This window comes from Typopeltis vanoorti, chromosome 19 (genome assembly GCF_054136105.1).
Source record: "Typopeltis vanoorti isolate ZY-2024b chromosome 19, IOZ_Tvanoo_1.0, whole genome shotgun sequence".
Classification (NCBI taxonomy): domain Eukaryota; kingdom Metazoa; phylum Arthropoda; class Arachnida; order Uropygi; family Thelyphonidae; genus Typopeltis; species Typopeltis vanoorti.
In genome coordinates, this window is record NC_143567.1 from 34,197,310 (window position 1) to 35,225,751 (window position 1,028,442).

The window sequence follows — 1,028,442 nt, forward strand, 5'->3', positions numbered from 1 at the left end:
GTTAAAGCTAGCAAGAAATTCAAAACTAAGAAAGAATAGGAAAATTAAATATAACATTGATAAACTGAAAGAAAAGAAAACAAAAGAAAAATTTACCAATGAACCGAAGAATAGATTCTCAGTTTCGGAAGAATCAAATGAAAATGATGAGGAAAATAATATTGAAGCCAACTGGGAAAAGTGTAATGAAGCCTTCAATAAAACTGTAGAAGACGTTTCAGGAATGACAAGTGGGAAGTCACACAAAGAAGGGATTACAGGAAATACATTAAAACTAATTGAAGAAAGGAAGAAGATAAATGAGAAAAGAAACAACCCCAAATCAGAAAGTTAACCTGGAGAATATCAGAAGCAATATCAAGAAGTACATAAGATGGTAAAGGGCTCCGCCAGAAATGACAAGAGAAACTACTATCAGCTGTTGGCTGAGGATGCTCAGAGAGCGAATGATACCAGAAATCTTAGATAAGTTTATAAAATTATAAGACAACTTGAAGGAACCTATGAATGAATGCAGGGTTAAAGATAAAAATGGTCAACTACTAACTCAAGAGCAAGAAGTCCAACAAAGACGGAAAGAGTACTTTGAAGACTTATTATATAATACACACGCTCTATAAATTCAAATATCGAATCCCCCTCGAAGATATACCAAATCATTTCGAATTTCATGTAAACATGGAGGAGATCGCAGTGAAAGAAATCATGAAAGAGCAATCAAGTTCCAAAAAAATAGTAAATCAAGTAGAAATGATAACATTTGTGCTAAATTGCTCAAAGCTGACCGAAAAACATCACCAACTATACTGTATAAACTGTTTAATATAATATGGACATATGAGAAGGTTCTGAGTTCCTGGAAAGAATCGCAAATAGTCGAAAGTCCATAAAAAGGTGATCTTACAGATCGCACCAATTGGAGAGGAATCAGCCTATTGTCAGTACCATCAAAGATCTTCACTATAATTACAATAAATAGAATAAAAGATAACACTAAGAAAATTCTAGGCATAGAACAAGCAGACTCTAGAAATTCAAGAAGCACAATGACTCAAATTTTTATTCTCAGAAACATAATTGAACAGTGTGTTGAATTAAATTTAACTGTGTAACTCAATTTTATTGATTTTACCAAAGCTTTCGACAGCGTACACAGAGAATGTCTATGAAAAATCCTGAAAATTTATGGATTTCCTGACAAAATAATAAATATTACAAGAGATTTGTATGATGGAAGTAAAAAACAAATTCTATTAAATGAACAGCTTCCGAACGTTTTTACATCAGAGCTTGTATTAAGCAAGGTTGTGTCATGTATGGAACACTTTTCATCATTGTACATGTTTTTGGTCATATGGAAAGACAACTTAGAAAGCCTACATATGTTTGTTAACAGAATCAATGCACTCCACAATAAAATAAAATTTACTCTAGAAGTAGAAAATAACGAACAGCTACACTTCTTGGACTTACTAGTAAAAAACAAAGAAACAGTATCAAACTGTCGATTTACAAAAAACCAACGGACATTGGAAGATATCTACATTACTCTTCTAACCATCATAGGTCACAGAAACACAGCATCATCCACATGCTAAGAAATCGAGCTAGAAAATGTATCTCTGACGAGGAAGAAGTTCAAACAGAACTCTCTCAAATAGCTACAACTCTATCACAAAATGGTTATCCTAGACACATCATCAACAAATTTCTATACAAAGATAACCAACAAGAAAGAACAGTCGCCCAGCAAATCTCAACAGCAGTCATCCCCTGTATAGGTTCAACTTCCACAAAAATTGCAAGATTGTTAAAGACACTTAACATCAGGGTTGTATTTAAACCAACAAATAGCATAAGACAGGTCCTAAGATCTCCTGAAGACAGTGTGCCATTTTATAAATATCCAGGTGTGTATAATATTCCATGCACGTGCGGTCTTTCCTACATTGGACAGACTTCGAGAAGCCTGGAAATAAGACAGAAAGAACATGTAGGCGATGTTAATCACAACAGAACGATCACCTCAGGATTGGCACATCACTTTTCAACTTTGAACCACACTATAGACTGGAATAACAGCTCCATGCCCTACGTAGACGAGGATTACAGACATCGAGTATTTAAAGAAACGGCAGTTGTACTACGTACGGGAAGTAACCTAAACAGAAATCAAGGGGCCATTCTGAACGATACCTGGAAAAATCTAATTAACTCCCTCAGTTCAACAGAGCTACAGTACGCAAATAATCATATTACGCGTTTGCATGTAACGCGTGTTCATGATGCTGAGTAGTTATGTCACGCGAACGTGTCACTCAGCTACTTAACAGGTACTAACGGTTCTTTGTATTTTTAAACCTTTTTTGCATTTACCTTTTTTTGTACTATGCAAGCCTTGAGAAAGCTAGTCAGTTACTAGCGAAACCGGTAGGCAATTTGTAAGAGCTTAAGTACGTTATAAATATATGGTCTATGTAACAATAAGTCTTTATTTTATAACTTTTCATCATTGTCATAGATTATTTAATATGGCATACCCAAAAATCTGAAAAAATTAGAATAAAATAGAGCATTGATATCACATTAGAAGATTTGGACTATGCTGACTACATTGTACTACTATCATCTAGATTTGAAGACATGAAAATTAAGACAGCAAAGTTAGAGTAAACTGCTAAACAAATAGGCTTACACATAATGAGTAGAAAACCAAAATATTAAAAATCAACTGTAAAAAGAATCACCCAATCTTTATAAACGGATATCAAGTAGAAGTGGCACACACTCTTAATTACCTCGGAGCAACTCTGTCAACATGGAAGGTTTTACCAATGAAGACATTTCAATAAGAATAAAAAAATCTTGATATTTAAAACTCATTTAATGAAGACATTTCAATAAGAATAAAAAAATCTTGATATTTAAAACTCATTTAAAACTTTACAAAAAATTTGGAAATCGTCCAATATAAAAACAAACTTAAAGGTGTAAATTTTTAACTCAGCTGTTAAATCTGTATTACTTTATTTAAGTGAATCATAAAAATTAAACAAACAACAACAAAAAAAATGCCACTGTAAATGGACAAAACATATAGAATACCTATATCATATCAACAAAACTGTTTCAAGTAAAAGACATGAATCCATATAACGTAAAAAAACTCCTATATAACGGTATTTGCGGACGCTACTCATGCACAATGTAACAGTCTGCACACAACCATCAAACAGCCATCTAGCGAAAACAGAAACATTACATAGGAAAATTATTTCAACAGTGATTTGGAGGCCTCATATACAACAGCCGACAACCGAACCCATTACGGCAAAGCACAGAATCCTGATCATTAAAATTCTGAAACACTTCATGATGGTACTAAGGAATTACTCAGCAACATCTATCGTAACAATAGAGACACATATCACATAACAAAACCCATCACAACCCTTTACATCCCTAAACATTTCAACAACTGTTTGCATCCCTAGATACTGCAACAACTCTTACGGTTCAGTAGTAAGATAACATCTCAAAACCCATACTACTCAACAATCTACCATAAAATTTTAAACACAGACACTCACAGAACATTAAAACACGAACTGTGGAAGCTATACCAGAACAATTATTATGGCATTCACGCCGATATACACTTCACAAATCAACAGAATCCAACGCCTAGATTCCATGCATAAAAAATACTAAACAATATAGTTTGTGTATGATAATCCCACTTTCTTCATAAAAGCTAACCCTTTCTTCCAAGTAGGGATTAGTACCAATCATCATTATCCAATCACTGCAATTAAATTTCAGGTCACAATATCTTAACTGATAATAATAATGGTGGATTTAGAGGTGGAGACAGAGTTATAGAGCAGGTGCCCTCCCTAGATGAGTCTTTGGCTCCCTGCAGGTGTCAAATAATAATAATAGTAATAATTATGGTTATTCTTATTATATAACATTTGGTACTAACCCGAAAACATAATATGTAAATAGTCTAAATGTAATTGGTCTGTATGATGACGATAACACTTTGTGACATATAAAAGAATAGCAAATATACAGGGTGTTCGGGATAAATTTGACATATTTATAATTAATTATATTTTTCCGTAAGTTACATGTATTAACACACACTTCACTTCATTTAAAAGTTTGGACCCTTCTTCATTCATATACAAGATGTCAGAAAGGATGGATAGCTGGAACCCACCTGAATCATGGAAGAGAATAACTTGTATCATGATGATTCGTGCCCGCCATCAAAATAAGGATATTACGACTGCTGCCCAATGCTCCCTGAATACAGTAAAAACAATCAGGCATGAACTAGAGACTTGCAATGGTGACTACGAGGATGTAGCAAGAAGAAAGATCCCTAGCAGACGATCTGATTGCGTTCGTACAGCAGAATTCCTCGCAAATCTGCAGGAACAGGTGTTGAAGAACCCTGGCATTGGAATTCGGGCTTTGTTCGTGGAGTTGCTAACTGTAGTCAAGCCCTGGATAACAAGGGTAGCCAATGGTAGGCCGTATGTATGGCAGCAGGATTCGGCCCCTTGCCACACCTCTGGGAAAAGTCAAAAATGGTTGTCTGAAAATTTCTACGACTTCACCAGTCCAAATGTTTGGCCTCCAAACTCCCCAGACCTTAACCCCATGGATTATTTTGTATGCGGCGCAGTTGAAAAAGACACCAATCGCACTTCCAGTAATACAAAAGCCCAGTTAATGGATAAAATTAAAAAAGTTTTTGCGGCCCTTCCCAGGGAGACTGTAGCATCAGCTTGTTCGAGGTTCCGAAGCAGAATTGAAGCTGTGATCGATGCTAATGGTGGTTATTTTGAGCAAATCTTGTTGATAGTATTGTAATTAACTCTGCCTGTAATGTTTTTTTGTCAATTCATTAAATTTAATAGATACAAAGAAGATTTTCTTTTTCCTTACGAAACTGTCAAATTTATCCCGAACACCCTGTATATATAATGAAATGCAGCATGTAATCATGTTATCTACCTTGTGTAATTATGAACTATATTTGCAAACGATTACTGTGATCGTTATTATTCTGTTATATGAAGTCTACATCATGCAAATTATAAAGATATTATTATTATTATTATTATTATTATTATTATTATTATTATTACGTGATACCCCCAGGGAATCAAAGGACTCATCGAGGGAAGGCACCTACTCTAGGATTCTGTCTCCACCACTCAAGCCACCAACTGCAACTATACCAACGCCATCTTCCGCCCATCACCACCACTAGTATTTCCACAGACAATCAAAAACATCCATGTCCACAACAGGATTCGTACTCGCAGACATTTGACTGGAGAATTGATATGCTAACCACTCGGCCAACCAAACCGTTCATATTTTAAGAGTGAAAAGTGTAACGTAAGAAATTAAAGCACCGTAGTCTGAATATCATAAAATATGTCATTTCTCTCTAGAGGTAATAAAAAGTGAAAGTAAAGTGATACGAAATTATTGTATCGAATTGAACACATGACTAAGTACACAATTGTAAAGTTGAAAAATTATAATGTTTCGTTGTTCACAAGATTACAATGTAGATGCGTATAAACTTATGTGAAAGTATCTATATACCGATATGAACACAGGTATATGAACACAGCTTTTCGTGATGTAGTGGGCAGTTCAATCTCCCCGGTAGCCGATTCAGAGATAGCTGGCCCATGACTATCACTAATTATAAGCAGATACCGAAAATTAATATAATACAAATAATATATATATATATATATATATATATATATATATATACAGTATATATATATATATGTATTAGAAAAATAGATTTAATGACTTAAAAACCGAGATTACTTATAAAGATTTAATAAGATTAATACAACTAGTTTCGGCTTATAATAGCCTTCATCAGGTATTCTTAAAGGAAGAGAATAGTAATAAACATTGAAGTATCTAAAAACTTGAAAATACAGGTAAAAAATCGCCACACATAATTGACACATAAAAAACGTTGTATTTTTTCAAGTTGATCTAACAGGCATGCCATTGTTTATTGCAAGTATGCGTGCAGACTCACGTGAACGCCAATATTTAATAATTGCAGCATGGCTATCTGGGATGTTATAACTCAAATTGTTGTTTAAGTGGACAGGATTCAGAAGGATTTCCCTTGATTCTATAATTTTTCTCTCAAACTCATCATCAGAGCGAAAAATATTTTCTGATCTATCCCAGCAAACGGAGTGGCTTTGTTGATCATCATTAGGATTATTTGAAAAAAGAACATGACTGGATAACGCAGTTGCATGAGATCTTTTGTAAGAGATGTCTCTTTTATGCTCTTCTATACGTTGCTCAACAGATTTGTTAGTTTGTCCGAAATAAGGGATATTGCAATCGCACCATAATTTATATACACCTGGATATTTTAGGTTGTTATGAGGAGGCTTTGGATGGCTGATTAGAGAACGGATTTTTGGAAGGGTGGTGAAGAACGTCTTGATGTTATATTTTTTAAGGACTTTTGCTAATTTGTTAGAGACTGTGCTAATATATGGGATGGAGATGCTGCCTTTAAAATTACTAGTTTCTGTGGTGCACTGTCTAGGAGGATCCAGAAGAAATTTCTTAATCGCATTTTGTTTAAAGATAAGAGAGAGTTGATTTATTTCTTTTTGTAGTTCATCTTGTTCATTCAAGAGAGAGCGTGCTCTGTGTCCTAAGGTAGATATAGTTCCAAGTTTTTGTGGTGGAAAATGATGAGAAAGATTATGCAGATATCTATTGGTATGAGTAGGATTTCTGTATATGGAGATTTTCAATCTTTCAGAGCAACGTGAAAGCATGACATCCAGGAAAGGCAAGAAGTTATTATTGTCTAGATCAGCAGTAAATTTTATATTAGGATGTTGGATGTCAAGATGATTAAGAAAAGCTATGAGAGATGTGTGCCCGTGATTCCAAACAATGAAAATATCATCAACATATCTTTTCCAAACTTTCAGTTTAAATGAGAAGGAAGATATGGCTTTCGCTTCAAAATCTTCAAGGAAGATGTTAGCTAGAACTGGGGACAAAGGATGGCCGATTGCCATGCCTTGATTTTGTTGGTAAATGGAGTCCAGATATTTGAAGTAACCAGAATGAATGCAATGTTTTAATAAAGCAAACATTTTTTTGGATAATTTGTCCTTTAATAATGTAAGTACCTCATCTGTAGGAACGTTAGTAAACAAAGATATAATGTCAAAACTTGCTAGAATGTCATTTTCATTGATGGGAATATCTTTTATATGCGAAAGAAAATCTGTGGTGTTTTTGATGAAAGATGAAGATTTATTGGAGAAACACTTCAGGTACTTTGCTAGATATTTTGAAAGTGTATATATGTCGGTGAATCAATTCCTTCCACAATTGGGCGAAGAGGGATGTTTTCTTTATGAATTTTGGGAACTCCATAGATGCGTGGTATAAGAGGATTTAGAGAGCGTAAAGAGAAGCGAACATTATGAGGAAGTTCACTCGCAGTATTTAACAAGTTGTTTGTACGATTTTGTAATTCTCTTGTAGGATCTTCCTGAAGAATTGAATATGTCGAACTATCTCCAAGTAATTGAAGCATTTTGTTGTGGTAATCTTCGGAGTTGAGGATGACCGTAGTCTTTTTGAGGATGACCCGCTGATAAAGAATTGCCTTTATCAGCGGGTAAAATAATAATGTTACTGTTCTGTTTTAGATTTAGATTCAGGTGACATTATAAAAGAAAAAACACTAAACATTGAGGGTTAAAAGACTATGAACAACACAGACAGTCTTTATACATAATTAGCATGAAAACGTTGTAGTTGCATTTGAAGCTGTTCTTTCGTTTGTTGCATTGTTGGGAGAGTGCGTGTTTGCTGCATCACGTGAACGCCAGTACATGATTACAGCTGAATGACTATCTGGGAGGTTGTAGCTTAAGTTGTTATTTAGATGAACAGGATTGAAGATGATTTCTCTAGATTCCGCAATTTTTCTCTCTATTTCGTCACTGCAACGGAAGATGTTAGTAGATTTTTCCCAGCAGACTTTGTGGCTTTGGTTATCATCATTAGGATTAGCCGAGAAAAGGATATGACTTGATAATGCACTCGCTCGCTGTCTCTTGTAAGTAATGTTTCTCATTTGTTCTTCCATACGCATTTCGATAAATTTGTCTGTCTGCCCGAAATAAGGAATATCGCAGTCACATAATATTTTATATACACCAGGGTATTTGAGTTGGTGATGACAAGGTTTTAGGTTGCTAATTAAGGAACGGATCTTTGAAAGTGGAGTGAACAAGGTTCTGATATTATATTTTCTTAGAACTTTTGCTAATTTGTGTGAAACAGTACTTATGTAAGGAATAGATATATTGCCTTTGAATCTATTTGTTTCTTCTGAGTGATGTCTAGGAGGATTAAGAAGAAATTTGTCAGTGATTTTCTTGGAATATCCATTAACTTCGAAAGAAGTCTTTAGATGGTTTATTTCTGTAAATAGTTCATTTGGGTCATCAAGAAGAGAACGGGCTCTATGTATATATATGTATATATATATATACATACATAGAGTATATAATATATATATATATATATATATATTAGCCTGTGTAGCTCAGTGGATGTGGCGTTTGCACACCACAGCGCTTGACCGCCCGACAGAAGACTTTGTTTCGAGCCTAGTAGGCGACTAGAGGAAATTTTTCTAAGCCTTTTTTCGTCAGGTTCCTGAGTTAATCGATCTCTGGTATGGGCAAGCGGGTTTCTTCTCCCGGAAACTCGGGTTTTTCGTCCCGTAAACTAAAGAAAATCGACCGTAGATCCCACACTATTTCAGACATTAAATATATTGTGCTAGGGTTAGGTACCACGTGATGACGGCACTTGTTGAGCCATTCTCTTCACTGTGTACCCAGCCTTGGGCTGAGTATGCAGTGGGCCAGCTATCTCTGATTGTGTACCAGTGGAGATTGACTGCCCACTCAGTTTCCAAATGCTGATAGGGCTAAAACGGACTACTCCTTATACGGGAATATAAAAAAAAGACATTAATATATATATATATATATATATATATATATACACCCATAACACCTTAGATTAGCTCTGCTGAGACATTCTTGAATGCAGATAATGTGAAGTTCCTTTCAAATATTTAAGCGTCTTATTACCGTAACTGTCTTACTTAGATACACGCGCATTCACAGTCATAGCACACACTACAGCTGCTGGCAATATATTTAACCAATTTACAACTCTCGAACAAAAATCTAGTCCTGACCCCATGCTAACTACATTAAAATTTACTCTGTATTTATGGTGTAAAATCCTTTTAGTAATTTGCATGTTTCAGCCATATCAACCTTTTCCTTCCTGTCAACCAATTTTCGTAACAGACAAATCTTCAACATATCCTCATAAAGTTCATTCCACCCTCATCTCCAAGTGACTAAATCTGTACACAGTAGTCAATATTGAGTCTTACCAAGACTCTACAAAGAGGTATAATAACCTCAGCAGACGTCCTAAAAGAATACAAAGAAAAAAATTTAAGACTAAGCTACGTGTAAAATTCATTACGGCATTCTTCAGTAACAAAAAAATTCGTGAAGTTACTTTAGTCACTTTTCAATAGGCTATTTAAACTTTAACTCCCTAATCATCAATATCCCCAAATTCCTGGGTTCATAAATTTCCCTCAGTAGAGTTCCGTCAATGTGGTACATATCTGGCAATGTCTCGCCCCCAAAATGCATAACCTTACACTTCGCAAATTAAACTGACATCGTCCATTCTACTTTTCCAAGAGGGATAGCCTATCCAATTCATCGTGCAAAAATTTTAACATCATCTTTATAAACGATACTACCTCAAGGGGCGATCAGTTTACTATGACAGCACTAGATGATTGAGTATATATTATTTTTAATCTTCTTTCAACAAGTTTCATCCAAATTAATCTATTATAGTTTGACCACAAATGCGAGACCCCTCGACACTTCTGCACATGTCAGAAGAAGGAGAATTCATTCCAATAATAGGGTAATCAATCCGTGTTGTAGGATGAGGTTGTTTATCATTACGCGTCGGAAAAATTTGATTTTCTTTTATGAACATTCTAGTTTATAAAGTGGTAACTGTTTTGCTTGTATAACAGTTGAAACATTTTACGTATAAAGCACGTGATTTCGTGTGTTGGCGACGAATTAGTACATCGCCTTATTCCTTTCTCCCCTTCAACATGATTTGACTCTTCTTGGCAACGTGTCAACTATGGTTCTCTCAAATGTGGGCAGTTGAGAGAACTATAGGATTTTACCTTTAAGTACGCACTCAATATTTAGAATCCTCTTCTTTAAGCAAATTCTCTCTTTTTCCATTTCTATTCCTTTGGCTAAGTTCAAATTAGCAAATTTCCCATAAAAATTTAAGGAATGAATTGTTGATTTAATATATGGTCAGGTGTCTTATAAAATGCAGAAACGTTGTTTTAAGATGAAGTTTAGTAAAAATATTTCAGATTTGCTGAAATATTTTATAATATTTCTATGGCATTCCAGAAGAAAACTTTTGCCCTTTGGCTAGAAGAATATGCATCGTATTGGTGAATATGAGATCCAGTGAGGAAGGTGAGTGATAAAGGGATGAAATTTAAAGGACACGTTACAACAAGATTAGAAGCTTGCACCATGTTGACAAGAACACTGACAAAGTAGGATAGAAGTGTAATTTCACTGTTCTATCAGACATAAAATATAACATCCGGGATACAAAAATGGCTTCACAGAGATCTGATTTCATAAACATCTCGGCGAGATGGAAATGTGGAGGAAATCCTGAAGCGAGTCACTAAGATGCTACTAAGATTATTCAACACTAAGGATTCTAGGATTCCGGATAAATTACAAAATAATTCTGATGGTATTGTTATGACGATGGTTAAAGGTTGCATAAGAAATTGAGAATGCAGAACTTGTATAACAGAATACAGTATCAAAGAAAATAGAAATCAAAGAAATATGTAGAAAGCAGCAACTGGTGTGCGTTGGGGGAGGGGGAGGGAAGGAGATTAAGTCTGAAAATATGTATACAGTTGTCTTGAACAAGAATTAAGATTGTTATTCTGCAGAAACCTTCCCGGAAAGAATATTGCACCAAACGTAATGATAAGATTACGGGAGGATTCCAGATAAGTGACAAAATAATTCTGATGTTACTGTTCAGTCAGTGTGAAAGTGGTAGCTGTATGTGAAGGTGGCACTACTGAGGAAACACTTTTCAATGGTTAACTTCTCCATCTGTGTAGCCTAGTAAAGGATCCACTACAGTATGTTAATATCGATCCTAATTTCAACTCAATTTGAAATAGCATTCATGAAAAGTTAATCAGAGATTAACTTCTGATTAACTTTTGGGTCAGTCATCATTAAGGGATAGGAGAAATTCGTTCCGAAGCGAGAGGTTTCGAGAATAATGAGCTAGTCTAGCCGATACATACACTAAAAGGAAATCTGGTTACTGTTTCCAAGTCTAGACATGGAGATCGGGTAGTCTAGTGCCAAGTGCGGTAACGCAACCGAACTCGAAGAAGTCAACAGGAGTCCAGGGAAGAGTTGTCTTTTATTTGCAAAAGTTTGGCTAAATGGAACTGGTGCGTCTGGAGAGAGGGATGCTATCCCCGTAATGCACCGCACCTCTTTAGGTGTCCGGAGTGCCCCCCCTCATCCCTTGAAAATCCGAGGGAGAAAGTGCGAATTTCGTGCCGGACCATGCCCATATCTGCAGCTCTCCAAGATGAACAGCCTCTAGTCGATAACGTATTGTAGGTAAGGAAAGTTGGCAAGATGGATCCACACAATCTTGGAACAAGGATTGGCTCTGAGGACTAGGTCGATCGGGCTGGAATCTGAAGGGGGTATAGCACTGCATAGGGGCTGAGAGAAACTGTCTAGTGACGGAACGGTTGAGCCCGTACCTACGTTGAAGCCTCCTCGTGGAATTCATCAGCTGCAACGTGCCGGATGACCGTCTGGAGACTTTTCTCATAACTGGAACAGCCCAGAGGAATCCCTAATCTGTTCAAGTTATGAATAATATTAATAATAATAACAGACAAATCGAGGAAGGCCCTAAACATTTGTGCCAAGCACTATCAAGCACTCTTTTATCACTTCTCATGCATTATCAACATCGAGTCCTTGCAGTTTCACATTCCAAGGCACTGATTCAAGCAAGCTCCTAAATTTGTCATACCTACTAGACCTGTAACTCCACATATATATCCCCTCTTAACTGAACATTTCACACATTTAGCCACCTCCCAAGTCAAAACCATATGATGACCTTCACCATTCGTTGGCAATGTTGTCATATTGGTTAAAACAAATTTTCTGATCTAACATTCTCTCTCAAACCCCTAGTATAGTCCATTACGTGTTGCGTAAGTTCATTATTCCTTATTAACTGCATAAATTCCATTTCCTTCCTTCCATGTGTCCTTACCTTCTTTCAATCTATGGCTCCCTCCCATATTTGAAATCCCCATAATAATAATACCCCCACACACATTCGTTGAGCTTATTTGCCGATGCATATTATCCCCATGAGCCTTTCCATACCCTGATCTTTATATATTATTATTATTATTATTATTATTATTATTATTATTATTATTATTATTATTATTATTATTATTATTATTATTATTATTATTATTATTATTATTATCCCTCCAAACAGCCACACAGCAGCTGTCATAACATGCAAACTAGCAGACCATTACTTCACGGCAGTGCAGTTACACACTGAACCAGAACCCATAAAAATCACTGACACTACAAAACAGTATCATAGCATTGTAAACGAAGCAATAGTGAACGATGAAATTAGAAAAACAGACTGGATGCAGATAGCATCTTTAGACTCTGCTGAAGCTGTATATAATAATCTTAAACTTGCATTTAACAAAATATACAACAAAGCATTAACAAAAATAAAAATACGTCCCCAAACGAAACAAAATCCATGGATAACAGACAACATACTAACAGACATACAAAGAAAAGATGCCCTATGGAAACAACTTAAGAAGTCACCGAACAATATCGCTTTAAAAGCTGAATACAAAAGAAAACGGAATCTTCTAACAACCCAGATTCGAACGGCAAAAAGAAACTATTACAGCAACAAATTAACAACAGCACAGAATGACATAAAGGAAACCTGGCACCTGATTAATGAAATGCTGGACAATATACACAGAACCACTGCCACAGAAACAATAAAACACAGCTTTGCCTGCGACCACAAATCCCTCAAACAGTTGGCAAACAACTTTAATCAGCACTTCGTGAACTCTGTCCAAAAGCTACAAGAAACAACCTTTCCGCACACAAACAAACATTCTCCAGTAGGTCCACGAGCAACCCAGTCGATGTGGTTCCCCACAGTAACAAAAGAAGAACTATCACTGGCAATTCAACAAATTAATCCTAACAAAGGACCGGGGATAGACGGAATCAGACCAAAAGACATCAAGAAACACTCAACCGACCTACTTCCAGTTATACAAAAACTGTTAAATAAAATCTTCGAAACGGGACACATACCTGAAACACTGAAGACTGCATTAATCACACCCATACACAAACAGGGAAAAAGAAACATAATAAATAATTACAGACCTATCGCCACGCTGCCTGTAATCAACCAAATCATGGAGCGCATTGCACATCAGAAACTCTCCACATACGTTGAAAAATTTCAAATCATACCCAAAACACAATATGGCTTTCAAAAAAATAAAGGAACAGCAACACTCCTGGAAGATTTCACAGATCTAATAAATGCTGCATTGGATAAAAACAGAATAATATTAGTGGTATTCATTGACCTAACAAAAGCATTTGACACACTAACACATAAAACCTTGTTAACGAAACTTACCCATATTGGAATTGGAGGTCGTCTACTCCAGTGGTTTAAAGCATACACGAAAAACAGAAAGCACATCACACGTATAGGATCAGCACACAGCAAAGAGGTACATGTAACCTGTGGAGTACCGCAAGGAGCTGTCCTATCTCCCATTCTATTTAACATATACACACACGACATAAGCCAACTCCCCCTAAAAAGTAAAATCTTCCAGTATGCAGATGACACTGCCATAGTATCCATTCACAACACTGCAAAAATCGCTTACAAAAATATGCAACACGACATCAATCAAATCACTAACTGGTTAACCGAAAACGGCATATATATAAACCCTGGAAAAACAAAGCTAATGATATTCAAAAATCCCCAAACCCTGCCCATAGAAACTAAATACCTCACTATCAAACATTCATCCTCCTATACACAAAGTGCAGAACCTAAAATCACAACCATCACACAGGTGAAAACAACACGCTACCTTGGACTTCACTTCGATGCAGATCAAAGTTGGAATAGCCATACAAACTACCTACATACCAAGCTTAGGATAATAGCAAGCAAACTATACAGATTAAAAGACATTGCCCCAACCCACATAAAAATACTAATCTATAAAGCATTATGCGAAAACATTTTAAGATATGCAATCACATCATACGCATTCTGCGCAGACTACAGACTTAACAGGCTACAATGGTTGCAAGATAAAATGATAAAACTGATATTCTGGGAACAACCCACTCTTATGCAGGAAGCATGGACAAAACACAAAATATTTAAGGTGAAACACTTACACCACTACACAGTCATGTTAAAACACTACTACAGCCCAACATATAGAGTAACCAGAACAACATATCAAATAACAAGACCACAGTCAACAAACTACATAACATATAAGTACAACAATCACCACGGCAAGGCCACCCGAAACTTCTACGTAGCTGACATGATAAACAAACTGCCGTTCGACAACAGAAACCTAGGAACATACAGAGAGCTGAAACAGGCACTATATAAATATTATAGTGAGAATGAAAATTAGAGCAATTCCTGTTTCTTTCTCCCCCACCACACATACACACACACACACACAAACCTACGACAACCCCCGCTCTCAAAAAACTACCACTACAAGAACACAAAGAAACAAACACACCATGTCTAAATCCAACCCTATTTGCACAAAAAAAAAAAAAAAAAAAAAAGTTAAACTGTAATAGCAGACGAAGTCTTTCAAGCACGTACCAACAAACAGTAAAAACAACACCTGGCTTGTGACCACTATAGGAACACAACCATGAAACCACCACCCTCTGTCATCTATTATCTTCCTCAGATAAGCTCTGCTAAGCTTCGAGGAAGAAAATTACTAACTTGCAAGTATCTGTTATACACACTTGTAATGCCTTATAAATATTATATACATATAATTACTACAGCAACTATGTATGCAATTCATCAGAGACAAAAAAAAAAAAAAAAAATAAAAAATTCTGTATAATCCTTTTTGTAAATACTGTAAATATTATTATTGTATGTAACTTATACTGAGACATAATAAAATGTAAAAGAAAAAAAAAATTATTATTATTATTGAATTGTGTGTGTATGCTGCATTACTGCATTGTATCATGAATTGTGTGCACATTGGTGCCAATCCATATTTAGCTAGTTTAAAAAAATGTATATTCATATTTATAAAATGTACTCTGCATTTTGTATATCGAATTTTCGTACTGTACAGAAAAGATAATATGTTTTTCATTGTGTGTGTGCAGATACTCTGTGTGATAGTAAACCTTATCATTTTCATTGTAAAAACAAATAAGTCGTTTATAAAAAAAAAAAAAAAAAAAAAAAAATTATTATTATTATTATTATTATTATTATTATTATTATTATTATTATATTCTAAATTCAAAAATTCTGTATAAACCTTATTGTAAATATTGTAAATATTATTATTGTATGTAATTTATACTGAGACATAATAAAATGTTTAAAAAAAAATAAAAAAATAAAATAAAATATTATTATTATTATTATTATTATCTGAGACCTCCAGGGATTCAACGACTCATCGAGGGAGGCTGTAAATTACCCAACCCAGCTATCATACTACCCTTGAATTCATTCACACTAGATGCACTCACTACCTGTAAGGGCAAATTATTCCACTCATTCACTGCTCACTGGGAGAAAAACCTAGCTCTTACCCCTATCTTGACTGCAAATAAATTTAACTTCCATGGATGCCCTGTGGTGTTCTCTCCCCACCTTCCATATAACGAAAAATTTCATCATTTGAAATGCTATACCACCCATTCAAAGGTTTATAGACCTCTATAAACCTAATGCCAATATCCCCCCCCCCCCCCACCCCCCCCCCCCCCCACCCCCCCCCCCCCCCACCCCCCCCCCCCCCCACCCCCCCCCCCCCCCACCCCCCCCCCCCCCCACCCCCCCCCCCCCCCACCCCCCCCCCCCCCCACCCCCCCCCCCCCCCACCCCCCCCCCCCCCCACCCCCCCCCCCCCCCACCCCCCCCCCCCCCCACCCCCCCCCCCCCCCACCCCCCCCCCCCCCCACCCCCCCCCCCCCCCACCCCCCCCCCCCCCCACCCCCCCCCCCCCCCACCCCCCCCCCCCCCCACCCCCCCCCCCCCCCACCCCCCCCCCCCCCCACCCCCCCCCCCCCCCACCCCCCCCCCCCCCCACCCCCCCCCCCCCCCACCCCCCCCCCCCCCCACCCCCCCCCCCCCCCACCCCCCCCCCCCCCCACCCCCCCCCCCCCCCACCCCCCCCCCCCCCCACCCCCCCCCCCCCCCACCCCCCCCCCCCCCCACCCCCCCCCCCCCCCACCCCATAATCGCCAATATCGACTACTTTTTACAGTACCGTTTGTGCCCATGAGATATGGCTAAAATATACCTGCACAGTTCCAGCTACGCGGGAAGCGTCAGTAATGTTTTTCGCGGGCACAATTTTGGCGATCGCCGTCAGATAATCTTCTAATGGGATGTTTTCTTTGGTGGCGAATATAACAATCCAATTTTCTCGGGAAATGATGTTCGTAACAGTGGTAGTTATTTTTGCGTTAATCGGTTTATTGCTGGCTGATGAAGCGTTCGTGTGTGAGATCAGTGTTTTGGGGGTCGATAGGATATTTCCATTAGATACAACATTAGCATAAGATTTTGAATTGACTGACCTGTTTTCTATGTACATAGCTCCGGTGACCTTTGCTCTTCCTTCCGGGTCCGAAGTCGTAGAGGGTCTTTGAATTGCTAAATCCTTGGTAGTACATGAATGTGCCGTTGCCATGTCGGTTAATGCTTCACCGGCTATAGCCTCAGGTGAGGGGTGCAGGTGTTCGAGAAGGAATTATGGCGTCCAAATTGAAGATATATACGAACTCGTACAGCAGGAGAAGAAAACTGTCATAAATCACTTATCACTACACTTACGCGTACACGACTAGTATATAGGGAGACATATCAGAGAGTAATTTATTCAGGGGCAGACTCCAAGAGAGGACGTGTTACTAGTGGTGTGCCGCAGGGTTCTGTTATTAGACCACTAATATTTAATTTCTTCATTGGCAATATAGGAAAGGATCTGAGAGGAACTGTTCATTTGTTTGCTGAGGATGCAAAGTTGGGTAGAGCAATAGTGAATGCACAGGATGTTAAAATTTTGCAGGATGATTTGGATAGATTGGAGGACTGGGCTAAGTAGAATGAATGTCAATTTACTGTGGCAAAGTGTAAGGTTATGCATTTTGGGGTGATAAGATTAGCAGCAGTATATCATATTGGTGTAACTGTACCGCAGGGGATTGATGAGGCAATGGATTTGGGAAAGTTGGTAGGTAGGAAATTATAGTTTAGGGGGGCACATCGTGGCTAAATCAGCTCATCAAATCACTTGGATGCTGAAGAATACTTTGACGAGCAGAGACAAGCAAGTTATTGTTCCTCTGTATCGAGCCATGATAAGACCCCATCTTGACTACTGTGCCCAGATCTGGGTGCCAGGGTTACTTCTTGATGGGAAGGAGGTGGAGGAAATCCAGATGCGAGTGACCAAGATGAGAGAAGGTATATGGAATTTACCTTATGACAACTGGTTGAAGATTTGTGGGTTGCAGAAATTGGTTGATAGGCAGAAAAGCGGTAATATGATCGAGACATTCGAATTACTGAAGGGTTTCTATAAGATTAATTCAGAAGATATTTTTGAGAATAGAACTAGTGGTGGGAGGGCTAGGGACCATCCATGAAAGCTTGTCAAGTGTGTGGTTAGCAAGGGTGTTAGAGCTAGGTTTTTTGCTTGGAGAGTGGTTAATGAGGGAATAAGCTGCCAGAACCTGTTGTGGGTGCCATGATTCTAAAGGAATTCAAGTCGAAGTGTGATCGATTCTGTGTGAATGTTGAATACTTGTTCTTGACATGATGCTAGAGCCTCCCTCGATGAGTCTAAGGACTCCCTGGAGTTGCCGGTACTACTACTACTACTACTAAAAAATATTTTTCACATCACTATTTACTATCATAATTTACTTTCTAATATTTTTTTAATGAAAGATTTCATTGGGATTCCGGTTCTGCAGTCAAAAAAATTAAGAAACACTGGAGTAGTGTAATGTGGATCAGAATCAAAATCAAAATGGAGGATTAGTCAATGAGACTCATTTGTGTCTATGGTCTGGCAGAATGTTCTAAGGAAGAAGCAGAGACATCTTTGAGTCATTAGAGAAGGCAGGCAACATATAAACAAAAATGAAAAGTTTTAATTGTTAGAGATTAAAAGAGGATATTAGAAAATAAATACCAAACATATAAAAATCATTCAAGAACATTTGAAGAAAAGAGAAAATTTAATAATAATGGTAATTATTTGAAGGATTTCTGTTCAAGATATAGACCAGTCATTTCTAACAACATTCCAACATAAAGATGTGCAAAATGCATAGGGAGAATACATAACAAATAAGAAGACTCATTGGTTGTATTGTTGATATATCATCGTGTTAGTTCAGAAGGTGGAAAGGATCCAGAGGCGAGTGACCAAGATGATAGCAGGTCTATGGAATGAACCTTATGAGAACAGGTTGAAAATTTGTGTCTTGCAGAAATTGGTTGATATGCGGAAAAGGGTAATATCATTGAGACATTAAAATTACTGAAGGGTTTCTATAAGATTAATTCCGAGGATATTTTTCAGAACAGGACTGGTGGTGGGAGGACTACAGCAGAGCTGTCAGGTTTCTCAAAAGCTGAAATATCCTGCGCGTTTAAGCAAGAGTGTGGTTAGCAAGGGTGTTAGAACTAGGTTTTTTTACTTGGAGAGTGGTGAATGAGTGAAATAAGCTGTCAGAGTCTGTAATGGGTGCCATGCCTGTGAACTTTTGTGTTCAGAGGATATTTTTCAGAACAGGATTGGTGGTGGGAGGACTAGGGGCCATCCATGGAATCTGGGCAAGAGTGTGGTTAGCAAGGGTGTTAGAACTAGGTTTTTTTTACTTGGAGAGTGGAGAATGAGTGAAATAAGCTGTCAGAGTCTGTTATGGGTGCCATGCCTGTGAATGTGTTGAAGTCAAAGTGTGATAGATACTGTTTGGATGTTGAATAGTTGTTCTTGACATGATGTGTAGGGCCTCCCTAGATGAGTCTAAGGCCTCCTGGGAGTTGCCAGTAATAATAATAATAATAATAATAATAATAATAATAATAATAATAATAATAATAATAATAATAATAATAATAATGTGTGTGAATGTGTGTATATATATATATATATATACACGCAGAATATATGCAAAATATTTAGTCACGTGTGTCATCTCGTGTTCTGAGCAACTACTTAATAATGATAATGGTCAGCAATCGTCAATAATGTTGATCACAATGGGAAAAACATAGGATCTTGAGGAGTTCGATAAAGGGCTAATGTAGGTGCCTGTCTGGCTTGAGCCACTATTTGGAAAATAGCAGAGCTGACAGGTTTCTCAAAAGGTGAAATATCCTGCTCGTTTAATCACTGGAAAAATAATCCTCGTGGCTTGTCTTAGAGGCATAATTGTGTATCCTGACGTCGTTTGTCAAGGAACACATCAGCATGGTTTGAGACGGCTTGTACGGATAAACAAAACGTCCTGTGTAAAGCAATTGACTGAAGCATTTAATTAAGGCTCTTCCCGACCGATATCTCACCGAACTATGCAGGCAATTGAAGCAGATCGGTATCGGCAGCATATGTAGAACAAATATTACTAATTCAGTGACCGGTATGTGTAAATATATATGAGTATATATACTCGTATATTACCTGTATTCTTAAGAATCTGCATTTTTTAGATTCTACGGAAGAGTCGTTGACTTTTAAGCCATATGGAGGAAAGTTTGTAAAGATTATTTATGTGTGAGTGAGGAGTTGATGGCCGGTAATGTATCCGTGACTGAGGGTATAGTAGTGAGAAAGTCACGATAGGGAAAAATGTTTGCTTAATAGCAAAGAAAATAATGTAAAAAACAGAACGAGCTGTAATAAATGTATAACAACACAAGTTAGAGATCTCAGATAAGACGTTATCGTGTAGGATAAATAAATTCATAAGTTCATAAGGGATGCAACTGAAGAGAAAACGATACAGAACAAATGTGGAATAATTACAATTGGTGATACAGTAAAGATTGGTAATTAAGAGAAATCAGCTATAGAATAACGAAAGCTGCATGATAACAAATTTTGTATCAGAGATGTAAGTGGCACTGAGGATATTAGAAACGACTCAGTGAAGAATTTTATTAAGGCAGAGGAACAATAATATAGCGATTTGGACAAGAAATTGATCGTTTAAAGTGGAAAAAGGAAGGTTTTGGGGAAAGAAAAGATAGTTAAGAATGATTGCAGAAAAAAAATTAATTGCAAGGTAAAGAGTACGAAGTGCTACGAAGAAACATTGGGCTCAGATTCTTTGCTCTTTAAATTCCTCCATTTCAGTTTGAGAACAACATCACCGAACCAATAAAACACATAGTTACAAAAATGCACATAAACAAGAATGCAGCCTCTCAGTTTGCAGGCTGTTGTCATAGTGTTTCACAAAGGATAATACTCATCTCATATAGTGGTGGAAGGCAATATTACAACCAGTTTGCGAGCTCTATTCAAATTTCCTGAACTTTTGGGTATATCTGCCTAATACAGGATGGCCATAAATTAACTTTTCCCTCTTTGGAGATGTCTAAAACTAATACACGGAATGAGACCAAATTTTATATTGAGACTTTTGAAGGCATGGAGAGATGATTTCCATGAAAAAAAGATCTAGTACCGAAATCGCCAATAGGTGAAATTTTGGCGCTGGCAGGGCAGAAAGCAGTCAAATATTTACAGTAAACGCAGATAAAAAGGATTATGCAAATTTTACTATGCCTACATGACAGCAGCGCCACCAATTTCACTTAAAAAGGGATTGAGAATGTTCAGGCAGTTATTCGAATGACTGACAAATTGTGCTCACTATGCGTCCTACCTTGCCTCAGCGTGCTTTACTTGTTAAGTTGTTTTACCTTAAACAGTGCAATGCCGTAGCGGCCCTTCGGGAATTTAGAAGGCTTCATAATCTGCCTACAGGTCCTATGTCAGCTGTAGCACTGAGAACTATGAATATGAAATTTGAAGAAACTGGATTACTAGGAGTTAGACCTGGCAGAGGATGGAAAGCAGTGCAAGAAGAGACAGTAACAGACGTTCGCTACTGCGGTGTTCGACGACATAGGGATCAGTACTGGTCCAAGTGCCCCTACCATAGCTGGTATACTTGATATGGCTTATGATACAATCTGAAAAATCTTACAGAAAATGCTTCACTTCTATCCGTAAAAGTTCAGTCGTGTGCATGAAATAGCACAGATTATGATAAACGCATGACCTTCGCGCTGACGTCATTATTCAATTGTATCTGCGTTTAATGTAATTATCCGCTTGTTTTCGTCTCCGCCAGCGCTAAAATTTTCCCTATCGGCGACTTTTGGTACTAAATCTTTATATTTTAGCGGAAATCATCTCCCCATGCCTTCAAAAGTCTCAATATAAAATTTGGTTTCATTCTGTTTATTGGTTTTAGCTACGGATGCCTCCAAAGAGGGAAAGTTATTTTATGGCCACCTTGTATAATGTTACATGAGAAGAGACTGGTGAAAAATTCATAACGGAGTAGTTTTTGAAGTGTGCTTGTGATGAGCAACGATAGAGAGAGAGAGAGAGAAAGAGAATAAACTCAAGCTGTTTAGCAGATATGTGCTTGCTCGGAAATGTCAACGAGACAGCGGAAATTTGAGTCTTACTAGATCCCGAGAACCAAGAGAATGAACGAGGGAGATTGTGAGAGGGTTGAGAGCTTAAAAATTAGAAATGTGGATGAGATGGATTATTATGAATAGCATGATAGTAAAAAATGTGTATTCCTTAGTATCTACCATAATCCAAAGTACATCTCCTTGCGGACATGTATGATGCTATGCATTAAGAGAAGGGCCACTACCCAGACCGGTTTCGACCTTTATGGAGGTGTCGCCGGTGCGAGCCAGACCCTGAAATGCCAAGGTTGAAGTAATGCAGAACTTTTTTTTTTTTTATTTTACCTATACAAGTTGCTACAAGGTGCTTTGACCTTATTAACTAAAAATTTCAGGATGAGAGAAAGATGCAGAAAGTTTTTTACCTTTGGTATACTATACGTTAAAGATACAAAAAAATTTATAAACTTGGTTTTAATCCTTTTTTCCAAGTAAGCAAACAAGCAGGTAAGTCTAATTTGTGCCTGAAGTATTTTCAGGTCTGAGGCAACTCGTGGTAAAGGGAGTAAGCTCTGATCACTTTCCTCCCAGCTAGTATCTCCCATAAGTCAGGTTCAGGCTCCAACTGATGAGTTCTCAATAAATGTCGAAACCGGTCTGGGTAGTGGCCCTTCGCATAATGCATAGCATCATACATGTCTGCAAAAAGATGTGTTTTGCATTATGGGAGATACTAAGAAAAGTGATCATAGCTTGCTCCACCTTTACCACGAGTTGCCTCCGTCCTGAAAATACTTCAGGCACAAAGTTGCATTACTTTGTCTGTTTGCTTACTTGGGAAAAAGGATTAAAACCAAGTATATAAAATTGCTTAGTCTCTTTAAAGTATAGTATACCCAAGGTAAAAAACTTTCTGCATATATATATATATATATATATATATATATATGCGCTTTTTTTCTGGAAAAAAAGGTGACGGTACTCCCATGGAGATGTTATTACAGCAACTTCCACACTTTTAATGTATCCTCCGATGTACCCTCCTCGTCGTCTCGCTTTGTTGGCATGCTTTGTGCGCTGCACTCTACTTATGATCGCAAATCTTTTTTCTTAATGATATTAACTGTTGTTTGAGAGATTCTCAAGAATGACTGATTTTACCATTTGACCAGTCCGCTGAAATTTTCGTTCCCATATATTTATCGACGACAAGACTTCTGAGATCACAACAAGCTTTGCAGCCCAACATTTTTTTCTTTACATATAGCCACTCATTTCTCTCGCAGAAGTCATTTTCTGCAAAAATGTCCAACATTCGGGATAATCATTATCAGAAGCTACTTCCTTTTCGTGATCCTCTTTACCAAAAAAACATTTGGTGCTAGTTTTTTGTTTTACCAGATCACGAGTAGATTCAACAATTTCTGCTTCTTCAGCCTTACTTTTTTTTCTCATTGGCATAAAGTAACTACTTATTTTACTCATTCTGAACAATGATTGCACTTTAACTTAGATTAATTCAAAACTTTTAATAATGGCAAACTGTGAGCAGACATATAAATACAAAATTAATAACGGAAAAACTCACGTAAAAAGATTATTGAATAGAATAATTTCGCCTGTGTGTCCCAGGCATCTTCATCACATTTTAAGCTCAAATAAAATAATAACTGACGATTCCAAAAAGTGCCACCTAAGTAGCTAGTGTAAGATAACTAAAAAGATCAATAAATTTCCTAACAAAAAAAATTATATATACAATAAAAAGTTAGAAAAGATTATCTGAATTATAAAATACTATCTCCCATAAAGGGGATAGATGTAAACCATCAGATCTGTTTAAGTTAGGCAAGTGAAGTAAAGGTTCACATGTTTCTTTATAAAACCATTCCATGAAGAACCGACTTTTGTGATGGACTCTTGTCTTTTTCTAATGAATTCTATGTCTAGTGATGATGGCATGTTCTGCAAGTCCAGACTGTTCAGGTTCAAGGTATTAAATATAAGACTGGTGCTCTTCTAGCCGAAAAGAGGAAGATCTTCCTGTTTGTCCGAAATAAGATAATCCCAAGACCAAGGAAACTGGTAAACACCTGAAAAAGTAAGATCTGGAAGCTTGTCCTTAGGAGAAGTGAGAAAGGTGGAGATTTTTCTGAATGGTCCAAAGGCAACAAAAATAGTCAGTGGTTTTAAAACTTTTGCTATACGTTCACTAATGCCTTGTACATAAGGGATAGGAATGCGCGTTATTTCTTTTGTATTTGAAGAGGAAAATGGATATAAGAATTCCTTCATCAAAAGAGCTTTGAGTAGTTTTAATATGTCTTCCCATTTAGAGCCTTAGTTGGTACGTAACCGGAAACAGGAAGTTCTGTTCACTTTCCTATGAAACAGGAACGCAGGGTACCACCTTATGAGTAATCAAAACTGAATATTCTATTCGTGAACACAGTACCACCTACCGGAATATTTATAATACATTTTGCTGTCAATAAATCGCAAATTTCTAAAAACATAAGAAAAAAAGGTGCCGGTACTGATTACCGTTGCGTACCGCCAGAAAAAAAGCACTGTATATATGTATTAAAGATACCAAGTAATTTTATATAAACATGGTTTTTAATCCTCTTTCCCAAGTTCAACTAAGGCAAGTTTTCACCTGCACGTAGTGCCTGTCTGAGGTAATTCGTGGTAAAGATGAATTAAGCTCTGATAACTTTCCTTAGTATTTTTCCCCTAATCTAAACACATCCCCTTGCAGAGATGTATCATGCTATGCATTAAAGGCAATGTTCACCACCCATACCGGTTACGATCTTTAGTGGTAGTGACCTTTGAGTTTATGGGTGGTGACTATTGCCATTAATGCATAGCATCATACATCTCCGCATTGGGATGTGCTTTGTATTAAGGGAAAATTACTAAGGAAAGTGATCAGATCTTAACCCACCTTTACCACGAGTTGCCTGAGACCTGCTCTATCACGAGTTGCCTCAGACGTGCACTACATGCAGGCGCAAACTTTACTTATCTGTCTGTTTGCTAACTTGGGAAATAGGATTAAAAACCAAGTTTATATAAAATTACTTGGTATCATGAATACATAATATACCCAAGTTAAAAAACTTTCTACCTATATATATATATATATTGAATTAAATTCATCTGAAGGAATTGTACCAGCACCCAAATTGTGGGCAGAATTAATAAGTATTTTTATGTTCAAAACATACTGCTCATCTAAGGTAACAAAAAGATGTTGCATAATTTATGTAGTTAACCCACCTTTACCACGAGTTGCCTGAGACCTGCTCTATCACGAGTTGCCTCAGACGTGCACTACATGCAGGCGCAAACTTTACTTATCTGTCTGTTTGCTAACTTGGGAAATAGGATGAAAAACCAAGTTTATATAAAATTACTTGGTATCATGAATACATAATATACCCAAGTTAAAAAACTTTCTACCTATATATATATATATTGAATTAAATTCATCTGAAGGAATTGTATCAGCACACCCAAATTGTGGGCAGAATTAATAAGTATTTTTATGTTCAAAACATACTGCTCATCTAAGGTAACAAAAAGATGTTGCATAATTTATGTAGTTTGCGATGTCACAGGAAACAATTTGGTATGAAACGGCAGCAAATAATATCATATAACATTACTACAGTGTAGAGATGATCCCCTCTCATTACTAAATATTCCTGACAGCGATATGATCCCCTCTCAGTGTGATTCATGCCGACAGCGATGGATCACGCTCGTTATATTGGTGTTTATATCTATGGCAACAGATCCCATTCTTTCACCACAGCAGATTAGCTCACCAAGTGACCTATGCAGGGCTATCGACATGCAATGGTACCCCTAAGGGCGTTTCAAACATGTTGATCAGATTTAAGTAAGTTCTCGTGGTGACCAAGGCAATTGTTTGTTATAATCACTTTTTAACATATTTCTTCAATACTTCACATCTGTGGGCAGTGGTATTGTCATTCATTAAAAAAAAGTCTTACCCATTTGCAATTCCACACTCACAAATGTGAATATAAGATTGAAGGATCTGTTCTTGGTACATTTATGCTATTAAGGTATATCCCTATCAGAAGCATGAAGAGGGATGTAGGAGATGGCCATTCAAACATTATTCTGCCTTACAAGAGAACTCTAACCCATTTTCACGTTAAACGTTGCTTTCTCTTAGGTTGTGGAATGGTACTGCCTTTATCCCTGGATCATAAACAACGCCTAAAAGGGAATCATCAGAAAACAAAACTGTGACCTTTGTCAGGGCTGCAAGTTACGTATTCATAGTACCTTTTTGATGAACTGTGAGATGGTTTGTTGTTAATGGAATAGAAACCGTTTCCTTCATTGTATGGTGTCTGATCAAATTACGGGTTCTTAATACAGTCCAGTCAGTGATACTTTCATTTGTTTTCATAGCAAGGTCAAGAGACAGATCACTCGCGCGGTTCTATTTTGCTGTAGCGGCTTCTCCAGAAACTGCGTCTATGGTGCCAAGACTGTACTTTGTGACACATTAAGCCAACAGTTCTCTGCGACTGCCTCCTCTTCAAGACATCCAAATGTCTGCCAATCTCATAACAATCGTCTTCTTTATGACGATTGCCATCCCAAAGGTAAAGGAGATGTTGGTACCCCACTGAGAAAGCAATGGAATGCAATGATGTAATCGCAACCGTGTTCATCGAGAGTAAAATTAAGAGTAAAAAACCATGGTTTTTTTACTCTTAATTAATTCGCATTGCGTGCTCATCCGTTGAGTGATCGATTAATTTCTATTAGACACGCGAAATCTGCATCGCGGAATGTCTCTTATATTAAATATTCGCCTTCAGAAACACTGTTAAAATACTGCATTTATGAAAAAACATTAGAGTTTTTTAATTTTGTGGAACAGTGTACAGTCTGCATGAGATAGATATCTTTAAAAAGCTTAAAGAATTCAATTTGTTAACTCATGAGTAATTTCCTGATTCCAGTTCAATACTTTCATAGTTAAAATATCACAATCTTCCAGTAACTCACCTCATCCATCATTCTTCTCCCATATAGCAACACCACCAATAAATATCTAAAAGTCCTACTCATCTAAATCTTATACCAAATTGGCTCTTAAAGTCACATCAAACGTGCTTTTATCAAGTTCCACGGAGGAGGAGGAGGATAGGACTCTGTAATTATCAGTACTATTCCACGCCTCTTTTATCTTTGATCTTTTCGAAAAATGCTACAATCATCGTATTATATTCCTACGATTACATCCTTGTGAAATGATTATTCACATCTCAGTAACCACAATTGTTTGTTGATTTTGTATTAGCCACAAACTTTATCCTTTATTCATAACATTCCTCTCATTGAAGACTAATTCTAAAGATTAAAACATTTTAAAACTATAATATCTTAGTATATTAAGGCCAAAAGTCAAGTAGAAGAATAAATAGAAGTTTGAAAGTCAATCATATCAACCCTCTTTCTCCAGATTGCTAGTGTCTGCAGTCTATAAATTATCAATCTGTTTTCATAATCAATATTAAATAGTAATCCTGATATAATTTTTAACATTCTCTTTGCACTCGCTCCAATATATCAGAAACACAACGGAAACCAGGAAAACAGACCTACGCACAATAGTCCAAGTGAGGTCTTATCAAGGCCTTGTAAAGAGGCAAAATGGCATCCTTATATATACAATTAAACGTTCGTTTCAGAATTGCAATTATCTATTGAGTTGTATCTGCAATCTCTGTTATATGAATTTAAAATTCCTATCTACTAACACTCCAAGATCCCTAGCACCATCAATTACTTCAAGCATAATACGACCAAAATAAAATTGGTCGTATTATGCCAAAGTGTAAGATTTGACATTTACTGACACCGATTTTTCTATGCCCACAATTCCAGTGTATTCAAATCATTCTGCAAAGACTGCCTATCAGCAGCATTCCTGATTACCTACCTATCTTTGCATCATCAGCAAATGGCTGTATGTCGCTTGTCAAATCCTTCCCAATATCATTAATGTATCGATTGAATAACAGTGGACCAAGCACTGATCGTTGTGCTACACCACTGGGTACCTTTAGTCTTGCAGACTCACTCACATCCCCCATATACCACTTTCTGATAGCTGTCAGTCAGCCATCCTCTTATCCACTGAAATATTCTATGATCCAAACCCATATTCTACAATTTATGCAACAGTCTACCATGCTGTATTCTATCAAAAGCCTTAGCAAAATCCGAACATATCATGGTGTATTTATTCCCCTTGTCTAGGTCAATGGTAAAATAGTTATAGAATGTGAATAAGTTGCTGAAACATGATGTTCCCTTAATAAACCCATGTTGCTAATTGCAAAGTAGAGATTTACTGACAACCCTTTTCTGAATGCTAATCCTACCATTTTTTCCCAAAATCTTCACTACTACTCCTGAGATACTAATTGCTCATTAGTTGGAAACATCGGTCTTTGCACCAACCTTATGCAATAGAATTACAATACATTGTTTCCATTCCTGTAGAATCTTCTCTTTCTGGGACTCATATTAAACAGCCTGGTCAAAGGAATAGCCAGTTCAGCTGAACAGATCTCTATTCTTCTCTAGTGCCTTATACGTGTAGACATCTTTGCCCACGTTTGATGGGTTCAAACCGAACGGACACAAAGTCGAAATCGTCATCTCCTTGTCAAAATTTCCACAACAAAGCCCATTCCTCTCATTAACACAATGATATAACATTGTCGCTGCTCTTACACTCACATTCTCGACATTCCTTCTACACAGCCTATACATGTCGAATCGCTTGCCATCGCAGCCGTTCTTCTTAATTCGTTTTTATCATAGCGAGCAAAAATATTGACAATTTTCACTTGCTCACCCTTCACTCTCTCTTCTTCCAAAAACCCTTTCATGTCTTCTCTCATACTGAGCTTATTGCTAGTTAAGTCGTTAGTAACTTAACTAGCAAGACGTCACTACTATAATTACGATTTCGTTTACTTTTCTTTTCTGTTTTTGAATTGCTTCATTTATATTCTTAATTTTCACTCCAAGGATACTCGAAGTTATAACTCGGTCGAGACACCATAACAAATAAGTTCTTTCTTTTTACTAACAACGTCACTTACCTGATTTCCGTTACTTCCTGACTTACATTTTTCGTGCTTTGTTGTTTTTTATTTTTCTGCTTAATTTTCATTTTCTCCATATGCTCATTTAAACGCCTATCGAATATTTCTAATTCCCGTGTCGTTTCACTGATGATCTGCTTCAATTTTCCTATTTTGGAAGTTAATTCATTTTAATTCTTCTTAATTAATTATTCTACTGAGCTACACAGGCTCTCTGTGTAGCTCAGTAGAAGTGGCGTTTGCACTCTACCGCACAACAAAAGACTTCGATTTGAATCTAGTCTCCGACTAGATTCAAATAGAGGAACATTTTTCTAAGCCTTTTCTCGACCGGTTCCTGAGATAGCCGATGTCTGGCAAGGTTAAGTGGGTTTTTTTTCCCGGAAACGCGGGTTATTCGTCCCGTAAACTCAAGAAAATCGGCCGTCGAACCCATACTATTTTCAGAAATTAAAATTATTATGTTATAATTAGGATTCACTGCGTACCTATTAATTAGTGAGAGCCTTGGACCAGTTATCTCTGATTGGCTGCCAGTGGAGATTGAACTGTCCGCTCAGTCTCCAAAAGTTAGATAGGGCTAAAACGGCCTCGCCTACTCCCTATGCGAGAACAAAAAGGCGTTAGGTTATTTTTATTTATTTATTTTTTTTTGATTCCTGCACAACTCCGATAATGTCGTTAGCGGGGATAGTCTTCTTGTTCTCGCTTACGGTGATCTTTTTAGCATTACTTTTCTTGTGCGTTTCTGGCGCCATTTTAAACTTATTTTTGAAATATCTTAATAAAAATGTGTTATAAAATACTAAATACACTAAAAACTCTAAAATCTACACTAATATACAATAAAACTAATTTTCTAAGTAAAAAAAAACATAATAAAACAGACAGAAATCAACAATTTTACAAGAGCACTACATTCATTTAACAACTACAATATTATTCATCAAACATACATCAAAATACTCTACCCATCTTTCTAGTATCCTTTCATTCCCCTCAGATTATGCTCTCCTTATCCCCACATGACGTTTTTCTAGGCTGCAAGTATTTCTAGCCTAGAAAACAAGGCAGGAAATACTTCCAGTACCTTATCAGCAGAAGCTGATAAGGTGCTACTTTTATTTATCGTTTAAGTTGTTTTGTTCTTTAAATTATTGCTCAATGTTTCTTCTTTCTATTCTTTTGCACTCTTATTTCTCCCTTTCTGGTCATACGACATTCCTCTAGACTCTCGAGCTTTAGGAGTGTGTTTGCTGCATTCGTCTATATGCCGAATTTTTTGCTGCAGTCATACGTTCGTTCCACGTCCAGCCAGTGGTTATATTCAACTTTACCTACTTTTCATAACACCATATTGCTGTTGTTGTTATGATGTTCTTAAGAGTTTCCCAGGCATCAGTTAGAGTAAATAGGTTTTTATTGCTTTTTTCACTATATCAGGCTTTAAATTCAGATTTTCCTTTAGTGTATTATTAAACTTTCTGGCATGGGATCCATACATCTGATTGCATTTGAGATTCTGCTTCTAATCTTTGATATATCTGAATTTGAATCAATATGATATATCTGGATCAGCATGAATATTTGCTCCTCTGACACCTATAAAGTTCGACAAGCGTTTTGCATCTATTAAGATGTGGTCGATTTGGTAGATGGGGTTAACAACATGACACTTCCAGGCTGTATGAATATTTTTTTGATTATGCATTGTACGCTCAACAATTAAGTTCTATTCCCATTATAATTGGATTCATTATGTAAGCTATATTTCCCAATGGTTGACCTATAGTACCATCTTTATCAATATTGCCAATAATTTTACGACTACAATCTCTTCCTGGGCAATCCTCATACATTTCATCTAAATCATTATCAAAAAGATATTTTTCAGCATAATTTTTTTTTATTTGGAGCATATACACAGATGAATTGTAAAATATTGTGCTTTGATTCGTAATCTGCACAATCTAGATGATAACGCTTTGAAATCGATGATATGATGCTTTATTCTCTTGTTTACAATGAAACCTGTTACAAACATGTGATCTTTCTTTCTTTCTTTCAGCAGCTATAAAATATTGTATAGTTCTTCTTTTCCATGATTTCCTCTCCTGTCCATCTCATTTCATGTACAACAGTAATATCTAAGCTATATTTTGCTCCAGAAGAATTCTTATGGCTAAACAGATAAAGAGAAAGCACGTTCGTGATCCAATTCTCAAATCCTTAAAACATTTGCCATTTTGTCATCATTTAGTCCGTTTGGCAGTTATTATTTACTGAAATTTCGCAACAAGATAATTTTTACAGGATGGAGTCGTGGACCCTATGCACAATCTCCAGTCATCCTGAAGGGCTGATGTTTTCTGTTAGGTTTGTCTTTCTTAACTGGCTGGTCCCAATTTCAAAGCGTCGGGAACTCGCTATTTTGCTCTTGCATAATTTAGTCGTAAAGTAATGCCCAGGAGCCACGATGAGGACATGCATCCATCAGACTAATAATATGCCTAGCAACAATATACCTATAAAATGCCTCTTATAATAAAACTTGGGAAATGCCCGAGTTTTATTAGTACACATCGGTCAGGCAAGATGTGTACCCTTGAGACCATATACAACCCTCTTGACTCCCATGCATGAGTGACAGGAAAAATAAAAAGGCGAAAGTTTTCTCATGGTAATATGCAATAGAGTTATCAATGGCAAAGTGCTAGACAAAGATAACTTTCAAAGAGGTTTTCAGGAATATCAGACAGTTTGTGCGCCATTTATACACCATACCAATTTCCTGCTTTTGCCATTTTCAAAATCAGTTTTCAATGTGTTAATAATTTATTTACCACTCTTTCTTTCTTTATTATAAACAAAAAGGAGCACAGATATTTCAATTAAGGGGATTTGAGAGATATTTTTATGCTTCTCTTTTATAACCTTAAGAAAAAATTATTTAGATAAGGAAGAAAAATTAAAGTGAAAGGGAATGAATTTTGCATACTAATAAGAATTGCTTCAGTCATGAATTGAACTCAGATATACCGTATAGAACTAGAACAAGAGTACATCTAACGCAATTAAGCTTTGCCTTCTTCTATTTCGAAGTCTGCATGGAGGAGAATGGCTGTAAATGTTGATTCACTCCACTGGATAAGAAATCCAAAATAGATTGTTGTCTGAACTGCCTAGTAGTCAAATAACTTGCACATTATACTTAGATAGATGTTAGCAGTGAGGAAGAAATTTTGAGTGCTTGAGATATTTCATATTTTGGAAAGTTATGAACAATATGTTTGAAATCATTGGTGACGCAAATACCTTAACTCTGTCGGATCAGTGACTGTGAAAATTAAGGTAATAACAGTTGTAACATGAAACTCTCTTTCAACGCAATGGCTTCACTATTTTAAAGACCGGAGGAGAAAATTTTAAACAGTAAAAGAAAGGAAGTCAAATGGATCGGAATGCTTGGCGGCATAAGGAGAACGCTTGAAACAGTACATGAATTTAATAGAGTAAGCAGAGAGAAGGATTTGTAGCCAATGATCAGAGGAATCAGATAACCTGTTGATTCTTTGATATGGTGTGTCAGAGAAAACATATGCACAACTTCCACGAAAGCAGTTGACAGGTTCATAATCGAGAATAAATGAGATAAGAAGTACTTGAAGTTAAGAATTAAATTTATTTTTCTTTTTTCTTAGGAAAAGGAGGCAGGGTAATGTTGATTAAAGATAGAAATGAATATTATTGGGGCTTATATTAAGAACGAATATGTATTTGCAAAGTGAATCTTTTATTATTAGTATAGCTATTATTACCCTCACTAGCTAACTTTCAGCTTAACGAGGGTAATAATTGCTCTTAGCGAGACTAGTAATAAGATATGATCGTTCTTATTACTAGTCCTTTATAATCAGGTTCAGCATAGGAGTCTTTAGTGGTGCCAAATCCTCCAGTTTGAGGATGTGTCACTAGATCGCAGTATGGTAGCTACTGTCGTGCTTAGAAGAGTATGGTAGTCTTCTAAGCACGACACTCAGAGCGGTATAGGTCGTCTGTGGAGGATTTGGTGTTCGCTCATCACACATGAATGGTGCAGCATAGGGAGTAGCGGGCGCATCGTCTCAACGACTGCCTTGATGCTTTTGTTCTAGTGGCATCACCGCTAGAGCGTTCGAGCCGTGCAGGCAGAAATTAGTAGTGGCTTGGCAGGATTCTGACTTGTAGGCATTCAGTCATGATCCCACACATAATGGACCTAAAGGCGTTCAGTTCTCCCATGAGTGAAACAGATATTTAAGGGGCCTGCATCCTTCCACTTCATATGACCTCAGCAATATAAATAATTGGCCATATGGGCAGATGGAAACCAGCACCTCACTAACTCCAGGTCAGAGTTGCCGCAGATTCAGTCACTTCAAACTTCGCTTCAATCTGATATTTGACCATGCACGTCAATCCGCACTCTAACAAATATAACTAACTTATATATTAACTGAATTACCGCCTATCACCAGTAGAGTATACTCTAAATATAAAGACTAAATCAGATCACATTCGCAACTCGTCACTGGTAGAGTTATTGAAATCGCCTCCTCCAGGTCACTAACCAAATCCAACGAATCTATCATCGATAGAGTCAAGAACAAGGATCTCAACAGTTTCTGTGATGGAGAAGGGTGTAGTTTTTATGGAGTACACCTCTTCGCAGGTCTAACGATGTCATCGCTGGAAAGCCATTTACCTACTTTCAGTGCGTATGAACACAGTGTGGAGGTGACAAGTTCTCACGTTTCTAAGAGTAGCTCGGCATTCTCTTTACGGGATCCTCTACAAATGAAGCTTGCCGGACCTATCCTTCAGACAGGGGTTTGCAAACAAAAATCACATGGAGGCGACACCTCTAAAAGGCCATCGTAACACTTTGTTTTAATTAGACTGTGTTGGCAGTCAGGTGGTAGGCATGGAGTTATCTATCTATCCCAATGGCTTTAACAGGCCTTTAAGGCCCACAACCTTCCAAGCATGCTTGGATTTCGTAACCGAAATACGAGGATAGAATGGTCACTCCGATGCCTCAAGGTATTCTTGACTGTATCCCTGTGTGTTCAAGGGTCCGGTTTGCCTGCTTGCGGGATGCAAAACACCAGATAAACTGGCAGAAAAACCCTACTGCCCGCGCCCAAGACCGGCTAACTTGGCTACGGCTGAGGAAGATCCTTCAGCTCCTCACGTCTTCGACGGGAATCGAACCTAGGACACTCCTTCCCCAGGCATATGGTTGCGAAGCGCAAAGCCACTAGGCTAACCGCGCAGACCAGACATGGAGTTAGGCATATTATTATTATTATTATTATTATTATTATTATTATTATTATTATTATTATTATTATTATTATTATTATTATTATTATTATTATTATTATTATTATTATTATTATTATTATTATTATTATTATTATTATTATTATTATTATTATTTGACACCTCCAGGGAGTCCAAAGACTCATCGAGGGAGAGTGTGCCAACAGCATCGAACGATTTAACCCTTCCAACTACTAACTGCGCTCAAACTTACTTAACTGAGCCATTAGTAGCAGAGGCTCTACCAATCGACTCAACCTTTGCCGGCGTTTTGAGAACTACTAAATCTAAGGTGTTTAGAAAAAAAAAATAGCGATATTAATTAAAATTTGTGTAAGAATTAGATTGTATTGTGGCGTTAGTTGGATTTAAGTTAAAGTTTTAATTTAAGTTTAGTTAATATAGTCTTACCGTGCAAAAATACTATCAACTGTATAGCTAATATAGTCTTTCTGCACAGTAAGTTGCATTGGTTAGAACGAGGTATCTATGCGGATGTATGCATTACCAAAGGCAACTGGACTTTGGTTTGAAAACGATAGAGGTGAGAAAGTGCGCCAAACATGCTTCTAAAGCGAGGGTCAAAAGTACTGGTCAGGTCACGAGAGGTGTACTGAACAGAATACGCGTGAAAAAATCTATGACGGTTTAACTAGAGATAGGATTGAAACAGGGTTAAAAGTCATACGATTGATATAGAGAGGAAAAGTGTTGATCGAAAGAATAGTAGTATGACGAAAGTAAAGAATGAAGAGTTGGCTGTAATGAGGAAGATAGCTCAGTTACGCAGAGTGATATGTTTAGTATGAATCGGGAGCTGCAATGAATGAAGAAATGTTTGGAGAATGGGTCATCTGATAATTAGAAAGAAAGAAGTGCGATAAAAGAGAAATGACTGCTTGACTAAGAGGGAGAGAGAGAAAGAGAGAGAGAGAAGAAATCAAGAAGCGAGACATGTGCGGCGATTCTATCATAAGAAGTGTGATTGGTGAGAGATTGATAAAATCGCTTCCCGACTGCAAAAAGTGATAATGTTAGCAAGGCAATTAAACTGCAAAAGGATAGAGTGAAAGAGTTGATTACTTTGGTTGGAACGAATAGTTTGAAAGGAGTAAACTATCGCATGATGGAGGACATGAAAGAATTACAGGAAGCAGCAAAAGAAAAGACTGAGCAAGATAAGATAATAAGTCGGTTGCTGCGGTATGACAGAGTCAAAGTGAGAAGAAATGAATTCCTTACTAGCGAATGACTCGTTGCGTAGGTTCTGCAGAAGGAATAATTTGCAGTGAGTTTGATCGGCGAAAGGATTTATCCAAGAAGAATGGTTGGCATCTGAATGGAATTTTGTTCAGAATCTGGATAAAATATTGTAGAAGTGAAAGTGGATGTGCAAAACCAGTGGGAAATTAGAGCTTTTAGTGGAAAGCTGTTGAGTGGATATGCAGATATCAGTGAGACAAATGAGTGTAACAATGTTCATAAAATGCCTAATTTAATGCTACTGGTAACAAACCAGAATTGGATAGTTAGTATAAAGCGTCAGGATAGCTGTTGAAAAAATAGCTTTAGCACTTTATGTACACTAATGTAAGGGGGGTTAGGGACAAAGGGAGAAGTTTCGGGCATTAGGTCGTTCACCTTGGAAAAGTTTATTGGCATTAGTGAGACATGGCTGACACAAGATGATATAGTTAGCAGGGTAGAATATGAAAGATACATTGTGTTCAGGAAGGATAGAATGAAAAGAATGTGGGAGGAGTGTTATTGATGATAGTCCATGAACTGCAACCAAAGAGAGTAGAAGTTCAACTGCCGGCCAGTGAAATTATCACATTTGAGGCTATCTGGTTTGAGATAGAAGCCACCAAAAAATAAATAAATAAATAAAATAATAATTAAAAAAAATATATATATATATATATATTATTATTATTATTATTATTATTATTATTATTTATTATTTTTTTTTGTGGCTTCTATCTCAAACCAGATAGCCTCAAATGTGCTATATATACAGTATATACAGGGTGTTCGGGATAAATTTGACAGTTTCGTAAGGAAAAAGAAAATCTTCTTTGTATCTATTAAATTTAATGAATTGACAAAAAAACATTACAGGCAGAGTTAATTACAATACTATCAACAAGATTTACTCAAAATAACCACCATTAGCATCGATCACAGCTTCAATTCCGCTTCGGAACCTCGAACAAGCTGATGCTACAGTCTCCCTGGGAAGGGCCGCAAAAACTGTTTTAATTTTATCCATTAACTGGGCTTTTGTATTACTGGAAGTGCGATTGGTGTCTTTTTCAACTGCGCCCCATACAAAATAATCCATGGGGTTAAGGTCTGGGGAGTTTGGAGGCCAAACATTTGGACTGGTGAAGTCGTAGAAATTTTCAGACAACCATTTTTGACTTTTCCCAGAGGTGTGGCAAGGGGCCGAATCCTGCTGCCATACATACGGCCTACCATTGGCTACCCTTGTTATCCAGGGCTTGACTACAGTTAGCAACTCCACGAACAAAGCCCGAATTCCAATGCCAGGGTTCTTCAACACCTGTTCCTGCAGATTTGCGAGGAATTCTGCTGTACGAACGCAATCAGATCGTCTGCTAGGGATCTTTATTCTTGCTACATCCTCGTAGTCACCATTGCAAGTCTCTAGTTCATGCCTGATTGTTTTTACTGTATTCAGGGAGCATTGGGCAGCAGTCGTAATATCCTTATTTTGATGGCGGGCACGAATCATCATGATACAAGTTATTCTCTTCCATGATTCAGGTGGGTTCCAGCTATCCATCCTTTCTGACATCTTGTATATGAATGAAGAAGGGTCCAAACTTTTAAATGAAGAGAAGTGTGTGTTAATACATGTAACTTACGGAAAAATATAATTAATTATAAATATGTCAAATTTATCCCGAACACCCTGTATATATATATTGGCATTAGGTTTATAGAGGTCTATAAACCTTTGAATGGGTGGTATAGCATTTCAAATGATGAAATTTTTCGTTATATGGAAGGTGGGGAGAGAACACCACAGGGCATCCATGGAAGTTAAATTTATTTGCAGTCAAGATAGGGGTAAGAGCTAGGTTTTTCTCCCAGTGAGCAGTGAATGAGTGGAATAATTTGCCCTTACAGGTAGTGAGTGCATCTAGTGTGAATGAATTCAAGGGTAGTATGATAGCTGGGTTGGGTAATTTACAGCCTCCCTCGATGAGTCGTTGAATCCCTGGAGGTCTCAGATAATAATAATAATAATAATAATATTTTATTTTATTTTTTTATTTTTTTTAAACATTTTATTATGTCTCAGTATAAATTACATACAATAATAATATTTACAATATTTACAATAAGGTTTATACAGAATTTTTGAATTTAGAATATAATAATAATAATAATAATAATAATAATAATAATAATAATAATAATTTTTTTTTTTTTTTTTTTTTTTTTATAAACGACTTATTTGTTTTTACAATGAAAATGATAAGGTTTACTATCACACAGAGTATCTGCACACACACAATGAAAAACATATTATCTTTTCTGTACAGTACGAAAATTCGATATACAAAATGCAGAGTACATTTTATAAATATGAATATACATTTTTTTAAACTAGCTAAATATGGATTGGCACCAATGTGCACACAATTCATGATACAATGCAGTAATGCAGCATACACACACAATTCAATAATAATAATAATTTTTTTTTTCTTTTACATTTTATTATGTCTCAGTATAAGTTACATACAATAATAATATTTACAGTATTTACAAAAAGGATTATACAGAATTTTTTATTTTTTTTTTTTTTTTTTGTCTCTGATGAATTGCATACATAGTTGCTGTAGTAATTATATGTATATAATATTTATAAGGCATTACAAGTGTGTATAACAGATACTTGCAAGTTAGTAATTTTCTTCCTCGAAGCTTAGCAGAGCTTATCTGAGGAAGATAATAGATGACAGAGGGTGGTGGTTTCATGGTTGTGTTCCTATAGTGGTCACAAGCCAGGTGTTGTTTTTACTGTTTGTTGGTACGTGCTTGAAAGACTTCGTCTGCTATTACAGTTTAACTTTTTTTTTTTTTTTTTTTTTTGTGCAAATAGGGTTGGATTTAGACATGGTGTGTTTGTTTCTTTGTGTTCTTGTAGTGGTAGTTTTTTGAGAGCGGGGGTTGTCGTAGGTTTGTGTGTGTGTGTGTGTATGTGTGGTGGGGGAGAAAGAAACAGGAATTGCTCTAATTTTCATTCTCACTATAATATTTATATAGTGCCTGTTTCAGCTCTCTGTATGTTCCTAGGTTTCTGTTGTCGAACGGCAGTTTGTTTATCATGTCAGCTACGTAGAAGTTTCGGGTGGCCTTGCCGTGGTGATTGTTGTACTTATATGTTATGTAGTTTGTTGACTGTGGTCTTGTTATTTGATATGTTGTTCTGGTTACTCTATATGTTGGGCTGTAGTAGTGTTTTAACATGACTGTGTAGTGGTGTAAGTGTTTCACCTTAAATATTTTGTGTTTTGTCCATGCTTCCTGCATAAGAGTGGGTTGTTCCCAGAATATCAGTTTTATCATTTTATCTTGCAACCATTGTAGCCTGTTAAGTCTGTAGTCTGCGCAGAATGCGTATGATGTGATTGCATATCTTAAAATGTTTTCGCATAATGCTTTATAGATTAGTATTTTTATGTGGGTTGGGGCAATGTCTTTTAATCTGTATAGTTTGCTTGCTATTATCCTAAGCTTGGTATGTAGGTAGTTTGTATGGCTATTCCAACTTTGATCTGCATCGAAGTGAAGTCCAAGGTAGCGTGTTGTTTTCACCTGTGTGATGGTTGTGATTTTAGGTTCTGCACTTTGTGTATAGGAGGATGAATGTTTGATAGTGAGGTATTTAGTTTCTATGGGCAGGGTTTGGGGATTTTTGAATATCATTAGCTTTGTTTTTCCAGGGTTTATATATATGCCGTTTTCGGTTAACCAGTTAGTGATTTGATTGATGTCGTGTTGCATATTTTTGTAAGCGATTTTTGCAGTGTTGTGAATGGATACTATGGCAGTGTCATCTGCATACTGGAAGATTTTACTTTTTAGGGGGAGTTGGCTTATGTCGTGTGTGTATATGTTAAATAGAATGGGAGATAGGACAGCTCCTTGCGGTACTCCACAGGTTACATGTACCTCTTTGCTGTGTGCTGATCCTATACGTGTGATGTGCTTTCTGTTTTTCGTGTATGCTTTAAACCACTGGAGTAGACGACCTCCAATTCCAATATGGGTAAGTTTCGTTAACAAGGTTTTATGTGTTAGTGTGTCAAATGCTTTTGTTAGGTCAATGAATACCACTAATATTATTCTGTTTTTATCCAATGCAGCATTTATTAGATCTGTGAAATCTTCCAGGAGTGTTGCTGTTCCTTTATTTTTTTGAAAGCCATATTGTGTTTTGGGTATGATTTGAAATTTTTCAACGTATGTGGAGAGTTTCTGATGTGCAATGCGCTCCATGATTTGGTTGATTACAGGCAGCGTGGCGATAGGTCTGTAATTATTTATTATGTTTCTTTTTCCCTGTTTGTGTATGGGTGTGATTAATGCAGTCTTCAGTGTTTCAGGTATGTGTCCCGTTTCGAAGATTTTATTTAACAGTTTTTGTATAACTGGAAGTAGGTCGGTTGAGTGTTTCTTGATGTCTTTTGGTCTGATTCCGTCTATCCCCGGTCCTTTGTTAGGATTAATTTGTTGAATTGCCAGTGATAGTTCTTCTTTTGTTACTGTGGGGAACCACATCGACTGGGTTGCTCGTGGACCTACTGGAGAATGTTTGTTTGTGTGCGGAAAGGTTGTTTCTTGTAGCTTTTGGACAGAGTTCACGAAGTGCTGATTAAAGTTGTTTGCCAACTGTTTGAGGGATTTGTGGTCGCAGGCAAAGCTGTGTTTTATTGTTTCTGTGGCAGTGGTTCTGTGTATATTGTCCAGCATTTCATTAATCAGGTGCCAGGTTTCCTTTATGTCATTCTGTGCTGTTGTTAATTTGTTGCTGTAATAGTTTCTTTTTGCCGTTCGAATCTGGGTTGTTAGAAGATTCCGTTTTCTTTTGTATTCAGCTTTTAAAGCGATATTGTTCGGTGACTTCTTAAGTTGTTTCCATAGGGCATCTTTTCTTTGTATGTCTGTTAGTATGTTGTCTGTTATCCATGGATTTTGTTTCGTTTGGGGACGTATTTTTATTTTTGTTAATGCTTTGTTGTATATTTTGTTAAATGCAAGTTTAAGATTATTATATACAGCTTCAGCAGAGTCTAAAGATGCTATCTGCATCCAGTCTGTTTTTCTAATTTCATCGTTCACTATTGCTTCGTTTACAATGCTATGATACTGTTTTGTAGTGTCAGTGATTTTTATGGGTTCTGGTTCAGTGTGTAACTGCACTGCCGTGAAGTAATGGTCTGCTAGTTTGCATGTTATGACAGCTGCTGTGTGGCTGTTTGGAGGGATAATAATAATAATAATAATAATAATAATAATAATAATAATAATAATAATAATAATAATAATAATAATAATAATAATAATAATAATAATAATAATAATAATAATAATATATAAAGATCAGGGTATGGAAAGGCTCATGGGGATAATATGCATCGGCAAATAAGCTCAACGAATGTGTGTGGGGGTATTATTATTATGGGGATTTCAAATATGGGAGGGAGCCATAGATTGAAAGAAGGTAAGGACACATGGAAGGAAGGAAATGGAATTTATGCAGTTAATAAGGAATAATGAACTTACGCAACACGTAATGGACTATACTAGGGGTTTGAGAGAGAATGTTAGATCAGAAAATTTGTTTTAACCAATATGACAACATTGCCAACGAATGGTGAAGGTCATCATATGGTTTTGACTTGGGAGGTGGCTAAATGTGTGAAATGTTCAGTTAAGAGGGGATATATATGTGGAGTTACAGGTCTAGTAGGTATGACAAATTTAGGAGCTTGCTTGAATCAGTGCCTTGGAATGTGAAACTGCAAGGACTCGATGTTGATAATGCATGAGAAGTGATAAAAGAGTGCTTGATAGTGCTTGGCACAAATGTTTAGGGCCTTCCTCGATTTGTCTGTTATTATTATTAATATTATTCATAACTTGAACAGATTAGGGATTCCTCTGGGCTGTTCCAGTTATGAGAAAAGTCTCCAGACGGTCATCCGGCACGTTGCAGCTGATGAATTCCACGAGGAGGCTTCAACGTAGGTACGGGCTCAACCGTTCCGTCACTAGACAGTTTCTCTCAGCCCCTATGCAGTGCTATACCCCCTTCAGATTCCAGCCCGATCGACCTAGTCCTCAGAGCCAATCCTTGTTCCAAGATTGTGTGGATCCATCTTGCCAACTTTCCTTACCTACAATACGTTATCGACTAGAGGCTGTTCATCTTGGAGAGCTGCAGATATGGGCATGGTCCGGCACGAAATTCGCACTTTCTCCCTCGGATTTTCAAGGGATGAGGGGGGGCACTCCGGACACCTAAAGAGGTGCGGTGCATTACGGGGATAGCATCCCTCTCTCCAGACGCACCAGTTCCATTTAGCCAAACTTTTGCAAATAAAAGACAACTCTTCCCTGGACTCCTGTTGACTTCTTCGAGTTCGGTTGCGTTACCGCACTTGGCACTAGACTACCCGATCTCCATGTCTAGACTTGGAAACAGTAACCAGATTTCCTTTTAGTGTATGTATCGGCTAGACTAGCTCATTATTCTCGAAACCTCTCGCTTCGGAACGAATTTCTCCTATCCCTTAATGATGACTGACCCAAAAGTTAATCAGAAGTTAATCTCTGATTAACTTTTCATGAATGCTATTTCAAATTGAGTTGAAATTAGGATCGATATTAACATACTGTAGTGGATCCTTTACTAGGCTACACAGATGGAGAAGTTAACCATTGAAAAGTGTTTCCTCAGTAGTGCCACCTTCACATACAGCTACCACTTTCACACTGACTGAACAGTAACATCAGAATTATTTTGTCACTTATCTGGAATCCTCCCGTAATCTTATCATTACGTTTGGTGCAATATTCTTTCCGGGAAGGTTTCTGCAGAATAACAATCTTAATTCTTGTTCAAGACAACTGTATACATATTTTCAGACTTAATCTCCTTCCCTCCCCCTCCCCCAACGCACACCAGTTGCTGCTTTCTACATATTTCTTTGATTTCTATTTTCTTTGATACTGTATTCTGTTATACAAGTTCTGCATTCTCAATTTCTTATGCAACCTTTAACCATCGTCATAACAATACCATCAGAATTATTTTGTAATTTATCCGGAATCCTAGAATCCTTAGTGTTGAATAATCTTAGTAGCATCTTAGTGACTCGCTTCAGGATTTCCTCCACATTTCCATCTCGCCGAGATGTTTATGAAATCAGATCTCTGTGAAGCCATTTTTGTATCCCGGATGTTATATTTTATGTCTGATAGAACAGTGAAATTACACTTCTATCCTACTTTGTCAGTGTTCTTGTCAACATGGTGCAAGCTTCTAATCTTGTTGTAACGTGTCCTTTAAATTTCATCCCTTTATCACTCACCTTCCTCACTGGATCTCATATTCACCAATACGATGCATATTCTTCTAGCCAAAGGGCAAAAGTTTTCTTCTGGAATGCCATAGAAATATTATAAAATATTTCAGCAAATCTGAAATATTTTTACTAAACTTCATCTTAAAACAACGTTTCTGCATTTTATAAGACACCTGACCATATATTCCCCCCCCCCCACCCCCCCCCCCCCCCACCCCCCCCCCCCCCCACCCCCCCCCCCCCCCACCCCCCCCCCCCCCCACCCCCCCCCCCCCCCACCCCCCCCCCCCCCCACCCCCCCCCCCCCCCACCCCCCCCCCCCCCCACCCCCCCCCCCCCCCACCCCCCCCCCCCCCCACCCCCCCCCCCCCCCACCCCCCCCCCCCCCCACCCCCCCCCCCCCCCACCCCCCCCCCCCCCCACCCCCCCCCCCCCCCACCCCCCCCCCCCCCCACCCCCCCCCCCCCCCACCCCCCCCCCCCCCCACCCCCCCCCCCCCCCACCCCCCCCCCCCCCCACCCCCCCCCCCCCCCACCCCCCCCCCCCCCCACCCCCCCCCCCCCCCACCCCCCCCCCCCCCCACCCCCCCCCCCCCCCACCCCCCCCCCCCCCCACCCCCCCCCCCCCCCACCCCCCCCCCCCCCCACCCCCCCCCCCCCCCACCCCCCCCCCCCCCCACCCCCCCCACTGAAATATATATACTTAAAAACTTATAATATATAATATGTAAATAGTCCTTGTTATCTATCGTGTAATGTTTATTTTAACAAGTTAAATAATAATTAAATAAAAAAAAAAAAAAAAATATATATATATATACATACATACACATATATATAAAAAAGGAAATTAAATGACTTTATACCGAGAATGACAAATTTATTGTTAAGATACAACTAGTTTCGTTGAAATACAACTTCTTCAGGTATCATGGGCAAAGTATAAAATAAAAAATAACAGACACATGAAAAAATACATTAACAGATCTTGTATAAAACAAGTACGTTAAAAAAAAATGCGTGCTAGAGTTCCAGCTAAATTTGACTACCTGCGTGTGTTATATATATATATATATATATATATATATATATATATATATATATATATATATATATTATGTTTATATATATGTAGAAAGTATTTTACCTTGGGTAAAATAAATGTTAAAGATACCAAGATATTTTAAACCTGGTTTTACTCCATTTCCAAAGTAAGCAAACAGACAAGCAAGTCAAGTTTGCCCCTGCATTGCAAGTCTAGCTGACCCTGCACGATCTCCTCTTGAGATTTTTACTTAATAAGGTTAAAACACCTAATGGCAACTTGTTTTGGTAAAATACTTATACGCTCTGTATTACTAAAATCTTGGTATTTCTAGCCCGGCTCCCACTGATGAGACCTAAATACAGGTCGAAACCGGTCTGGGTAGTGACCCCTTGCCTTTAATACAAAGCATCATACATCTCCTGCAGGAGATGTGCTTTGCATTAAGGGTAAATATTAAGATTAGTGAGCAGAGCTTATTCTACTTTTACCATGAGTTGCCTTGGTCTTGCACTACGTGCAGGGTCAGCTAGACTTGCAACACTTGCAACCTAGGTTTTAGATATATTATTCTCAGCTTTTGGGGGGAAGATTTCTATGGAATGTGTTCTTGGATGATGAGTTTTCATGTAATTCTTTTTATGTTGAAAGATTGTTCTTTTTTTCCTGATCAATCTTATTTTATCTCGAAATTTTCTTGTGCGGATTATCCTGTTTTAATGTACATTGTTTGTACTTTGCACGTAAATGCTGTACCAATAAATTTTGGTATTTGCATGGGTTGCGGTTAAGCCTAAATGCTGGTATCTATGATTGTTAAGGAATGATGAATACATGTGATTTTGCATGTGTTTTTGAATACATGTGATCTTGCATTAATGCTGACACAATTGTTAGTGGAGATATACTAGTATATTCAAGCGTTTAATTAGTCATGAAAAGACGCTATTATAAGAAAGTAGAATTTTGTCGAAATAGAATGAAGTCAGTTCAACACTTCTTATTTGATAACTTTTAATCTTATAAGCAAGGAACCAGAAACTTCTTTAAAATTTTGATCTGAATTTTCGTTATGATAAGGCTATCATGGTAATTAGTGCTGATTAATATTTATATTTAATTATTGTATTTGTTTTAATAAGTATGAAAGGAAATCATTCTCTAAATCATTGCCTATACATAAAATAAATGACAATGACAAAATCTCGGCAATCTTATTAAAACGGAACTGACTAAATAATTAGCTGTTTTTTGATCCGTTATCTTATAATATATGAAATAAGTAGGTAGCTTAAAAGCTTATCAAAATATTGCTATCAGCACGTACCACATTCTCTTTTAAATGGTTTTTGATAATCATTGGAAACATCTCACCTATGATTCTCAAAGACATCATAGTTGAATATGTGAGTGTTTCTTGTATTCACCTATGAATGATGACTCAGCAGAACTTAATACTTAGGTCTTATACACTAATGTGAGTCAATAATAGCGGAAAGCAGATTCAATACCGTTGAGCAGCAAGAAATGTAAAAGATCTCGAAAATCTCATGGCGATTGGTTTGTGGTGACATGGTGACACTAATGATAAGATCTCTCAAAAAGCAAAGAACCCCACCCAACAGAAGTACTAAGGAATGTTAGTGGTGAGTAGTAACAGAAACAATTGTTATTGGAATATGTCGATTGACAGCAATCGGGAGTTAACTCCTGTTGCTAATCATCCCTATTCATACAACTGTAACTACTGGCTATTTCGAATAATCTCAATCAAAAAGTGACCTGTCGGGATAGTCAACTAAGGATAACTGAAGTTCTCTAGTGAAAACAACTGTAGATATTATGGTTATCCTCATCAAATCATTTTATCCATTGTATGAAACACGATTTTCGGTGTATTATATATCTATTTCTTTTCTTCCTTAGTCAATATTTGAAGAATTTTAAAGGAAAATTTGAACGTTGATTAACTTGAGCACAGCATCGTCAAGAAAGAGAGAAAAATCTGATAATGTTTCTGAAGAACAAGAGAATAATTGCTATGAAAAATGCAATAAAGGCGAAGATTACAAAGATTGTTGTTATTGCTATCTCAATAAACGATATGCTGTTGTCCAACTAAAATGATGGGTGTCATATTGTATCATGTCCTCCTCTTTCAATCTTAAAGCGCATAATATGTTTTGAATTTTTATTTTCTATAACGTTTCAATTGCGTGTTTCTATCGTGTAACTGTGTGAATCTTAATTTCACACAATCCTTTACATTTTACAATAAATATGTTTTTCGACAGAATGTTTACTAGTTGGGAAACCATATTTCATACAAAAGTAGTATGAAATATGGTTTAATAAACCAGTGTCCAGATTTTGCAATCATGGATTGCTTGTGTTTATAGCTGTCCGGGGAATTTTGCTGCAAAAGTGGTCTAATTTGTCTTAACCTGATTTCTGCCCAGTCTACTTTCGCAATCCATAATCACAGTAAAAGCTGAATGAGTACTAATAAAGGGGAAACATAATACGATGTAATTCGACCTGTAATGAACGCAAACAAATGGCGAATAAGCAAAGGAAAGAAGAAAGAGCAGACCATTTGATCATAATTATTATCTCATCATGATAATAATTATGATCAGATTATTAATGCTATGCACTGGAACTTCTATAAGAAATATGCTTTTTCAAATTATAAACTCACTTGGAAATATATAGTTCAAAAAGTATTGGAAATGAAAATACAATGATATTATAGAAGTAACTTTGGAAGAGATAGATATATGGTAAAGAATATGGGGAAGATATAACCGAGCAGTTATATCTTTCCCATGTTATTTACCATATATCTATCAAAGTGTTGTAATGGGGATGCTTTAAAATTCTGAGAGATAGATATGTCGAACAGAATATGCCAAACATCGATGTAGTTGAGCAAATTGTGTGGTTCATGGATGCAGTAGAGTAGGGGAAAAGGTTAGCTATTAATAGCGCGAATTTGGCTGTAGGGACAGACCAGATATCAACACAAAAAGCTAAAGCAACTGTCAGCTGAACTGGCTAGACGATTAACATGTTTGTATAATTTTATTCTTACACCAGGAAATATTATAAAAGATGGAAATAATTCTTATAATGCACTGCACAATAGTTATACAAAGGCTGATATAGTTAACAAGTGTGGTATCCGTATTTCTGGAGTGATTGTGAAGATTTCAGAGAAGTTGAATAGAACTCGTATACAGAATAAACGAACAAATAAGCTATACTTTGAAAGAAACACATCTGGGTACTTTCTTCATATTTTATAATGATATTACTTCTTAGGTAATTGGAATGGATACACTACATACTGTTGGACTTTGCTAAAGTTTTTGTTTATCATATGGAAGGCTGTTTCAAGAACAGGAAAATATGGAATTAGATTAAAATCTATTGGCTTGGATAAATGGGTGGTTATGGACAGTTATGGACATATATATATATATATATATATTTAACTAGACATATTTAACTAGACATATTTAACTGTGTGATAATGATGCACAGATAGGCAGAGATTTGAAGAGCAAAAATATGCTGTACTAACTACGATTCCGAGTAGTTAGTAGCGTATGTAGCGTAGTGGAAGTGACGCTTGTATCCTGTGCACTGAACTGCACTATCTAGACTTAAAGTTTCAGTATAGTCGCAGACTGGAGGAACTTTTTCTAAGCTTTTCTTCGACCAGTTCCCGAATTGATTGATCTCTGTAAAGGTATGCGAGTTTTTTCCTCCCTCAAACTCGGGTTTTTCATCCCGTAATCTTAAGAAAATCAATCGACTATAGAACCCACATTTTTTCACATTATTATAACAGTAATATATCCTGTTAGGGTTAGGTACCAAGAGATGGCAGGGCTGCCTATAATTAGTGATAAACATGGGCGCCAGCTATCTCTGATTGGCTACAGGTGGAGGTGAACTCCCCACTCAGTCTCCAAAAGCTAGATAGGGTTTAAAGGCCCCGCCTATTCTCTATCAGGAAATAAAAAGGCGTTAGCTTATTATTATTATTAACTTCGATTCCAATAGCCAACTATAGGAGCTTTTTACCTTACTTATCTTCCACCAGTTCCCCATTTATTCGATCTTTGGTAAATGAAAATATGAATTTTCCTCTGAGATATTAGGGTGTGTAATAACGCAATTTAAGAAAATCTATCATATTACTAACACTATTACATATAATAATACGAGCGTCAGGATTTAAGGCTAGAAATAGATTCAGTTGACTGAAGTATTCTACCTCCCCTATCTCCCCTGACAGTCAATGATTTTCCAGTCTTTAAGAATTAGGAATAGAATAATAGAACTCCGTCTAACTCCTTTAGTGAAAATGCAGTAGAAGATTGATATATTTGTTTTATTTTACACTTATGCTGGTGTTACTGAACGCTTTGAGTTGCAATACATTCCAATTGCTCATTACTCGTCAATAAAAAGTCTTCCTTAGTCTACTTTTGAATAACTCTTATTTAGCTACCACAAATCTGATCTGGTTCTTTCCCGTTTTATCATGTATGAGTATTGAAAATTTTGTTCTTCCTCTGTCATAAATTATCCTTACCTACTTTACATCTCTATCATTTCCCTCCCTCTACTATGCCTATCTGACAGCATCTGCAAACTGAAGTTCCTTAATCTTTCATGCTGAAAATTCTAAAGTCCCGAAATTATTTATTAGCATTTGATCATTTTATGGTCTTTCTCGATTTCTTTAAATGCAGCCGTTTTATCCCAGAATTTTCATCATTATCCAGATGGAATCATACACTTGTAGATATCTGCATTATTCCTCCCACAACGATTTGATTAATCAAATGCTATGATGAAATGATACTACATCATAGTTAATTTTTACAGTATCCCCAGTTCTGCGGTATCTGTAAGCAACTGAATGTCACTGTTTAAGAAAGTTGCTCTGTCATCAACACAATTCTTAAAATATCAGTAGTTCCTGTATTGAACTCTGCGGATCCGCTTGCCGCTCGTTCCCTCTATTAGACTTTGTTCCCCCATACTACACCTCAATATCAATTAAATATTTATAATGCATTAAACTGCAAGTATCTTGAGAGATACAATCTGAATCAGTTGCTAATACGAGTGATATAATCTATAAATTAAATATGTTCAAATTAAGGGGATATTAAATCCCACATTGTTTTAAAACCAAATAATTAACTCAACGATTGGACTCAGAGAGGTTCAAGCCGAATATAGTAAACTATAAAAGTGTCGGCGGTTACTAGCGTGAGCTAATGCAAGTAGTCCTAGTACGTAGTACAATCTCAGGCAACTCGTTACAAAGGTGCGGGGAAAGTTCTGATCGCTAATCTTGGTATTTTCCATAATGTAAAAACAAATTTCCTAGGAAATGTATACTGTTATTACATTATGGTGGGAGGTCACTACCCAGACCGGTTTCAGTCTTTTTTGAGGCTTCATCAGTGAGTAGCTAGACCAAATAAATACCAAAGGGTACAGCGAAAATAACTTATATCCTCTGCTATACGAGTTGTCATACAGGTGCAATTATTAAGTTACTTAAATATAAAGAGCCAATAGGCTTCATTTCGGCGATATAAACATTATTCAAATTAAGGGGATATTAAATCCCACATTGTTTTAAAACCGAATAAGAAGCTCAAAGATTGGAATCAGAGAGTTTCATGCCGAATATAGTAAACTATAAAAGTATCGGCGGTTACTAGCGTGAGCTAATGCAAGTCTTATTTATTGGCTCTTTATATTTAATTAACTTAAATATGTTATTTCCCATGTTAACCCTTAAACCATCAGATGGCGTAGTGTATTGTAATCTATTGTTGATCATGGGGCTGCTTAGTTGTTGATCATCCAATAAAATTAATTAAGCTAGTTTGTGTTGCCCTTTTTTTCGATGGTAACGAAAATGATCGTAAGAAGTTCATTTAAAGAAGTGGTTGGTTAATACTCTTGTCCGTATGATTTATGAAATTTCGACGGCCTCCGTGATTTCAGGATAATAAATTCGTTATGTTGGAAATAAATTTGACAACAGATGATTTGATTTTATGATATAGCAAGATCTATGAAGTCATGCGACAAATTTCAATATAACTATGTAGCAGTTAATATAAGCAATTAAAGCTGGAATAAAAACATATCTGAACAAACAACATCGAATAAAAGTATTATTTAGTGCTATTTATTGGAAGAATTGCATGGCAGAACTAACCGAATGGAAATAAACCATATGATAATTGTTTAACACTCATTTAAAATATTTTCGGCAGTTAATATGACAAAATATCCACCAATGAAGAAATAAAGTATCGAATTAACGTAATGTGAGTATTTCAGTAGTACCTGAACCTAGGATGTATATAACTTGTAATTTCTATAATTTTATCCATTGATATGTTGGGAATTGTTTATCGCGTGGAATCGGTTTAGAAGAGCGCCAGTGTTTTAAGCCTGCCCACGCACACACCCACATTATTATTATTATGGTTACTCCAAGGAGTCCTAAGACTCCTTGGAGTAACCAAGGGAGGGCCCAAACATCACTGTTGGAGGGCCCATACATCATGTCAAGCAGTAACCAACATTTACACAGTATCTATCATACTTTGCTTTGAACTCATTTACAGCCATGCATCCTCAACACACTGTGGCAATCTATTCCACTCATTTTTATATAATGAAACCTGTGGTGAATTCATCACTAAAAAACAAACGTACATAATAACCACAGTAATGACTATTTAATTCGTAAATATTTCATCCCAAGTATCATGGGACATCATCAGTACAGTAGTTCAAACAATATTAGGAATAACATACAGTTAGGGTGCATGATTACAATGGAATCTCATTATGCATGCAGTAACGTGTTATAGAAGTAAATTAAATATAACTGAAATATTCCACTCATTCACCACTCTCCGAGCAAAAAGCCTACTTCTAACATCCTTGCTAACTACACTCTTGCTCAGTTTTCAATGATGGCCCCTAGTTTTCCCACTACCATACCTGTTTTGAAAAATTTCTTCTGAATTAATCTTGCAAAAATCCTTCAGTAATTTATATGTCTCAATCATATCACCCATTTTCCACATATCAACCAGTTTCTGTAATCCACAAATTATCAATCTGTTCTCATAAGGTTCATTCGATAGACTTGCTACCATCTTATCACTCGTCTCTGGATCCTCTTCACCTCTTCCTCATCACCAAGAAACCCTGGTGCCCAGATCTGCGGACAGTAGTGAAGATGGGGTCTTATTATTATTATTACATAACACCTCCAGGGAGTCTAAAGACTCATCGAGGGTGGGCACCTACTGTACAACTCCCAGGCTTCGCCAGCCGCAATTACCTTCATCATATACACCCATGCCATCTACTGCCAACTGCCACCACTAGTATTTTCATAAACAAACATTCAAACCATTCAAAAAACATTCGAACCCGCAGCCTTTTGGCTAGATACGCTGACCACTCAGCCAACCAGACCATTTCCTCTTTATCAAGGCTTGATAAGGAGGAACAATAATCTGCCTGTCTCCCCTTGTCAAAGTATTCTTCAGTAATGTGGTTTACAACTGGTAATCTTTTCACCCCAAAATGCATAACCTTACATTTTGCCACATTAAACTGACATCCATTCTCCTTTGCCCAGACTGCCAGTCTATCGAAATCATCCTACAAAATTTTAACATCATCTGTATTAATTATTGCTCTACCCATCTCTGTATCATTGGCAAACTGAACATTTCCTCTCAGATTCTTCAATGCACAAATTAAACAATAGCAGTCCAAGAACCGAACCCTGTGGCACGGCACTAATCACAGGTCTTGTAAATCCATTACCTTCACCCAAACTCAGCTGTCACTGTATTATGAAACATGAGCAAGTTATTGAGGCTTGCCCTACCTTTCACAAAACCATGTCCCCCCCCCCCATACAATATCCCATTTCCATCTATCTTTCCATTTATTGATTGGTTGTACAGTGGATGATTGTAGTGGTGAAGATGGAGAATCATACAGTGGGTATCCTCCTGCGATGAGTCTACAGACTCCTTCGAGGTATCATGAATAATAATAATAATAATAATAATCTATTTCTGTATTTTTCTTGACCAATTTCTCCAGTACTTTGAGAACAACTCCTGATATGCTGATTGGTTGGTAATTTGCTACATCAGTCTTGAAGCCTCCTGTATGCAATGGAAATATTTTCCCCCTCTTTCCACCCCCTCAGAACTAACCCAGAGCTGAGACTTAGATTAAACAATATTGTCAAGGGCACTTACACTTCTCTCACCACTTCTCACCATCCTTGACCTGGTATCCAATCCCACATCTGTATTCACATTAAGGTTCTCTGATATGCTATGCGCCTCCATTGCATTTACTTGTGCCCATATAATCCTTTGCTGCTCTTGCCAAAAAGCCTATCCTCTGGCTTATAGCATGTTTGTTATAAAAATTATTAGAAGCTTCAAGTGCAAAAAGCTGTGATATTGTTCATATAACTTGTTTGGATTCTTCCATATCCAGTGCTTGGTTCATTGTAGTATTAATGTTTAGTGTATTCTAAGTTTCTATATTAATTTTTGATGAAACTATTATAAAAACTGTAATTAATTAATTTTTTATATTACCTATACAGTTTAGTGTAGAAACCTGCCAGTGTATTAGTAAACCTTATTTTATCTGATTTTGTACGACTGAGTTACCCTAGTATTAACATGTAGCAGTGTGTATATATTTATTATTGACTCACTTCATATTAATTCACATTATTATTTACATATAATAAATTTAGTTTAATTATTTATCCAAGTGTAAGCAAACAAAGTTTGCACCTGAAGTATCTCCAGGACCGAGGCAACTCGTGGTAAAGGTGGACCAAGCTCTCATCACTCCTTGTCTTAGTATCTCCCATAATGCAAAGCACAACTGTTTGCAGACATGTATAATGCTATGCATTAAGGGAAGGGCCACTACCAGACTAGTTTCGACCTTTATTGAGGTCTTGTCAGTGGGAGCCAGACCCAGAGGTGGTGATACCAAGGTGGAAGCAATGGAGAAGTCATATTTACCTATACAAACTGCCAAAAGGTGTCTCACCTTATTATTAAATTACTCTGGATTTAGAGAAAGATGGTGGAAGTTTTTTTCATTTGGTTAGACTATAATAAATTTAGTTTAATCCTTTATCCAAGTATAAGCAAACAAAGTTTGCACCTGAAGTATCTTCAGGACTGAGGCAACTCATTTCTCCAAATCCAGAGTAATTTAAGATTAAGGTGAGACACCTTTGGCAACTCGTATAGGTAAATATATGTCTTCTCCATTGCTTCCACCTTGGTATCACCACCTCTGGGTCTGGCTGTCACTGATGAGACCTCAATAAAGGTCGAAACCGGTCTGGGTAGTCACCTTTCCTTTAATGCATAGCATTATATATGTCCGCAAGGAGATGTACTTTTCATTATGGGAGATACTAAGACAAGAAGTGATGAGAGCCGTCCACCTTTACCACGAGTTACATCAGTCCTGAAGATACTTCAGGCGCTTCGACAAAGGATCAAACAATTCACACTTTGATAAATTCACACTTCGATAAAGGATTAAACTAAATTTATTATAGTCTAACCAAGTGAAAGAAACGTCCATCTTTCTCTAAATCCAGAGTAATTTAATAATAAGGTGAGACACCTTTTGGCAACTCGTATAAGTAAATATAACTTCTCCATTGCTTCCACCTTAGTATCACCACCTGTGGTCTGGCTCCCAGTAATGAGACCGCAATAAACGTCGAAACTAGTCTGGGCTGTGGCCCTTCCCTTAATGTATAGCATTATACCTGTCCGCAAGGAGATATGCTTTGCATTATGGGAGATACTAAGAGAAGGGGTGATGAGAGCTAGGCCCACCTTTACCACGAGTTGCTTCAGTGCTGAAGATACTTGATGGCGCAAACTTTGTTTGCATACACTTGGATAAAGGATTAAACTAAATTTATTATAGTTTAGCCAAGTGGGAAAAAACTTCCAACATCTTTTTCTAAATCCAGAGTAATTTAATAATAAGGTGAGACACCTTTTGGCAATTTGTATAGGTAAATATGACTTCTCCATTGCTTCTGCCTTGGTATCACCACCTCTGGGTCTGGCTCCCACTGATGAGACCTCAATAAAGGTCAAAACTGGTCTAGTTAGTGGTCCTTCCCTTAGTGCATAGCATTATACATGTCCACAAGGAGTGATGGGAGCTGGATCCACGTTTACCATGCATTGCCTCAGTCCTGAAGATACTTCAGGACTGAGGCAATGCAATGAAAAAATGAAACAAAGCAAACTTTGTTTGCTTACACTTGGATAAAGGATTAAACTAAATTTATTATAGTCTAACAAAGCAAGAAAAAACTTCCAACATTATTATTTACACTCTTCACATTAACAATGCATTCCAGTAATGTGTTTCACCCACCCACTCTCAAACTAAACTAAGAAGCGCAGAATAAACTTTTTAGTTTATTCTGTGCTTCCTTGCTTGCCATGTTTTTTCATCAAGTGCTGTAATTTACATTCACTTAACTTCTCATAACAAACATTTTAGAGTCCTGATCATGCAAAACAGACAAACTGGCTATAGAACACATGCAGTTAACAGCTATAATAGTCATCATAGTTTATGTTGCTTTGGCTTTAATTCTAATCTGATAATCCTGTAATTATTTGCTGCTTGGCATTCTTCCAAGTTACTTCATCATTATGGAAACTAGGAAGTCTAATTTTTCCACAGTAGTTCAGGTATAATCTGATCAGAGCTAAGAAATTATTATTATTTATACAGGTACTCCATGGAGTAAAGGCTTATTGTGGGAGATCCACACTATCCATTAACATAATACCTATCATACATCTCCTTGCATCTCCTTAAATTTATTCCTTGTTGGGTGCTCAAAACCACCTATAACAATTCATTCCAATCATTCACCATTCTCCAAATAAAGAACCTAGTCTGCACACCCTTATTAACCACACTCTTAGATAATTTTCAAATGTGGCACCTTGTTTTCTCTCTACCCCCCATGTATTAAAAATTTTCTTTTGTGTCAATCTTATAGCATCCCATTAGTAACTTATACGTTTCTCTCATAAACCGTCTCATCTGCCTGTCAGCTAAATTCTGCAATCCATACATATTCAGTCTATCCTCATATGAAATATTCTGCAGACCTGTCACAAGCTTGGTCACTTCTTTCTGAATCCTCTCCACTACCTTCCAATCCACTAGAAATGCAGGTGACCAAATCTGTGCATGGTAGTCAACATGTGGCCGAATCATAGCGTTATAAAGAGGGATAATAATCTTCCAATCTTTAGTTGTTAATCCATGCCACCAACCTCATATTCATTTCCATTCGCTCCAACTTATGTAATAAGTTTTCATGCAGTATTCTGTCAAATGCCTTTGCAAAGTCCAGCAGTATCATACTATTGCCATTTCCTTTATCCAGTTCCACTGTCACCTTATTATAAAATGTAAATAAATTACCGAGGCAGGTCCTCTCTTTTACAAAGCCATACTGCTCCCTATAGAATATCATATTCCTGTCCGCCCATTTCTGAATTCTACTTTTAACCAACTTTTCCAATACTTGAACTCCAAAGATACTAATTGGTCTGTAATTTGTTAATTTTGTCTTGGAGTAACCTTTATGTAATGGAACCTACCCTCTTTCTGCACCCTTGGAACCTTGCCAGAGCTGAGATTTAAGATAAAACACCGTCTTATCCGATAAAACGAACGTGCAAGAAAGCATTGCTAGCTTTCTTGCACGTTCTCAAAGCACACAAGGTGATATACCGTACAGCCTCACCGCTGTATTCACATTGATATTTTTCAGTATACTATCTCCAGTTCCTCAATCTCAAATTTCATAGTCTCTGTCACATCAGTAACTTCAAAGTCACCACCTGGATGATATACCCTTGTAAAGTGATCATTTGGTAACTGAACTATTTCTTCTTCTGTTGCTTTCCTACCATCAGCACTGAGTAAAGTTCTTTTTCCATAATCATTCTTTCTTTCAAGAGAGTTTTTTTGCTATTTAGCAAAGAAACTCTTGGATTTATTTTGACCTGCTTAGCTAATTTATCATTTAGCCTTCCTTATTATACTTGTTATCTTTCTTGCTTGTACTTTATATTGCTCATGAGATGCTGATCACCTTTTTGTTTATATTCCTTCCACAATGCTTTCCTTTTTTTTGCAGCTCCTGCTTTATATTGCTACTCATCCACTTAATCCCTACCTGGTTTATCCTCCTGTCGCTGGGTATGCAGTCTGAAACTTCTTTGCTCAAACAATTCCTGACTGCTTCCCTTGTGCTAGTGACATTCAATTTGAGCAATCTCCAAGAACAAGACTGCACAATCACTTTTCTGGTTCAGGGGCAGAGTTGCTACTGTAGTTATAGATAGATCTTTGGTTGCTGTTACCAGATCCAACATTCTCAGATCTCCACTCCCATCGATTACGTGTTGTTTCAGGTAATTATCCCTTAGTAACTGTATTAATTTCATTTTGATTTTGCCATGTGCCCTCTCTTCCTTTAAATCTATATCCTCATAGTTGTAGTCTTCCATGATAATTTCTTGGCCTGTACTCATTATGCTGATCTACTAATGCACACCATCACATCCTCTGGAGCCCCCAGGTCTATAGCAGCAACCAACAACATATTTTGTCTTATTAGCCTCTGTCTCACACCAGACAGCCTCAAATGAACAATTTCCCTCATATCTGCAGTCTTCCTTAACTTTTATTTTTAGTGGTTGAAGTTCTTCAGTTATCATTAATAATACTCTTTCTCCTGCCCTGTTTTTTTCCTGTATCATCTCTGAAAATGCAGTATCTGTTATTATAACTACATCATTCTCTGACAACCATGTATCGCTGATGCCAGTAATTTTTGGCCAAGTTGAGCTGAGCAATTTCAGAAATGCACCTCCCTTGTTTCTGATACTTCAGGCATTCGTGTATTTCAACATCCCCTTCGGCCCCCAGTTACCCTTACATAATGTTATTCCCTGCCCATTCAGATCCGAAACTTAGGCAACTGCATCTAGCTCTTTGTAATAATCATTCCTATACTCATACTCATTTGTCCCAGGGGCAGCTGGACACATGCTTGATTGCTTCTCTCTAATTTCCTTATAGCACAAATACGCTTTGTCTTTGTGACTATTTTAATATGTCCCCTGAACTTGAGGTTTGTTGACAGTCATCTGAAGATACCAAATCTCTGCATTCCAGTAGTGCTATACCTTAAACTTGCAGTGTTAAAACAGCAATTATGGGATGAAAAATCCAAGAAACTTGAAATTTTGATCCCACAAAGTGGGCAAATCAACCATGAGAATACGTGCAACTCGCAGATACGTTCTCTTAGCTGTAGTTGTTTTGGATGGAATCTAAACACTACCAATAGCTAGACAATTAGATATTAGTGGTGTTTGTTATTCCTGCTCACAATCATTGTCCACTACATTTCCAGGCCTATAACAACTCCTGTCCAGTAACTTCACACTAAATAACGTCAACATGCATTGTCACCTGTTACAGTAGAAGCATACAATGAAAGCTTGCTTATGTAAAACCATAACTCGGTGGCTTATTTATTGCATCAACAAAAGTTATGTCACTGTGGCAATTGACACACTGCCATGCTGAAGACTATAAACCATTATGTGGATAATTTTTTTCTAAATTGAAGTTCCTTCAGATTATTTTTGTTTTTGCATGCTTAAATAAGGTAGTTTTTTGAAATGCGATTGTTGCAATATCATTTTTATTGCACATTCTCATTGACTTATGTGTGTATATGTTATATTAGAAAATTTTAGTTTTTATGATGAATGTGGTGTTGTGTTGTTTTTTTTTTGTGGGTGTACCTTGCCTCATTTCCAAAATTCCCACCTACCCTACCCTCATCTCTGAAAAATCACACTACCATATCCACAAGCTCCCACAAAACATCCTTGATATCTCATTACTATGCATATGAAAATCTTCATATGTTGCTTGTCTACATGTCTACTTTCTTTTATAAGTGAATGTAATATTTTTTTCTATTTTATCAGGTTTATTTTTGTTGTGTGCGTTTTCTAATGATTTAATGTTGTTTTTATTATTGGTTTATAAGTGTGATGTGTAAAATATGGCTTTTTTTTGTTTGTTTGTTTTTATTTGGTGTGTTTACAATTTTGAAAACCGAAATTTGGTGTGCAGTGGTTCCTTGTACTTCTTCATTACTTCATCTTTATCGCACACTTATATGTTCAGAAGTAGAAGAACTGACAGCTCTTTTGACCTGGCTTTTTCAATGAAAGTCTGGCTACAGGAAAGGTGCCCAGGGAATGGAAGGAACGTAAGATAGTGCCATTGCATAAGAGTGGTAGCAGACTGGAAGTGTCTAATTATAGGCCAGTTTGTGTGTCATCAGTAGTTGTTAAGATCTTGGAGAAATTAGTGAGATTGTTTTAGTAATATGCTAGCCTTTTATAATAAAGTTGCAAGAGCAGTAGATGATTGCTGTGCAGATGAGGGAAAGGCATATACTGCCATTTTCTTGGATTTAGTGAAGGCATTTGACAGGGTGCCACATGATAAGCTGATATTTAAGTTGCAGCACATGAGTCTGGATGTCAGGTTGGTCAACTGGATTCAGGATTGGCTGTCCGATAGGTATTAGAGAGTTGTGTATGGTGGGACAGTTTCAAGGAGGCAGAGAGGTACAAGTGGGGTCCTACATAGGGTTGTCAGACGTCCCGATTAATCGGGATTGTCCCAATTTTAAGCCTCAAATCCCGATGTCCCAAATAGACCTTTCGGGACACTTCAAAATATTGGAAAGCTTTTGAAATCTGCTTTCGCCGAACTAAAGAAATTTTTAACGGTGTACAGAAATTTTTAACGGTGTACAGAAATTTTTAGCAGTGTATTTGTGTATATTATTATGATTTAGCCGTGCGCCTGTCTCGAGTTGTATTATCTTAATAAAATAAAGAATCTCGTGACTGTGATATTTGGAGTTCATTTGTAGAAAGAAAATGTGTATTTTTTTTTTTTTTTTTTTTGGTTGTCAAAATTTCGTCAATCCAGTCCTGTGTCCCGGTTGACAACCAAGAAATCTGACAACCCTAGTCCCACAGGACTCAGTACTGGTTCATATACTGTTTAACCTTTATATCAATGACATTGTCAGTGGATTGCAAGGGGATAGTTAGTTTTTTGTGGATGATGTGAAGCTGGGAAGGGGCTATTAGTAATGGTGCAAAAGTGGTGGCCCTGCAGGAAGATTTGAATAAGCTAGACAGATGGACAAATGAATGGGGGGGTGTCGGTTTCGTAGCAAAATGTAAGGTCTTGAGGTTTGAGACACATTGATGGCATGTGTATACTCTATTGGAGGAGCTATACTGGAGGAAGTGGGGGAGATATGAGATCTTGGGTTGATGATTGATAGAAACCTGAAGTTTAGGGGACATATTGCAAAGGTGGTGAAGGTAACACAGAGGATTGCTGCAATAATGAGAAGAACATTGACCAGCAGAGATAAGAGAGTTATCATTCCATTGTATAATCTGATCAGACCACACTTAGACTATTGGTCACAGATTTGGTCCCCAGGATTTGAAGCGGATAAATTAACTGTGGAAAGGGTACAAAGCCGGATAACAAAGATGGTTTCAGGACTGTACAATGTTAGTTATGAGGATCAGCTGAGGGAATGTGAACTGCAGATTTGGTGGATAGAAGAAGGAGAAGTGATATGATCGAGACTTTTAAACTGTTGGGTGGTGGTTACAGGGTTGACACTGGGGAGTTCTTTCGCTTGGTTGAACAGCGTGAAGCAAGGGGCCATCCCTGGAAGTTACGAAAGGAAACTGCATGGACGGTGGTTGAACCATGGAATGCATTGCCTGATGGAGTGGTGAGAGCGAGAATGGTCAATGAGTTTAAGGAGTGGTATGATAGACTTTGTGTTTTCTAAGAGGGACTTCCCACGATGAGTTTTGATAGACTTTGTGTTTCCTAGGAAGGACCACCCGCAATGAGTCTTTTGACTCCATGGTGGCCTGAATAATAATAATAATAATAATAATGTCTGTGGTTCTTCAAGGCAGAATAACTTGCAACGGTTGGATTGCATACATCATCAGGGTATATATGGATAGTTACTGGTGCCTTTTGCACTTTGCCCACTCAGTCTTTATGTTGAAGCAAATGAACCAGCTCTGTCTTAATTTTGCCCTAAAAATAAAGTCTCTTCCAGAGCATCCTCCATGGGCCAGTCTCTTTTCTGTGTTGGGAAGCTCATTATCACATAGGTCAGACGGCCATACGTCTTTTTGGTATGCATGTGTTAAAGAGATTATGCAAGCTATTAGCATAAATGTTGACAAACATTACCTGCACCAAACATAATAGCATCCTTTCACGGCAGGTTTGCACCCCCCATCCTGCAACCTCTCACTTTTTCAACTACAGAAGTCTCATACTCCATCATCTGTCTACTTGCAATTGTTTAATGTGCACAGAGCAGTTCTAATTTCTTGCACATCTATTCTGATGGTTCAAGATTAGTGATCTCTGTTGACCGTGATGCTGCTATATTTTGTTTCCTAACATTACTTTCTCCAACCTGATTCCACATAATTGCAGTAATTATATAGCAGAGATGCAAATATGCTATTTGTGCATGTAAAAGAAAACCACCACCAAAAGTGTGTACTTTATAGAGACTCATTGAGTTCTTTATAGGCTATCTCCTCTCCTATGTATAATCCACATCCACTGCAGTGTGAGGTATTATACATGTTGTACAAAATGAAGACCCTTGATTTAGGTTTGGTTATGATGGATTCTCAGTCATGTTGGAATTAAGGGAAATGAGACTGGAGATGCATCTGCTAGATCAATTCATGCTTTTTCAACATACTGTTTGACAGTATGTTGAAAAAGCATGAGTTGATCTAGCAGGTAATTTATATGATCAAAGCTAATTGCCCAATGGCAGTCATCATGGCAGGAAGCATTGACAAACAAATTGCATGACATTATTCTTGAAATTAAGCATTAGCATTCTAGTCAATGTAGAAAGAGAAGAGAGAAATTATATATTTGTGTCAGGACTGGGGTAACTCTTGGCAAAGGTGGTATAACTTCTCATCACTTGACTTAGTAGCACAAACTTTGTTTGCTTACAATTGTATAAAGGATTAAACCAAATGTATAACTGGTAGCATAACCAACTGAAAAATCTTCCATCAACACTCTCTAATCCAGAGAATTTTAATAATAAGGTGTGATGACACCTTTTGGCAACTGGTATATGGAAATATGACTTCTGCATTACTTCCACCTTGGTATTACCACCTCTGGGTCTGGCTCCCACTGATGAGACCTCAGTAAAGCTCGAAACCACTCTGGGCAGACCGTTCCCATAATGCATAGCATTATACATACCCATAAGGATATGTGCTTTGTATTATGGGATATTAAGGCAAGTGATGAGAAGTTATACCACCTTTGCCACGAGTTGCCCCAGTCCTGAAAATACTTCAGGCACAAACTTTGTTTGCTTACACTTGGATAAAGGATTAAACCAAATATATAATTGGTAGCATAACCAAGTGAAAAAACTTCCATCTTCTTACACATTCTTATTTGCTGTGGACTGATGACCCACTTGTGTGTGAAAAATGCAACACACATCTTACCATTTGTCGTATTCTGGTGGTGGTGTGCCAGCACCTCACATGAGAGAGGAATGAAATTTTTACCTATCTAGCCGAGCCATATACACTCAAGTAAATGTTCTCAGGCTCAGACAAATTGCATGACTTTTTTTAAATTTTTTTTTCAAAGACTTAATTTATACAAACAAATTTGATTATATTCATCTGAAAATCAAGATGTAAACAGGAGAATTCATTATAAAATATTAATACCAGAAAACGTTTAATATTTATATTGTAAAATTTTCGGCTAAGTTTCATAGCCATTGTCAATGTACAATATCAGCTGCAGGAGAACAGCTATTTATCTTTTGGTGAGAAGGATATTTATCTTTTGGTGAGATAAGGAATGTATTAAGTTTGCAAATATCCTCCTCTATGTTATCCTGGAGTTTATAGAATCCCCTGCTCTTGGAAGCTTATCTTATTATGAACAAACTGGTCGGTCTGCACAGATTCATCTGGAAGAACATCAGGAATACATTTCTCTTAACGAACCAAACAAATCAGGTTTAGCAAACCACACTTTATCTACAAAACACAAAATTCAGTGGAACAAAATCAAAGTGTTACACAAAAGTTACTTTCTTCTAGAAAGAGTCTACAAAGAAAGCTGTGAAGCACACATTCACAACTACAATCAGAACAAAAACGACTGCCTAAAACTTTCTCAAATTTGGGAAGTTATAAAGCAGGTGATAATGGGAAGCTCGGTAGTCAGTCAGCATCGGTGCGTTGGGTAGATGAGCTGAGCGGAAAAGATGTTGACAATGCATGAAAACTCATAAGGCAGTATCTGACAGAAGCAATGCAGGCGATAAATAGAGTGAGAGTGAAATGGATCAACAGCGAAATCAAGCAAGCTGTGCTGTAAAAGAAAATGTTATAGAGGAGGTACAAGACAGATAATGATGATAATGATCAGATCCATGAAGAGTATAAGGTGCTGGCTAGAAAGGTGACAAGCATGGTAAAGAAAGAAAAGGTGCAATATGAGAGGAGATTGGCTGGTCAAGCCGAGGTTAACTCAAGGGAATTTTTCCACTACATGGCAAGCAAGAGGAAGAATAATTATGGCAGACTAACATTGGTGGATAATCATGGCAGCAGACTAACAGCTGCAAAGGATATAGTGGAATTATTGAACAAGCACTTTATCAGCGTATATCATACTGATGTAAATGATCTGGTGCAATATATAGAAGAGAGGCAAGTATTAGGAGAATTGGAAGTGAAAGAAACAGAGGTGTATCAGGTGTTGGTTTGGTGAATAAGGTTGTGGGAATGGATGACATATCATCACGTACGCTTAAGGAATGTGCACCGCAGTTGGTTATGCCGTTGACCTGGTTATTTAACAAAAGTCTTGTAGTGGGTGGGTGGGTGGGTTTCTAAGGAGTGGAAAGAAGGCAAAATAGTACCACTCCACAAACATGGTTCTAAGACAAGTCTCCAACTATAGGCCAGTCTTGACCAAAACTGCAGTTGTGGTCAAGGTGTTGGAGAGATTGGTAAGGAATATAATACAGAATTGGGTTGATGGACATGGCATTCTTTTTTGATGGTCAGCATGGATTTGTAAAGGGTAGGTCCTGTTTCAGTAATTTACTTGCATTTTATGATAAGATGACAAGTGTGTTAGATAATGGAGAATCATTTACAGTGGTATTCTTAGACTTTGCAAAAGCGTTTGATAGATTACCACATGACAAGTTAGTGTACAAGCTGCAAAGGATAGGAATAGACAGTATATTTGTTAGATGGATCAGAGATTGTTCTCTGAACGATATCAGCAGGTTGTGTATGATGGAGCAATGTTTCAAAAAAGTAGGGTAAACTGTGGTATGCCCCAGGGTTCTATTCTTGGGCCTCTGATGTTTAACTTGTTTGTAAATGATATATCATATGGACTGACTGAAGATCTTCAGTTATTTGCCGATGATGCAAAGTTGGGAAGAATTATAAGTAGCACTGTTGATGATGAATCCCTTCAGGAAGATTTGAATAGACGTTTTACTTGGACAAAAGAGTAGGGTTGTAGTTTTAATATCAATAAGTGCAAGGTGTTGCATTTTGGAGTGCAGAAACATATGGCTCTGTACTATATTGACAGTGCTGTACTGTAGGAAGTGGATGAGATTAGAGATTTGGGAGTGATGGTTGACAGTAGACTGAAGTTTAGAGGGCATATTACTAGTGTTGCAAAGGTTGCACATCATAGTGCTGCTATGATAAGAAGTACTCTAACATTCAAGGATAAGGAAGCGGTTGTGCCACTGTATAAGGCACTGGTTAGACCACATGTGGACTGTTGTGTTCAGATCTGGTCACCTGGTTTTCAGTGTGATGTGGAGAGGGTCCAGAGATGGGTGACTAAGACGATATCAGGAGTTTGGAATGCTGACTATGGAGAGATGTTGAAGAGATGTGGATTGCAGAGTTTGATGGATAGGAGGAAGAGAGGTTATATGATAGAGATGTTTAAGTTAGTGAGAGGATTTTATCAGATTAATCCAGAGGGAATTATAAAAAGAGTAGAAGCTGAGAGGGGGACGAACCAAAGGTCATTCCTGGAAGTTACGTAAATGTGTGGTGAAGAAGGGTGTGAGGAGTAGATTTTTTACATGGAGAATTGTCAGTGAATGGAATGCATTGCCAGAATGTGTTGTTAATACAAGGAGTGTTAAGGACTTTAAGATTCTATATGATAAATATGTTGTTAGTTGAATGATTTAGTTGAATGATTCCCATGATGAGTCTGTCGACCCCATGGAGGGTGTAATAATAATAAATCTTGCTCTACAAAGAAACTCATGATTATCAATTTCTTGATATGCATTCTCAAGGGATGTATAGACTACGATGTCAGCATTACATGATTATTTTTACATTATTATCAATTTCCTGTCAACCATTTTCCTCCAAATTGGGCTTTTACTTGTCAGCACTCCAATATTGTAGTATCTAACATTTCCACCTTCTAAGACACAGACACATCTGACTGAATCAATCCACCTAGATCTTGGTCTTCCTCTAGGTCTTTTCCTTGCCATTTAATGGAATAACTACAGCACAAAGAGAATTATATAGCAGGTTTAATCGTTTCGTCACCATCAAATTTATGTACCCTCAAGGGGTGTACAGGATATGATAGTACTACATGAAAAACTTACATCATTACAAACTTCTTACCTACAATTTTCCTCCAAAGCAATCTGTTACCTGTCAAGACTCCAACATTATCAGATCTTATATTTCTGTCTTCTTAGTCACTTTTTACTGTATCAGTCCACCTATATCTTGGTCTTTTTCCTACCAACCTGGAAGAGAACACTTGTTTTGCTAATCTTTCCTCTCCCATTCTGTTTAAGTTACCAAGATCTAGCAGAATTCAGCAGCAAAATATGCTACTGCACAGGGTGACAAAATTCCTAGGGGGTGGCCCTGGTGGTATGGTAACTTAAACAGTAGCATATTTTGCCGTCCCTTCTTCCTTATTTTTCGTATAGTTTATACCAACTTTTCTGCCCCAAAAAAACTTTCCGCCCCGTGCAAATGCACGTCTTGCACCGTCGGTAGAGCCGGCCCTGCATACCACCTGAGATTAGCTCTGCTAGCACATTCCTAGATGCTAACAATGTTAAGTTTTTTTCCCCAATATCCTCATTTTTAATATGATATTACCATTGATGCATCTGTTCATGCCCCTAATCTTTCTCAGGACTCTCATATCTGTAGTCTCTAGTCTTTGGCAAGTATTTTATTTCTAATCCAGCTCTGAGATCCATTGGTTTTAGCACTATCTTTAGTGTTTTGACTACTTTCACTTTTATTCCATATTTCCATATTTAATTTACCATCTTCACTAAAAATTGTTCCTATTTATAATTAATGAATGAATAATGAATAACCGAGGAGATAATGTACATCCTTATCTAACACCAGATTTAACAACAAACTATCTTCCTGTACTTCCTTTAATTTTAACTGCTGACTTAAACCTCAAATAAAGAACTGAGTATTGCTTGATATAAATCCCCATTGATACCATATAACTGTGGCATTTTGAATAGATTTTCTCTTGGCATCTTGTCATCTGCCTTTTCCAGATCTACAAAACTTAAATATATATCTTTGTTATATTCCCATGATTTCTCGACTATTTGTCGTAAAGTGAAAATCTGATCCTGATAGCCTCCATTTGACTTGAATTCAGCTTGTCTTCACCAAGCTTCCCTTCCACAATCCTTCTCAATCGTTTCTCTAGTATACTTGCAGAAATCTTGCCAGGAACACGTAATTCTCACATTTAGTTTTATTTCCCTTTTTATATATGGGTGCTATGCGAGCTTTACTCCAATCATCTGGAATTTGTCCCTCTGTCCAGGCCTTCTGAACTATGCAGCGCAGCCACTGTAAGACTTTTATAAATCCATACTTAAGCATGTGTGCTCGAATATCATCTACTACAGCTTCCTTTCCACATTTAAGCTTTTGATGGTTTTTGCTACTTCAAGTATGGATGTGTATTCCTGATTGCATTCTTGGTGAGTATTTTTTTTTACCACTGTGCTGTCACTGACTGTTTCATTCAGCAATCTTTCGAAGTAATTACTCCATACATCAAGGAGATCTTTTTCTCTAGTTTTCATGTCACATTTATCATCTCTAATTCTTTTTACAGGCATTCTTTCTTCCATTTCTGAACTTTTTCAACAGCCTCCAGAATCTTTTGCCATGTTTCTGATATTTATTTTCTATGTTATTATTATTATTGCATGATACTTCCAGGGAGTCCAGAGACTCATCGAGGGATGGCACCTAGTCTACAACTCTGTCTCCACCCAATTCTCCAAATACAATCATCATCTACACCAACGGCATCTACCGCTCACCACCACTAGTATTTTCAAAGACAATCACAAACATCTATGCCAATTGCAGGATTCGAACCCACAGCCTTTTGGCTGGAGATCGGATGCGCTAACCACTTGGCCAACCAGGCTAGCTATGTTCTTACCAAAGTCTTTCCATGACTTTTGTTTAGCCATGGGAAGATTTTTTCCTCCAATTTCCTCCTTTTTTCTCCAGTTTTCATGTGGTATGTATGCATCCCATTGTTTAGGAATGTGGCAGGTGTGAGATGGGAATGTGTGTGTGTGTGCATGAAATTCAGGCAGTGAGAGATGAGAGTATCTCAATCTTGGGATTTAGTGATGGGATAGCACTTCAGAAATGAGTGATTTTAAGTTTGTGGATGCCAGTAGTGTGTTGGAAGATGTAGAGAATGTTAAAGAACTACACATTGATTTAGCCTTGGGTAGTTTAGCTGACAGAGATGGTTTGTGTTATGGCATGATTATGTGTGTAATGACAATTGAAAGCAGAATATTGGAGAGAGGGGGAGAGAGAGAGATAGAACTGCTGAGAAAGGGGATGGAAGGAATGAAGATTGAGTCGAGTAGGGTGAATGAAGATCTTGGGAGGATAGAGAGATTGGCTGTATGAGAGGAACAAGAGAGTAGGTGTAAGAGAACAGCATCAGAGAGCAAGGGAGAGAGGAATGGGAGAGACAGTGGAAGAGAGGAAATTGCAAAATGATGACAGTGTCTAGAAGCAAGGGATAGAGAGAGAGAGAGAGAGAGAGGTGAGAGGGAGATAGATTGCAAGGTATAAGAGTCAGGGATGCTAGTGAGAGAAGGATGAATGAATCTATTTGGATTGTCATTTATGGTCTTGATGATTCAGGGTGTGCAGAGTAGAGTGCCATAGGAGTACTTGCCTAGTGGAACAATAGAGAATGTGCAATGGCAGTGAAGAGGGGTGAAAGTGCAGAGGAGATGATTGTAATGGTTGGGATGAATGATCTGAAAGGTAGGATGAATTGTGTAGCACAAGATTTGAGGTTGATGTTAAACACAGTGTAGCAGAAATGTGTCTGTGTTACCAGGATATGATAATGCAGAGTGGAGTAGAAGATCAGTGATGAACAAATGAGATGATAACAGGAAAAGGAATCTGGAATGTGTGTCTGTCTGGCAAGTATAAAGTAAGTGATCATTATGGGGGACTTCAACTATAGTGATATAAATTGAGCAGAGGAGACAGCATGTAGTAATAAAGAAACTGAATTTTTGGATTTCTTGAGGGACAACTGTCTTAGGCAGTATGTAGTGGAGGGAACATGAGGATCGAGAGTTCTGGATTTGGTGACAGCATCAGAGGATCTGATTGTAACTGAGATAGCATACTTGCCCCTGCCCTATTGGTGAGAGTGACCATGTAGTCCTGACTTGGAGGATGAATAAGCATGGGGAGGTATCAAAATAGAAGGAAGTTATGTGAAATTATAAGGCAGGTAACTATCATAGACTTAGAAAACAGCTTGCAGTAGCGCAATGGATGAAAGAATTTAAAGGACCGGTGCTCATTAGTGCATGCATGGGAGATATTTAAGAAAAAATTGTTGACACCATTGACAGATTGTGTACCTCAAATGAAGAAGATAAAGCAATTTGGAGTCAAATGGATGACAAAAGAAATAAAAGGGAATTGCAGAAGAAAATAGATTATGGAATGATATAATCACGTAATCACAAAAATTACGTGATTATATCATTCAGTCTTATGTCGCAAGTATCCTTAAAACAACAAATAGATTATGGAAGACATATAAAGAGAGAGAGGTAGACAGCAATTGCATGAGGAATATAATGCTCTGACTAGGAAAATGACTAGTATTGTAAGGAGAGAAAAATTAGAATATAAGAGGAGATTGGCTCTGCAATCCAAGGAGAATCACAAGGAATTTTTTTCACTATGCAGCAAGTAGGAGGAAAAATTATAGTGGACGGATTATCTTGCAGGATGGAGATGGAAATTGGGTGACCTAAGCAGATGACATAGTTGATCTATTTAATGATCACTTAATTAGAGTGTTCCATCCTGGTGCTACAGGCTTTATTCCTAGAAGGATAATAAATACTGAGCACACTAAATGTGAATAAGGCAGGGGGACTAAATGGAATTTCACCATGTTTTCTAAGGAATGTACTAAGGAACTGACTGTGCTGTTAACTTTGGCTGTTTAATGAACGTCTTGGAATGGGACAGGTTCCTAGAGAGTGGAAGAAGGGTAAGATAGTATCATTGCATAAGGGTGGTGGTAGAATGAAGTATCAAACTATAGGCCTGTTTGCATTTCTTCTGTGGTTGTTAAGATTTTGGAAAAATTGGTAAGAACTTATATACAGAATTTGGCAGATGAGGATATTTATGCAGGCCAGCATGGATTTGTTAAAGGGCACTCTTGTTTTAGTAATCTGGTCACCTTTTACAGCAGAGTAACAAGAGCAGTGCATGAAGGTAAAGCATACACTAATTTTTATATATATATATATATATATATTTTTTTTTATTATATTTTTCCTAGCATGAATTGGATTGGTGAATGGCTCTCTGAATGATATCAGAGTTGTATGTGGGGGAAGTAGTATCAGGGTGTAGAAAGGTTACAGGTGGATTCCCAGGGTTCAGCCCTGGAACCATTGTTGTTGTTCAGTCTTTATGTCCATGATATTATCACAAGACTACAAGGATATGTCTTGTTTGCAGATGATGCAAAGCTTGGTAGGATTATTAGTAATAGTGCTGATGTTTTGGTTCTTCAAGAGGATTTGTGGTAGAATGAAGTATCAAACTATAGGCCTGTTTGCATTTCTTCTGTGGTTGTTAAGATTTTGGAGAAATTGATAAGAACTTATAATGTCAGTTTAATGCAATTAAATGTAAGGTTTTAAAATTTGGGATCCACAGAAAGGGTGCTTCATACTGACTGTGGAGTTATACTGGAAGAAGTTGAGGAAGCTGGGGATCTTGGTGTGATGGGGGATAGGGATTTAAAGTTCTAAGGACATATTACAAAGGTTGTGAAGACATCTCAGAGAATTGCAGCAATGTTGAGGAGAACATTGACCATGAGAGATAAAAGTGTGCTGGTCCCATTGTATAAAGCTTTGATCAGACTACATCTGGATTGCTGTGCTCAGATCTAGTCATTGGGATTTGAAGGGGATGAAGTAACCTTGGAGAGGGTGCAGAGACAGATAACAAAAATGTCAGGACTGTATAATGTTGATTATGAGGATTGACTGAGGGCATGTGGACTGTAGAATTTGGTGGATAGAAGGTAAAGGGGGATATGATCAAGACATTTAAGCTAAAGTGTTATAGTCATATTAATACTGAGGGGATTTTTCATATGGAAGTTGCAAAAGGAGAGGGTGAGTAAAAGGATAAGAAGTAAGTTTTTTGCATGGAGAGTGGTAGGAGCATGGAATGCATAGCCTGAGAAAGTGGTGAACATGCAGACTACGGATGACGTTAAGGAGTAGTGTGATAGGCTTTGTGTTCACTAGTTTTGACCTCCCACGATGAGTTTTGTGACTCCATGGTCAGGAAAATAATAATAATACTAACTATCACCTAAGCTTAAATACTTGTTTTTCTGCCATGTTAGTATCACAACACCTGTTTTGCTAACTTTTCCTCTTCCATTCTGTTGAAATGACCACACCACTTTATATTAGCTGTGCTCACGCATTCTTGAATTCTAATAATAACATTTTCAGTTTTAATATGATTCTGTCATTGATATCATCTGTTCTTTCTGCTAATTTTTCTCCAAACTTGTGTCTGTGATCTCTAATCTTTGATCTAGTGCTTTAGTTCTAACCCCACTTTCAGATCCATAACTTCAAACGATTTTCAACACTGTCTCATACACTGCTAGTTTAAGTGTTTTGGCTTTTTTTTTTATATTTATTTATTTATTTTATAGTGGAACTTATGCCATTATCACAGTTACTATACATACATATTCGCAAGATATATAGTAATTTTATTACTGCAAATATTTCAACCAGAAACTGTGTGGTGGTCATCATCATTGCATCAGCATGATCACAAGGTGAAGCTACAGCAAAAAATGTTAATCCCATTTACAGAGCTGAGCCATGTGCCAGATGCCACCTAGTGGATGGTCACAATAAATGAAAGCCTAAATTTAAAATTAAATGGAGATAGTTACGAAGAGATTCCCCAGAATCCTACTAACAACCAAAATTAACAAACTTCATTCCTTGCTTAACCAAGTGATTAGTTGGGATGAAGACACTATCAAAAAACTGAAGACTCATTTTGGTGGGTATCCATGTTTTTAAGGTCTTTCAAAAATATCTAAGGAAGGAGTTCCACTCAGACCCATAGTGGATTGCATAGACTCCCCCACTTATTGCTTAGTCAGATTTCTAGTTTATCTTTTAAGCTCCATCACTAGCCACACACAAACCTCTGTGAAGAATTCATCAGATCTTTTGACACACAAATAAAAAAAAAAACTTAACCCTTTAAGCTACAGACCTCATGATTAGCCTTATTTACTAATGTACCTCTGGCTGACATTCATCAGCTCTTATCAGATGAGTTTCCTCCAGATATAGTTGAACTGTTCAACTTTGTCATGAAATCAAGCTATTTCATCTGTAGGAACCAGTTCTACAAACAGATCAAAGGAACTGCCATGAGAAGCCTCTTGTCACCTGCACTTGCTAATTTCTAGAGTATTTTTAGAGTATCTTGAAGAACCCCTGTTCTCTTCAATACAACCCCAACCTTCCTTTTGGGTTTGATATATAGATGATGTCTTTGCCATCTGGCAGGACTCAGAAGAGTAATCTCTACTTCGCTTTTTAACCAAAATCAACAGCCTTCATCCATATGTCAACTTTACTATGGGAAAAGAAAAGGATGGACAATTAGCTTTCCTGGATATCCTCCTGTACCTCTTCTGAAATACTTGCTACTTCTTTTCACCATAAATCTACCTTCATAGCCTGCTACATACAGCAAGATTCTGCTCATCATTCATCTAAAAAAATAGGTATCAAATCTTTGCTTAACAGAGCACATGTTATCTGCTCTAATTCCCAAGCTCTCCAACAAGAATTGAACATCATCCACTGCATCTTATTACAAAACGGTTTCACATCAAGGAAATTTAAACACATCTTAGACTCTTACAAGCCCATCACCAAAAACCCTGAACCTGTATGATGAGTCCCTATCCCATATATTGTAGGCATCTTGAGATGATTGCTAAGATCCTGAAATTATATAATTTAGTTTCTACTTTTTTTCCTTATCAACAAAATCTTCTCTTGGTTAACATCTACGAAAGATAAACAGCTCCACCTCTCCTTGTTTACCAAGTTCAGTGTGAGTGCCTCCACTTGTACTTTGGACAAACAGGACGTTATGTTGAAAAATAACTACAAGAACACCTTTCTTATATTAATAACAATAAACCTGAAAAAATCTGGCCTTTGCTCAACATGGAGTGGACACTGACCACTCCATGGTCCAGTACTCGCCATCTGTGAAGGTTTAGCTTTGAGCAGTTATTTAAAGAGAGTGCTGAAGCACTTCTACACTGTCCAAATTTAAATCAGAATAACTATTTCTCTATTGCCAAGTCCCTCATTTTCTGTAATGTAATGTTCTGTAATGTTCCCCTCATTTTAATTTTAATTATTATTATTTTTAATTCAATGCTGTGTCATTTCGTTATGTCATCGGTTCCCAACCGGTGGTATGCGTATCCCCAGGGGTATGTGCTGGGCCATTCAGGGGTATACAAAAAATAATCAGTAATGGTGGAAAAACAAGTAAAGTAAACAAAATGCAAAACGTTAGTTATGGAACAATAAATGTTAAGTTTGAATCACTGCTAATGGAGACACTTTAAAACTAGCTCACATTAGTGAATGATGATGTGAGGGCTTGGCTATGAATCCCTCCCCCAAACCACTCTTCTACCAATCATTATGCACAGTTCATGCATAACTTTTGTCACCCATCCTCCTTTTTAGAACAATTGAATGTTACTAAGAAATGAACTTTGCAGTAACGAACCTTCCACTGACTTCCATTTGTGACGTTTCTAATACTTCTCCAAAAATATAAGTACATCTGTAGCCAGACTGTTTGATCAGTTCAGTTATTGACTGAGTATAAGTAAGTGCGTTGTCTTCAATTGTGATTCTTTTCAAGTAGTTTTTTTATTTAACATTTAACGTAGTTTCAGTTATTATTCTCAGTGATTTTTAAGCATGTCAGTTATGGATCAGTGGTTGAAAACAGGAATGGTTAAAAAACCAAAACTTGATGTGGATTATAACCTGGCGGCAAGTACTTCTCAACATGTGTGTGCGGTTACAAGTACACCCACACTGGGAGATAGTAAAAAGGTGCGTGCCTCAGGTACTACACAGAAGAAAAGGAAATACTGTGAAGAGTATATTAAATATGGGTTTTCATTTGTAGGGAATGATGACTATCCTAACCCTTTGTGTGTGGGGAAGTATTATCCAGTGGTGGCATGAAACCCTCTTTACTCATGCAGCATTTAGAAACTAAACACTATGTATAAAAACAAAGAAATACATTATTTTTAGCACTTAGAAAAGCATCCAAATGTAACTTCATGCATGACATCAGGAAAGAAAGGCAATGAGAATGCATTGAGGCTTCCTACCGTATTGCTTTTTGCATAGATAAATTTGGTAAAAACTACACCATTGCTGAAGATTTAATTTCTCCTTGTATTAAGGATGCCGTTTTCTGTATGTTTGGGGAAGAAGATGTCCATAAAATCCATACTATCTCTTTTTCAAACAATAGAATGTCTTGAAGAATTCAGGATATGTCTGATGATGTTGAAGCTGTAGTAGTAGAAAGAATTAAAAAAAGTAAATTCTTTTCCATCCAGGTTGATGAAAGTGTAGATGTTGCTGATTTATCTATTTTGCTCATCATCTTGAGGTACTTGACAGAAAATGAAATTGAGGAAAACCTGTTGCTTTTTTTATCCATTGACAGAGTGTACCACAGGCAAAGATATTTTTAATGTGATCGATGGTAATTTCATTGAAAAGGACATTAGTTGGTCAAATTGTTATGGTGTATGCACACGGAGACAAGTCTGTCAGGTTGTTTTATGGCCTATGTGGCCGAGTTAAAGAAGTAGCTCCCCCATGTACCATGGAGTCTTCATTCATAGACAAACTCTTGCATCCAAGCCTCTTCCTAGTGAATTGAAAGACCTTCTTGATGAAGCTGTAAAAGTTGTAAATTTTATTAAGTCACAACTACAAAACTCCCGATTATTTCAAGTGCTGTCTGAAGAAATGAGCCTTCACAAAACATTGCTTTTGTTTACGGAGGTAAGGTGGCTATCTCGTGGTAAAGTACTTACACGGCTGTTTGAACTTAGACATGAAGTCCAGGGTTTTTTGAAGACCATCGTTTCCGTCTTGTTCCAAAGTTTCACGACAGTGATTGGCTTTAAAGTCTTGTATATTTATCAGATATTTTTCTGGAAATAAACAAACTCAACTTGGGACTTCAAAACAACTCAATCACTATATTCAAAGTAACCGACAAAATTGAGTCAATGATTAAAAAACTGGACTTTTGGAAAGCATGTATTGAAAGAGTTCAGCTTGAGGTTTTTGAAACTCTGCACAACTTTTTCTCTGAGAATGACTTGCACCTATCTCAAAACTTGAAAGAGAATATTTTAAGTCACTTAGAAGGTCCTTTTATAAGTATTTCCCTCAATGTGGAAAAGAAAACAATTGGATTGCAGATCCCTTCAATGAAGAATTCTTCAAAGAAGCTAAACTATCAATCACTGAAAAAGAGCAACTTTAATCAAACTTTCAATTAAATTCTTCTTTAAATTCTGATTTTAAAAGAAAGCATCTTATTACCTTCTGTGTAGATTGTCAGTGAGGAATATGAACAGCCCAGTGAAAAGGCACTGAAATACCTCTTGCCATTTACTAATACTGAACAGGTGGAGAGAGCTTTTTCTTCTTACACCTTCATAAAAAAAATAAGTACAACAACAAGCTTAATACAAGTCCAGATTTAAGACTGTATCTTGCATCTTTTGAGCCTGATTTCAAGAAACTAAGTGCATCAAAGCTAGCTCAACAATCTCACCAACAATGTTTCAATCGTCTAGTGATCTGTATACCAATTATTACCGACTTTTCAGATAACACAAATAAATATTATAAATATTATTAATAATAATAAATCAAAAGTTTGTTAAATACTTGATCATTGTTATCAATATTTAACATGAAGCTATACTTATTTCTGTGTTACGAATATTGTAAAATTAAATCTGTGGTTTGTTCTTTTAGTGTAGTAATTTTCCAACTCATTACCTCATTTCCACTATTTTACATTAAGATAGGCACTGAACAAAAGTGTCAGTATTTAAAAACAGCTATTTTAAAAACAAGGGGTACAATTTATAGAAATGGGTTTACAAGGGGTACACAAGTGGAAAAAGGTTGGGAACCACTATGTTATGTAATTAAATTAAATTAAATTTTATTTCAAATCACTTAATTTTAAATTTAGCCCTTAATTGTAATCTTATTTATTGTAACCCCCACTAGGTGGCATGTGGCTCAACTCTGTAAATAGGATTAACATTCTTTGTTGCAGCTTCACCTTGTGATGCATGCACTGATGATGACCAGTTAGTTTCTGGTTGAAATATTTGCAGTGATAAAATTACTATAGTCTTAAACAACAAATTACACGATAACCACAGTAATTAACTTTAATGAAATGAGTAAAGTTAATTACTATGGTTATCTTGTATGTGGTTATCTGTCCTGCTTAGAAGAGCAGCCACCATACTGCAATTGCAGTATGGTGGCTGCTCTTCTAAGCATGACACCCAGACCAGTACCTACGTCGTCTGTGGACGATTTGGTGCCTGCATGTCACACCTGAATGGTGCAGCGTAGGAAGCAGCTGCCGCATAGTCTCAACGGCTGCCTTGATGCTTCCATTCTAGTGGCCTCATTGCCAGAGTGATTGCCGTGATGGTACGAAAGCAGCTCCGGCTAGCGTTGCCTTTTAATGCATAAGGCACGAATGGTATCGTTGCAGTGGCTAGACAGGATTCTGAATTAGAGGCATTCAGTCATAATCCCACTGATGGTAGCTTCGCACTACTGGTCACTCTGCCAAGTACATGTACCAAGTGTTTGAACCTGCGGTTCCTCTCGTACTGAGCAGGATTACTATCGCAACGACTAGTCATCAGTAGGGTAAACCTAACCTGTAATCTTTATCATCAGGTTATACTCTCTTACAATATACTCTCTTATGGTATGCAATTCTTACAGTATACAATTGCAACAACATTGAGTTTAATCACTCTCATTAGTAGTCTCTTATAGTATACAATTGCATCAACATTGAGTTCCATCACTCACACTAGTCCACTCTTATAGTATACAATTGCATCAACCTTCACGTTCATCACCCCAACCTCACCTATTATAAAATCAGTTCAGACTCTCTTGGCAATGTGTCCCTGTCTCACATTAAGGACCTAAAGGCATCCTGTCCTTAATTGCATGTGGTACATGAACCCAAAGCCGTTCAGTTCATGCAATTACCACACTATTAATTCTACAGATCTGTTTTATTCGTGATCTCATTAACGTCAGTACAAGCACCAGCCTGGGCTAGGCCACTAGAATTTTCTCTGAAAAACTCTGATTTTTTCCTTCTTTCCCCAATTGATTTCAAGTTCCATTCTTTAACCTAGCTTAGAAACTAACTTACTGACTAACTTAGATACTAACTTAACTAGTAACTAAATTCCCCTTATCCCTATCTAGGAACTTATATATTTCCTTCAAAATATCACCATCTTCATTCCATATATTCATTCATAGACTTTCTATATATTCATTCAGAATCTTTCCTACATATTCATTCAGAGTATTTCATAATTAATTGTGTCTACTCATCGAGTTCCACAATCCAATGAGAAACCCAATGCCACTGAGGTTGGGATAAGATAGATTCCCTATTATGGGGAGCAGCGAGGCTCCATCAGGGATCAACTCTGAGCCCCTACCTCTTTGATCTTTGGTCTCTACCTCTTTGGTCATGGATGTACTAGTGGAGGATATCAAGAAGGAGGTGCCAGGGAGCATGATGTTTGCCGATGATATTGTTCTCTGTGAATCATCCTGAGAGAAGCTTGAAAAGGCCCTGGAAGGGTGGAGAAAGGTATTGGAGGAGAGAGGCATGAAAATTAACCGGGTAAAGAACGAATATATGTCAATGGGGAGTGACGAGGATATGATCATACGACTCTAGGGTGAAAGGTTAACTTCAGGAAAGAAATTCAAGAACCTTGGGTCGGTCGTCAAGAGGAATGGTGACCTGGATGAGGAAATACAGCACCGGATAAAATGCGGCTGGATGAACTGGAGGAAGATGAGCGGGGCTCTGTGCGACAAGAGAGTGAGTTGTAAGATGAAAGGAAAGCTGTATAAGATGGTGTGAGGCCGGCGATGCTCCATGGCACGGAGACATGGCCTATAACAAAGGCACAGGAGATGTGGATGTCGAGATGGATGAGTAGTGTGACAAAGAAGGACACGATAAGGAATGACTACATCAGAGGGACGATCAAGGTGGGACCGATCGGTAAGAAGGTACAAGAAAGCAGGCTGAGGTGGTTCGGTCATGTAGAGAGAGAAGGAGTGAGGAGTATGTTGGTAAATGAGTAGAGCGTATGGAGGTGGAGGGAAGGAGGAAAAGAGGCAGGCCCAAACTCAGCTGGAGGGAAAGGTGGCAGAGAATCTTAGGGAGAAAGGATGGAGTCGGGAAGATGCCCTGGACTAGAGAATCTGGAAGAAGAAGATTAAGATGGGAATGCCAACCCCGTTTAACACGGGATAAGGCATAGTGGAAGAAGAGACAGCAAATGAAAGTAACAGGTTGATTTGTTAAGGAAATCTTGAGCAGAGCAGACAGGTGGAATTTGAGGTTTTTCAATCACTAACATGGGATGTTGGTTCTGATGATTCTGACATGTGCTGCTGCCTTTGTGGCAGAAAAAAAACTGTGTAGTGTATAGTTTGGTTAGTTGAGGTGAACAGTGGGTGTTAGATTGCCAGCTGGGATTCTGTTAAGAATAGTAATTCTGATTTAGGTGACTAGTTGGTGATACGTGTTGTTTATGTTGCTGTTTAGATATCGAATTTTGATGGGAATAGGGAAATTTTTTTAGTAAGAATTAATGTGAATTTTGACTTTTTTAATCAAATTTTTGTTGTTTTTTTATGAATGTTTTTGGTTAGATTTTTTATATTTTTTAATGTTATTTTTTTGGATTTTTGTTTTTTATGATTTATTTTTGAATTTTTTTTTGTGGGAGAAATTTTATGATCCACATTGAACTCGTGATTCTTTGAGTTGTAATCCATTGTATATGGAAAGGAAGAGATAATAAGGAATTGGGGATGCAATGAGAGGTTAATGGATTTACAAAGTACTGCCTACACATCATGAACCCAGTCTCCTGTTCACATGTGCCTTCGACAGTTCTTCCTGCAACCACTGTACTTGGTCTCCCTCTCCAGTCACAAACTAGCAAAGTAAGTGGGAGCAGAATTTGGTGCTAGATGATTTAGGAAGCCCCAAGTGTCCCAGTCCTGAAGATGCTTCAGGTGCAAACTTTGTTTGCTTACACTTGGATACAGGATTAAACTAAGTATAAATATAAAACTATAAATTATATATTTAGTTTAATCCTTTATCCAAATGCCTCAGTCCTGAAGATACTTCAGGTACAAACTTTGTTTGCTTACACTTGGATAAAGGATTAAACTAAACATACAATTTATAGTCTATCCAAGTGAAAAAAACTTCCAACATCTTTCTCTAATCCAGAGTAATTTAATAATAAGGTGTGACACCTTTTGGCAACTGGCATATGGAAATATGAGTTCTGCATTGCTTCAATCTTTGTATCACCTCTGGGTCTAGCTCCCACTGAAGTGACCTCAATAAAGTTTGAAACTGGCCTGGGTAGTGATCCTTCCCATAATGCATAGCATATACATATCCACAAGGAGATGTGCTTTGCATTATGGGATACTAAGGAAAGTGATGAGAACTTAGTCCACCTTTGCCACGAGTTGCCCCAGTCCTGAAGATACTTCAGATGCAAACTTTGTTTGCTTACACTTAGATAAAGGGTTAAACTAAATATATAATTTGATATGAAGATTCATCTGCAGAAACACAAACCAATCTGATTCTGTTTGCAGGAAACATCTAAAACCCAGTGAGGACACCCACCTTTAAGGCATTTCGTTGTTATTCATAAGAACAGAACTGGAGTTGGACCTCTAGTATTCTATACTAGTGGAGAGCCATACTCCTTTTATAGAAAGTCTGGCTTAACACTGTTCTGAAAGTGGTAGCCATCTGTGGGCTATCACTTTCAGAGGGATTTCTTGTTATATTATATTCCATTTATTCACCACTGGATTCTGAGTGAACACAGAACTCAGTGAGTCAGTCACCCATAGATGAATCACTTGTGGACCCAGTGCAACTGCCTCAGTCCATGGATGAATTTATTAGACACAATGTTCTATGGGTTAGTGCCAACACAAATACTCTTGGCTGGATTGTTGATTGCATTCTTGACAGTAACACACTCTCTCTCTCTTTCTCTCTCTCTCTCTCTCTCTCTTCCTAATAATGAATGCAGTACATTCTTCCACATGCCTATTCATTTATATTCTACAATATATCTTATAATCTTCTCCCTTGTCATTCTTGTACTGTTCATGTGGGATGTCAAAGAGAACATATATGGAAGCAATCCTTTTTCCTTGATTTACAGTATATCCTCATGTGAATCATGTTCTCCTACACAGATGCTTACTGGAAAACTGGAATATTATTTTCCATCTTGCAATTAATGTTGAAGCATTCAGCCAAACACCTATCATTTAAGCAGTGATATATGTTACACTTTGTATTGTCCAGGCTAAGCACAAAAGCACAATAACTGCAGTTCCAAAACAATACCATCTCAGTTTCCACTCTGTCCAAAGCTATGGTGCAACTGCGAATGTTAGACGGCTAAAAAAAAGATAGACAGAGCATGAAGCATGGGTGCAAAAATTCACGATATTAGCCAGGTCATAGGATCATAAGAGCTATCCATAACCAATGCGACCACGTTGCCTCTGATTGGTGACTATGCACTCTTGACTTGGGAGATTGTACAACATGAAGAATATTCTGTGAAGAACGTGTATATGTGAATCTACAAGCAGGTGATTATGAAGACCTTAGGAAAAAACTTAAATCTGTACCATGGCATAAAACACTGCAGGTTAAGGATGTTAGTAGTGCATAGGATATAGAAGGAAGCAATATTAAATTATATACCTAAGGTTAGGAGGGTTAATCGGATAATAGTTAGATGGACGAGTAATATCATTAGCACAAGCTGCAGAAGAAGAAAATGCTGTGGAGGATATATAAAGAGAAAGGTGACCAGCAAACTCACAAACAGTACAAGGCTCAGGCAAGAAAGGTAAAATCAGATTATGAGAAGAATATAGCTGAGCAGGTCAATGGAAATCCTAAAAAGTTCTTTCGTTATGTGGCTTATAAGAGGAAGAATGACTGTGGAAGATTAACCTTAATGAGTGATGATGGTCACGAGGAGACAGAAGTGGATGAAATAGTTGAGTTACTGAGTGACTACTTTGCAAGGGTGTATTATCCAAGTGAGGTTACCGCTTTAACCTATGTGACAGACACTGTGTGGAACACAGGTGGATGAATTGCAGGTTCTTAGGATGCAGAATCTCAGTGTAAATACAGCTGTGGAATTAGATGGGACAGCAGCTAAGGTTTTGCGAGAATGCACAAGGGAACTGGCAATGCCTTTGACTAGGCTCTTTAATTTAAGTCTCATCGCTGGTAGAGTTCCAAGAGAGTGGAATGAGGACAAAATAATTCCTTTGTAAGGGAGGTTCTAAGATTGCAGTAGTAAATTATAGACCAATCAGTATCTCAGGCATGGTGATAAAAGTATACCAGAAAAATTGGTAAAAAAGAGAATTCAAGAATGGGTAGATAAAAATACGATACGGTATGAGGGTCAATATGGCTTTGTGAATGGTCAGTCATGCCATAGTAAGTAATTTACTAACTTTTTATAACGGAGTAACAGCTGAGTTGGATAAAGGAAATGGCTACACAATGATTTTGCAAAGGTATTTGGCAGAATTTTTTTATTTTTTATTTATTTTTATTTTTTATTATTATTCAATGGTATTATTATACCAGATCATAGAGGTCAAATTCATGTATTTTATACAGCACCTTTTCTGGGTTGTTATAAAGTTCACATTTGGAAATATTCATACAATTTAGTAAATGCATTGGCAATGCTTCCTCGATATTACAGATTTTGCAGATGGGGGAAGACTTTTATGCCATTGCTAAACTTGATTGGTCTTGAGGTGAGAGATCATGGTAGTGGCACAGTGATTAAACTTGGAGTTGATGGTAGCTCTGGTTTTTCTGCTGAATACCAGTGGTGAGTCATGTCCTGGAGAATCGTTCTTTTTATGTTTTCTTTTGGAGTGGTTTTAAAAAGATCGAAATCTGTGGTATCACTTGATGTTGCAGCCATTTTTGCCACTTCATCTACAGTTTCATTTTCCTTTAATCCCGCATGGGATGGAATTCATTGGAAAATTATTTCAGAATCCTTATGTAGTTTGTTTATGTTTTTTGCTATGTCTAAGCATTTCTTGATGGCTAGCGTAGCAGTTCTTAATAGCTTGAAGGACTGCTAAGGAATCTGTGAAAAATATAAATTCCTTTGGGTTTTGTTTATCCAAATGTTTGCAGTGCTGTGTTAATGGTGATTAATTCTGCATGGTATGAGTTGCATCCAATACTGTTAAGTTGTTTTTAGTTCTATATTTTGAGAGCAATAGCTGAGTACACCACTCCCAGAATTGCCATTTGGACTTTTGGAGTCATCTGTGTAGATCTTTATTGAGTCAGGTCCATATTCCATTATTTTTGGAAGAGCTAATAATCTCAAGATTTCAGGGTTTTTTTGGCTTTTTTTCTCATGTTTCCCTATTTTTAAATTGATAACTATATTTTTCCTGTTGATTTGGAGGAAATGCTGGTTAATTGCCTATTTATTTGGACAATCCAAGGGAATTTTATTTTTCATGATTTCATGCATTGTTGATTTTTTCTTTGTTCTCTTTGTTAGTTGCCAGTTTTTAAAAAGTTCACTTGTTCTATGATGTGCAAGGTTGGCTTTTTTTCTCTACAAATTTAGTAAGATTTTGTTGCCACCTAATTTTTAAATGAACAAGGTTGGATTCAAATTCTGCTATTTTTCCAGCGGTTGTATTCCCTAGTCCACATGTGATTCTAGCTGCATTTTTCTGAATATTTATATGCTTGTCTAAATTGGTTTGTGATGTTTGCATCCAGATAGACAAAACATATTCCATTATGGGTCGGATAATAGAGGTATATGTGACTTTTAAGGTTTTAGCATCAGCTCCCCCACTCTTTACCTGAGATACTTCTCATAGTATTTAGTCTTCTTTTTGCTCTGACTGCAACATTGTTGATATGTTTATTGAAGTTTAGTGATGGATCCAGAGTAACTCCAAGGTATTCGGGGTTTTCATTAAATGTAATTAGTTGACTGTTTAGCTTAATCTTTGGTCTCCACTTTCTGAGGTGGTATTAATGGCAAATACACAAATTTCTGATTTAGTAGGGTTAATTTTGATTTTTTGGTTTTCACAGCAGTATGTAGGCTTTGTTTAAGTGACCTGCTGTTTCTGGATTGTTATGAGCTGAGAATAGGACCAAAGCATCAGCAAACATAGCTTTCTTTGTTTCTTTCTTCATATTTTATCTAAGTCGTTTAAGTAGATGGAAAAAAGGAGAGGGCTCAAAATGCTGCCTTGAGAGAGTCCCTGTCTTATTTTCACTTTCTTGGAAAAGGTATTATTTATTCTAACTGGAATTGTTGTATTTCTTAGAAAGTCATAAATCCAGTTTAGAACTTTCCCTTTTATTCCAATATGACAAAGTTTGGAAAAGAGTGTCTGCCTCCACACCTTGTCAAAGGCATTGCTAAAATCTATAAAAGCTGCAATGGTGGATTTGGTAGGTTTGGTCTGGAAGTTATCTTGAATTGTCTGGGTTAAGTAGAAAAGTTGATCAGTTGTTGATCAACTCTGTTGATCAGATTTGGCAGAATACCAGATGGAAGTCTGTTACTTGAATTAGAACAAATGGGTATGGATAAGACACTGGTTAAGTGGATCAGTAGCGCACTCGATTTAATTTTTTTTTTTGGGGGGGGGCTGAGTTGAGTAGATGATTTAAGAATACACACTACACATTGCATACGACCTATGACTGAGCATTTGCAATGATTGCTAATTCATAAGTAGTATAGAAATAGAAGACATGACATAAATAAAAAAAAAATTAATTTTCATTAGGAAAATATTTCTGGAAAATTTTCTAGTGCTTTCCCCCCTTTCTTTGGGGGGGCAGGGTCCCTTTCCCCCCTCTGGTTGAACCACTGAAGTAGATAGAGGGTGGCTGGTGGACAGATATCAAAAAGTGGTATATGGAGGGGAAGAATTGAAGCAAAAACAGGTGACTATTGGTGTGCCACAAGGATCAGTGCTGGGACCATTGCTGTTTAATTTGTACATAAATGATATAGGAAATAACCTAAAAGGAAACATTCAGTTGTCTGCTGATGATGTGAAATTAGGTAGAATAATAGTTAAGGCAATCTGGAGAGCTTGCAGGAAGATTTAAATAGGCTGTCAGTATGGGCAAAAGATAATGGGTATCAGCATTTAATGTCAAGAAATGTAAAGTTATACATTTTGGGATAAATAGATTACAAGTCATGTATCACATTGATGGTACTGTACTCTGGGAAATAGATGAAACTAGTGATTTAGGGGTGGTGGTGGTGGTGGACCAAGAGTTAAAGTTTAAAGGACATATTGCTAAGGTTGCTCATAAGATTACGTGGCTATTGAGGAACACATTAACAAGCAGAGATAAGGAAGTTGTTATTCCTTTTTATAAGGGCCTGATATGCCCACAGATTACTGTCTCAAGTCTGGTCCCCTGGGTTTCTTGGAGATGAGGACATAATGGAGAGGATTCAGAGGCGAGTGACCAAGATGGTGAGCAGCCTGTGGAATGTTCCTTATAAGGATAGATTGAAGGTGTGTGGATAGCAGAAGTTGGTTGATAGGAGAAAAAGAGGAGATAGGATAGAAACATTTAAGTTGCTTAAAGAGTTTTACAGGATAGATGCAGGGAAAATGTTTTAGCACTTGGCTAGATGGATTAGATCAAGGGGTCATCCCTGGAAGTTGAATAAAGGTGTGATCATTAGGGGTGTGAGGACTAGAATTTTTGTTGGAGAGTTGTGAATGAGTTGCCAGAGTCAGTTAGCTTGAAGACTCATACTCACACTTAGCTTTCTGTACAGTTGCTGCAATTCTTTCCCTGCACATTATAATTTTCATAATTGGCATCATTCTTCTACATGATCTTCTTTCTCATCATATTTCTGTTACTTTCTCATCTAACTTGACATATAGGAATGTAAGACATGATAATTAATAAATAACATAAAAAGGATTTAACTTTCTCATCATATTTCTATTCCTTCTACATCATCTTTTTCTCATCATATTTCTCATTAAGATTTGTGCATTTAGCGAATGAATATTTTTATTCATTTGACTTATTTCTAGAACATGTATGATGCTTGATTATTTGTAATATTATGTATCACATGTTTTCTTGATTAAAATTACTGATCGAGCACTTTGCAAATGTATATCATTATTGATTAGTTGGAGGAGAGGACACATGGGAGGAAAGAATTTGATTTTATGCAGTTCTGCTACAGCATGTAATGGAAAATACTAGGGGTCAGAGAGTGCTTGAGCTAGTAATTGCATCTGAGAATTTGGATGTAACGAATATGACCACGTTGCCACCAATTGGTGAGAGTGATCATAGGGTCTTGACTTGGGAGATGGCTAAATGTGTAGAATTTACAATTAAGACAGGGTACATGTGGAATTATCGGGCTGGTAAGTATGACAAGCTTAGAACTTTGCATGGTTCACTGCCATGCAGGTAAAACGCAAGGGCTGGATGTTGATAGTGCATGGGAGGTGGTTAAGGAGTGTTTGCAGGAGGCAATGGCTGACTGTATACCTAAAGTCCGAATAGTAAATCAAGTAGGGGTTAAATGGATGAATATCACCATTAAGCTTGAGCTGCAAAAAAAAACAACTGTGGAGGGAATTTAAGGAGAAAGGTGATCAGCAAGCACACGAACGGTATAAAGCGCAAGCCAGAAGGGTAACGAGTGTGGTAAGAAAAGCAAAAGCGGATTATGAAAGAAAATTAACTATGCAGGTCAAAGAGAATCCCAAACAGTTTTTTAGATATGTTGCAAGTAAAAGAAAAAAAATTTTTACGCAGAATGATTTTAAAGAATGCCGATGGTAGGGAGGTAACTGAATCAGCTGATATAGTGGAATTACTGAGTGAGCACTTTGCAAGAGCATATCATCCAGGTGGTGACATTGCAGGAATGAAGGAACCAACAACTTATACGGGAATGGTGGTGAATGAAGTGGAGGTGAATAGTCTATTACAAAACCTCAATGTCAATACATCTGTGGGATTGGATGGTATACCAGCTCATGTCATACGTGAAGTGTCTAAAGAATTGTCAGTGTCCTTGACTGTTTCGTTTAATTTTAGTCTCGGGTCTGGGTTAGTACCGAGGGGGGTGGAAAGAGGGGAAAATAGTTCCACTGCATAAAGGAGGTTCCAAAACTGCTGTTGTAAATTACCAACCGATCAACATATCAGGAATCGTTGTCAAGGTCTTGGAGAAATTAGTCAAGAGGAGAATATAGGAATGTATAGATGATAATGGGATACTGTATGGGGGACAGCATGGTTTTGTGAAGGGTAGATCATGCCTCAGTAACTTGCTCATGTTTTATAACACAGTGATAGCTGAACTGGATAAGGGTAATGGGTTTACAGTGATCCTACTGGACCTTGCTAAGGCCTTTGACAGTAAACCACATGGAATTCTAATCAGTAAACTGCAGCATATGGGGATGGATATAGGGTTGGTGAGATGGATAGGAGGGTGGTTGATGGAGAGATATCAGAGAGTGGTTTATTCAGGAATAGAGTCCAAAAAAACGGCCTGTGACTAGTGGTGTGTGCTGCATGCTTCTGTTCTTCGACCACTACTGTTTAATTTGTTCATTAACGATATAGGAAAGGATCTGAGAGGAACTGTTCATTTGTTTGCTGATGATGCAAAGTTGGGTAGAGCAATAGTGAATGCACAGGATGTAAGAATTTTGCAGGATGATTTGGATAGTTTGGAGGGCTGGGATAAGGAGAATGGATGTCAATTTAATGTGGCAAAATGTAAGGCTATGCAATTTGGGATGAAAAGATTAGCAGCAGAATACCACATTAGTGGAACTGTGCTCCAAGAGATTGACGAGGCCAGGGATTTGAGAGTGTTGGTGGATAAGGAGTTGAAGTTTAGGGGGCACATCTCAAAAGTGGCTGAATCAGCTCATCAAATCACTTGGTTGCTGTAAAATACTTTGATGAGCAGAGATAAATAGGTTATTATTCCTCTGTATCGAGCCTTGATGAGACCCCACCTAGACTACTGTGCCCAAATTTGGACGCCAGGGTTTCTTCTTGATAGAGAGGAGGTGGAGAGGATTCAAAGATGAGTGACCAAGATGATAGCAGGTCTATGGAATGAACCTAATGAGAACAGGTTGAAGATTTGTGGGTTGCAGAAATTGGTTGATAGGCGGAAAAGGAGTAATATGATTGAGACATTCAAATTACCGAAGGGTTTCTATAAGATTAATTCAGAAGATATTTTTGAGAATAGGAGTGGTGGGAGGACTAGGGGCCATCCATGGAAGCTGGGCAAGAGTGTGGTTAGCAAGGGTGTTAGAGCTAGGTTTTTTGCTTGGAGAGTGGTGAATGAGTGGAATAAGCTGCCAGAGTCTGTTGTGGGTGCCATGACTGTAAATGAGTTAAAGGTGAAGTATGATAGATTCTGTGTGAATGTTGAATAGTTGTTCTTGACATGATGTTAGGGCCTCCCTCGGTGAGTCTAAGGACTCCTTGGAGTTGCCTGTATTACTACTAGTAATAATAAAAAAAAAATTACTTAAATATAAAGAGCCAACAGGCTTCATTTTGGCAATATAATTAATAAAATTATATTTAATTAAAATTAGATTTAATTAATAAAATAAATATTTTTCACATCACTATTCAGTATCATAATTTACTTTCTAATAATTTTTTTAATGAAAAGTTTCATTGGGGGTTCCAGTTCTGCAGTCTCAAAAAAATTAAGAAACACTGGAGTAGAGTGATGTGGATCAGAATCAAAATGGAGGATTAGTCAATGAGACTCATTTGTGTCTGGTCTTGCAGAAGGTTCTAAGGAAGAAGGGGAGACATTTTTTGAGTCATTAGAGAAGGCAGCTGACATATAAACAAAAAAAGATAAGTTTTTAATTGTTAGAGATCTCAACAGGAGATTAGAATATAAATACCAAACATATAAAAATTATTTAAGAAAATTTGAAGAAAAGAGAAAATTTAAATGTTATTTACCTGCAGGATTCCTGTTCGGGATATAGACCAGTCATTTCTAATACCATTCCAACATAAAGATGTGCACAAATAGGGAGAATACATAACAAATAAGAAGACTCATTGATTGTATTGTTGATATATCATCATGTTAGTTCAGGCCACAAGAGTATATAAGGGATTTGAAATAGGAAGTGTCATCATTTAGATTTTATACAGGATGAAATTGTAAGCCTGGTTGGCTGAGTGGTTAGTCTGTCCGCTCTCTAGCCAGAATGCTGCGGGTTCGAATCCTGCCATGGGCATGGATGTTTGTGATTGTCTGTGAAAATACTAGTGGTGGTGATCGGCGGTAGATGACGTTGGTGTAGATGATGAAAGAAGTAGCGGAGACAGAGAGTTGTGGAATAGGTGCCCTCCCTCAATGAGTGTTTGGACTCCCTGGAGGTGTCACATAATAATAATATCATGCTGAAAAGAAAAGTGTTTAAAAAGTTTTTTTAAAAAAATCAAAGTTGAGAAACTTTCAGGGGTGTACTAGAGACTGAAATATATAAATATTATTCAAGAAAATATGAATAAGAAAAAGAAGAACCAAACCTTGGAGATCATTGGCAGACTTGGACAAAAACATTGATTCAACCATTGCAGTTTGTTTTGAAGTGGCATATGGCAAGATCCGCAGTTGATTCAGGAATTTAGAGAGGTAGTCATAGAAAAGATGGAAGTCATATTGAAAGTTCTTAGCAAATCAGTCAGCACATGCTCTTAGAAAATACAGAAAAAAATGTAAGAAATGCAAGTAAATGTAGCTAAATGAAGGTCATGGAAAGATTGGTAAGGATCATCATACTCATCAACAGCTTTCTTTAGTCCACTGCTGGATGAATGTCTCTCCATGCTTCTTCCATTTTAACTGGTCTTGTGCATTTCTCCACCATAAATGTGCACAATATCTTGTTATCTCATCATCCCATCTTACCACTGGTCTTCCTGGTTTCCAATAACTAGTTCTTGGTGTCCATTCTCTTGTTCTCTTTGTCCATCTGTTGTCAGACATTCTCATCATGTCCATGCCCAGTACCGTTTGTTGCCTTTTATTACTAATGCAGCATCCATTATCTTTGTTTGCTTCCTTTTCCAAGTACAGTCATCCCTCGACTTAACGTCGGGGTTCTGTTCCATCCGGCAGGACATGTTGGTTGGATGTAAGTCGATACATTAAACAGCAGAGTTTTAGGGGATAATAAGTGTACTGTCTTTTTTATTTTTAAACCTAATAAAACTGTACTGTGCATTACTGCTACTATGAAACTGGAGAATAATCACCCAAATCTTCCTCTATAATCATATCTTCATTACCTTCCCTATGTGAAGGACTAGGCTGCGGCTCTTCTGGTGTAACCTTAGTTTTTTTCATGAAAATGTCCAACGTGTCTTGCTTATTCCTCTTCTTATTTTGATCATAAATTTGTTTATAGCAAACAAACACATCATGTACTTTCCTTTCTACTAATAACTAACATTCAACATTGGGATCCATATTATTATTATTATTGTTTGTGTCACCTCCAAGGAGTCCGAAGACTCATCGCGGGAGGACACCTATTGTACAACTCTCCATCTCCACCACTACACCAAACCTCTACCACCAATCAACAACATCAGCGCCATCTACTGCCCCCTCCCACAGCTAGTATTGTTTGTCTATAAATTGCGTGTGTTCTGAAGGGCCGATTTGTCTGTATGCGGGATGAAAAACCCGAGTTTTTTCTCCCGAGTTTCCGGGAGAAAAAACTCTGCTACCTCCATATGAGATCGGCTAACTCACCTTCGATTGAAAAATCAAATATAAAGATTCCTCCTGTCATGAGAGAATCGAACTTAGGCATTTTCCAATCGAAGGGCGCAACATACCGTCGTTCTTCCAATTGCGCTACGGATGCGCTTCGTCAGCCATTTTGAGAACATTGCTAACTTCAGAGAACATTTCTGCAAGACCCTTCACTGTGAATTATTCTTGTTCTTCACTGTAAACTTCACTCTTCTTGTTTCTCTTTTTCCCTCTTCCTTTTCTCGTTCTTCCTCTTCTGCAACACGTTGTCCTCCAATTCGACCAAGTCTTTGTTGGTGAACTCTTCATGGGCACTTTATATGAGTTGAATTATGGCATTATTATTATTATTATTATTATTATTATTATTATTATTTCGAGTGACTCCAGGAGTCCTTAGCCTCATCGAGGGAGGCCCTAAACATCATGTCCACACAACTATGCTATTACATTCTCACAGTATCTATCATACCTTGTCTTGAACTCGTTCACCGTCATAGCACCCACAACAGACTCTGGCAGCTTATTCCACTCTAACACCCCTGCTAACCACACTCTTGCTCAGCTTCCATAGTGTCCCCTAGTTCTCCCACCACCAGTCCTGATCTCAAAAATATCCTCTGAATTAATCCTATAGAATCCCTTTAGCAATTTGAAGGTCTCAATCATATCTCCCCTCCTCCGCCTATCAACTAGTTTCTGCAACCCACAAATCTTCAGCCTGTTCTCATATGGTTCATTCCATAGATCTGTTATCATCTTAGTCACTCGCCTCTGGATCCTCTCCACCTCCTCCCCATCAAGAAGGAACCGAGGTGACCAAATCTGGGCACAGTAATCGAGATGAGGTGTTATCAAGGCTCGGTACAGAGGTACAATAACTTGCTTGTCTCTGCTCGTCAAGGTATTTTTCAACAACCAAGTGAGTTGATGAGCTGATTTAGCTACTTTCGCAGTGTGCCCCTAAACTTCAACTCCTTATCCACCAACACTCCCAAGTCCCTGGCCTCATCAATCTCTTGGAGTACAGTTCCACCAATGTGGTATACTGCTGCTAATCTTTTCACCCCAAAATGTATAACCTTACATTTTGTCACATTAAATTGACATCCATTCTCCTTAGCCCAGAACTCCAATCTATCTAAGTCATCCTGCAAGACTTTGACATCTTCTGCATTCACTATTGCCCTACCCAACTTTGCATCATCAGCGAACAAATGAATTGTTCCACTTAGATCCTTCCCTATATCGTTAATGAACAGATTAAACAGCAGTGGTCCAAGAACAGAACCCTGCGACACACCACTAGTCACAGGCCGTCTTTTGGACTCTACTCCTGAATAAACTACTCTTTGATATCTCTCCATCAACCAACCACCTATCCATCTCACCAACCCTATATCCATTCCCATATGTTGTAGTTTACGGATTAGTATTCCATGTGGTATCCTGTCAAACGCCTTTGCCAGGTCCAGCAGTATCACTGTAAATCCATTTCCCTTATCCAGTTCAGCCATCACCTTGTTATAAAACTTGAGCAAGTTACTGAAGCATGATCTACCCTTCACAAAGCCATGCTGTCTCCTGTACAGTATCTCTTTTTCATTAATCCATTCCTGTATTTTTCCCTTGACTACTTTCTCTAAGACCTTGACAATGACTCCTGATATGCTGATCGGTTGGTAATTTGCAACCGTAGTCTTGGATCCTCCTTTATGCAGTGAAACTATTTTCCCCTTTCCACACCTTCGGGACTAAGCCAGACCTGAGACTCAGATTAAACAACATGGTCAAGGGCATTGTTAATTCTTTAGCCGCTTCGCGCAAGACCCGTGCCGGTATACCATCCAATCCCACAGATGTGTTCACATTAAGGTTCTGTAATAAACTAGTCACCTCCACTTCATTCATCACTATTCCCATATAAACTAATGGTTCCTTCACTTTTTCAATGTCACCACCTGGATGATATGCTTTTGCAAAGTGCGCGCTCTGTAACTCCACTATATCGACTGATTTAGTGACCTCCTTACCATCGTCATTCCTTAAAATCATTTTGCCGTGTACAGTTTTTTTCTTGCTTGCAGCATATTGAAAGAACTGTTTTGGATTCTCTTTTGCTTGCAAAGCTAGTTTCCTTTCAGAATCCGCTTTTGCTTTTTTTACCACACTCGTTACCTTTCTGGCCTGCACTTTATACCGTTCGTGTGCCTGCAGGTCACCTCTTTCTTTAAATTCCCTCCACAGTTGTTTCTTTTTTTGCAGCTCAAGCTTAATGGTGTTATTCATCCATTTAACCCCTACTTGTTTTACTATTCAGACCCTAGGTATACAATCAGCCATTACCTCCTGTAAATGCTCCTTGACCACTTCCCATGCTCTATCGACATCCAGCCCTTGCAGTTGTACATGCCTGGCACTGATCCAAGCAATCTCCTAAGCTTGTCATACTTGCCAGCACGGTAATTCCACATATACCCTGTCTTAATCGAAAATTCCACACCTTTAGCCACCTCCCAGGTCAAGACCTTATGATCACTCTCACCAATAGGTGGCAACATGGTCATATTCATTACAGTCAAATTCTCAGATGCTATTACCAGGTCAAGCACTCTCACACCCCTAGTATTTTCAATTACATGCTGTCTCAGATAGTTATCCCTTAATAATTGAATAAAATCCTTTTCCTTCCTCACATGTGTCCTCTCCTCCTTCCAATCAATGTTACCATAGTTGAAATCCCCCATAATAATTACCCTCCTTCCACTCATTTCATCAATTTCCCTATGCATACTATCTCCACCATCTATTCCATCACCTGGTCTATAGCAGCACCCAACTGTATATTTTATTCTGCCAGTCTCAATCTCACACCAAATAGCCTCAAATGAGCTCCTTTCACTATCCTGCGATACAACTTCAGTTCTGCTTGGCTGCAGTTCATCAGCTATCATCAATAATACCCTTCCCCCCCTCCCCCATTTTATTCCCTCTGTCCCTCCTAAACACACTATAACCTACACATTCTATCCCACTAACTATATCTTCTTCCGTCAGCCATGTTTCACTAATGCCAATAACCTGTGGCCAGGAAGAGCCAATGAAGGCCAAAAATTCTTCCTTCTTGTTCCTAATACCCCTGGCATTAGTATACATGAAATGCAGTGATCCCTTAGTCCCACCCCTATATTGATACGTTATTCTAAATGACCCATTCCCATTTTTTGTCCTTAGTGCTGGCTCGGGTACATTATATACATTCTTACACTCATCTGTCTCACTGATGTCTGCATATCCATTCCCCCCCCTCCTTGGTGGTTCTAGTTTCCCTGGTTTTGCACATCCATTTTCACTTCATTCAACAACACTCTTTCCAGTCTCTGCACACCAAGTCCATTCAAATGCAGGCCATCCATCTTGTATAAGTCCTTTCACCCTTCAAACTCATTCCACACGTCCACGAATTCCACACCACACCGTCTGCATAACCTACACATAATGTCATTTGCGATTATGGCCCTCCTCCTAAACTCCTCTCTGTCATACCGCGGCAACAGACTAACCATTCTAACTCTGTCACTCTTTTCTTTCGCTACCTTTAACAATACTTTCAAAGTCCTCTCTCATAAAAAATTTATCACCTTTCAATTCATTCGTACCCGCCACAATTATTAATTCTTTCACCCTCTGTTTTTGCACTCTAATACTCTCACTTACATCCTTAGATATCGCACCCGGTAAGTACGATTTAGTTACACTGCCATCTATCACTCCTCTTAATAACGAGTCACCATACAACACTCTTTCCTTCATTTCAGAAACTCTCTCATTCTTGCACTGTTTTTTTACGTTAGCCGAATCACCCTGGAAAGAATTTTGCAGGCGCTCTAATTGCCGCTGCGCATTTTGTATCACTGCGCGCAACCTAGCGATCTCACTTCCTACAAATAATTCCTCATTATTTTTATCATTTAAACCATTTTCTCTCTCAGTATGGTTGCTTTCACTCTTTCTTAGATCACTGCTCTCATTGCCATCTTGTACATCGCAATTCTCTATCAAGCCACTATTTTCACTCACATTCTGGCAATTCTGGCTTTCTTCAACCATAACTATCCCACTACCTGACACATACTTCAACTCCTCACTTTGCTTACACTTTCTGCACATTCTCCCACCACTATCATTTTCAATCCAAATTCCAGCCTCATTCGGGAATGCATACATCCCACACATATCACATTGGACAAACTCTCTCACATTATAGTTTTTGTACAATGGCGTTGTATTTTTGGATGCCATTATCTTACGTCGCATTGGCGCCATATTCAAATCTATATCATTCACTTTGAGATTTAGATTGTTTGCTAGGTCCACTATTTCTTCACTCAGTTTACAAAGATCTTCATTTTTTTCAAAACTTTCAAAATCATGTACACAAACCATTTTAATGTCTTTTTCCATATGCCACTCATACATTGAGAGGTCACTTCTCCCAAGCCACAGCAATATTTTTAATAGCATCATAAATATTGAATGCTTTGCAGAATTGCATGAGTCTGATCATTTCCTTCAATGGCAGAAATGGCTTGTGAAAAAGTTCTTCGTAGTGTGTTATATCGATGTTTTATGCTTAATTTGTTGTTTTCTTAAATCTATCCTTTCTTACCTAAAACCTTATACAATCAAATCCTACCGGCTGCTCTATTGTTAAATATTTATCTTTTGTGATTTATTCTCTTTATTCACTTACTTTAATCTTATTCTTATATCTAGGATTGTTTCCTCTTTGGATACTGGTGAATTTATATTTTGCTGCTCCAGCCAGTATTCTATAGTAGAAAAGATCCTTACTCAGGGAGACAATACTAGATTCTTAGCTTTCTTACACAATATCTTATTTAAACTGCCATATAGATTCAGATTATTGCAGTCGTGACCTAAATCTATATTCACTTTTATATTCACTCTAAATCCTTCCCGCCAAAATAGGTTCTATTTTTATAAGTGGTAATTTGGAATCGTAATCAGGCATGACTCAGGTTCAGGTAAATATGACATGTTTATTGGAATATCTAAAACACAATACAAAATTCATATGCTCAATACTAAATAGAACTCGAACTAAGAGATTAACACATTCTAAACTAATTAAATCTTATAAGGCATGCTAAACACAGTAACTGCACATTGGGATATAGATAGCAAATGATATGAAGTTAAGCTAAATTCCTTTCAGTAGCATTACTCGTAAGAGAAAACTAACAAACATTCTAATGTCACTGAGATGCTAAATTCTACTATTCTTATTGCATTAAATTAATCCTATCACATACAAAATTTACAAAAGATCTCTTCCAAGCAATTCTTCTTACTCTCAAAGGAGGTTAACTTTCTGAATAGAGACTGTCCACATAGTTCTTTAGAATACAGTTCTTAATTTTACATTCGTAAACAATCTTCTCTCTTCTAATGAACTTTCACACAAAATTAGAGTAATTGCACTTTACTGAGCTTTTTCCGTGTTGTTCTGCACCACGTGTATGTCTGGATACTTCTCATCTATTGGCTGTCCATATGCCAACGTAGGGGTTACGCTATCTTCATTCCTTCTGCCGAAAACGGACTCAAATCTTTGCGTTTCAGGGACAACTCAATGGGACTTTTCAGTGACGGCTTGATTCTGCCAGGACTGGAATTTTTACCTTCAGCTTTGCATAGAATCCTACTTCATTTTAAGAACGCTTGCAGTCTCACATCTTATCACAGACTTCACCCCCCCCCATGCGAAACTGCCCGCTAACTTCCGAACCACCAAAACAGGAAAACGTTACAACCAGAGAGAGTGTTCCGATACGGGCTCAGTCCCTTATATTCTTCTATAGAGTGCCCTCTTTTCTCAGTCCCCTTTTTTGCACACGGCCCTTATCTTTTCACCCTTTTGGGTTCATCCTTCGCTTTTATGACGCTGCTATACTTGGATTCACAGAATACATGGCAACGTAGTTTTCCGAATAAGCTATAGCCACTATAGGGATTTATGGAATTATTACTTAGCAACTTTTTAGATGACTCATAGTAAATTTTACATAGCTTAAGTGAGGCTTAAATTTAAATCAGATTATCTCTCTTTTTTAGACAAAATACAAATTTAACATAAAGTGAAGAAGTTTCACTTTTAATTACAACTGATGTGCAGGTATTTCTCTTTTCCAGCAAGTTTTATATGTTAGACTCTAAATGAATGATTTCTTTCTAAGATTCCTTCATTTAGGATCTAACAGTAGGTAATAAGCCTTAAACACTGAAAGAATCCTCGGATCCGTCGGTTGGATCAATGAAATAGTGTTTGGAGGGAGAAACATGACCTTGATCTTGGGATGAATATGTCCAATGTAAGGTGGATGACCTGGAACATTATCTAGAATTAATAAAATTTTAAATTCTACATTTTCTTTTGTACAAGATTTCCATTTCACTCGCATAACAGTTTATTAAGGCATCCTCAAACAATTTTTGAGTCATCAATGACTTCTTATTGCTCCAATAATGAACTGGAAGTGTATGCTTCCTAATGTTTTTGAAGGTCCTTGGATTCTCACTGTGCCATATCACAAATGGTTTCAGTTTATATCCAGTCACATTATCCCCTAACAGAATCGTAATACGGTCTTTAAGAACTTTGAAACCAGGCATAGATTTTTAGCTTTTTTGTGGATGAATGTCTGCTTGGACATTTTTTTCCAAAACATCCATATTAAATATTTGCTGTGGCAAATAAATTTCCCCATTAATAATTTTATCCAAATTTTTCCATGAACTCCTTGGCAGGCTTCTCATCGGTACTTGCAAATTCACCATATATTTTCACATTATGCAGCGCAAAACGCTGCTTGAATCTTATGAACCAACCGGAAGAAGTGTTGAATTAGTAGTTGTAATTAGGTCCTGCTTTCTTCTTCAGCGTGTTGAAGGGACTTAGTGCTTTAGAGGTTATGGCTCTAGTGCTAAGGGGTATGCCCTGCCCTTTTGGTTTAGGCGTTCTATTCATGATGCAAGTAGCTTTTCCATATCACTGATAGGATCTTGTTGTTGCTTCATTACTATCATCGATTTAATAGAAGCAAATCTTATCACAGCCTCTACGATTTTATCCTTATTTTTCAAAATGGCTGTCACTTTAGAATGAGACCATCCTTAGTCATGTGCAATCACATTGATGGGCTTACCAGCTTCATGTTGCTTTATCACTTGCAACTTCGTTTTAAGGTCAATTGCCTACTTTTTTTTCTGTGATTCTTCACTAGGTTTTTTGATTGGGGTGTAGGGACCATGTTTCACAAAATATCATGAAATATTTAATGATAAACACACAAATAACCTATTTCTCAAACACAAAATCAACTCAGGAACTGTTGAAGACACGTGCTGATTGCTGACTGAAATTGCTGCTGAATGCACTGTTGTTACTGCACATGATGCATTGTTGCTAAATAGAAATCTTTTTACTTTATGCTCGTTTACATCTTGTTCGAAAGTATAGTCGAAAATGTTATTTATTCCCTTATGGGATCACGGATGTAACTCGAATGGACGTAAGTCGAGGGATAACTGTATTATTCTTTTTATCTAACTAAATTATTCTCATAATGGCTTTTTGCATGTTTCTTTATGTTGTTTTCAGTTTCTCTAGGTGTTTTTTTAGTTAGACTCCAGGCTTTACTACTATAGAGTATTGTTGGGAGTACACACTGATTGTAGATCTTTCTGTTTAGGCAGTTTGGTAAATTGCTTTTAAATATCTCTTCATAATGGTTAAAAACTTTCCATCCTGCTGTTATTCTAGCTGAAATTCCATTATAAAGTTTATGATGTATGAATTCACTATTTCCATTTGTCTTTGATTTATTTCAATTTGCTTTCATTCTGAAGTATTTCCACTGTACAGACTTACTTCATTTAATTCAGTAAGCATGTGTTCTAGTTCTTTTGGTGATGTTGCTATTAGAATATCATCAGCAAATTGTAGATTGCTTAAGTATTCTCTATGAATATTCAGTCCTCTTTTCTCCCAGTTCAATATTCTCATAATATATTCAAGGACTAGGAAATAATTTTGGTGAGATAGCATCTCCCTGTCTGACTCCTATTTTTTTACTATTTCTCATTCTTTTCCATTTAAGTTTATTACTGATGAATCTCTCTCCTGTATATATATATATATATATATATATATATATATATGAGCTAATATGTTAATCTAAATATCATCTCTTCCCAGTAGTGCACCCAGGGAGGGAGGCTAAGGAGCCCTGGCCCCCACCAAAAAAAAAGAAAGGAAATAAATACTAGAAAAATTTCCAAAAATCTTTTTCTAATTAAAATTCAGTTTTTTATTTATGTTGTGTCTTCTGTTTCTATACTACTTATCATGTATTGGTGATCACTGCAGATGCTTAGTCAGAGGTCGTATGCAATGCATAGTGTGTATTCATAAATCGTCTACTCAACTCGCCCCCCCCCCCCCCAAGATTAAATCTTGAGCGCTCGGCTCTCCTCAAGAAGATTAAATCCTGAGCGCGCCACTGTCTCTTCCTATATATTTTAAAGCTTCAAGCATTTTGCACCGGTCTGTTGAGTTAAAAGCTTTTTCATAATCTATGAGAGCCAAAGAAACTGGTATATTATATTCTTTTGTTAAGATATAGATTGATTTGATTGATTGATTTTGATTTTTATAGTGCAAAGACAAAAGGTCATGCTGCACCAGGACATAGGTCACAGCAGTATATATAGTGATTGGTTAGTAGGACAATCACAAACATCAATGCCCTTGGTGAGATTCGAACCTGCAGCCTCTTGGCTGGGGAGCAGATGCACTAACTATTTAGCCAAACTAGGCCAGCTCAGGATATAGAAGATAAATATCACAAGGTGGCAAAATTTTCTGAAGGCTATTGTAAAAGCTTAGAAATGGAGGAAATTGCACTGTACAAAAGGAATCGGAGTTTATAAAGATGATAAGAACTGAAGATAAAGATATTCTCTTGTTTTATTTAGGAATCCTTCAAAGTAATTACTTTGAACGATTCCTAAATAAAACAGGAGAGAAAATATTCAAGAGTATGCAGAGTATTCAGAGTATGCACACAGGAGTGCTTATTAGTACTTAAAGGAAAGCTATTAGAACCCTGAAATGTGGACAGAGCTGGTGTAGGTGATATTTGACCAGAAATTTTGAGATATGAAGGTATAAAAATTTTACGCTGCAGTGTATAATTCGAAAGGATGATTTTTAGATGATTGGAGAAGAGCTCTTATACTATCGATCTGTGAAAAGGGAAATAAAATTGAATATGAAAATTACAGAGTTTTCAGCTAAGACTTATTGAGTTTTCAGCTAAGATTTATTTATTATTATTATTATGTGACACCTCCAAGGACTCATTGCAGAAGGGCACTGTACTCCACTCTTCTACACATAGCTAACCATCTCCCCTACTACTTATTCTCTTACTATGCACAACTACCACCACTGCCCATCATCACCCCCAACGGTATTTTTTTCTGTAAATTGCGTGCGTTCTGAAGGCTAATTTGTCTGTACACGGTGTGAAAAACCCAAGTTTCCAGGAGAAAAAATGTTGCTACCTCTTTATGAGATCAGCTAACTTGCCTTCAAATGAAAAAGGCCCATATAACAATTCCTCTCATAACGATGTGAATTGAGCTTAGGCTTTTTTTTTTCAGTCAAAAGATGCATTATATCATTGTCTTTCCACTTGCGCTATGGAGGCACTATTATTATTAGTATTACTGCATAGTAACCTCCATGGAGTCCTAGGACTCATTATGAGAGACTCAAACTATCAACACAATATCTGTCATACCTCTCCTTGAAATCATTAACAGACAGACCACTCACAAATGACACGGTCATCCTATTCCATTCATTCACCACTCTTCAAGTGAAAAATCTAATCCCCACACCTTTTGCTGACCACACTTTTATCCAACTTCCAGGGATAAACTCTTGTTTTGCTCACACTAGCCAAGTGTTGAAACATTTCCCCTACATCAGTTCTATAAAAGCCTTTAAGTAACTTAAATATTTCTATCATATCTCCACCCCCCCCCCCCTTTTGCACCTATCAACCAGCTTTGCAATCCATAAACCCTCAATCTATCCTCATACGGAGCATTCCACAGACCATTGACCATCTTGATCACTCACCTCTGGATCCTCTCCACCACTTCCTCATCCCCCAAGAAACAACCTAGGTGACCATACTTGAGCAGTAATCCAGATGTGGTTTTATCAAGACTTTATAAAGCTTTATAAAGTCTTAGCTACAAAGGCTGCTTGAGCAATATATCTAATACTACTCCCAAATCCCTGACTTTATTAATTTCCTGGAGTACAGTTCCCTCAATGCGATACATAGCTTGTACTCTTTTGTATCCCAAAATGCATAACTTTACACTTTTCCACATTAGATTGACATCTATTATGTTTTGCACATACTGTCAGCCTATTTAAATCATCCTTCAAACTCTCTACATCACCTTGATTAACTATTACCCTATCCAACTTTGTCGACTGTCAGAGAGATCATCCAGATTACTCTCGTGCATCTCAGAAGTAGAAAGATGAAAAAGAAATACAGAAAATTAAAATTTAATAAAATATATCCCATCGGGATGCAAAAAAGAAGTTAACCACTACTACATTTGTTTTGAGATCCTCTAGTCCTACTCCAGAGATAACTCCAAAAATTGTTCCCTTTGATGAGAACTCACTTGTCAAAAAAAAAAAAAATAATAAAATATGGCAAAGATATCACTTAAAGATAAACCACCAAGACACCCCCAGAAAAAATGGATACTTCAGTATCCACTAAAAGTAAATTAAACTTGCCAACTGATCCTGACACATCAGATGTATTGAATATTTTACCAGAGGAAGAGACAGACACTGGCCATCCATTCTCTCCAAAAGCAATTAATAAATATAAACCTGACAAAGGTTTATATTTATTAACTTCAACCTTCTGAAAACCAGACAAGTCTATAAAGCCAAAACAATAGGAAAATTTTTACAATATAACTGTTGTGTATTTTGAGAGAATTGTTCATTGACACTTTTGTTTCTGTCTACAGAAAACATACTTAAGATGCAGTGAGAATCCTACCTTAAGTAATTTCACTGTTGTACTCAAGGACAGAAGTAGAGGTGGTCTTGTTCATGGAGGAGTAGCTATTCTAGTGGGCAGTCATACTCCTTTCCATCATGTCCATCTTAATACTTCTCTGGAAGCAGTAGCAATTCACCTATCTATGGGATTTCGTATTATAGTATGTTCAATTTATTTACCCAGGTGCTGAGTTAAATGAAATCGAACTTGATAACCTTATCTTTTAACTGCCCGAACTTCTTATGGGTGACATCAATGGTCACAATACTCTGTAGGATAGTGCTAGTGCCAACACAAATAGCGAGGTCATATCATTGAATGATCTTTCGCTTTTGAGTAATAGACTCAGTACTTTCTTCCATGTATCTACTCTTAATATTCTGCAATCGATCTTACAATCTGCTCCTCTTCCATTCTTCCACTGCTCACGTGGGATGTTGAAGAGAACATATATGAAAGTGATTACTTTCCCGTTCTTTGGGCAATGTCTTCACAGGAACCATTTCTTCTACACAGATGCCCATATGGAAAATATACCAGGCTGACTGGAACACTTTTTCCCATCTTGAAAAATTTAATGCTGATATAGTCAGTCAAACATCAGTCAATGAAGCATAGCATAAAGTATGTAACAGATTGCATTGTCCAGGCAGCAACAGTTCCTATTTTAAGAACATCATCTCGATTTCCACTCTATCCAAATCCTTTGTGAAACCTAGAATGCCAGGCAACAAAAAAAAAAAAAAAAAAAAAGATCAACACAGAGCAAGGGATATATTTCATAAATACCCCACCACATCAAACTTAATAGCTTTTAAGTGTGATCAGGCCAAAACACGTTATGTGAGACATCAAAGCCAAATATAGTCTTGAATCCAATTTACCTCATCAGTTCATCAAATGACCAGTGCAAAAATTGTATGGGATAAAATCAAGAAAATAAAAGGTAGATATAGAACACACCGTTTGTCTACCTTAGACCATAACGAAAGTTTTATGGCTGCAGTATTTGCAATGGCTTTGGGATCCTACAGACACTTTTTGGAGAAAATTTTGCCAAAATTTCAGCAACAACTTGATATCATCCTGAATTTTTTAATATCGAAGAAGCAAGAGAAACAAAGGCTAAATTTTTTACCAATGGACTTGAATCATACAATCAGACATTTCTTAAGGAGGAACTAAAAAGAGCCCTTTTACTCTCTCACTCTAGTACAGTAGGGCCTGATGACATCCATTATGAAATGATAACACACCTACCATAATCTTCTATGGATCTCCTTCTCTTAATATACAACAGAATACTTGCAGAGGAAGAGTTTCTGGATTCTTGGCATAAATCAGTTGTCATTGCTATTCCAAAACCAGGAAAGGATCCAACACAAGCAAATAATTATTGGCCTGTTGTTCTGACAAGCTGTCTTTGTAAGATATTAGAGAAAATGTTAATGCCAAAGTTTTCTGGTATTTAGAAAGCAACGATCTTCCCTCCAATACACAATGGTTTTTATACACATCATTCAACTTTAGACCATTTGGTCTGTTTAGAAACTTCTAAACAGACCAAATGATCTAAAACGGACTAAAATAAGAACATCTGGTTTCTTTCTTTGACATGGAAAAAGCTTATGACACAGCCTGGAGATATCGCATATCAAAAGACCTCTATAACCTAGGTCAGTGTTTCTCAAACTTCAGATATCCACATACCTCTTCTTAAATTTTTATTATTACCAAGTACCCCCAAATTAATTAATTAAAAATAAAGTAATTAAAATTATACATTAATTTAAAATATTAAAATTAAATATCTATTTTATTTGAATTTATATGTTCATGTAAACAAAAAATATGATTTATTTTTAAATTTTAGTTCTCTAGAGATGTCAGACAACACACTCATCAATTTCATTTGATCCAGATGCAATATCAACGTTTTCTTGTTGCTTACAGCTACTTGTATTTGCTATATTGCTCTCATTTGGGGGTTTTATAAATCCAATTTTTAACCGATGATCCACACGTAAGAATTTGAAAGCTAAAAAAAATACTGTATTTACTCGAATATAACTAAATTTTTTCCCAAAATTAAAGCTAAAAAATCGGGTTGCGAGATACTTGCGGGAATTTTCGGAAACTAAAGTTTTCAGAAAAAAACTGAAAATTGTGTGACTTGCCAAGAAGCCCCTACTCGCTATCACTACTTTTGGCATCGAGAACAGTTTCTTTGTGTGCATCGTCAAAGTCATCTACCCAAATAGCGTCATCTTCTTTCCCATTATTTCAAGCAAAAATCACCAGTAATTTACAAGATTTGAGATACGTAGAGCAGCAAAGAACTGCATATGATTGGTGTGGTACAAAAGATCGTGCGAACCAAAGACAAATTAGCATTTCAACAGCTGAGTTGAAATGCTAATTTCCCCTCAACCGAATTCCGTAATATCTGAACCACATTCACTGTATATTTCTTAGTTTTAACACGTTAACAACGGGGATGGTGTCGAGCAAAACCATATGTTTTACTGGCAACATATGGTTTTGCTTGGTCTATATAGCAGTTTCTGTTGGAGAGGGGATGTGATTCATTAGTCAGTGCCGTTTTATCTGGTTGTCTCTAATTGCACTGTTTGTTGAAAAATTATAATGTCTCCTTTAATTATGCATAGCCGAAAATTGCCACTTACCCTTAACGACCTTTCGCGTACCCCCGGTGGTACGCGTATCACACTTTGAGAAACACTGACCTAGGCCTTGGAGGACACCTTCCTATATTTATTAAAAACTTTCTGTCTGGGCAAACTTTCCAAGCCAAAGTGGGAAGTACATTATCTCAGTCATATCATCAGGGTGTTCCCCAACGCTCTGTCTTAAGTATGACGCTTTTTGCTATCAAAGTTAACTCGATCACTGAACTGATTCCTTTCACTGTAGACAGTGCTCTATATGTTGATGACTTCACAATTTACTGTCACTCCCATAACATGAGGGTAATTGATAGACGACTTCAGCAAAAAATTGATCGTGTTTCTATATGGCCTTTCAACAGAAAAAAAAAGTGTCTGTGTGTCGAAAAAGCACTTTTTGCCCAAATCCTGAATTAAGAATAGGATGAACTGTTATTCCAGTAGCAACAGAAGCCAAGTTCTTGGGACTCATCTTTGACAGAAAACTTGCATTCCTTGTACACATTCGTCAATGAAGATAAAAGTGCAAGAGAGCATTGAATCTCCTTTGCACTCTATCCCCTACTGAATGGGATGCCAATCAATTTTCATTGCTTCATGTTTATTATGCACCTATAGGTTCAAAGCTGGATTATGGGTCTGTGGTTCTGCAAGGCAGAATAACCTGCAATGTTTGGATTCCATCCATCATCAGGGTATATGGATAGTTACTAGTGCCTTTCACACATCACCCACTCATAGTTTTTATGTCGAAACAAATGAATCAGCTCTGTCACTTAGACAGAAACAGCTGTTTCTTTTTGCCCTAAAAATCCTACGTGGACTAGTCTCTTTTCTGTGTGTTGGAAAGCTCAATATCTCTCTCTCTCTCTCTCTCACATACACACTGTCATACATCCTTTTGGTATGTGTGTTAAAGAGACTATGCAAGCTTTTGCATGAATGGTAACAACATTGCCTACACCAAACATAATAGCATGGCAGGTTTGCACTCTGTCTTGCAACCTCTCACTTGGTCAACTACAGAAGTTGCATACTCCATCATCTGTCTATTTGCAATTGTTTAATGTGCACAGAATAGCCCACTGTGATTTCTTGCCCATCTATACTGATGTCTCAAGCACTGACACTTGTGTTGGCTGCACTGCTGTGTTTTCTGACATTACTATTCTCCAACCAGATCCAACCTGATTTCAGGAATCATGCAGCAGAGTTGCATGTCATTCAGCTTGCACTTGTGCATATGCAATGTGCCCATTAAGTAGTGAAACATCAATTATTATATCAAAATAAAGACTATATAAGCTCCTCCGTAGCACAATTGGAAGAATGATGGTACATTGTACCCTTTGATTGGAAAAGGTCTAAGTTCGATTCTCGTTGATGGGAGGAGTCTTTATATGGGCTTTTTCAGTTGAAGGTGAGTTAGCCGATCTCATATGGCAGTAGCAGAGTTTTTTCTCCCGGAAACTCGGGTTTTTCATCCCGCATACAAACAAATCGGCACTTCAGAACGCACACACAATTTACAGACAAAAAATACTGGTGGTGGGCAGTAGATGACGTTGATGCAGATGATAATAGTAGTGGTTCCGTGTAGTTGGTGGATGGAGTGGTGGGAATGGGGAGCTGTAGAGTAGGTGTCCTCCCTTGATAAGTCCTTGGACTCCTTGGAGATGTCACAAAATAAATAAATAAAATATATTTGGAATTGTCAATTTCACAGATTCAAAATAATCTCCCTCCAACTTCACACAACGTTTACATCTGTCGTACAGGTGTTAGAAGGCATGGTGGAAGTCCTGAATGGGAACCTGCTTCAGTGTCTGGTCACACTGTGTTGGATGTCTTTAATGTTACTGAAATGCTCCTCTTTCAAGCCACACTTCATTTTTGGGAAGAGGAAATAAGTGTAGGAGCAAAAGTCTGGAGAATGGGGGGGGGGATGAATATTCAATCACACAGATCGACTTTGAAGCCAGAAATTGCTTCACAGCAGTACACGGGCGCATTGTTGTGCAATAGAACCAATTGTTGTGGAACATTCTTTTCTGACACATCAAATGCTGGTATATAGAAGTTATATCATTTCTAAATAATACTGACCATTCACTGTGTTGCCAGGAAGAACAAATTCGTGGCAGATCCAGCAACATCCAAAAATAAAAAAAAACAGTGACCATTGTCTTGACACTTGATTTTTGCAACCTGACTTTTTTCTGTTGGAGAGAAGATGTTCCATGCCATTCCATGCTCTGGCATTTTGTTTCTGGATCAAACTGAAAACACCAACTTTCATCACCAGTGATAATTCTTTGCAACACATCACGATCTTGATCAACTGCATGGATGAAATTTTGACCACAATTTGCAACCCGATGCTCTCTCTGTTTGTCTGTCAACTTGTGCAGCACAAACCTCGAACAAATCTTTTTCTAAGATTAATCTGGCCATTTCCTTACTGACATCAAGATGTGCAATGAGTAGCTGAGTGGTTATTTGCCTGACACGGGCAATAATTGCCTTAGCTTTCACCATATTTTCATTTGTCTGTTCAGAATCAGTATTAAAACAGTGACTCAGCTGCAAATTATGCGAGTATACTTGAGAAGAGGATAAGAAAAATCGCAGAATGAACACTTAGAGAAGAACTGCAATTTGGGCTGATGCCAACACATTATGTAGATCGGATTCACTTTAGTTGAGAAATTGTAGGAATTCAACAAGAATTTGAATTTATATTTTGTGTACATCAGGAAAAGGGCATATGACATGGTGCCAGGAAAGCTTTTCAAAATTCTGCAATTATATTCAGAGGCGTAGCTAGGGAGGGGTGGCATTTTGAACCTTTTTGAACTTTCGCAGTTAATTCTAAAATACAGTCTGGAGAACTCATTTCCAAATATTGTAATACTACTGCGAATTTTCCTCAAAATTGCTGTAAGTGTTGCTAGTTGTGAGAGTAGTTTTTCTAAATAAAATAGATTAAGAATTACTTACATTGCTATGAAATAGGCTTTGCCAATGTCATCCATGATTTTGCTAACAGAAAAGCAAGAAAAATAACATTTTAGAATGCTGAAATTAAAGTTTTACTTCAAAAATAAACATAGTGTTTTAATTTATTTCCCTATACGTTCTTTTGACTTTTTGTAGTATATTTGGTGTGTATTGAGTGGGGTGGCAAACTCAGGGACTGCTCTGGGTGGCAAAAGCTCTAGCTACACCACTAATTATATTATATAAATGGGACTTTATATCAAGTTATATATATATATATTCTCTATTTAAGTTGTAAGTCATCAATTAGAATTGAAGGAGGTACAGGAAGATTGATGTTGAAGTGCATGACATGGGTGCACACTATCTCCCCTGATATTTTATTCATCATCTATATGAATCATATTTATTATTATTATTATTTATGACACCTCCAAGGAGTCCTAAGACTCATTGCGAGAGGACACCTACTGTACAACTCTCCATCTCCACCACTACACCGAACCTCTACTACCAATCATCCATATTAATACCATCTACCGCCAACCACCACACCACAATAGTATTTTTTGTCTGTAAATTGCTTGTGTTCTGAAGGGCCAATTTGTCAGTAAGAAGGAAAATGACATTAAACATGATATGAAAACTGAAGATGTATTTTAGCCTTTTACTTTATGCAGATAACATACTCTTATAACTAAATACTTAAGGAATTGACAGCATACACTAGAAATATGAATTAAATCAGCTTTAATATATACTTTCCGATATTTTGGCAACGTCACGTTGCCATCTTCATGGGAACTTAAGATAAAGACATGTGCATGCAAGTACTACATAACAGCAAATGAGAAACGAAGCGAGGAAGCTAACGTTTTCCTAATGGCCTGATGGTGTCCCCTGGCGGGCTATATTAGGTGTTCTTTGCCTTTGGGCTGAAGTTCTTCTGATATATGTTTCCCAAATTTGGGGAAGTCTCATTCATCCAAATTTGTTAAGGTTTGGCATGTTCCTAAGGGCTGAGGCTGATTTCATGAATAGTCTTTCGTGTATGAACTTGCTGCGGTGTATTACTGTGGCTTTCTTCCATCATCTCGAAGCCTGAAGCACTCAATGCTCTGTCACGTGGTCACAACTTTGCCATTGCTCCTAGGAAATTACCTGCCGAGGAATTAATGATCCAGATTGAATGTGGGATTCGCCACCTTCCAAACCACATCGCCAACGATATTAGATTAGATGTAGCCTGTGTTCTCACAAAAACAAAACCACCAAAAAAACCAACATATCCATTAATGAATACAAGTCTCTACAGGAGCTACTTACCTCCCCATTGAATACAACCCCACCAACTTACAAATTAGAAAATTTGTAAGTTGGTGGGATTGTATTCAACGGGGAGGTAAGTAGCTCTCCATAGACTCCTTAAGAAGGTCACTTCTTGGCCTGTGGAGATTACTACCAGACTAAAACCATATAACTCTAGACCCCCCCATATATATGGGCTCCCAAAAATACATAAAGAAAATGTGCCATTATGTCCCATAGTGGATGGCATTGCTTCCCCCCACTTACAAACTAGCTAAATATTTAGCCAAAGTGCTCTCACACTATCCTGGCAACACACCATCATACACAAAAAAACTCAGCCCACTTCAAAGCCAGTGTAGAAAACTTTACACTCCAACATAATGACATAATGGTCAGTTTTGACATCTCCTCCTTATTCACAAATGTCCCCCCCCCCTCAAAGAAACCTTAGAGCTAATCCAAGCTAAATTTCCTCCCTATAGCTCAGCCCTATTTCAGTTCACAATGAACTCAGGCTATTTCATTTGGCAGGAAAAATTCTACAAAGAGATAGAGGGGCCAGCCATGGGTTCACCACTTTCCCCACCCTTGGCCAACTTCTTTATAGAGACTTTTGAAGAGAAAGCCTTAAACTCTGCCCCACAAAAAAAACCTACCATATGGCTTCGCTACGTTGATGATGTGTTTGCTATTTGGGCACATGGCCCAGATACACTCCTCTCCTTCTTAACACAACCATAAACTCTTCTCCAACTTAAACAACCAACACCCCAGAATCAAGTTCACCCTGGAAAAAGAGAAAGACATACTAGTCACTGGCCAACCTGATGGAACCTTGGTTTTTCTCAGTTTATAGAAAACCCACAAATACAGGTAGATACATTCACCAACAATTCCCCCCCCCCCCCCTCACAACAATATGGAGTTATTAAGACACTATTTAACAGGCCAAAACTAATCTGTTCAAATGACCAAGCCCTAACTACTGAACTAAATCACATCATTAACACTTTCTCAGCCAATGGCTACCCCCCCCCCCAAAAAAAAAAAAAAAATCCAAAAAATACTAAAAACAGTTATCCACAACCCACCTCCCCCTTCACAAAAAAGATTACTCTAAATCCATCACCATTCCCTACATCCAAATCACCTTGGAAAAAATCAACAAAATCCTAAAAAAACATGACTTGACCTCCTGTTACAGACCATATAGAAAATTGGCATCCCTTATTCACTCCACTAAAGACCAACCACTTCCCCTGGACCTACCTGGTGTATGGTCCCTTGCAGCTGTAAATTGACCTACTTTGGCCAAACAGGCAGGACAGCAAATATCAGAATCTCAGAACTCAAGGACTACATCCTATTTCACCAGTACAGCCACTCTGGGCTTGCAGACCATGCTCTAGATACTTGCCACAGAATAATGTGGGAGAAAGCCACAGTAATACACCACGGCATGTTCAAATATGAAAGACTATTCATGGAATCAGCCTCAGCCCTTAAGAACATGCCAGACCTTAACAAATTTGGGAAACATATATCAGAAGAACTTCAGCCCAAAGGCCAAGAACACCTAATATAGCCTGCCAGGGAGCACCATCAGGACTTTAGGAAAACGTTAGCTTCCTCGCTTCGTTTCTCATTTGCTGTTATGTAGTACTTGCGTGCACGTGTCTTTATCTTAAGTTCCCATGAAGACGGCAACATGACGTTGCCGAAATATCGGAAAGTATATATTAAAGTTGATTTAATTTATATTTCTAATGTACGGTGTCAATTCGTTAAGTATTTAGTCAGCACGCCACTAGTGTCCGGCACCTGTGTGCAAAACTAGTTGGTGCCCCTATGTCCCTCCCCCGAATAAAAAAACACTTTATAAAAACGTCATTTTTAATATTTGATGCGAATAAAGTGAGTATTTCATTTTGAATTTTATCTCCTAAATATGAGGGCATATTTTTAAAGTCAGGATCATTAGCTCCACTTCACGTGTGTTCCGATATAAAAGGATCAAACTTTTCTAACATCTCACTGCATTTAAAAAAAAAATTGCCATGGTTCCGATCGTATATTACTTTTATTACTTTTACCACGAAAAGCTAGATTTTGTTTGCCTAAAAAACTGTACTACAAAAATTATTCTTTTTATAACTTCATACAAACGTTTCCTTTCATTATCTTAAACTGTTTGTTGCCAATGATCAATACAATTTTATTTTTTAAGGATATAATTAATTCTGTCTATTTTTTTAAATTGTTCAAATGATTTAAATTTTTCTCATGACGATTCAGGTACATTGCAAGATGGATGTTGCCTATATTCTCTTGATAACAGCAGAATATAGAATAATGTTAAAAACTGCAGCAGATTTTCTTATATATGTTTAGAGCAAATGCGAGTTGAACAAGATGAAAAAAATTCCAATGCGCATCATCCTGTAAATAGTAAACTCACGCTGGTTCAAGTTTTTACTTGTTTATGCTAAACTACTTGTTAGAACTAGGATCAGATTAAAATAAGAACTTAAGGAATAATAACAGTAAGTGATTATAAATAATTTTTTTAAGACAAATCTATAAAATGTAATTAAAATTTAAACCAAAATGTAATTTATTTTGATATAATTAATAAATAATATATTTTTTTAAGTATTTCCTCCTTGCCTGAAATCTTTCCTCCTTGCCTGAAATCTTTTTGCGCCTTTACTATCCTGGTGCCTGTATGCATTGCACATATTGCCAGCGCGTCCCTGTATTTAGTCATGTTTAATCAGCGTATTAGCCTTTCTATAAGAACGACATACTCTTATATGACTCCAGCACAAGGTCTGCAGGATTCCTTAACTGGTTTTTATGCCAGGAGTGAAGTTCATGGTAGTGAGGTGTGAGAAAAAATTATTAGTTTCAGTATAAATTATGGGGTGCTTAAGGGTCAAAGCTGTATAACTGAGAGGAGACCTCCACATAGCCTTTAAAGGAATGCAGAGAACCGACCAGGGCTTCTGACCTAATGTCCAATCCTCACCTTCTCGTGGTGCACCTCCTTGGATACTGAACGAACGAGGATGGACTGACAATTTGGGATTTAGCCGACCAAATTGTATTCTTATTGGTTAAACCAAAATAAAAAAAATGATGGTACAACATGACAAAATTTCATGCTGGCTGGAGTGTCGCCTGGATAAACAAGGGCCCCCATTGTTTTCGCCAGGGAACCAGGTCGAACAGCGAAAAGTCAGCTACTGGAACTAATCTGAAAACAACCCCCAACTCAACATCACCAGAGTTAAAGATCAGTACTATCAACGTAAGAAGGCCTGAATGGCAAAGAAATGGAGCTAGCTGAGGAATTAGATAAGTACCAGATCGGCATAATAGGGGTGACTCAAACAAAAAAGACAAAAACTGGTGAGATCTTTCTGAGCAATAAATACAAAATGTTATATTCAGGCAATGACAATCAAGGAAAAGAAGGAGTAGGCATAGTATTCAACACAAAATATGAGGCTAATCTTCTTGAATGGCAGTCAGTCTCAAGTAGAGTAATGTGGGCAAATATGAGAATGGAGAACTGGACAATGAGACTTATTTGTGCCTCCACGTCTATCTTAGTAGAACCTTCCCACAGAAGGTTCTACTAAGATAGAAGTGGAGGAATTTTTTGAGGCTTTAGAAAAAGCAACTGACACAATGAAAAAGGAAAAGTTGGTCCTTGTTGGGGATCTAAATAGCAGAGTAGGAAATGATTGTGAGACTTACAAAAATATTTTGGAAAAATTTGGAGAAAAGAGCAAAGCTAATGATAATGGCAAATATCTGTTGGATTTCTGCTCAGGACATGGACTGGTTATTACTAACACCATGTTCCAACATAAAAATGTGCATAAATTCACATGGAGAGAAGAGGCTAGTAATAAGAAAAGTCTCATTGACTATGTTATTGTTGATAGTGATGTTTTCTCCCTGGTGCAGGACACCAGAGTGTACAGAGGATTTGAAATTGGAAGTGATCACTATTTGGTCTTGAGCAGGATAAAATTGAATTTCATATTCAAAAGAATAACATGTAAGAAAGTTTTAAAGCGAATAGAAGTTGAGCAACTCTTAGATGTGAACTGTAGACTAAAATACACAAAGATTATTGGAAAAAAAATGAAATAGTTTGAGAACAGGAATCAAACCTTGTAGATTCAGTGGCAAACTCTGAAGAAAACATTGATTGATTCTGCCAGTGAGGCATGTGGTGAGGTTGTCTGCAAGGATAAAAAAATCAGAACTCCCTGGTGGACAAGAGGCAGTGAAGGAAAAGAAGAAAGCAAATCAAAAGTTCCTGTCAAATAAGTCAGCTTGTGCTCTTAGAGAATATAGAGACAAATGCAAGAATGCTAGACACTGTGTAAAACTAGCTAAACAAAACTCATGGGAGGACTTTGGCAAGAATATAGAAAATAAATATCAAGAAGGTGGCAAAATATTCTGGAGGTTGTTGAAGAAGCTTAGGAATGGAGGAAATTGTGCTGTAAAAGGAGTTAGAGATGATAAAGGTGACATGAAAACGGGAGAAAAAGATATCCTTGAAGTATGGAGTAATTACTTTGAAAAACTGCTAAATGAAACAAGCAGTGGTGACAGCACAGTGGTAAAAAACACTGACCAAGCATGCAGTGGTCAATGTTTTTTACCACTGTGCAAATTTCAAGCAAAGGCTTGAAATATGGAAAGGCAGCAGGAGTAGATGATATTCGTACAGAAATGCTGAAGTATGGTGGTATAAGAGTCTTACAGTTGCTGCACTGCATAGTTCAGAAAGCCTGGAGAGAGGGACGAATCCCTGATGATTGGAGTAGAGCTCTCATAGTACCCATATATAAAAAGGGAAATAAAACTGAATGTGAGAATTACAGAGGTATTTCCCTACTGAGTGTTCCTGGCAAGATCAATGCAAGTATACTTGAGAAGCGGTTGAGAAGAATTGTGGAAGAAAAGCTTGGTGAAGAACAAGCTGGATTCAGGCCAAATAGAGGCTCTCAGGATCAGATCTTCACTTTACGACAAATAGTCGAGAAAAAAGCATAGGAATATAACAGAGATCTGTATTTAAGTTTTGTCGATCTGGAAAAGGCATACGACAAGGTGTCAACAGAGAAGCTATTCAATATATATAGTTTCAATGGGGCATTATATCAAACAATACTTAGTCTTTATTTGAGTTGTAAGTAAGCAGTTAGAATTGAAGGAAGTACAGGAAGATGGTTTAATGTTAAATCTGGTGTGAGACAAGGATGTACATTATCTCCTCTGTTATTCATTATCTATATGGATCACATTATGAAGGAAAGTGGTATTGAACATGATATCAAAATTGGAGATGTTAATGTCAGCTCTTTGCTTTATGCGGATAATGTTATACTTCTAAATAAATCCGCTACAAGTCTGCTAGATTCTCTGACTAAATTGAATAGCTGCCGTAATAGATATGGTATGAAGGTCAGCAATAAAAAGACAAAGACAATGAAAATAGGCAGAATCATTGAAAATGTCAACTGTGTTGTGAATGGAGAACCTGTGGAACCAGTAAAACATTTCAGCTACTTAGGCATGATTTTTAGTGAACATGGTAAATTAAATATAGAAATAGACAACAGAATCAGCAAAGCTGGTATGGTGGGAAGTCAATTGAATAAATTCATATGGAATAAGAGAGAAATTAGTCGGAACACTAAATTAGCTGTATACAAGACTGTGTTCAAACCAGTTTTAACTTTTGGATCTGAGAGCTGAGTCAGAAGTAAAACACTTGACCAAAGACTAGAGACCGCAGATATGAGAGTCCTAAGAAAGATTAGAGGCGTGAACAGATGGTATCAATGGCAATATCATATTAAAAATGAGGATATTAGGAAAGAACTTGACATTGTCAGCATCCAGGAATGTGTTAGCAGAGCCAATCTCAGGTCACTTAAACAGAATGGGCGAGGAAAGATTAGCAAAACAAGTGTTCTCTGCCAGGTTGGCAGCACAACGACCCAGAGGAAGACCAAGATATAGGTGGATTGATATGGTACAAAGTGCCTTAGACGATAGAAATATAAGATCTGATAATGTTGGAGTCTTGACAAGTAACAGACTGATTTGGAGGAAAATTCTAGATAGGAAGTTAGTAATGATGTAGATTTTTTCATGTAGTACTATCATATCCTGTACACCCTTTGAGGGTACATGTCAGGAATTTGATGATGATGATGTATAAATATTATGATATTTGTTTTGAATTTAGAGAGAGAGTCTTGCCTAGTTTGATCATAAGTGAGTGTTGAATAGTTCATATTTTGAGGTTTTTAGTGTTTAACGTTTTTTTTTTTTTTTTGTATATTTATTTTGTGTTTCAATAATTATAGATGCTGTAATTTGATCATTTTTTGTTATCATTCAGCTGCCGCAATTAAGGACTACATTTTGCACACTATATTACAAATTTTCGTTGCATTTGGTGCTTGTAGCATGTTTGCATTGGAGCAGTTAAAAATGTTTTATATAAGAGAGAAATGCCAGCAGACATGTGAGTAGCATGATCAAAAGTGATGAAGACAACCCCTGATTTGGAAATAGATATAATGTTAGGAAGTGTTGCAGATTTGGAGGATGGTGATTGGTTGGTGAATGTTGAGCAAGAGGAGGATACTTGAAGAGAGAGAGAGAGAGAGAAAGAAAGTGAAATAGAAGTACTGAAAAAAAGTGGAAGGTATGATCATTTCTTGAGAAGTGTGAAGGAAGAGATTAAGAGACTGGGAAGGTTAACTAATGTGAGATTGAACAAGAGTAGAAGCAAGAGAGAGAATTTGAGAATCAGGGAAAGAGGAAGGTGAGATAGTGCAGGAGTAAAGAATGGAGAGATGGGAGGAAATAAGTAAGTAGGAGAGCAGAATGTCAGAGAAAAGAGAGGTGGGGGGAATGCAGATGAACATGGAATGAACAGATCAGTGAGAAGTTTCATGTCTGGAGATTCATTGATCTGTGGAGTGCAAAATAGAAAGCTAGAAGAGTAATTGTCTATATGAATGATATTGTAACCATGGCAATTCAAGTCAGGCAAATACATGGATGAGATGATAATGATGGTTAGTATTAAAGGCTTGATTGATAGCATGAATCTAGTAGTGAGAGATCTGTGGTTAATGTTTGGGATTGTACAGCAGAAGAGTGTGAGAGGGAAGATAGTGAGTCTGTTACCCAGATATGATAATATAAAATAGAGGAGAAGAGCATCAGTAATGAATGACATGACAGGCAAGTATGTGTCAAAAAAGAGGCTTAGTTATGTGGATGCCTGGAGTGCATTTGGGGATATAAGGTAGCTGTGTGTGAGAGATGGACTGCATTTGAACAAGGGAGGATGCAGGCAGTTGGATAGATTTTTGTTCTTTTGGCAAATGAGTGTGTTAGGCCTGGAAAACTAGAGTTGCCAGGGTGGATGGTAGTAGGGGGGGTGGCCTCTACAGGAATAGTTGCTTCTGAAATGGGAGAATGTATGGTATATTACAGAATCAGATGGACTCTGGAGGATATAATAATAGTTGTAGAAATGCTGAAAATTATTGATCTTCCTTTATACAAATGCCAAAAATGTCAGGAATAAAGGAAATGAATTGGTAGCATTGGTAGCTTTAGTCTGTCTAAAGGTTGTTGAGCTCAACAAAACGTGATTGAAAGATGTCTTGACAAGAGTAAAAGTAGAAAGGTATAGCATATTTTGGCAGGATAGGAAGAACAAATGTAATGGTTTAATGTTACTTAACATAGCTGATGAGTTGTGTCCTTTCATAGTGAAGAATTTGAATGGAAATTGCACTAATGGTTTTGAGAGTACATGATTATCATGTGGAAATGGGCAGAACATATATTTAGTGGGATGTTGCTATAGGCCAGAGAACACAGAGGATGGAGAGCAGGAGATGTATAGGCAGTTGAGTTTGGGAAGTGCAAAATGATTGATTATTATGGGAGATTTTAACTACAGAAATATAAATTCGGAGAGGGGAAACAACATGTAGTAGTATGAGAATGGAATTTCTCGAATGCTTAAGAGACAAATGTCTGAGGCAATATAGTAGAAGGAACACAAAGTTCAAGAGTTTTGGATTTGGTCCTAGCATCAGAGGATCTGATTGTGACTGAGATGTTATTCCTGCCCTTGGTTTCAGAGTGAGAGTGATGATATAGTCTTGACTTGATGGAATGAATAAACATGCAGAAGTCTCAAAGAGAAAGGAATTTATATTGAATTATAAGGAAGGTGATTATAATAATCTTCTAAATCAGCTTCCGGTAGTTTCTTGGATGGAAGAATTGGAAGGGAGAGATCTTATCAGTGCATGGGAACTAGTGAAAAAATATTTATTAGCAGCGATGACAAGCTGTATGCCTCAAGAGAACATGATTTGGTGTTGCAGATGAAAAAGAGGTTATGGAAAAAGTATATGGAGATTGGTGGTGAGCAGCTGCATGAGGAATATTAGACTCTAGAAGAGTGACTTTCATACTACAGAAGATAGATAAAACTGGAATATGAGTAAAGATTAGCCCTTCAATCCAAGGGAAATCGTAAGGAATTCTTTGTTTATGTATGTGTCCATTAGGAAGAGAAATAATCGCTGAAGAGTGACATTGATAGATGAATATGGGAGTCGAGTGACCAACACAGATGACACAGTACAGTTGCTTAATGATTACTTTTATTTTATTTTATTATTAAGTATTTTATCCTGAAAAAGTAGCTGAAACACATTATTAGAGGGATTTTAAAACAGCACTTGACAGTGCTGCATGATAAGCTGATATTTAAGTCATACATAGATATCAGGCTAGTGAATTGGGTTTGAGATTAGCTGTCTGATTGATACCAGAGAGTTGTATACGAGGGAATGGTGTCAAGGAAGCAGAAGGTCACGTGGGGTTCAGTACTGGGGACCTATATTGCTTAACCTTTATGTCAGTGATGATGTCAGTAGATTGCAGGGTTATAATCAGTTGTTTACAGATTATGTGAAGCTGGGAAGGGTTATTAGTAATAGTGCTGATGTGGTTGCCCTTCAGGAGGAGTTGAGTAAGCTGGATAGATGAGCAAAGGAATTGGGATGTCAGTTAAATGCAAACTTAATGTAAAGTCTAGAAATTTAGGATCCAACAATGGGAGACATTCTCTGCTGGTAGAACTGTACTAGAGGAAGTGGAGGTGGCAAGAGGTCTTGGGATGATGATTGATAGAAATTTGAAGTTTAGAATATACGTTGCAAAGGTGGTGAAGATAAACCAGAGGATTGCTACAGTACTGAGAAGGACCACTTACCGACAGAGATAGAAGAGTTGTGATTCCATTATATAAAGCCCTGATCAGACCACATCAGGATTGCTGTACTCAGATCTGTTTACTAAGATTTGAAGAGGATTAATTAACCTTGGAGAGTGTGTAGAGGCGCATTGTTAATTATGAGGATTAGATATTATATGTGAACTGCAGAGTTTGGTAGATAGAAGATGAAGGGGTGATATTATTATTATTGTTGTTATTATAACAGTGTCTCCACAGAGTCAGAAGATTCATTGTGGGAGACCTTACATTGACACACTAACCAATATTCACACATTACCTATCATACGTTTCCTTAAACTCATTTACAGATGAAGCACTTGCAACCAACTCTGCCAATGCATTCCACATATTCATCACCCTCCAAGCAAAATATCTAGTCCTAATACCCTTGTTAACCACACTCTTGCAATTTCCAGGGATGGACCTCTCTTTCTCTCCCTTCCTGCACTGCACTGTACAGGAAAATGTAATTGTTATCAGTCCTATTAAACCGCTTTAATAACTTATATGCTTCTATCATATCTTCTCTCTTACACCTATCAGCTAGTTTTTGGAACCCACAGACCTTCAATCTACCCTCATAGGAGACATTCCATAGACCTATAACAATCTTTGTCACTCGCTTCTGGATCCTCTCCACCACTTCTTCATCACGAAGGAATCCAGGTGACAAGATCTGTGTGCAGTAGTCCAGTGTGGCCTTATTAATGCCTTATAAAGTGGAAGAGTAACTTCCCTATCCCTTCTTGTTAGTGTGTTCTTCAGCAACCATGTAGTTTGATGTGCCATTTTATTTTGGCCACCTTTGCAATATTTCCTCTAATCCTCCCAAAGTGAATGCTTCACATTACATTTAACCATGTTAAACTGACAGCTGTTACCTTTGCCCATACCTCCAGCATATTTAAGTTATCCTGCAAGATATCTACACCCACTGTCCAAAAAGAAACCGAAAAATAGAAGAAACTAGTGGCACCACTTGTTGTATCTTTTTGTTGTCGAAAACATCAACCTTCATTAGTGTTGTGTCAACTGTTTATGACATTTGTTTCATTTGAAACCGAGTTATAATGCCAAGAGTGACAGCGTGTTTTGAAGAACGGTTGGAAAATGAGTTTCAAACAGAGAGCTGCGATTGACTTTTGTGTTAAACTTGGTAAAAGTTTTACCGAAATGCAACAAATACTTCAAAAAGCATACAGTGATGAATACTCATACTCAAGTTTACGAGTGGTTTAAGCAATTTCAAAGTGGTCGTGAGACACTTGAGGAAAACGAAAAGCCGGGCTGTCCAAAAACTGGACTGAGCGAAGTTAACATCCAAAAAGCGCGTGATTTCATCAAAGAAAACCCGAAATGTTCCATTTCATGAGATTGATTGAAGATGAATTGGGGATTCCAAAATCAGTGTTCACGGCATTTTGACCGAGAGATTGGGCCTTCGTAAATTGAATTCACAATTTGTTCCCCACACTGACGACCAAAAAATGTATCGAATTGAACACTGCAAGGACCTCATTAAAACTGCTTGTAAGGACTCAAACTTCCTTGAAACAATCATTATTGGTGACGAAACGTGGTGTTTTGAGTATGAGCCCAAAACAAAGTGCTGAGTGGAGATGACCAGAAGAGGGGCATCTGAAAAAAAGTTGCTTGGAGAAGTCAAAAGTAAAGACAATTCTGATTTGTTTCTACGATTCCAAGGGCATTATTCACAAAGAATTTGTTCCGCCTGGCCAAATGGTCAATGGTGAGTTTTATCTCGAAGTTTTGAGGTGATTGGTAGCAAGAATTCGTCGCGTATGGCATGAATATCTGACGACCGACCATCCGTCAAAACACACTGTGACTTTTGGCACTGTTACTCAGCTTCTAATGAAACAAATGTCAAACAGTTGACACAACACTAATGAAGGTTGCCACTTTCGACTACAAAAAGGTACAACAGGTGGTGCCACTAGTTTCTTCTATTTTCAAAAAGTTTGGTTTCTTTTTGGACAGAGGGTGTACATCACCTTCATTGACCATTGCTCTTTCCAATTTTGCATCATATGATTGAGACATTTAAACTGTTGAGAGGTAGTTACAGGGTGGATGGAGAGATCTTTCATATGATAGAACAAAGGGAAGGGGAGACCATCCCTGAAAATTGCAAATGGAAGTGGTGAATAAAGGGTGGGAAGTGACTTTTTTTTGTATGAAGTGTGGTTGGAATGTATTGTCTGATTGGCTAGTGAGAGCATAAACAGTGAATGACTTTAAGGAGTGGTATAATAGACTTTTTGTTGTTTAAGATGTCTTCCTACAATGAGTTTTCTGATGTCATGAAGGTCCTGAATAATAATAAATTGTATAACTGCTCTAACATATTTGCTATGAATATCAGCAACCAAAAGACAAAGGCTATGAAAATAGGCAGGAACATGGAAAACATCAAATGCATCCTAAATGAGAAATGAACCCAAGAAACATGTAAAATATTTTGGCTATTTAGACACAAAAAATTTTAGTGAAAGTAGCATATTAAATATGGAACTTGACAACAAAATTAGCAGAGCTGGTATGTTAGGGAGCCAGAATAAAATTATACAGAATAATAGAGGAGAAATTAGCAAAATCTCTGAACTAACTATATGCAAGATAGTTTTGAAATCCCTTTTAACTTATGTTCTGATGGCTGGGTTAGAAATTAAAGCTTTTTTTTTTTTTCCCAGAAATCTCATATCTTGATTCTTAAAAAAAAAAAAAAAAAAAAAAAATGGAGAAGAATTAGGTTGGGGATAAGTGATCAGATGCCATTAGTGGCAAATCATATTAAAAAATGAAGATATTAGGAAGGAACTAAACTTTGTTATCAATCGTGAATGTGTGAGCAAAGCTATTTTGATGTGGTATGAATAAACAGAGTGGGAGAGGAAAGATTAGCAGAATAAGTGTTTGATGCCAGGATAGCAGGAAAAAGACCTGGAGGAAGACTGCATCAATCCACCTCAATCTAGATGGATTGATGTGGTAAGAAGTGCCTGTCCTGCTCATAACTGAATGAACACTTCTTATTTCAAATCTTCTGTATACTCTGTGTCCGAACTGGCTGAAGATATCACTATCAACAATAACATAGTAAATGTGACTGTTCTTATTTCTGGTATCTTCTCTCCATGTGAATCTGTGCATCTCTTTATGGTGTTAGTAATGACTAGTCCATGTTCTGAACAGAAATTCATCAGGCACTTACCATTATTATTATTATTAGTTTTATTATTTTCTCTAAATTTTCCCAGACCATTTCTATACATCTGGTAATAATTTCCTACTTTGCTCTTTGGACTAACTTTTTCTTTGTGACATTTGTCTTCTCTAATGCTTTGAGTTCTACTTCTTCCTTAGTAGAATCTTCTATGGGACCATAGGCACAAATAAGTCTTGTTGTCCAATTTCCCATTCTGATATTTATCCACCTCACTCTACTTCATATTGCCTCTCCTCACGAAGCTTATCCTCATATTTAGTGTTGAATGCTATAGTTATTCCTTTTTTCCCGCTTATTGTTATTGCCTGAATATAACATCTTGTATTTGTTGTTTAGAAGAAGTTCACCTGTTTGTTTCAGTAACACCATCTATTATGTTGATCTGGAACTTATCAGTTTTTACTAGTTCTGTTTCTGATCCATTGATACTTCTTATGTTTGATGGTGCTTGACCTATCTCTGCTGATGTTGAGATAGAGTTTTCATTCACTGTAATTTGTATTGTTCGTTAAAAATTATACTTAAGTAACAGAAATGTTTTACTTCTTTTTTTAGGTTCTTCGTTCATAATGCATTTGGTCTTTTTCCCATATTTCTGATTACTTTAATTGTTTGAGTCTTTTTTATTGCTGATTATCATATAAATTTTGCTGCAGCAGTTATTTAATTAATTACTTGTAGAGTGGGTTTGTTTTAGAGGATAATCTCTGCAGAATGTAAAGAACATTTTTGATATTAATTTCTTTCATGCGAGTCCATAAAGATTTTAAATAACAGTGAGGATAGCATATACACCTTGCCTTACATGATAAATGATGAGAGAGATGTGATGTAATGTCCCCTTAACAAAAGGTTTTTATTTACGTTTCAAAGTGGTTAGTATATTGTTTTTCATTAAGAATGAAATGGTAAGGCATCTGTTGATTTCAGCAGTAAAATACATAGTATTACTTCCAAATGTCCTCCGATTTAAGTGTTCTATATATATGTCATAAGTATTCTCTTGAATTCATGTCCACATAATTCTTTGTGGACAATTCATCATGGAGAAAATTCTTCCCAGGGAAAATTCTTCATGAGAAAATTTAAATAACATGATAATGATACACATATGAAAAACAAATGTGAAACTAGAAATATTTTAGAAAATATAGTTTTTTTCTGTATTTCTGTATTATTTATTTAATTAGATTTTGTTTAGCTATTTATTTATTTTTTATATTTTTATTCTGTATAAAGTGAATGTAAGTTTATTTTTCACTTGGTTAGAATATAATAAATTTAGTTTAATCCTTTATCCAAGTGTGAACAAACAAAGTTTGCACCTGAAAGTATCTTCAGGACTGGGGTAAGGTAGTGCAACACCAGGCGACTCCTTGCAAAGGTGGAGCAAGACACTATCACTCCTTTCTCAGTATCTCCCATAATGCAAAACACATCTCCTTGCGGATATGTCTAATGTTATGCATTAAGGGAAGGGCCACTACCCTGACTAGTTTCGACCTTTATTGAGGTCTAGTGGGAGCCAGGCCCAAGTCGAGGTCCATCTCCACCATTCAATCACCAACTGACCGTAACTACACCAATGCCATCTACTGCCGACCACCACTGGTATTTCCACAGACAATCACAAACATTCATTCCCACAGCGGGATTTGAACCTGCAGCCTCTTGGCTGGAGAGTGGATATGCTATCCACTCGGCCAACCAGGCCATTTTGAATGCTGTTATTGTTTTACAGCACTAGGTTAAGACTATTTTATAGGTTAAGTCTTAGTTAAGTCTTTCTAGGTTAAGACTATATTAAAGAAAATGATAAAATTACATAAATCCTTACATGCTGTAAAATCAGCTTTAGGCATAATTCCTATCTGTTGCTAAAGTACTAGTCTTCACATTATTTCCCAGTATGATTTTCTGACGAATAATTTTCCCACGATGAATTGTCTGCAAAGAATTTTACATGAACCTTTGAATCGAGTGGTGGGGAAGGGAATTGGTATAAAATGGGATTTTAATTCTAAAGGACTGCTGTTTGTGTATATATGCATGTAATGCACAGTTGTATATTGAAGCAGAGGTTATAAAATAATTTATCATTATAGAATGTATAATTGTTTTTCTCTCTCATTTTCAGAAAAATGTCGGAAGAAAATGATGAAGATTTTCCTGGACGACTTCTGCACCAAGCAGCACTTTGGGGTAATGCTGAACTTTTAGAAGATCTTCTTCATGGTGAAATGGTAAGTATTTTCATAGTTGTTTTTGGTAAATATCTTGATTATCGTAAATATGTAATCTCATTATTAAACTCTTTTCTTTGAGGATGATAATGAGATTATGCATTTACGATAATCAAGATATATCTCAGAACTCTCATATCTGCAGTCTCTAGTCTTTGGTCAAGTGTTTTACTTCTGGTCCAGTTCTAAGATCCATAAGTTAAAATTGACTAGAATACTGTCTTGTATATAGCTAATTTAGTGTTTTGGCTAATTTCTCTCTTATTCCGTATAAATTTATTCAATTGACTTCCTACCATACTAGCTTTGTTGATTCTGTTGTCTATTTCCATATTTAATTTACCATCTTCACTAAAAGTTGTGCCTAAGTAGCTAAAATGTTTTACTTGTTCTATAGGTTCTCCATTCACAATGCAATTGATATTTTCATTGTCTCTGTATTTTTAATGCTGACCTTCATACCATATCTATTACAACAGTTATTCACTTTAGTCAGGGAATCTTGCAGACTTGTAGCAGATTTATTTAGAAGTATAACATCATCCACGTAAAGCAAAACCATGAAAATCTGATCCTGATAGCCTCTATTTGACCTAAATCCAGCTTCTTCTTCACCAAGCTTCCCTTTCACAATCTTTCTCATCCATTTATTAAGTATACTTGCATAAATCTTACCAGGAACACTCAGTAGAGAAATACCTCTGCAATTCTCACATTCAGTTTTATTTCCCTTTTTGTATATGGGCACTATGAGAGCTCTTCTTCAATCATCTGGAGTACGTCCCTCTGTCCAGGCATTCTGAACTATGCAGTGCAGCCACTGTAAGACTTTTATACCTCCATACTTGAACATTTCTGCTCGAATATCATCTACTTCAGATTTTTCTACTTCAAGTATGGATATGTATTCCTGACTGCATGCCTGGTCAGTGTTTTTTTATCACTGTGCTATCATCACTGTTTGTATCTTTTAGCAATTTTTTTAAATAATTACTCCATACTTCAAGGATATCTTTTTCTCCTGTTTTCATGTTACCTTTATCATCTCTAATTCCTTTTACAGCACTCTTTCCTCCATTTCTGAGCTTCTTCAATAACCTCCAGAATATCTTGCCACCTTCTTGATATTTATTTTCTATATTTTTACCAAAGTCCTCCCATGACTTTTGTTTAGCTAGTTTTACACAGTGTTTAGCTTTCTTACATTTGTCTCTGTATTCTCTAAGAGCGCAAGCTGACTTATTTGCCAGGAACTTTTGATACACTTTCTTCTTTTCTTTCACTGCCTATTTAACCTCCTGTGTCCACCATGGAGTTCTGATGTTTCTATCCATAGAAAACCTCACCACATGCCTGTCTGGCTGAAACAATCAATATTTTCTTCAGGGATTGCCACTGAATCTGCAAGGTTTGGTTACTGTTCTCAAACTCTTTCATTTTTTCTTCAATAATTTTTGTGTATTTTAGTCTACAGTTCACATCTGAGAGCTGCTTAACTTTTATTCGTTTGAAAACTTTCTTACATGTTATTCTTTTCAATATGAAATTCAATTTTGTTCTGCTCAAGACTTAATGGTGATCACTTCCAATTTCAAATCCTCTGTACACTCTGGTCTCCTGCACCAGTGAGAAAACATCACTATCAACAATAACATAGTTAATGAGACTTTTTTTATTCCTTGTCTCTTCTCTCTATATGAATTTGTGCACATTTTTATGTTGGAATATGGTGTTAGTAATAACTAGTCCATGTCCTGAGCAGAAATCCAACAGGTATTTGCAATTTTTATTAGCTTTGCTCTTTTCTCCAAATTTTCCCAATATATTTTTGTATGTCTGACAATGATTTCCTACTCTGCTATTTAGATCCCCAACAAGGACCAACTTTTCTTTTTTCATCGTGTCAGTTGCTTTCTCTAAAGCCTCAAAAAATTCCTCCACTTCTACCTTAGTAGAACCTTCTGTGGGACCATAGGCACAAATAAGTCTCATTGTCCAGTTCCCCATTCTCATATTTGCCCACATTACTATTCCTGAGACTGACTGCCATTCAAGAAGATTAGCATCTTATTTAGTGTTGAATACTATGGCTACTCCTTTTCCTTGATTGTCATTGCCTGAATATAATGTTTTTTATTTATTGCTCAGAAAGATCTCACCAGTTTTTGCCTTTTTTGTTTCATTCACCCCTATTATGTCGATCTGGTACTTATCCAGTTCATTTCTTTGCCATTCAGGCTTTTTATTTTGATAGTGCCAATCTTGAACTCTGATGATGTTGAGTTGGGATGGGTTTTAGGATGTGTTCCAGTAGCTCACTTTTCACTGTTTACCCTAGTTCCTTGGCAAAAACAACAGGATCTTGTTTAACCAGGTGACTCCCCAGCCAGCATAAAATTCTGTCATGTACCATCATTTTTGATTTTGGTTTAAGCCAATAGGACTACTATTTGGTCGGCTAAATCCCAAATTGCCAGCCCATCCTTTCGTTCGTTCAGTATCCAGGTAGATACCTAACAGGGTGCATCAGGAGAAGGTGAGGATTGGATATTAGGTCATAAGCCCTGATCGGTTCTCCGCATTCCTTTAAAGGTTATGTGGAGGTCTCCTCTCAGTTATATAGCTTTGAGATGATAAATTTTAAAAATTGACCCTGGTTTATAAAATTAATAGTAATACAGTAATAATTATCATCAACATCAGGGGCTTATCTGTGGAGTCTGAAGATTCATTGCACAATACCTAAACTGTTATGTATGCTTATCATACCTGTATTTTTGAACCCCTTTTCTCAGAATCTTGTTCTCACATCATACCCCCTACACTGTTACTGAATTTCTGAGAGTGACTGATTCCTCTGATCTTTCTGAAAAATGACTGATCCTTATTCTGTTTGAAAAATTTCTTTTGCATCTTTCATCTAATACCCTTTGGTAACTTATATGGCTCTATCATGTTAATTTATTTGACAGGATTAATTCGCAACACAGAATAATAAGAAAATGCTTAATATTTATTTAACTTATTTGCTGATATTTTGCTGGTATTATATCCAGCATCTTCAGAGAACAAAAACTGCTTGTCACAGTGCACAAACAGCAGCAACAATTTGGTTACCAGTTGGTCCACTTTTAAAAAAAAAATTGTCATCCGTAACCAAGGCAGTCCCTCGGTTACTGATGACCCAACTTACTGCATTCCATACTTACAAACTTGTTCCCACGACTCCCCATAAGAATAATTAATAATTAAATTAATGAATTAATAAATTGGGAACTAGTTTTTTCCACGCATGTAAACAAAACCTACATTATTAAAGCAGCTCTTCCCATTATTTGGAAGTCAAATTACGGGCCTGGGACACACTTGCCATGTTTGAAGATTGGATCTTGAACTGTTTTATTTCTGCTGTGAAATGTTACTGTTCGTAAAAAAATTCCCTTTTAAATTCTTCTTGTGCTGGACAATGCTCCTGGACATCCAACATCTTTAGATGACCTTCACCCTAATGTAAAGGTCATTTTTACCACCCAACACTACATCGTTACTACAGCCAATGGACAAGTGAATCATTTCTGCATTTAAGGCTTATTACTTACGGCATACATTCCTGCAAGCAGTCAGGGCTACGGAAGATTATATGATGGCATTGAGAGAGTTCTGAAAGAATTATAATATAATATCCATGATGCCATCAAAAACATGGGTGATTTTTGGGAGGAAGTGAAGAAATCAAAACTAAAAGTATGTGGAAAAAATTGTGCCCTCAATTTTGTGATGATTTTCATGACTTAACAAAAGACATCGCTGAAGCCAGAAAAGCTGTGGTGGATAGTGGCAATGCCCTGCAATTGGACATCAATGAAAATGATGTCATTGACTTACTAGAATCCCATTCATAAGAATTAACCAATGAAGACCTTATGGAGATAGAGAAGCAGCTGATAGAAACACAATGACACGAAGAATCAGAAGATCCAGAGCCAAGAAAATTTACGACAAAAGAATTAGCTGAAGCCTTTTGTCTCATTGAAGCAGGATTTGCTAAGCTTGAAGAGCAAGATCCTAACATTGAGCTGTTTACAAAGGTGTCCCATGAGAACATCAGCTGCTACAAGGCCGTTTATGATGAAAAAAAGAAAAAGGGTGTGCAAACAACCCTAGATACCTTTTTCAAGAAACTGACTTCAGTGATAAGCTCCCCTCCTCCAGAAACAGAATCAAATCCTGATTTTCCAGCACCAGGTCCATTCTCTCTAGCACCATCTCTATCATCATCTTCCGATTAATGTTAGCCTACCTTTTGCCTCAGAAATGCCCCTTCCAGTAAGCAAGACATTGATGCAACCTTTAATATTTTTTTTTAAAATTTCTCCTATCTAAACTTTTTGTATGAGTTTGTTTTTATGTTCTATTTACTTGAATTAAAAGAAAGATCACTAATTACAGTATAGGGGTATTATTAATTATTATTATTATTGCACTGTATTATTATTGCAACATATGAGTCATTATAGTATTATTATTACCATATGTGTGCTGTTCATCAGGGATCCTAGTTATGTACAAATTCGACATAAAGACATTCTCAGGAACATATCTCATTTGTAACCCAGGGACTGCCTGTATAGAGAAAGAGAGAGAGAAGTATTAATTTGATCTTAAAATGACTGTGTCCCAGATTTTTGGTAATTATTTGTTTTAGCCATACTTGTTGAGGTTTGGAGAATGTTTTAAAGCTGCTGCTGATTCCAAAAATATTTTTCTGACTTATAATGATTTCTGTGCAGCACTTTTGTTTTCTTCTATTTGATCCTTTGTGAGGCGATATCCAAGGTGTGGTCTGCTAGCCTTGACTTGATATTGCTGATAATTGATAGTGCTGAATGTATTTTTTATGCTCTCCAAGGCAGATGTCAACAGTTCTTTCTGTTTGTTCATGGTAAGTCAGGTCACAAGTTCAAGGCACTGCATACTCTCCTGGATGTGATAAAGGAGAGAGAGAGTTTGTCCTTAGTTAAACAGATGAGAGTTGCCAATTTGATATATGGTTTACACGTGGTGCAGAGTATATATATTTATTAAGCACTCTAAATATCTGTTTTTTTCTTGAGTTTTTTTTTTTTTTTTCTTCTTCTCCTGAATGTATGGGATGGTAGCAGTTTTGTTCTGGCCTTGCATATCAGGCAATTAAGGGAATTTCTGGGGAGCAGTTAGCATTTTGTCTATTCTTTGGGGGATTATAACCATTAGCTAAAATAGTGTGATGCCAGTGAGTTCAATGTAAGAGCATTGTCAAGGTCTGGCTCTGTGAGTTAGTGTTTTTAGGATACCATATTGCTGAGCTGGATGATGGTGTGATTGTTTGTGCAGATATCTCCCTTTATGTATAAGTTTTCTATAAACACGAAAAGGTAACGTGTACTATCAGGAAAGTGTGTGACTAGTGTATCTGAGAAAGGCAGACAGCCATTTGCTTCCTGTTCCATTGTGTAAGGAATTTTAGGGTGTTGGCTATTTAAATGCACTGAGAATGTATCTAATGTGTCTGGACCATGTGGCCAAAAGCAAACATATCAACATAGCACAGCCAAATTACTGGTTTGAGAGTGGCTGTATTCATTGCTTGGTTTTCTTAGTGTTCCGTGTAGAAATTGGCTAAAGGGAGAGCCCATAACTGTCCCATCTAGTTGCTTGTATATTCTTCCCTTTCCATGCAAAATAGCCAGCATGTACTGTTAATTTGAATAATTCAAATATATCTGGGAGGGAAATGTGATTTTAGCGAGTCCAGGGTTTCAATTAACTGTACATTGGTAAATAGTGAATTAATATCAAACTAATCATTATGTTTGAGCTTTTTAAAATGCACTCTTTTAATATACTTTTTAGGTGAACAGAATTTTTAACAAAAGAGAAGGAATTATTTGCGGGGGATGGCTAGTGATTTAGCCAAATGTTTAGCAAGTTTGTATGTAGGACTCTTTATGCTATCTACAGTTGAGCATAGCAATGTATCTTGTTTGTGGATTTTAGGCTCCATATATTCTGGGTATTTTTACATTTTCGATCTTGAGTTTATTAACAGTTTCTTTTGGCTAGGAAGTGACTTTCTTCAGTAATTTGTGAACGTTATTTTTTTGTGAGTTAGTACAGGGTGCCACATGATAAGCTGATATTTCAGTTGCAGCACATGGGTCTGGATGTCAGGTTGGTCAACTGGATTCAGGATTGGCTGTCTGATAGGTATCAGAGAGTTGTGTGTGGTGGAGCAGTTTCAAGGAGGCAGAGGGTTACAAGTGGGCTCCCACAGGGCTCAGTACTAGGACCTTTATTGTTTAACCATTATATCAATGACATTGCAAGGGGATATTCAGTTGTTTGCAGATGATGCTAAGCTGGGAAGGATTATTAGTAATAGTGCAGATGTGGTAGCCCTGCAAGAAGATTTGAATAAGCTAGATAGATGGGCAAATGAATGGAGGTGTCAGTTTAATGCAGCAAAATGTAAGGTCTTGAGGTTTGGGAAACATCGATGGGATGCTGCATACTCTATGGGAGGAGTTATACTGGAGGAAGTAGGGGAGACAAGAGATCTGGGGTTGATGATTGATAGACACATGAAATTTAGGGGACATATTGCAAAGGTGGTGAAGGTAACACAGAGGATTGCTGCAATTATGAGAATGACACTGACCTGCAGAGATAAAAGGGTTATCATTCCGTTGTATAAGTCAGACCACGGATCAGATCAGACCACACTTAGACTATTGTTCTCAGATTTGGTCCCCAGGATTTGAAGGGGATAAATTAACTGTGGAAAGGATACAAAGACGGATGACAAAGATGGTTTCAGGACTGTACAAGGATAGTTATGAGGGAATGTAGACTGCAGAGTTTGGTGGATAGAAGAAGGAGAGGTGATATGATTGAGACTTTTAAACTGTTGAGAGGTGGTTACAGGGTTGACATTGGGGAGTTCTTTCGCTTGGTATATTTGAACAGCAGGAAGGAGTGATGACAAGAGGCCATCCCTGGAAGTTATGAAAGGAAACTCTGTGAGCAAGAGGGTGAGGAGTGGTTTCTTTGCGTGGAGGGTGGTTGAACCGTGGAATGCATTGCCTGATGGGGTGGTGAGAGCGAGAACGGTCAATGAGTTTAAGGAGTGGTATGATAGACTTTGTGTTTCTTGGGGGGGGGGGGGGGAACCTCCCCTCGATGAATCTTGACAGACTTTATGTTCTTAGGAAGGACCTCCCATGATGAGTCTTTTGACTCCATGGAGGCCTGAATAATAATAATAATAATAATAGGACTACGATCTATGATTTGGTATGTAGACTGATCTTGTAAAAGTATGTGCATTTTATTTTCATATTCTATTAGATTCATAATCACAGTTGCATTACCTTTGTCTGCTTTAGTTATTACTGTATAGCTCTTTAAGAAAATTTATTATTATTTTTTTTTTTTTGGAGGTTTGGATTGGATTAAGATGTTGTCTACATCCAAACAAATGTTTTTATCTATTACTGGAGGTTGATTTATATTCCACATTTAACAGAAACCATTATTTTCACTTTTGGAACTTGCCTAAGTGCAACAGCAAAGTTATGTCCTCAACTCAATGTGCTAACCACTTCATCCATTATGACTACCGATGATAAATTTACAATGGTGTGATCTTGTTGTAATTGTAGTCATCCCATAGCATTATGATGTGGGAGAATTTAGAATTTTTTCTTGTGCCAGCTTTTGACTTTTTTGAATTTTTTATCTGCCCAGCATCAGAGATGCTGACATGGATTGTCCACAGTACAGGGTTTAAAATGTCACATAGTTCATTGTGTAGAGAGCTGATAGTTGCATTTATTTTGACAGCTCCACACAAGCAATAATCTGTTTACTCAATAATGCTAAACTAGTGTGGTTGTAAATACAATAGTGCCTTGGATAAAACTTGCTTTTAATTTTGACACAGTTCAGTATAATGTTAGTGTCTTGGCACCTCTTCAAGAAGACTAACCTGTTTAGCTGCTGTGTTGATCTCCATGAAGAATTCTTAAACGAGTAGAAAGGTTTATGTGTTGGCAGTTCATATCAATTTATTTGATGGTATTAATTCACAACACAGAATAAAAAGAAAAAAATCTTCCATTTTCTGCCTATCATTAAAATTTTCTAATCCTTCAAAATCTGCAGTCTGTTCTTATAGGGACCATTTCAGTGATCTGACTGTCATGCTGATCTATTTCTGAATTCTTATTACCACTTTCTCATCCACAAAGAAAACGAGGCATCAAATCTGAGCATACTAGTCTAGATGTAGTCATATGTAAGTGATATAAAGAGAGATAACTTCATATTTTTGCAGTAAATTTTTCAACATGCAAGTGATCCCTGCTTTTTTGCAGTTTATCCATTGAACTTCAAAGTAGTTCTGTTTAATTAACTTGTAATTATGATTATTATTAACATTAGACCTCCATTGAGACAAAGGACTCATTGTGGGAGGTCCATACTCTCTCATTTTTGAACCATGTTTAAATGTATTCACAGTTTCATTCACTGTGCTCTCAGGCAGTGCATTCCAAGTTAAATTGGTGCAGAAACCAAGTGATGCCTCTAGCAGCCACCATAAAGACCAGTATGCAGGCACTGCATAGGAAATGTGCAAGACCCTTGTGGTCAAACATATGACTCACAAACCCTGCATATCCACTTCACCAACATCTGTGGCCTAAACTCCAACCTTAATAGTGTCCACTACCACCTTCAGTTTACCAAACTCCCACCTACCCTTTCTGGCAGAAGCTCAAATCTCACCTCCCCCCCCCCCCCAGCACTATTTATCTCAACCTTCCAAACTACTCACTCGTTAACAACTTTCGTCTCAAGGGTTGTGTCTGCTCATACATCCACTCTGACATACCTTGCCAGAGAGCACCTAATCTAGAATCACTCAACTTTGACTTTCTTTGGTTGAAAATATCTCTTTCCCACTCAGTCAAATTCATTTGCTGTCTCTATCGCTCCCCCAAGGCAACCAACCACTATGAGCGCTTTAATTTCCTCTTCTTAAAAATTGATTTTCTCCAATCCCACTTTTCCAACAGCGAAATTATCCTCCTAGGAGATTTTAATGTCCACAACACCAGCCCAGCTGGCTTTCCTTCTCCAGTTGTACAGATCTTGCGGCAGAGATGCTGAAACATTTGCTATCACATCTTACACAACTTGTTCAGATGCCAACCAGAATATCAGATAACCCGAACCACTCCTCAAACACCCTAGATCTCTTCTTCACCAATGACCCCTCCAAATACACAGTGAAAGCAGTGGACCCCCCCCCCCTGGGTAATTCTGATCACAATCTAGTGCTCATCTCCTCTCCATGCAACAACGCTTACACGACACTTCCATACAAGAGTAATTTGGCATTATAACAGTGCCAAGGATGACAGCCTTCCCAACTTCTATGCCACATTCCCATGGTTGGCCTATTGCTGGCCTTCCAACCCACACATATGCACCGAACGTATTAACAAAGTAATCCTCACTGGCATGGAAACATACATTCCACACGCTACTCTGAACTGCCATTCCCTAACTAAACCCTGGTTTTCCAAAAGATGTGCCAAGGCTGTACAGATGAAACACCAGACACATCGTAACTGGCTGAAATCAACCACCCCCATTCTCCTTTAGAGCTTATACCAGAGCCTGAAATAGATGCAAAAAAACAATCAATGCTTCCAAAACAGAGTTCTAAAAAGCAAAAAGCAGGAAACTAGCAGCCTGTCCAAACGGCAGCCGAGTCTTTTGGTCTCTCGCCAAAGCAATTTCCCTAACTTCTGCCCAACACTATTCCCACCCTTATCATACTCAGATGGTTCTATTGCAGTGGTCTCCAAACTTTTCGCCGTGAGGGCCACATTGGGTACTTCAGCACTGTTCAGCAGGCCATAGTAAAAAAAACAACTCTAGAACTAGATATATGAGTTTTATTGAAAGCAGATAAAAACTGATTACAGAGTATGCGAGATTAAATTATCGTATATTAATGACAACGAACACTATCAGCAAATTCTCATATTTTTATCACAAATTATAATAAAACCATTAATGTGAACGATGTAACTGTGTTTGTGTTGTTAAAATCTTATTAAACTCAGGTTCAAATTTTGAAGTGTTAATTACAAGTAGCGATTTCAAATGTTCATCAGATAAATTTGCCCTGTATTTTGACTTGATATATTTCATTTGGGGAAAAAGTTTGTTCGCAAAGATACGTTGTTCCAAAAATAGAGATAAATTTACAAGCAAATTTCTTCAAATTTGCTTGTAAAATTCAAATGTTTTTTCTTCGTTAGTCCATTTTAACCGACCTTTTACAGTCAGAAAGACCGTAACTTGGATTGATTGTGGTTACTTTTTGCTATTCAGGAATATATTTTGAACACAATTTTAATTAATGCATTTGAAATCTATCAACACCCTTTTTTCTTTTTTTTTTGCCGATTCTTATTGAAAAATTAGTTTAATTGGTGGGCCGGATAAAATCATATCGTGGGCCATAGTTTGGAGACCCCTGTTCTATTGCATCATCACTCACAGAAAAAGTTAATCTTCTGGCTTCACACTTTGTTCCAATGCATGCATAACTGACGATGGTAAATGTCCCCCCAACCATTCCAGACACCCAACATGCAATGCCCCCTATATCCTTTTGCCAGGATGAGATCAGAAAAATACTGTCCAAATTGGACACAAAAAGTCTCCTGGCCCTGATGGCATTTCCTCAATTGTCCTGAAAGTTTGTGCACCAGAACTTACTCCTATCCTATGTCACCTATATATACTCTCTCTCTCTCTCTCTTACTCCACTGGAATCTGTCCCACAAACTGGAAATTGGCCTATATTCAACCCATTCCAAAGAAGGATGATAAGTCACTGCCATCCAACTACCGCTTTATCTTGCTTTCCTCAGTCCTGGCTAAAGTAATGGAAAAAAATCATCAATTCCCAACTCCTACGCTACCTCGAAGACTCCCACCTAATAAATGACTACCAGTATGGATTCCATCACTGCCAATCAACAGGAGATCTGCTCACATATGTCACCCATTTTTGGACAAATGCCATGAAGAAGTTTGGCGAATCTCAAGTGCTTGCACTCGATATCTCCAATGCCTTTGACCAGGTCTGGCACAAAGGATTACTAAACAAACTACCATCATTTGGTCTGACCCAGGACTTCTGTAGTTAGATTGCCAGCTTCTGTCTGGACGCATACTGTGTGTGATGGTGGATGGCTCCCTATCCTCTCACCAGTCCTGCTACATATCAATGACCTACTTCAGTTGACCTACAACCCAGTGCACAGTTTTGCAGAAGACAGGCACATTACACTCCTCGCTTTCATTTGATAAACCTTACTCTACACAACTCACCTCAACCTACAGAACGTCAACTACCAGTATCCTCATTTCCGATCTCCAAGCCATCCTACAATGGAGTTTGGATAACCTCATCAATTTCAGTGCTAATGAAACCCAGTTCTGTCCTATTTACCATAAAAAAGAACCATTTTTTCCCAGTATTCCTTTTGACGATACCCAAATTTCCAGACAGTTTGAGATCTCTCTCTCTTTTTGGAATTACCCTTACATCAAACCTCTCTTGGCATAAACACATCACAACCATTGCATCCTCAGCTTCAAAAAAACTAGGATTTCTCTTTTGTTCAAGACGTTACTTCATCCCTGAACAGCTGTTAACATTATACAAATCACAAATCCACCCAGCTATTGAATACTTCCCCCACATATGGGGTGTGACCCCCCCCTAAAAGCTCCCTCAAAATGTTTGACTCAATGCAGAGGAGAACAATTTGACTTATTAATGACCCATCTCTTAACAACTCTCTTCCCCCCCCCCACTTTCGCACAGATGTTTGATTTCTGCGATTTGTATATTCTACAAATATTTCCATGGGAAATGCTCATCTGAAATAACATCAATAATTCCTCCACTCAGTACTAAGCTTGTTGGAACACGTGCAGCTGCTGCTCAAAATCCCTTCACAGTACACTTAGAAATGAACAGAATAAGTGTCTTTTCCTCCTCCTTCATCCTTGCAACTGCTGCACTGTGGAACAGTCTCCCTCGTGCTGTGTTTCCCAAGGAATATGCTTTACAGTTATTTAAATCAAATTAAACAAGTTCCTCCTTTCCCAACCCACTACCCATACGCAATACTAATGTACTATAGGTTGATCAGCCAATCTCTTGTGTATGGGCACAACCAGTGAACTACTGTCCAGTTGCTCTCACTTCTGTTCTCTCTAAATTTATGGAGAAGGTCATCAATAACCAACTCTTGAACAACCCTTAGAGGCACTAACTAATCAGTGACCAGCAGTATGGATTCTGCCACTCGCAATCTGCAGCTGATCTTCTTGCTTTCACCACCCACCTCTGGACTCAAGCCATGGAAAAATTTGAAGAAACTTACATGGTTGCCCTCGACATTTCAAAGGCATTTTATTGGGTTTGGGCCTACTTAACATGCTGCCATCCTGTGGTCTACCTTCCTTACTCTGCAACTGGATCACAACTTTCTCACTGGTCGCTCACTATGTGTCACTGTGGACAGTTTACTCTCCTCGGATTTTCCCACCAGTGCAGGAGCACCGCAGGGTTCTGTTCTTTTACCCACTCTCTTCCTCATGTATATAAATGATCTGCACTCTCACACTTCCAATCCTATCCATAGCTTTGCTGATGACAGTACGCCCCCATTCCTTCTTTTCATTCAACAAACCTTGTAGTGCTCGAGTATTAGAATCCCCAAGATCTACCATGACCAGTGACTTGAACTCAGATCTCAGCTATATCCCAGTGGAGCAAGAACAACATTGTAAACCACCAAAAATTCAATCTTGAGTGATCTCTTGCAAGAAAGAACTCGCATCCCTGCCCTTTATCTTTAATAATACTGAGAGATCTAAACATGACCAGATTTCTCTACTTGGACTGATCTGACCTCTGATCTTTCCTGGCACAACTACATTTCAACTATAGCATTTGCAGCTGTGAAAAAACTTGGTGTACTTTTTGGCACAAGACACTACTTTACACCTTCACAGCTGCTAACTTTATACAGAGCCCAAACCTGCCCAGCCGTGGAATATTGCTCCCACATTTGGGGTGGAGCACCAAAATCCTCTCTAAGATTGCTCGATTCTATCCAGAAGAGGGCAATCAGCTAATTCATGATCCTTCTCTCACATATTCACTTTAATCCCCTCTCTTACAGATGTTCAGTTTCTGCCTGTGCCTCTTCTACAGATACTTTCATGGACTATGTTCTGCTGAATTGGCCACTATTATTCCTCCACTCTCCGGAAAAATCATTAAAACAAGAGCCACTGCTACCCAACACCCTCCCTTTATAGTTCATCTCAAAACTCACTGAACCAACTTCACTGCCTCCTTCTTCATTCCATCTATTTCTGTCCTTTGGAACAGTCTTTCCCACTCTGCCTTCTCCAAAGATTACAATCCTGAGCTGTTCAAGCAAAATGTGAACAGATTCCTCCTTTCTTCTATTCATCTTGTCCACTGACTGCACTAATGTTCTATAGGTCTTGTGGTCTTTCATATGTGGATCATATATACAGGGTGGCCATGAATTAACTTTCCCTCTTTGGAGGTATCCGTAACTGAAACTAATACACGGAATGAGACCACATTTTATGTTGAGACTTTCGAAGGCATGGGGAGATGAATTCCGCAAAAAAAAAAAGATTTAGTACCAAAAGTAGCCAGTAGGGGAAATTTTGGCACTGGTGGAGCCAAAAGCAGTCAAATATTTGCAGTAAATGCAGGTAAAAAGAATTATGCAAATTTTACTGTGCTTACGTGACAGCAGCACCACCAATTCCACTTAAAGAGGGATTGGGAATGTTCAGGCGGTTATTCGAATGACTGACGAATTGTGCTCAATATGCGTCCTATCTTGCCTCAGTGTGCTTTACTTGTTAAGTTGTTTTACCTTAAACAGTACAATGCCGTAGCGACCCTTCGGGAATTTAGAAGGCTTCATAACCTGCCTACAGGTCCTATGTCAGCTGTAGCACTGAGAGCTATGAATATGAAATTTTAAGAAACTGGATCACTAGGAGTTAGACCTGGCAGAGGATGGAAAGCAGTGCAAGAAGAGACAGTAACAGACATTGCTACTGCAGTGTTTGATGACACAGGGACCAGTATTGGTCCAAGTGCTTGTGCCATAGCTCACAAACTTGATATGGCTTATGGTACAGCTGGAAAATCTTACAGAAAATTCTTCACTTCTATCCATATAAGTTCAGTTGTGTGCAAGCACTAACTACCGCAGATTATGATAAGTGCTGATGTTTCTTGCCTGAATGGAGGTTGACAATGACTAGCCTTGGAGAATATTGTGTGGTGATGAGGCTCATTTTTATCTGAATGGGTTGGTCAGCACTCACAACTGCAGAATTTGGGCATCTGAACATCCCCAAGCGATCCAGCAAGTACCACTGTATTCTCCAAAAGTAACCATGTGGTATGGCTTCACAGCCGATTTCATAATAGGACCATACTTTTTTGAGTATATTACCCCTACAGATCCTGTAACCTGCTCCATTACTGGAGAAATTTATCGACGAATGCTGGAAAATATACTCAAAAAAGAATGGTCCTATTATGAAATCGGCTGTTTGGACAGCCAATGTTTGCACTCCATAATTGTTATGCAGGATGGAGCACGGCCACACATTGAATGTTCGGTACAGCATCTTTTACACCAGCATTTCAGTATTGAGAGGGTTATCAGTCAGTTCTTTCTGACGGCATGGCCACCTCAATTCCTGGACATCACTCATTGTGACTTTTGGCTATGGGGGTATTTGAAATCTGTTGTGTATGTTGGTGAAGTTCCCAACTTGCATGTCTTGAAAGAGAACGTAAAATGGGCTGTTATGAACATCCAATCCAACTCCTTACGCTCAGCTGTAGAGCATGTCGCACACTGGATGCAATTTGTTGTACACAAGAAAGGTTAGCACATTGAAAATCGTGTATGTGGTCCAGGGGACCCTGATTCTGATGAATAAAATATTATTTCCTGTGAGTTCAATCACCACATTAATTTATTTTTTCTCGCAAGTTGTTGTTTTAGTTTAATTATTATTATTGTTATTATCATTGTAACACGCCACATATCCAGCTGGAATGAGTGACACGGCTGTCGCTTACACCATCGAAATGTTATTATTCCATTTTATCTGCTTGTTTTTGGCTCTGCCAGTGCCAAAATTTCCTCTATTGGCGACTTTTGTTACTAAATCTTTTTTTTTTTGCGGAAATCATCTCCCCATGCCTTCAAAAGTCTCAATATAAAATTTCGTTTATTGGTTTTGACTACAGATGCCTCCAAAGAGGGAAAGTTATTTTATGGCCACCTTGTATATATATATATATATATATATTATTATTATTATTTGACACCTCCAGGGAGTCCAAGGACTCATCGAGGGAGGGCACCTGCTCTACAGCTCTGTCTCAACCACTCAATCCACCAACTGACCGCAACTACACCAACACCATCTACCGCCACTAGTATTTCCATAAAATCATCATACATACATCCATGCCCACGGCAGGATTCAACCTGCAGCCTTTTGGCTGGAGAGCAGATACGCTAACCACTCAGCCAGCCAGGCTGGCCATGTGGTTAGCGTATATATATATATATATATAAAAAGTGAAATGCATATCCTGAGAGTGTGGTGAGTTGAAACAGTGAAAGAGTCCAGTTTATTACTTTGTGTGTGATAAAGGGGGAGAGACCTCCTCAACAGGTCTTGTGACTCCAGGGAGGTTGAATGCTAATAATTTTAGTAATAAATTGAAAACAAATTATAAGTACTTTTTCACTAGATGTTTTGATTTCTTTTTCAAATTTGTTATCCAGAACTTTTTATATGGTTTTTATGGCCACTCTGTATATATATATATTTATACTCTATATCTATAAAAAGATAAGATGAAATTTGTAACAATTGACAATTGACATTTATGTCTTTAGGGGTGAAGCAAGATGCTTTTCATATTCCCCGCTATCTGTTGTGGTTGCAGTGAAGGTAAAATTTATGAGCAGAATGCTCGCCCTGATTGGGCATGGAGATTATGCATCACTAAAGGAGGCCAATATAGCTTTTGGTCTTCTGTATTTGAATATGTCCATTGGATCGTATGCTGTAGCTTGTTGAACCAAATCGTTGGGATGTGTGGACGTCTTTAGGAAAAACTTGGTGGCTAAGGATCGTAGAAAAGAGAAGATATAGGGAATATTTGTGTCTCTGTGGAGTTGGGTGTTTCTAACATACCACGGGGCATTCAAAATTATTCTCAGGCACTTGTTCTGCACTCGCTGTATTTTGATGATGTTAGCATTAGAGGTGTGGCTCCAGGCCGGAGAGGCATAGGTGATTATAGGACGAATCGTCAACTAGTATAGCTGCAATTTGATTCTGTTGCTGAGCTTGCTATTTCTATTAATTAGCGGATAGATCTGTGCTATGGCTTTAGATGCCTTTGTGCATGCAGACTTGGTGTGTTGATTGAAAGATAGCTTTTTGTCGAGAATTACACCCAGGTAATTTGTTTCTGACTGCCAGGGAATTTTAATATTGAATAGTAACAAATCTCCTACAGGAGACATTGGCCTTTTTGAGAAAAGAACGGCTGAGCTTTTCTGGGGGTTGACTTCCAATCTCCATTTAGAGAACCAACCCTCCAGCTTTAGAATGTTTTCTTGAAGCTTTCTGGTAATGAAAAGGGGTCTGAGAGATCTGGTTAGGAAATTTGTAACGTTTTTATGTGACATTATTTGATATCTGCTCTATATAAAATAAAAAGGTGTTAGAAGATTTATTTAGTTTATTTATGATTATTCAGGATTATAAATATCTACTCTACATTCATGAAATTATTTTTTCTTTATTTATTTTTTCTTACTTTATTTATCTTTTTTCCATTAAAGTTCCTTTAATTAGAGGTTTTCAGGAATTTAAGATAAGCTGAAATTTGAAATGTTTTTATGTCACGGATGCGACATAAAATTCGAAACAGATGTGACGTTAGTTTGGTAGGTCATGAGTTTTGGAAGGCGACGAAATGCATGATGCTTCCTCCACCTTTGCTACGAGTTGCCCTTGTGTAGCACTGCCATTTGGTAGGTAGCTCATTCTTAAAGGTAGTGCAACACAGGGGCAACCGCATATAATCAGTCTTGACCTACCAGCCTGGAAATCGGGGGGTTGGGCGCCGTAGGCACCGGGGGGGGGGCATAGCCCCCTCCAGCATATATATAAAAAGTGAAATGCATATCCTGAGAGTGTGGTGAGTGGAAACAGTGAAAGAGTCCAGTTTGTTACACTTTGTGTGTGATAATGGGGAGAGACCTCCTCAACAGGTCTTTTGACTCTATGGAGGTTGAATGCTAATAATTTTAGTAATAAGTTGAAAAAAAATTCTAAGTACTTTTTCACTAGATGTTTTGATTTCTTTTTCAAATTTGTTATCCAGAAGACGGTTTTTTAAGATGTTTGTAATTATTAATAAATTAATTAAATTAATTTTATTCCTAAAATTCTAAAAAATAATAAAAATAATATTTTTAAAGGTTTTTTTATGGTATTAATGTTATTTATGTGTAAGTTGCAGATTTTAATATATTGGACCTTAGAAATACCATTTATATTTTTCAGACACATTAATATCCATTTAATGCATGCATATACCTGTACTTGAATTCAAGTATAGTTTCTGTGCTCTGTTTAACTGATAACAGTTATTCTTCCCTAGTATTTTTAATTTAGCATACAACATGAAAATTTATAACACCTACTCAAAGAGAAAGTGTTATGATTTTTAATCAACTCATTTGATTATGAGTTTTGAATTTTGATTAATTATGATTAATGATCCTCTCTATTAAAGTTTATTTCTCTGTAACTGGATTTTTGAATTTTGGCCAATCTTGCTGTAAGGTATTAAAGAAAGTTATATATATTAAAATTTACAAGTTATACATGAATTTTAAAAAATATATTTTATCTCACTTGTGTATTATTTTGACTGATGTATTTTATTCTTTAGTTTGTAACATTCACTGGATACCATGAATTGATAGATTGTAATCAGTCATAAAGGTTACCAAGTTAGTAAGCTGCATATTTGCTTTTTGTATGTGTCAGTGTATTTTATTACATGTGTGTATCATTCTATTTCCCTGTCATTGGCAGCTTCAGCACTTGAATGTTAGTGATTCTCAAGGCAGAACTGTTCTTCATGCTGCTGCAACAAATGATAGTGATACTTGTACACGAATCCTTTTGCAAGCAGGAGGTACGTGCTTATACTTTGTAACATTCATAGTATATATCAGATCCTAACAACATTTTAAAAAAAATTAAGTTTTTACACTATATTTAACAATATTTTTAATGATTATATAGTGTATATCTGATTTAGCTGAATTTGATTATTCCACAGTCGGTCTTCATTCCAGTAGGAGAATTTGAAAGTAATCATTGAATGAATTCATAATTACTTCTCTATGTGACCAGTTTGGCATCTAGTAGCATCTTAATTTTAACCATTTGGGATGAAATCACTGTACCATTCTACATACACCTTACAGAAAGGCTTATCTGTGCATCCTCCTCTTCATGTGTTAGCCTCAGAAGTGTCATGGCCAAGCAGCTTGGCTTTGTAGAAACTTAATATGTATATGGGGGTGCAGTATCCCAAAAGAGAAAGGTAACTAGCAGTGTGCTCCACCAGTCCGTTTTGGGGCTATTGTTGTTCAATTTGTATGTTAATGATATTGAGTTGGGTTTAACTAGTGATATCCAGCTGTATGCAGATGATGCAAAACTGGGGAGAGCAATGCAGAGTCACGTGGACGTTATTGCCTTACAAAAGGACTTGAATAGATTGCATGATTGGGTTAAGTGGAATTATCAGTTCAATGTTGCAAAGTGTAAGGTTTTGAGGTTTGGCAAACAACGATGGGATGCAAAGTATACACTTGGTGGGGAAACTTTAATGGAAGTAGAGGAGGTGAGAGAACTAGGAGTGATGAATGGTGGACAAGGACCTGAAATTCAGGGGCCACATTGCACAAGTTGTGAAGACATCACATTGGATAATGGCAATGATGCAAAGGACCCTAACATGTAGAAATAGAGTTTTTATAAGGCCTTCATCAGGCTTCATATGAATTATTCTATATGAGGCATATGCTCAGATATGGTCACCTGGTTTTCATGGTGACAAGGATATGTTGGAAAGGGTGCAGAGAAGATTCACAAAGGTAGTCAGTGGTCTTTGGAATGTGGAGTATGAGGACAGATTTAGAGAATGTAAGCTGCAGAGCTATTGTAGATGGTAAATTTCATTTACCATCTACAATACACACACACACACACACACACACACACACACACACACACACACACACACACACACACACACACACACACACATAAATGGCCTTCTTTTTGCTAATCTCAAACACCATGATACATAAATGGTCTTCTCTTGCTAACTGCAAATGCCACCCATAGTTTTGCTGATGATAGACTTCTGTATATGAAATCTTGCAGTGCTCAGACATCTCAAGGTTAACCCTTTCATATGATGACTCCAATGTTGGCATCATAGAAAGCCTTCATATTTCAGTGATAATGCTAATGTTGGAGTCATCATGTTTGTTTCTTTTTTTAGAAGGGAAATATTGTAATGCTCATCAGAGCATTCCAAGTCTTTGTAATGCTTTTTTTTTTATATAATTGTATCTTTTATTTTTTGTTGTTGTGAAACTTTAACATGTTATTCAAATAGTGACAAGAATGTGACCATGATGAAATAGCTAAATTTTGTTTTACGTTATTTTACAGTTAAAAAGCACTTCTTTATTTTTGAAATGTGTATGAAACAATCACAACAATTTTTGGCACTTTTTGTAAAAATAATGAACTTCGTAAGCTGTACTCTTTTAGTTGTTGATCAGCCATGGAATCCTATGGATAGTAGCATTGCATGCTGGCAGAGGTTGAAATTTGGCTGCTTTCCTTCATGTAAAATGTGAAGCATGCAATTAGTTTTTTTTTAATTTTTTTTTATTAAAAAAAAAATTTTTTTTTTTTTACAAAGGATATGGTTAGGATTTTAGAGGAAAATACAATAGAAAGCATGTATAATTATAAAAATATGCTATTTAAAAATGCAACAATGGTTTCCATATTTTTTTCCAAGAGGATATGGATAGGCATTTAGAAAAAAATGCAACTAGAAAATATACAGAAAGTAACTTTTTTTTCTTTCTCTAAATTTGTACTTTAATTTCGTATTCTCCATATGCCCTTGCACACAAATAAATAATCCTTCCCAACTCAATTTTTTCTCCTAATTTTGCATTCTTTATAAGTTGCATTCTTTTGCATTCTCTATAAGTTGCATGGGATGCTTAAGGGTCAAAGCTATATAACTGAGAGGAGACCTCCACATAGCCTTTAAAGGAATGCGGAGAACCGACCAGGGCTTCTGACCTAATGTCCAATAATCACCTTCTCGTGGTGCATCCTGTTGGGTATCTACTTGGATACTGAACGAACGAGGATGGGCTGGCAATTTGGGATTTAGCCGACCAAATTGTATTCTTATTGGTTAAACCAAAATAAAAAATGATGGTACAACATGACAAAATTTCATGCCGGCTGGGGCATCTCCTCGTTAAACAAGGCCCTTGTTGTTTTCGCCAGGGAACCAGGGTGAACAGTGAAAAGTCAGCTACTGGAACAAATCTGAAAACAAACCCCAACTCAACATCACTAGAGTTAAAGATCGGTACTATCAACATAAAAAGTCTGAATGGCAAAGAAATGGAGCTATCTGAGGAATTAGATAAGCACCAGATCGACATAATAGGGGTGACTGAAACAAAAAAGACCAAAACTGGTGAGATCTTTCTGAGCAATAAATACAAAATGTTATATTCAGGCAATGACAATCAAGGAAAAGAAGGAGTAGCCATAGTATTCAACACAAAATACAAGGCTAATCTTCTTGAATGGCAGTCAGTCTCAAGTAGAGTAATGTGGACAAATATGAGAATGGAGAACTGGACAGTGAGACTTATTTGTGCCTATGATCCTTCTACTAAGGTAGAAGTGGAGGAATTTTTTGAGGCTTTAGAAAAAGCCACTGACACAATGAAAAATGAAAAGTTGGTCCTTGTTGGGGATCTAAATAGCAGAGTAGGAAATGCTTGTGAGACATACAAAAATATTTTGGGAAAATTTGGAGAAAAGAGCAAAGCTAATAATAATGACAAATATCTGTTGGATTCCTGCTCAGGACATGGACTGGATATTATTAACACCATGTTCCAACATAAAAATGTGCACAAATTCACATGGAGAGAAGAGGCTCGGAATAAGAAAAGTCTCATTGACTATGTTATTGTTGATAGTGATGTTTTCTCCCTGGTGCAGGACACCAGAGTGTACAGAGGATTTGAAATTGGAAGTGATCACTATTTAGTCTTGAGCAGGATTTCATATTGAAAACAATAACATGTAAGAAAGTTTTAAAGCGAATAAAAGTTGAGCAGCTCTCAGATGTGAACTGTAGACTAAAATACAGAAAGATTATTGAAAAGAAAATGAAAGAGTTTGAGAACAGGAATCAAACCTTGGAGATTCAGTGGCAAACTCTGAAGAAAACATTGATTGATTCAGCCAGAGAGGCATGTGGTGAGGTTGTCTGCAAGGATAGAAAAATCAGAACTTCATGGTGGACACAAAAAGTAAAAGAGGCAGTGAAGGAAAAGAAGAAAGCATATCAAAAGTTCCTGTCAAATAAGTCAGCTTTTGCTCTTAGAGAATACAGAGACAAATGTAAGAAAGTGAAACACTGTGTAAAACTAGCTAAACAAAAGTCATGGGAGGACTTTGGCAAGTATATAGAAAATAAATATCAAGAAGGTGGCAAAATAATCTGGAAGTTGTCGAAGAAGCTAAGGAATTGAGGAAATTGTGCTGTAAAAGGAGTTAGAGATGATAAAGGTGACATGAAAACGGAAGAAAAAGATATCCTTGAAGTATGGAGTAATTACTTTGAAGAACTGCTAAATGAAGCAAGCAGTGATGACAGCACAGTGGTAAAAAACACTGACCAGGCATGCAGTCAGGAATACATATCCATACTTGAAGTAGAAAAAGCCATCAAAGGCTTGAAATGTGGAAAGGCAGCAGGAGTAGATGATATTCGACCAGAAATGCTGAAGTATGGTGGTATAAGAGTCTTACAGTGGCTGCACTGCATAGTTCAGAAAGCCTGGACAGAGGGACGAATTCCCGATGATTGGAGTAGTGCTCTCATAGTACACATATATAAAAAAAGGGAAATAAAACTGAATATGAGAATTACAGAGGTATTTCCTTACTGAGTGTTCCTGGCAAGATTTATGCAAGTATACTTGAGAAACGGTTGAGAAGAATTGTGGAAGAAAAGCTTGGTGAAGAACAAGCTGGATTCAGGCCAAATAGAGGCTGTCAGGATCAGATCTTCACTTTACGACAAATAGTCGAGAAAGCATGGGAATATAACAAAGATCTGTATTTAAGTTTTGTCGATTTGGAAAAGGCATATGACAAGGTGCCAAGAGAGAAGCTATTCAATACGCTACAGTTATATGGGGTCGATGGGGTATTATATCAAGCGAGTTGTAAGTCAGCAGTTAGAATTGAAGGAAGTGCAGGAAGATGGTTTAATGTTAAATCTGATATGAGACAAGGATATACATTATCCCCTGTGTTATTCATTATCTATATGGATCACATTATGAAGGAAAGTGGTATTAAACATGATATCAAAATTGGAGATGTTAATGTCAGCTCTTTGCTTTATTCGGATGATGTTATACTTCTAAATAAATCCGCTACAAGTCTCTGTTATACTTCTAAATAAATCCGCTGCAAGATTCTCTGACTAAATTGAATAGCTGTTGTAATAGATATGGTATGAAGGTCAGCAATAAAAAGACAAAGACAATGAAAATAGGCAGAATCATTGAAAATGTCAACTGTGTTGTGAATGGAGAACCTGTGGAACAAGTAAAACATTTCAGCTATTTAGGCACGATTTTTAGTGAAGATGGTAAATTAAATATAGAAATAGACAACAGAATCAGCAAAGCTGGTATGGTGGGAAGTCAATTGAATAAATTCATATGAAATAAGAGAGAAATTAGTCAGAACACTAAATTAGCTGTATACAAGACAGTGTTCAAACCAGTTTTTTATGGATCTGAGAGCTGAGTCGGAAGTAAAACACTTGACCAAAGACTAGAGACCACAGATATGAGAGTCCTGAGAAAGATTATAGGCATGAACAGATGGCATCAATGGCAATATCATATTAAAAACGAGGATATTAGTGAAGAACTTGACATTGTCAGCATCCAGGAATGCGTTAGCAGAGCTAATCTCAGGTGGTATTGTCACTTAAACAGAATGGGCAAAGAAAAATTAGCAAAACAAGTGTTCTCTGCCAGGTTGGCAGCAAACAACCCAGAGGAAGACCAAGATATAGGTGGATTGATACAGTACAAAGTGCCTTAGACGATAGAAATATAAGATCTGATAATGTTGGAGTCTTGACAAGTAACAGACTCATTTGGAGGAAAATTGTGGATAGGAAATTAATAATGATGTAATTTTTTTTCATGTAGTACTATCATATCCTGTACACCCATCAGGGTACATAGCAGGAATTTGATGATGATGATATAAGTTGCATTTTCGTCTAAAATACTATTCATAATGTTTAAATTGCCTTATTTAAAAAAATTAAAAAAAAAGATCTAATTGCATCTTTACATTTTTCATGAAACTAGTAAACTTGAACCTTGCTGCATAACACTGGTTTCTATCCATTGGATTCCATGGCTAATCAAGTTCTAAAAGAGTATGATTTCAAAGTTTGATATCCTTACAAAAAACAGTGAATGTTAAAAAATGGGGGGAATGATCTATTCTTCACTAATACCAAAGTTATTTTTAACACTATAATAAGTTCCCTAATTCTAGTACCATCAGTACTTACAAACATAGTTTTGTTCTTTTTTCTTGCAAAAAGATTTTAGCTGTCCTTTCACATTTGATAAAGACCAACTTGACAATCAAGACCCGATTTTTATTCTCCAACTGACTCTCTTAGCCTTTCTTGGCATAATCACATCACTTTTATAGCATCCTCAATATTAGAATACTGTTCTCTTATTTGGAGAGAGATCTGAAACTTCTCTAAAAATTCTTGATGCTGTTCCGAAAAGAGCTGCTTGGTTGATTAATGTTCCACTTTCTCATAGACTCTTTTCAGCCACTGTCTCATAGACAGTTTCTGCTTATTTTTTTTTTTTTTCCCTTCTTCAGATATTTCCATAGGTCTTTTTCAGTAGAACTAGCACCCGTTATGCTCCCCCATTTCTGCTAAACCTACAACACAAGCAACAGCTGCCCAACATTCTTTTACTATTGAACTTCTGATTTGCCAAACCTGCTACTCTTGTTTTTCATTCCGTCTACCTCAGTTGTGTGGAACAGCCAGGGGCGTGCATTCCAATAGTGTCCAGCGCCCGTGTGCAAAACTTTCGTTGGCGCCCCTATATTCCCCCCCCCCCCCCTGTTTAATATATCAGTGAGTAAAACTGAAATACGAAATATGTTAATTATAAGTTTATTGAACAAAAAGCTGAAATTACAATGAAGTGTATAAAAAAACAATAACATACAAGAAAGGTACAAAAACAACAAAAATAATTTGGAAAAAAATAAAGTAGTTTATGCAATTTGCAAGAAAATCATTTGCAAATTGCACCTTATATAGTTTTACGTAAATTAACAGATAAACTTGCAGTTTTATGAAAACAAAAATATTAAATATTTTTTGGTACAAAATTAAACTAACTATATTTTAATTGGCAAGAAAATCACTTTGTCATTTGTACTTTGTATAGGTATAAATAAGAAACAGATTAACTTACAAGTATATAAAATAGGAACATATTAAACATTATTGGGTAAAGAAATAGGTAAATAAATATTTAAACAGAAAGAAAAATCACTTTAATGGACACACCATGCCTGTGAGGCCTCTCAGGAAATACCCACTCGACAGACGTTACACACTATGCACATGGGATCAATTTTCGTATTGGAGTATTAATAGGCTTCTAAAAGAGTATGGTTTTGATTGACCATCAAACCTAATGCATAAGAAGTTGAGGATGAAAAACGATAATACATATCCTGTTTTTCAGGAAAGATTATTTTTATTTAATGCAACTACCTGAACATCTTTTCATCAGCCTATTCAATATATGACAGTAGCCTGTGAAATGTCAGTTGCGCTAGGTTGCTCAAAAACAGACTGTTCTAAGTTCGATTCTAGTCCCGACTAGAGGAACGTCTTCGATTGGATCTGTAGTTAGTCAATCTCTTGCATGGGCAAGTAGGGTTTCCTCTGGGAAACTTGGGTTTTTAATTCTGCAACTCAACGAGAGAATCATGGAAAGATCATATCGACTCCTTAGATTCATCATTCTTGTTCCCTATACTGTTGTGAAACTTGAAATTTCACAATGAATGTTATGTGAATACTGCATGCAGTGGCTAGTGCGAATTTTGTATTAAAATGTAAAATGCACATAAAAATAAATATACTAATAAAAAAGTACAAAAAATGCAGTTCAACATGAATATTTCTCTGGTATTAGAAAAATTATGCATCAAACAAAAGAACTTCGATAAGAAATTAGACTACATTTGAAATTATAGTAATATTTGCTCTGTGTGTGTGTGTTATTTTTTCATATTATATTTTTATTTTAAAAATTTTGATGCAACAAATGAACTGTTTTCGACATTGTTTCATCAGTTAACAATGCTCTCTTCACTAATTTATTTCACGAATAACTTCGATATCCAACAATCAACGCTTAACGTGTTTTTGGTTTACTGCTGTGAGTGTCCTGGTTATAGCCTTTCGCTTAATTCATCTCTCCACCATGCCAAAAACAAAACAAACAAGAAAGTCAACACAAACCCTCAGAAGAGAACAAGAAGAGTGGAAAATATTCCAATGCCACCGGTGTCTTCCCCTCAAGAGAACAGAAGGAAACCAATGATTGGTGATTGTGCTATTCGTCGTTTAGCGAAACAAAGTGGAATCAAAAAATTGAAACATTATGTGAACGACACAGTTAGAAGAGAAATTTTTCCGTTCATGTCATATCTCATGAAGGCCTCTGTCAGCATAACCGAATGTGCTAAAAGAATCACAGTGAGGGGCGAAGATGTTCAGATGGCTCTTGGTGCGACAAACAAGGTCGTTTACGGAGTATGAAACAAGCAGTACCTCACCGAATCCTTCCTCTTTTCCAAAATTCCACTGTGTAAACCAATGATCACTCACAAAAAAAAAGTTTTCAGTTTTCTGTTTTAAGACTTTTCTGTTTTAAATAATTGATGTGTAATTTTGATTGCTGAACTTAAATAAATTATCTTGGAACTGACTCGTGTTTGGGCATTTACTGCTTTATGAAATTCACTGGGGTATTTATTCATTGTTCTTTGAATGAGTTCTGGTAAATATTCCCTTTGTTGATGCACTCGATATTTGCAAACAATTCATGAATATGTAGTTAATAAGGGTAATCATTCAAACATTTACTGTTATATCAAGCTGCTTAATGCTGCTTTTGACCGGTTGATCAAAAGAGACATTCTGAGAAGAATAGGATTCCAGTGGGATCTCATACGAGAGATGGATTGAGGATCCCTTCAAAATAAGTTTCTGTTGTTTTATCCTTATTTATTCAATTATTATTATTATTATTTGACACCTCCAGGGAGTCCAAAAACTCATCGAGGGAGAGTGTGCCAACAGCATCGAACAATTGGTCCCATTCCAACTACTAACCATGCTCAAACTTACTTAACTGAGCCATTAGTAGCAGAGGCTCTACCAATCAACCAACCTTAAATGAGTGATCGTTATGGGTGACTGTAATTATCCAAACATTGATTGGGTAGAAGAGAAATCTCATGATAAGAAAGAAGGGTAATTTATTGAATTGTTGCAAGACAACTTTCTCAAGATGTGAAAGTTAAGTTTGTTCACAGTCAAGAAAGGGGTAGAGATAGGTTTTTCTCCCAGAGAGCAGTGGAATAGTTTGCCTTTAGGGGTGGAGAGTGCATCTAGTGTGAATGAATTTAAGGGAAAGTATGATTTCTGTTTGGGTGATGATAATAATAATAATAATATATTTGTTCAAAAAAAAAAACAAAATAAAACATATAAGTGGACCTCGTAGTTCAAACACGCATTCTTCAATGGTCAACTGTATATAATAGAGATCTGTCAGCGAATGAAAATCGCTAGCTATAGAAACCACTAGGCCTTTGTTCGCTACCCTCCTCCTTATTGTAAAGTGTCTAAAACAAACAAAAAAAAAAGTAAAAGCCGCATTAAAAAGTGAAAAACGTCTTCTCTCTGAAAAACTGTGAGCCCAGAACCTTAATTACGATGAAAGACATTTAAAATTTTTGCAAAATATAAATAAATTTGTCAGTTATAAAAGCCATTCTGCAGTTTCTGTTATTTCAAAACATAAGGTTATTTAGAAATATAGCATTAACATATGGATATTCATGGCATACACGAATTTGCTATTCTTAAATCATCTGCATTTCGAAGTTGTGTCACTCTGGTATCACTGTTGCATTACTAACTTTTTAAATACGTTTTGCAAAAATAAATAAATAAATAAATAAAAAGAATAAAATAAAATAAATAAATATGCAAGTGCCTATTAAATTAGTTTTGTCCGTAAGCATGCGAGTCAAGCTGGACTTTAAAAAAAAAAAAAATTTGGTATATGCAAGCCTCATTCAAAAATAAATAAATAAATAAACAGTAATAATAATATTGTCCTCATTCAAAAATAAATTATTATTAATAATATTTATTGAGGATGTTGCCGTGGTTCAGTTTGGCTTCACTTAAGATTATTTTAATTGGTCAAATTTTGCAAAACAAGTCGAACTGATAATTCTGAAATATACAGGTGGAGTATATTGAAATATGTTATTAAAATTATATCTCAATTGAAATTTTTCGAGTGATCCAAATTTTACTTTCAACTGGATCATTTCTAGTGATAAAATTATGCAAAACAAAATCATATGTCTAGAATTCATTCAGCCAACAAAACTGCTAATAACCACCCCCAAAAAAAATTAAGGTGAGTTTTGAATGGCAAGCTTGTACGTGTATAATATCATTATACACGTACAAGCTTGTTCAGTGCATCTAAAGCAAGTTGGAGATTCATAGATGAAGACTGCAGTATTTTGCTGACAAAATTCACTTTATTTAAAATATCAAATTTACCAAATTTTTGGCACCTTTTCTATCCTGGTGCCTATGTGCGTTGCACACATTGCGCATATGGTCAGCACACCCCTGGGTGTGCTGAGCACAGCCTTCCATATGAAGTATTGTCCAAGCACTACATTGTCCAGCTCTTCAAGAGAAACATTAACAGATTACTATGCTTTTGATTCCAGTCCATGCACAGCATTTATTTGCTAAGATCTTGTGGTCTTTCATGTGGGAGTGGTATATATTTAAAAAGAAATGGGGGGGGGGATTCTAATTCCGGTCTTTCTACCCAAAAGCCATTGTAAAATCTCGTATAGAATAAAAATAGAAATATTTTTTTCTATATCGATTTTACATGGGCAATTAAATTATATATTATACTTGTAAGTAAAAGAATGTATAACTCACTGTGCTGAGATAAATGTTGTAACTAAATGCTAAAATATTTGAATAAGAACCACTAGATTTGACTAAAATTAAACTCGGGCAGGATTAGGCTAGGAGACCTAAGGCTATCAACAGTCGCGAAGGTCATCAGATTATGAGTTTTCCTGCCGAAACCCAGCGATAGCGTGGGTGACAGAGAAAACCCTCCAGTAAATCCGGGGGAACTTTAGAGAAGAAGGGCCAAGGTCAGGAGAATGATATAAAAGACAGAGATTGAGTGGCTAGGGGGCTCTCGTTTCGAAGTTTGTTCCTGTCCCAGGCCTTTCTGAGGATAGGGAGAGAGTCGTGTTCCCATGAGCAGCAGTTCCGATGAAGATGGGAAGTTCGCTAGTAGCAGAGACAGCCTTTTCAAGATATCCCACCATGAGATTCCCCAATGATTTACTTGTGTGCTGAATTATCACAGCCGTGTCCTAGTGCCTGATTGAAAGTTAACTGGGAAGAAGTGGAACATGCCCATAAGCTTTGAGGATCTTTGAGGACTGTGTAAGGAACTAGAAAGATTGTAAGTAGAATGTTTCATGTAATATCCTAGATTGTGAAGTTCAAACAACAAATGTTGGTTCTGTTATCTAGTGGCATAGAAGGTGTTAGAAAGAATCGGAAAGTCATATTGTAGTTTGAGTATGAATAGTAGAATACAGAGATATACAGATTTGCCTATGTTATGTAATGCTAAGAGTAAATGTGGTTTAAATTTTGCCTTTTATTGTTTACAACTTGAGAGAAAGTTGTGTTAAGTCTCATCCAAGCGTCTGAAAAGTTATGTGTAATTATGATTTCTTTGTCTTAAAGCTTAAGCAAGATGCTTAATTGATTTTGTGGAGAATTAGATACGTGACAAGTATTGTCTCCAGTGTACTCTTGTTGTCTTAGTTAGAACCAGACACATGATATGAGTTTTTTGGATGTTGTATATAATTTGTTTTAGTAAGAATAAACATGTTGTCTTTGTTAATAGCTTGCCTGATTTTGTTTAGCCAATGTACTTCTCATAAAAATACCGAACCTGTGTGACTTAAGAGTTGTAATAGCCACGACTGATTGATTAATTAGTGGGAATTGCTTGAGATAGAGTTAAATTAAGAGTTATTTTTGTGCTTAGCTGAATATTTCTCTTGTATGTAAGGGAAGGAACAATAATTCTTTTATGTGATCCTTAATGACTCAGTCGATAAAAAAATTAATTTTTAAGGATCAATAATACAAGTGAAATACAGCAAGGTAGATTAGAGACTTGGCTCCAGCCAGAGGCTTTTCCTAAGTCTACGATATTAGCATGTGCAAGAGCATATTTACAGCCTTGAAGGGGGGGGGGCGAGTAAAACTAAGTTAAGGACTAAAGGATTAAGATTAATTACGAGCTTTATGCGTGATTAGAAATTGATGTCTATAGACTTCAATTTCAATTAGAAATTGAAGTCTATAGACAGTTTGAACTAGCTCAAGCAACTACAATATAATAAAAATAAGAAAAACTATTACAATGGAGCAGTGGACATCTATTCACTAAATCCTTTAAATAATAAAAAATTAAATATAATAATTTTTATACCATCATTCTTACTGCCTGTGCTATGGAGGCTTAAATGCTGAAATTTAGATATCATATTTCTGATATTATTTTTGGAAAATCATCCTTACAGTTTTTCGGTCATTATAAGTTTTAAAAGAGGTATACTGTGAGTAGACATATTGATACAAAATTAATAACGAAAAAACTCACGTACAAAGATTATTTAATAGTATAATTTTCGCCTGTGTGTGTCACAGGCATCTTCAGTACATTAAGCTCAAATTAAACAATAACTGACAATTCCAAAAAGCGCCACCTAAGTAGCTGGTGTAAGATAACTAAAAAGGTCAATAAATTTCCTTAAAAAAAAAAAAAAAAAATGAATACAATAAAAAGTCAGGAAAGATTAGCATTTATAAAGTACTATTTCCCATAAAGAGGACAGACGTAAGCCGTCGGATCTGTTTAAGTTAGGAGAATGAAGTAGAGTTTCACATGTTCCTTTATAAAGGCGTTCCATGAGAAACTGACTTTTGTGAAGAACTCTTGTTCATTCTCCAAAGAACTCTGTGTCTAGTGAAGATGGCATGTTCTGTAAGTCCAGACTTTTCAGGTTTAAAGTATTCAATATAAGATTGGTGTTCTTCTAGCCGAAGAGAGGCAGATCTTCCCGTTTGTCTGAAATAAGACAATCCACAAGAGCACGGAATCTGGTAGGCACCTGGATGATTAAGATGTAGAAGCTTGTCCTTAGGAGAAGTTAGAAAGGTGGAGATTTTTCTAAACGGTCGAAAGGCAACAAAAATATTCAGTGGTTTTAAAACTTTTGCTATATGTTCACTGATGTCTTGTACATAGGGGATAGTAATGTGCGTTATTTCTTCTGCATTTGAAGAGAAAGGCATATTAAAACCACTCAAAGTTCTTTTAATGAAGCAATTCTTATAACCATTAGATAGAAAGGAAGATAGTTCTTTCTGTAAAAGATCGTCTGAAGAACAAAAGGAGTGGGCCCAATGAACCAGCGTTTTAATAGTTCCTGCCTTTTGACTGGGATGGTGATGAGATTCCGCATGGCTATAATGGCCTGTATGAGTCTTCTTTCTATAAACTGAGAAATGTAGGTTACCACCATCTGGGTGGCAAAGAATTAGAAGATCTAAAAAGGTTAATTGCTTATTTGATTCTACTTCTAGGGTAAACTTGATCCTAGGATGAAATGCGTTTAACTTAGTGAGAAATTGTTGAAGTTCATCCGAAGAGCCATTCCATACAGCAAAAATGTCATCGACATATCTGAACCAATGAGTAGGTCTGGGAGAAATGTTGTCAAAGATACGTTGTTCAAAATGTTCCATAAAGAAATTGGAGATAGCAGGAGAAAGAGGATTACCCATTGCTGTTCCTTCAATTTGTTGATACAACTTATTTTTCTCCTTTGATTGCCATTATTTTTGTTTTCTGTTTAGATATTGTCATATTATATTGCTGATATAATTTAATGATTTAATGATTTTTGTAAATAATCTTCTGATGTAGCTAATACTATTTGATCATCTGCAAATAGTAATGTATATAATACTATATTCTATAATCTATTTTCATTTGTGGGGTTATTTGTATACCAAATGGGCTATACCAGGGGTCGGCAACCTGCGACTCCAGAGCCTCATACGGCTCTTTGACTGAATAATTGCAGCTCTTTTCGTTATTAAACAATCTATTTTCGGATGATGCAAAATGAATGTTATTTATTAAATTAGAAACTAAAAACCCTAAATATAGCATTTGCAATAAATTAAGGACATTTTACATTAAGTCAAGGATATTTTACAATTGAAAATAGCACATGCAATGCTGAAAATTTAGAACTTTCATGTTTGAACTTTTTGAAATCATACGCGATCTTCTTTACATTCATCTTGGATTATCATGGATAATGCAAGAATTCATAAACCCACTGATTTGTCAAATATTTGTTTTAATTATTCATGCCAATTAAAATGACTTAAGTTATGTTGTTTTAATTTATTAAACCAAATACGTCACACTAGGCTAGCACATGTACCGCTACGGTAGTGCTTGCCTGTTTGAACATGCCCATTGTCTTTGCATATAGTGCAGGTATGGTCTGTAAATCTGTTCACTTTGTTAAAATAAGTAAAGATTTTGTAGTGGACGTTGCAGTGCTTTCATTTACTGGTGATTGTGTTAGGTAACGTAAATATTGTAACATTAAATTAAATATTAACAAAATAAAAATATTTGTATAGTATTTAAAATGTCAGCAAAGAAGAGAAAGATAGAACAAGAAAATCGGTCAAATATAGTAAGACATTTTTTAAATAAACACGATACATTTGACAAAGCATATCCACAGGGAGATAAAAAAAAAGGCAGTAGAAGAGCTTCAATGCAAAGTAAACCTAACTGAATGTTCATTTTCCAAATGGATAAAAGCATCAAGAAATACAACTATTGCTAGTTTTGTGGCCGCTCAAGAAGTTGTTAAATGAAAAAAACCTTTTATGGATGGCAAATATGTGAAAGAATGTTTTATTTAAATGTCCAAATTTCTCTTCTTCGATTTTAAAAACAAAGCGGAAATAATTACAAAAATAAAAGACATGCCATTATCTGCTAAGATTGTAAGGGACAGAACTATACGAATGGCAGAAGATATAACAAATCAGCAGGTTACAGATATAAATTCAACACCAGGATTCTCCATTGCCTGTGACGAATCATGCGATGTGGATGACATTCCACAGATTGTACTTATTTGTAGATATGTAAACTCTCAAGGACCTCAGGAAGAATTACTCGATATACTGCCACTTACAGGAGAAACTTGTGGAGAAGACATTGAATCTGCTGTTACCACTTGCTTGAAAAGTAAGGGTATTAATATTAACAAAATAATATCTATTGCGACCGATGGGATACTGAGCATGAAAGGTACAAAAAAAGATTTTGTTTCTTTATTTGAAAAACAAATTTTGCATGAGGGTTTTCTTTTCACTGCATAATCCATCAAGAGATACTCTGTGCACAAACTTTTCCAAAAGAGATAACAGTAGTGATGGATTTGGTTGTAGAAATTGTTAACAAAATAATGGCAAGACTGCTACATCATAGGCAATTTTGTGAACTTCTTAAAGAAAGCAATTGCAAATATCCCGATCTTCTTTTGCATAACAGAATAAGATGGCTTTCCAGAGGTAACGGTGTGTTCATGCAATTTGCCACCTGTCTTGGAAAGGTTAAGTTGTTTCTAAGACAAAAATACCTTGAATATGCACAGTTGGAAGGGTGGATATGACTTCCCATTTAAACTCACTAAATAAGAAACTAGGGAAATACAGCAGTTTTGCTTTTAGAAGAAGTGATTTTGTTTGAACAAAAAGTATATTTGTTTGCGACAGACTTAGAGAAAGGCACATTATTACATTTTCTTACGTTGAAGAAATAAATTTAACTTTTTTCAAAGAAATTGTGGTAAATATGCGATCTGAATTTAATGGGAGATTTGAGGAGTTTAGAAAGAACAAGGCAACTATGTCATTTTTATTGCGACCACTTGAAATTAATCCTGCCGAATTAAATTTTTCACCTTTTTGCTGGAATTGATGAGGCTGCATTTCAACTTGAGTTAGAGGACCTGAAAACCAAGGATTTGTGGAATTCAAAATTTAGAAATCTTGAAGCTGACCTGGAGGAGTTGGAAAGACAAAAATCCTTGCAATACAACACAAATGGTCTGAAATAGAAGAACTTAAAAAGCAAGATCAGAATTGTTTACCGGACACTTACATTCAGTTAAAAACATACGCATTTGGACTTCTATCAATTTTTGGATCAACATATTTCTGTGAACAAATATTTTCTACTATGAAATTTATTAAAAGTAAGTTGAGAAACCAACTTACTTTTAATGAAATTGAAATGTCATGTTTGAAAATGAAAATTACGGCGTATTCACTGCATGTTGAGAAACTATCCCAAGAAGTTCAACAGCAAAAGTTGCACTAAGAAGATATTTTAAATTAAAAAACTTAAAGAAATAGGTACATATGTTTTTGAAAGGAGGAGGAAATCTTTGTTTTATTATTTAATATTTAAAAATATCATATAATTTCGTGTGACATGCCACCCCTGTGTTTTATAAGTATGATAACGTGCTACTGTAAAAAAAAACTGGATAAATAATTTAATTATAATATTTTTCAATGTAGTTTCTAAATTTAAAGCAGTGATGAGCAATTAAATAGCAAATCAAATACTCGGTTCGATCCGCATAAAGAATATTTTCTTTTTCTTTGATAAGAAATTATTAATTTATATTCCATTATTTAGGTATATTTTAATTTTTTAACCTGCACAAATAAATCCACATGTAAAAATCAACATTCATAAAATAGATTTTTAATTAAAATATACTAATTCTGCCGTACAAAACGAACACCGTGGACTGCACAAAAAAATCTGAGAGGGTACGTATGCAGCCCGCGGACCATTGGTTGCTCATCACTGTGTGCGGCTCCCTAAATTTTTTTTTTAACAGATATAATTTTAAAAATGGCTCCACTCCATAAAGGTTGCCAGCCGCTGGGCTATACTATTTCTGGATTCTTATAATTTTATATATATATATATATATATATATATATATATTTATAAAGAGATTTAATGACTAAAACCGAGAATAATTATAAGGCTTTAATGATATAAAACGCTACTAGTTTCGGCTTTTGACAGCCTTCTTTCAGGTGTCTTCTAAAAATAGGAAACAGCAATAAAAAAAAAAATAAAAATAAAAAATATATATATATTTCCATTGTGAGATGTGTTCTAATTTAACTCCTATTTTATTTCCTGTATTTCTTGAATGAATTGTAAAACTTGGTTTGGTATATTTAAATCGATTAATATTTTAAACAATTTTTGTCTACTAATTTTGTCAAAGGCTTTTTCATAATCAATAAAGGCCACGTGTGTTTCTTTTTGAAATTCTCATGTAATTTTTATCATAGCAGCAATACAATGTGAAGTCCTTGAAACATGTGCGATATGTCCACAGAACTTTAATCCACTGTCTACTGTAACTCCAAGATACTGAATCTCATCTACTTCCTGAAGTACAGCTCCACCAATACAAAGCCTATATCTAAGTATTGCAAGGTGTGACACACCTTGCATTTATTAATATTAAAACTGTAACCCCACTCATTTGTCCAAGCTAAAAGGCTATTCTTCCTGTAGAGAATAACATCAGCACTACTCCTGATAATTCTACCTGACTTTACATCATCGGCAAACATTTGAAGATCCCCAGTCAATCCACATGACATATCATTAACAAATAAGTTAAACACTAGGGGTCCAAGCACAGAACCAACCCTGAGGCACACCACTGTTCATCTGAGACACTGCTCCATCATACACAACTTGCTGGTGTTGTTCAGAGAGTCAATCTCCAATCCAGGACAATATGCTATCTATTCCTATCCTTTGCAACTTGTACACCAACTTAGCGTGTGGTAATCTATTAAATGCTTTTGCAAAGTCCAAGAATATCACTATACATGATTCTCCCTTATCCAACCCATTTGTCACCTGTGAGGATATCACAGATTGCTAAAACAAAACCTGCTCTTCGCAAACCCATGCTGATTATTATAGAGAACATGTTGATCAAGCTAATCCTGTATTCTATTTCTAACTAATTTTGGCAACACTTTGATCACAACTGCAGATATACAGACCAGTCTATAACTGAAAACTTCTGTTCTCAAACCATGCTTTTGGAGAAGTATTATTTTGCCTTCTCTCCACTCCTAGGGAACTTTCCCCATTGCAAAACTTTCATTAAATAACCAGGACAAGGGCTTCACTGACTGCACATCTTTTAAAAATATGTGGTGATATGTCATCTGTTCCCACAGCCTTATTAACATCTAACCAAAGCAACACTTGATACACCTCTGATTCTTTCACCTTTAATTCTTCTAATTTTTGCCTCCCTTCTACATGTTGCACAGCATCATTCACACCATTACGATATACACTGAAGAAGTCTTTGTTAATTATTTCCACTATATCGTTTGTTATGGTTACTCTATTACCATAACTATCCCCCATTATCAACCTACCATAATTATTTTTCTTCTTGCTTGCCACATTGCAGAAAAATTCCCTTGGATTATCTTTGACTTGACTGGCCAATCTCCTCTCATAGTCTACTTTTTCTTTTTTAACCATGCTTGTCACTTTTCTGGTATGCACTGTATATTCTTCATGCATCTGTTCACTGTGAACTGTCTTGTACCTCCTTCATAACTTCTTTTCATCCATCTCACTCCTACTCAATTTGTTCACTTAACTTTGGCATGCAGGTGTGCACTGCTTGTATTAGATACTTCCTTATCATTTCCCATGCACTGTCAAGATCTTTTCTACACAATTCATCAACTCAATGTGTTGATGCTAGTTGACTACGGAACTTCTGATAATCATCCACCTTATAGTTCCACATATAGACCTTCTTGATAACAACTTTTTCTTGTTTGACTACCTTCCAAACCAATACCGCTTGATCATTTTCATCAACAGGTCGCAGTGTTGATACCTCATTTGCAACCACATCCTGTGAGGTGTGGTTGTGAATCATCATATCTAACACTGATAATCCTCATGCTGCTTCCAACATGTGCTGCTTTAGATAGTTATCTTGCAGAAACTCAACAAATTAACTCTCCTTGTTATTATACACTATCTCTTCTTTCCAATCCACATTCCTATAATTAAAATTTCCCATTAGGATCATCTTCCTTTTATTGCCCAGCTAGTTTGTCTAAACATTTCACAATCAGTACTCTTCACATTCCCTGGCCTATGACAGCATCCTATTAGATATACTGTTCTATTGATCTCAACTTCATACCAAACAGCTTCAAAATCTTTACACATACTACTATTTTCCATTTTGACTCTTGAATGACATAGTTCCTCTGTTACCATTAACAATACTTACCCTCCTCTCTATATCCTATCATTTCAAGTCCTGACAGTATATCATCCTCAGTCAACCAAGTTTCACTTATGCCATTTATCTTTGGCCATACTGATTCAATCATTGCTACAAATTCTGTCCCTTTATTTCTGATACTCCATACATTAGTATACATGCATAACAATTCTCCAATCTTTGAGGCCATCCCATCAACAAAATCACTCTTTACTCTCTCTCTGCTATAGTGTACTTCTCTCTTCATTCTGACCATCACCATCATTTTGTACTGCATCACTTTGTTCTTCTATAATCACTTCCTCACTTTTGTATCCATCTTCTTCCCTTCCTTCCAGAACTGGATTCTCAGTCTCTCTCTCTTACTCTTAGCAGTATTAATTTTGTGTGAACCTGGTGCACTCTTAATAAACAACAATTGCTCCAAATGACCAACACCAAACCCATTCAAATGCACACCATCAGCTTCGAACCATTCTAACTTCCCTTCGAATTTTTCCCATACATTAACAAATTGAACACTCTCTGCCCAACACAATTCAGCCATCTTGTCATTCAGTATCATTTCTCTCCTTCTCAGTTTGCTACTTTCATATATGGGCAACAAACTAACCACTTTCCCAATGATACTATTTTCCTTCACATCCTGCAGCAACTTCTTCAAGATCCCTTTCTACATTCTTTGTCTCACTATTCAAGCCATTTGTGCTCACCACTATTGCTTATTCTGATACCCATTTCTTCCTTCTATGCAAAGCATCTGATATTTGTTTTATTGTACCACCTTATTTTGTGCACTTTATTTTTTACAACACCTTTAATGTTTGAGTCACCATATAAAGTAACCCTATCATCTTTAGATACTTGCTTCTTCTTATTAACCTCCTTGTCTTTTTTATCTTCTTTCCACGTCACTTCTTTTATTACCATCCCAAGAATTCCCATCTATTTTTGTTTCACATTGTGTTTCTGATTTCGTCCTAGCCTTTCATTGCACTTGTCACATACTGTAATGCATTCCTTTTTATCATTTGATTTGATACTCCATAAATCTTTAACATTTTTGACACATACATAAAACAAATGCTGCATCTTATTCAGCACGAAAAGTCCAGGGAAAAATTCAATCTCTGAGTTAAGACCTTCCGCGCTTCTGCCTTATGCTTCGTTGCTGCCACTGCCACCATTTTTGTAACATTCACTAGCACTTCTACGTTAATCAAAATAACAACTGAAGCGAACCATGAATAACACCTTCAGAACCACAATATATCACCGTACAGTGATTATATCCAGTCTGGCTATCACACACAAGCACTATTATACAAATCTACATGATATAATTAAGGAAAAAAAAAAACTTTTGTAACACCGTTCAAATACGCTGCTACTTCTCATCGTGACACTAGCAACATCCAAATGATATCTCTTTATTCAAATCTATACCGCCATGATTAAAATCACCCATAATAATCATTCTTCATTTGTTCACCAATTGCTTATAGGTTTCTTCATCGTTATCCACATTCCCTGGCCATCTAAAATGGTTCTTCCTTTCAATCTCTATCTCACACCACACTGCCCTAAAACTATTGCCACTATTTCTCTCTTTCATGTCTACCTTATATAGACATAATTCTCCTCCTATCATCAGCAGCACTCCCTCCTTATCCTTTCTATCCTCACAAAAACACTACCATTCCATTTCTATTGCCATCAGGATTTCATCCTCATTCAGCCATATTTCACTTATTCCAACTATTGTTATCCAGGTAAACTCAATCAATTAAACAATTTCACCTCCTTTATTTCTGATGCTTTTGGCAATTTTAAATAAGCACAGCAGCTCATTTTATGTCTATAACCAGTCCCACTCAAGCCACCCCTGTTGATTGTGAATTCAAAAATTTGCAATCTGAAAATTTGAAGAGATTTTTCAGCATTTGATCCCCCCCCAACCTCTAAAAATATGAAAGCTAAAATTACTTTAAGGAAAATGAAAGAAAAGCTCTTTAGTTCTTTGTATTACAATTCTCTCACTCATGTGAAGTATGTAGTTACAAAATATGTTGTTTCATTTTAGTTTGTAATTAACTTTTTTGTGTTGATCTATCATAGTATCCTGTATATCCATTGCAGGTATGTGTCAGAAAATGATTTATTTGCCATCCATTTTTATGCTTAGAGCTGCATGATTTTTTTTTTTTTTTGTTATCATAAGTTTAATTGAATTTGTTATAATTCTGTTTTTAACAGTTATTTATTGATCAGAAAATATTTTATAGAGATTTTTCTTTCATCTTAGCTGATCCAAATATTGTTTGTGGTCCAAAAGGTCATAATAAGGTAAGTCTTACCTTTGTAATGTTATTAGTAGTGGTTGGATAAAAATGGTAAATCATTTATTTTATTCCTCATATTATACTTAATGAAAGCACATGATATTTGCAGTATATATATGTGGAGAGCTTTAGCTCTTAGCATTCAGTAAATCATACTGACTGCATTAAGGCTAAGTGAATTAAAATGCACTTTATATTGTGAGATAGTGCAAAAAATCATAAAAATAGAGCCGTTTGATTCTCTGAAAGTATTTCTAATATAGCAGTTTATTAGTTCATTATTGATTCAAGACTTTCTTTATAGATAAATAGCAAAACAATGAAGGAAAATGTTTGTTTCATTGTTTGCTAATAGTAATTCAGACTTTATTCTGCATTTTCAATAAAAAAGTTTTGTGGATTAGATTACTTCTACTCAGTGTCTCAGTTATGCTGAATAGTTTATATTTCTCTTCTTGAACTGATTAAAAGTCTCTGTAACATGAGTTTTTTCACCTCACCCTTACCTCACCCTTCTGTGAAGGAACTTAACTAGTATTTCCAAGGTCAGAAAGCATAGCAACAGAGACAAAATTAGTGTATGCTGAAATTAACACTTTACTGTTTTAATTGCTAGCAGTAAATCTGCTAGCAAACTTGCCTCTAGTTAGGAAATTGAAATATAAATATAAATTAATTTATATTAAATTAAAACCTGAAGATATTAGGATACTAATGTCAGTTACTTCATGCATTTCATGTTGGCATGGATAATCTTAATTCATTTTTCAAAAAGTTAGCTCTTTTACATTTAAATCAATATAAACCAGATTAGATTAATTCTAATCTAGTTTATATTGTGAAGTGAATTAACTTCATTTAAAATGATTTAGATGGCACAGTATACCATATTTGTATTGTATGTTAGTGAAACATTACTGCAGGATAGTGAAAAGAGCTCATTTGAGGCTATTTGGTCTGATATTGAGACTGGCAGAACAAAATATATAGTTGGGTGCTGCTATAGACCAGGTGATGGAATGGATGGTGGAGATAGTATGCATAAACAAATTGATGAAATGAGTGGAAGGAGGATAATTATTATGGGGAATTTCAACTATGGTAACGTTGATTGGAAGGAGGAGAGGACACATGTGAGGAAGGAAATGGATTTTATTCAATTATTAAGGGATAATAACTATCTGAGACAGCATGTAATTGAAAATACTAGAGGTTTGAGAGTGCTTGACCTGGTAATAGTATCTGAGAATTTGACTGTAATGAATATGACCATGTTGCCACCTATTGGTGAGAGTGATCATAAGGTCTTGACCTGGGAGGTGGCTAAAGGTGTGGAATTTTTGATTAAGACAGGGTATATGTGGAATTACCATGCTGGCAAGTATGACAAGCTTAGGAAATTGCTTGGATCAGTGCCATGGCATGTAAAACTGCAAGGGCTGGATGTCGATGGAGCATGGGAAGTGGTCAAGGAGCATTTACAGAAGGTTATGGCTGATTGTATACCTAGGGTTTGAATAGTAAAACAAGTAGGGGGGGTAAATGGATGAATAACACCATTAAGCTTGAGCTGCAAAAAAAGAAACAACTGTGGAGTGAATTTAAAGAGATAGGTGACCTGCAGGCACACGAACAGTATAAAGCGCAGGCCAGAAGGGTAACGAGTGTGGTAAAAAAAACAAAAGTGGATTATGAAAGGAAACTAGCTATGCAAAAGAGAATCCTAAGCTAAAGAGAATCCCAAACAGTTCTTTCAATATGCTGCAAGCAAAAAAAAAAAAACTGCACACGGCAGAATGATTTTAAGCAATGATGATGGTAAGGAGGTCACTGAATCAGTTGATATAGTGGAATTACTGAGCGAGCACTTTGCAAGAGTATATTATCCAGGTGGTGACATTGAAAAAATGAAGGGAATTGTGATGAATGAAGTGGAGGTGAATAGTGTATTACAGAACCTTAATGTGAATACATCTGTGGGATTGGATGGCATACTGGCACGGGTCTTACGTTATGTGGCTAAAGAATTATCAGTGCCCTTGACAATGTTGTTCAATCTGAGTCTCTGGTTTGGTTTAGTCCCGAAGGTGTGGAAAGAGGGGAAAATAGTCCCACTGCATAAAGGAGGATCCAAGACTACTGTTGCAAATTACCAACTGATCAGCATATCAGGAGTCGTTGTCATGTCTTGGAGAAAGTAGTCAAGGGAAAAATACAGGAATGGATTGATGAAAATGAGATACTGTATGGGGGACAGCATGACTTTGTGAAGGGTAGATCATGCCTCAGTAACTTGCTCAAGTTTTATAACACAGTGACGGCTGAACTGGATAAGGGTAACAGGTTTACAGTGATACTGCTGGACCTGGCTGAGGCATTTGACAGGATACCACATTTAATTCTAATCCGTAAACTACAACATACAGGAATGGATATAGGGTTGGTGAGATGGATTGGTGGGTGGTTGATGGAGAGATATCAGAGAGTGGTTTATTCAGGAGTAGAGTCCAAAAGATGGCCTGTGACTAGTGGTGTGCCGCAGGGTTCTGTTCTTGTACCATTGCTGTTTAATTTGTTCATTAACGATATAGGTATTATCTAAGAGGAACAGTTCATTTGTTTGCTGATGATGCAAAGTTAGGTAGGGCAATAGTGAATGCAGAAGATGTCAAAATCTTGCAGGAAGACTTGGATAGATTGAAGTTCTGGGCTAAGGAGAATGGATGTCAATTTAATGTGACAAATGTAAGGTTATGCATTTTGGGGTGAAAAGATTAGTAGCAGTATATCACATTGGTGGAACTGTACTCCAGGAGATTGATGAGGCCAGGGACTTGGGAGTGTTAGTGGATAGGGAGATGAAGTTTAGGGGGCACATTGCAAAAGTGGCAAAATCAGCTCATCAACTCACTTGGTTGTTGAAAATGACTTTGACGAGCAACAAGCAAGTTATTGTACCTCTGTACCGAGCCTTGATAAGACCTCATCTCGACTACTGTGCCCAGATTTACTCACCTAGGTTTCTTCTTGATGGGGAGGAGGTGGAGAGGATCCAGAGACGAGTGACTAAGATGATAGCAGGTCTATGGAATGAACCTTATGAGAACAGGTTGAAGATTTGTGGGTTGCAGAAACTAGTTGATTAGCAGAAAAGGTGAGATATGATTGAGACATTCAAATTGCTAAAGGGTTTCTATAAGATTAATTCAGAGGATATTTTTGAGATTAGTACTGGTGGTGGGAGAACTAGAGGACACCTATGGAAGCTGGGCAAGAGTGTAGTTAGCAAGGGTGTTAGAGCTGGGCTCTTTACGTTTAGAGTGGTTAATGAGTGGAATAAGCTGCCAGAGTCTGTTGTGGGTGCTATGACGGTGAGTGAGTTCAATGCAAGGTATGATAGATACTGTGAGAATGTCGTATAGTTGTGGGACATGCTGTTTAGGGACTCCCTCGATGAGTCTAAGGACTCCCTGGAGTCAACCGTAATAATAGTAATATGTTCAAGTGGTTATTATAGAAAAATCCTAAACAATACCCCACAGACATACTCAGTCTCTCCACTATGACAACCTATTCTAGTTGTCCTACAAGTTTACCATAAGGTGAATTGACTGTAATATGCACTTTTTTTTCAATATGTAGTTCTGTTATTTATATTCTTGAGTAATTATTACAAATGAAGCAAGAGAAAAAAAAAGATTTATTATTGTATATAGTTATTAAGTGTTATGAAGATATACATAATTTTTATTATTGTTATGAGGTATCCATCCCCAAGGACTCATCATTGGAGGGCAAGCTGCACCGCATAATCCATTGTCTTCATTTCTGAATCCTCCACCATCTGCATGCTGCACCATGTACTGCCCACTCATAGTGTTCTTGTCTCTTAATTGAACGAATTCTCTGGCCAGTTTGTTTGTATGCAGGATGAAAAAATTTGAGCCTCCAGGAGAAAAAAACTTTGTTTCTTCTGTATGAGATTGGCTAACTCACTTTTAATTGAAAAAAGTCTCATGTAAAGATCTCTCTCTCTCATCAAGATTACTTTGCCATTGATGAAATTCATAATTTAACTACTTTAGATCACTGTGTATTCCAAACTAGATTTTTTTTTTTTCTAAGTTGATACATCTGTCATAAGCATTCATGTGAAATTGCAAATCATTCTCTCAATTAGTTTGTTTTATACAGTTGTCTGAAGCAAAAGTGTTGTCTCTATCCCTTTAAATGGATAAAATTGAGCATCGTGTGGTTATAAAATTCTTTGTAAAAGAAGGTTTAACGGCAAAAGATATTCATTCGAAGTTCATAAAAGTTTATGGCACTCTTCTTCATTTTCAACAACTCAAGAAATGGGCTGCTGAGTTTAAATGTGGTTGTATCAGCCTTGAAGATGATCCATGTGAAGGATGTCCAAAAAGTGTAACAACACCAGAAAAAATCATTCATCAAGTGCATGTATGGTATTGGATGACCAGCGAGTCAAAGTGCGTGAACTTGCTGAGACTATAGGCATTTCAAAAGAACTTGTAGGATATATTTCGCATGAAAAATTGCAAATGAAAAAGCTTTGTGCAAGATGGGTGCCGTGCTTGCTCACAGCAGATCATAAATGCACTTGCATGAAAATCTCTGAACAGTGTTTGGAGCATTTTGACAAGAACAAAACTGATGTTGTGCATTGATTTATTACTGTGGATGAGACTTGGCACCATTACACACCAGAATCAAAACAGCAGTCAAAACATTGGACAGAAGCCAGTTGTTCAGCACCAAAGAAGACAAAGTTGGTTCCATCAGCAGGAAAGGACATGATATCGATGTTTTGGGATGCAAAAGGCATTTTGTTTATTAATTATCTTGAAAAGGGTAAGGCAATAACTGGAGAATATTATTCCGATCTTTTACCCAGTCTAGACAAAAAAATTCATGAGAAAAGACCCAGTTTGCAGAAGAAAAAAATCATCTTTCATCAGGACAATGCACTTGCTCACAAAGGTGTCTTGGCAGTGGGAAAATTAAGGAATCTGCACTATGAATTGTTGGAAAATCCACCCTAATCCCCAGGTTTCGCTCCCTCTGACTTCTATCTGTTTCCAAAACTAAAACTCTTCTTCGCTGGTCATCGTTTTTCTTCGAATCTAGAGGTGATTGCAGCTGTAGAGGGATTTTTGCAGATCTTACTGACAACCGCTACATGGACGGGATAATGGCGCTGGAGCATCGCTGGAATAAATGTATTAATCTTAAGGGAGATTATATTGAAAAATAAAAATAATTTGGAAATTATAAATTCGTTTTTTCATTGCTAGGCTAAGAACTTTTCATACCACCCTCGTAAATTGTTAATGCTGAATTAAATGTGCTATATGTAATACAAAAAGAGAATAATAGTATGGGCTCAAAACCCACTTTAATGTAAGATAGAGATGCACAAAACAAAATAAATGTGAATTCCACCCACAACAGGTTGTAAATTTTTTGTATGGGGGAATTCACAAAATTTGTGAAACCTGCTGAAGCTTTAGTTTAGATTCAGAAACTCTTCTCTATACTACTTTTTTCAAGCTATTACATGCCTGGTGATTTCATCCACAAACATTCACATAATAATAAACAGAATACAGTTTTATTTGCCAATGATCAGGTTCTAATTGAAGATAAAAAAATTCTCTAGAGGGAGTAGTCTTTTCATTAAATGAAATAACAAAATCATACAATATGGAAATGTCCATATTGTATGATACTTCCAGAACCAAAATTGTGGCATTTAAAGGCTGAGACCCAATTAGAAGCAAAATTTGCATCAATGATGATATTACAGAACAGATTAATACATTCAAATATTTAGGCTGCTACTTATTTTATGAAAGCAAAAAAGACATGCAACATAAAATAACCAATTATATAGGAATAAAAAACTATTAATCAGATATATAATTTAAATTTAATAAGTAAGAAAACGAGAATAAGAATCTATAACTCAACAGCAAGACTTATTTAACATATGGTTCAGAAGCCTAGACCATAGCTCAAGCAGATAGAAAAAGACTGATAAGCTTTGAAATAAGATTCATATGCAAAACTTGACTTCGAAGAAATAGCGATATCTTTAGAGAGAGAGAGAGAGAGAGAGATGGGGACAACATACAGAAAGAATGAGTGAAGGAAGACTGCCCAAAGAGATACAGAGATATCGACCTCAAGGGAGAAGGAATAGAGGACAGCCTTTGAAAAGTTGGGAAGAGACCTTTTCTAGTAATAGGCCTAGTGGCCTATTACTAGAAAAGAAGATAAACAGAATAATAAAATAAAGAAACATAATAATGCATGAATTTTAACTAAACAGGACAACTTGTGCACAAATAAAAGCAAAAGTGTAATGTACAAAGTTTAAACTTCTGAATCTTTCTTTTAAGGTTACACAGTGATCAGCACTCATATTTGTAAATTTAGGGACACAAAAACACACGTGTTGAACAGATTATTTTATTAATTACTAATAAAATAAAACTCGAGTCAAGTTTTATTTTATTAGTAATTAATAAAATAATCTGTTCAACACGTGTGTTTTTGTGTCCCGAAATTTACAAATATGAGTGCTGATCACCGTGTAACCTTAAAAGAAAGAATTATCATAATCCATGGAGATGTGACCCACAAGCAGTGCAGCCTCTATGGTAAGCTAAAGATATGTGTTTCCTTGTTAACGAATCGACTAGCCTTTTTGAAACGATGTAGAGACAGCAACTAAACTAAAGAAGAAGTTTAAATCAGCCAAAGCGCTCCGTATTTATGCCCGGTTGGAAAAAGGCTTGTTACGAGGCACGTAAAAATCTAGCATCCACCCAAGCCAAAGTTCTACAACTTAAATTTGAATTATCCGACTACGTTATTCCAGAAATTTGGGAGATTCTAGACAGGATCACTGACGACTCGGCCAAGCACTCATTACTGAAAAACAAAGAAAAATTAGTAATGAAATTTCAAGCCCTACAACAAGAGAAAAGCACAAGACCATCAAGACGCCATTACGAAAGGAACAGCCAATCACAAACCGACATCATAAGGAGCAGCCAATCACCCACAAAAAATGTTAGGAGCAACCAACCACCATCGGATCATTGCTTGGTTATCAACCATTCAAACCACAATCTCACCCAAGGTGAACTCTCGCTGCTAAAGAAAGGGTTGAACTACGCCATTGCTCCAAGGTCAGTAAACAAACTTGATATCGTGTATCATATCGAGAGAGGTTTAAGATCCCTCCCCACCATTCTGGCTGATAAAATACAAATGGAAACATTGTGTATACTAAATTCAAACAAAAAACTAAGCACCAACTTAAACAAAACCGAAAATCTAGCCCTTAAATCCTTAAAAAATAACCAAGACATTATAATCATGAGAACAGATAAAGGAATGCCACCGTCCTTTTAGACCGTACAACATACAATGAAAAAATGAACCATTTAATATTGGACCACAACACCTACCAAATGGTAGGTGTTGTGGTCCGAACCCCACAAAACGTAACAAAAAGAAAACAACTGAATTAATCAAATCCATCCGCACATGGCCCGAAGAAACAACAAAAAAATTAATACCTCGGTATGCCCGTGCACCCAGAATTTATGGCCTGCCAAAAATACACAAACCAGGCACACCACTTCGTCCGATTGTTGAAAGAATTGACAGCCCAAATCATCACTTAGCCAAAAAATTAGCTGCCACACTCAAGGAATTGGTAGGTCAGTCCCCTTCCTACATAAAAAAATACACAACATTTCATTAATAAAATTAAAAACATTGCGCTCGACAACCAAGATTTATTAGTCAGCTTTGACATAACTTCCCTTTTCACCAATGTCTCGATCAATGACACGATCTTGCTCCTACAGAACATATTTCCACATGACATCACGGCCCTTTTTGCCCACGTACTCCGCTCCGGATATTTCGTATGGCAAAACAATTTTTACCTTCAAAAAGAAGGTACAGCCATGGGCTCACCACTTTCTCCCCCAATAGCTAACTTTTATATGGAAGACTTTGAGCAACGTGCTCTAGAGACAGCATGTCTAAAGCCCAAAATTTGGCTCAGATACGTCAACGATATTTTCGCCATTTGGCCCCACAGCCACGAAGTTCTAAATACATTCCTTAGCCACCTAAACAAACAGCACAAACGTATCCAATTCATCATTGAAATGGAAAAAAATAACTCTCTTCCTTTCCTAGACACACTTGTCACACGTCTTCCGTCTGGCTGTCTCTCCTCAGTTTACCGCAAACCTACACACACACAGGCTAATACATACACAAAAATTCTTACCACCACCCAACACAAAAACTAGGTGCCATAAGCCCCTTAAACACAGAGCCCTAACTATTTGTTCTAATGAACAGGCTCTAAACCAGGAATACAAGATCATCAACCAAACATCTATCAAAAATGGATACAGTAAAAAACCTATTCACAAGATCCTCCATAAAGATACCAGTAAGAACAAAAAAGATTTCAAGAATGCTATTGCCATTCCTTATGTTAGAGGCATTTCTGAAAAAATAGACAGAACACTTCACAAATACAACATTAAAACCACCTTTAAACCCCCAAATAAGTTAAGACACCTACTCAGTTCTTCTAAAGATCCTCTTCCACACCCAGGGGTATACAAAATACAATGCACATGTAACATACCATACATAGGGGAAACAGGGCAAACTATCCCAATCAGACAAGACGAACACAAATGACACATTAAATACCTCCATTTTGGTAAAACCGGCCTTTCTGACCACACACTCCAAACATACCACAGTATTGACTGGAAAAATACCAAGTCCCTACACCGCACCAAAACCTGGTTTGAGAGAAAATTTAAAGAGTCATGTGAAATGCTCAAACACAACCCAAATCTCAACAAAAATGATGGCCTAACCATTTCAAGAATGTGGAGGACCCATCTACAACCTGTATAACAACCTAAACTAGCCTTAGAAAAATCCCACTACAAGAAGACAACCTGGTGAAGTGTTTGGAACATTCAACAGCAACTGAAAGAAATAATTTTATAACAATCAAAACTATCCAGAAGAATATTAATACACGAGGACTTTAGCAGTTTATTGTAGTTGTATTTATTTATTTATAATATATATATATATATTTTTTAATTTATTTATTTTATTTTTTTATTTTATTTTATTTTTTTATCACTAGAGGTCAGGCTAGGAAAAAGGATTTATTAACTACTTAGATTTAGTTTACCAGTATACAGGGCATTAGCATGTAGCTTGGTTCCTTATACAGATGTATTCTTCCGATGATGACCTCGATATAGGGGTCGAAACGTCAAGTTTTATTTTATTAGTAATTAATAAAATAATCTGTTCAACACGTGTGTTTTTTGTGTCCCTAAATTTACAAATATAAACTTGTGAATGAATGCTGTGCATGAATCAGCTGATGCTTTAAATTATGACTAAACTAAACATCGCTTGTGGTACTAAATCATGTATAATCTTTATCTTTGCAGAACGGCCAATCTTTCTGATCTGCTGAGATTAGAACCCAAGAACATCGGGACTAAATTAAATTTTTAGAATCAGAGAAGTCCAGCCTTACTTGCCGTACTATTGACACTACATACACAGTTCTGTGAAACCAATCCAAGATTCTACATTCCAATAGATTTAAATTTGATCATCTATTCCTTGAACTGAAACTTTACATGTTCAAATTATAACTAATTTAATTGCATCTTGGTCTTGAAGTTTTAGGAAAGTAATTGTCATAAACTGTTCATAATTTTTGTGCTTAAGGGTTTTGTGCATAAGGAGTGCTTAAGGGTCAAAGCTGTATAACTGAGAGATGACCTCCACATAGGCTTTAAAGGAATGCGGAGAACCGAACAGGGCTTCTGACCTAATGTCCAATCCTCACCTTCTCATGGTGCACCCTGTTGGGTGTCTACCTAGATACTGAACAAACGAGGATGGGCTGGCAATTTCGGATTTAGCTGACCAAATTGTATTCTTATTGGCTTAAACCAAAATACAAAATGATGGCACAACATGACAATATTTCATGACGGCTGGGGCATTGCCTGGTTAAACAAGGCCCCCGTTGTTTTCGCCAGGGAACCAGGGCGAACAGCGAAAAGTCAGATATTGGAACAAATCTGAAAGCACACTCTAACTCAACATCACCAGAGTTCGGTACTATCAACATAAGAAGCCTGAATAGCAAAGAAATGGAGCTAGCTGAGAAATTAGATAAGTACCAGATCGACATAATAGGGTTGACTGAAACAAAAAAGACAAAAACTGGTGAGATCTCTCTGAGCAATAAATACAAAATGTTATATTCAGGCAATGACAACCAAGGAAAAGAAGGAGTAGCCATAGTATTCAGCACTAAATACGAGGCTAACCTTCTTAAATGGCAGGCAGTCTCAAGTAGAGTGATGTGGGCAAATATGAAAATGGGAAACAGGACAATGAGACTTATTTGTGCCTATGGTCCCACAGAAGGTTTTACTAAGGTAGAAGTGGAGGAATTTTTTGAGGCTTTAGAGAAAGCAACTGACACAGTGAAAAAGGAAAAGTTATTCCTTGTTGGGGATCTAAATAGTAGAGTAGGAAATGATTGTGAGACATTCAAAAATATTTTGGGAAAATTTGGAGAAAAGAGCAAAGCTAATAAAAATTGCAAATACTTGTTGGATTTCTGTTCAGGACATCGACTAGTTATTACTAACTAGTCGATGTCCATATTCAAACACCATATTCAAACATAAAAATGTGCACAAATTCACATGGAGAGAAGAGGCAAGGAATAAGAAAAGTCTCATTGACTATGTTATTGTTGATAGTGATGTTTTCTCCTTGGTGCTGGACACCAGAGTGTAAAGAGGATTTGAAATTGGAAGTGATCACTATTTAGTCTTGATTCTCGTAGACAGGCTTATACGTTGGTTATGCATTTCTAAATAACTTAGGGAATTGAAACAACGTAGATCCGAATATAAATTAAATAATATTTTAATAGATATTTCCGATATTTCGGCAATGTCACATTGCCATTTTCTAAAGGAACTTACAAAAAGGCAGGTGCACACAAGGCAATAACAATACAGTAACTAAGAATGAAGATTTGAAGCTATCGTTCTCCTAGAAGTCCTGATGGTGCACTCTGGAGGGCTAAGTAGGCATTCTTGGCCGTTGGGCTGAAGGTCTGCTGATGTATGCCTCCCAAATTTGGGGCAGTCGCATACAACCAAATTTATTGAGGTTTGGAGAGTTTCTTAGGGCAGAGGCTGATTCTATAAATAATCTTTCGAATTTATATTTGCTCCGGTGTATTATTGTTGCTTTCTTCCACCGTATTCTGTGGCGAGTATCCAGAGCATGGTCTGCAAGACCAGAATGGCTATACTTGTAAAACCGGATGTAGTCCTTGTGTTCAGAAATTCTGATATTCGCTGTCCTGCCTGTTTGGCCAAAGTACGACAGTTTACAACTGCAAGGGACCTGGTATACACCAGGTAGGTCTAGGGGAAGTGGTTGGTCTTTGGTAGAGCGGATAAGGGATGCCAATTTTCTGTGAGGCCTGTAACAGGAGGTGAGGTCATGTTTTTTTAGAATTTTGGTAATTTTTTCGGAGGTGCCTCGGATGTAGGGAATGGTGATGAATTTAGAGTAATCTTTTTTGTGGAGGGGGGGAGGAGGGGGCTGTGGTTTGTAGGTTTTAATATTTTTTGGATTTTTTGGGGGGGGTAGCCATTGGCTGAGAAAGTGTTGAGGATGTGATTTAGTTCAGTGTTAAGGGCTAGGTCGTTAGAACAGATTAGTTTAGCCCTGTTGTGTAGTGTTTTTACCACTCCATATTGTTGTGAGGGGGGGGGGGTATTGTTGGTGGATGTATCTGCCTGTATGGGTGGGTTTTCTGTAAACTGAGAAAACCAAAGTTCCATCAGGCTGGCGGGTGACTAGTGTGTCTAGGAAAGGGAGGCAGTTGTTTTCCTCTTTTTCCAGGGTGAACTTGATTCTGGCGTGTTTGTTGTTTAAGTGTGTAAGGAAGGAGAGGAGTGTTTCAGAGCCATGTGGCCAAATAGCGAACACATCATCAACGTAGCGAAGCCATATGGTTGGTTTTTGTGGGGCAGAGGCTAAGGCTTTTTTTTCAAAGGTCTCCATAAAGAAATTGGCCAAGGGTGGTGAGAGTGGTGAGCCCATGGCTGTCCCCTCTATTTGTTTGTAGAATTTTCCCTGCTAAACGAAATAGCCTGAGTTCATTGTGAACTGAAATAGGGCTGAGATATCGGGGGGAAATTTAGCTTGGATAAGCTCTAAAGTTTCCTTGAGTGGGACATTTGTGAATAAGGAAGGGATGTCGAAGCTGACCATTATGTCAGTATGTTGGAGTGTAAGGTTTTCTATGCTGGCTTTGAAGTGGGCTGAGTTTTTTATGTGTGATGGTGTGTTGCCAGTATAGTGTGTGAGCTCTTTGGCCAAATGTTTAGCTAATTTGTATGTGGGGGAATCAATGCCATCCACTATGGGACGTAATGGCACATTTTCTTTATGTATTTTTGGGAGTCCGTAAATTCGGGGGGGTATAGAGTTAAACGGTTTTAATCTGTTGGTAACTTCTACAGGCCAGGAAGTGACTTCCTTAAGGAGCCTGTGAAGTTTTCTAATTTGTGAGTTGGTGGGATTGTAATTGATAGGGAGGTAAGTAGCCCGATATATCAAACCAATATATCAAAACCAATATATCAAACAAAGAATTTAAAGCCCTACAGGAATTGAGAAATAATAAAGAATTAGTTATCACCAAAGCAGATAAAGGAAATGCAACTGTAGTACTTAACCAAAGGACTACAAAGGTAAGCTGAATGCTGTTCTATTGGATCGGGCTACTTACCTCCCTATCAATTACGATCCCACCAACTCACAAATTAGAAAACTTCACAGGCTCTTTAAGGAAGTCACTTCCTGGCCTGTAGAAGTTACCAAAAAAAGAGGAAAACAACTGCCTCCCTTTCCTAGACACACTAGTCACCCGCCAGCCTGATGGAACTTTGGTTTTCTCAGTTTACAGAAAACCCACCCATACAGGCAGATACATCCACCAACAATCCCCCCCCCCTCACAACAATATGGAGTGGTAAAAACACTACACAACAGGGCTAAACTAATCTGTTCTAACGACATAGCCCTTAACACTGAACTAAATCACATCCTCAACACTTTCTCAGCCAATGGCTACCCCCCCCAAAAATCCAAAAAATATTAAAACCTACAAACCACAGCCCCCCTCCTCCCCCCCTCCACAAAAAAGATTACTCTAAATCCATCACCATTCCCTACATCCGAGGCACCTCAGAAAAAATTACCAAAATTCTAAAAAAACATGACCTCACCTCCTGTTACAGGCCTCACAGAAAATTGGCATCCCTTATCCGCTCTACCAAAGACCAACCACTTCCCCTAGACCTACCTGGTGTATACCAGGTCCCTTGCAGTTGTAAACTGTCGTACTTTGGCCAAACAGGCAGGACAGCGAATATCAGAATTTCTGAACACAAGGACTACATCCGGTTTTACAAGTATAGCCATTCGGGACTTGCAGACCATGCTCTGGATACTCGCCACAGAATACGGTGGAAGAAAGCAACAATAATACACCGGAGCAAATATAAATTCGAAAGATTATTTATGGAATCAGCCTCTGTCCTAAGAAACTCTCCAAACCTCAATAAATTTGGTTGTATGCGACTGCCCCAAATTTGGGAGGCATACATCAGCAGACCTTCAGCCCAACGGCCAAGAATGCCTACTTAGCCCTCCAGAGGGCACCATCAGGACTTCTAGGAGAACGATAGCTTCAAATCTTCATTCTTAGTTACTGTATTGTTATTGCCTTGTGTGCACCTGCCTTTTTGTAAGTTCCTTTAGAAAATGGCAATGTGACATTGCCGAAATATCGGAAATATCTATTAAAATATTATTTAATTTATATTCGGATCTACGTTGTTTCAATTCCCTAAGTTATTTAGAAAAAAAAAATATTTAGTCTTGAGCAGGATAAAATTGAATTTCATATTGAAAAAATGACATGTAAGCAAATTTTAAAGCGGATAAAAGTTGAGCAGCTCTCAGATGTGAACTGTAGACTAAAATACACAAAGATATTGAAGAAAAAATGGAAGAGTTTGAGAACAGGAATCAAACCTTGGAGATTCAGTGGCAAGACTTGAAGAAAACCCTGATTGCTTCAGCCAGAGAGGCATGGTGAGGTTGTCTGCAATGATAGAAAAATCAGAACTCTATGGTTGACACAGGAAGTTAAAGAGGCAGTGAAGGAAAAGAAGAAAGCATATCAAAAGTTCCTGGCAAATAAATCAACTCGTGCTCTTAAAGAATACAGAGACAAATGTAAGAAAGCTGAACACTGTGTAAAACTAGCTAAACAGAAGTCATGGGAGGACTTTGGCAAGAACATAGAAAATAAATATCAAGAAGGTGCAAAATATTCTGGAGGTTGTTGAAGAAACTTAGAAATGGAGGAAATTGTGCTGTAAAAGAAGGTGATAGAGGTGATAAAGGTGACATGAAAAAGATATCCTTGAAGTATGGAGTAATTACTTCGAAAAATTGCTAAATGAAACAAGCAGTTATAGTACTGTGGTAAGAAACATTCAACAGGCGTACAGTCAGGAATACATATCCATATTTGAAGTAGAAAAAGCCATCAAAGGCTTGAAATGTGGAAAGGCAGAGTAGACGATATTCGACCGGAAATGCTGAATTATGAATGTCTTACAGTGGCTGCACTGCGTAGTTCATAAAGCCTGGACAGAGGGATGAATTCCCGATGATTGGAGTAGAGCTCTCATAGTACCCCCCCTCCAAAAAAAAAAAGGGAAATAAAACTGAATGTGAGAATTACAGAGGTATATCCCTACTGAGTGTTCCTGGTAAGATATATGCAAGTATGCTTGAGAAATGGTTGAGAAGAATTGTGGAAGAAAAGCTTGGTGAAGAACAAGCCGGATTCAGGTCGAATAGAGGCTATCAGGATCATATGGATCATAATGGGTTTACGGTGATTCTACTGGACCTTGCCAAGGCCTTTGACAGGATTCCACATGGAATTCTAATCAGTAAATTGCAGCATATGGGAATGGACATAGGGTTGGTGAGATGGATAGGAGGGTGGTTGATGGAGAGATATCAGAGAGTGGTTTACTCGGTAGTAGAGTCCACAAGACGGCCTGTGACTAGTGGTGTGCCACAAGGATCTGTTCTTGGATCACTGCTGTTTAATTTGTTCATAAATGATATAGGAAATGATCTGAGAGGAACAGTTCATTTGTTTGCGGATGATGCGAAGTTGGGTAGGGCAATAGTGAATGCAGATGACGTCAAAATTTTGCAGGATGATTTGGATAGATTGGAGGTCTGGGCTAAGGAGAATGGATGTCAGTTTAATGTGGCAAAATGTAAGGTTATGCATTTTGGGGTGAAAAGATTGGCGGCAGTTTACTGCATTGGTGGAACCCAGCTCCAGGAAATTGATGAGGCACGAGATTTAGGAGTGTTGGTGGATAAGGAATTGAAATTTAGGGGACACATTGCAAAAGTGACCAAAACAGCTCATCAAATCACTTGGTTGCTGAAGAATACGTTGACAAGCAGAGACAAGCAGGTTATTGTTCCTCTCTATCGAGCCTTGATAAGACCCCATCTAGACTACTGTGCTCAGATTTGGTCACCTAGGTTTCTTCTTGATGGGGAGGAGGTGGAGAGGATCCAGAGGCGAGTGACCAAGATGATAGCAGGTCTGTGGAATGAACCATATGAGAACAGGTTGAGGATTTGTGGGTTGCAAAAATTGGTTGATAGGCGGAGGAGGGGAGATATGATTGAGACATTCAAATTACTGAAAGGTTTCTATAAAATTAATTCAGAAGATATTTTTGAGAACAGGGCTGGTTGTGGGAGGACTAGGGGACATCCATGGAAACTGGGCAAAAGTGTGGTTAGTAAAGGTGTTAGAGCTGGGTTCTTTACTTTTAGAGTAGTGAATGAGTGGAATGCGCTTCCTGAGTCTGTAGTAGATGCTGTGACAGTGAATGAGTTTAAGGCGAGGTATGATAGATACTGTATGAATGTCAGATAGTTGTGATGAATATGATTTGGGGCCTCCCTCGATGAGTCTAATGACTCCCTGGAGTTGCCCGTAATAATAGTAATAGTAATATCTTCACTTTATGAGAAATAGTGGAGAAAGCATCGGAATATAACAAAGATCTATTTTTAAGTTTTGTCGATTTGAAAAACGCATATGACAAGGTGCCAAGAGAAAAGCTATTCAATACGCTACAGTTCTCTGGTGTCAATGGGGCATTACATCAAGCAATACTTAGTCTTTATTTGAGTTGTAAGTCAGCAGTTAGAATTGAAGGAAGTACAGGAAGGTGGTTTAATGTTAAATCTGGTGTGAGACAAGGATGTATATTATCCCCTCTGTTATTCGTTATCTATATGGATAACATTATGAAAGAAAGTGTTATTAAACCTGATATCAAAATTGGAGATGTTAATGTCAGCGCTTTGCTTTATGCAGACGATGTTATACTTCTAAATAAATCCACTACAAGTCTGCAAGATTCTCTGACTAAATTGATTAACTGTTGTAATAGATATGGAATGAAGGTCTGCAGTATAAATACAAAGACAGTGAAAATAGGCAGAATCATTGAAAATGTCAACTGTGTTGTGAATGGAGAACCTGTGGAACAAGTAAAACATTTCAGCTACTTAATCATTTTTGCAGATGGTAAATTAAATATGGAAGACAACAGAATCAACAAAGCTGGTATGGTTAGAAGTCAATCGAATAAATTCATATGGAATAAGAGAGAAATTAGTCGGAACACTAAATTAGCTGTATACAAACCAGTTTTAACTTATGGATCTGAGAGCTGGGTCAGAAGTAAAACACTTGACCAAAGACTAGAGACCGCAGATATGAGAGTCCTGAGAAAGATTAGAGGCATGAACAGATGGCATCAATAGCAGTATCATATAAAAAACGAGGATATTAGGAAAGAACTTGATATTGTCAGCATCCAGGAATGCGTTAGCAGAGTTAATCTCAGGTGGTATGGTCACTTAAACAGAATGTGCAAGGAAAGATTAGCAAAACAAGTGTTCTCTGCCAGGTTGGCAGGAAAACAACCCAGAGGAAGACCAAGATATAGGTGGATTGATAGGGTACAATGTGCCTTAGACCAGCGCTTCCCAAACTGTGGGCAGCGGCCCCCTTGGTGGCCATGAAATAATGAAAACAAATTTAAAATGTTTTAAGACTAAGATTTTTTTTATTTTAAAAGAAACGTATTTAACTTTTATTATTTATTATTTCTTTTTTGTTATTTTTTATATTTTAATGGAAAAATTCACACATTGGTGTTGGTTCACAGACTTTGCTTCCTGCATGTTTCAGCGCTTAATGAATATTAGTAAATATTGCTTATTCATATGTTTCATTTTAAAGCAGTGGTTAATTATATTTACTTCGAATGCTCTCCAGGGAAGCTCCAAATCTTCCTGCCCCTTTCATCACGCGTTCGTAATCAGTGACTGTTGATATTGACTTTATATACATATCAAAACTCGTTTTATATTATCACTGTCATCCGAGCTAGTTTTCTGTTCCCAATAAAAATTTCGCATATACTTCACACATGAAAAAAAGCTTAAACAAGTTCATATGTGGAGATAGTAACTCGCTTGCAGTGGTAAACAACACACACTCCCTAACTGCCACTATACTGCAGAGGCAATAAAAACAAGTACTTTTATTATGCCAGTGAATAAGGTATGAGGAGTCTGTGTAATATATTTCTCAACAAATAGTGCAATTAGAGACAACTGGGATAAAAACACACTAATTAATGAATCACATGTCCCCCTCATACACAAACTATGCTGTATAGACTGAAACAAAACCATATGTTGCATGGAAAAACACTGTATCTAACTAAAAACTATTGTTATTAATTAGATGTGGGTGAGTTCGATTTCCCAAGGCAGCAATAAAATTCAACCGAACGTGTTAAAATTCGTAAAAGTGTTAAAACTAAGTAATATATATATATATAATGAATGTTATGGCAGTTTCACATGTGGAATTTGGTTGAAGAGAGTTAGCATTTCAACTCAATTGTTAGCTATGCTGTTATCTTTCGGTTGCGCGATCTTTTGTTAATACTGCACCAATCATATTCACGGTTTAATAACCTGCCTTTGTTGTCTATTTCACGTTAGGCTTGATTTCTGTAAAGGGAGAAAAGTCACAAAACAGAAAAATGTTCCTGTTTCGGGGATTCCCTTATTCAGATAATATTCACTAATTTCATGTTATCAGTCTGTGGTGTGCCAGTATCGGTAAGTGGTGATATTATTTGATCTATTCTACATTAAAAAATTTAACCCTGAGATGGATAAGCGACTGATAAAAAATAAAAAAGAAATCCCGCAAACAATCGGAATAAGCAGAAACAAACTTAAAAAAAATGACAGTATTCATATTTTACCAGAACAGCCCGCATCGGCTTCAGAAACAAACGGTAAGAGGCAAAAAATGTAATATATGCATTTGATTTTTGCAATGTTCGCTGTGTATGTTTTGTATTGAATATAAATACAATAAATATTATAATAATATATTTCTCTATTACGATTTTTTTTCGAGGGGGGGGCATGAAATATTTTAATTTTTACAAAGGGGTCCCTGATATATCCACAAGTTTGGGAAGCACTGCCGTAGACGATAAAAATATACGATCTGATAATGTTGGAGTCTTAAAATAACAGACTGATTTGGAGGAAAATTGTAGATAGAAAGTTAGTCTTCTTCTTCTTCGTCTGTGATCTCTTATGCTTTTAAGCGTCGTGATTTTGCCAAAGAGATTTCCATGCCGTCCTGTCCATGGTTTGTTGTTTTGCTTCTTTCCAGTTAATTCCCTTCTTTTCCAATTTTTCTTTAATTTCCTTTTGCCAACCTTTCCTAGGTCTGCCTATGTTTCTTTTTCCTATTTTCTGGCTTTCATATACAGTTTTTGCTATTCTTCCTTCTTCCATTCGATTAAGATGGTCAAACCATCTTATTTGTACTTGTGTTATGAATTGATTCAGAGGTGCAACTTGAAGGCTGTCTCTTATGGTTTGATTTCTTATTCGGTCTAGTCTTGTTTTTTGTGCCACTTTCCTGAGATATTTCATTTCAATTGTTTGTAGTTTATTTGTGTTTCCTGTTGTTAAACACCAAGACTCACAACTGTATGTTAATGTCTGTAGAAACACTGAACGATACACTGCCATTTTGGTATTTTGGGTGACTTCTTTCTTATCTAGCAGTGGGCCTTTCATTGCATAGAATAGCTTTGTTCCCCCTCTTATCCTGTTGTTAATTTCTGTGTCTAGTCTACCATCTTCTTGTATATATGATCCCAAGTATTTAAAGGAGTGGACTTACTCCAGTTGGTGATTCTCTCTTTTTATTATGTGTTTTTGTTGGTTTCTAGATATGATCATTGTTTTAGTTTTATTTATATTTATGGTCATATTCCTTTTCTTTGTTTCTTCATACCAAATGTTGATATTGTACTGTAGAGCTTCAGCTGTATTTGCTAGAATCACTACATCATCTGCAAAAGCCATATGTGAAATCCTAGTTTCTTTCAGTTTCCTGTATTCTAAGTTGAACTTTTTTGTTTTTGTTTGGCATACCTTTAAAATTTCATCCATTACTACGATGAAGAGAAGAGGGCTGAGGATACAGCCTTGCCTCACTCCTACATTTGTTTCCGATTCTTTCGATCTATTATTACAGGTTCTTACATTATTTCTATTACTTTTGTAGAGGCTTTGTATGGCTGCTGTTAAGTTATCTTGTGTCTTGTTTTTCTTTAATGTTTGCCATATTAAGTGTCTGGGAACTCGGTCAAAGGCCTTTTCAAAATCTATAAAACATGAATGTAGTTCTTTTCCATATTCCAATGTTTTCTCTGATATTTGTCTAAGACTGAAGATAAGATCCCGTGTGCTTCTATTTTTTCGAAAGCCATATTGCATTTCATCCAGTGTGTCCTCTATTTGATTCCTAAGCCTCGCTTCTAAAATGCGGATATATAATTTTCCTGGAACGCTTAAAAGCGAAATTTCTCTATGGTTTTCACATTTGCAGTTGTCTCCTTTCTTAAGTATAGAGATTATTATAGCTACTTCCCAGTCTTTGGGAATAATTTTCTTTTTCCATACAACATTGTATAGGTGTAAAAGAAATTTTATGGCTTTCATTCCTAAATTCTTTACCATTTCTGGTGTTATTTGGTCATGGCCTGCTGATTTTTCCAGTTTTATTTTATTTATTGCTGCTAACAGTTCATTTGCATGAATTTCTTCACCCTGATCTTCTATTTTGCTTGTATGTCTTGCTCTTAGTGTTCTATTTTTTCTGTGTCCTGCATCTTCCAATAATTCTTGAAAGTACTGTTTCCATCTTTCCATGATGTCTTCAGAATTTGTGAGTAACTTTCCATCATTATTTTTGATAAACTTTATGGGGCATTCTTTCTCTGACCTCATTCTTCTTTAAACATTATAGAAAAGTTTTTGGTTTCCTTTAAAATTTTGTTTTGAAGTATGTCCGAAGTCTTCCCAGCATTTTCTTTTCTCTGCTTTCACTAAAGTTTTAAATTTATTTCTTTGGTTGTTGTATAGTTCTCTATCAACCTGCAGCTTTGATGTTATATATCTCTTCCATAATTGCTTTTTCTTTTTAATTTCTTCTTTTAATTCTTCAGTCCACCACGGTGTTTTATGTTTCTTCTGTTTATTATTTATTATATTGTTTATTATGGGGAGGAAGTGGAGAGGATCCAGAGACGAGTGACCAAGATGATAGCAGGTCTGTGGAATGAACCTTATGAGAATAGGTTGAAGATTTGTGGGTTGCAGAGATTGGTCGATAGGCAGAGGAGGGGGTGATATGATTGAGACATTCAAATTACTGAAGGGTTTCTATAAGATTGATCCAGAAGATATTTTTGAAAATATGACTGGTAGTGGGAGGACTAGGGGCCATGAATGGAAGCTGGGCAAGAGCATGGTTGACAAGGGTGTTAGAGCTAGGTTTTTTACTTGGAGAGTAGTGAATGAGTGGAATAAGCTTCCAGAGTCTGTTACCAAAGGTTTTCTACATCTTGGTCTTCATATATCTCTTTTTCTACTTCTTTCATCTTCTCTTCTATTTTACTTTTATACTCAATGGCTGTTTCTTCTTTCTTTAGTTTGTAGTGCTTTATCTTAACATTTATTTCCTTGCTACTTTTTCTACATTTTTCAACTTTTATTTTATGGATTGTTTGCAATACTAACAATCTTTCATTTTCTGGCAACCTTGACCTTTCTTTTTTGTTTCTGTGACTGCTAGCACATCCAGTCTTGATTTTTTAAATTCATCAATTAATTCATTTTCTTTTCCAAGTAGACTGTTAATGTTCCATGTTCCGTATCTCATGTACCTTTTTTCTTGCTTTGTCATTAACCATTTATGCAGTTCTGTTATCTCTTTGTTATTTCTTTTAATGAGTGAAATTTTAAGGTGTGCAGGGGATTAGCCTTCAGCACCTGAGTCTGGTGGCGGGGCTGCCACCTTCGAGGCCCCCCATACCGGCCTATAAGGGAACGTGGGAGGTATTTTATTTCCCTCCTACCCTTCATAGTAAACAATGACGAGCATTCCCCGATCTGCCACCAGGGGGACGCGCCTGATGGGGGTTACAGGTGTCCCCACACGGGGATAGGAAGTTAGTAATGATGTAAATTTTTCATGTAGTACTATCATATCCTGTACACCCCTTGAGGGTACATGGCAGGAATTTGATGATGATGATGATTTTATATATATATATATATATATATATATATTTTTTGAATTTTGAATTACAGAAGCTATTCATTTTGTTCCTCTAAACTCTAATAATGCATTCGTCTCCCGATAACTTGGCTGTGACTTAGATACAAGCATGTAATTAATGGATTATCTCTTTTCTACCTGATGATGTCCATTTTACATTGCACAAAATATATTGAAGTTTTTCATAAATTCTGTTTTTCTATATATATGTTTATGTAAACATCATAGGTAGATAATACTTGTTGGCTTGCGAGCATTTTTTATCCTTGACTACTATTACTACGATATTCTTAGATTATCCTTGACTACTCTTACTACAGACTTTCTTAGTCATAATTGACCTGGAAAGATAATATTTTGCTGAAATTTGTAAATAATCAAGCAGTCAAATCAAATTTGTCTCTTTAAAGATACTTCTGAAATTGTTCTCAAGTTTGCTTCATAGTTTATATTGACTACAATACTTTGCACAGTATTGTAAAAGTTAATAGAAATTCCACGAAAATTAAAATTGTTGAATAAAAAAAAATGTAACTTAATTTTTATTGTCAAAATTTAGGATTAGGCATATTTATGATAATCATTCTTGTAAACAGTTTTTGTCAATTGCACGTGTTAAATTGCATATAAACAATTTTTTTTTTCTGCAATGAAGAAAAATACCTTTAAAAGACTTTAGAACTTTATTTCAAAAAAGAGAATAATGAGTATTGTTATTGATTGATATTTAATACTAAGTAGGCAAACAATCTTTGAAATTATTTGTTCTCTTTTCTCCACCTTTAATAGAAAAATGAATAACGTGATCTGTTCTGAATAAGTACAAATAGCATGCCGTTGCTTTTTTTTTTTTTTTTTTTTTTTAAGGTACACTTAACATTGGCAAGCATGGTTCTGTTCGTAGGCATAAATAATGCATACAGAAAAATAAAATGATTGATGGCAAAAAGAAAAAAACAGAGACTCCTGAACTGTACTTTTCTCTCAGATGTGAAATATTAGTTACTTAAGTATAAAGAGCTAATACTTCATACCCCATTTCCTAGGAAATGCGGTTTTACATTATGGAAAATACCTAAGCATAGCGATCTGAACTTTCCCCACCTTTGCAACGAGTCATCCGGTATTGTACTACGTACTAGGGTCACTTGCATTAGCTCACGCTAAGTGTTCGCTGATACTTTATAATTTACTATATTTGGCAAGAAACTCTCTGATTCCAATCTTTGAGTTTCTTATTCGGTTTTAAAACTATGTGGGATTTAATATCCACTTAATTTAAGTAGTGAAATATTAGTTTCTTAACACTTTGAATCCTAGATTTACCGGGACTTATAGAACCCTATGTTGAAAGTTTATTTTTCACTTGGTTAGAGTATAATAAAATTAGTTTAATCCTTTATCCAAGTGTAAGCAAACAAAGTTTGCACCTGAAAGTATCTTCAGGACTGGGGTAAGGTGGTACAACACTAGGGCAACTCATTGCAAAGGTGGAGCAAGCTACCAACACTCCTATCTCAGTATCTCCAATAATGCAAAACGCTTCTGCCTGGTATCTCCACTTGGGCCTGGCTCCCACTGAAGAGACCTCAATAAAAGTCGAAACTAGTCTGGGTAGTAGTCCTTCCCTTAATGCATAACATTAGACATATCCGCAAGGAGATGTGTTTTGCATTATTGGAGATACTGAGATAGGAGTGTTGGTAACTTGCTCCACCTTTGCAACGAATTTCCCTGGTGTTGTACCACCTTACCCCAGTCCTGAAGATACTTTCAGGCGCAAACTTTGTTTGCTCACACTTGGATAAAGGATTAAACTAATTTTATTAGAACCCTATGTCCTGACCATTTTTAGAAAATTGCTGTGTTTAAAAAATTGCTGTGCAGTATTTCTGTGGAATATCCAAATAATTATTTTTTGTTATCTTTTAGTTAGCATCTTTGAAAATTAATTGAAACAAAAATTTTAGTTATACATGTGGTATGGACTCCAGAAACGGGTTGCAAGAAATCAAGGTTTTTGAAACAAAAAAATAAAAATAAAAAGTTAATTTTTTATTAGTTTTTACTTATATTGACTTTAGTGTTCAAAATTCAACAAATTCAGTCAAAATATTGCTTAGATGTTACGTAAATAATGAAAATTATAAATAAATGATGAAAATATCATTTTACATAGGGGTGTACATCACTATAATTATCCACTATTGGCCACAAAAGTTGAGTGGTAAATTAATGAATTAGGCCATTCATTCAATTTTTGAAATGCAAGGCATATTACATAACATTAGTTTCTTATGTTATTATTCGTAGAATTATTACTAAAATTATAGAAATATATAGTAAAATAATGAAATATGGGCTGTTTTATATGTGACACAGCTTATGGGCAGACGTTACGATATACTAATATAAATTCCCTTTTTTATTGATAAAAGTCAACCATCCTCATGAATAATGAAGCTGAAGGTTCAATCTGGGTTCACACGTGATCGATGTACACTATCTGATCAAAAGTATCCAGACACCCCCCCCCCCCTTTATAATTCGTAAACTGATGTCTAGATGTCACTACGACCTCACTTACCGGTATAAAAGGAGGCACGGAGCTGTGTGTTGTTCAGTGGTCAAGGGAACTTGGTGACTTCAAACGTGGACTAGTTAATTGGTTGCCACATTGGTAAGAAATCTGTCAGAGACATTTCAACCCTCCTCAAGTTGCCCAAGTCAACAGTTAGTGACATGATTGTGAAGTGGAAACGTGAAGGCACAACAAAACCATGGTCGGGTAGGCCTCGTTTAATGACAGGGACCGTCAAGCGTTGAAAAAAGTGGTTCATGGAAATCGCCAGACATAAAGTGAAACAATCCCCTGAGAGTTCCACAGTGCTACTAACTGTCCAGCCAGCACCATGACTGTGCATCGAGAGTTAAGAGGAATGGAATTCCATGATCGAGTAGCTGCCCATAAACCAAGCATTTCTCCACTGAATGCTTAGTGCCGCCTGCAGTGGTGTAAAGTGCAATGCCACTGGACAGTGGACAACTGCAATTGGAAACGTGTGATTTGGAGTGATAAATCACGCTTTACCATGTTGCAGTCCGATGGGAGGGTCTGGGTGTGGCGAATGCCTGGAGAATGATTCCTGCAAGCGGTGTAGTGCCAACAGTGAAATTTGGAGGAGGTAGCATTATAGTGTGGGGGTGTTTTTCATGGAATGGACTTGGTCCTCTTGTAACACTACACAGAAATCTAAATGCAGAAGGGTACAAGGATATTTTGACCCATTGCATACTGTCTATGGTAGATGATCAATTTGATGATGACTATTGTCTGTATCAGCATGAAAATGCTATCTGCCATAAAGCAATCTGTGAGGGAATGGTTTGTGGACAATAATGTTCCAGACATGGACTGGCTGGCCCAAAGCCCTGACCCTAATCCCATAGAACACCTTTGGGATGAATGCAGATTTTGCTCCAGACCCCCCCAACGATCTACATCACGAACTGCTCTGGCTACAGCTCTTCAGGAAGAATGGACTACCATTCCTCCAGAGACATTCTGACACTTGGTAGAACGTCTCCCCGGCAGAGTTAGAGCTGTCATAGAAGCAAAGGGTGGACCAACCCCATATTAATGTCCACTACTGAAAAAGTCTGATTACAGTTTCAAGTAGGTGTCCGGATACTTTTGATCAGATAGTGTATATTTACATCGATAGGACTCAAAGTGTTAAAATATATAACTAGGGATGGATTTAATAAGGATTTAATTCCGAAGTCTGTTAAAACTCGATTTAATGGACGAAATTTCCGGTCCGTATGTCACGTGAAAATTAATGCCCTATTAATTTTAAAATGCTTTTAACCAAGATTTGCTTATAATTAAATTAACAGGTTATTTTTTGTTATTAACTTCCTGTTATTTTTAAAAATTTTGGTGAATAGGCCATCATATGTTGGAAAAACACTGTCTATAAAACATGTTCGGCGAATGATTAGCAGTGATCACACCAATCGCGCTGTAATTGGTTCTTTTGTTGCATGGCATGACTTTCTGTGGCAGTTTTAACGCGTGCCGGCCGATGTTCCGACGTGCACTAAGCCACGCCCTGTAGTGTGCATTTGTTTACTCGCGGTGAATGGTTTATGAACATATGCATTTTATATACCTATTCAATATAAATTTAAAATTAGATATGCATAGGTAAAACACATCTTTGTAACCCTAACCTTAAAATGTGGACAAACGGATTTCTGTGAAATCAAACTTTTCATAGATACAGTACTTAATTTTAATTACATAAAGTTTCTATATAAGTAAAAACGTAAATTAGCTAATTTGTCAATTTTTTAACATACGCATTCGGAAAATCTACTTTATTATATAACAGACTTTCGGATCTAACGGACACCCCTCGCCCGAATTAGTCCGTTATATCGAGGTTTTACTAAATACAGTAAAACCTCGATATAACGGACTTTTTGCTCGATGTTTGGCCGATTCAGCATATTTTTCAGATTGGCTAGATCAGTAGAATGATTTGATATATGGCCAGCTGAAGTGGAAAAATTCCTGTTTCATACATTATAACAAATGCATCAAATTGGAAAAATCTTCCCCTTATCTTGTGCAACTTCATACAAAGGTTTGTTACATTTGCTACTATAGGTACTTTCTTTGTTGTTTTTATTTTGGTTTATATTATGAAGTGCATTAAAATTTTCTTAAAATATTGATAACGAGCACAATTTTGGCCATAAATGATGAAAAAGCAATATTTGGAAGTTTTATGATTTATTTGAAAAGTCAAAATGTGCATAATATAAAAATGCAATCAAAATATCTTTGTGGCACAGGAAAAATAAAATTCACACCTATGATTAATCATATAAAAATGCAAGCATAGCAATGAATTTGTAAAGCAAAATGAAACAGAAATATCAAACCACAATGCCAGAACAACTAAGTAGTCAGAATCGAAAGTAAATCCACAAAAATAACAACCATTTAAAGTTAATGAATAATCTTGAAAAAAAAAAGGCTGCAGATGACAAACAGGTGAAATCTTTGCAATATGCCATGTCCAAAATTATTGCATTGGATAACAGGCCATATGCATTTGTCAAGCGGAGGAGGATTTCTAAGGCTAATGAATAAATTTATTGTGCAGTACAGTTTCTAAGAGCAAATTTCTTAGAAACTTCTTAGAAACAGTATATTCATCGAAAGAGTTGAAGAAATTAGATTATGACTTCTAAATGCAAAAAAAGTTTCTTTCCTACATCATAATTCATCATAAATTCATTTTGATTAATAAATCCATAATTATTCTCTAAATTTTGCAATATAAAATAAAAGTTTTGTTTCATCAGATAATAAAAATAATATTTTTAATTTGTTATTTGAGGAAATAGGTGCAATAATTCTGATTTTTACACTGTATTGTTTTTTTTTAATAAAGGTTCCTTTATAAAATTTAATGACAGTTTTATTATATTGATATGAAAAATGTTATGATCCAACCATATTTTATAGCCATCTAGCAATGAACTTAAAGTTTCAAAAATTTTCGAGAGAGCTCATGAGAACTGAATCTTGCATCAGTAGCCTTGGCTTGCACTATTTAAAAGACATGAACTATGCTCAGGAGTTTGAATATTCATTATTGGTGCATTGATTATTAAGTTTCACTATCCTGATAGGTGTTATATCAAGAAAGTATATAACAAGCTATATAGACACCTTAAAAGAATAATAACTCTCTTTTAAATATACCATAGCAATCCTATCCCCCAAAAGTTAAATTCATAAGTGAACTCTTGGTGTGTGTGCTTAATCAAATATTAAATTATAATACAAAGAGACGTTAATTTGGAAAAAAAAAATACACTAGAGTATATTGTGGATCCATATTTTATAGCCAAATAAAGAAAACTTAGAAGTTTGGCAAATCTATCACAGAGCTTATTAGAAAATTGTGTTTTCATAAGCTCTGGTAAATGATGCCAAATCAAAGCCTCTTGGCTCTAATTTTAATATTTGACAGTTTTATTATATTTATGAAAAGCAAAAATTTTATTCTCGTATTTTTTATCAAAGAAGAGCCTAAATGTCTTCATTTTGGTAATGTAAAATAATCTTTAAAATAACAGAATAGAGAATATTAAAGAACCATTTTTATTTCATAACTGAATATACTGTGTGTGCGCGCGCGCGCGTGTGTGTGTAATCTTAAAAAACCTTTGAATAGAGACAGAGCATATGAGAATAATACAATCCTCAGCAACGGAGTTATTTTAGCTTTGCTTCGACTCCGTAAAAGCTTCTATGCTCCTATATATATATAGATATGTGTGTGTGTGTGTGTGTGTGTGTGTGTGTGTGTGTGTGTGTGTGTGTGTGTGTGTGTGTGTGTGTGTATTTGGCTATGAAATATGGATTGTTTATTTTACAATGTCAAAATGAAGTCTTTTAGGATCTTCTCTCTGATAATTACATTTTCTCATCAACCATGATGAGAAATTGCTAAAATAGAACTAACTCACTGAAACAGGATTGCTTTGGTATTGAATGATTTTTGTCCTCTTAAGGTTTCTCTCTATCTGATGAGATCAGAAAATTCAAAACAGTTGTGTCATGCAAGCAGAACTTTAATAAAAAATATCCTTAATAAAAGGCAAATGTATGGGCTCCTGGACATTTTTAAGTAGTGCAAGCTAAGGCAACTTTGATGTCACAGGCTGTATTTTCATAAGTACCGTGATCTTTTTTTTTTTTTTTAATTTTCCAAGTTTCTATATGTATATTTGTTTATGAAATAAGGATGGTTCTTTTTAAGTGGTTAGGTGAAGTATTATTACATGTATTTTTCAATCTATCTTCATTCTTCAACTTAGCCAAATCACCAAATATTCAGTCAAAGCATGCTGAATTAAGTTTTATAAACAAATCTTTTTGAACAAAAAAAATACATGTATTAAGATTTTTTATTAGTTTTTAATGGGTGTATTTTTCTCCCCAAAGATTTGTTTATATAATTTAATTCAGTATACTTTGGCTGAATATTCAGTACTTCTGCCATATTTCAAACCAAATATTTGGTTATTCGGCCAAATCATGATTTGGTGCAACTCATTATTATTATTATTACTATTACATGACATCTCCAGGGAGTTCAAAGACTCATCAAGGGAGGGCACCTACTCTACAGCTCTGTTTCTACCACTCAATTCACCAACTACAATAAACTGCAATAGACTACCATCATCATCTACACCAACATCATCTACCACCCATCATCACCACTAGTGTTTTCACAGACAATCACAAACATCCCTGCCCGTGGCAGGATTCGAACCCGAACCCACAGCCTTTTGGCTGGAGAGCAGATATGCTAACTGCTTGGCCAAGCAGGCTGGCTATTATGTATACTATTACTATGTAAATTTATGTGTATATTAAAGTGTATACTGCTCATCAGTGAATAAAAGAAAATTATTAGAAAACAAAAGCAAAATATAAATGAAACATAGAAATAAATACGCATAACAAATTGTACAAATTGATTTACTGCTCCAACTCACATGTATTCCTGCAATGTCTAGATGAATCACCTGATCATCATTAGTCTTTGGATAACTGGATAACCTTGATACTCCTGGATTTTAATTGTAGCAGAATAGCCAGGGCTGTCCAAAGTAGCAAAGATTACAAGAACAGGGTATTTGATAAACACCAGGCAAGGATAATGGTGATAATTTATTTTGATAGGCCATTAGAAAGATGACAACTTCCAATCTGGCTTGAAGGTGGTATACAGTTTATCAATGAAGAGTCCTTGATATTTGATCAGATGTTCCTTTAAGGTAGGGTATGCTATGATTAGAATCCAGGAACATCAAGATTATATAAGATTTTTGAAATCTCAAGGTTCATGCTATCAATACTAGACATAGAGTTCACTGGAACCATACCAAGATGCTACACCATGGTAGGTTCAAATTTGGTCGCCTGTTTTTTTGAATCATGTGAAGCCCTATGCCACTTTCCTAATCTTAATCAGACAGACTGTATGCCTATCCCTAAGTTTTAGGAAGTGACTACTGTTAATTGTTTGTAATTTTTTAAAATTAATTAATCATACATCTATACCCACCCACTTCTCGAATTCTAATAGTGTTTCCACCTACTTGTACAACTGTTACCAAGACTTGTGATATTATATGCATGCTGTATGACTTGTTCTTTTATTCATAATTTAAAGTTACCAATTCTGGTTTCTCCCTGAATGGATCTTATGACATATTGAGCAAAATATATAGGAGTAATAAATTCTATTTAGTTTTCTCTTCTCTGTATGAAGCTGTTATTTAAAACATTATTGTTATGTGTAACACTCATGTCTCTATTAAGCATCTAGTAACCCCAAACATACCATCTATCCATCTCATTGATCATTCATCTGGTCCAGCACAACACAGAATTAACAACACTAGCCATGGGATTCAATGAGATAATGCCCAACTCTTACACAGAGGGATGTGTAAATATGAATATTTATTCAGAGTCATAGTGATTGGATTTCTATCCCTAAAGCTTGAGGAAATTGTTATCTTCAACTATATTAAATAGAATTCTTTTTTTTTGCAGCTGTATTAAACTGAGTTTTATTTTTTATTTTTAGCTCAATAGTGTTTTTATGCTAGCTAACATGTGATTGCATGCATAGAGGGATTCTAAGGTAACACATGCACTCTGCTGCCTGTTTGTTTTGTTCAGATTTCATTTCTGTTCTTCACTTTTACTGATGATGTCTTATGATATGCAGGACAAAATATTTGTATACCATAAATAATTTTTTCTGTGGTATAACTAAAATTATACATGTGATTTTATAATTTTGTATGCTCTCTGTAGGTACATGCATGTACCTGGATTGTGAATTTTTTTAAAAAAAATTTTGTGAAAGATATTATTATTATTATAACACCTCCAGGGAGTCCAAAGACTCATTGAGGGAGGGCACCTACTCTACAACTCTCTGTCTCTACCACTCAGTCTACCAACTACAACAAACCCCAACTACCATCATCACCTGCACCAATGCCATCTACCGCCCATCATCACCACCAGTATTTTCACAGACAATCACAAACATCCATGCTCATGGCAGGATTCAGACCTGCAGCCTTTTGGCTGGAGAGCGGATACGCCAACCACTCGGCCAACCAGGTCGGCAATATTAAAATTTAAAATTCAAATTTAAATTCACATTGAAATTTTAAATAAGCAAAAGAGAACAGAAGGTAAACACAACACATGCACACTTGTATACTCTCTCTCTCTCTCTCTCACACACACAAATATAACACTTGATTATAACTTATTTTTCAGTATTGCAAATGAACATATTATATTTTACAGATGGCATAATAAGAGGCATAAACATTTTCAGCAGATATACATCACTAGCTGTTGTGATGTATATCTTTGAAAATGAACATCTTTAAAAAGATATTCATTGGCAGATTTTATTTTCAAGCCAAAAACTTTACTATACTAAAAACAGAATAGTATTTCATTTAATATAAAACACACGAACAAAATTAAAAAAAAAAAATATTTTACATCCATCATTGTGCCTTTAAATGTTTTGTAATATTTTAATTGGAACACTATAGGGAAGGAAATTAAAAACAAATCACCTTTAAAAATAAAGCATGAAAAGTTATCAGTTTGCCTTAAATAGCCTACTACATAAAACAGTATTACTACTGGATGTGCTTCTGGTGGCAAAACTTTAAAATAGACAGCTATGTAATTTGTCATTCAGTTTTACAAGGTATATTTGGTTAATTGAGATTTGGATAATACATAATTCACTGTATCATATTTAACTGACTTTAAGCATACAGCATAAATTGGAATTTTGTCAGTTTTTTATTACATTAATATTTTTCTATTTTCAGACCCCTCTACACATAGCTGCTGAGAATGGATGTGAAAAAATTGCTAAATTGTTAATAGAATATCAAGCTGACCTTCTAGCTAAGGACAGTAATGGACTGACTGCCTTAGATCTTGCAGAAATGTCTAACCACACTCAAGTCATGGATATTTTACGTCATGCTGCAGGTGAGGACACTCAGAAATATATGCTTAATTTAAAGATGAAGCGAATACATATGCTCTGTTTAGACCAGAAAGGAGAAATAAAATTATACATTATTTAATATTTAAATGAAACGCTTTATTTTTTTATGTTTGATATTTTAGCACTATATCAAAACTTCTGTAGGCCATCAGCTTGGATGAATTCTGCACTACATTATCCAAGTTGTACAAATCCAGCAATATTGTTCCCATCATTTTTGTTAATTTGTTGGATTACACTTATGGATGCCACATTTTTCTCAATTCTCAATAGGGCTGGATCAGAAGACTGAGATAGAGATCCCATTGAATAAAAACTACATTTTTTAAAATTTATTTTGTGATATGGACCATTACTGTCTTCGGTTAGCAAATAATGCTTGATTAACCTCTGCTGATATGCAGCCTTAAGGAGATGTACAGAAAATTATGAATATAATTTACATTATTTTACTAGAAGTGTTTGACAAATTATGCAAACCTTACTGAATACAATGAAGAAGTAATAAATAAATAAATAAATAAATAAATACTCACCCAAGAATCATCAATTCTTATGATATCTCTCAATAACTTACCAGAAGCTCCACAAGTGTTTAAGGTGTGAAAATTAAAAAAAAAAAAAATAAATAAATAAAAATTAATTTAAAAAAAATATACATATATATATATATTCTGGTTTGTCTAGCCTTTGGCTACTTGTCAGTTAGAAAAAGTCACTTGCCAGTGATGAGTGGGGCAGCATATTTGTCAAGGCCTAATGGCCACTTTCCTATCAACATTATTCTTGCAAATTTTCATTCGTTCGATCTTGCAGCATTATCATATCTTAAATTTCTCTCTTTTAATGCATAAATGTAAGATGGGAACTATGTGTCAATACACATAGTTCTTGGCTTTTTCCTCTGTACCATTTTCCTGCTTTTGGATACCTGTTTTGCTAACCTTTCCTCATTCATTCTATTTAGATGACCATGCCAATCCTTGTTTTTAATATTCTTCTATAGGCCCTAATTTTTCTCATAGCTTTCATATCAGTGGTCTCTATTCTTTGATCAGTTTTCTATTTGTAACTAAAACTTTTGGATCCATGAATAAAATTAGTCTGAAGATGTCTTATTTATTTCCAATTTAGTGTTTTGGCTAATTTCTCAATCACCACCATTCTGATCTACTTATTGGTTTATATCTTTTTCCATATTTAATTTTTCATATTCACTAAAATTCACTAAAATAACATTGTCTAAACATCTAAAATGTTTTACTTCTCTAGAATCCTCGAGAGTGCAGTTGATGTTTTCCATGTTCCTGTCTATTTTCATAATTTACCTCTTAATACTAATAATTTTCAAATTAAATTTCTTACAACAGTTATCTACTTTACTTTATGGGTTCTGAAGATTTATAGTAGAATGGTAGATTTGTATGAGAGTGCAATATTAGCATAATGTAATATTAAACTCAGTGAAGAACCGAGTTTTAATATTCTTTCCTTTAGTGTTACATGATGATCAGCATTCATTTCAGACAAATTTTGGAGATTACAACCATGTTAGAAATAATTACTTTAATTTCCCGATGTTTCAACGTTCATAAATAGAATATAGCTTTTGATATAGTTTTTTTCCCCTACTAGAGGTCAGGCCAGTAGAATAATAGTTGATCAAATCATTGTCTCTTTGGCATACTGTTTGAAATGTAATATAGCTTGTTGCTGTATATATTTTTTCTCTCTTTTAATGCATAAACGTAAGATGGGAACTATGTGTCAATACACATAGTTCTTGGCTTTTCCTCTGTACCATTTTCCTGCTTATGTGTGTATATATATATATGTGTGTGTGTATGTTCCAGATGATGACCTTAATATGAAGGTTAAAACATCATGAAATTAAAAAAAAAAATAAATAAAATAAAAAAATCAGCTAATATCTTTTATTCCTGTACAGAGAGTAGGCGAAGCTGCTTTAGCCCTATCTAAATTTTGGAGACTGAGTGGACAGAGTTCACTCTCCACTGGTAGCCAATTAGAGATGGCTGGCTGAAGGTTATCACTCATTTAATCAACAAGCAGTGAAGAGACAGCTAACAAGTGTCTGCATTGTGTGGTCCCTAGCCTAACACAGTATTTTTGATGTCTGAAAATAGTGTATGTTCGATGGTCGATTTTCTTGAGTTTATGGGATGAAAAACCCGAGTTTCCGGGAGAAAAAAGCCCGCTTGCCCTTGCCAGAGATCGACTAACTTTGGAACTGGTCAAAAGAAAGTTTAGAAAATGTTCCTCTAGTCCACGACTAGATTCAAACCCAAGTCTTCCTTCATGCGGTCAAGCACCATGGAGTGCAAATGTCACTTCCACTGAGCTGACATGGTTGTAGTCTCCATAATTTGTCTGAAATGAGTTTTAATATCTCTAATTTGGTTATAAATCAAACTAATGGAAGACCAAAATGCATGTATATTTGCTTTTTTTATTAGCACTTTTTAAAATTCCACTACCTAGTAATACCATTGTTTTCTCTTAGTTCTGTTTTAAAATTGTGCTTGCTGGGACTCATAAGCACCCATGACCACAAGATTTTTGTGTGTGTGCGTGCGTGCACACATGGTTTTTAAACACAAATTTATAATATATTTATAAATTATAATATATATATTATATTTATAATAGTATTTATTCCTGTAACAATGAAAAGGAAAATTATTTGGGTCTAGTGGAAAAAGAAATGATGCTATTGGTTAAATGATAGTTGTATTTGCATTGTATTCTCTTGTATTCTATTTCTTTGAATTGCTTGTTTGTTCCACACTGATGACGTACCTCTAGTTTACGTGAAATATTTGTGCTAATTTTATTCAAGTTATTTACTTTGTCTGGCATGTTTTCTCTTTTGAAAACAATGGGAACCCACATGTTTTTCATGTGAAGTATCATATTTGATCCTATGGAAAAGTATGGATGGCAAATTTCTCCCCATACACACTCTTGATATGAGCCTTCCAGATTACAGTCTGTTCTCTAAATTGAAAGAACCAATTGTAAAAATAATCATAATTTAAAATTCTGAATATTTTTACGTATTGTTTATGTTAGTATGTTTATTAGTTTTAATTTCATAACACGCATTGTCGGCACTTGCGATGTGCCCGTTATTGAAATTATTTTGTCAGAGTAATATGTAAAGCAGTTAAAAAGTTTATTTACTTACCGGATTTGAATAGTTGTATTACTTTAAAAAGATTTTTATTGTAGTTTAAAATATTATGTTTTATGAAAACATTCTCTTGTTGCTAATGGAGACATCGTGTCAGCCATTGTATTTAGTTTCTTGCTTGCCACTTTCAAGGAGTGCGCATGCTCGCCAAGAAGTTTGATGTGTGATTGACACCTGACAAGAACAGCATTTGATATCAGTGTAATGAGAGTAAACAAGAAGAGTGTTCGGAAAGAAATAAGAATACAAGCCGGCAGATATTTTAGATTCGGAGGAAACTGAGTTTTTTTATGTGACAGTCGGAGGAAAATCAATAGTATATTCCGAAAAAAGGATTGTGGAACTATGAAGTTTCAAAGTGGAATAAGTATTGATAAATAAAAGAAAATATTACTATAGATGTTTTAAAAGGAATATTCGAGGAAACGCTAGAAGATTAGTAGTAGATTCTGTAAAGGGAATCGTAGAACTGTGAATTTGTTAAAGTGGAAGAGTTAAGACTCAATAAGCATTAATGAATAAAAGAAGAAATTGCTATTTATGTTCTAAAGGAATGTTCGAGAAAACTCTGATTAGGAAGTTTCATCTATCTTAAGGACGCCGGATCTAACTATTATTTCTACTAAAAAGAAACAGAATTGAGTTAGGAAGAATTAATGTGTGCTACATGAGTGATGAGAAAGGATCCTGGGAAAATGAAGAATAAAGTTATATCTTCTGAAAAGGTCCTTAACAGAGAAAGAAACTGGCTATGAACATTTTGTCATTGTGCAAACAAAGTGTTTAGTCTAGTCTTAAGTGTAAGTTTATTTTTAAAAGGCCTTGGATCCAATTAATTTGTAGTTAGTTATGTAAAAATTTGTTTGAAGTGTATATATATTGTTTTTGTTATATTAAATGTATTTATTTTGTATTTTGGTCTTGAGTCAGTGATTTATTTGGATTCTGAAAGCAATAGTAAAAAAGAGGTCATTGCACCAATCGGAGTTAACCCTTGTGCAATAAATAAATAAATATATAGGTACACCGGAAATAAAAAAAAAAAATAATTGTTGAACAGAGATCATCTCTATATACAGGATTAAATAAATAAATATCCTATATTTAAACAATGGCGCAGCCGGTAGGATTAATATTATAATATCCTCTATATAAAAATCTCTAAATATTATCACAATCTTTGAATTATATGTCAAAACCTGTAAATGAATTTTCTTAATTCATTGTTTAATTTAACAATTGATGTACATTATGCAGCACTTTTTGAAATGATCCTCATATAAGAATCATTGTTATTTTTGGCATTACTGCAGGGTGCAATTCATCTTGGGATGTATTAACAAACTTCATCAATTGCCGCAATTCCTACTGTTATTACCTAACCTGTATTTACTCTTATTATGAAATATGTATTTGCAGTCTGTTTTGTAAAGGGAAAAGCAAAGCACATTCAGAGAAGAAAAACCCACATAATAGCATGAGACCAACAAACTCAGTGCTGGAATAAAACATGATCCACATGATTAGCACTAGATTCACCATTCTATTATTTTGCACATACTGTTTTTATTTTCGCATATGTATTGATACACAGATGCATAACAACATAAGCAGTAGTGCTAAACTGAATATAATCATTATACAGAATTAATTTTTAATTAACCTATCCTTCACCATAACATGTATGTAATTTATTTAAAGCTACTTGAAATCAGTATGCAAATTTCACAGCAATTGAACTCAGTTATTACTAATTAGTATTATGTCACATCTTCAAGCAGTCCCAAAGTCCCATCTTGGGAGGATATTCTACTCTACCACACACACAACTCTTTTCCACTTCTAATTTCATCAACTACACACTGCCAAATTCTGACACATGCATGCACGTGCACTCTCTCTCTCTCTCATAATCAGTAGCTTTTTTAAAAGACAAATGCAAGAAAAATATCAATGTGGAAATGTATGAGCTCCTGATAATGAAACAATTAAACTTCTGTTTTCAGGTTGCACATGTTCTATCATATATCAGCTATCTCTACTTTGTACATTGCTTGTCGAAATTATTAGTGATTGTTGGAATAGTTGAAATTTGAAATACTGGATGTGTTTAGAGATTGTTTTAAATTTATTTATTTATTTATTTTTATGTGCCTTTCATCGATGATAGTTTTTTTTTTTTTTTAAATCTACAGTACATTCATACTGTAGGTGGGCTAGGTATTTTAGATTCGGAGGAAATTGTTTTTGTTCTGTTTTATTAGTTTTATATATATATATATATATATATATTCATTTTTCTAAATTAACTGACTTAAACCCGAGAATTATAACACAATGACATTTATTTGAAAAAACGCAACATGTTTCGTCAAGAATGACTTCTTCAGGCGATAAGAACATAGAAAGATAATAAAAGACACTTAAATTAACATTGACACACTCTAAAGCTATACAATTATAAAGCCATAAAATTTGGCTTAGATATGTGGATGATATATTCCTCATATGGGAGCATGGTACTGAGAATCTTCACAAGTTTCTCGACCACTTAAACAACCGCCATCAAGATATAAAATTGACTATGGAGATTGAAGAAAATAGTTCCATCTGCTTCCTAGATGTTAAACTCACCAAGACGCCTGAATCAATTAAAGTCTCTATTTTTAGAAAGCCAACACACACAGACAATATTTGCATGCATCCTCCCATCACCATCCAGCGCAAAAGTTGGGTATTATATCAACTCTAGCGAATCGTGCAAGATCTGTACTGTCAGATGAAGAAGAACTGAAAAAGGAACTACAACATCTTAAATGGACCTTTAAAAACAATGGCTACTCTCTAAAAATTATTAACAACCAATTATCCCGCCGTCAACTTAACAACGTAGAGACACAGGACGACTCCAAAGGTCGTATCGTCTTGCCATATATCAGCACACTATCCAAAAAGCTGAGCAGAATTCTAAAGAAGTTTAACATAAAAACGTGCTTCTCGACTCTGCCAAAAATAATATCACGCTTCAACAACTATAAACAACCTCACAACCTTCTACAATTCCCAGGTATATACAAGGTCACTTGTGAATGCGGAAAGCCTTACTATGGGCAGACAGAGAAATCTATCTTACTACGTCTCGAAGAGCATCAGAGAGACATTGCTTATAAGAGAACCAGAGCAACTGCTCTGTCGGGCCATGTCCTGCTTTCAATAAACACGAACAATGAAGGCCACCAACATGAAATAAATTGGACATTGACTTCAAACCTACACATCTGCCATGATGAAATAGAGCGCCGCATTGTCGAGTCAAAGGAAATCACCTTAGACCCTTTTCATTTGAATAATAATCTTAGCTATAATTTAGCTGACTCTTTCAACTCTACTATTAGATACTGGAGATCGCGTGATTCCACACACGCACAGGTGTACAACAATAGAACTTTAACTCGGACTGTAGTTCAAGCTCATAATAACTGTAATTTACAGTCGAATATTATGGCTTTATAATTGTATAGCTTTAGAGTGTGTCAATGTTAATTTAAGTGTCTTTTATTATCTTTCTATGTTCTTATCGCCTGAAGAAGTCATTCTTGACAAAACATGTTGCGTTTTTTCAAATAAATGTCATTGTGTTATAATTCTCGGGTTTAAGTCAGTTAAACACGCACAGGTGTACAACAATAGAACTTTAACTCGGACTGTAGTTCAAGCTCATAATAACTGTAATTCACAGTCGAATATTATGGCTTTATAATTGTATAGCTTTAGAGTGTGTCAATGTTAATTTAAGTGTTCTTTTATTATCTTTCTATGTTCTTATCGCCTGAAGAAGTCATTCTTGACAAAACATGTTGCGTTTTTTCAAATAAATGTCATTGTGTTATAATTCTCGGGTTTAAGTCAGTTAATTTAGAAAAATGAACATATCCCAACCCCGAGTTAATAGTACGTTTCATATATATATATATATTTAATTTTTTTTCTTTTAATCTGGTCTGGAAACCCTGCTCTGGAGACCACACATGGAACTTTTCTCCAAGCCACTTCAGGCCTCCAATAAGTGGGGCAATAATCTCATATCAGGCAGTGAAATTAATTTGTTGCTTAAAGATCACCATAATATACATGCCTGCAGTGGGATTTGAACCTTCAACCTCTTAGTGGAGAGGAAATAAGCTCATAGATATTATCTTCTGGATAAAGGTGGCTAGACCACACTCCACAGAATGTTTGGTAGATGTGACTTGCAGTTATATAGGTCATTCATAACTATATCACTATTTCATGTATTTAATGTGGCGTATCAATACTTTATGTTTTATTAGAACATATTAAAATATGTTTTCTTTATTATTTTTTGTGTATTTATTACAATTTATTTACTATTTGTAATTTATATATTGTTTATTGGAATTTATTTCCTTCTGGCCAGAGTAAAGAAGGGACTGCCACAGGTAAAGTAAGATTTTATAAACTCCCAGGTTTTTTTATTTTATTTTCTTTTTTTGTGAGGGGAAGAGACTTCATTTAGAGATTGTAGAAGTCACCAAAATTTTTGGATTAGTTTGTAATATTTGCATTTAGTTATTCTTTAGAGAAGTGATGTGAGTGGAAACGCCACAAAGTCTTGGTAGTAAGAGATTAAATCTTTGTTTCTTGTGTCTGAATGTGATACTTTATACATGGATTTGTTAGGGCAACTGTGGATAAATTGATTAAATAAGGAATCGTTTTCTTTTTCTTTTTATTATCAGCTCTCAAGATGCACAATACACTTTTTACAAATTTAGAGTATTGTTAATGCTGAATTATTGGCTAATAGGATTAAAGATTTTGCATGGAGATATCAACTAATATGAATAGTTTCTCCATAGATTTCTAGAAGTGTGCTATCATAATTATGACATCTGAATAGGATAATTTATTGTTACACTCAACATCACCAGGTGTACATAATACAATGATAATATTCTATTCCATGATATGTTTGTTGTTGTTTTATTATTATTATTATAGGGTATCTCCATGAGTCTGGAGACTTATCATATGAGACACATTAACTTTTATATACACGAACCTATCATTTCTCTCCTAAACTAATTCACTGCCATGGCATGCATGACTAATTCTGGCAATCCATTCCACTTGCTTACCACTCTCCATTCAAAGAATCTAGCCTGCACACCACTTGGCACACTCTTACACACCTTTCACTGTTGATCCCTAGTTCTCTATTTTTCATGTATTCAAAAATTTCTATTTTATCAATCTTATAAAACCTCTTTAATATCTTAAATTTTTATTATGTCCATTCTTTTCCACCTATTAACTAAACTTTGTAACCCATGCACCTTTAACCTATTCTCATAGAGAGCATTCCACAGACCTCTCACCAGCTTGGGTACTTGTCTCTGAATCTTTTCTACCACCTCCTGATCTCCAAATCAACTATGTTGACTACTGTAGCCAAATTTGTGCACAGTGGTCAAGATCTGGCCAAATCATAGCCTTATAAAGGGGAGATAATAATCTCTCTGTCTTTGCTTGCTAGCATATTTTTCAACATCCACGCAATCCTTCGAGCTATTTTACCAACTTTTATAATATGTCCACTGAACTTCAACTCTCTGTCCATTATTGTCCCCAAATTCTTAGCCTCAGCAATTTTTTATAATCCAGTACCATCAGTGTGATCCACACCATGTGACCTTTTCAATCCAACGTGCATAACCTTACATTTTGCAACATTAAATTGTCCATCATTATCCTTTGCCCACAATGCCAATTTATTTAAATCATCCTGCAAGATATCCACATCACCTTTATCAACTATTGCCCTACCCTGTTTTGCACCATTGGCAAACAACTATCTTGCTTAAACCTTTCCTTATATCTTTGATATACAAATGAAAGAGTAGTGGCCCTAGTAAAGAATCCTGAGGTACTCCACTAGTCACCCTCGTTCTCCTCGATACCACTCCACCATGTACTACTCTGGTGTTTTCTGTCAGTCACTCCCCTATCCATGCTATCAGCTTCATATCCATTCCCATTTGCTCCAACTTTTGTAATACTTTTCCAGTGATATTCTGTCAAATGCCTTTGCAGAGTCCAACAGTATCAAAGTGTAGCCATTTCCTTTATTCAGTTCCACTGTCACTTTATTATAAAATTTGAATAAATTATTAGGCCAGCACCCACCCTTTGCAAAGCCATCCTGCCCACTATAGACCATTGTATCCCTATCTGCATAGTGTTGGATTTATTTATTTATTTGGGTTCCAAAAGGTCGCAAGACCTATAAGCAGATTAGTGCTGTGTGTGGGCAAGAGAATAAGAAGAGAGGAGGAATCTGTTCACATTTTGTTTGAATAGCTGAAGGTTGTATTCTCTGGGGGGGGGACGGTGGAAAGCTGTTTCAAGAATGCAAGTAGATGGAATGAAGCAGGAGGCAGTGAAGTTGATTCGGTATGAGACAATGAGTTTCAAGTTAAACTGTAAAAGGATGTTGGTTAGCACTTCACTTGTTCTAATGATTTTGTAAGAAAGTATAGGAATAGTAGTGATCATTTCAGCAGAACACTGTCTGTGAAAGTATCTCTAAAAGGGGGTACAATGCAGAAACTGAATGTTTGTGAGAAACAGATTGAAGTGGGTATGTGGGAGAGGGATCATTAATTAGCTGTTTGCTGTTTTAAGGATACTAGTGACGTAAGACTGAATGCTAAATGCACGTAAACACAAGAAAGATATTTAATTAACCAGATATTTCGGTCTGGAAATAGCAGACCATCCTCAGTGGTATTACAAGAACAGTTATAAAAAATACAAGCTAGAATATTAACAATAGATCGTTTAAAATAGAACAAGCCACGTGATGTTATATCACTAAGTATGAAATGGAATATTTTGAAGTAGAGACATGATTTAAAAAAAAAAAAAAAAAAAAATTAATGAGTAATCTTGATTAGACTTTCCCAGATTTTTGATATAGATATACAGTCATTACGATTCAGGTTGGGACGATGGATCAAGGCCTCCACGCTTTCCTTGAACAAACGTTCAAACCTATAACGGGATCTATATCTATATCAAAAATCTGGGAAAGTCTAATCAAGATTACTCATTAATTTTTTTTTTTTTTTTTAAATTTTAAATCATGTCTCTACTTTAAAATATTCCGTTTCATACTTAGTGATAACGTCATGCAGCTTGTTCTATTTTAAACGATCTATTGTTAATATTCTAGCTTGTATTTTTTATAACTGTTCTTGTAATACCGCTGAGGATGGTCTGCTATTTCCAGATCGAAATATCTGGTTAATTAAATATCTTTCTTGTGTTTATGTGCATTTATCATTCATTAATTAGCTGTATTGCCCTTTTATGGATAGAATTGAGTAATCTTAGAAAGGATTTTGGTGCACCACTTCAAATATGGGAGCAATATTCAATGGTTGGGTAGATTTGTATAGAATTAACAGCTGTGAAGGTGTGAAGTATTACATTGTAGGAAAAACTCGCCAAGTTTTTTGGCAGCTGCTGAAGCTATACTTGTAATATTTTAGGAAATGAAATCGTAAACTATATTATTAATTATAAAAACTTTAATGAATAACTACCTATATTTTGGCAATATTACATTGCCATCATCAGGGATCACAAAACAATGATATCTCCACACAGCCACTCACACTGAGAAAATGAGGCTGAAGAAAGGCAACTGAAGTCAGTCCTAAAGTTGTCCCTAGCAGGCTAAATGGGATTGTCCTGTTTGACTGTAGTAGGACATCAGCTCAATGGTCACGACAATACAATTTAGCCTGCTAGGGGTCTGTGACCAAATTCAATTGCCTTTCTTCAGCCTCATTTGCTTAATGTGAGTACCTGCATGGACATATCATTGTTTTGTGATCCCTGAAGATGGCAATGCAGCTTTTCCAAAATATAGGTAGTGTTTTGTGATCCCCGAAGATGGCAGTGTAACATTGCCAAAATATAGGTAGTTATTCATTAAAGTTTTTTTTAATTAATAATGTAGTTTATGTTGTCATTTCCTAAAAAATTAGAAGTATGTCTGACCAACGTATATGGTTATTTACAAGAATGCCGAAGCTATAGTTAAAATATGTTTGTGCCAGGAAAGATCGGAGGTGTAGGTCAGTCCCAGAAGAGAAATGTAATCATGTTTGGCCATCTGGCTATTGTTGAAGGTAAGTGGGAGGGATGTGAGCTCTTTCTTGTGAAAGATCTTGCAGCACTTGAGTATTGGTGGCAATGAAGTCTACAAGATTATCCTTGCCCCACCGGGATCTAGCTAGGAGATTGGAATTCAGGCAGTTGGTTGTTGTGGATCTTGAGGATTCTAATATTTGAGCACTATTTGTCAAAATAAAAGAAGAATTTTACCTTTAACCAACTTTTCCAATACTTTAACATCCACTCAGAAGCTTTATTAGACGCATTGCATGCCAATTCTCTTGCATTCACGTAGTATAATGGGCTGACATGCCATATTGTCCCACTGTTGATTTTCGTAGATATTTTTTAATATGCCAAATGCCTCCTGTTAATCTACCTCAATTTTTACATGCATCTCTGTAATGTCAGCAACTGCAAAATCTCCACTATGCAACTCAACAGGTTCTTGTGCATCTGTCACCTTCCTACCATCAGCATTCATTAATGCCATTGTATGTAGTCATTTTACCTGTTACTTGCAACAGGTAAAATATAAAAATGTAACAAAGCTCTTTTGGATTGAGTTTGGCATGCTTAGCAAATGATTTGGCCTTTCTTGCTATACTAGTCACCCTTCTTTCACTTTGTACTTCTCATGAGTATTCTGATCACGTTTTTTCTTTATATTCCCTCCACAGTGTTTTTGTTGTTTTTTGCAGCTCTTACTTTATATCACTACTCATCAATCCACTTAATCCCCACTTGTTTTATCCTCCTAACTTTGGGTATGCTGTCTGATGCTGCTTCTCTCAAGCACTCCCTGATCACTTCCCTTATAGCTTCTCAAGCCACTGCTCCAAAGCACCTCCTAAGTATGTCATAATTACCAGCTTTATAGTTCAACATAAACCCTTTCTTGACAGAGAATTCCATGTATTTAGCAACTTCCCAGAAAAAGATTGCATGGTCACTCTTCCCAGTTGGAGGCATTGTGTCTACTTTGGTCATTGATGCATCTTCTGATGCTGTTATCAGATCCAACACTCAAAACCCTGGTCCTCTGTATAATATGTTGCTTCAGATAATTATCATTTAGCTGTTGTATAAGTTCGACTTCCATCTTGCCATGCCCCTTTTCCTCCTTCCAATCTATCTCCTCTTAGTTGAAGTCTCCCATAATAATTTCTCACCCTACACTCATTTTGCTAAACTTTTGATATTTTGTCCTGTTAGCCTCTATCTTGCACCAGATAAATTCAAACGAACCATCTCCCTCATAGCTAAAATCATCTTTAAGTTCTCATTTGTTGGTTGAAGTTCTTTAGATATCATAAACAATACCGCACCTCCTGTCCTATTCCTTCTCTCCTTCCTAAAAATACAATACCCTTTATATTCTATATCATTTTCTGTCAACCAGATGCATATAATTTTTGGCTAATTTGAGCTGACCAATGCCAAAAACTTCTCTTCCTTGTTTCTGATACATCTAGCTTTCGCGTGCATTTCAATATCCCTTTGGACTCACAGTTAGCCTTGTGTAATGTCATTACCAACCCATTCAAATCCGAAACCTGTAAAGTTGCGTTCAGCATTGCATAATCATTTCTGTACACATACTCATTTATCTCAGGGGTTGCTAGACATGTGCTTGATTGCATCCTCCTAATATCTCTAGTTTCTCTGGTTTTGCATTTTCAAACATTCATTAAACCAGACTTTCTCCAAACATCTAATTCCAAAACCATTCAAATGGTTTTTCACCCATCATATCACTCCATACACCTATAAAATGTACACCATTATTACTAACTTCCTAGTGATAATTTTTTTCCTCCAAATTGGTCTGTTATTTATTAGAATTCCAATACTTCTAACTGCATCAATCCACCTAGATCTTGTTCTTTCTCTTGATCTTTTCCCAGCTATCCTGGCATCAAACATCTGTTTTACTAATTTTGCCTCTCACATTCTGTCTGTGAACATGTCACCTTAGATTATCTCTTAATGATAACAATATCTGCCAATTTCTGTCTTAATATTCTCATTTTTGCTATGATTCTGTCATTGATGCTATCTCAAGTAAATTTGATGACTTGAGACCATATCTGTTGTCTCCCAGTCTTTGATTAATTGTTTTATTTCTAACCCAGCTTTCAGATTCATAAGTTAAAATTGGTTTGAACACTGTCTTGTATAAAGTTAGCTTTGACTGATTTCTCTCTTATTTATTATAAATTCATTCAGTTATACAATAGTCATTAGTTATACAATAATCATTAGTTATACAATACAGTTTTTGGTTATTGTGTTGTTTGTTGCCATATTTAATTTTCCATCTTCACTAAATATTGCTCTTAAATAGCAAAGATGTTTTACTTGTTCTGCTGGTGCTCCTTTCAGATTTCACATGATATTTTCTATTCATGCCTATTTTCATTGTCTTTGTCTTTTTATTGCTAAATTATCGTGTCAAATTTGTTATAGTATTTACTCACTTTAAGGAATCTCTCAGTCTCTGATTTTTATATCAGCTTTAATAACACTTTCCTTCATAATGTATACTGTATAGATGATGAATGATTTATGTTTTCAAATGATAAAAAATATCATCAATATATTATTACTATATAGAATGTTTCACAACTTCAGAAGATGGTATTCTTCTTTGAGTGCCATCTCCTGTTGTAGGTCAACAACCACCTTGGCAAATTTTGAGTGATCCTCAGCCACTCTGAACATTCCCTCAGAGCACATGCCAGTCCACTGTCTAATGTCTGCCAGCCAAGGTTTTCTTCATCTTTCTTATCCTCTTCCATTTATCTTCCCTTTTATAATCAATTAAAGTATCTTATATTTTTCATTATGAAGTAGGTTACCAAGATATGCAGTTTTTCTTCTTTTTATGATTATCTAAAAGTTTACGTGATTTCCCTATTTGTTCAAGTACTTCTTGATTGGACGTTTTTGCTGTCCATGAGATTTTTTACATTTGTCTGTGTAACCACATCACAAAGGCTTCGATTTTTTTTTTTTTTATCAGTGCTGTCGTCATGGTCTAAGTTTCTGCACTGTACAGCAGTACATACCAACATAGCATTTAACCATGTGTACTCTAAGCTCTAAATTTAGATTGCAGTAGCACAGTGCTGATTTCATTAGGAGAAAATTTTTTCTTGCCATTTCAGTTCTAATTTTTATTGCATTCTTGATTTAACCAGCATCCAAGATATTTAAATTTTGTCACTCTTTCTGTTTGTTTCCTGTTTAAAGAAAGTACTGAATTGAGAATTGGTTTCTTGCTTATGACCATGAATTTAGTTTTGGCGATATTTATTCTTAATCCCATTTTTTCACTCTCTTTGTTCACTAGTTTGATAAGATTTTGAAGATCCTAAATATTGACAGCCAGGAGAGCTATGCCATCAGCATATTGAATGTTATTGATGAATTCACTATTTACATTAATCCCTTCCTCTCTTCCTTTTAAGATTTTTTGAAATATGACTTCTGAGTATACGTTAAAAAGGACAGGCAACAGCACACACCTTACCTTACTCCTTGTTTGATGTTAATGGAGTGTAATAATGTCATCAGCTTTGAACAGATGCCTTTTGGTTCCAATATAAGTTTTCGACAATCCTGATGTGTTTACTGTCTAATTCAATTCATTTAATAATTCAGTCATTTTAGTATGTTGGAATTTGTCAAATGCTTTCTTGAAGTCGATGAAGCAAATGAATACTTCCTTGTTTTGGTCACTACATTTTTGGAATATGATTTGAGAACAGAAAAGAGCTTCAAAACCAGCTCATACTCGTCCATGCAAATTTTTTTAACCATCCTGTAAAAATAATTGTAATTTACAATTATGAATCTTTTTACAATTTCTTCTCTGAATTTTATTAGTTTGAGTTTCGTAACCAGCACTTGTGATGAGCCCCTTTGAGAAATCGATATGTACCATATATCTGATAATTGTAATAATTTCAATAGTTCTTTATCATCATTTGACCTCCTTCAATGAGTTCCTGACTCCCTGGAGGTATCTCTTATTAACAATAATAATAATAATAATTTACAATAAAGACATTGTTCTTTCACTAATGATGACAATGTTTCAGCTATTACTGACTTCTCTCTCTCTCTCTCTCTCTCTCTCTCTCTATTGCCACTTAGTTGAACAGGTTTGCACATTCACTGATGAGGTTGATGGGTGATTGACAGCTGACAGAGAGTGTGTTTGGTACTGGGATAATCGGAGAAACAAGAAGATAGAATGGATGTTCTGTCTTAATATCCTCATTTTTATTATTATTCTGCCATTGATGCCATCTCAAACAAATCTGAAGACTTGCGACTATATCTGTGGTCGCCTAGTCTTCAACTTACTTTTTGATGGCAGATCAGAGAATTTTGTTTTAGGAAGCTTTTTTGGAAAAACTTGGCAGTTGGGATGTGTTAAGGATTCCAAAAAAGAATCTTAGCATTATGACTCCTTTGACTGGAAAAGTTGATACTGCCAATGTGAATTACTGATTATATCAGGTGTGAGATACAAGCTAACCTGACGAAGTATTTGGTTGGCTACTGCTATAGGCCAGGGAATGTAAAGGATGATGCAGGTTATTTATCAGCAAATAAATTCACTAAGTGGAAGATGGGGGGTAATGATTATGGGTTTAATTATGGGGATATATATTGGAAGGAGGAAAGATCATATGGACAATAGGAAATGCAATTTATGCATGTTCTTAGGATTAATTACCTAAGGCAGCATATAATGGAAGGTACTAGAAAATTGAGAGTGACCTTGTGATTTGCATCTGAGGATTTGTGTATAACTCAAATGGATGTATTGCTGCCAATCAGCGAGTGCAGTCATTCAGTTTTGAACTGGGGGTGGGTAACCATGTGGAGTTTTCAGTAAAGAAGGGTTTCATGTGGAATCACAAAGCTGGAAAATACGAGAAACTTAGAAAATTGTTTAGAACTTGGTACCAAGGGAGAATATACTTCAGGAAAAGGATGTTAGTGGTGCATGGGAAGTGGTAAAGGGATGTTTGAAGGAACAAGTATCTGACTACATACCAAAATTTAAGAGAATTCAACTATTTTGTCTGCTTTAGTTACCTCCCTACCATCTGCATTAATCAAAATCATTCTACTGTGGTCATTCTTTCTTGCCACGTACTGAAAGACCTCCTTCAGTTACAGCATTAAGTAGGAGTTAAAAAGAAAGAGAAGCACAAGGAAGAGATTCAAAGAGAGAGGACCAGTAAGCACACAAGCAGTATAACGAATATGCCAGAAGAGTGACTGTATGGTAAAGAAACAAAATTGGAGTATGAGAGGAGATTAGCCAAACGAGTCAAGAGTAATCCGAAGGAGGTCTTTCAGTATGTGGCAAGAAAGAATGACCACAGTAGAATGATTTTGATTAAGGCAGATGGTAGCGAGGTAACTGAAGCAGACAAAATAGTTGAATTATTAAGTGATCATTTTGTAAGGGTGCCATCCAGTTGAAGATATTACAGTAATAGATATGACAGGGATTAATGTGAAGGAGGAATTGAGGAAGTCAAGGTACATAGGATATTACAGAATCTGGATGTGAATTCAGCTATAGGTTTGGACAGGATATTAGCTTGTATATTATGAGAATGTGCTAGGGAATTGGTAGTGCCTTTGACTAGATTATTTAATCTGAGTCCTCAGCTTGGAAGGAAGTGAAAATAGTTCCATTGCACAAAAGAGGTTTCAAAACAGATGTAGCAAATTATTGACCATTTGGCATTTCAAGGGTAATGGTCAAAGTATTAGAAAAGTTGGTTAAAGACAAAATTCAAGAATGGATGGATAGGAATGGGATCTACCTTTCATAAAGCCATGCTGTCCACCCATACAATATCCATACAATATACAATATTGTATGGATACAATATTGTCCTTAAAAGGAGAGAGAAAAAAAAAAAAAAGTCAACCATGAGACTCTTGTTCCATTGCCTTCACTTTAGTGCTATCAAAGACGAATGAGGAAAATGGTCGACTTCTTCACTACCCAAAGGCACACCATTTAATAAGCTTATGTTAGAAGCTTAATGGAGTGAAACAGCCCTAAGAAAGGAAGTTGGGATACAGAAATATTACCAAACTGCATAAAATTCAAAGTCAAGTTCAAATATAAAAAAGGCCCTTCTTATCTACAAGGATGCCAGTTTTACTCTACTATGAGAACAGATCACTGCTACTTGTACCATCCAAATGCAGTGAGCTGATGGCTGTTACCAATACAGCCATCAGCTCATTGTATTTGGAACACTGAATCATGCCTCTAGTTCAACCTCTTCATATAGTAGTCAACAAGTCGTTGAAAAGGCTTAGAGATGCTGCTGAAAGTACCCTTAGTCTCAGCAATAATTTTGCCATTGCTCCGAAGCAAGTACCAGCACTAGATCTAATGTTCAACATTGAATGCACTATCTATAATTTGGTTCCAGAATATCTAACAGTATTAGGCTTAACATCGCTAGCATTCTTTCATGATCTTCACCTCCTAAAAGAAATCTGTCATCTAGCCAACTCGGTGCTCTCAAGAAACTATACAAGGATATCAGTATAGACATCAGTAGAGCTGATAAGGAGAGTGCTACTGTTATTATTAATAACAGTGAATACAGTGGAAAAATGGACATCATTCTCAGAGACCACTCCATCTACAGAACTTTAGACTACAATCTTGCCAAATCTTAGAAAAAAAATTGAAAGTCTACTCAAAAAAGTTTCTTCCTGGTCTCCTAAAATCACAGAAACACTCAAACTCTTCAGTTCTCCTCTTGAATATATGGATTACTTAAAATACACAAACCCAATCCCCCTCTCAAGACCTATAGCTGCTACAGATTCCTCATGCTATAAATTAACAAAACAGTTAGCAAGCTCTTTTATCCCCCCCCCCCCGTCCCTCCCACACATACTGGGATAATACCACTTCCTATATTAAAAAATTCTATCCATTTTAATTCTCTTGAGAATTTAATGTTAAATAATAGAGATATATTGAACAATGACTGACCATGTGCCAGCTTCCATGCTTCACATGTTTCTCTTTTACTTGTATTTTTGTGTAATGGTTCCTACACATTCAGAGTTTAGTTATGTAATGATTCATATTTAACGCTTGTTGTATAGTTGTGTGTTCATCTAAACAGATTAAGCAACTAGCTTAAGTGGCAAAACTAGTAGGTTTATTAAATAATTATTATGACCTATAAATCTAGTGTTAGTTATTTTTTATTACATTAGTTTTTTTGATCAACAAAAATCAACATACTCATCACAGATATTTTGGTTTAGCTATGATATTCATCTAACTGTTCACCAATGACTTCTGATCTGTTTTTCTTTGCTATCCATTCTGGATATTTCTCTTGGAAACAAAATTTATAAATAGATAGAGGCTGCCTCTATGGATTCTCTTTTCTCGCTCCACCTTGCCAATTTTTTATGGAATATTTTAAAAAACAAGCTCTTGACTCAGCTCTTCTCAAACCTTCTATCTGGTTAAGATATGTGGATGATGTGTTCTCCATTTGGCCTCATGACCTAGACACATTAGATTCTTTCCTCTCTCACCTCAATAGTCTTCATCTTAAAATCCAGTTTACCATGAAAAAGAAACTATTAATAGTTTAGCCTTTCTAGACACTTACCCAAAGGTAACATGTACTTTTCAGTGTACAGGAAGACCACCTACATTGGCAGATACTTTCACAAACTTTCCCATCACCCCCCCCCCCCCCCTCAATAATATGGTATCATTAAAACACTAACCAACAGAGCCTATAATCTTTCTTCCAATGAGTCCTCTCTTATTATTTTTTGATACTATTAGGATTTGATAGGGTTTATTTTAACCCTTTATAACTACCAGTATTGAAATAAATATGTTAACTACTGATGTATTAGCTTATGTGTTTGAGAAGGAAAAGTTAATGCATTTTATAAATTATGCAAGACCATTTATTATTATTTTTATTAATAATAATACCATTTTTCAGTAAATTTTCACTTCTAACGTACTTATATGCCTTGGATGACTTTTACGTTAGCAAATGTCGAATTTGATGGTCCATAGTGAATATTGAAAGTTGAGGAAGTATTTATTTTCCTAAAATATTTCATTATATTGATTCTAACCTAAATGGTTCTTCAGTTGTTTTCTAAGATGCTTCTGTGTCATATAACATCACTGACCCTGTCAATCCAACAGTGCTTCAGGCTAATTGGAATTCAGAAATGCAATGATGTGGTTTTATGTTTTATTTTATTGAAAGTTTTTTATGAAACATTCAGTATCATAAAAACTGGGTGATGACAGTGAACATGCTCTACTGACTTGGGAAGTGGTTAAGTTTATGAATGTTCCATTCCAAAACAGTCACATGCTGAACTACAAAGCAGGAAATTATGATCAGCTGAGGAGTTCAGTAGGTTCTGTCCCATGGTATTGTTTGCTAGATGAGAAGGATATCAGCAGTTTATGGGAAGAATTTAAAAATACTTAAATGATACAATATCAGAATGTGTTCCCTTGAGTTTGAAGAATAAATAGGATAGGAGTGATGGATGTGTAATCTTATTAAGCAAGATATTCTTCAGAAAAAGATTATGTGGAAGAATACTGTGCATAAGGATGATGTCATTTATGAAAATTATAAGGAGCAGGCCAGATTAGGTACAGCTATTATATAGAAAGCATAAAAACTAGCTTTGCAAGCTAAGGACAGCCGAAAAGAATTTTCTGATTATATTCTCTCGCATGTGGAACTTTCAGTCAAGAAAGGATTTATGTGGAACTACTAAGCTGCAATTATGACAAACTTAGGAGGCAACTTGGAGCACAGTGTCATGGCATAAGAAACTATATGGAATAAATGTCATTGCATGGGAAGTGGTCATGGATTGTTTGAGCGAGGCAGTATCACGTGCATACCAAAGGTTAGGAGGATAACTCAAGTAGGGATTAAGTGGATAAATATCAATATAAAGCAGGAGCAGCAAAAAAAGAAAGCATTGTGAAAGGAATATAAACAATACGTCGATCATCATGCCTATGAGCAGTATAAAGTACAAACAAGAAGGGTAATTAGTATGCTAAGGAAGGCTAAATCAGATTTCGAGAGAAAATTAACTAAGCAGGCCAAAGTAAATCCAAAAGAGGTTTTTTGCTACATAGCGAGTAAGAGAAAGAATGATTATAAAAAGATAACTGTGCTCAGTGCTGATGGTAAAAATTTGACTGAAGCACAAGAAATAGCTCAGTTACTAAGTGATCACTTTGCAAATCTCTTTGCAAATTCATGATTTGCAAAGAGATCACTTTGCAAATCACATCAGTCTCTGACAGAGACTGATGTGAGCATTGAGGTAGATGAACTGGAGGTACACAATATATTAAAAAATATCAATGTAAATGCAGCAGTGGGCTTGGATGGTATGTCTTTTCGTGTGCTATGAGAATGTGCAAATGACCTGGTAGTTCCTCTGATGAAGTTGTTTAATCTAAGGCTCAGCTCTGGCAAGGTTCCAACGGAGTGGACAGAGGGTAAGATAGCTCCATGACAGAAGAAAGAAATTACAGACCAATTAATATCTCTGGAGTGGTGGTGGTTAAATTATTGGAATAGTTGGTTAAAAGTAAAATTCAGAAATGGGTGGATAGGAATATGATGCTCTATAGGGAGCAGTATGGCTTTGTAAAAGGGAGGTCCTGCCTAAGTATGGGAAAACCTTACTTAACGTGAATTCGAAATGCACGATAATCAGTTAGCACGATTGAGTGAAATGATACTACTTCCTGCTTTAAGTTAATGGAATTTTTTTTTTATTTTTGTTATGCAAAATTTTACGTTACGCAAAATTTTTTGTCATCAATCTGCAGCGAGTGGCAGCATTTGTCAATGTAGCAGCCAGTGGGTAGCGGCATTGCTGTGGGCGGTGGCTGGCAATACTCAGCAACTGACTCAAATCTATGATCGCACATGCAAACTGTGTTCTCTTGTTCAATCATTTTCCCTTCATTTTGCTTTAATTTAGACACCTGTATGACTTTATTAAGAATTGGTTTCTTACTTATGACCATGAATTTAGTTTTGGTGATATTTATTTTTAATCCCATTTTTTCACTCTCTTCATTTTTTTTTTTATTTTTTTAATTTTTTTTTAAATTTTTTTTTTTATTAGTTCCAAAAGATTTTCAAGATCCTGAATATTGTCAGCCAGGAGAGCTGTGTCATCATCATATTGGATGTTACTGATGATTTCACCATTTACACTAATCCCTTCCTTTCTTCCTTCCAAGACTTTTTGAAATATGGCTTAAAATAATACTTCTGAGTATATGCTAAAAAGAAGAGGTGACAGCACACATGCCTTACTCCTCGTTTGATGTTAATGGAGTCTGTAATAATGTCATCAACTTGAACAGTTGCCTTTTGGTTCCAATATAAGTTTTCAATGATCCTGATATCTTTGCCATCTAATCCAATTCTTTTTAATAGTACAATCATTTTAGCATGTTGGACTTTGTCAAATGCTTTCTCGAAGTCAATGAAGCAAATGAATATTTCCTTGTTTTGGAAATATTAAAAATATTCCCAAACTGTTTCTAAAGCCAAATTGGGTATCACTGGTGGTGTCTTCACATTTTCTGTATATTCTTTTTTGAATTATTTTCAGAAACATTTTGAGAACGTGACTCATTTGGCTGATCATTCTATAGTCATTACAAGTTTTCGCATTTGCTTTTTAGGTAGCATGATGAAGGTTGACTGTAACCAAATAGAAAGAGTGGCAAAGTTTAAATATCTCATATGCTGGTTAAATGAAGATTGCAATCCAGAAATGGAAATAAAAGTTAGAATTGAAATGGCAAGAAAAAATTTTCTCTTGATGAAATCAACACTGTGTAACTGCAGTTTAAACTTAGAGCTTAGAGTATGCATGGTTAAATGCTATGTATGGTCTGTACTACTGTACGGTGCAGAAACTTGGACCTTAAAGACAACATCAATAAAAAGACTTGAAGCTTTTGAGATGAGGTTGTACAGACAAATAATAAAAATCCCATCTACAGCAAAAACGTCCAATCAGGAAGTACTGGAACAAATGGAGAAATCATGTGAAGTTTTAGCTACCATGAAAAGAAGGAAAACTGCATATCTTGGTCACCTACTTCATATGAAAAATATAAGATACTTCAATTGATTATAAAAGGGAAGATAAATGGAAGAAGAGGACAAGGACGATGAAGAAAATCTTAGCTGGCAGACATCAGGCATGAACTCTGAGAGACTGCTCAGAGCAGCTGAGAATTGCTCAAAATTTGCCAAGGTGGTCGCCGACCTCCGATAGGAGATGGCACTCAAAGAAGAAGATGGCTTTATTGTATTCAATCCCTGATATGGAAAAGAGAAAGACTGATAAAGAAAGTGGCAGTAATAAAAAGAGAAGAGAAGTAATTACATTAGAGGAAAAGCTGGAAGTCATTAAGGACATGAAAGTGGTGCTAGTAATACAATGATTGTGTGAGACTTGGGATACAGCATCTATAGTTCTGACTATATTAAATAAGACCAAAGAGAACAAGGAAAAGGCTACTGCTTCTTTAAGCATGCAGAGCACCCAAAATAGAAGCTATTTAATGACGAGATGGAAAGTCTTCTATCATTCTGGATTGAGGATTGTAACCAAAAAAGAATACCTCTTAGTACATGGAAGAATTCAAGCAAAAGCTGTCGATATTTTTTACATCATTGAAAGAGACCAAATTTCAAGAGGAATGTGAAAGCTTTAATGTGAATTTAGGATGGTTTGACTGTTTTAAAAATCGAGCTGGAGACTGCATAACATAGGAATAAATGGGGAATCTGGTAGTGCTCTTAAAGATTCTGCTGCCAAGTTTCCTGAAGAATTGCATGGAATAATTCAGGAGGATGATTATGACGATTGTCAGATATTCAACTTCAATGAAACTGGTCTCTTTTGGAAGCTTATTCCAACAAAAACTTTCCTAGCTAAAACTGAGGCATCTCAACCAGGATATGAAGTATCCAAAGATCGTCTTGCATTTTTATCAGGAGGCAATGCAGATGGCAATTTTAAAACTCAAGCCTATGTTAGTGTGTCATGTGTAAAATCCAAGATCTAACATTATTGAAGAAATGATCACAACTGGAAAAGAACTTGCATTTAATGAACTGGATAATGAGGATATAAGAAACTTGCTCGATTCCCATTCAGAACAGTTAAGCAAGAATGATCTCCTCAACTAGAAGAACAGCATGCATATGGAGAAGAAGATGAGTGCAAACAAGCAAATAATGTTATGATTAAGAAGCTAACTGCAAAAGAACTTCAGCTAGTTTTCAATCATTGAGTGTGCTAAGGAGATTTTGTTTGATGCTGATCCTGATATGGAACGAAGCTTCGAAGTCCACCAAAATCTTGATAAAGCGATTGTCAGCTATTGCAAATTGCATGACAATATGAAAAAGTCAAGCACTATTCAAACATCTTTTCTTAACACTATTTTGCTTAGTGTGCACGTTAATTGATGGATTAATTAATCGCATTAAATGAGGCTTTCCTGTAATTTATTCACATTTTATAATACGGTGATAGCAGAATTGGATAAAGGAAATGGCTACACCATGATAGTGCTTGACTTTGCAAAGGTATTTGATGGAATTCTGCACGGGAAAACTATTACATAAGTTGGAGCAAATGGGAATGGATATGAGGCTGGTGGCATGGATGGGGGTAGCTGATAGACATCAGAGGGTGGTGTATGGCGTAGTGGAATCAAGGTGAATGAAGGTAACTAGTGGAGTGCCCCAGAGATCTTTACTAGTACCACTACTCTTTAATTTGTATATTAATGGTATAGCAGAAGATTTGATGGGAACATTCAGTTGTTTGCTGCTGATCCAAAACTAGGGAGGGTAATAGTTGATAAAGGTGATGTAGATATCTTACAAGATGATATAAATAACTTGGTAATATAGGCAGAAGACAGTGGTTGTCAATTCAGTGTTGCAAAATGTAAGGTAATGCACTTCAGGATGAAAAGATTACACACTTTGTATCATATTGATGGTACTAGTTTACAGGAACTTGATGAGGCTAGGGATCTGGTGTGATAGTGGATAGAGATTTGGAATTCAGAGGACATATTGCAAGAGTTGGCAAAATAGGGAGATTATTATCTCTCTTTATAAGGCTATCATTTGACCACACGTTGACTGCTGTGCCCAGATTTGGTCACCTATGTTTCCTGAGGATCAGGAGGCGGTGAAAAGGATTCAGAGATGAGTGACCAAGTTCATGACAGGTTTGTGGAAAGTTTCCTATGATGATAGATGGAGGGTGTGTGGGGGTTGCAGAGGAGATGGGAACGTATAACTTTTATAAGATTTAGTAAATTATAACTTTCTATATGATAGAAAGTTATAAGTTACTGAAGGGATACTATAAGATTGACACAGAAGAAATTTTTCATGTAGGGAGAAAACAAGGAGGGGTCACACTTGGAAGCTGTCTAAGAGTGTGGTTGGTAAGGATGCATGGACCAGGTTCTTTTCTTGGGGAGTGGTGGGTGATTGGAATGGATTGCAAGAGATTTGTAAGGCACTCAAACAGTGCATAGGTTTAAGGAGATCTGTGATAGGTATTGTGTTAATGGATAGAGTGGGTCTCCTACATTGAATCTTTTGACTCCATGTACCCATATAAATAATAATTATTATTATGCTGCAAGTAAAAGAAAGAATGCGTATGAAACTCTGCTGAATGTAGATGTTATGCATGTAACAGATGCAGAAGACATTGTTCAACTGATGAGTATCCATTTTGCTAAAAGCTACCAATGTGGTACGTGCAGCATTGAGCTCGCTGTTGCATCTTTATTGGATAAAGAGACTCGGGTATGGGAGGAGGAGGTACTGAAGCCGTTGTACAAACTGAATAAGAATTTGGCAAAAGGGCTCATTTGATATCACCATGAAACTAAAAGAGTGTTCAGATGAACTGCCAGATCCTTTGACGAGGATATATAAATTGAGTCTCAGAACAGGTAAGATTCTGCGTGTGGAAAGAAGGTATGGTAATCCCATTGCAGAAGAGTGGTGTAAAGACTGATGTATCCAACTATTGACCTATCAGTATCTCTGGAGTGATGATGAAGACCTTTGAAAAGTTTGTAGGAGCTCACATACAGAAATGGGTTGACAGAGAATCTCTACTTTTGCAATGAACAGCATGGGTTTGCTAAGGGAAGGTAATGTTTGAGCATCTTGCTCACATTTTATAATCATGTGATGGTTGACCTAGAAAAAAGGGAATGGATACACCATGATACTTTTACAGTTTGTTAAGGCTTTTGACAGAATACATTATGAAAGACTGTTATATAAATTGGATTATAAAATATTAGCACAGGTAACAGGATGGCTGAGTGACATATCAAAAAGTAGTATGTGGAGAATGTGAATCTGCAAGATTTAAGATGATCAGTGGTGTATAACAGAGATCAATTCTTGGTGCATTGTTATTCAGTCTGTGCATTAATGACAGTGGGAGGGATTTGCTGACGATGCGATGATATGCAGGATAATTAGGAAGTTGGCTGTGATATTGTAGTACTTGCAAAATGATTTGAATTGGCTCGAATTGGGGGCAGATCAATTCTGTGTTAATAAATTTAAAGTTATGCACTTTGGTGAAATGTGATATCCATTGTTATTTTATATTATACTGGTGAGATTGTGCTGTAAGAAATTGATCAGACTAGGAATGTTGGAGTTTTAGTAGACAGGAAGTTGAAGTTCAAGGGACAGCCAAGTTGGCTGAGTGGTTAGCATATGTACTCTCCAACCAACAGGTCATGGGTTTGAATCCCTGTTGTGGGCATGGATGTTTGTGATTGCCTTTAGGCAGGAGGTGATATTCATTGCCTAGTGTGAGACACTGCTCTGCTTATTGGAGGCTTGAAGTGGCTTGATAAAGTTCCATGTTTGGTCTTTGGTACAGAGTTTCTGGATTATGTAAATAAATGAATACAAAACATATATATACAGATAACCCTCATATAACGCAGATGTTAGGTTCCATAGAAATGCCACATTATATAAATCGCATTATATGAGACTTAGATCACATGGAAAAAGTAGGGTTTAGGTTCCGAAATAGTTTTTTTTTTAATTATATAAACAACAATGACATATCCAACAAAAACAATATTTTTATTTAATTCAGGTAATTCATGTAAGTTAAGAAAACATAAACTATGAGACAAATACAAAGTATAAAATTATAAAAATTACAAATTGTACATAAATTTCATTGCACATAATGCATAAATGTTTTAGACACAATAAAATAAAACGCATATTTTAATCATCATTACCGTCTTCAGAAATTACATTTCGTAAATGTTCTTTAAGTGACCGGAGGTCGTCACCACTTGAAATCTCTTGAACATCTTCTTCTTCTGCTGCTTCTCCCACTTAAGTGGGGGTCACTGTTGATGATGAGTCTCCTCCACATCCTCCTGTCTTGGGCTGTCACCACATCCAAGTTCTTCATCCTCAAGTCTTCTTCTTCCAGCTCCCTCCATCTCTTCTTTGGCCGCCCACGCTTCCTCCTTCCTTGCACATCTGCATGACCCTTCTTCCCACATATTCGTCCTCCTTCCTCATCACATGACCAAACCATCTCAACCTTGCCTCTGTATCTTTGCTCTTAAGTTCGTAACTTTCACTGTTCCCCTCACAAAGCCATTTCTCAGACGATCCTTTCTGGTCACACTGCGCATCAACCTAAGCATTCTCATCTCTGCTGCTTCCATCCTGCTGATGTTATTTTCCCTCAGGGCCACAGTTTCTATAGCATACGTCATAGCTGGCCTCACTACTGTTCTATAGATTTTGCCTTTCAGATTGATCGGCACCCTCTTATCGCATGACACTCAGCCATCTCCCTCCAGTTCCTCTAACCCGCTTGTATCCTGCATCCCACTTCCTTCTCAGCTCCTCCATCTTCTTCTACTGTTGAACCTAAGTATTTAAAGTCCCTCACCTTCCTGATGACATTTCCTTCCAACTCCAGATCTGTCTCCTGCCCGCCACCCACTGTGCAACACATATACTCTGTCTTACTTCTGCTCAGTCTCATACCTCTCTCTTCCAGTACTTTTCTCCATCTTTCCAGTTTAGTTCCCGCTTCTTCTCTTGAATCTGCACACAGCAAGATGTCATCTGCATACAACATTGTCCAAGGCACATCTTCTCTCACCTCCTCCATCACCACCTCCATCATAATGTTAAACAGAAACGGACTTAATGCTGACCCTTGATGCAAACCAACTGTTACTTGAAAACTTTCTGTCTGTCCGAGACAGGTTCGAACACTTGTCTTCACATTTCTGTACATCTCCCGCACCAACCTGACATATTTCTCCGGAACCTTCTTCTCCCTCAGACACCTCCAGACTTCTTGCCTTGGCACTCTATCATATGCTTTCTCCAGATCAACAAATGCCAGATGTAGCTCCCGTTGTTTCTCTCGAAACTTTTCCATCATCTGCCATAATCCAGAGATAGCATCTGTTGTTGATCTACCAGGCATGAAGCCAAATTATTCCTTTACAATCTCCACCTCCTTCCTCAATCTTCCATCAAGAACCCTTTCTAGGATTTTCATTGTGTGGGAGATCAACTTTATTCCTCTGTAATTTTTACAGTCTTGTGCATTCCCTTTACCCTTGTAGATGGGGACAAGAGTACTCTCCCTCCATTCCTCAGGTATATTTTCCTGTTGGCAAACTTTCATGAACAGGTCCCACAGCAGGTCAATTCCCTCTTCCCTCAGTGCCTTCCATGACTCCACTGGAATCCTGTCAGGGCCCACTGATTTTCCATTCCTCATCCTCTTCATGGCCTCTGTCACTTCCACTCTACTGTTGTTCTGCACCATCCCCTCCAAAGGCTGCCCATCTTCTCTGTGAGTCCTTGCATTTTCCTCATTCAAAAGTCCCTCAAAGTATATTCTCCATCTGTTTCTTATGTCCACTTCCCTCCATAATACTCCTCCTTCAGCATCTTTGATCTGCCTCACATGTAAGATGTCCTTTGCTGCTTTATTTCTATATTTCGCTAGTTGGTAAATTTTTCTCTGTCCTTCCTTTGTTTCTAATTGATCATACAGATCTTGATATGCCATGGCCTTTGCCTGTGCCACAACTCTCTTGGCTTCTTGCTTTCTCTCTCTGTACACCTCTCTGTCCTCTTCCACTCTTGACTCATCCCACTTCTGCTTTGCCTTCCTCGTTGCTGTCACTGCCACTTGTACATTATTATTCCACCACCAACCCTCCTTCTGCTCTCTATTCTTTCTAGATGTCTCACCAAGCACCTCAATTGCACAGCTCAGGATTACTTTTGAATTATGTTTCCACCAATCTTGTACACTTTCCGGTCCATCTGAAATCCTCTCTAACACCCTCTCCCTAAAACAATTCCTCACACTCTCTTCTTTTAAGCAAAACCACTTAATTGTCTTCATCCCATGGCTTCCAGAGGTTCTTCGATCTTATTTTAAAGACTGCACACGGCAGTCGGTGTTGCTGTGCCACTTGATCTGTTGGAATTACTTTACAATTTGTCACAACCTTAAGATGTTTTCTTCTAGTCAAAATGTAGTCAATTTGTGAACTGTTATTACCCCTCCTAAATGTTATCAAATGTTCTTCCCTCTTGTAGAAAAACGAGTTCACAATTGCCAGATCAAATGCTACTGCAAAGTCTACAACCCTCTCTCCTTCCTGGTTCATCATTCCCACTCTGTGGCCACCATGCACCCTTTCACAGTCTCTATTCTGTCTCCCTATGTGTCTGTTCAAGTCTCCTCCGACAATCACCATCTCTTTTTCTTCCGGTTCCCTCATTTTTTCATCTAACACTTTCCAGAACTCATCTTTCTCCTCTGCTGTACAGCCAACTTGTGGGGCATATACACATAATACGACCACCTGCCCGTCTCCAAGGCCCAATTTCATTTGCATGATCCTGTCGTTCCTTCTACCGACTTCCAGTACTTTGCCCTTCATTCTGTCACACACCACAATTCCTATACCATTTCTTCCCTCGTTATTCGCTCCAGAATAGAACAATTTATATCCATCTCCCAGTTCCTTTGCCTTTCCCCCCCTTCCACCTTGTCTCCTGCACACATAAAATGTCCAACTTCCTCTTCCTCATCATGTATAATCATTTGTATAATTCTCATTGCATACTTTGGCTGGTTTAGTCATCAAGAAGTCAGTAATAAGACTTTGCTTTCCACTATGCTGCAATTTTTTTATTAAGTTCATAATATTGCACTAAACAAATATCCAATTGTCTCATGAATTTTCCCGAGCGCTCCATTGAGGGATCATTATCTGTAAAATAACTTCCTAACACTCTTGCCAAGTCCAATCCTTCTGCTAATTTCTTTAAACTGAATTGTTTAACGGACTCATCACAATCAGAATCTTTGGCAGAACTTTCCCCACCATTTGGTTCGACGCCATCTATTAATTGTACCAGTTCCTTCTCATTTAAATCTGCTTCTCCATCAGTTAATTCACTAATTTCGTTTTCAACCATATCGCAAAAGCTCTCTCCACCAAAAATGTGTGCGATGTTTATTATACGACATAGCTCGGCATCCACTGGAGGTACGCAATTTTGTTCCAGAATGGCTTCAGGCCATATTTTTTTCCAGCAAGCATTCAGTGTAGTGGGTTGTAATTCCTTAATGGTTGTGAAAAATAATTTTTACACAATTCAATATTGAAAACTTTTTACACGTTTGAGGCAGTGTCATATTTGGATTAGATTCCATTTTTTCAAAAATTAATTGAAATGTTCGCCGAATATAATATGACTTAAATGTTGATATTATTCCTTGGTCGAGCGGTTGAATAAGTGAAGTAGTATTAGGTGGTAAAAAAGTTTTTTTAATATTCGGATGGCTTAAATTTGTTGGGTGACCTGGTGCATTATCTAAAATTAGTAGAATTTTGAAGTCTGTATTCTTTTTCTTTGTGTAACTTTCTACATCGGATACAAAACACTTGAAAAACCAATTTTCAAACATTCTAGCTATAACCCATGCCTTTTTGTGTTGACCCGCCAATAAACAGGTAGGATGGACTTGTCGAGTCCTTTCATTGCGCAAGGATTTGCGGATCGGTTAATAAACATTGGTTTTGTCATGTAATCACCTGATGCATTACTACAAAACAGTAGAGTAATTCTGTCTTTGGAAACTTTGAATCCAGGAGCAGCTGATCTTTCATTTTTCTAAATATAGGTGCCTTTTGGCATTTTTTCCCAATATGACCCAGATTCATCCACATTGAACACCTAATCTGCAGTGTAACCACCTTCTTTAATGATTTTTAAAAGTTCTGCTGGGTATTCCGGGCAGCTTCAACGTCTGCTGATGCTGCTTCTCCCTGGATTTTAAGATTATACAAAGTAAACCGCTTTTTAAAGTTTTCAAACCAACTCTTACTGGCACAAAATCCATGCTGAGAGATTTCTTCTGAAGAATCTTGATCGAGTTTTTTTAAATGTTTATAATCTTTAAGAGCTTTTTGCTTAATAAGGTGTCCATCCAAAGGAATTTTCTTTTGAGTGCAATCTTCTATTCAAATCATTAGAGATTTCTCCATTTTTTCTATTAGAATATCGCGAACACGTGCAATACACTTTGCACTTACTGTTGACCCAACAATAACACTTTCTCGGATTTTATGTTCATTTTGTTTGATTGTTCAAATTGTTGATTCATTTAAATTCAGAGCCTTGCAACAACTCCTGATTTTTCTCCAATTTTCAACCAATCCAAGATTTTAATTTTTCTTAGAGATAGAGAGAAATGAATTTCCTCTTCAATGTTGGTTTTTTCCCTTTCGTTGCAGTTTTAGTGGCCATTACAATAAAAATAAACTTTTACATGAAAAAATAAAGCATTACATATGTATATATGTAACTCACCAGAAAGTAAACTGCTCAGCTTGAGAATAACACACTTATGATTTTAAATGCACTTTCCTGGCAGAAAACGAATACAATTTTCAACAATAAACACTTTATACAGTAAACCCTAGATGGCGAACCTATGGTACTGGTGCCACAGGTGGGATGTCTGAGAATTTTGCTGGCATGTCAACGATTTACAGGTGATATCCTTTTATACGCTTATAAATTATTCATATTTTTTTTTAATTGTTACAATACGTACAAGCTGAATTTTGTTTTACACAAGACAGCAGCTATAAAGACGTGCATATTATTGGTGCAGTATTAACAAAAGGTCGTGCGACCCAAAGACAAAAGCATCCGGCAAGTGTTGAGTTGAAATGTGAATTCTCTTCAATCGAATTCCATAACATCTGAAACTGTCATAACAGCATTCACTATTAGTTTTAACATATTCACAACAGGGTGTCCTTTATTGTTCCAATAGAACTTCTCATTACTGACTGGCTCAACTCACACAAATGTTTCGATTTTATGGCTTCTTGTTTGCGTTTGAGGTGGCAGCGAACTCACATATTCATTATATGGCAGTTTCAATTCTTGGTAGTCTTTTACTTTAAGTTAGCCTTTGTTATCTGTCATAATGACATCGAGAATTTCAAATGCAATAAAACAAACATTTATTTCATTATTAAAATTAAGGGGATATTAAATCCCACATTGTTTTAAAACCGAATAAGTAACTCAAAGATCGGAATCAGAGAGTTTCATGCCGAATATAGTAAACTATAAAAGTATCGGCGATTACTAGCGTGAGCCAATGCAAGTAGTCCTAGTACATAGTATAAACTCGGGCAACACGCAGCCTTTGCTGTGTGTTGTCCTTAATAGCACAATCCACATGCAAAACAAGGAGCGCATGATTTTCAAACATCTTTGAACTTGTTGCAACATTTAAAACCATTCCAGGCTCATATTAATTTTGATAATTTTCCACAGAACACTTATTCACTTTCCATGGAACACAATTTGCAAAACCATGATATAGACAGTGTTCAGACCAATTTTAACATATGGATCTGAGACCTGATTTAGAAATAAAACACATGATCAACAACTGGAGACCACAGACATGCAAGTTCTGAGAAAGAACTCTCATGTCTGTGAAAAGAATTTAACATTGTTAACATTCAGGAGTGTGTGAGTAGAGCTAACCTCAGGTGATATCATTTCTTAAATAGAATGAAGAGCAAAAAAGTGTTTTTATACCAGGATTTTATGCCTCCTGATACACATGATCAAATTATAACATTGATAATATTGGAATCCTGACAAATAATAGATTAATTTGGAAGAAAATTGTTGATAAGAAGTTTGTATTAATGATATAACCTTTTCATGCAGCACTATCATACAATCCTGTATGTCCCTTGAGAATACTTATCAGGAATTTGATGATGATGATGATTAACAACCTCCTACCAGGATCTTGACTGACTAGCCATCAGTCATGTTTGTTACATGTTGAGCACAGTTAAGCCTGGGATGGATTTCCGTGGTGGACTGGCAACCTACAACACAGTCGAAAACCCTGATGGAACTGATATAGATGGCAGTGCCAGTGTTTTGGTGAAGTCTGGAGGGTCATACCCAGAAGGTTTTAGTATCATGCCTCCATGCGGACCCCCCCCCCCCCCCCAAGAAACATGGTGTCGTAATGAGCCATGGCGATACTGATCAAAGAGCTGACAGAAAGCTATAAAATGTATCTCCCAAGACGTTATGTTGCCAGAGTGGGAGATTAGGCCACAACCTCTCCACTACAATGCCAAGAAGAAAAAAGAATGGCCATAAAGCCCATGCCAAAATGAGCAAACACTGGATGTGACTAAATTTTCCCAACTATATGGCTACTCTGATCGTAACCATTTATGGAAGCCTGAGCATGATGCAGTGGGGAAGCTTTCCCAAATAATAACCAATACTGGAATAGCCCAAAGAATTCATAAATATAACAGTAATCAATACAATCCTCTTTTCCTCTATATAGGAACATTTAATTGTCGAACACTTAAAGAAGAGGAAGAACTTACCATCTTACAGCAAGAACTAAACATATTAAATGGGACATCATAGGTTTAAGTCAAGTTCCCAGGCAGGATGGGCATTTAATAAAACTAAAAAATGGAGACTACTTATACTATTATGGGAAAACTAAAGGACAATATGGAGTTGGATTACTAATTAAGAAAATTACACACCTCATAGAAGAATTTAATTATACAGATGAAAGAATAATAGAAAAATCACACTTAAAATAAACTCCAAACTTAAAATCAGGATCATCCAAATATATGCTCCCACCTCATCCCACACTGATAAAGAGATAGAAGCACACTCTAGACAAAAAAAGAAATAGCAATCAAAACTTTACTATAGTAATGGGTGATTTTAACACCAAAGTAGGTCATCCCATTCCCTAAATAGACAGTATGGTACAAGTTGCTGCTTGTACCATACTTATATGGTACAAGCAGCAACTCAGGAATGGCTCTTACAGAATTCTCTATCAGTAACAAGCTTTACATTATGAATATATTTTTTAAAAAAGCCCTCAAAAGAAAATGGACATCGAGAAGTCCAAATGGAGAAATAAAAAATGAAATAGATTATATTGAGGTTGACCTGGTGTCGAGGCTAGCTGGTGAAAGGACGTACTGTTGGAGAGCTCCTGAAAGATTTGTGATTTTTGTTGATTTATTAATATTTTGTTAGATTTAATTGTGTAATTTTAGTATATTATGGTAGTTTTATTAGTGTAGTTAGTGTACTAAAGTGTTTTATAACATAATCTATGTCGGGAAGTCGCCGCTAGAGGGATTCGTAGTGTGTAGTGTTCGTGAAAGCTCCTGATAAGATACATGTTATTTTCAGTTATCGTTGATAAATTTACTTTAATATTGCGTAGTTTTGTTTGCTTTGCTTTGTTAGTGCATCTGTTTGTGAGTTTTTGGTGTTTATAATTTATAATTTGATAAAATACGTTACTAGTATGACTCCAGTACGAAGGAAAATGGCGGACAGATGGTTCGCCATCTTCTTTCAAGAACGGTAATCTAAAGGAGATGATTCAGTGTATTATCTGCGAAATGTACGCTTTGCGGAGTGTGGTCAGAGTGTGGTTAGATGATAATAAAGGAGTGAATGTATGTAGAAAATGTAGGGAGAATGAGGAATTGAAGTGTATTTCGGATCGTGAGTGTGATATTTTTGTCAAACTTCAGAATGAAGAAAATAGGGATATGACAAGAAATGGCAGGGTTGTACCAGAGAATTGTGAGAGTGTGAATTTAGAAAGTGTGAATGATAGTATTAATGGTTTGACAGAGAATAAAAAAGATGAGATAGATGCAATGAGTGAGATCGTGTTGTTGAATGGTGCGATACAAAGGGCAAAACAGCAGCTAGAGCGTATGAGCAAAAGTCGACTGAATGAACCAACCAATAATAAAAAGTATGACAGGAAAAATAGGTGTATGAGTGTGAACATGAACAAAATGAAGGATAGAGTGCTGTTCGGAGACTCATTAGTATGAGGTGTGTTAGTAGAGGATTTGACAAAATCGTACCAACCTGGTGCGACCATAAAGGATGTAACTGAGTCTATTAGAGAGCAAAAGGAAAGGGTGAAAGAAATGATTGTTGTGGCAGGTACGAATGATTTGAAAGGAGATAAAATGGAAATTATAGAAGACCTAAATGAATTGTTTGAGGTAACAAAAGAAAAGAGAGAGAGAGTTAGAATGATTAGTCTTTTGCCATGGTATGACAGTGAAATGTTTAAAAGGAGGGCCATAATTGCGAATGACTTTATGCGTGGGTTATGTATGACGAGTGGTGTGGAATTTGTGGATGTGTGGAGTGAATTCGATGGGCGAAAGGATCTATATAAGATGGATGGCTTGCATTTGAATGGTTACGGTGTAAGGAGACTTGAGAAAGTGTTGCTGAATGTAGTGGATGTGCAAATTCAGGGAAACTAGATTTATTAAGGGGGGGGGGTAGATATACAGTCCTTAGGGAGGCAGTTGAATGTATGAATGAATATAATATGCCCGAGCAAATAAGGACAACAAATCAGAGTGGGATAGTTAATATAAGGCATCAAGGTAGGGTTGGGGGTAATGGGGGGGTCTTAAATTCATGTACACTAATGCTAGGAGTATTAGGAACAAGAAGGAAGAGTTTTTGGCCATGGTTGGCACTTCCAGATCACAGGTTATTGGTATTAGTGAATCATGGCTGACTGTAGATGATATAGCTAGTGGGATTGAACGTGATGGGTATAGTGTGTTCAGAAATGACTGGGAGAATAAAATGGGGGGAGGAGTATTGTTGATGATAGCTGATGAGTTACAGCCAAGGAGAATAGAAGTTGAATTGCAGGACAGAGAAAAGAGCACATTTGAGGCCATTTGGTGTGAGATTGTGGCTAGCAGAACTAAATATACAATTGGGTGCTGCTATAGACCAGGTGATGGAAAAGATGGTGGTGACAGTATGCACAAGCAAATAGAAGAAATGTGTGGAAGGAGAGTAATTATTATGGGAGATTTCAACTATGGTCGCATTGATTGAAGTGAGGAGAGGCACACGGGAGGAAGGAATTGGATTTTATGCAGTTATTAAGGGATAACTATCTGCGACAGCATGTAATGAAAATACTAGAGGTCAGAGAGTGCTTGACCTAGTAATTACATCTGAGGATTTGGCTGTAACAAATATGACCACATTGCCACCAATTGGTGAGAGTGATCGTAGGGTCTTGACTTGGGAGGTGGCTAAAGGTGTGGAATTTTCAATTAAGATAAGGTACATGTGGAATTATCGGGCTGGAAGGTATGACAAGCTTAGGAGTTTGATTGGTTCAGTGCCATGGCATGTACAACTGCAAGGACTAGAAATTGATAGTGCATGGGTGGCAGTTAAGAAGTGTTTGCATGAAGCAATGGCTGACTGTATACCTAGAGTCCAAATAATAAATCAAATAGGGGTTAAATGGATGAATAACACCATTAAGCTTGAGCTGCAAAAAAAGAAACAATTATGGGGGGAATTTAAGGAGAAAGGTGACCGGCAGGCACATGAACGGTATAAAGTGCAGGCCAGAAGGGTAACAAGTGTGGTAAGGAAAGCAAAAAAGGATTATGAAAGAACATTGGCCATGCAGGCTAAAGAGAATCCTAAACAGTTTTTTAGATATGTAGCAAGTAAAAGGAAAAATGTACATGGCAGAATGATTTTAAAGAATGCCGATGGTAGGGAGGTAACTGAATCAGTTGATATAGTTGAGTTACTGAGTGAGCACTTTGCAAGTATATATCATCCAGGTGGTGACGTTGCAGAAACGAATAAACCAGTAGATTATACGGGAATTGTGGTGAATGAAGTGGAGGTGAGTAGTCTATTGCATAACCCCAATGTCAATACATCAGTTGGATTGGATGGTATACCAGCTCGTGTCATACTAGAAGCAGCTAAAGAATTGTCAGTACCCTTGACCATTTTGTTTAATTTGAGTCTCGGGTCTGGGTTAGTCCTGAGGGGATGGAAAGGAATCATTGTCAAGGTCTTAGAAAAATTAGTCAAGAAAAGAATACAGGATTGGATAGATGAAAATGGGATATTGTATGGGGGGGGCAACATGATTTTGTGAAGGGTAGATCATGCCTCAGTAACTTGCTCACGTTTTATAACATAGTGATGGCTGAACTGGATAGGGATAATGGGTTTACAGTGATACTACTGGACCTTGCCAAGGTCTTGGACAGGATACCACATGGAACCCTAATCAGTAAACTGGAGCAGATGGGTATAGATATAGGGTTGGTGAGATGGATAGGAGGGTTGTTGAAGGAGAGATACCAGAGAGTGGTTTATGCAGGAGTGGAGTCTAAAAGACAGCTTGTGACTAGTGGTGTGCCGCAGGGCTCTGTTCTTGGACCACTGCTTTTCAATTTGTTCATCAACGATATAGGAAAGGATTTGAGAGGAAGTGTTCACTTGTTTGCTGATGATGCAAAGTTGGGTAGAGCAACTGTGAGTGCACAGGATGTCAAAAAGTTACAGGATGATATGGATAGTTTGGAGGACTGGGCTAGGAAAAATGGATGTCAGTTTAATGTGGCAAAGTGTAAGGTTATGCACTTTGGGGTGAAAAGAATAGCAGCAGTATATCGCATTGGTGGAACCGTACTCCTGGAGATTGATGAGGCCAGGGATTTGGGAGTGTTGGTGGATAGGGAATTGAAGTTTAGGGGGCACATTGCAAAAGTGACTAAATCAGCTCATCAAATCACTTGGCTTCTGAAAAATACTTTAACATTCAGAGACAAACAAGTTGTTGTTCCTCTATATCGAGCCTTGATAAGACCCTCTGGACTACTGTGCCCAGTTATGGGCTCCAGGGTTTCTTCGTGATGGGGAGGAAGTGGAGCGGATCCAGAGACAAGTGACCAAGATGATAGAATGTCTGTGGAATGAACCTTATTAGAATAGGTTGAAGATTGTGGGTTGCAGAGATTGAACGATAGGCGAAGGAGGGGTGATATGATTGATGCATTCAAATTACTGAAGGGTTTCTACAAGATTGATCCAGAAGATATTTTTGAAAATATGACTGGTGGTGGGAGGACTAGGGGGGCCATGCATGGAAGCTGGGCATGAGCATGGTTGACAAGGGTGTTAGAGCTAGGTTTTTTATTTGGAGAGTGGTGAATGAGTGGAATACGCTTCCAGAGTCTGTTGTGGGTGCTACAACCGTGAATGAGTTCAAGGCAAGGTATGATAGATACTGTGTCAATGTCGAATAGTTGTTCTTGACATGATGTTAGGGCCTCTCTCGATGAGTCTGTCGACTCCTTGCAGTTGCCCGGAACAACAACAACAACAATAATAATAATAATAACCAAAAAATTTGGATCTAGTTTCTCAAGTGACAAAATCAAATTGGGTAGCCAATACAAGATGTAAAAGTGATTTGGGAGAAAGAAGTTTATGTATACTAATGTCAAAAGCAACAGGAATAAGGAGGAGTTGTTTTCATTGGTTGGTGTAATCTCACCAAATGTTATAGGCATTAGTGCTGCTTGGCTGATAGTAAATGATGTAATTACAGGGACAGAATGTGAAGGATATATATTTTCAATGAAGATAGAGAAAATAGAATGGGGAGATGGGCAGGAATGCTGCTGATAGCAAATGAATTGCAGCCCAAAAAAGTAGGAAGATAGATGTGCAGATGGCAACAGTGAGGCAACGTTCATTTGCGGCTGTCTGTTATGAAATAGAGCCCAGTAGGACAAAATATATAGTTCATTGCTGCTGTAGGTCAGTAGGTACAAGAATTGGGTGGAAGATGTGCATGCAATTAGCATAAAGAGGTGCAGGTTGAGTAATTATTATGGGAAGACTCTACATAGATGTGGCTTTGTAGGCAAAAAAAGATCACATGGAAGGAATGAAATGGAATTTATTCAACTACCAAGAGATAATTGAAACAGCATGTGATGGAAGGGATTCAGGGTTGGAAAATGTTTGATCTGTCTATAATTAAGGTGGCCATATTGCCTCCAGTTAGGTAGAGTGATCATGGTCTTGACTTGGGAATTATACAACATGTGGATGATTTTCAGTTAAGAAAGAGTGTATGCATAACTACAGGGTAGGTGATTATGACAAGCTTAGAAGTAGCTTGAAGCAGTGCCATGCCATCAGAATTTGCAAGGCAAGCTATATTAGCACTACATGAGAGAGATAGTAAAGAGGCATCTGAAGGAAGCAATATCACACTATATACCGAGATCAGGAGGATAAATCTTAGAGGAGTTAGATGGATTAGTAATATCTTTAAACAGAAATTTTTTTAAAAAATTGTTCTGGAGAGTATATAAGGAGAAATGCAATCATTAAGCTCATGAGCAGTACAAGCCTCAGGCAACAATGGTGACTAGCATGGTAAGTAAAGCAGAATCAAATTATGAGAAGAAATTAGCTGAGCAGGGCCAAAGGAAATCCCAAAGAGTTCTTTTGCTGTGTGATAAAAGGCTGAATAACTGGAAGGATAACTTTAAATAGTGCTGATGGTAGTGATGTGACAGAAGCAAACAAAATACTTGAGTTGCTAAGTAAACAATTTGCAAGGGACAGTCTTCCAAGTGAGGATATTGCTGTGAGAGATGTGACAGAAAATTATGTGAGAATGAGATTGATGAATTTGAAGTACTTAAGATATTGCAGAATCTCAATGCAAATGTGGCCGTTGGATTAGATGGGATATTATTATTTTGTGACACCTCCAAGGAGTCCAAAGACTCATTGAGGGAGATAACCTACTCTACAGCTCTCCATCTCCTCCACTTCCATCCGTCTAAATCATCTACACCAACGCCATTTACTGCCCTCCACCACATGCAATTGTCTTCAGGAGACAATTGCATGTCTCCTGAAGGCTCATTTGCCTGTATGTGGGATGAAAAAAAACCGAGAAAAAACCCTGCCACTTCTGTATGAGATCGGTTAACTCACCTTCAATTGAAAATACCCATATAAAGATTCCTCCCATCATGATGAGAATCCAACTTAGGCAGTGGTTAAATTCAGCCAGGACCCTCCAGTGCCCATCCCTGGAACATTTTTCTGTTTTGTGAATTTTCTCCCTTTACGGTAATTATGCCTACATTCTTGTGTTATTATTCAACAATTGTTTACATATTTGAATGCGTATATAATGTCAACATCAACAGTCACCTAATTATGAACACATGATGAAAGGGATGTGGAGGTTTGGTGCTTCCTGTAATGTATTATCTTGCAGTAATTGACAAGCAAACATTATTGCAGCAGAGGATAGTAGAATTTTGACAGACTCGTAGCGATATTTTATCTTTTCTGGTTGGCAACACTGTCAGCAACAGTCAGTAGCCAACAGCAGATTAGCAGTTGTTTATCAGAGCTCATGATTGTGAGAAGCACAAAGAAAATCGTGTAATATTTTTGTGTTTATGTAGGCTTACTACTGTATTTACTTGAATATATCTCGCATTTTTTTCCCCAAAATTAAGAACTAAAAAATCGTGGTGCGAGATATATGCTTAGGTGATATTGTTATAAAATTTGGGAGGACCACTTTTCTCTTGTATTATTTTTGAGAGAATTTTTAATTCTTCAAATAAATCTATTGCATCTACATCAGATGTAAAATAGCTTGTTGCCCTAATATGGTGCCTACTGCCTACTATATATGGCTGAACGAGTACCCTTAATTAAGTGTTGCTGTGAGGCAGGCTGCCTCTGTGCTACACCCTGTCAGTGGTACTGTCATTAATTTACAAGACTTGAGATACGTAATGAACAGTCCTTCACGAATGACTAGTGAGAAGTGAAAGCATTGCACGAAACAGACAGCAATGGCAGGTTATTAAGACGTGCATATGATTGGTGCGGTATTAACAAAAGATCATGCAACCAAAACATAAAAGCAAGCCGACAATTGAGTTGAAATGCTAACTCTCTTCAACTGAATTCCATATGTGAAACTGCCATAACAACATTCACTATATTCTTAGTTTTAATACATTTATGCAGCAATAAAATTCAACGTACGGTTGAATTTTATTGCTGCTTTGCGGCAGGCAGACTCACACTCATCTAACTAATAATAGTTTTTATTAGATACTGTGTTTTTTGGTGCAACATATGGTTTTGCTCGAATCTATACAGCATAGTTTCTGTATGAGGGGATATGTGATTCATTAATTAGTGTCGTTTTTATTCCAGTTGTCTCTAATTGCACTATTTGTTGAGAAATATATTGTACAGACTGCTCGTACCTTATTCATTGACATAATAAAAGTATTTGTTTTTCTTGCCTCTGCGGTATAGTGGCTATTGGGGAGGGCTTGTTGTTTACCGCAGGGAGCAAGTTGCTATCACCCTGACGTGAACACGTTTAAGCCTTTTTTCATGTGCGAGGTATATGTAAAGCTTTTTAATTTCTTTTTTCGAAAAATAAAATCCGAGGTGCAAGTTATGCCCAAGGGAGAGTTATATTTGAGTAAGGACGGTATTTAAACTATAGATAAGTACATTGAAAGCTTCTTTAAATGGAAAAATAGCTTGGATGACAGTGATAATACAAAAAGAGGTTGTAATGACAGTTTTTGTGTGTAGTTTCCGAAGAAAAAGAAGTCTGTAACAAATCCACATAAACACAGAATTCCCATCAGTTGCAATGCGATAATATTAATACGTTGAATGAAAGGAAAGATTTGCCGCCTTGCCGGACACACTCGACCAGTGTATCGCATTCAAAGGTAAATACGGTGGTTTGGGGTGTATCACACGTGCAGAGGTACAGATCCTAGGCGCAAGTTCTTTATATCAGGGTATTCAGTTAGCATCAGAGTGGATAAATGGATTAATATGTATTAAAGGGGGGGGGTCTAAAGAAACTCCACCAGAATAAATAAAATTTTAAAAAATTTTGTGACAATCTAGCAATAGCCTCACATTTATGATCCTTACTTTAAGAGCCCCAGAGCTTATTCGTTTAGAATTTAACCACTGAATTTAGGCCTTTTCCAACCAAAGGGTACAGCATACCGTTGTTCTTCCAATTGCACTACGGAGGCGCTTATCAGCTTGTGAATTACAAAAATGTGCAAAGGAATTGGCATTACTTCTGATGGAATTCTTAAGTTTCAGCTCTGGTAAAATCCCAGTGGAATAGAAGGATATTTCTGTTACATAAAGGAGACTCGTGATAGTGAATTATAGACTAGTCACTATTTTGGGAGTGATTGTAAAGGTATTGGAAAAGTTGGCCAAAGGCAGAATTCAGGAATGATGGATAAGGATATTCTACTCTGCATGTGTGTGTGTGAGGGGGGGGACATGGCTGTGTGAAGGTAATTCATTGCTTAGAAATTTATTCAGGGTCACACTTATGCATAGGTGCACAAGGCTTTACCTCGAAAAATTAGGAAAATTAAAGAATCAAAAGTATAAATAATTAAAATTGAACATAAAAAATTATGATTGTTTTCTGTTAAATTTCCTATAGCTTAGAAAAAAAGGATGTCGTTGCTTCAAGTCAGTATCTAAATAGATCATATACCTGTTTTTTAAAAAAACAAGAATGTAAATACTATTTATTTTCATATATTTTGTGTGTTGATGACCTGTTTGCGGTCATTCTGCAAACAAGTAACGTTCATTTTCTTCTTAAAAGGATGAAAAATTATTTACAAAACTCTTTACATCAGAATAAAATATCAAATTTATCACTATTATTTATTGAAAATGATGTGAATAATTTGAATTATGATGATACATTTATGAAATAGAAGTCTAGGAAAAAACATTCGTAGTGTCTTTACTTAGTTATAGTTAATATTTGTGTTCGATATGTGTTGTCTAGCGTAAGGTTTTTTAAATAAACGTAATAAAAGTTTTTTGTAAATGTTTTTTTTTTTTTTATTTGTGTTTATTCATTTTAAGTGTACATATGACCCAGAATTTATTCACTTTTTGTAAAGGGTGACATCTGAGTTGAATAAAGGAATTAGCTAATATGATGAAGGAGGCAGTCTAGGAGGAAGAAGGTGACTGGTAATATGCTACAAGGCTTGAACCACTACTGTTTAATTTGTAAATTTCTAGGCAGTAGATGTGGAGACCTGAAGTGACTTTCATCATGTTTGGTACAGCTGAGATTATGTGCAATCTGATCAACTAGTGCATATTCTCACTGCAATGTTTGATGCTAGCTTTTTTTTTTTATGTGAAATTAAGTATTCATATAATATATCTCTGCAAAGAACTTAATAGTTTAGATAATTTGGAGATCCCAGATATGAAAATATAATTATGTGAAAGAAAGGTTAAGCATTAAATAAATAATAACATAAAACTACATAAAAGCAACGCCGGTTAAAATATCGGAAAAGACAAAATTTGAATAAAATGTAAAGATTTGCCTAGAATAAAAATATTGGTTCTGAAAGCAGATTGTTTTAAATTTTGAGATTCTACTCAAGTTTTTTTGCCTCGTTTTTTTCCCGAAGCGCGGTGCGTAAATTTGTTCAATAATGCCACGTGCTAAGGGTTTTTGACCGAGTGCAAGGAAGTCGTTTGAAATTAGAACTTTTCAATAACGTTTTTAATAAAAGATTGTAAAATAACACATTTTGCGGTCTCTTCTTTATCTTGGATGATACGGTATTTTTTTTTATTTAATTAAGGAAAGTATTATCATAATGATTTAGTACTCGTGAATCATGGGCGTAATTGTGGAGTCTTCTTGCGGTTATTGATGTGTGTCGGCAGCTAGTTCGTTTGGTTTTATTTGTAAAGCTGTGAGAAATGTTTCGTCGAACCATGACACTTTGTCCTAGTTTTTACCTCTCCTCCCGCTCCCCGTTATTTGAAACTACGCATCACGAAATGGTTTACTATGTCTGGTAGTTTTATTTTGTCCCCAAGTTTGATTTTGAAAGGTAGGAAATTTGTAATGCATTTTATTTTATAATAAGGTTGATTAGGTCTTCATATTTGCATAATGTAGTGCATAATTGTTTTTAAATTCTACTAGATTTTCTTTTGTTTGTGGAAGGCGGAACAGAAAACTTTTTTCCTTACTTCATTCATTTCTTGTGTAATGTATTTAATAAATCGCTCCCAGAAACGGTGTGCGGAGAGTAGTTTCACATTGTATAAAATTTACAATTTACTCTTCAAAATTGTCTACATTTTATTTTATTTTTCCTTAAAAAAAATTATTATTATATATATATATATATATATATATATATATATTTGCATTTAAAATCTAGTTAATAGTTTGGCGTGTAGTGGGTGGAAGTATATATATATCACGCGATATTTTCATAGTTTTATGATATTTATCGGTCGCTCATTTTGATGTTTTGGTAGGTAGTGCATTAAAATGCACAAATTAATGAAAGCAAATTACGCTGTTCAAATAACGATATTTAAAGGTATATTTCATTTGCCCGAACGAGTTACGGGATTTCAGATGAATTTTTGTATTCTGACGGCGCATAGTTGGAGTTATATAAAAACTGCAAATTGGTCACACCGAACGGCTATTCCGAAAGAAGCGAAAAAATTGTAGTTTTGCTCTGACTGTTCTAATTTATTCCGTCTGTTGCTGTACTACTGATAATTTTTATAAAGAAAACACATTTAAATACTGTTTTGTATTGTAAGTAATTTTAAAACCTTCTTTGATGCTGTATGCCAGTGTTTCCCAATCTGTGGTCCGCGGATCCCCAGGGGTCCGCGAGTAATTCAAAGGGGATGCGCAGGATAGTTTATTTTCATTAAATTTTATCTTATTATGTTGCTCACATCTGGCCTAATTGACATGTTCATATTCTTCCGAATATCTCCATTTATAACAGTATTGTATTGTATTGTCATAAATGATACATTTGGCGTTGTAAAATTGTAATTTATTACTTCATCTTTATGATATGTAAAATATAAAAAATTTCCATTTTGGATTTTCTGGGGGCCGCGGTGAATTAACATTCGCTACAGGGGTCCGCGACATATTAACGTTCGCTAGAATGGGTCCGCGACATCAAAAAGGTTGGGAAACACTGCTGTATGCTATCCCAAAACTATTCTCCCTGCAGGGGGGGGGGAACTAATGATTGCGAAAGAGAAAAAAACTAAAAAAAAAAAAAAGAGAGAACCAGTTTGCTCGCCCAGCTGAAGAAAGGGAAGAAGCAGATTACTCTATTGTGTTTAAGAGTATAAAGTAGATAAGTAGAATAGGGTATTTAATAGGTTATTGCTACTAGCCTGAAAATGTAGAGAAATTTGTTTAGTAGCCATATAGAAGGATTTCAGCTATAATAATATTGACTGAAAGGTAGAATAAAGAGATTGTGTTTCTTGAAATAAATTATATCAGTCAAAAAAAATGCCAACAATTGCTTTATACAAAATGCACTTCATATAATTCCATCAATAAGACACTATACTAAAGTTTCTGTCTTTTTTTTTTTTACTTAAATAAAAGAGCCAGTAGGCTTCACTTCAGCGATGTAACATTATTTAAATTAAGGGATATTAAATCCCACATTGTTTCAAAGCTGAATAAGAAACTCAAAGATCGGAATCAAAGAGTTTCATGAATATAGTAAACTAAAAATTTCGGCAGATTGTAGCATAAGTTGAAGCACATAGTTCAACACTAGGGCAATTCGTTGCAAAGGTGGATAAAGTTCTGATCGCTATTCTTAGTATTACCCATAATGTAAAACACATCTCCTAGGAGATGTATAATGTTATACATTATGGTGGAAGGTCACTACCCAGACTGGTTTTGACCTTTATTGAGGTCTCATCAGTGAGTAGGTAGACCAGGTAATACTGAGGTTATAGCGATAAGAACTTATATATACTTTGCTGTACGAGTTGTCAAAAAAGGTGCACCCATAAATTACTTAAATAAAAGAGCCAGTAGGCTTCACTTCGGCGATGTAACATTATTTAAATTAAGGGGGTATTAAATCCCACATTGTTTCAAAGCTGAATAAAAAACTCAAAGATCGGAATCAAAGAGTTTCATACTGAATATAGTAAACTATAAAAATTTCTGCAGATTGTAGTGTAAGCTAAAGCACATAGTTCAACACTAGGACAACACCTTTGCAACAAGTTGAACTATGTGCTTTAGCTTACGCTACAATCTGCCGAAATTTTTATAGTTTACTATATTCGGTATGAAAATTTTTGATTCCGATCTTTGAGTTTCTTATTCGGCTTTGAAACAATGTGGAATATAATATCCCCCTTAATTTAAATATGTTTCTGTCTTTTGATTTTTAACATTAAAAGCTTCAGGATGTCTAGTTAGCATATCTAGCTTTTATATTTACTTGCAAAAATATAAAATATACATATTCCTCTTTTTAATTGTAGCTTAGGTTGTAATACATCAGTTTAAATATGCTGAAAAGGTCTCGACAGACTGCACTGTTTGCAAAGAAGCCCTCCTTGAAAAGGATTCCTCAGCTGACAAAAATGACAACGAATAAATATTCTGACATCACTATGAAGTCTTAACCAAAAATAGCATTCTTTAACACATTGTGAGGTTTTGTCAAATCCTACCTGACCTACTGAACCAGATGAATGATACCCATTCATTATCCATGGAATCATTTTAGAGGACACTACCAGTTTGTAATTTGATCTGAACTTCCTGTTTCTGAGCTTAGAAATAACCCGGGTGGATTAAAATATATATTGCTCAAAACAATTAGAGGATATTTTGGTTTACTTGTAAATTATAAAGTTATAAAAATACTTTACAAATGTAACACAATTTGTAATAAATATCGATTATTTAAACAATATCTCGTCAATTACACCCTATCCATAAGTAAGAAATATTTATTCATGTATAAAGTACCCAATAATTATAATTATTTGCAGAAATTTATAATTATCTGACAGAAACCAAAATATCCCCCTAATTGTTTTGAACAGTGTACAAAGTTGCCAGGAATAAATTCTTCCTGGGTGAGTAAAGATATAAATGTCCACAAAACAATCTTCTTGTTGAGCAGTTTTGGCTGGTATCCCAAATTTCAACTGTAAACTTCATAGTCTTTTTTTTTTAAAGAACTTAAAAGTGCCACATTAGCTTTGGTGTAAAAACAATCTTTACATAAAACATCATGCCCATGTTCTAATACAACTCCTTATCAAATGACATCACTGTCATCCTTACTAGGATGACAGTGACATATGTTTGTAGATAGGACTTTTTTTTTTTTGCTGATGGATCTGAAAAACACTTATAGGTCTCCTTACAAAATTCATTACCATGCACTACAATTCTAGAAGAACAATCACAGGAATACCTATGCAAAGAAAAAAATCCCCCCCCCCCCCCAAGACAACATGAAATATGTTGATGGCTATGGCATGCAGAACATAATTCATTTGTCAGAATAAGAAAAAAGAAATCATCATCATCATCATCATCATCAAATTCCTGCCATATACCCTCAAGGGGTGTACAGGATATGACAGTACTACATGAAAAAATTACATCATTACTAACCTCCTATCTACAATTTTCCTCCAAATCAGTCTGTTACTTGTCAAGACTCCAACATTATCAGATCTTATATTTCTATCGTCTAAGGCATTTTGTACCGTATCAATCCACCTATATCTTGGTCTTCCTCTGAGTCGTTTTCCTACCAACCTGGCAGAGAACACTTGTTTTGCTAATCTTTCCTCTCCCATTCTATTTAAGTGACCATACCATCTGAGATTAGCTCTGCTAACGCATTCCTGGATGCTAACAATGTCAAGTTCTTTCCTAATATCCTCATTTTTAATATGATATTGCCATTGATGCCATCTGTTCACGCCTCTAATCTTTCTCAGGACTCTCATATCTGCGGTATCTAGTCTTTGGTCAAGTGTTTTACTTCTGACCCAGCTCTCAGATCCATAAGTTAAAATTGGTTTGAACACAGTCTTGTATACAGCTAATTTAGTGTTCCGACTAATTTCTTTCTTATTCCATATGAATTTATTCAATTGACTTCCCACGATACCAGCTTTGCTGATTCTGTTGTCTATTTCTATATTTAGTTTACCATCTTCAGTAAAAATTGTGCCTAAGTAGCTGAAATGTTTTACTTGTTCCACAGGTTCTCCATTCACAACACAGTTGACATTTTCAATGATTCTGCCTATTTTCATTGTCTTTGTCTTTTTATTGCTGACCTTCATACCATATCTATTACAACAGCTATTCAATTTAGTCAGAGAATCTTGCAGACTTGTAGCGGATTTATTTAGAAGTATAACATCATCCGCATAAAGCAAAGAGCTGACATTAACATCTCCAATTTTGATATCAGGTTTAATACCACATTCCTTCATAATGTGATCCATATAGATAATGAATAACAGAGGGGATAATATACATCCTTGTCTCACACCAGATTTAACATTAAACCATCTTCCTGTACTTCAATTCTAACTGCTGACTCACAACTCAAATAAAGACTAAGTATTGCTTGATATAATGCCCCATTGACACCATATAACTGCAGCGTATTGAATAGCTTCTCTCTTGGCACCTTGTCATATGCCTTTTCCAAATCGACAAAACTTAAATACAGATCTTTGTTATATTCCCATGCTTTCTCGACTATTTGTCGTAAAGTGAAGATCTGATCCTGACAGCCTCTATTTGGCCTGAATCCAGCTTGTTCTTCACCAAGCTTTTCTTCCACAATTCTTCTCAACCGTTTCTCAAGTATACTTGCATAGATCTTGCCAGGAACACTCAGTAGGGAAATACCTCTGTAATTCTCACATTCAGTTTTATTTCCCTTTTTATATATGGGTACTATGAGAGCTCTACTCCAATCATCGGGAATTCGTCTCTCTGTCCATGCTTTCTGAACTATGCAGTGCAGCCACTGTAAGACTCTTATACCACCATACTTCAGCATTTCTGGTCGAATATCATCTACTCCTGCTGCCTTTCCACATTTCAAGCCTTTGATGGCTTTTTCTACTTCAAGTATGGATATGTATTCCTGACTGCATGCCTGGTCAGTGTTTTTTACCACTGTGCTGTCATCACTGCTTGTTTCATTTAGCAGTTTTTCAAAGTAATTACTCCATACTTCAAGGATATCTTTTTCTCCCGTTTTCATGTCACCTTTATTATCATCTCTAACTCCTTTTACAGCACTCTTTCCTCCATTCCTAAGCTTCTTCAACAACCTCCAGAATATTTTGCCACCTTGTTGATATTTATTTTCTATATTCTTGCCAAAGTCCTCCCATGACTTTTGTTTAGCTAGTTTTACACACTGTTTAGCTTTCTTACATTTGTCTCTGTATTCTGTAAGAGTAAAAGCTGACTTATTTGCCAGGAACTTTTGATATGCTTTCTTCTTTTCCTTCACTGCCTCTTTAACTTCCTGTGTCCACCAGGGAGTTCTGATTTTTTTATCTTTGCACACAACCTCACCACATGCCTCTCTGGCAGAATCAATCAATGTTTCCTTCAGAGTTTGCCACTGAATCTCCAAGGTTTGATTCCTGTTCTCAAACTCTTTCATTTTCTTTTCAATAATATTTCTGTATTTTAGTCTACAGTTTACATCTGAGAGCTGCTCAACTTTTATTCGCTTTAAAACTTTCTTACATGTTATTCTTTTCAATATAAAATTCAATTTTATCCTGCTCAAGACTAAATAGTGATCACTTCCAATTTCAAATCCTCTGTACACTCTGGTGTCCTGCACCAGGGAGAAAACATCACTATCAACAATAACATAGTCAATGAGACTTTTCTTATTCCTAGCCTCTTCTCTCCATGTGAATTTGTGCACATTTTTATGGAACATGGTGTTAGTAATAACCAGTCCATGTCCTGAGCAGAAATCCAACAGATATTTGCCATTATTATTAGCTTTGCTCTTTTCTCCAAATTTTCCCAAAATATTTTTGTATGTCTCACAATCATTTCCTACTCTGCTATTTAGATCCCCAACAAGGACCAACTTTTCCTTTTTCATTGTGTCAGTTGCTTTTTCTAAAGCCTCAAAAAATTCCTCCACTTCTACCTTAGTAGAACCTTCTGTGGGACCATAGGCACAAATAAGTCTCATTGTCCAGTTCCCCATTCTCATATTTGCCCACATTACTCTACTTGAGACTGACTGCCATTCAAGAAGATTAGCCTCGTATTTTGTGTTGAATACTATGGCTACTCCTTCTTTTCCTTGATTGTTATTGCCTGAATATAACATTTTTTATTTATTGCTCAGAAAGATCTCACCAGTTTTGGTCTTTTTTGTTTCAGTCACTCCTATTATGTCGATCTGGTACTTATCTAATTCCTCAGCTAGCTCCATTTCTTTGCCATTCAGGCTTGTTATGTTGATAGTACCGATCTTTAACTCTGATGTTGAGTTGGGGTTTGTTTTCAGATTTGTTCCAGTAGCTGACTTTTCGCTGTTCGCCCTGGTTCCCTGGCGAAAATAATGGGGGCCTTGTTTAACCGGGCGACGCCCCAGTCGGCATGAAATTTTGTCATGTTGTACCATCATTTTTTATTTTGGTTTAGCCAATACGAATACAATTTGGTCGGCTAAATCCCAAATTGCCAGCCCATCCTCGTTAGTTCAGTATCAAAGTAGATACCCAACAGGGTGCACCACGAGAAGGTGAGGATTGGACATTAGGTCAGAAGCCCTGGTCGGTTCTCCGCATTCCTTTAAAGGCTCTGTGGAGGTCTCCTCTCAGTTATACAGCTTTGACCCTTAAGCACCCCGAAAAAAGAAATCAGAAAACAATATTTCTACAAGTTGCTCTGAATAGCAGGCAACTCCTGATTAAAAAAAAATACCTTTCAGGTTTACCTGCATATCTAACTGCTAAGCCTTCTTGTAACCTATCATGATGAGTCTTGTGACTCCATGGAGATCTTAAAAAAAAAAAAATGCCAAGTTCATAATATTGAAGAATAGATTTTTATTAGTCTGAACAACAGGATGACTTTTCATATTAGAACCCATTTCTACCTTTTTAATAAATTCATTAATTAAAATCACCTAAGTACTTTTTTTTTTTTTTTAATTCTCGGAGTGAGTAAAATGTTTAGCTGAACCCTTGAAGTTTTCACTTCAAAACTAAGAGCAGTTGTTCTTTAGACCACTTAGTAACTATCCTAACAGTTTCAGCAGCCTCCAAGAAAGGCTTCAACATCCTCACTTTGAATGATCATCTGTAAAACTGGGTATGATATGACTTAAATTTATGTTTAGAAAATTCTTCATTTTCTAAGTGAGACAAGAGTCTCCATTACTATCAAAAATTATTATTATTTAGGCCTAAATAATAATAATATAGAAAGAGATCTTCTTTTTGTTTGAAAGACTATTATATAAAAACAACCACTAGCGGCCTAACCAGCCTTTATACACATGTAGGTTTCCATGGATATGAAATACTCATTAACATTTCCACTGATATTCCATTGAAATAACATGGATAAAAAGTTTAAGGCAACTGATATATTGTGCATCATGTGGAAGCGATATCTGAGAAGAAAAAAAAGTTCCAAAATTCACCATGAGTGGCGCTGTATAATGTACCAAATGTAGATGTAGTGCTTTTTTAGTATAGATAAAAAGGAGAAAAGTGACACAAGCATAAACAACACATTATTATTATTATTATGAGAGACCTCCAGGGAGTGAGGGACTCATCGAAGGAGGTCACATGCTACAGCACCAGCTGTCATACTTATTCTTGAATTCATTGAAACTCCTTGCTCACATTGACACTATCCAATGGAAATACATTTCAATCACACACCACTTTATGAGAAAAAAATCTAGATCTGACCCCCTTTTTAGAAGCATTCACCAAGGATGCCATCTTGTCTTTTCCCCACCCTCCATAAAATAAAAAAAAAATTCCATCAATTGAAATCTTGTATGACTCGTTCAGAAAAGTTTGTAAGTCTCAATCACATTACCCTTCGTTTTCCTTTTTTTAGTGTTTGCACTCTACAAATTCTCAATCTGTCTTCATAATCAAGCATTCCACAATCCTGATGTCATTATTAACACTCTCCTTTGCACTCTCTCTCTACTGTATTAGTATCACTTCCATTATGCATTCACGAGTACTGTTCAATATGCTACTCTTCGTAGTATGCCACAAACTGCATCCTTTGCACAGTGTGTTCAATGGTAGAACACATCTGGTTGGGACTGATGTCATGCACATGTTGTGCTATGTTATCTTTCGGTACTGGCAGATTATCAGGATGATCCTGATAAATCCTGTTTTTGAGAAATCTCCAGAGCCAGAAGTCATGGGGTCAGATCAAATGAACAAGGTGGCCATGCAGTGGGAAATGCACGCTGATCATTCTGGCTTCCTTGAAATGTTTTCGAAGAACATCCTGTATTCAGCCGATGTTTGGAGGAGCCCCATCTTGTATAAAAAATGACTAAATCCATTCACAGGCACAACAGAATTGTTTATCATATTGCAATATCTCTCAGCAGGACCCGACTGGTGAATGTCATCAAAGAAGACTTCAGTGATAAATGAAGCTGTAAACGTGCACCAAACAGTAACTTTGGGTGAATGCAAAGGAATTTGTTGGATTGCATATGGGTTTTGCATAGCCTATACCCTGTAATTGTGGGTATTCACAGCTCTGTTCAGGTGAAAGTGAGCCTCATCTTCCCACAAAATTATCCACAGCCACACAGTGTCCAACTCCACTTGAGCAATCCCTGGAATGGCATGATATGGCAGCATGGTGCTAATTCCTGCATGCATCTGAATAATATGTCATAAACGCCTCCAACTTCCAGACATGGGTATGACTTGGTATTGAGATTAACAGTGCCACATCTGGTAATATTGCTTCAATGCCTGAGTTTGTCAAAGCAACACAATGAAATTCTGCTTGCTTGCATAGCAGAATTGTGTTGTGTTGATCACAATGGGAAAAACAAAGGATCTTTTGGAATTCAATGAAGGGCTTATTGTGAGTGTCCATCTCACTGGAGTCATGATTTTGAAAACAACAGATCTTGACCAGTTTCTCAAAAGGTGAGATATCCCGGGTGTTTAATTAGTGAAAAAATAACCCACATTCTCTGAGAGATGTAACTGTGGTCCTAAGCAGTTTGCCAGGAAGAAGATCACTGTCATCTGAGAAGGCTTCTACAGACAAACAGAACTTCCTGTGTGCATCAATTGAATGAGGCATTTAATGAAGGCTGCTCCCCATCCATATCTCACTGAAGTATGCACAGGCAATTGAAGATGATTGGTATGTATTGGCAGTCACATGTCTATACAGAAACCACTGATTTCTGCAAAGTTTCTAATTCAGTGGCCAGTATTCGTATGAATGCCTTTGCAAAGTCTTTATTTTTTTATTTCTTTATTTTCATCATCATCATTATTTTTCTGATCACCTTGGAGTTACAAGACTCGTTGCTGCAGGTCAGTGCCAGACAACACAAAGTCTATCATACCACTCCCTTAAACTCGTCCACTTTTTGCCCTTTCATCACACTCTCAGGCAATGCATTCCATACTCCTGCCATTCTCTATGCAAAAAAATTATGTAGTCATTCTCTTTATATATGTAGTATTGTATTCTAGCAAATTTATGTAGTCGTTTTTGTTGAGGATCTCATATACTTGAAAGGTGGAAAATGAATGGGTGCTAGAAAGGATTGGTAGAACTTTTAAACTTGTCCAACGTCTAAAACAACGTGTCCAACAGCAGAAATACTTTGGACATGTTGAAAGAATAGGAGGACTTTACTTTCTCATACTGCTCTGAAAACAGTATGAGAAAGTAAAGTTCCTCGAAAAAGAAGTGGTTGACTCTCAATGAGATGAATGGATGATGTGTTTCTAGTGACTGGTCTCCAGAAGAGCATACAGCAGCACCACATGGTGAGGACTGGTGTGGTACATAACTGAGGATCTGAGTGACTGTATAGCATCTGATGATGTCCAATGAATCAATGGATGGAATCATTCCCTTTATTCAAATAACTTGTCTCTCTATTATGAAAAAAGTAAATTATTGAGGCATGATATATCTTTCACAAAACTATGCTGTCCTTGGTAGAGTATTATATTCCTCTCCACTCATTCATGAATTTTGCCTCTGACCAATTTCTTTACCATCTTTACCACCACACATACACAAGATATTACCACACACAAACCAGTATATAGTTTGAACTATGTGGTTGCTGTGATGTATGTGAGATGCATTTATTACACAGAGTGAAAGATTTTTGAATGGAAATCTACATTGATGAGCAAGTGTATAGGAAGCATGTTGCAAGTGAGTGCCAAAATGGTTGGGAGAGTATGTGTGACAGCAGAGTGGACAACAACAAAAGGGAGAAATGTGTTTGGAAGATTGTAGGTGATAGTGCAGAGTACATGGCGGAATTAAAATGAAACAGTGTGTGAGTGATAGCATGAAAGAAACAGAAGATGAGAATGAAAGCAAGGAGGCAGCTAGAGACAGTATGTTTACATGGAATCTCTCACAGCGCAGAATATAAGCTTGAACAATTATAGAAACATCTAGCGAGTGACAGAGCTGAGAAGAGAAAGGAATATATGACAGAGAGAGAGAGAGAGAAAAAAAACAAACAGGAATTTTGTATGGTGATTCTATGAAAAGCACTTAATGAGAATGATAAAATTATCTTTCCCAGATTTACACATGGGAAAGACTAAAGATATTAGTATGCCAGTATGTAAATTTATAAAGTGAAGAGTTGATGGTTTTGGCAGGTATAAATGATTTGAAAGGCAAAAAGTGTGCTATGCTATGAGTGAGTGAGTGAGAGAGAGAGAGAGAGAGAGAGAGAGAATGTAACAGTTATTGGAAGAAGTGAAGAAGAATGAGAGAGTCAAGACAGTGGGTCTGCTGCCATGGTTTTGCAGAGCTGAGTTGTGAAGGAGAGTCGTGATTGCAAATCAGTCATTGTGTGGTTTAGGCACTTTGAAGGCATGAACTGAGTTTGATGAATAGAAGTACATATACAAGGATGGTCAGAAAAGTACTCAATCTCGACCATAGATGGCAACACTGTCGGCAAGATTTTTTTTTTTCCTAAGTTGGTACATCTGCCATAAGCATCCATGTGAAATTACAAGTCATTCTATCAAGTAGTTTGTTTTATACAGCTGTCTGAAGCAAAAGTGTTGTTTGTATCCCTTGAAATGGATAAAATTGAGTATCATGCAGTTATAAAATTCTTTGTAAAAGATGATTTAACAGCAAAAGAAATTCATTCGAAGTTCATAAAAGTTAATGGGCACTGTTCTCCTTTGTTTTCGACAATTAAGAAATGGACTACCAAGTTTAAACATGGCCGTACCAGCCTTGAAGATAATCCACATGAAGGACGTCCAAAAAGTGTGACAATACGAAAAATCAATCATCAAGCACATGATTTGGTATTGGATGACCGGCAAGTCAAAGTGCATTAAATTGCTGAGACTATAGGCATTTCAAAAGAACGTGTAGGATATATTTTGCATGAAGAATTGCAAATGAAAAAGCTTTGCGTAAGATGCTTGCTCACAGCAGATCAAAAACGCACTCGCATAAAAATCTCTGAACAGTGTTTGGAGCATTTTGACAAGAACAAAACTGATGTTGTGCATTGATTTATTACTATGGATGAGACTTGGATTCACCATTAACCACCAGAATCAAAACAGTGGACAGAAGCCGGTTGTTCGGCACCAAAGAAGACAAAGTCAGTTCCATCAGCAGGAAAGGACATGGCATCGGTGTTTTGGGATGCTAAAGGCATTTTGTTTATTAATTATCTTGAAAAGGGTAAAACAATAACTGGGGAATATTATTCTGATCTTTTACCCAGACTAGACAAAAAAATTCACGAGAAAAGACCTGGTTTGCAGGAGAAAACTTTCATCAGGATGAAGGTGTTTTAAGCAAATTAAGGGAACTGCACTATGAATTGTTGGAACATCTACCCTATTCGCCAGATTTGGCTCCCTCTGACTTCTATATCTTCCCAAAACTAAAACTCTGCCACGCTGGTCAGCATTGTTCTTTGAATGAAAAGGTGATTGAAGCTGTAGAGGGGTATTTTGCAGATCTTACTGAGAACCACTACAGGGATGGGATAATGGTGCTGGAGCATCGCTAGAATAAATGTATTAGTCTTAAGGGAGATTATGTTGAAAAATAAAAATAATTTTGAGATTATAATTTCGTTTTTTCATTGTTAAGCCAAGAACTTTTCAGACCACCCTTGTATAATTGATGGATTGTACTTGAACTGATTTGGAGTTGGATGTCTAGAGAAAGTATTATTCATGGAGAGTTAAGAAGTGCAGGTCAGCAAGAGTGCACAAATGTGGATATCAGCACATTCAGAACTATCTGATGTGAGATAGAGGCCAACAAGAGAGAATATATAGTTGGCTGGAGCAATAGACCATGGGTTGCAAGCAAAGATATGAATGACGTATTTCTGCAAATTAACATAGTAAGTGCAGACTGACTAATTATTATAGGTGATTTCATTTATGGAGACATAGATTCTATGGAGGGAATAGAATTTATACAAATACTAAGAGGTAATTACTTCAAACAGCATGCAGTGGGTGGGGGGTGGGGTACTTTGGCCTTTGTGAATGCTGGATCTGGTGGGGAAATGCAGAGTGACCATGTAGTTTTGATCCAAGAGTTTGCCATATGTAGAATTTTCAGTTAAGAAGAGATATGCATGGAACTCTAAGCCACTCATGCAATCCTTGTTATCCTTTAAGATCGTTGGACTGGTATGAGAGATTTCTTTACTTCATGCCCAGGGGGGGGTAGATTACATCTGGCTCCTATCCTTTGACCAGTCTGGATAAGATGATCCTACCAGGACCTTATGAGGGTCAGTCATAAAAAATGTGCTAGTTTCTAAATTCAGTATGCAAAAATATTTGTGCAAATTCTTATAATCTTTAAATGTAAGAACACTCATAACTGATGACAGACTATAAGAGCTGGAGAAAGTGGACACAGTGAAATGGAATATCTTATGCCTTGAAGAAATAGGAGTACCTTAGAGCATGCAGTTAACTTGAGAGTGGAATCTTATTCTGTCATACTGGAGAAACCAAGGACCAATATAGAGTGGGATTCTTGATCAAACAGAAACCAAACATAATAGAATTTATGGGATATTCTGAATGCAGCCTCTTTGAAAATTAAAATATTTGAGGGTCTATAATGACCATTATCCACCAGCAAGATTTCTTTGTGATACTGATTACTTGATAACTTACATAAAAGATGTCATGTTGGAGATTTAATGGAGTATTGGCAGCACTAAGAAAGCATTTAAAACTAATTTTAATGCTTCCAATATTTCATATCAGTCACTGAGACATCTTCAGGGAGTACAAATAACACTTGTAACACACAGATAACGCAATACTTAATGAAACACGTAGCTATGACTCTGAAGTCCTTGTCTAGCTGGTGCACCCTCTATGAGCATTGTAGGCAGCCTAGGATGTAAATTGGTTCCTCTGACAATTAATGTTTTCCAAATTTTGGGAAGTTTTTTTTAACTATTTTTTAAATTTGGTTGATTTCTGAGTGCTGCTGCAGATTCTAAAAGTATTCTTTTTAAAATTTACTCTGATGGAGCATGATGTTTTTTATTCCAATGATATCCAGTACATGATGTGCAAAACCAGATTGACCATAGTTGTGATTGCAGATGTAAGTTTTGTGTTAATCTAAATGAATGGTGGCTGATTTATCTGTCTGTCTTTAGTGAGGCAACTCACAGGAAGGAACAGGGTACTTTATATATACTCCAGGCATTGAGATAGGAGGGATCTGATCTTTGGTAGATCTCTTGGACATTTTAGAAGCATCCACATAAAAAAAAAAAAAAAAAAAAAAAAATCCTAAAAATAAAAAAGTAAGCATATCAAAAAGTATAATATTCTGTGCAATTCTAAATCACAACCGCACCCCCCCCCCCCCCAAATCTGTGTTCAAAAATGCTCACCGAATATGCCATTAGCCCCTCAACTACAATTTTGCCATCACATTGAAAGAAGTAGTACTGGTGCTAGACCTAATGTACAACTTTGAATGTGGAATCTATCCCTTAGCTCCAGAAATAGCCAAACAACTTTGTCTTGATTCTGCTAATATCCTTTCCCAGTCCTCGCCTCTGAAAAGTAATAATTTTCTGATGATGAAAAAGTATTATCATCACCAGAACAGATAAGGATAATGCCACAATCGTCCTTAACACCACTGAATATAATCAGAAAATGGATATTATTCTCTGAGATTACCGTACCTATACCCAACTATACTTCAATCACATCAAAATGCAAGTAAAATATTATAAAGTCTACTTAAAAAAGTATTTTCTTGGCTCCCTGATATCACAAAAAAATTCATTCTTTTGTCCCCTCTCTCCAGATTATGGTTTACTGAAAAAATCCACAAACCAAATTTTTCCTTTCCCCTAAGACCTATAGTAGCTACCACTGACGCTCCATGCATTGGAGCATCAGTGGCAGCTACCATAGGTCTACAAATTGTTGAAACAGCTGGCAAACTCTTACTCCCCCCCCCCCCCCACTGGTCTTACCACATCCCATGTAAAAAACGTGACCCATTTTAAAACCTCAATTGAAAATCTAAATAATACAGATATCTTGGTAAGCTTTGACATCACCTTGCTGTTCACCAATATTACCTTGAAACACCTTAACGCTCTTAAAAACGTTTTTCCTTCTGATATCTTAGATCTCTTTTCCTTTGTCATCAATTCTGCTTATTTTTCTTTGAGGAATAAAATTTACAGACAGATGGAGGAAACTACTATGGTTCCCCCTCCTCACCCATTCTCGTCAATTTTCACATGGAAAACTTTGAAAAACAAGCCATAGACTCACCTCCCCATAACCTTCTATCTAGCTAAGATATTAGGATGACGTGTTCTCTATTTGGCCTCATAGCCCAGACACATTAGACTCCTTCCTCGACACTTCAATAATCTACATTCAAGAATCCAGTTTATGATGGAAAAGGAAAATAACAGTAGTTTGCTCTTCCTAGACACCTTAGTGGCATGTCTTCTGAATGGTAACCTCTCCTTCTCTGTAGACAGAAAACCCACTCACATATTCACAAACTTTTCCCCTCACCACTCCTACCAACAATGAGGCATCATTAGAACTCTAACCAATAGAGTCTACATTCTTTGTTCCAATGGAACCTCTCTTTCAACAGAACTCAACCATATACACTACACTTTCTTATCCAATGACTACAGTACCTACAGAATTAAAAAAATACTCAATCCTTCCTCCAGTCCTTGACCATCCCTTCAGAAATGCCATCACCCTCTCCCATGCCCATGGCAGATTGGAAAAAATAGTCAGATTTTTAAAAAAGTACAACCTCTACACAGCTTTTAAGTCTCACAGGAAACTTGCTGCCCTTATCTGTTCTACCCAAGATCAGTTCCTTCCTCTCTCAGTGTGTGGGGTATATAAAGTAACCTGTTCCTACAAGTTGGTTTACTTTGGAAGATAGGTAGATCAGCCACCATTCATTTAGATGAACACAAAACTTACAACAAAACTGGTTGTGTGGACCATGTATTGGTCATATCACTCACAGGATCTTCTTGAAGAAAATCACCATACTCCATTACGGTAAATTTAAAAAGAATCATTTTGGAATCTGCAGCAGTACTCAGAAATCAACCTAATTTAAACAAATAGAAGTGCAAAAATCTTCCCAAAATTGGGAAACGATTATCATCAGAGGTCCCAATATACATCCTAGGTTCTCTAATCTCTACAAACATAGAGGGCACACCACCTAGATAGGACTTTAGAGTCATAGGCACATGTTTCATTGAGTATTGTGTTGTCTTTGTGTGTGCGTGTGTTACAAGCGTTATTTGTACTACCTGAAGATGTCTCAGTGACTGAGATGAAATATTGGAAGCATTAAAATTAATTTTTAATCCTTTCTTAGTGCTGTCAATACTCCATTAAACCTCCAACATGATGTCCTCCCAATATTTAAGTCTCAATACATGGAAACTAGAGACCAATCATTCTTATTTCCCTCTAACTGTAATTTATTCATTAGGGTTATTCAAAACAGTCTCTGGCCAATTATAAGCAAACCAGCCATAAGTGTGTGTAGGCAGGATTTAAGGAAAAATTTTCTATAACACAACACTTGCATACAATAACTCTGATAACTGAAATATATAATGAATATTGCAAACTTCTATATATATATCAGTTTTGTCAACAGGCTGGCCTGGTTGGCCGAGTGGTTAGTGTGTCTGCTCTCCAGCCAAGAGGCTGTGGGTTTGAATCCTACTGTGGCATGGATATTTGTGATTGTCCTACAAACTTTGTGTGGAAAGGGAATCTACCACGCTACTGCTTATTCTAGCAGAAGACATCATTGCCAAAGCCATGTGAGGTACAGCTGTGATCATACAGTGTCTATGGACGTCAAATGTGAAAATTTTTTTTTTAATAAAGCATTTGATCCCATAGCCCATGCTTCTCTTTTAGATGCTCTAGTGGAACAAGATATAAATGATAAATATACCAAACTAATTCGAGGTATTTATAGCCAAAAGTCAAAAAGCTGTTTGCACAGAAAGAAGGGGGAGAGTACTTTTCAGTCAACAAAGTAACTCAATAGCCCACAGATGTTTTGCATCACTACCTAGCTGTACTTGAACATGTGTTCAAAAAAACTTGATTCGACCAAGAAACTAAGCAATCTTTGATTTGCTGATGATTGCAATCTTATTAGAATCCTCCACTATACTGATGGAGGTGACAAATGAACTGAACAATGGAAACAAACTGGTAGGATTTGAAATGAGTTTTATGAAAACACAGGTCATGACTAATAGCTCAAAATTGTGCTGGATGGTATTATCATTGAATTCATGCCAGAGTTATACCTATTTCAGACATACAAGGGCAGAATCTGGAAAGTTGTGATAAACACCTAGAGCAAAATGATATTAAAGCAACTCATATAACCATAAGAAAGAACATACTACTAGCAGAGTTATGAAGGTAACTTATGTTCTTATATCCTCGTATGTTCTTTCTTGTGGTTATATCAAATATCACTAATATCATTTTTATTTTAAGTGTTTATCAGAACTGTCAGCAATTACAGCAGCCTTGCAAGAAATAGATCCTAATCCTGAACAACAGCTCTATACAAACAAAATCACAGACATAGCCAAAGCAGTACAAAGAGCACACGGAAACATCTAAGACTCTTCAAAGGACAAGACAACAACAACAACAACATCAGAACTGTCCAGGACCCCCCCCCCCTCATCACATAATAATGTCCTCCACTGATATATATATATATATATATATATATATGACCTAGAAATACAGTCCAGAACACCCCAAGCATGGAATAAAACAGGAGATTGGGGCATTGGACTATGGGTGATTTGCTCATCCCTCAGAAAGAAAGTTGGATTCCATTGTATTGCCACATTGGAATACAGCACCCAAATTTTGTCTTTGTCAAAAAAAATGCATTAACTTAGAATATTCCAAGAAATGGAGGAAATATTTTGGGAATTAAAAGATCAGCCACCATTCATTTAGATGAACACAAAACTTACAACAAAACCAGATTGACTATGGTCAATCTGGTTGTGTGGACCATGTATTGGATGCCACTATATCGTAACAAATTCAGACATTAAGCAGATCACAAAAATCATCGTCGATGTTTTAGCCGGGATGAAAAATTACACATGCACAATTCTTACTACATTTCAGATTCCCAAGAGATCCAGAGGAGAAAGACAGACAATTAGATGAATATGATTATTAGATACACATATTCAGAAGAATAATATATTTTTTTTATTATTGCAAATATCATCATCATCATCAAATTCCTGCTATGTACCCTCAAGGGGTGTACAGGATATGATAGTACTACATGAAAAAAAAAATTACATCATTACTAACTTCCTATCAACAATTTTCCTCTAAATTAGTCTGTTACTTGTCAAGACTCCAACATTATCAGATCTTATATTTCTATCGTCTAAGGCATTTTGTATCGTATCAATCCACCTATATCTTGGTCTTCCTCTGGGTCATTTTGCTGCCAACCTGGCAGAGAACACTTGTTTTGCTAATCTTTCTTCACCCATTCTGTTTACGTGACTATACCACCTGAGATTAGTTCTGCTAAGGCATTCCTGGATATTGACAATGTCAAGTTCTTTCCTAATATCCTTGTTTTTAATATGATATTGCCATTAATGCCATCTTTTCACGCCTATAATCCTTCTCAGGACTCTCGTAGCTGCAGTCTCTAGTCTTTGGTGAAGTGTTTTACTTCTGACCCAGCTCTCAGATCCATAAGTTAAAACTGGTTTGAACACTGTCTTGTATACAGCTAATTTAGTGTTCCGACTAATTTCTCTCTTATTCCATATGAATTTATTCAGTTGATTTCCTACCATACCAGCTTTGCTGATTCTGTTGTCTATTTCTATATTTAGTTTACCATCTTCAGTAAAAATTGTGCCTAAGTAGCTGAAATGTTTTACTTGTTCCACAGGTTCTCCATTCACAACACAATTGACATTTTCAATGATTCTGCCTATTTTCATTGTCTTTGTCTTTTTATTGCTGACCTTCATACCATATCTATTACAACAGCTATTCAATTTAGTCAGAGAATCTTGCAGACTTGTAGTGGATTTATTTAGAAGTATAACATCATCCGCATAAAGCAAAGAGCTGACATTAACATCTCCAATTTTGATATCAGGTTTAATACCACATTCCTTCATAATGTGATCCATATAGATAATGAATAACAGAGGGGATAATATACATCCTTGTCTCACACCAGATTTAACATTAAACCATCTTCCTGTACTTCAATTCTAACTGCTGACTCACAACTCAAATAAAGACTAAGTATTGCTTGATATAATGCCCCATTGACACCATATAACTGCAGCGTATTGAATAGCTTCTCTCTTGGCACCTTGTCATATGCCTTTTCCAAATCGACAAAACTTAAATACAGATCTTTGTTATATTCCCATGCTTTCTCGACTATTTGTCGTAAAGTGAAGATCTGATCCTGACAGCCTCTATTTGGCCTGAATCCAGCTTGTTCTTCACCCAGCTTTTCTTCCACAAATGTTATCAACCGTTTCTCAAGTATACTTGCATAGATCTTGCCAGGAACACTCAGTAGGGAAATACCTCTGTGATTCTCACATTCAGTTTTATTTTCCTTTTTATATATGGGTACTATGAGAGCTCTACTCTAATCATCGGGAATTCGTCCCTCTGTCCAGGCTTTCTGAACTATGCAGTGCAGCCATTGTAAGAATCTTATACCACCATACTTCAGCATTTCTGGTCGAATATCATCTACTCCTGCTGCCTTTCCACATTTCAAGCCTTTGATGGCTTTTTCTACTTCAAGTATGGATATGTATTCCTGACTGCATGCCTGGTCAGTGTTTTTTACCATTGTGCTGTCATCACTGCTTGTTTCATTTAGCAGTTTTTCAAAGTAATTACTCCATACCTCAAGGATATCTTTTTCTCCCGTTTTCATGTCACCTTTATTATCATCTCTAACTCCTTTTACAGCACTCTGCCCAGGCTTTCTGAACAGAGTGCTGTTCAGAAAGAAGCTTCTTCAACAACCTCCAGAATATTTTCCCACCTTCTTGATATTTATTTTCTATATTCTTGCCAGAGTCCTCCCATGACTTTTGTTTAGCTAGTTTTACACAGTGTTTATCATTCTTGCATTTGTCTCTGTATTCTCTAAGAGCACAAGCTGACTTATTTGACAAGAACTTTTGATATGCTTTCTTCTTTTCCTTCACTGCTTCTTTAACTTCCTGTGTCCACCATGGCATTCTGACACCACATGCCTCTCTGGCAGAATCAATCAATGTTTTTTTCAGAATTTGCCACTGAATCTCCAAGGTTTGATTCCTGTTCTCAAACTCTTTCATTTTTTCTTCAATAATCTTTGTGTATTTTAGTCTACAGTTCACATCTGAGAGCTGCTCAACTTTTATTCGCTTTAAAACTTTCTTACATGTTATTCTTTTCAATATGAAATTCAATTTTATCCTACTCAAAACTAAATAGTGATCACTTCCATTTTCAAATCCTCTGTACACTGTGGTGTCCTGCACCAGAGAGAAAACATCACTATCAACAATAACATAGTCAATGAGACTTTTTTTATTCCTTGCCTCTTCTCTCCATGTGAATTTGTGCACATTTTTATGTTGGAACATGGTATTAGTAATAACCAGTCCATGTCCTGAGCATAAATTCAACAGATATTTGTGATTATTATTAGCTTTGCTCTTTTCTCCAAATTTTCCCAATATATTTTTGCATGTCTGACAATGATTTCCTACTCTGCTATTTAGATCCCCAACATGGACCAACTTTTCCTTTTTCATCGTGTCAGTTGCTTTTTCTAAAGCCTCAAAAAATTCCTCCACTTCTACCTTAGTAGAACCTTTTGTGGGACCATAGGCACAAATGTCTCATTGTCCAGTTCCTCATTCTCATATTTGCCCACATTACTCCACTTCAGACTGACTACCATTCAAGAAGATTAGCCTTGTATTTTGTGTCGAATACTATGGCTACTGCTTCTTTTTCTTGATTGTCATTGCCTGAATATAACATTTTTTATTTATTGCTCAGAAAGATTTCACCAGTTTTTGTCATTTTTGTTTCAGTCAACCCTATAATGTCGATCTGGTAATTATCTAATTACTCAGCTAGCTCCATTTATTTGCCATTTAGGCTTCTTATTTTGATAGTACCGATCTTTAACTCTGGTGATGTTGAGTTGGGATTTGTTTTCAGATTTGTTCCAGTAGCTGACTTTTCGCTGTTCGCCCTGGTTCCCTGGTGAAAACAACGGGGGCCTTGTTCAACCGGGCGATGCCCCAGCCGGCATGAAATTTTGTCATGTCGTACCATCATTTTTTATTTTGGTTTAACCAATAAGAATACAATTTGCTCGACTAAATCCCAAATTGCCAGCCCATCCTCGTTCGTTCAGTATCTAAGGTCAGAAGCCCTGGTCGGTTCTCCACATTCCTTTAAAGGCTATGTGGAGGTCTCCTCTCAGTTATACAGCTTTGACTCTTAAGCATGCCTTATTATTGCAAATATTTTGACCAGAAATTAATTGGCCATCATCAGTCCATCAGAATAATCACAAGGTGAATCTGGAACAAAGAACATTAACCTTGTCATTATGACATCTATAGACATCCAGCTAAATATGGATAAGATTTTTAATGCTCATTGAATAAAATGGATAAGATGTGCAATTTGGTCTCACTATTTCATCCACCTTGCCGATAGGAAGGTTAAGGCAGTTTGCAGAGAAATTGGTAATGCTCATTACTTGACGGAATGGAACAAAAACAATGTAGTTTCATTGCAAAAGAGTGGTGCTAAAAGAAGTAATGAATAAAATGATAAGTCCAAATTGAGGAATACTAGGAACAGATAATGAGTACTGTGTAATAATGAACAGCATGGTTTTATTTCTTCTTTTAACAGTTTGCTATCAAATTCTGTCATAATGTTATGACAGATTTCGATAAGGAAAATGGAGCTGCCATATTACTGGGCCTTGGTGAGATATTTGATAGTATAACATTATTATAAAAACTGAAGCACATGGGAATAAAAAATAAACCAGTGGTATGGATAAATGGATGTGCTTACCAAGAGATATCAGGAGAGTACTGAAGGACTCTATTATTGGACATTGTTGTTCAGTTTGTTTTTTAATCATATTATCAAACCTCCAGCTGGTCAAGAACTCATTGAGGGAGTCCATTTATCACCCACACTATCATCCTTATTTTCTCTTAAACTCATTCATACTGGATGCACTCACCACTTCAATAGGCAAACTGTTCCATTTGCTCACTGCTCTATGAGAAACAAATGTAGCTCTTACCCTTGTTTTTAATCACACACAAACTCAACTCTATGTCCTTCTTCTTTTCCCACCTTCCATGTAGCAAAAAATTCTATCAAGCATCCTATAACATTTAGAAGTTTATAGGCCTGTATTATACCACTTTCCTTTTCTCCTGTATGCCTGTTCTGCAATTCACTTTGGCTTGTAAAGAGGCATAATGACTTCCTTATCCTAACATGTCACTGTTTTTCTTTCAGCATCGGAATTACCGTCTGCATTGTATTTGCAGTCTTTGAACTTCTTATCCACCATAACTGTGTGATTCCTAGCATCATTAGTTTTTTCCAAGTATAATCTCATCAATATAACATGCTGCTGAAATCCTCATTATACTAAAGTGACAAAGCTTTACACTTACTAACATTGAATTGACAACCATTTTGATTTTCTCACAAGTTTCAGCCTATTCAATTCTGTAAGTGGTGCATGTCAGTAGCACATCTGAATGCCTTGCCTGGCTTTGCATTGTCAACAAACATTTGAACATCTCCTGTCAGAATGTTCCCAATATTGTTAATGTATAGGTTAAACAACAACCTCTGTACTGATTACTGAGATCCACCACTGGTCACCTTAAATCTGGCAGAGCCCCCCCCCCCCCCCATATGCAACTTTCTGATATCCGTCTATCAACTGCCTACCTATCCAAGTCAACAGTTTACGTTCCAATCCTGTATCCTTTAGTTTATATCAGTCTTTCACGTGGTATTTAGATGCCTTAGCAAATTCCCTTTCTTGATCTCGACTATAATTATTATAAAATATAAGTGAATTTGCTCAGATGTGACTTCCCTTTAGTAAACCATGATGTTCCTTGTGTATAACTTAAACAATAAATTACATGATAAATGAAATGAAAGTACAGATACTAAAACAACAGTACATCGTCAGTGCATAGAAACAAGCAAATCAAAGAAACAGGAATACAAGGTACATCTGTACCATGTATGAATGTACCTTGTATTCCCATTTCTTTGATTTGCTTGTTTCTATGCACTGATGATGTAGTGTTATTTTCAGTACGAAATATCTGTACTTTCATTTCATTAAAGTTAATTACTGTAGTTATCATGTAATTCGTTGTTTATAGTCATGCCACAGGTACCTTTAAAGTATAGCTTACCTATGAAGCTATTGCTGTATCTGAAATCTTGACCACCACTCTGAAGATAGTGATAGGTTATTAGTTAGATACATCAGTTTTTGCACCATCAGTTCATACATTCATGAGTTTGAGACTCATATTATACATTCAGATTCAAGGCCTAAATAGCTTAGCTGGGCATTCCTTTAACATACATGCTAATATCTCATCTGGTCCTTATGCAGGGTATGCACCACTGTAGAACTTACTTTTTATGCATCTTTATCTTCTCTTCATCAAATATAGCGGTAGCATCATGTGTGTGTTCTGTTGCATACATCAGGTTGATAGATCTTAGAAGTTAGCACCCATTATTTGAACAGTTGATGTGCTTCTGACACAAACATACCATCTGCATTCAGTCAAGTTATTCCTCCACATTCATTCTTTCTTTTACTGCAGCATAACGATAAAATTCCTTTGAGCTGCCTCTAGCCTGCATGGCCAATTTCTTTTCATACTCTGACTTTGTTTTCCATACAGTGCTCCTAACTTTATATTTTGTGTTATATATTTCATAACTTCTCTCATCCTTATTCTCATGATATTCCTTCAACATCATCATCTTTGTATCTATTACTTAACAAGGTTGCTCATCCATTTCATGCCCACCATATTTGTTCTTTGAACTGTCTAGGCACATTTAGATACCACATCATCTTTTCAAAGCCTCCCATGCATCTGATATTCTTCCTATTAACTGCTGATATTCTTCCTATTAACTATAGTAACTGATGCCATGGGACTGAACATGGTATATGCTAGAGTTACTTTCATACTTGAAACATCCACCTACATAGCTACTTCCCAAGTTGGTTTGGCACGATCATTGTCACCAGCTGGTAGCTAAACAGTCTGGATAAAGCAAAGAGCTAAGTTTGATTCTAATATTATGCCCAATTCCACTTTCTTTCATAATGCAATCCATATAGATGATGAATAAGAGTGAAGATATCGTGCATCCTTGTCTTACCTCTGATTTTACATCAGACCATCTTTCTGTATTTTCTTCAGTTCTAACTGCTGAATTACAACTTTTCCAGCCTGGCTGGCCGAGTGGTTAGCATATCTGTTCTCCAGCCAAAAGGCTGCTGGTTCGAATCCTGCGTGGGCATGGATGTTTGTGATTGTCTTTGGAAATACCAGTGGTAGTGGTAGTAGATGGTGTTGGTGTAGTTGCGGTCAGTTGGTGGATTGAGTGGTGGAGACAGGAGTTGTAGAGCAGGTGCTCTCCCTCGATCAGTCTTTGGACTCCCTGGAGTGTCTCATAATAATAACAAAATATAGGCTATCTGTTGTTGCTTTGTATAATATTCAATTTTCCCAGTATACTTTTAGCATATTGAAATGCTTTTTTCTATGCATCTTGTATGCTTTTTCCAGATCTACAAAAGTTAAAGTACAGATCCTTCTCATATTCCTATGATTTCTCAACTATTTGTTGTAAAGTGAAAATCTGATCTTCACACCTCTATATGGCTTGAACCCAGCTTGTTGTTCTTCAAGTTTCTCTTTCACAATTTTTCTCAGCATCTTTTCAAGAATGCATACATAAATCTTACCTGGAACACTTAGTAGAGAAATTCAGCTTTATTCCATTTTTTGTAGATGGGAATGATGAGAACTCTACTGCAATCATCTGGAATTCGATCTTCAGACCAGGCCCTCTGAATTATGCAGTGTAACCACTGCAGTACTTTTATATCTCCATATTGAAGAATTTCTGGTCAAATATCATCCATTCCTACTGTCTTTCCACATTTCAAGTGCTTGATGGCTTTTTCTACTTCTGTTCTTTCAATTCTTGTTTTATTTAACAGTCTTTCAAAGTAATTACTCGAGACATCTAGGATATCCTTCTCTTCAGTGTTAGATATCACTATGATCATCTCTGATTCTTTTTTACATTACTCTTTTCTCCATTTTTATGCTTATTCAATAGTGTCCAGAACATTTTACCATGTTTCTGACATCTATATTCTTACCGAAATCTTTCCGAGGCTTTTCTAATAACTAGTCCATGTTTTGTTTGGCTACTTAGCTCTCTTACATTTTTTTTTCTGTATTCTTTTAGGGCATTTGCCAACTTATTTGTTAGGAACTTTCCATATGCTTGATTCTTTTTCAGGACTGATTGTATCTACCATGCTGTCTTTAGTTTTCTATCTTAGCAAACAACTTCACTACATACTTTCCTAGCTGAATTAATGTCGTCTTCAGAGTTTGCCACTGAGACTCTAAAGCTGCTCAACGTTTTAATTATTTTAAAAACTTTCTTATATACTGCTCTTTTCAGTGCAATATTCATTTTTACTGTACTTGATGGTCACTAAGAGATGTCATTTCCAGTTTCAAATTCTTTGCACACATTCCTTGTATTTTGAACTAGCATTGAAATATCCCTATTAACAATGGCATAGTCAGTGAGGCTTTTTTCTTTCTTTCTTTCTTGTGTCTTCTATCTACATGAATTTGTGCATATTTTTATGTTGGAACATGGTGTTAGTAATAACTAGTCCATGTCCTGAACAAAAATCCAGCAGTCACTTACTGTCATTATTAGCTTTGCTGTTTTCTCCACATTTTCTCAAAACATTCCTATACGCTTGGTGTTGTGATTCATCTCATTTCCTACTCTGCTTTAGCTCTCCAACAAGGACTGCTGTTGTCAGCTCCCTGTTGCAAATGACTTGAAAAATTCCTGCACTTCTTTCTTAGGAGAGTTGCTTTTGTGAGTCCATCCATAGGCACACACAAATTTTTTTTGTCTATTTCCCCATTTTGAAGCTTGCCCGCACATAGCTCTTCTTGAAACTTCTACAAAAATGCTATTGTTACTTCTTCCTTCCTTTTCTTGATTGTTATTGCCAAATATGACATACTCTGCTTATTATGTAGTAAGATCTCACCTGTTTTTATCTTTTTTCGTCTCAGTAATGCCAGTTATATTCACATTGTACTTTTATTCTTCTGTGTTTGATTTCCTTTCCATTAATATTCCTTCTGTTGATAGTTTTTTGTTTTCATTGTTTCTGATGTTATATTTGTTCTTCTTCTTGATGTTGAGTTTCAATTAGTTCCAGTAGCTGATGTTTTCCTTTTTTGTCCTAGTTCCCTGACAAATACAGTAGCTTTGTTTAACTGTGCAATGCTCCAGCCAGCATGAAATCTCATGTTGTATCATCATATGTATTTGTAATTTAAGTTAATAGAGAGTACAATTTGGTTCACTAAGTCTCAAATTGTCAGCACATCCTCCTTTATTCAGTGCCCAGTGGATACCTATCAATGAGGCACATTACATGAAAGTGAGGATTGGACATTAAGTCAGAACCCTCAGTCGGTTCTCCACATTCCTTAAAGGTGATGTGGAGGTCTTGTCCCATTTATTTGGCTTTGACCCTTAGTGACTTATACATGCAACATTATTACTATTATTGTTTTCATTAGTTTTTTTACCTAAATTGAACTCAAAACTATCTGATATCATTAGCTATACTTCTCCTTTCTCTTATCTTTTCTCTCTTTCCTAAAAAAATACTATATCCTTTACACTTGATAGTTGCTCCTGCCAACTCTGTGAGTCAGGTTTCACTAATCCAACAAACTGAATTCCTTTATTCTTGATGCTCCTGGCATTTGTGTATAGACATAAGTTACTTCCTGACTTTTTTTTTTTCAACTCGGCCTAGCTGCTCAACTCAGCCAAACTGAGTTGAGCAGCTTTCTTTTCTCATCTCCACACACACACACACACACACACACACACTAAAAAAAAGTACAGGTCCATTATTTCATTAGATTCATATCTATGCTGAATGCCACTTGCATCACTGTCACGTTTGCATACCCACACACACACACACATGCACACACTCTCTCTCTCTGACACCATTCCTCTCATAATGGTCTACTTTCCCTATCTTGCTCCACACATCCAAAAACTCGCACCCATTTCTTCCACACAACTTGTGCATTGAAGAACCATATTCATCCTCCTAAACACTTTATATCTTGGTAATAGACTAACAATTTTCACTCTTTCTTTTTTTTTTTTTTTCATTTCTGCAATTCGTTCATATCCTCTTTCATTCTATATTTATATTTTATATTTATCATTTGTTGATATGAGCATTACAAGCACTCTCTTTTTTGTGGTTTCCCATTGCATTTGTCAATTTTTTCATGCAGAAGCTCGAAATGGTGACTGAGTGATCAAGCAGAATGTACCATATTACTTCTTTTTTTACTTACATTCTAATTCTTATTATCAAATGGAGCTTTGCTTTCTCTGCCTATTTTACTTATTCTGTTTGAGTTTTTCTAAACTTTTCTCAACTTTTTCTTACTCCTTGGTCAATTGCCTAATAATTTTTAAAAGGTTTGAAAGATGATATTTGTTTCTTTGCTAAGGATGCAAAATTGCAAGTGGGTGTAAAAGCAGTTCTATTGGGGGAGTGTTTATAGGAGGATTTGAATAGATTTGGATGTATGGCCAGATGATAATGGATTCCAGTCCACTTGCTAAATATAGTGTTATGCAGTTTGGGATAAAGAAATTCTGAAGGAAATGCTATATATATATTGGTATTTGCTTTAGATAAACCGGGAATCCCTCACTATATGCAGTTAATGTGTATTCCATGAATACAACATGTGAAGTGAAATTGTTAGAATAGTATCGTTGTTATTAAGAGAGGCCTCCCTGACTTCCTGGAGGTCTCTTTTAATAATAACAATACTCAATACTCAGGGACTCATTGAGGGAAGCCATCTGTCACCACATCAGCTCTCATATCTTTTCTTAAATTCATTCACACTACCTGTACTCATGAACTCCAAAGGCAATCCATTGCAGTCATGCACCACTATATGAGAGAAAAATCTAGCTCTCACCCTTTCTTCACTGTATTCATTCTCAATTTCCATGGATGCCCTCTCATCATTATCTTACCCTCCATAAAAATAAAAATTCCTTCTGATATCATGTATGACCTTTTGAGAAGCTTGTCGGTCTTATTCATATCACCCCCTCTTTCTCCTGTTTGCCAGTGTGCACAGTCCACAAATTCTCAATCAGTCTTCATAATTTATATTCTACAATCCCAATATCGTCTTTAACACTCTCCTTTGCACTCCTTATCAAAATCCAAAATTGTCATGGTGTTATCCATTTCTCTTGTCTAACTCAGTCATCACATTATTATAAAATGAGCAAGCTGCTCAAACATGACCTCCCTTAGTAAACCCATGCTGTTCATTGCAAAGTATAGATTCTCCCTTAATCCATTTCTCTAGTTCTAACTTTTCCAAAATTTTCACCACCTTTCCTTGAGATTGTGATTTGAACAGTTAAAGACATCAGTTTTTGTACCAGCCTTGTGCAATGGGATTATCAGACATTCTTTCCACTACCGCAGAATGTTCTCTGTTCTGTGACTCAGATTAAATAGCTCGATTAAAGGAACAGCCAGTTCAGCTGATCACACTTTTAGCATCCATAATGATCATGGCTATCGGCCTGATAATTAAATTCTTATTCAGTTTGTGCAAGAGTTCTAGTACCTTATCCTCATACACTAGTCTTCAGACAGCTCATACACATATTTTTTTTTTTCCAGCAGTGAGTTCAATTGGCATACACCCAGTTCACATAGTAAACAATGAAAAAACTGCAATTTATTCATGGACTTTCAACATCTCTACTAAATTTTTTTAAATATATTTACTTTTGCTATTTTTACTGTTAGTATATTACTGCTGCATTCCTTAATGAGGTAATTTGACATTTTGTACATTTTTTTGTTAGTATTGATGATTTTATTTAAGCACTTCATATATAATTTTGACCTCCACATAGCTTTTAAAGGAATGCAGAGAACCAACAGGGCTTCTGACCTAATGTCCAATCCTCACCTTCTCGTGAGGATCGGACATCTCGTGGTGCACCATGTTACGTATCTAAATGGATACTGAACGAACGAGGATGGGCAGACAATTTGGAATTTAGCTGACCAAATTGTATTTTTATTGGCTTAAACCAAAATATAAAATGATGGTACAACATGACAGAATTCCATGCCAGCTGGGGCATTGCTTGGTCTTGAATGGCAGGCAGTCTCAAGTAGAGTGATGTAGACAAATATCAGAATGGGTAACTAGACAACAGTGAAACTTGTTTGTGCCTATGGTCCCACAGGAGGTTCGGAGTAATTTTTTGAGGCTTTAGAGAAAGCATTTGACACAATGAAAAAGGAAAAGTTGGTCCTTGTTGGGGATCTAAATAATAAAGTAGGAAATGATTGTCAGACACAAAAATATTTTGGGAAAATTTGGAGGAAGGAGCAAAGCTAATAATAATGGCAAATACCTGTGGGATTTCTGCCCAGGACATGGACTGGTTATCACTAATACAATGTTCAACATAAAAATGTGCACAAATTCACATGGAGAGATGAGGCAAGGAATAAGAAAAGTCTCATTGACTATGTTATTGTTGATAGTGATGTTTTCTCTCTGGTGCAGAACACCAGAGTGTACAGAGGATTTGAAATTGGAAGTGGTCACTATTTAGTCTTGAGCAGGATAAAATTGAATTTCATATTGAAAAGAACGACATGTAAGAAAGTTTTAAAGTGAATAAAAGTTGAACAACTCTCAGATATGAATTGTAGACTTAAAATACACAAACATTATATGCCAGCCTGGTTGCCAAGTGGTTAGCGTAGCCGCTCTCCAGCCAAAAGGCTGCAGGTTCAAATCCCACCGTGGGCATGGATGTTTGTGATTGTCTATGAAAATACTAGTGGTGGTGGTGAGCGGTAGATAGCATTGGTGTAGTTGTGGTTTGTTGTGGTTGGTGGATTTGAGTGGTGGAGAGAGTTGTAGAGTAGATGCCCTCCCTCGATGAGCCTTTGGAGGTGTCACGTAATAATGATAATAATATTTAAGGAAAAAATGAGAGTTTAAGAACAGGAACCAAACTTTGGAGATTCAGTGGCAAGACCTGAAGAAAATATTGATTGATTCAATGCCAGAGAGGCATGTAGTGAGGTTTTCTGAAAGAATCGAAAAATCAGAATTCCATGGTGGACACAGATAGTTAAAGAGGCAGTGAAGGAAAAGAAGAAAGCATATCAAACGTTCCTGGCAAATAAGTCAGCTTGTGGTCTTAGAGAATATAGAGACAAATGTAAGAAAGCTAAACACTGTATAAAACTAGCTAAACAATAGTCATGGGAAGACTTTGGTAAGAACATAGAAAATAAATATCAAGCAGGTGGCATGATATTCTGGAGGTTGATGAAGAAGCTCAGAAATGGAAGAAAGAGTTCTGTAAAAGGAATTAGAGATGATAAAGGTAACACGAAAACTGGAGAAAAAGATATCCTTGAATTATGGAGTAATTATTTCGAAAAATTGCTAAATGAAATAAGCAGTGACAGCACAGTGAAAAAAAAAAGCACTCAACAAGCATGCAATGAGGAGTACTTATCCATATTTGAAGAACAAAAAGCCATCAAAAGCCTGAAATGGGGAATGGCAGTGGTAGTAGATGATATTCGACCAGAAATGCTCAAGTATGGAGATATAAAAGTTTCACAGTGCATAGTTCAGAAGGATTAGACGGAGTGATGAATTCCAGATGGTTGGAGTAGAACTTTCATAGTACCCATATATAAAAAGGTAAATAAAACTGAATGTGAGAATTACAGGGGTATTATTCTCCTGAGTGTTCTTGGTAAGATTTATTCAATATATTTGAGAAACGGTTAAGAAGGATTGTGGAAGAAAAGCTTGGTGAAGAGAAAGCTGGATTTTAGCCCAAATAGATGTCAGGGTCAGATCACTTTACGACAAATAGTTGAGAAATCATGGGAATATAACAGAGATCTGGGAAAGGCAGATGACAAGGTTCCAAGAGAGAAGCTATTCAATACGCTATAGTTATATGGTGTTATTGGGACATTATATCAAGGAATATTTAGTCTTTATTTGAGTTGTAAGTCAACAGTTAGAATTGAAGGAAATACAGGAAGATGGTTTAATGTTAAATCTGCTTTATGCAGATGATGTTATACTTCTAAATAAAAACTCTACAAGTCTGCAAGATTCCCTGACAAAATTGAATAACTATTGTAATAGATATGGTATGAAAGTCAGCAATAACAAGACAAAGACAATGAAAATGGGCAGAAACATTGAAAATATCAACTCCATTGTGAATGGATTATCTATAAAACAAGTGAAACAATTCAGCTACTTAGGCACAATTTTTAGTGAAGATGGTAAATTAAATATGGAAATAGACATCAGAATTAACAAAGCTCATATGGTAGGAAGTCAACTGAATAAATTTATATGGAATAAGAGAGAAAGTTGTCAAATTTCTTGTATACAACTAATTTGCTGTATACAAGTCAGTGTTCAAACCAATTTTAATTTACAGATCTGAGAGCTGGGTCAGAAGCAAAACACTTGACCAAAGACTAAAGACCACAGATATGAGCATGCTGAGAAAGATTAGGTGCATGAACAGATGGTATCTAATGGCAATATCATATTAAAAACGAGGATATTAGGAAAGAACTTGACATTGTCAGCATCCAGGAATGTGTTAACAGAGCTAATCTCAGGTGGTATGGTCAGAGGAAAGATTAACAAAACAAGTGTTCTCTGCCAGGTTTTCAGAAAAAAGACCCAGAGGAAGACTAAGATATAGGTGGATTGATATGGTAATAAGTGCCTTGGAAGATAGAAATAGAAGATCTGATAATGTTGGAGTCTTGACAGGTAACAGACTGATTTCAAGAAAAATTGTAGATAGGAAGTTAGTAATGATGTAAATTTTTCATGTAGTAGTATCATATCCTGTACACCCCTTGAGGGTACATGGCAGGAATTTGATGAGAATGATGATATGTATAATTTTGAGGTGTGTATAAAATTTATAGTGTAAGAATTCTTATTACATCATTGGTTGTGTATGCAGTTACAAAAAAAAAAATGTGTGTATATATATATATATATATATATATATATATATATATTAATGTATATACCAAATAATATATTTGTTGCTGAATGTTTATCCAACCTTTTCCTCATAGATGAGCGAGAACTGAAGAGACAAGAATTATATGTTGGTATGTATTTTTCCTTTTATTGTACTTATTCTAAGTGTTTATGAAAATATTACTTAAACACTTCTTACACTTTGACAGTATAAGACATGACATTGTGTCTGTCCAAGAGAGGAAGTAAAGTTTTTTTTAAATATTTTTCATTACTTCTGTAAACATCTCAGACTTAATTTTTATGCTAGGAAATTTGGTTTCTTCACTATGCAAAGAAAAATCAATCTTTAATACACCTGTTCTACTATTAGAGTCTGCTCTGCTCTTCTGAAGACAGTAACCCTTTCTACATGCATCTTGGGATTTACAGAATTCTCCGTTCATGTGGCCTTTCATATATAGGTGAGACTTCCAGAAGTTTCTCCTTCCACAGTTGTTTTTTGGAAACAACTGTGGAAGGAGAAAGATGACTTGCTGGCACAGTCCAGAAGGGTAACTATTGTGGTAAGAAAGGTAGTTAGCAATGCTGGCTAGAGGGAATCCCAAACAGTTCTTTCGATATGCTGCAAGTAAAAGAAAGAATGTATATGGCAGAATGATTTTAAGGAATGCCAATGGTAGTTGAGGTAACTGAATTAATTGAAATAGTAGTGTTACTAAGTGAACACTTTGCAAAAATATATTATTATTATTATTACGACGGGCGACTCCAGGGAGTCCTTAGACTCATCAAGGGAAGCTCTAAACATCATGTCCACACAACTATTCGACATTCTCACAATATCTATCATACCTTGCCTTGAATTTATTCACTGTCATAGCACCCACAACAGAATCTGGCAGTTTATTCCACTCATTTACCACTTTAAAAGTAAAGAACCCAGCTCTAACACCCTTGCTAACCATACTCTTTCCCAGCTTCCATAGATGTCCCCTAGTTCTCCCACCACCAGTATTATAAATGTCAATCTGACCAATATCATAAATGGATGAATATTGCAGGAATAAGAGAGAGATGAGAGAGCCAAAAGCTTAAACGGGAACTGAAATAAATGAAGTGGAGGTGCATAGTATACTACAGAACCTTAATGTGAACCTGAATGATTCAGCTGTGGGATTGGATGGTATACCAGCTTGAGTCTTATGTGAGCAGCAAGGGAATTGTCATTGCCCTTGAACATATTGTTTAATCTAAGTCTCAGCCTGGATTAGTCCCAAGGGGGTGAAAAGAGTGGAAAATAGTTCCATTGCATAAAGGAGGCTTTAAGACTGATGTATCAAATTACCGACCGATCAGCATATCAGGTGCTGGTGTTATCAAAGTATTGGAGAAATTGGTCAAGAGCAAAATACAGAAATGGATAGATGGAAATGGGATACTGTATGGGGGGGGGGCAGCATGGTTTTGTGAAGGGTAGGCCATGCCTCAGTAATTTGCTCATGTTTTATGATACACTGACAGCTGTGTTGGATAAAGGTAATTTGTTTACAGTGATATGATACTGCTGGACTTTACAAAGGCCTTTAACAGGATACCACATGTAATTCTAATCGGTAAACTGCAGCACATGGGGATGGATATAGGGTTGGTGAGATGGGTGGGAGGGTGGTTGATGAAGAAATATCAGAGAGTAGTTTATTCAGGAATAGAGTCCAAAAGAATGCCTGTGACTAGTGATGTGTTGCAGAGTTCTGTTCTTGCACCACTACTGTTTAATTTGTTCATTTATGATATAGGAAAGGATCTGAGAAGAACTGTTCAGTTATTTGTTGATGATGCAAAGTTGGGTAAAGCAATAGTTAATACAGATGATGTCAAAATTTTGCAGGATGATTTGGATAGATTGACAGACTGGGCAAAGGAGAATGGATGTCAGTTTAATGTGGCAAAGTGTAAGGTTATGCATTTTGGCGTGAAAAGATTACCAGCTGTATACCACATTGGTGGAAGTCTACTCCAGGAAATTGATGAAGCCAGAGACTTGGGAGTGTTAGTGGATAGGGAATTAAAGTTTAGGGGACACATGGCAAAAGTGGCCAAAGCCACTCATCAGATCACATCACTTGGTTACTGAAGAATAATTTGACAAGCAGATTATTGTTCCTTTTTATCGAACCTTGATATAACCTGCACGCAGATCTGGGCACCAGAGTTTCTTGGTGATTAGAAAGAGGTGAAGGGGATCTAGAGACGTGTGACCACGATGGTAGCAGGTCTATGGAATGAACCTTACAAAAACAGAGTGAAGATTTGTGGGTTACAGAAACTGGTTGATAGATGGAAAAGGGGTGATATAATTCTTCTTATTATTGTGCTATCTTCTATCGAAGGTCAGCGACCATCTTGGCGAACAAACTGCGCTCTTGTGCTAATCTGAGCAGTTGTGCACTGCTCTTTTCTGCCCACGTCTTGATGTTGTCAAACCATGATATTCTTTTTCTTCTTCTAGTTCCTTTGCCACCAATTCTTCCTATCAAAATAGTTTGTAGAAGTTGGTATTTGCTGTTTCTCATGATGTGGCCAAGATATGATGTTTTTCGTTTCTTGATTATTTGTAAAAGATGTTTAGCTTTGCCAGTGGATTTTAAGACATCTTCATTGGTAATTTTTTCTGTCCATGATATCGTTAGCATTCTTCTGTATAGCCACATCTCAAAGGCTTCAATTTTCTTGATGGTTGTCACCTTCAATGGCCATGTTTCAACTCCATAGAGCAGAATAGACCACACGTAGCATTTCAGCATTCGGCATCTGACTTCCATGTTTAGGTCTTTATTGCAGAATAGTATTCTCATTTTCATGAAGGACTGCCGTGCAACTTCAATCCTTGTCTGTATATCTATTTCTGGATCCCACCGTTCATTAAGCCAGCAACCAAGAGATTTATATCTTGACACTTGATCAATATTTTCCCCATTGAGTGTCAGTTTCATTGATGTGGCTGGATGTTTGCTGATGATCATGTATTTTGTCTTGTTGATGTTTATATTTATTCCCATTCTTTGGCTTTCTATGTATACTCTGTCAATGAGTTTTTGGAGATCCATAATATTATCTGCATTTCGAAGGATGTTAACAATCTTTCCATTTATTGTGATTCCCTCTAAACATTCTTCCAATGCTTTTTTAAAGATTACCTCTGCATATATGTTGAACAGGAGTGGTGAGAGCACACATCCTTGTCTCACTCCTCTTTTGATGTTAATATCACTGGTGGTAATGTTGTCTAATTGAACGGTAGCTGACTGATTCCAATACAGATTTGTTATTAGTCTCATGTCTTGTTCGTCTAGCCTTATTTTTGAAGGACTTCTATTAAGTTAGTGTGTCTGACTTTGTCGAATGCTTTTTCAAAATCTATGAAACACATAAAGACAGATTTCTGTTTTTCTATGCATTTTTGTATCAATATTTGGGTACAGAAAAGGGCCTCTCTAGTACCAAAACCATTCCGAAAGCCGAATTGTGTTTCACTTAGAGTTTCTTCACTTTTTCTATAAATACGATTCTGAATTACTTTCAAAAATATTTTTAATGTTTGGCTCATTAGACTAATAAGTCGGAAGTCACCACAGGAATTCGCTTTGGGTTTCTTTGGGACAGTGATAAATGTAGATTTGAGCCAATCTGATGGAAATTCATCACTCTCATATATTTTATTAAATAGTTTTTCAAGAAGACTGATGTTATCTGGTTCTATTAATTTTAAAAATTCTGTTTGCACACCATCTGGTCCACTGGCTTTTCCAGTTTTACTTGTTCATATAGCAATCTCTGTTTCGCATTTCATGATTGCTGGTCCTTGAATGTTATCTTTTATATTGAGATATGATTGAGATATGATATGATTGAGACATACAAATTACTGAGGGATTTTTTACAAGATTAATTCAGAAGAAATTTTTCAGAACGTGGCTATGGGAGAACTAAGTTTTTTGCTTGGAGAGTAATGAATGAGTGGAATAGGTTGCCAGAGTCTGTTGTGGATGCCATGACTGTAAATGAGTTCAAAGCAAAGTGTGATAGATACTGCACAAATGTTGGATAGTTCTTCACATGATGTTTAGGGCTTCTCTCTCTTGATGAGTCTAAGTACTCCTAATAATAATAATAATGTTTTAAATAATGGCTTCTGATAATACTTATTTTTTGTATTCTGGGATATGAACCTGTGTGCAAGCTAGATTTGGAGTTTAGTTTCAGGTGTTTTCTTTTGCTTTTTAAAATTAAGAATTTAACCACTCAGAATGTGGTTGGTAGTAAGTAAATATATATTCCCTTCCACACACATCACACATACAAATAAATGGGCGTTATTTGAAACATATTATGTCTAGCATGCTCGTCTGTATTAAAGGTCCAGTAATTGATTTTTATTCTCTATAAAGTGAAATTATTATTTTGTATTTTACTTATCAGTTCCCTAATTTTTTACTACTGGCTCTGTGAACAGGATATTAATTTTTTTAGAAAACTGTCATAGGATGTCGTAAGGGGATAAGGGCATCAAATTTAAGCATGTTTATTTATTATTGTTATTGGAACATGGAACAAACATGGAAAATGAAATTTAATCAGTAATTACAGACCTGTAGCACAACACTACCAATTATCAATCAAATTATGGAGCAGATTACTAAGGAAACTCACAACATATATGCAGAGAACTTTCATATTATCTCATAAGCAAATACGCTTTTCAGAAAAATAAGAGAACATTGAGAGATGTTGTTCTCTTATTGGAAGATGTGCTCTCTCTTGGAAGGTTTCATGGATGCAATTAATACTGCCTTAGATAAAAACAAAATTGTCATAGTATTTATCGATTTCACTAACATATTTGACATACTCACACATCAAACCTTATTAGAAAAGCTAAGACGTGTTGGAATAGATGGGCCTCTGCACAGGTGATTTAGAAAATACATTCAGAATAGAAAACAGATTACATGTATTGCGTCAAACTGCAGTAGAGAGCTTCCAGCAACCCCCGTGGAGTGCCACAGGGAGCTGTTCTCTCCCCAACTCTATTCAACATTTATATGCACGATATTAACCAGCTACCTCTCAAAGGCAAGATCTTCCAATACACAGACGATACAGTTAGAATATCTATCCATAATAATGCAAGCATAGCCCAAACAAATATGCAGCATGACATAAATCTGCTCATTGACAAAAACAAGACAAAATTAATGATATTCAGAAATCCGCTGACTCAACCAGTTGATAATATATATATATATCCACTATTTATATAATATATATAAACCCAACATCCACTCTCCAGCATAAAAAAACATACAGAACAGTAAATCTACTACTATTACTCAGGTTGAAACAATACAATACCTTGGAATTGACTTCGATACAGATATGAACTGGAATAGCCACATAAACCATGTACAAAAGAAACTCCAAACAATAACTGGCAAACTCTGCAGGTTAAAAGACCTAGTTCCCACACGCCTGAGAATACTAATATACAAAATGCTATGCTAAACATACTAAGATACGCTATAACAGTGTATGCGTTCTGTGCACACTACAAACTAAATAGATTAATATCACTACAGTACAAAATGATAAAACTGATCTTTTGGGAACAAAGAGACAGTACCGACTTTATATACACTGTAATGTCAGAACACAAAATACTAACAGCAAAACACTTATGTCACTATGCAGCTATGCTAAAATATTATTTCGATGCCAACTACAGCACAGCCAGAAATGCATACCATATAACAACACCTCAGATAACTAATTATATCATATATAAATATAATAATCACTACGAAAAGGCTCGTAGCTTCTACATCTGCCAATATTATTAATATGATATTGGCGAAGATTTGGATGGAGATATTCAGTTGTTTGCAGATGATGCAAAGTTGGGACGAATCATAAAGAGTAGTGAAGATGTTGTGGCCTTGCAGGAAGACTTGAATAAATTGAGTGATTGGGCATGGAAATGGGGATGTGAGTTCAATTTTGCAAAATGTAAGGTTTTAAAATTTGGAAAACAAAGATGGGATGCAGAATTTATGCTTGGTGAGAATTTATTGTTGGAGGTAGAGGAAATAAGAGATCTGGGGGTGATAGTGGATAAGGACCTAAAATTTAAGGGACACATCGCCAAAATTGTGAAAACAACACAAAGGCTTCTGGGAATGATGAGGAGGACACTGATGTATAGAAGTAGGGAGATTCTTGTTCCGTTGTATAAGGCTTTGATTAGGCCACACATGGACTATTGTGCCCAGATTTGGTCACGGTTTTCAGAAATTTTGTTTGAAAATTAGCCCTAAAATGCCATGTCCACGTATAATGCTATCTGTTAATCTTGTTCCATAACATTATAAATAATACAATACGAATTAACGAAAGAACTATTTATTTAAAAACAAAATGTCAAAATACAAGACGAATTAATGAACGAAATATTTATTTTAAAACAAAATGTCAAAATCCTTTAAATTCTTCATCACATTTCATTTATAAATTCATCTGTAGGGATTGCATCATCAGTGTAGCAGTTGTCGTCATCGTCTTCATGCTCTCCAATTTGTTGTGTGTCATACTCGCTTTCGTATACGATGTGATCTTCGGATCCATCCATTGAATTACTTATTCCACATTTAAGAAATGAGCGTTGATTCATTTCAGATGGTATCGAATCCCATGCTTCTTTAACCCAGCTGGTGACTAGCGTGATCTCAGGCTTCTGAAAATTCCCACCCTTTGTCATCTTCACTAAACCAGATGACATCCATTCTCTCCATTTTTCACGTAAGTGATCTTTAAATGGCTTATTCAAGCTGACATCAAGCTGCTGTAAAACGGAAGTTAGACCACCCGGTATGACTGCTAGGTCTGTACGTAGCTCATGTGCTTTCTCTTTGCTTGCCTCTGTTAAATGCTCCCGGAACATATCCCAGACTAACATGCTTTGTTGACGTATGTTCCATACTTGATCCAGCCACAATTGTACACCTTCTTCATCCATTCAACCTTTTTGATTGGCGCAAACAATTACACCTGGTGGAAATTTCATATGCTTCGGAATTTTCTTCCTTTTAAATATCACTGTTGGCTTTAATTTGGTACCGTCTGCCATGCATGCTAGAACAATGGTAAAATGCGTTTTTTTCATGTCCGTTGTTTTTATGAAGACACCCTTTTCACCAACTGAGTTTACTGTTTGATTCCCAGGCATATCAAGGTACATGGGCATCTCATCCATATTGCCAATTTTGGAAAGTTCATATCTGTGACACTTCCGTAATTTTATGATAAATTTATGGAAGGACCGCACTTTTTCTTCAAGTTGCTTTGGTAACTTCTGTGCAATTTTTGTTCGGTGTCATAATGTTAATGCTTTGTGTTCCATAAATCTGTTGCACCACCCAGACGAAACAAGAAAAGATGAAATACCTGGTGTGTCCTTGAATTTACCATTCTTGAGTTGTAGAGCTCAGAAACGAATTGCATTTCTTGTTACTATAATACCATCTTGTCGTTGCATCAAAATCCATTCATTTAGCTCTTCTTCGAGTTCTGGAAAGGATGCTACATCTCCACGACAGGCACGTTTCGTTTTTGGGATTTTTTCAAGACTGTCTTTTTGCTTACGCCAAAGTCTAATATAACTCTCTGCTACACCAAATTCTCTCATAGCAACACTGTTATTATGTTCTTCTGCAAACTGCACGACACGCAATTTAAATCCTGCTTCAAAAGATGAACGTTTACATTTCTGTTGGCTCATTTTCAGGCTAGATTTGTTTAACGAATAATATTTAAAATGAACTGTGTTAAACCGATATACCTAACTGTACTCTATCTATCTCACTGTGCTCTATCATTCGGCGACAGAGAGTGCATGCGCAGATACGATGCGCACTCGGTCGCCGAATGCGAGTGGGTCAAGTAGATTTGGTTGCACAGGCATTAGGTAGTATATATTGTGTGTGCAAGTCTAATAAGATGTTATATTTTTTAGAATCCGCATATAATACGAACCCCTAACTTTAAGTAGTATTTTTTATTATAAATTTTTCGCATTATACGTGATAATATACTCAGTATATCCTATCTCAGTACCTCCCATAATGCAAAATATCTCCTTGCAGATATGTCTAATGTTATGCATTAAGGTTATGGGAGATACTGAGATAGGAGTGATGTTAGCTTGCTCCACCTTTGCAATGAGTTGCCTGGTATTGTACCACCTTACCCCAGTCCTGAACATACTTTCAGGTGCAAACTTTGTTTGCTCGCACTTGGATAAAGGGTTAAACTAAATTTATTATAGTCTAACCATGTGAAAAATAAACTTTCAACATCTTTCTCTAAATCCAGATTAATGTATTGAAAAGGTGGCACACCGTTTGGCAACTCCTATAGGTAGAGATAACCTTGCTAATGCTTCTGCCTGGTATCTCCACTTGGGCCTTGCTCCCACTGAAGAGACCTCAATAAAGGTCGAAACTAGTCTAGGTAGTGGCTCTTCCCCTAATGCATAACATTATACATATCCGCAAGGAGATGTTTTGCATTATTGGAGATACTGAGATAGGAGTGATGTTAGCTTACTCCACCTTAGCAACGAGTTGCAAGGTGTTGTACCACCTTACCCCAGTCCTGAAGATATTTTCAGGTGTGAACTTTGTTTGCTCACACTTGGATAAAGGATTAAACTAAATTTATTAAATTTATTATAGTCTAACCAAGTGAAAAATAAACTTTCTGCAGTAACTGCTATTAATATATTAAAAAAAAAAAAAGAAAAAGTACAATTTAAGAATTTCATTGGTAAAAAAAAACACCAGAACAATATATTTTGTAAACACATAATATATAATCATAAATTTAATAATAAAAATTATTCAGTTTTTTATAGAAATCTAATGTGAAAAATGAACCATGATCTGCAGCACTTAGTTGCTGTATTTTGTAAAATAAGTTGGAATGTCACTTAAGACGATTATTGTATATATGTAAATATTTTGAGATAACAAAAAAAACAAGAAATTATTATTATTATCAGCAGACCTTTATGGAGTCCAAAGACTCATCATGGGAGGTCTCACTCTCACATGCACAGGTCATCATATCTCGACTTAAATACATTCACTGTCCCTGCACTCACCACACTCTCAGGCAGTGCATTCCTATCACCCACCACTCTCTATGAAAAAAAAAAATCTACTCCTCACCTTTTTGCTCACACCTACCTCATACAGTATCCAGGGTTGGCTTTTCGTTCTCCCTGTCTTCAGATATTCTCTGAAAAATCTCATCTACATTAATCTGGTAATTACCCCTTACCAACTTATACGTCTTGATAATGTTTCCCGTCTTCCTTTTATCCACTAGGTTCTTTAATTTGCATTCTCTCAATCTGTTCTCATATTCCACATTCCAGAAACCAACTTAGTGAATCATCTCTGGACCCTCTTCAGCATCTCATCATCCTTTGTGAAAACCTGGTGACCAAATCTGTGCATGGTAATCCATATGTAGCCTGATCAGTCTTGTACAATGGAATCAAAACATCCTTACTTCTAACTGCTAAATGCTACTCCTGGTAAATGTCTCCTAACCATTCCAGATTTTGAGTACTCAGTGCTGCCTCTGCCCTTTCACCAGAAAATATCAGAAGAATGTTATTAAGATTAGACAAAATACCTCCTGGTCCTGATGGCATTCCTCCAGTTGTCCTGAAGGTTTCTGTATCAGAACTAACTCCTGTCCTATATCTCCTGTTTATGTTCACTTACTCCTTTAGTATATATCCCACAGCCTGGAAATTGACCTATGTTCAACCCATTTCCAAGAAGGGTGACAAATCACTACTATCAAACTATTGTCCAAACTTTCTCACCTCATTCCTCTCTGAAGTAATGGAGAACTATCAATGCCCAACTCCTGTGCTACCTTCAAGGTACCCAACTAATAAATGACTTCCAGTATGGATTTTGCTGCTGTTAATCAGCAGGAGATCTACTCACATGTCACCCATTTCGAAAAAGTTTAGTAAATCTCAAGTCATTGCATCCATATCTTCAAAGCTTTTGACTAGCTGGCATAAAGGCCTATTAAACAAAGTCCCATCATTTAGTTTGTCCCACTTCTAGAAAGAAGTTGTATTGCTAGCAATACAACTTCTGCAGTATCATTGTTAGCTTTCTGGTTGGACACGCACTACATATGATGGATGGTTCCTTATCTTTCTCCAAATCAATTATTGCCTGGGTTTAGGAAACATAAAGCATTTGCACAAGGCAATTTAGCCTGATTAGTGATAGATCTAGTATAAAAAAGATTAGTAAATTAGGGAAAAAAGGCTTCAGGTCCCTGTAGAATCTTAGAATTCAGGATGTAAGAAATCCTAGCAGAATAATAAATATACAATCTGATAAACTAGAAAGATATTTCTTAGGAAGTCAAAATGTATAGAAAAATAGAAATTAGGGGAGAAAAATATACCATCCTGTCTTCTCTTTCATGTTTGGCTTAATAGCCTGTTACAGACAAGTAATTTGGCATCTTAGTTACTTGCTTACTGCATATGATAGGGCAGTTAATTTTGTCTGCCTATGTCTGTAAATTACATGTGTTTGTCTGTTTTGTGGGATGATAAACTTGAGTTTTTGTGTGCGAGACCAGCTAACTCACCTTCAAATAAAAAGCTCTCATAAAGGTTCTCTTTGTCCTAGATTAGATTTGAACCTAGGTCTTTCCAGCATGAAGGGCATTATCAATGCTAGGAGAAAATACGAATAAGATATTGAAAGATTAGCGTTTCACTTATATTAATTATACATCACATGCATAATCAGATAATATGATAGAATAGTTTTAAATCTCAAGATCCAGATACTCAACAAAGGAGGCAATTAAATTTTAAGAAACAAAATTTAATTAGACAAGAAATTTCACACCCTGTAAGATTCTTAATTCAGAGAGCATCATAACAGAGAATCTAAAATAGAAGAATCAGTGGCAGAGTATGGTTGTTTAGCTTAGAATTTAATAAAATAAATTTAGAAACTAAAAAAATTTTTTCTTCAAAAATAATATTTTTGAAAGAAATATGATTCATAATTTACAGTTATGAATCATATTTAGTCTGTGATTTGGCTTGACGGGCAGTCCTGGATGGCCTGGCCAGGATTAATCATCTGGTGTACCTGCCTGCAAGAGTCATTGGTGTTGCAGTAAATCTCCTTTCCCATGGTCCTGGAACAGATTCAAAGCTCACTGTGATACCAGTGCCACATCTGGAATAGCCCTGGTATTTTACTTCCAAGCGCGGTTTGCTTGCCAGAGAGTGGGGCTCCATGGGGAGTGGAAAACATTGACACTGAAACAAACTCTCTTTGAGAATGAGTAATTTTTCATCCTGAAGTTTATCAGGGGGACCTCAACACTGCAATGATGTCGAGAAACCATTGCGATATCACCCGAAAACAAAATCAAGAAACAATAAACATCATAGGCAGAAATAAATATACCAAACTTTTTAATATTACACTTAAATGAAGAACATCCACTCAGAAAAATGTCATCCTGCAGAGATTTTGAAAAGGTTAGCAGGATGTCCAAAATCAGTGAAGAAGCTCTGTTCAGGGAACATTCTTCTAGAATGTTCCCTGAACATTTTAGAAACAACAGCTATGACAGTGACCAGATCAACTCCTTTGTGCAACATCTGTTGGAGGAATACTCTCACAAAATTTTGAACTTTCTCGAGGAGTAATATTTGAGTGGGATCTCCATGATATTCCCGACGAAGTGATCTGCTCCAATATGAAAAACTAAGGAGTGAGAGCCATGAGAAGAATTCTCATGTGTTGGAATGGAATATTATCCTTATATTCAACAAACCAAAACTACCAACATTTGTCAGAGCAGGTTATCTCAATTGTCCAGCAAGGCTCTATATCTCCAAACCCTTTGTGCTTCTTTAAATGTCAGAAGTATGGTCATTCTTAGATTGCCCGTCGTGACTCTGTCATCTGCCATGATGCTGCAGTAAAGATCATGAGAACAGAGATTGTAAGTGCAAAACACTAATATGTTCCAGTTGTGAGGGAGCTCACCCAGTACTCTTGAAAACAAAACCATAACATTGATGGAATGATGAAAAAATGAGTTCAAAAATTAAAAATCAAACAGAGCATCCCTATCAAGAGGTAAGGAAGCAGTGTACCACACAACTAGCAGCATCTAATGGTAAAGAAAGAATTAATCTTTAAAGGTGGCTGTGGCATTACTATAAACAACAAAATTACATGATAATCACAGTAATAAACTTTAGTGAAAGTACAGATATTTTGTACTGAAATTAGCAGCAATCATTGGTGTGTAGAAACAAGCAAATCATAGAACAGGAATATAAGGTACATACAAAAATCAGTTTACCAATTAAAATGGTTGCCTTTCATGCTTACATAAAATGAGAATCTCTCAAACTTTAGGGAGAGAGAAATAATTGTTCCAATTCAGGTTAGACTGACATCAGCCTAACCTGAAGGGGGGGGGGGGTTGTCATAGATGCAGAAGAAATTTTTCTCTCCCTGCCTTTATGTGACTGGTACAGAGAAAACAAGGGGAAACTAGTTCTGTGGATTAAATATTTTGCTTTTAGCATGGCGAATGTAGAATTGGTTTGCTGCAGATGTAAATACATTGCCATTGAATTGGGTAAGAAAAATGTCACCCTTCTTCATCCTGCAGAAATTTTGAAAAGGTTAGGATGTCCAAAATCAGTGAAGAAGCTCTGTTCAGGGAACATTCTTCTAGAAACAACATTCATACGATTTGTGTGAATAATGGAATCATCAGTATAAGCCAGATCCAGATGTATCCAAATACTCAGGTTGAAGTGATGCAGAACTTATACTTTACCATACGAGTTGCCAAAAAAGATGTCGTATCACAAAAGGCACCAAAGAATTTCTGAAAAACAGAGAGCCAAAAGGCTTCACTTCGGCAATGCAAAATTATTTACACATCTGGGTCCGGCTCCCACTGACAAGATCTCAATAAAGGTCGAAACCGGTCTGGGTAGTGACCCCCCCCCCCCCTTCCCATAATGTATAACATCATAAATGTCCGCTAGGAGATGTATTTTACATTATGGGAAATACTAAGGATAGTGATCAGAACTTACTCCACCTTTACTACAAGTTACTTCTGTCATGAAAGGTTTGCCAACGCTTGGATCCACTGAAACTTTTATAGTTTTTATATTTACCATGAAACTCTTGTAGTTTCTCTGTTCGACTTTGAAATAATGTTGGATTCAATATCCACTTAATTTGAATAATGAAGAAAGAATTGCTAGTTAATAATTCATTTGTTATTAAAATTAATAATTTCTTTTTAATATACAGTTTAAGAAAACTAAAAAAATTATTTTTTTAGCATTATGTGAAGTATGCAGCATAGGAGATGTTAATCGATCAAGACACGTTATTCAACAATTAGGAAAAGAAGCAGAAGCAGTTATCAATAGTACCCCAAATGGATGTAGTACACTTATTTTCAAGTAAGCCATTAATTTGTTTATTTTTGAAAGAAATTATTTTCAGTGAAAAAATTTTCTATACAAAAATCCTATCTTAGCTTTGCATTCTTTGTCCTCACAGGTCTATTTTCTTTATAGTTTTATATATAGAGCACTTATATGGTCGCATTTAATTAGACAATATTATTGTAGTGTTTTGACCTTGTTTTAATTTATACCTGCTGTATTCCTTTTGCTGTTCCACTGTAGCAAATTACTGTCTTTTCTTTTCCTTAAATGTGGCTTTTTTTGCCATTCTGATCTCTCTCTCTCTGTGACAGTGAAATCATTTAATACAATGATTTTAATCTTGAGAAATTTAACTGGCTTTTATTTTCCATTGGTACTAGCCTAGCTTTATGAGAATCTGTCCATTGTGAAAAATCAGATGGAAATCTGATTTTTGGAAATGGAAAGTCAGATCAATGTTAAGCTTTCATTAATCCATGACACTGGAGTATTTTGAGATTTCTGCAATTGAATTTATTTAATTCTTTCTTTTAGGGTTACACGGTGATCAGCATTCATTTAAAAAAATTTATGGAATTTACAACTGTGTTAAAAAACTTTTTTTATTATCCGATGTTTCAATCTTCACATCAAGATCATCATCTGGAGCATACATAAATATACAGGACATGCTGAGTTACATCATTAACTGTAAGCCAGAGAAACAATGATTTAATCACATGTTATTTTACTGGCATGACCTCTGGTGGAAAAATAAAAAAATAAATAAAAAATAAAATAAAATAAAAATAATAATAATAAAAAAATAAAAAAAGAATAATAATAAATAAATAAAAATAAAATAAAAAATAAATTTTTACATCAAGCTAAATTCTATTTTTACAATGACAGGAATAAACATTCTTTTAGATGGTTTTCTTTTAGAAACAATTGGTGTCCTATTTTTAGTATTACAATTCTTATTTTTGATTTACAATACTGGATTTTCTACAGTCCTGTTTATAGTTGTTGGTGAGGAAGGTCGAATATATACCTTCCACCATCATTGTTGTTCAGATTGGGGTGGTTGCTGATAATCTCGCAGGCTTCCTTGAATTTCCATTCATACCATGTTCTAGTGTGATGTAGACAGCTGGTGGTTTTCCAGTCAATTCTGTGTAAGGTATTCAGGGTATGATCAGAAAGGCCAGCTTCACCATAATTATTATATTTAATGTGTCGTTTATGTTCTTTTTGTCTAATAGGAATAGTGCGTTCTGTTTCTCCTATATATAGTATGTTGCAAGTACAATAAATCCGGTATACTCCAGGGTGAGCTAGTGGAGGGAGTGGGGCTTTGGATGAGTTGAGTAAGCTTTTTAATTTTGCAGGAGGTTTAAAGGTGGCTTTGAGGTTGTACTTTTGTAGTACTCTATTTATTTTGTCTGATATTCCTTTAATGTAGGGAATGGTTATAGTTTTACTGTAGTCTGGTTTGTCTTTTTTTTTTCGAATATCATCTATGTATTCCTCATTGGATGCCTGTTGAGGTTTTTTTTTTTTTTTTTTTTTACCACTGTGCTGTCACTGATTATTTCATTTAGCAATTTTTCGAAGTAATTACTCCATACATCAAGGAGATCTTTTTCTCCAGTTTTCATGTCATCTATATCATCTCTAATTCCTTTTACAGCACTCTTTCTTCCATTTGTGATGTTTTTCAACAGCCTCCAGAATATTTTGCCACCTTCCTGATATTTATTTTCTATGTTCTTACCAGAGTCTTCCCATGACTTTTGTTTAGCTAGTTTTACACAGTGTTTAGCTTTCTTACATTTGTCTCTATATTCTCTAAGAGCACAAGCTGACTTATTTGCCAGGATCTTTTAATATGTTATCTTCTTTTTCTTCAATGCTTCTTTAACTTCCTGTTTCAATCATGGAGTTCTGAATTTTCTATCCTTGCAGTCAACCTCACCTCATGCCTGTCTGGTTGAATCAATCAATGTTTTCTTCAGAGCTTGCCACTGAATCTCCAAACTTTGGTTCTTGTTCTCAAGCTCTTTCATTTTTTCTTTAATAATGTTTCTATATATTTTAGTCTACATGTCAGACCTGACAACTGCTCAACTTTTATTCGCTTTAAAACTTTCTTACATGTTCTTCTTTTCAGTATGAAATTCAATTTTATCCTTCTGAGGACTAGGTGATCACTTCCAATTTCAAATTCTCTATACACTGTAATGTCCAGCAGCAGTGAGAAAACATCACAATCACAATAACGTAGTCAATGAGACTTTTCTTATTCCTTGCCTCTTCTCTCCATGTGAATTTGTGCACATTTTTATGTTGGAACATTGTGTTAGTAATAACCAGTCCATGTCCTGAGCAGAAATCCAACAGGTATTTGCCATTATTAGTTTTGCTCCTTTCTCCAAATTTTCCCAAAATATTTTTGTATGTCTGACAATCATTTCCTACTCTGCTATTTAGATCTCCAACAAGGACCAACTTTTCCTTTTTCATTGTGTCAGATGATTTCTCTAAAGCCTCAAAAAATTCCTCGACTTCTACCTTAGCTGAACCTTCTGCTGGGCCATAGGCACAAATAAGTCTCATTGTCCAGTTCCCCATTCTGATATTTGCCCACATTACTCTACTTGAGACTGAGTGCCATTTAAGAAGATTAGCCTCATATTTTGGGTCGAGTACTATGGCTACTCCTTCTTTTCCTTGATTGTCATTGCCTGAATATAACATTTTATATTTATTGCTCAGAAATATCTCACCAGTTTTTGTCTTTTCTGTTTCAATGACCCCTATTATGTTAATCTGATGCTCATCCAATTCTTTTGGTAGGTTTCATTTTTTTTTGCCATTGGCTTTGAGTTGGGCTGTGTTTCAGGAAAAAAACGAAAAGTCTGAAATTCTGTAGTGTTTTACCATAATTTTACATTGAACTTTAAGCCAATAAGAATACAGTTTGGTCGGTTAAATCCTAAATTGCCACCCCATCCTTGTCTTGTCAGTATTTCGGTTGATGCCTAATAGAGTGCTCCATGAGAATGTGAGGATTGGACATTAGGTCAGAAGCCCTTGTCGGTTCTCTGCATTACTTTAGCACTTTGAGTCCTATCGATGTAAATATACATCGATCATGCATGAACCCAGAATATATTTAATGTATTTAATTAAATTTATTAATTATTAATCTGATTAATTATGTGTCCCAGGTTCGATTCCCGTTGTAGACGTGAGGAATTTGAGAATCTTCCTCAGGCATAGCCAAGTTAGCCGGTCTTGGGCGCGGTCAGTAGGGTTTTTTCCGCCAGTTTATCAGGCGTTTTTCATCCCGCAAACCGGCCCTATGAATTTACGCCTCTACAGTCAAAAATATATCCCCCTCCCCCAGCGGCAGACCAGGCGACGGGTCGGTTGGGAGTAGTACTAACAAAAAGTCGCATCTGAAGTAACAATCGGACCCTGCATGGGAAGCGGGAATAACGCGTAGTGGAAGAAGAAGAAGAAGATTAATCTGATTAATTATAATATAATTTATAATTAAATTATAAATTAATTAAATGTATTTCATATATTTACATATATGAAATACATTATGCTAAATTAAAAATTCAGAAAATAATAATATATGCTTAAAATTCATTATCAGACTGTACTGTAGTTAAGTTTGAACCTTCAACTTCATTATCCATAAGGATGGTTGACTTTTATCAGTAAAAAAGGGAATTTATATTAGTATATCTTAACGCCTATCCATCGGTTGCATTATGTATAAAACAGTCCATATTTCATTATTTTACTACACATTTCTAGTAACTTTTGTGTTCTAATCATCTGCATTCTCAACATTCATATTGCAATATTTATTTGTTATAAGAGTATTGTGCTTATATCTGGACAACCCTGGTTGTAGATACTAAAAGGTAACTGAATATTACCCAAAATGTATGTATAATGTTATGTAATATGCCTTGCATTTCAAAAACTGAATGGCCTAATTCAATAATTTACCACTCAACTTTTGTGACCTATTGTGGATAATTACGTGGGTGCTCAGAAAGTTTTTAGCCTTGACCATTTTTTTGGCAACACTATTGGAAAGATTTTTTTTTTTTTTTTTCTAAGTTGGTACATATGTCATAAGCAGTCATGTGAAATTACAAGTCATTCTATCAAGTAGTTTGTTTTATACAGCTGTCTGAAGCAAAAGTGTTGTCTGTATCTCTTGAAATGGATAAAATTAATATCATGCAGTTATAAAATTCTTTGTAAAAGAAGGTTTAACAGCAAAAGAAATTCATTTGATGTTCATAAAAGTTTATGGGCACTCTTCTCCTTCATTTTCGACAATTACAAAATGGGCTGCTGATTTTAAACGTGGCTGTACCAGCCTTGAAGATGATCCACGTGAAGCATGTCCAAAAACTGTAACAACACCAGAAATCATTCATCAAATGCACAATATGGTATTGGAGGAGTCAAAGTGCGTTAAATTGCTGAGACTATAGGCATTTCAAAAGAACATATAGGATATATTTTGCATGAAGAATTGCAAATGAAAAAGCTTTGCATAAGATGGGTGCGTTTGATTTTGTGCATCGACTTATTACTATCAATGAGTCTTGGATTCACCATTACACGCCAGAATCCAAACTGCAGTCAAAACATTGAACAGAAGCCAGTTCAGCACCAAAGAAGAAAATTTCGGTTCCATCAGCAGGAAGGGTCACGGCATCGGTGTTTTGGGATGCTAAAGGCATTTTGTTTATTAATTATCTTGAAAAGCATAAAACAATAACTGGAAATATTTATTCCGATTTTTTATCCAGAATAGATGAAAAAATTCGTGAGAAAAGCCCGGTTTGCAGAAGAAAAAAAAATCATCTTTCAGTAGGACACTGTACCTGCCTATAAAGGTGTTTTGCAATGGGAAAATTAGGGGATCTACACTATCAATTGTTGGAACATCCTCCCTGTTCCCTAGATTTGGCTCCCTCTGACTTCTATCTCTTTCCAAAACTAAAACTCTTCCTGCTTGCATAATGGATAGCATATCCACTTTGCCAAATCTTCTAGTTGGAGTTTTGAAGTGGCTTGAAAAATTTTGATGTTTTGTCTACGGAACACTGATTCTGGATTTTTTAATCTTTAGCTTACCCCATCATATGAGGGTGGTCTGTAAAGGTTCTCAGCCTGACAATTAAAAAAGGAATTTATAATTTCAAAATTATTTTTATTTTTCAACATAATCTCCTTCAAGAATAATACATTTATTACAGCGATTCTCCAGTGCCATTATCTCATCCCTATAGTGATTCTCAGTAAGATCTGCAAAATATCCATCTACAGCTGCAATTACCTCTTGCTTCGAAGAAAAACGATGACCAGTGAAGAAGAGTTTTAGAAAGAGATAGAAGTCAGAGGGAGCAAAAGCTGGGGATTAGGGTGGATTTTCCAACAATTCAGGACAATGCACTGAATTGCAAATGAAAGATGATTTTTTTCCTTCTGCAAATTGGGTCTTTTCTCACAAATTTTTTTGTCTAGTCTGAGTAAAAGATTGGAATAATATTTTCTGGTTATTGTTTTAACCTTTTCAAGATAATTAATAAACAAAATGCCTTTAGCATCCCAAAACACCGATGCCATATCCTTTCCTGCTGATGGAACTGACTTTGTCTTCTTTGGCGCTGAACAACCAGCTTTTGTCCACTGTTTTGACTGCTGTTTGGATTCTGGTGTGTAATGGTGAATCCAATCTCATGCATAGTAATAAATTGATGCACAAAATCAGTTTTATTCTTCTTAAAACGCTCCAAGCACTGTTCATAGATTTTCATGCAAGTGCGTTTTTGATCTGCTGTGAGCAAGGCACACCCATCTTGCTCAAAGCTTTTTCATTTGCAATTTTTCATGCAAAATATATCCTACACATTTTTTTGAAATGCCCATAGTCTCAGCAATTTCACACACTTTAACTCGCCGATCATCCAGTACCATATCATGCACTTGATGAATGATTTTTTTCTGGTGTTGTTACACTTTTTGGATGTCCTTCACATGGATCATCTTCAAGGCTTCAACATTGGAAAGTATTGTTGATAAATGGCTCGCAAAAAGTTAAGAACGTTTGAGTGCGATTAGTAGGTGGAAGTGGACCAGTTGTTCGATACTGTTGGCACATTCTTCCTCATTGAGTCTGTGGACTCCATGGAGGTGTCTAATAATAATAATAATAATAATAATATTCATTCTTTGGCATGTGTTGTATAAATTTGTATTTTTGCTTATTTTACCAATTGAGCCATGCTGATCATTACAAATGTCTCATTATGACAAAATTGATGTAACCAATTTTGTCATAATGGAATGCAACACCAACAAAATGATCTGTGCATCAGTTATCTTTAGTGTCTGAATTCAGGCATATCACATAGCCAAATAATTGTGATGTTGCAAGCTACAAGATGTGTAGCGGATGATGGTAATTGGCTTATTTTATATCCGGTAATGGAATATGCAGAAAGTTGAGAAAGGATTATTATAGATTTTTTTTATTTTCCCAAAATGTATAATTTTTATATATAATAAAATAAATAAAGGTCCACCAAGGCAATATGATCTCCCCAAATCTATTTACCGGCACTTTAGAATACATTCTGAAAAAAATAGACCTAAATGGAGGAATAAGCATAGATGGTGAAAAGCTACAAATTCTTATGTTTGCCGATGATCTAGTACTGATATTCCACAACCCAAAAGACCTAGAAGAAATGGGTGAAAAAGTATACACAAACAGCAGTAAGATAGGCTTAGAAATGAATCTAGAAAAAACAAAATGCATCAAAAACATCTACACAAGTGACAGTCACCTATGTATTGATAACATCCCTATAGAGCAAATTGACTCATACAAGTACTTAGGACAAACAATAAAAATGAGTAACGATTTATCTGAAGAATTAGCAAAAAAGAAAGAAAGCTGCATGGCTATCATTCAACAGACTAAAAGAAACACTTACTGATCCAAATCTTGACATCTCTCCGAAGGCAAAACTATTTAATAGTGATATTCTACCATCACTCACATATGGATCAGAAACATGGAACACGACAAGAAAAGAAGAGGAGTCTCTTAGAATAACTCAGCGTGCAATAGAACGCAGGATTTGTAACATCAGCAGAATGGGAAATGTTAGAAACACGGAACTAAGAAAGAGATCAAGCATAAAAGATGTGGTAACTGCAGTATATAAAAGCAAGATGAGATGGGCAGGTCACATAGCCAGACTCAAGGATAACAGATGAACATATAGAATACTCAACTGGCAACCAAGAAGAAAAAGAAAACCAGGAAGACCACCTACAAGACGGGAAGATCTACTAGTGAAATCTATGGGTATAACATGGAAGAGAGAGGATCGAGATCGTTGGAGGCATCTTTGTGAACCTGCACTCATGGAGAAATCCAATCCTGAGTGAATCACAGGTCCATCAAGGTAATCAAGGTAATTTATTTTGGTAAGAATTAATGTTGGTGGGATGTTTGGTTAGATTTTTGATTTTATGTGAGTGGATTTTTTTTTTTTTTTTTTTTTTCTTATGAGGTTTTTTGAACAATTTTTGTGGGTATTAAATAAATCAACCATCTTTAAGATTGAACATGTGACTGTGGTATGTAAGGCAACCATAGTACTCCACTTATGTTGAAACTTGACTAGATATTTCATGACTGGTGAGCTGGAACAATAATTTTAAAACCCTATATATGAGTATGTTATATCTCTCTCTCTCTTTCTTTGATTCCCACAAGTAATGTATCCAGAATATTTAACACCAAGATGATGGTGCACAGGATGAAATTGAAAAAGTCCTTGATTTGCTGCATAACATTGCCAAAGTAAGCAATAATTTAAAAATGACATACCAACTGCAGTGAGTTAACTAGTGAAAGTATTCAATAAAATGAAACAAAAGTATCAAAAGAACTGCTAGTGAAATCTATGGGTATAACATGGAAGAGAGAGGATCGAGATCGTTGGAGACATCTTTGTGAACCTGCACTCATGGAGAAATCCTGAGTGAAACATAGGTCCATCAAGGTAATCAAAGTAATTTATTTTGGTAAGAATTAATGTTGGTGGGATGTTTGGTTAGATTTTTGATTTTATGTGGGTGGATTTTTTTTTTTTTTTTTTTTTTCTTATGAGGTTTTTTGAACAATTTTTGTGGGTATTAAATAAATCAACCATGTTTAAGATTGAACATGTGACTGTGGTATGTAAGGCAACCATAGTACTCCATTTATGTTGAAACTTGACTAGATATTTCATGACTGGTGAGCTGGAACAATAATTTTAAAACCCTATATATGAGTATATTATATATATATATCTCTCTTTCTTTGATTCTCACAAGTAATGTATCCAGAATATTTAACACCAAGATGATGGTGCACAGGATGAAATTGAAAAAGTCCTTGATTTGCTGCGTAACATTGCCAAAGTAAGCAATAATTTAAAAATGACATACCAACTGCAGTGAGTTAACTAGTGAAAGTATTCAATAAAATGAAACAAAAGTATCAAAAGAACTGCGGCCCACTACAACTAAGCAGGTACAGGCTAAATAGCTTGTGCTAAAAACAAAGACAAATCTGAAAACAGTCCCTTTGAAATTAATTGCAAAACCAATAACTCAACTAAACAGCGAAGAAACCAGAAATATCATAAAAGAAAAAATAGACCCAAGAAAAATCAAAAGTGGAATAACAAAAGTGAAAAGTATTAATAACAGAGGAATCTTAATTGAATCCAAAGAAAGGCGACATTGATTTATTACATAACAGAATCTCTCAGGAATTCAACAACATGCTAGTAGTAAATCCTCAGTAAGAAATATCTTCCAGGGCTAATTATATATGCTATAATTCCCAGTGAAATCGAAATGAACAATGCAATCATATGTTACAGAACAAAGAATTCTTCAGTGGGAATACAAAGATTACACAAAATTCATCATGACAAATAAAAAAGCGAACAAGCGAGACCTAATTATTGAAGTCGATCCAATGGTGAGGATAAAATTACCGAAACTGATGTTAAAATGCTGCAGAGAATTTGCCATTGTGCAGACTATGTAAGTGTTCTGAGGTGCTTCAACTGGATTAAGTTCCACCATCATACACAAGACTGTAGGGGAAAAGGCACTTGTCCATTCTGCTCTAAGGAACTCATGTTCAGCAAGTGCCAATGAAATGAGTCTGAGATGAATTGTATAAATGCCAGAATCATAATAAGCATTCCAAAACCAAAAACGACTGCAAATACATGTCACTAAGCAAAGACTGCTCAACATTCAACTACCACAGCCAGCTCAAAACATCAGTTCAAGACAGTTCAAAACATCGATTATAGAATGCAATAATAAAATTAGCAGAAACAGCACTACTTCCCTAGAATGCCTTCAAATAATTCTTCGATGCTCTATTATCAATGCTGTAAATAACTTCATATACAGCAGAATTATAGGATTAGCATAAATACAAGAACTGTACAACATCAACAACAAAATATGTGGCTTTCCAACTAATTATAAAATATTTTCCACAGGATTAGAAAATAAGAAAGCTGCAGTACTCCTGGTCAACCCTGTAGTCAAAGCAATATTAATTTCTCTGTACTTATTGAAATTACTTATGTATGTGAATGTGTATCTAGACTATCATAGTGACATAATATAAGACTTTGAAAAAATGGTCACAATCATGGATTTTACCATCATCAATGCCTAATTCTCACAATAGACACTTATTCTGTTTTATGGTTTAACAACAGCACAAACATTAGAGGTATAAGTCTAGAAGAGTTTTTAGCTTCAAATTTCCTATGTATACTAAACAACAGTAATACCCCATTGTTTGAAAATCCCAGAGGAAGCGGCTACATTGATATGACAATAGCAAACAACAGTATTTTACCCTGAATTTCTGAATGGAGATGTGAGGAAGAAGAAAGTTGTTTCGATCATTGCATGTTAAGTTTCATTGACAGGAAGAAAAATTTAAATGGAATGTATGAGGCAAACCACAGCAGTAACTTTAAGTAATTCATGAAGAAAACCAATTTAGATACATTTGTGAAAACATTGAAAGGATAATTGGCATGCCTAATGTCAGATCATCACTTCACTGTTACCAGTGAACATCTGCTTAACCTAGACAAGAGCTAAGCGATCTTGGCATCAGCACATCAATATAGACTTTTTTGCTGCTGCATTTTCATCATGCCTGAAAAAATCCTGTGACCAAACACTCAGAATACCCAAAAAGCTAAACAACAATAGCAGTTATATAGGATAATATACCAAATAATAAGTGGTGGGTGAGTGGAATGCATTGTGGATAAGTTTATGGTTCAGTATAGTAAATATGTTGCTGGCTGAATGAAACCTCCCATTATGAGTCTGTTAACTTCATGGAGTTTTGTTATGATAGCAGTAATAACAATGCTAGATGATGATAATAATGATAGTGAAGCAATAATTGCAATAATTTATCTTACAGAGCATGTGAAGAAGGGCAGAAAAGTATAGTGAAATTGCTACTTGAGTATGGTGCAGATGGTAGAATACATCCTGTTACTAAATATTCTCCATTATATATTTCTTGTTATTATGGCAGAAAGGATATAGCTGAGATTCTCCTTAAGGTATGTAATTCATTAGCTAATACATTGTGAACTATTACCTAGCTGTTTTAGGATTGTGATACGATGAATAATTGAGTTGTTCAGATAATATTTATAATGATTATTTCCTGCCATATTATTTCAGTGGATGTATGGGAGATTATTACTACTTTCCTAGTGACAGTTTTCTTTCAACTTGGTCTTTTATTTGTTTGAGCTGACTTATACTCAAGCCCTGACATTTTTATTTTTATTTTCTGAGCTTTCTAAGATGCTCCTAATTATATCGGTACATTTAATCTTGCATAATAACTAATATCTCAAAGGTGAAAAAGTATTCTCAAAGTGATTAAAAATGAAGAAATAAACAGAAAAAGATAATATATATATATATATGATTAGTACTATTAACTCGGGGTTGGGATATGTTCATTTTTCTAAATTAACCGACTTAAAACCCGAGAATTATAACACAATGACATTTATTTGAAAAAACGCAACATGTTTCGTCAAGAATGACTTCATCAGGCGATAAGAACATAGAAAGATATTAAAAGACACGAAATTAACATTGACACACTCTAAAGCTATACAATTATAAAGCATAATATTCTACTGTAAATTACAGATATTATGAGCTTGAACTACGGGATTAGCTATGGGAAGCCCCCTCTCTCCTGTGTTAGCCAACATTTTTTTCGAGGAATTTGAACAAAAAGCAATCTCCTCTTTTACTTTAAAACCGAAAATTTGGCTTAGATATGTGGATGATATATTCCTCATATGGGAGCATGGTACTGAGAATCTTCACAAGTTTCTCGACCACTTAAACAACCGCCATCAAGATATAAAATTGACTATGGAGATTGAAGAAAATAGTTCCATCTGTTTTCTAGATGTTAAACTCACCAAGACGCCTGAATCAATTAAAGTCTCTATATTTAGAAAGCCAACTCATACAGACAGATATTTGCATGCGTCATCCCATCACCATCCAGCGCAAAAGTTGGGTATTATATCAACTCTAGCGAATCGTGCAAGATCTGTACTGTCAAGTACAGATCTGTACTAATTTTGTCGGTGGCTCTTTTGTCTTATTAATAATAGATATCTCACATATGCTAGTAATTTTGTTATAGATCAACCACTTCTTATAATACACAGAAGTATTAATTTTTTATTCAGGAATAGATCAATTTTTACTATGTCTGTTGTTTCTAAAGACTGGAATAAAAATATTCCTGTACTGTGAAGAGCATTCCAACCTCAATAGATGCTATACTGCAGAAGCAAGAAAAACAAGTAGCTTTGTTTATCACTAAGTACAGTTCAGAGACATTTATAGTCTATGTACTATATTTAGTAACAATTAGTGTAATTATAGAGAATTGGACTGACACCCATAATGGAAAAACACTCCCCTCCCATAGATTATGCTGCATGCAGGCAATCAAAACAGATTTTATTGTAGCACTAACAATACAGCTAACCAAACACATTTGTCCTAACATCCTGTTTCAAATTTTCAGTTCTAGAAAATGTGTTATAGCTGTTTATAGTGCGATCATTAGATACAGAAAGCACACAATTTATGTAAAGCAATACGAGAATATATATACATAACTTGAAATCAGTTTGAATTACATTTGAGATATTTAATATCATTAAGACACTTCACAAATTCTAATTTTACAAATAAAAGTTTACCGAAAAGTTGCAGTTAACATGCCATATGTTTGTGAAAATGGGATCACCTGATGTGGAAGCATCATACATATGATAAAGCTAATTCCTGCCAGTGGTTTATGCATGTGCAGATACTGCCAAGCACAAATTTGTTAAACTCATGTCTTTATTCAGTATAGCATGTTAGGTTGTTAATTAACATGGAGATATATCTTCAAGTCCTGTTACCTTATTGGCTTCAAGCTTACTTAATTCCTCATGTATCTCTTGCTCACTCATCAGCAAACACACACACACTCCCACTCTCTCTACTCTTTAGCCTTCTCATGAATTTGCACTATGAGGATGAAGCACACAAATGAATTGCTCACTTAAAACCTTGACTATGTCCTCTGCAGCAGTTACCAATCTCCTATTTTCATCCATTAACATCATTTTTCCATAATCATTCTTATGTCTACTTTCCACATATCATAAAAATTCACTAGCAATATTATTTATTATTGTCATCATCATGCCAAGACTTCAATGGAGTCAAAGACTCATCTTGGGAGGTCCTTTTGTCATACACACAGCTCATTATACTGTACCTTAAATGCATTCAAATTCTCTGCAGACACCACGCTCTCATGCAAAGCATTCCAATCATTCACAACTCTTCATGCAAAAAAACATGCTTCTTACTCCCTTGCTCACACCCTCTATACAGCTTCCAGAGATGACCTATTGTTCTCCACCCCATTTCCCACCGTTTTATGAAAAATCTCTGCAGTGTTCAACCTCTTCTTATAACAATCCCTTACCAAGTTGTAGGTCTCTGTCATATCACCCCTCTTCCTCCCATCCACTAGACTGAAAATTGCATCATCTCAACCGTTCTTCATACTCAACATTCCAGAGACCAGAAACTACCTTTGTCAATCACCTCTGGACCCTTTCTAATATCTTTTCATCCTTTTGAAAACCAGGTGACCAAATCTGTGCACAGTAATCTATATATGGGCTAATCAAGGCCTATAATGGAACCGAAATCTCCATACTTCTACAAGTCAGTGTCCTCTGCATCATTGCCAGAATTTGTTGTGTTGTCCTCACAATTTTGGCAATTTGTCCTCTAAATTTTAAATCTTTATCCACCATTACCCCAAGATCTATTTCCTCCACCTCCAACAAGATATCCCCACATCCTATCTTTCTTTTCCAAATTTTAAAACCTTATGTTTTAAAATTTGGAAAAGAAAGATAGTGCAACATTGGGATACCAGTTCAATGTTGCAACCTTATGTGCAACATTGAACTGGTATCCCAACTCCCATGTCCATTCCCTCAGTTTTTTTAAGTCTTCTTGTAAGGCCACAACATCTGCTCTAGTTCTTCCCAACTTTGCATCATCTGCAAAGAACTGAATATCCCCATTCAAATCTAACTCAATATCATTAACATACAGGTTAAACAACAATGGCTGTGAAACAGACCTCTGAGGCACAACACTAGTGACTTTCCTCTTCTGGGATATTTGTTCCCTTACACAACTTTTTGATATCTATCAGATGGCCAATCTTCAATCCAATGCACTAGTCTAATATCCAACCCTATCCACTTTAGTTTGACTATCAACTTATCATGTGGTAATCTATTAAAAGCTTTTCAAAATCAAAGTATAATGTAAGATTCATATTAAACAAATATGCCAAGGCTGATGTCAACTGCCTTGGCATGTTCCTTCAAAATACATGGTGACATCAAGTCCCCCAGCCTTATTAACTTCACATTTGCTCAATTCCCCATATACCTCTTGCCCACCCACAGTCAATCTCTCCTACTACTCAGCCACTACTTTCAAATTCTCCATGACGTCACATTCACAAGGATGAAAGACCTCTATAACTGCTCGTTAAATATCTCAACTATATCCTCCACAGCAGTATACCATTTTCTCGAATCAGTATCATCCTACATTTTTTTGCTGGCTATATATTGAAAGAACTCCTTAGTTTTATTTTGGCTTCATTAGCCAACTGTTGCATACTGCACTTTTGCTACTCTTACCAACTGAGTTATCCTCCTTGCCCGTTCTTTGTACTCCTCATGAAATTGATTATTACCACTTGTCTTATGTTGCCTCCATAATGCCTTCTTTCTCAGTATTGCACACTTAATCTTCATTCATCCATTTCACACTTACTTTATTTAACCTTCTGTCCCTTGGAATGCATTTAGATATTACTTTTATCAAATAGTTTTGAATATCACCCAAGCAGCATTGATCTCCTTTTCACCCAACTCTTCATTTCATGGTACAGCTGCAAGCTGTCTTCTGAGCTTCTCATAATCACCTGCTTTATAATTCTGCATATACCTTTCCTCACAGAAGTCCTCACATAGCTGCAACCACCCAGGTAATCACTTCATGGTCATTCTCATCAATTAGAGGTCATTTGACATTCCATTTTAATGACATTCCCTGGTGAGATGATCAAATCCAGTACCTTCAGTTCTCACATGCCCTCATTGAGTTTCTGAAGTAGTTTTCCCTCAGAAACTCACTTTTAATTTTTAATGCTTTTACTTTGCTTATACGTTTCATGGTCACTATCCTCCACATTTCCAGGTTCTATAGCAACATACCTCCTTTTTTACCCTTTCTGTCTTCACAAATAGCATCATACCCTTTCATTGTTATTCCTGTTAGGATGCCATCCTCATCCAACTATGTCTCACTTATTCCAACAATTTTTAGATGAACAAATTCAATGCAACCAATTTGCTGATTTCTGCTTGTGGTGCATTTTGCTGTCCTTATCAGCTGAGTCACCTTCCTCGTTTGCTCTTTATACCCTTTGTGTAACTAATTATTACCTTTATTTCATTTACCTTCTCCCAAAAGTTATCTCTTCATTTCAATCTGTATTACCATAATTAAAATCACCCACAATTATCACCCCTCCCTTGTTTATTAACCCATGTTGCTTATGCATTTCTTCATCGCCATCTTACATATTCCCTGATCTATAACAACATCCCATTAAATATCTCTTACTGTCAACCTACAGCTTACATCATACTGCCTCAAAACCATTGTCTGTTTCCATCTGGCATCTCTATGTGGTCATAATTCCAATGGTATCATCAGTAGCTTATTATTTTTCTCCTCATGAAAAGCATCATACCTTTCCTATCCTCATCAGGATTATCTTCCTCATCTAACTGAACATATTTCACTTATTCTCAATCAGTGAAACAATTTCATCTCTATTATTTCTGATGCTTCTAGCATTCGTAAATAAACATAGCAGTTCACTTTTGGCTATATACCCAATCCTATCTGGGCACCTGTTGGTTTTGATTTAACCCTCACTTATCCATTCCCAATCACATTTATCACCATCTGTCCCTTCAGATTCAACTTTCCCTCTTCACATTCCAGGCCATTCATTCCATCCATCCACATACATACATGCACATGTGTTGATGGATGCATTCTCTTCTGCGTGCAACATGCACTCTCTCCTTATATCATGTTTCCTTTGTTGTACCATGGCTCTATCCGATTGCCTATCCATCTGAAACACCTGTTCTTCTCTCGTTGTTCTTTCTTGCTCCTAGTCATGTGATCATAAAATTATAAAATTTTATGACCACATAGATGTTTATATTTAAAAGGAGTTTGTTAAAAAAATAGATTATTTATACTCTCTGTGTAATTAATTATTATTGTTATTTATCTTGTGCTGCATCCATAGTGCCTTCTTTCTCCAGATTTCAAGCACCCTTCATTCATCCATTTGACACCCACTGTGCTCAGCTTTTTTGACCTTCACACACACTGTCAAATGTCTCAAAAAATGACAATATAGTGCAATGTGATGCTTATCCTAACTTTTCAACTTTTATTATGAGACCAAAGAAATGGAGCTAGCTGAGAAATTGGATACGTATCAGATCAACATAATAGGGATGACTGAAACAGAAAAGACAAAAAACTGGTGAGATCTTTCTGAGCAATAAATACAAAATGTTATATTCAGTCAATGACAATCAAGGAAAAGAAGGAGTAGCCATAGTATTCAACACAAAGTATGAGGCTCATCTTCTTGAATGGCTGGCAGTGTCAAGTAGAGTGATTTGGGCAAATATCAGAATGGGGAACTGGACAATGAGACTTATTTGTGCCTATGTTCCCACAGAAGGTTCTACTAAGGTAGAAGTGGAGGAATTTTTTGAGGCTCTAGAGAAAGCTACTGACACAACGAAAAAGGAAAAGTTGGTCCTTGTTGGGGATCTAAATAGCAGAGTAGGAATTGATTGTCAGACATACAAAAATATTTTGGGAAAATTTGGAGAAAAGAGCAAAGCTAATAATAAAATGGCAAATACCTGTTGGATTTCTGCTCAGGACATGGACTGGTTATTACTAACACCATGATCCAACATAAAAATGTGCACAAATTCACATGAAGAGAAGGAAGAGGCAAGGAATAAGAAAAGTCTCATTGACTATGTTATTGTTGATAGTGATGTTTTCTCACTTGTGCAGGACATTAGAGTGTATAGAGAATTTGAAATTGGAAGTGATCACTATTTGGTCTTGAGCAGGATAAAATTGAATTTCATACTGAAAAGAAGAACATGTAAGAAAGTTTTAAAGTAAATAAAAGTTGAGCAGCTCTCAGATGCGACCTGTAGACTAAAATATGCAGACATTATTAAAGAAAAAATGAAAGAGCTTGAGAACTGGAACCAAACCTTGGAGATTCAATGGCAAGCTCTGAAGAAAACATTGATTGATTCAGCCAGACAGGCATGTGGTGAGGTTGACTGCAAAGACAGAACTCCATGGTGGACACAGGAAGTTAAAGAAGCATTGAAGAAAAAGAAGACAGCATATCAAAAGTTCCTGGCAGTTAAGTCAGCTTGTGCTCTTCGAGAATACAGAGACAAAAGTAAGAAAGCTAAACACTGCAAAACTAGCTAAACAAAATTCATTGGAAGACTCTGGTAAGAACATAGAAAATATCAGGAAGGTGGCAAAATATTCTGGAGGCTGTTGAAAAACATCAAAAATGGAAGAAAGAGTGCTGTAAAAGGAATTAGAGATGATATAGGTGACATGAAAACTGGAGAAAAAGATCTCCTTGATGTATGGAGTAATTACTTCGAAAAATTGCTAAATGAAGTAATCAGTGACAGCACAGTGGTAAAAAAAAAACACTCAACAGGCAAGCCATTAAAAGCCTGAAATGTGGAAAGGCAGTGAGAGTACATGATATTCAACCAGAAATGTTCAGGTATGGAGATATAAAAGTTTCACAGTGGCTGCACTGCATAGTTCAGAAAGATTAGACCAGGGGTTGCCAAACTTCTTTGACTGTTGACCTCTTCAGGAGTTTCTTGACTCTTTATCGACCCCCCCCCTCTATTTTACTATATACGTAATTATAATAGGACAAGCAAAAAAGATGCATATGTGAGTTTTTAGATTGTTTATTTTATAATTACAGTATTTATTGTATGTATAATATAGTATATATTATTATATTGGCTTAACGCAGTGTTTCTCAACGTGGGGCATACACGCCACGGGGGGGGGATTTGAATATTTTAGGGGCAATTTGAAAATGTACATGTACATATTTATACATATTTATATACTTTTTCAGATCTTGGCTGACTATCATGCTAGAGGAGGGGGCATCAAAATTTGAGACGTTGAGGTGGGGCATGATCCAAAAAATGTTGAGAAACATTGAACGTCAAAGGGATACATTTTTGTTTTTGACGTCCTTCTTAACATTACATATTTGATAGGAGGAATAAATAATATATAAAATATAAAATTTAATTTAGATAACAAAATAACAATAATACAATCTTCCTTATATATATGAAAATAAGACTTCATTAACTTAGTATACAATTTACTAACATTGTCAATGTGACTCTTGACAAGATTAGCAATGTTGGGTTTCTTAATGAAGCAATAAAACCAAGTTTCAAATATTATAACGAATATTGACTGCATTTCTGTTTAGAATCTGAAGCTGCCATTGTGGTTACTGGGGTTGTAAAAAAATTATTAAAATTGAAGTCAGTAAGCAAAAGTAATGTCTAAATAATATATCTACTCATGTATTTCTATAGGATGTACAAAACTACCAGTCCTGCTCAACTCTTCAACATAGAGAGGTTTAGATCGTGAATGAATAACTATTGAATTATAATATGTACCTTATTTTCCAGTGTATAAGACACACTTTTTTACCTTAAAAATTCATCTTAAAAATGGGGTGACTCATTCCCTTTTATGTTCCAAGATCTTTGTAGGTGGTTAATGGTGCAATCAAATTGATGCGTGACCTTCACGTGACTTCTAGCGCGTTATTGGCTAAGAACGGGGAGTCCCTATTCAAGTTTCATAATATCTTATCCGAGTAATCAGTTACCGATGTTTATCAGTATTGAGTTGACGTGTTGAGATATTTTGTGTTCAGTTTGATATTTCCCCGTAGAGTTTAGTGATGGAAAAAAACAGGCGACATTCATATACTTCAAGTTACAAATTGCAGGTTGTAAAATATGCGGAAGAACATGGGAATAGGGAAGCTAAAGACATTTTGGACCTCTGCCTACAGAAAAAATGATTAGAACTTGGCATGGGCAGAAGGAGATTTTGTACAATTTGCATAATGAAAAGTGTGCGGAACGTGGAAAAATTGCGAAGTGGCCAGAACTAGAGACTGAAGTTTTGAAATGGGTGCAAGAAAATTGGCAAAATGGCATTGCCATTTCAACAAAAATGATTCGTACACGTGTAGTCAAAGTAGCCCGTGAGCGTTGTTTTGGTTAAGGTTTTTTCCAGAAAATTGTATTAAATTTCTTGGGTGCGTCTTATACTCTGGAAAATACGGTATGTTGATGAATTATTAGAACATTAATGCTCACTCGTATGTCGATGCTCAAAAATGAGACCAGATTGAATACGTGTAAGTATAAGTAAATAAGCAACCGTGCATGTGTTGCAATCTCGCTCCTGCCACACCGGCCCGGCGCAAACTGCCGACGTCCATTTATTGGTAAATACATATTTTTGGCCTACTTGCAGGAGTGTGCCAAGGGTATTTGCTGCCCGGGTGCAAACTTTTATCAGCCGCCGTTTAAAAAAATAACTAAAAGAAATTGCATGTAGCATTTACTACAATAAATAAAATATCAATGTTGCCGCCAGGTGCGGTGCACCCTTTGTACCCTCAGGTTGGCGCGGCAAAGCCTACTTGATTGGCCTCTGTAACTATTTTCACGACCTTGCTCCATCTTACAGGTCCTATCATGTCACTCTTCCCACTATTCACTCTTAATTGCGTTGTCATTCAGGATGGAGGTAATCCAAGTTAACCAAATTAAATATTACCCATTCAATGATGTCTTATATTTTTCTATCGACCCCTAACAATGTTATATAGACACCTGGTGGTTGATATCGACCACTTTGGCGACCACTGGATTATACAGAGGGATTAATTCCAGATGAGTGAAGTAGAACTCTAATAGTACCAATATTTGAAAAGGGAAATAAAACTGAATGTGAGAACTGCAGAAGTATTTCCCTGTTGAGTGTTCCTTGTAAGATTTAAGCAAGTATACTTGAGGAACAGTTGAGAAGAATTGTGGAAGGGAAGCTTGGTGAAGAACAAGCTAGATTTAGGTCAAATAGAGGCTATCAGGATCAGATTTTCATTTTATGACAAATAGTTTGAGAAATTTGGGAATATCACAAAGATCTGTATTTAAGTTTTGTAGATCTGGAAAAGGCATATGACAAGTTGCCAAGAGAAAAGCTATTCAAAGCATTACAGTCGTGTGGCATCATGGGACATTATATCAATCAATACTTAGTCTTTATTTGAGTTGTAAGTCAGCATTTAGAATTGAAGGAAGTACAGGAAGATGGTTTAATGTTCAATCGTGTGAGACAAGGATGTACATTATCCCCTTTGTTATTCATTATGTATATGTATCACATTATGAAGGAAAGTGGTGTTAAACCTGATATCAAAATTGGAAATGTTAATCTCAGTTCTTTACTTTTTTTACAGATGATGTTATATTTCTAAATAAATCCGGTACAAGACTGCAAGAATCCCTTACTAAATTGAATAACTGTTGTAAGAGATGTGGTATGAAGGTCAGCAATAACAAGGCAAAGACAATAAAAATAAGCAGGAAGCCTTGAAAATATCAACTGCATTGTGAATGGAGAACTTATAGAACAAGTAAAACATTTCAGTTACTTAAGCATCATTTTTAGCAAAGATGGTAAATTAAATATGGAAATCGACAACAGCATCAACAAAGCTAGTATGGTACTAGTAGTAAGACTTATACGTTGGTTAGACATAACTGGTAATTAATTTACGGAATTAACAATGTATATGAAGTATATTGATTAAAGATAACTTTAATGAATCACTTCTATATTTCGGCAATGTCACATTGCCATCTTCAGGAACATAAAGATATGGTATGTGCACTAAGGAACTAACAAAGCAAATGAGGAAGAAAGTAAGAAACTAATTTTGTTCCTAAAGTCCTAATGGTGCCCTCTTGTGGGCTAATTTGGTAGTCTTGGCAGTTGGGCTGAAGTTCTCATAATGAAAGTCTCCCAAATTTGGGGCAGTTTCATGCACCCAAATTTGTTGAGGTTAGGAACATTTTTTAGAGCTGCTGAAGATTCTTTGAATAATCTTTCGTATTTAAACTTGCTGCGATGGATTATTTTTGTTTTCTTCCAACGAATTTTATGGTGGGTATCTAAGGCGTGGTCTGCCAACCCAGAGCGGCTGTACTGGTGAAACCGGATGTAGTCATGGTGTTCTGAAATCCTGATATTTGTTGTTCTGCCTGTTTGGCCAAAGTAGGACAATTTGCAGCTGCAAGGGACCTGGTATACACCAGGTAGGTCTAGGGGAAGTGGTTGGTCTTTGGTAGAGCGGATAAGGGATGCCAACCAAAGGATACCTGCTGAAGAAATCATGATCCAAATAGAGCGTGGAATTCGCATCCTGCCTAACCATATCGCCAACAACGTGAGACTGGATGTAGTCGGTGTTCTCACTAAAGCCAAACCTCCAAAATCCAACTTATCCAAAAACGAATATACAGCCCTACAAGAATTAAAAAACAACAAAAAAATAGTAATCACCAAAGCTGATAAGGGAAGCGCCACTGTAGTACTCAATCAAAAAGACTACAAAGGTAAGCTAAATTCTTTAATACGAGACCGTACTACTTACCTCCCCATTGAATATAATCCGACCAACTCTCAGATTAGAACTATCCACAGACTCCTTAAGAAGGTCACTTCTTGGCCTGTGGAAGTCACCAACAAACTTAAACCTTATAACTCTAGACCCCCCCCGATTATATGGACTCCCAAAAATACATCAACAAAATGTGCCATTGCGTCCCATAGTGGATGGCATTGATTCCCCCACATATAAATTAGCCAAGCATTTAGCCAAAATGCTCACACACTGCACTGGCAACATACCATCACACATAAAAAACTCGGCCCACTTTAAAGCCAGTATAGAAAACCTCACACTCCAACACACTGACATAATGGTCAGTTTTGACGTCTCCTCCCTATTCACTAATGTCCCACTCAAAGAAACCCTTGAGCTCATCCAAGCCAAGTTTCCTCCCGATATCTCAGCCCTATTTCAGTTCACAATGAACTCAGGCTATTTCGTTTGGCAAGGAAAGTTCTACAAACAGATAGAGGGGACAGCCATGGGTTCACCACTTTCCCCACCCTTGGCCAATTTCTTTATGGAGACATTTGAAGAGAAAGCCTTAAACTCCGCCCCACAAAAACCCACTATTTGGCTTCGTTATGTGAATGATGTGTTTGCTATTTGGCCACATGGCTCAGACACACTCCACTCCTTCCTAACACACTTAAACAACCAACATCCCAGAATCCAGTTCACCTTAGAAAAAGAGGAAAACAACACCCTCCCCTTCCTTGACACTTTAATCACCCGCCAGCTTGATGGATCTTTGGTTTTCTCTGTTTACAGAAAACCCACCCACACTGGCAGATACATTCACCAGCAATCCCACCACCCCCTCTCACAACAATATGGGGTGATAAAAACACTATATAACAGGGCAAAATTAATCTGCTCAGATGACAAGGCCCTGACTATGGAACTAAACCACATCCTCAACACTTTCTTAGCCAATGGCTATAACCCCCAAAAAATACTAAAACCTGTAAACCACAACCCCCCTCCCCCCTCCACAATAAAGACTATACCAAGTCTATCACTATCCCCTACATCCAGGGCACCTCTGAAAAAAATAACTAATATCCTCAAAAAATATGACCTTACTTCCTGTTACAGACCATATAAAAAGTTGGCATCCCTTATCCGCTCTACCAAAGACCAACCACTTCCCCTAGACCTACCTGGTGTATACCAGGTCCCTTGCAGCTGCAAATTGTCCTACTTTGGCCAAACAGGCAGAACAACAAATATCAGGATTTCAGAACACCAAGACTACATCCGGTTTCACCAGTACAGCCGCTCTGGGTTGGCAGACCACGCCTTAGATACCCACCATAAAATTCGTTGGAAGAAAACAAAAATAATCCATCGCAGCAAGTTTAAATACGAAAGATTATTCAAAGAATCTTCAGCAGCTCTAAAAAACGTTCTTAACCTCAACAAATTTGGGTGCATGAAACTGCCCCAAATTTGGGAGACTTTCATTATGAGAACTTCAGCCCAACTGCCAAGACTACCAAATTAGCCCGCAAGAGGGCACCATTAGGACTTTAGGAACAAAATTAGTTTCTTACTTTCTTCCTCATTTGCTTTGTTAGTTCCTTAGTGCACGTACCATATCTTTATGTTCCTGAAGATGGCAATGTGACATTGCCGAAATATAGAAGTGATTCATTAAAGTTATCTTTAATCAATATACTTCATATACATTGTTAATTCCGTAAATTAATTACCAGCTGGTATGGTAGGAAGTCAACTGAATAAATTTATCTGGAGTAAGACTGAAATTCGTCAAAACACTAAATTAGCTGTATACAACACAATGTTCAAGCCAATTTTAACTGATCTGAGAGCTGGGTTAGAAATAAAATACTTGACCAGAGACTAGAGTCCGCAGATATGAGAATTCTGAGTAAGATTAGAAGCGTGAACAGATGGCATCAATGGCAATTTCATATGAAAAATGAGGATGTTAGGCATTGTTAGCATCCAAGAATGTGTTAGCAGAACTAATGTCAGATGGTATGGTCATTTAAACAGAATGAGGGAGAAAAGATTAGCAAAAGAAGTGTTCTTTGTTAGGTTGTCAGGAAAAAGACCCAGAGGAAGACCAAGATATAGGTAGATTGATACAGTAAAAAGTACCTTAAAAGATCTGATAATGTTTTGTCTTGACAGGTAACAGATTGATTTGGAGGAAAATTGTAAATAGGAAGTTAGCGGTGATGTAAGTTTTTCATGTAGTACTATCATATCCTGTACACCCCTTGAGGGTATATGTCAGGAAATTGATTATGATGATGATGATCACCAAAAATGCCATATAAAGTTATTTTTGTTAAAGATACCAAGCTCTTTTAAACCTGGTTTTATTCCATTTCCCAAGTAAGCAAATAGACAAATAAGTCAAGTTTGCGCCTGCACGTAATGCAAGTCTAGCTGACCCTGTAGGTAGTGCAAGACCAAGATAACTGATGGTAAAAGTAGAATAAGCTCTGATCACTAATCTTAATATTTACCCATAATGCAAGGCACATCTCCTGGAGGAGATGTAAGATGCTCTGTATTAAAGGCAAGGGGCCACTACCCAGATCGGTTTCGACCTTTATTGAGGTCTCATCAGTGGGAGCCAGGCTAGAAATATATCAAGATTTTAGTAATACAGAGCTTATAAGTATTTTACCAGAACAAGTTACCATAAGGTGTTTTAACCTTATTAAATAAAAATCTCAGGAGGAGATAAGACCTAATCCTAATCTTAATTGGACAGATTTTATGCCAAGGTTTTCGAAAGTGATTGCTATTAATTGTTTATAATTTTAAAAAAATTAATAATCATACATATATATCCACATCTCTGAATCCTGATAATGTTTCCTCCTAATGTACAGCTGTGATCAAGACACATGATATAATAGGTATGACTTGTACTTGCATTCAAAATTTAAATTTTGTTATTAAATGCAGAGTGGAGTTGAGTTGAGTATCTAGTTTATTGACATGGTAACTATTGAGCCAGACAGGAGCACCATACTCTGCTGCACTGTAAACTAGACCCATTGCAGTGCACTGCAGAGTTGTGGCACTTGAGCCCCATATAGTACCACAAAGCTTCTGAACTATGTTATTTCTGGTGCGAACTTTAGCTGTGATATTAATCATATGGTGTCAGAGTTCTATCCAGAGTTATTCCCAGATATTTAGGTGTCGGATTAAACAAAATTAATGTCCCATCAGCATATATCTCTGGTTTTTGATTTACAAGACTATTGTTCAGGTGAAAGCAAGAACATTCAATTTTACTAGAATTTGGTGTTAATCTCCATTTTTTATAGAACTGCCATAAAGCCCACAGATCATTTGTTAATATTTCTTCAGTTCTTTTGATAGACTTGTCGCTGATCGCCAAAGCTAGATCATCTGCATAAGCAAACTTCCTGCTGGCTGTTTCAGGAATATCTGTGAGGTAAAGGCTAAAAAGCAGTGGTCCGAGCACTAAGCCCTGAGGTAATCCATTCTTGAGCACTCTCTGTTTACTGATGCTTCTTCCGGTGACTATCCTGAAATATCGATCACACAGTAAGTTGTTTAGGAGATGACCTAATATTTTACATGGGATGACCTTAAGAAATTTATATATGAGTCCCTCCTTCCAAACAGTATCGTAAGCCACTGTTAAGTTAATAAAGACTGCAGTAGTCTTCAGACATCTTTGAAATCCTGCTTCAGTGTAGGTTGTTAAGCTGAGAACTTGATCTGTGCAGTTGCAATCTCTTCTGAACCCTGCTTGTTCTATTGGAACACGTTCCAAAATTTTATCACTGATCCTGTTCAATATTAGTCTCTCCAACAATTTGTAGGTTGCACTTAAAAGAGCTATGGGACGATAGCTTTCAGGTCTGTCTGCTGGCATACCTGGTTTTAACACAGCAATGATTTTTATTCTTTTAAATTCTTTAGGAATGCAGCCACTTTCAAGTATATAGTTAAAGAACTTAGCCAGCCACGATCTTGCATAAGGTCCACAGTGCATCAAGAATTCATTATGAACATTGTCAAATCCAGGAGCCTTCCCCATTTTGATATTTTGAAGCGGCGAGGATATTTCCTCACGGGAAAAAGGCAAAAAGAATTGTTGATTCTTTTGAGTTACAGACTTCATAGCCTTTAGTTTGCGTTTTACCTCTTCAGTATGTTGTTTATCTATCGGAGCTCTAGAAAGCGAAACAATATGAGCAGCTGTCTGATTCGGATCGACAAGAGGAGATTTCTTTGGTATAGAGGGGCTTGAACCAAACTTCTTAAGTAGCGACCAGGCTTTTCTACTAGAGTGTTTGAAATCTATGTTTTCAGTTATTTGAATCCACTTTTCCCTACGAGCAGCGTTGAGACTATGGAGCAGTTCTCCTATCTCAGGATCCTTATTTTCAAGGAATTCTCGATACAGGGATTCGCTTTCGTTGGTCCATCCAGGCACGTATTCTTTTCGGTAGCCTCGAGGAATGTGTATTTTTGCCACTGCTATAACTACTCCAGTGAACTGTGCATAGTTTTTGTAAGTTGGGGGAATTCTTCTAAGGCATGCGTCTAGATCTGCAGTGAAGTTTCCCAATCGGCTTTTTGGAAATTCCATCTTGGTCTAGGAAATAATGTTATCACTGGAATTTGGGCTCCTAATTCCATAAAGATGGGACAGTGCTGGCTATTTGGAAAAACCTCAAGAATATGTCTGAAAGTCTGTAGAGGCTGATTTTCACTATCAGTGGAGACGAATGTCAAATCTGGGTTATATTCCTTATTCCAGGCTCTTGATTTAAAGATGACTTTTTCCTTGGCATCAAAAACCAAGTGAAGACGGCGTTGATCTGCTCATTCAGTTAATATTTCCCCGTTTTGATCATTCCGATCGTATTTCCAAGAAGTATGATGACTGTTGAAGTCCCCAGAGTGCACTGTTGGGTGGGAGTATGTCTGTAGAACGTCATTTGGTGAAACAGTTGCAGGTGGTTTATATACATTCACAATCGTAATGTCTGCTATTTTAACAGTGATCTTATGGATTTCGCCATCAGTTGAAGAAGATATCAGCACAGCATTCTCAATACCATTTCGGAGATATGTTATGTTGCCGTAGCTATGACTGTTAAGTAATCCAGAGAATGTCATAGCCAGGGATTATTGCTCTAGATTTAGCTTGATCTTCAGTTTCGATATGTGATTCTTGAATGAGAAGTAGATCGACGTTTTTTCCTCGTCGAAGTTTAGAAAGACATTGACATTTTGATGCGCTAATACCCTCAAAATTTAACTGGAAGATACGCATATTATGTCCATTATTCCTTATCAGCTGGTTCAAAGAAGAACCGTTGTGAAAGTTTTGGGTTTCCATGTGTAAGTACGGTCAGGAGATTGCACAATGGTCTGGCCGACCGTCATCTTTGCTATTTTGGACAGACTGGCCATTCTGCTACTATTAGAATCCGAGAACATCAAGGTTATATAAGATTTTTGGAATCTAAAGGTTCAGGCCTTGCTTCTCGTGCCATCAACACTAGACATAGAGTTCAATGGAACCATACAAAGATGCTACACTAGAGTAGGTTCAAATTTAATCATCTGTTTTTTGAATTGTGTGAAGCCCTACACCACCATAACAATCTTAATCAGACAGGCTGTATGCCTAAGTTTTGGGTTGCTGTTAATTCTCTGAACTCTAACAATGTTTCTTGTTACTGTACAACTGCAACTGAGACATGTGACATTATGCATTCTGTATTGACTCGTTCTTGTATTCAGAATATAAATTTTGTTATCAGTTCTTCTGCCTTTTCCCTAAATGAAGCTCATGACATATTAAATGAAATATATAAGAGCAATAAATTCTGTTTAGTTTTCTCATACACCTGTGAAACTGTTATTTAAAACATTATACTATGGCTAATGTACATGTGTATTATTTCTCTATTCACTTAACAGTGTTCACAGTCATAGAGTAACAAGAAACAGCATAATGAAATCTTTGACTGGCAAATGAGTTCAATTCAGGCCTAGGAATCAACGAGATAGCAATGTAAAATGTGAGATGTTCCTAAGTTTCATTTTCTGGACTTTAGATGGTGTTATATCTGGGTAGCTCAGCTTATTCCAGTAGTTTCATAAATGCTCTTTATACTGTTTCTAGCATTCCTATGAAAATTGGAACTGTTGTTCCTTTTGTTTCAAAGACACTGAATTTCAATCTCGAGATCCTGGTACTTGGTCAGTTTTTCCTGCATTTTTTTCTTCTACTCTGCTATCCTTTGTTATTGCAACTTCAGTAAACCACACATGTGATTTGACTGCAGTGATGTCTGGCATATTGCATTTCAGATGTCTGTCTCTCTGAATTTTAAAATTCCATAATATCTTTGCATTTTGCTTTTGATAACTTGAATGGGTGAGGTTAATTTCTGTTGCAAAAAATAGTCAGTCTAAAAACACAACTTCTTGATAGACTACACAATATTTATACCTCATTTTAAAAAAATATGTATGTTACAGATGGAAGGTTTGATGAGTATGGAAGTGTTGCAAATAAGTAACTGTTTGAACGTGTGGACAGACTTATGTGTTCGTCGGACATGTTGTTTATTATTTTAACGGTATAATAGAACACAGAAACTAAGTAAATAATTAATTTATTAACTTGATGCTGATATTTCGCTGGTGTTATAACCAGCATCTTCAGAGCACAAAAACACTGTTTGTCACAATACGCGAGACTAAAACAACATGGTGTACTTAAACAAAATTGTAGTAGCAACACAAAGACTAGAGTCCTGATTTTGGTGCCCTCTATCTGAAAAAAAAAAAAAAAAAAAAAAAAAAAAAAAAAAAAAAAAAAGCTATCATATATTACTAGAGTCCTAGAAACGTGCTAGTTTTTTCTTAATATGACTGTCTCCCAGATCTTCGGCAAGTTAATACAGCCATATTTGTTGAGATTTGGAGTGTGTTTGGCCATATGGCCCTGAGACATTGAAAACATTCTTAGCACATTTAAATAGCCAACATCCAAAAATCCACTTTACTATGGAACTAGAAACCAACAACTGTCTGCCCTTCCTGGATACACTCATCACACGTCTCCCAGATGGTTCCTTATCATTTTCAGTTTTTAGAAAACCCACACATACAGGCAGATACTCACACAAACAATCACACCATCATCCTTCTCAACAATATGGCATATTAAAAACGCTAACCCATAGAGCTAGAGCAATTTGTTCCAATGACAAGGCTCTGACTGCTGAACTGACTCACTTACGCCACACCTTCTTGGCCAACGGCTACAATCCACATAAAATAAACAAAATACTAAACACTCCTAAGCAACCCCTCCCACCATCCACCACAGAGAACCACAACAAAACAGTCGCCATCCCTTACATTAAAGGCACATCCGAAAAGATCTCAAGAATTCTCAATAAACATAAACTACGCACTACATTCAGACCATGTAGCAAATTAGCCACCCTCATCCACTCACCTAAGGATAGCATTCCTCCTTTATCACATCCAGGAGTCTACCAAGTACCCTGCTCATGCAATCAAGCCTACTATGGAACTAGAAACCAACAACTGTCTGCCCTTCCTGGATACACTCATCACACGTCTCCCAGATGGTTCCTTATCATTTTCAGTTTTTAGAAAACCCACACATACAGGCAGATACTCACACAAACAATCACACCATCATCCTTCTCAACAATATGGCATATTAAAAACGCTAACCCATAGAGCTAGAGCAATTTGTTCCAATGACAAGGCTCTGACTGCTGAACTGACTCACTTACGCCACACCTTCTTGGCCAACGGCTACAATCCACATAAAATAAACAAAATACTAAACACTCCTAAGCAACCCCTCCCACCATCCACCACAGAGAACCACAACAAAACAGTCGCCATCCCTTACATTAAAGGCACATCCGAAAAGATCTCAAGAATTCTCAATAAACATAAACTACGCACTACATTCAGACCATGTAGCAAATTAGCCACCCTCATCCGCTCACCTAAGGATAGCATTCCTCCTTTATCACATCCAGGAGTCTACCAAGTACCCTGCTCATGCAATCAAGCCTACTACGGTCAAACAGGAAGAACTGTGAACATCAGCATCAGCGAACATAAAAGATACGTCCGGAATTATCATTATGGGAAGTCGGGCCTAGCAGACCATGCACTGGATACCCCTGCACACAGGATCAACTGGAAAAACACAAAAGTACTACACAGAAACCCGTATCAATCAGAGAGATTGTTCTTAGAGGCGACAGAAGCCCTAAAACACACTCCAAATCTCAACAAATATGGCTCTATTAACTTGCCGAAGATCTGGTAGACAGTCATATTAAGAAAAAACTAGCACGTTTCTAGGACTCTAGTAATATATGATAGTTTTTTTTCAGATAGAGGGCGCCAAAATCAGGACTCTAGTCTTATGTTGCTACTACAATTTTGTTTAAGTACACCATGTTTTAGTCTCGCGTATTGTGACGAACAGTGTTTTTGTGCTCTGAAGATGCTGGTTATAACACCAGCGAAATATCAGCATCAAGTTAATAAACGAATTATTTATTTAGTTTCTGTGTTCTATTATACCGTTAAAATAATAAACAACAAGTAATTGTTTGGTCGGTTATGAAGTACATGTACTGACCTGAGTTTTGAAACGTTTTCATGGTGCAACTTCCAGCCACCTGCAATTCATATTTCTGGTCTCGTCCTTCAGATGGAATTTCTTAGAAATATGTCAGTATGCATTACAATATCCTGGTCACCACAATCCCATCTTAAAAAAAAGTTATATTGGACTGTCTTCTAAATTAAAAAAAAAAGTGTTAATGATGCCTTCAAAATACTCAGCTCATCCTTTCTAGACATAATCTTCAAAACTTTCTTGTTTTCTTTAGAAATCTTGAAAGTGTTTATGCACTTTTTTCATGCCTCTTATTTAAAAAAAAAACATAAAATCTTATTCATAATATGTATTACTTATTACTTTTTATGGCCTAGGAAATGAATTATTTCTGAGTACACTGGTAATCCAGTCTTAATAATGAACAAAAAATTAACTTACATTTTAGTTATTATAATAAACCCCGAAACTGTTACACATCATGCTTTGAATACAACTGACATGAATATCCTAATAGTTTTTGTAGATGTATCTTAACCATAATAATTCTTGATAAATATTGCAGCAGAACAATGAATTTAGCATTCAGGAAAATAAAATTCTCTTTGTGGCTCTCACTTAAAAGTAATGAAAATCATAATAGCAGAAGTATTGATTATTTAATAGTAGAGATTAGAAAACTCCAAATTGAATGATTCAGGTCTATACTAAGATTTTCCAAGATTCAGATTTCTGTCCAAGACTTTCTGAACTTTAATTCTTTTGAACCACTAAAACTTAAGGAAACTATTACAGTCCAACCACAGATACAAGAGACCTTGATACTTCTGCACATGGCAGAAGAAGGCAAATTCATTCCAATAATAGGATAATCAATGAGTTTTGTGGGATGGGTGTTTATTATTACATGTCAGAAAATTAGCTATTCTTTTGTGAAAATTCGAGTTTTTAAAGTGAATTATTTTGCATATATAACAGTTGGAAAATTTTATGCACAAAGCATGTGATTTTGCATGTTGGTGATGAATTCATACATCACCTTATTCCCCGCCCCCCCATAACACATGAATTGACTCTGTTTGGCATTGTGCCAGCCTAGAGTTGTCGCAACTGTGGGAAAACTATATCTGAAGGTGGCTAAAATTATTTTTAGAATTTAGATTTTCTTTGTATATGCTTTCTTCTTAAAATGTGTTTGTTGAAGAAAAAATAAACATTGTTTTTGATTATTGAAGTAATTCAGTGTTTCTTCCTTAGAAATTTCCTCACCTAGTTCAAGTAACAACTGTGGAAAAGTGGTTGCCTTTACATGCAGCAGTTATTAATGGCCATGTTCATGTTCTTGAACTTCTTTTGAAATTTCCATACATGGCTGATGTCATGCACAGTTATATTGACAAATCAGGACAGTGGGAATATTCCTTTCCATTTGATATTAATGCAAAAGATGTTACAGAACAATCTGCACTATATGTTGCTTGTTATGTAGGGAATCAAAGAATTGTAGATATGTTACTAAAATTTAGAGTTCAGGCTAAAAGAATTGCTAATACTTCTGAGAAGGAAACAAAAAGTGATTCAAAAGAAGAAATAAGAACAAATTTGGTAAGCCCCAAGCGCCAAATAGCAAGTGGACTGCAACTTGTTATGGCAAAATTGAGCTTAAAGAACAATACTGAATACAGTGAAGAAAGAATTGAATCTATCATTAGTCCTCTTGATTTGGATATTTATTGCAATAACAATACAGAAACAGCCCTTCATGTTGCTGTAAAAAATAAACATCATAATATTGTTTCTATGTTGCTTCAGAATGGAGCTAATCCTAATCTTTGTATTAAGCCATCTCAGGATGATATTGATCAATCTCAACAAGATGAATATACTGGTACTGTTTCTACATCTCTTGTAGAAGCATGTAAAAATAGAGATGGAAGTATGGTAGACTTCTTGATAAGATATGGTGCTCGGGATGATCATTGTAAGGCCCTTAGGGTTGCAAGTCGCTATAAAGATGAACATATTGTTTCCAAATTGCTAACAATAAAAGCTCATCAAGATCCTGAATTTAAAATAAATAAGAAAGCCTTAGATATAATACCATCAACTCATCTTGGAGGTCTGCTAGGAAGTGTGACATTCAGCTCAATGTTCCCAACTACAGCAGTAATGATAAATTGGCATGGACAAAAATGTCTTCATTATATAAGAGAAGAGTGGTTAATTAATGCTAGTTTAGTGCATAATGTTAAACTGAAATTGACTCCACGCAATCAGAGTACAGCGTTAGTTGCAGTTACTCGTCTTGATATATCTAACAATCAGCTCACTGAACTTCCTCTGTGTATATTTCAAATGCCTTCCTTAAGGATACTGAATGCTGCACAAAACAAAATATTTAGGCTTCCAAAAGATGATCAAAAAATCTCGGGCTCACCAAAATTTAAGCAACATGATAATTTGCAGAAGGCATCTGGTTGGTGCTGCACTGTTTTAGAAGAAATTCATTTACATGATAATCGTCTCGACATTGTGCCATCATGTTTGTTTGAGTTGCCTTCTCTTGTACTTTTAGATTTATCAAATAATAAGTTACAAACTTTACCCTTTAAAATGTGGACAGCCCCAAAATTGAGAGAATTAAATTTATCTCTTAATATTCTTCATGATCTACCTTTATTTCCTTCTCCTCCTGTTCGTTCGTCATCAGCATCAAAGCTAGCATCATGTACTTTTGAGGAACAAGTTGTTACATCAACAGAATCCAGTCCTTGTCACTTAAGTAATGAAATTCTATGTGCAGAAAACTCAGTACCACCTACTCCAAAGATAAGCTCTTCTGTTCCTTCCCCTCCTCCTTCAACAGGAAGCGATGTAGTAACATCTAGTTACCAAACTAGTTGTGTAAATACTCAGCAAGAACTACACCACCATAACATGTGGAGCCATACTGTTAAAGTGAGTTGATTATGATTATCATTTGAGATTCTGTGAAGTTAATAAATGAAACTTATTATTGGTTATATATACTGTATATAATAATTAATCTTATTGCATCAATGCTTACTGTTATTTTCTAGATCAGTAATTAAGACCTTTTTACCTTGTGTATTATCTGACCGCAAAATGAATTTTTTTCTAGCTGGCATGCATGCTATGCAAAAAACAATATATATAGGTTGTTTGAAAATTTTGTATGCACACTTTAAAAATTTTTGTTTTGTCAACAATATGAATAATTTTAATAGATTTTTTTGCATGTTTTAAAACTAAAGCATATTTTTTTTTATATTGAACTTTTTTTTTACAGATCCCACATTTTCTCTAATCATCATCATCATCAGTGAAAATGTGGGGGCAATGTAGCAAGATACACAAAACATTTCACCTGACTTGTGCTTTAGAGTTTATAGAATTCTTGAAAAACATTGATTGTGTAAGCCAGACAGTTTGTGCATCTCTACTAATTTTGGTTTATTATAGAAAATTTTATGATTTAGCTTTAAAAAAAAAATCAGGTTAAAATAATTCATACTGTATTGAATGAATGAATATATGAATGTTCATTCATTTGAAGATTGGAGTTAGAAAATTGAGAAATCTTGAAGAGAAATTGAAGTCGCCAGAGAATGTGGCAGGGGATTTGAGCTGTGCTGAAAATGTGCTTTTATAATCAGTGAATAGTGTGACTTCTGTCAAGATTTGTGCTACGTTGTTTTTCTGTAATACAAGTGTCCTTCAGTGGTTGTTTTTGGAGTGAGTTGTTGTCTCTATATTGATGGGGTCGGAATTGGATTCATAGCAGTGTAAGAGAAGACGAAGATAACATAAGTTTTCATTATTTAGATATTTAGTATACTTAAATATGTTTTATACTTATAGTTAACTTTTACTCATACAGTTATACCTATAGTTATGCTCACTTATACTTATGTAGTGTTTAGTTGTAATAGTTCCTCGACACTGTTTTCAATAATGGTGGCAGCAGTAGCTAAAATTGCAAATGGCATATCACCATGTCCTCCACCCCCCGCCCCATTTAAGGACTCCATTTTGAATGTATAATAAGAGATTTTGTAGAATGCTGGACTTGTGGAATGTATGCATCCCGGCAGTTGTATATGTGCAGGTGAGAGAAGGAAAAATACGTATATGCTAAAAATGCAGGCGATGGAAAGAACTTGGTGAGTAGAGATGACTATAACTGATCTCGTTGAGACTATAACTGACTTTGTTGAGTCAGAGGTGGGAGATTCTCCACATACAGAGGTGAGTGGTATGATGGAGGGCAAGAATAGCGAGAGAAATATGAATAAAATAATGAGAGTGGGGAGTATGGAAAAGTTGGATGATTGTGAAGTCTTCGGAGATGGTCTCAATTGGGAGGATGAATGACAAATAAGAGTGACTGACTTGCAGACAGAGAGAGAGAGAGAGATAGGTGAGCTGAAAGAATAGATGGACTGTCTAGGGAATAAGATGAGATTAGGCAAATGGAAGAGCTGAATGCAAAGCGAATCAGAGTAGGAGTGAGAGAGAGAGAGAGAGAAAGAGAGAGAGAGAGAGTTATAGAAATGATAGAAGAGGAGAGAATAGGAACAGTAGAAGGGAGGGATTGAGAAAGAGTTATGGGAATGAGAGAGAGAGTTACTGGAATGATACAAGAGGAGAGAATGGGAACAGTAGAAGAGAGGGAATGAGAGAGAGTTATGGGAATGATAGAAGAGGAGAGAATAGGAACAGTAGAAGAGAGAGGGAATGAGAGAGAGTTATGGGAATGATAGAAGAGGAGAGAATAGGAACAGTAGAAGACAGGGAATGAGAGAGAGTTATGGGAATGATAGAAGAGGAGAGAATAGGAACAGTGGAAGAGAGGAAATGAGAGAGAGCTTTATGGGAATGATAGAAGAGGAGAGAATGGAAACAGTAAGAGAGAGAGAGAGAGAGGGAATGAGAAAAATGTGAGGGAGTACTGGAACCAGGAATAAAGTGATGTCAGGAAGGCAGGCAAGTAGGGCAACACAGAGAGAAAGTGTTAGAGGGGGGAGAGAGAGAGAGAGAGAGAGAGAATAAGGGATGCATGTGAGCACTCGAGGAACAGGGTGGTAAGAGATGTAATGTATAGGGACTCAATGATTTGTGGTGTGCAAGATAGGACGCATCAGGAATGTTTGCCCGGAGGAACAATGGAAAGTGTGGCTATGGCATTTAAAAGGGGTGACATGGTGGATGAGATGATTGTGATGGTAGGAACGAATGACTTGAAAGGTAATGTAAATTGGGCAATGAGAGATATGAGATTCTTGCTTGAGGTTGAATGAAAGAAAACACAGTGAGGAAAGATAGCGTTTGTGTTGATTAGGTATGATAGTGACGAGCTGAGCAGAAGAGCAGTAATATTGAATAACATAATAACTAGAATGTATCAGAAGAGAGGATTGGAATATGTGGATGCTTGGCGAGTGTTTGAGGACAGAAAGGAATTGTAAGTAAAAGAGACCACCTGCATTTGAATGAAGAAGGACATAGGCATCTGGAGAAATTACTGTTCTGAACGAGTCGGTGTGTCAATGCTGGGAAACTAGAATGACCAGGATGGATGGTAGCAGGGGTGGCCTCTTGTGGTAATGGGTACTTGGGAGAAGGGGGGGACGACATCAGGTAATGCTGAGCCCAGTGGTGTCTAGAGGGGATAATGCTTGGTATAGAAACATTTGCATTTTTATGCTTTATACTAATGCCAGGAGTATCTAGAATAAAGGAGAGGAATTGGTGACGCTGATAGGATCAGCCTGGCCAAAAATTATTGGGATCACTGAGACATGGTTGACAGAAGAGGATATAATAACAGGAATAGAAGTTGCTGGGTACAGCATTTTTTGGCAGATAGGAAGGGAAAGCGTTGTGGTGGAGTACTGATTATGATAATTGACGAGTTATGTCATCTAACAGCGGAGGCTTCTATCATTCCCATAACTCTCTCTCTCATTCCCTCTCTTCTACTGTTCCTATTTTCTCCTCTTGTATCATTCCAGTAACTCTCTCTCATTCCCATAACTCTTTCTCATTCCCTCTCTTCTACTGTTCCTATTCACTCCTCTTCTATCATTGTGAAATTGCTCAATGAACAATTTCAAACCAAGGAGCACAGAGAGTAGGGAACATCTCCTGTTCCTTACTCTTCTTGTTCCCTATTCTTCCCTACTATACTGCTGCAGTTAAAATCTCCTATAACAATCATTCTTCTTGCAAGTGCAAGAAGTATGATTGTTATAGGAGATTTTAACTGTAGCAGTATAAATTGGGAAGAGGAAGATGCATGTAGCAATAACGGAATGGAATTTCTAGAATTCTTGAGGGACAAATGTCTTAGGCAACATGTAATAGAGGAAACAAGAGGTTCAAGAGTTTTGGATTTGGTCATAGCATCAGAAAAGTTGATAATAATTCAGATGACATCTCTCCCACCAGTTGGAGAGAGTGACCACATGGTTTTGACTTGAAAGATGAAGTAGGGGACATGCAGGAATATCAAAGAGACAGAAACATATGTGGAATTATAAGGCAGATGATTATAATAGTCTTAGACGTCAACTTGGGGAAGTTTCATGGATGGAGGAATTGGAAGGCCGGGATATCATTAGTCTTGGGAAATTGTGAAAGAATATTTGTTAGCAGCAATAGTAAGCTGTATTCCACAAGTGAAGAAGAGGACCCAATTTTGTGTAAAGTGGATGACAAACAATATTAAACAGGAACTGCATGTGACAAAGAGGCTATGGAAGAGATATAAGGAGATAGTTGAAGAACAGATGCATGAAGAATATAAGACACAGGCCAAGAGAGTGACTAGTATGGTAAGGAAGGCAAAACTGGAATATGAGAATAGATTGGCCCTAAGATCCAAAGAAAATGCTAGGGAATTTTTTAGCTATGTGGCAGTAGGAGGAATTGTTCAATGAACACTTTATTGGAGTATTTCGTCCTGTAGGAGTAAATTTTAATACTAGAGGGATAGGGCCGGTTCGAGTTATAGAGAGGCCGGAGAAGAGTGTGTTCCAAATACTGAGCACTCTGGATGTTAGTAAAGCTGTGGGACTGGATGGTATTTCACTACGAGTTTTGAGAGAATGTGCTAAAGAACTGACAGCTCCTTTGACCTGGCTTTTCAATGAAAGTCTGGCTATGGGAAAGGTGCCCAGGGATGGAAGGAAAGGAAGATAGTCCCATTGCATAAGGGCGGTAGCAGACTGGAAGTGTCTAATTATAGGCCAGTTTGTGTCATCAGTAGTTGTTAGGATCTTGGACAAATTAGTGAGGCACCATATACAGCATCGGGCAGATGAGGGTGATAATATCTGTGAGAGTCAACATGGATTTGTTAAGGGGCACTCTTGTTTTAGTAATATCCTAGCCTTTTATAATAAAGTTACTAGAGCAGTAGATGAGGGAAAGGCATATACTGCCATTTTCTTGGATTTAGTGAAGACATTTGAGGGTGTCACATGATAAGCTGATATTTAAGTTGCAGCACATGGGTTTGGATGTCAGATTGGTCAACTGGATTCAGGATTGTCTGTCCAATAAGTATCAGAGAGTTGTGTATGGTGGGGCAATTTCAAGGAGGCAGAAGGTTACAAGTGGGGTCCGACAGGGCTCAGTACTGGGACCTATATTGTTTAACCTTTATATCAATGACATTGTCAGTGGATTGAAGAGAAGGATGTTCAGTTGTTTGCAGATGATGTGAAGCTGGGAAGGGTTATTAGTAATAGTGCAGATGTGGTAGCCCTTCAAGTGGATTTGAATAAGCTAGACAGATGGTCAAATGAATGGGGTGTCAATTTAATGCAGCAAAATGTAACGTCTTGAGGTTTGGGATACATCGATGGGACACTGCATACTCTGTTGGAAGAGTTGTACTGGAGGAAGTAGAGGAGACTAGAGATCTGTGGTTGATGATTGATAGAAATCTGAAATTCAGGGGACATATTGCAAAGGTGGTGAAGGTAACACAGAGGATTGCTGAAATAATGAGAAGGACGCTGCCCTGCAGAGATAAAAGCATTATCATTCCGTTGTATAAGACCCTGATCAGACCACACTTAGACTAATGGGCCCTAGGATTTGAAGGGGATAATTAACTGTGGTAAGTGTACAGAGTGGATAACAAAGATGGTTTGAGGACTGTGCAAAGTTAGTTATTAGGATCAGTTGAGGGTATGTGGACTGCAGAGGTTGGTGGATAGAAGAAGGAGAGGTGATATGATTGAGACTTTTAAACTGTTGAGAGGTGGTTACAGGGTTGACACTGGAGGAGTTCTTTCGCTTGGTTGAACAGCAGCAAGGAGTGATGACAAGGGTCCATCCCTGGAAGTTACGAAAGGAAGCTGTGAGCAAGAGGGTGAGGAGTGGTTTCTTTGCATGGAGGGTGGTTGAATCGTGGAATGCACTTCCTAATAGTGGTGAGAATGAGAACGGTCAGTGAGTTTAAGGAGTGGTATGATAGACTTTGTGTTTCCTAAGAGGGACCTCCCACAATGAGTCTTTTGACTCCAAGGAGGCCTGAATAATAATAATAATAATCTGTGTGTGTGTATCTGCTGTTCACACTTTTATATTGCAAATTTTACACAATTACATTTTTAAATTTTATTAGCTAATAAAAAATTTAATTTTATACTGCACAGTGAATTAAAATAATTTTTTAAGCAAAATGTGATTTTTACAAATTTAGTTGCACTACATTAAAATCTGATGCCAGAATTTCTGTTTCTAAGTATAGTAGGATAAAATATTATACATATAAACTTTTAATATGAAAATTAAAACAGTAATTGTTACAAAATTTAGTCTTCAAATTTTTTGCTAATGTTCTTGGTTGTAAGCACTATCAGCAATGAGAAACAGCAGTACTCATACAACGTACTGGAATGCTTTTCTTGGTATTGACTTTCCATCTTGTATTTAATAAATCAATCATTTGTTCTGCTTCAGATTCATTGGTCTGGTTGGCAAAATATTAGTGTATTTGCTCTCTAAACCAGCATATAGTGGGTTTGAATTCCACACCATCATGTTTTGAAATCAGCAAATTCTCTATGTGATGCTTAGTAATAGGTTACCCTTCCATTTGTAATTCTGTTTTTCCAATTAAAAACAGAATTTGAAAATTCTGTTTTTAATTCTTATTTATTACAAAAAGAGAAATTTTATTTTATTTTATTTATTTATTTTATTTTTTTTGAGTTCTTGGTTGTGCTTGATGAAAAATAAGGATTTTTATTTGTTACAATAAATATTTAATTACTTTTAACATTTACTTGCCATATATACTGACATACAAGACAACTGGGTGTATAAGACAACCCCAAAATTTCTTTTCAGAATGTTTATTTTGTGTTATACTATCTTGTATCCTTCTTCTTCAACCTTTTGGTTCTGTCCGCTGCTGGACGAAGGTCCCCCCACCCCATGATTTTCCAGGTCACTCGGTTTTCTGCCTCTCTCATCCATCTCACTCTTGCAATTTGTTCCAGTTCATCTCTCTGCCTTCTTCTATGTCTTCCTCTTTGTCTTGCTCCATCCATTGGTCTCCACTCTGTTGTTTTTCTAGTCCATCTCCCATCACTGCATCTGGCAATATGGCCAGCCCATCTCCACTTAGCCTGTTTAATGTATTTTACAATATCCATGGCACCTGTTTGAGATCTTATCCAGGTATTTGTCTTCCTATCTCTTAATGTTATTTTTAGCATAATTCTTTCCATGCTATGTTGTGTTGTTCTCAGCTTTTTGTTTAGGGCTTCTGTTAAAGTCCATGTTTCTCCTCCATATGTTAGGACAGGAAGTATGCACTGGACAAAAACTTTCCTTTTTTAGACTCATAGGGATGTCACTTTTGAATATGTCTCTCATTTTCCCATAAGCCATCCATCCAAGGTGAATTCTTCATTCAATCTCTTTTCTTTGGCACTCCTCAAAGTGACCACAATAATTTTACACTAACAATAGACAACTTCTTACACATTACTTTTACTTTAATATGATGTAGGCATAGCAGTCATCACTTCAGGTGCTTTCTTTACTGTAATTATTTTGTGCCTATGGTCCCACAGAAGGTTCCTAAGGTAGAAGTGGAAGAATTTTTTGAGGCTCTAGAGAAAGCTACTGACACAATGAAAAAGGAAAAGTTGGTCCTTGTTGGGGATCTAAATAGCAGAGTAGGAATTGATTGTCAGACATACAAAAATGTTTTGGGAAAATTTGGAGAAAAGAGCAAAGCTAATAATAAAATGGCAAATACCTGTTGGATTTCTGCTCAGGACATGGACTGGTTATCACTAACACCATGTTCCAATATAAAAATGTGCACAAATTCACATGAAGAGAAGAGGCTAGGAATAAGAACCGTCTCATTGACTATGTTATTGTTGATAGTGATGTTTTCTCACTTGTGCAGAACATTAAGGTGTATAGAGGATTTGAAATTGGAAGTGATCACTATTTGGTCTTGAGCAGGATAAAATTGAATTTCATACTGAAAAGAAGAACATGTAAGAAAGTTTTAAAGTGAATAAAAGTTGAGCAGCTCTCATATGTGAACTGTAGACTAAAATACATAAAGATTATTGAAGAAAAATGAAAGAGTTTGAGAACAGGAACCAAACCTTGGAGATTCAGTGGCAAGCCTTGAAGAAAACCCTGATTGATTCAGCTAGAGAGGCATGTGGTGAGGTTGTCTGCAAGGATAGAAAAATTAGAACTCCATGGCAGACACAGGAAGTTAAAGAGACAGTGAAGGAAAAGAAGAAAGCATATCAAAAGTTCCTGTCAAATAAGTCAGCTTGTGCTCTTAGAGAATACAGAGACAAATGTAAGAAAGTTAAACAAAAGTCATGGGAGGACTTTGGCAAGAACATAGAAAATAAATATCAAGAATGTGGCAAATTTTCTGGAGGTTGTTGAAGAAGCTTAGGAATGGAGGAAAGAGTGCTGTAAAAGGAGTTCGAGATGATAAAGGTGACATGAAAAACGGGAGAAAAAGATATCCTTGAAGTATGGAGTAACTACTTTGAAAATTTGCTAAATGAAACAAGCAGTGATGACAGCACAGTGATAAAAAACACTGACCAGGCATGCAGTCAGGAATGCATATTCATGCTTGATGTAGAAAAAGCCATCAAAGGCTTGAAATGTTAAAAGGCAGCAGGAGTAGATGATATTCGACCAGAAATGCTGAAGTATGGTGGTATAAAAGTCTTACAGTGGCTGCACTGCATAGTTCATAATGCCTGGACAGAGGAACGAATTCCCGATGATTGGAGTAGAGCTCTCATAGTACCCATATATATATAAAGGGAAATAAAACTGATTGTGAGAATTACAGAGGTATATCCCTACTGAGTGTTCCTGGTAAGATATGTGCAAGTATACTTGAGAAACGTTTGAGAAGAATCATGGAAGGGAAGCTTGGTGAAGAACAAGCTGAACTCAGGTCAAATAGAGGCTGTCAGGATCAGATCTTCACTTTATGACAAATAGTGGAGAAATCATGGGAATATAACAAAGATCTGTATTTAAGTTTTGTCGATTTGGAAAAGGCATATGACAAGGTGCCAAGAGAGAAGCTATTCAATACGCTACAGTTATATGGTGTCAATGGGGCATTATATCAAGCAATACTTGGTCTTTATTTGAGTTGTAAGTCAGCAGTTAGAATTGAAGGAAGTACAGGAAGGTGGTTTAATGTTAAATCTGTCAGATATTATCTCCTTTGTTATTCATTATCTATATGGATCACATTATGAAGGAAAGTGGCACTAAACATGATATCAAAATTTGAGATGTTAATGTCAGCTCTTTGCTTTATGCAGATGATGTTATACTTCTAAATAAATCCGCTACAAGTCTGCAAGATTCTCTGACTAAATTGATTAACTGTTGTAATAGATATGGAATGAAGGTCAGTAGTAAAAAGACAAAGACAATGAAAATAGGCAGAATCATTGAAAATGTCAACTGTGTGGTGAATGGAGAACCTGTGGAAGAAGTAAAACATTTCAGCTACTTAGGCACGATTTTTACTGAAGATGGTAAATTAAATATGAAATAGACAACAGAATCAACAAAGCTGGTATGGTAGGAAGTCAATTGAGTAAATTCATATGGAATAAGAGAGAAATTAGTCAGAACACTAAATTAGCTGTATACAAGACAGTGTTCAAACCAGTTTTAACTTATGGATCTGAGAGCTGGGTGAGAAGTAAAACACTTGACCAAAGACTAGAGACTGCAGATATGAGAGTCCTGAGAAAGATTATAGGTGTGAACAAATGGCATCAATGGCAATATCATATTTAAAATGATTATATTAGGAAAGAACTTGACATTGTCAGCATCCAGGAATGCATTAGCAGAACTAATATCAGGTGGTATGGTCACTTAAACAGAATGGGAAAAGAAAGATTAGCAAAACAAGTTTTCTCTGCCAAGTTAGCAGGAAAACGACCCAGAGGAAGACAGACTGAGAATTAGGTGGATTGGTATGGTACAAAGTGCCTTAGACAATAGAAATATAAGATCTGGTAATGTTGGTGTCTTGACAAGTAACAGACTGATTTGGAGGAAAATTGTAGATAGGAAGTTAGTAATGACGTAAATTTTTCATGTAGTACTATCTTATCCTGTACACCCCTTGAGGGTGCATGGCAGGAATTCGATGATAATGATGATGGTTCTTATACATATGTATTTTTCCTGATGATGATCCCTCAATACAGAGGTCAAAACTTTGAATGTGGTTTTCCTAATATTAAGTAAAGATTTATCAAGTAAAGTAATTATTTTAAAACGTGTCGTGTCTCCATAAATTCCTAACTATGAATGCATACCACCATGTAACCTTAAAAGAAAGAAGGGCTGTCCTTTTCTTTCAAGGTACATCTTAAGAAGAAAAAAAAAAAATCTGAAATGTGGAAAATTATTTGCAGCAGATGATATTTGACTTAATATGCTTAATTAGTGCAATATAAAAATTTTAAAATCATTATCATTCATAAGTCAGTATATTTTCATATTGAGGACTGTCCTGTTTTGCTAATGTGTACTACATACAAGTGGCTAAATCAAGAACTTCAGCATCAAATTCTCAATATGTTTTCTCAAAGGGTGTACAGGATGCTATGACAGTACTTCATGAATAAGTTATTGCTAATAATGTCAACAGTATTTCCTATCATTTGTTAGCACTCAAGCATTGTCATATATTTCTGTCTTCTAGGAGAATTCTGACTACATCAATCCACTAGATCTTGATCTTCCCTGAGTTTTTTCCTGCCATATTGCCATCAAACACCTGATTATTATTATTATATTATTATTATCATCGTCATCACCCTATTGCTTAAAGATATATAAGAACTAAATCTTGAACGAATGTTTGGCAACAGTACTCTTATGTTGGGAGGCAATTCATGCTGTATTATTAATAAAATAATACAGCAATTGAACCAAAGGCCAGAATTTTAACCTTTTGTAACACTTATTAAAATTACAGTTGAAAAGCAGTATTCAACAAAACATAAGCAGTTATATCCTGAAACGTTATGGAGTCATAGACTCATCTAGGAGGTCTTTTTTTGTTATGCACACACACACACACACACACCATCATCATCATCCATGCCTTCAACACATTCAAATTCTCTGCAGACACCACACTCTCAGGCAGTGCATTCCAATAATTCACAACTTTCCATGCAAAAGACTCAATTGTCACTTCCTTGCTCTCACACCCTCCTTATACAACTTCCAGGGATGACCTCTTGTTCTCCACCCCATCTCCAATCATTTTATGAAAAACCTCCAATGTTTTCAACCTCTTACTATAACAAACCCATTACTAAGTTGTATGTCTCTGTCATATCACCCCTCTTCCTCCTATCCACTAGACTGCAAATTAAATCCTCTCAACTTTTTAAAAAGTTTTTAACTCCCACGTTTCATCAAATTATAATAATTTGTTCTTTTTCTTTTATGATAATTAAGAAAACATGTCAGAGGTTTTGAAGAAATTCGAAGACACAGGTGCAGGCTGTCATCAAGTTTTTCATGCTGAAGAAAAGTCCGCAACTGAGATCCACCAAATTTTGTGTGAGACTTTAGGGCACTTTGCCCCAGCATATCCAACAGTTGCCAGATGGATGACCAAGTTTAAAACTGGGCATCCTGAGACCACAGATGTCCCCAGGTCAGGAAGACCCTCCACTGTGATCACACCTGTAAATATCAATGTAGTGCATGCCATGATCCTTGATGATAGATAAATACCAGCCAGAAACATTGCAAAGACTCTGGGGATATACAGGGAATGATTTCGGATCAGATCATTATCCACCAATCTGGACATCAGCTCTCAGCGTGGCTCCTTAAATGTTTGAATGCCGACCAAAAGAGAGAATATGTGCTGTCATCTCAAGGGATTTTGGGTCATTTTGAGAAATCAGGTGAAAACGTTTTGGCTTGTATTGTGACTGTTGATGAAACATAGCTTCCTCACTCAGAGACCAGACAACAGTCAGTGGAGTGGAGACACAAAGGTTCTCCACAGCCAAATAAGTTCCAAACCCAAAAGGCAGCAGGGAAAGTTCTTGCCATGGGCTTTTGGGATATGGATGATGCAATCCTTACCAAGTACTTCAAAAAAGGTGAAACTATTACAGCAGCAGTTTATTCAACAGCTCTGAAGGAATTGAAGGAAGTACTGAAGAAAAACGCTGTGGGAAACTGAGCAGAGGTGTGCTGGTTTTGCTGGACAATGCACCTACTCACACTGCTCATGAAACCGACAACAGACAATACACAACTTGGGCTTTCTGTGTCTGTCTCACCCATCCTATTCACTAGACCTGACCTCATCTGACTATTTCCTGTTCCCAAATTTAAAGAAACACTTGAAAGGAACATAATTTACCACAGATGATGAAGTCATATCTGCAGCTGAGGACTGGTTTGTGCTTTTTTTCTCAGAGGATTGCAAATGATGCTGCAGCTTTGTGACAAGTGTATAACACTTCGTGGGGAATATGTAGATAATGTGTAAGTTACATGGTTCTACCTCATTTCCTTTGTGGTGATTATCACAACTTTTCAGCACACCCTTGTATAGTAAGTTTAAAGAAAAATAATTAATCATCGAAAGAAATTTCAAGAATTTTTTTTTCTTGGGTGGGGGCGGGACAGCATGATATTTTATTCATGTACTAAATTGATATTAAATTTAAATACATTTACAGTAATAAAAATTTTATGATTATAATTTATTTCTATAGAATATGATTTTTTTTTTCTTCTTAAGGTAATTGAGGGCTCACTAGAAGAGGACATGAATAAAGATCATCAATGTCAATTAACAACATTGAATCTTGCCCATAATGCCTATGAAACTGTGCCACATGTTTTAGCATGTTTTGCAGTTAATTTATCTCGTCTAAACCTGAGCTATAATAGGCTTACAGATATGGGATCAGTTAATAGTTTTCCAGCTGGGTTAAAGCATCTTGATTTGTCTCACAACCATATTGAATCATGGCTCACGTTGAGGAAATTGGATCCTGAGATTTCTCCAGATGGTGTAACGTGTTATAATCAGTATGAAAGCAGTATTCCAGTTTCTGTCAAACCATCTTCTGGATTATCATCAACAGGTATTGCTTTTAATTTTAGAAGATTTACAATTTTCTTGCTATATATTATATGTCCTAATTCATAAGTCATTTATGTAAATAGCTCCATTATAAATTGCACTTTTACTTCAGAATGTTTATAATAATTTTGGAAGTATGGAGTGAGTTTGTGGTAGAAAAGATTTGTATAAGAGGGATGGCCTGCATTTGAATGGATTCAGCAGTCAAGAGCTTGGAGAAATTATTAATTGGGTTGAGATCTAATGAAGAGAGTCAGGGAAGGTAGATCATCATGGAAGGAATGGTGACAATGATTTGAATGTCTTTGAGCATGGTTATGAATCTGGTGAAGGGTGGAAATTAACTAACACATTGTGTTTAGAGTTTTGAGTCTGTCTGTGGATGAAAAAGAGAATGTCCCAACCAGGCCAAGCAGACCAGAGATGAAAGTATATGTAAAATCGAGGAGATAACTTGGTGTGTCTATATGCACATGCCAGGCACATCAGAAACGAAGGAATAGAGTTCAGTGCCTTGGTAAATATATTTTGCCCTAACATTAATTTGACATTAATGAAACCTCTTTCTTTTAAGGTTACATGGTGATCAGCATTCATGTTTACAAATTTAGGCACACAAATCACACGTGTCGAAATGATTATTTTACTTATTATTAATAAAATAATACTTGACGTTTCGACCCCTGTATTCAGGTCATTATTCGAAAAATACACGTATATATGAGGACAAGCTACATGTTCTTGCTGTCTACAAAGGTAAATTGAATCTAAGCTGTTAATTGATCTTTTACTTAGCCTGACCTCTAGTGGTAAAAAAAAAAAAAAAAAAACCTGCTAAAGTCCTCCCGTACTAAGCTTTTCTAAGGGGTTTGTACAGTTCAGGTTGCTATATTAAGATTTTCTTCTGGACTTGTACTTCAGGTTGCTATTGAATGTTAAAAAAATGTTAAATTAATGAAACCTGACTATCAGAATAAGATGTAGTAACTGGAATCAGGTGTGAATGGTATAGTATTTTTAGGAAGGACAGAGGAGGAGGAGGAGGGTACTCCTCCTTTTTGTCCAGTTAGAGTAGAAACTCATGGAAGAAATAATAATAAAAATGTCCATGTAGCAATGTGTTTTAAGCTATATGGTGTGAAGTCAAGTAAACAGTATAAAATATGTGGTGGTGAGTTTCTACAGATCTGATGGTTCAGTTGATCTGATGGCTCAGAACGGTGGGCTCAGTTAAGAATGTGCATGTTTTGCCAGCATTTGGTGACAGTGATCATGCCGTACTGTCCTGAGAAGTAGCTAACTATGTGAATGATCCAATTAGGACAGATTACATGCTGAGCTACAAGTTTGGAAACCAAACTCAAGAGAATATTATCTTTAGTACAATAGTATCATTTACTGAATGGGAAGAATTTTAGCAATGCATGAGAAGATTTAAAAATGTTCTTAAATGAGGCAACATCAGGACATACCCCAAGAAATCAAAGAACAGATAGGGTGGGAGCGAAGTGGATGTTAAATATGTAAATAATAGGCCTGAAAAGTTACAAGTGTTCTATGGAAAGCTTGAAAAGAAATTGGCTGTGCAGGCTAAAGGCACCCCAAAATAATTTTTTTGTCATGCTACAAGTAAAAGAAAAAAAAAAAATGGGGAAGAATAACTTCAATAAGTTCAGAAGATACCTTTGATAAGATTGTTCAAATAATGTGTGCTTACTTTGCTAAGATCCATCAGCCAGGTGTGTAATATGGTGCACTGTGCCATCTTCATTGGATGAAAAGATAGAGAGGCATGAGAATGAGGTTCAAAAGTTTCATAACATGATTAAGAATTTGGCAATAGGGACAGATGTGATATCAGGACATATTATGCTAAAGGGATGTTCAGCCAAACTGACTTGTCCTTTAACATGTTTGTACAACTTGAGTCTCATCTCTGGAAAGATCCTACAGGAATGATAAGAATGTATAATGGTTCTATTGTGCAGAGGTTTTGCAAAGTTTGATTGCCTCTAACTTTTGAGTATTAGTATCTCTGGAGTGATTGTGAAGATTTTAGAGAAGTTGATAAGAACTCGCCTAGGAAATGGGTTGAGACAAGGTATACTTTGCACAGAACTGCATGAGTTTACTAAAGGGAGGTTATGCTTTAGCAATTTGCTCATATTTTATAATGGTGTTATGGATCAGTTGGATGAAGTACATACCAGTGAAACTGTTAGACTTTGCTAAGGCATTTAAGAGAACACTGCAAAATTAATCATAATTTACAATTATGAATCTTTTTACAGTTGCTTCTTTATATTAATTTTTATGAGTCATTTATAACCATGTGTCATCAGCACTTGTGATGTGTTTGATAAGAAATTGATATTAATGTTAAAGAAAAACATGTGAAGTATTTGAGATTATTTGTACTTACCATATATCTGAAACTGTAATATTTTCAGTGGTTCTTTATTCTAATTCATAATTGTTAAATAAACAGTGATGTTTGTTTATTGTAAAGACCTCTTGCCAAGAACAATGTGACAGCAATTATTAACTTCTTGCTTGCCATTTAGTTGAATAAGCACATATTCTCAACGAGGAGGCTGATGGAAGATTGACAGCTGACAGAGAGAGCATTCATTACCTAAGTACCACAATTAGATAGTATGAAAGTAAATAATTTAAAACCATATTTATAATTTAAATACATAGCAAGAGTGGGAATTAAGAAATTCTGGTAAGACAAATCCTAATCATGAAAGAAATTCCACAAATCAAAAAAATACATAGTTGATTAAACATAATACATTTTACATGTAAATTTTTTATTAGCATAAAATTTTCACCCCATTATCACAGACATCTTCAGAGTGACTTTCAGATTAAACAACTAGTTCAAAAACCAGTGGATTCAATGATGAAAATGTAAAAGTTATTGTACTAGAACTTTAATGTATTTAGACCAAGACACTCTACATTGTGTACATGGAGTTCTTGTACATGATGTAGAGTGTCTTGGTCTAAATACATTAAGGTTCTAGTACAATAACTTTTACAAGAGATTGAAAAATAAAGAGAAATTAAAAATAAAATTCTGGAACTTGTGAAGAAGAAATATTATCCATAAAAGTGATAATTTAAGTCCATTACTTCTGTTTAGATTCAGTCGATTAGCAAGGTATCACAACTTTCTTTGTGTAGACGTTCTAGGAGATTATTACTTTTATTGAGAACCTTAATTTTCTTCCAAAGGATTCAATGTCTGGTGGTAATAGCATGTTCTGTGAATCCAGATTGTTCTGGCTCATGGAACTTAACATAGTCTAAATGTTTATCAGGATGCACAGTTGCTGATCTACTTGTTTGGCTAAAATACACTAATCCACACGGGTAACGGATGGCAATGCTGAACCAATGAAGTTTAACTGAGGTTCGGCTGTTGCTGTTATCCTGGGTAAATGAGTTCGCTCTCTTAGGTTTTGCCCTAAGGGAGCACTTTGAGTCTCCGGGGAAAGTGTTCTCCGGCACGGCCCGCTTGGTTAGGAATTTGATATGCTCCATGGTGGGCCAAAGGTAGAAGCTTATCTTTAGCTCAGCCTAGAAAAGTAGATATCTTGTTCATAGGGTGGAAGGACACTTGTAGGTCAATAGATCTAAGTAGTTTGGCTATACCTTGAGAGACATCTTTAACATATGGAATGATAATACTACAGACCACCTCTCTATCACCATCATGATGAGAAGCAGGTGTGACAGGGAAAGTAACTGTCAATTGTCTTGTTGACATAAGATTCGGTAAAGCTATTAGCAAGGAAGGTGAACCTGAGGTGATTTATTTAATTAGAGAAAGAGAGCAGCATTTCAGTAGAGCAGAGAAAGTGTGCTCAATGTACCAGAGTCTTAATAATGCCAGAATTTTGACAATAATGATGGCATGAAGGAGCATGAATATAAAGTCCAGTATATGTTTTCTTTCTAAAAGCTGAGAAATGAAGTCTACCATCTGGTTGATGAAGTAACAGATCTAAGAAGTCAGTGTGATTGTTCTCTTCTGTTTCAAGAGTGAACTGGATACAATGTTGAAACATGTTGATCTTATCGATGAACTCTTGTAGATCTGTATAAGAATCATGCTCAGCCATGAAAACATCATCTATATATGATATTTTAGGAAAGATGCTATTCAGTATCCTTGGCTCCATAAAGTAGTTCACTAGTGTGGGAGAAAGTGGACTCCCCATTGATGTACCTTCAATTTTTTGATAAAGTTTATTTTGGCATATGAAGTGGCCAAAGTGAATGACGAAGTTTAAATAGGCTGGCAGTATCTGCTGAAAAGTCTTGCTTGAGGAAGTTGTGTTTCATCTAAAGGAACATTTGTTCCTTTAGATGAAACACTTGAAAAGACAAAGCTCAAGATATCTTTTGCTTTGAAATTAGAGCTATCCTTGAAAAGTGTAGCAATTCTGTAGCGAGGAGAGAGCCAATGCGATCTACTGCAGGACATAATGGAATATTTTCTTTGTTGACTTTTGGAAGTCCATACAAACAAAGATAATGCCTATGATAGCACTTAAGTTTCATCAAGAAACATTATCTATAGTTTAGTATTCTAATCTGGGTTGTTGTAGGATCATTTACAAGAGGGTAATATGATAGAATGTTCACATAGCATTAAAGTTAATTTTCTGTAGTATTCATTTCGATCTTGAACTACTAATGCTTTTCCCTTAATTTTCCTTAGTAATAATAAAGTTATTGCTCTTCCTTAGAGATAAAGAGAGAGGCCTTCATGTCTGGATACTACAGGTTCAGAGGAGGAGGTTTGGAAATGAAAAGTATTTGTGTTATTTGCAACCTAAAGCAGTTAGTGACATCTGAAAAAATATCATGTAGTGTTTTGACAACCTCCAGAAAAAAATGTCCATTACTGGAATGTCTTTTTGGTGTTATTGCAAAATCTGGAATTTTAGAATGCAGATTTAATTCTTCAATAGAAAGAGGCTGCCCAGAAATATTGATAACTGTCTTTTAAGGATCTCTAGTAGATGACAAAGTCATCTGATAATAACCTATAAGATGACATGAATTGTGTATAAGCTTATTCCACATAATGGCAAATATTTTGTCATGCTCTGAGATAACTTGATGAATTGGAATGTGAGGCATGATAATTAGTTAAACATAATATGAAATTTACTTACATAAATTTTTTATTAGCATAAATTGTTTGTTTTTGAATAAAAAAATGATGTAAATAAAATCAGTATTCTGGTCTGGGGTCTTTCCGCCAGAGACAAAGCTGCATGCCACTGGATGGGTCCCCAGGTTGCAGATCGGGGAATGGCTACCAGAGATGGTGGCTAGCTGTAAATAGCCAATAAGCAGTCCCGGACAAGAAATGGCAATACTAACAGGATATGGTGGGTTAGTGAACAACTCCAGTAACTCTATAAAATGTCACAGAAGTTGAATGATGGTACTGCATCAAGGCGAGCTTAGGCCGCCCTGAGCCTAAATATAACCTATGTGCTCCTTCTTACATCTCTACCAAGCTCTTCGAGGAAGACAATGGGTTTGTCAGATAAGTGTGGATGTGCTGAACAGTAAAAAGAAAATACAATTGAAATTGAAATGGCCTGTCAGAGAGCCTGTGTAGCTCAGTGGATGTGGCGTTTGCACACCACGGTGCCTGGCCGCACGAAGGAAGACTTGGTTTCGAGTCTAGTCGGCAACTAGAGGAAATTTTTCTAAGCCTTTTTTCGACCGGTTCCCGAGTTAGTCGATCTCTGGCACGGGCAAGCGGGTTTTTCGTCCTGTAAACTCAAGAAAATCGACTGTAGAACCCACATTATTTCAGACATTAAATATATTGTGTTAGGGACCACGAGATGGCGGCACATTTGAGTCGTCTCTCTTCACTGTGTACCGCTTAATTAAAATTAAATTAGTGATAGCCTTGGGCCATCTATCTCTGATTGGTGCCAGTGGAGATTGAACTGCCCACTCAATCTCCAAAAGTTAGATAGGGCTAAAATGGCCTCGCCTACTCCCCATATACGGGAATAAAAAGGCGTTAGCTGATTTTTTTTTTTTTTTTTTTTATGGCCTGTCAGTCAATGATGGGATATAAACCAGTTAGTGAAAGGATAATGGTTGCAAGATTTAGTGTCCAACCATTTAATATCACAACCATTCAAGTATCTGCACCCACTGTGGAGAGTGCAGATGAAGACATTGAGAGATTTTACAGGGATCTACAACTAGAAATTGATGAGGCGTCGAAGCGTAAATTGTTTGTTATACTCATCATTAGAGGAGACTGGAATGCATAGATTGGCAGAAATAACACAGAATGGGAAAAGGTTATGGAAAAATTTGGATATGGAGAAAGAAATGAACGTGGAGAGATGCTTCTGGAATTTGCCATTTTATAGAGTTATTTGGCATTTTATAGAGTTACTGGAGTTGTTCACTAACCCACCATGTCCTGCTAGTATTGCCACTTCTTGTACGGGACTGCTTATTGGCTATTCACAGCTAGCCACCATCTCTGGTAGCCATTCCCTGATCTGCAACCTGGAGTCCCATTTGGTGGCATGCAGCTTTGTCTCTGGTGGAAAGGCCCCAGACCAGAATACTGATGTTATTTACATAATTTTTTTTATTAAAAAACAAACAATTTATACTAATAAAAAATTTATGTAAGTAAATTTCATATTATGTTCAACTAAAATTCCAACAAAAAGATTGTTGTAAATGGACATGATGCTCCTTCGATGGCAGGCACAGGAATATGATTGACCTGATATTAATAGACAAAAATGGTGAATCAGTTCAATAGTGCAGATCATTCCAAGGAGCTGATATTGATTTGGACCACAGCTTAGTGATCGTGAATATAAGAGTAAAACTGAAACAGAAGTACAAAGGAAAGTTCCAAAAAGCTAGAGACATCTCAAGACTAAATGAAGACATACTAAGAACAGCATATCAGGACATACTGGAAACCAAGCTTAAGACCACAAGTGAAAAACTAAATATAAATACAAGAACAGAATCACTGACTATAGTACTAAAAAAAGCAGTAGAGGAAATAATTCCTGAAAGAGAAAAAATCAACAACAAGAAATGGATAACTCAGGAAACCTTGAAATTGGTACAAGAGAAAAGAGAACTGAAACTTAAAAGAGATAATTCAGCGGCAGCAGATGAGTTATACCATCAAAAATGCAATGAAGTAGCAAGATCTGATAAAGCCAAATGGTTGGAGGACCGATGCAAAGATTACAGACATTGAACAGCACTATGGAGAACACAAAACTAGAGAGGTCTATAAACTTATGAGAAATGTCAATAGGAAGTGGCAAACAAGATCAGTAGCATTCAAAGATGAAGATGATAAAGTGTTTGATAGACAAGACCGAAATCATACACAGATGGACAAGATATTGTAGCGAATTATATAAAAATCAACTAAAATACTGCAACAGAAGTAATCAAAGAACTAAAAGCAATGTCTCCACCGGCAGAGATCTTTGAAAATGACATCTTGGAAGAGGAGGTGAGTAAGGCTATAAAACATCTCAAGAACAACAAGTCCTGGAAATGACAGCATAATAGGTGAGATGCTAAAATATGGAGGGGGGGGAATTGGTTGTAAAAGAAATGCATAAGCTATGTAATGAAATATGGAGATCAGGGTATGCCCATCGGTCTTGGTTGTCCTTCATAAGAAAGGCAGTGCTTTAGAATGCACCAATTACAGAACTATTGCACTAATGAGTCATCTTGGCAAAGTGCAGATGAAAATACTTACAGAAAGCCTGAAGGGTCATATGGAGGCACATCTTTCTAATGAGCAAGCCAGATTTCAAAAAGATCGAAGTATAGTGCAACAAATATTCACACTAAGACTAATAGCAGAGAAAGCTCAAAGAAAGAACAAAAAGATATACTGCTGTTTCATGGACTTCCAAAAAGCATTTGATGATATTGATCAAAATATAACATGGGAATGTTATATTTTGATCAATATCTGAACTTGGAATCCTATGGTGTGGACAATAAATTGATCTGCTTGTTGAAAGATATAAACAGCCAAGCACAAGCAACAGTTAGGATAGCAGGTGTGGGAGATTGGTTTGCTACTAGTCAAGGCACAAGACAAGGTGACCCAATATTACCAACCATTTTCATCACACATCTGGGAAGGACACTAGATAAGATTAAAGAAGAAGGTGGAGGCATTTCAATAAATGGCATGAGAATAAACTATCTCTGCTTTGCAGATGACGTTGTCATGATTGAAGAAGATGCAGCAAGGCTGGAATGGCACTGCAGACACTATATGCAGAAGGAAAAAGATATGGACTAAATATCAATTTTGAAAAAACTTAAACAGTGATATTCGGACAACAGGAGTTACTGAACAAGGTTACCATTGAAGCATTTCAACTGGAAAATGTAGAACACTTCACATCTTGGATGTCACATGACACATGACTTGGACCCCAAAAAAGAGATAAAAATTAGAATAGCCAAGGCAACAGCTATCTTAAAAGCCAAGGACAAAATATGGAAGAGCCGAGCTATAAAGATACACACTAAACTGCACATTGTGGAAACCTGTATCTTCAGCAGCATGCTCTATGGATGTGAGGCCTGTGTACTCCTGAGAGAATCTGAAAGGAGGATTTTAGCATTCGAGAGGAAGTGTTATAGAAAGATCTTGAGAATAAGCTGGATCCAGAAAGTGAACAGTGAGGAAATCTATAGACGAATATAGTCAAATGAAAATCTGATACAGAAAATAATCTAAAGGAAACTATGTCTATTTGGCCATATATGTAGAATGAACGATGAGAGAAAATTAAAAACATTGCTGTTTGGAATGATTGAAGGAAAGAACAAAAGAGGAAGACCAACCAGAGAATGGGGCAATGACATTGCCATATGGTGCAAAAACTCTATACTCAAACTGAGTCATCTTGCACAAAATAGAATGCAGTGGAAGAATCTTATCAAGATGGCATGAGACACCTATGGGCATTGAACCCATAATTGTTGTTGATTATTTGAAAATCAGTATTACATTTTTAACTAATTCTTACGGCACAATTCGTTGTTATCACAGAGTGTTACAGAGGGCTATCTTCAAATTAGTGTAACTGCTATGCTGTGGAAAATGTTTGTTAAACAAAGTAAATGAAGATGTCAGGATAACTGCATTCTGGATTATGGCTTACCCAGATCTCATAGCCTTGGATTTAAAGAGATGGTAGAGATGATCCAGAGATCAATGACTAAGATTGTGTAACAGGTTTATAGATTGTAAGTGGAGGTTTCTGTGGTTTAGAAGTTGTTCATAAGGCATATTCTGGTAATTGGACCACTTTTTTTTTTTTTTTTAAGCTAAAAACACAATAAGGAAATAAAACCTGACAAGTTTCGTTAAGTAGTTTGACTTACATCTTCAGAGGTAAAAGATAACTTAAAGTTTAAAATACAAAAAAGAGAAATTATTTAAAAATAATTCATACTATATAGTTGTAGCTGTCTGGCTGTTCATAAAATTAAAAAATCAGAATGCAGATTCAAAGCAGTGCTAAGTTTAAACAATGCTGGATGATGCCACATTCTGTTTTTCACGTTCATACTGCCTGAGGTCTGACTGAGGTATATTTTTTATCAAAGCTGACCAAACTTGGTGTAGAATTAAGCCTTGGTTTTTATTGCATTGTGTTGGAATTCTAAGCATGTTTGCAGCTTCTTTAAATTTTCTTATGTAACAGTTTTTTTTTATGTAAGACATGTTTGTTTTCTGCCAGAGTACATTGTGGTTCGGTGGAAGTGGTATGAAAAGCTAGACCTGATTTGTGTTCTCTTCTGTTGTGCACATCCTTTTGGTGTTTGTTTATGTGTATTTCCCCAGATCTTCCTGTCTGTCCTATGTAGCAGATGCCACAAGAACAATAAATTTTATGCAAAAATAAATAAAAAAGCACATCATCCTTTAAAAAATCCACCTGTTTTTTTTAAAGGATGATGTGGTTTCGGGGAATATAGAAATCTTGAAATTTTTTCCAGTGACTGAAGGGCTACTCTGATGTTATGTTTGTTTAGTAATTTAGCCATCTTGTCTGTAACATTCTTGATATATGGAAGCGTGATAGAGTTTTTGAAATCTTGTTTCTGTGAGATGCTTGTAGGAGGTGTGTGGAGGATTTTTTTGATAGTCTTGGGTTCATAACCATTTTTTTTGAGGATCTGTGTTAAATATTCTAATTCTTCATTTTTCTAATAAATTTAGTTTAATCCTTTATCCAAGTGTGAGCAAACAAAGTTTGTGCCTGAAAGTATCTTCAGGACTGGGTTAAGGTGGTACAACACCAGGGCAACTCGTTGCAAAGGTGGAGCAAGATACCAACACTCCTATATCAGTATCTCCTATAATGCAAAACACATCTCCTTGCGGATATGTCTAATGTTATGCATTAAGGGAAGGGCCACTACCCAGACTAGTTTTGACCTTTATTGAGGTCTCTTCAGTGGGAGCCAGGCCCAAGTGGAGATATCAGGTAGAAGCATTAGCAGGTCATCTCTACCTATAGGAATTGCCAGTTGGTGTGCCACCCTTTTTTAATAATTTACTCTGGATTTAGAGAAAGATGTTGAAAGTTTATTTTTCACTTGGTTAGAGTATAATAAATTTTGTTTAATCCTTTATCCAAGTGTGAGCAAACAAAGTTTGTGCCTGAAAGTATCTTCAGGACTGGGTTAAGGTGGTACAACACCAGGTCAACTGGTTGCAAAGGTGGAGCAAGTTACCAACACTCCTATCTCAGTATCTCCTATAATGCAAAACACATCTCCTTGCGGATATGTCTAATGTTATGCATTAAGGGTAGGGCCACTACCCAGACTAGTTTCGACCTTTATTGAAGTAGAATGGGAGTTCATATCTCATCATCATTGGCCTCTTTAGAGTCAAAAAGTTGTGCTGAGAGCCAGCTTTGATAGTAAGAGAGGAGTAGAAAAGATAGAGTTGATAGTAGTAGGTAGTTAAAAGAGGCCTCAGTCGATCTACTTGGCCACGCTTAAGAGTCATCGCCAAGCAGATCTCTGACATTTCCTCCCTCCATCTGTTCTTTTCAGCTCTCGACGGCCAGTCATCTCTTCAGATGTCTGGCCGGCGAAAGGAGTGAAAAACAAATGAAAGAGGACACTTAAAAAGAAGAACTGAGAAAGGACACAAGAAGTTACATATTACTAATAGCAAAGACAAAACGAAAAAAAAACAACAACAACAACTGGGTGACATTAAAGACCAATTTAAACTGAGGAGAGTGGGGGAAGAGCCTGTCCTGGGTGATGCAGCCCACAAGGAGCTGCACCGCCTCGGTGTAAGCCTTTGCAGCCCAGGTTCTCAGGATACCCCCTCCTGTGTGGACAAAATTTAAACGAAACAAAACTTAAAGGAAAGGTTTTTTTTTTTTTCCCCTTCCCTGGCAGATCGATACTAGGAATCGACTGACTTGTTAGGCGAGGTTTAAATCCTCCTTCTGTCTATTGTTGTGGGTTTTAATGATGAGATCTGCTAATTTGTCTCCACGGACATGGTTTAGCATGTAGAGGCCTCTGTGTAGTGCTCTTCCCACGTCGTCCTCTGCATCGATAAAATCATTGATCTCTTCAGGAGTGATTTCATCTATATTATCGACAAACACGTCGTTCCATTCTGCACTGACGACTCTTGGCCCGTTTTGTCCTATGATTATCAGTTGAATGTCTCCGAATATTTCTATTGCTGTTCGTAGTATCGCCTCCTCCTCGGGGAAGTCCTTTAACAGATGCAATATAGGTGCATTGGCCTTTGCGTGAGGGAACTTTGTCAGTTCTGATATTGCCTTTGTTTCAGCTTTGCCTGGAATTCCTCTATGAGATTTTTTTCCAGGATTGTGGGATTCTCCTATAGGTCTTAGATCGTCTCTTTGTTCCTGTTCATCTGTTTCTAAATGGGTGTCTGTTTTATTTCTTTTTCTTCCTCCTCCTCTGAACTTGATGTTTCTGCTGGGCTGTCGTAATTTGGTTTGGTTCTTTTATTTTCTTCTTCTTCTGGTGTGATAGGTCGTTTGGTGGCATTGGTGTTAGTCTCCGTTTCCATTTCATCGTCGGTTTCGATGATTTTTCTAGCATTTCGTTTTTCTTTTTTCTCTGTTTTTCCTTCTGTCTTGTTGCCAGTAGGTGGTTGAATTTTGTCATTTGTTATCACCATAACTGGGGTTGTAAGTGCTGGGAAAACGTCAGGATCTATAGTGGTAGGTAGTTTCTGTCACTGTCTTATCTGCAGTCAGGTAGTCATGACTTGTAGGCTCTGAACTCTTGGTTGAAATATTTGCTGGGATTGGCGAAATGGCGCCTCCTATTCTCTCGGCGTGTGTCCTGCTAGGACAAACGTTGACCTTGTGGGTCAACGTCAAAAAGTATCCTTGCATTTCAGACAGGGTGCTACATACTGGGCTAGCGCATGTCCTGTCCCCATGCAGTTCCTGCACTTGTTCTTGGGGCAGTCCGCGCCTAAGTGTTCCAGTGATCCGCACCGAAAGCACTGTCTTTTTAGTCCCGGGTAACTGACCATTACCCTGGCTGACCCGATCATGACAAAGTTTGGGATTTCTGCCTTCATCATGATCGAGAACGAAACTTCTCCTGACTTCCACTGAGGAAAATCAGTGTCCGTGCCAATTTTTATATCCCGGACGGCTCCCCATTTCGAGAAGACTTTTACTATTACATCCCTGTCTTCTTCTAAATATTCGAGCGGGAATCGATCAATTTTAACTGTTTTGGAAACGCTTCCCACCACAAAAGGATGATAAAGTTTCCCTTTGCATTCTACTCCATTCAGCAGTTTCTCCCGTGTTGCAACGTCTGTGCAAACAACCTGAAATCTTCCACCCCCATAAGGTGTGAAACCGGAAATTTTGTCTGCCCCTACTTTATCAATAATGGTTCTAGCAAACGTCCTCTTCTCGATCTCTGTATCTATTTCGAACCCGAGGGTTCTTACCCTCGGTAAAACCGAAGACATTATTTAACGAAAGAAAGGAAGAAGACTCTCCAAGGATAGTCTATTTCCTATAAAATAGCAGAATGCCGTGTATAGGCCTAAAAAAAAAACCACAACAAAGGAATCTTACCAAGGCAGGACTTCAATCGGAGCTCTCTTTTTGGTTCTCCTAAACTGTTGCTGGAATCTGCTGGAACAGGTTTGAAGAAGGATTATTATTATATATTATTATTATATTTTAATATTATATAAGTTAACATTATATAATAATAATAACTAGTTGTCTTTCATCATCAACAGAAGAAAAGTTTACATTATTACTAACTTATTATCAACAACTTTCCTTCAAATTAGTCTGATTTGAGTCCATTATTGTCAGCTATTATATTTTTGTCTTTTATGACATTTGTAACTGCATCAATCCACATAGATCTTGATGTTCCTTTGGGTCTTTTTTCTGCCATATTTTTATCAAACACATGCTTCGCTAATCTTGCATCTCCCATTCTGTTTAAGTATCCATAACTCTTGAGATTAGCTCTGCTCTTGAAGTCCTGGATGCTAAAAATGTCCAGTTCATTCCTAATATCTTTGTTTTTAATATGATAGTATCCTGTTCACTCATCAAATTTTTCTCAGAACTGTCATATCTGTGGTTCCCAGTATTTCATCAATTATTTTACTTCTAATCAAGCTCTCAGGTCCATAATGTGGAGAAGAGTCTCTTCATGTGATAATTTAGTAAATAATAAGAGTAGGAAGAACAGTAAAACATGAGTTTTTTGGAAAATGTAATTTCTTACATTAGTTCTTTATAACAAAATTTACCTAGATATTGATTTAAGCACCTTCGTAGTGCAATTGGAAGAACAACGGTGTATTGCACCCTTCGATTAGAAAAGTTCCAAGTTCAATTCTCATCATGATGGGAGGAATCTTTATATGGACCTTTTCAATTGAAGGTGAGTTAGCCAATCTCATACGGAGGTAGCAGGGTTTTTCCCTCCTGGAAACTCAGGTTTTTCATTCTGCATACAGACAAATCGGCCCTTCAGAACACATGCAATTTACAGACAAAAAATACCAGCTGTGGTGGTGGTGGTTGTGAGCAGTGGATGGCATTGATGTAGGTGATTGGTAGTAGAGGTTCTGTGTAGTATTGGAGACGGAGAATTGTACAGTAGGTGTCCTCCCACGACGAGTCTTCGGACTCCTTGGAGGTGTCACGAATACTACTACTACTACTAATAATGTCTTGAAGTCTGTCTTGTATACTAGTTTAGTGTTCCAACTAATTTCTTATTCCATATAAATTTATTCCCCTTATTCTGTTATATGTTAGCCAAGCTTGACAAATTTTGCAAAACCCTACTCACCATGCAAAAAATGTACTCCCAATTTTTTAAAAAACAAAAACAAGTTAATAGGAGTTCATTTAACTTGATAAGTAGTGCTGTTTCATTATTGGAGTGGAGTCTCTTCATGTGAAAATTTAGTAAATAATAAAAGTAGGAAGAACATTAACACACATGAGTTTTTTGGAAAATGTAATTTCTTACATTAGTTTTTGTTAATAAAATGTCCCTAGATATTGATGCATACTTCTATATTTTATGAATATTTTTTTTTTACTTTTGTTTATAAAGTTATTTTCTGTTGAAAAAACAAACAGACTTCTGTTTTATCAAGTTTGCAGCTACTTATCAACTGGCTAAATCTTCTTGCTACAATGAGAGCATCTGAGCATATTTTTCAAATCTTGTCTATTTCCATATTTAATTTTTCTTCTTCACTAAGAATTGTGCCTAAATATCTGAAATACAGGTATCCCTTGATTAAGGCAATTAATTAATCCCTCGATGTTACTGCGTTAATCAAATATAATAATCAATGGTTAAAATTATAATTCGTCCATGATCGATTACTATATTAATAATTCATGTTTTATGGTACTCTTTTACTCTTTTAGGAAAGATAAAAAATGAGTGCAAAGTAAATGTTTAAATGCTTGTACCTAAATTAGTTTCTGCAATTTTTTATCAAAAAAAATTATCAAGAGTTGTTTGAACGGTTTTAGTTTTTTTCGTAGCATAGATTCTATGATAACAAGCAAAAACGACTCTCTAGACCTCTGAAACAAGCATTCTTTGATTAACATCTGGATCCATATCCATTAATTTCTACTTAAGTGATTCTAAACTGCGAAATAGTCCATCGAGTTCTTTGATTGTTGTCTCCTTTGGAACCTCATCTTTACACCTATTTGTTCATTGTCTTCATATGTGTGTTGTTGTTCAATTTCAAGAAGATCATTGTCACTGAAATCTTTTCAATTTGAAGCCAACAATTCTTTAACATCTTCTGCATCGGCACCATCAAAACCAAGGTCTTCACCAATTGCAACGATTTCTTCAACCACATTGTTTATAGGATTCTGAAAACCACCTAAGTCATTAGTTCATTCTTACAAAAAGGTTTTTCCAAAAAGCTCTCATGCAGCTAGAAGACACTTGTTCCCACGAGCCACGAATGTTTTCAATTGCCTGTTTACTGTTAAAATATTTGTTGAAAATTCTTGGAGCATAATTGCATTTTCTCCTATTGTTGTTTCTACTGCCCTTGAGAATGTCTTTTTAAGAAAATAGGCTTCGAAAGTTGCAGTGACGCCTGTGTGAATGGTTGGACATAGGCATCATTGTATCTAAAAGCAGAAGAGCTTTTAATGCTAAGTTATTTCTCTTGCAATAAGCTTCAACTGCTGCACAAAAATAAGACTTAAACCAAACTTTGATTAGGCTTTGGGTAACCCAAGCCTTCTGATTCGCCCACCAAATTACAGGCAGAGTTCTTGTTATATCATTTTAAAGCCTTTGGCTTCTGAGTTCGATAAACAAGCAGCGCTTTCACTTTAAAATCACCATTAGCATTCCCTCCAAGCATAACACTTAAGCGATCTTTTGATACTTTATAGCTAGGCTTCGCTGCTTATTTTTGATATAAAAGTTCTAGATGGCATTTTTTCCCACCAGTTTCATCTACATTGAAAATTTGGCGGTATTCGTAATAATTTTCTTCAACAATTTTCTGCAGCTCAGCAGGAAATGTAGATGCAGCATCTTCATCAGCACTTGCAGTTTCACCTGTTATTTTCACATTCTTTAGCCCTAGATTTAAAATTTTCAAGCCAGCTTTTACTAGATGCGAATTTCATATTATCTTCTTTATATTTGAAAGAGACTAAAGTCTCTAAGTTCTTGAAAAGAGGCTTGGAGCTTTGGCTATGATATTATAGGCACTAATTGGAATTCTCTTTTGATTGCAGTCATCCAGACTAATAATCAACAGATCTTCCATTTCAACCATCATAGCACTTCGGTTATGTGTGCATTGCATACTTGCAGATGTAGATGCAACTTTTCCTTGCTCGCAATACTCATCAGTTTTGGATAAAATAATCCGTATTGTAGACTCATTAAAAACAAATTCGCTTGCAATCTTACTTTTACTTTCACCACATTTAAATCTTTAAATTATGTAAAGCTTTGTATCTAAGGTAATTACTTTCCTCCTCTTTTTTTCATTGAATGACCCAGTTGTGGAATGATGTCATCATGCTCACGACTTTCGTCAGCATGGTAAATTTAAAGGCGCATTAATTAAAACTCTTGCCACGTATATAAAGGGATTGTCACAATTAATTTCGCTGTATTAATTAAATCCCGCATTAAGCAAAACTACATTAAGCAAGGAATACCTGTATTTTGCTTTCTCTGTAGGTTTACTGGTGAGTTTTCTAATTTCTCATCTGTTTCCATATGTTTGGTCATTTTATTGCTGAGTTTTATACCAAATTTGTTATAGCTTTTATTCAGTTTAATTAAAAAATCTTTGACTCTTGCACTGGATTTGTTTAAGAGTACAACATAATCTGTTTAAAGAAGAGCTAAGTTTGACATCTCATATTTAGTTATCACATTTTTAATGACACTGCCTTTCATAATATGATCCATATAGGGTGAAGATAGTGAAGAATAGGGCAAAAAATAAGAGTGAAGATAGTGTGTGTACTGTTGTCACACTGATTTTACATCAAGCTATCTTACTGTCTTTTCTTCAGTTCTTACTACTGACTCGAACTTAAATATAGACTAAGGTATTGCTGAGTGTAATGTTCCATTTACTCCATATAATTGTAGTGTTTTGAGGTATTTTTCTCTTGGCACCTTGTCATATACTGAACATAAGTAGAGATCTTCATGTTCTGGTGATTTCTCAGTTATTTGCTGTAAAGTGAAATTTTCATCCTGACAACCTCTATTTGGCTGGAATCCAAACTTGAGCCTCTTGAATTTCTCTTTCACAGTTTTTCTTTTCTTTGCAAGTATGCATGCATAAATCTTACCTGGAACACTTAATAGGGGTCCTCTAATTCTCACATTCAGTTTCCTTTCCCTTTTTTATAAATTATTACTATGATATCTTTACTCGAATTATCTGGAATTCTATCCTCCTACCATGCCTTCTTATGCAGTGCAGCCACTTTATGACTTTTATACTTCCATAGTTGAGGGTTTCCTGGTCATATATCAACCACTTCAGCTGCCTTCCAACATTTTGGGTTTTATGGCAGATTTTTCTACCCCAAGTATTGATATGTACTCCTGATTACATTCCTCCTGAATATTTTCTACCACCATGCAGTCCCTGCTTGATTCATTTAGCAGACTTTCAAAGTAATCCAGACATCTAGAATATCTTCAGTTTTCTTGTCACCTTTATCATCTTTAATTCCTTTTACATTACTCTTTATTTCACTTACTTTTCAATAACCTTCAGAATATTTTGCTACTTTCTTGATATTCATTTTCTATATTCTTACCAGTGTCTTACCATGACTAATGTTTAACTGCTTTTACTCATAGTTTAACTCTCTGTTACATTTTGTTCTGTGTTCTCTTAGGACATCTCACTAGTTACTTTCGATATGCTTTCTTCTTTTTCAGGACTGCCTCTTTTACTTCTTGCATCCACATGGAGTTCTGATTTTTTCTATCCTGGCTGAATCGCTCCATGTTTCTCTTCAGTCTGCCACTGCATCTCCAAAATTTGATTATTATTCTGAAATTTCTTCCTTTTCCTTACAGTAATATTTGTATGCTTAACTCTACAGTTCACATCTGAAGTCCTGAACTTTGATTTTTTTTATTTTTTTTATTCTTTTGATTATTCTTTTAAAAAGAAATCTCCTGTTTAATCTTTATTTTCCATATTTCTCTTTATTTTAGTGTCCGAACCAGCTTGAAGATATTGCATCTATAGTAACATAAGTTAGTCAGACTCATCTCTCTATGTAAATTTGTGCACATCTTTATGTTGGAAGATAGTGTTAGTGATGACCACTCCATGTCCTGAACAGAAATCCAGCAGTTACTTACCATTATTTTTAGCTTTTCCCTTGTCTCCAAATTTTTCCATCATATTTCTCTGTCTGCTATCCATTTCCTACTTTACTGTTTAGATCCCTATAAGGGTCAACTTTCTTTTTTTATTTTTTTATTTATATACATTGTCCTTTCTAATGACCTGAAAAATCCTCCCCCTTTTTCCTTAGTAGAACCTTTTGCCAAGTCATAGGTACAAAATAAGCCTCATTTTCCAGTTTCTCATTTTGGTGTTTGTCCATATCATTCTACTCGATATGACCTGACACTGAAAAAAGATTATCTTTGCATTTAGTGTTAAAGACTATAGCTGCTCCTTTATTTTCCTGATTTTATTATTATGATTACTATCTGAGACCTCCAGGGAGTCAAGAACTCATCAAAGGAGGCTATAAATCACCCAATCCAGCTGTCATACCTTTCCTTAAATTTATTCACACTAGATGCACTCACTATCCCTAAAGGTAACTCACTACACCTAGCTCTTACCCTTTCTTGACTGTGAACAAACTTAACTTCCATGGATCCCCCCTGTATTCTCTCCCTACCTTCCATATAATGAAAACTTTCATCAGACGATATACTATAACACCCATTCAAAAGTTTATAGATCTCTATCATATCACCCCTCTTTCTCCTGTTAACCAGAGTCTGTAATCCACATACTCGTGATCTAATAATCTTAGAATTCAGGAGACCATATCTGCACACAATGATCCAGGTGTGGTCTTATCAAAGCCTTATAAAGAGGGAAAATGACTTCCTTATCCTTAGATGTCAAGGTTTGCTTCAACATTGCAATTATCCTCTAAGTTGTATTTGCAACTTTTGCTCTGTGACCTTTGAACTTCCATTTCCTATTCATCATTATGCCAAGATCCCTAGCTCACAGATTCTTGTAACATAGCCCTACTAATATAATATGCCACTGGAAATCTCATCATGCCAAAATGCATAACTTTACATTTATTAACATTAAACTGACACCATTTTTGTTTGCCCAAATTTCCAGCCTATCCAAATCATTTTGTAAGTGCTGGATATAGTAGCATCCCTAATTGCCCTGCATATCTTTGCATCATTGGCAAATAATTGCACATCTGCTTTTAGACCCTTCCTAATTTCATTAATGTATAGATTGAACAGCAATGGCCCAAGGACTGAACCTGAGGTACACCACTGGCCACCTTAAATCTGGTAGATTCAAACCCACTGCTTACCACTTTTTGATATCTGTCTATTAACCATCCACTGATCCGAATGAAGAGTTCATGTTCCAATCCAATATTCTCCAGTTTATGCAATAGCCTAAGTTTTAAAAGAGGTAAACCGTGAGTAGACATATCGGTACACAATAAATAACGGAAAAAACTCACGTAGAAAGATTATTTATTAGTTTAATTTTCACCTGTGTGTCACAGGCATCCTCAGTACATTTTAAGCTCAAAATTAAACACTAACTGACAATTCCAAAAAGCGCCACCTAAGTAGCTGGTGTAAGATAACTAAAAAGGTCAATAACTTTCCTAAAAAAAAAAAAAAAAAAATTAATACAATAAAAAGTTGGGAAAGATTAGCTGATTTGTAAAGTACTATCTCCCATAAAGGGGACAGACGTAAGCCGTCGGATCTGTTTAAGTTAGGAGAATGAAGTAGAGTTTCACATGTTCCTTTATAAAGGCGTTCCATGAGAAACTGACTTTTGTGAAGAACTCTTGTCTTTCTCCAATGTGTCTAGTGAAGATGGCATGTTCAGAAAGTCCAGACTTTTCAGGTTTAAAGTATTCAATATAAGATTGGTGTTCTTCTAGCCGAATAGAGGCAGATCTTCCCATTTGTCCAAAATAAGATAATCCACAAGAGCAGGGAATCTGGTAGACACCTGGATGATTAAGATGTGGAAGCTTGTCCTTAGGAGAAGTGAGAAAGGTGGAGATTTTTCTAAATGGTCAAAAGGCAACAAAAATATTCAGTGGTTTTAAATCTTTTGCTATACGTTCACTGATGTCTTGTACATAAGGGATAGTAATGTGCGTTATTTCCTCTGTGTTTGAAGAGGAAGACATTAAAACTACTCAAAGTTCTTTCAATGAAGCAATTCTTATAACCATTAGATAGAAAGGAAGAAGTTATGTATTGTAGTTCTTTCTGTAAAAGATCGTCTGTAGAACAAAAGGAGTGGGCCTGATGAACCAGTGTTTTAATAGTTCCTGCCTTTTGACTGGGATGGTGATGAGATTCCTCATGGATATAATGGCCTGTATGAGTCTTCTTTCTATAAACTGAGAAATGTAGGTTACCATCTGGTTGGCGAAGAATTAGAAGATCTAAAAAGGCTAACTGCTTATTTGATTCTATTTCTAGGGTAAACTTGATCCTAGGATGAAATGCGTTTAACTTAGTGAGAAATTGTTGAAGTTCATCAGAAGAGCCATTCCATACAGCAAAAATGTCATCGACATATCTGAACCAATGCGTAGATCTGGGAGAAATATTGTCAAAGATACGTTGTTCAAAATGTTCCATAAAGAAATTGGAGATAGCAGGAGAAAGAGGATTACCCATTGCTGTTCCTTCAATTTGTTGATACAACTTATTTTTAAAGGAAAAATAACCAGAATTTATTACAAAATCAAATACGTTTACAATATCTGAAGGAAATTCCTGTTGCAGTAAGTCAATACTTTCCGAAAGAGGCACATTTGTAAATAAAGAAACAACATCTAAACTGATCATGATATCAGAAACGTCCAAATGAAGATCATTTGGACGTTTTTTTTATTGTATTAATTTTTTTATTTTTTATTTTTTAGGAAAGTTATTGACCTTTTTAGTTATCTTACACCAGCTACTTAGGTGGCGCTTTTTGGAATTGTCAGTTAGTGTTTAATTTTGAGCTTAATGTACTGAGGATGCCTGTGACACACAGGTGAAAATTATACTAATAAATAATCTTTCTACGTGAGTTTTTTCCGTTATTTATTGTGTACCGATGCAATAGCCTTTTGTGTAGTATCCTATCAACTGCCATAGAAAAGTCCAACATTATCCTTCTGTATCCATTCCCTTTATTCAACTCAGCCATAATGTTGTTATGAAATATGAACAAATTGCTAAAACATGACCTTCCTTTAGTAAACTCATGCTGCTCCTTGCAGAGTATAGCTTGTTTGTCTACTCATTTCTGTATGCGAGTTCTTACCAACTTCTCTAAAATCTTCACTACTACCACCATCACACCAGAGATACTGATAGGCCGGTAGTTAGATTCAACAGTTTTTGCGCCACTCTTGTACAATGAAACTATACTTTCCTTCCATTCCTATGGTATCATTCCTGAGCTGAGACTCAAGTTTTGCAAACATGTGAAAGGTGTAGCCAATTTGGTTGAACATTTCTTTACCAAATGTGCTGATATTCCATCTGTCCCTATTTGACCAATTTTTATCCAGGTTATGCAACATCTCTTCAACTTCACTTTCATACACCTATAACTCTTCATCCAATGTATCAGTAGCACTGTGCACCACGTTACATACACCTGGTTGATATATCTTAGTAAATTGTGCACTCATTAATTGAACAATATCATTTCTCACACTAGAATACCATCTGCATTCAATAAAGTTATTTTTCGCATTCAGTCTTTCTTTTGCTTGCAGCATAACAATAAAATTCTTTTTTTCCTTTAGCTTACATGGCCAATTTCTTTTCATACTCCTATTTAGCTTTTTGCACAATTGTTATTACTTGTCTAGCCTGAGCTTTATATATTTCATAACTTCTCTCACTGTTATTCTCGCAATATTCTTTTCACATCATCTTCTTGTTGATCTCTGGGTTAATAAGGTTGCACATCCATTTTACTTGCAACCTATTTATTCTTAAAACACTAGGGATGCATTCCGATACTACCTCATTTAAGAACTTTTTCAAAGATTTCCATGCACTGCTGACACATTTACCATTCAGTAATTGATACCATGGGACTAAGGATAGTATTCTCCTAAGTTGATCATAATTCCCAGCTTTGAAGTTCAGCATGTAACCTGTTCTAATGGAAACATCAATACAATTAAATACTTTCCAAGAAAGCACAGCATGATCATTGTCACCAACTGGTGGTAAAATAGCCATATTCTGAACAGAGACCTCTTTCTTTGCTATGAGCAAATCCAATACTCTTTGACCCTTCTTTCACATGTTGCACGAGAAAGTTGTCCTGCAACAATTCAGTAAATTCCTCTTCATTCTTATCATGAGATTTCTCATCTACCCAATCAATGTTTGGAAAATTAAAATCACTCATAATGATCACTTATTTGGTACCCATAAGGCTAAATTGGTAACGCATTTCTTCATCCCCTGAAACTGAGCCACCAGGTCCGTTAGCAACACTCCACCATATATTTCATTTTGTTAGCCTCCACTTCACATCAGATTGACTCAAACTCACTGCTACATGGGACATTATTACCATCATTGATTTTTTTGTGTTTCTACCCTAACTGGACTTAAGTCATCTGATATCATTAGTAGTACTCCTTCTCCTTTTCTATCTCTTATGTCATTCCTAAAAATAGTATATCCATTACACTTGATCACATACCATATCTAATTCTGATAGCAAGGTTTCACTAATGTCAACAATCTCAGGCCACATTCTATTCAATAAAACAACGAACTCAACCCTTTTGTTTTTTCTTATGCTCCTGGCATTGGTATGTAGACATAATAGAATACTACCTAGCCTTATTCTTATAATTAGATATGCTCTATTTGGCTTTGTCTTAGAACTTTTTCTTTTCCCTCCCCAGACATACTCAAAAGGTCCAACCCAAAGCATATTTTCTGCCCCTTCGTCACATACATAACCATGTTTGAAAACATTCGTATCTTTATCACGTTTTCATACCATAGCTGAATTATCATTCTTGAATTCTTCTGCCATGTTATGTTGGATATTTAATATAGTATTAACAGCACTAAAACATGATTAAAAACTATTTTAATTCTTCCAATATTCGTCTCAGTCACTGAGACATCTTCAGAGTACAAATGAAGACTTTTAATCCAGACACACATACACAAAGGCACAATAACAAATGTAACATGTGGATCTTACCCTAAAATCCTATTTAGATGAGTTAAATGTCCTCTATGAGTGTTTGCAAGAGGCCTAGGTTGTAAATTGAGATCTACGAGGATTAATGTTTCCATATTTTGGTAAGTTTCTTTCATCAGCAGTTATTTAAATTCAGTTGATTTCTGAGTGCAACTGCAGATTCCAAAAACAGTCTTTCTTCTTTAAATTGACTGTGATGGAGCCTTTTTTTTTTTTTTTTTTTTTCAGATCCTGTGAGTGTTATCCAATACATGGTCTGCAAGACAAGATTGACCATAGTCGCAATTGCTTATTGTGTATTTTGTGTTCATCTATGCAGATAGTGGCTAATCTACTTGTCTGTCCAAATTATGCCAACTTGCAGGAACAGAGCACTTTATATATTCTAGGCACTGAGGGGGGGGGGATGCTAATCTTTAGTGGAAAAGTTAAGAATAGCAATCCTTTCCTTTAGTGTTATATGGTGATCAGCATTCATTTCAGACAAATTATGGAGACTATAACCATGCTAGAAATAATTATTTTAATTCCCTGACATTTCAACCTTCATATTAAGGTTATCATCTGGAGTATATACATATATATATACAGAGACAAGCTATATTACATTTCACATATTATGCTAAAGAGACAATGATTTGATCAGTGGTTATTCTACTGGCCTGACCTCTAGTGAAAAAAATAAAAATAAATTATTTTATTTTATTTTATTTTATTTTATTTTATTTTTTACTAGAGGTCAGACCAGTAGAATAATGACGGATCAAATGATTGTCTCTTTAGCATACTGTGTGAAATGTAATATAGCTTGTCTCTGTATATATATATATATATATATATATATATATGTATACTCCAGATGATGACCTTAATATGAAGGTTGAAACGTTTGGAAATTAAAATAATTATTTCTAACACGGTGTCTCCATAATTTGTCTGAAATGAATTAAGAATAGCATGTTTCATGTGGAGTTTAAAAGTTGTGCTGAGATTGTATTTTTCTAAGAATCTGGCTAGTTTTTCCAGATGTAGGAGATGATGAGGGCATTCCTGAAATCTCTCTGAAGAGAATAATCCTTTCCCCAAATCTCTCCGAGGATTTGGGGAAAGGATTATTTTTTTGATTCTGTAAGGACTGTATCATTGGATATATGGTTGAGTTCTGTTTCAAGAGAGGTTCCACTGGAACAAATTGTAATATATTAGTTAGAATTTTAATTGGTTAGATGTAGACTATTGAGGTGACAGAGAGTGGAGTGTGATGTATCTTATAGATAGTTTGAGGTAGACTGAGTCCTGAGTCTGTGGCTTGTTTTTCAAACATTTCCATGTAAAAATTGGCAAGTGGGGGTGAGAGAACCCATAGCAGTTCTCCTCTCTCTCTCTCTTTTTTTTTTTTTTTATTAAAATTTAGTTCTTCCAAGAAAAATATCCAGAATTGAAGGAGTAGGAAAATAATCTGTGTTTTTTAAAGCTAGATTTTCGATAGATGTTTTAAAATGGGTTGAGTTTTTTATACAGGATGTGGTATGACTAGTGAGGGCAGGGTAAGAGAATTTTCTAGGTGTTTTGATAGTTTATAGTTTGGAGAATCAATGGCATCTACTATAGACCTTGGGGGAGGGGGAACCTTGGAAGCCCAAAGGATTTGAGTTTTATTATTGTGCTTGGAAGCAAGGAAGATACTTTTTAAGTAGGTTTTTTAATTTTTTAACCTTTTGATGGGATCATAATCTTGTGGGATGTAGGTAGTACTTGTCTCAGAGAATAATATCCATTTTATGATTGTACTCAGTGTCGTTAAGGGCAACTGTGACATTAGCCTTATCTGCTCTGGTGATAAAATAAATAAATTCCGTGTGATGATACAGCGTTCCCCCCTTATACGGGAGTTCACAGTACCATCTAGTCCCCCCAAATTTTATCCAGGCTCCGGAACTGGCATAGGCTGACGAATCAGACCTATGGCTGGTCAGTATTCCTGACTGTAATCCGTGTATGTGTCCTCAGACCGGTTTGCCTGCTTGCGGGATGAAAAACACAGATAAACTGGTGGAAAAAACCCTTCTGTCCACACCCAAGAGCAGCTAACTTGGCTATGGCTGAGGAAGCTCCTTGAGCTCCTCACGTCGACGGGAATCGAACCTAGGACACTCCTTCCCCAGGCATATGGTTGTGAAGCGCAAAGCCACTAGGCTAACCATGCAGACTGCTCTGGTGATAACAATACTTTTACCTTTTTGTAGCTTTTTGAGAGTAGCAGGTTGGCCAGAAACTACATTTTGGAGGAGATGACTGGGAAAGAATATTGGTGGCATCAAGGTGACATAACCATTGGCTACATTGGCTATACAGCTTAAAGATTCAAGAAAAAAAAATCACTTTTCACCATAGTCCTCAGCCTTCTCTTCGGAAGGATTTCAGGAATGCCATCACCATCCCCTATGTCTGGGATACATCTGAAAAAATAGCCAGGTTCCTAAAAAATTAAAATCTCTGCACAGCTTTTAAGCCCCACTGGGAACTTGTTGTCTTATCTGCTCCACTAATAATCAGCACCCTCTTCTCTCAGTGCCTAGAATATATAAAGTGCCCTGTTCCTGCAAGTCGGTATACTTTATACAGACAATAGATCAGACAGATGTATGTTTTGTGTTCATCCACATAGATGAACACAAAACATACATCTCTTGGCATCAGTCTTTCCTTCCACCTCTTATTTAGATAACCTAGGCAAATCTTCCACTATATCATGAACTGCCCACTTTCTCCACTGATCTTACGGTTAAAGAACGTCGGAAAAATACTCACCGGTCGCGATACTAATGTAATACCAATGTCAAGTTCGTTGGTCCAGACCTCATCCCTGCAGTTGTACCAAAAGCTTGTGCTCTATAATCAGCTCCATTCTATATTGCCTTCACAAGCTGTCATGCTCCATGGAAAACAAGCCTTCAGCTGTTCATAAAAAAATAAAAAAGAACAATTATTAATGGTCAACTATGTTACTACTTGGAGACCATCCGATATAGTTAACTAATTATTTAGTCACTCACTCCACAACAAATCCAGATAACCTTATGCAGCTCACAAGATATGGAAAAACGTATGTAGAAACATGGTCGCTCTTGATATTTCCGAGGCATTTGATTGAGTCAAGCATCGTAACCTTCCTACCAATCGACCTTTTTATGTTCCTCCTCCCGTACTTAGTGGATTCCCAGCTTCCTCTCTGGTCTTTCATTGTGTTGTCGTGGATGGTTTCTTCATCAGAATTTTCGGTCAGTGATCAAGTATCCTCTTTTCCACCCACAATCATCCTCTTGTATGTCAGTGATCCTCCTTTTTTCAATCTTCTTCATTCACAAAACCTTATAGTTCTCAAATGATTCAAGCTCCAAGATCTTTTGTTACCGAAGCCTTAAACACCGATGTCCTCGCAGTTATCGAGTAATTATGAAGACAAAAAGTTTAATTCTTCCTAACTTTAAATAATATTCCAATCGTCAACACCAATCAGTTTTTTTTTCCCCGCTACTTTAACGTTCGCATTCACCCTATCCTGTTTTAGCCCATTTGGTATTCTTTTTTAAGACCTCAACATTCTCTTCTTTTCAACGTACATTTATGTCACAAATCCCACGACCTTATAACTTTCTCACATTTGGAATAGTGTATCCCCAAAACTCTCAGAATGCATGCTAAGCAATGCTGTTTCTGCTTTGTCTTATATATCTTATATAAGTATTTTCATGGTCGCTACTTCACTGAACTGGCCATCACAGTACCTCACTTTCTTCATCCTATTTGAACACGGACAGCTGCTGGTTAATATCCATACACAATTCAACTGGAAACTTCTTATTCTTATCCTCTTTATTCTGCCCGGCTGTTCTTTGGAACAGTCCTTCCCACACTGTTTTCCCAAGCTCTTCAAGAAACAGCAGATTCCTTTTCTTTCTTCTCTTTAATCACCAGCCCAACATGGTTCTGCTGATTTATGCAGTGACCTCTCGTATATGGGTTTTATAAAACAATCACAAAAATAATGAAAAAAAACGAACATTTGGAGATGGGTGAATCATCTCCAGTAGTTTACAAATGAGACCACCTTAAATCCATGCACAGATTCCTGTGATACTCGTGTGCATTTTCCTAAACTCTGCTTCACCAAATATTCACTCATGGCTGTTATCAGCTTTATGCACATCCCCCATTTTCTTCAGCTTTTTTTAAAGTTAGTTCATTCAATCTTTCAAATCCTTTTCAAAGTTCAGTAATATGTCGATAAAAGAGCAAATTACCAAGACAATATCTTCATTCCACAACAAAAACACTGATCGAGTTTTAATTTATTAACTGCCTTGGAGTCTCCTTCAATTGGAATAAGTTTCTACTCTTCCACTTCCCGTGTGAGTGTTCTAGTAGTGCTGAGACAAAGAATCTGGTTACAGATAATGCCAATTCTCTCTCTATATATATTGACTCCCTAGTAATCTGCAAATATATTTAATGTTAATGGCCTTCCTGCAATAAGTCTTTGAACTCTTTAGAGGTCTCAAATAATAATAATATAATACAATGTCAATCCTAATTCTCTGCCCACATCGAGATTTTGCAACATCCTGAGCATCAAGTTCCTCTACCTCTTGGCAACAGATCAGTTACTGGATCACTCAGTAATTCAGTTACTTCTTTTAGCTATTACTTTCCTGCTAAAGATGTACTGGAGGCGCGGCGTTTGCCCTTTGGTTGAAAAGCGCTGGATTCGAATTCTAAGATGCAAAGAACCTTTATAAAATTCTTCAACATCCTATACTGCTAACCTGTCTTCAAGTGGAGATAAGTTAGCCAGTCTCAGTATGATAATAATAAATGATAGTGCCAAAGTTCTTCATTCTGCAAATGGTCGAACAAACAATGCTCTTGCCTCATAGTTGTTTTAATTTCAACCAAGCCAACCTTTCTACCATCGGTATTCATTTAAGTCATCCTTCTATAATCTTTTCTTTTATTTGCTACTTATATATATATTAGCCAAAGGACTCTTCCCGATGAAATTCCATAGTTCTTTCGCTGTGTGGTAAAGGAACTATCTGGCATTTCATCTACTTGACCAAGTCCCCTTCATAAATCGATTTCGGCTTTCTTACCAAACCGCTCTCTTCTAGCTTGTGCTTTGCTGAATAATTATGCGTTTATGCATAGCATATTTCTACCTATTACTACCATGTATATCTATGCAGCTAAGTCCTTGAAATGGTTTTGCTCCAATCTTATCAAAACTATTTTCTCTGTGGTTTTACATATACTGCTTCTTAATAGAATACTCCAAAAATATATATAGAACTAAATTTCGGATGCAGCAAAGCACATATCTTCACCTATCTAAGAATAATTACAAAAGAAGATAGCATAAAGAACTCAAAACTCTCTTCTAAAAGTCATACTATCCTTACATAACTGGAAGGATAGTATACAAATGAAATTACAGGTTTATTGGCTGGGTTCCAAATTAAATGTCACGCAAGTCGTAGCTGCATCACCTCTCTTGCCTACTATGAATATTTTGCAAGTTTAATTTGGGATTATTTTATTTCTCTCTAGTGGTAGGATTTTTTTGGCACCACAATATATCTCCGTACTTAATTCAAACGACAGAGAAATCATATCTCATTGTAATGTATGTTATTTTCCAAGAGTACCGATCATCAGATGTTCGATGAGTGGAGGGGAATTTATTCGTTTATAAATTCTCGTAATCCTAGCTAAAATAACCTTCTGGAAACTCTTTTTTTTTTTACTCCCAAAATGAGCAAATTGCCATAACACATCCGATTAACAGACTATTACTTGTCACATAGCCTTAATCGCTTTAGCCATAATTTAAGATAACCTAAATCCTGGGTTCATGCGTTTTACAAGAGCATGTTATTTACTTCTGGAGATTTCAACGTGTTTTGGTGAAAAGAAAAAAAAAATGTTCGAATTGGACAAGGAATAAAAATGGTTTCAGGCTTAGTTTCTGTGAAATTGTATACTGATATATATATATATATATATATATATACAGGGTGTTCGGGATAAATTTGACAGTTTCGTAAGGAAAAAGAAACTCTTCGTATTGTATCTATTAAATTTAATGAATTGACAAAAAAACATTACAGGCAGAGTTAATTACAATACTATCAACAAGATTTACTCAAAATAACCACCATTAGCATCGATCACAGCTTCAATTCTGCTTCGGAACCTCGAACAAGCTGATGCTACAGTCTCCCTGGGAAGGGCCGCAAAAACTGTTTTAATTTTATCCATTAACTGGGCTTTTGTATTACTGGAAGTGCGATTGGTGTCTTTTTCAACTGCGCCCCATACAAAATAATCCATGGGGTTAAGGTCTGGGGAGTTTGGAGGCCAAACATTTGGACTGGTGAAGTCGTAGAAATTTTCAGACAACCATTTTTGACTTTTCCCAGAGGTGTGGCAAGGGGCCGAATCCTGCTGCCATACATACGGCCTACCATTGGCTACCCTTGTTATCCAGGGCTTGACTACAGTTAGCAACTCCACGAACAAAGCCCAAATTCCAATGCCAGGGTTCTTCAACACCTGTTCCTGCAGATTTGCGAGGAATTCTGCTGTACGAACGCAATCAGATCGTCTGCTAGGGATCTTTCTTCTTGCTACATCCTCGTAGTCACCATTGCAAGTCTCTAGTTCATGCCTGATTGTTTTTACTGTATTCAGGGAGCATTGGGCAGCAGTCGTAATATCCTTATTTTGATGGCGGGCACGAATCATCATGATACAAGTTATTCTCTTCCATGATTCAGGTGGATTCCAGCTATCCATCCTTTCTGACATCTTGTATATGAATGAAGAAGGGTCCAAACTTTTAAATGAAGAGAAGTGTGTGTTAATACATGTAACTTACGGAAAAATATAATTAATTATAAATATGTCAAATTTATCCCGAACACCCTGTATATAGAGGTTTTGCATGAATTGCTTTAATATCCCATAATGATAAACATTATAGGAAGGGTCACTAACACCAGTTTCAACCTTTATTTATGTCTCCTCAGTGGCAATGAGATTCAGGATAATACCACTTATACACACATACCACAGTCATATTTTTTCCATAAAACAAGTAGAAAAAAGGTGTATCATCTTATTATTAAATCCTCTGGATGAGAGTCATTGTGGAAAGTTTTCCAACTTGGTCATTAACTATATAATATACAGTGAATATTATATTTTTTTATATAGGAATAACGATTAATCCGAGAAGAGAGAGAGAGAATGAAGAAACTTTCAAAATTGTAGAAGCATCGAGCCTGACTAGGTGCCTGTTGTCATAATGAAGGGTGGTGTGTGTGTGTGTGTGGAGATCAGTGTTTAAGACACTTATTGCAGTTGATTTTGAAGGTTGCGATGTTTCAACACTGCAGGGTTTGTTATACAAGTATGGAGAGTGCTATTATCAGCAAAACTGTAAATAGGATATGAAGTCAGTGGGAGCAGGTCATTTATATACATAAGCAAGAGGGTTGGTGAAATGAGATACCTGAAGAACACCTGCATTAACAGGAAAATCTGAAGAGACAACTCCTTCCACTGTTATACTTACTTGAACCGCCTGAGAGAAAACTGGCCTAGCAACCCAGTTACAACGGGAGGAATGAAGACCATATGATGACAATTTGCTAAGAAGCTGTCAGTCCCTTGAAAGGCAATATGAAATGCCTTGGAAATGTGAAATACGACAGCACAGGTTCTTCAAAACTTTCCATGGTATCTATCCAGAGGTGGGTGATATAAGCCAGAAGATCTGCTGTCAATCTTGATTGAGGAAATCTATATTGGTTGTCATTGATTAGTTGACATTTCTCCAGATGCTAAAGAAGTGACTTTTGATGACCTTTTCCATTACTTTGGACAATACTGAGTTGAGCACAATAGGTCAGTAGTCGGATGATAGAGACTTATTACCTCTTTTTTTTTTTTTTTTTTTTTTTTTTTTTTTGAATTGACTGTGTTTGAACTTGCCTCCATGTTGTAGGATGGATGCCAGCTGAGTATAATATAGCATAATAGATGATAAAGAAGAACAGATTTTAGTTCAGGAGCACATCTCTTGAACACAACTGGCAATATTCCATTGGGACCAGAGAACATTTTTGGTATCCAGGTTGTTCATTTCTGGTTGCATGGGATGCAGTGTTCCAGATAAAGGAGTATGTGATATGCCTTTATCATCTATAGAAGTTGGATGAAAAGATTGATGCCTGGAGATCAGCCTCTGCCTCATCTTTAGGTGATGTTGCAATGCTACTGTTTGAGGGAGAAATGAAAGCATACATGGGGAAAAAAAAGATGTGTCTAACACCTTTTTCAAGGGACTGGAAGCCATGACTGCCATGATGTCTTTGCAAGTATTGCAGTTTTCAGCATGGGCTTGGGAATGATGCTGAAGTTTTTGTTTCAAGCTACTTATGATAAGCCATTTTCTTTTCTTGGACTGTCTTAGGCTTTTTTTTGGAAACAGGGTTGGAATTTTGAATAGAGTAAGGAATGAAAATTTCCATTCCAACATGGATAATTTCTGTAACAAGAGATCCAAAAAATGTAAATAATTGTTGACCATGGAAAGGATGAGCAGGAGCACAGATTTTGACTTGCATCATTGTAGTGCCAACTACATGGGGTTGTAAGTGGCTGAGAGGAAAACATTTCACAACAGATGAAACTTAGATGTAGATGTGATCTGAATTAACAAGAGTAACAGCCATCTCAACAGTGTACCTGGAAGGAGAACTGGTTATGAAAAGATCAGTGATCTGGCTAAGTACAGAAGATTATCAAGGATTCTGGTGGGGAGATGAATGATGTGTTTTAAATTGTTACTTACAGTAAACCTCTGCTTCTCTTCCAGCTTGGTCAGTGGAATTGAAAGAAGGTGGTCAGAATTGTGGAGAATAAAGTCATGAAGGAAGATAACCTCACTGTGTGAAATTATGCTTTATGAATAAGAACTTTAGAATTACTTTTAGAATATGAGAAATGGTAGATGAATGAGCAAATGAATGAGACATAATGGAACAGGGAAATTTTGAGCTACAGTAGGTCAAAAAGAGGAGATTCAAGATTAGTTTTTCTAACAAAGAAATTCAGATTGCACATTAGCAGAAGGAATTATACAGAGTATAGTTTGAATAATTAATATAAGCCATGGTTGTTGTGGCAGAGATTTATGGTTCAATCAAAAACTGGAGAATAGGTTATATCATTTAGGTTGGTGTTTATACCAAATGTTGGTGAAGAAATTTTATTGTGTAAGATTTTTTTGAGGGTGGCTTGTTATTTAATTTCGTGTAGTTATGTAGGTTTATTGACATGCCATTACAAAGGGGACTTTACCTTTATAATACTAGCATGTGAAGATGAGGAAAGAGCAAGTGAACATACAGTGAGAGGAGATACTCTTAGTTATGTCACTTGTCCAGAGCATTCAGTCTCTATATAATGTAGTTCCAGTAGTGCCTCTCATATATCATTACACAGTCTCCCTGCAGGCATAACCACCTGGTAGTGAGATCATGTGCCAGCTGGTCAAGAAGTCTCCTAAATGGATTACTGTCTGATTCAGTCCCATACTCCCATCTATTAACTATTCTGTGGAACTGCTCTACTTCTGTACTCAATGGCAAAATAAGAATAAAATATTTCTTGATTCACCAGAAGCACGTGGTGAAACTGTCTGCAAGGATAGAAAAAGCTAAAGTTCCTAATTGACTCAAGAATTAAGAAGCTGTCTTGGAAAAGAAGAAATCATATTGAAAGTTCTGGTAAGTAAGCTTAGCATGTGTTCTGAAAGAATATAGAGAGAAATGTTAGAAAGCTGGATTAACTGTAAAAGTGGCTAAATAAATGTCATGGGAAAACTAGAAAGAATATGGAAATGCACTGTAAAAGGAATCAGAAGTAATAATGGTGGCATTAGAAATGAAGATAAGTATTATTCTGGATGTCTGAAGTCATTACATTCAAAAATTGTTAAATGGAATAAGCAGCCACAGAACACTGGTAGAAGTCCAAGAGGAGTGCAATATGAGTGTATTTAAGTATTGCAGGTAGAAAAGCTGTAAAAAAAATTGAAATTTAGAAAAAGCAGCTGGAGTAAATAACATGTGAATGGAAATGCTCAAATAGGGAAGTATAAAAATTGTATGATGGTTGGTAGATTGATTTTCAAATGACTGAAATAGAGCTCTTAGAGAGCTCCATCTATTAAAAAAAGAAAAAGAAATAAGAAGAATTATACAGAATTTCCTTGCTATAGGAGGCTTCTTGTGCAAATATTAAGATTTATACTAGCATATTTGAGAAGAGGCTAAGAAACATTATGGAATAGAAACTTGGAAGAATAAGCTGGGTTCAAATGGAATTTCATATTTTTACTTTAAAACCAGTAGTTGAGCAATCACAGGAATACAGAATTTGTACACACAAAAATGAGTATTTTTACATTTTGCAGATCTGAATTAAAAAAAAAAGCATGTAATAAAATTGACAAGTGAAATGCTTCAGTTATATGTTATAAATAGAACATTATACAGTGCAATATATATCATATACTTAAGTTGTAAGGCAACTCAGAAAGATGGTTTTATCTAAAATCAGTCATAAGGCAAGGAAGGAAGGAAGGATGTGTGTGCACTCTTTACATTTATTCATTATCATGATATTTGCTTTAGTGTTACTTTCCATCAGGATTGGGTATAATAAAATAAGTTCAATACTTTATGCTCCACTACAAGTCTTCAGGACTCTTTTACTGAATAATAACTGCTGTAACAAACTTAGTATGAAAAAAAAAAAAAGACAAACTATAAATATAAGGAGAAAGATCAACTCTAGAATCTTTGTACCTAAATAACTGAAAGATAAATAATTTCATTTGGTACATTGTTTAATGAATGTAACATATTCAATATGGAAATAAGTAACAACAAGCAAAGTTAGGGACTGGTTGAAAACTTTATATTGGAAAATAGGGAAATTAGTCAAACCATTATTACAAAATACAAGGTAGTGTGTAAGCTGATTTTGGATTTGAAACTTTTGGATTTGAAAGTTAAGTTAGAAATAAAGCAGTTTATTGAAGATCAAAGATCACAAATATGAGAGTTCTGGTGAAAATTTGAGGAGTGAATAGATAGTACAGATGGTACAATTGCATTAAAAATGAAGATATTAAAAGGAATCTGACTGTAAACAGAAGTAATCTAAGATGATAGGGTCACCTACAGAATGGAAAAAGGAAAGATTTTCAAGCAGTGTGATGTGGGATTGGCAGGTAAAAAGATGTGATATAAATAATGACTAACTATGGAATAACTTATATGAGGCCTTATAATAGCATAGAATTTTTGCCCTAGTGTCTAGAGCATGCAGCATGACTCAAATTAAACATGTTTTTTTATGAGGAACTCACCCATGAGAGATTGATCAACCTGTGCTACACTAGTACCATGGATAGGCAAGAAGAACATTTACCTTGAGGAACTGTGAATTGTATTCCTTGGGAAACCATTAGATGGCAGACAGTTCCATAGGGCAGCAGTGGAACAGATGAACAGAGAGGAGGAGGAGTGTTTGTTCTGTGAGTTTGGAGATGCACTGTTAAGGAGTGTTGATTAGCTGCTGCTCATGTGTTTGAACAGATTTGATGTGGAAGAGAAAAGCAGAAATTCTGTCATGTATTACCATCATTTTATTTATTTTATTTGTATCATTTTATTAGCAGAGCTAGTCTCAGGTTGCATGGTCACTTAAACAGAATGGGAGAGGAAATATTAGCAAAACAAGTATTCTCTGCCATTGGCAGGAAAATGATCCAGAAGAAGACCAAGATATAGGTGGATTGATATGGTAAAAATTGCCTTTTAGCAAGAAAACCCATACTGGACTTTACATTGATGCTTTTACATCTCATCCTTGTTAAAAATCTGGCACCATTTAGACTCTAGTATATCATGCTTGTTCTTTGTGCTGCTCTTTCAAGAAAGAAATTATGTTAGGCCTATCTTCCTTGCTAATGGCTTCAACGATTCTTATATCAACAAGGCTGTTAATAGCTATAGAATTTCCTTGTCATGTTTCCTTGTTGATGACAAAGAGATTGGCATCTCTTTGTCATCAACATCTTGATTTCATTTAATTCCATGAACCCAAACAGTTGGGATTTTCAGAATGTAACAGTCTCTGCCAACAGATTGAATCCCTTTGGAAAAATATTAAGCTCCTTCACAAAAAATAATTTTCTTATGGAACATTTTTACAAATAGAGTTGCCAAAGTTTCTTTGCCATCCCAATTTGTACAGAAATGGTCTGAAATCATCCATATTATGAGGAATAGTTCCTCTCACACATTATGTAGTCCATAATTTTTTTTTAAAAAAATTAAATAATAATTTTTCTATTGTTTAAATTTGTGCAGTTAGGAACCTTGATGTATTTTAGACCATTCCACTCTATATCATGTATGAGTAGCTCATGTATTTTCATTGTTAAGTGTTCCAGTTTTCTGTTCTGCTTGTTTAATTTGAAAGTCATCCTGAAAATGCTTTAGACACTTAGGCAAAAATTCTGCTAAATATAGTCTCATAAGTTATTCCATAGTTAGTTATTTATTTCATTATGGTTTACATTCTTTTTCATCATCAGAGGAAATTCTGGATTGATGCAGTTAGCTGCCTTAGAGAACCGAAATATAATTTTGCAGATTGACAAATTACAGATTTATTTGGAAGAAAACTATTGATAAGAAGCTAGTAATCATGCAGTAATAATTGTGTTTGACTTTATCAGAAAATAATGATATTTCACAGCTTTCTTAGTCCTAGTTAATATTCTTTATTTGCCTTTGTTTCTCTTTTATCTTAATTTGGTGCCTTTCTATGTATAAATATAGAAAGCCTTCTATATATAAATATTGTGCATAAACGATTTGAATTTTTTTATAGTTATTTTTAGCCCAAATTCAATCATATTTGATATTTGTTTGTCTTTAAAGTAATCATCTAAAATTAATATCTGAAAATTACAGATTGAAATTATTCTAATGAAATGACAAACAATTTTAGAAAATAGCAAAAATATGAATGAATTATTTATTAAGCATATACTGCATTACAAAAAATTTGGAACCACTACCAGATTAAAACAAAATTAAGATTAAAACATTATTTTAAAAATGTTGCTTTTTTATGCATTTTTAAATGTTTAAATCATTAATCTTCACAGTTCGTAATTCGTCTCCTGGACTTCACTCCTGGGGCTCAATGAAGTCACTTAGTAGTTCTTTCTGCATTCATCGACGGCACACAAGACTAGAAAATTTACGAACTCTTATTTTAGCTGACAACAGACTTGATCGACTTGTTCTTACCATAGATGAAGATGAAGAAGAAGAAACAAAATCTCAAGACTCCTTAGATTCCAGTTCAACTTCAGGAAGAGTAAGACATTAATTTAAAAAATAGTGTGAACGCTTTGTCAGTTATTTATGTTTTTTTTTTTTTTTTTTGTTTGTTTTAATTATATATTCATCACTACAAATCTCAAATAATTAGCTATAAAGACACAAGGATCTTGAAGAGGAATTTTTACAAATTCCTATTTGTATATAAATGAGTAGAAAGGTTTATGTATTGGCAGTACATGTTAGCTTATTTAACTATATCGATTCACAACACAGAATGATAAAAAAAATATTTATGAACCTAGCTGATATTTCATTGGGTATTATATCCAGCGTTTTCACGGTTTGCCACAATGCACAAAATAGCAACAATTTTGTATGACTAGTTTAACAAAATTGTCACAGACAACATAAAGAACTAAAGTCCTAATTGGTGCCATCTATTGTTGGATATATATATAGAGAGAAAAACAAAAATTAGTTGGATCTTAAAATACCTCTCCCAGATTTTTCGTAAATTGATACAGCCATACTTGTTGAGGTTTGGAGTATGTTTTAAAGCTGCTGTTGATTCCAAAAACAAGCTCTTTGACTTATGATGACTTCTGTATAGCACTTTTGTTTTCTTTTTATTTGATCCTGAGTAAAGAGGTATCCAAGGCATGGCTGCTAGACCCAACGCCATAATGATGGTGCCAAATGTATTTTTTATGTTCTCCTAGACAGATGGTATAGACACATTGGATACATTTTTGGTACATTTAAATAGTTAACACCCTAAAATCCATTTCACAATGGAACAGGAAGCTAATGACTATCTGCTCTTCCTAGATACACTAATCGCATGACTTCTTGATGGTTCATTATCTTTTTCTGTTTATAGAAAACCCACACATCCAAGAAGATATTTGCACAAACATTCACACGATCATCCACCTCAACAGTATGGTATCCCAAAAATGCTAACTCACAGAACTAGAGCTATTTGTTCCAATAACAATGCTCTTACCACTGAGCTCGCTCACTTGCATCACACTTTCTTAGCTGATGACTCTAATCATAACCATAGGATAGAAAATATATTGAATGCTCCCCTGAAATCCCCTCCATTGCCTATACAAGACTACAGTAAAACTGTTACCATTCCATACATTAAAAACACATCTGAAAAGATATCTAGAATTCTTAATATAGCAAATATTCTATGCACCTGTTCACCTGACAACAAACTATTTTTTATCACATCCAGGAGTATATAAAGTGCCCTGTTCTTGTGATCTGGCTTATTATGGATAGACAGGAAGAACTATTAACATCTACCTTGGAGAACATACAAAACGCATCTGGCACTATTGTTATGGCAACTTGTGTCATAAACAACTGCAGCAAGCTATTCACCATCTTTCAGAATAGGTTCAGATTTTCACAGGAAAAGACAGTTTGCGCACATTTCTATTGCAGATGAGGTCTTCATCTAATTCCAGAACTCAGACTAGTATAAATTTTAATCCCAGTTGCAGCAGAAGCCAAGTTCTTAGGGTTCATATTTGACAAGAAACTTTGTTTCCTCCCTCCATATATGCCAGTTGCAAGATAAGTGCCATAAAGTGATGATCATTCTTTGCACTCTATCTTTCACCTCTTTCATTGCTGACAGATGTTCTTTGCTCTGTTTGTACTCTCAGAGAAAGAGAGTATACTCTCTCTCTCTCTCTGAAATTTTCTATCTAAGTTTCTTAGATAGAAATTTGATTATGGGTCCCAAATCTATGCTTCTTTCAGAGAGAGAGAGAGATGGAGAGTATACTTTCATGGTTGGTTGCACCTTACCCATCATCATCAAGCCACAAGAATTGCAACTGGAGCATTTTGAACTTCACTGATGTCTAGCCTCTATGCCAAGGCAAATGAACCATTCTTGTCACTTTGATATCAGCAGCTGTCTCAGTTATATGCTAGGAAAATGAATTCCCTGCCAGATCATCCTAAATGGCCATCTGTTTTTTACCCACAGTGGGAGAATCTACACAACACTCATCAGCCTGCATTCTGACTCTTTGGTTTGCAAATGGAAGTATTCTTAGAAGTTCTGGATATCAAGGTGGATGATATTGCAGAAATACCATCATATACACTACCACTGGGGTAGTGTATAAGACTATCACTATATGGTATATACGAATGGAACTACCACTGTTCAATTCATATATACCATCATGCAGCTTTACTTTCTGCAAGCTATCCAGACATTCTATACCTCCTGTACCAATACCAGCTGCTATTTCAAGTCCATAGAATGGAATGTTCTGATTTTGTGCCTCTTTACACAGTTGGTTTCAAAATCAGAGGTGCTAGATCTTGCTGTCTTCTCAGACAGTATAATATCTGTTTAGATTCTAAAATATAACAACTTTACTGCTGAGTTGTATGTGATAGTTTGCATTAAACTACATAAGATTGCATTACTATGAAAAGTGTATTTTATATACAGATTCATGAAGCTCTACAGGCAATAAGAAGTCTACAGCTACAGAACCATCTAGGGATTTCTCATATTTCACATGTCCTTTCTTAGTTATGACAGCTACATTTGGTTGTGCATTTCTGTTGAATCCCAACATTCCATTTCTGTTCCCTACATCATCAATTACAGGTAGATCATATCCCAGAAACTTTTATCCCATTGGCAGTCAGCATGGAATAGCAAGATCATCAAGAAGCTTCATTAAATGAAACTTGAAATCAAATTGTGGTAGTTTAAAACATCTGCACAGCAACCAGAAAGAGGAATTTTTTTCTTGCTTGGCTTCACATAGCTTTTAGTCATCTTACATACTACTTCCTTTGAGTCGTGATGACATGCATATGACAGGGTATGACAAGGTCTGTGGTACTGGTTTAACCATCATTCACATTTTAGTTGACTGCATTTGTTTCATCAATGAATTCAGATCACTGTTTTCGTCATATTTATAATCTGTCTGAGCTTTATACACTCAGATTTTATCAGATTCCTCAAGTATTTTTTTTGCCTTTTTAAATTTTTACAGAACATCAGTATTTATCACTGTGTCTAGATCATGTACATATTGTGTGTGTACCATTACCATTAACGCTACTGTCAGGATGGGTGAAGCACAAGTGCTTTTCATATTCCCCTTTGTCTGTGATGAGAGTTATTTGAGAAAGGCAGTTTTGTGAGCAATTAAGCTCGCCCTCTGGGGGCAGTTGTATTAGATATGATCAGTTGAGAGTAGAATACCCTTCGGTCTTTTATATTTGTAGTAATCTGTTTCATTGTAATTGACAGCTTGACTTGACGAAGAATTTTTCTGCGAGATCACGGAGAAGTGAGGAAATGTATGGAATGCCGGTTTCTCGATGAATCTGCGAATTTCTGATAAACCACGGGGTGTCCAGAATCATCCTCAGGCATTTAGTTTGTATTCTTTGCAGTTTTGAAATGTTTGATCGTGAAGTGTGAACTCCATGCTGATGAGGCATGAGTAATAACTGGACGTATGACCATACGATATTGTGTGTGTGTGTGTGTGTGTGTGTGTGTGTGTGTGTGTGTGTGTGTGTGTGTGTGTGTGTGTGTGTGTGTATATATATAGCTTATAGTTTTTTTAATCAGTGAATAATCTGTTTTTCTACGTTTTTGTAGTGCTACATTGTTTTTCCGGAATACAAGTGTCCTTCACTGGTTGTTTTTGAAGTTAGTAGTTGTGTATTTTGGTTACCGAGAAGGGTCAGAATCGGATGCATAATGGTGGAAGACGAAGATTGCATAAGTTTTCATTATTTAGTTTTATTTTATTTATATTTAGTATACTTAAATGTTTTGTTTGTAATTGTTTATACTTTTACTTATATAATTATGCTCCCTTATACTTATTTAGCGTTTAGTTGTGACACTATTTTTGACACTAATTAGTGACACTATTTTAAATAATGGCGGCAGCGGCAGTTAAAATTGCAAATAGCGTATCTCCAAGTCCTTCCCCATTTAAGGACTCCATTTTGTGTGATATCATACAGGATTTTGTAGCATGCAGGACTTGCGGAATGTATGCATCCTGGCTGTTGTATACGTGGCAGGTGAGAGAAAGGGGAATACATATATATGTGCAAAATGCAGGCAATGGGAGGAACTTGGTGAGTTAGAGATGATGATAACTGACCTCTTTGAGACTATAACTGACCTCGTTGAGTCAAAGATAGGAGATTCTCCACATAGAGAGAGAGAGATGAGTGGTATTATAGAGGGCGAGAGAAATATGAATAAAATAATGAGAGTGGGGAGTATGGAAATGTTGAATGATTGTGAAGTTTTAGGAGATGGTCTCAATTGGGAGGATGAATGGCAAATAAGAGTGGCTGACTTGCAGAGAGAGAGAGAGAGAGAAATGAGCTGAAAGAGCAGGAGGAATGTCTAAGGAATGAGATGAGGTGTGAAAGATGAGATTAGGCGAATGGAAGAGATGAATGCAAGGTGAATCAGAGTAGGAGTGAAAGAGAGTTATGGGAATGATAGAAGAGGAGAGAATAGGAACAGTAGAAGAGAGGGAATGATAGAAGAGGAGAGAATAGGAACAGTAGAAGAGAGGGAATGATAGAAGGGGAGAGAATGGGAAACAGTAAAGAGAGGGAATGAGAGAGAGATATGGGAATGATAGAAGAGGAGAGAATATGAACAGTGGAAAAGAAGGAATGAGAAAGAGTTATGTGAATGATAGAAGAGGAGAGAATGGAAACAGTAGGAGAGAGGGAATGAGAGGAATGCAAGGGAGCACTGGAACCAGGGATAGAGTTATGTCAGGAAGACAGGTACATAGGGGAGCACAGAGAGAAAGTGCTAGAGGAGAGAGAGTGAGAAATGCATGTGAGCAATCGAGGAATAGAGTGGTAAGAGGTGTAATGTATGGGGACTCAGTGATCTGTGGTGTTCAAGATAGGATGCATGAGGAGTGTTTGCCTGGAGGAATGGTAGAAAGTGTGGCTATGGCAATTAAGAGAGGTGAAAGAGTGGATGAGATGATTGTGATGGTAGGAACAAATGACTTGAGTGGTAATGTAAATTGCGCAGCAAGAAATATGAGAGTCTTGCTTGAGGTTGTACGAAAGAAGACAGAGAGAGGAAAGATAGTGTGCTTGTTGACTAGTATGATAGTGACGAGCTGAGCAGAAGAGCAGTAATATTGAATAACATAATAGCTAGAATGTGTCAGAAGAGAGAATTGGAATATGTGGATGCTTGGAGGGAATTTGAGGACAGAGAGGAATTGTATGCGAGAGACCACTTGCATTTGAATGAGAAAGGACGTAGGCATCTGGAGAGATTGCTATTCTGAACGAGTCGGTATGTCCCAGGGTGGATGGTAGCAGGGTGGCCTCTTGTGGGAATGGGTACTTGGGAGAAGGGGAATGACATCAGGTAACGCTGAACCCAGTAGAGTCTAGAGGGGAAAATGCTGGGTATAGAAACAGTGGCATTTTTATGCTTTATATTAATGCCAGGAGTATCTAGAATAAAGGAGAGGAATTGGTGGCGCTGATAGCATCAGCCTGGCCAAAGATTATTGGGATCACCGAGATGTGGTTGACAGAAGAGGATATAATAACAGGAATAGAAGTAGCTGGGTACAGCATTTTTTGGCAGGATAGGAAAGCGTGGTGGTGGAGTACTGCTTATGATAAATGACAACTTATGTCCTCTAGGAGTGGAGGCTTTGGAAGGCAGTGAGACTAATGATTTTGAAAGCATAAAGCATATGGTGTGAGGTAGAGGTGGGCAAGACAGGATATTTAGTGGGGTGTTGCTACAGACCAAGGAGCACAGAGGGTGGGGACCAGGATATGTTTAGACAGTTGAGTTTGGAAAGTTCAAGAAGAATGATTATTATGGGAGATTTTAACTACAGCAGTGTAAATTGGGGAGAGGAAGATGCATGTAGAAATAAGATAATGGAATTTCTAGAATTCTTGAGGGACAAATGTCTTAGGCAACATGTAATAGAGAGAACAAGAGGTTCAAGAGTTTTGGATTTGGTCATAGCATCAGAAAAGTTGATAATAATTCAGATGACATCTCTCCCACCAGTTGGAGAGAGTGACCACATGGTTTTGACTTGAAAGATGAAGTATGGGACATGCAGGAGTGTCAAAGAGACGGAAACATATGTGTAATTATAAGGCAGGTGATTATAATAGTCTTAGATGTCAACTTGGGGAAGTTTCATGGATGGAGACATTGGAAAGCTGGGATATCATTAGTGCTTGGGAAATTGTGAAGGAATATTTGTTAGCAACAATAGTAAGCTGTATTCCATGAGTGAAGAAGAGGACACAACTTGGAGTAAAGTGGATTACAAACAATATTAAACAGGAACTGCATGCAAAAAGAGGCTATGGAAGAGAGATAAGGAGACAGATGAAGAGCAGATGCATGAAGAATATAAGACACAGGCCAAGAGAGTGACTAGTATGGTAAGGAAGGCAAAACTGGAATATGAGAAGAGATTGGCCCTAAGATCCAAAGAAAACGCTAGGGAATTTTTTTGCTATGTGGCCAGTAGGAGGATAAATGGAGAAGTGGATGAATGACATTGTAGGATAAAAATGGGAATAGAGTGGCTGATGCAGAGGATATAGTGGAATTGTTCAATGAACACTTTATTGGAGAATTTCATCCTGGAGTAGTAAATTTTAATACTAGAGGGGATAGGGCAGGTTTGAGGTTTAGAGGTGCAGGAGGAGAGTGTGTTCCAAATACTGAGTACTCTGGATGTCAGAAATGCTGTGGGACTGGATGGTATTTCACCACGAGTTTTGAGAGAATGTGCTAAAGATAACTGACACTCCTTTGACCTTGCTTTTCACCAAAAGTCTGTCTAAGGGAAAGGTTCCCAGCGAATGAAAGTAAGGTAAGATAGTGCCATTGCATAAGGGTGGTAGCAGACTGGAAGTGTCTAATTATAGGCCAGTTTGTGTGTTATCAGTAGTTGTTAAGATCTTTGAGAAATTAGTTAGAGACTATATACGACATTGGGCAGATGAGGGTAATGTTATCTGTGAGAATCAACATGGATTTGTTGGTTCGCTCTTGTTTTAGCAATATGCTAGCCTTTTATAATAAAGTTACAAGAGCAGTAGATGAGGGAAAGGCACATACTCCCATTTTCTTGGATGTAGCGAAGCATTTGACAGGATGCCACATGATAAGCTGATATTTAAGTTGCAGCAGAAGTGGGGTTCCGCAGGGCTCAGTATTGGGACCTATATTGTTTAACCTTTATATCAATGACATTGTCAGTGGATTTCAGGGTTGATATTCAGTTGTTTGCGGATGATGTGAAGCTGTGATGGGTTATAAGTAATAGTGCAGATGTGGTAGCCCTGCAAGAGGATATAAATAAGCTAGGCAGATGGGCAAATGAATGGGGCTGTCGGTTTAATGCAGCAAAATGTAAGGTCTTGAGGTTTGGGACATATCGATGGGATGCTGCATACTCTATGAGAGAAGCTATACTGGAGGAAGTAGGGGAGACGAGATCTGGGGTTGATGATTGATAGAAACCTGAAATTCAGGGGACATATTGCAAAGGTGGTGAAGATAACACAGAGGATTGCTGCAATAATGAGAAGGACACTGACCTGCAGAGATAAATGAGTTATCATTCCGTTGTATAAGACTGATCAGACCACACCTAGACTATTGTTCTCAGATTTGATCTCCAGGATTTGACGGGGATAAATTAACTGTGGAAAGGGTACAAAGGCGGATAACAAAGATAGTTTTAGGACTGTACAATGTTAGTTATGAGGATCAGCTGAGGGAATGTGGACTGCAGAGTTTGGTGGATAGAAGAAGGAGATATGATTGAGACTTTTAAACTGTTGAGAGGTGGTTACACTGGAGAGTTTTTTTTACTTGGTTGAACAGCAGGAAGGAGTGATGACAATGGGCCATCCCTCGAAATTACAAAAGGAAACTGTGAGCAAGAGGGTGAGGAGTGGTTTCTTTGCCAAGAGGGTAGTTAAACCATGGAATGCATTGCCTGATAGAGTGGTGAGAGCGAGAAAGGTCAATGAGTTTAAGGAGTGGTATGATAGCCTTTGTGTTTCTTCAGAGGGACCTCTCACTATGAGTCTTGATAGACTTTGTGTTCTTAGGAAGGACCTCCCGTGATGAGTCTTTGGACTCCATGGAGGCCTGAATAATAATAATATATACAGGTATCCCTCGATTAACGTGGTTAATTAATCCCTTGATGTTACCGCTTATATCAAAATCGCTTTAATGAAATCTAATAATCAATGGTAAAAATTACAATTCATTCAAGATCGATTACTGTATTAATAATTTGTAGGAAGAATGATGTCATCATGCTCACACCATGAGGCTAGTATGTTTTTGCATGATAAATGTAACCCTGCGGAGCTCGCGATCGTAAAAATTGCATCTTAGGCCGCGGTATATCTGAGAGATACATTCATTATTGGTATGCTAAAATGCAGTAAAACATAAAGCAAAAACACTGCAAATATAATACATGATGGTACATATTAAGTGGATATTGAATCAACATTATTTCATAGCTGAATATAGAAACTACAAGAGTTTCGTCCGAATATATAGAAATTAAAAGTTTCGGCAGATGCAAGCATAAGCAACCTTATGGGCAACTTGTAGTAAAGGTGGAGTAAGATCCAGATCACTTTCCTTAGTATTTTCCATAATGTAAAGCACATCTCCTAGAGGACACGTATGATGAATAAGTCTTTGGCACTCTATTTCAGTAATACATGATGGTTTATTTATTTTCAGTTACAATCTAGAAATTATTGAACACAGAATAAAAAAAAAAAAAAAAAATCGCATACTGACATCGGAGGTCGCAGTATCTCTCAGATACAATTTATTGTCAGCTATCACAAACCTTTACATAACATGTGTTAAACCAAACTGATAGCAAAAAACAGTGAGGAATGTCACTCATAACATATGAATGTACAGCTACTCATGACCTCCAAACTGTACCCTGAATTGTGTAAGAATATTTATATTAAACGGTTTGCATGTATCTGTCAGATCATGCAAAATTGATTAATGATTGATTGATTGATTGATCATGCAAAACTTTTGCCACTTATATCAAGAGATATACTGTCTACTGTACTAACATTCATTGTACTAACTCACATGACATTAATTTTGCTGCGTTAATCATATTCGGCGTTAAGCAAAACTGTGTTAAGCAAGGGATACCTGTATATATATATTTGTAGAATATAGTTATTTTATATATACTTTTGATATATATAATATATCAAAATATATGATATATTATATATATCAAATATTTTATATATGATATGCCATATATGATATATGGCTTTATCTGTGTTTTTTTAGAACTAGTAAAAAAAATCTGTGTTTTTTATAGATGTTTAATGAAGTGAAACAGCACTGAGAAAGGATTAAAAATCACATTTCATTCTTCCAATATTTCGTCATAGTCAGGGAGTACAATATAAGACTTGTAACGCATACACACAAAGAAGGCAAGACAAAATTAAGTGAAACATGTGGACAAAAGACTGGAGTCATAACTAGATGGAGCACCTTCTGTGCGTACCTGTTAATGGCTTAGGATGTAAACTGGGATCGCGAAGTATTAGTGTTTCCCATGTTTTGGGAAGTTTAATGCAACCATATTTATTTAAATTAGGCTGATTTCAGCTGATGCTTAATGACATTACCTCATCCATCTAATTCTCATCTAATTAATCTTCCTTACCTTAGGTATACAATTTAATATTGCTTCCTCTAGATTCCCCTTAACTATCTCCCATGCACTACCAACATCCTTCCTTTGTAGGGTTTTATGCCATGGCACAGCTTCAAGCTTGCTCCTAAGCTTGCCATAATCACCTGCCTTGTAGTTCCACTTATACCCCTTCTTTACATAATATTCCTCACGTTTTGCAATCTCCCAAATCACGACTGCAAAGTCACTTTCCCCAATCAGAGGCACCTCAAATAATTATCTCTCAGTAAGTGTGTATAAATTCCATTTCCTTCCTGCCATGTGATCTCTCTTCCTTCCAACCTATATCTCTGTAGTAGAAGTTCCCCATAACAATCACTCGACCTGCACTCATTGTACTAATGCTGATGCATGTCTTCCAGATCATCCCTGGAATAATTCCCTGCCTATAGCAGAAAGCCATATATTTTGTCTTATTGGCCTTGATCTCACACCAGACTGCCTCAAACAAACAACAATCCTCCTGCCTATCTACTATTCTTCTTGGCTGACATTCATCTGCTATCATTAGCAGTACCTCCGCTCCCCCCAGTTCTATCTTCTCTATCTCTATCTATCTATCTGCTGTTAGCCGAGTCTCACCGATGCCTATAACTTTTGCCAAGGTTGCACTAACCAATGCCAGAATCTCTTCTCTCTTGTTCCCGATACTTATGGCATTAGTATATAGAAACTTCAGCATGCCATGCTTTGCCACTCAACCACCTTTACTTCCTGAATTCACTAACCTATTCAAAATTTTTGCTTGTGAGAATAGATTCTTCACTTGTTTGTCATCCTCACACTCATTTGCCTCGTGGGTGCCTTCACACACATTCACCTGCATACACTCTAATTACTTTCGTTTTCCTGAATTTGCACTTCAGTATGCTTGGTGAACAAAGCTTTCTCCAGATACCTAACACCAAAACCAAATTTGATGTTAGGTGTCTAAAACCAAAATACAGCATTATACAGATCCTTCTTTCAATCCAACTCAGATCATAGGTCCACAAATCCTACATCTTCCTTCCGCACAATTTGCATATTGATTTGTTTGCTATCAGTGCCCTCCTCCTCAGTTTGCCTCTATCATAGCATGGCAGGAAGCTTATAATCTTCACCTTCTTGCTCTTTATTTTTGCTTCATCCAACAACTCCTTCACACACCCACTTATAGAATATTTCTCACCTCTCAGGTCATTAGTGCAAACCAAGACAAGGTCTTTTGCATCTAGATGGCATGGCTAATATTAATTTTTTGCTTTCATTAAGTACTCCTCTGATCATAGAGTCTCCATACATAATTTTCTCCTTACCTTTTTTTCTCCTTTGTTCACCCGATATTGATTTTTGCCTTGGACCTTCTGCTTCTGTCTCATCTCAGCCTTGCTAATCTCTTGCTACTTCTGCAGTGTTTCGATTTTGCACTTTGTCCTGTGAAGGATAACATGCAATTGCACTATTTCCTTATTTAGTTCTATTTTGTTCTCCTGTATTTCAACTGCTGCATGTTCAAAATTAATTCCAACATTATCATTTTCCATTCTACCATTGATACTGTCTACTGTATTAACATTCACTCTTTGTTCTCACTACCTAATTGGTACTTGCTGTCAAAACACATTATAACCATTCTTTCACCAGTTTCAATCTCCTTCCATCAATTCTTTAATTTTTGCTATGAGTACATCACGCACACACACACTCTGTACAATATCACATAAGTTCAAATCACCCAACTATGATGTCTTTGCCACCATTGTTCAACCATGCATTGGTGCTACACTGGCAGTATTGTATTTAAAGAACAACAACAACAAAAAAATACAAGTTTACTTACAAACTAAATAACACAATCACACACCTGTATAAAATAACCTACAGTTAACCTAATATTATTAACTAAAACATGAAAAAATGATTCATCTTTGAGCAGTGCTAATAACAATACACACAATGTGCCCACTTGCAGACCAGTAATGTGCTCTGGACCAATTTCGGATCCAGAATGAAATGGAATCAAAAATGCATATTTACAGTCCTGTTATCTTAAGATTTTCTTTTGTTGAGGTCTGCCATCATGTTCTAGATACTATATGAGTTGTAGTTGGGTCTTCCATATTCTTGGAATTACTAATCCATCATCTTGTTGAGATTGGGATGATGATGATGAATCAGTATCTCATAGACTTCCTTGAATTTTTCTTTTAAACCAAATTTTGGTGCTGTTTAGGGACTTGGTACCTTTCTGATTAATTCTGTAACATGTTTGGAGTGCATGGTCTGATAGACCTGTTTTACCATAGTGAAGGAATAACATCTCATTTGTGTTTTGTCTTTTCTTGTTAGAATTGTGCACCCTGTTTCCCTTATGTAGGATAAGTTGCAAGTTCACTGTATTTTGTAAAAATACAGTGAACCTGCAACCCTGATGGGTAAGGTAAAGAAGGGGATCTTTGGATGAACTGAGTATAGTTTTTTAATTTTGCATGTTCAAAATTAATTCCAACATTATCATTTTCCATTCTACTTGATACTGTCTACTGTACTAACATTCACTCTTTGTTCTCACTACCTAATTGGTACTTGCTGTCAAAACACATTATAACCATTCTTTCACCAGGTTCAATCTCCTTCCATCAATTCTTTAATTTTTGCTATGAGTACATCACACACAGCTTGAAAGGTTGAAAATTGCCTTAATATTGTATTTCTCTAGTGTTCTATTTATTTTTTCCAATATTCCCCTAATGTATGGTATGGCTGTGGGAAGGAATGCAGTGAAGAAGGGGGGGGGGGGGGAGCTAGATTTTTCTCTAATAGAGTGGCATGTGATTGGAATGGATTGCCATCAGATGTTGTGTGTGTAAGTAAGGAGAATGAATTCAACAACAAGTATGACAGCTGATGGAAGTCGTTGGTGGCCTCTCTCAGTCAGTCCCTGACTCCCTGGATGTCTCTCTCTTAATATTAATATAATAATAATCTAATGAGTATATGTATCCACATTATATTTCACTAAACAAAACAGTTGCTAAACAGTTCACTAAACAAAACAAGACTAAACAGTTTCCCATCTTGCTTTCCAAACATGTTAGTATATGTCATTCTCAGCTTGAAGACTGTAAGAAAATTAATATAAACAAACGTGTGCGTGCATGAACACACACACATACACTTTAGAAATACAATTTTATTAATACAGACCAGTATTTTACAATAAAAACATTTATTCAAACCTACCAGTTTTGCCAGCAAACTGTCTGGCTTTTTCAAGGCATTACGGAGATATGAAAGTTAGTAAATGCAAATTAAAAGGAACATAAAAAACGTTTTAAACCAAACTAGTATCTATGGTTACACGTTTCGTGTGACAGAGATGACTTATTGTTCTTATTCATTATCACGCATGTGTGTTTGTTATCCTTTCTCTCAATCAATCTGAACTACAGCTAGCCAGTAATCACATTACAAGTCTACAACAAACACGCATGCGTGATAATGAATAAGAACAATAAGTCATCTCTGTCACGAGAAACGTGTAACCATAGATATTAGTTTGGTTTACAACGTTTTTTACGTTCCTTTTAATTTGCATTTACTAACTTTCATATCTCTGTAATGCCTTGAAAAAGCCAGACAGTTTGCTGGCGAAACTGATAGGTTTGAATAAATGTTTTTATTGTAAAATACTGGTCTGTATTAATAAAATTGTATTTCTATTATAAAACGACCAAAAATGTATAATTTAAATACACATACACTTTAACAACTTCTACAACAATTATCACACATAAAATCATAAAAAAAACCATCATCATCATCAAATTCCTGCCATGTACCCACAAGGGGTGTACGGATATGATAGTACTACATGAAAAAATTATATCATTACTAACTTCCTATCTACAATTTTCCTCCAAATCAGTCTGTTACTTGTCAAGACTCCAACATTATCAGATCTTATATTTCTATCGTCTAAAGCACTTTGTACCATATCAATCCACCTATATCTTGGTCTTCCTCTGGGTCGTTTTCCTGCCAACCTGGGAGAGAACACTTCTTTTGCTAATCTTTCCTCGCCCATTCTGTTTAAATGACCATACCACCTGAGATGCTAACGCATTCCTGGATGCAGACAATGTCAAGGTCTTTCCTAATATCCTCATTTTTAATATGATATTGCCATTGATGCCATCTGTTCACGCCACTAATCTACTAATCTTTCTCAGGAATCTCATATCTGTGGTCTCTAGTCTTTGGTCAAGTGTTTTACTTCTGACCCAGCTCTCAGATCCATAAGTTAAAACTGGTTTGAACACTGTCTTGTATACAGCTAATTTAATGTTCTGACTAATTTCTCTCTTATTCCATATGAATTTATTCAATTGACTTCCCACCATACCAGCTTTGCTGATTCTGTTGTCTATTTCCATATTTAATTTACCATCTTCAGTAAAAATCGTGCCTAAGTAGCTGAAATGTTTTACTTGTTCCACAGGTTCTCCATTCACAACACAGTTGACATTTTCAATGATTCTGCCTATTTTCATTGTCTTTGTCTTTTTATTGCTGACCTTCATACCATATCTATTACAACAGCTATTCAATTTAGTCAGAGAATCTTGCAGACTTGTAGCGGATTTATTTAGAAGTATAACATCATCCGCATAAAGCAAAGAGCTGACATTAACATCTCCAATTTTGATATCATGTTTAATACCACTTTCCTTCATAATGTGATCCATATAGATAATGAATAACAGAGGGGATAATGTACATCCTTGTCTCACACTAGATTTAACATTAAACCATCTTCCTGTACTTCCTTCAATTCTAACTGCTGACTTATAACTCAAATAAAGACTAAGTATTGCTTGATATAATGCCCCACTGACACCATATAACTGCAGCGTATTGAATAGCTTCTCTCTTGGCACCTTATCATATGCCTTTTCCAAATCGACAAAACTTAAATACAGATCTTTGTTATATTCCCATGCTTTCTCGACTATTTGTCGTAAAGTGAAGATCTGATCCTGACAGCCTTTCTTTGGCCTGAATCCAGCTTGTTCTTCACCAAGCTTTTCTTCCACAATTCTTCTCAACCGTTTCTCAAGTATACTTGCATAGATTTTGCCAGGAACACTCAGTAAGGAAATACCTCTGTAATTCTCACATTCAGTTGTATTTCCCTTTTTATATATGGGTACTATGAGAGCTCTACTCCAATCATCGGTAATTCGTCCCTCTGTCCAGGCTTTCTGAACTATGCAGTGCAGCCACTGTAAGACTCTTATACCACCATACTTCAGCATTTCTGGTCGAATAGCATCTACTCCAGCTGCCTTTCCACATTTCAAGCCTTTGATGGCTTTTTCTACTTCAAGTATGGATATGTATTCCTGACTGCATGCCTGGTTAGTGTTTTTTACCACTGTGCTATCATCACTGCTTGTTTAATTTAGCAGTTTTTCAAAGTAATTACTCCATACTTCAAGGATATCTTTTTCTCCCGTTTTCATGTCACCTTTATCATCTCTAACTCCTTTTACAGCACTCTTTCCTCCATTCCTAAGCTTCTTCAACAACCTCCAGAATATTTTGCCACCTTCTTGATATTTATTTTCTATATTCTTGCCAAAGTCCTCCCATGACTTTTGTTTAGCTAGTTTTACACAGTGTTTAGCATTCTTGCATTTGTCTCTGTATTCTGTAAATGCACAAGCTGACTTATTTGCCAGGAACTTTTGATATGCTTTCTTCTTTTCCTTCACTGCCTCATTTACTTTTTGTGTCCACCATGAAGTTCTGATTTTTCTATCCTTGCAGACAACCTCACCACATGCCTCTCTGGCTGAATCAATCAGTGTTTTCTTGAAGGCTTGCCACTGAATCTCCAAGGTTTGGTTCCTGTTCTCAAACTCTTTCATTTTTTCTTCAATAATCTTTGTGTATTTTATTCTACAGTGTTCACATCTGAGAGCTGCTCAACTTTTATTCGCTTTAAAACTTTCTTACATGTTATTCTTTTCAGTATGAAATTCAATTTTATCCTGCTCAAGACTAAATAGTGATCACTTCCAATTTCAAATCCTCTGTACATTCTGGTGTCCTGCACCAGGGAGAAAACATCACTATCAACAATAACATAGTCATTGAGACTTTTCTTATTCCTAGCCTCTTCTCTCCATGTGAATTTGTGCACATTTTTATGTTGGAACATGGTGTTAGTAATAACCAGTCCATGTCCTGAGCAGAAATCCTACAGATATTTGCCATTATTATTAGCTTTGTTTTTTTCTCCAAATTTTCCCAAAATATTTTTGTATGTCACACAATCATTTTCTACTCTGCTATTTAGATCCCCAACAAGGACCAACTTTTCATTTTTCATTGTGTCAGTTGCTTTTTCTAACGCATCAAAAAATTCCTCCACTTCTACCTTAGTAGAACCTTCTGTGGGACTATAGGCACAAATAAGTCTCATTGTGCAGTTCCCCATTCTCATATTTGCCCACATTACTCTACTTGAGACTGCCTGCCATTCAAGAAGATTACCCTCGTACTTTGTGTTGAATACTATGGCTACTCCTTCTTTTCCTTGATTGTCATTGCCTGAATATAACATTTTGTATTTATTGCTCAGAAAGATCTCACCAGTTTTGGTCTTTTTTGTTTCAGTCACCCCTATTATGTCGATCTGGTACTTATCTAATTCCTCAGCTAGCTCCATTTCTTTGCCATTCAGGCTTCTTACGTTGATAGTACCGATCTTTAACTCTGGTGATGTTGAGTTGGGGTTTGTTTTCAGATTTGTTCCAGTAGCTGACTTTTCGCTGTTCGCCCTGGCTCCCTCGCGAAAACAACAGGGGGCCTTGTTTAACCGGGCGACGCCCCAGCCGGCATGAAATTTTGTCATGTTGTACCATCATTTTTTATTTTGGTTTAACCAATAAGAATACAATTTGGTCGGCTAAATCCCAAATTGCCAGCCCATCGTCGTTCGTTCAGTATCCAAGTAGATACCCAACAGGGTGCATCATGAGAAAGTGAGGATTGGACATTAGGTCAGAAGCCCTGGTCGGTTCTCCGCATTCCTTTAAAGGCTATGTGGAGGTCTCCTCTCAGTTATACAGTTTCAACCCTTAAACACCCCAAAAAAATAAAATAATAAAAAAACCACATTTCATGAATGAAACTAGACTTATCTGACTTACATCAGTATTCTTGATTGAGTGCTTACAAATCCCATCCTCATAGATTTCATATATCCATTAAATAAAAAAACATGTGCACAGTAAAGAAATTTAATTAAAAAATATAAATTAGATATAAATATTGTGGATCACATTTCACATATAGATCATCAGTATTAATGAATGAATAATGGAAAACTTCCAGAACAACAACAACATGAGCTCATGGAGAAGTACATCAGGTTAATAATTAGTACAATAATTTTTGAGATACTTTATATAAATGTTTGTGTATGATGACATCATCGATCATCCCCTGCTGGGGATGATGGCATGTATCACCAAATTACCCTGATCGATACTAAGCAAGTAATCATTATGGGTGATTTAAATTATCAAAACATTGAGTGGAAGAGAAATCTGATGATAAGAATGAAGTGGAATTTATTGAGCTTTTGCAAGAGACTATTTTCTCAAACAGCATGTGAACGAGTGTTAGATTTGATCATATTGTCACAGGAATGGGTCAGTGTCTGTTAATAATGTGACTGTTTTGCCACTAGTTGGTGATAGTGATCTACTGTTCTGGGAAGAAGCTAACTATATAGTTCTAATTAGAACAGCTTATATGCTGAACTACAATGCTGGAAATTATGCCATACTCTGGAACACACTATCTTTGGTTCCAGTTACTGAAATAGGAAAGACATCACCAATGAATGCATGGAAAGCTTTAAAAAGATGCTTAAATGAGGCAGTGTCTGAATGTGTCCCTAGAGTTCAAAGAACATATAGGATGGGAGTAAAGTGAATGTGCTGATTAATGGCATTAATGAAACCTGGCTATCAGAATAGGATGTAGTAATTGGAATCAAATGTGAATGGCATAGTATTTTCAGGAAAGATAGAAGAAGAGGTGGGTATTACTAATGATATCAGATGATTTTTGTCCAGTTAGACTAGAAATTCATGAAAGAAATAATAATAATAATAAAAATGTCCCGTGTAGTGTCTTTGTCGTGAGTTTGAGACAATCTAGTGTGAAGTCAAGCAAACAGGATAATATATGTGGTGGTGAGTTTCTACAGATATAATGGTTCAGTTGATCATAGCTCAGAAGGGTGGTCTCAGTTAAGAATGTGAATGTTTTGCCAGCAGTTGGTGACAGTGATCATGCTGTACTGTCCTGAGACGTATCTAACTATGTGGATGATCCAATTAGGACAGATTACATGCTGAGCTACAAGTTTGGAAACCAAACTCAAGAGAATATTATCTTTAGTACAATAGTATCATTTACTGAATGGAAAGAATTTTAGCAATGCATAAGAAGATTTGAAAATGCGCTTAAATGAGGAAGTATCAGAATATGATAGAGTTCTAGTCCCTAGAGTTCAAAGAACGGATAGGGTTGGAGTAAAGCGGATATGCAGTCTCATTAATTCATTTTTGCATTGAAAGAAGATGATGTGAAAGGAATATTGTGAGAATGAAAGTTCAGAAGGTACCTTTGATGAGAAGTTGATGAGATTGTTCAAATAATGTTTGCTCACTTTGCTAAGATCCATCAGCCAGGTGTGTAATATGGTGCTCTGTTCTACCACTTTGTTGGATGAAGAAATAGAGGGGCATAAGAATGAGGCTCAAAAGCTGTTTCATAACATGGTTAAGAATTTGGCAATAGGGACAGATGCGATATATCAGCACATATGCTAAAGGGATGTTCAGCGAAAATTGACTTGGCTTTTAACATGTTTGTGCAACGTGAGTCTCATCTCTGGAAAGATCCTACAGGGATAGAAAGAATTTGTGATGGTTTCGTTGTACAAGGGTGGTTCAAAGTTTGATTGCCTCTAACTTTTGACCTATCTCTGGAGAGATTGTAAGATTTTAGAGTAGTTGATAAGAACTTGCCTAGAAAATGGGTTGAGACAAAGTATACTTTGCAATGAACAGCATGGGTTTACTGAAGGGAGTTAATGTTCTAGTAATTTGCTTATCTTTTATAATGATATTATGACTGATTTCAGTAAAGGAAATATATATGCTGTCATATGGTTAAGCTTTGCTAAAGCATTTGATAGGTTACCACATGAAAGGCTATTGTATAAATTGGAGAATATGTGATTGGAATTATTGACTTGAATAAGGGCACCCCCTTATTCAAGTCAATAATTTTGAATAGGTTCTCCATTCACAATGCAGTTGATATTTTCAATACTTCTGCCTATTTTAGTAATTCGTAAGTATCAGAAAGTTGTGTATTTTTTTTTGGGGGGGGTGAATCTGCCAGATTTAAGGTAACCATTGGTGTACCCTAGATTAAAAGTATTGGACAATTGGTCATTCTATATATTAATGATGTTGAAAGGACCAGACAGGTGATGTTCAGTTGTTTGTTGATGATGCAAAGATAGGCAGAACAAACAGAGATGCTACTGATATGTAGCATTTACAGGATGACTTGAATAGGCTGGAACAGTGAGCAAATGATACTGATTTAGTGTTAGTAAGTGTAAGGTTATTATGCACTTTGTTGTGATGTCATTTCCAATGGCATATTAATACAAGAAACTGATAAGGCTAATGTAGGTGTGGGCAGTCTTAACATGAGTAAGCAGGAGAGTGATCACATGATACTGAATGTAGCTTATCAGTTTTTTAACTTTAGTGAGATAATTAACAAAAGATGTAAGAGAGTTTGTGGGATGAAGTGGTATTTATGTATAATAATGCTAGAAATATTCAGAATAAGAGAAAGGAGATTTTGCATTGGTTTCAACTTGGCCAAACATTCTAGGCCTTAGTGAGTCTTAGTTGATGGAAGATGACAATAGAGTATTTTTGACAATACTAGTATTTTTTTTAGAAAGGACAGAGTAAACAGTGTGGAAAAGAGTTTTTGCTAATGATAGTAGAAGAATTTAGGCATAATAGCAGGGAGTAGTTCATTTGAGGATATTTGTTGTGAGATTAGGATGAAATATTTACTTGTTTGTGCTATAGGTCAGGGAATATAAGGAAGAATGTAAGTGGCATACAATGAGTGCAGGACAAATAATTATTATTGGGGGCTTCATAACTATAGAGACATAAATTATAAGGAGGAATGGTCAAAGTGAGGGAATGAAATGGAACTTATATAGCTGCTAAGAGATAATTACTAGAGTCAACGTTGTAATGGAGGTAACGTGAGATTTGATAGCACTGAATCTGATCATAATATCAGAGTACTTAGCAGTAACCAACACTCCTACTCCAATCCCTTAATGCATAACATTATACATATCTGCAAGGAGATGTGTTTTGCATTATGGGAGATACTGGGATAGGAGTGTTGGTAGCTTGCTCCACCTTTGCTTCTAGTTGCCTGGTGTTGTACTACATACCCAGGTAAGATAGTACAACACCATATTCAGTCCTGAAGATATTTTCAGGCGCAAACTTTGTTTGCTCTCACTTGGATAAAGGATTAAACTAAATTTATTATAGTCTAACCAAGTGAAAAATAAACTTTCAACATCTTTCTCTAAATCCAGAGTAATTTAATAAAAAAGGTGGCAAACCTTTTGGCAACTGCTATAGGTAAAGATGACCTTGCTATTGCTTCTGCCTGGTATCTCCAACTCTGGGCCTGGCTCCCACTGAAGAGACCTTAATAAAGGTCAAAACTAGTCTGGGTAGTGGCCAATCCCTTAATGCATAACATTATACATATCTGCAAGGAGATGTGTTTTGCATTATGGGAGATACTAGGATAGGAGTGTTGGTAGCTTGCTCCACCTTTGCTACGAGTTACCTGGTGTTGCACTGCGTACCCAGGTAAGATAGTACAACACCATATTCAGTCCTGAAGATATTTTCAGGCACAAACTTTGTTTGCTCTCACTTGGATAAAAGATTAGACTAAATTTATTATAGTCTAACCAAGTGAAAAATAAACTTTCAACATCTTTCTCTAAATCCAGAGTAATTTAATAAAAAAAAGATGGCAAACCTTTTGGCAACTCCTATAGGTAAAGATGACCTTGCTATTGCTTCTGCCTTTTATCTCCAACTTTGGGCCTGGCTCCCACTGAAGAGACCTCAATAAAGGTCGAAATTAGTCTGGGTAGTGGCCAATCCCTTAATGCATAGCATTATACACATCCGCAAGGAGATGTGTTTTGCATTATGGGAGATACTGGGATAGGAGTGTTGGTAGCTTGCTCCACCTTTGCTACGAGTTGCCTGGTGTTGTGCTACGTACCCAGGTAAGATAGTACAATACCATATTCAGTCCTGAAGATATTTTCAGGTGCAAACTTTGTTTGCTCTCACTTGGATAAAGGATTAAACTAAATTTATTATAGTTGTTCTTCCTGTTTTCTCCACTGTCTAATCACACTCAGTGGGAGGAAGTCCAAACTGTCTCTCTGAAGCTTGGAAATTTTTAACTTGGAAATTTTGAAGAATATGACAATTGTTTTTTATTTTCGGACCTTTTTATGGGCTAGTGCTCAAAATTTTTTTAATGTATTAACTTACCCTGCCAATGAGTTGCAGACGTATGAATGCTTTCAGAGTTCGAATTGGTTTCTTTCTTCAGAATGATTGACGGAAGCCTGTTTGCGGAGACAAGGTACTGGCAGTTTCGCCACGGCAACAGCAGGTCTCTCAACCAGTTACTCCCCATGTATGAGATGACCCCAAATTTTTAGTCTAAAAATTTTGGAAGAAATTATCCTCTATAGACAGAAAAATACAGTACTTTTTTTGGACTGCCATGGACAGTAATCCATAGCTTTGTTATAGGATTAAATTAAGGGGATAAAAATCCCTTATTATTTTACAGCTGGTATGTGAAACTCTAAGATCGAAAACTACGATCTAAGAGTTTCATGCCGAAGAACTATCGGCAAATCCAAGCGTAAGTGACCATCTGGTAGTTCAACACCCAGGCAACTCGAAGCAAAGGTGGAGCAAGATCCCTCACTATCCTTGATATTTTCTCGTAATGTAAAAACACACAGCTCCTAGGAGATGTAATACTGCTTTACATTATGAGGAGAGGTCACTACCCAGACTGGTTCAACCTTTTTTTGAGGTCTCATCAGTGAGAAGCTAGACCTGGATGATATCAAAGTTTAAGTAAAAAGAACTTACATACCTTCACTACGAATGCCAGAAAGGTGTGCCCATATATTACATTATATATATTATATTATAACTAAGATGAAAAGCCAAACAGCTATTTTTTCTGGCCTAGGATAGTGATGGAGCTTTCCACCTTTGCTTCGAGTTGCATAGGTGTTGTACTACCAAGTGGTCACTTACGCTTGGATTTGGCGATAGTTCTTCAGCATGACACTCTTAGATCTTAGTTTTCGATCTTAGAGTTTCACATACTGACTGTAAAATAATAAGGGATTTTTATCCCCTTAATTTAATTAACTAGGCCAGAAAAAATAGACGTTTGGCTTTTCATCTTAGTTATAATATAATATATATAATGTAATATATGGGCACACTTTTCTGGCATTCATATAGTGAAGGTATGTAAGTTCTTTTCACTTAAACTTTGATATCATCCAGGTCTAGCTTCTCACTGATGAGACCTCAAAAAAAGGTTGAAACCAGTCTGGATAGTGACCTCTCCTCATAATGTAAAGCAGTGTTACATCTCCTAGGAGCTGTGTGTTTTTACATTATGAGAAAATATCAAGGATAGTGAGCGAGCTTGCTCCACCTTTGCTTTGAGTTGCCTGGGTGTTGTACTACCAGGTGGTCGCTTGGATTCACCAATAGTTCTTCGGCATGAAACTCTTAGATCGTAGTTTTCGTTCTTAAAGTTTCGCATACTAACTGTAAAATAATAAGGGATTTTTATTCCCTTAATTTAATTAACTAGGCCAGAAAAAATAGCCGTTTGGCTTTTCATCTTTGTTATAGGATGACAATTTTGAACAGAGTGAGGAATGAAGACCCTCCTTCCACCATAGATAATTTCTACCACAAGTCTGGAGATAGAAACAGCAGTCTCACTATGGAAAGAGGAACAAAAGTCTCAGAAATCTTCCCACTTGGCTTTGTTTTAGTGCCAAACTACATGAAGTGTGAAAAGCTGAGGAGAGGACTTTTCACAAGAGATGAAACTTAGATGTGTAATCTCAGTTACCAAGAGAGTCACTTTAACAGTGTGCAGCAGTAGAACTGGTTATGAAATATACTGTAGTGTTGGATGAGTGGAGAGGATTGTCAAGAATTCTAGTTAGAAGATGAACAGTTTGCTTTAGATCATTGCTTACAGCATATACCTACGCTTCTCTTCCATGTTGCTCATTAGAATTGGAAAAAAAAAAGGAGGCAGTTGAAGTTGCAGACACTCACATGTTCATGCTGATCAGCAGCCACAAATGTAGATATTACCTACAAGAACTTGCTTTACCATATGTATATTGCCTCCATGTGTGAGCACCTTTTCATCATGTTTATATGGCATGCTATTTGCAACTTTTTTCTGTTGAATTTTATTTGTAAAATTAACATTTGTGAACTGTGTTAGTGATATAGGAAATCTTAGGTGTAATTTGAACTTATATCAAGTTTTATATACACACATGCATGCACGAGAAGTGTCTGGAAAGTTCTGATAAACACCTAGAACAAAAATGAATTAAAGTAACTGATATATAACTTTTAGAAATAACATATAAGAACATAAGTTCCTTCATAACTCTGCTACTGTTATGTTCTTTCTTGTGGTTATATCAGTTGCCTTAATATTATTTTTGTTCTAAGTATTTATCAGAACTTTCCAGACTCTACCCCCTCTGTGTGCATGTGCATGCATGCACACAGACACACACACACACACCTGTGAGAGCCTGTGTAGCTCAGTTGGTTTTGATGGAGCCCTTTGATTTGAAAGACCTGGGTTTGAATTCTGTCTAATACACAAAGAACTTTTATCTGAACTTTTCAACTAAAGATTAGTTATAATCTTTAGTTGAAAAGTTCAGATAAAAGTTCCTTGCGTATTAGACAAAATTCAAACCCAGGTCTTCTAGTTATCTAGTTTCATACGCTGGTGATGTTTTTTTTTCCCTCTTACTTTAATATTAGTATTTCAAAGATGAAGAGAGAAAAAAAAGCAGAGGAATATTCTATGGGAGGAGAGAGACTCTTAGTGGCAACATAAGTGATAGAACATGTCACATATACAGAGGACATCCAGCAGTCTCAATGCCAGCCATAATGTGGTTTTGGCAAAGCCCTTCACACACCATTACATTGTCTCCCTTGATTCATGATCTTTCAATGTAGATGGCTGTGAAATTGTCAGACATCAAAGTCTCCTGAACATGTTGTCCCCAGTTTAGATTCCATACATTAAATTACTTTGGGCAACCAGCCTGCAGAACTGCTTGCTGTGAACTTGAAGAATAGCGGTGGGGGGGAGTTCTGAATCTTCACAGTGTGTTTAGCATGCGCTTCATGTGTATATCACTCATACTGCATGTTGGAAGATTTTTTTTTTTTTTTTGAGGGGGGGGGGGGATAGAAACAAGAATTCTTGGAGACCACACACAGTATCCACCACTTTAGGTCCTCAGAATGCAAGATGTTGGATGTTTCTCAAGGTGGTGAAAGTCATTTCACCTATCAGGTGTGGTTGCCATTTCCCCCAATTAGGAAGGTATGCTGATAGTATGGATATGTCAAAAGCAGACAAAATAATTGAGTAATCAGTTTTCAAGGATGTATTATCCAGGTGAAGATTGCATGCAGTGACTCATATGACAAGGACTGATGTAAGAATTGAGATAGATGATTTGGAAGTGCTTATAGGATATTGCATAATCTTTATGTGAATATTACCATGGGATTAAATGCAGGATCAGCATATATGTTATGAGAATATGCAACTGGCAGTGCCTTTAGCCAGGCTGTTTATTTAAACCTCAGCTCTGATGAGATCCCAAGGGAGTGGAAAGAAAGCAAAGAATGTAGACGCCAAAGACAGAGGTTATAAACTATATACTGATTGTTATCTCAGGAGAGCTAGTTAAGATATTGGAAAAATTGATCAGCAGCATTATTCAGGAATGGTAATTGAGAGCTGATACTCCTGTCTGTGGGAAATCATAGTTTTGTGAAGGGGGTAGGTCTTGCCTTAGTAATTAGTGTATAATAAAGTGACATTGAGTAAAGAAATGACTACATGATAATACTGCTAAAAAGGTAATGAACAGAATTTGTATAAAACTCTTTTATATGAAATGGGGCAAACGAGGATGGATGTGAGTAAGTGGGTGCTAATTGGCAGACATCAAAGATTAGTATATATGGTAATTGAATCCAGGAGAAATTTGTGTCTAGCATTGTGCCACATTGCACCTCTACTATATAATTGGTATGGCATTGATATAATAAATGATTTAAGAGGAAATATCCAGTTATTTGCTGATGATGCAATACTGGATGGAGCAATAGTTAATAAAGGTGATAAGGAGATCTGCATGATGATTTAAATACATTGGCAGTATGGACAAAAGATAACAGTTACCATCTTAATGTGGCATAGTGGTATGCACTTTGGGATGAAAAGATTACAAGCTGTCTGCTATATATTGATGGAACCAGACTGCAGGAAATTGATGAGTTTAGGAATTTGGGGGTTATGGTGGACAGAAGTTCAAGTGCAATATTATAAAATTATTCAAAAGATCATATGAATGTTGAAGAAAATACTAAAAGAGAGAGAAAGAAATTATTATCCATCTTTAGAATGCTTTGATATTGCTATATCTGAACATGTGTACTGATTTTGTTGACTGGCTTTCTTGGGAATGAGGAAGGTAGTAGAAAGGATCTAGAGGCAAGTGTCTAGGTTTGTTCACAAAGAAAGAGAGAGATTGAAGATTTAAAAAAAAAAGAATTGATTGATTGATGGGTGAAAGTGATAGGATATGATAGAATTGACTTTAAATTTTTCAGGAAATGACAACGTATATTAAAATATTAATTAAAAAACTTTAATCAATACCTTCCAATATTTCAGCAATGTTACATTGCCATCTTCTGGAAACACTGTGTCTTTGGGGGAATCAATGCTCCACTTACAAATTAGCCAAATATTTAGCCAAAGTGCACATGCATTATACTGGCAACATACACCATCACCCATAAAAAACCCAGCCCACTTTAAAGCCAGTATAGAAAATCTCTCACTCCAACACACTGACATAATGGTCAGTTTTGATGTCTCCTCCTTATTCACAAATGTCCCACTCAAAGGTACCTTAGATCTCATCCAAGCCAAATTTCTTCCCGATATCTTAGCCCTATTTCAGTTCACCATGAACTCAGGCTATTTCGTTTGGCAAGGAAAATTCTACAAACAGATAGAGGGGACAGCAATGGGTTCTCCCCCCCCACAATGATATGGAATTATAAAAACCCTATATAACAGGGCTAAATTAGTCTTTCCAGATAATGCCCTTACTACTGAACTTAACCATATCCTTAACACCTTCTTAGCCAATGGCTACAAATCCCCAAAAAATCTAGAAACTATTAAAACAAGTTACTACCCCCACTTCATAACAGAGATTACACTAAATCTATCACCATTCCCTATATCTAGGGCACATTTGAAAAGCGGACAAAAATCCTAAAAAAATATGTTCTGACTACCTGTTACAAACCATATAAGAAATTGGCATCCCTTATCCTCTCCACCAAAGACCAGCCACTTCTCCTAGACCTACCTGGAGTATATCGGGTTCCTTGCAGTTGTAAACTGTCCTACTATGACCAAACGGGCAGGATAGCTACTATCAGGATATCCGAACACAAAGACTACATCCAGTTTTACAAATACAGCCATCAGGACTTGCAGACCATGCACTAGATACCCACCACAGAATATGCTGGAAAAAAGCCACTTTAGTACACCACAGCAAATATAAATATGAAAGATTATTCTTGGAATCAGCCTCAGCTCTAAAAAAACTTCCCAAACCTCAACAAATTTGGGAAGCTTGCATCCTAAGAACATCAGCCCAATAGCTAAGACAACCCAATTTAGCCCACTAGGGGGCATTTTTAGGACTTTAAGACCAATGACAGTTGGCTTCTTCAGCCTCATTTGCTCGTTGTTAGTGCTTGTGTGCATATATCATAGTTTTATGTTCGCAGAAGATGGAAATGTAACATTGCTGAAATATTGGAAGGTACTGATTAAAGTTTTTTAATTATTATTTCAGTATATGTTGTCATTTCCTAAAAAATATCGTCATGTATAACCAACATAGAAGTTTATCTGCAAGAATTATGATAGAATTATATGTTACTAAAGGAGTTGAATAAGATAGATGCAGAAAAAATTATCTAATACATAAAAAAATGGAGAGAACATAGATTCTCAAAAGTTATATAAGAATATGAAGACAACATTTTTTATTTTTGTAAGTTTTTAAAGATAAAATGAATTGTTATAGACAGTTATGAGTGCATTGACAGTGAATAATTTAAAGGAGAGATAGAATAATGGTTAGTGCAGGCCTTCTCTGAGGAGTCTTTAGACATTATATAAATATGTGCATAATAATAAAAACAATTTGCATTACAATATGAGCAGGACTTAACCTGGATTGATGTCAAATGTGAAAATTTATTTTTTATTAAGAATAAGGAACTTACAATCTAATTTAGAGGAAATCATAATGTGCTTTATGTCCTCTTTCTTTTGGATAGTAGATGATGTCACGACCTTATTATAAAATAACTATGTGAAGAAAGGAAAATTTGGATAAACAAAGCTATTGGTTTCCTGAAAATATGTTTTTATTATTAATTTTTGACTGAAATATATAATTCATAACAAACTGAAGTGATGTATCATCTTATATGAGGGTCAGTACTTATGTTTAGAATTCATCAATTTCTGGTAATTATGAACAAAAATGGTGTTTTTATTTAGGACTTTTTATTCACCAATGGTTTCAAAGAAGGTTCTACTAAGGTAGTACTAAGAAGTGGAGGAATTTTTTGAGGCTTTAGAGAAAGCAACTGATAAAATGCTCTGCTATTTAGGAATCTAAATAGCAGAGTAAGAAATCATTGTCAGACATACAAAAATATTTTGGGAAAATTTGGAGAAAAGTGCAAACGCCAATAATAATGGCACATACCCGTTGTATTTCTGCTCTGCACATTGACTGGTTATTACTAACACAATGTTCCAACATAAAAATATGCACAAATTCACATGGAGAGAAGAGGCAAGGAATAAGAAAAGTCTCATTGACTATGTTATTGTTGATAGTGATGTTTTCTCACTGGTACAGGACACTAGAGTGCAGATGATTTGAAATTGGAAATTATTACCATTTAGTCTTGAGTAGGATAAAATTGAATTTCATATTGAAAAGAAGGACATATAAGAAAGTCTTAAAAATAAATAAAAATTGAGCAGCTCTCCAGTGTGAACTGTAGACTAAAATACACAAACGTTATCGAAGAAAATATGAAAGAGATTGAGAACAGGATTAAAACCTCGGAGATTCAGTGGCAAAATACTGAAGAAAACATTGATTCATTCAGCTAGAGAGACATGCCGAGGTTGTCTGCAAGGATAGAAACAACCGAATTCCATGGTGGACACGAAGTTAAAGAGGCAATGAAGGAAAAGAAGAAAGTATATCAAAGTTCCTGGTAAATAAGTCAGCTTGTACTCTTAGAGAATACAGAGAAAAATGTAAGAAAGCTAAACACTATGTAAAACTAGCTAAACAAAAGTCATAGGAAGACTTTGGTAAGAACATAGAAAATAAATATCAAGAAGGTGGCAAAATATTCTGGAGGCTGTTGAAAAAGCTCAGAAATAGAGGAAAGAGTTCCAAATAAAAGGAAAGAGTGAAAGCAATTAGAGATGACAAAAGTGACATGAAAACTTGATAGATAAAAAGATATCCTTGATGTATGGAGTAATTTGAAAAATTGCTAAATGAAATAAGCAGTGATGCCTACACAATGATAAAAAAAACACTCAACAGGCATGCAATCATACATATCCATACTTTAAGTAGAAAGAGCCATCAAAAGCATGAAATGTGGAAAGTCAGTGGGAATAGATGATATTTGAACAGAAATGCTCAAGAACGGAGGTCAAAAAGTCTAACAGTGGCTACACTGCATAGTTCAGAAGGCCTGGACAGAGGGACAAATTCCAGATGATTGGAGTAGAGCTCTCTCATAGTACCCATATAGAAAAAGTGTAATAAAACTGTATGTGAGAATTACAGAGATATATAACTATTAAATGTTCTCGGTAAGATTTATGCAAGTATACTCGAGAGACGCTTGAGAAGGATTGTGGAAGGGAAGCTTGGTGAAGAACAAGCTGAATTCCAGCCAAATAGAGGCTGTCAGGATCAGATTTTTACTTTATGACAAATAGTTCAGAAATCATGGGAATATAACAAAGATCTCTCTTTAAGTTTTGTAGATCTCAAAAAGGCATATGCCAAGCGAAAAGCTGATCAAAACATTAACAGTTGTATAGTGTCAATGGAGCATTATCAAGCAATACTTCATCTATTTGAGTTGTAAGTCAGCAGTTAGAATTAAAGGAAGTACAGGAAGATGGTTTAATGTTAAATCTGGTGTCAGACAAGGATGTATGTTATCCTCTCTGTTATTCATTATCTATATGGATTACATTATGCCAGATATCAAAAGATCCTATTAAACCAGATATGAATATTGGAAATGTTAATCTCAGCGCTTTACTTTTTGCGGATGATGTTATACTTTTAAATAAATCTGCTACAAGTTTGCCTGACTAAATTGAATAACTGTTGTAATAAATTTGGTATGAAAATCAGCAATAACCAGACAAAGACAATGAAAATTGGCAGAAACATTGAAAATATCAACTGCGTTGTGAATGGAGAACCTATAGAACAAGTAAAACATTTCAACTAATTAGGCACAATTTTTAGTGAAGATTGTAAATTAAATATTGAAATAGACAACAAAATCAATAAAGCTGGTATCGTTGAAAGTCAACTGAATAAATTATATGGAATAAGAGAGAAATTAGTCAAAACATAAATTAGCTGTATACAACACAATGTTCGAGCTAATTTTAACTTACAGATCTGAGAGCTGGGTTAGAAATAAAATGCTTGATTAGAGACCGCAGATATGAGAGTATTGAGAAAGATTAGGGGTGTGAACAGATGGCATCAATGGCAATATCATTAAAAATGGGGATATTAAGGAAGAACTTGACATTGTTAGCATCCAGGAATGTGTTAGCAGAGCTAATGTCAGGTGGTATGGTCACTTAAAGAGAATGGGAGTGGAAAGATTAGCAGAAGTAGTGTTCTCTACCAAGTTGGCAGGAAAAAGACCCAGAGGAAGACCAAGATATAGGTGGATTAATACAGTTAAAAGTGCCTTAGAAGACAAATATAAGATCTGATAATGTTGTAGTCTTAACAGGTAGCAGATTGATTTTGAGGAAAATTGTAGATAGGAAGTTAGTGGTGATATAAATTTTTCATGTAGTACTAGCATATCCTGTACACCCCTTCAGGGTACATGTTTCCCAACTTTCCCCATCCTTGGCCAACTTCTTTATGGAGACTTTTGAAGAGAAAGCCTTTAACTCTGCCCCACAAAACCTACCATGTGGCTTCGCTACATTGGTGATGTGTTCGCTTTAGGCCACATTGCCTGGATACACTCCTCTCCCTCTTAACTCACTTAAACAACCAACACCCTAGAATCAAGTTCACCCTGGAAAGGAGGAAAAGTATAGCCTCACCTTCCTAGACATACTAGTCACCTGCCAACCTGATGGAACCTTGGTTTTCTCAGTTATAGAAAACCCACCCATACAGGCAGATACATTCACCAACATTCCCATCACCCCCCCTCATAACAATATGGAGTTATTAAGACACTGTTCCATAAGGCAAAACTAATCTGTTCAAATGACCAAGCCCTAACTATTGAACTAAATCACATCTTTAACACTTTCTCAGCCAATTGCTACCCCTCCCCATCCACCCAAAAAAAAAAAGAAAAAAATCCAAAAAATACTAAAACTAGTTATCCATAACCCACTTCCCCCCTTCACAAAAAAGATTACTCTAAATCCATCACCATTCTCTACATCCGAGGCACCTCGTAAAAAATCAACAAAATCCTAAAAAAACATGACTTGACCTCTTGTCACAGACCATATAGAAAATTGGCATCCCTTATCCACTCCACTAAAGACCAACCACTTCCCCTAGACCTACCTGGTGTATACCAGGTCCCTTGCAGCTGTAAATTGTCTTACTTTGGACAAACAGGCAGGACAGCAAATATCAGAATCTCAGAACAGGACTACATCCAATTTCACCAGTATAGCCGCTCTGGGCTTGCAGACCATGCTCTGGATACTCACCACAGTAATACACCACAGCAAGTTCAAATATGAAAGACTATTCATGGAATCAGCCTCAGCCCTTAGGAACATGTCAAACCTCAAAAAATTTGGATGCATGAGACTGCCCCAAATTTGGGAAACGTATATCAGAAGAACTTCAGCCAAAAGGCCAAGAACACCTAATATAATCCACCAGAGGGCACCATCAGGACTTGACTTTAGGAAAACGGTAGCTTCCTCACTTCGTTTCTCATTTGCTGTTATGTAGTACTTGCGTGCACGTGCCTTTATCTTAAGTTCCCATGAAGATGGCAACGTGACGTTGCCGAAATATAGGAAGCATATATTAAAGCTGATTTAATTTATATTTCTAGTGTACACTGTCAGTTCCTTAAGTATTTAGTTATCATGTTTAACCAGCGTATAAGCCTTTCTACAAGAGAAGCCTATGGATGAACAATTATCATTGTCAAGCTTTTCATTTCAAAGCAGAATCAACTGCTGAACACTTCAGTTCTTGTTCCCACCATACTTTTAATCTGTGTCTCAGCCACAAATTAATATTCAACTGTGGTATTTTCAAAATTAAATTGTTGAACTGAAAATCATGGATTTTATCTGAATAGCATAGTATATAATGATGTATTGATGTTAAAGCATTTTTTAAAATTTTTAACACAGAATTTCCAAGCCACACACACACACATATATACACCCTTTGTCCAAAAAGAAAGCGAACTTTTGATAGAAAATAAAACACAGGGCAATTATAATTATGCAAATCATTTATTTCAATCAATATACTCTCTCTCAGCTTCGATACAGCATTTAGCATGGTCAATTAATTTGTTAAATGAGTTTTTTTATGTCGGTTTTTGGAATATTGTTGAGGATCGTGGTTACTGCCGCTTAAATGTTTTCAATTGTCGTATTGCTTTCTTTTCATCAGCAAATTAAGTGAAGGGAAGAGAAAAAATAGTCACAGGGTGCTAAATCAGGTGAATATGGCAAGTGATCCAACACACAAACTTGGTTTGCTCAAAAACTGTCTCACAATGTTTGAATGATGCGATGGTGAATTATCGTGCAAACGTGACCAGCTGCCTGCATCATGATATTCATGCCGTAAGTGACAAATTCTCACTATCAATCGCTTCAAAACTTTAAGATAAAACTCACCATTGACTATTTGGCCAGGAAGAATGAATTCTTTGTGGATAATGCCCTTGGAATCGTAGAAACAAATCAGCATTGTCTTTACTTTTGACTTCTCCAAGCAACTTTTTTTCAGATGCCTCTCTTCTGGTGGTCTCCACTCAGCACTCTGGTGCTTTGTTTCAGGCTCATACTCAAAACACCATTTTCAAGTAACGATCATTTCAAGGAAGTTTGAGTCCTTACAAGTGGTTTTAATGAGGTCCTTGCAGTGTTCACTTCGATACATTTTTTGGTCATCGGTCAACTTGTTGGGAACAAATCACAAATTCAATTTACTGTGGCCCAAACTCTCAGTCGAAATGTTGTGCACAGTTGATTTTGGATCCCCAATTCATCTTCAATCAATCTCATGGATGATTTAGGATTTTCTTTGATGAAATAATGCCCTTTTTGGATGTTAACTTCACTCAGTCCATTTTTTGGATGACCTGGCTTTTCGTCGTCCTGAGGCATCTCACGACCACTTTGAAGTCGCTTAAACCACTTGTAAACTTGAGTATGGGATATGCATTCGTCACCATATGCTTTTTGAAGCATTTGATGTGTTTCGGTAAAACTTTTACTAAGTTTAACACAAAAGTCAATCGCAGCTCTCTGTTTGAAACTCATTTTCCGACCTTTCGTCAAAACACACTGTCACTCTTGGTACTATAACTTGGCTTCTAATGAAACAAATGTCATAAACAGTTGACACAAACTAATGAAAGTTGCCGCTTTCGACAACAAAAAGATGCAACATGTGCTGCCTCTAGTTTCTACTATTTTCGAAAAGTTCAGTTTCTTTTTGGACATAGGGTGTATGATATTAATATAACATTTTGATTAAAATAACAAATTTCAATAATTATTTTTGTAAATTTCTTACTTAGTTTTTTGATTTGTGTTCACTATCTTCTAGGAGAGTCAGACTATGATACGCAACAAGATCATATTTCCAAATTTGTCTATGTTGGATGTCAGTAATAACAATATCAGAGAAGTTCCAGTGTCTGTTGCAGAGCTTTCTAACTTATCAGTCTTGAATGTTAGTGGGAATACCGAAATATGCTATTTGCCTCCAGAAATGGGACTTCTTAATAAACTCTGGAATCTTAATACTCGAGGTTGCAGTCTTAGTGAACCTTTGAAAAGTATGATTGATAGTAAAAAATATAAAACAATGGACGTAATAGGTTACTTGAAATCCATTTTAGAGGAGTAAGTAACTTTTATTTTATATATCTATTTGTATTTTTAAGAAATCTTGAAGTATCAGAAAGAGTGTGTCACTTATTTTTGTTGATATTTTTGCTTCCTGTCTCATGGCTTTGGAGGAGTAGAAAGTAACTTAAGTTATGTAAATATCAAAAGTAGTAACCTTAAATATAAATTACCACCATTACTTAATGGTGGTAAGTTGCATAATTATGCAAACTGCAAATGAACAAGAATTGAATAGTTCTAAACTATAGAAATTGGTTTCGAACTGAAGCTTTACAGGTCTGAAATTTAAAATGTCATGTACACCTAAACCTCTTTTTACGTGATAGATAAGTTTCTAAAAATTATGCGTAAATAGAATTCGTGTAAAAAGAACTGCTGACTCCAAAGAAAAGGTGAAGATTGGTTCCAGACCTGAAATATAAGCAAAATAATGAAAAAAACAAACATTAAATTCGTTAGGATCATAAGATTTTTATTTACATTTCATGGAGAACACACATACATATAATGAATTTTAATAACTTTAAAAAAAACATATTCATTTCAGTTTGTTTGCTAAGGATTCTATAAAAAAATTATGTTATTTGCTATCAGTTTTCGAAAGTTTTCGTGAGACTGTAATATCACTAGAACTACTAGATATGGTATTATTGTCATCGACTTCCGCCTTAACTTGTGGAATTCTTCTTGTCATTATTATTATTATTCCTGACACCTCCAAGGAGTCCGAAGACTCATTGCGGGAGGACACCTACAACTGTCTCAACCACTACACCTAACCTCTACTACGAATCATCTCCATCAACGTCATCTACCGCCCACCACAACTGGTATTTTTTGTCTGTAAATCGCCTGTGTTCTGAAGGGCCAATTTTTCTGTGTGCGGGATGAAAAACCTGAGTTTCCAGGAGAAAAAACTCTGCTACCTCCGTATGAGATTGGCTAACTCACCTTCAATTGAAAAGTCCACATAAAGATTCTTCCCGTCGTGATGAGAATCGAACTTAGGCCTATTCCAATCGAAGGGCACAATATACCATCGTTCTTCCAATTGCGTTATGGAGGTGCTTAATGTCATAATGACATGAACAAAAGTGGTACTTTTGTTCATGTCTTGAACAAAAGTACCACTGGTTTTTTCAGTAGTTTTAGGCACGAACTCAGTTATTAATCGCTGTGTTGATGCTTTAGATAAGTCGGGATATAATTCTCTGTATGAAGACATTAACAACTTAAGCTCACGTGACAACCTCCCAGCACGTTTTTCATTTGGATCATGTCGGGCAAAATAATTGCGTAAATTATTGGCCAGTTTAAGACCTTCTTTAATAATATCAGCAGTAAAAGTAGGATTATCTTGATCATTATCATTAACTTCTTTGCTTTCAGGAGATTCAGAAACAATCTCCACTATTTCGTCTTCGCTAAGAAGTTTATCAATTAACAATTCTTCGATATCGGCCGACGTAAGATCATCGAATCCTTTTTCACCAATTTCACATGCCAAACTTATTATATTTGGGAGTATTCTCTTTAACACGTGGGCCAGCATGCATTCATAGTTTCTGGTCTCAATTCAGATAACGATAATCGAACCTGATCAATACAATCCATAATCGAAAATTTTTTCCACACATCCATAACTGACAGTATTTCATAATCATTTAGCTTTTCCAAATGTACTGAAATGTTCATCTGACATAATATGTTTAAAACGTCGCAATTATACCCTGATCTAGAGGTTGTAGCCATGATGTGGTATTGGCTGCAGAAAAAAAAATTGTCAGATGTTAGACGGTATTTGAATGACAAGAGGAGTCTCAAATTTAAAGTGCTTTTGATTCTTGAAAATGCACTCGGTCATCCTGCCATAGAACACTTGGCACAAAATGTTTGTGGAACCACTCAGTAAAAATATCAATGGTCACCCAAGCTTTTTTGTTGACCATCCAATGAACTGGCAATTTTTGAAAATCTACGCCTTTCATTGGCCGTGGTCGTAATGATCGATTTATGAGCAGTGGTTTTAACATCCGATCTCCTAAAGCGTTTGAACAAAATAGGAGTGTTATGTGATCCTTTACTGCTTTGAACCTACCAACAGTTTTTTGCATTTTTGATAAGTAAGTTCTGTTTGGAATTTTTTTCCATGAAGAGCATGTCTTTTAATAAACTTAGCCAGCCAACCATTGCTTGCATGAAATTCATATTTTTTCCTCAATTGAGATGAAGTATCTGGCTGCAATTTTTTAATATGTTCATAAAATCTCAATGCCGATTGCTTGATGGAATTTCTGTCAACTGGCATTCTTTTTTGTACATTATCTTCTATCTACATCACTAAAGCTTCTTTGGCCTTTTCTAGAACACCATCTCTTGCGTATGATGATAATTTCGCACTCGATTTTGTACCAGAACATATCACTTTTCTAATAGCCTCTTTATTTTTCTTTATAGATCTGACATTTGATTCACAGACTCCAAAATGCTTATCCACAGCCGTTGCACCTTCCCCAGTTTTTGAAAACGATCTAAATGAATTTTTATATCCAAGGAAACGGCTTTCCTTTTTTTTTTTTTTTTGGTTATTGGCAACATCATGTGAGGGCTGGATTAAAATCTTAGGTTAATGAAATGAAAGTTTGAAAATTACATATAGCTTACCATTTATTATTTCTTGGCAAAATTATTAATTTTATAAAGTGATTTTGATTTTGATTTCACTTAAAAAATACAAATGCGTAAAATGCAGTAACTATGTTGTCTGTTGTCTACTAAAGCACCAAATTCAAACTGCTAAGAATTGCTTTTTTATGTGCAGTCATTTATGTAATTCGGGGAATTCCCAATAAATGAAATTCGTAAGAATTTAGAATTTTCTTAATTGAAATGAGAATGCAGTTCTACAAAATTCTCAGAATTTTCTTGACTAACTTTAGGTTGGTCACGTAAAAAAAATTATTTTTGATATCCCAATTCACGTAACTCTGAATTTGCATAAAAAAAATTCGCACAAAAAGAGGTTTAGGTGTATTTTAGTTATGATGCAGACTTTAAAGTTATTATTCTTATTATACAGTTATCTCCATGGTGTCAGAAGACTCATCATGGGGCACTTATTATTCACACTCAAGCTTATTATTCATGCAATACCTATCATACATCTCTTAAACTCATTCACTGATGAATCACTCACAACTACCTCTGCCAATCCTTTCAACCCAACACTGCCCTCCAAGCAAAAAATCTAACCATACCTTACACAAATTCCATGGGTGATCCCTAATTCTTTCCCTTCTTGCCATGCACTGAAAACAGTCTTCGGTATCAATCTGATAAAACCCCTTTAATAATTTATCTGCTTCTATCATTTCTCTGCTTTTCTCCCTATCAGCTAGTTTTTGAAGCCCACAGACCTTCGATCTGTTTTCATAGGGAGTTCTATAGACCTACCACAATCGTTGTTGATTGCTTCTGGATCCTCTCTACTACTTCATCTCCACAGAATCCAGATGACCAGAATTGCATGCGATCTTATTATGAGTCCAGATGTGATCTTATTAAAACCTTATAAAGGGGAACCATAACTTCTCTATCCCTGCTTACTAACTTGTTCTTCAACAACCATGTAATCTAATGTGCTGTTTTAGCTACATTTGTAATATATCCTATAAACTTCAGCTTCCTGTCAATAATCATTCCCAAGTCCCTGGCCTCATCAGTTTCCTGCAGTTCATTCCCATAGATATAATGCACAGCTTGTGATCTCTTCTTTCCAAAGTGTATCGCCTTACACTTGACAACAGTAAATCAGCATCCACTTATCTTTTCCCATACTGCCAGTATTTATGCAGAATCTCTATATCACCTTCATTTACTATCACTCTTTCCAGTTTGGCATCGTCAGCAAACAACTGAATATTTACCATCAAGTCACTTCCTATATCATTGAGGTACAAATTAAACATCAGAGGACCATGTACTGATGAGTCCTGTGGTACACCTCTGATCACTTGCCTTCTCCTGCATTCAACTTAATAAGCCATTCTTTGATATCTTTTGTTCATCAGCCACCCTCTAATCCAAATCACAAGATTCATATCCATCTCCATTTTGTTCCAGTTTATGCAACAGAGTTCAATGTGGAATCGTATGCAATGTCTTTTCAAAGTCCAGCGGTATCACTGAGTAGTCATTTTCCTTATCCAACTCCATTGGTACTTTATTCTAAAAAAAAAAAAAAAGAATGTAGATTACTAAGGCAAAGCATACCCTTTACAAAACCATCTTGCATCTTATAAAGTATCATATCATCCTATCCTGAATTCTGTTGTTTACCAATTTCTCCAATACCTTAACCACCATTCCTGAGATATTGATTAGCCTATAATATGCTACTTCTGTCTTGGATCTTCATTTATTTTGCTCTCTTTTCACTCTTTTGGCACCTTTCCAGTATTAAGGCTTAAATTAAAAACAGCTTGATCAGAAGAGCTGATAATTCCCTTGTGCATTCTCATAATACAAGAGCTGGTATACCTTCTAATCCCATGGCCATTTTTACATTAAGTTTCAGCAGTACTGATTGGAAGCACTTCCATTTTATCTAGCTCTATTCTGCTGTCAGTACATGTCACATCTGGTATTGCAATATTGCGACCTATATGGTACATCCTTGCAAAATGTTCATTCAGTAACTCAACTATTTGTTTTTCTTCTGTTATCTTCTGACTATCAGCACTTTTTTAAGTCATCCTTCTGTAGTTATTCCTCCTTTTACTTGCTGGATAGTGAAAGAACTCCTTAGAATTTCTTCTGGCCTCATCAACTAGCTTTCTCTCATAATTTGGTTTGACATTCCTTACCATGCAGGTTACTTTTCTTGCCTGTGCTTTGTGCAACTCATGGGTTGACCACTTTGTTCTTTATACTACTTCCACATCTTTTTCTTTGTCTACAATGCTTCTTAGTCTAATATTGCTTTCTTCAAACAGCTCTTGACCACCTCCCATGAACATCTCTTCTTTTTAAATTCTTGGGCTGAAAGTTTTCTCTGTAGGTAGTTTTCGGTATTGAGACCACATTGTAATATAAAGAGTTTATTAAAAATAAACAAATTAAAACCTGACAACAGGGGTAATGATACATAAGAGTTTAACACACACAAAAAAAAGCTTATTAACGAATAATTACACATATCAGATGTGTCTTTATAACTTCATATCATCATCAAATTCCTGCTATGTATCCTCAAGGGGGGGGGGGTACAAGATATGATAGTACTACATGAAAAATTTACATTGTTACTTACTTCCTATCTACAATTTTCCTCCAAATCAGTCTGTTACCTGTCAAGACTCCAACATTATCAGATCTTATACTTCTATCTTCTAAGCCTTTTTATCATATCAATCCACCTATACCTTGGTTTTCCTCTGGGTCTTTTTCCTGCCAACTTTGCAGAGAACACTTGTTTTGCTAATCTTTCCTCTCTCATCATGTTCAACTGACCATACCACCTGAGATTAGCTCTGCTAATGCATTCCTAGTTGCTGACAATGTCAAATTCTTTCCTAATATCCTTGTTTTTAATATGATATTGAAATCGATGCCATCTGTTCATGCTCCTAATCTATCTTAGGACTCTCATATTTGCGGTCTCTAGTCTTTGGTCAAGTGTGTTACTTCTCACCAAGCTTCTCAGATCCATAAGTTAAAATTGGTTTGAACACTGTCTTGTATATAGCTAATTTAGTTTTGACTAAATGCTCTTTTATTCCCTATAAATTTATTCAGTTGACTTCCTACCATACCAGCGTTGTTGATTCTTTTGTCTATTTCCATGTTTAATTTACCATCTTCAAATTGTCCTCCCCCCATCCCCCCATGGGGCATATGCCCCATGTTGAGAAACACAGATGTAGTGCAACTACATAGTTCAGAAGGCCTGGACAGGCCGTAAGACTTTTATACCTCTGTACTTGAGCATTTCTGGTTGAATATCATCTACTCCAGCTGCCTTTACACATTTCAGGCTTTTGATGGCTTTTTCTTCTTCAACTATGGATGTATATTCCTGATTGCATGCCTGTTGAATGTTTTTATCATTGTGCAGTCATCACTGCTTGTTTCATTTAGCAATTTTTCAAAGTTCTTGATGAATTACTCCATTCATCAAGGATATCTTTTTCTCAAGTTTTCATGTCACTTTAATCATCTCTAATTCCTTTTACAGCACTCTGTCCTCCATTTATGAGCTTCTTCAACAACCTCCAGAATATCTTGCCACCTTCTTGATATATATTTTCTATGTTCTTACCAAAGTCTTTTCATGACTTTTGTTTAGCTAGTTTTACAGTGTTTAGCTTTCTTACATTTGCCTCTGTATTCTCTAAGAGCACAAGCTGACTTATTTGCTAGGAACTTTTGATATGCTTTTTTCTTTTCCTTTACTGCCTCTATAACTTCCTGTTTCCACCATCGAATTCTGAATTTTCTGTCCTTGCAGAAACACCTCACCACATGCCTCTCTGGCTGAATTAATCAGTATTTTCTTCAGATCTTGCCACTGAATCTCCAAGGTTTGGTTCCTGTTCTCAAGCTCTTTCATTTTATCTTCAATAATGTTTTTATTCAGATTATATGAACTGTATTTTCGTCTACAGTTCACATCTGAGAGCTGCTCAACCTTTATTTGCTTTAAAACTTTCTTACATGTTCTTCTTTTCAATATGAAATTCAATTTTATCCTGCTCAAGACTAAATGGTGATCACTCCCAATTTCAAATCCTCTGTATACTCTGGTGTCCTGCACCAAGGAGAAAACATCACTATTGACAATATCATAGTCAATGAGACTTTTCTTATTTCTTGCCTCTTTTCTCCATGTGAATTTGTGCACATTTTTATGTTGGAACATTTTGTTAGTAATAACCAGTCCATGTTCCTAGCAGAAATCCAACAGGTATTTGCCATTATAATTAGCTTTGCTCTTTTCTCCCAAAATATTTTTGCATGTCTGACAATCATTTCCTATTCTGCTATTTAGATCTCTAACAAGGAACAACTTTTCCTTTTTCATTGTGTTAGTTGCTTTCTGTAAAGCCTCAAAATATTCCTCCACTTCTACTTTAGTAGAACCTTCTGTGGGACCATAGGCAGAAATATATGTGCCTATAACTTCACAACTGTTAAGTTGTGAAGTTATAGGCACATTGCTAGTTGTTGATATCACATTCCAACATGCAATTCAATAACGAATGTATCATTTGTATTCTGGTTTATCAATTATTTAACAGTTGTGAAGTTATAAAAAAAAAAATCTAATATGTGAATTAATCATTAATAAGCTTTTCTTTTGTATTACTCCTGATGATGTAAGTCTTACGATTCACAAATCTTGTCGGGTTTTAATTTGTTTATTTTTAATAAACTCTTTATATTGCAATGTGGTATCAATACCGAAAAGTACCTACAGAACTGCTTAACCACAGAAACCTACTTGTACATCTGGAAGATCACAGTGAGTGCCTATGGTCTAAAGCAGTGGTCGCCAACCTCTGGGGTCGATATGACATTGTTAGGGGTCCATTGGGGATTGATAGAAAATATAAGACGTCATTGTATGGGTAATATTTAATACGGATAACTTGGATTACCTCCATGACAAAAGACATGGAGGTAACGACAATGCAATTAAGAGTGAATCGTGGGATCAGTACCTCCATCTTACAGGTCCATGAATAGGACCTGTAAGGTCATGAAAATAGTTACTGAGGCCAATCAAGTAGGTCAGAATTACATATTTACCAATAAGCGGATGTTGGTGGTTCCTGCCAGCCGGTGCAGTGGGAGCGAGATTGCAACACATGCGTGGTTCTTATTTACTGATACTTACAAGTATTCTATCCCAGTCTCATTTTACGCATCGACATACAAGTGAGCGTTAATGTTCTAAAATTCATCAACATACATATTATAATTCAATCGTTATTCATTCACGAACTAAACTTCTCAATGTTGAAGAGTTGAGCAACGCTGGTAGTAATACCAGTGATATTACTACTATTACTATCACTAGTAATATCACTGGTATTACTACCAGCGTTAGTAATACAATAATATATACTATATTATACATACAATAAACACTGTACTAGTAGCAAGGCTTATACGTTGGTTAGACATAACTGGTAATTAGTTTACGGAATTAACAACGCATATAAAGTATATTAATTATTAAAGGTAACTTTAATGAATAACTTCTATATTTCGGCAAAGTCACATTGCCATCTTCAGGAACATAAAGATATGGTATGTGCACGCAGGCACTAACGCAAAGCAAATGAGGAAGAAAGCAAAAAACTAATATTGTTCCTAAAGTCCTAATGGTGCCCTCTTGCGGGCTAATTTGGTAGTCTTGGCAGTTGGGCTGAAGTCCTCATAATGTAAGTCTCCCAAATTTGGGGTAGTTTCATGCACCCAAATTTGTTGAGGTTAGGAACGTTTTTTAGAGCTGCTGAAGATTCTTTGAATAATCTTTCCTATTTAAACTTGCTGCGACGAATTATTTTTGTTTTCTTCCAACGAATTTTATGGTGGGTATCTAAGGCATGGTCTGCCAGCCCAGAGCGGCCTATTTGGCCACATGGCTCAGACACACGCCACTCCTTCCTAACACACTTAAACAACCAACACCCCAGAGTCCAGTTCACCTTAGAAAAAGAGGAAAACAACACCCTCCCCTTCCTAGACACTTTAATCACCCGCCAGCTTGATGGATCTTTGGTTTTCTCTGTTTACAGAAAACCCACCCATACTGGCAGATACATTCACCAGCAATCCCTTCCCCCTCACAACAATATGGGGTTATAAAAACACTGTATAACAGGGTAAAATTAATCTGCTCAGATGACAAAGCCCTGACTACTGAACTAAACCACATCCTCAACACTTTCTTAGCCGATGGCTATAACCCCAAAAAAATCCAAAAAATACTAAAACCAGTAAACCACAACCCCTTCTCCCCTCCACAATAAAGATTACGCCAAGTCTATCACCATCCTCTACATCCAGAGCACCTCTGAGAAAATAACCAATATCCTCAAAAAATATGACCTTACTTCCTGTTACAGACCATATAAAAAGTTGGCATCCCTTATCCGCTCTACCAAAGACCAACCACTTCCCCTAGACCTACCTGGTGTATACCAGGTCCCTTGCAGCTGCAAATTGTCCTACTTTGGCCAAACAGGCAGAACAACAAATATCAGGAATTCAGAACACAAAGACTACATCCGGTTTCACCAGTACATCCGCACTGGGCTGGCAGACCATGCCTTAGATACCCACCATAAAATTCGTTGGAAGAAAACAAAAATAATTCGTCGCAGCAAGTTTAAATACGAAAGATTATTCAAAGAATCTTCAGCAGCCCTAAAAAACGTTCCGAACCTCAACAAATTTGGGTGCATGAAACTACCCCAAATTTGTGAGACTTACATTATGAGAACTTCAGCCCAACTGCCAAGACTACCAAATTAGCCTGCAAGAGGGCACCATTAGGACTTTAGGAACAATACTAGTTTCTTGCTTTCTTCCTCATTTGCTTTGTGTTAGTGCCTGCGTGCACATACCATATCTTTATGTTCCTGAAGATGGCAACGTGACTTTGCCGAAATATAGAAGTTATTCATTAAAGTTACCTTTAATTAATATACTTTATATGCGTTGTTAATTCCGTAAACTAATTACCAGTTAATAAACACTGTAACTATAAAATAAGCAATCTAAAAACTCACATAAGCATCTTTTTTTGTTTGTCCTATTATAATTACATAATAGTAAAATATAGGGGGTCGATAAAAAGTCAAGAAACTCTTGAAGGAGTCGACGGGCAAATAACTTTGGCGACCCCTAGTCTAAAGTAACACAATTAAAAAAATTATGCATTAAACAAGAATTTCATCAACTGATTAAAGTTTCTGATTTGATTCAGGGGCAGTGATATTGTACCTATTTCATTAGAATTAAACATGCATTCCATTCAGCTAAAGCAAATAGAATCTACAGAAAAACAGATCTAGCTATCTTAAGACACGTGATACCACAGAATGTGATAGCAACAACTGGCAATGTTCCAACACACATATAATATTGAATGTATCATTTGTCTTCTGGTTTATCAATTATTTAACAATTGTGAAGTTATAAAAGACATCTGATATGTGTAATTAATCGTTAATAAGCTTTTGTTGTGTAAAACATTTATGTACCATTACCCCTGATGATGTAAGTCTTATGACGCATGAAACTTGTCAGGTTTTAATTTGTTTATTTTTAATAAACTCTTTATATTAAAATATGATCTAATACTAAAAACTACCTACAGAACTGCTTAACAACAGAAATCTACATGTACATCTGAAAGTTTTCTCCTCAGCTTTTCATAATCATCTGCTTTGCAATTCCACATATATCCCTTCTTAACAGAAAATTCTGTATGTCTGGCAGTCTCCCAGATCAAGACTACACAATCACTTTTCTGAAGTGGTTGCTGTTAAGCTCTCTAATGCTATGCCACATTTAGCACTATGAAATCTCTTGTTTTCTCAATAAATACTGTCTCAGGTAATTATCTCTCAGCAGCTGTATAAATTCCATTTCCTTCTCTCCTTATGCCATTTCTGCTCTCAATCTATGTCCCCATAGTTGAAATCCCTCCATAATAATTACTCAGTGTGCACTTGTGCTAATTTGGATTATAGGAGCAACCAAGTATATATTTTGTTGTGTTGACCTCTGTCTCATATGAAATAGCCTGAAATGAACTGCTCTGCATCTTTGTCCTCTACTTTACTTCACTTCATCTCATATGTACTTTACTCTGTTTGGCTTCAATTCATTTTACTTCATATGTACTTCACTCTTTTTTTTTTGGCTTCAGTTCACTTTATATGTACTTTTTTTTGGCTGTGAATACACCTTTTATCTTGCATATTTTCTTTTGTAATGTCAAATTTTTATGACATTATTGATTTTTTACTGTCTTCTAAAGCCGTAATAGCCATAAAAATGTCAGAGAATAGGGGGGGGGGGTAGGTTTGCTAGTGATAGCAGAAGAAATGAAGCCAAAAATAGTGAAGTACATTTCGCTTCATATGTATTCTTGAATTCTACATATAAGAAATGCAGATCTGAATGCAATGCAAATTTACTAGACTTTTTGTCATGAAAAATCAAGTGTTTAGATTAAGGTTTGAAGTTTAACATCCTCCCAAAAGGTCTTGTGGCTGTTACTTTCATGTTCTGTAAAGCTTGGCTTATAATGTTTATTTAGTTCAATATAGGATTGGTATTGAGAAATATGTATGTGATGGTGTGGCCAGTTTGTCCAAAATAGGATAAGTGGCATTTACAGGGAAGTAGATAGACTCCAGATTGTAATTGTGATTGTACTTTATCTTTTGGAGAAAGATAAAGGAACCTGATTTGGTTAATGGATTTGTATTCGATTGTAAGATGAAATTTCTTTAGGATGTGCACATGTTCAGAGGTGCTTTGAAGATAAGGAATGGATATCTTATCACATTCAGCACTTCTTGTAGAATTAGAATCCATTGTCTAATGGATTTCACTCTATCAAATATGCGATGCGATATTCATAGAAAAAAGAAGGGAGGGGGAATTCAGCCTATCCTGCTTCTGTTTTTTCCATTTTTGTTCTACAGTGTTGATTCTAATTATCCATACGCATACTGGAGATGCATAATATATTCAGATTCACCAAGTTTTCTACAGGCAAGATGTCTAGAGCAGCAGTAGCATCCAAGAATTTCCAATTCAGCATGTTCTCTATTGGTTATGGAAGCAACACTTGGGTTTCTGTTTCTGTTGGATTTGAAGGCACATTGGGATTAGAGAAATGAGGCTGTGGGTGAGTTGACTTGAGCTAGGCCAACTCATTTCTCAAGCTTTTACCATCTGCCATACTCCGATTACAAGCAGATCATAAGACAGAAACTTTTATCCCAGTGGCAGTCATCATGGAATAGCAAGACCAATAATAAGCTCTATCAAATCAAGCCTGAAATTAAATATGGCCTTCAAGTATATGCAGGAATCATAGAAAAGTAGTTATTCTTGCTCAATTCAGTAGCCATGTGTCTCCATATGCCATAATCATCTTACACACTCCTTCCTCTCAAGGGGTGATAATGCCTATGCGTGAGTTGTGCGAAACCAGACTAACTATCATACATATTTTAATCAACTGCCCTCATTTTGCAGTGAAGTCATTATTTTAGGCACATTCATAATCTATATGAACCCTATACACCCAGGCAGATTCTGTCTGATTTATCAAGTGCCACTCGCCACTCCAGTTTTTAAATTTGTCCAGAGCATCAGTGTGTCAGTGTGTACCATCTTATATAAATTAGGTGCATATTTATTTTATTAGTTTAATTTATTGTATATATATTCTTTTAAAAACTGTTTTTTATTATTAATGTTTTATGAATTTTTCTAAATTTTTATACTCATTTTTACATCTATTTTCTACACACCTTTTACATTTGTTTTTCTACATTGATTTTTGTATCTGTTTATTACCTTGTGTACTGCTGAGGCATGTTACATTTGTTTTTATATACAATTTTTCTACCTATATTTATACAGCTTTTCATATTGAAAAGAATAACATCTAAGAAAGTTTTAAAGCGAATAAAAGTTGAGCAGCTCTCAGATGTGAACTGTAGACTAAAATACAGAAAGATTATTGAAAAGAAAATGAAAGAATTTGAGAACAGGAATCAAACCTTGGAGATTCAGTGGCAAACTCTGAAGAAAACATTGATTGATTCTGCCAGAGAGGCATGTGGTGAGGTTGTGTGCAAGGATAAAAAAATCAGAACTCCCTGGTGGACACAGGAAGTTAAAGAGACAGTGAAGGAAAAGAAGAAAGCATATCAAAAGTTCCTGGAAAATAAGTCAGCTTTTACTCTTACAGAATAGAGAGACAAATGTAAGAAAGCTAAACAGTGTGTAAAACTAGCTAAACAAAAGTCATGGGAGGACTTTGGCAAGAATATAGAAAATAAATATCAAGAAGGTGGCAAAATATTCTGGAGGTTGTTGAAGAAGCTTAGGAATGGAGGAAAGAGTGCTGTAAAAGGAGTTAGAGATGATAAAGGTGACATGAAAACCGAAGAAAAAGATATCCTTGAAGTATGGAGTAATTACTTTGAAAAACTGCTAAATGAAACAAGCAGTGATGACAGCACAGTGATAAAAAAACACTGACCAGGCATGCAGTCAGGAATACATATCCATACTTGAAGTAGAAAAAGCCATCAAAGGCTTGAAATGTGGAAAGGCAGCAGGAGTAGATGATATTCGACCAGAAATGCTGAAGTATGGTGGTATAAAAGTCTTACAGTGGCTGCACTGCATAGTTCAGAAAGCCTGGACAGAGGGACGAATTCCCGATGATTGGAGTAGAGTTCTCATAGTACCCATATATAAAAAGGGAAATAAAACTGAATGTGAGAATTACAGAGGTATTTCCCTACTGAGTGTTCCTGGCAAGATCTATGCAAGTATACTTGAGAAATGGTTGAGAAGAATTGTGGAAGAAAAGTTTGGTGAAGAACAAGCTGGATTCAGGCCAAATATAGGCTGTCAGGATCAGATCTTCACTTTACGACAAATAGTCGAGAAAGCATGGGAATACAACAAAGATCTGTATTTAAGTTTTGTCGATTTGGAAAAGGCATATGACAAGGTGCCAAGAGAGAAGCTATTCAATACGCTGCAGTTATATGGTGTCAATGGGGCATTATATCAAGCAATAGGCAGAATCATTGAAAATGTCAACTGTGTTGTGAATGGAGAACCTGTGGAACAAGTAAAACATTTCAGCTACTTAGGCACGATTTTTACTGAAGATGGTAAATTAAATATAGAAATAGACAACAGAATCAGCAAAGCTGGTATGGTGGGAAGTCAATTGAATAAATTCATATGGAATAAGAAAGAAATTAGTCGGAACACTAAATTAGCTGTATACAAGACAGTGTTCACACCAGTTTTAACTTATGGATCTGAGAGTTGGGTCAGAAGTAAAACACTTGACCAAAGACTAGAGACCGCAGAAATGAGAGTCCTGAGAATGATTAGAGGCGTGAACAGATGGCATCAATGGCAATATCATATTAAAAATGAGGATATTAGGAAAGAACTTGACATTGTCAGCATCCAGGAATGCGTTAGCAGAGCTAATCTCAGGTGGTATGGTCACTTATATAGAATGGGAGAGGAAAGATTAGCAAAACAAGTGTTCTCTGCCAGGTTGGCAGGAAAATGACCCAGAGGAAGACCAAGATATAGGTGGATTGATACGGTACAAAGTGCCTTAGATGATAGAAATATAAGATCTGATAATGTTGGAGTCTTGACAAGTAACAGACTTATTTGGAGGAAAATTGTAGATAGGAAGTTAGTAATGATGTAATTTTTTCATGTAGTACTGTCATATCCTGTACACCCCCTTGAGGGTACATGGCAGGAATTTGATGATGATGATATATATATACAGCTCTTTTTATGTGCTTTTGTGCTGGTGTAGCATGTCTATAGCTGTCATTATGCCATTAAACCCAAAACAAACAAACAATTCATATCATTTGAAGACAGACCATAAATCCTATCCAAAGGTATGACAACAGTCCACTGCATTCCTCTTCTTTGTTCAACAAATCTTGTAGTACACAGTCATTACAAGCTTGAAGATCTTCTATAACCAGTCTGAAACACCTCTTGTCATTTTTCAGTAAGTTGAGGGTAACATGGTGAATATTTGGTGCTACCAAAATTCAGTCTTTACTTATTTCAATCAAGAAAGTTCATGCTTTTCTTCTTCTTACCTTTGATAATACACAGATCTCCATATAAGGGCACATTGTTCTTCTTCAGCTGATCAATGAAAGGATTTATATATAACTGATGGATTGTACATAAATAGATTTAGAGTTAGGTCTCTGGAGAAAATATTGTTTATTGAGAGAATGGAAATGCAAAATCCGAAAAAAAACTTGAACTTTCATTAGTGGCACCCTTGAGATGAGTGAGTGAGAGAATGGGATTCATTGAAAAATACTGATTGTAGTTTATTAGGTCTTAAATAGGCTATTGATTACCAGATGTATGAATAGTAGTTGTGTACCTGAGGGACACACATAAGTACTCATAGTTGATGTATAAAATTCCAAAAGCTTTAATAATAAGGATGAGGAAGTTTTAACATTGGTTAATTTATTTTATTTAAAAATTATTGTAAGGGGGATTATTGCTGTTGATAAAGACTTTTGACAGCAGAATAGGAGTTCAGCAAGCAGGGCAAAGTATATAGTTAATTGTTACTATAGATGCCATGAGTTCAAAGGAAGGTGTAAATGACATGCATCAGCAGATTAACACAGTGAGTGTAGGACATATAATTGTTATGAGGACTTCAGCCATGGGGACACAAATTGGAAGAGGAAAGGACAAAAGTATTAGTAGCAGATTAGCTCAGGAAGTAAAAATATTGTTTTCAGTCTCTGTGGTGCATCGGTTGTCAGAGCACCAATTCATTGCATCAGTGTTTTGTTTAGCTGGTTAAGGTAGAAGAAATTCTTCAATACAAAACAAGAAAGAAAGGAGAGAACAAGGGATTTCCTCTGGAAGTAGCATGAGTGCGTTTAGCATTGGCTTGAGGGGCAGATTGTTTACTTGAGGAGTGGTGAATAAGTGGAACGGGTTGCTTGTGAATGCTTTGACAGTGAATGAGGTTAAGGTGTGTGATAGGTATTGTGTGAATAATGATTAGTATGGATCACCAGTGATGATATAGAACTACCCATCACAGCACCTTCAATCTGCTGAAATAATATATTATGCCAAGTGAAATAGCTGGTATTGATAGTAAACTTGAAAAATTCGATGATGTCAACAGCGAAATTTACTTGTAAAAATTGTAGAGTTTCTTGAAGTGTATATTTGTAAACAGTGAAACTACATCATAGGAAACCATAATTTCAGACTCTTGAAGATGAAGATCTTTAATTTTTTCTTTGAAGTGAAAACTATTTTTTATATGAGGGGATTTTTACCCCAGTAAAATTTTATAGAGGTCTTGAAAGATGTTTTGCCAAATAATACGTATGAGCTCCTATACAATCACCTATTCGACACACAACAGATAATAACCAGATTTGTGTACCTTAAGAAGGACATTAATATGTGGGGGGATGAGCATAATGAATCTGCTGCTTTTTTGTTAGTATTATTATCTCTGGAATATGTTTGATCTAACAATTCAATTTGTTTAGCTGGCTTTGTTTAGGATCTCAGGGGTGCTTAAGGGTCAAAGCTATATAACTGAGAGGAGTCCTCCACATAGCCTTCAAAGGAATGCGAAGAACCAACCAGGGCTTCTGTTCTAATGTTCAGTCTTCATCTTCTTGTTGTGAACCCTGTTAGGTATCTACCTGGATACTGAATGGACGAGGATGGGCTTGAAATTTGGAATTTAGCCAACCAATTTGTATTCTTATTGGCTTAAACCAAAATTTCAAATGATGGTACAACATGACAGAATTTCATGCCGGCTGGGGCATCACCCGGTTAAACAAGCCCCCCCCCCCCCCCATTGTTTTCGCCACGGAACCGGGAAAACAGCAAAAAGTTGGCTACTGGAACAAATCCTAAAACTTACCCCTACTCAACATCACCAGAGTTCAAGATCGCTACTATCAACATAAGAAACCTGAATGGCAACGAAATTTAGCTAGCTGAGGAATTGGATAAGTGCCAGATCGACATAATACAGGTGACATAAAACAAAAAAGGCAAAAATTAGTGAGATCTTTCTGAGCAGTATATACAAAATGTTATATTCAGGCAATGACAATCAAGGAAAAGAAGGAGTAGCCTTAGTATTCAACACTAAATACAAGGCTAATCTTATTGAATGACAGGCAGTCTCAAGTAGAGTGATGTGGGCAAATATGAGAATGGGGAACTGGACAATGAGACTTATTGGTCCCACAGAAGGTTTTACTAAGGTAGAAGTGGAGGAATTTTTTGAGGCTTTAGAGAAAGCAACTGACACAGTGAAAAAGGAAAAGTTATTCCTTGTTGGGGATCTAAATAGCAGAGTAGGAAATGATTGTGAGACTTACAAAAATATTTTGGGAAAATTTGGAGAAAAGAGCAAAATTAATAATAATGGCAAATATCTGTTGGATTTCTGCTCAGGACATGGACTGGTTATTACTAACACCATGTTCCAACATAAAAATGTGCACAAATTCACATGGAGAGAAGAGGCTAGGAATAAGAAAAGTCTCATTGACTTTGTTATTGTTGATAATGATATTTTCTCCTTATGTGCATTCTATGTACACTCTGGTGCAGGACACCAGAGTGTACATAGGATTTGAAATTGGAAGTGATCACTATTTAGTCTTGAGCAGTATAAAATTGAATTCATATTGAAAAGAAGAACTTGTAAGAAAGTTTTAAAGCAAATAAAAGTTGAGCCGCTCTCAGATGGGAACTGTAGACTAAAATACACAAATAATAATAATATTATTATTATTATTTGTGACACCTCCAAGTAGTCCGAAGAGTCATTGCAGGAGGACACCTACTATATGAGTGATGTGGGCAAATATGACAATGGGGAACTGGACAATGAGACTTATTTGTGCCTATGGTCCCACACAAATATTCCATCACTTCTAAGGTAGAAGTTGGGGAATTTTTTAAGGCTTTAGAGAAAGCAACTGACACAATGAAAAAGGAAAAGTTGGTCTTTGTTGGGGATCTAAATAGCAGAGTAGGAAATGATTGTCAGACATACAAAAATATTTTGGGAAAATTTGGAGAAAAGAGCAAAGCTAATAATAATGACAAATACCTGTTGGATTTCTGCTCAGGACATGGACTGGCTATTACTAATACAATGTTCCAACAACAAATGTGCACAAATTCATATGGAGAGATGAGGCAAGGAGTAAGAAAAGTCTCATTGACTGTGGTATTGTTGATAGTGATGTTTTCCCACTGGTGCAGGACACCAGAGTGTACAGAGGATTTGAAATTGGAAGTGATCACCATTTAGTCTTGAGCAGGATAAAATTGCATTTCATATTGAAAAGAAGATCATGTAAGAAAGTTTTAAAAAGAATAAAAGTTGAGCAGCTCTCAGATGTGAACTGTAGACTTAACTACACAAATATTATTATTATTATTTGTGACACCTCCAAGGAGTCCGAAGACTCATTGCGGGAGGACACCTACTATACAACTGTCTATACTACTACTACTACTACACCGAACCTCTACTACCAATCATCTCCATCGACGCCATCTACCACCCACCACCACAACTAGTATTTTTTGTTTGTAAATTGCATGTGTTCTGAAGGACCGATTTGTCTATATGTGGGACCGATTTGTCTATATGCCTTTTCTAGATCTACAAAACGTATACTTAAGTTTTGTAGATCTAGAAAAGGCATATGACAAGGTGCCAAGAGAGAAGCTATTCCAAACGCTACAGTTATATGGTGTTAATGGGGTTATTATATGTCAAGCAATACTTAGTCTTCATTTGAGTTATAAGGCAGCAGTTAGAATTGAAAGTACAGAAAGATCCGTTTGACACCAGATTTAACAAATCTGGTGTCAAACGGATGTACAATTATCCCCTCTCTTATTCATTATCTATATGGATCACATTATGAAGGAAAGTGGTATTAAACCTGATATCAAAATTGGAGGTGTTGATCTCAGCTCTTTGCTTTATGCAGATGATATTATACTTCTAAATAAATCCGCTACAAGTCTGCAAGATTTCCTGACTAAATTGAATAACTGTTGTAATAGATATGGTATGAAGGTCAGCATTAAAAAGACAAAGACAATGAAAATAGGCAGAAACATTGAAAATATCAACTGCATTGCGAATGGAGAACTTATACAACAAGTAAAACAGTTTACCTACTTATGTATGATTTTTAGTGAAGATGGTAAGTTAAATATGGAAATATACAACAGAATTAACAAAGCTGGTATGATAAGATGTCAACTGAATAAATTTATATGGAATAAGAGAGAAATTAGCCTAAACACTAAATTAGCTGTATACAAGACAGTGTTTAAACCTATTTAAACTTAAGGATCCGAAAGCTGGGTTAGAAGTAAAACACTTGACCAAAGACTAAAGACTTTGGTCAAGTGTGACCATAGACTGCAGTATGAGAGTCCTGAGAAAGATTAGGGGGCATGAACAGATGGCATCAATGGCAATATCATATTTAAAACGATTATATTAGGAAAGAACTTGACATTGTCAGCATCCAGGAATGCGTTAGCAGAGCTAGCCAATCTCAGGTGGTATGGTCACTTAAGCAGAATAGGAGAGAAAAGATTAGCAAAACAAGTGTTCTCTGCCAGGTTGGCAGCAAAACGACCCAGAGGAAGACCAAGATATAGGTGGATTGATACGGTACAAAGTGCCTTAGACGATAGAAATATAAGATTTGATAATATTGGAGTCTTGACAGGTAACATACTGATTTGGAGATAAACTGTAGATAGTAAGTTAGTAATGATGTAAATTTTTCACATAGTACTATCATATCCTGTACACCCCTTGAGGGTATATATCAGGAATTTGATAATGATGATGTTGATGATCTCTGTCATTTATGCTACAAGTGGATCTATCACACACAGTAATATATTAGGTTTGCGATTGCAGTCAGTGGTATTCATGAGTACAGTTGCATTTCCATTCTCAGACTTTTTTATTACAATGTTATTATTTCAGCATACCGAATGGAGAGTTTGTAATTTAGATAACAAAATTCTGCAGAGGTGGTGTAGCTTTAGAATCAATCTCAAACCTTAGCTTGTTAGTGTCAGCTATATGTAATTTCCTGCTGCCACAATTTGTTCTTCTAAGTCTCTTTTATTAGAAGAATTAAATAAAATAAAACTTTCTCTATTACTTAATGGATATAGCAAGACCTTGATACAGAAAATATCTGATAAATATCATCCCTCTTCCAGACTGCAATCTGATGTTAAAAGGATCAGCATATCCAACCTTAGAGGAATCTGAACAAATAACAAAGGCCATTTGCAAATATAATTTGTACACCACTTCAAATCAGCCCGAAGGTTGACTTTGTTGTTACTACTTATCGAAGGTACATTATCACCTTTATTCTTGCCTGGTGTGTATCAAATACCCTGTTCTTGTCATCTTTGCTACTTTGGACAGGCTTGCTTTTCTGCTACTATAAGAATCAAAAAACATCAAGATTAACATAAAAGATTTTCAGACCTTACTTTTCATTCCATTGACAGTAGACACAGCATTTACTGGAACTGTACCAAGATGCTACAATACAGTAGGTTCAAATTTGATCATCTATTTTTTGAATCATGTGAAGCCCTATGCCACCATCCTAATCTTAATGAGACAGACTGTATGCCTATTTCTAAGTTTTGGGAAGTGAGGGCTGTTAATTGTTTATAATTTGTATTCATTTATTATATTTAAATTAATTAATTATACATATATTCCGACGTCTCTGAACTGTGATAGGTGTTTCCTGCACAGAATAGGTGTGATTGAAACATGAAATATTATATGCATGCTGTGTATGACTTGTTCTTAATATTCAGAATTTAAATGTTGTTACCAGTTTTTATGTCTTCTCCCTGAAAAAAGCTCATGACATATTATAAATTTTGTGTAATGATACTGCGTTCCCCCTTTTTATGGGAGTTCACAGTACCATCTAGTCCCCCCCCCCTAAATTTTATCTGGGCTTCGGAACTGGCATAGGCTGACGAATCAGACCTATGGCCAGGTCAGTATTCCTGACTGTAATCCGTGTGTCTTCAGACCGGTTTGCCTGCTTGCGGGATGAAAAACACCAGATAAACTGGCAGAAAAAACCCTGCTGTCCACGTCCAAGACTGGCTAACTTGGCTATAGCTGAGGAAGATCCTTAAGCTCCTCACGTCATTGACGAGAATCGAACCTAGGACACTCCTTCCCCAGGCATATGGTTACGAAGTGCAAAGCCACTAAGCTAACTGCACAGACCATGACATATTGAGCAAAATATATAAGATCAATAATTTTGTTTTTTTCTTACATGTGTGAAGCCATTATTCAAAAAAATAATAATAATAATAAAAAATATATATATATATATAGTATATCAGTGCTATACTGATATAATAAAACTGGAATATGTTGATGTGTGTCTTGAGCATTTGAAGGTTTTATAATCTTTCAGGAAGACAAAGTGGAGAGATTGTTTCAAAGACCTGGTTGGTTGAGTGGTTAGCATATCTGCTCTTCAACCAACAGGTTGTGGGTTCAAATTCTGCCATTGGCATGGATGTTTGTGATTGTATTTAGGTGGGAAATGAACCTCATCACCTGGTGTGACACCACCTCCCTGCTTATTGGATGCCTGAAGTGACTTGAAAAAGTTCAATTTTTTTTCTCTAGAGTAGTGGTTCCCAACTTTTTTCCACTTGCGTACCCCCTTTTAAACCCATTTCTATAAATTGTATCCCTTGTTTTTAAAATATCCTTTTTTAAATACTGTCACTTTTGTTCATTGCCTATCTTAATGTAAAATAGTTTACTCTACTTATTTTTCTGCCATTACTGATTATTTTTCGTGTACCCCTGAACGGCCCAGCACATACCCCCAGGAGTATGCGTACCACCGGTTGGGAACGGATGCTCTAGAGCAAACATGGAACTGAACAAACTTACATTATCACATTATCTAGAAACAGTTTGCAGATAATATAATTCCAGACAATAAATAAATAGAAAAAATAAATAGGAAAAAAAATTTTTTTTTAAATCATTACCCCATCTACGATACAATTGTACAACAACAACCTTTCATGGGTGGAAGCCGCAAAAAAAATAACAGAGAAACTGAGGTTGATGGTATGAAAGAGAAGGAAGATTGGTTTATTTGAATTTACAGCTCAGGCTATGAGGCCAGTATATTATGTCTGTTAATTGTGTATGTTCTAATGGCTAGTTTGCCTGCTTTGCAGGAAGGAAAACCTTGTCACCTCTGTATGAGACTGGCAAATGAGGATGAAGAGAAATTGGTTTGGGAAGTTTGGAGATGGATGGTAAGGTTGTTGACTGGCAGCTACTCTTGTCTTGAAAGTAAGAGTAGAAATGATGCTGGTCAGTTCTCTGGAACACTATTCATGAAAGTACCTATAGTAGATACATAGAGAAGAAGAAATATCTGTGAGAGAGGGAGTCAGTGATTAATGAAATTATCCTCAACCAACCCACCAACACTAATTCATACCAAAAAGAAAAGTTTTCCCATCCACTTCACCAACTTTTGTTCCCTAAACAGTAATATAAATGATGTGCACCACCACCACCACCTGCACTCATCTAAACTGGAAGTACCATTTCTTTCATAACTCCAACTGGCAATCTCAACAGCCACTGTATACCTCAACTGCCCAAACTACACATTAATTACACAGCTCTTTCCACCACAAGGGTGGCACTTGTGCATTTGTGAGAACTGACATACCATGCCAGAGACAGCAAATCCTGAATCCCCACTGTTTGATCTGCTTTGGCTCAAAATTTCTCTACCAAATCAACCTGTCCTTTTCATATGTTCCCCATATTGCTCGACAAACTCTGTCAACCACTCTGACTTCTTCTACTTTCTCTCTCTCTAAAGCTCGACTTTCTGCAGTCTAAGTACCCCAATAGTGAGATCATCCTTCTTGGGACTTCAATGTCCACAACTCATATTGGCTCCCCTTCTCCAGTTTCACCAATCAAGCAAAGTAAGGATGCTTAGGTGTTCACCATCAGCAATGACTTATCTCAACACCCACTCATTCTAACTGACACCCTCTCTTTGCTTTATACCTCTTCTATAGGTATTTTCAGGGGAAATGTTCTGTGCTGAACTTGCTTATTAGTTCATATTATTTTTAATTGTATAAACTCATCATAACATGTTAGTATGAAAGTAACTATGGATTTATTTAATCTGTTGATATTTCTATTCAAATTTATATATTCAAAGTATGCAAATCATTTGTTAGAAAGTAAATACTTTCTAACAAATGAAAAAAAAAGATGCACTTTCTATTCTCACCAAACATTTTTTCAAGCAAAGAATGCACCCTCATGAAATAAATAAAATGCTGCACTTTCCCCCTTCTCTTTCCCTGACAAACTAGATCACTGCATAATTATTTTGTCCCTTATATCCAGAATATTCCTGGAAAGATTACCAACTGGTATGAACATTACATGACTGTATTGATCATACTACTACTACTACTATTCAGCCACACATCAGACTAGCGATCCATATCATTCATCTACAGAAGACCCAGTCCCCCATGTAAATTGCCATTGTCTGTGTGTTAGCCTGTTTTGGATAGGCAGAAATAACTGTTAATATCTACCTTAAAGAACATCAGAAATACATTCTCTCTCTCACACACACACACATAATCATATATTATTTTGAGAGTTTATTTTTCACTTGGTTAGACTATAATAAGTTTAGTTTAATCCTTTATCCAAGTGTGAGCAAACAATTATGGGAGATACTGAGATAGGGGTGATTGAGAGCTTTCTCCACCTTTGCAATGAGTTGCCTGGTGTTACACTACCTTACCCCAGTCCTGAAGATACTTTCAGGTGCAAACTTTGTTTGCTCACACTTGGATAAAGGATTAAACTAAACTTATTATAATCATATATTAAACATTCCCTCACAATAGTCAAATGAAAGAAAACAGCAGTTACCTCTCTAATCTCAAGTAGGATGGCTGCATTAATTTATCCAGAATTAGAGGCACTATAATTTCAAGAGGACTCTAGTTCAGTGGCTAAGAATATCTTTATTCTGATACATGATTGCTAGAACTTTATTTATTTATTGTAACAATTTGAATAGTTTTCACTGCATAAGTGTACTGTAAATGTTGTTGAGCATTTTTCTTCTTACATGCAATTTGTCCTCTGAAGATGCTGACCTGAATCCAGTGAAATGTCAGCTGAATTAATAAATTCATAAGTTTATTTTATTCTGATATAGTGTTCTGAAATATCACCATGAAAAATAATGTGAATGATGAGCAGAACTTAAGTCTGTCTTCATGTCACTTTAGAATATCTTTGATTATCTGATTACTAACAGGTGATAAATGTATTTTATAAATATGTAGCTGTAATTACACTTTTACAAACAAAAATTTATACATTTATATATTTTGGATATATGTTAAGCTTTGAACATGTTATTTGTAGTGTTATTTGAATATGCTTTGAACATGTTATTTGTAGTGCTAAACCATATGCAAGAATGAAATTAATGATCGTTGGAATTGAAGGCATTGGAAAGACATCACTTTTAGAGCAGTTAAGACAAGAGGGAACTGGAGCGTATCGCAAAAAACCTCCAGAAGTTAGTAATATCACTTTTTATTATATTGATTTCTATTTTTTTTTTTTTTTAAATGGTATCAGAATTAAACATAACATTAAATGAAATCTGTATTTTTTCCTCATGTGGATGTAGAAATTATGTCTTTTTTTAAAAAATAATTTCTTTTCAGAAGTTGAATCCTTTAGGACATTGCCACTGCTTTGAATGAGCAAAGTTTGATATACAGGAGAAATGGCTGATATTTACTATATGCTTTGTACATGTAGTATCATAAAAATTCATAAAAATACTCATGGAAGAAGCTAGTTATTTTTGTTCGTAATAGTGCTTCATTGTATAAACAACATCAAGAGTAAAAATGTATCGTTAATTTATTGAACTAACTAATATTTTGCTGGTTTTCTACTCAGCATCTTCAGAGCACAAATTACAACTGTGACAAGCATAAAGAACTCAAATGGATCATTGTAGAAACAATTCAGATTGCAACTGGAAAAAAAACCCCAATGTCCCAACACAGCACCTGCCAGATAACCATAAAGTTAATTTGGAGAAGTGAGGCGTTTTTGGTTTAAGAATGACTGTCTCTCAAATCTTTGGCAAATTAATGCAGACTACTTATAGAGATTTTGGAGTGCTTCATAGCCAGTGCTGATTCCAGAAACAGTCTCTCAGACCTATAGCGATTTCTGTGTAACATTAATATCTTCACCCATTTAATTCTATGTGAAGGAGTATCCAGAGTGTGGTTTAGTTTTCATCTACCGATACAGGTGATGGCAGATGCAATTTTTGTGTTTTTCAGGGTGGATGATTATTGATATACTAGTCTGTTCAAAGTAGGCTAAACTGCAGGTACAAGGAACTTTATACACTCCAGGATGTGCAAGAGGATGAAGTTGACTCTTAGGAAAATGGATGGCATTAGCTAGCTGAATTAGTGATTGTTCAAAAGTGTCATGAGATTATATTTGAACATTAGCTATCTTTAGCTAAAGATGGCTAATGTTCTCTGCAAATATAATCTGCATACTGCTTTTGAACAACTTATTCAGCTAGCTAACTTAATTTGTTCTCCTAAGGATCAACTTCCTCTTGCATATCCTGGAGTGTGTAAAGTTCCTTGTGCTCTGAAGATTCTGGATAGAAATCCAGCAAAATACAATGGCAAGTTCAATAAATTAATTCTCTTTTCTCTTGGTGTTGGTTATGCCATGAAGCAATATTATGAATAACTAACAACACCTAAGCCTTTCTGTACACACACACTATTTTTGCAATTTAAAGATTGTTGGAAAGGCTTAAATTAGATTGTATGGGTCAGTTAGTGGTCAAGAAGAAATCTAGCTATTCTAAAACATAATTTTACTCAAAAATGGCAGCTTTTCTGTGATATATCTAGTAAATTAGGGAATAAATTGTTATTTGTTCCCTATTGTATGTTTTCTGAATATAAAAACTGAAATTTTGAGGAGAGAGAAAGCACTATCACCTGTTTTTGAAACTACTTAACTTAGCTTTAACTGAAAATATTGCTTTGCATATACGCTTTGGAAGCATATCTTCCTTTGGTTGCCAGTTGGGATTGCAGTTTCTATCCAAATACAGAAGAAATGAAGTATCCATGTGAAAAGGAATAGAATGTGTTTTTTTATTATGATATATCACTACTCTGAATGATTTTTTTCTAGATTTTTCAAAGAGATTTTGTAAGAATTGGAAACATGAAAATTAATAATAATATAGGAATATATGGACAACATACTCTGAACAGGAATGGTAAAAAATTCATTGACTTTGTAGTTTATAATAACCTTAAAATAATTAATTCTTTCTATAAACATAAACACGTACATAAATATACTTGGGCAGCAAGAGGATGGAAATCAATATTAGATTACTTTATCCTAAATGAAGAGACATCAGTGTTCTCTTTAGATGTTAAGAGTTCACAGAGAATATGAAATAAGTAGTGACCAGTTCCTCGTTAAAATAAAATTAAGATTAGCACCTAAATGGCTACAAATAAACAAGAACAGAAAAAAAATTTAAAACGTTTGTATATAAAACTAGATTATTAAAAGATAAAAATATAAAAGGGGTGCTTAAGGGTCAAAGCAGTATAACTGAGAGGAGACCTCCACATAGCCTTTAAAGGAATGCGGAGAACCGACCAGAGCTTCTGACCTAATGTCCAATCCTCACCTTCTCGTGGTGCACCCTGTTGGGTATCTACCTGGATACTGAACGAACGAGAATGGACTGGCAATTTGGGATTTAGCTGACCAAATTATATTCTTATTGGCTTAAACCAAAATACAAAATGATCGTACAACATGACAACATTTCATGCCGGCTGGGGCATCGCCTGGTTAAACAAGGCCCCCACTGTTTTTGACAGGGCGAACAGCGAAAAGTCAATTACTGGAACAAACCCTAAAACACACCCCAACTGAATATCACCAGAGCTGAAGATCGGTACTATCAACATAAGAAGCCTGACTGGCAAAGAAATGGAGCTGGATGAGGAATTAGATAAGCACCAGATCGACACATTAGGGATGACTGAAACAAAAAAGACAAAATCTGGTGAGATCTTTCTGAGCAATAATTACAAAATGTTATATTCAGGCAATGACAATCAAGGAAAAGAAGGAGTTGTCATAGCATTCAACACTAAATACGAGACTAATCTTCTTGAATAGCAGGCAATCTCAAGTAGAGTGATGTGGGCAAATATCAGTATGGAGAACTGGACAATGAGACTTATTTGTGCCTATGTTCCCACAGAAGGCTCAACTAAGGTAGAAGTGGAAGAATATTTTGAGGCTCTAGAGAAAGCTACTGACACAATGAAAAAGGAAAAGTTGGTCCTTATTGGGGATCTAAATAGTAGAGTAGGAAGTGATTGTCAGACATACAAAAATATTTTGAAATGTGCACAAATTCACATGGAGAAAAGAGGCAAGGAATAAGAAAAGTCTCATTGACTATGTTATTGTTGATAGTGATGTTTTCTCCCTGGTGCAGGACATCAGAGTGTACAGAGGATTTGAAATTGGAAGCGATCACTGTTTAGCCTTGAGCAGGATAAAATTGAATTTCATATTGAAAAGAGTAACATCCTTTCCAGATGTGAACTGTAGACTGAAATACACAAAGATTATTGAAGAAAAAATGAAACAGTTTGAGAACAGGAACCAAACCTTGGAGATTCAGTGGCAATCCTTGAAGAAAATCCTGATGATTCAGACAGAGATGCATGTGGTGAGGTTGTCTGCAAGGATAGAAAAATCAGAACTCCATGGTGGACACAGGAAATAAAAGAGGCAGTGAAGGAAAAGATGAAAGCATATCAAAAATTTGTCAGATAAGTCAGCTTGTGCTCTTAGAGAATACAGAGACAAATATAAGAAAGCTAAAGACTGTGTAAAACTAGCTAAACAAAGGTCATGGGAGGACTTTGGCAAGAACACTAAAAATAAATATCAAGAAGGTGGCAAAATATTCTGGAGTTTGTTGAAGAAGCTCAGAAATGGAGGAAAGAGTGCTGTAAAGGAATTAGAGATGATAAAGGTGACATGAAAACGGGAGAAAAAGATATCCTTGAAATATTATTATTATTATTATTATTATTATTATTATTATTACCACGGGCTACTCCAGGAGTCCTTAGACTCATCGAGGGAGGCCCTAAGCATCATGTTCACACAGCTGTTCAACATTCTCACAGTATCTATCATACCTTGCCTTGAACTCGCTCACTGTCATAGCACCCACAACAGACTCTGGCAGCTTATTCCACTCATTTACCACTCTAAAAGTAAAGAACCCAGCTCTAACACCCCTGCTAACCACGCTCTTGCCCAGCTTCCATGGGTGTCCCCTAGTTCTCCCACCACCAGTCCTGATCTCAAAAATATCATCTGAATTAATCCTATAGAATCCTTTTAGCAATTTGAATGTCTCAATCATATCTCCCCTTTTTCGCCTATCAACTAGTTTCTGCAACCCACAAATCTTCAACCTGTTCTCATATGGTTCATTCCATAGACCTGCTATCATCTTAGTCACTCGCCTCTGGATCCTCTCCATCTCCTCCCCATCAAGAAGGAACCGAGGTGACCAAATCTGGGCACAGTAGTCGAGATGAGGTCTTATCAGGGCTCGGTACAGAGGTACAATAACTTGTTTTTCTCTGCTCGTCAAGGTATTTTTCAACAACCAAGTGAGTTGATGAGCTGATTTAGCTACTTTTGCAATGTGCCCCCTAAACTTCATCTCCCTATTCTCCAACACTCCCAAGTCCCTGGCCTCATCAATCTCTTGGAGTACAGTTCCACCAATGTGGTATACTGCTGCTAATCTTTTCACTCCGAAATGCATAACCTTACATTTTGTCACATTAAATTGACATCCATTCTCCTTAGTCCAGAACTCCAATCTATCTAAGTCATCTTGCAAGACTTTGACATCTTCTGCATTCACTATCACCCTACCCAACTTTGCATCATCAGCGAACAAATGAACTGTCCCACTTAGACCCTTCCCTATATCGTTAATGAACAGATTAAACAGCAGTGGTCCAAGAACAGAACCCTGTGGCACACCACTAGTCACAGGCCGTCTTTTGGACTCCACTCCTGAATAAACCACTCTTTGATATCTCTCCATCAACCACCCACCTATCCATCTCACCAACCCTATATCCATTCCCATATGTTGTAGTTTACGGATTAGAATTCCATGTGGTATCCTGTCAAACGCCTTTGCCAGGTCCAGCAGTATCACTGTAAACCCATTTCCCTTATCCAGTTCAGCCGTCACCTTGTTATAAAACTTGAGCAAGTTACTCAGGCATGATCTATCCTTTACAAAGCCATGCTGTCTCCTGTACAGTATCTCATTTTCATCAATCCATTCCTGTATTTTTCTCTTGACTACTTTCTCCAAGACCTTGACAACAATTCCTGATATGCTGATCGGTCGGTAATTTGCAACCATAGTCTTGGATCCTCCTTTATGCAGTGGAACTATTTTCCCCTCTTTCCACGCCTTCGGGACTAAGCCAGACCTGAGACTCAGATTAAACAACATGGTCAAGGGCACTGATAATTCATTAGCCGCTTCATGCAAGACCCGTGCCGGTATTATATTAGGAAAGAACTTGACATTGTCAGCATCCAGGAATGCGTTAGCAGAGCTAGCTAATCTCAGGTGGTATGGTCACTGAAACAGAATTGGGCAAGGAAAGATCAGCAAAACAAGTCTTCTCTGCCAAGTTCGCAGGAAAACGACCCAGAGGAAGACCAGGAATGGATCTGAGAGCTTGGTCAAAAGTTGTAAATATGGATTAATTATATGGAGTAATTACTTCGAGAAATTGCTAAATGAAACAAGTAGTGATAGCACAGTCGTAAAAAACACTCAACAATCATATAGTCAGAAATACATATCCATACTTGAAGTAGAAAATGTCACTAGAGGCTTGAAATGTCGAAAGGTAGCAGGAGTAGATGATATTCGACCAGAAATGCTCAGGTATGGCGGTATAAAAGTCTTACAGTGGCATTGCTGCATAGTTCAGAAGGTGTGGACAGAGGGACGAATTCCCGATGAAATGAGTAGAACTCTGATAATACCCATATATAAAAAAGGAAATAAAACTGAATGTGAGAATTACAGTGATATTTCCCTACTGAGTGTTCCTGTAGTTTTGAGTGTTGTTTCTCAAGTATACTAGCATAAGATTTATGCTAGTATACTTGAGAAACGGTTGAGAAGAATTGTAGAAGAAAAGCTTGGTGAAGAACAAGCTGGATTCAGGCCAAATAGAGGCTGTCAGAATCAGATATTCACTTTACGACAAACAGTTGAAAAGTCATGGGAATATAACAAAGATCTGTATTTAAGTTTTGTAGATCTGGAAAAGGCATATGACAAGGTGCCAAGAGAAAGCTTTTCCAAATGCTACAGTTATATGGCATTAATGGGGCATTATATCAAGCAATACTTTGTCTTAATTTGAGTGAGTCAGCAGTTAGAATTGAAGGAAGATGGTTTAATGTTAAATCTGGTGTGAGAGCAGGATGTAGATTATCCCCTCTGTTATTCATTATGTATATGGATCATATTATGATGGAAAGTGGTATTAAACCTGATATCAAAATTGGAGATGTTAATGTCAGCTCTTTGCTTTACGCAGATGATGTTATACTTCTAAATAAATCTTCTACAAGTCTGAAAGATTCCCTGACTAAATTGAATAACTGTTGTAATAGATATGGTATGAAGGTCAGCAATAAAAAGACAAAGACTATGAAAATAGGCAGAATCATTGAAAATGTCAACTGTGTTGTGAATGGAGAACCTGTGGAACAAGTAAAACATTTCAGCTACTTAGGAATGATTTTTAGTGAAGATGGTAAATTAAATATGGAAATAGACAACAGAATCAGCAAAGCTGGTATGGTGGGAAGTCAATTGAATAAATTCATATGGAATAAGAGAGAAATTAGTCGGAACACTAAATTAGCTGTATACAAGACTGTGTTCAAACCAGTTTAACTTATGGATCTGAGAGCTGGGTTAGAAGTAAAACGCTTGACCAAAGACTAGATACTGCAGATATGAGAGTCCTGAGAAAGATTAGAGGTGTGAACAGATATCATCAATGGCACTATCATATTTAAAACGATTATATTAGGAAAGAACTTGACATTGTCAGCATCCAGGAATGCGTTAGCAGAGCTAGCTAATCTCAGGTGGTATGGTCACTGAAACAGAATTGGGCAAGGAAAGATTAGCAAAACAAGTCTTCTCTGCCAAGTTCGCAGGAAAACGACCCAAAGGAAGACCAGGAATGGATCTGAGAGCTTGGTCAGAAGTTGTAAAGCTGGGTAAAGCTCTGATCACTATTCTTAGTATTTTCCATAATGTAAAACACATCTCAGACGAGTTGCACTACCTTTAGACTTGAACTACGTTCAGGCGCCAACTTAACTGACTTAACTGTTTTGCTTACTTGGGAGAAGGAGTAAAAAAACCAAGTTTATAAAATTACTTGGTATCCTTATTATGTCTAAATTATGAATACATGTCGATACTTAAAGTAGAAAATGCAGCCTTCAGAAACTTGAAATGTGGAAAGGCAGATGGAATAGTTGATATTCAACTTAAAATGCGAAATATGATGATATAAAAGCTTTGCAGCAGAAATATTGCATAATCTAGTAGGCTTGGTCATGCTATCAAATTCCAGATGATTGGAGTTAGCCCTCATTGTGCCAGTTTGTAAAAAATAGTAACTAAAACAAGGTGACAAATCTGGAACAATTTCTGTGAAATGTTCTGGTAATGATACATTTTAAGCATGGTTGAGAAGAGTCAGAATAAATAAATAAAATAAAATAATTGAATAGAAACTTTAGGTAGATTGCACTAGAGAAATTGCATGGAGTTTGTGGAGTGAGTTTAATTGGAGGAAGGATTTATATAAATGGATTTGGTGTCCAGAGTCTTGAGAAAGTGTTGTTCGGTGAATGTTTAGAAGTTCAGAGTCAGGGAAACTTGAAAGTTTATGGGGAGGGAATGCAGGCACCGGCAACCTAGAGGTTGGTCTGAAAAGTTCTCGGCCTAACGATGAAAAAACAAATTTATAATTTCTAAATTATTTTTATTTTTCAACATAATCTACCTTAAGATTAATACATTTATTCCAGTGATGCTCCTTTGCCATTATTCCATTCATTTATTGGTTCTCAGCAAGATCTGCAAAATACTTCTCTACAGCTGCAATCACCTCTTGATTTGAAGAAAAATGCTGACTAATGAGGAAGAGTTTTAGCTTAGGGAAGAGATAGAAGTCAGAGGGAACCAAATCTGGGAATAGGGTGGATGTTCCAACAATTCATAGGGCAGATCCCTTAATTTTCCCATCGCCAAAGCACCTTTGTGGGAAAATTTGTGGTGCATTGTCATGATGAAAAATGATTTTTTTCTTTTGAAAACCAGGACTTTTCTCACAAATTTTTTTGTCTAGTCTGGTTGAAAGATCGGAATAATATTCCCCGGTTATTGTTTTACCCTTTTCAAGATAATTAATAAACAAAATGCCTTTAACATCCCAAAACACCGATGCCATGACCCTTCCTACTGCTGATGGAACCAACTTTGTCTTTTTTGGCACTGAACAACTGGCTTCTGTCCACTGTTTTACTGTCGTTTGGATTCTGGTGTGTAATGGTGAATCCAAGTCTCATCCATAGTAATAAATCAATGCACAAAATCAGTTTTATTCTTATTAAAATGCTCCAAGCACTGTTCGGAAATTTTCATGCGAGTTCGTTTTTGATCTGCTGTGAGCAAGTATGGCACCCATTTTACGCAAAGCTTTTTCATTTGCAATTCTTCATGCAAAATATATCCTACGTGTTCTTTTGAAATGCCTGTAATCTCAGCAATTTAACTCACTTTGACTTGCTGGTCATCCAGTACCATATCGTGTACTTGATCAATGATTTCTGGTGTTGTTACACTTTTTTTGGACGTCCTTCATGTGGATCATCGCCATGTTTTAAACTTGGCAGTCCATTTCTTAATTGTCAAAAACAAAGGAGAAGAGTGACCATAAACTTTTGACTTCGAATGAATTTCTTTTGGCATTAAAACTTCTTTTACAAGGAATTTTATAACTGCACGATACTCAATTTTATCCATTTCAAGAGATGCAGGCAACACTTTTGCTTCAATCAGCTGTATAAACCAACGTACTTGATGGAATAACTTGCAGTTTCACATGAATGCTTATGACAGATGTACCAACTTAGAAAACAAAAAAATTGTGCCAATAGTGTTTCCATCTATTGTCGAGGCCGAGAACTTTTCAGACCACTCTCGTAAGTTGGAGAGTGATCACATGATACAAAATGTAGCACCTAAGGTTAAATTTAGTTGCCTAAGTAACACAAGGTGCAAGAGAGATTGTGGGATTAAAGAGTATTGCAGTTATTTATACTAATGCCAGAAGTATTCGAAATAAGGTTGAGGAGTATTTGGCATTGGTCAACACCACATGGCCCTAAGTTATAGGTATTAGTGAAATGTAGTTGACGGAGTGTGATAAGATCATAGGAATAGAATGCAAGGAAAATGTAAAATTTTTAGAGAGGACAGAAGGAACAGGATGGGTGGAGGGGTTTTGATAATTTTATCAGAGGAATTAAAACTAAAAAGAATAGAAATATACATCATAGGGACAGAGATTCAGAAAGAAGTTATCTGGTGTAAGATAAAGTCCAACAGGATTAAATATGTAATTGATTGCTACTATAATTTTGGGCATATATATATATATATATATATATATATAAGGGAGAATGTAGATGACATGCACTCGCATAACATCATAAATACCTCAAATTCCTGATATATATATATCCTCAAGGGGTGTACAGGATATGATAGTACTACATGAAAAATTATATCATTACTAACTTTCTATCTAAAATTTTCCTCCAAATCAGTCTGTCACCTGTCAAGACTCCAACATTATCAGATCTTATATTTCTATCTTCTAAGGCACTTTATACTGTATCAATCCACTTATATCTTGGTCATCCTCTGGGTCTTTTTCCTACGAACTTGGCAGAGAACACTTGTTTTGCTAATCTTTCTTTTCCCATTCTGTTTAAGTGACCATACTACCTTGGGATTAACTCTGCTAACACATTCCTGGATGCTGACAATGTAAAGTTCTTTCCGAATATCATTGTTTTTAATATGATATTGCCATTGATGCCATCTGTTCACACCTCTAATCTTTCCCAGGACTCTCATATCTGCAGTCTCTAGTCTTTAGTCAAGTGTTCTTCTAACCCAGCTCTCAGATCCATAAGTTAAAATTGGCTTGAATACTGTCTTGTATACAGCTAATTTAGTGTATTGGTTAATTTCTCTCTTATTGCATATACATTTATTCATTTGACTTTACCATACCAGCTTTGTTGATTCCATTGTCTATTTCCATGTTTAATTTACCAGCTTCACTAAAAATCATTCCTAAGTAACTAAAATGTTTTACATCACAATGCAGTTGATATTTTCCATCTTTCTGCCTATTTTCATTGTCTTTGTATTTTTAATGCTGACCTTCATACCATATCTATTACAACAGTTATTCAATTTAGTTAGGAATTCTTGCAGAGTTGTAATGGATTTATTTAGAAATATAACACCATCCACTGAAAAGTAAAGAGCTGAGATTAACATTTCCAATTTTGATATCAGGTTTAACACCACTTTCCTTCATAATGTAACGAATAACAGAGGGGATAATGTACATCCTTCAAAAGAAAAATTCCGGTATTGCGACCACATGTTTATTAAGATAAATAAAAATAAACAAACCCGACAAATTTCGTATGTCGTTTGACTTACATCTTCAGGGGTTAAAGGTAACTAAAAGTTTAAACACAAGAAATGAGAAATTACTCTAAATAGTCAATTCTATGATATTATGGCCATCTAACTGTTCATTAAATTAAAAAATCCGAATGCAGAATCTGTGCATACTAAGTTTGAACAATGCTGGATGTTGTCATGTTCTGTTGTTCACACACTCCGAGGTATGACTTAGGTATATTTTTTATCAATGCTGACCAAACTTGGTGTAGAATTAGGTCCTGGTTTTTGTTGTATTGCATTGGAATTCTAAGCATATTTGCAGCTTCTTTAAATTTCCTTGTGAAACAGTTTTTTTCAATATAAGGCATGTTCGTTTTATGCCAGAGTACATTATGGCCGGTGGAAGTTGCGTGGGATGCTAGGCCTGATTTGTGTTCTCTCCTTTTTTGCACGTCTTTATGGTGTTTGTTCATACGAATTTCTCCTGATCTTCCCCTCTGGCATACGTAGCAGATGCCACAGGAACAATTAATTTTATATACTCCTAGTTTTTTAAAACGGTGATGTGAAGGTTTTTGGGGATGTAGATATCTTGATATTTTTTCTAGCAGAAGAAAAGCAACTTTATTGTTATGTTTGCTTAGTCATTTTGTTAATTTGTCTGTAACATTCTTGATGTATGGTAGCGTGATTGCGTTCTTGAAATCTTACTTTTGTGAGATGCTTGGAGGAGGTGTGTTGAGGATTTTTCTTGATTATCATAGGTTCAAAACCATTTTTTCTGAGGATCTGTGTTAAATGTTAGTACAGCATTACTATTACAAAGCAAATTACAACCCAGGAACTTACCATACACAGAATTCACAGCCCCCCAAAGAACTAAAATCAGACAAAAACATCGTTATAATTAAGGCAGATAAAGGGAATGCGACGATAGTCATGAACTCAGAGGATTATAACAAAATAATGAAACTTCTTGAAGATTCTAATACCTATACATCCTTAGACAGAGATCCCACCTGGCGAGCTCAAAATAAAACCAATGATCTAATTAAAAATATACCCAATTTGATTGAAGAACTAAAAAGAACTCTACAATCAAAACACCCATTAGTACCTAGGATATATGGAGTTCCAAAAATTAATAAGAAAGATACTCCTTTAAGACCGATAGTGGATGGAAGAGACTCGATAACTTGAGGATCGGCTGAGGGAATGTGGACTGCAGAGTTTGGTGGATAGAAGGAGGAGAGGTGATATGATTGAGACTTTTAAACTGTTGAGAGGTGGTTACAGGGTTGACACTGGAGAGTTCTTTCGCTTGGTTGAACAGCAGGAAGGAGTGATGATAAGAGGCCATCCCTGGAAGTTACGAAAGGAAACTGAGCAAGAGGGTGAGGAGTGGCTTCTTTGCATGGAGGGTGGTTGAACCATGAAATGTATTTCCTGATAGAGTGGTGGGAGCAAGAACAGTCAATGAGTTTAAGGAGTGGTATGATAGACTGTGTTTCTTAGGGGCGGGGAGACCTCCCCTCGATGAGTCTTGAAAGACTTTGTATTTCTTAGTAAGGAAAGTAAGTAAGACCTCCCACGATTTGTCTTTTGACTCCACGGAGGCCTGAATAATAATAATAATAATAGCAACTCCAATTTTGGTATCAAATTTAATATCATTTTCTTTCATAATGTGATCTATACAGATGAATAACAGTGGAGATAATGTACACCTTTGTCTTACACCTGATTTAACATCAAGCCATCTTTTTTTATCTCATTCAGTTCTAACTACTAAATTACAGCTCAAATATAGACCATATATTGTTCGCTATAATCCCATTTACACCATCTAACTGCTGCATTTTGAATGGTAATGTGCCTTTTTCAGATCTACGAAACATAGATATAGATCTTTGTTATATTCCAATGATTTCTGAACCATTTGTCTTAAAGTGAAAATCTGATCCTGATAACCTGTATTGGGCAATGAAACCAGTTTCTTCTTCTCCAGTGATCCCTTCCACAATTTTTCCTATCCTTTTCTTCAGTTTAGACTTTTCTCATCATCTTACCAGGAACAGTCTGTAATTCTCACATTCAGTTTTATTTCTCCTCTTTATGGATGGTACTATGAGAGTTCTATTCTAATCTTCTGGAATTACACTCTCACCAGGCCTTCTGAATTTTGAAGTATAATCACTGAAACTTTTATTATTATTATTAACATCCAACCTCCACGGAGTCAGAGATTTATAATGGGAGGTACACAGACTATCACACAGAGTTCATCCAGGCGTACTTACCTTGAACTGATTCAATGTGTCTACATTTTCAACACACTCAGGCAATGCATTTTACTCACCAGCCATTTTTCATATAAAGAACCTCCTCCTTACTCCTCTGTGCACACTCTTCTCATACAGTTCTAGGCATGGCCTCTTGTTCTACCTCCCTTTCTCATTCTATGAAAAATCTCTTTCATCTCAAGCTGATAACAACCCCTGACTAATTTCTCTATCTATCCTTCTCATCTGTCCCTTAGAACAGGTTGAGTCCCTGCCTAATGAGGGACTTACGATGAATTAATGCAGCCGGTTCGTCACTCCTCTGCTTCATCCCCTAAGGGCACTATTCATGACTGTAATCCATGTATGTTAATGGGATCAGTTTGCCTGTTCTGGGGGATGAAAAGCTTGACCCCCCCCCCCCAGATAACTCGCCTTCTGTTGAAAGAGACCAGATAAAAGTTCCTCACACCACTGACGGCAATTGAACCCAGGTCTTTCTGACCAAAGGGCTTCGTCTATATCGACTAAGCTACGGAGGCTCCCTGATTAATTTATGTCTTAAATATCCTCCCCTCCTCCTCCTATTCACTAGGCTTTGCAATTTACATGCTCTCAATCTGTTCTCATACTCCACATTCCAAATGCTACTGACCCCCACCCCCTTTGTGAATCATCTCTAGACCCTTTCTAACATGAAATATTAGGAAAGGTCTAGAGACCTGATCAAGGCGCTTTATACAATGGCTTCTTTATTTGTGCACGTCAGGGTCCTCTGCATCATTGCCATTATCTAACTTCACAACTTGTGGAAAGTAGCTCCTGAATTTCAGATTCTTCATCACCACCATTACCAGATATCTCATCTCCTTATACAATGATATCTGAAGGCCTTATACAATAGCATCATAACTTCTTTATTGGTGCATGTCAGGGTCCTCTGCATCATTGCCATTATCTAACTTCACAACTTGTGCAAAGTGGCTCCTGAATTTCAGATTCTTCATCACCACCATTACCAGATATCTTATCTCCTCTACCTCCTTTAAAGTTTTCCCACCAAGTGTATACTTTGCATCCCATTGCTTTGTTTACCAAATTTAAAAACCTCATGCTTTTTCAATACTGAATTCACAGTTCCACTTACCTGCCAATTCATGCAGTCTATCGAAGTCCTCCTATAAGATCATAACATCTACTTGGCTCTGCATTGCTCTCTCCAATTTTGCATCATGTGCAAACAGCTGCATATCACCATTTAAACCCCTCCCAAATTCATTAATATACAAATTGAGCAATAATGGTCCCAAAACTACCCTTGTGGCATATCACTAGTGACATTTCTCTTTCAGGATACTGTACCCCCCCCCCCCCCCCCCCCATATAAAATTTGCTGATACCTATGTGACAGCCAGTCACTGATCCAACTCAAAAGTCTTTTATCCAATCCCATATGTTTTAGTTTATTTAGCAGCTTGTCATATGAAGTCTATCAAAAGCTTTTGCAAAATCTAAGTGTACTACTGTATATGCATCTCCATTGTCCAAGACATTTGTTACATTATTATAGTACATAAGTAAGTCAGTAAAACCTGATCTCCATTTAACAAACCCAAGCTGACAACCACAGAGAATTCTACTGTTATCAACCCATTTCTATATCCTAGTTCTCACCAATCCTTATAGTACCTTCACTAGTACAGCTCATTATATATAGACGCGTGGATAGGCTTATGATTCGTCACATATGTTGAATTGGATTTAAACGGTATTGATGTGAACACAGATTGATAAGAAAATAACTATTTATTAACTTAAAAGTTAATATTTTGCTGATATTATATCCAGCATCTTCAGAGCACACAAACAAAGTTTGTTACAAATGCGAGACAACCACAATTCTGTGTAACAGTGCAGCTAGTATAAGTAATTGCAGCATGCAACACAAGACTAAAGGCTTAATAAGGCGCCATCTGAGTTATTAAAAAAAAAAAAAAAACAGTAGTCCAAAGTTTTGAAAAAAAATATAGTATTCCTTGAAACTTTTGAAAATTAGTAGTCCAAAGTTTGAAAAAAATAAAATTAAAATAAATAAATATTAATTTGGTCTTAGGATGACTGTCTCCCAAATCTTTGGTAGATTTATATAGCCATACTTGTTAAGGTTTGGAGTATGTTTTAAGGCTTCTGTTGATTCCAGGAACAACCTCTCTGACTTGTAGAAGCTTCTGTGCAGTACTTTGTTTTTTTCCTATTGATCCTGTGTGCTGGGGTATCCAAAGGAGTGGTATGATAAATCAGGTATGTGCCAGACCTGATTTGCCATAACGAAAGTGCCGGATATATTTTTTGTGTCCACTGAGGCAGATGTCCACAGTTCCTGTCTGCCCGTAGTAGGCTCGATGACAAGAACAGGGCACTTCATAGACTCCTGGATGTGATAAAGGAGTGAATCTGTCCTTAGGTGAATGGATGAGAGCTGCCAATTTCACATAAGGTTTAAATACAGTGCGCAGTTGGTGTTTGTTAAGCACCCTAAATATCTTTTCAGATGTTCCTTTAATGTACGGGATGGTGACAGTTTTGTTGTAGTCTTTTGTGGTAGATAGTGGGGGGATTTCTGGTTAGCATTTAGTATTTTATCTATCTTATGGAGATTATAGCCATTGGTTAGGAAGGTGTGGTGCAGGTGAGAAAGTTCAGCAGTGAGAGCAATTTCATTTGAACAGATTGCTCTAGTTCTATGGGTTAGTGTTTTTAGATACCATATTGTTGAGAAGGGGTGATGGTGTGATTCTTTGTGTAAATATCTCCCTGTATGTGTGGGTTTTCTATAAACCAAAAATGATAAGGAACCTTCTGGAAGACGTGTGTCTAGGAAGGGCAGGCAGTCATTGGTTTCTAGTTCCATTGTAAAGTGGATTTTAGGGTGCTGGCTTATTTAGATGCACTAAAAATATATTCAATGTGCCTGGGCCATGAGGCCAAATAGCAAACACATCATCAACATAGCGTAGCCAGAGACTAGGTTTTAGAGTGGCTGGGTTGATAGCTAGCTTTTCCAGATGTTCTCTATAGAAGTTGGCTAAGGGGAGAGAAAGGGGGGGGGATCCCATAGCTGTCCCATCTAATGGTTTGTATATTTTCCCTTTCCATGTAAAATAACCTGCCTGTACTGTGAATTTAAATAGCTGAAATATGTCAGGGGGAAATTGTGAATTTAATCCTATTTTTGTCCTGCCTATTACTAAGCAGGATAAAAATAGCCACCATAGTGCAATTGGAAGAATAGCAGCACATTGTGCCCTTCGATTGGAAAAGACCTGGGTTCGATTCTTTATCGTGATGAGGGGAATTCTTATATGGGCTTTTTCAGTTGAAGCTGAGTTAGCCGATCTCATATGGTGGTAGCAGAGTTTTTTCTCCTGGAACTCTGGTTTTTCATCCCGTCTACAGACAAATTGGCCTTCATAACACATGCAATTTAACAGACAAAAAACACTGTTGATGGTGACGATGGGCAATAGATAGTGTTGATAGTAGTGGTAGTAGTAGTGTCTTAGTTAAAGAATTAAGTAGTAGTGGAGAAAATGAAATGTATTTTGCGAAGTAGAGTATTGTGCCCTACCACGATGAGTCTTTGCACTCCCTGGAGGTGTCACGTAATAATAATAAAATGGATAACACACTGAAAAGAACAAAATGTAAGAAAAGTTTTAAAAAGAATCAAAGTTGAGGAACTTTTAAAAGTAAATTGTCGATTCAACAATACAAAGATTATTGAATTAAAAAATGAAACAAAGTGAAAATAAGAACCGAACCTTGAAGTTTCGGTAAACTCTGAAGAAGACATTAATTCAACTAGGGAAGTATGTGGTGAAGTTGTCTGCAAGGATAAAAAAATAAGAACATCATGGTAGATATAAGGATAAAGAAGCAGTCCTGGGAAATGAAGAAAGTATATTGAAAGTTCCCAGCAAATAAATGGGCAGATACCCTAAAAGAATACAGTGAAAAATGTAAAAGTTTTTGTGTAAAAGTAGCTGAACATAAGTCATGGAAGGACTTCAGTAAGAATATAGAAAATAAATATCAGGAAGGTTCTGAAGACTATTGAAAAAGTTAACAAATGGAGTAAGGAGTACTATAAAAGGAATCAGAGATGACAAAGGTGAAATGAAAACCTATCCTAGAAATCTAGAGTAATTACTTAAAACTTAAATGAAATAAGCAGTGATAGAGCAGTAATAGAAATTTTCAAGAGGAATGCAAACAGAAATATATATATATATATCAGTACTTGAAAAAGACAAACTTGAAATGCAGAAAGGTAGCTGGAGAAGATTATATTTGACCAGATATGCTCAAATATGGGTATAAAAATTTTGCAGTGGCTAGCATAATTCACATGGCCTGGTCAGAAGGTAGAATTCCAGATGATTGCAGTAGAGCTCATAGTTCTCATCTATAAAAATGGAATAAGGTGAATGTGAAAAAATAGTGGAATTTCTTTACTATGTTCCAGGTGAGATTTATATGAGCATTCTTCAAAAGAGGCTGAGACAAATTGTTAAAGTGAAACTGGAGAAGAACAAGCTGGATTTAGGAAAATAGAGGTTGTCAAGATCAGATTTTTACTTTACAAGAAATAGTTGAAAAATCATGAGAATAAGACAAGGATTGAACTGTAATTTTGTAGATCTGAAAAAGACATACTCAATGTGCCTAAAGAAAAGCATTTAAAATCACTACGTTATATGAGGTAAATGGAATATTATATATTAGAGTACATGGTCTATATTTAAGTTGTATGTCAGCAATTAAAATCAAGAAAAATACAGGAAGATGATTTGATGTAAAACCAGGTGTAAGAAGAGGATGTATTGTCTGCACTATTGTTCATCATCTATATGGATTGCATTATGAAAGATGTCTGGAATAATTGTGCGTTAAAAGTGCTTTAGAATTGAAAAATTTCTTTAGAAAAAATGCTTTAGAATTGGGATGGCTCTTTGTTTTATGCTGATGATGTGTTCCTAAACATTTTCAGTGCAAGTCTCCAGGATTCTCTAACTAAATTTAACAACAGTTGTAATAAATTTACCATGAAAGAGTAAAAAGATCAAAACAGTGTAAATAGGCAGAGACATAAAAACTTCAGCTGCATTCTCAATCAAGAACCTATAGAATAAGTAAATATGTTTAGACACAGTTTTTAGTGAATATGACAAATTAAACTTGGAAATAATCAACAGAATAATTAAAGCTGGTGTGGTGGGGAGCCAGTTGAATAAATTTATATGGAATAAAAAAAGAAATTAGCCAAAATACTAAACTAGCAGAATTCAAGACAGCGTTCAAACCAGTTTTTATGGATTGGAGAGTTGGGTTAGAAATAAAGCACTTGATCAAAGATTAGATGCCACACATGAGAGTTCTGAGAAAAAAAAGGTCCCGAAGAGATAACATCAGCGGCAGAATCATATTAAAAATGAAGACATTAGGTAGGAACTTGACACTGTTTGCATTCAAGAATATGTGAGTGTTGCTAATCTAAGGTGGTGTGGTTAGTTAAACAGAATGGGGGAAGAAAAGTTATCAAAACAGATGTTTAATGCCAAGATGGTAGTCACAAGTCACAGAGGAAGTCTAAGTGGGTTGATTCCTCAGAAATGCTTTAGAAAAATGAATTGTTAGATATGAACATATATTTCAATGCTGACAAGTTATACAATAATTTGGAGAAAAATTGTTGATAGGACATTAATAATAATGTAAACTTATATAGTGCTGTCATGGCAACTTAAGCATTCCTTATGGTACATAGGAAATTGATGATGATGAAGAGAGAGAGAGAACATTATAAAATCTGTTAACTTGCAAAAATTGATACTTTTATCCATTAATCTGGGAGAAGTATGATATATCAGTAATTTCAATACTGTTGGTTCTCATATAAAGCAGTTTGCTTGTTAAGTTTGATTTTTTACAGGACACCCCTTTGAATAAAAGTAACAAATATGTTTATAGTTTTCTCCACTAGAGTGTGTTGTAATTGCAGGTGCAACTTTTGACTCTGGGTGATGCAGCAGTTTTCATGTGGCAACTGTTGAAGTATGACTTTCTGAGTGGAGCATGTCAGAAGTTGGTTCATGGAGCAAAGAGCTGTGTTAAAATTTTACTCTAAATTAAGAAAAACTGCTACATAAGTGTACCAAGAACTAAAAAAGCATTTACTCTGATGACTGAGCCATTTCCAAGTGTTTTGCTAGTTTTCAACATTTAAGAGGGGATGGATTCTTTGGAGGATGAACCGTGCTGTAGATAGCCAGTTTCTGCATGGACAAATGAAAATGTGGTGAAAGCTAGGGAAATCATTGCCCATGACAGGTGAAAAACCATCACTAGGATCACTAGGCTACTCACTGTACAGCTTAATGTCTGTAAGAAAATAGTGAGCTTAATCTTAGAAAGAAATTTGTTCAGTTTGTGCCACACATGTTGATACATGAACAGAGAAAGAGTGCGCCAGGTTGCATGTTGTCAAAATTTCATCCATGCAGTTGATCAAAATCATGATGTCTTGCAAAAAATTGTCACCAGTGGTGAAAGTTAGTGCTTTTAGTTTGATCCGGAAATGAAATAGCAGAGCATGGAATGGTGTGGAACATCTTCTCCCCAGCAGAAGAAAGTCAGATTGCAAAATTCACGTCAAGAGAATGGTCATTTTTTTTTTAACACTGCTGGAATTATCCACTGCGAATTTGATCCTGAGGACACCACAGTGAACAGTCAGTATGATTTACAAGTAATACAATGTCTATACATTCACATGCAAAGTGTCAAGAAAGAACTGTTCCACCACAACGATTGGTTTCTATTGCATGACAATGTGCCCATGCAAAACTGGTGCTAGGGTCTTTGCCGCCCGCATGCAATTTCTATCTAAGCGCCCTTGTAACGATCCAGGCAATGTGGTTCTTTTACGATAATACAAATTAATATTATTTAAAATTTCGTAAATAAATTTTGACAGAATAGCCACACGTTGGTTCGCTAAACGTAACGAACCGGGGGTGTTGACTAGGCAGGATAATCGTTAAAAACCCGAATATTCAAAAAATTCTCAAAAGTTTAAGCAAATTTTGATAAAGCCACTTCACTTTAATCGTTGAATATAATGATACAGGGATTATAGCCTTCTCACCGACCTGAATCGTTACCAAAATTAAAATGAATTTTAATTAAAGCTAAAATTTATTTGAACTAAAGTTTAAAATTTTCTTGCATTTTACAAGTTACTAAATTCTTAGTAACTTGTAAAAATTTCTTAATAATTTTTATAAGTGGAACTATCTTTTAGGAAAATAAAAGAACCTCAAGATAGATGAAAAAATAAGAAAAGAATTCAGAAATAATTAAAACATTTAATATAAATATTTAAAAAATAACATCTTTACAGAATAACAGAAAATAAATTAAATTACATAAATATACTTGAAATTTTTAAAATTAATATGTTAGAGTTTTTGATTTCATATTCACAGAATTAGAAATAATGCTCTTAACGTCTAATTCTGCACATATATCATTTTCAATAGCTATTAATGCCAAACTAGCAAGCCTTTTTTGTGACCTACTTGTTCTTAAGTAGGTTTTAATCAATTTCAACTTGGAAAAGGAACATTCACTGCTCACTAGACTAACAGGCAAGGTTAACAGTATTCTTAAAGCAATTGAAAAGTTAGGGAAAGATAAATTATTGGACACAATGAAATTAAGAATATCGAAAGGGTTTTGAATATTTAAATTATCCTTCCGAAAAATATCCCGGAAAGCATATAATTCGTCATATAGTTCTATCGTATTTATGTCTTTATTGTTGCTGTCCTTCAAGAGAATCTCTAAATCGTCACAATTTTTTCGTAAATCTTCGTTATTAATTTGTAGTAATTATACAAGAAATTGAAATTATCATAATATGTTTTTAGTTGTTCAAAACGTTCTATTAATGAACACATTGCAATGTTTAAAAGTGTATAAAACACATTCACTCTAAATTTATCTTCTGGAGATTGTGGCCTTTCGTCATGATGCTCGTAGTCAAATTGTCGTGTCTGCTTTCGTTGTCGAACTTCCATACCAGTTTTAAATTCTTGTTCTCCATCCGGGGTGCTTAAGGGTCAAAGCTGTATAACTGAGAGGAGACCTCCACATAGCCTTTAAAGGAATGCGGAGAACCGACCAGGGCTTCTGACCTAATGTCCAATCCTCACCTTCTCGTGGTGCACCCTGTTGGGTATCTACTTTGATACTGAACGAACGAGGATGGGCTGGCAATTTGGGATTTAGCCGACCAAATTGTATTCTTATTGGTTAAACCAAAATAAAAAATGATGGTACAACATGACAAAATTTCATGCCGGCTGGGGCGTCGCCCGGTTAAACAAGGCCCCCGTTGTTTTCGCCAGGGAACCAGGGCGAACAGCGAAAAGTCAGCTACTGGAACAAATCTGAAAACAAACCCCAACTGAACATCACCAGAGTTAAAGATCGGTATACTATCAACGTAAGAAGCCTGAATGGCAAAGAAATGGAGCTAGCTGAGGAATTAGATAAGTACCAGATCGACATAATAGGGGTGACTGAAACAAAAAAGACCAAAACTGGTGAGATCTTTCTGAGCAATAAATACAAAATGTTATATTCAGGCAATAACAATCAAGGAAAAGAAGGAGTAGCCATAGTATTCAACACAAAATACGAGGCTAATCTTCTTGAATGGCAATCAGTCTCAAGTAGAGTAATGTGGGCAAATATGAGAATGGGGAACTGGACAATGAGACTTATTTGTGCCTATGGTCCCACAGAAGGTTCTACTAAGGTAGAAGTGGAGGAATTTTTTGAGGCTTTAGAAAAAGCAACTGACACAATGAAAAATGAAAAGTTGGTCCTTGTTGGGGATCTAAATAGTAGAGTAGGAAATGATTGTGAGACATACAAAAATATTTTGGGAAAATTTGGAGAAAAGAGCAAAGCTAATAATAATGGCAAATATCTGTTGGATTTCTGCTCAGGACATGGACTGGTTATTACTAACACCATGTTCCAACATAAAAATGTGCACAAATTCACATGGAGAGAAGAGGCTAGGAATAAGAAAAGTCTCATTGACTATGTTATTGTTGATAGTGATGTTTTCTCCCTGGTGCAGGACACCAGAGTGTACAGAGGATTTGAAATTGGAAGTGATCACTATTTAGTCTTGAGCAGGATAAAATTGAATTTCATATTGAAAAGAATAACATGTAAGAAAGTTTTAAAGCGAATAAAAGTTGAGCAGCTCTCAGATGTAAACTGTAGACTAAAATACAGAAATATTATTGAAAAGAAAATGAAAGAGTTTGAGAACAGGAATCAAACCTTGGAGATTCAGTGGCAAACTCTGAAGGAAACATTGATTGATTCTGCCAGAGAGGCATGTGGTGAGGTTGTGTGCAAAGATAAAAAAATCAGAACTCCCTGGTGGACACAGGAAGTTAAAGAGGCAGTGAAGGAAAAGAAGAAAGCATATCAAAAGTTCCTGGCAAATAAGTCAGCTTTTACTCTTACAGAATACAGAGACAAATGTAAGAAAGCTAAACAGTGTGTAAAACTAGCTAAACAAAAGTCATGGGAGGACTTTGGCAAGAATATAGAAAATAAATATCAAGAAGGTGGCAAAATATTCTGGAGGTTGTTGAAGAAGCTTAGGAATGGAGGAAAGAGTGCTGTAAAAGGAATTAGAGATGATAAAGGTGAAATGAAAACAGGAGAAAAAGATATCCTTGAAGTATGGAGGAATTACTTTGAAAAACTGCTAAATGAAACAAGCAGTGATGACAGCACAGTGATAAAAAACACTGACCAGGCATGCAGTCAGGAATACATATCCATACTTGAAGTAGAAAAAGCCATCAAAGGCTTGAAATGTGGAAAGGCAGCAGGAGTAGATGATATTCGACCAGAAATGCTGAAGTATGGTGGTATAAGAGTCTTACAGTGGCTGCACTGCATAGTTCAGAAAGCCTGGACAGAGGGACGAATTCCCGATGATTGGAGTAGAGCTCTCATAGTACCCATATATAAAAAGGGAAATAAAACTGAATGTGAGAATTACAGAGGTATTTCCCTACTGAGTGTTCCTGGCAAGATCTATGCAAGTATACTTGAGAAACGGTTGAGAAGAATTGTGGAAGAAAAGCTTGGTGAAGAACAAGCTGGATTCAGGCCAAATAGAGGCTGTCAGGATCAGATCTTCACTTTACGACAAATAGTCGAGAAAGCATGGGAATATAACAAAGATCTGTATTTAAGTTTTGTCGATTTGGAAAAGGCATATGACAAGGTGCCAAGAGAGAAGCTATTCAATACGCTGCAGTTATATGGTGTCAATGGGGCATTATATCAAGCAATACTCAGTCTTTATTTGAGTTGTGAGTCAGCAGTTAGAATTGAAGGAAGTACAGGAAGATGGTTTAATGTTAAATCTGGTGTGAGACAAGGATGTACATTATCCCCTCTGTTATTCATTATCTATATGGATCACATTATGAAGGAATGTGGTATTAAACCTGATATCAAAATTGGAGATGTTAATGTCAGCTCTTTGCTTTATGCGGATGATGTTATACTTCTAAATAAATCCGCTACAAGTCTGCAAGATTCTCTGACTAAATTGAATAGCTGTTGTAATAGATATGGTATGAAGGTCAGCAATAAAAAGACAAAGACAATGAAAATAGGCAGAATCATTGAAAATGTCAACTGTGTTGTGAATGGAGAACCTGTGGAACAAGTAAAACATTTCAGCTACTTAGGCACAATTTTTACTGAAGATGGTAAACTAAATATAGAAATAGACAACAGAATCAGCAAAGCTGGTATCGTGGGAAGTCAATTGAATAAATTCATATGGAATAAGAAAGAAATTAGTCGGAACACTAAATTAGCTGTATACAAGACTGTGTTCAAACCAATTTTAACTTATGGATCTGAGAGCTGGGTCAGAAGTAAAACACTTGACCAAAGACTAGAGACCGCAGATATGAGAGTTCTGAGAAAGATTAGAGGCGTGAACAGATGGCATCAATGGCAATATCATATTAAAAATGAGGATATTAGGAAAGAACTTGACATTGTCAGCATCCAGGAATGCGTTAGCAGAGCTAATCTCAGATGGTATGGTCACTTAAATAGAATGGGAGAGGAAAGATTAGCAAAACAAGTGTTCTCTGCCAGGTTGGCAGGAAAACGACCCAGAGGAAGACCAAGATATAGGTGGATTGATACGGTACAAAGTGCCTTAGACGATAGAAATATAAGATCTGATAATGTTGAAGTCTTGACAAGTAACAGACTGATTTGGAGGAAAATTGTAGATAGGAAGTTAGTAATGATGTAATTTTTTCATGTAGTACTGTCATATCCTGTACACCCCTTGAGGGTACATGGCAGGAATTTGATGATGATGATGATGATGATGATGATGTTCTCCATCCACCTCTTCACTCAGTTCTTTTGCTGTTTTTAGAACTTCTTTAAAATTTGTATCTGATCAATACTCTTGTAGGAATATTTTTAAGTTTTTGATAGATTCTAAAGCAAGTGTAATGTTTATATTTTTGCCTTGAAGCATTTTACTCACAGGGTTTATTCGGTTAAGTAAATCATGCCAAGTTATGAGAGAGCAAATAAATTTGTAGTCCTTTATTTTAGCACATAATATTTGTGCTTCATGCTGAGTTTCTTTATTAAAATTTTCATTATTTAACATTTCAAAAAGTGCATCGTAAATTTCTCCTAACTGATATCGTAGAGGGCGGATTGCATTAATTTTACTTTGTTTCAATGTTAAATTTTTTACGAACTTTAAAAGGATTGCCCAACGTTTGTAAGAGAATGAAAAGAAATTGTATATTTCTTGAATAATTGCAAAGAAACTAATTGTATCTGCATTCACTTTGGCTGAATCGTTAATGATTAAATTTAGAGTATGAGCAGCACATGGCACGTAAAATGCTCGAGGATTTTTGTTCAAAAGCAAATTTTGGAGCCCATATTTTTTCTATTTCATATTTGTCCCATTGTCATACCCTTGACCTCGCATGTCTTCAATGGGAATGTTCCCTTATTGTTGCACATAAACTACGTCCTGTGGAATCTGATATATCTGCAAAACCTAAAAACTTTTTCCTGATCTTGACAATTCCATTGTCATAGGAAACAAAGCGAATAATAATGGTCATTTGTTCTGTTTTACTTGCATCAGGTGTGCAGGCTAAAATTATGGAATAACATTTAGATTTTCGAATTGGTAATAAAATTGTATCTCTGATTGCATTACTTCTTCTTCTTCTTCATTATACCCTCTTTTACCTTGCGGTGTCGAGGGTCCATCAATCATCGGACCTCAGTCCGTTTACAGGATAAGGTGGTCAGCCCTATGCCCCTGTATATCCTATGGCCTGTAGCGTTAAGTTCTCAAGGCCAGTTTGCCTGCTTTGCAGGATGAAAAACCCCAGAATAAACTGGGGAAAAAACCCTGCTGTCCACGCCCAAGACTGGCTAACTTGGCTATGGCTGAGGAAGATCCTTCAGCTCCTCACGTCACCGACGGGAATCGAACCTAGGACACTCCTCCAGGCATATGGCTGCGAAGCGCATAGCCACTAGGCTAACCGCGCGGATTGATTGCATTACTTAAAATTTCCAATATTTCATTTTGACTGTCTTTACTCAAATAGTGTACTCTATTGTTTCGTTGTAGGGCCCTTTCAACATGATTTTCCATAACGGGATCAAACTTCGTAAACAGTTCGACTAATTTTAAAAAATTGCCGTTATTCCTTTCATATAATTTATCCGTGAAAAGCTAAATTTTGGCTACCAAGATATTTTATAATTTAAATCAAGCATTCTAAAACACTCGTTCAATGTTTCTTTTCCATTTCATACATGCTTTGAGTCTGGCAATCAGTAGTAGTTTTGATTTTTAAATTTTTATCAAGTTCCTTCCATTTTAAGAAATTTTTCATGTGAGTTAAACTAGTCTCATGTCTGTGCAAAGTTGTACTTACATTTCTCCATTCGTTATAACCTTCTACAGGACTACTTGATTCAGTAGGTGCGAAAAGTTTGCAACAATTTTTGCAACATGTTCTTGACACAAGCTCCCCGTTTTTCATTTTTCTATTATAATACGTGTCGCCAAATTTATGACTATATGTATCTCTGGGATATATTATATTTTTTTTTTGAACAGGCCCCATTTCAATTAATACAACTTGTAATTTTTCATCAATTTCCCCATTCACCTGGATCTTCTAAATTTACAGAGACTAACAATGTGTTAGTTTCGTGGTCAACTACAACAAAATCTTCTCCTAACTGTTTTTCACTTAAATCATGCGTCTTATTATCTTGTTCAATAGTTGCAATAGTACTTTCATGAAAACTAGATGATGTGCACGGTTCTTCAACTCTGATTTCTGATATATCGAGTTGGTTACAATCTGCATCAGAATATTTTAATATTTTAACAAATTTATTAAGAGCCCCAGTTTGTTTCTTGATATCTGCTTCTTTCGCAGCACGACGCTTACAATTTTGTGCACCTGATAACTTTTTTTAATTTTTGATTCCATTTCTATTTTATACCTACAAGAAATTATTACACAACATGACACAGAGAAGAAATAATAGTCCGCGCTACACTGCTGTCAGTAGCTTACTGAGATATGTACCATATGACTGGTTAACTAGCAATAAATGTTTTGTACGAAAATTCGTTTCTGCGCATAAAAACCGTTCACCATTTCACTTTAGATAGACTGCAGTAGACACAACATTCTGCAGGCAAGCATTTAGCCTCCTCTCGCTTCAAAATTGTAAACAGCCAGCTGATCAAAAAAAAAAAAAAAGGCGGCAATATACAATTTTTTTAAATTTTTATTCGGTGTATCCAGCCTTATTTATTTTAATATTGATCATTGTAAGAATTTTTTGTTTTTATGATAAAAATTTTGTTTCTTAAAAATGAACTTATGAACTGTTCCCCAGCGGCGGTGCCCCCTTCATAGCGGCACCCGCATGCCCTGCATGCCTGCTTCCGCTGGCCCTGTACTCATGCAATCTGTACTGCCTGTGAAGCAGTTTCTGGCTTTGAAGTCAATCTGTATAATTACCCCCCCCCCCCCCCATTTCCCAGATTTGGCTCCTACAGACTTTTTCCTCTTCCCAAAGATGAAGTGTGCCTTGAAAGTGGATGCACTTCAGCGACATTGAGGATATCCAATGCAATGTGACCCAGACACTGAAGGAGATTCCCATTCAAGGCTTCCACTGTGCCTTTGAACACCTATACAACAGATGTACCCATATTTACTCCAATATAACTTGCACTTTCCCCAAAATTAAAGTTAAAAAATCTTGGTACGAGATATATGCAGGGATTTTTGGAAACCAAAGGTTTCCAGAAAAAAATGAAAACAGGTGTGACTTACCAAGAATCCCCTATTCGCTATTACTACTTCTGGCCTCAAGAGCTTTCCTTGTGTGCATCGTCAAAGTCATCTACCCAGATAGCGTCATCTTCTCTCCCATTATTTCAAGCAAAAATAACCAGTAATTTACTAGACTTGAGATACGTAATGAACAATCCTTCACAAATGACTAATGAGAAGTGAAAACAGAGAGAAATGGACAACAATGGTAGGTCAATTGAGATTGTACAGCTATGAAGACATGCATATGATTGGTGTGGTATTAACAAAACATCACACAACCCAACGACAAAAGCAAGCTGACAATTGTTGAGTTGAAATGCTAATTTTCTTCAACCAAATTCCATAATATCTGAAACTGCCATAACAACATTCGCTATATATTTCTTAGTTTTAGCACATTCGCGACAGTTTGGTGTTTTGCCTGTTTATCATTCCAAAGGAACTTCTCTTTACTGTTTATGTACCGCTTCTGCATCGCATTGGTGGGTTCAACTCGCACAAAGTTTCAACCCTTTGGTTGAATTTTATTGCTGCTTGTTTCCATGCCGCTTCCACATCGAGCTGGTGGGAGGACTCACACACACATTATATGGCATGTTTCAATTCATGGTAGAATTTTATTTGAAGTTAGCCATTGTGATCTGTTTTAATAACATCAAAAATTTCAAATGCAATCAAACAAACACTTATTTCATGTCACTGAAAAATTTGGCAATAGTTTTTAGTTTAGATACTCTGTTTGCGGTTTAACATATGCTTTTGCTCGAGTCCAGCATGGTTTCTGTGGGAGCAGACATGTGATTCATTATTTAGTGCTGTTTTTATCCCAGTTGTCTCTAATTGCACTATTTGTTTAGAAATATATTAAACAGACTGCAAATGTCTCTGTATCTTATTCAGTGATACAATATAACTACTTGTTTTTCGTGGATCTGCAGTATAGTGGCTGTTGGAGAGGGCATGTTGTTTACCATGAAGAGCGAGTTACTATTTCCCCAACGTGAATGTGTTTAAACTTTTTTTCATGTGCAAGGTATATGTGAAACTTATTAATTTATTTTTTTGTAAATTAAAATCAGGGGTGTGAATTATATGCGAGGGTGAGTTATGTTCCAGTGAATATGGTAAATGTTGTGTGGAATCGGAGGAAGATTATTTCGAATCTGTGTAATTGACAATTCCAAATATAGTTCTTTGTTTTGATATAATAATTGTCTTCTCGTTACTTAATGGGCATACCATGTATGATGCAAGTTGTGTTGCACCATACATGGTGTGTATGATGCAACACAACGCTAGTAACCCTTATACAATGCAAAATTGTGCAATATAAATAGTAGCAATTATAGAAAAAGAGGTTTAAATCATGATTGAAACATATATTCACATACAAAACATTACCAAACACAATAAATAATCCTAGTATAATACCTGTGCAGTTGAGGACTGTTAAATTTATGTTCCATTACTTGAAAAGGGCTGCTCCATTACCAAAAGTAGCTTTGTTTAATACTTCTAAACTCATAATTTTTATTATTTAAATTTAGGTTTAAAAATTTTAGTTTAAAAATCAAAAAAATGGATGTTGTTACACCTGAGATTGTCACTGGTAAAAAAAAAACACCTGTTTTTATTTTCTCAGCATTTTTTTTTTTAATAGTTTGCAATGTCTCCTTGTTGATTATTATTATGTGACACCTCCAAGGACTGATCGAAGGGGAGGCAAGGGCATTTTAATCTACAACTCCCAGTCTCCGCCACTTAATCCACCAACTACACAGAACATCACTGACATCCTCTACACAACACCATTTACTGCCCACAACTTTTCCTCTATTCATACTGTGTTTTCATATCACCCTCTGCACTTGTATCAGCGGCATACTTCTTTATTACAATCTTTTTGCTTGCTTTACTCATTGTTTGGGAGAAAAACTCAGTAAAGCAATATTATCAATTTCCTGATATGTACTCTCAAGGTGTACAGGGTACCATGACAGTACCACAAGATTAAGTTTACAATCTCCAATCTGATAATCTTCCTCCAAATCACTCTCAATATTGTCATATCTTATATTTCGGTCACTTCTGACTCAATCAGTCCACTTAGATTTTGGTACTGTCTTTTTCTATCATCTTGGCACTAAACACCTGTTTTGCATACCTTAAGACTTGTTTAAACACTGTCTCTGTACTGTTAAGTTTAGTGTTTATTATTCTTCTTCTTATTATTTCATGACTACTCCAAGGAGTCCAAAGCCTCTTTGAGGGAGGGCACCTACTCTAGAACTCTCTGTCTCAACTAATCCATCTACTTTGCACCAGCTATCTAATGTCAATCACCACTAGTATTTTTTGTCTGTAAATTGTATTCTGTATGCATGTATTCTGAAGTTTGATTTGTTTGTGTGTATGCAGGATGAAAAACCCAAGTTTCCGGAAGAAATAACCCTGCTACCTCCATATGAGATCAGTTAACTCACCTTCAGTTGAACAAAATCCACATTCCTCTCATCATGACAAGAATCAAACTTAGGCCTTTTCTAATCAAAGGATGCAACATACTGTCTTTCTTCCAGTTGGCTACAGAGGCGCTTAAGGAGGTGTTTCGGCTAAATTCTCTCTTGTCCTGTTTAAAATATTACTGTTTTCATGCCAAATTTGTTACAGCTGTTATTCAGTTTAGTTCAAGAATTTTGGAGACTTAGACTGGATTGCTTAGAAGTACAACATTATCTGCATAAAGCAAAGAGCTAAGTTTGATATGTCCAATTCTAATATTAGTTTTAATGTTACTTTCTTTCATAACGCAATCCACATAGATAATCACTAAGAGTGAGGGTAGTGTGCGACCTTCTTTTACACCTGAATTGCTTGTATTTTCTTCAGTTCTAACTGCTGATTTAAATTTAAAAATATAGACTATATATTGCCATGTATAATGTTCTGTTTACCCCATATAATTGTAGTTTTTTTGAAATGCTTTTTTCTGGATACCTTGTCAGTGTCTTTTCCAGATCTACAAATTTTAAGTTGCTGATTCTTGTTATATTCCCATAATTTCTCAACTATTTGTCATAAAATGAAAATCTGATCTGGACAACCTCTGTTTGGCTTGAACTTAGCTTGTTCTTTTCCAAGTTTCTCTTTGACAGTTTTCTTAGATTCTTCTGATGCATGCCAATAAACTTACCTGGAAAAACTTAGTAGAGGAACTCTTCTATAATTCTTACCTTCAGCTTTATTTTCCTTTTTATAAATGCAAACTATGAGATCTATACTCCAGTCATCTTTAATTCAATCCTCTTAATTATGCAGTGTCACCACTGCAAGATTTTTATATCTCCATATTTGTGGATCAGATATCATCCACTTCAGCTGTCTTTGCATATTTTAGGCTTTTGATAACTTTTTCTACTCAAAGTACTGATATGTACTCCTGTTTCCATTCCTCTTGAATATTTTTTACAATACTCTTTCCTCAATTTTTAAGCTTTTTTTCAGAAGACATTTTGATACATTCCAGTTCTTTGTTCTTTTCCAATATTCCAGTATTTATATTCTATCTTTTCATAGGCTTCTGTAGAGAGAGAGAGCACTTACTAGAATGTTTTGTTTTCTTTACCAGTGGTTTCCACAAGAACAAACCAGATGGGAAATGATATAAATTTTTTTATTGACTAATCTGCTAGTTTTGTGAAAATTCTTGTTTCACATCATGGAGAGAAATATGTGAGAAATATACTAAAAAACAGGTAATAACTGGTCTTGTACATATTGCAAATATTTGAACAAGAAAAACAATGATACGTGTACATTTCATTGTTTTCGCTGCTCCATAGGTGATAGGGTTGATGAGTTTTGATAGTTGGATTTGTGATTAGGTACTTGTTTGTTGTTCATTCCAGAGTCTTCTCTACCAGTCCTGGGGACCATCATCTGGTATTTTCATAAGCCAGATGGAGATTTGGAAGTAAAGTGGCAAGCTGGAGGAGGAAGAGCGATACCTTGATGTATAGGAAGGTTCATATTATTTCTGATTTTATTTATTTCTTTAATGGTAGCTACTTCTCTTCTGAAGCATGGAGGAATGATGTGGGAAAGAACAGGTAACTATGGGAGAGGAGTATAGCTTAAGGTACCAGAGTTGGTTTTTATGTTATTGTGTGTTTCTCCCGAGAGTTGTATGGTTACTTTGACTTCAAACTGGCAAACAGTACTATGCCATAGGGAAGACCAGAGCCAGGGTTGCTGTTCCTCTAAGAGTCGAGGCATTGCAACCTCAAGTTGTGCCTGTGAGCTTGTTTATGATGTTTTTTCCTGGAAGATATCTTTAACTCAGCTTTTTTCCACATGTTTTCTGTATGTTAGACTACAATCAAGTGTAACACCAAGGTAGCAAGGATTACTTTCATGAATTAAAGTCTTGTTGCAGAAGTTTATTTTTAGTTTACTATGAGCCTCATGTTTATTTAGGTGGAAAGCTGAAACTGCAGTTTTCCTAAGTTTTGCAGTAAGCTGAGATCTTTGCTCAGTGTCTCCTCAAGGCCTTGGAATGTTCTATTTTCATTGCCAATTGCTTTATCATGAGCATAGATAAACTTTTGATTAGCATTTGGAGGGATTTTGCTTGTGTGCAGGTTGAACATAGCTGGGATGATGAAAGATCCTTGTGGCAGTCCATCCTGTAGGATAAATGGTGAGATGGATAGGAGGGTGGTTGACGGAAAGATATCAGAGAGTGGTTTATTCAGGAGTAGTCCACAAGACGGCCTGTGACTAGTGGTGTGCCACAAGGATCTGTTCTTGGACCACTGCTGTTTAATTTCTTCATTAATGATATAGGAAAGGATCTGAGAGGAACATTGCGGATGATGCAAAGTTGGGTAGGGCAATAGTGAATGCAGATGATGTCAAAATTTTGCAAGATGATTTGGATAGATTGGAGGTCTGGGCTAAGGAGAATGGATGTCAATTTAATGTGTCAAAATGTAAGGTTGTACATTTGGGGGTGAAAAGATTTGCAGCAGTTTACTACATTGGTGGAACTGTACTCCAGGAAATTGATGAGGCATGAGATTTAGGAGTGTTGGTGGATAAGGAGTTGAAGTTTAGGGGGCACATTGCAAAAGTGGCCAAATCAGCTCATCAAATCACTTGGTTGCTGAAGAATACGTTGACAAGCAGGTTATTGTTCCTCTGTATCAAGCCTTGATAAGACCCCATCTCGACTACTGTGCCCGGATTTGGTCACCTATGTTTCTTCTTGATGGGGAGGAGGTGGAGAAGATCCAGAGGCAAGTGACCAAGATGATAGCAGGTCTGTGGAATGAACCTTATGAGAACAGGTTGAGGATTTGTGGGTTGCAAAAATTGGTTGATAGGCAGAGGAGAGGAGATATAATTGAGACATTCAAATTACTGAAGGGTTTCTATAAAATTAATTCAGAAGATATTTTTGAGAACAGGACTGGTTGTGGGAGGACTAGGGGACATCCATGGAAACTGGACAAAAGTGTGGTTAGTAAAGGTGTTAGAGCTGGGTTCTTTACTTTTAGAGTGGTGAATGAGTGGAATGGGCTGCTAGAGTCTGTGGTGGATGCTGTGACAGTGAATGAGTTTAAGGCAAGGTATGATAGATGCTGTATGAATGTCGAATAGTTGTAATGAACATGATTTGGGGCCTCCCTTGATGAGTCTAAGGACTCCCTGGAGTTGCCCGTAATAATAATAATATGTTTACCAATTGTATTTAAAGAAATATAAGATATCAAAATCAAAGAAGGATTTAAGGAAATGCATATGAAATAGTGTTGCTCTATTAATTATATGATCATTTGCAGTGAACACATAATGCCACATGGGCTAATGTTAGCTGTACAAACATTTAAATTGAACATTACTTCAGAGTACAAATGACTGGGATTCAGAGTAAGTATCCTCTGTTTATCCCTTGACTCATCCACGTGCAAGTATGCTATACATTGTTTTCATTTGTCTTTCATGGATGGAGTTAACATTAAAAAAAAATGGTAATAATAAAAAGAAAACTGGTATGCAGCCATCGCAGCAATAATCATTACTTACAATGGCCCAGTACCATTTGGTACATGAATTTTGAACCATTGGCAGTGAAAATAGGTATTCATAAAATACCTATTAGCAAGAAGATTTTTTATTTTTTTTATTGGTATTTATACTGCAAAAATTTTAATATCTGTTTTGTTTGTTTCTAATTGTTAATTGTAATAATTTTCCTTTCAGCATTGGGCCAAACGAATGGGAAACAAGAACATCAACTTGAAAACTGCAAAAGGCATCACCATTTCTACTGTGGGAGTGGATGTCGGAGATTGGACTTATGAAAAAAAGATTCGAGGGCAGTCTAGTCATGGACCTGTCACATTTAGAACGTGGGATTTTGGTGGACAGGTCAGTTTAAATAAATATTATACAAAATATCCAATTTAAATCGTTTTTCAAATAAATAATAATTTGGTATTGGACTCTATAATAAAACATGCTATTGATGAGTGATTTATAACTTTGAGTTTTCCTGGAGTGAAAATTAAGAATATAAAGGAAGCATTTCAAAAACAGAAAAGAAAAGTAAACGAGATTGTAATTGTAGTAGGTACTAATGACTTAACTAGCGATAAGTTCAGTATGAGAGAGGACATGAATGGGGCTGTTGAAAGAGGCAGGAGTGAAAAAGTGAAATTCGTCAGTATTTTACCTCGATATAATAAAAATGAATTAACAAAAGGGCTATTATAGCAAATGATTCAATGCCAGGCTGTGTAGAAGGAATGGATGTGAGTTTCTGGATGTGTGGAGTGAGTTTCTGGATGTGTGGAGTGAGTTTGAGGGAAGATTGGATTTGTATGAGAGGGACAGCCTTCACCCGAATGCATTTGTGTCATGAGTCTAGAAAAAACTAATAACTGGTATGAGACCTAACACAGAGAGTCAGGGAAACTAAATTATAAAGGGAAGAATGGTGAAAATGTGAGTTTAAGAGTGATAATGTTATATAACTGTGTTAATGAAGGGCATGGGCTTTGTCAGGAAATGTTGATGAGGAGAGAATGATTTCAACTTTTTGTTCGTCCAGTTCGGACCCATCAAATATGTGCAAAAATGTCTATATCTATAAGGCACTAGAGAAGAATAGAGATCTGCAGGTTGTCCAACGTGTCATGGAGGCAGCAGACAAGAGTATACAAAAGAACATGCAGGTAGATTATTGTCCGTACAAAAATGCTAAAAGTATCAGAATCAAAGGGATAGAATTTGTTGCCTTAGTCAGTATGTTGGGACCTCAGATTGTAAGCATTAGTGAGACCTGGCTATCAGAATCAGACATACTAATTGGTATCAAGTGTAGAGGGTACTATTTTTAGAAAGGATAGAGAGAGGAGGGGCATGCTGCTAATGATATCAAATGACTTGAATCCAGTTTGAGTTGAGACCTATGATTGTCGTACTACTAACAGTATTTCATGTGGCAGTGAGTTTGAAGTCATCTGGTATGAGGTGGAATCTAACAAGATCTATTACATAGTGGGGTGTTGTTACAGACCTGGCAGATCAATTGCTAGTGATGAAGAAATGCATCACCAAATAGAAAAGATGAGCACGAAAAGAGTAATCATCATGGGAGACTTTAATTATTCAAATATTGATTGGGTAGCAGTAGAATCTCATGAGAAGAATGAAAATGCATTTATTGAGCTGTTGTGGGACAACTTCCTGAAATAGCATATGACAGAAGGAACTCGAGGTCAAAGAGTGTTAAATTTGATTATAGTGTCAGAGGGCATTTCAGTTAAAGATTGACTATTCTGCCTCCGGTTGGTGACATTGATCATACAGTACTCACTTGGGAAGTGACTAAGTTTATGAATGTTCCATTCAGAAAAGGTTACATGCTGAACTACAAAGCAGGAAATTATGATCAACTGAGGAGTATACCGAGTTTAGAGGAATGGGATCAGTTGCTGGATGGTAAGATTATCAACAGTGCATGGGAAGAATATCGACAGTGCATAGGAAGCATTTAAACAATACTTAGATGATGCATATCAGAATGTATCCCTAGAGTACAAAGAATAAATAAGGTAGGAGTGAAATGGATGTGTAATCTTATTAATAATAATAATTATTATTATTATGTGACACCTCCAGGGAGTTCAAAGACTCATCGAGGGAGAGTGTGCCAACAGCATCGAATGATTGCTTCCCGTCCAACTACTAACCACACCAGTGGCGCACTCAGCATTTAATCTTGGAGGGGGCCTGAGCACTCAAGATTTAATCTTGGGTTGAGTAGACGATTTTCGAATACACACTACGCATTGCATACGACCTATGACTCAGTATCTGCAGTGATCGCCAATACATGACAAATAGTATAGACATAGAAGACACAACATAAATTACAAAAATCAATTTTAATTAGGAAAAGATATTTGGAAATTTTTCTAGTGTTTATTTCCTTTTTCCTTTTTTGGGGGGAGGGACAGGGCCCCTTTCCCCCCCTCCCTGGGTGCGCCACTGCACTTACTCAAACTTGCTTAACTTTTTGCGTGAGCCATTAGTAGCAGAGGCTCTACCAATCGACCAACCTTTGCTGGTGATGTGGATTATGAAAATTATAAGCAGCAAGCTAGAATAGTCACTACTTTAGAGAAAGATGTTGGAAGTTTATTTTGCACTTGGTTAGACTATAATAAATTTAGTTTAATCTTTTATCCAAGTGTAAGCAAACAAAGTTTGCGCCTGAAAATATCTTCAGGACTGAGGTAAGGTGGTGCAACACCAGGCAACTTTGAGCAAAGGTGGACCAAGCTCTCATCACTCCTTGTCTCAGTATCTCCCATAATGCAAAACACATCTCCTTTGGGACATGTATACTGCTATGCATTAAGGAAAGGGCCACTACCCAGACTGGTTTCGGCCTTTATTGAGGTCTCGTCAGTGGGAGGCAGACCCAAACATGGAAATACTAAGGCAGAAGCAATAAGAGAGGTCATATTTACCTATATGAGTTGCCAACAGGTGTACCACCTTATTATTGAATTACTCTGGATTTAGAGAAAGATGTTGGAAGTTTATTTTTCCTATTGCTTCTGCCTTAGTATCTCCATGTTTGGGGCTGCCTCCCACTGACGAAACCTCAATAAAGGTCGAAACTGGTCTGGGTAGTGGTCCTTCCCTTAATGCATATCAGTATACGTGTTCGCAAGGAGATGTGCTTTGCATTATGGGAAATACTGAGACAAGAAGTGATGAGAGCTTGGTCCAACTTACCTCAGTCCTGAAGATATTTTCAGGCGCAAACTTTGTTGCTTACACGTGTATAAAGGATTAAACTAAATTTATTTTAGAGAAAGATGTTGGAAGTTTTTTTCTCTTGGTTAGACTATAATAAATTTAATGAATAACTAACTCTTATTTAGAAGTATTGGTCAAGTGTTAATAAACTATTTAATCACCAACTAGTTTCATCAGATATTGCTGTCAGCTTCTTCAGCATACAGTAAGGTAGACAAAGTAAATTACAAGCTAAACATGACAATTCTAATTCAATAACAAAATAGTACTGAGCGTGAAACAATACACATGTTGCGGATACATGATTTACTTGTTGAGAAACATTTTGTAGTTGGCACTGAAATTCATTTCATGTGTGTTTAGTGATCTGATTAAGGTCTTCCATATATCAGGTAGGATTAAACCTTGGTTTCTGTTTAGGTTTTTTGTGGAACGAGCGACTGTAGCTGCTTCTTTGAAGATTCTGGAATGGTAGTTTTCTTCTATATAAGACATATAACTTTTATTCCAGTCAGTAACATGGTTGGTTGTAGAGAAGCGGGAAGAAAGGCCAGATATATCTTGTGTGTTGATTCTTACATAACTGATGTGTTCCCTTTGTCTCATTTCGAAGCTTTTAGACGTCTGACCAATGTAACTAAGACCACAGGAACAAGAGATGTTGTAAACTTCTGCATACTTGTAGAAAGGATTGAAGTCTTTCGGTGAGCTTAGAGATTTCTGAATAGTTTCAACTGGCTTGAAGGTCACTCTAATATTGTATGGTTTTAGGAGGAGAGCCAGTTTTTTGGAAATGGTACCAACATATGGAATAGTTATAGTGGTAATATATTGGGTGACATCACGTTGTCTTTGTAGTATGTCAGAGAAGAGAATCTTGTTGACGAGTCTTCTAGGGTAGCCATTTAAGAGTAGGTTGTCAGATATTGTAGTCAATTCTTCTTGTAGATCATTTTGGTCCGTAGTAAACTGTATAACTCTTTTCTTTAGCATATGAATAATGCTGAGTTTTTGGGAGATGTGGTGTATGTGAGCTGAAGTGTAGATAACGTCCAGTATTTGTAGGTTTTCTATAAACTGATTAGTTGACACTGTTATTTTCTGGTTTCTTTATTATGATGTCCAGGAATGGTAGTTGTCCTTTTCAAGATCTAGTGTGAATTTGATAGTATGGTGGAACGAATTGATTTTGTTTAGGTAATCCAGTAGCTTTTCCTTTTTGTTTAGGTAATCCAATAGCTCTTCCTTTTCGTGGTTCCATATGATAAAGATGTCATCTACATATTTAAACCATGCTGTAGGGATTTTAGTTTCAATAAATTTAGCTTAATACTTTATCCAAGTGTAACTTGGATAAAGGATTAAGGTGCAAGTGACAGAGAAGTCTTATTTACCTATATGAGTTGCTAAAAGGTGTCTCACCTTATTATTAAATTACTCTGGATTTAGAGAAAGATGTTGGAAGTTTTTTCCCACTTGGTTAGACTATAATAAATTTAGTTTAATCCTTTATCCAAGTGTAAGCAAACAAAGTTCGCGACTGAAGTATCTTCAGGACTGAGGCAACTCGTAAAGGTGGACTAAGCTGTCATCACTTGTCTTAGTATCTCCCATAATGCAAAGCACTTCTCCTTGCAGACATTTATAATTCTATGCATTATAGGAGGGCCACTATCCAGGCCGGTATCGACCTTTATTCAGGTCTCATCATTGGGAACCAGACCCAGAGGTGGTGATACTAAGGTGGAATGGAGAAGTCATATTTACCTTCCACCTTAGTATCACCACCTCTGGTGATCGGCCCTTCCCTTAATGCATAGCATTATGCATGTCTGCAAAGAGATGTGCTTTTCATTATGGGAGATACTAAGACAAGTGATGAGAGCTTAGTCCACCTCTACCACGAGTTGCTTCAGTCGTGAAGATACTTCAGGCGCAAACTTTGTTTGCTTACCCTTGGATAAAGGATTAAACTAAATTTATTATAGTCTAACCAAGTGGAGAAAAACTTCCAACATCTTTCTCTAAATCCAGAGTAATTTAATAATAAGGTGAGGCACCTTTTGTGAACTTGTATAAGTAAATATGATTTCTCCATTACTTCCACCTTAGTATCACCACCTCTGGGTCTGACTCCCACTGATGAGACCTCAGTGAAGGTCGAAACCGGTCTGGGTAGTGGCCCTTCCCTAGCATTATAGATGTCCGCAAGGAAATGTGCTGTGCATTATTGGAGATACTAAGACAAGTGATGAGATCTTACTCCACCTTTACCACGAGTTGCCTCAGTCCTGAAGATACTTCAGGCACAAACTATACTTTCTTTGCTTACACTTGGATAAAGGATTAAACTAAATTTATAATAGTCACAACATATGGAAAACAGTATGAAAAGAAACTGGCTCTGCATGCTGAAGACAACCCATGAGAATTCTATCGATATGCTGCAAGTAAAAGAAAGAATAACTCTTCTAAATGCAGATGGCATGAGCGTTACAGATACAGAAGAGTTGTTCAACTAATGAGTGCCCAGTTTGTTTTAAGCTATCAACCTGGTGTATGTGACATTGAGCTCACTGCTTCTTCTTCACTGGATGAAGAAATTCAGCTGTATGAGGTATTAGAGCTGTTGCACAAACGGAATAAGAATTCAGCAATAGGCATTGATTGGATATCAGCACGTTGCTAAAAGAGTGTTCAGCTGAACTGGCTATTCCTTTGACAAGGCTGTTTAATATGAGTCTCAGAACAGGGAAGATTCTGCAGGAATGGAAAGATTGTATGGTAATTCCATTGCATAAGGGTGATGCCAAGACCGATGTATCCAACTATCGACCAATTAGTATCTCACGAGTGGTGATGAAGATTTTGGAAAAATTGGTTAGGGTTTGCATTCAGAAATGAGTTGACAGTGAATCTCTACTTTGCAATGAGCAACATGGGTTTACTAAGAGAAGGTCATGTTTTAGCTGCTTGCTCACATTCTATAACAATGTTACCATGGAACTTCTCTGGTTTGTGTATATTTCACTCCGTTTTCCAAGAATTTTATTTTGTTTACTGAGACTCAGTATACATAACATCCGATCATTATCGGAATTATTCACACTTTCAGGAATCCTAAATTCATTAGTTTTTTTTTTTTTTTTAATTTTATTTTTAGTATCAGCGGTTCTTCTGCCTTATCAATCTCACATATGCTGGTATTTTGTTGTAGCTCAACAACGTCTTATAATACACAGAATATTCATTTTTATTCAGGAATAGATATTTTTTACTGTCTGTTGTTTCTGAAGACTAGAATAAAAATGTCTCTATATACCGTTAAAAAACTTTGCAACCTCAACAGATGCTATACTGCACAAGCAAAAAAAAAAAAAACGATTAGCAGTTTTCTCCTAACTTCCACTTTCAAATTTTCAGATTTGAAAACATGCGTAACAACTATTTGTAATACAGCCATCGATTGCACAAAGCGCTCAACTCATCATGACAAGTAACAACGTTCAATTGGATTGGTTGATACAATAACCAATCACAGACACCAGGTGCTGGGTGAGCTGGCAATGTTAGCTCACCCGGATCCGCTGTGCCCTCTTTACATCTTTTCGAAGGGCTCAAAGGTGTATGCATTTCGAAAGCACACCCAGGCTATTAACACGAATGTGATGCAATGTTTTTGCGGTGAAAAATGCCCTCTTTATAAAGCACTAATGCTTTATTACCCTCCTGAAGAGGACAGTGAAGCATTAGTATATTGTGTTCAATTTTAAGTCTGCAAACAGACTTAAAGGCTTAAATTCCCTTTAAAGACTCATGTCTTTAACGGGAATACGTGCAAAAATATAACATCGGTGATACCAATGTTTCGTGGATGAGCACTGCACTCCTAGCACACCTGAAATATTCGCCCCTGATATATTTATATATATATATATATATATCGACAGTGCATGGGAGGCATTTAAACAATACTTAAATGATGCAATATCAGAATGTGTCCCAAGAGTTCGAAGAATAAATACAGTAGGAGTCAAATGGATGTGTAATCTTATTATGCAAGAGATTCGTAAGAAAAGGATTATGTTGAAGGAATACCGTTTGCATAAGGATGACGTCTGTTTCGAACATTATAAACAACATGCTAGAATAGTCACAACTGTTGTATGGAAAGCAAAGTCTGAGCATGAAAAGAAACTGGCTCTGCGAGCTAAAGACAACCCACAAGAATTCTATCAATATGATGCAAGTAAAAGAAAGAATAAATATGAAAGAATAAATCTTCTAAATCCAGATGGCAGGAGGGTTACAGATGCAGAAGAGGCTGTTCAGTTAATGAGTGCCCATTTGTTAAAAGTTATCAACCTGGTGAACACACATTGAGCTCACTGTTACCTCTTCACTAGATGAAGACATGCAGGTGTGTGAGGCTGAGGTATTAAAGCTGTTGCACAAATTGAATGATCATTCAGCAATAGGGACTGATGGAATATCAACATGTGTGCTAAAAGAGCGTTCAGCTGGCCATTCCTTTGACAGGATGTTTAATTTGAATCTCAGAACAGGGAAGATTCTGCAGGAATGAATGGTAATTTCATTGCACAAGGGTGGTGCAAATACCGATGTATCCAACTATCGACCAATTAGTATCTCAGGAGTGGTGATGAAGATTTTGGAAAAATTGGTTAGGGTCTGCATTCAAGAATGGGTTGACAGTGAATCTCTACTTTGCAATGAAAACATGGGTTTACTAAGAGAAGGTCATGTTTTAGCAACTTGCTCACATTCTATAACAATTATCATTGAACTAGACAAGGGGAATGGATACAACATGATACTTTTGGATTTTGTGAATGCTTTTGACAAAATATAGCATGGTAGACTGTTGCATAAATTGGAGACCATGGGTTTGGATTATAGAATATTAGCGTGGATAAGAGGATGGCTGACTGACATATCAAAAGGTGGCATATGGAGAGATGTGAGTCTGCAAGATTTAAGACATGATGCCATGGTCTCCATATTGAATAATCATTTTAAGAACAAAAGTTGGGAGACCATGGTTGAACCTCATTATAGAACCAATACTAGCATTAGAAAGCCAGATGTTATAATGAGAAAAGATGGCGACGTTTGAGTAAATGATGCTCAGGTAGTGGGTACTGGGTGCTCACTTACCTATTGCCATAAAAACAAGGTCCAGTACTATGAGCAGAATTCAGACCTTGTAAGGTAGATAAGAAAGGAGCTTGGGGCAGCTCCCCACTTTACCAGCACCACCATCTCTCTATATGGAGTGCCACTAATTACAAGGATTTATATCCATTTGGCTTATCCAAGAAAGACTTTCAAGTGAGGGGCTCTGCAAGGCACTCTACTGGCATGGCGTTACCACCAACATATGACTAATATGATAACACGAACTGGCATCGGGTATTACTCTTGAAAAAATTCTTTTGCACTGGCTTCAGCCTTCTTTAGAGTCTTTTTTAGGACTAATGCAAGAGTAGTACTGCTCACTCAGTATGAAGTTAAATAAATAAATAACCAGTGGTGCACCACAAGGATCAGTGCTTGCTCCACTGCTATTCAATCTGTACATTAATGATATTGGGAAGGATTTGACAAGCAACATACAGCTATTTGCTGTTGATGCAAAGATAGGTAGGGTAATCAGGAATGTTGCTGATATGCAGTACTTGTATAATGATTTGAATAGGCTTGAATTGTGGGCATAGGAAAATGGATATCAGTTCAATGTCAGTAAATGTAAAGCCATGCGCTTTGGCGTGATTATATATCCAATGTCATATTATATTGGTAGGATTATGCTTAAGAAAGTGATAAGGCTAGGGATCTTGGAGTGTTAGTAGATAGGAAGTTGAAGTTCTGGGGCCGTGTAGCAAAGATTGCTAATACAACTCAAAAGATAATTGCAATGCTGAAACGAACATTCACATGTAAAGATATGGATTTCATTTTGCCTCTTTACAAGGCATTGATAAGACCTCACTTGGACTATTGTGCACAAATTTGGTTTCCATTGTGATTCTGATATATTAGAGAGAGTGCAAAGGAAAGTGTTAAAAACGATATCAGTATTATGGAATACTGATTATGATTGAGAATTTTTAGACTGCAGACACTAGGGAACAAGAGAAAGAAGGGGGTGATATGATCAAGACACAAACTTCTCAAAGGGTCATACAGGATTTCAGTTGATGGAATTTTTCAATTTATTGAGGGTGGGGAAAAGATAATAGGTCATCCTTGGAAGCTGAGAACGAATGCTGCTAAAAAGGGAGTGAGGGCTAGGTTTTTCTCTCATAGGGTGGTGCATGATTGGAACGGATTGCCATTGGATGTTTTGAGTGCAAGCAGTGTGAATGAATTCAAGAATAAGGTGCATGTAGTATGTGGATTCAAGGAATGAATTCAAGAATATGATGGCTGGTGCATGTAGTATGTGGCCTCCCTCGATGAGTCCCTGACTCTCTGGAGGTCTCTCTTAATAATGTAGTTCTATCATATCCTGTACACCCCTTGAGGGTACATGTCAGGAATTTGATGATGATAAAATAAAAAAAGTCTGTGATTAAAAGGAAATTGTAAGTTATTTCAAAGTTATTTTGCATTTCCAAGAAACAAAGACACATTAAAGCAAAAGTATTATAGATTGTGCAATTTAGAATAACTGTGTGTATGAGCAAGTATATGATTGTATTGCTGATGCCAAGTTTAAACATCAACTTTAAGCAAAGCTATACTCATTATTGATATCATTAACTTCCCAACATTTCATCACTGAAATGGATGAAATACTCTTGAACCCCCCCTTAGTATTTTTTGTGGATCAAAACATGATTAGCATTCTGCCTTTTATCATGTAATTCTTAATGATGATTGTAGAGCAGAATATTTGTAATGGATCAAACTCTGTGTCACGTGACTTAAAGTATACTTGGTTTACTTGGAATTTCTTTCATTGCCCTTTGATATTTGAACTTTTGGTGATATAATTTATTTATATCCGTTCCCAAAGATAAAAATAAAATTCAGATGTGTGAAAATCTCTTCTGAAATGTGACAAGAGATTACCGTAGCAGTGAATTTAGTAATAGTAAATTTGGGATTTTTTTTGCTTCATATCAGTGCAGTGGAACAAGACAATTTATGTTCTTTCATTTTAATGACAATATTGAGGAAATTATTTTCACACTGTTTTCAAATGCTTGTATTGAAAATTATTATGTTATATATTTATAAATAACAAATGTTTTCAAATAGGATGTATTGAAATAAATATAAACTTTTATTTTCTTTCCTTGCAAAATATCATTATATGGATCATTATACTTCAGTTTTAGAAACAAGTTTTACTGTTTTTATGAACAGCAAATGATGTTAAATTGCATTACTTGCTTTCCAGTTGAGACTTTTTTAATATAAAAAATTTATATCCTGTGATATTTCAGTAGGAACTGAGTTGCCTTCACTTTTTGCTTAAAATTGCAACACGTGATTTGTAGGAGACATATTTCTATAATATCAAGTGCTTAACCATTATAGATTGGATATGGTGAAAATATATGAAACATCTCATACAGACTGATTCAAAATTCATTCTCATTTTAAAGATTTCCAATTGCATTCTCACCTTTCTCTCCCGCTCTGCTCGTGAACTGAATTATAAATAACTATTCTGGTTATGAAACCTTGGAAAAAATGGAGTAGCATTCTTCTTCTTCTGCAGCTTCTCCCACTTAAGTGGGGTCACTGTTGATAATGAGTCTCCTCCACACCTTCCTGTCTTGGGCTGTCACCACATCCAAGTTCTTCATCCTCAAGTCCTCTTCTACCAGTTCCCTCCATCTCTTCTTTGGCCGCCCACGCTTCCGCCTTCCTTGCACATCCATCTGCATGACCCTTCTTCCCACATATTCGTCCTTCCTCCTCATCACATGACCAAACCATCTCAACCTTGCCTCCTGTATTTTCGCGCCTAATTTCGTAACTTTCACTGTTCCCCTGACATAGTCATTTCTCAGACGATTCTTTCTCGTCACACCGCACATCCGCCTAACCATTCTCTCATCTCTGCTACTTCCATCCTGCTGATGTTATTTTTCCTCAGGGCCACAGTTTCTATAGCATATGTCATAGCTGGCCTCACTACTGTCCTATAGATTTTGCCTTTCAGATTGATCTGCACCCTCTTATCGCATAACACTCCAGCCATCTCCTTCCAGTTCCTCCAACTCGCTTGTATCCTGCATCCCACTTCCTTCTCAGCTCCTCCATCTTCTTCCACTGTTGAACCTAAGTATCTAAAGTCTCTCACCTTCCTGATGATATTTCCTTCCAGCTCCAGATCTGTCTCCTGTCTGCCATCCACTGTGCAACACATATACTCTGTCTTACTTCTGCTCAGTCTCATACCTCTCTCTTCCAGTACTTTTCTCCATCTTTCCAGTTTAGTTCTCGCTTCTTCTCTTGAATCTGCACACAGCAAGATGTCATCTGCATACAACATTGTCCAAGGCGCATCTTCTCTCACCTCCTCTGTTACCACCTCCATCACAATATTAAACAGAAACGGACTTAATGCTGACCCTTGATGCAAGCCAACTGTTACTTGAAAACTTTCTATCTGTTCCAGATAGGTCGAACACTTGTCTTCACATTTCTGTACATTTCCTGCAACAACCTGACATATTTCTCCAGCACCTTCTTCTCCCTCAGATGGTGCTGGACGATAGAGTGCCAAGGCAAGAAGTGCCTTGGCACTCTATCATATGCTTTCTCCAGATCAATAAATGCCAGATGTGGCCCCCTTTGTTTCTCTCGATACTTTTCCATCATCTGCCATAACCCAAAGATAACATCTGTTGTTGATCTACCAGGCATGAAGCCAAATTGTTCCTTTGCAATCTCCACCTCCTTCCTCAATCTACCATCAAGAACCCTTTCTAGGATTTTCATTGTGTGGGACATCAACTTTATTCCTCTGTAATTTTTACAGTCTTGTGCATCGCCTTTACCCTTGTAGATAGGGACAAGAGTACTCTCCCTCCATTCCTCGGGTATATTTTCCTGTTGGCAAACTTGCATCAACAGGTCCCACAGCAGGTCAATTCCCTCTTCCTCCAGTGCCTTCCATGCCTCCACTGGAATTCTGTCAGGGCCCACTGATTTTCCATTCCTCATCCTCTTCATGGCCTCCGTTACTTCCACTCTACTGATGTTCTGCACCATCCCCCTCAGAAGGCTGCCCATCTCCTCTGTGAGTCCTTGCATTTTCCTCATTCAAAAGTCCCTCAAAGTATATTCATAGAAGAGAATACAGAAAACACATTTTGGGATACAACCCATTTTTTGATAGAATAATTCTAATCAGAATAAAGCCATATCCAATGAATGTTACACTCATACAGGTGTATGCACCCACTACAGATTCAAGTGAAGATGAGGTCGAAGAATTTTACAGCAGCATGCAACAAATAGAACAGAGTATTGATAAAACAGATTTCCTCCTGATATTATGATTGGAATGCAAAAGTGAGAGAAAAATGAGAACAAAGAACTTCTTGTGTACGCATACAATTTGAATCTTAAGCGACTCCGTAGCGCAATTAGAAGAACGGCGGTACGTTGCACTCTTCAGTTGGAAAAGGCCTAAGTTCGAGTCTCATTATGACGGGAGGAATCTTTATATGGACTTTTTCAATCGAAGGTGAGTTATCCGATCTCATACGGAGGTAGCAGGGTTTTTTCTCCCTGAAACTCGGGTTTTTCATCCCGCATACAGACAGATCAGCCCTTTAGAACACACACAATTTACAGACAAAAAAATACTAGCTGTAGTGGGTGGTAGATGGTGCTGATGTAGATGATTGGTAGTAGAGGTTCGGTGTAGTGATGGAGACGAAGAGTTGTACAATAGGTGTCTTCCCGCGATGAGTCTTCAGACTCCTTGGAGGTGTCACGAATAATCATAATAATAAAAGCATCACTGGAAAATTTGGTTTAGGATTGAGGAATGAAGCAGGAGTTTTGTTGAGAACAGTTGGTTTATTGCAAACACTTGCTTTCAAGAACATAAAAGAAGATTTTAAACATGGAGTTCACCAAATGGAAAATATAGAAATCAGATAGATTATATTATTGCCAGCAGAAGGTGGAGAAGCACTATCAAATCAGTACATGAATTATTGATAGCCGAAATTAAATTTAAATTAAGGGCTAAGAAGAAACAAAAGGACAGTATCAGATTTGATTAAATCTGATACTGTCCTTTTGTGGACAGATCATATAAATGAAGCATTTATTGTAGAAATTCGAAAGAAATTAAAAAGTTTGGAGAAGACAGGAAGATATATGAAACAGAAGAAGCTATTCAAATAGCAGAGGAAAGAAGAAAAATGATACTTCAGAGAAACAAAGAAAGGGTTAGACAACTGAATGCAGATTTCCAGAGACAGGTTAGGAAAGATAAGGAAAAGACATCTAAACAAAAGGTGCAATGAAATTGAAGAAAGCAGTACTACAGGTAGAACAAGAGATCTCTTTAGAAAATTCAATGATGTTACCGAGAAATTTATCTCTAGATTAGGAGTTGTAAAAAGTAATTTGGGAAAATGTCTGATGGAAGAAGAAGCAGTGAAAAAAAGATGGAAAGAGTATGTAGAGGATCTGTACAAGAAAGATGATATTGAAGTCAAATTTGAAAGGAGAGAATTTGTTGAGGAACCCATGATGATAAAAAGTGAAGTGATATCAGCAATAGAACAGCTGCCAAAAGGAAAAGCTCTTGGAGCTGATGGAGTGTCAGTGGAATTATTGAGAGCAGCTGGGTATGAAGTAGTGAATCTTATTATATGAACCCTCCAGGTAGTCCAAAGACTCATTGAGGGAGGGCACCTTCTCCACCACTCAGTCCACCAACTACAACGCATTGCAACTACCATCATCATCTACACGTATGCCATCTACTGCCCACCACCACCACCACTAGTATTTTCACAGACAATCACAAACATCCAGTCCCATGGCAGGATTCAAACCCACAGCCTTTTGGCTGGAGAGCGGATACACTAACCACTTGGCCAACCAGGCCAGCATATATTGACTGAAATTTGTCAACAGGTTTGGAAGAAAACTTACTGGCTTAGAGACTGGAAAATATCAGTATTCATCACAATTCTAAAAAAATCAAATCCCAGAGTTTGTGAGAATTATTGAACCATCATTTTAATTTCACATGCAAGTAAAATGATGCTGAAAGTCATCCAACGAAGGCTGGAGCCATATGTGAATAAAGAAATGCCACAAGAACAGGCATGCTTTAGGAGAGATAGAGGAAATAGAGATCAAATAGCAAACATGAGATGGATTATGGAAAGAGCAAGAGAATTTCAGAAAGAAGTATTCATCTGTTTTATCAACTATAAGAAAACTTTTGATTACAGTGGATTATTTATTTTGATTACAGTGGATCTTGTAAATATTTTGTAAATATTCTGTATTCTGGATTATAACAGACAGTGGATTGTAATGACATCAATGGGAATATCTGAACATCTAATTCTCTTGATAAGAGAGCTGTATGCCAACCATGAAGCTTCAGTAAAAACAGTCTTTGGAGAAACAACAGTGTTCAAGTGGAAAAAGGGGGTGCAGCAGGATTTTATACTATCGTCCTACCTTTTTAATATTTACTTACTTACTTACTGTCCTCTTCCCTCCGGGACAGGTTGAGTTCTTCCATGTTTCCACAACACCCTCCAGGAGTCTCAGTTTCTTGTGTAGCTGGTGAGCTGTCTATATGTTTGTAATCCAGAGTTGACCTTTATTGTTGTTATCCATTTAGTTCTTGGTCTTCCTTTTTTTCTTTTTTCTTTTATTCTTGCATACAGAGCAAGGTTGGGTAGTCTTTCTGATGGCATTTTCTCTCGACATATCCGTACCACTGAAGTTGTCTTCTTTTGATCTTTTCGATTAATGAGTCTGTATATTTTAGGCATTGTCTTACAGTTTCATTTGTTTTCTTTTCTGTTCATTTTGTTTTGTTTATTTTACTGAGACATTTCATCTCGAAAGCTTCCAGTTTTTGTATCTCTATCTTCTTGAGTGTCCAAGTTTCTGAAGCAAATAGCACAGTGGGTATTATAATTGCATTATATAATTTTATTTTTAGAGGTTTGGAGATTTTATTATTTTTCAGATTTTACCTGACTTATTAAATGATGACCATGCAGTCGATATTCTATGTTTAATAGTGGTCATGGTATCTAGGTGTTCTGTTATTACTGTTCCTAAATAGTTGAATTGTTTTACCTTCAATTGTTGATCTATTCAAGGAGAAGTTTAGTTTTTTTTCGTTTTTTCCAATTATCAAGATTTTTGTTTATTCTGTATTTATGGTCATGCTGTATTCTTTAGCCGTATTGTTTAGTTTGGTTATTAGGTTCATCATTTTTTTTTTTTCTTTTGTGTCTGCTATTATTACAGTGTCATCTGCATATTTTTTGTTGTTAAGGTTATAACCATTTAGGTTGACCCCTTTTTCTCCTTCCAAGGCTTGTTAACCATATCCTCTAAGTAGATGTTAAAAAAAGGTATGGGGAGATGGGACATCCTTGGGCTACTCCTTTACTGACGTTTATTTTATCTGTTGTTATACTATTGAATTTTATTATTGCTTCTGTGAGACTATAATATTTTTCTAAGAAGTTTAGAAAACAGTAATAGATATTTTTGTTATGTTCCCAGTATAATTCTGCTAGTCTTTGTATTATGAAGATCTGATCCAATGTGGAGTGATTCTTTCTGAAGCCTGCCTGTTCTGCAAGATTCTTGTAAATATTTTGTAAGCATCGCTGAGTAATGTGATTGGTCTGTGATTTTTACAATTTTTCTTATCACCTTTCTTGTAAATTGGTATGATAATTCCTGTTCTCCAATCTTCTGGTATTTCTCCTGTTTTAATGATTTTGTTGAAAAGTGTGGTAAGGAATTTTAAAGTTGTTTGCTTTCCTTCTTTCCAGAGTTCTGATGGGATTTGGTCTATCCCTGGTTCTTTGTCAGATTTCATTTGCTTTAGAGCATTTTCCACTTCCGATGGAAGGACCATTAAAGTGTCATGTCTTGAGTTAGTGTGGGGCTTTGTTATTAGGTAGGTATTGCTTTCATTCTTAAAGGTTTCTTGGTAGTGTTCCATCCATATTGCCTTTATCGCATTTGGATTTCCTGTTTCCTCACCCTGATGGTTGATCATTGTTAGCGGTAGTGGTGAAAAGTTTTTTGTAATTTCTTTAATTGTGATATGTAATGCTTTTGAGTTATGGTGTTTATATGCCTCATTACATTTTTCTGCTTTTTTGTTTAGCCAGTTTTCTTTAGCCTGTCTGCAGAGTTTATCAATTTCATTTTTGAGTTGTTTGTATTTCTTCTTGTTTTCTTCTGAGGTATGTCTGTTTATTTTTGGTTTTATTTTTCTTAGTTTTATTTTTTCTTCACATTTTTCTAATATTTCAGATGTTATCCATTTATTATTGGGTCTTTTATAAATTCCTGAAGTTTCCATGGCCGAGTTAATTAATATTTCTTTTCCTGTTTTCCAAAGGTTTTTGGTTTCATCTGTTTGAGTCCTATTTATTTCTTCAATTTTCCTAATATAGCCTAATCTTATTTGGTTATTTTTTTAACTTTTCCATGTGGAGTTTATCCATTCTATTTCTTTTATAGTTCACTTTGAATTTTATCTGCATTGTTGCAGAGAGGAGTTCATGGTCTGTATCCAGATTTAGGCTTTTGAGCATTCTTATGTTTTTGATTGAGATTTTCCATTTACTTCTAATTAGGATACAATTTTGTATTTCTCTATCTGGTGAGGTCCAGGTGTATTTAAAACTAGGTCTATGGTAAAACATTGTGTTTGAGATGATAAGGTTGTTTTCTTTGCAGAAATTGAGGATAGTTTCTCCCCTTTCCTTTTAATGTCTATTGTGAATATATTATGAGAATGGCTAGCTTGGACAAAGATCCAGCTGGAATTTATTTCTTGCCATCAGTTAAGATTGATGATAGGAAATAAATAATTTAAGATATGCAGATGATACAACCTTCATAGCAGAAACTAAGGAAGATATGGAGCAGTTGATTCTATTGGTTTAGATAGAAAGTAACAAAGCCAGGCTTAATTTAAACATCAGCAAAACAAAAGTGATAGCTTCTGGCAATTAAATGAATTTATAATAGAGGGTGACAAAATAGAAATTGTTGAAAGTTACGATTTACTTTGGTCCGGAATCAGACATAATGGTAAATATGAAGATGAAATTAAAAGGATAGTCATGGAAGAAAAAGCTGTATTAAACCTGACAAAGGCTGGATTCATACGTGAATAGAGAAATGCCACAAGAACAGACAGGCTTAAAATTATGAAATATGGAGGTTGAGTAAGGCCATGAAAGTTAGAATTGATTGTCAAAGCAATGGTATTTCCACTAGAGATGTATGGATGTGAAAGCTGGATTATTAAGAAGAAAGACAGAGAACTAATTAATTCCTTTGAATTATGGGTGTGGAGGAGACTATCAAGAATCCTATGGACTGCTAGAATGACCAATAAGAAGGTTTTAGAACATGGGTTCCCAACCTTTTTGTTTCCTAGAGCACATTCTAAAATACCAGTAGGGCGACGGGCGGCATCTATTTTTTCAAGCAAATTTTTTGAATTCTTTTGTTAAATGAATATATACAAAGTTTACATTATAATCAAATGTTTTACTACTTAAAAGTTTACATTATATAAAAATTTAAATATATATATATATAAGTTAGTGTGATTTTTGGCGCATTTCATTGGTTAGTGCTTCATAATTAGGAGAATATGATGATATTCCAGTTCTTAAACTGGAATGAACAACTTCGAATGCGTGTCTACTTTACATTGTATCCGTTTAATACTCGTCATGTGTCATTAACTCATGCATCATATAGCATGCCATGAATTGTTGAGTGATTATTTCAAACTGTACGGCACATGGTTGAACAGTGGCAGGCACACACAAATTGGTCGATGGGCACAGGGTTGGGAACCCCTGTTTTAGAGAGTATAAAGACTCTTGGAGGTTATGATCGCTAAACAGAGTTGATGTATTTTGGACATATTATGTGAGCTGATGAATCATTGGAAAAGACACCTATGTTGGGGAAGATTGAGAGAATGAGAAGAAGTGGAAGACCACAAAAAAATTGAATGGACAGTATAAAAGTTTACCGACTTGAACTTACAATTGCTGAAAGAAAGGACAAGAGGCCAAGTGGGATTGTGAGCCTTTGTGCACATGATCACCAGTAGTCGAAAACGACTGTATGACACATAACAACAACTCTGTTTTTTTTCTACTGGTTTCACAAGGCAGTATTCAAAATCTATCACTTCATTTTACTGTTTTGACAAAAGAAATAAGGCAATAATATTGTGTTGAAGCAGGTACTTCTAATATTGGCCTATTTATTTGCAATCTGTAATCATTTCTTCAACTGTTTGCTGAAATTATTGTAAGTTTTACAAATACATTTCATGTTACATTTTGACTATATAAAGTTGTTTATATCAACATCAAATTCCTGCCATGTACCCTCAAGGGGTGTACAGGATATGATTTACATCATTACTAACTTCCTATCTATAATTTTCCTCCAAATCAGCCTGTTACTTGTCAAGACTCCAACATTATCAGATCTTATATTTCTATCGTCTAAGGCACTTTGTACCGTATCAATCCACCTATATCTTGGTCTTCATCTGGGTCGTTTTCCTGCCCCTGGCAGAGAACACTTGTTTTGCTAATCTTTTCTCGCCCATTCTGTTTAAGTGACTATACCACCTGAGATTAGCTCTGCTAACACATTCCTGAAAGTTGTTTATATTCATGCCACAAAAAAGAAAGTTCGGTAGTGCTAATTTTTTTTTTTTTTTTTAATTTCAAATATTATTACTTTTACTACTGCTAGTAACCATCTCTGAAATAAGCTATGTTAGACATTCTAGATAATATTCTTCTCAGCTCAAGAAAAAGGTTTGATACTTAGATTATTCTCACTGCTATTAAGAAAGAAAAGAAAGAATACTTTCTCTCAAGTCACACTAAACAGCCTCAAGCAGTAATGGAGTATTCATCAGCAATATCTTTCATTTTCAGTTGTTTGATTGATGAGCATCCTAAACAGAAATACTGATACTTCTTTTACAGGTTGATATAATATTTGTCAAAATAATTTCTTCTTCTTCTTCTTATTATTATTATGTGACACCTCCAGGGAGTCCAAAGATTCATCGAAGGAGAGTGTACCAACAGCATCAAACGATTGATTCCAACCTACTAGCGCTCAAACTTGCTTAACTTTTTGCATGAGCCATTAGTAGCAGAGGCTCTACCAATCAACCAACCTTTGCTGGCTTTTCTTAATTTATAATAATTGCAGTTTCAGTTTTATCATCAAAAAATGATAAATTATGTCATACAATTAACTTGGAAAGGATCGTAATTTAAAATAATAAATGCACATATGTGTTACACATGCATTCAAGATTTTTGAAGGTGGTGGTTACCCACCTATTCAATCTACAGATATTTCAAAATTATAATTTATTTTCAAAACCATTCACACGACAATTTGAAAACATAAATCACTTGGAGAGCAAGTATACATTTTTAATGCAAAATATTAGTTTTTTTCAAATGCAGAGTGATTTCTTCTTTGTCCTGCAAGAAAATACCAAATAATAATAAGAAGAAAAATATGTGGTATTTTCTTTTTCATTGAGTGATTCTTTTAGAACAAAATGTTTACAACATCCTTTCTTTGGTTTTACGGAAGAAAGCGCACAAGATTATTTTCTTGCTAATTTTGCCACTTCATCATCATCATCATCATCAAATTCTTGGTATATACCCATGGGAGGGGGGGGGGTAAAGGATAATTATGATAGTTCTACATGAAAAAGTTACACGATTACTAACTTCTGATCAACAATTTTCCTCCAAATTAATCTGTTAAGACACTAACATTATTGGATCTTATATTTCTGTCTTTAAGGCCCTATTTACTATATCAATCCCTCTTCATCTTGGCCTTTTTCCTGCAAACCTGCACTGACAATCAGGACAAAACTTAGTCTTGTCTGATCTCTTGTAAGAGAAGATCTCACATTCCTCTTCCTAACTTTCAGTAATACCGAAATATCCAAACACGATCCGATTTCACTTCTTGTACTGACCTGCACTTCCAACCATTCCTGGCGCACAAATACATCTCAGTCACAGTTAATGAAGCTACCAAAACACTGCAGGTTTTCCACTCAGCACACTATTTCTCACCTTGACAGCTGATAACTCTATACAAATTCCAAATCCACCTGGTTATTGAGTATTGCTCACACATTGAGGATGGCACATTGAAATCTCTCTATGATTGCTCACTGTTTTCAAGAAGAGGGTAATGTGGTTAATTAATGATCCCTCTCTCACAGGTTCACTTCATTCCTTCTTTCATAAACTTTCTGCCCTTATGTCTATTCTACAGATACTTTCACACATAGTTCTGCTTAATTGGCCACTTCCCCATCTTCCTCCAAAATCAGAAGAACAAGAACACTGATTTACAGGCTATTTTGAATCTCGGTGAACCAACTTCTCTGCCTCTTGTTTTATTCCATCTGCTTCTGCTCTTTGGAATAGCCTCTCCATACTCTGTCTTTGCTGAAAAATAGAACCTTCACCTGTCCAAAAAAAGTCAACAGATTCCTCCTTTCTTTTCACCTCTGATATGCCATGTGTAACTTCTTTTGTAACAGTCTTGTGACTTTTCATGTGCGGGTTAGATTTAAAAAAAAAAGTTTGAAAGTGTTAACCATGGAGCTAATTTTTCAACTTCAGATGACAGTTTTGGTTTCACACAACATAACATTTAATATCTCTTCTTTGTAACTCTCAGCGTAGAGCATTGAATACAGTGCTTTACCAATTCTATGAAAAGACAATATGCTAACATGCTTTTTCCATAGTTCCAAATGCTTATCTAACATATATTCAACTTATTTTAACTTAATATTTGTTTATGATAAAGAAATATCACTAAATTTCATATTCATGCATACATCCAGTAAATTTCATGAATGAACATCTCCTTATTTTATGGAACTATAATAATTAATCTTTACATGATAAAATTTCAGTTATAAGAGCTTTTGCTTTACTAGACATGAACTTCAGTCTGATGTAACTTGGATTTTCATACAATATTCATAAATTTCACTTTCTCTTGTCTTCTTTTATGCACATTATACACAGAAAGAAAAGAATGCCTTATGTTGTGTGATACTTGGAAGCAAAATCACTTAATTCTATAAGCCTAACAACTAATTTCACAATGGAGGAAGACTACTTTATTATCAAATGCTCTTTGTATATGTGAGCATCTTCTGGATAGTTGCCATAGGTTAGCAGCTGCTTTCTAAATTATGCCAAATGGAAGTGTATCTTTTTGCCAGAAAATCTTCATAGAATATTATTCTGAATTTAGCACTACTGTTGTGGATTCTGAAGCAGCTGTAGGATTTATGCTGACATTAACAGACATAGTAGAGGTCTCTGTTTCTTCATATCTTGGATTCTGTTAGACCTTTTGTTGGATTCCTCCTATCTTTGTTCTCTCTCCCCCTCCTCCTCTTTTTTTTTCCCATTTCTCCTTCCTCTTCTTTCATCTTTTTTTTTAGTTCCCTTCTAACAATCTTGTGAAGGTTATCTCTGCCTCTCTGTTAATTGCATTTCACTTAGTAGCGAGAAAGGAATAAGTTGATTACAATATTGGCATACGCCTCTTCTGGGTTGTGCCAAATAAGAAGGTTCTACTTCCAGTGTCTAGTTAGTATGTTGTGCATGTGAGACTGATGTAACAGATGCAACAAATTGATGAAAATGAACATGTAAGTCATGTGCTCATTATTTTCATCTCTTTCTTAGCACACTCTTGTAAGAATTCAGGTGAATAATTTGAGACTCCAAGACTGAATTCTTACATGGAGACTTAAAGTTCTGGGACCTACCTGGCCTAGAATTTGAAGAAAAGAATTTCTTCTAAGTGATTGCTCCAAACATCCAGAATCTCTGATTCATTTTACGGTATTCTTTAGTCCAGGTCTGCCTTTGCCTTAGCCTCAAAAGCATTTACCACCATCATATTTATCTTCTGTTCTTTCCAAAGTCTTCTCATGACTTTTGTTGCTTTCCTAGGTATTTCATATTGTTTTAAAGCAGACACTGATGTACTTTCCAAAAACTTTCCATATGATTTCTTCATTGTGTGACCTGACTGAAAGAGATAGTGGAAAACTGTTTCTTTCATTTCTTGAGTCTTAACATGAAATATTGATTTTTCTATCCTTGCAGGCAAATTTACCATGTGCATCCGTGGCTTACTCAAATGATGTTTGTTTGTTTTTGTGTGTGTGTGTGCGCGTGCATACAGAATTTGCCGTTGAGCCACTTCTTTCTAAAATTCCCTGAATACTAGTTTTCTGAATAAATGTGTAGATATTGATATCATCAGTAATTGTCAATTGTACTTTTTTTTTTTCTTTTCTTTTCTTACAAGATGTTCTCTCCATGTGGGGTACCCCCTTCATGGTGAAAGAGACCTCAGTTATAGTACTTGCAATTTTCACATCTGTTTCTGTTGCCATTACTCTACCTCTCTTGTCTTCTTGACTCTCCTGTCTTCCAGATCACTATTGCCTGGATCCAACACCCTACCAGTGTGTTGCCATTTTGAGAAACCTGAGAATATCCAGAAAGGGAAATATTGGTAGTCATGTACTGTTAGCACCTGCTTTAACAAGATGATCCACCTGGGGTGCCAGTTGGATCAGTCAGCTAATTTGCATGGGTCAGCCTCTCCTTCATGGTCTTGGGACAGGTTCAGGGTTTGCTGTCATGGCATCCAGAGTAGCCCTGACATTCCATTTTTGTGCATAATCATTGCTTACTGGACAGTAGTTGTCCATGTGTGGTTCCATGGCGGGTGTGGATCCCTGGTGCTCAGTTCTTCCTTTTTTAGTAAGAGTTTTGGTCTTAAGATTATCAAGGCTTTTAACAAGCCTCAACTAAATACAGGAACCATTGCTACATCAACAGATAAAAGCAAGAAACAGAAAACATCTGAGACACCTACTAATATTCCATCATTCCTTTTAATACATTAAAAGGAATATATTAACAACACCCTATTGGGAAAATGCCACCCTTCTTTAACCAGAAGAATTGGCAGATTCCCAAAATATGGTTTTCATAACTAATAATAATAAAAAAAACATCTGGTGATGTCATCATCATCATCATATGTATCAAGGATTTAGGCCTAGTATGGTCTGTTCCGGCCTTAGAAGTCATCGTTGAATCGTTTAAGAGGACGTCCTGGATTTCTTTTTCCTAATGGCTTGTACTTTAAGGCTTGTTTTGGTAATCTTTCTGTTTTCATTCTTTGAACGTGTTCCATCCATCTATGTTTATATTTTTTAATTTTTTCAATTACTGGTTCTTGGTTTAATTCTTTCATAATATCTTCGTTTCTTTTGTGATCAAATAGGGTATACTTTGCAGTTTTTCCCATAAACTTCATTTCTGCTGTTGTTAATCTTTGTTTGTCTTTTTGTTTTATTGTCCAGATTTCACTTCCATACATTAAGACCAGTAGGGGTAATATATTGTATACTTTTAGCCTGGTTTGTTTTTGAACTAGGTTTGGTTTAAATATAGAATTAATTACTCCTGTTATTTTTAAATATTTTGCAATTTTTATGTTTATATCTTTTTCATTTTCATAAGTGATCATACATCCTAGGTAGTTAAATGAATTCACCTGTTCTAAGATCTTGTTATCTAATACTATTTTAGTTCTTGCTGGATCTTGTCCTTTAAAGGCCATAGTTTTTGATTTTTCCGTTGATATTATCATAACATAATCTTTGGATATCTCATTTAGATTTAAAATAGCTTTCTGTAAGTTATCTTCAGAATTTGTAATTATTATTTGGTCGTCTGCAAAGAGGAGAGTGTTTAAGTTAACTGTAGGGGAAAGTTTAATTCCTTGATGTAAATTTTTACTCCATTTTATTATTATTTCATTTAAGTAGATATTAAAAAGAGTTGCTGAGAGGGGACATCCCTCTCGGACCCCTTGGTTTATCTCTCTTGTATATGATAGCTCATGATTTAATCTTATTTGTATTTGATTATTTTCATATATACTTGTGACAGCTTTTAGGATATTATTTGGTATTTGTCTTTCTTTTAATACGTTAAATAATATATTTCTTTTAACTTTGTCAAATGCTTTTTCAAAGTCAATAAATGCAGTATGTGTTTCTAAATTATATTCTCTTCTTTTCTCTATTATTAATTTTAGGCAGAAGGCTGGGTCTATACATCATCCTTTTCTACATCCATTTTTACAATAAACTGAACTAACAACCACTCTCACTTCAACTCTCTTTGCAGTACACAGCTAAAATAATATCCCTGCCTTGATCATCCCATCTGTACAAGTATTTTTTGTCCATGTTAGTAAAAGATATATGTCAATCTGCCATCTCTCCCTTTGGACTGTGCATGAAAATTAACATATTTTCTGCAGTGCCATTTACAGTATGACATTACTATAAACTAGTGGTCCTCAACCTTTCAGACAGTGCGGGCCGCATTAAAAATATCAGTGAAGCCCGCGAGCCACTAAGTTATACTGCTCTATTTAGAATTGTAAGATGCTTTCGAGATTCACAAGGAGCCCTGTTAATTTGATACTTTACATAAAATCCTATAAAAATAAACAAACTCAGCTTTAAGAGCGTAGGTAGGAGTCGGGTTCATGATAAGTAAATACAATCATTGAAAAAAGATAATTTAATGAAGAAAACATTCATTTTTTTTATAAAGTCGATAGGCTACTTGGCAGTGTTTTTCCTTGACCAGCTTGTTGGCATCAATGTTGGAAGTCACTATGCACAGAGTATTCTCGAGATGTTGTTTTGTAATCTGAGTTCTTGTCTTGGACTTCACATGCTTCATTCTGGAGAAGAACTGCTCACATAAGTATGTGCTTCTTAACAAAGCGCACATCTTCAAAGCATGCAGCGAAGATTAGGGAATGCGTCCTCAGAAATGTAGTCTTTGTAAAATGTAAGCAAGGACACATTGAATAATTTTTCTCACATAGAAGAGTTGTTTTGGAGTTCAAGCAGCTCCATTTGTACTGAGCCTGGCATTTCAGCAGCATTGACACTGAATGGCTTTGAAAATAAATCTGAAGAAGACTGTTGGTTACGAAAATCACTAAATCTCCTTTCAAACTCACTTCATAACATGGCTAATTTTATAGCGTATTCATCAGGAGACAAACGGTTGGACTCAGCGAGAAGCTGAAAATGAGGTAAGTCTTTTTTTGCGAGTTGTGCCTCCCAAAGTTTGAGCTTGGCCACAAAAGCTTTGATGCTGTCAAACAGAGTGTGCATCAGTTAATCTTTGGATTGTAGCCGTGTATTGAGGTCATTCATATGCAACGAGATGTCTGTCATCCACTTCAGATCGTTAAATTCTGCAATCGGAATCCCCTTGGTTTGCATGAACTGCTGTATTTTGCTCCTTAAGTCAAAGACTCTTTCAAGAACCTATCCTCTGCTCAACCAACGCACATCACTATAATGAACCACATCGCCGTGATCGGCTTCGCACTCTTGAGTCAAAAACTCTTGGAATCGACGATGATTCAATCCTCTTGCCCTAATAATTTTGACGACAGTCACAATAACTTTCATGACATTCTCAAATCCAATAGTTTTCGCTCACAGATTCTCCTATTGGATTAAACAGTGGTAATGGACAAAATCTTTTCCTTCTAGTTCTGGTTCTTTTCATAGCAGCACAACAAACCCTTCATTCTTTCCCACCATAGAGGGGGCACCATCAGTTACCACACCCTCGAGGTTGGTTATGCTGAGGTCGAAATGCTGGAACGTTTTCTTTGAAGTTCAAGAATATTAGTGCCTTTTATTGTTCTCTTCACAGGTATGAGCGCTAGCAGTTCTTCTGTCACATTGAATTGTTGATCAGTGTCACAGACAAAGATATCCGGTTGTGCTGTATCCTTCACATCTGTGCTCTCATCTAAAACAAGTGAATATGATGCAAATTCGGATGACCATTTTTTTAAAGTACCTTCAATGTCATTGGCGAGTTCTTCGATACATCGTGCTACAGTTACCCCAGAAAAACTTGGTTTTTTTAAACACTTCCTTATTATTTGGGCACAGAATATCGCCAGCAGCAATGAGACACTCTTTCACAAACTCTCCGTCCAAGAAGGCTTTTGATTTTTTAGCAATTTTTTCAGCTATTACATAACTGACTGATGCACACTTCGCTGTCTTCCCTCTGCCTTTTAAATATACCCTGCTGGCAATTTAAATCAATTTGGAGACTGATCACTTTCTCCACACTAAGCCGCCCTTGAAGGTGATCAAAACTGGACACATGCTTTGTCTCATAGTGTCGTTTTATATTGTATTCTTTTGATACTGACTCACGACAAATTAAACACACTGGCTTATCGTTGATCGGCACAAAAAAAAAGTACAAATTGGTCCACTTTTCATTAAAAACCCGGCAAGAATCACTTGATTTATGCTTTTTTCTTGTAGACGCCATAGTGATAGAAGGTGAACCCAAAAAATTATCCAAAATGGCTGTGTAATGGTTATTATCCACTGAATATGTCTCATACTAATGAAAAAAGAACTACAATAAGCTCTGACTGACACAACGAACCTGCATGCGCTTATACATGAATATCACACTGTTCACAACTGTGTGATTTTCATGTATATCGCACTATTCACAACTGTGTGATTTTCATGTATATCGCACTGTTCACAACTGTGTGATATTCGTGTATATCACACTGTTCACAACTGACTGACTCCTTTTGTATTTATGTGAAAATAACGGAAGTATCGAGAACCTTCGAGATGTATCTGGAAGACACTAGACAGCGCACTTGAACGAATTTTTTTTTTGTTTGTTTTTGTTTAAAAAATACTGCTTCAGCCATTTACCTGCGACATTAGTACTAATACTTAAGTACCGCTTGGCACTGGTAGATGGCTGAAGAAGCATGTCTATTTAATATTTATTTTTATAGGATTTTATGTAAAGTATCAAATGCACAGCGTTCCTTGTGAATCTGGAACGCATCTTACAATTCTAAATGCCGCAGTATAGCTTAGTGGCCCACTGACTTCATTGAAATTATTTGTAAGTTAATCTCATTTTAATGTTAAATAGTTATTTTTTCAAAATGGCCATCGCGCTTCGGCGCTCCTCAGGCTATGCATTGAAGACCCCTGCTGTAAACAATGTTGCATCAATCCCTCTGAATATCACCTTGACACAGCTGGACTCCACCATTCTGCTTCTCTTTGTGCAAGTTAGGGAAACTCTCCACCGCTTTTTCTGAATCTCTTTCAAACATTCAGAGCAGAATACACTGATTTTTTTACTTGCCTTTAGGGACAGTACAAAATTAGAGTGTCTAGTAGGATGTTTTTTCCTGTTCTCTTTCTGACACTGGATACTGCAATCATACTTCTTGTCACTGAGCCAGTTATATCTCATGGCACTGAGTTTGCATTCCATTATATAAAAGAGAAAAACTACCAGAGGTGTTATGTTTACACTGACTAATTTAAGTTCTCTGTAGGCATTGAGAAATCTGGTGTTCCACCCACATCCAGTGCTTTCTTGGATCCAACATCTGATATATTGTTAAAACATATCAAATATGAAGGGTTCACTGGATTCACCTATGTTGGATTCCAAAGCGCATTGGGATAAAGAAAAATGAGGGTGTACACACACTGCACCTCCCTTAAGATAAAATCATCTGTTTTTTCCCCCTATACTGGTTACAATAATTGGAAAATTAATATTCCAATGCAAACATCATGGAATAGAGAGAACATCCACAACAGCAAGATATACCAGAACAACAGGCCTGAAATTATAATGATTGGGTTAAGTATGAAATAATAAATAACACATGTAGGGGGGGGGGGGAGAGGAATTGTTCAATGCATATAGAATTTTCAGCCATATCTTACGTATTGATAAAGAGATAAATTAATTAAAATAACAGTTGGAATCTAAGCACGTCATAATGTGTGCAATTAATTTCAGGAGGATAAATCCATCTATAACTATTAGAATTCAGAGAAATATCTTTGTTATTATGGACAAAACTAGTCCTTTTTCTGAGATTTTTCTAGAACATCGGTTCCCAACCTGTGGTACGCGTACCCCCAGGGCTATGTGCTGGGCTGTTCAGGGGTACAGAAAAATAATCAGTAATGGCAGAAAAACAAGTCAAGTAAAGTACATTAAGATAGGTACTGAACATGTGTCAGTATTTAAAAATAGCTTTTTAAAAAAAAACAAGGGGTACAATTTATAGAAATGAGTTTAAAAGATATACCAAGATTATATCCTACTTCATGATTCTGATAAATATGCTTTAGCCAGCTGTTTATCTACTACACATAGAATTCATTGGAATAAAATTAAAAGTTTTATATTTTTTACTTGGCAGACCTATTATTATTTTTTTTTTATTTTAAAAAAACTTATTTTTTTTTTAAACTGTGTGTATATTTTTAAAACTGTATTATTTTTTAAAACTTATTTCTTTGAATTTTAATAGTTATAGATGGAGTTATCCTCCGGTTTTTCATAATTGTCGCACGTTCTTAGATTTCAAGTGTTATTCTTATTTCTCTCTTTTCTCTCTTTCTCTGTATATGTATGTGTGTGCATGCTGATATTGGTTGTGAGACATGGCAGAAAAGTCTGCAAGTATCAAACAACTGTTATTATTTCATAATTAATCATATTTTCCACTTACATCTCGTTTTTTTGCAATAACCCTGAAATTAAACTGTGCCATGGATCTACTGTGCACAGGGTTCATAAAGAGAAAGTTATTTAATGCTTGGCTTTGAATGGGGCATACTCATCTCATACATGACGTGCCTTTCTTTTGAGAGATGATCATGTGACAATGTGTGAGTTTTTAATTCATAGTTTTTAACTGTTCATTGTATTTTATTAGACTATGTTGCATTGAATTGTAGTTTTTTTTTTTTTTTTTATACAATGGTTGTATTTTATTCAATCTTTTCTAACCTAAACCTTCTTCTATCTTAACCTTATTCTATCAATATCCTACCGGATGCGCCATTTATGTTGCGTCGCTTTCTTCCTTATCACAACTATTTTAACCTTTTATGCTATATCTCCATAATACACTCTGTTGGGTAACACGTGGTACCTCTGAGGGACAACGGAATTTTCTCGAGGACGAGGCAGTACCAGAGTGTCAGAGTGTCTGAGATTTACCTCTCGTAAAACACCAAGAAATTTGTTTCACTGCGCCACTTAGCGCTATTAGATTATTAATATTAACAACCAAGAGGTAATCTCAGGACAGTACTTAATGATACCTATTAACTCTGCAGACGTGGCCAAAATATACCCTTTTCTAATATCCCGCATAGGTTCGCATTAATATTTTATAAGCGGTGCATCGGATTCCAGAAATCACAGAAAGTCTTTGTTAGAATCAAAAGCAAGGTTTATTATACTCAAAAGTTGATACACATAATAACATAAATTAAAATCCCATCTTAAGGGAGTTCCAGACAAGGTATTCAAACACTACTATTACACTTATAAAATATTATACAGTATCTTCCTAAAGTATGAATTATATTAACCTTTGCTTATCACAATCAATCTAAGACTCCGTAGCTCTATCAGACTACACAAGATAACATTCATATCTTTCACAATCCATTTATATTATGCCAATTCTTTACTCTAAACATATCCTTAATTTCATTCAAAAAAAGTCGAACTTTAACACAACAACAGATAGTAAGGTTAAAATCAATATTCTTCTAAAGTGATAACAATATAGTCCTATCCTATATCATTAATGTTCTTCTTCTATAACATATTAATGTGACACATCTTTCATTCATAAACAGTATAACACAAACAAAGTTTACTTATCTTCCCTTTTCGGCTCTTTAGTGCTTCATAGGTTCACAGGAAACTGGCCTTCTGTGGACAGCCAGACTTGCTTCTTTTCACGGAGAATACGGCCGCCAAGACCATAGCTGCCTATCGGGATCCATCTGACATCGAGGGCACTCGTACCCTATGCCACCACGAGAGACGAACACACAGGAGATCCAGGAACAAAAGGCCTCTTTACAAGGTCGCATGACCCTTATATTTCCCTCTTTTTTTTTTCGGCGATTCTCGCCCTTTTCGATGTCCAGCCAACTCATACATGCTACTACGTCATGGCGTCCATATCTCTCCCCCGCTATCACACGTACGCTGACATCACGTTGTTTACTTGGGGCGAGCCGCTCTCTTACGTTACGACTCCGTAACCTTTGGACTTGACTCCCCCCCCCCCCCCCCCCCCAACTGTTGAATTTGTGCTTACATTTTATAATTCTTTTATACATATTTTATAATGCTCTGCTAATGTTTTACACTTTCAATATTAAATTAACCACATTCGTGAATGGCACAAAATACATACTTATTTAACCTTTTCATAACAGAACACACTTGAAAATTAGTATTATATACATAATACTTATTTTTCACTTAGAGGCAATTTACTGTATGTATCTCATTCTTTTGCTTGGAAAAGAATGTTAGATCGTGATAAGATGGGAGTTCATAAATTTCCACTCTATCACAATCTAACAACTACTCTTGTTATTCTAATGAGTACAGTCACTGGTTTCACTCTTTACCAACCTGAGCCTGATATTGTAACTTTTTTTTACAGTTACAGTGTACTTTATATTACTGTATATAACAATATTTCAAACCAATCACCCATATGAATTTATTCATCATGTTTAATCTTGGTTAAAGTAATGACTAATCCATATGGATTAGTCATATGGACTTTTTATGGACTTTTTCAATTGAAGGTGAGTTAGCTGATCTCATACAGAGGTAGCAGGGTTTTTCCTCCCAGAAACTTGGTTTTTTCATCCTGCATACAGACAAATCGGCCCTTGAGAAACAGACAAAAAAATTAGTTGTGGTAGTGGTGGGCGGTAGATGGCACTAATGTAGATGATTGGTAGTAGAGGTTCAGTAGTGGTGGAGATGGAGAGTTGTACAATAGGTGTCCTCCCGCGATGAGTCTTCAGACTCCTTGGAGGTGTCACGAATAAAATAATAATATGCTGAATGGATATACAGCAGATATTTACAATGATTATTAGCTTTGCTGTATTTTCCATTTTCTGCTTCTCCATCTGTTTACAAGCAGTTTCCCCCCTCTTCCCCTCAAAAACACACACACATACACACACACATGCCATTGAGTGTCTATCTAGATTCATTTCTGCTTTTCTGTTTAGTCTCCAAGACTAGATTTTCCTTTTTTTATTTTTATTTTATTTCTGTGCCATTTACTTTCTCTGATCATTTTGGCATGAATATAAAATCATACCATTATTATTTTATCTCATCTGTTTTTGTCTTGGAATTGTGGTTAAGTTGACTTGGAATTACAGAGGAACAACGTTATTCATGTCATTCCTCTGCTGGCTCCATCCTCTACCAGCTTTGATGCTTTGATATACTTTTTTTTTTTTTTTAATAATATTTTAAAAAAAATTATTTTTTATCTTTTTACACCGGAGATGAGACCAGTAGTGTTAATGGTCGAACAAATTAGTGAGTTTAGCTTACTATGAGTATTGTCATATAGCTTGTGTCTCCTTGTGTGTGTGTGTGTGTGTGTGTGTGTGTGTGTGTGTGTGTGTGTGTGTGTACTCCCAATGATGACCTGACCTTGATAGAAAGGTTGAAATGCCAGGTGATTATTTTGGTTTATGCTAAAATTGAAGTTGATAGTTATCTCCATAATTTATCATAATGAATCCATTGATACTCCTTATTTTGATGTCCGCCTTCATTTTCATTGTTGCAGTAGCTGACTGTTTATTGCTAACCCTGGTTCTCTGGTAAGACCAGCCAGACCTTTGCTTAAGAGGCCATTGTACCCAGCCATCATGGCATTTTATCATATTGTACCATCATATTTCTCTGTGGTTTCAGCTCATGCAGAATACAGATGTAAGAAATGTATTTTTCACATTTCTTACATATGTGCAATCTCCTCTCAGTTAAATAGAGGTGTTCCTTAAGCGATCTATATATATTTATATAAATTATCAAAAACTTAGAAACACTTTTGGTATTTTATATTGGAGAGAGCCATTGAAAAATTTTAAACAATGGAATTAGTGTTTTAATTAAGAGTTGGTATCATATAAACATGGATGGCATAAAATTATATAGCTTAAAAAAATTTATTTTTCTTCAGAAAGGGTCAGTGTTTCCCATTAATTCCTGGTATTATTCAGTTTTTACAGAAGACAAAAATTTTAAAAATATCTGCTAAGAATGAAAATTTGAGTGTGTGTGTGTGGGGGGGGGTTAATTATTTTTATTTATTTATTTTGAAATTTATTTTATTACTCTTTCCTCTGATTTTAACAAATATTTTTACATTTTAGAAGGAGTATTACGCTACTCATCAGTATTTCCTTTCAAAACGATCTTTATATTTAGTATTATGGAGAATTACTGATGGTGAAAGAGGAGTTGATGGCATTCAACAATGGTTAGTTAATATCCAGGTAAGTAAAATTAGTACACTATAAAAGTATTTTTTTATCAGATGTCTCACTTTCTGTAAGTTACTTAGGTTATAATTATTCAAGTTAAAAAACAATAAGAAACTTTTTTTTAATGAGATGTAACTCACAAAGCAATTTATTTTCTGATTAGTAATTTTATTTCACAATTCTTATTGTGGTTCAGCAATTCTATTTGAATGCATGTTTAGAACACAGTGGTATGTTTACTTTCTGTTAGTATTGATATTCAGCTGATAGTTGAAGGTATCGATATATCCAATTATTATCTAGCTAAGAAACTAGCGTCAACACTGAAGGAGTTGGTAGGTCATTCCCCCCTTCTATATTAAAAATGCACAACACTTTGTAAATTAAATTAAGGACATCAACTTTTACAGGACACATTCCCACCCAATATCATGGGGCTCTTTGCCTATGTACTATGTTCTGGCTATTTTGTGTGGCAAAATACTTTTTACCTGCAAAAAGAAGGCACAGTAATTGGCTCCCCATTATCCATCCCAATTGCTAACTTTGATATGGAATCTTTTGAGTAATGTGCTTGATTCCTTTGCTTTAAAATCAAACGTCTGGCTTAGATACGTTGACAATGTTTTCGTTATCTGGTTCCATCGTCGCCACACATTAGATACTTTCCTCAGCCACCTAAACAAACAACATAAAAGCATATAATTCACAATTGAAATTGAAAGCCAGAACACACACACACACACATCCTTTTCTTGATAGACTCGTCACATCTTCTTTCCGGCAGTCTTTCCTTCACTGTTTACTTTAAGCGCCTGCACATACTGGCCAATATATACACACATAAACTCTTACCACCACTCAGCACAAAAACTAGGTGTCATTAACAAACTAAAAAACAGGGCTTTAAAGATTTTCTTCAGTGAGCTACCACTTAAACATGAATGAAAAATGGCTACACCAAAAATACTATCAACAACGTTATACGTGTGTTGAGGCTTAAGTGCTGTGAAGAATTCATGTTAGTAGTTTAATGGAATATTAACAGCACTGAGAAAGGATTAAAACTAATTTTAATACTTCCAATATTTCGTCTCCGTCACAGAGACATCTTCGGGGATTACAAAAACTTTTTGTAACAACACACACACACACACACAAATACAATACAAAGTGAAATTAAAGTCCTATCTAGGTGTTGTGCCCACTATGGGCATTTGCAGGTGGCCTGGGATGTAAAGAGGGATCTCTGATAATTAAAGTTTCCCAAATTTTGGGGAGTTTAATGCAACCGTAAATTAGGTTGATTCCTGAGTGCAGATGCAGATTCAAAGAATAGTCTTTCTTTTTTCAATTTACTATGGTGGAGCATGGTAGTTTTTTTCCAGGAGATCCTGTGGGATGTGTTAAATATTGTTGTCTGCACCATTGTTATGTCATTATTACTTTCCCTAAATTAATTTACTTCCTTTATGAATTTACCTCTACAATGACCACAAGACTTACCAAATTTCCCTGACTCTAATATCTGTATCACTTCTTACATGTTCATTCTATAAGGAAAGCAAATTCTATATCTCTAGCCGACTCCTAATTTTACCCACCTGCTTACCCTGACTGATAAAGGTTATTCCTTGCTAAAAGAAACGAATCCTCTAATTTCTTTCTGGGGCTGCTCTTCAGATATTGACAAATTTATTTTTTAAAGCTGCGCAGCCATTATCTTAGAATAGAGGGGACTCTTATTCAGGGAGACTTTTCCAGACTTTTGGTGCACCTAGGTGAATAAATGTAGCGCTTAAACTCATAAATTAAACACTTTACAGTGGCTAAGTAAATTTTGGTTTGCAGTCGTAACCTCTATAACAACATGTTATACCTTTCTTTTAACCCCCCCCCCCCCCGCTATTGTTCAGAGCAAAACTCAGGTATAGAAGAAAAAACATATTGGAATCTAAAGACATACACTTAGACATCTCACTTTCAATTAGTTCAATGACATGCTAAATCAAACTGTATTAAGCTGATTAATACTCTAATGCATGAACAATAAATCCTTCTTCTGAACTGTCCTTCTTTGTTTGAATTACCTCTTGATACTTCCATAAGCCTGTGTCCACGTGGTGGGTCACTATGGTCATCAGATTAAGCTATGCTCTGCACCTGGCGTTTTTTTCCTCATCTATTCTCGATCTGTTTCGGGCCATCCTCGTTTATACAGGATATGTCCACGATATTATTCTGTCAGAACTTTCAGCGAAGGAGTGAAGACAGCATATGCCGACATCTCACGCTTTAGTACCGGCAGAAATTCAGACATCGAAGGAAAAGGTGCACCGTCCAATATCGTACTATCGCCAAGAAACACCATCAGGAACTTCCGGTCCACAGGAGACGTTGAATCATCATCCAGCAAAATAGGCGAAAAAAAAGCCTTGAGGAAGGGGTGCAAACCCTTTTTATTCTCCCTTCACTTCCCCCTTTTTTAGCACCCTGTGACTAGCTGCGATAGCGCCCTCTTACTTTCTGCAATCTTTTCCTGCCCGTTACTTTCTTCATCCGCGGGGATTTCGGCACATCGCGAGATCTCTAGCAGCATCTTCCGGAAAATGAATGTGCGTGTAGCTTTCCAAGATTGCCAATGCCTCAGGCCTGCCCATGACCTTTAGACTATTGTTTACACCTAATTTACCCATTCATTGTATACATGATGCATTCATGTAATACTAATTCATACACAAAGTTCTTTACATGGTATTACAATTCTACTAAAAGGAGGTAATTCTATTTCTATTTACAGTTAGTACTTTATTTCTTCTGCTCGAGTATAAGTTTTTTCTCTCAGCTGATTTTTCTGACTTGTTAAACCCTGAATGAATTGTTTCCTTTTAAAAGTTCTTCATTCAGGATGTAACAGATGTATCCAAAACATGGTTTGCAAGGCCAGATTGACCATAATCGTGTTTGCAGATGTAAGAACTGTGTTCTTCTAACCGGATGGATTCTGACCTGCCTGTTTGTCCGAAGTAGAAAGTTTACAGGAACAAGGTACTCTATATACACCAGGCAATGAAAGATAAGGGAGCTTGTCTTTAGTGGAGCGGATAAGGGTAGCAGGTTTATGGTGGGGCTTAAAAGCTGTATGGAGGTTGTACTTTTTTAATGATCTGGCTATTTTTTCTGAAGTACCACGGACGTAAGGAATGGTGATGGCATTTTTGAAGTCCTTCTGAAGAGATGGTCAGGGAATGGGGAAGGACTTGATTATTTTTTTAATTCTGTTGTCATTATAGCCATTGGAAAGGAAGGTGTTGTGTATGTGTTTGAGTTTGTTTGAAAGGGAAGTTTTACTGGAACAAAGATTGTGGGCTCTATTGGTGAGAGTTTTAATAACGCCATATTGCTGAGAGGGGTGGTGGCGGTTGGAGAGTTTGTGAATGTATCTGCCTGTATGAGTAGGTTTTCTATATACAGAGAAAGAAAGGTTACCATTAGGAAGGCGTGTTACTAAGGTGTCTAGGGAGGGTAAACAATTGTTATTTTCCTTTTCCATCGTAAACTGGATTCTTGGATGTAGAGACTATTGAGGTGACTGAGGAAGGAATCTAATGTGTCCAGGCCATGAGGCCAAATAGAGAACACATCATCTATATATCTTAGCCAGATAGAAGGTTTTAGAGAGGCAAGAGTCCAAGGCTTGTTTTTCAAAATTCTCCTTGTAAAAATTGGCAAGGGGGGGGAACCCATGGCAGTTTCCTCTATCTGTTTGTAGATTTTGTTCTTCCAAGAAAAATAACCAGAGTAGATGGCAAAGGAAAAGATCTCTAAGATATCAGAAGGAAAAACGTTTTTTAATAGTGTTAAGGTGTCAATTAGGGGAATATTTGTAAACAAAGAGATGATGTCAAAGCTGACCAATATATCTGTATTATTTAAAGTAAGATTTTCAATTAAGTTTTTAAAATGGGTGGAGTTTTTTACATAAGATGAGGTAAGACCAGTGAGGTGGGGGGGGGGTCAAAAAGTTAGCTAGCTGCTTTGATAATTTGTAGCAGGTGCATTGGTGGCATCTACTATCGGTCTTATGGGAAAACAAAGACTAACACTAACAAATTAAAACCGTTTAACTCCATACTCCCCCCCCCCCCCATATATATGGACTCCCAAAAATACATAAAGAAAATGTGCCATTACGTCCCATAGCGGATGACATTGATTTTCCCATATACAAACTAGCTAAACATTTGGCCAAAGCTCTCACACACACTATATTGGCAACACACCTTCGCACATAAAAAACTCAGCCCGCTTCAAAGCCAGCATAGAAAATTTTACACTCAAACACACTGACATAATGGTCAGTTTTGATGTCTCCTTATTCATAAATGTCCCACTCAAAGAATCCTTAGAGCTAATCGAGCCAAATTTCTTCCCGATATCATAGCCCTATTTCAGTTCACAATGAACTCGGGCTATTTTGTTTGGCAAGAAAAATTATACCAACAAATAGAGGGGACTGCCATGGGTTCTCCACCCTTGGCCAACTTTTATATGGAGATTTTTGAAGAGAAAGCCTTAAACTCTTCCCCACAAAAACCAACCATATGGCTTCGCTATGTTGATGATGTGTTCGCTATTTGGCCACATGACTCCGATACACTCCTCTCCTTCCTAACACACTTAAACAACCAACACTGCAGAATCAAGTTCACCCTGGAAGAGGAAAAAAACAACCGCCTTCCTTTCTTAGACACACTAGTCGCCCGCCAGCCTGATGGAACCTTAGTTTTCTCAGTTTGTTGAAACCCACCCATACAGATACATTCACCAACAATCCCCCCCCCCCCCCCACAACTATATGGAGTCATTAAGACACTACAAAATAGGGCTAAACGTATCTGTTCAAATGACAATGCCCTAACCACAAAACTAAACCACATTCTTCTCAACACTTCTTCAGCCAATGGCTACCCCCCCCCCCCCCCCAAAAAAAATCCAAAAAATATTGAAACAAATAAACTACAACCCCTCCACCCCTTCACAACAAGGATTACTCTAAATCCATCACCATTCCCTATATCCGAGGCACCTCGGAAAAAATTACAAAAATCCTAAAAAAAACATGACTTCTTGTTACAGACCATATAAAAAATTGGCATCCCTTATTCCCCCCCCCCCCCCCCCAGACCTACCTGGTGTATACCAGGTCCCTTGCAGCTGTAAGCTGTCCTACTTTGGCCAAACAGGCAGGATAGCTAATATCAGAATTTCAGAACACAACGACTACATTCGGTTTCACTAATGCAGCCACTCTGGTCTTGCAGACCATGTGCTGGATACCCGCCATAGAATACGGTGGAAGAAAGCCTCGATAATACACCGTAGTAAATTCAAATACGAAAGGCTATTCATGGAATCAGCCTCAGCCCTAAGAAACAATCCAAACCTCAACAAATTTGGTTGCATGAGACTGCCTTAAATTTGGGAAATCTACATCAGAAGACCTTCATCTCAATCCGGCAAGAATAGCAACATTGCCCGCTAGGGGGCACCATCAGGACTTTTAGGAAAAAGAATAGCTTCCTGCTTCTTCCTCATTTACTGTGTGCTGTGCTTGCGTGCACGTGTCTTGTTTTTAAGTTCCTGTGAAAATAGTTGCCGAAATATTGGAAGTGTATTAAAATTTATTTTAATGTATATTCTATTGTACGTTGTAATTTCCTTAAGCTATTTAGTAATAACCAGCTTATTATTATACAGGGTGTTTCAAATTAAAAGTACCCCTATTCAAAGCAAACTCTAGATAGAACCAGTAGACTAAATACACTGGTGTCCAAAACCCAAGGATGAAAACTATTTCTGAAAATTACGACCTCAAACACAGACAGTGCAGCTTGTGACAATTTGTATAACTGATGATTTCAAGTAGAAAGTGGGTACACATTCAAATTTTCGAATCGCACACAAAGGAGTCAGGTGGTAGTACTCAATAAGATAAAAGGCAAAACACTGCACTAAACAAACTGTGTCTGAAGGAAGCTTTTTTCATGAATTTCACGTTCTTGTTGTTGTGGTTATAGCCTTTTGGCTGTTCAGGGGCAGCGATATACACAGTATCATCTAGGAAAATGACTATGAGCAATTTAGTTCCCTGTTGCCTTCCTTGCTGTATTATATCCTATAACTGTAGCCTCTGTATTTGCGTGGCCAATTTGTCTGATTGTGGGATGAAAAACCCCAGATAAACTGGTAAAAAAAAAACCTGATGTCCATGCCCAAGACTGGCTAACTTGGCTATGGCTGAGGAAGATCCTTAAGCTCCTCACATCATCAATGGGGAATCAAACCTAGGACACTCCTTCCCCAGCATTTGGTTGCAAAGCACATAACCACCAGGCTAAACCACATGGACAAATTTCATGTAGGGAAGAATTATTGGACAACTTGAAGAAGGCTGCAGATTTCTGATATTGCCAGAGAGTTTGGAATCTCATATTATGTTGTATCCAGGCTCTGGGCAGCATTTCAAACCAATGGAATGTGTTCCAGACATTTGCTAAGAGGTCGTCCTCACTCTACCATGGAGCATGAAGACATTTTTGGTTATAATAGCCAAGCCGATGCATAACAGCAGGTCAGCTTGCAAGTTGGCTCCGTTCAAGCACAGGTACGCAGATATCTCGACAATCTGCAAAATAGGCCTATATGCCTGAAGGCCTGTAGTCTGTTTCCCTTTATCCACAGCTCATTGTAGAGCACATTATGGGCTAATGTACTCTTTACAAATGAGAGTTTTTTTTTAATCTCAATTCTCTGATTGAGACAAAAATGATTCTAGACGATACTTGATCTGGCACAACAGTGGAAATGCTTACTAGCATGAGAATGTTCTTGAATGGAATAGATACAGTGGTCCTGGGGTCATGGTGTGTTGAGAGGCATTATGCTTAATGGATGCACGGAGCTACTAGTGCTGGAAAAAAAGGGACTATGACTATCAAATGATGTTGCAACAAAGTTCTTCAAGTTCATGTTTGGTTGTTCTGTGTTGCTGTAGGCAAAGAATTCATTTAATGTTGAAAATAAGTTTATGTCTGCATTTGGCTGTATTCATGAAAATTTTTTCATATAGGTAAAAATGAAGTTCATCCTTTGCTTTTGAGCACCAGTGTACAGTCACATCTGTAGGATACACCAACCAGATCATCATCATCAAATTCCTGCCATGTACCCTCAAGGGGTGTACAGGATATGATAGTAGTACATGAAAAATTTACATCATTACTAACTTCCTACCTACAATTTCCCCCCAATTCACTCTGTTACTTGTCAAGACTCCAACATTATCAGAGCTTATATTTCTATCGTCTAAGGCACTTTTTACCATATCAATCCACCTATATCTGGGTCTTTTTCCTGGCAGAGAACACTTGTTTTGCTAATCTTTCCTTGCCCATTCTGTTTAGGTGACCATACCACCTGAGATTAGTTCTGCTAACACATTTCTAGATGCAGACAATGTCAAGTTCTTTCCTAATATTCCTCATTTTTAATATGATATTGCCATTGATGCCATCTGTTCGTGCCCCAAATCTTTCTCAGTACTCTTATATCTGTAGTATAGTGTTTGGTCAAGTGTTTTACTTCTGACCCAGCTCTCAGATCCATAAGTTAAAACTGGTTTTGAACACTGCCTTGTATACAGCTGATTTAGTGTTCTGACTAATTTCTTTCTTATTCCATATGAATTTATTCAATTGACTTTCTACCATACCAGCTTTGCTGATTCTGTTGTCTCTTTCCATATTTAATTTACCATCTTCAGTAAAAATCATGCCTAAGTAGCTGAAATGTTTTACTTGTTTCACAGGTTCTCCATTCGCAACGCAGTTGAGATTTTCAGTGATTCTGCTTATTTTCATTGTCTTTGTCTTTTTATTCCTAATCCTCATACCATATATATTACAACAGCTATTCAATTTAGTCAGGGAATCTTGCAGACTTGTAGCTGATTTATTTAGAAGTATTACATTGTCCTCATAAAGCAAAGAGCTGACATTAACATCTCCAATTTTGATACCAGGTTTAATACCACTTTCCTTCATAATGCGATCCATACAGATAATGAATAACAGAGGGGATAATATACATCCTTCTCTCACACCAGATTTAACATTAAACCATCTTCCTGTACTTCCTTCAATTCTAACTGCTGACTTACAACTCAAATACAGACTAAGTATTGCTTGATATAATGACCATTGGCACTTTGTCATATGCCTTTTCCAGATCTACAAAACTTATATACAGATCTTTGTTATATTCCCATGATTTCTCCACTATTAGTCGTAAAGTGAAGATCTGATCCTGACAGCCTCTATTTGGCCTGAATCCAGCTTGTTCTTCGCCAAGCTTTTCTTCCACAATTCTTCTCAATAATTCTCAAGTATACTTGCATAAATCTTACCAGGAACACTCAGTAGGAAAATACCTCTGTAATTCTCACATTCATTTTTATTTCCCTTTTTTATATATGGGTGCCACGAGAGCTCTACTCCAATCATCGGGAATTCATCCCTCTGTCCAGGCTTTCTGAACTATGCAGTGCAGCCACTGTAAGACTTTAATACCTCCATTCTTCAGTATTTTTGGTCGAATATCATCTATTCCTGCTACTTTTCCACATTTCAAGCCTTTGATGGTTTTTTCTACTTCAAGTATGGATATGTGTTCATGACTGCATGCCTGGTCAGTGATTTTTACCACTGTGCTATCACTGCTTGTTTTCATGTAGCAATTTTTCGAATTAATAACTCCATACTTCAAGGATATCTTTTTCTTCAGTTTTCATATCACCTTTATTGTTCTAGTTCCTTTTACAACACTCTTTCCTCCATTTCTGTGCTTCTTCAGCAACTTACAGAATATCTTGCCACCTTCTTGATATTTATTTTCTATGTTCTTACCAAAGTCTTCCCATGACTTTTGTTTAGCTTATTTTACACAGTGTTTAGCTTTCTTATATTTGTCTCTGTATTCTCTAAGAGCACAAGCTAACTTATTTGCCAGGAACTTTTGATATGCTTTCTTCTTTTCCTTCACTGCTTCTTTAATTTCCTGTGTCCACCATGGAGTTCAGATATTTCTATCCTTGCAGACAACCTCACCACATGCCTCTCTAGCTCAATCAATCAAGGTTTTCTTCAAGGCTTGCCACTGAATCTCCCAGGTTTGGTTACTGTTCTCAAACTCTTTCATTTTTTTCTTCTATAATCTATGTGTATTTTAGTCTACAGTTCACATCTGAGAGCTGCTCAACTTTTATTCACTTTAAAACTTACATGTTCTTCTTTTCCATGTGAAATTCAGTTTTATCCTACTCAAGACTAAATAGTGATCACTTCCAATTTCAAATTCTCTGTACATTCTGGTGTCCTGCACAGGAAGGAAACATCACTATCGACAATAACATAGTCAGTGAGACTTTTTCTTATTCCTTGCCTCTTCTCTCCATCTGAATTTGTGCACATTTTTATGTTGGAACATGGTGTTAGTAATAACCAGTCCATGTCCTGAGCAGAAATCCAACAGGTATTTGCCATTATTATTAGCTTGCTCTTTTCTCCAAATTTTCCTCAAATATTTTTGTATGTGTGACAATCATTTCCTTCTTTGCTGTTTAGATCCCCAACAAGGACCAACTTTTCCTTTTTCAATGTGTCAGTTGCTTTTTCTAAAGCATCAAAAAATTCCTCCACTTCTACCTTAGTAGAACCTTTTGTGGGACCATAGGCACAAATAAGACTCATTGTCCATTTCCCCATTCTGATATTTGCCCATATCACTCTACTGGAGACTGCCTGCCATTCAAGAAGATTAGCCTCATATTTAGTGCTGAATACTATGGCTAATCCTTCATTTCTTTGATTGTCATTGCCTGAATATAACATTTTGTATTTATTGCTCAGAGAGATCTCACCTGTTTTTGTCTTTTTTGTTTCAGTCACCCCTATTATGTTGATCTGGTACTTATCTAATTCCTCAGCTAGCTCTATTTCTTTGCCATTCAGGCTTCTTATGTTGATAGTACCGATCTTTAACTCTGGTGATGTTGAGTTGGGGTGTGTTTAGGATTTGTTCCAGTAGCTCACTTTTCGCTTTTTGCTGAAAACGATGGAGGCGTCGCCTCAGCTGGCATAAAATTCTGTCATGTTGTACCATCATTTTGTATTTTGGTTTAAGCCAGTAAGAATACAATTTGGTTGACTAAATCCCAAACTGCCAGTCCATCCTCGTTCGTTCAGTATCCAGGTAGATACTGAATGGTGCACCATGAGAAGGTGTGGATTAGACATTAGGTCAGTAGCCGTGGTCTCTGTATTCCTTTAAAGGCTACATGGAGGTCTCCTCTCAGTTATACAGCTTTGACCCTTAAGCACCCCTAACCAGATTGTGGGGAAGTGATTTCGTCAAAAAAAAAAAAAAAAAAATAGGGGAAATATTCTGTGAGCCGAAGAAAATTACATTGACATGAACCTAATGGTATGCAATTGTGAAATGATTCAGAGTCAATAACAAATGTATTTAATGATAATGATACAAGATGAAGCATCTCCCCACACAGGATATGAAGTTCAACAAATATTTCATCTCCATTTCTTAAAGGATAGAGTATTCTGTTGCTCATTTTCTATAAAATCACCAGACCTTAACTCCTGTGACATTGGCTTTGAGTTACTTGGGTGTATCGGGGCATAGTTCTTCACCTGGCAGATTTGAAAGACAAAATTGCGCATCATGTGTGAAATCTTTCAACAAATCAGTTGTTCTGCTGTAGGCAATGCTGCATGACTGTATTAGTTATTGGTCCTGCACAAAGGTCAACGTATTGAACTTCACTTTCACTGATAATCTGGATCTCCTTGACAACATGTCAGCTCTATGTGCTATGTTTTTTGTATCGCATTATTTTATTTCATTTATTTATTTATTATTATTTGATTTCATTATTTTATTGTGCCTCACATTGACTAAGCACTCACAACAGACCCATTCCATTCATTCACCATATACATATTTACAAAAATACATATTTAATAATATGTATTAAAGGAAGGGATCACCGAAAGCATTATGTTCATAAAACTAACAGTAAAAATATGCATGGACTTGCCTTTTATAAAAATGGACTTATATGTGATATAGCTACCCTCATCTCTTTGTCTATATTAGTAATGTTGGATCGTACTTCTTCCTTGTATTCAATCCGCCATCTTGTTTCAACTTAGCTTTTAGACAAGTAATTAGTTGCTGGTTGATTAATAATTTTAATATAGAGAAATTTATATATTTTTAGACTGTGCCACTCTATATCTAGATTAGTCTATTGGAATATAGTGTAACCAACCAATAACTAATTTTTTTATAGTGACTATTTCTTATACAGGCCGAGTTTATCTCTTAATTTTAAGGCTCCCGCTAGGTCCGATAATTTTATGAACGGCGCAATAAACAAGATTCAGGCAAACACAAATTTAAAACCAGTAAAACAAAACATTTAATTCAGGGTCATATAATATACACTTAAGCTCAACTCTGACAAGAAAATAATATAAATATCTTAGCATACAGGTCACAACATCTCATAGATTCAATCTATGATCACTCTGCTGTCAAACTTCAGCTTTTACAACATTGAATTAACTTCTAATAGAGTTCAATATCACAAAATCTCTTAATAACAATTTTTACTATTATCACACAGTCAGCAAAGTCTCAATACATTAATGGTGGCAACAACTGCTTCACAAGTATTCACTTTCATACTTCTTACTCCAGCTGATTTCAGCAAAAAACGTTATAGTTAATCTGGGGAATAACAGGAGGAATCACACATATATTTCTGCACTGAAGTAACACATAAATGGACAGTTCTTACTGGGTAAATCCTTTGCTCATCAATTTCACTATGGGCACATTTAATAACTGTATTTATTTCGCACACTAGGCAGCACTAATTAGAATAAATCTTCTCAATGATAACTGAACTTTTGATGGTTGCACTTTACACGTATGGACGTATTTGAATAAAGGAAAATGCTCATTCCTTCCTTAACACTATTTGATTAATTCAGCACGCTGTTAAAGTTCCATGAAACTAATGGAACACGCAGTAATTCTTTAACTTCTAGAATTTTTCTCAATTGCCTAATACTTTCCCGGTAATTTAATAGCTTAATTACAACACTAAGGTTCTAGTTACAGCAATCCTTTGCATTCCTTTTCTGCTACTCCGTATTTTCCTCGTCTGCCTGTGCTATACTAAAATGCTCTCCTATCCCTGAGTGGTCCGTCCTGATAAAGAAAAGAGCCCCGGTTTTCTCCGCTCTTAGCTTATATACCTCCCTTCTATTTTCCCGCCAAAATGTTTCTCGTGCTCTGTTTATATGTCAATTCCTTCTCTCCATTCAATACAATATCTTGCCATTCACGCACGCGCCAGCTATTTCTCGCCCGTCTCCATAGTAACAAACAAAATAAAATAAAAACAGAAGTATTGCATAACATTATACCTTTACACACTGGTAATAATAAATAAAAACTAAAATATTATAATTCACATAAGGTATATTAAGCTTATATATACAGTTTCTCATAATGTTAAATTAGAAATAAAAAAATATACAGAGTGATATTTCAATACAGAGTTCTATTATTGTCAACTCGTATTTTAATTTAATTAATAAAACTTAATAAATAAACTCAAGGCAATTACATGAATAATAATTTATAACAAGAGATTTACATAAATATTATGTAAATATTTACATTTATGTAAATATTTACATAAAGATTTATGTAAATATTATTGTAATGTAAATTTTTATGTAAATTTTGAGATTTATGTAAATATTATTTACCTTTGCAATGGTGGATTATGTTGGATTCTGAAAGGAATATTAATTATTTAAATTTCTCTTCATTCAAAATCCAACAGTAAGTCTTTTGTGCTTAGTTTTTATATTGGTTAATATTGAGAAACCGAGCTCACACAAATATGATATTGAAAACTGTAACAAAATTTTCAGTGTCCCTGTGGAGAGAGCTGGGTATTCGGCCTGGACAAAAATCCAAAATTCCTCAAGAGTTATTTCAGAGAATTTCATTTTTAGAGTACGATCAGTTGACAAGGTTACTAATTGTTCTTCTTCTTCTTGTAACGAAAATTCTCAACTCGATGTATTAACTCTGCCAAATGGATTTCATATCTAGTCATAATTGTGTGTAAAGAAGGAAAGTAACTTGAAATCTTTTCTTCCCATATTGTTAAATGTTCTGTTTCAACGGAAATAATTCCCTCAACATTTTTATTATGGAGTGAAGGAAACATACATACTGTATTTTTTTCTGATATGTGGTTTTTCCAAAGAGATTCTTTTTTCTGAAAAGCTGGCAATTTGTCAGTGGATGTCAAAATATTTTCATTTTTCCCTTGGAAACTTGTATTAAGGTTATTTAAGTAGTTAAAAATATTGGCTAAATATGCCATTTTATCACACCAAATATCATTCTGAAGACATTTTATAAAAGCATCTGTACCTTCATTTTGAAAAAAAAAAAGCCAGATTCGAAATAGCACTTTACCCCTGGATAATCATCTTATTTCGGTGTGGAAACGCAATGTTTTTAGTACAGGTTTTAATATTGCCGGTACTGTTTTTGAAACTAGGAATTTTCTCTGCAAAAAAACAGTGTGTAGATATAACATTCGGGTTTATTTTTTTTGCAAGGGTAACAAATTCTTTAATAGAGCTTACCATTGATGAAGCATCTTCTATACAAATTCCTACACACAGCTCCCATGAAATTTTAAAATTTTCTAAATATGACATAATAGAGTCAAAAATATCTTGTCCTGTTGTATGTGCGGTAACTTCTCTGCAGCATAGAAATTGATTCATTAATGAATCATTGCACTATTGGATAGTTTTTCTGAGTGTAATTGGAAATAGTTTTTCTAGTTACACGCAGAACTGTGTCATGTGACATCTTTCACTGGCAGAACACTTGTAACCAGTTCGGGGAACACCGGTTAAGAACCACTGGCCTAGTCACTCGAAGAAGTCAGTTTCATATCACTACACAAAAAGCAGATGTGAAGGATTGTGAGAACTATTACTAAAAAATACATGTACTAACAACAGTGATAAGTTTTAATACGTAAATATTTTATCCCAAGTATCTTGGGACATCCTCAGTACAGTAATTCAAACAGTACTAGGAATAATATACAGTTAGGGTGCATGATTACAATGGAATCTCAATATGCATGCAGTAGCGTGTTATAGAATTAAATTTAAAAAAAAAAAAAAGATAACATATAAAAAGATAATTTTAAACAATTTTGATTGACAATTTCTCATACTTTAGGAATAACTAGAACGTCGTTGCAGTTCAAATTTGGTCTGTGTAGTAGGGTTTCAGCACTTTCTTTATATAAATGTTCATATTTATATAAAGATCTATGTAAAAGTTTTGTCTTTTCCCAATGGATCCTTATTCTTGTTGAGAGGCTTATACGCTGGTTAAACATGATAACTAATATTTAAGGAATTGACAGCGTATACTAGAAATATAGATTAAATAAACTTTAATATATACTTTCCGATATTTCGGCGAACGTCACATTGCCATCTTCTTGGGAACTTACTACAAGACACGTGCACACAAGTACTAATAACAGCAAATGAGACTGAAGCTAAGAAGCTAGCGTTTCCTAAAGTCCTGATGGTGCCCCCTGGCGGGCTATATTGGTAGTTCTTGGCCTTTGGGCTGAAGTTCTTCTGATAAAAGTTTCCCAAATTTGGGGCAGTTTCATGCATCCAAATTTGTTGAGGTTTGGCATGTTCCTAAGGGCCACAATTCACAGAAGAATTGTGAATGTAGCAACCTGTAAATTCAGAAAGGAGATACCCTGTGGAGATTCTTTTTCTAGCTTAAAGTTGATGTGAGGGTGAAGAAGGTTTATTTTATCTAGAAACAGATGTAATTCTTGTTTGGAATGATCCCAGACTCCAAAGACATCATCGACATATTGTTGCCAAATTTTTGGCTTGGATTCAAATATGAAAATTTTTTCTTCAAGGTATTCTAGAAACAGGCTTGCTAATTTTAGCAATAAGGGAGATCCCATTGCTGTTCCTTCCTCTTACTTGTAAATTTTTCCGTTCTAAGTGAAGTAACTGGATGTAATAACAAATTTGAATAATTCAACAATATCAGACGGAAATTTTTGGGTTAATAACTGTACTGTTTTCTTATGGGGAATGTTGGTGAAGAGGGAGACAGTGTCGAAGCTAATTAACATGTCAGTTATTAACAATTGAATGTCTTTTATTTTTGCTTGAAACTCTGTGGAATTTTTAATTGATGAGGCAGAGTAGCCTATGTGAGAGCATAGAAGGTCAGATAAGAATCTTGATAACTTGTAAGTCGGGCTGTTAATAGAATCTACGACAGATCTTAGTGGAACATTATTTTTGTGAAGCTTAGGCAAGCCATATATTCTAGGAGGTCTAGCATGGTATGTCCTGAGTTTTTTAATTGTTTCTTCATCTGTGAGGAAGAGGTTTCATCAAATAACTTATTTAGTTTCTTGAGTTGTCTTTTTGTAGTATCATAATCTATTTTGGCATAATTATATTGATCTTGGAGTAGTAAATTAATTCATCAATTAAAAATTCCACAGCGTTTGATGCAAAAATAAAAGACATTCAACTGTTAAAAACTGACATGTTAATTAGCTTCACTAACATTCCCCATAAGGAAACAGACTGTTATTAACTCAAAAATTTCCATCTGATATTGTTGAATTATTCAAATTTGTTATTACATCTGGTTACTTCACTTGGAAAGGAAAAATTTACAAGCAAGAGGAAGGAACAGCAATGGGATCTCCCTTATCACCAAACTTAGCAAACCTGTTTCTAGAATACCTCGAAGAAAAAATTTTCACATTTGAACCCAAATCAAAAATTTGGCTACGATATGTCGACAACGTCTTTGCAGTCTAGGATCATTCCGAACAAGAATTACACCTGTTTCTAGATAAAATAAACCTTCTTCACCCTCACATCAACTTTTACTTCACCTCACATTCTTTTTCTAGCATAGTTTACGCTATTAAAAGAACGTCCACAGGGTATCTCCTTTCTGGATTTACACATTTAAAGAAAAGAAGATGCTTCAATTGCCACGTCTGTCTATCCCAAGCCTACATTTTCAGGTCGCTACATTTACAATTCTTCCGCTCATCATCCATCTCAAAAATTTGGCATCATTAAATCATTAGTCACCAGAGTGCACAGATTCTGCTCCTCTGAGGAATCTCTAAACCATGAACTAGAAATAATCAAAAATACAGCCATACTAAATGGATACAATCTTAAAACAACTCAAAAAATCATCAGTCACTTCCCCACACATTAACTTAGACAAGAAGAAGCCCATAGGATTCCCATACCTTATGTCAAAGGCATCTCGGAACGTCTTTCAAAAATTATGAAGAAATACAATCTTGCTACTACCTACAAACCCATCAACAAGATCTATAACTTGTTACCTTCTCCTAAAGACAAACTCTCACCTCTGATGTTACCCAGCATGTATGAGGTCCCATGCTCCTGCAAGTTGTCTTACTATGGACAGACAGGTATCTGTTCAGAAACGCATTTCAGAACATCAGGACCACATTTGTCTTTTCAAACCACAGAAATCTGGCCTCCCTCAACACGAAGTTGAAAATCCAAACCATAGAATCCATTGGGAAAAGACAAAACTTTTACATAGATCTTTATATAAATATGAACATTTATATAAAGAAAGTGCTGAAACCCCTACTACACAGACCAAATTTGAACTGCAATGATGTTCTCGCTATTCCTAAAGTATGAGAAATTGTCATACAAAATTGTTTAAAATAATCTTTTTATGTATGTTATTATTATTATTTTTTAATTTAATTCTATAATATGCTACTGCATGCATATTGAGATTCCATTGTAATCATGAGCCCTAACTGTATATTATTCCTAGTATTGTTTGAATTACTGTACTGAGGATGTCCCAAGATACTTGGGATGAAATATTTACATATTAAAACTTATCACTGTGGTTAGTACTTGTGTTTTTTAGTGATGAATTCACCACAGGTTTCATTGTATAAAAAAAATATAGAACTATTAGTTTAATTTCTCATGCAAACAAGATTTTATTAATAATAAAATCTTGTTTGCATGAGATCCCTAAAGATCATTCTGAATAGGATTGAGGTCAAAGTCGAAGTAGAGATGCCTGAGGAACAAGCAGGTTTTAGGAAAGGTAAGGGTACCCAAGATCAGGTCAAGATCAAGTACTTTAGATCATAGAAAAGTTTAAAGAATTTAGATTCCCTGTGGTAATATGTTTCATAGACTACCTTAAAGTTTTTGACTGTATTCAGCATGTGCTTCCACCTCAGTATGGTATCGGTGGTTGTTGACCTGGGATGGTTCAATTTGTCGACAGTTTGCTTAACAGATATGCCTGCAACATGGCATTCTCTCATATTGCCTCTTTCAAACTCCATTTTCCTTCTCGTAGCCTGGGCATAGTTGCACTGACTTGGGGGCATCATATTCCTCCAATTTATACCTGCCACAAACATATGACTTATTTGTGAAAGAACTGCCAGAGACACTTTCCAAAAGCCACCTAAACAAATATATAACTCTTCCTCAACACATTATCAGGTTGATAGCTAACCGATTGGCTTCAGGTGGGAAAGGGAGTTAGGCAAAGATGTCTGTTTTCTTCTCACTTGTTTAGTATCTCTGCTGAGGACATCAAGCGTGTAGCATAGGATGAGCTCAAGACAGGAATTAGGATAGGTGGTAGATTGATTCGTAATCTGAAGTACTGATGATACATTACTCCTTTGTAATGATAAGGAAGAACTTGGACAAATTCTTCACAAAGTTAATGAGATTGGTAAGAATAGAGGACTGCAACTCAATCCTAGCAAGACAAAGATTATGGTTCTCAAAGGAAATACAGACAGGGAATCTCCTGAATAACAAGTGTATCTTAATAAGAAAGAATTGAGGAGTTGACAAGTTTGAGTACTTGGAATCCACTATTAATGTGAAGAATTGCTGTTCAGAAGAAGATTAGGGGTGGCTAAAACAACACTCAGACATGTCTAAAATTTGGAACAATGGATTTATCTCAACATGAACAAAGTTCAGGATTTTGGATGCAGCTGTTTTTCTGACAGTGACTTAATGGATGTGATACTTGGAATCTAAAGAAGTCTGATATGAAAAGGATAGCTGCTCTTGAGATGTGGTGTGAGATGAATGCTTTTGAGGATATCATATACTGAAAGGCAGACAAATGATAGGTGCTAGAAAAAATCAGTAGAGCTTTAAGGATAATTAAGGATATTGACAGAAGAAAGTTGAAATACTTTGGACACATTGAAAGGATGGAAGGAGGACTTCTCAAAACAGTAAAGTTCCTGGAAAAAGAGGAAGGGGTAGACCATCAGTGAGGTGGATGGAGTGTCTGATCTTCAGAGAGTTGAAGCATCCAGAAAAGCATACAATAGGACCACATGGTGAGAACTGGTGTGGCACATCACTAAGCATTTGAATGACCATACAACACCTGTTTGATGTCCAGTGAACAGATGGATGGAAATAAAACTTGTAAAAGAAATTAATTTAAGAAGTATAAAAACTATCTGGATCCAAGGCCTTCTAAATTAAAACTATGCATTATAGATCTCCTTTATAGGATAAATTCATTCTTTTTCTCCCTCCCTCTCTCTCTCTCTTTGAATCATTCTATTAATAGTTTGCCTCACATCTACTTAATCAGTCTACTAGACTGAACATTTTGATTTTCACCATGAATTCCTACAAACAATAAAGGTTCATTAGGGTTAGTTCTTTATCAGGCCTTATCTCAAAATATTAAACTTCTTAACTCCCATGGGACTATGCAGCAGTTCCTTATTTAGCAAATATTGTTCTATTTATCCTCGCTGTTTCATCGAGTATAAATATTTTTACCTGAAGCAATATAATTACAGATGCACAAATCAAATTCATTACCAGAGAAAAGACAGTTTCTGTTACTACTTTATTACTATATAAACTTTACATCATAGTAGATCATCTTCATTAAAGCCACTTTCCTTTTTCAGATTTCACTAATTCCAATATGCTTCAGCTGTAAATCTGAATAAACTAAACCAAATCACTAATTCCGATAAAATAATTAATATCACTGATGGGCTTGAGTCAGAAGATGAATCTTTTCATTTAGCATTTCTTTGAATGTTGAGATACAATGTATTTAATATCTCCTTTTATTTATTATTCATGTGTTGACATCCCTACTTTTCCAGTCAAAGAATTCACCTTGCTAAGATTCCTGTTTTGGAATCCTCTATTAATCTAGTCGAACCATCAAGTTTTCAAAAACTTCGTAAAAAGAAGCTTCTCTGGTTTGTATCCTCAAACTTCCGTTCTCTGTCCTCTTGTTTCCTCCGTTACCTAGGTACCAAATACTCTCTCTCTGTAAGCTGTCAATCATCCATCAACCTCCTTTGTGAGCATGCACACTTCTTCAATTAAGAAGCAGGTGAGAGATTAGTAATGACTGACATGTTATCATCATTAACAAAAAGAGAATGCCTTTAAGATGACCAACAGATATTACAGTGCATTTAATAATTGCAAATGACAATACAGAACTATTGAAATCATTACAACTATCAGAATCTGGTAAGTACAATAAATCTCACCAACATTACATTTTATTTTAACATAAATATCAATATTGATTACATCTCAAGTTCCACTTATATGTGGTTATAAAATCAAAACTAATAAAATACGAACATAAAGAAACAATTGTAAAACGATTTGTAATTGTAAATTATAACTATTTTTACATTAGGTAATTATAACTATTTTTACATTAGGAAGTCAGCTGAATAAATTTATACTGAATAAGAGACAAATCAGTCAAAACACTAAATTAGTTGTACATAAGACACATTGTTCAAACCTGTTTTTACTTATTGATCTGAAAGCTGAGCTAGAAATAAAATACTTGATCAGATACTGGAGGCCACATATATGAGAGTTCTGAGAAAGATTAGGGAAGTGAACTGATGGCATCAATGTCAGCATCATATTTAAAATGAGAATATTATCAAAGAACATGACATTGGCAGCATTCAGAATTTGTATTAGCAGAGCTAATCTCAAGTGGTATGGTCTCTTAATGGTCATTTGATAAGATGATGCTTAAATTGATAGTGGCTGTTCTCAGTTCTATTGCAACAGCAAGTTTCTGCTGTTTACCATGATTCCTTCATGAAATAGTGAAGTTTTTTTTTAACTATTTGATATCCCAGAAGATATCACAGTTGATCACATTTTTCCATCATATTTAAGTGGTTTAAGACAAAAACAGAATACACAGAACATCCCTTTCAATCACTGTCAAAGTGATTGAAAGGGATGCATCATCCAAGGATATTTTATATTGTCTTATTGGATTTTCTTATCTTTGCAAGTATTTGTGTGTGCTTATTAAGTACTCAGAGCATATACTTGAACAGGTATAGACCCACACAGAAAAATGCTCCACACCCTTATTGCAGTGTTTTTTGTTGTGTATATATTTTTGTGCTCATAAGCCTTATTTGTTTTCATTTTTTATAGGCTCGTGCTCCTAATGCTCCAGTTATCATTGTGGGGACACATTATGATCTTGTTAAGGAACGATTTCCACCAGCATATTCAGAAGATTTGCAGCAGTTGATTAGAGAAAGATTTATTAACATAGTTGATGCTGATAAATGTGGTCTACCAAGAGTTTTAGATACAATTGAAATAAGTTGCCGTACTCGACATAATATCAAATTGTTGTGTAATCTCTTGTATGATTTGGTTTTTGATCTTAAATGTCCAGGTAAGTACATTTCTCATGTCGTTTCTTCCAACATACAATACAACCTCACAAATTAAATGGATTGTATTCTGAATATTCTACTCTATAGACAAATGTGTAAAGTGCAGATGCAACAATAGAATTAAGTCCCTGAAGTTTAGCTTTTTTTTTTTACTGTAAAATAATGGAACAAAAATAAAACTTTTTAAAAAATTGTGCTTTTGTTTTGATGAAGATGCATTTTGTGTAATTCTTTTAAAAAATAATTATCGTCATTATTTCCTGACAGGTACACTGTAGAGCCTACAGGATGCTATAATAATGCTGCTCAATTAAGTTTTCATTACTATAACTTCCTGCCAACAATTTTTCTTCAAATATAACTGTCATTTGTCAAGTCTCCATTACTGTTCAGGTCTTATATTTCGGTCTTCTAAGATCTAACTAACCACATTGATCCACATATATCTTGTTGTTTCTCAAAGGAAAAACAAGATAAAGGGCTTTTCCTATCATCAAACAACATGTTTTAACTGTTGGAAGTTTTTCAACTTGGTTATACTATAAATTAAAGATACCAAGAAATTATATACTTAGTTTAATCCTTTATCCAAGTGTAAGCAAACAAATTTGTGCCTGAACTATTTTCAGGACTGGGGCAACTCGTATAAAGAAGCTAATCACTTCACATCACTTGCCTTAGTATCCCATAATGTAAAGCACATCTCCTTGCAGGACATGTATAATGCTTTGCATTATGAGAAGGGTCACTACCCAGACCGGTTTTGACCTTTATTGAGGTCTCTTCAGTGGGAGCGGACCCAGAGGTGATGGTGCAAACTTTGTTTGCTTACACTTGGATAACGGATTAAACTGAATATATAATTTATAGTCTAACCAAGTGAAAAAAATCTTCCAACATCGTTCTCTAATCCTGAGTAATTTATTAATAAGGTGTGATACCTTTTCCAGATCTACAGGTGATACTAAGGTTGAAGTAATGCATAAGTCATATTTTCATATACGAGTAGCCAAAAGGTGTCACACCTTATTATGAAAATAATCTGGATTAGAGAAAGTTGTTGGAAGTTTTCCACTTGGTTATACTATAAATTAAAGATACCAAGAAATTATATACTTGGTTTAATCCTTTATCCAAATATAAGCAAACAAGTTACAAGTTGCCCCAGTCCTCAAAATAGTTCAGGCACAACATGTTTGCTTACACTTGGATAAAGAATTAAACCAAGTATATAATTTCTTGGTATCTTTAATTTATAACATCTCTTAATTTCTCTCTTATTCTGTATAAATTTATTTCTAACCTTTCCTCTCTCTCCCTTGCTGTTTAAGTGACTGTAACCTTGGATTATTTCTGCTTACACACACACAACATTGTTGAATGCTGTTAATATCACATTCATTTTAATGCAGGAGGAATGATATGATTAAGAATTGTAAGTTGGTAACAGGTTATTACTAAATTAACTTTACAGCTTTTCCTAGATCTTATTTATGGTTGATATGGGAGAACAAGAGGCCATCACTGGAATTGTGTAATGAGGGTTTGTTGGGTGGGGGGGGGGATAAGTTTATTGCAAGGAGTAGTGGATGATTGGGATCCATTGCCTAATAATGTACTGGATGTGAAGGCGGTGAATACATTTGATACATGACTTGATGAGTTATTTGTGTGAGTGAGACCACCCATGATGCCCCTTCACATTCAGCACCTCTTTGTGGTGGAGGAGACCTTTCAGTGACATCCAAAAAAGGGACATCCTGGTAGTCTTACATTGCTTTGGCAAGATAGGTAGCCCTTAATGACTCAGCCACGATTACTTGACTAATGGACTAGCCTGCCAACAGTGTTGCAGTAATTCTCCTTCTCTGTAGTCAGGAGTAATCTTTAGATAATGGATACCCATATGGGGTTACATGGTCAGTGGGATATCTTGTGCCAAACAAATCCCTTTAAACATGAATCCTTCATCCTACTCTTTTTTTCAGAGACTGCCACAAGACCCTAACCAAACATACATATAAATGATTCTCATCATCCATTTATGCAGGATAAAAAGCCAATTGGGAAATTGTCACCTTCCTTTATTAAGAAGGGTTTAGAAGGATTGTTAGAATCTTCCAAAACAGTTAAAAACTATATTCTGGCAATATTCTTGTTGAACCATGATGTCAGTAGCACTCAGAAAAACTACTGCAAGTAACATTAGTGTGGTGTGCCTCATAAAATACTCAACTATTCTAGAGGTGTGATATCTGAATGGGATCTCCTCAATATTACAGATGAGGAGATATGTTTAGAGCTTATCAGTCAAAGAGTGACAGGTACAAGGCACATCCTGATACCTAGGAATGGTCTCCTGGGTGTGATCAGAAATCTCATCCTTACTTTTGATGAATCCAAATATCCAACATTGGTAAAAGCAGCATATCTCAACTGTCTTGTTAGACTCTACATCCTTAATCCATTAAGATGCTTTAAATTTCAGAAATATGGGCATGTCCAGACTATGTAGTGTGATTCTACATCTATACCTGATGTGGTAGTAATAATGATATTACTTAGCTGTAGAAAATCCTTAATGTGTAAGCAGTGAGGGAGATGATCATTCAGCTTACTCCCTTTCATGTCAAAAGAAGGATGAAAAGAGACTGAACAGTCCGTCTCATGTTAGGATGCAGAGAGGAAGGCTAGCCACTACAAGACACTTCTTGGAATCTTATTATTCTAAGAAAGTGGCAGTTAAGAAAATATCAGAAGCGACAAACTCATACATCCATTCCACCATCTGATAATTTCAGCACACCTAAACATTTTGATTGAGGATGCTTTTCTTTTGAGCATGTTAGCTGCCCCGACATATTATGTTCTGAATCTTGCAACGCCTCTCACTGAATGAGAACCTAATTGTCAAGAAAATTATGATGAAAGCATCACTAAATGAAAAAACACCAGACACACCAGAAAAAATTATTTTCTCTGAGTGAAAATTAAATATAAGAACTGTCCCTAAGATATTAGATTCTGTATTGAACAATTTTCTAGAGGAAAGACACCTGCTGTGTTCTTATTTTTAGAGGGACCTGTGGCATAGTATAATTATTAAAAACAACACGTAAGTCCACAGCAATAACTTTAATTAATAAATAAGGTAGATATTTTGTACTAAAACTAATAGTACATCTTCAGTGTTACAAACAGATGGGAATAGAATACAAGTAACGAACATTCAGTGGATCACCTATTAAAATACAATATTGTCGTGAGCTAGGAAATGAAAGAAATTAATAAATAATTAATATTTAAGATAATTAGTTTTTTAATGATTGCATAAAATAAAAGTCTCCCAGATCTTCGAGAGAGAGGCAATCATTTCGATTTAAATTCGGTTGGTGTAAAAAAGCTTCGCAACTTTCTTTAAAGATGGGTTCATATTTGAACCTGCATCTATGAAGGAGAATAGCTTTATCCCACTGGATATTATGGATAGTGGTAATACAGTGTTGTGCTAGACCAGACTTCTGAGGTTTGTTGTAATCAATATAATATTGATGTTCTTTAATTCTTTTTTCCACAGAACGGCCAGTCTGTCCAAAATAAGAAACATCGCATTCACAAGGAATTTTGTAATAGCCAGCCAAAGACATTGCTATCAACAAAATTTCTTCCTTATTGCCTTCTACAAAAGATAAACTGTCATCTCTGTCTTTGGCTGGCATTTACAAAATTCCTTGTGAATGCGATGTTTCTTATTTTGGACAAACTGGCCGTTCTGCGGAAAAAAAATTAAAGAACATCAATATTATATTGATTACAACAAACCTCAGAAATCTTGTCTAGCACAACACAGTATTACCACTACCCATAATATCCAATGGGATAAAGCTATTCTCCTTCATAGATGCAGGTTCAAATATGAACGCATCTTTAAAGAAAGTTGTGAAGCTTTTTTTTTTTTTACACCGACCGAATTTAAATCGAAATGATTGCCTCTCTCTTGAAGATCTGGGAGACTTTTATTTTATGCAATCATTAAAAAACTAATTATCTTAAATATTAATTATTTATTAATTTCTTTCATTTCCTAGCTCGCGACAATATTGTATTTTAATAGGTGATCCACCGAATGTTCGTTACTTGTATTCTATTCCTATCTGTTTGTAACACTGAAGATGTACTGTTAGTTTTAGTATGAAATATATACCTTATTTATTAATTAAAGTTATTACTGTGGACTTACGTGTTGTTTTTAATAACCTGCTATGTTTACTTTCCAAAATCAGTTACCAAACACCAGTTAGGCAAATATAAGTCCTCAACCTCTCAAAGTCTAAAATGCTAAAAGAATCGGAAAATTTCACTGGAACAGTCATGGATTCCAAATAAACAGAAATAAGCCTATCTTTCTCTGTGTTATATAGCCCCTCACATGAAAGGTCTCAAAATCTATGATACGACAATGCCGTGTGTGGGCAGGAAGCTAAAAAGAAAGAAAATAGGAATTCGTTGATGTGTTTTTTGAAGACCTGAGGATTAGAATCATTGGGGAAAGCAGATTGGGAAAGACTGTTCCAAAGAGCCAATAAGAATAGGGAATGAAAGTGAAAGATGAGAAGTTGATACGATAAGTTTGTACTTGAACTGTATAAGGGTGTTGACCAGCACACACTTATGTTCATACATGATTAGAGGAAAATGGAAGGATGGTAGTAACAGTTCAGTGGAGCAGCAGCAAACAAATGCCTATAAAGAAGACAGACTACAGAAACAGTGCATCCGTCGGAAAGTGATTGGAGTGAGTTGGTGAAGAAGGAAATAACAATTATGTGAATTGCTCACTTCTGAATATAATCAAACATTCTGAAGGTGGTCTTGAGTACTCCATCCCAAATGTGAGAACAGTATTCTAAGGTTGGGCAGATTTGAGCTTTTGTAGCATTAGGATTTGAGCAAGAAAGATGCACTTTTTAGAACAAAAAAAAATACCTAGCTGTTTTGGAGGCTAAAAAGGTTTTGAATCTTATGTGCTTATACCAGAGTAGCTTAAATGTGAGAGTTAACCCAAGAAGAAGCAACTGGTCCTGATTGGCAAGCAGAATATTGTCAAAAGTGAGGGAAAGTTAGTAATAATATTACTAACATACGAACAATACGCAGCTCATTGTACCTTGACTTAAATGGTTTCGCTGTCCCTGCATTCCAATCACCCACCACTCTTCATGCAAAAAATCTACTCCTCACCCCATTGCTTACATCCACCTTATTCAGTTTCCAGGGATGGCCTCTCATTCTCTCCCATCTCCAAATATTCTATAAAAAATCTCATACAGGTTAATCTGGTAATTGCCCCTTATCAACTTATACGTCTCAAACAAGTCTCTCCTCTTCCTTCTATCCATTAGGCTCTGTAATTTGCATTCTCTAAATCTGTCCTCATATTCCACATTCCAGAGAACAGAAACCAACTTAATCAATTGTCTTTGGACCCTCTCCAGGGATAATCCTTTTGCAAATCTGGCAACCAAATCTCTGCAGATTTTTTCTTTGCACTTTCTTCCTAGAAATAAGATTGGACCATGTGTTTTGGTGGCATTAAAGTTCACCTCCACATGAGAATGACACATGTTTAAGGCATTGATAAGAAAGTTAAGACTGAATAACACATGAATATGAATGATTAAAGTATTAAACTTTAATAGCCAAGTAACCAGGGTTGCTTAGGATTGTATTCTCGTAAGCTCTCAGTTCAACTTATGACACTTTCATAGTTTCGACAAACATTCAGCTTTGAAATAATGTTAGATCTAATATCCACTTTGCTGATGTAATTATAAATTGTTTATTTCTGTAATTTTCCTTTTAATATTTTTGGACTGGAGTTGACCGTGGATAACTGAAACCGTGGCTAGTAAACCCGTGAATAAGGGGGAACTACATATTTATTTAAAAAAAAAAAAAAAATCTAATGAAAGGAAACTGCCCACTATAACCCTCAGTATACAACAGGAGAGGAAGCCAGCAATCCATTCAGAAGGAAGGAGGAATACCATAAGATGGTAGCTTGGTAGCCATTGTGACATGGATGCCAGACTTCATCAAATGCCTTGGAGATATCGAGAGCAACCACTTGAGTTGCTCCACTCCCCGGCCTGCATCTAAAGATGGATGAAATTGGCTAGTGTGGAATTAGAATGTTGGAATTCCTATTTGTGATCACTAAGCAACTGTCAAATTTAATAAAAATAAAAAATAAATTCAAAGTAGTAAAAGGAGTCATGCCAAGTTGCCCACTCTCACCAAATTTATTTATTATCTATATTGAAGAAATATACAAATCCATAGCTGAAGAACCAAGTTTAAAAATAAATGGAATGAACATCAACCACATTAAATATGCAGATGATATTATTCTTGCAGAGTCTAAAGAACAACTGGAAAAAACAATAAAAATTTTAAATGAAGTGTGCTAAACTTTTGGAATGAAAATCAATCTAAGCAAAACTAAAACAACAAAAATAGGAAGAAATGAGGAAAAAATTTCAAGAGACTTAGAAAAGATATACTTAAACTGATTTACATATCTTGCCAGTCTCATTACTCCCAACCTCGACAACACAGAATTAATAAAATACAGACTTAACAAAGGATGGTCTAATATGAATAAATTAAACAAAATATGGAAAAATAACAGCATTTCAAAAAGCTTCAAACTAAAACTCTAAAACATTATTATACCCACAGCAACTTATGGAACTGAGACTTTCAATCAGAAAGATATATAGAAAATCAGATTCAAAATGAAATGCTTAAAGAAAATAAGACTCACTCACTGGTCAGAACACAAAACAAATGAGCAAGTCAAACATGAATTGAATTATAGAGAAGATTAGCTATAATTCATAAACAATAATTAAGATTGTTTGGGCACCTCCAGAGAATGTCTTTTCAAAGATTACCAAATATAGTCTTGAATGGAATCATCAGAGGAAGATAATCTAGAAATAGACCAAAAAAAACATGGTTACAGTCTTTGAAGGAAAGATCACAGTTATTAAGCTTTGGAGAGAGAAAGAGATGACAGAAATGACCAGAGATAGAACCAGATGGCAAAGATTTGTACATAGGGAACTCAACCAGTCCTCTGACAGATGAGAAAGATAACTAAGTAGTTGGTGAGTCTCCAAATATTGAGCCAGTTGACCGTTGATAACATTTTCCATTATTTTGGAAGTACTAAGGTCAGAGAAAAAGGGTGATAGTTGTCTTTTGGAGACAGGCTCTATGTATGAGAGCTAGCTTCCAAGCTTCCAGATAATACAAGATGGTGTGTGTGAGTTCTTTAACACGTTCGCTGCCAACTACGAATATACTCGTAGTGGGTAATCCTGCTTCACAAGCCAGCTACGAGTATACTCGTAGGACACTTACCGCCGGGAACGAGATTATTGTAGTGACCTTGAAGAAGTGAAAATGCTTGGCTTGTGGGGCTAGCTTCAAAACTATGTATTCTCATAGACCGTATATGCTCTGTACAAGCCAACTACGAGTATACTCGTAGGTCGTTTACCTCCGGTAACGAGATTATCGTACTGACCTTGAAGAAGTAAAACAGCTCGGCGTAGGGGAACAGACCATGCCAAAGTAGCGTGGCAGCGAACGTGTTAACTAAAGCCTTTAATACAACTGGAGGAATATCATCAGGTCCAGGAGACTTATTGTTATCAAGTCTGCTAAGTATTTTTCTGATGTCCTGGTGAAATTTCACAGAAGGCATACTGTGGATAGTTTATGAAACAGTGGAGGAATCTGCCTTGGTCAGATTCCTCCGCTGTTATACTTGTATACAAGAATCGAAGGAGAAAACTGATGCCAAGAGGTCTGTCTTATCTTTAGATGCCACCATAATAAATTTAGTTTAATCCTTTATCCAAGTGTGTGTGCAAACAAAGTTTGCACCTGAAAGTATCTTCAGGACTGAGGTAAGGTGGTACAACACCTTAGGTAGCTTGCTCCACCTTTGCAAGGAGTTGCCCGGTGTTGTACCACCTTACCTCAGTCCTGAAGATACTTTCAGGCGCAAACTTTGTTTGCACGCACTTGGATAAAGGATTAAACTAAATTTATTATAGTCTGGCCAAGTGAAAAATAAACTGTCAACATCTTTCTCTAAATCCAGAGTAATTTAATAAAAAGATGGCACACTGTTTGGCAGCTCCTATAGGAGGAGATGACCTTGCTAAAGCTTCTGCCTTGGTATCTCCACTTGGGCCTGGCTCCCACTGAAGAGACCTCAATAAAGGTCGAAACTAGTCTGGGTAGTGGCCCTTCCCATTTAATGCATAACATTATACATATCCGTAAGGAGATGTGTTTTGCATTATGGGAGATACTGAGATAGAAGTGTTGGTAGCTTGCTCCACCTTTGCAAGGAGTCGTCCGGTGTCATACCACCTTACCTCAGTCCTGAAGATACTTTCAGGCGCAAACTTTGTTTGCACACACTTGGATAAAGGATTAAACTAAATTTATTATAGTCTGACCAAGTGAAAAATAAACTGTTTAGATGCTACCATTATACCATCATGATGTGAGAGGTGGAAACATGGAACGACAGGAGTCATACTCCACAGCCTTGGCAAGAGACTAGATGGCTCGACTGCCATTGGATAGAAGACAAGCTTGGTGCATCTGGTCCTTACAAGTCTGCTTTGGATTTGTAGATGAGGAGATGTCTTCAGATGAAATATTTAAAATCCAGTAATCCAGGGAGGAACTCCATCTTAACACATTTCACTATTATTCATAAAGACAACACTGGAGATTGACTTACTCGTGGAGGAATTGCTATCCTTGTGGGCATCCATACCCATTTTCAGCACGGTCTGCTTAAAATTGCTCTGGAAGTGCCAGCCATCCACCTTTTTTTTGGTGGAATTTCTTATTACAATGCGTACCACTTATTTACTGCTGGGTTGTGAGTTAATTCAGGTTGCCCTTGATAATATCATATTGTAACTGTGTCTGCCTATACGTTTTATGCGTGAATTTATAGACACAATACTGTGAGGTTAGCCAAGATGAATGAGTGAGGCTGGATTGTTGAGCATACACATGGCAGTAACAGCTCCTCTCTTCTTAATAATGGATGCATTACATTCTTTTGTGCACCTTGTCATTATTCTTCTGATCATGTAGGATGTCGAAGAGAATACATATGGAAGCAATCATTTCCCTATGTTACAACATCCTTTGCAGGAACTGTGCTCTCCAATTGGACTTCAGTGTGAAAATTGACCTTGTTGACGCAAGTACAACACATCTTTTGAAATTTAATGCTGAGGCAGTTCACCTGAACAGTTATTAATGAATTAGTGATGTAACAGATTATATTGTAATGGGGTGTATTGATTGCACTGTTGGACAGCTAATTGCCATATTCTTTTCACATTTTCACGTATTTTTTGAGTTTGTGGTTATCCAGTTCTTACATCATCTCTAATACCTTCCCGTCCCTCTTTAAACTTCTTATGCCATTCAGATAAACTAGAATTTTTGATGGTATCATCACCACAAACCACTCATGACATTTCTAGTTTCACTTGTGTTTTTGGGTAACGTTTCACAAAACTTTATGTTAACGCACCATTTTAAGTTCCATTCACTCATTTTTCCTTTGAAAGGTACAAATGCAGATATGCAAACTCTACTCTTTATTAGCTACTGGTATTGTTTTGATGTGACTCAAGACAAAATGCAAGATATCTAAACATGTGCAATCACAAGGTTCTGCTTGACTTACCACAGACATTATAGTATGAGGCCTCCATGAATTTGTCACAACTTGTGTGCTATATCTACCCTTCAACTTCCATTTCTGTCAGGATATTATCTTCAAACAGGCCGAATCTTTGAAGGACACTAACTCATTGTCATTATTTTTAATATGCCTGGCATTGATATATTATTTATTTTTTATATGAATTCCACTCATGAATTGCAAATCTATAGAACATTCATAACTAAGGGTTACCTAATCCAGAAATGCTGTTGGAGAGACCAAATGTAGAACTTTTTCAGGTCACTTCAGCAACTTCCATCTCAAAAGGCTGAACATGTTGCATGTAAGAAAGCTACTAATGAAGTTAATCTGAGCTTTTGATGATGTGCAGATATGCAAATAATGCTTATATTAATGAAATGAAACCTCACTTGGCAACCTCAACTACTACTATCCATCTCATCTGGCCAAACTACACAATTCCTTCTCCCAGAAGGATTAGAGCTTGTGCATTCATCTAAGCAAACTCCATTTCCGAAATGCTAAACCTCAAATCCTCTCCACTGCTTGAACTACTCTGGTACAAAAGTTCCTTACCCAACTTCGCTGCATTCATATACTGTCTCTATCACTCTCCAAACTCTAATTGTGGGATACTCAGATCTCTGTTTCATCATGTTGGAGGTTTAATGGAATATTTACAGCACTGGAAAATTAAAACTAATTGTCAAATGTGTAGCAAGGCTTATGTGTTCATAATACATGTTTTTTAATTTTGACAGTATATATCAGAATACAGAATTATAAGTAAATAATTATTTATTGACTTATTGCTAATAAGACAATAAATAATTATTTACTTATAATTCTGTGTGCTGATATATACCATCAAAATTAAACAACATAAAACTAATTTTAATGCTTTGAATATTTCATCTCAATCACTGAGACATCTTGAGGGATTACAAATAACTTTTGTAACAACACACTCCAATACAATACTAAGTGAAAACATGTGGGAAGTCCTATCTGATTGGTGTGCCCTCTATGGGTGTTTGTAGGTGGCCTAGGATGTAAAGTGGGATCTCTGATAATTAATGTTTACTAAATTTTGGGAAGTTTTATGCAACCATATTTATTTAAATTCGGTTGATTTCTGAGTGCCGCTGCTGATTTCAAAAACAGCCTTTCTTTTTCTTTCTTTGAAGGATCGGGGGGGGGAGAGTATTACCAAACAGTTGTACTTATATAATAACACTTATACTAATGTCTGAAATAGTGTGAATTCTGTGGTTGATTTTTTCTGAGATGTGGGTTAAAAAATTAAGTTTCCAGGAGAGGATAAACCCAACTTGCCTGTGCCAGCTAGAAAGAACCAGCTATAAAATGCCTAGAAAAAGTTCCTCTAGTTGTCAACTACAAGTGAACCAAGAGCATTTTTTCTCTTGACATTATTTCACAAGAAATACTGCCATAATGCTGAACAGATGAAATAAAGGCATTATATCCTTAGTACCATCTACATGTGGCACTTTGTTCTCCATTTTCACATAATTCTGCATAAAATATTTGAAGAAAAGTCTTAACTTGATTACTGTGCAAATGTACTCTTTAAACATTCTAATATTGTGTCTCAAAGAATATTTTGGACATAATTTTAACATTGGCATGATTGTGTATTATCATATTATCATTGTGTGTATTATCATTTTTTTTTTTTTTTCACCTGTTTTAGATTTTTCATTCAACTTTTTTTTTTTCTATGTAAATTATATTTCATTATCTGTACAGTGAGTTTAGCTTTTCTTTTATAGGAAGTAAAGAAAGACTTTTAGAACAGAAAATTCCTGCAACTTATCTTGCTTTAGAAGATGTTGTTGGGCATCTTGCCATGGAAAGACATTTACAGGGTAAAGATCCTGTATTAAGAGCAGAGCAATATAGGTATGGCTTGTTATTCTTTTTCTCTTCAAGAATTTTGAGTATTCAGTCAGGTGACATAATATAGTTCACCACATTCAGTTTTAGTATTCTTGAATTTAAAATATTCCAGTATAAAAGAAATTTAATATATAATAATTACTGGGTTGACACTGATTAATGATTTTTGATAAAATTATATACTCCATAAACATTTTAAATTCCTATTATGAAAATTAATATTTTTTTTCTATTATAGTGTTTAAGAAATTTGCATATTAATATATATTTAAAAATTGAAACACAAAAAAAATAAAGAAAATATATTCTGATATTTCAAGCTTGTTAACATTTGTATCATCTGAGTAACGATTACAAACAGAAAACTAGTGCAACTTCACCTGCTCATTAGTAAACACTGGAAATATGGAAAAATTTATATGCAGAAAATACATGTTTAACATCATGTTTGTTCTCATTTCTTTAGCTTCAAATAGTTCATTATTTATGTAGCATATCTGTCTCATCATATCCAATAAGTTTTCCATTACCACCTCGAAAGTACTCCTCTCTCTCTCTCTCTCTCAGCTAAAGCTGCACTAAATGACCTGTGGCAAGTTGCGTTGCAGAAAAATCAGTTAGGAAAATGGAGAGGAGGATTTGTCAGGGCTGCTTCAGACTATTTTTAAAAATTCTTTATCTTGGATTGTAAATAGTTTCATGTTATTGACTGATTCGGTAGATCATATGTTTAATTCTGAACTTTCATCTCAGGAAGGGATGCTGACTCAATTTCTTGGTTTGGAAAATTTAAAATTAAAGAATATGAACTTAAAGAAACATAATAGCTATTGGAAGTATAAAGTAAAGAAGTACAAAGAATCCAATTATTTTTTAATTGAATTTTTGTGTGTGCATGTATGTGTGTTCTAGTACTGAAAACAAGTTTATTATAGTGACATTTATGCACCGTTATTTGTTACATGCTCTCTTAATCTCTTAATTATTTCTTACAGAATTAAGAAATACCTGTTTCGATTCTCTTGAAGATGCAAAGAAATTTTCTAAATTTTTAGGTCTTTCTAGATAAATATGAGTTAGGTGGTATCAATTTATTCCTCCAGAAACTGAGCAGTTTTCTTTGATAAAACATGGCAAATTGACCTTATAAACAAATGCAATCAGTAGAAATAAATCCACTAGCCTCCTTTCCTGGCTGTTATTTTAAGTTAGCCAGTTGGTGATATCTGATTTTTTCTTTCCCCAAGAATTAAACCTTCATAAAGTGACGTGACTATACATTTATAATATGATGAGAAGTCACATTTTATATTTTTTGGTAAATATATCAAAGATAAATATTACAAAATTGGCAAAATACTCTTGAGTTTTGAAATAGAGGTATTTTGGATTCCTGAAGTCATTTTGAAGATTGTTAAATAAAACAAGTAATGACATAGCACTGGTAGATTATACTCAAGAGCAATGCATCAGGAGTACATATCAGTATAGTACATGTCACCAGCCAGCCTGGTTGGCCAAGTGGTTAACATATCCACTCTCTAACCAACAGATCGCAGGTTTGAATGGCGCCATTGGCATAGATTTTTGTGATTGTCTTTAGGTGGGAGATGAACTTCATTTCCCAGTGTGAGACCACCACTGCACTAATTGGGGACCTGAAGTGACTTGAAAAAGTTTCATAAAAAGCTAATAAATTGCTAAGGCAAGATCGACCTTTAACAAAACCATGCTGGCCCCTATAGAGTATCATATTCTGATCCACCCATTCTTGAATTTTGTCTTTAACCAACTTTTCCAATACTTTTACCACTACTCCTGAGATGGTGATTGGTCTGTAATTAACTATCGCAGTTTTAGAGCCACCCTTATGCAAAGGAACCACTTTGCCCAACTTCCACTCCCTAGGGACCATACCAGAGTTCAAACTTGAATTAAATATCCAAGTAAGAGGGGGGGTTGACAATTCATTTGTACATTCACGCAACACCTCGGCTGATATTCCATCTAAACCTACAGCAGTGTTCGCATTTAAATTTTGCAATATACTAAGTACCTCTGATTTCTTAACTTCAATACTTACATTAGTTGTTGCTACAGGTACAGAGATATTCTCACTTGGGTGATAGACTTTTGAAAAGTGAACACTCAGTAACTCTACTATTACATCTGAATTGGTCACCTCGATACTATCAGCCTTTGAATACAACATACTGTTTCTTTGATATTTGAATTATCAAATATGATATTTGATAATATTTGAACCAAGAAGCTTTCAAGTTTCATGTATCATTTGATGTTTAAGAGTAGTTCCTGCTGTAATAGTTGAGATGTAAAACAAATATTATGAGCACATTGCAATAAAGTTTTAATATTTCCAGTCTTCGGTGATGAATGGTGAGCTGATTGTTGTTGAATGTAGTGTCCAGTGAAAGTAGGCTTTTGATAAATGGAAGTAATTAATTCACCTGGTGGTGAACAAAGGAGTATACAGTAATCCCTCGATTAGTGTGTCATTTTTTTTCGATACCCAAATTCGATTAGTGCGCCTGTATACATCTTAAAAATAAATGTTACAGATTTAAAAAATTTTCTATCTATACATTTTTATGGCTAACTATTTTAAAAAATTCACTCACCAGAATGAAATAATTTAGTTACCAATTTTAAACATTTTACAAAGTTATTTTTAATAGCATACTACACTACTTCTATGTACATACACTTTTGTATACTATGTTCCAAATTTTTACTGCCAAAATTTATGTCGTTTGCTATAGTATACCCACAGATTCGAGACACTTCTGCGCATGTCACAAAAAGGAGAATCTATTCTAATAGTTGGGTAATCAATCCGTCTTCTGGGATGAGTTGTTTATTATTACACTTCGGAAAATTAACTTCTCTTTTAAGATAATTATGGTTTTTTAAAGTGGTAACTATTTTGCTTGTATAACAGTTGGGTAATTTTATCTATAAAGCATGTGATTCATGTGTTGATGGCCAATTTGTTCATCCTTTATTTTTTTCTCCCCTTCAATGATAATGACCAAGAGTTAATTAAATCTCATTCTGAAGAATTGAGTGATTCCGACCTGCTAAATTTAGATGCACAGCGGGAAGATCCCAAAGAATATGAAGAAAATTTAACCACTGATAATCAGCCAAAAGAGATTTCATAGAATTTTTATTTTTCGTAGAATCGGCGTTTTTAACCAGCAGTGCTTAGAGGCTGATCCTGATGAAGAGAGAAGCAGTAAAATTTGCAGAAGAGTAGAAGAGGCAATAAGGCCATACCATCATTTGTATGAAAAATAAGAAACAAAATGCCAGGCAAACTACGTTAGCTCAATTCTTTGTTAAGAAGTAGAATAATGAAATTTATATTCTGAATATGTTTTGTTGTCTTTCAGCTTCATGGTTTTCCTTTAACTAGGCCGTGAGACATACCTTAATTCTTTTATAAAAAAATTAATGTTCAAAAAAGAAATTCGAGGAATGAATTATACTTTTTCCCATAGGTTATTATAATTGATTCGTGCATTTTCGATTAATGCACCTGTTTTAAGGAACGCATTAGATGCACTAATCGAGGGATTGCTGTAATATCTAAAAGGACAATTTGGTTTTTTTTTCCATTTTCATAGTAAATTTAATTAGTGGATGTAGGTTGTTTATATTCAATAAAAAAAGTAGTAATGTGTCTTCATTTTGGGGCCAGATAGCAAAAACATCATTTATATAATGAACCCCAAATGAAGGCTGAGGGTGTATGGACGAGAAAAGGATGGCTTCTAAGTGTTCTAAATAAAAGTTAGCAAGTACTAGATAGGTGGACTTCCCATTGCTGTTCCTTCATCTTAACTGGATGTTTTATTTGCCAGAATAAGGTTTATAGAATAAGTCCTGCCCTCTCTTCCCATCTTTTTTCCCATCTTCTATGGGAAAAAAAATTGTGAATTGATATCATATATCAGTCTTTCAGATGTATATCTCTAACATATCACCCCTCTCTTTCTCCTGTCTACCATTATTGTCTTTGTAACTCTACTTTGAAGCTTTTCCATGAGACCAAAGCTGTGTACAGTAGTTATATGCAGTGATATCAAGGCTCTATAAAGAAGCAAAGTGATTTTATTATCCTTACACATAAATGTTCATTTCAATGTCACAATTATTGTGTTGTATTTGCAATTTTTGCTATGTTATCCTTGAACTTAAACTTTTTAACCACTATAACTCCAAGATCTCTACCCTCATCAATCACTCAAAGCATAATTCCACTGATATAATATGTCATGGAAGGGTATGTCTTTTTGTGTGGATAGGAAGGACAAGAAAGTCTATCAAGACATCTCTTTCTTGATAGCAGGAGAATTATGAGAGCACAAAGTTGAGTTTCAAGGCATAAACAGTGGCAGGGGTTTTGAAGCAGTATGGTGCGAGATGGAGGTTGATAGATAAAATGTTTAGTTGCGGTGTGGCTATGAGCTGGGGAATGTGGAGAGTAGAGACAAAGTGTGTTGACAAATGAACTTACTGAGCAAGAGAAGTATGATCATTATGGGCAATTTTAATTATAGTAATATTGATTGGAATGAAGAAGAGAGATAGCATCAAGGAATAAGGAGAAGGAATTTCTTTTCGTTCTTAAGGAACAACAATCTGAGGCAGTGTGTAACTGAGGGCACATGAGGGTTAGGAGTCTTAGATCTGATCATCAGAAGATGCACTTGTGAATGGAGTGTCTAATTTTACCCCCAGTTGGCTAGAGTAATCATGTAACCAGCCTTTCTGATCACCTGGGTTATTGTCAGCCATATGAGAACTACTTGAAGGGATATATGTGAAACTACAGGGCCAGTGATTATAAAAAAGCTTAGGGTTCAACTAGGATCTGTAGCATGAAAAGAGGAATTGAGTAGAAAGGAAATAGATGTTGCCTTGACATTGATCAAGAGCTATATAACAGAAGCAGTAAGCAGTGCCTGACTTTATTGCAAAAGACAAAGAGGCTAAATAAGGTAGGAGTAAAATGAATGAATGAAAAGATTAAGCATCATATCTGGAAGAAGGCACTGTGAAAGTAACACATTGAATGTTGATAATAATCAGTTGCATGAAGTGTATGAATTGCAGGCCAGGAAGGTGACTCATTAGTAAAGACAAAATAAGTGCAGTATAAGCAGAAATTATCCAGTTAAACCAAGAAAAATCCCAGTGAGTTCTTTCAATATGTGGCAAATAGAAGAAAGAAAGAATGATGGCAGGGTGATGTTAGTTGATGATGACAGTATATTGGTAACTAAGATGTAGAGGATATGGTCAAAGTTTGCAATGATTATCAGGGTATTTCATCCTTGTGAAGGTGACATTGCAAGAAGTTGCAATGTCACCTTCAATGTCAAAGCTTCAGCTGATTCTTCAGCAGATGGGACTGCTGGTGAGTGATCAGGAGGCATATGAGGAATTAAGTAAACTCGATGTCAATAAAACTGAAAGGATATTGAATCGCTTTAAGGCATGATTGGATGAGCATTGTGTGAGATAGTGTGTATATACCTTCCATGATGAGTCACCCACTCCATCGAGGTCAAATGTTAATAATAATAATAATAATAATATTGCTTCAGCTGATTCTTTAAATAGACTTTTGGCATTATGGATGATTGTAGTCATATTCCCAACTTTTAAGAAGGAGAATAATTTCATCACCTATATGCAACTATCTTCCCTGCATGTCCTGACATTCCATTAGGTAAATAAATGCAATCATAACATTATATGATTGCATTTATTTACCTAATGTAATACCCTCCCGCAGTGATTTAAATGAAAATCTGACAAGATACTGAAACCTTCTGAAATGTTTTCATTCATATTTTCCAATCTTAAGTAATGTTTAGGAATGTTTGATGCCGCTGTTTACATAAAACATTTTTTAATATATAATAGAAATATAAAATGTGAATTATATGATTTTGTTGCTCTCAAGATACAGGATCCTTACTGTAATAATTTAATGTCTTCCTGTGTATGTCATATCTTATTTTTCTTACAGATTTCAGTGAATAATTTTCTGACTTGATTTTGTTTTATATATATGATTAGAAATAAAAATGCCTTAGTGCATATTTTGAAATTGGCCTAGACAATAAAGGTGAAGAAAATTGGATATGACTTGCTAATCAAGTGTTATTTTCTGATAAGATATGGATGAGCTGTGTATGTGTGTGCAAAGCTATACAAATCAATTGTCTTGTCTTGGATGCTTTCTTTTTAGGATGTTGGTGATGCATGAAATGCAAGAAAGATTCAATATTGCATTTAGAGATATGGCTGAACTTAATCAGGCAACTACTTTCCTGCATGAAAATGGTAATTTTTTTTAACAAATTAGAATAGAAAATTTTATTTACTAACACTATATAACAAATGAATAATGTATCAATATATGGCTTCGTTTATAGCACTGCTGATAATTATTTAAAGTTAATTAGCATTGTTTGACTTATGCGTGTAATATATATTTTCTTAGTTTTATGAATGATGCATTTTATTAATGTATACATGCATGCAAGGGAACTTTTTGTACAGAAATGTACAGTTATACAAGCTTTTTGCCTGGCAAGAAATTATATTCTTGTTTTAATCCTTTATTCAAGCATATAAGGAAACAAAATTTGTATGTGAAATATATTCACAACTAATCTATTTTTATAATATAATGACACATCATTTTGCTACTTGTATGTGAAAAATACAGGAATTATATGATATGTCATATAATTCTTAGGAATTATATAATTTATAGGAATTTGTCTAAGTCCTTCACTTAGACAAATTTGACTTACATAAATCATAATGAAATGGCTATAATAGGCTAGAAAAATTGGTAAATTATAAAAAATTTATTTAACCCACATATGTTTATTGCATACCATCTGAGGGCGGTCTTCTGTAAGGCAGACAGCCCACATGCCACTTCCCTAATCTTTATTCAGTCTTGTTTTCAACACATATGTGCTATATTTTTAATGTTTTAGTGCTGCATATTTATAGCATTTGATGCTGTATATTTTTGGTGTTTGCATACATCTTAATTCCTCATTGAAAAAGAGAAACATGTGATGCATTAGCCTGTTAAGCAGAGATTTAAGAAGAGAAGAAACAAATCACTGTTTAGTCTTGTCCTGATAATTTCATAAAGAAGGTCAAATGGCCAGATAAAACATTTTAAAAAAATGTTTCTGTTTTCTCATACTATTTATACTTTATTATATTACTTTTCATTAACAATTGCATACTGAAATACAATCTGTGTGTGAATTTTGTAAATTAAACTAACAGAAATAACCTTTAAAACATGTTTATACACTACTGCCTACATGCAAATATGTAAGCATTAGAGTGTGATTAATGGAAGAGGATGTTAATTTTGGCTTATGTAAAATTTGAGTTACATAACGTTTGTAGAACATAACTCTTACATAAGTCTGGGACTGCGTGTATTTGACTTCTTCATTGATTTAACGGCAGTTGATGCAAAGTCAGCATCCTCTGTATATAAGTAGACCAGTCATGAAGATGCTTCATGAGCAAACTTTGGTTATGCTTGGGTAAAGAATTAAACAAGAATATAATTTATTTTCAAGTATAATATAAAATGTCAAATTTATTGTTACTCTTATTTACTGTTTTTAAGAGACATAGCGGAGTGATTCTGTTTATTTATTTATTATTATTATTATTTTTTAATGCCTTAAAGCATACATCATCATTACTGAGGTTGGGGGAATGGAGTGTATTGCCTGAGTGAACATTAATCAATGAATTGAAGGTTCACTATGATGGATACATTGCTGGTTGAGTGAGACCTCATGAAAAGAGCCTGTTGATGCCACTTTCACGCTGAATTAAATTCTAACAAAAAGCTGTAACTTTTTTTTTTCCCCTAATGAATGAAAGATACTGAAAAGGAGGAACTTTCTTTAATGAAGTTTAATTTTTCTTGTCCTGCATTATAACACATTTTCAAGATATGTGCATTTTATTATTATTTCTTCATAAGTTAAATTCTTTGACAAACAGATGAACTTCAGTCATTCATTTACCTTGCATTTACCTTGTTTCTGAGCATTTTGCATTATCTTCCTTTTTTAGGACATCATTTAAGAGGAACATTTTAACCTATCCAATACTGCCTGACTAATTAGTGAATAACAAGTTTTATTATGAGAGGAATTGTGTGAGCAATTGTTTAACATCTGCAATGTTGTCTATAATAACAAAAAAAATGTCTTGGTATTCTAATTTACTTTTTAGATAGCCTGTTTAACTTTTTTTAATCTGTTTAACCTGTTTAACTGAAAACAAACCCAACTCAACATCACCAGAGTTAAAGATTGGTACTATCAACGTAAGAAGCCTGAATAGCAAAGAAATGGAGCTAGCTGAGGAATTAGATAAGTACCAGATCGACATAATAGGGATGACTGAAACAAAAAAGACCAAAACTGGTGAGATCTTTCTGAGCGAGAAATACAAAATGTTATATTCAGGCAATTACAATCAAGGAAAAGAAGGAGTAGCCATAGTATTCAACACTAAATATGAGGCTAATCTTCTTGAATGGCAGTCAGTCTCAAGTAGAGTAATGTGGGCAAATATGAGAATGGGGAACGGGACAATAAGACTTATTTGTGCCTATGGTCCCACAGAAGGTTCTACTAAGGTAGAAGTGGAGGAATTTTTTGAGGCTTTAGAAAAAAGCAACTGACACAATGAAAAATGAAAAGTTGGTCCTTGTTGGGGATCCAAATAGCAGAGTAGGAAATGATTGTGAGACATACAAAAATATTTTGGGAAAATTTGGAGAAAAGAGCAAAGCTAATAATAAGGGCAAATATTTGTTGGATTTCTGCTTAGGACATGGACTGGTTATTACTAACATCATGTTCCAACATAAAAATGAGCACAAATTCACATGGAGAGAAGTGGCAACGAATAAGAAAAGTATCATTGACTATGTTATTGTTGATAGTGATGTTTTCTCCCTGGTGCAGGACACCAGAGTGTACAGAGGATTTGAAATTGGAAGTGATCACTATTTAGTCTTGAGCAAGATAAAATTGAATTTCATATTGAAAAGAATAACATGTAAGAAAGTTTAAAGTGAATAAAAGTTGAGCAGCTCTCAGATGTGAACTGTAGACTAAAATGCACAAATATTATTGAAGAAAAAATGAAAGAGTTTGAGAACAGGAATCAAACCTCGGAGATTCAGTGGCAAACTCTGAAGAAAACATTGATTGATTCTGCCAGAGAGGCATGTGGTTAGGTTGTTTGAAAGGATAAAAAAAATCAGAACTCCCTGGTGGACACAGGAAGTTAAAGAGGCAGTGAAGGAAAAGAAGAAAGCATATCAAAAGTTCCTGTCAAATAAGTCAGCTTGTGCTCTTAGAGAATACAGAGACAAATGCAAGAATGCTAAACACTGTGTAAAACTAGGCTAAACAAAAGTCATGAGAAGACTTTGGCAAAAATATAGAAAATAAATATCAAGAAGGTGGCAAAATACTCTGGAGGTTGTTGGAGAAGCTTAGGAATGGAGGAAAGAGTGCTGTAAAAGGAGTTAGAGATGATAAAGGTGACATGAAAATGGGAGAAAAAGATATCCTTGAAGTATGGAGTAATTACTTTGAAAAACTGCTAAATGAAACAAGCAGTGATGACAGCACAGTGGTAAAAAACACTGACCAGGCATGCAGTCAGGAATACATTTCCATACTTGAGTAGAAAAAGCCATCAAAGGGTTGAAATGTGGAAAGGCAGCAGGAGTAGATGATATTCGACCAGAAATGCTGAAGTATGGTGGTATAAGAGTCTTACAGTGGCTGCACTGCATAGTTCAGAAAGCCTGGACAGAGGGACGAATTCCCGATGATTGGAGTAGAGCTCTCATAGTACCCATATATAAAAAGGGAAATAAAAATGAATGTGAGAATTACAGATGTATTTTTCTACTGAGCGTTCCTGGCAAGATCTATGCAAGTATACTTGAGAAATGGTTGAGAAGAATTGTGGAAGAAAAGCATGGTGAGGAACAAGCTGGATTCAGGCCAAATAGAGGCTGTCAGGATCAGATCTTCACTTTACGACAAATAGTCGAGAAAGCATGGGAATATAACAAAGATCTGTATTTAAGTTTTGTCGATTTGGAAAAGGCATATGACAAGGTGCCAAGAGAGAAGCTATTCAATATGCTGCAGTTATATGGTGTCAATGGGGCATTATATCAAGCAAATACTTATTCTTTATTTGAGTTGTAAGTCAGCAGTTAGAATTGAAGGAAGTACAGGAAGATGGTTTAATGTTAAATCTGGTGTGAGACAAGGATGTACATTATCCCCTCTGTTATTCATTATTTATATGGATCACATTATGAAGTAAAGTGGTATTAAACATGATATGAAAATTGGAGATGTTAATGTCAACTCTTTGCTTTATGCGGATGATGTTTTATTCTAAATAAATCCGCTACAAGTCTGCCAGATTCTCTGACTAAATTGAATAACTGTTGTAATAGATATGGTATGAAGGTCAGCAATAAAAAGACAAAGACAATGAAACTAGGCAGACTCATTGAAAATGTCAACTGTGTTGTGAATGGAGAACCTGTGGAACAAGTAAAACATTTCATCTATTTTGGCACGATTTTTACTGAAGATGGTAAATTAAATATAGAAATAGACAACAGAATCAGCAATGCTGGTATGGTGGGAAGTCAATTGAATAAATTCATAAGGAATAAGAGAGAAATTAGTCGGAACACTAAATTGCTGTATACAAGACAGTGTTCAAACCTTTTAACTTATGGATCTGAGAGCTGGGTCAGAAGTAAAACACTTCACCAAAGACTAGACTACAGATATGAGAGTACTGAGAAAGATTATAGGCGTGAACAGATGGCATCAATGGCAGTATCATATTAAAAATGAGGATATTAGGAACGAACTTTTCATTGTCATCATTCAGGAATGCATTAGCAGAGCTAATCTCAGGTGGTATGGTCACTTAAACAGAATGGGCGAAAAAAGATTTGCAAAACAAGTGTTCTCTGCCAGATTGGCAGCAAAACGACCCAGAGGAAGACCAAAATATTGGTGGATTGATACGGTACAAAGTCTCTTAGATGATAGAAATATAAGAGTTGATAATGTTGGAGTCTTGACAAGTAACAGACTGATTTCTAGGAAAATTGTAGATAGGAAGTTAGTAATGATGTAATTTTTTTCATGTATTACTATTATATCCTGTACACCCCTTGAGGTTACATGCCAGGAAATTGATAATGATGATGATAAATTATTTAAAATATACAAGTATGGAATGATAAGAAGATGTGAAAGAATTTCTTGAGGAATCAAGAAAAAATTGAATCAAGAAAAACCAAGTAAAATTGTAAGTCTGTTATTACAGTGTAATATGAGTAAAAACTAAGAAGGGCCATGATATTCAATTTATAGATGTTTGGAATAAAATTCCCTTGATGAGTCTTGACTCCAGGCATCAGCAGTAGTTGACTTGACATGATGTGTACTAAAGATATCTACACATCATGTCATGATATGATGGAATTGTTCCCAGCCAAAGGTGGTGAAGTTGTTGTGTTATGCCGGCCGTGTGTAATCAAAATATAATCATTCGGCTTGAATGAAATCAAAACATGTTATCATGAATCATAACAATGCCCCTTTTAAGCATGCCACATTGGTTATTCTGGATTGCATGATGCAGTTTCTTAAAGGTTTAGCAGTGCATATGTTGATTGTGGAGCCTTGACCCAAGAATTCTACCACAAAATTCCTTGTCTGTCCCACACACATTGCACATGATTTTCCAAGTGGAAACTGTTGTCTTCAATTTTGTCTTGACTGGTAATGAGGTGTGCCTCCACTCCGTGGACTGTTGTTTGGATTCAGGACTTGTCCTTCCTTCATTATAAAGTCTTACCCATCTTCATACCATTGAATCACTCATTGCGTGTTCTCCATAAACCTCAATAATTTGCTGATGGATTTCAGCTGCTTTAATTCTTCGCATTCAAGAAATGGATAACTGACCTAATTTCACATGCAGTGGGCGATTTGATTTTCTTAGACATTATAAACACACACCAAGAAGCATACTCACTGCGAGAATGTCTGAAAATGGCATGGAATCAACAAACTCAGAATGCCTGCGCACCATTGCGATCGCAGCGCTGTAGTGAAAATATTTAAAAACGGAACTTACTTTCTGGAAGCCCCTCGTACATAGCTGGAAATCATGACAAACTCAGGAAAATATTATGTTTGTTCTCGTAGTATTAGTTATGCATGGTAAAGATATCAGCAGTACATGGTAATATAAAGTAGTTTTATGGCTTATATATGTAGCAAAAAATATTTAGAATTTTATTTAAAAATTTCAGTATATTTCATCCAATTATGTGGACCTCACTGGGGAGACAGATCATTAACTATATTCAAAAGATGAATCGCATCTTTTGAATTCATGTACATATCGTTCATGTTTCAGTCACAGCTGAAGTACACGATATTATGCTATTAGAGTTGAGAGGAATAATTGTAAAAAGTTGCATGGATAAAATAATAATAATAATAATAATAAAGTCATGAACAGTTAATAGTGATCACTTCCCAAAACTTGGATATCGGCATGCAGTCTGATCGATTCAGGTTCGTATGATTTGGTAGAGTTTCACATGTTTCTAGGAAAAGACAATCTAATTTAAACTTGCTGGAACGAAGAAGTTTAGTCTTGTTCTAAACAACTCTGTACCTTGTGTCAATAGCATGTGAAACAAGGCCAGACTTGTCAGATTCCAAAAATCTAATATAGTTTTGATGTTCTTCAATCTCAATCTTCCAGATTGCGAATATTTCTTCAGCCTTACATATGGTTGCATTTTGTTGATGATATATTTGCAATCTGGTCCCACACTGTTTCAAAATTACTTCAGTTCATAGAGAAAATAAACTCCTTGTACGTTTGTATCTAGTTCACTATTGAATGTAAATCCAGTAACCAACTACCCTTTTTTAGATATCTTAATTATTCATAATCCCACAGGTCAAGTTGAATTTTCAGTTTATCGTAAGCCAAGCTTTACTAGCAGATACATACACTCATCCTCCCACCATCATATATTACAAAAAAATGGGTATTATCAAGGGTCTTCTACATAGAGCACATATGTCTGCTCTCCTGATTTCCTTTTATTCAGTGAACTGAATAAAATTAAAAGCAATCTGATATATAATGGATACAACAAAATTACAATTAAAAATTATTAGTAATTATTATCCTTTCACCAGACTACAATCTGATGTGAAAAAAATTTCATTATTCAACCTTAAAAGAACCTGTGCCCTGGGGCAAAGCTGACTACTACTGGGTGTGTCCACCAGGTGGCAGATCAGGGAACGGCCTTCAGATATGGAGGCTAGCTGCAACATAAGCAGAACAGTCTGGCGAATAAGCAGCTGTGGACCATTAGAGGGAGCAGAAATGGCAACTCTGTCTCACTTAAAAACTTCACAAAGCCCAACAACAACTCTGCGACATGCCGAGTAGTGCCACCTTTAAATAATCACCTAAAAAGCACTGAAAGATTGTTAACAATCTACAATATGCAGATGACATCGCACTAATTACAGATAACATCACAGATCTCCAAAAACTCATTGACAGAGTATATATAGAAAGCCAAAGAATGGGAATAAATATAAACATCAACAAGACGAAATACATGGTAATCAGCAAACATCCAACCTCATCAATGAAACTGACACTCAATGGGAAAAATATTGATCATGTGTCAAGGTATAAATATCTTAATATATTATAAAATGGCTTAATGAAAGGTGGGATCCTGAAATAGATATAAAGACAAGGATTGAAGTTGCATGGCAGTCCTTCATGAAAATGAGAACATTATTCTGCAATAAAGATCTAAACATGGAAGTCATATGCCTAATGCTAAAATACTACATCTGGTCCATTCTGCTCTATGGAGTTGAAACATGGACATTGAAGGCAACAACCATCAATTGAAGCCTTTGAGATGTGACTATATAGAAGAATGCTAAAGATATCATGGACAGAAAAAATTACCAATGATGATGTCTTAAAATCCATTGGAAAAGCCAAAAATCTCATATACACAATCAAGAAACGAAAAACATCATGTTTTGGCCACATCATGAGAAACGGAAAATAGCAACTTCTACAAACTAATTTGGTAGGAAGAATTGATGGCAAAGGAGCTAGAGGAAGAAAAAGAATATCTTGATTTGACAACATCAAGACGTAGACAGGAAAGAGCAGCGTACGACAGCTCAGATTAACACAGTAACGCAGTTTGTTCATCAGGATGGTTGCTGATCTTCGATAGAAGATAGCACCATAAGAAGAAAAGAACCTCAGAACAAATGGCAAGGATTCTTTGAAAATTCAATCTATAAAATTTCTTCAAACCTGCTTTCCTCTCTCCTTGCCATGAAGGAAATCAAGTACCCCGTCTATCAAGTACCCTGCTTATGCCAATCTTTGTTACTTTGGATAGACTGCCATTCTGCATTGATTAGAATTGAAGAACATTCATACTATATTCGATTTTTGGAATCCAACAAGCTTCACCTTGCTTCTAATGCTGTTGACAGTAGGCACAGAATTCTTTGGAACTTGACTTAAGTTCATTCCAGCAAGTTCAAATTTGATTGTCTTTTCCTAGAAACATGTGAGACTACGAAATTTTCTAAACCTGAACGGATCAGACTGCATGCTGATATCCAAATTTTGAAAGCAATCACTACTAACTGTTCATGATTTTATTATTTTTTTTAATCTACTTTGTACAGTTGTTTCTTTGACCTCTGATAGAGTAATATCATGTACTTCAGCTGTGACTGAGACACAAATGTAGTTAACAGTCTCTCAACCCGATGAAGTCCACATAATGTTGGATGAAATCTGTTGGAGTTTTTAAATAAAATTCTACTTAGTCTAGCCATAAATTTCTGTTGCAACTTGAATAGCACATTCACATTTAATCTCTCAGTAAATTATTTACAGCTCAATGTTTGAAATGTCTCCCCTTTAGGCATACCCGTAGCCTGTGAGTCCACACATTAATGGTGGCATGCACAACATCCAACAGAAACGCTGCCACTGCTCACTCCAAATCCGCCGTCAAGCTGGCAATGCTGGGGTGTCATTTCTAGCAGGATGCTCTCTCTCAAGTTCCGACTACAATTTGAAGTCTAACAGATTCACATCAGGACTTCTCTGACAGCCAATCAGATGGTGATATGCGGTCGGGCACATTCACCTCCAAACACTGTTGTGTGGTCCTCACTTCCTGTATAATATATAGACACATTTACACAAGAATATTATATTTTAATTTGGCAAATATTTCAGTCTGAAAATAACAGACTATCTTCAGTGGCTACATAGGAACAGTTTTTTAACAAGGTGGAATACCAACAATTGATCATTCAAAAGTAGAACGAGCCACATGATGTTATATCACAAAGTATTAAAGAGAGGAAAACATTTTTTATCAGAGTAATGATTAAATTAAAGATATTAATTCACAAATCCATATTTTAATCTTAATTTATAAATAACATTAGACTAATGTAAGAATTAAAGTCGTAATTTAAAAAAAAAAAATAATTATGTACAGTGATACCCTGAAGTTATGTGGTAGGTGGGACCAACGAAAAGCGCGTAAGTCGAATTCGCGTAACTCGGGGTATAATTTTGCATGTAATTTATATATACCAACATACAATTTGGACCAAAGGTTTACAAAAACACCTATATTTTTTAAGAAATACATTATAATCATAATTGTAGTTTTGCGTACATAAAAAAAAGAAAGCTATTTCGATGTCGATGGTTTCATAAAATCTAATAGAATCGTCTGACGGCATAATGTCTTTTTCTTGTCATGCAAAATTTCTTCATAGCAAGCAAGTGATTTTTTTATTCCTTGCCTTGTGGCTACAATTCGTTCCTCGCTAGAATCTATGTCCTCCAAAATCTGTAAACCTTTCTTAATTAAGCTGAGACCTTCTGTTAATTTTGCAATTGTCATGTACTTTTCTGGTAAAACTGGATCTGAGGTTTCGGTGTCTTCAGTAGCGAAGAGTCTCCGATATTGGAGACTCTTCACTACAGAAGGGTGTCTCCGATTATGGAGACACCCCAAAAATCTCCGATAATCCTTACAGCATCTAAAACATTAAACCATTTCCAAAACTGTTTAACAGACAGTTGCTCATTTTGCCTCATAGCTTCATTCAGACTTGCAAACGAATGCCGTGTGTAGTATGCTTTGAATGTTTTTGCTAGCTGTAGAAGAATCGGACTTACTTCTTTTGGGCGACATTATTATTTTTTATGTGATAAAATTTTTATCAAGAACATAACATTAAACAATGACAAGGTTTGTAGACTATAAAAATCGTGTATGAATGGAGACGGCACAAAACACGTCAGTGCTTGTTCACAGCATGTGCGACACTGGCGAATGCAGCCATCACCAGAAAGATATGACTAGTGGTGAGGCGTGACTGGAATACATACATATAAGAAACCACGTAAGTCAGGGTATGACTGTATATATTAATGTGTTATCCTGATTAAACTTTCCCATATTTTTGATAAAGATTTTTATTTTATTTTTTTTATTTTTAAAATTAAGACTTTAATTCTTGCATTAGTCTAATGTTATTTATAAATTAAGATTATTATATGAATTTGTGAATTAATATCTTTAATTTAATCATTATTCTGGTAAAAAAAGTTTTCCTCTCTTTAATACTTTGCGATCAGGGGCGTGCCTGTATGCAAAACTTTAGTTGGCACCCCTATACCCCCTCCCCCTCCCAATAAAAAAATCACTTTATAAAAACGTATCAGTGAGTTAAAATGAAATCCAAAATATATTAATTATAAGTTTATTGAACAAAAAGCAGAAATTACAAAAAAAAATTATAAAAAACAATAAACATACAAGAAAGGTACAAAAACAACAAAAATAATTTGAAAAAAGAATAAAGTAAATAAATAATAAGATAAATAAATAATAGTAACTTACAAGTATATAAATAGGAACATATTAAACATTATTTGGTAAAGAAATAGTTAAATAAATATTTAAACAGAAAGAAAAATCACTTAGTGATAGTTTTCATTAATGAAAATTCTCGAATAATATCATGTATATGAAGTTGATCCAAAATATCTGACTTTATTGATATAATGGCAAGATTTTAAGGTCTGTCTTGTACCACTGTGGAGCGCAAGTATTTTTTAATAATTTTAAGTTTAGAAAAGGATCGTTCTGCAGATGCTACAGATTCTGGAAATGACAAAAAAATCCGAAGAGCAATTGTAAAGTTTGAATATGCTGAATCATTTTTAAAATTAGAAATAAATGGTTGACAGTGTAAAATTTCTTCGCATAAATCGTCTGTGTCAATGTCTGAATTATTCTCATGTGTTATTTTTCGTCGTAACTTTTTACAACAAGATAATAAATATTCTTTATTTCTTGAAGTACTTAACAAATACAAAAACTGAAAGAAATTCATATGTTCTTTTAATAAAGTAAATCTTTCCTTCAAAGATTGTAATATTTTATCTATTATGCTGAGAAAAAAAATTACTTTAAATGAAATTTCAGGATCTACTATATTTTCATTTTCATGTTCTTAATCAAATTGTGTTGTCTTTTTACATCACCTTAGTGTTTTCTACTACTAAAAAATACAGATTCTGCGTCAAATTTTGCTGCAATTAATTTTGAGCTTTCTACGATTTCTTCAGTGGCGAATTCTCTATGCTTCCTGTGCAAGCTCATTAATTGAGAAAAAAGTAATATTTATTTGTTAATAAATGCATGCATTTATAAGCATTCCATTTAGGAATTTTATTTTGGTAGACAGAAGGTATCTTAAGCTTGCGCGGCAATAATTGAGCTTTGCGTTGTGTATCGAATGCTGATGCTTACTCATCTAGCCAAAGCTACCTTGGCTTACTCGGTTGTAGGAGCTTCCAGGTCCTCACTGCAGCACTGTGATTTCATGTGTGCACATAGCCATTTACGCTCCCTTCATGTTGTCTTAAACACAAGGCCACAAGCAGTCAAAGTAGCTCTAGTCAGTGAGCTTCACTCAGCCTTTACAAGTGCGCGTGTCACTTGGGAAAATTAAGTTACAACCAACTTTTTATGACAATGTTATTGACCAGTTCATAAAGAAGAACCGTAGGGTAGAATTTGCATTCAAGTAGCTAAATTGAAAAAGATAGAATATCATTTGTAAAATAAATGTTGTATTTGTATGATTAAATGTACATAATAAATTTAGTTTAATCCTTTATCCAAGTGCGTGCAAACAAAGTTTGTGCGTGAAAGTATCTTCAGGACTGGCAAAGTGGTACAACACCGGGCAACTCCTTGCAAAAGTGGAGCAAGCTACCAACTCCTATAGGTAAAGATGACCTCGCCATTGCTTCTGCCTGGTATCTCCACTTCTGGACCTGGCTTCCACTGAAGAGACCTCAATAAAGGTCGAAACTAGTCTGGGTAGTGGCCCTTCCCCTTAATGCATAACATTATACATATCCACAAGGAGATGTGTTTTGCATTATGGGAGATACTGAGATTGGAGTGATGTTAGCTTGGTCCACCTGTGCTACGAGTTGCCTGGTGTTGTACTACCTTACCCCAGTCCTGAAGATACTTTCAGGCGCAAACTTTGTTTGCACACACTTGGATAAAGGATTAAACTATTTATTATAATCTGACCAAGTGAAAAATAAACTTTCTTACATGTACATAAATTTCTAATTATATAGTTTTAAATGATCAGTAATTCATTATTCCTCTAATCAAACTTCAATCACACCACTCCCTGAATGATAACGAGAGCAAGCGTGAATTTCAAGACCAGCATTCGCCCTTGAATTTCGTTGAAAGTTTCATCAGACCTATAATCATTTAAAAATTGATTTAGATCATTCATTGCATCTAAAGTAAGTTTGAGATTCATATATGAAGACTGCAGTATTTTGCTGTCAAAATTCACTTTATTTAAAATATCATACCAAATCTTTGACGCCTTTACTATTCTGATACCTGTGTGCATTGCACGTATTGCACATATGCCACCCCCCTCCCCCATCAGCGATATAACATCACGTGGCTCATTCTACTTTTGAATGATCAATTGTTGGTATTCCACCTTGTTATAAAACTGTTCCTATGTAGCCACTAATGATAGTTGTTATTTTCAGATTGAAGTATTTGGCAAATTAAAATCTAATATTCTTGTGTAAAGTGTCTATATATTACAATCTTAATGTCACTTCGTGAGTCCTGTTGTACGGTCCACTTCCTGCCATGAAACAAGGGGGGGGGGGGGGGGTTTACCACAGATTTGAACACAGTATCTTGATACACTTTGGCAGAGATTTTGACCCCCTTTCTCACAGGAATACAACTTGGATACCCCCTAATACATACATACAACCCCCCCCCCCCTCCAAAACTGGATGCTATCCGCACATGCTGTGCAACCATCCAGGGCATATATCCAGTTGTTTTGCAGCTAAAATGGCTCTTCCATGGCGAAAAATTTCTCACCCTCTACCACATATGTTATGGCGTTAGGAAGTGTCCAGTAGAACGATGATAGGCTCTTACCTGTAGCTCATCAGTTAGTACACATGACATCATTCTCTGCTAAGTGTTCACCTTCATGACGTTGCTCTCTGTGTTCTCACAGGATTACAGCAGAGGTGTATCGTCACTGCCCTCACAAGCTAATGCATCCTAATGCAGCATGGTTGCCCTATTCTTTGGTAAATCAGATATATCTTCTGTATCATTATAAACAGTTAATAGTTTGATTCACAAACATCGTACTGATCCCAAGTTTTTTGCATGTTGAAAATAACGGGTGGCTATATTCCAACCTTGTGAAGTGCTATTATAGATACACGGCTCTCATAATCTTCCCACTGCATGTTAACCCTTACAGCTAGGCAGCTGTCTCTCGTTATTGATAAATGTGAATTTTGGCTGCACACAGTGCCACTAATGGAACCAGACTCAAGCAATTCTGTGAAGTTGTAACAGTATTTGTGGCAAGCCTATGTGTGCGTGTGTGATTTTTGCCATATCTGTAAGCCTCAAAGTTATTTTATAATGTCGAGTGCACATCCCATTAAAAGTATTAAGTACATTTTAAGTTTTGAAATGATGCAGTATCTGAACGTGTCCTTAGAGTTCAAAGAACAAAAATAGGGTGGGCATGAAATATATATTCATAAGCAAGAGATTCACAGTAACATGAAGTTGAAGGAATATTGTGAGAATAAGAATGAGAGGATATGAAATATATAAAGTGCAATCCAAGAAAGTTAGGAGTATTCTAATGAAAGCTAAGTTGGAGTATGAAAAGAAATTGGCCATGCAGACTGTAGTCAGCCCAAATGAATTTTATTGTTACAATAAAATTCATGGTACCCTATGTCAGAAGCAGACAAGATTGTTCACATATTGACTGCTCACTTTACTAAAATCTGAATCTGGTGTACGTAACATGGCATACAGTGGTACACTACATTGGATGCAATAGCTCTTGAACCTGCTTCTTAGGCACTTCTATCTTTTTATCCAGTGTAGTGGAACCACTACATTGGAAGGGATATCAACACATATACTTAAGGAATGTTCATCTGAATTGACGAGGCCCTTCACATGTTTGTATACTACAAGTCTCTGCTCAAGATCCCTCAGAATCGAAATGTATGATAGTCAATTGTACAAGTGTGGTACAAAAACTGATTTGTTGACCTCATGTAATGGTTGACCTCAGTACTTCTGAAGTAGCTGTATGATAATGATAATATAACTATAAACCTCCAACAAGAACATTCACATATGACTGTTATATTAATATTTTTTTCTAAGAAGCTGCTGCTCATTTTAACACCATTTCTTATCAATATCCTACAGTATAACCAACTACAAAAGCTTAAGAAAAAGTAGAATATGAGAGGAGATTGGCCAGTCAAGTCAAAGCTAATCCAAACGATTTTTTTTTTGTTATGTGGCAAGCAATAAGAAAAATAATTATGGTAGGTTGACACTTGTGGATAGTTATTGTAGCAGTGTATAGCATAGTGGTGTGAATGATACTGTCTAACATATAGAAGGGATGCAAGGATTAGGAAAATTAAAAGTGAAAGAATCAGAGGTGTATCAAGTATTGCTTGGATTAGATGGATGACATATCGATATGCATATTTAAAGAATGTGCAAAAGAGTTGGACATGGCCTTGACCTGATTATTTAATGGAAGTCTTGCAGTGGGGAAGGTTTAAGCAGTGGAGAGAAGGCAAAATAATACTTCTTCATGAGCATGGTTTGAGAACAGAAGTTTCCAATTAGAGACTGGTCTGTATATCTGCAGTTGTGATCAAATGTACTTTTTTCAATGTCGAAAAAATAGTTAGGAATAGAATGCAGGATTGGGTCGATGAACATAAGATCCTCAATGATATTCAGCATGGGTTTGTGAAGGGTAGGTCTTGCTTCAGCATGTGAACTCTATAATGTCGTTAGCTATTCTTGTTAATCCATTCATCCTTCATTATCACCACTGCAGGTAATTTGAGTTTGCACAAGAGAGGTTCATATACACTGATTTTCTTGGACTTTGCAAGGGCATTTCATAGATTACCACATGACAGATGGGTGTATATGCTGCAGAAGATGGATTAGATAACAGATTACTTAGATGGATTGAAGATGGGCTTTCTGAAAGATACCTACAAGTTGTGTATGATGGAGCAGTATCTCAGCAAAGGAAGGTGACCAGTGGCTTGCCTTGGGGGTTCTGTTCTTGGGTCCTTGGTGTTACACTTTGGGATATAGAAACATAAGCCTACGTACTGTATTGGTGGAGCTGTACTTCAGGAAGTGGATGAGATTTGAAATCTTGGGATGATGGTAGAGAGTGGACTAAAGTTCTGAGGGCACATTTGCAATTGTTGTGAAGATTGCACATCATATTGCTGCTATAATAAAAAGTATAATACATTGACATGTAGGGATATGGTGGTGCTGTCTCTATATAAGGCATTGGTCTGACCACACATGGACTATTGTGCTCAGATTTGATCACTTGGTTTTCATTGCAATGTGGAAACACTAGAGACTGTCCAAAGTGATATTAGAACTCTGGAATGTTTTAAATTAAAGATGCAATGAAATTATATTCTTGGTTTAATCTTTTATCCAAGTGTAAGCAAACAGCATTTGCATGTGAAGTAACTTCACAACTGGGAAACTCATATTGTGCGCAAATTTGATCGCTTGGTTTTCATTGTGATGTGGAAACACTAGAGACAGTCCAAAGATGAATGATCAAAGTGATATCAGAACTCTGGAGCGTTTTAAATTAAAGATGCCAAGAAATTATATACTTAATTTAATCCTTTATCCAAGTGTAAGCAAACAGCATTTGCATGTGAAATAACTTCACAACTGGGAAACTCATATTGTGCGCAGATTTGATCACTTGGTTTTCATTGTGATGTGGAAACACTAGAGACAGTCCAAAGATGAATGATCAAAGTGATATCAGAACTCTGGAGCGTTTTAAATTAAAGATGCCAAGAAATTATATACTTAATTTAATCCTTTATCCAAGTGTAAGCAAACAGCATTTGCATGTGAAATAACTTCACAACTGGGCAACTCATATATAGAGGCTTAAGATTTCACATCACTTGCCTTAGTATCTCATAATGCAAAGCACATATCGTTACGGACATGTATAATTCTATGCATTATGGGAAGTTTCACTATATAAGTGAAGTCTCCAAAACCTCAGGCGATCCCCCAGATCACTCTAAACTCAGGAAGTGTGAGCGACCCAAAGGATCATTTTACTCAGTGATGGTTCTGCTCAGTGTCAGGGCCACCCTGCCATGAAGAGGAACCCTCAGCGGTGGCTCTGCCCAATGGCAGACTCGTCCCACCACCAAGCAGAGCTATAATCTCAGCAGTGGCCCCACTCAGAGACAGGCAAAACCTATCCCCCAAGCAGAGCCACTCATATCTCAGGAAAAGCAGCCCCCTTCTGCACAGAAGTGCATCAGTGGGAGTCAGATCCAAGTGAGAGTAATGTCGAGGTCATATTTCCATATACAAGTAGCCAAAAAGTGTCACGACTTATTACTCAAATACTCGATTAGAGATAGATGTTGAAAGGTTTTCCACTTGGTTGTACTATAAATTAAAGATGCCAAGAAATTATATTCTTGGTTTAATCCTTTATCCAAGTGTAAGCAAACAGTGTTTACGTGGTGAGTTACCCAGTCGTGAAGTAACTTCATGACTCGGTAACTCATATATAGAGGCTAATGAGTGGAGTGTTGGTCTGGTGTTATGATCTAAAGATCTGGAGTGTTGGTTATGAAACCAGGTTACTGCTGTGTTGATTATGTTAGACATGTTGATGGTTGAGTGGGATTCTCACGATGAGTCTATTGACTCCATAGAGGTTATTGATATAATAATAATAATAATGTAGAAACCGTCCTAGTCTTATATATATATATATATACACATATACTAAATCACTATTTACATGAATAAAACAATCTACATGTAATAAAAGAAGCAGTATATAATTATTTAATAATGTTTCACAAATATGCTCTCTAGGTATTCTCCTTCATTATGAAGATGCAACCCTAAAAGATTTGTACTTCTTAGATCCTCAGTGGCTTTGTGACATGTTAGCTCATGTGGTAACAATTAGAGAGATTAACCCATTTGCTAGAAACGGTATGTCTTTCTTCCTCTCCAACGAAATGGATAAAAATTAAATTTATCATTTGTATTTATAAAAAAAAACGAAAGCAACTAGAAATTATATTTTGAAATATGAAGTATTTATTTATAATGTGCCCAAATCTCATTATAGCAAAAACATTTGGATACCAACCATGTACAGTAAGTTTCCTCAATTATTTGAACACATCAGCAAACCACTTTGTTGTTCAGATTATCGATGGGTTAGTTTAATCATTATTTTAAGTTTGTTCTCACACTAATCCATTTAATGGTTGGTTAATTAAGGGTTCAGTCATTTGAAGACTGGTTAATTGAGAGATCACTGTAGCTTATTGTGGGAGAACAGAATGAAAGAAAAAAGAATAAGAGAGGTGACGAATGTTTCCAGGATAGTAGTATATAGAGATTCCATAATTAGAGGGCTAGTTACTGAGAGAATCCATAAGGTCTGCTATCCAGGTGGGAGAATGAGTAGGATAATCAAGGCACTGGACATGAAGAAATGAGCAAGAGAGTTACTCATGATTTTAGGGACAAATGATCTAAGTGAACATAAGAAGGATGTGAGAAGGAATATCGGGAAACTATTGAGAAGAGTGAAAGATAATAGTTTAGGAAAAGAAAGGTTGTAAGTGTGTTGCCGAGGTATGACGATTATGAGTTGTGACGTGGAGCCAAATTCATGAATGGTATACTAGCAGAGCTGTGTGACGAGAAGGGAGTGAAGTTTGTGGATGTATGGCATGTGTTTGAGGGAAGAATGAAATTATACAGGCATGATAGGTTGCATTTAAATGACTTTGGAGTGAGTGTACTGAAAAAAGTGTTGCTGGATGAAAAAAGTACAGTGTGTGGAAGTACGGTACATGATGCGTGCAAGAGATCAGAAAAAAGAGATGAAGGGAAAAATTAGGAGAGTGGTACTGAAAAGACAGATGTGCTTGGCAATGGAAACAGTAGTAGAGTGAAAGATGAATAGAGAATGGGAATGCAAGAGGAACAGGGAAATGGGCATAGGGAGAGTAAATGTTGAAAGCGGCAGTGAATGTGTGTGTGTGTGTGTGAAGATGGGGTATATTGCGATGTGGGTGGAGAAGTTGAAACTGAGCAGATATATGTGTAAGTGTTGATAAAGATGATTGGGCAGGTGTGGTAGGGAAATCACAACTAACGCATGACTTGAGTAGGACTGGCTATAGACCTAAAAATGAACTACAGTGCTTATTTAAAAATGCCAGAAGTATAAGAAATAAGGGGGATGAAATGGTTTCAGCGATTGAGTTTATTCACCCCTAAATCATTGACATAAGTGAAATAGTTGAATGAAGATGATATCTTAATGGGAATAGAAATTGAAGGATACAGTATTTTTTGAAAGGATAGAAAGGGCAAGAAGGGGGAATGCTGCTGCTGATAGCAGGAGAATTAACTCCACATGAGGTAGACATGAAATGGGAAATAGGGAATGGTTATGAGCGAGTGTAGTGTAACGTGGAGGTTGAGAAGAATACATATTTAGTTGGATGTTGCTATAGCCTGGGAATGTGGAGGGTGGTGATGAAGAAATGTATAAGCAACTTGGATTAGTGAACAAAGGAAAGGTAATTGTTATGGATTATTTTAATTATGGTGGTATAGACTGGAATGAAAAGATAGCATTTGGAAATAAGGAAAATGAATTTCTCTAAGTATTATTTCAAGGTAAAATTACCATGTTACTCCTTTTAAAAAAGCTATTATTTTTATGGCTATTTCATCTTTTTTTCATTTAGGAGTGCCCCTTTTTTTTAATGTCATTGGCTCTTTATTCAAGAATTCTGAGGACATTACTGATGTATTATTGAGACAGATATATGCAGAAATAATAAAGGAAGAAAATTTGGGTATACCTTTTTTGGATGTTGTTGGCTGTTTTCTTTCCATATGTGTACTTCTGCTGTTAGGCTGTTAAAAGGAAGAAGGTTTTTGGAAAAAGTGGAGAGGTTGTGGCAATGTGGGTAAATTAATTTGGAAAACACCCATTTTTTTTTATAATATATATATATACAGGAATACCTCGATTATTGCGATTCTCGATTTATCGCAGTTTATAATTTGATACCATAATTCCAATTATTGCGCTCCAAATTCAAATTATCGCTGCTGCAAGATGTAATCCACTACATATGCAACCAGTTTCAGTCGCCACTCTCTAGGTATCGCTCTCTTGTAGCGCTTCATTTTTATCCGACGGCGGCTTCTCACCACTTGCCAGTAACTATCCGCCCTTGCCTGAAGTGCATGTGGATATTTATTTCTCTTGTTATTTACCCCTACAATGAATGCTAAAAGAAACAAGGATGATTTCAAGTCTACAGCTATCAAGAAGAAATATAGAGTGATCAGCTTAGAAGATAAGTTGCATATGATAAATAAGTATGAAGCAGGCATACCAAAGCCAAAATTGCAAGAGAGCATGGTCTAAATGAATCAACTGTTCATCATATTTTAGACCATGCTGCAAACTCTAGGGCTTTGATCTAGGACTAAAAGAAATTGAAAAAGGTGATGTTCAGGACCTGCTTCAATCACATGATAAGGAGCTGGATGAAGAAGACCTAATTAACCTTGAGAGAGAACGTGCTTGCAATGCTGAAATCAATGATAATGACGAACAAATTGACTTGGCACCAAAGGAATTTACCCTCAAAGAAATGGACGAAATGTTTAGAATTGCTGAAAATTTTAAACCAAAAATCTTGAATGGTGATCCTAATTTCGAGCGATCACTGAAAGTTCGTCAGGAAATTGAAAATTCCATCATTTGCTACCGAGTTTTATACAAAGAAAAAAAGAAAGAAAAAATTCCACCAGACAACTCTACACCAATTTTTATCCAAGAAAGAATAATTGTATATACTGTACGTACTTCTCATATATAAATAAAGATTAAAGAATAATCTTGTTTTTCTAAATGAACCTTCATTTTTTACTTAACATGTTTAACACATTTCTTTTTTACTTGATATATAAAATTTAATTAATAGATTTGAAAAATCCTTGGCATTGATCACCCATTTTATACTCATTATTTATCCCGATTATCACGGATTCGATTATTGCGGTATTTTTCATGGCAACAATAACCACGATAATCGAGGTATTCCTGTATATATGAGGTAGTATCAAAAAGTTTCGAGACTAGCTCTGTTTACGAGAAATTACTTTATTTATCCACGTTTACACAACATCTTCAAAATAGTCCCCTTGCATATCAATACAGCACTCCCAGCGTTCTTGCCACTTCTGGAATGTGTCCTTCAAGTCTTCTTTTCGAAGCATGTCAAGCACCTCCTGCGATTCACGCTGCATATCCACAATGGTGTCAAAATGGTGACCTTTGAGCTGGATCTTCGGGAAGAGGGCAAAGTCTGCAGGAGCCAAATCTGGTGAGTAGGGTGGGTGCAGAAGTGATATCATGTTGTTTCTGGCGAGAAACTCACGTGTGAGGAGAGCTCGGTGACAGGGTGCATTGTCGTCGTGGAGCATCTAGTTTTTCGCGCGCCACAGATCTGGATGCTTTCGCCGAATGTCCTCCCTCAGACTCCATAAACCTGGCAGTATAACTCGCTATTGACAGTCTGACCCCTGAGGACGAATTCTCGATGAAATAAATGTCGAAAAAGATGATGAGCAATCACTTAGTCGAGCTGCGGACCTGCCTCACCTTTTTTGATGGGATCTTCCACCGTGAAGACTGTTGCTTTGTCTCAGGGTTGTACCCATACATCCAAGTTTCGTCGCCATTAATGATCCTAGAACTTCACGTTTTTTCAAATGTGAATTTCACATTTGCTCGTTGTTCTAACTTGCTGACCATGATGAAATCGTAGATGTGGTAATAACGCAGGTGGTCAGAATAGCATCAGTTGCACAGCTCTCGATGTACACAGGATGATGTCTTTAGGCACACTGACTTATGAAGGTAGGTGCTCCCTAAGACTAGGTTTGTAACACACCCACAGATGGCAGCAGAAGGTGTGTTACAAACCTAGTCTCGAAACTTTTTGATGCCACCTCGTATATATATATATATATATATATATGAAAGAATGATCATTAACTCAGTTAACATACCTATTTTTATGAAGAATTGAATGACTAGAACTGAGATTTAAGTAAAAAGGTTTTAATATAAAAGCACTACTAGTTTCGGCCTATAACAGCCTTCATCAGGTGACATTATAAAAGAAAGAAAGAAAAAAGAAAAAACACTAAACATTGAAGGTTAAAAGACTATGAACAACATAGAGAGTCTCTACATAATTAGCATGAAAACGTTGTAGTTGTATTTAAAACTGTTCTTTCGTTTGTTGCATTGTTGGGAGAGTGCGTGCTTGCAGCATGACGTGAATGCCAGTACATGATTACAGCTGAATGACTATCTGGGAGGTTGTAGCTCAAGTTATTATTTAGATGAACAGGACTGAAGATGATTTCTCTAGATTCCAAGATTATAGAGAGAGTCTCTATACATAATTAGCTAATTTAGATGAACAGGATTGAAGATGATTTCTCTAGATTTCAAGATTATAGAGGGTCTCTATACATAATTAGCATGAAAACGTTGTAGTTGTATTTAAAGCTGTTCTTTCATTTGTTGCATTGTTAGGAGAGTGCGTGCTTGCAGCATCACGTGAATGCCAGTACATGATTACAGCTGAATGACTATCTGGGAGGTTGTAGCTCAAGTTATTATTTAGATGAACAGGATTGAAGATGATTTCTCTAGATTCCACGATTTTTCTCTCTAGTTCATCATTGCAACGGAAGATGTTAGTAGATTTTTCCCAGCGGACTTTGTGACTTTGGTTTTCATCATTAGGATTAGCCGAGAAAAGGATATGACTTGGTAATGCACTGGCTCGTTGTCTCTTGTAAGTAATGTCCCTCATGTGTTCTTCCATACGCAATTCAACAGATTTGTCTGTCTGCCCAAAATAAGGAATATCACAATCACACAATATTTTATATACACCAGGGTATTTGAGTTGATGATGACAAGGTTTTGCGTAGCTTATTAAGAAACAGTTCTTTGGAAGTGGAGTGAACAAGATTCTGACGTATTTTCTTAGAACTTTTGCTGATTTATGTGAAACTGTACTTATGCAAGGAATAGATATATTACCTTTGAATCTATTTCTTTCCTCTGAGTGATGTCTAGGAGGATTAAGAAGGAGTTTTTCAATGATTCTCTTGGAATATCCATTAACTTCAAAAGAAGTTTTCAGATGGTTTATTTATGTAAGAAATTCATTAGGATCATCCAGAAGGGAACATGTCTGTGTTCACCTTGGGGCATGCCAGTGTCCCAAGGTGGAAATTATTCCAAGCTTATGAGGAGGGAAGTGATGGGACTGACTATGCAGATAGCTGTTGGTATGTGTGGGCTTTCTATATATCGATATTTTGAGTTTACCAGAAGAGCGAGTCAGTTTGACATCAAGAAAAGGCAAGGAATTATCCGTTTCAAGCTCGGCAGTAAACGTAATACTTTGATGTTGGCTATTGAGATGTTCGAGGAAAACCATAAGGGATTCATGTCTATGGCTCCAAATAATGAAGACATCATCTACATATCGTTTCCAAACTTTAGGTGTTAAAATAAACACTACTAGTTTTGGCCTGTAATAGCCTTCATCAGGTGACATTATAAAAGAAAGAAAAAAGAAAAATCACTAAACATTGACGGTTAAAATGATGAAGGCTGTTACAGGCCGAAACTAGTAGTGTTTTTACATTAAAACCTTTTTACTTAAGTCTCGGTTCTAGTTTCAAAATAGATTCAAAGGCAATATATCTATTCCTTACATAAGTACAGTTTGACATAAATTACCAAACGTTCTAAGAAAATACAATATCAGAACCTTGTCCACTTCACTTCCAAAGATCCGTTTCTTAATAAGCCACCCAAAACCTTGTCATCATCAACTCAAATACCCTGGTGTGTATAAAATATTGTGTGATTGTGATATTCCTTATTTTGGGCAGACAGACAAATCTGTCGAATTGCGTATGGAAGAACACATGAGGGACATTACTTACAAGAGACAGCGAGCCAGTGCATTATCAAGTCATATCCTTTTCTCGGCTAATCCTGATGATGAAAACCAAAGTCACGAAGTCTGCTGGGAAAAATCTACTAACATCTCCTGTTCAATGATGAACTAGAGAGAAAAATCGTGGAATCTAGAGAAATCATCTTCAATCCTGTTCATCTAAATAATAACTTGAGCAACAACCTCCCAGATAGTCATTCAGCTGTACTCGTGTACTGGCATTCACGTGATGCTGCAAGCACGCACTCTCCCAACAATGCAACAAATGAAAGAACAGCTTTGAATACAACTACAACATTTTCATGCTAATTATGTATAGAGACTCACTATGTTGTTCATAGTCTTTTAACCTTCATTGTTTAGTGTTTTTTCTTTTTTCTTTCTTTTATAAAATCACCTGATGAAGGCTGTTACAGGCCGAGACTAGTAGTGTTTTTATATTAAAACCTTTTTACTTAAATCTCGGTTCTAGTCATTCAATTCTTCATAAATATATATATATATATATATATATATATATATATATATAATATTGTTATTAGAGATGAATGGAACGCTTTCTTGGAGGGGGGAGATGAAAAGGGGATTAACAGGGTGAGAGCAATTTTGACCTCCGTCATCTTCAGAAATCATGGGAGAAGTGCAGGCTATGTCATGTTTGGTGCTTCTGCCTTTGGAGTGCTTGTGTTATTGCATATTGTCTGAGTCGTGACCTAATTTTTATGTTATGGAGCTTCCAACACCTAGAGAATATGTAGGGTCAGTGGACGTTGATTGAGTTTTCGTCACATTTTATAGCTATTGTTCCTAATATTCTAAGCATTGTTTCATTGTCTTGTCTATTATTATGACCTTGTTGATTTGCAGGGTATGTTTCTGTTCAAGGGCGTGGACTGCTATTTCTGTTTTCCATGTACTTTGTATTCTATTTTTCTTCTTGTTTTTGCTTTTTTAGTGTTTAAATGTTCTGGAATAGGGATGTTACAGGAAATGTTCTCTATATCCATTCCCATATGTTGTAGTTTACGGACTAGAATTCCATGTGGAATCCTGTCAAACGCCTTTGCCAGGTCCAGCAGTATCACTGTAAACCCCCATTACCCTTATCCAGTTCAGCCGTCACCTTGTTATAAATCTTGAGCAAATTACTGAGGCATGATCTACCCTTCACAAAACCATGCTGTCCCCTGTACAGTATCTCATTTTCATCAATCCATTCCTGTATTTTTCCCTTGACTACTTTCTCCAAGACTTTGACAACGACTCCTGATATGCTGAATGGTCGGTAATTTGCAACCATAGTCTTGGATCCTCCTTTATGCAGTGAAACTATTTTCCCTTCTTTTCATACCTTCGGGACTAAACCAGGCCCGAGACCCAGATTAAACAACATGGTCAAGGGCACTGATAATTCCTTAGCTGCTTCATGCAAGACCCCGTGCCGGTATACCATCTAATCCCACAGATGTATTCACATTAAGGTTCTGTAATAGACTATTCACCTCCACTTCATTCATCACAATTCCCGTATAAACTAATGGTTCCTTCATTTTTTCAATGTCACCACCTGGATGATATACTTTTGCAAATGCGCTCTCTGTAACTCCACTATATCGATTGATTCAGTGACCTTCTTACCATCGTCATTCCTTAACATTTTGCCATGTACAGCTTTTTTCTTTCTTGCAGCATATTGAAAGAACTGTTTGGGATTCTCTTTTGCTTGCATAGCTAGTTTCCTTTCATAAACCGCTTTTTCTTTTTTTACCATACTCATTATCCTTCTGGCCTGCACTTTATACCGTTCGTGTGCCTGCAGGTCGCCCCTTTTTTTAAATTCCCTCCACAGTTGTTTCTTTTTTTTGCAGCTTAAGCTTAATGGTGTTATTCATCCATTTAACCCCTACTTGTTTTACTATTCGGACCCTAGGTATACAATCAGCCATAACCTCCTGTAAATGCTCCTTGACCACTTCCCATTCTCTATCGACATCCAGCCCTTGCAATTGTACATGCCATGGCACTAATCCAAGCAATCTCCTAAGCTTGTCATACTTGCCAGCATGGTAATTCCATGTATACCTTGTCTTAATTGAAAATTCCACACCTTTAGCCACCTCCTAGGTCAAGACCTTATGATCACTCTCACCAATGGATGGCAACATGGTCATATTCATTACAGTCAAATTCTGAGATGCAATTACCAGCTCAAGCACTCTCACACCCCTAGTATTTTCAATTACATGCTGTCTCAAATAGTTATCCCTTAATAATTGAATAAAATCCATTTCCTTCCTCGCATGTGTCCTCTCCTCCTTCCAATCATGTTACCATTGTTGAAATTCCCCATAATAATTACGCTCCTTCCACTCATTTTATCAATTTGTTTATGCATACTATCTCTACCATCTATTCCATCACCTGGTCTATAGCAGCACCCAACTGTATTTTTTATTCTGCCAGTCTCAATCTAACACCAAATAGCCTCAAATGAGCTCCTTTCACTATCCTGCGATACAACTTCAATTCTCCTTGGCTGCAGTTCATCAGCTATCATCAGTAACACCCCTCCCCCCATTTTATTCTCTCTGTCTCTCCTAAACACACTATAACCTACACATTCTATCCCACTAACTATATCATCTTCCGTCAGCCATGTTTCACTAATGCCAATTACCTGTGGCCAGGAAGAGCCAATCAAGGCCAAAAATTCTTCCTTCTTGTTCCTAATACTCCTGGCATTAGTATACATGAAATGCAATGATCCCTTTGTCCCACCCCTATCTTAATGTGTTATTCTAAATATCCCATTCCCATTTTTTTGTCCTTAGTACCGACTCGAGTACATAATTCTTACACTGAATTGTCTCACTGATGTCTGCATATCCACTCCCCCTCCATCCTTGGTAGTTCTAATTTCCCTGGTTCTGCACATCCATTTTCACTTCGTTCAGCAACACTTTTTCCAGTCTCCACACACCAAGCCCATTCAAATGCAGGCCATCCATCTTGTATAAATCCTTTCGCTCATCAAACTCATTCCACACGTCCATGAATTCCACACCACACTGTCTGCATAACCTGTGCTTAATGTCATTTGCGATTATGGCCCTCCTTCTAAACTCCTCCCTGTCAATCCGCAGCAAGAGACTCACCATTCTAACTCTGTCACTCTTAACTTACTATGGCTACTCCTTCTTTTCCTTGATTGTCATTGCCTGAATATAACATTTTGTATTAATTGCTCAACAAGATCTCACCAGTTTTTGTCTTTTTTGTTTCTGTCGCCCCTATTATGTCGATCTGGTACTTATCTAATTCCTAAGCTAGCCGCTTTTCTTTTCCATTCAGGCTTCTTTTGTTGATGGTACTGATCTTTAACTCTGGTGATGTTGAGTTGGGGGTTTGTTCCAGTAGCTGACTTTTTTTGCTGTTCACCCTGGTTCCCTGGTGAAAACAATGGGGGCCTTGTTTAACCGTGCGATGCCCCAGCCGGCATGAAATTTTGTCATGTCGTACCGTCATTTTTTATTTTGGTTTAACCAATAAGAATACAGTTTGGTTGGCTAAATCCCGCTGTTGAACCTAAGTATCTAAAGTACCTCATCTTCCTGATGACATTTCCTTCCAGCTCCATATCTGTCTCCTGGCTGCCGCCCACTGTGCAACACTTACTTCTACTCAGTCTCATACTTCTCTCTTCCAGTACTTTTCTCTATCTTTCCAGTTTAGTTCCTGCTTCTTCTCTTGAACAGTTGCAAAATGAAAATGATCCCTCTCAGTGGAATAGACTATAAGCAGCTGTCATAACATCTGCTAAAAACCACATCAATATATAATAAGAAAGAAAGAAAAAACATGGATAACTCAAGAGGTCATCAACCTTATTGATGAAAGAACAACATGGAAAAGAAGAGCAAATGAAGAAGAAAAGTTAAGATATAAAACTGTGGATAAAAGAATCAAACAGTTATGTAAAAGATTGAAAGAAAACTGGATAAATAGGCAGTGCTCTGAGATAGAAGAATTACAAAATAGGAACAAAACCAGAGAAGCATTCCTGAAATTGAATGAACTTAATGGAAAAACAAAATGTACACAGTCTAATGACATCAAAGACAAAGATGGGTGGAGTACTTATCAGATCTCTATGATGATGATAATGGTAACATGTTAGATGATTCACGACACCTTAAGTTAAACGTAACAACAGATACCACTCTGCCCAGAAGAAAGGAGGTAGAACACGCAATTAAGAATCTTCCTAATAATAAATCCCCTGGGTGTGATAATATTCTGGCTAAGCTGCTGAAAGCTTTGACTGGCAATTTAGTGGAATCCATTCAGGACATCTATAAAACAATACAATTACCTGAAGTTGTTACAACATCTACCTGCATACCAATTCCAAAGAAAAATAATGAACAAATTTGTGAGGATTACAGAACTATGAGCCTAATATCCCATGCATCTAAAATTATTTTAACCATTGTTAACAAACAAATTGAAAGAGCCTTAAGTGTTGAATTGAGTGAACAACAGAAAGGCTTCAGAAGAGGAATGGGAACCATTAATGCTATCCTGGAACTAAAAATACTAATAGAAAGATCACTTGAAAGAAATAGGAACATTTTGCATATGCTTCATAGACTTTCAGAAGGCTTTTGTCCAGGTAAAACATAATAAAATGTTCAATATATTAGATACATTAGACATAGAAGATCATGTACTTAAGATTATAAAAATGATTTACCCCAAACAGAAAATGCATCTGTTTAACGATGAGACTTCTTTAGTGAAAATAAAAAGAGGATTTAGACAAGGTTGTATCCTTTCACCAAATCTATTTAATATCTATAGTAAGACAGTGATGAAAAAGATTGAAAAACAAAAAAATAGAAATTAGTATCAATGGTATAAAATAAAACAATCTTTGATATGCTGATGATACCATTCTAATAGCAGATAACAGAAACAAATTAATCAAATTACTGCTGCTACTAATTGAAGAAGGTAAAGAATTTGGATTAGATATAAATGCAAAAAAGATTTCTTTTGAGATTTTCAAATTTATGAAAATCTCAAAAGAAACCAGATCCGAGCCAGAAATATTCATAAACAATATGAAAATTGAACATAACAGAATACAAATATTTAGACACTTACTTTACTGCAGATAAAAAGCAAGATAAAGAAATAAAAATAAGAACAGCCATAGCTAAAGATGCATTCTGGAAAAATAAAGATGTACTCAGAAGTTCTGTGAGTATTGAGACAAAGAAAAGAAATATAAGAACATTGGTGTGGCCATTTTTCACATATGGAAGTGAGACCTGGATATTCAAGAAGAGAGTAAGGTAACAGATAATGGCCTTTGAAATGTGGCGCTATAGGAGAGCTCTGAAAATCCCATGGACAGAATATGTGACAAATACAGATGTCCTACAGAGAATGAGAACACAGAGATCTTTATTACAGGAAATGATCCAGAGAAAGATGAGATTGGCAGGAGGGTTCAGCAGAACAGAGGATACTAACAGTTTTAGAAGGAAAAATTATGGGAAAAGGATCAAAAGGCAAAAAAACAAAGGACCTGGCTTGAAGATATAAGATCATGGACAGGATCACGTGGTTTTGCAGAAACATAAAGGAAAGCCACCAACAGAGAGAACTGGAAGGACATGGTGCTGCACCCTCTCACTGATGAAGGAGGAGTAACATGAGAATTTTCCCAGAAATAATACCTATAATTACTTGTATTTTGTAACCAAACAACCCATTTAACCATTGGCTTTCTACTCAAAAACATCCCCCCCTCCCCCCCTCCCCCCTCCCTCTGATGTCATGGTCTCACAACACACATTCAATGAGTGCATGAACTTCACAAAAGAAACACAGAAATCCATCCTAACATACATTGCACAAAAAATATACATAAAATTTCTTAAAAATTGCCTCAATTACAATGTCATGCCAAAATTCGCAGAGGTATGCAGCAATAGCACCATTCCCGGAAACAAAAACATTTGCTACGGTCATCCCGAGCACTCTTAAAACAGGCCCTAAATGAGAGATTTAAAAAGGAAAAACAAGCATATTTATGTGTTTCCGGGAATAGTGCTATTGTAGGTAGGTACTTTCCGAAAAAACTGATCCCAAATGAAAGGGCAGTTTTTTCGGAAAGTACCTACCTAGTCTCACATCAATGACTACACACAATTAATAGAAGCTCGACATGCAAAAAAATGGAATCCCTAAGAGACCCCCAATACAACAAACACACAGCTTCCAACTCTCCGGATATTACCACCTTGCAACCCACACAAAACAATTCCATCATAAAGTCTATCACATCATACCTCACACCCGACGAAATCACCATCCTGAACATAGGGTTAAACTTCACTGTATCCCCAAAATACATACCAAACAAAGACATTATTATTGAAATACAAGCAAAACTAGAAACTGACCCCAATAAAGAAAGAATATTCCAGAAAATAAGCAACTTCATAAACAGCAAAATAATAGTAAAACCCAACATTACTTCCAACTTACACAAAGCCCTATTATCATTAAAAAAGAAGCCGAATATAACGATCACAAAAACAGACAAAGGGGATACAGTAGTGTTGTGTCGGAAAAGAGCTGACTCACTATTTGTAAGTTATCTTGTTTCCGACCCAACACACACTGACGATTAGACCTAAGGATAAGGACATGCTTATGCCTCCAGAGAAAGGGCTAAGAGAGTACTGTATATATGCTCACTCAAAAGTTTATCAAACTGACTGAGATTGTTAATATTAAATAAACTTAGGAAATCTGTATTTAGAATTGATAATGTCTGTGTAAAATAGGCAAAGGGAAATTGTGTCTCAGGACCGAAATTGTTATTATTAAATGTGCATAAGAGATCTATGTATTAGAACCATGTCAAAACAGTTCGGAGTTGGGGTGACCAATCGGCAGTGTATAAGACTATGATGTAGTCACCGAGAAAGGGCACTCGCATTTGTAATATAAGGCGCGGCGCGTGACCCAAATGCCCTCTCATTTTCTGTTCCTGTGTTCCCGTTCAATCCTGGATAGCTACGGAAGCTTGTTGCTGGTTCCCAGCAACAATCTCCCGGTTGCTGTTGTACCGAGTCAAATAAAGCCTCCAAAGGAATGAAGTCAGAATTCCAGTAAAGAGCCGTTGGTAAGCTATGTCAACGTGAAGTCAGCAAAGGGCAACCTTCGAAGATAGTGGAAGTAAGTCGCTGATGCCACAGAAACACGTGGTGAGAAAATACGTAAGTCTTGCATATCGGAAGTGAAAGCATAGAGGGAAGTCATGGAAACCCCATGAAAAGAACAAGATGGTAATGTACAATTTTTCATATAGAATTGTAATCGTAAAAGGAATAAGAGCCAAGGATTTAAGGAGCTCCACACATTAACTTACCCATAGTGCCTAAAAGACTGCTTGGACTGATCTGTATGTGTCAAATAAGCTGGTGTCACTCTAAGCTTGTGCTGAGAAAGGACCCTAACCTTTGAACTGTTTGTCAGGAAGAAGCTATATGATATAATGTTAGATATTAGCCCGAATTGTAATTAAGTTTTTTTGGGGGGGGAATAGAGCTTGAGCACGAATTAGAATATTTTTCCATGTTAAAATACAAGACGGAATGCGTCTGACATACTTTATATAAAGATTGTATATAATTGTACTTAGAAAATGAGCACTGAGTAACCCTGTATGGAATAATCGAGTCTGAACATAATAATATAACAGAGATATAGGATTGTTTCATTTAAACATAAGAATTGAAATTTTGGATATCTTAACCTAAAAAAAAAAGGGGGGGGGGAGTTCAGACTCTCTAGCATTGAGATTATTACTTAAAGTGTATCTATGCAAGTGTTTATAATAAATGTATTTCTTCATATCAAAGTTCATGAGTCTGTTGTCTCTGAGATTGAATTACCACTTATAAAACTTTCGGAACTGTATGAGTGAAGGGGGAAGCAATTTATGTAAGAAAGAAAAGGGAGAGCCACGACTGCACATCACATGATCCCTTTGTTGTTTAGCGTTGTTTATTTGAGTATCAGAATTTGGTTGCCGGCTGGCGCAGTCATTCTAAACAAAAATATAAATTTGTCAGCAATGAAATAACTGATATGCATGAGAGCTAAATAATACATATAGAATAATATAACATAAGAATAAAAGTAAAAGTGACGAGACGGCGACATAACAGTAGTTATCATTACCAAACCAATTACCACAACAAAATGATAGCTATCCTAAATGACCAACACACACCTACCAAAAAATCCCAAACGACCCACCCCGACCTCATAAAACTATCAACAACACTCTACACACCCTAAAAAATCAAAACAAGATAGACAAAACCACAATGAAAAACAGAACATCTCACACCACACGTACCCTTGTATGTTTGGACAAATCAAAATCCACAAAGACGGTTACCTGATATGGCCAATAGTCTTTTACAAAAACAGCACCACCACCACGGCATCTTTATCGAAATTCATAGCCAAACTACTCAAACCGTTACTTACAATGTCAAACTCTATGATTAAAATATGGATGACTTTTTCCAAAAAATAAATAACCTAATCCTATCCCACGAAGACGTCCTCACTTTATTGGATGCAACTTCGTTATATACTAACGTGGACATTCCCAGAACATTAGACATTGAACACACACTACTCACAGAAGATTACACCCTACATTCTCGTACACCCAGTGATATCAAAAACCTAATCAAACTAGTAATCTCAACAAACTTCTTTAAGTTCAATAACAACATGTATATTCAAATTTTCAGACTCCCTATGGGCAAAAACATCAGTGGACAATTAGTGTAACACACATATAATCCCCCCCCCCCGGCATCTCCTTTTATGGCCGATACATGGACGATATACTATGCATTCGAGAACCAACACATCACTTCCTTACAAGCGTACTTAACAATTACAGCAACAGATTAAAATTCACCATAGAAACTGAACAGGACAAATTCATCAATTTTCTAAACCTGACATAAGTCAGAACTAACAACAAAATAGTCACGAAAATATGCCACAAATCCACACATATCAGAAATTACCTCCATTTCAACTCATACCATCCAATTCAGTTAAAAAATCGGTCATCCTATCACAATTTATAAATGCTTACAAGTTTTCAACCAACTGTAATTACCTAACACAGAAATAAAGAAATTAACACAGATTTTGAAGGGGTCAACGGGCAAATAACTTTGGCGACCCCTGATCTAGAGCATAGCCTGCCTGTCTGTCTTCACTTGGCATACAGAATATCATGAATGTAGTTTTCTTGTTCTTCAATACAGATGTTAACAGATCTACCAGGCTGTCTAAAGTAGGATTAAGTTTTTGGCACAAAGAACTATACACTTGTAGAGGCAAGAGGATGAGGCCAATCCTCCAGAGAACTGATGATGCTTGCTAGCTAGATTTATTGTTTGGAAGTGGTATGAAGATTATACAGTGATTTTTCTGTATTATCCAAATATTATTTCACCAAGTACACGAAGGCCTCATTTTACATTTCCTGTATTTATGAAACTTCAAATGAATGAATATTTCAAAATCAAAAGCATAAAAATAAAACAACAACAAAAAAAGCATAAACACATGTTTACAGCATCCACGATGACTGTTATTACTAACATTAAAAGATGAAAATCTTTACTGTAGTGAACTGAATTTCTAAGCAACTGGCATCACAATCAGGAGGCAGAGGGAATGGAAAATATAATAAAAGTAAATAATGAGAAACAGAACAAAAGAAAATGGCAGGAAATTGAGGACAAAACACAAAGAATTTTGGCAGGAACATACAGAAATGGTGCATGAAATAACAATGTGAAAAAGTAGATATGCCAACAGTAATAGGAGACAAAAAAAACAACTAGAAGAATTTTTAATGATAAAAGTCTAGAATTAATGTTTAAATTTTAGAAGGTTATGTTTGCTTAAATTAATGTCTGAAATCTTCATAGTGAACTACTGTAAACATGTGCAGACTAAAAATTTAGGTTTTACAATTAAATCAAAAATTCTAAAGCAGAAATTTAGAATCTTTTACTTTATAGAGTTTTTCATACACAAGATGAACTGCTACAGAAACAAACTTCATAACTTAAACTTTGAATTTAAGAAAAAATGTATTTCGTGCAATATAGTTTTAATTTTCAGTTTGTAAGAGAACAGTATAAATTTATGCCAGCTGTACATCACTGGGTCTCTGTACATAAATAATACTGTATTATCAGTATTATTATTTGTCTATCATAAATAATACTGATATCGGTATTATTTATGGTAGTTATGTTATGAGTAGGTCATGGCATAACTATCATGGGTATGTTATGAGTAGGTCATACTTTAGCAATCTACTTACATATTACAGTAAGGTGACAAACTCACTGTATAAAGGCAAAGCATGTACCATGGTATACTTGGATTTTTAAAAAGCATTTGATAGACTGCCACGTGGCCAGCTGGCTGCTAAATTGAAACAGTTGGTATTAGATTCTTTATTTTAAGCTTATACAGGAGAGTTGTTATTAGATAACAAATTGGTGAGTTGGATAACTGATTATCTGTCAGATGTGTATGGGCAGGTTCTGTATGGTGGAGTGGTATCCCAAAAGAGGGTCATTAGTGGAATGTCATGAGGATCTGTTTTGAAAGCATTATCGTTAAACTTGTATGTTAATGACATTGGGATTGATTTATCCAGAAATGTGCTGCTGTTTGCTGATGATGCAAAGTTGAGAATAACTATCAGAAGTAGAGCAGATGTTGTAGCCTTGCTGGAGGATCTCAATAGACTGTGTGAGTGGGTAAATGAACTTTAATTCTTTAAACACTTTAATTGATCTAAAAATTGAGATGTAAGTGGAAGAATTCATTATAACTAATTAATAATGGAAATGCTTACAGTAATTTAAATATTTTTAGTTGTAGAATTTTTGGCTATGTTTCATATCCATTTTCAATACAATTATAAGAAAACAGTCACAAAAAACAGAACATCAGTTCAATTGCAAGTATGTGATATTATATGCACTATCAGCTGCAGGAGAATACCTTCATATACTTTAATAGATATCCAAAAATAATTAAATTAAAATAAATTAAGATATTTTTAAATATAAACAATTAATTAATTACAATTTATGGAACACATGAATGGTGAGTATTAGTCAGTATAACTTCCCAAATTTGAGAAAGTTTAAAGCAATCTTTTTTTTGTTGTTAAAGTTTGGATTGTGAATGTGTGCTTCTCAGCTTTCTTTGTGCGGTCTTTCCAGAAGAAAATAACTTTTATGTAATACTTTGATTTTGTTCCACTGAATCCTGTGTTTTATAAATAATACATGGTTTGCTAAACCATATTTATTCGTTTCTCTAAGTGAAATATATTTTTGATGTTCTTCAGGATGAAGTTGTATAGAATGACCAGTCTGTCCATAATAATGTTAACTGAAAAAGCAGGGAATTCTGTAAACTCCAGGATAAGAAAGAGAAGGATATTTGTCTTTAGTAGCGATAAGGAAGATATTAAGTTTATGAACTATATGGAAAGAGACTTGTAAGTCAATTTGTCAAAGTAGTCTTGCTGTTTTTTCTGAAAGTCTTTTAACATATGGAATACAAATTCTGGTAACTTCTTGAGGTGGGTTAAGACAATGGCCATAATTTTTGACTATTTTATCAATAGCTTTTGTGTCATAACCATTAGAGATAAAAACAGCTTTAGTAATAGACAGTTCTTTGTTGAGAAGAAAATCTATAGAACATATTTCTGACAAGGGTGATCATATGCGTTAAAATCCCAGTGTTTTTACCAGTGGCAGCCAGTGAAAATTTTATGTGGGGGTGTTGCATATACAAAAAAAAAACTTTTTTTTCCTAATCAGTAACGAATTTATTAATAAATAAATTTACATATTAAAAATTGCTTTATTAAAAATATTTCATTCTCGGCACGAACAAACACCAATAATAAAAGTTTCTTTTCAATAGCAATGACAAGTGCAAACGAATATCGGCGTTAGATCGCAGTGCATTTGTTTCGTATAACGATAATTGAAAAAATATAATTCTTTTCTTATTTTCAACAGTGACACTCATCATAATTCAGCCTTATATCTATAATAAATAAATAATTATATGTTATTTTAACAAAATAAAATAAGATTTACAAAAAAATAGTTCATCATGAACACGCGCCAATAATAAACGTTTCATATCTCACAGAAATAACGAGTGCAGGCATAAGATACACTGCCCAAGCAGCAGTGTATCCAATGACATAACGTGCAACGACAGCAAACCAATATCAGCGTTAGATCGCAGTGCATTTGTTTTGTGTAATGATAATTGAAAAAATATTATTCTTTTCATATTTTCAACAGTGACTCTCATCATAATTCAGCCTTGTATCTATAATAAATAAATAATTATATGTTATTTTAACAAAATAAAATAAGATTTACAAAAAAATAGTTCACCAGGCACATGCACCAATAATTAACGTTTCATATCTTACAGAAATAAGGTGCGTAAGCTTACTAAAAATACATTGCTGTTTGAGCAGTTACAGTTGGGAATGACGTAACATGCAAGACAAGAGCAAACGAATATCGGCGTTAGATCGCAGTGCATTTGTTTCATAATCTAAAGCGTTAAACAATTCCAATTATTAACTATTCAATCAATGTCAAAACATTATATAAATGCAGTACAACATGTTAAAGCTGTAACCTTTAACATGTTGTACTGCATTTATATAATGTTGTAAGCATTGTTATTATTTATAAACACAAACAAAATTTAATTTTTTCCTTGGGGGTACTGCAGTGTCCCAGTGCTTATGTATGGGCTGCCACTAGTATTTACCAGTATGAGCTGGTTTTCTGTTTACTGAAAACTGTAGACTACCATTTGGCTGATGTGGAATGAAAACATCCAGAAAAGAAGACAATTGTTATCTTCTACTTCCATTTTACATTTGATTCTTGGGTTTATTGAATTAATTTTTTCAAGAAATTCATGAAGATCAGACAAGGAAAAGTTCCATAAAGCAAAAACATCATCAACATAGTTGTACTAAATCAGTGGCTTAGGTGAAAAATATCCAGAATATGTTTTAAATGTTCCATAAAGTAATTAGTTAAGGTTAATTGTAACTCATTAATAGTTTATATTTTATTAACTAATTTTATTTTATTGTAATTATTTTTGGATATCTGTTAATGCAGATGAAGTATACTCCTGCAGCCAATAGTGCATATAATATCACATGCTTTCAATTTAATTGATATTTTCGTTTTTGTGATTGTCTTCTTATAACCATATTGAAAATGGCTATGAAACTTAACCAAAAATTTTCAAATCAAAAGATTTAAATTAATGTATGTGTTTCCTTTATTAATTAGTTATAATGTATCAGTTTAATGTTGCAAAGTGCAAGGTCCTAAAATTTGATAGGCATTGGGATGCAGTATATACAATTAATGTGGAAATTTTGAAGGACATGTAAGAAATGAGAGATCTGAGCCTGAAGTTAGACAGTGACGATGTTTAGAAGTCGCATTGCTAAAATTGAAGAACATCATAACAGATTATGGTAATGATGAGGAGGACACTAACATGCAGAAGCAAAGAGATTATGGTTCCCTTGTATAAGGCTTTGATTAGGCCAAATATGGACTACTTTTAGATTTGATCATGTAATTTTCAAGGGGATGATGATAATGTATTCGAGAGAGTCCAGAGAAGGTTTACTAAGTCAGTGGCAGGTCTGTGAAATATCGGATATAAGGAGAGATTGAGGGAATGCAAGTTGCATAGAATTGTGAATAGAAGTAGGAGAGGGGATGATTGAGATATTCTTAAGTTGGTAAAGGATTGCTACCAAATTAGTGTTCAGGAGATTTTTCATAGAGTAGAGGGAGACAAGGATAAAACATGGACCATCCTGTGAGCTGTATAATGAGGGAATGAGCAGGGGAGTGAAAAGCAGGTAATAGCAGTGTGGGCAATAGATAATGTCCACCATACACATAGAATGGTTTATGTGTTAGCAGTACATGTTAATTTATTTTCATGGCATTGATTGCAATACAGAATGATAAGAAAATAATTAATATTTATTAACTTATTAGCTGATATTTTAATAGTATTATACTGGCATGTTCAGAGTACAAAGAACAGTTTCTCACAATACACAAAACAACAACAGTTTGGTATAACAGTTTGACTAGTTTTAAAAATTGTAATGGACAACACAAAGAACTAAAGTACTAATTAGGTGCCATCTGTATTAGAAAAAGAGGGAAAAACAAGTATTAATTACATCTTAAAATGACTGTTGTTGCTGTTTGGAATATGTTTTAAAGCTGCTGTTAATTCCAAAAACAATCTCTCTGATTTAAAATGACTTCTGTGTAGCATTTTTGTTTTCTTCCATTTGATCCTGTATGAAGGGGTATCCAAGGCATGATCTGCTAGACCTGACTTGCCATAACGATAGTGCTGGATGTATTTTTTATGTTCCCCAAGGTGGGTGCCTAATTATTATTATTATTATTTTCAGGCTACTCCAGGGAGTCCTTGGACTCATCGAGGGAGGCCCTAAACATCATGTCCACACAACTATACGACATTCTCACAGTATCTATCATACCTTGCCTTGAACTTGCTCACTGTCATAGCACCCACAACAGACTCTGGCAGCTTATTCTACTCATTTACCACTCTAAAAGTAAAGAACCCAGCTCTAACACCACTGCTAACCACACTCTTGCCCAGCTTCCATAGGTGTCCTCTAGTTCTCCCACCACTAGTCTTGATCTCAAAAATATCCTCTGAATTAATCTTATATAATCCTTTTAGCAATTTGAATGTCTCAATCATATCTCCCCTTTTCTGTCTATCAACCAGTTTCTGCAACCCACAAATCTTCAACCTGTTCTCATATGGTTCATTCCATAGACCTGCTATCTATAATTAGGACTTTAGTTCCTTGTATTGTCCCTTACAGTTTTTTAAACTAGTCCCACTGTTATATCAGATTATTATTTTTTCGTATACTGTGACAAATTGTTCTTGTGCTGAAGATGCTGGATATAATACCAGCGAAATATTAGCTAATAAATTAATAAATATTAATTCTTTTCTCATCATTCTGTTGTAATCAATACTGTGAAAATAAATTAAAATGTCCACCATAACATTGCAAAGTGTAAAGTCATACACTTTGGGAAAAAGGAGGTCGCAAGCTGTGTACAACAGTGATGGAACTGTCCTGCAGGAATTGATGACATGAGGGATTTGGGAGTGATTATGGACACAGAGTTCAAGTTTAGGGGGCATATTGTAAAGATGTTCAAAATAATTCATCAGATTATGTGGGTGTTGAAGAATGTGCAGACAAGCAGTGACGGCGAGGTTATTTTCTATTTATAAGGTTTTATAAATAGAAAATTTATTATGTGGGTGTTGAAGAATGTGCAGACAAGTAGTGACGGCGAGGTTATTTTCTATTTATAAGGTTTTATATGGCCACATCTGGACGGCTGCATACATATTTGGTTGTCTGGATTCATCGGTGATGAGGAGGTAGTTGAGGTGAATTACAACAGTTTTGACAAGTCTGTGGAATGCTGCATATGGAGATAGATTGATGGTCTTATTGGTTACAAAGCCTAGCTGAGAGATGTAAAAGAGGAGATATGATAGAAACATATAAGCTATTAAATGATTTTATAGATTGACACAGGAGAGTTTTTTTTGATTCAAGGGGTCAAACATGGAAATATGTAAGAGTTGATTTACAAGGGATTTTAAAATGGATGTGTTTTTTGCTTTGAAGATGGTGAATTAGTGTAATGGATTGCCACAGGCATATGCAAATTCAAGAAGTATGATAGGTATTGTGTGAATAACACTTAGCATGGACCTTCCATGCCTCATTGCCTCCACAGTGGTGACTGAGAAAATAATCATATTAATTTACATAGTTTAGGCACTCGGTATTTTGTTTTTGAAAAGTGATAGTGAAGAATCCTGCTAATAGTTAGTCATAAATGTTTTTAATTATTTAGGTATCATGAAGATTGAAGACTTGAAGCATGTATTTAAGTCATCTCAGTGTGCTCCAACAGATGCACAAACATATATCCTTAATCTTTTGAACAAATTTGAGGTAGCACTGACATGGGATAATCGAACCTTAATCATTCCCAGTTTATTACCCACAGAAGAACAGATAAGAGCAGGGTTTCCAGGTTGTGATGTGAGAGTAAGTATGGAAATTCCTATCACTTATTATTTTATTAACATTGTGGCATTCCCCTATCCTTGGTTGTAGATCTTTAATGAATGATTACAGGGCAGTCTGCATCATATTTTGTAGAAATCATCAGCCATTTGATTTCATTATCTACTGTTGGCAATAGAAATGAATATGACCTTCACTATCTGATCAAAAATATCCAGGTGACTGCTCATGCCATTTCCCACTCTAATATGAAACACATTAATATGGAGATGGTCCATCCTTTGCTGAAATGTGTTCATTCTTCTTGGAATGCTTTCTGTTAGATTTTAGTACATTGCTGCAGTTCAAATGAAAACATTGAATTAGAAATCAGTGTTTTCTAATTTATCTCACAGGTGCTTGATTGAGTAGAAATCAGGGCTTTGCACATGCCCTCAGCATCCTTCTCATCAAACTATTCCTGCACAAACTTTGCTTTACAGATGGGGACATTATCATGTTGATATAGAAAAGGGACTTCACTGACCCGTTGCTATAAAGTTACACAGAATTGTCTAGAATGTCATTGTAGGCTGTAAGGCCATAGTGTTAAGATTCCCCATCATTGGAACCAAGGGGGAATCCCAGCCCAAACCATGATGCCTCCTCCATTATACTTCACAGTTGGTATAACACATTTGGGTTGGTAGTATTCTCCTGAGAGCCTTAATAGCTCAGTCTGTATAGACAAAGTCCTTTGGTTGGAAAGACCTGGGTTCGATTCCCGTCACTGATGGGAATCGAACCCAGGTGAAGAACCTTTATCTGGTCTCTTTCAATGAAAGGTGAGTTAGTCTGTCTCATATGGAGGTAGGTGTTTTTTGTTTTTTTTTTTCACCCTGAAACTTGAGTTTTTCGTCCCCCAGAACAGACAAACCGGCCCCATGAACACATGGATTACAGATATGAATACATCTCATCCATATATCAGTCCCAAGCCAGTATAAAATTGGGGAGGGGGGGGGGGGAGTTGCAGAAAGCAATGGTAAACTACCCTGTAAAAATTTCACCAGGAACACTTTGTGGGCAATGCCTACAAAGTCACCTAGGGTTGGAAATGACTGAAAGGGAAAAACCGTCACCACCAGCATTCTCCCGAAATCTGCCAAACTCAGATTCAACTGTCAGACTACCAGATGGTGAAGCATGATTCATCACCCCCATAGAATGCATCTCCAGAGTTCAATGATGGTAAGCTTTACACCACTCCACCTGATGCTTGTCGTTACCTTGCTGATGATAGGCTTATGTGTGACTACAATGCTATCGAAACCTATGTTCTTCAGCTGCTGACAAACAGTTTTGGCAGAATCATTTTGGGGACAAGCATTATTTTTTTCCGCCATCCATTTCAGCACTCTTTGATTTTGCGCTATTGTTTCCCTTAAATGTTTCTGTTTCACAGTACCATCACTTACAGTTGATCAAGGTAGAAATTTCACAAACTATGTTGTTGCAAAGGTGACATCCTAGAATAGTGCCATGTCAAAAGTCACTGAGCTCTTCAGTACTGCCTATATTACTGTTAATGTTTGTCTTTTAAGATTTCAGGACTGTATGCTTCCTTTAATACCTTTAGGAGCAATGGTTATGATCTATATAGTCATATCTCCTAAGAAAGTGTGTCCAGATATGTGTTTCAAACAGTCAAATACCTTTCTATTATTTTTCATATATTTGAACTGCAAAGTTTTAATATTTTATAATAACTTAATTCCATGAAAAGGTGCTGCAGAAATTTTTTTTCACATGGTTACAAAGAAAATTCAACTTGCCAAGAAATTATGTTCATGCTTAATCCTTTACCCAAGTGTAAGTGAACAAAGTTTGCATATGAAATATCTTTGGAACTACTTCAGGCTATTTTACATAGACGCTTTTGACCTCATAACCAAGTAAAAAAATCTTTATACAACTATATTTGATCCAGAATATTTTAATAAGGTGATGCACCTTTTTTTTTTTTTTTTTTTTTTTTCTGCTGAAAATATGACTTCTGCATTGATTCAACCTTTGTATCTTTCTGTGTGTGGCTTCCTCTAACGGACCTCACATCATCATCATCATCATCAAATTCCAGCCATGTACTCTCAAGGGGTGTACAGGATATGATAGTACTACATGAAAAAAAATTACATCATTACTAACTTCCCATCTACAATTTTCCTCCAAATCAGTCTGTTACTTGTTAAGACTCCAGCATTATCAGATCTTATATTTCTGTCGTCTAAGGCACTTTGTACCGTATCAATCCACCTATATCTTGGTCTTCCTCTGGGTCGTTTTGCTGCCAACCTGGCAGAGAACACTTGTTTTGCTAATCTTTTTTCGCCCATTCTGTTTAAGTGACCATACCACCTGATGTTAGCTCTGCTAACGCATTCCTGGATGCTGACAATGTCCAGTTCTTACCTACTATCCTCATTTTTAATATGATATTGCCATTGATGCCATCTGTTCATGCCTCTAATCTTTCTCAGTACTCTCATATCTGCAGTCTCTAGTCTTTGGTCAAGTGTTTTACTTCTGACCCAGCTCTCAGATCCATAAGTTAAAACTGGTTTGAACACTGTCTTGTATACAGCTAATTTGGTGTTCTGATTAATTTCTATCCTATTCCATATGAATTTTTTCATTTGACTTGCTACCATACCAGCTTTGTTGATTCTGTTGCCTATTTCCATATTTAATTTACCATCTTCACTAAAAATCGTGCCTAAGTAGGTGAAAGGTTTTAATTGTTCTACAGGTTGTCCATTCACAACGCAGTTGACATTTTAAACAATTCTGCCTATTTTCATTATCTTTGTCTTTTTATTGCTGACCTTCATACCATATCTATTACAACAGTTATTCAATTTAGTTAGGGAATCTTGCAGACTTGTAGCAGATTTATTTAGAAGTATAACATCGTCTGCATAAAGCAAAGAGCTGATAGTTACATCTCCAGTTTTGATATCATGTTTAATACCACTTTCCTTCATAATGTGATCCATATAGATAATGAATAACAGAGGAGATAATGTACATCCTTGTCTCACACCAAATTTAACATTAAACCATCTTCCTGTACTTCCTTCAATTCCAACTACTGACTTAAAACTCAAATAAAGACTAAGTATTGCTTGATATAATGCCCCATTGACACCATATAACTGTAGCGTATTGAATAGCTTCTCTCTTGGCACCTTTTCATATGTATTTTCCAAATCGACAAAACTTAAATACAGATCTTTGTTATATTCCCATGCTTTCTCAACTATTTGTCATAAAGTGACGATCTGATCCTGACAGCCTCTATTTGGCCTGAATCCAGCTTGTTCTTCACCAAGCTTTTTTTCCACAATTTTTCTCAACCATTTCTCAAGTATACTTGCATAGATCTTGCCAGGAACACTCAATAGGGACATACCTCTGTAATTCTCACATTCAGTTTTATTTCCCTTTTTTATATGTGGGTACTATTAGAGCTCTACTCCAATCATCGGGAATTCGTTCCTCTGTCCAGGCTTTCTGAACTATGGAGTGCAGCAACTGTAAGACTCTTATGCCACCGTACTTCAGCATTTCTGGTCGAATATCATCTACTCCTGCTGCCTTTCCACATTTCAAGTCATTGATGGCTTTTTCTACTTCAAGTCTGGATATGTATTCCTGGCTGCATGCCTGGTCAGTGATTTTTACCACTGTGCTGTCTTCACTGCTTGTTTCATTTAGCAGTTTTTCAAAGTAATTACTCCATACTTCAAGGATATCTTTTTCTCCTGCTGCCGTTCCACATTTCAAGTCATTGATGGCTTTTTCTACTTCAAGTCTGGATATGTATTCCTGGCTGCATGCCTGCTCAGTGATTTTTACCACTGTGCTGTCATCACTACTTGTTTCATTTAGCAGTTTTTCAAAGGAATTACTCCATACTTCAAGGATATCTTTTTCTCCCGTTTTCATGTCACCTTTATCATCTCTAACCTCCTTTTACAGCACGCTTTCTTCCATTCTTAGCTTCTTCAACAACTTCCAGAATATCTTACCACCTTCTTGATATTTATTTTCTATGTTCTTGCCAAAGTTCTCCCATGACTTTTGTTTAGCTAGTTTTACACAGTGTTTAGCTTTCTTACATTTGTCTTTGTATTCTCTTAGAGCATGAGCTGACTTATTTGCCAGGAACTTTTGATATGCTTTCTTCTTTTCCTTCAGTGCTTCTTTCACTTCCTGTGTCCACCATGGAGTTCTAGAGTTCTAATTTTTCTATCCTTGCAGACAACTTCACCACATGCCACTCAAGATGAATCAATCAAGGTTTTCTTCAATGCTTTGCACTGAATCTCCCAAGTTTGGTTCCTATTCTCAAACTCTTTCATTTTTTCTTCAATAATCTTTGTGTATTTTAATCTACAGTTCACATCTGAGAGCTGCTCAACTTTTATTCGCTTTAAAACTTTCTTACAAGTTATTCTTCTCAATATGAAATTCAATTTTATCCTGCTCAAGACTAAATAGTGATCACTTCCAATTTCAAATCCTCTGTACACTCTGGTGTCCTGCACCAGGGAGAAAACATCGCTATCAATAATAACATAGTCAATAAGACTTTTCTTATTCCTTGCCTCTCTCCATGTGAATTTGTGTACATTATTATGTTGGAACATGGTGTTAGTAATAACTAGTCCATGTCCTGAGCATAAATCCAAGAGATATTTGCCTTTATTATTAGCTTTGCTCTTTTCTCCAAATTTTCCCAAAATATTTTTGTATGTCTCGCAATCATTTCCTACTCTGCTATTTAGATCCCCAACAAGGACCAATCTAACTTAGAGCCTGTGTAGCTCAGCAGATGTGGCGTTTGCACACCGCCACGCTTGGCCGCACGAAGGAAGACTTGGTTTCGAGTCTAGTCGGCGACTAGAGGAAATTTTTCTAAACCTTTTTTCGACTGGTTCCCGAGTTAGTCGATCTCTGGCACGGGCAAGCAGGTTTTTCCTCCCAGAAACTCAGGTTTTTCGTCCTGCAAACTCAAGAAAATCGACTGTAGAACCCACATTATTTCAGACATTAAATATATTTTGTTAGGGACCACGAGATGGCGGCACATTTGAGCCGTCTCTCTTCACTGCGTACCGCTTAATTGGTGATAGCCTTGGGCCATCTGTCTCTGATTGGGTACCAGTGGAGATTGAACTGCCCACTCAGTCTCCAAAAGTTAGATAGGGCTAAATGGCCACGCCTACTCCCGTATATGGGAATAAAAAGGCGTTAGCTGATAGCTGACAAGGACCAACTTTTCCTTTTTCATTGTGTCAGTTGCTTTTTCTAAAGCCTCAAAAAATTCCTCCACTTCTACCTTAGTAGAACCTTTTCTGGGACCATAGGTACAAATAAGTCTCATTGTCCAGTTCCCCATTCTCATATTTGCCCACGTCACTCTATTTGAGACTGCCTGCCATTCAAGAAGATTAGCCTCGTATTTTGTGTTGAATACTATGGCTACTACTCCTTCTTTTCCTTGATTGTCATTTCCTGAATATAACATTTTGTGTTTATTGCTCAGAAAGATCTCACCAGTTTTTGTCTTTTTTGTTTCAGTCACCCCTATTATGTCGATCTGGTACTTATCTAATTGCTCAGCTAGCTTGATTTCTTTGCCATTCAGGCTTCTGATGTTGATAGTTCCGATCTTTAACTCTGGTGGTGTTGAGTTGGAGTGTGTTTTCAGATTTGTTCCAGTAGCTGACTTTTCGTTGTTCACCCTGGTTCCCTGGTGAAAACAACGGGGGCCTTGTTTAACCGGCTGACACACCATCCGGCATGAAATTTTGTCATGTTGTACCATCATTTTTTATTTTAGTTTAACCAATAAGAATACAATTTGGTTGGCTAAATGCCAAATTGCCAGCCCATCCTAGTTCGTTCAGTATCCAAGTAGATACCCAGCAGGGTGCACCACGAGAAGGTGAGGATTGGACATTAGGTCAGAAACCCTGGTCGGTTCTTCACATTCCTTTAAAGGCTATGTGGAGGTCTCCTCTAAGTTATACAGCTTTGACCCTTAAGCATCCCATGAGACCTCACTAAAGGTTGAAATTAGTCTGGGTAGTTTCATTTTGCATAATGCTTAGCAATATACACATCCAAAATGAAATGTTGCATTATAGGATACCGAGCAATTGATATACAAATAGTCTAGTCATAAAGATACTTTATGACTAGACTTTATGTACACTTGGGTAAAAAAAATAAGTAATAGCATAATTTCTAAGCAAGTAAAGCTTAATTAGAAAATGAGTATCTATCTTCTTTCACTTGAACAGTTGTAATTAAAGTATATAACTGTGAAATATGCAGAAGTCTGAGAATGCTCTTGACCACCACCTTAAGAAAGCTGTTTGGGAATCTTTGTTCCCAAATAATGTTTCAGCACTATGATTTATCATTGACTCATAGTTGTACCATATCTTGCAACCTATCACGAACTAAATTAACCTAATTGAATATTTGAATATTTGAGAGTCAGTAACTCATTGAGGAAGGCCATACTGTTCACACCAGCTGTCATACCTGTTCTTGAATTCATTCATGCTATGCATACACAACATCCAATGGCAGTCCATTCCAATCAAGCACTATTCTATGAGATAAAAATCTAGCCCTAATCCCCTTCTTGATGGCATTCAACTTCCATGGATGCCCTCACGTCTTTTACCCACCCTCTGTAAAATGAAAAATTCCATCTACTGAAATTCTGTATAAACCTTTCAGAAGTTTGTAAGTCTTCATCACATCATCCTTCTTTCTCCTGCTTGCTAGTGCCTGCAGCCTACAAATTCTCAATCTGTCTTCATAATCTGTATTCCACAATCCTGATATCATATTTGACACTTCTTTGCACTCTGTCCACTGTATCAGAATCACCACAGAAACTAGAAGACCAGACCTGCATGCAATAGTTCAAGTAAGGTGTTATCAAGTCCTTGTAAAAATACAAAATGACTTCCTTATCTTTATATGTGAACATTCGTTTCAGCATTGCAATTATCTTTTGAGTTTTATTTGTAATATTTGCCATATGGCCATTGAACCTCAACTTCCTATCTATTAACACTCCAAGATCCCCAGCCTCATCAGTTTCTTCAACCATAATCCTACCAATATAGTATGAAATTGGATATCTAATCACACCAAAGTGCATGACTTTACATTTATTAACATTGAAATGTCAGCCACCTTCATATGCCCACATTTCCAGCTTATTCAAATCATTCTGCGAGTACTGCATATCAGCAGCACCTCTGATATAAATGTAAATAATTTCATTAAAATGAACACTTAGTATAAATTAAAATTTACTTAACTGAAATTATTATACTATCACTGTTGAGATGTTACAGTTGTAATTAAACCTGTTTTAGTCTGATTATTGTTGATGAGGATAATTTTAGTTTAATATAACTTTAAGGCAGTGATAAAATGGTGCTAATAATTTTTGAATTTTATCACTGTACCAAATTTGTGTTACTGTTTGTTAGCATATTAATTATTAATATTAACAAAGTTTTAGGGATGGGACAAATCAGCTTCTTCAGTTCATGCATACAAATGCCAGAAGTATTAGGAACAAGAAGGAAGAATTTTTGGCCTTGGTTGTCACTTCCAGACCACAGGTTATTGGCATTAGTGAAACATGGCTGACAGAAGATGATACAGCTAGTGGGATTGAATGTGAGGGGTATGGTGTGTTCAGGAGAGACAGGGAAAATAAAATGGGAGGAGGTGTGTTATTGATGATAGCGGATGAGCTACAGCCAAGGAGAATAGAAGTGGAACCGCAGGATAGAGATAAGAGCACATTTGAGGCTATTTGGTGTGAGATTGAGACTAGCAGAACAAAATATACAGTTGGGTGCTGCTATAGACCAGGTGATGGAATATATGGTGGAGATAGTATGCATAAGCAAATAGAAGAAATGAGTGGAAGGAGGGTAATTATTATGGGTTATTTCAACTATCATAACACTGATTGGAAGGAGGAGAGGACACATGTGAGGAAGGAATTGGATTTTATGCAGTTATTAAGGGATAACTATCTACGACAGCATGTAATGGGAGCATCTGAGAATTTGACTGTAACAAATATGACCACGTTGCCACCAATTGGTGAGAGCGATCATAGGGTCTTGACTTGGGAGGTGGCTAAAGGTGTGGAATTTACAATTAAGACAGGGTACATGTGGAATTATCGGGCTGGTAAGTATGACAAGCTTAGGACATTGATTGGACAGTGCCATGGCATGTAAAACTGCAAGGGCTAGAAGTTGACAGTGCATAGGAGGCGGTTAAGAAGTGTTTGCATGAAGCAATGGCTGACTGTATACCTAGAGTCCGAATAATAAATCAAGTCAGAGTTAAATGGATGAATAACACCATTAAGCTTGAGCTGCAAAAGAAGAAACAACTATGGAGGGAATTTAAGGAGAAAGGGGATTAACCTGGGTTAACCCCCTAGTTCTCTCGCTTCCTGCCATTTATTGAAAAAAAAGTATTTTATGTCAATCATATTAAACTCTTCAATAATTTATATGTTTTTATAATATTGTATTTTTCCCCTGTCGTATAGCTTTGGAATCCACGGACTTTCAGTCTGTCCCTATAAGAAGAATTCCTAAGTCCTCTCACATTCTTGGTCACTCACTCATCTCAGGTTCCTCTCTACTACTTCTTCATCCAAGTAATCCAAATTACTAGATTTGTGTGCAGTTATCCAGATGTGGGCCAGTTCAAGTCTTATAAAGAGAATAACAACAACACTGACTGCTCCTGCTTGTCAGTGTGTTCTTCAACATACAAGTAATCTTGTGAGCTGTTTTAGTCACCATTACAGTATATCCTCTACACATCATCTCTCTGTCATAATCATCCCCACATCTCTGGCTTAGCTTGGCCTCATTAATTTTCTATAATCTACTTCCATTAATGTATTATGCATCTTGTGATATTTTCTTCCCAAATGCATAATCTTATACTTTACACATTGATTTGTGATCATTTTCTTTTGCCCATACTGTAGGTCTATTTAAGTCATTCTTTTGATTTCTGTATTATCTTCATTGACTGTTGGTCTTCCCAGTTTTGTTCTGTTGGCAAACAACTGGATATTTTGTTTTGATAAATTATGTAGACTACTACTGCATTAAGAATAATTGCTTTAATTTCCCAGTGTTTTGTCTTTCATAATAAGGTCATTATCTCGAATATACATATTTATACAGAAAAACTGCATTACAGTTCAGACAGTATGCCAAAGTAGTGAGACTAATTTGATCAACCATTATTCTACTGGCCCGATCTCTAATGGAAAAAAAAAAAAAAAAAAAACCTACATCAAAACTACATCCTATGTTTACATGGCCAGAGAACAAATTCATATTATTTTTTACTAGTTTTTAATACAGTACTGTATTAAAATATTGGTGATTGTGTGTGTGTGTGTGTGTGTGTGTGTGTGCGTGCGTGCGTGCGTGCGTGCGCGCGCGTGTGCGCTTTACAGAAGTAAAGCACATGCACTCACCAGTTTCACTCTATATCCACAAATTTCTCACACTTCAAAGCAAATGTGGAGAGATTTTTCACACATGTTGTAGTGAAAAAATCTCCCATATTGAATTTTCACTCATCCTGTATGCAATGATGCTATACTAAACAATGTATAAATACTAGCAGAGCCTCCACATCATTACACAAACAGTGCTTAAAATCAAACAGGAACAATGACTTAATTCAATATGGGCAATTTTTTCACTGGAGTAACAACATGCACAATCTGTGTCCACTGAGAAAACTGGTAACCCAGTTGCAGATGTCATGTGACATTGAATGATGGGAGCTTACTTAATAGTTCCTGTCAAAAGCCTCCGAGATATCAAGTGCAACCACTTGAGATTTCACCAAACCTTTCCATGGTACTTCTCCCAGAGACAGGTGACATAGGTAAGCAGATGTCCTGTTGGTGGCATAGGTAGCATTGGGTATTGATGGTTCTCTCCATTACTTTAGAGAGAGAGAGAGAGAGAGAGAGATTGGCTGTAGTGTTGGATGGAAAAGAGTTATTACCCTTTTTTTGGAAATAGGTTGTACATGGACTAATTTCCACATTATATGCCACATTATATTCAGTAGATGCCGCTGGAGTAATAGAGCATAAAGAGGTAACAGAATAGCAGTCATGTCTGGAGTGCAAATCTTCAGGACAACTGGGGGAATGCCATCAGTTCCAGGGGACATTTTGATATCTAATTTGGAGAGGATTTTTGTGATCACTTTTGCTGAAAGGTATGTAGAGGCATTGAGTATTGGGTATTTGGAGTGGTTAGGGGACATTTACCACAATCATCTATGCAGGCATTTCAGGAAAAGCATGATGCCAGGATATTGGCTTTTTCTGTGGGTGACAATGCAATAGACCTATTTGGGTGCAGCAATGTCGGGGCAAAAGTTGTGGCTGGCAACTGCTTTTACAAGAGGCCAAATTTCAAGTTTCCTGCTTTTTGGCCCTTTGGATTTTTATCTTTATTATTTATTTTTTTGATGCATTGATGATTTTCTTGTGGCTGTTTCAGGCTTTAGTGTAAGCTGTGTGAGAAGATGGAGTTCTTGATGCTAGCCAGTTGCAGTGTGGTTTATTTGTGCATTCTTAGCACATCTTTGTAACCAAAGCTTACTTGGGGGATGGAGATTTAGTGATGGATGGGGAATATATGCTTCCATTCCAGAGAGGATTACTTCAGTAATGAGTATACTTGGGTCAAAGGACAAAAGCAGTAATCCAACCATGGGAATGAGGCATAGAAATCTCAGAGGTCATCCTCCTTAACATTCTTATAATGCCAGATAATCCTTGGTTGGGAACCAACTCTGTGGATGTTACTCAGTTTCCCCACTTACACAAGGTTGTTGTCAGCATTACCTACAACTTTCACAGTATATTTAGAGGGATCACTAGTGAGGAAGAGATCCAGAGTGGTTGGGGTTATCTAGTACATTGTTCACTGGTGACATGTGAATATAATGTGTAAGGTCATTTGTGATTGCAAATGTCTCAGCATCTCTACCCTCCTTATCTGTACAGTTAGAGAAGGAAAGCTAGTTGGTATTGTGGACTTTAAAATCGTCAAGAAAGATAACCTCACTGGCAAGAAAGTTGGACTGAAGGACATAGACTTTCAAGGAGAGGAAGTCAAAGAGTTCAGAATGGTTGGTGACATTAGGAGAGCAATATAGACAGTATACTCATACATGTATTTAACACAGTGGGGTACAGATATTTCACCCAAAGAAGAAGATCATAGTCAGGAGATTCTAATTTCAAGTGCTTTCTAGCATAGTATGTCAGAGTGAACATATACATCCCTTGAGCCAAAAGGAGTCGAAGAGTGTGTATTTAGGGAAGTTGAGATGGGTATTGCTTGGAGAGGCTGAAATTTGGGTTTCTGTCAGGAAAGAGGTGGGGACTGAAGGTAGAAATAGACACTGTTGAGGTTGGAGCTAAGACCACATATTTGTAAAATGAATCTGAAAATCTCTGTGAGGTGTTGTTGATCAAGTAGATCATATACGTTCCCTATTCAGTACTTTGGTTTTAAAGTTTACTATTAACAGTGCTCGATTTCCAAGCTAATATTCCTCTTTTGTAGTCGATGTTCCATGTTTCGTCACTGTGCTGTCATTTTTCTTCAATTTGTTGGTAAAGTCGTTGGCTTTTGTTCATGCTGGCCTAAAGTTAGATTGGGCCAGACTCATATATCTGATTGGGGAGGACTGACTTTTAGGTTTGCTCACAGCCACCATTAGTTCTAATTAATCTTTTTGAGAATTGCTGCTGCCCTTTCAGCAACATATATTGGTATTAAAGCATTTATTCTTTGCCAGTTTATGCAGATGTATAAATCTAGTAAATTCATGTCTCAGTACATATAGCAACACATAAGATTAAATACTCATAAATTTTCTTGATACTTATTCTCTTTAAATAAAAGTATGAGATCTTTGCTAGTTTCCTTTTAGTGAACTGAATATGCACTGAGATAAGAAGTATCTAATTATATTTCCATTGTAAAGGAAAACTTCAAATACTTTCCCATTCAACAGTATGTATGAAAATGATTTTGTTTCATCACGATAGTCAGTTTCCTGATTTGTACTCTCAGTGATACTATGACAGTACTATATTTGATTTACAATTTATGCTTATTATTGTCCTGTCAACAGTTTTCATCCAAATTAGTCTCACTGTCAGCATTAAAATATTTTGTCAGATCTTATATTTCCTTCTTCTACAACTTAAATATAGACTGTGCATTGCTCTGTATTATGTTCCATTCATTCATATAACTAGAATTCCAGTCATCTTTTCTCTTGGCACTTGCCGTATGCTCTTTCAGCATCTACAAAACTTTAAGTAAATATCCTTGTTATATTCTGGTGATTTCTCAACTATTTTTAGAATTATTTTTTTCTGTATAAAACCACAAACAAAGAATTCATATAGAAATTATGTTTATGTTTCGACTAGTTTCGTGAAATACTTTGTTTCACTTCTTCAAGAAATAACATGAATAAACTATAAACTAGAAAGCAAGTAATGACAGTTAATATTTCTAGTGAAAAATTAAAAAAATTTAAACAATAGCAAGCATGTATTTGCTATTTTGCTGGCTGCTGGTTCTTTGTTGTAACATACTACTGATAGACACAAGTGTGTGTTGTGATGGATTAAGGAAAACCAGATTTGTAAAATCGTCCCTTGTTTTTTGTTACACTGTAGAGGATGCTTCATCATTTCAGCTAATTCTTTGAATGCTCAGGAGTAAACAATGGTAGTCAGTGTGGAGCATTTCAGTTAGCTGCCGTTTTACTTAGTGCTTTATTTCTCAACTATTTGTTATAAGTGCAAATCTGATCCAAAATCATAGCTTGTTTCTGATCCAAGTTTCTCTTCCACAATTTGTCTTAACATCTACTTAATTATGCCTGGAAATAAATTGCTCTATAATTCTCACATTTAGATTTATTTCCCTTTTTTTATAGAGAACTGTGATAATTCTTGTCAAATAGAATGATAATTCTATTCCTTTCTACCTTTCAGGCTGTTGATAGCGTTTTATATCTCAATGACTCACTTATATATAAATAAGAATGAGATTTTATGAAATATCCATATAAGAAAAAAATGGATTCACTTTTCACAATTATACTTTGGGAGTTACTGTAGATGTGGAAAATATTTAAGATAGTAAACCACTGTGTTATTGATTAGACTAAGTTATTATATTTCTGCTCTGTAACATAGTTGCTAACAATAATGTTTTTTATTGTTAGCAGAAGTGGGTTAAAGTTGAAAAAAAAAACTGAATTTGAATTCCATTCTGGTTATTATTATTATTGTATGGGCACCTCCTTGGAGTCTGAAGATGCATCACAGGAGACCCAAATTATCCACACAGTCTCATATCTCTCCTTGAACCCATTAATTGACTGTGGCAATTAATGGGTTATTAATTCATGTTATTAATTCATTCACAACTTCCCAAGCAAAAATTCTAGTCCTTATGTCCCTACTAACCACACTTTTACTCAACTTCCAGGGATGACTTATTGTTCTGTCCCCTGTAGCCAAGTGCTGAAACATTTTCCCTGCATCAGTTGATCCTGTAAAACTGTTTAAGTAACTTATATGTTTCTATCATATCTTTTTTTTTTTTTTTTGCCTAAACCACTTCTGCAGCCCACACACCCTCAATCTATCCACATAGGGAATGTTCCAGAGACCACTCGCCATCTTGGTTGCTTGCCCCCGAATCCTCTTTACCACTTTCTCATACCCAATAATCCCAGGAAACCAAACCTGAGCACATTAATCCAGATGTGGATGTATCAAGGTCTTATAAAGAGTAATAATAACTTCCTTATCTCTACTTGTTAGTGTGGTCTTCAGTATCCAAGTAATCTTATGAGCTACCCTAGCAACATGTCATCTAAACTGCAACTCTCTGGCTGCCATCATCCCTAAATCCCTGGCTTTATCTATTTCCTGGAGTACAGTTCCATCAATGTGGTACACAGCTTGTAATCTATTTATCCCAAAATGCATAACTTTACATTTCTTCACATTAAACTGATACCCATTACCTTTTACCCATACTGACAGCCTATTTAGGTCTTCCTGCAAGCTCTCCACATCGCCTTGATTCACTATTACTCTGCCTGATGTTGGATCATCAGCAAACAACTGAATATTTCCTATCACTCTATCTCCTATATCATTTATGTACAAATTAAACAGTTAGTGGTCCTAGCAGTTAACCTTGTGGCACTTAGTCACCAGCTTTTGCCTAGATTCTGCTCCTCCATATACTACTTTTGATGTCTCTCCAGCAGCCACCTTCTTATTCACATAACCAGTGTCATATCCATCCCCATTTGTTCTAATTTGCATAACAGAGTTCCATGTGGTATTTGATCAATACCACAAAATCCAGCAGAATCATCATGTAGCCATTTTCTTTATCTAACTCAGCTGTCACTCAATCATAAAAAGTTACTAAATCACTAAAGCATGGCTGACCCTTCACAAAACCATGTTACCCCTCATAGAGCATCATATTCTTATCCATCCATTTTGAATTCTCCTTTTGACCAGTTTTGGTCTGATTGATCTATAATTTGCTATTGTAGTCTTAGAATCTCCATTATGCAAGGGAATTATTTCCCTTGCATAATGGAGATGATTCTTTGGATGTGTGGAATCCCTCTTTCCACTGCCTTGGAACTCTACCAGAGCTGAGACATTGTCAGTCCTCTTGCACATTCTCTCAGAATGCAAGTTGATATCCCATCTAATCCAATATCTGTATTCACATTAAGATTCTATAATATCTCAAGAACCTCTAATTCATCCACCTCTGTTCCCACATAAGTGTCTGTTGCATATGTCACAGTATTAATCTCACTTATATGATATGCCCTTGCAAAGTGGTCACTCAGTAACTCAACTATTTAACCAAACTACCACTCACTAATCTGAACCATAGCAGCCGGGGGGGGATTGAAAGAAAGGTGTAACATGTTGTTATAGAGGTTACGACTGCAAACCAGAATTTACTTAGCCACAGTCTTCTTCTTCTTCTTCTTCGCGTTATTCCCGCTTCCTATGCAGGGTCCGCGTGTTACTTAGATGCGACTACTTGTTAGTACTACTCCCAGCCGACCCGTCGCCTGGTCTGCCGCTGGGGGGGATATATTTTTGACTGTTGAGGTGTATGTTCACAGGGCCGGTTTGCCTGTTTGCGGGATGAAAAACGCCAGATAAACTGGCGGAAAAAACCCTACTGACCGCGCCCAAGACCGGCTAACTTGGCTATGCCTGAGGAAGATCCTCAAATTCCTCACGTCTACAACGGGAATCGAACTTGGGACACTCCTTCCCCAGTCATATGGTTGCGAAGCGCAAAGCCACTAGGCTAACCGCGCGGTCAATTTACTTAGCCACAGTAAAGCATTTAATTTATGAGTTTAAGCACTAAATTTATTCACCTATGTGCACCAAAAGTCTGGAAAAGTCTCCCTGAATAAGATTCCCCTCTATTCTAAGATATTGACTGGCGCAGCTTTAAAAAATAAATTTGTCAATATCTGAAGAGGAGATGGCCCCAGAAAGAAATTAGAGGATTTGTTTCTTTTAGCAAGGAATGACCTTTATCAGTCAGGATAAGCACGTGAGTAAAATTAGGAATCAGCTAGAGATATAGAATTTGCTTTCCTTATAGAATGAACACGTAAGAAGTAATACAGATATTAGAGTATTACTTCTTTATTAGGTTAAAAATTTCCTTAATGCAGGTGTCCCCCCCCTCCATTATAATTTCAAATGATATATGCAACTTTATAAGCAATCTTAGCTCTGAATACCATAGCAACACAGTGAGCATACATAACTAATATGAATATAGTTCGCATTGTGGTTCAAGCTACCATTAAATAAGCAAGTGTTTACTAATTGTCTACTGCCATTGTCAGTCCTCTTGCACATTCTCTCAGAATGCAAGCTGATATCCCATCTAATCCAATATCTGTATTCACATTAAGATTCTATAATATCTCAAGAACCTCTAATTCATCCACCTCTGTTCCCACATAAGTGTCTGTTGCATATGTCACAGTATTAATCTCACTTATATGATATGCCCTTGCAAAGTGGTCACTCAGTAACTCAACTATTTAATCTGCTTCTCTCAGCTCATCACCATCAGCACTCATTAAATTTATCCTTCCATACTCATTCTTCCTCTTGCCGTATAGCAAAACAACTCTTTGGTATTTACTTTGACCTGCTTGGTTAGTTTCTTCTCATAATCTGATTTTGCCTTCTTTACTATGCTACTCACCTTTCTTGTCTGACCTTTGTGATGTTCATGAGTTTGTTGGTCACCTTTCTCCTTATATACCATCCACAGCATTTTCTTTTTCTGCAGCTCATGTCTAATGATATTACTCATCCATCTAACTCCTACCTGATTTAATATAGTATCCTCTAGAAAGATGGTTAATGTCCATTAACCATCTTTCATGCACTACTAACATCCTTCCCTTGCAGTGTTTTATGCCATGGCACAGATTTATACTTCCTCCTAAGCTTGTCATAATCACCTGCCTTAGAGTTCCACATATACCTCTTCTTGACAGACTATTCTTCATTTTTTTACAATCTCCAAAATCAATACCACATGGTCACTTTCCCCATTAATCTATATGTATGCATTTGACAAGCGTTATAGAATGTGAAGATAGGAGTAACTTCCCTGTCATTAGTGAAAATTAATAATGAATACATACAGATTATTAGGTTATTATTAGTGAATTTTTCTCTATTGACTGTATATGTTGATTTATCTTTATTATAGGTACCTGTGAGATCAAGGAGTTGGGCTCTCAGAAAAACATATGCAAGCACTCGGTATCTGAATTCAGCTCCTTTTACTTTGAAACTTGCTACTACTACCACTGTAGAAAGACCACTTCGTCAGTTTAGTGAAGGCTCTGCAGAACTTGTCAGTAGTCCTAAAGTTTGTGATCCTTTGGACTTTGAACAGGATGAAAATCAATCATCTACGTGCTTTATTACCCACCAGACACAACAACAAAATATTATACGCCGACTTTTGCTTATGTCATATTTTCCTAGTGGATTTTGGTCAAGACTAATGACAAGGATGCTTGCAGATGATGCAGTTGTTGAAATTATACGTTCTTATTTTATTATATCCAAAGATTTGCAAATGGATCCTCTGGTAGTTTCTCTTCTAAATCAGAGAGCAGAATGGATTTGCTGGCAGTCAGGAATGGAACTTCGCTACTTGAATACTACATTATTTCGCATGAAAGAATTGCTTCCACATATGAATAATTTTCCTTGTGATTATCGACAAATGAAATTTCTTGTTCAGCAAGAAGGCATTTGGAATGATATTGAAATTAACAATTCAGCTATTTTGGAGATTCTTCTTCCTAATCAGTCTGTAATTATTCAGAAACCAGTTTGTGACCATTCAGATACTAGTACTGAAATAATTACTTATGAAACAGTTGAATTGCACCCTAGTGTGGAGTGTGTGGCAAAGTTATTATCATTGGCCGTTGATCATATTGATACATTACTTGAGGACTGGTATCCTACTCTGGGTACCAGATTTGTTCATACATCAGAGGGCAAGTTTTTAGTAACTAGACTTATTCCCTGCATTCAGTGCATAGTTTCTTATCTTAAGGAAGAAATGAGTACTCTAGATAGAAATTTGTTTTCTATAGCAGATTGCCATGTGGAAAGAGATTCATGGCAGCTAAGTGATATATCACCCCGGAGTGGAGATGTATGGTCTTTACATTCAACTTCTTTAAGTGGAAATAGTTGGAGTTCAAGCAGTGGAAGATTTTCAGAGAGAGGACGAATAGAATGTTACTCTCCAGGTATTCTACGACGAAATAGAGGATCTCACAATAGTACTGTATCACATGACAGTGATAGTGGTGTGGGTCCAGACAGCAATAGTTCAAGGTAATTATTTTACTAATTTCAAATGATTGATATATTTTTATATTGAGACTGTATCAATTTGCAAATGCATTTTGTTGTAGTTCACATGCACCAAATTTCTTTATAAAAGTTACCATTTTAAATTTGCATCTTAAAAGTTCTTTATAGCACTTCTGTTTGGTTAAAACTCTGCTCCATGAGCATTACTAGCTTCTTGAAGTTTTGCTGTATTATTCTTGACACACAACCTCTGATTTGTATGTCTTATGCGTTCAAGATGGGAGCTCAGTTTTTTCAATCAAAAATCGTTGTTTGTCAGTTGTGAAATATTTTATTTCATCAAAAAAAAATTCTTTCTCAATCAATTTGAATATACAATATTATAAATTATAAATTAAACAAATCTAGAATCTTTTTTTTCTCCTGAACAGTGCTGAAAGGTATTCCAACGCTGTGCTATTGTACAATGATAAGGGAAAAGAAATAAATATTCCGTATTTTTCAGCCCATAAAAATATTTTTTAAAAAATTAAAAAATAAAAAAACCCAGAGATGTGTTTTTTTTTTAATTTGATGCAAGTAATTAAAAATTATTATTATTACTAGATCTCCGTGGAATCAAAAGACTCATCATAGGAGGCAAACATTGTTACCCACTAACTCCATCAAACCATACTTTAAACTCATTCAGTATACCTGCATTCACCACAGTGTCAGGCAATGCTTTCGACTCATCAACTACTTTCTATGCATAGAACCTGTTCTTTATTCCCCTGCTCACACCCACCTTATACAGCCTTCCAGGGATGTCCCCCTTCTTCCATGCTATGAAAAATTTATTCCATATTAACTTGGTAACAACCCTTTACTAACTCAAATGTCTCCTATTCACGAAGTTTTGCAAACATTCCCTCAGTCTGTCTTATATCCCATAGACCAGTTACAACCTTAATCAGTCTTCCTTACCATGAAAACCAGTGAGCCAAATCTGTCTGCAATAATCCATACAAGGCCTTGGAACTAGAACCTCTTCATTTCTACAAGTTAAGGTCCTCTGCATCATTTCCATAATCTAATGTGCTGTCTTCAAAACTTCTGCATTGTGATGACTTCTGAACTTAAGAAACCTTGGAGTGGTGGTGAGTAACGATCTTCTCAACTTCCTCCAAAATTTCCCCACCAAGTTTATACTTTGCATCTGATTGTTTCCTACCAAATTTCAGAACCTTACACTTTGCAACATTGCATTGACAGTTCCATACTGTAGCCTGCTCATGCAATTTATTCAAGTCCTCCTGTAAGGCCACATCTGCTTGATTCCTCATCACTCTCCCCAGTTTTGCAATATCTGCAAACAATTGTATATCAACCAGTTCACTCTGTTGCTACTATAATCTTGCTATCTCTTGTTCTGCCACAGCTTACTTCCGTTTCCTCATTCATACTTCCTTTTGCTTCCATATATCACTTACTTTCATTTCTTTGTTCTTGTGTTCTTTCACTCCCTCAATTTCACTAGATTTCCATTTCTATTTCTTTCATTTACACTAGCCTTCCTTGCATTGGTCTGTTTTGTATTCACTAACTTAGTGTGACCCCCCCCCCTACCATTGCTCTTTCTACAAATCCATACCTTCTCTCTCATCTCCTGTTCACTCTCTCCACAAACACATCTTTCACATTTTACCACACATACGTGTTGTACTCACACCTTGAACCATTTTCAAAAAGTGTACATCGCTAACAGCATATGATCTTCATGCTGCACAATGAGTCGACCTTGTGTGTACTGCCATTGTTTTCTGTTAAGGTATGATTCAAAACTTCAATTAAAAAAATCATTAACAAAATGACAAGGTCAGTAATCATGCAGACACACAAGTTATCAAAAATAAAAAAATAGTATACTAAATTACAAGCAATATAGCTAATAATTATACAGAATGGCACGTATCTTTTCTGCAACCCTTTTCCAGTGGTAAGCATGTAGCAGCTGTTTGCTCAAATCACTAAAAAATGTATTGTAAAATTGAAAACTGAAAGATATGACCATTAACTTTTTCTGTTATGATCAATTTTTGTGCATCATGCTAAAGAATATTTTCTCAAATGGCAGTTGGTGCTAATCCATTATTCTTCTGCATATTAAAGAACATTTTATTAAAGATTTTATTGCAAGAAGCCCATATAACCATTGCAGGAATCCTCACCTTACACACTTTCTGATAACATGCTTTTCAAACTAACATGGTCAATAAATTAATACCATAATTGATTTAACTTGGGTTAGATTCCAATAAATATGTTTTTTCTTCTATACCTGAGTTTTGCCTGTGATATGAATCCAAACTACCACTCACTAATCTGAACCATAGCAGCCGGGGGGGGATTGAAAGAAAGGTGTAACATGTTGTTATAGAGGTTACGACTGCAAACCAGAATTTACTTAGCCACAGTCTTCTTCTTCTTCTTCTTCGCGTTATTCCCGCTTCCTATGCAGGGTCCGCGTGTTACTTAGATGCGACTACTTGTTAGTACTACTCCCAGCCGACCCGTCGCCTGGTCTGCCGCTGGGGGGGATATATTTTTGACTGTTGAGGTGTATGTTCACAGGGCCGGTTTGCCTGTTTGCGGGATGAAAAACGCCAGATAAACTGGCGGAAAAAACCCTGCTGACCGCGCCCAAGACCGGCTAACTTGGCTATGCCTGAGGAAGATCCTCAAATTCCTCACGTCTACAACGGGAATCGAACTTGGGACACTCCTTCCCCAGTCATATGGTTGCGAAGCGCAAAGCCACTAGGCTAACCGCGCGGTCAATTTACTTAGCCACAGTAAAGCATTTAATTTATGAGTTTAAGCACTAAATTTATTCACCTATGTGCACCAAAAGTCTGGAAAAGTCTCCCTGAATAAGATTCCCCTCTATTCTAAGATATTGACTGGCGCAGCTTTAAAAAATAAATTTGTCAATATCTGAAGAGGAGATGGCCCCAGAAAGAAATTAGAGGATTTGTTTCTTTTAGCAAGGAATGACCTTTATCAGTCAGGATAAGCACGTGAGTAAAATTAGGAATCAGCTAGAGATATAGAATTTGCTTTCCTTATAGAATGAACACGTAAGAAGTAATACAGATATTAGAGTATTACTTCTTTATTAGGTTAAAAATTTCCTTAATGCAGGTGTCCCCCCCCCCATTATAATTTCAAATGATATATGCAACTTTATAAGCAATCTTAGCTCTGAATACCATAGCAACACAGTGAGCATACATAACTAATATGAATATAGTTCGCATTGTGGTTCAAGCTACCATTAAATAAGCAAGTGTTTACTAATTGTCTACTGCCATTATATAAACATTTTTATATTAAAAAGTTATTCTTCAACATTGACTATGGATAAAAGGAAGAGTGAAATAGCAAGTGCCAATGATAAAAAGAAGAAAAATTGCAATTTCTCAAGAAAATAATTATCTTTTTAAATACCACAGCTTTGTATAATTATGAATATATGTTATGCAGTGTTAAATAAACTTTCAAATATTTGAAACATTTTATTATCCTTTATATTGGCAGTAAAGGCAATTGTAATTTAAAAACTTTAGTAAAGATTTTGAAAGCACGGGAATTAGTTATGGTTTTTTCATCGCTAATAAGCAATGAAGTTACACATTTTCACTTAGCATGGCATTTCCACAGGATACATTAACTGTGTAAAATGAGGGATTCTTCCTGTATTCACCACTCTGTATTGATCCTACCCAATATTAAAACTCATTCACTGTCAAACCATGATAACTCTTTTGCTGTTTTGATCACTTTTACATGTGCTCTGAACATCAACTCCTTGTCCACCATCACTTCTGAAATTCCTAAGTGCCTCATCAGTTTTTTGCATTCCACTTACATATGTAATACACAGCTTGTTATCTCTTCATTCCAAGCTGCATAGCCTATATTCACACTTTGTCATGTTGAACTGGCAATTATTATCCTGCAAATTTATTTAAATAATGGTACAGGATCTTTTACATTTTTTTTATTACTGCTGCTCTCCCTGGTTCAGCATCATCAACAGATGAGTATATATCATCATCATCAAATTCCTAACATGTACCCTAAAGGGGTGTACAGGATATTATAATAGTACTACATGAAAAACTTATATCATTACTAACTTCCTGTCAACAATTTTCCTCCAAATCAGTCTATAATCTGTGAAGACTGTAACATTATCAGATCTTATATTTCTATCTTCTTAGGCATTTTTTACCGTATCAATCCACCTATATCTTGGTCTTCCTCTGGATCTTTTCCTGCCAACCTATCAGAGAACACTTGTTTTGCTAATCTTTCCTCTCCCATTCTGTTTAATGACCATACCACCTGAGATTAGCTCTGCTAATACATTCCTGGATGCTAACAATATCAATTGTTTTCTAATATCCTCATTTTTAATATGATATTGCCACTGATGCCATCTGTTCACACCCCCCTAATCTTTCTCAGGACTCTCATATCTGTGGTCTCTAGCCTTTGGTCAAGTGTTTTATTTCTAACCCAGCTCTCAGATCCATAAGTTAAAATTGGTTTGAACACTGTCTTGTATACAGCTAATTTAGTGTTTTGATTAATTTTTCTTTTATTCCATATAAATTTATGTAGTTGACTTCTACCATACCAGCTTTGTTGATTCTGTTGTCTGTTTCCATATTTTATTTACCATCTTCACTAAAAATTGTGCCTAAGTAGCTGAATGTATTACTTGTTCTATATGTTATCCATTCACGATGAATTGATATTTTTAATGTTTCTGTCTGTTTTCATTGCAAGATGGTTTCATGTTAAATCTAGTCAGACAAGGATGTCCATTATCCCCTCTGTTATTCATTATCTATATGGATCACATTATGAAGGAAAGCAGCATTAAACCTGATATCAAAATTGGAGATGTTAATCTCAGCTCCTCTTTACTTCATGCAGATGATGTTATTTTTTTAAATAAATCCATTACAAGTGTGCAAGATTTCCTTACTAAATTGAATAACTTGTAATAAATTTGGTATGAAAATCAGCAGTAAGACAATATGATAATGAGTAGATATTTCTCCTTAAATCATTTCCTTTATCATTAACGTACAGATTAAATAGCAGTAACAAAGAATGGAGGATACCTGTGGCACAGGTATCCTCCATTCTTTGTGTACATAGTATACACTGGTCACATTCTCCTGGATTTCATCCACTATATTCTACTCTTTGATGTGTATTTATTAGTCATCTTTGTTACATCCTGAATGAAGAACTTTAAAAAGGAAACAATTCATTCAGGATTTAACAAGTCAGAAAAATCAGCTGAAAGAAAACACTTGTACTCGAGCAGAGGAAATAAAGTACTAACTGTAAATAGAAATAGAATTACCTCCTTTTAGTAGAATTGTGAGACCATGTAAAGAACTTTGTGTATAAATTGGTATTATATGAATGTATCATGTATGCAATGAATGGGTAAATTAGATGTAAACAATAGTCCAAAGGTCATGGGCGGACCTGAGGCATTGGCAGTCTTGGAAAGTGACGCACATTCATTTCCCGGAAGACAAGCTGCTAGAGATCTCATGATGTGCCGAAATCCCTGCGGACGAAGAAAGTAGCAGGCGGGAAAAGATTGCAAAAAGTAACAGGGCACTATCACAGCTAGTAACAGGGTGCTAAAAAGGGGGCAAGTAAAGGGAGAATATAAAGGGTTTGCACCCCTTTCTCATGGCTTTTTTCGCCTATTTTGCTGAATGATGATTCGACTTCTCCCGTGGACCAGAAGTTCCTGATGATGTTTCTTAGTGATAGTACATTATCGGACAGTACGCCTTTCCTTTCGATGTCTGAATTTCTGCTGGTACTAAAGTGTGAGATGTCGGCATATGCTGTCTTCACTCCTTCCCTGAAAGTTCCAATAATATCGCGACCGTACACTATGAACTGGCAGTAGAAACGAGGATGGCCAGATACAGATCAAGAAAAGACAATGGAAAAATGCCAGGTGCAGAGCATAGCTTAATCTGATGACCATAGTGACCCACCACATGGACTCAGGGCTTTAAGTGATTATTTAGCAGTGGCTAATGTCCATAAAACAAATTGTCTGGAATGATTATAGATGATTGTGACTAGTTTAATGTGCAAGACTAATATAGTAGGTAGAATATTGATTAGAAGTGTATAATGTGTATATTATGTGTGTTTAATCTCTAACTTAAATGAAGGATTTATTGTTCATACATTAGAGTATTAATCAGTTTGATACAGTTTGATTTAGCATGTCATTGAACTAATTGAAAGTGAGATTGGTCTAAGTGAATATGTCTTTAGATTCCAATAAATATGTTTTTTCTTCTATACCTGAGTTTTGCCTGTGATATGAATCAAAACTACCACTCACTAATCTGAACCATAGCAGTGGGGGGGGGGGGGGATTGAAAGAAAGGTGTAACATGTTGTTATAGAGGTTACGACTGCAAACCAGAATTTACTTAGCCACAGTAAAGCATTTAATTTATGAGTTTAAGCGCTAAATTTATTCACCTATATGCACCAAAAGTCTGGAAAAGTCTCCCTGAATAAGATTCCCCTCTATTCTAAGATATTGACTGGCGCAGCTTTAAAAAATAAATTTGTCAATATCTGAAGAGGAGATGGCCCCAGAAAGAAATTAGAGGATTTGTTTCTTTTAGCAAGGAATGACCTTTATCAGTCAGGATAAGCACGTGAGTAAAATTAGGAATCAGCTAGAGATATAGAATTTGCTTTCCTTATAGAATGAACACGTAAGAAGTAATACAGATATTAGAGTCAGGGAAATTTGGTAAGTCTTGTGGTCATCGTAGAAAGGTAAATTCATAAAGAAAGTAAATTATTATAGGAAAAGTAACGACATAACAATGGCACAGACGACAATATTTAACATCTTATTCATACTGCTATCTTCATATACTTATTTGCTTCAGTTTACGTAATATGCTTCCCAGTATCCTGTGAGATATGATATCTAAAAGCTTCTTTAGACGTAATCTGCATTCACACAGCTTCTTTGCTAATGCAGGTTCAGCCATATTCCAAAAAATATGGCTGTCATGGATTCTGAGGAATATCAGTTATCTCATTGCCAAGAGTGATTGCTTTATGGTATAAAAGCAAGAGTGAAGAAAGAGAGAGTTTGGAAATTTTTCATAAAGAAATGCAATAAATGAGAGTCAAGTCAAAATCGGGAGAATGAAGAGTCATAAAAGTATTACTTCCTTGTGAATATGGCATCATGTGAAGTTTGAGTGTAGCAGAAAGGTAGGGGAAGACACTGGTTGTGAGTGAACAAGAGGTGTATGGAGAATTGAGTAAACTGGATGGTACTAAGGCCATCAGACTTGATGACATTCATTATGTATTTTCAAAGGAGTTGATATCTACTTTGGCATACTCGATTAATATTAAGTCTTACAGTGGGTCAAGTTCCAAAGAAGTAGAAGGAAGGAAAGATTGTACTGCTTTATAAAGGAGATGAAAGAACTCAGACTTCAACTTGTAGGCCAATCTGTGAGTCAGGTGTTGTGTTTAAAGTATTCGAAATGCTAGTGAGACCCAGGATCCAGAATTGCATTGACAACAGCTGTATTCACTTTGATGGAAAACATGTATTTGTTAAAGGAAGGTCACGTTAAGTTATTTGCTTGCTTATTACAAAAAAAAAAAATGATATTGGCTCTGCAAACACATTCCTGGATGCTAACAATGTTAAGTTCATTCCTAATATCCTCATTTTTAATACAATATTCCCATCGATGCCACCTGTTCACACCCCTAATCGTTCTCAGGAATCTCATATCTGCTGTCTCTAGTCTTTGGTCAAGTGTTTTACTTCTGACCCAGCTCTCAGATCCATAAGTTAAAATTGGTTTGAACACTGCCTTGTATACAGCTAATTTAGTGTTTTAGTGTTTTGGCTAATTTCTCTCTTATTCCATATAAATTTATCCAGTTGACTTCCTACCATACCAGCTTTGTTGATTCTGTTGTCCATTTCCATATTTAATATACCATCTTCACTAAAAATCATGCCTAAGTAGCTGAAATGTTTCACCTGTTATATAGATTCTCCATTCAAAATACAGTTGATATTTTCATTGCTCTACCTATTTTTATTGTCTTTGTCTTGTTATTGCTGACCTTCATATCATATCTATTACAACAGTTATTCAATTTATTCACGGAATCTTGCAGACTTGTAGAAGATTTATTAGAAGTATAACATCATCTGCATAAAGCAAAGAGCTGACATTAACATCTCCAGTTTTGATGTCAGGTTTAATACCACTTTCCTTCATAATGTGATCCATATAGAGTATGAATAACAAAGGGGATAATCTATATTTTTGTGTGACACCAGATTTAACATTAAACCATCTTGCTGTACGTCATTCAATTCTAACTGCTGATTTACAACTCAAAGACTAAGTATTGCTTGATATACTGCCTCACTGACACCGTACAACTGTATCGTTTTGAATAGCTTCTCTCTTGCCACCTTGTGATATTCTTTTTCTAGATCTACAAAACTTAAATATAGATCTCTGTTATATTCCCATGACTTCTCAACTATTTGTCGTAAAGTGAAAATCTGATCCTGACAGTCTTTATTTGGCCTGAACTGTGTTTAGCTTCCTTACATTTGTCTCTGTATTCTCTAAGAGCACTAGCTGTCTTATTTGCCAGGAACTTTTGATATGCTTTCTTCTTTTCCTTCACTGCCTCTTTAACTTCCTGTGTCCATCATGGAGTTCTGATTTTTCTATCCTTGCAGACAACCTCACCACATGCATCTCTGGCTAAATCAATCAAAGTTTTCTTCAAGGCTTACCACCGAATCTCCAAGGTTTGGTTCCTGTTCTCAAACTCTTTCATTTTTTCTTCAATAATCTTTGTGTATTTTAGTCTACAGTTCACATCAGAGAGCTGCTCAACTTTTATTCACTTTAAAACTTTCTTACATGTTATTCTTTTCAATATAGAAATTCAGTTTTATCCTGCTCGAGACTAAATGGTGATCACTTTCAATTTCAAATCCTCTGTACACTCTGGTGTCCTGCACAACAGAGAATATCGCTATCAACAATAACATAGTCAATGAGACTTTTCTTATTCCTTGCATCTTCCCTCCATGTGAATTTGTGCACATTTTTATGTTGGAACATGGTGTTAGTAATAACCAGTCCATGTCCTGAGCAGAAATCCAACAGGTATTTACCATTATTATTAGCTTTGCTCTTTGCTCGAAACTTTCCCAAAATATTTTTGTATGTCTGACAGTCATTTCCTACTCTGCTATTTAGATCCCCAACAAGGACCAAGTTTTCATTTTTCATTGTGTTAGTTGCTTTCTCTAAAGTCTCAAAAAATTCCTCCAGTTCTACCTTAGCATAACCTTCTTTAGGACCATAGGCATAAATAATTGTCATTGTCCAGTTCTCACATTGATATTTGCCCACATCACTCTACTTGAGACTACCTGCCATTCAAGAAGGTGAGCATCATATTTAGTGTGCTGAATACTATGGCTAGTTCTTCTTTTTCTTAATTGTCATTGCCTGAATATAACATTTTGTATTTATTGCTCAGAGAGATATCACCAGTTTTTGCCTTTTTTGTTTCAGTCACCCCTATGATGTCGATCTGGTACTTATCCTATTCCTCAGCTAGCTCCATTTCTTTGCCATGTTGATAGTACTGATCTTCAACTCTGGTGATGATGAGTTGGGGTGTGTTTTAGGATTTGTTCCAGTAGCTGACTTTTCACTGTCTGCCCTGGTTTCCTGGCAAAAATAACGGGGGGGGGGGGGCCTTGTTTAACTGGGCGATGCCCCAGCCGACATGAAATTCTGTCATGTTGTACCATCATTTAATATTGTGGTTTAAGCCAATAAGAATACAATTTGTCGATTAATTGCCTTAGTATCGCATAATGCAAAAAATACATCCTTTTGGATGTGTTTAATGTTACACATTATGGGAAGGCCACTGCGCTGACTGGTTTCAACCTTTATTGAAGTCTCATCACTGGAATTAGTTTCCATAATTATTTAGTCAGTGCTTGTTGCAGTTATAATTGTGTCTGAAGATGCTGGGTAGAAAACCAGCAAAATATTACTAAGTTTTGATAAATGTATTTTTTTGTCTTTTGGTGTTGTTTGTACTGTGAAGTGCTATTATGAACAATCTATGACTTAAGCCTTACCATGTGTACAGTTGTAGAAAGTCTTTTTACTTTGGATATAAAACTTTTCAAGATTCTTGTTTAATCCTTTATCCAGTTGTAACAAACAAAGCTTGTGTGTGAAGTATCTTTTTAAACCATCTCTAATCACATAGTATTTGACACACCTTTTCACTATTTGTAGATGGGAAATACTCTGCCTGAAAAGGAGTCAACAGACACCATAGAGTGAGGAACAAATAGCCATGGACCCACCTTATAACATGGAACAAATACCCACCTTAATACGATGTGGGATCTGCTTTCGCTGTGATGATTGCAGCAATCCTTTGGGACATACTTTCCACAAGTGTATGATAATAATCAGTGGGAATTTTGGACCTATAGGCATGTAATGCGATCCTTGAGTGTTGTTGGATGGACAGCCCTTGACCTCACCCGATGCTCCAGTTCATCACACGGATGTTCAGTATGGTTGAGATCAGGGCTCTGTGGATGCTAGTCAAGTGTGGCAATGTTCATGTCCACAACCCACATAGAGGTCTGAAGCTATATCAAGAAAACAGGAGCATACCATCACACCACCACCACCTTCAAATTTCATATTTGGGGTTGCGCACTCTGGCAGGAGACATTCACCAGGCATCAGCCACACCCACATCCATCCATCTATCTGTTTAGTAGTGGGTGTAGCATGATTCATCACTCATGATTCGTCTTCGAAGCTTTCACATCTCACTGTACACACTCTTTGCACCACAGAAGATGATGCTGCATGTTGGTTAGGATAATCTGGGGCTTGCAGTTCTGCCATGGAAAGCCATGTTCCAGTTGGTGTGCGAAACTTCGCATTCACTGTGTCAGCCGATGAATGACAGTTTTGACATATTACTCTTCGTAGCACCCTATGGTCATGTTCAGTGAGTGTAGTTGGTCATCCACTTGCAGTTGACTCCCTTGTGCTGCCATTTTCATATGGTATCACTGATTGTTGACCAGGGATGGTCCAGTTTGTCAACAATTTCCAGTTTGTCATCAATTTGTCCAAACTGATAGGCCTGCAACATGCCATCCCATCACAATGCCTCTTTCAAACTCGGTCAGTTCCCTTCTCACAGTCATTTCACCCGGAAACATTAGCACTGACTTGTGAGCATCATATTCTTCCAATTTACACTGGCTACAAACGCGTGGCTCGTTACATGGTACGATGCACCCTGCCCATGGAGTGTCCATTGACTTCTTTCTGTGCAGTATATCTGACTTCTGCATTACTTCAAGGTTGGTATCGCTTCTGGATCTGGCTCCTACTGATGAGACCTCAATAAAGGTTGAAACCAGTCTGGACATGTATAATGCTTAAGGTGTTTCATTTCCATTTTAATGTAAATTCTGTTGTGTGATATCATTGATTTAATGCATTATACATCAGAAAGGATGCATGTTTTGCATTATTGTATATTAAGGCAATTAATGTAATTTCATTAGTCTATATACAAGTAGCCTAGTCATGAAAATACTTCACGTGCAAACTTTATGTTCATTAAAAGAATTTAATGAGAATATAATTTCTTGGTATGAATAAGGAAATGATTTTTCCCCTTTACACCTTTGATATGACCTCATCTGTAGTATTGTGCACAGATCTGGTTTCTCGGGGAGGAAGGATTGCAGATACATTGGAGAGGGTACAAACAGGAGTGTTAAAGATGATATCAGGACTGTTGATTGTGAGTAGAAATAGAATTTGTGCCTGCGCATGCTGATACACAGAAAGATGACAATATGATGGAGAGACCTATACCCTTCTGAAAGCATAATAAAGGATATCAGAGATGGAATTCTTCATTTTATGGTTGGTGGGAAGATGATTAGAAGACATCCATGGACGTTGAGAATCAATGCATGCAGGAATGGGGTGAAAGCTAGATTTTACTCTCATAGAGCAGTGCATGACTGTAATGGCTTGCCTTTTGGAAGTTGTGAATTCAAGGTAAGGTATGGCACGTGTTAAGCATGATATGTGGTTTCCCTCAGTGAATCCTTGATTCCTAGAGGCCTTTTGTAATAATAATAACAATATACACTTCTGAAAGGAAATGTTCTGCATAATAGGATACTAGGGCAATTTGATGTGAAGGGGTAAAAGCTAGATTTTACTCTCCTCCATATACAAGTATCTAGTTGTGAAATTACTTCTTGAGTTCATACTTGGTAAGAATATAATTTCAAGTATAATTTACTTTGTACAATTGATGAGCTTAGAGTTAGATAATTCAGAGCTCTACATAAGAGGTTTTTTTTTTTTTTTTCAAATCATTTAATCCTTCCTTACATAGAGTGGTGGTAGTCTTCACCAAGTGATAAAAGCATATACCAGCTAAAAGCTCTCACAAGCATCCATGTTACAGTGGGATCAAACTCACAGCCTGCTGGTTGGAGAGTTATTGCACTATCTGCTCAGCCAACCAAGCTGGAAAAATTGGTGGATTTTCAATTAAATATTTAGAGACATGGCTGTTTTTGGTTCTGGTCATGTTTAAATCAAGGAGTGATCATTTGTGTTTCATTTCCACCTTAATGTAAATTCTGTTGCGTGATATCACTGATTTAATAAAGTCGGGTTTCATTAAATTTTAGTAATCTAATCCATGGGACTAAACAGCTCTAGTATCAACTAAGGATTATTGAAATTGATCATTTGCAAGAAAGCCTAGAGCAAACAAAAAGAGGTATAGAGTACTAATTAGCTGATAAGTAAATTTAAATGGTTTTGAATTTTAAAGTAATATGAAAACTTTCCATATTTTTAGTTCATTATTATTACCTCTTTTTAACCATAAATTTAATTTATTAAAATATTGTCAGCCTGAATTTTTTTTATCCTGCTCTTTTTTATATATAGTATTTTATCATAAATATTTCAGTTATATATAAATATATATATACAGGAAGTAATTTCATCCTTTATTTCTGTAAAAGAGATTTAGAGAATGCACATGTTTTAAATTATTTCAGTCGTAAGGCATCTGCAGAAGGCAGACAAGAAGGAGAATTGACTTCTCAGGATCAAAGAATGAATCAACAGGGTTCTTGTGGAGCAGTTATTTCTGAGTGTCTCACTTATAGTTTCATGGTGGAAGAATGTATTTTAACAGCATATGAGGAATGCAACCTTCAGTGCCCTGTGCATGGAAGTCAGTCATTAGCAGAGACTGCACCAGATGTTGTAAGTTTCATTTCTTTGTTGCATACATATTTATTATAATTGTTATTATTATGACTAACAAACTACCACAGAGGCATTAGTCTCATTATACTAAGTTCCACTCAACATGCACCATATTATAGTTCCGCCATAAGGAATAGAATTGCAGTTTTTACAGTATTTACAGGAAGGATACCAACGATAGGATGGGAGGGGTACTGCTGATGATAGCAGATGAATTGCAGCCAAAAAGAATAGGCAGTCTGATGAGAAATTGAGGGCCAATAAGATAAAATATACAGTTGGTTGCTGTTGTAGGCCATGGGATTCCAGGGATGATGTGGAAGATGTGCATCAGCAAATTAGTACAACAGATGCAGGTTGAGTAATTATTATGGGGAACTTCAACTCTGGAGACTTAGGTTGAAAGGACAAAAGATTGCATGACAGGAAGGAAATGGAATTTATATGCCAACTGAGAGAGAATTATTTGAGGCAGTAATGGAGGGGACTCGGAATACGAGTATATTGGATCTGATTACAGGATTAGAAGTTCTATCCACGGGTTTGTGGATAGCGCTTCTAATCCAATTATGTGGATAGCACACACACTGATATGGCCCACATTGCCTCCAATTGGGAAAAGTGATCATGTAGTCTTGACTTGGGAGATTGTAAAAAACTGAAGAATAGTCTGTCAAGAAAAGGGATATATGTGGAATTATAAGGCAGGTGGTTCTGACAAGCTTAGGAGGAAGCTTGAAGCTGTGCCATGGCATAAAAATGTGAATGAGAGATGGATGTTAATAGTGCATGAGAGAGATAGATAATGGGCATCTGGCAGCAGTTACAATGAAAGAAAGTGTTGTGGAGAGTATATAAGAAGAAAGGTGACCAGTAAGCTCAGCAGTACAAAAGTCAGGCAAGAAAGGTGACTAGCATGGTAAGGAATGCAAATCAGATTCTAAAAAGAAATTAGTTTAGCAGGCCGAAGGAAATCCAAAAGAGTTACTTTGTTACATGGCAAATAAGAGGAAGAATGACTATGGAAGGATATCGTTAAATCTGATGGTTGGGAGTTGACAGAAGCAGATCAAATAGTTGAGTTACTGAGTGACCACTTTGTAAAGATATATCAACCAAGTGGGGTTATTGCTATGACATATGCATCAAGGACTGATGTGGGTACAGAGTTAGGTGAATTGAGGTGCTTAGGATATTGCAAAATCTCAATGTAAATACAGCCATGGGATTAGATGAAATATCAGATTGTGTTTTACAAGAATGTAGAAGGGAACTGATAATTCCTTTGACTAGGCTCTTTAATGTAATTATCAGCTCTGTCAGATTTCCAAAGGCATGAAGGAGGACAAAATGATTCCCTCCTTCCATAAGGGAGGTTCTGAGACTGCAATAGCAAATTATATTGTCTCGTCTCACCGCTAGAGGACTACATGGTGTATAGTGTTTGTAGAGAGCTCCTGAAAAGATAAGTATTATTTTAAGTAATAATTTGGTAAATTTGCTTGAATCTTACATAGTATTGTTTACTTTTCGTATCTTAGCGTGTTTGGGTAATTTTTGTATGTTTTCTGAGTTATTTCAATTAGTAATATTGATACGATTAATAACATGCACATAGCGCCAATCAGAAGGAATACAATGGCGTCCAGATCGCCATCTTTGTTCAAAAATTTTAATATAAAGGAGTTTATTCAGTGTACCGTTTGTGAGATGTATGCTTTGAGGAGAGCGGTTGGAGTCTGGTTAGAATAATAGTGAAGTTAATGTGTGCAGAAAGTGTAAGGAGTGTGAGGATTTAAAGTGCATTTCAGGTGGTGAGAGTGATATCATTATTGAAAGTCAAAATGTAGAAAATAGTGATATGAGAGGTATGAATAGTGATATTTGCGAGGTAGTACCAGATAGCTGTGAGAGCGGCGTTGAAAGTGAGAATAAAGGTAAAAATACAGAACGAATGAATGGATTAACGGATAATAAAAATGATGAGACAGATGCAATGAGTGAGATTTCATGGTTGCACTGAGCGATACATAGGACGAATTGGTAGCTGGAGCGTTGGCAAAAATGTTTACTGAGCGTACCAACTAATAAATGGCAAAAGTATGATAAGAAAAATAAGAGTATGATCGTGAGTGTAAACAAAATGAAAGAGCGAGTGTTGTATGGAGATTATTTAGTAAGAGGTGTGATAGATGAGAGTTTAACTAAATCATACCAACCTGGTGCAAACATTAAGAATGTAAGCGAGTCTATTAGAGCACAAAATCAGAGGGTGAAAGAATTGATAGTAGAGCAGGAATGAATGATTTGAAAGGAGACAAAATGGCTATGAGATAGGATTTGAAGGAATTACTTGAGGTAGCAAAAGAGAAGAGTTAGAGAGTTAGGATGATGAGTCTGTTGCCACGGTATGATAGTGAAGAGTATAGAAGGCGGGCCATAATTGCTAATGACTTTATGCGCAGATTATGCAAGAGGAGTGGTGTGGAATTTGTAGATTTGCGGAGTGAGTTCAATAGGTGAAAGGATTTATATAAGAGGCATAGTTTGCATTTGAATGGATTTGGTGTACAGAGACTTGAAAAGGTGTTGTTGAATGAAGTGGATGTGCAGAATCAGGGAAACTAGAGTTATTAAGGGGGGGGAGAGAGATTGATATGCAGACTTTAGGGAGACAGTTGAGTGTATGAATGTGTGTAATATGCCCGAGCGAGTACGAAGTGTATATGAATGGTGGTAGGATAATTAGTACAAGGCATCAAAATAGGGATGGGACAAATGGACTTCTGCAATTCATGTATACTAATACCAGAAGTATTAGGAACAAGAAGGAAGAATTTTTGGCCTTGGTTGGCACTTCCAGGCCACGGGTTATTGGCATTAGTGAAACATGGCTGACAGATGATATAGCTAGTGGGATTGAATGTGAGGGATATGATGTGTTCAGGAGTGACAGGGATAATAAAATGTAGGGAGTGTTATTGATGATAGCTGATGAGCTGCAGCCAAGGAGAATAGAAGTGGAACTGCAGGATAGAGAAAAGAGCACATTTGCGGCTATTTGGTGTGAGATTGAGACTAGCAGAACAAAATATACAGTGCTGCTATAGACCAGATGATGGAATATATGGTGGAGATAGTATGCATATGCAAATAGAAGAAATGGGTGGAAGGAGGGTAATTATTATGGAGATTTCAACTATGGTTACATTGATTGGAAGGAGGAGAGGACACATGGGAGGAAGGAATTGGATTTTATGTGGTTATTAAGGGATAACTATTTGCAACAGCATGTAATGGAAAATACTAGCTGTCAGAGAGTGCTTGACCTAGTAATTGCATCTGAGAATTTGGCTGTAACGAATGTGACCACGTTGCCACCAATCAGTGAGAGTGATCATAGGGTCTTGACTTAGGAGGTGGCTAAAGGTGTGGAATTTACAATTAAGACAGAGTACATGCGGGCTGATACATATGACAAGCTTAGGAGTTTGATTGGTTCAGTGCCATGGCATGTAAAACTGCATGGGCTGGATGTTGATAGTGCATGGGAGTTGGTTAAGAAGTGTTTTCAGGAGGCAATGGCTGACTGTATACCTAGATTCCGAATAATAAATCAAATAGGGCTTAAATGGATGAATAACACCATTAAGCTTGAGCTGCAAAAAAAAGAAACAACTGTGGAGGGAATTTAAGGAGAATGGTGACTGGCAGGCACATGAATTGTATAAAGTGCAGGCCAGAAGGGTAACGAGTGTGGTAAGAAAAGCAAAAGCAGATTATGAAAGAACATTAGCCATGCAGGCTAAGGAGAATCCCAAACAGTTTTTTTGATATGTTGCAAGTAAAAGAAAAAATTTATACGGCAGAATGATTTTAAAGAATGCCGATGGTAGGGAGGTAAACGAATCAGTTGATATAATGGAATTACTGAGCGAGCACTTTGCAAGAATATATCATCCAGGTTGTGGCATTGGAGAAATGAAGGAAGAACCAACATCTTATATGGGAATGGTGGTGAATGAAGTGGAGGTGAATAGTCTATTACAAATCTCAATGTCAATACATCTGTGGGATTGGATGGTATACCAGCTCGTGTCATACGTGAAGCGGCTAAAGAATTGTCAGTGCCTTTGACCATTTTGTTTAATTTGAGTCTCGTGTCTGGGTTAGTCCCAAGGGGTGGAATGAGGGGGAAATAGTTCCACTGCATAAAGGAGGTTCCAAGACTGCTGTTGTAAATTACCGACCTATCAGCATATCAGGAATCGTTGTCAAGGTCTTGAAGAAAATAGTCAAGAGGAAAATACAGGATTGGATAGATGAAAATGGGATACTGTATGGGAGACAACATGGTTTTGTGAAGGTAGATCATGCCTCAGTAACTACTCATGTTTAATAACACAGTGATGGCTGAACTGGAGAAGGGTAATGGATTTACACTGATTCTACTGGACCTTGCTAAGGCCTTTGACAGGATACCACATGGAATTCTAATCAGTAAACTGCAGCATATGTGGATAGATATAGGGTTGGTGAGATGGATAGGAGGGTGGTTGATGGAGAAATATCAGAGCATGGTTTACTACTGAAGGGTTTCTATAAGATTAATTCAGAAGATATTTTTAAGAATAGTATTGGTGGTGGGAGGACTAGGGGCCATACATGGAAGCTGGGCAAGAGCATGGTTAGCAAGGGTGTTAGAGCAAGGTTTTTTTACTTGGAGAGTGGTGAATGAGTGAAATAAGCTGCCAGAGTTTGTTGTGGGTGCCATGACTGTAAATGAGTTCAAGGCGAGGTATGATAGATACTGTGTGAAAGTCGAATAGTTGTTGTTGAAATGATGTTATGGCATCTCTCGATGAGTCTATGGAGTCCTTGGAGTTGCCTGTAATAATGATAATATCTCATGAGTGGTGGTAAAAGTACTGAAAAGTTGGTCATAAGGAGAATTCAGGAATGGATGGATAAGAATATGATACTCTATGAGGGGCAACATGTCTATGTGATGGACTGGTCATGCCTTAGTAACTTACTAACTTTTTATAATAGAGTGACAGCTGAATCGAATAAAGGGAATGGCTACACAATGATTCTGCTAGATTTTGCAAAGGCGTTTGACTGGATACCACATGGGGATGGATATGGCACTGGTTATATGGATATGCAAGTGGCTGATAGATCGATACGAAAAAGTGGTATATGGAGGAGCAGAATCCAGAATAAATCAGGTTACTGGCAGTGTGCCGGAAGATTCTGTGCTAGTATACTTTGCTTAATTTGGTTGCTGATGGCGCAATATTGGGCAGGATGATTTAAATTGGCTGTCATTATGGGGAAAAAATGTTATCTAAAGTTATTCATTTTTAGATAAATAGATTATAAGCTGTGTACCATGCTGATTGAATTATACTTGGGGTGATAGTAGATAGAGAAGTTTAGAGGGCGTGTTGCTAAAGTTACTAGTGTAGCTACTAGGATTATTTCTTTATTGAAGAACCCACAAGAGATAAGGAAGTTATTATTCCTCTTTTATAAAGTCTTGATACATCCACTGTTGGATTACTGTATTAAAGTGTGGGTTTGAGGTTCTTGAGAGATGAGAAAGTGGCAAAGAGGATTCAGAGATGAGTGACCTAGATGGTAAGTGGTCTGTGGAATGCAGATAGCCTGAGGGTTTGTCAGTTGCAAAAACTGGTTTATTTATAGGCAAAAAAGAGGAAATATGATAGAAACATTTAAGTTACTTAATGGATTTTATAGGATTGATACAAGGAAATGTTTTAGCACTTGGCAAAAAAACAAGAGGCGCCTTGGTTTTCCAACAGTGTGACAATTCATTCCTAGCTAAAAATGCGGCATACACAGTAGCTCAGCATAAAACCTGCAGCTTCTCAACATACCTTATGTTACAGTTCACAACAAATGCAAAAAAAAGTCATGAGCATATCTAAATCAGACTTTGTAAGACGACTTTATAATTTTTCAGGAAATGATAATGTATACTAAAATATTAATTAAAAAACTTTAATGAATACCTTCCAATATTTTGGAAATGTTACATTGCCATCTTCTGGGAACATAAACCTATGAAAAACTATGATATGTGCATGCAGATCAGGAGCGTGCCAGTAGTGTCCGGTGCCTGTGTGCAAAACTTTAGTTGGCACCTCTAAACCCAGTAGCACACCAGTAGTTGCCAGCACTTGTGTGCAAAACTTTAGTTGGCGCCCCTATACCCCCCCCCTGCCAATAAAAAAATCACTCTAAAAAACGTTTTTTTTTTTAAGTATTTCCTCCTCTTTGCATTGCACACATTGCACATATGGCCAGCACATCCCTGATGCAGGTACTAACAACAAGCAAATGAGGCCGAAGAAGGCAGCTGGTGTTGGTCCTAGAGTCCTAAAGGTGCTCCCCTAGGGGACTAAATTGGGTTGTCTTGGCCGATGTTCTTAGGATGCAAGCTTCCCAAATTTGGGGCAATTTCATGCACCCAAATTTGTTCAGGTTTAGAGCTGAGGCTGATTCCAAGAATAATCTTTCATATTTATAAATGATATATTTAGTTTAATCCTTTATCCAAGTGTAAACAAAGTTTATCCTGAAGTATCTTCAGGACTGGGGCAACTCGTAACAAAGGTGGGCAAACTTCACATCACTTGCCTTAGTATCCCATAATGCAAAGCACATCTCCTTGCAATTCATTCATATATTCATTCATGTATAATGCTATGCATTATGGGAAGGGTCACTGCCCACACCAGTTTCAATCTTTATTGAGGTCTCTTCAGTGGGAGCCAGACCCAGAGGTCATACCAAGGTTGAAGCAATACAGAAGTCATAATTTACCCATACGAGTTGCCAAAAGGTGTCACACCTTATTGATAAATTACTCTGGATTAGAGAACAGTGTTGGAAGTTTTTTTCATTATAAATTATATTTATATTTTTAATCCTTTATCCAAGTGTAAGCAAACAAAGTTTGCACCTGAAGTATCTTTAGGACTTGGGCAACTCATAGCAAAGGTGGACAAAGTTCACATCACTTGCCTTAGTATCCCATAATGCAAAGCACATCTCCTTGTGGACATGTATAATACTATTCATTATGGGAAGGGTCACTACCCAAACTGGTTTCAACCTTTATTTAGGTCTCTTCAGTGGGAGCCAGACCCAGAGGTGATTGCGCAAACTTTGTTTGCTTACTCTTGGATAAAGGATTAAACTAAATATATAATTTATAGTCTAACCAAGTGAAAAAACTTCCAACATCTTTCTCTAATCCTGAATAATTTATTAATAAGGTGTGACACCTTTTGGCAACTCATATAGGTAAATATGACTTCTGCATTGCTTCAACCTTGGTATCACCTCTGGGTCTGGCTCCCACTGAAGAGACCTCAATAAAAGTCGAAACCGGTCTGGGTAGTGACCCTTCCCATGTCCACAAGAAGAGGTGCTTTGCATTATGTGATACTAAGGCAAGCGATGTGAAGTTTGTCCACCTTTGCTATGAGTTGCTCCAGTCCTGAAGATACTTCAAGCACAAACTTTGTTTGCTTACACTTGGATAAAGGATTAAACTAAATATATAATTTATAGTCGTCTAACCATGTAAAAAAAAAAAAAAAAACTTTCATATAATTATATTTGCTGCAGTGTAGTAAATACACCTCAGCAAATATAAATATGAAAGATTATTCTTGGAATCAGCCTCAGCTCTGAAAAACTTCCCAAACCTCAACATATTTGGGTGCATGAGACTGCCCAAAATTTGGGAAGCTTGCATCCTAAGAACATCAGCCCAACAGCCAAGACAACCCAATTTAGCCTGCTAGGGGACATCTTTAGGACTCTAGGACCAACATCAGTTACCTTCTTCAGCCTCTGCTCGTTGTTAGTGCTTGTGTGCACATATCATAGTTTTACGTTCCCAGAAGATGGCAATGGAACATTGCTGAAATACTGGAAGGTATTGATTAAATTTTTTAAAATTAATATTTGAGAATATGTTGTCATTTCCTGAAAAATTTAAAGTTATGTATAAGTTTATTTAAGAGATTTCGTAGGGGCCAAATGCAACTAAGCTTGCCTCCTGTTGAAATGGCAGTGGAGCCTTCTCGTCCCTTTCCAAGACTGTTGGGCAAAGCGTCTGCAGTGTTATGTTTTTTCTCTTTTTCTCTCTCAATCTGATAGAACAATGGCATCAGCATTCTCCTCCAACTCTTGTTTAGATGACCATGGCACTCTTCTATTATTCCACAAAAAATCTACCCTAAGTATGCTTCCTGTAATCTTCCATCAGGTGGACATGAGAATGTTAAATAGCATTAATCTTAATAATGCTTCTGTCCCAAATGGTATCCCTCCAGTCGTACTAAGAACTTTTGCTCCAAAATTGACACCCGTCTTCTATCCCTTTATAAACTGTACTACTCAACCTGGCCTACATCCAATAGCATGAAAGGAAACTTTTATCGACCCTGTTCCTAAAAAAGAGAGAGAAAAGTCACCCATTAAACTATCAATGACTTTTAAACTGTCCTATTGTCTTCTCCTCAGTACTCTCAAAAGTGATGGAGAAGGTCATGAATAAATGAACTTATTCACTAAAAAAAAAAAAAAAAAGACTCATTAGTTTCTTAATGATCACTAATATGGATTCTGCCATTCTTGTTCAACAGCAAACCTCCTTGCTAATTACCTTGCCTACCTTTGGACATAGGCCATGGGAAAAATTGGAGAATATCATGTGCTCACTCTAGATATTTCCAGGGTGTGTGTTTGATCAAGTCTAGCATCACAGCCTTCTTTCCGAGGTACCACTTATGATCTCCCATCTACTCTTTGTCATTGAATTGCAATCTTCCCCTTAGATGGGTCATTGATTTTTTTCATCAATGGCAAAGTATACCAAAGCTCCCTGCTTTCACTTACACTCTTTCTCCTATATATCAGTGATTTTTTACTCACTAGTATCCAGTCGTATTCATAACTTTTCTGATGACAGAGCATTCCATTTCTTTTCATCCTTCACAAACCCCTCATAGTGCTAAGGTGAGTCAAGCTTCAGCATCTTCTATGGTCTGGTTATTTTTTTGATACTGTGAGAAATGTAGCCATTAGATAAGAAGGTGTAGTATATATGATTAAGTTCTGCTGTATTAAAAAAAAAAAAAAAAATAGCTAACGCCTTTTGATTCCCGTATATATAAGGAGTAGGCGAGGCCATTTTTAGCCCTATCTAACTTTTGGAGACTGAGTGGGCAGTTCAATCTCCACTGGTACCCAATCAGAGGTAGCTGGCCCAAGGCTATCACTAATTAAGAGACATGCAGTGAAGAGTGATGGCTCAACGAGTGCCTCCATCTTGTGGTCCCTAACACTTGTGTTTAATGTCTGAAATAATGTGGATTCTACGGTCGATTTTCTTGAGTTTATGGGACGAAAAATCCACTTGCCCATGCCAGAGATCGACTAAGTCTGGGAACCGGTCGAAAAAAGGCTTAGAAAAAGTTCCTCTAGTTGCCGACTAGACTCGAAATCAAGTCTTCCTTCATGCAGCCAAGTGCTGTGGTGTGCAAAAATTCCTAAAATATGGGCAACACTAATACTTCAATAACCCAGTTTGCATCCTAGGCCAAACCGGTGCTCACAAAGGGCATCCCATTGGGACTCTATATTGGAAGAATTAATAATATTTTAATCCTTTCTCAGTGTTGTTTCACTCCATTAAGCTTCTAACATGACATACCTCTTTCCTTTGGAACGGTCTTCCCTGTACCATATTTTCCAAGGCATACATATTCCAACTCTTCAAAAAAAGCACATTAACAGATTCCTTTCTTTCCTCTGATCATCTCATTTGTCCACATACACATGGCACATCCATTATGTAGAAATTGCAACCTCTCCTATATGGAGTTCATAAAAAATAAAGTTTTACAGTGGCTGCACTGCATAATTCAGATGGTTATATTCTGGTTCATTGGTGTAGAAGTCGCATAGTACCAATCTCTTAAAAAGAACGTAAAACTGAATGTTAGAATTACAGTGGAATTTCTTTACTTAAGATTTATGCAAGCATATACTTGAGAAGAGACCAATGAAAATTATGAAGATAAACAACAAGAATCAGAACATTAGGTAGGCTCATGCCAAATAGAGGTTGTCAAGATCAGATTTCCGCTTTACAACAATTAGTTGAGAAATTGTCAGAATATAACAAGGATCTGTATTTAGGGTTTGTAGATCTGGAAAAAGCATATGACAAGGTACCAAGAGAAAACCTTCAAAACACTACCATTATTTAGTATAAATGATACCTTATATCAAGCAGTAAGATGTAAGTCAGCAGTTAAATTTGAAGGTAGTACAGGAAGTTGATTTGGTATAAAATTTAAATGGGAAACAAGGGTACATATGGTATTTTACTGTTATTTCATCTGTATGAATCTCATTATTATTATTATTATTACACCCTCCATGGAGTTGGCAGACTCATTGTGGGAGGTTTATTCAACTGACAACATTATCATTTAGAAATTTAAAATCCTGTGTCGAATCAAATATCGAAATTGGAAATGTTAATCACAGCCTTTTACTTGATGCAGATGATGTTATACTCCTAAATAAATCCTATAAAAGATTGCAGAATTCCTTAACTGAATTGAATAACTGTGGTAACAAATTTGGAATGAAAATCAGGAATAAAAAGAAGAAGCCTATGAAAGTAGGTAGGGGCAGTGAAAATTGATACATTATGAAGGGGAAAACCTATAGAATAAGAAAAACATTTCAACTATTTAGGCATAGTTTTTTGAAGATAGGAAATTAAATATGGATATAGATAGTGGAATAAGCAAAGTTGATATCATTAGAATCAGCTGAATAAACTTCAGTGGAATAAGAGAGAGATTAGTTAATACATTAAATGATCTATATACAAGCAGTTGTTGTCCAAACCAATTTTAATTTTCTGACATGGCAGTTCATCAGAAATACATCTGTTAATCAAAGAAGGAAACCACATTTACGGGAATTCTGAGAAAAATTAAGGAAATTGGAAAGATAGCATCGAAAGCAGAATTATATTAAAAATGAAGATATTACAAAGACATTTGACATTTCAGCAGTATGTGAACATAGCTAATCTCCACTTAAACAGAATGGAAGATTAACAAAGCAGGTGTTTGATGTCAAGAAAAAGATCCAGAGGAATAACCATTATCATCATCAAATTCCTGACATTTACTCTCAAGCAGTGTAGAGGATATGATAATACTACATGAAAAATTTACATCATTACTAACTTCCTACCTACAATTTTCTGGCAAATCAATCTGTTATCTGTCAAAGCTACAACATTGTCAGATCTTATATTTATATATCTATCTTCTGAGGCACTTTTTACCATATCAATCCACCTATATCTTGGTCCTCCTCTGAGTCTCTTTCCTGCCAACCTGCTAGAGAACACTTGTTTGGCTAATCTTTCCTTGCCCATTCTGTTTAAGTAACCATACCACCTGAGATTAGCTCTGCTAACACATTCCTGGATACTGACAATTTCAAATTCTTTCTTAATATCCTCGTTTTTAATATGATATTGAAATTGATGCCATCTGTTCATGCTCCTAATCTTTCTCAGGGTTATCATATTTGTGGTCTCTAATCTTTGGTCAAGTGTATTACTTCTCACCGAGCTCTCAGATCCATAAGCTAAAATTGGTTTGAACACTGTCTTGTATACAGCTAATGTAGTGTTTTGACTAAATGCTCTTTTATTCCATATAAATGTATTCAATTGACTTCCTACCATACCAGCTTTGTTGATTCTGTTGTCTATTTCCAAATTTAATTTACCATCTTCAATAAATCGTGACTAAGTAGCTGAAATGTTTTACTTGTTTTATAGGTTCTCTATTCACAATGCAGCTGATATTTCCAATGCTTCTGCCTATTTTCATTATCTTTGTCTTGTTATTGCTGACCTTCATACCATATCTATGTACGAAAAGTTATACAATTTAGTCAGGGAATCTTGCAAACTTGTAGCGGATTTATTTAGAAGTATTGGGTTGTTGTAAATGAAATGGCCGTTGAATGACTGTCAGGTTTCTACTGGTTGGTGAAGAAAGCAAGTGCTGAGGTATATGCAAATTTTTTATGTCATGTGACAGTATTCAACGAGCATTAAACATTGAATACTACCGACATCAAGTCAATCACGGAACCCAGTCAATTAAGGTCGCTATAACTTTACAAGTTCAAATTGGGAAATTCTGCAGTGGCTGCAGTAAAAAAACATCAATAAAGCATTCAGTGGAGGAACAACTAATGAGAGATCCACTTGCCGTTGGTTTGCAAAATTTCACTCAGGAGATTTGAGGCTACAAAACGAACCCCGAGGCCATCGTCCTTCCTCCATTGATTCGAATGAATTAAAGGATTTAATCGAATCAGATCCACGACAAACTGTACGAGAGATCGCCCAGACACTAAATGAACACTTCTCAACTGTTTTACACCACTTTACATTAATAGGAAAAGTAAGGAAGCTCGACAAGTGGGTGCCTCATGAACTCACTGATGAAAACACAGCACGTCATTTGGAAGCGTGCTCTTCTCTCTTAAGAAGTAAAGAAGAAAGGTTCCTGCAACAAATTTTGAATGTGGATGAGAAGTGGATATTCTACAACAATCGTACACATTCGTCGCAGTGGTTGGGAGTGAAAGATGCTCCAGGAAGGATTTCAAAGGCACCTCTGCATCCAATGAAGATGTTTACTGTATGGTGGTCTTCTGCTGGTGTTATTCACTACTCATTCCTTCCACGAGGTGAAACGATAAATGCAGCTCGATATTGTACAGATATGCGACAAAATGCATGACAAATTGTGCCTTAAACAACCAGCACTTGTGAATAGACATGGAGTCTTATTGCTTCAGGATAACGCCCGACCACATATGGCATTGTCAACCATACAGCAAATCAACAATTTGGGATGCAAAATTGTGCCTCATCTTCAATACTCCTGATATTTCCCCAATGGATTACCATTTTTTTCTGGCACTTGAGCCATTTTTTGTCCAAGAAATGTTTTGCCAACTATGCATCAATTTAGCTGGCAGTGGAGAACTTCATCACTTCCAGAGACACTGATTTTTACAAATGTGGTATAAATGACCTTGCCACACGTTGGCAACAATGCATTGATGCTGTTGGAGATTACTTTGATTATACAGGTATTCTTCTTCTTTTTATCCTCTTCTTTTTCAATCGTCCTTAAAATCGGCCATTTCATTTGCAACAACCCGATATAGCATCATCCACATTAAGCAAGGAGCTGACATTAACATCTCCAATTTTGATATCAGGTTTTTAATGACACTTTAATTCATAATGTAATCCATATAGATAATGAATAACAGAGGTGATAATGTACATCCTTGTATGACATCAGATTTAACATTAAAACCATCTCCCGGTACTTCCTTCAATTCTAACTGCTGACTTACAACTCAAATAAAGACTAAATATTGCTTGATATAATGCCCCATTTACACCATATAACTATAGAGTATTGAATAGCTTCTCTCTTGGCACCTTTTCATATGCCTTTTCCAAATCGACAAAACTTAAATACAGATCTTTGTTATATTCCCATGCTTTCTTGACTATTTGTCCTAAAGTGAAGATCTGATCCTGACAGCCTCTATTTGGACTGAATCCAGCTTGTTCTTCACCAAGCTTCTCTTCCACAATTCTTCTCAACCGTTTCCCAAGTATACTGGCATAAATCTTACCAGGAACACTCAGTAGAGAAGCACCTCTGTAATTCTCACAGTCTGTTTTATTTCCCTTTTTATATATGGGTACTATGAGCGCTCTACTCCAATCATCTGGAATTCCTCCTGTCCAGGCCCTCTGAACTATGCAGTGTAGGCACTGTAAAACTTTTTTACCTCCATACTTGAGCATTTCTGGTCTAATATCATCTATGTGGATGATGTTGATTCTCGTAGACAGGCTTATACGTTGGTTATGCATTACTAAATCACTTAAGGAATTGAACAACGTAGATACGAATATAAATTAAATTACACTTTAATAAATATTTCCAACTTTAATTTATATTTGTATCTACGTTGTTCAATTCCTTAAGTGATTTAGTAATATCATCTAATCCAGCTGCCTTTCCACATTTCAGAATTTTGATGGCTTTTTCTACTTCAAGCATAGATACGTATTCCTGACTGCATGCATGGTCAGTGTTTTTTTATCACTGTGCTATCATCACTGCTAGTTTCATTTAGCAATTTTTCGAAGTAATTACTCCATACTTCAAGGCTATCTTTTTCTCCAGTTTTCATATCACCTTTATCATCTCTAATTCCTTTTACAGCACTCTTTCCTCCATTTCTGAGCTTCTTCAACAACCTCCAAAATATCTTGCCACCTTCTTGATATTTATTTTTTATGTTCTTACTGAAGTCTTCCCATGACTTTTGTTTAGCTAGTTTTACGGTATTTAGCTTTCTTACATTTGTCTCTATTCTCTAAGAGCACAAGCTATCTTATTTGCCAGGAACTTTTGATATGCTTTCTTCTTTTCCTTCACTGTCTCTTTAACTTCCTGTGTCTACCAGGGAGTTCTGATTTTACTATCTTTGCAGACAACCTCACCTGCATCTCTGGCAGAATCAATCAATGTTTTCTTCAGAGCTCGCCACTGAATCTCCAAGATTTGATTCCTGTTCTCAAACTCTTTCATTTTTTCTTGAATAATGTTTGTATATTTTAGTCTACAATTCACATCTGAGAGCTGCTCAACTTTTATTCGTTTTAAAATTTTCTTACATATTCTTCTTTTCAATATGAAATTCAAGAGGAATAACCAAGAACTAGTAAATTAATGTATAATATAATTGAATTATTGATATATATATACGCATTTGGTCTGAAAAGTTCTCGGCCTAACAATGAAAAAACAAATTTATAATTTCAAAATTAATTTATTTTTCAACATAATATCCCTTAAGACTAATACATTTATTCCAGCAATGCTCCAGTACAATTATCCCATCCCTGTATTGGTTCTCAGTAAGATCTGCAGAATACCCCTCTACATCTGCAATCACCTCTTGATTCGAAGAAAAACGCTGACCAATGAGGAAGAGTTTTAGTTTTGGAAAGAGATAAAAATCAGAGGGAGCCAAATCTGGGGAATAGGGTGGATGGTCCAACAATTCATTATGCAGATCCCTTAATTTTTCCATTGCCAAAACACCTTTGTTGGCAGGTGCATTGTCCTGATGAAAGATGATTTTTTCTTCTACAAACTGGGTCTTTTCTCACAAATTTTTTTGTCTAGTCTGGTTAAAAGATCACAATAACATTACCCCATTATTTTTTTGCCCTTTTCAAGATAATTAATAAACAAAATACCTTTTGCATCCCAAAACACTGATGCCATGACCCTGCTGATGGAATCAACTTTGTCTTCTTTGCTGCTGAACAACCAGCTTCTGTCCACTGTTTTGACTGCTGGATGGATTCTGGTGTGTAATGGTGAATCCAAGTCTCATCCATAGAAATAATTCGATGCACAAAATCAGTTTTATTCTTGTTAAAATGCTCCAAACACTGTTCAGAGATTTTCATGCGACTGCATTTTTGATCTGCTGTGAGCAAGCGTGGCAGCCATCTTGCTCAAAGCCTTTTCATTTACAATTCTTCATGTAAAATATATCCTACACATTCAAACTATAGGCATTTCAAAATTCTTTTGAAATGCATATAGTCTCAGCAATTTCATGCACTTTAACTCGCATTTATCTATCATGCACTTATCTATTTCAAGACAAAACTTTTGTTTCAGACTGCTGTATAAAATAAATTACTGATAGAATCACTTTCAATTTCACATGGATGCTTATGACAGATGTACCAAGTTAGAAAAATAAAAAATCTTGTCAATAGTGTTGCAATCTGTGGTCGAGGCCGAGAACCTTTCTGACACCACCCTCGTATATATATGATATAACTAGTTGACTCAGCTGAGAGACATATTTTTGAAATATATTACATGACTAGAAGCTGAGAGATAAAAATAGAAACTCTTTTATTTTAAATAAACTGTACAACTAGTTTCATCTTCTTAAAAAGACTTCATCGGGTGCATTACATGAGAGAAAGTCAAACAAGCATTGTGAGAGAATATCTGTATATTAAAATGCCAACTTATTGACATTTGAAGGCATTCTGTGTATCACTTCATTGTTGGGCGCATGCATGCATTCATGATCTTGGGAATGCCAAAGTTGGATAGCATCACAGTGACAATCCGAGAGATTATAATTGAATTTAGTTTTGAGATGTACTGGATTGAGGACAATTTCTTTATATTCCACAATTTTTCTTTCTAGGTGTCGTCATAGCATCAAAAGATGTTTTCCGATTTATTCCATGTGACTGGGTGAGTGATAGAGTTTTTGTCGTTGGCTTCAGCAGAATTGAGGATGTAGGTAAAGTTCTCAAAAAGTGTCAAATTCAGACTTCTTTCACTCCTCTACTCAAGCTTTGTCATATGCTTTTATGACGGAGCTTGAGTAGAGTTTTGGTTCAACTGCAACATGCCTTATGTTGTCCAGACTGAAAAATCCATTGAGTTGCTTCCAGAAGAATGTAAGAGAGACATCAAATATGGCAGAACTAAAGCCAGCATGCTGTCTAATCATGTCCTCAATTCTGCTGATGCTAACACCAAAAACTTGTTGTTAGCATCAGCAACAATTCTGTAAAAAGGTAATAAAGAGTGGACACAGGATTTCTAAAGATTGATACAAAGTAAAGTTTTCAGTGCATAATGAATAGGAAGAGCAAACAAATGTGGTCACTGCTGAAAGCTATGTTAGTTAGGGTATACAGACTAGATTTTGTTTTAAGAGTGGTGAATGGCTGAAATGGATTGCCACAGATAGTTGAGTGCCCTGACAGTGAATGAACTTAAATCATACCTCTACCTAATAGAGCTATGCAATATTGTGCATAAAGAGTGGACACAGGATGTCTAAAGATTGATATAAAGTAAATTTTTCAGTGTGTAATGAATAGGAAGAGCAAACAAGTGTGGTCGCTGCTGAAAGCTATGTTAGTTAGGGTGTACAGACTAGATTTTGTTTTAAGAGTGGTGAATGGCTGAAATGGATTGCCACAGATAGTTGAGTGCCCTGACAGTGAATGAACTTAAATCATACCTCTACCTAATAGAGCTATGCAATATTGTGCATAAAGAGTGGACACAGGATGTCTAAAGATTGATATAAAGTAAATTTTTCAGTGTGTAATGAATAGGAAGAGCAAACAAGTGTGGTCGCTGCTGAAAGCTATGTTAGTTAGGGTGTACAGACTAGATTTTGTTTTAAGAGTGGTGAATGGCTGAAATGGATTGCCACAGATAGTTGAGTGCCCTGACAGTGAATGAACTTAAATCATACCTCTACCTAATAGAGCTATGCAATATTGTGCATAAAGAGTGGACACAGGATGTCTAAAGATTGATATAAAGTAAATTTTTCAGTGTGTAATGAATAGGAAGAGCAAACAAGTGTGGTCGCTGCTGAAAGCTATGTTAGTTAGGGTGTACAGACTAGATTTTGTTTTAAGAGTGGTGAATGGCTGAAATAGATTGCCACAGATAGTTGAGTGCCCTGACAGTGAATGAACTTAAATCATACCGCTACTTAGTAGAGCTATGCAATATTGTGCATTAGTGTAATTTTCCTGCAGTCAGGCTTCAGACTCCATGGAAACACCCATGTAATAATAATAATAATTTAAAAAATTTTTGATTTAAGCATCGTCAAATTATTCTCATCACATGTACAGAGCATTTACAGACATACAATTGAAGTATTCCTATCACATTTTCTGTTCACTACAAATATTTAGTCCAAAATGGTAAGTAAATAATGTTATATAAATATGCATAAATATTGAAAATAATAATGTGTTTTACTTTTTTTTTTCACATGCATATTTAAATTATTCATTTAATGAGCTAAGAGAGAGCTTTTTTCATTTTAACCATATCAGTTATGAAATAATTTCATATAAATAAACTTTTTTTTTTCTGTATTTTCTAATTTATGTTTTTATTTCAATTTACAGTTAATTTTATTTCACAGGTTGCATTCACAGTTTCTTTTTTTGTTAGCAGTAGGAAATGCTGAATGGATTCGTTTCACTTTTCACATTATTTTTTTTTTTTGTGTGTGTTATTAAAAATCAATAATAATAATTTTAGATGAATATACATAATCTCAAAAATAATAATCTGTTCATACAGACTATATACATTTATACAATTCACATATTGTATTTTATGTTTAGAACAAATATACATTAAAATATATTTCAGAAGAAAATTCACATGCTATCAGCAATAGTAGTAGAAGTAATCATTTATTATTACTAACAAAATTAACATGTAATAATAAAATTAGGCATTAATAAAACATTAAAGATAAGTTTAGTTCTAAAGAGTACTTATAGTTATGGACTAAGACAAAAACTGTATTATCATACATGCAAAGAGAGCGAAGTATATATAACCAGGAATGAGGCTCGTTCTCATAAGAGTAAATAATATCACTAAGAGTCAAATACCATCAAAGCCATCAAATGTGGAAAGGCAGCTGGAGTAGATGATATTCGACCAGAAATGCTGAAATATGGTGGTATAAGTCTTACAGTGGCTGCACTGCATAGTTCAGAAAGCCTGGACAGAGGGACGAATTCCCGATGATTGGAGTACCCATATATAAAAAGGATAGTACCCATATATAAAAAGGGAAATAAAACTGCATGTGAGAATTACAGAGGTATTTCCCTACTGAGTGTTCCTGGCAAGATTTATGCAAGTATACTTGAGAAACGGTTGAGAAGAATTGTGGAAGAAAAGCTTGGTGAAGAACAAGCTGGATTCAGGCCAAAGAGAGGCTGTCAGGATCAGATCTTCACTTTATGACAAATAGTCAAGAAAGCATGGGAATATAACAAAGATCTGTATTTAAGTTTTGTCGATTTGGAAAAGGCATATGATAAGGTGCCAAGATGGTGTCAATGGGGCATTATATCAAGCAATACTTAGTCTTTATTTGAGTTGTAAGTCAGCAGTTAGAATTGAAGGAAGTACAGGAAGATGGTTTAATGTTAAATCTGGTGTGAGACAAAGATGTACATTATCCCCTCTGTTATTCATTATCTATATGGATCACATTATGAAGGAAAGTGGTATTAAACATGATATCAAAATTGGAGATGTTAATGTCGGCTCTTTGCTTTATGCGGACGATGTTATACTTCTAAATAAATCCGCTATAAGTCTGCAAGATTCTCTGACTAAATTGAATAGCTGTTGTAATAGATATGGTATGAAGGTCAGCAATAAAAAGACAAAGACAATGAAAATAGGCAGAATCATTGAAAATTTTCAATTGTGTTGTGAGTGGAGAACCTGTGGAACAAGTAAAACATTTCAGCTACTTAGGCACAATTTTTACTGAAGATGGTAAATTAAATATAGAAATAGACAACAGAATCAGCAAAGCTGGTATGGTGGGAAGTCAATTGAATAAATTCATATGGAATAAGAGAGAAATTAGTCGGAACACTAAATTAGCTGTATACAAGACAGTGTTCAAACCAGTTTTAACTTATGGATCTGAGAGCAAGGTCAGAAGTAAAACACTTGACCAAAGACTAGAGACCGCAGATATGAGAGTCCTGAGAAATATTAGAGGCATGAACAGATGGGCATCAATGGCAATATCATATTAAAAACGAGGATATTAGGAAAGAACTTGACATTGTCAGCATCCAGGAATGCGTTAGCAGAGCTAATCTCAGGTGGTATGGTCACCTAAACAGAATGGGCGAGGAAAGATTAGCAAAACAAATGTTCTCTGCCAGGTTGGCAGGAAAACGACCCAGAGGAAGACCAAGATATAGGTGGATTGAGACGGTACAAAGTGCCTTAGAGGATAGAAATATAAGATCTGATAATGTTGGAGTCTTGACAAGTAACAGACTGATTTGGAGGAAAATTGTAGATAGGAAGTTAGTAATGATATAATTTTTTCATGTAGTACTATCATATCCTGTACACCCCCTTCTGGGTACATGGCAGGAATTTGATGATGATGATGACTCAGATACTTGGATGATGTTCTATAGATGTCAATTAAGGTATCTGGAGGTTAAGTGTGGTCGTGGAGTTATGATGTGACAATGATTATATATATATACAGGGTGTTCGGGATAAATTTGACAGTTTCGTAAGGAAAAAGAAAATCTTCTTTGTATCTATTAAATTTAATGAATTGACAAAAAAACATTACAGGCAGAGTTAATTACAATACTATCAACAAGATTTACTCAAAATAACCACCATTAGCATCGATCACAGCTTCAATTCTGCTTCGGAACCTCAAACAAGCTGATGCTACAGTCTCCCTGGGAAGGGCCGCAAAAACTGTTTTAATTTTATCCATTAACTGGGCTTTTGTATTACTGGAAGTGCGATTGGTGTCTTTTTCAACTGCGCCCCATACAAAATAATCCATGGGGTTAAGGTCTGGGGAGTTTGGAGGCCAAACATTTGGACTGGTGAAGTCGTAGAAATTTTCAGACAACCATTTTTGACTTTTCCCAGAGGTGTGGCAAGGAGCCGAATCCTGCTGCCATACATATGGCCTACCATTGGCTACCCTTGTTATCCAGGGCTTGACTACAGTTCGCAACTCCACGAACAAAGCCCGAATTCCAATGCCAGGGTTCTTCAACACCTGTTCCTGCAGATTTGCGAGGAATTCTGCTGTACGAACGCAATCAGATCGTCTGCTAGGGATCTTTCTTCTTGCTACATCCTCGTAGTCACCATTGCAAGTCTCTAGTTCATGCCTGATTGTTTTTACTGTATTCAGGGAGCATTGGGCAGCAGTCGTAATATCCTTATTTTGATGGCGGGCACGAATCATCATGATACAAGTTATTCTCTTCCATGATTCAGGTGGGTTCCAGCTATCCATCCTTTCTGACATCTTGTATATGAATGAAGAAGGGTCCAAACTTTTAAATGAAGAGAAGTGTGTGTTAATACATGTAACTTACGGAAAAATATAATTAATTATAAATATGTCAAATTTATCCTGAACACCCTGTATATATATATGTGTGTGTATATATATATATATATATATATATATTTTTTTTTTTTTTTTTTTAATAATTTTTAAATGATTTTATTTTTGCTATCTGGTTATTCTCAATTCTAGTCTCTGTATTTTTTTTTTCTTTCTCAAAACAAAACAATTGTAACAATAATAATAACAAGAAGAAGAATATTTTTTTATTTCCATTCTGTCTGTGAGATAATTCCAAAAGCAGGTTTGCAGTGTCCCTCGTATTCCAATTGAGTGTAGTTTGGATATCAGTATTTCGTGGTCAAGTGTATCAGAAGCTTTGGTAAGATCAAGGAGTGTGAGGATAGGAAATTTACTTTTGTCAAGGGCTTTATTTATTTCGTTTGTGATGTCCACTAATAACATGGTTGTGCTCTTCATTTTCTGAAAACCGTACTGCTTTTGTGAGATGATGCTATATTTCTGTAAGTAGTTTTTGTAGTCTTGTGGCTGTAGTTAATATTACTTTTTCAAGCAGTTTAGAGATGAGAGGGAAGTTAGCTATTGGTCTGTAGTTGTAAACGTAATTTCTTTTTTCCATGTTTGTAGACAGGTGTAACTATAGTGGTTTTTAGTGGTTTGGGAATAGCGCCAGTATCCAATATCATGTTCACAAGTTTCAGACAGGATTTAGTTGTTCAAAATGTGTTAGGAGGTCTGTGAGAGTGATCACATCAATTCCTGGACTCGTCTTTTTGCTTTAATTATGAGACAGCATCTTTCAATTCCAATTTGGATACAGGAGGAAAGTGCATTGTTTTCTGTTGAATTTGGGTTAATAGTTTTGTGTTGGGCCTAATGGGAAAAGTAACTTTTTTGAGTTGTATAATGTTGTTATTGAAAGTGTAGTTGAATGATTCTGCGAGTTCCTTCTGGTTCTTCTCCTTACTGAAGTTTTTGGTGATAAAATCTAGTAGGGAGTTTTCCTTTTGCAGGTTAATAGTTCATTAAGTGTAGACCATGTTTCTTTCATACTGGCACTGTATTCTGTGAATTTCTGAAAGTAATAGTATCTTTTTGCACTCCTAATTTTAGTTGTTAGTTGGTTGCTAGTGTTTTTGTACAATATTTGTAGATGAATGTCATTGAGTGACTTTCTTTTTTACTCTCTTCCATAGGATGTCTTTTATTGCAATGCTGTTAAAGATGTCCTCATTTATCCATGGATTATTTAATGTATGTCTTTTGTTTCTTCAGTGTTTTGTTACTTTTCTGTATATCTATAAACTGAAATGTGAGGTTGTTATATAAAGTTATTGGATCATTTATAGTAAGTAGCTTATTCCAGTTTGTGTCTTTTATAAGGTTATCAGCAGTGCTTTTTACTATGATAGTACTGTTCTGTTTATCTAGTGGGGTTTTATAGCATATGGATAATATAACAGTGATCTTGTGGAATAACATTGCGATAAAGTAGTTGTCAACTAATTTAGTGATGATTACCGATAATATATATGTGTGGGTAGGAGCTTGTATGTTTATGTGGTCTATGCATGATTGTGTTAGTGAATTGTTTAGAATTTCTTCTCTTGTTGGGTAGCTTATAGTTAGGTTTATGTTGTATTGGCTTAATATGTTAAGATATGCGTTAGTGGTTGATAGTTAATATTAATATCAATATCACCTTTTTGGATAAGTATCTGTTGTGTAATTCTTGATGTCATTTAGCCATGTTTCTAATTCTTGTAGAAAGATGAGAGGGTTTCTATCTGGGGGTCTATATATTGTGTTTATCATGTATTTGTGGTTGTAGTTAGTCGTGATTTCAAAGTGTAATGTTTCTGCATGCTTGAAAGTGGTTATGGTTTCAATCACACTGTGCTTTCCTTTTACAATAGGATTATGCCACCTCCTCTTTTTTGTGGTCTACATAATGTGTAGCATTGGTAATTGTTAATATTATACGCAGATGCTTCTGTATCACATAGAAACTTCAGTCAAAATTAGAACATCAATATATGTCAGGAAGTTGTTGAGCTGGGTTGATAGTGTAAGCCAATATTTCTTTATGCTTCTTATGTTTGCGTGTAGTATGGTGATTCAGAATTTGTACAAAAGTTATCTATCCAATTATTTAAAGATTTGAATACAACACAGTTAACATTTTCCTGTTGAACATGTTCAGCATGATTTATTGTAGCCATATTAGTGTGAGAAAATAGTATAAAATTTGTTCTTTATAGTATAGAAAGGGGAAGGGGGGGGATTAAGCACTGCAGTGGGAGACTAGTTAGATCGGAGTCAAATGAGATAATATGAATGTGAGTGTTATTGTCCTTTTGCATAAAGACCTGGGGAATCCTTACTCCATAGAAACTTATAGTTTTTTTTTTGTTTGTTTATGTTCTCCTTGCTCAGTACAATAAATTTCTGTAATATGTTGTCCAGTGTTCTTTATGTAGATTGGAGTTGAGGGTTGTCTTATTGAAAACTGATATTGTTGACTTTACCTTCTTGCTCGCAGCTAGGATGCGATCTCTCAAGCTTTTACTGGTGATGCATGCTATTACAGGCGATGATCTCCCCCTCCCTCCCTCCCTCCCTCTCTCTCTCTCTCTCTCTCTCTCTCTTTATTTCGTTGTGGTCCTCAATTTACAGATGCAATGTCAGCGGATGAGATCTGTACACTGATTGCTGTGCCAATTGATTGTATTAGAGAGCTCATATCTTCTGATCCTGCTTTGGGTATGCCATCTATTTGCAGTTCTTTTTTTCATTCTTTCTGTAAAACATTTTTCATCTGCGATTTGAGGGTTTTTCACTTCTTTTTTCATCTCTTCATTTTCACGCTTAAGAATTTGCTGTTCTTTCATGACTGCTAACAGATCAAATTTAATAACGTGCACAGTTCCAAGCATTTCTTCAATGCTGTCATATTATATTGTAAATAGTGTTCATAATCATTACATTTTTGGTTGATTTGCTCAATGTGGGAGTTAAGTATTGTTAAGTATAAGTTAACAGTATTTCTTTCGGCATGTTTTTAAAGGAATCTAAATTATCAATATCAATAACAGTGTGGTCAGGAATTGATTTACTTTTCCATATTTTGCATTGTGGGCAGCGCCATTCAGTGCATTTAGTTAATCCTTTTTCCTTTCCAGGTGCTTTTGGAAATTCTGGTAGAATTTCCATATATATATATATATATATATATATATACTGATTGTATATATATATATATATATATATATATATATACAATCAGACATAGTATTATATTTTCTGTGCAGTACAAAATGCAGACTACTTAATTTTTTATAAATATACCTTTTTTTTAAACTAACTAAATTTTTATTCATCATATTACACATAGATTGGCACTATTGTGCATGTAGTTACTATACAATGCTGTAATGCACACAATTCAATAGTAATAATAATAATCGAGTGATTTTATATAAATATACATAATTTATCTGCATTTTGTCATTTGTATTTTTCTTTCAATATTTTTTCAATACAAATATTTTTAATAATAATAATTTGTATTATTATTTTACTTCTACAAAATTCTGTATACAAATTACTGAGTACATTATTTTTTGATAAACTTGTTTGTTTGTGTGGCATTTCTGCTGTCTTCCTCAACGCTTCTGCAGAGCTTATCTGAGGAATAATAATAATATCCTTCTTCGTTAGACTGGTTAACCTGTTTGGTTAGTACTATAGATTGATGGATGGTAGGATTGTTCTTTACCAAGGTTTTCATAGTGTATCCAGTACAGTATTATATTTCCTGATTTTTATTAAGCTTACTCCAGTTTATAGAAACACTTCTCACAAATTATTATAGCATTTCTTTTAATATTGAGAAGCACCAAGAAAAAACTCTTTCCCGAATTTAATTTCCCGATGTGCCTCATTGTAGCACTTGTGTTTCTGGCTCTAAGAAAGACTGTTATAAGTTTGACTCTAGTCATTGAATAGAGAAACATTTTTTAGGCTTCCCATCCCCCCCCACATCCCACCTTTTCATTAATTAGTCACTGAGTCATGAGTAGATAGGGTTTTTATACTCTTGGCAGTGTAGAATTAGGGACTGCAATACTGGTAAATTGGTAACTGGTGCAAAAAATCCTCTAACAATTTTCTGGTTATTTAGTGTCTTCTAATGGTGTTTGAGTAAATCAAAAACTTTTTAAGGCATGTCGTAATAATTTTAATGTTTAATCTTGTAAAATATAGTTTCTTGTTTGAATAAATTGCTTGGAAGTTAACAAGTTTCATGTCTCTGTAGCCACATACTTATATCAGCTGTTATTACCTCAAATATTTCAGGATTAAATTAACTTTGTAATACTAGTAGTATTTCACATCAGGCAATGTCTCGCACAAGTTGTTTGTGTCAGGCAACAACTTGCTTGCCCTCAACCTTATGGCATGCAGATTTCAGTTTGGTGAACTTTTAATTCTAAAAATAGTCCTTGTGGATTATTTTAATAGTATAGAAAATCGTAAATGTCTTCTTTTCCAATCTCGATCAGATCACTGCTGGATGAAGGTCTCTCCCAATTTTCTCCATTACATTCTATTTTCAGCTTTTCTCTCATCTGTTGCATTTTAGCAATCCTAACAATTTCATCTTGCCATCTCTTCCTTGGTCTTCTGGATTGTTTGCTGTCATCCATAGGTCTTCATTCTGTCGTCAATAATTTAGGCTATCTTTCATTATATCTTCTAATGTGTTCAGCCCATCTCCATTTTTGAATGCATAATGTAACTAATGATATCCTGCACACCTGTTCTGAGTCTTATCAAATGGGAGGATATCCTGTCTTTAAGTGTCACACTAAACATATTTCTTTCCATTATTCTCTAGTTAGCTTTTAATTTGTGAATCACATTCAGGTCTGATGGTAATAATAATATTTTGTATAAAATGATATTTATCATAGCTGTTCAGTCATGATTTGTTTAGTTGTTAAGTGCAAACTGAATTCTGTGTATATGATTTTGTTTCTTTATTTCTTTAAGGTATTTATCGATTTGGGAGATAGATTTCTGATACCTCCAGATGGTGTTCGCAGAGGGAAAATGCTGGGAAGAGGAGCATTTGGTTTTGTTTTTAAAGCAACTGTTAGACACAGAGTAAGTCATTCGATTATCTTGCGATTAACTCTTCTGGATAGAATTTTACTAAATGCTCTAATGCTGATGTGAGAATTGTTTGCTATACATATTACTAAAACATTTTTAATAGCTTGTTCTTATATAACAGGTAAAAAAAAAAAAAACAGGAAATATTTTAATCTATTAGATTCCAGAAATATAACTTAAATATACTACCCATGAAAAAAATTTAGTTGCCTATAGTATTGGTCTTCTTTCTATGTTTTAAAAAGGCTAAATGTTATAATGACAAAACAAAAGGAATGCATTATGTAATTTTTACACAATTACTCATAATTTTGCATAAATATCCTTTTCTTTATAAGGTGCTGTGTTGCACTGTAGAAATAGCATTCACACCCATAGTGCTAGGCCACTTGGACAAAGCCTATCCTAAATCCAATTCTCATCATTACTAGAGGAACCTTTTTCTAAGTTTTTCTTTGACCAATTCTTGAGTTAGTTGATCTCTGGCACAGGCAAGTATGATTGCCCTCCTGAAAGCTCAGCTTCTAGGAGGAGAAAATTGGCCATAGAATTGTGTTAAATGCTTCCTCACAACCTTTGAAATCTTATCACTCATCCATAAAATTTATTGAAACTTTCTTCATTATTATCAAAATACATCTGCTGAAATATTTACTGAAAATCTTAATTTCTTCCTTCCTAAAATCTTTGAGATCTTCAGGTCAGGCTCAAATACTGAAACAGCTTTACCAATTTTTGATTCATATCTTTTTATCAAATTTGTTATTCCTTTGTCTATTACTTTTTTGTTTAGAGCATTCAAATAGTTCGCTGCATGTATTAGCTGGATAACATTGAATACTATACTCTTTACACTACCTAAAATTTCCTCTCCGAATGTAGCATTTCTCTCATTTCTTTCAGGGCATTCAGTGTATTGTCCATGGTATTTTGTTTGACTAAGCAGCAAATTTTCTTTTTGAAAAATCAGTGACATGTTTGAATAAAGTTAAAAAAATCTAAGACAAAATGGATTCTTATTGCAGTGGAGTATGCTTTTATTTTCTGTAACAAGTTTTTTCCATTGCCCATTTCTTCCAAATACATTATCACTGCAGTGTAGTTGTTAACAAGTCCAGTCGGTGTCCCCATTATTTTAGACACCCACCTCATGAATCCAGATACGTGAAGATCAGAAGCAGCATGCAAAAATCTTCCAGTTGTAGTAGGTTTTGGTATATCGAAAAGGTCAGTCTTTTTTCTTTTTCATTTACTTCAAGAAGGATATCCCCATTCAGGTGTCATCCTCTCCAGGAGGTTGGCTACCATGATGTGACTCATGGTTGATTACAGGCATAACGACATGTGATGAGGACCCTATCTCTTCCACATATTATCATAAGTATTCATGGCTGTAAATCTGTGTATGTGCACACATGGGACTGGTTTGCCTGTTCTTGGGAATGAAAAACCCAAGTTTCTGGATGAAAGAACCCTCTACTTCCATATCCCACTGACTAACTCACCTTTAGTTGAAAGGGATCAGATAAAGGTTCCTCACATCATAGATGGGAATTGAACCCAGGCCTTTCCAACCAAAGGGCTTCATTTATACCACTGAGCTATGGTAATTTTTAAAAATTTTTTTTTATGACCTTCCAGTTCAAGAATGAATTTTATGTATGGATGCAAGCTGTTCAGATAATCCCTAAATTGAATTAAGTTATCCGTTGTTCCTGACCAAACAACAAAAATATCATCAATGCGATGTAACAGGGAATGCTTAAGGGTCAAAGCTGTATAACTGAGAGGAGAACTCGACATAGCCTTTAAAGGAATGTCCAATTAGGCCAGAAGCCCTGACCTAATGTCCAGTCCTCACCATCTCGTGGTGCACTCTGTTAGGTATCTACCTGGATGCTGAATGAATGAGGATGGGCTGAAAATTTGGGATTTAGCCAACCAAATTGTATTCTTATTGGCTTAAACCAAAATACAAAATGATGATACAACATGACAGAATTTCATGCCGGCTGGGGTGTCGCATGGTTAAACAAGGCCCCGTTGTTTTCACCAGGGAACCAGGGTGAACAGCGAAAAGTCAGCTACTGGAACAAATCTGAAAGCACACCCCAACTCGACATCACCAGAGTTAAAGATCGGTACTATCAACATAAGAAGCCTGAATGGCAAAGAAATGGAGCTAGCTGAGGAATTGGATAAGTACCAGATTGACATAATGAGGTGACCGAAACAAAAAAGACAAAACTGGTGAGATCTTTCTGAGCAGTAAATAGAAAATGTTATACTCAGGCAAATCAGGTATTTAACATCAGTATAACAAATGTTAAACTGATGTTAAATCTGGTGTCAGACAAGGATGTACATTATCTATATGGATCACATTATGAAGGAATAGAACAACGTAGTTAGGAATATAAATTAAATTAAACTTTAATAAATATTTTCCGATATTTCGGCAATGTCACATTGCCATTTTCTAAAGGAACTTACAAAAAAGTTACGTGCACGTAGGCACTACAACACAAAAACTGGGAATGAAAAGATGAAGCTATCGTTCTCCTAACAGTCCTGATGGTGCCCTCTAGCGGGCTAAGTAGGTGTTCTTGGCTGTTGGGCTGAAGGTCTGCAGATGTAGGTCTCCCAAATTTGGGGCAGTTGCATACACCCAAATTTGTTGAGGTTTGGAGAATTTCTCAGGGCTGAGGCTGATTCCATAAAGAGTCTTTCAAATTTGTATTTGCTACGGTGTATCACTGTAGCTTTCTTCCACCGTATTCTGTGGCGTGTATCCAGAGCATTGTCCGCAAGTCCAGAATGACTGTATTTGTGAAAACGGATGTAGTCCTTGTGTTCCGAAATTCTGATATTCACTGTCCTGCCTGTTTGGCCAAAGTAAGACAGTTTACAACTGCAAGGGACCTGGTAAACACCAGGTAGGTCTAGGGGAAGTGGTTGGTCTTTAGTGGAGTGGATAAGGGATGCCAATTTTCTGTAAGGTTTGTAACAGGAGGTCAGGTCATGTTTTTTTTAAGATTTTGGTAATCTTTTCTGAGGTGCCTCGGATGTAGGGAATGGTGATGGATTTAGAGTAATCCTTGTTGTGGGGAGGGAGGGAGGGGGGGATCTGTGGTTTGTAGGTTCTAATATTTTTTGGATTTTTTTGGGGGGGGTAGCCATTGGCTGAGAAAGTGTTGAGGATGTGATTTAGTTCAGTGTTTAGGGCCAAGTCGTTTGAACAGATTAGTTTAGCCTTGTTGTATAGTGTTTTCACTACTCCATATTGTTGTGAGCGGGGGGGGTGGGATTGTTGGTGAATGTATCTGCCTGTATGGGTGGGTTTTCTGTACAAATTTGAAAGACTCTTTATGGAATCAGCCTCAGCCCTGAGAAATTCTCCAAACCTCAACAAATTTGGGTGTATGCCTTCCAAGACTTTTCTGGCAAAATTAGAAAAATATCAGCCTGTTATAAAGTTGCAAAGTTGAATGAAATTACTGCTAGCAATATGTGAGCCGTTTGGAAGCACATTGTGCAAATGATTTTTGAAGCTTTTCAAAGGAATCTGAGTTAATTAAATCTCATTCTGAGAAATTGAGTGATTCTGACCTGCTAAATTTAGATGCACAGCAGGAAGATACTGAAGAATATGAAGAAAATTTAATCACTGACAAGCCCAAAGAGATTTCACAGAAACAATTTGAAAATATTTTTCATATAATTGAAGTTTTTAAGCAGCAATGCTTAGACGCTGACCCTGATGAAGACAGAGAAGCAGTAAAATTTGCAGAAGAAGCAATAAGGCCATACTGTCAGTTGTATGAAAAAAAGAAACAGAAATGCCTGCCAAACTATGTTAGCTCAATTCTTTGTTAAGAAGAGAATAATAAATTTATATTCTGAATATGTTTTATTGTCCTTCAGCTTCATCATTTTCCTTTAACTAGGTTCTGAGATATACCCTAATTCTTTTATAAAAAAAAATTAAGGATCAAAAAAGAAATTTGAGGAACTAATTGTACTTTTTCCCATAGGTTATTATATTTGATTAGTGCGTTTTCGATTAATGCGTCTGTTTTAAAGAATGCATTAGACACGTTAATTGAGGGATTGCCGTATTATATAGAGCAATACATAGTCTATATTTAAGCTGTAAGTCATTAGATAGAATTAATGGAATCACTGGAAGGCATTTTTACGTAAAATCAGGTGTGTAACAAGGGTACATTTTATGTCCACTCTTATTCATCATGTATATGAATCACATCATGAAAGGAAGTAGCATTAAAACTGATAACATAACTGGAACTATCAGCCTTAACTCTTTGCTTTATACACATGATGTTGTACTTCTAAACAGTAGTGAAAGTCACCAGGATTGTTTAACTAATCTGAATTAAACTATAACAAATTTGGTATGAAAATTAACAATAAAAAGATCAAAACTATGAAAATATATATGGAAAACTTCAACTGCATTCTCAGTGAAGAACCTATGCAACCTAAATAATTCAGCTATTTACACACAATGTTTAGTGAAGAAGGCAAATTAAATATGAAAATATGCAATAGAATAAGCAAAGTTGGTTTGGTGAGGTACCACTTGAATAAATTAATATAGAATGAGACAGAAATTGGCCAAGTAGGCCAAAGTCAATCCAAAAGAGCTTTTTCGTTATGTAACAAGTAACAGGAAGAATAACTACAGAAGGATGACTTTAATTGATGTTGATGATACGAAAGGGAGTTGCTGAGCGATCATTTTGCAAAGATGTATCATCCAGGGATATTTTGCAGGTGTTGATGTGACAGAGACATGTCAAAATTGAGGTAAATGAACACGAAGTGCTTAGGATATTGAAAAATATCAATGTGTTGATAACAGTGGGACTAGATATCATGTCAGCAAATATAATACACAAATATACAAGAGAAATGGCATTGTCACTGATGAAGTTTTTTAATCTAAGTCTCAGTTCTAGCAAGGTTTCTAGGGAATGGAAATAGGGTAAGATAGTTCCATTACATAAAGGTGGCTCAAAGACAGAAGTATAGATTATTAATATATCAGTAGTGGCTGTTAAAGTATTGGAAAAGTTTGTTAAAGATAAAATCAAACAATGGTTGAATAGGGATACGACACCCTATAGTGGGCAGCACGACTTTGTAAGGGATAGGTCATGTCTTAATAATTTATTCATATTTTATAATAAAATGACAGTGGAATTTGAGAAGGAAAATGGCTATACCATGATACTACTCGGCTTTGCAAAGGCATTTGACAAAATATCACATGAAAAACTATTACAAAAGTTGGAGCAAATGGGAATGGATGCGAAGCTAGTAGCAAGGATAGAGGAGTGAGACTGACAGAAAACATTCCAGGGAGTAGTATATGGTGAAGTGGAATCTAGACGAATGAGGGTGACTAGTGCAGCACATTATGGTTCATTACTTGAGCCACAACTCTTTAATTTGTATATCAATGATATAGAGAAAGGTTTAAGAGGGTATATTCAGTTTGTTTTCTGATGATGCAAAATTGAAGATGGCAACGGTTTGATTGTTTAATGTATGATTATTTAAATAAATTGGCATTGTGGGCTAAGGATAACGATTGTCAATTTAATGTTGCAAAATGTAAGGTTATGAAGTTTGACTTGAAAAAATTGCATACTGTCTATAGTATTGATAGTACTGGATTACAGAAATTTGATGAGGATAAGGACTTGTGAATGGTGGATAGAAAGTTGAAATTCCTACGGCATATTGCAAAAATCAGTAAAATTGCTTAAAGGATTACTTGGATGTTGAAAAACATGCTAAAAAGAGTAAAGGTAGAGAAGTTATTATCCATCTTTATAAGGCTGTGATTTGGCCACATCTTTACTAATATGCACAGATTTCACCAGGATTTCTTAGCAATCACGACGTGGTAGAGAGGATTCAGAGATAAGTATCCAAGCTGATGATAGGTCTGTGGAATGCTCCCTATGAGGATAGGTTGAAGGTATGTAGGTTACAAAGTTTAGTTGATAGGCTGAAAATAGAGGATAGGATAAAAACTTATAAGATATTAAAGGGGTTTTATAAAATTTATGCAAACAAAAATTTTTAGTATGTGACAAATTGAGAACTAGGAGTCATCTGTGGAAGTTGTGTAAACGTGGTTAGTAAGAATGTGTGAACTAGTTTTTCTGCGTGGAGAGTGGGAAACATTGCTAGAATTAGTTGTGAGTGCTCTGACAGTGAATGAGTTTAATGAGAGGACAGCAGTAAATGAGTGGAATGGACTGGTAGAATTAATTATAATTGCCCTGACAATGAATGAGTTTGAGAGGTATGATAGGTTTTTGGTATACGATGGTGGTCTGAAAAGTTCTTGGCCTCAACCATAGATGGTAATACTATCGGAATGATTTTTTTTTTTCTCAGTTGCTACATCTGTCATAAGCATCCATGTGAAATTGAAAGTAATTCTATCAGTAGTTTATTTTATACAGCAGTCTGAAACAAAAGTGTTGTCTTGAAATAGATAAAATTGAGTGTCGTGTGGTTATAAAATTCTTTGTAAAAGAAGGTTTAACGCTAAAAGATATTCACTTGAAGATCATAAAAGTTTAAGGGCACTCTTCTCCTTTGTTTTCAACAATTATCAAATGAAGTGCTAAATTTAAACGTGGCCATACCAGCCTTGGAGATGATCCATGTGAGGGACGTCCAAAAAAGTGTAACAGCACCAGAAATCATTGATCAAGTGCATGATATGATATTGGATATCGTGTGGTTATAAAATTCTTTGTAAAAGAAGGTTTAACGCTAAAAGATATTCACTTAAAGATCATAAAAGTTTAAGGGCACTCTTCTCCTTTGTTTTCAACAATTATCAAATGAAGTGCTAAATTTAAACGTGGCCATACCAGCCTTGGAGATGATCCATGTGAGGGACGTCCAAAAAAGTGTAACAGCACCAGAAATCATTGATCAAGTGCATGATATGATATTGGATATCTGAGGGGGGGATCAAAGTGTGTGAAATTGCTGAAACTATAGGCATTTCAAAAGAACATGTAGGATATATTTTGCATGAAGAATTGCAAATGAAAAAGCTCTGCGCAAGATGGGTGCCACGCTTGCTCACAGCAGATCAAAAACACACTTGCATTAAAATCTGAACAGTGCTTGGAGCATTTTAACAAGAATAAAACTGATTTTGTACATCAATTTATTACTATGCATGAGACTTGGATTCACAATTGCACACCAGAATCCAAACAGCAGAATCAAAACAGTAGACAGTTGTTCAGTGGCAAAGAAGACAGAGTCTGTTCCATTGGATGCTAATGGCAATCATCATCAAATTCCTGATATATATACCATGAAGGGTGTACAGGATACAATAATACTACATGAAAAATGTACATCATTACTAATTTCCTATCTACAATTTATCTCCAAATCAGTCAGTAAAATGTCAAGACTCCAATATTATCAGGTCTTATATTTCTGTCTTCTAAGGCAAATTTATTTAGAAGTATAACATCATCCACATAAAGCAAAGAGATTAACACCTCCAGAATTCTAACTGCTGACTCACAACTCAAATAAAGACTAAGTATTGCTTGATATAATGCCCCATTAATGCCATATAACTGTAGCATTTGGAATAGCTTTTCTCTTGGCACCTTGTCATATGCCATTTCCAGATCTACAAAACTTAAATACAGATCTTTGTTATATTCCCATGATTTCTCAACTATTATTATTATTATTATTATTTTACACCTCCAGGGAGTCCAGAGACTCATCGAGGGAGAGTGTGCGAATAGCATCGAATGATTGGTCCCCTTCCAACTACCAACCATGCTAAAACTTACTTAACTGAGCCATTAGCAGCAGAGACTCTACCAATCGACCAGCCTTTGCCGGCGAACTGTCGTAAAATAAAAATCTGATCCTGATGTCCTCTTTATGGCCTGAATCCAGCATGTTCTTCATCAAGCTTCTCTTCCACAATCTTTCTCAACCGTTTCTAAAGTATAACTTGCATAAATCTTAACAGGAACACTCAGTAGGGAAATACCTCTGTAACTTTCACATTCAGTTTTATTTCCCTTTTTATATATGGGTACTATGAGAGCTCTACTCCAATCATCTGGAATTTGTCCCTCTGTCCAGGCCTTCTGAACTATGCAGTGCAGCCACTGTATGACTTTTATATCTCCATACTCGAGCATTTTTGGTCGAATATCATCTACTCCTGCTGCCTTTCCACATTTCAGGCTTTTGATGGCTTTCTACTTCAAGGCATGCAGACAGGAATACATTGATATGTATTCCTGCCTGCATGTCTGATCAGTGTTTTTTTACCACTGTGCTGTCATCATTGCTTGTTTCATTTAGCAGTTTTTCAAAGTAATTACTCCATATGGATATCTTTTTCTCCTGTTTTCATGTCACCTTTATCATCTCTAATTCTTTTAGAGATGATAAAGGTGACATGCACTCTTTCCTCCATTTCTGAGCTTCTTCGACAACCTCCAGAATATCTTGCCACCTTCTTGATATTTATTTTCTATATTCTTGCCAAAGTCCTCCCATGACTTTTGTTTAGCTAGTTTTACACAGTGTTTAGCTTTCTTACATTTGCCTCTGTATTTTGTATCACTAAGAGCACAAGCTGACTTATTTGCCAGGAACTTTTGATATGCTTTGTTCTTTTCCTTCACTGCTTCTTTAACTTCCTGTGCCCACCATGGAGTTCTGATTTTTCTATCCTTGCACACAACCTCACCACATGCCTCTCTGGTTGAATCAATCGGTGTTTTCTTCAGGGCTTGCCACTGCATCTCCAAGGTTTGGTTCCTGCTTTCAAACTCTTTCATTTTTTCTTGAATAATGTTTGTGTATTTTAGTCTGCAGTTCATATCTGAGAGCTGCTGAACTTTTATTCTCTTTAAAACTTTGTTGCATGTTCTTCTTTTCAATATGAAATTCAATTTTGTTCTGCTCGAGACTTAATGGTGATCACTTTCAATTTCAAATCCTCTGTACACCTTGGTGTCCTGCACCAGCGGGAAAACATCATTATCAACAATGCACATTTTTATGTTGAAAGATGGTGTTAGTAATAACCAGTCCATGTCCTGACCAGAAATCCAACAGGTATTCGCCATTATTATTAGCTTTGCTCTTTTCTTCAAAAATATTTTTGTTTGTCTGACAATCGTTTCCTACTCTGCTATTTATATCTCCAACAAGGACCAACTTTTCCTTTTTCATTGTGTCAGCTGCTTTCTCTAAAACTTCAAAAAATACCTCCACTGTGTGACCATAGGCACAAATGTCTGATTGTCCAGTTCTCCATTCTCATATTTGTCCACATCACTCTACTTGAGATGCCTGCCATTCAAGAAGATTAGCCTCATATTTAGTGTTGAATACTATGGCTACTCCTTCTCTTTCTTGATTCTCATTGCCTGAATATAATATTTTGTATTTATTGTTGAGAACGATCTCACCAGTTTTTTTGTTTATTAATTATCTTCAAAAGGGTAAAAACGATAACTGACAAATATTACTCCGATCTTTTAACCAGACGAAAAAATGTGAGAGAAAAGACCCGGTTTTCATTTGTCCCGATGAAAGAGGAAAAAAATCATCTTTCATCAGGACAATGCACCTGCCCACAAAGGTGTTTTGGCAATGGGAAAATTAAGGGATCTGCACTATGAATTGTTAGACCATCCACTCTATTCCCAAGATTTGGCTCCCTCTGACTTCTAGTTCTTCCCAAAACTAAAACTCTTCTTCGCTGGTCAGCGTTTTTATTCGAATCAAGAGGTGATTGCAGCTGTCGAGGTGTATTTTGCAGATCTTACTGAGAACCACTACAGGGATGGGATAATGCACTGGAGCCTCGCTGGAGTAAATGTATTGTTTTAAGGGGAGATTATGTTGAAAAATAAAAATGATTTTGAAATTATAAAGTTGTTTTTGCATTGATAGGCCAAGAACTTTTCTGACTATACTCTTAAAGATTAGTGTGGATCTCCCATGATGAGTTATGGTTTCTCTGTGGAGTCAAGAGAAGAGTCTTTGGACTCCTCGGAGATACTGTAAATAATAATACCAATGTATACAACTTCCCTATACACAATTCTATCTGTTAGATGGCAAATTTCCAATTCAGTCTATTAGTCTGATATCTAAACTCATATATTGGAACTTAAATATTAACTTATCCTGCAGTACCTGATTAAATGCCTTAATTAAAACAAAACTACCTTTAACAATTCCATGCTTTCCTTCATAAATAATAATATCCCATCTGCTCAATTCTGTATAAAGGCATTTTTGTTTTAATTAAGGCATTTAATCAAATTGATAAAAATGAACTCTTATCAATTTTTCCAAAATCTTATCAACTGTAGGAAATATATACCAGTCTATCAAGAAGTTTTAAGAAGAGTTGGATGGAAAGAACACTGCTCAAGAATATTATGCATAGAAAGACCAGATTTGCAGGACATCTTCTGAGAGGTTCTTCGAGACACCTGACAAGAACTGTATTACGAGGGAAAGTTGAGGGGAAGAGAAGATGTGGAAGACCAACTAGAGAGTAGTTCAATGACATCGTGGAATGGACTGGTTTAAGAATGACAGAGGCAACTGACAGAGAGAAATGGAGAAGAGCTGCTCATCTGCTGCAAACCTCCCAATAGAGGATGCTACTGGACGATGACGACGACTATATTTGATACCATAATAAATTTAGTTTAATCCTTTATCCAAGTGTGAGCAAACAAAGTTTGTGCCTGAAAATATCTTCAGGACTGGGGTAAGGTAGTACAACAGGGCAACTCGTAGCAAAGATGGGCCAAGCTAACATCACTCCTATCTCAGTATCTCCCATAATGCAAAACACATCTCTTTGCGGATATGTATAATGTTATGAATTAAGGGAGGGCCACTACCCAGACTAGTTTCGACCTTTATTGGGGTCTCTTCATTGGGAGCCAGGTCCAGAAGTGGAGATACCAGGCAGAAGCAATGGCAAGGTCATCTTTACCTATAGACGTTGCCAAAAGGTGTGCCACCTTTTTATTAAATTACTTTGGATTTAAAGAAAGATGTTGAAAGTTTATTTTTCACTTGGTTAGATTATAATAAATTTAGTTTAATCATTTATCCAAGTGTGAGCAAACAAAGTTTTCACCCCTGAAAATATCTTCAGCACTGAGGTAAGGTAGTACAACACCAGGCAACTCGTAGCAAAGGTGGACCAAGCTAACCTCACTCCTATCTCAATATCTCCCATAATGCAAACACATCTCCTTGCGGATACGTATAATGTTATGCATTAAGGAACAGGCCACTACCCAGACTAGTTTCGACCTTTATTGAGGTCCCTTCAGTGGGAGCCAGGTCCAGAAGTGGAGATACCAGGCATAAGCAATGCAAGGCCATCTTTATCTATAGGAGTTGCCGGTGTTGTACTACCTTACCACAGTCCTGAAGATATTTTCAGGCACAAACTTTATTTGCTCACACTTGGATAAAGGAATAGACTAAATTTGTTATAGTCTAACCAAGTGAAAAATAAACTTTCAACATCTTTCTCTAAATCCAGAGTAATTTAATAAAAATGTGGCACACCTTTTGGCAACTCCTGTAGGTAAAGATGACCTCGCCATTGCTTCTGCCTGGTATCTCCACTTCTGGACTGGCTCCCACTGAAGAGCCTTCAATAAAGTTTGAAACAAGTCTGGGTAGTGGCCCTTAATGCATAACATTATACATATCCGCAAGGAAATGTGTTTTGCATTATGGGAGATACCGAGATAGGAGTGATGTTAGCTTGGTCCGCCTTTGTTACGAGTTGCTTGGTGTTGTACTACCTTACCCCAGTGTTGAAGATATTTTCAGGGGCTCAAACTTTGTTTGCTCACGCTTGGTTAAAGGATTAAACTAAATTTATTATAGTCTAACCAAGGGAAAATAAACTTTCAATATATTTGATACCTCCTTTCTGCCAACACTCTTATGATGGCATTCTCTTATTCCTCCTTCTGCTCTTCAGAAACTTTCCTCATTGTAAGACTCTCACTAAACAGACAGATCATTGGTCAGTTCCTTTGCACACTCCCTTGAAAACACATGGTAAAATCCCACCTAGTGTGACTTCCTTATTGATATTTAAAGTGCTCAGTATTCAGAATATCTCCTCTTCATTAATTTCTAATCCTTCAACCTTCCCTGTCCAATTAGGAATAAAACCAACTTTACAAGGATGCAACACTCTAATAAAGTGATAACTAAACACTCATACTATATCACCTAGCTGGTCGCCCAATAGTGTCTTCATCTAGCAGAGTCATTTATTCGCAATTGTTTCTCCACCTGCTGGCCATGTAGGAAAACATCTCTTCAGCATTCTCTTTGGATTGCAGTGCTAGTCCCCCTTTCATATTCTCTCTTTCTCTCCTTTTTCTTTCCCTAGCCTCCACCTTTCTCTTCATAAGTCCTCCATAGCTTCTTCTTTATCTGCATTTCTTGTTTGATTTCCCTAGTCCTTTATGTTACTCCATATTGCTTTATGTTTTTCACTCAAGATATTCAGTTTGCCATTGCTGCTTACAAATGTTTTTTTAACTTGTTTCCATTTACAATTTACCTCTCTTTCTTCAAATTGTTCTATTCATTGTAATATCCCTAGCTAGTTTCTAAGTGTTATAATCATCAGCATTGTAAATCCACATAAATTTCTTCCTTCTTCAGTCTTCTTCATGCATGCCAAATCGAGACAACATGGTCAGCCTCACCACCTCGGAACAAGTATGACATCTCAGATTCTCTGATGTGCTGACCAAAACTCTTGATCCCCCATTACATCATATGCTGCTTAAGAAATCTGTTCCGCAAGAATTCCAAGAATGTGTTTACATAATTACTGAGTGTGCTTTCCTCTGCCCAGTTTATATTGCTCTGTATTGTTAAAGTAATGGTCACTCGTTTTACCAATTTCCAAACTGATTTGCATAAACATTTTCTACCAATTATTCTCCATATTTCCCAGCTTATATCCTACTATATCCTGTCCTCTCAATCTTACACATATGCTCAGGCCATCCCATTTATTTCTCTTCTCTCTACCTTGAGAGTGCACAACTCATCTTGTACCATAAGTAACACTTCATCGCCTCATTTACTTTGCTTATCCTGCCTAAATATGCTATACCCTTCAATTTCTATTCCTATTTCCTCCTCTGTCAGTCAAGTTTCACTGATACCAATAATCTTCGGATAGGCAAAATTGGTCAGTGCCAGAAACTTATTTCCTTTATTCCTAATACTCTTGGCATTTGTATACAGAAAAAACAATGTATTGTCATTATTCCATAAATATTGTTACTCTTTGGAGCCTCTACTAGGCTCTGCAGTATACTATGCACTCATCATCCAAGTCACTGTCCCCACATGAAGATATGCCTGCTACTTTCCACCCTGACAACTCTAATTTACCTATCTTAACTCATCCGCTTGTCCAGAAAACAACAGTCATCTCTCTCTAAATACCTTCTGTGTTCAAATGCAATCAATCTCTTGGATATAGATGCACCCTTCTTTCATCAAATGTACTCCAATCATCCACATATTCCAGACCTCTCATCTTAACATTATTCTCACTAGCAGCTCATTCTTTCTTCTCAACTCTGCATTATCATATCATACCTTAGCAACACACTCTATATTATTATTATCATCATCATCATCTGAAACCCCCAGGAGTCAAGGACTCATTGAGGGAGGTATGAATCATCCAAACCAGCTATCTTACGTTCCCTTAAATTTATTCACACTCGATGCACTCACTGCCCCCCTAAAGACAAACTGTCCCACTCACTCACTGCTCTGTGAGATCAAAACTGTGAACAAACTTAACTTGGGTGGTCTGAAAAGTTCTCAGCCTAACAATGAAAAAACGCATTTATAATTTCGAAATTATCTTTATTTTCAACATAATCTTCCTTAAGACTAATACATTTATTCTAGTGATGCTTCAGCTCCATTATCCCATCTCTGTAGTGGTTCTCTACAGCTGTAATCACCTCTTGATTCAAAGAAAAACGCTGACCAGCAAGGAAAAGTTTTAGTTTTGGGAAAGAGATAGAAGTCATAGGGAGCCAAATCTGGGAAATACAGTGGATGTTCAAACAATTCATAGTGCAGATCCATCCCTTAATTTTCCCATTGCCAAAACACCTTTGTGGACAGGTGCATTGTCCTGATGAAAGATGATTTTTTTCTTTTGCAAACCGGTTTTTTTCTCACAAATTTTTTCATCTAGTCTGGTTTAACGATTGGAATAATATTCCCTGGCTATTGTTTTACCCTTTTCAAGATAATTAATAAAAATATGCCTTTAGCATCCCAAAACACTGATGCCATGACCTTTCTTGCTGATGGAACTGACTTTGTCTTCTTTGGTACTGAACAGCCAGCTTCTATCCACTGTTTTGACTGCTGTTTAGATTCTGGTGTGTAATGGGGAATCCAAGTCTCATCCATAGTAATAAATCGATGCACAAAATCAGTTTTGATCTGCTGTGAGCAAGCTTGGCACCCATCTTGCACAAAGCTTTTTCATTTGCAATTCTTCATGCAGAACGTATCCTACATGTTCTTTTGAAATGCCTATAGTCTCAGCAATTTCACGCACTTTGACTCGCCGGTCATCCAATACCATATTGTGCACTTGATCAATGATTTCTGGTGTTGTTACACTTTTTGGACGTCCTTCACATGGATCATCTTCAAGGCTGGTACAGCCATGTTTAAACTCAGCAGCCCATTTATTAATTGTTGAAAATGGAGAAGAGTGCCCATAAACATTTATGAACATTAATGGGTACTCTTCTCTGTTTCAAATGAACGTCAAATGAATTTTTTTTGGCATTAAACCTTCTTTTACAAAGAATTTTAAAACCACACGATACTCAGTTTTATTCATTTCAAGGGATACAGACAACACTTTTGCTTCATACAGCTGTATAAAACAAACTACTTGATAGAATGACTTACAATTTCACATGGATGCTTATGATAGATGTACCAACTTAGAAAAACAAATTGTGCTGATAGTGTTGCTAACTGTGCATCTATGATCGATTCCGAAAACTTTTCAGCCCACCCTAATAACTTCCATGGATGCCCCATGTTTTCTCCCTTCCATATAACAAAAAATTTCATCCAACGATATTCTATAACACCCATTCAAAAGCTTATAGACCTCTATCATATAACCCCAGAATCTGTATTCCATATACTCGCAATCTGTCCTCATAATCTAAATCCCATAATCCAGATTATAATCTTTGTAACTCTTCTTTGCACCCTTTCCACAGCTTCTTTATCCCCTTGGAATCTGGGAGACCAAATCTGCTCACAATGATCCAAGTGTTGTCTTATCAAAACCTGATTAAGAGGCAAAATGACTTTCTTTTCCTTACATGTCGAGGTTTGCTTCAACATTACAGTTATTCTCTGAGTTGTATTTGCAACTTTTGCTATGTGACCTTTGAACTTCAAATTCCTGTCCATCAATATATCAAGATCCCTCGTCAGTTTCTTGTATCATAAACCCACAATTATAATATGCCACTTGTAATCTAATCATGCCAAAGTGTATAACTTTACACTTACTAACATGAAAATGACAGCCATTTTCATTTGCCCAAATTACCAGCCTATTCAAATCATTTTGTAAGTGGTGAATATCAGTATCACTCTTAATTGCCCCCTACCTATCTTCACATCATTGGCAAGCAATTGCACATCTGATGTTAGACCCTGCCTAATGTCATTAATGTATATTTGCTCTTACACTTTTCTGCTGCGATCTGATGTTAATCTCAAATTCTATCACTACCTGATTAATACTACCTCTTAAGTTATTCATTCCAACCATCACTCTCATCTTATCTGCATTTTCATCGCACTTCTAGTTTCTGTAAAAATATATATATTAATGAAAAGGTAACAAATATAGAGTAAAAGCAACTCATGTTGTTAGTGCAGAAGCAGTGTTGGATTTCAAAAGAACTGATGTTACTAAATTCATTTAAGAAGCTGCCAGAATTTCTCCTTTATAGAAAAATATAAAAATAAATCATCATCATTAGGTGTTATTGAAAGTCCATGGGTTAGCTTAAGAGGGAAGGATATTTTATCAGAACTCTAATAAAATATTCAACTGTAGCCATTTCTAGTTCATAAACCTTTCTGAACTAGAATTTCCTGTATCTACTCATTCCTCTAAACTGCTTTCTGAAATTTCTCTCCAGTCAGGCTGGAATAGGAGTTCTGTAAACCTCTTACCATGCCCTCCCATTCCCCCACCCCCTACACATATACACATTTCTATCAATGTATCTCTTCCTCTTTTCACCGTCTAAACATCTTTCTGAAATTTTTATCCAGTCATGCTGGAATAAGAGTGCCTTCACATCTTATCATAACCCCTCTCCTTCCATCTCTCTCTCTCTCTACAGATACATACACATCTGTCAGTCTATTGTTCCTCTTCACTCCCTCTGAATCTCTTGGAAATAAATTCTCTTTCTAGAATTTATTTCCAATTAACATGCTGAGTATCAAATTTCGTCCATCAGAACACGAACCACTCAATAGCCAAAGCTCTCCATTCCAGATGAAATATCTATCCTGAATTCATGACAAACTTGAAGATTTCCATAATGCATGATGAAAATTCAGAAGATAGAAGTTTCAAGGTGTCATTCAAAGGCACATTAGTGAATAGTAAGCATTGTTGAAACTGACCATTAAATCAGTATAGATAAGTTTGAATTTTCTAAATTTTGAAATAAATTCAGAGACATTCTTTATAGTAGAATAAGAATAGCCATTAAAGGGAGTAAAGAGATTGAAGAGAGATTTTGAAATGGTTGGTCACAGAGGATATCTAGGCTTGTAAAGTTTTAGAAGACCATAAATCCTGGGGTGGTCTTTCATGATTGGGTTCTAAGCCTTTGAACAGTATCTGGGTTGAGGGAAGGTACATTATCTAATAAACAGTTAAATTTTTTTTTTTTTTGGTGTGATTCCTGCCAATAAAAACAAAGATGTTATGATCTTATAGAAGGATATCTATTTTATATCTCAAGATATGTCAACTGTGATGGAAATCTTAATGAAAAGATAAATTGAAGGGACTGTGATGAACTCCTCAGTTTCTCCAACTCTGGTCAACTTTTATTTGAAATATTCAGAATAAAAAAATTAATCCAAAACTTTTTAGCTTCATTACGTGGACACCATTTTTACGATTTGGAATGGCATTCCAGAGTAATGAAATATCTGCATTATTAATTTGGAATAAGTCTAAAGAATTAGTTGTCGTCTTATAAAAATAAACAGGTGGCTCTCTATTTACTCCAGTATACTCTAAACTGTATTTCTCAAGTTGTAATATTCAACAACCATCAATACATCACTCTCCATGTAGAAAATTAGTGTTTTTAAATACGTACTATCAAGAACCCATATTGTCTCTTCTTCATCTGAATCTCTTCAACAAGAAGCAAAAAGATCTCTTCCACCATCAAATAAGCCTCTTTTTTCAATGGTTACATCCCAAAATAATCATCAGAGAGCCTTTTCCTAATTCTACAAGAAGAGATAGAATATCCATCCCTTATATTAGTAGCACTTCTGTGTGTTTCTTATATCCTTAGGAAATTTCACCTTTCAATCACATTTAAACCTATTGATTAAATCAGCTCTTTGTTATTATCTCCAAAGGATAAAGTATAATCTTTACCTTTACCTGGAATCTGTTAATTTCCAGATCCAGTGATCTACCATTTATCTAACTTTCAACTCTTCAATTAACTAACCCATGTCAATCGATTTCTGGTACAGCACCATGTAATTGTACTTCAATTATTCCTTCAGGTCTCAGAATGGCAAATTGCCTTCCTGATATGATTGGATAAATGGTAGATTATGTAATTGCAAGTTACCTTATTTTGGTTAAACATGCAAAATCTCTCACAAGTCTGGCCTTATCGAAAATGAGATTATCAATACTACAGCAGCCTCTTGAATGTTACTGAACTATTGCATAGATGCTCTTGAATTTGTGAACATCTTTTCAGAAATAAAAGTGCTGAGGTCCTTCTTCACTACTGAAACCTTATCCTCAATGATGGACTTTCTATGCCCCAAAATTTGGTAAATTATCATCAGTAATTGTATTTCTTAGTGTTTTTGAAAAATGTAATTATACATACACATATAACCACACCGATATCAGATCCTAATATTATATGTACCTGCCTCATGACTGTTCTCCTTGACCATGAAATTCAAAAACAACAATCTGCATTGTTGTTTTTGAATTTCATCTTATGTTGCACTGATGATGGTTTATGATACTTGAACAGAAATATCTGTATTATTAATTTCAGTTTATTAAATGTTTCTTTACTGTGATCACATGTAACTTATGATACTTTTACATTTTGTGCAAACACTGACCATGTATATGATTGTTTAGGGTTCCACTACTTTTACTGATGTTGCTATGAAAATGTTGCAACCTGTTGACCCAGGATATGGAGCGAGACAGTCAGACACAGTAGCTTATAAAGTAATTTTTTTTAAAATTTTGATAACTCTATAAATATAAAATTTAAATTTCTAGCATATAATTGTTTATATATATATATATTAGACATAAATGGGATAATGGACACTGTAAAATCTATGTATGTACAGTATTCAAAGACATGAGCATGAAAAAAATACCAACCTGACTTTTCATCCTGCATATGATATAGAAAATACATTGACAGAAATATCAGACTTGTGATGACTGAGGAAAATCATATTCCAATATGCCATAAACTGCTCCCAGTGCCTCCTTTGATCTTTCATCAGAAGGACATTAGAAAAAGTCTCAAAAGTCCTGATGTTAAAATTTTTCTGGTCTAGAGTATATCTCTAATTTCTAAAAACGTGCTACAGAATTATTACCCATCTTTTCTGTACAAGCTGTCCATCTGGCATCTACTCGATATGATAGCAACACTTTTTTTCCCATCCAGTCTCTAAAAAGGGAGATCTAAGTCATTCATCAGGCTATCATTCCATTTCCCTCACCTCAGTTCTCAAAATTTAATGAAAAAGGTTACTAACAGACAGCTTTTATTTGATTATTGATCACTATTATGGACTCTTCCATTCTAATTCTACAGCAGACTTCCTCACTAAACTTGCCTGGCTTTTGACACATGGAAAAGTTTCTAGTGACATGTGGCTTCTCTCAATATTCCAAGGCCTTTGATTGTCTTTGCTGTTTTGATGATGACAGTACCCTCCATTCCTCTTCTTCATTTGGGAACCAGTATTGATCTCTCCTGACTCTCAATTGTCATCTGTAGTTTTGCTGACGACAGTATGCTCCATTCCTCTTCTTTGGGAAATATTGTGGTACTCAAATCATTCAAGCTTTGAGATATTTCATAACCAGTGTCTTAAACACTGATCTCTTCACTATTCTCAAGTGGGGTGAAGATAATGTAGTGAATTTCACTGCTATCAAAACATAATCTTGTCATATACTTAAAAAACAGATCCTACTTCACTCCCTCTTACTTTGGACAGTATTCCAATCTCCAGCCAAGATACATTCTCTTCTTCTTCTTTGGTTGAATTTGGCATCTAGCTTACTCTGGTTCAAACACATCACATTCATAGCCTTTGTAGTGTCCCTGAAACTTCATATTCTTTTCATTCAAAATTCTATGCACTCAACTCCTAATATTTTATATATTTTTGGGTGGTGTACCCAAAACCCTAAGAATTTTCAACTTTACATGGAAGAGATTAGTCTTCTTAATAATCAGTATTTCTCTCTCTTTCTTCCTTCTTTCTCTCATAGACTCCCTTCAGTCACTTTCTTATAGATGATCTTTTTTTCTGCATTAGATCTTTCATACATTTTACATTTAAGAACCTGAGAAGCCACTAGTCAACATCTGTTCTCAGTCCAAGTCCAAACTTATCAAACCAACTTCTCTTCTTCCTTCATTCCATCTACTTTTGTTCTTTGGAACAACCTTCCCCATGCCATTTTCCCCAGATGAATACAGCCTCTAACTTTTCAAGAAACATGTTAAACAGATTCCTTCTTTCTCTCTAACCACTTGCTGTTGCACATCATTGTGCTATATGTTCATTATGACTTCATGGGTGGGATTGACTTTGAGAAACAAGATAAGATTATTCTTTCTTTTATGGTTACATGGTTAGCATTCATAGTGAAGAATTTATGGAGACATAATACACGTTAGAATAATTACTTTACTTAACATTAAGCAAGTAACAATTGATGTTTCGACCTCTGTATTTAAGTCATTATCAGGAAAACACACACATGTACAATATACAAGCTACATGGTGCTGCACTATACAAAAGTAAATTGAATCTAAATGTTTGTTATCATTTATCTTAGCCTGAACTCTGGTGAGAAAAAAAAAAAGCAATTACATTAAACAATTTCTACAGTCCTTTCGTATTGAGATTTTCTTCTGTCTGGGGTTGTGCTGGTTGCTATATGAGTCGAAGATGGATCCTCCACATTCTTGGAATAATTAATCCATCATTTATGTTCAGATTTGCAAGGTGTTTTAGTATTTCACAAGCTTCTTTGAATTTTCTTTTGAACCACGTTTTGGTAGGGTGTAGGGACTTAGTGCCTTTTCAGTCAATTCTGTGGCATGTTTGGAGTGTGCGGTCTGATAGGCCTGTTTTCCCATAGTGGAGGTATTTAATGTGGTATTTGTGTTAATTTTTTCTGATTGGAATGATGCGTTCTGTTTTCCCTATATAATGTGGGTTACAGGTACACTGAATTTTGTAAACCCCTGGGAGGATCTTTGGAGGAACTAAGTAAATTTCTTAATTTTGCTGGGAGTTTGAAGGTTATCTTGATATTGTATTTAAGTAGTGTTCTGTCTATTTTTCTTCGAAATGCTCCTAATGTAGGGTATGGCTATAGTATTCTTGTAATCATTTTTGCTTGTAATGGCATTTTTATTGAGGATCTTTTGAACTGTTTTTTTTATTGTAGCCATTTTTTACAAATGTATGGTTAATGATTTCAAATTCTTGGTTCAGAGCTTGTTCGTCGAAGCAGATTGTTAGTGTTCTGTGTTTAAGGGTGCTGATGACTCCTAGTTTTTGTGTTAGATAGTGGCATGAATTTTTATGTATGCATTGGCCTGTACATGAAGGTTTGCAGTAGACAATGAAAGAGAGGCAGCCTGAGGGAAGACGTGTGACAAGTGCGTCTAGAAAAGGAAGAGAGTTTTTGATTTTGATGGTGAATTGAATACATTTTTGTTGTTTGTTGAAGGTGGCTTAGGAATGTATTTGATGTGTCGTAGCCGTGGAGCCAAATGTTCAAAATATCATCAACACATCTGAGCCAGACTTTGGGTTTAAGCTGGCCGAAGCTAGAGTTCGTTGCTTGAAGTCTGTACAAGTTAACTATTGTGTGTGTGTGTGTGTGTGTGTGGTGGGGGGGGGGAGCCCATGGCCACCTTCTTTTTGTAGGTAAAAATTATTTTGCCACACGAAGTACCTGGAGTGGAGTATGTGGGCAAAGAGGGCCATGATATTGGGCAGAAATTTTTGTAAGAAAAGAACAGTAACATTGATTGGGAAATTAGTGAAAAGGGTAGTTATGTCAAAGCTGACTAATAAATCTTTGTAGTTGAATATGATGTTTCTGGTCTTGTTTATGAATTGTTGTGTATTTTTATATGTAGGAGGGGTAATGACATAGCAAATCCTTGAGTGTGACCACTAATTTCTTGGCTAAGTGATAATTAGTGCTGTTGATTCCTTCAACTGTTGGTTGTAGTAGTTATAATAAATTTAGTTTAATCCTTTATCCAGGTGTGAGCAAACCAAGTTTGAGCCTATATTTAGTCTTGAGCAGGATAAAATTGAATTTCATATTGAAAAGAATAACATGTAAGAAAGTTTTAAAGCGAATTAAAGTTGAGCAGCTCTCAGATGTGAACTGTAGACTAAAATACAGAAAGATTATTGAAAAGAAAATGAAAGAGTTTGAGAACAGGAATCAAACATTGGACATTCAGTGGCAAACTCTGAAGAAAACATTGATTGATTCTGCCAGAGAGGAATGTGGTGAGGTTGTCTGCAAGGATAGAAAAATCAGAACTCCCTGGTGGACACAGGAAGTTAAAGAGGCAGTGAAGGAAAAGAAGAAAGCATATCAAAAGTTCCTGGCAAATAAGTCAGCTTTTACTCTTACAGAATACAGAGACAAATGTAAGAAAGCTAAACAGTTTGTAAAACTAGCTAAACAAAAGTCATGGGAGGACTTTGGCAAGAATATAGAAAATAAATATCAAGAAGGTGGCAAAATATTCTGGAGGTTGTTGAAGAAGCTTAGGAATGGAGGAGGGAGTGCTGTAAAAGGAGTTAGAGATGATAAAGTTGACATGAAAACAGGAGAAAAAGATATCCTTGAAGTATGGAGTAATTACTTTGAAAAACTGCTAAATGAAACAAGCAGTGATGACAGCACAGTGATAAAAAACACTGACCAGGCATGCAGTCAGGAATACATATCCATACTTGAAGTAGAAAAAGCCATCAAAGGCTTGAAATGTGGAAAGGCAGCAGGAGTAGATGATATTCGACCAGAAATGCTGAAGTATGGTGGTATAAAAGTCTTACAGTGGCTACACTACATAGTTCAGAAAGCCTGGACAGAGGGACGAATTCCCGATGATTGGAACAGAGCTCTCATAGTACCCTTATATAAAAAGGGAAATAAAACTGAATGTGAGAATTACAGAGGTATTTCCCTACTGAGTGTTCCTGGCAAGATCTATGCAAGTATACTTGAGAAACGATTGAGAAGAATTGTGGAAGAAAAGCTTGGTGAAGAACAACCTGGATTCAGGCCAAATAGAGGCTGTCAGGATCAGATCTTCACTTTACGACAAATAGTCGAGAAAGCATGGGAATATAACAAAGATCTGTATTTAAGTTTTGTCGATCTGGAAAAGGCATATGACAAGGTGCCAAGAGAGAAGCTATTCAATACGCTGCAGTTATATGGTGTCATTGGGGCATTATATCAAGCAATACAGTCTTTATTTGAGTTGTAAGTCAGCAGTTAGAATTGAAGGAAGTACAGGAAGATGGTTTAATGTTAAATCTGGTGTGAGACAAGGATGTACATTATCCCCTCTGTTATTCATTATCTATATGGATCACATTATGAAGGAAAGTGGTATTAAACCTGATATCAAAATTGGAGATGTTAATGTCAGCTCTTTGCTTTATGCAGATGATGTTATACTTCTAAATAAATCCGTTACAAGTCTGCAAGATTTCTGACTAAATTGAATAGCTGTTGTAATAGATATGATATGAAGGTCAGCAATAAAAAGACAAAGACAATGAAAATATCCAGAATCATTGAAAATGTCAATTGTGTTGTGAATGGAGAAAACCTGTGGAACAAGTAAAACATTTCAGCCTACTTAGGCACAATTTTTACTGAAGGTGGTAAATTAAATATAGAAATAGACAACAGAATCAGCAAAGCTGGTATGGTGGGAAGTCAACTGAATAAATTCATATGAAATAAGAGAGAAATTAGTCGGAACACTAAATTAGCTGTATACAAGACAAGAGAGCCTGGTCAGAAGTAAAACATTTGACCAAAGACTAGAGACCGCAGATATGAGAGTCCTGAGAAAGATTAGAGGCGTGAACATATGGCATCAGTGGGAATATCATATTAAAAAAGAGGATATTAGGAAAGAACTTGACATTGTCTGCATCCAGGAATGCGTTAGCAGAGCTAATCTCAGGTGGTATGGTCACTTAAATAGAATGGGAGAGGAAAGATTAGCAAAACAAGTGTTCTCTGCCAAGTTGGCAGCAAAACGACCCAGAGGAAGACCAAGATATAGGTGGATTGATACGGTACAAAGTGCCTTAGAGGATAGAAATGTAAGATCTGATAATGTTGGAGTCTTGACAAGTAACAGACTGATTTGGAGGAAAATTGTGGATAGGAAGTTAGTAATGATGTAATTTTTTCATGTAGTACTGTCATATCCTGTACACCCCTTGAGGGTACATGGCAGGAATTTGATGATGATGCTTAAGGGTCAAGGCTGTATAATCGAGAAGAGTCCTCGACATAGCCTTTAAAGGAATATCGAGAACCGACCAGGGCTTCTGACCTAATGTCCAATCCTCACCTTCTCGTGGTGCACCCTGGATACTGAACAAACGAAGATGGACTGGCAATTTCGGATTTAGCCAACGAATTTGTATTCTTAGTGGCTTAAACCAAAATATAAAATGATGGTACAACATGACAGAATTTCATGCCAGCTGGAGTATCGCCCATTTAAACAACGGCCCCTGTTGTTTTTGCCAGGTAACCAGGGCAAACAGCGAAAAGTTAGCTACTGGAACAAATCCTAAAACCCACCCCAATTCTACATCACGAGAGTTAAAGATTGGTGCTATCAACGTAAGAAGCCTCAATGGCAAAGAAATGGAGCTAGCTGAGGAATAGGATAAGTACCAGATCGACATCATAGGGGTGACTGAAACAAAAAAGGCAAAAACTGGTGATATCTCTCTGAGCAATAAATATAAAATGTTATATTCAGGCAATGACAATTAAGAAAAAGAAGAACTAGCCATAGTATTAAGCACTAAATATGAGGCTAACCTTCTTGAATGGCAGGCAGTCTCAAGTAGAGTGATGTGGGCAAATATCAGAATGTGAGAACTGGACAGTGACAATTATTTATGCTTATGGTCCCACAGAAAGTTCTTCTAAGGTAGAAGTGGAGGAATTTTTTTTAAGGCTTTAGAGAAAGCACCTGACACAATGAAAAATGAAAACTTGGTCCTTGTTGGGGATCTAAATAGCAGAGTATGAAATGATTGTCAGACATACAAAAATATTTTGGGAGAAAAGAGCAAAGCTAATAATAATGGAAGATACCTGTTGGATTTCTGCTCAGGACATGGAATGATTATTACTAACACAATAATCCAACATAAAAATGTGCACAAATTCACATGGAGAGAAGAGGCAAGGAATAAGAAAAGTCTCATTGTCTATGTTATTGTTGATAGTGATTTTTCCTCCCTGGTGCAATACACCAGAGTGTACAGAGGATGTGAAATTGGAAGTGATCACTATCTAGTCTTGAGTAGGATAAAATTGAATTTCATATTAAAAAGAAAAACAATTGTCATGTTGTACCATCATTTTGTATTTGCCAAAGTGCCTTAGACGATAGAAATGTAAAATCCGATAATGTTGAAGTCTTGACATTTAACAGACTGATTGGAGGAAAATTGTAGATAGGAAGTTAGTAATGATGTAAATTTTTCATGTTGTATTATCATATCCTGTACACCCCTTGAGGGTACATGGCAGTAATTTGATAATGATGAAAGAAGAACATATAAGAAAGTTTTGAAGCGAATAAAAGTTGAGCAGCTCTCAGATATGAACTGTAGACTAAAATACATAAACATTATTCAAGAAAAAATGAAAGAGTTTGAGAACAGGAACTAAACCTTGGAGATTTAGTGGCAAACCCTGAAGAAATCACTGATTGATTCAGCCAAAGAGGCATGTAGTGAGATTGTCTGTAAGGATAGAAAAATCAGAACTCCATGGTGGACACAGAAAGTTAAAGAGGCAGTGAAGGAAAAGAAGAAAGCATGTCAAATGTTCTTGGCAAATAAGTCAGCTTTTGCTCTTAGAGAATACAGAGACAAATGTAAGAAAGCTAAACACTTTGTAAAACCAGCTAAACAAAAGTAATGGGAAGACTTTGGTAAGAACATAGAAAATAAATATCAAGAAAGTGGCAAGATATTCTGGAGGTTGTTGAAGAAGCTTAGAAATGGAGGAAAGAGTGCTGTTAAAGGAATTAGAAAAGTGACATGAAAACTGGAGAAGAGGATATCCTTGAAGTATGGAGTAATTACTTCAACAACTTGCTAAATGAAACTAGCAGCGATGACAGCCAGGCATGCAATCAGGAATACATATCCATACTTTAAGTAGTAAAAGAAATCAAATACCTGAAATTTGGAAAGGAGCAGTAGTAGATGATATTTGACCAGAAATGCTCAAGTATAGAGGTATATAAGTCTTACAGTGGCTGCACTGCATAGTTCACCGGGTCTGGACAGAGGGATGAATTCCGAATGATTGGAGTATAGCTCTCATAGTATCCATATATTAAAGGGAAATAAAACTAAATGTGAGAATTACAGATGTATTTCTCTACTGAGTGTTCCTGGTAAGATTTACTCAAGTATACTTGAGGAACGGTTGAGAAGAATTGTGGAAGAACAAGCTGGATTCAGGCCAAATAGAGGCTGTCAGGATCAGATATTCACTTTACGACAAATAGTTACAAAATCATGGGAATATAATCAAGATCTTATTTAAGTTTTGTGGATCTGGAAACAGCATAGGACAAGGTGGCAAGAGAGAAGCTATTCAATACACTACAGTTATATGGTGTTATTTGGGTATTATATCAAGCAATACTTCATCTTTATTTGAGTTGTAAGTCAGCAGTTTCAATTGAAGGAAGTACAGGAAGATGGTTTAATGTTAAATCTTATATTAGACAAGGATGTACATTATCCCCTCTGTTATTCATTATCTATATGGATCACGCTATGAAGGAAAGTGGTATATTATTATTATTATTATTATTACCCCAAGACCTCATGGAGTCAAAGACTCATCTGGGAGGTCCTTTTATCACACACACATCTCATCATACTGAGCCTTAAACACACTCAAACTCTTTGCAGATACCACACTTTCAGGCAAGGCATTCCAATCATTCACAACTCTGCATGAAAAAAACCTGCCTGTCACTTCCCTACTCACACCCTCTTTATACAGTTTCCAGGGATGACCTCTGGTTTTCCCCCTGATCTCCTACTATTTTCTGTAGAACTTCTCCACCGTTAATCTCATAACAACCCCCTTACCAACTTGTAGGTCTCTATCATATCTCCCCTTTTCCTCCTCTCCACTAGACTCTGCTAATTACATCTTCTCAATCTTTCCTCATACTCAACATTCCAGAGGTCAGAAACTACCTTAGTCAGTCGCCTTTGGACCCTTTCCAACATCTCTTCATTCTTCTGAAAACCCGTTGACCAAATCTGGGCACAATAGTCCATGTGTGGCCTAATCAATGTCTTATACAACGGAACAGTAATCTCTCTATTTCTACATGTCAGTTTTCAACATGATATCAAAATAGGAGTTGTTAATCTCAGCTCTTTGCTTTATGCAGATGATGTTATACTTCTAAATAAATCCTCTACAAGTCTGCAACATTCCCTGACTAAATTGAATAACTGTTGTAATAAATTTGCTATGAAAACCAACAATAACAAAACAAAGACAATGAAAATCAGCAGAAACATTGAAAATATTGTATTCTCTTCTATAGGTTCTCCATTGTAAATGAAGAACCTATAGAACAAGTGAAACATTTCAGCTAATTAGGCACAATTTTTAGTGAAGATGGTATATTAGATATGGAAATGGACAACAGAATCAACAAAGCTGGTATGGTAGAAGTTAACTGAATAGATTTATATGAAATAAGAGAAATTAGTCAAAAACATTATATTAGCTGTATACAAGACAGTGTTCAAGCCAATTTAAGTTATGGATCTGGGTCAGAAGTAAAACACTTGACCAAAGACTAGAGACTGCAAATATGAAAGTCCTGAGAAAGATTAATTGCATGAACAGATGGCATCAATTTCAATATCATATTAAAAACGAGGATATTAGGAAAGACCTTTACATTGTCAGCATCCAGGAATGCATTACTAGAGCTAATCTCAGGTGGTTTGGTCACTTAAACAGAATGGGCGAGGAAAGATTAGCAAAACAAGTGTTCTCTGCCAGGTTTGCAGGAAAACAACCCAGAAAAAGACCAAGATATAGGTGCATTGAAATGGTAAAAAGTGCCTTAGAAGATATAAATATAAGATCAGAAAATATTGGAGTCTTGACAGGTAACAGACTGATTTGGAGGAAAATTGTAGATAAGAAGTAAGTAATGATGTGAATTTTTCATGTAGTACTATCTTATCCTGTGCACCTCTTTAGTGTGCATGGCAGGAATTTGATGATGATGAAAATAAAAAGTGAACCATGCTGCCCTGTGAAAAAACTCATACATTAGCCAAAAGAACTACATAAAGGGGATCTGAGTAAGCAGTTAACTGAAACTCTGGAGTCTGTATATTAATATCAAATAATCTGTTCTGTTAAAAATAATGAGATGCATATACAGGTGACATGAAAAGAGAAACACTGGATGAATGGTCTGTGTAAATGCAGTAGATGTGCAATATAATTTATCATGGAATAGGCCTAACGTTATTTAAGTTCCCTATTGCAAAAGTAAAAGCACAAATTTTTACAATTGCAGAAACTTTTTAGCAAACTGAATTTCATCACAGGTGACATCTGAAAATATAATCCGTCGGAAGTTTTGCATAAAATTTATTCAGCTTTTATATTAAAACTAGAAAATTATGAAAAGGAGAAGAATATAGTGGAAGGGAGTCCGTTTCAAGGCTATATTGCAAATGTGGGTAATTTGAAACTTCTGTAAAATAGGTGATGTTTTTGATTTATTGAGGGTTTTTTTTTAGATTAGATAGTGTATTTTTACTCTATCTAATCTAATTTTTATTGATTTTATTGTATTCGGTATGTTTAATATATTTTGAAACATTGCTAATTAAGATATTTTTTTAAAATGATGCCAAAAACCTGAATGAACAATAGAGCAGCATTGAAATCTAAGAATAACAGTAGCAGGAATCCCAGAAATTATAACTTTTATATTGATGACATTAAAGAAAAAAAATAATATTTGAAATTTCAAGATTAAACAGAATTATTCTAAAATCGACCAGGGAGTTAGAGAAAGCAGAAAACCATTTACAACACTAAGACAGGAAATGAAAAATAAGGAGCTCAATAACAGAAATGGAAGCACAGAAATTGATAAGTTATCAAATGAATAATAATAACAAGACTATTCAATTAAAATATAAGAAAAAAGAAGTAATGTCATACAGTGATTCAGTAATTAAATTTCCACTTTACAGCGAAGTCACTACATCAAGCTTCCCAGGAACTAAAATGAAGGATATGTCAAAGACAGTAAACAGAAAAGAAAAGTAAAAGAGAGAGTAGTTCTTGTTAGAACTAAATGATTTAAGTAGTGATAAATATAGTTTGAGAGATGATGTTGAAAAGCTTGATGGGAAGAGGCGTGAAAGTAAAAATAGCTTATTTGCTTATTTGAGTTAAGTAGTGAGTTAAGAAGAAGGGGCCATGATAGCAAATGATTCATTGTGTGGGCTATGTAGAAAAAATGAGTATTAGTTTTTGGATGAGTAGATTGAATTTGATGGTATAAAAGACTTGTATAAGAGGGATGTCCTGCACTTGAATGGATTTTGCATCAGGTTTCAAGCAAAATTATTTATTGAAATGAAACCTAACACAGTGAGTCAGACTACCTGGATCATCTTAGTAGGAATGCTGAGGATATATTTGTAAGTTCACTTAGGATGTAGACATAATAGTGATACAAATATCACTGAGCATGGCTATGAATCTGCTAAAAGGATGCACTACACTTTGGGTCAGTCATTTTGAGAGTGTGTATGTAGTGATGGAAACAAGAAAGTTACCCAACTGGGCCATGCAGACTGTTAAGTATAAGAAAAAGCAAGGAGGTAACTTGTAAGGTCTATACACAAATTTCAGGAGCATTAGAAACAAAGTGGTTGAGTTTGTTGCCTAAGTGAATATATTGTTGCTTAAAACTGTTAGCACTGAAACATGGCTCACAGTTAGATATGTACTAACTGGAATTGAGTGTAAAGAAAAATGTGGAGAGAAATGTCAGAAAAGATAGGAGAGGAGATGGAGTGCTGCTAATGATATCAAATGATTTGAGACCCCATTTAGACTCAAGACTTCAGATAGAAACTCATGAAAGCAATTCTGGTAATAATGTCCCATGTAGCAGCGAGTTTGAGGCTATCTGGTGTGGAGGCTAACACAATTAATTTATATGCTACTGTGTTGCTACTCATCTAGTAGGTCATTTGTTGGGGATGAAGAAATGCATCACAGACTGGAGGTCATGTCATGTCAGGGTGCTAAATGAGTAATTATTGTGGGGGATTTAAATTATTTGAATATTAATTTGGTAGCAGAGAAAACTCATAATAACAAAGGGAAATTTATTGACCTGTTGCAAGACAATTTTCTCAAGCAGCATATGAAAGAAGCAACTCGAGGACAAAGAGCATTTTGATTTTATAATAGTATCAGAAAGTGTCTCAGTTACGGATATGACTGCTTTGCTGTCAAATGGTGACAGTATCCCAATATGTCAAAGCAATTGTTCTTGACATGTTAATCTTGAATTATGTTCAACAATGGCATGTACCGTATTTGCCAGCGTATAAGACACCGGCATATAGGACGCATCCCCTTTTTTGTACACATTTTTTAGGAAAAAAACTTTATCACTGAATATTATAACGAATTTACAGTATTCCAAATATAAAGTAATAAGTAGGTCTACTTTCAACAAATACCTAATCTAACTAGGAAAGAGTACCCACCTTTTAATAGTCAAAACCCAGAAATTCATCTCCAGAGCTAAATGAAGAGACACTTGAAACCTCTTCTAAATCAGAATCTGAGTCCTCATGCAACAAATTGTCCTCTGTACCATCCAGTACATTACTAATGCCACAATTCTTAAATGATTTAACCACTCTCTCAGTTTTCACAGCATCCCATGAAGCTTTGAGCCACTCACAAACTTGCGAAATGCTAGGCCTCTTCCTTCTTCCTGATGGCGTAACCTCAAAATCTGAAGACTGCATCCAGCTGTTCCACTTCTCCTTCTTAAATCCCTTGAATGGTTTATTAATACAGACATCTAAAGGTTGAAGCTGACTAGTTAGACCTGGAATTACAGCTAACTGAGTTTTCAATTCCTTGAGTTTATTTGTAACAACGTCTGTTCTGTGAGAACGAAACTGATCCCATACTAGCATGGCAGGCTTCTTCAACAGTCCACCCGGGTGTCTAGACCAAATTTTATCTATCCATAACTTCATTCTTCCTCCATCCATCCAGCCTTTTGCATGAACATGTACAAACACTTCTTTAAGCAGTTTTTCTTTGGGTAGCGTCTTCCTTTTAAAAATCAATAGTGGTGGCAATTTTGTCCCATCAGCACGATGGATAAAACAACCATGGAGTGAGTTTTTTTGTGCCCCGAAGTTTTAATAGTAACACTTTTAGTGCCCTTGGAATCTGTAGTTTTGTTTTAGGGCATATTAAAAGTCAGCAGAACCTCATCCATGTTTCCTATTTGCGCAAGTTCAAAATTTTCTTGTTTCCTTGCGTTAATGACGAATCGATGAAATTCAATCATTTTTTCTTCATATTCAGCTGGCATCTTTTGTGATATTTTTGTATCACTTATATATCACTAAAATATCACATATGATATTTTAGTCCGCATACATAGCTGGTTTCTCTTCATGAATCTTGAACACCATGATGTTGATCCAGAGTTGGCGATCCCTCTGTTAGTGGCTATCGCTTTTGCTTGATGAATAATCATTTTTGTAGACACTGAAAGTCCTGCTTTTCTGTGGTCTAAAATCCAAGTATTCAGTTCCCTCAAGTTCTGGTCATTTTGCAGTTTCACTTCGTAGGTTATGTTTACTGTGAGTTGCTTTTTTTTAATCCTCTTCCTGATTCCGCCAAGTTCTTATCATTTTCTCAGTTGGCGGTGGTGTGAAATACCTCTCTGCAGCCCTGTTTCCATCTTCTTTAGCATACGCAATCACACGTAGCTTGTATGCAATATTGTAACAATGCTGACGTTTTTCAGCCATAATTTGCCAAGAAATTTAGTGAAAATTTAACGGCAGAAATTTATCGCCGTTCACAACTGTGACAACGATTGGAAAGTTTAAACGAACAGGACACAGCTGTGATCTTCGATGACAGTGCATACGCATCCACTGAACTCTTCTTCGGTGTTTCTCAAAGTGTGGTATGCATACCTGGGGGGGGGTACATGAAAGGTCTTCAGGGGGTCCGTGGCGCTTTTTGGCTATGCATCATTAACCCATAGAATAAAATTCAATGTATCCGTGAAGTTCGAGATCGTAAAACGTTCCTATTGTATCACTGAATAAGGTCCAGAGACATCTGCTGGCTGTGCAGTATGTTTCTCAACAAACAGTGCAATTAGAGACTGGGATAAAAACGGCACTAACTAATGAATCGCATGTCCCCCTCCCACAGAAAATGCTGTATGACTTAAACAAAACCATATGTTGCCGGTGCAATATATGGTTTTGTTTGAGTGAACGTGTTAAAATGAAGAAATATATAGTGAATGTGTTTCAGATATTATATAAGGAATTCGGTTGAAGAGAATTAGCATTTCAACTCAACTGTCGGCTTGTCTTTGTCATTTAGTAGCACCATCTTTTGTTAATACCGCACCAATCATATGAACGCGAATCTCTGAAGTTTGAGACACACTGCTCTACGTAACTGGAATGCTCTCACACATACCGCAAGGAAGCAATAAAGAAATCGCGTAACTTGGAACAGAGAAAATTTCCAGAAATGAAAATAATAAAAAACCGAGTATCGGCATATAAGATGCACCCTGTTTTTCAGACCTATTTTCAAAGAAAAAAAGTGCGTCTTATACGCCGGCAAGTACAGTAATTCTTCATTATCAATAATGGAGGGTCTTCCCGAAAGTGGTGCATCTTCAAGTGATTCATTACCAAAAACAAATTTTTTAAACCATTTTTGCTCAGCACCCCCTGCTACTGCATCTTTTCCAAATTCCACACATATCTTACAGGAAGCTTCTGAAGCCTTCGAACCAAGTTTAAATATGTAAAGCAAACAAGCCTGAATTACACCAGGTTCAACTGAACACTTTAAAAGAGTTCAAAGTCACAGAAAAAGAGTATACACCAAGTTAGAGCATGCTGATTTACTGACATGCATCTGTGTCTTATAACACATGTAAAAAATTGCACTCTGCAAACTACCACCACCACAAAAAAAAAAAAAAAAAAAAAAAAAAAAAGTCATGGCAGCTAACTTTACTGAAAATCTCATAAACGTTTTTGGTTACCTGATAATATTGTCATATAAGTTTCCTTTGTATTTAATAAGAATGAATGTAAAAGTTAGACATATAGAGTACTAGGAATTATTAATTACTAAAAAGAATAAGAGAATGTGAAATAAGAGAATATCAAATTTCATTATTAAGAAAAAGAGATTGATTTAACATATAGAATTGTATCTATTGTATATATATATAATATATTTATATATATGTGTGTGTTCACAGTAATTTTTTTTATACTTGCACTTCAGTATTTTGAATACACAAAAATATTGATTTTGAGGTCATTGTGGATATGAATCTAAAACATTCTATCTCATAAACAAAAATAAAAGTATATATAGAAATATAATTGACTTGCCCTTCACAACTGGCCTTTAACATAATGGGTTGGATATATAGAAAAAGAGGGGGGGAACCAGAAGACGTTAATATCCAAGTATTTTTAGTAGTTTCCTGATTTGTTTTTGTTGAAAAATTAAAGTAGGCATATGGTGCTTGGATTCAATTATGATATATTATATTACTCCCACACTTGAAATGTGTAGGGCCTATATTTAAAATCCTTTGAATATTCCTCTTGAAAAGCTGAAAGTTGTAGTCCTTGGGGCATACTTCATAGGAAAGGTTGTTCCACAGATTTAAGGTAGGTGAAATGAAAGATGACTTGGCAGTTCAACTGTAAAATGATGCTGGGAAACTGTTTCCTGTGTTGCTGTAGGGTTAAGAAAGATGGATGGTAGCTGCTGAAAAAGCCCGTGGAGATATCTGTAGAATAGACACAGTGCCAAAACTGTGTGTGTATTATGAAACAGTGACTGAAGAATGTCTGAGCGACAGGGTTCATCAATCAACCAAACTACTCTCTTTTGAATAGCATCAAGACTTTTTAGAAAGATTTTAGGTGCACCATTGTAAATGTCCAAAGATTGCTGTGGATCTTGATTGGCGAAATCATATTGGTGGTCACTGATTAGTTGACATTTTTAAAGGTGTGAAGAAGTTTACAATTGATGACCTTCTCCATTACTTTAGACAACACTGAGGTTGTCTAAAGCAATAGATTGGTAGTTTGATGGTAGACACTTTTTTTTTGGAATTCAAAGAGAAGTAACCAGTATGGATAGCAAAATTAAACAGATCAATATTGTCAGGAGTGAAGCATTTTCCAGTAAATTTGGAGTGTCAGAAAGGGGAATATTTGTGAATAAGGAGGTACCATCAAAGCCCACTATGATATTATTTAAAACTATATTCTGGATTAAGGAATTCAAATATGTGGAATTTTTTATATAAGAAGTGTGGACAGTAAGTGAAATTAAAGATTTTGCAAAGTTTTTGGCTAATTTAAAGAAGACGGAGTCACTAGCATCTACGAGAGTTGTTTGAAAAGTTTGGTAAATTTCCAATAGACAGCAACACAATTCATTCATTCATACCAGTATCGGCACATATCATCTTTTTGATGACCCCTGGCAAAATTTTAGCCACGTGCAATTTCTCATTTGGCAAACATTTAAAATGACTACATTCACATTTTTCATAAAAATGGAGAAAAACGAGTTTCCTGCAGTGATAAAACACTTTTATTTGAAAAAGTGGGCGGCTGTGCAGATCAAAGCCGAGTTAGATGCAGTTCATGGGGATTCTGCACCAGCATTAACTAATGTTTTTGGATAAATGAGTTTAAACGCGGTGTCCATCGAAGATGAAGTGTGCTTCGGATGCCCGACTGAGGTCACTACGAAAGAAATAATTGACAAAATCCATGGTAATTATTATGGAAGACCGCTGAGTGAAAGTGCATGGGATTGCTGAGATTGTAGGCATCTCAACTGAACAGGTGTGTAATATCCTGCACGAAAAATTGCACATGATAAAGCTGTATGCATGATGAGTGCTGCGATTGTTGACTGTCGATCAAAAAATGTATGCGAAAAGACATTTCAACGCAGTGTTTGGTGATGTTTAATTGCAATCCACAGATTTTTTTGTGTTGATTCGTGACTGTAGACGAAACTGCGATCCACCACTACACACACGAGTCCAAGCAGCAGTCAAAACAGTGGACTATACCCAGTGAAAGAGCACTGAAAAAAGAGAAGACTGTTTTGTCAGCTGGGAAGGTAATGGCCACTGTTTTTTGGGATTCCCAAGGAATTATCACGATAGGCTATTTGGAAAAGGGTAAGACAATAACAAGAGTCTATTATGTTCATTGTTGGATCATTTAAAAGAAGAACTGAAAAAAAAACAGCCAAGATTGGCACACTAAAAATGCTGTTTCATCGATGCACTACAGTACACCGTCCCACACATCGGCCATCGCAATGGCAAAATTGCACGAATTGAGATTCGAATTGTTTCCACATTCATCGTATTCTCCGGAATTGTCCCTGTGTGACTTCTTCTTGTTCCCAAACTTAAAAATTTGACTTGGTGGGAAAAAATTTTCTTCGAACGAGGATGTCATCAAGGCTGTCAATCACTGTTTTGCACAATTTGACAAATCCGAATTTTTAGATGCGATGAAAAAATTGGAAACTCGCTGAACCAAATGTATAGACTTCAATGGAGACTATGTTGAAAAATAAAGGTGATTTTTTCCAAAAAAATGTGTTTAACTTATTTTTTTACCAAACTTTTCAAACAATCCTCGTAGTATGGGATAGAGTAAGAGTAATTTGATATACGAATTGTTGGCAATCCATATGCCTGGGGGGGGGGACTGAAACATTTGAGTTCTTAAACAACTTCAGGTTACTTCTCTTAGCAGGGCATCTTATATAAAGAGAAGGTACTTCTCTGGCACCCTTTCTTTTGCAGTTTACAGAAAACCCACACAGGTAGATACATACACAAACCTTCCATCACATTGGGATACTGTTGAGGGTCATGGTTACTGCCGCTTGAAGGTTTTCAATGGTGTTGTATCACTTTCCTTTCATCAGCAAATGAAGTTGGGGGGATGAAAAGAAGTCACAGGATGCTAAATCAGGTGAATACGGTGAGTGATCCTACATACAAACTTGGTTTTTACTCAAAAACGGTCTCACTAATTTCTAATTTCTATATGGAGCATTTTGAAAAACATGCTCTTGATACTGCTGCCAATCTCGAACCTTCTATTTGGTTAAAATATATTGATGATGTGTTCTGTATTTGGCAGCATGGCTCTGACACATTAGACTCTTTCCTCTTCCACCTCAACAGTCAGCACCCCAGAATCCAGTTCACTATTGAAAAAGAAAATAACAACAGCCTGCCTTTTTTAGATACTCTAATTACATGTCTGCCTAATGGCACCCTTTCTTTTGCAGTTTACAGAAAACCCACACAGGTAGATACATACACAAACCTTCCATCATTCCCCCTTCTCATATGGTGTCATCAATTCCTTATCAGCGGAGTCTTCAACAGAGGTTGAAGACTCCGCTGATAAGGAATTGATCAGCGCTTTCCTTACAGTAGAACTTGCTTTTATTCTCCAAACCTTCCTGTCCAATGGTTACAGTGCAAAAAAAGATCTATAAGGTTAGCCAACATCACCAATAGAGGACATTACACATAAGACTTTAGTTTTCATTTAGTCAAATTTCATTTCTTCCACTAATCTGTCCCTTCCACTTCATCACACCCCTCTCAACATAAAGGCTACAGTAATGGCAATACTATTTTAAATATCTGGGGCACTTCACAAAAAAAGTAGTCAGAACTTTAAAGGAATATAATCTCTGCACTGCTTTCAGACCTCATTTGAAGCTGGTTTCCGTTCTCTGCTCTCCTAAGGATCCACTTCTTCCAGGTGTTTAAAAGGTTTTTTGTTCTTCAAGCTTATATGCCCTCTGTCCAAAAAGAAACCAAACTTTTGATATAAAATAAAACACAGGCCAATTATAATTATTCAGATCATTTATTTCTATCAATATATTCTCCCTCAGCTTCAATACAGCATTTGGCATGGTTAATTAATTCATTAAATGAGCTTTTTATATCGGTTTTTGGGATACTGTTGAGGGTCATGGTTACTGCCGCTTGAAGGTTTTCAATGGTGTTGTATCACTTTCCTTTCATCAGCAAATGAAGTTGGGGGGATGAAAAGAAGTCACAGGATGCTAAATCAGGTGAATACGGTGAGTGATCCTACATACAAACTTGGTTTTTACTCAAAAACGGTCTCACAATGTTCGAACGATGAGATGGTGCATTATCGTGCAAAAGTGACCAGCTACCTGCATCACGATATTCATGCTGTATGCAACGAATTCTCACTATCATTTGCTTCAAAACTTTGAGATAAAACTCACCATTGACTGTTTGGCCAGGCAGAACTAATTTTTTTGTGGATAATGCCCTTGGAATCATAGAAACAAATCAGCATTGTCTTTACTTTTGACTTCTCTCGTTTTTTCAGATGCCCCTCTTCTGGTGGTCTCCACTCAGCACTCTGGTGCTTTGTTTCTGACTCATACTCAAAATGCCACGTTTCATCACCAATAACGATCATTTCAAGGAAGTTTGAGTCCTTACGAGTGGTTTTAATGAGGTCCTTGCAGTGTTCAATTCAATACATTTTTTTGGTCATCGTTCCACTCGTGGGGAACAGATTGTGAATTCAATTTACGAAGATCCAAACTCTTGATCAAAATGTTGTGCACAGTTGATTTTGGAATCCTCATTTCATCTTCAGTCAATCTCATGGACGAGTTCAGGTTTTCTTTGATGAAATCACTCACTTTTTGGATGTTAACTTCGCTCAGGCCAGATTTTGGATGGCCTGACTTTTCGTCGTCCTCAAGCGTCTCACAACCACTTTGAAATCGCTTAAACCACTCGTAAACATCATAAACTTGTACAGGATAAGCATTCATCACCGTATGCTTTTTGAAGCATTTGATGTGTTTCGGTAAAACTTTTACCAAGTTTAACACAAAAGTCAGTTGCAGCTCTCTGTTTGAAACTCATTTTCCAACTGTTCGTCAAAACACACTGTCACTCTTGACACTATAACTCACCTTTTAATGAAACAAATGTCATAAACAGTTGAGAGAACACTAATGAAAGTTCTGCTTTCCGCAACAAAAAGATACAACAGGTGGTGCCATTAGTTTCTTCTATTTTCGAAAAGTTCGGTTTCTTTTTGGATAGAGGGTGTATTATAGTCAAACTGGGAGATCTGCTAACATCTCTGAAGAAAAAGACAAAAAAAAATTCATCTGTTGCCATAAGTATGTTAGTCACAGCTTGCTGACCACGCCTTGGACACCTTTCCCAGATTCAAATGGGAAATATCTACCATGCTTCACCACAAAAAATACAAATTTGAAAGACTTTTTTCTAGAATCTGCAGCAGAATTTAAAAAGAAAACCAATGTGATCTTGATTAATATGGTTCTATTAAACTTCTCAAAATTTGGGAAACTTTAATTCTTAGGCCTTCTGCCACAGCTAAAGCTAACCAAAAGAATACAAAGAGGGCACCCCTCATAAGACTTGAATATAATTTCATTTCTTCCACTTATTATTTCTTGAGTGTTTGTGTGTGCTTTATTACAATTTTAACATTGTAATCCTGGGGATATCTCTGTGACAGAGATGAAATATTGAAATGATTAAGCTTGCTGTTTAATTATTTCTCTTTCTGCTGTAATTATTTTAAACTGCATCATGAGCTTTTGCAAGGACCAGAAGATATGACTTACATTGGCAAGTTTTCTACATTTAAACCTTTCACAGTCAGATTTACTCTTGTTAATAATGGATTTGCTAGTTGTAGGCTTCAGTATAAGATGTGGAGTGTTTGTCTCAGGCCACTTATAATGAGCTGACTTCTTTTCATGGACTGCCTTGTCACACTTTTTTATGGAAAGCCTTGGTTGGAATTTTGAACAAGGTAGGTAATGAATGCCTTCATGGATAATTTCTAAGATCTGGACAATGAAAAATAGTAGTTTGACCAAAAAAAGGGGTAAACGTGTCAGATCTTTGCATTGTTGTAATGCTGAAGTACACATAGTTATGAATGGCTGAGGGGAGGGCGTGTTGAAAAATAAAGATGATTTTTTGACTAAACTTGGATAAGATTGCGATCTGAATTACCAAGAGGATCAGTGCACCTGGAAGAAGAAGGGGTTAAGAAAAGAATAGAGTGTTTTTGTGGAAAGGATTATCAGGAATTCTGGTTGTGGGATGAATGATTTACTTTAGATCCTTCTCTTTCAATCCCCCTCCATGTGAGGCACCTCTTCATGGTGGAGGGGACCTCCCAGTGATGCTACTGGCCGATTTCATTCTTCCTCTTTTTCTTTGCTTTTCTTCCTATATTCTTCTCTCAACTTGACAGTCTTTTTTTACTATCCTGTATTCCAGACCACCATCACTATAATGCTTTGCCAACATGTTTGCTGTGTGATGTGATTCCGTAGATATCTGGAAGGGAAGATACTGGTAGTCTTGCACTGCCAGGTGGCCTCTGCTTTGGCAAGATGAGCAGTCCTGGATGGCCTTGTCAGAATCATTTGGCTAGTGGGCTTGCCTGTAAAGGTCAAAGAGTGTTGCAGTAAGTTTCTTCTTCATGGCCTGGGGAGAAGGCCATGGTTTACTGTGGTGATGGTATAACATCCAGGGTAGCCCTGACATTTCACCCCTAAGTGCAGTCATTGCTTTCTAGTGAGTGGGCATCCATTTGTGGATGGATGGGGAGCTCTGACACTGGATCCAACTCTTCCTGAGAATGAACACTTCTTCATCCTCTTGTTTATCATGGACTCTCAACAAACCCAAACAGATACAGAAACCATAGAATCATCAACAGAAAAGCAATGTAAGAAACAGAAAACATCAGCGGCTGAAACAAACATGCCACTCTTCCTAATCATACACTCAACAGAACATCCAGTTGGAAAAATATATCTTTCTTCATCCAGAAGGATTTGGAAGGTTGACAGGAACTCCAAAAAATGTAAAGAAAGTGCATTCAGAAGATATCCTTATTGAAGCAGCTAACAGTAGCACAATCAGAAAATTTACTCCATACAACATCTATTGGGAATACCAATTGCACTCACCTTCCCACAAAATTTTAAAATTTTCTAGAGACGTAATATCCGAGTAGGTCCTCCTTGATGTTCCTGATGAAGAGATATGCTTGGAACTCAAGAATTAAGGAGTGACAGCGTAAGAAGTAGTACATAGAGATGGACATCTAGTTCCCACTACAAACATCATCAAAAATCACCACCTATCAAAGTAGGATATCCCAATTGTTCAGTATGGCTTTATATCCCAAAACCCCGGTGCTTTAAATGTCAGAAATATGATTATTCTCAAACTACTACCTGCTGTGGCTCTGCCATTTGTGCCCAGTGTAGCAGTAAAGAACATGAAAATAAAGACTGCAAGAGCAAAACACTAAAATGCTCTGACCGTAAGGAAGACCACCCAACATACTCTTGAACATGTCAAAGATGGAAGGACAATAAAGAGATACAAAAGTTAAAAACAGAGCAGTGCATCACATACTAAGAAGCAAAGAGTCAGTATACCACAACCAAACCTATTTGGGAGCAATCATTTTCTCATGATATCCACTCTTCTACATAGGTAACCATGTGTAACATCACAGATATAATGGTGGAAAGTTAAGCATTCTGTCTGGTCCACCTTTTCCTCATTAACAATTTTTGGTTCTGTAACAGTTAGTTCATCTCCTATCAGTAATGCAGTGAAGCAGCTAACACTGTATTATAGCAGCAGCCACAACTGCAATTCCTAAAACATCTAGTTGGTTCCCACGTTTTCTTAAACCATGGTGGAATGATGATTGCATGGCAGCAAAAGAAACCCAGAAGAAAGTTTAAGTTATCTGCAGATACCCAACAATAACAACAAAATCAATTTCTTGAGCCTGAGTGAGACACATCAGAGCCAGAAGAAATCATGGATACAGTTTACTTCTTCTATATCAAGAAACACCAACAGCAAAGAAGTGTTGGAAAAAAATCTGGAAAATGAAAGGCAGATATGCCACCCACTGGCTCTCCATCCTCGAGCATAATGTTGCACATTTGTACATTGCTGTCACCCTCATGGTAAAATAGTGGTAGACACCATGGCTCAGAGATTCCACCAAATTGACTTCCACTGTAGCAATCATAAATGCCAGCATGCAGTTTTTCTTTCTGCAGGCTAATGAAATTTTTAATCCCTGCTGTTGTCTACCAGCAGCTCTTCGAAATTCATAGAATACTCTGAATTTGTGCCTATCTACACAGATGGCTCAAAATTGGAGGACCAAGTGGGATCTTCGTGTTGTCTTTCCAGACAACATATCTGCACATATCCTACTAACGTGTAACAACTTTACAGCAGAGCTGTATTCGATAAAACTTGCACTCAAATACATCAGATTCCACCACCACCAAAGATGTATAATATATTCAGACTTGGAAAGTTCTCTTCAGACAAGAAGTCTAGAGCTATAGCAACATTCAGTGCTTTCTTGAATTCAACACTTCCTCTTTCAGTTATGGAAGCTACGCTTTGGTGTGTACTTCTGTTGGATTCCAAGCCATGTTGAAATTAAGGGAATCGAGGTTGTAGATACTGCAGCAAGATCAGCCTTCTCAAACATCACAGATTATCAGACAAAAACTCCTATCACAGTGGTAGCTGTCTTGGAACAGAGAGAGTCATAATAAGCTCTACCAAGTTATGCCTGAAATTAAAACTAGTGCAGTCTATCATTCTCTGGGTTTGAAGAGAGGAAGTTGTTCCTGCCTGGCTCCGCATAGGTCATAGTCATCTCACCCACTCCTTTTGCCTAAGGGGGTGATGACATGCCTATGTTTGAGTTTTGTGACTCTGGACTATTCATCACACATATTTTAAATGACTGACTTCATTTCTTCAATCATTAATTTAGTCACTTTTATAATTTGTCTGAGCCCTACACACGCAGATTTTATCAGACTCATCAATTATTGCAGATAGCTTTTTTTTAAAAAAAAACAAAAAAAAACATTAGATTTATGTACAGTTTATGAATTTTAATTTTTTTATACTTTTTACATCTGTTTTATACCCATTACATTTGTGTTTCTACACTATTTTTATGTTTTATTTATTTATTCATATGAGGTTCTCCCCCTTTTCTTCCATGTTCCTTTGGGGGGGGGGGTTGAGCCCTCCTAATGAGGAATTAGGTATATATATTTTATGATTGTAAATCTGCATGTGTTCATAGATCCAGTTTGCCTGTTATGAGAGACGATAACAACTGAGTTTCATGGCGAAAAACCCTCTACCTTTGTGTGAGACCGACTAACTCACCTTCAGTCGAAAGAGACCAGAAAAGATGGGAATTGAACCCAGGTCTTTCTCTTTTTCAAAGGGCTTTGTCTATACTACTGAGCTATGGAGGTTCTTTCTTACTTATTTATTAAATAGTACACTTCTAAGAATTGTTTCATTTATAATTTTTTGTTATAATTTCGACTTGTATATATATAGTTCTTAGACATATATAAGTCCCTTATATTCACATGTTTTTTGACACAGTATGATTATATCTATCCTTGTGCGATTAACTCCCAGAAACAAATAAAAAACAATTCTCTTCCTACTTGAAAAAGGGAACCACATAGAGTTTTGTACATCGTAGTTCATCAAAAAAGATAACTTGACTGTTAGAGGATTTGGATTACAGGAAATGAAGTATTGATTATAAGTAGCCAAAGAGGTCGGAATGATTTTTAGAAACGGGGGAATGGTAGACAGCATATGAATAATACATAATGAAGCAATGAAATCTTAAACCATAGAAAGCCAGAAAGGAGAGATTAGAGTTCAGGTATTCGCTTTCAAGGAAGATCAGATCACAAAATAGCATAAGTATCACCTGTTGGAAGGAATTATTATTATTATTGTACGATCACCTCCATGGAGTTCGAAGGCTCATTTTGGGAGACCCAAACTATCCACACAATCTATCATACCTCCTTGAATCCATTAACAGACAAAGCACTGACAACTGATTGGCAACCCATTCAATTCATTCACAACTTTCAAAGCAAAAAATCTAGTCTTCACACCCCATACTGACCACACCTTTTTTCAACTTCCAGGGAAGACCTCTTGTACTGGTCCCTCTGGCCAAGTGCTGAAACATTTTCCCTGCATCAATCCTATAAAACCCTTTAAGCAACATGAATGATTCTATCATATCCCCTCTGTTTCTTCTACTTCTGCAATTATTACTTTACCTAATTTATCATCATCAGCAAACAACTGAATATTTCTTTTCAGGTTATTTCCTATATTATTTATGTACAAATTAAACACTAGTGGTTCCAACACTGAATCTTGCAGCACATCACTAGTCACCTGTTTTCACCTTTATTCTGCATCTCCATATACCACTTTTTGATATTTGTCTAGCAGCCACCCTCTTATCCATATAAACAGTGTCATATCCATCCCCATTTTGTTCTAATTCGTAACAGAATTCCATGTGGTATTCTGTCAAATGCCTTTGTGAAATTCAGCAGAATCATAATGTAGCTATATCATTTATCCAACTCAGCTGTTAATCTATTATAAAAAAGTTAGTAAATTGCTAATGCATGACCACCCATTCTTAAATTCTCTTTTTGATCAATTTTTTCCAGTACTTTTACCACCATGCCTAGGATACTGATTGATCTATAATTTGCTACTGCAGTCTTAGAAACTTGCTGCAAGGAACTGATTTGCCCTCTTTCAACTCTCTTGGAACTTTACCAGAGCTGAGACTTAAATTAAAGATCCTAGTCAGAGGCATTGCCAGTTCCCTTGACCATTCTCGAAAAACTCAGAGTTGATATGATGTCTGATCCCACAGCTGTATTTACATTGAGATTTGCAATATTCTAAGAATCTCCAATTCATCCATCTGTTCCCACATCAGTGTCTGTCACATTTGTAATCACTAACCTCACCTGTATGATATATACCTTTGCAGAGTGATCACACAGTATTTTATATGTATTTTATTTTATTTCTTTCTTTATTTTTCACTAGAGGTCAGGCCAATAGTTTTAACGGTTGATCAGTAACTTTAGCATATCATCTAGATTGTAGTTCAGCTTGTTTCTTTGTATATAGATGTATACTCCATATGATAACCTTAATGTTAAGGTCGAAACATCGAGTATTTACTTTGGTTTATATTAAACAAAAGTTTCACTCTAACACAGTAGTTGTTCCCATGATTTTCATGATACTGATTGGTCTATAATTTGCTACTACAGTCTTAGAAACTTCCTTCTGCAAGGAATTGTTTTGTCCTCTTTCAACTCTCTTGGAATTTTATCAGAGCTGAGACTTAAATTAAAGATCCTAGTCACAGGCTTTGCCAGTTCCCTTGAACATTCTAGAAAAACCTGAGCTGATATCCTGTCTAATCCTACAGCTGTATTTACATTGAGATTCTGCAATATCCTAAGAACCTCCAATTCATCCATCTGTTCCTACATCAGTGTCTGTCCCATACGTAACATCATTACATTCACTTGTGTGTTATACCCTTGCAAAGTGGTCACTCAGTATTTTATCTGCTTTTGTCATCTCATCACCATCATCACTCATTCAAGGTAATCTTCCATTGTCATTCTTCCTCTTACTTGCCACGTAAGGAAAGATCCTTTTTTTTTTTTATTCATTTCCTTTGGACTGCTTGCGATTCTTCTTATAATTTGATTTTGCCTTTCTTGCCATGCTAGTCAGCTTTCTTGCCTGAGCCTTGTACTGTTAATGAATTTGCTGGTCATCCTTCTCCTTACATACCCTCCACAGCATTTTCTTCTTCTGCAGCTTATGCATAATGATGCTACTCATCAATCCAGGAGTAGTACAACCCCATTAACCCTCCTTGCCTTAGGTATACAATTTAATATTGCATTCCTGTAGATCAGGCCTGTCCAACCTTAGGTTATCCGAGGGCTGCATTAAAAAAAGATTTATCCAAAGGCCACATCCAATGTGTATCTAGTAATTTAGTGAGCAGCAGCGACACAACCTCCATAGCTGAACAAACAAATAAACAACACTAATTGCACACCAATCGTGCACTCACATTCCCTGTGACCACCCAGAGCATGCATGTTAGAACAAAACAGTGTAAGAATGCTTCTTTGACACATCTAATATTTGAAAAACACTTGAGAGTATAGTGATGTAAAAACACCAAATAAAATAACCAACATCGAGATTATCGATTAGTGATAGAATTAAAATATTTTATATGCATTCAGTTCAAATCGCTATTTTATTTTTTCTCTTGTGAAAATCAAAACCCACAGACGGGCCACACAAAATCACTTCATGAGCCATGTTTTGGACAGTCCTGCTCTAGATAACCCTTAACTCTATCCCATGCACTACTAACATCCTGCTATCATTACTATCACCTGCCTTATAGTTCCACATATACCCTTCTTGACAGATTATTCCTCATGTTTTACAATCTCCCAAGTCTAGACCACGTAATCACTTTTGCCAAATGGCAATTGGGCCACCTCTATCCCATGCACTACTAACATCCTGCTATCACTACTATCACCTGCCTTATAGTTCCACACCACATATACCCTTCTTGACAGATTATTCCTCATGTTTTACAATCTCCCAAGTCTAGACCACGTAATCACTTTTGCCAAATGGCAATTGGGCCACCTTGGTTATGGATAGCTCTTCTGATCCAATGACCAGGTTTATTGCTCTCACATACACCCCTGGTCCCCTCCATCACATGTTGCCTCAAGTTGTTATCATTGTTATCATTATTATTAACCACCTTACCGGCCATTATAGATCAAATACGCATCCTCATACGCTTCATTTCCATCATATATTTCAATGTAATATCAGTGGTATTACAATTTTAATATGCACTTCGCATCCATGATAATCTTAACGTCTGTAGACGTCTGGGCCGGTAGCATGGTTAAGGGCAACTCCAAGTATTCTTCATACTCATTGAAGGAGGCCCTAAACATCATGTCAAGAACTATCCAGCATTTGTGCAATATCTATCATACCTTGCTATGAACTCATTCATAGTCATGGCACCCATAACAGATTCTGGCAACCTATTCCCCTCATTCACTACTCTCCAAGAAAAAACCTAGTTCTAATACCCTTGCTAACTACACTTTTACTCAGTTTCCATAGATGGTCCCTAGTTCTCCCACCACCAGACCTGTTCTGAAAAATTTCCTCTGAATTAATCTGAATTCTTGTAAAAACCCCTCAGTAATTTGTATGTCTTAATCAAATCACCCCCCTTTTTCGCCTGTTCAACCAGTTTCTTTAACTCACAGATCTTCAACCTGTTTTCGTAAGGTTCATTCTGTAGACCTGCTACCATCTTGATCACTCGTCTCTGGATCCTCTCCACTTTCTCCTCATCACCAAGAAACTCTGCACCCACATATGCATGCGGTAATCAAGATGGGCCTTATCAAAGCTCGTTAAGGCTTTGATAAGGCCTTATCAAATATTATCAAATTTGATAATGCTTGTCTCTGCTCATCAAAATACTCTTCAGTAACCAAGTGATCTGATGAGCTCCTTTATCCACTTTTGCTATGTTCCCCCTAAACTTTAATTCCCTATCTGCTAACACTCCCAAGTCTCTGACTTCATTAATTTCCTGGAATACAGTTTCACCAATTTGGTATACAGCTGGTAATTTTTTCACCCCAAAATGCATAGCCTTACACTTTGCCAGATTAAAATGACATCCATTTTCCTTTGCCCAGTCTGCTAATATATCCAGATTATCTCTCAGTAGGTGTATAAATTCCATTTCCTTCCTTTCACGTGATCTTTCTTCCTTCCATATCTCCATAGTGAAGTCTCCCATAATAATCACTTTATCTGTACTCATTGTACTATTGTACTAATTGGCCGATGCATGTCTTCCAGATCATCTGGAACCCCCTGGTCTATAGCAACAACCAACTGTATTTTTTTGTCTCACTGGTCTTGATCTTGCACCAGACTGCTTCAAATAAACAGCACCTCCCCCCCTCTTCTTCCCTATTCTTTTTTGGCTGTAGTTTGTCTGCTATCATCAACAGTACTCCTCTCCCCATCCTATCTTCCCTGATAATACTAAACCATTCACGTTCTATCCCTGTAACTTCATCATCTGCTGTTAACCAAGTCTCACTGATACCTATAACTTTTGGCAGGGTTACACTAACCAATGCCAAAAACTCCTCTCTCTTGTTCCTAATACTTCTGGAAATAGTATATAGAAACAGCAGCATCTCTTTAGGCCTCCACCCACCTTTACTTTCTGAATTGACTACCCTATTCAGTATTTTTGCTTGTCTCATTTATGTCTTCACATAGACTCACCTACTTCCATCCTAATTGCTTAAGTTTTCCTGAATTTTCACTGTAGCATGCTCAGTGAATAAAGATCTTTCTAGATGCCTAACACCATAACTATTTAGATGCAGCTCATCGATATTGTACAAATTCTTCTTTCCATCAAACAAAGATCACAAATATTACATCAGTCCTTTCACAACCTATGTATAGACTCATTAGGTAGCAACACCCTCCTCAGTTCATCTCTATCATGGCAGGAGACTTAAAATCTTTACCTTTTCACTGAGGTGAATTTATTTAAATGGATTGTTATAGTGGGAGTCAATTTTAATGAGGGGGGATGTTTTTTTATCTTGGTCTCCTATTTTATATCCAAAGTAATGAAAATGTTTCTTTGGCATGGAGGTAATATTGTCACTGGTTAAGACTTGTAAATGAGCCACACCTGATACACAGACATTAACTTTTAAATGTGACATTCATGAATGATTCAGAGATAGTGCATCTGTGAGAACTTAGACTAGTTTTTGTTGTGGTATTTAACATGAGACATCTTCAAGCATGTTCAAACCATACCTTCATTCAAAGTTTCACCCAGGGTATGGAATGAAAGGTTAGAGTAAGTTTCAAAAATTACTCCAACTACAAAAAAACACACACAAAAACAACAACAACATAATTTTAGTATTATTATTAACTAATTCAGGATGAAATATTCTAAAAATGCGAAAAGCAAATATCTTCTAAAAAGAAAGAAACAAAAGTTTATGTGGTGAAAAATTTTTGAATGACAGATTTGTATTTAGACTTTGAAATTACATCGGGCATACCTAAATTGATTTGAACTGTAGATACATAATTGATATATAATAATTAACAAAAATGCAGTTAAGTAAACTGATTAGATGAGGAGGACATTCTGGCATACTGCACCTGTATTAACAATGACACATGACATATGAACGTGGTATTGTTTTAATTTTAACTTTTCTGCTAACAAAGAATGCATGGCATCACCTGTTTTATGACAAAACAAAAATCACTGTTTATAGAAATGTTATCCTCAGTATGATTTTATTCAATAGATGGAAATGTAAGGATGTGCTATTGATAATAGTAGAGGTTTTGCAAGTGCAAAATTTATCAATAGCTTTCAGGCAGTATAGTGAGGTAAAGATGGACAGAATGAAATATTTAATTGGATGTTGTTACAGAGTGGCAGGGAAATATATAGGCAGATTAGCATATCAAATAAAAAAGGTGATTATTATAGGTGATTTTAATTATGGTAACATAAATTGGAATGAAAAGATGGCATCTAGGGGCAATCAGAACTAAGTTTTTGAAGGATGACTACCTTAGACGGTACATAACAAGGGACATGTGAGGATCAAGGATTGATCATTTCATCAGAGGGTGTTATGGTAAATAGGTAAATGGTGTGGGGGGGGGAACAAGAACCATCCTTGGAAGCTGTATAAAGGTAGGTTTTTGCATGAAGAGTAGTAAGTGACTGGAATGCATTGCTTGAGATTGCGGTAATTGTTAAAACAGTGAATGAGTTTTAGGCACGTTTGATGAGCTACCTTGTGTATAATAGGCGGACCCTCTGTAATGATTGGTTAGTTGATTTTTGATTTACGGCTGAAGCAACTCAGACTATGAGGCTAATGTATTATGTCTTTTAATTGCATATGTTCTAATCGCTGGTTTGCCTGCTTTGTAGAATGAAAAATTCAAGCTTCTGGGAGGAAAAACCCTATCATCTCCATATGCAACTGGCTCACTCACTTTCAATTGAAAAGCCCTGATAAAAGTATTATTACATCACATCTCCAGGGAGTCCAAAGACTCATCGAGGGAGGGCATCAACTCTACAACTCTCGTCACACTACTCCACGAACCTTCATCATCTAACACCAAGGCCATCTACCGCTGACTACCACCACTATTACTTTCACACACGATCACGAACATCCATGCCCACAACAGGATTCGAACCCGCAGCCTTTTGGCTGGAGAGCGGATATGCTAGCCACTCGGCCAACCTGGCTGGCATCCTGATGGGAGATTCAAACCGAGATCTTTCCAGGTCTTGACTCCATGGAGGTCTGATGATGATAATAATAATAATAGCGTACTCTCTTCATCTTTCAACAATCTTATCTTCTCTAGTTAGCAGGACATCATTTTTATCCCTTATTGCATTTTCTTGCTCCTTCTTTCACTCAGTTAATATTTCCTTGTCTCTTCAGTTTTCCAATATGGCCTAACTCTGGAACCTTTTGTGCTGCTTCTTCTGCCATACTAGTGTGTGTGTGCCCTTCACAATTATCAGAATGTTTGCAAATCCATTGTATAATAAAGCATTGTTTTTTTTTAGAGTTTATCATATAGATACCTCCATATTATTACCTCAAATTATTAACATCTTTGGAAGCTTTTATAAGAATTTTCATCTAATACTCGCGTTTGTTTCAGGTGGAAGTTTAATTTATTAAAGTAGACTAACATTTCATCCTTAAAAGACAAATTGACTTTAATATTTCATGTGCTTGCAAGCATGCATGTACACACACACTTACTCTTCACAGGCTTTGTTACCTCATACAAAACTGTAAATCCACAATCATAAAGTGTATTTTTGTACATATTTATCTCTAGTTTGTCTGGATTTTATATTTATTTATTTTTTTTTTTATGTGAGCAAAATTCTTATCATAACCTTTTGAAATTCTACTAGTAATATAAAAAAATAAGAATACTTTGCAATTTTGAAAATGGTCTTTAAAAATTGTAAAATTTTATTAGTCTACAATTTTATTCATAGGCAGCTTGGAACAAGTGGCAGAGAGATCCTTTACAATATGCATGCAAAGCCTATTGTACTGCACGACAGGAACTCAACATTTTGCTTTCACTAAGGCATTCCAATATTGTACCTCTTGTTGGTGTCTGTACACAACCTCTTTCTCTTGTTTTGCACCTTGCGCCACAAGGAGCTTTGGACTCGATTTTAAAAAATTATCGACGATCTGGTGCTCGTATTGATGTGTTTGTATTACAGAAAGTAATTATACAGGTATTTATATAATTTTGATTTCTTCTGCAAAGTGCATTTTTACAGACATTTTCAATTCAGAAAGAATAAACCTAGTTGTGATTCTTAATGAATCAATATAAACTAATGATCTGAAAGTTCTTTGCTATTTAAGGGTTTATTTAGACTACTTTAGTTGTGTGTTTTGCCATTGCATTGTTTGGATGCAAAGGCTTGGTGATGAATGAATATCTAGATAACACTCTTTCATCAAGTTTCCTGTTAGCAGAATATTAACTAGAAGATGTCTGTAATCGGTTAATATCAAAAATTCATTATGTTTTTTTGAACATTACTTGATGGAGTGGTTGATAAATATGTCTCTGTAAAATAGTGATATAAATTTTGTTCTGTTATATTCAAGCTTTTCTTCTTGAGAGAGTGAATCATTTGGGATTAAGGGAGGAGTGAATATAATTTTCTTTTAAATGAAAGAAATCCCAAGTTTAAAATGAGAAGCTATGTTCTATTACTTGCTTTTATTTAACTGCAATTTTTAAACTTGGGATTTCTCCATTCAGGAGATGGAGACTATTATAGATCTTGAATTTCTTTTCTTTCTTGGGTTATTCTCTTGTTCTACATAATTCTAGTCCTTTATGTTTTTGAAACATGTGCCACTTGTTTTCATTATCCCCCCCCCCTCCATTTTTCTTCCTTTTTTTTCTCTTCATTCTCTCTAATTCATCTTTCTGAAGACTTTTGTGTCTCATAGTATGAGCCATATATCTTTTTTTTTTTTTTGTATGATGTTCTTTAAGAGATAAATGTGCCATAAGGTTTTTTAAATTCACACAAAAAAAACAAGAAAACCCGGTAAGTACAATTTAGTCAAACTCTCATCTATCACACCTCTTACTAAAGAGTCACCATACATTATCCACCATGCACTGTGAACATCCTTCCCTTGCAGATCATTATGCCATGGTTTTGCTTCTGGCTTCCTCCTAAGTGTATCATAATCACCTGCCTTGTAGTTCCACATATACCAACAACTCCCCTTCTTAATTGAAATTTCCACATTTTGCTACCTCTGATGTCAAGTCCACATGATCACTTTCTCCAGGCAGAGGCAATATAGCCACCTTAGTTATGGACAAGTGTTCTGATTCTGTAACAAGATCAAGTACTCTTGTATCCTGAGTCCCCTCCATCACATTCTTTTTCAAGTAATTATCTCTCAGTAAGTGTATAAATTCCATTTCCTTCCTGCTACGTGATCTTTCTCCTTTCCAATCCATGTCTCTAAAGTTGAAGTCTTCCATAATAATTACCCAACTTGCACTCATTGTACTGATCTGCCGATGCATATCTTCTAAATCATCCCTGGCACCCCCCTGGCCTATAGCAGCAACCAATTTTATATTTTTCCTATTGGTCTCACCCTCACACCAGATTGACTCAAAAGAACTGCAATCTGCACAAATGATTCCTACTCTTGTTGGCTGCAATTCATCTGATATCATCATCAATACCCCACCCCTATCCTGTATACTCTGTCCTCCCTGAGTCTCACTAATGTTAGTGCAACCTCACAAAAACAAAAACTCCTCCCTCTTGTTCCTGATGCTTCTGGCATTAATATATAGAAACTGCATCATCTCTGTAGGCCTGTCCCCAACCACCTTTACTTCCTGAATTTATTACCCTATTCAATATTTTTTGTTGAGAGACTAGATTCTGCACTTGGGCATTCTCACACTCATTTGCTTTATGGATGCCTTCACACACTATCTCTCTCTCTCTCTCTCATTTATTTAGTTTTCCTGACTTTATGCTTCCATGCTCTTTTATATCCATCAAACTCAGGCCATGGGTCCACAAACTCTATATCATTCTTTCTGCATAACCTATATGTTGATTCATCATATTAGCATGTTCAGTGTATTAGTCATCACCCTCTTTCTCAGTTCGCCTTTATCATAGCATGGAAACAGACTTACATACTTTACCATCTCATTCTTCTTTTTCACTTTTTCCAATAACTCTTTTGTATCCTCCCTCTTAGAATACTTCTCTCTTCTCAAGTCATTGGTTCCATCCAAAACAATCAATTCATTCATCCTCCCCTTTTTATGCATTCTTATAGCATTATTAATATTATTAATTTTCAAAGCAGGGAAACAAGATTTTGAAGTAACCCCCATCATAGAATCGCCATAAGAATTAACTTTTTATGCTCTTTCTGTTGTTTATTCTTACCATTTTCTTTTTTGCTTCAGACCTCTTGCTTTTTTCTGTTCTCAGTTTGACTAATTTCTTGCTGTTTCTGCAGCCGTTTTAATCTCATGCTTTGTCCTGTGAAAAATAACATGCAATCAAGTTATTTCTTTATTCAAGTCTTCTACATTCTCCTGAACTTCCGCTACTACAACTTTCAAATACTCTATCTTATCACTACTTTCAATCACATTTCTTTCACCATTGATTAAACCCAGAACTCTTCACTCCAATACTTTAGGTTTCATAGCTTTCAGTACTAACTTCCACTACCCATGTAGTGGAAGTTAGTACTTCCCATTTCAAAACCCCTGCATGATGGTGTCTTGACTGGCATTGTTCTTGTTCATATCAGTGTCATGAATAACATAGTTTATCTATTATACATGGTATAAATATATCAAAAATAAATCAAAATATCATTAAATCAATATTAAAACAATGACTTAGCTGTGAGCTCACTATCACACATCTGTCCAGTATGTGCCACCTGGCAGCCGTTTTAATTCCCATAAACCTTAATGTGAATGCATCTGTGGGATTGGATGGTATACCAGCACGGGTCTTATGTGAAGCGGCTAAAGAATTGTCAGTGCCCTTGTCCATATTGTTCGGTCTGAGTCTTGGAGGGGAAAATGGTTCCACTGCATGAAGGAGGATCCAAGACAGCTGTTGCAAATTACTAACCAATCAGCATATCAGGAGTCATTGTCAAGGCCTTGGAGAAAGTAGTCAAGAGTAAAATGCAGGAATGGATTGATGAAGATGAGATGCTGTTTTTTGGAGGGGGCAGCATGGTTTTGTGGGGGGGGGGTAGAACATGTCTCAGTAACTTGCTCAAATTTTATAACACAGTGATGGCTGAACTGGATGGGGGTGATGGGTTTGCAGTGATTCTGCTGGACCTGGCTAGGGCCTTTGACGGGATACCACATGGAATTCTAATCCATAAACTGCAACATGTGGGGATGGATATGGGGTTGGTGAAGTGGATGGGTGGGTGATGGAGAGATATCAGAGAGTGGTTTATTCAGGAGTAGAGTCCAAAAGACAGTGACTAGTGGTGTGCCAGGATTCTGCTCTTGGACCACTGCTGTTTGATTTGTTCATTAACAATATAGGAGGGGATCTGAGAGGAACAGTTCATTTGTTTGCTGATGATGCAGGGTTGGGTAGGGCAATAGTTGAATGCAGATGATGTCAGAATTTTGCAGGATGATTTGGATAGATTGGAGGACTGGGCTAAGGAGAATGGATATCAATTTAATGGGGCAAAATGTAATGTTATGCAGTGGAATGACTTTTAATGTGATTATATTGATCAAGTGCATATAATAAACAACTATGTTATACCAACTAGTTTCACAAACTAAGGCTGATGGCATCTTCAGGAACATTCTATAGTTGAACATGATGTTCAACTATAGAACGTTCCTAAATAACAACAAGTGATATCATGCACGTTCTATGCATGTATTGTATGTGCTCTGTTCTTTGTTTAATATAATTGGAATCTGTTGATTATAGTTTGTAACAGTTTTTTACATTTTTAGTGCCGTACATCAGTTATGTGTCCTGAAGATGCCAACAGCCTTAGTTGGTGAAACTAGTTGGTATAACGTAGTTGTTTATTATATTCACTTGATCAATATAATCCCATTAAAAGTCATTCCAGAGCTTTTTGGTCAAGAAAATTAAACGTTTTTTAACACAAAATGTTATGCATTTTGGGGTGAAAAGATTAGCAGCAGTATACCACATTGGTGGAACGGTACTCCAGGAGATTGATGAGGCCAGGGATTTGAGAGTGTTGGTGGATAGGGAGACTGCAAAAGTGGCTAAATCAGCTCATCAAATCACTTGGCTGCTAAAAAATACATTGATGAGTAGAGACAAGCAAGTTATCATTCTTCTGTATCAAGACTTGATAAGACCCCATCTCGACTACTGTGCCCAGATTTGGTTCCCTGAGTTTCTTCTGGATGGGGAGGAGGTGGAGAGGATCCAGAGGCGAGTGACCAAGATGATAGCAAGTTTATGGAATGAACCTTATGAAAACAGGTTGAGGATTTGTGGGTTGCAGAAAATGGTTGATAGGTAGAAGAGGGGGGGGAATATGATTCAGACATTCAAATTACTGAAGGGTTTCTGTAGAATTAATTCAGAGGATATTTTTGAGAACAGGACTAGTAGTGGGAGGACTAGGGGCCATCCATGGATGCTGGGAAAGAGTGTGGTTAGTAAGGCAAAAAAAACCTAACCGTGTTAGAGCTAGATTTTTTTGCTTTTAGAGTGGTGAATGAGTGGAATAAGGCTGCCAGAGTCTATTGTGGGTGCTGTGACTGTCAATGAGTTCAAGGCAAAGTATGATAGATACTGTGTGAATGTTGAATAGTTGATGAACATTGTGTTCAGGGCCTCCCTCGATGAGTCTAATGACTCCTTGGAGTTGCCCGTAATAATAATAATAATAAGTCTATAATATTTTTTGAAAGGGCCATATATTTTTAGCCTGAAAATTACACACCATCATCAGTAACTACTTTAGTTAATTACGAAGTAGAAAGCAATCCGTGTGAAGTTATATATAAAACAACACAAAGGTATAATTGAGGAAACACTGTATTATTAGTTGCTAATTAACTGTATTATTAATTAAAAAAAAACAACCTTTAATGATGCATGATTAAAATAAGAGTCCTCTCTCATATCTTAGATAGTGAGAGGCAGTCGTTCCAATTCAAATTTGTATGGTAAAGTAAGCCTTCCGTGCTCTCTTTTAAAAAACATTCAAATTCATAGCAACAAAGATGGAGTAAGTGCATTTGAGACTGTAGAATATTGTGATCCTCATCTGTTCCATGTTGCGCAAGGCAAGATTTCTCAGATTTCCTGTTGATGATGTAAGACTGGTATTCTTTTATTCTCTTTTCCACTGAAAGTCCAGTTTCTGCAAAGTAAGAATGATGACAGTCACATGGAAAACCAGGTAGACACTAGGAAGAGCAAGAGGGCAAATGTGTATCTTTAGAAGATGGAAACCATCATGATAATTTGTTGACAGGAATAAATGTAGCCACTGGATTATATTTCTTAAGAATTCTAAAAATTGGTTCTGAGATGCCAGAAATGAGGACTCTATGTACCATTTCCTTGTTATTCAAGGTAGGATTATAGGAATTAAAAAAAAAAAAAATGCTGTATGGTCCACTCTAAGCAGCCATTGAGTTTGAGATATCATTTGATGTTTAAGAGTTCTTGTTGTAGTTGTTGCAGCATAGAACATACAGTGTGAGCATATTATAATAAAGTTTTGATTGTTCCAATCTTCCATGAGGGAATGTGAGTAAATTGTTGTAGAATGTATTGTCTAGTGAAAGTGGGCTTTTGAGAAATGGAAGTGATTAATTCACCCGATCATGAGCAGATGAATAGGATATATAAGAAGGATATATTGTTGTCTTTTTCTATTTCCATAGTAAACTTAATTCATTGATGTAGTTTATTTATGTGAGATAAAATGGCAGGAAACGTTTCTTCATTATGGGGTCAGATTTCAAAAACAGCATCTATGTAGTGAACCCAAAATGAAGGCTTGCAGGTGTGTAGGAAAGAAAGGTGTGTGCATGAGAAAAGGATGCCTTTTAAATGCTCCAAATAGAAAGTGATGAGAGCTGGAGAGAGTGGACTTTCCATGGCAGTTTATTCACCTTGACTGTAAAACTTGTTTTTGACAAAGGAAATATTCAGAGTGAATAACAATGTCAAACAATTTCACTGTATCCTGTAGAAAGGCTTGTGAAAGCAGATGCAGTTTATCTTCTAGAAGTACACTAGTGAAGAGCAATTCTGTATTGAAACAGACCATTAAATCAGTGAATTGGAGAGAGAGATTTTTGACTTTATCTAGAAAATTGGATGAATATTTTTATTAAGCAGTAGGAGTTACCAATCTGAGTTTTTAGTAAACACACAAAAACTTTGCCTACAAGGGGTAGGTTTGAAAAGTTCTGATAAACACCTAGAACAACAATGATATTAAAGCAGTTGATCTAACCACAAGAAAGAACATACGAGAATATAAGAGCATAAGTTATCTTCATAACTCTGCTTCTAGTATGCTCTTTCTTGTGGTTATATCAGTTGCTTTAATATCATTTTTGTTCTAGGTATTTATCAGAACATTCCAGACCCCCCCCCCCCACCCTCGTATGTGGTAAGTAGGCAAATCTATACAGTCAACAACAGATGAATAGGAATGTCTTCCTTATGGATCATAGGTAGACCATAGAAATGAGGAATTCTACAAAATAAGTTTTAAGTTTTTCTATGATGTCTCCATCAAGGCTTACAACTTCATCTAGCAGTGAATTTGTTTTTCTGAGTTGACTGTTGATGGGAGCTGTTATCAGATTCCTGGTATACCAACCTATCCTGTAGTATTTTTCGTTTGTAATTTGCAGTATCCATAACTACTGTGGCTTTCCCCTTCTCAGCTTTTCTAATAATAAGATGACTATTTCATCTTAAGGATTGTATTGCTTTCATTTCAGCCAAGGAGATGTTTATAGGTGGAAGTTTTGATTTCAGTAGCACAGACAAAGTTTAATAGCATCCTCACTAGAGAGAGAGAGAGAGTGGATAAGTTCCATTCAGTATTAAAAAGGAAATCTAAATAAAATATCTTCTTATGATGGTAAATCATGTCCTTTAGAAAGAATAAGAATTTCAGTGGAAGGTATACCAGAGATGTTAACTATCCAATTATCTGAAGTAGTATTCATTATTAAAAAAATATGGAAACAACTACCATTTTATTGTAAAACTTCTGTTTAATATAAACCAAAATAATCACTCAATGTTTCGACCTTTGTATCAAGATCATTGTCTGTAGTCAGGGCCGGCTTAACACGGTAAGCAGACGATGCGTTACATCGGGGCACCTTCTTCAGGAGGTGCTGAAGTGAGTAGAAAAAATAAAATGAAAACACATTTTTATATTAAATGTGGATATGCACATTTCTACTATTTCTATTATTTCTACTTATCATTTTTATCCACTCAGATATACTACATAAAAAAAAGAAACAAAATGATTAAACAAAAATTATTGATTCTACACTGTAATTTTAATTTAATCAATTATAATTTAGATATATTTTTTCTTGATTTTAAATCTGCAAAAATTTTTATTCTTTCACTAATGTCTGTTTTCTGAGCGGTGTATTTTCAATAGATAACAAGGCTAAAGATGTAATCTCACACTCCTCATTGTCGATCGCAAATATGTTTTGATAAGCTTTAATTAGCTAAACCTTCTTTCAGCTGTTGCTACCATTATATATTGTCAGCAAAATTCTCAATGCAACCCATGTATTTGGAACTATATTCTGCAAGTTTCCTTGCTTTTAAAAATTGTAAGGTTTCTAATGGTGAATTGATGTTTTCCAGAAGTAAGCTGTTTAGAGATTTAATTTCTTTAAAGAGTTCGTTCCCATCAATATCACTACTATTTTCATCATTAAGAATTGAATGCAAATCGATACAATGTTTTCTTAATTCTTATGATGACCTTTTTTTCCTTGACCACTAGTATTAATAAATTAAAGACTTAATTTGGTATGTTAGTCAAGTAAATAATTGTTTAATATCCGACATGTTTCACTGACTAATATCTGTCAGCATTTTCAGGGATACACTGGTAAGCAATGGAAAGTAACAAAAGCTAGGAAACTAACAGACAATTCTCAAAATTATATAAAGTTATCACTGTGCGTGATACAATATGCGTGTCACAAGTACAACGTTTTATTTGTTGAGATATTTATTGTAATTTTCATGAAAGTTTATTTCTTTTTGGTTAAAAGATCTAATTAGAGTTTTCCATATATCTGGTAGGATTAGGCCTTGATTTTTATTTAAGTTACCAGTTGAATGGGCGACTGTAACAGCTTCTTTGAATGTTCTGGAATGGTAGTTCTCTTCTATGTAGGGCATATGACTCATATCCCATTCAATATTATGGTTGGTAGAAGCAAAGTGGGAAGAAAGGCCTGATATATCTTGTCTGTTATTACTTACATAGCCTATGTGTTCTTTCTTTCTTGTTTCAAAACTTCTAGATGTCTGTCCGATGTAATTGATGCCACATGAACAGGGTATGCTGTAAATTCCAGAGTATTTGTAGAAAGGATGGCTATCTTTTGGGGATCTTATCAACTTTTGAATGATCTCAATAGGTTTGAAGGTTACTCTGATATTATATGCTTTTAGAAGAAGAGCTAATTTTTTGGATATGGCACTAACAAATGGAATTGTTATAGAGCTGATGTATTGGGTTTCATCTCGTTGTCTTTGTGGTATGTCATTAAAGAGAATCTTGTTGATGAGTCTTGTAGGGTAGCCATTTAGGGATAGATCTCTGGATATTTTCATTAAAGCTCTTTTTTTTTTAAGCATATGGATAATGCTGCATTTCTGGGATATGTAGTGAGACGAGTCGAAATGGAATTAGTGTCCAGTGTTGGTAGGTTTTCTGTATACCGACAGGTTGATGCAATTGTCAGTTTGTTTCTTAATAAGGACATCTAGGAATGAAAGCTTATTATTATCTTTTTCTAGTTCCAATGTGAACTTGATAGTGTTGTGGAAGCAATTAATTTTGTTTAGATAATCCATTAGGTCTTCTTTTTTGTGATTCCAAATGATGAAGATGTCATCAACATACCTAAACCATGTGGTTGGTTTAGGGGTAATTTGGGATAAAATTTAGTTTTTTGATTAAGTCCACAGGCCAGTTGGTCATGTCGTGTAATAGTTCATTGGTATCAAGATGGTTTTTGTGAGTAGGATCTGTGTTAACAGTCGCCCGTTCAACTGGTAACTTAAATAAGAATCAAGGCCTAATCCTACCAGATATATGGAAAACTCTAATTAGATCATTTAACCAAAAAGAAATGAACTTTCATGAAAATTACAATAAATATCTCAACAAATAAAACATTGTACTTGTGACACGCATATTGTATCATGCAGTGATAACTTTATATAATTTTTAGAATTGTCGGTTAGTTTCCTAGTTTTTGTTACTCTCCATTGCTTACCAGTGTATCCCTGAAAATGCTGACATGTTTCACTGACAGATATTAGTCAGTGAAACATGTCAGATAATAAACAATTATTTAGTTGACTAACATACTGAATTAAGTCTTTAATTTATTAATAATACTAGTGGTTAAGAAAAAAAGGACATAATATGAATAGAATCGACTCGCAAAACGAAAGGCACACAATCTTGAAAGTTTAAGAAGTAAAAAGGCTAGATATTTGAACCATTTGACATTCTTTAAAAGGTGTCGTGATAACAACGGTATCCCAAAAGTTCTTCTCCAAAAACACCTTTTTATGTCAAAAAAAAAAGCTAATATCATTTACCACAATACAGCATTCGCTCTACTTAGAGAAAGAATTTGTCATTCGAGATTCATACTCAACCAAATAGACTCTCAATGCAATGACTTATTCACAGACATTTCTAATATCATAGATGAGGAAACTTGGCAATTTTTGGACAACATGATTCACAAAAGTTATACAAAAACTTTCAATCAAAGTAAAAAGACACAAATTAAAAAATTGAACACACTATATGATAATCACATCAACTCTAAACCTTCCCTACCAGACAACCAAGTCATTGTGAACCAATCTAATCACATCTTTAAAAAACCAGAGATTTCTATTCTCAAAAAAAGATTCAATTTAGCCTTAAAACCAACTTCTATTCCAAAAATGGACTTTATCTGCAACTTAGATAAAGCCTTCTCATTACTCCACACACAATAGCCAATGATCTACGATTAAAAAGCAGCCTAATCCTCTCTGCTTCCTCTTGATATTCTCACACCAACTCTAGCACTATGGAAAGAAAAGTACTACTCAAATTAAAGAACAACAATCATTATACTGAGAGCAGACATTATAGAGAAATCATTATACTGAGAGCAGACAAGGGCAACAACACTGTCATCTTAAATACTAAGGAATATGAAGAAAAGATCAATAATCTATTATCGGACACATCTGTCTATGATGTTCTTAACACAGATCCTACTCACAAAAACCATCTTGATACCAATGAACTATTACGCGATATGACCGACTGGCCTGTGGACTTAATCAAAAAACTAAAATCTATGCATCCGTTAACTCCAAGACTATGTGGTGTTCCCAAAATCCATAAAGAAGGTACACGACTATGTCCAATAGCAGATGGTATCCATTTCCCCTACTTACAAACTATCAAAATATCTAGCCAAAATGTTACAAGAACACATTCACAACACGGTTTCTTATATCAAGAACGCACAACATTTCTTGGAGAAATTAAAAAACACCCATATCTCTGAAGATAGTATTATGGCTAGCCTGGATGTCACATCTCTATTCACAAATATTCCAGTTTCAGAAGTCATCGATATCTTAGAAAACTTGTTCCCACCAAACATCACCAAGTTGTTCAAGCATTGTTTAACTTCGAATTATTTTACATGGCAAAAAAACCTACTACAAACAACTTACTGGATTAGCCGTGGGTAGCCCCCCCCCCCCTCTCTCTCTCTCTCTCTCTCTCTCTCTCTCTCTCTCTCTCTCTCTCTCTCTCTCCTTCTTCTTGTGCCGACCTATTCTTAGAAAATTTGGAAACTCAAATTTTATCCCAAATTACCCCTAAACCAACCACATGGTTTAGGTATATTGACAACATATTCATCATTTGGAATCACAAAAAAGAAGACCTAATGGATTATCTAAACAAAATTAATTGCTTCCACAACATTGGAACTAAAAAAAAGATAATAATAAGTTTTCATTCCTAGATGTCCTTATTAAGAAACAAACTGACAATAGCATCAACCTGTTGGTATACAGAAAACCTACCAACACTGGACGCTACCTCCATTTCAACTCGTCTCACCACATATCCCAGAAACTCAGCATTATCCATATGCTTAAAAAAAAAAAAAGAGCTATACAGTGTATCACAGACTGTGGAGACTTAAAAGAAGAATTAATGAAAATATCCAGAGATCTATCCCTAAATGGCTACCCTACAAGACTCATCAACAAGATTCTCTTTAATGACATACCACAAAGACAATGAGATGAAACCCAATACATCAGCTCTATAACAATTCCATTTGTTAGTGCCATATCCAAAAAATTAGCTCTTCTCTAAAACCATAACCTTCAAACCTATTGATGCCATTCAAAAGTTTATAAGATCCCCAAAAGATAGCCATCCTTTCTACAAATACTCTGGAATTTACAGCATACTCTGTTCATGCAGCATCAATTACATCGGACAGACATCTAGAAGTTTTGAAACAAGAAAGAAAGAACACATAGGCTATGTAAGGAATAACAGACAAGATATATCAGGCCTTTCTTCCCACTTTGCCTCTACCGACCATAATATTGAATGGGATATGAGTCATATGCCCTACATAGAAGAGAACTACCATTCCAGAACATTCAAAGAAGCTGCTACAGTCGCCCATTTAACTGGTAACTTAAATAAGAATCAAGGCCTAATCCTACCAGATATATGGAAAACTCTAATTAGATCATTTAACCAAAAAGAAATGAACTTTCATGAAAATTACAATAAATATCTCAACAAATAAAACGTTGTACTTGCGACACACATATTGTATCACACACATTGATAACTTTATATAATTTTTAGAATTGTCTGTTAGTTTTCTAGTTTTTGTTACTTTCCATTGCTTACCAGTGTATCCCTGAAAATGCTGACAGATATTAGTCAGTGAAACATGTCGGATATTAAACAATTATTTACTTGACTAGCATACCGAATTATGTTTTCTTAATTTGTTTAAATCACCTATTTTAGTTAAATTAAAGAGAAAACCCCAATTTTGTTCATAAGTTTTTATTTGCTCAAATCCTTAGTCTTGATGCCCTCAATGTTTGGCACCTTGCTGAGTCACCCCCCCCCCCCTCCCCAATACAACACTGCTGATGGGAAGCAAGGATTGATGCTCTTCATTCGCTTAGGTATAATATTATTATTAATATTACATAACACGTCCAGAGAGTCCAATGACTCATCGAGGGAAGGCATTCTATAACTTTGTCTCCACTGCTCAATCCAGCAACTACCATCATCATAATCACTAGTATTTCCACAGACAATCACAAACATCCATGCCCATGACGGGATTCGAACCTGCAGCCTTTTTGTTGGAGAGTGGATATGCTGACCGAGTGGTCAGCGTATCCACTCAGACTGGCAATATAGGAGAAGTTTTAGATTCTTATGTGGAAATTTATGATAATATTCAAATTGACAACAATAGTACAAAATATGAAGCAGAAACATTAGCTTTGAATATTAAAGATTATGGATTTTAGTGTTCATTTATAATCGGGTATGAGTTTTGTGCAGGATCAAAATAGTAAGTAACATGGCCTGGTTGGCCAAGTGGTTAGCGTATCCACTCTCCAGCCAAAAGCTGCGGGATTCTAACCCACAGCTTAGAATCCCGCTGTGGGCATGGATGTTTGTGATTATCTGTGAAAATACTAGTGGTGTCGTGGCTAGTATATGGTGTTGATGTAGATGATGATGGTACTTGCAGTTCGCTGTAGGTGGTGGATTGAGTGGTGGAGGCGGAGAGTTGTGGAGTAGGTGCCCTTCTCGATAAGTCTTTGGACTCCTTGGAGGTGTCACCTAATAATAAAAAAAATAAAAAATAAAAAATCCGAACACAAATTTAAGTGAATCTATAAACACATAATATTAATAATAATAATAAACTAGCGGCTTTTATTTTATAGAGAGTAGGTGAGCCTTTAAACCCTATCTAGCATTTAGATTGATTGGGCATTTCAATCTCCACCGGGAGCCAGTCAGAGATAGCTGGCCCATATCTATCACTAATTGCTGAAGAATTTAGATCGGCCAAAGAGTTAGCATTAGATTTAGAACTTTCTCCCAGGTTCAAAAGCAGTATATTACACAGACATAAGAATGGATTGTTCTGTTAGAATGTTTGGACAAAGCATCAGTTGATCAGCAATGTAACTTTAAAGTTACATTGTTCATTCCAATTGTGGACACTATTATTAATTCTTTTGCTGAAAAGTTTGATCTCTTGACAAGTCACTTTTAACATATTTCAGTTTTTATCCAATTTCAAGGAAATTTCTAATATGGATGAGAACACCTGAAGAAAACACTGATAATTTACAAGTTGCATTGACTGATGTGAAGAAAAGGATATTTGTACCACCGAATTATATAATGAAATATAAATTCTAATAGACATCATACAGGATAGTTACAGCTTAGACCCACTGAAAATATTGCAATATATATATATACACGAGGGTGGTCTGAAAAGTTTTCAGCCTAACAATGAAGAAACTAATTTATAATTTCAAATTATTTTTATTTTTCAACATAATCTCCCTTCAGACTAACGCATTTATTCCAGCGATGCTCCAGCACTATTATCCCGTTTCTGTAATAGTTCTCAGTAAGACCTTTTCATTCAAAGAAAAATGCTGACCAGCATGGAAGAGTTTTAGTTTTGAGAAGAAATAGTAGTCAGAGGGAGCCAAATCTGGGGAATAGGGTGGATGTTCCAACAATTCATAGCGCAGATCCCTTAATTTTCCCATTGCCAAAACACGTTTGTGGGCAGGTGCAATTGTCCTGATGAAAGATAATTTTTTCTTCTGCAAACTATGTCTTTTCTCACGTATTTTTTCTTCTAGTCTAGTTGAAAGATCGGAATAATATTCCCTGGTTATTCCCTTTTCAAGATAATTAATAAACAAAATACCTTTAGCATCCTAAAACACTGATGCCCTTTCCTGCTGATGGAATTGACTTTGTCTTCTTTGGCTGAACAACTGGCTTCTGCCCATTGTTATCTGGTGTGTAATGGTGAATCCAAGTCTCATCCATAGTAGTAAATCAATGCACAAAATCAGTTTTATTCTTGTTAAAATGCTCCAATCACTGTTCATTTTTGTGTGAGTGCATTTTTGATCTGCTGTGAGCAAGTGTGGCACCCATCTTGCACAAAGCTTTTTCATTTGCAATTCTTCACGCAAAATATATCCTACGCGTTCTTTTGAAATGCTTGTAGTCTCAGCAATTTCATACACTTTGACTCGCCGGTCATCCAATATCATATCGTGCACTTGATCGATAATTTCTGGTGTTGTTACACTTTTTGGACATCCTTCACTTGGATCATCTTCAATGCTGGTATAGCCAAGTTTAAACTCGGCAGCCCATTTCTTAATTGTCGAAAACGGAGAAGAGTGTCCATAAAATTTTAAGAATGTCTAATGAATTTCTTTTGGCATTAAATCTTCTTTTACAAATAATTTTATAATTGCACTCAAATGTTGTCTGTATCCCTTGAAATTATCCATTTCAAGGGATACAGACAACATTTGATAGAATGACTTGCAATTTCACATGGATACTTATTGCAGATATACCAATTTAGAAAAAAAAAATCTTGCTGATAGTGTTGGCATCTATGGTCGAGGCCGAGAACTTTTCAGACCACCCTCGTGTGTGTGTGTACGCAAATGATTTAGATAGCATCTTTATTCATTTAACATTTTGCTTCGAATATTTTTGTCACTTCCAGTTTCATTAGCAAATGGCAAGCAATCATTTTCAAGACTGAAAGTAATTAAAACATATCTAAGATCTAGTATTTCACTGATAAGATGATTGGTCTGTCAATGATCGCAATAGAAGGTCATATCTGCAAGAAACTAGAAACAAGTGAAATTTCGGATGAATTTGCTTTTTCCATTAAAAATTAAATGATTCTTGTCATTGTGCAATTTTTTTAGTTTGTACATGTCTAGTTATAGCTCATAGCCAGTAATTGGCAACTTATGTATTTGTAATTCTAGTCCATGTGCATTTTTGCTGTATTGTTAATATATGTTCTTGTTGAGAGGTTTATACGCTGGTTAGACATAATAACTAATATTTAAGGAATTGACAGCGTATACTGGAAATATAGATTAAATAAACTTTAATAAACGCTAGCGTCCTAGCCTCAGTCTCATTTGTTGTATTAGTACTTGTGTGCACGTGTCTTTTTAGTAAGTTCCCAAGAAGATGGCAACGTGACGTTCGCCGAAATATCGGAAAGTGTATATTAAAGTTTATTTAATCTATATTTCCAGTATACGCTGTCAATTCCTTAAATATTAGTTATTATGTTAATATATGTATTTTTCAAAGTGTACAATTTTGGATAAAAATATTTGTTTTGAGTTTTTAACCTTTAAATTTTAACTACATTAAAAAAATAATAATAAAATAAACATAAAGATTCACTCATCTTAAATTTGTATTGGGGCACCAGAACCCCTAGAGCCAGCACTGTCTGTAGTATACACATATATATATACAAAGAAACAAGCTGCGTTATAGGCTACAGAGTATGTCACAGTAATTTGGTCAGCTGTTAATACTGCTGGACTGACCTCTGATGGAAAAAAAAAACCTTACTACATCAAAACTAGTGTCCAATTATTTGTTACAAATCATTAAGGGATATTATTATTATTATTAGACACCTCCGGGGAGTCCAAGGACTTATCGAGGGGAGGGCACCTGCTCTACAACTCCACCATTCAATCACCAAATGACCACATATACACCAACGGCATCTACCGCTGACCACCACTGGTATTTCCACAGACAACCACAAAAATCCATGCCCACGGCGGGATTCGAACCCACTGCCTTTTAGGTGGAGAGTAGATATGCTATTCACTTGGCCAACCAGGCCTGCAGCCAATCTGGATATATTGATATTAAGCTCTCACATAATTGCAGACAAATTATAACAAAAGAGTATTCATGTTGGCCAATAAGGGCTGAAATTATTGCTTCGAGTCCCAAAGTAAGGCTTCACTTGAGAACTAGAAATAACTTATGTGGGCTGAATGTGTGCAGTCCAAATTCTTAGAGTTTTTATGCCACCATTATTGTTTAGATTAGGATGGTTAATCAAAATTTCACAGGCTTCCCTGAATATGCATTCATACCAACTGTTTGTGTGAAGTAAGGAACAGATACCTTTCCAATCAATTTGGTGTAGAGTGTTAAGACCGTTAAATTTAATGTGTCATCTGTGTTCTTTTTTATGGATTGGAAATGTGTATCCAGTTTCATCAATATAAAAAGTAAGTTACAAGTGCAATGGATTCCATATATCCAAGAGTGGGCCAAGGGATTCTGTATACCCCACATCCTACTGTTTCACTGTGTAATTATAAAAGAAAGTATCTGGAACAGTAGGATGTGGGCTTTGCTTAGCAACAAAGGCATTGAATTTGTGATCTAAATGTCACTTGTGTTTGTTAAATGAATGGCACAGAGAGTTTTAGCTAGCCACCTTAAAAAGTACATGGGATAGTTGAGAATCTTCAGCAGAGGTAATATTCCAGAGATCAGAGGTATGACTTATTAATAGCAAATTTGCATTCCACAGCTCAAAGTTGATTGGGGTGAATATGTTGTGTTAAAATATTGTTTTGTTGTGTTGTCTTACGTTGAAATAGATATTACATGCTGAGAGATCTGATGGTTTCTTTCATTTTTGCGAATTTGGGAATAATCTTGACATCATGGCATTTTTTTAAGAAAAGATATCATTACTCACAGGTTACCTTGTAACACAGATAATTTACCAAATCTAGTGGTTGCTCTTTGTTATTTCTTCCACATGAAGGATTTATTATGCCATATGGTGTTTTCACTCCACATGAAAACACAAGGAAATAAGTGAGTAATATTTTGCAAAGACTATATATATATCAGCCTGAAAATTACAGGCCATCATCAGTGGCAATGCTAGTTAATTGCAAAGTAGAACATAACAATGGATAGAGTTGACATAACGAGAGCTACATGATGTCATACATAAATCAGTGTGAAGATATAACTGGGGAAATACTCTAGTATTAGTTATTAATTAAGTATATTATTAATTTAAAAAAACCTTTAATGATGTATGATTAGAATACGACTACCATATCTTGGATAGTAAAGGCAGTCATTCTGATTCAAGTTTGAACAATGAAGTAAGGCTTCAGCACTTTATTTAAATAAATGAAATTTTTAGCGACAAAGATGGAGTAAGCATGTTTCAGACCCTAAGATATTGTGGTCTGCATCTATTCCATGTTTTTCAATGCCATATCCACATCAACGAATTAATTTTCCTATGGAAATAGAAAAAGACAACAATTTATCCTTCATGCCTAATCCTCTGCTCATTATCAGGTGGAATAATTCCATTTATCGAAAGCCTGCTCTCACTGGAAACTACATTCAACAGCAGCCTGCTCACCATCCCTCACAGAAGATTAGAATTATCAAAACTTTATTATGGCATGCTCACACTATATGTTCTACACTGCAACAACTACAGCAAGAACTCTTAAACATCAAATGATATCATAAGATACCATTTGATGCCAGTGAGTTATCAAATGATAACTCACTGGCTTCTCAGAGTGGACCATACAGCATTTTTTTTTTATTCCTATAATCCTACCTTGCATAACAAGGAAACGGTACATAGAGTCCCCGTTCCATACATTTCTACCATCTCAGAACCAATTTCTAGAATTCTTAAGGGATATAATCTAGTGGCTACATTTATTCCTGTCAACAGATTATCATCATGGTTTCTATCTTCTAAAGATAAACATTTCCTTTCTTACTCTTCCCAGTTTTCCATGTGACTGTCATCATTCTTACTTTGCACAAACTGGACTTTCAGTGGAAAAGAGAATAAATGAATACCAGTCTTACATCATCAACAGGAAATCTAAGAAATCTTGCCTTGCGCAACATGGAACAGATGAGGACCACAATATCCTACTGTCTGAAATGTGCTACTCCATATTTGTCACTATAAATGTCAGTGTTTTTTTAAAGAAAGCACTGAAGGCTTACTTCGCCATCCAAACTTAAATCGGAGTGACTGCCTCTCGCTGTCTGACATGTGTGACTACTCTTATTCTAATCACTCAGCATTAAAAGTTTTGAAATCAATCCATTGTTTGCATTTTGCTTTGTTACAGGCCATCTTCAGTGGTAACTGACATTACCACTGATGATGGCCTGTAGTTTTCAGGTTGAAATATTTGGCCTTTGAATAAATAATATTCACTTATTACCTTGTATTTTCATGTGAATGGAAGAAATTTTCTGTATGTTGTTTATTTGTTCAACTACAGTACCCATCATCTCCAAAACATTTTCTTCAGTTCTCTTTTTTTTTTTTCATTCCTTGTTTCTCCTCCATAGAAAAATTTAGACGAAATAAAGCATTTAATCATTCTTAGTTTAATTTTTTTTGCTCTTTTCTCTTTATGTTAGTACATTTTTCATTCTGTTTAATTTTAATCAAAATTAAAAAATTAGAGGTTAATTTTTTAATTTTGATTCTTCTCTTAATCTCTCTCTTTTGTATTATCTATTGTCTTCGCTGTAATTAAATGTCCTAGCTGAAAATACTACAAATAGTACAATATTTTCTTAAGTTTTATTCCGTTACTGTATAATAAATTTTGTCATCAAAGAATAACTATGGGAGGAGGAGGATGTTAGCAGATGACAGTCAACTGATAACTGATACAAAGGTAAGTGAACTGGAGATATATAAGGAATTAAGTAAACTTGATGTTAATAAGGCAGATGGACTTGACAATATATCACTATTTGTTTTGAAATAATGCTTCAGGGATTTGAAATTCAAATTTCAATTCCCTGATGATGACCATTCCAACAAGAATTGGGCATCATCCTGTGCATCTCACTACAGAATGGTTTCATCTCAAGGAAGTTTAAATGCATCTCAGACTCTTACAAGTCCACTGCCAAAAGTCCTGAAATCGTATTGTGAGTCTCTAACCCATATATCTCTGAGACGATTGCTAAGCATTAACGCTACCTATAAACCAATCAACCAAATCCACAATTTGCTACCTTCTCCTAAAGACAAACTCTCACCTATGATGCTACCTGGCATATATGAAGTTCCACATTCTTGTAAGATGTCTTACTATGGACAAACAGGAAGATCTAAGTAAATGCATCTCTGAACATCAAGACCACACCTGTCAAACTGCAAAAATCTGGCCTTGCACAACATGGAGTTGAAAATCCTAACCATAGAATCCAATGGAAAAAAACACCAAGCTGCTACATAGATCCTTATATAAACATGAGTGCTTATATAAAGAAAGTGCTGAAGCTTTACGTCACAGACCCAATCTGAACCATAATGACTGTCTCACTATCCCAAAAGTCTGGGAAAGTATTATCTTCAATTGTATAAAATAAATTTATCAGATGTATTTTAATTACAGCCAATTTTTTTTTTTTTTAAATTCCTCAAACACGCTACTGTACGCACAAAGGGATTCCAATGTAAGCATGCATACTAACTGTTCCTTTGAATGTAATTCCCTGTATTGTTTGTAATAACTGTACACTGATGATGTCTTAAGATACTTAAGACGAAATATCTACTTATTATTAAAATTCAATTACTGTGGTATATGTATGAATTTTTAGTTAAGAATTTGTGAGATAAACTCAAAAATGTTCTTCTAGAGGTTTTCAGGTCAGAGCTCTGCACCGGAGCATTGTAATGTTCTGATGTTATTCTCTTCAGACTTCACATTTACGCTCATTATTTTCTGACATCAGAATGTTATCATGTTTGAAGTTATAAAGGCTGACACCAAAATTTACAAAATGCAGGAATACTTATAGAACATTAATGTAGGATCTAATAGTTAGATTCCATGTAGCATGATCAGTTTATCTAATCCACATTACAAGAAACATCTCCACATCACGTACCATTATTGACACCTCCACATTGGAGAATACACTGTAAAGGACATTCCTCAGGCAGTTTTCATTTTATTGTGACACATTCATTAGATAGAGGTCATGTTTCTCCAGAGTGGACCAATTTCCATTGATCCACTCAAGCTTCTATATGTCTTGACTCTTGCCCATGGATATTATGTATTCATTGCTTATTCAGGGAATGCACTCACTATGTTTCTTGGAACTTATAAGAATTGCTTACTGCTCTAAACAGAGATTTTGTAGGATCTTACAGAAAGGTGAGCTAACTAGCTTTCTCAAGGTACATTGCCTCGCATCACTTAAGGACTTTTATTTCTTCAGCATGTTGTCAACTGTGGATGGGTTTATTTAATTGCTGCAAAGTAACACATACAGACATTTTTCCCAAATGGTATCTATCGTTCATATCTAAAATGTGGTTTATCCTTTCTGTTTAGTCATCATTCAGAATACAAGATCAGAATGATTTCTTAGCTAATCATTGATAAAATTTGCATATTGAATAATTATATCCATTTTACTTCTATCATAGGAATATCCTGTTTTTTGTAGGGTAGAATGTAATGACTTCCAAAACTTAAGTTTTAAGCCAGCATAGTTGAAATTTAGTCTATGGACCTTTACAGTTTTCTTTGAATAATCTTTCAAGTAAGAATCTGCATTCTTTGAAGGTTTTTTGTATGGATCCTTTAACTAATTTGAACTGTGCCATTTGGATGAGTAGTCTTCTCTAGTCTGTAAAAAAATTGATAGAATTTCTTATGTTTGAAAATGTGTATTGCTATGTACTTACCAGTCTGTTCATAGCAGGAGAGATCACGATAATAATGGACATTATATACATTAGCATGCAACTGTGGATTGGATCCAAAAAGTCTTTTAAGAAAGTAAATGTGAAGGGAACTTACAAACAAGACAGAAAAAAAAGTACTGTGTGTGTGTGTGTGTATTATTTCTGGGAAAATTCCCATGTTACTCCTCTTAAAAACTATATTTTTATGGCTATTTTGCCTGCTTTCATTTAGGAGTGCCCCTTTTTTTAATGTCATTAGCTTTTTACTCAAGAATTCTTAGGGCATTACAGATGTATTATAGAGACAAATATATGCAGAATAATAGAGGAAGAAAATTTGCACATTTTTGGATGTTGTTGGTTGTCTTATTTCTGTGATGTGCATACTTCTGCTGTTAGGCTGTTAAAAGTAAGAGGGGGTTTTTTTTTGGAAAAAGTGTGTGTGGTGGTGGTGGGGGGGGGGGGGGGGGGGAGTTGAGGCAATGTTGGAGAATTAATTTGAAAAAATCTGGGTTTTTTATATAATATATATATAATATTATTATTAAGGATGGCCTGAGTGCTTTTTTGGAGGGGGGGGGGGATGAAAAAAAGTGATCTGAAAATAGAAATTATTTTTATTTTTTATTTTTTTTGAGGAAGGGGAAGGGGTCAGGGGAGGCCTAACAGCAGAAGTATGCACATCGCAGAAAGAAGACAGCCAACAACATCCAAAAAAGGCATGTGTGAATTTTCTTCCTCTGTTATCTGCATATATTTGTCTCTATAATACATCTGTAATGCCCTAAGAATTCTTGAGTAAAAAGCCAATGACATTAAGAAAGGGGCACTCCTAAACGAAAGCAGGCAAAATAACTGTAAAAATAAGCCCTATGTGCAAATTTTCTTCCTCTATTATTTTGCATATATTTGTCTCTATAATACATCTGTAATGCCCTAAGAATTCTTGAGTAAAAAGCCAATGACATTAAAAAAGGGGCACTCCTAAACAAAAGCAGGCAAAATAGCCATAAAAATAAAAGTACTGTATATATATTTGTCCAGTGATTATATTGCAGAACTATGTTGTGAATTCTAAGTTAAAAACTGTCAGTTCTCATTATAGCAAACTGTTATAACTCACTGGTACTACCAAACAGTCTTAGCCTTATAGGCACACAATAGCAAACTGTTATAACTCACTGGTACTATCAAACAGTCCCAGCCTATAGGCACACAGTAGCAAACTATTAACTATAACGAGCTATTTTCATAGTCCCTATAAGTTTGCTCTTCATATTACCTTTATGTTCAAATACTAGAAATATTTCAACCAATGTTGAGTTGGGAATAAAGTGCTATGGAGAGAGAGAGAGAAAAATTAACTACTGTTCCAAAAATGGATTCAAAACAGCAAGATTTTCTGCATTGGTCAGTATGGCTTTGTTAAAGGAAGATAATGTTTTACCCACTTGCATATTACACCAGGGTGACAAATGCATATATAATGCATGTGGCCTTTGATAGATTGCCAAATGACCAGTTGGTAAATTGGAATGAATAGAGTTAGATAATAGATTAGTGAGTTTAATAGGATATTAAGTGAGAGTTATCAGTAAGTTGTGTGTATTGGGGAATAGTATCCTTGAAGAGAAAAATCACTATTGATGTGGCCCAGGGATTTTTTTTTGGGGGGGGGGAATTCTACCCTTTCCAAGGTTACTTCATCCCTTTCAGATCCTGATGACCAGATTTAAACACAGTAATCTAGGTGTGATCAGGACTTTATACAATAGAATTATCACTCTTTTATCTCTACTGGTCATCATCCTTCTCAGTATTGCAGCAGGCCTCTCTGTTATCTTTGTGATGTGCCTCCTAAACTTCAAATTTCTATCAACCATCACTCCAAGATCTCTTGCCTCTTTCACTTCATATAGTATAGTTTTGCCAATGTATAAAACCTCCCATCAGTGGATCCCATATTTCAAGATCTTAATTGCATTAAACTGAGATCCCCATTCATTTACTCACCTGTTCAGCTGATTTGAATCCTCATGAAGGGATACCACTACATCATCTGCAAACAGCTGAATTATCTCTCTAAAATCCAGTGACAATATAATTCGAATAGAGGTTAAACAGCACCTGTTCCAGTATTGAGCTCTGTGGAATCCCACTTGTGCCACCTTAATTTTCATTGCTGCTACTCCTCTTATGCAACTCTGATATCTTCTTCAATATTCTGCAATTAAGCAGGTTCTTTTAGTAGCAGAAACTTTCCTTCCACTCTCCTGTTCTGAGCCTTCTCTTTCAAGGTTGTGTACCTGTCTCCATTCATCATGTCATCTAGCATTGTTTTCCTTACTCTTCCTCTGGGTCTTTTTCTGTCTATTTTTCCTTTGATGGCATCTCTGATGATTCCATTCCCTCTCAGAATATGTCCAATCCAGTTTCCCTTACTTCTTTTTATCCTCCTTAACAGACTTCTTCTACTCTTTTTAAGACCTCTTCATTAGTTATTTTATCTGTCCATTTGATTTTTTCCATCCTTCTCCAAATCCACATTTAAAAGCTTTCCAAAATCTTAATTTCTTCTTTCTTCAATGTCCAAGTTTCAGCTGCATAGAGGGCAACACTCCACACATAACATTTTATTAGTCTTTTCTTTAGGTTTCTATCCATTTTACTTCTGAATAAATTCCATTTTCTATTAAAGGCATCTCTTTCCATCGCTATTCTTGCTTTTATGTTATTTTTAAATCATCCATCATTGCTAGTAACACTTCCTAAATATTTAAGTCTTTACTTGATTCAGTTTTTCCCCATTTATTCTGATATCCATATTTACCTCTTTCCTCGCTATTTTCATTATCTTTGTTTTTCTGATGTTAATTTTCCTTCCACTAGTAATCTGTTCAACAGATGTTGTAGTCCTGTTTCAGTATTTGATAGCCTTGTCATCTGCGTAGCTTATTGCAAATATCTGTCTGCCTCCAATCTTTATTCCTTCTTCCGAATTCTCCAGTGCTTCTTTTAACATTGCTTCGGAATACATGTTAAACAAAATTGGTGACAGAAAACAGCCTTGTCTTGCTCCTCGTCCAATGATACCTGGTTCTGTTGTACCATATATGTCTCTCACCATGGCAGTTTGTCCCATATATAGTGAAATAATTAGCCTTCTGTCTTTCCAATCCATACCAATCTTTTCCATTACTTCCACCATCTTATATCTATCAGACATAATTTCCACTCCAAGTCACTAACATGATATCTAAATCCATACATTGCAACTTAAATATCAACTTATCATGTGGTACCCTGTAAAATGCTTTTGATTTTTTTTTTTTTAAGCAGTATTTTATTTGTCAACTTTTCTTTCATCAATTTGTTCCTTTCATTTCAGTCATCAAAACAGAGATTTTGTAGTATCTGACAGAAAGATGAGTAACTAGTCTTCTCAAGGAACATTGGCTCAGATTGTTTAAGGACTTCTCTGTCTTCAGCATGTTATCAGCTGTGGAATTGGACATGTTTAGTTGTTCATTTATTATAAAAAGCATCCAGATTACCAAAACAAGAGTAATCTCTTAACATATATATGCTGATCCTCATAGATAATATTACCCTCATCTGCTGAATTTTATAACTTCTCACTAATTTCTCCAAAATCTTAACAGCTACAGGAAAAATACAAACTGGTCTATAATTAGATACCTTCTTTCTTCCACCAACCTTGTGCAATGACAAATCTTATCCTCCTTCCATTAGATGATTTTCCATAACTAGACTTTCACTGAACACCCAAGGCAATGGAGCTGTCAGTTCCTTAACACGTTCTCTTAAAATATGTGGCAACATTCTATCCAGTTCTGCTGCATTATTGACTTCTAGAATGCAACTTAGTACTTGAAATACATTCTCCTCATGCATCTCTAAGCCTTCAACCCTGTTGATCTCTCCAGGAATAAACCTGCTTTTTCCAGGATGAAACAGCCCAATAAAGTGAACCTTCAACAATTCCACTGTCATCTGTTGTTCTCTAGACCACCATTTCCATCTAACAGAACCACTTCTCCTACTATTAGACATATAACAAAATAATTCCTTAGGATTTTCCTTGTCTCTTCTTGTATTCCATTTTAATCTTCCTTTGTGTAATAGTCACTTTCTTGGCTTCAGTCATATATTCCTCATGCAATCTCTCTGCCTTTCTCTTTAGACTTTTTCCATAACTTTTTTTTTCCCATCATTTCTTGTTTGATTTTGTCACTTATCCACTTTATGCTAAATTCTGCTGTTTTCACTTGCATTTATATGCTAAATTCTGCTGTTTTCACTTGCATTTATATGCTACTGCTGCAGATAATATTTCATGACTAACTCCCAAATAACTGCATAAACATATCCTGCTCTTCATCCTCTGTGTTCCGTGGGAAATAACAGCAACCCACTAAATATCCTGTACTGCTCACCTCACACATACACTCTCAAACCATTAATAGTGCCATGCCATTTTATTCCAAATTCTCCACTCTGAATTAACACAACTGATCACATATCATAAGTAACTCTCCACCATCCCTATTTACCTCTCCTGTCCTGCCAGAAAATGCTGTACCCTGCTACAACATTCGTTCTAGGATCATCTTTTGTTAACCATGCTTCATCAGTTTTAATTTTAATGCCCAATTCATTCCCTTTATTCCTAATACCCCTGACATACATTTGTACAAAGAAACATCAGTGTACTCTCTGTATATTCCAATGCCTATTATTTTTCCCTTTCCCAGACTTGATATGATATACTCCAGCGATATATTATGGCCACTCCCACTACCCTCCACCCTGACAACTCTAGTTTCCTTGCCCTGCGACTCTCATTTGCTATACTTAAAGAAAATGTCATTTTTTGGAAATTTGTTAATCTGTAAACTGGCAAAGGTGTATAATTTTCTAATTACTGCATTTTTTTTTTTCTGAAGAACTGATATTTATTTTCATTAGCTTATGTTTTATCCTTATTTTCTGTTTTGTCTCTCTTTGTTTTCTGTAAATTTTTATTCTTAAGTTCTCATTTCTTATCAGCAGAAACTAAACTAAAACAGAAACTAACCCACTTTATTGAATAAGCAGAGACTTTCATGAAACAAACAACTAGTCATTAGTTTAACACAAAGCAGAATAAATAAATTCTCTAATTGAACTTGAGTAAAACATTTAACACTTGGTCAACCAGGCTAATGTGCTGATTGGCTGAGTGTTTAGTATATCCACTCTCCAACCAACAGACTGTGGGTTCACATCCTACCATGGGCATGGATGTTTGTGATTGTCTTTAGGTGGGAAATGAAATTCGTTGCCCGGTGTGAGGACCCCCCCCCCCCCCACACACACACTTATTGAAGACCTAAAATGGCTTGAAAAATAAGTTCCATGTTTGGTCTCTAAAGCATGGTTTCCAGACCATGTAAAAAATAAATAAAAATACGAAAATAAAATAAAATTAATAAAAAAAAAAATAGAAAAACATCCTTGGCTCACTCACAGTGCTAATGTACTATAAGCTTATAACTTTCATGACTGGGAAATACATATTCTTTCTTTCTTAATCTTTACCTTTACGGTGGCGAGGAGTTCTATTCCTTATAACTACAACCACTGTATGAGGATAAGGTGGTTGTCCTATGTCTGTAGAAGCATTATGTTCTCAGAGCCAGTTTTCCTGCTTGAGAGAGGAAAAACCCTAGATAAACTGGGGAGAAAACCCTGCAGTCCACGCCCAAGACTGGCTAACTTGGCTATATCTGAGAAAGATCCTAAGCTCCTCACGTCAGCGTGAGGGAATCGAACCCAGGACACTCCTTTCCCAGGCATATGGTTGCAAATAGCCACTCAGCTAACCGTGCAGACTGGGAATTGCATATAACAATGATAAACAATAAATGAATGCCAGTAGAAACAAAGCACTAATTGCATATTTATTTTGCAGAGGCAATATGCCTCTGCAAAATAAATATGCAATTAGTGCTTTGAGTCCACTTATCTTGTGCCTTGACTAGTAGCAAACCAATCTCCAGTCACACCTGCTATCCTGACTGTTGCTTGTGCTTGGCTCTTTATATCTTTCAATAGGCAGATCAGCTTATTGTCCACACCATAGAATTCCAAGACAGCCCATGTTATATTTTGGTCAATATTATCAAATGCTTTTTGGAAGTCCACAAAACACCAGTATACCTTTTTTTTTTTTTTTTGTTCTTTCTTCGAGCATTCTCTGCTATTAGTCTTAGTGCAAGTATTTGTTGCACTGTACTTCAATCTTTTAGAGATCCGGCTTGAGAACAATAGTGTCATTGATTGGGACATTAGCGAAAAGGGCAGTTATCTCAAAAATGTCTAATAAATCTTTGTAGTTGAGTGTGATGTTTCTGATCTTGTTTATGAAATGTTGTGTATTTTTTATGTAAGAGGTGGAATGACCTACCAACTCCTTGTGCGTGGCCACTAATTTCTTGGCTGTGATAATGACTGTCAATTCCTTCAACTATTGGTTGTAGTGGCGTGTTTGTTTTGTGTATTTTTGGCAGGGCATAATGCAGTATAAGTTTTACAGTTGTTTCCCTTGGCCATGTGATCACTGATTTGATTAATCTGTTGTTTTCATTTTGATGTGGTTTGTAAGGTTGTAATTCACCATTTGGTACATGTTGTGGTCAGATACCAATAGTTTCATTTTATCCAAGTATGCTGTCTGATCAAGGACAATGGTAGCATTACCTTTATCTGCTTTTGTAATCAGATAAAGGGTTATTTTTTAGGGATTTATGTGCCAATTTTTCTGTTCTGGTTAGATCAACTTAGTTGTTTATTAGAGTTTAATATGTACAATGTTACTATTTGTATTTTATTGGCTAAATTGAAGGGGAGAGATTTTTAGACCCCTTTCAATGTGATAAATTGACTCTTCCTAATTTCGCATCGCCAGCAAACAACTGTATATTTCCTTTCAAGTTATTTCCTATATCATTTTTATATACAAATTAAACAGCAGTGGTCCCAGCACTAAACCTTGTGCCACATCAGTCACCTGTTTTCACCTTTATTCTGCATATTTTTTATATCTGTCGAGCAGCCACCCTCTTATCCATATAAACAGTGTCATATCCATCCATCACTATTTATAAATTTCTATCTTTATCCACCCATTCTTGAATTCTCTTTTTGACCAATTTTTCCAATACTTTTACCACCTGCCTAAGATACTGATTGATCCATAATTTGTTACTGCAGTCTTAGAAACTTCCTTCTGCAAGGAATTGATTTGCCTTCTTTCAACTCTCTTGGAACTTTACCAGAGCTGAGACTTAAATTAAAAATCCTAGCCAGAGGCATTGCCAGTTCCCTTGAACAGTCTCGAAAAGCTGATATCCCGTCTAATCCCACAGCTCTATTTACATTGAGATTCTGCAATATCCTAAGAAATTCCATTTCATCTATCTGTTCCCACATCAGTGTCTGTCACATATGTTATATCACTAACCTCACTTTAATGATGTATCCTTGCAAAGTGGTCACTCAGTAACTCAGCTATTTTTATCTGATTCTGTCACCTCGTCACCATGATCACTCATTAAAGTTAATCTTCCATTGTCATTCTTCCTCTTACTTGCCACGTAATGAAAGAACTCTTTAGCATTTTCTTTGGACTGCTTCGCCAGATTCTTCTTGTAATCTGCTTTTGCCATGCTGGTCAGCTTTCTTGCCTGTTCCTTGTACTGTTCATGAGTTTGATGGTCACTTCCTTATATACCCTCCACAGCATTTTTTTCTTCTGCAGCTAATGCTTAATGATATTTAACTCCTTACCCTAAGTCTACAATTTAATACTGGTTCCTCTAGATCAGCACTTCCCAAACTGTGGGCCACGGACCTCTTGGGGGCCGTTAGTTTTGTTGAGGGGTGGGCGTGAAATATAATGAAAACAAATTTAAAATGTTTTAAGACTAAGTATGCCATGTCAAATCTGTATGTAAGATGCTAGAAATGTAATATTTGCATTTGATTTTTGCAATATTCGCTATGTATGTTTTGTATTGAACATAAATACAATAGCTGAATAAGAAACTCTCAAAGAGTTTCATGCCAAATATAGAAACTATATAAAGTTCGGCGAGTCCAAGCGTAAGCAGATACCTGGATACCTTTGGCTCTTCATATAATTAGTAAATACAATAAATATTATAATAATAATGTCTGTATTATGATTTTTTTTTCGATGGGGGCCGTGAAATATTTTAATTTTTCCAAGGGACCTTTACATCCATAAATTTTTGAAGTGATTCTTAACCAGGGGCTGCAGAAAATTTTTAGAACGTTTCTAGTTTTTAAAATTTTGAAATCTCTTAAAATAATTATTTTTTGTGCCTTATTTTACTTTGTTTCAAACTTGTATCCTTTTGTATCAGTAATCTGAGTTATACAGTTTAATGCAGTAGTTTCTTTTGTGGTGATGCCACAAGTCGACTTTTTGCTGCTGCCAACACTGCAAGTCGTGGCATCTGCCTACTGGACGTGTGATAGAGGTGATTATCTGAAGTTTTAAACAACATAGTACGAATGCTTAGCGTTGTCAAGTGGTACTTGAGTGCAATTACTTTTCGAAACTTTCAGTGTTGCTATACTGATTTGTTATTTCTTAAAATTTATCCCCTTATAAAACGAGCAAACAAAGAACATTATTTGATTTCATAAACATAAATACACCTGGTAGTTCAAAATGAACATGTAGAAGTAGTGATAATTCCAAATTATTTCAAACTACAACTTTAAATTTGATAAACTACATGTAAATTCTTTAATTATATGTCATCTCCAGAGATTAATTGAAAAGTTTGATGAATATTTTCCAAATAATGAACTTCATTGTAGAAAATTGTGGATTCAAGATCCATATAATAACTGCAAAAATACAAATTTATCACCAACAGATGCTGACACACTACTGGAATTGACAAAGGATTTAAGTCTGATCTCCGTTTTCAAGAAGAAAAGTTTGGTCCAATTTTGGATACATATCTGGAGGGAATATCTGCACCTGTTTACCATTGCCATTCAAAATTTATTGCCTTTTGTTTCTACATATTTGTGTGAAAAGGGATTTTCCGCAATGGTAAATATAAAACAAAACAACGAAATTGACTCCAAATAGACTCCTGCATGTGAATAGCATCAAGTAACACAATTGAAGCAAGATTAGACAAATTAGTAGAGAGTGTTCAACAACAGAAGTCTAATTAAAATACATTTAAGTAAAATCGATTTCTGTTTTCTGATTTTTTTTTTGTTATTATAATCAGTAAGTAAAACGACTGTTTTTTTAAAAAAAGTTTAATTATTATTATGTTACTCGAAACTAGGGGGCTACAAAAATATTTTAGAATACTTAGGGGACTGCAACTACTAAAAGGTTAAGAACCACTGCTCTAGATGACCCTTAATAATATCCCATGCACTACTAACATCCTTACCCTGCAATGTTTTTTAAGCTTCCTCCTAAGCTTGTCATAATCACCTGCATTGTAGTTCCACATATATCCCTTCTTGATAGAATAGTCTTCATGTTTTACAATCTCCCAAGCCAAGATCGCATGGTCATTTTCACCAATCGGAGTCAATGTGATCACCTTGGTTATGGATAGCTCTTCTAATCCTATGACCAGGTCCAACACTCTCCCACTCCTTGTTCCCTCCATCACATGCTGTGTTAAGTAATTATCTATTTCCTTCTTGCCACATGAACTTTCTTCCTTCCAGTTTATATCTCCATAGTTGAAGTTCCCCATAATAATAATAATCACTCAATCTATTGTACTGATATCATTTGTGGAACTACCTGGCTTATAGCAACAACCAACTGTATATTTTATCTTACTGACCTTAATCTTACACCAGACTGCTTCAAATGAGCAGCCACCCTACTGCCTATCTCCTTTTTTCATTTTTTTTTTTTTTTTGGCTTCAATTCATCCACTATCATCATCAGTACTCCACTCCCCATCCTTTCTTCTCTATCTTCCCTGAAAATACTAAACCCTTCACATTCTATCCCAGTAATTACATCATCTGCTGTTAGCCAAGTCTCACTAATGCCTATAACGTTTGGCAGTTTTGCACTAACCAATTCCAAAAACTCCATCTCTTGTTCCTGATACTTTTGGCATTAGTATATAGAAACTGCAGCATCCCTTTAGGCTCCCACCCTCCCTTACTTTCTTACTTACTCCCTTACTAAAATGACTACCCTATTCAATATTTTTGCTTTGAGAGACTAGATTCTGCACTTAATCATTCTCACGCTCACTCACTCGCCTCATGGGTGCATTTACGCAAACTCACTTGCTTACACCCTAATTGCTTAAGTTTTCCTGAATTTGAATTTCACCATATTCAGTGAACAATGCTCTCTCTTTAGACACCTAACACCCAAACCATTTAGATGAAGTTCATCAGCATTGTACAAATCCTTCTTTCTGTCAAATACAGACCAGAAATCCACAAATCCTACATCATTCCTTCTGCACGATTTACTTATTTTACTTGTTTCAATAGGTTATGATTGTGTTCTGATCATATTGCCGAATCCACTTAAATTTAAGTTTCAGAGAGTCAAGAATGAATAGGTTTATGAATCTAAGTTGAATGAACTCCAAAAGAGTTAATTTAACTTACATAATTTTTTGTCCTTTGTTATCAGTTGACTATTCAGAAGTGGCTAGGAATTCTTCCTCACAATTTCTACAGCATGAAATTAAATCTCCATGGTAATTAAGTAAAAGGGTTTTTTTTTTTTTTTTTTTTAAGGCCTAGCTACCCTTTAAAATTTAAAGCATGTTCTATAATATGCATGATTTAGTAATGTTGAAACTTACCAGTATATTTATAATGTTTTCTTCTGTGGTTGGTAGAATTTTGTTTAAGATAGGATTTTTGTTAATTTTTTCAGTTATCATTATTAGCATCTGATCCATTTCAAGTGATTCATTGCAAGAAATCCATACTCTCATGCAAAAAGATCATCAAACCATGCCTTAAACCGACACTCACCACACTTTTAGGCAATCTGCTTACCGATCATTCTCCATGCAAAGAACCTTCTCACTCTCCTGCTTCCTCCCTCCTTATACAGCTTCCAGAGATGGCCTCATGTTTTATCATTGTCTCCCTCTACTCTGTGAAAAATCTCCTCCATATTAATTTGATAACAACCCCTTATCAGTTTATATGTCTCAATCATATGCCGTCTCCTTCTATTCATAAGGCTGTGCAACTTGCTTTCCCTCAGCCTCTTCTCATATCTGACATTTCATAGATCTGTCACTGACTTAAACCTTCTGTGGACACACTCCAATACATCATCATCCCCTTGAAAACTAAGTGACCAAATTTGCACACAGTAGTCCATGTGGACTACTGTGTGCAAATGTGTGGCCTGATCAAAGCCTTATACAAGAAAAGCATAACCTCTTTGTTTCTGCATATCAATGTTCTCCTCATTATTGCTATAATCTGTTGGGATGTTCTTACAATTTTAGCAATATGGCCCCTAAATTTCAAGTCTCTGTCCACTAAATACTCCGAGATCTCTCATCTCCTCCACCTCCTGTTACTTCACACAAAGATAAAGCTGACCTCCTGCCAACACTCTTTTTCTTGAACTTTAAGGTTTGTTGATTGGTAGAGACTCTGCTACTAATGGCTCATGCAAAAGGTAAGCAAGTTTGAACAAGATTAGTAGTTTGAAGGGGATCAGTCATTCGATGCTATTGGCACACTCTTCCTGGAGGTGTCACATAATAATAATAATAAACAGACACAACCAACAGGTGTGACAAAGGTGCTGTTAATTCCCTGAAGCATTCCTTCAAGACACGTGCGTGTAATATATTGTCAAGTCCTACTGCCTTGTTGAGATCAAGTTTACTTAATTCTTCATATACTTCATGCTCATTCACCATCAGTCCATGATCCACCATATCCTCTACTGATCAATGAATACTTCAACTATATCCTCTACATTGGTTACCAATCTGCCATTGATATCAACTAGCATCATCCTCCTATAATCATTTTCCCTTCTACTTGGTACATATCAAAAGAACTCACTATGTTTTTTTTTTTTTTTTCTCAAATCCCTAATTTCTTCTCATACTGCACTTTTGCCATCATTACCAACTGAGTCACTTTCTGGCCTGTTTGTACTCTTCATGCAACTGGTCATTACCAACATTTATCCTATTTTTCCTCCACAGTGCCTTCTTCTTTCAGATTCCACCTTAATGTTTTCATTCATCCATTTTACTCCTACCTTGTTTAGCCTTTTCACCTTTGAAATACACTCAGACATTGCTGCTTTTAAATAGCTCCCAGTCAATATTGGCCCATGCTGTTTCTGTCTCCTTCCAACTCAACTCCTCTTGCCATGCTATAGCTCTCAGTTGTCTCCTAAGCTTTCCATAATCACCAGCCTTGTAGCTCCATGTATATCCCTTTTTTTTTTATTTCCTTTTTTTTTATAGAAGTTTTCATATGACTGGCTGTAATCCAGGTAATCACTTCATGGTCACTCTCACCAACTAGGGGAAGATTAGACACTCCATTCACAATCATGTCCTCTGATGATATAACTAGATCTAAGACTCTTTAACCCTCATATGCCCTCTGTTATATACTGTCTAAGATTGTTGCTCCTTACGAACTCGAAACATTCATTCTCCGTATTCTCTTTATTCCAGTCAATATTGCCATAATTGAAAGTAGCCATATTGATCACCCGTTGCTTACTCACTAAGCCTATACATTCTTTCCACCTTCCACATTCCTGGTCTGTAGCAACACCCCACCAAATATCTCATTCTTCCAACCTTCACTTCACATCATACTTCTTCAACCCCCCCCCCCTTGTATCTCAACCTTGCACAGACATAATTCTTCCACTATTCATCAGAAACACTTCCCCCTCTCTCTTCTTGCCTGTGCTGTTCACCCCTACAAAAAACATATCCCTCAATTTCTTTTTCCATCAAGATGTGATCAGTGGTTGGATGCTATCATCCAACCATATTTCACTTATTCCAACTCTTTAGGGGCACATAAACTCAATCAATTTTCATCTTTTTATCTTCCTTATTTCTGATACTCCTGGAATTTGTAAATAAGCATAACAATTAATTTATTTGTCAATAACCAGTCCTACTCATGTTTCCCACCCTAACCTGCTCCTGTCTGCTCACCTTCTTCTCCATACTCCCTCCCGCCAAACTCAGACCCCCATGTATTCCAAGCCATTCCATTCCATTCCTATGCTGACCATTCACATACATGCATTCTTTACTGCTTTCAGAATCCATTCTCTGTACACTGTGTCTCTGACCTTCCAGGCCCACCCTGTTTCTCTGTCCAACTTGAATTCCTTTTCACACATTTTCCTCTCCATTTTAAATCATCCTCACCTAGTACTGCTCGTTACATCATCTCTGATTTCCACCGATACCATGTTTTCATTATTCATTACGCTTTCTTTCAGTAGCAACCTTTCCAAATGACTCATTCCAAAACCATTCAGATGCAGTCCATCATTCTTATATAGTTCCCTTAATCTTTCAAACTCATCCCATTCATTCACAAACTGCACTCCTTTCTCTTCATACATTTCTGCTAACATTCCATTCAAGATCTTTGCTCTCTGCCTTAACTCATCGTTGTTATACCTATGCAACACAAACCACCCTTCCTACCATACTGTTGTCTTTCACTCTCCTCAATAATCTCTTGATATAATCTCATATTTTCCCTATTCCCAACCAAATCATTTGTTTCAACCACAGCCACTAACTTCCTCACATACTTGTCATATCCAGTGCCTCAATCATGCTGTTCATTCTCCCTCCTGGAAAACATACCTTGTGCACCCTCTCATTCACCACACCTATGATAGAATCTCCATATAGTGTTATTCTTGAGTCATTTGCTACTTCTTTCTCTTCACTATTTTTAATTTGAATATTTTTCATTCTTCCATTCATATCCACCATACATCTAATTTCATTCTGTACATGCCTTATTTCATTCCTCATCTTAATCATTTCATCCTTCAAGTAATGCATTCCAGCAATTATTCTTTCTTTTGCTACATCAGTCAGACTTTCTCTGTTCCTGTAGTCAGGCACAGCTGCTTCTGTAATCATGCGTAGTTTTCCCTTTTTAATCACTTCTGTGTTCACAATCAAATCTCCACGCTCATATTCTCTTGCTCACTCTTCTAGTTATCATTCTTAGTCTTACATCCATCACTGCCTTTCATCTGATATTCTTCACTTCTGATTCCCAACTTACATTCAAATCACAGCAGTCTATTAACATATCCTCATTCTCTCACTTCTCATGTTTAATCTCTCAGCAAACATCTGCCACATTTGCTCAGAGATATATATTACACTCCTGACAATGAACCATCTTTGGTAAAAATTCACGTCACTCAACATACTCGATTTTCACTTTGTGCATCTGGATGACCTAGTTCTGACTGCTGTTTTTGCCTCCATTTACTGTTATTCTGAAAAAATGCTTCAAACTGAATAACTTCCAAACATAAACATGCCACATTCAATCACAACCAAACCAGACTAAAATTATGTTAAAATTGTAATATTGTACTAATAATTAATATCTAAACTTTTTTTTTAATAGACCATATGTCATAGGAGGCTAAACTGTATACCAGCAAAATTTTAAATAATTAAATAATAGAACATGCTGATCCTGAAAAAACTTGAACTTTTCAACAAAATAATCTTAATTTTTAAAAGTTAAATTTGCGCTTGTAATTAGTACATTTTAAAAAAATACACTATAATCTCAAGTTTTATTAATAGTAAAGCCAAAGAATTTTTGTCCTCCTAATCATTTAGTCGTGGTCTTACTAAATATGTAGTATTTAGGCCACTTTTTTAGGATATGTGGTAACTATCCTCCCAAAGCAGTGAGTTTATTCTGAAATTACTCAGAATAATTGGAATAGAATAATATTTGCAACATTCTGTAAGTTCACAAGATATATTTTATTAGGGAGTTCTTTGATAATTATATTGCTAATAGTATTAAAATAAGCACACTCATGTTTTCTTTCTTTTTGCAGATTGCAAAAGCTTTAGAATATCTCCATCAGCAGCACATTATTTATCGGGACTTGAAGTCTGAAAATGTTCTTGTTTGGGAGATTCCACCACCTTTTCATTCTCTTATTCCCTTGCCACTAGTTGAAGTTAAATTGGCTGATTATGGAATAAGTAGATCAACACTTCCAACAGGTACTAAAGGTTTTGGTGGAACAGAAGGCTTCATGGCTCCTGAAATTATGAGGTATAATGGAGAGGAAGAATATACAGAAAAAGTAAGAAAAATGCAAAAATGTTATTTTTCTTTTCCTGGCATAGATTTGTTTTAATCAAAGGAATTGTACCACCTAAGCTTTGCTCTGCTTACATTTTCTTTCTTTTTTTTTTTTTTTTTTTTATGTGACTTCTATCCATTAAAGGTTTTTATAAGTGTATAGTTCCATGGATAGACTAAGGATTCTTTTTTTCCCCATTTTTATCATTTTATATGCTCACACACACACATATATATATTGATATTTTTAAAATTTATGTTTTACATATTCCAGATATCCTTCTCTAGAGAACAAAAATGAAACTTTTTCACTTCACTTCACTTCAGGCCTCCTAAGTACAGTAGTGGTCTCACACCAGGCGATTAAATCTCCCACCTAAAGGCAATCACAAACACCCATGCACATGGGTGTTTGTGATTGCCTTTGAGAACATGGGTGTTTGTGATTGCCTTTGAGAACAAAAATGAAACTTTTTCACTTCACTTCACTTCAGGCCTCCTAAGTACAGTAGTGGTCTCACACCAGGCGATTAAATCTCCCACCTAAAGGCAATCACAAACACCCATGCACATGGCAAGGTTTCAACTTCAGTCTGTTGGTTGGAGAGTGGATATGCTAACCACCCAGTCAACAAGGCTGGCAAATCTGGCCAGCCATGTTAAAAAAGATTACAAGGACCCCAATCTTATATCATCTATAAGAAATCTGATTTAGCTCCATATACTGTTACTGTTATTCTGAAAAAGTGAATTTACATCACAGCTTGAGATTTACACCAGTCACAGCCACCAATGTATAGGGATCCCAGATACATTGGAAAAAAATACGGGACACTTATTACTGAGGGTGAAAGTTTAGTATGTGCATCCATCACATATGCCAGTCTTACAAAATGATTCTAACTTTCCAAGTGTGTGCATGGTAAGGTTTACTATGCACTTTACTAAGTATAAGTAAACAAATAGTAAATCAAATTGTTAGGCTGCATATTTTCATTAAGCCACTTTAAGTTGCCTTCAAATGGTTTTTTCCTTACTATTATAGATACAAAATAGATTGCTAATACAGTAATGCTCTTCTCACCTGACAATATTGTTATTAATCAATTAGTCTTGCTCACTCTTGCAATACTTTTCTGAAGAATGAAATTCACTTAACAATTGTTTGTTTTTAAGAATCATGTCATAAAAAACTATACAATCCTCACTGAAGAATGATTTTACAATAAGCATTGATTTTACAGTGTTTACAGACAATTTGTTTTTCTCATCAGTCCACAGTTCGTTCATGCGAGAAAATAATCTTTCGACACACGCATTTGTTCCAGGGATACGCATAACGTACTCCACTACTTTCTTTAAATTCGATAGTTCTCCTTCAACATTTTTCTCGCTTTCCCGATAAACTTTCCTGAGAAAACTCTTCGGGAGTTTTCTTGGGACAACGGGACACATTAGCCCAAAATGGGACGATCCTGTATATTTTCTGGGATCCCTACCGATGTAGTTTGGTCTTCCCTTTGAGCTAAAAAATGAATTTATATTGATTAAAAAATAAATACACTCTCTTACTTTAACAATATTCAGATTGAAGAATTGACAAATATTCTCCTTCCCCCCTCTTCCTCCTCCTTTTTACATCAAATTTCACAAGCATTTCAGTCGAGCATGACCAAATGTCAGATGGAAATTGAATTGTTTTCCTGCACTGGCTGGAGGGTTCAGTTCAACAAATACTTGTCATTAAAGTTCCTTAGATGCACTGAAGTGTTCTTATTCTCAAAGTGGAAGAAATTTTTTTACCTCTGAATGAATGTATTCTGCTCTAAAGCAACAGAATACAGTCATCCGATCTAACTTTTAGAAAGTTTTAAAAATTGTGGAAATATATGAGTGAATGTATATGGGTATATAAATATATGAGTATATGGGAAATATATGCCTTTTGCATGAATTCAACCTTGGTATCTCTTGTGGGTCTGGCTTCCACTGATGAGACCTTAATAAAGAGTGAAACTGATCTAGGTAGTGACCCTTCCCTTAATGGATAGCATTATACACATTCAAAAGGATTGTGTGCTTTTGCATTATGGAATACTAAGGCAATTGATGTGAAGTCATCAGCCTCTATATACAAGTAGCCTAGTCATAAAAATACTTCACATACAAACTTTGCTTACGCTCCCTATTGGTGCTGATTCTAAAAATTACCTCTTAGATCTATAGTGACTATGTAATACTGAGCACTGAGCTACGGAATGAGCCTCCGTAGCTCAGCCGGTATAGATGAAGCCCTTTGGTAAGAAAGACCTGGGTTCAATTCCCGTCCATGATGTGAGGAACCTTTATCTGCTATCTTTCAACTAAAGGTGAGTTAGTCGGTCTCATATGGAGGTAGAGGGGGTTTTTGCCAGCCTGGTTGGCCGAGTGGTTAGTGTATCTGCTCTCCAGCCAAAAGCCTGCGTGTTCGAATTCCACTGTGGGCATGGATGTTTGTGATTGTCTGTGAAAATACTAGTGGTGATGGGCCGTAAATGTCATTGGTATAGATGATGCGGTTTGCAGTAGTTGGTGGATTTGAGTGGTGGAGGCAGAGAATTGTACAGTAGGTGCCCTTCCTCAATGAATCTTTGGACTCCCTGGAGGTGTCAGATAATAATAATAAAACATGGTCTGTTAGTGCAGACTTGCCATATATATAATTACAGATGTAATTTTGTGTTCTTCAAGGTAGATGTTAACTTATCTGCTCTATCCAAAGTAGGCAAAACTGTAGGCACAAGTATAATAATAATAAGGTAGAGATAACCTTCTAATGCTTCTGGCTGGTATCTCCACTTGGGCCTGGCTCCCGCTGAAGAGACCTCAATAAAGGTCAAAACTAGTCTGGGTAGTGGCCCTTCCCTTAATGCATAGCATTAGACATATCAGCAAGGAGATGTGTTTTGCATTATGGGAGATACTGAGATAGGAGTGATGTTAGCTTGCTCCACCTTTGCAAGGAATCGCCCTAGTATTGTGCCACCTTACCCAGTCCTGAGGATACTTTCAGGCGCAAACTTTGTTGTCCACACTTGGATAAAGGATTAAACTAAATTTATTATATTCTGACTAAGTGAAAAATAAACTTTCAACATGTAGGCACAAGGAACTTTTTAAACTCCTTTAAACTCCAGGATGTGCAGTAGGATGAAGCTGAGCTTTAGGAGGACGGATGAAGATAGTTAGCTGATTGAATGGTTTGAAGTAGCATGGAGATCATATTTGCAGAGAACTTTAGCTATCTTTTCTGATGTACTCTGAATATAAGGGATAGAAATGTGTGTAATGTGTGTTGGTTACATGAATACATGTTATAGAGTTGTAGCCATTGACTAAAAAAAAGTGCTGCAAAGGAAGGTACCTGAGCTCACTTTCAAGGACCGAATCATTTGAACAACTATTGGAGGGTAATGGTGTAATTATGTAAATACTTTCCTGTATGTATAAATTTTTTCTATAAATGGAACAGGATAATGAGCCATTAAGTAGTCATGTCACAACTGTGTTCTATCTGGAAGTTTATTTTAGGATATTGCTATTAACATGTACTAAAAATGTATCCTATTTAATGCCATGTTTAAATTTCGACAGCTGTTGATGTTATTCATGTCAAAGTTTCTGGAACATAAAACTATGTGGACACCGGAATGTAAGAAATAATTTATTAGCTTAAATTAATTATTTGTAGTCGATGTTTTGCTAGCTTAAGCTAGCATTATCAGAAGAAGATTAACACAATCAGTGAAGACAAACTAAAATGACCTGCATAACAAAGCATGCATGGAGGGTGACAGTGGCACTCTTCGTGGTGATTCCTGTTGTTAATGCTGATGGATAGATAAGACCATGCACACAGCCCTATCTACCTATCAACCCATGTTGAGTGCTTAATTTTCAAAATATTCCATATAGAAATGGGAGAGGAGAAGGAGGGAAATGTATTATTTAACTAATAAATTACTATGCCTGTGTTTTGCTTTGGTCACCAAGGGATCTTCAATGGCACAAAGCAATAGCAATGTAACTAAGCACTTGCACACAGGCATATGAGCAGGAAAGAAAACACAGACAGTACAGAAGGCAGGAACCTACACTCCTAACTTCACACCCTCTATGGGTGCAGTGATGGAAACTTGCTGAAGATCTCAGAATAACCATCTTCCTTATTTTAGGTAAAGTGGGGCAGCCAAATTTGTTCAGATTTGGTGGATGTTCTAATTCTGTGGTACAGTCTAGAAATAAGTGATATAAACATTATTAAAATTAAGGGGATATTAATCCCACATTGTTTTAAAACCGAAATGAAGCCTATTGGCTCTTTATATTTAAGTAACTTAATGGTTGCACCTGTTTGACAACTCGTATAGCAGAGTACATAAGTTCTTTTCGTTATACCCTTTGGTATCTATTTGGTCTAGCTACTCACTGATGAAGCCTCAAAAAAGGCTGAAACCGGTCTGGGTAGTGACCTCCCACCGTAATGTAATAACAACATACATTTCCTAGGAAATGTGTTTTTACATTATGGAAAATACCAAGAATAGCGATCAGAACTTTACCCACCTTTGCAATGAATTGCCCGAGATTGTACTACTTATTAGGACTAATTGCATTAGCTCACGCTAGTAATCGCTGATACTTTTATAGTTTACTATATTCGGCATGAAACTCTGATTCCAATCTTTGAATTTCTTATTCGGTTTTAAAATAATGTGGGATTAATATCCCCTTAATTTTAATAATGTTTATATCGCTGAAATTAAGCCTATTGGCTCTTTATGTTTAAGTAAAAGAATTTTATAACCGCACGATACTCAATTTTATCGATTTCAAGGGATACAGACAACACTTTTGCTTCAGACAGCTGTATAAAAAAACTACTTGATAGAATGACTTGCAATTTCACATGGATGCTTATGACAGATGCACCAAGTTAGAAAAAAAAAAAAAAATCTTTCGGATAATATTGCAATCTGTGGTTGAGGCCGAGAACTTTTCAGACAACACCCTCTTATATTGCTGAGCTGCATGCAGTAGAGTTCACATTAAATTACATAAAATGGAAATTTTACAAAAGATGTCTTCTTATTTATACCAATTGAAGAAATCTTGTCCTCTTCAGGCACTCAGAAGTGATATACGAATAACATTGAGCTCTCCTGGATCCAAAATTTGTTGAATTGGGTTCCATCAGGATGGTTGCTTTGTGTTGGATTCCTAGCAATGTTAGCATCAAGAAAAACAAAGATATCCTAAGTTACCATCATCTGTCTGTCCTCCTACACAGATTATAGGCAGAATATAAGACAAAAATTAATTTCCCAGTGGCAAATATATCATGGAATACAGAGAATAAGAACAGGTCATACTTGATTAAATCTGATATTAAACTGTGGCAACTTATTCTGTGCAGATTTGCAGACAGATTAGTTAGAACATTCTTGCTTGGCTTCACTTAGGCCATAGTCATCTTACACATTGGTCATTCAGAGTTAAATCAGATAGCTGCCTGCTTTAGTTATTCTGAGTGCTCTTTTTTGCTTGACTCTGCTATGTAGATAGATTGAATCCACAAGTCTGTGTTTCATATATGCAGTGGAATGTGTATTCCCAGAATTCATCTTGATTGAAGCATTTATTCTATTTTTTATTTTTTTTATTTTTTTTTTATTTAAAGCCTTTAAGTGCAAGAAACTTGAAGTAAGGAGAAGATATTGTAGAGATTCAATGATACAATTTGATGAAAGAATTGATTGTTTTGGCAGGGACAAAAGATTTGAAGGGGAGGGGGAAGAGAATATGCAGTGAGAGAGGGTATGAAAGAGTTGTTGATAGAAGCAAAAAATAAGAGCAAAAAAGTAATGACAGTAATATGCTGCCTTGTTATGATGGGAGTGAATTGAGAAGGACTATGATTGCAAATGATTCAGTGAGAAGATTATGCAGGAGTGATATGCAGTTTATAGATGTATAGCATGAATTTGATGGATGAATGGATATATATATATATATATATATATATATATATATATATATATATATATATATATATATATATATATATATTAGGAGAATTCATTTTTACTCGGTAGGAATATTATAAAATAAGTTTAATGACTATTACCGAGAGAAAAGATGGCAAGATATATTTAACAAGATACTACTAGTTTACTAGTTTCGTTACAAGAACATCATCAGGTATCATACTCAAAGAAATATATAAAAAATTACAGAGACTTAAAATTGTATTAACAGAACAAGTGAAAAACAGTAGCATGTTTGAAAAAATGCAAGTATGAGTTCCATACAAACGAATACTACGCGCTGTCGTGAGTGCACCAGTACTGAATAGAAGCAACGTGTGCGTCCGAGAGATTGTAACTCAGGCTGTTGTTGATATGAGAGGAATCTAGAGAAATTTCTCTGGATTCAACAATCTTTCTTTCGAGTTCATCGTAGCACACATGGATATTAGCAGTTTGAGTCCAGTTTACAATGTGCTGGCGGCCTTCGTCTGAGTTAGCAGAAAAGAGAACGTGGCTAGAGAGAGCACTAGCTCTAGTCCTGTTATAGGAGATATCTCTACGGTGTTCATCCAAACGTAGAAGGATGGATTTGGCAGTCTGTCCATAATAAGGCTTTCCGCAATCACACAAAATCTTGTAGACTCCTGGAAACTGAGTAGGAAGATGTTTCTGTTTATGTTTGCAAAGTTCGAACTGGAATCGGATAACTGTCTTCCCTTTTTAGACCTCAAACTTACCAGATGTGCTGAGAACATTAAAATCTCAATTTTTAGAAAGCCTACTCATACTGACAGATACCTTCATGCTTCCTCCCATCATTATCCTCCACAAAAATGTGGTATTATTTCCACTTTAGCCCACCGAGCCAAATCATTACTTACCGAAGAAACAGAAATTATAAATGAACTCAGTTTTCTTAAAAAAACGTTTATTAATAATGGCTTCTCTCCAAAGAAGATTGACAAATTTCTTTCCCCCAGGCACTCAACTACTGCTGAAGATCCCCCTCCCCCAAGAGCCTTCATCTCCTTGCCTTACATCAGCTCTCTTTCACCAAAACTGGCAAAGATTCTCAAGAAATTTAACTTCAAAACGTGCTACACTACGCTTCCAAAACTTCGTTCATTACTTTGCAAACATAAACAGAAACATCTTCCTACTCAGTTTCCAGAAGTCTACAAGATTTTGTGTGATTGCGGAAAGCCTTATTATGGACAGACTGCCAAATCCATCCTTCTACGTTTGGATGAACACCGTAGAGATATCTCCTATAACAGGACTAGAGCTAGCGCTCTCTCTAGCCACGTTCGCTTTTCTGCTAACTCAGACGAAGGCCGCCAGCACATTGTAAACTGGACTCAAACTGCTAATATCCATGTGTGCTACGATGAACTCGAAAGAAAGATTGTTGAATCAAGAGAAATTTCTCTAGATTCCTCTCATATCAACAACAGCCTGAGTTACAATCTCTCGGACGCACACGTTGCTTCTGTTCAGTACTGGCGCACTCGCGACAGCGCGTAGTATTCGTTTGTATGGAACTCATACTTGCATTTTTTCAAACATGCTACTGTTTTTCACTTGTTCTGTTAATACAATTTTAAGTCTCTGTAATTTTTTATATATTTCTTTGAGTATGATACCTGATGATGTTCTTGTAACGAAACTAGTAAACTAGTAGTATCTTGTTAAATATATCTTGCCATTTTTTCTCTCGGTAATAGTCATTAAACTTATTTTATATATATATATATATATATATATATATATATATACCTAATGGATTGAAATGGTTTTGAAGTTTGATGTTTGGAGAGAGTTGTTCAGTAGAAGTTGGAAGTGCAAATTCGGGGAATATAAATGTATTGGAGGGTGGGGATGCAGTCAAGTGTGGGTTCAGCTACCGCTGAGACAAAAGAGAATGTGTACAGAAATGATTATGCAATGGTGACTGCCTTTTCTCAGGTTTCAAATCCAAATGGCTTGGTAATGACATTACACAAGGATAATTGTGGGTCCAAGAGGATGTTGAAATGCATGTGCAAGAAGGCTAGAAGTATCAGAAATAAATCGGAGAGGAGGAAAGAGGGCATGATAGGATAGAAATGGAATTTATACAGTTGCTGAGGGATAATTAAATGAAACAGCATGTCATGGAAGGGACCAGGATTTTAGAGTGCTGGATTAAGTAATATCATCAGAAGAGGTACCCATAACCAAGGCAGATACTCTCTCCATCTGGGGAAAGTGGCCATAGGGTCTTGTTCTGGGAGGTTGTGTGACATTGTCTGCCAAACTGCATGGAAAGAATGTCAGTTATGCATGGGAAGTTGTCAGAAATTATTTAAGAGAAACAATTCCTGACAACTTCAAATGGCAGGAGTATAAACCAAGTGGGGGTAAAGTGGATGAATGGGAATATAAAGCAAGAACTGCAAAAAAATAAAATTATGGATGGAATATAAAGAAAAAAGATGATCACCATACTCATGAGCAGTGCAAAGATAAACTAGTATGGTAAGAAAGGCAAAATCTGATTATGAACAAAAATTAACTAAGCAGGCCAAAGTAAATCCTAAAGTTTTTTTCATTATGTAGCAAGTAATAAGAAGAATAGCTATGGAAGGATGACTATTTAATGGTGATGGTAGAAAGATAAAAGAAGCAAAAGAAACAGTTGAGTTGCTGAGTGATTATTTTACTTAGGTGTATCATCCAGGTGAAAATTTTACAGTTACTGATATGACATTGTCTGATGTTGGAATTGGGGGGGTAGATAAACAGGAGGTGCTCAGCATTTTGGAAAATTTCAAAGTAAATGCAGCAGTGGAACTGGTGGGACTAGATGGCACACATTTAATAGCATGTGCTATGTGAATGTGCAAAAGAATGGCAGTTGCACTAATGAAATTGTTTATTCTAAGTCTGCTCTGACAGGATTCCATGCAAGCGAAAAGAGGATAAGATTGTTCCATTACATAAAGGTGGCTCCAAGACAGAAGTTGCAAATTTCAAACCAGTTAATATATCAGTAGTGGTTGTTAAAGTATTGGAAAAGTTGGTTAAAGGTAAAATCCAGTAGTCAGTGGATGGGAATACAGTACTGTATGGCGGGCAGCATGACTTTGTAAAAGCCATGCCTTGCCTTAGTAATTTCTCCTTCTTCTCTTCCGTCTAATACAGGTTGAGTCTTCTCTTGAGCAGGATCTTCTATTCTTCTCTATTCCTTGCTGTTCGAAAAAGTTTCTTATATGTTCTGCATCCCAAGATGTTCTTTATTAATTTCAGCCAGGTAATTCTTGGTCTTCCAGGTCTTATTTTTTCAGATGGAAAAGTATTGATTAGGACGTTAGGAAGTCTGTCTGCATCCATGCATACAGTGTGGCCAAACCATCTCAGTTGTTGTTTTCTAATTTTTCTATTATTGTCTTTTTATACAATAATTCTTGTCTGACTGTGCTGTTTGTTTTCTTTTCTATCTAACTCGTTCTATTTATTTTTCTTAAGCATTTCATTTGAAATGTCTGCAGTTTTTTCTCCTCTCTTTTCTTAACTCCATGCTTCTGCTCCATAGATGACTGTTGGTATAATTATTGATTCATATAATTTGATTTTGGTTTGCTTAGATATCTTGTTTGTTTTCCAGATTTTCTGTAATTTTTCCATGGTGGTCCATCCTATCGCTATTCTGTGTTTGATTGTTTTGAGTTCATCTATTGTTTCTGTTAGTTTTGATCCAAGATATATGAAGTTGTCTACTTGTTCTATTTGTTCTCCATTTAGGGTGGCTGAGATGGTGGGTCTGTTCCTCCCTGTTTTCATCACTTTTGTCTTTTATATATTTATTGTCATGTCATATGTTTTTCAGGTTTCGTTTAGCTTGTTTATCAATCTTTGTAGTTCATTTGTGGTTCTTGCAATAAGGACGAGATCATCTGCATATTTGATATTATTTATGTTTAAACCATTGACATCGATTCCAGGCTTATTGTATATTGCCTTCTTTACCACTTCATCTAGATATATGTTGAATAGGCATGGGGATAATGGGCATCCTTGCATTACTCCTTTTTGGATCTCTATGGGTTCTGTTGTGAGTGTGTCCTTTTTAATTATTGCATTTGTCTTAGAGTAATATTTTATCAGAAACTGTATTATATATTTGTCTATTGCTTTTTTTAGTAGAACTTTAAGAAGGATTTTTCTGTTGATGCTATCGAAAGCTTTTAAAGTCCACAAAACAACAATATAGTTCTTTATGGTCTTCCCAGCTGAACTCTGCTAGTTGGTTCAATGTGAAAATCTGGTCTATTGTTGAATAGTTTCCTCGGAAACCAGCTTGTTCTATGCCTATTGTTTCTTCATAGGTGTTTTTTAATCTATTTTGTATAATTCTTATGAATATTTTATAGGTGGAGGAGAGTAAATTGAGAATATGACGGGAGATTCGGAAGTTGAATTGGATTGGATGAGGCAAGAGATGAAATGGATGCGGAATGAAATTAAGAAAATTAGGATAAAAAAGAATTAAAACAAATCATGATGTCACGAAAGAGTTAACGAAAGCCGAGCGAGTGGCGTTGTATGGTGACTCTATTATTAAGGGTATACTGGATGATAGGATGCACAAGGTATGTTTTCCAGGCAGTAAAATGAGTAGAGTGATTGAGGCATTGGATATGAGGAGGGAGCGAGCAAAGGAGTTGATGGTTTTAATAGGTACGAATGATTTGACAGAGGACAAAGAGCACAGGAGGCTGCTTAGAAGGATAAAAGAGAATAGTGTGACAGGAAGGGTAGTAAGTGTGTTGCCTAGGTATGACTGTAGTGAGATGAGGCAGAGATCAAGGATTATGAATGATATGTTGGCTGAAATATGTGAGGAGAGGGGAGTACAGTTTGTTAATGTGTGAAATGAGTTTGAAGGACGAAGTGAACTGTATGAGAGCGATGGACTGCATTTGAGTGATTATGGTGTGAGTTGCTTGGAGAGACTGCTGTTGAAAGGTAGAGAAGTGAGTAGAGAGAATGAATCAGATCAAGTGGGAAGTGATGTGGAAGAGCAGGAGAGATTGAAGAGGTGGTTATGAATGGAGAAGTGAGTGGCATGAGTATAGAAAATGAGAGAATGGGTGTGCAAGAGGAACAGGGAAACAGGGAGGCTCAGGATGGACAGGGATACACAGCATGAGAAAGGTTGATGCTCCAACAGGATGTGAGAGCATGTGTAGACAGGAAAGGAATGGAATGACCTGGGATCAAGAGGGAACAGTTGGAATTGAAGAGGTTCTAAAATGAATAAGCAGAAAGGGAAATGGCCCCAGTCGAGCATGGAGAGATCACATCGAATGAGTGGTATCAGTGGAGCTAGCTGTAGATCCAGAAATGAGCTGTTGTGTTTGTATACAAATGCTAGAAGTATAAGAAAGAAGGCAGATGAAATGGTTGTACTAATTGTGTCTGTTCACCCAAAGATTGTTGGAATAAGGGGTACATGTTTGGAAGAGGACGACATCCTGACAGGAATAGAGATAGAAGGGGTATGATGTGTTTTGTGAGGATAGAAGGGGCAAAAAAAAGGGGGGGAGTACTATTGATGATAGAGAAAGAGTTATGTCCATACAAGGTAGAGATGCAAGAGAGAAACAGTGCCAATGGTTTTGAGGCAGTATGGTGTAAGATAGAGGTGAATATAGACCAGGTAATGCGGATGGTGGTGATAATGAACTGTATGATCAAATTAGAAAAGCTAATAAGAAAAGGATGATCATTATGGACAATTTTAATTATGGCAATATAGACTGGAATGATGAGATAGTAACTGGAAGTAAAGAAAATGAGTTTCTTGAGTTTTGAGGGATAACTACCTCAGACAGTATGTAACAGAGGGTACGCGAGGATTGAGGGTCTTGGATTTGGTCATCTCATCAGAGGATATAATTATAAATGAGGTGTCAAATCATCCACCAATTGGTGCAAAGTGACCATGAGGTGATTACTTGGGTGGTTTCCAGCAGTGTGAGGACCTCCGCGAGAAAAGGGTATATGTGGAACTACGGGGGTGGGGGTGGGGGGATTATGAAGAGCTCAGGAAACAGCTGGTGGGTGTAGCATGGAATGAGTAGTTAGCTGGAAAAGAGATCAATGCAGCTTGGGGATTTTCAAAAACTATCTATTATTATTATTATTACTATTATTATTACTACCACAGGCTACTCCAGGAGTCCTTAGACTCATCGAGGGAGGCCCTAAACATCATGTTCACACAGCTGTTCAACATTCTCACAGTATCTATCATACCTTGCCTTGAACTCGCTCACTGTCATAGCACCCACAACAGACTCTGGCAGCTTATTCCACTCATTTACCACTCTAAAAGTAAAGAACCCAGCTCTAACACCCCTGCTAACCACGCTCTTGCCCAGCTTCCATGGGTGTCCCCTAGTTCTCCCACCACCAGTCCTGATCTCAAAAATATCATCTGAATTAATCCTATAGAAACCTTTTAGCAATTTGAATGTCTCAATCATATCTCCCCTTTTTTGCCTATCAACTAGTTTCTGCAACCCACAAATCTTCAACCTGTTCTCATATGGTTCATTCCATAGACCTGCTATCATCTTAGTCACTCGCCTCTGGATCCTCTCAACCTCCTCCCCATCAAGAAGGAACCGAGATGACCAAATCTGGGCACAGTAGTTGAGATGAGGTCTTATCAGGGCTCGGTACAAAGGTACAATAACTTGTTTTTCTCTGCTCGTCAAGGTATTTTTCAACAACCAAGTGAGTTGATGAGCTGATTTAGCTACTTTCGCAATGTGCCCCCTAAACTTTATCTCCCTATCCACCAACACTCCCAAGTCCCTGGCCTCATCAATCTCTTGGAGTACAGTTCCACCAATGTGGTGTACTGCTGCTAATCTTTTCACTCCGAAATGCATAACCTTACATTTTGTCACATTAAATTGACATCCATTCTCCTTAGTCCAGAACTCCAATCTATCTAAGTCATCTTGCAAGACTTTGACATCTTCTGCATTCACTATCGCCCTACCCAACTTTGCATCATCAGCAAACAAATGAACTGTCCCACTTAGACCATTCCCTATATCGTTAATGAACAGATTAAACAGCAGTGGTCCAAGAACAGAACCCTGTGGCACACCACTAGTCACAGGCCGTTTTTTGTACTCTACTCCTGAATAAACTACTCTTTGATATCTCTCCATCAACCACCCAGCTATCCATCTCACCAACCCTATATCCATTCCCATATGTTGTAGTTTACGGATTAGAATTCCATGTGGTATCCTGTCAAATGCCTTTGCCAGGTCCAGCAGTATCACTGTAAACCCATTTCCCTTATCCAGTTCGGCCGTCACCTTGTTATAAAACTTGAGCAAGTTACTGAGGCATGATCTACCCTTCACAAAGCCATGCTGTCCTCTGTACAGTATCTCATTTTCATCAATCCATTCCTGTATTTTTCCCTTGACTACTTTCTCCAAGACCTTGACAACGACTCCTGATATGCTGATCGGTCGGTAATTTGCAACCATAGTCTTCGATCCTCCTTTATGCAGTGGAACTATTTTCCCCTCTTTCCACGCCTTCGGGACTAAGCCAGACCTGAGACTCAGATTAAACAACATGGTCAAGGGCACTGATAATTCATTAGCCGCTTCATGCAAGACCCGTGCCGGTATACCATCCAATCCCACAGATGTATTCACATTAAGGTTCTGTAATAGACTATTCACCTCCACTTCATTCATCACAATTCCCATATAAACTAATGGTTCCTTCATTTTTTCAACGTCACCACCTGGATGATATACTTTTGCAAAGTGTGCGCTCAGTAACTCCACTATATCGACTGGTTCAGTGAACTCTTTACCATCGTCATTCCTTAAAATCATTTTGCCATGTACAGTTTTTTTCTTGCTTGCAGCATATTGAAAGAACTGTTTGGGATTCTCTTTTGCTTGCATAGCTAATTTCCTTTCATAATCGGCTTTTGCTGTTTTTACCACACTTGTTACCCTTCTAGCCTGTACTTTATACCGTTCGTGTGCCTGCAGGTCACCCCTTTCTTTAAATTCCCTCCATAGTTGTTTCTTTTTTTGCAGCTCAAGCTTAATGGTGTTATTCATCCATTTAACCCCTCCTTGTTTCACTATTCGGACCTTAGGTATACAATCAGCCATAACCTCCTGTAAATGCTCTTTGATCACTTCCCATGCTCTATCGACGTCCAGCCCTTGCAGTTGTACATGCCATGGCACTGATCCAAGCAATCTCCTAAGCTTGTCATACTTGCCAGCACGGTAATTCCACATATACCCTGTCTTAATCACAAATTTCACACCTTTAGCCACCTCCCAGGTCAAGACCTTATGATCACTCTCAAAAATAGGTGGCAACATGGTCATATTCATTACAGTCAAATTCTCAGATACTATTACCAGGTCAAGCACTCTCACACCCCCAGTATTTTCAATTACATGCTGTTTCAGATAGTTATCCCTTAATAATTGAATAAAATCTATTTCCTTCCTCACATGTGTCCTCTCCTCCTTCCAATCAATGTTACCATAGTTGAAATCCCCCATAATAATTTCCCTCCTTCCACTCATTTCATCAATTTGTTTATGCATACCATCTCCACCATCTATTCCATCACCTGGTCTATAGCAGCACCCAACTGTATATTTTATTCTGCCAGTATCACTCTCACACCAAATAGCCTCAAATGAGCTCCTTTCACTATCCTGCAATACTTCAATTCTCCTTGGCTGCAGTTCATCAGCTATCATCAATAACACCCCTCCCCCAATTTTATTCTCTCTGTCCCTCCTAAACATACTATAACCTACACATTCTATCCCACTAACTATATCATCTTCCGTCAGCCATGTTTCACTAATGCCAATAACCTGTGGCCAGGAAGAGCCAATCAAGGCCAAAAATTCTTCCTTCTTGTTCCTAATACTCCTGGCATTAGTATACATGAATTGCAGTGTTCCCTTTGTCCCACCCCTATCTTGATGCGTTATTCTAAATATCCCATTCCCATTTTTTGTCCTTATTGCTGGCTCAGGTACATTATATACATTTTTACACTCAACTGTCTTACTGATGTCTGGATATCCACTTCCCCCCCTCCTTGGTAGTTCTAGTTTCCCTGGTTCTGCACATCCATTTTCACTTCATTCAGCAACACTTTTTCCAGTCTCCGCACACCAAGTCCATTCAAATGCAGTCCATCCATCTTGTATAAGTCCTTTCGCCCATCAAACTCATTCCACACGTCCACAAATTCCACACCACACCGTTCTCATAACCTGCGCATAATATCATTTGCGATTATGGCCCTCCTTCTAAACTCCTCTCTGTCATACCGCGGTAACAGACTCACCATTCTAACTCTGTCACTCTTTTCTTTCGCTACCTTTAACAATACTTTCAAGTCCTCTCTCATAAAAAATTTATCACCTTTCAATTCATTCGTACCAGCCACAATTGTTATTTCTTTCACCCTCTGTTTTTGCACTCTAATGCTCTCACTTACATCCTTAAATTTCATTGCATTTCATAATTTCATTGCACCTTAAAGACATTGCATCTAGTAGATGCAATGTCTAAATGTATTCCAAGAGTGAGAATGTTAAATAAGGTAGATAGGTGTGAGATGAATGAATAAAGAGTTTAAGCATGCTATACAGAGAAAAAGGACATTATGGAGGCAGCATAAGGGAAGTGGAAATAACCAATTCCATGAGGTTTACAAAGATCAGGCAAGGCAGGTGACTTGGTTGGTGAGGGTAGCTAAAGTGAGATATGAACAGCAGTTAGCTAATGAAGCCAAAAAGAATCCTAAGGAGTTCTTTCAATATGTAGCCAGCAAAAGAAGGAATGATTATGGAAGGATGGCATTGATTGGAGAAAATGGTATAAAGACAGCTGATGCAGAATGTGTGGTGGAGATACTGAATGAGCAGTTCATAAAGATCTTTCAATCTTGTGACTTCATGGATGGATTGAGAGCAGTTGATGATGGGGAGGAGAGAACTGATTGTAGGTGAGCAAGAGGTGTATGGGGAAATTGAGCAAACTAGATGTCAATAAGACTGTTGGACTTGATAATATATCACCACGTATTCTGAAGGAATGTGCCAGGGAGTTGACACCTGCCTTGACATATTTTTTTAATACGAGTCTTGCACTCGATCAAGTTCCTAGGGAGTGAAAGGAGGGCAAGATTGTGCCACTTCATAAAGGAGGTGATCGAACTCAAGCATCGAACTATAGGCCTATCTGTGTGTCAGGTGTTGTGGTTAAGTTATTGGATAAGTTTGTGAGAACTAGGATCCAGAATTTGGTCCTAGTTCTCACAAGCTACTCCAACAACTTAACCACAACACCTGGTTAAGATAATACCACAACAATGGTATTATCTTTGATGGACAGCATGATTTGCTAATGGGAAATCATGTTTTAGTTAATCTACTTACGTATTACAATAAAGTGACTGCTTCCTTAGACAGAGGAGAAGGATACACAGTAATATACTTGGATTTTGCAAAGGCTTTTGATAGATTACCTCATGATAAGTTGACAGTCATACTACAGCAGATGGGATTGGATATTAGATTAGTGCATTGGATTGGAGACTGGCTATCTGATAGGTATCAACAAGTTGTGTATGAGGGAGCGATATCCAGGAAAAGGAAAATCACTAGTGGAGTTCCTCAAGGATCTGTTTTAGGGCCATTACTGTTTAACTTATATATTAATGATATTGGTGAAGATTTGGATGGAGATATTCATTTGTTTGTGGATGATGCAAAGTTGGGACGAATCATGAAGAGTAGAGAAGATGTTGTGGCCTTACAAGAAGACTTGAATAAATTGAGTGATTGGACATGGAAATGGGGATGTGAGTTCAATGTTGCAAAATGTAAGGTTGTAAAATTTGGAAAACAAAGATGGGATGCAGAATTTATGCATTTTGAGGATATATTGTTGGAGGTGGAGGAAATAAGAGAACTGGGGGGGGGGTGATAGTGGATAAGGATCTGAAATTTAGGAGACACATAGCCAAAATTGTGAAGACAACACAAAGGCTTCTGGGAATGATGCAGAGGACACTTACTTGTAGAAGTAGAGAGATTCTTGTTCCATTGTATAAGGCTTTGATTAGCCCACACACGGACTATTGTGCCCAGATTTGGTCACCTGGTTTTCAGAAGGACAAATAGATGTTGGAAAGGGTCAAAGGCGACTGACTAATGTAGTTTCTAACTTCTGGAATATCAAGTATGAGGAAAGATTGAGAAGATGTAATTTGCAGAGTCTGGTGGACAGGAGGAAGATGGCAGATATGATAGAGAGACCTACAAATTAGTAAGGGGTTCTGTATAAGAGGATATTTTTGAGATTGGGGGAGAACCAGAGGTCATCCCTGGAAACTGTATAAAGATGGTGTGAGTAGGGTAGTGAGAAGCAGGTTTTGTTCGTGCAGAGTTGTAAATGATTGGAATGCCTTGCCTGAGAGTGTGTGGTGTCTGCAAGGAGTTTGAGTGTGTTTAAGACACAGTATGATGAGCTGTGTGTGTGTGTGTGTGTGTGTGTGTGTGTGTGTGTGTGTGTGTGTGTGTGTGTGTGTGTGTGAGTGAGTGAGTGATAAAAGGTCCTCCCAAATGAGTCTTTGACTCCATGAAGTCTTGGGGTAATAATAATAATAATAATCATAAAACACACTAAAAGATAGGGAGGTTATTATCCCTCTTTATAAGGCTATGTTCAGCTGCCTCTTGACTCCTGTGCACACGGGGATTTCTTGGGAATCAAAAGGTGGTAGAGAAGATTGAGAGCGAGTGACTAATCTGGTGACAGGTCTGTTGATTGCAACGTATGAGGCAGGTTGAAAGGGTGTAGGTTACAGTTCAGTTGATAGGCGGACACGATAGAAACATATATTAAAGGTGTTTTATAAGATTGACACAAAGGAAATTTTTTATCATCATCAAATTCTTACCATGTACAGGATATGATAGTACTACCTGAAAAATTTACATCATTACTAACTTCCTATCTACAAATTTCCTCCAAATCAGTCTAGTACTTGTAAAGACTCCAACATTATCAAATCTTATATTTCTATCGTCTAAGGCACTTTATACCGTATCAATCCACCTATAAGAGACACAAGAAGCATTATTGATTACATAATCAGCAATATCAAAATGTCGGAAATGATAATAGATACAAGAGTATACAGAGGATCTAAAATAGAATCAGATCATTACCTTTTAATTGAAAAAATAAAATGGGAACCAACATGGAAAACAACAAAAAAGCATAAGGAAAATAGAATTTTGAATCTTTCAAAGTTCAGACTTTTGGACGACAGTAGTATTAAAGACTTGTACCAAAAAAGAATAAAGAACTGGATGACAAGTATAAAACAAAATCAGAACATAGAAGAAGAATGGTCAAACCTAAAAACCATAATGACAAAAGCTGCAAAAGAAAGTTTAGGAACAAAGAAAAAGTGGAAAAGAAAAAGAGGCCTTAGGGGCCAGGATGATGAAATTATTGAAGAAAAGAAAAAAGCATATAAAAACTGGCTCAACCTAAAAAACAATAGAATCAAAAATCGAATACAGCAGAAAAAAAAGCAATAACAAAAGCAGCATGCAGGAGAATAAACAGAAACAGATGGAACAATTTTGTAACAAAATTAGAGAGAGGCTGTATGCTCAAAAGACTTAATGCATATAAAATCCTCAAAGATCTAAGCAATGAAACTAGAAAAAAAAACAGATGTTAATACCATTAAAATAAAAACATGGCAAAATTACTACCAAGATCTATGGTATGATGAAAACATTCAAAACAGAAAACTACCATTTGTAAACATCTCTGATAACTTGGAAAACATCTCTAGAAGAATTAACAGAAGCATTAACCCAAAGCAAAACAGGAAAGGTTCCAGGAGAACACAATATAAACTTGGAACTTATCAAATATGCAGGACTTGAATTCTCACTCAGGTTACTTAACTTTTATAATATGATCTGGAAAAAAGGGAAATGCCCACAACATTGGACCAAAGCAATAGTTATTCCCATCTACAAAAAAGGACACAAATCTGATTGTAACAGAATTAACAGAAGCATTAACCCAAAGCAAAACAGGAAAGGTTCCAGGAGAACACAATATAAACTTGGAACTTATCAAATATGCAGGACTTGAATTCTCACTCAGGTTACTTAACTTTTATAATATGATCTGGAAAAAAGGGAAATGCTCACAACATTGGACCAAAGCAATAGTTATTCCCATCTACAAAAAAGGACACAAATCTGATTGTAACAATTATCGTGGAATCAGCTTACTTAGTCCCTTTAAAGTATTATAAAGTATATGCAAAAATCTTAGCATATAAACTTAAACGTATAGCAGATCCAAAATTAATAAAGAACAAAATGGATTCAGAAACAGCAGGTCTTGCATAGACTCTGCAATTACGTTAAAATTATTAATTGAAAAACACAGAGAAATGTACACAGAAACACACATAGTTTTTATAAATTACACCAAAGCATTTGATAAAATTATTAGAGAAAAACTATGGGAAATCCTAGAAGAATATGAAATACCAAACGAATTGTTTAGAGCCTTATATAATATATATCAAGATACTAAAATATCTGTGAAGTACAATAATTCAACATCAAGCTGGAAACCAATAAATCGAGGAGTTCGTCAGGGTTGCCCTCTCTCACCAATTTTATTTAATATATACATAGATAAAATCATAAAAGAATGGAAGATAACTAATGAAGGAGGATTCAAGATAAATTGTAACACCATAGTAGCTACTCTTCTGTTTTGCTGATGACCAAATAATGCTTGGAAATAATGAAGATGAACTGCAAAAATCATTATGGAGTATAAATAATCTGATAAAAACATATGGTATGGAAATATCAACTGACAAAACAAAAGTCATGGCCTTCAAAGGTGCTAATCCAATAAGAAGCAAAATAGTAATAAACAACAAAATAATAGAGCAAGTAAATACATTCAAATATTTAGGTTGCACAATGTCATATGAAAATGAAGCTGATATAGAACCAAAGATATCAAACTTTTTAAAAGTAACAGGCATTATAAATAAAATTTTTAAACCCAATTATGTACAAAAACACACACGAATAAGAATCTACAATTCAGTAGCTAAACCAACCTTACTTTATGGCAGTGAGATATGGACAATAAAAAAAGCAGATAAAAGAAATTGAATCATCTGGAATGAAATTTCTGTGCAGAACTTAAGGAATCACAATAATGAACAAAATGAAAACCAGCGAAATCAGAAAAAAACTTGGAATTACAACCTCCCTAAATGAAACAGTAATTTGCTATAGAGAAAAATGAAAAGAACACATATAAGCATGAATAGAAGCAGAATACCTAAACAAATTCTAAATTACCACGTAAATGCAGAATCCAAAAGGTACTCGATGCAGAGGAAGACCCTTAAAAAGATGGAATTGAGTCTGGAACAGACCACTTGGCCTTATAAGCCTGGAAAGGAAGAAGAAGAAGAATCCACCCATATCTTGGTCTTCCTCTGGGTCGTTTTCTTGACAAACTGGCAGAGAAGACTTGTTTTGCTAATCTTTCCTCGCCCATTCTGTTTAAGTGACCATAGCACCTGAGATTAGCTCTGCTAATGCATTCCTGGATACTGACAATGTCAAGTTCTTTCCTAATAACTTCAGTTTTAATATGATATTGCCATTGATGCCATCTGTTCATGCCTCTAATCGTTCTCAGGACTCTCGTATCTGCGGTCTCTAGTCTTTGGTCAAGTGTTTTACTTCTGACCCAGCTCTCAGATCCATACGTTAAAACTGGTTTGACTGTCTTGTATACAGCTAATTTAGTGTTCTGACTAATTTCTCTCTTCTTCCATATGAATTTATTCATTTGACTTCCTATCATACCAGCTTTGTTGATTCTGTCGTCTATTTCCATATTTAATTTACCATCTTCACTAAAAATCATGCCTAAGCAGCTGAAATGTGTAACTTGTTCCACAGGTTCTCCGTTCACAACGCAGTTGACATTTTCATCGATTCTGCCTATTAAATCTTTTTCATACCATATCTATTACGACAATTATTCAATTTAGTCAGGGAATGTTGCAGACTTGTAGCAGATTTATTTAGAAGTATAACATCATTCTCATAAAGCAAAGAGCTGACATTAACATCTCCAATTTTTGTATCATATTTAATACCACTTATAGATAATGAATAATAGAGGCTATAATGTACATCCTTGTCTCACACCAGATTTAACATTAAACCATTTTCCTGTACTTCCTTCAGTTCTAACTGCTGCCTTACAACTCAAATAACAAAATAAAGTATTGCTTGATGTAATGCCCCATTGACACCATATAACTATCGTATTGAATAGCTTCTCTCTTGGCACCTTGTCATATGCCTTTTCCAGATCGACAAAACCTAAATACAGATCTTTGTTATATTCCCATGATTTCTCAACTATTTGTCATAAAGTGAAGATCTGATATCCTGACAGCCTCTATTTGACCTGAATCCAGCTTGTTCTTCACCAAGCTTTTCTTCCAGCATTCTTCTCAACCGTTTCTCAAGTATACTTGCATAAATCTTACCAGGAACTCTTTCTAGGGAAATACCTCTGTAATTCTCACATTCAGTTTTATTTCCCTTTTTATATACGGGTACTATGAGAGCTCTACTCCAATCATTGGGAATTGGTCTCTCTGTCCAGGCCTTCTGAACTATGCAGTGCAGCCATTGTAAGACTTTTATACTGCCATACTTCAGCATTTTGGGTCGAATATCATCTACTCCTGCTGACTTTCCACATTTCAAGCTTTTCATGCTTTTTCTACTTAAAGTATGGATATGTATTCCTCACTGTGCTGTCATCACTGCTTGTTTCATTTAGCAATTTTTCAAAGTAATTACTCCATACTTCAAGGATATCTTTTTCTCCAGTTTTCATGTCAACTTTATCATCTCTAACTCCTTTTACAGCACTCTTTCCTCCATTTCTGAGCTTCCTCAACAACCTCCATAATATTTTGCCACCTTCTTGATATTTATTTTCTATGTTCTTGCCAAAGTCCTCCCATGACTTTTGTTTAGCTAGTTTTACACAGTGTTTAGCTTTCTTACATTTGCCTCTGTATTCTCTAAGAGCACAAGTTGACTTATTTGCCAGAAACTTTTCATATGCTTTCTTCTTTTTGTTCACTGCCTCTTTAACTTCCTGTGTCCACCATGAAGTTCTCATTTTTCTATCCTTGCAGAGAACTTCACCACATGCCTCTCTGGCTGAATCAATCAGAGCTTTCTTCAAAGCTTGCCAATGATTCTTCCAAGGTTTGGTTCCTGTTCTCAAATTCTTTCATTTTTTCTTCAATAACCTTTGCGTATTTTAGTCTACAGTTCACATCTGAGAGCTGCTCAACTTTTATTCACTTTAACACTTTCTTACATGTTATTCTTTACAATATGAAATCCAGTTTTATCCTGCTCAAGACTAAATAGTGATCACTTCCAATTTCAAATCCTCTGTACACTCTGGTGTTCTGCACCAGAGAGAAAACATCACTATCAACAATAACATAGTCAATGAGACTTTTCTTATTCCTACCTTTTCTCTCCATGTGAATTTGTGCACATTTTTATGTTGGAACATGGTGTTCGTAATAACCAGTCCATGTTCTGAGCAGAAATCCAAGAAGTATTTGCCATTATTATTAGCTTTGCTCTTGTCTCCAAATTTTCCGAAAATATTCAAGAAGATTAGCCTCGTATTTTGTGTTGAATACTATTATTATTACGATTATTATTACAGGCGACTCCAGGGAATCCTTAGACTCTTTGAGAGAGGCCCTAAACATCATGTCCACACAACTATACGACATTTTCTCACAGTATCTATCATACCTTGCCTTGAACTCACTCACCATCATAGCACCCACAACAGACTCTAGCAGTTTATTCCACTCATTTACCACTCTAAAAGTAAAGAACCCAGCTCTAACACCCCTGCTAACCACACTCTTGCCCTGCTTCCATAGGTGTCCCCTAGTTCTCCCACCACCAGGCCTGATCTCAAAAATATCTTCTGAATTAATCCTATAGAAACCCTTTAGCAATTTGAATGTCTCAATCATATCTCCCCTTTTCCGCCTATCAACTAATTTCTGTAACCCACAGATCTTCAACCTGTTCTCATATGGTTCATTCCATAGACCCGCAATCATCTTAGTCACTCGCCTCTGGATCCTCTCCATCTCCTCCCCAGCAAGAAGGAACCTGGGTGACCAAATCTGGGCACAGTAGTCGAGATGAGGTCTTATCAAGGCTCGGTACACGGGTACAATAACTTGCTTGTCTCTGCTTGTCAAGGTATTTTTCAGCAACCAAGTGAGTTGATGAGCTGATATAGCTACTTTTGCAATGTGCCCCTAAACTTCATCTTTCTATGCACCAACACTCCCAAGTCCCTGACCTCATCAATCTCCTGGAGTACAGTTCCACCAATGTGGTATACTGCTGCTAATCTTTTCACCCCAAAATGCATAACCTTACATTTTGTCACATTAAATTGACATCCATTCTCCTTAACCCAGAACTCCAATCTATCTAAGTCATCCTGCAAGATTTTGACATCTTCTGCGTTCACTATCGCCCTACCCAACTTTGCATCATCAGCGAACAAATGAACTGTTCCTCTTAGATCCTACCCTATATCGTTAATGAACAAATTAAACAGCAGTGATCCAAGAGCAGAGCCCTGCAGCACACCACTAATCACAAGCAGTCTTTTGGACTCTACTCCTGAATAAACTACTCTTTGTTATCTCTCAATCAACCACCCACCTATCCATCTCACCAACCCTATATCCATTCCCATATGTTGTAATTTATGGATTAGAATTCCATGTGGTATCCTGTCAAATGCCTTTGCCAGGTCCAGCAGTATCACTATTAACCCCTTAGCCCGTTCAGCCCTCTCATTTTTATAAAACTTCAGCAAGTTACTGAGGAATGAACTACCCTTCACAAAGCCATTCTGTCCCCCATACAGTATCTCATTTTCATTAATCCATTCCTGTATTTTTCCCTTGACAACTTTCTCCATCACCTTGACAACAACTCCTGATATGCTGATTGGTCGGTAATTTGCAACCATAGACTTGGATCCTCCTTTATATAGTGAAACTATTTTCCCCTCTTTCCACACCTTCGCGACTAAACCAGACCCCAGACTCAGATTAAACAACATGGTCAAGGGCACTGATAATTCCTTAGCCACTTCACTCAAGACTCGTGCCGTTATACCATTCAATCCCACAGATGTATTCACATTACGCTTCTGTAATAGACTATTCACCTCTATTTCATTCATCACAATTCCCGTATAAACTAATGGTTCCTTCATTTTTTCAATGTCACCACCTGGTTGATATACTTTTGCAAAGTGCTCGCTCAGTAACTCCATTATATCGACTGATTCAGTGACCTCCTTGCCATCGTCATTCCTTAAAATCATTTTGCCGTGTACAGTTTTTTTCTTGCTTGCAGCATATTGAAAGAACTGTTTGGAATTCTCTTTTGCTTGCATAGCTAGTTTCCTTTCATAATCCGCTTTTTCTTTTTTTACCACACTCGTTACCCTTCTGGCCTGCACTTTATACCGTTCGTGTGCCTGCAGGTCACCCCTTTCTTTAAATTCCCTCCACAGTTGTTTCTTTTTTTGCAGCTCAAGTTTAATGGTGTTATTCATCCATTTAATCCCTACTTGTTTTACTATTCGGACCCTAGGTATACAATCAGCCATAACCTCCTGTAAATGCTCCTTGACCACTTCCCATTCTCTATCGACGTCCAGCCCTTGCAATTGTACATGCCATGGCACTAATCCAAGCAATCTCCTAAGCTTGTCATACTTGCCAGCATGGTAATTCCATGTATACCTTGTCTTAATTGAAAATTCCACACCTTTAGCCACCTCCCAGGTCAAGACCTTATGATCACTCTCACCAATGGATGGCAACATGGTCATATTCATTACAGTCAAATTCTGAGATGCAATTACCAGCTCAAGCACTCTCACACCCCTAGTATTTTCAATTACATGCTGTCTCAAATAGTTATCCCTTAATAATTGAATAAAATCTATTTCCTTCCTCACATGTGTCCTCTCCTCCTTCCAATGAATGTTACCATAGTTGAAATCCCCCATAATAATTACCCTTCTTCCACTCATTTCATCAATTTGTTTATGCATACGATCTCCACCATCTATTCCATCACCTGGTCTGTAGCAGCACCCAACTGTATATTTTATTCTGCCAGTCTCAATCTAACACCAAATAGCCTCAAATGATCTCTTTTCACTATCCTGTGATACAACTTCAATTCTCCTTGGCTGCAGTTCATCAGCTGTCATCAATAACACCCCCCCCCCCATTTTATTCTCTCTGTCCCTCCTAAGCACACTATAACCTACACATTCTATCCCACTAACTATATCATCTTCCGTCAGCCATGTTTCACTAATGCCAGTAATCTGTGTCCAGGAAGAGCCAATCAGGGCCAAAAATTCTTCCTTCTTGTTCCTAATACTTCTGGCATTATTATACATGAAATGCAGTGATCCCTTTGTCCCACCCCTATCTTGATGCATTATTCTAAATATCCCATTCCCATTTTTTTTGTCCTTAGTACTGACTCGGGTACATTATATACATTCTTACACTCAACTGTCTCACTGATGTCCGCATATCCACTCCCCCCCCCCTCCTTGGTAGTTCTAGTTTCCCTGGTTCTGCACATCCATTTTCACTTCATTCATCAACATTTTTTCCAGGCTGCGCACATTAAATCCATTCAAATGCAGGCCATCCATCTTGTATAAATACTTTTGCCCATCAAACTCATTCCACACATCCACGAATTCCACACTACACCATCTGCATAACCTGTGCATAACGTCATTTGCTATTATGGCCCTCCTTCTAAACTCCTCTCTGTCATACCACAGCAATAGACTCGCCATTCTAACTCTGTCACTCTTTTCTTTCGCTACCTCTAACAATACTTTCAAGTCCTCTCTCATAAAAAATTATCTCCTTTCAATTCATTTGTACCTGCCACAACTATCAATTACTTCACCCTCCGTTTTTGCGCTCGAATACTCTCACTTACATCCTTAAATTTCGCACCCAGTAAGTACGATTTAGTTAAACTCCCATTTATCACTCCTCTTAATATCGAGTCACCATACAACTCTCTTTCTTTCATTTCAGAAACTCTCCCACTCTTACGCTTATTTTTCCTTTCAAATACTTGTTTATTTACATTAGCGGAATCACTCTGGAAAGAGTTTTGCAGGTGCTCTAATTGCTGCTGCGCATTTTGTATCACTGCATGCAACCTAGCGATCTCACTTCCTACAAATAATTCCTCATTTTTTTTTATCACTTAAACCATTTTCTCTCTCTGAATAGTTGCTTTCACTCTTTCTTTGATCACCGCTCTCATTGCCATCTTGTACATTGCAATTCTCTATCAAGCCACTATTTTCACTCCCATTCTGGCTTTCTTCACCCATAACTGTCTCACAACCTGACACATACTTCACCTCCTCACTTTGCTTACACTTTCTGCACATTCTCCCACCACTATCACTTTCCATCCAAACTCCAGCCTCGTTCAGGAATGCATACATCCCACACACATCACACTGGACAAACTCTCTCACGTTACAGTTAACAACAGCGTCGTATTTTTGGATGCCATTATCTTACGTCACATTGGCACCATATGAAAATCTATAAAACGTATCGTTAAATACTAAATTAAATACCGGCATTCACACCAAAATCACACAGACACAACAAGCTACCTAAATTAGACAGTATTACGTTATGATTTAAACCTATATTCTAATTTTCACTACAAATTATACTTAGCTTTTGGGAGCTCTCTGAAAACACTCCAATACTATGGCTACTCCTTCTTTTCCTTGATTGTCATTACCTGAATTTAACTTTTTGTATTTATTGCTCAGAAAGATCTCGCCAGTTTTTGTCTTTTTCGTTTCAGTCACTCCTGTTATATCAATCTGGTTCTTATCTAATTCCTCAGCTTGCTCCATTTCTTTGCCATTCAGGCTTCTTATGTTGATAGTACCGATCTTTATCTCTGGTGATGTTGGGATGTGTTTTCAGATTTGTTCCGGTAGCTGACTTTTCACTGTTCAAACTGTTTCCCTGGTGAAAACAACAGGGGGGGGGTCCTTGTTTAATCAGGTGATGCCCCAGCCGGCATGTCATGTTGTACCATCATTTTGTATTTTGGTTTATGCCAATAAGAATACAGTTTGGTCTTCTAAATTCCAAATTGCCAGCCCATCCTCATTCGTTCATTATCCAGGTAGATACCCAACAGGGTGCACCATGAGAAGGTGAGGATTGGACATTAGGTCAGAAGCCCTGGTCGGTTCTCCGCATTCCTTTAAAGGCTATGTGGAGGTCTCCTCTCAGTTATACAGCTTTGACTCTTAACCACCCCAGAAATTTTTCAATACATGACAAATAGAAAGAGAACTCAGTGTCATCCAAGGAAGTTGTGTAGGAGTGTGATTAATAAGAGGACATGGATTAAATTTGAAGCAATGAATGTTTGCAAGGAAAATGTGCACTGCACTTTGAAGTGCGTATAAAATTTTGTTCGATTTTAACCCATTTAACTTGATTATTTACTTAAAATACTTAAAGGTAATTTGTTTTAAAGGTAATTTTAATTGCCATTCTATAGTAAATCAGTTTGAATTTTAATAGTTACCATCATAAATACAGCAGACATAATTATTCAATTGTGACAAAATAGCCATTTGATGCTCATGATTGTAACAACTTTAAAGTTTTCTGAAGAAGAATAGTGGCAGCAACATTTTTTCACTGACTAGGACATAGCTGTAATGAATTTTTATGTTGTCAAAATCCTTAGCAAAATCCAAAAGTTTTATCCCCTTGTCTAGTTCAATGGTAACATTATTATAGAATGTGAGCAAATTTTAAATCTTGCTTTGAGCTGCTTGTCTTCATGTTCATTGCCTTCACTGGATACAAAAAAGAATTTTATACCAGCATCTGTTGCTAAAACAAAAGTAAGTCATGGTTTGCATTGGCAATATATGATTTCCAATAATCCTTTGCATGTCTGCCTTTGATGACCAACTATTTAATGGTTCCTTCCCCCAGCTCCATCACATATGCCCTTGCCATGTGACATGGCAAAACATGCTCCGCTGTGAATAATCCAAAATCATCTTTGTAGTTAGCCACATTAAGCCAGCATTATATATATTGTATGTGTTTTTTTTTTTCTTTTTAAGTATTTATTCATTTGTTTTTTACTCTTCCATTTTGGTTGGCACACCACTCATGATCCAAAAAAAAAAATAATAAATAAATAAAATAAATCCCTTGATAGCTGGATGTATTAAATGTGTTAGAAGATGCAACCAAAATAATAGTTTTCTTCATTTTCAAAAGGCTATCTAGAATAAAGAAATTAACAGAATAGAGCCAGTTTGCTATGTGGTCACTTATCAAGGGTATCTCTCATAAAAATTTCAAGATTTATTTGGTCCCCACATAACTTTTTAGCATCAAAGTCAACTGACTTTTAATGTTTTGGAATTTTTTTCTCAATAGAAAAGGTGATTTTCAGCATGTATATTCCACTATAGTATAAATGAAACAAAAAACCAGACTTGTGTATTCAACCCAGGATCTGCTGGAAAGAATATAAAATTGTTTAAAAAAGTGCTTGGAACACCTAAAGCAGGTGGTTTACTACATTGAACAATTAGTATGTCTGAATTCAAATGAAAATAGGCATGCCACTGTACTCCAAAATGCCGTAATTGATAGGATGCCATGGAGTAAAAAAAATAATAATAAAAAACCCATTTAGATAGGCTAACCAAAAACTTTCATCAACATACAAAATTATCCAATGCCAAATTATTTTTTAATTTGATAATTTCACATGGAATCACCTGCATTCCCTCCTATTGGGGTGCAGTGACATGCCTGTGTGTGAGTACTGGTGGCTGTGGTGTTCACCATTGCACACCGTCTATCCTCATTTTTTTAATAAATGCCATCATTTTAGCCCTTTTAATAACCTTCATGGGTCTGTACACTAAGGAAGATTTTATCTGATTCATCCAAATATATAGTATGCTTATAAATTTCTATAAAACACTAACCTTTATGTATAGAATTATGTACATTACTTTAAAAGAGAAATCAGTTTTATTTATTAACACTACATTATTCCTGAGTTTGTTTTTCTAGTATGTGGATTTGATTTATAATTTATTCATTGTTTTGCAAAATTTTTTAACTATTGCTATGGCACATTGTAGCCTACATTGCTAATCTGTCAAAAAAAAAAAAAAAAAATCTAACAAGCTAACTGTTACATGTATAGGTTGTTTGTGCATATGCACTCATAACTTGGTTTCAATATTCTGGCTATTATTATTATATAGATATCTCCATGTATTCAGAAGATTCTTCGTGGTAGAACCATTATTCACACACTAGCCATTATTCACACAATACCTATCATACTTCTCCTTAAACTAATTCAAGCACCCAACCACCTCTGGTTGTGGCAACCCATTCCACCCATTCATCACACTCCAAACAAAAAATCTAGTCCTAACACCCTTGCTAACCACACTTTTACACAGTTTCCACTGGTGACCTCCTGTTCTCTCCCCCATGCACTGAAAAATCTTCATTGTCAAGCCTATAAACCCCCCCCTTTAATAACTTAAATACTTCTATCATGTATCCTTTTTTTCATCTATCAGCTAATTTTTGAAGCCTACAGACTGCCAATCTCTTCTCATAGAGAGCATTGCAAAGACCTGCTGAAACTTTGTCACTTGAGCTGACTGCCACTGAGCATGTCTACAGGTGGCAGATAGCAGAATGGCCTCCAGATATGGAGGTTAACTACGACATAAGCAGAAGTCTCTCTGACAAATAAGCAGCCATGGTCCAACAATCGCTATCAGGGTGTGGGGAGAACTGAGTCTGCAGCTCTGCTCAACTTAAAATTTCACAAAAACCTTAGACAGCACTATGTCATGGTGAGTTAGTGCTGCTATAAATGTACTTACCCTAGTAGTGAGCAGCAGTGCTACCAGTACTGGATTGAGGCTGAAGAATAATTCATTAAGACCCAAGACCAGATGCATGTAGACATGGACAATGAAAGTCTTTATTGGTTACATCACTGCGAGGTGGAAAGAAATGGGAACCCACTTTATTTTCCGAAGACTGCATAACATGGAAGCTGAACTATAAAGGATTACCAAGTAAGAAAAACCAACTCTCCCGAGAATTGGATGACTGTCCCCAGCAGGAGAGGATATTATCGGAGGGCCTGTCAGGCCATCAACAAGCAAAATCCATGCAAAATAGGTACTTGAAACATGAGATCTGGGAAGCAATGTGTGAAAACTAGAAAACTTGAATATGGAAACGAGATGATTGAACATGTACATTCTTATAGTTAGTGAGATATGATGGCCAGACAGTGTAGATTTCTGGAATGTAGATTACAGAATGACCTGTTCATGTTCACCAAATGACATAACATGTGTTGGATTCCTGGTGAATAAAAAAATTAGGACATAAGATTAAAGCCATTTCGGGATATAATGAAAGAATAATCCTCATTAATATTCAAGCAGAACCAAGAGACTTAGTCCTTATACATATATACATTCCAACAACAACAACAAGATACTGCAATGAGGAAATAAAAGTATATGAACAGATTGAAGAAGTACTCACAAGAGTAAATAATCAAGAAACTTGATCTTGATGGTAGATTGGAATCCATTTGTTGGAGAGAGAGAGAAGAGGAGAAGATTATTGGCAAATTTAGACTAGGCAAATGGAACGATAGAGGAGACTCCTCAAATTCTGTAAAAGCCACAACCTAATCATAGCAAATAAACTATTTGAACATCCAAAAAGAAGAAGATACGTGGATTGCATCAGGCAACACAGAACGATATCAGTTAGACCACATAATCATCCAAAAAATATCGTAACCAGGTAAAAATATGTAAAAGTTATCCTGGAGCAGATGTGAACACTGGCCATATCCCAGTCATCATGAAAAGTTATTTACAGTTGAAGAAAGCATGCATAAATAAACCATACAAAAAATGGAATATATCTAAAATAAAAAAAGGATCTAAATGCCTGCAAAGATTTTAGAGAGAAAAAAAAAAACAGACAAATTAATAAATTCCCAGAAGCCTTATGGAAAAGAAATTAATGAAGAGTGTTAATCTCTAAAGAGAGAAATAAATGAAGCTGACAAAAAAATAAAATAATATAAGCCATAAATCACTGGAGAAATATTAGAACTAATGACACAAAGAAGAAAAAGAAACACAAAAATGCAAAAAAAACCAAGAGGAGTATAGAAAATGTACTCTTCTTGGTTTTTACCAGTTTTTACCTTTTCAGTGTTATCAGAGCTAACATCAAAAAGGCATACAATGATATACAAAAACAGTTTAGAGAAAAGTTAAAGACACTGAGCATGATCAAGAGTAAAGGTGGAAAAGTGCTAATTGAATATGATTGAATAATGCCAAGATGGGGGCAATGTGCTGAAGAACTTTATAGAGGAGAGGAGAGAAATTAGATAAATTGCTTCTAGGTAGAGAAAGAAATTTTTAAAGTCAGAATTTGTTAAGGCTCTTAAAGAACTGAAACAGTCTAAAGCACCATGAATAAACCATATCCCAGGAGAAATTTTGCAAGCACTATACGACGAAGCAAAATGTGAACTATATAAAATGATCAATCGAATGTACACAACTGGTCTTAAATCCCAACTAGAATTATCTACTGCTGTATTGGAAGTCAAATACAAGAACATTTACCAGTTTGGCTTCATAAGAAATAGAATGACAAGAGAAGCTGTACAAACTCTCTGACTGATCATAGAAAAAGTAATTAGAATAAATACACCCATACTCATCACATTCATTGATATAGAAAAAGCTTTTGACAACATTGAACTGGAATATAATATAATGTTCAAAGTCCTCAAAAATCTGAAGATAGATTACAATGACAAAAGATTAATTTATCAACTATATAAAAATCAAACTGCAATTGTAAGAAAACAAGGGAAAAGAGCTAAAATGAGAAAAGGCTTTAGACAAGGACTCTCACCATTACTTTTAAATCTTTACATTGAAAAGATAAAGGAAAAAATCAATAGTGAAAAGATCAATGGCAAGCTTTATAATACAAAAAAATTTGCAGATGACATAGCTTTAAAGCAAAAAAAAATTAAAAAGAACTTCAAGAATGACTTGCAGAGATGAATAAACTCCTAAATGAAAAGTGCAAGATGAAAATCAATGAGAAAAAAACAAAAATAATAACAGTTAACATTTCTAGTGAAGAATATTTGAAGATGTTCAAACAATGGAAAGTGTGTTATTTGCTGTTACACTGGCTGCTGATTCGTGAGTTGCTGTATACGGCTGGTAGATACAAGTGTGTCTTCATGGATTAAGGAGTACCAGATTTGATGTAAAATTATCCCTTGTTTTTTGTTACACTTTAGAGGATACTTCTTCATTTCAGCTGATTCTTTGAATGCTCTTGAGTAAAAGTGGTAATCAATGTGGAGTTTCAGTTTGTTGCCATTCTACTAAATGTTTTGCATCTGTTGTATGTGCTTCCAACCCTGATTGGTGCTTCCTTTCACTCTCAATGTCCTTGATGTGTTTTGATCAGTGTATTTCCCTAGATCTGCCAGTTTGTTCTATGTAGTGTAGCCAACAGCTGCAACTAATCTTGCACACTTCTGGTGTTTTAAGTGGCAGATGTAGTAGTTACAATGGCATAGCTAGAGCTTTTGCCGCCCTTCTCAATACAATGCCTAAATACTGCACCAGAAATACTACAAAAAAAAGTCAAAAAGACATATAGGGAAATATATTAAAACTATAATATAAACACTATAATACAATACAACAGCTGCAACTAATCTTGCACACTTCTGGTGTTTTAAGTGGCAGATGTAGTAGTTACAGTGGCATAGCTAGAGCTTTTGCTGCCCTTCTCAATACAATGCCTAAATACTGCACCAGAAATACTACAAAAAAAGACATATAGGGAAATATATTAAAACTATAATATAAACACTATAATACAATATCTAAAATACTTCAGGTGCAAACTTTGTTTGCTTACACTTGGATAAAGGATTAAACCAAATATATAATTGGTAGCATAGCCAAGTGAAAAAACTTCCATTAAAGCACTATATTTATTTTTCAAGTAAAACTTTAATTCCAACATTCTGCAATGTTATTTTTCTTGCTTTTCTGTTAGCAAAATCGTTGATGGCATTGTCAAAGTCTATTTCATCAGTTGCTATTCTATAGACAGTATGGCAAGATTTTTTAAACACAAAGTACTCATTGTAGATCTAAGGTAATATTTAATCAATTTTAATTTAGAAAAACTCCTCTCACAACTAGCAACACTTACAGCAGTTGTGAGGAAAATTTGCAGTAGTATTACAATATTTGGAGCTGAGTTCTGGAGACTGTATTTTAGTATAAACTGTAAAAGTTCAAGGGGACCATCCTTCCACATCTCTGTTTCGTCTTGCATAGCAGCAACAGAAATAAAACTCTGAAGTCTTTTTCTCTCAACAAGGAGCTCTTCCTTATTAATGTCATCATGATCCTTATTTAGTCGACATTCGTATTTATCGTTCAAAAGATTCTATGGAGGCGTATTTTTCAGCAAGAACATGAAGCTGTTGAAATCTCATGGTGATTTTTTGTATCACTCTGCCTAGCAAAAAAACATTTCTCTCCTCAACTCAGTTTCGTATGACAATTCAGCATCTCGTGATTCTTCACCTGCCATCAGTTTCTTCTTTCTACACCAACGATCCATGACTATTCCCAGATCATCACAAATTTCTTTGGTGTAAGTTACTGAATTGTTAACTAATTCATCCCTATTTTCAGTTATGCTTTTAAAGCCCCAAGTTTTATGTCACATTGCTGTATATTCAATCCTTTGGTTTGGAGATAGACCTGTGTATTGTTAATTTCTAGAAGGATGGATTCCCACAGGCCAAGAAAGCACAGAACAGAAAATGATTGTAACACGACAAGCAACATGCCAGCATCTGACCTGGTAACTCTATTTTCTTCTTCACCAGTTGAATGTTCTACAGCACTTAAGATTTTCAAGTAATTTTTTTTTACAGCACTCACAGCATCTCCCCGTGCACTCCACCGAGTCTCTACTACACACTTGACACTTTTGACCAGTGACTAAAGTCAGAATATCCCAGCGATGGGTTGAGGAAGTAAAAAAGTGAACAAACGATCCACAGTTCCAAAAAAGGTAACAGAATTCACAGTAACAGAAACTGCATGTACACCCACCAAATTCAGCGAGTGATTTGTACATGCAACAAATTCTGCTTTTCTATTAATTTCCTTGATGCATTACTGAATGCCAGTATGTTGACCAGCCATCACAGCAGCATTATCATATGTTTGTCCTCTACAATTTTGAATATCAATTCTGTCGTTTTCTAATTTTTGCTAAATCATAGATGAAATATTCTCGGCGGTTTTTCCTTTTGTTTCAATGAAATCAACAAATGATTCCACAACCTTCACTTTATTTCCGTCGATCATAACATAGTGTAAAACTTGGCTCGTTTGATCTTATGAGAAATATCAGGGGTGCTGTCGAATATCATTGCAAAATACTTTGCTTCTTTTACTTGCTCGATAATTTTTCTGCTTTCTTTTTTCTCCCAAAATTTCTATAAACTCGTTCTGAATAGTAGGTGCCCTATAGGATTTAGCAAACGTTTTTCCCAGCTTGATTCTTAGAATATGTTCACATAGCACTGGATCGTAATTCACCAACAAATGAACTAATTCCAAAAAATTTCCTCTATTTCCCGTTGATTCAGGTTCATCATCAGTCTCATAATGAATTCCTTCTCAGTGACCCTGTAAAACCAAATTTTGTTTAGATAGGAATTTAATGATATCCAACAATCGTGAAAGTATCTCCCTCCACTTCACTTCATTTTCAACTCATTCTTGTTCCTTTTTATCAATTGTTGCACTACGTCAGATTCTAATTTCCAACTCCTTCCATTGTGTGAAAGATCAAACATGGGCCACACTAGATTCATGGTCAAATATTTTGGGATTAAGTTTCCACCACATATTGAATCCATCTGCAGAATCAAAATTTGAATGACTTCTGTCTGCAAATAGTCTTGCAGCAAAAGCAATAAAGAGCTTTCTTGGAAGGAGAGTACACCAACCACAACCTCAATATTTTTTCATTATTTGGCAGAGTTCAAAAAAACCACTCACGTGTAAGTTTTCTGTTTTGTCCTTTGATTGATGCACCCTCACGAATCACTTCACCAAAATCAGAATCTAGCTGTTGAACGATAGACGCACCTTGTTGTACCAGTAAGATCCGTGTGTCATCGTTAATCTTACTTGGCCAAAGACCAACATCTTTTAAGTCAATAGCTGGAATTTTTTGTTCAGTACACTCCTTATTGATTGTTGAAGTTGAAGAATCACTTGACTTTGACGATCATTTGAATTTGGAAATTGCTTCAGCAACAGTAGTAGTAGTTTCACGAGCAAGGTATTTCAGTTGTGCACCTTCATTTTTTTTTAATTCTTCCTTCCTAGCTTTTTTCTAAAGGCTGCACCACTTTCTTTTATTTGCTTCATCTTAAGTAAGACAAAGAATAATAAGAAAAAAGCAATATCATAATAACTAATAAATAAAGCCCTTTTAAAATGTTAATTTGTGTAGTCTGCATGCCTAAAAAACTGTGATATTCTAACTCAACTCAGAAAAACAAAGAACGATGTAAAATCACAAAGATGTTACATGCACTTAACGAGATCAAATTATAACAATCTGAGGCTTAGTCACTGTCACCACTGGTCAGACTGGCGGGCGTTTTCGCCACAGCTCCCTGATCACCATAATTGGGAGTTTGGGATCGTGCGCAGCAGTCTGATAGATTTGTTTAAATCTAGACTCTAGACCAGGGTTGGGCAACTTTTTTTAAGTGTGCGTGCCAAAATCGCCAAATCTTTGATACAAACGTTTTCTCACGTGCCAACCGAAATTTTGGGAAACATATTATTATTTCGTGTCTTTTAAGTAAAATAAATTGTTATTTTACCTACATAATATATTAAACAGAAGTTAATCTTTACCATTTTTGGTAGAAAACATCAAATCAAAACTAGAGAAAGAAAAATACTGGACATTTTATTTATTTAGCATCAGTGAGACTTTTGCTGCTGCATCACTAATGACAGATAATTTATATCAGGTTTATATTTTGTAACCTTTAGAGATGTGTATGCGCTACTAGTTTCATCTATAAGGCTACTCCTGTTACAAGACTTAACAAAGTTCATCACTGAGAACAATGATTCACAAGAATATGTAGATGCAAAAATGGATAATAATGCTGTTGCAAGGGTTTTTAAACATACAAAAGTTTTGGGAATAGCATTCCAAGTACTTAGTATCTCTTTGAGATATTAAGTACTAAGGATCGATTAGAGACAGGTGCATCACCTGTCTCTAATCGATCCTTTTCAATATTTTTCAAGTCAACTCTGAGGTCAACAAATTTCTGCCTCCAAATTGAGCTACTTTGAAAAATCGATCAACTGCATTTCAAAATCATCCATATTTATCCAGGAAAACATCTGCAAGTTTATTTGCAGATGTTTTCGTGTCCTGTAGTTTGAGGTTCAAGTCATTTAAATGTTCGCCAAAATCTGCAAAAACATCACTTTACAAACCACATGATGTCATACATTTCTTTATAAGACTTTTTTTGATTAGTCAAAAAGAGATTTATCTCATCCAGGCATTCAACAAATCGTTTCTGAATAAGACCTCGACTAAGCCAATGCACGTTGTTGTACATTAGTAGTCCTTTGTACAACGAATCCACCTCATTCAGTAGATTCTGAAATTGTCTTTTATTCAAAGCACATGCAGAAATGTAATTAACATCCTTGGTTACTGTTTGTATCACTTCTTGAAGTTCCTTTAGGCCAGTTTTTGCACATAAATTCTCCTAATGTATGATGCAATGAAAACCTACTATGACCAACATGTTTTGCAAACAGATTTACAAATTCTGCTTCCTTACTAATCATGCTTGGTGCATCATCTGTTACGACGGATACTACTTTTGATATATCAATTTGCCGAATAGATAATTCATTTATAACTGCTTTACATATTTCAACCCCACTGGTACATTCAGGTAGTGCTACAAGGTTAATCATCTCTTTGCATACTTTGCCATCCCTACAAAATCAAGCAAAGATTGCCAGCCTAGCTGATGATATAATGTCTGTGCTCTCATCAACACAAATAGAAAAGAATCTACATGAAGCCAACTATTTTGTTAATTGTTCTGCTTTATTCCTTTCCAACTTAAGTATTCTATCCTTAATTGTGTTTCTACTCTTAGACAAATCTTAAATGCACTGAATAATTTTTATCGTTTGATTGTCAAAAAGGAAAAGGAGCACATTCTAGCCACACTTCTTTAATATATTCCCCATCACCGAGGAGTTTTTCCATGTTGGGCAATAACTTTTGAAACCTTAACTAGCTACAACTAAGTTGGAACTAGGCCTACCTGAAATAATTTCATCAAGGTATCGGACTTTTTTAGTCTTGTTCAGTTCATGAGAAATTAATTCTCTTTGTTCTTGCTCACTTGTATTACTTAATTTCTTATGAACCGTTTCAAAATGTCTGTTTACAGGAGAAGTCTTACAAACAACTGATTCGAAACATAAAATGCATAATGCTTTATTATCTTTCTTAATCATGCCAAATTTTTCAGTCCAGTATTCTTTAAATTCTCTAATATCCTTTTCATTTGAATGTCTGTGTTTTATTGTTGGTGGTTGTGACATTCTGCTCAATCTGTAAAGAGTGGGAAGCATAAAATAGGAAGCATATTAAATAAGAAAGCAATTAAATAATTGCTTTCTTCATACAGCTTTTAACTTTAATGAAAATCAAATTATGGGGTGTAAAAATGTGGACAGAGACATATAGACACTAACAAAAGTTATAATTTGGACTCGGAAAATCTCATCATAATCACTCTCTGCATATACCAACCAAGTTTAAGCAAACCAAAAATTACTACAATTATTAGCTGACCTACACACATGCAAATGAAAGAGAAGGGTACGCATGCAATCTAATCACGTGCAGATAACACTTCATAATCCTGAATGAATCATGCTTGCTAATTTTTATACACTTCATAAACGCATCAAAAGGGTTAAGCAAAAACCCTAATGCAGAAATATTATTATTACCGTGGGCCCTAAAATCCTGTCAACAGTCTTAGTTATAAGCAAAATTAGAAGAAAAAAAATAAAAACATTTTTGCAAATGTGTAGTGACTGTGCGGTGCCAGCTCGCTGCTGAGACGCAGCCATCACGGGTTAAGCAATAATCAATAAAGCAATCGCCGTGCCACACATTTATTGTTTTTTTTTTAAGAATTTGAATTATAGTATGATAGAGAAATGTAATGGTTTTGTTATATTGTATTTATTTTCATTGTAAGTATAGTTGTTAAAAACTAATTATTAATCAAGTAATAAAATTACTAAGTTAACATAAATAAAAGAATCGTTGAAAAATAAAATTGTATCTCGTAGGAAAACTCCCAAAAAATTGCTGCCTGGGGCTGACCCCCCCACCCCACCCCAGCTATGCCACTGAGTAGTTAACCATCAACATTCACCTGGAGCAGCATGGTCTAGCTATGTATTCAATAAAACAACCAGTAAATTGACTTCCCACCAATACTGGATAATTGAGAGATTGCTATATTTTTCATAAATGAAAAATCTGGCCTTGGTAATCTGTTTGGTTAGAAAACCCTTTTTTGAATTGATATCCATAATTATCTTCACTTTTCTCTAAACCTGTAATAAAACACTTATTAAATTGTCTGTTATAATTTAATTTCTTCCCTTTTATTTTCTTCTACTGACATTCTTTGGCATTAGCTTTCTTTGTGTCTATTTTCTAAGAATTATAACACAGATATTTCTTCCAGTGTTAATAAGTTTTTTCTTGCTTTTCACTTGTTCAGTATTACTCTGTAGTTGTTTCATCAGTCTTTCATGTTTGCGATTTTATATACTATTAAATATATATATATATATATATATATATTTAAATTCTTCCTTATCCACTATTCTATGAGGAACAAGAATTTGTATTTATCAGTGCTAACCTGGTTGGTTTCTTTGTTTCTTTTCTTTTTTGCTTCAATAAATCCACTACTGACTTTGCTGGGCCTGTCACAGCTTCAGCCTACTGGGTGAAACCTAGTAGAGAAGACAGACTCCCACTGCAAGAGGGAGGGGAGGAGGAAAATAGAAATGATTGACCTCTAGCTCTTGAAATACTCGAATACAATTGGGGAAATGGGCAAGAAGGAAACATTAAAGAAAAAGAAAGGGTAGGGACCAGTTTACATGAAGTAAGGCTAAAGTGACTCCTTGAGGATTATAAAGAAACAAAGGAATCAAAGTTGGACAGATATAAATAGTGAATGATCTGGACTAGAAAGGAAACTGAAAATAGGAACACTGAACATATTGACACTTACAGGTAAAGAGGAGGAGTGGATGTTATGATGGAGAGGAAATTATATGTTTTGGGTTTGAACAAGACAAAATGGAAAAAACTAGCAGAATTTAAGAGGTGACTTTGTTTTGGAAAGGAGCAGATGACCAATTTAAAAAAATGATGTCAGTTTTATCATTAGTAAAGAAGTAAATGACAGACTCAGAGTGTGTGATGGAATTAGTAATAGAACAATGAGCTTCTATTTGAATGTAATGGAAAACGAATGTCACTTATCCAAGTATGTGCACCACAGCAATGTTTAGATATGGAAGAAAAGACATTATTTGAGGATTATTTGCAGATTATTATTCATGATAAGAGTGTAATCATCTTACTAAAATCTTAATGTACAGGTTGGAAAAGAAAGAACAGAATAGAAAAAGTTGTGGGTCCATTTAGTTTTGGTGAAAGAAATGAAGAGGACAATGATTATTAGATTTTTGCATCACAAATGATCTCAAAATTGGAAACAGGATATAGCTGCAAAACCTGTAATAGATCATTTCATCTGATAAAGAATGGAGCAGCTAGTTATGGACATCAAAGTTTTGCCTACAGTTGCTTTAAATAGAGATCATTGGCTTCTTATAGCCACTTTTAAGGTGTATATGGAATATAAATTTGCAAGAAACAAAGAGAAAGCTATGGATGTTGAAACAGTCTGAAGTAAAGTAAGAATTCTGTTTTGGATTAGATCCAAGGACCATGAGTTAACTACAGATAATATAGACAAGGAATAGGAAAATTTTCTAGATGTACTAAAGTAGTTCCATACGTTTTCGGCCTGACTAACTTTTCTAGGTGATAGTAAGAAAACAATGTCACTTTACAACATAATCTCCCTTTACCTTCAACACACTTTTCACATCTTTGAATTAACCTTTCTATGGTACTCAATTTTTAACATTACAGCCATTTAGCTTGGCATGTGTTAGTCAAACAAGTGGCTCTAACTGAATGACACAGGTAGAGAGTTGAAACTGGTACACTAAGCTCCCCACAGATGGTGCTATCTGTCATGCATGGCATTTTAAAATTAGCTTGAATTTTGTATGTCAGGCTGGAAACTTTTGGAACCTACCTTGTAATAGTAGGAACAATAGAATAGGTGTGTGGAAGAACAAATGGAAGCAGAAAATGAAAAGAAACACACTGATGGAATAGAGAGTTAAAGAAGCAGTCAAGCTAAGAAATATTATCTTTCTTATTGGAGTATTATGAAGACTAGATCAAATAATGATAGATTTGTTTATAATCAGAGAATGAGTCATGCAAAAAAATAATTATTGTTGTAGTTGTTTATTATTGTTATTGTTTATTATTTTTTTTTGTTTTACATGACTCTTTCTCTGATTATATCTTCTTCCAACTTATGAATTTAAATTCAACATGGCTTTAATTATAATTAAAGAGATAAAGGGGTTGAATTTACCCTCATAAGTTGGAAGACGATATAATCAGAGAAAGAGTCATGCAAAACAAAAATATGGGAACAAAAAAATGTTATATGGACCAATGAAGAATAGAAGAAGAAATGAAGAGCCATGTATTTTAATAAATGGGTATGGAAATTTTGTGCCTGCTGGAAGAGAGATTAGGATGATATGGCAAAGTTATTTTAAAAACCTGTTAAATAAAGATGAAAACTAGTGAAATAAATTGGAATGAATACAGTGATGAAAGATAATAAGGAAATAAATTTAGCAGAAGTTCAAGAAGCATTAAGAAAGATGAAGAATGGAAAAATCTCCCCAGATAGATTGTTGAAAAATGGAATAAGATGAAAGGCACAGTGAAATAAATTGGAATGAATAAAGTGATGAGAGAAGTAATAAAGAATAAAGTTTGACAGAGGTTCAAGATGCGTTTAAGGAAGATGAAGAATGGAAAATCCTCTAGGATAAATGGTTTGCCTGTTGAATTGATTAGAGCTTCTGGTAGTACAGGATTGAAATGGTTATGTGACACCTTTAGACTCATCTGGAGAAAGAAGGTGATGATTAGACCAAGGGGGATTGTTGTTGCAATATGTAAAGGAGGCTCAAGAAGAGAGTGTATAACTATAAAGGAATAACATTATTGTGTCATCGTAGAAAGACTTATACGTTGGTTGCACATGATTACTAAATAACTTAAGGAATTCACAACGTATACTGGAATATAAATTAAAATAAACTTTAATATATACTTCTTATATTTCGCCAACGTCATGTTGCCATCTTCATGGGAACATAAAATTAAGACATCACTCAGGCACTAAAAACAGCAAATGAGGACGAAGCAAGGAAACTACTGTTTTTACTAAAGTACTGATGGTGCCCCTAGTGGGCTATATTAGGTATTCTTGGCTGCTGGGCTGAAGTTCTCATGGTGTATGTCTCCCAAATTTGGGGCAGTTTCATGCATCCAAATTTGTTGAGGTTTGGCATGTTTCTTAAGGTTGAAGCTGATTCTATGAATAGTCTTTCAAATTTATACTTGCTGCGGTGTATTACTGTGGCTTTCTTCCACCGTATTCTGTGGCGTGTATACAGAGCATAGTCTGCAAGCCCAGAATGGCTGTACTGGTGAAACCGGATGTAGTCCTTGTGTTCCTAAATTCTGATATTCGTTGTCCTGCCTGTTTGGCCAAAGTAGGAGAGCTTACAGCTGCAAGGGACCTGGTATACACCAGGTAGGTCTAGGGGAAGTGGTTGGTCTTTAGTGGAGCAGATAAGGGATGCCAATTTTCTATATGGTCTGTAACAAGAGGTCAGGTCATGTTTATTCAGGTTGGTAATTTTTTCCGAGGTGCCCCGGATGTAGGGAATGTGATGGATTTAGAGTACAGTCATACCCCGACTTACGCGAATCTGGAGTTACACGGTTTCTTATATGTTCGTATTCCCGTCCTGCTTCACGCCTCACCACTTGTCGTATCTTTCAGGCACTGGCTGCATTCACCAGTGTCGCACATGCTGTGAACAAGCACTGATGTGTTTCGTGCAGTCTCCATTCATACACGATTTTTATAGTCTACAAACCTTGCGATTGTTTAATGTTATGTTCTTGATAAAAATTTTATCACATAAAAAATAATAATGTCATCCAAAGGAAGCAAGTTCGATTCTTCTACAGCTTGCAAGAAAAGAAAAACATTGACTTTGCAAACAAAACTCAACATTATTAAGAATTTTGAAGGCGGAATGAAAATTAGTGAGCTAGCAAAGAAGTTCGATCTACAGGAATCCACAGTAAGAACAATCATAAAAGAAAGGCTTACAGATTTTGGAGGACATAGATTCTAACGAGGAACGAATTGTAGCCATAAGGCAAGGAATAAAAAAATCATTAGCTTGCTATAAAGAAATTTTGCATGACAAGAAAAAGACATTAGGCCGTCAGACGAATCTATTAGATTTTATGAAACCATCGACATCGAAATAGCTTTCTTTTTTTATTATGATTATATTTCTTAATTATGATTTACAATTATGATTATATTTCTTAAAAAAATAGGTATTTTTGTAAACCTTTGGTCCCAATTGTATGTTTGTATATATAAATTACATGCAAAATTATACCCCGAGTTACACGCTTTTTGTTGGTCCTGCCTACCACGTAACTTTGGGGTTTTACTGTAATCTTTTTGTGTGTGTGTTTGGGGGGGGGGGGGGGGGGCTGTAGTTTACTGGTTTTAGTATTTTTTGGGGGGTTGTAGCCATTGGCTGAGAAAGTGTTAAGGGTGTGATTTAGTTCAGTAGTTAGGGCATTGTCATTTGAACAGATTAGTTTAGCCTTGTTGTATAGTGTCTTAATAACTCCATATTGTTGTGAGGGGTGGGGGGGGGGATTGTTGGTGAAAGTACCTGCCTGCTGGCGGGTGACTAGTGTGTCAACCACAGAACTGAATCACATCCTTAACACTTTCTCAACCAATGGCTACAACCTCCAAAAAATACTAAAACCAGTGAACCACAGCCTCTGCCCTCTCCCACTTCACAAAAATGATTACTCTAAATCCATCACCATTCCCTACATCCGGGGCACCTCAGAAAAAATTACCAATATCCTGAATAAATATGACCTGACCTCTTGTTACAGACCATATAGAAAATTGGCATCCCTTATCTGCTCCACTAAAGACCAACCACTTCCCCTAGACCTACCTGGTGTATACCAGGTCCCTTGCAGCTGTAAGCTCTCCTACTTCCAACTACTAACCGCACTCAAACTTGCTTAACTTTTTGCATTAGCCATTAGTAGCAGAGGCTCTACCAACCTTTGCTGGCTATCCAAACACAATCAGATTTCTCTTCTTGGACTGACCTGCACCTTTGATCTTTCCTGGCACAACCACATTTTAACTATTGCTTCTAGCTGCCAAAAACCTTGGTGTGCTTTTTCACACAAGACATTAACTAATTCACATCTTCACAGCTGCTTACTATATACAACAAATCCACCCAACCATGGAATATTGCTTCCATATTTGGAATGGTGCACCAAAGTCCTCTCTAAGATTTCTCAATTCTATCCAGAAGAGGACATTCCAGATAATGATCTCTCTCTCAGAGACATTCAGTTTTTGCCTTGTGCCTCTTCTACAGATACTTTCATGAACAGTGCTCTGCTGAATTGGCCACTATTATTCCTTATCTCTTCTCCAAAATCATTAGAACAAGAGCTACTGCTAACTGGCATCCTTTTAGAATCCATCTATAAACTCACCGAACCAACTTCACTGCCTATTCTTTCATCCCATCTGCTTTTGTTCTTTGGAACAGTCTCTTCTACTCTCCCCCGATAACTTCACTGCCTATTCTTTCATCCCATCTGCTTTTGTTCTTTGGAACAGTCTCTTCTACTCTCCCCTGATTACGACCTTCAGCTGTTCAATCAAAATGTGAACGGATTCCTCCTTTCTTCTATTCCTGTTCCCCACACACAGCACTGATGCGCTATATGTCTTTTGGTTTTTCATGTGTGGATCAAATAAATTAAAAAAAAAAAAAAAACTTTCAAAATAACCGGTTATGTCATCTCCTCTTATGCTTAACATATTAATCTGACTGGCCTTCCGGGCTGTTCACAAGCAAACTAAGTAGTCTAGCTACATATAAACATAATTAATTATGACAGGGTGTAATAGGTGAATTTGCTTTGTTTGTGTGTCATGTCTTTTTTTTTTTTTTTCCCCCAGGAAGAAAACTACACTGCCTCTGTTTTCATATGAATTGTTATAAAGGTATCTTATGTTCTAGATGAGAGATTCAAGCAGAATTTTTTCAAATGCACTATAGAGACACTAATAATAAATTTAGTTTAATCCTTTATCCAAGTGTAAGCAAACAAAGTATCTTTGCACCTGAAGTATCTTCAGGACTGAGGCAACTCGTGGTAAAGGTGGACCAAGCTCTCATCACTTCTTGTCTTAGTATCTCCCATAATGCAAAGCACGTCTCCTTGTGGACATGTATAATGCTATGCATTATGGGAAGAGCCACTACCCAGACCAGTTTCGACCTTTATTGAGGTCTCGTCAGTGGGAGCCAGACCCAGAGGTGGTGATACCAAGGTGGAAGCAGATACTTCAGACACAAACTTTGTTTGCTTACATGTGGATAAAGGATTAAACTAAATATATTATAGTCTAACCAAGTGAAAAAAACTTCCAACATCTTTTCTCTAAATCCAGAGTAATTTAATAATAAGGTGAGACACCTTTTGGCAACTGTATAGGTAAATATGACTTCTCCATTGTTTCCACCTTGGTATCACCACCTCTGGGTCTGGCTCCCACTGAAGGGCCACTACCCAGAAACTGGTTGGGGTAGTGGCCCTTCCTTTAATGCATAGCATTATACATGTCCACAAGGAGATGTGCTGTACATTATGAGAGAGACTAAAACAAGGAGTGATGAGAGCTTGGTCCACCTTTACCACAAGTTGCCTCAGTCCTGAAGATGTTGCAAGCACAAACTTTGCTTACACTTGGATAAAGGATTAAACTGAATTTATTATAGTCTAACGAAGTGAAAAAAAAACTTCCAACAATATAGAGACACTATATAATCTGTTAAATGAATTTATATGTTCTGTTTCTTTTTAGTGTTAGTTCACTAGAATAGTTGCTTTTCAAGGAAACCTACTGGTTCAATTGGTTCTAAATATTTGTTTTGCTCTTTTAGGTGGATTGTTTCTCATTTGGTATGTTCATGTATGAACTTGTTACACTTCATTTACCATTTGAAGGCCAGGAGTGTGTGAAGGATCACATATTAGAAGGAGGAAGGCCTTCATTAACTCAAAGAGTAAGTTTATAAAATAGTAGTTAATACCATAAAATGACTGACTTAATATTTTGAATGTAAGCGAAATCTCTGATGAAGGATTGAATTAGGTAGTAGATAGTGACAGAGCAAGAAAGAATGGGAGCATGAGTGAAAGAGGTAGAGTGTGTGTGTGTGTGTGTGTGGAAATGATAGTTGGGTGAAAGAGAGAGAGAGAGAGAGAGTGTGTGTGCAGTGTTGACATAAGAAGTTAATAAAACTTTTTTAAGTCAGACATTGGTCATCAATGATCTGGTTTGAGGCTATTCAATGTGAGGAAGTGTAAAAAGCTCCTGTAAAATACTTTTTTTTTTTTTTACTATTTTTATATTACTTAGTATATTTACTATATTGTTGTGGCTTTTATTTTTTTTTATTGTATTCAGTTCATTTGCTGATATCTTTTTAAGACATATTGTTAAATATAAGATAGTTTTTAAAATATACGGCATACAGTAAACTGAACATATTATTTACCTATCTGCTTTCCTCGTAACTAAAGTATCCAAGAAGGCAAGAGGCATTTCTTTTTCCTCTTCAAAGTGAAACTAATTCGAGGATGGATATTAGTAAATTATTTATTTACATTCTAGTTTCTGTGTAATTTTCTGTTCCAGAAACTTTGGCATGAAGAAAAATTGTTAGTTTATTACTGAGATATGATAGTAATGAGTTAAGATGGAAGGTTATGATAGCAAATGATTCAATGTGTGAGCTATGTAGAAAAAAATTGGTGTGAGATTTTTGATGTATGGAGTGAGTTTGATGGTAGAAAAGACTTGTATAAGAGGAATGTCCTGAACTTGAATGAAGTTCAGTGAAATTATTTATCGAAATGAAACCTGACACAGAGAGGCAGAGGAATTAGATCATCTTCACAGGAATGCTGAGGATGTGTATGAAGATCATCTAGGATTTTCAGACATAATAGTGGTATAAATGCCATCGAGCATGAGATGAAGCTGCTGAAGGAATGCAGACTGTAGATTTAAGTATAAGAAAAAGCTAGTCTATACACAAATGTCAGGAGCATTAGAAACAAAGTGCTTGAGTGAGTTTATTGCTTAAGTGAATACGTTATTGCCTAAAATTGTTGGCATTAGTGAAAGCTGACTCTCAGTATCAGATGTACTAACTTGAATTTTTAGGAATGACAGAAGAGATTAGAGAGGATGAGGAGTACTACTAATGATATCAGATGACTTTAGTCCACATAGGATAGCAACACATGAAAACAATAATGGTAATAATTTTCAATACAGCACTGAGTTTGAGGCTATCTAGTGTGAAGTGGAGGTTAACAGGATAAAATATATGATTGGGTGTTGCTATAGACCTAACAGTTTATTTGCTGGGGTTGAAGAAATGCATAACCAAATTACCTGGATGAGTACCATTATGGGTACTTAATTATCTGATTATTTATTGGGTAGCAGAGAAAACTCATGATAAGAATGAAGGAGAATTTAGTGAGCTATTGTGTGACAGTTTTCTCAAGCAGCATATGAAAGAAGTAATTCAAGGACAAGAAGTGTTAGATTTTATCATAGTATCAGAAGATGTCTTAGTTAAGAATGCAACTATTTTGCCAATTGTTGGTGACTGATCATGCTATACTAACCTGGGAGGTAGCCAACTATATGGATGTTCCAATCAGGACAAGTTATTATGCTGTACTACAAATCTGGAAATTATGCCAAACTCAAGAGAATACTATCCTTGGTTCCATGGTATCGGATGTTTAAATGATGTGTATCTGAATGTATTCCTAGAATTCGAAGAACAAATGGAATGGGAGCGAATTGGATGTGCAGTTTCATTACACAAGTGATTCTTAAGAAGAAACTGATGTGGAAGGATTATCATGAGAATACGAGTGAGAGAAGTTATGAAATATATAAAGCACAAGCCAGAAAAGTTACAAGTATTGTACTAAAAAAGCTATATCCCAGTGTGGCAAGGACAACCATGTAAACTTAAATGCCACCAAAACCCAGTTCTGTCTGATCTCTCACAAGAAAGAGCTTGCATCCCTCCCCCCTTACCTTCAGTAATACCGACATATCCAAACACGATTAGATTTCCCTTCTTGGACTGACTTGTACCTCCAATCTTTCCTGACTCAGCCATATTTTAACTATAGCTTCTGCAGCTGCCAAAAAGCTTGGTGTATTTCTTTGCACAAGACACTACTTCACACCTTCACAGCTGCTAACTCTATACAAAGCCCAAATCTGCCCAGCCATGGAATATTGCTCTCATATTTAGGGTGGTACTCCAAAAATCCTCTCTAAGATTGCTCGATTCTATCCAGAAGAGGACAATCCAGCTAATTAATGATCCATCTCTCACCAACCCACTTCGATCTCTCTCTCTCTCACACACAGATGTTCAGTTTCTGCCTTGTGCCTCTTCAAGAGATACTTTTATGGATACTCTGCTGAATTGGCCACTATTATTCCTCCACTCTCCTCCAAAATCATTCAAACACAAGCCACTTCTGACCAACACCCTTTTACAGTCCACCTTAAAACTCACTGAACCAACTTTACTTCCTCCTCTTTTATTCCATCTACGTCCTTGGGAACAGTCTCTCTCACTCTGCCTTTCCCAAAGACTATAATCCTCAGCTGTTCAAGCAAAGTGTGAACAGACTCCTCCTTTCTTCTATTCCTCTTGTTCACACACACAGCACTAGTGTGCTATAGGTGTTGTGTGGCCTTTTGTGTATGGATCAGATAAAAAAAAAAAAAAACTCTAAAAAAATACATTAATCTAACCACTCTAAGGTCATTTAAGAACAGAATGAAAGATGAAAAATTACCAATCCAAATGTTTGAAACTAAAGTGCAAACAAAAAGTGCGCGCGCACACACACACACAAAAGACAAAGAAGAAGACTATGGGTTTGATACAGTTAGGAGTGCTTTTTTGGGAAGGGGGGGTGGTATTAAGGCTTAGGTGGTTTATGCTTATAATAGATTTAATGGAATAAATACAGTACTACAGTAGATGCTACTGACTCCCCTTCTTTTAAAGTAGCCAAACAGTTAACTAAATCTTTACCTCCCTACTCTCCTTTTTGCTGGCTATACTTCATCTTAAATTTAAAAAAAAAAAAATTTCTCCAACTCCAAATCCTTATTACAAAATTTAGTTCAAAATAATATTGCATTCAAATATAACAATGTTCCCCTTTCTGACACTAACTTTTCTCAAAAATGTTTTCTTCACTGACATCATTAATCTCTTTAATTTTGCCATCCAGCTATTTCACTGGAAAGGACAATATAGACTGAAGTCACAATGGGAGATGTAGATCCAATACTCCCACAATGGGAAAGGCCTTCACCCTGTAGTGGGTGAAAAGACAGACTGATCATTATCATCTACCTATGTGGGTATGTTTTCTGTAAACTAAGAAAGAAAGAGTGACATTGGGAAGATGTATGATTGGAGTGTTTGCAAAATATGAGCTACTGTTATTTTCTTTTCACCCACTACAGGGTGAAGGTCTTTCCCATTGTGGGAGTATTGGATCTACATCTCCCATTGTGACTTCAGTCCATCTTGGGAGAGTGTATATATTCTTGTATGAATGAATGTATGAAGGTGAATGGCAATCACAAACAACCATGCCCTAGGCAGGATTCGAATCCATAGCCTCTTAGCTAGAAAGTAGATGCACTAACCACTTCTAACCAATTTCCCAACCAGGCTTGTCCCTCACAGCTGAACTCTACTTTATTTGCCATTCCTTCCATTGTTCAATGGCTACAGTGACAAATTAGTGGACCTCACATTCTGCTCAGCATATAGATTACAAGTAATGCTATTTCTATTCCCTATATCCAGAGGACTTCAGAAAAAATAGCCAGAAACTTTAAAGATATATAATCTCTTCACTTTTTTCAAATCTCATTTGAAGCTGGCTGCCCTTATCCACTCTACTAAATTCCACTTTCTCTCTCTCTCCCTCTTCTTCTTCTTCTCCTTCTCTCTTCCAGGTGTTGGTAAGGTTCCTTTTTCTTGCAACTTGTCATGCTATGGACAAACTACGAGATTTTCTATCTGGCTTAGAGCCCAAGAAATACATCTACTGCCTTAACTGTGTTCAGTTAAGTCTAGCTGACCATGCCTTATGGATGGATACCTTGCACAGAATCATATGGGAGAAAACTACTATGCTTCAATGCAGCAAATAAAAACTTGAAAGTTTTTTTTTTTTTTATAATCAGCAGTAGATTTAAGAAATCAGCCTAATCTAAATAATTATGGTTGTGTTAACATAGGTATTATTTCTGGAAAAATTTCCATGTTACTCCTCTAAGTAAATATTATTTTATGGCTATTTAGCCTATTTTTGTTTAGGAGTACCCCTTTTTATAATGTCATTGGCTTTTTACTCAATTTTTAAGGCATTACTGATGTTTTAAAGACAGATATATGAAGTAGAATATATAGGAATAATAATAATTCGGACATACCTTTTAGGATGTTGCTGGTTGTCTTCTTATTCAGCAGCATCTGCCATGTGTTGGATGCTGCTTGTAGGGGTGGTGGATGTCCACCACCCCTACATAATCTCTGGGAGTTGGAAGCTCCAAAACATAAAAATTAGGTCATGACTCAGACCAATATAATACGACACAGATACACCAAAGACAAACACCAAGCCAGCATGACATAGCTTCCACGTAACTCATGAGCTTCGAAGATGACGCACTGTCAAAATGGCTTACACCCGTTACTCCCACTCCAATCTTATCCCATCGTATCCTTCTCCTTCCCCAAAAATTTCTATCTTTCACCTCCTTCCGGAAGAATTCTCTTCCCACCCTTAAAAAAATCTGGGTTTAAAATTCATACACCTCTTGCTTCACCAGTAATTCTCCCAAATCTCTCTATCCCACATTTCCAACCCCCCTTCCTTTCAGTCATACAACATCCTACAAAGGTATGTCCGAATTATTATTCCTATATATTCTTCATATGTCTGTCTTTAAAACATCAGTAATGCCTTAAAAATTGAGTAAAATTACATTATAAAAAGGGATACTCCTAAACAAAAATAGGCCAAATAGCCATAAAAATAATGGTTATGTTAAACTTCCCAAGATAGGGAACATTAATTCTTAAGCTTCCCACCCAACAACCAAGGCTGGGCACCCGTAGAGGGCAACACTCATAAAACTTTAGACTTCTAGTCTATCTTCTTCTACTTATTGTTTTATGTGTTTTGTATGTATAATTATGTTATTACTATTTTTATATTTTATTCCAGAAGATGTCTCTGTTGAAGAGATGAAATATTGGATCAGTTATACCTGTGTTTAATAATTTCTCTATAATATATTCGTTCATTAACACGTTCATTGCCAAGCTGAAAATTGGAATTTCGTGTGGTGGCCAAATTTTTTTTATTTTTTTTATTTAGTTTTTATTGTGCTCAAAATAAGTTAAATATATTATTTATATGCTTTTATTATTATGTACATAGGATTTATCTACTCTAAATATCTATTACGCGATATCGCGTGATATGTAATTTGGTCAAATAAGTTGTATATTTTACAAATAAAAAACATTTAAATATAATAATTATAACTTTAATTATCAGTCTTTTATAATCACATAGAATTTTTTAAAATAACGTACAAATAGAAAAAAATAATTATCAAAAATCAACATTTATAGGGAACTTACTAAAAAAAAAAAACAATACTCAAAATAAATAAAAACCAAACTTCAAGCATGCTAAATCAACCAACGAATAACTAAACAAAATTGTCACGTTGTCGCCTTGTCCGAACGCCGCCACTGTGTGCACTGGCTAACATAAACAATAGACAATGGCTGGTGGCCATCCCCACTCCACAAAAGTCGATCCCTTCCCTAGTGGCCAATATAAATATTACGCGCCATTTCGCTGTGGCCACTATACTATTCTGCTTAGAAACTTGATAGCAACGTCCACGCGATAATGCATGATCGGCCGCCCAGTGAGAACTAACATCACTCGATATCGCGTGATTGGCAATGAACGTGTTGACCCTTATCGTGTACTTTAGAAGATCAGTATGTAATAACTGATCAAATGATGATGATGCCACTAGTGTGAACACCTTCTGTAATTCCATTAAACCTTACACTTACACTTTTGTCATTCCCCCAAGGGATAGATAGAGTTGCCTAATTAGGGGTCACAGAAAATTATCGCAGCTGGCACACCACTCTAAACATTGTTTATCAAGAGTGTATGGTAAGTTATTTTCAATAGCACCATGGTGTTCTGTTGCTTCTGCAGTGCATGGTATTGAAGATATGCCCTTTGTATTAAATTATGTTTACTAACCAATGGACTGACATGTTTCTCCACCCACCCACCACCTGTTCTCTGTGACAGCACTAGAACTGCAGTGACTGGGCACCATGCTGCAAAATTCAAACCGACACAACTCTATCTTTAACAATGCATTTCTTTGAAGAGTTTTCAACAGAACAATGATCCTTTCATCTTTCTTCCATCTTTCATAAATGTTCTGGATGTGTGAGGACTGTCTGAAGATGACTGTGTTGTAATTATTATTATTATTAAGTTACACCTCCAGGAGGGCACCTGCTCTATAATTATCCGCCTCCACCAGCTATAGCTATATCAATGCCATCTACTGCCTACCACCACAGTCACAGTTGCATGTTTTTGGAATTCTTTGGAGAAGCATATAAAAATTGTCAATGAAGGCTGCAATAAAAGAAATTTTCAATAAAAGATTTTCTGTTAGAGTTTTTCTGCTAAAAATATGTTTAACATATATTCTGTATAAATGAAAGTGGTCTTCATCTTGAATATAGCATTTTTCATGGATGCCTTTCATGAATCTCATGAAATTTGTTGCAATAAGAAACATATGCCTTTCTACTTGATAATTTTGGCAACAACTGAGTCACTTTTTAGTAATTGTCAAAGGTATCTGAGTTAAAGATGAAAAGTAAATACAAAAATTACAAAATACCTAAAAGTAACAGGTGTAATAACTTCTGTATGGAAACACAAAACATGGATGCCAAGTTTATCATAGAAAATAAAATAACATGGACACAAATCCTAAGGTCATGTTCATATATTTCATCTGTCATGGTCTGTTGGGTGGTTAAAAATAACTTGAATGAAAATCTAATGAAAAATCTGCTATTCATTGAAGAGGATCTTTCTGATCTTCTTACATAAAAAAATCACATGTCCTAAATGTAAATATAAACACCACTTCTGGGTGAATGGCAAGCTCACTTGAGAATAGTTTCATCATTATTACTAATGTGATAAACATAATTGGGGGGGGGGGTCTGAATGATTTCTATGTGTTATATATTTCTAAATGTGGCAGCTCACACCTTATTTGATGCTAGAATTTCCAGCATTTTTCATTAACATAAATGTTAACATAATGTGTATTTATTGCTTTTTGTAATGTATATAAAATTCATGGAATGAATGATTTACTTAGTTATTTGCTTTATTTGTGTTATCCAAAAAATTAAAAAAAAAATAAAAAAATAAAATATATATATATATATATATATATATATTAACATCTTTTATTGCTATTGTTGAAATGTTTAGGATATGCTGTATCCAACGTATATTTTGGATCTTATGACCCTCTGTTGGTCACAGCAACCCAAAGATCGTCCTTCTGCTAGCCAAATAGTTTCAATAGCTACTGCACCAGAATTCACTCACCTTCTTGATGTTGTCTCATTGCACGATCAAATGGCAGTGCTTAGTGCTACAGTAACAAACATGACAAGTGATGGAGAAGGTAATATTGTTCAATTTCTCTCTCTTTCTCTCTTCCCCACTTCCATCACCCCTCTTTATACAGAATAAATTTATTTTTCATAATCTGTTATGTAACAAAAATTTCTTTAATGTATATAATATCCAAAGTTGCATTTAGACTTCATTCATATGAGAGCTGCTTGTGACAAGCTTTCTTTTGTTGTGTTATGTCTGGACATTACATGTGCTTTAAGTATATGTAATACAGTTATCCCTCAACTTAATCTCAGTTCTGTTCCATACCGCAGGACGTAAGTCAATACACTAAATCAACAGAGTTATAGGGGTTAGAGACTTAACAGTAATAACTATACTGTCATTTTAATTTTTAAACCTTATTATAAAACTGTACTGTGTGTTACTGCCACTATAAAACAGGAGAATAATCACCCAAATCTTCCTCCACAACGACATCTTCATTATCTTCCTTGTGTGAATGAACAGGCTGTGGCTCTTCTGGTGTAACCTTTTTTTTTTTTTTTATGAAAATGTCCAATGTGCTTGAGAACAGTTCACTTATTCCTCTTCTCTTCATCATGAATTTGTTCATAACAAGCAAACACGTCATGTACTTTCGTTTCTATTCTTAAGTAGCGTTCAACATTTTGGTCCATATCTTCAGCCATTTTGAGAAACATTGCTAACTGCAGAGGACACTTCTGCAAGACCCTTTAAAACACTGTAAATTGTTTTAACTCTCTCTTCCTGTTTCTGTTTTTTCTCTTCTGCAACAGTTGTTCCTCCACCAATTCTTCAGGAGAACTTTTTGTGAGTTGAATTATGTCGTCATCATTCACATTGAGACTCAGATTGTTTGCTAGGTTCACTATTACAAACTTCCAAAATCATGCACAAACCTTTTTAATGTCTTTTTCCATATGCCACTCACACATTGAGAGGTCACTTCGTCCCAGGCCACAGGAATATTTTTAATAGCATGATAATTATTGAATGTTTTCTAGAATTGCATGAGAGTCTGGTCATTTCCTTCAGTAGCAGAAATGGCTTGTGAAAAATTTCTCTATATATTATAAGCCTTAAACACTGCAAGAACTCTCTGATTCATCGGCTGGATCAGTGAAGTAGTGTTTAGAGGGAGAAACATGACCTTGAACTTGAAGATCACCGCTATAAGACGGATGACCTTGAGCATTATCTAGAATGAAATTTCAAATTCTACATTTTCTTTCACACAATAGCTTTTTATTTCACTCACATAACATTTCACTAGGCATCCTCAATTCTGCATGGTTAGCTGAGTGGCTATGCGCTTCGTAACCATATGCCTGGGAAAGGAATGTCCTGGGTTTGATTCCTGTCACCAACGTTGAGGAGCTTAAGGATCTTTCTCAGACATAGCCAAGTTAGCTGGTCTTGGGCTTGGATAGCAGGGTTTTCCTCCCGCAAGCAGGCAAACTGGACATTAAGGCCTATGGTCTTAAGTATTCCTGACTACAGTCAGGAATACTTAAGACCATAGGCCTGATTCTTCAGCTATGCCGGTCCTGAGCCCGGATGAAATTTGGGAGGATTGAGATGGTGTGTTACTTCTCCATAAAAGGGGCTTCACAGCTGTTATATCATTCATATGCTGTAAATAAATAAAAAAGCATCCTCAAGTTTTGAGTCATCCACGACTTCTTATTGCTCCGAGAATGAATTGGGAGTATGCTTCCTAATGTTTTTGATGATTCGTGGATTCTCACTGTGCCATATTACAAATGGTTTCAGTTATATCTAGCCACATTACCCGTAACAAAATTGTAATATGGGCATAAAAAGCTTTGAAACTCAGTATAGATTTTAGCTTTTTGTGGATGAATGTCCACTGTGGCATTTTTTCTGAAACAAGGACGTCTCATCCATATTAAATATTTGCTGTGGCAAATAATATTCCTCTGTAATAATTTTATCCAATTTTTCCACAAACTCCTTGGCAGCCATCTCACACTTGCAGATTCCCATACATTTTCATATTATGCAGCACAAAATACTACTTGAATCTCATGAACCAACCGGAAGAAGCATTGAATTTGTAGTCATAATTAGATTCTGCTTTCTCCTTCAACATCTTGAAGAGACTTTGTGCCTTAGCAGTTATGGTCACAGTGCTAAGGGGTATGCACTTTTGTTCAGGTCCTCTATCTATGATGGAAGTAGCTTTTCCATATCACCCATAGGACCTTGTCATTGCTTTGTCACTATTGTCAATTTAATGGAAGCAGATCCTTTCATAGCCTCTACGATTTTATCCTTATATTTCAAAATGGTCATTACTGTAGAATGAGACCATCCGAAGTCATGTGCAATCACATTGATGGGCTTACCAGCTTCATGTTGCTTTATAACTTGCAACTTCATTTCAAGATCAATTGCTTGCCTCTTTTACTGTGATTCTTCACTAGGTTTTTTGATTGTGTGTGTAGGAGCATGTTGCACAAAACATCGCAAAATAATTAATGATAAATACACAAATAACCCATTTCTCAAACATGAAATCAATATAGGAACTGTTGAAGATGCGTGTTGACTGCCGAGGGAGGTTGCCACTGAAAGCATTGTTGCCACTATGCATGGTTTACCTTATGCTCGCTTGCATCTTGTTCAGAAGTATAGCCGAAAATGTTATTTATTCCCTTATGGGATCACAGATGAATCTTCGAAAGGACAAAACTCAAACAGGTGTAAGTTGAGAGATGACTATATATGGAAAACCAAGGTATATGGAATTGTTATTTCATCCAGTCAAAAATACTCAAGTCCCTAATAGTAATTGGTGGTGAAGTAATCGCAAATGTTTTTTGCATAGCTGCTTTGTTATGTGAAGTTTGTGGCTGTTGAAGAAATTGATAAGTGCATTCATTCACTCTTTAATATCATTTGTAATTGCCAGTTTTTTTTTTTCATTTCTTAATTAAGTGAAATTATTAAACACTTGAATTCTTGTATATTAAGTGTGCTATGAAAAGATTTAAAAAGTAAATAAAAATTTATTCCAATATAGAAACATTCCTTTCCTAGTCACAGAAATAATGCCTGTAGGTGAACTTTCATCACCTGGTGATACACCATATCCTTCCTTATGAAAACATGAAGTGGCTTTAAGCATGTTTTTGACTACAGAGTCCTCAGTCCCAGAGTTCTGTTATACTCTTGAAGGGTGTTATTATAAGATTTAACACCATTTAAGGGTATGCCACACCATACATTGAAACAATTCTGAAGGTAATGAATCAGGAGGCCTTCCATCCAGCTTCTAGCAGATAATCCTACTGCACTCATTCTACATGGCTGCAGAGAGTCCCAGTGCAGTGGAGAGAATAGCATAGTTCAGTTTGTGCATGGAAAGGAGACTGGTTTCCGTCTGTGTGGGCAATAATGTTTGTAAATCTTTTATCCCCCCCCCCCATTTTTACATACTGTTTGTCTACACTCTTTAGCCCTTCTTTCTCCACTAACCATGAAAGCCAACATGAAAAAAAAAAACAAGTGTTTATTATTATTATTATTATCATTGAAATCGGCCAAGTGGAATCCAAAATCTGAGTGTGCTAAAAATTGAACCGCGGTTGCTAACGAGTATAGAACAAAGGACGTCACCATCTTTGCAGCTGTCCAAAGGAAGAAAGGTGAGTCATGAAATGCAACAAGTGTCAGAAGGACTTACCATTCGATAGATGTTATATAACCTGCAGGAAATGCCATACGAATCTTCGCTTTACATGTTCCGGACTTTCAGAAACAACCTGACAAACGAGAAGAATGGAAGTGCCTAAACTGTAGAGAGAACAAAGAAACGTTACCACCCACGATGCAACTGATTACGCCAGAGGCAGAATCGAACGATGAACTGAACAGACAAAAGATACCGGTGAGTCTTATAATTTGAGTTCTGTAAATTTATTACTAGAAAAAGGTTTAGAAAATATAAAAGCCAGCTTGGTAGATCTTGTCCAAGAACTATTTGATAAACAGAACAAAGAAATAACAAAAAAAATTAGCGAATATGAAGGGTTTGTTAAATTTAATAATTCAAAAGTCGAAGAAGTCTTACAAATGATAAAAGACATTAAAACCAGCATTAACGCATTAACTGACAGGCAGCACAAATTGAAAAAAGACACATCAGAACTCCGTCAAGAATTTAATTCCCTGAAACTACAATACAAAGTTTTAAACCAACAACAACATAAAGAAGACCTTGTCATAAACGGTCTTCCAGAAACTGAATCCACAGAAAATCTCAGAGACATAGTTTTAAAGTTAGGCCATGCGATTGACATCCCCCTACAGCATAATGATATTCAGACCATAAATCGGTTTCCCAGGAAGAACAGAAAACAAGGCTCGCCATGACCCGCACCAGTCATAGTTCGTCTGACAAGCAAGGCTACAGGAGACAATCTCATAAAAGCCAGCAGACTGAAAAAACCAGTAGTCAAGGATTTCAATGCATCGCAAGACAATACGCCAATCTTTCTATCTGAATATTTAACACCTTTCAATCAGAATCTTTTGTACCAAGCAAGAAAAGAAAAAACAGAAAAAAAGTATCAATTTCTATGGATCAAAGATGGCAAAATATTCTTGAGAAAGTCACGGACTTCAAAGTCTATACAAATAAAAAGCTCGGAAGATGTAGACAGGTTGCCAGAGTGAAACAAAAGACTCCAACTTAGTTCAATAAGAAGATCTCAACACAACAAAAATGAATGCGAACCATCAGATAGATGTAATTACACCAGAATACATTAGTAATTGTACTTTCGAATTGCTTGATGCATGGAAACAAAACACAGTACAAGCGAGAGGTCTCTCAATCTTGCATATTAACATCAGAAGCATCCAAAAACATTGGTTATTATTACAGGCTTATCTGAGGAATTACACTGATATTATTGATATATTGATTCTTACAGAAGTATCTATAACTAATGACGAAGCGACTGCTTTCCAAATTCCAGGCTTCCAACAACATAGATCATGCCGCCAAACAAAAAGAGAGGGTGGAATATTAATATTTATCAAACAAAAATTAATAGCAAAAGTAATGGCCTATCAGTTTGAGCATGCTGAAACCCTCTGCCTCGAAATCATTAATACCACGAATACACAGCATCCCATAATACTAAATGCTATTTACAGGCCACCAAACCTAAACATGATAAAATTCTTGCACGAACTCAATTGCTGGCTTTCAAGCCAAGAAATATGCTCAACCGAACACCTAATGATAATTGGCGACATAAACATAAATATTGCAAATGAAAACCAGAACAACACTGTACAATACCTCGACACACTATCCACGTATAATCTAATGCCAACAATAACATCATGTATTAGAGAAGAAATATTTGGAAATACTATCACTGCCTCCTGTCTAGATCATATAAACGTCCGAGCACCACCAAATAGTTACACTGTCAGTCATAAAGTGCAAAGTAGCAGACCATTACTTCACCGCTCTAAACCTGCACACCAAGACAATATCCATACAATATCCCACAGAAGAAAAGCGACAGAAAACAGGGGGGGGGGGGAACTTCCACATCATCTCGCTAATACTTGTGGCTTTAATTGCCAACATAAATGATAATAGCATTATCAAATGCATGCCCAGCATATACTGAGAATGAAATGACCTTGAAGAAGGACAGTCACTTGCATAGAAGATGGGAGTAGCACTTTTTGTGGCATCATCATCAAATTCCTGATATGTATATATATATATATACCCTCAAGGGGTGTACAGGATATGATAGTACTACATGAAAAATTTACATCATTACTAACTTCCTATCTACAATTTTCCTCCACATCAGGTCTTATATTTCTGTCTTCTAAGGCACTTTTTACTGTATCAGTTCACCTATATCTTGGTCTTTCTCTGGGTCTTTTTCCTCTAAACCTGGCAGAGAACACTTGTTTTGCTAATCTTTCCTCTCCCATTCTGCTTATGTGACCTGAGATTAACCTGCTAATGCATTCCTGGATGCTGACAATATCAAGTTCTTTCCTAATATCCTCATTTTTAATATGATATTGCCATTGATGCCATCTGTTCATGCCCCTAATCTTTCTCAGGACTCTCATATCTGCAGTCTCTAGTCTTTGGTCAAGTGTTTTACTTCTAACCCAGTTCTCAGATCCATAAGTTAAAATTAGTTTGAACACTGTCTTTTGTACAGCTAATTTAGTGTTTTGGCTAATTTCTCTCTTATTCCATATTCAGTTCTTATTCAGTTGACTTTCTACCATACCAGCTTTGTTGATTCTGTTGTCTATTTCCATATTTAATTTACCATTTTCACTAAAAACCGTGCCTAAGTAGCTGAAATGTTTTACTTATTCTATAAGTTCTCCATTCACAATGCAGTTGATATTTTCAATGTTTCTGCCTATATTTATTGTCTTTGTCTTTTTAATGCTGACCTTCATACCATATCTATTACATTTATTCAGTTTAGTCAGGGAATTTTGCAGACTTGTAGTGGATTTATTTTAGAAGTATAACATCATCCGCATAAAGCAATGAGCTGAGATTAACACCTCCAATTTTGATATCAGGTTTATAATGTGATCCATATAGATAATGAATAACAGAGGGGATAATGTACATCCTTGTCTGACACCACATTAAACCACCTTCTGCAATTACATAAGATGATGTGCCATGCCAAAATTTGTATAGGATCACACCATCAGTTCTAATAAAATTAGTTTAATCCTTTATCCAAGTGTGAGTAAGCAAAGTTTGCACCTGAAAGTATCTTCAGGAATGGGGTAAGGTGGTGCAACACCTGGGCAACTCGTTGCAAAGGTGGAGCAAGCTACCAACACTCCTATCTCAGTATCTCCTATAATGCAAAGCACATCTCCTTGCAGATATGTCTAATGTTATGCATTAAGGGAAGGGCCACTACCCAGACTAGTTTCGACCTTTATTGAGGTCGAATGGGAGTTCATGTCTCTCATCATCGGCCTTTGGAGAATAAAGCATGCTGAGGGTCAGCAAACAGTAAGAGAGGAGAATAATGAAAGATAGAGTAGGATAGTAGGAGGTAAAAGAGGCCTCAGTCAACCTGTTTAGCCTTATTTGGCTAATTGGTCTGTGACACATATTCTCAATTTATCTGTTAAAAAAAAAAGAAAATTTAACCATAAAAATTTTGACTAATAGTTCACTTATAAATTTATCCTTAATAATTTCGTCAGTTATCTATGAAGGAGATCCATTGACCTGTTTTGAAAACAATAATTTCAGTTAGAACTGTTTTTTAAATTACATAAAAATCAAAGGACTTAAGGTCCGGTCAGTTGAACTGAAAGGGAACAAAATAAGGAACTTACAGACCTGGTACCACTGGGACTTAGAATGGGGTAGAAGACTGGCCCGGGAGATGCCGCTCACAAGGAGCAGCACCGCCTCGCAGTAAGCCTTTGCAGCCTGGATTCTCAGATCTACCCTCCTTATTTGGAGTAAAGGAAACCATGCCAGCGAAAGCTTTGTGGCGAGGAAGAACAGAGTGGTTGTTACTTTTCCTAGGGAGAGTTAGGTGGAGTTTTGGAGATACTAAAGAAATATACAGGGCTTGATGCGTCCCTGTATAAGAAAGCATATTTTCGGTGGTTTGCAGTATTTGTTCACAAATTTAAAGTCGCCTAGTAGATGTCTCTCTTACGCAAGAAATTTAGGAAGGTAAAAAAAGAAACCTTTCCTTATTCCTGCGTACATTAAATTTGCGTCCCGTACCTGGGATTTTTTCCGTACCTTCCAGATGTGATACTTTAAGACGTTAATTAAAAAAAATGGCGAATTTTTGGGTCTTGTTGACTGGTGGCGGGAATTGCAGGTGTATGACCTCTTCTAGTGATAGCATCGGGATTCCCAGTGCTGTGCTCAGTCTTTGCCAGACGCATTGGGCTGGTGGGCAAAAATAAAAGAAATGCTCCACCGTTTCCACGCCCCGGCAGACATCACAAAAGGGATCGCACGGACTGGGTACGTACCTAGATTTAACCTGTTTCACCGGGAGCCGCCCATAAGCTATTCGCCAGGCCAGATCCCGATGAAAAGGCTGTCCCCAGCTATTCTTGATGTTTTTAAAGAGAATTTCATTGTTTGTCCCGAGGTTTGGTGTATCACGCCTGGAGAGTTGGAAGAAATCCCAGTATACTGCTTTCGGTTTGTGTGTGAGGATTTCTGTTCCTTTGTCTCTAAGTACTGTGAGTGATTTTACTAGTGTGAAGTACCACTTGGGCACAACCCTTGCACGGGGTCCAGCATAGTCCGTGGTTCCAAAGAGGGGGAGGAAAAGTCCTATAAAATATCTAATTAGGAGGCCTGAAATATGGTTTGAGTTTAAGGCCTTCCGTACGGTTTTGAATGTATTTGCATAAAGCAAGCTTTTGAGATCAGGCAGAGCATACCCCCCTTCTTCATGTTTTAGTTGCAGGTATTGTTTTTTAACCTCATGTTTTTTTTCATTCCAGAAGAAATCTATGAGTTTTTCGGATAATTGGTTTTCTTGTAGCAGTGTGATGCCTGTGATATTGATTGTGTGCATCAGCATTGGGGTAATGATTGTTTTTATCACTGTGGCTCTGCCATAAAAGGAGAAAAAGGTCGGTTTGAATAGACTTATCTTTTCCGTACTTATTTCCTGTAATTTTTTAACTGGTAAAGCTAGCGACTCAGAAAAGGGAACTCCTAGTATTGTTAGCGGCTGCATATGCAGCGTTAAACCGTAGGGAAGTCCGGTGTTATGGAAATTTCCAAAATTTTTGATTTTGTTTTTTGTGCATTAACTCGGAGACCACTGACTATGCTGAAGTTTTGCAGTATGTCAAGATAGATGCAGATAGACTCAGAGTCTCTGAGTGTGGCCACTACATCATCTGCATATGCTACTATTTTGCACTGTTTGGAAACTTGGGGCAGTGGAATACCATTAATTGCAGGGGTGTTCTCTATTCTTTTGATGAGGGGTTCTAATGCTAGGGAAAAGAGAAGGGGGCTTAGTGGGCAGCCTTGCCTAACCCCTCTTTATACGGATTGGTTCTGTCAGAAACCCATTAATAGACAGTTGTGTCGAGGCCCCCGCGTACATATGTTTAATTGTACGCCGAAGTCTCGGGCCAATGCCTACTTTTTTTAGGGTGTCCTGTAAGTACGTGTGGCTGACGCTGTCGAACGCTTTTTCCAGGTCGGTGGAGAGAAGTGCCAGGGGGTATTTTTTTCCCTTGGCCAGTCTGATTAGGTCTCTTAGCAGGAAGAGATTAAATTCCATAGATCTACCTGGGATTCCATAGACCTGTGAACTTGTTATTATGTTTTCTATTCCGCCCTTAATGCGTGTACAGATAATTTTTGCAAAAAGTTTATAGTCTAGGTTAGTTAAGGAGATGGGACGCCAGTTATTTGACAAGGTCCGATCTCGGTCTTTTTTGGGGATAAAGATTGTATAGCTCTTAGCGAATTCCTCGGGGATGTTTCCCGAAGTGAGGAATTCGTTAAAGATCTTTACTAGTGCTGGCAGTACAAGGTCCCAGATAGATCTATAGAATTCTATCCCCAGTCCGTCTGGCCCTGGGGTCTTTTTTGTCTTCATCGTTTTGCACGTGGCTTTTATTTCAGCTGCAGTTATCGGCCTGTCATGCAGGGCGCTAAGATGCTCGGGAAAACGTTTGATGTCCCACTCACTGAAGTCATCCGTGCCCTGCTGGTCAGCGAAGATGCCGAGATACTGCTGGTGAAAGTGACGGAGTATTTCATGGGTTGAATTTAGAATCTGGCCTTTCTCCTCGATCTGGTAAATCGTTCTTTCATCGTTTTCTGCCACCCGTTGTTGATTGTAGAATGCGGCGGAGGGTGTTTCCAAATTTCTGAGATAGAGTCTCGTGCGAAAGTCGAGGTCATCGACTCTACTCTGCCGCCCTTGCTGCAGCTCTAATTCTACCTGTCTGATAAGATGTCCGCAGGGAACTCCGCTCCGTTCGCTTGACCAGTACCAGCCGAGTTCCCTGTGGAGATCCCTCAGCCGTTTACGTTGTTGGTAGACCCTTTCGCGCCCACATTTTTGAAACAGTTCCTTAGCCTGTCACTTAAAGTGCAGCCAGTTTTCCCAGTCCCAGTTGATGTTTGTCCATTCATCACAGAGTTTCTGTAGCTGGTCGCTAAAAAGACTGGGAAAGGTAGGAGGAAGCCTCCAAGGACCTCTGGCTGTTTCCATAACCTCTGGGAGTGTAATTTTTAAAATGACCAATTTGTGGTCTGTTGACATGTTGTGTGCTGTGGTGTGACGTGTCCTTTGAACATACTGCTCCAAGTTTTGGGACACGTACACCCTATCTAGTCTCGTCGATATCTGGCCACGGCACCACGTTGTTTCTACCTTCGATGGGTTATTCTTCCTCCAGACATCGACGAGATCAGAATTTACACAGCATCTTTTTAGAGCGGCGGTTCCGCCGGTTCCGGAGTTTGCGTTCCCGCCTACTTTGTCCAAACGTGTGTCTTCCACACAATTCCAGTCCCCGGCTACTATTAGGTGTTCTGCTCCCAAGAGGTAGTTTTCAAGGGCAGAGAAGAAACCGCTTCTGTGGTATGGGCTGTTCGGGGCGTATACTGCAACAAGCCGGATGGTACGGCCACCGTACTTCCAGTCTACCGTTATTAGACGTCCCATGGCGTCCTTCTCGACATTGAAGAACCCCCCTGCGATTGGGGGGCGAATTGGTATCCCCACCCCTCGCGAGTGAGCATCCCCAAAGCACCAGTAGCTGGTGACTGGGTAGCTTCTCGAGAAGTTCTCCACGTCCTAATGCTTATAAAAATGGGTTTCTTGAATCAGGAGGATATTAATTTTGTACCTTAACATTAGCTTCCAGACAGTGCTTTGTGCGAAGGGGTTGCGTAAACCGTTGGTGTTTAAAGTGGCAATTTTAAAATCCATGTTGGTATTTGGAGGAAGGGGGGGGGGGTGTTGTCTGTTTGTTGCTCTACATGTTCCACCTGTGATTCACTATCGGAGCTGTTTGGAATATCCATAACAAGGTCGTTTTGAAATTCCATTTCTGTGATGCTATAAATGTCCGTGCTGCAGATATGTGAATGGGGTTCTGCAGGTTGGTCCGCTACTGGGGATAGGTTTCCTGTCTTTGTTACCGCCTCCTCAAGAGGCTGGGTGCTTTCGCGTTGGCTTGTAGTTTGGATGTTGTCCATTTCATCTTTTGATGAGAGTAGGCTGCTTTGTTTAGCCTTTTTTGCCTCTTCTGTTTCTGCCTCTCTTGTGCGCTTTATTGGGGCACTGGTTGTTACGACTTCTTCCTCTTTGCTGCGGGTTTCGAAGTTGGCTGTTATTTCCTTGATGTGGCGGGTTGCCCTGGGTGTCTTACCCATTACAGGTTTCATGGAAGTTGTGTTTTCTGCTAGTGTTTCTTTTTCGGTCTGTTGCCGGAGCTCTGGGAAATCGCTCCCTGATGATACCTCAGGTTTACCGAGGGGTATAGCCCTGATCGGTATTATGGTCCCTCCAGCTACTTCTGAGAGTGTTCTGTGCGAGCACGTGTCCGCTTTATGGGGTATCTTCAGTGGGAGCCAGGCCCAAGTGGAGATACCAGGCAGAAGCATTAGCAGGTCATCTCTACCTATAGGAGTTGCCAAATGGTGTGCCACCCTTTTTTTAATAAATTACTCTGGATTTAGAGAAAGATGTTGAAAGTTTATTTTTCACTTGGTTAGAGTATAATAAAATTAGTTTAATCCTTTATCCAAGTGTGAGCAAACAAAGTTTGCACCTTAAAGTATCTTCAGGACTGGGGTAATCTGGTACAACACGAGGGCAACTCGTTGCAAAGGTGGAGCAAGCTACCAAAACTCCTATCTCAGTATCACCTATAATGCAAAACACATCTCCTTGCGGATATGTCTAATGTTATGCATTAAGGGAAGGGCCACTACCCAGACTAGTTTCGACCTTTATTGAGGTCTCTTCAGTGGGAGACAGGCCCAACAGCCAGTTTGCTCACACTTGGATAAAGGATTAAACTAATTTTATTATTCTCTAACCAAGTGAAGGAGATGTGTTTTGCATTATAGGAGATACTGAGATAGGGGTGTTGGTAGCTTGCTCCACCTTTGCAACGAGTTACCCTAGTGTTGTACCACCTTACCCCAGTCCTGAAGATACTTTTAGGCGCAAACTTTGTTTGCTCACACTTGGATAAAGGATTAAACTAATTTTATTATACTCTAACCAAGTGAAAAATAAACTTTCAACATCTTTCACCATCAGTTCTGTTGGAATTAGCTGAGTTCTGTAGATGTTAGAGTATCCCTTGTCAAGGTGACCCAGTATTTGGGACAGACAGATGTACATTTTATTCATTCATATTCATATTCTTTTCTTCTGATCACCTTGGTTAGAAGAAAAAAACATAAAAGATACATTCATGGATAGCCTAAAAGTGGACTAGCACTCTTAAGCCAGACTACTATACAAATCCCAGTTGAAATCACAGAAATTATTCCTATAAGTGGCTTAAATTCTACAAAACATGGTTAACTATATAGTAGAACTGATTGTGTGATCTGTATAAATTTTGGTGCACCACGAAGAATAGTACATAGTATCACTCTCTATGCATATAACTGTCCTTGTTCTCAAGGTCATTTCATTCTTAATCTTCAGTGAGTATGTATTTTAAAGTATCTTTTGTAATGCTTGTTGAGCATTTTCATTTCAGTTCCATGTAGTCTTTTTCCCAAAAATTTCAACATGAATCACAACCTCAGTAACTACTGCCACTTCAATTTTGAAATTACACTTTACAAGATTCTTTTCATTATCTATGAAGTATACTACATTTTTGTTTTATGATATAGCATTTGCTGTCAGAGAATGTCAAACTTAGAGCCTTCTCTCTCTTTTATGCTCTCTGTAGAAAAGAACAGAATTCTGTCTCAAACTTTCCTTGCTATATTAATTTATAATACAGGGTGATCAGAATAAAATTATTAAAGAATTGCTGTTTAATGCCATGCAGGTGCTGCCCAATGATTCAAATGCTGCGAAACTTTGCAGTAATACATTGTGCATCATGCCAAAGCAATATCTGAGATGGGGGAGGTAATTCCAAAATTCGAGACTAGGGGGGGTGCTGTGTGATGTACGGAATGTACATCACACAGCACCCCCTAGTGTTGAATCTGCTACAAGTCTGCAACTTTTCTCCTTACATGCATTTTCTGTGCATGTACATGTAAACTTCATTCGAGCAAGGATTGTTAAAGCAAATGTCAATCAACTTTCAAAGTTCTGCAGGCACAACTCCTGTGTCAGGGTTATCTTGAATCTTTCATAGAATTTTCTAGATAGTTGTGTAAACCACCATACAGCATATGCACTGTAGCAACCATCACTGTTCCTATTATTTATGGCCTGCTCCACAATGGCAGTAGCAACTTCATTCACTTGTGAACTGGTTGGTTTGTGACCTCTGCGAGGTCTAACTACCAACAGTTCTGTTTCTTCAAAATGACTAATCATTGTTGCAGAGCACATGGAGATAATGGACCTCATTAACATTTGTGCAGGCAATGAAATTCATGGAATGCAGCAACAGTATTGCAATTATTTAGGTAGTACAGCTTTACAAGCAGAGCACATTGGGGCAAGGTCAGTGCCATCGCTGGGTGGTATTAACAACCAGAATGAAAGGAAAAATACAGTGTTCATCTTTTTTTAAACCCTCCTGGCATCTGCCAAGTTATGTGATATGCAAATTCCATGCATTTGGTGTTCACAATGCACCTCGTGGTGAATTTTGAAACTACTCTTTTCCTCTCAGATATCGCTTCTGCATGATGCGCAATGTAGTTCTACAAAGTTTTGCAGCATTTGGATCACTGGATGGCCTTAAACAAGGATACTTTAATTTTGATCACCCTGTGTGTGTGTGTGTGTGTGTGTGTGTGTGTGTGTGTGTGTGTGTGTGTGTGTGTGTGTGTGTGTGTGTGTGTGCCATAGAAGACCAAAGATTTTTCTATTTTTATTAATTTTATATTTTTTGTATGTTTTTATTTATTTTTTCATAATCTGAAAAGATTTGCTCTGGAATCCAAACATGAAACGTTTCAAGCAACTTCAGGCCTCTGGTAAATGGGAAAGTGGTTTCACACCTGGCAATGAAATTCATTTCTCACCTAAAGACAATAACAAACATTCATGTCCACAATGGGATTTGAGCGCTATACTTTGTTGGTTGGAGAACAGATACGCTTAACCACTAGACCAACCAGGCTGGCTAGTAGTCTTTTGTAGTCTTTATCGCTCTAATTCTGGTAGCATCTTCTAGCATCCAGTCTCTAGCATCTTCAATCATTCTCTGAAGCCTGATTTTTCTGTAGTTCAGATATCCAAACAGTGAAATCATCTTCCTGACTTTATTGTCCATAAATTGAAACTTGCTTGTCTTTTCGTTTTCTTTGATTAAGCTGATTTATTTGCTTTAGCAGTTCTGTAACACGAAATATTCATCTACCCACTAGAATAGACCAGTTAATTCTTATCATCTTCTCAATACAAATGACCTGTTCAAATAACAAAAATAATTCTAATTGGAATAAAAGCCTTCATTTCCTTCCCTTCCACTCAGAATTTCAAACCACCATCCAAGCCATTGTTCTCCAACAAGTTTGCCAAGGTACCCAAAGAAGAAAATTCATTGTCACAAATAACTCAAGACCAGAACTCCAGTTTCACATTTGACTTACACTGCAGCTTATGGCAGCTGCAAAAAAAAAAAAAAAAAAAAAAAAAAAAAAAAAAAAAAAAAAAAAATCTGAATTTGATTACAAATAACAGAAAATTTGCCGTGACTGATTAAACAGCAGTTAGGCCTTCAGGTCTCTTTGCCACAACTTCTTTCCTTGTTGAAGGCACATCATATCATCAACTAGAGATAAGGCTGACTTATTTGCATTCTTTACCTGTAACTCCAGCACAGATGACAGCAGAAAATTATGCCAAGAAACATCTCACGCTGTTTCATATCTTTCATCAGAAAGAAATCAGAACATTCTTAGTTTTGGATACTAATAAGTCATCCGGTCCCAGATGACATATTGAATATTCTCATTGAATATTATGTGGAATATCGGACTCAAAAATTCCAGAGAATTTATTAAAAAATTTAAAAATATATATATTATTATTTTAGAACGCGAGGCTTTTTTACTGATCTAGGTGGTATTTATGTATTATTACACAAGCTCTTCCAACCCCTCCCCCCACAAACTGTGCTCAAAATTCGTACCCCAGAAGGGTTACATTAAATTCCTTATTTTATTATATAATTTCATGTGTACAGTCATTTAATTATGCTAGTATATGGCATTACAAGAAAGAAGTAATGCCTTTAAAGTAAGAGTTGGGTTAACAATGGATTGGGGAAACTTGCTTAGATAATGGTGAATGGATGAGAGGATTGAGAGTGCTTTATCAGTGATTGAGTTTAAGGAGAGGTATGATAGGCATTGTGTGAATAATGATCTGGGCTTCCAGCTATGGATCTTCAGACTCTATGAAGGTTCCTACATGATAATAATAATTAAATATTAAATTTATTATTTAGATATGCTGTTAGACTTGAAATCTAACTAAATATATTTTTGCACTTGAAATCTTGAAATAAATGAGATTAAAGTTGAAAGTTTATTTTTCACTAGGTTAGACTATAATAAATTTAGTTTAATCCTTTATCCCAGTGAGAGCAAACAAAGTTTATGCCTGAAAATATCTTCAGGACTGAATATAGTGCTGTACTATCTTACCTGGGTAAGTAGTACAACACCAAGGCGACTCATAGCAAAGGTGGAGCAAGCTACAAACTCTCCTATCCCAATATCTCCCATAATGCAAAACACATCTCCTTGTGGATATGTATATACTGTTATGCATTAAGGGATTGGCCACTACCCAGACTAGTTTCGACCTTTATTGAGGTCTCTTCAGTGGGAGCCAGGCTCAGAGTTGGAGATACCAGGCAGAAGCAGTAGCAAGGTCATCTTTGCCTATAGGAGCTGCCAAAAGGCAAACTTTTTGGCAACTCCTATAGGCAAATATTTTCAGGTGCAAACTTTGTTTGCTCTCACTGGGATAAAGGATTAAACTAAATTTATTATAGTCTAACCTAGTGAAAAATAAACTTTCAACATCTTTCTCTAACTCCAGAGTATTTTAATAAAAAAAAAAAAAGGTGGCAAACCTTTTAGCAACTCCTATAGGCAAAGATGACCTTGCTACTGCTTCTGCCTGGTATCTCCAACTCTGGGCCTGGCTCCCACCGAAGAGACCTCAATAAAGGTCGAAACTAGTCTGGGTAGTAGCCAATCCCTTAATGCATAACAGTATACATATCTACAAGGAGAGGTGTTTTGCATTATGGGAGATATTGGGATAGGAGAGTTGGTTGCTTGCTCCACCTTTGCTACGAGTCGCCTTGGTGTTGTACTGCATACCCAGGCACAAACTTTGTTTGCTCTCACTGGGATAAAGGATTAAACTAAATTTATTAAATGAGATTAAACTTGCACTCATGCTTACAATTAAGGCTGTAATACTTTTGATTTTGAAAATATTGAAATAAGTATTTCAATTTCATTTGGTGATTATTAGGCGCTGAACAATCTACAAAAGACAAACGGTGGGAAGTGTGGCTGAGTCGGTTGGGGAAACAGATTGATGCTTTAACTTGTAGCCAACAATCCTGGATAGAATATAAGGTAAGTAGTACCTTCTGTATGCATCTTAAGTTATTGTCCGTACTTTGTAAATACTTGATTGTCAACATAAACAATATTAATTTTATAAAATCTATTAATTTTTTTCACTCTTTGGTCTACTTCTTCAAAATTAATTTACAAAATTACTCATTAAAAAAAAAATTCTGCATACAGAGGATTATGATGAACATCATCAAAAAATAAATAAATAAATAAATATACAGAGTATTTTAAAGAATTTTCACTATAACGACATTTTTCATATTAATGTAAGTGTTAATTTTGCCTGGCTCCCACTGATGAGACCTCAATAAAGGTCGAAACCGGTCTGGGTAGTGGCCCCTTGCATTTAATACAAAACATCATACATCCCCTTCTTGGAGATGTGTTTTGGCATTAAGGGTAAATATTAAGATTAGTGATCAGAGCTTCTCCACCTTTACCACGAGTTGCCTTGGTCTTACACTACCTGTGGGATCAGCTAGTCTTGCATCAATTGCAGGCGCAAACTTGACATTTTGTCTGAGCGGTGCTTAAGGGTCAAAGCTGTATAACTGAGAGGAGACCTCCACATAGCCTTTAAAGGAATGTGGAGAACCGACCAGGACTTCTGACCTAATGTCCAATCCTCACCTTCTCGTGGTGCACCCTATTGGGTATCTACTTGGATACTGAACGAACGAGGATGGGCTGGCAATTTGGGATTTAGCTGACCAAATTGTATTCTTATTGGTTAAACCAAAATAAAAAATGATGGTACAACATGACAAAATTTCATGCCGGCTGGGGCGTCGCCCGGTTAAACAAGACCCCCGTTGTTTTCGCCAGGGAACCAGGGCGAACAGCGAAAAGTCAGCTACTGGAACAAATCTGAAAACAAACCCCACCTCAACATCACCAGGGTTGAAGATCGGTACTATCAATGTAAGAAGCCTGAATGGCAAAGAAATGGAGCTAGCTGAGGAATTAGATAAGTACCAGATCGACATAATAGGGGTGACTGAAACAAAAAAGACCAAAACTGGTGAGATCTTTCTGAGCAATAAATACAAAATGTTATATTCAGACAATGACAAGCAAGGGAAAGAAGGAGTAGCCATAGTATTCAACGCAAAATACGAGGCTAATCTTCTTGAATGGCAGTCAATCTCAAGTAGAGTAATGTGGGCAAATATGAGAATGGGGAACTGGACAATGAGACTTATTTGTGCCTATGGTCCCACAGAAGGTTCTATAAGGTAGAAGTGGAGGAATTTTTTGAGGCTTTAGAAAAAGCAACTGACACAATGAAAAAGGAAAAGTTGGTCCTTGTTGGGGATCTAAATAGCAAAGTAGGAAATGATTATGAGACATACAAAATTATTTTGGGAAAATTTGGAGAAAAGAGCAAAGCTAATAATAATGGCAAATATCTGTTGGATTTCTGCACAAGACACGGACTGGTTATTACTAACACCATGTTCCAACATAAAAATGTGCGCAAATTCACATGAAGAGAAGAGGCTAGGAAAAAGAAAAGTCTCATTGACTATGTTATTGTTGATAGTGATGTTTTCTCCCTGGTGCAGGACACCAGAGTGTACAGAGGATTTGAAATTGGAAGTGATCACTATTTAGTCTTGAGCAGGGTAAAATTGAATTTCATATTCAAAAGAATAACATGTAAGAAAGTTTTAAAGCGAATATAAGTTGAGCAGCTCTCAGATGTAAACTGTAGACTAAAATACACAAAGATTATTGAAAAAATGAAAGAGTTTGAGAACAGGAATCAAACCTTGGAGATTCAGTGGCAAACTCTGAAGAAAACATTGATTGATTCTGCCAGAGAGGCATGTGGTGAGGTTGTCTGCAAGCATAAAAAAATCAGAAATCCCTGGTGGACACAGGAAGTTAAAGAGGCAGTGAAGGAAAAAAAGAAAGCATATCAAAAGTTCCTGTCAAATAAGTCAGCTTGTGCTCTTAGAGAATATAGAGACAAATGCAAGAATGCTAAACACTGTGTAAAACTAGCTAAACAAAAGTCATGGGAGGACTTTGGCAAGAATATAGAAAATAAATATCAAGGTGGCAAAATATTCTGGAGGTTGTTGAAGAAGCTTAGGAATGGAGGAAAGAGTGCTGTAAAAGGAGTTAGAGATGATAAAGGTGACATGAAAATGGGAGAAAAAGATATCCTTGAAGTATGGAGTAATTACTTTGAAAAACTGCTAAATGAAACAAGCAGTGATGACAGCACAGTTTCAAAAAAGACTGACCAGGCATGCAGTCAGGAATACATATCCATACTGGAAGTAGAAAAAGCCATGAAAGGCTTGAAATGTGGAAAGGCAGCAGGAATAGATGATATTCGACCAGAAATGCTGAAGTATGGTGGTATAAGAGTCTTACAGTGGCTGCACTGCATAGTTCAGAAAGCCTGGACAGAGGGACGAATTCCCGATGATTGGAGTAGAGCTCTCATATAGTACCCATATATAAAAAGGGAAATAAAACTGAATGTGAGAATTACAGAGGTATTTCCACTACTGAGTGTTCCTGGCAAGATCTATGCAAGTATACTTGAGAAATGGTTGAGAAGAATTGTGGAAGAAAAGCTTGGTGAAGAACAAGCTGGATTCAGGCCAAATAGAGGCTGTCAGGATCAGATCTTCACTTTACGACAAATAGTCGAGAAAGCATGGGAATATAACAAAGATCTGTATTTAAGTTTTGTCGATTTGGAAAAGGCATATGACAAGGTGCCAAGAGAGAAGCTATTCAATACGCTGCAGTTGTATGATGTCAATGGGGCATTGTATCAAGCAATACTTAGTCTTTATTTCAGTTGTAAATCAGCAGTTAGAATTGAAGGAAGTACAGGAAGATGGTTTAATGTTAAATCTGGTGTGAGACAAGGATGTACATTATCCCCTCTGTTATTCATTATCTATATGGATCACATTACGAAGGAAAGTGGTATTCAACATGATATCAAAATCAGCTCTTTGCTTTATCCAGATGATGTTATACTTCTAAATAAATCCGTTACAAGTCTGCAAGATTATCTGACTAAATTGAATAGTTGTTGTAATAGATATGGTATGAAGGTCAGCAATAAAAAGACAAAGACAATGAAAATAGGCAGAATCATTGAAAATGTCAACTGTGTTGTGAATGGAGAACCTGTGGAACAAGTAAAACATTTCAGCTATTTAGGCACAATTTTTACTGAAGATGGTAAATTAAATATAGAAATAGACAACAGAATCAGCAAAGCTGGTATGGTGGGAAGTCAATTGAATAAATTCATATGGAATAAGAGAGAAATTAGTCAGAACCCTAAATTAGCTGTATACAGGACAGTGTTCAAACCAATTTTAACTTATGGATCTGAGAGCTGGGTCAGAAGTAAAACACTTGACCAAAGACAAGAGACCACAGATATGAGAGTCCTGAGAAAGATTATAGGTGTGAACAGATGGCATCAATGGCAATATCATATTAAAACGAGGATATTAGGAAAGAAGTTGACATTGTCAGCATCCAGGAATGCTTTAGCAGAGCTAATCTCAGGTGGTATGGTCACTTAAACAGAATTGGCGAGGAAAGATTAGCAAAGCAAGTGTTCTCTGCCAGGTTGGCAGCAAAACGACCCAAAGGAAGACCAAGATATAGGTGGATTGATATGGTACAAAGTGCCTTAGACGATAGAAATATAAGATCTGATAATGTTGGATTCTTGACAAGTAACAGACTGATTTGGAGGAAAATTGTAGATAGGAAGTTAGTAATGATGTAATTTTTTTCATGTAGTACTATCATATCCTGTACACCTCTTGTGGGTACATGGCAGGAATTTGATGATGATGTTAATTTTGTTTACTGATTGTTTGCCTTTTATTTCTACTTAGTTTGCATTATAAGAGCAGACCATATCTGATTGAATATTATGTGGAATATCGAACTCAAAAATTCCAGAGTTTATTAAAAAAAAATTTTTAAATGTATATTATTATTTTAGAACTCAAGGCTTTTCTACTGATTTAGGTGGTATTTATGTATTATTACACAAGCTCTTCCAGCATTGTTTAAATTACACTTTTTTCCTGTAGAATAATTAATTATATAAACTTATAGAAAGAATGCTTCTGATGAGCTCTTTAATCACACTGCAGTTTATTTACATTTACTTTGAATAACAGTCCTTGAATAGATAACACCAAAAAGATAAAACAATTGAATCAGATAAAATGACATTCTCATCATATGGTCAGAATCTAATGAAGAACTTATTGAATTTGATTCCATTTTTTAAACAGTTCACTTCCTGGAATTCATTTTGCACTTGAAATATATGATAGCAGAAGACATAATTTCTGGACATATCAGTCTTCATCTCTGGATGAAACAAATACAAATGTATTTAACAGGTATAGAAAGGAGACAAACACAAAAAGATAATATTCAGTATCACATCACTCCATATCCTCAGTCACAGCAGAAATGAGGCACCAGCACTCCAATAGTTAGTGCATTATCAAGTAACATGGGAAAGAGACATAAGGAATTTCATTTAAAGGATATCTTAAGTAAATATATCTTTCAGATCATTGTTTTTTCAAACTTTTTCTGACCATGACCCACAATAAGAAATACATTTTACATTGTAACCCAGTACGTACACACACACATGCAAATAACTCTTTAGTAAAAGCTTTGCCTTTGTCGAATCCAGTGAATATATGAATATATATATTTGGGAGCTTCATCCAGACTGCATTCATACACTTTACTATCACTGCAAGCATCTGCAAGATATTATATTTCTTCTAAAAGTCTGAGGGCTTTTTCGCACCAGTAGCAGTATTATAATCTGGTGGAAGGAGGGGAAAATAGTTCCACTGCATAAAGGTGGTTCTAAGACCGCTGTTGTAAATTACCGACCAATTAGCATATCAGGAATCATTGTCAAGGTCTTAGAGAAATTAGTCAAGAAAAGAATACAGGATTGGATAGATGAAAATGGGATATTGTATGGGGGACAACATGGTTTTGTGAATGGTAGATCATGCCTCAGTAACTTGCTCACGTTTTATAACATGGTGACAGCTGAACTGGATAGGGGTAATGGGTTTACAGTGATACTACTGGACCTTGCCAAGGCCTTTGACAGGATACCACATGGAACCCTAATCAGTAAACTGGAGCAGATGGGGATAGATATAGGGTTGGTAAGATGGATATGAGGGTGGTTGAAGGAGAGATACCATAGAGTGGTTTATTCAGGAGTGGAGTCAAAAAGACGTCTTGTGACTAGTGGAGTGCCGCAGGGCTCTGTTCTTGGACCACTGCCTTTCAATTTGTTCATCAATGATATTGGAAAGGATTTGAGAGGAAGTGTTCACTTGTTTGCTGATGATGCAAACTTGGGTAGAGCAATTGTGAGTGCACAGGATGTCAAAATTTTACAGGATGATTTGGATAGTTTGGAGGACTGGGCTAGGAAAAATGGATGTCAGTTTAATGTGGCAAAGTGTAAGGTTATGCACTTTGGGGTGAAAAGAATAGCAGCAGTATATCGCATAGGTGGAACCGTACTCCAGGAGATTGATGAGGCCAGGGATTTGGGAGTTCTGGTGGATAGGGAGTTGAAGTTTAGGGGGCACATTGCAAAAGTAACTAAAACAGCTCACCAAATCACATGGCTTATGAAAAATACTTTAACATGCAGAGAGAAGCAAGTTGTTGTTCCTCTGTATCGAGCCTTGATAAGACCCCATCTGGACTTCTGTGCCCAGTTATGGGCACCAGGGTTTCTTTGTGATGGGGAGGAAATGGAGAGGGTCCAGAGATGAGTGACCAAGATGATAGCAGGTATGTGGAATGAACCTTATGAGAATAGGTTGAGGATTTGTGGGTTGCAGAAATTGGACGATAGGCAAAGGAGGGGTGATATGATTGAGACATTCAAATTACTGAAGGATTTTTATAAGATTGATCCAGAAGATATTTTTGAAAATATGACTGGTGGTGGGAGGACTAGGGGCCATGCATGGAAGCTGGGCAAGAGCGTGGTTGACAAGGATGTTAGAGCTAGGTTTTTTACTTGGAGAGTGGTGAATGAGTGGAATAAGCTTCCAGAGTCTGTTGTGGGTGCTACGACCATGAATGAGTTCAAGGCAAGATATGATAGATACTGTGTGAATGTTGAATAGTTGTTCCAGACATGATGTTAGGGCCTCCCTCGATGAGTCTGTCGACTCCTTGGAGTTTCCCGGAACAATAATAATAATAATAATCTAAGCAAAAGCATTTCTTAAAATATGCCTTGGAGAACAGCAAAAACATCCTAGTCCATAGGTTATAGGAGTCAGCTAACACCTTTTATTCCCTTCCATTAGCATTTTGAGGAATACACTAGGTTGCTGCATTGTATTAAACTTAAGCAAATATAATAAAGAAAAACAAAATCATAACAAAGTTAATATCAGTTTATTAACATTTAAATACAACAGAGTGGATAATTCAGTAACCAACATTGGTCTGGCAGCTAAATAGAATTTTAAAAAAAAATACTTATGAAGACAGATGCCATGAAAGGTCTCTTAATTTGATGGCAAATGTCATACCCCTTCCCACACACACACACTTGTTTAACATGTTAGCAAGTGTAAGCAACATTCTCATAAGCATGGCATCCATTTGTGTTTTACAGTGAGATTTGAACACCTGTACAAAATTAGCGTTTTAAAACTATGAAATCTGGAGATTCATTCTGATATTTGCTATTCTATTTCGTTAGAAAATGCTAGAGGAGCATTTCTTAATTAAAATTATATGTGGCCTTCCTTGATGAGACCCTGACTCATCAAGGAAGGCCACACCAGTTGTCATACCTTTTCTTGAATTCATGCACATTACCTGCACTCACCACTTCCAGAGGCAAGCCATTCCTATCAGCACTGTTCTGTGAGAGAAAAATCTAGCCCTCTCCCCCTTCTTGACTACATTCATTCATCCTAAATGTTCCATGAATGCCCTCTTGTCTTCTTCCCACCTTCCATAAAATGAAAAATCCCATCTCTTGGTATTTTGTATGACCATTTCAGAATCTTGTGGGACTTTATCAATACCCCCCCCCTCTTTTTCCTGTTTTTTAGTATAATATAAAATGTTATTATTATTATTAAGAGAAATCTCCAGGGAGTCAGGGACTCATCAAGGGAACCCGCATATCACCTGCACCAGCTGTCATACCTTTTCTTGAATATATTCACACTACCTGCACTCACAACCTCACCTCCTGAGGCAGTCCATTCCAATCACACATACTACTCTCACACTAAGATTGTGAGAGAAAAGTGTAACTCTCACACTCTTCTTAGCTCATTCATTCTCACTTACCATGGATGCCCTCTTCTCCTCTCTCTCCACCCTCCATAAAATAAAAAAATTCATCTACTGGTATCCTGTATAATCCTTTCAGAAATTTTTAAGTCTCAATCGTAGCATCCCTCTTTCTCCTGTGTGCTAGTCTTCATAATCTGTATTTCACAATTCTTATATCATCTTTAACACTCTCTCCAGTGTATCAGCATCACCAGAGAAACTTGGAGACCAGACCTGTGCACAATAGTCCAAGTGAAAAAGGAAAGTGACTTTCTTTATCCTTACATATGAAGGTTCTCGTTTCAGAATCGCAACTATCCTCTGAATTGTATTTGCATTCTTTACTGTATGCCCTAGAATTTTAACTTCCTGTCTACTAAAACTCCAAGATTCTTAGCCTCGTCAATTTCTTCGAGCATAATCTCACCAATATAATATGACATTGGATATCTAATCACACCAAAATTCATGACTTTACATTTATTAACATTGAAATGACAGCCATTTTCACATGCCCACAATTCCTTATATTCAAATCATTCTGCAAGCACTACATATCAGCAGCACTCCTGACATATGCTGTATGTCACATGTCAAATCCTTCCAGATGTCATTAAGTAAATAATGCCACTTTTTGATATCTGCCAGTCAGCCATCTTCTCATCCATATTTTATAATCCAATCTCATATTCTCCAATTTATGCAACAGTCTTCCATGCTGTATCCTGTTATAAGCCTTAGCAAAGTCCAAAAGAATTATGGTGTATCTATTCTCCTTGTCTAACTCAATGGTAACATTATTTTAAAATGTAAGCAAGTTGCTCAACCATGACATTTCCTTAGTAAACTTGTTCTGTTCATTACAAGGTATAGATTCTCTCACAACTCGTTTCTGTATATGAGCTCTTACTAATTTTGCAGAAATATTCACCCCTGCCTCAGAGATACTGATAAGTCAACAGTTGGACACATCAGCAGTGGGATTATCATACATTCTTTCTACTCCTGTGGAAATGTAGAATCTGCCCAGTGTTGAAACTAAAATTATTCATCCAGATCAAAGGAATAGCCAGTTCAGCTGAAATACTCTTTTAGCATCTGTGCTGATATCTATCTGTTACTATTGTCAAATTTGCATTCAGTTTATGAAACATCTCTATACTTCCTCCTCATACATCTGAGTTTAGGTGTATGAGGAGGAGGTGTACTAGAGTATATGTGTCATTATTTAGGTTTTGATAACTTCACATGCTTCTTTTTTTTTTTTATTTTTGCTTGTATTATTAGTATAGTTTATTAGTGTAGTTTAAAGTTATTGAAATTTCTTTTCTTTCAACAGACTTTAACTCTAGACACAGTGACAGTGACAGCCTTGTGTGTAGTGGACAATTATATTTGGCTTGGTGACTCACGTGCACGGGTTCATATCTATAGGTAAATTATATAAAAACTGTGTGTTATGTTAGTAAAATTACTATTATAAACCTTTCTTGGCTGCATTCAAATGTCTCCTTTTTATTCTGAATCATTTTGGTAGAACTTATTAATATAATGTTGAAACCAAAGGGGGTGGGCAGCAGTTTCAATCAGTTAGGCAGAAAAAATAACATATATAAGCAGAATATATGAATTAATGAATTTCTATTCAATCAGTTGCATCACAATTAATATATTTCAGTTGTTGGTATAGTATTGATTTATAGCTGCAATTACTGTAACTTAAATGATAATTAAATGATAATATTGTAATTAAAACGTACAGTAGACTTGATCCATAGCAAACTTGTTACTGAACAGTTTGTTATATAATAGGTAGTTTGCTATAAGAGATTTCCTTTAGAATAAATAGCCTTTGAGACTTTGTGAGAACTTTTCCTTAAATTGGAATAGTGAATGAGTTTATTAATGGTATTTGCTATAGTGAGAGTTGAATGCATAATGCGTACATATCGATTCACCATTTTGGAAGGAGATTCTCAAGTTTTGACAGAAACTCCGATTTTTTTTTTTTTTTTTCCAAATATATCTGGAATAGATATATATACATCACAACTGTGACTCATACAGGTATAAATGGAAGCGCATGGTCTTGCAAGCTTCATAGACAAACATTAACAGTAAAATGTATACATCAGTGGCACTATTATAAGATGCTACCTTGACAACAATTCAATTTGGGAAAAATCTGTCCTGCGACACCAGCTATAGTTGATTGCAACTTGGCAGGCCACATAAAATCACAGAGCAGGACTGCTGAGTGCTGAAGCAATGTAGCATGAAAAAATTACCTATCCTTAGTTAAAACACTTGATACTGAGTTCCAGAATGCCTTTTTAAGCAACATCACAACTGTTTGTCAGGAGTGTGGCTGCACAGCCACACACAAGGCTTAACATCAGCAAGGGCAACATTAAACATTGGGTAGAGTGGTGTAAAACTTGTCACCATTGTATTCAGAAGCAGTGTAACTGCTTTTTCCAGAGTGAGAAAGCTATGTGCATGTGCTAAATCTTTCTAAGTTTAGCATATTGCTAATGCTTCCTGCCCAAGTGTGTTGTGCCAACTGTGAAGTTTGTTGGAGGAAGCATCATGGTTTGGGGCTCTTTTTTCATTGTTTAGGCTAGGTCCCCTAGTTCCAGTGATGGGGAATCTTAACACTGTGGCCTATAATGTCACTTCTAGACCAGCATTCTGCAGAACACTGGTGTTCTGCAGAAAATGAATAAGCATTCCGTGAAAAATTATCAAAATCAATATGAGCCTGGAATGGTTTTAAATGCTGCAACAATTTCAAACATGTTTGAAAATCAGGCACTCCTCACTTTGCATGTGGATTGTGTTATTAAAGCCAGTGTGTGCTGGCCTTGACTTAGCCACTGACTGACAGGTGCTTGCGGTTGTCGACACCTCCGAGCGCGAGTGAAGTACAGAGGTTCCATTCTAGGAAATGTGCGGTCACAAGCATGGTCAATGACGCGATGCAGCCCAGCATGCCTATAGTATGTGCTGTCGCATTTTTGTGATGCGATAGAGCCTGCTGTGGTGATAATCTGCACTTAGCTTTACATTGAATAAGAGACCGATGGTACTCAATTCTAATCAAGGTGTTCTGTTAAAATTTCAGGATTTGTGAAGTGTTCCATCGTAGGAAAAGTTTGAGAAACCCTGCTCTAGACAATGTCAGCCAATCATTGTGCTTCTAACTTTATAACGATACCTTCCTTTATCAATGCCCTGATCCACAAAGCAAGGTCTATGCAGGAATGGCTTGATGAGATGGTGTTGAAGAACTTGACTGGCTTGCACAGATCCCTGATCTCAGCCTCATCAAACAGCTGTGGGATGAATTGGAGTGCCATCTGCAAGCATGAGTGAATTGCCTGACATCAGTAACTGACCTCACTAATGCCCTTCTGGGAAAATGGAAGGGAATTACCATGTAGCAAAATGCAGCAGAAAACCCTCTCAGAAAATTGTAGGTTGTAATAGCAGTAGATTGAAAGTTGGGATGATTACGCATTTAGATATTTTTGATCAGATTGTGTACTTCATCGGGGAAGGCTGTTCCACAGAACCAAAGTACATAGGATTAAAGATGACTGAGAGATATATTTGATAAGTCAGCTGTTTACTTTTTTAAAAAAAATTTTAGTGACACCATGTTTATTTAAGTTTACTATCATGTTATTATTTCAACAATGAAAGAAGGGAAAAGTGGGTAACATACTGTGAGAAGAGATAGACTCTTAGACATGTCACCCATACAGAGAGCATTCTGTCTCCATGCTCTGTAATGTTGTCTGAACAGCACTCCTCGCTTACCATCTGATTTGGTCCCATACATTATCCAGCAGCTAGCCTGCAGTAATGTTTTACTGCTGTATCTCTTGAAGATGGGGGGGGGAGATTCTATTCATCATCTCCACAGTGTTTTAATGGACAGTGGGGGGGGGGGGGGGCTTGATTAGCTTTACTCACACTGCATGTTGAAAGATTGGGGAGGAAGATGAGCATCCTGTTCTGGTAACCAAACATAGCAATAGCCACTTCAGGTCACCAAATAAGCAAGGTGTGGTGTTTCACCAAGCCATGAAGGTGACCTAGGACTACCATCTACCACACAGCTAATGAACACAAACATCTGTCAAATGTAATATGTTTGTCTTGTGGTCTTAGCTGCTTCAGTATTATTATAAGCATTAACAAATTTTTGATCCATTCTTCTACCTTCTGAGTAATATACTATTCCTGATTTTTGTTTGTTTGTTTGTAACATTGAAATTACAATCTAATTGCCACAGTTCCTTGTGACATGTTTTATTTTAAATATTGATTAGTTGTACATTTCTCTTTCAAATTAATAATGTTCCCCAAATTTGATATAGTACTTTCAAGAGAACATACTGGTACAGTTATAGTAAGCATGTCGCAAAGCACGCCAAAAATATTATGTAGAAAGTATATACCATAAATTCATTACTTCTTTCATTCCTTTCAAATTCAGATGTGAGCTCTCCACAGTGAGCGTATCATCAGAAAATCACAGAAAGTGATTTTATCATAATTGAAAAAATGTTGGTGGTGGCAGTTAAATGACTGGAAATGCCTTTTCTTATATGAGACACAGAGAGCCAGTACTCTGCCACCATTTTTGCTATGCAATTTGATCCATGGACATCTGAAAAGGGGTGGTGTGCATTCACTCTTTTGACTGCATATCACAAGATAAGCAACAGTTGGTCAAATGAAGTGCTACACAACAAATACCCTATTTATGCTGTGTAGCACTTTGATTCTTTACTCTTCTTTTTTTTTAAACTTCTTATTCTTCAGGCTACATTACTGGGATCCAGTACTCTGCCACCATGTTTGCTATGCAGTTTTGATCCCTGGACATTTTTTTTTTTTTTTTTTTTTTTAATTGCTTATAGGATTTTAGCTGTGCTGTAGCAAGTCTCCTTCATTTTCTGGGAACATGACTCAAGGCTTACTGCAGTGCTAAACACATTTATTGATTGCTGAATAGCTTGTATTCATGTGTAGCTCTGTTGCTTGCAGCCTCAGTAGAATTCTAACACCCTCTTTCTTTGTTTTTCTCAGGGACTTCATCCCAACCATGTAAACAAACACAAAAAAAAGAAAAATACAATAATCAATAGGTATGTTAATAATGCCATCATTCCTGCTTATCCATTCAACATACACATATCCTTTTATGATTACTTTTTTTTAATCAAGAAGAGTTGGAAGATCCCCAAAATGAAGAAACTCTGTTTAGGTGATATCCTTGTTAAAACATCATTAAAAATACATTTAGAACAAATCTGTGTAACATTGGTTAGGGGAATACAAGTTACAATAGCTCCTGTAAAATCTTAAATTATTTAAATATAAATAAAATAAAATAAAAGAGTGATATCAAATGGAATTCCTTAATGTTCAGATGAATAGAATTGCTCTGAATTAATGGATCAAGGAATGACAACAGCCATAAGAATCTTCACACACACACACACAGTTGATCTTTGAACAACGTGGGGGGAGGGGTGCCGACCTCTCGTGTTGTTCAGAAATCCACGTATAACTGTTGACTCCCCAAAAACTAAACTACTAATAGCCTACTGTTGACCGGAAGCCTTATCGATAACGTAAACCGTCTATTAACACATATTTTACATGATATGTATGTGTATATACTATATTCTTATAATAAAGTAAGCTAGAGAAAAGAAAATGTTATTAAAGAAAATCATAAGGAAGTGCAAATAGATTTAGAGTACTGTACTGTATATATCAATACCATAAGTTTACAAGATGTATATATCTGTCGGTATCTACATCGATATTGTCTTATAGGATACAAAACACTACATGTTATATGCATTACTAATACTAGACATCAAAAATGAAAAGATAATGTGAAAAAGAAATTCATATTTATTTGCAGGTATAATGATTCATGCATTGATAACAAAGAAGCAGCAATATGATTGCTTTATGATAGCCTAGTACAATTGATATGATTGCTTTACGGTAGCCTAGCCTATACACTAATGAATGAATCGTTATAAAAATTTTATTTTATGCTAATTAATTAATTTAGCTAATTGATAACAGTTATTCTCATGGAAAGGCTTAGACATTAGTTATACATTCTTACTAAATAGCTTAAGGAAATTACAACGTACAATAGAATATACATTAAAATAAATTTTAATACACTTCCAATATTTCAGCAACATCACGTTGCCATTATCACAGGAACTTAAATACAAGACACATGCACGCAAGTACAACACACAGTAAATGAGGAACAAAGCAGGAAGCTATTCTTTCTCTTCAAAGTCCTGATGGTACCCCCCTAGCAGACAATGTTGATATTCTTGGCCGATTGGGCTGATTATCTTCTGATGTGGGTTTCCCAAATTTGGGGCAGTCTCATGCAACCAAATTTGTTTAGGTTTGGATTGTTTCTTAGGGCTGAGGCTGATTCCATGAAAAGCCTTTCGTATTTGAATTTTTGTATTTCGTATTTTTAGCTTTTTATAATAGATTTTTGTATACTTTATGGTAGTAAATGATAAAGTAGCCTAGTATCTACATATATTTTATGCATTCATAACATACCTAACTTTTTCATAATTTTTTCAATATTTTAAGCTATGATAGTGTGTCCATGAGTTTTTTCAAATTGTCGCAAATCTTAAAAATTTTTTTCAATATATTTATTCATAAAAAACCATGTATAAGTGGATCCACACTGTTCAAACCCGCGTTCTTCAAAGGTCTGTAGGTGGGCTATAGATTTTTCCTTTTTTTGTATATTTTAAATTTATTTTTACATAATCCAGAAACCCTGCTCTAGAGAGCAAACATGGAACTTTTTCAAGCCACTTCAGTCGTCCAATAATCAAGGAGGTGGTCTCAACACCAGGTGATGAAATTCATCTCCCACCTAAAGACAATCTCGTAAACCATCCATGCTCACACTGGGATTCAAATCTGCAGCCTGTTGGTTGGAGAGTGGTACACTAATGGCACAGCAAACCAGGCCAGCCATGTAGGTATTGCATTACTATTTCAGGAATGGCATTCTTATATTTGACATCCCAAATTTTCGACTTTCTTAAAATCAAGTTATTTGAATTACCCTGTATTCTAATATTGGCTGTCCAAACAGGCAGGACAGCCAATATCAGAATTTCAGAGCACAAGGACTACATCCGGTTTCACCAATACAGCCACTCTGGTCTTGCAGACCATGCGCTGGATTTCCCGCCATAGAATACGGTGGAAAAAAGCCACAATAATGCACCATAGTAAATTCAAATATGAAAGGCTTTTCATAGAATCAGCCTCAGCCCTAAGAAACAATCCAAACCTAAACAAATTTGGTTGCATGAGACTGCCCCAAATTTGGAAAACTTCCATCAGAAGACCTTCAGCCCAATTGGCCAAGAATACCAACATTGTCTGCTAGGGGGGCACCATGAGGACTTTTAGGAGAAAGAATAGCTTCCTGCTTCGTTCCTCGTTTACTGTGCGTTGTGCTTGCGTGCACGTGTCTTGTATTTAAGTTCCTGTGATAATAGCAATGTGATGTTGCTGAAATATTGGAAGTGTATTAAAATTTATTTTGATGTATATTCTGTTGTACATTGTACTGTTGTACTATTTAGTAAGAAATAATAACAGTTAATTTTATGCAGTTACAATTTAACACTGCGCCTTTGCATTTGTTTACATTTCTCTTGACTGCAAATGGCCATGTATAGTCTGTAAGTTTTTTTGTGTGTAAGTTTTGATAATTTTTAGCTTTTTATAATAGATTTTTGTATACTTTATGGTAGTAAATGATAAAGTAGCCTAGTATCTACATATATTTTATGCATTCATAACATACCTAACTTTTTCATAATTTTTTCAATATTTCTAAGCTATGATAGTGTGTCCATGAGTTTTTTCAAATTGTCGCAAATCTTAAAAAAATTTTTCAATATATTTATTCATAAAAACCATGTATAAGTGGATTCACACCATTCAAACCTGCGTTCTTCAAAGGTCTGTAGGTGGGCTATAGATTTTTCCTTTTTTTGTATATTTTAAATTTATTTTTACATAATCCAGAAACCCTGCTCTAGAGAGCAAACATGGAACTTTTTCAAGCCACTTCAGTCGTCCAATAATCAAGGCGGTGGTCTCAACACCAGGTGATGAAATTCATCTCCCACCTAAAGACAATCTCGTAAAACATCCATGCTCACACTGGGATTCAAATCTGCAGCCTGTTGGTTGGAGAGTGGCACAGCAAACCAGGCCAGCCATATAGGTATTGCATTATTATTTCAAGAATGGCATTCTTATATTTGACATCCCAAATTTTCTACTTTCTTAAAATCAAGTTATTTGAATTATCCTGTAAAGCACTACATCCCAAATCCTCTCAGAATCTTGAGGTGCCAGAAATATGATCATGCTCAAAACATTTTGAGTCATCCATGCCTGATGTTGACAGTAAATACTAAATTAAAAAACTTAATGAAATGTGCCAACTGTGTGAGAGCATCCAGTTTACTCCCATGTATGTCAAAAGTGTAAGGATGAAAAGATTCAGAAGAATTCAACACAGCAGAATAATCTCATCTCTGGAAGCAAAGAGGAAGTTTATCACAACATGAGAAGGTTAAAAAAAAAAAAAAGAAGTATCTAAAGTAACATCAACTCATATGACTGTTTCACATTATCACAATCAGTTTCATTAGAATGCATCAAGTCTGCTAATGACTATAATAACCTAAGTCAAACAAATACTTGTTCAAATATAATATGGGAAGCCATCAGACATCCTAGTAGACAATATGAATACAACTGTAATTTTTTTTTTTATTTATATTTTTTATGTGGCTCTCACCCATGTACTTTACTGCAAGTGGGCTAAAGATTTTTTCTGTGTTTTTATTATTTTTTTTATATTTTTTAATTATATTTTATATAGTCTGGAAACCCTACTTTAGAGACCAAACATAAAATTTTTCAAGCAACTTCAGACTTCCAATGAGTAGAGCAGTGGTCTCACAATGTCAAATTCATCTCCCACCTAAAGTCCTTTATTAACATCCATGCGTACAGCCTATTGGAGATCAGATATGCTAACTACTCACCCAACCAGGGCAACAAATACACAGAGAATTCAAATTAACAAAAAAATTCCCATCATCTTGGAAAAAGTTGAATTTAATGACTTTAGTGGTGATACTTTGGATATGTTTCTTGATAGTTGCAGCAAAATCTTTTTTGCTGGATCAAAAAGTAAATTATACTTGGTAAAATATTATATTCTTGTTTTCATCCTTTACATAAGAATGAAGAAACAAAAGTTTGCATGTGAAATATACTTTCAAACTATTCTTCGTTTACATGGAAGCTGTTGTCTTCACATCAAGTTGTCCTTACTATCCCATGATGTATAGCATACACCCTTCTCAAGCATGTGTAACATTATGTATTCTATGATGGGTTACTACCAAGACTAATTTCAACCTTTATTGACTACAGTTTGTTCATTAGGTTCCAGGGGTTTCAAAAACTATGCATTTTTTAGATCATGTTCTCATCAGTCTGGGATACTGGACTGATGAGAACATGATCTAAAATCTCTTTGGTGTTAGCTATCTGGCAATACCAATGTATTGCCAGATAGCACTGTACTGAGCAGCAGCCCTACGAAACATCCAAAGGCCCTACCATGAACCACACCTCAGTGGCATTCAAGAGCCTGCATGCAGGACCTGGATTTAGGCCAGTAACTGATAAGAACCTGCTGTACTTTTAGGTATGATCTTTATTGAGGATATTTTTTCAGAAGGTCCCAGCAATTCCAAAAATTGGGTCTCTTTCATCACTCCAAACCTGATTTTACTGCAGGAATCTCTCTCTCTGTTTTGACACTAAACAGCATGGAACTAAACAAACAGTAGGCAAAAACTCACCACATGCAAAACATTAGCTCTATTTGACAATAGACAGGAATGTGCTCTGCTCTTAAAGCAAGAATCTGCTGGATTACCATTATTATAGGTTGAGTCAGTGGGAGTTAGATATGTAAATATACTAAAAGCTAACTTAATAACATATTTCCCAGGTATAAAAAATGGTGTATTTTTATGATATTACAATACTCCAGATTATAGATAGTTGTAATAAGTTTTTCAGTAGGAAGCAAAGTGAACTATACTTGATTAGCAAATAAAAGTTTGCATGTGAAATATCCTCACAACTAGGCTGCTTCTATATAGAGGCAGTTGACTTTACATTGACTTGCTCTATGTAATCATCAGCTCCTACTGATGACATCGATGAAGATTGAAACCTGTCTGGGTAATGACTTCTTATGATGCATGGTATGCCTAAGAAGGGGGTTTGCTATGCATTATTGAATACTAGGATGACTTATTTTTACTTTAAAGGTCTCTTAATAATAATAATAATAAACAACCATAACAATTCATTGAAAATCAACATATTTTGTATTCATTTTGTTAAAAGTTTTCAGTTTATTAAAATTTATTACATTTTTAATAAATTGAATTACTTTCATTATTTTTTATTGGAGTGTTCATTATTCTTTGCTAATAACATGCTGTTTTTTGCATATGACAATTCATAATAGATGTATTCTGTATTTGCTATGATGCAAATTAAGCTTTCATTAGTGGTTACAGCTATATTGGAAATATAAATTGGAAGGAGAAGAGGACACATAGGAGGAAGGAAATGGAATTTATGCAGTTACTAAGGAATAATTACCTGAAACAGAATGTGATAGAATGTACTAGGGGTTTGAGAGTTCTAGATCTAGTAATTGCATCAGAGAATTTGTCCATAACCAATATGACCCACCTTGTCACACTGGTGAGATTGATCATATAGTCTTGACCTGAGAAATGGCTAAATGTGTGGAAGTTTCAGTTAAGAAGGGGGGGGGGGATATATGTGGAATTACAGGGCTTGTAGGTATGACAAGCGTAGGAGATTGTTTAGATCAGTGCCATGGCATGTGAAGCTGCAAGGGATGGATGTTGATAGTACATGAGAAGCTGTAAAGAAGTGCTTGAGGAAAGTAATAGCAGACTGCATACCAAGAGTCAGGAGAATAAATCAGGTGGGAATAGATGAATAGCATGTATTCTCATTAAGCTGGAGCTGCAAAAAAAAGAAAAATTTGTGGAGGGAATTGAAAGAGAAAGGTGACCAGCAAGCACATGAGCAGTACAAAGCACAGGCTTTTGTTTTTTTCCTGTGCAAAGCAAAGTATGAAAGGAAATTAGCAGTGTAGGCCAAAGATAATCCCAAAGTGTTCTTTTGGTATGTTGCAAATAAAAGGAAGAATGTTTATGGTAGAGTGATTTTAATGAATGTTGATGGTAGGGAGGTAACTGAATCAGGCAAAATAGTAGAATCACTAAGTGAACACTTTGCAAGAGTATATCATCCAGGTGGAGCTGAAAGAAAGAACTGGAGATGCAAAGCATATTACACAACCTTGATGTGAATATGGCTATGGGATTAGATGGTATACCAACTAATTTTATGAGAAGGTGCTAGGGAATTTTCAGTGCCTTTGACCATGTTGTCTAACCTAAATCTCGGCTCTGGGTTAATACCAAGGGGATGGAAAGAGGGGGAAATGGTTCCATTGCATAAAGGAGGCTCTAAGACTGGTGTAACAAATCACTGACCAATCAGCTTATCAGGAGTTGTCAAGAGCAAAATACAGGAATGGATAGATGGAAGTGGGATACTGTATGGAGGCAACATAGTTTTGTGAAGGGTAGGTCGTACCCCCAGTAACTTGCTCACATTTTATAATACAGTAACAGCTGAGTTGAATAAAGGTAATGGGTTCACAATGATACTGCTGGACTTTGCAAAAGCTTTTGACAGGATACTGCATGGAATTCTCATCAACAAATTCTAGCACATGGGGATAGATATAAAGTTGGTGAAGTGGATAAGAGGGTGGTTGATGGAGAGATATCAGAGAGTTGTTTATTCAGGAGTAGACTCTGGTAGATGATCTGTAACTAGTGGCATGCCACACGGCTCTGTTCCTGGGCTACTATTTAATTTATACATTAACCGTATAGGAAAGAATCCAAGAAGAACTATTCAGTTATTTCCCAATGATACAAAATTGGGTAGAGCAATAGTTAATATGGGTGATGTTAACACTGTGCAGGATGATTTCAACAGACTATCAGTCTGGACAAATGAGAATGGATGTCATTTTAATGTGGAAAAATGTAAGGTTATGCATTTTGGAGAGAAAAGATTACCAGCTGTGTACCACATTGATGGAATTGTATTCCAGGAAATTGATGAAGCTAGAGATTCCAGACAATTAAAAAAATAATCAGCATGTTAGTGGATAGGAAGTTGAAATTTAGAGGGCATATTGCAAAAGTGGCTAAAGCAGCTCATCAAATTACTTGGTTACTGAAGAATAACCTGCTTGTCTATGCTCATCAAGAACCAGAGGTGAGTGAACAAGATGAGAGAGCAGGTCTATGAAATGGAACTTATGATGACAGGTTGAAAATTTGTGGGTTACAGAAATGGGTTGACACATAAATTACTGAAGGGTTTTTTACAAGATTAATACAGAGTAAATTTTTCTGAACAGGTCCAGTGGTGGGAGAACTTGGGGTGGAAACTGAGCAAGAGTAGTTAGCAGGGGGGTGTGATGAATGGATTTTTTTCTTTGGAGTGGTGGAATTGGAATAGGTTGCTAGTATGTTCAAAACTAAGTACAATAGTTACTGCACGAATGTTGGATAGTGCTTGGCATGATGAATCCAAGGACTCCTTGAAGGAGCCCATAATAATAGTAATAATAATAAGTGCAGTATTTAATTTTAGTATATGCAAAAAATTAAACTGCTGTTTAATTCTTGTAGTGTTGAGTCACATAGAGAAATATTCCAGTTTATCTTGGATCCAGTTGCCACAACACCATCAGCTATTCGAAGCATGGAGTATCTTTGTGACCAGCTTTCTGTTGCTATGGCAACAAGTGAAGGAAAACTTTGGTTATGTGATACTGTTATTGAAAATTTAAAAACGGTGGAGAATTCAGAGGCTACTGGAAATCAGATCCAAATTACTGATAGTCCCAAATCCCAAGAACTTTGCAGTAGTGGAGGTCCTGTGTTCTGCATTACTTCTGTATCATTAGAAAATGAAAGGTATTATTATCATTTGTATTTATTAATGTGCACATGCACAGAAATAATTTATATGCATTCTAATATTTTATTCTAATTACTATTACTCTTTATATGCATTTTGAAAAAAATACTGTGTATCGTGACTGTTAAATCTTGAATGAAGAGATTTTGTTGTGAAATATCTCATTCGGGATTTTACAAGCATCAAAACACTGAGAAAAATACTTGTATATAAGTAGAGATGTTAATTGCTTGAAAAATTTTAAATAAACGTTTTTTGTATTGGACTGTTCTAAGTAAGAAAATATTACCTGTTCTTGTAAATTTAACAATGGAAGAAAATTTGATGAGAATTATGTTAGTATGTAAAAGTGATCCCAAAGTTCGCAAACGAGACACTTGAATTAGTAACATGTCCCACGGTAGTCACGTACGCACGGAGTAAGTTGCGCGCAGGAGACGCGAGGAGAAGGACCGGAACTCTGTGCAAAGGAGTAGTGCCAAGCAGAAAGGTATGACCCTGCAGGCATGCCACTCAAGGTACGATATAAAAAACTTGACGCCGCTAGCTTGCTCTCTGGTAGGCTTTTTTCTTCTCTCTCTCAGCTTTGATGCAGGTCACTCGAGGGGCCAAGCTCGAGTAACTTCCTAAGATGAATACATGAGAGCAGTCAACAGAACGATGTCTGGACGCAGTTACGGGGCCGAGTAGCAAGCCAAGTGTGGGCATTTCGTCAGTAAAGAGTGAGAATCAACGCAAGCTGATCGTCATGCTAGACCATGTGGACGAACTTAAGCAGAGCAGTTCTCGTCTACATTGGAGAGGATAATTCATGATTGTGAGTTCCAGGCTGGCCCATCGAAAAAACAACTGAAGAAGAAGGAGGAATGATCTGTGGAAAGAAGTGTAAGGATCGAGAGATAGACCCGACAAAGTCTGAAGTTCCCGGTAACGTACGAATCTTTTAGTTTTCTTTGTGTGTATAAAAGAACTTTGTGTGTAATAATATGCAAAAATATTCATATATAAGATATATCTTATATATGAATATAGTAATGCTTGAAGTTTGATAGGTTAACCATTGAGAGAAATTGTAGATCTGATTGTTAGAGATCAGTGAATTGATTCATAATTAATATTGTCTCATGGTAGAATTCAACTAGCAATACTGAAGTTTTGTATGGTTAAGTCTGTTAGCTTAGAAGAAAGATTTAGAAGTTATAGAATGACTTGCACAAATTGTAAGGGGGATGTAAGTCCAAAGGTCAGGTAGCAGTAACGCGAGGGGAGCGGTTTGCCCCAGGCATTCGTGTGCCGACAGCGCACAAAAACGTAGCGGAGAAAGCTGGACGCTGTGATGTCGACCTATGTGAAAGCGCTAGGTGGACATCGCGGAGTGCAAGAATCGCCGGGAACCAAGGCGAAATATAAGGGTCAAGCACCCCCCCCACACACACACACACACACGAGGCTTTTTTGTTCCTGATCTACTGGTGCTGGTCTCGCGATGTCGTGAGCAGGTGGAGAGGGGCAGTGCCTTCACTCCGGAGAGTTTCGATAGAGGCATCGCCAGAACTAGAAGGTTGTATCCCGCAGAAAGGGTATGCCCGGCCACTCACAGAAAGCCAGATAGGAGCCCATGGATATTTCGATTAAGGAGAGACAAATTCCTGAGGACCTCTTAATGTGATGCAGTTCAAGATAGATAAGTAGACTTTATAGTATTTGCTAACTACAAATGAAAGGATTTGTACCATGCTGTGAATCTAAGGAAGGAACATTAATGATATTATGTAGAACTGAACTGTAGTGATCCTGAGAAAATTATCGTATATTAATTGTCTCTTACTATGATTGAATTATGTTATATGCTTAAAGAGGTTATGATAAAGTTCAGAGTAAAGAATTGCTATTAATGACAAGATTGTAAGAGATATAGATGCTATTTTGAGTGGTTTGATTGAAACTGAATTAGAAAAGAATTATTGAGATTGTCATGCATAATTTAGGTGTTTTAATGTTGATAAGATTTATACTGAAAAATTAACAGTGGTCAGTCTTGAGTATTCTTGTGAAATTGGAACGTTTTAACGTTAACCTGATTGTCAGGAACTTTCTTAGATTGAGATTTAAGTTTACATGCACTGTATGTATATAATTATAGTATCTAATAAACCTTGCTTTTGAATACAATTAAGTCTATCTGTGATTTTTGGAATCTGATGTACCGCTTATAAAAACTAACACGAACCTAGGTGGGAAATTAGAAGGAAGAGATTTTGGCCACGTCTGCAAAGGTCAAGGTATCACTAAAATACTATCAAGAGATCACCTCTTGATTGATATTATTATTTAATCTAAAAGCGCTAAGTGGCACAGCAAAAAAAAATAAATTTCTTGGTGTTTTACGAGAGGTTGATCTCTGATACTCTGGTATTGGCTCAACCCTGGGGCAATTCCATTGTTACACGTGATACCTGAGAAAGAGTTGGACGAGAATTTGTTGTTGATGAAGAGTTGGTTGTTGATGACCAACTCCATAATTTTAGAGAGAAGTGAGAGCAATTGGACAGCAGTTAATTGGTTGACTTTTATCACCTTTCTTTGGTGTGGATTGGATGTGGATCTGTTTCCATGTTGTAGGGTAGATGCCGGTTGAATAGGATCAATTGAAGAGATGATACAGGATAGGTGTTAGCTCTGGGGCACAATTTTTTAACACAATAGGTAGGATACCATCATTAACAGATGCCTTGATTGTGTCCAGGTTATTAAGGATTCTTCAGATTTCTTTTTGTCAGAAGACTGCAGGCGACATGAATTGAGCCATCCATTCTCTGGAGTGAAGTTCCCTTCACTCCAGACCATAGCCCTAAGTCATTAATGCAGGAATTGGAATAGGAGAGTGATGCCAGTAAGTTGGCCTTGTCTTTAGGGTGAGTTAACTACAGTACCATCCAGATGTGAGAGGGGTGGTAACCTGAGTGGGCAGAAGTTGTGCTTAATGACCTTGGCAAGGGACCAGAAGGAGCGACTGCCATCTGGGTAAGAGGCGAATTTGCAGCATTTGACCCTTTCAAAGTCTGACTTGGATTGATGATTCTTCTGTTGCGAGCTGCAGTGCAGGTGGAGTGGGCAGCTGGAATTTTGGTCTTGAACCATTCGTGGTAAGCAGAGGTTTTTTCTTTTACAACATTGGCACATTTTTTTTGTGACCCAAAGCGTGGATGGTGGTGGCTGAGAATTTGAGGTGGAATAAAGTATGAAAGCCTTCGTTCTTATGAGGATGATTTCTGTCTGGTGGGTGAATATTCCTCTTGGTAACTCAGACTACAATCTCACACAAGTCTCTTTTTACTACAACCTCTCTTCCTAACAACCACAGTACACCTGGAAGGGGAGCTTGTTAGGAAGAAGTCAATGTGTTGCCAAATTGGAGGGGTTGTCAGGTATTCTGGTAAGAAGATTGATGATCTGAGATAGATCATTGCTGATGGCAAATACCTCGGCATCCCTGCCTGCTTGATCGGTGAAACTGGAGAAGGGGAGCCAATTTGAGTTGTGGACATTGAAGTCCCCAAGAAGGATGACCTCACTATTGGGATATTTCAACTGCAGAAAGTTGAACTTTAGAGAGATATAGTTGAAGAGGTGGGTGACAGAGTTTAGGGAGCGATATAGGGAGAATATGAAATGGGCAGGTTAGTTTGGGAGATAAGTTTATATAATTTGTTGCTGAACCAGTTGGCTGAGTGGATAGTAGCACTGATGCCTCAAACCAACAGGCTGTGGGTTTGGATCCTGCTATGGCATGAATGTTTGTATTTCTTTAGATATAGATGATTTTCATCACCTGTTAGGACACTATCACTCTTTTTTTCATTGAAGTCTTAGAGCAAGAGATTTTTAAATCAGAAGTTTCAATATGATATTTGATATAATTCAGTTATATCAATTATTATAATGTTATATCAATTCTGTATGCATTTTTTGCCTTATTTAGGAACTTTTTCTTTTGAAAGTAATATTTTTTATTGTGACCAATTTAGACAAGAGTAAATTGTAATTATTTATTTCAGATGTGAACTGTGGTGTGGTCAGCCACAAGGAAGAATAACTATTACTGTTTTACAGAAGAAAGATGTTATTTTACAAGAAATTGCTTTTCATTATGACCCTGTAGTAGATAACTTGGATGTCACACAGTTAACATCAGGATCAAATAATGGCAGAACATTTGTATGGTCATATGTTTATCCAGGTAATAAGCTGATTTATTCTCAGTATGGAAACCATATATTATAAAAGTGAATTAATATTTGCATATTTTTCTCATCCTATTTAAACTGCTTTTATTGTAATATTTTTCTTTATTTCATTTGTGCAATTTTTTTTTTCCTTTTGAAAATTTTTCCATACCTCTGAATAACATTATACAGTATATCCTCAGTTATTTGGCTGTTGTGGGAAATAAGTTTGCTGATAAAATGATTGAAGAATTGATTAACTGAAGGTAACAGTTACATAGCACTGTACCAAAAGTTGGTTGTCGCACATACCTATTCAAAAGGTTGGTTAACTGAAATATTGTGGTTTAAGCCGTAAGAATACAATTTGGTTGGCTAAATCCTAAATTTCCGGCCCATCCTCATTCATTCAGTATCCAGTAGATACCTAACAGGGTGCACTATGAGAAGGTGAGGATTGGACATTAGGTCAGAAGCCCTGGCCGGTTCTCCGCATTCCTTTAAAATCCAAGCATCCCTTTGCCTTTTTCCTGGCAGGAAAAAGGCAAAGGGATGCTTGTTGGCAGGAAAAAAGACCCAGAGGAAGACCAAGATATAGGCAGATTGATATGGTAAAAAATGCCTTAGAAGATAGAAATATAAGATCTGACAATGTTGGAGCCTTGACAGGTAACAGATTTTGTAAATAGGAAGTTAGTAATAATGTAAATTTTTCATGTAGTACTATCATATCCTGTACACCCCTTGAGGGTAAATGTCAGGAATTTTTTTGAATCCTTGAAGATTGGAAATCACTGTCTATACATATAATATTTCTGCTGTCATTGATGTTATATATAAGTGCACTAAACAGAAGTTTATTGTTTGGTTGTGCTTAGATGTTCCTTGTACATATTTATGATTGTGCTTTATGTTTTTCATGAATGATTTTAGATGAATTTTGTCCATCCATTTGAACTGAAGTGTTTTTAGAATTCTTACTGAAGGATTTTATTGAAATTGTTATTTTGAATCTGTATAAAAATGTATGAAGTTTTCTTCATTTAGAACCATTTGCAGGAGCTCAAACATCAACACATGACAAAATTATATATTCCATAAGCTCCACTCTGCCCATGTGATTATTCACTCATCTTGGTTTCCTAAGTGAACAGCATATAAATCAGAAAGTTGTGATTTGATAGCAAAGATCCATCATTTCATATACTAGAAAATATGCTGTGCTTGCAAAATTTGTTGGGCAGATAGTCTGCTCAAGTGAATAGCCAAACATTTTAGCCATCTACACAACCAGGGAAAAGCATAACTTTATTTGACAACAAATCAAAATGCTTTACAATTCAAATAACAGTTTTATATCAGAAATCAAAGAAGCATTGGAAGTGATTCATTCAACCACACAGCACAATATGAATGCAGGTTTAATTGCATTGCTTAACTTAATTTTTTGTACACACATATTATATGCTCATTTACTTCTTAATGACTATTTATTGATACCTTGTGTACTGCCGTAACCTTTGATGTGGTTCACTATGACCTTTGTTGTCCTTGCATCAGTAAACCATAAATCAACCAATCAGCCAATTCAAACAGCTTGCTCGAATTGGTTTGAAATAGTTTGCAAAAAGGAGACTGAGTAGGCTCCTAAGGACATCATCCATTTTTACAAATACCTTGGAGTATGTAGAATACCATCCTGATACAGTCTGCTAAAGGAAGATTCTGTGTTTAGCAATTTGCTCACTTATTATAACAAGATGATGAATACATTGGATAAGGGTTGGAGGGTTGCATATACGATAGCATATTTAGATTTTACAAAGGCTTTTGATAAATTGCCACATCGCAAGCTAATAGTTAAATTGGAACAGATCAGATGAGGTGCACAAGTGTCGGAAGCTAAGGAGATTGTTCGGTTAATGAGTGCTCACTTTGCTAAGATATATGAACCCGGCGTATGTAGCATGGTGCTACTGCTACGTTGGATGAAGAGTTAGAGGTTTATGAAAATGAGGTTGAAGAGCTCTTGTATAACCTGGATAAGAATTTGTTTGAATCTGCCCATTTGTTAAAGGAATGTTCAGCTGAATTGGCTAGGCCTTTCACACATTTGTATAACTTGTCTCAGCTCAGGAATGGAAGGAATGTATGATAGTTCCATTGCACAAGGGTGGTACAAAAACTGATGTGTCTAACTACTGACCTATTAGTATCTCTGATGTAGTAGTGAAGATTTTAAAGAAGTTGGTAAGAACTCGCATACAGAAATGGGTAGACAAGCTTTCTATACTCTGCAGGGAACAGCATTAGTTTACTAAAGGAAGATCATGTTTTAGCAATTTACTCATATTTTATAACAATGTTACGGCTGAGTTGGATAAAGGGAATGGATACACTATGATAATGTTGGATTTTTCTAAGGCATTTGAGAGGATGCCACATGGTAAACTGTTGTGTAAACTGGAGAATATGGGATTGGAACATAATCTATTGACTTGGATCAGGGGATGGTTGACAGACAGATATCAAAAAGTGGTATACAGTGGGTGTGAATTTGCCAGATTTAAGGTAACCAGTGGTGTAACTCAGGGTTCAGTCCTTGGGCCATTATTGTTCAAGCTATACATTAATGACATCAAGCAGGGTCTATCATCAGATTTGCAATTCTTTGCTGATGATGTGTGAAGATAGGCAGGGCAATCAGGGATGCTACTGATATTCAGCAATTAGAAAATTATTTGAATAGACTAGAAATCTGGGCAAACGAAAATGGCTGTCAATTTAATGTTAGTAAGTGTAAAGTTATGCACTTTGGTGTGATTAGAGTACCAGCGGCATATTATATTAGCGGGGTTATGCTACAAGAAATTGAAGAGGCAAGGGATAGTGGATAAGAATTTAAAGTTCAAAGGTCACATAGCAAAAGTTGCAAATACAACTCAGAGGATTGCTATGTTGAAGTGAACCTTGACATGTAAAAATAAGGAAGTAATTTTACCTCTTTATAAGGCTTTGATAAGACCACACTTGGATTACTGTGTGCAGATTTGGTCTCCCGGGTTCCAAAGGGATAAAGAAGCTGTGGAAAGGGTGCAAAAAAGAGTTACAAAGATTATATCCAGATTATGGGACTTAGATTATGAGGACAGATTGTGAGTATGTGGATTACAGACTCTGGTTAACAGGAGAAAGAGGGGTGATATGATAGAGGTCTATAAACTTTTAAATGGGTGTTATAGCATTTCAAATGATGAAATTTTTCATTATATGGAAAGCAGGGAGAGAACACGGGGGCATCCATGGAAGTTAAGGTTGTTCTCAGTCAAGAAAGGGTTAAGATCTAGATTTTTTTTCCCAGAGAGTAGTGAGTGAGTGGAATAATTTGCCCTTAGAGGTAGTGAGTGCATCTAGTGTAAATGAATTTAAGGGAAGGTATAATAGCTGGGTTGGGTAATTTACAGCCTTCCTCAGTGAGTCCTTGACTCCCTGGAGGTCTCAGATAATAATAATAATAATATTTAGATTTTGTAAAGGCTTTTGATAAATTTCCACATCGCAAGCTAATAGTTAAATTGGAACAGATCAGATGAGGTTGGATAGTAGATTTGTGTGTTGGATTGGCAATTGGCTGTCTGATAGGTATCAGCAGATTATGTATGAGGGAAGTGGATATCCCAGAAGAGGAAAGTCATGAGTGGTATGCTCCAGGAATGGACTTGAATATCAGGTAACCAAAAAAAAGTTTGTGTGGCTTTCGGTGGAATAGTTTGTGGAGCACAATTTTTTTGTGCATCATAAGGCACAGATATGCATCAGTCAGTTGGTGCACTCTAACTTGGTGTGTACTCTCTTTCTGTGACTCTGAACCCTTTTAAAATGTCAGTTGAACCTGGTGTAATTCAGGCTTGTTTGCTTTATGAATTTAAACTTGGTTTGAAGGCTTCAGAAACTTCCCATAAGATATGTGTGGCATTTGGAAAAGATGTACTAGTAGAATGTACTGTACAAAAATGGTTTAAAAAAATTGTTTCTGATGAAGAATCACTTGAAGATGCACCATGTTCAGTAAGACCCTCCATTATAATAATGAAGAATTACATGCCATTGTTGAAAATAATTCAAGATTAACATGTCGAGAACTTTCACAAATGTTTAATGTGAGTGGTGAGAGAATTTGTTTACACTTGCATCAACTGGGAAAATCATGGAAGCTAGGAAAATGGGTCCCACATGCATTATCAGATGACAAGAAACTTCAAAGGCTATCGCATCATAAAAACTAGCCATTTTTGGATTACTTGCTCACTTATGATGAAAAATGTTTCTTGTATTCTAACAGGAAGTGAACTTATCATTGATTGTCACCAAATGATCCAGTATACACACTTCGAAGGCACCACTTCATCCCTCAGAAGACTATGCTTTGTTTGCATTGGACTGGAGCCAGTATTTTCCACTACAGGTTTCTCACTGCAGGCCAAACAATTATGGCCAAGATCTACTCAAGTTTGTGCAGAATGCGTTACTTCAGAAACAGCCAGGATTAGGTAATCAGAATAAAGTGCTATTCTTACAGGACAATGCAAAATCTCATACTGCAAAACTTACCCATGAGAAGATTTGTGCTCTAGGGTGGAAGATACTCCCTCATCCTCCATATGCTCCTAACATTTCTCCAAGCGATTATCACTTTTTTTTCTTTTTTTTTTTTAAGCTAGACAATTGCATGCAAAATAGACAGTTTTGCAGTAAACTAGAGATTGAAGTGAAGGTTGCTAGGTTCCAAAAAAAAAAAAAAAAAAGACTTCTAAAGACAAAACATTCCATAAAAGCAGAATTTACAAACTTGGGAAAGAGTTGTAGATTATGAAGGTGCTTATTTTAATGAATAATACATTTATTACAGGCGACTCCAGTCCTTAGACTCATCGAGGGAGGCCCTAAACATCATGTCCATCACAACTATTCGACGTTCACACAGTATCTACTATACTTTGCCTTGAACTCATTCACTGTCGTAGCACCCACAACAGACTCCTGGCAGCTTATTCCACTCATTCACCACTCTAAAAGTAAAAAACCTAGCTCTTACGCCCTTACTAACCACACTCTTCCCCAGCTTCCGTGGATGTCCCCTAGTCCTCCCACCCTTAGAGGAGATGGAGGAGACAAAAGATCTGAGGGTGATGGTGGATAAGGACTCGAATTTTCATGGATATTTTGCTGAAATTCTGAGGACAACATAGCAGACTGCATATAGATTCCTGTGCACAGATTTGGTGGCCTGGTTTTCAAAAGGATGATGAGTTGTTGGAGAGGGTTCAGAGGCAATTCATTCAATCGGTTTGTTGTCCCTGGAGAGTATGAGAACAGATTGCAAGAATGCAGATTGCAGAGCTTAGTGGATAGGGAGAGGGGTGGGGACATGATCGAGACATATCAGTTGGCAAGGAGTAATTACAAGATCAATGTGAATGAGATTTTCATAGAATGTCTGGAGACAGAAAACAAGAGCCTATCCTTGAGCTGTATAATGAGTGTATTTTTTGCATGGATAGTGGCGGGTGATATTATAATAATTATTCATTGACATGCTACGAAGTGACTGTCTTTTATTGCTGCCATGTCACTTAAATTTGAAGTCAAGTATGCTCCTAGGTAATTTAAGCCATTAACTTGTTCCATAATTTTTTGATTAAGTATTAGCTGTATATCTTCTGGATTCTTCCAGTTTTCCATTATCTTCATTTTATTTGAATTTTTAGTCATATTACAGTTTCTGCAGGTTTCTTGTAATTTTGCAGGCTGGTTTTTTGGTTTATAGAAAATTCACACATACAGGGAGATATTTGCACATACAGTCACACCGTTATCCCACTTATCAGTATGGTATCCTAAAATCTCTAATTCACAGAGCTAGAGCTATCTGTCCCAATGACAATGCTCTTACTGTTGAACTCACTCACCTATGTCACACCTTCTTAGCCAACCGCTATAATCTCCATAGGATAGAAAAAAATACTAAATGCTCCCCAGAAATCCCCTCCACTTCCTACCACACACACACACACAACTACAGCAAAACTGTTACCATCCTATACATTCAAGGCACATCCGAAAAGATATCTAGAGTGCTTAATAAACATCAGCTACACACCGTATTCAAAAACCTTATATCAAATTGGACAGACAGGAAGAACTGTTGACATCTGCCTTGGTAAACATAAAAAAAAATACATCCAGCACTATTCATTATGGCAAGTTGGATTTGCCTTGGATACCCCTTCACACAGGATCAATTAGAAGAAAACAAAAATGCTACACAGAAGTTATAAATTAGAGAGATTGTTTTTGGAATCAACAGAAGCTTTAAGACATGCTCCAATCCTCAACAAGTATGACAGTATAAATTTACCAAAAATCTGGGGAACAGTCTTTTTAAGATCTAATTGATACTTATTTTCTCTTGTTTTCCAACCTAGATGGCACCTAATTAGGACCTTAGTTCCTTGTGTTGTCCTTTAAAATTGTTTAATCTAGTCCAAGTGTTATACCAAATTGTTATCATTTTGCATACTGTGACAAACTGTTTTTGCACTCTGAAGATGTTGGATATAATACTAGCGAAATATCAGCAAATAAGTTAATAAATATTAATTATTTTGTAATCATTCTGTGTTGTCGTCAGTACTGTGAAAATAAATTTGCATGTACTGAAACACATGTCTTTCCACTTTCATTTACCCACATAAATTTAACATTTATATGGATAGAATATGTGCTATCCATATTCTTGGGTTTTTTAGACCACAATTATTATTAAGATTAGGGTGGTGGTTGATAAGAATGTCACTGACCTCTTTAAATTTGCACTCATACATTATGTTTGTGCAAAGTAATGAACAGGTGCCTTTCCAGTCAGTTCTATGTAGTGTATTCAGGGCATGATCAGGAAGTTCAGATTTACCATAGTTATTAAATTTAACGTGTTGTTTATGTTCCTTTTTTTTTTTTTTTTTTTTTGGATAGGAATTGTGCATCCTGTTTCACCTATATAACACAAATTACAGATGCAATGAATACAGTATACTCCAGGGTGAGCCAGTAGAAGAAGTGAATCCCTGGAGGAGTTGCTTTAATTGTGCAGGAAGTTTAAAGGTGGCATTAGGTTGTATTTCTGTAGTATTCTGTTTATTTTATCTTATATCCCTTTAATGTATGGGATAGCTACAGTTTTATTGTGATGTAGTTTATTTTTATTGTTAAGTGGAGTCTTGTGAAGAATTTTGGTGATAATAATTTTGCTGTAGCTATTTTTAGGAGATTGCTGATAACTTTTAATTCATGTTTAAGTGCTTGCTCATTGGAGCAAATTTTTAAAGATCTGTTTTTAGTGTGTTAATGACACCTAGTTTTATGTGTTGGGTAGTGGTAAGAGTTTATGTGTATATATTGACCAATATGTGTATGGCTACACAACCCAAGAATTGTATACAAAATGATCTACTAGTTTTGGTAAATTATGGAGGCTTACAGTAAACAGTGAAGGAACGACTGCCAGAAGGAAGATATGTGGCAAATTTATCTAGAAATTGAAGTGTGTTCTGACTATCAGTTTTAATTGTGAATTGTATGTATTTGTGTTGTTTGTTCAGGTGGCTGAGGAAAGTGACTAATGCCTTACGGCCATAGGACCAGATAACAAAAACATTGTCAACATACCTAAGCCAAACTTTGGGTTTTAAAGTAAAGGAATGTAGACCACATTGCTCATTTCAAATACAATCACAGCTGCCTCTGAAAATTCATTCTACTTATTCTCTGCTTTTGAAGCAAAAAAAAAAAAAAAAATCTGGTCTTGATACCCTTGCTAATCACGCTCTCATAAACCTTCCAAGAGTTGCCCTCCTTTTCTTGTTATGTATTGAAAAATTCTTCTACATCACTCCTAATAAAATCCCTTTAGTTTCTATCACATTCTTAAGTAACTAAAGGGATTTTATTAGAAGTGATGTAGAAGAATTTTTCAATACATAACAAGAAAAGGAGGGCAACTCTTGGAAGGTTTATGAGAGCGTGGTTAGCATGGGCATTGAGACTAGTTTTTTTTTTTTTTTGCTTCAAAAGCAGAGAATAAGTAGAATGAATTTTCACCTGTGATTAAGAGCCATTTTTTGTAACTAGCATATTCCATCTCCTCATGGGAAGATATCACATGCCTGTCACCATCATGGCCACTTCCTTCACTAGTTAATCATTCCTAAAAAATCCAGGCAATCAAATTGGTATACAAAATCCAGATTTAGTTGTATCAAATATGTATGAAAATGAATAATAACATCCTTATTTCTGTTCTGGTGTGTTCTTCAACATCAATTGGATGTTGAAGAACATTCTTCCCACTTTTGCAGTATGTTTTCTCTGAACTTCAGCTCTCTATTATCATTACTCCTAAATCTCTAGACACATCAATTTCTTGCAGTCTTATAATCCTTTCATCCCAACATGCAAAAATGTACATATATCTATTTGTCTCTCGTTGCCTCCATTTCTCCTAAGAACTCTCTTATCTGTGCTCTACAGTCAACCTTACACTTGCCACATTGATGAGGCCAACATTATCCTTTGTTCACACTACCAATCTATTTAAATCATGCTACAGGGTCCCTGTGTCACCTTTATTAACTTATTACTGTACTCATTTTTGATCATTAGCAAATCACTGAACATTCCTTCATATCAACCTTGCTATTGTTAATGTACAAATTAAGCAGAAGTGGTGTAAATAACAGAGTCGTCTGCCTTCTCTTGATGTTCCAACATATACCATTCTTTGATGTCTCTCAATCAACCATTATCTTATCTATGTCACCACAGGAATCTATTATGCATAATAGATTCCTGTACAGTAAGTATCCTATAAAATGTCTGTTCAACTGTTTTTCCATCGCCAGCTCTACTTATTGTTATTTATTCCCAGAATTAATTTACAATCTTCACTAAAAATTGCACCTGGATAACTGAAATGCTTTGTTTATTCTACTAGGTTCTCATTGAGAATGCAGTTGATGTTTCATGTTCCTGCTTATTTTCATAGTTATTGTCTTTTAATGATTGTTTTTTTTTATACCAGTATTACAGAAATTATTTAGTTTAGAGTTTTTTAAGACTTGTAGATTTATTAGGAGTATAACATCATCTGAAGAAAATAAAGCAGGATTTAATATATCCATTTTATTATTACTTTTCTTCAAGCTGTTATCAATATAAACAATTGAGAACAGCATGAGCAGCACATGTAACTTTGCTTAACACTTCATTTTGCATCAGACCATCTTCCTGTTTTTCTGTCCTTCTGTGCTATTTTCTACATATAACTTAACAATATAATGTCAAATTTATACCATATAATTTTGAGTATAAATAGCTCTTCACTCGGCACATTATCATTATATGCCTTTATGCAACAAAACCTAAATACAAATCCTTGTAAATGAATAAAACAAATTCTTGTTTTATTCATTTACATATATATGTGTGTGTGTGTGTGTGTGTGTGTGCGTGTGTGTGTGTGTGTGTGTGTGTGTGTGTGTGTGTGTGTAAAACTAAATTTTCTTATTTCATAATGTAGGTTGTGTAGCATATCAATGGGACAGTTCTGGTCGGTCTATTCTGCATAAATTGGACTGTTCTAAATTAGCACCATGTTCAGAAAGCCTCTTTTCAATTAGCATAGAAGAACACTTAAGTCGTAAGTAAATGCAATAAATTTTACTTTTTAAATTTTTTTTATATGTAATTAAGACAGTTGATGATTGTTATTATGCAAACGTAGCATACATGTATGGTATGTTGGTCTGGTTAGCATATTGCTCTCCAACCAGCTAGCTGCAAGTTTGAATCCTGCCACATCAGTGATTGTGAGTATCTTTAGGTAGGAAATGAATTTCATCATACTGTGTGGAGACCACCAATCAGCTTATTCATGGCTTGAAAGAGTTCCATATTTGGTCTCTTTTACCTAGTCTGGAAGCAGGGGGTTCCAGACTAGGTACAGAAAATAAAAGATCAATCAAAATAAGGGGAAGAAAATCCTTAGCCCATGCATGATACGAATTTACTATAGGTCTCCAAATACCTTTCATGGGTGAGAGCCTCCCCCACACACACATCAATTGCTTTGTGTGTCTGCCCATTTAGGTTGTGTTGTATGCTGTTGTGTGGCTTATGCAACCCACACTACACAGTTCACCTCAATTTGACCGTATGATTGAATTTTTATTGATGTATGAAAGTTTTAAGAGTGCATAGCATATCAGCACGCATCTTAATCGGTCGAATGCAATTAATTGTAGAATAACTTTGAATACTTTAATTTATCATTTAATATAATTTTGAATATGGAAAGCATAAAGGTCAAATGAACAACAGCTATGCTTCACACACATCATTTAGGTGAGAAGCACAAAGGGTTTATGCTTTGTGGTGAGATTAGATTATCATTGGCAAATACTAGAGAAATGAATAAATTGAATTTTGATATGATTTCTAAATACTAATTAAAAATCACATCAGAATAATTTTTTTGGTGTTTTTAGAAAGGATAGAGATTATAGGAGAGGAGGGGGGAGTGCTGCTAATTATATCAGATGACTTGAATCCAGTTAGAGTTGAGACCTATGATTATTACTACTACTACTAACGATATTTCATGTGGCAGTGAGTTTGAAGTCATATGGTGTCAGGTGGAATCTAACAAGGTCAATTACGTAGTGGGGTGTTGTTACGGATCTGGTGAATCAGTTGCTAGTGATGAAGAAATGCATCACCAAATAGAAAAGATGAGCACGAAAAGAGTAATCATAATGGAAGACTTTAATTATCCAAATATTGATTGGGTAGTAGTAGAATCTCATGAGAAGAATGAAAATGCATTTATTGAGCTGTTGTGGGACAACTTCCTGAAACAGCATATGACAAAAGGAACTCGAGGTCAAAGAGTGTTAGATTTGATTATAGCGTGAAATGGCGTTTCAGTTAAAGACATAACTGTTCTGCCCATGGTTGGTGACAGTGATCATGCAGTACTCACTTGGGAAGTGACTAAATTTATGAATGTTCCATTCAGAAAAGGTTACATGCTGAACTACAAAGTAGGAAATTATGACCAACTGAGGAGTATGCTGAGTTCAGTGGAATGGGATCGGTTGCTGGACGGAAAAAATATCGAAAGTGCATGGGAAGCATTTAAACAATACTTAAATGATGCGATATCAGAATGTGTCCAGAGAATTCGAAGAATAAATAGGGTAGGAGTCAAATGGATGTGTAATCTTATTAAGCAAGCAATTCATAGGAAAAGCACAGTGTGGAAGAAATACCGTGTGCATAAGGATGACATTCATTATGAATATGAATGTGATAAGCAGCAGACTAGAATAGTCACAACTGTTGTACTGAAAGCAAAGTCTGAGAATGAAAAGAAACTGGCTCTGCATACTAAGGGACAACCCACAAGAATTCTATCGATATGCTGCAAGTAAAAGAAAGAATGAATATGAAAGAATAACTCTTCTAAATCCAGATGGCATGAGGGTTACAGATGCAGAAGATGTTGTTCAGTTAATGAGTGCCCATTTTGTTAAAAGCTAACAACCTGGCATTCACAACATTGAGCTCACTCTTACCTCTTCACTAGATGAAGAAACGCAAGTGTATGAGGACAAGGTATTAGAGCTGTTGCACAAATTGAATAAGAATTCAGCAATAGGGACCGATGGGATATCAGCACGTGTGCTAAAAGAGTGTTCAGCTGACCAGACTGTTTAATATGAGTCTCAGAACAGGGAATGGAAGAAATGTGTGGTAATTCCATTGCTCAAGGGTGGTGCAAAGACCAATGTATCCAACTATTGACCAATTAGTATCTCAGGAGTGGTGGCGAAGATTTTAAAATTGGGGGGGAAAAGCGATGTTAAACCTGACAAAAATTATGAAAGATAGAAGTGCGAGTAAAGGCCACAAAAGCTAGAATTGTCAAAGCAATGGTATTTTCAGTAGAGATGTATGGATGTGAAAGCTGGATTATTAAGAAGAAAGACAGAAAGCGAATTGATTCATTTGAATTATGGGTGTAGAGGAGACTATTAAGAATCCCATGGACTGCAAGAATGACCAACTAAGGAGATGCTTCCTATCTGAGGGTCTGGATTGAAGAAGTTGATTGATAGGGAAAAAAGAGGGGATGTAATGGAAACATTTAAGTTGCTTAAAGAGTTTTATAGGATTGATGCGGGGGAAATATTTCAAGAGCCAGAACAAGGGATTATCCCTAGAAGTTGAATAAAGGTGTGGTTAGCAGAGGTGTGAGGATTAGTTTTTTTTCTTGGAGAGTGAAATGGCCTCAAAGAGAGGTATAATAGAAAGTTTTTTTACCTTGAGTATGTTATATATTAAAGATACCAATCAATTTTAAATAAAACTTGGTTTTAATCCTATTTTTCAAGTAAGCAAACAGACAAGCTTGTCAAGTTTGTGCCTGCACGCAGTGCAAATCAGGCTGACTCCGCACGTAGTGTACGTCTGGGTGACTCCGCACTTGGTGCAAGTCCAGGCAACTCGTAGTAAAGGTGGAATAAGCTTTGATCATTATCCTTGGTATTAACCTTAATGCAAAGCACATCCCCTAGCAGAGATGTATGATGCTATACATTAAAGGCAGGGGCCACTACCCAGACTGGTTTCGACCTTTATTGAGGTCTCATCAGTGTGAGCCAGGCTTAAGAAATGCCAAGGATTAAGTATACAGAGCTTATAGATTTTACCTAAACAAGTTGCCACAAGGTGCTTTGACCTTATTAATTAAAAATCTCAGGATGAGAGATAGATGTAGAAAGTTTTTTTTACCATGAGTATGTTATATATTAAAGATACCAATCAATTTTAAATAAAACTTGGTTTTAATCCTATTTTCCAAGTAAGCAAACAGACAAGTAAGTCAAGTTTTCGCCTGCATGCAGTGCAAGTCAGGCCGACTCTGCACATGGTGCAAGTCCAGGCAACTCGTGGTAAAGGTGGAATAAGCTTTGATCACTATCTTTGGTATTTACCCTTAATGCACAGCACATCCCCTAACAGAGATATATGATGCTATTTAACCTGCCTTTAATGTATAGCATCATACATCTCTGCTAGGGGATGTGCTTTGCATTAAAGGTAAATACCAAGGATAGTGATCAAAGCTTATTCCACCTTTACCACGAGTTGCCTGGACTTGCACTGCATGCAAGCACAAACTTGACTTATTTGTCTGTTTGCTTACTTGGGAAATAGGATTAAAACCAAGTTTTATTTAAAATTTGGTATCTTTAATATAGAGGTATAATAGGTTGTGTGGATAGATTGGGTCTCCCACGATGAGCCTTTGGACTCCATGAAGGTGCCCATACAATAAAATAATAATTTCCACTTTTTGCTACCTCCCATGTCAAAACCACATGATCACTTACCCCCAATCGGAAGCAATGTAGCCACTTTATTTAGGGACACGGCTTCTGATCCCTGTAACAATATCCAACACTCTTTTACTCTAAGTTCTCTTGTTACGTTCTACTTCAAGTAATCAAGTTTCAGTAAGTCTATCTACCTGCCATTGATCTTTCTTCATTCTAATCTATGTTGTTGAAGTTGAATTGCTCCATAATAATTACTTGACTCGTACTCATTGTACTAATCTGCTGATGTGTCTCTAACATATTATTCCTTAACAGTACATTTTCTTTATGTAATTTAGAATAAAGAAAATGTGCTGTTTAAACGTATTGTGAACTACATTGGATATCCAACTTATAAACTCTCTAAATACCTACATATGTAGGTGATCTGAAAAGTTATCGGCCTCGACCATAGATGGCAACACTATGGGCAAGATTTTTTTTTGTCTAAGTTGGTACATCTGTCATAAGCATCCATGTGAAATTGCAAATCATTCTATCAAGTAGTTTGTTTTATACAGCTGTCTGAAGCAAAAGTGTTTGCTTCAGACAGCTATAAAATTTTTGTAAAAGAAGGTTTAATGCCAAAAGAAATTCATTCGAAGTTCATAAAAGTTTATGGACACTCTTCTCCTTCGTTTTTGACAATTAAGAAATGGGCTGCCGAGTTTAAACGTGACGATGATCCACATGAAGGATGTCCAAAAAAGTGTAACAACACCAGAAATCGTTGATCAAGTGCACAATATGGTATTGGATGACCAGCAAGTCAAAGAGACTATAGGTATTTCAAAAGAACATGTAAGATATATTTTGCATGAAGAATGGCAAATGAAAAAGCTTTATGCAAGACTCCACTTGCTCACAACAGATCAAAAACACACGCGCATGAAAATCTCTGAACAGTGCTTAGAGCATTTTAACAACAATAAAACTGATTTTGTGTGTCAATTTATTACTATGGATAAGACTTGAATTCACCATTACACACCAGAATCCAAACAGCAGTCAAAACAGTGGACAGAAGCCAGTTGTTCAGCACCAAAGAAGACAAAGTTCGTTTCCATCAGCAGGAAAGGTCGTGGCATCGGTGTTTTGGGATGCTAAAGGCATTTTGTTTATTAATTATCTTGAAAAGGGTAAAACAATAACTGGGGAATATTATTCTGATCTTTTAACCAAACTAGACGAAAGAATTGGTGAGAAAAGACCTGGTTTGCAGAAGAAAAAAATTATCTTTCATCAGGACACTGCGCCTGCCCACAAAGGTGTTTTGGTAATGGGAAAATTAAAGGATCTGCACTGTGAATTGTTGGAATATCCCCCCTATTCCCTAGATTTGGCTCCCTCTGACTTCTATCTTTTCCCAAAACTAAAACTCTTGCTCGCTGGTCAACATTTTTCTTCCAATCAAGAGGCGATTGCAGCAGTAGAGAGAGAGATATTTTGCAGATCTTACTGAGAACCACTACAGTGATGGGATAATCTCGCTGGAGCATCACTGGAATAGATGTATTAGTCTTAAGAGAGATTATGTTGAAAAATAAAAATAATTTTGAAATTATAAATTCGTTTTTTAATTGTTAGGCCAAGAACTTTTCTGACCACCCTCGTAATCTTCTTTCTGCATTTACAGGAAACTCTGCTTCTTTCATTAAATAAGATTAAATAGATATAAATAAAATCAAATAGACTTTAAGAATAAAATTTCAGGATTATCCTTAAAACTCACTGATCTTCTAGTAAGTTTTAATGTAGTCTCACTCTTTTCAAATATCCCTCTGACAGATGCAATTGATTTACTTCATAATGACTTTCATCCTGATATTGTAAACTTATTTGACTTTGGCATTAATTCAGGATATTTCAGCTGCCAGAACAAATTATACAAAGATATAGAAGGAACAGCTATGGGGGTCTCCCATTTCCCCAACTTTAGCTAATTACTTTATGGAACATTTAGAACAACACATTCTGAACATTTTTTCATCTAATTAATTGATATGGTACAGATATGTTGATGTTTTTGCTGTATGAAACTTCTACTTATGCAATCTTAATGAATTTTTCAAAAAAATTAATTCAATAAATCCGAGAATCCAATTTACCCTGGAAGTAGAAAATAACAGTTGCCTTCCTTTTCTGGATATTCTCAGTGTATCGAAAACTGACTCATAATGCTAAATGCAAGATTCTAACTCACATCATCACTCTTGTCAGAAATATGGTGTAGTCAAATCTCTAGTGGACAGAGCTCATAAAATGTTCTACAGATTCTCTTCTAAATAAAGAATGGTCTTTTATCTCTAATGGTTGTAATACAAAAACTATCTATAAAATCAACAATTATGGCTATGCTCTTAACCTGCCTCAAGAAGTCACCAGGGTTGGTTTCCATGTGTTAAAGAACTTTAAGGAAAAAAATAGGAAGACTGCTTCGACAAGCACCTCTGTAGCACAATTGAAAAAACAGTAGAACATTGTGCCCTTCGATTGGAAAAGAACTGAGTTAAATTCTCATCATGGCAAAAGGAATCTTTCTGTGGACTTTTTCAGTCAAAAGTCAATTAACCTATCTCATGCAGTGATGGTGGGAGGAATCTTCAAGCCTGAAAATTTGGGTTTTTCATGCCACATGCAAATCGGCTATGAGAACACATGCAGTTTACAGACAAAAAATACTATTGGTGGTGATGATGGTGAGTAGATGGCATTGATGGTAATAGTATTGTCACTGTATGCATTTTGATAATTAAGTAGTTGGAGAGACAGTAAGGTGTGTGTGTGTGTGTGTGTGTGTGTGTGTGTGTGTGTGTGTGTGTGTGTGTGTGTGTGTGTGTGTGTGTGTAGCATAGTGCCCTCCTGCAATGATTCCTTGGAGGTGCCATATAATAACAATAACAGTCTCTTTCCATCCAGTTTATAAACTTAATACCTTCCTTATCTCTCCTAAAGACAAATATCCTCCTCATTCTTATCCTGTTTACAGAATCCCATCTTGTGGCTTATGTTATTATGGACAGGCTAGTTGTTCAGTGTAAATTCATCTTGAAGATCATCAAGAATATATTTCACTTAAAGAGCCCAACAAATCTGGTTTAGCAAACCACACATTATCTACAAAACACAGGATTCAGTGCAACGAAACTCATCGATCATACTAGCCCCTTTTAGTCCTTTTTTTTTTTCTTCCTCTGTTCTACACTCTACTTCTCCTGATGTTTTTTTTTTTTTTTTTACTATCCTAACTTCGAGACCACCATCACCACAATCTAGTGCTTCAGCACTGTTTGCTATGCAGTGTGATCTGTGGACATCTGGTGTGTGGATTTGGGGGGGGGGGGTTTACACTACTTTAGCCTCTGGTTTGGCAAGATGAATGGTCCTGGATGGCCCAGAAAGGATTAATCTGCTAATGGGCTTGCCTTCAAGGATTAATGGTGGTGCAATAAATCTTCTTCCAAATGGTTCAAAGACAGAGCCGAAGCTTACTGTGGTGCTGGTATAGTATCCAGCTGGTATAGCTCTGGTGTTCCACTTCCAAATGCAGTCATTGCTTGTTGGAGAGTGAGTGAGTTCCCACATGTTGCTCCTTGGTGGATAAGGACCTGTGCCACTGAAACAAACTCTTGCTCAGAAGGAATAATTTGTCATCCTCTTTTTAATCAGGATCCTCAACGAGTCCCAACCATGTGCATCAGTCATAGAAACATCAACCAAAAAATCAAAATAAGAAGCAAACAACATCAGAAGCAGCAACATATACATCACTTTTCTTAATCCTGTATTTGACAGGAAAGTGTGGAAGGGTTGGCAGGATCTGTAAAGAAACTGTGTTCTGGTAGAACCTGTATCACAATCAAAAAAATTACATTATGCAACATCCATATAGGGAGTACCAATTACAGTTACTGCTCATAAAGCTTTAAAATTTATATCAGAATGGGACCTGCTTGATGTTCCCAATGAGGAGATCTGTGAATTGAAGAACCAAGAGGTGACGGCCATAAGAAGAATTGGCACCAGGAACATCATCGTTACCTTCAGCATACCAAAACTACGAACACAAAGAAGAGTTGCAGAGCATATAACAGTAACAATCTCTCCCCTTTAACACCAGAAACAACACTTTCTTCAACATGCCTACCAGAACATATACTACCATTGACTTAACTATCTACTTTAAGTGCCTCTTTAGCTCAATTGGAAGAATGACAGTACGTTGCTCCCTTCGATTGGAAAAGGCCTAAGTTCAGTTTTCATCGTCACGTGAGGAATCTTTATATGGGCTTTTTCATTGAAGGTGAGTTAGCCGATCTCATATGGAGGTAGCAGGTTTTTTTTTCTCCCAGAAACTAGGGTTTTTCATCCCACATACAGACAAATCGGCCTTGAGAACATACAATTTACAGACAAAATAAAATACTAGTGGTAGCAGTGGACAGTAGATGGTACTGGCGTGGATCAGTGTTTCTCAAACTTCAGATATCTGTGTACCCTTTCATACCCCGAAGTTACACAGTAGGTGGGACCAACAAAAAGCGCGTAAGTTGAATTCGCGTAACTCGGGTATAATTTTGCATACAAACATACAAAATATTAGTTAATTGGGACCAAAGGTTTACAAAAACACCTATATTTTTTAAGAAATATAATCATAATTGTAGTTTTTCATACATAAAAAAAAGAAAATTATTTCAGTGTCAATGGTTTCATAAAATCTAATGGATTTGTCTGACGGCATAATGTCTTTTTCTTGTCATGCAAAATTTCTTCATAGCAAACTAATGATTTTTTTATTCCTTACCTTGTGGCTACAATTCGTTCCTCGTTAGAATCTATGTCCTCCAAAATCTGTAAACCTTTCTTTTATGATTATTCTTACTGTGGATTCCTGTAGATCAAACTTCTTTGCTAGCTCACAAATTTTCATTCTGCCTTCAAAATCCTTAATAATGTTGAGTTTTGTTTCCAAAGTCAATGTTTTTCTTTTCTTGCTAGCTGTAGAAGAATCAGACTTGCTTCCTTTGGACGACATTATTATTTTTATGTGATAAAATTTTTATCAAGAACATAACATTAAACAATCACAAGGTTTGTAAACTATAAAAATCGTCTATGAATGGAAACTGCGTGAAACACGTCGGTGCTTGTTCACAGTATGTGCGACACTGGCGAATGTGGCCGGTGCCAGAAAGATACGACTAGTGGTGAAACAGGATGGGAATACGTACATATATGAAACCACATAACTCCGGATTCACGTAAGTCAGGGTATGACTGTATTTTCATTATTACTAAGTGCCCCCTTATCAAATAATAAATAAATAAAGTATGTTTCATTGTAAAAATCTATTTTATTTGAATTTATATATTCATGTAAACAAAAAATATGATTTATTTTTAATAGAACAAAATTTGGAATAGGTCCCCTTCATTTCCCGTCCATGAAAATCCACATTTCAAGTAATTCATATCATACTTACAAAGACTTTTCACCTTCTTCCTAGTTGGTTCTCTACAGATGACACACTCTTATCAATTTCATTTGATCCAGATGCAATATCAATGTTTTCTTGTTGCTTACAGCTACTTGTATTTGCTATATTGTCCTCTTTTTAATATATCCAATTAATTAATCCTCTTATAAATCCAATCTTTAACCAATGATCCATACTTAAGAATTTAAAAGCTAAAAAAATTACCGTCAATTTATCTACTTGAAAATAACTCGCACTTTTCTCCCAAAATTAAAGCTAAAAAATCGTGGTACGAGATATATGCGGGAATTTTTGGAAACTAAAGTTTTCAGAAAAAAACAACAACTGCAAACGGTGTAACTTACCAAGAAGGTCCTACTCGCTATCGCTACTTTAGGTATCGAGAACAGTTTCCTTGTGTGCATTGTCAAAGTCATCTACCCAAATAGCTTCATCTTGTTTCCCATTATTTCAAGCAAAAATTACCAGTAATTTACAAGACTTGAGATACGTAAGGCAGCTATTAAGAAGTGCATATGATTGGTGCAGTATTAACAAAAGATCACATGAACCAAAGACAAATTAGCATTTCAGCAGTTGAGTCGAAATACTAATTCTCTTCACCCAAATTCCATAATATCTGAAACACCTTCACTATATATTTCTTAGCTTTAACATGTTCACGACCGGGTGGTGTCAAGCAAAACCATATGTTGTCGGTGCAACATATGGTTTTGCTTGATTTTATACAGCAGTTTCTGTTGGATGGGAGATGTCATTAATTAGTTAGTGCTTTTTTAACCCAGATGTCTCTAATTGCACTATTTGTTGAGAAATATAATGATTCCATGCATTAATGATGCATAGCTGAAAATTGTCATGTATCCCCCGTGGGTATGCGTACCACACTTTGAGAAACACTGACGTAGATGATGATGATGATAGTGGTGCTTTGGTATGGTAGTAATTGTGGTGAAGACAGAGAGTTGTAAAAGTAGGTGCCCTCCCTTAATGAGTCCTTGTACTCCTTGGAGGTGTCACATAATAATAATACTCTCCCTTTTTTTCCCACTGTTCAAGTTGAACTGAAGACAACTTGTTTAGGAGTGACCATTTGGATATCATGATGGGAAATTTCCATACTGACTGACTAAGCTGTTTTGCTCTAGCAGTATTCAATTCTGTGAGGCAGTCCGCTCATCTCCTGTCATTGATTCAGTGAACAATGTCACAGAACGTATTACACAGTCTGCAACAACTGGAATTCTAGTCAGTTTTTACATTTCCCTTAGCCATGGTGATGATGGTTTGACAGCCAGGGCTCAGAATTAAGCATGGAGTATCTTCTGTGGAAACCCCACAACAACAAATCTCATCGCTTTGAAACATTCTTGAGCCCATACTAGAGATATCCATCTTCAAAAGGAACTCTGGATCTAGTATACAGCTGTGCAGGTAATCATAAAAAATTCAAAATAAGTACCAATTATAATAAATTTGAGAACTACATAAAACATCAACTGCCTCAAACCGACATATTAGATATAAATCAGCTATATGAGGAATTTATTAAAATGATTAAATATGCAGACAGCAATTCACAAAAGAGTTACTACAAAAAAGGATGTTCACACACACTGGATAACAAATGAACTAAAAAATATGATAAGAACAAAAGAGAAGCTCTATCATAAGCATAGGAAAAATCCCTACAATTTAATATTTGAACACGAATACAAAAGTTTCATTAAACACCTAAAGGAAAAAATAAAGCAGGCATAAGAACATTATCTTCTATCGAAATTTCTTTCTTGTAATAATGATAAAAGTAAAGAATGGAGGTTGGTTAATATGATAATGGGTAACACAAAGCAAAACACTTGAATTCCGAGAGGGCAACGACATCACCGATGTACTTAACAAAATGAACAACCACTTTATAAACTATGGTAGTTATGAATTCGACCCTGCAGAAAGGACAAAGTACGTGAGTCACCTTCCATGGATTAAGAATCCCATGTATCTACATGCAGTAAACGAAGATGAGATAAAGAGTGTAGTAATTGGATTAAAAAAAGGGGGGGGAAATGGGAAGTGACAATATAAATGTCAAAAAACTAAACATTATCATTAAACACAAATTGCAGTTCTTTACAAATATCATTAATAAATCCTTTGAACACAGTAAATTTATAGAACACTTAAAGAGTGCTTCAGTTGTACCTCTATGTAAAGGAGGTAACAGAAATGAAATCAAAATAGACCAATATCTATAACATCCACAATCTCAAAGGTTATTGAAATTCTGATAAAAAAACATTTAAATAGCAATTTAAATACCATATCCTTTTACGCAATTAATGGGTTTAGGTTTAGGATACAACACTGAAAAAGTGCTATTAGAGTTTCATAAAACGGTCTGTAGTGGAATAAATCTAGGAACGCACACAGCAGCTGTTTTTCTTGATATATATATATATATCAATAGGTCATAGATATATATATATATATATCTATATATCTATGACCTATTGCTACTGAAAATGTCCAAATACAGCATCAGAGGAATTACTAATGACTGGTTCAGATCCTATCTGAATAATAGAAAATAATATACCAGCTACGGCACATTCAATAACTCAACAAAAATAATAAAATACGGAGTCCCGCAAGGGTCTGTACTAGGACCCATCCTATTTTTAATATATGTTAATGATCTATGTAAATAAAACTTTTTGGCAAAATGATATCCTTTGCCGATGACACAACATTAATATACACCGAAACAACCCTTGAACATCTAAAAAATCAGATTAATAGCGATATGTTAAAACTAAGTAAATTGTTTAGCAATAATGGACTTAACATTAATACCGATAAAACGAAATATATGTACTTCATGTTAACAGATAAGCTAGACCACGATATAACCATAAAATGGCATGAAAGGAAATGTAGTGACATCCTCCTAAATTGTAACTGTAGCTTAATCAAAAAAACAAAATCAGTCAAGTATTTGATTCTCTATATTGATAGCAATATGAAGTGGAACTCCCACACCACTTTCATAACAAATAAGTTTAGGTTTTCATAATTAATAGGATATATTATTTTAAAAAATTCATAAATGCAGCATTCTTAAGATGCTTATACTATTCCTGGGTAAATTCCTCGCTGCAATATGGCATCACCTGTTGGGGTGGAGATTATTACAACAATCTGCTTCCATTAATAAGAATACAAAACAGAATAATTAGAGCCATAACCACTACTGACTTCGCACATTCAACCAACGATCTGTTTATCGTGCATAATATTCTACCACTACAGAAACTATATCTCTATGGTTGTCAATTATATGCAAAAAGTTCCTTTTTGCATATAAATTTCTTGGCATATAATGTAGACTATGGATTATGCTGCGGCAAGAATATGCTAGTAGTACCCAAGGCAAACAAAGACATTTTTCATAAATCCTTCAAATACCTAGCAACAAGCAGCTACAATTAACTCCCAAATGAAATTAAATCTATAACCTCAGCTTATGCATTCAGAAAAAGATTGAGAGAGTACCTCAGGGGGACTAAACAATGTTGACAATTACTTTAAATGTATAGTATAAAGGGATCATTATAATTCACATATCATATTGAATTAAGGTACCAATATACTAACTAGTTCATTCACTTAGGAGACTAATATATTAACATATACATCAAATCAAACCGTGTAAAGTGAGCCCTCATAGATATGGTCACTGGACTCGCAGTGATTGTTTCGAACTAATTTAATTCTCTAGTAACCAGTATGGCTACAGCCCTTGGTTGCACATAAATACACAAACTAACTTCTTTATCACTAAAACCAGTAACTTATTATAAACTATGAAAACTATCCGAAATGTATTTTACTCTAGTTGTATATATAAGGAAACATTTATGAACTGTAACAAAATAAATAGCCAAAAATAAGTGTAATTACCAACAGAAAATGATAGTAGTAGTACTTGAACTGTATTGTATAGTACTGTACATTGAAGTGTACAACTTGAACTGTATTGTATAATACTGTATATTGAATTGTATAATATAAATATCTGGTATATGTGATGGGAATGATAAAAAAAAAAGTTCATGACTTTACATTTATTAACATTGAAATGACAGACATTTTCACATGCCCACAATTCCAGCCTATTCAAATCATTCTGTAAGTACTGCATATCAGCAGCACTCCTGATTACTCTACCCATCTTTGCATCATCAGCAAATGTTACATGTTAAATCCTTCCCAATGTCATTAATTTAGAGATTGAATAATAATGGACCAAGGACTGTTCCTTGAGGCACACCTGTTTACCTTGAATCTTGTAGATTCACACCTCCCGTATACCACTTTTTGTTATCTCTCAATCAGCCATCCTCTTATCCATGGTGCATTACTCATAAATTGTACATTCCTCATTATCTAAGTGAATGCTGTAGCAGTATTTTATTATTTTTTTAATTATATCTGTTATTTCAAAATGTAACATTTTACATTCAGTAATAGACAGACTGGGAGTGCACAGTTCAGAATGATAAATGTATTATGGTTATTTATATATTTATTTTTTGGGAATAATTTCAAAATAAGTTTGACTGATTTACAAATACAGTGGTGCCTTGTACTTCAAACATTCCAGAGTTCAAATGCTTGAGAATGCAAGAAATTTGATTCACAGTTCGAACTATGGTCCAGGAACTCAGTCATATAGCATTAGACAGTTTCAGCACGCCATTGGGCATGCTTCTCCCCACTAATTTCTTTCACTCACTCACTTCCCCATGCCTGCACAGTGTGTGTCTGTCTCAGTCCGCTGTGCATTGTTTCTTACTTTACACAGCCTAGTCATTGATACGTTTGTGTAGAGAATTTTTAACTGTTTTTGGCATTTTTTTTATTGCCCATGGCATCGCAGAATGTAGAAAGAACAAAATCTAAAAGAAAAGTTGTAGTGTCGACAATTGAGACGATAAAAGAAATTATCATGAAACACGAAAGCAGTACGCATTTCACGGATCTGGTGACGATGTTTAAAATGTCCAAGTCAATGATAAGTAGCATTCTTAAGAATAAGAATGCTACTTTTCAACTAAGAATAAGAATGCTACTTTCGACTTTTTCAGTCGAAAGTCAATTAACCTATCTCATGCAGTGATGGTGAGAGGATCTTCAAGGCTGGAAATTTGGGTTTTTCATGCCACATGCAAATCGGCTATGAGAACACATGCAGTTTACAGACAAAAAATACTATTGTTGGTGGTGATGGTGAGTAGATGGCATTGATGGTAATAGTATTGTCACTGTATGCATTTTGATAATTAAGTAGTTGGAGATACAGTAAGGTGTGTGTGTGTGTGTGTGTGTGTGTGTGTGTGTGTGTGTGTGTGTGTGTGTGTGTGTGTGTGTGTGTGTGTGTGTGTAGCATAGTGCCCTCCTGCAATGATTCCTTGGAGGTGCCATATAATAACAATAACAGTCTCTTTCCATCCAGTTTATATAAAGGAATATATAGAAGTATATAAAAGGAAGCAATAAAAGCAGCAAATGTGGCTAAAGGTGTGACAACATTGACCTCTAGGAGATCACATGTTATTGAAGAGATGGAAAAACTCCTTTTAGTGTGGATAAACGAGAAGTGATTACTTGGTGACGTTATTACTAAGAGAATTATTTGTGAGAAAGCCAAACATCTGTAGTGAACTTAAGAAATGCACACCTGAGATCAGTTCTGAAAATGGGGAATAAAGGAAGTAGAGGCTGGTTCAATAAATTCAAAAAATGAACTGGGATCCATAGTGTTGTCGTGCATGGAGAGGCTGCGAGTGCCGATGTAGAAGAAGCGGACAAATTTGTAAAATCCTTTAAGGAGTATGTGGATAGTGAAGGATTTGTATCTCAACAGGTTTTTAATTGTGATAAAACAAGTCTTTTTCGGAAAAAAATGCCCAAAAGGATCTATATCACAAAAGAAGAAAAGATGGCACCGGAATATAAATCTATGAAAGATAGAATTACTTTGCTGCTTTGTGGTAATGCTAGTGGAGACTGTAAGATAAAGCCTTTGCTCATTTACCATTCTGAAAATCCACGCATTTTTAAAGAGAACAATGTCATAAAGAGCAAATTCGGTGTTGTGTGGAGGGCCAACATGAAAGTGTGGGTTACCAGAGAGTTTTTCACTGAGTGGATTTATCAAGGATTTGCTCCCACTGTAAAAGTTCATCTTACTGAAAAAAATCTACCATTAAAAGCTCTTCTCATGATGGACAATGCTCCTGGTCATCCCCCCAAATTTAGAGGAGGATTTAGTTGGAATTCAGTTTCATCAAGATAAAGTTTTTGCTGCCCAATACCACTTCTATCATACAACCCATCGACCAGCAAGTGATTTCAAACTTCAAAAAACTGTATATTAAGGCTATGTTTCAAAAATGCTTTGAAATAACCAATGCCACAGAACTGACTCTTAAAGAATTTTGGAAAGAGCATTACGACATTCTTCGTTGCTTAAGGATTGTCGATAAAGCATGCAAAGAATTTTCTATTAAAACAACGATTTCTGCTTGGAAAAAACTCTGGACAGATTGTATTTCAGTCAGTGAAGTAGTAAGCTGTGAAGAAGAGTCTGTTGTAAATGAAATTGTGTCATCTTTGGGTAAAGCTATGGGATTAGAGGTGAGTGATGAGGATGTAGAGGAGTTAATAGATGATCATAAAACCGAACTCAGCACAGAAGAACTTCAACATCTTCACGATCAACAACAAAAAGAAGTGGAAAAAGAAATTTTTATGGAAGAGAAGGATGCCAAAGGATGCCTTTCCAATGCTGACCTTCAAGAATTGTTCTCTGTTTTGGTTAGAACACAAGCTATTGTGGAAAAATGGTACCCTAATAAGACAGTAGTGACCAGGAATATCAACTTATTCGATGATAACGTGATAAGTTATTTTAAAAAATCAAAGAAAATCATCATCACCAAACAACATTAGATAGATTCTTCTCTGCAGAAAAAAGAGACGTGAATCAGCATTCTCAACTATTCTCAACTACAGCTAAGAAGCAGAAAGAAGACACTTAACAACGGGAGCATTATTTTTGTTTTTGTGATTTTTATATTAAAAAAAATTCTTCACTGTTATTTTTATGTTGTAATAATTAAACTTAATAAAATAAATATAAGATTTGTTAGATCGTGAATGAGGCCTGCCTTTACTAGACAGACACTCATTCATGATCTAACAATGAAAGGAGCTTTAAACTAGAGAAAATACCTGTACTGCTGGTCAAAATTTGTATTGGAAAGAAATAAGGAAAGGGGGGGGGGATAAAGTAAAGTGTAATATATATTTGTATATTGACTGTAAAGGTTATTAAGTGTATATCCATTTACTTATTGAAAGGGAAAGATTGTGAAATATTTAATATGTGTAATTTTAATGAAGGAAAATAATGTGTATAAATTGAAATAAAGGAATAGTATGTGTAAGCTATGGCAAACAAAGAAAACATGATGACTAAGAGCCTAAAGGGCATGACCTTGACAAACCCATATTGGAACCTTACAAGCAAAGATCTAATTCTCTGAGAGGAGCTCTCTCATGGGTTCGCAATGAAGCAATTTGATGCAACCGTGAATGTAAGCTTCTTGGAAGAAAAAGGTGAATGATCGAAAGAAAGAGGAGAAAAGGTGAGAGACAGAGATTGAGGGACATGAGGTGAGAAAACAGGGAAAGAAAAGGAGGTAGGAAGTGAGGATGATCTCCAACTATGGCAAAGTTATAATGAAAATTCGGCTAACAGCGAATTTTCAGTGCACGTGAATCCATGAGACGGGAAGGAAAAGAATCTGCAGTGTGAACAAGGATCCAACCAGGATGTACACGTGACTCGCACGTGGTGAATCAATGAAACAATGAGTAGCCAGAAACAGTAAAGGCAATTTTGTCCTTTCTAGAGTTAAGTGAGAGCGCTGAAGGAAAACTTGTTAAGCAGTGTCGCTAAAAGGAAAACTGAAACTAATTTATTTGTTGGAGTAGCTTTAGGAACATTGGACTAGTAGTCTGAAGAGCCATGTCAAGTGATTCTTGCTCAATCTAGTATGCAAAATGTTACCTTAGCTCTTTTCCCTGAGATTTTGTCTAGATAAATTTGTATTAATTGCCCAAGTGCATGCCTTTCTTAGAGAATGATAAATGTGTTAATTTGTGAGATTTTAATGTGATATTGTTTGAATGTGGTTTAATCTAATTAAGATAACAGAAGAATTGATTCTTTCATGTTTAATGTAATTTTATTAGTGTAAAATAAAACTTTATGTTTTGTCATTCGAAATCCTGGTACTAAATTTGTGTTTGAGACCGACATTTGCCACTCACTAAACTACAAACTGTGATTAAGGGGAAAGAAAGATATAACCAAATAAGAAAGAGAAGGGGCCACGACTGTAACATTTTATGAGAGCCCCCAAACATATCTAAGGTATAATAACTCTAACTGGTGCATTATAAATATAAATTTGTTAGGGTTTGTTACCCAGGGAAAACCTTACAATCCCTGACTACAAAGAAAGTAGTTATAAGACACATTCAGAATTGAGTAATATTAACACCCCAAAGTACGATCTAACAGATTATTATGTTTATTTTTTTCTAAGTTATTAACATTAAAAAATCTAAAATAGATAAAATAAAAAAAAAAATTATTGAAATTTTTTGGATATGGGAACGGATTATTTCGCTTTCCATTATTTCTTATATCTTGATTCGGACTTCGAACGATTCATAGTTCTAACAGGTTTCTGAAACGAATTAAATATGAACTACGAGGCACCACTGTATATGAATGTATAAATCAATTTGGTTATACAAACTTCATTATAAATTCAGACATCCCAAATTAAAGAAAAGAAATAATCTCAGTCAGTCTTTGGTGTATCTCTTTCTCTGTATTTTTCTAAAAACTAAAATAGTACTTAATAAAGAATGGATGATCATTTTATAATTTTTGCTGTTTCTTTTTGTAGCTGGTCGATGTCAAGTGACAGCTATGGCTGCTCTTGGCAGTACCTTGTATATAGGAACTACATGGGGATGTATAGTTGTTGCAGAAGGAACAATGATGAGGCCTATCACTATTTTCCGTCCCTTTGAAGAGGAGGTGAAATCCATTTTGCCTCTTTTATTTCATCCATCTGAGAAATCAGAGTCTCTTAACACTGATACTCAGCTCAATATTCCACATATAGCAGCTGTGGGTAAAGGTTATCGAGATTTAATTGGCAGGTACACCTCTCTTCCAGCTGATAATGTATATTCTCATGAAAGTATGTTTTTAATCTTATGGAGAGCAGATAACTGGTCAACTGGATGATTATTGATTATATTATTAGTGTCAATTTCACTTTTTTGCATTTTAGTAGTGTTATTGGTTGTAATTTCATTTTACACTGAAATGATTCTTAGAACATAGAAAAATTTGTTGTTATTTTTAAGAACAATTTTGAGTGTTTTCATCGAAATCGTAAAGGAAAAGAATTTGTCATTATGACTTATTTAAAGGACACTGCATTTTAATTAAGAGCATAACGTTTTCATGTTTTTAACTGCATGTTTTAAACTATTATTCCACTGTAAATATTTTTATAATTTTGCCAAAATATATATCAGTTTTGTCAGTATAGCTGTATGTAATAGCTGTGTATTTAAGAATGAAGTGTTCATTTTTTTATATCTTTATGTGAGGTGTGATTTTATGCACGACTTGTATATAATTTTGCAGAGATCATATATCTAGATTGCATAATCGTGCATTGCATTTTATTTAACATTTTATATAGTTGTTTTTTAACTCATGAAATATTCATATATTCGGTTCAGTTTTCATTCTTCAGGTTTAACTGGAGATAATACATACTAGTATAAATAATATTACATAATGATGGACTTACTTCATACATTATGTAATATTTATTACATCATGTATGAAATAAGTTACATCAGAAAAATTCAGTTGAACCTGATATATCAACTGAATATTTTTAAAAATGTATATATAACTGTATGTACATAGATGACTTATTTATATCTATAAATTAGATACTAGCTTTCCCTTGAAAATTGTTAAGGGTGTCTAGTATTAAGAAATGTCAAATATAAAAACAATGTATATTTTGTTTTCCCTAAATACTTTTTCGTGATTAATGCATATAGTACATTTTAGATTTGAAACCAGTGTTGAAATTTGAATACTTGTGTAATTGTAGGAAATAATAGTGATGATAACTGGCCATTTGATTACTTAAGTGAAAATTTACTAGGAACATAGCACAATTTCTGTATAATGTGTAGATCATTCTAATGCACGTTATTCAGACATACGCTAGAAATATTCTCAGTAACTGATTAAGCATCTATGATTCATAAAGAATTATATTTAATATTTAAAAAATCTATTTAAAATTTAACATGCTTAATATGAAAATAATTTAAATTGCTTTTAGATAATTATTACTTATTACAGTCTCCTCTTGATTTACAGGGTTTTTAATTAGTGTTGTAAAGTCAGTTATTTGTGAATGGTGCAGCATCACAGTCACATAAAATCTTTTTTCAGCCTTATTATAGTATGGTTTTTTTTTTTTTTTTATATAAGAAAAAGAACATGTTTTCACAACATTGATAATGGAATACCACTTTAAGTCTAGCTCTAAGAGAATGTACTACTGGGTTGTTGCTCCAGATGATGCTCTATGGCAGTAGTTCCCATCCATTTTGAGCACACTATCCCTTTTTTCCATATTTTCATTCACATGAGAGTGGCGTCATGTATGTTGTCTGTCATGTGTGAAATTAGCGAAATGTGTTCATAAAATTATGTCATCATCTGTCCGCATTTCCAAAATATTACATATCATGAACCATTTGTTATAGCTGCGATAGGTTATTGAACCTTAGAGATGACATGAAATAATTAAACTGTTTTTATCAGAGTAAATAAGCAACTATTTATATCAAAAGCATGTGAAAAAAAAAGTAATTTAAAGTACATTTTGTTCAAATATATGATACCACTGTTAGGTTTTTTTAAAACATTTTTAAAAAACTGCCATTTTAACCATTTATTGAAAGTGAAAAAATTAAAGAAATTTACTTACCTAAATGAAAGAAAGGTAAGTAGGTAAAGAGGGGAGAATCACACTATAGAAATAAATAAAGCAAACAAAAAATAGACCCTGTTTTTATATGCAAACAAATAACGCCTTTTTACCTTTTTAAAACTGCATCAACCTTGACACAGATGGATGCAATAATCATCATTTGAACTTCTACTCAAAAAAGAATTGAAGATTCTTTTCTCATAAATTTATCAGCATGTTGTTAGACGGTCTCACAATCCATCTCAAAATTGGTCTACTCATAAAGTTAATGAGTTTCTTTTTTTTTTCCTTTTGTTTATTGGTGAAGAAATATCATCTTTTTTAATTTATAAAATTACAGTGACCTTGAGACATTACATTGGTAGATATCTAGAGATATTAATATCATTTGCATTTACTAATATTCAAAAAAGAATTGAAGATTCTTTGTTCATAATATTATCAACATAAGTCAACTGGTTTCACATTTCATATCAGAAGCAGTCTACTCATCATGCACTCAAATTCTTTTAAAATGTCCACCATATGGCTGTGGTGCACCAATTACAATGAAATACAAATTGAAGATTTTATCATCATCATTATCATCAGAGTGGCCTCTTGTACCGCTCCTGTCTCCTCTCATTCTGGGAAAATTCTCTTCCACATTAATCTGGTAATAACCCCTTACCAATCTCAGTCACATCCACAAAGCTCTGCATATTTCATTTCTTCAGTCTTTCTTCATGATGGAAACTACCTTAATCGATCCCTTTGTGTTTTTCAGATTTTTCTTGGAATATGTCGTGTCCATATCATGTGTTGGCATAATCTTTGTGTATCTTGGAGCATGTTGATCTTGAGCTGGCTCAGTGAAATTCAATGCTGCTGACTTTTGCTGAATAAAAGATGTCCTCTTAAGCAAATTATAGGTGATAGAACAATCTAAATTACAATGAAATACAAATTGAAGATTTTATCATCATCATTATCATCAGAGTGGCCTCTTGTACCGCTCCTGTCTCCTCTCATTCTGGGAAAATTCTCTTCCACATTAATCTGGTAATAACCCCTTACCAATCTCAGTCACATCCACAAAGCTCTGCATATTTCATTTCTTCAGTCTTTCTTCATGATGGAAACTACCTTAATCGATCCCTTTGTGTTTTTCAGATTTTTCTTGGAATATGTCGTGTCCATATCATGTGTTGGCATAATCTTTGTGTATCTTGGAGCATGTTGATCTTGAGCTGGCTCAGTGAAATTCAATGCTGCTGACTTTTGCTGAATAAAAGATGTCCTCTTAAGCAAATTATAGGTGATAGAACAATCTAAATGTCATTTTTGTATCACGTACTTTTAGAAACAACTTTCCATGATGTGTCAGCAACCAAATGTCCCCCCCCCCCACCCCTCCACACACACACACACACACACATTAACATATATAAACACAAATTTCTAAAATGCCCACAAGAGAGAAGTAGCACTGTGGTTGGGAAAGCACAGTTGCATGCCAATTGGAAACCTGTTGGCTTATCTTTATATTTTGTGTGCAATGAAAAATAAGTACCTTAGCAATAACCTGGCTACAACAAAATCATTGCAGAATGTTTTTGCAGATCTGCTAACTTTCAGCCTGGTTGGCTGAGTAGTTAGCAGATCTGCTCTCTGACTAATATCCTGTCAGATTAATCTCATCATGGAGATAAATGTTTTGAGTCTTTGATGGAGATGAATTTCATCGCTTAGTGAGAGACCACTGTCCTATTTATTAAAGACCTAAAATGGCTTGAAAAGTTCCACGTTTGGTCTCTAGTTGGATTATCAATAATTAATACTAATGTACTATACATTAATAACGTTCATAAAGATAAAATGTCAAAACCAGTTATTAGAAGAACTTACTCTCCTGAGCGTAATTTGAGAATTCTCATGAAATTTTAATTAGCCATGGAATCACGAGATCTATTCTTTGCTGAAAGTACATTTATGAACATGTCTTGAAATTCAGACAAAAATTATATAAAAGCTAAGAAAGAGATAATAAAAGTGAAGCATATTGATGCTGTTTCTCTCTTTCAGTAGAGAGCTAGACAACTGTCACTCATCAGTTAATTAAAATCATTGTAGTACTGCAGTCAAAATGCTTATTTAAGTTGCAGCCTCCTTTAAAACTTGTTAAATAATATAGAATGTAATGGTAATTATTTCATGACCAATATGATATCATTCAATTCATTTTATATTTCTATAAAGCACATATTTTCTAGAGGTCATAATTAATGTTATATAATTTAGTTAGTCTAGACTTCATAACATTCATTAGTTTAATCTCCAGTACCTTTATTTGTGATCTAATTGTATAGTGAGCTTTTTAGGAATAATCTTCATATGAATGAGGAGCTGACTATATGATCTAATGTTTTTAAAGTCATTAGACATGCATTTTCTTGCAAAATCAGCATATAATTTGGTCTGACTTTATACATCCTATAATGATATTCTTGGGTGGTCATGTGTTAACGCAGCAACAATTGTTTATTATAGGGCAGTCTTTTAAACTCATTTATTTTGAAAAAATGTCATCAGTTTAAAATATACCAGTTTACTAGTCTCTAAGTTCACCATAAGGAAGTTTATTTTACAAAGTTCAGTCTTTTTTTTTTTTTTTTTTTAACTGATATTTTGGATGCTTTGTTGGCAGATATAAGAGAATGGCTACATCACAGTCCAAATAAATTACTTTGAATATTATTAGGTGAAATGTATATTTCCTGTGCAATAATACCTTGCCTTAGTGACGCTTCGCTTTATGACGATTTTCAGTTATGATGAATGCCATTTATATGATGGTTTAGCGACATGTCATGAATCAAGTGATGCACATTAGTTAACTCATTTTATTTATTTACAAGTCATTGCTCGCTACATCTCTCTATGTTTTAGTGTTTTGTTGTGAATTTTAAACTTTTATAACTGTTATTTTATTGTATTGTTGTTAATAATGGTAGATAAAATTCAGAGTAAGGGTGCTGTTGCTCTAGTGAAAAGAAAACGCATAAACCTATACATTACATGCTAAGATTAAAATTATTAAATTTAGTGACGATGGTGTAATGAACATAAGAGAGACTGCAGGCTAAACTTACTGTGCACTACTGTTGTTATAGTTATTAAAAACAAAGATAGTTGTAAGTAAAGTGAAAAGTGCAACACTAGTTAATACTACAGTTGTCTGTAAACGAGACAATCTTTTTGCCAAAATGGAAAAACTAAAAAAACTTAAATCATTATCCATGCATCTACTAGTGGGTAAAAAAAAAATAGTGGTTTGCTATACAACAGTGGTCTGGAACCTAATGTGTCATATGACCAGAATATGCCTGTAATTCTGTCTTTCTTCTCTCCCTCCTTCCCCCCAAAAAAGCACTGGTTAAGATGTCTAATTCTTTTATTTTCTGAAAGAGAAAAATGCATTGTGTTATTATAAGAATAATGAAGTATAAGGACCACATGTAATTTATTTTAACTATTCAGCTAGTTTTACTGACCTGTGATCTTCATTACAGATATAAGTACCTTAATTGCAGACAAAAAGTGAACCCAAGCATTGAGAATACTTTTACAATTTTTGGGTTTATTCTGTTTCATTTATTGAACAAATACTTAGCATGCTCAATAATATTTCAATTGCAGTCTTCATTGATGATTCGGCACATATAGTGTTCTTCATACAGGTCCAAAACACAGAGGATTTTAGAAGATATACATGGTAATTATACAGCAAAACCAATAATATGATCAGAAATTTGTGTAATTTGTCCAAATATTCTAAAAGTATCCATATTGTCAAAATAATCAAGAAGTTGTCAAGGTTGACCACATGAGATTCGGAATCATGCTTAAGTTTTATTGTACTGGATTGGAGTATAAATTATAGGACATTTGGTCCAGTTAAAAATGTCCATATGGATATATGAGTCTCCCTAAATTTGTTTATATAATAGACAAAATGCCTATTATATAAAACCAAAAATAGAAATTACTGATAACTAGAAAACAGCATACAACGAACTCTAGATATCTTCTTGTTATATTTATTCAATGTATACAAGATATTGAATGTATAAGTAGATATCAGTGTCATATACAAGTAAATATTGATATAATATACGAGAAGATAATTTCAGTATATTTGCTTTGGCTGCTAGTCCTCACCAACTTCTGCAGGATTTGTTTTTAGTCTATAAGAAATGGCTGTCTTGCATGGGAATGAAATCTCATCGTTAACCCCTCACTCTGTATGATAAATTATGAATGCAGTTTGAGAACCTTTTTTTCAAATATTCAACTAAGCAACAATAAAATTGTATTCAGTTCATTTACAAGAAAATACCCATACTCTGAATGCAAAACTATTACATTCATTGCAAATAATAATTAAAAAAAAAAAAAAAGCAGAGGTATACGCGTTATATGTGCTAGTGTGGACAGACAGGCCCATCAGGAGAAATTAGGCAAAGAAAGGATGTAAAAGATTGGGGGGGGGGGGAGTACATATATGCATATTCTACATTGAAGAAGCCACAGAGATTACATGATTCTCAACTGCATTTGGTCATCTTTGATAAAAAGCTTCAGCCTAAAGAACTGGAAATATTAAGCACACTGTGCACAACATCAATAATGAAAATGACACTTATTATGTATTTGTTCAATAATAATTATAATCTTTTTCTTCTTCCAGTAACTAGAAAACCTAGTTAAAAACCTTCTTCCAGAAACTAGTCTCTTCCCATCTTTTCAAAGACCATCCTTTATTCCTTCTCCCTTGAGGTCATTATCTCTGTATATCTCTCTCTCTGGGGAGTCTTCCTTAACTTATTGTTTCTGTATGTTGTTTCCATCTCACTCTATAAAGATCAATATAGTCTAAAACAGATATCACCTCAAGTTCCTTTGAGATATCGCCATTTCTTTTGAAGTCTAGTCTATTATATCCAGCTGTTTTGCACATGAATCTCATTTCAGATTTATGTCTTTTTCTGTCTGCTTGAGTTATGGTCCAAGCTTCTAAACCATATGTTAGGATAAGTCTTGCTATTGAGTTATGGATTTTTATTCTTGTTTTATTGCTTATTAAATTTGGATTGAATATCTGATTGATAGTTTTTATTATTCATATATAAATGTTATTTATGTTCCATGTCTTTCTCTCTTTCATAAGATAACTGGTAGCCTAGATATTTCAATGTATTAACCTGTTCTAAAATATCATCATTAATGCAAATTTTGCTTCTAACTGTGTCTCAGCCTTTAAATGCCATGACTTTGGTTTTGGAAGTGGAGATTTCTGTATTGTGTTTTTGCTATTTCATTTAATAAAAAGGCTGCTCGCTGTAGTGAATCTTCATTACCTTCAATTAGAACCTGATCATTGGTGAATAAAATTATATCGATGTTAGTTTTATCATTGATGTGAATGCCAAAGCTGGTTGTTTCCCTCCACTCCCTTATAATATTTTTAATATAGATATTAAAGAAGAGTGGCAATAGACTACATCCTTGTCAGACACCTGCATTTATGTTCTGTGATTCAGATTTTTGTGTGGCTATCTTTATTGTAATTTGGCTATTGTTATATGTTGAAAATTGCTTTAATTAACTGGTTAGGAATGTTGTTATCTCTTAAAATTTCCAGTAGCTTATTACGATTGACTTTATCAAAAGCCTTTTTATAATCTGTAAATAATATATGGGTCCCTAAATTGAATTCTCTTCTTTTTTCTATCAGGAGCTTGAGAGTGAAAAAGCATCAGTGCAGGATCTGCCTTTACAAAAACCGTTTTGTTCCTCTCCAAAAATATTTTCATAATACAGTAGACGCCACTTATTGTGATCACTTTGTGACAGTCACTTTTCAATAACAATAACCGGCTGATAACATTAAGCAAAGGATATAAAAAATTGCATAATTTATTTCAATTGATTGTTCATCATCATTATTAATTTCCTATCTACAATTTTCCTCCAAATCAGTCTGTTACTTGTCGAGACTCCAACATTATCAGATCTTATATTTCTATCGTCTAAGGCACTTTGTACCGTATCAGTCCACCTATATCTTGGTCTTCCTCTGGATCGTTTTGCTGCCAACCTGGCAGAGAACACTTGTTTTGCTAATCTTTCCTCGCCCATTCTGTTTAAGTGACCATACCACCTGAGATTAGCTCTGCTAACACATTCCTGGATGTTGACAATGTCAAGTTCTTTCCTAATATCCTCGTTTTTAATATGATATTGCCATTGATGCCATCTGTTCACGCCTATAATCTTTCTCAGGACTCTCATATCTGTGGTCTCTAGTCTTTGGTCAAGTGTTTTACTTCTGACCCAGCTCTCAGATCCATAAGTTAAAACTGGTTTGAACACTGTCTTGTATACAGCTAATTTAGTGTTCCGACTAATTTCTCTCTTATTCCATATGAATTTATTCAATTGACTTCCCACCATACCAGCTTTGCTGATTCTGTTGTCTATTTCTATATTTAATTTACCATCTTCAGTAAAAATTGTGCCTAAATAGCTGAAATGTTTTACTTGTTCCACAGGTTCTCCATTCACAACACAGTTGACATTTTCAATGATTCTGCCTATTTTCATTGTCTTTGTCTTTTTATTGCTGACCTTCATACCATATCTATTACAACAACTATTCAATTTAGTCAGATAATCTTGCAGACTTGTAGCGGATTTATTTAGAAGTATAACATCATCCGCATAAAGCAAAGAGCTGACATTAACATCTCCAATTTTGATATCATGTTTAATACCACTTTCCTTCATAATGTGATCCATATAGATAATGAATAACAGAGGGGATAATGTACATCCTTGTCTCGCACCAGATTTAACATTAAACCATCTTCTTGTACTTCCTTCAATTCTAACTGCTGACTTACAACTCAAATAAAGACTACATATTGCTTGATATAATGCCCCATTGACACCATATAACTGCAGCGTATTGAATAGCTTCTCTCTTGGCACCTTGTCATATATGCCTTTTCCAGATCGACAAAACTTAAATACAGATCTTTGTTATATTCCCATGCTTTCTCTACTATTTGTCGTAAAGTGAAGATCTGATCCTGACAGCCTCTATTTGGCCTGAATCCAGCTTGTTCTTCACCAAGCTTTTCTTCCACAATTCTTCTCAACCGTTACTCAAGTATACTTGCATAGATCTTGCCAGGGAAATAACTCAGTAGGGAAATAACTCTGTAATTCTCACATTCAATTTTATTTCCTATGGGTACTATGAGAGCTCTACTCTAATCATCGGGAATTCGTCCCTCTGTCCAGGCTTTCTGAACTATGCAGTGCAGCCACTGTAAGACTCTTATACCACCATACTTCAGCATTTCTGGTCGAATATCATCTACTCCTGCTGCCTTTCCACATTTCAAGCCTTTGATGGCTTTTTCTACTTCAAGTATGGATATGTATTCTTGACTGCATGGCTGGTCAGTGTTTTTTACCACTGTGCTGTCATCACTGCTTGTTTCATTTAGCAGTTTTTCAAAGTAATTACTCCATACTTCAAGGATATCTTTTTTCTTCCATTTTCATGTCACCATTATCATCTCTAATTCCTTTTACAGCACTCTTTCCTCCATTCTTAAGTTTTTTCAACAAACTCCAGAATATTTTGCCACCTTCTTGATATTTATTTTCTATATTCTTGCCAAAGTCCTCCCATGACTTTTGTTTAGCTATTTTTACACAGTGTTTAGCATTCTTGCATTTGTCTCTATATTCTCTAAGAGCACAAGCTGACTTATTTGACAGGAACTTTTGGTATGCTTTCTTCTTTTCCTTCACTGCCTCTTTAACTTCCTGTGTCCACCAGGGAGTTCTGATTTTTTTATCCTTACAGACAACTTCACTACATGCCTCTCTGGGAGAATCAATCAATGTTTTCTTGAGAGTTTGCCACTGAATCTCCATGGTGTGATTCCTGTTCTCAAACTCTTACATTTTTTCTTCAATAATCTTTATGTATTTCAGTCTACAGTTCACATCTGAGAGCTGCTCGACTTTTATTTGCTTTAAAACTTTCTTACATGTTATTCTTTTCAATGTGAAATTCAATTTTATCCTGCTCAAGACTAAATAGTGATCAATTCCAATTTCAAATCCTCTGTACACTCTGGTGTCCTGCACCAGGGAGAAAACATCACTATCAACAATAACATAGTCAATGAGACTTTTCTTATTCCTAGCCTCTTCTCTCCATGTGAATTTGTGCACATTTTTATGTTGGAACATGGTGTTAGTAATAACCAGTCCATGTCCTGAGCAGAAATCCAACAGATATTTGCCATTATTATTAGCTTTGCTCTTTTCTCCAAATTTTCCCAAAATATTTTTGTATGTCTCACAATCATTTCCTACTCTGCTATTTAGATCCCCAACAAGGACCAACTTTTCATTTTTTTTTTGTGTCAGTTGCTTTTTCTAAAGCCTCAAAAAATTCCTCCACTTCTACCTTAGTAGAACCTTCTGTGGGTCCATAGGCACAAATAAGTCTCATTGTCCAGTTCCCCATTCTCATATTTGCCCACATTACTCTACTTGAGACTGACTGCCATTCAAGAAGATTAGCCTCGTATTTTGTGTTGAATACTATGGCTACTTCTTCTTTTCCTTGATTGTCATTGCCTGAATATAACATTTTGTATTTATTGCTCAGAACGATCTCACCAGTTTTGGTCTTTTTTGTTTCAGTCACCCCTATTATGTCGATCTGGTACTTATCTAATTCTTCAGCTAGCTCCATTTCTTTGCCATTCAGGCTTCTTACGTTGATAGTGCCGATCTTTAACTCTGGTGATGTTGAGTTGGGGTTTATTTTCAGATTTGTTCCAGTAGCTGACTTTTCGCTGTTCGCCCTGGTTCCCTGGCAAAAACAACAGGGGCCTTGTTTAACCGGGCGACGTCCCAGCCGGCATGAAATTTTGTCATGTTGTACCATCATTCTATATTTTGGTTTAACCAGTAAGAATACAATTTGGTCGGCTAAATCCCAAATTGCCAGCCCATCCTCGTCCGTTCAGTATCCAAGTAGATACCCAACAGGGTGCACCACGAGAAGGCGAGGATTGGACATTAGGTCAGAAGCCCTGGTCGGTTCTCTGCATTCCTTTAAAGGCCATGTGGAGGTCTCCTCAGTTATACAGCTTTGACCCCATTGTTATGAACATTATTTAATTTATTGCTATAAAAACAACTTTTTAATAATCTACAACATAAAATTTATTTTAAAAACTTATCTAGTATTGTCTGTTGTGTGTTTGAATACAGTAGTTCATGAATAAATTGCACAAACACAGCGATGAAGTATTCGTAGAGCTTCTTGCATCTGGGCATTGGTTGGAGCACTTCTAAAATTTCCATATTTTGTTATTCTATACTTGTATTAGGTTCACTTTCTTCTATTAGTTTAAAGTTCTCATCGGAAACAGTTTAACATATTTCTTACACTCATTGTAGCCACTATATCAATATCCTACCAATTTTCAAATTCTTCTTTTGACATACTGTCTGTGGTTTTATCAAAAATTTCATTTGTAAAATATTCACATTCTTCGGAAGGAGTTTTAGAATTTGTTTCAAAAAATCCAATATGGGAATTTTCCCAGAAATAAAACATCAAAAATCCACCTTTTTGAAAGCAGTTTCAATAGTCTTCTCTGAGACTTGCTGCCATGACATTGCTACCATATGCAATGCATCAAGAAGGGAAATCTTTTTTGCAATTGCACTTGCATCAGATTGGTCTTTTATATAATCAAGTTCAGCTATAATTCTTGCACGAACTTCCGTGCGATAATAAGCTTTAAAAGCTCGTATGATGCCTTGGTCATATGGTTGAATTAATGATGTAGTGTTTGAAGACAAGGAAATTACTTTGTTGTTCTTTAATTTAAGATCCCACTTAACTAACCAATTGCTGAAAATGTCATTAGTCATCCAAGCATTTGCACTAGACCTGTTGACTACTGTTCTAGAATGATTTTTACTTTTTCCAATCACTAGGAGCTCTTGTTTCTCACCTTTCATATTAGCACAACAAAGAACTGTCACTCGCTCTTTTGAAGATTTAAATCCTTTAGTACATATTTTCATTTTTAAACAAATAAGTATGCAGGCATTGCATGAAAATAAGAGTCCTGTTTCGTCTGCATTGTAAATATCCTCGGAAGAATATTCGGCAATAATTGTTTGCCACTTGGTCTTAATCCACACATCAGCTGATAAAAAATCAGCACCTTTTTCTTTGCCATGAATACTTGTACACAATATCTCTCACTTTTTCCACCTGTCAAATCATCCATCAGTCGCGGTGAAATTTTCTTTGCACATTGTTTTTGCAAGTTCTGCTTTTTGACCCATTAATCGAAGCATTCTTTCACGAACATTGCTAAACCACATTTTTAATGCTGATTCAACTTACCAGATCACTCTCTTCCGATCCATGTTCCCATTAGTAAGAGCTGAAGTTTCAATGCTTGATGTTTTTTAAGATCTCACACGAGATTGGTTGTGAAATTTAAAAATTTCACAACCACTTGCTTCTGCCATAATGCCAAGGGCTGTTTTAACGAGCACTTAAAGTCAAATTCACTTACTGAAAGAGAGCACAAAAATAAACTCAAAAAATCACAATTAGACTGTATTTATACCCCCCCCCTGCATTTGCCTGGGGATTAAAGGAAGATTAGCAAGAAAGTCAGATTTCAACAAATGTTCTTTGTCAAATTTTCACCTGATTAACCCTTATTTCTTAGAATTCGGAGACACAAACGACTAAACATTCGAGGATTTTGATAACAGTAACCAGAACTTTGATTATAATAGACGAATTATTTTTAATTCATTTTAAATGTTGTGCTTTGGAACCGACTGATTTTGATAACAATAGCTTATTGATAATATTATCCACAATCACAATAAGCGGATTCTACTGTATTTGGTTAATTTAGTCTAAAGACTTGAATATATTTTATATCCAGTGTTTAAAAGTCTAATGCCTCTATAGTTTTGACATTCATTAATATTGCCTTTTTTGAAGATGGGGACGATCGTACCATTTGCCAGTTTCCTGGTAATAATTGACCATCTTATTCATGAATTCTAGTAGTCTGTATCTGAAGATGTCTCCAGAGAATTTGAAAAGTTCCATATTGTTACCAATTATTATTATACGAGCACCTCTATGGAGTCTGAAGACTCATCACAGGAGACCCAATCTGTCATACCTCTTCTTGAACCCATTAACAGACAAAGCATTCACAACTGACTCTGTCAAGCCATTCCACTCATTCACAACTCTCCAAGTAAAAAAATCTAGTCCTCACTAACCACACCTTTATTCAACTTACAGTCCCTCTACCCAAGTGCTGAAACATTTCTCCTGCATCTATCCTACCCTTTAAGCAACTTAAATGTATTTATTCCCTCCTTTTCTCCTATCAACCAACTTTTGCAATTCACACACCTTCAATCTATTTTCATAGAGAACATTCCACAGGTCACTCGCCTCTGAATCTTCTCCACTGCTTCCTCAACCCCCAGGAAATCCAGGGGGACCAGACTTGAGCACGTAATCCAGATGTGGGTATATCAAGTTCTTATAAAAAGGAATAGTAAATTTCTTATCTCTACTTGTTAATAGTCAAGTAATCTTATGATCTACCTTAGCAATATCTCCTCTAAACTTTAACTCTATGTCTGCCCCCCCCCCCCAAATATGTAGTTTCATCTATTTCCTGGAGTACAGGGGCATCAATGTGATACATGGCTTATAATCTATTTATTCCAAAATGCGTAATTTTATATTTCTGGAAGTTAAACTGACACCCATTAACTTTTGCACATTCTGACATTCTATTTAAATTGTTCTGCAAGTTCTCCACATTGTCTTAACTATTATTCTACCTCCTAGTTTCATATCATCAGCAAACAACTGAATATTTCCTTTCAGGTCATTTCCTATATCACGTACAAATTGAAAAGCAGTGGCCCCAGCACTGAACCTTGGCACACCACTAGTCACCTGTTTTTGCCTCAGTTTTGCTCCTCCATATATCACTTTTTTTAATATCTGTCCAGCAGCCACCCCTTATTTACTTAACCAGTGTCATATCCATTCTAATTTTTATAACAGAGTTCCGTGTGATATTCTGACAAATGCCTTTGCAAAATCCAGCAGAATCACCATATTAGCCATTTCCTTTATCCAACTCTACTGTTACTCTATTATAAAAAGATAGTAAATTATAAACATATGATGACATTTCACAAAGCCACATTTCCCCTTGTACAGTATAATGTTTTTATCCACCCATTCTTGAATTCTTGTTTTAACAAATTTTTCTAGTACTTTTTTCACCATGTCTAAGATACTGATTAGTCTATAATTTGCTACTGCAGTCTTAGAACCTCCCTTATGCAAAGGAATTATTTTGCCCTTATTCCACTTTCTTGGAACTCTACCTTGGAATTCCACTTCCTTGGAGCCCAGACTTAAAGTGCCTAGTCAAAGGCATTGCCAGTTCCCTTGCACGTTCTCGCAAAACCCTAGCTGATATCCCATCTAATCTCACAGCTGTGTTTACATTGAGATTCTGTCTAAGAACCTGCAATTCATCCACCTCTATTCTCACATTAATGTCTGTCACATAGGTTAAAACAGTAACCTCACTCAGATGATATACCCTTGCAAATCGGTCACTTAGTAACTCAACTGTTTCATCCACTTCTGTCTCCTTGTGACCATCATCACTCATTAAGGTTAATCTTCAGTAGTTATTTAGTTATTCTTCCTCTTACTTTCCAAATAATGAAAGAACTGTTTGGTATTTCCTTTATCCTGCTTGGCTAGATTCTTCTCATAATCTGATTTTTCCTTCCTTTCCATGCTGGTCATCTTTCTTGCCTGAGCCTTGTACTGTTCATGAGTTTGCTGGTCGCCTTTCTCTTTATACCCTCCACAGCATTTTCTTCTTCTGCAACTCGTGCTTAATGATATTACTCATACATTTAACTCCTTACCCTAAATATACAATTTAATAATGGTTCCTGTAGATTACCCTTAATTATATCCTGTGCACTACTAACATTACCTTGCAGTGTTTTATGCCATGGTACAGATTTAAGCTTTTTCCTAAGCATGTCATAATCACCTGCCTTTTAGTTCCACAAATACCCCTTCTTGATAGAATATTTCCCATGTTTTACAATCTCCAAAGTCAAGACCTGGGAGATTGTAAAATGCAAGTGCTTTTTAATTTGTACATGATATAGGAAATGACCTGAAAGGAAATATTCAGTTGTTTGCTGATGATGTGAAATTAGGAGGTAGAATAATAGTTAAGACAATGTGGAGAACTTGCAGAACAATTTAAATAGGCTGTCAGTATATCATTAACCTCACTTTCACCAATTGGAGGCAATGTTGTCACCTTGGTTATGAATAGCTCTTCTTATCCTCTGACTAGGTCCAATACTCTCCCACCCCTAGTCCCCTTCATCACATGCTGCCTTAAGTAATTATCTCCAAGCAGGTGTATACATTCTATTTCTTTCCTGCCACATGGTCTTCCTTCCTCCTAGGCTATATCTCCATAGTTGAATTCTCTCGTAATAATCACTTGATTATTAATACCTATACTGATTTGGTGATGCGTGCCTTCCAGATTATTTGTGGAACTCCCTGGTCTATGGCAGCAATCAACTGTATATTTTGTCATACTGGCCTTAATCTCACACCACACTGCTTCAAATGAATAGCCTCCCCCTCCTTCCCATCCTGTCTGCTCTATCTTTCCTGAAAATGCTAAACCCTGCACATTCAATCCCTGTAACTACATCATCTGCCATTAGCAAAGTCTCACTAATGTCTATAACTTTTGGCGAGGTTGCACTGAATAATTCCAAAAGCTTCTCCCTTTTGTTCCTGATACTTCTGGCATTAGTATGTTGAAACTGCAGCATCCCTTTAGCTCCCACACCAACCTTTACTTTCTGAATTGACTACTCTATTCAGTACTTTTGCTTGAGAGACTAGATTTCTTCACTTGGTCACTCTCACTTGGTGGGAGTAACAAAAAAAAAAAAAAGTTAGTTATTCCTTTTCAAATCATTCTCAGTATTATTAATTATATATTTATTATTTATATATTTTGTGTGTGAACTACAGAAAATGTAAGAGCATACCATATAATTAAAAACGCACATTTAAAGAAATTGACATTAAAAGAATGGGAATTAAAAGCATACATTAAAAGATAAAAATGCCACTTGCATAAAATGTTATGCAAAAACATAAAATGTCTAATTTCACTCATCCAGTGACTTATAAATTAAACAGCCATGGCTCAAATATCGAGCCTATAATGCATATGTTACTGTGAAAGACCAATATCTGGCAAATGTCGACATTCTCCGGTGAATGTCAGCATTCACATAGTCACTTGGTTAGTAATATATATTACTATGAAAGACCTATATCTGGCAAACTGTTGAATGTTGAATAAAAATATTTTTATTACGTTGAATAAAAATATTTATTCTTTGTTGAATAAAAATATTTTTATTACGTTAAGACAATACCAATAATAAAGTTACACATAAATTATGTGATTAATTATACAGACTTATTTATTACAACAACTGAATCTGTTATGACACTTTGAATTGCACAAGAGTCCCTTGCTTTTACAACTGCATTTATTCGTGGAACACTTCTTTTTGCAACTACAGTGTGTATAGCTTTGCCCTCCACTTCTCGAATTAGTTGCAGCTGCTTCTCTCAGCGACATTTCTTGAGAAGAAATCTCATCTATGAAAAGTAACTTTTCTTTACAAATTACGAACTGTTTATGGGTACAAAGCTGCTTGAGGGTACCATTTTTGTTTGCTAATTTATAAAATTCGGAGTCTTTATTCCAACAACCGCCAACACATTTCGGACATCTGTACGACCACGTTCGACATTAGGGACTTGTATTCGTACGGTATCACCAATTTGAGCAAGAGGAAATTTTCTTTTTGAGATTTGTAACATTTTCGTTTCTTGCAGTATAAGATTCTCTTTCGCGGCCGCTCTTTTTATAGAAATAAACTCGTGTTGTTCAGTCAGGGCTTGATATGAAGACGTGGTAGGTTGCAGCTCCTCTTCAATATTTTCCTTTGAACCTAATCTAAACATTGCACGCACCAGAAAACCTTGCATAAGACTGACAAACAGCACAGTGTTCGAGAGTTCTAACAAATAGATGGCCTTTTTTTGTTTTTCTCTGGCTGTGTCTTCTCGGCTTGTCGTTTCGACCCCCACCAGAGCTTATCTGTGCTTGTTGACATATACCAGCAATGGTTCGAATGTATAATAATATAACCAAATATTCAGTCTTTCAATGACGTATTTGGTATGTGTTGACATTCACCTGAGAATATTGACATTCTCTAATTTCGGTCTTTCACAGTAACACATACATTGCTGGTCACCTGCCTATTTGTTCATTTGGCTTCATTGTATTCTACTCTAATACTCTACATCAGCCATCATCTCACCAGCTTTATGCCCATCTCCATTTGCTCCAATTTATGTAATAGTTCTTTTGCAGTATCCTATGAAATGCCTTTACAGGGCCATTTCTTTTATACATTTCAGTTGTCCCTTTATTGTATAAAGTGAGTAAATTACTAAGATATGCTCTCCCTTTCACAGTCATTCAATCCTATATATAGTAGCATATTCCTGTCTCTCCCTTTAACCACTTTTCCAATGCCTTAACCACCTAAATTGGTTGGTCTTTAATTTATCCTATCTCTTGGAGTCTCCTTTATGTAATGGAGATATCTTTCCCTTTGTCCACTGTGATCCTGCCAGTGCAAAATCTTAAATTAAGCAACTGCCATTTTCTTGCACTTTCTCATAACACATGGGCCAATATCCTTGGCAATTCACACTGAGATTTCTTAATAGCCTGAACACCTCCAGTCATCTGCCTATATTCTCACGTTGATTGTTCTCATGTTGGCTGCTGTATTATCTGAAATTCCAAGTGTTATATTACATCTGGATTTTTCTTGAGGAATAGCAAGAGATATCTTTCTATTAGCTAGTCTTCATCATAGAATTTCTCCAACTAACGATATCAATGCACACTAATAATTTCAGTGTGCATTGATATCATTAGCTCTGTTGTTCCTAAATTTAACTATATATATTTTCTTTAGATATATTTTGTTAATGTGATTGAATAACATTAATATATGTATAATATTTATTCTTAATGAAATGAGAGCCAATTTACTAATTATTAATGGATATGTGTAGGAAAGCAGGGATAAGGTAAAAGCCTGCATGTCAGAATTATGATTATTGTTTCTTTAATGTTTAATTAATAATTAATAATTGGTAGGTATACTTTTTATATCTGTTTTGGTAATGTTCAGATTTCAAGTATAGTATATTATTGAATGAAACTAGGTAAATTATTATTAAAGATATAGTTTTCATTGAACTTTACTATTTCCTATCTTTATTTTTTTATGTCGATCTCATCACAGAAGATTAGCATTGTGTACCACGTATAATACCATGGGTAGACTTAGGGGTTAAGTAAGTTGTAATCTCTGCTCTAGAAACCAAACTGAACTTTTGCAAACGATTTCATTTATTAGTATTTCATATTTTTTATTATTTTTTTTATTTTTTATGTCGATCTCATCGCAGAAGATTAGCATCATGTACCACCACATATAATACCATGGGTAGACTTAGCAGTTAAGTTGTAATCTCTGTTCTGGAGACCAAACTGAACTTTTGCAAACGATTTCATTCATTAGTATTTCATATTAATAAGCAGTATGGCAACTTCAACAACAGGTGACAAAAATTGTCTTCCATCTAAAGATATTAACAGAACCTATTCATATGGCTAGTCGGGTTGGCTTATGGTATTTGTTGTCAAATGAGCCATGTAGCTAGTAAAAAAAATCTAATAAAGCAGTGTTATTTTACTGTTTTTGTGTTAACTGTCAGTACATGACAGAAACAATATATAATGGCATCTGTGTTTCATCAATATTTTAAAATTTTATGTAATATAAATTATAATAAATAATAATAGCTGAATGAACTTAAGATATTCCACTCTCCCTTTTTTTAAGAGAAAAAGAAGTTATGCAATTGTACTGTAATTTAATTAAATAGATTTCTATTTGCTCTCTCTCATAATATTGCAGCTTAAAATGAATGTGAAAAGTTAATTTTTGTTTATTACAAAAAAAAAAAAAAAGATTGTGATAAATAAATTTGTCACCCTGAAAAAATGGTCAACATTGTGTAAACAAAAATAAATAAAAACACTTGGAAGAAGATAGTAAATGCTTTCACTAGAAAGTACGAGTGATTACAACATTCATTCTTAATTATTGATATAGGTAGAATTTACTGGGACTCTTGTTTTAAAGAGTAAGTTAAATGCTAAATATTTATCTACAATTATTTTGTTTTTGTATATTATCAGGCCCAAAATATTTTCAGATTTGAATCTGAAAAAACTTTTTAATTACTTAAAAACTTTTTAATTAATAAGAAAATAATTAATTTTTTTCTAAAAGTAGTCTGTGCATTGTGATTTTTTTTTTTTATATTTTGCACTCTTTTTTTTATAGATATGATAAAACTTTCATAGAATTTATAATGATTGTTTGTCATTAGGATTTTTAATATAACAACTTTATAAATATGGCAGCTTTTTATGTTGGAACATGACTTTATCAACTAGACATTTATAGCTGCCAGTCAGTGTTATTATTGAGTCAATAAAAATATGTAATTTACGACAGTCTTTAGTCTGAAATATATACATAGTTAAATCTTACAATATGCACTTAAGTTGCTACATATATGCAGCATAGTTAATAATGGTTCAAGTAAATATGCTATGGTGGTAAAGCAAACATTATATAAAACACTTGTTTGCTTTCTACCTGTGATGTGTATCACTGATTACATATACATTATACATTCATTGTAACAAATACCAAAATGAATAACTTTAACTTTTCACTGTGCCTGATTCAGAAGTGTGATCTGGCCATTCTTCACACCATTTTGCTGAACTACAGATATGTTACGAATTATATAACATTCTTGTATCATTATAAATTTGTTTAATGGCATTTTATATAGCATTTTGTGGAGGCTCCTGTGATTGAGTGTTCTCCAAAGATAAGTACTTTGTTCTTGTTTTTTTAAAAAAAGCTATATTAATTTTAAATTGTATTATACATAAAGCATATGTGGTTTTAATTAAATTTGGCTTGCTTTTGGCATAAAATATAAGTTATCATCATCATGGAGAAGCATCTCTATGGAATCAAGGGAGGTCCACTCTTACATGCATCCCATGACTTTAAATGCATTTCAGTCACTCACACAAAAAACTTACTCCTCAGATCCTCTTTATCTAGCTTACATGTCATATGGCAATTTATCAAAATCTTTTTTGCAAAATCTAAATTCACTGCGTATGCATTCCGCCTTGTCCGATGCATTTGTTACCTTTTAATAATATGCAAATAACTTACTTATTATAAGTAGATTGCTAAAACATGAACCTCCTTTATCAGATCCATGTTGTCCATCAAAGAGAATGTTACTGTTGTCATCCCAGTTCTGAAGCAGAAAAATTTCTCTTTCCCCTCGTTTGGAACTTGGATCACTCTAAGACTTAGGTTAAAGAGGTAGATTAATGTCATTGTTAACTCCCCGGAACATTTCCTCAACATGTGTGGTGATATATACCATCAAGTTATACAGCCTTATTCAGTGACGTATCAAGGATATGAAGCGCCTGTGGCAAGTGTCTAACTTGCACCCCCCAACCCAAAAATTTTATACGTTTTGTGCCCCAAACCTAATTGTGCCTGTGGCAGGCGCCTCTTTTGCGACACCCTCGTTACGGCACTAGCCTTATTAACATAAAGTTTACTCAATTCCTCATATAACTCCTGCTCACTCACCATCATTGGTTGCTACTCCAGTTCATCTGCTCTCATGTTCTGCATGATGTTACTTTCACAGGGATGAAATACCTTTATAAATTTGTTCATTTAACATATTTACCAAGGTGGTCTGAAAAGTTCTCGACCTCGACTATAGGTGGCAATGTTATCGGCAATTTTTTTTTCTAAGTTGGTACATCGGTCATAAGCATCCATGTGAAATTGCAAATAATTCTATCAAATAGTTTGTTTTATACAGCTGTCTGAAACAAAGGTGTTGTCTGTATCCCTTGAAACGGATAAAATTGAGTATCGTACAGTTATAAAAGAAGGTTTAACGCCAAAAGTAATTCATTCGAAGTTCATAAAAATTCATGGACACTCTTCTTCGTTTTCAGCAATTGAGAAATGGGCTGCCGAGTATAAACATGGCTGTACCAGCCTTGAAGATGATCCACACGAAGGACATCCAAAAAGTGTAAGAATACCAGAAATTATCATCATCATCATACGTATCAAGGATTTAGGCCTAGTATGGCCTGTTCCGGCCTTAGAAGTCATCATTGAATCGTTTAAGAGGACGTCCTGATTTTCTTTTTCCTGATGGCTCGTACTTTAAGGCTTGTTTTGGTAATCTTTCTGTTTTCATTCTTTGAACGTGTTCCATCCATTTATGTTTATATTATTAAGTGCACAATATGGTATTGGATGACAGGAAAGTCAAAGTATATGAAATTGCTGAGACTATAGCCATTTCGAAAGAACGTGTAGGATATATTTTCCATGAAGAATTGCAAATGAAAAAGCTTTACGCAAGATGGGTGCCGTGCTTGTTCACAGCAGATCAAAAATGCACTCTCATGAAAATTTCTGAACAGTGCTAGGAGCGTTTTAACAAGAATAAAACTGATTCTGTGTATCGATTTATTACTATGGATGAGACTTGGATTCACTATTACACACCAGAATCCAAACAGCAGTAAACAATAGACAGAAGCCAGTTGTTCAGCACCAAAGACAAAGTCAGTTCTATCAGCAGGAAAGGTCGTGGTATCTGTGTTTAGGGATGCTAAATGCATTTTGTATATTAATTATCTTGAAAAGGGTAAAATAATAACGGGGGAATATTATTCTGATCTTTTAACCAGACTAGACGGGAAAAAAAATGGTGAGAAAAGACCCAGTTTGCAGAAGAAAAAATCATTTTTCATCAGGACAATGCACCTGCACACAAAGGTGTTTTGGCGATTGGAAAATTAAGGGATCTGCACTATGAATTGTTGAAACGTCCACCGTATTCCCCAGATTTGGCTCTCTGACTTCTATCTCCTCCCAAAACTAAAACTCTTCCTCACTGGTCAGCGTTTTTCTTCAAATCAAGAGATGATTGCAGCTGTAGAGGAGTGTTTTGCAGATCTTACTGAGAACCACTATAGGAATGGGATGATGGCGCTGGAGCATTGCTGAAATAAATGTATTAGTCTTAAGGGAGATTATGCTGAAAAATAAAAATAAATTTGAAATTTAAATTCGTTTTTTCATTGTTAGGCGAAGAACTTTTTAGACTATCCTCGTATATCATACTTAATTATTATCATTCTGCCAGTCCATTTTCTCCAACTAGTATCATCCTTCTATAATCACATTTTCTTCTGCTGTCCAGGTGTCAAATAAACTAAAAAAAAAAAATCAGCTAACGTCTATTTGTTCCCGTATATGGAGTAGGCGGGGCCGTTTACCCTATCTAACTTTTGGTGACTGAGTGGGCAGTTCAATCTCCACTGGTAGCCAATCAGAGAGATAGCTGGACCAAGGCTATCACTGATTCATCGGTATGCAGTGGAGAAGGCGGCAAGCTAGTGCTGCCATCTCGTGGTCCCTAACACAATATTTTTAATGTCTGAAAATAGTGTGGGTTCGACGGTCAATTTTCTTAAGTTTACGGGACGAAAAACCCGAGTTTCTGGGAGAAAAAACCCGCTAGCCCATGCCAGAGATCGACCAACTCGGGAACCGGTCGAAAAAATGCTTAGAAAAATTTCCCCTGGTCCACGACTAGATTTGAACCGTCAAAAAAACTCCTTAGAATAATTAATAACATAAAACATTTACCTTGCATATACATTTTAATTAGAATAAAATTTTCACTGTAGTATCAAGGACTTCAGTATGAGTTTCAAATTAAACAAGAAACAGAAACTGGTATATTCAACAGAGTGAATGACAAACTACATGTATACAGGATGTAGAGCATCATGGTCTTAAACATATTAAGGTTGTAGTAAAATTTATTTTAACAAGATTTTAAAAAAATAATAAAAATAAATATAACATATTAATTCTCAAATTTGTGAAGAACTATTTCCCATAAGGGATTATTTAAGTCCATCGTTTCTGTTTAGATTTAATCAATATAGCAAGATCTCACAACTCTCTTTGTATGAACGTTTTCCAAGAGATTATTACTTTTACAATGAACCTTAATTTTCTTCCAAAGAATTCATTATCTGGTGGTGATAGCATGCTCAGCAAGTCCTGATTGCTCTGGCTTATGGAATTTAACGAAGTCTAAATGTTCATCATGAAAATAATTATTTAATAATAATAAAACTATAATTAATAATTGTTGTTTCCTTGTCATCTGCCTCTCATCGAAATAGTGATACAGACGTTGAAAGTCTAACCAAGTGAAAAATAAACTTAAAACATCTTTCTCTAAATCCAGAGTGATTTAATAAAAAGGTGGCACCTTTTTTCAACTCCTGTAGGTAAAGATGATCTCGCCATTGCTTCTGCCTGGTATCTCCACTTCTGGGCCTGGCTCCCACTGAAGAGACCTCAATAAACATTGAAACTAGTCTGGGTAATGGCCCTTCCCTTAATGCATAACATTATACATATCCGCAAGGAGATGTTTTGTATTATGGGAGATACTAAGATAGGAGTGATGTTAGTTTGGTCCACCTTTGCTACGAGTTTTCTGGTGTTGTACTACCTTACCCCAGTCCTGAAGATATTTTCAGGTGCAAGCTTTGTTTTCTCACACTTGGATAAAGGATTAAACTAAATTTATAGTGATACAGACATGGTCCATCATTTCACTGTTCTCTATGTCAAAAGCATCTCAGAAGGTATTACCAAACTGTTTAGATCCGTTGGCCTACAGGTGTCCTGTCCTAATTAATAAGACATCTACTTTTCTAGGCTTAGCTAAAGAAACGTCTGCCATAAGACTACCCTGGAGTGTATCAGAATCCTTGCCAGTGTGAATTATCATATTTTGGTCAAACATGTAGATCTGCAGCTGTGCCATGATGAGCATTTAGACTATATATATATATATCACAAAAGATGTGCAAGAACCTATAGCAAATCAGTGGCATATGTGTGAGGTGTCTACTACAACGCTCTCTTCTATGTTTAAATGAATTGTTTGTACTTAGGACAGAACCTTGTCTTCATAAGCGGATTACATCATTTTGCATGTATTAGTGAACTTCTTTTCTTCCTAATTTTATACAAAACTTAATTGTTCTCCATTGTTTCATTCATTGATTTCTGCAGGAAACATTATGCACTGTGCAGAAAGATCAACCATGCAAAAAAGGACAACTTAAGGAATTCGTTTCTGTAGTTTTCATGATCATGGGTCTATATTTTTCTAGTGTTGTCTGCTGGAGCATAATCACATTGGACGTGTTTATCAATTCGGTCTCCTTAATTTTTTGTGTACTGTATATTTCCTGGTGTGTAGACCTTCGAGCTTTCAAAAAGAACATTCAGTTTCAATACCTTCGGAGGTTTCAGTAGGTGCTGAAACCTGTCTCTTATATATAGAAAATCACATATATTCAATATACATACACTGTTAACAAAACACTTTAAAACGAGCAACTCGTTTTATTTAATTGACAACTTTGTACAATAGAATAACAATGAAATGAGGAGACAGGGACATTACAGGGTGTAAGAATTATCAAAATAGATCACATCACAGAAGTTGACACAATGTGATCGAAAATATGACCAAATAGCATCACTATGATGTTGATCCCCTCTAACGCATAACGCATATAAAGATGTTTATCAGATGCTGTGACAACTCCCATGCCCATTCTTACATCAGGCCAAGCAAGGGTGTGGCTGTCGGCGTGCAATGCAATACCTAAGGAAGTCCCAAATATAATCGATGGGATTTAAGTCCGGTCATCGTGCTGGCTATGGCAGTCGTTAGATATCGGTTTCCAGATGGTCCTCCAGTTTTGAGCTTTACAGGCTGTGGCATTGTCATGCATGAAAAGAAGATGTTGGACAACCCTAAAAATTCGGGGGTTTCATGTGCGTGATGCAGTGAACATTATTCTGCCCCACAGGAGAATTCTGTGCTATCTCCATTAAGTGTCAGTTTCTATGATGGAGAGATGTTATCGCATTCCTCGTTCCATCAACTAGAATCCGTTTGGAGGTCAAAATGGGACTCAGAGAATAGAACTGTACCCAAGTTTTCCTGGTTTCCAAGAAACATGTTCGTGGTACTAGTTTCAGTGAGCTCTGCCGTAGTTTGTGGTAAATGAGATACAATCCACTGGCTTCTTTACATAGAATCGGCGTGAATTGAGTTTTCTTAACACTTCCATTCAGTATTTTCACCTGTTGCCACAGTCACCTCAAGAGACAGTAACAGGATCGTGGGGGATTTGGTGTTGCTGTTCGAGCCAGATAGAGGTCTTTTCCCGTTAACGTATTCCTCGGGTGACCTTGGCTAGCTTTTCTTGTAATGACATCTGTCTCCTGAACTCTGCCCATATTGCCAAGATCGTTGTGATTCATCAAGCCCAAGTCCCACTTTCAGCTTGAGACTGCCTGGTTTCAAGATCAATTTCTGTTGGATACTCTGAATTTTCAGGACAGTGTATTATATTGAATACCGATTTTGAAGACTGTTAAAAAATCAAATATTTATGGAAAACTTTCTGTTCAGTAAATTTTGTCCAGCAGTGTATATTCGACGTCATAAATTTTAAGATTTTTCTTAAAAGATTTTAGGAAAAAATGAAGCTTATTTTGTTTAAAATACAAGTCAACCATGAACTTAGATATTATACAAGTTGTTCAAGTTGCATAATATGGTGATATGAATACAGTATTTGAAGCTACGCGCACTCGGAATAGTTTAAACTGATTTCTGAGATGCTTATTAAAGATCTAGAGTTTTACTGTTAATTTTTCAAAAGTTTATTTTAAACTACGTTATTGTCGTTGAAAGGAAAATGCTAAAACTGTAAGTTAATAACTTAAAAATGTAGATGTCACTCTTGTTCTCTACTATCGGTGATGCTGGCAGGTGAAATGAGTGGAGGCATGTGTGCTAGATATTTAAACTCAGCGCCACTTCTTTCTATAAAATAACATTTCAGAGAATTACTTCACTAGTGATTCTAAATGTTTATATTGTTTCTCTTCTATAGACAGCAAAAACATTTCTAATCTTTTCTCCTTATTTAAATAACTGAATTCATTGGCGATGCCGCTTTTATGTTCCCCATGATTTTCTTCATAATCATGCTCTCTTAAATCATCATTTGCTTCTTGTCGATTCCATTCACAGTGGTCCTGCTGCCTCTGTATTTTCTGCAATTAAAAACATGATATTGTAATTCGTTATTTCATAAATAAAAAAAAAGTAGACTGATTGAATGAACAGAAGATGAAGAACTCAAAACACTTTTATTAATATATATATATACACACACACACATGGCCGGTTCGAGAGTATCTGAGACCCCTCGGCAAAGAACTTTAGGCGCCCCCATACATTGTCTCTCTCTATATATGTTGTCATACTCACACAAGCACACATGTGGATATTTATAAAAATAATATCATTATGAACATTAAAAAATGTATTAATCAAAACGAATACATCTGTATACATATATGATTACTCCTAATATCTGTATAGCAAGAAAATTATTACATCTTAAATAAGTCTTAGCGCCCCTAGGCGATTGCTGAGATTCGCCTAATGATAAAATCGGCCCTGTGTGCGTGCGTGTACATATATATATATATATGTGTGTGTGTGTGTTACCGGCAAAGTGTGAAATTAGGCATTGTATAGAATCCCTAGGCATTCTATACAATGCCGAAAGTGGGACGTCAAAGTATAAAACGCTTAGATTTTGACACTTTTCCTAGGCATTCTATAGAATGGCAAATCGGCAAAGTATAAAATACTCCCGGCAGTGACTTTTAATGTGGAAAGGCGAGTCACGTGACTTTCGACGCTTGCCTCAAACAGACAGCCAGAGCACATCGAATACTGTTCTCACATTTGGAGTGGGGCTCCTAAAAGCTCCCTCAAAATGCTTGACTCAATATAGGGTAGAGCAATTAGACTGATAAATGATCCATCTCTTACCAACTCACTCCCCCCACTTTCACACAAACGTCCGGTCTCTGCAATTTGTATATTCTACTAATAGTTTCATGGAAAACGCTCATCTGAAACAGCATCAATAATTCTCCCACTCTATACTAAACCCATTGGAACACGTGCAGCCACCGCCCAATATCCCTTCACAGTACATCTTGAAACCCGCAGAACAAGTTTCTTTTCCTCATCGTTCATCCCTGCTACTGCTGAACTGTGGAACAGTCTTCTCCCTGATGTATTTCCCAAGGAATACAATATACAGGCTTTTAAATCGGATGTCAACAGGTTTCTCCTTTCCCATCCCACTACCCATATATATGATACTAAAGTACTATAGGTTGACCAGCCAACCTCTGGTATATGATCCAACATAATAATAAAAAAAAAAACTTCCACTATTTGCACTGCTGGCTTTGTTTGACTTTCCGCTCGCCTTGCACATGCAAATTGCTGAGCAAGCTACATTATCTGGGCAGAAATCACAGCATGTTGACATGAAACGACGATTCTACGAAGAACAATCTAAAGTTCGAGCCAATGCTGCTGAAAACTGCGTTTTTTTAACCGAAACTACCTACTAAAAGTTAGTAAGCGATGTGAAAAAATGCTAAGATGGTTTAATTGAAAAATACTAAGAAGATACCACGTGACTTGGCTGCTGAATCGCTGTGGTGTGATGATCGTAGGAAACAAAAGTAAGTTGATTTATCCTGTTAAAAAAGGCGTCAGTGAAATCCAGTTTTACCTCACAGATTCTGAGTTATTTAATGTACTTCATAAAGCTCATTTGGCCATTGGCCATGGAGGACATTACAGAATGTTGAAAGAAATCTCATAAAAGTACAAGAATATTACTCATCATGACATTGAACTGTACATTCACCTTTGTGAGCCATACCAGAAAAAACAAAAGGGTGTTAAAAAGGGTGTTGCATTGAAGCCCATGATTTTATCCGAGTTCAATTTCCGTTGTCAGGTCGATCTCATTGATTGTCAGTCATCCTGACAGGGAATACAAGTTTATAATGGTATACCAAGATCATCTCACTAAATTTTGTGCTTCTCAAGGCTCTGACATCAAAGACAGTGGAAGAAGTGGCATATAACCTCGTGGACATATTTGCTTGGAGCACCATCGATTCTTCAATGTTCAATGTTACAATGGCAGAGAATTTGCTAATAATGTGAGAAGCCTAAAGGAGTACTGGCCGACTTTGAAGATCGTCCATGGCAAGCCTCGCCACTCACAAAGCCAAGGAAGTGTCGAAAGAGCTACTCAGAACATACATTGAAAATATGCTGTGTACGTGAATGCAAGATGAAAAAACTGACCGATGGAGTGAGTGACTATGTTTCGTGCAACTAATAAAGAACAGGGCATTTCATTCTGGGATTAAGAGAACACCACATGAAGCTCTCTTTGGCTACAAAGCTAAAGTGGGTCTCACAATGTCTTCCTTACCCCTAGATGTTTTACAAGACATACAAACTGAGGAGCTGGAAAAAATGATGGAAAACATTCAAACAATACAAGAAGAAACAGATCACCCTATCCAAGAGAAAGAGTCTATTGCACAATACACAGTCGAGACTGTAGTCGACGATGGAAGAAACGAAAGTGGTGATGATGAATACACACTACCAAAGAGGCTTCCAGTTCTGCTACTTGCTATCTGTTTGAAGGTAAGTGGTGCCCATACGTGCAGAAATTGTCGCCGAAATGTTCATGCCGCCTGTGGACATGAGAGTAAAGACGATGCAAGTGAGAAAATAGAAGGTTATGATGTTAATATTTTAATATTGAAAATGCTGTCGAAGGTAAAATTCAACCTAAATTGAATCTGCAAATACAGGCCAAAAAAAGAAAATGGATTCAGACAAAAAATTTCCTCTTGTACCTTTAGGGGCTACTGTGTGTATTCCTATCCAGACGTCGACAAGGGACGGGGGTGACTCGCGCAATCTGCTGACGGTTGTTATGAGTGTAACAGACAATGGGTTTTACCGACTTGGACTTACTAAGAGTTGGAGTCGTTCCTGACCACGAAATAGCTCCCCGGTCAGCTGCTTCTGCTCAGTCCACGGGTAGCAGCCAAGGGTTCATGAGGTGTACTTACAAGACCAAGTGCCGAAATTTGAAGTGCTTTTGTGTGAACAAGGCAGTTAAGTACAATTCAAAATGTCATTCCAGTCTACCTTGTAGCAACAATTAGTTCAGCATTGGTCTTTTTCTCTTTTTGTAGAAAAATCCGGTATCTTACATTTTGTACTTCTTACATTTTCAAAAGCATCTTTTCAATAAAAGCCTTTTCATACTTTGCCGAAATAGTATTTGTCATTCTATATAATGCCTAGGTATTCTATGCAATGCAATGCCTAGGGAAAGTATGTAAAATATTAAAATAAAATAGACATTTAATACTTTGCCTAAAAACTTCACGCATTGTATAGAATGCCTAGGCATTCTATACAATAATAATAATAATAATCGTATGATGACACACGGCCATGAGTTCCCTTTACGGGGAGTTACAGCACCATCTCAGTACCCCCAAATTTTATTTGGGCTCCGGAACCAGCATAGGCTGAAGAATCAGACCTATGGCGAGGGTCAGCATTCCTGACTGTAATCCGTGTGTCCTCAGACCGGTTTGCCTGCTTGTGTAGCTCAGTAGAAGTAGCGTTTGCACTCTACGGCGCTTGACCGCACGAAGAAAAGGATTTGGTGGTTCAAATCTAGTCGCCGACTATAGGAACTTTTTCTAAGCCTTTTTTCGACCGGTTCCCAAGTTAGTCGATGTCTGGCATAGGCTAGCGGATTTTTTCTCCCGGAAACTCTGGTTTTTCATCCCATAAACTCAAGAAAATCGACCGTCGAACCCACACTATTTTCAGACATTAAAAATATTGTGTTAGGGTCAGGGACCACCAGATGGCGGCACTTTTATATATATATATATATATATATATATATAAATTGATAAAAATTGATATATTGAAATTGATAAAATTATCTGAACCCCATTGGAGTATGGCTAGAAGATCAGAATTGAGGGTAGTGGGTTAATGTTCTATAGGTTGAGGTGAGTTGTATAGAGTAAGGTTTATCAAATGAAATGGAGGAGTGCAATGTGCTGTTATCTGCAAAACTGCATTGGGTTGAAGGTCAACTGGAGTATGTCACTGATATATAGAAGGGAGAGGGTTGGTATGAGAACAGAACTTTGTGAAACCCTGACATTAGTTGAATGGTGAGAGGATAAGGAACCATCCACTATCACACATAGTGTGCATCCAGACAAAGCTGGTAATCCAATTTCAGAAGTCCTCGGATAGACTAAATAATGGCCTTTGTGCCAGACCTGATCAAAAGTTCTGGAGATATCAAATGCAACCATCCACTTGAGATTCGCCAAATTTCTCAATGGCATTTTTCCAGAAATGGGTGATTTATGTGAGTAGATCTCCTGTTGATCAGGAGCGATGAATCCATACTGGGTCATTTATTAGCTGTGTACCTTCGAAGTAGTGTAGTAGTTGGGAATTATTGGTTCTTTCCATTACTTTAGATAGGACTGATGTGAGTGAGATAGGGAAGTTTGACGTCAGTGATTTGTTACCCTTCTTGGGAATGGGCATGAATATAGGCTAATTTCCAGGCTGTGGGATAGAGACCAGTTTAATAAGAGAATATATATATATATGTTTAGCTGACATAGGACAGTAATCAAGTCTGGTGCACAAACATTCAGGACAATTTGAAGAATGCCATGAGTTAGAAAAATTTGTATCTAATTTGAACAATATTTTTCTGATTTCTTTCTGGCAAAGGGATATAGCAGGCATTGTATATTGGACATCTGGAATGGTTGGGGCATTTACCATTGTCAGTTATGTGTGCATGTGAGGTAAAGTGTGAAGCCAAGAGATTGGCTTTTTCTGTGGGTGATAATACAATACAGCCATCTGAGAAAGTTAATAGTGGGAATAGTGTTGGGAAATCATTACAACCAACTGCTTTCGCAAGAGATCAAAAGACTTGGTTACCATTTGGACAGTCTACAAGTGTCCTGCTTTTTGCTCTTTTAAGCTTTGTGCTTGTTGGAAGCATTGAGAGTTTTCTTGCAGCTAATGTGGGCTTGGGTATAAGCACTAAAAAGGATGGATTTCTTGATGTAAACCAGTTGAGGTATGCTTAATTATTTATTTATACAGACTTCGCTTTACTCTGAACTGTCATCCCCTAACTTAGTTAGGGGGTGACAGTTCAGAGTAAAGTGGGAAATGTATATTTCCATGCCAGTAAGAAATACTTTGGTGATATGTTCGGTGTATATGTTTGGTTTAGAAGGCGGGAAACAATAGTCCAACCATGGAAATGAGACATAGAAGTTACCAAGGCTATTCCACTTGACACTCTTATAATGCCAAACTACTCTTTCATGGCAGTGATAGTGTAAATGGTGTCGCATTAGACTGTAGTCAGAATTACCCGAGGAACCTACTACATTCGTTGTGTATTTGGAAGGATCATTGGTGAAGAAGAGATCTATGGTGTTTAAGTTATCTGGTATTTGGGTTGGCATGTGAACAATTTGTGTAAGAGCAAATGTTTCAGCATCTCTGATTAACAGATCTGTACAAGTGGAGGAAGAAGGCCAGTTAGTGATGTGGGCATTAAAATCTCCAAGGAGGATGATTTCACTGTTCGAGAAGTGGGACCGGAGAAAATCAATTTTTTAGGAGAGGAAATTAAAGACCTTGGAGTGGTTGGTGGCATTAAGGGAGCGAGAAAGCAAATTAATTTAACCGAGAATTTGGTTGAAAATCAAAATCATTTGATTTCAACCAAAGAAGGTTAATGTTGGGTGATTCTAAGTTGAGCACTCTCTGGGCGGTATGCCAGAGTGGATATATGTGCAGATACCACCCTTAGGTCGATGATTTAAGTGCGTAATTTGGAAGGAAGGTTGAGATGAATAATGCTTGGGGAGTAAATGCCAAAATGCATGTGGTGTTTGATATACTGGAGATGTTAGTGAAGTGGATATGCAAGGCTCTGTGGGGCATACATTTCACTGCAATGGTCGTTCACGTCATGCAGTGCCTGAATACTAGTCTCCATGATGGTTATTACTGGCATCACTTAATTTTTGCACTAATTTAACTTGTTTGTAGTTGATGACCCAACTGTTGTCTCCATTTTGGCTTTTTCTTAAAGTTGCTTTCGAAGTAGATGCCATTGTTCTCTCTGAGGAAAAAATAGATCAGGTTGAGGAAGTGTGCATGATTGGGGATAAGTGTCTTTGAACTTGTTATTAATTATTTTATTAGTTTAGATGTGCTTGTCTGTGTGTTACACAGAAGCATGGAATGTCGTTAAGTCCTTTTATTTATTCATGGGTCCAAAACGATTGCACCTGACGATATCTATCTTGTATCAATTTTGTTTGCAATGCCTTGAAGGAAAACGGCGGGAATGTGAAGAAAAAGTCCCTTTCCATATCCAGTAAACGAACATTCGTGGCATAAATGCATACTTAACTGACTTCCAGACACCCCACCCCCTCATGTTTTTTGCCAAATCTCAAGCAGAAACAACAGTACAACAGTGCAATATGTGTACAATTTTCCAAATTACACATATATTCACACCCTTCTATAAAAAAGAAGTGTCACTTGTTCATTTCTATTGTGCGATACTTTATTCCAGAGAATTCCAAATCTTTAATAACCGGAAATTATTTTTTAATAACCTCTGATTGTCCTTAATTGATTTAAGGTCTGCACCCATATAACGTGACATTCATTTTCTGCTTTTACCACTCTACAAATGGAAGTCATCTTTATTATTGTTTTGTATTTGGTAACTTAACATTCAAACTGAGTTATTTTCTTTTGGTTTATTAGTTGACCATAATTATTAAAAGATATGCGTAAATTATCAAAACGTTTCAGCTATTCTCTCTTTGGCTTCTTCAGGACAAGCATGACGGTAAACGGAACACTAACGTTTACAAGTAAAAAAAGAAGAAGAATGGAGTAACACAGTGAAATCAATTAAAATTAAAACCGACGCGTAACATCATAAGCATGTAACGTGATGTCTCAGTTATTGTTTATTGAGCGCGTTGTATAGTTTTAGCGAAATGAAATTCTGGAAAGCTGAATGAATTTATTAGGCTTTTCCAGATGTCTTTCAGAATCATTCCTTGATTAGATTTTCGCCCGAACGGAGTACAACTGCAGCTTCTATGAAGTTTCTACATCGAACATCTTCTTCTATATAAGGCATGCAGCTGTTATCCCAATCGATGGTGTGGTAAGAGATCCAGAAATGATGGGCTAATCCTGAAGTGTCTGTTCTGTTGTTGTTCATCCCCTACATGTTCTTATTTTCGAATTTCCAGGCTTCTTGATGTTTGGCCTATGTAATTTAATCCACAGGAACACGGGATGTTGTATACACCTGTCAAATCTATACGCCACATTTTAAAGAGATCTTAAAATGTGGCGTGTAGATTTGGCAGCAACTCTGACGTTGAAAGACCTCATGAGTTTGGCAATTTTTGTTGAAACTGAGCCTGCATAAGGGATGACGATGAACGATGTATATTGTGTGAGAGGAGGTTGTTGCTGTGAAGGATTCCTATGAAGAATCTTTTTGATTTTATTTATTTATTTTTTTTTTGTAACCGTTGTTTACTAGTGTTTGAGATACGAGAGTGAGTTCATCAAGGAGATTTTTTCATCTGAGATAATATTGGTTGCTCTATTCTTAAGCATATGTATTCTGCTGAGTTTTTGCGCAAAATAGTGAGACGATTTGAAGTGTAGGTAGCGTTCAGTGTCTGTGGGTTTTCGATAGATTGTGAGATCAGGACCGGTCCCAGAGTATCTGATACCCCCCTCACCCCTAGGCAAAGAAAATTTAGGTGCCCTATACCTTGTCTCTCTCTATATATTTTGTCATACGCACACAAGCACACATACACCTACACATGTGGATATTTATAAAAATAGTATCATTATAAACATTAAAAAAAATTATTTCTTTAGAGCCTGTGTAGCTCAGTGGATGTGGCGTTTGCACACCACGGCGCTTGGCCGTGGTGTGCAACTGTGGTGTGGAAGGAAGACTGGGTTTCGAGTCTAGTCGGCGACTTGAGGGAATTTTTCTAATCATGTTTTCGACCGGTTCCCGAGTTAGTATACGCGCTATGAGATACGTCGTTCGACTGAATGCACATAAATGAAGAGCACGTGTACAGTCCACGCCATTACATTTATCTGTAGCAATGTTGTTGATGTGGGAAGAAAAGCCGTTTATTGTTGAGCATTGTTTTTCATTCATACAAATTTGGTAGAGCAAATGGCCCGAGCTTACGACATGTTTGTGAGCTATTTGTTCGTCGTTTCCGTAAGCGTGCCCCTAGAAATAGTGTAATCATTGCCTTAATCGAGAGGTTCCGAGGTACTAAGATGTTCTGCCACAATGCAAAGGGCATTCGAGGAAACCAATAACTGTTAACACAAACGAGAATCACGGGCTGTGTTGGGGCAAGTGTTACATATCCGTAACGTAAACGCCGAACACAGGTAAAACTTGGGATACCGAGGCAGTCATGACAGAGAATCTTTAAGGAGCTGGGTGTCTTTTCGTACCTCATTCAGGTGAGTTATTGTTAAACAGCAACGGATTACGCTGCATGGTGGGAATACTATGCACGCATGCGGACCAATGTCTATGAAGAATCGTTCTTCCTCCATAATGTATGTTTCTCGGAGGAAGCACATTTCAATCTAAGTGGTCATGTAAACAGATGAACCTACAGAATTCTTGGTTTTTCGAGACTGAATTTGTTCAAGAGAAACCTTTTCACAGTGAGAAGGTGACCGCAGGGTGTGCAGTTTCCAGCTATGGCACAATTGGGTTCTAGTTCATTGAAGAGGGTGGTGTGACCTTGAACTTGAATAGCGAATACTGCATCCAGAATGTGTTGGTTCCATTCACCCGGTCACCCGGGATTTGTACAGGAAGTGTCATGAAAAAATATCCCGTTTCTTGCACAGGTATTTCAACAGGACAGTATTTCATAATAATAATAATAATAATAATAATAATAATAATAATAATAATAATAATAATAATAATAATATTTTTTCATCCTCGAAGCTGATATGTAAGCATAATAATAATAATAATAATAATAATAATATTATTATTATTATTATTATTATTATTATTATTATTATTATTATTATTATTATTATTATTATTATTATTATTATTATGCTTACATATCAGCTTCGAGGATGAAAGCAGAGAAATTAGTTCTTATCCAAGATGTATCATATGTAACCAAGTACATGTAATGTACGTATCACATGTAAACAAATGTAAGTAATGTATCATATGTAATCAAATGTATGTAATGTATGTAATAACTGTAACAAAAGTATGCAATATAGAGTGATTATATCCATTGATATTGTATATATAGAGTGTAAAATTGCAAAGAAACATCTGTAATAATCATCATTATGAATATTATAATAATATATGTTGTAAACAGTTATTGTTATTATTATTATTTAAAAAAAAAACTTTATGTACGAGAAAGTATTTGTTATGCATAATTGTCTTCATATAATATATGTAATTTATCTGAGAAATAATAAAAAAAAAAATTATTATTATTAAAAAAAAAAAAAAAAAAAAAAAAAATATATATATATATATATATATATATATATTATTATTATTATTATTATTACGTGACGCATCCAGGGAGTTCAAGGACTCATCGTGGGAGGACACTCAATGATTAACATATAAATATATTAAATTATACATTCTTTATTTTGGAAATATTAAACTCTGTTAATATTAAATAATGTTATATTCAAGCATGTTGATGTTTATAAATTAAAACATCTTTGTATGGGATGTTTTAGTTGATAAATAGTCAATCTCATACGGAGGTAGGATGATTTTCCTCTTTAAACCGGGTTTTTCACTCCACACATACGGGCAAATTGGCCATAGAAAACATACCACTAACCACATTTTTTATTATTCAGTTATACAAAATACTGAAATAATAGTTCCCGACAAGTTTCGTAAATCGTAGGATTTACATCTTCAGAGGATGAATAGTATAACTTAAAGTTTAAACAAGAGAATTAATAAATATTTACCCCCCTGAAGATGTAAATCCTATGATTTACGAAACTCGTCGGGAACTATTATTTCAGTATTTTGTATAACCGAATAATAAAAAATGTGGTGTAATCACCGAAATATATTTTTTGAACCAATTAGCCACAGAAGTCTACACCTGCAAATACCACTAACCAACAAAATGATCATTGGTGGGCGGCAGATGGCGTAGTGTGGATGGCAGATTATATAGTATGTAGATGGTGAATTGTGTGATATAGAATGCCCTCTTAAAATGAGTTCTTGCACAGCTTAGAAGTGTCACGCAATAATAATATGATAACAGTTTGCCTAGTGTCGCTTCAGTATAGCTAGCTTGTGATATGATATATCTGAAGAAAATAGCAGACGATGCAGCTTCTGGTAAGCTGCATAATGTTTCGTCGTTATGTTTGTCATAATTAATTCTATCAATAACGATAATTATAAATATGCATTAAATGAAGTTTATTCTTTTTAGGTATAATGGATAAAGGAGCGCACTTATTAACAGTGTATTCTAGTTACCATATTATTGTTTACCTTCTATAAATATTCAACCAAGGCAAAATAATACGAGGCCTTTAATATCAAGAAATGGGAGACTTAAACACATAACATACGTGTATTAATGTTTGAAGGAATAAAATACGAAGCTAGCAAATTAAAATGTAGAAGTGTAAAATAAATAATTTCAAAAATAAATAAAGGGAAACGAATATTAGAGTAAATATCTATTTTCTGTCGTTGCCGTGTGTTTCAAATCGATCTCTGAAGCATCTAAGGTTGTTTTTTCGTATTAGGAATGTTTGACAGGCCTAATACAAATACAGTAATAAAAAAAAATTCAGTCATTGTAAAAAAAAAAAAATTGAACTGAAAAAATGAATGCAAAAATTTTGGAATTAGCTTCGGAATTTTAAGAATAAATGTATGTGGGTTACCAAAGGTATTTTCTATATCAGCGCTTCCCAAACTGTGGGCCGCGGCCCCCTTGTGGGCCGTTAGTTTTGTTGAGGGGGAGGTGAAACAATGAAAACAAATTAAAAATGTTTTAGGACTAAGTATGCCATGTCAAATGTCTATATAAGATGCTGAAAATGTAATATTTGCATTTGATTTTTGCGATATTCGCTTTGTACGTTTTGTATTGAATATAAATATAATAAATATTATAATAATATGTCTGTATTATGATTTATTTTTCGATGGGGGCCGTGAAATATTTTAATTTTTCCAAGGGAGGCCTTTATATCCATAAGTTTGGAAGCACTGTTCTATATAACATTTGTACTGAAAGTCACCTTTATCTATGTCACATTTGCAATTAATTGTATTACAAATTGGTTGGTAGAATGAAACTTGCCCGTTGCTTAATAATAATAATAATAATAATAATAATAATAATAATAATAATAATAATAATAATAATAATAATAATAATAATAATATTTTTTCATCCTCGAAGCTGATATGTAAGCATAATAATAATAATAATAATAATAATATTATTATTATTATTATTATTATTATTATTATTATTATTATTATTATTATTATTATTATTATGCTTACATATCAGCTTCGAGGATGAAAGCAGAGAAATTAGTTCTTATCCAAGATGTATCATATGTAACCAAGTACATGTAATGTACGTATCACATGTAAACAAATGTAAGTAATGTATCATATGTAATCAAATGTATGTAATGTATGTAATAACTGTAACAAAAGTATGCAATATAGAGTGATTATATCCATTGATATTGTATATATAGAGTGTAAAATTGCAAAGAAACATCTGTAATAATCATCATTATGAATATTATAATAATATATGTTGTAAACAGTTATTGTTATTATTATTATTTAAAAAAAAAACTTTATGTACGAGAAAGTATTTGTTATGCATAATTGTCTTCATATAATATATGTAATTTATCTGAGAAATAATAAAAAAAAAAATTATTATTATTAAAAAAAAAAAAAAAAAAAAAATATATATATATATATATATATATATATATATATTATTATTATTATTATTATTACGTGACGCATCCAGGGAGTTCAAGGACTCATCGTGGGAGGACACTCAATGATTAACATATAAATATATTAAATTATACATTCTTTATTTTGGAAATATTAAACTCTGTTAATATTAAATAATGTTATATTCAAGCATGTTGATGTTTATAAATTAAAACATCTTTGTATGGGATGTTTTAGTTGATAAATAGTCAATCTCATACGGAGGTAGGATGATTTTCCTCTTTAAACCGGGTTTTTCACTCCACACATACGGGCAAATTGGCCATAGAAAACATACCACTAACCACATTTTTTATTATTCAGTTATACAAAATACTGAAATAATAGTTCCCGACAAGTTTCGTAAATCGTAGGATTTACATCTTCAGAGGATGAATAGTATAACTTAAAGTTTAAACAAGAGAATTAATAAATATTTACCCCCCTGAAGATGTAAATCCTATGATTTACGAAACTCGTCGGGAACTATTATTTCAGTATTTTGTATAACCGAATAATAAAAAATGTGGTGTAATCACCGAAATATATTTTTTGAACCAATTAGCCACAGAAGTCTACACCTGCAAATACCACTAACCAACAAAATGATCATTGGTGGGCGGCAGATGGCGTAGTGTGGATGGCAGATTATATAGTATGTAGATGGTGAATTGTGTGATATAGAATGCCCTCTTAAAATGAGTTCTTGCACAGCTTAGAAGTGTCACGCAATAATAATATGATAACAGTTTGCCTAGTGTCGCTTCAGTATAGCTAGCTTGTGATATGATATATCTGAAGAAAATAGCAGACGATGCAGCTTCTGGTAAGCTGCATAATGTTTCGTCGTTATGTTTGTCATAATTAATTCTATCAATAACGATAATTATAAATATGCATTAAATGAAGTTTATTCTTTTTAGGTATAATGGATAAAGGAGCGCACTTATTAACAGTGTATTCTAGTTACCATATTATTGTTTACCTTCTATAAATATTCAACCAAGGCAAAATAATACGAGGCCTTTAATATCAAGAAATGGGAGACTTAAACACATAACATACGTGTATTAATGTTTGAAGGAATAAAATACGAAGCTAGCAAATTAAAATGTAGAAGTGTAAAATAAATAATTTCAAAAATAAATAAAGGGAAACGAATATTAGAGTAAATATCTATTTTCTGTCGTTGCCGTGTGTTTCAAATCGATCTCTGAAGCATCTAAGGTTGTTTTTTCGTATTAGGAATGTTTGACAGGCCTAATACAAATACAGTAATAAAAAAAAATTCAGTCATTGTAAAAAAAAAAAAATTGAACTGAAAAAATGAATGCAAAAATTTTGGAATTAGCTTCGGAATTTTAAGAATAAATGTATGTGGGTTACCAAAGGTATTTTCTATATCAGCGCTTCCCAAACTGTGGGCCGCGGCCCCCTTGTGGGCCGTTAGTTTTGTTGAGGGGGAGGTGAAACAATGAAAACAAATTAAAAATGTTTTAGGACTAAGTATGCCATGTCAAATGTCTATATAAGATGCTGAAAATGTAATATTTGCATTTGATTTTTGCGATATTCGCTTTGTACGTTTTGTATTGAATATAAATATAATAAATATTATAATAATATGTCTGTATTATGATTTATTTTTCGATGGGGGCCGTGAAATATTTTAATTTTTCCAAGGGAGGCCTTTATATCCATAAGTTTGGAAGCACTGTTCTATATAACATTTGTACTGAAAGTCACCTTTATCTATGTCACATTTGCAATTAATTGTATTACAAATTGGTTGGTAGAATGAAACTTGCCCGTTGCTTAATAATAATAATAATAATAATAATAATAATAATAATAATAATAATAATAATAATAATACGTAATTGTATATATATATATATATATATATATATATATATTATTCCTTTGTGTTGATCTCGGTTGAGATGTAATGTCTCAGCGTGCATCCTCGAAGCTTTTTAGTAAACTTATCTGAGGATGACACCGGTTAGTTATTGTAAGAAATACATATTTTTATAAATATATGTATTTCTGGCTGTCCTGTAATTGTCCTCGATATAATATTTTAGCATAGCTGCATAGTGATATAAGTGTTTTGTTAGTATTTTGTGTTCTGACATTGCAGTGTATATAATCCTGGTCTTGTCTCTTTGTTCCCGAAACAAGTTTTATCATTTTGTACTGTAATGATATTAATCTACTTAGTTTGTAGTGTGTGCACAGAATGCATACGTTGTTATAGCATATCTTAGTATATTTTGGCATAGTGCTTTGTATATTAGTGTTTTCTGGCGTGTGGGAACTATGTCTTTTAACCTGTAGAGTTTGCCAGTTATTGACGGATTTTGTTTTGTAGATGGTTTATGTGGCTATTCCTGTCTTGTCAGAGTTTAGGTGTATGGAGTTTTTGGTGAGCCAATATGCCGTGCTGCATATTTGTTTGGGCTATACTTACATTATTATGGATAGATATTATAGCTGTATCGTCTGCGTATTGGAAGATCTTGCCTTTGAGAGGTAGCTGGTTAATATCGTGAATATAAGTGTTGAATAGAGTTGGGGGAGAGAACAGCTCCCTGTGGCACTCCGCAGGTTATTGGTAGTATTCTACTTGAGTTTGAGCCGATACATGTGATCTGTTTTCTGTTTTGAAGGTAGTTTCTAAGCCACCTGTGCAGAGGTCCATCTATTCCAACATGTCTTAGCTTTTCTAAGGTTTGATGTGTGAGTGTGTCAAATGCTTTAGTCGAATCGATAAAGACTACCATGACAATTTTGCTTTTATCTACGGCGATATTAATTGCGTCAGTAAAATCTTCCAAGAGAGATGTTGTTCCCTTATTTTTCTGAAAACCATATCGTGCTTTGGGGGATAATATGAAAGTTCTCTGTATATGTTGCAAGTTTCCTTACTACGATCCGCTCCATAATTTGATTGATAATTGGTAGTGTTGCTAAGGGTCCGTAATTACTGATTAAATTTCTTTTTCCATGTTTGTATATGGGTGTGGTTATGGCCGTCTTCAACACACTTGGTAGTATTCCGGTTTTAAATATTTTATTTATTAATTTTAGTAGGATAGGGCCTAGGCTAGTTGCGTGTTGCTTGATAATCCATCAATTCTTATACCATCGATTCCCGAGCTTTTGTTTGGTTTGATTTGTTGTACGGAGAGAAGTTCTGCTTCTTTTATGGTTGGGAACCATAATGTCTGTTTTGCTTGTGGTACAAGTGGAGGATCACGTTTTGTGATTGGAGGAATATTTCTGTGCAGTTCTTGGATTAAGGCTACAAAGTATTGCTTAAAGTCATTTGTTAGTTGTTGGATGGATTTAGCGTATTTCATGGAGCTGTGTTTTATGGTTTCAGAAGCGGTGGTATTGGGAGCACAATCCAGCATCTCGTTGATCAGATGCCAGGTTTGTTTCATGTTATTTTCTGCGGAGGTTAATTTGCCTCTGTAGTAGTTTCTTTTTTGCATTTCTTACTTGCGCTATAAGGCGATTCCTTGTTATCTTATATTCGTTTTTTTAAAACTGCGTTATTTGGATATCGTTTTAATTGTTTCCATAGAATGCCCTTTCCGTTTCCTCAGGGGCTCACTTTAGTGAGTACGGGCGTGGCAAACCCGAGGCGCCTGATGCTGGACCATGCCTTACTTCATCTAATATACATCTTTTATATTATCTGTAGACTGATCCCTCCTCTTCCTCTCTTGCTTCTTTCTTTCTTCTCTTCTTGCTCCTTCCCCCGAATGCTATTAGAGTATTCGAGGGGAATCTTCCCTATTTTGCTGTGTCATTTCGTCTTGTGCTAACAGGACATTATCAAGCACTGTAACATGATCAGGCCATCAAAAAATGTTCATACCGCATCGTCCGTCGCGCGGGTTACCAAGGGACGCGCTCGGGTTTTAGGCAGAGGGACCCGTTCGAAAAATATGTTACAATCTCCCTTAGACACCACTCCTCAGCACTCTGCTAGAGGAAACTCCATCAATGGGCCCGCTACCTGTTTGGGGAGGTGTTTAGGGGCAGCGCAAAGAAATGGTTCTGCAAAAGGACGGAAATGGCAACGACAACGGCACCAGACTATGGCTTTAGGCAATTGGAACATCTTCTCTCTGACAGGGAAGGAATTGGAACTGGTCGAGGAAGCCAAGAGCTACCGGCTAGACTTAGTCGGGCTTTCTTCGACAAGAGGAGAGGCTCTGGAACTGTCGACCTGGATAAGGGGTGGAAGCTATACTACTCTGGTGTGAGCCCGACAATGTCTGCTCAGGCGGGTGTGGGGATACTCACAAGCCCCCAGCTGTCAGACTGTTTTGCTGAGTGCATCCTATTGGGGGAAACGGGTATGTGTGTTACGGCTTCAGATGAAAAACCATGATTTGGCTGTGGTGCAAGCCTGTGCACCTAATCTGGAGTCAGAATACTCTGCCTTCCTAGAGGAAGTGGATGCTGCTTTTGACAGGGTGGCAGACATGGAATCAGTCCTGCTAATGGGTGACTTCAATGCACATGTTGAAACAGATGACCAGACATGGAGGGGTGTGGTTGGGAGTAACGGCGCCCGTGACCTTAACGCGAATGGGTTGAAATTATTGGACTTCTGCTGTACTAACAGCTTGTCCATAATGAATACCTTCTTCCACCACTGAGAAGTCCATACGTATACCTGGTACAGGGATACACCAGAACAAAGGCCTCTGACTGACTTCTTTATAGTCTCAGCAGACCTGCTTTTCCTCAGTGTTGGACGTTCGTGTGAAAAGAGGGGCAGAACTGTCAACTGACCACGACCTTGTTGTGTGCACTCTATGGCTTCAAAAACCAGATGCTACCATCAACGCTGGTAGGCCTAAGCAGCTATACCGCATGAAATGGGAGACATTGGAAAATGAGGCTGTGAGGAAGAATTTTGCAGATGACATTTCCTCCAGGTTCAAAAAGAATCCCAAGCATACTGCAGATGTTGAGGATGAGTGGAAGCTGTTCAGAACAGCTGTCAGTGCCTCTACACTCTCATGCTGTGGCAGAGAGCGGCTCGGCGTGGCAACGGGCAGTGAGAAAAGGACACCTTGAAACCAAAAAGTCCAAAAAACAGTCTGGGCAAAAGAGGAGTCCTACCTAACATGGCTTAGGGCCAAGTCACCTGAGATGCGTTTGCGGTATGCGGAGGCACAAAAAGCTGCTTCTGAGGCAGTAAAGACAGCAAAGCAGAAGGCTTGGGAAACCTTTGGAGAAAGATTAGACTGATCCTATGCAAATGCAAACAAAGTATTCTGGCAGACTATCCGCCACCTTCAAGGGAGGAAATCTTGCACAGCAAGGGCAATTAAGGCCTCTGATGGTGCACTTTTAACAACCGAGAAGGATATCCTCCACAGATGGAGGGAATACTTTGAGAGCCTTCTTAACCCGGGTGGCTCAGCAGTTGTGGACATCCAAAAGGTGCAGATCGGGGCAATGACTAGTCTCACAGCAGAAGAGGTCCATTTAGCAATAAAATCGCTAAAATCGGGCAAGGCTGCTGGCGATGATGAAATTCCGCCCGAAATGCTAAAAGCCTTAAATCGAGACTGTGTTCTCTGGCTGACTCGAGTGTGTTAGGCCGCTTGGATATTTGGGCGAGCACCAAAGCAATGGCAGACAGGCATAATAATACCAGTCTTTAAGAAGGGAGACCAGAAGGATTGCAGTAACTATCGTGGCATCTCTCTCTGCTCAGCCTGCCTGGGAAATTGTATGCTAAATGCTTGGAAAGACGGTGCAGAATCATAGTTGAGTCAAAGTTCCAGGAAGAACAATATGGCTTTCGTCCTGGTAGAAGCATAACTGACCAAATCTTCACTTTAAGTCAAGTCTGTGAGAAATCTGGGGAATATGCCAAGAATGTCTACACATGTTTTGTGGACTTGGATAAGGCATATGACCGGGTTCCTCGGGATAAGCTTTGGCAAGTAGTACAGGAGTATGGAGTGGATGGCCAACTATTAGCTGCCATCAAGTCCCTGTATGAATGCCCAGAGTTTTGTGTCAGGGTAAACAGCACAAAGTCTGAACCTATCACAGTCTCCGTTGGCCTCCGCCAAGAGTGCGTTCTCTCACCCCTCCTTTTCATAATATTTATGGACTGGATTGATAGGCACAGCCAAGGCAGTGAATGTGTCAGAATTGGAAGATGTAGCATTGTACGTCTGCTTTTTTGCAGATGACCTAGTTCTGCTTAGCTCTTCCACAGATGACCTCCAGCGGACCCTGGATAGGTTTGTAGCTGTTTGTGCAGACGCCGGAATGAAGATCAGTGTGGCCAAAACTGAAACATTTGTGATCTCAAGACAACCATCCCAGTGCACTCTACATATAAGTAGAGTCCCAATGAGGCAGGTGGAGAAGTTTAAATACCTTGGGTCCATATTCACGAATGATGGAAAATGAGACGTAGAGCTAGATACTCGAATTGGCTTAGCAAGCTCAATTTGCAGGAGCTTGGTCATTTGGTAGTATTGAAGCGGGAGTTAAGCCAGAAGGCAAAGCTGGCTGTCTTCAATACAGTCTATGTCCCCATCCTCACCTATGGTCATGTGAGTTGGGTAATGACCGAAAGAATGCGGACACGAATCCAAGCTACTGAAATGAGGTTCCTTCAAAGGGTTGCGGGGCTAACAAGACTCGACAGAGTCAGAAGCTCTGCAATTCGGGAAACCCTCAATATTCAACCGCTGCTTCTCCGTGTTGAGAGATCACAGTTACGTTGGTACGGGCACCTGTATTCAGCTGGTCAGAATGCCACAAGAGAGGCTCCCTCAGCAGGCCCTCTTTGCCAAGCCAGAGGGTGGAAGGCCAAGGACTCGCTGGATAGATTATATCCAAAACCTTGGGTGAACACGTTTGGGAATCCCACCAGAACACCTGAGCTTGGTGGCAGAGGATCGTGACCATTGGAAATTTCTCTTGCAGCTGTTGCCCCCACAACCCAATTAGGAAAGGTGGGCCTTGAAGATGTATGTCCTTTCTGTGTATATCTAGGATTGTGTTTTGTTATCTAAGGATTTTGCTTGTTTTTGAACGAATTCTGACTTTCTTTGCAGCTTTCTTATATATTTCATCCAGTGAGAGTTTAATGTTGTTATATAAGGTATCTATGAATCTGGTGACGCCGTGTGTTTTCAGTCGATTTTTCTTATTTCGTGGTTGACTATTTCTTCGTCTATTGTTTTGTGTTGCTTTTCATATGTGGTGCGTTGCATAGATATTGTATTAGTGTGCAGGTTTAGAGCCGTGAAGTAATGGTCTGCTATTTTCCATTTTATGACTGCTGCATTCAGGCACCACCAAATAGTGTAACTATTTGGTGGTGCCTGAATGTTTATATGATTTAAGCAAGAAGCAGTGATAGCATTTTCGACTATTTCTTCTCTAGTATATGATGTTATGGTTGGTATAGATTATACATAGATAGCATATCTATATATTGTACAGTGTTGTTATGGTTTTGGTTTGCAATATTTATGTTTATATCGCCAATTATCATTAGGTATTCAGTTGAGCATAATTATTGGCGTGAAAGCCAGCAATTGAGTTCGTGCAAGAATTTGATCACGTTTAAGTTTGGTAGCCTGTAAATAGCATTTAGTATTAAGGGATGCTGTCAATTGATGGTATCAATGATTTCGATGCAGAGTATTTCAGCATGCTCAAACTGATAAACATTTTCTTTTGCTATAATAATAATGATGATGATGATGATGATGATAATAATAATAATAATAATAATAATAATAATAATAATAACGTTTTATTTAAATAGACAATTACTGATAAAAACTGGAGGAATACGTTTTTTTTTAATTTAAATAAATAAGTTTTTAAATTTAAATAATAAATAAGAGAGAGAGAGAGAGAGAATAGGAGTTGTAATCCTAACTTTTTGACAATCAGTGGGCAGCCAGTGAAATCAAGTGCATTCCCGTTACTCGTTAAATAGGGTATCGATCCCAATCCTGATCATCTGTGATATTTTCCATAGCCTTTTTTGTACACATATTTGAGTTGTAGGAAGAACCGAGTTTCTGGTGGAGGAAAAAAAAAATGACTCTGCCAGAGATCGACGACTCGGGAATTGGCTGAAGAATGACTTAGAATAGTTCCTATAATCTGCGATTAGAATCGAATCTGGAACAGTTTTTTTCTTCAAGCAGTCTAGCGCTATGGAAGCGAACACACCATTTTCGCAAGCGCTATGGAGGCACCCAAATATTATTGAAATGATACTTATAATTTTTTACTTCGTGTTATCCTTGAACTTTGTAAACCATATTAAATCTGTGTGTGTCAGTTGTTATTAGATAATTATATTAAGTTGTAGTACCATATTAAATAAATATTTAATGAAAATTATTAAGATTTTATTACAGTACAGTATTGTTAAATTTCAATTAATTAAACTTTGATTGTATCCTCTAAATTGCTAAGCACAGTTAATTGGAATATGTAAGTAAAATTTAAAGCTTTTTTTTTTTTAATTTACAAAAAGTGGTATCACGCAGTACTGAAATATAAACTGTTCGAATTTATGAGTCGACTAAGGAGAAGGGTGATATAATAATTGTCCCTTGGTGTATTGTATATGGGAAATGAAGGAATACATTTAAAGGGACAAATGAAGAGAAAGAAAAAAAAAGTCTTTTTTCAACGACTTTGGCGTTGAACAGTGATAGAGCTTTTGAATAGCTATGCACAACAGATTTATAAAAGAACAAGGAACGTGGCCAGCAGGAGGAGGAGGAATGATTGTTGACGAAAGACTTTGCTTTACTAGATGGGACAAATGGTCGAATACCGATGTGATGAGAGTAGAAATATTTGTTGAATACGTTTTTAGGATACTACATTTTGAGGAAGCATCTTTTATTCCTAGGTGGAAGAGGGGAGGATTACAAGCGAGAAGTTAATGCATTTATATATACTCGGGATGTCAGCGAGGAGTGTGGGACCTGAAGGAATTTGGGCATATGTTTTTAGGGGATGTACCAAGGAACTAACAGTAGCACTAACTTATCTGTTTTGTGTGTCCCTTCCACAAAAGATTGTGCATTCCTATCATAGGTGAGATAAGGACAATAATTTTTTCTGCTCAGTCTCCAGAAATCCTGCTGTAAAAACAAAAAACCAGACAGAACTTTTGAAGCGACTTTAGATCTCTTTGAAGCGACAATCTCCAATCAATAAACTGCAATTTCGAATCTATGGCTGGATTCGAAATAAAAATGTGGTTATAGAATGGTAGTATGGAACTACGAGTACACACTACTGTGTATTACTTCTGTGGCTGTAAGAAGTTTGGATAAACTTGTAAGATCTAATATACAGCCTTGGACAGATGAAGACAACATCACTGCGCAGGTTGGCACAGATTTGTTACGCGGTGCTCTTTTTTCAGTGATATAGTGTTTTTATTATTATTATTTTTTTTTAATAAAGTAATACGGGTAATTGAAGAAGGAAATGTATATACTGTAATTTTTATTGAATTTTCAACGTTTGGATTTATATATGCGTAGCTGAGATTTGGAACTGGCTATCTGTTAGCGGTATCAAAGGTTTGCGTATGGCGGAACAATATCAGGGAGAAGAAAAGTTACAATGGAGTTCCACAGAACTCTTTTCTGGACCATTATTGTTCAACCTTTACGTTAATGATATTGCCACTCGAGAAGGAGACATTCAGTTGTTCCCGAATTATGTGAAACTAAGGCAGATTACCAGGTTTAATGCCGATGTAGTAGTAGTTCTTCAGTAAGATCTGAATATGAAATCTGAGTGAAATGAATATGAAGATCTGAGTGAAAGGTTTCAACCACAGATGACAATGTGCACGTTCTGTTATTTATGGAATTATACTGCGGAGGAGGGAAGGATTTTGAGGGGATGAGAAATTTGAAATGTTAGGAACACACTTCAAATATAGGAAAGACAACTTAGAGGATTGCTGCAATAATAAGGACGATGATAGTGGAGTGGTAATGGGCTCACTTTATAAGAAAGATCACGCCAAATCTAAACTAAATTTTATTAGAAAAAAAATTCATTTCTTTATATAAAATCATTTCTTAAAAAATGTCTCACGGGAAAGTGACCTGAAGTCGTAATGCTTTGTGATATGGGAGGGATCAAAAATCACAGGCACGAAAGTCTGCTATCATTTAACAAGAACTATAAAGGATTCTAGTCATCTTTGGTCAAAGCGAATATGTGGCCACTTTGATTGAGAATTCAGTTTGCCGTTTTGTTATAAGCAGGCATAGAATATCCTCGCTCACGACAGCTAACATCATGTCACCTAGTGATAGCAATCGGGATATTTTTAATCATCTTATGAATATATTCGTAGTTCCCTCAAAGTTGATCTGATTAATGCAGTGTTATGTAGAGTACCCACAGAGCTATTAAAGTCAAATCATCTAGTAATTTTGAGATTGAACATAATAACGATGCAGACGGGAGGAAGCAATAATGAAATGTGTTATTCAAATCACTTACTTTTAGAGCAGGAAAATAATGCTGGTAATAAACAACAGCTGCCATCAATTTCAGAAACGAAAATTCTGGCCACAAAACTTTCGTAAACAAGAGCATGGAATAGCTACTTTGCCAAAGCAGAAAATCACTAAGCCGTACTTCACCTGAAGTTCTTATCAGCAAATCTACCTTAGGGAAATGCGAAGTATAAAGACACCGATCCATCAAATCTTCTGAGAGGTCACTGTCACAAAAAGGAAAGAAAATGGCACATTAAGAAAAATATTATTATATTAAATAATGCAAAATACACTCACATCTTTTATTTTGATATCTTATGAGCAATAATTTATAATTTTTGTCTTTGAGTGACAATGTTTTAAACGAGATAATAAGAATTGTTCTTTCTTTTCATTTGCAATTGAGGATACCTAACTGGAATAAACAGCATCAAGAATTCAATGAAGTATTTTAATTATGCACAAGAATAGAAAAAAGTTTCAAAAAAGATTTTAAAAATGAATAAAATTAGGATCAATAGCAATATACCTGACTGATAATGCATTATTTTTAAACACAACTGTATTGTTATTGTTTCATGTTTAAATTTCCGTATTCTTGATGATGCTTCACAAAAATTTTAGAACAAAAACTACGTGCAGCTGGAATGAAACTAAACAATTTACTAACTAAATTAATTATTTACACTCCGATTGCTTAAGCCAGTATTCGAGAACAAGGACAATCCTGCATTGGCAGGATATACTGCAGATCCCTATAAATGTGGGACCTAGTATTTTGGACAGACAAGACAGACCAACTTGGTATAAGGAAAGAACACAAGAAAAGTGGACTAGCACAACGTCTTAGATAAAGACAATTTCATCAGATAGAAGAAAGAGGAACTACTACTACACAAGTCAATTTAAATCATTGAGACTGTTTCATGAAGCGGCTAAGTGCTATTGAACCCAATTAACAGTAGTAGAACTTATTGTGCGTTCTTGTGCAAAGTTTGGCATACTGCCTTCTCCTCCCGTCAGTAGTGATCGCACAAGATCACTGAGGATAGCGCCACTATCGCCCTCCATGCACGTGACTGTCCTTCTTGATGTAGGTCGTTTCATCTTCAGTATTTGGTTGGGATGAGTAGTGGTTTTTTCATGATTATTTTAACCGTAGCTATTGCAGAAAGCAAACTTGTGAATTCAAAAAAACTTTACCAGGTGTGAGATTCGTTCAGCGAAAGGTAAGGGGTTTCGCTATTAATTTTCAGTCTTAGTAATTGATCCCCCCCCCCCAATCAAACCTACTAGACGTAATTATGACCGAAATAGACACCAACGCCCTGATAGACACTAGACAAAGGACTGGCGCTAAGCCTACTCAAAACATTACTAAAAAAAATTTGAAGTGGAATGGCCAGGCTACTTTAACCTGTACTCCACAACGAGGGATGATGAGTAAAGCGAAGATGCTGCTAATACAGAGGAAAAACTGGATTTGGTGGTCTCCAATCCCCCCCCCCCCCCAGGAACAAGGAGAGACCCTCCCGCGGAAAAAACGCAAAACACAGACGACAGAACCACCCACAGATGAAGGTATGGAGGAAGATGGACAAAACTCTGACTCTCCCTTTCCCCCACTAAAGAGAAATTGCCCCCAATTATCTTAAGAGAAAAGAACAGGTGGATGGAACTAAGGGTCACTATGACTAATCTACAGATAGCATACACAACAGCAAAGAATTTAGACGATGGCATAAAAATTCAGCCTACCACTATAATGGACTACCGCAGACTCGACAATAATGAGCTAGACAATAAAGGTGTAAAATACCACACCTTTACCCTCGACTCCGAGAGGAGCCTGAAGTGGTTCTCCGTGGAGTATCAGAGCACATACATACAGAAGACATAGCCGCTGATCTCTGCTACCAAGACCTACTACCCATCAAAGTCAGCAGAATGACCAGAGCAGACAAAAGTCCGATGCCACTCGTCTTCGTAGAGATCCACCAGGCATACAAAAACATATATGACCTAACATCAATTTGGGCTAAAAATCAGCCCAGAACCACTAAAAAAAAGGACCTCATCAGGACAGTGCCACAGGTGCCAAAAGTATGGTCATGCCCAGAGATTATGTAAAGCTGAATACAAGCGCGTAAAATGCGGTGAGAGTCACCACACAAACACCTGCACTGAGCCAAAATCCACCCCGGCTAAATGTGCAAACTACGGGGGCCCGCATCCAGCAAACTACAAAGGATGTATACAACACCCCAAAAAACAGACGATATACTCCCTCTACTAATCTACAAAAACCAGTAGCAGTAGCCCCAGCTCCTCAACCCACCAGAGGTCGACAAAACACGATGCAGAGCTAACTGCCGCAACCAGAAGCCCCAATCGAAGCAAACCACAAATGGCAGACGAAGACCTACCCAAATGTTGTCCACTCAACAAAGGCCACTCAGGAACAATACCACCCAAATTTAGCAGCCCTCATCAAAAAACTCGCAAATATGCTGCAAGAATTCAGTAAATCTAACCCCACATCGGACTCCAGAAAAAGATTTCTACAAGAAACCCAATCCATCCTAGCAGCTCTCATAAATGCATAAAAACAAAAGCACCCCAGTTTTCCTACAGATCATTGCGTGGAACGCGAGTGGACTTAGAAACAAGATTCTGGAATTCCGCGAATTCGCAGTGAGATACAACCCAGACTTCATCCTAATAAATGAATCCCACTTAAGACCAGCAGACAACCCCAAGGTTAGAGGATACCTCCTCCACAGAAACGACAGAATAAACTACAGAGGAGGTGGCACCGCCATTTTCATAAAAAGCCACATCGATCACCACTCTGTAACCAGCCCCCTCAACCAGAAATCTAGAGCTCACAGGAATAGTAGTATTCACTACCTCAGCTGGGAAACACACTTTATGCAGCTTACAACCCTCCATCAAAGAATCTACTACATTCAGATCTGGATGCCGTCCTGGGCAATAAAGAGCAAGCCATCATTGCCGGTGACCTAAATGCGAAATACCCTGCATGGAACAGCAAAACCACCAACAGAAACGGCTACACCCTTTTCAGCTACTCCAGTTTAAACTATGCAGTGGCGGCAGGCCCCGTAGAACCAACACATCATAGTACGTATGGCACAGTGCCGACATACTTGACATTGCTATCCTACAAAATATTAAGCTACAGTATAGCCTAAACTCTTTAAACGAACTGACATCCAATCACAATCCAATCCTGCTTCAGCTGGGAAAGTAAGCACAACTACTGCCCCCCCTACTCCTTCACCTTATGGAAAAAACTACCAGTAGTACTGTTGTAGTACCCAATTTATGATTATTATTCTATCTAGTGAAATTCTGCTCATCTATATTCAACTTTTATCTATGTACGAGATATTAGCCCAAAATACAAATATTTAAGCCTATTTCTCCCCTTAGTGTCCCTAATATTTATATTATACTGCGCCTTTCAGGACATTTAGTTCAAGATATATAATTCAAAAACAAGGATCAAAATACAAAAAATATATCTGAGCGTGAAACTATTAAACAGTCGTGACTCTCTATCTCATAACTTAACACATCAAATTCCCGCGTGATTAGGTTCGTACGTTTATTGGGCAGCAATTTCAGACAACATGGCACAGTTCAATTTCTAATATAATTCAATTCAATACTAAGAAAATATTTACAAAATAACATTAGCTAATCACAAGTATATGGCTAAGATCCTATACGGGCATTACGATCATGCCACCATAACAAATTCAACACATACAATCATATGTATAATCCAGATCTAATTAACACCTTAGTTAACCCTATATTAGTCTGAATATACGCTATATGCTGTAGCACATGGACATATGTGATCAATTCACTCTATTTAACTATCCAAAACTCTAGATTAAATTATCCTTTCATTGTACCAACACATAACTTTGACATTTAAAACTTTCCTATACGTTACAATACACATGCATAAATCTCAGGACACATAATTACTTATATAATATTAATATTACCAAGCATCTTTCATTATAATCAGTCATGTACTAAAGTCCTAGTATAAATTTCCTTAGTCTTTTCAACAGTTCAGTAATAGAATAATGATTACAATTACAGACGATTTTCAGTTAACACAAGATTTTTACAGTACCTTTTTCTCTTGAGTTTTCTATATTGGCCTCTACCCTTTCCCGATTGAACTATCCTGGTATGATCTCTCCTATAATCGGTCACTCCTAAGTTCTTTCGGCATTAAATTGTGCTTATGCGATCTTTACTTTTCGTACTTGAATTAAGAACACACTTTAGAATCATCTATACCATGGGGCTGTGAAACTCACCACGTGGACACCGACTTCTTTACAGATTTCCTTTTCTCGTAGTTGTCACTGGACGATGAAACACATAGATAATACCTTCTTTCCTTTAGCTAAATGGCATTCCTCGATTCTTACCATACGAAATACGGAATCGAAATGCCGCTCACTTTTGTTTCCTTGTTGTGACGATGGAGTTAATTCCAATCCCGTCGCTCAGGAAAACCACGTGAAACCTATACGAAGGAGCTCGTGAAGAAACTATCCGGGAAAAAGAGCTTCGCAGGTGGGTTTTCTAACCCTTTTATACCTTGAACCCTACCGGCACCTTCTTTAATTTCTTTTCTCCTCCCCTTACTGGATTCGACTTCACCGACCAATTAGGGTGGCGTTTTTCTGCCAAACATCCTGAGATCGGCAAGCACGAAACTCACACGTGACGATGTCTAAATCCGGGAATTGACCCTAAGGGATAGTCTATTGTTTTTCTTTTGCTAGCCTCTAATTTAATCCCCCTTCCAAATTTTCTAAGAATTTACTTAATATTTTAATATCTAGCCTCTCTCATTAGCTAATTTTTTTTTATCATAACTGTAACATATTGCTTCTTTTATTATTTAATTCAACAAACACTTTTTGTTATATATTTTACTTGGATGAAAGAATATTTTTCTTTCTTTAAGTAATTTATGTATTAGCTCTTATACAGGGGGTTTTATTTTATTTTCTCTTCATGTTACACCATGATAACTGAAAATTCCACATCGTGAAGGTATCAGGGTGTAACAGTACTATCGGAACATATTGGACCTGTCCCTCACATCAGATCCATAAATGAAATTGAAAATGCTGTCAAAAGTCTGACTCAGCAAATCAACACAGCCATAAAGGTTGTCACCTCTACCAAAACCACTCTTAAGCCAAAACGACTACCTGAAGACATCATGGATTTAATTAAGGACAAAAACAAAGCAAGGAAAAGGTACCACAACACCCGTGCACCTCATGACAAAAATATCCTCAACAAACTGAACAATGAAGTTAGAGAAGCACGCAACACGTTCATTGCCGATATCGCGTGTTGCGAGTTCTCACCGGTCGGCCGATCACGCGTTATCGCGTAGACGTCGCTAACTAAATAAAAAAATAAAAAAATTTGGCCACCACACGAAATTCCAATTTTCAGCTTCGCAATGAACGTTCATTGCCAATCACGCGATGCGAGTTCTCACCAAACGGCCGATCACGTGTTATCGCGTGGACACCGCTAACTAAATAAAAAAATAAAAAAAATTTGGCCACCACACGCAATTCCAATTTTCAGCTCGGCAATGAACGTGTTAGAGCTCACAGGAACGAAACATGGGAAGCCAAATTAGCCTCTGTATCACCCGGTGAACACTCCATCTGGAACATATTAAGAAGCCTCAGAAACAAAAACAAATCTCTTTCCCCCGCTCAAGTCAGACAGGGGCCTAGTACACACGGACGCAGAAAAAGCTGAAGAGATAGCAAAGAACCTTGAAAAACAGTGTAGCCCTACATACGACAACTTGGACATCAAGCATGTCTATAAAATCCACCTCCATGTCAGATATGCTCTAAAACTCACCGACACCTGCAACAGCAAACCTACAACCACCTCAACAGCAGAAATCTATGAAGTTCTAAAGAAGCTAAAGAATAAAAAAGCCTCTGGGCCAGATAGCATAACAAATAGAATAATTAAACTGCTGCCCCGAAGAGCTGTTACACCTCACCACCATAATGAATGCCATGTTCCTATTTAACTATTTCCCCAACTATTGGAAAGTCGCAGATGTGGTCCCAGTGCATAAACCAAGTAAAGATCCACACCTGCCTGAAAGCTATCGACCCATCAGACTAATCTCAAACTTAGGCAAAATTGCCGAAAATATCATCCTCTCCAAACTCCAAGCCTCAGTAAACGAGTTAAATATCCTTCTAAAGGAACAATTTGGCTTTCGACAACATCACAGTACTACTCAACAGATTCATAGGATAACTGAGTACATAACAACCGGCTACAATTGGCACCAGCACACTGGAGCAGTTTTCCTCGACATAGCAAAAGCTTTGGATTAGATATGGCACTTCGGATTACTACACAAACTCATCTCAGCAGGCATACCATCAAGAATCGTCCACCTAATTAAATCTTACCTCCAGGACAGACACATACAAGTCAAAATAAACGGAACAGTTTCAAGTCAGTGACGGATCTCTGCGGGAGTTCCCCAAGGTTCCCTGCTGGCACCGATCTTATTCTTGATATATATGGCAGACATCCCACACAACGCAATGTTATCCATCTTAGTACTCTATGCAGATGACACAGTAGTACTTGCCATATCTCTACAACCACATCTCATTACTAAAAAACTGCAAGAAAACCTACTAAAACTAAAACAATGGTTCTCCAAATGGAGATTACAAGTGAATCCCCAAAAGAGTATAACAATGCTTTTCACCAGAAGATTGGCAACTCCCAAGGGGGACCTTTATCTAATCAACACCAAAATCCCCTGGCAAATAGAAACAAAGTATCTTGGGGGTAATTCTAGACAAAAGATTAACGTTCAACCCATACATCAAAGCCTTATGCGCGAAAGCATCTAAAACCATCGCACAACTTTACCCTCTAATAAATAGAAAAAGCAAGCTAAATACCAGAATCGAAGTACTCCTCTACCTGCTGACGATCCGCCCCATAATAACATATGCATCTCCAGCCTGGAGCCACACATCCAACACCAACATCCTCAGGCTGCAGAGAGTGCAGAATAAGTGTTTGCGCATGATCATGGATGCACCGTGGTTTGTGAGAAACGTCCAACTGCATAGAGATACAAACATCCCTTACATCTACTCCTTCCTACAAACTACAGCGGAAAAATTCTTCTCAAAGATCTCTACACACCCCAACGATCTAGTTAAACAGGCAGCAAACTATGATGAAACTGACCTCTTCAATTACAAGAGGCCAAAAGCCATCCTAAATACTAGCAACAAAGATTAATCTCCGTTCCCCCCCCCTCCCCAGGGAGAGCGTACAGCTCATAATTCTTTCCTTCAATTCGTCCTCCCTATCAGACAACAACGGGGAATAAAAAGCATTTTGCTTCACCCTTCTGGCCAGTGATGTTATGTTATGTTATGCTCATCCTCAGTGTGGCTAAGTGTGTGTCCTTAAAGTACCTATGATAAAGCTATTTTATGCTGGCAAAAAGTTGGAGTGCCAATAATTATTTTAGTTAGTAAATTATTTATTATCATTCCGGTTCCACGTAATTTTTGTTCAAGAAACTTTAGTGTTGTTGTTCGTGTTGCCAAGTAACTAAAGCTATGAGATGTGTGAGTGTGTTATGTCTGTTCTCCTGATCGACGTTCTGTTTTGTGGGATAAAAAAGTTTCATGAAGAAAAACTTCTTCATGGAGCCTGTGTAGCTGGAGCCTGTGTAGCTCAGTGGATGCGGCGTTTGCCAACCACGGCGCTTGGCCGCACGAAGGAAGACTTGGTTTCGAGTCTAGTCGGCGACTAGAGGAAATTTTTCTAAGCCTTTTTTCGACCGGTTCCCGAGTTAGTCGATCTCTGGCACGGGCAAGCAGGTTTTTCCTCCCAGAAACTCGGGTTTTTCGTCCTGTAAACTCAAGAAAATCGACCGTAGAACCCACATTATTTCAGACATTAGATATATTGTGTTAGGGTTAGGGACCACGAGATGGCAGCACATTTGAGCCGTCTCTCTTCACTGAGTACCGCTTAATTAGTGATAGCCTTGGGCCATCTATCTCTGATTGGTACCAGTGGAGATTGAACTGCCCACTCAGTCTCCAAAAGTTAGATAGGGCTAAATGGCCTCGCCTACTCCCCGTATACGGGAATAAAAAGGCGTTAGCTGATTTATTTATTATATTATTTATGGATTGCTCTTTCTTCTGGATGCTCTCACGGTCTGTCTCATAGCCTTAGTTGCTTCGGCCATAATTCCTAACAAAAAATAACAGTAGCTATCATAGCAGGTATTTTGAATTCTGCAAAGAACAGGAAGTCATGAACGTACTTGGAAAAGTAAGGTGGATCGTATAATAGGACAATTTTTATGAAATATTTGCAAAACTCATTGAACCATTTTCGGAAATTTCTCTTTCTGTCCAACCGTAAAGAATCTTATGTTTCTTTATCTAATTAATTACCTGGATTTTAATCATCACATGTTTAGGCGTCTATCTGAAGAATGAAAAATTTCTTGCTCTCAATATATTTTCACTGGTCTCTGAATTGTTAGATGAATGCCTTAAAATCATTGATGGTTTTCCTACCTTTATACACACTGGTTCCAATTCTTGCTTATGACATCGACTTATCCACACATGCGTCTTTTAACATTTCCCTTTCGGACTACTCAACTTTTCAAAATTTACTCAAAATTTAATGCTAAATCCTTCTCTCTAGAAAATGTGCTTCTATTTATTATGATTCCGATAGCAAAGAGTGATCCAGTTAATACAAGATTGTTTCAGATGTTCTATACCTCTATTGTTAGAGGGACAAATGTGGAATACTCTTTGCTACGGATACTTGTGTTTCCATTTTTTAAGTTCCATATAGTTCGCCCACCGATTTGAGGTCCCTCGAAACTACTGCGCATGTCAGAAAAAGGAGAATCCATTCCGATAATAGGGTAATCAGTCTGTCTTCTGGGAGGTAATAATAAACAAACTGAGTTTGTTTATTATTACAGGTCGGAAAATTTAGCTTTTCTTTTACGAACATTGTTGTTTTTAAAGTGTAACTATTTTGCTTGTATAACAGTTGGAAAAATGTACGTAGAGTGTTAATACGTGCAAATACTACGTTCTATATAAAACAATGTCACTTCGCTCCATGATAAGTTTCCTTTTATTCTGGGATTTTTAAAACAAAATCCGATTTCATGAAGTATTTTCCTTAAAGTTTCTCTCTTTTCCAAGGAAAATTAATTTTTTCTTTAAGCACAGGAATCAATTTCGGAACAGTTGGCACTCTTTTCTCGAATACGTAAAATTCGTGAATAGCTCTTCTTATAACGTCTACATCAAAATCATTCAAAGCTACGGTTTCGATGGTTTTACTCTGGCGCTTTTTTTTTTTTTTTTTTTAGGAGATTTAAATTTTGGCTTACCTTCACCTTTTGATTCCCTACGAATTCTTTTAACAGTCGACCCCGATACGCCCGCAATTGCACTTGCACGTTTTATGACTTGAGAAAGGGGAACAAGAAGACGGCCTTCTGAGGATTCTTTTTCGCAGAATGTCAGCACATTATTCAATATTCTTTTGCAAGAGCTACTGAAACGTGTAACAATAGAACTTGTTGACTGTACTGGATCCATCATACAAATTAATAATAAAAAAATAATGCAAAAAGAGAACAACAAAAATCAAGCTAGTACTAGTACAGCGACAGACAAGAAAGCACGTGATTTCGCATGTTGGCGACCAATTCGTACATCCTTCATTTCTTTCTCCCCTTCAGCATGAATCGACTATTCTTGGCACAAATCCAACAAGGGATCTAGAAATGGTGGGCGAACTATATCTAGGCACATAAAATTCCTGCTCGCGGCAGGAACAGGCCACTCAAAAAAAAAAAAAAAAGTTTAGAAAAGAATATTTTACAATATACCTGGAATGTAATAATCCACTTTGAACACCCTCTGCCATGTTTTTCGCTGCCCAGCAAAGTTCTTCTCTAGATGTATAAGGCGCACAGATATTTACATATATCCTAAAAGGAAATAGAAACAAATTGAAATTGGTGCATTTACAGTCATACAATATTACGAAACTAAACGTTGTTATGTTATTTTGCTGACATCACTTATGTCTAATTTTACGAATTCTTTTGAAATATGCCACTCTGATGAATTATTTAGTAAATACGTCAAACGTACTGAGCTACATCTTTGCCTATTTCGCTGTTTTTTTTTTTTTTCTCACTTAAATGTCGAAATGTTCAGTTGGATTCCGTACATTTTCAGTTCATGTTTCTGACTTGCATAAGTCAGACTCTATCGTAGAACATGAGAAGTAGCAGAGAGTAACTTGCTACAGAGCTATTTTTGACGATCCATGCTGGTTCATTGAGATGCGAGTATGACAACCTTACGTTACGTCCGTCTTAGTAAGTTGAACAAACGAAAATAAGTTTTATTATGTGAAGCACAGTGATTATTTTATAAATAAACAAGTGAAAATAAGACTGCACAAGTAAATTTAATTTGTGCAGTTTAGTAAATTCTGTACAGAAATGAGCTATGAAACGAGAATAGAGAGGAGTCAGATGACAATAGGGAAGGAATCTTATAAGAAAAACATAATCTAATGCTTTAGAATATAATTTAAGCTATAAAGATTACCAAATTTAAACCAGACTGAAAGAATTTGAACAGTTAGATTACAAATTTTAAGTATCAAATTTCATTGTAAACTTCCTAAACTACGATTGTTATATACATGTAGAAGAGACAAAACAAGACTGAGATAGTAGGCGCTTACAACAATGTTTGGAAGTACGTATGCCTATACTCCTACAAGCTCACAAAGAAAAACTCATGACGTAAATGTGGTACATTTTAAAAAGAAATGCAGGAGAGAGAGAGAGAGAGAGAGAGAGAGAGAGAGAGATGGCAAAAAATATCAAAAAGTTTGGGAGGAAAAGCACTCAGTGGTCAATTTTTGAAGGGCAAACAATAAAAACGTTGACATTCGCTTGACTTGGCAATGTGTTCAGCAGCGCAACATCAAGAAAGGGACGAAAGGTCTGATATTTGCTGCTCAAAAACAAGCATTCAATAGAGTAATAATGGCAAAGATTAAAAAAAATTATTATGTTAATTTATATTTTGTTAAAGATTTTGTTGTTCTTATATACGCTTTCTATTATCATAGGAATTCTAGACGGATCGAAATTTCATACAATCATCACTTCATATTAATAGAAAATGCCAGTTAACTGAGAGAAAGTCCATAGATAGTTAATCACTGTAATGGTTGCGGATTGAGTCCTCCAGAAAGCATAAAGAACAATAGCTGTCTGTGCCTACACCACTCCTGATCAAGAGCTCGACAATCACGATGTACGAAGGGGGGGGGGGGGCTGAAAAGTTTTGATAAACGCCTTGAACAAAAATCAACTGATATAACCACAAGAAAGAACATATCTTTAAACCCTTTCATCCAATTGTAATAATTTGTTCTTTTTATTTTAGGATATATAAGAAGTCATGCCAGAGGTTTTGAAGAAATTCGAAGACATTTGTGTGAGACTTTAGGGTAGTGTGCCCCAGCATATCCAACAGCTGCCAGATGGGTGGCCAAGTTTAAAACTGGGCATCCTGAGACAACAGATGCGTAACAATATTATTTATTTAACATTTCAATAACATAGAACTTTAAAAAATATAAATAAAAGAAATCGGTTTATACTGGTCTAACATTATAACATTTTCATATAATATACAAAATTTGAACTAACCCGTTTTTTGTCCTACTGTATAACATTACTTCAGCAGCAACTTTTTGTAGATCAAGTGGAAGAAGAGATAGATTACCCAAAATCTTGATATTTGTTCCATATTTATTAAGAGATTCCCTACATGAAAAGAAATTCAATGTAGATTGGTCGAATGCTTATTCCAGAGATAAACATCGTTTCTAATAATCATATCTTACAACATAAACACATAAACAGTATGCTAGAACTTGGGAAGAATACTTCTTAAACTTTTAAGGGGATATGTTTTTTTCTGCTGTTCAAATCTCAAAAATTAATAATAATAAAATAATAATAACATTTCAGTTTAAGTGCCAAAAAGATTAATAGGTTATGTCTACATTCTATACAACATAATAAATGGCCACTGAAGTTCTATAAAAGTTATGCAGTAATTTTGAATGGATATTTCTTTTTTAAAAAATATTCATCATTTATCAATACACTTATAAGCTAGGTTAATAAAAGTATTGTCACAAGCTCAATTTCAGAATGAAATTTATTAACGATACCAAGAAATTATATTCTAGGTTTAATCCTTTGTCCGAGTATAAGCAAATAAAGTTTGCTTACACTCGGATAAAATCCGAGTGTAAGCAAACTTTATTTGCTTATAAAGTCTAGAGAAGTCTAAAGTATGTCAATATTTGAAGTGGATTCGATTGTAGAAGAACGCTGTATGCAAAAGATGGGCTGTATCTGAATAGGGAGGGACACAAGCTCTTATATATATATATATATATATATATATATATATATATATATATATATATATAGAGAGAGAGAGAGAGAGAGAGAGAGAGAGAGAGAGAGAGAGAGAGAGAGAGACAGGCCCGAGAAGTACCTTTTTCTATACTCCTAATATTTTGGTATTAGTGAAACATGGTTAACAGAGGATGATGTCTTGACAAGAAATAGAGGTAGAAAGATATACTATTTTCTGTCAGTGGGGAGAAACGAGATGGAGGAGATGCACCATCTAAGGATAGAGACTCAGGAGGGATATAATGCGCATGGCTTTGAGGATGTATGGTGTGAATTAGAGGTTGGCAGGACCAGATATATAGTTGGACGTTGCTATAAGCTAGGTAATGTAGAGGGGAATGAATAGGAAATGTTCAGACAAATTGGAAAGCGGATGATCATTATGGGTGATTTCAGTTATGGAACTATAGAAGAAAAAGGTCAATTTTTGGAATTCTTGAGGGACAAATGTTTTAAACAGCATGTATTTTGGATTTGATTATAGCATCAGAGGATTTGATGGTGACTGAAATGTAATATTTGCCTCCGCTTGGTGAAAGTGACCATTTGGTATTGATCTAGTGGGGGGGGACGCACAGGCATGAGAAAGTCTTAAAGAGAAATAAATGATGTGGAACTATAAGGCAGGCGATTTTAATAGTCTTAGAAATCAACTTCGGACAGTGCCATTGATGAAGGAATTAGAGGGTAGAGGACAATGGTACATGGAAGCTAGTTAAGGACCATATGTTAGTAGCATTAGTAGCACTAGCAGTAGCAAAGTATACTTGCGTTACCACCCGTGAAAAAAATTTTAAAAAAATCGGGTAAAATGGATGAGTACTAAGATTAAGAAAGAATTGCTGATAAAAACAGGTTATGGCACAAAGTATACAAAGTGAGGCAGTGAACAGTTTCATGAAGAATGCAAAGCTCAAGCAAGAAAGGTGACTAGTATAATCATGAAGGGGAAAATTAGAATAGGAGGTTTCAAGGGACAACTCTAAGGATTTTTTTTTTCTATCGTTATGTGGCTAGCAAAAGAAGGAATGCCTGTGGACAAATGGTTCTTACCAGATGGAAATGGTCTAATGACCATGGCGAATAATATTGTAGAGCTGTTTAATGATTAAATCATTAGAGTGTTTCATTTTGGCAGGTGAGTCTTATGCCAAAGAAGATGGAAAGGGTTGACGAATTAGAAGTGAAGCGGATGTATTTACAATAATAAGTACTCTGGATGTGAGCGAGGCTGTGGGATTTGATGAAATTTCGCAACGAGTGTTAAGGGAGTACGCTAAAGAACTAACAGCTCTCTTAACTTGGCTATTTAATGAAAGCCGTGCAACTAGAAAAGTCCCTCGGGGAGTGGAAGGAAGATAAGATAGTGCCATTATGTAAAGCTGATGGAAGAATGGAGGCATTAATTGGTAATGTGATTACCAATTTGTTTTACCATTAATTGGTAAAATGATATCATCTCTGAAGGTTAAGGGGTGTTCTTGTTTCAGCCATCTCATTAACTTTTATAATAAAGTGACAAGAGTGGTTGATGATGGGAAATTCATACACTGTATTTTTTTATATTTTTCAAAGGCATTTGATAGGGTACCACATGATAAATTGATATTTAAGCTGCAACGTATTGGTTAGGATATTAAGTTGGTGCAGTGGATTGGCAAGTGGTTTTCTGATATATATCAAAGGGTAGTGTATAGAGGGGCAATATCTGAGAAAACGAAAGTTACCGGTGGAGTTCTACAGGGCTCTGTGCTAGAACAACTACTTTTCAACTTTTGATATTGTCACTAAAATTCAAAGAGATATTCAATTGTTTGTGGATGCGTTAAGCTGAGGAAGGTTATTGAGAGTGGGGTTGATATACTGGCTGTTCTGGAGGATCCTAATAAGCTGGAAATATGGGAAGCTAAATGGTGATGTTAGTTTAATATGTACGGTTTTGAATTTTACGGTTTTGAATTTTATAATCTGTAGATGGGATACTGCATACTCTATATACGGAAATATACTGGAGGACGTTGAGGAAGCTCGAGAACTTGGGGTTATGATGGATCCAAATTTGAAATTTAAGGGCATGTTGCAAAAGGAGATTCAGAGGATTGGTGCAATATGCGAAATAATGCACTATTTCGCATTGTAATGTAATATAATGTATATTTCTTATATATTTTCAATTGTTAATGGTATAAACCTCTTTCTCTCTCTCCCTCTTTCTCTCTCTCTCTCTCTCTCTTTCTCTCTCTCTCAATGAGTCTTTAACTCCAGGAGAGTTGATGTAATAATAATAATAATAATAATAATAATAATAATAATAATAATAATAATAATAATAATAATAACATTTAGCGATTTTTAGCAGGCAGAACGTCAGAGGAGTTATTAGGTATTGATGATGTATTACGTATTGCATATTATATAATATACTTTGTTATCTATCAGAGATTTTACGATAGTATAAATTATGTTACTTTAGTTAACCAGAAATATAATTTAATGAAGTTCAGCTTATAATAAGATTAAAAAAAACGTGAAATTTCATGCTTACTTATCCTCTAATATATCTTGTAAAGCAATCTTGAATAAATCCATTAAGGCAGAAACTTCTTCGGCAGGTCGCTTGAAGTTTTCAGTGCTAAATGCATATACGGTTATGGCTTTAATCCCCAGGTGGTGACACCAATATATAAGCTGAAATTTTAAAAAAATGTGCACTAATAAATGAACTGTTATTATTAACAAAAATAGGTTTGATGTTTTCTTGATATCTTAACTACATCCGTAAAACATTTCATATATTTTCTCATCCACAGGAACTTTTGGGAGACGGAGTCAGTTTCCCAAAAATTCCTGCGAAACTAATTGCAGTAAGCTGTTTTGTCTCATATTTGGATTGTTAAACAACTAATATATGTCAGAGTCAGGACCGTTGTTAAGTTATATACCACGTAGACAGCATTATTTTCCCTAAATTCAAGAAAATGTTTAAGATTAAAGAAAAAATGTGATTTTATCGTTGAGGTACAATTTTGCGGTTTTTTTACCGTTCTCCAAACTTGCTACCCCTAAGTTTGTCTTAGTTCCCTAGTAGGTTACGACGGTCCCGATCACCGCAGTATTAAGTATAGGCTGTAGAGTAACTCAGCTATGTTGCTGTCCAATCTTCTGAAGCTTTGCTTTAAACTCTTTAGATAACAGACGTTCACAGTGCTCGTTTTCGGATTGTGGATATTCTTCATCTGATATTGCTTTCTTGTTTCATATTATAGTCTGAACATTATCATCATCATCATCATCATCATTATTATTATTATTATTGAGTCATGAAGTATATCAAATGCCTGGAGGATTTATTGTCCGACGGAAATAATATAACTTGTATGAAATGCAGTAGGATTCTACACATAAAATGTGCCGGCTTTTCAGAAACAACCGGGCAACATAAATATAAATCCGATGTAACACGCGAGGAATGGAAGTGCGTACTCTGTAGGAAGAACAAAGAAACGCACCTAAAGCAGCCACCTACGACGCAGCCGATTATACCGGAGCCAAAATCAGACGACGAACTGAACAGACAAAAAAATGCAGGTGAGTCCTATAATTTCAACTCTTTAAATATACTAATAGAAAACGGTCTAGAGACCATAAAAGCCAGCTTAGTAGACCTTGTGCAAGAACTCTTTAATAAACAGAACGAACAAATAACAAAAAAAACTAGCGAATATGAAGATTTGGTAAAACATAATAATTTAGCAGTTATAGAAGTGTTGCAAACGGCAAAAGATATTAAAATGAGCATTAACGCACTAAATCACAGCCAATACAATTTGATGAAAGAGACATCCGAACTCCGTCAAGAACTTCATTCTCTAAAACTACAATACGACCGTTTAAATCAGCAACAACATAAAGAAGATCTTGTCATAAACGGTCTTCTTGAAACGGCACCTACAGAAAACCTCAGAGACGTGGTTTTAAAATTAGGCCATGCAATTGATATCCCCCTACAGCTTAACGACATTCAGACCGTAAATCGGATGCCTAGGAAGAGCAAAAAACCAAGGCTTGCCACGACCTGCACCAGTCATAATTCGTCTTACGAGCAAGTCCACAAGAGACAATCTCTCAAAAACCAACAGGCAGAAAAAACCAGTTGCCAAGGACTTGAACACACAGCAAAACAATACAACAATCTTCCTATCCGAATATTTAACACCATACAACCAGAATCCGTTGTACCAAACAAGGAAAGCAAAAATAGAAAAAAATTACCAATTCTTGTGGACCAAAGATGCCAAGATATTCATAAGGAAGTCACAAACTTCAAAGCCGATACAAATTAAAAGCTCAGAAGACATAGAATGCAATAACACAGGATATATATCAGCAATTTCACTTTGATCAGACCTTTCAGATCATTCATTTGACCTCCCAAACACCTGCCTACTTCCAACACGGCAACCAAATCAATAATATATATATATATATATATATATATATATAACCATTGTCATCCTCAGATAAGCTAATTACAAAGCTTCGAGGATGCAGTTGGGACATTACATCCCAGTAGTAGTATTTATCTAACATTATTTACTTAACATTCTGTAACGAATACTTGTAGTGAACAGAAAATGTGATAGTAATACTTCAGTTATATACAGGGTGTTCGGGATAAATTTGACATATTTATAATTAATTATATTTTTCCGTAAGTTACATGTATTAACACACACTTCTCTTCATTTAAAAGTTTGGACCCTTCTTCATTCATATACAAGATGTCAGAAAGGATGGATAGCTGGAACCCACCTGAATCATGGAAGAGAATAACTTGTATCATGATGATTTGTGCCCGCCATCAAAATAAGGATATTACGACTGCTGCCCAATGCTCCCTGAATACAGTAAAAACAATCAGGCATGAACTAGAGACTTGCAATGGTGACTACGAGGATGTAGCAAGAAGAAAGATCCCTAGCAGACGATCTGATTGCGTTCGTACAGCAGAATTCCTCGCAAATCTGCAGGAACAGGTGTTGAAGAACCCTGGCATTGGAATTCGGGCTTTGTTCGTGGAGTTGCTAACTGTAGTCAAGCCCTGGATAACAAGGGTAGCCAATGGTAGGCCGTATGTATGGCAGCAGGATTCGGCCCCTTGCCACACCTCTGGGAAAAGTCAAAAATGGTTGTCTGAAAATTTCTACGACTTCACCAGTCCAAATGTTTGGCCTCCAAACTCCCCAGACCTTAACCCCATGGATTATTTTGTATGGGGCCAGTTGAAAAAGACACCAATCGCACTTCCAGTAATACAAAAGCCCAGTTAATGGATAAAATTAAAACAGTTTTTGCGGCCCTTCCCAGGAGACTGTAGCATCAGCTTGTTCGAGGTTCCGAAGCAGAATTGAAGCTGTGATCGATGCTAATGGTGGTTATTTTGAGTAAATCTTGTTGATAGTATTGTAATTAACTCTGCCTGTAATGTTTTTTTGTCAATTCATTAAATTTAATAGATACAAAGAAGATTTTCTTTTTCCTTACGAAACTGTCAAATTTATCCCGAACACCCTGTATTTGTAAATAATTTGTGATAAGAATAATAAACTTTGCCATTGTAAAAAAAATATGTATATATATATATATATATATATATTATTATTATTATTATTATTATTATTATTATTAAGTGTTATGCTAAGGAAATTCACGATACTGAGAATTGACTGTAGTGCACTTGGCGTCATGTTGCAGACAATACAAATTAGATGAATAAGGATTCAGTGTATAATAAAAAATTATTATTATTATTATTATTATTGTTATTGTTGTTATTATTACGGGTATCTCCATGGAGTCAGAAGACTCAACGCGGGAGACCCAAACCATATACACACTATCTATCATACCTCTTCTTGAACTCATTGACAGACGAAGCTCACAACTGAGACAAGCAACACATTCCATTCATTCACCACTCTCCAAGCAAAAAATCTAGTCCTTATACCCTTGTTAATCACACTCTTACTTAATTTCCAGCGATGATCTCTTGTTCTTCCATCACTATCCTACTGCTGAACTATTTCCACTGCATCAATCTTATAAAAACCTTTTAGTAACTTAAATGTTTCTATCACATCCACCTCTTCTCCGCCTATCAACCCAACCTCTGTATTCCATCCACAAACTCTGACTCTATCAATGTAGGGAGCATTCCTTACACTTCTTACTAACTTGGTCACTCTCCTCTGAATCTTTTATACCACTTCCTCATCTCCAAGGAATCCAGCAACCAGACCTGAGCATAGTAATCCAAATGTGGACGTATAGACGTCTTATAAAGAGGAATAAAAACTTTTTTTATCTCTGTATGTTAGCGTGTTCTTCAATAACCAATTTCTGTAATTTTCTACCGCAATCTTAGGCAGCCTCCTTTATGCAAAGGAACTATTTTACACTTCGATACCATCAGTGGGCACTAAAATTATCCTTTCAAAGTCATTCTTCCTTTTACTTGCGACGTAGTGAAAGAATTCTTTGGAATTTCCTTTGACCTGCTTGGCTAAGGTCTTCTCATAATCTGATTTAGCCTTCCTTACTATGCTGGTAACCTTTCTAGCCTGAACTTTGTACTGATCACCTTTCTCATTCATCTAACACTTACCTTCTTTATCTTTCTGACCTGGGAATGCATTCCGATTAATTGCTTCTCTCAGATGCCGGTAGATTATATCTCACGCACTGCTAACATCTTTCTGCTGCAATTTTTTATGCCATGAGATGGCTGCAAGTTGCATCCAAAGATTGTTATAATTAGTTAATCTGTAATTTCATATACCCCTTCTTAAGAGAGAAATCCACAAGTTTTGCAACCTCCCCCCAAGTCAATACCGCATGATCACTCACCAATTGGAGGTAACGTGAACACCTTATTTTTGCATTGGTTTTCTGACCCCATGACCAAATCCAACACTGTCACACCACGAGTCGCTTCAGTTATATGCTATTTCAAGTAATTATCTCTTAAAAGGTGTATGAATTCCATTTCCTTTTTATCACGTGATATTTCCTCATTCGAATCGATATCACCATAGTTAAAATGCCGCATAATAAATGCTCGACCTGCTAATTTGCTGATGCATGCCTTCTACATCACCCCTTGTTTCCCCCTGGCCTGTAGCAGCAACTAACTGTATATTTGGTTCCGTTGGCCATTATTTCACACCAGATCGCTCAATGAACTATCATTCACACTTCTATCTTCTTGAAAGCCTACTTTTTTTGGCTGTAGCTCTTCAGTTATCATCGGCAGTAATCCCCCCACCCCTATCATATCTTCTCTATCCTTCCAGAAAATACTGTGCCCATCACATTCAATTCCAATAACCACATCTTCTGCCAGCAGAAGTTTCAGTATTGCCTATAACGTTTGAAGAGATTGCACTGACTAATGCCACATCTCATTTCGAATGCTTCTTGCATTAGTATACAAAAATTGTAGATTCTCTTTAATTCTTATACTACCTTTAAAACTAATATACATTCTACTAATTTCACTATTCACAATAGCTCCATATCGATTTTTATCCGTTCTATTCTCTAAATTATTCCGCGATAAAGGATCTCCAAACACATATTTCCTGCAAAAGCTTTTCCCTCTTACTCTCAACATTTTCAATTTTAGTTTCCCTGCCCAAATTCTTCAACTTGCTCAGAAAACAGCAAACCTCAGCTTATGGCCTTCCATGTTCAGATGCAACCCATCTCTTGCATACCTCTTTTTGCCTTCAAACACACTCCAGACATCAACATATTCCAGATTTCTGCACGCACGCACGCACGCACGCACGCGCACGCACGCACGCACACACACACACACACACACACACACACACACACACACACACACACACACACACACACACACACACACACACACACACACACACACACACACACACACACACACACACACACACACACACACACTTTCCTTTAACACTTTTGTTTCTTCACGATATCTAACATTGTTCTTATATCCTTTGCCACCCGATTAGTATTAGCTTTCAGGTCATCTGTGCCCACTATCACTATCATCTCTTTAACATCTTGCTCTCTTTAGCGTTAGCGTACTCTATTGTTCCACCAGACAAGCACTACTCAGGCATTCTACTCTCCGTTGAATCCCCATTTATTATACCATTCATTCACTCTCAAACAAGTGTCTCTCGCAACCTCCTTTTCTACGATATTCTGCGTCACTCTCTTAGTTTCACGACTTTTCCTCATCACTCTTTTTCTTACTCCCGCACTCTCACAACATCTAATTTCCTCTCGACCTCTTGTGCTTTCATTCTCTTGACTTCTTGTCACTCCCATTCTCTTTATTACTCCCTCATTCACCAGATTCTCTGCTTACCTAATCCTGTTCTAGTTGCATCAGCTAAAGTAATCTCAATGGTCCTAATTTCTCTATTTAGGACCATTGAGATTACTTTAGTTGATGCAAAAGTAATCAAGATTCCTGTAAGAAGAGCTTACCGTTCTTTTCCGATCCTAAAATGTCTGAAATTCAGGCTTCAAACCCTGCACCTGCTTACTGAGCACTTCCGATTCCTCTTGCAGGAGAATTCAGACATTTTAGGATCGGAAAAGAACGAGATTCCTGTAAGCTCTTCTTACAGGAATCTCGATCTTTAATAAAATTTAGAGAATCAGCAGAATCAGTATTTTCCCAGTGGTACACCACTCCTCTTCAACCTAAAAAGCGGAATAGACACCAGAGCTAATTTGCGATCAAGTGTCAATGATTCTCCTATTCTGTGCTAACAGCGAACTCGTTCCAGATGTCCTTTAGTGGCATATGTGACTGAGGTTGCTGCTTATTGAACTGACGTTCATCGTAAACAGGTACAGCAGGCAATCCACATGTATTGTCCTTTATCTTAGAACGAGCACCATGTGAAGAACAAGACAGGTGATGCAGGAGAATTTCTATCAAATGACAAAGCATCAAGCTTAATGCCAATTATATCCTCTGTAATATTGCATAATGGAGTTGCCTTGGATAGCATAGAACAAGGAACCAAAGCTTATGCACCGTCACTAGAACCTGGTACTCCGAGAAAAGTCTGAGTGTTGAATAATCCAACATTGGTAGAAAATGATAAGCGACTGGTAACTGGAACTAACTTAGGACCATGACATGAGCCCTCATGGGATTTCCGAATTATGTCTGTTACTGCGGATTGCACCCTCTTAAATTTCGGATTATCACACAATAGTGATATATCAGCTGTCGCCATATTCTGCATGCATGGAACGAATTTCTGAGATATGGTATGATGCTCACTTGATTGAGGAACATGAGTTTGTGGATGAATTGGTGATGATAACATCCGCTTGAATTCTCTACCACCAACCTTACTTCCCTACTGTCTTCAAAAATAATGATGACACTGGGGTATCTGATATCTGACAACTGGCTCCCAAAGTTACTCTGATTTAAGTTACAAGAGATCTGTTACAGAGTCCTCTCTTTTTCTTCTTTACCTGCTGCAATATTGCTCTACTTGAGTGTGGTTCAGTACTAGTTGATAAATACTGATAAGAGCGCAAAAAATATTGAGTATTCCCCTGTCGTACTAGATCAGAAATACTCTGGTGTTTGCCTATCGGGAGCGAATGCTGGTCTTGAAATTCACGCTTGCTCTTGTTATCATTCAGGAAATGAGAGGTGTGATTGAAGTCTGATTAGCGGAATAATGAATTACTGACCATTTAAAATTATATATTTAGAAATTTATGTACATTTAATCATACAAATACAACATTTATTTTCCAAATGATATTCTATCTTTTTCAATTTAGCTACCTGAATAAAAATTCTATCTACGGTTTTTCTTCTTTATGAACTGGTCAATAACATCGTCATAAAAAGTTGGTTGTAACTTAATTTTCCCAAGCAACACGCACACTTGTAAAGGCTGGCTGAAGCTCACTGACTAGAGCTACGTTGACTGCGTATAGCCTGTGTTAAAGTAACAGAGTGAGACGACATGAAATGGCTATCCGCGCGTGAAATCACAGCGCTGCTTCCAGGACCTAGAAGCTCCTACAACCGAGCAAGCCAATGTAGCTTTGACTAGACGAGCAAGCATCGGCCTTCCATACACAACGCAAAGCTCAATTATTGCCGCGCAAGCTTAAGACAAGCACAAGCCTTACAAAAATAAAAGCCTAAATGGAATGCTTATAAATGCATGCATTTATTAATAAATAAATATTACTTCTTTCTCAATTAATGAGCTTGCGAGCAAGCATGGGGAATTCGCTCCTGTTGTCTATGACCTCAATTAAACCATTCACCATTAGGCTCTCGGCTGCATTTAAAAGCGTTGAAATGGTGGTCCTGTGAAACATTAAATTCACCCTTATACATAAAGCTTACAGTTTCTTTCAGATCACTGAATGCCATACGCGTCAAAGTTATAATGGAATGTTTATAAGGATTTTCAAGAAATAAGCTATAAAAGAACGGACTTGACGCAGACAACACTATCTTATGAGCATTTAGGCTAAAGCTCTCACACAATAATGTTATTAGTTTCAGTAGAAAATAATTGTGCAAATACTGCTAAACATATTTGGCTGATGATCATCATAATCAACATTGGTTTCTTCGATGTTTTTCAAGCGGAACAAAGGTCGACAAAGATCACGTCTGTGAGCCATGTTAGACTTTCATATTGCTGGACAATAAAATGTGCTAAATTTATTGTCCAGGATTCGGGATGAAGTCTCGGGACGTCAAAGAAAGTTCCTTTGCAGCAAAGAGCTTTCATAGTCAGTCGGTAGCGATGTCTATATTGAGTTCATCCGTTTAAGATGCGAGGATCTTTTATAAAGATTTTTTTCAGCTGAAGTTGAAGTAACCAGTCTCATGTGGAGGTGGAAGTTTTTCTCTGCATTAGTGCATAAAACAGGCAAACCGTCAAAAGTACACAACAACAGACACAATACACTAGCCTCATCGCCATGATTCCTTTAGTTTATAATTCAAACAAAACCAAAGCAAATCCTTTTAAGCATAACGTTGCATTCATTATTTCTGTTAATATTCCAGCCAGTCATTAAAATCTGTTTCCAGGAAGTTCTATCGAGTGTTTTTATCAATTTTTATTAATAGCTACAAGTCCTCAAATCTATTAACATTTTTCATTCAAAACAAAAAATTAACAAAGCCAGCAAATATGGAGACAGTTGCGATTGTCAGTTTTTAGCAAAGAAATTTTGTACTTAACAAACTTTGCTGAAATGCCATTCATGTTCATATCTTAGTAAGAGTTTATTCTGTTATCTCACCTTTAGTGAATGTTCCTTATTTTGAATTAAATTGCACAATTCTTCCACATTTTTTCATTGCAGGATGTTGAGGCCCTTCCAGAGTATTGATAACTGTCGATTGAAGTCTTCCTTCGGATAGAATTCCTCAAAGACACAGGCAGCAATTCCGTCATGTTTCAACAACTGTTTTATTAACGTCGAAGCAAAATATTAACACAAAAATATTGCGAAGTACTTTAAGACAATTCTTCTTGTCCATTCTAAACTTGCATAGACATGTTCTGCACTGCCGTAATTTATTAGGTTGTCCGTAATACGGACAACCAAATAAACGCTCAGTCTAAAATTAAAAAAAAAAAAAAATTTTTTTAACATATCCAGTATTCAAATATCAAAGAAGCGTAACTTCAAGTGGCAATCCGTTTGACTGGCAACAAGCAGTGGCTATTATAAATAATGGCAAGTTAATGAGCACAGAATTTTGTTTGTACACCTTTTGTCATCCGACGCTATACAGTGATCGAATTGTTATACAATCTGATAAACAATTCAAACCGTATCACCCTGCTTTTTAAAAAAAGAATTGGCTTAGATCATTTCTATCAATAACATTTCTTCAGTTTCCAATCATGCATTGAAATTCAATTTATACATGCTTCTAAACTTGTGAAGTCATCTATATGACCACGCAATGGACTTCACTGCCTTGTTGTGGAGAATGAAATGTAAATATAGATGAAATGTAGATAAATATTCAGAAACTCGTAAATAATGTAACTTATTTATTCTACACGTTTTAATATTACTTTATTAATAAATAATATCAAATATTATATTTACAATTAATTTTAAAATTTATATTGGTTTACAATTTGATGATCTTACTCTATTTATTGGTATGGCTCCTTGTTTGTGCCCTTCAATTCTTTTGAGGCTCTGTTTTTCTGCATACCGTCTGTTTCCATCCATTATAAAAGCTATGTGTTTAGGAATCGGCCCACATTTTAAAATGTTAATCACAAATTGCTGGAACCATGTTACATCATATCTCTGCAACAAACGCATGGCTGAAATAAAAGAACAAAACATCAAAAATAGTTGTGTGTGTGTGTGTGTGTATGTACAGTATATAAGGATGTTTAGAAAAATAAAATAGGGGCGCATCGCACATGAAAATACATGACTCGAGATGGGGGGGGGGGAATGCAATAAGCGAAAGGTGGATTGGCATAAGACAGTGGCACCGTCAAAAAATAAATAGCAGAATGACTGGATATAAGATGAAGTATACGAGTGTGTAATATTCCACTGGAGAGCATTGAGTTAACGCAACATCGTTCCTAGCCACCCTCTATTAAAAATGATGTTGGGTGCAAATGAGTTCTTCTCTACGCATTTCTAATCTTGAACTCACTGATTGTTATCTCTTTGGACCACTGAAAGAGCACCTAGTTTGCATATGATGGCATTTGAGATATGCTATCGTTTCTTGATTAAAGGCACTTGACAACGATATGTTTATTATTGTTATTATTATTATTATGAGAGATCTCCAGGGAGTTAGGGACTTTTTGAGGAAGACCACACTATTCGCGCCAGCTGTCATACCTGTTCTTGAATTCATTCACATTACTTGCACACATCACTTCCAATGTCAATCCATTCCAATCATGCACCACTATTGGAGAGAAAAATCTAGTCCTCACTCCGTAACACCATTCATTCTTAACGTCCAAGGATGCCCTGGCGTCCTTACCGCACCCTCCATAAAATGAGAAATTCCATCTAGTGAAATTCTCTGTTAGCTTTCAGAAGTTTGTAAGTCTCAATCATATCACTCCTCTTTCTCCTGTTTACTAGTGTGTATGCAGTCTACAAATTCTCAGTCTGACTCCATAATCAGTATTCCGCAATAATAATCTTCTTTGCGATCTTTCCACTGTATCAGAATAAAACCGGAAACTAGGATTCCAGACCTGAGGGCAGTAGTTCAAGTGAAGTCTTATCAAGGATTTGTAAACAGGCAAAATTAATACCTTATCTTTACATATCAAAGTTTGTTTCAGCATTTCAATTATTCTCTGAGTTGTATTTTCAATCTTTGCTATATGGCCTTGAACTTCAACTTCCTGTCTACTAAAACTCGAAGATCTCCCAGCCTGATCAGTTTCTTCTAGCATATCGCATGTCAATTCTTTCCCAATATCATTAATTGACAGATTGAATAACAATGAACCAAAGGCTGATCCTTGTGGCTGGCCTGCAACTGGTTGCCTTAAATGCCTCAGTTTTAAGGTAATCTTTCAGAGTGGTATCTGTCAGTCAGCCATTCTCTTATCCAGGTTAATATTTTATAATCGAATCCCATATTCTCCAATTTATGCAACAGTCTTTCATGCTATATTCTGTCAAAATCTTTACAAAAATCCAAAAGCAACGATGTATTCAATCGCTCTTGTCTAACTCAACGGTAGCATTATTATAGAACGTGAGCAAGTTGCTCAAACATGACCTTCCCTTAGTAAATCCATGCTGTTCATTGCAAAGTATCGTTTACTCTGTCAATCCATTTTGTATACGAGCCTTAACCAACTTTTCCAAAATCTTCACCACCACTCCAGAGATAATGTGGAATTCTCATTGTTCTGTGACTAACCTGGTCAAAGGAATAACCACTTCAGCTAGACACTCATTTAGCATCCGTCCTGATATCTCATCAGGATAGATGCTAAATATCATCCGGATGAATTCTGCAATAGCAATAGTGGAAAAGATTCAGAGGCGATTGTCTGAGGTGGTTTCTGATCTCTGGAATGTTGAGTATAAAGACAGATTGAGAAAATGCAATTTGCAGAAATTGTTGGACAGGAGGAGGAAGAGAAGGGATATGATCGAGACACATATAAGCTGTTAAGAGGGTTTTTACCAGATTAATGTCGGAGAGGTGTTGCATAAAATGGTTGAAGATAGGGAAGCTTTATAAGGAGAGTGTGAGCAAGGGAGTGAGGATAGGGTTTTTGCATGGTGAGTGACTGGAATGCATTAACCGAGAGTGTGAGCGCGGAGGCAGTGAACATATTTAAGGCGCGGTATGATGAGCTGTGTGTAACGGTGGGATCTCCCGCGATGAGTGTTTTGACTCCATAGAGATTTTCATAATAATATTTTTTTTATAATGACAATGTTTATTATTATTATGCTGAGTATTTAAATATATATATATATATATATATATATATAATGAGACATATTTATATATATATATATATATATATATTTAAAAAAAAAAACTAACTAAATATTTATCCATCGTATTTACATATGGATTAGCACGAATGTGCATACAATTCACTGTATAATGCAGTAATATAACACATAGTTCAATGGTAATAATAATAGTGGAATGATTTTATATTAATATACATAATATTTCTGCATTTTGTCTTTTGTGGGTTTTTTTTTCAATATTTTTTATAGATTCTGTATTTAATACAGATATCTTACTTCTCTACAAAAATGCAGTATACAAGTTAATGAGTACATTCTTTGATATACTCTACTTGTTTATTTGGGTGGGTGGCATTTCTGTTTCCTTGAATCTTCTGCAGAGCTTATCTGAGGAAGAAAATATTTTTTTTTTTTTTTTTATTGTAAACATAACAATCTTATATACATGATTAACCGGTTTTTGTTTCTCTGCAGTCAGACAGAGAGGTTACATGCTCATACTCTTGTTGAGGTATGTTACATCGAGGTCACTTATAAGGCTAATTACATTTTTTTTTTTAAATAAATTAAATCCATTAAGAGTTATTTTAACATGATAACATAAGATCTTATTTTAACATAAGAACATAAATGTGGAAGAACATAGAAGTTACTTTTGCACAATATTATCTATTAACATGAGAGTGCCAGCTGATTAACTTTCGCACTGTTAAGCACAACAATCCTTCTTTCTTCCCCCTTTTTTTTTTTTTTTTCTTTGGGGGGGGGGGGGTAAAGGTGTCACTTCTATGCTGGAAAGTGGATTATAATGCAGTCGCCCTGCTCAGCCAGGAGTTGATTCCGTGGATTCCATTCTTGGTGGAAAAGATCTAAGGTGTTGTTTTGCCTATGGTGGTGATGCTCGTGTAGGATCCGACATCTCATCTTTTGTTGGAAGGCTGCAGTGAGTTGGTCAATTGCCTCTCTCTGTGAAGTTGCTGTGCTGTCTGGTCTTGTATGTCTGAGGTAGAAGTTGTATATTACCGCTTTTGCGGTGATGAAAAGGTAATTGCAGAATGAATGGTTATTTGACTCCACATGGATGAGATTGAAATATTCCTCTTCTGTATGAAGATTACCACAGGTAAGAGCTGCCGTTTCCCGAGTCAAACTGATTAATTTAGTGTTGACTGGGCATTCCAAGTATATATGCCGGACCGTTCCTAATTGGTAGCAGAAGAGGCAGTTATCTGAGACGTTTGAGTTAAATTTTCGTAATATAGTAGGAGTGGGTAATATATTATGCCACATTCTCCACTGAATATCTGCGTCAGGTTTGATGGCTCTTGTGCGATATGGTAGATCCCATTGAAATAGTGTTTGATCAGATGATGCAGGATTTTCCAACAAAGTGCTTTGGTTCGACTGTTGTGTTAGTGTACTGTAGATCTTGTTGGTGTTGCTGGGTGTAAGTTTCTCCCATGAGTTATTGGTTTTTATTAGAAAGATAGGCGCCAGAACTTCTGAGTTTGGAGGGCTAAGCCCCACTTCTGTTATGTTATCAGGCATAGCGGCTTGAAACGCGGCCTTTACGGTGTCTATCTGCTCAGCCTCATTCCCATATTCTAGGTTTTCGAGCGAATTTGGAAAGCGCCAGGTGAGGCTTGGAGAAAGAATGTCACCCAAGATCCTCACGTTTCGCCAGCTCCATGGAGGAAAGAAAAATTCTTTCTGAGTGATCGGGCTTCTTACCATCGTGTTGTGAAAGATGAGTTCCATGAGGATTTCAGGTAGGGATGCTGTCTTCACTGTGTGCTGGAGGTTTAGCTTCTTCCATCGTCGAAGGGCATCTTTGTAGAAATTTGTTAAATTTACAGGCACTTGAGCTGTTGTCATTCTTAAGGTGATGGAGAGAGAGAGACCTCTAGTGGCAGAAGTGAAAATATACTCAGTGGTGCATTTGTGTGATATTTCCTGTTGTAGGGCATTTATGAGAAATCGAGCGCGGAACGTTGAGAAGAAAAAGACATCAGTCTCAGCCCCCCGGACAACAACGGACAAAGGTCAGTACTCTCTGTCTCCTATGCTAACATTGTAGCTAATACTTCCGTGCGAATTAATACCACTGCCACAACGCGTACAAACGTTCACCCAGCCAACCGCTTTTCCCGAGATAACGGAATTGTAATTTTCGCAATCGAAAATACCCCACTGGAAAATTATCTAGATGCAGTAGCTCAACATGTTCCCCCCAAAAATATAACTCACATTTCAAGAGTTGCCGGAACCGTACAAATGTACTTTAACAACGCATCTTGGTCTGAGACATTAATTGAAAAGGGAATAGACATCGGAGCATGCCACGTGAATATCTCACCAATCGCAATTGCTCCCACAAAAGTAACAGTGTCAAACATCCCACCGGAAATAAGCCATCAAATGCTGCGCGGATTACTATCAAAATACGGCGCAGTGACAGGTAAAATCCGAACGCTACGCGCCTCTACAACTAGGCCTGAATTCGCTCACATCAAGAGCTTTAGAAGACAGGCTCTAATGCACTTTGGCGACAATATAATCGGCTCCATACCCAAAATAATCAACACAGAAATAGACGGAGTACCCTACACCTTTTATATTACTGTTGCTGCTCAGTGCTTTTACTGCCACGAAGAAGGCCATGTAAGGAAGTTATGCCCGTATATACCCAGAAATGAGAAACCGGTTAACAATACTACTAACCCTAGCGAATCAGAGAATCAGAAGCAGCAAGCAGCCAACCCCAAAAAACAGAGCATCCCTAACAAACAACAAAGATCTCAAGGAAACAGTTCTCAGTCCAGTACCGAGGAGACAAAATCAAGTGGTAGCACTAAAGAAACCCAACTTTCGAAAGAACCTCCACCAACATCGATTAAAAGCTATCCTAGAGAAAAGGAAACGGAACACCGACAACTAACTAACTCTGATAAAGATACAAATAACGAAGAGGAGCAAGAAACAAAAACTGAAAAAAAGCCAAAGACAAACCATCGCAGCTGCAGCAGGGAACCTTTGCCTCCAAGCACCCTGGAACCCTCCCAGCAGCCTGTAGAGGGGGATGAAGAGATCGAGCTTCTTGAGTCCTCAGATGATGAAGAGGAAACTGGAAATGCAAGTCTTCCTCACACTGAAGGCCCACTTACAAGTGAGCAGCTTCAGAGCTTTCTTAAAAAAGTTCGAGGCTCTTCACAAAAACTGCTGACAGCCTATGACTACACCGCTGACATCAGTGGCCTTATCACCCAGCTGGAAGAGTTAAGAACTATTCTGGCAGGAAAAAGAGGGAGAAAAACCACCAATCTCAGGAAAAGGATATACTACCTGATAAACGGGCTTGAATCCCAGCGGCAGCGTAACTATCCATAAAGGAAGTGAGGATTACCGCACCAAATAAAACTAAACCATAAAAATAATGAGCACCTCAATAAACCTTCTCTCACTAAACGCTAGAGGGTGTGCCACACCACTGCGAAACAGGCTGGTCCTGCAGCATATCCTTGCCCACCGGCCAGAAATAGTTATGCTGCAGGAAACAAACTTCCATTGCAATAGCAAAGCTTCATATCAACACTGGAAGAACTGGCCTTATACCATGCACCACTGTCCTGCCATACAACTTCATGGATCGGGAGTCAGCATTGGAATTCACCAAAACAGCGCTCTAAAAGTAGAAATAATCGATACCTTTCCTGGGTGTGCAATATATGCACTCATTACAACTCAGACAGGAAAGAAAATATATATCATTAACATATACATCCCACAAAATGACCAGCTTGCAGTGCAGGTACTGGAGTTTGTGCGAAACCACCTCAGCAAGGTCAATGACCACATCATACTGGCAGGGGATTTCAACTGCACTCTGGATCCTGCAATGGACAGACAGCAATGCCAAGAACATCGATACTCACTAGCTCAGCTTCTCCAGGATGTAATAAATGACTTCGAGCTGACTGACACCTTCAGACACTTCCACCCACATGAGAAAATGTTCTCCTGGAGAGCCAAAGGTGGTCCTACCAATGTCTTATACCAGGCACGGCTCGACAGATACTACACATCGATGCACACAATACCCTACATCAGGAGAGTCACATACCATCCATCTCATGCATCAGACCATGATTCCATCCTTCTTAACATTTGCTTTCCTGGACACACCAGATACAAAAGAGGAGCATACTGGATATTTAACAACAGCCTACTAAAGGATACAGAATATCTCAGAACCTCTAAAATCTATATCGAAACTCTCATCAGAGATATACCTACTTCACAATCAATTTCCGAGTGGTGGTCACCTTTTAAATCCAAAGTTAAGGTATTCACTCAAAAATATAGTCACCGAAGAAATTTGAACAAGCATTCAGCCCTTAAAAATTTGCAACAACAACAGCAATTGCATCATCCAGAATCTGAGGAATACCAGTCCCTAGAAGCCACCATACGCTCACACCTAGAGCACTCTGCAAGAGGAGCACTAATAAGAGCACGACGCAAACATATTAACTTCGCAGATGCCCCTACAAAGTATTTCTTTTCACTAGAAAAACGCCAACAAGAGTGCACCACTATATCTGCTATTAAAACAGATAATGGAAACATCATAGAAAATCATGACGAAATCCTCTTATACCTTGCAGTACTACAAAAATTTGTACCAAGCCAACCCAACATCTATGGAGGCCACGAATATAATTCTCTCCGATGTGAAAAGACTCTCACCAACAACAAGGAGTAACACAGAACTCCCTATCACGTTACACGATCTGAAAACTGCCTGCACCTCCTTACCTAAAGATAAATCTCCTGGCATAGACGGGCTCACCACTGAATTTTATCAGTCCTTCTGGGAACAGCTTGGACCTATCCTCTACAGAGTATTTGTCGAAGCGAATACCAATGGCTTTCCACTCAATATGACAACATCAGTTATCAAACTCATTCCAAAGAAAGGAGACGCGACGAAACTAGGAAACTGGAGACCCATCTCTATTACAAACACCGACTGCAAAATTATATCCAAAACCATTGCCAACAAACTTAAACCCGCTCTGAGCGAAATAATAAATAGGCATCAGAGCTATTCCATCCCTGGAAGATCTATCCACGAAAACTTACACCTCATAAGGGATCTCATAAGCATAGCGAACAACAACAGTGAAACAATGGGTCTTGTAACACTAGACCAAGAAAAAGCTTTCGACAGCGTTGAACACCTTTACCTCTTCAACTACTTGAAAGCATTTGGCTTTGGCTCAGGCATCATTCACTCTATTAAAATGTTGTATGCCAAGGCACAGTTTTGCATGAAAATAAACAACAGGCTTACCATAACTGCACCATACAGAAGAGGTATTAAACAAGGCTGTCCACTCTCCGGTCCTCTTTACACAATTGCCATCGAACCCTTTTTGTGTAGACTCAGCATGCTGCTCAAAGCATGCCGCCCTAAACTTTTCGTCCTGTAAACTCAAGAAAATCGACCGTAGAACCCACATTATTTTTTCAGACATTAAATATATTGTGTTAGGGTTAGAGACCACGAGATGGCGGCACATTTGAGGCGTCTCTCTTCACTGCGTACCGCTTAATTAGTGATAGCCTTGGGCCATCTGTCTCTGATTGGGTACCAGTGGAGATTGAACTGCCCACTCAGTCTCCAAAAGTTAGATAGGGCTAAATGGCCTCGCCTACTCCCGTATATACGGGAATAAAAAAGGCGTTAGCAGATTTTTTTTTTTTTTTTTTCATTAGATCAATTAAGATGCGCACTCATGTGCTATACACTCTTAAAACTTTCACACATCGATAAAAATACAATCATACAGTCAAACTGACGTGAATTTTGTAGCGCGGATTGCATAAGCCACGACAGCACATCCAATGGAAATTGGCACACGACGCCACTGATATATATATATATATATAAAAATCAGCTAACGCCTTTTTATTCCTGTATACGGGGAGTAGGCGAAGCCATTTTATCCCTATCTAACTTTTGGAGATTGAGTGGGCAGTTCAATCTCCACTGGTACCAATCAGAGATAGATGGCCCAAGGCTATCACTAATTACGGTACACAGTGAAGAGAGACGGCTCAAATGTGCCGCCATCTCGTGGTCCCTAACCCTAACACAATATATTTAATGTCTGAAATAATGTGGTTCTACGGTCGATTTTCTTGAGTTTACAGGAAGAAAAACCCGAGTTTCCGGGAGGAAAAACCGCTTGCCCGTGCCAGAGATCGACTAAATCGGGAACCGGTCGAAAAAAGGCTTAGAAAAATTTTCTCTAGTCGCCGACTGAGGACGAGGCTTACCTCATTCGACTACAGTACTGTTTCCCGTTGTAAATATGGGCAAAAAAGTTACATTTATCGAAAATTATATATTAAAAACTTGTGTATATGTATATAAAAACTTGCTTACTACGTCAGTTCAACTTAACGCACGCAAAACAAATGAAACTCAGAAAACAAAAACAGCAACTCACAACAAATGACAACGTTCAATTGGATTGGTTGACACAATAACTAATCACAGCGTCTAGGTGCTATTGTCTCAGAGCTTATCCTGCCTCGCCTTTTGAGCGGTTTAAAACTACTAGAACGATAAGAATTTTACCCGCTGCGCCATCTGTACATCTTTTCAAAGGGCTCAAAGGTGTATGTATTTTGAACGCACACCTGGGCTATTAACGCGAATGCGATACAATGTTTACGCGTTGAAAAGTTTCCTCTTCATGAAGCATTAGTATATTGTGCTTACTTTTAGGAATCACGCAAAGTCTGGAAACAATTAGGGGAGTCTTTAAAGGGAATAAATGCAAAAAAGATAATAATACGTGATATTGCTATTCGGTGGATGAGCAACGCACACCTGGAATATTTGTCCCTGATAATATTTGCTCATGGACTACCACTCCATGAGCACAGTTTAACCTTTAAGAAGGGGGAGGGAGGATTGGATTTGGATATGGCGTATTTGTCCATGTAATCATGTGTGAAGAATTCGTTATAGATTGTGTGTGTGTGTGTGTGTGTGTGTGTGTGTGTGTGTGTGTGTGTGTGTGTGTGTGTGTGTGTGTGTGTGTGTGTGTGTGTGTGTGTGTGTGTGTGTGTGTGTGGTGTGTGTGTGTGTGTGTGTGTGTGTGTGTGTGTGTGTTTGTGTGTGTGTGTGTGTGTGTGTGATTTCTCTCCAATTTTCAGTCTCGCTTTCACTATAATATGTATGTAGCGCCTGTTTCAGTTCTCTGTAGGTCACTAGGTTTCTGTGGTCGAATGGCAGTTTGTTGTTGTTCCTCCTGAAGCTTCTACATGTCAGGTATGTAGAAGCTTCAGGAGGCTTTTCTACAGTGATTATTATACTTATATGTTATGTAGTTTGTTTACTGTGGTCTTGTTATCTGATATGTTATTCTGGTTACTCTGTAAGTTGGACTGAACTAATGTTTTAGCATAACTGTGTAATGGCATAAGCTTCACCTTAAAAATTTTGTGATCTGCCCTCGCTGCCCATATAAGTATGTTCTCTTTGTTCCCAGAATATTAGATTTACTGTTTTATTTTGCAACACTTGTAATCTGTTAAGTTTCTAGTCTTTGCAGAATGTGTATGACATAATTGCCTATCTTAAAATGTTTTCACTGTGCCCCAGGAGTGGCTAGACACATGCTTGAGTGTCCCCCTCCCCTAATATCTCTAGTTTCCCTTTAGTTCAAAAAAATAAAATATACCAGTGAAGTGCTACAGAATGATTAATATTTTCCAGGGGTCTAGTTGCATCAGGCCAGAAACAAACTATGGCATAATTGGTATATTTCTACCACGGCAGACCTGTTCCGATATGCCCCACGTCAATTGCTTCAGTGATGTGTTTGCAACGCTGCCTATCTGAGGAAGGAAAATATATATGTTCATTTAAGCTATATTTTTTTAATGAAAATGTCTTTTGTATAATATGAAATACGCATTTATTGATTTACTGACTTGATTTTTACTGCACAGTACATGCTTTTTTTATCTTCTCTTTTTGAGCTAATGCGACCAAAAACAGTAATTAATAATATACAACAGGCGTATAAAAATATGATATTTTTATATCTCCTTGACGCAAGCGTAGCTTTGCCAGTGAAGCTATTTGATGTTTTGAAGATTTCAATATTCTCTGAAAGAAAAAAAAAAACTTCAATATGAGTTGTTCATTAATAAAAGACGCAATCTGTTACTTAGACACTCCATATCATTTTGCGGTTGTAATATGGCCTTTTTAAACATCTGAAATCAAACTAACATCCTAATTAGGGATGGAAAGCTCAAAAAATATCGAGCTTCAATTCAAGTTCAAGAGTTTTGGAAATATCGATTTCGATTCCAGTTTTCCAGATTTGTATGGTTTTTATATATTGTTTAATATCCTTTACGAATCAATTCTGCATTCTCATTTGAAATAATACATATGTGTTAGTGAAGTTTATTAAAACTCAATCAGACGTGACTCTTGGCTAAGGGAGATATTATAACTATAAGTTTCTTCATTTTCTTTTTCACTAAACTCATTCACATTATTTCACCAAAGATCAAAATCCTCATGATTTTTTTGTGTGCCATTTAGAACGGCAGACAGTGGAACGATTAGGTCCCGAATGAAAAGTAAAAAATAATAATCCCCTAACGCCTCTTATTCCCCAACGGGAGTACACAAAGCCATTTAGTGTTGACTTGAGAAGACTAATGGGTACCTAATCTCTACTCTAAGCCAGTCGGAGAATAGCTGGCCCAAGATTATTAATGATTTTAATCGGCATCCTTGGAAAAGAATATGGTACACAATTATGGCCATCTAGCTTCCCCAACCCTAACACTATATGTTATTGTCTGAAATATTGTGAGGTCTACGGTCGATTTGCTGGAATTATGGGATGAAAAACTAAATTTCCCAGATAAAAATCCCTACTCCCCATTGCCAAATATCGGCTAACTTGCCAACAGGTCGAAGCGAGGCGTAGGAAAAACTTTTCCTACGCCTCGTCTAATCTGTGAGTAGAATCAAACTTAGAACGTCTTTCTTAGCTATGGATGCAAAGGGCATTTCTGAAGCGTCTGAGAGAGAGAGAGAGAGAGAGTGAGTATTAAAACTTTAAAAGAAATGCAATTATTAGTGTAAAGTACAGAGACTAAAATGAGAATCAGTAACCCTCTGATTCCCATGGGATCCTAATGGATAATATACCCAGAGGGACGATATAATTTTCACATGTAATTATAGACTTATTTCTGTTCGTTGGTTCAAACTGATATTTTTATTGATTGAAATTTGAATTCGTTTTTTTTGTTTCGATACTGATCCAAATTTCGATTAGATTTTCCAAAAATAATATTAATGTAAATTAAAAAAAAATTAATTTCAAGGAAATGTCTATTTTTATCGGTTTATTATCGATTTGAATTCACTTCTGTTTCTCATCCCTAGCACTAATAAATGGTGACCAAGGACTCTGGCAAGAATTTGCGTCTTTTATTAGTATGATGTTGACGTAGCTTTTTTTTTTGTTTTGTTTTTTGTATTGATGATTATTGTATATTTCAAGACGGAAGTAGATCAAAATTATTTTTTTCTCTGAGCGTATTTCATTTTCTAATTTATTTCTAAGGAGCGAATAACAGCGATATTTCGCTGTATCGCTCCTTAGTGGCTTCATCTGTAATCTATCTACTTGGAGGCCTGTGCTGAGGACGATTTGAGGTTGAGAACTCTGCTCCTTGCCGTCCTATATTGATGAGTGTCCGCACTAAGCACGACGTCGATATGGCGACTTCGGGGATAGTTCAGAGTCACCAGATTTGACTAAGGAGGAACAAACTGGCTCAGGACGGAAACGTAACAGGCAAAAGCTCCCTCGTCGTGCAGTAGTGGGATCGCGCCTGTGAATAAATGGCATGGAGCAGCCTATCTGATAAAGTCGAACCTAGTTCTTTTGAGAGAAGTATTCTATGAGGGAGTACGTGAAAGATTTATTGGAGGAAGCGAAAAAGAAGCACAAGGTGGAATTTGTGAGTCTGCTGTGACGCTGTGATAAAGGCGAACTAAGAAGGAGGGAGATGATAGTTAATAGACTACACTTAAATAGATTCGGAGGTATGCGTCTAGAGAGAGAGAGAGAGAGAGAGAGAGAGAGAGAGAGAGAGAGAGAGAGAGAGAGAGCTTTGTCCACTGAGAGTGTGGAATGACCAAGAAAACCAAAGAAAGCAGAAAGGATCTATGCAAACGAGTGTGTGTAAACGCACCCATGAGACGAATAGCTGTGAATGAACAAAATATGAGGTATTTAGATTTTCACGCAACAATATCAAATGGGTTGGTCAATTCAGGATGTAAATGTAGTTGGGGGGGGGGGGGGCTAAGGAGCTGCTACAGTGTCTATATACTAATGCTCGAAGCATCAGGAATAAGAAGGCGTTTTGGGCACTGGGTACTGGTTGCAATCTCTCCAAAAGATATAGATTAGTGAGATTTAGCTAACAGGTAATAACATAGTTACAGGGTTAGAATGTGATGGATTTGGTATTTTCAGGGAGGATAGAGTAAACAGGACCGGGGGGGTATTGCTAATGAGAGCAGATAAATTGCAGCCAACAAGAGTAGGCATTCGAGTAACAGCTCTTTTGAGTCAATATTGTGTGATACTGAGGCCAATAGGACAAAATATAAAACCGGTTGCTGCTAGGCCATGGGGGGGGGGGTGCTAGATGTTATGTGGAAGACGCATCAGTAGAGTAGTACAATGAGTGCAAGTTGAGTAATTATTATGGAGTACTTCAACTTCGGAGACATAGAGTGGAAGGAGGAAAGATCACAGGGATGAAATTGAATTCATACACTTACTGAAAGATAATTACAATCAGTCAGATTGACTATATTACGTGCCTTAGGAAACATCTGAAGGAGGTGAAAAACTGTAAAGTGATTAATGGAGAAAGTGTAGCGGCACAGCACAGGTTGGTTGTGGTAGACTGTGATATAAAAGGGGAAAAGAAGAATAGACGGAAGTGGCGGATACAGAGGAGAATAAAGTGGTGGAAATTGGAAGAGGAAGGCCCAAGGAATAAGTTTAAAGAAAAGGCATTGAAAGAAATGAAGTTACCAGAGGATGTGGAAGAATGGTGGGACGTTAATAGTCGGAATAATAGAAAAAATGGAGAAGAGGTGCTTGGTATAACATCAGGAAAGGGACCGTCTGAGGTTAAGGAGGCATGGTGGTGGAATGAGGAGGTGCAGTTGGAGATCAAGGAAAAGAAAGAGGCAAAGAAAAAATGGGACATGACTGGAACTAGAGCCGACAAGGAGGCATATAGATTAGTGAAGAAAAATGCGAAGAGGGCTGTATCAAGAGCGAAAGCGAGGGGCAGTTGATGAGGTTTATGAAGAACTGAGAGAAACGGTGGTGAAGTTCAGTTGTTGAGAATAGCGAAAACCAGAGATAAGGCCTCGAAAGACATAACATCAGTCAAGCAGATAAAGGATGCCTCAGGAGTAGTATTACACGATGAGGACAAAATCAGAGGAAGGTGGAAAGAATATTTCTGTAAACTACTAAATGAGGAGAATCCGAGAGAGAGAGGTGTGAGGATGGAGAGGCAAACGAGAGACCGGTGCAAGACAAAAGTAGAGAGGAAGTGGATTGAGTACTGAGAAAAATGAAGAATGGAAAGGCTGTGGGGCCAGACCAGATACCTGGGGAAGTGTGGAAAAGTTTGGGCAGTGAGGGCGTAGATATGTTATGGGATCTGATGAGGAAAATAGCCCAACAGGAAAAAATACCAGAAGAATGGAGGAAAAGTATTCTCGTCCCAATCTACAAAGCAAGAGGAGATGTTCAAGACTGCGGCAACTATAGAGGGATCAAGCTGATTTCACACACATTGAAGATATGGGAAAGAGTAATTGAATGGAGGATACGGCAGTAAACGAAATTTGGTGAGGAGCAGTTTGGATTTATGCCAGGAAGAGGGAGGACAACGGATGCGATATTTGCACTAAGGCGATTGATGAAGAAATATAGAGAGATGCAAGTGGAGCTGCACATGGTGTTTATAGACCTGGGAAAGGCATACGACAGAGTGGTCAGGCAGGAGGTATGGAGATGTATGAGGAAGAAGGGGGGTGTCGGAGAAGTACGTGAGGTTGGTGAAGGAGATGTATGAGGGAACAGAAACTCAGGTCAGGTCTAGTGTCGGCATGACAGAAGGGGTCCCCATTGTCGTAGGGCTACACCAAGGGTCGGTTCTGAGCCCCTACCTCTTTGACCTGGTCATGGATGTACTAGTGGAGGATGTCAAGAAGGAGGCACCATGGAGCATGCTGTTTGCCGACGACATTGTTCTATGCGAATCATCCCGAGAGAAGCTTGAAAATACCCTGGAAGAGCGGAGAAAGGTATTGGAGGAGAGAGGCATGAAAATTAACCGGGAGAAGACTGAATACATGTCAACGGGGAGTGACGAGGATATGATCATACGACTTCAGGGTGAAAGGCTAATTTCAAGGAAGAAATTCAAGTACCGTGGGTCGGTCGTCGAGAGGAATGGTGACCTGGATGAGGAAATACAGTACCGAATAACATGCGGCTCGATGAACTGGAGGAAGATGAGCGGGGTCCTGTGCGACAAGAGAGTGAGTTGTAAGAGGAAAGGAAAGCTGTATAAGATGGTGGTGAGGCCGGCATGCTTCATGGCGCGGAGACGTGGCCTATAACAAAGGCACAGGAGAGGAAGATGGAGGCAGTGGAGATGCGGATGTTGAGATGGATGAGTGGTGTGACAAAGAAGGACTGGATAAGGAATGACTACATCAGAGGGACGGTTAAGGTGGGACCAATTGGCAAGAAGATACAAGAAAGTAGGCTGAGGTGGTTCGGACATGTAGAGAGGAAGGGTGAGGAGTATGTTGGTAAACGAGTGGAGTATATGGAGTTGGAGGGAAGGAGGAAAATAGGCAGGCCCAAGCTCAGGTGGAGGGAATAAGGTGACAGAGGATCTTAGGGAGAAAGGATGGAGTCTGAAGGACGTCCTGGACCGGAGAACTTTGAAGAGGAAGGTTAAAGATTGGTGCGCCGACCCCGTTTAGCATGGGATAAGGCATAGTGAAAGAAGAAGAATGAAAGATAATTACAAGCAGAGGCTGACGAAGGGATTAGAAGTACGAGTATGATCTTGTAATAGGATCAGAAGACCTATCCATAACTACGGTGGCCACATTTCATACAACTGGGGAAAGTAATCATGTGATCTTGACTTGGGAGGTAGCAAAATATGTCGAAATTCCAGTCAGGAAGGGATATATGTGGACCTACAAGGAGGTGATAATGTTACACTTAGGAGGCAGCTTGAAGAAGTACCATGGCATAAAGATCACAGTGCATGGAAGATAGTCAAAGGGTATCTGGAGAAAGCAGCATAACAATGTATACCCAAGGTCAGGGGGATAAAACGGGTAGGAGTTAGAAGGACGAATAATATCATAAGGAGGATCTACAAAAATGTTGTGGAGTGTATATAAGGCGAAAGGTGACCACCTAACTCGAAAGCACAAGGATCAGGCAAGAAAGGCTACCAGCATGATAAGGAAGGCAAAATCACATTATGAGAAGTTGGACGAGAAGGCGAAAGGAAATTGCAACGGGTTTTTTCTTATATGACAAGTAGGAGGAAAAATGACTAAGAAAGGATAACTTTAATGAGTGCAGATGGTAGAGAGGTAACGGGATTGCAGATGAATTTGTTAAGATCATTCAACTGAAGATATTGTTATCAGAGAGGTAACAGAGACCGATGTGAGAACAGAGGTTGAAGAATTGGAGGTACTTAGTGTATTATAGAATCAGAATGCAAATACAGCTGTAGGATTGGATGAGATATCGGCTCTCGTTTTACGAAAATGTGCAGGAAAATCGCTACACCTTTGACTAGGCTGTTTAATTTAAGTCTCAGTTTTGGCAAAGTCCAAAGAGAGTGGAAAGAGGGCAAAATAATTCCTTTACATAAGAGGGGATTTAAGCAGTGGTGGTAAAAGTACTGGAAAAGTTAGTCAAAAAAAAAAAAGAGAACTCAGGAATGGATGGATAAGAATATGATACTCTAATGAGGAACAGCATGGCTTTGTGAAGGGTCGGTTATGCCTTAGTAATCTACTGACTTTTTTATAATATGGCTACACGATGATACTGCTGGATTTTGGAAAAGCGTTTTACAGGACACCATATGGAACTCTGTTAAGCAAAGTACAGGAAATGATGATGATGTATATGATAAGGATAAAAGAGTGTATGGTGGAAGATACGAAAAACTAGTATATGGAGGAGGAGCAGAGTCCAGGAGAAAGCAGGTGACGAGTGATGTTCTACAGAACTCTATACTTGAATCACTGCTATTTAATTTGTACATAAATGATATATGAAATAATTGGAAGGAATAATATGAAAAATATTCAATAGTTTGTTGCTGATGATGCAAATCTGGATAGAGTAATAATTAATAAAGCTGATATAAACAGCCGGCAGAATTATTTGAAGAGTTTGACGATATAGACAAAACGTAATGAATGTCAACTTAATGTGGGAAAGCTTAAAGTTATGCATTTTTAGATACAATGATTACGAGCTATATACCACATATGGAGAACTGTTCTCCCTCCTGGAAATTGATGAAGCCAGGAATTTTGGAGTAGTAGTAATAGTAGTAGTAGTAGTAGAAGAAGAAGAAGAAGAAGAAAGAGAGAGTTGAAGTTTAGAGTGCTTATTGCTAGAGTAGTCAGGGTAGCTCACTGACTTACTTGATTATAGAACGACACGCTAACAAAAAAAGTGATAAAGGAGAAATCATTCGTCTTTATAAAGCCTTAATACGACTACATCTGGATTGCTGTGTTCAAGTTTGGTTACCTGGGTTTCTTAGGGATGACGAAGTGGTGGAGAGGACTAAGAGGTGAGTTACCAGGATGGAGAATGGTCTGCGGAATGCGACCAATGAGCAGAACCGGCGCTAGGGGCTTTGGCACCCGCATGCAATTTCTATCTAAGCGCTCCTGTAACGATCCGGGCGTGTGTGGTTCTTTCACGATAATAAAAATTTAAATAATTTGAAATTTCTTAAATAAATTTTGACAAAACAGCCACACGTTGGTTCGCTAAATGTAACGAACCGGGGGTGTTGACTAGGCAAGATAATCGTTAAAAACCCGAATATTCAAAAAATTCTTAAAAGTAAATGCAAATTTTGACAAAGCCAATTCACTTTAATCGTTGAATATAATGATACAGGGATTATATTCGGGCCTTCTCACCGACCCAAATCGCTAAAGTTAAAATTCATTTTAACTTTAATTAAAATGAATTTTAATTAAAGTTAAAATTTATTTGAACTAAAGTTTAAAAAATTCTTTCATTTTATAAGTTAGTAAATTCTTAGTAACTTGTGAAAATATTTTAATAATTTTTATAAGTGGAACTATCTTTTAGGAAAATAAAAGAAACTCAAGATAGATGGGAAAATAAGAAAATAATTTAGAAATAATTAGAACATTTACTATAAGTATTCAAAAAATAACATCTTTACAGAATAACATGAATAATTTAATTACATAAATATACTTGAAATTTTTTAAATTAAAATTTCACGGTTTTTGATTTCATATTCACAAAATTAGAAATAATGGTCTTAATGTCTAATTCCGCACATATATCATTTTCAATAGCTATTAACTCCAAACTAACAAGCCTTTTATGTGACATACTTGCTCTTAAGTAGGTTTTAATCAATTTCAACTTGGAAAAGGAACGTTCATCGCTCGCTGATGCTCGTAGTCAAATTGTAGTGTCTTCTTTCGTCGTCGAACTTCCGTACCAGTTTTAAATTCTTGTTCTCCATCCACCTCTTCACTCCATCCACCTCTTTTAGAACTTCTTTAAAATTTGTATCTGATCGATACTCTTGTAAGAATATTTTTAAATTTTCGACAGATTGTAAAGCAAGTGTAATGTTCATATTTTTGTCTTGAACCATTTTACTCACAGGTTTATTCTGTTAAGTAAATCATGCCAAGTTATACGAAAGGAAATAAATTTGTAGTCCTTTATTTTAGCACATAATGTTTGTGCTTCATACTGAGTTTCTTTATTAAAATTTTCATTATTTAAAATTTCAAAAAGTGCATCGCAAATTTCTCCTAACTGATATCGTAGAGAGCGGATTGCATTAATTTTACTTTACCATCGCGTTTTTGATGGCTGTTTCAATGTTAAATTTTTTACAAACTTTAAAAGGATTGCCCAATGTTTGTAAGAGAATGAAAAGAAATTGTATATTTCTTGAATAATTGCAAAGAAACTAATTGTGTCTGCATTCACTTTGGCTGCATCGTTAATGATTAAATTTAGAGTATGAGCAGCAAATGGCACGTAAAAAGCTCGAGGATTTTTGTTCAAAAGGAAATTTTGGAGCCCATATTTTTTTCCCGTTCATATTTGCCGCATTGTCATACCCTTGACCTCGCATGTCTTCAATGGGGATGTTCCATTTTTCCAGTTGTTCTATTATTGTTGCACATAAACCACGTCCTGTGGAATCTGATATATCTACAAAACCTAAAAAGTTTTTCATGATCTTGACAATTCCATTGTCACAGGAAACAAAGCGAATAATAATGGTCATTTGTTCTGTTTTACTTGCATCACGTGTGCAGTCTAAAATTATGGAATAATATTTAGATTTTCGAATTGATAATAATATTGTATCGCTGATTTGCGTTACTTAAAGTTTCCAATATTTCCTTTTGTCTGTCTTTATTCAAACAGTGTTCTCTATTGTTTCGATGTAGGGCCCTTTCAACATCATTTTACCATAACGGGATCAAACTTCGCAAACAGTTCGACTAATTTTAAAAAATTTCCGTTATTCCTTTCATATAATTTAGATGATACTCGAAAAGCTAAAGTTTGGCTACCAAGGAATTTTATAATTTCAATCAAGCGTTCTAAAACACTCGTCCAATGTTTCTTTTCCATTTCATACATGCTTTGAGTCTGGCAATCAATAGTAGTTTTGATTATTAAGTTTTTATCAAGTTCCTTCCATTTTAAGAAATTTTTCATGTGAATTGAACTAGTCTCATGTTTATGCAAAGTTTTACTTAAATTTATCCAATCGTTATAACCTTCTACAAGACTACTTGATTCAGTAGGTGCAAAACGTTTGCAACAAAAGCAAAAAAACAGAATTTAAAGTTTCGGAATAAATAAGCCATGTTCTTGGTACGAGCTCCCCGTTTTCCATTTTTCTATTATAATACGTGTCGCCAAATTTACGACCTATGTATCTCTGGAATATATTATATTTTTCTTTTGAACAAGCCCCATTTCAATTAAAACAACTCGTAATTTTTCATCAATATTTCCCCATTCACCTGGATCTTCTAAATTTACAGAGACTAACAATGTGTTAGTTTCGTGGTCAACTACAACTAAATTTCTCCTAACTGTTTTTCAATTAAATCATGCGTCTTGTTATCTTGTTTAGTTGCAATAGTACTTTCATGAAAACTGGATGATATGCACGGTTCTTCAACTCTGATTTCTGATGTATCGAGTTGGTTACAATCTGCATCAGAATATTTTAATATTTTAACAAATTTATTAAGAGCCCCAGTTTGTTTCTTAATAACCGCTTCTATCGCAGCATTACTCTTACGATTTTGTGCACTGGATAACTTTTTTTTTAAATTTTTGATTCCATTTCTATTTTATGCCCACAAGGAATTATTACACAACACGACACAGAGACGAAATAATAGTCCGCACTGCGCTGCTGCTGTCAGTAGCCTACTGAGATGCGTACCATATGACTGGCTAACTAGCAACAGATGTTTTGTACGAAAATTCGTTTCTGCGCATAAAAATCGTTCATCGTTTCACTTTAGATAGACTGCAGTAGACACAACATTCTGCAGGCAAGTTTAGCATGCTCTCGCTGCAAAATTGTAAACAGTCGGCTGATCAAAGAGGCGGCAATATACAATTTTTTAAAATTTTTATTCGGTGTATCCGGCCTTATTTATTTTAATATTGATCATTCTAAGAATTTTTTGTTTTTATGATAAAAATTTTGTTTCCTTAAAATGAACTTATTAACCATGCCCCGGCAGCGGCGCCCCCTTTGTGGCGGCGCCCGCATGCACTGCATGCTCTTCATGCCCGCTTCCGCCGGCCCTGCCATTAAATTACTTAAAGGATTTTATAAGATTGATGCATGGTAAATGTTTCAGCACTAGACCAGAGGGGGAAGAACAAGAAGTCATCCCTGAAAGTTGGACAGGAGTATCTTTAGCAAGGGCGTTATGACTACATTTTTCGCTTGGAGAGTGGCAAATGAAATGGATATTGAAATGGGCTGCTTGAGGCAGTTGTGAGTGCTTTGTCTGTTAATGGTTTCAAGGATAGGTACGAAAGACATTGTGTTGATTGTTTGGGTCTCTCGTGATGAGTTTTAGGACACAATGGAGGTGCCTCCGCAATAATAATAATAATAATAATAATAATAAGTAAATGTCATGGGAAAATCAGCTGTTTGGATAAATAATTTTTACTGAATACAAGTTTTTTTTTTTTTTGGTGACACAGAAGATACCAGACTAAGTGTTGTTATATGAATTTACTTCATGTAGAAAAATAACAACAATAATCAATTAAGAAGGTGAGATATAATTAAATAAACACGATATGCATTTATTATATGTTGGTAAAAATGAATTAACGCGAACATTCACGATCCGAATAATTTCGACTGTAATAGTATTGTTTACTATGGGTAATAAACAATAACCAATGTTATTATTATTAATATTATTGTTATGTGTAGAGGGGAATAATGTGAACACACACTATTTACAAATAGGAGGCAGGTGTTCACTTATTTAGCAATTTGTTTATTTATTAATTAGCAATTAATACAAGAAAAAAACATGAGCGACGAAATAACTTGAAAATATCAAGTGTGTAATTTTTAGAATTCAGATATTAAAAAAACTAAATTTCTTTCATTTATTTTTTTTTTCTTACACTAAAAAGTACATTTATATACTTAGTAAAGTTACTTATATTTATAGCACATACTGCACTTTAAAATTGCTTATAAATTTACACCTAAAAGCATGTTAAAAAAACATTGAACGAATGCTTACTTATTACGGAGTGTTCCTATCTGTCCTCGTGAATGTAGCACACGTTTAGCAGATAGAGCCTATCGGGAAAACCTTTTATAACAACTCCTTCAGGAAAAAGACTAATCCCTCCCCTCTTTTCTTTTCTTTCCTTTTTTTATGTTTACGTATTCAAGATAAAGAATGTTGTAATGACGCTAATCCTTACACTTATGCGAAAGGGAAAACATTCATTAACCAGAATGAGCTGTCCAATCTCGTAAGCCTTGAAGGACAACTTCGTTGCATTTGTAAGAATGATTTTGTAAGAGTTTTTCTACGATGCTAGTTATCTTGGTTAATTTATATTGCTGAGATGATAACAGGAACTTTTTAAATAAATTCAGCAGCTGAATGGATTCATATCTGTTATATACATCGCTGTAAGGGGTGAAAGGAGGTGGGAGGTACTCGTTACGACCGAACGAAAAAACAATTATGAGTAAATTAAAAAAAAAACTAATAAAAACAGTTCATAAAGGGATGCATATGATTGGAAACAATAACTAAAAAGTGCGATGGCAATAACATATTACATGGTGATGTCATTCATCTTTTGCACAAATGAAGCTAGATCCTTCCCTTTTAGATATGTATTGTATGTATATGATATTATTACCATTTATAATAGGCAGTTTTACATTGTTTTGCCTATTTTTTTTTACTAAATCCCATCTGATTTATATCATCACTAAGATAACGCGATTGATTTTAGTAGATAAAATCTATCGTCTCATCTGTCTAAATCTATCAAATAAAAATTACATATATTTGATTCCATTCTATCCATGTGGGTATTATGGAATTATCAGAAAACTCAAAGTTTTCTGCCTTAATTTCAACATCTCGACAAATTTTTGTAGGAATTCTAATGTCAAATTTTATATCTGTTCCAGCTGTATCTAACTTATTGTTATTATCTGTGTGAAATCGAATTCAATGAAATAAAGAGAATTCTTAACAGCAAATTACTTTTCATGGTTTCACATAACCATAAAAATAAATAAAATCTTCTAATGCATTTTCTTTTCATTTCATAGGGAGTAGGTGAGGCCGTTTTAGCCCTATCTAACTTTTGGGGCATGAGGGGCAGTCAAACTCACCGTTAGCCAATCAGGATGAATGGCTCAAGACTATCACTATTTTTAAATGGCATCAGGTGAAGAAACGGCAGATAAGGTGTCTCGTGATTCGTAATCTTAACACAATACATTATTGTCTAAAATAGTGTGAGTTCTATGGCTGATTTTCTTGAGTGTACAGAACTCGTTACCTGTGCCAGAGATCGACGAAATCGGAAACCGATTGGGTCGATCTCTGGCACAGGTAACGTCGATCTCTGACACAGGTAAAAATTCTTATAGTCACCAACTAGAAGTGAACTTTGAACGGCTTTCTTTGAGTAGCCTAACGCTATGGATGCAAACGCGACTTCCGAATGGCTACAAACATGTATTAGAAGTTATTATACAGATAGAGATGGAAGAACAAAATAATCTAACAGGTGTCTAAGCATTCTTCAAATCTCATTACAAATTGAGACGAACAGTTGAATTGTTTATATACTTGGCTAACAAACTGGATATTTATTACTCTTGCATGTAACAGATAACAACGTTTTGCAGGCGAAGTTTTAGTCATTACTCGGAAACTAATAAAACTGACGAGCTCAAAGCATCCTAATGTAGTTAATTGCAAGACTTGAATGTTTCAAACTTTTTGCAGGTAGGTTGCCCAGAATGACAATACATAAGGATTTAAAATAAAAAAAAATCGGAGATTATTTTTTTTATTTATTTTTTATTTTATTACTTTTTTCTTCCTCATCTTTCCTGCCTTCCTCTAAGCCTTCGGGTTTCATTTGAAAAAGCACAATTCACAAATCGGAAGGTTTGGCTAGTGCTCAGACGAATGCAATATGTAATATTTTCATGTGCAATATTTCTATGAAACCTTTTTCACCCAACCACTCTCAGTCTACTGTCATTTAGCACTGCAATCAAATAGTATGGCATCCGTAATTTCTACTCCTCCACGTTTTCATCAAACGATTACTGTTTCCATCTTCTTAATCCAAAACCTGCCCTAGTTGAAATGAATGAAAATAATTTTTGCTAGAATACAGACTTTCATCTCCCATTGTGAAGAAACCCATGTGAAGATAATTCTTTGCATTCTTAAATTTTGCTCTTATTCTTATTATCCCCCAAATAATATAACATATAATGTTTTAAAGTCTTAAAGACATTATTTAGCTCTGTTAGAAATATATTAACTGGGCAATAATCAAATCAAATGCACAGTATATAGCAAATATGAATATATTCATTACTGTGTCATAAATCATCACAGTTTCACCACTGTGCATATTTGATTCCAGTTTATGAAAATGAAAAGTATTTTTTGTAGCGTACAGAATTAATCCGCCTGAACAATTATAATCACGACAGTCATAATACGTATCGTAATTATCGAGAAAATATCAATAGAGAAAATAGAAAATATCAATCAATTTAAAATTGTTTGATCCAGATTTCATTTTAAACTAATACATCGATATATCGTTCGTTTTCTGAGAAAAGTAACATTAAATTATCAAAAATTGACCTCAACGACCTAATATTTATCGGATATAAGTTGACATTCTGAGATGAACTGGAAGTAGTATCAAAACTTGTGTCGTTGTCCTTTCTCATGAACAGTTTATTGCCTCTTATTCACACATACTTTTCTGTACCACTTGCTCTCTTTTGCTTTGCTAGATAAAGAAGTATATTATTGAGTTTGGTCAAGTGCTCGTTTATATAGACAAACAGTGGCCTTAACTATTCATCAGACTGTTCGGCTGTAATCTTGTTTACTTTTCTTGCCTCCTACATTCTTTTACTTTTAACGTTTCTGTTCACTAATTGGATAACATTTGGCTTGATATGTGTTTTCCTGCTACTGGGCATTTTGTGGGCATGCGCAATGTCTTCATTTGCAAATCCAAGTAGGTTCACCAAATTCTAAATTATGATATGCACGTTTTCATTATGACCTTCTGGTAAACTGTTTATTTCGATATCGTTCAACCTGGAGCACTGCTGTATTTCATTGAGAAAAAGGGAAGATACCAAAAGTTGACATAAAGGAAAGATAAAATTCAGCTATCAAACTATCATTACATATCGTCACCTCAGTTCTCTCGCAAATAATGGAAAAAGTCATCAAAGAAACTTCTTCACAACTTAGAGGTTTCCCTCAATTAATTGGTGATTACCAATATGGATTCTGTTACCCCGCAAAAGATCTTCTGGCTCACATTATTCAGTTTTCGACAAGAGTCATGGAACGATTTGGTGAAATTCATATGGTTTGCTCCCGTGTAACTTCCTCACGATAGATAGCAAACCTATAGTATGAGTGGGCAGTTTTTTCCTTTGCATTTAATTTTTAAAATATTTTTACATAATCGAGAAACCCTGATGTAGAGACTAAACATGAAATAAACCTTGAAGTGCGCAAACATCTCACATGCATCAGGATTATCTACTGTTAGTGCCCTGAACACCGATCTTCACACCATTCATCAGCGTGGAGTGTGCACCTGTACTTCCACGTTGTAATAATGAAGTCATCACTGAAAACAACATCAGTATTGCAGAGTTCATAATGATCCTGAAAGAGCCTTGTACTGAAGTAAAATGAAGACATACCATAATATGCTATCAGCGAGAATACAAAAAATAGAATTATAGTAAAGTAAGAATGCGCCATTTTTATGATTTGCATAAATTATTTCCAACATTTTTATGTTTATTTTTCGTATCTTTTTTTTTTAACCTTTCTAGGTTTAAAATATCTAAATTTTCATTCATTAGGATAACCGATATGCTTTAACCAGGAAAAACCATGTTGATCCTTAAGTTGATACACTTAAATGGAACTGTAGTGATTATTCGTCATGAGCATCTAATAACTGATTTTTCTCTTACACGTGATCGGATGCAATTGATTAATATTGTGTTTTGAAATAACTGAAGTTTGCGTTGATGTACTTAAAGAAATTGAGACAAAATGTGTGTGTGTGTGTGTGTGAGAGAGAGAGAGAGAGAGAGAGAGAGAGAGATTGCACAGATGCAACATATGACCTCTTGACTGCAATCAAACTGGTAGAATTGGATAATATCGAATCATTAGATCATGAGACGGAGTTTAAAACAAAAAGTGATTTTTTTTCTTTCACCCAGTAGACTTTGTCATTGTCTATATCCATATAATATGGAGCGGTAATTGGGGTACTATGCACTTTTGATTTCTAAATCAGTTTTATATTCGACTTACAGCTTGCTTTTATGATACTGGTAACCGGTTTACCTATTTCCGCTAACGATTATGAAAAGAAACAAGAACATTAATTAGTTTTCAGTTGACGTCAAAAGAAGGTAGTTCAAGGAAAACAGCCTGATTCATAGCGCTGCCATCAGTCAGAAACATTGTGGACTTCTCAGAGTCCAGTAAAATTTTGATGTGGACATGTTTGACATTTTATATTTATACAGTTTGAAATATGTACACGCTGAAAAAATATAAAATAAGAAAGCTTTTGATGGAAAAATAACTAGTTTTTGTAGTCAAGACCATCCAAGTTCTTGACTACAAAACACGTCACAGTTTTTTTTTTTTTTAAATCTCTTCCTGATGAAGAGAAATATGCCGAAATTTATTATGAAAACCTGTCCTAAAAGAGTTTTAACTAACAGTTGACTATTTTTAATATTTTGGAGTTTTCGTATGATGTATTGTTAAACAATCAGTTAAAGCCTTGAAGCACGTGTTAAATTCAATGTAAAGATTGTCAGTAGCAATCGTTATTGTTATTACGGATACATTACGGGTTCTTGTCTTTATTTTTAATAAATTAATGATGTTGAGGGTGAGTTTATTAAGGATGGAAAGAAGTATGCAAGCTAAGGTTTTATTTATTTTTCCTGAAAAATTATTTTTAAAGTAAAGAGAATATAGTCAAATTATAAACGTATTACGTACTCACAACTCAATTATTGAGAGAGATTAAAGAGAGAGGACACGTATAGTTAATAGAAACACTAAAAGCACGTCAACTGAAGAAAATGAAAGGCCATATTACTGAAGAAAATGAAAGGCCATATTACTGAAGAAAATGAAAGGTCATTCATAGGAACATACAAAAACTATAGTCCCAATGTCCTTTTGTTTCGCTTGCAAGTCAGCATTGCTCCTTGGAAGAAGCCACGATGGCTAACGTCTTCTACTTCAACACTTTAATCATCAATAATTTGCTGATATATTCTTCAGGATTTTCCAGATATTATTTTTAGCACTTGTTAAAAAAAAAAGTGGGGGGAAGATGCCTGTGTGCCTCTTCATCATCTCTTACACATGGGTTGTTTGGGATTTTCCAGTTCTTACAGAATGATAAATTCGCACAGTCCAACATCTGCTATTGTGTCAACGTTATAAAGCTAGTGTGTCGCAAAATATAACAATTCCAGAACTGAACGCAGTCAGTTCAGGATAATGCATCCAAATGGTACTTGGAGTACAGAAGCGTAGGATGGAGTATGAAATTATGATCTACTTATTTAATTTTTTTTTTCAAAATTACATTTTAGGAAATATACTTCAGTAATTATATTTTCTAACACAAGTCTGTTGTACATGAAATTTATGGTCAGTATGTCAACAAAAGTTGCAAAATAAAAAAAAATAACACCTCTGGGACAAAGGTCTTCAATAATGTGTCAATTATTTACGCGTTTGTTCCTCTGCATTTTATATTTTGTCATTCATGGACGAAGACTAGAAACCTCAACAAATAACCGATACTTGAAAAAAAATACCCGTAGTGCACGATTATAGTGTGACATGCTCTCTCTCTCTCTCTCTCTCTCTCATTCAGTCTCCATTTACAAGATAATTGGTTGCATACTTCATGAAAACACAATGGCATCGTCACACATTGGAAGGACTGTCTTGGACTTTATGAGATATTTCTGTATTATGCCATTTTACCGTTTTGTTTTGTTTTTCGAGTGCCCTATTGTGGCATTTACGACCAATTGTAGCTCTAATATAAACCCATGACCAAGTGTGTGCTAACGACCTTAAAACATAGCATCTAAGATAAAGAATTCTGAATTGTAAGTGTACAATGCCGTTAATGAGCGGTATGAACAGAGCAGTATTTATGGTTGTTGTGACATCTAAACTCTAAGATTTAAGAGTCCCCCCATCTCTACTGAGGAAATTTTAAGTTATCTTTACTGAGATAGAGGGTCATTGTAATGTGAGGCCCGGCGATAGAACTTGTTTAACATTACGTATAAATCATGTAGGAAATAAAAGACGGACATATTGAATATTTCTTTTTCCACAGGAGAAGGTGACGAAATAACATTACTCAGGCATTACACTGCTAACAGAAAATGTAATCACTTATGTACAAAAAAACTTTTAACGACTAAACATTTTTGTTTATTATTAATATTCATTTTTATGGCTATTTTTCTTATTTTCTTTAGGAGTACCCCTTTTATGATGTTATTGGCTTTTTACTCAATTTTTAGGGCATCATTGATGTTTTAAAGACATAGATACATGAAAAATATAAGGAAGGAATAATTTTGAACATACTTTTGTAAGATGTTCCTGGTTGTCTTGTTTTGGAGCAGCATCAGGCGTATATAGCAATAAACATTTATATACTGCCGCTGAAGTATGACTAAAAGGAAAGTGGGGGATGGAAACAGAAAGATGTGAGAGAACTGCGGATAAGACAACGCTATGTGAATTTAATACCCGGGTTTCAAAGAGTAGGCTGTGAATTCTTTGGGAAGAAGGTGAAAGAATTTTATTTGGAGGGGGGGGGAGGAGAAGGATATTTTTATCTTTCTAAAATTTCTATCTTTCACCTTCTTCCCAAAGAATTCACAGTCCAACCTTGAAACCCGGGTTTCAAATTCACATACCTTTGTATTATCTGCAATTTTCCCACATTTTCTATTTCCACATTTACATCCATCTTCCTTTCAGTCATACTTCAGCAGTAGTATATAAATGTTAATCGCTATATGCCTGCCTGATGCTGCTCCAAAAGAAAACAACCAGGAACTTCCTACAAAGGTATGTCCAAAATTATTCCTTCCTTCCTTATATTCTTCATGTATCTATGTATTTAAAATATCAGTAATATCCTAAACATTGAGTAAAAAAGCCAATGATATCATAAAAGGGATACTCCTAAAGAAAAATAGGCAAAATAACCATGAAAATTAATATTAATTTAGAGGAGTGACATGGAAAATTTTCCAGAAATAATATGTACAATTTTGTTATGCGTCTCAACCATTTTTAAAGTAAGAATGGTTAAAGAGAACAGAAATAGATGAGAAGAACTAGATCTGGAGTACAGGTTTTCTTTCTGTAGTCATTAAAATATTTATTTAGGTAAAGTGATTCCCAGATCTGTTGTCAGTATTCTTCTACTTACGTTTCCATCATTGGTCTTATTACTCAAGCGTATTTTAACAGGTCTATAATTTTAAAACATTAAAGACAATGTTGCTGTGTTTATATTATCCTAAACAAAAGTGGAGCCTCCGTAGCTCAGTCGGTATAGACGAAGCCCTTTGGTCGGGAAAGACCTGAGTTGGATTCCCGTTTATGACGAGAGGAATCTTTATCTGGTTTCTTTCGACTAAAGGTGAGTTAACAGGTCTCATACTGAGGTGGAGGTTTTTTTCACGGTAACTCGAATTTTTCATCTCTCAAAACAGCAAACCGATCCCGTGAACACACGGCTACAGTCATAAAATATGCTACGGCAAGGAAGGCAACGGGAAAACACCTTGCTCATAATCATCCCCCTAGTATGGTAGCACATAGCTACCCCACGAGCCGTATGGCTGAGGGAATAGGATTGGATAGGATACAAAAGAGCTGGCATGAATGACTTATCACTCTCCTCTTGGAATAGGTTTTCAATACCAACTGAAAATTTGTGACGTCATAAATGGCATTGGTATGTATAATCAGTAACATGTGGTTATATTAAACCAGAGGAAATATTGAGACGTGACTAGAGAAACTATCGCAAAATGCATTGCTATATAATGATTGCATAGGGAAGCGGGAAAGCATGTTTATTCAGCCTGTATTTTCCTAATGTCATCTGAGACGAAGTTAAAAGAATTAAAAATGTGTGGAAGAACCATGACTTCTTATGACATAGCAGATACAGAAATATTATTACAAAAACAATTCTACAGAAGTGTAATAAATTATGAATGTGAAAAATTTCGAGAAAATTTACGGACTATAGCAGACCTGGGATAGAAAAACAAAGCCAAGTATTTTACTTGATACAACTACTATTGCTTCATAAAACGGTATCAAAGAATCACACGTGGCCTACATAATCCACACACACGCTTCGCCATTTACCAAGCGTATCTACCAACACACTATAATGGAAAATAGTAATAGCAGACCTTCACACAATTTCGCACAAAGCGCACTCTGCTGAAAGACTTAGTAAATGAGGACACCATGACCGCACGTTCTATTATTATAAAGACAATAAGCAATAAACAAACCAGCTGTTGAAGATGACTCACAAAAAAAAAATGTACAACAGTTGGTCGCGAAAAGTTCCTGGGGTCGCAGCAAATATTGATAAACGTGAGTAAATGAAATATTATTATAGAACTATTGAAATTATTATACACTACAACCGTTCATTCTTGAAATGATTGAAGAAGATGTATATAACATGAATTAATTGTCATTCTTATTCCAGTTCTGAGGAGATATCATGTTAAATGCATATTAAAAACAACATATTTCAAGAAGAAATAGCCTCAAATAGTATAGCAAAATACAAATTTCTGAGCTATGCGACCAAAATGATTTATTTATCTCTCTCTGGTTGTTTCTTCAGTTATTTCAAAATTATTCCTGTCTAGTAATGCAATTCAAAAATCTTGGAATTTTTCAAAACATTAATTGATGTATTCTTATCAGGTATATTTTCAAGTCTGTTAAAAGTTGGCGTTCTTTAAATAAGATCAAAACAGTGGAAATTTCATTGTTTCCTGAGTTAGTACAAGCAAGTTTGTTTCTAAAAATGTCTGCGCTAATCAGTAGTCCTAAGTTTAATTATTCTCCCTCTTCCACACACGCACTCCTGAGCTGAAATTTACATTTGGCTCGATTATATGCTCGACAATACTAGAATGTGTTGAAAAAAATAAAAGCGCTGATTAGTAAAAATAGTTAAGAAAAATGTTCAGAAAATTTCTAAAAATTTTCGAAATATTCATTTGACATCTCCAAAAGTCCGAGGATTCTTCGCGGGAGTGCATTCTATAAACACCACCAACAGTCAACAGTCAACACCATTTAATTTTCCAGCTACACATACGACATCATTATTCATTATTTACACACTATGCAGTCTACCACCTACCAATAGCATTTTTTCTGTTAATTTCGTGTATTCTCTGGCCGACTTGTGTATATTGTTTTCTAATTCCCTGTCTTTTAATATTTACATAATCTGAAGTCCTAAAATACATACCTCCATTTCGCGTTTGGAAATCGTGCATCTAAGTGCACGATTTCCATTTTTGCATGTCCAATTTTGACAATATTTTCTTGGGGGATCATTCAGGGTTCTTGTTCTTGCTTCATGGTATAAAATATATTTAAGAAAGCCATATTGTCTTGTCACAGTGTTTGAACATTGTTGAACACTGTATTTTAAGACAAAAAATAAATAAATAATAGCAGATATTTTATATATGCACCTTTCATTTCTATCAGAAATGCACTTATTTTCAAATTGACATATATATTCGGTTAGTAATATCTGTACATCATCAGCTCCATCAACTTGGGCATATTTGCAAACAAATATGGAGCTTGAATGAAGTCAGACGTAGGTAATGCAATTTGCAGAGCATCATGAATAAGGGGGGAGGGGATGTAATATATAAATTAGTAAAGGCTTGTTTTAGATTAATGCGGAAGAGATTTTTTCATAGAATCAAGAAAGGCAAAGGTAGAACAAGAGGGCCATTTCTGGACTATATAAGGAGGATGTGAGCAAGAAATGTGGCCAGCAAGTTCTTTGCAGAGAGAGAGAGAGAGGGGGGGGTGAGCATAATAAATCGATAGAGAGTTTGGTGAGAGAAACAATGAGTTTAAACGGTATAGTTTGATTAACTCTGTGTAATAATAATAATAAATGAACCACGCCAAAAAGCACTCTCATAATCCCAATCGTCAAAAAATAGTGTGTCATATCACTCTTTCATGATCATTCTTCGTCTTGAATGATGCATGAATTATCAGGTCAATTCTCATGATGCAAATATTCTTATCATACTTGTTACCGCCTGTATTCTCATATATCTTCATATATTCCTCATACATCTTGTCGCTTCATATTTCATCCATAAATTTTTCAAGAACTGTCTGCATAATTTGATTCTTACCATATGCATTCAAATGAGTTCTCACTAGACGGTTGAACACTATACATATTGCTTGTTGCAAAATGGTTTTAACTAATTCCACGTTTTATCAATTTGTTTCCTATCACAGCTCATAAGGCCACTGTACGGATGTAAACTAATTATGGAGTTATCCTACCTATGCACCTTCTATATCCATTTCTGAAATGGATATAGAAGTGGATATAGACAGTTGAAAATTCCAAACTAAATATAAATAAAATAATAAAACTAATAATATTATTAGTTTTATTTTATTTTATTTTGTTTTATTTTATTAGTCTTGAAAAATTTTATTATTTTATTATTATGTTTATTAGTGTTGTTCTATTATTAGTTTTCTTATTTATTATCTTATTATGTGCTCATGAATAAGATATTTTGAAGATAGAAAAATTGAATGCGATTTTATTGAATCATGTGTTTTATGGAATCATATACGTGTTGAGTGTAAATGATCATAATACTACACTGCATGATGACCTTACTTAAATGTATTTTAAAGCTTTACACTTCCTTTGACTTGCTTTGCAATCACATACAAAACATTTCTACAAATTTAGAAAGAATGACATTTTTGGCAGCCACTGCTTTAGACTAATAGGTTATTTTGATTCCTCCACTCTATTATCCAATTTTCGTTGACATCATACTTTCTGCTTATAGCATAATTCACAACCCCCTTTAATTATCCGAGTTTTTTCGCGAAACATGAAAGTTCATAAACGCATCCCTGTACCACATACAATGAACAGATTCGTTATATATAAATTTTAATTTTAATTTTATTACAACGTTTTTTTTTTTTTTTGGACAAAAACTTCGGCGTTCAAACAATTTCTCTTTGCTCCAAGGTTTATCTTGAATTTCTCCAGTCTGGCATTTTTTTTTAAATATATTTTACCAAGAAATGTTCGATACACAGGATTCAATGCTTAAATATCTAAATCGGCAGTATATCTATTTTAATTTTAGAAAATGATTACTCATCTTGCGAAAGGTGTAGAAGGAAAGTGAGACTGCTGAGTGAATATGTAGGAAATGTCGGTATCTTATTTTTTGTATTATATATATATTTTTAATTTTATTCACTGTATGTTTACGCTATGAGACTTCGGTTGGATTTCATAATGGATTTTTTTCTTTTTCCTCTCTCTCTCTCTCTCTCTCTCTTTATTTCTCTCTATCTCTTCTCTTCTCTTCGTAGTTTCCTTCTTCGGAATTAGCGTCATTCAGGCAGTTCCCTCTCTCGGAGACAAGCATGCAATTTGCAAAAACGTAAGATTTACATCATGAACGTCCTTCCTTTTCTTCAACGAAACTTCCCAGACTGACGTCACCTCGATCGACGGAGGGCAGAGCGAACGAAGATCTACTGACGATTCACGCAGTGACACTTATCTCCTGGATATACTGTCAAGTTCTGTTATGAAGAAAAGAGTCCAGTTTTCAGTCCGATATTCTAGAAACTACTAAACTGCGTGGATTTTGTTTGCCTAATATTCCAAAGGTAAGGAATTTCAGGATAAGAAAATTTTGAAAATTTCATGAGAATGATCTCTTCTGCACTGATATCAAATGTTTATAAAAGGTCTTTATAAACTATATCAGCTAAATTTTAAAAAAACGCACTAGTTGAATTAATCTGAAAACTGGCTACTCCATTGAACCAAAAGGTATCCGGTGAGCTACGTTTATTCTTACGTCAAAATATATAAAGAGATGGTTCATTTGCAACCACTAGCTCCTATTGTGGTGCGACTCATACACAGGCATACAAGAGACAACCTCATAAAAGCCACAAGATAAATTAATTACCTGCAACGAAGGATCATATCCCAATCTATCTCTCTGAATACTTAAGACCCTTTTATCAGAATTTAATCTACCCCCCCCCACACACACACACAATACTCGATCTTATTGATAATAGACACCAGTCAATTCCTTTAAAAGGCACAGGATGCAGCACCATTTAAGATAGAATCCTTAGAATATATGAATAGGTTGCCACATTAAACGTAGCATCAACTGCATTCCTTCTTTAAGATTCCACGCGACAATCAAACAGATCTAATCACTCCGAAATACGCCGTCTACCACTTTCTGCTCTCAGTAACCGAATGGAAACAACACTGACCAAAGAAAAGGAGAGTGTGTGTGTGTTCTTCACATCGACATCCGGAGCATTCATTTAGAAACACTGGGTTACCCTCCATGTTTAAATGAAGAATGATAGACCACTGTTTATTAAACTATGTTCCGTGGAAAGCCAAGATTTCGTGTAAACATAAATTTTGTAACTGACAAACCCTCAATATCTCATCATAAGGAGAACACCGTCTAATCACGAATAGTCAGAAAGAAACCTTCTCGTAGTAGTGGATATGGATATACATCAAAACCATAGGTTATACATACACTTCATGGAAAGAAGCCAAAGGACACCCCCCCTCCGATGGGCAAGGTGCATTGTACTATGTAACTAGTCACGTGTTTAGAGCCGGTATAACTTGGAAGAATACGATGCTTCCGATTCAGCGCAACTGTGTGTTGGTGAAATATTTGCGAGAAGAAGGGAACTGACGGAGTACGAAACAGGCATTGTCATAAAATCCCATATTTCAGGCCTATCTCTTCGGCAAATCGTTAACAGATTGCGCCATCCCAGATCAATAATCAGTGAAACCATACAGAGATGGAAGTACAGGGAGCTAACTGCAAGTGCTACCCATAGTAAACGACCCACCACGCTCACCGAACGTAACCTTTGGGTCCTATGAAGTATAATATGTAGAAAACCGCAGTTCCGCTGTCGACATGTTGAATGCAGGGTTTTGGACATCGACTGAAATACGAATCTGTACACAAACATTCACAACTGAGGCTCACAACATGGTTGGATTGCTGTATGCTAGCTCCACATTACTCCAACCAACATGGAGCGTCGTGTTCAGTGGTGCAATGAGCGTGTATAGTGGGACGCGGAAGCTTGTAAAGCTGTGTTATGGAGCGACGAAACGAATCACACTACACCCTCTACCGAGCAGATGGACGGGTGTGGGTGTGGCTAATACCTGGTGACGTCTCTTGTCAGAGTGCGTAACCCCAACTGTGAAGTTTGGAGGTAGCGGTTTGATGGTATGGTCCGGGTTTTCCTGGTGTGGCCTCTGACGTCTGTTTCTGATGCCACGAACGTTGAACTCTGAGAGGTATCTAAACATTCTACCCATTGCAATGCTTCCTACTTTGTTATCTTTCTACGGAACTGACCAATGTCTCTTTCATCAAGACAATGCACCATGTCATAAAGCTGCTACTGTAACTACGTAACTGTAACCCTATTCAACATGTGAAATGAACTGGAGCGTGGAGTGTCATGTGTCAGAATAGTCCAAAATATCCATTAATCGCTATCATATGCTTGTGAAATGTATGCGGTGTAAGATTATTGCAGGCATCGCAGCGAAGGAATGTCCTACATTTTAATTAAGGTGGGTGCACTGACTTCTTTCCAAGCAGTGTATATAAAAGAAGGCAAGGCGGTCTCAATCTTCATAAACAAACATTAACAGAAAAATGGGCCATACTGAAGAGCTCAGTTACTTCCACTGTGGCAATTTCCTGAACTGAGTTGTTGTAAAGATAGTCGAATGATAATTGGACTACCTTTAGAACAGCTCAGTTCAGGAAATTTTTGCCCTGCTACAGCTTCCCCGATAAACTGTAAGTGATGTTACTGTGAAGGGGAAACGCCTTAAAGTAGAAAACTGCATAATCCCGACTCGGTGGGTCGCATAAAATCAACGAGCAGAAACGCCATGTGCTGAAGCGCATGGCTTGGAAAATATCTTTTGTCCTTGGTGTTTTGGTAAATTTGGAAGCACAGAATTGTCCAGAATATCATTATAGGTCCTAGCGTTAAGATTTCCCATCAGTGTCACTAAGAATGCAGCCTGAACCATGTAAAAAAATTCTCGAAATATCTCTATAAGCAACTCCAATAACACAACTGTTTGTCTGAAAATGAAGATCATGAGTTTCTATGGCAGTCTCACACAAGCCTAAAATCAGTAAGGACAGCATCAAACGACGGTGGAGTGGTGCAAAATTCCTCACCGTTGGAATCTGGAGTAATGGAAACGAGCTTTCTGCAGCAAAAAAATCACGCTTCACCATCCGGTAGTCCGACGGACTTGTCTGGGTTTGGTGGATGCCATGAAAACCCTAGCTATCTACCCGAATTTATTGTACCAACCGAGAAGTTTAGTGGAGGCATCATCGTCTGGGAATTTTTTGCATGGTTCGGGATAGGCCTCTTACTTGAAATAATGGGAATCTTAACGGTAGTGCCTATAACGTCATTCTAGACAATTCCGTGGTTCCAAATTTATGACAACAGTTCAGTGAAGATCCTTTTTTGTACAAAGCAAGGTCTGTGCAGGAATGGTTTAATCAGATGATTTGACCTGGATTGCCATCCAGGCCAAATCACCCGACATCAGTGACCGACCTCACTAATATTCTTGTGGAAGAATAAAAAGAAATTAACGCAGCAACTTACCAAAATCTAGTAGAGAGTTTTTCCAGATGACTGAAAACTGTTGTAGAAGCAAAGGGTGCCTTTCAAGTCAGATTGAGATTTGAAATGCACAGTTCGTTAATATTTTTGACCATACACCATATTTCAATAAATCCAAGTCTGAAAAAGAGACTGCTGTATGCAACACAGCTCCATATGGCAACCTGCCGAATGCTTATACAAAGTCCAGCAATCATTGTCCAGCCATTTTATTTATCTACATCAGCTGTCACTGTATTATATAAAAAAATGCAAGTAATTACAAAGGCAACACGCACCTTCATAAAACCGTATCACTTCCTGCAGGGTATCATATTCCTTCAAAATTCATTCCTAAATCAGAGTAAGTATTTTGTCCTGTTTCCATTCTCTTGAAATTGTACTAGAGTTGACATATAACAGCTTGGTCAGAGAAGCTGTCAGTTCCATTGAACATTTTCTTAATAAAGAAACCAATATCCCGTGCCTGCTTTTGTGTTAGAATTGTGTTATATTATATTACCTGAAGTTAACATATCGCTTGAGTCATTGTCATACCCTGCACTGCAATATATCTATTCGGATGGTGTATCGCTGTGAGATGATTGCTGAATAGGCAACTGCGATATGGCGCAAAAAAAAAAGTACTGAACTTCGACACCCATAAAGAAAGAAATCTTTGGGATTTTCTTTGGACCAACTTGACTACTTTCTTCTCATAAAGCCGATTTTGTCTTTTGCTTCCTTTTCATATCGGTCTGCACCTATTTTTGTCTATTCTCTTCTTATACACGTTCGACGTGTTTCTTTCATTCATTCTTTCTATTCCTTTTTTTTCTGTTTCGTTCATTCTTTCTTTTGCTTTCATCTCTTCAATTTTTCAATTTCATCATGCTACTCATACCTCATCCAGTTAAATCTTGATTTATTAACCTGATATTCTAGATTATACAATCTGATATTACTTCCGTAAACACTCCTTATCCATCTATCATGTATTGTTAACATCTTTTGCATTCAGATTCTTAACCCTATGCACCGCTTCAAGCTAGATCTTAGATTTGTAATAAGCACCTACTTTGTAATTCGACACATATCCTTTCTTAACGAAAATTCACGTTTGTCGATGTCCCTTGACAAGACCATATGATCACTCTCTATTCGAAAGTAATGAGGAGTAACTACTTTGATTATTGGAAATTCCCCAATGCTCTCATCAGATTCATTCAGCACTCTCAAATCCCAACTCCTCTCCATTACTTGCTCACTTAATTAATTTTCTCTTAGCAGACTTGTAATCTTAAAAGGGGACTTGAGCTAATCACTTCAACCGGATTCCGAATTGGTCGATCTCTGGCGCAGTCCAGAGATCAACCAACTCAGGAACTCTCCTAATAAAATTAATAATAATAATTGCTTCTTCAATAGTTAACTCCACTTAACTGACATTAAACTTTTCCTATTTCTGACTGGCTTACAGTAACACAAGCAGAACTGGCCCAACATTCATAATTACACTTCACCTGATGATTCACTGAACTGATATCTCCAACTTCTCTTTCGTTACATTTATCTCTGTTCTCTGGAACAAATTTCCTCACAATTTGGTGAAACGTTAATTAGACTGAATTCAATTAAATCGAAATATGGCTGAGGAAAATGTTTTCGCTCAAAATATCTCCAATTAATCAAATACGCTTATTATGACATTAACATTAACATTACCAGAACCCTAAAAAAATTTTATCTGATGTGGGTTTAGTTTTGTTGCATTCTTTAAATAAATTGTCATCATTTCCGCCTTGGGTTCCACTTAAAGTGCTATATCGTCTTTCAATCTGTGGAAGATAATAGCTCAGCACTGCAATCTGCTTGTGAGCATATGCATATTGATTGCTGTGAAGACTAGTGAGAAGCTACATTGACTTGCAGCAACTTCCACCAGAGACTATTCCAAGTTCACGTATCTTTGATTCTCTCCCCTTCAAAAAAAAAAAAAAAAAAAAAATATATATATATATATATATATATATATATATATATATATATATATATATATATATATATATATATAACTGCAAGCAGATTGGGCTGGTAAGAATTTTCCTTCTGTAATGAATTTCTTATGAATTCGTATTGGATCGAAGAATGAAATCAGTTTGGTTTCATAGGCCTTTTCTCAAAAATTAATCTTTGTTTCTTTGACCTTGGTGATTACCATTCTTCACTTTATTTTTTGGTCTCAGGATGGATATACTCGAAGAAGAAGACTCACCAGCTCCAGTTCCCAGTAATCATTCTTTTGAGATAACCAGGCTTATGCCTGTTTGAACAAATTACAAGAATTCAGTAACCTGAGTTTTCCCTCGTCATGCAATGTAGAACAAAGTTGACGTCCCTCCACTTAGAGTGGTAATTATCGATTCGATCTTATTGATTGCTTATTCACATTCACCTTACTTAAACAGAGTTCTTATTAATAATCGGCGGTCACTTAAAAATACACTGCACATTCTGACTGTCATTTCAAAATTGCTAGATATTTCGGGCATCAACTTCGAGGATAGTTTACTACATCATCCCTGCCCCCTTTGAAACGAGCGACCCATCCCCATATAAGTTTCGTGTAGCATTTTTTTGTATACCGGTGGGAATTAGTTTACACAGCATTACACAAAAGTTGAGGTTTTCCGTTGTTCTGCTCTGTCGTTTCTATAGGAAAAATTAGACACTATGCTGAAGGGAAAAGAAAAAAAATTCGGTACCAAAGGTCCACCATTGATTTTAGTTGCCAGATTTCAGAAAGATAATATTCTCTACTTCTGTAGTGCCTTAGCCGGAGCAACAATTCGCGTAAGATATCTTTCCTTTTTTAAATTATTCAGTTTCATAAGTTTTTTTTCCGCACGTTGTATTTCTCAAGGGCTACAAATCTCAGATTTCTTTAAGAACGTTATTCAATAAACACATTAAATTTCAGTACCCTCCTAGAATTCAATAGGGGCTGAGTCTCTCTCTTACTTGTATGTGATTGTTGTAAAAAGAAAATCAGAACTCATCGTTTTAAAAAAAAAAAATAATTCGCTAACGCCTTTTATTCTCGTATAGGGAGTAAGTGAGGCCGATTTTGCCTCATGTAACTCTTGGAGACTGAAGGGATAAGTTCAATCTCCACTGCAATCAGTCAGAGATAGCTGTACCAAGAATATCGCTAATTACAAACGCCATTCGGGAAAGGCAACAGGTTAGTGCCACCATCTCGTGGACCCAAACACTAAAACAGGGTATTATTGCCTGAGATAGTGTCGGTTCTATGCTTTTTTCGATTTTCCGGAGTTTGCAGTACGAAACATCTGAGGATTTGAACCCAAGTTTTTGCTTAATGCGGTCAAGAGCCGTGGAATGAAAGAGCTGCTTCCACTGAGCTACACAGGCTCCAAAGATACAGTTTATTTGTTTTTATTTTAAATACAAATCAATTATAAATTCATGAAGCTATTATTATTTAGTGCAAATTTACAGACATTTATTATTCTTTACAGAGAATATTCACTATCAAACGAAAATATATAACCTATCGATTGCTTCACACGCTCATCAATGATTATTCTGGCGCATTCACTTTAGTTTCATTTTAACATTTTTTAACTATTGAAAAAATATTTTTCAATCTCTTATTTGAGTGAATATTCATTTAAAGTATTACATGGCAATAGAAATACAGTATTTGAAAATTCTCATGTGTAGAATAGTTTAAAGCGATTTCTAATTCGTTTATTTATGATCTAGTATTTCAGTTTTTAATTTTTTCAAAATTTAATTTTAAAATACATAATTGTTCCTGAAACAAAAATGATTAAATCAAGTTCATAACTTAAACAAATGAAAAACAAAATTGTAGATGGCGGTGCTGCTGATGCTGTTGGACAATTCTGAAAGACCAGGTGGGTCTCAAGCACGTCTGCCGAGCATTTAAATTCCTGTCAGCGCCTCATTTCTCATTAAAATAACATTTCAGACAACTACTTCACAAAGGTTTCTAACTGTTTATATTGTTTCTCTTCTAGAGACTTCAAAAACATTTTAATTCTTTCTTCCTTATCTAAACAATTGAACTCATTAATGACGTCGCTGTTATGATCCTCATACTTTTGTTCATGAGGATGTTCTCCTAAATATTCATTTGCTTGGTGTCGATTCCATTCATAGTTTATTTGTTGCCTCTGTACATTCTGCAATTAGAAACAAGATATTGTAATTCATTATTTCATCGATAAAAACAAATGTAGAAAATTAGAAAGAGCAAAACACTTTTATTTTAACAAAAGACTTTTATTTATTTAAACAAAGAGAGAGAGAGAGAGAGAGAGAGAGAGAGAGAGAGAGAGAGAGAGAGAGAGAGAGAGAGCTCTGTAATCTACAGAGATTCAGTAATTCGAGGTATGCGCAGACTAGAATGTTTAGTGGAGTGCTTACCTAAAGTTGAATGTGGCGACGAAGAGAGAACAGAATGTTGACCATATAATAAAGACGGTCTGTACCAATGATCTAAGAAGCAGTGTTAATCGAATAGCAAAAGATCTGGGACCAATGCTAGAGACTGGAAAAACTGGGTGCAGGGAGGAGTGTGCTACTTCGCTTTATGAATTTCAGAGACAAGAGCTGATAATGAATAGCATGATCACGAGAATGTGCAGGAAGACAAATGTAGACTATTTCAATGCGTGGAGTGCATTTGACTATAGAATATTTGCATATTTGCATGCAGAGTGTGGAATAAGAAATGAGATGTCAACAAGATTATGGGAATGGATGAAATTTCGCTACGAGTTTTAAGGGAGTGTGCTAAGGAACTAAGAGGTAATAACTGACCTCGCTTTTCTTTTATGCCTCAAATGGTTAGAGAGGTTGGGTTACTATTCTGCCATCCAGGCTGGTATTGAAAGCCATGTTAATGGAAAATCACTAAGGAGTGGAAAGAGAGCAAGATAGTGCTATTGCATAAGTGTAGTTATAGAATTTAGGCATCAAAAGACCAGGTGTACAGACTCGGACAGATGGGGCAATGCAGATATATCAGAGAGCTACATATCGTGAAGCAATTTCAGAGAGAAGGAAAGTTACCAGTGTGGTTCCACAGGATGTACTAGGACAATTATTGTTCAACCTTCAGGTCAATAAGTTTGTCACTAGAATGGAGAGAGGCGGTTTTTTTTTTCTTTATGTGATATGAATATAGAAAGGGTTAATATATTTAATGCTAATATAATGGGTACTCTTCAGGACGGTCTGAATATGCTGCAAAGGTGGGAAAATTTGTGGACGTCGATTTAATATTGCTAAGTATAAGGTTTTGAATTCGGGGATCCAGATATGAAAGGCCGCATACTGTGCTGATTTTTTATGGAACTGTGCGAGGCACAGCGGAGAATGAGTCAGATCCTCGGGTGATGCTGGATAGAAATTTGAAATTTAAGGGACACAAGTCCTGAAAATGCAGCAAAGACAATACAGATGATTTCTGTTGTATTAAGAATAACACTGATCAGTTCCCCCTTTGCGCGGTTGTGGAAATTGTTGAGCAAAATAATTTCAGAAATCGTTAACTACGAAGTTAGATTGAATGCGGGCAAGCAACTCTCTGCTTTCTCAATATTTTCTCTCTCTCTCTCTCTCTCTCTCTCTCTCTCTCTCTCTGTCTTTTTCGGGATAATGCTGCCAGTCGGTGAGACCCAAAGTCAAATAAGGATTAAAAAAAATAAATAATAATAATTAAATAATAAAAATAAAAATAAACAGACGGACTCTTAAAGATAATATTGTCTTTTAAATTGTGGAATACAAAACATGACATTTTTAATTTTTACATAAGTATTAATTTTCTGTAAATTAATAGCCGTTATTTCAAGATTTACAAATAATATTTGTTTCACGGTAAATAAACCACAATTCCACGGTCTAATACTTATGGAGTGATAGTGATACCCATCTTCGAAGTGTGGATGTCTTGTAAAGTCTCAGCTAACCACCAGGGGTTGACTCTTCTCCCTCTTGCTCAAAGTCAGGGATATGAAAATTAGTCATAGATCAAGCAAAGCCAGTGCTAAAATATATTTGGAACGATGTAAAAGTAAAACATGTAAAAGTGAAAAGGCTAATATCATGCAACTTAGTGATACTAATTGGAATATTTTTAATCATCTTAATAAATATATTCATTATTACTGCAAACAGTTGATCTGAATAATCTAATGTTATGTAGAGTACTCACTGTATTAGTAAATCCAAATCTTTTAGTAATTTTAAGAGTGAACATAAATAATAATGATGCAAACGGTTGGAAGCATAATGAAATGTGCTATTCAAATCACTTACATTTAGAGCAGGGATTTTATGCTGGTAATAAACAACAGCTGCCATCAATTTCAGAAACGAAAATGCTGGCCACGTAGATTTCACGAAGAGAAGCATAGAATAGCTACTTTGCCAAAGCAGAAAATCACTAAGCCGTACTTCACCTGAAGTTCTTATCAGCAAATCTACTTTAGGAGAGTGTGAAGTATAAAGACATCGATCCATCAAATCTTCTGAGATGTCACTGTAAATAAAATAAAAAAAAAAATTGGAAAGAATATGACTAATCAAAAAAAAAATGCGGTGTAATAAATGATTTCATGAATTATTTTCAATAATTCATGAAATCATTTATTACACCGAAGCCCTTTGTTTTGTGATATCTTTTGAACAATATTTATTCAGAGTACAGCTTTGTAGGCTAAGATAATAAGAACTGTTCTCGTTTATTCTACAAAAGTGTCTAGTCTAACTTTGAAACAAACCTAATCAGAACTGCAAGAAGCATTTTAATTATCCTGTGCACAAGGATAGAAAAATAATTCTATCATCCCTATCATCATCAAATTTCTGACATGTACTCTCAAGGGGTGTACATATTATGATGTGTACTAATGAAGAACTTACATCATTACCAACTTACAACATTACCTCTATTGAGAATTTTAATCCAAATCAACCTGTTATCTCAAGACTCCAATATTATCAGATCTTATATTTCTAAGGCACTTTTTACCGTATCAATCCTCCTATATCTTGCTCTTCCTCTGGGTCTTTCTCCTGACAAGATGACAGAGAACACTTGTTTTGCTGATATTTCTTCTCGCATTCTGTTTAAGTAACTAATATACAAGCTCAGATGAGCAGTGCTAGCACATTCCTGGATGCTAACCATGTCAAGTTCCTTCCTAATATCTAATTGCCATTGATGTAATCTGTTCATGCCCTAATTTTTTTCAGTACTCTCATATCTGCAGTCTCTAATCTTTGGTCAAGTGTTTTATTTCTAACCCAGCTCTCAGATCCATAAGTTAAAATTGCTTTGAACACTGTCTTGTATACAGCTAATTTAGTATTTTGACTAACTGTGGCTAGGGAGGAGCCGAATGCGGCTCGCGAGCCACAGTTTTCCCACCACTGGTATAAAGTTTTCCACTGCATAATTCAAAGGGTCGAACTCCATATGTTTGGAAACGAGCTCTCATAATTTCCATTTATAATATACTGTATATAAAACAATGTGAGATTACAGAGGAATTTGTACACTAAGTGTTGTTACTGGTAAGTTTTACGAAGTCTACTTGAATAGAAGCTAAACAAAACTGCGAAATTAAAATGGAGAAGCCCAAGCTGGGTTCAGGTCAAATAGAGGGTGTCGAGAAATCATAGCAATATTAAAGGATCTGTATTTAAGTTTTGAAGATTTGAAACACATGTGAAAGGATGCCTAGAAAAAAAGCGATCATAGTAGTCACTTTTGGAACTAATTTTGGCAGGAGCAACACAGGCCATGAAATGTCGAAACACTTTTTACCAACCAAATACAATAATAAAATCCACGTTAACAACCCTTTTGACCGGTACCATTTAAAAGCTAAAAATTTAAAGTTTCGAAATATATGTTTTTTACTTATCTTTAAAGCATTTACGAAATAAAATATTCTAATATTGGTACATAAGTAGTAGGGGTGGCTCTTTGAACAAGATGAAGATCAAGATAAGATAAGGAATCGTGACGTGATTGGTTGATGACGTCATTGTGTGTGACGTCATGGGTATGGAATGTTTGGAATTTCCCTGTGGGCATATGCGTCAATGGCTTCAGTTCTTGTGTTTTGGTTCGCGTATGGGATTATGGGTGATGGTAGAGATAAGGATTCGTGTTGTGATTGGTGGGACACTTTAAACAAGATCAAGATCAAGATAAGATAAGGAATGTGACATGGGTGTGTATTGTTATGAGATGTAGATAGGTGACGTCATTTGTTAGTTGTAAATAAGTGACGTCATTTGTTAGTTGTAAATAAGTGACATTGTTGTTTTGAATGGAAAAGAGAGATATATTAGAGATAAGGAATAGTGTCGTGATTGGTGGGACACTTTAAACAAGATCAAGATCAAGATAAGATAAGGAATCGTGACGTGAATGTTTGTTGTTGTCAGATGAAGATAAGTGACATCATGTGTTAGATGTAAATAAGTGACGTTATTGTTTTGAATGGAAAGGAAGATATATTAGTGGTTAAGGAATCGTGTCGTGATTGGTGAACACTTCTGACCAGATGAAGATCAAGATAAGATAAGGAATCGTAACGTTAATGGTTGTTGTTATAGAGTTTAGAATGTTTGGAATTTCGGTGGGCCCTCGTCTGTCGGGGACATCACGTGGTGTGTTTGGTGATATTTAGAGATAAGAATCGTGACGTTATGTGTTTGGAAATTTCTGGGGAACATATGTCTCTGTGTGATATCACATGGTATTTTGGTTTGGCTATGGAATTGTGGGCGATGTTTTTGAGATATGATATCTTGGAATTTTCCCAGGGTGACACACATCCGTCATTGTCGTCATGTTTGGTTGTCTATAGATGGCTGTACTAATTTTCCAATACATTTGGGATATTTCTTTCCTGTTAAAGGGTGGGAATACTAAGAGTAGAGACGTGATGGCGGCAGTGTTTAGGGTTATCTGAATAATTTTATTATATGCTAAAGTCACTCAAACATACAGTTTTTTTTTCTTCTTCTATAGATGGTAGTACTAATTTCCAATATATTTTGGGATATTTCTTTCCTAACCTAATGGTATTTAACGAAAAAACCAAACTGTATTTTAAAAATAAACGGAGACTTAAAAGGTTACAATAACTTTTTTGTATGTAGTCTAGAAATTCTAATGATAATTTAAATTTACTTACAGTTTTCCAGAATGATTCTTCTTAATGCAAATAGATATTCCAAAATAGTTGTATTTCTTTCCTGTTAAAGGGTGGGAATTCTTAGAGTAGAGTCTAGTGGCGGTTGTGTTTTGAGATTTTCTGAATAATTTAATTATATGCTGGTGTCCCTCAAACATACACTTTTTTTTTGCTCCGAAGTTTTCATTATCAGTTGGAGGTAACATTACTAAAAGATTATTGGTAAATGTCAACATCTTTTTCGGATTAACGTTATCTTGTTTACAATGTTCTGGTAATGGTGTTTTTTTAGTTTACATGAAGAGAAAAAACCAAATGGTATTTTAAAAATAAACGGAGACTTAAAAGGTTACAATAACTTTTTTGTATGTAGTCTAGAAATTCTAATGATAATTTAAATTTACTTACAGTTTCCAGAATGATTCTTCTTAATGCAAATAGATATTCCAAAATAGTTGAATTTTATCCACCCAACGACACACAAACACACAATCTTGAAAGAACGAAATTTCTGTAATAATCTGAAAAGCTATTTGACTTTTGTTCCTTAGATTTCTGTCCGTTTGGTCCAGTGTTAATTCCTTAGCATAGGGTCATATGATGTTTGTGATGTGACTATATGTTTTTAGCATTCACATGATTCATTCATTGTGACACACATATCCTAAGTCGTGTGCTTTTCATGAGTAATAATCCGAAACCGAGCGGTAACTACAAATCGCAGTATTAACCTTTTAAATGACTCATATTCTTCCTTTGATGTTTTGCGCGATATTATCAGTTCGGGGAAGTACGACTGTTTTTCTATAGTTGAATATTTAATTAGATTACTATCTGATTGGTTTCTGTTTAATTCATTCCCACAGTTGCTCATGCAATGTTTTCCTAAGCTTGGTGGGAAAGTCTATGCGCCTTTTTGTTTAGGGTAAGTGTAATTTCCTGTTTCGAATTCCGAGTGCTGTTAGAGTATGGAATTCTGACAAATGAAATGATTTTTTTTTTCAAATTGAATGGTTATTTTCTGTATTTTACTTTTAAAATTCAGTTTAATTACATATTCTAACAGAATAACTGAGCAAAATTAATGAATAAATAAAATGTATGTGAATTTATTTTCCAACACTAGATTTCTCATTAAGTCTTATCTTAAAGATATCTCTCTTATCCACTCGCCAAATTGTTGTACGTAAGTGAGAAATCGTGTGTGTGTAGTAACGTGTTGGTTTAAAATATCTAATGGCTCTGTAAAATAACCAAATTCTAGCAGTATTGTAACATTTCAGGTGAAATCTTCTCCACCAAAATCCTGGTTATTAATTTAATACCCGATTATTCCTTTTGCTTCCAAGAGTTGACAGTTTCTTGATATATTTGAGGGCTTGCGTGAACAAATAAGACGTTTAATTCACTGAGTCAAAAAAAAAATCTGTTTAGTTTGTGGCATGAAATTTTACAAGGAGAAAAAAAACTTATGGTCATACTGAAATTTGTATTTTGACTGTTGTCCTCTCAGCCCAACATTTATTTCACAGTAGGGGATTTATATATATATACATATTAACACAATTATTATATTAGATATTCTTTTCAACACAAATAAATAATTATTTTTTCTTATTTCTAATGAATATTAGCTCAGAAAGTAAGAAAGAAAAATTGTAAAAAAAATGTTTACCTTCAAATAACTATTTTGGAATCACAGGAAGCAAGAAATTCATCAGCTTTTCAAAGTTTTGAAATTCCTACCCATATTGTTTTCATCATTTGGTATCATTTAAATGAAGAACGGTTCTGGCTATAACGTGTGTTAATCTTCTTTTTTTATTTTTCTATTCCAATGGCGGTGATTTTTTGATACATTCATGTTGATTCCTTGTTATCTGCATGCTACGATACCTTTGAAATTTTTTTACTACAAACTTTTTAAGAGTTTCAGTAACGTGATAGGCTAAAATATCAGCTGTTTCTCTGTAAAATAATCAAATTCTAACAATCATATTGTTAGAATTTGGAACAACTGTTTCTTCTAGTCTGGTGAAGGTATCTACAGATGTAGTAACAAAATTGTCACTTTTCAGTTCATTTGTACTTTATTCACCAAACTATAAGCATGTGTTGTCAAGTTTTGAAAAAAAATAAAAGTTTCGACTGCCAGTCATATTTTTTTAAACTTTTATCATGTACAAATATTTGAAAAGAAAAGAAAAATGTACCTTCTTTTCTTTTTTACACCAAGCTGTTTTAAAAGTTTGGTAACGTGATGGGTTAAAATATCTGCTTTCTCTCTGCAAAATAACCAATTTCTTATCTTACTTTGTGTGGGTAAAGGTAAAATTTGTAATTGTGTTATCTGGAGAGTACAAACCTTTTTTCTATACCAAACTTTAAGAGTTTAAGTCATATTTAGGGTTGAATTATCTGCTGTCTCTCTCTCTCTCTGAAAAACCACCAAATTCTAACAGGTCGGATTTTCGAGTATGTGAACGAAATGTTTACAGATAACTCAAACACTGTCAATAGGTAGCATTAAACAAATTTCTAAATAATTAATTACAGGATATCGGGTTTCCCATGTTCCTGGCATTAATTTCACAGTAGTGATTTTTTTACAATAATTAAACAGAATTGCATTAAGGTATAAAGTTATGGATTTAAATATCAAATTCTATACTGAATAACTGAGTAAAAATTTCACTGTGTAAAACACAACAATAACACACATCTTTGTTCATTTAAGTTTCACAAATGCTTATTTTATTTTGCTGAAATATTACTTACAAAAAAAATCGGAAACTGGCAATTACCTAAAAATATTTCACAATATTTAGTTTACACTATCATCCTGAAGAAAGAAAATTTCAAAGAATTTTGTGGTTCACTCATTATTTTACTTTACTGGACACCACAACACAACACAATACGAAAGCTGCACTGGATGAACGAATTGCAGTTTTTCCCTATTGTACCTTTACCTAACCCTTTACGCTGCCCGTTCCTTGCAAAATGAAACTTGCACGCAGATAACTCACAGGCATGTTTTTGCATGGTTGTGGATTTGATGTTGATGTGCGTTTATCTTACTTTGTGACATCATGGTGCAAACTTTATCTCTGTGGCTCGAATTCATCCAAAGAACGATGAGCGAGCTCGCCATTTGCAGATATCTTTTAGTGATGTCACCTCAAATTGATAACCAATGAGATGAACGATCTTGTCATTTGCAGATGTCCGAAATTGTTGGGATGGAAAAAAATAGCAGTATGTGGTGGATGTGAAAGGGTAGTTCAGAGGTTGACAGTGGTCTTCCCTGCGAGGCTCCTCCACCCATCCTCTCCTCCAGAAGATGTCAGCTCATCTAAGGGAGATGAGGAGCCCACGGTTTTTGGATTTCTTTTAGTCATGTCACCTCCACCTGATGCTGAATGCTCGCCCACCCATGCTCTAACCCTATTATCCTGCTCTCCTCTGGAAGATGTCCACTCAGCCTAGTGGAGATCAGTGAGCTCCTTATTTGTGAATATCTTTTAGTGATGCCACATCCAACTGATACCGATAACTGCAGAGTGACAAAAAAAGAAAAAAACGCTTCCCTGCAATGCTCCCACACCCCACACTCTAACTCCTCATCCCTCTCTCCTCCAGAAAATGTCTGCTCAGCCTAGTGGAGATGAGCGAGCTCCTCATTTGCAGATATCTTTGAGTCATATAACCTCCAACTGATACTCATCACTTGGAAGGAAAAAAAACGCGGTTTTTTTTTGCTCTGCAGTTATCAGTATAAGTTGGATGTGACATCACTAAAACATATCCACAAATGAGGAGCTCGCTCATCTCCACTAGGCTGAGTGGACATCATCTGGAAGAGAGAGGAATGATGGGGGTTAGAGAATGGAGTGGGGGAGCATTCAGCATCAGGTGGAGGTTGGCATGACTAAAAGAAATCCAAAAACAGTGAGCTCGCTCATCTCCCTTAGATGAGCAGACATCTTCTGGAGGAGACGGAGGGTGGAGGAGCCTTGCAGGGAAGACCACTGTCAACCTCTGAACTACCCTTTCACATCCACCACATACTGCTATTTTTTTTTCATCGCAACAATTTAGGACATCCACAAATGACAAGATCATTCATCTCATTGGTTATCAATTTGAGGTGACATCACTAAAAGATATCTGCAAATGGCGAGCTCGGTCATCTTCCTTTGGATGAATTCGAGCCACAGAGATAATGTTTGCACCATGATGTCACAAAGTAAGATAAACGCACATCAACATCAAATCCACCACCATGCGAAAACATGTCTATGAGTGATCTGCGTGAAAGTTTCATTTTGCAAGGAACAGGCAGGGTAAAGGGTTAGGTAAACAGTACTATAGGGAAAAACAATTTGGCTTGAGTGTCTTTTCACTTACTGCAATTCGTTCATCCAGTGCAGCTATCGTATTGTGTTGTGTTATGTCCAGTAAAGTAAAATAATGAGTGAACCACAAAAGTCTTTGAAATTTTCTTTCTTCAGGATAATAGTGTAAACTAAATATTGTGAAATATTTTTAGGTAATTGCAAGTTTCGATTGTTTTTGTAAGTAATATTTCAGCAAAATAAAATAAGCATTCGTAAAACTTAAATGAACAAAGATGTGTGCTGTTGTTGTTGTTGTTGTGTTTTCCAAGTGAATTTTTTACTCCGTTATTCAGTTTAGAATTTGATATTTAAATCCATAACTTTATACCTTAATGCAATTCTGTTTAGTTATTGTAAAAAAATCACTACCGTGAAATTAATGCCAGGAACATGGGAAACCTGATACCCTGTAATTAATTTTTTAGAAATTTGTATAATGCTACCTATTGACATTGGTTGAGTGTAAACATTTCATTCACATACTCGAAAATCTGACCTATTAGAATTTGATGGTTTTACAGAGAGCAGATAATGTAAACCAAATCGTGACTTAAACTCTTAAAGTTTGGTATAGAAAAAAGGTTTGTACTCTCCAGATAACATAAATACAAATTTTACCTTTCCCACACAATGTAAGATAAGAATTTGGTTATTTTACAGAGAAAGCAGATATTTTAACCCATCGCATTACCAAACTCTTAAAAAAAGTTGGTGTAAAAGAGAAAAGAAGGTACATTTTTCTTTTCTTTTCAAATATTTGTACATGATGAAAGTTTAAAAACATATAACTGGCAGTCGAAACTGTTATTTTTTTTTCAAAACTTGATAACACATGCTTGTAGTTGTGAATAATGTACAAATGAACTGAAAAGTGACAATTTTGTTACTACATCTGTAGATACCTTCACCAGACTAGAAGAAACAGTTGTACCAAATTCTAACAATATGACTGTTAGAATTTGATTATTTTACAGAGAAACAGCTGATATTTTAGCCTATCACGTTACTGAAACTCTTAAAAAGTTTGTAGTAAAAAAATTTCAAAGGTATCGTAGCATGCAGATAACAAGGAATCAATATGAATGTATCAAAAAATCACCGTCATTGGAATAGAAAAATAAAAAAAAAAGATTAACACACGTTATAGCCAGAACCGTTCTTCATTTAAATGATACCAAATGATGAAAACAATATGGGTAGGAATTTCAAAACTTTGAAAAGCTGATGAATTTCTTGCTTCCTGTGATTCCAAAATAGTTATTTGAAGGTAAACATTTTAGTTTTCTTGCGAGTCTAAACTTATTTCAAAACTTTACAACCCGTACATTCTAGTAATGGGGGAATTAAAAACAGAGACCATACCAAATAACGGATTTGTAGTTTTGTGAATAAAGTAAAAATGAACTGATAAGTGACAATTTGTTACTACATCTGTAGATACATTCATCAGACTAGAAAAAACAGTCGTACCAAATTCAAACAATACGACTGTTAGAATTTGATTATTTTACAGAGACAAACAGCTGATATTTTAGCCAATCCGTTACTTAAACTCAAAAAATGTTTGTTGTAGAAAATAAAAAGGTATCATAGCATGCAGATAACAAGGAATCAGCATGAATGTATCAAAAAAAATGACCGCCATTGGAAGAGAAAAATCAATAACATTACAAAGTTTATAGTCAGAACCATTCTTCATTTAAATGATACTAAATGATGAAAACCATATGGGTAGGAATTTCAAAACTTTGAAAAGGTGATGAATATGCAATTTCTATACAATTTTTCTTTCTTTCTAACTTTCTTTCTTTCTTTTCATTTTGACAATATGGATATGAATTTCCAAAGCATCTTGCTTGCTGTGATTCCAAAATAGTTATTTGAAGGTAAACATTATTTTCTTTACAATTTTCTTTCTTTCTTTCTTTCTGAGCTAATATTCATTTGAAATAAGAATGCATAATTATTTATTTGTGTTGGAAAGAATATCTAATATAATAATTGTGTTGAAATATATAAATATCCTTACTGTGAAAAAAAAAGAGTCGGGGTGAGAGGACAACAGTGAAAATACAAATTTCAGTATGACCATAACATTTTTTTTTCTCCTTGTAAAATTTCATGCCACAAACTAAACAGATTTTTTTTTTGACTCAGTGAATTAAACGTCTTATTTGTTCACGCAAGCCCTCAAATATATCAAGAAACTGTCAACTCTTGGAAGCAAAAGGAATAATCGGGTATTAAATTAATAACCAGGATTTTGGTGGAGAAGATTTCACCTGAAATGTTACAATACTGCTAGAATTTGGTTATTTTACAGAGCCATTAGATATTTTAAACCAACACGTTACTACACACACACGATTTCTCACTTACGTACAACAATTTGGCGAGCGGATAAGAGAGATATCTTTAAGATAAGACTTAATGAGAAATCTAGTGTTGGAAAATAAATTCACATACATTTTATTTATTCATTAATTTTGCTCAGTTATTCTGTTAGAATATGTAATTAAACTGAATTTTAAAAGTAAAATACAGAAAATAACCATTCAATTTGAAAAAAAAAATCATTTCACTTGTCAGAATTCCATACTCTAACAGCACTCGGAATTCGAAACAGGAAATTACACTTATCCTAAACAAAAAGGTGCATAGACTTTTCCACCAAGCTTAGGAAAACATTGCATGAGCAACTGTGGGAAGGAATTAAACAGAAAACCAATCAGATAGTAATCTAATTAAATATTCAACTATAGAAAAACAGTCATACTTCCCCGAACTGATAATATCGCGCAAAACATCAAAGGAAGAATACGAGTCATTTAAAAGGTTAATACTGCGATTTGTAGTTACCGCTCAGTTCTGGATTATTACTCATGAAAAGCACACGACTTAGGATATGTGTGTCACAATGAATGAATCATGTGAATGCTAAAAACATATAGTCACATCACAAACATCGTATGACCCTATGCTAAGGAATTAACACTGGACCAAACGGACAGAAATCTAAGGAACAAAAGTCAAATAATTTTTCAGATTATTACAGAAATTTCGTTCTTTCAAGATTGTGCGTTTGTGTGTTGTGGTGTGGATAAAAATTCAACTATTTTGGAATATCTATTTGCATTAAGAAGAATCATTCTGGAAAACTGTAAGTCAATTTAAATTATCATTTAAATTTACTGACAACAACGAACATTCACGTCACGATTCCTTATCTTATCTTGATCTTGATCTTGTTCAAAGAGCCACCCCTACTACTTACATACTATACTACTATAGATTATTAATATAAAAGTTTATATTAATAATCTATTAATATAAATAGATTATTTATATTAATAATATAAATAGTTATATTATATAATTGGGAGTTCACAAATTGTTTCAGAACGCTGCAGTAACTGAAGAGTTCTGAAGAGTTCTGAATAGCTTTTCTCTCAGGACCTTATCAATAATATATGATCAATCAATGGAACATTGCTTAGAGCAATGTATTGTCTATACCAGCGCTTCCCAAACGGTGGGCCGCACGTTTTGTTGAGGGGGCCGTGAAATAATGAAAAAAAAATTTAAATGTTTTAAGACTAAGTAATTTTTTTTAATCTTAAAAGAAACGCATTTAATTTTTATTAATTATTATTTCTTTTTTTGTTATTTTTTATATTTTAATGGAAAAAAATCACACACTGGTGGGGGTTCACAAATTTTGCTTCCTGCTTATTTCGGCGCTTGATAACTATTAGTAAATATAGGCTTATTCATATAAGTTTCATTTCAAAACAGAAATCTAAGAATTGCAATTTCAAATATTTCACCTGATATTGACTTTTTGTATTGCATTATTGAAACAAATCCATCACATTAAATTGTTATTAAACTTCTTTAATGTTTTTATATCTTTCTTTATTACTAATCGTTTTACGTTTCATGTGCTTGTACTGCAAAAGTACAATAACAATATATCTATTTATATAAAAAATATGAGATAATGTGCTATGTCAAAAATGTATATGTAAGATGCTAAAAATGTAATATTTGCATTTCATTTTTGCAATATTCGCTGTGTATGTTTTGTATTGAATATAAATATAATAAATATTATAATAATATGTCTATATTACGATTTTTTGAGGGGGGGGCGTGAAATATTTTAATTTTTCCAAAGGGGGAACTGACATCCAGAAGTTTGGGAAGCACTAGTCTATACAATATATTATTATTATTATTATTACTACGGGCTACTCCAGGAGTCCTTAGACTCATCGAGGGAGGCCCTAAACATCATGTTCACACAACTGTTCAACATTCTCACACTATCTATCATACCTTGCCTTGAACTCGCTCACTGTCATAGCACCCACAACAGACTCTGGCAGCTTATTCCACTCATTTACCACTCTAAAAGTAAAGAACCCAGCTCTAACACCCCTGCTAACCACGCTCTTGCCCAGCTTCCATGGGTGTCCCCTAGTTCTCCCACCACCAGTCCTGATTTCAAAAATATCATCTGAATTAATCCTATAGAATCCTTTTAGCAAGTTGAATGTCTCAATCATATCTCCCCTCTTCTGCCTATCAACTAGTTTCTGCAACCCACAAATCTTCAACCTGTTCTCATATGGTTCATTCCATAGACCTGCTATCATCTTAGTCACTCGCCTCTGGCTCCTCTCCACCTCCTCCCCATCAAGAAGGAACCGAGGTGACCAAATCTGATCACAGTAGTCGAGATGAGGTCTTATCAGGGCTCGGTACAGAGGTATAATAACTTGCTTGTCTCTGCTCGTCAAGGTATTTTTCAACAACCAAGTGAGTTGATGAGCTGATTTAGCTACTTTCGCAATGTGCCCCCTAAACTTCATCTCCCTATCCACCAACACTCCCAAGTCCCTGGCCTCATCAATCTCTTGGAGTACAGTTCCACCAATGTGGCATACTGCTGCTAATCTTTTCACTCCGAAATGCATAACCTTACATTTTGTCACATTAAATTGACATCCATTCTCCTTAGTCCAGAACTCCAATCTATCTAAGTCATCTTGCAAGACTTTGACATCTTCTGCGTTCACTATCGCCCTACCCAACTTTGCATCATCAGCGAACAAATGAACTGTCCCACTTAGACCCTTCCCTATATCGTTAATGAACAGATTAAACAGCAGTGGTCCAAGAACAGAACCCTGTGGCACACCACTAGTCACAGGCCGTCTTTTGGACTCTATTCCTGAATAAACCACTCTTTGATATCTCTCCATCAACCACCCAGCTATCCATCTCACCAACCCTATATCCATTCCCATATGTTGTAGTTTACAGATTAGAATTCCATATGGTATCCTGTCAAACGCCTTTGCCAGTCCATATATAAATCGTAATTCCGCAGTTAGAATCGATGGAAGTACAAGAAGATTGTTTGATGTAAAATTAGGCGTAAGTCAAGGATGCACTCTACTTCCACTCATTCATCATCTATAGAAATCACGTTATGTATGAGAGAAAGTATCACTAAGTTATATCTGTATCAGAATAGGTGATACGAAACTTAGCTCTTTGTTAATGCGAATGATGCACTCATAAACAAATCTAGTGCAAGTCTCCAGGTTTCTTTAGCTAAACTGAATAGAAGCTGTAATAAATTTAGCATGAAAATTAGCAATAAAAAAGCCATACCCAAGAACTGTGAAAAGAGGCAGAAACATGGAGAACCTGTAGAAAAAGTAAAATATTTCAGCTATTTACGCATATTTTTAGTGAAGATTGAAAATTAAATATGGAAATGGATAATAGAATAAACAGAGTTTGTATGATGGGGATCCAGTTGAGTATATACATCCATGGATGTATATCCATACCCAAGGTAGAATTGTGATTGTCTTTAAGTGGGAGACGAATTTCACCGCTTGGTGTGAAACCACCTCCCCACTTGTTGATGGCTTGAAGTGGCTCGAAAAAGTTCCATATAGTCTATAGAGCGAGGTTTGGAGACTATGTAAAAAATAAATAAATAACGAAAATTATAAAAAATCTTTGGAGCCCGTGTAGCTCAGTAGAAGTGGTGTTTGCACTCTACAGCGCTTTTCCGCAATAAGAAAGACTTCGGTTCAAAAGTAGTCACAGACTAGAGAAACATTTTCTAAGCCTTTTTTCGACTGGTGCCCGAGTTAGTCGATCTCTGGCACGGAAAGCGAGTTTTTTCTCACCGAAACTCCAGTGTTTCATCCCGTAAACTCAAGAAAATCTACTTTAGAACCCACACTATTTTCAGACATTAAAATATTGTGTTAGGATTAGAGAGCACGAGATGACGACACTTGTCGTCTCTTCACTGCGTGGCGATTAAATTCTAATAGCCTTGGGACAGCTATCTCTGATTGGCTACCAGCGGAGATTGAACTGACCACTCAATCTCCAAAAGTTGGATAGAGCTGAAACAGCATCGCCTACTCCTTGTACGGGAATAAAACGGGTAGCGGGTCTTTTTTTTTTTTCCTAATAAAAAATCTTCAGCTCACCCAAAATACTATTAAACCATAGGCTTACAACCTTTCATGTGTGGGATATACATAAACAATTATAAACTATTCTGGAATGTGTGAAGAATAAGGTGGTATGGTGACTAAAACAGAATGGTAGTGTTTGATGTTTGATACAAAGATGGCAGGGAAAAGAACCAGAGAAAGATTAAGATCAAGCTGGACCGATTCAGTCAGAAGTGCCTTAGACGACAGGAACTAAGATTCTATAGTATTGAAGCTCTGAGAAGTGACAGAATAAAGTGAAATTATTGAGAGGGTATTAGTAATAATGGAAAAACATTATCATCTTGAATTATCACAACACCGCTTTCCGGAACGTATTACAAAATTGAAAGGAAAGCAAGCAGTCTTGCTTACTGCATATAGGTCACTCGTTTAAAACATGTTGGGAATAATATATTAAATAATATACCTGGAATGTAACAATCCAGTCTGAATACCTTCTGCCATGTTTCGTACTGCCCAACAAATTTCTTCTCTGGATGCATAAGATACACAGATATTTACGCATATCCTAAATGGAAATAAAAAATAAATTGAAACTAGCACATTTCATTTAAAATTCGCAATTAAGAATATAAAGCGTTATCATAAACTGACATCACTTAGGCTTTATTATAAAAACTCTTTCAAAATATGCTACGCTAATGAATAAATCGTTCCCAGTTTCGTTTCTTATTTTCTTTTTTCATTTTTTAATTCAAAAAAATCTCGAACCTTCAATGGGTTTCAGTATGATTTCCATTCATATTTCCGATTTATATCCAGCAGACCCTATCCTACTACGTTTACTTCATAAAGTAAACGCTACCCTCATGCGAAACCTGTTGCTGCCATGCAATTATTATTATTATTATTATTATTATTATTATTATTATTATTATTATTATTATTATTATTATTATTATTATTATTATTATCATCATCATCATCATCATCATCATCTCATAATTGATACACAGTCAAAACAAGATTTAAATAACATTAGAACCCACATTATCTCAGACATTAAATACGAGTGTTAGGGTTATGGACCACGAGATGGCGGCACCTGTAGAGCCGTCTCTCTTCACTGCGTGCAGCTTAATTAGTGATAGCCTTGGGCCAGCTATGTCTGATTGGGTACCAGTGGAGATTGAACTGCCCACTCTGTCTCCAAAAGTTAGATAGGGCTAAAAATGGCCTCGCCTACTCCCTGTATATACGGGAATAAAAAGGCGTTAGCTGATATTTTTTTATTTAAACAACAATTTGACTGGTGATACAGAACAATTCAGATTTCCCCCAAGAATCTAAGAACAGTCTCTCAGGTAGCGTCGTAAAATACGGACTGTTCCAAGTAATGCTGTTTTTTGTAGATCATATGGGGTCACTTCGTTCATGTTTAATTACTGTAAATAGTTCGATAGCTTCTTTGAAATTGCGCCAAGTGCACCGATAACTATTGGGATAACTTTAGTGTGTTTAAGCCAAAGCCTGCCGATTTCGATTGCCAGATCTCGATATTTAGTATTTTTTTCGAGTTCTTTGTTGTTAATGTTGTTATCACTGTGTGTATTGCGATATCGATAATCCAAACCTGTCGATGTTCGATAATTGTGATGTCAGGTCTATTGTGTTCCAAATGCCGATCAGTTTGTATTCGAAAGTCCCAGAGAATTTTTGCTGTTTCGTTTTCCAATACTGTCTCTATTTTATACTACCACCAGTAATGAGATGTAGGAAAGCCATATTTTTTGCATACATGCCAATGAACTATTTTGGCCACTTAATCATGACGGTATTTATAGTCAGTTTGAGCTAACTTGCTGCAGGCACTGATTAGATGTTTTACAGTGTCTCATCTTTCTGATCGCATAATCTGCATTTGCCGTTATCATTGATGTTCAAAATTTTTGCTTTCATTGCATTAGTTTGTAATGCCTGTTTTTTAGCTGCTAAAATAAATTCTTCTGTTCTTTTTTAATATATCCATATTGTAAGCATCGCCATCTGTTGTTCACATCCGTTTTTTCCTCGGTATCTCTAAGAAATTGGCCATGCAAAGATTTATTTTTCCAGCGCACATGTCGGTTATTTTGCTGTTCCTTTTTGTAATCTCGTTTGTTTCCTGTTGCTTTCAGAAGACAGACCCTCTCGTGTTCATGGACAATAGCTCTCAGCAAATGTTTGAAGCATTTGCTGAGCGCTCTTGTCCATGTACCTTTTTAAGCTAAATTCTCTTCTTCCACAGTCTGTCTCACTTGCAGCAGACCCGGTCCACTTATTTTCCTTGGTAGGTACAACCGGTGAACATCACTTCGTGGATGTAATGCATGATGCATAGTCATTAGGTTTCTAGTTTTGCGGTCCAATTTGTCCAGGTCTTCTTTTGTCCAATCTATTATGCCAGCTGTGCATCGGATCACTGGTATAGCCCAAGAATTCATTGTTCTAATTGTGTTTAATCCATTTAGTTTTGTTTTCAGAATATTTCTAACTCTTTTGGTGTATTCTGTTGCTGCCTGTTGTTTAACTTTCGAGTGGTGAATGTCACTGGCTTCTAATATTCCTAAATATTTATAATGTTCGGCAGCTGAAATTGCTTTTATATATTTCTCTTGATCAAAATTAAAATTGCTAGTGTCATTAACTTTCCCTCGTTTAATAGATAAAAATGCACATTTATCTAAACCAAATTCCAATTTGATGTCCTGATTGAAAATACAAACTGTGTTCAGTAAAGAGTCTATTTGCTGGGAGATTTTCCATATAACTTCAAGTCATCCATATACAATAGATGGGAAATTTTAATATTACCTTTACGAATTTCATATCCAAGTTTTGTTTTGTTCATAATCATAGATAAAGGTATCAAAGAAATGTTGACAAGGAATCACCTTGAAAAAATCCACGTTTAATGCTGATATCTCCGAATCGTTCATTATTCACTATTAAAGCTGTTATCCATGGTTTCATAGCAGTAGCCAGAAAGGAACATATGGTTTTGCTAATTCCAAATATTTTTAGGATCCAGGAGTGTGGGAGAGAATCGAATGCTTTCTTATAGTCTATCCGTGCCATGTTTAAGTTAGTTTTTCGTCTTTTTGAATTTCTGAGAATCATTTTATTAATAAGGATCTGGTGTTTTGTTCCTCTGGATTTTTGAAAATTGCCTTTTTGTTCAATCGGATAAATCTGCTTATATGATAAGTAGTGGTATATGGAATTTGCTATGATTGCAGTGAGCAGCTTAAGCATAGCGTAAGTTACTTGGGTCTGCACCCTTATCTTTTATGAAAGAAAAGTGCCCACAGATATTATCCACTATTCCACTGAGCCTGACTGTAACAAATAATTAAATTGTTCTGCCATTCGATCATGTAGACTGGTTAGATGCTTTAACCAAAATCCATGTAGTTCGTCTTTGCCAGGTGCACTCCAGTTTTTTAATTTTGTAGCTTGTGCGTTGACCATTTCATTAGCGATAATGACATTTTGCATTTGTGTTTGTTTCATTTCTGATTCTATTTCCTTAATCCACGAGGCATCTTTATTGTGTTCTGTAAGATTATCCCAGATTGTCTTCCAAAATTTGAACGTTTCTTCTTTTTGCTGGTGAATGATTGTTTGCATTTGTATTTGTCTGGAGAGACTGAAAGAACTGACGTTGGTTCTGTTGAAATTGCCTATTTTGCACATATTTGTTTATTCTTGCTTCATACCTTTTAATTTTCTGTGCAGTCGCTATAATTCTTTGTTTTAGCTCTTCAACAATTGTTTTGTTGGCCAATTATATGTGTTAATCAGTTTGTTTTTGATGCTATTATTTTTCAACTGTCCTTCTTTAAAATTCTTTAAGTTGCTGAAATCAGCTCGAAGTTTATTGACTTTTCGTTCCAACCGGATTTTCCATGGTGCAGATTGTTTCATCCTCGGCTTTTGCCCTTGCAATTTGCAACCAAGCTTCACTGTAATGATATAGGCTGCGCTGTATTGGAGCTGATTTGTTTCCTTTATGCTGTTGGTTGTTGGTTTTAATCACAGCATTTGCGTCTAAGAGGAGCAGTTTTACTTAGATTCATGTAATGGTGGTAGTCTTATACGATCATTTATGGAGTTCATATGTTCCAGTATCCCCGACTTCATTTTACACTGCACTTCTGTCAAAACATGCTTGAGGTATGTCGTCAGCTTGATGCTTACTGAATAGAATTCCAAAGTTTGATATAGCTACCTCCTGATGATTTGCTGTTAGTGGAGGTGTTTATTGCGTAACTCTTGCAGCTCAAGTTAAGTAAATATTTTGTTACTGAAAATGAAATTCTTATTGTGGTCCATAAGTATTTGTTCTGTTATTGCAGATTCTGGGAATTTTTTTTCCAAATTTAATGCATACGCTTTCTAAAACCTCGTTTTTCTGGTGTTAATCTGTAAAAACATTTCATAACTTCTCTGTTTTCTTCTACAGTCCATTTTTTACGTTTGGTTTCTTCTAGTCGCTTTTCAGCTATTTGTTCTGATTTCCCAGCAAGGAGAGCTGGGTCCAATAATCAACTTGTCGACTGATGCCCAGGATCCACACATCTGAAGCAGTCCTTGATGACGCGGGCGTCGACTGATCCAGTATGGATTTCTTCTTACTTTTCACCATTAAAATGGGGATGGAACACTGTTAGTCTGGCACCTCAGTTGAGACCTGTCTGACAAGGGTGACCCTGTTGGCAGCTATGCTACCCCCAGAATAGCTCTCAACATCACTGAAGTACGCAAGCCTCACTGCCTCGACAAGGTCGTGTCCCTTCGTGGGGATTATTATTATTATTATTATTATTATTATTATTAAGTGATATTTTCAGGAAGTCAGGGACTCACCGAGCGAGGACACATATTACCCGCACCAGCAATCATGCCTGTTCCTGAATTCGTTCGCACTGCTTGCACACACACACAATATCCAAATTGCAATCAAGCTACTCAATGAGAGAAAAATATAGTCTTCACTCTCTTCTTGACAGCATTCATTGTCAACTTGCAAGGATGCCCTTACATACTTTCCCCACTCTTCATAAAATGAAACATCCCATCTACTGAAATCTTGAACGACCCTTTCAGAAGTCTCAATCATATCACCCTTCTTTTTCCTGTGTCACCAAGAAAACCAGACTTGCGCACAATAGTCCAAGTGAGGTCTTATCAAGGTCTTGTTGTTGTCGTGTAGGATTCCTCCCAAATTTCTCTTAGGACTGTTTCAGGTTTTGCCCTCCAACGGGGCCAGTTTGCCTGTTCTGAGGGACGAAACACCCGAGTTTTCGGGAGAAAAACTCTCTACCTTCTTATAAGACCGGCTAACTCATCTTTAGTCAAAAGAGACCAGATGAAGGTTCCTCACGCCATAGACGGCAATCAAACCCATTTCTTTTCCGACCAATTTTCTGATATCTGATTACGCACAAATAAACAACTAAAAAAAAAAAATACAGAACTAAAAACTTTATTTGTGTATTTAAAAATGTATTTATCACTTTTACTTATTTTAATACAACAAATATTTTAATACAACAAATATATATATATATATTGGAATAAAATATTTATTTCTCTATTTTGGAAAACCAAAGTCAGAAAAAAAAAACAGATTGATTACAAACTCACAAGTTACAGGAAATGCTGGTTGATTAAAAAAAAAAAGTTAATGTGAAATTTGGCATTGTTTGGACCTCTCAATATTTTCATAGTCAAGTTGATATGAAGAAGTGGCCAATCACAGACAATAATCTTATGATCATTTGTAATTTGGTTTCTTAATTGATTTTTTATGACGGTCATATTTGAAAAAGCGGATTCTGACAAGTATGTCGATCCGAAATACGACAGAATTTTTCGCGCAATATCAGTTAATATTGGTAATTTTTCATGTGCATACTTCCAAATGACTTCATTGTTTATTGATTTTAAATGTAAACTATTCTGAATGTTTATTATGTCAAGTTCTACTTCGGCTTGGTTTATATCAAACATCCCACTAATTTTTTTTGAAATTTCTGTGATGTTCAAGTTTTCTTGAAATGGATTATTGATAAAAGATACAATCTTTCAGTTTTATTTAAATCTTTAAATCTTGAATTTATTTCTTCCTCAACTAATTCTATTTCACGAATAAATTCTTTTAAATCATAGAGAAGCATTTCTTGATTTTGATCAAACAATATTAATAAATGTGGAAGATATCTAAATTCGCAGTCATTTATATTTTTCTTTAATAAAAGTCGGTATTGTTGTAAAGTTTTTATTGAACTTAACATGTCAATTAATTTTTTATCTGTACCTTGTAACTCTAAATTTAAATTGCTTAATTTCGTACAGAAATCTACTAAAAATGATAAGTGTAACAACCATCTTTTATCACTCAGTTGTGGATAAATATCTCCTTTTTCATCAAGAAAACTTTTATATCTTGACTACTGCTGAGCCAGCGAACATTATTGTGCAACAGAAGTTCTCATCATCTGCCTGTAATTTAAATAATCACCGTTGCAGGGCCTTTCCTCGAACAGAATTTATAATTTTAAATGTAATATCCAAAACATCTTTTGTGTTCAATCTTTTACTACACAGTACTTGTTGGTGAATAATACAGTAGTACGTTAAAAAATCTGGATTTTTTAACGTACTCGTTTTTACATAATGTCATCGTTTTTACATAATGAAATGAAGCCTGATTTATTACCTATCATTGCAGGAGCACAATCAGTAATAATAGACACAAGTTTAAAAAGCGGAAGTTTGTGTTGCTTCACAAATTCATCAAATGCGAAAAAAAAAAACCAAAAAAATGTCTGCTCCCCTAGTCCTTCCCAGTAATGGTATAATTTTAAAAAGTTCTTCTTTACTTGAATAATCTTGAAATACCATGAGAATAAATACCATTAACTGAGCAATATCAGTGCAGTCGTTTGATTCATCAAATTGTAATGAAAACGCAACACACTGGTGAATGTCTGACATTAACCTGGCCTGGAAACTTTTCTCCGGCAATTGGAACTTTTCTCCGGCAATTGGAACTCTTCCTTTCCGCAATTTGAAACCTTGTCTGCGTCCTAGAAGTATTCTCTCTCTAGAGACGTTTCGAACCGAGAAGCTCCTTTCTGGAAGCGGGAAACTCCTCTCTCAAGCAGTGTTGATCTGGGCAGTCTCTCTGACGCGACTCTGGACCGAGAGGCCTCCTCTCTGACAGTAATTCTGGAACCGGGACCCCTTCTGCTTGCTTCAGTCCCTTTTTATTAGGCCTCCTCTGAGACCTCGCATGAAGTTTGGCAACCCCCCCCCCCCCTTAAAGAATCGATATGAGTCTTTCATCTCAAGTTTCAAGTTCGGCACGCCTTTTGTTCTCCTCTGCTTTCTTTTGATTGTAAGTTGCCAGCCATCGGAAAATTGTTTGAACTCTTTCTGACTGACTTCGGAGATGTTTACACTTTGAGCCTTCAAGTCTTTCTCATACATACAAGTTTCAATAACAATCTTTCTAATGCCGCCATGTACAGCTTCGGTAATAAATAATAAATCGATAGGTAATAAATTTTGTGTTTAACAAAAGTTATTACTCTAACATATTCTTATTAAAGCAGTATATACCGTTAGCTTCAAAAGAGTTATTTACAAAAACATCTAATAAAAATTATACCGAGACAAACAAAGTTTATTTTTTTACAATATTCACATGGGACTTAACCTAAGTAAAAAATCGATGTAATGTGCTTTGGAATATTTAATATTTAAGCTATAATCGAGTTTTTACACTTTGCTTATAATCGTATTCACTCGGCTCGCTGTTTGACTTCCACTGATCCAAATTAATTCATTTACCCGGACTTATAAGAAAATTACTGATTTGACAATTTTAACGAAAAATAAATAAACAATAGCAATACACTTAAAACGAATTAAAAATAATACAAAATAGTGATAAATAAAATATTATGTTTTCAGTTTTAATTAAATTTGTAAGGAGGTATACATAAGAGATCGACCAAAAATCGCTCCGCGATCGATCGGTTAAACACTCCTAGTCTATACCGACTGAGTTACGAAGGCTCATCAAGGTCTTGTAGAAACACAAAATAACTTAATGTTCATTTTAAGACATAGCCTAATAGCGATGTTCTCTAAAAAAACCACCCGAAACAATTGACTGCTTTGTTTGTGCTTAAAACCACCCTTGAACAAGAATTCGCCCTCCACAATGTAAGAATATTATTTATTCAATATATCAACAATAACACTGAAAATAATAAAATAAATCGGTTTAAACTGGTTTAACATTGTAACAGTTCAACGTAATATACCACGAAAAATAGGAACAAACCTGTTTTGTGCCTTATAGTATAACATTAATTCAGCAGCAGGTTTTTGTACCTCAACTGGAAGAAGAGATAGATCACCCAAAATCTTGAATTTCATTCCATGTTTAAGATAGTATTCCCTACATGAGAAGAAATCCAGTGTATAGGGATTTAGTAACCGAATTCTAATTTCAAAGATAAACATCATGTTTACTAACTGTTTCATATAACACGAAATGTATGCTGAAAACTTTGCAAAATAATTCTTTAACTTTTAAGGGACGCAATGTGTTTTAATTATTAAAATGCCGAATACTAATAATAATAAAATTAGTGCTTGATTAACAAAAGAATTAAAAAGTTTCGTCTATATTCTGTACAACATAATATGTAACTCAATAAAGTTCTATCAAAATATAAAGTAACTTTACATAAAATTTCTTTTAAAAATACTTAAATTACTGTGTTAAAATATTAAGACAACCACATCTCTAGCATGGGAAAGAGGTTTTTATCCCAGAAACTTTGGTTTTTCGTCGTGTAAATCAAGAAAATCGACCTCAGAACTCTCTATTCCCGACAATAGATACAGTGTTAGTAGTACTTTGCTGAGCCTCTCTTTACTGGATCTGTGTATAATTCTTGATAATCTTGGGTCGGCTATCTCTGATTGACTCCCGATGGAGATTGAACTGCACCGAAGTTTGTAAATCTCAATCATATAACCCCCTCTTTCTCCTGTTTGCTAGCAACTGCTATCTATAGATTCTCAGTTTATCTTCATAATCATTAGTCCACAATCCTAATATGATTTTAGATATTAGGATTGTGGAATATCATAATCCTATCCTATCCTGTGGCTTCCTCTCTTTGAAAGGGTTGCAGCTATTACTAGGGAGATAGTTACGAAGCAAGGTGGTTTCCTTTGCCTTCCTTGCTGTAAGTATTGATGACTGCAGCCGTGTGTGTTCACGGGACCGGTTTTGCCTCTTTTGAGGGGTGAAAAACCTGAGTTAAGGGAGAAAAACTCTCCACCCCCGTATGAGACCGGTTAACTCACCTTTAATCGAAAGAGACCAGATAAAGGTTTCCCACATCACGGACGGGAATCAAACCCAGGTCTTTCCGACAATGGACTTCATCTATACTAGTGACTCTCAACCTTCTGCGGCTGGTAAATTCTTTTTTTTTTTTTTTTAAGACGAAGGCCCGGTCCCAACAAATTTACTCGTAAATACGCTTCCATTTTTTTTTTTTTAATTCATACATTAAACTAACATCATATTAATAATTAATTATGGCATAATCGTAAAGAGTGTTAGTACACTTATGTATACGGTGTGACATGTTGACAAATATAAATTTACATTTAAATCAATTATCAATCGCTGGACTAATGAAATCTTGTAGCATATTGTAGTTTCTTCAGGTCAACATCATTAAATTAATTTGTGTTGATTTTCATTGACATGTCCCATTCTGATCACCAAAAATGTATATTATTATAAGTACTTACGAGTGAATGAAGACTTTTTCTGCTGTGTGCTGGTTATTTCTCCTTCCTTTTGTACATCCTTATGATTGCTCTGTAGGCCTGAGGTGGATGCATCACTATTTGTTGCGTCACTAACACTTTCAATACGAAATTTCTTAACGCCAAAATTAAACAACGTTCTTGACTCTTATTCATATTAAAATTTAAATCTTAGGCCTGTTACTTTTAAAAAATCACGGCACTCTAGTTTCGAAACAAGCACTTACACACTGCAATGCGAACATTGTCACTGACATTTTCAACAGAGATGTTATTTCGTTCAGTTTTGAGAACAGAGGATACGCCACCCATTGTTATAATAGGTTTGCAGGCAATTTTTATGACCGGTCATAAACAGCGGTATTCCCTTTCCCGAATGTTGAAAGATTTCGATGTCTTAAAATTCCCGATCATTCAAGAATACTTCCATGTTTAAAAATACGCGGCTTGGTCACTAACATTTGCTACACACATGTTATTTAGGCGTTCTGGGTCTCAGCTTTTCTACACATTCACGAATATTATTCTCCTCAGAATATTTCCACTGTAAAATATTTATTCATGAAAAATGCTTAACTAAAATGACAAATTCCAGGAGAACTTCTCGCGGCCCAATATAATTGATGCCAGGGTCCGGCGGTTGAGAAACACTGATCTATACTGACTGAGCTACGGAGGCTCCTGGAGTTTATCAAATTCCCTGCAACTGTGATCTCTCCTATTTTGGACAAACTCGGCGTTCTCTTGAAAAAAGAATCCAAGAACATCAATCCTCCATTCATCACAACAAAGCTGAAAAATATGGATTGGCTTAGCACGGGATTGAAACTAACCACAACATCCTTTGGTCAAAAACTCGCCTCTTACATAGATCCCGCTATAAATTTGAACGTTTATTCAAAGAAAGCGTAGAGGCCTTACTCCATCGTCCTAACCTGAATCGGAATGACTGTATATCTGAATCAAAAATTTGGGAAAGTCTAATCAGGATAACTCATTAATTCGTATTAATTTTGTTATTTAATATTATTAATTAATATCTTTATTTCAATCATGTCTCTGCTTAATAATATTCCCTTTAATACTTAGTGATATAACATCACGCGGCTTGTTCTATTTTTAAATGATCTATTGTTACTATTCCACCTTGTATTTTTTAAAACTGTTCTTGTAATGCCACTGAAGATGGTCTGCAATTTTCAGACCGAAATATTTGGCTAATTAAATATCTTTCTTGTGTTTACGTGCTTATATTATTCAATCTTTATGTCACAAGTATCCTTAAAATATCACATTAGATAAAGAATACTTATTACAATTGATGTTTAATGACTTTTATGCTGAAATAATAAAAATGATGGAATAAAACAAAATAATAATAGAATCACCGAAACATGGACTTCACTTGTTACTATTCTCGGCATTGCACTAATTCGTTGACGTTAATCTAGGAATTTGTTGTTCACAGATGTTCAACTTATAATAATATTAAAAAATAGACAAACTGTCTATTTTTTTAAATATTTAAATTTCAAACTTACTTATCCTCTAGTATGTCCTGAATCACAATCTTGAATAAATCCATTAAGTCAGAAACTTCTTCGGCAGATCGCTTGAAGTTTTCAGTGCTAAATGCATAAACGGTTAAGGCTTTAATCCCCAGTTGAAGACACCATTCTATAAGCTAAAATGAAAATATACTAGTAAGGAACTGTTCATATTAACAAGAATGAGTTTATGTGTTTGTGGTACATTAACTACATTAACTATTTCATATATTTTTTCTATCGTAGAGACTTTTTGGAAGATGCAGTCCGTTTCCTACAATTGTCATTCCTATGACATTAATTGCATTAAACTGTGTTGTCTCAAGTTAAAGGGAGATGGTAAATCCCGTTTTATTTTATAGCCAGGTACGAAACTCGGATCGAAATCCATCGAATCCATAGAGTTTCATGCCGAAAAAACTATCGGCGAGCCCAAGTGTAAGTGATCACTTACACTAGGGCTCGCCGATAGTTTTTTCGGCATGAAACTCTATGGATTCGATGGATTTCGATACGAGTTTCGTACTCGGCTATAAAATAAAACGGGATTTACCATCTCCCTTTAACTTAACTTATGTCGCCGGTAAAATAGCCTTTTGGCTTATTGGTGTGTTGTCTCATATTTGTGTTATTAAACCCATGTGTTTGACAGTATTGATAAGTACATTTGTAGTGTAACTCAGCCGTGCTGTTCCATTTTCTCGAAGTTTGCTTTAAACTTTTTAGATTACCGGCCTTGTGAACGTACGTTCACAAGGCTGGTTTTGAATTGTGGACACTGTTCATTTGCTGTTGCCTCCTTGTTTCCTTTCATTGGCTGAACAATCAAACTTCTAATCATCTCTTGTTCTCTGTATTCTTCTTGCTCCTTCTTATTATTCATCTTCTTTTTGTGAAATATCTTTTTTTCACAGTGACGTCACCTTCGAAAAAGATTTCCGTACCCTCTTAGCTATTCCGTCGATATTTGTTAAGGAATTTTTAAGATTTACATTGTGCCGCTGGGCAGGTTGAACTTTCATACGCTGTACAATAAAATGTGTTCATCTTATTGTCCAGGATTTGGAGCTGTCTATATCAAAGCAAGTGCCTTTGTAGCAAGAAGTCTTTGTAGTCAGTCGATAACGATGTCCTTCATCTAGGATTCGAATTCTATACCGATGTCAAATTGCGGATATCATCATTAAATTCCGGTTTATCATCTCGCAGTCATCCGGAAATATACAAACCTGCCAGAAGTATATATTCAATTAACAAACACAAACCAAATCAAAAAAATATATCTCTTGTTCGAAGTGTTCGAAGCAGCTATCGAAGATATGCTTCTGGTAAGTCTAAAAGTGTTTGTTTCTCGAATTTTGGTGAATAGCCTTATGTCATTAAATCTGCAACCTATCAAAATACGTTTCAAGTAAAACGAGAAATTCACATCGAATCTGTGAATAAATAAATAAATATGGATTCTACTGTGATTGTGAGTTTTAGCCAAGAAATCTTGTTCTTAGCAGGTGCTCACTTCTTCCATTACTGAGTCATTTTAAAATGTTGAGGATATTCCAGAGCACTGATGACTTTCGACTGATGACTGAAGTCAGTCGAAATCACTCAAAGACACTCTCTCTCGTTCCCTAGAACCATCGCTGTCATATATTAATGACCATAGCGATCTTATGAGGATGGACTTTTGAAAAGTAAGGTAATATTATTTTCTTAAATTTTCTTAAATTATACACCAAGAAATAAATGAACATACACTACTTCTCTACAAAGTCTCCAAATTCCAAAGCCTCACAAGTGCATCAATAAATTTATTGATACCAGTACTGAAGTCCATCCCTACACCCAGTAACCAAGATCAAACTACCTGATGATCTTTCTCATCCGTAGTGAAATGCCGTCTAGAAAGATGTTTCTTGAGGGGATCGAGCAAATGGAAGTCTGATGGCACTAAATCTAAACTGTAAGGGAGAAATTGTGGCAGAATTTTCCGACGACTAATGCGCAACTACTCACGAGTGGTGTGCGTAGTGTGTCGAGTAGTGCTATCCTCACCAAAATCACGCGCTTGTCAAGAGTGATGGTCATTTTCGTTGAATTTTGGCTTTTAGTTTGTCCAACATTGCACTCTTCATTGATTGTTCCTCTTTTCGGCAAGAAGTCCACCAACAGAAATTTTTAGCAATCCGAGAACACTGGGGCAATGACTTTTCGGACAGTGGCAAGTTTTGAATCTTTTGCGCACTGGAGATTGTGGATGTTTCAAGGTCATATAGTTTTGTTTGCTCTCTGGGATAAAGTGACGAACCTATGTTTCTTCTTCTGTGACTAGGCGAGCGAGAATATCCTTGCCTTTATCACTGTGTTGCAAGAGATTCTCCAGACACATCGCCATGCGTGCTGTCTTGTGCTCCTCTGACAATTGGCGGGGCACCTAGCAGGAGCATACCTTTTGAGAGCTAAGGATATAGTGAACATTTTCGAAAATAGTGGAGTTACTCAACTTCAACACTTGTGCAGTTTCAGTCTGTTCTTCATGCGCGAAATGTTGTCTTCTGTCTTGTTCGATGAATGCCTGCTCTCCCGATGTCCATTTTCAATATCATCATGGCTTGCTTTAAATTCATGTGCCTAAAATAGACCCTCTTCTTTGTGATCACCTTTCCACCATACACAGCAATCATGTCAAGGTGAATGTCACTTGGTGAAGCCCCCTTTTGCTTGCAGAAAACGATTAACTTTACGGGCACATGTCTTGAACCACACTCACACAGTAGCCACCATCTTGCAACCGGAATTAGCTCTGAGGCGACAGTAGCGTCACACCGCAATGGCGGTGGTGTTTTTGAACGTTATTAACAGATCTATCTGTTCACCGTTTTTTAATAATTCCCTTTCACCATTATTAAGAAAAACAATCTGCTACCTTATGTTTTGGAAACTCTAATGAATCCAATGGACTCATTAGGGTTTACAAATTGCGTGCTGCCATTCTATCACACATAATGCTCTATCTACACTAATTATTCCTCCATCCATGCACTATGGTATTAACCTTCATGAACATGTGGCTCAATATACCACCCACTAAAAGTAATTTTATCTATAAATTGTGTGCGTTGTCTGTCCGATTTGTCTGTATTCTGGATGAAAATCCCAAGTTTCTGGAAGAAATCCTGCTTTTTTTTTATGACATCGGCTAACGCAACTTCAGTTGACACTGTGACGTGACTCTTCGCCACATGACTAGAGTCGAACTCACGTCTTTTTCCATTTAGGAAAAGAATGTGTTTACATTCTTCCATGCTTCCAAATGCGCTTCAAAAACTTATTTACTAACGGACATATCTTAACAACTGTTTTGCTACGTTGAAATACAGTATAATATAAAAACAATAGCAGGCAATTGAAGATAATATTTAAAAACATTCATGAGCATTTCCACCCCAAAAAAGAGGCCTTTTTTATTGCCTCGCCACAACAAACTGACGTTACATCGGATGTTTGAGTTTATCCTCAATGTTTATTAATAAATAAGATAAAATGTTAATTTATTTACAGTTCATTTTAAAATTAATAATGGCTTACATTTGGAAGACTACCTACTACATTCGTTAACTTGGCTCCTCTTCTGTGCCCTTCAATTTTTTCGAGGCTCTGCTTTGCTGCATACCTTCTGTTACCATCCATTATAAAAGCTATGTGTTGAGGAATTGGTCCGCATTTTAAAATATTAATAACAAATTGCTGGAACCATGTCACATCTGTCCTCTGAAACAAACGCATGGCTGAAAGAAAAATATAACCAAAATATCAAAAACAGTTCTGTGCATGAAAATGTTTCAGAAAACAAGGTAAGGGCTCATCGCACTGGATATGTGTTGTTACGTTGGCGCGTGATCCACCTTATCCAAGTGGCATTTGTCCAAATGCATATCTCATTTGTAGCAATGAGATGTAAGGCACAACATGCCCCAAGCTTACGGGAAAAAAAATATTGGAGGGATGCAAAAAGCGACTTGTTTTTATCTTTTTTTCCCTTAATCCAAAACGTCTGCTCTAGAAACAAAACATGGAATGTAGGCTCGAAATATCACAACCTCATAGTAATAAAAGGAGAGCTAAAGACTTCATTTCGGCGATTGTAAATAGATAGAAAAAGAGGATATTAAAGATCCATCCTATTTTATAGAGTAAAACTCGGACTCGTGATGAATGGTAAAGCTGGTGAAAGTCTTGATCATTACGCAGAATGAATGCTCGCTGAAATTAACTCATAGCTCTTTTTTGCAATGCCGATGACCTATTATACTGTAGTATATGATCTAACTAGAAAATTATATTTGCTTTCAAACACTAATGTTGTACTTGTTCTCTCACTTCGGGCACATTTAAAAAAAAAAATGGATACCACTCGGCGGAAACTTTGCTAAAAGAAGTCCTAAGCGTCGTCTGCTTCCGTTGTTACGACTGCCGCGCCTCCTTGCCACCAGTACACAGTTTAAAGAGAATTCGCAAGTCTTCGTGACAAAAAATCCTTACAACTCCCTTTGGGGGAAGCACATCCGTCACAGAAGTGTCGATGTTGCATCTAAAAGAAAACTCAGGCGAATAATTGACTCTAAAATACAAGAAATGAGGTGAGAGCTTTATGGTGCGATGCAGCTCCCACAAACAAACAAAACAAAACAAAAAAAACTATATAATCATCATTAACTAAACATCAAGAAAATATATAATCATTATTAAGAAACAAGCCAATAACATTAATTAATTATATCAGTTTTTAATCTGGAAAGGGCATCGGCGTTACCATGACGACTACCCTTTCTTATATGTAACGGTCATATTATAACGTTGTAGGGCTAAAGCCCATCGGGATAACTTGGCACCATGAGGGGCACTTTTAGTTAGATAGGTCAGAGGGTTATGATCTGAAATTACCTGTATTTCAGCACCAAATACCCATGTGTCAAACTTTTTCAACGCCTCCAAGATGCAAAAAGCTTCCCTTTCAATGGTTGACCATTTCATTTGACAGGAATTTAGTTTCTTACTGAAGAAAGCAATGGGCAATTCTTTTCCTTGTTCGTTGTTTTGAGCTAAGCATGCGCCAATTGCTGTTGCTGATGCATCCGTATACAACTGGAATGGCTTGTCGAGATCTGGAGTATGCAAAGAAGGCATTTTTATAAGCTCTTCTTTGAATTTCGTAAAAGCTTCATCAGCATCAGTAGTCCAAGGAATATTGTTTGGGAGACACTTTTCTTAGTCAGATTTGTCAGTGGTAATACAATTTGGGAGAATCGTGGTATGTAGTCACGGTAGTAGCTAGCCAGTCCAAGTAGACTTCTTACTTCCTTCTTTGTCGCTGGTGTCGCTAAACCTTTTATAACCTCGACCTTCTGTGGGTCTGGGGAATGTTGACCGGATCCAATCAAATGACCTAGGAACTTCACTTGATTTTTCCCGAATTCGCATTTTTCTAGGTTTACTGTTAAACCCACCTCTCTTAATGTTTTGAAGATTTCATCTATATGGGTGAAATGTTCAGACCATGTTTTAGAAAATATAGCCAAATCGTCGATATGAGATCGGCAGTATGCCTTATGAGGAGCTAGTGCTTTATCCAATGATTTCTGGAATGTACTTCCAGCGTTCTTCATTCCAAACGGTAAGACGTTCCATTGATAGTGACCAGAATGTGTCACGAATGCAGTGAAGGGCTTTGCTTCCTTTTCCATAGGGATTTGCCAATATCCCTTGATGAGGTCAACTACAGTGATAAATCTTGCTTGTCCTACCTCAAATAATAAATCTCTATCTATTTTCATTGGATAAGCATCTGGAATAGTAAAACTATTTAGCAATCTAAAGTCAATGCATAGTCTGACACTTCCATTTTTCTTAGCCAGACAAACCACGGGATGAGCCCATTCACTGACACTTGGCTCAATGAGACCCATATCTAACAGTTCTTTGACTTGTCGATCTACTTCCTTATGTAGAGTGATTGGCACTCTATAGGGTTTGAGTCTCTTAGGGGAACAGTTCTCTGTAACTTTGATGGAGTGTCCGTCAACTTTGGCATGACCAGGTTTGGAACTAAAAACATCTACATATTTCCGGAGGATGTCAAAAAGTTCTTGTTTTTGTTCTCCCGTAAAGAGAGCTTTCATATCCTCAAGGTGTTTCCTAACATCTTCGACTGATTTATTCATCTTGTCAGCGGGTGCATAGTGGAGTGTTCCGAAATCTTCATCTAGCTCGAAAACTAGACCGACATGATTAATTCTTTGAATATATGGTCGAAGCTTATTTATGTGGAGCTCCCTGATACTTCCTTCATCTCAACCTTCGCAGAATGTGGTCTAGTAAGTTGGACGACTGTAGCAGGTCCTGTCCAAGTATTTAGAAGCTTATGAGAGGATGAAGGTAACAATACTAAAACCTTTTCACCAACAATGAAGGATTTTTCTTTGGAACGAAGATTATATCTGGAGGAGTATTGTTCTTGAGACCCTTTGGCGTTCTCGGATGCAATTTCATGAGCTTTTCTTAGATTTTAAAGAAGCTCTTGTAAATAATTTTCAATCGAGCGAGAGGCAGTGGTTGGAATGCCTCGTCCACCAGTCCAAATTTCCTTTAACAAAGATAAGGGGCCTGGAGGTAACCTTCCATATACCATCTGGAAAGGTGATAACCCAGTAGTGCTATGTGGTACTTCTCGGTATGCGAACAGAAGATAGGGAAGATGTAAATTCCAGTTTTTTCCATGCTCCTGTATATTCTTATTCATCATCTCTTTTAAAGTTCTGTTCCAACGTTCGACAGCGCCCATACTCTCAGGATGTCCTGGAGTGGAAAAACGTGGAGCTATGCCTAGCAGATCTTCAAAAGCTTGAGTGAGTTTAGATGTGAAATTCGTACCTTGGTCGGTACAGACCATTTTAGGAAATCCCGTCTGAGTAAAAATCCTCATCAGAACATTACATGTAGTTTTAGCACTTATTTCCTTGACAGGTATGACTTCGGCCCATCTAGTGCATAAATCAACAGCACATATTATGAATCGATGTCCTCTTCCCGATGGAGGTTCTAACGGTCCGACATAATCCACACTCCATACCTCAAACGGAGTTTCTGGTCTGACGATAGGTCGTATGGGGATTCTATCTCTATATGTAGCAGTCCTCATTTGACATTCCTTGCAACTTTCGCAATATTTTTTCACATCTTGTTTAATGGTAGGCCAAAAGAATGAGTACTTGATTCGCTGACGGGTTTTCTTTTCGCCGAGATGGCCAGCAAGAGGGATTTCATGTGCCATCTTTAAGAAATTTTCTCGTTTCACACACGGTAGCACTACTTGTCTAATATTCTCGCCACAAATATGTTCGTTATGAAGCAGAACCCCATTGTCAAACGCATAGGCATTTTTCTGCCTTTTGCCCATTCAAAACACCTTCGGAGCATCTCATCATCCTCTTGAAGTTTGCCGAATTCGAATTTTGTTTTTTCTGGTATACACTCATTTTCTGCACCTGGTGGGGACTCTATCGTACTGACTGCTAATGTTGTACTGGTTATTTTCGAAGGCATGTCTTCGTCTTCATCATCTTCTGACCGTTTATCACTTAAATCTTTTGATTTCAGAACTGGTGTCTCCCAATGATGACTACTCTCATGTAGCTCGACGCTTTCGACCAGTATTTCATAGGCAGAGGAGCTTAGTAGCAGATCGGTAACCAGTCTTCTTGAGACGGCACATGTGACTGGGACATTACCATGTAAATTATCATCAATTTTCATTTCAAAAATTCTCAAGGGTGTTATTTCCTTTTCTCCGAAAGCAGAAGATATTTCTATCTTACTTTCTCCATCATGGGGTGTATCTGCCACTAAATCTTCGCGCACTACCGATATTTGCGTTCCCGTATCTATTATTCTATTTAAAACCCTACTTCCACATTTGATTTTGACGACCTTCAAATCATCTACGTTTCGACCAATGTCCACTGATTTGGATACTGGAATGGAAATTTTGGCAGTCAACACACCTGATTTATTGTCATCCCCAGTGGTAGACGTTTGAACTAGGTTACTGTGTGCTGTAGCAGGAGTACCTTTTGGCTGACTATTTTTCATACAAAACTTGGCGATATGACCTTCCTTTCTACAAGTAAAACAAGTTGGTTTGTAGTGAGGCTTGTATGAATCATTAATTCGCCGCGGCTGGTACCATCTCGGTGGACTTTGAGAGGGAGATAATAACTTATTCTTGAATGTTCGCTCAGCAGGTGGAGTATAAGGTCTAAACTTTTCAGTAACCTTGTCCTTCGGAATAGCTCCAATGGGCTTCCTTGATGTACTACGAACACTGTCGTATTCGTCCAATCTGTCAGCTAACTTGGTTGGAGAAACGAATTTTGCTCAGTCGTCTAAGAGATGTTCTCTCACTTCATGTGGTACTTTCTTATTCAGTTGATCCGTAATAATTAGATCTTTTACCCCTTCAAAATCCTTGATATCAAGGCCACCAATCCACTCTTCGAAATAATTAGTTATTTCATAACAGAAATCCCTCCAAGATTTTTCAGCAACCTTTTGGTGCATCACAAACTTTTTTCTGAAACTTTCAGGATTCAGTCTAAATCTCTTTAGTAGAATTGTTTTAATATATTCATAATATTCGCAATTTTATTCTGACTCTCTACCAATTAATTGGACAATCTCAAATGGTAACAAAGTCAAGAGACACGATATACAGTCTTTAACATCTATTTTGGTTCTCTTAGCTTGTCTTTCAAACAGGGATAGGTATATCACAATGTCATCCTCTTGTAATCTAAACCTAGGCATTAGCTTAATTAGTTCAAGACAATATGGTTTATTGTCACTGGATACTGGAGTTGAGGTTGGTTGAACACGCGCTTCAATTTCCAGTTTCTTCAACTCGAACTCCATTTGTTCTCTTTTCTGTTGGGCTCCCAATTCATCTTTCCGGCATTGGGCTTCTAGTTCTTTCTTCCGCCGTTGAGCTTCTAATTCTTCTTTCTTCATCAGTTCTTCCTCGAGTCTGGTACTAATAATCGTCTCCAACATCCCTTTAACAAATTCTTCTTCATAAAATTTACTTCCCGAAATAATCATTTTAAGATCTATCACTTTCATTTCAACAGTTGGCGTCTCTCCCAATTCTTCAGCCAATTTACGTAAATCTTCCTTTCTACCTTTGGTTAAATAAGCCATGGTGCTTAACAGTAACTCTCTTTACTGATAAAAAAAAATCACCCTTAAAAAGGAATCAATTGCAATTTTTTTTTTTAAATGTCCAGAAAGAGATGTATATATTTCGCGATTATGGGACTCATAACTAAATTCAACATATCATTTGTAAACATAGATAAATCTTACAATATTATCAGATAAAAAAAAAAAACTTCAACTACACAATTTATAAAAACAAAACCAAAACAAAAAAGAAATAGTTTTGATTTTACACCGCTACTATATAATAACTTAAATCTCGAAACAGAACTATCAGAACAGTATGCAAAAATGAACTATCATAACACTGTTGTGTTCTTTCTCTGGCGAGAAATCACAAGTACTGACTGTTCCAAGATGGAACAAACATGCAAAACAGGACAAATCGGTAAATGCAGAACAGAACAAAATAAATTTAAAATGAAAAAGAAAAAAAAAACAACTATTCTGATTTATCTGGAACGAAAAAATAGCTTGAACACTGGCGTGTTTTTCTTTTATCCAAACTATTGTACTACTGTTCCAGGATGGAACAAAATTTGAATACTGATTTGAACACTGGCGAGAAATCAAAACTACTACTGTTCCAGGATGGAACAAACTCCGAACGCCATTTTTTTTTTGTTTTGTATTAAAACAGACTTTCGCCCAAATAATCAAAATAGAACTCTAAAACATGGGCGCATGCATTTACATAACGAATTGCTCTCACCTTGTAGGTCCTATCGACTGCGCCAGTAAAACTCGGACTCGTGATGAATGGTAAAGCTGGTGAAAGTCTTGATCATTACGCAGAATGAATGCTCGCTGAAATTAACTCATAGCTCTTTTTTTGCAATGCCGATGACCTATTATACTGTAGTATATGATCTAACTAGAAAATTATATTTGCTTTCAAACACCAATGTTTTGCTCGTTCTCTCACTTCGGGCACATTTTAAAAAAAAATGGATACCACTCGGCGGAAACTTTGCTAAAAGAAGTCCTAAGCGTCGTCTGCTTCCGTTGTTACGACTGCCGCGCCTCCTCGCCACCAGTACACAGTTTAAAGAAAATTCGCAAGTTTTCGTGACAAAAATCCTTACATATAGCCTAATAAAATAAGTAGAAACTTAAAAGTTCCAAATTTTTCTAGAGAGCTTATGAAAATACAATCCTCCGCATCCCAGTTGCCTTAGCTTCCACTACTTAAAAGACATAAACGCTATCCAGGCGTCAGCATAGCTGTCTTTTATTAGTGTCTTTTGATAAAGGTTTCACTAGCATAACAGAATTCTTGCAGTCTTAATGTTCTCCAGTTCGATGGTTCTCATCGAACAAAATCCATTAAGAGTGCAAGATTCTCAGTAAGCAAGGTAACCCAGTTTCGTAGGAATGAAGCATTTCGTTTTGATTATTATTATTTACGCAACGACCGAAAGTGTTCACTTAATGAAGAATACAAATCTCCGACATTGAATTGCTTTGGTACTGACCGAGGGATTTTGTCCTTTTAATGTTTCTGCCTGGTCTCTGATGAGAACTAACCGGATCGAAACTGCTGTCAGGCCAAGGAAATCTTTAACAAAAAGCACTAATAAAAGACGACTATGTGAACGGCTGGACAGCTTTTGGACATCGGAGTTGCTTTATCTTGCACTGCATAAAAGAAGTGCAAAATAAGGCAACTCTGATATCTAGGATTATATTTTCATAAGCTGTGGTCAATTTACGGAAACATTCAAGATTTCTTTTCAGCTCTGACATAAAGTAGATCTTTAATATTCCTTTTTCTATCTATCAAGAGATTACATTTCTCATAACACCTGCACTTATCAGACATTGCAGCCTTTCGTGTGTGAAATCGAAAGAAAAAAAAATAATAATAATAATGGTAAATAAAATAAAATCTTACAACCCGGAGTGTCATTTAATTCCATTCTTGATTTCTCTCAAGTACCTTGTGATTCTTGTATACCCGAAAGCTACTAGGAAATAAAAAAATCGCTATTTATGCCAAGCCATATAATACTTTTTATATGTATGCTTTTATCGTTGTTCTATGCATAACTATAGAGTGTATGTGTGTGGGGGGGGGGGATTATTTCGACCCAGAAGAGATACCAAGATTGAATTAATGCAGAATTCATATATTTTCATAAACAAGTCTCTGGATATACAAAACTCTGGAATAGAGAAAGATGTAGAAAGTTTGTGGTAACATTACATTATTTAAATATCTAACTATTGTTTCACACTTATAATTTTAAATTTTAAATGCCACAAATCTTGATATCTTAAGAATATAAGTCAAGGTTTCACTTCTGAAGATGCAAGTAATTAATAACTAACTCTAACATTATTACTTTTATCGTTAGTCTATCAATAACCGTAAAGTGTGTATGGGCGTTGGAAATATTATGATCATTACTTCAGCCTTTCATAAGAGACATGAAAAATAATATTTTCAAAAATCTTGGCTGACAAACAGCATGACCTCAATTAATATATTATATGTTACTTACAATGGTACTATAAGTTTATTATTCATTATTTGTGGATTTTTTTCTTTTTTTTTCTCAGTTACGATTTCTAGAAGAACCCTTGAGGAACCCTTCTCTAAGTAATAACACTTTGAACTGCAGTAATAACGATCATCCCTCCAAACAGTATCATCATCATCATCATCATCAGAGCATCTATAATGATCCTGAAAGTGCCTCTCAGCTAAACTACAAAACGAAGTCGGGTTTTAATAAAATGCATCTCAGAATACAAGAAAGGTAATTGCAGTAAAGCAAGTCATTTTTATGATTTACACAGATGATTTGCATACTTTTTTTTTTTCATTTATGAACCTTCCCAAGTTTAAAATCCTTACAATTTTCGTTCATCATGATAAATATTATGTTCCAACCAGGGAAAAAAATGTTGGACCTTAATGACCAACTGTATGGTGAAATTAAATTATTTCTGGTCGCGAGCGTGAAATAACGCCCTTTTCTGTTGCAGATAATATGATGCAATTGATATTGATTAATATTGTGTTTTGAAACAACTGAAGTTAACATAATTAAAGTGAGGACAGTATAATTAATTGTGTTGTCCTCACAATTTTAGCAACGTGTCCTCTACATTTTAGTTCCTCATCATAATGAATACTATACTGCTATTATCAACCCATTTATGAATCCTAGTCCTCGCCAACTTCTCTAATACTTTAATAACAACTACATGCACATATATGGTCTATAATTTGTAGCCTCAAGTCTTATCTCTTGCCCCTCCCTTAGTGAAGTGAAACAATTTTTCCCACCTTGCATTCATTAGGACTTGCCCTGTTGGAAGACTCATGTTAAACAGGTGTGTCAAAGGTTAATTTCGTAGAGCATTCCTTCAAGACGTATAGCTATATATTGTTAAATCCTACTGACTTATTAACGTCAAGTTTCTCATGATGTTGCCTTCATGAGGATGAAATACACTGATAAACTGCTCATGAAATACTTCAACTATATCCTCTGCATTGTTTACCAGTCTGCCAGTGTCATCAACTAGCATACGTTTCCCATAGTCATTTTCCCTTCAACCTGCCACATATTGAAAGAATTCACTGGAATTATTCTTAACTTGATTGGCTAATTTCTTCTCATACTGCACTTTTAATATCTTTACCAGCCGAGTCACCTTCCTGACTTGCTCCATGCACTCTTACCAATATTTATTACCAACATTCATCTCATGATGCCTCCACATTACTTTCTTCTTCCAGATATCACACTTAATCTCTTCATTCATCCATTTTACTCCTACCTTATTTCAATGCACTCACTTAAATATTTTGTATAAGACATAAGCTTGCACATTGGTATATTTAGATTGTGAATGACATTTGATAGACTGCAATATGACAAGCTGACAGTAAAATTGGAATGATGGATGGGTTTGGATAATACATTAGTGCACTGCAATAGAGATTGGCTGTCTGATATGTATTGACAAATTGTGGGGGGAGGGCATTATCCCAGGAGGGGAAAGTCACTAGTGGTGTGATACAAGGATCATCGCTGTTTATTTCAGGTCAAAACTAATCCGGGTAGTGGCCTACAATGTTTTTGCATTAAGGGATACTGAGGCAAGTTATATGAAATCAGCAGCTTTTATATACATGTAAACTAGTTCTAAAGAAACTTTATATGCAAACTTTGTATATGCTTGGATAAAGGATTAAAACCAGAATGCAATTTCTTGTCGGGTATAATATACTGGTTTACTTGTTTTTTCCTTTCAGTCGTTTCCGACCGTAGGTGACTTTGTAGGCATTTCCCACAAAGTATTCTTGGTGAGATTTTTACAGGTTACTTCACCATTGCTTTCCCCAGCTCCCCAGTTTTATCCGGGCTCCGGACCGGTAAATGGCTGAAACGTATTCATGATTGTAATCCATGTGTGTTCAAGGGGCCGTTTTTCCTCTGGGGGACGAAAAACCCGAGTTTCCGGGTGAAAACCTGCCCAGTTATAATATACTTGACAAGAAATATATAAGGTGGCAGGGCTAGAAGAAGAGGTCATCCCTGGAAACTTTACAAGGGGCGTAAATCTGAAAGCTATGCAAGAAAGTGTGAACAGATCTTTGCATGGAAAGTGTGGGTGGTTACTAAATGGTATGTGCTGCCTGTTAAGTGTGGTAAGCGCAAATGTATAAAAAAAAATCAGTTAATGTCTTTTATTCCCTTATAGGAAGTATGCGAGACACTTTATGTCCTGTCTAACGTTTGGAGTCTGAGTTCAATCTCCACTGGTAGCCAACCAGAGATAGCTAGCTAAAAACAATCACTAATTATATGCAGCAACTGATGAAGAGACTAGCAAATAAGTGCTGCCATCTCGAGGTTCCTAACCTTAACAGGATATGTCTGAAATAGAGTGGGTTCTCCGGTTGATTTTCCTGAGCTTACAGGAAAAAAGCACGACTTTCCGGGAGAAAAAACCCACTTACCCGTACCAGAGATTGATCAACTCGGGAACCGGTCGAAGAAAGATAGAAATAGTTCCTCTAGCCAGTGATTAGACTTGAACTTAAATCTACCTTTGGCTGGCCTAGTGCAGAGGATGCAGGTATCCCTTGATGAGCTATGTAACAGTGGGATCCTACAATGGATCTTTTGACTTCATGGAAGTCTAATGATAATAACAATAATTTTATGTACATATAGAAATATTTTACATAGAAATTTCATTCATCTCTGATGAAGATACCTTCTGTCTCTTAAAAAATGTATAAGTGCACATTTTATACATTTTATACTGTTGTACTTCTCTTGACATCAACTCTATTTTCGAGAAAAAAAATAATAATAATAAAAATAAAAATGCATTCAACTTCAAAAAGAGGATTTCAATCTTTTCTGGTTATAGGACCCTAATGAAGATCAATAGGAAAATCATTTCCCTTCCTGTGGATACAACAAAGAGTTTTAGCGGCATAATTCAATAGTCTGAAGCCAGTAGTAAATTGGTAACAAGAATTGTCGACAATTCTGACTTAATATTGCTACAAGACAATCTGAATAGGTTAGTACCTTTAGTAGGTAATGGAAATAAGAGATCACTGTTTCGAATGGAGGTTATTTCAACCATAAACCAAGGTGGTGGTATAAGGTGTATTGTATTATATTGGTCGAAATTTCTCTCCAGGTGGTGAAAGAAGTAAGTAATCAGTGGATCATGAGTAGGAAATAGAAGGTCAGGAGAGGGAAAAATCACTCCATTATTCTTCAATTCTTCCCCTCCTTATCGTAAAACAGGATACTGGCTCAGTATCTGCAGGGGGTTATCAAAATAATGGAAACACCTACAATTTTTAGAATTTTTATTAATAAGCTGTAGGCCCACCTTGCGCTGTTAGAACACCGTGAATTCCACGTGGAATAGACTAATACAAGTCATGTACATAAGATAATGGACTTTGGGACCATTTCTCCTTCAAAATATGTCCGTGATGTTACAGGCGGAAAATGTGATTGAACCTAGGAGAACCGATTGGAGGCAACGCAATGCCTATTTTCATATCTTGCTATAATCTTCAATACTGTTGCACGATTTCTGTCATTTTGTTACGGAGTGCCTGCAAGTCACAATCCAACGATCATACCTTTTTGAAGATCATCGAAGTTGGACATATTGCACACTTACTGCACAGCAACTAACTCAACACTGAGTATGGCACTGCTCTGTGATAGCCGCTATCGTACTGTACCGTCACATCGCTGATGACGTTATTTCTGTGGTTATTGTTGTGCAGTTAGGGTACAAAATCAGACCTCGGTGACTTCCAAAAAGGCATCATCGTTGGAGTACGGCTTGCAGGAGCTGTTGTAACCAAAACAGCTGAAATCATAGGTGTATCACTGGCTACAGTATCGAAGATTACGAAACGGAGAAGGCATTGTCTCCAATCGGTTCGATCACATTTCCGCCTGCAACATAATTGGAACAGTTGGGACATATTTTGCTGGAACAATGGTGCCAAATTTCATTATCTAATGTACATGATTTGTATCAATCTATTTCACATCGAATAATTGGTGTTCTAACAGCTCAAGGTGGGCTTACAGTTTATTAGTAAAAATTTCTCGAAAAATTTGTAGGTGTTCCCATTATTTTAATAATCCCCTGTATAATTTCAAAATTGTAGAATCTGGTTCAGTGTGTAGGTGTGCCTTTCAGTGGTGCACCCAGGGAGGGGGCCAAGGGGCCCTGGTCCCCTCCCCTCCCAAAAAAAAAGAAAAAGAAAAAGGAAATAAACACTAGAAAATTTTCCAAAATTTTTTCCTAATTAAAATAGATTTTTTTTTATTTAAGTTGTGTCTTCTATTTCTATTCTATTTGTCATGTATTGGCGATCACTGCAGATGCTGAGTCATAGGTCGTATGCAATGCGTAGTGTGCATTCGTAAATCGTCTACTCAACTCACCTCTCCCCCCCCCCCCAGATTAAATCTTGAGTGCTCAGGCCCCCTCCAAGATTAAATCTTGAGTGCTCAGGCCCCCTCCAAGATTAAATCCTGAGTGCGTCACTGGTGCCTGTACTGGAGTATTAATAATTTACAAATTTGGAAAAGGAAAATTGTCACTCTTAATGAAATTAAAATTTACAATTTTATTGAGTAGCATAGTTTAATTCCTATATCTTACACAAATTCTAAAATGAAATAACAACCTTTGCCAACCTTGGCTTGATAAGTATGCACTTGGTAGGTGTTTATAGAAATGATTTGAGAGAAAAAGAGTGGAAAAGAATGGTGCAAGAATCTAAGGGTTGTTGTGATGATCCATAGCATCATTGACGAGTTGTGTGAGGTGTAGGTTGTGTAGTATATGGATGTATGGAGTGAATCTGCATATGGAAAAACTGGAATATATTAAGTTTGATGGATTACATTTGATTGGATTGTTGGAGCAACTGTTGTTGGAGAATTGAAAGAGAGGGAGAGAGAGAGAGAGAGAGAGAGAGAGAGAGAGAGAGAGAGAGAAAGAGAGAGAGAGAGAAATTACAGAACGTTAAAGTGAGTATACATTTAATTGAATTAAGATTCAAGGTGAACTGAATATGGAAAGAGTGAATATGAATATATTTTTTCCCATGTAATGAGTAAGAGCAATAATGATTATGGATGGATAACTATAAGCAATACTCGTAGCGGTAGGAAAATGATATAAGCAGAAAAATAGTTCAGTTAGTAAGGATCGCTTTGCAAGTGTGTATCATCGAGTTGGAGATACTACAGCTGCCGATATGAGAGATTGATATGAACATTGAAGTAGACAAACTCATATTCTGAGAAATAACAATATAAATACAGCACTTGGTTTGGATGACATGTTGTCCCTGTGTTAAAAAAATGTGCACGAGAATTGGCCAAGCTATTTAAGTCTTAACTCTGACAAGGTTCCAAGAGTGAGAGTGGAAAGAGAGCAAGGTAATTCAGTTACATATAGGTGGCACTAGGCAACAAAGAAGTCGCAAATTCCAAACTAGTTGGTATTTGAGAAATAGAGGTTAAGGTACTGGAAAAGGTAGATGCGGGAATGGGTGGATAGCAATATGATACTCCTTGGTGATGAGCAGGATAGCTTTGTGAAAGGTACGTCCTGCATTAGTAATATACTCACATACAAATGATCCAACTTACCAAACTTACATAATAGTTCAGAAAACTATTACTTAAGTTGGAGCAAATCAGAATGGATATGAAACTGGTTGCATCGATGGGAGGGGACGGGAATGGTAAACGAACATTCACGAGTAGTATATGATGGAGTATAATCCAGAAGAATGAGGGTGAATAGTGGAGTGTCTTAATGATAAAGAGAAAATGCAAAGTCATGCACTTTGGGATGAAAAGATTGCATGCTGTGTATTACGCTGATGGTAGTAGGCTTCAGGAAATTGAAGAGTCTATGGAATTCTTTTGTGAGGAATCATTTCACAGAGTATGTGGAAATCTCCTTCTACTTCTCCAGCTATGATTAATTAATCATAGCTGGAGAATTAATTAATAATTAATAATAATTACTATTATCCAGGGATTTCAAAAAATATAATATATAAAAAATGTATTCGTAGCCTGTGTGGCGTAGGAATTGGCATATGCACTCACAGCACTAGGCTGCCCAAATAAAGATCTTAATTCAATCGTGCCCGCCAATAACAGGAACGTTTTCTAAGCCTTTCTTTGAACAATTCTCAAGTAAGACAATCTCAGGCAGAATTAAGGTTTTTTCTCCCATAAACTAAGGAAAATTATCCGTAGAACGCACACACTATTTCAGAAATAAATATAGTGTTAGGATTATGGACCACGAGATGGAAACAATTTTCAGCTGACACTTCACTGGATGCCTTTATTATTCGTGATAATCTTGGACCAACTATCGCTGATTGGCTACTGGCAGATATTAAACTTTATCCTCAGATCCCAAAACTTAGATGGAGCTAACATGGTCTTTCCTACTCCCAGTAGGGGAAAAACGACATTAGTGGAATTTTTTTAGTGTAAAAATGTACTCTTCTTGAGGGAGTACGTTTTTATAACCGCAAACATGAGAGACTTAACAGCCTATAATACAATACAAATACAGGGTGTTTCAAAAAGAATGACCCGATTTCAAATAATTATATTTAATAATAAAAGTGTGGTACAATTACAAAATAAATTTGTAACTGTACCCCACTTGTACATGTGAATGGCCTTGGCCTTTTACATGGTACAAGTCGCATTCATTTGTGCTTCGTGGTTGCAGAGATATACAATTTTCAAATCGGGACATTCTTTTTGAAACACTCTGTATGATACAATATGAATACTCATAATATAATTAATATAATACAAATCACTTTTAAATGATTTGTATTATATTAAAAAATAACAAAAAGCATGTTAAAAACATTGCAAGAATTCTTATTTACTATGCAGTGTTCCTATCTATTCTTGTGAATGGAGCACAGGTTTTTCAGGTAGAACCTATGAGGGAAAACGTTTTATAACAACTCCTTCGGAGAAAAGACTAATTTATTTTTCTCTCTCTCCTTCCTCCTTTTTTTTTCTTTCTTTCCTTTTTTATGTCTACATATTCACGATGAAGAACGTTGTAATGACGATAATCAAGATTAGTGTCATTACAGGCACCTTCACCACAACTTCTGCACAAAGCGCACTCTACTGAAGGACTTAATAATGAGGACACCATGACTGTAACACCTAATATTATAAAGACAATAAGCAATAAACAAACCAGCTGTTGAATAGGATTCACAAAAAAACAAAAAAAATTACAATGGTTCGCAACCCATCCGGGGGACGCGGAAAAGTTTTTCGGTTTGCAGCAAGTATTGATAAACGTGAGTAAATGAAATATTATTATAGAACTATTGAAATTATTATACACTGAAACCTTTCATTCTTCTTCTTCTTCTTCTTCTTCTTTTAGCTCTACATCCTTTTATAGGTTTTGGCTTGCTTTATAATATTTTTCCTTTCTGTCCATCATTGGTCATCTATCCATCATTCCTCTCCAATGCCATATTTTCCCAATTCGTAACTTTAAGAATTCCAAGGTCTTTCTCAACCTCATGTAACCATCTCTTTTTTGGTCTTCCTCTTCTTCTTTGTCCATTTATTTTCCATTTATATATATTTTAACTCCTCTATTTTCCATCCTTTCTAAATGGCCTATCCATGCTATTCTTTGTGCCTTAATAAATCTAAAAATATACTTTCTCCATTTATTAATTCGTTAATTTCACTATTTGTTCTTATTCTCCAATTGTCATTCTTCTCTTTAATTGGTCCACAGATTTTTCTCATTATTTTCCTTTCAAAAATCCTTAACCTATTCGCTTCTCTTTATGGTAAAGTCCATGATTCACATTCATATGTTATTACTGGTCTAAAAATCGATTTACAAATTTTTAGTTTAGAATTCTTATCCACAACTTTACTACCCAGTAATCCTTTATGCATGAGATAGCATTCATTTCCAACTATTATTCTATTATTTATTTCTTCTGCTATGTTATTCGTTATTGTTATTAGGGATCCTAGATATTTAAAATGATTTACTGATTTAAAGGCTATTCTGTTTCCATTTCTTCCATATTGAATATATATTTAGTTTTTTGGTCATTAATTTGTAAACCAACTTCTTTTGCATTTAAATCTAATTCTTTAAACTTACTTTCTAAATCTTTTTAGTACGACTAATTATTGCAATATCATCTGCATATGCACAAATCTGTACAGATTTATTATTAATATAGCCTCTTATATTGAGTCTTCTTATTATATATTCAAGTGTCAAATTAAACAAACTTGCAGACAGCGCATCTCCCTGTCTCACTCCGGAACTTATTTCAAATGCTTCTGTTAACTGATCTTGTATTTTAACCCTTGCCTTAGATCCTTCTAGTGTTGTTTCAATCATTATAACCAATTTTTGTGAGATTCCCAATCTTTTAAGATTATGAATCATGTTTTGTATATTTATTTTATCAATAGCCTGTTTAAAATCAATATATAAATTATATAATTCTATATTATATTCCATACATTTTTATGTATATTCCTTAACATAAATATATTGTCAGTGGTAGATCTCTTTAGTCTAAAACCAGATTGGTAATCTCCTAAAATTTCTTCAGAATATGGTTCTGATCTACTATTAATTAAACTTGATAAAATTTTATATGTTATATTTAGCAAGGTGATTCCTCTACAATTAGTACAATTCAGTTTATCTCTCTTTTTATATATTACTTGAATCTCAGATTTTTCATTCCTCTGGTAATTTTTCTTCAATTCCATTCAATAATTCAATTCAATTCCAATTAGTCTTCATTCCATATTTCAGTTATTAATTGCCAGATTTTTCCCCATAATGGTTTTCTAGCATTCTTGATAAGTTCCCCTGTGATTACATCTATACTCGGTTGTTTAAAGTTCCACCCAAAGTTTTTTTATCTGTTTTATATTTTTAACTACTTCTTCATAAGTTGGTTCTTTTATTTTTTCCCCTTCATTTATTCTTAATTCTCTCAAATTCCTCTCTTGATCAACAGGATATAAACATCGAAGAATATTGGTGCAAATTAAAGGAAATAATATTAAAATCGGCAGAAAATACAATAGGTTAAACAGAAAGAGAAAGTAAAAAGGATTGGATCTCGAATGGAGTAAAAAGGTTAAGCGATCAAAGGAAAACCATGAAACTAAAACAGAACTATAACAGAAATGAATATAACAGATTAACCAGAGAAATTAGAAAACTAATTAAAAGAGACAAGAATAACTGGTTAGGAAAAAATGCAAAATGGCAGAGAAGCTATCAAAAGAAAATACCCTCCATGGATTATATAAACAAATAGACCAAATTAATAAGACACGGACAACAAAAATGATAATGATCAAAAACAAAGAGGGACAACTAATTGAAAGTAAAACAAAAAGAATGGTCAGATGAGAAGAATACTTTAGAGGCTTATATAATAAAAACTGCTCCCATGGATATTAGTATTCCAACCACTGAATTGGAAGAGGAAACAAATATCTTTATCAAAGAAATAATAGTACACGGCATAGAAAAACTTAAAACTAGGAAACCACCTGGTATTGATCAAATACACGCAGAATTCTTATAAGCGGGAAAGAAACTTTTGGAACCATTAAAAGCATTATTTGATAGTATCTACAAAAATGAACCAGTGCCTATTGATTGGACCAAATCAGTTATAACTCCTATATACAAAAGAGGAAATAAAACAGAATGCAACAATTACAGAGGCATTAACCTCCTCAGTATTTCAAGTAAAGTTTTTACGAAAGTACTCCAAAAACAAATTAAGCCATATATAGAACTGGCACTACGAGAAGAACAAGCAGGTTTCAGACCAGAACGAAGCACAATTGATCAACTATTCACCTTAAGATAGCTAATAGAAATGACACTAGAGTACAACCAAAGTTGCTACATAAATTTCATAGACTTTCGTCGGGCATTTGATTCCGTAGAAGAGAACTATGGAAAACTATGGAAGAATTTGTGGAATTCCTAACAAAACTATAAGAATAATAAAGAAACTGTATGAGAAATCTGGTTCCACACAGAGAGCGGAGTAAGACAGTGATGCAATCTGCCACCAGACCTGTTCAATCTTACACTGGAAAACGCAACCAGTAAGGCCTTAAAAAATGAAGCCACCGGAATCAAAATATATGGGAACAATGTAACAAATTTAAAATTTGCAGAGGACATTGCATTACTTGCAAACACAGATGAAAATCTACAGCGAATTTCTGATAAAATAAAGGAAGAATGTATAAAATGTGGATTAAATATAAATATAGACAAAACAAACATTATGCAAATAGGAAAAAGAAGCACCAATCTGAAAATTGAAATTGATAGTAAGAATCTAGAGCAGGCAGAAAGTTTCACCTATCTTCGACGAGTTATTGAGTACAATGGTGAAATTACAAAAGATGTAAACAGACGAATCAGCCAAGCATCCCAAACTTTTGACTTAATAAAATGTGAAAGTCAAGAGACACCAAACAAGTAACAAAAGTAAGAATCTATGAAATAATGGTCCTCCAAATACTCCTCTATGGAAGTGAATGGTGGAATCTCAAAAAGGCTGAAGAGAAAAATTAACTACTGAAATGGGTTGGCTAAGAAGATTACTTGGAGTATCTCTGCTGGATAGACTAAGAAAAGAAGACATAAGGAAAAAAGACTAAAACAAGAAATAACAATAACAGACAAATGCAAGAAACAAGACTGCGATGACCAGAATGGGAACAGAAAGACTACCAGCCAAAGCCCTGAATACAACGATAGAAGATAAAAGATCCAAAGGGCGGCCCAGAATTAGATCATAAAAAAAAAAAAAGATAGATAAACAAAATAAAAGAGAACATGAAAACCAAATCACAACAAGCGGACAGAAAAACTGAACAGAATTGTTCGGACTCTCCAAGGACAGACAGAAATGGAAAGAGTTCATTCGGCCTCATCATCATCCACATAGATGATGGAAGAGAGAAGAGTATTAATTTTTTGCTTACTAGAAGCATCTTTACAAACGAGTTGAACTTTTAAAATCAAATTGCAATAAGAATTGAAATGTTTCTATGCATCAATATTTTAATAATTAAATTATTAATATTATAAACTTAGAATCATCTTTTGTCTTAAATCATGAAAAGCACACCAAGTTTGTTTTTTTTTTCAGTTAATTAGCAGACATATACAGATGAGGTGTTTTTAAGCCAGAATGAAATTAAATCATTAAGGTGAGGTTCTTTTTTTCTTTTTTTTCCATATGTTATGGATATCTACACTTTATTTTTCTTCTTTCAATATAATTGCAGCATATATTTAAATTTTCTTGCTTGTTTCTAGAGACTTAAAAATATACATGTGTACATTGTATAAAAATATACAATGTTAAAAAGGTAAATTAAAACTTCCAGTAGTTTCATAGTTACGAGAAACTGGTATCAGAGATATCTAACATTCGGAGAATAAAAGATGTTTAAAAAATATATTGCATTAATTATGAATAACAACATAAAAAGAAGAAATAAAAAATTGGCTCTGCCAACAAAAATAAAATAAAATAAAATAAAAAATAAAAAAGTTAAATTGAAAAGTGTTGGTTAAGGATATGCACATTCTGATGACTGACTTTAATTTGAGATACAGGGTTTAATATGGTCTACAATAAATTTCTGCTATGAAACAATTTACAATAGCTTTAATGATTTTTTTTAATCCACAAACTAGCAAAAGAAAGGTAAATTAATGAAAATTAACAATCTTGCTAAAAATAAATCATTGTAAAAATAATGAATGCAGATTTCTATTATAAATCAAACACTACCGGTATATGCTTTATCAAAAAATAGTCTAGTATAATGTAGAATTTTTAATTAAATATCTTAAACTTCTTGAAAATAGTTTAAAAACTTCAACAACTAAATATCGTTAAAAAAATTCACAGTAAAGTGTAAGAAATATTTAAAATAATTTTGTTAATTTAGTGTTTAGTTCCAAACATATATTATGCTGCCACTGTACTATTCTCTTCTGAAAAATTTCCAAGCCTATCGAAAGTGGAACTACGCTGTTGATTTGGATCTGTTCTCGCACAGTTCCTGTAGTCCAATATGGATATTCACGAGTGTACCATCCTAAAGACAGAGAGAAAGACACGTTAAAGTATGTGTCTTATAATCCGGATTATTATTATTATTATTATTATTATTATTATTATTATTATTATTATTATTATTATTAGACACCTCCAGGGAGTCCGAAGACTTATCGAGAGAAGACACCTGTTCTACAACTCTGTCTCCACTACTCAATCCACCAACTGACTGATACTACACCAACACCATCTACCACCGACCACCACCACTAGTATACTTTGCTAAATTTTGGCAATGCTACTGCTTTCTACACTTTGCTAGTTTCTTGGCTCGAAAAGCTATTGCTGCAGCCAAAGCTGCGCCCCAATCACTTCCATCTTCTGACTACATGAGGTCAAACTTGCAATCAGGTGCTGTGAGTTCTGCAGTTTTTTTTTTTTTTTTCTCCATCAAATCGTGAAAATGAAGATGTTTCATTTTATTCAAAACAGTTGAAGCAGCTCTCATTGAGACAGAGCATGTTGGTTTCATATTTTCACAGTCTTCATCAGTTGCATGGTCCAAACCCATTTCATATAAAGCTTTCCTGGTCCTAACATATTTACGTTTTGCAATCACTTTCAATCATCGACACATATTTAGTATCAAAATGATAAAGTGTATTTAACAGTTCTGATTCGTTTAAAGATTAAACCATCTTCAGTCCGATGAACCAATATAAGTAGTACCAGTTCACCAATGTACAAGGTGAACTGGTACTACAATCAGTTTTTCAAATAGTTGTTTTCCTCGATTCAGAGAGTTTTTGTCTATCGTGCAGTCATATGGAATGCGGATGAAATTTAAAACATCCATCATCACCGAATGCTCCCATTATATATTAACTATCAGTTGTGCTGGAAAATTATCCTCTTCTTCAATCCATAATTCCACATTTTCTAATATTTTCATATAACTTGCCTTGGTACCTGTTCCTAATAATCCAACACGACATTGTTTCTGTGGGCACAAGACGTGTCTCAGTCGAATCGTTGACAACTGCCACAACATCTATATCGACAGCCACTTCCACAAGGGCCTCGAAAGGCAACATATTATTTCCGACACGTTGAAGTGACGAGAGTAAATTGATTCTGTCGACCATCACAGCCAATTTCTTCGCAAATTAAGAAGTCCCTCCCCCAATCTGAGTAGGCATTATGAATGTGGATTCCACTACTCCACAGATCTCCTAACTAACACGTCGCGTTTTTGATAACTCATAGAAAGATGTGGAGGAATTAATTCATATGTAGTTTATGTGTATGATTAATGTAATTATGTATATGGGTGAGTATAACTCTCACCCACGAAAAGTAGCAAACCTGTTTGAACGACTAGTAAACGAGAGAAGTAGTAAACAACTATGTGAACGCCTGGACCGCGCTTGTGTCTTTTAAGTAGTGCAAGATAAGGCAACTCTGATGAGGATTGTATTTTCATAAGCCGTCTGGTCAATTTTCGAAAACTTAAAGTTTTTTTATTTTTTCGTCTTTAGTGTTCCCTTTTTCTATCTATCAAGAGCTTACATATCTCACAACACCTGCACTTATCAGGCATTAGGCATTGCAGCCTCTCGTTTGTGAAATTGAAAATAAGAATAATAATAATGATAAATAAAATAAAATCTTACAATCCGGAGCGTCATTTAATTCCATATTTGATTTCCCACAAGTACCTGTGATTCTTGTACCCGAAAGCCACAAGTAAATAAAAAGAAAAAAGAAAAAAATTATTATTTTTTTTTTAAATTTATTTTTTAAAAAAATTACGCCAACATTTTCGTTATCAGTAAACATTCTCTTAATTTTACTTGGGCCGCTTCTTCTTAGGGTTCAAGGTTCACGACAAATGTAAAAACAATGTCTTTGACAGACGTTGAGCATGGGAAATATTCCCATGCTCAACGAAATAATTTTGTCTGGTCTTCTTCAATATGAAGAAGACCAGACAAAATTAAGAAGATGTTTGTTGAAAAAATAATATTCCTGTAAAACTTCTAGAGGAAATAATCCTAGTAATCCCACCTTCTACAAAGGCTGCCGCATAGACGAAAGGAGAAAGAAGCAGAAAAGGTGCTGAAATCTTCCCGTAAACAAGTTATCGCCCAATTTCTGTTAGCTCTTATGGATTGAAGGACTTGTCGCTATACGGTTTATAGATTCTCGGTTTAACAACCAACGCGCAAAATTCTTGAAAAATTGAACACCTGGCACACAGGAACATAGTCTAGCACATCATTGACCCTAAGCAAATCAGTCACATTTGGTTCAAGCCAGTGGCTCACCCAGGGAGGGTTCCAAGGGGACCTGGTCCCCCTAAAAGAAAAAGGGAAAAAACACTCGAAAATTTTCCAAAAATCTTTTCCTAATTAAAATTATTTATTTTTTTGTTTTTAATTTATGTTGTGTCGTGTCTTCTATTTCTATACTACTTATGAATTAGTGATCATTTCAGATGTTCAGTCATAGGTCGTATGCGATGCGTAGTGTGCATTCTCAAATCGTCTACTCAACCCCCCCCCCCCCTCCAAGATTAAATCCTGAGTGCGCCACTGCTTCAAGCTATTAGTAATTTTTACAAAGCATCCGATTAGAAGAAAACCGCAGACAACTGCCGCCATATCATTGTCCATAACATTAACATAATATATTATTGTGTGAAATATTGAGTTCCGCAATTTAATTTCTTAAGTTACGGGATTAAAACCTGAGTGTTCCGGTGAAAACCATCCTTGTTCATGTCAGAGACCAGACCGAATAACTCGGGAACCTGTCGAAAAAAAAAAAGGCTTAGAAAAAGTTTCTCCAGTCGGCGACCAGAATCAGAATGCTGTTTTTTCGAGCGTTTTAGCACAATGGATACAAACACTATTTCCACAGGGCTAAAGAGACCTGTGAAAAGTAATAATAATATTAAAAAACAACAAAAATAATAAAAGTAACTTGGCCCACCCAGTACTATAGGTTTACAACACAAATTAACTCTGTGTGTGTGTGCGTGTGTGTGTGTGTGTGTGTGTGCGTGCGTGCGTGCGTGCGTGCGTGTGTGTGTGTGTGTGTGTGTGTGTGTGTGTGTGTGTGCGCGCGCGCGCGAGCGCTCTTTGATCGTTATTCTATTCATAACTGTAAAGTGTGGGGGGAAAAGGGAATTATTCATTCCCAGAAGAAATATCATGGCGGAATTAATGCAGAATTCATATACTGTATTTTCATAGCTGATCACATTATTATTGCAATACTCTGGATTGGAGAAAGATGTAGAAAGTTTGTGGGAACACTACATTATTCAAACATCTATCTATTTATCCTTTTACCGTTATCCTTTTAAATTTTAAATGTCACATATCTTGTTGGTATATTAAGCATATAGATCAAGGTTCGACTTCTGAATATGTGCAGTAATCATTAACTAACTCTAACATTATTACTTTTTATCGTTATTCTATCGATAACCGTAAAGTGTATATGGGGCTTGGGAAATATTATGATCATTACTTCAGGCTTTCATGAGAGACATGAAAAATAATATTTTCAAAAATCTCGGCTGACAAACAGCATGACCTCAATTACTATATTATATGTTACTTACAATAGTGTTATAAGTTTATTATTCATTATTTATGGAATTTTTTCTTTTTTTTCCCAGTTACGATTTCTAGCAGAACCCTTGAGGAACCCTCCTCTAAGTAATTGAACACTTTGAACTGCAGTAATAACGAGCATCACTCCAAGCAGTATCATCATCAGAGCATTTATAATGATCCTGAAAGGGCCTTGTCAGTTAATCTACAAAACGAAGTCTGGTTTTAATAAAATGTATCTCAGAATAATAGAAAGATAATTGCAGTAAAGCATGAAGTATGCCATTTTTATGATTTACAGATGATTTTCATACTTAAAATTTCCATACTTAAAGTTTAAAATTCTTAAAATTTTCGTTTATCATGATGACTGTTATCTTGCCACTAGGGGGGGGGTAAAAATGTTGGATCTTAACGATCAGCTTTATGGTGGAACTAAATTATTTCTAGTCACGAGTGCCTAATAACGCCCTTTTTTCGTTGCAGGAAGTAATATGATGCAATTCATATTGATTAATATTGTGTTTTTGCAGCAACTGAAGTTAATCTACTTAAAATCTGGAAGGAGGGGAAAAAAACACTGCATTGACGCAAGCCGTGCCGATTGTTATTAAATCTTGCTCAAGAGTTTAGGACAAGTATTGATTATATTACTTCTCCAATTTTGCCACTTCATATTATTTCCGTATAATATGAAGGGGAAAAAAAAAAAACGGAGGCTCTTTCCTGTTAGATTCTATTTTATGATACTGGTAACTGGTTTATGTGTTTCATAATTCAGATACGCACGCACGACTACCCCTCCCTCTCCCCATCCCACACGCAAATTAACTTGCACAGTTGACGTCAAGGCGATAGCTAAAGGAAGCAGTCAGAAATCACGAAGTTGTCTTCAAACAGGAACAATGCAGACTTCAGAGGTGTACTAATATTTTCTCTTATGACACCTTGTTATTTTATACAGTAGGAAATATGTAGATGGTGAAAAAATCATAATAATAGAGCTTCGAATTAACGAGCGTTTTTCCTTTAAAAATATCAGAGGATACGCGTCCTGTTTTATCTTTTTCACTCATCCTATTGAAATTAAATATGTTGCAATATTTATTACAATAACGTAATTTGAATTTGAATCACTAGGCAATTCTTGCGAATGTTTTTGAGCTTTTGTATGGATACACAAGAATTCCTGTTAAAAGTTCAATGTATCAGGATTATTAATCACAATTTTATTAATACTTTATTCACATAACTCATTCAAAGAACAATTTGGCTGATAATACGGAGCAATTCAGATTCTGCCCAAGAATCTAAGAATACTCCGTCAGGTAGGGTCGTAAAATATGGACTGTTCCAAGTAATGCCGTTTTTTGTTGATCATATGGGATCACTTCGTTGATGTTTAATTCTTGTAAATAGTTGGACAGCTTTTTTAGAAATTTCACCAAGTGCACCGATAACTATTGGGATGACTTTGGTGTAGTGGTTGAGACAGTTGTAGGTGTCCTCCCGCGATGAGTCTTCGAACTCCTTGGAGGTGTCAGGAATAATAATAATAATAATAATAATAATAATAATAATAATATGACTTTGGTGTGTTGAAGCCACAGTCGGCCAACTTCGATTGCCAGGTCTCGATATTTAGTCATTTTTTCCAATTCTTTGTTGTTAATGTCGTTATCACTGGGTACAGCGATATCAATAATCCAAACCTATCGATGTTCCATAATTGTGATGTTAGGTCTATTGTTTCAAATGCCGAACAGTTTGTATTCTAAAGTTCCAGAGAATTTTTGCTGTTTCGTTTTCCAGTACTGCCTCTATTTTATGTTGCAACCAGTTATCAGAAGTAGGAAAGCCATATTTTTTGCTTACATGCCAATGAATTATTTTGGCCACTTGATCATGGGGTTATTTATAATCAGTTTGAGCTATCTTGCTGCAGGCACTGATTCGATGTTCTACATCAGGGGTCTTCGACGCATGGCCCGCGGGCCATTTTGAAAAAATAACTACTTAACATTAAAACGCGATTAAATAAAAAATAATTTCAATGAAGCCCGCAGGCCACTAAGCTATAGTGCGGTATTTAGAATTGTAAGATGCTTTTCAGATTCACAAGGCACGCTGTGCATTTGATACTTTACATAAAATCCTATAAAAATAAATATTAAATCGACATCCTTCTTCAGCCATCTACCAGCGCCAAGCGGTACTTAAGTACTAGTACTAACGTCGCAGGTAGATGTCTGAAGCAGTAGTTCGTTCGAGTGCGCTGCCTAGTGCTTTCCATATACATCTCGAAGGTTCTCGATACTTCTTTATTTTCATATAAATACAAGAGGATCTCATCCACAGTCAGTCGTGAACAGTGTGATATTCGTGTGTAAGCGCACGCAGGTTCGTCGTGCAGCCATACTCTATTGTGGTTTTATATTGCCAAACTTTTTTCATTAACGTGAGACATATTCAGTGGATAATAACTGTTACACGGCCATTTAGGATTATTTTTTGGGTTCACCTTCCATCACTATGGTGTCTACGAGTAAAAAGTGTAAATCAAGTGATTCTTGTCGGGGTTTTAATGAAAAGTGGACCAATTTGTACTTTTTGTGCCGATCTACGATAAGCCAGTGTGTTTAATTTGTCGTGAGTCAGTGTCAGTATCAAAAGAATACAATATAAAACGACACTATGAGACAAAGCATGCGTCCAATTTCGATCACCCTCAAGGGCGGCTTCGTGTGGACATCGTGAACCATCTCCAAATTGATTTAAAATGCCAGCAGGATACGTTTAAAAGGCAGAGTGAAGAGAGCGAAGCGTGCGTCAAAGTAAGTTAAGTAATAGCTGAAAAAATTGCTAAAAAATCAAAAGCCTTCTTGGACGACAAGTTTGTGAAAAGCGTTTCATCACCGCTGGGGATATTCTATGCCTAAATAATAAGGAAGTGTTTAAAAAACCGAGTTTGTCTGCGGTAACTGTAGCACGATGTGTTGAAGTACTTGCCAATGACATTGAAGGAACTTTAAAAAAATGGTCGTCCGAATGTACATCATATTCACTTGCTGTAGATGAGACCACAGATATGAAGGATACAGCCCAACTGACTATCTTTGTTCGTGGAATTGATCAACAATTCAATGTGACAGAAGAACTGCTAGCGCTCGTCCCTATGAAGGGAACGACGAAAGGCACTGATATTCTTGAAGCTGCCAAGAAATCGCTCCATCGTTTCGACCTCAGCTTAACCAACCTCGAGGGTGTGGTAACTGATGGTGCCCCTGCTATGGTGGGAAAGAACGAAGGGTTTGTTGCGCTGCTATGGAAAGAACCGGAACTAGAAGGAAAAGATTTCGTCCATTACGACTGTTTATTCCACCAGGAGAATTTGTGCACGAAACTATTGGATTTCAGAATATCATGAAAGTTATTGTGACTGTTGTCAACATTATTAGGGCAAGCGGATTGAATTATCGTCAATTCCAAGAGTTTTTGACCCAACAGTGCGAAGCCGATCACGGCGATGTGGTTTATTATAGTGATGTGCGTTGGTTGAGCAGAGGGTAGATTCTTAAAAGAGTCTTGACTTAAGGAGCGAAATGCAGCACTTCATGCAAACCAAGGGGAATCCGAATCCGGAAGTTAACGATCCGAAGTGGATGACAGACTTTGCCTCTGTGACCGACATCTCGTTGCATATGAATCACCTAAATACATGGCTACAATCCAAAGATCAACTGGTGCACACTCTGTTTGATCACATCAAAGCTTTTGTGGCCAAGCTCAAACTTTGGGAGCCACAACTCACAAAAAAAGACAACTCATTTTCAGCTTCTCTCTGAGTCCAACTGTTCGTCTCTTGATGAATACGCTACAAAATTAGCCGTGTTACGAAGTGAGTTTGAAGAGAGAGAGAGAGAGAGAGAGAGATTTAGTGATTTTTGTAACCAATAGCCTTCTTTAGATTCATTTTCAATGTCATACAGTGTCAATGCTGCATGGTAGGCTCAATACAAATGGAGCTGCTTGAATTCCAAAACAACTCTTCTTTGAGAGAAAAATTATTCAATGTGCCCTTGCTTACATTTTACAAAGACTACATTTCTGAGGACGCATTCCAAATCATTGCCGACATGCTTTGAAGATTTGCGCTTTGTTAGGCAGCACATACTTATGTGAACAATTCTACTTCAGAATGAAGCATGTGAAACCCAAGACAAGAACTCATATTTCGGACCAACCTCTCGAGAATACTCTGTGCATAGCGACTTTCAACATTGATGCTAACATCGACAAGCTGGTCAAGGAAAAACATTGCCAAGTTGTCCATTGACTTTGTAAAAAATGAATGTTTTCTTCATTAAATTATCTTTTTTCAAGTACTGATTGTATTTACTTATCATGAACCCGACTCCTACCTACGCTCTTAAAGCTGAGTTTGTTTTAAGTATAGTTTCTGGGAAAATTCCCATGTTACTCCTCTTAAACACTATTAATATAATATTATTTTAATACATTGGCTAACATTATTCAAAAAAGGGTATATATATATATATATATATATATATATTTTTTTTTTTTTTTTTTTTTTTTTAGGGAATTATGGTTGAGTATAGAAGGCAATTATGGCAGAATAAAACAGGTGGAAAAATTTTGTACATACCTTGTTTTTGGTTCTAATGCCTTCCAATTCCAAGATCCTGCTGAAGTTTTTGGAAACAGGGTATCCAAACTTATTTCCCACGTCAAAACACCCCCCCCCCTGTTCCTTCCCCCCTCTTCCCCCCGTTTATAAACAACCTTCAGCAGGATCTTGGAATTGGAAGGCATCATAGAACCAAAAACAAGGTATGTACAAAATTTTTCCACCTTTTTTATTCTGCCATAATTGCCTTCTATACTCACTAAAAAAAAAAAAAAAAAAAAAAAAAAATATATATATATATATATATATATATACCCCTTTTTTGAGTAATGTTAGCCAATGTATTAAAATAAGGGACACTCCTAAACAAAAACAGGCTAAAATAGCCATAATTATATTAATTGAGTTTGTTTATTTTTATAGGATTTTATGTAAAGTATCAAATTCACAGCGTTCCTTGTGAATCTGGAAAGCATCTTACAATTCTAAATACCACAGTATAGCTTAGTGGCCCACGGGCTTCATTGAAAGTTTTAATGCATCCCACACTGTCTGAAAGGTTGAAGACCCCTGCTCTGCAGTCTTATCTTTCTGGTCGCATAATCAGCATTTGCCGTTGTTATTGATGTTGAAAATTTTGCTTTGATTGCACTAGTTTGTAACGCCTGTTCTTGAGCTGCTACAATAAATCCTTATGTTTCTTTTTGAATATATTCATATTGCAGGCATTGCCATGTCTTGTTCACGTCAATTTTTTCCTCAGTATCTTGCAGAAATTGGTCATGCAAGGGTTTATTTTTCCAGGGCACATATCAGTTATTTTGCTGTTTTCCCTTTTGTTGTAATCGGATTTGTTTCCTGTTGCTTTTAGAAGACCTTTTTGTGCAATTGCTTGAAGTACTTGCTGAGAGCTATTGTCATAAACTTTCTTCTTCTCCCACAGTCTATCTCACTTGCAGCAGACCTGTCCACTTATTCTTCTTGGTAGGTACAACCGGTCAGCATCACTTCATGAATGTAATGCATGAAGAATAGTCATTAATTTTCTTTTGTGGCCAAGCTCAAACTTTGGGAGGCACAACTCACAAAAAAAAAGACAACTAATTTTCAGCTTCTCGCTGAGTCCAACTGTTCATCTCTTGGTGAATACCCTACAAATTTAGCCGTGTTACGAAGTGAGTTTGAAGAGAAAGAGAGAGAGACTTAGTGATTTTCGTAACCAACAGTCTTCTGCGGTCGAATTTGTCCATGTCTTTTATTATTATTATTATTATTATTATTATTATTATTATTTGACACCTCCAGGGAGTCCAAAGACTCATCGAGGGAGAGTGTGCCAACAGCATCAAACGATTGGTCCCTTCCAACTACTAGCCGCGCTCAACCTTACTTAACTGAGCCATTAGTAGCAGTAGCTCTACCAATTGACTAACGTGTGGACAGACTTATGTGTTCGTCGAACATGTTGTTTATTATTTTAACGGTATAATAGAACACAGAAACTAAGTAAATAATTAATTTATTGACTTGATGCTGATATTTCGCTGGTATTATAACCAGCATCTTCAGAGCACAAAAACACTGTTTGTCACAATACGCGAGACTAAAACAACATGGTGTACTTAACCAAAATTGTAGCAGCAACACAAAGACTAGAGTCCTGATTTTGGCGCCCTCTATCTGAAAAAAAAAACCGCTATCATATATTACTAGAGTCCTAGAAAAGTGCTAGTTTTTTCTTAATATGACTGTCTCCCAGATCTTCGGCAAGTTAATACAGCCATATTTGTTGAGATTTGGAGTGTGTTTTAGGGCTTCTGTCGCCTCTAAGAACAATCTCTCTGATTTATATGGGTTTCTGTGTAGTACGTTTGTGTTTTTCCATTGACCCTGTGTGCAGGGGTATCCAGAGCATGGTCTGCTAGGCCCGACTTCCCATAATGATATTTCCGGACGTATCGTTTATGTTTGCTGATGCGGATATTCAGTTCTTCTGTGAATATCCGCATCAGCGAACATAAACGATACGTCCGGAAATATCATTATGGGAAGTCGGGCCTAGCAGACCATGCTCTGGATACCCCTGCACACAGGATCAACTGGAAAAACACAAACGTACTACACAGAAACCCATATAAATCAGAGAGATTGTTCTTAGAGGTGACAGAAGCCCTAAAACACACTCCAAATCTCAACAAATATAGCTGTATTAACTTGCCGAAGATCTGGGAGACAGTCATATTAAGAAAAAACTAGCACTTTTCTAGGACTCTAGTAATATATGATAGCGTTTTTTTTTTTTTCAGATAGAGGGCGCCAAAATCAGGACTCTAGTCTTTGTGTTGCTGCTACAATTTTGGTTAAGTACACCATGTTATTTTAGTCTCGCGTATTGTGACAAACAGTGTTTTTGTGCTCTGAAGATGCTGGTTATAATACCAGCGAAATATCAGCATCAAGTCAATAAATTAATTATTTATTTAGTTTCTGTGTTCTATTATACCGTTAAAATAATAAACAACAATCGACTAACCTTTGCTGGCTTTATGCCAGCTCTGTATCGGATCATTAGTTAAGACCAAGAGTTCATTGATCTAATTTTGTTTAATCAATTGAGTTTTAATTGCGCATTTATCTAAACCAAATTTCATTTTAATGTCCTGACTGAAAATACGAACTGTGTTCAGTAGAGCCTATTTGCTGTGCCGATTTTCCATATAACTTCAAGTCATCCATACACAACAGATGGGAAATTTTAATATTATATTTAGGAATTTCATATCCAAGTATTGTTTTCTTCAAAATGTATGGATGCACATGAACTCCCATTATAAGTTCAGTGCATCAGAATTATTAATGACAATTTTATTAATAATAATAATTCTTCTTCTTCTGCATTCTGCAGCTTCTCCCACTTAAGTGGGCTCACTGTTGATGATGAGTCTCCTCCACATCCTCCTGTCTTGGGCTGTCACCACATCCAAGTTCTTGATCCTCGAGTCCTCATCTACCAGCTCCCTCCATCTCTTCTTTGGCCACCCACGCTTCCTCCTTTATTGCACATCCATCTACATGACCCTTCTTCCCACATATTCGTCCTTCCTCCTCATTACATGACCAAACCATCTCAACCTTGCCTCCTGTACCTTCACTCCTAAGTTCATAACTTTCACTGTTCCCCTCACATAGTTATTTCTCAGACGCTCCTTTCTGGTCACACTGCACATCCACCTAAGCATTCTCATCTCTGCTACTTCCATCCTGCTGATGTTATTTTTCCTCAGGGCCACAGTTTCTACAGCATACGTCATAGCTGGCCTCACTACTGTCCTATAGATTTTGCCTTTCAGATTGATTGGCACCCTCTTATCACATAACACTCCAGCCATCTCCCTCCAGTTCCTCCAACCCGCTTGTATCCTGCGTCCCACTTCCTTCTCAGCTCCTCCATCTTCTTCCACTGTTGAACCCTTCCACTGCTCAGTCTCATACCTGTCTTTTCCAGTACTTTTCTCCATCTTTCCAGTTTAGTTCCTGCTTCTTCTCTTGAATCTACACACAGCAAGATGTCATCTGCATACAACATTGTCCAAAGTGCATCTTCTCTCACCTCCTCCGTCACCACCTCCATCACAATGTTAAACAGAAACGGACTTAATGCTGACCCTTGATGCAAGCCAACTGTTACTTGAAAACTTTCTGTCTGTCCCAGACAGGTCCGAACACTTGTCTTCACATTTCTGTACATCTCCCACACCAACCTGACATGTACCACCTTACCCCAGTCATGAAGATACTTTCAGGCACAAACTTTGTTTGCTCACACTTAGATAAAGGATTAAACTAAATTTATTATAGTCTAACCAAGTGAAAAATAAACTGTCAACATCTTTCTCTAAATCCAGAGTAATTTAATAAAAAGGTGGCACACCGTTTGGCAACTCCTATAGGTAGAGATGGCCTTGCTAATGCTTCTGCCTGGTATCTCCACTTTTGTCTGGCTCCCACTGAAGAGACCTCAATAAAGGTCGCAACTAGTCTGGGTAGCAGCCCTTCCCTTAATGCATAACATTATACATGTCTGCAAGGAGATGTGTTTCGCATTATGGGAGATACTGAGATAGGAGTGATGTTAGCTTGCTCCACCTTTGCAACGAGTTGCCCGGTGTTGTACCACCTTACCCCAGTCATGAAGATACTTTCAGGCACAAACTTTGTTTGCTCACACTTGGATAAAGGATTAAACTAAATTTATTATATGGTGTGATCACTGTCACCAACTGGTGGTAAAATTGCCATATTCTTAACTGAGACCCCTTCTGCTGCTATGATCAAATCTCATATCCTTTGACCTCAAGTTTCTTCTTTCACATGCTGATTGAGAAAGTTGTCTCACAACAGCTCAATAAATTCTGCTTCATTCTTATCATGAGACTTTTGTTCTACCCAATTAGTGTTTGGATAAATAAAGTCATCCATAATGATCACTCATTTAGTACCAATCAGGGTAATTTGGTGATGCATTTCATAACTGAAATGTGTAGCAACACCGTACAATATATTTCATCCTGTTAGCTTCCACTTCTCACCAGATAGCCTCACACTCACTGCTACATGGGACATTATTACTATTATTGCTTTCATGCATTTCTACCCTAAAATATTATAACCTTCACACTCGATCCTGGTTACATCTGATTCTGATGCTAACAATCTTTGGCCACAGCATATTAAATAAAATAATGAACTTAACCTCTTTGTTCCTGATGCTCCTGGCAAATGTGTATAGACAACAAATTACAAATTACCTTTTTCTTTATACTTAGATATGTAATATGCTTGGCTCTGTTAGACAACTTTCTCTTTTCCTTCCCATGATACACTTTCTCCATAAATTGTATATTCGACATCTCAACCTTACCTACCAGATTTCAAGACCTTGCACTTAGCAACATTAAACTAATAGTTACACTCACTTGCCTACTCACATAGATTATTCAGATCTTCATGCAAGACCACAACATCTGCTCTACTTCTCATAGTTCTTCCCAACTTTGCATCATCAACAAACAGCTACATATCTCCAGATAACAAAGACCCAATGTCATGAACATGCAAGTTAAACAATAATGGTCTCCCAAAACAGATCTCTGTGGCACTCCATAAGTGATCATCCTCTTTTGGGATATCTAACAATCAGCTATTATTATTATTATTATTATTATTATTATTATTATTATTATTATTATTATTACAGGTATCTCCATGGAGTCAGTAGACTCATCGCAGGAGACCCAAACTATCAAAGCAATATCTATCATATCTGTTTTTGAATTCATTTACAGATGAAGAACTCACAACTGAGTCAGGCAATGCATTCCACTCATTTACCAACCTCCAGGCGAAACACCTCATTCTCACACCCTTGTTAACCACACTTTTCCTTAATTTCCAGGGATGATCATTTCCTCTTGTTCTTCTATCACTATCACACAGCTGAAACATTTCCCCTATCCAACTCACAAATCTGTTATTATTATTATTATTATTATTATTATTATTATTCAGGCCTCCATGGAGTCAAAAGACTCATCGTGGGAGGTCCTTCCTAAGAACATAAAGTTTGTTAAGACTCATCAAGGGGAGGTCCCCCCCTAAGAAACACAAAGTCTATCATATCACTCCTTAAACTCATTGACTGTTCTTGCTCTCACCACTCCATCAGGCAATGCATTCCACAGTTCAACCACCCTCCATGCAAAAAAACCACTCCTCACCCTCTTGCTCACAGTTTCCTTTCATAACTTCCAGGGATGGCCTCATGTCATCACTCCTTCCTGCTGTTCAACCAAGCGAAAGAACTCCCCAGTGTCAACCCTGTAACCACCTCTCAACGGTTTAAAAGTCTCAATCATATCACCTCTCCTTCTTCTATCCACCAAACTCTGCAGTCCACATTCCCTCAGCCGATCCTCATAACTATCCTTGTACAGTCCTGAAACCATCTTTGTCATCCATCTTTGTATCCTTTCCACAGTTAATTTATCCCCTTCAAATCCTGGGGACCAAATATGAGAACAATAGTCCAAGTGTGGTCTGATCAGAGACTTATACAACGGAATGATAACCCTTTTATCTCTGCAGGTCAGTGTCCTTCTCATAATTGCAGCAATCCTCTGTGTTACCTTCACAACCTTTGCAATATGTCCCCTAAACTTCAGGTTTCTATCAATCATCAATCCCAGATCTCTTGTCTCCCCTACGTCCTCCAGTATAACTCCTCCCATAGAGTATGCAACATCCCATAGATGTTTCCCAAACCTCAAGACCTTACATTTTGCTGCATTAAACTGACCCCCATTCATTTGCCCATCTATCCAGCTTATTCAAATCCTCTTGCAGGGCCACCACATCTGCACTATTACTAATAATCCTTCCCAGCTTCCCAACATCCACAAACAACGGAATATCCCCTTGCAATCCACTGGCAATGTCATTGATATAAAGGTTAAACAATATAGGTCCTAGTACTGAGCCCTGTGGGACCCCACTTGTAACCCTTTGCATCCTTGAACTGCTCCACCATACACAACTCTCTGATACCTATCAGACAGCCAATCCTGAATCCAGTTGACCAATCTGACATCCAGACCCATGTGCTGCAACTTAAATATCAGCTTATCATGTGGCACCCTGTCAAATGCCTTCGCTGTCTAAGAAAATTGAGTATATGCCTTTCCCTCATCTAATGTTCTTGTAACTTTATTATAAAAGGCTAGCATATTGCTAAAATAAGAGCACCCTTTCACAAATCCATGTTGACTCTCACAGATAACATTACCCTCATCTGCCCAATGCTGTATACGGTCCCCCCATGGAGTCAAAGACTCACTGTGAAAGGCTCCTTTGTCATACATACAGCTCATCATACCATGCCTTAAACACATTAAAATTCTCTGCAGATACTACACTCTCATTCCAATCATTCACAAATCTTCATGCATAAAAACTTGCTTCTTACTCTCATGCTCACAATTTCCTTACACAGATTCCAGGGGGTGACCTCTTGTTTTTTTCCCCCGCTCTCACCATTTTATGAAATATTTTTGCAACATTAATCCTATAATGACCCCTTACTAACTTGTACATCTCTACCATATCACTCTTCTTTCTCCTATCCTAGACTGTAAATTGTAACTTCTCAACCTTTCTTCATACTCAACATTCCAGAGACCAGTAACTACTTTAGTCAATCCCCTCTGGAGCCTTTCCAATATCTCTTCATTCTTTTTGAAAACCAGGTGACCAAATCTGTGAACAATGGTTCATATGTGGTCTAATGAAGGCCTAATACAATGGAATGAGAATCTCCTTACTTCTATAGAGTGGTGCGTAAGTCATGGAACATGACATAGAAAAGGCCTGTCTTTGTGAAGCAACTGCATAAGTTTTTTACCATCGCCAGACTTTTTTTTTATTATTAGTTATTAAAAACCACATGACATAAATGCCTTCTTTACGAATTTAGGGACACAAAACACATGTTGAAACGATTATTTTACTAATTATTAATAAAATAACACTTGACGTTTCGAACCCAGTATTGAGGTCATCATTAGAAGGATACATGTGTATAGGGAACCAAGTTACATGCTCTTGCACTCTATAAAGATAAATTAAATCTATGCTGTTAATTAATCTGTTTCTAAGCCTGATCTCTAGTGATAATTAAATAAGATAAAAAAAAAAAAATCAGCTAACGCCTTTTTGTTCCCGTATGTGGGAGTAGGCGAGGCCATTTAGCCCTATCTAATTTTTGGAGAATGAGTGGGCAGTTCAATCTCCACTGGTACCAATCAGAGATAGATGGCCCAAGGCCATCACTAATTAAGCGGTACACAGTGAAGAGAGACAGCTCAAATGTGCCGCCATCTTGTGGTCCCTAACCCTAACACAATATATTTTAATGTCTGAAATGATGTGGGTTCTATGGTCGATTTTCTTGAGTTTACGGGACGAAAAACCCGAGTTTCTGGGAGGAAAAACCTGCTTGCCCGTGCCAGAGATCGACTAACTCGGGAACCAGTCGAAAAAAGGCTTAGAAAAATTTCCTCTAGTCGCCGACGAGACTCGAAACCAAGTCTTCCTTCGTGCGGCCAAGCGCCGTAGTATGCAAACGCCACATTCACTGTGCTACACAGGCTCTATTATATAAGTAAGATAAAATAAAATAAATAAATAAAAATTAAAAATTAAAAAAAAAATTAAATAAAAATATTTAAATAATTAATAAATAAAATAAATAAAAAACTACAATAAACTCTGCTCAAGTCCTCATGTACTAAGATTCTTCTGGATTTTTACAGTTCAGATTGTTATACTACAATCTTCTTCAGAACTTATACAGTTCAAGTTTCTATTGAATGTTAAGAGAAGGGGGAAAGGAAAAAAAAAAAAAATCACCAAGTTATCTTCTAGTGGGATTTTTCTTTGGCTTGTTCTGGTTGCTATAAAGGTTGCAAATGGGTCTTCCATATTCTTGGAATGGTTAGGCCATCATTTTTGTTCAGATTTGGATTATGTTTGAGCATTTCACATGCTTCTTTAAATTTCCTCTCGAACAAGGTTTTGGTTGGTGTAGGGACTTGGGACCTTCCTGTTTCCCCTATATATGGTAGGCTACAGGTGCATTGTATTTTGTATACACCTGGGTGGGTTAGGTGTGGAAGAGAATCTTTGGAAGAACTGAGTAGGTGTCTTAATTTTGTTGGGGTTTCGGAAATGCCTCTAACATAAGGTATGGCAATAGCATTCTTTTTACTAGTATCTCTGTGGAGGATCTTGTGAATAGTTTTTTACTGTATCCATTTTTTATAAATGTATGGCTGATGATTTTGTATTCCTGGTTTAGAGCTTGTTCATTTGAACAAATAGTTTGAGCTCTGTGTTTAAGGGTGCTTATGACACCTAGTTTTGGTGTTGGGTGGTGATACGAATTTTTGTGTATATACTGGCCTGTGTGTGTGTAGGTTTGCGGTAGACTGAGGAGAGACAGCCTGAGGGAAGACGTGTAACGAGTGTGTCTAGGAACGGAAGAGAGTTGTTTTTTTCTATTTCAATGGTGAATTGGATACATTTGTGTTGTTTGTTCAGGTTTGCTAAGAAATGTATTTAGTGCTTCATGACCGTGGGACCAAATGGCAAAAATATCATCGACATATCTGAGCCAAATTTTGGACTTTAGGCATGCTGACTCTAGAGCTCGTTGCTCAAAGTCTTCCATATAAAAGTTATCTATTGGGGAGAAAGTGGTGAGCCCATGGCTGTACCCTCTTTTTGAAGGTAAAAATTGTTTTGCCACATGAAATTTCCAGAGTGGAGTACGTGGGCAAAGAGGGCCATGCTGTTGTGTGGAAATATGTTCTGTAGGAGCAAGATAGTATCATTGATCGGGACATTGGTGAAAAGGGAAGTCATGTCAAAGCTGACTAATAAATCTTGGTCGTTGAGTGTAATGTTTTTAATTTTGTTTATGAATGTTGTGTATTTTTTATGTAGGAAGGGGACTGACCTACCAATTCCTTGAGTGTGGCAGCTAATTTTTTGGCTAGGTGGTAATTTGGGCTGTCGATTCCTTCAACAATCGGACATAGTGGTGTGTCTGCTATGTATTTTTGGCAGGCCATAAATTCTGGGCATGCAGGCATAACGAGGCATTAGTTTTTTTGTTCTTTCTTCTGTTAATGGATTTAATTAATTCAGTTGTTTTCTTTTTGATACGTTTCATGGGGTTGCAATTTACCATTTGGTAGGTGTTATGGTCCGATACCAAATGGTTCATTTTTTCTATGTAGGTTGTCCGATCTAAAACGACAGTGCCATTCCCTTTATCTGCTTTTGTGATTATAATATCTTGGTTATTTTTTAGGGATTTAAGGGCCTGTTTTTCCATTTGGTTTAGGTTGCTGCTTAGTTTTTTGTTTGAATTTAGTATACAAATTTGGTATATAAAAAAAAAAAATAAAATAAAATAAAATAAAATAACCAAGATATTATAATCACAAAAGCAGATAAAAGATAATCTGAATAGGTTAGTGCTGTGGGTAGATAATGGAGATAGAGATCACTATTTCAAATGGACATATTCCAGCCATAAATCATGGTGGTGGAATAAGGTGTGTTGCATTATATTCTCCCCTGCTGTTGGAAGAAGTAATGGATCAGGAGAATCATGAGTATGAAATAGAAGTTCAGGAGAGAACAGATCACTCTGATATTCATCAGTTTTTACCTTCATTTTCCTAAAACATATTTTCTGGCTCTGCATTCTGCAAGAGATTATCAAAATAATGGAAACACCTACAAACTTTTTGGAGAATTTTTTATTAATAAGCTGTAGGATTACCATGAATTCGACATGGAATAGGTTGAATGTACATGAATTTTGGACCATTTTTTCTCCAAAATATGTCCCAAATGTGCCAGTGATGTTACAGGCAGAAAATGTGACTGAACCTTGGAGAAGTGATTGGAGGTAATGCCTTGTCCATTTCCATACCTTGTCATAATCTTCAATACTGTGGTTCATGATATATGTATGATTTCTGGCATTTTGGTTAAGGAGCTCCTGCAAGCAACACTGCAATGATCATAACTTTTTAGAGGTCTTTTTAGAGACATTTTGCACACTAATTGCACAACACCTAATTCAGCATCCACTATGGCACTGCTATGCAACAGCCGATATCAAAATGCACTGCCACATCATGCATGACATTGTCTCTGTGATTGTTGTTATGCAGTTAGTGTGCAAAATGTCAGACCTCAGTGACCTCCAAAAGGTATGATTGTTGGAGTGCAGCTTGCAAGAGCTGCTGTAACCAAAATGGTAGAAATCATAGGTGTATCATAAGCAACAGTATTCATGATTATGAAATGGACAAGTCATTGTATCCAATCGGTTCTCCAAGGTTCAATCAAATTTTACACCTGCAACATGTCAAAATGAATATCAGGAGGCTGCTTGGAAAGATAAAAGAGAATAGTGTGACAGGAAGGATAGTCAGTGTAATGGAATGAATGATATTCTGGCTGAAATGTGTGAAGAGATGGGAGTACAGTTTGTTAATGTGTGGAATGAGTTTGAGGGACAAAGTGAGCTGTATGGGAGCGATGGACTCTATTTGAGTGGTTATGGTGTGAGTCGCTTGGAGAGACTGCTGCTGGAAGGTAGAGAAGTGAATAGAGAGAATGAATCAGATCGAGAGGAGAGTGATGTGGAAGAGCAGGAGAGTAAGATAGGAGAGATTGAAGAAGTGGATATGAATGGGGAAGTGAGTGGTATGAGTATAGAAAATGAGAGAATGGGTGTGCAAGAGGAGCAGGGAAATGGGGAGGTTCAGGGTAGACAGGGATACACAGCATGAGAAAGGTGGATGCTCCAAGAGGAGGTGAGAGCATGTGTAGGCAGGAAAGAAATGGGATGACCAGGGATCAAGAGGAAACAGATGGAATTGCAAAGGGTTCTAAAATGAAGAAGCAGAAAGGGGAATGGTCCCAGTCCAGCATGGAGAGATCACATCGAGTGAGTGGTATCAGTGGAACTAGCTGTAGATCCAGAAATGAGCTGTTGTGTTTGTATACCAATGCTAGAAGTATAAGAAATGAGGTGGATGAAATGGTTGCACTAATTGCATCTGTTCACCCAAATATTGTCGGAATAAGTGAGGCATGGTTAGATGAGGATGACATCCTGACAGGAATAGAGATGGAAAAGTATGATGTGTTTCATGAGGATAGAAGGGGTAAAAAGGGAGGGGGAGTGCTATTGATGATAGAGAAAGAGTTATGTCCATACAAGGTAGAGATGCAAGAGGCAAATAGGGCCAGTGGTTTTGAGGCAGTATAGTGTGAGATAGAGGTGAATAGAATCAAATACTTGGTGGGATGTTGTTATAGACCTGGTAATGTGGATGGTGGTGATAGTGAAATGTATAGTCAAATAAGCTAAGCAAATAAGAAAAGGGTGATCATTATGGGTGATTTTAATTATGGCAATATAGACTGGAATGAAGAGATAGCAACTGGAAGTAAAGAAAATGAGTTTCTTGAGTTTTTGAGGGATAACTACCTCAGACAGCATGTAACAGAGAGCACACGAGGATTAAGGGTCTTGGATTTGGTCATCTCATCAGAGGATGTAATTATAAATGAGGTGTCAAATCATCCACCAATTGGTGAAAGTGACCATGAGGTGATTACCTGGGTGGTTGCCAGCAGTGCAAGGACCCCTGTGAAAAAAGGGTATATGTGGAACTACAAGGGGGGTGATTATGAAGAG

The 1,028,442-nt window shown here is 36.2% G+C and overlaps 3 protein-coding genes and 1 non-coding gene across 4 annotated transcripts; 2 read left to right on the forward strand and 2 right to left on the reverse strand.

The window, feature by feature from the left end:
• The first annotated feature begins 50,788 nt into the window (after window positions 1-50,788).
• On the forward strand, window positions 50,789-841,552 carry Lrrk (Leucine-rich repeat kinase). The gene is made up of 37 exons (XM_090409582.1): window positions 50,789-50,871; window positions 122,823-122,928; window positions 141,271-141,373; window positions 162,776-162,816; window positions 194,794-194,959; window positions 271,474-271,509; window positions 284,879-285,002; window positions 295,555-295,699; window positions 316,595-318,295; window positions 330,696-331,046; window positions 353,667-353,671; window positions 368,043-368,202; window positions 401,754-402,025; window positions 426,474-426,594; window positions 460,073-460,240; window positions 492,879-493,001; window positions 513,767-514,016; window positions 525,610-525,739; window positions 532,020-532,114; window positions 549,558-549,680; window positions 571,957-572,153; window positions 589,124-589,734; window positions 589,780-590,274; window positions 603,536-603,746; window positions 629,979-630,092; window positions 648,682-648,774; window positions 680,692-680,943; window positions 717,121-717,375; window positions 763,547-763,669; window positions 771,312-771,510; window positions 781,424-781,441; window positions 788,249-788,319; window positions 797,027-797,121; window positions 808,644-808,931; window positions 812,994-813,175; window positions 822,796-822,915; window positions 841,206-841,552. Exons 2-37 carry the CDS (start codon window positions 122,827-122,829, stop codon window positions 841,550-841,552), a joined length of 7,887 nt encoding a protein of 2,628 aa, XP_090265708.1. The 5' UTR covers window positions 50,789-50,871; window positions 122,823-122,826.
• A 26,275-nt stretch (window positions 841,553-867,827) lies between these two features.
• On the reverse strand, window positions 867,828-937,168 carry LOC150095990 (dehydrodolichyl diphosphate synthase complex subunit DHDDS-like). Its single transcript, XM_090409583.1, has 7 exons — window positions 937,134-937,168; window positions 915,539-915,720; window positions 905,853-905,995; window positions 902,525-902,641; window positions 900,674-900,775; window positions 890,642-890,864; window positions 867,828-868,037 (listed from the first exon to the last, which is right to left on the reverse strand). Exons 2-7 carry the CDS (start codon window positions 915,716-915,718, stop codon window positions 867,828-867,830), a joined length of 975 nt encoding a protein of 324 aa, XP_090265709.1. The 5' UTR covers window positions 915,719-915,720; window positions 937,134-937,168.
• Window positions 927,586-927,880, forward strand: LOC150095991 (signal recognition particle RNA). Its single transcript, XR_016549996.1, has one exon.
• Window positions 937,169-956,272: 19,104 nt separating the features above from the next.
• LOC150095992 (dehydrodolichyl diphosphate synthase complex subunit DHDDS-like) lies at window positions 956,273-1,004,104 on the reverse strand. Its single transcript, XM_090409586.1, has 7 exons — window positions 1,003,993-1,004,104; window positions 987,479-987,657; window positions 983,867-984,009; window positions 980,815-980,931; window positions 972,883-972,984; window positions 958,626-958,848; window positions 956,273-956,482 (listed from the first exon to the last, which is right to left on the reverse strand). The coding sequence occupies exons 1-7, from the start codon at window positions 1,004,102-1,004,104 to the stop codon at window positions 956,273-956,275; spliced, it is 1,086 nt and encodes a 361-aa protein (XP_090265712.1).
• Window positions 1,004,105-1,028,442: the final 24,338 nt, after the last annotated feature.

Coding starts and splice junctions, on each gene's coding strand:
- LOC150095992 (XM_090409586.1), bottom strand. CDS start 1,004,104: ATGATTGAAACAACACTAGAAGGATCTAAGGCAAGGGTTAAAATACAA. Junction 980,932..983,866: donor CAGGACATACTAGAGGATAA/GTAAGTTTGAAA, acceptor CTTCTCATGTAG/GGAATACTATCTTAAACATG. Junction 958,849..972,882: donor ACTGGATTGTTACATTCCAG/GTATATTATTTA, acceptor TTTTATTTACAG/TGACATCTCAGAAGATTTGA.
- Lrrk (XM_090409582.1), top strand. CDS start 122,827: ATGTCGGAAGAAAATGATGAAGATTTTCCTGGACGACTTCTGCACCAA. Junction 808,932..812,993: donor GTATCATTAGAAAATGAAAG/GTATTATTATCA, acceptor TATTTATTTCAG/ATGTGAACTGTGGTGTGGTC. Junction 822,916..841,205: donor CATAGAAGAACACTTAAGTC/GTAAGTAAATGC, acceptor TTCTTTTTGTAG/CTGGTCGATGTCAAGTGACA.
- LOC150095990 (XM_090409583.1), bottom strand. CDS start 915,718: ATGCGTTTGTTGCAGAGATATGATGTAACATGGTTCCAGCAATTTGTG. Junction 905,996..915,538: donor GAGCCATACCAATAAATAGA/GTAAGATCATCA, acceptor TTAAAATTTCAG/CTTATATATTGGTGTCACCA. Junction 900,776..902,524: donor TACAGTAGGACAAAAAACGG/GTTAGTTCAAAT, acceptor ATTTCCTTTTAG/GATATATGTAAATATCTGTG.